Below are 1,153,433 nucleotides of genomic sequence, written 5' to 3' on the forward strand. Positions count from 1 at the left end.
ACTGCTGAGGTTTTGTTTTATTATTATTATTTCCACATCATCTTGAACAACTTTACCCTGTAATTTTCTCTTATGATGAGTGTATTTCTATGATTGTATTCCCTGAAACGTTTTCACAGCTAGTGTAGCAATTATAGATTTCTTAGTACTCACATCCTTTTTACAGCTGCATACATTTACACCTGTTGAGCCTTTAAACAAGTTGTGTTATACATGCTGAAACCCAGTTTTACATGGTTTCTACACGTCTAGAACCTGACTGAATGCATGATGACTCTAGGTGATAGCAGAAGTCTTCTTTGGTTGCACACACTCACAGAATCAATTTGCCTGTATATTCCCAACGCATGCTGACACATATAGCAGAGATACATAATGAAAAGGATCTGATACATGCTGACACATATTTATAAGTAGTATAACAGACACACCTAAATGTGTGTACCAACAAGCATGCTGTCCTGGAGCCAAATGTCCTTAACAGAGTCGGAACCCTCACAGAAAGCACTTGTTTTCTCATCAGCTTTATACAAATATCCTATTTCCCAGGAGCACTTTCCATTTTAACTCTCTATTACTCCAAGCTCTCCCAAACCATATGCATTTATAACCTGATAACAGGACAAAAACACTGAAACATTAAAATAAAAGCATAAAATAAATGTATCTTGCACCTTGTAAGTCAATTACAAAAGTCCTATTATTGTCAGCATGTGTGTGTTAAGGGTGGGGAGAGTGAAGTTTGCTTGTCTGAATATAAAAAAAAATAATCACCTTATCTAACATTTCATGATAAGAATATTTTTTCATTGGACTACATAACACCTCATATATAGTTATACATCTCATATATAAAGACCGTCTTTCTCTTCCATTACCAACTGCTTCTCGAGAACTTCAGTTTGGGGGAGAAAAGAACAAAAGAAAAGTCTGCATTCTAACCCTTCAAGCACAATGTCTTTCAACATTTACTGGAAAAATGCAGGTAACTGGCTCCTACAGTTTCTCAGCTCATCAATCTTAAATCAGCTCTTTCCTACCTGCTTGTTCAGAGTATTACAGTCTCTGCCTGTCTCCCCCTTCTTTTTCAATATGCTTTCTGGTTATCTTGTTCCTTGCTTTGGGACATTCCCTTTTCCTTCTTTCTTAGCAACTTCAGAACATCAGCGATCAGCTGCCATTAACCAAATAATTTCTAATTTCTTAACAGATCAAGCATATATTGCTGCTGTGTTGTAGTTCTTGCATGACATTTTGAGAGACTGGCATAAACCAAGATAGATGTCAGCCAGACTTAGGAAATACAATCAATCAATAATCCAAAAAGACCCCTCTGCATTAAACCCCATGATTAACTCATGTGTGTAGGACACATCTGGGTTAATTTCAGGGAGGTATACGTATGAATTTTAATTAAACAAATATCTTTAACTGTAATTTATCAACTTTATTGCCCCATACAAGTGAACTCTATCTTCGGCAACTCCTTCTCCAGCCTATATTTCTTAGGTTCTGATGTCAAAAAAATCTAAAACCTGAAAACACCCAGTCCTTTCTATACCTCTGAATGCAAAGATTCAACTACCAATATGGTAAATACCATCTCCCATAAAAACTTGGAGTCAACTTTATCCTGTTGTAAATGCACTGACTCAGAAAGGCATCTTCCCTGCCCGCCCCCCCCCCCCCCCCCCCCCCCTTGCCTAACACTTAAGAGTGGTCCACCAGCACCAATATTAAACAAGTTCCTTATGTAAGATTTCATCAATGAAGTCTGTACCATAAATCTGTGCTATGTTTATGTCTGTACTTTTCAGAGTTCACCTGTTTCTTATTTACATAGTACTAGATGCAATTCCCTGTATACACTCTGATTTCACTTGGCATTGCGCTACTGGAACTAAACCCAGAACTGTTAACAGCTTCCAGCAATGGCTCGCATCTATACCATTGACTTCCACTTCAGAACACACTAGAAATGGTTTAGCCAATGTTGTGTCATTTATTTTTCAGTCACTTGTTATACAGAGCAGTAAACAAAGTCAATTAAACTAACAATACTGTATCTAATAACATTACTCATTTATAAGACTAAAGCTACGTTCTCGTGGGTTTACAATTATGCAGATGAAACTTAGAGCATTTGAAATCAGCCTTCATCTTGACTTTGACAAATACTGAAAATCAGGGCATTGAAAAAATGGCTGGAAAATTTTCCCAAGAGAAAAAAATTCTATTTTGAAAGAAATGGCTTCATCTTGACATGTTTATAATACAAAACAAAGCTAAAATAGAAAGATTTGTCAGAACTGTCATAGCAACCTGCTTTGATTTAATTTACCAAAATTTTGTTATGGAAATTACTCAAGTTTTTTACAAAGTATTTTATGTAGTTTGCATGAAGAAATCATGAAATGGAATGGATCCTAGTACACTGTCAGAGAAATTTCCAAATTAGGACAGTGGTAGTTTTTTTCCCCCCACAACATACTATTGCAAGTCGTATGATCATTATAGTTTTCTAGATGTTCTTTCAATACTTCTGTGCAGGTTCATTAAGTTATGAAAAAGCGTTTTCTGTTTTCTTTCCTTTTTTTTTTTATGGGATGGTACATTCAGCTGTCATTCAGACATAAAGCATGCTTTGAAAATGTAAACATTCCTGCAGTGTCATTCCCGTTTGTGGTGTGCTTTATGTAAGGCTCACAAGGCCTTATGTAACTCTTGACCTGATCGATTAAGAGGTGCAAACATTTTCAGAAGTAACAAGCTGCATAATTCAACTGGAATGCGCACAGCATTTTTGATACTGACATCAAGTTTTTTATCTAAATGTGGCATGCTCATTTTACGTGGAGCATTTTTCTCACACTTCGTACTTCTCTCACAATTATCAGGTCCATGCGGGTTTTCAGAATGTCAATTTTCTTTCTGTTTGAAATGACATCCATCTCCAAACTAGAAGTGGGTGAGCCTGCTGCTAGATAATTGTCTGCCTTCATAAACCCACAAGATTATTCAGACTGGTCATGGCAAACAGACAAACACAAAAAGGAATTCTTTACATCTTTACCTGTTACTGAAAAGTGAGGACAGGGCAAAGGGGTGTGAAACACTTCAGGCTTATTACTCATGATTTATTAATTTTTTCATAATACAACCCCCTGAATATGATGTTCCTCTATTGCTCCTGTGGATAATAAAAGACCTCTTAGTTGAAGTACCTGATCTTTAGCAGAAAAAAATGTTTGACCTTGCTAAAAAAAGTTAATTAACAGGAAAACCTCTGTAAATTAGGTCAAAAGGTCCATTAAGATGCAAGAAAATTTCAGCTTACAACAGACTAGTCACCATCAGTAGTGGCTCTTGTCATCAGCTTTCCATTATTTAATTTTGCTCTTGATTTTTCTCCTCTTTTTTTATTTACAGCTGCTGCTCCTTTAGAAAAATCAGCTTTCTGTCATTTTCATGATTTGTGAAGGCCTGAAGGAAAAGACCACAATCATCCATAGTATTTTCATTTGTGACACTGACTACTAACAACTTCATTAACTTTCTTCAGGTCATGTTTTAGTTAAAAGCCTTTTGTGCATTTTTACAGATGTTAATGGAAAGATGCATCATCTTGGGCTTCTGTCAATAGAAAAAAAAAAGAAATTAGACATTTTAAATACATCAAGATGTAGGAGATAATTTCTGTAAACCTTATTGCATCTAAAACAAATCTTGAGTCTATCTCACCACTGCTTTGTGCCCACAAGATAGAAAATATATTTAAGTGATTGCATTTCTTCTGATATAAAATGTTTAGCAAGTAACTTATCACAAGTATCTGTTTTAACCCTTAATTAAGTACAGAGAATCCTTAATGTAGTACAAACCAGAAAGTGTCTTCTTGTAGACCAAAATTTCTACATCTAGTTACTTCTAGAGTACCAAGATGCATTGTCAAATATGGATATTCCCTGTTACGTTTTGTTGACTAAAAGTCTCATAAAAACAACAGGAGTTGGTATAGTAATGCCCAAGAAAGGATCAAAATTTAACCCACGACTCCTAAATGACATTGCACAAGTACTATGATTCTGTGGAGAAATCCAGCAATTTTCATGTGGATGAGCATGTACCAGACAGGTTTCCATCCCATCTCCTATGTATGGAAAGCACAACAGGATGTAATAATCGAAAAAGCAGAAGGTTGAGGACAGTAATTTCCCTGCAGTGAAGCAAATCCATTGGCTGTTTTCTTCAACAGAGGAATACTTAATGAACTGCATTTGGAGCCATGGCAGCACAGAAAACCCTTCTGTCATGGTTTAACCCCAGCTGGCAACTAAGTACCATGCAGCCACTCACTTACTCGCCCCTTCCTCCCCACTGGGATGGGCAGGAGAATGAGGAGAATTGTGAAAAAGGTAAAACTTATGGGATGAGATAGGAACAATTTGATACTGGAAATAGAATAAAATAACAATAACAACTGTAATGAAAAGGAGAGAGAGGGAGAGAGGAATCAAACCCAAAGGGGAAAAAAAGCCCCAGAGGTGATGCACAATACAATCACCCATCACCCACTGACGAGTGCCCAGCCAGTCCACCAGCAGCAATCAGCCCCTCCCGGCCAGCCCCCCTCCCCCCCGCCCCCCCCCCCGAGTTCATATCCTGGGCATGACGTTCTACGGTATGGAATAGCCCTTTGGCTAGTTCGGGTCAGTGTCCTGGCTCCTTGGGCAGCTCCTCGCTGGCAGAGCACAGGAAACTTTAAAATCCTTAATTTAGAGTAAGCATTACTTAGCAACAACTAAAACACCAGTGTGTTATCAACATTATTCTCATACTAAATCCAAAACACAGCACTGTACCAGCTACCAAGAGGCAAATTAACTCTATCCTAGCTGAAGCCAGGACACCTGTTCCTCAGACTGAAAATTTTGAAGAGAGTCATTCTTACTCTGTGACGGTTATTAGAATCTGCATATTAATCCTTCTCCCTAAACCTTTCTTTAATTAGGAAAACAAGGGCATTCTGGGGACAGAGCAGTTCCAAAACACAACTTCAACTACTTCTGCAAAGGCATGAGCCAAAAATACATACTGCAGTTCTTAATCTGTGCACTTTCTGCCTAGTTCCTCTACCATCTCCTATCCCTTCTCTCACACACTCAGCCCAGCTCCCTCCTTTGGTCTCTCTCTCCCTTGTCTTGTTCTCCCCTACAGACAAGACTACCTGAACATATGCTCTCTGTACATATGAACTACACTGTCTTATGGTTTGCAACATAATTGTTTACCTCTGAGAAGTTTCCCTAATTGAGATTCCTAGCAAGAAAAAACTATATTCTGGCATTGCGTAGGATTCACAGTCACGGACAGATTTCCTGTTGTTTTGATACAGTGTGCAAACATAAGAAAATAGAGCTTGTTTTCCAAGGAGCTAACAACATCAGCAGCGCAAGGCATGAAGTGTTTACAAACAACAGATGGGAAACAGCTAGAAGGTGGTGGTCAACATGGAAAACATTGCTCTGTGCTTAAGAGCTACTTAGCTACTGATCAAGGTTTTTGCTTAAAGCTCCTTGGAGAGCTTTAAGGAAAGATACAGAAAATATCTTTTCTGATATAGTTAAGAAAATTCAGATGTAGAGAAACTGAGGCAGCTTTAAAGAAGTCAAGGCAGCTATTCAAGGAGGCTTGAGGAAGAGCTGAGAAGCTACATTTTCCTGAGTCTCAACCTTTTCCCTCGCTGCTACCCCTGTCCAGACAGAACACGATTCATTTTATATATGCAAGAGATTTTATGGCATTTGACTTGAATATTCCAATGTTTAGAGTACATCCTTGGAATATCTAAAATATTTCTAAATCTTTCTTTTTCCACTCCCCCTCCCCTTCAAAATATGGAGGTACAATAAATCTACCACTCACTGCCCTTCTTGCAATTAAAGGAAGAGAGATGACACCCACCCCACCCCCCACCCCCCATCCTTAATAGGGGGCATCAACTGAATTTCAAAATAAAATTTTAAGAAGACTTAAAATCTATTCCTGTGGTATTGAAAAGTAACCATTTAAGGAAAAGGCCTTATTAATAATCTGCTGTGATGGTCACTAATCCAGTCAACATTAGTCTGACAACAGCAAAGAGTAGGTGTCTTTTTTGCATTTCTTTGGAATTTTTAAAGTCAGCTTTCTGAAAGCCATGAAGGTTAGTTGCCCCATCCTCTCCAGCATGAAAGAGTGGATGCACATACCCCCTGTGTTTTTTTCAAAACAAACTGCATCTGCTACTTTCCTTCTAGTTACTACAGAGGTACAAGTCAGGGTAAGTCCCTGGATGGTCTGACTGGCAGATTCTTTTGAGCCAGAGAAAAGACTCAAAAGGGGTGGCAGCGGGCAGGGCAGGCAGGAGACTCTTAAGTGTCAGAACTCACCTTGCATATGACTCCCTATGCAATAACCAATTTAAATGACCTGCAGGGTGTGAAGGCTTTACTGTTGCTTACTGTGCTGCTCATGCACAGTAATATCTAGCACAGAAGTGTGTCACTGCAGAGGAGAAGCAAGTCACATTTTCAAGCAAATGTGCCAAAAGTTCTAAAACCAAAATACAGGTCTCAATACCTACCCAAAATGCACCCAAATGTGCTCAGGGATGGTGAATGATTTCAGTCAGTCCCTGTATATTTATGTGCAAGCAAGTCCGAAAGGTAATGTCTTATTAATACAAGGGACTGAACTGTCTTTGAGAGCTGCTGACAATCTCCGTTCAGCACTGGCAGGTAACTATCTACTTTAAAGAAACAACCTATTAGTTGGTTTGTCGTTAAAAGCCTAAAAGAAGCTTAAAGCATTCCGAGTTTCACCTGCAGCTTTCCAAGCCTGCTCAAGTTGCCCAAGAGATCCTCCTCAATTTCTCTCACTTAGATATTAGTGAACTGATTCTTTCCATTAAGACACCCACTAGTCTTAGCTTTCCTGTTCTCAGAAATTCTCTTTTTCAATAAAGCAGAAATGTTATCCAAATAGGAACAGGCCTTCAGGATTAGGTGGTGAAAGAAATTAAGTCCATCTAGACATAAAGAGGTATTGAGATAATAACAGAGGAAATAAGAACTCAAAAATGTTCATGTTCTTGAAGCAAACAATCGAGACCCGTTTCAGCAATAATCTCTCTTCATGTAGAAGAAAGTTCTACAAGAGAAAAGATGAGCAAAACGTGTGGAGGTATTTTTGTTGGTTTTTTTGTTGTTTGTTTTTTTTTTTTTTAATGCATGCAGATGCAACACTGAGACTTTATGCTGGGGTAAGGGGGGATAGTTCCTGCTATGGTATTTTCACATGAGCTGGATGTAAAGATAAAAATACACTTTTTAATACTTCAGGAAGTGGACTAAACTATTTTAAGACTGAAAACATGACAGATATTAGGTCCTACTGAATAAATTGATATTGTACAGTATTTCAATGCTAGAAAAATAGAAGAAAATAGAGAAAAAGAGCTAAGTTACATGACAGATATATTACAGCAAAACCTAAATGCCAGCAGTAAAGACAAATGTGGGGAAAATTATGATAAATTGATTGCTATGTTAAAAAAAACAGTAAGAAAAAAGCAAAAAGCTGGCATTAGCTTTACAATATGATATTGGGATTATATTTCCAAATATGCTCAGATTAACTTTAGAACTACCCTCATTGTAAATTCTTTTTGTATGCTGGAGAATATGAAAGTATAGATTATTATCCACACTATCTGAAAATAACTTTGTCAGAGAACACATGTAACATAATTTTATGGTGAAAACCTGTATTTGCTGAGTATTATGTCACATCTATTGTAATAATAGGTACCAGACTACGGCTTGATTGCTAGATTTAAATGGCATGCAGAAGAAAATGATTTCCAGTACATTACATCATGTCAAGGCATCTGTTATCTCATGTTGTCATAAAAGCAAAAAAAACCCCCAAAACACAACAAAAGCAAACAAACCAAAGAAAACCCAACAAACAAAAGACAGAAAAATATTCAGTAGATGATTTAGAAAGTCAAGTTCAGATCTGTCCAGGCATCAGTAAACTATATTTAGTATTTGAAAACTGGGACTGCTGTGTGCTGAAATTTCCTATGTGATACCCTTGGAACCATCAATCTGCCTATATAACCACAGATGCCAACATATAGTTCCTTACGCACAGAAACTTAAAACCCACTTGATTTCCTTCAGTTTTTATCCCAGGGATTATGCAGCTTTGAGTTTTGAGCAACAAAGAGTACTGTACTTACAGAACCTAAATGCTCTTTCTGCCATGCAGCCTCCACAATGTAAATACTACAAATTGTCTACAGAGCTTGCAAGACACCATGGTTTCTCCTGTACACCTACCTTCTGGTTGATCACACTGCCACTACAGATTTAGGTCGCGTAAACATCTTTCAGCAGTGATCCCACCCATTTCCCTGATGGCCTTTTATATAGATAAGGACTGCTACATCTACGTGAGGTGACTGGGCACAACCAGCGGGTTGATCTGGCACACGGTAGGCTGAGGCTGTGGGATGCTACTTCAAGAACCCCAGCTCTTTGAGCACCTTTTGCTCATAGGTATTTATGTGTCTCCAAGTGTGCGTTCTTCCCTGAATACCACACACTGCCTTTTTACTTCAATCAGCTGCTCTCAGTAAAAACTAAAGTGAATGCAACTTGTATCTGACCAGTTACTTCTTTGAGCAACAATATATTGCAGAACTCAACTTGAAAATCTTAAGTAAAAGTAAAGACTAAATGGCCAACAGGGACCAGGCTTAGTGATAAATGTGAAGCATATCCTCTCTGTATTTTTCTTTAGTTCTTGTTCTAATCATTCTAATCTTCCATGTAAATGCTTAATATTTGGGTTCTGTATTATGACAGCAGTTCCACAGTCAGCACAGAACTAAAACCCCAACATATATTTACAGAAAGCATCCATGTATACTTCACGTAAGCAGAAGAGTCTTTTTGTCTGTCTTGCTAATCAAAGTGCCCAGTATTTCTGATGCTTTGGTGATATCTCTTTTCTATAGGTAGCTGAACATTGGCAGTGGGAGATCCCACAGCAGTTGCAAGTGTTTGTTAGGAGCTGTCAGTTGGCCTCCCATGTCTGGTAAGAGCTACATTAATTTACAGAGCATTTCAGCAGCTTATCTCAGTTTTTAGTAAACAGGGATAACAAACTTCATTTTCTTCCTTTTCTTTGAGACAGTTAACAATGATGAAAAATAAGGGTAGCTTCAAAAATCGGTTAATAACAGAAATAAAGGCATGTTTGAACAGTGGACCGAGCTCTCTTTCAGAACCATGAAAAAAAGAAGTTCATACAGCCCTTCATATAGCTCTTCCAGATTTCTTCATTGCATTCTGGCAGAACTCTTAGCAACAGTCCAGCAATTCACGTCTTCTGCCTTAGATGAAAGTAAACTAGACTAGCTAAGTAATCTGATTCATTTCTTAAACAGGCACACTTTAAACAGAAACATGTACAAACACTTGAATGAGTCCTTTGGTTTGAATTTACAAGAGATATATTTGCAGCTTAGTTACTGGTGAAGGGAAGAAGTTACATCATTTTTCATAATCATGCTTATTTACTATTTGTGGTTCTTATATGTACACTATAGCTCATGCTCATTTTAGTCAAATGCCTGGAGAAACATTTAGTTGACATTCAATTAGTGATGCAATGCACTGTGATACAGGAGTAGGTAATTTACTATGCTCTGTTTGGGAACCTTGCCTATTGCCATTATTATTCTCAACAGACTAGCCAGTTACAACAGAGTAAGGCACTGCCCCTACCTAGAAGAATTAGCAATCCAGAAAATATAAAGTACAGAAATGAAGGCAAGAAACAGAAGGTCTGCAGGTAAAGGTTTCCTAACGTCACATGTTCAATAGGATGGGAAAGACAGTAACAGTACCTAGAAAATTAATGTGATGCAACCTGAAGCCCTACTAAAGACACAAACTAAATGCCCAGTTTGCTTTACAACTCTAATTTAAACATCATCATAAAGAGGTCAGCCTAGCATGATCTCTGTTTACACACACAGAATAAGTCATGTTTCAATCCTAAATGGTATTACGAGGTTAGAATAATTTAAAGTATTTCTGTATACTAATTACTGTGACTACTTACATCTGTCATATGGCTGTAGCAAATATGTGCTATGATGGATCTGATAATATTTAAATTCATATTTAAATGAGGTTTTGCCTAAGATTTTTTTTTCCCTGCTTCAAATTCTCCCCTGGATTCTGTTGTTGGGCCTTTATAAAGGGAACTGAGGTTCCAGTTCAGCTCCCATCTTCCTTTACTTACTGTAAAAATGAATATAGAACCTGACTATATCTTCCTCAGGCTAGGAAAGAGAAAAGACCGGCAACAACTGCCTCTGCTTGAGGCCTACCTAATGGATACCTGTACTATTAACATCATTCCCTTACAGGCTGAGGCAGGGAAATTGTTTTGGCAAGCTCCCTCCAAGCCCAAAAGAGGCAAGAAAATACAAAAGTGAGGAAGGACTCCTCCCCCTCCCCTCCTTGCTGCCTGTGAGTTTATGTAGAAGCTGGGGAAGCAGATGGATGCCACAAGAAGTGCAAAAGATGCATGGAACAACAGCACCTCAGCGGGACTCACACTGCCTCAAAACGACAAAGTCCCTGCAATGCCACCTACTCCACAGGGATCCTCCACCACTGGGGCTTATGGGACCTCAAGGTCAGCAATACTGGTGCAGGATGGTGGCTGCATGTTCCATCCAAAAAAGACGGCAGAAGGTGCTGCAGCGTGATGAAGAGCTTGGCAAGATGAGCAATACACGTGAAGTAACCAAAAAGAAAAGTGCAAGGCTGTGCAGAGAGGGACAAACCCTGACATTTGGTGCAGGGAATGCAGGGCTGCCCGACACCCGAGTAAGAAGAAAGCAAAGTCTGTGCAGTTTAAGAGATCAGGAGATCTGCAGCTCTTGCCATCGGTCCCGGTGGTACACCCACAAAGCAACTGTCCTCCCCTTGCCTAGCACCTGAAGCAGCGCAGGAGATCATTACAGGAGTAACCCTACACGAACCCACGCCCCCCCAGCTCTTTGTCCGCCAGCCCCTCCTGCCACAGCTGCCAACGCTGCCCCTCGGCGACCGGGCGGCCACGGGCCAGGCTGCCCGCGGCCTCCGCACGGGATGGGCCCGCCGCGGCCGCCCCTCGCCCCGCCGCGGTGCCGGGACGCGCCAGCCACCCCCTGCCGGTGCCGCTTCCCGGCCCGCTGCCCCCTCCCCTCGCCGCCGGGCCCCACGGCGCCCGTGCAGCCGGGGTGCCCTCCCCTCAGCCGCCCACCTGCCCCCGCCCCGCGCCTGCCCCCGGCCCCGCTCCCTGCCGGCGCCGGGCGCCTCCCGCCAGCCCCGCTCCCCTCCCCTCACACCCCCGGCCCCATGCCTCCTCCCTCGCCGCGCCACCCCCTCCTTCCCACCCCTCACCCAGCCGCTTGGTAACGCCGTTTCCATACTCACAGCAACTGCGCAGTGAGGCGACCCGGGCCGGCCTGGGGACCGGCTCAGCCGGGACGGGCGGCAGCGGCCAGGCCTCCCCTCGCCCCGTCGCCCCCTCGGCGGGCAGCTCCCCGCGGCCGGCGGCGGCGCAGGCGCGCTGCCTCCTCCCCTAGTGGCTGCCGCGGGGAGGCTGGCGGCCGCGGCAGCAGCTCCCGGGTCCCCTCAGAGCCGAGCGAGCGCGGCTCGGGCCGGCAGCGGGAGGCGGGCGGCGAGGGCGGGAGGCGGGGGCCGGGGCCGGGCGCTGTGCGAGGAGCCGCCGCACACCCAGCCCTCAGTCACCGGCGTTGCTGGGGAGGAGGAGGAGGCGGAGGCGGCGGCGGCGGCGACGAGAGATTCTGCTACCCCCCACCCACCGAGCTGAGGTGAGGCCAGGGCAAAGCATCCTCCTTTCTTCCCCGCATCCCTTCCTCCCTTTCATCCTTCTCCCCCCCCCCCCCCCCCCCCCCCGCGCTCCTTCCTTTCATCCTTCCTTCCTCATCCTCCTTCCCCCTCATCTCGCCTTCCCCTCATCCTTCCCTGCGCTTCCTGGTCCTCCTTTCCTTTCTTCTCTCCTTAGCCACCTTTCTCCACTCCTCCCCATCCCCCAGACTCCTTCTCCCCGTGCCCGTATTTTGCACCCACCAGAAATAATAATCATGCCTTCTTTCCTTTCCTCTTTTTTTTTTTTTTTTTTTGTAAACGCAATTTAATTCTCGCCCAGCGAAAGAGGGAAAGAGAAAGAGACGGTCACAGAGATAATCCCCCCTCCTTTAAAGAATGGATTTGAATTAATGGTCATTTTGTGGTGTGTATATTATGGGAAGAGGGGGATTATATTTAGGGAAGAAAAGAAAGGGTCAAAGGTGTGTTTTTTCACTTATTCATCTATTTACCCACCATCACACCGAGGTGAAACCTAGCTCCGTATTATTTTAAGTCTTTTTCAATTATTTTCTTTTTAAATTGTTCTCCTTTCTTCAGACATCAGAGGTTTCTTCCTCCTTTTTATCCATCCACTGTGCGTCTCTGTAATTTACAGTCGCTGCTGCTGCTGCTGGGATTGTCTCAGCCGGGAGCCGGCAGGGAAGGGGCACTGGGAGCGGTGCTGTTCGCTGGGGAGGGGGCGGCGGGCGCAGGCAGAAAGCAGCTTTTTCCATCCCTTCCCTATAGGCCTCTTCTAGGGGCTGAGATCTTTCGAACCACCCGCTTCGTATCCCATCCGGAATCCATCCCGAAAGGTGCCAACTCCCATCAAATGATTTGCTCCAGTGGCAAAGAGCGAAAGTTTAAAACGCGGCTTTGTCTTTTTGTGTAGCGCGCTGGGGATGGGGAAAGCTGCGTGGATGTTGGCTGGCAAGGCGATGGCCATAGCGTCTCGTTGCGTGGCTTCTGGAGTGTGAGAAGTTTTGCTTAGAGGTGGTGGTGGGGAGCGGCATCGCTGCTGTGAGACGTCCCTGGCTGCCTTGCCCATTTGGGAGTTGGCGTGGTGGATGTGCGTGCTTAGGGGAGCACCCGTATGCCAGGGGTTCAGGAAAGTAACTTTTCCATACATATGGTGGGGTGCAGCATGAGGAGCAGGTAGCACGCACCTGCCTCTCTATACATTGGAGGGGTGAATGTGCTCCCTCATGTCTCTCTGGTTGTGTGTGATGCCTGTTTTCTTTTTAAGGCACTGGTCCTTAAGGTGGCAGAACATTTATTTGATTGTTAGTATGTTTCAGACAATTTCAGCCTTTTTAAAGTTTTGTCAGTTGAATTAGAAGTTTGTTTATACTTCCTCAGCTTTGGTATGTTTCAAACCCCCTGTTATTTTAGAAATCTACACATACCACAGCAGCCGATACTATAGCAAAACTCTGTCAGCCTGAAGAGTATTAAAACATGCATGCTAGATGTTATCTTGTCATGGATTTCCTAAGAAATGTTGATTCTGTGAACATGTCAAGATTGCAGTGAATGCTGTGTGTTTTGGAGCACGAGGTAGGTAAGTAGCGTGAATAGGGGTAGTCTTAAATGACTTAAATGTCGCTGATGCGAACAACAGCTCTTACTGGCTTTGTGGCTATTACAATGCTGCTGGTTTTCCTTTTTACCTACGGCATCTATGATTGATATTATGGTTTGTATCAGGCTTTTTATACTCCCCATCAAACAGAATTCTTTGGAGAGGAGAAAGTACTGACCCTCAAGGGTGAACTTTTGCACTCAATTGTGTAAATCATTGTTTACAGAAATGCCACCTCAGCTGTGTACAAGATAGCTGTAATTCTGTTAATGGGCTCTGCTGATGACAAAAGCCTCAACAGGGAAGCTCCAGTGTCACTTGAAGCCCTTACATGGAAATGCAACTCTAATTTATGCAGATTTCTGAAATCCCTTTTAATATTAATGTTGAGCGTGTCTGGTACTACTGAAATGCCTTTGAACCACTGAAAACCAAGAGCATTCGTAGACTGAGACTTTAAAGCTAAAGGAAGCAATTAGATCTTCTGCTCTGACCCCTTGACTATTATAGTCAGTTGGATTTTATCCATTTTTGAGTGCAGCAACTTGCATTTGGCTGAAACGTATTTTCCAGAAAAAATTGGAAGTTTGCTCAAAGACAGAGGTGGAGAATCTGCTGTTTGTTACTTGGCTTTGGCTTCCAGTCACTGGTTACTGTTGTACCTTTCTCCAGTATGCTAAAGAACTCAAAGTATTTTCTTACCATGGAGGTGTTTATCTTCTGTAATCTAGTATTCCCTCTTTTCTATTTAAAAAAAAATGAAGCAAACTAAAATTATTTAAATTTGTTATTGCGTGCATTTTTCTCACAACTCAGTTTCTGTGGCTTTTTTTTCCAAATCCACTTTTTCAGCATTTTTGTGAAAACGTGAGCTGGATATGGTATGCCAATGCCTTGTCTCAAGAGTGTTTTGTGAGTTTAAATTACCTCTCTAGTGTTGCTCTTCCGTTTATACATCACATTTACATACTAAACCTTCATCTGCAGCACTGCATTTTGATCTCCTTTTCACTGGGTAAGCTTGCTGTGGCAAACTCTTTGCAGGACTGTTTCTTTCCACAAGAGTTCATCATTCTGTAGGAACACATCATGTGTTTCTTGATTGTAGCTTCGTAACTTTGTACATGGCTTTTTTAAAGATTTTTTTTTTTCTTGCATAGATGGAATATATGAACCACTCCTGATTGCTTTTTGTAACTGGTTTATCTCAGTGATGTAGCATTCTATTAATTTATAACGTGCAAATTTTGTCATGATTGGTGGTGTAGACTTACAAAATTGAAAAGGTGTTTTGTGATAGTGTCTCCACCTTTGGGGAACTGCATCTTAATCTGAGTTATGTTGTGATGTGTTCTTCTCAAAAATCTGTTGTGGTTTTTTGGTTGGTGTTTTTTTTTTTTTTTTTTGAGATGTCACTTAACCAGTTCTTCGCCTGTTCGCCTGTTTAATTGGAGCTATTTTGTCATCAGGCTATCACAGAATGCTACACCAAGTGCTACAGAAGTTTATATATGCATGTGCATATTTTTGACCAATTGGAAGTATTAATTTTATCAAATAATGAAACCACATTCATTTAAGAAGATTGATTTTTATTAATTTTACTTCCTATTATTTGTCATATAACCCAGCTAAATCAGTTGAATCTTATATAATTTTTTATTAAATTGTTGTTTTGCTCAGGACTGCCATGATTCTAACCTTCCTATAGTTATAAACACTGTCTCACTAGCTCTTTTAGAATACAGTTTTAACATGAGTGTTCATTAAGACTTTTGAAACTTCCCTGGTATTTTCAGAATTGCTAGAAATTGATGTTGGTGGGATAGACGTCTCTTTGGACACTTCTGTGAAAAGCCTCTTCTATGGTGATCTTTGGTCCTGCTGACCAAAAATGTTTTTTGAATAATGTTGTACTTGTAGTGGACTGAAGAAGTAATTAATCATTCTTTTGAGGTTCCAGCAAATCATCCTACTTCTTTACGATGCAGATTTACTTACTGAATGTATCTGCCCTTTTGCACTTTTAGTATAGATCCTGTTTAGTAGCATATCTATGAAGGGCTAAGATTTCTTTTGTGCTTACAAACCCTCCCCTGTTGGTTTTCTTTTTCCCCTATTGCCAAGAAATGTCTTCATCCTCACCCATCAATTTTTTACACTTACTCTTTCAAAAAGCGTGGATTTTTTCATGCCTTAATACTTTTCTTGTTGTGTATGACTTCTTACTTCTAATAGCAGTATTTATTGAAATCTATTTTGTTGCCAATTTGTAGCAGTTATGACAATGCCTTCTAGGTATTACATGCTGTCTGAACACACAAATATGAGATTTTTATTTTTTTTTTCTGTGTACAGTGACAGCCTTACAATTTATTACATTTCCGAGCCGAGTAGGCTTATGCTTTTAATATAACATGTTGCAAGGCTTGGCTAGAGGATGCTAAGCTATATATTAATTTTCTCCATCCTTTGTTCATAGGCAGTACAAAAGCATAGGGCATACTTTGGTTTTAGATACAATACCAAATGGTAGTAGAAATATGAAAGGCAAGTATACAGATATAAATAATACAATATGTGGTTGGAAATAGAAAAGGCAGAGAGAGAAATATAGAGTAACAACATGAACATAATAGTAATTACAGTAGTATGCTTAGGTCATAACTTGATTGGAGTTTTTGTGGCTCAGGTCTATAGAAATTGTTCCCCTAAAGCTGACTTGAGGTAAGATGCAAGATGAAAGTGACAAAAAGAATGTTGTATTTTAGAAGCTAGCTAAAGCTGCTTCTTGACTAAAGTAAACTTGTTTGTTTTGTATAAACATAATATTTGCTAGGATAAACTTTCTTGAGAAATTAGATAAACAATAGAGTGTATCAGTTGACCAGGGAGATCTTTCCCAAGACACAGCTTTCAACACAGCAGGCTTCTGCAGGGAGCAGAAGTGACTGAGACTCGGTCCCCCTGTGAAGCTCCAGGATTGATGGGTAGGGTCCTCCAGCTGTATCAACACGACCGTGAACCTCACTGTGATCAAACTGCTTCTAAGTCTAGCATGCCTGGAACATTGTTGGAAACAAAAAAGACAGCATCATTAAGAGTGCTGTAACAAGTTGAAGACATGACAACAAAACCCAGAAACCAGGCTTTGGCCAATTAAAAGAAGTGGTTCGTCTTTTATTCCAGCTTCTTATCGTCTTATGGAAATTCATAATGCATCTTAATATATCTCAGAGTGATAACACTGTTGTATTGAGTCTTCAGTTGGTCAGGCTCAGCACTCTATGGATGTAAATTAATTTTGTCTAGGGTTTCTGGTTTAAAGCTCTACATCTTGGTTTTTTAAATGGTTTCCTCAACATCATACCTGAGCCATTGAGAGAGGACTAAGATACGTGGTTCCAAACAATGATCGTATACAAGAAGGCATTCTTAAAAATCTTCAAACACTAAGGTGCTTTGAAGCCATATTTATTATAAGAAAAGATCAGCAGTTCTAGAAAATGAAATTTTCTACACCTACATCGCTTACCAGTACAGTTGGTTGTCGTTCAGGATTTTCATGTTCCTCATGTTTTGGAATTGTATTTTCCTTTATCTTGCAACAGGGAGGTGAAATATAAAATTTCCAGCAAAACAAGGATTCTTTGCACAAGTAGGAATATCACTACTCTCCGTATATACGTTTTGTTTCAAATGTCATGTTCAGTCATCACACAAAGCATTTTGAATTTATAGGGGGCAGGAGGAAAGCTTTTCAATAGTTTTTCATTGGATGTGTTAAGAAAACACACCTTTCTTTGAAATACTTTACCTCTGCTGAGTCAGCGTTTCCTGACAGCAAGGCAGTGTTTGTTTTTTTCTCCTTTGGAATACTTTTTGGCTAGCTCTGCTTTTCAGTCACATCACCCCTTGCATTAGTATTCTAGTATTGAGAACATTAGAGAAATATTTTCAACATTGCTTCAGAGACTGCCCAACTTTTCAGGCTTCTTAAGTAATGAGAATTATTCGGTTAAGTGAAGCTGAGTCTTGTAACAGTAAGAACATCTCCCAGGGTTTTCAATTGAGAGGTAAGAAAAATAGTAGATTTTGCAGGTTTGCAAAAGAATCTCTGTATTCAGAGTATTTTAAAGCTATTTTTATCAATATTCCAATCTGTTATCACTGGTGTTATAATAATAATGTGACATTTGTTTCTCCTGTGTACTTGTCCTTTTCTTTGAAGTTATGTGTTTTAAAAACAAGTATGCAGTACGTTATGCTTAAAGTAGACAAGAATATTAGAACAGAAGACAATTTGAATAGAAGTGGAATTTATAATCTGAATACACTTTTGTAAGCAGAAGGTGGAAGTGGTTTTGGTCAGGCTAGGCTCCCAGTTGCCCAGGTGACTTCTGCAAATGGGGCCTTAAGCTTTTAAATTACTTAAGGCTTCATGTAAATAGATTAATCAATTTGCTGATTTCTACAACTAATCAACCTTAATTTTTAATATTCTGTTATTTACTAACAAAAGCCACTCTTCTATATTCCATTGAATCTGTCTTTATGGAAATTCTCCATTAAAGCCTGTTCAGCATGGCTGGGACAGCTAAACCACTTGGCTCTATAAGTTTTACTTACAAGAAGTGAATCAGTTGCCAATATTTTATTCCTTATATTTTAAATACAGAAACAGTGTCCATCCTGTGCAGAGCTGAGAAATCAGCTTTTATCAGTTCTCTAAATCTTTTCAAACATCAAAAGGAACTCTGAAAGACCTCTCCCTAAAGATTTAACTTTCCAGTTAGATTATGGAGTAAAATACTACTAAAAATTTTTAGTAAGCACCAGTTTTATTTCTATTGTAGTATCATAATGTTACTGGCAATAGTTGTGTCCTTTCCAGAGGAACCACATTAACAAACATTAATAAAACCTCTTGAAAAAAGGAATAAAAATTATTTGCAGTTTTAACTCACTCAAATAATCCAAGGCAGGCATATTTATCTGATGAGATATTTTTTGCTCCTTCGCTGCCTCTGGAAAAACATTTTGTTGTTTTTTCTTGGTATAGCGAGATATCCTCTTTAAAGTTGTTCTGAAACTTTTGAGTCGGTTTAGAGAGTTCTGTACATAAATAGTATGAAGTAAATGAATGAAGATAAATAAATAAATAATAGTTATGATTCCTCTGTCATGAAATATTATCTTCCTTGAAACTTTATCAAATGGTCTTTCTTTCTGATACAAAATATGATCAACTGTGATAAATTATCCATGATTAATTCTTCATGTGAGTTCGTATCTGTACTATTGCATGTCCCTCACTGGATGCAATATTGCAGCTGTAAGCAAGATGGGGCTAATGCACGGAGGTGAAATTTGTTTATGGCCAGCGTTGTGTAATACAAATTCTGATTGTTTTGTTAGGTAAAAGAAGCATAATACATATTTCCTATTGAAATGACTAGATCTCGTGCTTAAACTCCTGGAAGCAAAAGCTGCAGTTGCTTAAAAATATGTGCCACCATATTTATTGAGAAACTTTGAATATAGAACCCAATTACTTATTTTTTTTCCCTGCATCTCTGTAAAAAAACATATGATGAAAATGGTTATTTCAGTTTTTACCAAAATAGAAAAGGATTTATTTATAACTTTTTTTTTTTTTTTTTAATCATGCCAGATAAAGTAAAATGCATCATCTGTGCTTGATTTTGGTACAGAATCTATCAAAATGCTTCGTGGATGGTTATCTGATGGTTACAAATGTTGACTGTTTAGGTAAGAAAAGACTGTTCAGCCTTTCAAGGAAAGTTATGAAATAGATAACAACTAGAATTTGAAGTCAGAAAAATCCAGAGTAAGTAGGAGGATAGTTCTTCTATTTGTAAAATATGGCAAAGCTAGTTAATTTAATTCTTGCATGTTAAAATCCACAGGTGAATCTGTAAGTTTCAGAATTGCAAAGGAATGTTTACTATTTGTTACTGGTTAGAAAGAAACAGTTGCCATTTGTTACACAGGTGGGGTTTTTTTGATTGGGGTCAAAGTGAGAGAGATTCATGTGTCTTTATGGCAGCATATGAACTCATTTCTAGTTCTTACACAAATATTCTTGACTGCTTACTATAATCAAGTCAGAAATGCAAATTCAGAATTACAGCTGCTTAGTCTAATTTTAAACGTATCTATTATCTCTGTAATCTACATTTCCAGTGCTTAGATGCTATGCAGAAATACTTCTAAGAAAAATAAATTGTCAGGAAGTCCATGAATGAAGGAGGATGAGGCTGTGTAGGGATAGAATAGGAATAAATAGATTCAAACAAAGATTCTAGTCGGCTGGGAGCACTAGTTAGAGACTTCAGCAGTGTGCAAAGCTGTCACTTGTACTTGGGTAGGCTGCCCATGCTTGCTGTAAAATTCAAGCCCATTTCATTCAGCTGACAAAATGTTTTGGACTTTTTTGGACTTGCTAAATTTTGTTTCTGGGTCACATTTGATACCTAGCAAGAACTGGAACATTAAAAAAAAAAAAAAAAAAAAAAAAAGAGAGAGAGATTGAAAACCTATTGCTATTTTATGATTTGATTTTACTTGTGTGGCTTAGGGACAGTTCAGTGCATGGCTAAGACAGCCAGCATGCTGAATCCCTGGATGCTTTAATCTGCTCTTGCAGACTAAAAAGTTTTTAGGTGACTTGCATCCTTGAACAAAGTTTAGGGTGTTTTGGGTTTTTTGGTTTTTTTTTCTTTTAATATATATTCAAATTCAAACCCTTGCATGCAGGCCTGAGCTCAGGCAATATTTAGTCAATGCAGGTCAGAGTAATGGAACTGTACAGCTGCTTTCTGGGTGCTAAAGAGCAGTCAGGACATGAATCTTGAGCAGGATAGTCTTCTACTCACTCTCTGTTGTGTGAAAGCCAGTATCAACCCTCATATAAATGTTATCAGTTCCCTGTGTCCTTTCCTCATCTTCTAAATAACTGTATTTCCAGAGCATTTTCTACTGCCTTACAAATACTTTTTGGCTTGCCCTGTTCTAATTCTGTATTTACTATCAACAGTATTTTTGTTTACAAATTCAGTCTAAGGAACAGAAAATATAAATGGGGTATCTATGTTCAATATTTACCTTCAGCTGGCAGGGTAAGAAATAGCATTCTAGTATTAATTTTTGTTAATTTAGTATATTAAATTATAATCTCCTGAATGTGATCACAGAAACTATCACCTTGTTTCTTGTGGAGTCTTCTTGGAATGCCAGCCAGAGGTATTGTAGGATCTGAGGCGATGAAGTTCAAGTGCAAGGTCCTGCATGTGGGTCGGGGCAATCCCAAGCACAAATACAGGCTAGGCAGAGAATGGGTTGAGACCAGCCCTGAGGAGCTGGTTGACAAGAAGCTCAACATGACCCAGCAATGTGTGTTTGCAGCCCAGAAAGCCAACTGTATCCTGGGTTGCATCAAAAGAAGCATGGCCAGCAGGTCAAGGGAGGTGATTCTCCCCCTCCGCTCCCCTCTTGTGAGATCCCCCCTGCAGTGCTGCCTCCAGCTCTGGGGCCCCCAGCATAAGAAGGACAAGGATCTATTGGGGTGAGTCCAGAGGAGGCCACAAAGACCATCAGAGGGCTGGAGCAGCTCTGCTATGAAGACAGAGAGTTGGGGTTGTTCAGCCTGGAGAAGGAAGGGCTTTGGGTAGACCTTAGGGCAGCCTCCCAGTACTTAAAGGGGCTGACAAGAAAGCTGGAGAGGGGCTTCTTACGAGGCCCTGTAATGCTAAGACGGGGGGAATGGCTTTAAACTGAAAGAGGGGAGATTTAGATTAGATGTTAGATCATCCCAGAGCAGCTGTCGTTGCCCCATCCCTGGCAGTGTCCCAGGCCAGGCTGGACGGGGCTTGGAGAAACCTGGGCTAGTTGAAGGTGTCCCTGCCCATGGCAGGGGGTTGGAATTAGATGTTCTTAAGGGTCTTTTCCAGCCCAGACCATTCTGTGACTGTATAATCTCAAACACTGCAGCATAACATAATTTACATAACCGACTACTATGGCAGCATACATTTTAGGCAGACATAGCCAAAAAGCCTTAAGAATTAATGTTTTGAAGTAGCTGAGAAAACTGAGTGACTGTAGTAGCCATGGCGACTTTTTTTGCCTTTGTTTTTAAGAAGAATTATCACTGATATTAGCGTTCATGTGAGCCTTAAGCTGGGTATCTGTTCAGCAAATTTGGTGGCAGTGAAAGGAAAATCTTGGATATATGGACAGACCCAACACATGAAAAGCAGCGTGGTTTGGATACAAAAATAGCAGGCTTGCAAACACAATTATGTTGAGAGTTGTCATAATGACACAAATGTTTTTTTGAGGCTCCACACTCCATGCTTTCCTTGTTTGCTACTAGTTTTAGAACTCTTTTGGCCTGACAGGCGCTGAAGTTGTACCCTTTACCTCAGATGCTGAAACTGACATAGGACTGGCTGATTCTTCCAGACTTGAATGCATCCTAAGGGTAGCATCAGCTTAATTTTATTTTATTTGTTTTATGGATTTTGGGTTCATGAGGATGATGCTGAGGTGCGTGGACAACATGAGTGTGTTCAAGTTTCCTGTCAGCTTAATGAGTTTATTATTGCTGGGTGGTTGACAGTCAGCCAAAAGGAATAAACAAAAAAATTACATAACCCAAGAACAGCTTTCTTGGCGCGCTTTTTTTTTTTTTTATAAAAAGATCAGTCAGGAGGAAGGGGCAACGGGGGAACACTAGAGGTGTCTTTTTTTGGGTTTTTTTTGGTTTTTTACAGATCAGTTTTCCGTAATGATGTAAAAATTGGGATTTTTTTTTTTTCTCTCTCTACACCAGGTGTCCTCAAACTACGGCCTGTGGGCTGGATACGGCCCTCCAGGGTCCTCAGTCCAGCCCCTGGTATTTACAGACCCCCCCCCGCCAGGGCAAGGTACATTAAATAATTACAAAATGTGGTGAGAGTACTGACATTTCAGAGTTCCCTTGGATAAGTGATAACAGGGAGAGTTATGTCTCAAAATTATGTGTATTATAGGTGTATGTGTCTCCCATGCACAACATCTTGTGTGAAGAATGTATATTTGTTGTGGGCTTGTGTTTCTAAATACAGGGTACTGTGGAAAATACTACAACGTGAGAGGCAAGATATGTCAAGGATGGTGATCAGAGTGAATATGTTAGAAAGGTTTCATTATTTATTTCTCCAAGGAAATGGTTCCTGAAGAACAACTACTGTGTTTTCATTTTTGGTTCCCACTAAATAAAATGATGAATTTGATGAAGGTTTGTAATCACTTCGATTTCTTCTGTCACAATAGTGATACTACCACATGCAACCTTTGCACATATTTAATCACCATTACAGAAAGTGTTGGGGTTTTAGCTGTATTTATAAAGGTCCTCTCTTTTGAAAGTGCAAAACAAAACGGCCACTACATTTTACTTATCTTAAAGAAAGTTTTCATCTGTTGTTATTCCTAAACTTCAAACTTAAGTCCAAAAAGTGTATGTCTAGTATTTCCAGATAATTTAATGAAAATTATGTGTTAGTAGTATTTTTAAAGTTAAAAACATTTGAATGTGTTAAAATTGAGCTTTGCAGAATACTGTGAAAAAGAGGAAAAATAGACCACCTTATTTTTTATTGTAATCAATCGTGTATACTTTGAGTGATTTCTGGATATCTTACGTGTTAACGTAATGAAGAATGTCCCTGCTGAACTGTTTTATGCTAAGTTATGTTCTTAAGCCAAAAGACAAAAATAGTCTTTAAGAATTGTATTTCCGTGAAAACTGTTAGCAGATGCTTATTGTTGTAGTGAGGCCTCAGTAAAAAGTAATCTATTATTCCTTGTGTTTCATTTCGAGATAACTGAATGTAAGAAGATACTTATTTTTTTCTATGCATTTGCTCAGAGTTGCTACAGTCCAATATTTGCTGTCCTATTCCTATTTTTGTTACTGCTTTTTGTGGTGAAGGCTTGTGGTTTCATTAACATTTATTTTAAATCTGGAAAAACCTGACTGAGGACTAAATAGAAAATAATTCTGTTTTCCATATAGGTAAGCACAGAAATACATGAATAAAAATCAAGTTGGCCTCTGCTCCACGCTTCAGAAGTCTCCTGCACGGCTTTATGAACCTTTGGGAAATGGGCCATGCTATCTTTAATTTTGTAAATAATTAACGTTCTCTGTGTGATTATTTTTATCCAAAGTATATTTCTAGATTAATTTGTGGATAATAATAGTTGTAGTTCTTAAGAGGCTTTTTTTTTTTTTTTTTTTTTTTGCTGATATTTCTAGCATAGGAGAGTAGGCTCTTACCCATTAGCCAGCCACCTTCCTTCTGTGGGAAGCCATGCATTGAATGAGAGAATTAAACAATTTTCACAGACTTTGAACTTGTGTTACATTGTGATAACCCTTGAAACCCAACATGTACCTTACATGTTAACTCCACCTATAGTTTCCCCAAGTCTTCTTAAGAGAGCTGCTTTGTCACTCACAGCATCTGAACACAGGCTTGTGTTTGTCCTTTGAATTAAGCAACAGTGATTAAATTACATATGTTTTTGTGATCCTTAATTTTCCTGCCTAAAGAATGGTATGGTGACCTTATGTTCACACTATAGAGAATGTGTGCTTTGTTAACTGCATTCTAGATCTGCCCCTGAAGTTTAAACCGGAGGCACTTGTTCTACAACACCAGCTTTGTTGTTGCAGGTTATCACTATCGCATCTGGACACTTGCTACGTTAGGTGCCATGCGGTAGTACTTATTCTCCTTGTATTCATTTGATGTGATTTGCTTAATATAAGAAAACAAGCCCGTACAACATTTATTTTTAAGTGAAGAAGAAAAAAAAAATGGCTTTCTTTAGAATGATGACAATGAACTGTTTATTACCACAAGCTGTGCATTTTATTTTCTTTTAGTTAGAAGGCAGTGATTTGTCTGAATTTTTGGAGTGGTTTTTAAGTGAATAATGATATAAGAGCCTTCTTACTTGAGGCTTCTTATAACTGTAGTTATTTATACAAGGAAAAACTGTCCAAGCATGGATTATTTATGCAGGGGAGAAAACTGGATCTGGATTGATACAATTTTTCATTCCTATCTTCTGTGAACTAATTTGTTTTAGACACTTAGGAGCTTCTTGTACCATTTCCCTTGATAAAATGATTCGATTCAAGCCTCACCTTCTGTTCTTCAAGGCAAACTTTTTTCCCTTGTGGCTTCAAAGTATTATGGCCTTTCCCCTTTCATTTTTAGCAGACCTGGTTTCATTATACATTTAAAAAGTAGAACTCATATTTTTTTTGGTCCAGCGGTATTGGCATGTTATTTTCTTAACTGATCTATTTTTTTCCCTCTGCAACAATTGAGACATGGATGAGAAGATTAACTGCACTTTTGCCCCCCTTCCCTTTTGATTCCACTTTTGATGCCAGTCCCCTCCGAAGATGGTCCAGTCTATGCCTGGAGCCTGAGCTCAGCCTCCCAGTGAACTGTGATATGAATTCACTCTGTTGAGCCACCTGATTGTTTCAAAAATTGGTAGTTGTGCCATTGGGAATGTGCAGTCACTGTTGAAAAGAGCATCCAAACAGCCTTCCTAAAGCATTGCTAATTATTGACAGTAAACATAAAGAGATGATGTAGAGGATTTTATATCAATAAAGATCTCTCCCACCTAGAGCCAAGAATGACCTATTTTATTTTTTTTTTTTAGATAAACCAGCAGGATCTGTCTGTAAACAGTTTCTAAGCAACAGCTGAGTATCCTTTAGAAAGAATGTCACTTTTTATCTCTGACTCCTGGGTTTTATAGCCTTTCTGCCCAAATTGGCACCATAGATTGGGGGTGGGGGTGGGGTTGGAGCACTCTTGTCAGCAGTGATAGTTCTCCTTTTTTCTAGTAGCAACCACCTACAGTTCACTGAGGTGTGTTTGAAATTAAATCACTGTCTACTTTATTGTTGGTTTCCCAACAGCTTTGCTGTCACAGTCCAGCATTGTGAATTATTTCTGTGCAGTTTCATAAACATTCTGTAATGATCAAAGAACCTCTATTTCTACTTCCATTTAAATCCAAGAGGTGACAAAACAGAAACAGCCAAATAATTTTATTTGTGTTTTAATGATTACATGGTTTGAATGGGTTTTAAGGCAAAAATTACTTGTCTCCCCAGCACAGCAGGTCTCTTTCTTCATCAAGAGTTGTGTGGCATCTGTCTCAAAGACTGGGGTAATTCAGAGGCAAAGAAAAACCAGCCCTTTGTGATCAGTTTTTTATTACCTGGGAACCCGCAGCTCAAGTGACCAGTTTTCCAAGACTTACCTGCATTAAACATTGAATGATTTGCATCTATGGTGCATATTTTTGGTCAAACAGTAACAACTACCCAAGAAAGGGAGCTAACCTCTTCCATGGTAATATAGTTGTAAACTGGGGGGGGGGGGGGGGGGGGGGCGTAATCTCAATGGATGTTGTGACCTCTCGTGACCAATTTTAAACAGATGGTATTTGAAAATAGCAATAATTTCCCTTCAGCCAAAGATTCATAGAAAAAGAATTTTTAGAGGGAATTTTGTTTGGTCTGGTCTACTACTGGAATCTTATAAAAAAACGTTAACCTGGGAGCTGTGGATGTCAAGTAATTGGTTGAGGCTATTGGAATTTACAGTAGTCATAAAAGTTAAGTTCTCTGTTTTGCAGCTGAGCTACCATGTCTTGCTATGTCTGAGACTGCTTTTGAAGTGAGGAAACACAGATCTTGTAGAAAGCAGGTTTTGCACCAAAGGACATTGGAATGGAATAAGGTCATGAACTTATTTAGTAAGAGGTGGGGAAGAGTCAGTTGGAATCTATCTTCCATTATATACCAAGCAGCTCTAGAAAAGCAGCCTTCAAGAAAATATGGTGGAGGTTACCTACAGAAAAAGCTTGAATTTTAATGTACTAATTCCATGCTCCCATTTATGAGTTGGCTATGCCAGCTCTGTCAGGCAACAGAAGTAAACTTTTCGTTTGTTGAAGCTTTGGAAGGAAGAAGAGTAGCCTCATCAGTTACCACAGGATGGTAGGACCTATGGAAGTGTATTGTTCATTTTACTTAATTTTTAATTTGCTCGCTCTTATCTGCTACTGTTAAATAGTACTTCAGTTTGAAAAATGGTCTTTTGCTAACAGTGCCTGAAGAGATGGCCTGTGGATGTTGGAACTGGTTAGATTTCAGGTTATGACTGATAATATAGGCTGTAGCCTATGGCCTGATTTAAGAGAATTGTAGAGTTTTATTTCTTCCCCAGAAGAGGTAAAATGATAGGTCTCTGTCCAAGTCTTCTGAGAAAAAGAGATCTCTGTAAATGTTTCCTCTGTTACTGTGAGAAGCTGTCTCGTTTCTTATAAGTGTCTTTATTTCCTTTGTTTGATTTGAAATCAGAGATTTCTGCTATGTACAGAGCAGGGAGTTAAAAAGTAATTGAGGCATTTTGGCTTGCATTAAGAAATAAAAATAAGTAGACAGAGTTCTGACTTATGAAAGACAGGTCAGATGCTATTGCGTGCAACTGGGAAACACAACAGGAAAGGCAGTTTAAAATACCTGTTTGCAAAGCTAACATTAAAGTAAAAATATCTTGAGTAAGAAGACATATGAAACATGAGCTTCTGAAGAACTTTCTATGGAAAGGACAATAAAACTGAAGTTTTGTGATGTTCTTTAGGGTCTGCTAGGATGGCTTCCTGTCAAATACCATAAAAACAGACTGATGAAAGACCAAGAGTAAATTCTGGTTTTAATGTTTGCAGCACTTTCACCTTCTCCATTATATTTTGGCCAAGAGCAGTATATTGTTATAAAATTCAGACTGAAAGTAAGCTTTTGTGGCTTTGATAATTTGATATTTTCAATACCATGAAACAGTAATCCCAGTCAATTGCTATCAATAAGTGGTTGATATTTCCCTCTAGGTTTGGGCCAAACTTATTTAATAATTTGTCTTTCATGTAATAATAATTCCTCATTATGATTTCTCTGATATTCTGTGAAATATGGATAAATGCCAATGAAAGTATGCCTTTGTTACTAAATATTCTGTTAGCATACTAAATATTCTTTTTCTGTACAAGTAGAATTCTTCCATCTTTAGCAAGCTCCTGGTTTATAAAAAACCCTCCCTTTTCATAAGCAAACCATTGTAGCTTTGTTTCCTGCATATATTAACAAAACGTTTGTAGGCTGAAGAGGGCGAACATGCAGTGAGTCATCTTCTGTTGAGAATAAAACCTGATACATGTGTGAATGAAATCTGGCTTTGTGAAGTAGAGCATGTAGTTTGTTATTATTGTGTTTTGGAGGATTTTTTTTTATATATATATTTTTGCTTTTAACAGATGTACAAGTTAGGAAATTTTTAATTCGACTTGGGAAGTGCTGTCTTACATTTGAAAATCTGCAAGTATTGGGATGAATTGGATTTAGTAGAACTTTACTATGACTAGGAATATCTGCCTGAGGTGTTTAGAACACTTTTGGAGGTGCCTCCTTTGATGCTTTTTAAGGAACTTTGATTCTTAAGCCTAACCACAAACACTAGGATGCCTAAAAAGTTTGAAAATGAACTTAATGCCAAAAGCTTTATGAAGCTCCTTGCCAATTAAGTAGCTTATGTTTGAGCAAGTACAGGATTTTAGCAGAAACATGAGTTGATCTGATGACTTAAATGAAATGCCAATATCTACTTAAGTCGAAGTGTAAGTTGTACAAAGATTTCTGCAGCTCAGAAAATACTACACATGGTGATTACAGGCAAATTTAATAACAAAATCTGGTATTCGTTCTATAACAGTTGTTGAAAACAAAAAGGACACGTATGGGTTGATTCATGCCTGGTTATTCCATCCTAGCTGTAAGACTTAGCTGTTTATGGGGCTCCTGGGTCCCAGGGCAGCAACTGGACAATTGTTTTTATTTGAGGACAGATGTGTTATCTTTTCATAACTTCTCTCGTTGATGTTCCCTTCATCTCTGAAATATCCTGCTGCAATTGGTTGCACAAATCTGAGGGAAGAAGTACTGCCTATTTGATACTGGGAAACCTGATGGCTGAAGAATTTGAGGTGCATTTAAGTTCTCATATCGTAGGAAGTACTGTGAGCTCTACTCCTCCATGCTGTCTGTCTTCACATGATTTCAATCATATTTCTTTGTGATTTATCTTGAAAATTGAAGTGTGTTTAGACTCTCTTCATGTGGAAAGCATTCAATGCCTCTGATTATGGAGACTTTACAGATACATCTTGTAGTTCTACCAGACCTTTTTGGAGGTGGAAGGGCATATGGCATTAAAGACGTAGGTGGGCAATATGTAATAATTTATACAGTGATATACAAGTATTCCTCCCCACTCCATCTTTTCTTTTCCTGAACAAAGCTATGCAGAACTACTGGTTTTCAGATGGCTTCCAACTGTGACTCCAGGATCAGTTACTAACTTCAAGCCAATCATTTCACATGTAAAGTAGGATTGCTTTTCCCCATGTTTTCCCCATGTTGTTTCCCATATTTTGCAGTGGTGGAAAATGCATTTTCATCTGCCATCTTTACTGCTGGTTTCTGAGCTTGATGAGATCTGCAAATCTGTGTAATGAGAATTATGCTGGAGTATTCTGCTTTTATTTTATTTATTTTATTTTTTTACTTTTTATCATTAGCAACTAGTCACTTTACTCTTCACCTCGTTTTTTCATGTGGTGGCAGGAATTCAGTCTGTGGACTACTGATACTATAAAAATTATATAGAGTAGATGTGAAGCTGTGCTTTACCTAGCAGAAAGCTTAGAATCCAGTTAGATACAAAGTTAGCAATTAACTATATTGCCTATTAAAATAGTTATGGACTGAAGTCCTGTGACAAAGTAGGAAAAGCTCCCCGACAGTGAAGCAGAAGCTTTCTGTCTGAAGGCAGCTGTACTGAGCTGTAGTCAGGGGCCAGAGAAGGCAATGATCCTTGGTTTTGAATGAGCACAGAACTAAAAGCATTACTACTGACAACATCTGTAACTCTGATCATATGCATTTTGGTTCAAAGCCTTGTAGGAGGTAGCAAAAAAAGCCAAATTCACTATAGCGGTGTTTGTTCTCCAAAAGGAACTACACATACAGGAAGACATGCTTAAAAGGAAATTAAAAAGAACACTAAAGCATACCAATTTCTATTGGTCTTTTTTTTTTTCTTAAATTTCAAGGCAGTAAGGAAAATAAAGAATATTCATTGAAAAAGAAAGCGAAGAAAAGACAATGAGGAATCAGGACAGTAGTGAAACCTATTTTTAGATAAGTAAATATTATTTAAAAAGTTATAATGTGCAAGTATTTAATGCCAAAAGTAATTCTGCAAAAATATTCAAGACATGAAAGCCAATTATGAATCTCTTTCAGATCTTTTAGAAGGAAGAAGTGTTCCAGTGAGTTGGTAGTCAACAGACAAGCGAGGTAGAAAAGATGGAGACAAAGAGCATGAGGCCTGGCAGAAAAGCCAGGGAGATTCTGTGCATCCTTGTGTTATGAAGGATTTTCACACAGGAGTTTATAGGAAAGGTGTTTGAGACTGCAGTGTTAATTAGAGATGGTTTAGAAGCAGTAGTTGCAATGAATAGTATCTCGTCACTGAAGTGGAATTATTTTTTTAGATCATCATGTATTCACTTTTTTAGTTTGGTCTCATACTTGATGCTCTCTGTGTCTAACATAATGACGAATGACATGTGCTAGGTTTCACACCACAGTGAGCATTGATTAGTTTCATCTTTTATAATTTCTGGGTTGATGTTATCTGATTATTGCAAGTGTTTATTGATGGTTAATGTATTGTTTTGCTTGAAAAGATACATAAGGTGAGAGTTTTACCTCGTTTTGTTTTTTTCTTAAGAAAACTACTTCACTTTCCATTATAATCCTACATGAAAACTATTTGTATTCCATTGAGGTGCCTATAGTAATTTATTTACCTGATGACCTGAAAAGTTTCATTTCCATTTTCGAGTTTATCTGGGTTCCTTTGTTCTCTTAATCTTCACAGAGATTATTTTTTTTGGGCACTGATCAAAGATTCATTGTCAAGATGGAAACTGTATGAAAATAAAAGTTCTGTGAAAAATTAATCTGACGTTAGCTAAATTGCTTTTTTTGAAGAACTAGCACTTCATTGTCACCTGTTCATCTCTTGCATTTCCTTTAGCCTGCAAACACTAGTCATTTGTTAATTAATCCCATCATAATTTGCAGGGGTTTATATATTTATGCAAGGAGTTACTTCATGGTTTAATTTTGGTGAAGAAAATGCATTTTCTTTCTTTCTCCTCAGTTCAGGAGATTTTCAGTTCTAGTAAAGGTCATCTTGAAATCAGACTGGAAAGTTGTTTTGAAAGACTGAAAGGCAAGCACATTAGGTATGTTGGTTTCCTCTGTGATCAGGGCACACAGTGATGGTAAGCACTTGGACAAGTTGCAAACAATTCAAAATACAACCCTGCAGTTACTGCACCTTCTTGTCCTGGATTTGAAGACATGGAGAATGTTTATTGCATTATATATATATATACACACACACACACACACACATATACATACATACATACATTTTTATTTTTTTTTCTTTTTTCCTGAGCTGATATTATTCCCTTCTGTATTGCTTCTCCAGGTTCCTCTCAGATCCATTTGAGGTGAAATCAGTTTCCTTGAGAATAGCAACACAGCATCAGGGAAAAAATGCTTTAAATTCTTTAAAATGTCCTCTCAAACCCCCTCATGTAATAAAGTTTGAATTATTTGTTTGAATTTCCAATTTTTTGAGAATAATCCCCCCCCTTAATTTTGAAATAGCCACTTACAGAACTTTGTAGTGCAGAGCCAAAAGCATCTCATATTTAAATAATCTGACCATATGGATATTACTTTTTGCAGATGAATGAATTTTGAGGATTCTCAGTTAAACTGGAACTGTACAGTCTGTATCTTTGTGTGTTTATATATGTCTGCTGGTTCAAAAAGTACAGTTGTAGAACGATGGATATTTTAAGAATCAAACACTGTTCTTCAGACCTTTTTGTGCAAGAGATATATAGAGATCCCATATTGAAATGCTCCTTGTTTTCTGGCATATGGATTTTCTGAATTTTCAAGGAGGTCAGCCACTTCTTTTTCCCTCTGTGGAGTTAGGACAAAACCAAGTAGGCTGAGTAACTGTTGTGTATTTGTCTGATATCCCTTTGCTCTGTTCTTCTCGAGCAGAGATTTTTATCTGGAAAGCCAACTATATTCTGTCTACCATTTCATTGTGTGCTTTCACAAGTGCTGCTCTGCTTCTGGTACAAATGGATGCAGTCAAGGCAGTTTCTAATCCATGATGATTGTAGATTTCTTTGAAGCCAATGGGTGTCCTAAGCATCCTCTTACAGGCTTAGCAGAGGGAATGTTTGAACAGCTTTCTAAGTGTAGCAGGCTTCCCACCAACTCCTACGAAGTTGCTGTACTTTTGTCATCTATTTAAAATTCATATGGTCCTAGCTTCTTAAGATTGCTTTTTCGCTTCTTTGTGTTCGTAATTCTTTTCACCTTCAGCCAATAATAGGAAATCCTGTGTGAATTGAAAAGCCTGTCATACCCAGATGTCGGTTGGCAGTTACTATGCTACAGTGTTCCTCCAAGTCAGTTGTTTTTAAAGGAGAAAAAAATTGTCCATTAGAAATATATTTAATAAAATCACACCACTTATTGAGTTCTTGCTGGTTTGCCTGGAGGTGTGAATAAAAACGTGATCAACTTAAACCTGGCATCACATTTTTCAGCGTTACTGTAAAAAGCATATTAAGGTTTTCATTACAGTTTCTCCATTTTTGGAGTTTTATATCACCTACTAATTTACTCATTATAAGAACATTACATGGAAGGTCCATGTTGAACCAATAAAATTTTATTTGCAGAAAAATGCTCTCCAAACAGCCTTTCCACCTGTTCAGGAAGACACACAGTTTGCGAAAATTCTACTGAAAATATATCCAGACCCTTTTGTTCAGAGAGAAGGAAATGTTTAGGTTAGGGTTCTCTGTGTATTGAGAAAAAGAATAGCTTATGGACTAAACCATATTTTTTTAATAACTATTTAAATTCTATCTGTGTGCTCAACGTTCAGTATATAGTGATGTAAATAATTTCTTGATTTTTATTTTTCTAAAGTCCAATCTAAATTGAATTATAACATGTATTTAGTAATCCCTGAAAGGGTTGTTTTTCTCTTTATTTTATTGTTGTCCATTGACTTATTTTGCTTCCTGTGTCTGTGTTCATATGGCAAGAACTTGATCCATAATGCATAACATTATGCTAGCACTTCCAGATTTAATTTCTGTTTTAAAAAATGGGGGTGTAGAGGAAGCAAGAGAACTTCACTTTGTAGTTGTCGTGGGTAGTGATGGTTTTTATGATTCCTTGAGATGGAAGGGGAGGCTGCTTTTCATGTGTTTTAGTACCTTTGATTTTGAGACTTGGACAAAGATCCCGTTCTGTTTGTGCTAAGTGCTGTGTAAATACCCGGCAAACCCAGACTCAGTCTCCCTGCTCAAAATGCAAGACAACAGCTGGATTTAGACAGATGGAGTTCAAACACAGACTGAGTTAGAATTGATCAGCAAGGTAAGGCTTGGTGACAGCAACCCACCCCAGCCCAACCATCGCTGGGTTTCTGTATGTGGCCCAGCCAAGAAAAAGTACTAGGAGGGGACAGAAAGAAAGCAACAAGGAGACAGATCTTTGGAAGTGTTTCGCTTGCAGGTGCCGAACACAGCTTTTGAGAAGGTACAAAGTTACCTGTTTAACAATTTAGTCAACTGCTTTATGGGATGTTTATAGCTGAAGTCAACTTCTTGTTGCAGAAGGCTTATTTTCAGTAATTCTTACCTCCAGGGCTAACTTAAGCAGCTGCTGTTGATGATTCTTGTTCTGTACCACCTCCTGAGCTACACTGTAATCTTTTGCAGGGCAGATCTGTTAAAGATGCTTATTTCAAACATCGATTTATTTTTTATTCTTGCTTTCGTCTGGTTCATTATGCACTTGAATAAGTACTTGTATGAGCAGAACCTGGAGCCGAGCACGGGGATAGGAAGAAGTGGTGAGGAATAGGTGAATGCTGCTGAAACATCGCTGCTGCAGAAGGAAAGGCTCATTAAGCTACAGCCCCGTAGGTGTCTGTAGGAAAGTTTGGAAAAAGCTTTAAAAGTGAAGGTGAGCACTATCATGCAGAAAGGTGATTTAGTTAGTGGAAGAAGTTTGAGAAAGCACTGCCTTTACAAAAACCTACAATATCTTTGTAATAGTTTCCTGAGTGTATATGATGGAATAAGATTGGAGTTAACAGGATGTACAGAAAGTGAGATGCAGGATGATAATATCAAGAAGAGAAGGGGAAGAAGCTTAACTTCAGGTATATGGATAAATCAGAATGTCTAAGAGTGTAATATCTGGAATATTTAAGTGTAGCTTGGATTGGACAACATAAAAGGAAATCCAAAAATAATACCTACATAACAGGACAGACAGATAGTAATTTCATTTTTGACTGTTAATATGATTATCCAGACACAAGGTATAGCAGCCACATGGCTTCCTTCTATACCTCTAATTTCATGATAACTGTTCTAAAATATGAATATCACAACTGAATGCAGTACGGCAGTTCTGTTGCTTTCCATATGACCTTTAAATCCTCTTTAGTAATTATTTTTCACGCTATTCCCACTCTCTTCAGAAGAGTCAGTGGTTTTTTTTTCCCCTCTTCACACCATTACATTTATGTTACATTGGAAGAGTTTTCTTGAATGATCCCAATTTACCAGATAACTTAGATTTTTGTGGCTGAATTGCTTTCATTGTTGTCTTTGCAGTGTTTGGAGTTTTTATCACTTTACCTGTTTCTTTTTTTTTTTTTTTTCTTCCTTCTGTAGAGGATATAAGGTGCTTGGGAAAATATTTTATTTCAAGTAATGCAGTCTGAAGAGTCTGAAAACTTTTCTTCTAATTGAGAAGTCATACCAACATCTAACCTGATTCTCTTCAGGCAGATAAGTAAATTGATTATGGCAGGAAGACATTTGTGCTGGAAAAGACTTGTAGCAAGCAGTTAAAGCCTTTGATTTCATCAACACTTTTTAGTTATGGTAAAAGGAAGGTAAAGCAGTAAAGCATCCTTTCAAGGGGTTATTTATACTGGTCGCCTGAATGTTGATATAAGCCTTTGCCAGGTGTTCCAAATTAACCTTTGGTGTGCAGGTATTCTTAAATGACACTTCTGATTTTTTAGCAGTGAATGTATTTTTATTGGGGTTTTTTACTGATTTTTTTTTTGGGAGGGGGGGCAGGGGGAAGGGATGAAATATTGAATTTATATACTTTAAATCAATGCCTTGGAACATGTGAAAATTTCATTACTCAATAGTTTCCTTGAAATTACCTGCAAAGTTAACCATGCTTTCTGCATGGATTAAAGCTGAATTCAGAATTAAATCAGAATGGAGATTTATGTAAGCAATAACCAATAATTTAAATAATTTACATTAGTTGTTTATTGCTGCATTCAAAGTGTTAGTAGAAAGCTGAGGAAAAGTATGGATATATCATCAGATATATTAATTTTTGCTCTTATGCATGCTTTTGAAGGAACTTTAAATTGTACTTATAAGTTGGCCCAGAAGATCATCAGGTAGAACATATTCAATTAGTATTTGATATTACACACACACCCCTACCCCAAAATAAAAATAATAATAAAAAAATATATAGGTGCTCCAGGTATAATTTTGTGAGAGATTTTGTGCAGGACATGCTTGTGTGATTTGTGTGATGATCTCAGAGACTGAAGGAACTTAGAATCATTGCAGAAATTTAAAAGTTTGTAGAATAAAAATGTTGTCTTAAATGGGGCTGAAAATGCCTTTGTAGTCAAAATCTGTATATTAAAATAATTTTTGGATTTTAGAACCATTATATGAATTAGCAAGCTTAAGAGAATTAATTTTCCATTTACAAGGTAGTACAAATATAGCCAAGCTTTTCCATAGTGAAACTGTGGTATTAGAAAACTATTCTCAAATGCATTTAAAGTCAGCATAGTGTGTTCATCATGATTTACAAAAAATAAGCATATGACCAAAAAACTAGTGAAACAATTTGTATCTTTTTTGTAGACTTCTTTCTCTATAAAAGAAATATTTATTGAATTGAAAAGAGCTCCTGATTTGTTTAAATGCTGAATTTCTCATCTGTACGTTAAACTTCTTTATGTGGCATGAAGTCTGAAGTGAATAAGAAATCTGGTCTGGGACCTGCAAAGGCTGTGGAGTAAAAAGACAGCTGCTCTTACAGACAGTGAGGGATTTCTTGGTTCCCTTCACGGTGAATCAGAACTGTGGGACTGGCAAAGGAAAATCTTGGGCCTGTTATTAGATACAAGAAATAATTTCATTGGATATTCAAATTTTTAAATTTGGAATTTAATTGATATAAAAGATCTTTCTGGTTATAATATATCCCTCCAAGAATTTAGGGTAGTAGCACCTTTACTACTGTTGTAGCAATCTTGCCAGTGGCATGAAGTTGCATGCCTCACAGTTGAAGAAACAGTGTCATAAAAAGCCAATAGCGGTTTGTGTTGGCCAGTAGATTTTATGAGTAGTCTCTACCAGAAAAGTGATATATGTACAGTTTCTAATTTTAGCCAGGAATCCAAGCTAGGAAGTTCCAGTTCAGTGGCATCTGAAACTTTCTCGCATCTCTTCCTCCACCAGTTTAGTTTTGACTTGGGTTAGTAACAGTTTGTTAATTCGCACACACTGGAAAGTATAAAATAAAAAATTGGAAGTAACAATGTGCAGTTTCACCTGTTTAGTCTCTGCCTTTTGCTGCTGTAATTCCGGCACCGTGTGTAGTTCAGGTGCAATTGTCCATAATGTGTGCAATGGGAGCAGCTCAGAACATGCAACCGTTTGTGCTACCTTGAGGGTAAAAATGATGTTCAGGCTGCACCCACCCAGGAAGTGGGAGCAGGAGCTGAAGAAAAGGCTTTTGGTTTCCCTTTTCAGTAAACCCACCTCAGAGACGTATAAGAAACTCACACGTGTTTCTACTTGATGAGGAATAACTCATGGGTGAAAGGTCTGGTTGAGCGGGTTGTGAGCACTGTCGGGGCACCCATAGAAGTGGCCACATGCTCCTCTAGTGTGCGAGAGCAAAAATAATCAAGATTACTGTTCATTGACCCCCCTCCCATTAGCATCTACAAAACAGGATAACACTTGGTTTTGAGCACCTCTTACACAGATGAAGAAATTTGAGATGTTTAAGTAGCCCAGCATCACAGTGCATAAAGAAATACTGGTCGGTCAAATGACAAAAGAGCTGGGATGGGATGAAAAGAGAAAACGGGATAAGGGAGATCCTGCACCATGATGTTGCTTTGGCAGCACTACCATATGCAAGCAAGCTGTACTGAACTGGTTCTTGCTGAGATGTCAATGTGTGCCAAACTATCAACTGGAATAAAAAAAGTATTTCCATTAGAGCTCTATTTAAATTTCTAAGCAGCGCCTCAAGGTAGTTCTGCTACCAGAAAAAGAAAAGGCTTCCAATGTCTTTTTGATTGGGTGTAAGTTTTGGGCTATAGCAATTTTGTTAACTTTTAGGGGTTTTTAGTTGTGTTAAGTTTTGCTATTTGACTATGGATATGAAGCTGATGGTTTTGGAAAATGTAGATCAGAAATCTTCAAATGCTCTCAAAACATGGGTTTTTTCCCAAGAGAAATGGACAATCATCACATATCACTTTTTAAGGTTATTACCATTTCCTGCCTAAAACATAAAAAAACCCCAAAAGCATGAAGCAGTTTTTCCAAGTAATGTTAAAATTATTCTATTCCCCTTAATTATTACCATCATACTATTGCCAGCGTTATTTCGTTTCTGCATTTATCAGTATTAAAATGAAAAGCCTTGTTTTTCTGTCAGGCATTTTAGCCAATTTCTCCTCTGACAGCTTTCTCTTTCTTCATTTGTTCTGTTTGTTGGAAAGATTGGCAGTTCTGTAGAATATGGAGTTTATAGATGCATAGTGATTTTCATAGATTACAGGAAAATTAATCATCGCTCTTCTGGTTCTGATTATTACTGTATTATTCCAGAATTCGATAAATGGAAATTTTGGGATTGAATTTAGTTTCAATACCGCGACTTCTTGACCTCTGGAATGTCTGAAATTGCGTAGACTTTTTTTTTTTTTTTTTTTTTTTTTTTTAAGTAAAACAAACTGAAAAAAAATCCAGTGACTTGGGTCTTCAAAAGATCAAAATGTAAAGTAAAATAATAGTTCATATGAACTGGTTTTGGTCTTTATGCAGGTCAGGCAGCACCAGCAAAGTTAAGATCCTTTGTAGAGTTACACCTTTTGAGGTCAGAGAATGGCAGGAAAAAGCAGGTGTTCAGGTTGTTACCCTCTTACTGCACAATCCTCTCTGGACATATTGGGCAAAATGTCCTTGGTTTATGTTACTGGTTGGTACCTCGTTGTTGTGTGCTGAGTTTAGATGCTCTGGAGTGCAACCTGGCACTGCAGAAGAACATGCTCCAGAAAGACGTACTCTTTTTGAACATACATGTGTTTACATGGATTTGTCATTTCTGCTGTGCAGAAATGTAGCTGAGACCTGTTTTATTAGATAGGGAGGTATGGAAAACAGGGTTAGGATATGGGGAAATCATATGTACCTTTTCATAAGTTTCATAAGAGATGCCAGGTTTACCATCCTTATTCCAGTAAGTGAAAGAGCTTACATAGGCTATGAGTTGGTAGGAGAATCTTTCCCCGAAGCAGAGTTAGGGGTTATGTTTGTACCTCATGTGGAGCTCAGTTTTCAGATCCAAGAATATAACTTTCACTCTGACTGAATCTACTGGCCTGTAAAAAATCTGTCCAAAGGATATCTTCCCCACCCCCAGCATTTTTAGACATATGGATTTTAGTTCCTCAGCCTTTGGAGCTATTGAGTCTTTTCCTATTGGAAGTTAGATTGATTGGTCTGTTTCCCCTTCCCCCAGGTTCTGCTTAAGGAATTCACTGAATCATTCCTGTTAAAAATCTCTCTCCTTCTTACTCTCTAAAACAATGATTCAAACCAACCACAATCAACACGAGGCAAAGAGCCAATGTCATTGTAAATGACAAAACTCAAATTTATAAGGACCTCAAATCAACGCCCAGAAGTGAGATACTTTATTTCACCTTTGCTTTGGAGGTATTATACATAAGAAAGATGCTTAACTACTTCATTTGAATTTATTGCTCATCTTTGCCTCATCTATGTTTTCCAAGAAGTTCTGTTACATTTAAACTTACTTAAATCCAGAACAGCTTCAAATAACTGCTTTAAAACTACATCTACAGTGTTGTATAATATTTCTTTCTTGTTTTGAAGAAGATAAAGGTTGAAAATAGCTTAGTCTGGACTGTAGAATAATCTATAGAAATACTGGGAATAAATTATGAACATAAATCATCAACTTGGAAATCTCAGAGCTTTGTTTAGTAGAGATATTCTTTGGTAGTTAAATAATAAAGAAGTTTTACTCTATCTGGAAAGGATTATAGCATCATTATTACTTCACTGTATATAATTTTCTCTCTGCATGTCTTGCTATATAGAGTGTATACACTGGAGAAAGCTTGTAATTTCACTTTCTTTAGATAGTGGTATTCTTACAACTATGGAAGAGTTGCTACATATTCAATATGGAACGTTATGGCAAGTTTGTGTGAGAAGTATGTATGTAATAGATGTGTGCTTCTGGTTTTAATTTTTAGGTAGTTTAAAAAGGCACAGCGATTCTACAAGTGAAGCTGTGTAACATAATCACACACTGCTGACAGAAACAATTTACATTTGAAAGGCAGTCATCTCTTTTCTGGTATTTTATTGCTAACATTTTAGGCAGTAGAGCCATGTCTTAAACACTTTTTGCTGTGGGGTAATGTATCATCTGCAAGTCCTGAAATCCAAGCAATTAGAGTGGGAAAAGACCTATCGACCTTGTACAGAATATTTTCTTGAAAATGCAGGATTTTTTCCTCTTAATGTTTTCAAATATGTGTGTCGGTTCTAATCACAAATATCTTTCCAAAAGTCTTTTCCATAGTTCCTAAATACAGATCACCACTGAAAAGACACAGTATATCTCTAGTTCTGTGGTTTCGTTGTGCTGTTTCTTATTCATTAAATAATTGTGATTTTTAAAATACAAAATTGTTAAAGAATTGTGATTTGGAAAAAAAAAATACTATAGAAGTTTGTTCTGTTATTCTCCTCATCAGTTATTTTTCTAAGAGGCAAACTGTTCTTCTTGATCAGTGACCTTTAAAACTACTTGATTTACGTTTAAATACAATCCATCATTTACATTCCTAATAAAAATAAACCCAGGAAACTCCACAATATTCACATTATTAACTGAAAAACAATTATTTTCTAAACATTATACCTATGGAAAATACTACTGTTAAAATTGAAATCAGAAGTCAAAATCTGACAAATTGACCCATTGTAGTTATCTTCTAAATTTCCTTTGTGGTCTTTCACCTTGGGCTGTCCACTTAATTCCTGTACTTAATTTTTCAAGAATTTACATTTAAAGAGTACTGGATAATGTTATTTGACAGACTGATTTTTTTTATTGAACTGTTGAATGGAAATTTTAATTAAAATACAGAAAATTGACATTTAAATGTTTTCTTACTTTAATAAAATATATATGCAGGATGAATATGTTATTTTTCTTACCATTTAAATCAGTATAACAAAAGTTATCTGTCATTATGAATTATTTTATTTTTCTTTTTTTTGGTGTGTGCATGTTCATCATATCATTTCAATTTGAGAAATGGTAGATTTCTGGTAGATTTCAGGTAGCTATACTGATTATTCACCCCCCCACCCCCTTTATTCTGTAAATGCTGAAATTAATAGAAGAGACAAGGCTTTCCAGCATTTTGAAATACCAGTTATCTTCTGAACTTTGAACGAAAAAGATGTGGGATTAAACTAAACAGATTGAAACAGAAGCAATTTTTCACTGCATCTCCTGAACGTTAGCCTCACAAGCAGAATTTTGTTCTAGCTACCTAGGCAGTGAATTCCACCACTTTAATAGTTTAACTTTCCTTAGGGTGCATATAGTGAATGTGTCACATTTAGATATTAATTTGTTTACAGTCTGTCACTCTTTTATGATGACTTTTTTCCTTGATAAATTTTTTTAAATACTTCACCAATTTTATAATGCTGATTTGTGTAGCATGTGTGTATTATATATGGAGTATCTTCTAAAGTAGAAACATAAACCCAACTGTGAATTAGAGAGTTTGCAGAGCACCAAAAATCGCAGCTGGAACTTCAGTTCTAACCTTGGTAACTGCTGCAGAGCAGCAGCATGTTGTATAGGGCAATTTTACACTCTACCTATCTCTCTGTTTATTGTGTATGGGGGTAAAAAGTATATTGAGGATTGGCTTAAAATTTAATAATGTATTTATTGCAAAAGTGCAATAAAATACAATGTTGAAAAGTATTCCTGGATAAAATAAGGAAAAATAGAAAAAAACCTTTTCCAGTTAAATAATACTTCTGAATCTACCTTTTTTCTTCCCACTCTTCAATTTCACTAGTCTGAGAGGCTTCTGTCCCTTTGCCAAAGTATTGATTGAATTTTTAGAATGAAGTATTCTCTTAATTTCTTTAGCTAAGTTGTATAAGATAACCATTATAAATTGTCTGAAAGCAAAATATTAGTTTCCAAAGACAAGTTAAAAAAAAAAAAAAGTGTTTATCTTCAGCTTCATTATAAATTGATGAACTTGCAAATTTTAATTAGCTTTGCTCATTAGTTTTCATCTTGGTAAGCGAGAAGTGCATGGTATTGATCAGAAGTTCTAAAACCTGTGTGATTAAAATCCGTAAGTAATATGTGACAACACAAACCAGTGTTGATCTTCGATGTGATTTCTGTTTCAAAATACAATAGAATCTTGTTAATATTCTCAGTTGGACGACATCTATGAAGATTTAATAATTCATGTTGTAGAATAAGTATCAAGGACATTGAGTGACACATCTTAGTAATTTTAAAGTTTGAAGGCTCAATTTAATACAATATTGATAGCTTGCTCACAAATACTCCCCTTTTATATTATTTTAATATTGTCTCTCAGGAACATAAAGTCAGGTTTCGCTCCAGAAATGTGTTATGCAAAAATGAGGAAGATGGAGCAAACACAGTTGTAGCTGACACTTGCCTATAGGCAGATTTTTTTTTTTTTCTTTTTTTTTGTACATGTATCAGACTTTGAGTAAAAAAGGCATAACCAGTCATATTCCAGTTGCCTCTGGAGAGGTTTGTTCGTTTGGTTTGGGTTTTTTTCTTTACTGTAGTTGCACTTATAACTAGAAGCAGCTTCTCCTATGCAGGATATAGGGAAAAAAAAGGCCATTTCCTCACAAAATGTGATAAATATAAAATCCATATGTTGGAAAGCTTGATCACAAATATTGGTACTGTGTTTTGGAGGAGAGGGGTGTATATCAGCGGACAAATATTTTTCTGCCCTTACCTGGAAATCCTCCATTATAAACTGCCCGCTGACAAACCATCTGTTCGGTTTCTTCCATTGGAGCTCGCCGTAGCAGGTTCTAGGGAAAAGCTTTTCCAAACCTGCTCTTCCTTGAAACTAGAACATAGCAGGATAAAAGAAATGCATTTAAAAGGTAGTAATTCAGACCGTTCACAACATGTATGTACATGGGTTCTGAGGCATATAAATGTCCACATCAGGTAAAGTATGTATTCCTGTATTGAAAACATACTGGGAAGCTGGGGAACAGCAAGGTTTAGAAACAGGGGTTTTGGGTAAGGTTGGATAATTTTTTATTTGGTCCTGCCTTTCCTCCCCACCTCTTAAACAAGTCGATATTTATTTCTGTTTTATTTGATTTTTTTTAAGTGACCTTGCTCTAAAGTAATCAACTGATTGCTTGACTCAAATGAGACATTTTACATAAGCAAATGAGCTTTTTGGCCTTTCTTGCTTTAATTTATGCTTTTTGTGGAGACCTCAGTGTTGCTGCTTATGGTCCAGGTATTTTCAGTTTATGAAACAAAATCCTACTAACCATGACTTTAATTTTGACATGCATTTATGCATTCCTGTAATCCGTTCTTTTTGAGAGGTTGATGTGATTAAAGAGAATAAAATTTGTGCTTTCTATACTTAGCCTTTTCACATTCTAACTTTTCCCTTTTCATTTTCTTTTTCTTTTTTTCTTCTCTTTTCCTTACGTCACAGTTATTTATAGACTTTTTAGTGTGAATAAATTACAGTTCAAAGCCTTTGGACTTTAATACCTTGGGATATATTTCAATTTCCTGGTTCTGTGAATTATTATTTTTTTTTTTAAATCAGTGGTTAAAGCAGCAGATGGAAACCTTGGAGAATCCTTTTCTCAAGTCCCCTGATTTTCTCTCCACTCTTTGTACTTCCTTCAATCACTAATTTTCCTTTTCTTTTTTTCTGTGACTTTGTGATCCTTCTCAGATAGACATGTTGCAAACTCTCCTTTTCTCCTTTCTACCATGGCTTCTTTATTTGATCTTTCTCTTGAAGTTTACATGAATTTCTGTCGTGTTTAACACATTCAATTTAAATGCAGTAGAAATATTTCATAATGATAAGGCAGCCTAAAGCAAAGCTTGAGATATCTGTACTCACTTCTCCGTCCCTACCAGCACTTAAGCTAATTACCAGTATTATTTCTGAAACTGTAAACACATTTGTTTATGTTCTTTTATTCAAAAAATTAACAGTTTCTGTGGTCATTCAGCTAGAAGAATACTTTTTTGTCTTGGTTTTCGTTGAAGTTGAAGACTTCACTCCCAGCATTAACTAGTAGTTTCTTCAGATGTTGCTGGAACATTAAATGCTTTGAAATCTTTGCATTTAAGTGTCACTATCTGTTAATGAATGTAATTAAAAAACCATCACCCACCACTACTCTGGTTTCTTACACCCAGAAATTTCTGAGACTGACTATTAAGAATTCTGAGGTAGCTTCAATCATGTTGTTTATTTATCAGAAATGCTAAATATTTTTTTCAGATTAGGGTTTTTAAAATAATTTTTCCTGTCTGTTTTTCTAAGTAGCACACCTTTAAAAGGAGAGTCAGGGAGTGCTACTGCTGTAAGGACAGAAATAGTGGGGGGGTTGTAGAGGAAGGGGGCTGTGGGCTGTTGCTTGGGACGTTTTCCTAGGGAACAAGGATTCTGGGCTGAGGAAAGTATCAAAAGGCAGCTTTCTCCCGGTCTGCAGGAATGCATGTAACCATAAGCTGGGTGATGAGACACCATGACCGCTTCTTACATCTCTAATTTCAGAGTGACCATCACTCCTGCTTGGATGGGATGGAGGAGGTCTGTTGGAGGGGGCTGCTTGTCCTGAATTACCATGTGCAGTACTGTCCCCTGGAGCTAAATCCTAAGGTCTTGAAGAGAAAATGGGCTTAAGATAAACTTTTTTTCCGTTTCCAAACAACTATTTTAGGTGGCATTCTGCTCTGAGCGTGGCTAATTTGAGGCTCTTTGAGGCTCTGTTTACTACAGAGACAGTTCAAATACTGGACTCCACTGGTAGGTTCCTTCAGATAGGTTCAGTGTTGCACTGCACTCAGTAATGAAGAAGGTTTTGACAGGTTCTCACGTGAATCTGGTGGTTTCAACAGAAGGACATGTGGTTCATGTAGAAACAGATAAACAAAAATTGCACGAGGCATCTACAGTCCTGTTTCTCATCTCCAGTCTGGTTTGCCAACTTAGCATGAATTTTCTTGTGAAAGAGAAAGTAAAATTACTTGTTTATATAATGTTTTATTTATATAAGTTTTTTATAATTACATAATGCTCCTTCATTCTTCAGTGAAGGGAATCCCCTCGTTGGAAAAGGCAATGATATTTTGCACTGTTGGTTAGAAATTTTGTTCTAATAAGAACTATCCCCTATTTTTTATCCAAAAACCTAATACAAAATATATTTTGTAACAGGGAAGAATACAGCTAGGTGTATATTAAGTAAATAATCTCACAGATGGGCTTATTTTGGAGTATGGTGTGTGTTGTCAGCTCTGATGTTATGAGCCTAAGAATCACCTATTTTGAGATTTAAGATTATACGAAAGATTTTTCTGGTCACAGTAGAATTGGAATCTGTTCTGAGGTGTTTGCGGCTGATAGTTTATATTTGTTTTTCTAAAAGAATGATTATACACTATGTAATACATCAGCAGTAATATGTTGCTATGAGAGAGCAAAAGGATAGCATATAAATTCCCAAAGGATTTACAAAGCTAATGTTTTTCAAACCTTAAAAAAATTTTAAATGGGGGGATAAAAATATCAAAAACATTGCACTTAGTCTAAATATAAATTCTTAATCAGAAGCTTTACTTTCCGCTGTGAAAAGTTCTTGTTCAATGTAAAAATCTTTATAAATTCTCTTTGCATTTTTATTTGATGTCATTCTAGACATTTGAAATATTAAAGCAAATTCTTGCTTGAAATCTGTTTAGAATTACCTGAAGAGTTTTGGAAATGCTGAACTCTGAAAGGTTAACATCACATTTTGTAGAGGCATCATCGAACATTCTTCTAGTATAGTGCTGAATGTGTTAATATGAAACTCTTCATGACCAATATTAATATTTCTACTTGCACATAGATAAAGAAATCCATCTAGATAAAGAAAAGCATTGGTCAAAGTACACAAAGTTTTATGGTATGAATTGCTGAATTGTATTCCTTGGAATAGTTGCTATGGAAATAGTTTCTTTGCTAGCTTTTTGTTATTTAAATGCCTCATTGCATACATAGCAGAAGAAATTACAGAGAAAGTTTGACAAATAGAAATAAACCTTTTAGTGGATGTATTCAGAAAAATCATCAAATTCTAGGTTGCCTAGCACTATCCCGTTCTTTTTGCTATACCTGTTCTGTTCACAAATTGAGTATACGCTTCAGTGTAGTGGTGTAATAGATTATTTTCCAGGAAAATTTGGTGAAATGGAATAAACAGGCCATATTAGATGCTGGCTTTATAGCTGGTGTTTTTGTATCTGCATCTCCAGAGATAGGAAGAATGAAGTTGTTCTTGACCCAACACAAGGAGTAGGTTTCTAGGTCCAGGTCTGCCCTCAGCTCAGTAGTGCAGCAGTTGCTTCCCTGGCCTTTAAAATGAACAGATCTAGGTCAAATGTCCTTGGTAACGTGTATTTCTTCATATATAGATTTTCCTTTTCTTTCCCTGAATCAGATCTTAAAACATTATGAGTTTCCTAGACCAAAGTTAGTAAACAAAGATCTGACACTGTAATGTAATAGTGTTTATTGTTCATATCACTGGTTCTTAAATTTGTGATGATGTCACTACGAAGAAATTTATTCTGATTAGTGTGAAGGATTATATGAAGTACATAATAAGTTGTGCTACGTATTACACACCATCAACTTAATATTATAAAAGGGACAAGAATAAATCAAAATCTACTGTCCCATTTCTTTGTTTTTTGCCATGTACAGAATTAAATTTATTTTCAAACACTTAAATGTTCCATGTTCAGTGTATACTTGACTGTAAAAAAAGCAAACAGAAATACAATTATGATAATCAGAAACTGTCAACAGGAGGTAACATGTCTTTGAAATACTGTGTTGATGGGAAAAGATGCTTTTGGAGAAATTTTTGAGAGCTACTAAGAAAAGAAAGAATTGGGACAAGTCATCTGATAAACCAAATACAGAAGTATTTTCCAAAGTTTATTACTAAAGCAGTGAGATGTGTGTACAACAGAAAGGGAATGGGGAATGGAGGGAGGGTGGGTAGAAAGAAAAGTGGTCTTCAAAAAGACTAAAGGTTAAATCAGGCTTGAGAACTTCTGGTGCTTTAGTCACTATGTAGTCATTATCAATCTCACATAATAGGAACTAGAATCTTTTTCCCATTGAAAGCAATAGAGAAAATTGCTAGTGGTTTCAATAAAACAGGTTTGGAGCCCATATCATGGGCTGTTAAGGGGAGAAAAAATTCCTTGCTCTTTTAAGGTCTCTGTGTGTCTGACACACTCTTTTGAATTGCCAAGCTACTGATGAATGCTATCTTAATCTGCAGCACTGGGGGTTGTAATTACAAGTTAAATGTGGTAGATTGACTACAGCACCAGCAAGTATAGCCTAAACAGAGAACTAAAGTTATTTCAGATAATCTAAAGAATGATAAGGTATCATATGAGACTTGAGTTTCAAGTTTGTCATGAAGCTCAAGATAAAAAGACTGAAAAATATCTAATTAAAGTCTGGTTTGTCTTTGAAATTTTTATACTATGTGAATGGGCAGATTTTTTTAATTTTATTTTGCCAGGGTTTTTAATCAATCTACTGAGATGGCATGGCTCAGAAGATTAATAATTTTTATGCTTTGTTTCAGTTATTGCCATGTAATGGGTTATTTATTAAAAAGGTGATAAATTTAAAAGAATAACAAAGTGTCCCAGAACAAATACAGTTTCTAATTTTCTGGTACTTTCACATTGACTTTACTAGTGGAATGTTATCAGAAAAGTAATTGGTGCTAGATTTCTTTGTTATGAAAAAAAAATACTGAATGTTAGGGAAGCTGAGTTATGCAAAGGTTTAGATGTTTAGAAAGTTTGAAATATAATGAAAAGTAATCCTAATACAGCCCTCTTGTAGTTTCGGGATGAATGAGATGCTGCTCGCTTCAAATGACCAAGTCCTCTTACTTTGAGTACACCAAAGGTTCATTCTAAATTTTACATATTCTATTTTCTTGCATAATACAATACCTGTATAGCTGTATGTTTCTGAAGTGTTAAACATCTCACAGTCGCAAAATTATTTTTTTCAGTCCTTTGGTGAACTGGAGGAAACTGTTTATTGCAAGGAAAGAGAATGGCACAAATGAGGTGACACCTTGAAGTTACTAAAAAAAATATAAAGCTGAGGAAGGATTTGAAACAACATTTTGTGGCTTTTGATCCAGTTCTGTGTCAGTTACACCCTGAAGTATCTAACATATACCCAGAAGGAAAATCATCCATGCTAGAGCTCACTTTCAATAGGTCTCTGAGGAAATGAGAAGGTAAGTGTGAGGTGTATGTGTTGTTCTACTAGTAACAGCTCACTCCAGGCTTCTGGCTTCAGTCAGGATGAGGGATCCTGGTCTGGGATGCGTCTTTGTATGCAGACACTAGAGTTGCACACAGTAGAGATAATCACCATGATTTATTTTATTTCTATCTACATTGACTTCCATCTAAAAGTAGGTTGGCTTGATGTCACTGAGTTGCAGCCACCTTCTGTTAACAGGGTATGCTAACCTTGGCTGACAAGTTTGGGCACTGTTGAACTGAACACTCGTAGAAAAGTGGAGTTGTTTTCTTGGGCACAGTCACCGCCGTTATTGCAAGATTCTCTCTTAATCAACACGATTTAGTGAATTGCTAGCATCCAAAACTGTCACTTTCTTTAGACAGCCAGGCTTATTGGTGTAATCTGTAGGATGGCTACTTTAGGAGTGATGGTCCCAGAAGGATTTTATAAATAACTGCTGCTTCACTGGGAGGTGGTATCTCTGACTGGCATTAGTGATATAATTCAAAGTTATGTATTAGTGTGGAGGTTCGGCAGTGAAATAAACGTTTCTAAAAGGTCAAATTGAATGTACGCAGTCAGGTCTGGCCCTGTTCCCAGATTTTATGAATGAAAACATAATATTGGGCTTGTAAAATCATATCCTTTCTCTTTTAGTGGAAAGTAGCCCTTTTAGCAGACTTTCTTTAGAATTTCTAACTGCTTGTGTAATCTTGTGTGAAAAATGAGATACTTTGCTGTTCTGTTTCCTTGGGTACAAGATTGTCTTCTGTGTGGTCCTTGTTTCAGATGATTGCTTCCTTTGTGTGACATAGTTAATGACATTATAACATTTTGGCATGACTGAGCATATGTGTGTCCATGGCTGATACTGAAACTCTTTCTATCCAAAACCTTGCTGCAGTGTCTCCTTGATGCCTAAGGCTTCCATGGTTAGCAAAGGAGAGAAAAAAACCCACCCCCACCCCCCAACAAAACCGAAAAGAAAAAAAAAAACAAACCCCAAACAAACAAAAACGACCAACCAAAAAAAACCCAACTAAACAACCAGAAAAAAAGCCCAAATCCCTGGAAGATATGTTGGGAAAAATTAATGCATTTTTCGCAGTACAGGACAATTACTCGGTAATTTCTGTAGGAGTTACACAGCATAAGGCAAAGCTGAAGTGATTTGTAATACTAGACTCCTAAGTGAAATATATATACATTTTACCTTGATTTGTTCTGCTTATTATTTTATGAAGCTTAGCTTTTCTTTCCCTCCTGTAAGACCTTTCATGAAAAATCTCAAAAATCATAATGTGGCTGTCAATGGGAGCTTAGCTTTTCATTTAGCTTTTCTAGAGTTGTTTATGTATTTTAACAACTTTCCCTTTCTCATTACACCTTCAAAGTAAATAGTCATTAGAGAATTTGACTCTATATTTTACTTATAATCTGGTTTTGAGCACTTTATCATGTGAGCTACCTGAATTACCCAGTCAATACCCAGGTTATAAAAAAAAAAAGGTATCTACCTACAAAATCAAGCTATGGCACTGGTATGAAGGCATGTGTGTGTTCTGTGCCCAGAGGATTCCACCATGGCTGGTGCAGTCATTAATCGAATACAATTCCTTGCTTTCTTCATAAAGATGAAACCATTACAGTAATGTGTCTGTCCTGTGTGACATTTTCAAATAATCTCTGCAGGTTCTGTTTTTACATGCTCTTTCACATTGATTATGCCAAACCGTGACAGTAAGCCAGAACACGTTTCAAGGCGCAATTCCAAGGCTAAGAAGTAATCATGCAGCTGGCACTACTTGTTTTCCAAGTGGGAAGTGGGGATACACTTTGGTCTGAGAATGCTAGAAATTGTCATAACTTGGGACTGTGCTTGGGCACACATTCATCCAACATGCTGAACTTGGTATTGTGGTATGACCACACAGTCACATGTAAGCGTTCCTAAACTATGTGGGGACGAGGCACAGATCTGTGCTGCTGGACTGAAAAGTAAACCATGCTGTAACTTTTCAATACTTGGTACTTGCTACCATTTGTACAAAGGAACAAAAGGTTGGTTTCCTCCTCCTCTTTCTCCCCTTCAACAAGGTACTTTTTGGAAATGTGTTCTTTCTTCTTTTTTACAACACAAGGGAAGAGTAACAGTAAAAGTTCAGTAAGTGAAGATTTCGGTGCTTTGAGGTGGAAGGATGCTATGCCTTTGACTTTGTTTTAGTGAAACTGGAAGTGCCCTTCAGCCTTATCTGGAAACTCCATCCAGCGCTCTCAGGTTCATGAGTTTTAGTATTGCATTGAGCAGAAATAATGTCATGTGTGAAACAGCATTATTGTGCCCTTCAATTACTGTGTGTAAGCCTGGGAAAATTATGTGATTTTTCAGCTGAAATAATAGATGGAGACCTTGATGATGCAAGTGATGACGGCTTAAATACCTGGTTAAATATCAAGAAGTGTGTATCTCTTCAAAGAACTAACAAAGTCCTCCAAAACAGATGCTGTTGTCTGGAGGAGGATATGCAGACCACAATGTATGCAAATGTTGAATTTAAAGGTAATTTGTGTAAACTGATGATCTAACACGGTTAATAATTAGAATTTATGTATGTGCTGGCATATGGGAAAAACTAATTAACCGCTGGTGCCTAATGGTGCCTAATAGAAGATGGTAACTTACAGGCAAATGCATGAAGAACTCATCAGATGCTTGTAAACAAGAGCCACGATTCAGATTTTTTGGATTCAGGCTTCTGTATAGTTAGATGCTACAAGGTTCTGTTGGGTCAGCAACTTGCAGTGTTAAACTTTCTGTATACTACATCAAAAAATCCCCTGTAACAAATCCCATTTGCTCAAATTATGTGGTTTAGCAAGTCTGAGTGAGTCGGGTCCCTCTAAGAGGTGAAGTTAGTAATGGACTGTGGTACTGTCCGTTCTGGTGGGAAAACCAGTAGGCACTGGAAAGCTGGAAGTGGACTGTGGGAAAGGCAGGTAATACATGGAACCTCCCCCAACAACATCACTTTGTTAGAATTGAAATCACTTTGAAATCTTGTTGATTGGACATGGTTTAGTGGTGGAGTGGGCAGTTCTAGATTAACAGTTGGAAGTGATGATTTTAAAGGTCTTTTTCAACCTAAACGATTCTGATTCTGTAGGGAATTTCTGATTTTGAATGCAAAAATAGAAATGTGAGCAGAAAGGTTTTAATATATAATTTTAAAGTTGTTATGTATAATTTTATGTTTAAACACTTTAGTAATTGCCACATTGGAGGAGAAGGAGTTAGAAGGTGATTGGTAAATAAGTTATTTTTTGTTATTTTTAATATTAACATTTAAATTTTAAGGTATTATTGGTAAATAAGCTAGTGCTCCTTGTTCAACAATGAAAGGCACAAAAATGTTGAAATGTCTTTTTATATTAGAAAGTTGGCTTTGTACAGTTTTGTATTCTTAATAAAATTCATGCATATATTAAGTTCTTCTCTGCTGCATGTGGAAATTAAAAGTAACTTGTCCAATTGTTCTTTTTAATTTCAGGAAGAACTATACATGCTTTCCTTTTTCTTTTGCCTAGAAGGAATAACTTGAATTTCCTAGGTTACTTTAAAGTACATCTACATGTTTCTTTGTTCATTTTATATTTTGGGATGGAGGGGGAATAAGAATAAAGAAAAAGAGGAAATAATTCCTAAACCAACAACTTTCAACCATATAAATATACTAATATTAACTTAGAAGAAGATGAATTAAATATTTGGTATATAACTGTAGATTTCCATAGGTTTTTAGTTGTAAACTGAAGCTGTAGTTTACAACAGTAGAAAATTATACTGTGGTCCTTTGAGACAATATAATTTATGAGATGTATTTGTATTTAGGCAGCTGATAAGGAAAGGATATGAAAAGGAAAAAATCATACGCATAGGAATTGAAGTGACGAAGGAGACAATTTGTGTGATTCAAACAGAACACTGTAAAAAGTTGTTTGAGAGAGCAAGGTCAATTATGTATAAAGCTTATTCTGAAAATGTTACATTTAAATTAATTAGGTTTGTTTTATTGGAACTAGAAGTAGCTGGGTCCTTATAGGTTGTGTCTTTTATCTGGCTAGGATAAGATGGGCTAGTTTTCATTCCTCTGTTACTTGCTGGTAAAATGAACCAGATTATCTTAAGGCAATCTAAGAGAATGAAGCTATGGATGATGGATAGATAAATCTGAATGAAAGTGTGACAGAGCAGTGGTGATTAGGACATCGATTGTATGAAGAACATCTAAGAAATTGTCATTTTTTTCATCTTAAACACTTGTCTCACTAATGACAAGATCAAAATTAATTCCACAAAATAATCTCTTTTGATTTCGTGGTTTCTTCTCAGGCACAAATACTGTGTTTCTTAATGAAATATGTAGCGCCAAAAATAATGAAAAAAGATAAGTTTGTAGCACCCAATCTGAAGAGAATTGTGTAGAAATTGCAAAAGGTGACATTGTAACTGTAAAAGTGAAGATGAATACTGAAAGTCTGTTCCCTTTAGGTCATCATATTCTCGGAGGCAATCCTCCATTTGACCCGAGATGAGTACAAATGAGAGGAAAGACTACAACATGTCATAAATTATCCCAGCCTTCCAAAATAAGTGCTATCAAGATGTCTGATAATGTGAGATATTTACCATAATGACATTATTTAATCTTGGACTCAGGCTTTGAATGTGGTATTCAGTGGCAATAGAAATAAAATGTTAAGTTTTTCCTCTTCGTAATTTTTACTTTTAGTTATATATATTTTCCTACCAATATAATAAGTTGAGTTGTCTAACTTAATTTAAAATAGTGCACACACATGTATATTTGCAATATTCCTGGCAAAAGCCTCTGGTCCATAAATCTAATTTCCAGTATTTAAATTTTTAGCGAATACTACCTTAAATTACCCAATGAAGTTACATATTTTAGACCTGTATTTCTGTAAATAAATTTTGCTACATCGAGGTAGGAAAAGATACTGGTACGTTTCTGGGATTAGTATTATGCATCAGTCAGTAATATACTGTATAACCTGAGCTTGAATTTTGCATTTCTTAATAGGTTAGATTCATTTATGGATTTGATTAAATGTGCTCTTTTCAATGATGCATTATGTTGTTGCAAGGCTTATATAGCGAAGATTTATCCTTGGTTAATACTTCAGTTTACTTTGCTTACTTGGAATAAACCAGTGAAATTATGTAGAACTAATTTTTTTCTCCCCAAATTGTATCAGTGGTTACCAATCCTTGCTCAAACATTTCCTTATGATGCCAACTGTGTGGTAATGTTCCCAAATTCATATCTAGCTCTTATACAACAAGGAATTTCAAAGTTATGGAAGGTTCAATATTTCAAATTCACAATGAACTCAGGGGAAGTTGAAGAAGTGGTTCTAATGGAACAATATAAAGAAAAAAAATTAGTTAAACCCTAGTAAATTTCTGATGCTACTGCTTTTGTAAAGTTTTAATGTTATAGATGCTGTCACTAGAGATAACTCAAGGGAGACATAAGAAGATGTAAATAAAAAGAAACTGATGGAAAGGTGTCTTTTGTTGTTATTGTTCTGGCTTTTATACTACAGTTCCTTTTGTAACAAAGCTGAAGTTGGTAAGTTATCTGGTCATTGCACAAGCTATTTTTTCTTAGTAGCAGTCAGACATGTAAACACTTTAACAGAATGAAAGAAAATAGAAACAAGAAAGCTAGAAATGATTTGATAGAGTTTCATAATATCACCTCATAGATTATTAATTTTTCCCCCACTACAAGAGTTTCACAGTGTTGGGTTTGGTTTTGTTGGTGTTTTGTTATTTTTTTTGGTGGTTTTTTTTTTATTTTTTTGTTGTTGTTGGTTGGTTTTTTTTTTGTGCTGGAAAGATTAGAACAGTCGTAGTTTATTTGATACCTTTTGATTATAGTGTATTTCATAAATGTTAAGAATTTTTTAAAAAGTAGAAAAAAATGGCATGTAGTTTTAGAACAGTTTATTGAAAAGAAATGGGGGGGTTAATTTGGTAATAATTTTGTATTTGGAGAATAGCAATGTCTTTTATTTTACACTTACATTATAGTTAGTAGGTGACAAATTGAAGATAGCTGCAAGGGTCATCCAGAAATGAAGTGGAATATTCATTGCTAAGGCATTTATTTTTATTTGTCGGATCGTAGAATCATAGAATGGCTTGGGCTGGAAGCCACCTTTGGAGGCCATCTACTAGTCCAACCCCCTGCCATGGGGAGGGACATCTGCAACCAGACGAGGTTGCTCAGAGCCCCGTCCAGCCTGGCCTTGAATGTTTTCAGGGATAGGGCACCTACCACCTCTCTGGGCAGCCTGTGCCAGTGTTTCATTGGCCTCATCATAAGAAACGTTTTTGCATTATATCTAGTCTGAATCTGCCTTCTTTTAGTTTGAAATCATTACTCCTTGTCCTATTGCTACAGGCCCTGTTAAAAGTTTGTCTCCATCTTCCTTATAAGCCCCCCTGAAGTACTGAAAGGCCACAATAAGGTCTCACAGAAGCCTTCGCTTTTCCAGGGGGAACAACCCAAATCCCTCAGCCTTTCGTCACAGGAGAGGTGCTCCAGCTCTGTGATCATTTTCATGGCCTCCTCTGGACTTGCTCCAGCAGGTCTGTGTCTGTCTTGTACTAATGACTGCGGAGCTGGAGGCAGCACTGCAGGGGAGTCTCACCAGAGCGGGGCAGAGGGGCAGAGCCCCCTCCCTCGCCCGGCCGGCCACGCTGCAGGGGATGCAGCCCAGGGCATGGGTGGCTCTCTGGGCTGCGAGCGCACAGTGCCGGGTCATGCCCAGCTTCTCATCTACCAGCACCCCCAGGTCCTTCTCGACAGGGCTGCTCTCCATCCCTTCATCCCCCTTCATCAGCCTGTACTGATAGTGAGGTTGCCCCAACCTAGGCGCAGGACTTTGCACTTGGCCTTGTTGAACCTGATGAGGTTCACGTGGGCCCACTTCCCAGATTTGTCTAGGTCCCTCTGGATGGCATCTTGTCCCTCAGGTGTGTCAGCTGCACCACTGAGCTTGGTGTTGTCTGGAAATTTGCTGAGGGTGCACTTGATCCCTCTGTCATTGATGGAGGTATTAAACATTACTATTATATTAATTTCAAATATTGTACTGGAATGCTTCTCTATCCATGACACAGAAATGGGAAGAAAAAAAAAAAGTTTCAAAAGCAAAGTAGTTTCTTAATATCTGGTTTCAGAAGAGTTTGTCCTTTTATGTTAAGAAATTTAATTGCTGGTATGAATGTCTGAGTTCCTTTCTGTGACCTAAGGAAGTAATTAAATGATGTTAAATAGAATCCTATTTCTCAAAATGAGTTCAATTTCTTTTGAATTTTCTCATTAGCTACTGTCTTACCATTAAGTAATTGTGCAAGATCATCATGGATTAAATGTAGCATAGAAGTTTTAAACCTATATTGTTTCTTTTGAGAATGCATGAACTATTGAAGGTCCTTTAAAAGCTGGAACTAGAGAAGGGAAGAAGTGCAGAAAAAAATAAATAAATGATGGTTTGATTAAATTTGACATTTATTGCCAAACTAAGCTGATAGTAAGGAGCTGATCAACCTGAAGTGCACTAATAGTGGTCTTTATATTTTATTGCTGAAACAAGGCACAGGGGGCAGAAGGGGTTGTGTGTCAACCTCTATGGATAAGACAAAGGAAGAGGTCCTCATTTTGCCTAATAAGTAGTTCATGTATACATCTACATGATCTGTGTACATTGCTGATGTTTTTTCTCTCTCTTTTGGCACCAATAGCTCATAGTATTGTCTGAACCTCCCTCTTGACTTCTGGCGGCATGAGAGGCATTGAAAGCAATACCGCTGTATCGCTGCCTTTTAGATACTGAAGGAAAAAATGTCACCACCAGTTCAACACTTGAGTTATTCTCTGTGCCTCATTCTCAGTACTGATTCCTCACTTGCAGGAACATTGTAGATCTATGATATGAAGTCGTTTTCTTGAGTGCCTGTGTGCTAAGCTGAATGATTCCTCTACACACTTTTTTTAGTAAATGAAGCTGCTCATGCTTGAAAGGCAAATTGGAGCTGTCATCTCTGTGTTTACCCTATCTACTGGGTTACTTGATTCCTGATCTGCCCTGTCAGTGCAAAGCTGTTCCTGCTGTAATAGCTTGGCACCACGTACCCTCGTTATTTTGTCACACAAGAAGTGGAAAAGGAGTAGATTTATCTCACTCCAAAACGTTAGCCCAGTCTTTTATTTCCTTGGAGATCTCCTTATCTTCCTGGAGATTGTCTCCAAGTGATTTGTCTTTCTCTTCTACCAGAGTAGACAGTAGGCCAGGGTGTCAACAGCTTTAGACTCCATTTAATGAGGAGATTAAATGGTTGATGCCTCAGGGTAAAAGTCTAGAGAAAGCACTCAGCGCTACTTGCTGGACTGCCCTCCGAGCCTTGGGCAGCCTGCAGCTTAGGGGCTTCAGGTCAATCCGTTGGGGTGGTTTTGTTGTTTTGTGTTTCTTTTCCCCTTTCTTTCTGTTTCATGAATGTAGTGAGTTAATCTATGAGCTGATGTAAACTTCTAGCATCTGTAGTACCCTATGACAAGGAGTTCCAAAACCTTTGCTGATAACATGTAGGTTTTTTATTTGGCACTTTAGTAGTTTTGGTGTGTTCTTTTTTAATTGAAAAAGACAAAAGCAAATGACTTTTTCACTTTATCCATGATACTTCGGGCCTTGTTGGCTATATTGTATCCCCTCTCAGTCTTGGGGTTGGTGTGTTTTGTTTTGTTTTTTTTCCCCATAATGAAGATTTTAATCTATTTAGTTGTTCCCTGAAGTCCTTGATCATCCTTGTTGCAACTGTATTTCTGAGTTCTGCAATATTCTTTGTAGAAAAGTAATGGCCAAATAGTATTCATGACATGGGTTTATAATGGCATAATGGTGTTTTCCATTTTGTTCTCTTTCCCTTTCAGAATAATCCCTCACTTTATTTTTGGTTGCTACTCTGTGTTAAGCTGGAATTTACATATAGCTATTATAATTCACAGATTGTGTTCCTGGGTATTAATAACCACTTCAGAGTCCATCATTATGTATGTAATCAGGATCCTGGTCCTTTTTCCTGTTTTTTTAATCACTTCACATTTATCGAAGTTAAATTTCATCTGTCTCTTTCATAGCCATTTCAAGAACTTCAAAGCAATTCTGCTTGATGGCTCTTGTTTGGTTGGAAGGAAGGAAAAAGGGAGAAACAGCTAAATGGTAGGAGTATGTGGGTTGGCATTTTCCACTGCAGTACATGTTGTATTCAGTCCTGAGTTCAGTTAATTTATTGTCAGTAATTAGGTTTCTCAGAAACATAAGAGGAGGGGGAAAGGACATGAAAGTAAAGGAAAATAATAAAGCTTGGACTATCTATGGTTTGTTTGAATTATAAGAGTATGGTGGATCAGGAAGGCAGCATGAGATATAGAAACAAGTCTGGAACCCGTAGCATTACTGGAAACCTGATGCCTTCTTAAGAAGTAATGAATAGACGCCCAAGAAGATGTGTTATAATAGTGTTGGAAATGGACATTTTCAGGCTTTCAAAGACTTAGTAAAATATGTTGCTACCCAAGAGCAAGACCAAAGGAAAAAAATCTACACTGGAAGGATGCAGTAGAAAGGAGATACAATTGTTCATAAATCCCTTTCATTTTTGATGCTCTGTTTCTGAATTTTCTTTATTGTAATGGCCAAGCTGTGTTGTACTAAAATCTAGTTTTACTAATTCAAAGCCTTTGTAGTATTTTTGGTTTGCTTAATTGGAAGGAAAACTACAAGTAGATCTGGCTCAAAGTAGTGGTTGACCTAGGGCCCAATTACAGTCACAGTGATGCATCTGAGAAATTTTCTCAATCTGCAAATGTGGTATAGACTGACCACTAATTTTATGTGAACTGTCTTCTCTTCACTTATGGTCACATCATAGATATCAGCAGCTAATTAAAAAAAAAAAAAAAATGATTTTTCTAAAGATTTTTAGAACAATGACTGTAGAAGTTGTAGCTAGTATAGATAACGTCCATATGTATGACAATAGACTGACAAAAACTAGAAAATTACAAATTTGGTTTGTCACTATGGTTTTTGGTTCCCCCCCCCCCCCCCCCCCCCCCCAATATGTTGGTTAATAACACAAGTCTGAGGATATACTTTTTAAAAAAAATATTATTTTGGGCCTTTGAGAAGCACAATATTGTTGAAAGGCCATTTATATTCTGCAGATGCTTCAGAAAAAAAAAAGAATGATTAAGTCATGAAATGTATGAGTAGGGAAATTATAGAAGTAGTGTACTCTCATTTGTTCTTGGGATGTTTGATTCCTTCATAGATGAGGTGGGGGAAAAATGTTTAGCTATGAGTACTACACTGAAAACAAAAAAATATGGACTGATGGCAATACCATAAATATCGTGTTGCAACCTAGTGTGTTAATAGAATGGCTGAGTAGACTAGAAACAGTCACATTTAGTCTACTTTCAGATGTTAGAAAGCTGGAGCTGCTTGATAAGAATTAGTTTAAAAAATAGTATGGCACAGTGGGCTTATGTGAAGACAAATGGGGAATTCAAGGAGTGGGATGTAAACATGTAGTAAAACCCAACTGAACAAGAACAAAATAGCCACAAGGGACAAGCTTAAAGTGCTTTGTACATTGCAGCAGAACAAGTGATAGGATGCCATGGATTAGTAAAAGCAGGAGAATAACCTATTGACTAGATATTTGAATACAGTGTATAAAACAAAAACCGAACAAACAAACAAACCCCCTCAGGCTTAAAGAATGAACATACCACAATCCAGGACAAATGGTGATATTGGATACTTTTCATGCCTGTGCAATAAAGAGAAGTGATGATGACACTTGCTGCTATTGAATTATCTTCTTCGTTTTCTTTATTTCTACTCGGAGGACCCTAGTAAAACCCAAGAACATTCATGCATCACTATGATGGCTGGCAACATACACTGAAGTTATTAAAGATGTGGATCTCAGCCAAGTAAAACAAATTTGCTGTGTCAAAAATGGGCTTTTTTCATGGTAAGATACAAAGGAGGAAACTTTAAGATAGTGGTATGGTTAGGAAGTTTGTAGCAATGATAGTAACTTTTAATGCTACTGCTCTGTATGGAGAACGTAAATATCAGCTGTCATTAAATTATTATCTTTCCATCTCACTCCTGTAAGTAATCTTTTTAGCTAATGCTGGAGAAACATTGCTTAATATAAACAAACCCCAATGTGTGTGTTCTCCACATCAAATAATTTTCTGTATTTTACGAGTAGCTTTAAAGACACAGTGGGTTGTATCGTCAGTGCCAGTGGCTTTCCAGCCATATGAATTATATTGCCATGGAGCGTAAATCTCTAGATGTTACTGGCCTGTCTGGTCTGTACCAGCACATTTGTAATTAGTGGGAACTCTTAACTCTATATGCTTCTTATCTTAATGGAAAGTAGTGTTGTAGATTGTATACAGTGTTCACTGCTAGAGTTCAAGGGTTCTGGAATTCAGTTTGATAAAAGCTGAATTTAGTTATTGCTGGAGTGTGTGAATCAGCTTCTCGGGAAACCTGGTTATTTGTTGGGCACCATAAGAACCTTCAAAGCATTCACATGGCTGTACAGAATTTTCTGAAATTAGTCCAGATCCCACTTTCTGCTTTTGTTTTGTCGACCTCTTTATTATGTCTTGTGATGCATTTGAGGTTAAGTAGCAAGATTCTCCAGGTGCGATGCAGTAATAGTTTTATATTTTAATTGAACCAGGCATTTTCTCTACAAAACTTGAGCAGTGTGTTTTCATACACTGACAGAATGGCATGCTGGAAGGAAGAGATGTGATTAGTGTAATCACCTGTATAACATGCACCGTATCTTTTAATGGTCATTCGTGTTTAAAGTAATCCTTACCTTTGAGGCAGTGAAGTTCTGAATTTAAAATAAGCAGTGATGGAAAATCCATCTTGAGGTCCTTGCAAATTGCTCCCCATCAACATTTTCCCTATTTAAAAAAAATTTAATAGCTATTTATTTCTAGTAAAAACTTGTTTAATTTCAGCTTTCACTCAGTGGATTTTAGTATACCTTGGCCTGGATTAAGGAGCCTGTTACAAACATTTTTAATTCTTTACTTTTATGACCTCTAAAGTTACCTTAATTAAAAATCTATAAATCTATGATACTGATGGTAATTTTGTAACCCCTGTGTAATACTTCGTTAACAGATTTATGTGCCTACTTTTCCCATTATTTTGTGAGAGGGTAATGTTGAATTTACAGCCTTACTCTGAGGTTGTTCTGTCTTCAAATTTTAAGCAAAGGCACAAGCCTTTTCCCTGCTTTTCAGGAATGTCTTCAGTACTCCACATATTAAAGAAAGATAAGGAAAATTCAAAATTAGTCCAAACTTATAATAGATTAAAGAGAGAGGACAAGTGTTGGGAGGTCTGGTCCTCTTTACATTACATTTTTCCAAAGTGTATGTAGGTTTTCGGAGAAACTGCAACTTTTTTTTTTTTGTAAATGTTATTTTCTTTAAGCATGCCATCTACACTGTTCTGGCTTTGGATGTCATCTTTTATGTTAGTAATTGTATGTGTTCTCTGATTGTCTGCATTACTTACTTTTTGAATAAAGGACTGTTCTGAATAGGTAACACAGGCCTTTAATATCTTTATTAATCATTTCAGAATACCATGTCTTATACCACATTGTATTTCAGTATTTCCTAGCTAATGAAACTGCAGAAAATCCTGCAAACACACAGCTGGGGAAGACAGAAGATTTTGGATATCATCATGGATGGCTATGCATTGTGCTTTATTTAAAACATGCATCAGCATAAGAATAACATCGGGGGGGAGGGAAGAATAAAGCACAATTAGGCAATTTAGTTCTTATTCTTAAAATCTGTTTACATCATTATAGATTTTTACTTTGTCCTGGTTTTGGATTAGTGGAACAGTGGTAAATAATTATGGAATGGTACATGTGGCTTCTATCAGAATATGAGGCCTTTCTGAATGGGTTTGCTAGGGACAGAGCAACTTTCTTTACCATGCTTAAAGAAAGAGCAGATTTAATGAACACAAGGTTAGCTGATAAACTTCTCTAAGACTTTTGGGAATTTCTGAGGCAAGTGATGAACAGATTGACAAATGCAGATACCAGCAAAAAGTCAATGTGTGCATCTAGAAGTTGGTGGGAATGTTCAGAAAGATTATTAGTGGCCCTTAATATTAATTGCCAAAGAAATGTCAACTGTGCTTCCACAGGGCTTTGTTTGAAAGCAGTTCTGTTTAATGTGTTAATTATAGAATTGGAAAATGGAACAGCTCATTCTCGGTAGTTGGAAGCTTGTAGACTTTGCAAGGGCAAGGGGAGCATGTTGTCATCCAGTACATCACAGTGAAATTGTACAAGCTTTCAGCTGGTTTTATCTGTAGTTAAGATAACTAAAAGATTCTGTTCAGTGCAGGAAAATAGTGTTGCATCTGTAGGAACAAGAGCAAACCCCTCCTAATTAGAATAATTAATAGTTAGATAATTTAAAGCTTAATGAAGGAGAAAGACATGTAGAGATGATGTTAATAGTATTGCTGTTGTAGTGAAACTAGCAGGGAAATAGTCTCCTTAAAAAGCCAACCAAAAGTGCAAAAACCTCTAAAGCTTTGACTCTCCATAGGAAAAAATGCTAATTTTTTTTCATTTGAAAGTAACAATGGTAGATTGTATGGAATAAGAAGTTATCTGTCAGAGAAATGAAGAAAAGCTGCAGGGAAATAGAGGTAAGGTTAATTGTAGTTTCAAAGTATGAGGAATTGTAAATAGGATATTTTCAGTGAAAGGATGACCCCTATATGCAGTGGCAGAAGCTTCCAAAGTTCAAGAACTTTTATTGAATAACTGTTGGAATATGAGATACAAATTCTGTGTTGCAGAGGGAGCAGATGTGCTTTAGTTTATACCAGTAGTGCTTAATACTTCTCAGCTTTTGTAGAAATGTAAGCAGGTATTACCAACGCCAGTTTAATACAGTGACTTAAATACCAAGAGGTTAAATAATTTAGTCAATAAAAGTTTTTGGGTTTTGTTTTTCCCCCTGCAAGATATGAGATTAATATTTTCTTAAGAAGGAACAGGACTTTAACAAAGCTTTTATGATTTTAGTAATAAAAAGGAGAATAATTTCTGTAATTTGATCATATCTACAGTAATCTAAATGTCTTATAGAGGTATTACTTTGCTATATGTAGAAATTTGAAGTAATTTGGGGGGAAATATGGTGGAGAGAGAATGCAGAGCATAGGATCTGCACCAAGGACCTGATTTACAATAATTTGGTTTTCCTAGGCTTGCAGTGTGACCCTACCTGAACCAGCATCTCAGCAGCAGTGAGCTCAGAGACTTTGATCACGTCCAGAACTCCGTGAGAAGACTTTTATTAGCAGACACTGAAGAGCTGTGTGAATACAGAGTGATCTGTTGAGAAATCTTCAGTTGTGCAGAAGTAACTTGGCAATCTTTTGCTGGAACTTAGGCTTCCTTTTGGTATAGGTTCCTTAAAACCTTTTATTTCACTGAGCTTTTTAGGAAACTGTAAATGTTATTCAGTGGAAAAAAAGCATGTTATAGATAATGTAAGATAAAATATTTTAATGTAGACATTTTATGTATGGCTACTTAAAACAGCTTTGAAGCACTTTCATTGCTTACTCATCTTGGGGAAAATCACTTTTCACATCAAACAATTCTACTCCTAGTATTTACCACATCAATCAAATGCGAATCCCTCTGTTTTCTATCCTTCTTAGGGACAGCCCTCCCCAAAACACCAGGTTACTCATATAGAACCAACCATTAGATTTTTAGGTGTTTTAGGAATTAGGTATTGTATCTAACATCCTCTTAGAGTGGGGATCTTTTATATATTAAACTTCTCCAGAGCTGAATTCATAGTCCAGCTTCTTGCCCCAGAGTCCACAGACTGACCTCAGGTCCATACTATTCTTTGTCTAAACATCTTTTCAAATTGGGCCTGTTAGGAACTGGATGGAGCTCAGGGGTGTGCTGGACCAAGGGGGGCATAGGTTTGTACGACCACGCCTGACATCATGGTACCACGTTCCTCAAGGCCATCAAGGGCCATGCTGATGTGAGAGCCTGAACAGACAAGCGACCCATAGCTGTAGATGTGTGAGCCATTAAACTGGAATTATTTTTCTAAGGTTTATAGTAGATAAAAAAAATTTGGACATTGCATACAGCTCAGCTTTGCCCACAGTTTTGGAACATATTATCACTGTTTTTAGTTAAAGCAGAAGAACCCGCAGGTCATGCGGGTGGGTGTAGGTGGAACCTTTGTTACACTGACCCTTGTGCTGCAGTTTGCACCTTCCCTGCGAGTTCTTCATGGTCGCTTTGATTTCTGGAGGCAATTTGCCCTCCCGGATCAGACAGGTCTTGGTGTAGGCAGTTGCTCCCAAGACTGAGCTGGTTAATGTGACTGAAAAGTGTGAATGACTCAGCCATGCCTTTTTATAGCTTTTGTGTTTCTGTGTCAGGGCACTCTATGGTCACCTTCCCCCGGCTTTGTTGCCAAGGTAATCTTCCCCTTGTCAAGGCCTTTTCCCTCCTCACTTGATGGTTTGTTGGCTAGAAGTCTGGCTTTGCATGATGGGCTGCTTCCATTTGAGAACATCATTTTGTTGAGGCCAGACCAGAATCTCAGCCCATGGAGGTGGAGGGTTAGCAGAAGCGGAGAGGGCTGTGAATCCAAAAGGAAGCTGAGAGCTTAGAAGGGCTCAAATTAAAAATTCTCTGCATGGTTAAGCTGGGGAGTGGGGTCTAGAGGTTTATTTTGGCTTGGGTTTTCCTGCTTAAGTTTTAGGCGAGAAGACAAAAGAGTCATTTATGAGACAACATAAATAAATATGCCAAGAGCTGGTTGTTCAAACATATGGAGACGTATTCCTCCAAACCATCCTGCTCCACCTTTTTTTCTTTTTTTATTTTCTTTCCTTCTTCATCTTTTTTTAAGAAAGGTGATGGGAACTGCCCATGTCAACTGATCGTTTCAGCCAGATCTTCTGGAGGCTGTACTGGGCTGTCATTGACTAATGATAGGTGCTTTTATCTGTAGAAAAGGGTGTTCTCTATTCCCTTTTCCATTGCTCTCTTACTCGTCATTGTTAGTCTCCGTCCCCGTAGCATTTCCCCTGTATTTTGCTTCTTTGCAAGTTTTATGCACTTATTCTCTGCGTCCTTCTGTCTCTACTTGTATTCTTGCATTAGTAGAGACAGAGAATGGGCAAATGGATTGAGAATAGTGTTGGAAACCAGGTTCTCTTGAGTATCGGAGCTCTTGGAATGGCACTTTATCTGTTCACGTCAGGTCACAAGGTATGTCTGCATTGCTCAGTGCTGCAGATAAACGTAAGGTAACAGCAGAATCTCAGCTGTATATACCAACAGGTATGACTGCGGTCTTCTGCCAGCCAGGTCAGCCAAGTGGTGGAGTTTCTCGGGCTGCGTACGTTGCTAGTGTTTCTAATGTCTGAGCTAGTTTGTCCTGTGCTCCAGCCTGCCCTGTACCTATACGAGGTAATTCGGAGCCAGCTCACGCATCCTTAATGTCACACTGTTGTACTCTGTAACCATACTCAAGGATATAACCATTCACATTTAGATTTCTAGCTCCCAGTGAAGTCAGTCAGGATTTTTCCATTTCTGTCTCAAGAGACTGTGTATCCTGCTGCAAGGAATTCCCATATTCTTCACATAAGTCTGTCTCTGTGTACAGAGGTGTTTGTTTTGACATCGTTCTCAGTCTAAGGATGCAAACCAAGAAAACGCGGAGTATCTGTCATTCAGTTTCTCAGTCATCTTAAACCAGTTTGTGTTCGTGCTGCTGCTGAAGAGGCAGTTCTGTCTTCCCCTTCACCTCTGCTGCCGTATTCAGAGCTTTACTTGTTACTGGCGCCGTCACACGCGTGCCTCCCAAGTCAGGCAGGGAACTGAAAAATTGTTTTTCTTCTGTAGGATTTAGTTAGAGCTCAACCATCTTATGTTCCTGATGGAATTCATAGCACTGTTACAAAACACAAAGGATGGAAACATGCAGGAGGAGCTGAACTGGCCTCTACTGTGGAAGATCAGGCTGGTGTAAAGCACATGCCCCATCAGTCTGGGCATGGGGACTGTAAGCCAAGATGGTAACTGATGTGGGAGAATCCTTTGTAAAGCTTTATTTTTTTTCTTTTTATATATAAAATCTTTTTTATATATAAATCCCTTGAGGTATTAGGGCTATTAAAATTTAATATCTGGAAACAAGGGCTAAATTATTATTATTTTGCCTTTACCTCCTCTCAAGTTACTAACTTTCCACCTTGCTGGACACCTTTCTTTCTCGTCAGTGAAGTTCATTTTTTGCCTTCTAGTAGCAAACATAATGTTGGAAGTACAGACTTGTGATGCCAGCATTGCCAGTCTGGTATTGTCACCAGATTAATGTTGCAGATTTGCTATGAATCAGATAGAATGGGTTTTTACTTCATTCTGTATGAAACGTTTACCAGCTGTCTTTCATGTCTGCAATGGCATTGCAGATGTGAACTGGACTAACATCTGTTGGTTTAGAGTTTTTCTGGCCTCAACTGGAGACCTGTTCTAGGCTAGCAATGTTTATATTTCTAAAAAATTATCAGTTTGCTTTGGCAAATGTTGCTTTTGCTCACGTAGATTTAAAATATTTCCATTTTGCAGCATAGAAATGAGGTCCAGTGTCACTTGTGAGCAGTTTTTGACCATCAGAATACACATCTGTGCAAGCTGCAAGGGAAGTGGATCTATTGTATGGGAAAACAATATGCTGTAGTGTGATAGAGAAAAAAGTAATTTCAGGTGCAGAGTATTTTGGTTTTGTAGAATGTTTGAAAAAGTAAAATTTTGCTGTGTGAAAAGGTTGGTGATAAGGGTGATGTGGAGTTAGATTTTTGGTGACTGTTATGTTAATGAAGAATTCCACTGATGTGGAATTTGGCTCAAATACCGGTATCCACTCTAAAGATTTCTTGACTGAAGTAAATACTTTCTTTACAGACAGGCTTTGAAGACAAACTGCCTAAACAAATGTTCACATTGAATGCTAGTTACCAGACCAGGTAGAGACATTTCTGTATTGCTGTATTTAGGAAAAACTAAAAGCTTAAAACAAGAGACAAACGTATTTCAGACCATGCAGAAGGATAAAAAAGCAAAGTTAAGAAATGGAATTCCTGAAATATATTCTTGAAAAAGGGTGGAACTAGTTTCAGGATTAGAGCTGCAATAATCTCTATATTTCTTCAGCAGTACTACTACAGTGCTATTAACATAATTTATTTATTTAATGATATCAAATTTCAAATATCAGGATGCCAGTTGGCAATATATGTGAACAACAGAAATTAAGTTTCACTGAAACTTTCTGCTAAAAATATTTTCTTAACTCTGCAATCACAAAACCACCATGTGAGCTTTATTTCAATGAGACTTACCCCAAAGAACAATCAGTACGTGTTTCTAAATTAGAGGCTGAAACTGAGATGAGAAACCTAATTTCACATTTTGAAGAACAAATTGATTGTTTTCTGTTATGTTACTGAGTACTTAAAAAAATGACCGTAACTGGGAAACTCCAGGGGTAAGCAAACGATTACTAAAAAAATACTTTAGAAAACAAGGGATATCAGTCTAGTCTAGAAGGTAATGGGAAAGGAGATATCTTTCACTTATGTGAAATATCTATTTTACTAGTGTTTTCTTCTATCTAACATAATAGACTTTTATCTTTATACGAAAAATATTATGCAATACCATTATCCTCTGCTCACACAGGTTATCTCACTCACTAGTACTGTGCAACCCTAAGTCAGGTGTAAGCTATGAAGCATTTTGTTTTCAGTGAAATACTTAAAGCTACTGGATTTGGGAATATTTGGTCTAATAGGCATAAGATATCGTTAGTGTATTTTCCTTTATCCAACTGAGCGGTCCCTGTTCACCTGTTCACATTAGGGATATCATTGTAGAAATGGCAAGGAAGAAATATTCCATCTATTCATATACATAGACTTGGGCAGGTAACTTCTTTTTAGTCTTTTGTCATTTAAAAATGCTGTTGTGACAGCAGCTGGAGAAATGTTGAGTAAAATGCTTAATTTGACTTTTTAATTATTTGCTTTTGTGGGGTAGATTTTACTGCAAATGAAAAACTTTCTTACGGGTTTTTCGTAAGGCTCTCTCTTGTATGTATTCTTTTTATAGTTGAAAGTATTGCTCACCCTTTCATATTGAATTCTGAAGGATATTTTTTCTATTTCTTACTTAAGGTTGACACTGAGGCAGTGTTCTGATTGAAAAAAGTGACCATCCAGGTTATCTTTTATGTCAGCTTTATGATTGCCATCCGCTGAAATTACTTGGCTTATGTAGGCTTTGGACTATGTTACAGCTTTGGATATATTTTTGTATAACGAGAGGTGTATGTTTCAGTACCCATGTTAATAGTGAGGACAAGCGTGCTTATTAAAAAGAATGAAACTGTATTTGACACATTTAAAAGTATCATAACTCATAAATTATTGACTAGAATAACTGTGTACTGAAAACATACTTCTAGAATACACAGGCCAACTGGAGTAGCAACGATGTTACATGAAAAAGAAAGAGGTTCTGTGAAAGATGATTAAACATTGTTGGAAAAATGAGGATAGCTTCCCCATTAACCATGTTTACAGCAACTAGAAACTGTCTAATGATTTTCTTTAATCGCATGTATGGGAGTTTTCAGCATTGTAAACCATGAAACCTAATGATTTTTTGCAGAAGGGTGGAAACTGGATAGCAATGTAGCACACACTAGATATTATCTGATAATTCTACCAAATGTTCGCAAATGAGAGAAGGCTGAGAGCTGGTTTGATATGTGATTTATAAATACATTGATTAGGGGATTCTGATACGCCTCTCTTTTTGAGCAAGTATTTTAAGTTGCCTTCTAGTAACATGGTTTTTTGCAGACTGTGAATGACTTTTGCATAGCCTTACTAGCATTTTAATTTTGGGTGATAGTAATTAGTCAAGACATTCTCCTGAATAAAGCAGTAAAAGCAGTACAATTTATTTTGTATATACTAGATAATGTTGGTAAGTACTGAATACATACCTTATTGAATCAAGCTTTATGAAATGGATTGTTATTCAAGGAGCAATAGCTGAACTTCTTTTGATTTTGTTCATTGAATTGTGTGGTGACTTTTAATTTCATTTATTTATTTTTTAATTACTGAAATTCTCATGTCAGTTAAACTTAGTTTTCTGGAGAAAACAATTTTAAACTTTTGCGATATTGTACACAGAGGGCTTGATTTGGATCTCACTTATGCACCATACAATATGATGATATTGGTTTGTCTTTACCTGCTAGAGTTCTTATGGTATTCTGGGTATTTGGAACTACAAATTTTTAATTTTAATTTTAAAATGAAGGGAAATATTTAAACCAGAATTATTTAAAATGAACATTTTTATCACATTTTCCTGTGGGGTTTTTTGTTGTTTGTTTTTTATTGTTTTTATTGTGGGCAAATTAGTTTACACGTGGCATTACTTGTCACCAAATACTTTTATCACTTTCCAGCTCAGTGAGGTGCATTCTATGTCTCTTACAAACTGACAGCTGGATTTTTCTCTATCTGGAATTTGAAATGTAAAGTCCACTATCTTGAAAAATTCATGAAGACTTAAATTGGCAAATAAAATGACAGCAACTTGCTGCTGCCTTTGTTTTAGGGCTTGTTTAGGCTTTTAAGCCTAAAATGGTCTGGAGAATGCTTATTTTGTTTTTAAGCAAGTACTGCCATTTTAGGTGTAAAATTAAGGAAGCCTGAATGCTGTGGGGAAGTTTTACTCAAAAATCGGAACAGGCTTGTTGAATTTGTTTTATTTGTTGTGTTGGTGGGTTGACCCTGGCTAGCTGCTACAAGCCACACTCTTACTCCCCCCATCCTCAACGGGACATGGGGACAAAATATGAAAACATTGTAGGTGGAGATAAAGACATTACAGTCATTTACCAGTTACCGTCATGGGCAAAACAGACTTGAATTGGCAAAAAATAATTTATTTTATTGCTAATTAAAATACAGTTCGATCATGCAGAGAAAAAAACCACCCCCCTCCCCCCCCTCCCCCCCCCAACAAGCACCTTCCCCCCCCCCCCCCCCCCATCCCCCCCATATTTTCTTGGTCTCAGCTTCATTCCTTCACTCCTGACTCTTCTGCTTCCTTGCCTTTCCTGCCCAGAGCAGTCCAGGGGGGCTGGGGAATGGGGGTTGCAGTCAGTTCACACTTTCCCCCTGCTCCAGTATGGGTACTTTCCATGGGCTGCAGTCCTTCAGAATGAACCTGTTCCTGCACGCGCTCTCCATGGGATGCAGGTCCTTCAGGACTTATCTGTCTGCTGCTGCATTGGGTTCTCCATGGTCTGCAGTAATATCTGCTCTGATGTGGTTCTCATAGGAAATTCCTGCTTCACCATGGACTTCTCCATGGGCTACAGTGGAACCTCTGCTCCAGCACCTGGAGCACTTCCTTCCACTTTGCCTTCTTTGACCTTGGGGTTTGCAGGATTGTTTCTCACACTTTTTTTGCCTCACTCCTCGAATTGCCATGCAGTGTTTTGTCCTTTCTTAAATGTGTTTTCCTAGACATGTCACCAGCATTGCTGATGGGCTCAGCTCTGTCCTGTGGTGGCCCCTGCTGTGCCCAGCAAGGGGCAGCCCCTGATATCTTCACACAGAGCCAACCTTGCAGCCCCATCACTACCCAAACCTTGCCACGTACACCCAGTGCAACATGTATGCAGCATGTTAGGGTGTCTATTCTTAAGGGGTATAGGCGAGGAAAAGTTTTTAAATATGAACATTTAAGCACTTGGTGGATGTGGCAGTGGCGCACCTGGGAATTCTTGGGAGCAGCGGAACACTAGCAAGATTATGGAGAAGTATTTCATATATGAACAAGAACAGCATATGTGGTATTTTCTAAATAAACTCTGCAGTATTTGGATATTACACTAATAATGCATGGATGTTGTGTCATTTTGTCTGTTCTAGGGAGTATGACTTCTGCAACGTCACCTATCATTTTGAAATGGGACCCCAAAAGTTTGGAAATCAGGACTCTCACAGTAGAGAGGCTATTGGAGCCGCTCGTTACCCAGGCAAGTATCTTTGACTTGTTTTGCGTCTTCCTCTAGCCTGATACTATATTTACTCATTTTACATAATTATATAATAATCTTTGATAATAAAATCTTGAACAGTTTTTGTTCGTGATCTCTTGTGGAGAGCTCTGTTTAAAAATGTTTAGAGGATCTTGTTCTAAATAATTTATAGTCTCAAAGTATGAGCAGGTATACAGTAGCAACAACTATTTACTTATGTTTGTCTTAAAGGCAGTTTAGAAATTTATGAAACCATCAACTTTAAGACAGGGATCTGATTGAGCCCATACTCTTGTTTTATTATTATCCCATAGAGGACAGGTTCACATTAAAAACAAAAAAACAACCAAAAAAATACAGAAACTTCTAAAATCTGTTTCATTTTGTGCCGCAATGGATTAGGAGTGTATGCTCAACCAGTTACCTTTTGACTGAGTAAAATTAGCTAATAGAGGCAAAAACATTTTCCAGTGGTCTAAAAAGAGCAAGGTGAAAGTGATGCTAGGTGACATGTATAATGTGTATAATAGTGCTATCCAGCTTTTAGCCAGGTAGACCAGTTTGTTTATTGTCAGAGCAGATTTTAGTATTTCTATGCACAACACGTTTCCTGTGTCTGTACAAATTTACATGTGCTGTGAGTGCACGCACGGGGGCAGGAGCTGTGCTGCCCAGAGAAATATGGCAGTGGACATCAAACTTCTGTCAGAGCAATTTGCTGAACCCATGGCCCGGTGCTTTTCTGTTCCTGAGTTGCCATTAATAATGGGAAACTGGTTACATAATTTTATTCTAGTAAGCTGCAAGATGGGTAGCTCCATTATTTAAAACACATAAGTCATTTTTCTTCGAGGAATGCTCATTATATTAAAAATTAATTCCAGCTAACCCCATCTGTCCATCCACCTGCTACTAACAATTTTGTCCTAGACATTGTGGTTCTTGAGATTGGTCTGCTGGATAGAAATGTAGGCTGCCTTTTGAGTGTGAGAACAGACCTGATGTTTTTGTTTTCAGAATAAAACAGAGATAAAATATAGTTACTCTTTTAGTTCCTCAAAACCGAAGTCTCCGGCTGGGTCCTATGCTGCTTCCAGTGAGTCACTCTCTAAGGAAATTACACCTATCCTTTGTTTTTGAAAACATTGTTATCTTTCTGCAAATTATTCTGGACATGTAAATCTCTAACAATGTACACACACAACTTTACAGACTCAAAGGCAGAGAGATGTATGTTTCATTTCATATAGCTGTTGGTAACATGGTAATTAACTTCCATTATAAACCTCGATAATTTTATTGTTGATATGGAAGATGGACTAAAATCCTGAATTCATTTTGATACCAAATGAAAATGAGGTTACCAGCTCTCTGTTATTCCAATACTGTTGTTGGCATAGAACTTGAAGCTGCCATGAACTATGATCTATTGTGAAAAGAACAAATTACGGAGTCTTTTGTGTGTGAATTTCCTGTTTTCCTTTCTTTTCCAACACTTTACCCAGAAAAAGGAGTACATCAGCCAAGAAGTGAAAGTACCATTGAAGTTGCATAGTTTCTCAGGTTGCTTGGGTTAACTTTTGGTTTTGCTAGATTTGTCTGATAGCATGCTTCAATGAATGTAAATAAAGAAATAAGTTGTACTACAGGGTGTGGATTTCTTCAGTGGTGGAAACTAAGGTGCCCCTTTGCCACTGATGGTGGAAAATGCAGTGCAGTCAAGAGTGGGTAGAGAAATACTGGGCTGTTTTTTATTCAACATTTATGAATATTTCTGTTCAGATTTCTTCATTTCATAGGTTTTTAGATAGAATGGACATATACAAAAACCTTCTGAACATGTAATTTAATTTATTGTATTGAGAAATAAGTAGTTTTACTTATTTTCTGTATTTTGAATCCAATATATTACATTTGACTAAAGCCTGGTTTTGTGAGCTGCACAAACATAATCACAAAAGCTTCAAGTGATGAGAAATGCGCTACCTTCAGATTGTGTTCATCTGTTGCATTTTTAGCTTAAGTTATTCAGCTGCTCTTTCTGTTTTTCTGAGATAAGTTAATGATCATCCCAGTTTAAAGGCTTTTCTTTTTTTCTGCTTAACATTGTATACACAGTCTGGTCAAGTCAAGAAAGTATCTCATTTACCTCTGTTTGGGCTTAGATTGCAATCCGCCTGTGCAGTGACAACCTTCACAAGATACTACATGCACATTCCACATGCAAAGATTTTGATCTCCTTAAAAAGTTTCAAAGCACTTTCCTTTTAAAGAGGACACCTAATTTGAAAGTTTATCTTGGGAAATAAATAAAAATGTAAATATTTAAACCCCGGTCAGTTTGAATTCTGAAGTCCACCGTAGATTCGTAAGAGCTGGTGACTACAGAAATCATGGAGATGTGAAGTTCTTCTGTAAGTCATTAATTGCAGGTAACTGAATAGAGGGGAGATTTAATGGCCACAAAATGCAACAGAACTGTGCTGCAAAAGTTCCTGAGCAGCCTGATCTGATCTTGAAGGCAGCCCTAGTTTGACCAGGAGTTTGGAGTAGATGGCGTCCTGAGGTTCCACACAGCCGAAATTTGATTCTGTGATTTCCAAGACAAATCCATGTTTTATTTTGGCATTTACAATTGAATATTTAAAGTGCCCTCTTGTTCTCCAAGTTGGACATGATTTTGGAAAATGCTTGAAAAACCAAGAATGGTTGTACACAACTCTTTGGGCTCCAAAAATGCTAATGAAGCTGCTTGTATCAGTGTGTGTGGGGGGGGGCGTGGGGGGTGGGTGTGGGTGTGTGTGGACTCTGAGCTAGGGTATAAATAGGCATGTGGGTGTCAGATTTTCAAATGGTGGCACCTCCACTGATTTCTATGGAAATTTTGGGGAGTAATGCAGAAATGCATTGTGGATATGAAAAAGAACACTTCTGTGTGCCAGTAGAATGGTGCATTAAAACTGAATTTTAGACAAGCTCATTAGTGTTCTGGATGAGAAAATATGGATAACCTGTGAATTGATTTAAAAGAAATTATAAGACAAGAAGGCTGTCTGAGCTGGAGGCAAAAGAAAAAAAAAAAAAAAAAAAAGTCCATTAACTGATCATGAGAGTGCATTAGAAATGACAGAATTGCATTTATTCTAGGAAGCCCTGAACTAGCAAACTAATTAAAACTTTCTCTGGCTTTCAGAGACGTAAGAGTATTATAGTTTGCTGGAGTACCTATTTTCCCAGTGCTTGTTGTCATGTTTAAAGAGTAGCAGATATGCCCTGCCACATGTCTTTTATCACATTACCATTATTGAGATTTTGTAAGAAATGCACAATTGAACAATTTATTAGAACTTCTTTTCTCAGCCATATTGAATATAATAATTGAAATATGTTTTTTTTTTTTCTCTGGCATCAATGTCAAAATTAGCTAAAAGTATAAGGTATATGTATTCATTGCTAGCATTGTTTTCTGAGAGTTTATAATAGCTAATCCTTTTTTACTAGAAATCTTATAATTTTTAATTCTATAAAGTTTTTATAAGGAAACGTATAACTTGAAAATATATCCTCAGGGGTTACTGCCTCTTATTCTCACCCTCATGCATAGTAACCAAAATGAATTACAATTTCATTTGTTACACTGTGGTTGGTTTCTTAAAAAAGAATTACACTTTTAGGAAGGGCATAAGAGCCATTCCGTGATATTTTATATGCAGATGGAAAATAGTATTTGTGGAGGTTGCCCACAAGGACTCAGAGGATTATTTTTTATTTTTCCCTGGTGGTTTTGCAAAATAATTAAATGCAAATGGATGCAAGTTATATATATTAAGGGGGCAGGCAGGAAGAAAAACGTCCATAAACCAGCAACATCAACACAACTTTTTTTTTTTTTTTTTTTGAAAACACCAGAAATATTCATGTGTGAACAAAGGGGTGACAATATGAAGGAGTTGTGTATAATTTCTGAAGCTAAGGTTTGCTCTTTTGATAAGATTTCAGTTTCCTAGTGTCAAGCTGTAGTTCTATTCATTAGCTTTTCCTAGGTATTCTAAGTAGCGGTGTGGTTGTTTTACAAATATGCCTTTATTACAAGAGCCGTGCAGCAATTGTGCCTTTTAGCATCTTTATATTTTTGGACTACTCTGTATTGTTACAGCATATTAACAGTAATGTGAATAATGGTGAGTGTTCCTGTTGCAAATTTTTCATGACTGATTGTTTTCCTTCAGTATGGCACATTTTCATCCTAGATTTTCTATAAAGAGACAATTCTGAATTACAGTGCATGTTTTGGTTTTTTTCCCCGATAAATTTAAGATGCCCATTACAGTAACTTAAAATGAAGCAATAGTATGTTGTAAGGCAGGTAAAAGTAAATGATTAATGATTTTTCTTTTTTTGGTACATAATATCACTTGGTAAAATTAAGTACCTATATCTATAAAATAAATGTCATTAGATAAAATTCCAAATAGTTTTAATTAATACAATTTATTTAGGAGATCATAATAATTACAGCTGACATTATACTTCATGAACTTGTGCCTAATGTAAACCCTTGTGCAATGTGTATGGAAAATGGACTAATTTCTATATTACCATGGAAAATATAAATATATTCCCAACCCTTCCTGTTAATTGGATAGTATTTATATTCAGTGAACCTTGTTTTGTTTGCATTTCAACCCTAAATCTGGTGTGCAAACGAATCTCCACAGGAAATACATAATTTATTACTATTGTCAGGGAGCTGCATCCAAAACACACCTGTGTGTGTACACAGCCGGCTTTCCTCTTGGAGGGTTTGTGAATGCGGTTGCATGTTTCAAAGAATTTTGGGAAGAGTTGAGTAAGTGGTAATGGAGCACTGTATGCCTGATACACGTTCTACTTGTTTTCATTTTTGAGCAATTTTTCTATCTGATAGATTCAGCTGAAGTCATCTTCAAAATAGATCTAAGGGAAGATGAATTATAAAAGCTTATTTTTTGATCATTCGAGCTCAATCCAGCTGTGTAATAAGGTCAATATTTTTTATTTTTTTTTTTACTTGAACACTATTCTGCCAATTGTGAAGTTAATTTCTTTTTGAGCTCCGTTGCTGTCAGAACACTCCCAGATCTGTGGTGTTACTGGGAGTGCAGGAGGTTGAAGTGCGCATCAGTCTTCTCTGTCCTGGGCTAATTATGTGATGGCCGTTCATGTCAGGGAGTTGAAGATGTATCCTACCAGAAAATGAATATGGAATTTTTCATTTCTATCTAAAACTGAACTTTAAACATTATTTATGAAGTTATTCTGTTGAATAGCAACAGAATCCACCTTACTTTCTCCAACATTATGCTATGTATTGCTTAAAATGATTTCTGAACTAGAAACTAGGAGGTGCCTGTTTTCTTCAGGTTTTTGTGGTTTTTTCCATCCGTTAGAATCTCCAAGAAATATCGGCTGCGTTTTGGCTGTCACTGTTTCTTCTTTGCCATGGGATTCACTAACATCTGTGCCTTTGCCAGCTCTAGTTGGGATCTTAGTATGGAGACTTTGTGCTGGCTAAGAGAACCTTTAGCTAAATTTTCTTTCTTCTACTTTTATGGTTCTTTGCTTGAAAACTCTGTACTATCTGTAGTATGTAGTGCCCTGTAGGGTCTGGACCTTGTCAGTCTATGCCTCCCAGTGATTCTATTCACTGTTTAAAGGAGCTTGTGTATGTGTTTGGACTTCTGAGCTTATGTGTATGCAGGTTAGCATTTTCTGGGGGAAGACTGAAGGCATGGAGGGCTTTAGATCTCTTTAGGGAAGAATTAGTGCAAGCAATTGCATAGCTGAAGTCTGGGAAAGTCCGTGATACTGTCTTCATCCTCTCTGCAGAAATAGTACAGCCTGGGGTTTTGAAACTTGTCCAGCAATCTTCCTAAGCGTATTCTTTTCTCGCGTGCAGTTTTCTTGCAACTGTTTCATGGGAGAGTTTTCAGAGAACAGTGTTCCTGCCTGGGATTTCCAAACTCTAAGCAAGAAGTTCCAACTAATATGAATAATTATTGTAATATCTGTCTTCTACTTGTGTCCTTGAAGATGTACAGCAAGATGCAGTGAAGCAGAGCTGAGCCTTTTCCTGTCCTCAAACACACAACTCAGCAGGTTCTTAACAACCCTGTTGATTTAATCGGGGTCACGGCTGTAGAAGGGGAACATCTAAAGGTTTTGAGAGAAAACTGGCTTTGGTTGCATTTTTAGTTGATTCTTTTCAGTTTGCTTGAAAAGCAGCTATACATTTTGTTTTTTCAGAGTATCTTGTGAGCTACATGTCAGTTCCAAAAATTCTCAGAGTCAACAAATATATTAGCAAATTGCAGCCTCTTTCTTTTATGTCCAAATTGCTAATTAAAGCAGGATCAGCTTATCTTTTAAGAGGTGGTTGCATAGTTAGTAGTTGGTGGCCTTGTTATAAAAGAAGTAATGGATTTTCATTTTGGCTGATAAGCACATTCTTGTTGGTATCATAAACTGATACTTATTAAAAGTGCTTGAAACATTTTTTTCCAGTGGTTAAAATAAAAGACTTCAAAATTATTGCAGCAGATATAACTGCTGATATGATAATTTATATAACTAGAATAGTTCTCAGTTTAGGATATATTTATAATGCGATTGAGTGCCTTAATGGGGGGTAACTTGAAAAAATGTTTTTAATATCACCAAATGTAAATCATATGTATGAAAAATAAGTAATATCAATGATGTACGATATGAGCAGGGCGTTGGTAGGGTTTGCTAAGCAGCAACTTCGAAAGAGCTGTTCTGGTATCCAACTGAATGTGAGCTCATAGCAGCAGAAGTTAATATGATCCTAAGGTGGATCAGCTGATGGGTAGACAGTAAGTGTAGAGAGGCATTATTATTATTCTAATGTAGCATTAATGAGATTATTACTGGAAGGATTCCCCATTCTCAAAAAAGATGTTGACAAATTGGAAGGAGATCAGAGAGGAATTACGTAAATGATTCAAGTTTTGTCAATGGCAGACTAAAGACTCTGGATGTATTTAATTTATATGCAGGCTTATCAATAAAAAAAAAGTCTTAAATTAGCATAGACTTTAAGGCTATTTCTGCTGGTACTTACAGTGTAAATAATATTCTAGAATTAATTTAAACTGAATTGAACTGGGATTCACACCCGGAAACTAAAACATCCCAATGTTAAACTGATTTTTAGTAGGAATTTTGGAGTAAGTTTTTACAGGAGTAGGCTGTAGTAAGTTAAAAGGTATTATGATCTTAACCTGTGTACATTTGTGTATCAGCAAAAAGCTTTTTTATAGTGAAGGGTTTTTTTCAGTCTGACGAAATCCTCTGGCTGGAAAATGAAACAATAAGTAAATATAAACTAGAAATGAGATGTAAATAAAATACAAGCTGGAATAATTCTTTTAGAATGATGGGCCACTCTGTTACGACATGCTTTAAGTCTGCCAGGAATTACAAAACTGGGAAATGAATTACTGGAAGAACAAAAAACTGCAATAATGGGACTTCTAATGTCATGAATCAGGGAGGAAGCAGGAACAGGATTGTTTGTTCTCTTTCATAGATTGGATTTGCCAGGAAAATAAATACACAACCTATGTGATTAAATATGTATGCTTCAAATGACTTTGGAAGCAATTTGGATATTAAATTTGTAATCTGTCTTAGCTTCATTTTTGAGAGTGATGTAAAAATCTTATTTGCTTCCTTATTTTTCATTAACTTAATTTTATGTATGTCATCAATCTGCAAAAATTAGAACAGCTACAAAATAATCCTGATTACAAAAAGAGTACGCTAATTACAAGATTTTGCTTTGAGGTGTTAATTAACCTAATTATAATTGAATCATGTTCTGAAAAGCAATGGCAATTTTAGTTCCATTTCCCTTCAATACATATTTCTGAAGATTGGCTTATTTATTTGCAGTTCAAAGAATTCAGGTTATGGATAGATGGATGACTTTATTTTAAATTTGTTTGTTTGTTTGTTTGTTTGCTATGTTGGTTTCTTTGAAATACTGATTCTGTTGAAATACTGATTCTGTTGGGTGTGCACCTTTGTCCTGGTTTAGGCTGGAATGGAGTTAATTTTCTTCCCAGTAGCTGGTACAGCACGGCCTTTTGGATTTAGTATGAGAATAATGTTGATAACACGCTGATGTTTTAGTTGTTGCTAAGTAATGCTTACTCTAAAGGATTTTAAAGTTTCCCATGCTCTGCCAGCGAGGAGCTGCACAAGGAGCCAGGAGGGAGCAGAGCCAGAACACTGACCCGAACTAGCCAAAGGGCTATTCCATACCATAGAACGTCATGCCCAGTATACAAAATGGGGGGGCGTCTGGCCAGGAGGGGCCAATTGCTAGTGGGGGACTGGCTGGGCATTGGTTAGCATTGTATTGTGCATCAATTATCTTCCTTGGGTTTTCTTTCTTTCTTTTTTGTTTTCTCCCATTTAATTATTATTATTACTATTATTATTACTACTGTTATTAAACTTTATTTCAATTATTAAACTGTGCTTAACTCTCAGGTTTTACCTTTTTCCAATTCTCCTCCCCATCCTGTTGGGGGACGGGGTGGAATGGGTGAGCAGCTGCTTGGTACTTAGTTGCTGGCTGGGCTTAAACTATGACAACCTTTTAATGATTAAAATATTTTTTTTAGTGCTCTTTGAATGTTTTATAAAATGCAATAGTATGGAACAAGAGAGAATTTGTTGTATTTTAAACAAAACATTGATTTTCAGCCAGAGAGGTTTATAAATGTATTACAGTTTTGCCATAAGCACATGGTCTAAAATACCATATTTAGTTTCCTGTTTAGTAAATTAATATTTAGTATCTCTTTCCACAACCTCATAAGTGGTTGGTGTTCTTGAATACTATGTGTCTGAGCAGCAAATGCTCAGATTGTGAAGAAATGTCCTCTTCTACTTGTCTTTTTCAATGAATGATTAATATTTTCCTCTTGATGTATTGAAATTGTTCTCTTAATTATTATTTTTCTGTGTACTACTATAGTAATTCAGTACTCATTGATGAGACTTCTCATACCTTTTACTACTGTATGATGGGGCTGTTAAGCATCTGTAACTCATGCTTAGTGTATTCAAAACAGATGTGTTCAATATTGTGCAGATGACCTTTGAAGAATACAGAAGCAAAATTACTCTGCAGAGGAGAAGATTTTTCTTTTTGTAGATATCTGTTTCTTAGAAGAAGTGTTTTAAAATTCCTAAATAAATTCAGTATTAGAATTTTCTTTCTGGTTTAGTTTGTTGCGTCAGTGTGGAGCAAGGGACTAGTTCATCAAATTCTCACTCTTGGCCTGATAGCTAGCTCATAAATAAAAGGGTGTTTAGCGAAAAACCATAATTGTAAGAAGGTAGCCCTGACACCTTATTTTATGTAAGTCCTTTTCTTTAGAAAGTAGTTTTAAAGATGAAAATGGATGGAATTAATTATGTTTGCCATTTTAAAGTAAGAAATACAGCTTAATTTTAGCTTACGAAACAGTTAGTGTGGAAGAGGATAAACCAAAAATAATTCTTCACCTGCTAGAAGTTACTGCAGACTTGACTTTTGTTGGCACTCAATCTGCTCTCCTTTTTCAAATCACCTGCTTCTGGTATGTGTGATTTAGCAGTGTCCTGTGCCACGTCCCTTGCTCTGGGTTTTGCCTGACGTGGTGGATGCTGGAGCAGAAGAGCTGTGGCACAGCTCCGGACTGCACCCACCCCAGGTTGCTTTGCTTGGCAGCAGCCGGGTGTAGCCTCTTGCTCTGCCATACAGCCAAGGACACGGGGTTGTTGACCTGGGATCTGACACCACTTCCATATAACCTGACTCCTTTGACTGCTTCTCTTAGCCTGTATCATGTGATCCGATATTTGAAGATTTTTTTCCACCTTTTGCCCCACCTTGAAAACTCTTGACAACATACAGCGTATTCAGCCCATGTTCCTTTTTTTCTGTTTGCTTTTCCCCTCAAACATTATCTTGGCTGTCAGCATGCATTTGGGATGGAGGGGTAGGGAAGAGGTGAATCCTCAGCTCTTGTCTTTCTGACAGACATGGTCATGTACTTTCTGTGACTTAACTAGGCAGCACTTGTGGCACCAAGTCCAGGTTTAATGTAATTCCCTTCTCCAAGCCACAATCAGATTGGCAGTCAGTCAACCTTTCGAAGTTAGCTCATGATACATAGGATATACAACAATATTCTGACCTTTCAAGTTGTGAAATCACAAGCCAGCCATACGCTGCTGAGTATCATATTATGAAATGTGCTCTTTCTTGTTCTAAAACCTTATCTGCTTGTACAAATGGTTAAACTGTGTTTTCAGAGAAGTTTGGAGAAATGAGGTTTGCAACGGGAATTAGTTTTCCCGATTCATTTCATTTTGCTCTAGAGTAATGAAAATGTATTGTATCTGCTTATGCTAATAGTAAATTCCTTTATTAGAAGGTATTCATGTAGAAGCATAATGAATCCAGTGTACTGAATGGCTACTGAATATTGAGTTGTTTCCAGGGGATATGTATTAACCTATTCAGTTTTTCCCAGTGAATTACACAAATCTGCACTCTGTAGTGCAGAACAATTAAGCTTTTACTACTCTGCTTGAAATACTTTAATTACCAGGTAGCTTTTTACTTTTCTGGAAAAGCAATTGGCTAAAAAATTAAGGGAAATGTATGCATGAGGTACAACATAAATATATATTTTCTTTCCTGTCTTCTACTCGGTCCATATTCTATAAATATATGCTTCCTTCACGTGTTCTACCACATAAGATCTCTTTGAATGCATCTGTCATGAACGTGTAATATTTGGGGGTTTTTTTATTCCTTTTTTTAACTGATGGATTTAGTGCTTCAAGAACATGCAATATGATATTGTTGACTATTGGAATGTGATGGATTAAAAACGTCTGTGATAGGGTTTTCATCCTTTATAGAAAAAGTAAATGGGCTGTATTAGGGAAGTTCCTTTCTGACACAAGGGAGGTTAACTGAAAACATGCAAGTGTATTCTTGGTGTGGTACTATGATCAGTTAGTTCATTTTGTAATGTGGTCCATGCTCTGTAAAGTAAGCTTTCTTTTATGAGCCACTTATGTGAAGAATAAATTCACTGTCAAATAGATACCTTTATGTGGGAATTTCCGATTTTAACAGTGTTCTGGCTTGTTTGTTCAAGATGTATCTGGGTTACACCATTCATTTCCAAGCAGAAATGAATGCCACTTTACCCCCATGCCTTCTGATCCAGAAGATCAGATTTAAGACTTAATTATTGCAAATATCAATAATTCAGGAAAGATAATTTAATTGTGTGTGTGTGTTTGGACACAGAACAAGAAAGTCCAGGCTGTGAGCTACATCTGTTGTCTTCTCCATGTGGCAGATGTGTCTGAACACAGGAGGTTCTACCTCCTTGCTAGCTTGCTTGGACAAGTAAGAAGGAGTTAGAACATTATTTTCTATTTTCATATGTTGGCTGGTATCTTGCTGCTAAAGGCTTTTGGTCTCCTTGTGAGGGATTTTCCTGTGTTCCCAGCTTGGTTGCCTGTGGGTCAGGTTTACTTGGGTTTGTCACGTGCAGTAAAGCCAGGTAGAAAGCTGCAGTGCCATGTCAGGAAGAGTGAAGAACTGGTCTTCTGTTGTCAATCAAGGTAAAATTTAGAAGCCTCAGCACTTTATCAAATGTACCTTACCATCACTCCTCAGCCATTATTAGTTTGGACCACGACTTGAAACTGGAAAGGCCAGACCTTGTTTTGAAGTGTGCGTAGCTCCTAATGAGGCAGGCCACGTGTTTTTGTTATTAATATACCCGGTTACAGAAATGTTATTAATTCTTTGGGTAGAATGATTCAAGTTGTGCATATTCCTGTAACTGCCTGACAACTTTGTTGATAGATACATACCAGTGGTATAATACACAGGATGGACTGATGCAGCTCAAAGCAATTTATTTTTCTGTCACAAAGGGCATCTTGTGAGTGCTTCTCTTTATTTATACTTTAGATTATTTCATATATTATGTAGAAAGTAGTGAGAGTTTTTTTGTTAAAGAAAAGTTGGGGAGGGTAGTTTGTGACATTAATAAAATTGCAGCAGTTGTACCCATCTTTAGGGTCTTTAGTCTTCCACAAAAATTAACTTTCTTCTTGCAGTAGACAGACTGCAAAAGTGGAAATTATTCTTGCAATCATCATCCTGGAGCTTTTGTAGGTGTTTAAATTTTTCTGAACAAAAGTTACTAAGCAGTTTGGAAGTGAAGACTGAAATTTTGAGCTCAATATAGTCACTGCATAATGTTTTATACATCTTTAATGAGTGCTTAGTAATGCATATGTTCTTCACACCTCTCAGCCTTTTTCATTGAAAGAAAAATGTTCAAGAGTAAAATTGGTATAATCAAGTTACACAATTGTGTTCTCTTTTCAAGTGATTAGCCCTGCAGTTTTCTCTTAAGAGTTAGGAGAGTATCCTCAATTAATGTGAGGGATTTTGCCTTTTCTGATTGTGGTTTTTGTGTGGGGGTTTTTTGTGTGATATCCCCCCCTTTTTTCTTTTTCTTTTTTTTTTTTTTTTAATTTTCCTTCTTTTCTTTGTTTTGCAACTGTTTTGTTTTTACAACCCAGCAGTAGCCCTTTAGGCTGGATGAGCCAGCAAGGACATTAAATATCCATAGATCATTTACTTTACATCTGTCATAAAAATGGGATAGGAAGCTCAGAGTATCAGCTTATATATACCGAGAAGTGTGAGTTTTGTGTGTAATCACATAGTTAGAGTGGTGTATTTTTTTGTCAGCAGAAAAATTCTAGAACAATTATGTTAGAAACTAAGTCAGAATAAATTAAGACACTTACGTGATTCTTTCCTAGTCATTAACAGTGATGCTTCTAAAGCTGATTTGCCTTGAAGCAGGATGCATCCTTTCTGTCTGCAGCCTTCCCTCCAGGTCTGCTGGGAACTAAGGGAAGCAACACTGACGTTTTTCTCTCTGGGGTATTAGATAGCAGCCCCCCTCAGCTGTAACAGGAGAGCTGCAATCAGATTTGCAGATGTCTTTGTCAGTGCTCCTGTGAGCTGATGCCCATAGAAGTCCTGTTAAGCAGCCAATAATTTGGTGCTTACCTCTCTCTGAAATGGGATCACTACTCCTGTGAGGAGTCAAAGTGCAAGCTGCTGTGAGTGGCACGGCCCTGAGTGCTGGTCAAGAGAGCTTTTTGGTCTTGTGCATCCACAAATCATCAGCTGAAGAAGGTACATACTAATGCGCTGTTCACATGTACTTGTTAACCCATCACTCTGTTAATTCCTTATTCACTATGGTCCCTCTGCTACTTGAGGCCGCTGACTTCAGTGTCTGCAACAGTTACACTTTTATCTGGAGTACTGTTCTCTGGTGCTCCACCTTTTATTTCTGTTCTAAAATCTTGCATAGCATCGAGTGACTTAGTAGTAGGTACATACCACAGTCACATCTAATTGAGGTTACAGACTCAGCCAATATAAAGCAATATAAAGAGAATGGCCAGTGGTCATACCCACAATGTGGTTTTTGAGCATCCTTAGAAAAACAATCAAGCCCTTTCATTTTTGGGTTGTATTTTGTCAAGTCTCAATTCTGAAGAAGCATTTGGCTTGCTAAAATGTTTTTAAAAATGCAAAAGTCTTGGTGCTTCTCAGGAGTTCTGTATTCTGATAGCAAAGTCATTTCACAGAGAGTATTTCTCCATCCCATGTTAGAATCAGGTGCAACTGCAGAGGTGCTATGAGTGACAAAACTTTGGCCTGGAATTATTATCTGCTACTGCTTCTGCTGACCTAAAGCTTGTGGCTTCATCTGGACTTGATGCCAAATGTTAAGCCATGCCAGTGAAGCTAAAGGATTTTTAAGTTTATGTAATGTAGTCCTCTCCTCTCCTTGTCCTTCTGGACTCCCCTCCAGTCCTTTGCTTTTGCCAGTTGCTGTGTTTTGTTCCCAGGTTCCATTCTGTTCCAAAACACCAATAAATCTTATGAATTGCATGTCAGGAAAATGTAATTAAATACTTTTGACCTGGAAGGAAAACTACTGGAAAATATTTAAGCTCTCATTTTTTATGGAGTGGAAATTTATTAGAGTGAAGCAGTTTTAGAACTTCGGAGGTGATGGTTTTAGAAGTTTAATTTCAGATTTTAGCATTGTATACCAATTTTATGCAGGATTGTCTTACTACTCCCGTTTGACCAGACTATTTCTGTCTACTCCTTCAAATACTTCCCTTAGCCAAAAAATTTCTAGTTATTACATCATCAATCTATGCCCTGTGGTAATTTCTTTTTTTCTTCCTCCCTGTTCTTCCTGGTTATAATATCTGTGGACTGTAGATTCTTTTAAAGTCATTGCATAAAAAAAAAAAAAAAAAAAAAAAAAGTCTGCTCCTTTTAACCCAGGAAGTCTTGTTCCTTTCTTCAGGCCACACTGTGGTGGTCTGTGCCAATCTTTTAGTAGGTCCTTGATTTCACAGTAGGTACGTCAGTAGTTCCTCAAGGCTCCCATGGTAACATCTGGTTCCATGGTACTTTGTTACTCTTCACTCTGACACAGCTTTTGGGCTAGTGTGTTTTTATTACAAAAAAGGGCAGGAATCAGCAGCGTTGCATTTTTTTGGTTTAGATTTTCCTGGTTTAGAGCAAAATTACTTTAGGTTAACAGGCTGTTTGGTCTAAATTCATTGGCTGGTTATATGCTGAGGTTTGAAGTCTCATTTAAAGAAGTCTCGTTCATGCATTGGAAAAGCAGTCATGTTACATATGTTCTGTATACTTGGCAGTCTGAACTGCAACTGTAATTACAAATTTTCCATTGAACTGCTGGCAAATACTTAGGTATTGTGTACTCTTTATGAGTCAACTCAGTTGCAGTGAGTCAGCTCCTCTTCTGACATGTATGTCTTTCACTGATACGGCCATCAGAAACCTGAGGCTTCAGATGCCACATATTAAGAAGATATATATTCAAATGTAATATATCCTTTTTTTATATCCCTTTCCCTCCATTGCACTACCCGGTACTGTATAGAGCATTATCTTCATTCATTTCCTTGCCAGTGGTTGCTGTAAGCTTATGTAATGTATACCTTGAGGTTATATGGTTTGCTGTGTAGTTATGTGATACTGTCACTGTGCACTCTGTGTGTGAGATGACATATTTGTCACCACAGTATCTGAACACTCTGCAAAAAGCTTAGTTAGCCATAAAATGAATATGTGTAATCAGCATCTAATTTCACAAAAGTCCAACAGGGAAGCTTATGCTGGGTCCCTGCATTTCCATTTCTGTCAGGTAGAACTATCAAAAAGTTAATTGTTCATCAAATTCTGCCTTATGCTGGATTCATTAAGTTCCACTTTTGTCCACTGAGAGAGTGTGGGGAACTCAATATTCATAAAGCCTTTATTAACATTTATAATTAAATTTTATACTACTGCATAACTCATTTTTACTTTTCATAAGATTTTTATGATGTTGCTTGTCCTTGTAAATTTATTTACTGTGGTCCTAATGTAGTAAATCTCATATGAGATACTGAAGAACTTTACATGAATAACATGTTCGGCAGCTTTTTTATTGAGTTTTATTCTTGTCTGACACATTTTGTTTTTAAGTAACTAAATCTATACATTTCAAATGTTTCTAAGACGTAGTAGAGATCTAGTTTGAATACATTCTGGGTTTAATAAAGTTTCTATCTTGATGCAAGGTGCGTATGTGAAAAAATGCTAGCATTTTACATTAAATTTTCCATATTGATAAAGTCAACGTGTTCTGTTGACCATATCGATCAATTCTGATTAACCGCCTTAGCCCTGAATATTCAATTACTTTTATGGCAAAAGTCACACATTACTCAAATTATTTTTCCATTTCTAAGAGGCCTTTTAGAGGGGTGTCATCCATCATTATCACCACATGCACACACACACTCCGACCCACCCACCTACACTAAAACAAACAAACAAACACCAAAAGAAATAATAGTTTTACTTCATCAGATTGTTTAGTTCTGGTCCTAAATGAATTCAGGAAATAATTTTGTATGTTTTCTCACCCCATGTAAGACTTTATATTATACTGTATTCTGCAGCATGGTTTATATTCTAAAATTGGTTCCACTTAAAGATGAAGTGCATATGATAGTTCATTATTTATCAGATTTTTCTGTTTGCTGTGTCATATTTATTCATTTAACATAGACTTTATTTTTATAAGTTGTTCCACACAGGGAAACATAAGTCAGCTAATCAATTCCCACGCAAGCAGTAGCAAGCCTGTCAGCCTGTCTGCTGCTGGAGGGATGTGGATTCCCACGCAAGCAGTAGCAAGCCTGTCAGCCTGTCTGCTGCTGGAGGGATGTGGATTGGGCATACTGGGAAGCAAGGGATGGTGAGCTGGGAAAACATAACACTTCTGTAAGCACCTGTTCTTTGAGCATCTCAGTCTCAGAACAATCTTGTCTGACTTATTCTGAGCACTTCATCCAAAATAAAGAAACTACTTTAAGACTTATCCTCCCAAGCTAAATTTTTTATGGCAACAATGTTGTCCCTGAGTCTCTTACTAGACTTTGATAAAGGATTAGCATAATCTAGTTATAATGAAAATCTGACCTGCTTTTGCCCTGCTTCCTAAATGGCTGGTAGGGAAAAAAGGCATTCCTAGATGAGATGGATGAGCAGTTGTCTTACTTCTTGAAAGAAGAAAAATACCGAGAGTGCCATAGGCAATTTGAAATTTTTAGAGCTCAAAAAGAGAGACTTTTTTCGTGAGGTCTTTTTTGAGGTGCTGTGGTACTGCAATACCAATTGCTATACCAATAAGCTTTGAAATAAATTTTCTGTAAAACATTGCTGTTTGTTCCCTAGGCTTTTACCTAGTATTTGTTTTTTTCTGGAATGGTTAACCAGCTGTGGGATACAATTACAATACATTCTTTTCACCCAAAGTTTATGAGCTAATCCAAAATCAGAATAGTTTGCAAGCGTTGTGTTGTTACTACTGAGTTATGCAAAAGAAGCTGTTTTAAGATCTGTGTTACTTAAAGCAATATTTTATTATAGTTTGATGTAGGAGAGTGACATTATTATTTTTTAAGTATAGGTGATAAACTAAGAAGTTAAGAAAAGGTCCTGTGAGATTTTGAATTGTTCCTGCTTACTTTTGATTTTCGGATTTCTACAGTAGAGAGGTGTGGAAATTACTTGGCCACATTTTGGAGAATTTTCAACATGGAAGTAAAAGCAAAACCCGCCATCTCCACATTCTTGCCTGGCAGCCTTTTTCCCTCTTGTGCCTTTGTAAATCACATGTCTGCAATACAAGAGATGGGGACACTGGGTCTCCTCAGTAAAAGGGCTATAGGATATTGGCAAAATAACACATTTTGAGTAATATTGGTCTGGAAATGGTAAAACCATTGTTGACAATCCTCGTCACAAAAAATGTAGTGTAATATGTACATGCAGGGTGAGAAACTGGAGCATGCAGGAAGATATAATAATTTCATGCAAATTTATAAATACTTGAAAGCAGAGTATTAGGAATAGATTGTCTCAAGTTTAATACTCACTACTTGTTCATATACTGAAATTAATTAAAATTTCTACTTTGTGCTTCTTACAAGTATGTATTGTTAGAAATACTCAGACTAAGAAGCAATCTTTCTCATTTACAACATAGTTTCTTATAATTCTGTAACATGACTCTGGGATTTACTGTGTGCAATGTGCTGATTCATTCTTATTCACTTGATTTACGAAAACAATTGAAACTCCTGCTAATTCTACTATAAGCACTTGTTTAATGCTAAGTACATACTTGAGTGCCATCCTGACTGCAGGTATTTCCTTGAGATAGCTTCCTGACAAGAACTGTAACTTTCAGTTGCTTGTATCTTTTTAGCTCTTGTTTGTTATTTACAAAAGCCAGTTAAAAAGAAGGGGAGAAGAAAAAAAAAAAAAAAAAAAGGCAGGATTCAATTCCTTTTAGCTTGTGACATTGGAAATCAATAGGGCTGTCGTGGATTGATTTTTGTACCTGTGCTAAATAAACAGACATTTTTCTTAAGTGTTATAATCTTCTTTCTTTTTATAGTTGTGAAATATTTATATTCGCTTTGTTGCTAACATGTAACAGTAAATTGCCTAGAAATTATTTTTTTTTTAAATTAGGACTGATAAAATTTTTAGCTTGTAAATTCTACAGGTATCCCTAGATTTATTTTAGATCATGTCTGCTTTTAGAAATTGATGCTTACAGGTAAATGTAAAATTAAGTTATTGAAAGACTGAGTAAATGCAAGTGCTTTTTCTTTTAAAGAAGCATTATAGATAAAAGACTTCTTTTTCTTTTTCTAATTCTGTACTTTGCTAAAGGAGATACTCAAGCTTTAAAATTCTGTTTTTCTAGATGTTAGAATAAAAATTGCATGGTATGACCATAACTATGTAGAGATTGCAAAAAGTTGATGTAACAGTGGTGCTGCAGAAGTGTTTGTTGCCATACAACACGGGCAGCATTTTACATTACTCACACAGTACTCTAACCTATCTTTGCTTATGTCGCTATCAAATGCAATAGTAGACTTGGGCAGATTTATTGCCATTTGTTAACATATCAGCGGTGCTGAATGACCCAGTTGCTAGATGATGTTTAAGCAGATGTTTCAGGTGGGACTGAATATGGTTTTTTGTACTCTGGTAGCCAAGAAGTAACTTTTCAGTGGCAGAAAAAAATAATCTGATTGGTCTATTGAAAATTTCTTCAAAGCCTTTAACATTATAACGTATTGACACAGGAATTACCAGCGCTGTGAGATAGCTGCTGTGTCCTGGCAGTCCCTTTCAGAGGCAAAGTGGTGTTAAAAACAAAAAAAAACCCAAAACCAAAACCCACCCTCAGACAGATGCTTTTATAAGACCTGATGCTTTTAAGGGCTGTCAAGCTGAGCTGTGGTTTGCCATGTCTCCTGTCTGCACCAGTGCCCAAGAGCAGATAGTTATGGGAGATTGTAAGGCTCGGTGAATGTGTCAAGATTACTGTCTTTGAATCACCTACTGGCAGAAGCCAAGGCTTCCTGAGTCTCAGACTTGGGGGCAGAGAGGAGGGAGGAGAATGCAAAGTTCATGAAGGTTTCATAGCTATCGTGAAGCTGTGTGTGCATGGAGAAAAGTTTGCTCTCTCTGGTCACTCTTCTTCCTCTTTTTTTGTTCTGCATCTTTTTTGAGGGAGTGATCAGTCAGAGAAGACTGAGAGGGGATCTTGTCAATGGCCACACACACCTGCAGGATGAGTGTCAGGAGGACGGGCCAGGCTCTTTCCAGCAGTGCCCAGTAGCAGGACAAGGGGCAACAGGCACAAACTGCGACACAGGCAGTTCCATCTGAATGTGAGGGAGAACTTTACTGTGAGGGTGGCAGAGCCCTGGCACAGGCTGCCCAGAGAGGCTGTGGGGTCTCCTTCCCTGGAGACATTCAAACCTGCCTGGACATGACTGTGCAGCCGGCTGGAGGGGAACCTGCTGTGGCAGGGGCTGGACTAGGTGATCTCCAGAGGCCACTTCCAACCCCGACCAGTCTGTGAGTCTGTGATTTGATCTGAGCTGGCAGTCAGCAGCACTTTTTATTGAGTTTGTACAGGGTATAAGAAACATGGATTCTTGCAGTTACTTCCTGTAACAGGGACAAGACTTGACTGTGTGAGCAGAACTCAGTGCCATGTATCTTGGCTTTATTAAGACTTTTAAAACTGCCTGAAATGGCATTCTCAGGACAAAGCCATGTTTTAGGTGAAACTGTTAGGAAATGAGATTTACTATCAGGTTTCACTGTCAATATAGGTGAGTCAAACAAATTATAATCTGATTTTTTCAGTATTTTAGCTAATAGTCTAGACGATGAATGGAGAGACACTGACTACATTTGGAGAGAACATCAAGCTAGAGCTGGGGCTGTAAGCATGTTGGTAGACAGAATTAGGAGTCGACATAACCTTGGCAAATTGCAGATGATAATCTGAAAATATAGAATATAATTCAGTACAGGCAATTAGAAAGCTGTACACTTGGCCAGGCATAATTAACTGCATAAATACACATCAGTGATGTGCCCCAGTGAAGGAGGCAAGGAATGGTAGTGGATCATAGCTAAGCATGTCAAGAGTGTCATGATTTACTAAACAGGCATGCACTAAATTCAGCTGTAGAACAGAAATACACCTTGCTGAAAAATAATCCTCCCATGCTGTTCAGCCCTGGGAGGGCTGTGCTGGTCAGGTAAGATGCAATATGATGTTCACTTTAAATACTGCATGTCAGGAAAGATTTGGATAGTTACAAGGAGTCTAGATAAGAATGATAATGAAGACCAGAAGTCTAGAAAACATGACCTTCTATGAAAGATTGGACAAGGTGGAGCTGTTTTTCTAAGGAAAGATTACTGGAGTGGAATGTAACAGTTCTCAAGTATATGAAAAAAGAATGGGACAATTTGTTCTCCTTGCCTGTAGTAGATAGGATGAGAAATAATGGACTTACATTGCAAAGGGGAATATTCCAGATAGATATCAGAAAAAGATTTATCATGGTAAGATTAGTGAAGCACTGAAATAGGTTTCCCAAGAAAGCCATGCAATGGATGGTATTCAAGGTCTTTAAAACTGTAGTAGATAACGGTTCTGCCATACCACTGTCAGGAACAGGGGTAGAGCTGATTCTGTTTTGGGGTGAGACAGACTAGATACGTTATTTTTTTTGCACTTTTTCCATGCATATCATGCCAGAATGATTTTGTTTGTTTGTTTGCTTTTCCTGAATTTGTTTCCTGTTAAGTCTTTGCCTTTTTGACAATCGGTGAGTTGTGGCCTTCACAGCATCTCTTTGGTCTCTTCTGCACACTGATAGCTCTGTATAAATCCTTATTTTTCCCTTAGTGAGCATACCTTTATATTTTCGATATTGAGGTTTATCTACCATTTTATCACTAAATGCAGCAAGTGTCTTCTGTGCTGGTTTGTGGTCAGCTTTTGTTTTGCTTAATTTCAATAGCATAGTATTGCATTGCATACATACTGTGTCATCTGTTTATTTTCCACTTTATTCGTATATCAAACACCAGAATTGTTCTCAGATTCTCCAGCATCGTTCCTATGTTTTTTGCTAAATTTCAAGGCTGAAGTATTTCAGTTACAAATCTCTTATTGCAGGACCAAAAGGAAGTAAGAAAATTGGTGGAGACCTTTGATGATCAGAGATACTCTGGATGTAATATCTTAGGTCCGGGGAACTTAGCTGTTAGATTTTACATATTTTTATCATTAAGTTATATTATGCTGGTGTTTGTGAATGAATATCGCTAAAATATGAGTGATTTCCTGAAAAAAAAGGATGTGAACAAACACAAGGCATAATATTAAGTTTTTTTGTCATAGAGAAAGCAGGAAGAGTCACAATGCCTCTTTTTGACCTTTGTCTCGTTTCAATTCTCCAGACATTTTTCTTTAAGAAGAAAAAGATTGGCAGATTCCACTATTCTAAGAGAGCTGTAAGATTTTTATGAAGTGTTAGGATTGGGATCAAAGACTGGGACAAGAATAAACAATCACAAGATTTGTCCTTACTCAGAGACTGATAACCAGAAATGATAAGCAATCAAATCTTAACTAAATATTATGGGAATATTCATGATGTTTTGCCTTTTTTCTGTGAAAATTCTGTGCTATCTCTTGAAAGAGGGATTATATTTTCTGTATTAAAAGCAAACAGGGAATGTGCTCCTGGGGTATATGTGTATGTGTAGGTTTTCATTTTTATTATTTTTAAGAGACTGTATAGTTTCAGGTCAGCACTGAGGCTTTCCTATTCTGGTAACAAAGTATTCCCTTCCACTTAGTCTGAAAGAGCCTAATTTTCTTGGTAAGAAAATTCTGGCTTCCCTCTACAGCTGTTGATCAAGTTTGAGACTAATAAGCCACCTAATGCCTTCTTAAAAATCAGGAAATTTATCAGCTGGAGATAAATCAGCAGACATTCTTCCTGTGGGAACAGGATTTTAAATGGGGACTTTATCTTTGAGTGCAAGCTGTGCCTCCCAGTCACAGTGAAGCGAAGTTTTGACTCATTACAAAATGTTTAGGCATTAGCATCATATGCCTAATGAATAACGTCACAGATCTGAGGTTTGGTATCTTTTAGCCTGTGCCGCCATGGAGGAGAGCTCTGTTGCGCCATGTGCTGTACAAACTCACAACAAAGTGACTGTTCGTACTTTCAAGAGCTTTTTGCTCCCTTAGTCTGTACTGCTTTCCTGTTTTGTTAGTCCTTTGTGCATCTGTCTTTTGTATTCAGCATAGGGAATTTTATAAAGCTGTTTGAGCCGAGTGATTGAAACAAAATACAAGGCTGTTACACAATTTTCCAAAGACCTTGAAACAGAGTGGGGGGAAAACCTCCTTCAGAACATCTGTAGTCAAACAGGAAATATTCTGGTTTTGAAAAGTTAATAAGGTGAAATCTTTGCTTGTGCAATCAACCATTAAAATTAATCAATTTTCCATTCATTACTGATTATATTGAAGAGATCATAAATACTTAATTACTTGAATTCATATTCTGGCCAAAAATACTTAGCAAATGTAAAGTAGATTTCTAACTTTCTAAGGTTGTCTAACTTGATGTTCTTTCTGTGACTTCAATTTCACTTATGAAATAAAAGTGAATATTTAAGCCTCTTGAAAATCTTAGTTCCACCTGCATTTGCGTTTGTAGGAAACAATCAGGTTGAGTTTGGTTGTTGGTGTCAGATACCAGAAATATTGAAGATTTATGTGGGAATTCTGTTCATTAGGAAAAAAAATAAATCTGTCATTTAAAGACAAGGCTTGTTGATTGCCACTTGTTTTCATGTTATACTATCAATTTTTACGTGCAATTTAATTCTGTCTCGCTTATCTGATTTGTAGTCAATAGTATTTAATAAAAACCACAAAACTTTCTGTGAATTTTGAATTCCCAAACAAGCCTTTGGGGGAGAATAAACATACCAATGTGTATTCCAGTACTGAGCAGCTTCTAGCTCTTCTGGAAATCTGAATCTGTTAATAGAGATTGTTTCTGTGTATCTAATATTGGAGGCATGTCTCTGGATGTTGACTTGGGTTGATTTAGTTACTTAAGAATGGAACCTTTCCTGCTGATTGTATTTTAATTAATTGATTTCCACGTTGTTTGTATTCACAGTCATGGGTGAAAATTTTTCAAATTATTAAACCCAACACTAACAACAAACTTTGAATACACAGAGGAATATTAGATAAGAGGGGATGACAACCAGGAAATGTAAATCTTCCTAATTATTCTTATATTGCTCACTGATCTATTTATCTTCCTTAAAAGAAACATTTCCTGCTGTTCGATGTGTATAATCCCTTTCTTAATTTCATCTAAATACTTCCAAGAAAGATGTTTATTGTCTTTAAACTCATCCTTCTTAATTGCTGATGTTGTCAGAAATTAGTAAAGATGTTCATCAAACTTTACAGTTTCTTGTTAGCTAGCAACAGTTGAAGCAAAAATCTACTCTTTCCTCACAAATTAATAACGTGAATAATTCTATTAATGTGTTTCTTCTGCACATAGTCTCTCTGTGGCAGACCTGTGTGACTATCTGCTGGGATGAGTGCAGTGAGATTGTTGTTCCAAGTTGCTTTTCAAGTAGTAGATCAGCTCTCAACAATTCAGCATACTTTTTTTTTTCTTTTTTTTTTTTTTTTCTTCTTCTTTCCTTTCTGGAGTTTGTGTTTTCCTACTTGAGAAACAATCTGACCATCCAGTTGAAAAAAAAAAAAAAAAATAAAAATAGCAGGCTTGAAGCAGTTTGTATTGAAATTCAGGTTTTTTTGTTTTCATAGTAAAGCAGAGATTTCAGGAATCTCATAATTTCTGGAGTTGCAGAGTGCTGATAGTTTTATTTGACTGAAATATGTGCACTGAGCAGTCCCTTTCCTCTTTCCTGGGAGTCATGATTTGAGATGAGGTGAAACTGAGAATTCAAATGAAATTATGTCAAATATAGTCTAATGACCTAATTAAATCTAACCTGAATTTACCTTTCAAAGGGATACAAGTAACTGGCACTGTATAATGTGCAATATAAAATTTTTCCAAACAGTATGCCACAAGGTATGTTCTGTATTTTTTCTTCCAGTTCAAATACTGAAAACAAACAAAACCCCCAAACCCCAACAGCATTTGTTAGGCATGTGCTTTTGTATATTTTACTCCCACATCTACTTCTAAAACCTCTTTCCACCTTTCTGACAGTTTGTCAACACAGCAAATCGCATTTGGCCTAGAAATTAATGGAAAAGCAGCTCACTTAACAGGGGCCTTCAGACTTAAAAATAGACATTTTCAATAGTACATGGTTTATTTAATAAATAGTACCAAACAAGTATAATTAGTAAAACTGACATTTAATCTTCAATCCTTAATGCTAGTACTTAGGAAACACCTTTTAGTTTGTGCTCTGACATGAAAACTTGTGTGTGCAGAAAAGGTTTGCATGTTCTTTTTTTAATAGAAAACTTGAGGCCAAAAGTAGTAAGACAAAGTAAGAAATTAAGACAAAAGAGCAAAACCAGCTTGCAGTAGAATCATGTCTGAACTGTTGAATTTGGTATTATAATGGATAAAAATAGTCTGAATGTGTTGACCTGCACTAAATGTAGGAAAGTTCATTTGCTTCTTCTACCGTTATTGTATTTTAAATGTCAAGTTGACCAAAGAAAATTATTTTGAAGAAGCCCAAGATTTACATATTGAATGGAAAAAATGCAAGATTGTAATTTTTCGATACCTACATACTAAGCAGTATCTAAATGTTGAAGTAATTCAATCAGTCGTTACATAAGGGCTTTTACAGAATTCTGCTAACATATTATTTTGTATGTTAAGCCATTGGTAGTCTGGCAAAACAATAAGGAAAAATATGCTTGATTTTAAACTTACCGTAATTTGCCATAGTGGGATTTGCACTAGTTTAACTCAATCAACTTGTGAATAAGACGATTTATATGCACCAAGCAAATATACAGTATGGTTCTGGTTTGCTGGTGTAGCAGGATCAGCAGCTGCAAGTTGTAGACCCTGGATCATAGTGGGCCAGCACCATTGCCTAAAAAAAAAATCCCTGTTGAGGCCACAGGTGTGCTGGTTGAAGAGGAGATTCAGCAATCAGCAACAGTTCTGGCAGTGAATCTTTCAAGTACCGATGTGGCCTCAAGTACAGTTTTATAACAATCTAAAATAAACAGGGTTTGTTTAACACTAGGCTTTTATCTCTCTTGCCTTCTCTTTCAAGAAGCTCTGGTGACACCTCCAAAACATATACATTAACAATAAAGAAACCTTTTGGTTTTAGTCACAGGCTGAGCACATCACTGTCATCCTTGTGGATAATTCCCATAAATAAAATTTATGGCACTTTCGTTGATGCATAAATCTTAGTTAAACTGATGTTCAGTGATGTAGAATTATGTTGTATAGTGAGAGAACAGCAAAATCACCTTTTGTTAGCTCCTTCCAGAATGTACCTAAGTTAATTTATATATTGCATTATATAAATGTAATTCTCTTTACATTTATAAGGGAATGTTTTCTGTAACAACTCAGAAACTTGTGCTTCATTTAAAAACAGAAAAAAACCAGGGGTTTTTGTTCCTTGATAAGGATGTTCATGTAATTTTCAGTAAGTAGCAAAAGTTATCTAGAAACAGTTGCAGGAGGTGCATTCATATTTAAATGTAACTTTAATGAATTAACATGGCAAATAAAAAGAAAACAAAACAATTATATTTAATTGTATCAAAAATAGAAGTACACAAACGATACCCAGCCCAAGTATGAATAGGCTCCTTGAAACAGTAGAGTAGTACTTAGACTAATGTGCAACCTTTCAGGTGGTAGAGTGGAAGAATTTTTCTGTTTAGTTTGACTAAATGATTGTTCTTTTAATCCTTTGCTCTACTTTCACTGTGGTGCTTAAAGATTTCCACTCATAGATGCTAGTCTTAATGTTTCTATTGTAAATTTCTAGTGTCTTCTAGATTACACCACATGTAATATTTTTACAAGCTGTTACACATTCCCTGTGATAACTGCCTGAAACTTTACATATTGTACATTTAGATGACTTATTTACAAATTTTTGGTCTTTTGTGAGTCAGTCCTTTTTTTTTCTTCTTTTTTCCAGTTAGAGTTGTACATATTTCTCCTGACTATGCATTGCTTTGAAGACAGAAATTAAACTGCATCCTCAAAGACTGGTGCTTTTCAACATGTCTAGTAGTGTTTGTGAATAACTGCCATTCTTTTCTGGAGCATTCTTTTCTTTTGTTGTTAGGAACAAAAGATGGTTGTGTTTACAGTTGTGTTCTCTTCTGTAACAGTGGTGGTGGAGAATTTGGGCATTTTTAAAAGGCTTTTCTTTTTATAATTAGAGAAAAAACAGTTAAGAGGTGCTTGTTAGGAAGCTGAGTGGGGAAAAGATGTACTTTCTTTTTTGTTTTAATTTTTAGCAGTAATAGCCTACCGAGATAATTGCTGTAAAAATGTAATATGGGATTATATATTGTTGAGGATGACATCCTTGTTAAATAGCTTATTGTAAAAATACAGCCCGAAGTCCATATACTTTAATGTTAATTAATACGTTTGTTCTTTAATAAAAAGCTTCTTTTCTGTGCCTTTGTGCCAGAATAAGTTGAAAACCAACTTAATGTCGCTTTCTGTGTTTCAGACATAACAGCTTCTCTTTGGTACCTGCTGTTCTGTTCTGCCAATTGCCACTTACTGCTGGGAATACATATATACACACACATATATATAGACTTATATATGTACGCTGCTTTTCTTTTAAATCTCTAAGACTTTTATTGGCTGTCACTGCCAGTTGGGGTTATTTCCCCTCAGATTTGTAATTTTCTTTCCTTCTCCACATGGTTAAATTTAATCCAAACTTATTGTTACTGCATTACTATTCAGAAAATTGATGCTGATAGTAGTAATGGTAAGGGGCAGTGTGTTAGGAAGGACTATTTCATTTGCAGCAAGAAGAGAAAACAGTCTGATTTCTTTACCATGGGGGGAAAACACACACTCAAATTCAGTTATGAGGTAGGCAGACAAATGCCTAGTACTGTGGTAATTAGAACGGTTTAGGTACCATATGCTGCGGGATAATTAGACTTGTTACTCATGCTTTTGTTGAAACAATGAAAAAATTGTTGGTGTCTACTTGACTAGATCTATCTGTGGAATGAGTGGGACAGAAGTAGCTGTTAGTTCTGTGTGTGATGCTACTGCTCTCTCTTCTTCTGACAAAAAAATCAGATCAGCAGAGGGGGTACAGAGATGGTTTCTGTCCCTGGCAATTCCTGGTCAAAAGCCAGTACTTGCTTCTAGCTTGACCAAAGGTGATGTCTGGAAAGGTTCTCTTTTACCATGTCTAGGATTCTGTTTCTGATAGGCTATTTGAATTAGCAAGTTGTAGTGCCATGGTAGGCCACCAGTGATGAAATTCTAAAATAAAATTAGATATGTTTGTGTGCCAGCATAGCATAGTACCCTTCTAATCAATGGAATATGCTCTACTAAAAATATACCCCCCCAGCCCAAATGGACGAGGTGGTTGTTCTCTACTGCAGATACACCGTATATATGACCATCAAAAGACAGCTTTGAATCTAATTTTAGCTAAAAAGTAGTAAGTTGAAAGTTCAGCCAGTTAGCATTACAAAAAACAACAGCCAGAAAAGCCTAAGAGAAAACAAAGCAAGAGACTTGCAACAGACTCCTTCAAATCTCTCACATAATTTCTTTGTAATAACTCTATGGTATTATTCTTCTATTTTTTAGGGTAGCTTTCTTTAGAGTTTTGCAGTGCAAAAGGCACACAATAGAAAGAAATTGAGTGCTTTGCCAAGGCAACAGATCTTGACTGTAGTTGAAATACAGGCTTTGCTTTCTAAGCCTCTCTACAGTGTATAGGGGATGAGCGAACTAGAAAGCAGGTCAAGAACTGGCTGGACTTCTAGACTTCAAGAGTAGTGGTCAAAGATTGATGGCCACCAATTGCCAGGGGCATTCTACAGGGCTTGGTGTCAATCTGATGTTGTTTAATGTCTGCTCATTGATTTGGGCAATGGGGTGAAATGCACCCTCAATAAATGTCCAGACAACATCAATTTGGGAGGAGGGTCGATATGCTCAAAAGCTGGGGCTGCCGTGAGGAGTATCTCAACAGGCTGAGAAAATGGGCTGACGGAAATCTAATGAAGCCCAATAAAAGCCAACACAAAGTCCTGCGGTGGGGTGGAGTAATTTGATGTCATGAGACATGCTGGGGACAGGCTGTCTGGGCACTGCTGTGCAGAAGAGGACCTGAGAGTCCTAGTGGATAACAAATCCAGAATACGAGACTGCAGAGCAACGTTGTCGTAAAGAAGGCCAAACTCATACAGAGTTGTTCTGGTGGGTTTAACATAAGCATAAACAGAGGGCAAAGGTAAGTTATTGTTCCCCCAGTAGCTGTAAGACCACATCTGCAGTACTGAGTCCTCCTTGGGGCTCATGAGTAAACAAGACATTGCTGTACTGGAACGAGTCCTTATCTTACGTTGAAGTTGACCCTGTTTTGATGTAGGGCTGGGCTAGAGACCTCGGGAGGTCCCTTCCAGCCAAAAATAACTTATGATATACATAGAACACGTGAATTTTGAATTTTAAGTTGGCAGAGGAAATTTTATACAGTGTATGAAATGTGCAGAATAAGCAGGCTAAAAAAGCACCATTCAGGGAATACTCTCTTCTGTCTTTTTTGAGTGAGAATTTATAGGTGCTTTATATTTACAATCTCTGCAATGTTTTGTTTGCTGTTTATAATGTAAGCATGACTGCGACTGAATGGTCGAGCTGTGGCTATTGATGTGTTGTGCGATTCTTTCAAGATTGCATTTCAAATTATTCAGAACTGAAACAATTGGCAAACTAAAATGGAAAGACTGAAATAGTTATTTCCCTCTGCCTGTGTACTTGCACCTATTCTGGAGGTTGTCATCACCATGAAATGGGTGGCTGAAGGTGAAATGTGCCAGTATCTGAAAATTCATGATCAGCAATATTATGTTGTTCAAACTCTGTATTTCAAGTTGTTCTTTCTCCAAACTGGATACCTGAGTGTGTGTTTATTGGTTGCTTAAGGGTAAGAAATGGTGGGGAAATAAAAAGTGTAATAGTCTGGTTTCATCTGGTCTGTCTGAAATCATACCATTCTGTAGAGTTAAGATTTCACTTAAATAAATTTGTTTTGGATAAGGATTGAAATAACATGCTAATAATATTACCTTTAACTTGTCCACATTTTGCCTTAGAGAATTTTGCACAATATTCTTGGGGAAAAAAATATCCTTATTTTCTTGGTAGTAATTTTAATTTTCTTCATTTTCTCCAGTTGTTTGTTATTGAAAAAAACCAAAACCCCAACAAACAACTCAAAGAATAAGTTAATTTCATTATTCTTAATACTATTGGAAATGGAACTCCCACAAAATCAGATATTATTCATTTTGGGGGGATTTTGATTTAATCTGTTGTATAAATAGAGTGAAGATTGTTTGCTTCTGTTTTCTGCTGTTCTTTACGGGAAAGGTTTTCATTAAGAAAAGATGTATTACTTCTTACAGAGAAACTAGAGTACTAACTCACTGCATATGTCTCAAGTATTTTAATTCCTTCATTTCCAGTACTTTACATTAACTGAAATGGAAACTCCTGGGAGTCTTTTTCCTTAGGTTTTTAGTCATGTATAAGATTGTTTTAAATGCTGTTTGGGAGAGTTCACAAACAGGGAAGTTACCCTAAGGGAGCTGGTCTTTGAGGCTCCATCAATAGCTAACGGAGGGCACTTCTTCGGCTAGGAGAAGCCTGGGGAGATCACCCTATGATAAACGCGTCCTACCTGCCTTTATAGTTGCGTGCTATCTTAGTTCATCCAGTCAAGGATTATTTAAATCCACTTATGTTATTTTCACTAATAGAATGTCTTAGAAATTAAAAAAAAAACAACAACAACAACAACGGAAGAGATAATATTAAAGCATCTATTCTAGGTACAATGTCTGTTAAGCTAGGAAACAAAACTTTCCCTCCCCTCAACATAAATAATCCAGAATTAATTAGAAAAAGCTGTAGAGGCTTACAAAGGAAATTGCCACACCACTCCACCCCGTCTTTTTTTTTTTTTTTTTCTCCTAGCAATTCAACTGTTGCCGGCTTTGTGATTGAGCTCCTTTGAGAATTAAATCTTAAATGAATCTGCCTTTCAGATTGTTAACAGATTTTTAAGGAGAAAAGAAGCGTCAAGAAAATGCTACGTTAAATATCAACTAAGAATTTAACTTTGTAAAGCATGTGCTGTTTGTAGTGACAAGTCTCACACAGATCCAATAACACAGCACAAAGTACGGTAAGCCCAGGGGTTTCGCAAGTAGTGTTTTACTCTAGTGTGGTGTGCCCTCATGTGGTTAAAGGAAATATCTTCTCGATTGAGTCAGACACCCTTTGAATTTATTGTTTATTCTGCTAAAGAACTGGGAGAAAAAAAGACTGTTAGCCAAACAGGACATATTTTGATGCTAAGTAGATTTTTGGAGGGTTTTTGTTGTTGTTGTTGTTTGGTGGTTGTTGTTGTTTTAAAGCTCTCAAATGGTACTTAGAGATGAGTACAAATATGGTAACGTTTGGTTCTGATTCAACAACAGATGTGTGTAATTTGCTTATTTTGTTTTATGAGATGCTGAGGATCCACTTACCAATATTTAGGATGCAGCACCTTTGTTTCTGAGTGGTTAATACTGATATCTCTAAGTATGGAAATGGAGACTTGTTTGTTGATTTTCTCCCACATAATATATAATACCAGTAGTCTTTTACCTTTGATACTATTTGAATACTAAAAGAATTAATTTTGTCATGCTAACACCTAGCTAGCTACTCAATATATTTCACATCATGCTTGTTATGTGTTTATAAGCTTGACTATTCATTCTGTACTCAGTTTTGGAAGGAATTAGAATTATGTATGGTTTATTTATTTTTTTTAATTTCTCATAATTAATGTAGGTTGCAAGCAGCTTGTCTGGGGGGCTTCATATCCTTACAGCCAATTGCATGCAAAATATCTTTTCTTGTACTTAGAAAAGTAGTATAAAAAAGTTTTGCCCCAAATTAAAAATTAGTAAAATCTGAGAAACCCAGGAAAACACACTTATGGCATCAGTGACATTTACTGTTATAAGTAACAAGGAAAACAACAGATGTCAGCGGGGGGGCTGCACTTATAATAACATTAACTGTGTGAAGTTAAATAAAGTTACTGAATGCAAAAAAATTGCTTCATCCTCAATTACTGCTCAGATGTTGCTAAGACTATTGGACAGAGCACTGGAAGTTAACATTTCTGTCTTCTTGGAGGTCACTGCTGCTTAACGTGTATTTAATGATTATCAGGTAGACTATAGCTTTCTGATTATTTTTAGCTGAGGTAAGATAAACCTCACATTTTGCTGTTTAAGGGAATATTTTTTGAACTGTAGCCTGTTAGCCATGGCTAGGTTGCATGGAGATGATTGTTTAGGGCCAACTAATTTGACTTTACTGGTTTTAACTTGTTAAGTTCCCACACAGATATGTGATGTCACTACGACAAGGGTGAGCAGAAGGAAGAGGGTCACAGGATCACAAGCAGGAATGACTGTCATCTCCAAATGTTGCTCCAATTAAAATTCAATCTATTGCTATATAAAACCCATAAGCAACCTTGATTTAGAGCTTTGGAAGACTCGAAGGTATGGAGATGGCAAGTGCTTTGGGGCACCCAGATCCTGGAGTGTAATTCATAAACCAAAGTTAAATGATTAGGTGTGGCTGGTTCTGTTAGGTGGTTGAGAGCCAATGAAAAGAGAGCAGCCGAGGAAGAAGCGGAGAGAGGAGAAGAGAGAACACAGGCCTTGGATGAGGCGAGACGAAGAGAAGGCAGCAGAGGGACTGGCATGAAGAGTGTGCTGGTATGAGATGGTGAAAGACCTTGTTGCAGCCTGATAGTCTGGAGAGTGCTGTGACAATTGGTGCCCCGTGTGAGGCCCTTCGGATTATGAGACTGTGTGTAATGAGTGGTGACAGTGGTGATGGCTGTGCTGGGGGATGTTTGAAGTTTTGAACAGTGACGGTGGTGCCCAATGCAGTAGAGACAGGTGGGTATAGCCTGCGATCCAGATCATGTTGAGATAGGCGGGAAGAGCCTGGGGATCTGGATCAGACACTGGTAAAGGTGAGCTGTTGGGATCAAAGAGAAGGAAGCCCAACTGTCGTGGAGTTTAGAGACTGAGGGTAACGGGCGATAGCAGCAGAGTATGTGGCCAGACATGGCAGCAGCCTGCAGCAGTGGCGGGTCCAGAGCAGTTCCAGCCAGACAGCGGTGATGGCTGTGCCGGGGGAAGGCGCGGGAGCAGCACGGTACCGTGAGCAGCTCCGGCCGTTGCTGCTCTGCTCGGGCTGCTGGTGTTCTTGCTGGCATTTATATGCTTGTTGAAGGTGTCTCCAGTTGAAGAAGAAATGGGAGACCACAAAGATGTTAAGAATTTTTTCGGGACACAGAATTATGTGTTAGTGCTGTATTCTAGATCTGCTGCTGCTGCAAGCTCACTCAGGTTACTGTCCGGTGTGACCCAAGAGGTGAAAGGATAGGGTACTACAAGTTCATCAGAACCACCCTCTGAAGAAATCAAAATCCCAGATGCTAAGAAAGCAGATAAGAAGAAAGGTGATCAACCTGCAGAAGATGAAAAACCCAAGATAAAAGTGAAGAAGGAATATGAGTCTGAGTTCAGGGACAAGTTGTCCGAATTGTATGAAAAGTTTATTTGTAAAAAATTTGTGATGGTTGGTAAAAACATGAAGTATGAAATGTTACAAAGAAAAAGAAAAAAAAGAAAAAAGGGGATTTGTAGAGGAGTTATAGAGGACTATATGAAAAACTTATTTGTAAAAAGGTTGTAATGATTGCTAAAAACATAAAAAAGAAAAAAAAAAGGAGGAAGTGCAGTGGAATGAAGCTGGGTTAATTATCATTGATAATATACAGCTGTGGGTTGGCTTCAGGGGTGGTGGATTGGTTGATGTAGATAAGGTGCAGGTGTGGCTGGTTAAGTGGTTGAGAGCAAATGAAGAAAGAGCAGCCGAGGAGGAAGCAGAGAGAACACAGGCTCTGGATGAGGCAAGATGAGGAGAAGGCAGCAGAGGGACTGGCATGAAGAGTATGTTGGTATGAGATGGTGAAAGACCTTGTTGCAGCTTGATGGTTTGGAGAGTGCTGCACCAGTCAGGCTCCCTGTTCAACACTTGGTGAAGAGAGATGTTTAGGAGTGAGATTAGGAAGATGACAAGTGGGAGAGATGCCAATGAAAATGGACTTTTTGAAATTCCATCACTTTCTGGAACTTACACGCTCAACTCAGAGCCCACAAAAGGGAGTTTATGTCATATGGTGATTAATTGAGAGCAAGTCTGGTTGAAGTTAGATAAGTCCTCCTTCATGGTGAAAGAATGGCTCATTCTTCTCTTTTCAAACCCAACCACGCTAGTGTTGCAGCCCATCTTCTTATAGAATGTTTTGGATGTTAAGGTGTTCACCCAGGAAGGAAGAAGGCTTGGTTCCCTTCTCTCCTGAGCCTGAGGTACTTCAAACCCATATTTCTTACCCCCAAGATGATGCTGTACCCACCAGTTCCTAGCCCGGTCTCTAAGCTACGTAAGGTAATGATCCTGCTAAAATTGGGCCATGGTGTGGGGAAAAATTCTTGTTTGCTCATCCAACTCAGTATAGGTATCGGCTATTCTTATCCGTGATGAAGAAATAGATGACAGAAAATGCATGCCTATCACTAATCATGAGTCTCAGTCTTTGAAATGGTACAACCTAACTTGCTTGTGTAACCTAAAAAACTGAAATAATGGGGATCTGTGGATTTCGTACTTTCTTGATGGGGAGCAAGCCCTGTTGTGCAGTTAGAAGAACCACAGCGAATTCGAAATAGAGAGGAACATCTTAAAATTTGACTTTTATATTTTATTTACCTTAGAGGCATTGAGCAGATTTTTTAGGAATTGGATTAAGCCAATAGTTTGTTTGAAGACTCTTTTCTCAAAGTGATAGTAACCTATTGTGTACTCACTCTAATTAAACACCTGCTTAAGCTTCCTAGCTTGGCAAAAGCCAGAATTACTGAAATTCCTAACGGCACAGAAACAGGGAGGGTATCTTGTAATTAATGTTGCCGTTTGTACTGCAAGTTCATTGTGATGGTCTTGGTCCCAGTGGTTACCAGTTGACGAGTGCCCACACCGCAGCACCACCATCAGTGACACTAACCGGTATTCTTCTTGTCAGGCTTTCACAGAGGTTGAATGAGCTGTAGCAACTGAACAACTGCTTCTGTGTCTTTAGGGCTTTTCCTGGGGTCCCAGTCGAGACAAATTGTTTGGGTGGTGTGGGGAACCTTGACTCACATATATGAGCAAGTGGATCCATTGGAGCCCAAGGAATACGAACCTACTCTCTTTCATGAGTGGAATATTAAAGTAATTTTTTTTTTTTCTGTCTACAAGGTAACTCCTTTTATGATGGAGTTATAAGAAAAGAAGCTGGAATTCATATTGGCCTTATAAATAGCATCACAGTAGTTTAGTGCCAATTAACAGTAGAACTTGGTCACAAAAGGAGAATTGAAACACTGTTGTTCCTAATTTATTACAAATTAGAGGTGAAATATATTAGAGGAGACATTTTGTTAGCTTAACTTATATTGATTATTGTTTCAGTTGTGGGAGAGTCAGTGAAAACTTATTGCAGGTTCGTATGACTGTTGTATAAAAGATAATTTTCCAGCAAGATTTGTAGGAGGAAAATAAGCATGATGGGCAGAGTTTATTGGGTTTTTTTTCTTATTATTGTCAACAGAACAAGTAGTAGGAAATTCCATAGACCATACTTGCTGAAGAACTTGAAAATACTTGCTGAAGAACTTTAAAAGTGCCTTATATAATATTCATTCACATTGGCTAGCATATATCAGCCTCTTCCCATGGTGTGAACACTGATAAGAAGAATATAAATTAACAGTAGCGGTGTTGCTATCTCTAAATTACATCCTAAAGGTACATCATGTAGACAGAATAGAAATATGCAGACTTGTTCAGAAATTTGTATTTGGCAGTGGAAACATGAATGAGAACAGTTAGCTGTCCTTAAGTTAGATTGGATTAAAATATACTGGCTCTAATCAGTGTTGCCCAAGTTATCTGCGTACTTTACATCCAAAAGTTAGCTATGTCATTGGCATTTTTTAACATCCTAGCTAATAACTTATACATTACAGAAAATAGTCTGCTTACTAATGGATTCTTCTAACCAGTAGGTGTTTACTAACACTGAAAGGAACTGGAAGGAGTACAAAAAGACTTGGTTAAAACACTGGAAATTGTTGTAGATAGGAAAGTTATATTTGTCAAATATCTATAGATAATAGGAGAAGAATTGCAGTTTTATGACTTAGGTAGACAGCTGGTGCTAATTGTGCAGAGATAATTACAAGAGTTAATTATGTAAGCTGTTATGATTTATGGGCTAGTGACAGTGAGTGGCACATTTCTTAAGTTGACAGAGAAGATTGAAGAATGGTAATTATGAAAAAAAGAAGTTATATTAAGGACTGAATCATGCTCAGAGCAGCTGTGTTCACAATTACATTGGTGTAATAAGGAAAAAAGTTTTACGCGTAGTACTAGAGGATAAGCACAAATATGGAAAAAAAACAAGTTAGCTGCTTCTATGTTTTGTATGTGAATGGAGAAGTAGTTGTTGCAAGTATTTTCTATGATATTTTGCTGAATCTTGTAGTTGGATTAAGATTACTTAATGAGCAGTACTTCTGAGAGCCATATCATAAAGTAACTATTTTGTGCAGGGTTGGGAATAAAGCAAAGTCCCATGTGTTTTTCCTCTGGTTTTGGATGGTCAAAGTCAAGAAGGTCACAGACAGTATTCAGGTCTGTTCTCTACTTCATTTTGAGCAAGGAATTGAATCTGATCTGCCATGCCATTGCTTTAACCCATAACACAATCTGTTTCTCTCTAAAAGAATTTTGAAAAGTCTCTGTTTCTTCCTGCTGCAAAAAGAAAGAAAAAAAGGAAATGTAACCCTGAGACAGTTTGGAAAATGAAATTCTTGTTTTTCAGAGAGTTGTGGTGATTTATTTCTTTGAGCAAACAAACTTCTTTCGGAAACAGAAGATTTTGAAAAACAACGCTCAAGGGGATACCATTATTATAACCAGTGAGGCAGTAAGATAGTGCATTCGAGTGGAAGGTAGCCTTATATCTAGAAGCAAAAGGGCCCTTGCACTAAAATGTCAGGGCTGTTTTTTTTCAGGTCATTGAGTGTTTCTAGCAGCTTGGTGATATATGAGTGTATGAGAAGAGAAGAATAACTTTGTAGCTGTTCACTTTCAAGAAATGCCACTGGGAAGAACAAGTAATACTTACTTGAAAATAGAAGGGACATAGGGGAGAATAATGACATTTTTTTTGCAAATAACTAATGATCCTTCAGAGAAAACTTTTTACATTTATTTCACCCTGGCACAACCAAACCAAAGTATTTGTACAAATGGGAATGGTTTTCGTAATGTAGATGTTGGCATAGCCATAATTGATCTACCTGCTTTGGTTTATTAAAAAAAAAAAGTAAACAGATAAATGCTGTCTACCCTCTGAAAAACTCCAACAGCCTCTGCCATTGATATTTAAAAATCATAGATTCACAGAATCATAGAACGATTTGAGTTGGAAGAGGTCATCTGGTCCAGTCTCCCTGCCATGTGCTGGGACATCTTCCACTAAGATTGGTTTGCTCAGAGCCCCATCCAGCCTGATGTTCAATATATCCCATGATGGGATATCCACAACTTCTCTGGGCAACCTGTGCCAGTGCCTTGCCACCCTCACAGTAAAGAATTTCTTCCTAAGATCTAATTTAAATCTTCCCTCTTTCAGTTCAAAACCATGACCCCTTCTGATGCCAAAATGGCACAGAGTAACTGCTCAGAGACAAATTTTGTCTTTAAGCAGCAAAGGTATTTATTTTGTACAAATTGGAGAGCTAGCCGATTAGTATCGGACAAACTAGCTCTGAAGTTTTTAGTGAAAAGTTAGGTATTTCATACAGTTTTCATGAGAGGTTACAACATCTTTACATACATATTCATTTGATTTTGACACCCAGTCATTCCATTCATAATAGGTGTGACCTAGGTGGAATAAACCTTTCAATTTTCGTTGTTCAGCGATTTCCTGACTTGATGGTCTGCTTATCTCCTTCAGGTGCCCACCTTATCTTTTCTAATTATTCAGAGTACATTCCTTTCTCAATATCACCCAGAGCATTGCACCAAACTCATCCTGACTTAGCTTTTTAAGACCATGTTCTGTTTCACTTCTGTCACAACAGGCCCTATTAAAAAGCCCATCCCCATCTTTCTTACAAGGCCCCATTAATTACTGAAAGGCCACAATATGGTCTTCCTGGAGCCTTCTCCTCTCCAGTCTGAGTAACCCCAACTTTCTCAGCCTTTCCTCATAGCAGAGGTGTTCCATCCCTCTGATCATTTTTGTGGCCTCCTCTGGACCTGCTCCAACAGGACCACGTCTGTCTTGTGCCAGGTACCCCAGAGCTGGATGCAGTACTGCAGGGGGGTCTCACAGGAGGGGAGTAGAATCTCCTCCCTTGACCTGGTGGCTGCACTTAGGAAGCAACTCAGAATACGATTGGCTTTCTAGGTTGTAAGCGCACATTGCTGGCTCATATCTAATTTTTTACCCACCAATATCCCCAAGCCCTCGTCTAGAGGATTGCTCTTAATCCTTTCGTCACACAGGCTGTACTGAAAAAAGGTGAGTGATCAGTGAGAAACTGCCAGTATTAGTATAATAGTAATAATAATAATAACAATAACAATAATAACAATAATAATAATGTTTTCCTCAAAAATTGTCAGTATGAGTATATTTTGTAACGAGGTTATAGAAAATCTTGAGTAACTAATGTAATTCAAGGAAATACTGAGGAAAGAGAAGGGTAAGGTATTACAATTCCTAAACTTTTGTCCCATGATTTCAGAAATCCGTAGGGAAGACAGTTTAATTCACAGAGCCAGGAATGTTCTTCTATGAGCTGTAGCTGCTGACTGGGGATTAATTTGATGAGTATGTGATCTAGCTCTATTGCCTTTCGCTTCTGGCATCCCTTCCTACACATGACCTTTTCAACAGGGAAATCCATGCTAATAGAATTTTCTGCTTTTAGCAAAGACATCCTCACCTTTCTTTTGTGCTGCTGCAGCTGTGTAAGGAAGACTTAATTCAGGATGGGACTGAACTATTAATTAGTGAAGGTCTGTTTTTCCAACAGAGATCTGTGCTAGAACTGTGTGAAGCTTCTTTAATAAAATATGAGAGCAAGGTTCCCTAGTGTGATCACAAAGCCAGGATCATTATAGGGCTGCCAAATTAGCTTATGTTAATTATCAAGTGATATATTTGATAATTGTACAGAATTTTAGGTGAGGTCTGCATTAATTAGTAACAGAAGCTGATAGAGACGTTCTTTCCTTTGTACCAGTATAGGTGGGATAAGAGATTTAAAATAAATCAGTTGGCTTTAAAGCCCTGCCAGAAAAATGAGCTAAGTTCTTGTCCTGTCTTTTTGTCTTCTCCCTGCTCCCCCCCCCACCCGAACACAAATGTATAAAATCTTCTGGGCAGACAGTTCTGAAAAACTCAAGCATAGTATTATTAAGATAACAGGATATTATTTTTTTTCTTTTTATGGTGCAATTTATCTTAGGTTATAGGTTCATATATGGCTTTTAAAAAGGGAAAAGTAGCTAATATGCCATGATTTTTTTCTGTCACTGGTATACGAAGTCTTTCTTTCTCCTCCCTTCCCCTCTCCCAATATGACTGACTTCTCTGAATGGTACTTCTAATTTTGGAAGAGACTGATTTCTTAGCATTTCAAGCTGGTAATTTCATAAAATTCAAAAGAAGCTGACACAAGGTGGACAAAATTGTAAGATTCAAGTTTTTGTGAGTGATTTTCTTCCTGGTAGGGTGTGTATTATGTAGAATCCGACCTGTCAGTGCAAAGGCTGGAATCCAGAATTGCCCTTTCGCAAATGAATTTCTTGACCCCACACTGAGAATGATTTCTCCCATTGTTTATGGCCTTTTAGTCAGGTGAGTCTTCTATCTCTTGCTGCATGATGGTCCAACTTTGTTTAGAGCAAAGAAAACCCCAGCATTCCAGTTAGCGTACCATTCGTGATTACAGTACTTCCTTGGGAAATGGGAGATCTCCTCTGCAACAGGAGGGTCCAAAATTCTACTTCCCTTTGCATTTTTTATTAGGCCATCATATTGAATTTTACAGAATATTTTTGGGAACCTCGAATAAAATCTGCTTTATGAATGAAAATTATTGTACTTATACAAATTGTTGAATGAGTTTTTCCTTATAACCAGTTTGAAGCTCTCTTGTTCCAACTTGTGCCTGACTTTCTTGTATTGGAGGCCGCAAAACCGGACACGATATTCAAGGTGTGCCAGGGCAACTGTAACTTGATAAGAACGTACTCTGTACTCCTAATATGGAGATTAAGTTATCTAAAAATAAGTGCAGAAGAACACAAACATATTAGAAAATTCTTTAAGCACTACAGTAAGTCCATGACAGTTTTCTTTGACTCAATGCATAAGGAAGGTGACAATGAAGGTTCATAGAAGCTGCTTAGTTTTCTAGGTGTAGCAGTAATGATTACAGTTGGGATTTCTGTCTTGTGGTACAAGATGAGGAAATTTCTTGATGATCTTTGGAAAATATTTAAATTTTGGAACAAATGTATGCGCTCTTTGTGTCTGCTCTCAGTGGTTTCTTTACTATGTGTCACTTAAGCAGCCAGAGACTTTCTCATTCATTCAGAGATTGTACTGCAAATGCAGTTTCTGGCACTTGAAGTTTTTGCTTTGCTCATAAATTCACATTATTTCATTTAGATATGCTGATTACATTTTAAAGCTGTATGTTGGGAACAGTCCATGTTGGGTCATATAATTGTGTTTAAGTTTACTCCTTCCTGTACTTGCAGAGATTGATAAATTCAGAATGTGGAGGTTTTTTGGAAGGACATGTATTTACATGTATAAATTATTACATGTGCCAGAGATTTCAATTTACACTTTTGTTAAAATTAGCTGAAGATGCATACATTATGTTAAATTGGGGTGAAAGTGTGTTTTCTTTTTCTTAAGAAAACTAACCTCAGTATTTGCTTCTAGAGCTGTAAATGAGACTGTCTCTGAAATGGATGAATAGTGTTACTTTGATCAAATTACTTTGGAACCCCGATTCAGCAAAATAATCAGTTTTATCTATTAAGTTCATTTAAGTGTATGTGATACTGAATAATTTTCCAAGCAGATTGAAGTGCTTGGAATGGAGAAATAAAATTAAGTGATAGACAGGAGATGTGATTTGTACAAGGTCAGACTTTAGTGACAGTGATGGGACTGGAATAGATGTCGTCTCTCTGCTGTCTTCATCCACAGGCCATGTTACAGCAGGAGATGTTATGATGTTTCAGTGGTACATACTGAAGATTATATTTCTTTTCCTTTTCTTTGTAGTTTCTATTAAGAAATATGTATTTGTTAACCTACACCAGCCTTTTCTTTGATCTTAGTGTCTTTTCTTTTTCCCTTTTTTTTTTTTTTTTAAATCCTAGGAAATTTGTTTTCATAGAAAAAACAATTTAGGTCTATCTTAAAGTTCCAAACATTTAAGTGTTGGGTTTTTTTTTTTTTTGTAAATAGTAATATGAAAAATATAACTGTTCCTGCTGATGGTTTCTTAATGTAGAGCATAAAAGAAAAATAAAATTGTCCAGTCACCAGCCTTCTGAATTATTAAAGTAGGTTCTGTGAAAAAAATCAGGAACTACACTGTGTCTGTTTGCTTTTAAATCTCTTTCAAATATTTAGAAACTAAAAAGCAGGCTACTGGGGTTTCATATAAGCCCATGAATATTTTTATTCAGATAGAAGAAGTGTCCCGAATATGGCCTAATTATTGCACTAATTTCTGATTGAAATATTAAATTGAAAAGAGCTACATGACAGAAAAAAAAATCAAAAATTGAGAAGTAACCAACATAGTTATAAGGGGCATGCATTCGTTTTCTTCTTATTGTATTCAATGGCATTTAAATATATATAAAACTGATCTGAGTCCAATTAGACTCAAGATTTGGCCTTCATATTTTTGCGAATGATCTTACCTGTGTGTGCCAGTTGACCTCTTTGTTAGCAAAATAAAATAAAATAAAATTTCCTAGCATCTCTAATGCTGCTGTTCAGATAGCAGTGAGATGTTGCTGTTAAAGTATTTTATGTCTGTAGATCTCCACTGTTTAAAATTCATAAGCCTTTGCTTCAGTGTTACAAATCATTGAGCTACACTGGCAAAGAATGTCTCTAGCTCCCTTTTGTGAACTTCTGCTCTCTTGGTAACACGTATTATGTGATTTCATGTTTATACTTGAGTCTGAGCTTTTGATATGCTAGAGGCATTTTTATGGTAAGTGTGTTTGTTTTTTTTTTTTTTAATGTTAGAAAAAAAACAGCAGCAAAATTTATGAGATACGGGCAGACTTTTTAGTAGGGCCTGTAGTTGATAGGGCAAGGGGGAATGGTTTTAAACTACCAGAGGGTAGGTTTAGATTAGATATCGGGAGGAAATTCTTCCCTGTGAGGGTGGAGAGGTGTTGACACAGGCTGCCCAGAGCAGCTGTGGATGCCCCATCCCTGGCAGTGTCCAAGGCCAGGCTGGACGGGGCTTGGAGCAGCCTGGGCTGGTGGGAGGTGTCCCTGCCCGTGGCAGGGGGTTGGAACTGGATGATCTTTAAGGTCCCTTCCAACCCAAACCATGCTGTGATTCTATCTATGAATTGGGATCAAGAACACATCAGTGTTTCCTTTTTAAACAGATTATTTACTTTGGGAATGCTGTTTTCTATATGTCTGTTAGAAGAAGTGGTAGGAAAAGTCTCTGTCTTCTGGGGCAATTAAGAATTTCTTATGTAATCTGCTACTCAGGACTCGTAACACCCCAATGTGTTAACAAAAATTCTATGCCAGAGCTCGTTCCTCTTCATCTTTGCACATGTACATGTGCTCTACACGGACTTTGCCACAGAGATTCTTTACTGAGGGTGTTGAGCACTGATAGACACTTTTAAGTGATTTTTCTGTATTTCTGTATATTAGTCAGCATAAGACAAAGCAATTGTCCTATGTTAAAAAAGCAATAAATAAAATGTTATTAAATACTTTATAATTATATCCATATATTTGGGGAAGTTCTGATAAACTTTTCTTACTGTTTTATGGTGGTTTGGAATTGTTTGCGGTTCTGTAGGTAATTAGATACCAATGTGTTTAAAGCTGAAACAAATATTTGCTATGAGCATAGTTTCTTTAAAAACAAGCCGTGCTCACATTCTTCCTCTCCCCAAGAAGGGTTGGTTTTTGAAAATGCTACGGATATTTTTTGTTTCTCTTGTAAAAGTATCCTATTAAGTTCTTTTGAAAATTCCTTAGTTTTATTATAGGTGTGGAGGAAAAAAGCTCCCAATATATGGATAGAAATAGACCCATATTTATTTCTCATTTCCTGATGTAATTGCACCTGTGATGTGCCCTTGCAGTCACCTCAGAGGCTGCGGCCTGTTTCTTAACTGCTCCCTTCTTGGGAATTCAGCAAACCACTGTCTATAGTCTGGGTTACAGACACCTGCAGTTCACTCTGTGTAAGAAAATCTGAATTTTGTCTTTGTCCTTATGCTTTATTGGAATAAAACCGTACAGTGATAACTGATGACAAGCCAGCTCCCGTTAAACAAAACTCACATAATTAATACCTGTTCAAGTAATATTACATTCTTACTGTTCAAGAAATGGATTCTTTTGCAGGATTCCTCATACTTAGCAGTTTTAGGAGGAAGGCCTCTCTTGTCACTCAAGACAGTGTAAATTAAATCAGGATATATATTTCTCTAAATACACTTACTTAAAATTGCCTGGAGATAACTGTGTTATAAGGGCTGTATGTAAAATGGTTTGCTGCTTCTGCTGCTTCTACCATTAATGTACTAGTAAATCCAGCATATAGAAACATTTCGTTAAAGAACACACACACTCTATATCTCTATATAAACAGGTGTGTATATATATATATAAAATACGTATTTATATATACAACCAAAATATTTTTAAGGGTATAATGGTAATAAAAGATTTATTCAGGTTTTATTCACTTAATTTAGCAATAGAATATCTGTTGTCTTGTTCTCAATCTGATTTTCTAGGTTTCCTTCCTTGTCAGTGATGTCTTATTGACTGTCTATCTCTAGGGACAAATTTATGGTGTTCTACGGCAGCTGTGGTCACTATTCCCATTCATTGACTGCATTAATTCAGTACTTCCAAATGATCTCACAAGAGATATGTAATTTTTAAATGGGTAAAGTTAGGTGAAAAGTACCCCACCTCATAGCTGAATTGTGCACAGAAGCAGAAGACTTAGAATTCTGTAAGAGTGATTTTGATGATATTTAATGTGAAACTAAAATCTTAGGGGGACTAAAAGAAGTCTGCAATAGAAGTAATTTCTGTGTCTTCACAGGACTTGAGCAGCACTTCTGCCAGCTACAACTTATGTGTGTATGAGATATTTCCAGTGTTTTTTTTAGCTGTTGACTGCTCCACCTACATAATAGAGAACTATGAAATAATCTGATCTAACTTAATTTACTGACCACCTTTTCTTTACTTCAGATCTTTTTCTTCTCTATACCCTCTGAACCATGCTGGCAGTCTAGTTCTAATTTGTTCAATATGTCCAAATAATTAAGATCAATTTCTGACATTATCATCTTCATCTTCATGTCTTCTATGTGAATTTCAGCATATGCTTAAACAATTTTATTGCTGCTGTATGTGAATGCTTTTCTTAGTCATCCTTATGATGTACTGTACAAATCCATTCCATCTGCTAAACCTGAGTTAGATTACAGAGGTAGCCTTGTTTGCTTATTTATGACATTCTAAAATCCTTAAATAGACAATGATCAACTACAAAAGGATCTTTAAGAAATTTCATGAAGAATAATTCAAAGGGAAAACTAATTAAAAATGTTATTTCTAGATATAAATAGTGGAAAAAAACCCCAAACTGATGATGGAAGAATCTTACCTTCTTATAACCAGGCAGAATCCTTTCTGAAAGAAGGCTCTGGAATACATTTGTTTTCACCTAATACATCCATGCATCCAAGCATATGGTGTTTTCAAGCCCTAATAATCCTTTTTTTTTCCTTTTTTTTTATTTTTCCTTCTCCCATAGTCTATAGTTTTTAGATGTGATTTGAAAAAAGTAGTGCAGAGATGACAAAAGCCTTTATTACAAATATATTTATTTTCTTACAGTAAATTTCTGGCTTTGCACACCAATAACTCACTTCAACTGCCCTGGTTTGTATCCTGGATAGTGCGCATTGTGTCCCACAGCATTATGGATCCATTGCTGGTTTTTTATACACTGAACACCTGATTTAACATCTGGTTCAGTATTCCTTTTTTACAGAAAGGCAGCCTTTTACTGATGGAGTGATATAACGTTTTTTTTGGTCCAGCTAAAAGCTGTGGTGTACACTGTGCTGTGTTGTTCAGCATCCTGCTTGAAGTTTGTAATCAGTTTATTGACAGCTCAATAAGGAATTCCTTTAGGAGATTCTACAGACATAGAAGCGGATTTTCTTTCTTTTTGGATGCTGTGGACAAAGTGGGATCATTTCACTGTCCCCTGTTTTCTTATGCTGGAGCAGTACTAAACAGAATAGTTTTAACCTGTGTAATCTTTGCAGCAGGAGTTATTAATTCCTTAATGTCTGGGAAACAGCCACAGTGTTTTTGTCAGTGCTTGAATGTAACTGGCCGTGCTTATCTCAAGTGACAATTGCTTTTTGAATGGTTTCTGACCCATAGGTGTTAGTTTTTCATTTTATTGGCTTATTCATTTTTAAAAAATGAAAAACAGTGACAAAATGATGCTTTAGCACCAGTGCCCTTCCATACCTGTTTCTTATCTTTTTCTTCTTCACTGCTGGAACGTGATTTGCTTAGCCCAAAATAAACAGACGTTAAAAGGGAAAACCTTTTCAGAAGCGTGGCAGCAGCACTTTGGATTTTAAAATTTAAATTGTACTTAGTGGGGGTATTGATTTACGTGGCCATCTATTGTTTTATTAATAGTTTAAGAATCATTCAAATGGACCAAAACCTTGTTTTTCTTTCCCAAAGGTAACAACGCTTGTTAACACGAGCAATAAAGGACCATCTGGCAAAAAGAAAGGGCGCTCTAAGAAGGCTCATGTGTTGGCTGCTTCAGTGGAGCAGGCTACTCAAAACTTTTTGGAAAAAGGAGATCAAATTGCTAAAGAAAGCCAGGATCTCAAGGAGGAATTGGTTGCTGCTGTAGAGGATGTACGCAAACAAGGTATGTGGAACAAAATGCTTAACAGGGTAACTCCTTTATTTAATGCTTTTCAAGATTTCATCTGAAACCAGTTTGTCAGCTGCTCGGATGATGTAATTAAAACTATGTTCTCTATTACAGTATATCTGTAATATGGCATATAAGTATTAAAATAGCTATACCTTTGTGAATTGCAATGAGTATAAAGAATGTTCGAACTTGGTTAAAAAATGTGTTTGAGTTTGTGTGTGTGTGTGTTTTTTTTGTGGTTGTTTTTTTTTTCCCTTTCAGCTGTTCTGTCACCAAATAATGAACTTAAGTATTACTTAGCAGCTGTGCTGCCCAGTGCCAAAGCTTATTGTGTAATTTTCAACTTGCTTTTTATTCTGCTGTATAACAAAGTGACGTGAATTATCACTTCGCTACATTTCAGCAGTGGTGTAAAGCCTGTGTATGGAGATGTAGAATTAGGATTACGGTGCATACATTTCTGAACAATCTAACACTAATCAACCAAATAGTTCAGTAATATAGAATTATTTGTGGCTTCAAGCATATATGGAAATGTATACAAAGATTATAAAATTATGAAAATATCCAGACAATAGCAATATTAAAACAATCTTTTTTTCCCTGGGTGTTGGTGATAAATGTTAACATTGGTTTGCACACTGCATAGATTAAGCTGCAAGTTTCAAGATACATGTAGTTACAAAAAATTACCTAGTTGGGTATGGGACTTGAGTATGGGATAATAACATTTTCTTTACTGGCAGAAATAAACATGGTGTTGCACAATTTAATAATTGAAGTTTGAAGTGGTACTATAAGAAAACTGCTTTCAAGTCAGGCTTTGCAATCATGGATATCATCTGACAGTTTTCCTTCAAAAGGTAAAATGTGTACCAGATGCTTTCAAATTTACAAGTGTGGTAGGGGAACAATATGTTTTCAATATATGCCCATAACAAAACTTTTTTCTTTTATTGACTTTGTAATTATCTTTATTGCAGCAGCATTAAGTACCTTTCAGGTTTGTTCAATTGTAAAGCCTATAATCTCAAGATACCATCTGTCATATCATCAGTCCTGGGTTTTAGAACAAGACTGACAGATCTCTTGACTGAGATTTTGAAAGGAGCCTAAAGGACTCTAGGTATAACTTACTGATTTTTTTATCGAGTTAGGTCCCTAGCAGTCATATGATGTTTTTTTCCGTTTGTGAAAAGACTGAAATGATCATATGAGCAGGCAGGGTTAAAATATTGTATACATAAACAGTAATTAGTCAATATTGTAGTCTGTTCTATCCTGAGGCTATTTCTTCCTCCTGTCCACTATATGTATATATGGTTTCATTGTTTTCCTGTTCCTGTGTGCTTTGGGATTTTTAAAAATATTCAGCTGCCAGTACATCAAAGTAGAGTATCTGCTGTATACTCTGAATGTTATATGAGTATTCTGTTGTTTGATTTTTGTTGGGCTTTTTTGGGGTGCGTTGTTGTTAATTTTTTGGAGGTTTGTTTATTTTCTGTGGTTTGCTTGGTTTTGTTTGGTTGGTTTTTTTTATGCCAATGCTTGTTTGTTCTGGCATGCAGTTTCATTTGTCAACAAATTCAGTTTCCAATTGCTTACATTTACTTATTTAGTGTTATGTCAAATTCTAGTACAGCATCTTCAGCAGTGGTGTGAATGTCCTTTTCCCCTCTGAGTTTATAGGTCTCTCATTTGGGGTTGCAATGCTGACTCAGTTTTGCTAGCAGCTCCCAAGGATCCCTCTACTGAGCTAGAGTCGTCAGCCTAAACTGTTGCATGCTCTCTGATCTAGGCAAATATACCATGTTCATTAGCATGCTATCAGAGCTTCTTATTATCTTTCTTTATGATTAGAGCTTTGTATTAGTTAACAGTGATTCTTTGTAGATTTTTGCTTTGTAAAGCTAGAGGCATCTGAGAGGATTTGCTGTGGAGGGTTTTGGGTTTCTTCTTGACTGCATTTCTGACTTTTTAATTTATAATAGGTTTTTTGTTCTTTTTAAAAAATCTGTATTTAAAAAAAGACCAGCGATGCAGGAAGCAGAGAGGAGAAAAGAACTTAAGCAGTATTACACAGAGTGATACAGGCATTCATCTTTTGTCAACACTGCAGGCTAGAGAAAAGTCTGTCAGAAAAGTGGAGTAGTGTTCTTGGTCTGTACAACATGAGTCCGTAATTAAGAGAGCAGGAGACACCAAACACCATTATTAACACACACAAGCCACATAAACTAGACCAGCTTTGGTGCAATGTGAAATGATATGTTTAGCTCAGTGAATAAAGAGCTGGATTAATGAACTGAGGCAGTGTTTTGCCAGAGTATTGCTAGTTGAATTTCTGGCCAAATTCCATCTTGGATAATTACACCATCGACCTAAAAATGTCTCCTGCAGTTACAGCTGGCTCTGGTGTGCTCCTCATTTCCTGCCCTATATTGCTGTATACTATTATATACTACTATAGACAGTTGTTGCAATTCATCCCAGAGAGCTTCTTTCCATTGAAAGGTATCAAATGAATGTGCTGTATCATTTGCAAAATACTTTGAAATTAACATGAATGCAAAGAATATATAGCTTTAAGATTCTTGTTACTTCAGTAATGTGGAATGTATATTTGTTGTACAGAACTCTGATGAGAAACAGTTCTCATTTACAAAGTTGAGTTCTAAAAAAGCAAAGAGTAAGAAGCTGGATTTTTAATGTGTTTTTTATTTATTTTGCAGAATTTAATGAAAAGGGGTAAATATTTTATGCATAAAGCACATACATACACACACTATATACACAGGTTGTATCCCATAATAATTCCATAAAAGGAATACTTTGGCTTTATAGTTCAAAACCATCAAAGTATTATTCTCCAATTGCGATGCCATTGAATACTTTGCTTTATGTGTGTTTATTCTGTTCTTGTCAGAGTTGTGTGAAAGATCTCCCAGATGGGGGGCAAATGTGACCTAGGCAATGTTAAGGTTTGTTGTTCATGTCTTCATACATTAGGGCTGAGGGAAAACAGTCTTCTGCATATTGAGGTTTTGGGAGGAGTGAGGTTTTTTTGCATATTTTTGGATTACAATAACCCTAAGCCCTGAAACTACAAAGCCTGAGAAGTCAAGTGAAGAAAACTTCGTAGAAATAAGAAATACAGTATGGGGTGGGGGAACAGAGGGGTGTGTTCTCATAGCATAGCTGTCTAAATGCAACTGGTCTTTTATCGATCGCTGCAAAAGAAGGAAATTCCCTTTGGAGGAGACATTCAGGTTTTGATTCACACAAAAATCTATAAAGAAATGCAGGTCCATTGGGTTTAGGTCTGATTAAATTTATTAAGAAGCTGTCTGGGGTGCCAAGGAAAGCAAGACGAGGAATAAGATTATATTTATGTAAATTTATTCTGTTAAATGACTTTGGCAATGTCTATCTTGTAGGTATGTGCTAGTGACTGCTTGATTGTAATATAATTTTCCTAGAAGTTTTCTAGCATATAGCTGAAACTTCCATTAAAAACATGATTTTGTCTAGCAGCTGGTTGTTGCATTTTGAATTTTGCTTTTCAAGCAGGATAAATACAACTTTTCACCATAATCTGAAATACATACTTCGGTCAGGGAACAGAAAATAGCTGTTGATGTGTTTTGCATTTGAAGACAGTGTAAATTTGAGGGTTTTTTTTTCATGCAGATTTTTTTATGTGGTGTAAAAAGAATATGATCTATATATTCCATGGCTGTCAGTAAGCGTGAAAGTATGTATCAACATCTGACACGCAAATATAACTAACTTTCTTGGTAACTTTTTTTCTTGGTGATGGAACATTCTAGAAAGTAAGATTTGAAAGCTTTACTTTCATGGTTTCAACTACTGAACTTTTAAAACTTTTTAAAAGAAGTTTTTTAACTAAACCCTGTGCAAGATCTTCTTCCTTACTGTTCCCTTCTGTCTTCAGTTACCTTGGGAGAAAAGCAGGGAGTCTGCATATCTCAGGTAGTGGGAGCAAACCTCAAAACATACATACACAAGTTGCCGGTTACTTTTTATAATAATTTATGGTGCAATTTAAGCTCATTTAGGCTCTCCTGATTTCAATAACAGCAGTATGACATGGGGAGAAACAGATTCTGTCTGGATAGATGTAATGTCACATACGCTGTGCCCTGCAGCTGTCTGTTTTGTGTTCCTGGAGACTGCTGAACTCTTAGCCAAATGCACAGTCTTAAAACAGTTGCCCAGTTCACCTGGCATTGTGCTTTTTAGGAGGCCTTTCCTGAGTGCACAGTTAGACCTTGTTAGACCAACAGTTCCTTCCTGAAACCCAGCCCTTGCAGTGCCATGCTATCCCAAATCTTTCAGACTTGCTGCCTGGAGGTTTTGACTTTCCTGCAGCAGGAAATCCCTGCTTGGATGCTGCCTGCCTTAAAACTTTTCCAGTCTATTTAGAATTTTGTTTTCTGCCTTCTAATCTAATAACTTTTAATTTTTTAACTGCATTAAAAAACTGCAGCCGTTTCTGTTAACCAAGGGGTCTGTGCTACTCTCCTCTATGCTCATCATCTCTTTCCTTCTCCTTTTCTTTGCTACCTTCATGTGGTCATACATTTTGTCTTTCTTTGCAATTCAAGGCCTGAAATTTCCCCTATCTCATGGTCTCTTTAGATCTCCCATTCCCTGTTAACGTTTCTTTCATCTCCTTCTCATGCCCTTGTTCTGTCTTCACATAAGGTCCTTCTTTTCTCTCATATTCAGTCATGGTTTTGTAATGCAAAGTAGAAACAAAAATCAAATGTCTTTTTCTTGATCTCTTTTTTTCCCCAATTTACTTTACAAACTTAATATTCCTTGTTTGTTGTCCTTGTTTTCTCTACCAGATTACACTCTGAATCCTTCTCTGACCCTGGATGCCTCTTTCATGCTCTTCTGTTAGCCCATCCTTCTAATTTTACTTATTTTTATCCATTCTGTCCCTTTTCCCCCTACATTTCCTTCGTTCCTCATGCTGAAAGTATTCGTAGTAAGCCTGTCTTACTTATATTTAAGTTCAGGGTGTGAACATCATCTTACATAGCATGTTATACTAATGCCTCAGATGTACTTGCTTAGCAGAGTCAGCTGCAACAGACTCTAGCAGCCCTGATTTACTCAATCCACATTCTTGGCTATCCTTTTGACTTATTTATTAAAACAAAAAACCAAACAATGAATCAAACAAATAAAAAACCACAAAGGAAGAAAAAGAAAAGAAAGAAGAAGGGAAAAAAAAACCCACAAAAGAGTTTGTACCCATTAGTTTCTAAGAGCTTCCCTGAAATAGTTTGGGTGTAACACTTAAAGTTGCATTTCAAATACAAAAAACCTTAGCTGAATACATTACACTTTGGTTCATATGGTTAATAAGAATTCAGCTAATGGAAATAGTCTTTCTCTCTCTGTCTCCCTGCTAGTTCTTCAGCATTTTTCCTAGTTTATAAAGTATGTGGAAATGAAATTACTTCATGAGGGTGTTTCTGTAGAAGCCATTAAAAGACTTGTCACAATGTAACTATCACTTGATGTTGGAAAGGAGGAAACTATTTTTAGAGAGAAAGCAAATGATGAAGTATTGTCTGATTTCTGCATTTGTTTTCAACTCTGAGTCCCAGTGACAGGATTCAAGCTGAAGGGTTGATCTGCAACTGAAGATGTGTAAAGGTATCTCTTAACTGTAATATTCAAGCAGTGATTCCTTCAGGGCTTTTTTGGTATTTTTCTGAGTCTTTCTGGGTGATTGTTATTCCCAAAGTCTGAGTTGAATGAAAGAACTGCAGGATATTGCGTTTGAGTCGGGAAAATATGAAGGAGGAGCAACAGATACTTTAAAAAATAATAAATCTGATACTAATACTTTGTCACTTTAAAATTGTCTACATAACCTGAGGTATTATTTCTTACCTGGGTTAGGGTGCAAATAAATCTTTTTTTTTTTTTTAGGAAAAAAACCCAAAACTAAACAATCTTTTCACTACAAATACATTTTTCCATTGTTTATTTATAATACTTCTCATTGAAATGTATGAGAAGTTCTCTGTCTTTTTTTATTTATTTATTTTTTCTTATAGAATTTAGTGCTATCTAGCTTCTAGCTCTTGATAGAGGAAAAAATGTGTGTAGAAAGGAATTGCTGAAAAGCAGTTATTTTAGACAAACTAGATTTTCTGTCCATTTCTGAAAGATTAAATGAGGCTTGTGGTCTGTCATGCTTGATAGGAGAATGAATCCTGATCTGCACTTTTGAAAGAACCTGTATATATAATAAACATGTTCTCTGTTTTGTCAGTAGTCCGTATGATGAGGTATTCTGCACCTTGCTTTTTGCTCATCTCACCTATGGCTCATGCCTGTCCAACAGAAAACTTTCAGTATGATGGTTGGAAGACTTATATTCAGCAAGTCACTGAAGCTGTTGCCTGAAAACTCTAACTTGTTATTAAAAAAAATATTCATGATCTGTTTTGAATTGCTTGTTATATTTGGAAGCAACTTCAATTTTAATTCATGTTCGCAGTGCTTATCCTAAGAAATACATCATGCTAAATGTCAATACCCTAACACTAGCTTTTTCAGACCCTTTTCAAATCCGTTAATTATCTTTCAGCTCTCAGAGAATTTAGCATCTGAAAGACATTAAAGTTCCTTTTCTAAAATGATTTAATCCACTTCTGATGAAAAAAAATGTTGTTGTACAGGATCTCAAAGAGCTGTTATACAATAAGTAGTGTCAGGGGTTCCAAAATCCAGTAGTGAGGCTGGTGCAGCTCCCCAGGTCCAAGGCTGAGTGTGTATTCCCAGTAGGCATATGCAGCTCATACATACATATATACACAGGTTGCCACTACCATCAGACACTCCACATTCATTATTCTATGATTCTATGAAACACTGGCACAGGTTCCCCATAGAGTTGGTAGATGGCCCATCCCTGGAAATGCTCAAGGCCAGGTTGGATGGGGCTCTGAGCAACCTGATCTCTTTGAAGGTGTCCCTGCTTTTGGCAGGGGGGTTGGACTAGATGGCCTTTAAAGGTCCCTTCAACCCAAAACCTATTCTATGATTCTGTGAAACAAACCCAAAAGCACAAGTCTTATCCTCTTCCCCTCTGTGGTTGATTAGCATTGAAGATGTTAGAAATATCTTTATTCATATGTATAATGTAGATCAGTAGCTGGGTTTAGCATCACAGTCAGTCCCACAGCTGGCCCCTGCATCCTGGTCTCCCCAGTCGCTCCACTCTCAAAGACACACACAAACACATGGAAGCAGATGCCTCAGTCAAACTCTAGGTGCTGTGGACTAGAGCTGGAAAATCAGAAATCTGGCCCAAGGCATGGCCAGACAAATTCACTGACCAGCCATTGGTTCACATACGGCTGGCCCCTTTATCCTCTTATGCCTCCATTTTTCCATGCTTGTCCGTCCCCAAATCATCTTGGTCCTTCCTTTTGCCCACCTTTGGTTCCTTCTCTAAACATCCCGTTACAAGTCTTGTGCAGTCCTAAAATGTTCTTGCCCTACATCCCATTATGTGTCCTGTATCCTTGAACAGGAAGCTAAAACCAGAGGAAAATGAAATGCGGACAGGTGCTTTTCTGTACATAATTTTCCTTAATGGTTGAGTCCTTTGGGGAGATCTTGAACTGATGATATTTCTGGTTCTTGGTAAAGTCAGCTGACTGAGAGCCTCTGCTTATTCTCTGCGCCAATTTCAAAAGGTTTATTTCTGTTACAGCCTTGGCTGGAGCTTTTTTAGTATTAATTTCACTTTTCAATATTTTGTTGAAGCTCATGTTAGTTTAAATTTATGAAAACACCTTACGTCTGCCAGTTAAGTTTGTTATAAAGGGTAGCTGGTATTTGATATATTGGCCAAATATGACAGTTTGAGACAAATTTTACAAAAGCACGGTGATATATGTTTGAAAAGTAATATAAATTAATATAGTAGGTGATTTTTCCTTTTTCATGCTTTGTCTTTCTTAAAGATTTTATTACTATCATGACTGTAGCAGTGAAGAATGAAATTGCTTTAGAATGTCGTTTTTTCATAGTTGTCAAAAATTATATTATACTCACAAATTGAAAGTTATAGTGTTTCTTCTAGAAATATTTGACTTCTAAAATCAGATCCTAAAATTACCACTTGATATTTTAGAAGCATATCTCTGTTAAGGTGTTAAACAGGTGTTATTTGAGAAAGGATTGCAGAATACACCATAGTTAAAAAAAAAATATTAAGGGATTGTAACTAGGGCATATTTTTCAGTAAATATTTTACTCCACCATCCATTGTGGTGTAGTATTAGTATGCATGAAATTTATTAATTCAGATCAAATTTAGAAAACAGTTTCACTAGGTTTTAAAAGAAATAATAAAATAAGTTCTTACACATTGGAAGAGGCCCCTGTAGGCAGCTATCTTGCCCTTTTCTGTTTTCCAGCAGTAATTCTAAAACTGGGTACACTTAGTCCATGGTTAGTAATCCCTGGCAGTATTAAATGTATTGTCTTTTCAATTACATTTTGAGATAACAGTGAACAGTGTTCTGCAAGATTTTCCTGCATGCGTGAAATCTGTATTTAAGTCATCTATGTGTATAATTCAAACCAGAGATTTGAATTGAAGCATCTGATCCCTCAGAAGAACGCTGTTACTGTGAAGCTGTAGAGCACCATGGGATGAACATCTTGGTCTCTCTTTTTGAAGCTGTTCTAATTTATGTGCTAGTGAAGCATCATCTGGATCACAGCTGAGTGTTTGAAATCACTATTGATTCATTGGACAGAAATTCTGAACTGAATTTCTTCTTGTTCAACCCAACATTAAAAAAAAAAAAAGTTTAATTCATGCTTTGAACTGGAAAATCAGTTATTTTAGTGTGTCAGATCAAAAGTATTTGGAAGGAGATTCCTTTCAGCTTGGCAATGGAGTAACTTCAGATGACTGGCTGTAGTGCCCTCTAAAACTTATATCACCAATGATAGAAGTTTTTAACAGAGCAAAGGTAAGAAGAGTTTCACCAGCTGTCTAATGTAGCGAGGCATACGGCAAAACGGGGGGAGATCTGAGGTGGTGCAGAGACTTTGTCTTGGGTGTTTAAACAGGGAAGTGGCCTGTTGAAGGCAGAAAGTCAAGGAGATGGGCTTGAGATTTGATCGTTATGCTTCAGTCACATTGCTTTGAATGAAGAGCTGATGGACAATATGGGTTGTGTTGTAAAGCCAAGGGAAGGACAAGTTTCCTTCTGCACCAGCACCACTATCCTGTCCTGTTGGCTCCACCTCTCCAGTCCTTCTCCCCTTGCTGTGCTGAATGATGAATTTTAACTTTCAAAAGCTGTAACTGGAAAACCTCAAGTGATTTTATAATGATTAAGCAAAAAAAGTTTACTGACAAACTTATACAAAACTTTTTCATTCTGTTAAGTAAGTGTTGTAAATGAAGGGGTAAAAAATATTTTCAATTTAAAAAAGCAGGGTTTTCTTTGTCCAGAATGAAATTGTATATAATGCTGTAATTCACCTAAAAAGTGGGCACCTTGGGTTCTGATCTGTGTTACCACGATTATTTCTCCTGCTTACTCAGTTACATTTAATGAGCAACATATAAGCTGTCCTTGGAGCAATAAATCTTATCTGGGAGTCTTACTTGCACCCTCCTTGGACTTCCTCCTTGCCTAAAGTATGTCTCCTTCTGTGTTATTTATTTTTGACTGCATTTTCCGTGGCAGTCATCAAACTTTATAAGCAGTTGTGAAGAAGCTTCATTCTCCCATACAGAATAGGTTTTAATTTTGGATATGGTTTCAGAAGGTGGTAGCCGATGAGAAAAGCAATAAAAATGACAGTGTGAAAATTTGAAATACGCTTCCTAATATTTGAATCCTAAAAGGTACTTCATCAACATACAGAATACTTTATTTATTGTCTTTCCATTTACCATTTTGAACTGTCTTTGAAGTACATTTTTCACGTTACAAAGGCCAGTATTATGAGTAATATTTTATATCCCCTCACTTTATAAAATGTTTTAATCAAATAACACATGCTGCTTTCCTCTGAGAAATGTCAAATTTTACTGTTCTGATTGCTAGCTATCTTGTTCTCTCTCATTTTAGTTCCTTTATCAGAGATTAATACTCTTTAGGTCTGCAAGAAACAGCTGCTGTTTATATATGAAAGCTGGAGTAGGAGACCATTCTGTAGTGCCTATGGTATTTAGAATTATTTTTGTAACTACTAAAAATACAAGTCTGGACTCTCCACTGATTTTGATTTGTGATGTTTGCAAATCTCTTTCATCCATAATTTTTCCAAATTTGACTTTCAGAGCTGTGCTTGGCTTTTTTATTTGTTTGGTTTAGTTGCAGATAAATCAGTTTATAACCTTTGTTTATATTATTATGTGATTTCTACAGTATTTAATGAAACAAATGTTGTTTTTCTTCACAAAAATGTTCCAACCATATCTTCCTTTCACCTGTTTCTTATGGACCTTATGGTTTTAAATCACTTTTAATTTTATTACTTTATGTTGTTGTTTTATGGCTAACTTGCTAGATATCATTGTCCACAAACATGTGACTGAATTAAGCTACTGTTCAGTTAATATATTTTCCACTGGCTGAAACTGTTTCTGTTTTATACTTTCATTTTTCTTTTATCGTGCTCTTTCCCAGTTTTTGGAGAAGTAAGATTCCCATCCTCGGAGAAGTGAGGCAGGGGCCAGCAGACCTGCCTGGGGCTAGCGGGGGGCAGAGCTGGGCCTGTGGAGGAGCCGGGCTGACAGAGCCCCTGGGGCAGCAGCCCAGGGGCTGAGTGCTCCGGGCAGGCCGGGCGATCCGAGCAGGTGTGTGCTGGCGGTGGAGCTGGCCTTATGCTGAGCCAGGGGAGGGTTATATTGGGTGTGAGGGAACCTGTCTGCACTGAAAGGGCTGTCAGGCGCTGAACAGGCTGCCCGGGGATGGGAGGGAGTCACCATCCCCGGGGGTGTTAAAAACCATGTAGCTGTGGTGCTTGGGGACAGGGTTTAGTGGTAGCCTTGGTAGTGCTGAGTTAATGGTTGGACTCAATGGTCTTAAAGGTTTTTTTCAACCAGAACAATTCTATCATTCCCTCTTGCTTCTACATCTGAGAACACTTTCTGTGCAGAAAAACTATTTTTTCTGAGTATGTATAGCTAATAGAAAAATCTACTGTCGAGCATTAGAACTGTCCTTTCTAGACACCTGGGCATGGTAGAAATTATGTGGAGTTTATAGTATAACATTGAGGGGCAGGGAGGAGGAAGAGAGGTCAAAATTCCTTATGGATGCTATATGCTAGAAAATTAAAAGAAAGTTTCAAAGTCAGAGGAATGAGTTTCTGGAATAACACAGACATAGCAATAACAGAGGCAGAAGGAGGTGAGGCAGTTGTATGATAAATCTGTCAGTTGGTGATGAATACTGGAAAACTGTATGCTGTGATTGCAGTGGAAGCATGTAGGTAGACATGATGATCTAGGAATCCTTCTAGCCCTATGTTCCTGTACAGAGCATAATCTGGTTGAATGTTAAGGTTTATATGTGGCACTTACAAAGTATTTTTGGCTCATTTGTAATTCTGTCCAATGAATCATAGAATCATAGAATAGTTTGCATTGGAAGGGACCTCTACATGTCATTTATTCCAACCTCCCTGCAATAAGCAGGGGCATCTTCAACTACATAAGGTTCTCAGAGCCCCATCCACCCTGGCCTTCAATATTTCCAGGGATGGGGCACCTACCACCTCTCTGGGCAACCTGTGCCAGTGTTTCACTGCCCTCATCATAAGAAATTTTTTTTCCTTATATCTAGTCTGAATCTACTCTCTTTTACTTTGAAACCATTACTCCTTGTCCTATTGCAGCAAACCCTATGAAGAAACCTGTCCCATTCTTTCTTATAAGCCCACCTGAAATATTGAAAGGCTACAATATGGTCTTCCCAGAGCCTTCTCTCCAGGCTGAGCAAGCCCAGCTCTCAGCCTTTCCTCACAGCAGAGGTGTTCCATCCCTCTGATCTTTTTTGTGGCCCTCCTGTGGACCCACTCAAACAGTTCCATGTTTTTCATGTACTGAGGATTACAGAGCTGGATAAAGTATTTTCACAAGTGTGGAATAGAGGGGGTAGTATGATGTCCCTTGACTTGCCGACTTATGTGCAGCTTTTCATCCACCAGCACCTGAAAGTTGTTCTCATCAGGAGTGCTCTGAATCTTCTCAAACCCCAGCCTGTATTGATACCAGGGATTGCCCTGACCCAGGTGTAGGATGTTGTACTTAGCCTTGTTGAACCTCATGAGTTTCACATGAGCCCACTTCTCAAGCTTATTCAGGGCCCTCAGATGTGTTAACTGCACCACTTGGTATGGTGTTGTATGGAAGCTTGCCGAGGGTGCATTTCATGTCACTGTCTGTGCCATTGTTGAAGATCTTAAACAGTACTAGTCCCAGCATGGACCCTTGAGGGACACCGCTCATTACTGATCTCCATGTGGACATTGACCTATTGACTGCTACCCTCTGATTTCTTGAGGCTGCATGGTAGGACAAACATTTTATTTTCTTTGTTCGTTTGTCTTTATTTCTACTTTCCTTTCCCCATTTCAGTTTTTTCTTTTTTCTTTTTTCCCTCTGCACGTTGCCTATGATTTTCCTGACTAATCTAATCTCTATTTTGTGTTTGCCTTAGTGAGTACTAAAGATGTGTGATTTGGGGATTATTTTTTGCTATTCAGTATGAAATGGAAATACTCAATTACTCTAAATATGCTAGTTTAAGTAGCAGAGATACTTTAGCTAGGCTAGCATAGAAATCTGTATGTACTAACAGACTTGCTGAAAAGTCCATCAAATAGATGCAGCTGTTGATTATTCCTGAAAGTTAAGCAGTTTTTACACCTCTTGTGTTTCTTAATAAACTTCTATAGTGACACCTATATAGAGAGCTCTTGCTAATGATTATTTCTTTGTGTTCTTGCTAAAAGATAGCGATAATCATATATTGTTTATGAACCTTTTACTATACAAAACATACTGATCTGCTTTTCTGTGTGTTGGTGGGGGCCTGTAGGTCGGCTTTGTGTTTTGATCTGTGCACCACAGTGTAATTTCACAGTATGAAGGTCAGGTATCTCTTTATCTCTCTGCACAGAAGCTTTTGCATTTTTTATACATTAATGGAATAAGTATATTTATATAAGGGGCTATGATGTTATATTAACACCTGTGTGTTATATGAATTCTGATTGAAACTGGCAATAAAGTATGAGGGTATTAAAATGTTACCAAGTCAAGTTTAGATGAAAGATTGCTGTAGTCTTTGAAAATTACCTTTTAATGTAATTCCCAATTTTGGAAAGATGGGCTTAATTTTCATTTGGGCATGATTTTAGAAATCCTTGACAAGTTCTTCTATGGTGTAAGAATAACTGCATTGGGTTTCAAATATAGGTTACCATAAATACTATGTGAACAGACAGTAAAAATGAAATAATTCTTTAAAAGTAAATTCTGTCCCCTGCTTGATGTAAAACCTGCAAGTGCTCTTTGTATTCTTTGTTGTCATCTTGCTCTTATCTTTTTGTGTTGTAAATCTATACCATAGATGTTATCTGTGCTGGTAACACTCCTTGGTGTACTTTTCTCCTCTCTTATGCTAACCTGTACTGGAGTACCTTTTTCAAATGTTGTATTTAAATTTTACCTGGTATTTTTCTGCCTTGGCCAAAACCCCCTGAATTGTCTAATATTAACATGTCCGTTCTGTTAATCCCAGTCAGGGTGTTGCAGAAAGGTGTGTTTTTGGGGTTTTTTTTGGTTGTTTTTGTTTTACTTTTAGCTGTGTTTGTTCCCCAGGTTTTTAATAATAATGTTAAGAATATGGTTTATGCCTCTACCATTTTCATAATCTGCCCATATGCTTTATCTCAGGGTCATCAGAAAGCTGGGTGATTGGCAGCAGCAATACCTCTTGTTATATTAATCCCCAAGCTATGGGGTGCTTGGACATGTGCTCTGTTCAGAGCCAGGTGGTCCCTGCTTCTCTTACTACTTCTGTCAAGTCATTCATGCATAGGAACTAAGTATCAGAAAAAGCATATATTAGCAGGGATATAAAAGTGACTCCTTAAAACAGTTAGTGAGCGGATCAATCCCCTAAACTGATCAGTCTCATCATTAGTCCTACCCACCTCCTCACAGTGGTTCCCTATGAGTTGACATTAGTAACTTGCTGGTCCTTCTGTTCTCAGGAGCTCATTGGGAATTTTTTATAAATTTATTAAGAAAACATGGCTTCCTGGAAAATATCAACCCTTTGAAATGGAAGTGTATCTCAAAAAAATATCAATTTCAGCCAAGTTTTTCACTGGGTAATTTTTTTTTTTGGTGTGATAATAGAGAATGATGGAACTGATTCTAATTATGATTTTAAACTTAGTTCACAGTGCCTAGGGCTTAGATATAATCTGATTGCTATCTTGCTTGGCTGTACAGTATTTGTAACCCTCTTCAAGCCCAAGACTGAAAGTAATATCCAGAACGATGGAATCCGTCTGCCTAATGGAGAATGCCATAGTGGTTTTCTTAGCGCACTTCCTTTCCTGTTAGAAAAGTGTGTGTGCTTTTCAAATATTGTTCCTTTCTATACCTGATAGGTTTCACACATATTTATTAATCACAATTCTCTTTACAATTCATACCTTGTTATGCAGAAACCCATTAAATGATTAAATTCAAGAATTGAATTGCTAGGAGTCACAGAAAAAGATTTTTCTTTGTCATTTAAATTTGCTTTAGTCCTTTTGTTACAATAATTATTTTAATATATTTACCATGCACAGTTCACCAAAAAGACAACTTTTCCTAGCAACTGCCACTGTAGTTATTTGAATAGTTTTGTCTTGCTTATGTGATGACATACTCATTTGAATGTGCTTCTTGTTTCAGTTCTGCAGCTATCTGGTAAAGAATGAAAAGCTTATTTTTAATTGGATATCTCAAATTTCTAGAGTAAGCATGGAAGCTGTGGAAAAACTACTAGCTGAACAAAGAAACAACAGGCTTCCTGCAGTGCTGAATCAATGTGTCCCGGTATCTTGCTGCATGGCAGAAATCTGTTCTGCTGGTAGCTGGAAGACAGCCTTGCCACTTTCAGTAGCTGAACTACCCCAACAAGCACACTCAGGTTTCCTTGGAAGGGTTATTATATTATTGTGTTCACTCCCAGCTGAGTATGAGAGCAAACTAGCTTGTGTACAGCCTTGGGCAATTAGGTTTATCAGGCCACTGGACCAAAGTAAGGAGAGAGCCAATTTGGCAACACAGACACTAATGGAGATAAAAAGAAACATTTTCCACATCTTCTGTGGAACATCAAAGTTCAGCTGTGTGGCTTTTGCCAGGATACAAATAAGGCCATGTTAGAAATCAGTTGTTTGAATTGTTTTAAATGTTCTTCTGTATTTATTGGTATCTTAAGAGGTCTAGTGTGTTTTCACGTTCCCTGTCACCAACCACAGTGCTGAACATCTAAAATGATCATGTTGATGTTCATGAACTCTGCAGTTCAGTGAAGGCTAATCACTTGTTTGGTTTATCCCTGAAGGATGTTAAACTGCAGAGTAGGTGAGAGCTGCAGACAAAGAGGGATTAGAAATGGTAATGTATTCTCACATCCAAAACAATTTATTTTTGAATTGAAATCTAATTAATGTTTTATTGTACCTAAGTGTATCAGTGATGTTTCAAATGAACCATTAATCTGACTATTAATTAGAAAAGTTCTCTCTAAAATGTAACATTTGTGAAATAATTGGTTTAGATTGCCATAGATATGTAACTAAATATCTTAAAGTTCTGTATTACTGGTATTTTATTGTCCCTTAGGAAACAAGTAGCTGGGTTAATTAAAATTACATATTTTAATGATCTATGTAGAGAATAATACGGTATGCTATTGGATCTAAATGTGAATATTGAATCAAAAATGTATACTAGCTTTAAGGATATGCACTGTGCTTTTAAACACATAGCGATTCATCTTCCATCACTCTATCTAAAGGTCAAATGTAAAGTGATTCAAATGTAAGTGAAGTGGATTGTCTGTATAAACAATTCCAGAGAGATGCAGATCTATAGCTGAAATGAAATGTGAAAACTACAGGCCAGATCATATAGGGACTTTCTGGCCTTGAAATATATTAATACAATGAGAAGTGGTAATTCTTCCACAGAGAAGAGAACAAAATCCCAAGTGCAAGTCAAAGAGGAATGAGTTTAGGTGAAATAGTAGTAAAGATTTAGAAGTATTGGGAAAGGGGAGATGAAGATTTAACAGTCATTCATGGGAAGGTTTAGAAATTCTGAATAGCATTTTTAATACATATTTATGTTAAGTATACAGCATTCTTCAGTATGAAAATACTCTACAAATTACTTTCCAAATTTTAACAAATGTCTATACAGTGTCAAATAGAGATTACTATTGAATTTAATATTTTCAGTAATTGAGAATGTATTTTAAAGTACTGTAAACAAAATGTTTTAAGGTATGGACTGAATAATCAGTATGATTGTATGGGTAGGAGGAATATAAACAGTGAGAAACCAACCGTCAAACACCAGATTTAGTTCATTATTCCTGAATCAGAAACTGGACTGTTGGCAAGTATACTGGAATGGACAGTAGGTGGTCCTACTCTGTATTTGGTGAATTGTTAGACAAGTCCAAAGGGGATAAAATTGCAGATCTTTACATCCTGAAGGGTTTGGGTTTGCTTGTTTTAATAATGAGACAGCATCCATGAGGAAAGGATTAAAAACCTGCTTATGTTATTTGATATACACCCTGTTAGCAATTATGGGTTATTCAGATCTGTCATATTATCATTTAGTATCATAACACTGTTCTATATGGAATCTGCAACTCAGTTTGGGTCTATACATTATTATAATTCAGAATAGCTTCATAACAACACTTTTGCTCTAATTACAAGGAGAGCACTCTAAAATACTTTAGTTAGGTCACAGATCAGTTGTCACATCTTTTTAATCTTGGGCATGTAAAACAAGAGACAGAACCTAAAAGAGATGGATTAATTAGACCACAGCTTTATTAATTTCTTCCATTTGAGAACTGCTCAGGAATAGTACATACAGTCAGGCTGTCATTATTTCCTTAATTATTTCCAGGTGTTTGGAGTATTGTCAGCAACCCCTACTGATCATAGATTGTTCTCTAGATTGCAGCTTTGTGCCCACCATCTTCTGTCTCTTAAAAAACACTTAAAGGCTTTGGAAAAATAGCAATTTCCTCAGCATATTAACTGTTAAGTGCTTTAGTCCGTTCCTTTCTTCATAGGTAGATGCTTACCTTGAAGTCTGCTTATGGTTCCAAAAGTTCCAGTTGACCAGCACAGCATGTTTGTGCACTGTTACAAAAAATGTGCCAGTAATCAACCTTGGTACCTCTCAGCCATGCCTTTACTCCTTTTCCCTGTATGCCATCCCCAGCTACTTCCACTAGGCTAAAATAGGAATTGCTTTTTCAAAGATATGGATCAGGAGGTACTTTCTTTACCCATGATAAGTCTATTCAATGATTTCCATATCAAATGGTGTATAAAAATTGACAGCTTTTTATGTGTGCCTATGAAGTGTATCTCTACAGGGCCTTTTTTGTAAACTACATGGAATCAAATTCATAGTTTGTTATTTAAATGCTATACATTTTACAGTTCTTTTTCAGTGTGTGTTCAGCCCATCATTCAGAGTTGACATAGTGAAGACAGCAGGAGTGTGTATGTGTGTGTTGGGCAAAGGGAACAATTATTGCTGCTCCCACTTAGTTGTGTATCATAAGAAAATTGGTTGAAGAAAGTACCTTCTTTTAGACAGGATTCTTGTTCTGTATCCATAAAACAAAGTGATTGTGCCTTAAGTTTTCAAGAAACTGAAAATTATATATTAGTCCTGAGGAAGCCATGATCAAACTATTTGTTTTGCTTTTGTCACTACTGTTACACGTTATGTGATTGCATCTGAAGACAAGAGGTGATAAGATCCATGGAGCTGATCGTTTTGAGCTCCAGTGTTAAGAACTTGTATGGTTTGGGTCTTGTTCCAGCACCTTTGTGGTACCAGCTGTAGCGCATGCTCCTGAAGTTGTTTGATATCTGGAGGAAGGAGAGATTTCACAGAATCACAGAGGCAGGAAGGGTCCTCTAGAGATAGTGTAGTTCAATGCCCTTCCTTAAAGCAGGGTCAGCTAGAGCAGGTTGCTCAGGGCTGTGTCCAGTCACATTTTGGATACCTCAACTGATGGAGACTCCCCAACCTCTCTGGGAAGCCTATTCTGGTTTTCAATCACTCTCACAATAAAAATAAAAATAAATAACGATAATTAAAAAAAATCATATATCCATTTCAATTTATGTCATTGCCTATTCTCCTTTTATTAGATATCACTGAGAGGAGCCTTGTTCTTCATTCCTTCCTGTCAGATATTTGTATGCATGGATAAGATCTCCCTGAGCTCTCCATCTCTCTCAGCCTGTCCTCATATGACAGATACTGTAATCCCTTAATTGTATAGTGGCCCTTTGTTGGTTTTTGACCCAGTATGCCCATGTCTCTTTTCTACTGAAGAACCCAGAACTGGACACAGCTCTCCAGGCATGGGCTCACCTGTTTGGAATAGAGAATGATCACCTTCCCAATGTTGTGGCAACACTGTTCCTAATGCAGCCCAGGGTGCTGTTAACCTTTGTTGCAAGGGTGCATTGCTAGTTCATGTTCATTTTATTATGCACCAGGATCCTGTCTTTCGGCTTGATGGCCCTTGTCATGTGCTAATGCCTGGGGTTACTCCTGCCCAGTCACAGCACTTTATATTTCCCATTATTTGGTCTCACTAAGTTTCAGTTTGCCTATTTCTCTGGGGTGTTGGGATCCTTCTGAATGGCAGCACAATCAGTTGGTATATCTGTCACCCCTCCAAGTCTTGTATCATTGGAAAACTTGCTCTCTGTCCCATCATATAGGTCACTGATGAAGAGGTTAAGCAGTCTTGGCTCCAGTATTAGCCCATGGGATACTCCACTAGTGACTTGCCTCCAGCTGAACTTGATGCCATTGATCACAAGCTAGACCAGAAGTTTGGCCAGCTTTCAATGCATCTCACTATCCACTTGGCAAGCTCACAGTTCATCATTTTGTCTATGAAGATATTACAGGAGATAGTGTGAAAAGTCTTACTAAAGTCAAGATATAAGCAACTTGATGTGGCACTTACGGACATGGTTTAGTGGTGGACTTGGCAATGTTAGGTTTATGGTTAGACTTCATGATCTTAAAGGTCTTTTCCTACCTAAATAATCAAATTTTATAACATTCCCCATTCTCCTTGTGTTCAAAGTCAGGTTGGACAGAACTCTGAGCAACCAGATCTAGTGAAAGATGTCCCTGCCTACGGCAGGGGGCTTGGACTACATTATTTTTAAAGGTTCCTTGCAACCCAAATCATGCTATGATTCCCCTTGCCATATCATTGGAGTTCCCTTTGTAAGTTAATACTGACTGTCCCAGATCACCTTCCTTTCCTTCATAAATTTGGAAATGGCTTCCAAGAGTATTTACTCCATGTTTTTTACAGCGATTGAAGTGAGGCTGACTGGCCTGTAGATCTCCGATTCTACTTTGTTTCCCTTCTCAAAGAGAGTAATGAAGCTACCCCAATCAATCACCACGATCTTTCAAAGATAATTGAGATTGAAGTGGGGCAGCTCCCTTGGCATCTGTGGGTGCACTCCATCAGGGCTCATGGACATCAGGGGTCACGGGCTCATGTACAGTGTGTTGCCATGGAAGACTTTTAGCCTCACTTTTGAAGGAAACATTTCTTTACTGTGCTGAGATTGTTAGATTCAAAGTAAAGGTGATTCTGAACAGCTGTACCTTCAAGGGCTCATTAGATCGCTTTAGGATTTGTGTTACAGAGAAAGCTGTTTTTCCAGTGTTTCTCTACAAATGGTCCCTCTTTCCTTTGAGGGACTTTCCTCAGTTTTAGAGTTCTGCTTTCCATTTAATGTTTTGAACATGTTAAAACAGTTGTGGCTGCCCAGGGAAGTGGTGGAGTCACCATCCCTGGAGGTACTTAAAAAACCTGTACGTGCAGTGCTTTAGGGACAGTTTAGTGGTGGCCTCGGCAGTGCTGGATTAATGGTTGGACTTGATATTAAAGGTCTTTTCCAAACTAAATGATTTTTTGGTTCTATAACTTAGGCATGTCCAGTCTATTTAAATGTTCCCTAATGAAGTGTAAGCCTGACTGCCTGCCGCCTTTCCCACTGCTCTCAGGAGCTTCGGATTCCCAAAGAGAAGTCTTACCAGTAAGGGCTTGTTATTTAACCATTTTATTGGTTTTGTAAATATTAGTAATATGTTACTCCACTTAATGTGGCCATACTGATATTTTTAAACAGCTTTTTGTCAGAATAGTTGTTTGTAAATCAAGTGCTATGGAAGCTCACATTTATGAAATGGTTAGTTTTTGTCAGTTACATCTGCAGGTTGTGTATTTTTTTGAAAAAAAAATAATCATATAATCATCCTTTAATTTCTCTTTAATATACATGCATAGATATGTATCTATATTTTTGTGTGTGTATCTGTCTTAAGAACATCATGGAATACTTACACATTCATGTTGTTTATTAACATTTTCCCTAGATACTGATATAATAAAAATGTTTTCTTTTCAGTTAAAAATAGGAAGCAATCAGCCTTATACTTTTTGGAAATACATTCAGAAAATATAAAATTTCTGAATGTATGTTTGTGTGTGTGTATAAAGGTTTTGAATATGTATCTTTATATAAAATTAGAGCAAACTATGTATAAATTTGTTGATTTTATCTGGTCTTCTTTCCCCACTCTTATGCTGATTTTCACTTCCAATATGTAGTAATTACTTAATGCCTTTCCAGTTGTTTGGGGCCGTATTTCATTGTAAGACTTAATGACGAGAAGCAGAAATTTGAATAGGATTCAGCATGAGATATGCAGTGGATTGTACATTCCTTTAGCCCTTTTGCCATACATTTTTTGGAATGTTCATCTTTTGGGTTGTACTGAATCATTCAGAATTTTGGTGATCTTTACAATCATCTGTTGATAGTTCTTTGCAGAAGTTAAGCTTGTAGTACTTGAATTACCTTACACAGATTACCAGGGGACTTGTATGTGTATGTGATTCTGGTCAAATAAATCTTTGACTACTCGTATATGAGTGCCTGAATTTAATATACAAAATGAAATGACATCTTGTATTGAGAATCTAAGGGAAAAGGGTTTTTTTGAGCATCAGGTTTAAGACTTCTTTCCTAGGTGCTGTAATTTTATTACAAGAAAGTGATTGAGTATGACTCAATCTAATCTTGCATTACCCCTCAAGGAAGGATAGATAGAGTAGGTCTGTCAGTTAAATACTATCAGAGCAAGCCAGCTGGTTTGATAGTGACGTTGAGAGATAATAGCTGCAGGTGTGAACCTTCTCAAACTGATGAGATCTCAGAACCTAAATAATAACTTTGAACACATCTTCTAGTTATTGCTCAAGCACAGGAAAGTGCCTTGTTGTGTGGCTGTTGTCAGATTCACAGAATCAGAGAATGGTTGAGGTTGGAAGGGATGCCTGGAGGTCACCTGGTCCACCCCCCCTGCTCAGGCAGGGCCACCCAGAGCCAGTTGCCCAGGACCACACCCAGACAGATTTTTAATCTCTCCAAAGAAAACAACTCCAAAACCTCCCTGGGCAACCTGTGCCAATGCTTGGTCACCCTCACAGTAAAAAAGTGGGTTTTGATCTTCAGAGGGACCCTCCTGTGTCTCAGTTTGTGCCCATAGTGTCTGGTCCTGCCACTGGGTACTACTGGCAAGAGCCTAGCTCTGTCCTCTTGGCACCCTCCCTGCAGGTGTTTATTAGTAGCTGTGCTACTGGTAATCATTAGAATTCAGAAATGAAGCTGAATTTCACTGTTAGGTTTTATGTTGGTGGTGGTTTCTTTGGGGTGTTTTTTTTTTTTGTTGTTTGGTTGTTTTTTGTTTTCATTTGGGCTTTTGGTTTTGTTTTCTTCCTTTTTTTTTTTTTTAATGATAAACATTTCCTATGTGGTTAATAGGGGATTTCTCCTCTGAATATTCTATGTTTTTTAAATCACTTTTAACCCAACTAAGACTCATCATTTACAAAATGTAAATTAAATGCACACTCTTTTCTCAAAGCAAGGTGCCAAGGAATTTGTGTATGGCTCTTAATAAGAAAGTGGCTGAATCTGTATGTCTCGCAAAACAGGTATACAAATCCTGCAAGGTATCAGGTGAAGTATTTCTCGTAGCTGCAACTGATATGACCTAGAAAGCTGCAGTTCTAATCAGATGTATTTCAGAAACATAATTGTTTCATAGGGCTGCTGTAATCATTACAGGAATGGATATTCTATGCAATAAGAGGAGACTGAAGGCATTAATCTGTCATGGCTCATTGCAAAAATGCATGAAGCAAAAAAAGGCACAATAGGAAGCACAGTGGAGGAAGGATACTTACTTAAATGGAAGGACAAATGGGGCATGAGAAGGAATGGCTATAAATTATCTAATAGTACAGTCAGTATGGCAATTAAATTGTCTCTAATGAAAAAAACCTGTCAGATTCTGGAGTTAGTTTGGAATGAGTTTCCTGCTTCCAGTAGGATTAATTGGGGTTAAATGTCTGAGCTGTTTCTAAGATGGAAGCTTGATAAGTTTATGAGTGTAGTTATTATCATACTAAAATTATTATTAATTATATTGTGACATGACTGTCTGCAGTGGCAAGGAAGCAGACCTGGTGACTCAAGATGTCTGTGCTGCTTGCATTGACCTAATTTTCACTGAAAGTAATTTAATATAGATTACAGAATAACTTCAAATTAATTTGGAAATAAATGGATAACTGGAAGTAGGATTGGCTTTTTCCAGATAAAAAGGTTTCTCTGAAAAATAATTTGAGTAGCTGTAGCTCCAACATTACCTTTGGCCTAAGGTTTGATACCATTGCTGTACAAAGATAAAAATATGTTAATTAGCACTGAGATAGACTTCCTCCTCCGTAACCCCTAGTTTTCTAGGTTATTAGATCTTAAATTGGGAACTAGTAGTTCTTTATTAAACAACCTGCTATGAACTTCTATATTAATACTTTTTTGATTTGCTGAGTTTTTATGTGTATTAAGTACCTGCTGCTTAATTATTTCAGAGAAGATTTATTTCACCTAACTTGAGCTTTCTAAGCTTAAATAACTAATCCAAACATTTTAATCCTTTTTTTGACTCTCCATATATTTTTCCCTCTGTCCAGCAGTGTTGATTTTCAAATATATTTGCTACTGCTATCTCCTTGGGTAGTCAAACCTAAGAAGAAAATTTTCCAGCTTGTTTTCCTGGTGCGCTGGCAAATTATCAAATATTATTTCCTTCTTTCATAGTTCAATATTATTTATTTTTATCTGAAGCTGCAGACTGGTTATTTGACAGAAAATGGTAAAAACTCCTTAGGACCAAAGTAGAAGTTAAATATTTTGCAAGCATCCTCTTCCACAATCCAAAGCTTTCTTTGGCTGCCATTTCATTCTGGATATACCTGGAGTTCATGTACCTTCACATACAAAAGTGTTGCTGCTGCATGCTCAGAATCACTTCCATCTCATCTGCATCCAACTTAGAACTTATATGAGAGAAAACCTTGCTGGGCTTTTCACACAGTTGTATGCATCCCCTTGGGTTCAAATCAGCTACATAGGTTCTAAGTGCATGCTGTATCAAACTTTCTAAAAAAAGCTGTGATAGTTGTTTTTCTTTAAAAAGTAACTGAAAGGGAGGTGATGCTTTCCCAATTCTTACACTGATTAGATGAATCCAGTCTTCCATAGTTGGATCACATTACCAGATTAGGAAATTCAAATCTAACCCTTGCCAACATCCTAGACTCTAAGCTATTATGTGGTCGCTCTCAGCCTCTCCTTTTACGTAGAATATTTTGAGTTACTGACTCAATAATAATAATAACAATAGAAAGATTTGTGGAAATTTAATTCCCAATTTTTAGCACCCTCTCAGTCATGAGTTGTTGATAATTTTTTCCAATACCTGCTTGAATTAAAATATGTGTCAGAAAATTCTTTATGGCTTCAGAGTTCCTTGCTCCTGGTTTCAGTGGTTTTTTTGGCACATGGGTAAAATGCAAAGGAACACAGGTACAGCGATCTTTGGTCCTCCTCTGCAGAAACCTTATGGTTTCTCTGCAGAGACCAGGTACCTAGATGCTGAGCAACACAACATTTAAGCATGTTTAGATTTTTTTTTCTGTTTATCTGACAATGGTCACTTGTTCATTGTCTCTTAAGAAATCTTTTGAGAGTTTCGGTAACCTTACAGAAATCCAAGAAAAGTATGCAGCCTTAGAAATGAGCATTTTTCTACTGAAATTAGCTATTATCAGCTTATCATCCAAGATACACTACACACAAATTATAGTAAGTACACACAGTCATAATGGTAATATAATAAGGAAAAGAGTTCTGATGGGAATTATCCACTGTGACTGTCTTAAGTCTCTCCCTCACTATTTGCCTGACCTTATGGGAAGTTATGCCATCTGGGATTTTTATTTTTTTTAATGCTGTTATAATGGTCTTAAAAGAATGTAAATGTGCTTTGATTTCACATTATAAGTACTTTCTTTCTGAGTTTCTATGCTGGAGACAAACAGGATTTATTTTTTATTTTTTAATAATAGCAAATTTTGGAATAATATAAAATCTCCTTTGAAATGATGTTTGCTCCTTTTTCAAACTGATTTCCCAGGGAAATAAGGCTTGTATAATTGTTGATCTGTTGACAATTCCTAGTATATTTAAATTACTGTCCAGTTTCAACCTATGCATAAAAATCTCAACATAATTTAAAAAGTAAAAAAAAAAAAAAAAAATCAAGAAGGGGAGAAGACAACAAAATAAAACCTCAGACTTGTGTTCACACCAAGACAGGTAAAATTCCACATTGTCTTTGCCACTAGCTGGCTGGTAGGGCAATGTGTGTGTTGTCCTGGCAAGGCAGAGTACATGCTATTTCTCTCTCATTGAAAGTGTCATGGAGAAAATACAGAGTGGGTTTTCAGGTAGTATAGTAGCAGAATAGGTGAAAATGAACACGAACCTATTAATTCATCTGCGGAGGCACAAAGTATTCTATGAATTAATTTGTGGTTTGAAAAGAAGATTGTAACAGCCAAGCTGAAATACAGAATCTTTTGAAAATTTAAGATACATTTAGAGAATGCTGATTTTTTTGTTTTTTAAAAACAGCTTGCATGCAGAGCTTTCTTTCGGCAAATGGTAACAGTACAAAACTAAGTCAGTAGCTTGTCTTAAAAAATGAGTTTTTGTTTGGCATAGCCACAGTGTAATTCCAAGTAATATATCAATGGGATTGTGCTCCATAGATAGGCTGGGTTATTTGAAATACTTTTAACAAGTCTATAGAGCAGAACACAATACCTTTTGGAGATACCCAAGCTAGTTAGTAAAGCTGCATAACAGCAGGGCAGCCCTACGCAGCTACACTAGCTTGGATCTTGAGTCATCAGTGTGGCACAGTCTAACCTAATTAGTGCTGGCTCTGAGCAAGACTCATCAGCTGGTACATGACAGGGTGCAGATACAGCTGAGTTGTTCCTGTCTGTGGAGACAGTGAGCGCCTAGGATTTGGGTTTAGAGGTTTCTATACTGGGTTGTTTTCCATAGTCTTTTGAAGTGCTTTAAAATACACAGCCATGTTTTTCTCATAATAACATCTCTGAATTTCTATTTTTAATGTATAATTTTTTTTTCCTGTTTCTTGCATTGTGAAGGAAGATGATGCATTTTTAGTTCATTATTTTTCTGCTGACACTGTTAAGTAAGGTGGTGTAATCACCCATTTCCTACAAGCATAAAGTTAGACAGCAAGTGATGCATGTTTTCCCTGTTGCTTAGAATAACATGCTACTAGTTTGTATCAGCTCTTAAAGATTGGGGCTTACTCAAAACCATTCTAATAGCCTTCTTGAATTAGTGAACTTTTCTGGAGGCCTCAGCATTTAATATTCAGTTCTTCATTCTGGTCAATTCATCCTTGATGTTCTCATCACAATTAGGAGTCAGTTGGCTTTGACTTCTGTTGTTACAGCAAATGCTTACAGTATATTTATTAGTATATATATTCAGATTTTTGTCTTAGTTACAGGTCCAGGTTCCTGTTCCTACATCTAGAACCATACTGTTTTACGAGTAACTTTTGAACTACAAATGCATCATTCTGTTTTCTTAATGATTATTGAAAAAAGTAATTAATGTGTCTGGAATTGTTTTGGAAAATTATGGACTGATATATGTTCTACGTTTCTGTGTGGTCTGTGTTCTATATTACTGCTTTTCTGGTGGTTACAAAAAAAGAAACATCCTGTGGCACAACGCCCTTCACAGTCTTCTGTGAGTCATATATGAAAGGAAAAGATATGTGCCATTCTTTTTCAGTTACCACTGCATTAAACTATTAGTTTATTTGATTTCCAGAGGTGTGCTATTTATTTTTCATTTGCTAAGTCTTTCTTACATATCAGAATTTACCTGATTTCCTTGTGATGTTCACCACATTTGCCTGTAATTTAATGTAATGTTTCCTTTTTGGTTGAGCTTCATGTTCTGTGTTGGCTTAAAATAAGTTATCAAATCACTGAAAGACGGTTATGATTTAAAAATAAATAAATTATGGCCAATTATGCAATTTATTCCTTGTGACTATGGCGGGGTGGAATTGTTCCTGCTTCCTGATTTCAAGGTCTTTGCCATTGGTATCTTGCCTACTTCTCTGAATGCACTGCACTGTCCCTGGCTCACCCTTTCCAATCCGATATTTCCCTCAGTTTCTCCCTGTCCTCCTTTTCCTACTATATTCTAACTTATTCTGTTCCATAACAAGCACTATTTCCTATAGTAGTTGAAAGCTGTTAGATCTCATCTTTACAAAAAGAATAGAAGCCCTTTCAGTGCTGGGAGCATTAAGAAAGAATGAAAAGTACTTAGTGCTTTTTAGCAGATGGAAGTATTAGTAAATTTCATCCTTTAAAATCTTGATTTAGTTACCAAGTACCATGTTGAATAAGATGTTTGTTGCTGGAATTGAAGAGGAATAATGTGCTGAGGCACCAGCATGTTTCACTTGTGATACAAGACAGTTGCGCTGTCCAGGAAGATGCAGCAATAGAGATATCTGGGTGTTTTGGGATGGTGAATAGGTAGAGTCGGTAGAGGACATTGGGTGGTAAAATCACAGCAGTGATGGTCATAAAGGGAACCATGAGGGTCCCCAGGGCTGAGTGCCGGACCCTGCCCCTGGGTCACACCAGCCCCCGGCAGCTGCGGGCTGGGGGCAGGGGGCTGGGAACTGCCCGGCGGGACAGGGCCCGGGGGGGCTGGGCGGCAGCGGCTGGGCATGAGCCCCCAGCGTGCCCAGGTGGCCCAGGAGGCCAGCAGCGTCCCGGCCGGTGTCCGAAACGGTGTGGCCGGCAGGGCCGGGGCAGCGCCCGTCCCCCTGCCCTGGGCACTGGTGGGGCCGCCCCGCGGGGCCTGGGCTCAGCGTTGGGCCCCTCACGGCCAGACAGACACTGAGGGGCTGGAGCGTGTCCAGAGCCGGGCAGGGGCTGGGGCAGGGGCTGGGGCACCAGCCTGGGGGGGCGGGGGGGTCAGCCTGGAGAGAAGGGGGCTGGGGGGGACCCGGTGGCTCTGCAACGGCCTGGCAGGAGGCTGTAGCCAGGGGGGTCGGTCTCTGCTCCCCAGGAACCAGCGACAGGACGAGAGCAAACGGCCTCACGTTGCGCCAGGGGAGGGTGAGATTGGGTGTGAGGGAGCATTCTGCACCGAGAGGGCTGGCAGGCGCTGGCACAGGCTGCCCAGGGGCAGGCGGGAGTCACTGTCCCTGGAGGTGTTCAAAAACCATGTAGCTGTGGCACTTGGGGAGATGGTTTAGTGGTGGCCTTGACAGTGCTACGTTAACGGTTGGACTCGATGGTCTTAAAGGTCTTACCCAACCTAAACAATTCTATGATTCTATGATTGGGTGAGCGGGGGGAGGAAATTAATAGGAGTGATAGCTCTTCCAGGTGGATGAGAGCAGAGTGAGTATCTGAGCAAGGGGGCAAGGACTGAGGAGCAGAAGCGAGCAGTTTGAAGGCAGAATTGTAGAGAGGTACAGTTAGGCTAATACAGCTGGAGTGCTATGTCCCATCCTCCCTACCAGTGCATGTGAGCTCTCTATTTCTGTAACACACGCTGCTGGTTTTCTTATGCTGTGCTGGTTGCACCCAAGCAACCTGTCTTGGTGTTTTGGTTGCCTTTTTAGTTGTTACAGGTGGCTGCTCTAGAACAAAAAAAGGCAGAGAGTATTGAGGCAGTTGCTACAAATTTAAAAAATATCTTTCTCCTGAGGAATTCAATATTTAGTAACTACACCATTAATTCTTTTCTGACAGCAGTTAGTTTATTTAGCGAGTTGTTTATACTGTCTTTAAGAAAATAGAAGTGTACAACTTATCTTTCATGACTTTTTTCCCACCCCCACCCCCCACCCCAATTCTAGGAGAAACAATGAGAATTGCCTCTTCGGAGTTTGCTGATGACCCATGCTCCTCAGTAAAACGAGGCACCATGGTGCGGGCTGCTCGTGCCTTGCTTTCTGCTGTCACTCGCTTACTCATCCTGGCTGATATGGCTGATGTCATGAGGCTTCTATCACATCTGAAAATTGTATGCATTTTTAATATTCTGTATTGGTTTTGCATGTTTTTTGTGTGTAGAAAAATAGGGAATAACTCAGTAATGGGTATCACTGTTCATATTTCTTACTGTTTCACTGCTTTTTCTTAAAGTGCTGATAAAAAGGTAGGAGATAACACATTTCTACATTAGTCTGAATTATTTTCTAATTTTGCAGAAAAATAACTTTTGAGGAGTTAAAGTTCTTAAATATTTTCAGTGACTGGACTAATACTGCTGTTAAGCAGCTCTCTGAACAAAACAGGTACATTTACCTAACTCACCTCACATCTTAACTCCGGTGGCTTGCTACCTCGGTACTTGTCGAGTATTGCTATCTTGTGGTAAAGTTTAGGTATTACAGTTGTTCTACTTTTTTTCCCTGCACGACTTCTGCATGTATCAAAAGATTGGATCTTTAATTTGGAGTGAGACAATCGTACAAGTGTCTTAATCAGTCATCAAAAAGAGAGACAAAATAAAGAGGAATTAAAGATTGCCAGATAATTTGGTGTAGATTTATATTCACTTTTGGTTGCTGCCATTCCCGTTTCTATACAAGAATATTAAAACTTTGCAGTTGAAACTGGGAAATGTTTATTTTATTTATTTTTGCTAGTTATTAGACTATTTCACTTTTATTGCCTAAATAAAGAAACAAAAAAATCTGAAACAAAACAAAAATTTGCAGAAAATTACATATAGAGTATTTAAAGCCAGCAGATTACATGTGTGAGTTTAGCAGAGGGGATGAAGAGTTATTTCTTTTTAATAACTGTCCAGAAAGGGTTTTTTTGTTGTTGGTTTTGATTTTGTGTGTGTGTGTTGGGTTTTTTTGTTTGTTTTTTTTTTTTTATTTGTCTTTTTAGCAGGGTAATTGTACAACAGTGCTATGTTGTGGAAAAAAACAATGAGAACCCTTCAACTTGCAAACTGTGCAGATAACTTCAACAGTTTGAAAACAGTTTTTATAATGAAAAACAGATTTTTCTGCACAGAGTCTAGTGAGCTCTGCTCTAATGAACAAAGTGCTGCTCTCGTGTCAGCATGGGGCTCTGATTATGTGCAGTGTAAGCATTGTCTCTCGAATATGCTTTTAATTTTTCTCCACTATAATAGTCCACGCAATTGTAATTCAAATAGTCTTTTGCTAGTGAGGCTAACACTTCAATATTATAAACAACAGTTTTCTTCTAAACAGTATGATTAAAATTTAGATTCAAGCTCTTTCATAGGCTCTGAGAAATACTGTTATCACATCTGAGATTTCTTCCTTCTGTTATAGCAGTGTACTATGTTATGTAAAACACAAATGTCCAATACTGTTTTATAAGTGGGTGTGTTTACTTACACAGTTTACGCCCTAGATTTGCGAGGGCAGTGTATGGCAGTGTGGTTTGTAATCTCTGTGTTTATCAGATGTTATTATGAATGCTGTTTCCAAGAAACCAGGCATTTCTGGTTGTTTTCAGCAAAATTCAACTTAAGGACCTTACATTTGTTTTTAATTTTTGGTTGGTGTGGGTTTTTTTAGCATTTTAATTTCTGTTAGGTTAAAAAGGGTAATTAATTTCTGAAGATAAACTGTATAAATATTTTTCTCTTACCATTCTATAACGCTAACTAGTTTTAGATGGGAAAAAAAATGAAATTACTAAGAAAGAAAAAAAGTGTTGGTATTTTACAAAATTGGCAAAAGAACAGCACTCATTTTGACTCTAAGGTAACATGCAAAGACAAATATAAGTTAAACATAAAAATAATAAACTAAAATAATTCTGCATGTCAAAATTATGAAGCCTGATTTATATGGAAATGTACTGTAATCAGTTTTCACTGAAAGCATGTCAGAGACTTCTTAGGAAATAATGCATTTTAATTATGTTTTAGAGTGAATATAGGCAGATATTTTCTGGAAGGATACTTGGTTATTTCTACAGATTATCATTTGCGTTACTAAAATTAGTAATAGTTCTTATTGCAGTGCAGCTTGTGTAATGCTCATAAAATAGCATATACTAATATAGTATGTGATCATGAACATACAAAATTATGAGTATTGTAATTAATTACATGCAAGTTAATCAGAGGAACACATCTGTGCAGTTGAGTAAAGTTGTGTTTTTCTGAAGATCGAGAACTTGCCCTGACATGAATTTCTAAAAGAAATTGCAATAAACAAGGGGTTTGTGCTTACACGCTTTCTAATACTTCTCATTACTAGTTTCTTCGTTTTGGAATTTCATGGGCTTGAGCTCAGACTGACACAATAGCGTATTATCAGCAGTTTTTGAAATCTGATTATCAGAGTGGAATCTGTAACAAATTCTTTAGCAGTTTTATTTTATAGGGAGCTGGCAGGACTTAACAAAAATGTCTATCAGTTTGTCATGCCTGTGCTCAGCATTCCAAATATATTAAAGATGAAAGATTCAGGTAGTTTAATATAAATGCTTCTTGGTGTGAAAGGAAGTTGTTCGTATTTTGCACTGAATCCTATAGGAACAAATTAGACAGTTCAACGATGCTTTGGTAATTTCTGCTAATAGTTAAGGCAGTCAGTTCAGCTGTAAGAATTGCCCTTCTTTTTAAAAGTAAAAGAAGAGGTAATTGGATTCTGAATAAGGTATAGCTTGCAACTCTCAGACTTAGTATAAAAATTCCAGCATGACAACTATGGATTTATGTGCTTGAATTATACATTTTTCCAATAGAAATTTATGGGTTTAATACTCTACTGCCCTGTAATTTGTAAATCTGCAGTAATCAAGTAAAAGCTCAAAATAAAAATATCTTCTCTCGCTGGTAGGAAAACACAGAGCAACACAAACGTTAAAATAGCAGGTTCTGCACATAATTGTGCTTTCCTAAATGCATTAGATGCAAGCTAGTCCTGAATAAATGGATTCCCAGTGGCATTTGGAGAGTAAGCTGCAAACCTCTGCTTCTGCACAGGAGCACGTCCCCATTGGAATCAGCCATTTTTCTTTGAGGGGAAAATTTGTTTGTTATTGAAAGCTTATGCACATTCTCATGAATTGAAGCAATAGGTTTTAGAAAGGATGGATAAAAGCTTTTCAGTTCTCAATCTCAGAATTGCAGTTTTACCTTGTGAGGGAGAGCTTTGAATTCCCATCTAGTCACAGGAAAATTTCCTTTACTTATTGCATTAGAAGAACATTTTATCCCTTTAGATTTTTTTTTTCTTGCTGTACATAAAGTTTCACAATAGATTTGGTAGATTAACTTGTTGGTATAACCAGGGGTTTATATCTTTGCCTGTTAGCTACAGCATGGCTGAGTAAGCACAGATATGTTTTCTTTGGTAGATTTTCTCAGTTTTAAAGTAACAGAAAAAGGAAAGCTGAGAACTGAGGAAAAATAATATATATATTCTGGGTGCAATCTATTGTTGTTTCATATATTACACAAAGTTACAACATTTTGGATATATCAGGGTAAATTTAAATCTTAATGGTAAGATTATGTTTCCATTTAAAATGTTATTTCATGTGCAGGATTAATAACTTCCCTTTGTTTTCCCATAAAGCTGGTACTGCACATTAACATATTTATCCATTTTGTTTTGAAAACCACAGATATTAAACATTTAATCTGATAAGTGTGAGTGGGGAAATTAATATAGTTAGGCCTTTTACATTAGTTCTACGTGGTATCGAGGTACATTAAATGGGAAGTAACACAGAGTGCAAATTAGACAGCCTCTCTTTTAAGAAATCTAATTAAAGCTAGTGGCACTGTCATAAAGCCACTGTACAGTGATGGGTGTAAAAGCTAAACTGAGTCCATAGAATAGAGAGTATTGGGTAGCATAGTTATAGACTTTGTCAAAGAATGAATCCCGCTTAACATGTTAACACTGTCGATATATCATGTTCTAGGTAGAGGAAGCTCTAGAAGCAGTGAAAAATGCAACAAATGAGCAAGATTTAGCAAATCGCTTTAAAGAATTTGGAAAAGAGATGGTAAAACTGAACTATGTAGCTGCTAGACGACAACAGGTGAGTACATTTTAGGCTGGTGCTTGAGAAAGTCTGTCCTGATCCTAAAGATCTTGTATTTTATATCCAAGTCTGGTTTAAAATGTAAAATAGGTAATTGCTGTGTCATAGCCTATAATTTAATCACATTCATTTTTTTGCGTGTGATGAAGTTTTTCAAAAATTTCTTTTAAGAAAATTTTCTAATTAATTTAGTTCAGTTAATTCAATTAATAACAGAAAGAAGGGTGAAAAGGCAAGTGATTCAGCAGGTTAAGGATAGTTTTCATTTGATGATTATTCCCATTTAATTCTAACCTGTGGCAATTTGAGGTCACCCTGACAGCTGGTAAAGCACGAGCTCTTTGGCAGTCTCGTATAATTCAAAATCAGGAAGAATAGATGTCTACTTCGTGTTCAAACCCACCACTAGTAATATTCAGATACTCAAAAAACCCCCAAGTACTCCATTCATTACTAAGACAGATAGAAAGAAGACCAGAAAATCACAATAACATTTTTTTCAATGCCTGCAGTTATACATCTTTGCAAGAAAGATAGCTTGCTCCTGAACACTGCTGCTTTTTTTAAGAGTCCAGACAGTGTTGTCACTGTGGAGTTGTATATGGTCTCTCCAACTTCGACTGAATTTGAACACCTGGAATCATTCAGGGGCGTGCTGCCTTTCTATTGCATAGCACACTGAATTTGGAAAGCTGGCGTTCCATATTCATTTATCTATTTACTTTACTTTCTGCATTACAGTAATGGCAATTTACTTCTATATCACTATTGTGTTTTTTTATGAAGTAGAATGTTTTCAAAGTTATACTGAAATTAAATAGCTAAAAATGTAAAAACTAGTCACTATGGACAGTACTAGTCTGTATGTTCAGACACTTCCCATTTTGAAATATAGCTACAAATATGGGAAAAAGACAAAAATGTGAAGGTACTAATGAAGTTATATATCTTTTAAGCTATTATTGGAGGTGTAAAAATAAACAGAAAATCTTTATTATAAAACTTTTAAAATTTTCTTAAAGTGAATTTTTATAATGCAAGTAAGTTTTCCCATATAACTGGAAAATCTTGACAGCATTAGAAGAACCTATTACTTAGATACTCTTACATTTTCATTTCATGTCTATTTTGTAGCCTGATGGAGCTTTTAGGAAATAAATTCTCTCTTAAAACTTCTACCTGTCAGTCATGTTTGGTTGAAATTAGTCAATGGGTAGAACAGTTAAATTCAGAATATCTGAGTTCTTTTTTAATTTTTGTCATAGATTCTATGTGTGAACATAGAACTACTCAGCTCTCTAGACTGCTTTGTTCATAGTTTTAAAATAGAAGTAATAGTGTTTTGTTTTTCCATATAAATACCATTAGGACTACCTTACCTAATGTTTAAAAGGCTTTCATGGACAATGTGATATATCCTATGATTAAATAAATCCATAGATTAGACAACAATAATACAATGTCATCTTATTCTGGTAACATATTGCACAGTGTCTGATACTTGTTATCGGGGAACCAAAAGAAAGTATATGTCATTAAACACTAAATGATATGAGGAATAGAGCAAAATATGAAGGAAAGGCGACTGTCTTTAAAAGCTAAAAACTTATTCATCAAGGTAATATTTTTATTTTGATTTATTTTAAAGGTCTACCTTTTAATGGCTTTACAGAGAGCATAGGTATACTACTCACAAAAATATGGCACTTGCTGCAACAGGATTGTTGCACTCCTGTTGCCTTTATGGAATTTATCAGAAGACTGAGTACAGTTGAATAGGAAGACTAATTGGGAAAGTTTTATATAAATTTTCTGCAGGTCTTTGAATAAGAGAAGCATATAGACTCTTTGTGAAGAAGATGTGTGCTGAATTTAACAGCTGTAGCTATGCAGAAGGAATGGACTTTCTTGGGCAGGAGGGGGATTTCATTCTGTGACTTAGGGTAGATTCTGTCATTGAGTCCATCTCTGCAAGCTCACCGAATGGTATTTATGCATGGATACGTAAGCTGTGTAGGCAATTCATTCTAACAGGAAAATTTTAATTTACAACTATAAAAATTGTGTGGTCTTGTATAGGAACTGAAAGATCCTCACTGCAGGGATGAAATGGCTGCAGCTCGAGGTGCTCTGAAGAAGAACGCCACTATGTTGTATACTGCATCCCAAGCATTTCTCCGTCACCCTGACGTTGCAGCTACTAGAGCCAACAGAGATTATGTCTTCAAGCAAGTACAGGAAGCAATTGCTGGTATCTCCAATGCTGCCCAGGCCACCTCGCCCACTGATGAGAACAAGGGGCACACTGGTATAGGAGAACTTGCCGCTGCATTAAATGAATTTGATGTAAGTATCAGAAATTTTTTGAAAATAAAGTGTTTCTCCATGCAATTTTTTGCTTAAATAAGTAGTTCTTGAATAGGCATCAGATTTCCCTTCTCATTCAGGTCCATTTCCTCAGACTGCAGAGGCAAAGTGCAGACATTAATTTGTGTTATTTTTTAATGAGGAATACTTGTTTGCTGCTAATAGACTTGAAGTATAAGAAGGTTTTTGTGCTCATGTTCAGTGGCTGTGACAGAAAGAAGTCCTTTTTGCCCTGGTGTCCTTGAAAATTCTAGCTACATAATTCAAAGTAATGCAAAGCCTGATTAATCTGATGGTTTAGTTCTGTGACCAAGATCTGTGGCTGGCTGAATGGTAAAATCATGTTTGTCTGGCAAGGCAGGAAGTCAAAATGAGAAAATAAAGATGGAGCTGAGCATCCTGGAAACATTAACATTCAGCGTGAATCATGAATTAAGTTAATCAATGATTTTGCAAAAACGTCATTCAGAGTTAATAGCAAAGTGCTGCAGCCTCTATTCCAGCAATAGCTACAGTTTTGCTTAAGCAACTTTCTTAACAGCTCATTGTTTAACTGTTAATTTCATTGGCAGTCCTCTCTTATGTTTTTGCCCTATGTCGCACTTGACTGTCTTCAGAAAGTGGAAAAAAAAAAACCAAAACCAACCCAACCCTTAATTGCAGACAGTATCTGAAAATATTTTCCTCTTTCATTTTGACTTTAGGTAAGGGTTTGTTAAAATTATTATTAGGGAATAGTGTCCTTTTCACTTTGATTAATACACAAGGCTACAATGCAAGCATCTGTCATGCACATCAGGAGTTACTCAATTTTGCTGTATTAGGGGCTAAAAGTAGAGGTGTGGTACAGGTGGTTCATCTCATGGTGTATTGGATAGGGCTTGTTTTCAGCGTCTGTGGCTTACTGTCATTGGGTCTACTTTGGAGATCGTAGTAGAAAGGGTAACTATCATAGGACCAAGGGAAGCTCCAGGATTGAGTAAGATACTGAAAAAAGGCAGAGAATGGGGATACAAGTAATAGTAAAAGGGCAATGGGATTGGAGGTGGAGACATGACAGCAGAAAATGTGTGGATAGGTATAGGAAGAGACAAGCAAAAGAAGGTAAAACCATTCAGAACCTACTGCAGGACCTAGAAGTTGACAGTTGACTCCTGTTCCATCACATTTCAAGTAAATGAAACCGTACTGCCTGCATCAACTATACTGATCTTTTTTTCTCTCTTTTTTTTTTTTTTACATATGTATTTCTAGATATATAATTTTTCCCGTAAAGTTATTGTGGGTCAAGATTTAAAGAATTCTGCATAGTTTTCAGGGCCTTCTCAGCTCACAGGTCCCTTACGGCTAAGATCCTGAGGGTAATATCCCGGTTTGGTTTGATTATACTCTGGCTTTTGTGTGGGACTTTGCATGTTATGGAGAGCAGAGGTTTGACAAATAAACATGTGACTTCTCAGTCCCAAACTGATGATGATGCTGCTCTCTGGAAAAGGCTGCTGTTCAATGCAAAGAGAGTTGTGCTTAGTGAAAGTAGATTTAGTGAAGACTGTGCGAGACATCTGATAGCATCCCCTGCCCCTCTTTGTGAGAACATTTGTTCACCGTTTTTCTCCTCAGGTAAAGTCTGTTCCACTTTACATGATGTTGCAGTCATTGTGAATGTGTGTGAGACTTACATCCATAGTATCATGTTCTGGTCACAATTGCATGTGGGAAAACAGCCTATCTTTTTGGAAAATTTTCTCTTTCTAATTTATAAGAAACTAAATGAGAACTTTATCCTCTGACTTACTGAGGATACAAAGATTGAAACTATTGTTTTATTTGCATTTTAACCGTATTTCCTCTTTGACCTCACTGCTTAGCTGTTGAATGAGATTTATTCACGCCTAATTTTGCAACAGAGGCAACATTCGCTGAACTCTAGGAAAAGCCAAAATTTATAGCTGCAATGGTGGGGTGATTGTGAATCTACCCTTATGTTGTACAAGCAAGAAAAATTGCTGGACTAGTGAAATTATCATGGATTAAAAAGACGGTGGAAAAAAAAGTTTTATATTTATGCTGGTAATATATTACTTCAGCAAGGGAAAGTATGTTTATCTTTTCTAGTGAAAATAATTTTACAGTATATTTATTTTCCAGTATCAGTCATATTGAGATCAATTTGTGGTTGGTATGAAGTGCGTACTAAACTTTATATGATATAACAAGATAGTTTTTCTATATTAAAAATAAGTTTTCAGGTTTTTCCATAATATTTAGCGCTTCTTAGCCTTCATTATTTCAAATTTCAGAATCGGTGATCTGTGGCCTAGTGCTTTAAAAACTGCAGTGTAAGATGTCTGAATTCTTTCTCAAAATATTTTTTTGAGAATATAAATTTACTTATTTTAAGCACTTCAGCTATTGTGTAAATAGGTGTCATGTTAATTGTCATCTTCTATACAATGGTGGCTTGTAGTATATAGTCACCTGTGAGTTATTAGCAGCAAAGTTTTGAAAAGACTTGTAATTTATTGCTTCTCAGAGATAATTTATGTAGAAATGAGGCAAGTTCATGAATCTGTTATTAGATTTGCTGCTTTAAAGTACTGTTTGAAGTTGATTGATTACAAAAGTATGTGTTTAATGCCTCGGGGTTTGTGCTTTACCTTAAATGCTTTAATCATTTAAATGCAGATATTCCTGGATTTATTAATAAAGTAATGTATTAGTAAAATTTTGTATATATTTTATGCTAAATAACAGTTTCTGGGTTCTTACTACAACTAAGGATACACATTTTATCTCCCCTTGTGACACTTGCCCAAATATATTCAAGTTACATAAAGAAGTTCATTAAAAACTTATTGTGAATTCTGAAAATACTCTGTATTCACTCAGTGAAATACTAGCTTTGGTCTGGTAAGGTCTCAGCCATTCTAATTATCAAGGGACTTCTGTCTTTTCACATATTGAGTGTTGTGTGACTGATTTGTCCAGTACCCTCCATGCTGTCCCCCATGATGCCATCATGATGTGTACCAGAGACAGGACCTACCCATCAAACTGGAGTGCAGAGGGGAGGTAGATATAAGATCAGTAAAATGACTAAGTGAGAAGAAATTCACAGGAGGACTGTGAATCTGTGCTAGATGAAAACTGAGGTGAAAATTGATGGTGTCCGCACTCCGATGCGGGGTTGGCAATTGGAAAGAGGTAAGAGTATATATGGGATGTGGATATAAAAAATATTTATATTTGGATATAAAGTGATGGGATAAATAGATGTAGAGTGGCTGTCTGCCACAGCAAGGCTGATAGGTGGGGGACATGTTCTGCATGATGGAATGGAGAGGGGGCAGTGACAGGCAAAAATAGTATTTGTTGGGCAGTGGGGTTCTCTGTTGAGTAGGAGAGTGCCTTTGTTCAGAATATGGATTGAGATGGTGATTTCTTAGTTTCTAGAAGTGTAGCTGTGTCAGTGGGATGTGCTGACAACAATTTAGAACTGCTAACCAATGCAGAAATTCAGATTCTAGGGGCTTCAAACAGGGTACCCTAAGATACTTAACATTTTAAACAATTCTAAATATTTTGATTTACATTTTGGTATGAAAAATGAGAGTAATCATTCTTGCACGGTGCTGTGAGGAAAGCAATAGTTTTGTAAACATAAAGATGTTTACTATGCAGCCACCATTGACCCATAAAAAGGAGCATTTCTGTGTTTGGAGCAAGGCTTGGATTGTCTGCAATAAATTATGAGTCAAAGATAAAATAAGTTAATAAAACCTCTGATTTAGAAAGGGAAAGAAAAGATACCTAAAGGAAAAAAGGACCACCCCCCCCCCACACACACACTTTCCACTGATGCTAGAAGTAAGTATCTGTTGTCTTTTGTATTGCTCCAGAAAGAAAACATCAGAACTGATGAGATGGCTTAGCTGACTTTCTCCTCAAGTCTTGTGTTTGTATGAGTGTCTGTAATAAATTGGCATATTCAGTATCTGTCAATGGAATAAAATGCTGTGCTATTTGTTAAAATTTATATATATAGTGCTTGCTTTTAGTACATATTAATCCAGACACACTCCATACTTTATGTTATTTTAATACCCCAGTGATTGTTTCTGTGTGTGCACACATCCATTTGTCTTTAAAGTTGATTACCAGCAGTATTGATCCATGTTATATCTTGAACTGCCGTGCGTGTGTGTCACCCCTTTACTGTCCAATTTCAAAATTTCATTGAGTCTTGAATGAGTATGAAAATAATTTGGTTTATAATGGAATTGACCTGACTGAGAACTGGAAGTGGTAGTTAAAATGCTTTTTGGTACTTGAGATATTTCTGTATTTGGGATGAGTCCTGAGGTACTGAAAATATATCTTTTTTTTTTTTTTTTTTTTTATTGTTATGAGAAGGATTTGAACAGAAAAATTCCAGGCAGAGTAACTCATTCTTTAATAAATTTTTGAACAGCACAAGTCTATGATTTGGGAGAGGACTATGTTTGATGAGAAACAAAGTGTCTGATGACACCAGTCACTGTCCTCCAGAGTGTAAAATGAAGTTCATATTTAATAAGTGAACTATCATAAAATTTCTTGAGGATATTAATGACCCTTTAGGAATATTTTGCAGGGCTAGCGAGTACAGTTCTCCTTAAATGGAGTGAAAGATCTAATAAGCATGTAATGAAGGAACAGAAATGGCATAGAAACTGAAGAGACATAGTACTTGGGTACGACAGTAGCAAAGGCTGCTTTTTTTTTTAATTAAAATAAAATTAAGAGCAGTCAAAATGAGACACAAAGGTAGCAGAGAGAAGAGATGCTGTATCATTAAGTGACTAGTTTTAAAATGTTGCTTTTTGGACAAATAACTGTATTAGGTGTTCAGCTTGAGAATGGATTTCTCAGAATATTTATGGAATCTCAGTTTACTTGTTCTTCACAGAATTGATTTGTGATGCTGAATATAAAAGAGCAAAATGTGGGCTTCAAAACAAGAACTGAATGGTGTTTGTTTCAGTATCGAAATCATAAGAAACAGTTACAAAAATGTTGCTGCACATCCCAAGCAGCTATTTGAAACTGCACTTGTTGAGCTGTAGTGTCTAGGGAAGCACAGCCAAATGGCTATTTCTGTACAGTAGCAGCTATATATCGATTTTAAATAGGAATTCATGTGTTAGCGTGCACTGGAGAAAGTGTGTTGCAAATTCAGATAACCTCATACGTGACTTTGAACAAAATGCAGGTATTTCAGTTTTTTTCCCTTGTGCAGCTGAAGTGGCTTTTAAACTGGAATGATGTCAAGTTGATCACTTCATGTGTGAAGGCCGGGGCTGCATCCATATGCTTCAAAAGCTTATATTCAGTAGCGAAATCCTTTGGCACTTTCTGCACTCCTTGGATCTCCCCTGAGTGGGGAAAAGTCAAAGACTGGTTATCTTCCGCGTATTAAGAAAGTAATGGAGAATGCAGAATGTTGCATTTTACAGTATACCTTACACCTTTACCTGTTTGCAGAAAGATATGTTTGAGGATGCTGAACTGAACTTTCAGGAGAGGAAAAATTTCAGAGGAATTTTTCAGTCTCCTGATGATGCCAAGGGGCTAAACAAGTTTTTTATTATATGTTATTCCTGCACTTTCCTGCCCATTGCAACCCCTTCGGGGTACTACTTTTAGGGTTCTTCTCCCAGAGGTTTCCATGCAGAACGTGAGTAGTATAGCAGCAAGAAACTCAGACTGAGTGTAGGTTGAGACTAGATGTAAGGAAGAATTTTCTTTACAATGAGGGTGGTGAGACACTGGCACAGGCTGCCCAGATAAGTTGCAGATGCCCCACTCCTGGAAACATGCAAGGCCAGACTGGACAGGGCTTGGAGCAACATTTTGTTAAAGATGTCCCTGCTTGTGGCAGGGGGGTTGGACTAGATGACCTTTAAAGGTCCCTTCCAACCAAAACTATTCTATGATTCTAAATTGTTTTAATCACCTTTTTCAGAAGTTCATTCTACTTTGAATCTTAGTAGGTAGCTTTACAACATACTATGGTTAATGTTTTATCTGTGCTTATGTATGTATGGGAATGTATATATATTGTATATATATACTACTGTGGAAGTGTCAACTGCAGTGTACAAGGGACAGCACTGTCAGTGACAGGATTTGGGTATCAAATTGATAGCAGAAATGTGACCTGTAAAGGGAAGCATACTTACTGGTGGTTTGGATCTTGTACCTTCATTGACCTTTAAGAGGTGAAAATGCTGCTGCTGCTCCTCTGTATTTTCGGTGTTGGAGCTCCATCTAGTGGTTTTTTAATATTTATTATTATCCTCCCCTCCCAAAATGCTCCTGTGTAGTAAATGATTATTGTGGAAAGAATTAGGAATCAAGTATACTGTCTGTAAGTTTAACCATACCACATTGCTACCACTTGTTTTGATGGTAGAAAAAGTAATGCCAGCAGACCAGGTATTTTGTGTGTTTTCCTGTAAAATACATTTAATGTGTTTGTATCAGGGCAGTAATCAGTTTATTTGCAAAGGAGTTTTTTGTAGTGAACCCTCATCCAAACAGGTTTTTTAGAGATGATAAAAGCACACAAAGGACTTCAAAAAACCCTAATCATCGTTTCTGTAAAGAAATATGTTTTCTGTAACCTGTAGCAATACAATTATTGCATTATTATTCAATTTATCACAGATTGCTTATTTCATCATTAATGGTAAGTATGAATATCTGAACTGTTAGTTCAAAAACATATTTAAATTTTGCTGGGTTACCTATAAAAGCTCAAAAATAACACTAAGTGAAATTTGGCAATTAGGGCTTGGTACTATTTTGATTATGTTTATTTAGCACCTCTGCAATGTTTATGTAACTCAAGTATGTGGTAAGTAAACACCACCAATATTGCAGGGAAACAATATCTCCATTTACATTCAGAGAACAGTGTCAGGGGGGGACTGCTGGGGCTGTGAAGGTGGGGGCTGTTGCTACTCCACCTGCTCTTGGCTGCGTACTCCTACCTAAGTGTGATATTTGTCAAACTACAATAAATCTAGTCATCCCACTGTCCCAGAAGGAAAGATAGTCACTTATTTCTCTGCAACAGTTCTGTGTTCTTATAATGCATCAGACCAGCTCATGTAAAGCTGCCGTGTGGCATTGCACTGTTCTTCTTCAGATGATAGCTACATGCTGTGTCTGCGAAGCTCAGCATAGTGACAGGTAGAAACATTTGATTTACTGCTGAACAGGAACTAAATAGCCTTGTTAGCGCTTTGGGGGACACTGACATACATACATAACGCAAACCTGTGAGCGCTTTGCATTTGTTTTCACGGTAGTGCAGGCACTTCTGACAAAGAAATACCTTGAACACCCTTATTTCTACGGTCTTGTCTCCCAGGTTGTTCTGAAAAGCAGGGTCCCTCATATTACCTGCTGCTTTTTACAGAAAGGCAGTTTTTCATACTTTCTTGTGGTTGTGGCATTGTTTATCTAAGTTATCTACCAATTTGATTTTTTAATGGCATTTTTCATTGTGGTTTTAGTTCCTTCTTCAGACATATTGTTCACTTTGCAGTGGCATTTGCCTTAAAAATTGTATTTTCATTGTGCTAAGTCACTGAGAATCATCATCTCTGCCCTGAAGGTTTTACATTTTAAATAGATGAATTAATAAAGCGTAAAAAGAGAAATAGAGGAAAGAAGGTATCTTTTGTCCAGAGTCGCAAAACTGATTCATAGAATCATGGAATACCAGGTTGGAAGGGACGTCAAGGTTCATCTGGTCCAACCTTTTAATACAAGATTAATACAAGAGTCAATAAAGGAACTGCAAAACCCTAAATTCCAATTAAGTGTCTCTTCTGCTGTACTGTGCTGGTTATTGTGGTATATAACACATCACTTGAGTTTATTGGGATTGTCTTAGATGTACATTTTTGTAAAACTGTGTTATACAGAAGTTTCTTATTTAAAAGATATTTCTGCTCTAGGATACTTTTTGTACCTGCAGAGCTCCAGATAGACAGTGGTATGACTGAAGCAGCTGCTTTATCAGGTTTATGCTACTACGTTGTCTCACACAAATACTTTTCAAACTTTACTTTTTTTTTTTTTTTTTTTTGGTGTTTTGGGCTTTTTTTCCCCTTATAGCATTTCATATGAGATTCACAACTGTATTACTTTGCCCGCAAAAATACCTGTCTTTTCTTTGAGAATATGAGTTTGAAAAACGGATTTAACTTTCCTTCTTTCCATAGCCCTATAGAACAACAGGAGTGTTTGGTTTGTTTGGTTTGTTTTTGTGGTTTCTTTTTGTTTGTTTGTTTGTTTGTTTGTTTGTTTTTAGTTTTGGTCCGGTTTCATGTGTTCATGTGTGTGTTGGTTTTTTTGTTTTTGTTTTTTTTTTCTAATCAGTGCTTTTAAACTGTTTTCTTTCTCAAATAAGAGGGTTGTTTCCCATTAGAACAGACAAAGTTGATATTGGACTACTTTTATATGACCTGATAGTTTCTTTTAAAAATCATTTTTACCCAATTACAAAAGGTAAAAACCTTTTGTTTAATTGGGGGTTTTGTGTGTTTTAAAGAATAGACCACAGTAAATTGTATAAAGGGCTCCACAGAGGCTGTTATTGTCATCATCCTTTTACACAATCTAACAATTAAGGAAGTACAAGGAAGTATTAATTCCTTATTTTTTTTGTCAGAGGTTGTATGGGAGGTAATTGGGTGGGGAATTCTAGAAAGAATCTGTAAGAAGGGAGGAATCTGACCTTCCCTGTTACACAGATGCACACAACTGTACCAGGAAGACTTGGAAGACCAGTTTGTTGGTGTTTTTGTGGTTCTTTTTCTCCAAAAATGGTATTTCTTAGAGTTTTTATGGCGAGTGATAACAGACCTGTAATTTAAGAATCTTTTTGTTACCAGCTCTAAGGTTCTGTGGTACCTTAGAATTAATGGTATTTAGTATCTTGAGATAACTATGTTTTCCACATGCTGTTTTTCAAGCTTGCCAAAATACTGAGCACTATCAAAACTTGTGAATCTGTCCATTGACTTACGAATGAATTTGAATACATTTTATGTTGGCTAATTTTCAGCTTCTTCAGAGCTGGAACTTCCTCCCTCACCTCCAGCCCCCCAAAAAATTAACATCACGTGTGTGTTTAAAAAATAAACAAAGCTGTCCTTCTGAAGAAGCTGCTGAAATTTGCTTGAGACTTTCTACTTATGGAAACTGTAGATGAGCAGATTTTTCCTGAGTGATATAAGGCAGTGCACATAGTAAGTAAGCTTTTACAGGAGCACGTACTTAATCTGGAAAACGCAGACAATGATACAGTAATCGTGGTTCTTTTGGAGTTATAAACTTTTTTTGTAAGATTAAATTAATGGTTTGGTTTTGTTTTCCTTTATATTTCTGTAAAAAAATGGCTTTTTAGTATTGTTGAAAAAGATATTCTAATGCAGATAAATGTCACCAAGTTCCAATGATTATGTTCTCTGATAATACAATGCGTTTATGTAGGGTATATAGTTATTTTCCGTATTTTTAGTTGAAGTACAAATAATTTGTCTGATACCTTAAATTTCAGAAGTAGTGCCCTATAGTATATTAATGTTGATAGTTTATTCCTGTTTGAGCAAGAGAAAGATGGGTTATGGTACTAATTAGTATGAAGAGGTCTGTTTTCTGAAAGTTTTTATTCTTTATGAAAACACTGCATCTACTTTATAAACATACCTTTCTATAATTTTAAAAAATTGAGAGTATAAGAGAAAATAAGTTAACTGTAATACGATTATAGAAGGTTTTATCAGAAGTTTAACAGTTTTGAGATAACTCTCCAATTATATTTAAATTAATTTTCTTGGACTTTGTTTCAGTAACAGAAGCCAAAAATGATGTATGTTTACACTAATCTGTGTATAGTTGTAAAGAGGCTTGAAACACTTAATTATAAGGGCTGAATTATGGTGTCAGTCCTTGATTTATGGTTCTAATGTTAGTTAACTAATTAGAAATGTAAAATGTTCCAATTCATTTATATTTATCGTTCGTTAACTGGCTATCAAGAAGTGATGGGAACTTGAGACTTTTGAAGGAATTTATTTAGCCAGATTTCTTGGCAACTAGTTTTTCTTCCTTCTGAGAATATGTTATTTTCTTGTTAACATTATGTTAATATATTGTTAAACGTGTCAAGAACATAGTCTTGAAGATGCATTTTGATACCAAGCTTTCTTTGGAAAGGAGTAAAACATTTTGTAAACAAAAAATAGTACTCTGGGAACTGAATGTCGAGAGCTGTCATGCAGCAGGTTCTCATCCCCATTCTCTTTTTCCCCAAGCTTGAAAACCTGTTGTCCTTGTGAGATATTTGAGAAATTGTTAGAGTTTAAAATAAACATCTAAAATATAATTTATTTGTAACCACCTATCAGAAAGTTGCTACATTGTTATTTATTATAATTTAAAGAAAGTGTACTACTACTGTTTCTTTCCTTGGAATCTCTAAAGTTTTCTTTTCCAGCAGTATTTCTTGTTATAAAAATGAATTGAGAGGCCCAGAAGTTGGTTCTGATCGTTTTGGAGGATGTTAGGTGTTGCTAGGTAGGGCTTGGTGGCCGGAAGATGTCGTGCTGTATGGAAATATAGGGCCCCCCTCCGGATAGCCAATAGCTTTTAGCTTATGACATAAGCAGACGGAAGTGACGTTGTAAACCCAGGCTCTATAAGGCCGCGCTGCTTATCAATAAGTGCCATTTGCCATCCACCACATTGGTGTCTGTGAGCTGATGGACCGCGCGGCCTGGGGTTGGCCGCCGTGCCGTTCCTGAACCAGGTCACCGTGCGCCTGTGAAGGCAACAAGTGGTGTTGAAACCCGGCTGACCACACCGGAGTGGTTAGAGACTCAATGGCCAAATTGAGAGAGAGATTGGCTCAAAGAAAAAGAGACAGGGAAGCCCAGCAAGGGTGGTTTGGATCATGGTTTAACCAATCACCGTGGCTAACCACCCTGATATCCATCTTGATAGGACCGATTGCAATGATTCTGGTGACATTGATCTTCGGACCCTGTATATTAAACAGGCTCATGTCCTTTGTCAAGAGCAGGCTAGAAAAGGTTAACATCATGTTTGTAGAACACCAACAACTGCTTTAAAAATGTACTTGGTCACTATTTCAACCAGTTTTCCCCGGCTATCCCCAGGTATCCCAAGCTACACTCCGTTACCCCCAGTCACCCCCCAATTACCACTTGCCCAGTGTGCCTTATCTTTGTACTCTTTTTTTTAGAAATATTTTTACTATTACTATGTTAGCCTGTTTAGTTAAGCATAGGGAGAGGGGAAATGTTGCTAGATAGGGCTTGGTGGCCTGAAGATGTCGCGCTGTATGGAAATATAGGGCCCCCCTCCGGATAGCCAATAGCTTTTAGCATATGACGTAAGCAGATGGAAGTGACGTTGTAAACCCAGGCTCTATAAGGCCGCGCTGCTTATCAATAAGTGCCATTTGCCATCCACCACATTGGTGTCTGTGAGCTGATGGACCGCGCGGCCTGGGGTTGGCCGCCATGCCATTCCTGAACCAGGCCACCGCGCGCCTGTGAAGGCAACATTAGGCTTAAGAAATAATGCTTCTGTTAAACAGCAAGTTCAACCTTAGTCAGTAGTGCACCCTTACAGTCATGCAGGTCAGCCACCTGCGAGGCTGCATTAGTAAGAGTGTAGGCAGTAGGTCAAGGAGAGTGTTTTTTTTTTCCCCCCTATGTTTGGTGCCTAAGAAACTATCAGGCCTTCCAGATCCAATGTGGGGCTTCCCAAGTGCAAGGAACACCAACACACTTGAGCAGATCTAGCAGGGACTGCATGATGAGGGACCTGCAGGAGATGACAGATCAGTGGGGGCTGGCAGAGCTGGGAATTTTTCAGACTGCAGAATGGGTGGGTTTGAGGAGGGATCTTGTTGGCATCTTCAAATTCCTAGTAGGATGGTGTAGAGAAAATGGAGGTAAAGTCTACTTTGAGATTCATGGTGTTGGGATGAGAGGCAACTGGCACAAGCAGATTCAAGGAAATTTCTGTTTGGATATTGGGGAGGAAAAAAACCCCAAACAAACCATAAAGGTACTCAAACAATGAAACAGGGTCCAGAGAGATTTGGAAAATCTCCCAACGATGGAGATCTCATGTTGAGTGGTTGAAGCCTTGAGCAGCCTGGCCTGATGTCAAAGTTGACTCTGCTTTAAGGAGGCATTTAAAGCAGATAACCTCAAGAAGTCCATTCCAACCTAAATTATTCTGTCATTCTGAAGTCTCATTAACAGAATATCCCAAACAAATATTTAAGTGACTTCTTAAGCCTAGAAATTACTTCTAAACTAAAAAAATTGTGGGATGAAAAATTACTGAATGCAACTCAGTGGCATTTATTCTTCATGAACTAAGGTCTGATGGTCATGAAGATCTCTTCTTATTTAGAAAAGAAATCCACAAATGTATTCCTTTTCTATGTTTTACAGTGAGAAAATTGGCTTAGATTAATTATACACCCTCAATGATGCATGTTTTATTATTTGTACAGAATTTCCTAAATTTATAAACAGACTGCGACGTAGCTGCTTGTGGAAATAGTGAGTCTCGTTTCAGTGATCAGATATTGGATATATTTGATCTGCAGATTGTCCATCCTCAAGGCTCAAAAAGGATGGAAATATTCCAGGAACTCGTTCTTGATAGGTCCTTGGGTGTCATAGAAGACTGAGCGCAGGGCCTTCAGAAATGGCCAAGGAGAAAAATGTTATTTGTGACTCACTCAGAGGTGTAAGATCTGCTGTTTGAAATTTGTTGTGTAGGTAGGAACCGGTGGAGGGACTGTACACCTATGACTTTAAGGAAGAGGAGGACAGTGAGGCATTTCTGGAAGGAGTGTTTATGTTGTTGTAACTGAAATATGAAAATTGCAATAGTGCTGCATGCATATTGCTTTGACTGCCTTTATGGGTTGAGAAGGAGGTTTGCTACAAACAGAATGTCTGTTGGCTATTCGTATCCTCTAGTCAAGAATACTTCCTGTCTTTGTTAACGACCATAGTTATGGTCATTTGAAAACAAATAAAAACCCAACACGATAACCACATGACTTTTAACATGACCATTTCATGGTAATTTAAAAGCATAACCAGATTTGTATAAGGAGATGCTGAAAATAATCTGAATCTTGCAGCTATTTTTTGTAATATTTTTTTCTTACTTATGGCATAAATTGCTAAGCTGGTTCATTTGATGCAATCTCATTGCATCTACTCAATCAAATATGATGTTGTGGAGATGAATTTATATAGTTGATTTCTGAAAATCCCAAGTATTATCATTTGACTGAAAAGCACAGCTACATAAATATGCATAGACCTAACTCCTAGAGAAGTAATTTCTAATTTAGAGGCTTGTAAAACTGCTCTGCTTACTGCTGTGAAGCATAGACCCCAGAAGATACATGTGAGATGATATCTCACATTCTGGGTAATGCTGCATTTATTTCTTCTAAGTCAGCAGTTCCTGGAGCTGAAACAATATGCTTTCTGGTTAAATTTCCTATATTTATCCTTTTTATTAAATAGCGAATCTTCATAGATTTCCTGACATCCTAATGTTTATTACTATTTAACTGCTATGTATTCAGTTGTTATAGATTTTTCAGGGCATGATCCTCTTTCTGTGTATAATGGGTTTTGTGTGTGGAATTAATTGGAAGTTTTATTGGGAAATAAGCTGATCTTTTGTGAAAACCTTGTCCCACTGAATTAAAGTAAACATATTCACTTGGAGTCAGAATTTAAGCTAGAATAAGGTCATTTGAGCAGGTTCTGATTTGTAATAAACAGATACAGTTTTCAGCATTGAAGGCAGATTGTGATTATGTATCATGGCCCTAAATCCTGATTTACACTTTTATACACTGTGTTGTATTTTTTCAAATTAAAAGTATCATTTGTCTTGTGCTTGTTGATTGCTCTTGGACAGTAAAAGAAATAGACTGATCATAAAGTTATAAAAACGTTTTGAAAATTAAAATGCTTCATTAATAAAAATTCTATATGGTTTTAAACAAGTGTGATTATTAGAAAAATTAATGCTTTTAACTTTTTAATTCCTATTTCATTATTTATTTTTAAAGCTCAAATAAGAATTATGCAGCTTACAGAGCGTTTTTAGACAATATACAATTATGAAACTTCTTTGCATGATTGCTACCACCATGTTGTTGATGTGCCTATAAGTGAGAGAAGGCAATTATTGCTTTTGCATTTGTTACTTTGAACTACAAAAGGAGAAAGGCAGGTCAGAGTATAATCTAGTTGTGACTCAAAACTCATAATATGACGTAAGATTGTACACTGATGGGGTAGAGTTGATGTGTTTCAGCTCTATTTTATATTTGGTACTAAGTTTGATATATCAGGTACACAAGTGTTTAGCAGTGATCATAATTATAGAATTAAAGTGTCTTTAATAGAACACAGTTTTTGAATTATTTTTTTTCTAGTGGAATAAAGACATTTTGCTAAAGAGTAGGCTATTAGACAAGTTAAAGATTTTTTCAGACTGTCTTTCCTAAATACTCTCTTTTCAGTTAAATAATCCATCCCTTTTTCTTGATCTACAAACAAACAAACAAAAAAAAGCTTGCAAGAGCCTTTAAAAAAAAAAAAAGGCTTTTAAAAGATTGTGGTACAGAATGGGAATCAGAGCTATTTCACCTTTTTGTCTAAGTGTCGTTATCTAATAATGGTTTTCTTGCAGTGTTAATTTCTTTGATTTTTATTTTTTTTTCTTCCCATTTATTACTGTGGTAATCTAGTAGCATTTCTGCAGTGTAGTCTATTAAGAAAAATAATCAAAATGGAGGAATTAGTTAACAGAATATTCCAGTTTCTTTTAAGTCATAAATAACTTTCACTTTTCATAGGAATTTCCAGAATATCCAAGAAATTTTCAGAAGATTCAGGAAAGAATAATATTAATTCACTTCAGGATGATATATATATATATAAAATATTTAGAGGTAAAGAGAAATATACACACATTGCACGCATTCTACAGTAGTGTTGATTTATGCTATGTGCTTCCCAAATACATACTTGGATCAGCTGTGTTGCTCTCACCAGTAGTCTTTTATAACTATAGCTTGTGAATAATAAAATACTATAAATATATAATTATTTAAAATATTTATATATTGGAATTTTAGAGCTACCAGGTATTTTTGTAATATTGATCTTTCAGGAATTTATTTATGTGAAAGAGTAAAACCCCCATGAAGCTGCTAAATTAAGATACTTCAAAAATGCCGAAGGCCCCTGTGTGCTCACAACTTTCCCACTCATATTTTGTCTTTTAGAACAAAATTATTTTAGACCCAATGACTTTCAGCGAGGCCCGCTTCAGGCCGTCTCTTGAAGAAAGGCTGGAGAGCATCATCAGTGGAGCTGCGCTGATGGCAGACTCATCGTGCACACGTGATGACCGCCGGGAGCGAATCGTAGCAGAGTGCAACGCCGTGCGGCAGGCCCTGCAGGATCTGCTCAGCGAGTATATGAATAATGTAAGTTATACGCTCTTATTACTGGCTGCTTCTTCATTAGATGATTAAACCTTTCTGAAGCTGACGTTATGACTAACAAAAACAATAATGTGTCTTTATACCGCGAGTAAAGGTAATGCTATTTGAATTATTTACCTTTTTAATGGTAATGCTATTTGAATTATTTACCTTTTTAATATATCAGAAACATTTGAAAGAAGTTTGGAACAATCAGAATTTCATCGGAATGTGTTTTTTTGCCTGCAAAGGAAATCTGTGCTCCCCGTAGCTTCAGCATTGAAATTTGTTCTTATGTAATAAATAGCCAACAAATAGTCCCTTTGAGGTAAAATACTTTTTTATATGAAAACTAATGGCAAGCGCAATGTAAGTGGAAAATGGCCAAATAATTATTTTCTTAATGAAGGTGAATACAGTTAATTTTCAACAGGATTTCCACTGTGTGATGGTGGTTGTTGTGTTTATTAGGAAGTTACCTATAGAAACTCACATGAGGTGGTCTGTTTGCTGTGTGGGTTAAGCCACTGAAGGTCTTCACTTACCGTTGGAGCTATTAAATATTCAGTTGCCATGAAAATAGTGAGTTTAGCACTAGTGCTGTTCACACAAAGAAATCTATCTGTGGTATCTTCAATGTAGCTCTCAGTGTAGGGTTTCAAGAGGTGTTAAATTGTTCAATGTGTACTGAGCTGTAGTGCATAACCTTTGAGTAACTTATCCCAGAAAATGCACTCTGCCTAACATTATGTATTACACCACGTAAGTACTATCGCTGTGTACTTTGAAGGATATGTGAAAAAGTCCTAAGCAACATCAACAACCTTTTTTTAAAAAAAAAAAAAACCAAAAAAACCCCAAATGTTTGCAAACAGGTAGTTGCTGTTTCCTGTCATTGCTACCAGTGTACCAGGTAGCAGATTTTGATCCTATTTTGCAAGAATCATCAAAATAATGTTGAAGAGGCTGTTCAAGGATGAACCTTTAAAGTTGTAACTTTCGTTGGTACTGTCGTAGTTCGTAGAGCAATACAGTGCAGTATCAATAGTGCAGATTCCAGTCCTTTAGTCATTTTATGGTAGTTCAGTTCAAAATTAACTGTGACATTTTTTAAGCTGTTATTCTATACACAATAGAGTCACCTCAAGGAATAGCTGTTTCTGTTGCAGAATATAAAAGCATGAATTATTTTCTTCTTAGTTTTTATGAAGTGATAGTTGAAAAGTTCTTGTACTGTGAATGAAAGCAAAGTCTATGCTGTTGTGTTATGGGTTAGAAATTATAAAGAAAGCATTAAATAACAGGTGATGAGACTGTGGTGGAAGAGGACTTGCTGGATTGCTTCCTACAGAATGCTGCTTTGTAAAACTATTACTGTTGGGTCTAATTTTTAAAGATCTTAAAAAAAAAAAAAAAAAAAGGATGGATTGTATTTTCTTATTTTATTGTGGTGCCTCTTTTTAAGCACACAGGTTTTTGGTAATGATGTAATTTGCCCTTGCACCAGAAACATCCTTCTTTTATTTCTGACTACATTTACAGAGGAAGGAGAGTTTTAAATGTAGGCATTTATGACCAAACTGAAGGTGGCTAATATAGTTTCATCATTTTTACTTAAACACATAATGGTGTGAGCATCTGTTTTTGTGGTTATGGTGGTATGTTTTTTGAATTTGTCTTCCTCCTTTTTTCTTTTTTTTTTTTTCTGTTTTAAGTAGTCCTAGCTGCAAAATTCCTATTTTTTTATATTATTATTTTCCTGCTTTATATTTGAATGCAATCAATTTAAGCAATTTTTACAGCTACTGTGTAAATATTGTAAGAATTAAAGTATACTGCAGTTACACAAAATGAAATATGCATCTGGCATGATAGAATTTGAGAATAATATTGTATTAAATGTTCTCTGTCAAGCTGATCTTAACAGATACCAGTCATAAAGTTCAGTTTATAGATTAAGACAGCTAGATTTTGGATTCTGTACATAAGTACAGACAGGTAAACTAGGGGTTGCAATTCAGTTTAAAGATAGATGCCTAGTGCCATATTAAACAACTGGTTTACATAGCCCAGTGCTTATTTAAGCAAAGGCTCCTGAATCTGCTACTCAGAAATATTTGGATCTATCATGGGTCTTGAGTTGTATCTACTAGCCCCACTTCTGTGTCATGTATGCACTAGGGAAGAAGAAATGGTGACACTCCTACCTTTATCAAATGATTTGAACCTCAGTTACTTAAGCTGCTGTTACAATTGATGGAGATCAAATCAATACTGCCAAGGGAACCTGAAGAACCATTCTGACGACTGTGGTGCAGTCTAATGTGGGATAAGTAAAATAACTCTAGACTCCTGACGATATTAATTAAATCCCCATTAACCAGGATAGAAGATTAGAAGCCTAGCTTGTTGGCAGCTCCTTTTTAGGCATCTGTCTAGAGACTGGATTTCACCCATTTATCTGCCCTGGGAGAATCTGCTTTAGCATTTAACCATTTGCTTGAAACTCAGGGATGGATTTCCTTGGGTTCACAGTAATGGTAAGCATAACTGTATTCATTATGAGAACAGATTTCACTGGGAATTTTTTTTTTTTTTTTTAAAGCTTGGATGGGTTTCAAAAGGGTAAAACTGAAAGGCATACACCAAACATGAACAGATATATGTCTGATCAAGAGTTGGCTAGAGTGTCAGAGCACATTAGCTTTGAGATGGTTTACTAAAGATGGACACCTTAAACATCTTCTGCCCACATAGCCTTAAGCCACTGCAATCCTTCTCTGGCTTTAAAGCTTGTGATGTTAATAGGACATTAATATGTTGAGTTTTTTACTGTTTGATGATATCTAGAAAATGATGAATCATTTTTTGGAAGATGATAGTTGATCAAATACACATACTGCTTTTGATGCTTGCCACGAGATAAAAAGAACTTAAAGTGAATTACATGTTTTGTGTCCATATTTAAAGGATACAGGCAATGAAGTGCGGAGTATTGGCAATGTGCTGTACAGTCAGCATTAAGTCAATCCTTCTCCAGCTTAAAATTGTTTCCTTCAAGTTATCTACTTTGATTTGGGTTCAGAGGGGTGTTTTGTTTGTGAACAAGAACATTTCTGTTTTTGGTTGTTAAGTAGATTCTGTATTCCCTTTTACCTGTTGAATATTTACACTTCAAAATCCCATATAAGCTGGTTGTGGTTTATGTGGTTCTGTCTTATATTAAATTTTCATATAAGTAAAACATTGAGTGCAAAAGAGCATACTCAGAGTGGAGACGTTCTTGAAGCTTCACCTGTCTTTTGCTTTCACACCAGTGGATGATATTGCAGGCATGAATTGGAAACAGGCAGGATTACAGGCAGCTGTATGAAATACAAGGTTCGCTATGCAATACTGCATACTTTCTAGCATTTCAAGTGATGAATGCTGAAGGCAAAGCAAAGGGAAAAAAGAGTTTTCCCAGATTTTGTGTGCAAGATAAAGAAGTAGCTTCTGTCTGAACAATGTAGGAACCTCTACCTTTTAGGCTGTATAAGTAAACTTCCTCCACATGCAGAACATCCCCCTGTGCCTACCTCTTTCACAGACAGTTCCCTAGTAGAGAGTTGTGTGTCTTATTTTCGGTGCTCCTGTGGAGATTAAGTACATCCCTCATATCTCCAGGTATATTCCCTGCACCTGTGATCTGTTTTATTGCTAAGTGCTTTACAAGAGTTTAGTGGATCAATATGCTCTGCTACATGAGAAGAGAAAATTTAACACACGTGACAATGTTGTTTCCCCCATTTTTTCATCCATTTTTTACAGATCCATCACAGGCTAACAAGTAGGTAACAATATTCTAACAGTTACTTCTATGCCAGGGGTAAAATCTCTCTATGTATTATCCAGAGTTTTAATGAAGTAAAAGCTGTTTTGCACTTCAGAAGACTAGATAGATGCCACAGGTCGTCTTATAATTTGATGAGGAGGACATAAGACTGGCGAAACAAAACTTTGAGAAGTGAGGCATAGGCATATGAGTTTAAAAAAAATGCAAAATGTTGGCAACCAAAGAAAAATATGAAAAGGAATTCCTTAAAGAGATGGGCAGGGCAGATTTCAGCTTAGATGAGTGAAAACAGTGCTGGTTTTGCAGTTGTATTATATTCTGTTGTAAAGATTTTAGGAAAATTGAAAGAAATTTGTTTGGAGGACTGAAAAGACATGGTTGGAGATGTGTGTTTTGGTTCCTCCTTCCTTCTCCTCAGATAAATGTTTGTTCCATTTCCGAAGTGTCAGGTAAGATTTCATTTTTATATTTTTTTTAAGCTATCTTCGCTAATATTCAGATGTTTTGGTCCCACTTCAGAGGTTATTTAAGCAGTTGTTGTATGAGGTTTTTGAATCATTATTGCTACAGGAAAATTAGCCCCATGGATCTCTACTAGTTCTATGAATAAATATGTATTTGTATAGTATGTCGCATTGACTGGAGTCTCATAGTACATAAGCCCTCTGCAAGAGGGCAATGAGATGTAAACTGTTTCATTATTGTTTCTATATCTAGTAGTACATATTACTTTCATTTGTGTTATTGTAAGTCTGTCAAAATATTTTCCCAGCATGGTATCTATTATTTCTATGGTGAACTCAGCTGAACTTTAAATTTTTTTATTTCTGGGAAGCAACGGCAGGAGGATTCTCAGTCAGCTGGGTCATATGACTTTTTTTTTTCAGTCTCTTACAGAAAATTGATAGGGTTTTTTTCATGTTCTTTTATGTATGTGGTAAATAAAATCATTTATCTAAAAATAAAATTACATTTCTAGACTTCTGTAGAGAAGAACTAAATGCAGCTCCACAAAAGCTCTTAATGCAATTGTTTTCCACTTGTCTAAATTAAAAATTTATGTAATGGATTTACTTTACTGGATGCTTCATGATTTGTATTGCAGGCTGTTAGGGAGCAAAGATCCTAGAAACCTGGGAATTCCAGCTCTTAAACTCAGATTCCTGGATTAGAATTACACTGTCAAACTCATATAAACCAGTGCTGAGCACTTTTTATAGCAATCATCAGGGTGGTTTTGTGTTGATGTCTGATTAAGACAAGAAAGGAAGAAAATTATATCTTTAGAAAAATATGCTTAAACAAGGATGCTTCGAATTCCATCTGACATCATCAGTTTCAGTCCCAAGCAGAGAAAGACTGGATTTCTGGGTAGCGAGTGTATCAAAGAGAAATTTGGAAAGCTGGAGTCACTTGAATACTGGCTTGACATTGATTCAGGTCTGCATTTGAAAAGGCATTTCCCATCTGGTTCAAATACAAGGTTATCTTCTTAAACCATTGAGCTCAGTATTAAGCCAACCTTCATTCTCTTGCCTGCCTTTTCCTTTCACCCAATGCTCCTGCTCCCAGCCACCACCAACGTTTCAGAAGAGCTTGGGGTTTGTTTTTATTGTAATTGGCGTTTGGGACAGAGAACATTTCTATGTATCCAAGTGGAATGAACGATCCTTCATGAAGTCCTTCTATTATGACTGATGATCTAATGTTTAAATGTGAGGACCAGAGCACTGGAGGCTAGGCTTTTTTGTTTCGTTGATGCTTTACTGATATCACCAGAGAAGTAATGTTGCCTCATGTTTGCTCTTTGTTCTCTAAAGTTATCACCCATTCCTGATGTCTGTTCACTGTAGCTGAGATGCTATGGGCTCTAATTTCTGTCTCCTACAGAGAAGAAATTGTTATGTCTTGAAAATGCAAAATATAAGAAGAAGCAACAAGAAAGCACAAGTCTACATGCAATTTTCTTCACAAATATATCAGTAAAAAATTTGAATTGCTGAGAGCAAATTACAGTGCTGCAGTACATGAAAAAGAATTGTTCTTAATAGACAGCTGAAGTTATTGTGCTTGATGGGAGAATGAAAAACATGATAGTGAATGAAAATCTATAAACTCTCACGATATTGTCAGCGTCCATATTTAACAGCTCCATCTGAATTCATATTTTAAAAAAAGTAATAATTGGTGTGTATGTTTCAATTCTGATGCTGACTTGCAGAAAGGTCAGTCTGGGTGTCAGTGAGTAGTAAATTACAGTTATGAGACAGAGGGATGTCTTGTAGCTGTCCTGAGATGAGTAATCAGGGGTGAGTGACAAGAGATTGACTGCTGGGGCATTAGCATTGGCTGATTTAGGCGTGACTGGATCAGCAGGACAATTTTTCTGTTGGTACTGTTGCTGAATTCCTAGTTTTGTGAATATTTTTAGTGGACAATGGCTTGTTTAAAGCTTCCTACTGTATTTTAAGTTGGAGATGAGGTATTTTACTATTCACTTAGCTCTTTTAGAGGCTATATGTGCAGTTTTGTCTTTCCTAACTTGAAAGAAGTGAGTAGAAACACATTCGTTATTACTGGAGGAACAGGATGTGCTCCCAAGTGGGCAAATGTTTTATGATGTGTCACAATGTCACAGCATTGCTTCTCAGTCAGGTTAGGTTTCTTTTCATTTATGCGTCCTTCCTGAGTGCCTCAACTTCTCATGTCTGTGCATAAATCACTGTCTAAGTATGCTACCTACAATGTAACTTGAGACACCTTTTAAGGAACCTTCTGTCTCTTTTTTGATGAGATCATTGGAGCCTCGTAGGGAATGCCCAGTATTTTTTGATACTTTTACAGACATGCTGCACTGCTTAAAATTGCACAAGTGAGTTTTAATTTATTAGTTCATGTCTGTATTTTCTGGTTTTGCAAGTCTATGTTCAGTTTGTTTTGTGTTTCCTGGCAGATCCAGACAACCATGCTGATGTTTTCCATCAGAAACAAATAGAAAAGCTCTGTGAGAAAGGGGGACTTTATGGCTTGGAAATGACAAATGTGCTAATAATTTGTCTTGACTCCAGGTTATGGTTGTTGCAAGTTTATGCATCCCTGTGGTGTTTCATCTGAGTAGTGTTTTATTTGGATGAGTAGATTTTTAAATTTATGAAATTAATATTTGTGGGAGTTTCTGTTTCTGAACCACAGTACTGATAGCTTTTCCCTGCTGGTGTCCACTGGCGAACATATTATAGGTGCCGCCTTTTTGCTCTTTATATTTAAAGGAAGACCATGATATGCCATGAGAAGTGTTATGTATGTCTTGTTAAAATGCAAAAACGTCACGTCAATAAATCACATAAAGGTTTTTGGAATCTAAGGCTGAATTGCTGTATTAGGTTGAGTGATGTTTCTGACAGGGTATTTCCCTCCAAATTAGCATGGACATTTTCTAGACTGCCAGTAAATCCAAGCAAGTGCCTGCATGTGAAGAATTACTTTTTCACTTTCTTTTATGTCTCTATATATTAATGAAGCCCAGTGATTGACCTGAAGGGTTGGGAAAAAAAAAGCCCTATATCATGTTACATCCCAGTGTCTCAATGAATTCTCTTTCTTACCACTTTATTGTTACTTCGTTATTAAGTAAAGTGCACTTTTACAGATCTGTTTAAATCTAGATAAACCCATTACTAGAAATTGTGCATTTAGTTTTTCCATAACTGAGGAGTGAAGGTGAACTTCCTTGGAATTGCAAACACTGCAGCAGGCTAATGCATGTAGACTTGTCCAATACTTTTTCCTGTTCAGACATCTTGGTAGATGGTGAGTCATGAAGCTAATAGGCTTTCCAATTTAACTTTCCAAATCGTATTAGGTGAAGGGTGCAGGGATACCAGGTATGTTATTCTGTTTATGTGGGTAAAAAACTCTGCAGACCTTAATGCCTCAGAATAGCTTCTGAATAATATTTTGTAGAGCAAACCACCTTAGGTAGATCTGGAAAGATATGAAGGTGCTCCTTCCAACTAGTTCCATGTTTATCCTTTCTATTCCACTTCATATTCTTGCTGGTGATACTTTGGATGCTACGACTGGGATTATAATGTGAACCATTTGGTTCTCAGCTGCTGCTGCTATTTTCAGATTTTTCTGTATTTGAAATCCCACAACCTCTTTTCTTATTGGAAATCAGTAGAGGAGGCAAACAGAAAACAAGCCAGGGTCTGGTATGTTTTTTTCAGCAAGAGTACCCTCTCTCCACAGGAATCGATGTTTAAAAAGTAATGTATTGTATGGCATTCTAAAATAACCTCTTCTTATTTGGGTAATAGTATATGAATGCATTGCCCCAAAAGGTCATGTAAGGTCATGTAATGTCTGTCGCTAGATACTTTGAAAGAGTAGGTAAGAGAATGGTAAAAGTACATCTGATTGTTTTGCAAAAGGGAGTTAAACTAAGTAACAATATATATATATATAAAAATACAATTTTTATGATTTAAAATCTGTTGCACACATGTAGAACTGTTCAAGAGCAGAATGGTACACCTTTTCAAAGGCATTCTCACTTTTTGTTTTTTCTCTGAAACACCTTTTTGAAGGCAAATTTTGTTTAACACAACATCTTTGGTTGTAGTGGTCACTAACATAAAATGGAAAAGAACTTCTGATTTGCTTCTCAAAATTCTGTGAATTGAAAAGAAAAAAAATAATATTCTGAAAACCATCCAAAATAGACAAATATAAAAAGCTTGTGGTTTTTTAAAAATGTATGTTGGTATTATGGGTAGGCTCATAAAATATTTAGGAGACCTGTGAGAAATTAAGTGCGAGGAAAATGATGCTAGAAGAAGATTAATGAAAGATGTCAATAGAATTTTGACACACAGTTTTGTTCACACATATGGAATATCAAAGTACTTTCTGTTATCTTGTCTAGGTTCTACTACACTTTTACCTTTTCTATAATGTCTGATTTTTCAGGAAGTATTAAAGATAAATCTTAGGCATTCATTCTCAGCTGCTATGAAACAGTTTTTAAGAAAGGTTGAAAACAATATACTATCAGAAATTAATGATACCTGTGTAGAGTACTAAATGTCACTTTGTTTATAATGGCGATAAATTGTCATGTAACCTAAGTTTGGGGAACTTTTAAAATACAGAATGACAAGATTTAAAACTAAAGCAGAACCAATTGTCTTAACAGCTGTGTTTTTGTTGTTGTTGGTGTTTTTAATGTTCTTCAGCCTTTTCTGCTTATCAGGCCCCAATACGTCCTATACACATTTAAAATTAAGAGCCTGTTAAGTTGTGGTGGAATTTAGGCACAAGGTTTAACGTTTTGCCCAAGATTATTATATTGACAGTCCTGTTTTCTTGGAGTCATGAGGGCTGAAACTTTCAAACCACCAGTTCAGCCAGAGGTATTGTATCTTCCACAGGGCTCCTGACATAATTTTCAGTCCAAATAAGAATATAGAAGTTAATCCAGCATTAGCCAACTCAACTTTTAAGAATTATTTTTAAATAATGATGATTTTCTTGGTGTCTCGTATAATCTTTTTTAATCATTAATATTTCTAATCTAAATTTCTATCAGATCTTTTTTTTTCTCTGGATTTACCACTTTTTTCCCTGTCTTTGCCTTCAGAAATGCTGAATGCCTAACTAGGAAACACTATTTTTTCCACATATAAATTCAAATGTTCCATTGTCATAAAAAACGTAAATATACAGGAGAATTCTATAAATTATATTTACACCTTTCTTTGCTATTTATTTTAGTAGGAAGGAGTGGCTAGAGGTTAAGGCACAAGCCTGGAAGTGATTTGCCCTTTATCACTGATTTTCTAGGTACATATAGTGCTTAGTCTTCCCGGACCTCTGTTTCTCCAACATAAAAATCGAGCTGATGTCAGTCTTAATTCATTACATTTTGTCTTGCCATTTCCACATTAAAATATTCTGTAATTATACTGCAGTATTTGTGTAATAGTAGGTTTTGATTGTTGGAGAGTGTGCATAATGTCTATCTGTTCAATGATATAGATTTCTTCTCAATTTAATTCCTTCCTCGTTAAAGACTACCTGAATCCCCTCAGTACTTGTACTGATTTTTTTGCTGTAACTGGGCAAATAGTGAATTGCTTTGCTTTGCCTATGGAACTGAAAACTGGGGGAAGAATGACATGGGGCGGAATGAAGTGGATGCAACAGTCATGGGGAAGGTTAGGTGAGATTTCATTTTTGTGATTTGTTTGTTTGTTTCTGACCAACAACCCAAGCTGCTTTCCTATAAAATATGATCTTAATTTCCTACATGCCATAGTTTGGAATAAATGATTTACTAAGTGGACCTCAAGTTCATCAATACTTTCCCTCCAGAAAACTTGCTTTTTTGACAAATATGTTTATTATCCCTTTTTGTTATACCTCATATACGTATGTATGCATACAAAGCGTCTTTTTATACCTTACCAGAGTATGTGCTCATTTTAAACAGTACAATCAGACAAAAAAAAAAGTTAATAAAAAACAAACCAAGACAAACTAAAACAAGATCCCAAAAAACCATTACATTTTCTTCCAGTGATTTTCATGTTTTAGCACATTTTATTTCACATTAATTAGTTTTGTTTTTTCTAAAATGTGTTCTTAGAGAAGTACTGACATCTGCATCAGTGCCTTTAATATGCTGGAAAGCATTGCCGTAATGTTTGTGAGGCTTAGGCTATCTGACAATAATGTTGATAAAGTTATTTCTTTACCTGTAGAAAAGTACTTTAGCAATCTTGTGTATATAGTGTGATTCATAACTTCTGTAATTTTTTCTTTATATTGAAGTTAGCAGTTATGGGTCATTAATCTGTTGTTTTTCCATGTCTGCAAGTCAATATCAGTATGAGAGAAGATTTTAATGCATTTTATATTATAGTAATAGCAATATGATTATTAGCTCTGTGTATACCTGTTGTTGGTATATGGATGTTACTTTTAATATTTGCACAGTCCAGATTAACAGTTTTGTATTGTATTCTTTTGGATGCAAAGAATAATATTCCCAATGCATATAGAATTATTGGGAGTGCATCAAAGTAAAATAAGCATGGACCTACTGAAATTAGGGAGCTTTCAGAAAACCACATAAAAAATCTGTGCCTCTTGGAGGGTACATAACGTTTTCTGTTCACTTAAGGTTGGGTTTTGTAATTTTGGGGTTTTTTTTTGTTGGTGTGCGTAATGTGCCCAGATTCTGGTAATCATGTGGAAAACCTGAAGGCAACAATGGAAAAGTAAAGAGTAAATTAGCTGTGCAGACTCAGGTCTCTGAGCTACCTGGACTAGTTGAAGATGCCCCTGCCTGTGGCAGGGGACTTGGAGTAGATGGCTTTTAAAGGTCCCTTCTAACCCAAACTTTTCTATGATTCACTAAAAGCTGGTAGGAGGTCACATTGAAATAGGGCAGGGATAGAAGATGTGAAGTGAAATTTGTCCCATTTAGTTCATTAGAGCATCATTTTGATAGTCAAGGATACACTTTACCACAGGTAAAGGTCAAAACTCTTTTAATTAGTAATATCATTACGGTATTTTCACTTCTATTAGCAAGCAAAACCACAAAATTATAGTAATGTATGTAAACCTGCAGTTCATGTATCCTGCATTGGTTTGAATTATTAGTTTTGTGGTTATATAAGGTTTTTTTACAAATGAGAACAAGGCACTGCAAGTTAGTGAGGGAAGGGTTCAATATAATTTAAAGAATTATCACCTGAAATAAGTGTTAAATGTCCAGAAGAGGGCTCACTTGCACACCATAAGTGTTTTGTGCATCACTAAAGATCTGCATGCCGATTTAGTATAGCTGTAATCAAAAAACCAGTAATAATATAAAAAAAATGAAGGGGCTACCTTGTTCGTAGTTATCTGTAAAAAAAAAAAAAAAATAAAAAAAAAAAATTAGGATTTGTAGGATCTTTAGAAAAAAGTAGATTCAAAAAGTTATTTTGGGGAAAAATATATTTGAATCAAATTAATGTTAAATCATGAAGAATGAAATAGAACTGGGGTGGTAAAGTTTTACTTGCATTTTTAAAAGGCATTGATAATTTGATTTCACTAAGGATTTGGCAGGCAAGAGGTAAAAGCCCCTCCTGCCCTTTTGAGATTAGTTCAGATGTATATGATGCAGAGCTCAAGAATATATGCATTGTAATACAAGCTAATTTCCAAGTTGCTTTCTACAACAGTCAAATGTCTGATAATGTGAAATGAGATATGTCCATGTTTAATGAATTTTGATATTTGACCTGAAAAATTACTTTATGACTTCCAAGATGCTGTAGAAATGCAAGGACATCATGTCTTGTGACACAGTAATAGCCTGACATTGGGAGCACATGCAGATTCTTTTTGTATTTTTACATGAGAAATGAAAGAGAGAAAAAGCTTCTCTACTGTAATCAGTTCCCTGAAACTTCTTTGGTGAAACAGTAGGTGTGAAAGAGGATTGTTTCATTTCTTTTAAGACAACTGAGCTGAAGGAATAAGTAATTTTCCTTTTGGTTTGGATCCTTTTTGGAATTTGAAGTATTGATCCCATATTCATAACATTTAATAGCATTTGGAAACTTTGTTAGAACCCTTCCTTTTAACAGATATTGCAACTGTTCGAAATATCTTCACATGCATTTGGTTTCAACAAAGTGAAATGAAACAGTTTGTAAAGTTGTTTTATTGTCGATAAAGCTGTAAACTTGTCTGCTTCATAAAGTAAGCTATGATTAAGTTTAAGGTAACATGTTAACCACATATTTTCACAATACGTATGCTATGTAGGGGGTTTGTATGTTTGTCAGATTGATGGATTTCCACCTTGACCAATTCTTTCATTAAGCAATTTTTGAAAAAGGAAAAAACCAAAGGAACACTAGAAGGATGGCAACCCTGATAGAGGCATTATAATTTTATTATGCATTAACATTGCAATTAAATTTATACATGTCTGTGTAAAATCAGAGATCCTCAAAAGATAATTCTGTAGCTTTAAGCAGGCAATGACTGAGCTCTTTCTGTCAGGATCTAAAATACCTTGGGCTGCGATGTGTAGTAATGTAGTTACTATAAGCCTGTCAAATGCATTGCCAGATAGTATTTGAATCCTGGGATCAGGTAAATTAGATTTTAATTGGGTTTTAAGAGTAAGTGGAATAAGTAGATAAGGTAAAATTAACCAGACATATTGATGTAATGAAACCTTTGGTTCTCTTATAAGCTATTGTATTACACACCATACAATCTCTTGTTGAAAAGAGATGTCATGGTAGAGTAGAAAGAGATCAACAGTGATGGGTAAGGCAAATGGTGGTACCTAATGGAATCACATAAACATAATAACATAACCACATTATCTGGAGCACCATAAACCCAAGAAACTGGAGAAAACTGCAGTAGTTTTATTTTGTTACAGCATTTTGAAGGGGAAGAAAACAAATAAAAAGCCCAAAGCAAGTTTTTCTAAGCTGGTGGGACCGTTCACCGGGGAATTTACTGAGGCTATTGAATCGTGGGCTTTTTGATTCCTTATAGAGCAGAGGCTGCTGTAATGTGAAATGGCTAGAACATTTGCTTGTGTGTGTAATTTTTTTTTTTTTTTTCTGTTAACTACCTTGTGATGGTTTTGCCTAATGGACTTACTGGTTGCATGACCTTTTTTTCTGGTAACTTCCTTTTGTCTTCCATATAGGCACATTCAGATGACTAAAAAAAAAAAAAAAAAGTTATAAAATTCAATCACTTGAACTCATTTGTTATTCCATTATTTTATCTTTAAACACATTTTTTTATAATTTAAAACTGAGCAATGTCTATAGACTAAAGGCCCTTCAATGCAAACTTTACTGTGAATAATTTATTACATCAGTAAAACAGGTCTGCATCAGGAGTAAGATTCTGTAATAGCAAGTTCTAATTTTTAAAGATTTTCTACTTAGTAGAAAATATTAAAAGAAGAAAAAGAGTAGGGAAGTAGTAGGAGGATTTTGATGTCAGTCATTAAATCCATTAGATCTTTACAAAATTATGCCTTATCCTTCTGACTGTGTAGGTGAGCATAAACCCTTGTGCCTCATGCAGTACTTCTAATTTCTGCCTATAGGATGAGGACCATAAAGCCAAATCCCATGGATGTCAGTGAGGAATCATTTACTGTTACACAAATGCATAAGAAATTCAGTTGGGAATATAAGAAGCCTGACTTTCAGTATATCGATATAGTATATCCCCAGGAAAGGCAGTAGGGCTAACGATCAAGATTTAGAAATTCAGTTATGTACATGGTTAGATTTGGGTCTTAGGTTTTATGGGAGCTCGTTCATCCTGATGTGTTTCGTGTGAATAGCCATCACGCGAATGATCCACATGTTCAACTGTAAGCATTTTGTCAGAGTGAATTTAAATTAGTTATGAAATCAGATGTTTAAAAACTACAAAGCATAAAGAAGTTAATATTTTGAAATTTCATATCATGGTTTAACTAATGAAATACATTTTGAAGCAGAAATACAGAGGCTTTTTTCTTTTTTCTTTTTTCTTTTTTTTTTTCTCTTTTTTCTTTTTTCTTTTTTTTTCTTTTTTTCTTTTTTTCCTTTTTTCTTTTTCCTTTTTTTTTTTCTTTTCTTTTTTTTTTGGGGGGGGTTTCAGAAGCTATCGAGGAATGTTGTTTAAAGAAATGTGCCTTCACCTTTGATGAACATAGATTTTTATTTCCCTCCTCAAACATTTTTTCCTCTCCTTTCAATATAAGTAAATAAATGATTGAATAAAGAAAATTATGCCTGATTGGGAGCCTGTAAGACTAGACTTCCAAAGTAGATCTACATCTAACCATTTGTATGTAGGAAACAATAAAACTTGATGGCTCATTAGCTTGGAATGACCCGACTGTGTTTTATGCATAGGGGTCATTTCTTTACTAATGAGCCACTAAGCCAGATGGCTAGCCCCACAGCAGTCTAACTGCATTACTGTGATTTAGAGTTTTAGGCAAATAGCTTTTTTTTTAATTCTTCCCCCCACCCACCCCACCCCCCCCGCCCCCAGACAGGATCTAGAGGGACAGTTTTTCTAGAATTGTGGAAAACAAAGCATTTGCCTTAAAAGATAAATGGCTAAGATGACTCTGTACTTCTCAGGGGTTTATATCAATTTGGAGTATTTCTTATGGTTTGTAGTGATGAAAGTCTCTTAGATACTATGCTCCCTGGAAACTTTTTAGTGGAAAGTTATTTTGACTATCTTATCTATATTGGATTTTGTTTCAATAGATAATTAATCAAACCCATTCTTATTGCCTTGTATCTGAGTTCATATCAAAATACGTGTGAAATGCAAAAGAAGAATGATTCTGCACAGGTTAACAGTGCAAGAATAATATCTGCTTTTTAATATGCATTGTCTTAGAGAATTTTTGCTTGTCTTCATGGCTAATGTATCAGATGATTGGGATGAGGAATGGTTGCTTGTTTGGGCCTGGATTCATATTGCTCAAGAAACATTTAATTCAGGCACCTTATGTGAGGAGCCAGGTCATTGTGGATCTCGCAAAGTCAACTGAAAGAGATTGATACCCTCAAAGCATGCTGTATTTTAAGTGACCCGGTTTATTTTCTGGGAGTGTTTTTCTCACACCATTGACTAAATCATACACAACATAAGTTTGGAATTTACACAAAAAGCTATGTAGAGAGCAGCCCTAAAGAGAAGAGTACTTAAAGGAGGGCAGTTTATGAAAGCCAACATCAGCAACGTGGTTTTGAAAGTGTTTCAAACACATTGTGCAAATGACCACCCATGGTCCTTTCAGGAGTTCCACATTTGCATGAAATTTGAATATAGCAAATTATCTGTTACTCTGAATAACTTTGTATGATGATTTGCTCGTATCTTATGGGAGTTTGTTACAGTGATGTTAGGTAATTGTATATAGATTCTTAGCGCTGAAAATTGGTCTTATCTTCAAAGGAGGTGGCTATGTTTAGGGGGAATAAGAACATAAAATGGCTCAGACTAAAGCTTTATCTGGCCCTAGTATCTTATTTCTGATAATAGTCATGGGGATTACTAAAGAAGAGTATAAAAACCTGACAAACATATTCTGATACTTCTTTGCAAAATTTATTATCTTAGCCTCCAGCAATTTGTGGTTCAGGGAGTTCCTGAACCAAAGGTGATATTTACTGTTTAAAAATGAATAATCTAGGATCCTTACTTAAACAGCCTGTGGAGCATTAAGATTTTAAGGGATTTACACTGGTCTCTAGAATAGCTGTTTTCCATCATTTCGACACCCCTGCCTTTTTTATTTAACCCCTTTTTTCCCCCTCTTGAGTTTTGCAAAGTGTTTAGTCCAAGATGAATTAGGAAGGGGAGAAATTGAATTAGGAAGTAAAGGAGAGATGTGAAAGCTATTCGTCTTTGGTAAAATATTTTTGAAAGACATTTTGTATGTATATACATTTTGTAGATATGATCAACTTTAGCCTGCAGTCACTACATTTTGAATACTGAAACAAAACTGAACACGCTGCATCATGTCTTCTAAATATATCAAGCCTAACACATTGAGGTTTGCTGGCTTGATTTCCACCCACTACTGTTTTCCTGCTATACCTGCCTATTACTAGCTCCAGTAACTTCCAAAGTAGTGTGACTTCCTACTGTGGGAAATCTGCCTAAAATTAGCTGTGAAGATATGGCGCGGGAGATGGTCTGGAGCACTGTGATCTTACCGTGTGCTTCTTGAACCTGATTTAAAAAAACAAAACAAACAAACAAAAAAAAACCAGGTAGCCTGGTACAGCTCTTCAGGGTAGCTGCGTTGTGTGAGCAAAATGAAGACATGGCCAATGTGCTTTTCGTTGTCAGAAAATATTATAAAACATTTAGTAAAGCTTTACTTCAGTAAAAGGGTTTTCCTCTAAGCAGGCAAAGTCAGAACCAGGGCCAAAACTGCACAAGACAACTTTCTTCAGAGAGGAGGAATAAAACCAATGTCAAAACATGAAAAAATAAAATATTTTTAGGTGTGAATGTGCAAGAAAATCTTAAACCTGTTGTGATTTGCCAATGCTCATAAGTCTTCCATCTACAAGATCTCAGACAGGGGTCCTCAAACTTTTTAACCAGGGGGCTGGCGCGCAGATGCAGTGGCAGGCAGTCATCTGCGGCTGCTTGGTTTCCCCCCCCAACCCCCGGCCAGGGGGGTGGGGGTGTGTCTGTAAATACCGGGGGCCAGATTGAGGACCCTGGAGGGCCATATCCAGCCTGCGGGCCGTAGTTTGAGGACCCCTGATCTAAGACATGGGTCATTTTCTAATGGATATACTAATCACAGTGAAAAAAGAAGAGGTATTTTTTCTATTTTATCCTCATTTCAGCTCATATTTCTACGAGTTCACATTTTACGATGTGTTTTGTGTGCGTGTGTGTGTAGCTCACCTTTTTAGCTTCTGTATCTCTTAACTAAAGACAAATGAAGTCTTGTACTAAATATTAAGTGTTAAGACGAAATTTGTATTCAAGCCCATCATTGCTTTTAAGATATTTTTTTGTGAGGATGAAACTTTATCTGTTAGAAAGTAGAATGTGAATCTGGTCTCCAAGTCATATCTTAATCTCTAGTCTGGGAAATGTAAGTGTGTTGTGGGTTTTTTTTCCCTCTTTATTTGGTGTTGCCAGACTAACACAATGACAATTGTCATTGACTATTTTTTTTGTCAAACCATATAATTAGATGACTATGAAAACCAAAAAGCATTCCATTCACTGAAGAGTGGTTACACTTTTATGCCATGTAAGCAAAATTGTAATAACAAAAAGACAGCGTGTCATATGCTGCGTACACTTTTATTTGTTAATAACAAATCTAAAATGATAAATACTTTTCCTTCTGTAAAATTTTACTGAATCTCTTGAGAATTCAGTAGCACTGTAAATGTAATCTGCAGTTCTTTACAATTATAGTTTAAATAGACTGAGTCTAAAGGGAGTCTGCCTATTTGATTTCCAAATTTGCATCACTTAAAATCCAATCGGACCAACTGTTCAGATTTTTATTAGATATGGAATACACAAATGGGTTCAAGGCCACACTATGTATAGCAAAAACATACCTTGTTTTACAGCATGGATTATCTAAATTGTTACTTAGCATGTAGTTTGACCTTCAGCCCACAAAGACTGCTTAGCAACTTCTTCAGTTTGCTATATTAAATCCTTTGATTTTCACTAACTGGTGTTTTATAGGCCAGCAGATTGCATTTGATTTTGTGAAATTGCTGTAACATATTGAGTTTAATGGATTTATGGAGGAATGTAAAACAAAAATAATACAGCAGGCGCTCAGAATTTTAGAACACAAGTGCATTAGGCTTGCAGATGGCCGATACGGATAGTGACATTGAATAATTTAGTGTGGAAGGTAATCTGGTTTTGACAGAATACATTAACATTTCACCAACGCATACAGGTGTTTGGGTAGTAGTGATCTGCATGCTGTGATCTAAGGCAGACCAGAGTGAGTCTGTGAAGCGCAGCATTATAATCTCCTTGACTATGCTTGACAAAGGAGAATCTGTTCAAAACCTGCTAAAATAGATTTAGAAGACCCTCAGTACTGCAGTTGCTAACATAATTTCTCACTGTCTGGTGTCATTTTTGAATTTTGATCATGGGAGAAAAATAGAAATATTTAATACTTTGATTGTAATTCTTTGTCATTACAGAGTGGATCTAAGAAAACAAGGAGAAGAAAACATAGCAATTAAGATACACAATTTCTCTTCTGTTCATGTGTCTTATGTCAAAACATGGCCTCTACTTTTTCCATCCAAATTCATGATGAGACACTACAATATTTTTGCCATGGCAACATCTTTAAAATATGGTAGGCAATTATAATCTTTGCAGGTGAGAATGAGTGAGGAGCAATCAGACTAATAACCTGTGACTGGCGTTCAGCTCAGCTGGGAGGAGCTCTTTGGGTTGCATTTCCTTGGCTGTGCATGCATTCCAGTAACGAGTTGTGTCCTATCTTTGGAGTAGTCTCTCCCTGTCATGCACAGGCAAACACATGCACAGTCACAGACCATGCTGGTTTCTTTTACTTCAGCCTGAAGTCAGTTTAGCATCACTATTATTTTTGTTAATTGTCTGGAAGAAAGTAACCAGTTCATCCCAACTCTTCAGTGAAACACATTTCTTTATAATCCATATTATTGAGGTGACAAATAGGAATACTGTAAGGACTCTTCATGATGACATTCGATAATGAGTATATAATTCAAATTATGTACATCATCTTTATCACATTTCAGCCTTAAAGATATATTTTCAAGCAAATCCTGAATAATTTTTGCCTTGGCAGAAAAGAACCTGCTAATTTGAATATTGGGGAAGTTAAGGCACAAATGGGTTCCACTGTCAATGCGTAAATGGTAACTTTTTGGTGCCAGGCTGCAGTGCTTGAGAGCATCATCTCTTCCAAGCCATGAATGTGTCTCTGTCTGTGCTGTGTGATCAGCAACAGAGCTGAATTTCCAGCTTTCAGCAGAAAGAAGGCACGGGGAGGTTGCTGAAGGACACATTAAGGTTGGATTTCAGATGGGGCTTTGTGTAGTTGAGGTCATTTTCTTGACCACTCAGGCACTGCTTGAGTCCCTGGGTGATTGTCATTATTGAACCCAAATAATTTGATGAAGGAAAGGGAGGGAGCTTTAAGCAATGGATAGTGTAGGGGTTAAATTGAGTTAAACTTGCTGTTTTCTGCAGCTTTTGCCTTGCCTATTCAAAAAGGAAATAGCTGTCAGATTTCCTGAAAGAAACTACCACTAGTTAGAGCCAAATACTGAGAATTATGTTGAACAGTTGAAGTTTTTCAATATCCTAAGAAATGGAAAACTAGGGGATATAAGGGGAAGAAACCTTAATACAGTTAGCACTCACTATCTCTATAAAATAAACCGTAAGTACTATGAATGCCAAGAATAGCCTCACCATTATATTGATTTTTTAATGTTGTTCCTGACTTTAGTATTGCAGTGCAGTGACATTTCATTACACCCTTTGGAACTATAATAACTGAAGTGCAACACCAGCTGATGGAAATGAAATTAAATCTATCTTCAGTAATAAAGAAGTGACGTCCACAAAATATAGAATACAAACAAGTTTTCTAGTTTTAAAATGTTCAATTGCAACAATCTATAATTAAAAAATAAGTATTTGTATGTAGCCATCCTTCTTGTATATCAGCTAACAATCAGATAACTGAATTTCTCTTTGATTCTTAATGAAAAGTTCATAAAATAAATGCATCTCCAACCACACAGTTGTGAAATTTGTATTCTACAAAGTGTTTAACAAAGTTCCTTAAATACCTTCACATTTGTGGTGACAGACATACAAAAAAAATCCCAACCTTTTGTTGGGAAAATATCATCCTGTTTATGTCAGTCACTGAGTGATATTAAGTTTGTTTAACAAATAAAACCAACCCCTGACCTAAAAAGAAATATACTGGCTATATATTTTGCAGTCATAGGGTTGAAATGTTACTGCCTGCACAAATATCAAAACACCAAGAGCAGCAATTCAGTACTTAGAGCATTCATAATTTGTGTGTTGTCCTTGCATATGTTGTCTTGGCTTTTCCAGGTTCTATTTCAGTATTTGGAAGTGCCTTTTATACCCTGTTACTATATGAGCAGATAGTAGGATCATGTTTTCAGATCCCCATGCACATTTTGGCTTGCATAGGAGGTGCAAGCGTGAGAAGGGGTGAAGGATAACTTGAAAAGAGGTTTGAAGCCAGAAAGATGGGGAAATATACAGAAAAATAACAAATACATTTTAAATGGAGAAAAGTATTAATTAACATTAACAAGGGCTGGAAATTTGGCCCAAGAAAAATTTTGTTAATAACATGAAGGATTTACATTACCTGTGGAGCTGGTTAGCAACAAGGCCTTTTAAGAGGAATATAATTTTTTCATTGTCTTGAGGATATTAATTTTTTAGATGATGAACTTAAAAATAATTAAAAAACCAAGCCCAAATCAACCCTACAAACCAAAAAATGAACAACTCTCCCTGCATTTAGTTTACAGCCCTTCTCCTAGGTCAGAGAGCTTGTTCTCTTGTCAGGGAGCACTATTTCCCCACTGTAACTGTTACGACTGTGGAACGTACAGATAATAGGGGGCTGCGAAAGAAGTATGACAACTTTTTAAAGCTCAAACTTAAGGCAGCAGATTGACATTAACATACATCCTGATATATATATATCAGGGTCTGGACAGACAAGGAATGGGCAGAGACAGAGGTACTAGATTAAGCCTCTGGAAGTATTAGGCTTAAGTGCCTTACTTGCCCAGGCTTTTAAGATGTGCTTTATTAAAAGGCTGAAAAAAGCTCCCGTGTTAACGTGTTATACAGTGCCCCAACACTGCCAATCCAAAGTAAATCTCCAAGGCATGGCAATGAGTTCCATGACCTGGAGGCATTTCTTGATTATTTTTTTTTGTTTGCTTTCTTAACGAAAGTAAAAATTACTGTCTTTGCTTGAATTCCTCATCACTCTTCTTTAAATGTAGTATTTACCCATGGTTAGCAGCCTGACCTTCCAGGTCACCAACATGGGGAGGAAAACCCCTTGGTTTCCTTATTCACCTAGCATTCAGATAAAAGGTCAAAGAAGTTTATTCTTTGGTTTTGGACATCCAAATCATCACTTTAGATGCAAATTATGCTCTCGTTGCTTTGCTGGATACCAAAGGCCATTGCAAAGGTATTTATTATGGCTTGTCTGATTCATGGCATTCTGTTAAGGGTTGCTATAATTGGATTTTGTGAATCCAAAGAAGGGATTTTGTGGGCTTGTCATAGCCTAATGCAAAGAGTACTACTGGACTACTAAAGGATTTGATTTCACAAGAAATATATGGATGATTATAGTGCCTGGTTCTTCAGTTTATGTTCTCAACATTTTTTGCATAGCTTTCTGTGAACTGCAAACCTTTATTAAGAGATAGGCAAGACGGTAGATTTTTCATTTTGTGCTACGTTATGGCAAAAGAAATTATATACTGCATGTGTGTTGTGCCATATATAGCATGTGATGCAAAAGGGCAGGTTTTAGCAATTTTAGTAAGTTTGGGGAATAAAAATTACTAACATTTGTTATCTTTAGTTTTTTCAGTTCTCCTTTGTGGAAGAAGAACCTAAACTCAGAGTTGCTAAATGACCTTTTGAAAGCGTTATTAAGAATTCAGAACAATTCTTACCATTTTCATCTCGATCTTGATGTCTGTATTACTCTTACTAGAGGTGTTTTCATTTCGCTGTCTCCTTTCCAAATTTCCTGACATATAACTGACAAGACCTACCCAGAACATAATGTGTGAAGACCCCAGCTGAAAGGGAGCAGAAGGAGCCTGACACTGAAATATGAAATGCAACCTTCGCCTGTCACTTTATGATATTAAAGTGTGTCTGGCACCTGTGATCACATTTCTTGGAGGGGGATGGTAAAATCTGTAGTTGAGATCAGTTATAAACTAATCTGGTTTTGCTTTATAACAGTCTTAATTTTTTTTTTCTTTCCTCATATCTGAAATTTTATGGGTTTGGGAGACCTATAAATATTTTCAATTTCCCCTGGTTCTAGAAATAATATTTCTTCCTATCCCTGTATGTTTATTTTCTTAAATAAGTAAAGGGGCAGAAGTGGGTCATGGCTATTGGGAACACCTTATTTCTTCCTGTTCTTTTAAAAAACTTAAAAACATTTTCAATGAGTTCTTCTATAATACTGTTCTGTGGATAGAGAGCAGTGGGGGCTGAGGGGGTGGAAATCAGTATCTGGTTTTCATCATTATTGTTGTGTTCCGGGATGGCTAAGGGACACATGTGCGAGGTTACTTGCCCATGAGCATTTTGTGCCTTGTTGGCCTGATAACAGTAACTTTTGTAGCTAGAAGTGTTTGGGACTTTAATGAAATTGAAGAAAGGGACCGAGGGCAGTCCCCAGGAAAGTCTGCATCTATGAGAAGGGCTGATTTTCCAGTTGGTGGTTTCCTTGATGAGTAGCTAGTTAGCACCTGTAATGTCTAGCAGGGAAGTCTTAAGGAAATATGGCATACTTCCCTGAAGTAAAGGGATTTGACATTTAATGAGAGTGCCAGTTTTCCTCCAAGAGTGCAGTCAGGCGTTGGAACATGTTGCCCAGAAAGGTTCAATCTCTGTCCATGGAGCTTTTCAAGACCAAGTGGATAAAGCTCTGAGCAACCTGGTTTGGACTCATAACTGACCCTGCTTGGAGCAGGGGGTTGGACTAGGTGTCTGCCAAAATTCCTTCCAGACGGAGTTATTTTATGGTGTCACGATAGTTAAGGGAGTTTGGGCAAGCGGCAGCCCATTGCTGTTCAGAGTTCCTGTACGTTTCCAGCTGACAGCAGTTTGTATTTATGGCATTTTGCAGTGTGGTAGAACTGGTATTCCCATCAGTTGATGAAGCAGGATAAAAGTAGGATATTAATTAAAAATGGATACTGATCTCTTGTAGAAGGATGGTACAAAGGTATGCTTAACTCTCAGTTGATTCCCAATCTGCCAATTTTAAAGCTAAAAGCAGATGTTGAGTACTTTTGTGGCATTTGCTTCTCTTTTGCTGATTAATATAATAGTGAAGGGTCACAGTGCTAGCATCTTCTTTTTTTCTCAAATTAGTAATAATAATAATAAATAAAAGGTCTTTACTATACTGGCTGTAACCAGTGTCTCACAACTTTGTGAAGTAAATGCGGCATACAAGAAGTACACTTTGTGTGTGTGTGAGCCTTGAATTCTACCAGTGTATTTCAGAATAGCATACATATTATTAAAAAAAAAACAACACCAAAAAACAAAAAACCAAAAAACAAAACAAACAGAAAAATCCTCTTGTGATGTTTTTAATTGAAAGTCATAAATCACTTTCCCAAATTGAAAGTCTGTCTTTATATAATTATTTAAATTTAAGACTGTACACTTTATCAAAGAGAGATTTAAATTGCTTAAAGTAACTAGGAATTTACTGGCAGAATTAGATATGCTAGTTATTCTCATGGTATTCTCTATTCCTCAAAAATTTATTTGAATCCTTCTGTAAGATACCAGTAATTAAAATCTACGGTTGAAAAATTGGAAATGGATGTTTATGACATGTTAATCAAAGCCAACACAAGCAGAATTTACATCGGGGCTTAACAGTCTTGTGTTCACATACAATTACATTCATTATCTACCTGTGAATGTCTTTTTTTATTTGGAATAATTTAGAAAAAAAAAAAACAAACAAAAAAACCCACAAAAATTGTGGAATATGCAGTATTAAATTATTTTTTAATATTTATTAGGCTTTTAGAGGGAATTTCTGTGGTTTTACCTGAGTGTTAAATTTAGTCTGTTGTTGCTTTTCAAGTATTTTGCTTTTGAAGGTTTTGAGACAAAAGAATATGTGTAAATGAGGCAAGCACACTTGCAAACTTGTGCTATATCAATTTGTAGTTACTTTTCAAAGTTATCAACCGATTTGTGTTCCTGCCAAGAACATTGAACAGTGCCCCCCTCCCCCCCCCCCATGATTACAGTTTGCAAATAAATTAGCTAAATTTGAAGCTTGAAGGCTACAAGCCAAGAAAGCCATGTTATTAACTTATGCTACCTATGTCATTACAACATAAGGAAACTTACCAGGTAAGTTCTTCACTAGCTGTCGTTTCCAACAGAGAGATTGATTTATGCATGTTCTAGGGAAAATTATGTTCTGCAAACCCTATCCTTCATGAATCCAAAGACTAATGAGGGCCCACCTTTTCTTCAGAAAATGAATTGAAATTCCTTGTGAATACTTCAGACTTCTCAGTGTGTCTGTATTTGTTTAGCGAATCTGTTGAAACAGGGATTTGCATTACTTTGTGTTCAGTCACACTACTTTATAAGTCAAGAACTCTCCTTCAAAATAAGTTTCTGTTGCTTTTTTTCATGAATGTTCTTTGAACTCTGTGGTGGTAGCTTGTGAGTTGTGTTTTCAATTAATCTAATCAAAATGCTTTGATTGTCACATAAACTATGTTCAAATTATAAAAATGGGATTTATGAGAATATAGGCTTTTCTTTACCTATTCTTTTTTTTGTGTGATGTAAGCCTTTAAAAAAGATTATAAATATTTCAAAAAAAGATAACTAAAATCCCCAATGTTAACATCACATAAACAAAAACAAATGAAAGGAGTGTTCTGATCCCATGCAAAAAGAAATTCACGTTTAAAATTAGTGGGCTTTTAAACAGCTCTATCCAATAATATCCCGTCTGTCTTTCCCAAGGCATTCTTTTACAAGGACTCAGATATTTGAACTAAAAGTGGTATTAGGTGGCATTGGTTAGGAATCCAATTAATTTTTGATTATTTTAAAGCTTTTACTGAAGTTAATTTAATGACACTTTACTATGGAATTGGCATGTCATTAGACTGTCATGAATTTTAGCTCCATAGAAAAGCTACAGTAACAAAACTTTAAATCATGATGTTACTATTAACATACTTCAGTTATTTACTAACAGGATGTGTATAATTAGGAAAGAAGATACTGTAAGTAATTAATCATTTAAATATTAATACTGTAGAGATTCATTTAGGAAGAGAAAATATCCTGAAACATTCTTTAGATGTTGATCATGTGTTGGAGATTATGGGAGGTCTGCATGTTCTGTGCAAGGATGAGAAGATTTAACACATTTTAAAATACATTCAAAGATGTATAATAGCAATAATACAGTTGTGCCTGCTTTTGTCCTGTGTAACAAGCCACACTGATAAGGTTTAACTGGAGCCATGATGTTGAATAAAACATTTGATTTTCAAATAATGGACAGGAATAAGAACTTTCTAATTCTGTGTTCAGAAATTCTGTTTTCATTCTAAAAGGTGTGGGGTTTTTTGCCAGTCCAGGCTCTAAGCAGAGGCTCCTGTGCTTGCCTATTCCTTTCATTATTTTTTTTTGTGAGGGTGATGATGTGAGCGATGATTAGTAATGTCATTTAACTGCTCCTCCAGGCCTCCTCACCACCACTTGAGTGTGTGGCCAGAAGGGGGAAAAGTTGGTTACATCCTCTGCTTGGCAAGGATTTAAATCCCAACCTCCCTTCTTATAGTTCAGCATGCTAACCAGAAGCCTGTCTGTTTTGCGGGGGTGGAAAGTACTTTTCACTTTTATATTGAAAATAGTTTAATTCAGTAGAAAATCGGTGTGTGTGTTTGGAGCAGGGGATTGTTTCTAGCACAAAGTGCTTGTGTTGCATTCTTAATTTTTATTAAAAAAATATAAAATAGTATTTTTACATAATTTAAAATGCTCAGAATAATAAAATGAATATTATGCACTTGCTTCTGGAAGAATATTTGAAATCCATATTCAGTATGATAGAGAAATCACAACTTACCTGTTTGCTTCTTTTTTTTCCCTGGACTTTGTGGAAAAACAAGTTGTGTTGTATGGATCTCAACATGCTTACAATACTTTTCACTCTAAGACAATAATTGTTATCCAATCTACTAAGGCAAGCACTTCAGTTGAGTGTTTAAGGCATAACAATTACGTTATTCAGTGGGTACACTGATATGCGGGGAAGGCAGAGGATCGGTTCTTTGTTCTCTGCCTTCACCAAGGTGAAGGTAAGAGACATTCAGTCATGTGTGACTGATCTGTTGCTTACAGTCTTGTCTTTATAGAGTTCGGAAAAATCTGTGGGTCCATTCAAGATGTAGTGCGACGTTAAGATGCTGTGTCTTTAATGAGCCTCTAACTCAGTTTTTTTAATGTTTAACTAATTTATCATTTAAGAATTATAGATAAGTACAGAGATTAAAATAAATACAAGCATTGAAGGTTTTTTTTCCTTCAGGGCTATAGCATGGAAATGTAATCACCCTGGAAGAGATCTGGCTTCCCAGAAATGAGGTCACCTTGGCAACAGAATCTTCTATTATTGTCTGAAAGAAGCTAATCAGTGATTTGGCAGAGCAAGAGAATGATAAAAGGGCTCTCTGAGCCATTTCCTCTCTTTTTGGTCCTCTTCTGCTGTACAAGATGATGGTGAGGTGCTTGTGTCAGAAGCTGGAGGAGGCTCCTGTCTTTCATTAGTGCATAAAGATGCTCAGAGCACCAAAGGGAATAGGCGAACCCCCAAGAGGGACAGAAGCTGGTTATGGTTTAACCTGGCAGTCAGCTAAATACCACAGAGCTGCTCGCTCACCCCCCACAGCAGAGTGCGGAAGAGAATCAGAAAAAAGGTAATACTTGTGGGTTGAAATAAAGACAGTTTAAGAGGACAGAAGAGGAAGAGGAAACAACAGTAATAATGATAAAAGAATATACACAACAAGCAATGCACAATGCAATCACCCACCACCTGCTGATCGATGCACAGCCAGTCCCCCAGCAGTGATCGGCTCCTCCCAGCCAGCACCTCCCCCCCCCCACCCCCCCCCCCATTTTTTATTAAGCATGACAGGGAATATCCTTTTAGTCATTGGTGTCAGCTGCACCGGCAGTGTCCCCTCCCAGCATCTTGTGCCCCACCCCCTGCCCCTGGCTTTTTTAAATCCACTCTCATGCTGGCAGGGCAGTGTGAGAAGCTGAGAAGTCCCTGACTTAGGCACCACTCAGCCACAACTGAAACATCAGCGTGTCAACATTATTCTCATCCTAAATCCACAACACAGCTCTGTACTAACTACTAGGAAGAAAATTAACTCTATCCCAGCCAAAGCTAGGACAGTTGTAGTCAGCTTTTTCCACCAATCTGTAGTGGCTTGGGTTTTTCTCAATGACTAAAAGCAGTGATCCGTTCAGAATGATGTAAAACCTATCTGTGTATTCTCACATGCTTGTTTGTGATTGTCCTGGAGGATTAGACCGAAACCCACGAGGTCTCAGTCTTCAGTGGTATTCTGGGAAATGAGTGAACCCAGGTAGTGGCTACAGGAGGACTAGTGAGTCAGGGCTGATTCCTTGGGATAGGCAGCTGAGCTATCTGCTTGTGGGATGGTGCCATGTATCTTAAAAGTCACATGTTTTAGGTTTACTTTTAAATTTACTGCCAGAAACTTGCGCTTTTTTTCCTAAAGGCTTAAATAATTTTGATTGGGTCTTCAAGTAATAATGTACCTTTTTACCCTGACTCCTGTAATGTATATCCTAAATCATTTAGAGGGAAAACTTCTAGAGATGAAAATATACTTGAATCTTCTTCTGGCTTAGATGGGCAGGGAAACTTTATATTCTTGCTCTATTTACTTGCTTTTGCCTTTCTCTGACACCCTTTTGCTAGCATGCTTTTGCCATCCCTCTAGTAATTAGTTCTCTGCCACTGCAGTTGCCTATGCCTTTTTTATTTTCTTGCTGTGGTGTGCTTTGTTTGTTTGGGAGGATAAAGAGAGAGTGGATTTAAAATACTTAACCCAACTGAAGTCGTCTTTACATGGCCTACTTGGATGAAACGTAATCATGTGAGTTATACTAGATATCACGGTAGCTGATCTAATGGTTCTGTTTGGCTTTGCTTTCTATTGTTCCCATGGATCAATAGCAAAACAGTATGTATTTGCTTGTCTGAGTATTAGCCTGTTTCTTCACCCACAAAACAATTTCTGGTGTTGTCCATAGGGCTTACAGTTTACAATAAACTCTGTAATACTGTGGTGGAAATTATGTAGGAATAACAGGCTCGGTCTTGCCACATGCTTTGCCTTAGAAAAGAAACATTTGAGTCAAATCAGGTAAAGGAGTTACCATACAAAAATTTGCCATAAAACTGCTGGCGTGAAATTCAGTTCTAAAAGAGGAATTTTGGAGCACAGAACTATTAACAGTGTTAGACCTATTTTGTTGGATTCCCGACCACTTTGGTGAAACTGTCTATGATCAGAAAAGGTAATGAGAGCCTCTGGAAATTACTTTATCTATTTCTATACAGACTGGACATCATGTTGGGGTGTTAGATACTAAAATCATTAGTTCTTGGAGAAACTAGTTAAGAAAACAGCAAGAAGAGAGACAACCATTTATCTTGTCATTCTTAGGGACCAGACCTAGCTCAAGATACTGCTACTGAACACATGTGGTTGCCAAAAAAAGCATGCACACACACACACACCCACACCCCCACCCAGTTTAACTAAAATGAAAAAATATATTAAAAAAAACCCCAAACCAACCATAATCGCTTGTTATTTACCAGAACAGTTAGTTGGGTAACATGTTTACAAGCATCATGGATGACTTTTAAATATAGTGATAGACATGAAGCTAGTGCAAATCAGAAAACTCCCGAAAAACAGTCTTAGAAAAGACAACCTGCATGATTCCATAGCAAAGAAAAAATGTCCCATAAATAAGACATTTTTTAACTAGTTGAAGTCAGATGCCAGTGAGGAAAAGGTAACTTGAATGTAAAACTACAGTAAGACCAAAGTAATATTTAAGAAACGTGTTGCTGAGGGCCAGCTGATTTCAAATACAGCAGAAAGGAGTTGTATGCAACCCAGTGGTGGTAAATTCTGTCTGCCATTCACAGTCCCAAACTACATTAGCTGTTATCACTCAAGCCATTGTAGGAGGGAGGAAGAGGAGAAGAGTTGGAGTCATTGTGGCTACTTCTGCAAAAATATCAGCCCAGTGGCCTCAGAAGTCAAATAGGAAATATTAGTGAAGGAAGAGACAACAATGTGGTAAATGCCTTGTTGCCACTGTATAAATTCATTGTACACCTGTATTTTAGATAATAAATGCAATTCTATTTATATTTTAAGAAGAATAGAGGAGGTTCAAGGAAGATTGACAATGATGATTAGAAATATGGAGGTGCTTTATGAAAAGGAAAGAAATTATTCTTCATCTTGTTTGAGGGCTGATTGAAGTGACACATTTTATGAAATCTGATAAAACCAATTGCAAAAAGTAAACTGGGAATGATTGTTCACCCTGTGGTACCATAAAGAAATAGGGAAAAGTTTAAAAAATCAGATCTAAAGCACACAAGTTATAAGGATTTTTATTTTATTTATTTAATTTTTTTTTGTGTGTGGCATATTTGTAGAATTATTTGCCCGTGGATGTTTTGAATGCAGGAGTTTAAAAGATTTGAAAGAAGGATTATGTAAATCCCAGGACAGTACACTATTTGTGTACACTAATTCTGATTGTCCTTTACAATCACCTGAAGAGTTTGTAACCTTCAGATTGCATGAAGGCAGACTAAGGAAGAATTATAGTGTTTCCTGGATAGGTCTTACATTTTTCCTACTTTTGTAGGCAATTGTTGATGGATATTGATGATGTTTAAAGTATGTGCATGTATGGCATGTGTTCATTGTACTGTATTCTAATGAAGCTGATATAAGGGCTACAGTTCTCCTCCTGGCATACTGTTAGATTGAAAAAAAGGGAAAAAAAAGTAGAGAAAAAGACATTTGCATGAGTCCTGACCTAAGTAAGACCTCTTGTTTCTAGTGTAAATATATATTTATTTTGAGTTAAGATTTTATTGTATATCTCTGAAAAATGCCTTGTGTTTTACTTAGTATCTTAACCTGCAAGTTTTTTTAGAATTGAGCTTGTAGATGAATTCTTAACCTTACACAATCATTAATAGAAAGCCTTTGGAGTTCACTGACATGGAATCTAACTGTGGAAAAGGCTAAAACATAATGTAATTTGGGTACTATTGCATATTGACAAGGATTCCCCACTGCTAGCCAAAGATAAATGCAATAAATAAACATTTGCATGTTCTTGTGAAAAGCAAATTCAAGTCCCATTTCTTTACACATTTGTGTTTTGTTTGGTTTTTTTTTGTGCCACTGTAACCAGTAGCGCTTACTGAGAAATAAAGCTGACATTGTAAATAGAAAGAACAACTCTTAAGCATAAAGTGGGCATGTAATTAATTGCCTATTTTGCTAGTTATTCACAGTTCCTCACTACCTTTCTTTTTTTCTTTCTTCAAAACATGGTATACACATTTTTTAGGCTATCTTCTGAACTCCTTAGATTCCTTGTGTTAAGTTTAACTCGGTAGATTCTGTAGCTGATAAGTCTCACTTAGGAGACAGCAGCAGGAAGATGCTGAGATTGACTTTTTTTGTCATTTACTCATGTCAGAATGATATATGTTATTTTATCCTGGTTTGGAAATAATTTGCAGGGGGAATACGTTGCAAGAAATATAATGTCAAGTAAATATGGAAGCATAGCAAAACATATTTTAGAGTACAAGATGTAAAATGCTGTTTTCACTGAAGTTATTTAAAATACCCTGATAATTAATGTAAACTGTTTGTATTTAGTGAGAACAACCACTGAATCCTGCAAGTCAATAAACAACAGTGTCATGGCTTTAAATGCAAATAATGAGACAGGCAGAAATCATTTTTAAGATATGCTCAAGTTAATGGCTCCATAATTATTAAATAACAAAGAAAAAAAAATCGTATCTGGTAAATCACTGCTATAACAGCAAAGGAGATGAGATTAGAGAGGATTTTGAAAAAAAAAAAAAGAGAGAGAAAGGCAGTGTGGGAGGTAAATTCAGAGGTTTACGGAGCATTGGAGAAGGCATGAAACTTACTATACAATCAGAAAAATAGTTCGAAATTTATTTCAAAGTCTTATTTTAGAATTTTTTTTAATAAGAGGTACAAACTGTATCATTAATGAAGAACATCTGTGGTCTAATTTTATAGCTTTAATTATAAATACATTTTCTTTTAAGTACATGAAAAGTTGTGCCAAATAGCTTCCTTTTAAATTTGAAGTGTTGAATTCAGGAATAAGGAAAAGTGATTCTTATCAAGTTCAGCAGAAAAATTGACCTGGAAACCAAGCTTACAAATCCCTAAAGTTGACAACAAGGGAAGTTTGATCTAATTTTCAAATGTTTAGTGTTTTATCTTTAATAAAATATGCTTTCTTGAGCTATAAGAATTCAATAACTTTTTTTGTTCAGAGAGTTTATTGAATTCAGCTCCACTCTCCCAAATACTGTTTGACTCTTTTCTCATTCTTCACTTCCTGAAGCACTTCATCTATCCACTGACTGACAGTTCTACATTATATTTCACAGTGATGTTAAGGGCTATGACTATGCAGCATAAACCTTCATATTGTAACTCACTTGGCATGAGAAATAGGAAATGTATAGACTGCAACAGCCACACAGCTAGTTAAGAGTTAACTGTGAAGGAAAACCAAAACTGCTTTTATCTATGGGAATCTACCTCAGTATTTCCAAAGGGCTGGAGATATATCTTTTTTTCTGGGAATTTGTGGATAAGAATCCATAGTTATGCACATGTGTTCTTTGCTGTTTATTCTATTCAGCTGACTATGTTTTTGAGTGTTTTGACATGTATATGACAGATCTAGTTTCATCAGTGATGCAAGTAATGGGCTTGACATGATGAATGTAGTGAAAGCACTTGTGTGGATTTGTAATATACTGGGTTTTTTCCATTTTATCTTAGTATTTATTTCTCTTTTTCCTTCTCTTGCATTGCATTTAATTTAATTTTATTTTTTAGCTTTCTTAGGGTATTGCAAAGTAGAATAACCTACCGTAATACTGAGAGCTAAGTCCCTGACATTGCACAATGGGACTAGTTCTATCTGTTGCTTCAGTCCACTTGTTCTAACAAGAAGTCTAAGAGATGAAGTCTTGGATGAATGCACAAGACTGAAACCAGAATCTAACCCCTTAAGTGTCTTATCTTCTGCTGTACTCAAGCACTATTGATATTTAATTTTGAATCATGTCGTCAGTATTTTTCCATGGGTACTTCAGACGTGACACAAGTGCTACCCTGAACAAAGGACTATCAAATACTCAAGAGAACTAATATGCACAGGCTGGTGATTGGCAAGGCACTGACATAAGTCTTTGCCTCATAGTTCTCTCCGTTTATTGTCAGATATAACATGATACATTAAATGTTGGAGTCCACAACGAAGCGCAAGCACGGTTTGAGATGTTATCTATTTCGAGCAGGAAATTAATTATTTTCTGCACACAGATAGCAAGTCCTCTTATTTTCACCCATGCATCAGTTACCCATACTGTAAATACTTATCTCTTGACCCATTTTCTTAAACAGAAACAAACCTGTTAACTCATTAAGGTACTAATTTTTGGCTATGCTCTTCCCTTAGAGTCCTTCTAAACATAACAGAACTCTCAGCCTTGAAAACTCTTTTCTATTAAAGACACACAAAACAGTGAGGAATTGAGAGACTAAGGGCTAGAGGAAAGGCTGAAAATCGCAGTTAAGCTATTCAAATATTGTATGTCTCAGAATTTTCAGGCTGTCTTGCAAATTTTTTACTCTAGGTTTTGAAAATTGTAGCAATAGGAAAAAGATATTTAAAGGGTGCTTTTAGGGTTAAATTTTAGGGCATTTTTAACAACGTACCAAAAATCCTGACTTTGACAAATGCCAACCATAGAAAATGTTCTTTTTAAAATATGATTTGCCCTTATTTTGTAGTAAAATTGCCAGGTGAAAAGATTGCAAGTCAGTCTTAAAGAATTTGAATTTTAGTAAGTAACAACTATGTGATAAAACTTTATTACAATATCCTGCATGATTTAAATTTTTCTTATTATTTTATAAGTAGCTTAACAATACTAAGCATGCCAGAAGAATGTCTGTGAAAATATAGGTCTGTTTCGAAGTTTTGTTTTTGTTATAAATAAGATATGTAAGCCTTTCTACAGATTTAAGCCATAATGGTCCTAACTGGCCGGATTAATATTGACCTTCACCAGCAGTGCAATGTCGGAGTTTCTGCAGCTTTTTGCCCAGTACAGACTATGCGTACCAATAACAAAAATCATAGCTATAGTATGAAAAAAGTCATATTAACCTGACCAAATTTCTCTTGTGATGGTTAAGATATGTGAAATCATAAAGTGTAAATGGGGAAGAGGGGTAGCAAGATGACTACACTGGATGAAAAGTATCACCTAATCTGAATAGTAGAGGCTAGTTTGATGAAAGAAAATGTGCTTTTGTTAAGCATTTTGTAATATAGGTATTCTGTTTACAACACTGTTTGGTTTCTTATGATGTACTGTATTTGGGAATGCAATAGGTGATCCAAGCTGGGACAGTTTTTAGTTTTGTGTAGACGAGATCTATTTATTCCAAATGTTATTTCAGAGCATCAGTGTTTGTTAGTGCTTGTAAGTGTAGATTAGCAGCAGGTCAGATTTCTTTTACTCATAATATATGTAGTCCTACTGAAAATAGGGAAATATTACACCCTCAGTAGGGACGATGTCACAAAAACCTGGATAGGGTAACAGAAAACATTTTTGTAGAAGGCGGCTGATTTTTTAAGTGGTACTTGTCAAAATCTGAATGAACAAACTTTGCTTATGTAATACCATCTCTTTCCTCAGTGATCCACAGCACACTCTTTCCTGTTTTGCTTTGGTCTTTTTTCACTTGGTTGTTTTTTTGTGGGGGGTTTTTTGGTGGTGTTTTGTTTTGGTTTTGGTTTTTTTTGTTTTTGGGGTTTTTTTTTGGTAGGTGCTTTTAATGATTTTTAATGGGTATTGCAAAATTAAGCACTTAAAACTTGGAAAAATATTTGGTGTATCTATTTTTGTTGTTGTTTTACACAGTGTGATAGTTTGACATAATTGAATTCCTTTGTAAAATTTCCACTGTCAGATTTCCGCATGACTACCCCAGAAATTCTTCAGATTTAATCAGTATTTGGGCTGTAGTTTCTTGGTGTCATGGTGCATCTAAATAAACATGAAGAGGCTATTTTATTAACATAATCAGTCTGGAGTAATGTATTTAATGAGAATATTAAAAAAAATCTTTCTGTAGCGGGAGAATGTGAACTGAGATTCTGATACTTCTGAAAGCCAGCAAGCAGGATTAACAAGTACCACCTTGATACCGAATGCACCCCTCAAAAAAGAAGTGGTGGGGGTGGAGCAGGGAAGTACAGAACTGCCTTCAGTTGAGCCATCTACAGGTATTGCATATAGATGATTCAGGTGATTGCTGAAAGGCAGTAGAAAATACTCTTCAGAATCCTGGAAGATTTGATGTGGGGAGGGAGAATACAGATCTCTTTAAATCACTATCAGACTTTCATGGTACTTAGTGAGGCAAAGATTTCACCTTTCATAACTGGTTTACGTATAACTCTACAGGCAGCCTTTTCATCATGACAAATCTGCACTTTATTGCACCCTATATGGCAGTAGTGCATACACCACAGTGATAGAGTGGATTTATTATAAGTAATTAAAGTAAATGCTGCTATGATCTTCATTGGTAGACCTTTGACATCTTTTATTACAGTTGAATACTTCCTTAAATTTTACATCATGCTAAGGGCTGTCTTGTTTCTGTTGTCTTATAAATAGCTTGAATTCCACCTTTATGAGAGTGATTACATGAAAATAAACTGGAAACAAAAGATTACTTTTGCAAGTAAATCTAAAATTTCTATGAATTTAATCAGACTTTCTTAAAAATTTAAAGTAATTTTCCTTCACATAGGAATAATTATCTCTTGAAGGTGAAAAGGATAACCAGCTCATCTCTACTTCACTTAAAAAAAAAATACGGGCATTACTTACAAGCATTTTCATTCAATAGGAACTACTCTGATTCGCTTTTTCAGGACTTGCAATAATGGATGAAATTACTCATTACAGAATGTTAGAAAAACTGAAAGAATATTTTATGGTATTTGTATTTCTGACCTGTTGACATTCTCCAGTGAAAAATTAGTCCATCTCTGAACAAATACTGATAGCTTTGAGATTTTTAAGTATTGTTAGTCAGATAAAATAGCTTCTACAACATACATGTGTTCAGCTTGCCTTTTTTATTCTTCCCCACAGCATTGTCTTGCACAATTTACTTATTGAAAATTGTCCAAAAATCAGTGTGAGATCACTTTACATCTCTTGTTATCTGTGTTGGCAGACTGAAGGACCTAATAATTTTCTATAAACAAAGATGCAAACTCTGGCTTACGGAATCCTGAAGTCAAAATTCTTTGAAGGATCTGCTAGATGTTGGAAATATTTTCTTGGCTACCATTTGATATTCAGAACACTAATATGATGGAAGCACAGTAAACATCTCCTGAATGCCTTACCATGCTTGTGTAATAATAGACAATATTTATTTTCTAGCTAAAGGCAAAATAGACACTTAAGGGATCCTCTTAAAAGATGGTGCTGCCCATTTAAAAAGACAGACAGATGTATGGCTTCTAACAGATATCCTGTATCCGTGGTAATTACATGCTGATCTGTGATGTTATGGAAGGGATATTCATGAATTGAAGGGAAGAACTAACAGGATCCAGAATGTTTATTGACTTCTTACAAAATTAAAAAATAAATTGAGAAAAAACCCCACCACCAAGGAAACAACCCCAAATAAGCCCAAAAATAAAGCTATGATAGTTTTATTTAAGTCTACAGTGTAATGCATAGAGAAGAAAGCAGTGTTGTCCACTGTATTGGACTCAAAGTAAAATATTATTAAAAATGGGTGTAGAAATATAAAACAAAATTAGTAGATGCTAGATGTTATTTTTCAATTACTGAGCTGTATTAACAACGGTCTTCAGAGGAAGATGTACAATTCACTAACGAATTCTGGTTCCAGACTGAAACTTTTATCTATGCTTTAACTCATTGGAATATAATTTTACTTATTGTTTTCAAGTATGCAGTAATTAATGAGTAGTTATACCTACTCCTTGGTAAATATGTCCTGGATAAAGCCTCCAAGAAATTATTATGGGTTTGTTAATCCTTTCCAATAATATCGAAGAGATCATTTTGTTGTGAGGCACATTTAATGAAATACTAATGCACCTAGCAGATTAAAGAGGCAACAATTAGATCCTAGCTTTTGTTTGTGAATGAGGAAACTGCTTCTGTAAGATAGGGGATATATTGGGCCTGTGATAGTTAACTAATACCTTCAGTTAACACTAAATTCTTAATTAAATACGATTGTGCCTATAGTGGCAGAAAGAGCTCTTATCATGCTTTTGTCTGATTACATCACTTGCTACATTAAGTTCGTTAGAAACGTTAAGCAGTGAATAAAGGCCAAGGAACATGAATAATTTTTAATGAATTATGAATGTTATTGAGACCATTTATTGAGAAAGGAAGAATAATTAATAGTTGTAAAGAATATTTTTTTCTTCTATGTTCTACTTAAATATATGCATTCCTGGTGTTTTGTTTTGGGGATTTTTTAATTCAGTCATTAAATGCCTTAGGAAAAAAGATAACCAGAGCTCAAAATCATCAAATACTTTATTTTAATTTCCTTCAAAATTTGACAATGCAAGGAGAAACACCTATGTGAGCACTTCTATGACAGAAATGTCATGAGAGAACAAAAGATTGCTTCTAAATATACTTTTATCAGCCTACTCTGAACAAAGTATCTTTAGGCCAACCTTAGAGAAGAGGGAGAACAGAACTCTGACCTGTGCAGCAAGGTCAGAGGCTAGCTTTTGAAACCAAGGACTCCTCAGAAAACTCCATGCTAGTGACTTCTTTTCACATATAGGAAAGAAATCCACCATGAATGCTGAAGTAGATCTCTCAGGTGTCATATCAACAGCATAAAAGTGGAAGATACCTATTGTAACCGAGTTTTCAACAATTTTGGACTCTATATGTCATTATCAGCATTATCAGTTCCAAAGAACTTGTTTTGGACCTCAGTGTATCCCTCATCAGCTCCAACGCCCCCCCCCCCCCCCCAAAACAAACAAACAAACAAACACCCAAAACCCAAAAAACAACAAGAAAAACAAACAAAAAACCCCACCAAACCAAAACCCCCCAAACTGACAAAGTCGGTTTTGTAAGATAAGTTTCATTGATTCTTCACTCTTCACAGCTATCACAAAATTGTTGGGTTTGGAAGGTGCCTTTGTAGATCCTCTAGTTCAACTCCTCTGCTCACAGCAGGACCAATTAGTCCATGTTTCCCATCTTCCATGTCTAGTAGAGTTTTGAATATCTCTAGTATCTGCCAAAATGTTTCCTTCTAAATACTTTGTTGTACAATCCCACTGGTAGTTCTGTACAAATTGCTATTTCTTTGTAAGACTAAGTTAAATACTGCTGGATTATATATACTCTTTTATTCCCATTCTGCTTGACTTTCAATTGAGTTGTTCTGTCCTGCCTTTTTACTTCATCATCATTTCTGTGCCCTACTTTTGCAATCATTTTCCTGCGTATTGACACTAATTTCAGTTGATACTAGGGTTTGTGAAACTCTTCCCTTAGGCGAAATCAGGTAAGAAATGAGAGCATGCTAAATAGAAGGAATAAGTCATGTTTGCAGAAGCTACTGCTGGCTGTAAGACTGTGCTGTGGCTTAACCCCAGCTGGCAGCTGAGCCCCACGCAGCTGCTTGCTCGTTCCCCCTGCCCCAGGATGGGGGAGAGGATCGGGAAGGTTAAATGAGAAAACTTGTGAGTTGAGATAAAGGCAGTTTAATAGGGAAAGCAAAAGCCATGCATGCCAGCAAAACAGAACAAGGAATTCATTCCCCACTCCCCACGGGCAGGCAGGCTCTGCCATCCCCAGGACAGCCGGGCTCCAGCAGGTGTAACGGGGACTTGGGAACACGAATGCCATCACTCCCAATGTCCCCCCCTTCCTCCTCCTCCCCCCAGTTTATATGCTGAGCACAATGATGGTATGGTATGTCCCCAGGGTCAGCTGTCCCGGCTGTGCCCCCTCCCAGCTCCTTGTGCCCTCCAGCCTTCCCACTGGTGGGGTGGTGTGAGGAGCAGAAAAGCCCTTGGCTCTGTGCAAGTGCTGCTCAGCAGTAACTAAAGATCCCTGCGTTATCAACTCGGCTTCCAGCACAAATCCAAACTGCAGCCCCATACTAGCTGCTGTGAAGAAAATTAACTCTGTCCCAACTAAAATGAGCACAGACTGCAAAAGCTGTGACATTTACTATTCCAGAGTTTAATGTATATTATTCAACATATTTTTGTAACACTTATTAAATATTTTATGAAGTTGTTTCCCTGTTGTTTCTCAGTAACACAAATACACAGAGCCTGTGTCTGAGGGAGGGGATAGCTTTAAAGCTTAAGAGAAAAAACAGGAACTTGATTAATAGTTTCTGAAACTATTTATTTTGCCTTGCATAATGTTTTGACTACTCTCTCTAACCAGAATTTTACCTGTGTAAAAAAATCTGGCTCTCCAATAATGCTGAACATGATGTGTTTCTCTAATAGTGCTGAACAGCACCAGAAGTTACAGATAGGCTTTCTTAAGCAGGTTCAAGGAAGCCTGTGACTGTAGTTGGAAACTTTTCAAAACAGGGAATCGGGGTTTTTGAACAAAAATATTGCTGCACATCTTGGGTACTGTCAAAGATAAGATCATTACTTATAACTGAAAACCAGTGACACTGTAATTTTGTGCAACTTCTTATTTTTCAGATTTTTTCAGATTGCTGCCCTTTTTAACCCTGGTATATGAAGATGCTCCTAAAATTCTATCATTGTTAAAATACATTTAAATTAAACAAATGATCCTTCCTTCAATTTTCTAGTTACTCAAGTGCCACAGTGATATCAGTTAGGATATTGTTGCACATGAAGTTCATGTTGCTTGATAACTGAATACTTAATGTGACTCTGGTAACTCTACTCAGGAATATCTCCCCAGCATTAACACTCCTCTTCAGCTGAGCTTGTATAAAGAATTTTAAGTCCCATTAGATGGAAAATAATTGAGGAAATTTAGTTGATTTACTTTTGTTTCTGCAATTCATTGAGGAAAAACTTGCCTGTTTATGGTTTTTTTGGTGTTTTAATGTTTATATGCAGCTTGTATGACTTAAGACTGGGAAATCGTGGAAGATACATCTATATATTTAAGAAGAAAGATTTTCAGTGACTTGATACTTATATTTCCATTTCAAATTAATGGAGTGGAGAATGTGTAAAGAAATTCCATTCAGAATTATTTACGTTTTTGTAATGATTGTAATGGGCTGTGCTGCTCACTTTTCTTTATATGCTTCCTTACTTAAACAGTGTCACCAATTGTTACAGTGTTACATTCAGAATAAAATACTTCAGGAACTTGACAAAGGTGTTAGACAATGAGATATGTGGACTTTTACAGGGATTTCCGTATTTCTGCACTGTCACCTTAAATGTTTGTAGAATAAGCCAGGCAGAAGTCCTTTCTGGGAGGACTTCTGAGGGCAAACAATTAAAAGTACTAGACATGGTTTATAGAAGAATCTCAAAGAAGCAGTAAAACTCACAATTTAAATTAAGGGAAAAAAAGAAAAATAAGAAACAGTCTTTGAGGTTTTTCTAGGACCTAGCATAGTCCAATTAGCAATGGAACAATTTTGGCTCTTTAAGAGTTTCTGCAATCTTACCAGGTTTTAAAGTCAAAACTCCTCCAACAGATATGTACTATTGATTTGTGCATTTACATGTTCTAATTATCTTCATATGCAGAGCATTTTGACTCTTTTATGCTCAAACTATTACAATTTTTAATCTTGATCACTAGGTATGTCTAGCAATCAAATGTACTTTGCTTTCATGATGAGAAAAGCTTTTAAAAAATGCTTAACAAATGTATTTTGTCGTTGTTTTTTTTTTCCCCCCTCATAAACCCCCCAAGCCTTTTATTAGAGACTGGTTTGTATTCACAGACCTACATTCTTTGTCTCCTGTCTTTGGCTGTCAACTTTGTGTTCCCTTGAAGTTTGCAATGCCAAAGATATTACAGGCAAATACATCAAATGGCTTGTCAAATCATGCTGATTCCCTTTCTAATCTCGGTGCAAGCTTTCACCTCATCAGAGGTCCGGGAAGGTTATGAAATGAAGTTCAACAGTTAAAGGAAACTTCTTGCAAATACAGAAGAGAGTCTGTGGTCCACAGCCTGTTTTCATTCTGTGTGTGCTACAGGTTTTACCCATTATCCTAAGGGGAAGGGGTGGAATCAAAATAATAAGTAGTATCAAGTAATAAAACATAATCTTTTCCTTTAATTTTAATGCAACTGCTTCCTAAGAGTAAATTATAAAGGCAGTATTTAAAAATATATAAATCATACTCCGTTCCTTCTCTAGTCTTCTTTTTCCTTCAAAGTATCAAAAATATAGTCCAGAGGATTTTGATTCTCAGACCTTTACAAAATAATTGTGTTTTCTGACATAAATTCAGGCTAGGGAATGTATTGACCTGCAAATTATAAAATCTGATACTTTCTTAATTGTTCTGATCCTTTACTTTTCTCATTTTTTAATTCAGTTTAAATTACTACTATCACTAATTACAAATAAGAGGATATTACTTTAATTACCTTCCATGATTGGTGTGAAAATAAGCAAGCAGTTACCATAACCGTTATACCAAATGTTGCAACCTTAAATTTATGACCCTACTGCTAGCAGACAGAGCTGTTCAATTAAAATAGCATCTTAATGTAGCTGAGTAGTTCTAATTATTAACTTCTGTGAATGCTATATTTTGAACTTTGTGCCCTAGACTCTCTTGTTCACAACTAAGCAATAACAAGTGCCTTCATCAAAATGCAATGAATTCTCTGACATTTTGAAATAACTGCTAGAACCAGCTGGGGGATAGAAAATAATTGCTGTTCATATATATAATTTTTTGGGTTTTCCTTTTTGCTTCACCACTCGCCTGTGCACTGAAGTTTAGGGAAGTTCCTAAACTGTAAGTAGTTGCAAGCATTTGGGAGGAAATCAATTCTGTTTAATAAGGTCTGTCTTGCAGGTAATATCCCACTGAAATTTTCTTCATCTGGATCTAGGTTGAGAAGTTGGCTTTAAAATAGCAACTGTGGTTCTCCTTGTTAGAGAAAGGTCAATGCTCAAAACATATCAAACAACTTATGTTAGATGCCCATCTTCCATGGGGAGAAATGCGAGGTATGTTACCTGCTTTGGGTAGTGACAACCTAGACATCTTCTGAGGATGGGTGCCATGATGGTAATGACAGCCTTCTGTATAAATTCTGCTTGTGCTTTTCAAGATGAAGAGGAGGGTTTCGTATTGTATTTAAGCCTGGTTGATTTAAATCTGGGGGATAGAAAAAGGAGGAGAGTGTAATGTTTCATCTCACTCAAAAACATGCAGTTGTTGCCTTCAAAATACATATCTTTGAAGTTAAAATGCTCTATAGCCTAGCAGTCTGGGAAATGGGTTCTCTGGACTGCAAGAGAAAAAGAAATATGGTCCTTTAGTTGTTGAGGGTTATGAAAATGAGGTTGTTGGAGAGAAAAAAAGACATAGCCGTAGCATCAAGTAAGCTGAAAAAAAGTTATGTTTTTTCCATTTTCAGCAGGACAGGCTGGGCAGTGTATCTGCTGTGATTGCCTGTGTTGGAAATGAGATCCATAGGGGCTTAAAGTGTCTAGAAAGTTCAAGGATAGGCTAAGGAGAAGGATGTTGAAGGAAAACAATGAAAGATTAAAGCAGTTGATTTGTCGCTGACAATTCTGTGTAGTAAAGATCCTGTGTGTATTCATCTTTAGGAAACAGTGCAGAAACTGCACTGGTTTTAGAGAAAGACCTTCATATTGGTAATTAGAATTTGTTGAGCTGTTATGTATTTCATCAGCCCGTACTCTGTGGTCTTGATTCGGAAGATGTACATGCGTAGGTGTCCCAGTGTTTTTGGTGAAGCATCTCACACACACAAGGACACCTATCCAAAACCGAACCATAAGCAAACCACCTGATAAACCATCATCCAGGTCTCAGGGAAAATTATGGGATGGCAAACCTGCCTTAGCATTTTTGCAGCACAAAGAACCTGCCAAATTGCTTTTTTCAGATATGTCACCTGTTTCTGAAGTACATTTAACTATCTGAAATAAATTATCAATAAATAGAAACAGTTATACACATATGTTTAATTTCACCTCATTTCATGTATCAGAGAGTATAATCTTGTTTCAAAACATGGAGTGGAATTTTATACCTATATTTTTAGGCTTGAAGGCCAAAAAGCATGATTAGAATTACACCTTCTACTGTCTACAGTTAACTGTAACTTAACTGTGAAGACTTTCTAATATGTGCAAACCTGTTTTTCACTTCCTTCTTCTTAATGAACTGAGAACCTGACTTTTTTTCCCTGTTCAGTGGGAAATGGTAATTTTTTTCTTTGTCTGCTGATTGTAAGAATAGTATAGGTGTGTTGTCTCTTTAATCTTCATTATGCCGCATCTGTTTTAACATAGGCTTCACCTGTATTTTAATATAATTAAAAATTTGCTTATTGTTTCTATAAATAAGAAGTATACTAGCAATCCCCAGTGATTTAGAAACTTCTTGCTCAATTGTCAATATGTTATTTTGACTTTATCACACTGATAATATAATAATATGTACAACACGTATGCATTCTCAAAATGGAAACGTAGACATTCTAGTAACTGTTCTTTCACCTGTTGCTGAAATACTCTTTATAATCCTGGGGAAGGTTTATGCATCATAAAAAAAAATAAAATTGAAAGGCAGTAAATAATATTATCCTTATTCTGCAAATAATTTCACCACTCTAACTTGCAGGCTTGCCTGCAGTAATAAATTTTTAGTATACATATCCAATCTTCTTATTTAAGGGCATAGAATGTCTTTGTTCAATGGAATTTTCATCAGAAAGAACATTATTTTAGCATTTAAACTCAGCATGTACAGAAGGCAAATGGTTATGCTTGTGCTGCATAGTCAGGAGTACATAGTTAATTGCATTAATTTTTAATATTATTATTCCACTTTTTATGATTGGAGTGTTTCAAGATTTTTTTCTGTTTGCTATATAGTTGATTCCAGACCTTGTACCAATGCAAGTAGCTTTTGTAGTTCAATTTTGGTTAACTTAAATGACAACTTTTTTCCAATTGTTTCTTTTAAAGTATTTCAGAGATTGCATTGCATCTAGCATTAGTGTGCCACCAAAACAATGTATTCCAGAAGGCAATATATTCTTGGCTGGTTAGTGACATAGACTGTCTCTGATCTATATTTTTCTCTACATTAATATTTATACTATGGTTTGACATAGTGGTGGGGGAGGCAATAAGGGGGGAAAGGAATGAGAGGCCCATCCTTTAGCTGAAACAGTTTAGTGTTAGCAAAGACAGAAGTGGTGAAGACAAGTAAAGGTTGGGTCTGTTCTGCACTGTGGATGAAGAGAGAATGGAACAGAGAGACAATATTTTCATTATCTACATGGCAAGGGCAGCTGGGGGGGTGAAGGCTCTGCAGGGGCGGTAAGGAAGAGCACCGGCTACAGTGGTCTGCAGACATAGACCTGAAAAGTAATAAAACTCTTAAAATATAACACTGCAATAAGTGATGCCAGCAAGCTAGCTATTTCTCCCCTTTTGCAGCTTGTCTAGTATATCAGAAGGAAAAATAAGAGTCTTTAATTTGGTCCAGTCTTTGTTTCCATATTCCATGTGGACTGTATAGCTTGTAGAGTCTGAAGGAACATTACCGTAAAAGTGCTTTAAATCATTTTTGTTTATGCAGTAAGGGCAAACAAGATACTACCCAGAATGTGTATCTAGCTTTTAACTGCTCCAAGAACTATAGATGTGGGTCATTGCTGTGAGGTTGGGGTTTTTTTCCTACCGTGTAAACTTTCTTCCTCTGGAAACATAGTAGAAAGGTGATTGTGAAGTGGCTGTAAGGTTTTGTGCACTCCACTGACTCCTCTTGCAAAAGTGAAAACCTCAGAAGACAATCTGTGCTAATCACTCCAAAGACTAGCAGAGCTCAATTCTTTTTTTATATTTTTTTTTTTAAACTGGAAACAAAAGATAGGGCATTGTGTGGTGTACTTGCATGCTATGATTGAGTAACAAAATCAGAATTTTCCGTTTTGATGAAAAAGCAAACCAAGAAAACTTTAATGTCATACTGTTATAAATGCTCAGATTAATGTGGAAGTGAATTGAGAATATACTTTGAAGAATCTCAGGTAATCTTCTAGTTCATCCGTCTTTTCTCCATCCAGGTCATCAGTTATGAGTAGACTATTTCTCATAAAGGAAGCAGTGAATTTTCTAGTGTTTAAAAAAGATGCGTGAGGAGTTGTGAGTTTAAACCGAGAGGGGGGAAAAGCCAACAGCTTAACTTTAATACATATAAATATACTCTAAAGGTGTTTATTTTCATTTTCTCTTGACCCTGTTAGGTCTCAAGATACTCATGTTAGAAATAAGATTTTAACCTCAGTGTTCAAGCAAGTACTCTGGAATATCAAAAGGTGATACAGACAATGTAGGTATATTGATAAAAGGTTTTCTTTTATAACCCCATATGGCCTTTCCATTTCTTTTGTCTAAGTTTGTTTCCACATTTATGTTTTATCTATTTGACTTTGAAAGAGAATTAGCAAGGAAATCTATATTTAAGATTTTAGAATCTCTGTACATTTTTATAAGTCTTAAATATAACATTCTGATAACTGTGGGGAAAAGGCCAACTGAAATCACTAATTGCCAGCCACTTTTTTTAGAATGGCAAAATTATTTTTGCCTGTAATAATCCTCAGCAGTTTGCTTTGCTATTGTTGGAACATGTTTGACTACCAGTTGTTGAACGAACTTATATCATTTAAGAGTGGGAGAAGAACATTTGAAAAAGGAATTGGAGTATGTTTATTTAAAATAGGCAAATTAAGGTGGCACAAATATGATTAAGAATAATTTATAATAGACTACCTTCATATGGTTTTAAAAATAAGTAGTTTAAACCTCCCTGTGTGTAGTTTTCCTTTATAAATTTCTTCTGGAATGACAGAGGTTTCTCTAAACATCAGTTTTCCCTGATTTCTTTGTATTTAGTTTGCTGTTATATATTCCCAGCTCTGATTTTTAGTTGTTTCTTTTTAACCTCAGTTCAATGTAAGAATATGAGAATGTACAGTTCCAGATAATGTATTTGAAAAAGCCCTGATATTAAACACGTTTTTTATTGCAGGAGGTTATTTCCCTGTTCAAAAAATTCTATGGGAAATTCAGAGTCTTATAATATCCTAAGAACATGATGGACCAAATTGATACTTTCCACTTTCAGGGGGTTTCCTCTTACCAGTTTGTCAGACTTTCCAGGTTAAAATAATCCAGGATGATTATCTTCCCTGGTGGGCACATCCATCCTCATCGCTGATACATGATGGCATTATAAGGTGCCAGGCAGGAATTATATGCCTTAAAACTGCTTGCACTCTGCTGCTGTGTGTCTAGGGCTGAGCCATACTGTTTTTGCTGTTAATAGGTATTTGGTCTTCTGTCACTTCTAGGTATTTAATTCTTTTCTCATAGGACTATGGGTTTCTCTGGCCTCCAGCTTTTTTGAGAAATGATCCTAGCAGCTGCATCATGCTTCTGGTGTCTGTATTCCCAGCCCTAAAATATGTGTGTAGTATTTGTCTCTTTGGAAGTTGGTACAATTATGTGTTGGCAGGTGAGAAATAATGTTGGATTGTGTTGGAAAATAATGTTTTATAATTAATGTTTAAATAAATGATCAGACAAGTGATGGACCTGCATAAGTGAATGCCAAGGAACTAGAGAGAAACGAATGTCAAAAACTATTGAGTAACCAGAAGGATGAGGGAAAGGGTTCGAGGTTGTTCTGACTCCAGAACAATTATTTTTTTCCAGTTATTTACATCTATAAAGCTTCAGGTCTGTCAGTGCCAGAAGCCCTATATGTTGTCTGGTCCAGAAAAGACAGAACAACCTGCAGAGACCACCTCCATGCATGTGTGAACATATTTGTATCATTATTTCATTAATATTTTCTTTGTCCGTTATCTCTGCCAGTTCGTGATGAACTAGTCTGTGTTATGTCAGCTCGACATGGGTAACAGCCAAACCAGTAATCTAGACAAGCCAAACTCAAAATAGTGATCTAGATGAGTAAACACTTAAATCTTAATAGCTGGGATGATTAGTTATGGGGAAGATCCTGCTTTAGTGCACAGCAGTTCCGATCATAGCATTGGAAAAACAGCAAAGAAAGCAAGCAGAAACCAGTGGGCAATTAAGGGATTCATTTTGCAAATAGGGGATGGGATCTGGAGAAAAGACTGTCAACCGCTTGAGCAGAATGACACACAAATCAATACAAAAATAGGGAGTGGATCTGCATAATACAGACTCTCTTGAGTGCAAAAAGGAGATTTTTGGAAACAAACTGAATTACATTTAGAGAACTTAAGTTAATAAACCGTGGAGGCAATACGTGTATGTGTTAGAAATATTCAACTTCTGAAGTTGTGTGCTTGCCTTGCAATTAAATTCTACTTTATTTTTTGAAAGAACTGCTTCTGTAAGAACGGTTTTGTTTAGTGGAAATTTATTCTGTCACAGGTTTCTAGAGGAAAAGAATTTACAGGCTTCAATCCAAACTCTTTAATGTGACTTGTAACTGAAGATTTCCAAGAGTGATAGAATTGTGTGGTTCCATCTACAGAAAACTCACATCAGAGAGCAAGAAGGCCTCAAAGGTTTCAAAATTAAGCTTGCTCCATAAATTGCAATATCCTTCACAAAAAACCAAACACCACCAAACCTTAAAAGATACACAGATTTACTGATTAAGAAAAAATATATGATGTCATATATTACATTATGAATATAATTCAGTATATCCTTATGTCTTATTTTTTTCCATATGAAAGTACCTATTGACACTTGGCTGAGTATTTACTGAAGGAAAACAATGGAATTAGTTACAAAAATGTATATAAAGATGGATTTCTGAAATTATAAGAGCTCTATAATGAACATTAAATAGGTGGTTAGATACGCAATAACAAGCCAGTATGCTTATTTTTATGGAGACAAATCAAGTGACATATTAGCTTTTAAATGTCTTGGCACACACATTTCAGACTTCATATTAATAACAAATCTTCATGTCAATAGGTTAATTGTGTAAGCAGTTGCAGACGTGATGGAAATCAGTCACAATTAATGTCCATTTTTCTAACATTTATCATTTTCTTTTAAAGAGCTGCATTAAACATGTCATCAGAACTTTAATATTGGAAAACTTGGTTTTCTGTGGTTATTCATATGAACTCTCTGTGGATCAAAATACAATTTAAGGATTAATCAGTGTTCTCCACTGTATTTGAAGATCCAAATATATACAAGAATAACGTTAATATTGTGAGAATCTTGAAAAAAAACAAAAAAACTAGCAGCCAAACCTATTTGGTCAATATAATTTGAAAGTCCAAAGCGCTGGAGTGTGATGGATCTTCTGTGGACTAGAGGTAGAGAGGAAAAAACAGCCCCAAAGATATATTTGAACTTTTAAAGTTAAGATGTATTCTGCATAGGCAGGAAATAACCAATTTTCCTTATAATTTCAAACCCATCTGATTTTTTGAAACCTGGTTAAGTTTCTGTTTACATACAACAACTCTGTGACTAAATTACCTGTACTTAAGGGAAATATTTTATCTATGCCATGGAACTAGAATTTCTAGGTTTTATAGGCTTGTGTATATTGTACAGCCTGGTACATATATTTGGTACTTGAACTCCCTGAGAAACGTGAGTATCTTTTTCCTGTGAAAATAGAGCAGTTCTCTAAATATCAGTGTACCAGCATATACCAGAATTAGAATACTGAGCAAGAAATGGAAAGAGAAGCCCTGCAGCAAATTCCTCTGTCTGAAAAAGGGACCAAAGGGTTTTAAAGTGGATATCTAGAAGAAAAGCTTGAGGGAGAGTTGCATTAGCTTTGGTCTAAAATATTTTAAAATAAAAGAGGGAGCAGTGTGGTGATTTGGGTGTTTCTGTCCATTGTAAAACTAAAAGCTGGATTATGTCTATAGATTAAGTAATCTCATACAAATTCCTAAAAAAATTAGGAAAACTCAGTTACCACTCTGAAATCTTCTCAAGTGAAACATAACCCTGAAACAAAATGTTGCAACCATTCTGCAGTCTGTGTCTTAGTTTGGAAATTTGTTTTCTTACTGTTCTCACACACACACACACACAAAAAAAAAAAAAAAAAAAAAGTGTCAGCCAAAACAAATCCCCTATTCATTCACTTTTACCTAATTTGACAAATAGTTTGGATGGCTCCCAGCTTCCATTTTCAGTGCAAATATATTCTCCAAAATGGAGAAGCTGTGGGACAGGAGGAAAATGCTTGGATTTACTGAAGTCTCCCAGTTGCAAGTGCAAAAGTATCATATTTTGAGTTCCCCAAATGGTGCGTTCTTTTCTTAAATTCCATTCTTACATTCTTAAATACACACCTATATATTTTTTTAAGAGTCATACTGAACATGTATTGTGTGTCTTTGTTACCATGAAAGAGTTGGGAATGTCTGCTATTTATCCAGGGGTGCTTCAGGAGAAGATTTTAAAAGTATAGAATGAATTCTTTCTTGTTAAATTCTGAAATATCTGTACCATAGTCTCAGTTAGCTTTGTAGTGCATCTGCCACATTCTTCAGATGTGGATTGCAGCCTGGTTGCAGAATTCCTTTTCAAACTAATGAGCTATTAAAGGAGAACTCTGTGTTTAGAGAATGGTTAAAAAAATGCAGATGTTGGATAGATTCCTCCAAGAGGATTTTTAACTTCATATGCAAAACTTCATCTATTCTTAACTGTAGATCTGTGACTTTTTGCCATAATGTAATGACTTCAATGAAAAAAATGCAGAATGCCCTTTGGAGGTTATTCTGAAGGTATACAATAAGCTCTAACACTTAAGACCTCTGGTAAAATAGTTTAACTCCATTGGATTATACTTTCTTACTTTCTCTCCCTCTATTTTTTGAACATGATATCTGTAGAACTGTTATTCTCAGTTTAAATGTTTATGAAGATGAGCTTACAAATAGCTGTTAGCTATTAAATCTTTTTGAGTGCTTAATGAGTTATTGTCCTGACTCTTGCATCATTCTCTGAGGGATATGTGATACTATTTATTTTTCTTCATCATCTTTCAAAATTTTATGTAAAAAAGAAAGAAATACACAAAGGATATTTAATCTCTTCTTTTGCTGTCATTGCCATGGAAACATTAAAAGTAAGAGGAACTGTAGGAAGAAGATAAAAAGGTAGAGACAAAGAAGGAGATATAGAACAGTAAAAAGGAAGGTATGCGGCAGCACATTAAGTTGTAAGACAATCAATACTTAGAGATTGTCTCAGTTCAGAAATTCTGTTGTATTTGGAAAAGCTATACATTTTACACTTGAAATGAAGGTTAGTTTGATCAATTTGTATAAAAATAAGAATAATTTTTCCATTCAGTAGAAATACTGAAAACCCACTTCAATTCATGCCTTTTCTGATGTTTTCAAAGCATTATAACTCTGATAATGGTGGAGATTTACATCTGAGTTGCATTATACTAGGATGAATGCTTCTGGGCTAGGATGGGCATTCTGTTTGCTCTTCTGGGTGGTTTGTTTTTTACGTCTTGGACCATTGCCTAAACCCTCTGGAAAAAAGACCTTCCTGATAAGTATAGATAAGTCACTGAAGTCTGTATCCTTTAATGTAATTTGGTGTGAAGGACTGAGAGAGTGTATAATTGTTCTTTTCTTCGATGCGTGAATCTAATCCAATTTTATCGGCATGCACTTACTATAAATATCACAATTTCCCTTGTAACCAGCCACTCCCTCTTTTTCTCCATCCAACAGTCACTAATTTATCAGTCCTGTCTTTATATTTGTGTATTATCAAGTTCCAGTAGGTGGCAGCCCTGCAGCATTGTTTGTGGGTTTTGTAGGCTGAATAAAACTTACTGTGCATTGCAAATGGCTTCTTCTGCAAAACTTTGCAATAATTCTGATGTTCTCATTCCTTTCATGCCTATGATTTACCACTTGGAGGGAATAATGTCCCCAAATCTCCATGCTACATATTTTGTCCTGTGATGATGTCTACTATTGTATTCCATAGTAAAATGTGTATCAGTTCCTTTTTTCTTGTTGCTGGAATCTGTTCTTTAATCCCATGTTGTGGGTTGATCTAAAACACATGCAACAGTTACACTGCATTTAACTGGTAAAGGCATACTGTGTGCAAAGGCCCATTCGCTGATTTATTTTTAATAAATGGATGTTATGTGACTTGCTGCCACCATTTCGTCTTGGGGAATTGATACCTGGTTTGCATAGTCCACTGCTGTGTGGGAATGAAGTTGAGTGTTGTGTGAGAAGTTAGGCTGGCATGAACATCTCTGTATCACCTCTCCAGTCCTCTCTTCATAACCTGATATGGTAAGAGGATTTCCCACTGCATCTGTTTTTCCTATTTAATTTGTTAAGCAAACCTTTATCCATTTTTATAGATGTTCTGGGGTTTCATAAGCACAGGACAGAGCCTGGTAATGTAGTATTTTCTCCTACCAAAGGAGAAACAATCAGTTTGGTGATAACCCATTTATTAGAACTGTGTTCTTAAGCATTTTAAAGCTGGAAGCGTGTGGTCTGTGCGACATTATTTTAGTCTTCTGCTGGTCTATATGTATAAGACTACACTGCTCATATACACCTTATTTGGGTTCTGGGATGAGAACCTGCTCCTTCAAGAGAACAAGCACATAAGACAGAAGAACTCAGCTTTCTGGATAAAGCACTGTTATGAATGTCATGAAGCTGTTATTTTTTTGGACCTAGTCATACATATGTTATTGTCATAGCCCTTTAAATAGTGTTGGTGTTGCTAAGCAATATTCAAATCATTTGAAGATATTTTGAAAGTAGTGAATACCTGCTAACAGTCCTTTGGGCTATAGTAGTTGATTTACTACGGAACAGTATTCATGCATTTTTGTCCAGTTTTCCCTTTTTTGTTGTGGGGGTCTTTTTTTGTGTGGTGGGTTTTTTTGGTTGGTTTTTTTGGGGGGGGTTGTTTTTTTTTGTTGTTGTTTTGTTTTGTCTTTTGGTTTTTTTTACTCCAAGACTTTAACCTTTAAAAGAACAAAAAATGGAACTAGTGAATTAGAGAAGAGAACGGGGGGGGGGGGGGGAGATATGGGAGGAAGGTACACAAATGGGAATGTTGTGCTCATTAATGCAGCATTTCCTACTTTTTGCTCTTTGAATTTGAGAAATTTAGAAAGTGGAGATAAGAATTACCAGGCAGTGTGATGCTGCCTGGCAGCCTGTAGAATTCATACGATGCTGAAGGAGGATGCCTGACCTAAGCCAAACAAATATTTTTGCCCCTTTCTTCTTCCTGTTAATTCTTGAAAGAGCTGTTGGGATACTGCCTGGTTATATCACAAAAAAAACTCTTCAGTGAAGGAACACATATAGATACCAATATATTTTTAGGGGTGATACCATTCATATTTTAGTTAAGGTAGTATATTTTTACATTCTCAGTTAGAAATGAAAGAAAATGTTCTCATAAAGAAAGGCTTTATTGCAATTTGTGATGGTAGTGTAGGCTGCTACTAATTGTGACTAATATAAGTAACCTTTAGATATTTTAGATTTCTGAGTGCTGCATCATTGTATTTCTCTTTAGAACTAAGATTTGGTAATACTTTTTTTGCTTTTATTTCAAAGGCATTGTAGTATTTTCCTTTAAATGACTTACAGCTTTGCAGTAAACCACCCTCTTTAAATCTCTAGGGTTTTTTTCTTCATTTTAAAATCAAACTCAAACTAATAGCAAAACAGAGAAATTCTTACTTCAGTGTGCTGCCTATGAACCTCCTGCATGTAAATGCAGCTTGTTAAAGCAAGATTTAAGGAGATATCTTGTTGGATATATATGAGTTCCTCTTTATATTAGCTAGTTCTATTAAGGAGAGAAAAACAGAACTGAGTTTTAAATTTGTACAACTCTTTTATTAACTTAGTGAACCTGTTTTTTTTTGGTTTTTGTTTTTGTTTTTTTTTTCTTCTAATTGGATCTCAATTAAATAATTTCTTAAAGAAATGACAGTTTTAAAACCTGGTGTTTTACCAGTGTGTTATAAAACATCTACACTGGGTCACCATTACAAGTACTGATGATGAAAGCAGCGTATATTACAGAAGGAAGTAGGTAGCAACACCACAGTTCAGAGATCTGTTATGGTTGGTGCCATACATATTAATTGACATATTATTTCTAGGAGGTAATTAGCAAGTTTTTGGAAACAGTCTGCAAATATTGGAACTGTTTAAATGGATAGCAAGTTAATGAACACTAGGGGACATAGCTTTTGAGGAAAATATTTGAAAGTCTAAAATACATGTTGAATATAAATCTTCTCAACTAAAATATATTTGGATTGTTCCTTGTCACATTTCAATGCAATTTGTCTCAAAGAGCAGATGCCTTATGCTTCTACCAAAAGAGAAATAATATGTTGAGTGATAAGCTATTACATTCTTCACGAGTTCTCAGATATTATCTGACTTGTTCTCCTGTGTTTTAAAGTCAAAGATGCTTTGTAGTCAGAGTAGCTGAAGATAACAAGTCTGGATGGTGCTCGTTTCTTTCCACTGCTGATCTCTGGTTCACTGTCTCCTCTAAGGTCAAGTTTTTCATGAGTTGGAAGCTTGTAGTGCACCAGTTTGGTTGAGACAGTCTTGTGGTTGCAGAGGTTTGAATTTATGTGGTCCTTTACTGAACTGCATTTCCACTTTCATTTTATTCTGGGTATTTTTAAAAAAATGTGACATTTCTGTTTTTAACTTTGCTGAGTACATGGTCAGATAATCTGTTCCTAAGCTTTCATTAAACATATTCCAGTAAACATCATTTTGATATCCAGAGTGTCACCTGGGAATTAAGTAATACCAAATTATAAATTAAAAAATGCCAAATATCTCAATTGAAATGGGTGACCTTTTGGCACAAACTGATGATAATCCTGCCTTGAGGTAGTCTATTTGAATGCACATTCTTTCATAAGCAATTCAGCTCATAAAATTATTTGTTTGCTATTGTCTTTCATCATTGCTTTTGTAATTTCTGAACAAGCACACATCAGGCAACATCAGCAGCAGGGGTAGTAAAGCTCCTTCTTGGAGGTAAGAATACAAGCTCAGAATCAATATCTAAGTTTTCCCATAATACAATTCCAAATGCAATTTTGGAATATAGTTTCATAATGGGATTTTGTTTAGTTTTGGGGGGGCTTTGAGGGGTGATTTTTACTTTTTAAGGATATTTACATGGATGGTTCTAACCTCTGAATCAGCTTGTAGTAAAGTTTGCAGGTGTCCAACTTGTAGGTAATAGGGAGGCTATGTTTCTTCTGATGTTAAAACCCCCCCAAATACTTGCATACTAGCAGAGTTTGATCTTACTAACTAGTCCACTATAGCGCTTTTTTTTCCCACTCACCAAAATGTGCTGTTATATTTACATTCATTTGGACAAAATTTAATTCCTCAAAAAAAAAAAGTTAGATTTAAAATATCCTGTTATAAAATTCTCCTGACTCTGATTTTGGCATTTCTCTACCCAGTTCAGCTTTTCATGAGCCTTGAAATACCTTGCATTTGTCTCAGTTTTTCCTGTTGATATTACACTACATTACTTGCTAATGTGGATGCAGCCAGCAATGGATAAAAATCGCCAGAAAACTGTATCCTCCAAGAAAAACATGAATCTAATGTCTGATGAAGAAACTGGTTCTTGATCTGGAATCATGGAATCATAGCATGGTTGGGGCTGGAAGAAATTTCTGGAGATCATCTAGTCCAACTCCCTACTAAAGCAGTTCCCCCCAGCAGGCTGCACAGAGTCATGACTACGCAGGTTTTGAATGTCTCCAGAGAAGGAGACTCCACAGCCTCTCTGGGCAGCCTGTGCCAGGGCTCTGTCACCCTCAACATAAGGAAGTTCTTCCTCATATTCAGATGGAACTTGTTGTGCTGCAGTTTGTGCCCATTGCCTCTTGTCCTGTCGCTGGGCGCCGCTGAAAAGAGCCTGGCCCCGTCCTCCTGACACTCACCCTTAAGAAATTTGTAGATCTGGGTAAGGTCCCCCCTCAGTCTTCTCCAGCCCAAACAGCCCCAGCTCCCTCAGCCTCTCCTCATCTGGGAGATGCTCCAGTCCCCTCATCACCTTCGTAGCCTCCACTGGCCCCTGCCCAGCAGTTCCCTGTCTCTGGAACTGGGGAGCCCAGCCCTGGCCACAGCACTCCAGGGGCGGCCTCACCGGGGCAGGGCAGGGGCAGGATCCCCTCAGGGCAGCCCCAGCCCGTGCTGGTGCGTGGGGCTGTCCCTCCCCAGGGCAGGGCCTGGCACTGGCCTTGGCTGAACTCCATGAGGTTCCTCTCCGCCAACTCTCCAGCCTGCCCAGGCCTCGCTGAGCGGCAGCGCAGCCTCCGGGGCATCGGCCGCTCCTCCCGGCTCTGTGTCACCAGCCAACTCGCTGGGGGTGCTCCCTGCCCTTCACCCAGGTCACTGGTGAGTGAGTAGGATGGGACCGGACCCAGCAGTGACCCTGGGGAACGCCGCTGGCTACAGCCTCCAGCCAGACTCTGCGCCGCTGATCGCAGCCCTCTGAGCTCTGCCATTCGGCCAGTTCCCGACCCCCCTCACTGCCCACCCACCTCACCCGCGCTGCCTGAGCTGGCCTGTGAGGGTGTTGTGGGAGGCAGCATCAGAAGCCTTGCTGGGATCAAGGTGAACAACATCCACTGCTCACCCCTCTTCTACCCAGCCAGTAAAAAGGCTACCAGGTTGGTCAGGCATGATTTCCCCTTGGTGAATCCATGCTGACTGTTTCTGATGACCTTCTTTTTGTCCATGTGCTTCAAGATGACCTCCGGGATGAGCTGTTCCACCGCCTTTCCAGGGATGGAGGTGAGGCTGACAGGCATGTAGTTTCCTGGGTCCTCCTTCTTGCTCTTTTTGAAGACTGGAGTGACACTGGCTTTCCTCCAGTCCGTAGGCACCTCTCCTGTCCTTCATAACCACTCAAAGATGATGGAGAGGGCCTTGGCAGTAACGTCTGCTGGCTCCCTCAGCATTCAGGGTTACATCCCATTGGGGCCCAGGTGATGGGTTGGTCAGCAGCTGGCCCACATTTTCCTTTGTTGTCCTTTTCCTGCTGATGTACTTGAAGAAGCCCTTCTTGTTGTCCTTGACCTCCCTCACCAGATTTCATTCCAAACTGACCTTAGCCTTCCTTGTCACCTCTCTGCACGTTCTGACTACATGTTTATATTCTTTCCAAGTGGCCTGTCCCTTTTTCCACACCCCATAAACTTCCTTCTTTTGTTTAAGGTTTGCCAGAAGCTCCTTGCTCATCCATGCTGGCCTCCTGTCCCTTTGCCTGTTTTCTTACTCATGGGGATGCACCTATCTTGAGCTTGGAGGAAGTGATGCTTGAATATCAGCCAACTCTCTTGGACCCTACTGCCTTCCAGAGCCCTAACCCATGGGATTCCCCCAAGTAGGTCCCTGAAGAGGCCAAAGTTAGGTCTCCTGAAGTCTGGGGTTGCAATCCTACTCATTGCCTGCTTCCTCCAGGCAGGATCCTGAACTCCACCATCTCATGGTCACTGCAGTCAAGGCTGCCCACAGGAAGAGGTACTGTATAGTCATTAGCCACTATTACATACCCATTCCTACACTTCAAAAAAAGTAATTAAAAAAAGCAGCTGTGGATTAAAGTTGTTTCATATCATGAATCAGGGCCATTACAAAGAAATACAGCTGCCTTTGTAAGTAGGTAACTAATAACAAACAAGATGATTTCTTAAAGACAAGAGTTTGGCTGTGCTAAGAAGAGAAATAAATGCTGCTCCTGCCACCAGTAACCTACCTATATTTCTGTATTTAGCCACCAGTATCCCAAGATTTATCTCAATCTGTTTAAATTTAGTCCTCGTCTTGACCTATGATTTTCCAAATTGTGCAACCTTATAGCATAATGCAGTTGGGGAAAGTGTTAAAGTATGTCAGTGAGTGAGTCCCTGTCAATGATTCAGTCTTTCATGTCAGTATTGTCAATGAATCTCATGCCTGTCTTCAAAATGCTAAAATTAGCCAGCACTAGGTCCTCGGAGGAGCTTGCTGATCCTATCCTGTTGTGAATATTCTGTGCTTATGTCACCATACATTTTGAGTTGTCCTGCCAGACGTGTCTATTATTTCATGCTAGCTGAGGGGGCAGTTACCTTCACAATACTGCCAGATATTCTGAGTGTATCGCAGGTGGTGAGGCTTTTCCTATTATAGCTCGCAACAGTGCAAGAATCCTGACTATTAACACTATTTTTGGATAAAAGAAGAGAATGTTTTCTTCTTCTGCAGAACTCTTCTCTGTTTCAGTCAAGCAAAAACATTTTGCAGTACTTGTAACCATCAGTGACAAAGAAACTTCCTGCTTTATGTATTTGCATCATGGATACTAATGAGGCATATAACATTGCACATTTGTTACTAACTTGGAGGTGATTGATCATTTTCATCATGTGTGGACAATTATTTCCTAAATAGGATTCCTAATATCATGACAACTTACACAGCCCCCTCAAACTGATTCACTCATGTAACTATGGCAGCTTCTTGTATTTTGCTGCAGAGATTGTCTGATTACTAAGAAATTATGATTTATTTAAATAATCAAACTCTATGTACTTAACAAGGAAACAATGATCTCTTAGAAGTTCCCACTGTGAATTATCTTTTCAATAGCATAATAACATTAGTTTTTTCCGCCTCAACATTAGCACACAGATTTGAAGTTTATGGATGTAAATGAATGAAGCTGGGTTAATTAGCATTGATAATATACAGCTGTGGGCTGGCTTCAGGGGCAGTGGGTTGGCTGATGTAGATAAGGTGCAGCTGTGGCTGGTTAAGTTAAGATGTTGGGCAGCCAATGAAGAGAGAGCAGCCGAGGAAGAAGCAGAGAGAGAGAATGTGCACCCTGGATAAGGAGAGACACGGAGAAGGCAGCAGAGGGACTGGCATGAAGAGTATGTTGGTATGAGATGGTAAAAGACCTTGTTGCAGCCATATGGTTTGGAGAGTGCTGCGACATATGAACAACAGTTACTGCATTAATACAGAATCAGATAATAATTTTGGATGGAAGGAACCAGTGGATGTAATCTGGTTCAAATCTGCTCAAAGCAAAGCTACCTTCAGTGTTAGATTAGGTTTCTCAGGACCTTGTCCTTTCACACTGTCTCCAAGGGTGGGCACTCCACAGTCTCTTTGGGTAGCCTTGGTTTAGCAATATTTGCAAAAAAGCAAAAAGAATTTACCCAGATATCAATTGAACTCTGTTTGAGTTTACAGGGTGGATTTCATGACTGGAGGTTTGCCCAGAGTGTGAGAACGTGCCTGTTCTCCATATGCTTCAGAAGTTTTGGCCCAGTCTTCTCCTGGGGTGCTTTTGCCCTGTCCATAATGGGAATCTGTGATAAATAATTTTCTCTTGTGAATTTTCTGTGAAATTATCTCTTTCTTTTGATGAAAATTATATAAAGTGTACATTTCCATTAAACTAATCTAAGGCAATCAGTAAATATAGACTGGAGGGATGTCATCCACCTGTTTAGAAGAGGCAAGGGAATCTTTGGCAGCAGGCTGGCAAACTTGGTAAGGGGTGGCTTTAAACTATAAGACCTGGGGGGTGGGGTCCAAAGTGGCAACACTCGGGCCATGCTGCCAACTGGAGAACAAGTCAGACCAACCAGAACAGTGGCAAATATTCCTTAGCTGCCTCTCAAGATGAGAAGCAGAAAACCAACCCCAAAGTATTTATACCAATGCATGGAACCTAGGGAACAAAAAGAAGGAACTGGAACTCCCTGCCCAGTCAGAAAGTCGTGATATCATAGGAATAGCTGAAATATGATGAGACAACTCATATGACTGGAGGATGGTTATACATCATTTATGAAGTTTCATAATGACAGGTAGTGAAGAATAGGAGGAGTTGCTGTCTATGTTAAGGAGAACCTTGAATGTATAGAAGTCATCTATGGTAATTGTGGAAGCCCTGTTGAATGCATCTGCATTAAGATAAGAGGGGTCATCTCCAAGGAGAATCTTACAGTAGTATTGGCTACTGAACTCCAAGCCAAGGTGAGAAGGCAAATGAATCAATATTTGGGTCATGTAAGCAAGCTTCAGGTCAACACAATCTCATTCTTATGGGTATTTTACCTACCCAGGCATCTGTTGGAAGAACAATACAGCAGCTCACATGTCATCCATGAAGTTCCTGGAATGCATCAAGGACTGCTTCCTCATACAAATGTTAGATGTGCCAACCAGGAATGAGGCACTGCTGGACTTGCTACTCATAAACTAAGAAAATCTGCTTTGTAATATCTTAGTTTGTGATAGCCTTGGCTGCAGTGATCACAATATTGTGGAGTTTGGGATGCTGCTGTGTATGCTGAAAATTATTACTAAGACAAAGGTTTTGGATTTTAGGAGACCAAACTTCAGCGCTCTCAGATCTCTGTTGGGCAGGATTCCATGGGAAGTTTCCATGCAGGATAAAGGAGCTAGCGAGTCCTGTGGGTTTTTCAAGACCCCTCTCCTGGAAGCACAAAACCAGTTCATCCGCTTTACAGGTAAGGGAAGCAGGTGGAGCAAGAGATCCCCTTGGCTTAACTGTCAGCTTCTGAGTCTGCTGAAAACCAAAAGAGAAGCATACCAGAGATGGAAAAGCAGACGAACATCTGCTGAGAACTACAGGGGCATTGCCAGAGTGTGCAGAGATGTAGTTAGAAAAGCAAAAGCTCAGTTTGAATTGAAATTGGCCAGAGATGACAAAAACTACAGGAAAGGGTTCTTCAGGTGTGTAAACAACAAGCATAAACAGAAGGAAAATATTGGTCCACTGTTTAACAGGAGAGGTGAATTAGTTACCAACAACGCGGAAAAGGCAGAAGTTCTCAAGTTTCTTCACCTCTCTCTTTACCAGCACTGTTCAGCCCCAGGTCTTTGAAACAAAACCCCAGGTTGATGCAAACACAAACCCACTATCAGTGATGGAAAAGTTGGTATGTGAACTATTACAGGAGTTTGACCTCTACAAGTCAATGGGCCCTGACAACACCCACCTGAGGGTGCTGAGAGGTGTCTGACATCATTGCAAGGCTATTATTCATAATCTTTTAGAAGTCGTGGAGATCAGGGGACATCCCAGAAGACTGCTGGAATAGAGCTAATCTCACATCCATCTACAAGGAGGGCTTAAAGCAGGATCCAGGAAATTATAAGCCCATCAGTCTTTGTTCCCTGGGAAAACTAAAACTAATCCTCCTGACGGCTGTCACAAGTGAAATGAAGCATATGACTGGGGAAAGCCAGCACGATTCACCAAGGGTGAATCATGCATGATCACTTTCTACAACAAAATAAACTGGTGGGTTGATGTGAGTTGAGCACTGGACGTTGTCTACCTGGATTTCTCAAGGCTTTTGATACTGTTTCCCACAGCCTCCTCCCAGAGAAACTGATGTGTTACAGTCTAGTAAGTGGTCTGTGTGGTGGGTGGGAAACTGGCTGATGGGCTACACCCAGAGGGTGATACTGAATAGCTTCTCTTCAAACTGGCAGCCTGTCATAACTGAGGTCCCCAGGGACTGATATTGGGCCCAGCACTGTTTAATATCTTCATAAGTGATCTAGATGATGGGATCAAGTGTACCATAGAATCACAGAATCGTTTAGGTTGGAAAAGACACTTAAGATATCAAGTCAAACCATTAAACTAGGGCTGCCAAGTCCACCACTAAACCATGTCCCACTAAACCCAAGCACCACATCTATGTGTTTTTTAATACTTCCAGGGATGGTGATTCCACCCTGTTGAAGTATGTGGATGATAGCAAACTGAGTAGGGATGTGGACGCTTTGGAAGGGAGAGCCACCCTGCAGGAAGACCTGGGTAGGCTGGAAGAGTGGGCTAACAAGAACCTGATGAAATTCAACAAAGACCAACATAAGGCTTGCAGCTGGGAAAACATAATCCAGGAGTGCAGCACAGGCTGGGATCTACCTGGCTGCGGAGCAGCTCTGTGGAAGTGGACCTGGGGGTCCTGGTAGACAACAGGCTCAGTGTGACCGAACAGTGTGCTGCTGCGGCAAAGAAAGCCAACGGGGTGCTGGGCTGCACCATCAAGTGCATCACCAGCAGGGGTAAAGAAGTCATTATCTCACTCTGCTCAGCGCTTGTCAGGCCACACCTGGAACACTGTGTTCAGTTTTGGTCCCTGCTATGCTAAAAAGATGTGGGCAGGCTGGAGGGGGTCCAGGGAAGGGCCACAAAGGTGATGGAAGGACTGGGAAGCCTGCCCTGTGAGGAAAGGCTGAGAGCTGGGTTTGTGCAGCCTTGAGAAAAGAAGGCTCAGGGGAGACCTTGGAACCTTGTTCTGGTATTTAGAGGGTGGCTACAAAGAAGATAAAGACTCCCTTTTTACAAGGTGTCACATGGAAAAGTCGGCGGGGAGGGGGGGATAATGGGTACGAGTTACTCCTAGGGAGATTCTGACCAGACAAAAGAAATTTTTTTGCAATGAGAACAACCAGCCATTGAAATAATCTCCCCAGGGAAGTGGTGGATTCCCCAACTTTTTAAGATTCATCTGGACAGGGTGCTGGCCCACGTTGTCTAGACCATGCCACTGCCAAGAAAGGTTGGACCACATGATCCTTGAGGTCTCTTCCAACCTGGTATTCCATGATTCTATGAAAATATTTGTACCTGAAATGAAAGAGGTATTTTACTAAAAGGTTGAACTAAGTTATGTGTAAATAGCAGATCCTGCTATTCCATGCTGTGGTCCAGGCTGGGTTTTGTGTACCGACTGTGGGTTAGCAACAGTAAACTGATAATACATTTGATTGCCATAATTAAAGGCATTTGATTACATCAGCTTGGAGTGTTTTCTATAATATGATTAAAATTGCACTGGAACACATTTAGCAGTTTTACACTTCAATAATATACAGTACGGAATGAAAACCTGGCAGCACACTGATGAATTCAATGTTGCGTGCAGGAATACAGAGTAAGCACAATTACAGTGTTTCAGAAGTAGTGGACAAGTAATGCATTTCAACAAATTTTGCTTTTGTCTTTGCTTAGTCTTCAAAATGAAGCTTCAGATTTCAAAAGTGCAACTTGTAACTCATTCAAGGTTGTTTTAATAGTTATTGTTTACACTGTTCAAAGATCAGGATGCCTGCTTTATTATTTGTATAAACTTTATATTTAAATGAAATGCATAGCTGAATTATTTTCTTCACTGAATCCTCTTGTTTGCTTCCTGCTGCTTTTCTTTCCTCTTTTGTTTTCAAAACCTGATGTATATTAGGTTGGTTTTTTTCTTTGACTTTCTTGTTTTCCCTTTTTCTTTTAAATCTCAATTTCTTCATCTCTTCCCCTGGGACTCTCTCATTCTTCGGTTTCCCTTAGTTTGTTTCCCCGCAGTATAAAAGCAGCATACTAGCAACACTAAAGGTACGTTCGTTAAAAGTGCCTTTCATCTAAGTTAAGGGTCTAAGGGACACTTTCCTCTCTGTAGTCAGTTTGATCCCTCTGCTTCCTTCAGTGATATCAGGTTGTCTGTTTTCCTTTATTATGTCTAAATTCCCCAAAAGTTGGAGAAAGCATCAATGGAAAAGAAAAGGACATGTTGAATTGGACCTTAAGGGTAATGAAAATGGAAAGCAAATGAGAGTGTAAAAGATAAACCGAGCTGTCAGCAAGCTAACAGTAGTATGGTACAAGACTTCACTAATAATAAAATAATACAGTTTCTGTCTGTACTATTACCTAGTTTGCTTCCATTTTATAATACTGTAAATTTTTTTAAGTGAAATGTATGTTTTGTTGGTATAAAACAGCATATAATTATGGAATGAGAAGTTCCATCTGAATGAGAGGGAGAACTTTACTGTGAGGGTGGCAGAGCCCTGGCACAGGCTGCCCAGAGAGGCTGTGGGGTCTCCTGCTCTGGAGACATTCAAACCTGCCTGGACGTGACTCTGCAGACGGCTTGAGGGGAACCTGCTCTCACAGGGAGTTGGACTAAATGGTCTCCAGAGGCCCCTTTCAACCCTGACCATTCTGTGATGCTGTGACTTGTAGAGCATTGGGGTAACAATTTAATGCATTTCGGTAAACCTCTTACTGATATCTTTGAATTTTCGACAGCCAAGTTCTTATATCTAGATTAAGAGTTAACTTCTCTGCATAGTTTTACTGCTATATATCAACTTCAACCTTTCTGAATGTGTAGAGTCTCAGGGTGCTATCTTGCCAATCTCAATTTTTAGTCCATAAAAATTGCTGATAAGAGACTCTCAAAACTAATTAATTTCTTTGTGTCTTTGAAGTGAGAAAGTCACAGCACCAAAAAAGCGATAGAACAGGCTTCCCTTGGCAACAGTTTTCCCTTACCAAACTGATCACAAAATAAAATTCTTATTACTTTAGGATAAGCCAAGATTGATGTCAGAGCTGAGAAGAACTTGGTGGGAAGTTGTGTGATACTAACAGACCTGTAGAAAAGGACCGCATCTGTAGGGAAAAGGAGTTGGTGCTGAGGACCTGACATCCACATCATACCCATTTCAGAAGCGTTTGTGATGACCATGGCCTAGTCTGGACTCATGGCATGAACACCTGGCAGCAGCTGGAGCTCCTGAATCAGACCACTTGCTTTAGTTATACCTTGAATGAAGGCAGTCTGTAGATCTGAAGACCACAGCTTGGTATGGACCAAGTGCAGTAAATGGGAACCAACAGGGACATGATCCTAAAATGCAGATTTAGAGTCACTTGTGGTTCCCAAATTGTCTCTCTATGGAGTTTTACCTATAAAGAGACATCTGGGCAGATGAATCTCTTACCTCACCCCAGCTTTGGAGTCAAACATCATAACTGTTCCTCTGGTTAAACATTTTTCTCTTTGTTGTCGTGTTACAACTAGTAGTTTCCACTTCATGCCCGTGAATCAAATCATTGTTATTTTGAAAAGAATTCACAAATAATTTGGAATTCTAAGTGTCAGGTATTGTTTCTTCTATTTGCAAATAACACAATTACATTTAAAGAAGCTGTCACTACAAAACTAAAAAACCAAAATACCAAAAAAAAAACACCACAAAACACTATTATTGGTCATAATTTGATTTATTGCATTTTATATCCCTTTTCTGGTAGGTGGTAATCTTCTTCAAAATTAAATGAAATACTCTACTTTGTCACGGACATATGCATGCAGAAAAAAAACTTTCCTGGGATTGACGGATAATTATTTTTCTATCTTAACCAGAGAATTTAATCACACTAACAAAGTACTGAAATTTTATGATATTAAAAATTTACTTGTAGTGCTTTGCATTTTGATTGTTGTAGTCTCTCAAAAAGTGTTAAGTTCATATAGTAGTTTAATTCTTTAAATGAGCTTAATTTTGTGATGACTTTTACCAGCATCACCCGCAGGTATTGTCTATATCAATTCAAACATTCAAAATGAAATTGACATCTCACATAGTATAATCAAGACCTTGTGTGGCATTCTTGTTCATTGCAAAGTTTAATTAAACTGGAGTGAATTTAGGGTTCATTTATGACTATAGGATACCCAACATTCAGTGTATAAAAAAACAAAAAAAGAAAATGAATTGGGATATAATTGGAGGTTAATAGAATTCTCTCACACAGACTGAACAGTCATTATTTCCATGTATAATTGATAAATCAATATTTATTTATTTACAGGCTGATTGTGATTATTTTTTTAAAACATTTTTATAATTTCATCTGCATTGTACTACTCCACAATCCATGCAAAAGTGATAGAAATTGTCAGGATGACTGTGAACTTAATGTCAGAGTTGGTAAAATAGCATAGGCTCAATATAGCTTTGAAAAGAAGAGTTGGAGTGGAAAATGCCAGTGGAATTTTTGGTCTTAGATTTAGTTTTCACTGTTATTCATAGGAGAAATGTGTGAAAAGCCCACCTCGCTCCCCAGAAAAGACTTTATTGTTGGTAACTGTGTATTGTGTGTCTGTGACCTTTACTTTTGAAACCTTGGTTCCTACTTTGGAAGAACATAAAAATTATATGTGGAAAATGATAAAATCTGTCTACTTGTCTACCATTACATGAGCCAGCAGTGTCCCACAGAGGTAAGCAAGCCTGTGCTTGACAACCATGTCTGGGAAATATTTAAGAGTGTATCCACATGTCAAATTAATCAGAAAATATTTGCTCATCAGCTATCTCCAAAGGTAAAAGCAAAACCCAAACAAGCAGATGATTTTATATATATAGAGAGAGATAATTTTACAAAGTTTTGTTTACATTTCTTGCCAGCTATGAGAAGACAAAGGGCTCAATTAAAAGGAAAAAAAAAATATGTAAAGAGAAAAAGATTACAAAGAGAAATGGGATTTGGGGAAAAGAATAGAAAAAAAAAGAAAAGGTCAGGATGCAACTGTCATAGTGGGTGACAGCAACAGACCTTTAACTTGCTGTCCTGTAGCAAGTCCAATTTGCCAGCAGCAGATATTAAGCAAAGATCAAGGAAAGTGTGGGGTGAGCTCTTCCCTGCTATGTACTCCAAGCTTCCACACAGCTGCTAATTAGAAACTTCCTGAGCTGAAATTAGCATCTGAATCACTGTTTTAATAGCCATCAATGGACTTATAATCCACTCATTTTGCTAAAGACTTACTGAACCCACTCATAATGTTTGAGCTTTCCTGCAACAAGTTTCTGAAATTAATTAGATAGTGTATGAAAATAGTAATTATTGTTGTTCATTTTAAATGTCCTACCTGATTATCCTATTTTAGATCTACTGATTAGTGGCCAAGTTACAAAAGAACGGCCTTTCCCTTTCCCTCTTACTGACTTAATGACAGTTTTGGGTTTATAACTTGAACTGCTGCATCCACTAGTCTCTCAAGAGATGCTAAGGTCTCAAATATATATTTTGCTGTGTTATTTTATTTTTTAAGAAATATTACTCTTTGATGTGTATATGATTATCTTTTTAACTTATCCTTTTTATATAATGTTTAGTAACTTGATGCTATTTAATAAGTTGATTTAAAAGATATGGAGGCAGTGCTCATATCAACTGAGTAATACCTTCAAAGAAATATGTTGTGGTAAGTCATGCAGTACAACTTATTAACCTTAGGTGGGCATTTAGAGAACTGCTTTGCATCTTCACAGAACTGAAAAGAATGAGGTTAAATCCAAATCTGTAGAGACCTCATTTTCAGCCAAGCATTTCAGTACATTTTTTCTTAGAATTGGCTGTTCTGTTAGTAAGAAAATGGTACTACACTGGAGTGGTGAGTGCCCAGAGAAGGTATCAACGGCCAACAGCAGCACTGAAATAGAACATGACAATTTTATGCTGATGTTACACAGTTTATTACCTTTGAGTGACCTTTGGCTGACAGTTAGCTACAGCTGAAGAATACTGACAAATCAGGGTGGATCAGTTTAATTTGTTTTTAATGCAATTTGCTAATTACTCTTGAAATTAGATTTTCAGGAGGTTTCATTGTAATGTTGGAAAAGGATATTGAGGAAAGAGTCGAAAACTTGCAGCAATAAGCACAATGCCTTAATTTTAGGCTATTTCTGTAAAACATTACTGCCATTTTAACAACAAACAGGGATCAAAATAAGAAGTGGATGTTTGGGATAAAAATGAGAGAGAGTAATAAAGTTACAGCTAGCTGTTTAATGGGATGTGATGATGGGGAAAATAAGTTTGCAGATTTGACATGCATTCTCTCAATTTTGCCTAGATTAATTTGCAGTGTTAGGCACATTCCTTAGATTTCCTTAATCCATGTGTACATTTTCAGAGGAAAAAAAATACTTTAATGTGGGCCATCATATGTTAATTTCTAATGTATTAAGGTAATTTGCTTTTGCTAGCATTATAGAAATGGTTACGGTAGTGTAAAATGAGTTACCGGTCTTCCCAAAATAATTGAAGAATAATGAGATTAATCATGAGTAGGAGGGAGTCCAACAGAATTTTAATATGCAAGAAGAAAATTGGATTATGTGGGACATATATTTTTTATCCTGCTTCTGTTAAAAAAAGGAAATACTCCATTGTATGAATGGGTTTTCCTAGGGTGTTACGTGGTTGCTAAGCAGATGAGGTCAAGGGATAAAACTTCCCTGGGAGTACATGGTGTAGTGCTTCAGTTCCAAGCATCAAGAAGATGCAAAATCAGTGAAGAGACTTCATAGGTGATAAACATTCAATAATATGCTGCACATGATGCTGTCTGAGCATGGGGAAAATTCAGGATATGCTTGAATAAAGATTTACAAATTAAAGTGTTAACAAGATGGTGGTATCTCCATCAGAAAGGGACTGTCATGAGAAGAGCAGGAAGGAGTGAGAGGTAAAAAGGAAGCCTTGCACATACTTCTGGAGGTTCTCCATGTGTGAGATGTTTTTGCTGGCTGCCTCTGTGAGGTGGAAGAGTAAAGAGCTGAGGGTAGAGGTGTCCCAGGTTTCAATGTGTCCCTAATCCTCATGTGACAGGAATCTCCTTTCACCCATTGCCTTAATTAGGCTATGGACCAACTCATCACAAGTCATCGCTGGTGCTTTACCTTGGGCAAACAAATGTAGATCCATAAATTTCTCATTCTTCATGTGCGCTGAGAAGTATTCAGTTTTCTACTTACAGCAAATTAATGTGATGGAAAAGTACATGGTGATTTAATAATTTTGGAGACTTAATTTTATTTCAGATAATCAAACAAGCTAATTAGATCGCTGAATTTCACAGAAACATTTTGTCTAATCAAGGTCTTGGACAACAGGGGATTTGCAGAAATGAGCAGATCTTTTCTTGTTAAATATTGTTAAACTAGGAGATATCACGCCATATGGTATATTAAGTGAGACACTTGTCCAATCACAGACATCATTTTGCCATTTTAAATAATGCGAACAGAAATGATGTGAAAATCTAGAAATTAATTAGAAAGGGAATAGGTAAAGCAAGGTAAGTGGGAAATTTGACTTTCCAATTACTTCAACTTTTCTCATTAATGAAGTAGGCTAAAACCTGAAAAAAAGTTGTCATGGGCTGTTTTTTCTGGAACAAGGTCTACATAAAACAGACAGCATCCTAGCCTTTTCCTTTAAACTACCTTTTTTAAGCATTATCATTTCCTTCCAGTACAGTTTGCTGATAGTCTGACAGCACCATGCAGCACAGTATGAAAGCCTGGAGAGTGACACAACACTTTTTCACTTTGAGACTGTGCTTTGCAAAATAAATAAATAAATGAATTAATAAACCACAGCTTTGGACAGACAAATTTACCTTTGTTATTATAGTAGATGTGACACAATGTTCTTGGATATTTAATTTAAAATCATAGTTACTTACGTTATTGTGGCTTTGAAAAGTTTGTCAGTTTGTATGGGGAGATGTTAAGTAGCACAAGAAATTATTGCAATAAGTCTGAAGTTCTTGGTTAATGATCTGCTTTAAAATGAACTTTTGAAACTATGAGAAAGAAACTAGACCCATGGAAGAGACATGAATGTTACGAGAAGAAGCAGACTCTGAAGGTTCTGGAGCATTTCTCAATGCTTATCAAGACTAACACCTAGTTCAGGTTGAGTTATATTAAGTGGTGGCTTACTGAGATTTGCAGAGGTGTATTGCAGGCTGTTATGCTTAACGAGTAGGTTTTTAGAGTACTGTAAGGCGGCCTCAGAAATGAAATTGGGTAGTTCCTAAATTGTCAAAGGATGACAGGGCTCTGGAAATGTTATTTTTAGTACAACTGTGCTGGCCTGTGTCTCGCCTAGAGGATATTTATGGAGCATTCCCAAGGGGGTTTGGATTTGCCAAAAATAAGGTTCTTATGCCTTAAACACCTGTGTTCTCTATCCTCACTTACAATGTCACACAAGTTTATTTTTCTTCCACAAAGGATGCTTGTTCCAGATACTGGACACCTCTGAATTTCCCCTTTGGCGAGACATTTGACCTGTAGTCCTTTTCGGTTGTTTTGAGCCTCTTTTGCAGGTCTTGGGAAAAATAGGAAGTGCGTGGATGCATAGCCCATTGGACGAGTAAGGAGGCTGAGGCAGTGGTGATAAGGAGAGCTCTGAGACACTCACAGGCTCACCCAGTATGGTGAATATGAATACCATAAAAGTGGGGTGTATTTTGAGTGATAGGACTTTGCAGGGGATGCAACAAAAGCCTGTGGATGAGCTGGCATTCCTGAAATTATTTCTGTGTGATAGAGTGTATTGGAAGCATGGAAGTAATTTTTAGGATGTACAAATGGGTTTTAGTGTGCATGCAGCTTGGCTGCTGCTGTGGATGTGGTTCTTGGAAGCAGTAGAACCATCACCAGCTAAGACGGAATTTGCATCTAAACTGCAGTATAAAAATTACATACTGGCAATTTTTTGTTATTTATTTTTTTACATTACTCCCAAAAATGAGCAGTGATAAAACTAGTTACTTTAAACCACTGATCATCAATATATGAATTATTACAAGATGTACAGTAAAAAAAATAGTTACAGCTTGGTATTAGATACTAGCTACTAGGTCAGGGACTGAAAGCGCAGGGTTGTATGTTCTTCTTTGTGCATAAGTCATTAACAACAGAAGAGAAGTTACTTGTGATTATTTTCTCCATAGAATCACTCCCCAGAAATAGTGGCAAATTTGTTCTGAAAATACTGAATATTCCAGGGCCTGAGCAGGGGTGGTGTGTATGTTATCTGGGTCTCTGTGTGTTGCCGAACAGCCGGTCACACGAATGCTGTGGTTTGTACTTTGATGTAATTCATTTCGTTCCTTCCCTTCTACTACAAACAGCCCATCTGTTGAAGTGAGTGGATTGTAGACAGTGTTTTAACTTCTGGTATGTGAAGTATTTTTGATGTTTTCTGTAGAAATATGAGGCCTTCATAAATCTGCAATGTACTGATTCTCTGCAGTGAAGAGTATTTTTTTTTTCCTGTGTGCGAGAGTTGAAAAAGTATAGATCAGTATAAATAATGATAAATAGAATGAACAGTAGCAATAGGCTTATTTCTGATTTTCCGCTTTTTGGAAAAAAATATTGCAAAACCCATGACAAGAACTATCATAAACCATCTGCTATTGCTTGGTGATCTTAATCTTTTTCACTTTGATTTCTTTTTGATGGACATGGCAGGCAAATTGGACTTTTCTTGTTGCCTGAGTGTCTGCATTATGGTTTCACCTTAGATAGCCAATACTTTCATTACAGAGTTGCAATTAGATACTAGAATGAAAACATCTTGTTGCTTTGTATAAATGATGGTACTTGTTGCACAATTATATTGCCAAATTTGAGTATAATAATATAAATTGTTAGGAACGTGAGTGGATATTATTTATGTTTAATAAGATTTAGGTATTTTTGGACTTAGCCACTAGAATTTTGGTTCACAAAGTTTATACTGAGTCTTCAGTGTAAAGTAGGGTGAGCCTTCAGTAAAAGAACTAACAGGCAACATACATGTAGGATACTTGAGGGTAAATAAGTGATGGCATCTGCATGGTTCATCCAATTTGCAGTAGTGTGGTTACACATTGGCTTGGTCCCGTTGAGGTTCTTCGTTCTCTAGATTGCTGTGAATGAAGCTTCCATGAAGGGATTGAAGATAGAGGTTGGACACGTTTATAGCCTTGAACACTATTCATACGCACAATCCCTTCTTTGGTACTACTGAAGTATGATAAGGTTTGATATGAAGCCCTAATGGAAATATAAATTCTAAATATTTGTGTTTCATCTAATTTCTCACAAATCTCTCTGTTTTTCAGTCAAAAAACCAAAATAACCCTCGATTTGTTGTAGGCATCTGAGCATGGTCAATTTGCCATCCCCCAGGTGAATAAATTAGGAGCAGCGTGAATAGTTTTATCCCTTTTTTAAAACACGTTAGTATAATAGAGTATCTGATACCAAGTCAGTCCTTTTCATGCCTATTTTCTTTAATAAGCCTTTAATAGTATATTTCTGAGGGGTTTAATATTTTTAGAGAAGACTATATTGTGGTTTTTTTTGTTGACTGCCTCTTAAAACTGCCACATTAGAGAGAGAGGTTCTAAGATGTGGTTATTTCATATAGCCATCATAGGTTTGTTACAACATGGTGCCGCTTTTTAATTGTACTTTTCTGTGATATGTTTTCTAGGGTTTTGGTACTGTGTTTTAAGGAGATAATAGTTAAATTTATAACGTTAACATTTCACCACATAAAATATTGTTATTGCTAAGTCTTCCTTTAACACTGCCATTGTAATAATTTTTGCTTGTTCTTTCCATACTTACTCTTGTCAGTACAGTGACAGTCAGAACATTGTTGTTGGAAATTAAGCTGGAATGTAAATTACCTGGAGTGATTACTGTAAATTCATATGTCTCTTAATTTTTTATTATTATTATTTAATTACCAAAGAGAATTTAGATTACAATCCTTGGACAGCACAAGAAAATGCATTGTGAAAATCTGATTTTCTATTTTGCATTGAATCAAAGGAATTCATTACTGACCATTGATGGATCTCCTTGGTATCCTCGATGAGATTTACTCACTGTGAGATTGCCAAGAGTTTTATAAACCTCTGAGTCCTGACGTTAGTGTGGGACTAAAACCCACAGCTGTTTATAACATTTTAAAGATGGTTCTCCTTCCCATGTGAGTAAAAGGCTGAATTGTCAGGCTTCCTAACGTGGTGAGCTTTTCCTAGGCAGCTCTACATATGCCACCATCTAGAGCTCTTAGACTATTGGAATATTAATTTACATGACAGATTAATATTTTTTTTATTTAAAGTTAATTCCTCCTAAAATAACAATTTAAAGGCATTAAACTTTATTCCTGTCCCTTCTGTATTTTTTTTAAACTAGAAATTTGTTTTTACTTCTTTTACTCGGCTGTCAACCAATCTCTGCAAGATAGGTGTAGCAGACTAGCAGTCCATTACAATTATGGTGTGAAATTAAACTCCTAGATATAACAGTACTGATCAGTATATGAAATATGAAAACTTGGAATCTGCAAAATATTGAAGAATGCCTTGCAAATAATAATGAATTAAAAAGAAAATCCAGTTTAGAGTAATTTAAGAAAATTTTGAATGTGTGAAAAGAGGTTGGATTATTAATTTTTTATTTTTATTATTGTTATTATTAGTATTACAATTATTAATCTTAATGCTGAACATAATTATAGGGAGTGCTATGTATGCCTTTAAAAGAATCACTGGGTTTGGTTGTTTGGGTTGTTGTTTGTTTACATACGTTGATATATGTACATTGAAAATTATCCCAACTATTCAAAATTTTTTTGCATAGTTTATTGTCATCTATTTGTCTGTAGATATCAACCCAAAATGACTACAGCTGACTACTGTTCTCCTTCTGTTTGCCTCTGGAGTTGTTTTAGGACTCTTGTAGTTCAATGACATTAAGTTTATGAATTTGCAATAAGGAATGTAATTACAGCGCTATATGCAGGTTTTCATTATCTAGTGCAGAAATTCTTCAGTTACATGTTTGCAAGCTCTTTGATAGCAAGACTTCACTAAGTCACTCCACAAAGCTCATCCTGTTTTCCTGCACAGTCATACATGGGAAACAAACCAAACTGAAGAGAATACATTTAGAGAGGCTTTAAGTAAAATTGTTCAGGTATAACCATAAATTTTCTAAATTCTATTTTGTGTTAAACCTGGCTGTAATTTATAAATATAAAATTGCAACAATTAACTCTCTGAAACTGATACATTTAAGGAGTTGTCTTTGTAAAATGTAAAGAAGATGTAGTTAAGAAAAAAAAAGAAACCCGTATAGTGCAAATATGTGTAGTGTGGCATATTTTACATTAATATTGCTACTTTAAAAACAGAGCATGAAAGTGGTATATTACTATTTTAGAATTTAGCAGTATCAGAATATTAAGAATTAGAATTATTAAAATCATATTTCTAATTATGTCACCCAAAACAAACAGACTTTAAATTACTTTTTATATAGTTTTGCTACTTGTGGCAGAGATATTTCCTGTTGCATTTTATTTTGTCAGTTATCAAGGGTTGGGGGATAAATGTATCAGTTTGTAGCACCTCATAAACTAATGACTATTAAACTTTGTTTTGAGGGAATTCAAATGCTGAAAAATGTATGTATTTTCTTTAAGAACTCAAATAATTAGAGTATGATATTTTGGTTTACATACTTTTATTTTTCCAATATTCACATCTTATTCCAAAAATAATTTACATGTATTCAGAATGGATGATTGCAAGGAACGTATGTGATAGGAGGCACCGCTTCTCCGGCGCCTTGGTGCTGCTCTGGCCTCCTGAGGCCCTGTACCGGGGGCCTGTGGGGCTGCTGCTCCCCCCCCGCCTTGCTTCTCATGCCACCACCCGCAGGATCTGTCCCTTGTCCCCGGTGTAAGCGGCGCCCCCCAGGCGGTGCCAGCGTGGCCGCTGGGCTGGGCCGTGGCCAGCGGCGGGCCCGGCTGGGAGCCGGCTGGCGTTGGCGCCATCGGGCACGGGGGAACCTGCTGGCACCTGCTCACAGGAGCCGCCCGGCAGCCCACAACGACAGGCCCTGACACGCAGGCACCACACAGCCTCTTTTTCAGCTTCAGGGTTCTCAAATATTAGGGACTATTTCAGTTTATGTAGAAACTTTCCAACAATTAAATTCTAGGATGGAAATTTATTTCTTGATTGAGAAGCTCAGAATGGTTTATCAATATCCTGTGCAAAACAGATTATGACATTATTTCAGATTCTGGCAGTCTGGATGTTCAAAGATGGGCTGAACATGATGGTAAAGCTTACCAGGGAAAGCCGGGATGGGAAGGGATCGGGATCTTTCTAAAGAAAATCTGTAAAAAGCCATAGAGTTGAGCTGGTTGGCCAATGCTTGAGGGTGATGAATGTCACCAAGTAAGTGTGTGTGGAGTAGTACCTAGTAATGTTTCATTAGTCTTTCTGTGCTGAATGCAGGCAGGTAAAATGTATGGGGATTTTTAACTTTTGTTAATTTTCCCCAGCTCTTGAGCCAGTGTGTGTGCACTGAAGCCCTTGGATCATAGCAAAACAGAACTAGATGAACCAGGTACCTCTGAGTATTTGCAGTTTCTGTGATGTGCTGCTTTTGTGATAGTTCTGGGAAGCATGATTAGGAAAGCCTTGTAAATTTATAAATATCAATCTTACAAAATGAGAAATGCTCACTTTGGCAGGGTTGTGTTTCACTCACTGTCACAGCTGATTTGAAGTTTTAGGTAGAGGGTAACAAAAGAGGGTGGGGTTTTTTGTCCTCTAATCACTGTTTCTGACAAATTCAGAACAGATGGAATATGCCATTAAGAAAGAAAGAGAAGTAGAAAGAACAAGCCAAACTACTGCTTTGTGCCATTAAGAGTTTGGGGTTTTTTAGTTGGGTGACATTTGGTGGATAGGCTGCAATTATTTGTGGAATACTATGTTTTTGAGGTGAAGGACAAAGAGTTGTTCTCTCGTTCTCTTTTTCTCCATAGCTGATGATAATATTCAGTATATACTCTTTTGTTTCCCTTTGATACATAATTATTTGTATACAGCTACCTCCCTGTTATGAGGACCCTGTATTTGATCAACTAAACCATTGCTTCTTATTTTCTGTCTTTAACCTACTTTTTCTCTGGACATTTCTATCTGCCCTAACAAGTCCCTGTCTCCAAGCCACACTTCCATTTTCCACTTTGTTACTTTTGGAAATATTTTAGTTCTGATGATCCACATAAATAGCTTTTTTTATTAGTTCCTATTATGAAATTTGGAGAAAATAGCCAATAGATAGTTACCTATATCTTTCTATGTCTATGGGACTTTTTCAGTTGTTCATTGCTGTATGGTTTTCTCTGCAAAGTTACAAAATAAATCTTACCCACTTAACCTTCCCAGCCCTTCAGCCAAATGCAGTACAGTGCCTGTGTTGTAGAGGTGGAAATACTAGAAATTGTGTAATATTAGACTATGAAATATATTAATTCTTACCATAAGGTACTTTAGCCATTTATTTTTACAAGCTATGCAGGCAGTTAATAAGCCTAAGAAAGAATAGAAGGAAAAGTACTGTTCTCTCATTCAGCATATTAGTTCTCTGTGAGATGGCACTTCTCTGATGTAATGCATATGCCTGCTTTACATAACATATAATTATATGCTGTGCTTTACATAACAGCAGAGAAGAGAGAATAAATAGAGAGAAGAGTATAAAACCATTCTTTCTCTTCATTTAGGGCTTTATCAAGAATCTATTAAAATCCCGTTAAATCACTTAAGTACAACCTGCACATTTAAAAATAGGAAAGGGGATTGGAAATTGGTGAGATCAGCAAAGCTACTTGAAACTACATTTGCATTCTTTCATCAGACTGATAAAATTTCAGGTTGCTGGTGTCCACACAAACAGCTAGTTCAATCTGCAAATAATGTCAAAGTCAAGCTCATGATTAGTGAGGAGATTCATGGTGCTCTGCCTTGCTTAAGTCACTGAACCAAAAATTTCTTTTAAACAGGAAGCGGGCCCAAACCAAAACTGCTCCTTTCATCACTTCTTTATCATGATAAAAAGAAATACCATGTAATGGAGTGCTTGATTACCAGTACTGTATGTACAAGGAAGCAAGTGTGAGAGAGAGAGTATATTACACTCCTTTAATCTTTGCTCCAGCAAATCCATGCACCTTAGAATTGCATTTCTGTTCATCTTTGTGCTCCCTTGGCATTTCCTTTGTTGCTTGCAATTATTTGTACTATATATAATAACAAAAATTTTTAATTTTATGATAATTTTTATGTATACAAAATTGTGCTCAAGTTTCTGTGGGAACAGGTATACTTGTAGCAATAGGAGGTTATGGAAATATTTCTGAAAAAACAGGGCCAAACTATTGTTATGTTTACTTATAACATTTAACAGGGTTTTTTGTTGCTCCTCTTCTGCCCTTGAACTGGATAGTTGCAGTGGAATGGGAGAAAGGTATAATTTAATCTAAAAGAGCATGCTATGTTGAAAGTAACTTCAAAGCTATGATTAAACATACTTACAATAATTAGTTTCAAAGCATTCTAATTCCTAGGAATGTTTGAAGAATTCAGCATCTAATGAAGTAAAATAAATTACACACCACTTTGTTCATTGAATAAGCAATTTTCTTCTCCTAACCACCATTTATCAACAGAGCCTTTCACTGGAAAGCTTCTCAGCTCTCCTTTAACATACTCAGACCCAAGGACACTCCTTGTTCCCCCTCCCACAGGCACACAATGAGCTCGATTATTAAACCTTTGGTGGATATAATGTATAAAAAGTAATAGTTCACTTTGAGAGTTGAATCAAGAGAAGGGAAATGTTCAGTGCAAGCTTTGGAATGGTTTGCTTTAAAGAACTTCTCTTAGTATTGATGAAAGAGGAAAAAATGTATTTCCAAAATTTTATTTTCTGATATTCTTAATAATGCTAAATTGAGAAGTTCCATGTGCTATATAATTTGAGCTTTATTTTTTTGTAAAGGAAACATAAAACTTTGTATTTGTCATCATTGATTCACACCAAGTCAATAGGTTAGTGTTTTGGATGACTGAAGCAAAAAAATACAGGGGAGATAGAGAGATATATATATATCCACAAGTAAATTAACCGACAGTAGTGAAAATCTTTCTCACATTTTGACCAAAGGATGTGAAATATCATGTGATTTCCCTCTCAGCAACAAATTTCTGCAGCAACACGAAAATTTAGGTGAGAAATTGGGAGAAACGGAGGAATTTTGATGTGTGATTAAGTGCAACAGGAAAAGGGATTAGCTTTTGGTCATATATCCTGGCTTTCTTACTTTTTATATATTTCAAGTACAATGAGAAAGTAAATTTACTTGACATTTCTTATCAACTATAAATGATTTGCAGTACAGGTGACGTGGCAGCTGTTCTGTCTATTTTGTCTTTGGAAATACAAAATAGCGAGCTCAAACTGAACTCTTTGTAGAACTGGGAAACATAGGAAATTCCTGATGCCATCAAGACACCAAAAAGTACACCAGAAGATGAAAAAATGGGAAAGACATCTGGTTGTTTTCTAGCAAGTCTGGAGTTATTTGTACCTTTTAACGGGGTTTATGTTCCTACTGTCTTTTGAGATCATGTTGTATTGTTTTACCTGAAGTAGGTATGTAGTACAGTTAGACTCTCTAACTGCCCATATAATAATTTAACCAGAAAACCATCATACTTATTACTATTCCTGTCTTAGAATCAAAATAATTTATTAGTTCATTCTAGAGTTTGCAGCATCTCTTGATGACCTGTACAGCCTGAACACCTAGAATCCAAAAAGGAAAATCACCACTTCCTTCATTCTACACTTTGACTTTCTTTTCTACTAGGAAAATTGGACCCGATATTTACCCTTACATTTATTTATTCATTCATTCTCCGCCCCCCCCCCCCCCCCCCCCCCCCCCCCCCCGCCTTTGTATATTTGTATTCATGCCACAGTTCATATTGGGCTTGTCTAAATGTAGAGTTTCCATACTATCTGTACACACAGTCATGAGCAATATGTCTAACCATTCTTAGGCCTATTAAATTGAATAACAGAATTTTATAAGGGTAATACGGTTTTAGTAAGTGTTTACTGTATTAAGCAGCCTGCTGAGATGCCACAGTAATATTCAAAATGACAAAAACACCGGAAAATTAATTTAAGAGTAATTTTGAGAAACAATATGACTTATTTATTGCTAAAGACTGTCACATATTCAAAATGAGCTTGCATGGACTTGAAAAATTTTAATCTTAAGCCCCTGGGAAACTGGAGACAATTTTAAACAAGTTTCTTTGTTAATTTTCCATTTATAATGAGCATTGTGCAGAAACATTTTAAAACCCTTAGGAATAGTTTGTCAGAGATGATTCCCTTTGTGATGTAATATTTCATTTAGGTAAAATAATGAATAAGGATACAATGTAGAAATACATATATATATATCTCATCATCATCTAAACCCACATATCCTATTAATTACATTTTTATTACCAGATATAAGCAGGAAACATAAATAGAGGTAACAGAGCAATTATGACACAAAACAATGAGACTGAAAATTAAAAATTGAAGGAATACTCTGTCTGTGGTCTAGACCGTTTACTGTCATTCTATGTTGATGATTCAATATGGATTATTTATTGAAGAAATCCCAGCAATAAAATATATAGTTTACCAGCTATTCACTGGGGACATGAAGAATTAGAGCTCTGTTTTCTTATAAAATTGTAATGGATGGTCTTAGCAGTCCTAGATATTGTTTTTGTATTATTATTATTATTATATGTGGTATGGATATAAAATGTGGCATTGGATGAATAAGAAAGTACGTACCCTCTGAAAGTTATTATTATTTTACTTCAAAAGCTCTTCATTACTGTGCAGAAATGTTAGGACTATACTTGGCTGTTACATGACCATTCTGAGCAGGTTTTACTTTTGTTTTGATTTTTTACTTCCTGTATAAAAAATACATCCTCCTCTGCTTGTACTGAATTACCAGACACACACACACACATATATATATATATATTGCAGCCTTTGCACGTGGAAGCTGCTGCCTATGTATTCCCAGCTCTGAAAGAAGCCTGTAGGACTAGACTCCTGCATTTGCTTCTTTTTTTTTTTTTTTTTTTTTTTTTTTTTTCTTCCCTGTAATTGAATTTGCCCAATGAATTGCATAGCTTCTTTAGAAAACATTTTCTAATAAGGTTCCTACAACTTTGTGAAAACATAGAACAGCACAGGCAACAGGAGGTGCCTAGGAAAAAAATATATCTGTAGAACAAGTGTGGAGTTATATTTCCCTAGAATGCTTTCCCAGGCTGTGCTAAATCACAGCTTGTAAAGTAAGATGAGACTGAAAATGTAAATGCATTTGTTAAAAACTTAGGGGACAAGTTTTATTGCAAGTACTTCCTTGTGCCTATATTAAAAATGTGTATATAATGTGCACGGTTCTGAGCTGTTCTGCTTGACTTGTTATTGGTATTCTTGGTTATATATATTTTTTTTTAAATAAATCCAAATTTGCATCAGGATGCATAAAAAAGGTTTTTCATACCTTTATTTCCAAGGTGGTTCAATACATGTGTTTTTCAAAATAGAGACATATAGTCATGCTGAGCTAATGCCGTATTTGGAAAGTTTAAGTAGATTCAGATTTGTTTTTCCTGAAGTTTAAAGTTTACTGTTATTGCACGTTTTTTGGTTGATATTTTTGGTTTGGTTGGGTCTTTTGGGTTTTTTTGTGGTTTTTTTTTTTTTTTTAATTGGTAAAATATATACATTTATTGAAAGGCATAGATCATAAAAATACAGAGCTGTGCAATGAAAAGTGTTTTCTAATAACTTTCCTGCCTTTGTTGCTTTTAACATATTTGCAAGATTTTTAGTTTTGCTAGAGTCAATGTATTCTTTTGTTTCATTGGGTTATCAAGCAGCATTACAAACAAGCTATAAAGAACTTGAGAAGTTAAAAGGAAATATGCAAGGAGAAAAAGGCTCTTATTTTCAATATTTTCAATGATCCTGCTTTATGTAGAAAGTTGTGTGTTCAAGGTTATAAGGAGTTTACAATACTGAATTCTTTGTTTACTTATTGTATTTCTGCTTTTTTGTATTAAAGCTGATGTGAGCTGTGCCACTTAATGCTCCACTGGAAGGTGCTAAATTGATCTTTTGTAGCAATTAGGATTGTATGAGAGCATGCCCAGGAAAGGAAAGAACATGTTCTTCTGTGCTGAAGCTAAGCTGTTTGTGCTCACTGGTGAAGCTGATAGATATCCACATAGTCTTTACTGAAATAGACTTCTTGCTGTGCCAGCTTTTATTGTGTCCACAGTAGAAAATTCGGGACTTCCCATCAGTTTGATGATCAGTGCCAAATGTTCTGTATTTCCTAGATTTATTTTGAAAACTACATTTATTTTTTTATATATATATATTTGTATGACCTGCATTACCTCAATGTCTTGATTCCCAAAAAACTGGGAAGCATATGAATTCCACCAGTTACATCATTCTGGTAGCTCCTGATATCTTGTCAACTAATTTTCCTCAAAGATCAGGAAAGAAAACAGGTGAGGGGGGATCCAGTTGATGTATCAGTGATGTTAACACAGTCTCACAGGCTATTTATATCTATATAAATTAGCACTTTCAATTTTACTCAAGTCATAGAGAAAATATATTTTCTTTTCTTGACAGTATTAATGGGTTCATATTGCATGAAATGAACCCTTAATTTTTTTCTAGTCTATATCTAATATTTAATTTTATACAAATACTTTTATTTAGTGAGTATGCATTTGGGCTCCTAACTTTACTCTTCCCTTCTTTTCCTTTAATATAATCTTTCAGGGTTTCTTTTGTTTTGTTCTTTTTTTCCCCCAAAGGGATAGTATTTGGGCCATATTAATTTACATAGCATCGACAAAAGGTTGGACAAATTCTGGGCACCTGTACAGCAGCCCTTTTAATGTGAACGTCCCTGGCCATCAGTCACCTTGAGAACTTCAACACATATATTTTAAACCTGGCTGCTCCTTCAGCTCAGTTGCTTCCTTCTACAGCTATTTCACTCCCTCCACATCCACTTACAGGCTCCAGCTATTCCCTTTGGATGTGGGAGATGGTGGTGGTGTGGCTCAGAGCACTGTCATTGGTTTGGGGCTGCTCTCATGGGCTTGGGGTGCGTTATACCGAGGCGAGACAAAAATTTAGTTTTCTTATGTGCAGCTGGGAAATACCAGCTGGGCAAAGAGGTTTGTTGGAAGACCTGGTCCAGGTTTATCTGTACAAAAGTGGCCAGTAGCTAATGGTTCAGGGAAAGACAAATAGATAATTCTTTGTTTAGTGTTTTATTCATACATTTCTCTTATACAGAAAAAAACCACACAAACAAAACAAACACAACCAGACTGTCCTTGGCTCCTTCAGCAATGTTACGAAATAAATAATTGTTTTAGCATACACAGAAGTAAAAAAACAAGTATAGAAATAAATGACAAGTGTTGGCTGGATGAATGGGGCTCATTTATATGGGATATTTTTTCTCCTCTTCTAATTCAAAGGCAAGTCCTGCTTATCACTGCTGTTGAATTTTGCAGAAAAAAAGATCAGCTTTTGCAGATCACAGCTTAAAATCTAACAACACTGGAGTTTTTAGAGGCAAACTTATGAAAATTAATAAGCTGTGTAGGTTACAGGTCCTCTTGTACTGAAAATCAGTTAACCTGTATTTCTGAATTTGTGCTCTAGATCACAGAAACATAAATAACATTATTTTCAGAGGTCAGCGACAACTCAATGCATATGTGTATGCATGAAAGATATATTCTGTAGTATCTCAAAACTGATGGTCTTGTGTGTATGATAGTTTTGCCCTCAGGTCATTATTCAGCTTAACCTTGGATAGTTGTATAATCACCAAGACTCAAAGTATAGACATTTCTGACTAATGCAAGGTCTAGTGATAACAGTGACTGTCTTTGTATCTGTAATATTATGTTATGGCTCCTGTAACTCTTTGAACAGGTAAGGTGAAAGATGTGGAAAATCTCAAAAACAATGGGCCATAAATGATAGAGGGACATTAATAATTAAATGCATTATAAGTTTAAAAAAAAAAAAAAAAGTATCCAGTACAGCAATTCTTAATGATATCTTCCATGGACCATTTAAGTCAATGAATTTCAAGTTCAACCATTTGTGCTAAACAAGGTTAAAATGACTAAAAGACTGACTATATTTTAATGGGCTATAAAGGAATTAAAAGCTGCCAGCAGTCCTTAAAAATATCATCGTTCGGTTCTGAATGCAATGCCCATTACCACAGAAAGATTTAGTCGGTCATAGGGCAATAACTAACTGTAGGGCTGCTGTAATTGCTAGTTTAATTGTATAACTGAGGTTTACCCAGTATAAATTCCCCTGTTGCCTATTCCCTTAGTAAGAAATAAAATTTCTTCATTCTTTAAGGAGCTACTATATTTTTTATGCTATATTTACATCATTCATTTAATATACAGCTCAGTTGTCTAATTACTGGTGACATGTGGTATCCAGTATTTAGTTTATTGAAAGGAAAATGACACATTCATTTCCTTGGCTTATCTACACATTTGCAAATAATTGACAATAAAAGTGATTACTTCTATATTTTTCATTCTAGTATTCCAGCTAACCTCTTGACTGTCAGGATTTTGCTGATACACGATGCATGGTATTTTTACTACGTTGTACTGTTTCAACACTCAGCTCACCAGTGTATTTATTTGTCCTCCCAATAGTAATTTAATCAGGTAAAACCCATCAGCAGCAATATAGACAACGTATTTGATTACCTCTATGTTGACAGAGAATGTGGGTGTGTTTTGTGTTTTGTGGTTTTTTTAAATAAATGTTTTTATAATTGAAATTTAAGTCTTAGATTCAGGTGAGTCCTGAGGGGGGCAGATTGTGTTACCAAAGAGAGATCTACCATTTAGTGTCACAGCCATCACATCCTTTTACCGGTAAAGGGGATGACTGCAGTGCTTGTGTGTGGAGGTTGCACAAACATGTTTGCATCCTTCAGGTCAGGGGTTCTGACTCTTGCTGCCTGCAGCTGAAAAACTACATGTGGGGCAATGGGCTCCTGTTGGTGAAAGTCCAGAAAGGATAAAGAACATTGTAACAGCAGAGTGAATATAAATGTGGAACTAGGCAATCCAGCATCCTTCTCCTTCCTCCCCTCTGACCTTGTCTTTGCCTTTATGCAGGACACCATGCTTGCCTTTAGAAAGAGGAATGCTTTCCAATTCCAATTCTTTCTAATTGTCTCTTTTTATCATCAGAAACTGGCATATTAGATAAGCAGGAAAGAAAGGAATTTGCTTACAAGTTTGTTAGGAGCAACAGCAAGTGGGGAGGAGGCAGTAGAAAAGTGAGAAAAGCTGCTTTTGTGTTTAGGTTTTAATTATTTATTTTTTTGAAATTTCACAGTGGCTGCTTGGCATCTCATTCTGAGCAGCAGCAAAGGCACTGCAGCTGTCAGGCTTAGGAGGCAGATATGGCATTGATATTCTTGCTTTCATGTTTTAGCAGTTATCTTTGCATCTATAAATGACAGAACCTCTTTTTAATATAATTTAAAATACAAGCCAGAATTCTGTAGACATTGATGGGAATCATGTGGGAAGTACTGCTACTCGCCATGAAAATATGGCTTTGTTAAGCTTAGGATAAGAAATGGATGAGATATTTTAAACAGAAAAAATGGGGTTTATTTTCTTTTTTGTTATTAATGGATGTGATTTGATAAACATATGGTAAATTTTGGGCTGGCAGATCCCCTGCTCCTGCTATAGTAGGCTTTATACTGAATGAATACATCAAGACTAAAGGAGAAAATCATAGAATCATAGAATAGTTTGGGTTAGATGGGATGTTTAAATGTCATCTAGTCCAATCCCCTGCCATGGGCAGGGACATCTTCAACTAGATCAGGTTGCTCAGAGCACCGTCCACCCTTGAATGTTTCCAGGGATGGGGTATCTCCTACCTCTCAGGAAACGTACGCCAGTGTTTCACCACCCCCATTGTAAAAAATATCTTCTTTATAAGTAGTCTGAAGATAAAAATCATGTATGGTAAAGAGGAAGATGTTATATCTTGGTGTTAAAACCCTGTGGATTATAAGTAGGGTGTACAGCACGTGTATTTTCTTACAGCATGATGATGATTGGAGATGTGCCTTAAAACAGTTGAGAAAGGGTAAGTAGCAATACTTGCTGTACCAAAGGCAGGAAAACAGGAGTAAGAATTTTTCCAAGTAGTACTAAATTGAGAGATAATGAACATAAGGACATTTTACAGGTGAGAAAAACAAAGAAGCAAAAGACAAACTATGCATTTTAGAATTGCAGATAAACAGAAGGTTTTCGTGAAAGTAGTTACCATTTATTAGTGGAGTACAAAAGTAATGAATGAAACTAATGATTATTACATGCAGAATGTATACTTGCATCTATAGAGTAACGAATGTGGAAGAGTAGATTACAAATAAATGGTGTCTAAACCATATTTTTTTCATAAATTGAAAATAAAGCTACAGTTGAGCACATCCTCCTAAATCTTAAGAGCAGAAGGAGAGTGGGAACAGAAGAACATGATTAATCTTTAACAGTAAACTTTTTTCTTGTCATTCTGAATCAAAGGCAACCATGCGTCAGATGCTGAGTTTGAATTAAGTAAGTGATAAAAATGCATGATTTGATGAAGTCAGTGAAAATTACTGATTACTGATATCTGGTCACACAAAAAGTCTCTCTTCACTCATCTTTAACGTTGACTGGCTAATCCTTCTCCTGATTCTTTTTGCTAACTTTTGAAATTATTATTTTTTTTAAAAAAATACTTGATTTGAAACAAACAAAAACAAAAAAAAAGAGGGGATAGAACAAAAGGGAAAGGGAAGGATTATTTTGGAATTACCTTGGATTAAAAATATGGTAGATCCCATGGACTAGTATACTGTATTGCTATAATTATATTTAGGATTTTGCCTTTGAGGAACAAACTTAGAGCAGCCATAACTTACTTCCTACCTGTGAAAGCTTTAACATCAAATCAACAGTAGCCTATTACACAGGTTAAATTATTATTGCCATCAGAAAATGAACCACAGAAATAGCCATTTCAGGGGTGTGGATTAATCCAGACAGTATCAAAGAAATGCTAGGGCTTCAGTCTTATGTTGCAGTGATTTAGGAACTGATCAGCTTTGCTTATGAATGACTTTACATCTCTTTGACCTACTCTAGATGGGTGAATTTTGGCAGTGTCTTGTCTTTAAAAAAAAACAAACAATCATGTGAGACAGTCAGCAAGCAAGAGATGGAGCCATAGTTGTATCTGTAACCCCTACACAAAGGTGAGATTGGTGTTCTGGGGCAGTCACACTGTCCTCTCTGCAATTGCACCAGGCAAGGCTATCAGACCAAGTGCCATGAAATGATGACACCGCTGGGTGTTATAACTCCCCTGCCTGGAGCACTGCATCCAACTCTGGAGACCTCAGTGCAGGAAAAGCATAGATTTGTTGGAGTCCAGAGGACGGCAACAAAAATGATCAGAGGGCTGGAGCACCTCTTCTGTGAGGAAAGGCTGAGGGATTTGGGGTTGTTCAGCCTGGAGAAAAGAAGGCTCCAGGGAGAACTTATTGCGGCCTTTCAATATTTAAAGGAGGCTTAGAAACAGGACAAGTGGTAGTGTTTTTAAACTAACAGAGGGTAGATTCAGACTAGATATAAGGAAGAATTTTTTTTACAATGGGATGGTGAAACACTGGCCCAAGTTTCCCAGGGAGGCGGTAGATGCCCCATCCTTGGCGGTGTTCAAGCCCAGGTTGAACGGGGCTCTGAGCAACATGACTTTGTTGAAGGTGTCCCTGCTTACTTCAAGCAGCTTGGACTAGATGACCTTTGAAGGTCCCTTCCAACCCAAACCATTCTATGATTCTATGAATGCCAACAGGAGGAGCTCTCTAAAGCAGCAATGTGTGCTTCTAAAATAATGCCTGAAACCTTTAGCTTGACTTCTTATATCCTGCCAGACATGTTGAATGTTTAGCTTCTAATAGTATCTCATGCCACCACATGTTAAAGCTTATAAACAAATTTGCATTAAATTTTTATGTGATAAATATTTGTTTGGGGATAAAGAAACCCTTATTACTGTCTCTTATAATGACCTCTGTCTTCCTGTAAGCCAAGAGAAATGTGAAGAAAAAAGGCCAATAGCACCCACCGATAAAACCCTTCCTGCAGAGTGTGTATAACAAAAATTATGCATAATTATATGTGTGAATTGAAAGAAATTGAACTTTGTACTTCATGTAAAGGGCCGAAGCCCATCTATGGTGCTAGAGTAAATTAATTCCAGCCTTGTCTCTTTTTATTTCTGAATTACTTCAGAGCACTTCAGAGAGTCAGTGCTGAAAGCTATGTTGGCCCAATTAAATATTTTTTGTGTATTTCAAAGCCAACACAAAATTATACTGCCTGTTTGTTGTCTACAAATTCATGGAGATATACTTTAAAATACTGTTTTGCCCAAGAGGTTAACCGAATGTTGTGAGAATCTATATTCTTGCTGAAGTTGCCAGAAATTTGTTTTGTAGGAAGAAAATGTGCCACAGCACATGCTTTTAGTTTTCTGTTTATCTTAGTGTGGAGAGAGAATGAAGTCAGGATAAATCCTCTGGTTTGCTTATAAAGTGCATTGTGAAAGAAAAACCCAAAATTCTGGGTACCCCATGAAGTAGAAAATAAGTTCAGTGTAGTACAGGCTTGACTGTGGTATGTATCTCTCCTGTTTTCTTAATTTGCTTTTATACGATATTCATTATTACTTAACTGCTTATTGTGCATAAGAAAATTGTCTCAATGGGTAACAGGTAGGGATCTGCCCTTTGTTTTTGCTGTAGCCTGAAGCACATGCATAATGCAAACAAGAATTAGAAAATCTCTGCTACAGTTTTCTGCATTCAGGATCATTTATTCCCATTTTTCCTCCTAGTACTAGAGCTGTAACAGTCTATTACTGCTTTTGTGATAGATGCCATCACTTCACCAAAAAACAGGGGGAATGGTGTAAAAAAAAAAAACAAACAACAACATTTAAGTGTCTGTACATATGTATCATGTGTCCTTTTAAAGTTTCTTGCAATTTTCTTAACTAAATAAAACCACCGGGAATCTGAGAAAGAGCTGTAGCTATTGCACTTATGCACTGGAGTGCATTTCTTTCTACTTGTGAGATAATAGACCATAGGTAAAGAGTATCGGTATTTTAATGGGTTTAAATGAATAAATGAAGCCACACTTACGTGATAGGTAAATTTCTTCTTACAGTTTTTGTAATCTGAAGCTCTTTCTATCAAACACCATGACTATGGCATGTGAAGAGGAAAGAGAGCATCACAGCTTGAGTAGGAGGAGTGCATGCCAAGGCAGGGTCCTCTCCTGTAATCAGTAATTATGGGGATTCTGATTTCATGTCAGTATTGGCTTTTCATTTGCTTTCACCTTGTGCCTACCGGTAGCATAGAGTGGCAAAGCCCCCTGTGCCTGACCCAGCAGGCCCAGCATCTCCTGTCTGCAGCCCTTGGGGTGCTGTCAGCCGACTGTGATCTTGGGAATGAGATGGGTTACAACATCCAACATGCAACGTGTCATAAGGTCTTATTATAGGTGTTTATCTCCACCTGTCTATAGAATCAGCAGCACTCACATCCCTGTAACACCGAGAGATGATTGCCAGTGACTGTTGTGTACATCTTGAAGGAGCTATGACTGAACTTACTGCTTGTCCTGTTTTTTTGATCTGTCTCATGACTTTGCTAAAGTCATGTCTAATCCTCAGTTTCCTACCTGTGAAAATACATGAAAGTGTTTTAATTATTAGTTGGAGGTTTCTTTTCTTTGCATATGATAAGCTGCTGCTTTCTCCACACTATGGAATTTTTTCCAATTCCCTTCAAAATTGTAAGAATGGTGTCATACATAGTGTCATTGTCATGGCTGACCAAGAAAAAATCTTTTTGTGAGATAGGGAGAAATGAGGCATTTTCTCTATCAGATGTTAAAGAAAACCCATTCATCAAAATCTGAAGCTGCAGTATTAGTGTGGTGTCTGCGATGTGATAGCTCTTCCCAAGGCTTCAGCACTTGGGAAGCTGCCTCCAGGAAAGAAATTTGGTTCCTCATAGACAGTCTTAGTAAAAAGGGCTGTAGATGGGTGGACTGGTTTCCTTCAGCTAATGCCCTCTACGCTGTAATTTATTTCTTTTTTTTTAACAGATTTCTCCTCTAGGTCCTGATTTTTATTGTTGTCTTAAATGGTGTGATGCTTGCTGAATCAGCTCATGGAATGATAGATTTGCGTGTACTGTTTCTGCTCCTTAGCACAGAGCTGTACATGGAAAAAAAAACAGGCCTATTAGGACAGGAATTAGAATTTAGTATAAACCCCCTCCACAAAGAAGTATGTGTGTGTATAGGATGTGTGAATGGGAAAATAAAAGCAGGATGATAAATAGTTCTATTTTATGCTTTAGTATTTAATTTAATATCTATATTTAGCATGCTTATTCTGGTAACTGTTAAAGTTTCTGTGTGTTTACCAGTAATTGAGGAGGTTTTTTTAGCTTGTCTTGTAACTAGAGGTAAGGGGGGAAATCGGGGAAAAAATAATCACACCCAGATGTTCCCCTAGCGTTGAATTTTTTTGAAATATAAAAAGGCAAGCCCAGCCACAGTTAATTCTATGCTTCACATGCATATTTCCCCTGTTCTTCATGTACAAGATAATTTTAGTGTTCTCTGCATTGTCTTCACTTCCCCTCCTCCCTGAAGACAAAAAACCCCAAACTATCAAGTTTTGTGGGGTTTTTTTTCATCTGCTTTTCATTATCTCTCAGTCAGCTCTTTTACACCTCCAGGTATATTTATTTAATGTACCTTCAGCACCCTTGATCTTTTATAAAGCAAGGTGGTGACTAGTGAAAATCTGTGGATGAACAGAGCTCTGCAGCAGCAATGAGCTCTTAATTGTTGCTGCAGTTGAGGATCCTAGGGAAACTGAGGCAAAGGTTTCACGTGAATTTAAGTCATATGTAATACCAGATTTGGGACACATGTCCACAAGGTTATTTAAAAACTCAAGCCGGTAGAACTAGATAAGTGAATAAGAATTAGGTATACTGCAATTACTTGGTGGATCTGGCCTCTTATTCAGGACACCAGGTTTCTGATAGAAGATGTGAAGGCTAACTGGCATCAATATAATTTCATTTCCCATTCATATTTGCAATTATAATTTGATCGTGTTTATGGTGTCATCATTCTCCATCACACTGTCTCTGTTCAAGTCTCTTGTCTTTCAGATTATAACTGCTTTAGGATAAAACTATGTTATTATCCTTCTCAACTGGGCATTTAATGTGTGATAAATATATATTCACTGGGAGACAATTCTGTATTTTAGGAGATATGAATTGTCCATCTCAGATTTTCATGCTCTGTACCAGAGTTGCTTATTCCTGAGTTTTTCATTACTAGACAGGTACTGCCAGTCACCAAGGCATAAATGTAACCATGCATTGTGATACCATAACAGATAACATTTATCTGAGAGATCCCTATGTCCCATTTGCAATCAGTACGAGCAAAAGCTGGAATGTGGTTAATGCACAGCAGGAGGAATGTCAAATTGTTAATAGCATCTTGCACCCAGGAGCAGCAGAACAGGTGATTCATGGCTACACTAAACTGTGAGAGAAAAAAGAAAACTCCAGTATATGGTGAATTTTCAGACACGGAGTTTCAAAGCTCTAGATCCTGAAATGGATTGTTTTGAAAACCTGGCAGCATTTAAATCCTTCCTCTACATTATATTTTCCTACACTATTTCAGTCCACAATCAAAAATTCCTCTTGTAGCATCTTTTGTTTCTTTGGTCGTTTGCCTCCTACGAAGACAGGCTGAGAGAGTTGGGATTGTTCAGCCTGGAGAAGGGAAGAGTCCATGGAGACCTTAGAGCAGCCTCCCAGTGCCTAAAGGGGCCTCCAAGAAACCTGGAGAGGGGCTTTTTACAAGGGCATGTGTGACAGGAAAGGGGGAATGGCTTTAAACTGAAAGAGGGGAGATTTAGATTAGATCTTAGGAAGAAAATTGTTACTGTGAGGGTGGCGAGGCACTGGCACAGGCTGCCCAGAGAAGCTGTGGATGCCCCATCCCTGGCAGTGTTCAAGGCCAGGTTGGAGCAACCTGGGCTAGTGGAAGGTGTCCCTGCCTGTGGCAGCGGGGTAGAACTAGATGATCTTGAAGGTCCCTTCCAGTCCAAACCATTCTATGATTCTGTGGGTTTTTTTTCTGAAATTCAAGGTTTTAGCAGGGGGGGTGGAACTAGATGATCTTGAAGGTCCCTTCCAGCCCAAACCATGCTATGATTCTATGGGTTTTGTTTTGTTTTGTTTTGTTTTTTTCTTTAAATTCAAGGTTTTAGTTTCCAACATTAATACTTCCAAAGGAGTATCTTTAGTTCTGTGACTCACAGTGCTTTTGTTCTTGGTGTGAACATCACGATTCAGCATAAAACCATTGTATTTCTACTTCTTTTCTAAGCATACTTAGTTACTCTTCCCCTCATCTTTTTTTCTTATTCTCTTCACAATCTTGATAAGCTAACCAAAAGGTTTGACCCCTCCATCCACAACTGAAGTGAAAAGGTATTGTTAGAGAAAGTGAGATTGGATTGCTTGAGAAAGTGAAGGCAGGAAGAAGGAAAGGAGGGTGGATATATAAAAGAAATGTAGATGGTACAATTAAACTAGGTCAGTCAGTAAAAGGGAAATAAGGAAGGAGAATAAAAGGAGGGGGTATAGGTGAGAAGAATGTCATGCACGTTGTTTGTAAATCAAGCTCTGACAGCTTGTTTCAAATACGAAAAAAAAATCAAAACACAGAATATTGCTCAGAACTAAGCTTATTAGCAAGTAGAGAAGAATTATGCTGTTGGAGCCTGCTTTTCCACAATAAGTCTGTATAAATTTATGAAAAATATCTTACATGGTTAAGCATATTATATGTGCCAGAAAGCAGCACTGAGAATGGCACAAATGAAAAAACCCTAAAACCAGTAGTACCCCAGGTACCATAGGTGGGAAAAATCTTCAAGACCAGCACCATTTTACTGTGACAAAATATTTACATTTGACTTCTAAAAGAAATGGATTTTTGTTTATTTTGGGAGTGTGCATACAGCAGAAGTTAGGAGTCTGTATTATCTTGTGTGCAAGTTCAGTGGACATCATTAAGCTATTGTACATCTTTTAATTATCAGATAGATCACCATATATTATATTACCCTATTTTTGTATGTTTATGTATGTCTTATAACTGTGTTATTTAATATACCATTGAACATCACATTAGGTTAAAGATCACTTTATCCTTCATTATACGAACAGTTAGGGATTTATGTACAATTTGAAATTATTTCTCAAACTTAGGCTACTTTTAATGTAATTGGCACTGAATAATAATAAACACATCATAGCATTTGTACAATAAATTTCCTAAGGGGGGGGGAAAGCTACTTTGCTATCCTTGATGCAGACTGCAGTGCAGCACAAGTAAAATTTACCAAGATATTATTTTGTACTGTCTTAGTGTAGTATAGTTCGTTCTCATGCTTCTTCAGAAGCTCACAAATACAACTCCTACCAAAAGACAGATATATATTTACCATTGGTGAATAAATTAAGGATCATTTTTTATCATCTGTTTTGACCTCTGCATAATGCAGAGGAAAAAATATCCCTCATTAAATTCCTATTTGCATTGGGTTTGTGTGGCCAGAGCCTGGCGGAGGGGGCTGCAGGGCGGCTTCTGTGAGAAGCTGCCAGAAGGTTCCCCTGTCCCTGATGGCGCCAAAGCCAGCTGGGCGAGCTCCAGAGGAAGGACCCACACTGGAGCAGTTCATGGAGGACTGTCTCCCTGGGAGGGCCCCAGTCAGGAGCAGCCGTGCCTGAGGGACTGACCCAGCCCTCAGCGCCGCTGGCAGGAGTGGGGAGAGAGTTCTGGAGCAGAGTTGGGCTGGGCGGAAGGGGTGTTCAGAGCTGGGTTTATGTCTCCTGCCCCGCTCTGGGCTGGCTGGCAATCAGTGCCGCCGGTGTCCCCGAGCGGGGCCGGTGCTGGCCGTGAGGGCACCCGCTGAGCGATCTCCCCCTGCCCTCACCCCCAGCCTGTCGGTGCATTTTCTCTGCCCGGCCCAGCTGAGGAGGGAGGGACCGAGCGGCTGGGGGGGCACCCAGCGCCCAGCCACCATCAGCCCACACACACTATTCAAAGTAGAGCATATTATCTCACAGTAAATCCTTTCTTCATTTTTAAGTGGCCTATTATGAAGAATTGAGCATAACCGTTAGCAGACTTTTCTAAGAATAATTATTATCAGAGTATGCTCATAAGTATACTTATTTCTTGTCTAGATTTGATCGTTTCAATGTTCAGCGATTGTTTATTCTCATATTTTTGTCTGCTGTTTAGCCTACTTCCCTCTTTTGATGGCAGAAATAGAGCAGGAGTCTAAAGGGGGTGGTAGCTGAAGTGGATGATAACTGTTGATATCTGCAGATGAGTTTGGAGCCTTTCTGTGGGGCTCTATAGATCAGGAGTGAAACCAGAGCACTTCCTAGCACTCCATTTCAACTCACAGTTTGGAGAGCTGAGTAAATAAAATCCTTCTTTCTTAATACTTTCTTTGTATCTCTCATTTTTAGGAGCCGGGAAAGATATCATCTGTCAAAAGGTTCCTGTGTGACTGACAGATTTTGAACACTGTAATAACTAACCAATGTTTGGTCAGCTTTCATATTTTTTAGTTCAGGCAGCTTGGAGGCTGATTCCAAGCTTATTATCTGTTGTGTTTGAAAAGGTGGTGCTGTACTTGCACTTTGTCAAAATTATTCTGTTTCCCAGTGCTGCTGGTGGAGGTCATTCTTAAGTTCCTTTGTGTTTGCATCTCCAGCTATGCTGTTTCGAGAGTACTTGCAGCAGAGCAGTAAGTCATAATGGAAGATATATTGGCAAGAAAAGAGCAACAGAGTGGCTGTGGAGTGCCTACTACTTTGGCAGCAGCAAAAAAAATGCTAGTTATACCAAACGGAAAAAAAAAGAAAGATATGTTTGCTGATATAGCTGCTTAGTTTACAAATTCAGCTCTTTCTGTAATGATTGATACAGGCATCGACTGTGTGTTTTGTCATACTGGATCTGTATGCAAGTAATACTGATACAGGCCTGTCACTAAGCCAAAAACCTACCTGGCAGAAGGCAGTGGAATCTTAAAGAGCAACGTGAAGTGCTAGGACAGGCTTGTGCACTGGGAGGATTGTAGAGGTGCAGGAGAGAAAAACAGAATTGCTCTGTCAAATTGCAGCTTTAAGGTAACACAGCAGTTTCCCCAAAGCAGAGGGCTGTTCTGCTTGATGCCCAGGACTGACCAAGAGCTGAGGAAAATATATCAGTGTTGTGGGGCTATTGAGGAATCACTCTATTTGGCTTTCTAAAGTAGAAGTTGACAATCTTGACCTTTTCCAAGAGCGTCAGCAGAACCTAATTGCCCACTGAGGTGTGGCTTGCTCTGTTTTGTGTTTTGTTGTTTCTTTACAAAGTGGCATTTTAACACAATCTGGTTACATTTTTATGGAACAAACCAACCATGAAATGCTTTATTGTTCCATGGATCAATAATGAGGGATTTCAAGCCTAAAAAGACAACTGTCTGGTTTCCTTTCAAGTTATTCAGTGGTATTCAAAGGTAAGTTGACGTGTTCTGTGACAGTCTCCGTCGTAAGAACCAGTTAGTGCTCTCCAATATGTAGACGTTTTAGAAGAAGCTAGGTGCAGATGATGTAATTTCACAGTTGTTCAGTGATTTTCCTATTAGAGAATAAGAAAACATGATTTGAGGTCAGTAGTTCACTACTTTTCTTAATGGAATTGACTGGTTATTATATAGCTTCTTTTCATTAAGAATATAGGAACAGCACTTTGGAATAGACTAATGGTCTTTCAGGTCCTCTGAACTCTTGCAACTTGCATTACCTATAGTTGTTGTTGGGTTTTTTTAATAAAATAGGTGTTTCTGTTTCTCTGTGGTTTAATCTGTGATTGTTGGAAATGGCCTGCGAAAGTGATGGTCTATTGAAGGCCATGTTTCAATATTTTAATTAGTGTTTATTTGTGATTTAAAAGAAGAAACATTCCCTAAAATCTTAGTTGTTTTTTTTTTTTTTACCAAGTGTTGTATAGCTGAAGGTTAAAAAATAACCAGATGATACCTCAATACTTGTATGTGCTCCTGTCTAAATTGATCAGACAGCTAGATGGAAGAAACTGTAATTTATCTAATGTATTTGTCAATCTGCAAAAACATTTAATTTAATTAGAGCAATGGCTTAGTAAAGGCACTGTTCCCACATCTCATGGAGATGGACGTCAATGGACTATCTGTTGCTGAAAGTCATCTGAAAGCAAACACACAAATTTAAGAGCATGAGAGAAAGTTCAGAAAGGTGTTGGATTGACTTAATTCCTTAAGGAAAAGATTCACGACAATTACTGTTAATATCCAATTGTAGAAGCATCTGGAAAAGGACACATTCAAAACTAGACACACAAATTTGTCGTGTGCCTGTGCACAGAGCCTTCAAAATTTAAATAGTCATTTGATTGGGAATCAAGGCCCTTGAACTGTGTTCCCACTGTAATTTAGAGATTCATTTAGTTAGATAAAGCATTTAATTTCACTGGGTCTTTTTCCCAATGGTATAACAGAAATAATAAACCTTTGCAGTCTAATTATGAGTGTCTTGTTAGACTTAATTCATTTGTAAGGAATGGCAATACCAGCATATGAAAATTGGCGTGTGGTATGAAGTGCATGTGTGTATATTTAAATTTAATACACACACAGAGACACACAGAATTGTTAAAAGAGCACAGCTGGGGTTGCAAGGCCAAGTAGTCAGATTTATTTATTTATTTATTGCATATGGACATTCTCTTGTGACTACTCATTATGGCAAATATTTAATTACACTATCATATGCTGTCATCTCAGCAGAAAACCTCTCATTCACTTCACATCAGCTGCAAAGTTCCACCTCTTTTAGCCAACCCTTTCTGGTACCACTCATTTTTTAGCCATCCAGTTGCCCTTTGTCCTGTCTGATCCTATTTCTAGGTCCTTTCCCCATCTCCCTAATGTCCTTGGGAAGTTCCTGAAGAAATAGTTATGCTAACGTATTTTTTCTTTACGTCTCAAGAACAGTTCCTTGGTGTTCAACAGACTGACGCTTGTGTGAAAACAGTGGCACTGTCTTCCTGATTACAGATACGTTTCATAAACCAATTTCTAACTCAATTTGCACAAAATCATGACTGAATTTGACAGAAAGTTTTGTTCAGCTGGAATGTGAGTGGTGCAGTACAGCTTCAGATACCTTAACTTGAATGTTTTAGTTCGGGTGTTGAACAGATGCACTTTGACTTTGGAAAAGATTGTAAATTGACCCATTTTGTGTAGGTCAAAGAATAACAAGACCCATTTCTTACAACAATTCCTATTAAATTTCAGATATGCTTACTGCTTTCTTATGGTTACTTCTAAGTGAGAATAACCCTATGTCTAGTACATGGAGGGTTTTGACATCTGTATTTCATGTTCGTAGGATGACTCTTTCATATTTGAGAAACTGATGAGTGAGACAATTGTTGTCTAAAATTAGGGATGAGGAAATAAATGGAAAAATCACTGAAAGTAAAAAAAATAGAATTACAGGATATATTATTGCAGACTTTGCATTGCATTTCCCCAAGCTATACATGTTCACTGACTGTTTTGAAATATTTTTTTCCAAAGACTGATTTTGTTTTAAAAACCGTTTGCTACTGAGGAGTGCAGATAGAGCTTATCTATTATCTGCTGCAGCTAGCTGGAATATATGTATTTGCACTGTTTAGCTACGTGGTATGATGATGTTGTGGTGGCGCTACCTTATGGTATTCAAATATTTGAATTCACTGAGGTTTGTTGAATAAAGCCTGTTTCACTCAGCTGAGATAAAGGGTTCTGAAATTAGTAGAAGCGCCATCATTAATACCTATTATTCTTTTACTTTAATAGAAGATAACCATGCTCATTGCTTTTCAGAAAACAGAAGTGTTTTTCCAGGGCAGAAATTACTTTCTTTTTTCTTTTTTTTCCTTTTTTCTTTTTTTTTTTTTTTTTTTTTTTTAATTATTCATTATTTTGAAAGCAACAAGGAAAATACAATAGAAAAAGATTGGTATTTCCCACAGTTTTAAACTTCTCTGAGAGCAAGAATTTTTAGAGAAGACAGTTGTTACATTAAATTGAAAATATTGTTAGCTTTACATGGCAGTGGAGACCAAGTCCTTTTCTTATCATTAGACTCTTTTTATCATTAGGGTTTTTTTAACATTATTTTATTTCTTATTTAAGTAGTAGCTTGTTCTTAAGATACAGACTGCATTTTAACTCCCCATTCAAGGTGCACCTAGGACTCTAGTGAAGCGGTAATGAATGATAGAAAAGACCCAGAAGACTTAAAGTTATATCTTAACATAAGGATGCAGGAGTGTTTTCAACACTTGAGATCTACGTGCATGTATATCTCTGCATTAACTGTGTATCAGGACTGGCTTTGAGCACTCTCTGCTCTGGCTGTGTGTGACCACTTGAACGAATTTGGTCCTGTGCGTGGACCACCATGCAAAACTGTTCTTGCAGCTGAAAACATCTGGGATGTGGAGAAAGCCATGAACTTAGGGGATCTACTGATGCTGTAGAGTTCAAAGGATGCCGTCATGTCCAGTTACAGTAGCCCAGTACTGGTAATGTAAATTTATGTCGCTCCCTAGGTTTGGAGCAGTATCACCATGACTTCCTGTGCTCTTCAGTTGAATTATACATGTACAATATGAAAAACAAACTCACTGATTTGGTAACCCTAGATTTCTGTTCCTTAAATTGCTACATAGAAAAGTCACTACATAATTGGACTATCATGTAGATCACATGGCAGTAATGCTGGACTGCATCCTTCGGGCTTTAATTCTCACATGGAAAAGGACTATGGAATCTGTTCCTTAGAAAAATAATTTTTAAAACTCCCAAAAACAACAACAGAGGAGACAGCATTTAATAAGCTAGCAATTATGTCAGCTTATTGTTTGATTTAACAGCCAGAAATAATGATGACTTCAAAGGCATGCATTGTAGCCAAGAATATTGCTGCTAACTTTACAATATTAATGAAAGCTGTAGAAGTATCTTTGAATGATGTGAAAGGTGAATTATAGTGCACCTACAGTCTTATGTGTCTAGAGCTGTGTAACTGCATTGCGTGTTTTTACGTGCAAATAGCTCTAGGATTAAGATTTCAAATAATTGCAAAAAATCTAAAATGCCAAAACAATAATGATCATTTTAGAACTGACCTTTAAAAGGTATTTCTATGTACTTTATGTCCAGATTGTTTATGAACAATCAAACTTCTCTTTTAAATTCTAAATCTAAGAAGGCGGGTGCTGTGTTAATACGGAGATACACAGACACTAAACTGTAGTTATAAAATTTTAAAATACCTGAAAACCTGTAATGTCTATATGCTAACAATTTATGAGTAATTTAAAAGTATAATTCTCTCAGGTAATAAATGCTTGCAAAATAATGTTAATATATTTCTCTGACTCAACTGAGTCTCTCTCTCTCTCTAACGCTGTGAAATAATTATAGGTGCACAGGATGCAATTTGACTGATGAGAGAAATTTGTCAGAACTACTGAGCTGGATGCTCATACACTGCAAGGTCCACCATGGATCATGTGTAATCTTGAATGTGCAGATGGGGAAGATTAGGTGTGAAAGGATGTAAAAACCACGTGCAGCTGGGGACAATGAAGTATGCAGCAAGAAATAGTATTTTATTGATTTGGTTATGTATTATTTAAAAAAAAAAACAACTGCCTGACAGACAGTGAAGAGCCATTATGAATGCAATTACTAGTCACCAAGGGAAACATCTGGGAAACTAATATATAAAAAAGAGAGATGTCCAGTATTAGGTCAAATCATGCATGTGGAGCAAAACAGGGAAGAGTCGTGTTATGTTGAAACATGTTTTGTGTAGCTCTTGTCTTCTGAAGAAGGCAAAAGATTAGAATTTAGAAATTAAAAACATTTTGGTACCTAAGAAGTAAGAAAAAAAATCCATTAAAATTAGAAAACTCATTTTGTCATACTTATTCCTTGTCGTGTCTGGCAATTCTGTCATGGTGGTAAAATTTTGTTCGCCTTCTCCCTATTGTCTGAAGTTCTTCCCTAACACTGGTGAAGAATAAGCTTTTCATGAAGCTCTCCTAGCACTGAAACCGAAGAGCATCATAGAAGAGCAGTGGAGTTGATCACTGGCAATACGAATGTTCTCTCTTCCTTTCTTGGAGAAAAGACCTTGTTAGCAGACCACTGCTAGAGCCACGTTAACAAGCTCAGCCAGGAATCACAAACAATCATACTTATGGTAGAGCAGATTTCATCAAGGCTATCCACTGTCTTAGGCAAGAAAGAAGGAACAGAAAGAACACTCCCCATATGTTCATGAAGGTGTGCCTCTGCAAGCCATTCTGGGTGAGATCCATGTGCCCTGAAATGATTCTCATCTTGGGCTCACTCTCTACGCAAATAAGAACCTTTTTTCTTAAGTAGATAAATAGTCTCATTACTTCTTTTAGAGATATATTAGAGAGACAAGTATTGTAACCTAATTTTTGTTTTTATTTTCCTCTTACTGACTATAATGAGATCTTAGACAGCTAACTCTAATATAGACACCCTGTATCTGTGTTGGGGGACATGTCTGTTTGGTTAGAGCAGTCCCACTTTGCCAAGATAAGGTCATAAAATTGACAAGACACTGAGCTAGAGAGAGCTGTATGAGAACTACCTCTTGTTGGGTGGAAGCATGCTGAGATGTACCAGGAGATTTCTAGTCTACCAAGCTTTGGGGTTTTTTTCTTCTTTTTTATTTCTTTTCTTTTTTTTTGTTTTTTCTTAAGAACACAAAATATTAAGGTAGAATCTTGTAAGTCTTTAAACAAACAAGCAGAGAAGGCAGAAAAGATGCAGCATTTTATGAGTTTAGAAATCAGTCTTCCTGTTTGCTGTGTCCTATTAGATCCCTTCCTACAGCCCAGCTTTCCTGTCCAGAAGTTTAAAGTGGTTTTCTGTTGAATAAATTCCATGCAGCCTCTCTCTCTTCCTAGGGAAGGGGAAGGGTATGTCAAAATACATGTTTTGGAAGTGTCAATGATGTCTCTTTTATCAGTGCACTTGCAGTTCAGATCAGCCCTGCTCTTGCTAATGCCAATTGTTTACAAGTTTATATTATTTCTGTAAACCATCTCTTTAAAATTAAACTTGTTATAAAGTCTTGACAAAGGAAAAAAAAAAAATCCTTATTCTAACTAGATTGAGTTGGTCCAGCAGTGAAAATTGGAGATACTTGCAACTTTGTTAAACTGTGAAACAATATCACTTCTAAAGCTTTTGAAAATAATGCAAATACTTTGTCTAATAAGACCTGGTTTTTTAAAGCAATGCATTGGTCAATGAAGACGACAAATTGACAGTCCTGCTAAATAACAACCTCCATTCACAAATGAAAGCAATAGATGCAGTGGATTGTGATGCTAATTTCCATAGCTTGAGCTTTAAAATTGTTCAGGAAATATTATTTAAGCACAAAGGAGTTCTTCAGACAATGCTGATGCTATGAAATTTTTATTCTTTCTCCCCTTAGCTTCAAATGGCAAGTTAAAAATTGGTTCTCCTGACTAACTTATCTTTTTAGATGTATCTCTGCTGAGAGTTCATACTGTGATTCTCATACATTATCTAAAGACATTTATTATTATTCTTTCCCCAGTCTTATGTATTTTTATGCATAACTGTTGACTTTAATGGAGCTGCTCCCTGTCTTCCCTGCATGTCTAGCATTTATTTTATATCTGCTTTTGCTTAGGCAGTATTCTGAATTGAGAATAAAGCCACCAGTTTGTCCATTGGAAATATCCACCATTACTGCTATTTATTGGAGCCATTATGAAAAATTTGAGCTAAATGGAGACTATGTGAGGAGAATTATAATTTTACTGATATATAGAATATAGGTAATTTGGAATTAGTGTCTCTCACCCAGGGGATCAGTTTGATTGTTCTTATATACGGAAGACAATTCAATTATTCTCCTTTAAGTATGTTTTGTAAATATATATTGTTGTGGATAAAACTGGGAATTTTTTTGTTCTTTTGAGACCTCCAGGCTAAATTAAGGACTTATATCTCCTTCTCTAACATGTGAAAGAAAACCAACAGAGAAAAAATAGATGAATGTGAAGTAAGACCTCTTCCAGACTTCATTTTCAAAGCGGAGTGTTTTTATGTATATAGATCCTATACTAAAAGAAGAGCTGTATAGAACTTCACACTGTATGTTGAAGATAACAGGAAAATGTCTGGTTCTTTTCTTACATATAGGCACCACACATCTTTTGTGTCAAGGGTATAGCTAGGCAGTTTATATTTTGTTAGTTTATGTTTATGATAAACCTTGTGGATGTCCTGAAAAACTTTGAAGTCCCAGAGCCCGTTCTTCGTGAGGTCAACAGAGAAACACCAGAAATGAACTTGGCAGCACGACAGTGTGGCATCACTCAGACATATCGCAGCTGCTATTTTAATTGAATGAGAACTTTAATGAGCAAAGTGAGGTTAACGTGCAGTCCCAGCTTTCCAGCTGATTGGATTGACAGTGTTTCATTTTACTGTCAGAGTTATCAAAATGTGTTTTTTCTTCCCCATGATATTCCCTTATTATAAGTTTTGCAGTAGTAGGGGAATGCAATTGATATGCCGTCAAATTGTTCCTGACAGAGAGATTTTAAAAGCTTTTAGATTGGATGTAAAGGAAGAAATTTTGTCTTTGCAGAGTCTGCTTAGCCCATCTATCTGCATTAAGCATCTAACAGTTACACTGAACAGAAATGACATCTTTAAAAAGACTAAGTGCTGCTTTAACTTTTTAGCATCATTCTTGGGAGGTCTGAAGTTCATTTTCTTTTTTTCTTGGTTGCTGTATCACTCCATCATAACATTTTATGAAAAATAAAACCATATCTGTGTTCTTAATAGTGTACTTCCAATTCTTCCTTTTGCACCATGGAGGCTGGAGTTTGTGTCTCAGCATATGAAGTGAAAGCACCACACTGATAAATAATTGATGCATGCCTATAGATGGATTTGTAAGAGAAGAAATACAAGCCAAAAAGAAGTCTCTTACATTTCTTATGACTATTGTGGATATGTCTTTTAATCCTGCTTGTGAATCCATGAAGATTCTTATTAATATTAAGGGGTGTTTTTTTCCCCAACACTTCCTAAAGGGCTGTTTCAGAACCCCAGTCTTGTTATTGTCAGAAACTTTGTCTTTTTTTTTTAGTGTTCATACCTAGCCAATTCATACCTGATTAATTTTCTGCTAAGTGCCCTTCATCTTAAATGAATCTTAAGCTGTAGTTTCATTTCATGATCTTTCAATAGAACAGTCCTACAATGTCTCCTTGCAGCCCTCCTTTTACTAAAACTGTACAGTTCCAGCTGTTTTAGCTTTTTTCAGCAGCCCTTCATTTTTTCTGCTTTGCTCATTTAATTACCTCTTTCTTGAACATAAATGACAAGAAGTGCACAGTGTTCCAGATAAAAACTCACCGTTGCCTTATGCAATACCATTAATATTTCCTATCTCTGCTTGCCTGACACTCCTAGTATTGCATTTACCTTAGTCACAGGCTCATTACACTGGTAGATTACACTTATTTAGAGTAATAGGTCTTCCTTCCAGTGCCATTTGCACCTGGTAATTGTCTGACAACAAATTCTTATCAATAGTCCCTAGTGTAAGGAGTTGAGCTTCATACTCTTAATTTCTAACCTATATCTTTAAACCTTGTGGTTATCCAGTCCTTCACAGTGATAGTAACTCAAACTTGTATCAAAGGTTCTGTCCAATTTTTCTACATAATCAAATTTCATGACTGCCAGCATGTATATCTGATGGTACTATCTGCTTAGTCTCATATACATTAAAATGAGGTATATGATGCTTAAAAAAAGAAAAAAGAAAACAAAAAAAGAACTAAAAAAAGGGGGGGGGGGGATAGTTTTTTTTTTCCCCTCATAGTAATTTAGTTAAATGGAAATTAAAAATACCCTATGTCAACCATATTTTTATAAAAATACTCAGGCCAGCAGCCTGAGTCAGATAATAGCACATACTCTATATGTCCATGTCCTGCTTGGAGCATTTGGCAATGAGTTCACTTCTATCCTGCGCTGATTTTTCTGTTTCTCCCTTGTCCAGGCTCTGCCCTGCCATTCCTTCCTTGGTCGTATTGCAGCACCCTGCAGACAGGATCCAACAATCACCCTCTTCCTAACCCTACCATTACTGTGTTGTGCTCAGACTTCCCATTTTTGCCTTATTTCTTTCCCAGTTGCTTTTGCATGAGCAAACCGACGACGTGTCCCCTCACAGGCTGGATTGCACAGAAGTACACTCTTGAGTGCAATATGCATTTCTATTTCTCTGGTTCCTGTCCCCAGTGTTTAGCCCATCAGCGTACAAATACATGGGATGAACTGGAGGGACCTTTGAGAATACTGATCTGATCTCTCATAGCTGACCCTTTGAGCAGGAGATTGGACTAGCCACCTCCAGAGGGCTTGAATTCAACAAACTTGAATGTTTCCATGATCCAAGTCCTGCTTATTTTGAAAAATCAAAACATCCTCCTCTTGCCTTTACCCCTCTTTTTTTTTTTATTTTTTTTTTTCTTTTCTGTTTAGTAAATGTTCTGATTCAAAAACCATTTAAAATCACATTTTTACTTGGACTGAGGATAATAGAACATGTGTATAACATTCCTGAACACTTTTCTTTAATGAAATAATAGTAGAAATGGATCATTTCTTAAAGTATTTATTTGTATTTAATATTACCTACAAAAGCTTCATCTAAACTGACATTTCTGCCTCTGAGTTACACTTACTAGAAATACAGAAAAGGTCTATGATCACTTAATGTGCAATAGATATTATAGCTCAGAATAGTCCAGAGAAGTTTTACTTTAGAGAAAGATTTATTTGAATGGAAGAGTACTTTGCTATTCACATGAGCTAGGTCATATAAGTATAAAAGTTATTTTCAACATTGTATCAAATTCAAGGTTAAAAGCTCATTCAACTCTTTTATATTAAAGGTAATATTTATAGTATTGGTTACGTTGGGTTGTGCAGCCCAAGACATTTTAATATTAACAATGTAAATGGTACAACAATGGTACCTCTGAGAAATACATAATATATGTATGTGCTCCTAATACTATTCTTATTATCATTATCTACTTTATCTCATTTCCATTATATGATGGATATTAAGCAATATGAAATAGAAATGGCCATTTCCTCTTATTTTCTGCTTTGCTAGCTGGCAGTATATAACTGATGAAAACTCTTATTTTACCAGGCATGTTTTTTATTCCAAAACTGGATTGTAATGAGAGAATAGCAGGAATAATGCTAACAATGAGTTTGCTCATTAGTATATGGAGACATTTATGAGGTGTACAGATGTGAGATGCTCTTAAGAAAGAATGATTCTTTTGAAATTCATAAGGTATTTTTTTCCCCATAGCCACTAAAGAAGAATGCTGCAATTTATGTAATTACCATGTTGCACAGAAAACTTCTAGGGGAAAAAAAAAAAAAAAAAAAGAATATGTGTCATTAGTATGCAAAGCCGTAACTCAATACAGTAAAAAGAATTTATGGGCTTGTGATTACATTCAATACAGTTAATTGACTCCCACTATTACTTATAAGCTGTGAATAAAATTTGGGAAAGGCACACACACACGCACACACATTTTTTTTATTAATCAGTGACTTCATTTTGTATTGCAATTAAACCCTAAAATAAACAGATCCTAGAATGTAAAAATACATCTGGGTCCTTAGCTTTCTATCGTTATTACTAGTATAGCAAAACTTTGGGTGGCCATGAGCCCCAAGACCACTCTGCATACTTAGTGAAGCTGAGACACACTACACTTTTTTTTTTTTTTTTTTTTTTTTTACTTTTTGTTACCTCCAAAATTCTGAAAAACTGTTTATTTTATTTTTTTTGAGTCACTTGGTTGTGGTGTTTCTTTGTTGGTAGATAAGGCAAAGGACTGAAAGGAATTACAAACCCAGGATGCCCAGCATTGCTAATAGATAAAGCCTTAGGAAATATGTAATTGAAAATTTTAATTGACTTTACATAATTATATCCCTAATTTTCAGAACATTTGTGTGTTAATCCCCAGCCAAAATTTGAAATCCACTCTTCCGGGTTGTTTGCTTGTTGTAAAGACAGAATATTAAAAAAAATTGTGTTATTCCCTTGCCTGATTGTGTACTACAGAGATGAAATTGTACAAATATAATGTGCTGGGACAATTCAACACTGAGCTCAGCAGCCACCCTGCTATTAAAATGCTGGATAACTGCCAAACAAATAAAAATAATTCACTTCATATCACGTTATTTCAATACTTTGATGAAATAGGGAAAGGCAACAAGACATTAATTATATGGCTCTACCAAACTCTGCAGCTTTTAGCAAAGTGTTTAAATGCACCTTTGCAAGAATTTGCTCGGTATTGAAATGCTGCCAAAATCTAGGTGTACGTGGTAGGTGCAGGTCAGTGCCATCAATATAGAAACTTCTTCAGGATCAGCAGTGACACAAAAAAACAATCAAAATGTTTTATTTATTTATTAGTCCCATTGTGTTAGAGTCCCATTGCGTTCCAAGATTTGGTAAAGACTACACAGACAAATGCACGGAAGGCTAAACTGAGGGATATGGACAGAAAATCATTTGCCTAGATGAATTCTTCCTCAGCTTCTCCCTGTCCTCTGTTCCCATTCAGCTCTTTTTTTCTGGAAATGGATTTGAAACATAAGCCTTTACAGTATTTGCTTCGTGCCTCCTTTGTTATTTGTCTTGAATGCTTACAATTGAAAGCTGCTTTTTGTTTTTCTTTTCCTTTTTCTTTTTTTCTTCTCCCTCCGTCCTTTTTTTTTTTTTTACCTTAACCTCTTCTGTGACGCAAGATTTAGCTGTTAGTAAGGTATGAAACTTATCCTTACGTTTTAACAAAATTAGACTAAAATTGGGAGAGTCTGGTTCTTGAAAAAAAATAATTCTTCATCTCCTTGGTTAGTGAAGAGGTTGTTCTAGGAAAGCTGTCAAATTCCATGAAGTGCTTTGAATACTACTTCACTAAGTCGCTATGTAGGCTTATGGCCAAGTTTTGCTTAAGAGTTCCTGCAGTAAGATAAGCGGTACCGGTGTGTTTGTAAATCCAGAGTCTAATGTAGTGAGAGGAGAGCCATTCACCTAATAAATACTCTCCCACAAAGGTCTGAAAGGGATGCTAGGAACACTTAAATGGTGTTTATACACCACAGTTCTCAGGAAGACAGATCACAGAGCACATCCCGGTGTCCAATTTTGTCTGTTTCCCTTTCCTCTTGCTCAACTGCCCTCCTCAGCCACACTGTCTGCTAGGCAGGCAAAAGTGAGGCCAGCATTGTGTTTTGAGTTTCAGACAGTAAAACTATTTTGTCTGGTTTTATGGTTGTTGTCCTTTCTGCTTGGCTACTTCAGTCCGATGAGATTTGACACAAACAAGGATAGGAAGGATGTGCATCTTGGCTGGCCTGAAATCTTGCTTTTGTGGCATGATTTCAAGCATACTCTGCAATCTCGCCAGCATCAACTGGCTTCAGGAGCTCTAAGACTTTGGGTCATGGTCTCCTTAGGGTTACAGTAGAGTCTGAGGGCAGGGGAAGCCCTTGCTCCACCCCAGTTAGGTGTCAGTTCTGGTCTTTAATATAGGAGATTGAGAACAGGCTGTACTCATTCAATGCATTTATAGGAAACCTCAGTAGCTGAAGGCTGGGAAATATATACGTGCTCAGCAATTACTTTCACTCTATACATGCTGAGCAGGAAAAGATTGCAATTTCCAAAATGACTGGCATTGATCTACAGTACGTGTAACCACATAGGAGCCTCTTTTCCCTCTTTTTTTATGGTCATCTTGTGGGGTGTAAGTAGAAAGGGTAAAACACAGCCATCCATCCACTTGGGAGACAGCCTCCATTCTCCCCAGTTTGAATAGGGCTTGAAAATATCTTGCTCAGGGACTGAAGTGGTGGGTGACCAAATGTGAATTTTACTAGAGCATCCATTGAAAAACTGCTAGAAAGGCTGATGGATTTGAGCTGGGTTTTTTGTGCCCACTTCTAAGATTTCAGGCTAAAAGAAATCTTGCATCTCCTCGTTCCTAGGTGTGCTGTATTTTCAAAATGTGCTTTCGAACATGCACAGATGGACTGTCAAATCCAAACCACTTTTTTTTTTTCTTTCACCAGAAGGGGGAAAGTGACAAAACTACATTAAAATGTCAAGAAAAACAAAAAACGGTTTAGAGAAAATGAGTGGAATAAATTGATGGCTATGTTAGCAACTGCAAAATAAAGTGATACCTTCCTCAGGTGAACTTTAGAGTATTATGCTGCTGACTTCAGCATGTTATACCTACTATGATACTGAAAACTATGGAAAGAGTTACAGCACTGCCAACTAATTGTGCAAGCACATCTAGAATCCTGCTAGTCATTGTAGGGCTCTGGTTACTCAGATCAATGTATTTCAGCAAATTCAGATAAAAATAGAAAAAGGATTGTAGGGCTTGGGCAAAAAATTTGTGAGATGTGATTAAAAGGATGGAAAGTATATCATGCTTTTAAGTAAGAATGAAAGGCAGAGATAGGTAGAATTAAAGGAGTTTGGTTTTAAAGATATCTGAAGGATACAGATAGAGGCACAATAATGGGCTTTTTCCTGTAGCCTCTCGCATTACACAACAAAAGGAGAATCAAAACACTCGAGCTCTGCGTAAATACTTCAGAAATTTTTTTTCATATGTAGCACTTCAATCTTTTCCATTCAAAGATCCTGACCACTATTTATAAACAATACCCTAAGAAAAATATGCCAAGAAAGGTCTGCTTTTATATAGTGGCAGATTAATTACACAATATATCCTAAGATTGACTTTACTACTAAGCCTGTATCTACTTTTTTGTTCTTTTTGTTTCTTTTCTTTCTTTTAAGACCAAGGGAAAAATCAGTCTAGAGTCACTTAATTTTGTTTAGATTTCCAAAGGAACAGGTAGACAGCAGTGCTGAGTTTAATTGGCAGCAGTGAAGTTACACATGTCGGTCCATCCCAGTGTCTCAAAACTAAGAGCTTAAAGACTCCTGTAGTCTTTCAGACTGTGAAGCTATCTTGATGTTAGTAAATGGACCAATCATCCATTAATATTTTTTTTAAAAGGGAGGTCATTAAAAAAAGTATTCATGTAGTGTCTTAGTTTGGTGTGTGGGAGTCTTTGAGACTGACATGCCTTTGCTTTTTCTGCTAGTGATTTGCAAAACCTTCTGCAGATTCAGCTCTCTACAGGGGTGCCTGACAGCTGTGATGAGCACTGAGCTCTCAATGCTGCTTAGCGCTTCTTCCCATTGCTTCCTATCCATTGGTCATGGAAAAGGGAAGTGTATTTAATGAAGTAAGGGAATCCCATTCATAATGCTGAGTAAGTGCTGTGGTTTCCTTTATCAGATCAGCAGAAAGTGTTACTATGCAGTTCCATAATGTCTGGGGAAAAAAACCATACATACCATGGTTGGGTCACTGAAAAGGAAGAGAGAGGGTTATAAAAAGGGGACCTTTAAAAATTACCACAACTAACTTAAGTTTAGTAACATGGGTTTTTTTATTCTTCTTTCGGTGTCTTAGAGCCACTGTTAGATACCTGGGGCTGAGCCTCGTGAAAAAATTCACTTACACAAGGTATTAACTGAGTCTTTTCTCTACAAAGCAACTCATCCTGCAGCCATTTAAGTACATTGAGATCCAGTTTCCTACCCAAGTATGCAGTACAAGGATTGTGGCAAGTCATAGGCAAAAAATTATGGGGACAACCAAGTATTTAACCTTAAAATCTTCTGTCACTGTAGTCTGGATGTGGAGCACTTTCTTTTTAGTTTCCCTTTGAGCACCATCCTGCTCTAGGATGAGCTTCTTAATGGGAGAAGGGGGATAGCAGCTGGTCTCAATCTGGGTGAAGGTCTGTATTTCCTGGGGTTTCAAATTTTTGTCTTACTAAGAATGGGAAAGGAGGACGAGATCCAGAGTGGGGCAGATTTGGGAACCTGCTAAGGACACTGCCTAATCATCCGTGGTTGTGATGGTAACAGGAAAACAAGACAGTGCCTCTGAGTTTCATACCTAGATGCGCATAGTATTTACTAAAAGCTTCTTGGGTATTAAGGCATAATTTGAAATGGGAAAGAAAATCTGACATTTAAGAAAAAGTAAACTTCGACATAGTTAATAGAAATTATTAGAATTGTAATCTCCCTGAGACACGTTAATTAAAATAACACAACAAATGGTGCCTCAGTGCAGAGTTTGACATGCACTGTGGCTTTAAGTTGTTTTTAATAAACATAGTAGACAGTAATATCAATTTAGGAAAAAAGATAAGCAAGAATAAAATTCAAATTTAAATGCAAACGTTAGAGTAAAACAGATGACTCATGCTTTATCTATATTGAAGTAATTATACAGTGAGAACTCAGAACAGTGGCTTTGGACTTATAAAAAGCAAATCACCATAGTGAGATTTATCTTCTAGCTAATTTTATGGGAAATACAAAAGTTTCTAAAAACTGCTACTTGAGGGATGGGTACAAAAGGTCATTGCTTCTTCATTTCCCCCTTTTTTTTTTCATTCAAGGACTTAACAATCATTCATGTTTGCTAAATCATTTTACTTTTCCCTCAATTTTCTTATTGAGGCTGTTGATTGCTTTTTCTGTGCATGTCTAAACTTTTCAAATTGTATTCATGTCTTTGTATATGATCTGCTAGAAATGGTTGCCAGTATGTTTGCAGTGTTAAGAGTCTGCAGGCATGGTGATAAACAATACATTCTCCAAGGAGATTTGTTAGATTACTGTGCTTTTTATTGTGCCTTAACTCACCTGTGAGCATCTTGAGTGCTTGCTGGGACCGGTGGCTGTGTTATCAGAAATGTTAAATCATAAAACAGAACAAAGACATTTTAGTTATGAGGACTATAGAGATCTTGATTGAAGCATTTTTAAAGTCTGATGCCAATAGATGTCAACCTGCAGTGTGTTAGAAAGTCAGATTAGTGGGAGGCTATAAGGTGGTTTGCAGATGGCTGAAATGCTGCACCAAAACATTAGAAGAGATGATTTTCAGTGTTTATTTTCCCCTCAATCACAATTTCTCATTTTAAATGCATTTCTCTTTTTTTTCCCCCCTTAAAATCAAGGTTAAAAAATTGTTAGTGTCTAATCTGTTTTCTCTCTGCAGTCAGGAAAACCAGATTTTTACATGCCATAATTAATGCTTTGCAGATCAGATTCTGCCTCCTTTGTCAACAGGAAGAAAACTTTATTTAAGTCTGTGGTGTAGAGTTAGTTTTCGACATTCTAGGGAAACAGTTCAGGAGTGCAGGTGGGATGATGAGCTCTGGGGAGATGCTAAGCCAGACCATCCTCCTTCCTTGTTTCTTTCCCACTCTTCTCTACATCTAGTTGCAGACCTGGGTGAAGTGCAATGAAATTCAGTGATGGCTGGTAAGGGCCTAACGGCATCATGCTATTCTGGGGAATTGGGATAAGATTTGGTCTTCAGTATCTGAGTACCTGTAGAAAAAGTTACTATAAAACTACTGGAAGTAGTTATAAGGCAAATACATGTATCTAACCTAATACCTTATGTTGTATATACTGGTTTGGAAATAATTGACTCCTTTGAACAATATTAAGCATTTCTCTAGTGCTGTCCATCTTCAGATTCTTAAGAAACATTTATCAGTCTCTTAATCCGCTAACCACACTGTTCCTCCCTCTAGCCACTCATGAAATTGTATCAGTTCTCCTGGTAAATTGCCTTTCACGTTAAATTTTCAGTTCAGTCTTCTGTTTTATATAAAGCTTAACAGAACTTGCTTTTCTCAGTGGTATGCTGTGTTGTTGTTCATAAACTGTTTCTATTTTCATTTTACCTAAGAGTCGATTTAGAATGCCATGGTAAAATGATGTGGGCAGCCTCCCTCTTTGCAAGTGCTGGCAATCCATCTTCAGTTCTGCTTGCAGGTGGAGTGAAGCAGCAGAAAAAAGAGTGCACGGGCTAGAGGAAGGGTGGAACTCTGCTTGCAGGGTGAACGTATAGGCATGGGTATATCAATGAAATCAGTTGATTGCTTCACCTTTATGTGATATTAAATTGCAGTTGTTCCTAGCATTTCTGTAGGGTTTGTTGACATTATAGGAGAAATGGATGCAATAATTTTGAAACTTTGCTTGGAAACCTCAATTTTCAGCATAAATTCATGGTTTTGTACGTATATATATATGTATTCAGACATGTGCTATATAATAGCCTTACTATTTTACCATTTTTTTTACCTGTATTGTTAAATAATTTGCACATTATAATACAAAGAGTGCCTTTTTGATTTAATACAAGAATAACACTGGTTCCTCTTACATTGAAAAGGTTTGGGTTTTTTCTCATCAAAGCTCCTATCTGTATAATTTGGGATTATGCACATGGATTTCACCAAAGGGTTCTTTGTTGAGTAGGAGTCAGTTTAAGGAGCAGGACTTACCCATGCAAGCAGAAGCAACTGCACCTTTGTATCATACTGTATCTCACTGTCTAAATGTTCCATATTTGTTCCACAGTAGCTCAGATGCCGCTGTACTGTGCTTTTATTCAATGCAGATATACAGTATGTGATATTTTACCTTATGCTGAGGTGCCATAACCAACTCAGTGAAGAACTTTCTGTTAGATAATTTGGCTCATACCTTAGGCAAAGTCTTTCTTGTCAAGATGGTGGGTAAAAGCAAGAAAACAAAGTCTCCTTCGACTCTGAATCTAGTGTGATCAGCAGAAAAGTACTGGATAGAGGTAGCTCTTGATTTATTGTATATCAGTTAATAAACCGTGCAATGAGAGAAAGGCTGGAAAGAGTCCTTGGGAATAGCACTATTTATTTCTGGAGTGTGGAGACATAAGATAAACCTTCCTCCCTCTTAGCTTCACAAAAGGCTGCTGTCTTCAATATCTTTCTTTCAAAAATAAATTTGATATTTTTAATTATTATTTTTTTTAAAAAAGGACTGCATGTAACATAAGCAAATCTTCAGGGCCAGAAGGTAAAATGTTAGAGATGCTGAGATTCTTTTAAAGGATTTCCCATTTAGCTTTTGGACTTTTAATGGAAGAATTACAGTAACACCTTCATTAAAGCTTAATAATTTTTGTTTTAACAGCAAGTAGGTGAAAGCAGAAGTAGGAATTTTTTTTCTGCACAATATGTTTTTTTCAGCTAATCAGTTAAGAAAATAAACTCCAGGCAATAGATAATTCTGTAAAACCTAAAGAATAATAGCCCTCAGAGAGCAAGTCTTTTTCAAGACTACAGTGTGAAGTGATGCTCAAGCCCCAATGCAGTTAGTTCCCTATAATTACTTGAAGGTGCTTTGTACTATATATGAAATAACCTTTGAGTTCTGTAGGGACAAAGATAAATACATGGAAAAAGAAACAAACAGAAACTGAAGTCTTCTGTAGTATCAGGAGATTTTATTAGGTAGTGGTTGACAGCATGTTTGACCATGATGATTAGTTGCATTCCACAGTAGTCACCTATTGCTAGAATCAATATTAAAAACTTCAGGCATTTTAGATCTTCTGTTCCACCTTCCCTAAATCTCTGCCCAAACAGTCAACCTCCCTGTTAAAAAAATGAAATTGTTAAATGATACAACCTCTCACATTCAGCCTTGTTTTCTCTGAAGAGTCACTAATACAATTTTAGATGGAGTTGTGACAGATGGGCTCTAAGGCAGATCTGGCTGTGTGGAAGTTTAGGTAGTTGCTATGACATCACGAGCCCTGAAATGTTGGTAGCAGGATGATTTTGGAGAAAATACTTGGCATGCATAAGCTATCACCTGTATTATGCCATGAATAGTCTTTTGGGAGATCTGACAGCAAAATGATAACTTGGGAAAGATACAAATTCATTTTATAAAAATACTCCACCAAACATGGAAGTGTTGTGAAGGGCAGGAAAACTGTTCTAAAACTATTCCCTCTGCCAACGTGTTTCTGGACTCCTGTCTTGAGCAAGGAAACAGGGAAGGATACAGAAACACAAATCTTCTCAAAACACTTGATCTGCCAAGTCGTTAAGAACCCTCTTGCTTTCCCCTGTTTTAAAGGTCAGTTTTGAAAGGTGGCTGCTCAGGGATGGAGCTCCGCTCCTTCCCCTCTCAGGAGAGTTCGCAAAGAAATCGTGGTGGGCATCTTGAAAGGGAGATAATTTCATGATATTGTGTTACATGTTTATCTTTTGTAACTTTGCTTCCCATTTTTGGAATCAAGAATTTAATCTCTCACCATTGTTTTGATCATTTAATGTTTTTTGTATTGAAAAGAGCAGAAATGAACCTGGCAGTTACAAGACATAGTTTGCGCGAGAGCAAGGAATTCAAACAGACCAGTGCATGCAGATAAATCTATTAATTATGCAAAATATTTGAGAACATTTGGAGACTTATCAATGCAGGCTTCTTTTCTCATGTCAGTGGAAGGACAGTTTTGATAAGGTGCCCTGTGTGGGCTGTTAAACAGTGCTGTTCATTTAGCAAGAGGCAAACAGCAGAAAGCTGTCTTCAAATGTGCCAGTGTCCACACCCGGTTGTGTCCCTCCCGTGAAGGTTATTGCTCCTTTAGTAGATTCAACAGAGAAAATGTCTGAAGATGCATTTACATCATTATGCACCAATGTCAGGTACAGTGGCTGGGGCTTGAGTGGGAGCTCACTTTTGCCAAATTTCTAGGGACGGGAATACCTGGCAGAGGGACAGAGCGAGCAGCTGGAGAACAGGAACATCTGAAATCACTGCAGCTGTTCGCGTCTGTGCAGCTGAGCCAGAACTTCAGTCAATTCTCCATTAACTTAAACTGTAACAAGATAAATCGAAATAAAGCAAGGTTGCATTCAACTAAATCAAATTAAAATGGTTAAATTGAAACTGTTCTCATGTAGACAAATCCTATGACATATTAGAAAGACAATTTAAAATAGAGCTAACTGCAGGAAGACTTCATTTAGGAGTCTGGATTAAGAAAAACAATAAAAATAATCTCTTTTTGAATGAGATTTTATTATGTTGAATGATCAAAGAGTTTGGAAAACAGCTTCATCATAATTTAAACAACTTCTAGGGAAAACTGAAACAGGAGTCTTGTCCTTTATGCCCTGACAATGTCTAAACTGCCAGCATAAAGTAACTACTTGATAGCCAGGTAGAATGAGCTGTTTACTTCAGTGAAGTCAGTCTGGATTCTGGTTTTGAGGGTTGGTATGAAAGGTGGGCTTACGCGCACAGCAATGCGGTTGGAATTCTGGATATAGGTAGGAAGGTCAGTACAGAAAAGCAGCCCAAAGGACAGTGAGAATTGCAGATCCAGCAGGCTCGCCCAGCAGGTTTACACTAAAGTCAGATAGAGTCATCCACTGCCTTTTCTTCACTCCCAGCCCCCCACCCAGTAAGGTCTTAGAAAAAAACAAACTTGAAGCGATGGTGGGGAAGGTGAGGTCACTGTTGGAAACATCAGTACTTCATTCTGATTGCTATGCTTTGCTCTCTCTAGATTCAGGTTCTTTTTCCCTTGGATTTGTAAATTGGTTTTGCTTTATCACATACTGCATGGCACAGGCATTTTTTTTCCAACTGGATTGTTTTACTTTTGGTATTCATAATGCCCTATTAAAAATCAGGTGGGTTTGTTGGTTTTGTTGTGGTTTTTTTTTTTTAGTTTTCAAAATGGTAATTCTTTATAGCTCTGTTGCATTTGAGAATTTTGCAACCGATGTCCTAATTAATACATTTTTTAGCATAAATTATACACATACAGTCAAATTTGAAATAGCAATTATTTTTAAAAGGTCTAAGTCTTGAAATCCCTAAATTTTCTTGCTCTCACACTTATCAGCTGCTTCTTCTTCCATCTCACTGCCAGTGTAGTATTTTCCAGTAATATATATTTAGTAATACGTCAAACAGCTGCTATGAACTATTTATCCTTACTCTGATCCTTTTCAGAGTAATAATACTTTTGTCTGTAAGATAGCATTGCATTATGAATATTTAATTTTCTTGACACCCTTCTTTGGATCTTCTTATATCTAGCTTCCCCCTCCCCCTCTACGTACTTATATCTTTATATATTCTTCAGTCTTCTCTATATTTTTATTGAACATAGACATTTGTGTTATTTTCTGTGGTTGCTTTTCCCCCCTATAGTTTCAAGCTGAGCAACAAAAAGCTGTCTCCTGCAGTGAGGCATTTTACCTTTGTCAAAGGGGTGAAGGACCTTCGGGACAGGTTTGCTGTTCTCTCTGCAGCCTGCATGCCTGAGCAGATTGGTGCTGTTCACTACACTGCTCTCTTCTAGCTAGAGCTTCCAGTAAAGTGATGGCTTCCTGCCCAGCAGTAAGGGAGAAAGTTAGTTTACAGGTTTTACAAAAGAAAAATAACTTTACAATTCCTGAGCTAATATCTATCCATGAGTTTTATGCTGTATAACTCACTGGAAAAGTAGTTGTTCTTTAAATTTAATTAGGTATACTTTTTTGTTATTGCTTTAAGATACTTGTCTTGATTCAATTACAGTTGTAGGTGATAATTTAAAGTCAAACCTTGCTGGATGGTGGGGAAGAACTGATAAGAGTTTGAGGTGTTTCAGTTGGTTAGCATAGGCATAGGGTTGAATTACAGATGACTTAGTTTTATTTGACTTGGAATAATGTTGTTCTGGTAGAGGATCATCGCTTTCACCTGCCAAAGGGCCAGTCCGTAGTCACTGTGGACTATTTGCCATTGTTAGATGAGTCTCAGTGGGAAGTTGTAAACATGAATCGTAAAGTAAAGCATGTGTGTTAAGGAGCATAATCAGATGATTGAAATGAACTGAGGGAGGTGATTTTGTAGACCAGATGCATGTTTTGATACTAAAATACTGTGTTATTACCAGCTTTCACTGTCACACCACCATTTATTTGGAGGCATGTGTATGTAGCATCTTTGTTGGGTAAGAGGTTTCTCTCATGGAGCAAGAATAGCTTAAGAAGTTAATGTGATCCCCCCACTCTAACTGAGTACAAAGTATCTGGTTGACATTTGAGAAGATTTGAGGCAGTTAATCCCACCTTCAGGTGAAGGATTATTAAAATTTCTAAACAATCTCTGCAGTGGTGGATGAGGTCAGTTTTTGACCCTTTTTGAATCAAGGGAAGATCAGCTTGAAGGAGAAGAGAGACTAATTAAAATGGATTCTCCTGGCCCTATCATCTCTCTGCGGCAGCCAGCTGCAGAACTTGAAAAATTACTTTCTGCTGCTGGGCCAGATTCTGGTTATTTGCTTGGCTGGGTGATAAAACCATCCATGACCTTCAGCAGCGCAGAAGACTGCAAATCCTTTGTGGTGGAGAAAAACCCAGAAGCAGTAGGAGGGCATTACAATTTCTAAAGTGGAAACTCTCAAATCCTCTTTTATATTTATGCAGAAGAATTGTCAAAATGTAGTCTGTAGGGAGAAAAAAGGCCATGGAAATGTCCAAGACAGGTTTATGTCTAAAGCATAATTTTAAATAATTTTATTTTAATAAGCTTAACATTTGGCGGTTTTAATATTTTTGATTTATGTAGATACATAGCGTTTTACCTATTGAAGATGTCCAGGAGTATATTAGAAATATGAAAATAGTCGGTCTTGCAAACAAGTACAGATAATTGGCCAAGTGCAAATAATGTGGAGTGCCAAGCAATTAAAATATATTTTAAAATACATAAATGTGCAAATTTCTGACTTTTTAGTAATACTGAATGAGTTTTATAGTACTGTGATTCAGCTTTTTTTTCCTGTTCAGACTATCTAATGGGCAGATAGTTGCTGCCAGGACAAGCAATGTCAAAATTTTTTGACCCTACAATGGACTTACACCAATTACTCATTATTGGTTTTGTCCACAGAAGGATTCCCCAGGTAGCATTGCTTGCACAACAGCTTGCACTGTTTTCCCTTGGCAGTTGTCTTGCTATGTCTTATGGGGTGATTTAGCTAAATACAATGAGTAGTGCAGCTACACCTACCTTTTCTTATGCAGAAACCTCCCAGTCTCTCACAAATATGTAGATACCTTTCTGATGATGTTTGACATGATGATGAAGAACAAAGGCTCATGAATTTACTCTGTTTGGGTAATACTCCCATTAGTAGCAGCAGCAGTACTGTTTGCCTGTACATTAATTGCAGACAGGTCCAAGAAAAGATGTAACATGAGTCAGCAGAGCTGATTTTGCAGCCAAAAAGCTTAAACCCTGTCCTGGGCTGCATCAGCAGGAGAGCAGCCAGCAGGCTAAGGGATGCTTACTGTGCTGTACTCAGCATGTGCTAGGCTACACCTGAAATAGTATGCAAAAATTATTTATGCATATGCATATAATATTATATCTCATTGCACTACATATACATAAAGAGATATCTGCAATGTTCGTATCTGTCATTCAGTACCTATAATGTGTGATTTCAACATTTATCCCTCCTGTGTGTGGGTCTGGCCCCTTACAATTTATTGATTGCCAATGCATAGGGTCAGCACGTAGGAGAGGGAGTTACCCCGCAGCTCTGAGATATGGCTATTTACTGGTACTGTCTTGGCAGTGATATAATTAAAAACAGGAGAATGAGGTTTCCAGAGCTTTCCTGGCTGCTCTGCAAAGATGGCTAGGGAAGGGACAAGGAAGTTGGAATCATCACACAGTGGTAATGGTGCAGGAGCAGGTTTTCAACTCTAGCAGCAGTTGGTTTAGCCCCGTGGGCAGTACAGCCTCGAGGGTGGGGGTGGGGGCGGCAGCAAGAGGCATGAGGAGTTGTGTCCCACTTGCTAAGCAGTGGGAAGGTCAAAGACCCTATCCTGCTGCATGTACACCTTGAGTTGTCACCTGCTTGGTCCCTGTGTCAGTGACTTGACTGCACCTAGCAAATAAAGGCATCACTAGGCTCCTTTCAGCCTAAAATAGTTTCACCTTAGCTTCTTTAATTCAAAATTATCACTATTGTTTTCTGTAGCCCTTTATCATCAGCAGTACGTTTCCTTTCAGATATAAGATAGAAAATGTGATCAGAATATAAATGCTAAATTAAATTTAAATCCATTAGTTTTAATATAGAGATATCTCTGTAACAGTTCAAAATACTGTAGAGAAGAAAACAACATATGCTTTTTCTGCAGAACAAATATTGGCTTTAACCAGATTAGCAATATTAAAATGTCTTTGTTATTTTGAGTAGCTGAACTGTATAGAAAGGACTATTTATATCAACTTTTCAGCTCAAAAGGAAAGACAACTCTAAGCATGGACAATTCTGTATGTTTGTAAAGTATGGTTTATTTTTAAAGGAGTTTATATGCATATATTAGTATGCAGGTTTTATATTCAGATAGTTCAGTTGAACACTTTTTGTTACTTTCTTTTTCTGAAGCGAGTTGATACTTAAATAGTGAGGGACTTCATATAAGTACTTAAATAAATACCTACCTATATGCAAATAAATTCTTTAAGATTTTAAAGGGTTAAAGTAAAGTCATAATGCTATACATAAAACCAGAAAAATGGAATATGTGCTTGTGTAGGGGGGTTTATTTAACTTAATTATAAAACATAAAGCAATGGAATTTAAAATCCATTTAAAATTCACTCACAATTATATCAAGCTCACTTCCATTCTCCTGATAAGAAAGTAACTGGCACACTGGTTCCACAGATGTCCCTTGAGCAGTGGCTTGGTGATCAATAACTCCTCTGGACAACTAAGAGAGAGGAATAATCCACAGCCAATATAAAATATTGGCAATAAACTCTTAAAATAGACTGATCAAGACCCTATATCATAATCTCTAGTATGCTTTTATCCCCCTCCAATTAAAAATATGATTTTGTAACACACAGGCAGTAAAATTCAACTCCCCTTATCATCACATTAATGATATTGGAAAAGTAAGGAAGATTCAACTTCCATTTGTTTAATGTGTTTAGCTTTGAAATTGCATGCTATAAATACTGTGTGGTTTTGTAGTTTATAACTCCAAAGCTGTGAGATTACACCCCAAATCCTGATTTTCTGTGTTTATAACATTCTTCTTGCAGCTGTGTAAAAGTTAGGCACCTAAAGTAAGATAATCGTCCTTCAGTACTCAATGGAGAGATACACCAAGGGGAAAAAAAGCAAGTAATAGACTATTTAAGACACCTGTTTGTGGTGGGATGAATTATCCCTTGGAACTTTCAAATCTAATGGTCTTTTGGGCTTTCTTTTTTTTCTAAAATAGTACCACATAGCATAACATAAAGTTGGATTTTCAAACTCCCTATAACTACTCAAGTTAAAAAAACCCAAAAACCCAAGTCATAGAAAGTTGTGTGAAGATAACTACATTCATCACAAATAAAGAATTTAATATCACTTATCTCTCTTTATACCTTTTATCTAAAGATGTCAAAATAAATGACAGAGGATAAGAAGTATCACTATCAAATTATGCAGGTAAGGAAACTAAGTACTCTCTGTTATTTCATTCAAAGTCACAGAAGACTACAGTAATATCCCAAGTTAGTTTACCATGTCTAATGTGTTGTCCATTGGAACATGCTGCTTCCAATAACTTTTCAACCCAAATTGAATTTCCATTACCACTCACAACTTTATGTTGAACCACGTATAGAATCTATAGTACTGTTTAATAAAAAGTAATAAACTCTAAATGGCTTTCTCAGTCACAAGGTCACATTCAAAATGATGCTTTTCAGAATTACCATTTCTTGCTTTATTTCAGGAAAAGAAAGAAAGAATCTGCTTTTAGCACCCCCTTCTCTTGCCAAGAATACTTGGCCTGTTGCTGATACTAGGAGAAAGGTCTACTCATGTTTCTTTTTATAGGTTACATTGATACTGGTACTGCATCCCAATTAAAGGTGCTTTGTATAGCAGCTGTAGGGGTTTTTTTCCTTTTTATCTTTTCTTTAAGCAAATACCTGTTGTACTTCATTATCTCTTAACCTTGCCTTTCTTCTGAAACTCTGCAACTGAAGGACAAACACTGCAACAGAAGAACTACCTAGAAAATATTTTGCAAAGGCATTTTTATATTAAAAATGAGAAGGCAGTTTTTAAACAGAATGAAAACAAAAGATGAATTTGTATTTAAAGGGTAGCATTTTTTGCAGTCCTCATAGCATTTATTCATGTTTTGATACTTATCACAGAAATTATCATGCTTTCACCCCATTTTGTATTTTTTTCCCCCAAATATCTTCCAGGTTTTACAACATCAGATTATTTACTGTGATCACTAAACACCCTTCTTACAAAATTCAATACTAAATCCTCTCTCAAAATGCCTGTGTCTTCAGATATATCACCCAACCAAGCTTTGCTATCAAGTTATCGTGGCCTTTATCTTATAGAAAAATCCTTATCCATGAGGGTTTTTCATGTTCCCAAATCACACTTTTCCAGCACTTTGTGAATTGTTAGGAACTGAGATACATCTGTGGATTCAAACTCTTTAAACATTCGATAGTTTTAAAAGATCAATAACTACAGTTTAGAATAAAAATGTTCTCCAGTCGCTAGCAAAAATATCAGTTTTTACAGGCTAATGAGGCTTATAAGGTACATTTCACAACTCACCTGTCTTAGTTATAGTAAGAACTGGATTGGAGCTGCACGTGAAAAGCATCATCTGAAACACGTGTAATTTTGTTTCATTTGACATAATTATCTGCAGAGTGGGGTGGCAGTCTGTGCCAAAAATTAAGATCCTTTCATAGTTTAATAAAATTATACTTTCTTAAGTGCCTGAATTTATAACAAGAGCAAATAAACATTTAAATATTGGGTTGTTATCTTTCAATAGATATTTAAAAATCTATGTATCTAAATTTGTGTCTGTGTCTGCATGTGAGGAAATCTATAGCTTATATAAATATATCTGTACATAAACTACAAATATGTTTAAAAAATAGAAAATCAGAGTGGTTGGCAGCAAAGCTGAATATTTAATGCTTAAGGTACTTTTCAGCATTATCAGAAAGCAGTGTAAATATTGCATCTGTTGTCCCTGGAAAATGCCAGAAAATATTGCTGATTTATTATGTGGGAGGAAGGAAATAAAAAAAGATATGGTGCTGAAAAATTGTACACTGTAGGAGAAAAAACTGACAAAACAATAATTTGTAAAGTTTTGCACTTGCTACATAAAAACTCCCTGCATTGGTTTGGATTTCAGGTTTATAAATCATCCATCTCTTCTCCACGTATGTGCTGCATAGAAATGGACTGTGGGTTTTTTGTTGGATTTGGTTGTATTTTTAAGTTATTTTTCTAACAGAAAGGATGCAACTATTAAGCTGGTATAGCTTCTTACTAAGATAAATCAATGCAAAACTATAATGTCCTATCTTCACTTTTTCTAGTACTGTATTTTACACATCACGTCTTGCCTTTGACCTAAAATAATAACAATGTCTGTCTATTTTGTATTTTAGGTGAGTGTAGTAGTTCAGGGGCAGTCATCTTAGTTCCCTTTGGTTTACAGTGTCTACAATTGCATTTAATTTTCTTCTTTTGCAACCTGCCTAGTTAAGCTCAGTGAATATATACTAAACAGAAGACATGAAAAATCTTTGCTTATCAATAATCAAATAGCCATGCTTTTATGATTTCAAACCAGTGCCATCATTTTGAACATGGTGCTGTTAAAACATTAAGAAATTTGTTCATAAATTATAAGTTGGTAAGACCCCAGGAGGGTGTTTAATTCACGTCTCTACACAATCAAAGCTCAGACGCAATGATCTGGTTGTGAAAAATATATATCGGACGACAAATTAAATGGGGAGGGGGAGGCAGGGAGGACCCTTAAAAATTAAACCTGGAAAACTCCCAAAGTGAATGGCTGGATATAAAGGGTGAGTTTTAGCTCCCAGGTTCAACGGCAGGGAGTGGCCTCAGCATAAATTGTCTTCAATTAAACTTAAGTATTTAAGATTTTGATCATTAACACTGATCACTGACTTATGTTTTGAGGTAAATCTGTGTTATATAATGAATGAGTGATTCTGTGGGCTCCTTCATTCGTTAACTGTACAAGTTGAAAGACCGTAGTTGGAAACTGGAATAGTCAGCAGGAAAAAGAAAGAAAAATCTAAGAAACCTTGTGGGTAAGATTTAGGGTCCTGCCTTCAGTTTTGATGCTAAATAATTTGCTTTAGATTTCTTTATGTGGTATTTGTCAAGGTGTGAAGCTGTTGCTTGGTGCCCAGGCTGAGCTCCTTTACTCCTGACAACTGCTTTGAAAATTATAACGTATGTGAATGTTAATGTATGATCTGAAGAAAACATGACTTCTAGATCTGTATCCCTTTTGATTTACAGTGTGGCCGAGCTCTCTGAAAAAAGGATGATCAAAGTTGATTGTAAATTTCCCAATATAACATTAATTTTTTTCCATGGGAAATATTGAGATTGAAAGTCTCAGTTTTGGCTAAATTCTGATTATTTCAGCTGTCAAGGCTCCCTGTTCACTTTTTCAGTGCTTGCTCATACTCATGGTAGCTCTGGGAGACTGAAAATATTTTATAAGTGAATGGTAACTTGAGTTTTTTAAAAAAAACCAAAACCAAAACCAACACAGTGGCACTTCAACATGATGAGCGATATGATGTTTTTTTCAATACTCTCTGCATCTCCAGGGATATTTCTTTTTTCTGAAATGGGAATTCTGGTTTCCATACAATCCTTAGAGCATCACTGGGTTGCATGACACACTGCTCTTGTATTAGAAATATGGTTCTGTTTCTAGTTTGTGTAGTTTTGGGGGACTGGTCCACCAATAAGTATTTTGACAAACAAAGTCTAATCAAATCAAATTAGTAGAAAATTATGGACCTTATGATAAACTGGAAAGGTTTTAGCAGCATGCTTCTGGCAAGCTTTTAAGCTTAAAAATAATGATTTTCTGAAACTTATAATTTGGCCAAGTACAAACAGGTTAGCTTGAGGACATCAATGGCTCCTAACTCTTGAATAAATTTCAAAGTACCCTGGCAAATTAGAAAAGTATTAGGGTTTTTAAGAAAACAGCTGGGGAAATTACTATCTCAAGTATTGTTAAATGACCTTAATAAAGGGATTGATACTCTTTCCTCATATCTTCTGACAATTCTCAAGAGGACCTGGGAAAGAAATTAAGTCGTCATCTTGCAAAACTGAGGTTGGAATATTACGTTGTGAGGATATATATTTCAAAACAGGAAAAGCTTAAGAATTTTTTCACAAAAAAAAAAAAAGGGAAAAAAAAGACACCGAGAGAAGGTAATTAGCAAAAAGTGAGTGAAGGCTACATTGCTTTTAGGAGTGATGTTTGGAGATTCACATATTTTACTTCCACTTTCAGTCACCATCATGGTAATTATTTCACTTAACTCTCTCTTTCTCTTTGTTATTGTCTTCTCCTTTCCCTCCTTTTTTGTGTCTTTCCCTCTCTTTTCTTCTTCTCAGGTTTAAAACAGCTGCAGAAGAATATCTCCATGTGACTTCTAAGACATACTTTTTTCTTAGCAATGATGAGTTACATACATAACCTTTCCCTTCAAAGCGTACAAAACATTTCACCTACACCAATTTTTTAGCTATTGCTACAATACAGACATCCTTTCAAAATATGGAAGTTTTGAAGAATATGAATTATATTAGGGTGAAAATGGAGACAAGAAAAAATAATTAAGCAGATTAGAATGTGGTGAAAATAGGGATGTTTATTGGAATTACAGAAGTACTTTGGAGGCCTATGCAGTAGCTGTCATCCTAAGGAAAGATTTCTGCTCTAAAGAACATACATGCTAAATAAGCAACAAGTAAGGGGTATTTTATCGGTCTAATTGCAAAGAGTTGGGCTACAGGAAAGAAGACTTTTTGCTGATAGTCCCATTAAATAACTTCTTACACAGCTAGTCCCACCAGGTAGAATAACAGTTAACTTGAACAGCACTATCTTTGTTTCAGAAGTCTAGTGACATATTCCACGTTATGCAAGACATCTGTTTGTCAGCAGAGTGTCTTAATTACAACACCATAATTTGTGTCTTTCTTGCAACACTTAGGTCACCATCTTCATTGACCTCAAGCTGTTCAGACTTTATTTAATTTTATGTCATTTGATAGTTGTACATGTAATAGCTCACCACTGTCTCGGTTTGTGCTAAGTCTTTGATTTGCTGTTGGCATGAAGAGAAGCAGGGCAGCTGCAGTCTTGCATCAACATCACCGCTTCCAGCAATGCCCTTGATTACTCTTGGAGGTTTTCTGTGTAAGTACGGACCGCTCCTAGGCTCCATGCATGCATGAAGTTCCACTGTTTCCTTTGCTGTAGGCAGGACTTGAAGGCATGGTAGCTAGTACTGTCCTTCCTGTACACTCAAGCATTTAAATAATAGAGGTGCCAGTCTGTGCCAGTCGAGAAAGTGTGGATGTGCTAGTGACCTTGTGTTCCACATTGCTGCGATATGAGCAGAGCAGAGCTCACGCAAAGTTCCGAAGAGCTACAGCAATTTGGGAAATCACACACAAGTCCAAGATACTCTTGAAACAGTATTTTCAGCTGTGTTATGTAATTTTACGTGCTGCATTTATTATTTTTTTTTTTTTTTTTTTTTAATCTGCTCATTTCCAAGAAGGTTGGGGCACTTTCTCTTTCTCCATAAATAAACTTTGAAAAAATAAATCATATAACTTTCTGCAGAATAGACACTGAGGCCATTTACTGAGACAGCTGCTGTCTTCAGTAAGCATTACAGGTGGTGATGAATTTGCTCATAGCAATTAGTTCAGCTGTTTTACTCCTGGCAGAAGAGAAGACAGGTGAGTCTAGCATACAGAACAGAGGAGGAATCAGGAGAAATTCTCATGATAGAGACAGAGTCCATTTAAACAGAAATAGGATTTAAAAATTGAAGACCCATAGGGCATTATTGACCCGTGTTTACAGAGGATACAGAACCGCTGATAGATAGGTGGGCAAAACAAGATGATCTCAGTGCAGTCAAAGCTTAAAGCATAACAGGGGAGACATAAGATTTTTTCATGGACCATTTCACTTATAGGAAGGTATGAAAGCGATGTAATGGATGAAATAGTGTAAAGATGAGAGCCATAGATGTGGTAGAGGAACATTCAGTCCATCTCATGTCTCTCAGTAGGACTGCTTGATTCAGGAAGACTTCAGTGGTAGGTAAGATTGTCAAGTCACCAAAGGTGATTGTAAAATAAAATTTAAAGGAAAGACTATTACATTAGTCAGCCAGGAGGCTGAACTTGGAGGAAAGAAGAAAATGGAAAAAAAGAGGTGGGGGGGGGGGGGAAGGGAAAAAAAAAAGCAGAATAGTGGTAGAGAATTGAGGTAAAGGGAGAGGTTAAAATAGAACTTGCCTTCTGCAGCCCCAGGGAAGCATATGTTTTTATAGATGCTGTGAAGACTGTGTTTGATGGGGCTTATTCTTCAAGCAAAGAGGGAAACAAAATCCATGTAATACTATTTTTGACATTCTTTCTTTAGATTTGCCTTTACTGTCCAAAAAGCATCCCTTAATTTTTCAGGATCAGAGTATATATGTCATATAATTTGAAGTATCCAAGACAATATTGCAGAAGTGCAAGAACAGATAGAAGCCTTTTTTTTCTCTTGAGCCTAGCCTACCTCTGCTTTACTTCAGTAACTCAATGACTTGGGGATTATTATTTCTCTGTTATTTCTATAACACATGTCCTACTTTATGGTTATATGTTAGTTCAATAAATTCCATGAGTTAATATAGTCAAAATCAACAAGGTTTGAACATTTTCTTCAACAACACAACAGCTTCTCGAAAGATTAGTATATAATTCCTACTATACATCTACTAAGACATTGTGCTTTTTTTATTGCATACCATGAGAATGTTGTTTAGCTCTTCAAATAGAATAATGGACAGTATTAACCAAGTAGCACCTTTTTTCTTATAAAACATACTTTTTAAAGAACTTTAAAATACCTTTTCTTCAATAAAAAGTCGTATTGTAGAAAATAATGTGAGGGTACTTTAGTCAGTGGCTTATGGGACCTGCCTTCTACCATGATATGTAGAAAGCTTTGTGGTAAAGGGAGAAGAAAGTTCTTGAAACCACAATTTTGTTGCAGACATAGATAGGCCCAACAAAGAAAGAATATGTGTGGAGGGTATTCTCTGAAAAAGGAAAGGATAAAAATGGCATTTCAGTTTTTCTGTTCTTGATAATGGGTATGTGAGCATAATCTTAAAAAAAACTCCAACCAACCCGAAACCAACAACTCCCAAAACAAAACTAGAAATTGTGTTTCTTTCTGTTAAAGTTCCATGTTTTTTCAAACTTTTGCAAACCTTTCCAGAATTTTGGCCATGGTGTATAGGGAGATGGAACTTTTTTATTCATGTTTTCTTCCCAGACTGAAATAAACATGAAATATGGGGTGATTCCAGCTGCATACAAGTGAATATGCTCAGTACACCATGACTTGTGAGGGCATGACCTCTGGGGACTTTATTTCTCTGGGCAGATCAACCATGGTTCTGTGAAATATCCACGCAGATAAACTATGTTGTCTACTTGGCCAAACCTAGCTTGGAAATGCTGGTTTTGATAACTGAATTGACTATCAGTTTCTCATATTTGAGTCATATGGCTGCCCAGGAAAGGTTCTTGTGGTTAAAGGGCTCATGAGACCAATACTCTTGTTGATTCAGCCTTAGCCATGCTATATAGTATTAGGAAAGTCATGGAGAGTATAATATGACTCCAAACTAACCATTTCAAATGCAAGGAGCAAATCTAATCTTGTTATGATCCCTCTGCATTCAGCAGTAATCTGCAGGAGGGGGATTCCTCCTAACTTCAAATAGTTGCCCACAGTGGTTGGAGTACATCTTCTGAAGAAGCCTTCCTCTCTTCCATGTTTCTAAACACAGGCTAGACAAGTAGCTTAGGCTGGATGCCTCAATTTTACGTGGTTATGGTTAGATGAAATTAAACCAACCCTTAATCTGTCAGCGGATTTGTCATATGCAAATTGATGGATTAATGTCTCACTTTCATCTTTTTCCCATAGAAACAATAATTAGATATGACAGAGAGCTGATTGTGTTGCAACATACAAGTACACAGCACTTCAGGAGTCATAAAGAAGAGAAACAGGATAGGAGATTAGTGGCACAGAAGACAAAACCTGATATGTGTAATCGTATTTTACATATTTTACATTTTGCTCCTCAGAAATCGTAATGACCAAAAGTATTCAGTATAACCTCCGTCATTTCCTAAAGGAAAGTAATAACAGACTATCCAGTACTGTGTTTTTTGGTTTTTTTTTTTTTTTCAGGAAATGAAAAGATTTTCAGGTATGTGTTTGTGTTTTACAACTCCTCCTCCACCCTTCAGTTTGTTAGTCTTCTTTCTAGCAACTCCCAGCTGCCTCATGTTAATGTTACTGTAGACATTGCTATCACAGAAGAAGGTAATTTTGAAAGAGTCTGTGTTTTGAATGAAGTTTTTATTATGACACTTGATGTCTATTAATTAGATGAGTCATATACTTAATTCACCATAGGGTTTATATTTACAAATAGTCATGAAAGAATTACTCAAAGACCACAAGCTAGATCTCTAAATGGAAGCAGACTTCTAAATAAATAATGCTTTCATGCTAGGAAATCTTAAAAAACAAACAAACAAACAAACAAGACCAAAAATCCCCACAATTAATATAAGAGCAAGAAAGAACAGACTTTAGAATGTGTATGACAATGGAAATATAAGGGGAAAAAAATGAATGCATGCAAGCTTTCTTATATCAAATTCCATAGGTGCTATGATGAATCATCGGTATGTATTATGTGTAAACATATAACATCAGTCTTATATCAGTTTTAAACATAATTCATAATATGTAGAAAATTGCTTTTAATCAATTACATTTTTAAAATTAATAGACCAACTTTCATAAAGTCATAAAAAGTGGAGAAACATAAAGTCACCAGCATTAATAAATCATATGCTATTGTGCAGTTATTCTGAAATAAGAGACTGTTTGCATTAAAACATGTAATTGGATATCATAATATTTGTAGGATAATTCAAGAATAATGATTATAAATGTTTGTTTTCATGAAAAAAAATAAAGGGACCAAAAGAGTATTAATAACTGAATATTACACTGAAAAAATGTGAGGTTTTTTTGCCTTTACAAATATGCCATTGCATTTACCCAGAGAGAAGAGGTTTTTAAAAGCAGTAAATCTGGACTGTAAGTTGATTAATCCTTGTGGATAGAGCCCGTATCCTTCTAGGAGGTATGACATAGACGGATTTATTTGTTTTTAAGGGGAGTGGGTGAAGGTGAGGAAAGGATAAGTCTACCTCAATGTTTATATACATTTGGAAAAGAGAAGGGGATTTTGATTAAACCTCCAACCACTCTTACCATCAAAGGTAGAGAAAGGAACATATTTTTTTTGCTACAGACCTTGATTCATTGATCTTGGGGCATTTTATCGCAATGTGAAATATAGTTGGCATTTGCTTTTTACAACGTGTGAGAACTGAGTGTTTCAGAATTGGTGTGCCTGTTGTGTGAGGGGTGACAAAGTCACAGTCAGCCCTGTGGATGGACAGAGCAGTGAGGCATTCTGAGCTAGTTGGAATGTTTTATGTAATGCAACTCAGATGACAAACCAGGTCTGTTTTCTTACATCTGCTCAGCATTAACAGATCTTGCTAATTCAAAAAGCATGTTTGTAAGAACATGTGAGAGCTGCAGTTCATGAAAGCTCTTTTGTCCTTGACCTTTACATTTCAGCACTTCCACAGTCTACTGGAGTCTGTTGTTAAATGCCAGCCTGGAGTTATGAAGGCATGAAAAATTATCAGTTATAAAAAGAGTTGCCTTTCAAATGAGGACCAATACAAATCCTCAACAAATGTTGAGGCAAACAGAGCTTCATGCAAAAGCATTCAATGTAGGAATGCAGGGAAGTATTAAAATTCTGACAGCATGAGCAATGACAGGGTGAAGGAGGCCACTTTCCACTGTGGATAAGCCTGCGAGACGAGCATTGTGACCTCGTGGGGGACAGGCAGCTCATAGAAGGGCAGATGGTCGCCAGAATACTTTTAGTCTCTAGCTGTGCAAACAGGAAAGGGGAATTGGGATACGATGATGACATAAGGCATCTTTTGAGGATTTTATGCAAATATACCAGTGAAGTTTACCTATCAAGGGTTAGTGGATGCATAATTGCATGTCTGACCCTGAAGCAGATAATGGTCTGTATAGTCTTCCAAAAAGCCACAGGCAGCAGCCCTTTGCAATGGCAGTAGGAGTCATCTCACCATACTTTCAACTTTTACAGCGTGGAAGCCTACATCTGAGCCAGCTATAACGCTCCAGTAGTTAATGTGAAAACCAGGAAATTTCAGTGGATGGTTCAGCTGATGTGTTTTACACATCTATCTAAATATGAGTTTATAGTGCCCTAAAAGTGCCCTGGCCCTATTATATCTAAGGACTTGAGATACCTATCAAAGATCTATATTGTAAATATATTTCTATCCTCAGATTAAAATGCCTTTTTTAGGTTTAGTTGCTACATTCCCCCAGTGTTTTATTTTCTTGTAGCACTCCTAGTCTATTGCTCTTCAAGCTTATGCTTACTGTGAGGAAAAATTACCACATTAACAGACATACAGTTTAGGTGTGAATGTATTTGGGGAAGAAAGAGAGCTCAAGTGCCGGTAGCCTGCACATCCCTTAAAACGCTAAATATGCCATCTGTGCTCCAGGTCATGGTATGTACAAGAGTCTTTGTAGACTTGAAAGAAAGGTGCTTGAAGACTTTTGGGCTATAGAAAATACCCCCTAACTACTGTGAAATATCATAACTAATAATAAATATTACTTCAGAGTGATATGGGTTTGGAAAGTTCAGAAGGGAGCATGAAGGCAGCATGAGATATTTTCACAAAGATGCTGACTCTCTTATCTAGTGAAAATCTGCATTTAAAAATGTTAAAACAAGATTTTAACCATTCAGAAGTATTTCTCTCAGATGGCTTTGAGGTTTGTTGGTTTTGGGTTTTTTTTGGTTCTTTTTTTGGGGGTTTGATTTTTTTTTTTTTTTTTTTAATTTTAAGGCTTTGCATTATGCCAGTCAGGATCCTCCCTCTTGCCCAAGTATCTGCAAACAAACTTGGATTGCAAATATGTGTTAGGGTGTAGAAGACCTTACTAATTGCATGTACTCAATATATTGTCTAGTGTTGATTTAAAAAAAAAAATATTTTCAGAGAAATTGCATATATTCTGGGGACAGATGTATATGCAAATACAATGAAAGCAAGATTTCTCTTTGTGAATCTTCTAATTTAGCCTTTCAGCATAATCTTTTGATAGAAAAAGCTGGCACATTAGATGCTATTTAGAATTAGTAGGCTAAGTTATATTTTTAAATTATTGTTATAAATATTTTCTAATGCTTTACAATGCTTACAAGAAAATTACACTATCCAGGATAGACTATCTGTAAGTTAAGGGTGTAGAATTTAATCTATTTTAACTATTTGATCTTCTTCTATTCATTAAAGGCATTTCATGTTGGAAATGTTCAACAAAAATTAGAAGACAGTATGCAAATGCCAGAAAAGTTACAACAGTTTCAGAAATTAGCTGATTTTACTATTCTGATCTGCAAATTCCTGCTTGTTATAAAATATGTCAATAGAACAAAACATATGAGGGAACTTTTAATTATCTTGAAAACCTTCAGAAATAAAGGTTGCTATTAAATGACTTCCTTTTGTTATTTTTCTTAAGCACTTTGGAAAATTGCATCTAAGATGAGATAAATGTAGCTGCACATTTAAATTAAGATTATCTTTAGGCTAGTAATCTCATTTACTGTTCAGCAGTTTTAATTCAAGTCAAGACAGTACAATTAGTGTCATCATCCTGCCGGTGTTTCTCATTGCTTTATGGCTGTACTTACTGTTGTTAAGACAAGTAATTCATACAAAGTATAAGTCAGGATAATACATTATTAAAGAGAGCAAGTGTTGCTGGTGCAGCCTGATGAGCTGGACTTCCCTTCAGACACTGATTCTATGTTAGCTCTAATAAGAAGGTCTCATTAAAACACTTGACAAACTTAATATATTTCCATTTTAACATGGAGATAAACTTATTTCAAATGGCAGTCTGAAAAGCGTCCCCTTATTTTAATTGTTGGCTTCAAATGACAGCTGTTTTGAATATCTATATTATGGGTAATAAAATTTTAAGAACTATTTTCTCTATGATAAATTTTATTCCCCTTAATAGGAAGGGGGTTTGCTATTACCTGTCTGTGCTATGTTTAGGAAAATATCTGTTCCGAGTTGCATTATGCCGCAGCTTGCGTGAATATAAAAAGGTCAGATGTTTCAGGTATACAAAATGGGCACTAGCTCTGACACTGGCTCTGAACATACTTTGCCTTCCCAGCTAGCATAGATTTGAGGGCTTTTTATTAGCAGTATTCTTTATTTTCTACATCTACATTAGTGGGTCCCAGAGGAAGCCAGATTTCCATGGGTGGGTGATTTTCTTCAAGCCTGCAGCATTAATTAAATTCCCGGATTTGGAATCCTGGGAGTCTAAATTTATCTTTTTTTTTTTTTTTTCTTTTTTTTTTTTTTCTTTCTTTTTTAGATAAAATCGTTGTTTGTATGAGTGATTCTGTATGTGATCTGGCAAGATGTGATGCTTCAACTTGTTTTCAGTAGCTGTGTATTCCCTGAGCCCCACTAGTAATGTTTCCTTCGTAAAGAACTCTTAAGTTGCTGCAAGTGCATTCCGGGAAGAGTAAAGGAGGACTGGTTTGTGCTGGGGATGCTTCCCTGAATATATTGCTGTTATATTCAATAATTTCACTACAGTAAAGATGAGCTCTCCCCACTATACAATCTGCAAAGTCAGACAGAGTGCAAGCATGTGGGAGTATTTTACAAGGAAGATGCATGAGGGAATGAATCAAAAGCACAGAAAGGAAACTTTAAACAAAAGCAGGAGACATCAGGTTACATTCAAGTCGCACCTTCAGTGCATACCTTGGTGCTGAACTTATAAATGTATACGTCATTTAAAAATATGGAGAGAGATGCAGAGGCATGAATGTGTAGAGGTATACATATATATATATATATATAGTTGTGTGGTAGGCAATGTAGACTGTGCCAAAAGCATGTTGTACCAGAAGCATTTCTAGTTTTTTACCATTCACTTTTCTTACCATAAAGGTGTTTAAGGTATACCTGTCTTTAATGAGTAATGGAATATATCTGAGTGGACTAGTCATGTCTGCCTTACTGCTACCAGCTACCCTAGTGCTTCAGCAAGGAAAAGCATATGGTGCTATTAAGACTATGAAGTGTACTCAGAGCTAAGTGATTCTGTGTGATACACACACACCCCTCTCTCTCTGTATATCTATATATTTATATATGTTTTCAGAATTAAGGAGAACATCATGGAAAGACTTTCCTGTTCTTATATCAGTTCTCCTCTATGTATATTTGTGAATTAACCTGGCGTAAGATGGCTTTTGCCTTGGCTAATAAATATGCTTTTCAAGAGTGGATCCTCTTCTGATTTGCACTTTCTTCTTTTTGGAATATGCAGTATTGGGTTTAACAGAGGGTATTTGGGGAAAAGAGGGGAACGGTGAAAATTCCACAGAGCATGGAGAATGCCACTATAGCAGTCACTCACACCTCTTTTCTCTGTAAAGTATTGAGTGTGTTTTCTACCATTCATAAGATAATAATCTCATATCTCAAATCAGATGATCCTGGTTTTTAGCAGCAGCTAAAAATGTTGGAAAGCAGCAGGATTTAGCAGATTGAGCAGAAAATCAAAGATAAACCAGTTCCTAACTGGTAAACTAGAAAGGTTCCAGCTAAAATTCTAAACCAGGATCATTGACAGTTGTTTTTATTCTAATATAATTCTTCAGTTTACTGCTCATTACCCTGGCTGTAAATCAAGCCAGATTAATTTTGTTCTTTGTGTAACTGAATGTTGAGCAATAACCCTTAGACAGCAAAGCGCACCAGCAGAACTGAAGGTCGTTTAAGACTGATTCAAAGTGTGCCTAACGAGCTTTGGACCAGCTGAAGTCATCCAAGAAAACAGTTCCCAAATAAATTGAGGGATTAATTTAAGAACCTCCTCTCACTCTGAAAAAAGTCATCAGACAAAAGCAACAATTGCTAGAGCTGTTCAGAGTTAAAAGCGGGATTAAGTTCTGACTAGTCCTGCAAAACTGGGAAGAGAAACGAAGAAAAAACCCAAACACTGAAGGTACCTTAGTAATTTATTTTTTTTTGGTAGCATTTCAATATTTAACCATTTTTGGTAATATCTGCAGTGACAAAGCATGAGAAGAGAATGTTACTGAAAAATGTGGTAGTTAGTGAAGAGCCAATGGAGTGCGATTTGTTTCTCTATAAAGGAACCTAAATTGCAAGATTTCAGTGGATGTTAATGGGATTTGGACCAAGTCGAGTACTAAAAGCTCAGTTTTTTTCAGGTAGCAGCCTCATTGGACAGGCAAGATTTCATCCCCAAATGGAAAATTCATTAGCAAAGTTGAATTTCAAAGATTTTTACCATTCCATCTTAAGTAAACTAGAACACAGGATGTCCACTCTTAAATCTAGCCTGGACTGAAGGAAAAAGAAGCATTTCTGTGGATAACAGAGCCACTGCAGTTGTCATTTAGGGGCGTGGGGCTTGTGGTTGGGTTCCCGGGTGAATAGGAAAGCTTGAGTTTATATTAGAGCCTTTTTGTAAGGGGCAGAACATATATGATGTCTCTCCTCTATTTTCCTGAATATGTATTTTCAAAAGTTAGATATCTTCAGAGCTGCTATTACCTTTCTATCAAGTTGTAAGGAATGTGAAAGAGGGGTTCGTGTACTGTCTTTAGAGAAGGGTAGGTAATGTTTAAGTTCATGTATATGCGTGAAAGCCTGCAGATGGCATGCATGGGTGTACAAGCGTCAGTTCCTTGAGATTGCAGCCTACAAACAGCATAGGATTCATATTCAACAAATACAGACCTACTGTGCTTAATTCCCTTATGTTTAAAAGCCCTGCATTTAAGATCTTAATTAGTAAATAAATGTTTAGTTGTGATAAACAAGTTGATTAAAAGTATTCAGATTTATTGGAGAAGACTGTTTTATTTGGCTAGACATGTTTATCAGCCAGATTTGGATCCCATGATGCTAAATGTTCTATACTGGAAGAAAATTACATTTCCTGCCCTAAAGCAATAGCTTCATTTATGTATTTTCCTAAACAGACTATTGGATGCAATTTGCAGTGGTTGCATTTTTTACTTTTTTATCAAACACTGGTATTTATTTCACGGTTATGCAGTGGGATTATTTGAATTATAGAAAGTTACCATAAGATAGCTAAAACTGTGACTTTAAGTTTCTTGCATCATGGAAGCAATCGCCTGTGCAGGCACTGGGAAATTCTTTATTAGTGGCCACTTGCAAAAGTACAGTATGTGTGTCAGACATGGTGCATTTACAAATGCTAACCTCAGTCATAGGTCCAGATAGTCTCAGCTTTTCTCAGAACATGCTTCCTGTATCCCATTTTCCTGGTTAGTGAAACTGGCAGATACGGTAGGAAAAAGGAGAATAAATGCTAAATAAAATCAGTTTATACTTCACTCCTGTTTGTTTGTCAGTGTTTTGTAGGGGATGTGCAGGGTATGATGTTTCGGCTGGCTGTATCATCCTCAAGGGATGGGAATGGAGACATGGGCAGGGATTAACACTGGGTCCGCCCAATTCACTATTGGATATTTTATCAGTTTTTCAGGCGTAATATACTCTGTCTTTATGCAGAGCCAAACTACATTGTTTTGCAGATAGTTCAATATGCATGTTTCCATATGTAATTGAAAGTTCCACTTTTTTTTTCCCTGTCTGTGATTAAGAAAATAAAAGTTAATAAATTACAGGAAAAATATTAAATTATATTAGATACCACTTCCCCACAGTCATCTGGAAAACATCTCTGTGTGTTCTTAGAGTGTGCAAATTTTATATGCTGTTCCCATATGTTAAACTATTTGCAAAGGCTACGTTAAGACCTCGACTTTGGTTTTAAAACAGTGGTACATAAATATGTCACTGGTACCTTCTTCTGGTTTTGACAAACACAGTCTATAGTGAAAAGCATTAAATAAGTAAGAATTTATTCCTTAATTGTATACCATACCTACAATGTAGTTAAAATATATTTTTTTTCTATTAACATGTAGAATCAAACACAAAACAATGCCAAGTGATCACCTCACAGATTTTTCACAATTCAATCAACACAATGCTTAGGCTTACTTTGAAAGCGTGACAGTGGAGTTCATACACATACAGCTAGAAAAACCTGCCAAGGTTCTTTCCCCTATTTGTTTTCTTTTACGCATGATAAAAAGAATGACAACCACATATGTTGGGGCAAACAGGTATTTCACCCTGAAAAATTAGCAGCCTGTGATTTTGCTCTTTCAGGAGTGAGGTAGGGATGATTTTTTTCTGTGTTGCTCTTTATGTTCATGAGCAAAATTAATGAAAACCTTGCTGAGAGACCATTCTTAATTTTCACCCAGCGCTGACTCGGCTGAGCTGGGCTGTTGCAGGTACAAAGTCAAGGCTCTGCACTTTCTGCACTTCACCTGCTCTTTAGACAATTAAAATTAAGCATCTCTACATTTTCCATATTGTCAGCAAAAGGAGGCAAGAGAATAATTTTATCCACTGCCTTAGGTACCTGTCTTAGGATGCGAGGAATCGGGCTCTATATATGCATTTCTCTTTCCTGTCTAATGTAGTTTATAAGCACAACTTCAGGGTAGCTCACCTCAGGTAAGATAAAGGTAAGATAACTTTTGTGCTTCTTCCCTTTCTCTGCCTTCATGTCCTGCGTTTGGTGCTCTCTGTTGTGAGCATACCCATCCCAAACTGATGTGACAACTCCTTGTTCTTACTCACTTTTACTTGCCTACAGGGAAGCATTATGGATTTGAGCAATGATTTTGCTCTGTCTCTTGACAATGTTTTCAGAAGATGAATGAAATGCCATTTTAGGTCATTCCTTCCACTTCCCTACAAAATCTGGATTGTTCTTCTGCTGTGGTGTTTTAAAACCTGCCAATTAAAGATCTGCTCCTATCCTGGGAGTATATTCCACCTCCAAACAGACATTGCTTGGCAGAGCTTGGAAAGTTTTAGGTTTCCTTATGAATGGATTTCAACCAGTATTATGGTTATAGTAATATATAGTATTATAGTAAATCTATAGACCATTCTTAAGTGTACTTCTTCAGAGGCAATATAATATTGCTCACTGAGGTTTTCATTTTCCTATTATCTTTAATATGGTTACAGGTTTTTTCCTATGAAGTGTTAGTATACCTGTGATGATGAATCTCATGTTCCATCCTGCGCATGTGGCGTTATAATTTTATTTTGTTAATTATATAATATAGTTACATAAAATGTGTTCAGAAATATCATTTTACAAGTAATAAAGTTAAAAACAGTAAACTGTCTTGTTTACATCATCATATGCAGGTTGTAATAATGTAGCTGTATGAAATAGGTGTAGCTAATATTTATGCATTAATATTTATAGATAAATGACATTTGCAATGGAAATTTGCTTGCAGATTCTCCATTATGATATAAAACTGACTTCCGTAGAATGTTTCATCAGCTTCATATATTGGCTTCTGGTCTTTGCTTCCTTACAATTTATGTCTGCTTCATTAGAAACCCAGCTCTTTATAATAGACTTTTTATTTAACTGAAATCTCTCTAACACTAAGCTACATTTCGCAGAAATCACTGTGCCGCATACTGCCAATGTTAGATGTGGAAAGAGCCCAGTTTTGCAACTGATCTTCCTTTAAACTTCAGTTTAAACTTGCCCGATATTTACATGGCAATCATGACAGGATAATTTTTGGTCTTACAAATCTATAAATTCTCAATTCTCTCACCCCTCTTCTCTGTCCATAAAAAAATAAGGGAAGTCAGGTCATCCATAGAATTACTTGATAATTTGCACTCATGTATTTTAAATGGGGAATTATTTTTGCAGAAATTGCATTATAATACCATCACTAAGTTAAACACCCCTATATTTTTATGCACACTGTCACAAATGATGACTACTCTTTCTTCCATTCACATATCTGGAAGTTTGGTTTTGATGTGCTAAAGCATGTAAGATTCTGTACCTACCTAAAACACAGATGGGCTTAGTCTATGTACATAATCAAGTGTTTTATTGGAACTGAACCTACAATGCATGCCTTTATAGGAACCTGAATGCTTCTGCTTTCTATAGCGATTTACAGCATTTCTTATTTGTGCTGTGCCTTGTTTTCTGTCAACTATAATAGCATATTTAATAAAAAGCTACAATAAATACTGATATCAATGACATCAGATCAGCAAAGGACATTAATATTCATTGCAAAAATAAATTCTGCAGGGTAAATTATTGGAGGAAGGACAGGCATTTCAGATGATTTCATTGAGACACCAGAAATTGGAATGCAGCATAATATTGACATTAAAGTATGCTGCCCTTTATTTGATTTGTTCAGTAATACAATCATTAATTTTTCAGTAAATTATTCACACTTAGAATTTAATAGCTTTGGTCAAGTTGAAAGCCGAAATAATAGTCTACCTCCAAAACCTGCCCAGATTGTAATGCTGAAATCCTTACTTACAAATCCTGTTCCACTGAAATACTTCTACCTCTGTGTTTAGCAATTAAATATGGCATAATTTGGCATGCTGACATTATTGATCAAGTTACGAGTTGCTCTCAAGATGCTGTTACCCACTGAATCTTTCCACAGGACTGTTGCATTTGCCAGCAAAAATATATGTCCTACTGTGATGTGCAGTTGTGCATTGGTTCACTAGCTGAAAAATGTTTAACCTGTATCTGAAGAAACAATATTGAGCCTAGGAGGAATTAGTAGACTTAGAGTAAGCTGAAAATTTATTCTGTTTAAATTAGGGGAAGAAGTAAGAGTAGATGGTTGGGGACAAGTATGTGCCTTGGATTTCATTTGGGCTGCTGTCTGGAGCTTCCCAACATTTCGCTTTCCATGATCGCAGGCTCTGGAGGGGATCCATCATCGAAGGAGTTCCCTTGGGCTATTGTATTTTTCTGCGTATTTCATTCTGGAAGGAGAGAGTATTCTGTCTAGGAGACACGGAAATTATGCGAATCTCATTTAGAGAAGCTGTGCTGGTGCCTAATTTCTGTATTGTTAAAGCACAAAATTAAATTCTTGGTAGCTACGCAGTTTTATATAATTACCACCATTTTTCACTGAGCAAAGAGAAAAAAAAAAAAAAAAAAAGTGCTGTTTGCATTAAGGACCATACGGTGATGCTGGAGAAGTATGTGACCAAGGTTCGAGTCTTCTAGAAGTAAAAATATTGATGAGTTCACACCCCCTTGCCCTTAATCTTTTATTCCTGAAGCCTTTAATCTCTCAGGCAACATTCCACTCTGAAATTTATGATGTCCAGCAACAGATCACAAATTAACTGGTACATCCCAATTCCAGCAGCTGCATCTGATGTGCTGTAAGAAAGGACGATGCTCAGATTCAAGTGATCCTAGCTGACCCGACATTTGTGAGGGAATGAGATTTCACTGCTGTTTCTTCTCTGATGAAAATATTCCCATGTTTTCTGTCAGAACATCTCTATAGTTTTAATAAAGTATTGTAAACATGCTCACCTGTTCTTCTCTGGCATGTTTTGAAAATGCAAAATAGGAAATCAGAAATAATTCCTGGAGGAACGTAATTAGTTTTGAGTTAGTTTTTTAAAATATGGTGATAGCTTGTGTTTGTAGGTAAAAGTTTCTACCAGAAAGCACAACTGCTTCTAACAAAATGTTTTTCTTCTGTGCACTAAGAAACTTCCTCAGGAATTTCAGTACCATTGCTTTGGATGCCTGAGTTAAGCAGTGGCATCTGAAAAACTGATTTATCCCCTAAAGAGCATGTGTTCCCGAGTATATTCTACTGAGAAGCTGAGAGCTCCATTGATAGATTATTTCTCAAATCACTGCAAGAAATAAACAGCCTTGCAAATTTAATCACACAGGGATCAGCAGTGGTATAAAGCTCTTTAAATGTTTAGAGCTAGAGAAAGGGGATATGGGAGTTTAATAAGGAGGAGGAGAAGAGATGAAATTGTTACTTAACTACCAGTTTCTGAAGGGAAATATGTTTAGGGAGTGCATTTTATCTTGTATGTATTGAAAAGGAGACAGCATTATGAGAAGATCTTTACACCTACTGGGACATTTATGTTGTTGTAGACAGGAATAGAAGAGCAGAATTGATGCTCTGTGTGTAGGAAGCACATCCATTTCAAAATTTTCCTGGATTTAGCAGTGTAACCTATTCTTTCCCCTTTAACATTTTAAAACTTTATTTTTGTTGACATTCATTGCACTGCCAGTATAAAAATACATTAAGCTATAATACAAACCTTGGGCTTGATCCAGGTGTGATGATGTCAGTAGGAGTCTTCCTACTGACTTTGGATGAGACTTATAATCACTCTCCCAGCAATTATTTAAGCCTTCTGGAAAACAAGCATTTTTTACGCAAAAGTCTAACCCATCTACAGTGTTGTTGTGGAGTTCTCAAGGGTGGTTTTTTTAAGCCTTTCTAAGATAAGATACAACAGTACAGAAACCATTGAATCTCAGTGTACTTTTTTTTTTTTTTAAAGGCTGACAGAAAGGAAATAATTTTCTATTATATCCATTCTTAGACATTTGAATAAATTGCCCGATTGTTAAAGATACTAAGCATTCACAATTCAGAAGAGCATTTTGTGTTAGTAAATGGTGAAGGATGTTTTTCCCCCCAAAGGGAGCACTGAAAAGAGAAGCAAATGTTCTGAAAATTAGTCACCATAGCCTGTTCTGCCTGGAAACAAGCTATACCTGCTTTTCTCCTTTATGTCCTCCTTTTTGGCTTCCAGAGTCATGTCATTTTTTTGTTAACAGCTTTCTGCCTGAGGGTTTTTGTTGGGTTTTGATCTTTGCGAGAGCAAGTGCGAGGGCCTTATTTCTCCAGAGACAGTGAAACTTGTGGCAGAACAGGGCATCAGAGTAGCTGACAGCAGTGGCTGTCAGTGCACAGTTTGGAGCCCCGTCAAACAGAGCAGGAGGAGCTGTAACAGCCAGGAAGGGCTCTCTGGGTTAAGGGATGTGAGGCAGGAGCGTGGAAAGAGCTCAGGATTGTATGGAAAGGTTTGGGATGGATGGGCTCCATAGAAGGTTGGGAGGGCTGGGTGGGAAGAGGTGTTGTGAATGACATGAAGAGGACCTGAGAGCAGCGGGGAGTGATGGGTTCTTTGTGGAGAGCAGTCTGAGGTGCTGGGACATAGTGGGGGCTCAGAGCAAGGAATGTGGGAATGGAGAGAAGTTAGGGGGTTTGCCACAAATTATGAAAGTAGATCTGCAGACCTAGAGAGACCAAAGATCTCTAAGCTAAACCTGTCTCTGAGAGTAGCTGTTAACAGCCGCTTAGGTAAACAATAAAGCAGGGCAAGTGCTGAGTGATCCTTCTCTTTCGGATTTAAGGAATTTCTCAGATAAAAGTTGCATCTGGGACACCTTGTGTAACAATTCTTGAATTTGTTTTAAATGTTTCTTGAGTCCTTTTATATATGGCTCCAAGATATCTATGACAAATGTTTGTATGTGAGGAAGTATTTATTTTCCTCTGTGTAATCATTCATTGCAATTGTCCCCAAGGTCTTGTATAATGAGAACAATGAATAATTATTTCTAGTCACCTTTTCCATTAAGTTTATAAATGCATAGGTCTGTGTTTGTTTTGGGTTGTTTGTGTTTGATTTTTTTTTCCTCCTTTCTCCACAAAGCTCATTTTGAGTGGAAGAATTTTTATACTTCGATTACTTTTGTCTTTTGTATTTTCTGTTCTTCAGTTCACCTGTGGCATTGCAGACACAGGCACAACCCATATCTATCTGGTTTCCTGGAAATGCTCTCTGTGTTGTTCCCTAACCCTTTCAGAATGATTCCCTCTGTTTGTGTTCTTGATCAACCAAGAACATTATAGCTGTGTTTTTAGAGCACAACCCAAACTGGCACAAGATTTCCATCTTGAGAGAATTGCTAAAGCAGGACATAGTGCTGTAAATACACTGTTGTGCTGCAAGCACTGTAATACTGAATTTCAGCTGGTGGGTTTTCATTTTTTTGTTGGTTTTGGGTTTTTTTGTTTGTTTCTCAGTTTCTTGCAACCTTTCACACTGTTGATTGGTTTTGACTATGCTGAATGTTTTGATATCATAAGCAAATTTCACTACCTCACCAACTCTAGATCAATTATAGACATGAAGATAAGCCAAGACTCAAAGCACATCTCTGTAGGATTCTTCTAATAACATCCCTTCACTGGGAAAATTGACCGTCTTTGATGTTTTAAAAGGATACAAATCTATGAAGGAATTTTCCCTTGTACCAAACAGTTCCTTTTAGAGCTTCTGTTAAGGAATCAATCACAAAATCTTACTGATGTGGCAGTACTGTTCAACTGCCTAAAAAACTTAATTATACCTTGTTCATCTACCCTTGCCTGGTGATGTGTTTGTACACAGTAGATGAATCTTAAAATCTCTGACTTGATAAATATGGAGAGTCGAACAGACTAAAAAACTTATTTTTACAGTTGAGTAAGAAATTTTTTATAGAATATGGAAGAGAAACAGAACCTAATGAGTAAATTTAATTGAAATTTGAAGACAACTATAGAGAAGTACTTAATTTACCCATTTTCCTAGCAATGATTATGATGATAAGAATAAAAAGGCTTTTTATTTCCAGAGGACATTTGTCTTGAAAATACAACCTTTGGTATACCTAAGATTTAGAGTGTATTTATACTATATTCATCTCATAATACAAAGTTTTTCACAATCATTAAGACTTTACTCCACTTCCTGCTTTGGTTTCATAATTTCTCTGTCTCTTTTTGGCTTTCTATGAGCTATTGGAGAATCTCATCTAGACGTGTTACAGACAGGGTGCTTCTACTGGGATTATATTCTTCTACTTAAGCATGTTAAAGTCACCAAATCTGGGCTCAATAAGAATTTTTTTTCTCTTACAAAAATTAGCAAGGATTTTTGGGACTCAGTTGTCTGGTCTGTTTTTTGGAACCACTTTGTCCCATGCAATCCATAGAGTTAAAGGGAGCCATGTTCTCCTCCTGCTGTTTGGTTTACTTTGTAACTTTTGCACTCAGATTTTAGGCTTTAACTTAATTGTAGAGGTTTTTTAAAGTATTTTACAGTGCCTGAGGCAATTGTTGCAGGCTGCCTAGTGGACCAGTTTCATTCTAAGTTTTTAAGTTCATCTGAGAATCCAAATTGTTTTGATAGTAATTTTGATAGTAAATTGATAGTCTTCAGATAAGTAAATTCCTGAGCAATGAAATTATATTAAAAATACTTCAAATAAAATTGTAGTTATGAGATCCGGCTTCGACTATCCACTGATCATCTCAACCCTTTACAACCGTGCTAAATAATAATTTCTCTCCTGTTTTATTATTTTGTTTCTGTTATGTCAGTGTATTACTAAAAATGTCAGTATAAGACTAAAGTACATAATTCTATTTTGTCAATGGAGGACTCCTGCTTTTTCAAAATAATAATACTAATAATTATTTTATATATATATATACACACACAGAGTCTGGTTTATTGTTCTGACTGGGGAAAATAGGTATATTTAAATAGGAATCATGAAGATGCCAAAATATGAAGGGTTTATAGTACATGTTGTAAGAAAAAAAACCCAATAGAGTCCCTGACTCTATTGTGGTGTATCCATTTTACCAGAAAATTCCAGTCCTGTACACAGTTATATCTCGTTCCTGCTTATTTAGGTTCACGCATCTGGCAAATCTCAATGAAAACATCCAGACTGAATAGGGTGAAATATAACAGCATTGTCAGACAATCTTTATTTCAAAAGGATGTAAATCTGAGGGTATTCAGCTTTCCATACACATACTCAACTGAGTTATTATGTTTATTAAAGTGCTTGTTTGCATTATTTCCAGACACAGGTCAAAAAACAATATTCTGTACAGATAAAATATATTGGTTTGTTGGGAAATAGAAGAAATTTATATCATCTGTCTCTTAAGACAGCATTAATATTTATTGGGTGAAAAAGCCTTTTTTTTTTAAAGATGCCAGCAAGTATGGGACAGCTGAGGATAATTTTTTCTGATGCAAGGTACAGACCATGTTCTCAGCTTTATGTACCTGATAAATGTTGCTCAGATTTTGTCAATGTCACTGAAGCCATTAGCAGATCGCTTCAAAAAGTTCAGTCATTTAAAAATGAACTGAGCTTTCTTTATGGACATCCATTATTAAAAAGAAATATAACAGAGTTGTCATGAATGACTTTCATCTCACATCAGTTCCCCATCCATGCAACTGCATTGCCTTCAAGGGAGCTGTTCCTAATCTATAACCATTATAGATTTTAAAGTCAAAAGGGCCATTCTGATTATGTGTAATCTGACCTTTGGCATAACATATGACATAAATTTCCACCTGCATTAGGCCTGATGATTAAGCCCATGCTTCCTTGAAAGGTGATGAATAATACATCACACCTAACTTCATCTCTCCAAGAAACAGTAATATAGTCTCAGCTTTCTTAAATAAGTGGAAAAAAGAGAGGTGTCTTTTAAGAAAGATACATTGCACGTGTTCAGTCACTTAAAATCTAATCAATTTTGCTGCCTGCTGTGTGTCTCGTCTATCCCTGTCCTCTGGTTTGGACTGTCCTTGTACTTTCACTACCTCATATTATTGGTATAGAATCAATCATAGAATGGTTTGGAAGGGACCTTAAGGACCATCTGCTTCCAAGCCCCGTCCAGCCTGGCCTTGAACACTGCCAGGGATGGGGCATCCACAGCTGCTCTGGGCAGCCTGGGCCAGCGCCTCGCCACCCTCACAGTAACAAATTGCTTCCTAAAATCTAACCTAATCCTGCTCTCTTTCAATTTAAAGCCATTCCCCCTTGTCCTATCACTACATGCCCTTGTAAAATGACCCTCTCCAGCTTTCTTGAAGCCCCTTTAGGCACTGGGAGGTGCTCTGAGGTCTCCCCGCAGCCTTCTCTTCTCCAGGCTGAACCCCCCCAACTCTCCCAGCCTGTCCCCACAGCAGAGCTGCTCCAGCCTCTGACCATCCCCGTGGTCCCCTCTGGCCCCGCTCCAACAGCTCCACGTCTCTCCTGTGCTGAGGACCCCCGAGCTGGAGGCAGCGCTGCAGGGGGGTCTCACCAGAGCAGGGCAGAGGGGCAGAGCCCCCTCCCTCGCCCGGCTGGCCACGCTGCAGGGGATGCAGCCCAGGGCTGCAAATGCATATGAACATTTCCCATGCAGCTTTGATCTCAAGATTTCACTGAGCCTTGATCAGTTTTCCTGTGGGTTTATTATTCTTGCTGAAAAGTTTATTGGTGTTCTGAATTTGTTTAGCTCTGATAGTCAATTATTGAATCTTGTAAATAGATCTCTATCAACCATAACAGGCAACGTCAGAATCTTTTCCTCCTGTAGGGAGGGGTAAGGTGGAAGATCAAACTAGATCAGAAGGTCACATTATTTGCATTTCATCTGTAATGTCTGCAAGATATTGGATGATTTTATCCATATCCAGGCTTTTGCCTTTGGGTCAATCCGTATAAAATAAATATACAAAATATTCCACCTGAATATTATAAAACGTCTCAGGAAAGCACTTGGGTTATCAGTGCCTCAGTTCTACTTACAGCTCTGTTCAGTGGAGCCATTTTTATTGTCTGTATATGGATTTATGAACCCTGTTAATATTAACCTACCTCCCTCCAGAGATTGATTACCAAGTGTCACTACAGCTAATCAAAGAAAATTATTACAATGTTATTCGTTTCTCTGTTCTTGGGGGGTTACCTTTTGGTGTAGAATTGTGGGGTTTTTTTCCAAATCATGTTGCATTGATGTTAGTAGGAGCAGAACTGCAACTTTTGGGAGCAAGCAGTCTGTAAGTGCAGTTGTCCTACATAAGAGACATGCTGAAAACATGTTCAGAGCACCTATTGTGACTAGGGATAAGAGTAGTTATTTTTTCTTAGTTACTGATTGCTGTTGTTATAATAATGGATCCTTCTGTATGAAGGCATTTTGAATCAATGAATCTGAAAAAGTATTTCAGATTTAATATACTTATGTTGTTCTTTTCTCCCAATGTGTCTTGATGTTAAATTTTCTGTAATGCGTGGCATTTACTCCTACTGGCCTCAACTGCATAAATTTAGGCATCTTCCTATGATAATGGCTAACTCCCAGCGTGGTCAGTGGAAAGAACATTCACATTTGGGACTGTTCTTCTTGGTTATTATCTTAAATAGCTCTGATAAGGGATAATGAATCCACTGAAGGTACCTATTAGAAAAACAAGGTGTGAACCACATAAACCTGGTATTTTTGAGATCTCCCTTATCCCTAGTCTTTCTGCAGAAGCAACCTCTGGGCTAAATAACCCCTCCTGTTCCTTTACTCACCAATATTTCAGAGCATAGGTTCTAGATGCTAACATGGTGACCCAGCTACCCATCAATTCCTGGGAAGTTTGCAAGGTAGAAAAGGGCTAAGGAAGCTGGCAAGAACAGACAGAACAGAAATCTCCTTGATACATAGGATTTCATTATGTCTGTGGTCCATCAGATGATTATTGAAACAAAAAATCCCTTAGTAAGGAATAGTCTGGCAGTCTTATTTGGAGAGTTGGTCAAATATAACCCTGGATGAAAAAAAGATACTGAAGGCTACAACTTGTTTGTTTCATTGATTATATTATGCAAGTGCTTTTATTTATTAACTGGGAATGAAATTCTGCTGTTGACTGAGTGAATACAATTTCTGTGACTGCAAGGGTTTTGTGCAGAGGGCAAATTAAACCTTAGATTTTTTTTATTATTTGCATCATTAGCAGTCAAGTGAAACTTTCCTTTTCCAAATGTTGCCAAAAATGATCCTGTTGCTTGTCTAAAATTAGAAAAATTTATCAAGATAGTCAGGAAGCAGACTCTTGGTATGCTTCTGAAAGGCAGTAGAGACAGATTCCCGTCATCTATGGAATGAGAATTGCAAGAATAGTTGTTGAGCTACGATATTTTTCTACAAAAGGTCTCCATAAACTGCCTGATTAACAGATATCAGCCCTGGAAAGTCCAACAGTATCATTACAAGGTATAATTTTATTAGGTACTTGAATACATTACAGGGTTTTCTAGTTGTTTTGTTCCCCAGTGTAAACGCTAAAATTGGTAAAGCAAGTGTAAGCCAGAATGTTTTAAAATGTGCCTGGGGGGAGGCGATTTGTCTTACATTTTAGGCCTTTTCAGTGCTACCACCAAATATTGCTTAAGTCTGTTCTTTGCTCTTGTACCCTCTTGGGCAGCAGAGCTTGGCCATGGCTTTGCTGTGCACACAGAGCCATCAGGCTCTGGCCACAGCAGTCAGGGCTGCAGCCGCCTTCCAGCCCTCCCGCACCTTCCTCCTGCATCCTTTGGACTGCCTCCCTTCAGCCACCGTGAGTTTATCTTATTAATAAGGCCAGGCAAGGTAGCGATAACCTTATTACTGGATATTCATGCCATATAATACCCTTGTTGAATACATCGTGGCAAGTCTCTCAAGGGACTGGATCACAGCTTTATTAATGTCCTCCTGCATTGCCCGTCGGTCTGTGCCAGCCCTGTGTTTTACAATCAGAGTATCTTGTGAAGAACAGTTTGTGCAATGTTGGTAAAAGAACAAAGTCTTTTGTGAAGGTAGAGAACAGGGTGTCTTCGGGTGTTTAGTGCTCTGTGAAGCTGTTTAATGTAACAGTGGTTTAATAAGCTGCTTTATATGTGTTCATGGACCACAGCGAGGCAACGCTGCCGACAGGTCATTTGTTAATTGAAGTTTCAGAGTGTTCAGCTGATAATATGTTTCCTGGCAGTGGGTATATTGGTAATAACATATTTTATTCAGGAGACGTAGGTGAAACTTCAGAGTCATATGAATACAGTTTTGCTGCTCTCCTTCACAGTGAGCTGACAACCTGCTCTGGGAAGGGGATAATGCAGGGTAAAGAAAACCATGAGAGAAACTTCATTTATTTGTTTGAACTTTACTAAGAGATGTCCATTTACTCAAAAAGCCAGTTCCAGCTAGTTCATCTTTTAATGAAGTATTATATTTAATCAGCATCGCCTCTGACTTCAAATCTGAGAGGTTGCACATAAGGCTTTCAGTTATTCTCTAAGAGATGTTAGTACTTTTTATAGTAAATGAGACAGGACTCCTAATGACACCAATTAAGAGATGCGAAGGCCTTGTTCTGCTCTTTATGGTCTGATAGGTCAGTTAAAATGAGACAACAAAACATACCGTGCAGATGGGAACATTTTGGGCTCTTTGTGGAAAGATGAATGTCTGTGACTTAACTAGCAGAAGGAAGAATGAGCTTGCACAGCCTACCCAATTACAGTCTCTCTCTCACAAGAAAATGAAATAATTTGGAAACTTTGCAAACATTGTAGTGTGTTTATGTAGAAAGATAAAATGGGTATTTTCATGTGAGTGGGAGTGTGATGTGAAGTCTCTCTGCAGTCTCTTTATGTAACTTGTAACCTTCCCTTGACCAAACCTGCCATTACCTAGCTGTCATTATACAGACTATACCCCATCAGTAATGACTGTTCGAACTGTTTATATGACCAAAGCTGGCAGGACTTTGAGGAGGATAGTTAAAGTGCTGACAGAGTGGTCTCTTCAGTGTAAGGCAGAAATTTTGCAATTTTGTCCTGTCCATTGGATATGGAAAGTGCTCATCAGAAATCCGAAGCACCATTAGATTTCCCCTCAAATTACACACCTGGTGTTTAACCTTTAAAGGCCTGAATATTTTTTAATTACAAAAATAACTATTATTCTTTTTGTTAGCCTGTTGCTCTAGGTGTTTGCTCTAGTCTCACCCTTATCAACGAAGGATTTGGTTCTGAAAAGGAAGGGAGGGTAAATAAATCTTAGACCTTGATACTTACATTGGTAGACAGTGTACAATGTGTCTGGAAAATCAACCATAAATAGGTCTTCACCATGGAAGATTAATGTTTCACCTTGATATAGTAACCTGTTCTGGTAAAGCTCCATCATTTATGTTCCACGTTGGAGAAACGTGTCACCCAGCTAATGGCCTCGGTGTTGCGTGTTGAAATATCATAGGATCTGGTTGACATGAGAGTTTGGGGAAACATTTCTTCATTAAAACTATTCTTCAAGTTGCACTTTCTCTTCCATTTTACAAGCAATCCATAGTGTTTAGAGGTAGCCACGCTTTCTGTGGATGTACAACTTCACATCAAAAATACGTGGTCTCAATCACGAATATGATGTGAATTCTTCTGTACTTGAAGGGCAGGGTGTGAAAAGCCAAGCTGCAAACAGAATAAATCTTTCCTTCCACTTTCATCTGGGAGCATTAGATATATAATCTGAATTTTCACCAGTTTGCTCGAATTTGTTACAGATTCCTGTCCACTCCTGTAGTCTCTTTGGAGACTGTGGTCTTCGCACCTCAAATTTCTAAACATTGCTTGGAAGATCAGAGGGAAGCACATGTGTTTTGCAGGTTTTGCCTTGGAAATGGCAAGATATGTAGTAAGTTGGGATGTTTCTGGTTAATGCTAACAGTGAATTGATTGAGTGGAGAAAAGGAGAATGGTACAGGACCAGAGCAGGGGTGTGTGTGTGGGGGGTGTGTGTGTGTCCCATCCTCAGGGGTTTGTGCAGAGCTATTGTGAGAAAAAAATGTGGCTTTTAGAGCTCACTTGGCTGTTCCTACTGAAATCACAGGTAACGGTGTTGTTTTGTTCAAGGGCAAGTGCTTTCAACAGCCCAACTGCTGCATCTTTTGTAAAGAACTACTTACACGGAAATAATACAAATAAATGTATATGGGAGGTGAGGGGAAAGCTTTCCATAACACTGGGAATTTAAGCAAATTCAAATACTTGGGTATCCGTGAGCTATATAAAGCTTTTCATTAAGAGACTATTGAGATAAGTCATTTGAAAACTCATTTGCAACTTTAGCATATGAAATTTGAAGCACAAATAGATGGTATGACACTGCATTATTTGTTCAACACACCGATATTTTACAGGTATTCATAATACAAAGACTGAAATGAAGGAAATTTTTGCTACTAAAAGGTAATGAGAAATTGTAGGAACCGAGATACAATAGAGACACATATAGGAAGCGATCCAGGCAGCACCATCTTTGTTAATAATAAAGGAAACATTTTCCATTTACTCTAAACATTGATTAGATGGATGAAGTTGCAAAAAATAAGAAATTAAATCACTACAGAGCTAGCAGTTGTTTTGTTTGTTTGTTTGTTTCAACTGCTGTTACTTTGAGTTACTTTGCTAAATATGATTCTCAAAAGTCACCTTGAACTTGAAAACTTTGGAAAAGTTTCCAGTTTGGTTCTTTTTATGAAATGTCACAGAAAAATATAGCTGCACATTATGCAGTCATAATAAATTGCACTGATCCAAGAGTAACAGCAGACGTGCTGGTGTAGCAGCAGCTGAGAGGGGTCTTGCCTTGTCCTGCCTGCACTAACGTTATCTGGTGGGGAGCATATGCATTGTAGCACCTGATGTGACAGTACTTGGAGTTAGGGTGTTTCTCATTACCATGACTGGTCTGTCTCATCCAATGGCAGGGAAAATTCTGCTTGATTCTGTAGAATATTTTCCATCTTTGTTATCTGGGTTTCTTCATTCTTTACCAGTACTCATATTTTAGCCTGAAGATTTCATGTTTGCATTTTGCCCATAATATGGGGTTTTGTAAAAAAATTTTGTTGTTTTTTCCCTTTTTTTTTTTTATTTTCCCTTTTTAAGTGCCTACCAGCTGTGTAAAGCACAAAACAAGATGCGTGTTCGTTTAATCCTACAGTCTGCCAAGCATTAAAGCAATATGTAAATCAGAGGAGTAAATGAATCACAGAAAAGTTACACTGACTTTTAAATCCTGCAAATCTAGTATCCAATGTGTAGCATGAACTCTGTGCAAAAGAAAATAACTATTAATTTTGCAGTATTTAAAATCAACATTTTGAAAACTGTAGCCTGTGGGCCTAGGATTATAAATATGTTATAATATTGCTATGGTGTATAGTTAGTAACATAGTATACTTAAATACAAGTTATAATATAGTTTTTTATGTACAAATATCAATAAATGCATTAAATTGTATGAAAACCCCACTACTCTCACAAAGTTCTTAACAAATAATGCAATCAGAAGGAATGAAAATTATTAGTAACTACTATTTTCCTTATGACAGAGAAATCATTACTATATTATAGTGTGTTGTTTCACTAAAAAAATACATGACACGTCTTGAGAATGTTTAAGCATAATAAACTACGAAGTTAAATTAAATTTGTGATATGCATTCATTTTAATGGCCTATGACAAATATGAGAATTAAAAAAATTATATTATCTCAATTATCTCAGAAAACCATTGTGTTTTTTTTCTCCTAATGTCTTCCAAGAGGAATTGTACCATATAACTTAGATAAACAGAGAAATGTCCACTTAAAAATAGTTGGCCAGCTGGCTACTACTGCCAACTGAGAAGTCATTTCAGAAACCTTTACTATTTCAATGACTGTTTATAATTTCTGAATTAACCTAAATTAATTTGTTATCATATCTGCTTGTTTTTGAGCCAGAATTGCCCTCTAGCTTGAATCGGTCCTTGCAGCTCCTTTCTTCTAAAGGTGTTGGCTGTCCACATTACGTCCTTCTGGGTTTATTTGCTCTTCTAAATACAGCAAGTTCCTTGGGGCTGCACTCCTTGCCTAGACAGCCCTGTGTTTCGGAGGGCTCTGACAAAAACTGAATGAATGTGCAATAATAGGATTTTTTATCATGTTTCAGTATCAATACCTCACACAGCAGTAATGATACCTTTCTATACTGGCTGATACATAAACTCCATCAAACATCTGAAAACCATCATTCTCTTGCTGTTCGCTGTTTTGAAATCTCAGCTGAACATTTTGTTTGCATTAATGATGACCAGAGGTAGCTTTGAATTATGCATTTTAAAAAATGCTGTAAAGATAATCTTAACATTTAGAAAGTCAGGACACTAAAGGTAAATAGTTTAGTGGCTCTGGACTAATGTGGATTTTGCACCAGCTAGTTTGCTCCAGCTATTTACCCAATGAATGTCAGACTCTCAGCAGTGCCGTTTTGATGATGATGTTGGTACGTGCAGAAATATGTGTTGAATTGTAAGCTCTTCAGCACCAGTGCCAGGGTGGTGTTATTACAAGACTGAAATAATTTCTAGCTGTATCTCAGAAATGGTGTGTTCGCCCACAAATACCACTGTTTGGCATCAGGAATGCCGTACAAAAAGGCATGGAACAGGTTTTGTTTTCCTTTAGAGTTAGTTTGGATATGTTTTTTTCTGAGAACGTGACAGCTTTCTGTACTTGCAAGAAAATATATTTTCTTACAAAATAAGCTTATTTATGGGTAGCAACAGTGGTTGCAATGGTAATATATGTGCATGAATAATATATAGAATAGGAATTTACAGATACATCCTGAGAACTTAATACAATAAATGTCTGTTATACAGAAATAGGAAACGTGAGAGGTCTTGGGCTCCAGCATTTTCATATTCCCCGTAGAAATACAGCGGTAGATGACACCTAGTGGGGTTTGGCATGAACTACAGGAACGTACCTAAACTTACAAAACTTCATGAGTGGAGTTAAAAGAGAAAAGTATTTCTGGAGCTGTTGATCCTGTTGTTCTAGTTACAGATATGAGAAGTCTGTATCATTACCGAATTCTTCATCCTCTTAAAAAATGATGTTCGCAATGGGACTGTAACAAGAGGAGCAAAAAGCCTTTTTCAGCCTCTATGCTTTTCCTCTCAATATTTAATTTATACTTCTTGAGGTTGCAGGATTTAGAATTATAAATACACTACTTTGGGCTACTTTTAATGAAAAAAAAAAAAAGGTTTATCTTTGCATGAGAATTATTATACCAACCTATCCTATGGAAAAAAAGATAAGCATTTTTTCCTGACAAAGAACAGAGTATCTGCTGTATTTGGCTGCTACCGTGATCTTTCTCAAGGCGTAGTGTCATTACACAGAATGATAGCTAATTAATTGTATTGGGCTTCATAGCACCAAACAACTCAGCTATACTTCAGTCTAAGAAGACATTTTTAGGGGTTCTTCTGAGTCATGCATTTATTGCAGACCTTAAGCATTGTTTTACTGGTGCATCAAAGCATCTGGGAAGAAAAGAGTCAGAAATATGTTTTCCTTCTTTCTGTAGGTAGGTCAGGGTTAAGGAAATAGGTATTTGATAATCAAACTTGGTTCTCTAATAATGATACAGTTTGGTTTTTAATATTATTGAATAAAATAAAAATAATAAATTAATTGAACCACTGTTTTCACTATCAGATGCTCACCAGCATGCATGTACTTGGCCTACAGCTTAGTTGGATACATGTTGGTTTCTGTTTACAAGATGATTTGTGATCATGTTGGAAATTATGCTCTTTTGGGATGCTGGGGTTTTTAGTTAGTATATGTCTATCTCACGTCTCTTGTACTCATTTATTTATGGGCCCCATTGAAGAATTTATCAAAAAATTATGTTTTGGGTCTGGTCATCAAGTGAGCAGGTATGTGCCAGAACGTTTGGTGTTGATTTAGTTATGTCCCTACTCCTTAACAGGATGGACATGGGAGCACAGTCACCTCTGTTAACATATAGAGTTATAATACATGCAAGGATGTTTGTGAGGATGGTGGAACAGGAAGATTTGTCCCAGTGACTGGCAGCTGACACATTACTGTGTGTTTCATACCTTTTATATCTCTGGAGAAACTTCATTTAATAACCCATCTCCCCTGAAAGCACCAGTGGTTGGTGTTCCTCCATGGCAGATGTGCTAAATTGGCTAGAGTCCATTTTAATCTCTCGTTTACTAGTTCTGATAATGAAGTCTTGACCTTCCAGCAGATGGGACTTGCAAAGCAGTTCTGCTTGGTGCTAACAGGATCTGTGGGCCAATCTGTGCCTGAGCATGTGGCTTTTATATCCAGTGGAGTGGCATATTGAGTCAGGGACTGCAGGGTGCTGAAGTAATAATAATTCTTGGAATTATTAAATAAGCACATACACATGCACCACAACAAAATGATAACTGTGGTAGTCTCTGCTTTCCTGTGGTCTTACCATGCATCCTCCTGGATACTTTGTTCAGTGCAAGCATGAGCTTCCAAAACTGCTTAAACCATTTAGATCAGCAGGCAACTCGAGAGAGAGCAGACCAAGTTGCCGTGCTTTATCTTCTGATTATGGGGTGATTATAGATGTGCTGCAACTTTGAGATAATGAATTTTAACAGTAATATTGTCACTTTTCAAATGGTAAATGTGGCACTTGGAAGGTGGTGGTGTTTGCACATCTGTATCTCATGCTCAGGTTTCTTGAAAGGGTTGATTTACAACGCAGGCTCAGAAAATAAAGTAATTCTGATGCAGTAGAAGGGAAAGAATTTAATAGATCCATTGACTTGCATTTTGTAGTGTGCCTAATTTACTTGATAGGAACTTCTGTCATTTAATCAAAACACAAACCACAAATTGTTACATACCCAACGGTAAACCCCATTGACCACACAGGCAGAGTGTATCCCGAGGCAGCCATGGTGACTACAGCCGCTGTCCTCTGCAACACCGCTCACCGTATGGTGCTTGGTCTTGTGCCATGCAATGCACTTGTGGCCATGTGTGACATCCATCGCTGAGGAATGTGTGTGGCCATGCTGGTACACCACAGAACTGGGTCTGTGCTTGGTATTGATCCGTGACACACAGCTACATTACAGATGTAATTTATTCAGGCTCCAAATTAACTTACTGCTGGGTGTGAATGCAGAGCAGATGGACCGCTCTGGGATAATGCACTTGGACACTCAGGGAGGCAGCTTCTCTTACATTCAGAGGCACAAAAGTTGCATTGCACAGAAGACATTCATGGAGAGAGCCAAGGACTAGTCATATTAAGTTTGGACCTAACTTGGGAAGACTTAGAGCTCCTGTAGCAAACAATAATTTGATTTCTGCTCTCAGGGGCCTTCTGGTAGCACCTGCCTTTCCCCATTAACTGTGTGAGGAGCCCGTGGTACGTTATATGCCTGACATTAGGTGGCAAACACCCGTTTATATCTTCCATGTGAGTGTTTGGTAGTACCAACTGTGTGTAGTTAGCACTGGTAAAAGATGATAGCACTTTTTGAAGTCCTCCTGGTGAGTAATTTCTGGAAGTGGTTACTTACCCCATCTCTCCTGAAGAAGTGGCAGCCATGAATGTTGTCTTCAAGACAGCATGTCTGACTTGGAAGTTGCCAGGTACTTACAGCAGTTTCTGTGCCATTTTGCATTTGAATGGGGCTGTGTGTGTGTGCCATGCACGCAGCCACAGCAGGAGTGAGTTTGAGGTTTGTTATCAGATGGAGAAGACAGCCTCGTTGTCCATGAGCTGGGTCCCTAAGGCAAAATCTCAAATGAGGAGTTAGCATTCAATCCTCACAAGTCTTCCCAACTTCACGAACATCAGTCCTATTCTTGAGGTTTTTATGCAGTCTGAATGTGACATTACCTGGTAGAAGACACTGCCATCAGAGTTTCCAAGGCGTCGCTCTGCAAACCCATTTGCAGCCCCTCTCCTGGCCGGGCTCACTCCGCTGGCCCTAAAACCTGAACAGCTTCAATTCCAAATTCACCCGATGCGCTGACTCAGCTCTCACCACTGCGAGTAAATCTGAGCCCAGTGGTGTGATCTGTAGTTATTTAGTGTGTGCTAAGAACAGACTCTGCTCAAGTCAGTGCTTCGTGTCTCAATGCATAGTCAATATACATAGGAGCAAAAGATCTAAGTTCTGACTTGTTCAGCAGCTCACAAAAGCCTTGATATTAAAAGAATAACTGGAGAGCAAGTTTCCTGCACTGGTGCTGACTGTGGTGCCTAGAGTGAAAATAAATTAGAACTTTTTACTCTGCAAAAGATGTTCAGAAATTAATCTTACAACAGCCTACATAGCACTGAGGGCTTAAATACTTTATTGACCAATTTGGCGTTCAGAGTCTGTTGTGAAAACTAGAAAGGGCTTGCATCAATTTATCTTCCCCATGTCATATTCTTTCAGCCATACATCTTTAGGCAGGGCTGGCTCTTGGGGTGTTAATATTAAGCTGCTGATCTGTGTTTACTTTGGTTTGGTACAAGTGAGTTCAAACCACAGTTGTGGCATTCTGTAAAATCCATAGGTGTTCAGAAGCGTGATGATTGCTGTGGTATTCAGGTAATAGGAGTGGCAATAAATAAACTTTTAATAGATTTTATTTTTTTTAAAAATAATAAAAAGTAAAATAAATTACACTTTAGAGTTCAATTCAGCCGTGTAATCAGCTGTGGTCTTTGGAAGCTGGCTGTTAAGGGTGGGCTGGCTGGTTTCTGTGCTCTTCATCTCTCTTCCAGGGGTTTGGAGCACAGGCTGCAGTAATCCCACTAGATGGAGCAGGGCAGCAGCAGTGCTGTATAGGTCGGGCCATAAGGGCAAACCCACATTATTACCTGCCAAGGAAAAGAAAAGAGAGGAGAGAATGGAATGACAGGCAGAAGAGTGCAAAACCGAATATGTGAAGAAGCAAAGAACAGACTTGTGAAAGACGATTACAAAAAAAAGCAAAGCAGAGGAAACCTACAGTGGAGATGTATAACAGTAATGAAGAAAAACAACGTGAAAACAGATGTTGAATCTTATTTTTAAGCCCTAAGCACATTTATATTTTTCTTTAATATGCATTTTCCTACATCTCTGTTTTCTCCATCTTTCATCATAACTGGAAATAAATTTTATTATTTTTTTTATAGATGAAATTGTATTTTTGTCTTGAGAGTCTTACTTAAAGCTGAAGTATCCTCAGGAATGCATTTAAGTCAAGGAGGTTTTACAATCATAGTTTTCTTTGTTTAATTTCAATAGGGAAGATTTAACTTAACTTGACTACTCCAGAAATATTCTCCTTAAACTACATTACCATGTGGGTGAGCTCCACTTTTATTGCTCTGGGTGTTGGTTGGTTTTTTTTATTTTCTTGTTGATGCAGGGAAAACTAAGGTGTTTAATTGTGATTTTTCCATTGTTGCTGTTAAATATTGTTGAAAAGAAATATTTCTCTTGCTATTTCTAACATGAACCCCAAGCGTAAAGCTTCAACATGACAGTGAAAGTAGCCAACTCCATTACAGAGTTCATCTTCTTGATTATTTTGGAATATTAGGAAGATATTGGGGCGGGGTGGTGGTGGGGTGGGAATCTGGTGCAGTAAATCAGGTTTACTTCTGGATGATCTATATTAAATCAAAGTCGGATAAATCAGCAGAAAGTTGCAACAGTATTTGTTTTTTAATGGAAGATTTCAAGACATGCTTTTAACTTATAAACGTAGGACAATTTTGCAAATCTTCATCCAGCAATAAAGTAACTAATATTACAATAAGAAATAGATAAAATCCTGTAAAAATCAGTAAGACTGTTCTCAGATGTAGGTGGGGTTTTGATCAGACCATATGGTTCTGAGATAGTGTCCTTTATAGCATGTCCTAGTGACATGAATTCCAGGAAGTTTCTAGGTGATACTAATTTCTGCAACTGCATATACGTGTTTTAATAGAAGAGAAGCTGGGGTCATGCTGGTAATCCACTCTGGTTTATGTAATAATTTCCTTTAGGAGAGAGTTTCATGTTACTCTTTCTCTGGGAAAAAAAAAAAAAGGTGATTGAAGAATTTCAGTTAACTATAATGCCACACAAAGCTGCCCTCCAGTTGTGCTTCTCACTGGAACTATTTATGGGACTGCATTAAAAATCCAATCAATAGACAGCCAAATTAAAAATAAAATAAAATAAAAAAAGAGGAGGTCCTCCCTAAATGGTACTTTTTTTTTTTCCTTAATCCAAATATTCTAGAGCTAATTGTATTTGTGAATCTCCACTCCCCAGTGTTCCCTGTGCAAGCTTTTTACATCTTATTATAAATTATGTGTTTACAGTGGTCTGTCTTAAAGCAGGAGAAAAGGTCAGATACAGGAAAGATATGTTTGGAGGAGACAAAGGAAAGTCAGTCCTGAAGGCAACCTTCAATTGCCAAATCTCTACCAGTGGTTATGAAGCAAGAGTTTCACTGTACAGACACAGAGTCTTTTAAATGGTGTTACCTGAAACAAGCTCAACTGTGCGACGATCACTGTCTGGTGAATCCCAAAATGTGGAAAAAAATTCCATAGGTACTGCTACCAGGGTCACTGGGTATGCCACCAGCATAAAAGCACTGAGTGTGTAGAGGCAACAAAAATAGCAAGTTCAGAGTTAAGAATTTTCTACCCTAATTTGGGGAGAAAATAGGATGAGAAATTATAGAGGCACTAAAGTAAGGAATTACTTGTGTTTTGATGACTCTTGCCCTCAGTGGGCCAGGATTCTGCTCATGAGCTTTTACACAGTTTCTCTTGCATGGAATGAAAAATGAAAGTAGACACTGCAGCGTTAGAACTGTGATATCTGGGAATAGCCTTGAAAATGTTAATGAATCTCTAATTAGAAGCAGGAGTGTTCATGGGAATTGTGAATCATTTGCTGAGAAAAGCAGATCTGAGCAAATGAAATGCCTCCAAATAGCAAGGATGGAGAGCTATACATGGAATTTGAGTACAGCATGACTTCATCTTGGTATCCACCAAGTAACAACAGGCATTGGTAGCAAAGGAGAAAAGTAAGCAAGACTTCAAAAGAAAGCAAGTGAAGAAAAAATAGAGCAAAGTTGGGTAACATGGTACAAATTTCATGGATAGCACCCAGCATCGAGACAGACTGAATAACCCAGGTGCTGCTTCCCATTTAGTTCTCCATTGCACAATGAGACAATCATATAATAATTAGGTTGGAAGGGATCCATGAAGGTGTCTGGTCCAAGCCTTTGGTCATCTGAGATCAGGTTTGCTCAAGGTCTTATCTGGACAAGTTTTGAAAGTCCTCAAGGATGAGTATTCCAGAACAACAGGGAAAGAGCAATACCAGAAATACAGAAAATAGAATAAGAAGGAGGCACAACCTACTAGGAAGTAATGAGGTTGTGTTGGCAACCTAATACAGCAAAGGAGACAAGAAACTGAGATGGACAATGAGTTGATGGTTCAGGCCTCCAAAAGTCAGATGCATGGGGGAGACTGAGGCTGTGGTGAACCAGAGACCGTATGCAGCAACTGTAGACCTAGGGCAGCAGAGCAGATGTAGGCATATGGAGAACTATAGAAGTATAGTAGTGTGGCAGTAGAAGAGGGGCCAATGATAGGCAGGCAGGTATAGAAAAACTTGGTGCAAGAAAGTCAAATAAAACTAGGCATAAGCAATTCAAAGACCTTCTAGGCTGTTGTCTGATGGAGAAAAATCATCAATGTGAAGTTGAGTCTTATCCAACCATGAAAAAATAAACCAGAATTAATTCTTGAGAACAACTTCAGTGCACTTGAAAGTAAATAAATTAAAATATGATGGCATTCAATACCATGTCTTCATGCTGAACTCTGTACCGATAACCCTGTGCCCTGCAGGTCAGGGAATACATGTGTGGAAGGAATATTAACAGCACAAATGGATAAAATGGGGTGCAGTGCCATGCACAGAAGTAAGAGGAAGGAACATGGGTTACAAGTGACTAGGATATGAAAATGAGAGAAGAAAAACTTTTATATATGTGTATATATACATGTATACACACACACCGGGGTGCATATAATTGAAATTTAGCTATAGGTACAGCATTTCAGTATGTACTGCTTTATATACTTACAGCATGTACATCAGTATTTATGTTGGTCGCTAGCCAGTCTAGTTGTACAATCAAGAAATTACCCAGTGTATAGTGATTAAATCACTAGTAATATATATTGTAGAGTAAAATTGGAAAGAGAGAATTTGTAATATATTGCTATAAAATGTAAATTTTGCTTCTGTCCAGTGAAGCTGATACTTGCTTGCTGTGAAATTGCCAAAATGCCTACAGTATATTGAAGCAACTCAGAGTTCATGGCCAGCATTTTCAGTAGGAGTTGGTGTTTTAAGTGCCATTCTTTCTATTTATTTTTTTTTTTTTTCTTCTTTTCTTTGTGAGTTTCAAATTTCAGACAACTTGAGTCAGGTCAGTTGGGACCGTTGAGGTGCTCTGTGTTTCTAGAAATCAGAGGCAGCTTACCTTAAACTTGACCATCAGCATTTGAAGCTTTTTGCTATTCATATATTCCTTTGGGCCTGCGTGAGCTTGGCCAAAGGCGCAGAGGAGTCAGCAGCGGGATGTGGAGTTGCTGCCTGTCATCTTACTCCTCAAGGATTTTACCGAGAGTAATGTCAATGAGAGGAGTCTCGCTGTATCCTATATTTTAGGGATGTGGCAATTCAAGCATGCTCCGGCTTCTGTAAAAATACATGAGAAGCACAGAGTAAGAAAGAAACCAAACTACTATCACCAGCACATACCCAATCTATTTTCTATTTGGCAGGTATCAGGGTATATTAGAAGTTTTTCTTTCGTTCGGGTTTGTTTTTTTTTATTTTATTTTAATAGGCATAAAATATATGGAAAATTAAAATCTGAACAAGAGATATTCTACACCACTGAAATATATTTCATCCCTGACTTTCACCTGTGAATTTGTTATATGAGAAGATTTTTTAGGTTTCAAAAGCTGTCACATTCAATTCAAGGAATAGTTTATGCTGCCTCCTTCCTTTAACTTAGTGTGAATGTTGTACACAAGATAGCTGACACAGAGTTATGATATTAAAAGCATCATTTAACTTCTGGCACTTAATTTACCTCATTAACATTTTTATTACATTTTGTTACTATTGCATACTGAGAGAACATAGTTGTAAAGTCATCCAGTTCAGGCTGAGCACCTGTGTATGGTTCAGGGGTGTCAACACACTTTCATTGGCACATTCAACTGGATTAAATAGTTAGGTTTTCCAGCTGCTCTAGTACCTATCTGTTTGGCAAAAGTGTAGAATAATCTACGACCCAGGCTTTTCCAATTTTCGAGATCACATTTCTAAGTCTGACCAAATGATATGCTAGAAAGAAAAATGGTGTGTTGACCATGGGACCGGTATTTGATTTCAAGCCTTGATGCACCAATACTTCAGTAGGAAATGATCTTGGTAGGATGACAGTTTGTAATCTATCCTCAGACAGCATGAAGGTTGTAAATTGCCATACCTGGTGTTTGCCATTGTTTCTTACTGATAATAGGTGGGAATTCATTGTGTGTGTTTATGGTGTTTTATTGATTGAGTTACTGAAGGTCATGGATACCAAAAAGTTGTGGGGTTTTTCTGCTGTTATGGTATAGATTTTAACATTTTTTTGAAAGTATGTTGGCATAATATACATGATTTTGATAAGCTTGCTATATATTCATCCAAACTTCTAGAGTGTCAAAAAGTTAAGGGATCAAATTCTTCTGGACTTCTTGTAAATGCTTTCATTAATACATTAATATGTTTGTTGGGTTTTGGGTGTTTTTTTTTATTTGTTTGGGTTTTTTTAAATGTTAATGCTGTCTGTGTATTAGGAGCATGTAATTTCACTCTAACTCCGTTCAGTGGTAAAGAACTGAAGGTTATGTCATTTGTTTCAAAACCTCTTTTCCTTTTAATTTTCTGAATGGTCTTTGTAGTTTATGGACTGAATATCATGACTTTTTAATGATGATAGAAATTATACAGGATACAAAAAAAAAAAAAAAAAGCATCCCATTCTTTGAGTTCCTAACAATCTATAACTTTACAGTAGGAAGCTCAATTGGACCCTTAAAACTGAGTTTATGTGAAGTAAATGGTCAAACCAGTTTCTTAGATTAGTAACGCCTGATTATTTAATATATAAATATTTTCCTCTAAACAAAACAAAAAATAATGAAATTCAATTTGAATACCGAATCATTACTGAAAAGACACTGTAGAATGTAACTGTTATGAGGCTTCTGAATTGAAAAGTTCTATCAATTTTTTGTCATAAAAATGGAATCTTTGCAGAAATTTTAGTAATCAATTTTCTTTTAGATTCTTCTGTCTGACTATGTGGTATTACCTCTTTAATTAAATTATATCCTTCTCCATTCAATCAATGCTAATAGGTTAATCTATTTTCAGCTATTATTGTTTCTTATTTAGTAAGAAAAAAAAAAAGCAGGAGACAGTTTGAGATGAAGTAACATTTTGTGGCAAGCAATAGGCAGAGTCGGGGTGGCTTTTGCCATGAAACATTTAACAGTTGCACTTGGTAAGTCAGTGCAGGTAAAAAAATTTTGGCATATTTTGCCTTTTTTTGCAAATAGTATGGCTAAAATTAGTGTTTGGATTGGTTAGCTTGCTCAATTTTCAATTACTCCTTTTTTGCACATTTGAGGCAGCCTCTGGAAAGTATTTCTATGGAATTGAGGAGTGAGAAAAGAGCCATTAAAGATCGAGAAGTAGTGAGAATGGAAAAGAAAATCTGAGCATAAGCAGAGGGAGAATGAGAGTAAGAAACTGTGTGTCTGGTTCAACACCATGCAATCTTTATGCACACATTTAGTGATGGTTTCTGTGGTAATCACCAGCAAACTATTGGTAGTGTGGTTGTCAGACCATACACTTAATATTGAATTTTCTATTCTACTAATTGTTTATTTAGCTGCTTAGCCTAAGCTTGGCTTCTAGTGTCTCCATTTTATTAGGGCTTAGTTAAACAATTTGGAAAGCCGCCTGAGTTTGGACAGAGGACTTCCCTCTGTAACCTTCAGTACAGTCCTAAGACTTTTACAGTTCTTGAATGACAATATCACTGATGTGTGACTTCCATGTCTGGGCATCTTTCTCAGCAGCCTTCAGCATCAGCATCCAGGTTGCTGTTTATTCATACAGAGGATACGCATTTCTCTGAGGATTGCATCCACATCCGGTTATCACCGCAACACTTAGATTTAGACTTTTGCTCATCCTAAATAAATTACTTCTAACAGGTGCAAAACCATAATCCGTTTGGTACCTGGCAGCAAGCAGAGGTAAATGGAAGGGGTGTGTAGCTTGGAGTCTTTGAAATCAATTAAATCAGATTCTGTTTTGTTACACATAATCTCAGTTCAGGTGCCGTCTAAAAGCTTTTTCTTTTAGCGTTTGTAACATTAGAATGTCTAGATTGACATCTGCATACACCTTACACCCCTCCCCCCCCCCAAAAAAAAAAAAAAGGTAAAAGAATGTTTTATTCATAAATTTATGGTATTGTACTTAGACTCTAGTCTGCTTTTCCCAGAATTTCCTCCCACTGTGCTCTTCTCTCCATCTTCCCAAAATGCATATTTTCAGCCTTGAGAAAAAAATTTAGAAGAAAACCCCAATCCTCTGCATGATTTGCTGTCCCAACATCTCAGCCACGAGAGCTCTCAGCGTTCATGGTTTGGAATAGTTTATCAAAGGGATCCAGGAAGAGCTTGCTGCCTGATTTATCTAATAATTAAGCGTTGCAGTTACTTAGCCTTAGATTAATATTGATTGAGTGTTATTTCTAATAATGAAAATAATCTTTTTTAATCAAATCATAATTTCATACATTGCTCGGTGATTTTCAATGATGCCTTTCATTTGCATGTTGCCTTTGTTGTTTTCCTTGTGTATATACACATATGTGCCTGTGTGTGTGTGGCTGTATACCAGAACAAACTTCTAAAAATAAGGCTACAAAGCCATTTCTTATGCCACAAATCTTTCTTGTGTGATGCTAAAAGTATTTTGAACCACAGACCCATACTACTCTTTTAACACAGAATAACTGAGGGAGGTCGGAAACTCAGACTTTGCTGTGCCAGAATTGATGCAGGAATTTGAACCTGGCAATCAAAACAATTACCAGGACCATAGGAGTGTGGAATTAGCATTCCCCATTGCAGCCTTCAGTTTGGGTATACTCTTAAAGATTCATTGGTCTACATAGAGAGAAATTATTTATTCTGCCCTTTGTCTGTCTGAATGATTTTATGTCTGTCATCCTTGTACCAGAGAGTACATTCAGGAGAGTGAATGAAAGTCTTGACAAAACTGTCAAATACTGATGAATCAAGATTCTCTAATTTAAAACAAAAACAAAAACACCCAACCAACCAACCAACCAAAAAAACCCCCCAAAACAACAAAAGACCCAACCAAACATAACCAAAAACCACAACACCAAACAAACAAGAATAAAACCCACAGTGTTTATTTGTGGTCTGCAGATCTTTTACAGGGACAAAGAACTTCCTTCTTTTTTTTTTTCTTTTTTTTTTTTTTTTTTTTTTTTTTTATGGAAGATCACGCTGTCTTTTAAGATAACATTAGGAAAATACACAGGTGGAAAAGTTATTGAGTTGTGTGATTTATGTAGGAGTTCTCAGCACCGTTGTTTATGTGGCTTTTTGAGGGAGAAGATTAGCATGGAAAAAATGTGTGTCTGTACATCAGTTTATCTTCCTAGATGAGCTCTATTGTCACCTGTTAGCTTGAGAGATGGAGTATCACAGACAGGTCTAGAAAAGGTAAATAATGAGGCTAGTGAGTAAGCTGAGAATACTGGGTTTATGCCATAAATATTTTTCCCATGTTAATGAATGAATGAAAGTAATTCATTTATTGGAATTTCTGATGGGTATTCCCTTCACACGGCTTCATAGAGCTAACTCTGACATTAGCTCAGGAAACCTTTAAATCTACAAAATATTTCATAGCACTGCAGAAATGTGAGGGACACCCCCCTTTTTCCTCAGTCACTATTTCAATTTATCTTCAAATCTCTGGTTGTTACATTCAGAGGACTTGTGCCTCAGGTCCCCTGCTGGTTCTCGCATACCAGCTGATTTCAGCTATAAATGCTGAGCTGCATTACGCTTATTTTCTGGTTTTGTTTTAATTTTCTTTTGCCACTGTTTTTCATGTTCTTATTGGAACTATTTATTCCATACAAAGGAGTGGAAATATCTTTTTGACAAAAACAAATATGAGGAATATGAAAGTCTGCAGAAGTTCTCAGCATGGGGAAATAGGAATGTAAGCTGTTCTGCAGTCACACATAAAGCATTTACTGTTGAGCATCCACATCTACAATATTGGTGAGCATATTATTATATGCTTATATAAAGTAGTTCTTTTTAGCTCATTGTAAGCCCCCAGGATTAGAAAGTAGAGAGCAGGAAAGGGCTCCCTGATTTTAAGAAATCCATCCCAGTCTAACATCGGCTACCAGCTTACATAGACCCTTTCCTAAACAGACCAGGTTTCATCTTGCACGTCATCTGTTCCAGTCCCTCATGCTAGGATATTTTTTTCATTTTTCATATCCACATGTTGATATATACTATTAACAGAAATATTGTCATATATATGGAAAACCCTTTCCTTAACAGCAAGGACTTCCTTGTCTTGTGGCATGGAAGACAGGGAGAAATGTTTTTGAAAGATCGGGATGACTTCATAACTCAGGGATGATAAACCCAAATCTTACGTATGTGTCAATCTGGAGCTCATTAATTGATAATTTTTCTGATGAACACTGTGTCTATCTATGCTGGTACTGGCCAGAGTTACCTGGATGAATTGCCTGAGAAACTCCAGTGAAATTCCATGCTGTTCCTTTTGCACTGATTTTTATGTAGGTATTTTGAAGTGAAAGATCCACAGACACAAAAAGCTTCAGGCTTTAGATTATCAACAGTGGCTTTTTGATCTTAGAGTGACCCTCACAGCCGAAAACAAATTTATTTTTGCAAAATGTGGAAAAAAGACATGAAAGGCAGGGGTAATAAGTACCAGTATGCAAAAGTCCAACTTATGGCCAAAGGGAAGATGTGAGAAGAGTTAACTGTACACAATTGTACAATAACGCTTTATGTCTGCTGTGTTATCTATCAGGTTTAAATAGGTTTTGTAACTTTGATATACTTTTCAAAAAATATAATTAAAAAAACCCCAAAACCAAAAAAGTAGACTATATGACTAACCTAGCATTACGCTCTGTATGAAAATCAGCAAAATCACACAATGGCAGGTCATTTAGGAGCAAGGTACTCTTTTTTGATTTTTCCTGCTGATCATATTTTTTGTCTGATTTTAATGCATCCTCAAAAAAAAAAAAAAAAAAGACACCCACAATCAAAACCACTTTCTCTTGGCTGAGTTCAAAGGTATCTACAGGAGGAGCATTCATAGGCCACCTAATCAAAGAAGTGCTTTTAAACATCCTCTAAGAAATCTCAGTTCATTAGGGAAAGACCAAAACTAACAGCACAATGGACTGTTAAAAACTGGTCCTGAGGCTTTGCAAGAAGGGAATGTTAGCTGAAAACAACTCCCCAATAAGCAGGGAAAGCAGACCAGCTGATCTATCTTTAAGGGAAGGATTATAAAGCAACCTGGCAGGACTGTTTCTTCGGGGTAGTGGCCAACTATTTGTGCCATGCTGTTTCCATTTGAATGAAAAATCAGCTGCCTGACAGACTCTTATTGTTCTCCACATCTAGTGCTGTGGTCGATGCAGGGATGTTTGTTACTCTTTTGATGGTTTCAGCACAAAATGAAAGATAAAACAGACTTCATAAAGTAAAAACAAATTATTACTCTGCATAAATACAGAAAACACTTATCAAGCTACGGCAAAATGTTCACAAAGGCTGTGATTTTTCTCTGGAATGGTGGGATTTTGGCTGGGATTGGATTATACTTGCAGTGGCATAAGATCATGGGTCACCAGCTCTATCGCTAATAAAATCATTAGGGAAATTTAGCCCTGACAAGATGAAAAAAAAAAAAAAGCAGTTGGCTGCCTATGTATCAGTCCTCTCTGCAGCACCACTTTTGTTTGGGCATCTTTTGCCATGTACAGGGAGACTCTGCAAGCAGAATGAACATAATTTCAAAGTAGAGAGCAAAGGTTTATTGCCCACCACTCAGAGCGGGTTTCGAAGCTAAATACTGTGCAGCTAGACATTAATAATGTCACTGCCCCAGTACCATACCCAGTGCTGGCTTGGGGGATTTCAGCCAGGTGTGGAAGGTTTCTCCTTCACTGCTCCTTGGGACAGGCTTCCAACTCCTCGTGGTGATATTTATTTGCCTTAGGATTTTAGATAGCTTTTCACAGAAGTATTTTTCTGCCTGAATCTTTTGTATCTCTGACTTCAAGAGAAGAGATGAAATCTTGAAAGAGTGATGGGAAGAGGAGCAGGTAGGGGGGTTGAAGGGCAGAACATATGACTGAGATTTCAGTGTGGGAAAGAATGGATGTGGGCTTGATGGCAGAAATGGAAACTGAAAGACAAGAATAGTTAACATGGAGCCAAATATTTGGAGGCTAGATGAAAGCTAATGAAAAAGGGCAGGGGGGAAAGGCAAGTCTTTTTCAAGGAATGTCTTTTTTCCCCTAGTAAATTGGAGTCTGAGCACAAAGATTAATTGTTACACATGCCATCAGGATGCAGATCAAAGCAAAACTAAGATCAAAACCCACACAATATTATTTTTATAAAGTATTGATTTATAGGGGTTTGGGCCATTAATAGTTTTCATTTATGCATCAGGTTTCTGTATTACTGTGATGGAAATTAGCATGGCTTCTCAGAATTTAATGAAATTCAGCAGCTCACACTGAGTGTGAATTTGGCCCTCTAGATCTGATCTGCCCATGACTTGACACCAACATATTTCTGTGGACTTCAGTGGTGTTAATCTTACCTCAGGTTTATAAGAACTTTACTGTTTAGTTCAAAAGAAAGTATTTCTGAGGATGTTAACTCAACTTGTAACTCTGGATCTGAATTTTAGTAATGGCTTAATTTGCTTCCTAAAATTGTTGAATTTTAAAACTCTTGACAACTTTTTGTAAATACTCTACATAGAAACCTCTTCACATCTGTGCAGAACTAACAATATCAATGAATCAGGGAGATGGGGAATCACATAATTTTTGGCTCTTTAGTATTTTTAAACTGCTGGTTCATCCTCTGCAGCTGCCTTGTATTTTATAGGTACACTAAATTTGATGACCGTGAAGGGTTGTTAAACAATATTCTGTGATAAAAATAGTTCCCTTTGCTGACATTATATTTTTTCCCTAAACTAGCTCCATAAATTACATCAACAAAAACTGCTTGCACTTTTTCACAAGACACACACTCAGACATACACACAGACACACACCCCCCACCACCACACCACCACCCACCACCCCAATCTGAGACAGGTTAACTACATTGTCTGTAGAGAACCAAGAGCAAAAAGAATCACGTACAAATGATGGACCTGGCCCTCCGGTAATTATTCATGCTAAATATCCTTGGTTTTGCAAGTACTGCTATTTAAAGGCACTGGACTTTTTCACGCCACTGTCACCTGACCACGTACCTATGCGAGTTTTACACAGTATCTTTCTTACAAGATTTTTATCAGGCTTGACATCTGAATACAATTAACAAATTCCTGTATGTATTTCAGGGTAAATAAAGTAATATGATACTTGATAAGTGAATTAAAAGCGTTTGCTGACCCTGGTATTTCTGAAGAAGTTTCATATACTGACAGGGCTATAGAAGCTTGTATATATTATATGTAGTATGAATTAACATTGATATTAAAATGAGACTTTTAATAGTATCATTTAAGTAAGAGATATGCATTCAATTACTTTGATTTGATAGGTCAGAGTCAGCACTGTGGGAGATACTGACAATTTCAATAGAAGAAAAGTAAAGGATAAATTATATTCTCCTGAGTCAAGAAAGAAATTACAATAGAAAGAACAGTATTTAGAGGACAGGCAGGCTGATCATAAGCTATATCATAACAGGAAAGGTCATTCAATGAAGCAATAGCTTGATTATTCAGCTATTAAAAATAATTGGGATGGCACTTTTACTTGCTATTGTTTCCCAACTTTATACAAGGACATGTACTACCTAATAATAAAAGTATTGTAATTACATGCCTGCACTCTGTTTTCAAGCCCCTATGCATTGTATTGAAGGGGTGAGGTCAAAAAGGTTATATAAATTGTAGAAGGTGACAGAAGGACAGGAGAAGAACTGGGTGATATGTTTTATTTTCAGAAGTTAAATGCTGGGATTTTGAAGCAGTTGAAAAAAATGTTCAGACATTCGGTGAAATTCCATTGTTTAAAAAGATGTAAAAATTCCAGCCTGAAATAACTGTTTGGTTTAATTTCTGAAGCTCATTTTATGGTGCCACTCTTGTGTACTTACGCCCCTTACATCCCAGAGCACTGATCATCTAGATCTTTTAAGGCTCTGCAATAAAAATCGGTTAAACATTCTATTTTGAATCTCCAACTTCTATTGCAGTTACTCTTTAGTCTTCCTTTTTACTTTAGACTGTGAAATATTTCAGAATCAGCTAACATTTTATAAATATGTAAGATAAATGCTTATTGAACATTTCTCTTTGGATTGATATCAATAACATAATAGATAATTTATTTCTCATTTTGTTATACATATGCTTAGTAGCAGTGTGTTAATTAATGATCCAAAAACTCACCTGCTTTGCATAAAAGTCCTTTTATTAAAATAGAATAGGAATAAATTATCAGATTCCACCTTAACAAACAAACAAACAAACAAACAAAACCAAGCAAAAAACCAAATTAACCCCCAAAACCCTACATATCTTGAAAGACTGGATTTTGCGATTCAGTTATACTTTTCATACCTGTTGGGATCTACTTGTTCTGAATGAACAGTCCTAGGGAAGCTGCTCATGATAGGAGGCACTGTAGGTTTTGGAGTGAGAAAAAGAAAAGAAAAAAGAGAAAGACATTAAAGACATTTGGACTCTTATCATATGGTGCTCCATTAGTATTGCTTTCTGATTATTTTCTACTGTTATAGTACTTGAGCATCTAAACAAAATCTGTTTAATTTCAAAAGGCAGTTATGAATTTTCACAATTTGATAGTGTTTCTTGAAATGTTGCCATTAGTTCTGAGAGAAAAAAAAATGCCTCAAGTTGTGTAAATAATGTGGGAAGGGGGAAAAATTTGACAAGATGAGCTCATAAATCAATGATGCTGAAAAGAAATCTGTCATCAGCTCAGCTTAATTACAGCTTGAAAATAGTGGTTTCACAGTTCTCAAAAGCGTAATAATTATGCCAGATTTCTACTTGTGTGGCCTGGCTTCATTTTTTGTTATTATTTTCTTAAGATGTGTATATATATATAAAAATGGTTTAGCAATACATTACACCAATATTCAAAATAAACCCTCTTTATTTTCACATTTTTGCTTTCCTGCTACTGTAATTGTGTGCATTTTTTAATCATCCAGCTTATCAGTGGTTGTTAAAGTACATTTAATTCAAAATTTAAAGATAATTTTAAGCTTCATTTTTCCTTTTCAAGACCCCATGAAAAATTCCTGTGAACTGCACAATCACATCATTTCCATTATATCTGCAAAGGAAAAGGAAAGTAGACCAAGCTTTATGCATTAAGAGCTTCTTTGCTGTGTCTTGGTTTCATAGCCTCTTCTGCTCCAATGATGAAAATTGAACATAGTTTTCATATAAGCCCTTACAGCAGTAGACTATTGAGCCTTTCAGAACAAAGAAGCAGAAACAAATGTTACAGTAAAAGAGGTTAAAAAGCTATTTTCAGAAACGTAGTTAAGTGCAGCTGAATCAAACTCTCCCTACAATCAGCTTTCAATAGTTTGTTCCGTAGTGGTTGGGAAGATGCTTCAATATTACATTTGGCAATCCCTGGATGTTTAAAGGCTCAATAATACTTGACATTGACATTCTGTCATGAAGAATTAGCTAAAACATTGGATCTAGAGCAACTAAGGAGGATGTGATATGTATGTAGGTGTTTGAAAATCATTGAAAAAAAAAAAAAAAAGATAAATTGTTGAAGCTGATTATGTAACTGTTAGTTCCAGTGGTGTGGAACTTGGTGAGAAGAGTAATATGAATCCAGGAAGGATTAAGGTTTAAGATCAACAATACCTTGATTAAGAAGGTCAGGAGAAATATGAATTACCCAAGTCTCAGTAAACATAATGTGTAAGAGTCCCTTGACCAGTTTACTTATAGGTAAAAATAATATCCTGGCAATGGAATTACATACCTTATGCTGAAGTCAATAAGAACATATTGCTGCTGCCTTGAGAGCTGTATAAGGATGAGATTACTCTGCAGATACCTCCTGGTTCATTTTTTATGCATACGTGAAAATTGGTCAAGTCTTGCTTACAGTAGGTTATTTCTTCCCAAGTGAGGCTTTACCAACTCTTTTTCTCTGGCTTTCCTTGATTATCAACCTATTAACTGAAGCAAACTCACTTTGTTTAAAGGTCTGAGATTCAGAAACAAAATATCTTCCAGCTGGCATAGGGTCATGAAAGCGTGACCCAGGGGAAGGGGAGACAGTTACCTACAAAGGTCTCATCTACAGCTGTTCTCTTTGATTGTGTCATTGCATTAACTAATTAATGACAGCTAAAAACTGTGGAGACACGTGTTTGTTCCAGACTCTACTTCTTAAAGCTAAAAACGTAGATAATTTGGTTTTTCCTATGGAATTAGGGAAATATCAGAAATGTAGCCAATCTCACCATTGTAGATCAGATGTTCATTACATTCTGCATATATCTTCTTCCTTCTCCCAAAGCAATCAAACCAAAAGACTAAAACCCTCAGGTGGAATGAGATCCTTTTCCAAACGTTGCAGTTGCATCATCACTTTCCTGGAAAGGTTATGTGTCTTTGTTTGATCTTTCTGACATAAAAGTAAAAACTGTCCTAAAAACCAAGTCAGGATTTGTTTCTGGGGGCTTAAGTAGATCATTTGTCACTGAAGTCTTGTTCATTTGGCTGCTGAAAAGTCAGAAAGAAAAATGTTTTACCAAAGCCGTAGAAGGATCCCAGTAAAGGAGCAGACGTTTGCTTTTAGCGGCAGGATTATTATCTGATCAGATTCCAGATCTCTCAGGGACCTTTGCCAAGTCCTGACTAGTGATCACTGGTAAGCCTGCACTGAGGTAATATGTTTGGAAAAGGCAAAACAATAGCATCAGTTAAATAAAAATAGACAAGTAACAAGTAATTCAAAAGATTTTTCAAGATGATCATGACTAATCGTGAATAGCATGGCTGGAACAGAAATGTCGGTCAGCGTTAATATCTCTCTGGTGAGGGGGAGGGAAAAGGAGGGAGGGAGGTGGCACAGAGAGGTTATATATGATACTTACCCTGCCTGTGCTAAACCAAGGAGTAAAGTATCAAGGCCAGGCTGCAAATTCATTAATGCAGCTGGTGATTACATGGGATATAAGAGATGAACTGCTGCTTTTTAACAGTCTTGAAGTGTCTGTGTAAAATGTAAGAATGGTTTATACAAATTATTCATGTGGCCTCCCAAATAAATTGATTGAATTCAAACTCTTGGCAGTCCTGGCTCTAGAGTCTGAAAATGAGTTAGTTAAAAAATAATGCTCATAAAAATATATATTTAATCCTGAATATACAAAATAAAATTTCTAATGTGTGATAATCAGCATTTCTGTCTGCTTACACACGGTTATAATTTTTAAGATTAACTGTAAGGAAAAATGGTAAAACTCGAGAAGTACCATGCTATGGTTACTGATACATACAAATACAAAAAAACTTTTATCCAATCAGATAGTTTTTAGCATTAAATTACTTATATATAAGTATTCTCATTCATAACGTGTCTAGATTTTTTTCTCTGGATTCATTTATGTAATGGAAAACTTCCAGTGTTCACAGATCTAAGTATTACATCATTGTGGATTTAGTCAGGGATTTCATTAAATCCAATCACATTTTGCCTGAATTAGGACCAAATAGAAACTTTATAAAGACTTAATTTTTCCAGATACTAGCTATGATACAGCCTTAATGCTAAACCCATAAGTGACAACAAAAATACCCACATTTAAAAAAAAGTAAAAATATCCAATGTTATGTACAGAATGCTAATGAAGGCACAAAGTATGTCCGAAAGATATTAAAATTCAAATAGAAACTGCATCAAATCCTTGAGAACATGATATTGCAGCCATACTTAGAAAGCTGATATATTTGGAAGTCATTCTAGCTTAATTTACGCATTGAGTAACGGTGAGCCTTGAGGATGTGATGCATTTGCAGGAAACTTATGCATCAGATTAGCAAAGAAAAAGATAAAAGAGGAAGAGTTGTAGTAGAGAAAAATGAAAAAATGGGATGTGGCTGGATGTGAGGAATTATTCTTCAAATCAGGTCTGTAGTCAAGGGAGATGGATAGTGAGAGACTTTTTCTTCAGAGCTCATTTGAAGGTAGTTTTGCTGATAACCATGTGGAAGACAGTAGAGCTGGAGACAAGAGAAAGTCAAAGAAAAGATGCCGGTGCCGGATGTGAAAATGCACAAGAAGGGGTGGGGAAAAAATCAGCCAAGGAAAATGTGGTGAAACTGAAGTTGTTTAAATGGGAAGGTACATAAGATTGGTGAACTGCTCCAAGCCATCAGCCTTGGAGGCAGAGAAGGGCAGATTCATTGTGTGCACACAACTGTTCCAAGGTGGAGGGGAAGGAAAAACAGGGAATTTGTGTCAAAAATCAGAAATTTGTGTGAGGTACCTTTGTGTGTCCTGACTATTATGGCTGGTCCTAGGCTGCTTAATATGTGAAGCCTTTCCATTTGTTTCAATGGGCATTGATTCAAGGCGTTAAAGTGCTTTAGCATGCTCACCCGTTCAACAAATTCACACACACCCTCCAAATGTTCATATTCTCATGAAAGTATTTTTCCTGATGCATGCTTTATTTTGTTTCATTAAAAATGGACATATATCAAAGATTGGAACTTAAAATAATATTTGGAGTGTATTTTAACCCCAACATGTTTTACACAAAACTGAATTACATGATGTTGTTTGAGATATTCTGAAGACAGCTTTGACTTTTCATAATAATTAATGTAGTTCCTCTCAGCTCTATAATGTCTCTCAAATGTCAGCTTACTTGGGTCATATCCAGAAGAAGCACTGCAGTGCTGTCAGGAGAGCTGCCATTCTCTGGAAGGGATGACAAAATGAAACCCCTGTCTTCTTATGACAAAAACAAAAAAAAAAAACAAAAAAAAAAACCCACAACTCAATATACTTTAAAAACCAATATTGTTTAGTAGTGTCTTGTCCAATATATCATGGTTCTGATGACTAAATTATTTTCTGAAACAAAAGTGTTGTCATAAAATAATTTCTAAAAGTGCTTTCCAATACAATGTATTTCCCAACTGTAGTTTATGAGAAGGATTTATTATTTTATATTGAATTACTGGCTTATTCCCAGTTTTAGGTCACTGTACTGTATATCTCTGAATAAGGATATGGTTAAGTGCCTGGCTGAAGTAGGCAGATAAATTAACAACTCGTGCAAATGTATTTATGTGTGGTCAATTTAGGTGAGTGAGCTGCTTCATTAAAAGAAAACAGGTTCCATAAAAAGAATGTAGTTTGGTGTATACACAGTATTGAAAGAGCTGAACTTTATTAATGCAATTGAGATATTAATGAAACAAAACACAGACTATAGTGAGAATTATTTTTTTATTATTATTTGTAAGCCTGCCTATGCATTGTTTCAGTATTTATATATACATAAGAAAGCAAAATACTATGTATGTTTCCTTCAACTTCTACCCAAACTATCCTTACATAAGAAAATATGCATCTTATAAAAAGAAACAACTAATTAAGGAAGCAGAGATTCTGTAGAAGAGCTTGTAGGTGAGTTACAATACATCATCGTCCGTTCATAGGCCATGAACATACAGCCATATATAAGTGAGATATATTGCCTAACTGCATTTGTAAGACTTTTGCTGAAGTACTTTATCAATTTAGGGTACAGACGGCACAAAAGATGAAGTCTGATTGAAAAGGAAAGTAAAAATAATGATCAAAGACCTAGAAAAACATGAGAGAAGATGGAGTGAACTGGTGGTGTTTCTTCTGGATAATTAAAAATTGCTACCATTTTTCCTTTAGGTCCTGAACTCTGTATAATGTTGCTGCAAAGTAGAATAAAATAAACAGGTTTTGTTTTCTTGCTGGACAGGAGAAACTGTTCTGGGGTAACATTGCAGCAGGGAAAGTTCAGCTTAGAATTAAGGACAATGTATTAGGAGTAAAGGGAGTTCAGCACAGAAGGATATTGCCTGAGGATGCTGCAAAATCCTTATCAGTGGAGAGTTTTGATAATAGCTAAACAATTGTCAGGAACGATAGAACTGATTTTGACTTTTTGCTGGAAAGTGAGCTAAATAGCTTCTTAAAATGCTTTCAATTATTTTTTCTATCATTTTAGCAGCTCAATGACAATATTTACTATGCTTGTATACAATATTTTAGAAAATGAAACTATAAAACCATCTTTGAATTAAACTGTACCATATCCCTGTTGTCAAACCCATCCAGAATTGTTAAAATTTTAGTCCTGTTCTGAATATGAAAAATCTGAGTTAGTGTTACCCATTCTTTCTCCTGGCAGTCTTTCTTCTTTAAACTACTCCAAAAGAACAAAAATTCTTGGAATGAAAGGCATTTCATGAATGAAAAATGGAGATTCAAAAATAGTCTGTGCATAAACTAGTAGCTTAATAAAGTGGAAGCAAGGACTTACACCTCTGTCCTACTCGGCTTTTATGTTGTGCATAAAATAAGCAAATAGAATAAAGCTAACATTTTCTGTCCTTGTTTCTGTCTTCAGCTTTTTATTCTTCAGTGTCTTCAGCTCTTTATTTTCAAAATCACTAAGCAGTGGTCTGCTATGCTATCAAGTCAGCAGAAATTTCCATTAACTTGAAGATAAGTTGTGTTAGGTCTATCTGTGTTGTATTACTGACACTACATAGATGCCCTTACAATTAAAAGTGTGTGTTTGTGTTTGTATGAGTGATACCACCTTTTAGATCAAAACTTGCTCTAAGGTTCTCACCTACAGCTGCCTGCTTACCTGACTGAGGGTTGATGGCCTCTCAGTAATTTCACAGTTCAAACTGGTGCAGACATATCTACCAATCCAAGTGTATGGATTTCTACACACTAGCTTTAACCTGAAGGTTAGTCGTTCCCTGCCAATTACCTTAATCCAATTTAATGACTTCATTACACGGCAGTTTGCGTGCTGTCAGAAACTTACAAATACAGATGCATGTGCACAGATATTTTACTGAAACATTTGTGTGTATAGATAAGTTCAGATGAGGAAAATGGATAAGATGACAGTAAATGAAAAAGGTCTTAGTTTTGCAAAGTAAAATACAAAGTGTTCTTCTTGTTCCTAAAAAGCAATAGTGTATGGACAGTTATTTGGAAGAGTTCTAATACAGTTCAGTTGCAACAGAGGATTAAAATGCCAAAATTCTTGGCACAAAGAGAAATTATTTCATCATTTTTGCTGAGCTGTATTTACACGTAGAAAATGCTTTCTGATATGTAATCCAAATTTCTTTCATTGCAAATTGAGCTGATTATTTCTTCTCTCACCCTGCACAGACACAGAGGACATTTGAACAGTTTCCTTTACAAAATTTTTGAAAACATTGTGTCTTTTTCCAGAGCCACTTTTGTCTAGAATAGAGTTTCTTTTCCTGTGAATGTCATCTGATGCTGTTCTGCTGGCTCTTTAGACTAGCCTAAATTGGAAGTATTTGATTAGCTTTACTTCAGCCATTTGATATGCTGCTGGCAGTACCTTAGTACATGGAATTCTTTTTTCTTTTCTGACATGAAGCAAATCTGTATTTTCAAATGACATTACTTACCTACTTGAGGAAATTACTCTGAAGTAGGGTGTGAACTGAGAGTGCAATGGTTCCTGAGCCCCAATGGGGAAACTCGTATTACACAATCAGTCAGAGATAAAGGACCTTGCTGGAGGTGATTTCAGTTATTTTAGTGGAAATTTCTGCCAAAATTATGGCTGCTTCTGGAAGTAGCTGTTCAAAGTCACTTTCAGCAAGCTGCTGTCCTCTCTGGTGGGACATATATGTCCTTGTGTGGTTTGGAAACTTCTCCTTCTGTGCTCTCAAATAGGTATCCATGTGTTTTCTGTCTGTCGGAAAGAAATGTTCTGTCCATAGACCCAGATTCACATTATCAAGAGTCCTCCAGATCTTGAGGATGAGCTGATACTCCCTTGCCAGCATAATTCTGGAGAAACTTCACTCATCTTTGAAAGATCTGAAGCCACCATCTGAATACTCAAATTTAGCAGAAACTTCCATCACTAGAGAAGCAGAAACTTTCTGGATTAGCCAGACTACCTGTGATCTGAGAATCAAGCATTTTAGTTACCATGGCAGAAGTAAAACAGCAAAAAAATATTTTTCTTTCTTCTTTGGGGACCCTGATATATTAATCTAAAATCTCTTTGCGCTACATAGTTCTAAAAGAATGGTCTAAGCATCTGTGTTTATATTTTATTAGCTGTCAAGCACCATCTAACGAAGGTAGCCACTGACAGTGAAGTGAGACAACAAGGTATTTAGGAGTACTGTATTGATAAGTTCGAATTAAAGATTGCAATGAAATTAAACCTAAGCCCTTGATGGAGTGGTGTGTCTAAGAAAAAATCTTTCTCCGGATCCATCCAGACGTGCTCCAGTTTAATCAGCATCATCAACGCAAAGCTCCCATCTGTGGAAGTGAGGCATACTCCCACCAGAGAGGCGAAGGGAAAGAGCTTCGTAACCAAAAAGATTCTGGTTTCTCCGTAATACCGGTGTAATTGTCACTCTCTTAATTCCCTGTGATAAAATCAGACTTTGAAATTAACTGAGTTGAGCTACAAATTTCTCAGGACAGGTCCAGAAATAACCTGTTGGTTATGGATACCTACACCAGGTAGGAATGTGGCAATCGAGCTCCCATTACGCACAATTAGCTCAGCTTCCTACAAGGCTCCTGTGGTGAGGAGTGTAATCAACTCACCTACAGATGTTGCAGTTTCAGGTGTTAATGCCACAGCATTTCTAGGCCGACCTCAATTCCCTGGGAAAACACAGCCCTTGATCCATGTTAGGATAGGGAGATGTCCCACTGTTCACATTAGATGGCATACAATGCTAATGGCAGCTTCTCATCACTGACCCTAGGTTTGTGGTATACCAAAGAAAGTCATGTCTGAAATAACAGTGACAGAATCACTCCAGTGATATGATCCACCAATTTTTGAAAATACATACAAACTTTGACATTTTGTGTTAAATTCAGGTGTAGACAGTTAGTGCTTTATTAACCACCAATATTGTATTTAAAATCTTGCATCTAAAACTGGGATCTTTGCCTGTGAATACTCCTACTCCTTGGCAAAGCGAGAGAGTCAAGATATGTATCTTGATATAGGTTTGTGGCAAATGCCAAATGTGTTCCTGCCTGATTATGTCATGTCAGCTACCATTCTGCCTGGAGAACTGTTGAGGAAATGAGGCAGATTTCCATTGCAAAATAGTGAAGTATTATTTCAATCATCATACCAGCAGAGATATCCTCATAAGATAAGGTTAAGATAAGATTATTAGAGTTATAAGGAAACTAAGATGAGTAGTATTTATTTCAAAGAAGTCATATCCCTTTATATACATTTATGTTTGCTCACTTATATTAAGATGGATTCAGTAAAAGACACTGAGCTTGTACATACCTGCATTACACAACGTAGGATCTTCCCTTGTCGTTACCTTGCTTCTTGACTCAGCCTTGTAGTGAATTGAGTGCTGGAATTTTTATGAGGTTTTCACTGTCTTAAATCCTCTGAAAGTTTTGTATAAAAATTGTTTCTCTGTTTCGCTCTTGGTATATGTGCTAGCTTTCCTGTGGTCTTCCTGGCTTCTCCTGGCCTGCTTAAAAGTGCATGCATATATGGTGATCTTCATAGGTCTTACCAGGGGTGACAGACTTGACCATGACATATTTTCTTAATATTTTCTTAATAACGATTAAATGATGCCTCCAGATTTCCTAGGAGGCGTGATTTAATTGTTAGCCATGTTATTATGTCTCCAAGTACACAAATATCAGTAGCTGTTTCATAGGGGAATTAAATATTTTAGTTCTTGTAATATGCAGTTTCCTTAATTTTGTGAATGTTCCAGCACTCTGGTGTGAGTTGAGCAACTTAGTTTTCTGGTAGTGAAATGAAGAACAGAAAAATTAAGCGATTTAGGTAAAATGGTAGAGCTCTAATCAATTCAAGACAAGATTACCGGGCAACTTCTAAAGCTGAACTTGGAGCTAGCACTTCAGTGAATCTAAGTTCCCAACCCTGTGATATAAATAGACAAGTGTATGTTACTTAAAATGATAGACTGGCTTACTCCAAATAAAATGTTTCTTATGACGACCAGGGGCAAAGGAAGGAGTTATGACAGGAATGCTATTTCCTAAGTGGTTTAAAACCTTCTGCATTGTTCTTTAATCTTCTCCTTGCTAATGTCACTAATAAAAGAGATTTGTCATGACTGTTTATCCATCCCATTGCTTTAGTGCTCTCTCTTCACTGTGCAAGTTGTTCCTTTGTTGACTTCCCAGGTTGTCCATACTTGAAATCACAAGCAGACCGACAGGCCAGTCTGAGAAATGTTGCTTCATATGTTTGGTGTCACAGCTATTTAGACACTTGAAATTTCTTTTCAATTACATGGTTTTATTGGAATCTGTTACTGTGGTCTGCTAGCCAAAACAAGGACTTAAATAAAAAAAAAAAATTAAAAAAAAAAAAAAATTGCTGGCTAACATTATTTGCATGGTAATTGCTTTGCAGTGCCTATTAAATCAGTGTTTCTGGCACAGCTTTGTGATAGCACAAGTAGAGATATTAATATACGGTGACAAAAAGCTTTTCTCCTTTTCTGTTTTTTAAATTAATTGCTGTTTTCCCATGGGGGGGGTTGCGTGGGAAATGTATCCCTTGTTCCCCTCAGCTTCATGGGATTTTGATGAGGGCTGTTGCATGGGCTGCAAAACCAGTGATGTTTGCAGACGTTGAAGGAAATGTTTGATGGGGCAGGGTCAGCTCCGCTGTAGACATTCTTGTACCTTTGAGGCTCAGCTCATCAGCACAGGAGCAGAAAATCCAGTCTGAATCCAGTCATTTCCAGCTTGAAAATGAGAGATGACACGTGCCGTTCATCAATCTGAGATGCCTGCCAAGCATCTCAGCACAATTAACGTGCGTGTGTGCTGCAAGCCCCACACCTTCAGACCAGGCTGGATTTACTGTCCTTGCCTTCATTGCCAGTTCAGCCCATACACCATCCTTTTGACACATGCAGATGAAATGGACTCTCTGGCCATAGACTGGATGACAAAGGTGTCCATTTTTCCATCTGGGATTTGCAGGCAAGAAATACGTGAGCCTCAGATAACTCCTAAATCAGGATCTATCTCAGGGTTTGATCTCAGTTTGATTTCTCCCCCAGAGCATTGTCAGCAGTTATATAGGGTATATGTTGTCTGGGAAGAGTCTTCTGAACCTGACTGCATTAGGTCTGGTCACAACTCCTACTTGGCTTTAGTAAGCATTTGGTGAAGCCTGAGGTTGTGAAAAATAATCTTACAGGAACTATTTTTTTTATGTTATATAATATATCCTGCTTTAAGCATTTCTAAGATGCTTCATGCCAAAGCTCTTTTGTCTCTAGTGCATCATTGCATACCAGTATTTTTAGCTGCCATGATTTAAAAATGTTACTGAAAAGACACTATCACACATTTTCTATATGATTTCTTTTTTCTCTTAAGTGCTCACAGGACTCGATGCAATTTGTAGCTAGAGTTTAATTAATTATTAGGCATATGTAACTGTCAATCAATAATTTAGATGCTTCTGGCTCACAGTTTTCGGAATGGAGCTTGGTTTATGAAGAGTGAACAAATATACCATTCCATCTGTTAGCCAAACCACCTGGCACAAAATCATTTGGGGCATAATTATGTAGTTGGCAAGAGTTTCAAAAAATGTGATTTCTAGAGTTTTAGTCCCAATTGATGGTTTAGTTTGTAGTGATGGAAACCTGACTAATGCATCAAGGACCAGTTCTTTTTTTCACATGTCTGTATTAAAGAACTTGTGTTCACCTTGCAAAAAATGCCCAACATCGACTAATATAGGAACCAAGAGACAGGCGTGAAATAATCCTGAGAGCGTAATCGCAGGAATGAAATTGAAGTTGGTCTGTTGTTAGAAGCGGTTGAAAGGGGTCACGTAGGAGTTGCATCATTGTCCTTTTAATCTCTGTAGGAGGAGACCTGGGACAATTTGGGAAATGATTTTTCCTTCTTGATGGTAGTGTGAATGTTTTTCTGAACTCTGGATTTTACAGGATTGCTACATCTGCAAATCTGTTTGCCTGTTCTTTCAGTGATAACATTTCTTCAGAACAGCACAGAATACACACATAAGAGACTTAGCAAATTATATTTGAAATACAAAGACACTTTCTCTTTTTAACTCCTGGAAGGGGAAAACAAGCTTATACAAGCTTAGCAATAGGTTAGATAAAACTTCTGAATTAGGAGCAAATAGGTACATTCTTTCAAAAGAAATACAATTTGCTGGAACTAAGTGTTTTCCGCTGGTTGCTGACAGTCTTTATGTGTACACCCCACCATGCACAAGTTGCACAAAAAGCATGCATAGGCTGTTACCTTGTAAAGCTGCAGCTGGGACAAGGCTGATTTAATGATGCAAGGCGAGTGGTGGTTGTAAGGCACACCAGGAGACTGAAGCAGGTAGTTAGAATATGACGTAGTCCTTTTTTCACTAAAATCAGTGAGAATATCAAACAGGACCTGGACCTTGTTTTGAAGTTTTTTGTGTGCTGTTGTTCAGAGCATGTGGTCACACCTGAACAACTGGTTGTTCTGCACGTTACAGAAAGACACGGGCAAAAATTTGCCAGTGAAAATGCAAAGCAATGAGGTTATTGAAGAGGAGTCTTAATTATTAATGAGAAGTGCCTGCTCAGAATAGTTTGCTTTGTTAAGGTGTGCTTCCTTGTGGTAAATCATTGTCATGCCGTACTTCAGTGTCTGGGGAGAGAGCATCCTTAGTTTTAATCCTTTGCATGGTTAAAGTCATTCCGTTATCATTCAGTTTAATTAAATGGCTTTTAAGATTTAATTTTAGTGAAGGGAAAAATGATCTATCATCAAAACTATGATTGATTGTTCTCTGTTTTGTTTTGGTTCTGTTGTTTTATTGTGACAGATATTGGGGAAGAGCCTTTGAGAAAGCTTTAGTAATAAAAAATCCTTCTGGTAGTCTGTAAAATGTGTTATCTGTAATGAAAAAAAGAATTGTTGCTATTGTTAATTAATAAGTGATGAATTAGTCTGGCATCTGACACTTACTTTATCCCAGTAATGGCATTCAAGGGAAATCAAAGATTACATTAAGCTCTCATTCTGAAGAAGCCCCCTTTCTTCAATTTGTAGAAACTTACGGCTCTTCAGCTAAAAATCAGGGTTTGCCATTGGTCTGCTGTGAGGAGAAATGTAGAAACAAATTATTATTTGACAGTGTAAGATGGAGAAGAGTTAATTCTATGTATGGAAACATGCATTTCCTATGTGAAACTAAACTTACTATCGCACTTAAACAGTGGGTAAAGAATTCCCACCCAGTATGAGGTGCTCAGCCAAATACTCCGAGTCACTCACTAGCAATCAGTTCTGTAATTGCCAGAAATACATATATGCCTCTATAAGTATTGACGGAAAAATAGATGTCGTTAGTGGATCAGGCTGGATGTCATCTTTCCATATTGAGCAGAGAAGCAGTTTTCTTTAGAGTTCCCTCTAAGCTTTTCCTTATACTGGCACCCATCCTCATGTTACCCAAGTGCTTTATTTTATTTTTTTATTTGTCTGTGCAGTTCCTTATATTCTTATTCTTGAAACTGTCTTGACAGCGGGCACTGTGAATACAGGAGTTGTCTGAAATTGCAGCAGTAAGGGATAGACTATCAAACTTAATCTGACTATGGATAGTAATGAAAATTTTCTGCTGGAACAGCAAATTGTTTATATTACTATACACAAATAATTTGACTAAACTGTTTTCTAAATATTTTTAATTAGGTAAATTTTCAAGACACAATGAAAATGAGTGTTTTTTTGAAATGTAAGATATGAGAAGTCAAACTGTGCCATATTTGTGATGTTATTCTTCAGTTTCAGTTGCAGAAATTAATAACAACATATAAGAATTAACATAAAAGTGCTAGCTCTGACCTCCATCTAAACTAGTATTTGGTCTTTGTCAAAAGCCACCATAAGATACAGCAAGGTATAGTCTTTGATGATGAACAGGTAATTTCAGAATAACCTATAGAAGGCCAGTAACCTTGCTTTAATTATTCAAATGCATACAGGAGTGCTTAGTGTGTTACAAGCCTTAATTAGAAACACATTCTCGGGCAGTATCTAAGTAAATCACTTGTAGAAAGAATTACTTAATTTTTCCATCTGTCTAAGACATAAATTAACCTATATCTAAAAAATACACTAGTAAGGATGGCATTTGAAGCAGACACTGAAAAAACTGAAGTGATGGAAAGATTTTACAAGAGAAAAACTTAATCCCTTGCTGCTTCTTGTTTTCCCTATAACCACAGCCTGTTTCACCAGAATTTATTAGCTTGACAGTGTAGTAGGCTCCCTGAAAGTGCAACAAAAGGATGTTCACTTCTGCTCCAAGCCACCAGGTTTCATCATTTTGTGGGGTTGTTTTGGTTTTTGGTGGGGATTTTTGGTGGGGTTTTTTTTGTTTGTTTGTTTGATTGATTGATTTGGTTTGGTTTGGTTTGTTTTTCTGGTAGAGAACAGGAGCTTAAGCACAACATACAGTCCTAACAAAATGTTTGGTGTTCTCTGTACCAGAAAGCAAGCACAGCTCCTGCTCACCCCTCAGTGCAGCCAGCTAATTACCTCAGCTCCTTTGGACCACAGAATGTTCTAGAGTCGGGTTTTTAAAAGATATGAAGAGAAAATGGCCTGTTAGGTTGCATTAGTCAGAGAAATTGGTAAAAATAAGGGTTCTTCCAATTTTAGTGAATGTCCTACAGAAACCAGAAGGAGTAGCTGACCAAGAAGAACCTGTGTGTGTTTGAGACATGGGGATGTGATGGGTTTGTCTGGCCCTGGTTTCTCCAGTTGACTGTAGCTGTGCGGGTTTGTTGGGAACACTGACATTCGGTGACTGGTCCCTGAGTAGGAAATTAAAAGGACTGTTTCCACTGCGTGCTGTGCCTTGTCCCAGATGCTGTTCCTATAAAAGAACCTCTTTTAATGTAAAAAGTTTTAGGGATATATATACAAATTTAATTCAGTGTTCTGTAGAGCTGTTCCTTTTTTTAACGCCCATTTTTTGCATCAGTGATTTCTTGTACAATGAGTTCCACAGTTGTTTGTTGGGTTTTTTTTTTCTTTAATTTATGATTATTTCTGACCCTATAGTGTGCATGAACCCCTGTCATACTCCGTATCCTCTTCTTGTAGTTTCTTGCAGGTAGGTACAAGCACATCACAAAAAAATTACATCTGCTGTAAAACAGCTTCTGCGTGAAGTAATGACAAGAAACAACAAAGTAATACAGCAGGCAGTTTAATGAGGAACAGCAAATGAGAATAATATAAAGGGAAGCAACAGAGGTTTGTGAGGGGAATAAAAAAGAGAGGGTGGGGGGTGCTTGCTTTTAAAGTCAGTTGCCAATGTATACATAGGCTCTCCCCTTCGTGAATTTATTTTTGCAGCAGCCCTGTGTGAGCTGGCCACTAGAGGGGGAATGGATACACGTTTTGCTCGTGTGCTGCAGTTTGTAGGTCCAGTTTTCAGCCTCTCTCCTTACATACAAACTTTCCAAAATCATTCATCCTTACATGTCAGTACCTCAGCCTTATCTAGCAGATATATCCTTTCCTAACTTATCATTAACAGAACTGGGGAATGCTTTCTAACTGAAGGCAGAGCTGTGATTTATATCAAGCTATTTAATTTCTTGAGAGCTGTTCTGTTATGTATATGTTTGAGATGTTATTCCACTTTCCTTTTTCCTCCTTTTCTTTTTTTTTCCTGAGCAGATATTTTCAATGCAATAACCAGCAAGATAGTTGGCCATTTGTTGCATATCAATTACATCACCAAGGAACGGATGAACAGCTCTCCTTATATCTTGAATTTTGCTTTGTATTTGACAATTGAGAATTTCATCCATCAAAGCTTATACAGTCTTCTGCCTTCGGAAGTCTTTTGCACATCCTCATGATTTTCATTACACTTTGTGATATAAATAATCTGTCATTTGAAAAGTGCCATACAGTTCCTGATTGTACCTCGGATGATTCAGCAGCCTTGGCCTTGGGACCACACTGCACTCTGTTTTTTTCACAGTATTGAGTAAAGGGCCACTGTATTTTTGGGTGCCTGGTTGTCTTCTGTGAGCATAGAGCTTGTCTTATTTATGGGAAACTGAATATCTTTTAAAGGCATTTTGTCAAAAGCTCTTTAAAAGTCCAAATATAAAATTGCTTTCATTGTATACTGCTTTTTTAATATTAATATTAGATTTTAATATTAAAATTTAATATTATTTTTTAAAAGAAGTTCAGGGCTACAGGTTTTTACAGAAGCATGATGTTACTCCACAGATAATCAATCAATTTATCCCTGTTGTATGATATTACAGACCTTAATAAATCTTGAAATGAACTTGCAGCTACTGAGGTAAGACTTACTGGTCCGTTATGTTCATCTCTAATCAGCTCTAAACTAAGTGAACTGCAGTGTATTTTAGTTATCCAGGTTTTAGTGCAACATTACTTTTACTAGAAATGCTCATTTTTTCCTAGCTCCTCCATTTCATTTTTACACTCTCTTTTTTTTTGTTGTTTGGTTTTTTAACTTCTTGATAAACACCATTTGGATGTCCTGATTTGTTGTTTTAAATGCTCTACTGCTTTAAACAATCTTACTTTTTCTTTCTCCCTTACTAACATCTCTATTACCTGGAAACAATAGATCTTAGATAGATTTTAGCATTTGTTTAAAGTTTGATTTTCCAGGACTTATTCATCAAATCCTCATTAAGATTATCATTAAAAGCCATAGCTTGACTCCTTTGCTAATGAAAAATGACAGATTGGGGCTAGAGTATTCTACATAATGGGAAAACATCACCAGGGGAAAAAGTGAAAAGTTTTCAACTCCCTTTTTGGTGAAAGACAGGCAATGTAACTTCATAAAACTACTTACGGGAACTTTGTGGGGAGATCTTCGTTCCACCAGGTAGAATAACCTAATATAATCCCTAAGAGTTGCTGGAATCGGGAGATACATACACAAAACCAATACATTAGGGTTTACTTCAGGCTTAAAAGTGCCACCCATTGAACAAACAACTATTGGTTTAGTGTATTTCACATAAAAGCACAGTCTCCAAGGGTCCAGTTCTGTGCATAATAGCAATAAAATAGTTAAGATTTTTTAAAATACACCAAAAAGCCCATCGTGACAGAGCAGAGATGGACAGGGGAATAAGCTCAGTGTTCAGCTTCATGGGACTTCATGGGCTGCAGTTCCCCCATTGCAGATACATGTTTGTATATACTCCTTTTGTCGTCAAATATCACTGCAGTGCTTTCTTTTCCCTTGAGGAGTTTCTGCTGTGTTGGTTATCGCCTAATTCTCTTTCTGGTATTTATCTGCTATGGGCACTGTCCCCTTTTCAATTTTCCCCTTTATTTTTTTAGCAGTGTTTTTCTCTACCCCATGTAATTCACCTTTTTGGAGTTGATGCTCAATGCTTTCCACCTTCTGCAAACTTAAGCTTTGTCCCACTCTGTGTTTGATTTTGGGTGTGTTTTTTTCCCCCATAGAGCCTATGCCAGATGCATTTCTTCTACTCATATATTGTCTCCAGTATTTCTTTTGTCTTTCAGGCTATAGGATTCACATTCAATTTTTTAAACTACAGCAATGACATAATAAATTCATTACATCCAGTTCTTGTTTGGGAATTTGATCTGACAGTAGCATTGGGCTGTTTGTAAAGGTAGTTACGGCACAAGGGGAAGGTCTGTGAATCATCGAATCATGGAATAATTCATGTTAGAAAAGACCTTAAAGATGAAGTCCAACCGTTAACTGAACACTGCTAAGCCCACCACTAAAGCTGCATATGCTGGTAAAGAAATACAGAATGTCCAATATGGAGTGACATTTACATGAAATTAAGGTAAACATTTGACATGCAGTGGCCTCTTTAACGTGAGGATTGCAAACCTTTCAGCGGCAGCCACAGTTTTCTGTTTGCTGTTGAAAAAATTGCTTTGGGAAATAATCTGGATCAGAGAAGTAAATTTTCTGTCAAGATAAACTTTAGTACAGAGCCAAGTTTAAAAAAAAGAGAGGGGAAAAAAAATCCCTAGGTGGTTTATCTCATTATTATTAACGTTATTTAATATTTACCAGGCCCTCTTAGCAAGCCAGTCTGTCAACAGAGGCGCTGAACTACAGAGACAGATTCAGGTTTACTCCCGGGAGCTCACTTTACGTCTCATCTTGCAGAGAGGGTTGATAGCAGATGTGTTTCAAAGGGCTGGCAGTTGTTAAAAGAATCAAAACCTCTGGAATTCAATAGCTGTGGACTGTTCTTGCAGTTTAGTTTGAGATTTTCAGGGTTTCCTCTTCCCCTTCTCCCCTCGCTTTTAATTCATTCTGCCTGCGAGCTTCTGGGAATGACATATGGGAGAGTGGGTAAGAAGGGATAAAAAATAGAGGGAAAGTATTTATTTCAAGTGATACTCAGAGACCTGCTTTCAGTCTGAAGTACCCCAACTATTAGGATGATGCTTGTTCATACTTTACTGTAACCACTAGGGTACAGAGGTGTGCTACTGCAGGGAGATTTGGTGTATGTATAAGCTGCATTGCCTTCATTGGATAAACCCTTAAATCAATTTGATATGTCCATGCATATATTTTTTAATCTCAGATTTTACTGAAAATACAATTTCTAGTCCTCTCTCTGGTGTTGTGCTCTGGTTTATTATTGGGAGAAAGATATGTCATGAGAAAGGGAGAGCAAAGTTTGCAATAAATGAATGACTGGGCTTAGTGTCTAACCATGTCAGTCAGAGAAATCTGCTGTGCTAGAAATGGAAATTCAGTGATGAAGTAGATTTTTATACTTACCTATTACCTTTGAAATCTTGGACTTAGTCTTTGTTAGCTCAGAAATGGAACCAAATTGGTCATGTTCCCATGGCACCCATGTTGAAAGACATCTTTCTGGCGGTAGTTACTGTGTCTGCTGAGGATGTGAAGAACATGAGAGCAGTGAAATGGTTTAAAATAAAAAAGTGCCTTAGCAGAATAGTAGGTGCTGTTTGCCAAGCACAGACACATAATATTATCCTTCAGCCACTGCCAATTAGCTCTAATTTCTATAAGTGATGAACATATTTGGATTTTCAGGAAAAGGAGAAATGGAGGAAAGGTGAAAAGCTGGTGTTTGTTTTAGACTGAATTTCTTTTCTTGTAATGCAAATCTGGGTACTTTGAACTCAAACTCCTCTCAGTGCAGCCTGTTACATTTGACTGCCTCACCCAACTATCACACCAGCAAAGGCAAATAAGAACAGTAATTGCTTTAAAGGCTGAATAATTGGGTCTGAATGCCAACAAGTGACTTTAGCTTTGTAACAAAAACAATTGCCCTGTTCTCACAGAAATACAGATTTCATAGCAAATATGTTCGCTTTAAAGCAGACACACTGCAATAAAATTACAGTGCTCTGCAGCACTCGGCTCGGATCTTCACAGCCACCCACCCAATTACAAGCTGTGTCTTGCCAGCAGAAGATTGTTGCTTGGTTTCTGTAATATTTTTGTAGCCTTGCTTTCCTTTACGTAACTTTAGAGGTAGACTGCGCTTACTCCTTTCTTTTCACTGGGTTTTTCTGCTGTAAAAAAACCCATAAAATTGGCTGGAATGGAAAGTCGTTCGCATGGCTCTAAATGTGATACTTTTTTTAAATTTTATTTTATTTTTTTTTACATAGAACATACTCTGAATAGGTGTTTCTAATACCTTAATAGCTCTGGTTTATGTCAGTAATTATATGAAAGGTTAATCTCTAAATCACCAGTATTTCCTAAATTCCTAATAAGCTTCATGCTTGGAAAGGAACCCGTATAAATGCTCAATTTGTTAATATTAGACTGGGTTGAGCAGGTCAAGGAAAAGTATAACCTTGGTGCATAATGATAAATTGAACACAGCAAAAATATCTCAGATCTGTTTGTCCTAATAGATATGAATATGAAAGCTGAATAGGAGGGAGAATGAGTGTGGATATAATTAGTAGGAGAATCTGCTGTTGCTCAAGATCACCCGTCTCTGTAGATGAGGGTTTCTTGAGGGATGGGGGGAAAAGAAAAAAGAGATATTTTGGGTAGAAACCTCTGTTTTTCTAGAAAGTCCGTGGTGAACTGCGACTAGGATAGCTAAGAAGTCCAGCCAAAAAAATTAGTGGGAGAAGCATAGTGCTGGAGTTCAGTGAACAAAATGATGGATGAGGGGGACATTGTGCTGCCAGGGAACAGGAGGTGGCAGAGGAAATGACGTGGCTGCGTGCGTGTGCTTGGGAAAGCGCGTCTGTCCGTGCCTCAGTAAATGAGTGTGTGTGTGACTGAGAGTTTGAAAAGACAGGGAGAGAAAAAAAGAGAGAGAGAGAGAGAGATGCTTGGTATCTTTCTTAAATCTCTGCTGTTGTCCTTGCCACGGTCCTGACATGGGAGGTGAAGGCACTGAAAAATTGCATTTCCCATGTGTGCATGGCGGTCCGCTTGCCTTCTCACCAGCTCTTGTCTTCCCTTTCATCCTGTCCCTTCACCCTTTCCTTTTCTCTCTCTTGTTCAATGAAGCTATTTAGTGTTGTACCCTCCTTTCCAGAAGCTGTTTCATCCCTGCTTGCACAGTTTTTAAAACTGCTTTCTCCACCCACCTTCAGTCTTGGTTTTTCATCTGTGCTAGTCCTTCAGACTTACCGTCTTTGAAAAAGAAAAGGCAAAAGAATCCAGTGACAACCTGATTCAGATGTCGTTGTCCCACTCTTTTCTCTCATCTTTTGTCTCCTCTTAATTTATTTTATTGTTACAGCACTGGAAATAAGGTTCCTGATTAAATACTCCTTCTTATTTGCCATTCTGCATACCGTTGGAGAAGCTGGGGGGAAGGGGAGGGGTGTTCCAAGTGTCTTTTTTGCTGTTTATGCAGAACGAGACTCATCCAAGAAACAAATTTAGTCTATCTCCAAAGCAAACGAGGGGCTTTTTTACCAGAACCAAAGAAAATTATCAAATAGGCTCATTTGAAGTTTCCCTCAGTGACTTAGTCATAAAAACATACAGAACATATTAAAAGCATACAAAAATATCCTTAGGTGTCATTAATGATCTTTCTCTGGCACGCATATGCAAGGCGGTTATGAAGCAGGAATGGGACTGCATCTAGATTGGTACCGAGCGCCTGGCTATTGCTGTGCGCTGGGCAGAACAGGTCGTCCCCTTGGTCTCACCCTCTGCGGTACTCAAACAGCAAGGTAAAGGAGGGAATTTGCAGCTTTAACACAGGATTTCTTTGTATTTTATATATTCAGGCCAGAAACAGAATGTGGCACATTAGCATTGATGCTGTGGTTTCAAATAACTTTTTTTTTCTTTTTTTTCTTAAGTAGTACAGAAAGGAAGGAAAAAAGACAGAAAGGAAAATAAATCATCCCTTATATACATTCAAACATACACAGCAACACTTCCTTCATCACTGGGTGCACTGTGAGTGTGTATTTATGTTAGCAGCAGGAGATTGCATATTAGAGATTTATAATGCTGGTGGTGTTAACCATCCTTAACAAAGGTAGGTCTTTTGCTTGCCTTTCACCCTGTCTTGTACATTAAAAGACACTTAAATATAAAGAAAATAATGTTAATTGCCTAATTATAAAGGGGAGATTAGTCCTATTAAACAGAACATTAAAAGGAGAATATTAAAATTATCTTCTTTCCTTTGATATTCCCAAGCATCTCCTGAACAAAAAACTGCCACAACTAACCCCAAAAGCATCTTTTATTTTTCTTCTTCCTTTTGATTTTGGAGCCATTTCATAAGCCAGAATTAGGGCATCAAAAGAGAGGGAATGACTTATCTCTGGACAGTTGGTGAACAAGAAGTTTGGAAGAAAGAGTTACAGAAAATTTCTCCCTGCAGTTGCCACAAATGCAGTACAAATATAATAATTCTCATATACACCAATGCAAGCAGCCTGAAGCAAGATGAATAACTGGATTAGCAATAACTGGATTCAAATGATCTTTTATTTCTCGATTATCCACATACGTTTCATGTAAACTTTCAGACGAATTGTGGGCACCCTGCAGAGTACCTTCATGCCGTGTAATAGCAGTGACACCCCTGTTTCCACCAGTAAATCTTCAGAGGGTATCGAGATCACCAGACATCCTCTGGAGATCCTTAGGAGGTTGTCTCTAGTAGATATTACCCTTAGAAAAGATTTCTGCATGAAGATTTTTAAATATGTCAATTTCTGAAGTTTAATAAGTGCTGTGCTCTATATGGGGATCCACCCATCATCCTGCTAAGGGTGGCAGCTCATTGGTGGTCGTTACCTCTCTTTAGGAGAAATGGCAACAGGCAATACCGGAATCAGGTCTCACTGAGCAGATCACTGCAGCTTTAAAGAAAAATGTTCTGTTCAGTTTACTTGAGCTGTCAATGCACGAGGCATGAAGCACAGAGGTGAATAAATTCCAAAGGCAGAATTGCTCACGTCTTTGCAAACGTAGCTAGAGGTTGCTAACACCAATAAACAGCAGGAATAATTCCAGAGGGGTGCAATCACTGGTGTGTTTAAAATACAACCCACAAATATGCTAAAAATACATAGAAATACAACCACAGGATGATTGCTTATGTTATCAGTCTTGCATCAGATTTACAGGGGCAAAACCATGACTGCACTAACATGTTTCCTTATAGCAACAGGGGTTCACTATAGAAATAAAGCTAGTTCATATATATTTTTATTTATTTATTTATTTATTTATTTTTTACCATACGCAGACAATATTTTAACAATCTTGGTTGGTTTTGGAGGCTTCCTGGCAGCTAGCTGTATTCAGTCCTTCTGGCTGCAGTGCTGCATGTTGATTTGAGGGACATATAATGTAGCCCAAAGGTAGAGAGCCAATTTTTCCACAGTTAAATTCCCTATCGCTTTCAAAGAAGGGTTTAATGGAGAAAATACTTATAGTTTGGCCCTCAGTTAGCACAGTATAAAATATTTGCTCTTAAAATGCGATCAGGCACCCAAGAAGACGAGGGGCTCAGTACCTGCTCTCTGCCCTCACTGCTGGGGTTGGACATGGACACTGAACCCTTCAGGTCACTTGGGAGTTTCAGGATGGATCAGGCCCTTGTGGGTTTAAGAAATTGAAAGGTGTATTTGTTTAAAGAAAAGCCTCGTTTTAACAGTGCTAGCTTGTTTCAAAGCTGTGGGTGAAATTTCAGTGGCCTGAGTAAAAAAGCAGTTGATTTTCATTAATTTTTTTCTGGGGAAAGTCCTCTCCCAACACATAATCTCATTGCTTGCACAGATGACATTATAGTCTCTGTAAATAAAAATTTTGATGAAGAGACTATCATCATATTTTATATAAAACAGGATGAGGTGTACCAAATAGAGGAAAATAAGTTCCGACTCCTTAAAAATAGTGTCAGTCAGAAAAAAAATGAATATCTAAACTTCACTCTTTATATTCAAAATTAATGGCTAAAACCTGTGCAGGGAAAAAAATGGTTTAATCTGTGCCTATTTTCTGCTCTGTGCCTGCTGTATTTTTTTTTTTTAAGAGTAGGTGGCACTTTGATGCTATAAAAAAAGAGAAAAAACACGTTAAATTAAAATATATGTTAGATTTGTGATTTTTTTTCCCTCTATCGGTGGTAACCCTAAGGATGGAGAAATATGTGCAAAGCATAGAAATGTTACCCAGTTCATTCTCCGTAACATTTAATTAGCATGTAATGCTGTATGAAGAGAATCTCAAGATGCTCTGCCTAATGGTAAAAACTACCTCATCTTCATTAGTGTGAGAGGAGTTATTGAAAAGATCAGTCAGTAAGGTTGCTCACATACTGGAATGAAAAATCCAAAATATGAAGAAAGGAATCCTTTATTTAAGGGCAGTCAAATAAAACAGCTGTGTGATTCTACATTATTAAATCACTGCTTATATCCATTGATTCCATTTATCAGTCATTAGTAAGGAGGGTTCGTATACTTGCAGCCTCTGCAGAGATTTTAGAGTTGTTTTGTTAGTGAGGGTGGTGGTGAAAGTGAGGGACAGGAGACAGGCTTTGCTGGCAGTTTACTATAGGACCCAGAAGTAGGCTTTAATAACTCTCTGTCTTACTCTGGCAGTGTTACAGCCAAGGTTTAACTCTTGAAAGACACACAGGTTTCACCACCGAGAACCTAATAGTTTTTGTTCTTCTCTATTCACCATGGCACCACAAGCACAAAGCAAGGGTTTCTTTGCCCTTAGCATATCTCAAAAACAGGCATAAAAATGGGAAACGCTAGTAAAGGCCCTTAAATTTAGATATTTTATTTTTGGTCTTTTCTATTTTAAAGAAATTTTTGAGTACATTTTGGCAGTGTTTCAGTTGTTTAGGTTTTGTTGTGTGTTGGGTTTTGTTTTGGTTTTTTTCTTTAATAGACTTTGCAATATGATCAGGTTTGATACAAAATACTTTTAGGGGTTATGATGCAGTTTTCATGGATCTTACAGCAACTGACAAGTGAGCTGTACTTAAAAATCCTCAGAAATCCTGTCCCATGGACACGGTCAAAACTTTAGTCTTTCTGAGGTGCACTGGCTCCTTGTTGTACGGACATCCAGTTACAGGTAGCACATTAACAAAAATATAATTCCAGTGTCATGCTTCATATCTTCAGTAACGTGATGTAAGTGAATGTGTACTAATTACAATGTGAAGCCATCTGGTTAATTTTAAGCTTTCTGGTTTACGTGGCTTCTTTGCTCCTAGACTTTCATTTCAACACTCAGTATGAAGAGAAAAAGAGGTTAAACTGTTGCATTTTGTATACAGGGAACAATTCATGTAGTATACACCAGTCTGTAAAAACTGTAAATGCTATTTTTTTTTATTTTAAACAGTTTTCTTAGTTTACAAAAGATCAATAATTTGTACCTTTTTACACTCTCAGATTCCTGAATATTGACAGATCTTCAAAGGGAGTATTAGCATATGAAATATTAAGATTGACTGTCCTGAAGGTTTTTAAGACACGATAAAGCTAAAATGTCAAGTCTGTTAGACAGCCCCTCTTAACAATTTCGGCAGAGGAACGCGTCAGAAACCACCAGCAAAGCACAGCAACCCCCCGGTGCCACTGTCTGCCTGCACGCTGTTATTTGGTTTCACACTGTTTAAATCCCCAAGGAAAATCACACCTCGCATTCCCTCGCTGGCTGCTGGTGACAGGAACAAGATCCATACTCATTAATGATCACCAGGGCTCCCTCAATGTGGTTGGGTTTGTAATCAACGTAATACTCCTGGGCTGACATGGCAGCCATTTGATGCATGGTCTGTTTTTGCTTCTGCTTCCTGCGCTGTGTTACGAAGCACTGTCTTAGATGCCTTAAGCTGGCTGGAAAGCACTTCCAGGAGACATACAAGACCAAAACCACAATGAGGAAGGAAAAAATCAGTGCCATGGTCCCCGTCACCACCTTGTGTATCTGAACGGCGTTCTCCGAGTTCTCACCGGGCATGGTCACGGTGATGGCATATGTGGTTGGGTCCCCTTCGCTGTCCTGCACGTCATACGTGGCGGTGGCAGAGCCGTAGCTGAACGTTTGGTCACTGTTGTTCGTTACCGGGGAGAGGGTGTTGACACCGGTTGTGTCTGCCACGTCTTCGCACAAGTGGAAAGCGTACACGGCATCCAGAACATCCTCGCCCTGCGCGTACTCGGGGGTGGCACAGAGCAGGTTGCTGTCGTAGCGACCCTTGAAGTTGCTCAGCCAGGAGGCCAGGGCGCAAACATTACGGCTGCAATCCCAGGCATTGGCAGAGAGGCTGATGCTAGTGAGGGACTTCCAGGAGTCGAGGACTCGGGAGTCGATGTAGGTCAGCCGGTTGGAGTCCAGCTGCAGGGATTTGAGGTGAGGTACACTTTCGAAAACGTGAGGTTCGATGTATTCGATTTCATTGCCAGAGAGATCCATTTTTTCAAGTTGCCATATCCAGTCCAAAGTGTTTACTACGATGGTAACTTTATTCCTTCGCAAGCAGAGGGAGTGCAGGGAGATGAGCCTGGGAAAATGGGCTAAATTCACTTTCACCAAGTCATTGTGCTCGAGGTGCAGCTCAGTGAGTTTGAACAAGCCTGCAAAAGAGTTTCGAGCCAGGCTCTTTAACTGATTGTATCCTATGTCTAGAAACTTCAGGCTGCGACAGTCCTGAAAAATTCTCACTGGCACGAACTTGATGGCGTTCGACCGCATGTGCAAAGTTGTCAGTTTTCTCAGCCCGTGAAACAGGTCAGGCTCCAAAGACTGTAGGTTGTTGTATGATAAATCCACACTGCGCAAGTTTGGCATGGGTCGGAAAGTGGTGTTGGGCAGTTGGGTTATTTTGTTGGAACTCAGGGTGAGCTCTTTAACTCGCCGCAATTTTTGAAAGGCATTCCCCTCCACTGAGCAAATGTGATTGTGATCCAGATAGAGCCACGTGAGCTGCATTAACCCTGTGAACTGTCCATCATGCAGCTCTGAAAGGCTGTTGTACCGCAGAGACAAGCCCATCATGCCCGACAGGTTGCGAGGCATCTCTGTAAGATTCAGTGATTCACAGTACAAAAGCCTGCCCTCACACCGACATAGCTGTGGACACCCACTATTCACGGCTGGAAGCATTTTAGAAAAGATACCCAGCGTACACAATATCAACCCCGGGGGCTTCCTCAGCAGCCAGTTTAAACAGAGACCAATAAGAAGGAAATCCATTAGCAAGAATATTTCCAAATAGGCTTGAGAATGTCCATTGAATCTTTTCAAAGTCTACATCATATTTTATTTAAGGGGAAAAAAAGAAAACAGAAAACAAAACAAAGCCAGGAAACCAAAGCAAAACAGCAAACGGAACAAACACAGAGGCAAATATTTCACTTTACAGCATGCAGGAGCTGTGCAGCATTAAAGTTCACAGAGATTCAAAGGTAAAATGATAGTGATTTTGTTCATGTTAAATGCTGCAGCAAAGGAAAAAAAAAAATCTTTCTTCATGAAAGAATTTAATTAAAAAGTGTCTTACCCACCCTTTTCCAGAGAGTGACAACCTCCATTCAGTTGCTTCCTTTGTGTTTGGACTAATTATATGCAGAGCTAAAAAAGACCCCTCTGTGCTACAGATTCAGTCCCTTTCAATGTTGTGCAAGGCTGGCAAGCTCACAATGTCTCACTTCGCTTCTGCTCAAAGAGCGAAAGGCTTGTCCAGCTAGCTTTTTAGCTGACTCCTAGGACCTGCAAGTTTCAGAACTATGTACATGAGCTTGATCTTCTCCTTCTCCCTCTGTCCTTTTCTCTGCAGTTAACACTGTGGCGTGAAAAAAACTCCAAACTCTTTACTAACGACTCCACAGGATTTGTCAATCTGTTTAATGTCCATCATTTGCAACGACCATTGACCGGCACAACCTTTACTCCATAGAGAGATTACCATTCATTCACTGACCGGCTAAGGGTAGCTTTATTTCCCATTCTTTGTTCGCTTTGCTTGTTAGGTGATGCTTAGAGCAGAGAGAGACAGCAAGAATCCCTTCCCTTCAGTTGAGCAGTATGTTGCTAGAGCATGCAGAGGCACCTAGTGTTCACTGAGTGTCGTAAGCTGCTCATGATTGTACGCCTGCACTGTGCATCTCAGACATGGGCAGATTGAAAAGGGGTGGGCATAAAACCAACATTTGAGCGAACCAGGAAAGTAATATATGCTCTTTGATGAAATGGAAAATACTTTAAGCCTATCTCGCCATTTCTCAAACAGGCACGCACACACAGCCGCACAAATCATCAAGAGCGAGGCAGTGCTAAGTAGGAAGCTTGAGAATTAGGATTCTTTTTTTTTTCTTTTTTTTTTTCTGCTTTTGTTTAAAGTCTGAATTTATAAGCTATTAGCCGGGAGAGGGAGATACTTGATTTCTTGGTTTGGGAAGGAATATGTAAACCAGTATCTTTGGATTGCTTTTTCTCTCTAAATCTGATGATGAGATTTGCATTTCGGAGTCTTGGGGTCGGGGTCTCGGTGGGGGGGGGGGGGGGGGGGGGGGGGAATGTGTTTTTCTTCTGACATTGTCTAAATAGAGCATGATTTGAAATTCTGTGCATTCTTTCTCATAGAAATGCAGCCAGAGCTCTGCAAATAGGAATGTCTGGTTTCATATAAGCTTTAATTACATTTGGTCTTTTTCCATCCTGCATATTTTGTGTGTGTTCAGCACGTGCCTTTCCTAAAGGCTTTTTTTTTATTGTTGGTTTTTTGTTTTTGTTTTTTTTTTTGCAGTGTACACTATGGCACACAAAACTATAATTCTTGCAGCATAAAGATTGCTTTGCTTTTGGAAAAAGATCAATGCATAGGTTACTCTGAACATGTCGGCAGCATGCAAAGAAAGGGTTTAATACCCAATCAGTAAATAAGTTTTGCAGCTTGTGCTGGTTTTTGGTCCGTGTACCAACAAAATCCTTGCCTGATCTTTTGCAGCCCTCATTTTCTATGGGAAATGCATAGACAATGGATGTTCTCTGTGATTTTTACTGAATGAAAAATATATGATACTTCTGTCAGGAAAATGCTGGCTGTCTTTTCCTATTATGAAATAGAGTCTAAAGCCTGTGTGCTGGTGAATGCAATCAAAGCTGACAGCTCCCAATTCTGCATGAATTCTCTATGAAGAAGTTTCACATGGAAATACAATCATTGCAGAAGATTGTGCTAATTTTAAGTTGATGTCAGTTATGAGATGCTAGATGCAGAGCAAAACCATTACCTTTGCTTTCTTTTTCACAATCATGTTAATTAAAAAAAAAATATCTTTCTGAAGGATTTGTTGCAGAGCTGTGAAATCCTAGAGCTGTTCGTTGTAGCGGAGTGTGGCTGGCTGCTGCGAGTGTGTGCTGGTAGAGACCAAGAAATGCAGTAATTTGGTGCAGTAAAAGTTGCTTTACAGGAGTCCTGGAAAACTTAAGCTCTCGTGCATAAAAATGTGGGAAGGACATGAATTGCAAATGTATTTGCCAAAAGAAGTGTTAAATAAATTACAAATATAAAACACTTTGCGGTGTCAGAACCTGGGGATCAATGTGCTTTTATGCTCCCAATTCAGTTTATTTACATTTTTCTGTTGTTCACAGCCCTTGCATTTCAGTGGTTTCAAAGCAAAAATGTGATGCTTTAATAGTATGTGAACCTTTTCTACGTTTTAGCATTTGAGTAGGAAAGCCGAATGTGGTTTTCCTCTCCCAAGATCATACTGTTTTATTCAAAGCAGACTGTTTATGCAAGTGTCCACTGGTTGCAGTACACCTTAATTCTGTTTCTCAGTACACAAAAGCAGGCAGGAGAGCAATGACAGAACCAAGAGAAAGAGCATTGAAGCAGAAGAGTCTACATAAACCTTCTCCAAGAATGTATTCCAGATTGCATTTCTGACTATTTTCATGCAATTAGCAGGGGGAGGGGGAAATTAAAAAGGTGTCTCGAACTTTATATATACCAAAAAAAGCTTCAAAGCAATAAGGTTCTATTCCTTAAAAGACTGCAACCCTATGAGTCTTCATGGGGGAGGTCTTAATGCCTTCTCCCATATCACTGTTTGGGGAGAATTCTGCAACAGTAGCCCTAAAAAATTCAGCTATGTCTTCAAGGAAAACTGTCATTTTCTGCAAATCAGATGATGATAGTGATCACTTAGTTACCATCTAAATGCTATGTATAAGGTGAAGAATTCCTCTAGTAGAGATGAAACTCCTTGATACATCAGTGTGAAGAGCTGAATACTTTTTTTCACTGCTGCTTCTTGCTGTCACCTGGGATACAGCTTGGATCCTAACCAATCTGCCTATTCCCACACTGGCATATAATCTATTATCATTTGGTTTCCAGAGGCAGAAATTAGAGTAGACAGTAGCAAACCTATATAGCATCAGCTGGGAGACTGACAACTAGAATTAGGGACCCAGATTTAATGGCCCTAAGCACACTGCCTTGAAGCTCTGACAGAGGTCTATTGCATGAGGCACTCTGCTCTTATTTGTCCAAAAGTTGTTTGTAAAAAAGAATCCAGGTAGCCTTAAAACGAGACACTTGAGGCTGTGATGCTGAGGCAGAGGCAGTGACCAAATTCAATAACTGTGGCACGTGGATCTGAAAAGACTAACTGGGGTGAATATATGTCTTAGCCCTGAAATATCTTGGGGAAGTTTGGTTTTCTTCTATGTTCTTTAAATGTACTTCTTTTGCAATAAAACTCGGAATCTACTTTGAACATTATTGTAGTGCAAAGGGCTTAATTTCCACTGTCTGAGCTGTTATCACAGCCAAACTGTTAAGTTTACACATTTTCTGAAGTTTCAAAGCCTCTGGCAAATCTCTATAAATTAATGGATTTAAATTAGCTTTATTAAATGTGCTATTATAAAACATTTTAAGAAGCGCAAACTAAGTTTGTGTGTATTTAAGGGAGATTGATTAAATCAATGTAAAGTAGGTTATAGAGGAACAACATGAGTAAAATTTTAGAAAGTTTAGCCGGGAAGCTCTTTCTTGTAGTCATGACAAGCGTAATTCACTGACAACACCCTGCAGTGATTGTCAAAATTGTTCAGGTTGAAAAAGGAAAACATTTTGCAATGTATTGAGTCTACACATTTTTAATATTGTGTTCAGATTAACATCACATATCATTTAAGTAGCCTCAGAATCGTTTCCTTCTTACTGAATCCTTGTATTGAGTGGCATTACTGTTTGTGCCTAGATATTTAACCTGCCTGAGTTTGCTATCCACTCCAGATGGGGTTGGGACAGAGTGAGTAAGATCAGAGTCTGGCCACTATTGTCTAACTATGCATATATACATCTTTTAATATATTAACCAGCAAAATACAAAAGGACAGAACAGTAAATTAAATACTGAGTAGATTTCTTCCTTGTATTTTCTGAGTGGTTTCTATCGGTATAAGAAGAAGTGGGACTTTTAGCGGTGACTTTAATTTCCTTTCAGGAATGGACAGACTCAAACCTTGGCCTTACATGGTAGTCTTTAATTTTCAAGTGCACTGAACCATGGCATTTTGTATAAAGGAAACATTTAAAAACAGAAAAGGGAAGAAAAAGATGTGAGTCAAAGTAAAGCAAATTAAATCTGTTATTTCTCTGGTATTTATATCTCAGTCATCCCTGACATTTGGCTGGATGTTCCTTCTGTGTAGGATTTAGGGTTTCAGCTGATAAGAAGTCCATCACCTATATAACGTGTCTTTTAGTAAATATAAAAATGTACTATATTATGCAAGCTTTGGACCAAGATATTCCTGGTGACTCCAGATGTCAAAGTGATAACTACCATTAATTTCTTTTAGTGCAGAATGGAAACATTGGATTTGTTACTACCTTTAAATAATAGATATTCTTGTTTAAATCACCTTATTGTTTCTGACAATGTGATAAACGCTTTTCTCTCTCATAGCAGTCATTCCGTTCTCATCAGCAGCCACATTCAATAGCAGGTAGTCATGTATAGCTCTATAAAGTCACTCACAGAAGAGACCTATCTACAGAATTGTCAGCGCTGTGTGGAAATGTCAATTTTTAGGAAAATATATCAGTGGTTAGATGAAGTGTCTCTCTTCTCTGTTTATTACTGGTAGACTACTTGAATAAGCTAAAGAATTACTGACTCTCTTAAGTATCTGTGAAATTGCCTATGGATTTCTGGACATGCTGTCAAAACTGTAGGCAGTGTTATTGGTTGTGAATGTCCAGGTATAAAGGAAAAATGATAACAAGTAAAAACTATCTTTTTCTGATTAATCAACACATTGCTGAAGGTCATGTAGCATCCTGGTTAAGCAAAGACTGGTGTGTTACAGTCAAGTTACCAGGTTGTTGGAACTCCCGGGTTTTAGGGAAACTGGAAATTTAAAACTTGGTTTTCAATTAACTCTTGCTGATTTGTCTCTCTCAAAATGTCTTGGGAAGTCTTGGAGGAAGTATGTGTAGAGTGCAATGATTAACAGTTGTAAAGGGTTTAGTTAGTCATATTTAATTGTAAATCAATTAGTTCCACCTTCAGAAATGCAAAGCTAGACACTTCAGAAGGGTTTGTCTCAAGACCTTCCCAAGCATTCCTGGAGGTGCCAGGGAATGAACTGTAATTGATTTCCAATTAGCTTAAGAATAAAGAGCGTCAGAGCTTATCTATACACTTTTATGCTCTTCTACTGTTGATAGTTCATCTGTAAGGATTTTTTATTATTAATAATATTGTGCTAAATTCTTTTATTTGTGTTTTAAGGCTCCTTTTTACTGAAAGGATTCAGTCCTTACATGGAGGTAGCTAATCTAAGATGACTGGTGATGCCACTGCATCTCTTGTTGGTTGGTTGGTTTATCTGGGTGTATTTACTCAGGTTCATCAAGCTTGGGAGAGGTTGGATGATGGTTCAACCATGACTACACTGCAGAGTGACAGAACAGCAGGGTTAGCTAGGATTGTGAAAACCTCCCCTGTAGCCAAACCAGTTATGGCCATAAACGAATCATGTATCCATTACTTATTGACAACTTGTGTCCTTCCCCAAAATAACTTGTGTTGCTCAGAAAGCTGTCAAGTCCCACCTGGGGATGCAGGTATAACCATGCCAGCAAACTCTTGCTGTAGGGAGGTCATCCGTGTTACATTGGGATAGCCTTCCTGATGCAAAACAGTTCACACTTTTTATCCATGACGTGACTTTAGTGGCAGTAAACACTTTTTAGCCTTTCAAGGCACAGGAAGTAAAGAGAATTGAGAGGAATTTATTAAATCAATTATTAAAAGCTAGGATGAACAAGTTAAAAGCTGTTCCTGGCAGTCTCCTGGAAAGTCTTTTTACAAATGGATGAACCACCCTTGGAAAATTTTCCCTGAGCAGAAAATCTGTTCTTTTCAGTATTAAACAATTTGTCGTTCTTAATCCCTTTCCTTTGCTCCTTTCCAAATGTATTTTAAAGCACAGTCAGAAAAGACAACAAACCTTATGCTCGCCTTTGTAGATATATTATTTCAGAACATATAGGTCGGTGGTAAAGTCAGGGCTAAACTAGTATTTTGAAATGGAATAAAGACTTACTGAGTTCTCTTCCATCACAGAGGGTACCATTTGACCTAACTCTGAAGGGGTTGTTTTACAGGGAAGTTCTGCTTTTCGATAATGTTACCTGGAAATAATATAATCTGAAATGTTCTCAGATCCTACTCCTGGATTTACTGAAGACCTGAACAATATGAGCTAGGTTGTTTAGGCATAGAAATAGATGTGGGACTGTAGCAGAGCGTCTATAGAAAACAGGCAATTAGATCTTTGGCAGACTGTATTATTTTCAGTTAGATGTGCGTCTTGGTATATTTTGGTAGATAGAGAAGGCAGGATTTTTACGTTTCTGTCCTTCTGTTCTGATGATATCCATAATCTGAAGGGAAAACTCAGGATAAAATGTTCAAAATCCTGGTTGCTTGTGTATTGCATCTTATTGGGAGATTATCGGGAATCTGAATCATAAGCTCATACGCAGAAGTAATAATGCAGAAACCAGGCTGAGGACTCAGATTTCTGATAGAAGTCATTGTGATTTTTGCAAACTTAAAGCGACGGTTTGTTGACTACCTGAAATATTTATGACTTCATTACGTATTATTTGCAACTGATGTAATGTCTAAGAGAAATAACCACAGGTCAGGAGTCTCAGAAGGACACATTTAAAGGCATAACAAAAGATAGTCATACCATCTAAAAGAAAGAGAATAACCTGACCTTTTTTTTAAAAAAAAAACAAACAACAACAACGACAAAAAAAACCAAAACACACACCAAAAAACCAAAAAACAAGACCCACTTAAAAATACTGGGGCAATATTGAATGGTTGCATATGGTGTGGGTGGTTTGTGTGTGGTGTATGTGTAATCATAGAAACCCAGCCCTGCTCAATAGCTGATTTAATTTTGTGGGATCCAATGGCAGCCTTTGAAATGTGCCTTTCTGACTCTTTTTCAGTTTTATTTCAATATATTTATATGTCTGTGCTAAAGACTTTTTATGTCTTATAAGGAAGAAATGTACAGTGTAATCAAAACGTTGTGTTGCTCCTTTACTCTCAATAAATGTATGGAAAGGTATAGTAAATTCTGGTAACGTATCCAAAGATCCTGAATTTAGCTGCAGAGCTATAGAAAGCATATGTGAACCACATTCTCAACAGATGTACAATAATATGCATGTAAATTACCCTCACATTATATATGGTTTTAAAGGTGAAACAGTAGATTTGGGGGGCAAATAGTAACAAAGCTGTAGGGTTTACTTCAGATACATTTCAGAATCATATTTCCTCTCCTACTGCTCTAATTTTGAATCTTTAATGTTCATGTAAAATGAAGAGCTTATTGTTTCCTAAGACTCAATTTATGTTGTAAATGAGTGGAAAGATGCATAATCAACTTGAAAAGACAGGAAAAGATCAGCCTGTTTCTCAAGATACAGAACATTTTACTGTGTGTTTTGAATTCTAGAGACAATTTTTAAAGAACACTTGGCTTCTGCTCTTTTTTTTTTTGTAGTGCAAATTAATTATAATTTGACAAGAGTGTGCTTGATTTTCTTCTTCAGATTTGGTATAGAGCCAAGCTTTATTAGTTAAAGCCTCTAAATCAAAATCAAAGGTCAGGATCTGTGAAATGCCTGTGGCTCAAGATATATTGTAGTTCTTTCCCCATTATTCAGAGATTTTTGTCTATGAAAAGGTGTTTATGCGTTTAAGTGGGTGCTGTATGTTTCATGCGTGGCTGTGGAAGAATAACCATTCTTCATGATTACATCAGTAACGTTCCTAAAAGCAGTCCTAAAAATGGGGGAAATCATTGGTGTGAAACTCCAGAACTATGAAACTTCTCTGTGGTCTATAAGTGCGGGCTGTGGGTTCACGCCCAACACAGCATGTTGTCAGGGTTCATGTTCCACAGCATGTCGTACAGCAGTTCTTCTTCTCCTGCCAGCCCTGTGGATGATGGGCAGAGAAGCTGCTCCCAAATTTCTCCCAGCATCATCCCTCAGCCCCCAGAATCCCTACTGGCATCGCCTTGGCCGTTGCTGGATGGGGCCCATTTGGGGAATGGGCAGGTAGGGGACAAAAGGTGGTTAGGGAAGCAGTGATAGTGATTGCCAGGTATGCCCACAGAGATCAGAAGGGGAGTGAGAATGGCAAATAGGCATTGTTTCTGTACTTAAAAACTCGATTGAGCAGTGCCTGAGCAGAGGCATTAAAGATACCTAGCTATTAAAAACAAACAAACAAACAAAAACCCAAAAAATTCCTGGAAGCAATACTATGTGTCCTCATCCTTGCTTTGCTTATTCTAATTGTATATTGGGTTTTTGCTTGTTCTATGTCCTTGTTCTTCCTACACCTAGGGTTTTCTTTTCTGTTTTCAGCTCTTAATTTCAGGGATTGTCTCTTCCTATGTCCCTGCATAATGCCCAGCATGGACTATCTTTTGCTGTGTCCTAATGACATTGATAATAGTCAACACAGCTTGGGTGTTCGAGGCAATAATTGTTGGACAAGAATAAATGAATTACAATGCTCCCAGATACATCATCTATACAGCTGAGGTTTGCTCACGATGTCTTTCTGCAGCCTTTTTTGCTAGCTGAGGTTGGACTATACCCTGACATTAGGTCAGCAGAGGTCACTTCTAGCTATTTTCATGGCCATGAGGGCCATGAAGGCAGTGGGCATTAGAAGACATTGAAAATGTAGTGGGAAAATGCTTCCCTAGTGCCAGAGGGATGAAATGGAAGGTATTTGCTTCTTTACCTTCTGCCCAATGAAAATGATATTGACAGCAGTTATAAAAGCATTTATCAAGGGGGGGGGGGGGGGGGGGGGGAGAAAGAAAAAAAAAACCCAAACCAACACCCAAACCAACCCCAACCCCAACAACCCCACCCCCCTCCCCCCCCACCCCCCCCCACCTTTGATACCTACTGCTTTTTCTTCGTCCTCAGTCTGACAGCCCACGGAGCCTCTTGGATGCATCTGCAGCACTGCAAAGTAATGCTGACCTTGGGATACTTCCCTGAAACACAGTCAGCTCTGAGTCTTTTGAGATGTGTTCTCTGACTTTCTGGATTTTCTGGCACCGTTGTATCCATTAAAGACTGATTAGATTTAAGAAATCCAAAAGACCAAACAATACTTTCATATTTCTTTATTTATGTCTAATAATATTGCCAGTAATATTCCAGTATATGAATTCCAGGATACTCTATACCTAACCTGATGCATGAAAAACGGGGACAGTATACTATTTCTTTCAGAGGCAGAAAAAAAAACCAGTTTACTTATTGATTGGATCTTGCTGTATTGCCTAGAGATGAGGGTAAAAAGTGAATTAGCTGCTTTCAAGGACTATTAAAGAAATACATATTTTTTCATAATACTTGATTAATTGCTTACAGTACTTGTTTTACTTAAAACTGCAATTTAAGATTGCCCTCTAGTCAAAAGAAAAATGTGATAAAAATGTGACTTGAAACCAGGCAGAAAGTTTTCTAAAGCCCTTTGGGATTAATTCCAGTAATTACTCAATCGGACATTTCCCAGAGAAACAACCCTTTATGTATGAACTCCATTAATCATAATAACGTAGTTCACATGTCAGATACTTCTGTCCAGTCACTTCATACTTTACATTTGTAAAAGACTAATAAAAATCTTCACTAAATATGAGAAAATATTAAACTGCTTTCAAAAAATTCCAGTGTACGTGTATAGATTTTAAATCGGTTTTGGTCCTGTGAGGTGGGATGTGCTTATGTCCACAGATACACTGAAATTCCAGGCTGTAGCTGTCATCGAAATCATGTCTCCTGCTAATTCTGTATAATTTCATTCACAGAACCTTAAGGATGTTCCTGCTATCTTTTCTCCTCTGAACTGCCTGGAGAGGTCTGGTTTGTCTGTCCAGTTGTAAACATTTTATTAATTTGCTTATGTCAATAATTGGTCTTTTATAAGACCTGTATGTAGGAAATAAAAATTCTACTTTAGATCATCTACAAACATAAGAGTGAATTCTTTTTTCTTGCATATGAATTATTACACATTATTGGAACTTCACAGTGAATATGGAGTAATTGGCTTTGATGATAAGCAACTCTAAGAAGGTTTTTGTTATGTTTGTCAGTGTTTCATCAGCTGAAGATACTCTGTAATATTATCCTGTGTTAAAAAGTGGTGGTTAAATGCTCATATTTGAAGAATTTACCATGCTTTCCTTTTCAGATTCTGACATGGTTTTGTTCTTTTGAAGCTGAAAAGTGAAATTATCTGTGTTCTGATGAGAAGTGATAAATATAATCTTTTGCTGAATGTAGATAAAAGATGTAGGCAAATGAGCTGGTTTTAACATAGCCTCCTCGTGCATGTTCTGACTTCTCAAAAGCTGAGTGGGGAAATAGTGCCTTGTCTTTGGAGATGTACTTGATTTTTTATTTTATTTTATTTTATTTTATTTTGGTTTATTTTATGTCATTATGGAGCAATAGGCAACGTACATAGACTGTGATGACTGACGCTTTCCGTTCAGGATTTTTGCATGTCAGTTGTCATTCTTTGCACACTCCAGTAGATGGCAACTCCAGTCTTCTTGACATTTATTCTCCATTCAGACTAGTAATATTTTCTGTGTCCGCCCCCCCCCCATCTATACAAATGGCTACGAGTTTCACAGAATATTGATTCAATCTTACTTTTATTGAAATCACCACATAGTATCTGAGCCGAACTCAGACAGTACCAAAAAGAAAAAAAATAAAGAGGCCTGTAAGCACCAATCCTCCTGGATCATAAAGCACATCTTGATTCCCCCATAACTTTTAAAAATATTTTAGGAGTTTTCATAAAAAGGATTAGTACCCAAAACTTCTTTTTATGTGAAATAAATGAATGGGTTGGCTGCAAAGATAGCATACTGGCTCTAAGTTTGATGGTTTGACTGTAAAGCATATAGTCTGTACCTCCCTGTCGTTAATGTTCAAGTGTTTATTTTTGCGACGCACAGTAAATACTTGATCGGACTTTTTAAAAGTTGCAAATGATATTTCTTTGTGAACTTGATAATGATGTACGTAGGTACGCCTCGTGTGGGGTTAAGGCATTGTATGATACATGAGAATATTCTGAGGTTCCCCCTCTTGCTGCTGTACTCAGCCTGCTCTCTTCCTGCTTTTATTCTGTCCTACCAACTCTATTACCAAAGCATCAGTGCAGAGGAGTCTGTTTCTCCATTTTCCTCTGCTGACTTTCACAACTTAAATACTTGCCTGTAGAATGTGAACACATAAAACAAAGCATCTCTCTGTGAATGAATGCCAGACATCAACAACAGGCACAAAAGATTGTGCTTGCTCTTCCTGGGATGGAGGCTAACGATAATAACAGTCACACAGAGCATCCTTTCTCTCTCTCCCTGCATCCAGACTGTAGTTTAATTTTCAAATCACTTCCACTGTGTGAAGCAAGGTTTTATTTTGTGGTTGATGGTTAAAAAGGGGTGCAGTGAGGGGCAGTTAATGTTTATTTTCTTTTTTTTTTTAATAAATACAGATCTAAATTCAGAAGAGTGCATGCTGCTTCTCAGGCTGTGTTGTGATTGTTTACCTCCTTCATCCTTAGAGAGTTTTCAGTAACTGCGTAAGAAACTTTTGAACTGCCACTGTCTGTAACAGCAGTGATGCAGTTTGATACTAGGTCTTACCTATACAGATACAAACATTTATTGTTTAAAATAAACTGCAAAAAGTTCTAAAGCAGAGCAATGTTTAAGGCCAGATTTAGATGTTCATGCTTTTATTGGTTTAGTAAAAACCTTGATTTTCAACCCAGACTGGATCAGTCTATGGACATTTTTACTTCACAGAAACAGTATTAAAATAAATTATGCTCATATAGGACAAGCGGAATATTCGTCCATTTAAGCCTGACTGATTTTTATGTAACAAATTAGTGAGCAAGGTAATTAAATCTCTTTTGGGTGCCTGTTTCATCTCTGGAAAGGATCCCAAGAACCTCAGAAAACTGACTTTTGGTTTATATATAGGTCCTGGGTCTATTGCAGCTAAGTGGCTTGTTTCTCATTATCTCATTTAGTGCTACAGAAACTACTCCACCAGAGTCTTTATTAAAACTTGCTTAAGGCTAGCATTTTCCCTTGGGTCAATAATGACTTTAGAGGAATGGATGTAGAAGCTAGATTTGTTCTAGCTACTGGAATGAATTATTTCTCATTGAGGCCCTGAGGCTAGTATTTCAAATTCGCCACCAGGCACTTCATCAAAAATTCTATTCCAGTATTGAAAAGACCTTCTGCTCCTATTACTAAATGCAGAGCCTACATTTGAAGATCTCCACCCCCCCCCCCCCCAAACTATACACCTATACATTTCTTTCTGCTGAAAACCCATCAAATCACCACCTGCCTGAATGAAGATGTGGTTTAGAAATGTATCCTGAAGACCTCATGCATAGGGGACATGGTTGCCCATTATTTCCAGTTAAAATATGGAACACACGCAAAGCATCAAGCTAACTTCTGCAATGCTCTTACTGGTAAAAGCCATTAAAATCCTACAGCTCATTTTCCTGGTGTGAGCATGGTATTTATGAGAGGGGTAGTGTGGAAATACCATTTCTTCCTGCAAGTCCTCGCTCATAAGTAATCCAAACAACATCAGCATTGCTTATTGTTGCGTATCATAGAATCACAGGATGGTTTGGGCTGGAAGGGACCTTTAAAGGCCATCTAGTCCAACCCCCTGCAATAAGCAGGGACATCTTCAACCAGATCAGGTTGCTCAGAGCCCTGTCCAGCCTGGCCTTGCATGTTTTCAGGGATGGGGCATCTATAACTTCTCTGGGCAGCCTGTGCCAGTGTTTCACCACCCTGTCCTCATTTTGGCTCACTCCCACCTGTATGGACCAGTATCTCAGCTATAAGGGGTAACCAGTCCTCTACTCAAGAGAGAGGTGGGTACTCACCATGGGTCACCCTGTGGTTTTACCTGCATGAACACAGAAAGGACGTGAGGAAGTGGGATGGAAAATCTACCTCGACCCTACAGGCAGCGGTATGTGAGTTGCAAGGAAAAACAATCCCAAAGGACTATCTTGGTTTAACCCCAGCCAGCAACTGGGCAACAGACAGCTGTGTGCTCACTCCTCCTGCCCCTGCGGTGGGATGGGGAAGAGAACTGGGAAAAATAAACCTCATGGGGCGAGATAAAGACAGTTTAATAGGACAGCAAGGGAAGAGAAAATAATAATAGTAATAGTAGTAATAGAATATACAAAAGAAATGATGCACAACACAATTGTTCACCACCCGCTGACTGATGCCCAGCCCAGCCCTGAGCAGCGATCGCTGCCCCCCAGCCAACTTCCCCCAGTTTCTATACTGAGCGTGGTGCCATATAGCCGGGAACATCCCCTAGGTCACCTGGGTTCAGCTGTCCTGGCTGTTCCCCCTCCCGTCGTCCTGTGCCTCCCAGCCTCCTCACTGGCAGGGCAGCACAAGCAGCTGAAAAGTCCTTGACTTAGCATAAGCACTGCTCAGCAGCAACTGAAACATCAGTGTGTTATGATTATTCTCACACCAAATCCAAAACACAGGGGTGTACCAGCTATTAGGAAGAAAATTAACTGTATCCCAGCCAAAACCAGGACTCACCCTCATCGTAAAAATGTCTTCCTTAAAATTTCTATCCCCTCATATGAGCAAGGCTTTCTGAAACATGCAGTACCTCAATAAGTAATAAATAAATAAATAAATAAATGACATTTTTCTAGTTTGGAAAATCTGCTCATGTTGATGGTAAGATAAAATATTGACTTAGAAAATACTTTGGATTTATGATCCCCAAAACATATCGCTAGCTTTCCCATTACTGGTCTGGCTTTTAAAAATGATCATGGGAAGTTTACAAAATGTAATAGGACAGAAACATTTGTTCTCTTTCAGTGTTTTTACAGACTGAAGTATCTGTTGAAATTCAGAGGTGTTTGATATTAAAAAGAGATTTGCAATGGATAATAGGCAGACAGGTGTTTGGCTTTTCTTTGTGCTTGTCAAGGACAAAGTCTTCCAGCACATTACTTGGATAGCTCACAAGCACATTCACATTCTCATCTTATTTTTTCTTGCTGACTGGATTTTCCCCGAGTGCTATGTTCAGAGATTTCAAATGCAACATTACCTAAAAGGTGCCAGTAAAATCTGAATCAAATGGTGTATGTTATGATAGATACTGCATTTTAACTGCTATATCTGTAGCCCAATATTAAATATAAATAATTATTTTTATACATACAGTGAAATTTTCCCTATAACCATTTCCACAGTTTATTTCTAGCCCAACAACTGCAGGAATTGAAAAAGAAAAATCCTCTCCTTTTGCTCTATGCCATAAAACACACTCCTTACTTTTCATTACAAAGTAGATTTTTCCAGATGTTTCTATACAAAACAGAATAGACCAGTTTAGCAACTACCTTAGACTGTAAAAAATATTTTTTTTCTTTTTTGCAATGTGTTTATTCTGTATTGGAATTTTAGAAAGCACAATTTTAGGCAGCATCATAGCAAGGATAATTGAGTAAATTCTGTGTACAGGTAAGTTTTTCCTGACGGTTTATAAGGCTGAAACAACATTTCACATAGTAGGAAGAAAAAAAAAAAACCTTCATATGAAATTTGTAATCCAGGTTTAATCAAAATATCAGGAAATTGAAAAAAAATATACAGACACAGTGTATAAAGAATCATAGAACCATTTAGGTTGGAGACCTTTAAGAGCATCGAGTGCAACCATAAATCTAACTCGACCAAGTCCACCACTAAACCATGTCCCTATGAACCATTTCTTTTATGTTACATTTAATCCCTAAGAGAAAAAGGCAGAGTTTTAGCCAAGATATGACATCACCTTTTGCATGAACGTTCTCTATTTAGTTTCCACTTTTAACAGTAGTGCTCCAGTACAATAGTGGAGCTTATTTTAGGTGCTTATTATATTTTTATCTTTTAAAAATCTTTTTACTTGAAATCTAAATTAAGTTAGACTTCAGTATTGTTGTTTGGTTTTGGGTTTGGTTGTGGGATTTTTTTAGAATACGGAGAATAGGCAGAATATGAAGAACTTGTGTTCTGATCTAAAGATCTTCAGGAGCTAAATTAGACTGTTACCAAAATCATGGGATGTGGATGTCTGAAGTACCTTTGAAGCTCTGAGTCTCAGTCCTGACAGTATTTTGGAGCCTCCTTGTAAATAATCTTTTATGTGGGTGTTCCCATCTAACCCAGTCTTCTTAAAGAAATACAAACTGCTATAAATAAGAGTTTAAAAGTCCCTCTGCTCTTTTTAACGTGATTCTTTCTATTGGTTTTAGCTTGGCAAGTCATTGCAACATAAAACTAGGTTCATAGGAGTGCAATGGATTTAAGAAATCACTTGGTGCACCTTTTTCCTCTAAGGCAGTATCAATTTTGTCATTCCTGACACATCAGCTCCTCCTGTAAACTTCAGAACTGAAGACTTCTCAATGTAATCTATTTCCATGCTTCAGCTTTCAAATTTTGGGAGTTTAACAAGCCCAGTGCATCCAAGCTTTTACTGTTGGTGGAGTTTTTTGCTGATCTGTGGTAGCTGTGTTTGATCTTTTTTGGATCCATTCTAAATGGTCCACATTTTCTTGATATACGGTGCCCAAAAAAAAATCCCATGGTATTTAAGCAGAGACTTTGCTAGTTCAGAGAACAGCATCTCCCTGGCTGCAGTTGGGTCTTTTTTGCCTGGGAATGGTGCTTGCCTTTTCCACAGCTGGGTGACACTGATGACTCATGTTCAGCCTCTGATGCACAAAAGCCCCTGGAACCTTTTTCTGTGTATTTTCTACATAGCTACTACTTGTTTTGTGTTTTATAGCTGGTTATTCCTGACTGAGTGAACATCTTGCACATGACCCTGTTGGAGAGCATCTCTTCTTCTTTTTTTTTCTTTTTTTTTTTCTTTTTTTTTTTCTTTTTTTTTTCTTTTTTTCTTTTTGAGGACGTAAGTGCAATTTTATCAGAATCATTTTGAATTTTTATTCTGCCCTCCAAAGTACTTTCAGTGCTTCTCAGCTTGGTGCCACCTCCAAATTTAATAAGCGTATTCCGTGTTCTATCACCTAGGTCATTAATGACAATATGAAACATTGATGGACCCAAAAAAGACCTTTCTGTATCATTTCCAAGTGAGTCAAAGAACTGCTTTTAGTTAGCAAGCTCATTATATGGCATGGATAATTACATTATATTAATGAAACTGGGTAAAAGAAGGACATACCCGCATCTAACAATGATGACGGAAGAAGAACTCACGTATCCTGAGATTTCCTTTTCTTCTGTCAATTTTTGCCTGAGTTAAAGTTATCTGACTGTGCTTCGTTACCATCTAAGGCTCACAGGCAGGACACAGGAAGAACAAAACAGGTTTTCTCCTTCTCATTCCAGGGCTGAGCTGGGCATTTAGAGTCCTGTAATGAGAAAGAACGAGTGTTTAAGTAATGTCCATAAGCAATGTAAGACATGCTTCATTCCTCTGTCTGCCCAGAAATCCTGTACAAATAAACTCTGTAATTTAAATAAGGAAACTTGCAAGGATTTACAATAAAAGGGATTTTCTTCCCATTTCCTCTGATCCCATGGATACTTACAGAAATGAAGCCTCCATCTTCACTATTTCAACTGGGTAACAGGCCTTCCCGTAGAGCTCAATGATGCTAAGCATTCATTTAAATGCACAAATCTCTTTGTGATGAATTATGTATTTTCTTAACTTTTATTTTAATATGAAACGGGATTCTAAAAAAATATTTTGCATGTTCTACTGTTGAAATAGATACATCTCATTTCTAGCTGTAAAGTTTCTCTGAGAAGACATACTACATTCATATACCCTGTCTCTACGAGCTTGACATAACATTTGAATTACTGATTACCTGCATTATGTGTGACAGTTCATGGAGCTGGACAGCTATGCCCCTGAGGACTCTCAAAGGCATTAACTATTTCAGAGAAGTCCTGGAATGTATTATAACCATTAAATGGCATGTATATTTGCCTGCCTTAAGCTGTAAGACCTCAGTGTTATCCCACTTAGTTGGTGGCCATCATATATGCAGAATATATTCACTGGGAGACTCTTTTACTTTTGGTTTGCTCAGTTGAAATCAAGCTTCTGTTGTTTTTTTAGTACTGTTATTCTCCCGGGAATACACAAAGAATTTTGGTTTGGTTTGTTGGGATGGTTATTTGCAAGCCCACACACAGACAATAAATGACAAGCTGATATGATTTTTTGTTATCTAAACAGCATTTCCATGAAACTTTGGCTCATGTGGAATAATCTATTATATTATTACTTACAATTTATTTGACACCTGTCTGCTACTCTAGACACTTCTAGCTATTTAAAGTATATCTGTAGCTTCCAGTACGATAGCATTTGTGCACTTCCAATGTTTTTCTTTATGTCATTTATCTTCAAAACACCTGTGAAATATACCTGCTTATAAATAGTGAAGGTAGACAGAGTCTGAACTAACATAGCAAACACCATGCAGGAATCCTATGCTTATGCAGAGTGTTGTGCTTCAGAAGTCATAAACTGGCACCCTGGGCATCCCACCCTTCTGCAGCTTGTTGCATAAAACACATCATGCTCAGCTTATCCCCACATAGCATTTGATTTCCATGTCTATAAGGTTGTAATACTTTAATGAGGCATGTAAAGAAAAAAGAACAGCTTGTCCAGACCTGGCTTATTCTTTTGTATTTCTCATTCTTTTATTTTTATCTTAGGTTTTGTTTCATGTTAACCTGCCTCTCAGAAGAGGCTGACCATCACACACCGGCTATTTCACTGGCTGTCTCAACACCCAGGCACTTACATGCCCGATCTCATCAGTCCTTGGTAGACCAGATAAGTCATGCTGTCTTCTAAGCATACATTTCCACCATGGAGTCTGTAAAGGGCTGGCAGCAGGTGGACTCAGAGCTATCTGCTCAATCCTTTTGACATCAGAGGCTTAAAATCTCATAGAAGTATTTTGCTGAATCATGTTACAGTTTTTAAATGCTCTGTATAATATGAAATTTCCCCCAGTGCAGCTTCAAACCTCATGTCCCTTATTAAATGCTATAGGGATATTTTTTTTTTCCTAATGTGGTAAAATCTATCACCTCTATTACTAAGTATGATTTTCTTCTCATTTATTGTTCCTGCTACTCCTTCCTGTAGGGCATAAGCGATTCCTGCTGCTTGGCTTTGGGGGGTTGCAGCGAGAGGTGGCCACATGCCAACGACCATGCAGGTTTGAGGTGAGGTGGTATTTTTCCTGCACGTAAGCATCACCCATGCAGAAGCATTTGCAGAAGCAATCCCCAAAGCAATCCTGACGCCTATGCCATCTGCATAGCCCTTGAAACAGGTAATGCAGAGTGTGTCTTGTGTAGCACCGCCTTGCTTGACTGGCCTAGGAGAGGGAGGTAAACCAGTTCCTGGATGGCTGTGGAATCTTTCCAGATGCATCATGCCTTGTACTCACTCGCTGTCATGACTTACAGATAACGGAGCAAATCTCTGCACTGTATTTTGTTTGCCTGGACCTGCCTGTGTCACAGACATGGGGAGATCCTTGCTGAGAGGAGTTTTGCCACCACTACCTCCAAAAGGGATGCTTTATCTGGCAGATTAATGTTTATTTTGGGCATGAGCTTCCTCCATTGTGGGTTACGTGTTCCCCTCTCAGTACTTTCTCAAAGCTCCCTTTTCTGTGTCCTGTATATTTGTTCCCAAATCAGGCAACCCCAGAGATGCCCTTGTTTCTGCCCAAAATGGCCTCTCAGAGCTGGACTGGAGAAAACACCTGTAAACTGGCAGTTTTAAGGCAGGAACCACTGACAGCACTTGTAACCCTTTCTCCTCTCCTGTGTATCTCAGACATTCATATGGCCAGGATAAGCCCAAGCTGGTCAAGGTGCCTTGGCTCTTTGTAAGTGGCTGGGTTAACGCGCAGTTTGTAAAGGGAGAGTCAGAAATTGCTGGTGGCTTTGAAAGGCAGGAGAGCAGGGGCTGCACATTTGTGAGGTCGAGATTGTGAGTTATGAGACAGGAGAGAAAACAGAGGCAGAATTGATTCAGAGGGATATAAAGCAGGACATTACTGATAGGGAGAAATACAATATTAGACAAATGAAGGGGGAAAAACATGAATTTAAAGGTACTAATATTGCAAAAAAAGTTGCAGGAATTGGATAGGATGGATAGAAAGAATTTAAATTTGGAGATAAAAGTTACCTGGATATACATGTATAGTGATCTACTGTTTGTAGTCTTAGGAGAGAGATATGTCCAGTGTGACTCATGAACAGGGGCTGGTACCTCAAGATCTGCTGAAACAATCCTGCAGTCTCTTATAAAGTCACAAAGACCGTATCTGTTGGGTTTACTCACAGCAGAGAGGAATATACCATATGGGTGACATAGTTTGACCTGCTTAGCATATGGGGAAAACAGTACAATCCCAATTTGCTGCTGCCTTGGTGTGTTGCCTAGTAATTTGGGATCATTGAGTGTGCAATTTAAATTAAAATCTGTGAACGTAAAGATACTCAGTAGCTTTGGAGTAAGGGGGGAAAAAAGAGGGTAGTAACAGTGAGGAAGTCTAATAGGAATTTAAAATTACATTTAAATTAAATTCTTGCCTCTGTTTGTAAATGTGGCAGTATTTAATGTGGTTTTGATCAGTGCAGTATGCTATCCTGATAGCAGCATATAAACACAACTTGTTGACGGTGCTGTCAGTATCAGGTTCCTGGGGGCGGTGGGGGATGCCCCTTTATAACAAGCCCTGGATTTAAGTGGGACAAACGATTTAAATATGGGACCGTGTCTGTAGACACAGAAAGCTGAGCTGAAAGTCCATTTCTGTTCTTCATGGAAAAGCTTCATCGAGCTGATTCAGGGCTTCACTGTGAGTGCCCCAGAGCCGAGGAGAAATTCATACAAGCGTAAAAGGTCATATAATACCCCAAAGAAATTGCTTTAAACTGTGTAATCTATAGGGCGAATAATGAAGATAGAGGGGTTTGGGTTTTTTCTCCCCCTCCAGAAATTTACCCTACATTTCTGCTTTGAACAGATGTCTTTAAAATGTGTGTGGGAAATTTCCAGGAAAGTCTCATACGCTTGAATTTTATTATGTTTCTGAAGTGTGGTAATGATTTGAGAGATGACTGATGCTATTATTTTGTTTCATTTTCAACATCTTGTGTTTCATTTCTTTTTATTATGTTTGCACAAATACAAATAGCTGTAATACTAATCACTGTACTAAATTGCTGAAAAAAAGAATATACAGAATTTCAATTTTTTGAAATATTTTCCTAGGCTTCTGAAATATTACTATACAATTTTTGTTTCCTTCCCAGATTTAATTGATATTCATGTCTATCTATGAGGGCAGTCATACTAGTCATTCAACAACATCCAAGTCCACCTTTCAAAATAAGCCTTTGTCTTTATGCTGTACGGCAGGAAAGACTGAAGACTGAATAGTCAGTCCAAAAATTGGGGGCGGCAAGTTTCAAGTAAAGAAATGGAAGCAACAAGGCAAAGGAGAGGTTTCAAGTGAGGTATTTTAGGAGACTGCGTTTTCAACAGAGTGGCTTAACAAACCAGGAGGTATCTTTACTGAAGCCTCATGAGCTCTTTAGGTATTGGCAGGTTGCAAGTCCAGAAACTATTTCATGGGTGAAAGAGAATGGATTAGATGAGCAAAGAGGCATAGGAAAACATACTGAACCATGGTAGCATCTCAGCTCAGGGAACAAAATTACACTGTTGTGGAATGGAAGAAAATTCTTGAGCACACATAGGTGTTCTACAGAATATTTTCTAACAGACAAAACACAGCATATTCAGTGAATCTATAGAAAGGGAGAAATGGGCCAATGAAAAGGACCATGAAGATCATTTTGATTCTATTGTAAATTACTCATAACAGTAGCTAGACAGTCAATTTGAGATTCTTTCTACAGAACGAAATTAAACAATATACAATGGAAATACCACTAACAGGAGGAAACCTTGAAACATGCGGGCAAGAAAAAGTAGGACATAAAATCTAGGAACTGAAGAGACAAATTACTAAACCGTCAAGCTATCATGCCTGTAACTAGACTCTATGACAATATTTTTATTACTAATCTGCCTTCACCCAGCCCTTTCCCACTCACTGTAATGCACATCTCAGTTAAACTCTTTAGTATGGGAGCTATGAGTCTAAAGACATTGACCTTGATGGAGGGATTTGAGTTTTATTCTGGAGGTGTGTCTATGTGCTTATAGATATGTTTAAGCACTTGCATGTGTTTGTGTAGCAGAAAATAAATGTTAGCTAGCATTTGCAGGCTTCACTGAAGTGATTTAAAGGGAGTAGGTGGTTACTGCCCTAGAACATAGAAGGGGTTTGATGATATGAGAGAGTAGGAGGATAATTAAGATTGCAAATATTATTTCTGTAGTTATGTAGTACAGTATTTACTGTAACTAACTTCTGTTTCTGTATATCCAAATATTTAAGTTTTCTCTAAATTCCTGTGTCTTTCTTTCATGCAAAATGTTCTTAAATTTGTTTTCTTAAAGGAAACTTCTAACTGATGGGCATGCACAGAAATATTTGAAACACTGTTCCTTAAGACATAAAGCCAAAAGGCAAATAAGCATAACACACACACACACACACACACACACACACACACAATATTAAAGCTTGTGTATTTTAAGCAGCATTCCTTTGTTTTCATAGTCTATATTACTATCATAAACTCTTCAGACTGCCATAGTTAAGTCTAGGGATCATAGCGTTATTACATTCAGTACAGGATGCTAATGCTGTCTGCAAGGGACATAAAGAAAGGGGAGTCATTCCACAATGGTGCTCAGAAAGGAATATTAAAAAGATATTATATATCAAAAATTGTTGACATTTTCATAGTATATTTGTAGTGTGTGTTCTAGGAATCAGTGGATGAATTTATTCCCCTTCCTCTGGTTTGCTAGTTGAACGCAAGACGTACAATTGGATTAAATGGAAAATATTTTATAGATACTTTGCTGAGGTCATAGAACTTTTATCACAGCAAGCTGGTTGTTTAACCACCATTTACCTGTATGATTGCTCTCTGATGCTGTAGTAATTGACATTTAAAAAAAAAAATAGAATGTTTATATTATGGCTTTTTAAAATAATATTTCTGGATCAAATTTACAAAGCAGAGTATTTCACCCTCTGATTATGAAGCAGTAAACAGGTCTGTTAATTTTCAGTGTATTCTTTTGAAAGTATTATTGTATCTAAATCAGTATCTAAATACTGATTTTACAATCTTCAATTAAATACAATACATTACTTTCAAAATTAATAATTTTTACAGTGTGTATCTGTGCAGGAAATCACAAAGTGGCTGTTATTATTTACTGTTTAGGTGGAGACATGCCTCTTGTGTACTGGTGAGAGACATAGTATGTGCCCAAATTCTTATTCGAATTCACTGAATTACCAAGTTGATCCTGCCACTGTCGTGCATTATTTTCTGGCAGAGCACAACCGGGATTTCATAGCTACTACACAAATACTCCATATTGTATGGGAGAATGCAGAGAAGAAACTTGGGACATTTTCAGAAATATAAATTTGGTTTCTTACACTACTGGATTAATTCTCCTGCTGGTAATATAGAGGGCAACTTTGATTAATTTAAATTTATTTGATTAGGAAGAAAAATAGTGACTCAAAAGTACATACCAAAATCTCAATGAGTCATAGATTAGTTTAGGTCAGAAGGGACCATTAAAGATCATCTGGGCCAACTCCCCTGCCATGGGCAGGGACATCTTTCACTAGATCAGGTTGCTCAAAGCTCCATCCAACCTGACCTTGGACAGTTTTCTATTGAAATGACCTTACTTTACCTCTGGTTTCAAGACTGAAGAATAGGATGGGTGCAAGGCATGACATGCTTCCAAGATATACTTAAAGGCAAGCTGTGTTCTGGATTGTTTCACAAATTAAGTCTTAACTGGGGTCCCTCCCTTAACACTCCCAGAAATACTGGTCTGTAACGTAGGAGATCATATTTCCAACATGCATTCCATAAATGGGAGCAATAACCAAATATATTCTGATTTACTGGGCATTTCCTGAGAGCTCATGAAACTCTTGAACATTCTTTCAGAAATGGTACTGCAGTACAAATAGTGGAGCACAGCATAGTTTCACAGGTCAAGTCTTTACACTTCCCTCCCACAGGAAAAATCATTAGAAAAATAAAGTTTTCATTCCTGTCCTTCTCCTTCAAGATAAATGGGGGAAAAAGAAAAAAAAAGAGAAAAAAGGAAAAAAAAAACCCACAACAAACCAACTGTTCACTTTATACTAGAGAGGTAATATGCATCATGGCACTACTTTAAGATGAGATACTTCCTACCCATTTCACACTTTAGAAATAATTACTTAACACAGCACAGCCCATTTTATTCACTGTAACTTTTTCTCAGTAATTTACTTTGTAGTTTTGAAGTGAAAAGCATCATGCGGTGTGGAAAGCCACAGAGCTGCTCCTGCTGGGCTTTAGTTTATTTTTTAAAATTTCTTTAGGCATTTGATCATCATGGAATTGACTCACCCTTAACGCTAATTGCCATACTAAAGAAAACTTCACTAAAATATAGTCTATTAGAAACAGAACTGGATTGGGAATTGGAAATAGAGTCTAATTCCCATAGACTGTGGATTCAGTTACTGTCTTGTTGGTGTGCATCATGACCACATGTAACATGCAGAATCTTTACAATTGTTCCTGTTTTATAGCAATCATTGATTTTTATAGGAAGTGTTTCTTTAATTATAATTTTGTAGATAATACCAATGAAATTTTAGGGTATGACATATAAAAATAGAGTAATAAATAGGAAATGTGGAATGCTACTTTGCATTACTACTGAAATTGGTATTGAAGCCACTGCAGAATTAAACCTATGATTTGTTAGAATAATATGATTTAAAATGTTTGATGCTGTTATATATTAAAACCAGGTTTAATTCAGAACATCAAAATTTTAAGTTATTCAGAAGAGAAAGAAGAAAACGAGATATAGAGGTCAGTTGGCACTTCTACCACTTGCAATTAGTTGCTATATTCATCTGTCATTAAAATGTATTCTAAATGGCTGCAGATGTCTGTGGATATCTTTTAATAGTGCATGATTTGTACCGAGACTTGCAAACTACCACGTTTGTTTTGGTACAAACCATGAACTAGTCCCCAGTAAAAAATCTCCTGCAGTGAATAATGCAGTGCAAGTCCAGATCAGTGGTTCAGCTCCAAAGCCAATGCTAATTGATAACAGAAGGCATAGCCAGGATAATTTAAGAATTTAATTTCCACAGACTTTCAATCCTTTTGAAAATATACACACTTGTCTCATTGGATGAATTTTCAAAAGCATCTAAATAACTTGGTATGATATAAATAACTTTGGAGCTGACAAATCAAATCCAAGCACATTTAAAAGTTCTTTGGACAGTTAATTTATTTTTTTTTTATTTAATAATAATAAAAAAAAAAATTGGCACCTTTGAAGGCTTGTTCAGTTTCATCTATGAACATCAGAGTGAAGATGGTGCTAATTAGCATTTGTTATAAAGTTATTTCAGGTCTTACACTGGAACCACAGGTTTCAGTCTGCTGTGATTTCATTTAACATTCTTTAAATTTTTTTACACTTCATTTCCTACAAGAAGTCTTTGTGGCAATCTACCAAAAGAACTACCTTGCTTTTAACTCATTTTGCAATATTTTGGGAGTTTTATTTGTGCCCGAAGAGGAGGGTGTATCAAGAAAATTTGAAAAATAATTTTTTTTTAATTATTATTTATTTTCAAAGGGTGGACAAAGTGTGAACTGTGCAGTGGGTTTGTATGTTACATATTCATATACTTTCTTCCATTTCCATTAGTTATGAGATGGGCTCCAGTGGCAATTACCTTAATAGTTTCAATGCCATCGTTATCAACATAGAAAAGTTGACTTGTCATATTGCACATTCATAGTAGTAACTCTTATTGGAGGCTTTTATGTGGGTGTACAGAGCTATTCATTCCATTACTCTGTGGACCAGGCAGGATGGTCAAATTAATTACTCCCTCATGAATATAGAAGATAAAGGGCCAAATCCAATTAAAGACCTCAGAGTCTATGAGCTTGGAATTACAACATGAACATTTGAAGTGATTTTTTTTACCACAGGGGTACCAGGACCTGGGTTATGCATTGAGATTATTGAAAAAAGTGAAGTCACCTCAATCCAGGAGATAAACGGTGCTGAGTACAGCCTGGGCCCCCACGCTTCTGGGTCTTAAAAATGAAGGGTTGGAAGGAGAAGGCTTTTTCCAGCTTATGCTCTATCCTGAGGCATGTATGGGTAGTTATTTTTTTTTAAAAGGTTGAGGATCTAAATCACATAGAAGTTATTCTGCTCTCCTATTTTTTTATTTTAATTTCTTTTTTTTTTTTTTTTTTTTTAATAGTTAAGTCTCACCCAGGAAATGGGAGGCCTCGGTCTGATTTTCTGTTGTGGGGTGTCATGGCTTAACCCCAGCCGGTCACTGAGCCCCACGCAGCCACTCCCTCCCTCCATGCTGGGACGAGGGAGAGAGTTAGAAGGGTAAGGGTGAGAAAACTCATGGGTTGAGATAAAGGCAGTTTAATAGGGAAAGCAAAAGCCGTGCAGGAGCAAAGCAGAACAAGGAATTCATTCCCCGCTCCCCACGGGCAGGCAGGCTCAGCCATCCCCAGGACAGCCGGGCTCCAGCAGGTGTAACGGGGACTTGGGAAGATGGATGCCATCACTCCCAACAATCCTGCCTTCATCCTTCTACCCTCCTGCTCTATATACTCAGCATGATGTTCCATGGTATGAATATCCCTTTGGCTAGTTTGGGTCAGCTGTCCTGGCTGTGTACCCTCCCAACATCTTGTGCCCCCCAGCCCTCTGGCTGGCAGGGCCTGAAAAGCTGAAAAGTCCTTGACTCAGTATAACCATGACCCAGCAACAACTAAACCATCAGTGTGTTATCAGCGTTGTTCTCACACCAAACCCAAAACACAGCACTGCACCAGCTACTAAGAAGAAAATTAACTCTGTCTCAGCCGAAACCAAGACATGGGGAGTCGTGAATCTTTTCTTTCTTATATATCTCTGGACTGTGTGTATATTTTCATGTATCCCACTGAAACTGAACTGTGGTGGGGCTAAGGATCAGAAGGACTGCAGGCCCCAGAGCCCACCCCAGCACATCCCACCTGGGACCCCATGCAAGGCTGTGGGGGCAGGTTCGCGTTTGTTTGCCCTTTTGAATCCACCAGCCTTGCATCCCTGCCTTCAGGAGGAGGAGGAGTCCCTTCCCTTCTTTGATCCCATTCCGTCCACTTAATCCAAGTCATCTGTTTGATGATTAAAAAAATACAGCATATATTCAGTCGAATTTTGGAGTGTCCATAAAAAAAAAGTGAATGTTCCAGTCATTCAAAGGAAGTAATGGTAAAACTCCTGGTGACTCTAGAGGAAGTGCAGAGAGGCTTTGTGAATGCACCAGTAAAGGTCTTTATGCATTGAGTTTTATTCTAAGAACAGAACAAAAGCCCAAAAAAATTCTGATATGTACAAGGAGAAAGAAGCACTAAACAGTTCATAGATTTAAAGCATTATTTTATGCTTAATTAGTTTGTAATAGCCTTTACAAAGGTGTTTGGGTGTTTGTTTTTTGGGTTTTTTTTCTGTAAAAAACCTGTTGATGAATATGTCACAGAGTTATTTTCAACAAGCTTTTACTTCAGATATCCCACATGGACATTCAGTTATTTTGTGTTGGCTTTTACACTAATGCCCTGTAATTGTGTTTCACTTCCTCTGATTAAACTGACAAGTAATTTGAGTGGATATCACTTAGCACATTGATTGAGTTGGTGACAGGAATAGACCACAGCTTTGCTCTGTAAAAACAGAAGGAGCTGGTCCTTTGCTCTTGCATTCTTTTGAATGTCTGGTTGGAGTTTAAATAGTTTATTTTTATTTTTTTTCATCACTAACGCCTCATGGGTGTGGTGTCCTACAAAGGAACACATGGACACAAAGAAGGCAGGACTCAAAGTGAATGATTTACTACTCTAATGAGTTATTTCCTTTCCCAGGCTTTCCTTTATCCCCATGCATTAAAAAAGGTTGCTAAAGTTACAGTATGTGTCAAATTAAACCTCATGTGCATTGTTTGCTTGCAGGTGGGGTTCTCACTGAAGACGTGCCAGGCTGAAAAGCCTTGTTGCAGACACATGTCACTGCCCTCAGAAAATTTGACACACGCAATAACCTGATACTGCTGCACAGTACACTGCCAAGTAGGGTGTCAGAGCTGTGAAGTAGCTGTGGTTTTACTGGCTGCAAGAAACATCAACCAGAATAATTTCAAATATTGTTTCAGTGTAGACTGTAATTGAAAGTGTTCAGAACAGGTTGGAGGATAAAGAGAAAGCAAAACAAATGAACAAACATAAAAACCCACCTGGGTGGTCTGGAGGGAACTGACATGATAAGGGAAAAGAAAGTCCCAATAAATTTGAAAAAGTATTTAATACTCTCTTATAAGTACAAATCTTGCGTTAGCATTGACTTTCAGCTGCACACATTGATGAATACATTTTTAATAGGAAATAAACCCTTCTTTCCTTCTGGATCATCTCAGGAATGTAAGTGTGATGCAATTAAAAAGAAAGAACTACAGAGGTATTACTCAATACACATCTCATAAAGAGATCTTTTGGATAGTGACAGATGCAACTGACTAGTTGAAATCCTGTTTTTCAGTGATATTTGATAATCAAAGCACTTTAAATGCCATCAAGAAAATTCTGTGACTCCTACGGACAGGCGAGATTTGGGAGGGTTTGTACTGTGAGGTCATATAATGCCCGTCTTTACACCATTAACAATAATTCTGCATCTAAATAGAACATTATACTTGGAACTTCAATATGTTCCTTAGAAATGTGTGTAAATGTTGTGAACTCTTTGATGTACTTCCAACAGTCACTTTATTTGTCAGAGATGTCTGTTTGTTTTAAAAAGCTCCTTTGCTGAAAAGTTGCTTGAAGGTCCACATTATAGAAGCCAACATTATAGTCAAATATTGTCATCAAATAGAGCCCTTCTCTCAAATACATAAACAAACAAAAAAGTCTTTGCTTGCAACCAAATAACATTACGTCATTCTGCTATTCCTCCAAGAGGGAGACCTGAAAAATACTAAAAGGCTGTTTATGAGGGGTGCTGAGATGTCTCAAGGAGTCCTGCAATTAATTCAGTGAATAACGCTCACCCCTGTGACTCATAATATATCCTTTAATCTAAAACCAACTATGAAGAGATTGGCTACAAGTGCTTGCTAGAGAATGAGACATAAAACCAAGGCCAGTGGTCATACCAGACATCAATATCACTTCCATTAAGAGTTCTAACAAGTATTTCCACTAATCTATAACAGAGATATAACAAAGATGTACTCAATAAACTTTCTGAGTTTAGATGCATTTGGTATTATTTGTCATATGTTATAAATTCTTCTGACCTTCTCTACTGCTCCTCTTTCCTTACTTGCCCGGTATTACTTCAACTTTTTAACAGATAATATTTTAATAGAAAATATTACAAAGGCTTTATTCATACCTATTTCATTACTTAATAACATTAATTATTATGCTTAGAATACACTTTTCTCAAGAGCTTGTATTAAAGTGTGTAGATTTTAACACTTTTTATTAACATACTCCTTCACTATGGGCTTCCATATCTGATGGGAAAGAAAAAATGTATGCTATCTCCTTTTCTCCATTTATTTTAGATTAAGAGAAGATATCCAGAAGTGATTTAAAAGCAGATTGCAATTTACAGCTGTAAAGCAGTTGGTGATTAAATGGGGAGTTTGTAGTAGACCCTTTGCAAGTAGATGTCTGTGAAGAAATTAGAATAATTTTGAATTCTGGAGTAAACATTTCTGACCTAAATGGAAGCATCTGCAAGATTTCATTTAACTGATGAGTGGAGGGATTCTCAGCTGGTGTAAATTAGTGTCGCTTTAGTGAAGCTGATGGTTTTATAATAGTTTACACCACCCACATTTCTTTCCTCAGAAATTCTATTTTTTATATACATTTAAGTGTAGTAGCATCAGTTTTGTGAACTGACATCAGAATATAAATCTTCTGTTTATTCTATGAAAACCCTTATATTTTCCTCGTTGAGTCCCCTGAGTAAGCATCACAAAGGAAAAGAAGCTCTTTAACTGCAGGAAACATTCTGCAGATCCCTGTTCTAATACAAATGGTTACAAAGTCACCCCCTGTCGAAAAAAGGCACGAAGGGAAGCTTCAGAGACATCAGTTCTCAAGGGCATTGTGACAGAAACCTAATGTGCATGCTAACACTTGTATCACCTGCATTTACAGTGATACAGATCACATTATACACGTGCTGAAGAGATTTCTTGAGGACATATCAGAAAACCTGTCTCAAACTACCAGTCTTGGCTATCTCAACTGCATTTCCTTGTATTCCCCTATTACCAGCAAACTTCAGTTCCAAATTAGGGTAATGTTGGCATATGTCTTTATCTGGAAAAGCTCAGATTAAAGAAATCCAGCTCTAAGTAGTTTTTGGGTTTGTTTTTTTGGTGTTTTTATTTATTTATTTATTTATTGCTTTCTTTTGTTTTCTTCATTAAGTTGTGATAGTCCTGTGACCAGCAACAGACCTCTCTTGCAATCACACCTATAATTACAGAGGCAAAAAACAGGTTTTGCACAGTGTTGTCCTCAAGCCATTGGTAGTGACAGCCAAAGCATAAAGTGTGTCTGTATATTTTTGTATGTTAAGGGGTTTTGAAGGGTGAAAACGAACAGGGAGAAACAAGCAAGATTAGAATCATGGAATACCAGGTACAAAAGAACCTCAAAGACCCTGTAGTCCAACCTTTCTTAGCAGAAGTACAGTCTAGATGACATGGGCCAGCACCCTATCCAGCTGAATCTTTAAAGTGCCCGAGGTTGGGGAATTCACAACTTTCCTGGGGAGATTATTTCAATGGCTGGTTGTTCTCGTTGCAAAAATATTTCCTTTGGTGTTCAGTAGGAATCTCCCCAAAAGTAACTCGTACCCATTATCTCCCTGTCCTTCCCATGTGACACCTTGTAAAAAGGGGGTCTTTATCTTCTTTGTAGCCACCCTCTAAATACCAGAACAAGGTTCCAAGGTCTCCCCTGAGCCTTCTTTTCTCAAGGCTGCACAAACCCAGCTCTCAGCCTTTCCTCACAGGGCAGGCTTCCCAGTCCTTCCATCACCTTTGTGGCCCTTCCCTGGACCCCCTCCAGCCTGCCCACATCTTTTTAGCATAGCAGGGACCAAAACTGAACACAGTGTTCCAGGTGTGGCCTGACAAGCGCTGAGCAGAGTGAGATAATGACTTCTTTACCCCTGCTGGTGATGCACTTGATGGTGCAGCCCAGCACCCCGTTGGCTTTCTTTGCCGCAGCAGCACACTGTTCGGTCACACTGAGCCTGTTGTCTACCAGGACCCCCAGGTCCACTTCCACAGAGCTGCTCCGCAGCCAGGTAGATCCCAGCCTGTGCTGCACTCCTGGATTATGTTTTCCCAGCTGCAAGCCTTATGTTGGTCTTTGTTGAATTTCATCAGGTTCTTGTTAGCCCACTCTTCCAGCCTACCCAGGTCTTCCTGCAGGGTGGCTCTCCCTTCCAAAGCGTCCACATCCCTACTCAGTTTGCTATCATCCACATACTTCAACAGGGTGGAATCACCATCCCTGGAAGTATTAAAAAACACATAGATGTGGTGCTTGGGTTTAGTGGGACATGGTTTAGTGGTGGACTTGGCAGCCCTAGTTTAATGGTTTGACTTGATATCTTAAGTGTCTTTTCCAACCTAAACGATTCTGTGATTCTATGGTACACTTGATCCCATCATCTAGATCACTTATGAAGATATTAAACAATGTTGGTCTCAATATCAATCCCTGGGGGACCCCACTTGAGATAGGTCGCCAGCTTGAAAAGGAGCTAAGATGGTTAAGATCCAATGCCAAATCTAAAATTTATGAAGTGTCTCTTTTAGGCAGTGGGAAGAAAGTGAATTATTTACGGGACCTCAAAATATCACAGCCTGAAAGTAGAGGAATGTCTTTTGGGGAGGCTTGTAAAAAAGATGCCCCTACAATGCTAATATTTTTTAATTTTCTGGAAGAAAATGATCCAAAACACACATAATTTGTCCAAATTGCAATCTGTAGCCTGATCCTTAGGAGGGCTGGACAATCTTTGTAGTTATTAAGAAGGGGTTCCATCTCATGTAACTTAGTTGTTTAAGAATTAATCATCTAGTACTACAAGACCTCCTCCATTGTCAGTAGAGAAACAACCCCATGTGGTGGTATCTATCCCATATTAAAATAAATACGTAAGACAGATGGGTACCCTAAAAATGCCTATCACTATATACTGAATATAGAAGGAGTGAAAATAACTAGATTTGTCAGTATTCCTAGATGGTAGAATTAAATGAGATGGTCCTACCCTGAAAACTGTCACTGCTTTCTTGAATGGCAGTGTGCTATGTTATGATCTGAATTTAATTAAATTACACAACTGTTAAATGATGGCAGGATATTCTTGCCTTGGGGAAGAACTTCTAGTAGATGCATGGTTTTCTCCGCCCTTTCCAAAAAACAAACAAGCAAAACCCCACAAACAATGCACATGTTTTACCTAATGAAAATCAGTTAGAATTATATGTTACACTTGACTTGTAACTTAGGCAAGTCCCACCAGTTGTTTTTTCTGTGCTTTTGGTACCTCAGAATGCTGTAAAATCCAGTCCAGGCTAGTAGCTAGAAGAGGAGGAGTGTATCCCCACCACAGTGATCTTGGAAACTAGTTCAAAAATACACAGAAATACAGAAATATTCAATGTATGTCTACAAATCAAAAAAAGACTACCAAAAGCAACAAAGTGCTGCCTTCATTCTCAGGTATGAAAAAGTTATCCATCTTAGGCATTCTGTAATATTATTATTACTCTAAATTCTTCAGGCAGTTCTTTTTTAGGAAGCTTAGATGCCAGTACATGATTATGGGTAGATATCAATTAATATGAGCAGCTGCCACTTGGGAACTAATAAGATCAAGTTCTAATCCTGTCTGGTCTGTCAAATCAAACTGCTGTCATTGATAACATTTCTGAAAATCCTTCGTTATTGCCAAAAGACAAGAAGCAGTTGCAACAGTGAATTATGCATAACAAGAAAAGGAATAGCCACAAACCAACCAAAATAAAATACTGCACTACCCACAGGTTCTCCTTCTTTTAAGAAGAAACCACATATGACTGATATTAAACACACCATTTAATTCACGAGTTCACCACTTGAAGGCATTCAGATATTGTGGTGGTGTGGACTACATAAAAAACATAAGCAAAATTAAAAAACAAAATCCTCTTCAACAATCCACATATTCAGTTTCCATAATTTCTTTATTTCATTAGATACTTGGTTACAATTATATACACATCTAAATAAATTCTGCTTGGATGCAGGCCAAGGACAAGATTTGCACATCTCAGGTACTGATATCATGTCCAGGCCATGGTTCATTTATATTTTATTTACTTTATTTACTATCTGGGTTTGCAAGGATATGGCTTACCCAGTCTTCTGCATAGTTGTGATTATTTACGCTATACTGGAACCAATTACACTCACTGTGATCTGGTCACAATTTTGTAAGGTAATTAAGAACTGCTGAAAGCAATTGTTTTATTTTAGGTGAACTTCTTAACCATAACATACATTTATGAGCAGGCAAGATAGTATACATACTGGGATCTTGTTCTTTCTCTGTGGTAACGGAACCTTTCTCCTTTTCAACTGCATCAACAAAGGCCAAAAGACCTGAATATATAAAGGATATCTAAACAACCTTTTTTCTCCATTTATGCAAAATTCTCAATCTTTTTTTTTCTCTCTCTCAAGAAAAACTGAATGATTAAGAGAAAATGGGAATGTACAAATTTGCATTCCACGTGAGATGATCCTCTCACAAAATTGAAGATGGAAAACAGGTGACTGCAGAATCTCCAATGTAGTTACTTAGAATAAATGCTAAAAAACAAAATAATGTATAGGAATAAAGTATGGATGTAATCACTGAGCTGAGTAGAACAGTAATTCACATTCACAGCGTGCTCCTAAGAGACTTCCCACCATTCTATTTACTTTTTTAAAAAATATATTAATCCTAAGATGTCTTCTTCAGCTCATCCATAGAGGAACCATACAGATTTTCTAAAATATGTTTTCCTGACCCATGTCCCTAGTGAATGACTACGGTTTTCAACTTCCAGTTAAATTTAGTCTCTACTCACTTCTTCGAGGATATGTAGTTTAGCCTTTTCCTGACCCAAAATTAATTTTGTAAACCTGTCAGAAGGAGACTATGTATCGGTACATTTAAACCTAGCTTTCTGCTTAAAAGCACTGATGCAGCTTATGTGTGTTGCTCAGAATGTTTTTCCTCTCAGTACTAAGCCTCTCTTCATCACTTTTAAAAGGGCTATTGAACATGAGCATAGTTTTTAAAGAGTGATGTTGTTCAACGTTTAAAATAAAATATTAGGACAGATATATTTTTGAGCAGCAATTTACGCCTTAATAAAACATTGTGATATTGAAGTTCTGAATAAACTCTAAATAATGGAACCATCCAACTAGGCGATGATGAAAATATAAAAGTATATCAAGGTTTGGTAGCTTTTGGATCAATAGATAATCTTTCCACCTGTCTCCTGGAGGCTAAATTACTCGATTAATGGCAATGAGGATGCCTTGGACATGCAACACATAATATGTTAAGAAACTGAACTCTCCCAGGTATTTTGGCTTTTATCTAAAGCAGCAGAGGAGCCAGAGGAGTGTGTAAAAACAGTGGTCGCAAAACTTCTTACACTGTTTTAGGCTTATACTGTTTACCAATTATCATTAGTATTATTACTAATACTAGTAGTAGTAGTAGTAGTATTAATAAATTGAAGCACTGAGGTTCTAAATTATGCACTTTAAAGGAAAAGGATAATAGTTGTCACTAACATCACTCATGTACATGTCATGCGCATTTTTTTTTCTCTGTGACATTATGTTGTAAGCCTGCAGTTGCGGCACTTTTTGTGTATTTCTTGGCACTCCATCCCCTTCTTTCACAGGTTACTATTGTCAGCCATCTTGACTGCCATTGCTTATAATTATTTTATTTTTTTTAAATAATATCCTCGAAACAGCAGGTGTGCATCTCACACAACTGTAAGTAATCCCAACTTTTCAATACAGGGATATTCATTATCTTAACATCTAAAGCCTCTTTATAATAATAATTTTGGTAATAGCAATTTTATCTGTTTCATGGGCTGAAATTTAAGCTCTGTGATTTCCATATCGGTGGTATTTGGAATTATTCAAAACTAACAACACATTTCCACTCTGGAGCGTCTTCATCCAAGGTTGATTGTATCTTATCCAAATTATGCTATGTCTGTAGGCCAGCTGGCGTGACTGTCCATGACTTGATTTTGTGATATTGTCTAGGATCAGAAGAGTGTTCTATTAAGTACCACATGCTGACCAGAAGAGTCCTGTAATGAACGAGTTGTGGGATATAAACGTCCTTAACACTTCTGAAAAAATATTTTGGGAGATTTTTATTTTATTCCAACAGTATAAACTCTGAACAGCTCATGAAAAGAATAAAAGGAGGTAGAACAAAAGTATCTTTTTTAGAAAAAAACCACAGTGCTATATCTTAGCAGAGATCATTCTAGCAGAGACTGAAATCTCTTATGATCCTTAAGTGCTTTTTGTTGTTATTTTATTTCAATTCCTAACTAAATGGAGTTTCCCTTCTAAATGCTTACCTTAATATTATGCACTTTTAACTGTGAAGCTTTTTAGACTTGCTTAATATAAAGAAAGCAATGATTGTCTTCTCTATTTGTTTTATTGTTCAACTAATATTGTTGACAGTGGTTGTGACTGTAGGCATTGTAGGGAGAAATAGAACAGTACCTGGATTTCTTCCACCAACCGGACACAGATGTGTTCAAAAGCTACTCAAGTTTTCATGGCAGGTGGCAAATCACATTTAAAAATGTATATTCAGGGAGCTAGATTTTACGCTGCATGATCTGGGAGGGAGGCTGCAGGCTTGAGCTAGAAGTATGATAAAAGACCCATTCCCGACCTGGGGGACTCTGCAGGCACCACAGCCCCTAGCCAGGAGCCCCTGAAAACAAGCTCCTCCTCATCAACTGAGAATAAATCAAACAGGTGGGGAAAAACTCTAAGGAAATTAGTGTGGGAGTGACACAGATTGAGAGAATCATTTGAAAATATCTTGAGTAAAACCAGTATTCAAATGCTATTAATGATCACTAGAAATCAGCAACCTGATTAATATGTTATCCTGCAGCAAAGTTCTCCTTATTACACCATGAATAGATGTAACTCTGTCCACAAGAACTCTGAATACCAGTATTTGGGCATTCAAGTAATCCTGTACATTTCTCCTTCTCCTTTTAACCCAAAGCCAGCAGCAATTTTTACTTCCTTTTTATCCCATCTCCAAAGTATCTTTCTTCCTTTTGCAGAAAAAGATTAATAGAGAAATGATGTAAGGCTCAATACTAAGCTTTATGTGTTTTTTTTCAGGAAACTACTAAATGCCTTTCCATGCCTTCTAGGAATGGAGGCCAAAAATTTATCACAGAGCAACACTAATATAAGTATTTAAGGACTTAAATAAATAAACTTTAATAAACTTATATTTTCAGCACAGAGCAGATGGTGTTTGACAGACTTGCCTGAAGCTATGTAACATCACATGCCATGCTATTTATTTTTCAATAATGTGATTTACTAAACAAATTTCTCCTTCTTTGAAATCATACAGTGAAGTAGAGTTTGTGTATACAGAGGAAAAGGCAGTAGCCATCTTATAAGTGTCCGGTGAAGGACACTTGAAATTCCTGGATAAGTACAAATTGTGTAGAATGTGAGAAGCATCTCTACAACTTCACGTGTATTCATATGTCTTAATAAAATATTGCCACTGAGAGAGTCTGGCTGGATCTCTGCCCACTTGGTTTGGTAGCCTGTTTGCCAGCACAGCCTGGTTCGTGCCATCTAGCGTCTCAGACAACATGGCTTGGGCGGTTGCACAGAGCAGGGAGGTTTTCGGTAAGCAATATAGGACAGTTTTTTCTCTCTTTTGGAGGGAGAAGGGCCTGGCCAGATGGATATTGACAGTTTGTGTTGTGTGACCTAAGGGTCACAGAAGGGTTCCCAGTTGTCTTGTGTTTTGCAATAGGACATACCTTAAGGGCCACTGTTTATGTAATTTAAAACTAGACTAAAAAAGTTACAGGATAAATTTGAGGAAAGGCTTAGGAGAAGTGCTAGACGTAGGCTACCATGGGCCTGCTCTTGATGATAGTTTTCTCCTATGAGCAATACAAAACACTCAGGTTAGGAACGTGAAGTACAAACTTTTGAGTCAATCTCAAAATTTCTACTTTTTTCAAATGGCCATTTAGGGAATGTCAGGAGCCTTTGCTCCTAAGCATCGTCGTTTATCAGATGCCTGATTAATTCGGTGTCATTGAATCCTGTAGCTGCTAACCTGGAAAAAGTCCCAAGTTTCTATTCAGGTCAATTTTCTGACCCCCTAAATGGGTGCCAAGCATTAAGTGCTTGACCTTTCATGTCAGTGGTGAACACAAAATACATCATTGAAGAAGAATTTTTAACTAGTTGTTTTGCTTGAGAGCTGTAAAATACTATCCCAATATAGCATGAAGTTTCATGGTGTTTGCTTTTTGCTTATTCACATTATGTTAATATTCACTGCAAATTGAAGTTTAGCAAATTATTCCCTGATTTATATATATATATATATATATATATATATATATATATATATATAAATAAAGGTTACCTTTGCCCTAACAAAAAATGTCTTTAAACATTTTGTGTATTTATTTATCTTTCTAAGACAATGCATTGAAGTTTAGGCAATGAGAAGGAAGAGAAGAATTTAAACAACATAAAAGAAATTGAATTATTTGACTGGGAAAATAAAGCATCCCAGAACACTAATGTCACCAAGGATACTTGGTTCAGCTAGTAAACAGCACACAGCTGGAGTAATTGAATTTTTCTTAGAATATAGCTTTGTTCCTAGCAAACTAGGAACCTGGCTGAGAGTAGCTTGCCTGGCAGTCCCCGTTGTACCATTTCAACAGTCAGGAGAAGCTTCCTATACCAAACTTATCTGCCTCATTTTTATTGTGAGATTTCAGCTTGAAAACCCATAGACTGTGCACAAATATGACAGCTGCTGCCTTGGTCAGAATACCAGGGACCAAATTTAGGATGTCTAAAACTAAAAGCATGTGCTGACATTGCTTAGGCTAAAGAGCCATAGTTCTTGAGCTGTGGACTAGATGAACTCAGTCAAAGGATGAACAGAAGAAAAATGTGGTAAAAAAATCAGTGGGTTACACAGATAACTCCTTTTGTATCATAGCAAAGAATTTGTAATGGATTCTTTCTAAAAATCTAAGAGGTAAACATATTTTGTGTTAAACTCTGGTGGCACTTGATATTTTTATGTTTGAGTGTCTAAACCAAAAAAAAAAAGGGGACGGGTTTTACAGATTTCTAAACAATCATAAATGCATTGGCCTTGTATCATAATTAGAGTTACAGACAATAATAGAAAGCAGGCACTCTCTTGAATGAATGCTCAAAGTGGAAGACTGAAACATGGGCCACTTGCCAGTGTGGCCATGTAGAGCTGGTAACAGCGCTGTACATTTGAGAGATCATTATTGAAAGGGTATGTTTAATCCCCATCCCACCCTAAAAGTGACTTCTCAATAGTTCCCAGAAACGTATGCTATTAGGCTCAGCTGGAAATAGAAAATCGCTGTTAATCATATGCAAGGAATGATTTAAATAGGCGTATTCAAAAACAGCGTTGGGAAGGAAAGAGTACCGCCAGAAAGAATGGAAGAGCATTTTGATTTTTGATGAAAAGCCATCAAACATAGTTCAGTGTGATAAGAGTTGTGACAAATCTTTAGAGAAGCAGTTTTTTATTAAGAGAAAGGTAATACAGCTGACAAAGTCACTTAGTGCTTTTTGTGCTATTGAATGTAATTTTTTTTTTTCCATTGGTTATAAACCACAAGAACCTTTTTTCCCCCTTTTAATCATCATGAGGATTTTTGCTTTGTGACTTCCTGCAGGAAGGTGTTTTAAGTGGAATTCTTTATACTGCACCTAATATCTACCAATATGATTCCTGTTACAAACGTAGGGACCATTTTCTTTCTGTCCTCAAGCTGTGTTGCTGCTTATTATCATGTTTAACATTCCCAGTGCCTGGCAGGATGGAGATTAGGAACTCTTAATTTTCATTTTACAGTGAAAGGTCTCTCCAGATTTTTGGTGTATTGGCTATAATATATGCACATAATTTATTGGTGGAACAGTCCTGAACTCTCCAGTGAGTCACCTCAGTCTTTCTTCTTATCATTTTGGGATTGTTTCAAAATAATCTGCTATCCCCCAACACATAAACATGTTAAAAAAATTACATTGGAAATAGCATCTCGATGGAAGCAAACAGAAGGGGTTGCACCGATTTCCTTTGATAAATCTGAATGTCTTTTTTTTTTTTTTAAGTGTATATTTTCTGCATTATTTTTCTCTAACTCTAATATTTCATTTTTAACAGACTGGAAGGAAAGAGAAGGGAGACCCACTCAACATTGCTATTGACAAGATGACCAAGAAAACACGAGACCTTCGAAGACAGGTAATCTATGCTTTTTATACTGCTTCTTGATTTTCCAAGAATTCATGGCTATTCAACTTCAGACTGGTTTTGCCACCTGTAAAGGTATAAAGAATGTGTCCTTAATTAGATATGACACTACATTACATATGACATTAAGCAAAGGAGTAGTATTTCCTGAGCCAAAAAAAACAGAGACTGAAACATTCCAAGTGTAGCCCCCAATGGCTGTAGTATGTGGGAGGGTAGGCAGATTGGCCAGACCTTAACTGCCTTTGCAGCCAGCAACCCCAGTCATAAAAACACTGGCATATGTGCTTATTTGTGTTTATTTGAATACTCTCACTGAAATAACAGGAACGATGAGCAGAATATCAAAAAGTTTGTAAGAGCAATTATTTTCAAATAAAACTTCTAAGGTACTGTATTAAATAAAGATCCTATGAATATAAGGAGAAGACTAACAAATAACAGGATGCCCAGAGAGGTGCGAGATGCCCCATCCCTGGGAACAAGCAAGGCCAGGCTGGATGGGGCTCTGAGCAACCTGGTCTGATTGCAGATGTCCCTGCCCCTGGCAGGGGGTTGGACCTTTAAAGGTCCCTTCCAGTCCAAACCATTCTATGATTCTAAGAATAACTGCAAAGCATAGTTTAAACTGTAAAGGATTACTTTCTCATATTATGTTTATCATTGTGTTTGGTAATAAGATGGAAAGATTAATTCAAAAAGCTCGAGGTGGAAAAGAATAGAAGGAAGACTGGCAAACAAAAGGGAGAAATCCTCCATAGGTTTCTCTTTACACTTCTAAAGTTAAAGCAGGAGGGATTGCATCTTTTTACCTTTTTTCTCCTTTTGAGATGATCCAACTCTGCATTTTCTGTAAAAGTAAAGCAAAAGAAATTCTACCTGGTCAGCCAAAGGTTGCTTCTGTGAATATGATCCAAAATCCACAAATCTGCAAGACCGAGTAAGTACTTAAATGTATCTTCAGACACCTATTTGCAACATGATCGTTTCAGAAATGAGTGCCCCTATAGACAGTTTGAAATTGGTGCTCTGCACTGCTAGAGCTCAGCTCATTTCATCTCTTCCTTTAACTCACAGCAAACGCATTTGAGGATCGTATTCTTAGAGCTTATTTCTCTGAATAATATTGCAATGGACTTACAAGCAATATGAATCATTGACTCTCCTGTATAAACCCTAGCATCACATCTGTTGCTCAGCTAATGACAGGAGACAGACCTCTGCTGTTCTGACCTCCAGATTTATGGGATCCTAGGTTCTGCAGTGGAGCTTGTACCATGTGTTGCCTCCCACCTCTGTTCTTATTGCTTGAAGGAAGTAGCAGACTAACACATGAGTTGCTGTTCTGTGTGAGGCTCTCAGCAGTTGCCTGAATTACTCATCTCTAAAGCCAAATTTACTCCAAAACGTGATATGAAAATGGCACCTTTCTTAATAAACTGTATGCTTCTCATGTATATTCAGCCCCAATGGTGTTGAATTCAATCTCAGAAAGGTTGGAACTCTGTATGTGGGTAAAGTGAAGCACATATATAATATTTTTGTGCTTGGAGATGAAGCTTTTAATATAGGGGGTTTTTATATTTATGAAAGTTAATCATGTAGGTATAATGTTTATTAAATCGTGGCAGTTGCTAATAAACTAATCAGGATTAGATTATAATTGTGCTAGGTTTTGCACAAGCACAGAGGAAGATGGAGTCTCTGCTTTCAGCAATGGGAATTCTGACTATAAATTATCTTTCAGAATCATAATCAATGTTCTGCTTCATCACATGCATAATCATCAGTATATATGTGCACGTCATCCCAGACCTGCCTATATACCCCTTGCTAAATTTCAGAATATAAGGATGTCACTGAGGACTCAGTTTAATGGCTGGGAAGAGAGGCTTGGACATTAAACAGAAATGAACCACAGCTGAGATCGCAGTGTTCTACTATTTCAGCCATTCTATTTTGGGCTAAATCATGGGAGAGACAACCAACTTTGAATACCATAATGCCTTTTGTTTTTAATGAATCCATTCTAAGGCTCGCTTGTCAGATTTATGAAGCTTAATGTTTTCACCATAAAACTAGACAATCTACAAAATATGTTTTGGTAATGAAGAAGGTATATATAGATTTCATTTGGTACCCAGCCTTCCTTGCAAGGCTTCAGTAGTCAACCATCTAAGACTGATTTTTCTTTCTCTGCCCAGGTTACTTAGGTCTTTATTCCTGAGATTTATTTTGTTTACCTGTAGAACACACAGACATGTGAAATGATTGTGAATAGGATACATGTTACTAAAATTCCATCTCACAATTAACAGTTCACATCTATTCCTATTCTGATGGAATTACATCTTTTATACTCATCATTTAAACTCTCCTGGGCATTGAAAAATTATTATGGAGATCTAATTATATGTCTTAATATAAACGCCAGTAAGAACATCTAGCTAAGTCAGACTGAACAAGTTCTTGGAAGCAGACTATTCTCACCAGCCCATAGCTTAATGCTGCCATTTCTTACTTGATTTTGAACAATTTGGAGAAAGCACAGAATTCTGTGTCTGATAACAAGTTGTGCCAATTGGCAGGATTTGAGGTCTTTCCCCCCCCCCCGTATGCAAGTCTGTCATAAATAAAAAAAAAATTAAAAACAAAACAAAACAAAACAAAACACCAAAACCCACACAAACAAACAAACAAAAATCCCCAAACAAATAAAACAGACCAAAAAAAAAAAAACCAAACAAACCAAAAAAAAGAAAAAAAAACCCCAAAACCTAAAAGCTAAACAAAAGCATCTTTCACTGTGTGGTACAGCAAGCTAGATCTGCAGTAGGGTGCTTGTTGACGCCAGTTATTTTGTTTGTTTGCTTTACCTCCATTGGAAAAGGAAAAAAATACTAACCCTGTAGTTCAAATATTACAGCTAATCATAAAGCAGCATGCACACAGGGTATTTCAAGCATTGCAACTCTGCAGTGACATTGAAACAAAGATAAGCAGGAAGGGCACACCAAAGAGTTTGGCTAACAGACAAACGGGATGCCTAGCAAGGACCAACCCAGTCTATAGATCATTTGAAGTTGTATGAGCAGGGCACCAGCTGTTCTGCTGTCACCACCACTGGTGTCCCACCTGTTAGTACTGCTGCCTCCTGCCCTGCTGCCGTCGTCTCTTTGCCTTGTGTCCTGTTCCAGTTAATCAGTTGAGTTTGTTCAGTCTGTATGAGCCAGTCGGTTCCCCTGCAAGGTGTAATAACCAAAACCATTAGTTTTCTCTTAAAGATCAGATATCTGTACTGCTATTAATTTTAACGGAGCAGCCTGTCTGCATTATTCTATACAGTAAATTGAAATAATATAATCCTTCATTCTTGTGCATTCAAGCCAGATTAATGCTTCATATGCCTCTAAGTGGAAGGAATTGTAAAGAAATACAAGGTTTTTACCAACGATTCTCAGTTTCTACCGGAAATGATGCTCTCATGCAGCTGTAAAGGACAATTCATCCACGTCCTGTAGGCTTACATTTATGGCATTACTGAAGCTAGTTAGAAAAACTGTATGAAAGAAATACTCAACAGAAAATTTTCATTTTATTTAAAACTGGAAATCATCAGAAATTATCCAGAAATTGAAGGGGGGGGGGGGGGGGGGGGAGAAAGCCTGACAGTGTTGAAAAGTAATTTTTAGATTTTTTCAGTAGTTTCAAATTTTTATTTTGAAAGTTAGTAGTTTATTTTACCTTAGCATTGCAGTATAATGATATACATATAAATAAATTGAAAATTAAAAACGTATTTTCAGAGTTGTCAAAAAAGGTTTCCATTTTTTTAAGGCATTTTGATAATTTGGAAATTTTCAGGTTTCATTCCAAAGTAGAATAAAGCAAAAAATAAGTACTATATTTTTCTTGAAGTTGGATTTCTGGTTGTCCTTGTAGATTTAGGCAACAAAACTTTATTATAAAATGTATTAATAGGAACTGGGAAGTAGAAAGTCCAGAAATAACTGCATTACCAGTTGCATTTTGATAAATACTTTGAATGTTTGGTTTGATGTCCTCGGCTTTTGTTTTATTAGAATAGTCTAACAAATTAAAGCTATTGCTAGGTATCAAAGTCTGTGTGTGGAGCATCAAAAGGTAGTTTTTGGCATCTGATTATTGTTATTGGCCTTGGACTATGTGTTGTTGGGTGCAATCCAGTTCAGCCTGGTGGGCAAGTACCACAAAAAGCAAAATAACATCAGCATCCTATTAATAGCTACATACAGTTAGTAGCTAGGATGGTAATTTTGAATATGGAAAGCTGTCGTCATTTCTAGACTCAAAATACCTCTGCTTGTTCTTATGGCTAAATGAATTCTTCAGACCACTCTCAGAGGCGAAACATTCTGATTTAGAATTTCTTTTTATCAAAAATCTCCTCTTGTCAGATTGTCTTTTCCAGACAACATCCTACAGACCTCTGAGGAATACGTGTTGGGTAGACACAGAACTGAAAAACAAAATTCCCAACAGCTGAATTAATAAAGTCTTGCTTTCCATAGCATTGTACTGTCCATTTAGGGCTTCCTACAGCAATAATCTCAGGTCCTCCTTTGTGGTTTCTTATCTCCTCATTTTCTCCCATCCATCCTTCTCCCCTCTCCTGCTACCTCATCTGCTGTAGCTTGCTTGTTACTCCAGGCTGGTCGGTAAAATGCAGGAAGATGTGAGGCTGGTTTTAGCAATTGCTCAGCCAACTGGCTGGCTGGTACCCACATGGTGGTTGGCCAGCTGGTTCCTATGTTGGTACGCTGGCCAGCGAGCTACTGACTTTATATAACAAATTTTCCTCCGTAGGACTCTTAATTCAGGTCACCATTCTCCCACCCAGACAATTTTTCATCAAACTCCAGCTATTTAGCATCCTCAAGACCTTTCCTGTCTGTCAGATGGCTTTAAAATTGGCCAACAGATTAAAATGTAATTGAAAACTGGATAGAGTTGCTATCGTGAGCCTCATTTCCTCAGGAAACCAGTTTTGAAACAAAAGCCTTTATGGCCAAGACTGTGGTCCTCTTCTCTTTTACTCTGTTATCTGCAACTGCTGGTAATATTTTTATTGTATAATTACAGCATGTTATTCTCCATAAATAAGCCCTTCAATAAAAGTTCTATAATGACATGTAATTTGTTTTCCCATATGATTTTCCAAGAATGGGTTTCACATGTAGCTGTGGTTTGTCCTTGTTATTGGTTATTTAATCTCAGCTACTTTGTAGGCTGAAAGCTGAAAGGCAGGCACTTCCGTGATTCCTGTATTGGTTTGGGTGAGTTCTCTCCCTCTTTCTTACTAACATTGATGGAGGTTAGGATATTGATTGCTGCTTCTCAGTGTGTGCTTTTTCCCAATAGCCACTACTAGCACCCTAGGGGTGGTGGCACACTTATGGATGCTTAGGATCAGGTTTAGCCATTTAGGCATAAATCACTATTAATAATGACTGCTATGCTGTCTTTCTACCCACCAGATACTCAGACTTGTTCAGTCACATACACTGTAGCAGCCAAATTAAAAATAAATAGATATATCCAAGTCATATTTGCCCTTTCTGTATCTCTAATCAATTCTTTATGTATCATGTAGTTAGGACATCCTTTCACATGACCCTTACGTATTTTTGATTCGTCATTTACTTTATCCTCTTAAATACCTTTGTAAGACACCTGGTGGACTACAGGCACGGTGTTCATTAGTCTGTTACCAGCCTTATTCTCTAGCATATCTCCCCTCAGTTGCACAGCTACAGTTATCATACTCCTTACCTTTTAGTCCTTGATAGTACTGTTTCAGTAGCTATATTAGGCTATAAGTTGAACTTTAAAAAAGTTAAAGGTTGATGACACAAATACCTCCTGTAATTTATTCATGCAAATTTGGTAAAACAAAGATCTTGGGGAGAACTTCTTGAACATGCTCAGTTTTTATTTACTTCGTAGGTCTCCAAAAGTATTTGCAATTCAGTGTACTTTCTTTAATATGGGTTACAACAGTTTGAATTAGATAACAGGCTTCATAATGTTCTTAGGCTTATTTGATATATTTTTTTTTTTTCCCTAGCTCTTGAGAGGCAGCGTATCTCCATTTGCTCTTTATGTCAGTCACTTCCACTTAGATTAAGTTGTATTGCTACTGTTTATGAATGCTATTTGCGGTTTTAAAAAAAATTGTTTAACACTCTGAAACCTGCCAAAAATTGACGTAGACTCTAGAGAGACTCTCAGAATAAAAACCTGGAATATTAACTCATGCAATTAGCCTAAAGGGACACCTAAAACTGAAAAAAACGTGTTCCATTGGAACAGATTTTATTGCAGTAACCCATACAGCACAAATTGTATTATGGGTAGAAACTTTTATAATGTTTTCAGTCTATGGACTTAAATCTCTCTTCAAATATATGCATAACGTGCTTCTTTACAGCATGTAAACACTTTCAGGAAACACAGGACACCCTCCAACAGAGGAAATTTTATCATTATCATTTTGCAGTCACGGTACTCTCTCGTATACAGACCAGATGACTTGTCAAATGCTGTAGGGAGGGCCAGTGGCATCTAGAAATAAATCTTTCTGCCTTGAATCATGATTTACTGACTTAATTTTATTGTTTGTCCTCTCTTCCTTCTACAATGCTCTATTAAGACAAGCAAGAATTACTGGCAGATTTTAGAAGAATAATCTGAAACATAGAAAAGTAAAGGTGCTTCTGAAAGTGAAGCTGCCTCAGCTATAGGCATTCGGTGTCGTGCCAGCTCTGGGAGGTACACAGCAGCTGTACGTTAAGCCCAAGGGAAGTGCAAGTGCTCAGAAAGCAAAACAAAACCATCATATTCAGAAGAAAACAGTGAAGCCAATTCTAATCAAAATTAATAGATAATAGACAACTAGCTCTTTTCAGCTTCTTTGAGAAGCTGAGCAGCACACCCAAAGAAATAAAGACTCCTATTGAGGGGGCAGGAGGAAGAGAAGAAAAGAGAACCCTGGGAATTCACACCAGCTGATGGCAGGTGTAGAAATTGGGTGGTAATATATGAAAGCTGTTTTTCCTTCAATCTCCTATATGGTTAATAGAGAGTTCACCTTTAGAGGGTGGTCTGGCATTTCAAGGATGTATTTTTACAAATGCTCAAGCTCTTTGTATACAAGGAGTCATAAACAAACCGCTTCCTAATCTATGTACCCTAAAGATAGGAGCCTAAAGGTAGGTTCCTATGAATAGTTCTTTTTCTTTCAAGTTATGGAAGCAGTCAACGCTGCAGCAATAAGTGCATTTCTAGGGGAGCTGGGGAAGCAAGTTCTGCCTCTCATTACCATAAAAGTAGATTCTGATGTGCCCTTTCTTGCAGATGAGAGGGCACTGGTTATAGTTATAAATCCTGAAGGTGGCACTTTTTTAATTCAAGATCTGTATAATTTAAGGAGGGCTAAAAACACAGAGGGAGAGGGTCATGGACCTTACCTAGCTCACATGCCACTGCAAGAATTTGTAAGAGAATTGATACAGTGCTTTGAAAACTCAAAACTTCATGCAAGTGTTAAGTAATAGCAGAATACCCAAGAAGGTTGTAACTTTAAAAATTTAGTCTTGCATGAATGTTTACTAACAATTTATTTTGCAAAGGCAAAATTAAAGCAAGGTCATACTTAAATAGATGCTCCATAGGAGTGTTGCTAATCTTATGCTTTATTACCAAAGAAGAGGCATCAGTTGCTCCCAAGCACAGCGTAACTAGTGGTATTACCTCATTCTGTTGCACAAAAATACTTCTTGACAAAGTATTGGCATTTTTTTAAAGGGAGCCAGCCAGAAGTCAATGTAAATGTCTTTGAACCTAAGACCACCTGTGGCATCAGCCCTTGCTCATTAGAAACTCATCACCTTTTCCTTGTTGCTTAATAGGTTATGTTTTCACCTGCAGTGATTCTAGCGCTCTTGATTAGGGAAATCTGTAGGCTGGCTTTCTGAAAGCAGTCTGTCAAATGCTAATACAGATTTATTTCTGTGCCAGCACTACATGCTTATTTCTTGTATTCAGTTCAGAGGTGTGTTCAGGTCTGGGGCCCCCAACATAAGAAGGCCATGGACCTGCTGGAGCAGGTACAGAGGAGCACATGAAAATTATCAGAGAGCTGGAGCTGCTCTGCTGTGGAGACAAGCTGAGAGGGTTGGCGTTGTTCAGCCTAGAGAAGGGAAGAGTCCATGGAGACCTTATTTAAGCTGTTCAGTACCTAAAGGGGCTGACAAAAAACATGGAGAGGGGCTCTTTACAGGGGCATGTAGTGATAGGACAAGGGGGAATGGCTTTAAACTGAAAGAGGGTAGATTTAGATTAGCTATTAGGAAGAAATTCTTCCCTGTGAGCATGGCGAGGCGCTGGCCCAGGCTGCCCAGAGCAGCTGTGGATGCCCCATCCCTGGCAGTGTCCAAGGCCAGGCTGGACGGGGCTTGAAGCAATCTGGGCTGGTGGAAGGTGTCCCTGCCCATGGCAGGGGGCTGGAACTAGATGGTCTTTAGGATCCCTTCCAACCCAAACCATGTTGTGATTCAATGTTTAATATGGGTGCTCTGCATTGCATGTATATCAGTACTTCCCTGGGTTTCTCTAGCAGCTTGCACAAAGGTGTTAGACAGGAGTCTTGTGTAATACTGGCTTATAAAGCAGAAATAGTAATGCTCCAGTTGATAAAGTCCTCTGTTCTTCCAGCTTCCACTGAGTTTTTAGCTGCTCCTTAAAGCAACAGAAGTAGGCATACTCTGAATTTCACCAGCTTGGACTGAAAGAACTGTAAGCTGCTGCACGCTGTTCAGTACTGCATCCACTTTTTGTCTGCTACCATTAGGTAGACTAACTGGTGTATTTGTTTTAGGAAAGGATTTTTAGAAAAATGTCTAAAAATCTGATCTAGAAAATTAGAGGTAAAGAACTGTTATTTAAATTGCACTTAATTGTAATTTTGACCTGAACTTATTTGAATGCACGTGTCTTTGTCTCCCTCAAAATTCATTTCTTCTGGATATTTATCACTGTGACATTGAGTTTTTTATGGTGCTCTGAAGTGCTTCAGAGAACATGGAGAGTGTTTTAATACTGCTGATTTACTCTTTCAGGTCTGTAGTAATTTCCTTACTGCCTAATTATAAGGCTCAGTTTAATTTACTCCACACATAATGTTTACTGATGCACATATGGTGCAATATTTCAGGAAACTGTATCCATATCAGGTAGTTTTGTGTAAGGCTACAGTTTGTAACATTTCCATCAAATGAGGGAAAATTTGATCCTCAACATAATACTCATGATGAATTATTTTTGTCTGGCAAAAGCCAAAGAGTGTAGTAGCTATGGCTGCTTTTTCTTGTTGAAATTGGGAATTGATTTTTTTTTAAATTATTTTTTTTTAATGGAATGAAGTTGTGAGCACTGGCTGTTGTTGTGAGGGCTGGCCTTTCAGAGTGGCTTGTGAGGAATTATGATGCAAAACTCAGTGACACCTATACTGCGTTAGAGTAGATTACTGCACATAAGTTTGTCTATTATTCCTCAAATAATGGCTCTTCATAAAAGCTCACATATTTCAACAAAGCTTTGTACTCACTCCAGGAACTTTAGAAGATGCCTAGCTCTGTAATCACTGCAGAGAAATGAATATATAAAGTTTTTTAAACTCTTTTTGATGAGAGACACTGTAAATATGTAAATATGGGAGATCAACAGAAGTATATCATGCTGCTACTCAGAACAACCCCATTCCAAAACCAAAAAAGCTCAACCCAAAAACTTATTCCAAGAAATTTCTATTGATGATAGTTTTACATAAAGAAGTTTTCACTGTTCTGTAGGGTTGGCAATAGAGTGACCTGTAGCCGCATCAACGAAAGACACTTACAGAAGCTTGGATTCATAAGTACAGCTTCATATTTTGATATTCATGCAGTAGCATGAGGTAGGGAGCTCTGAAAACATGGGAAAACAGTACTTTTCCGAAGACTTCTATAATTCTGTCCTCCTAATGGGCTTATGGGCAATGGCAAAGTACATAGAATTTAGTTGTCAAATGGGATTTCAACATTGTGTTAGTTTCTTAATTGACATTAATTTTATTTGGTAACACTACTTCTGAAGTATTATAAAATGTCTTCAATGTTATTTATTACTTGTTTGTAAGGAACCGGAAATATAAAGAGTTTTGTTTTCAGTTTTTGCTTTGTGGAAATTACTGCAAAGGAGAAGAAAACAAAACAAACAAAACAAAACAAAAACAAAACCAGCAAAACAAAACAAACCCAAGAAAAATACCCAGGCTGTGATCTCACTGCAGTAAGGGCTTTTTTGAAAGGTATGGTTGATAACTGATAGCATCGGTTATCAATCATCTCTATGTATGGGGCAGGATCAGCTTGTGACTTTGAGTGACTCTCAGAAAGGATGATGAGAAATCCATTTTTGCAGAATACAATCAATTTTTAATCTTGTTTTAGCCATTGTCTGGAACTCAAACAGATAGGTCTACCAAAGACAGCTATCATCAGCTTTCATTGGAGCTAAATCTCTAGGTCTTAGAGAAGCTGTTGATAGTATTTAATATGCCAGCCTGTTCATGCATCTGGGGTAGGTGGGAATGCAAGTGTGACACATGTACCATTTACTTTATTAACACTTCAAAGCTTATTGGATCTGACTGCTCCGAAGTGAAGTTTCTAAGCATGCTTATCATAGGATAATTACATGAAGGGTTTTCATAGACAACTATCTTCCTGTTTGTGACCAGTTATTTAACCTCCCCACAACAGTTTTGTCCCCACTTAATTTTTGTTTACTACATGTATAATAACGCATAAAGCTCCAAAGCCACTCTGTTTGATTTAAAACAACAAAGCCTGAGATAATACGTGAAGTCACACAATATGTTGTAGTTCTCAGTTTAATCCATGGATGTCTAATCCATGATTTTTATTTTTTCCCATTACCCTCCTCTTTGTCACACCTTTTTTGCATCAGACCCTCTAGGCTTACAGTCTTAGTGACATTTTTGACACTTTACAGTCCTTGGTTTTCACAAGGATATGTTTCAAAGTCCTATCCTTTTTCTTCTCTGCTGGGGTAACCTCCTACAATCTTTCCCTTCTTTGTTCCCACATGTAATGTCCTGTTCTGCGACTTCATCTTTTCATATTCTCCTTGTCACAACTCTACCCTCCCAGATCATACAGAATGTGAAAGTCACTGTCTTTCTCTTCTGGGTTATTTTGACATCACTAATTCTTTCCACTGACTGTTCACTCCCTACCTGTATTTCTGTCCTGTTTTTCTAGCATTTTTGGATGAAAATCTCTGTACTGTCCTCTACTTCTTCATGCCCTGTATCGTTCTTCATTGTTAAAAAGAATAAATATTTGGTACTGTCCCAGCGCTCCGACTGGCACTGCAATTTTATTGTTCTATCCAGGCATGAAACAAGACAGAGTTCTTGCCCTGATAATACTCATATGTTTGGGGGGTATGTGGGTGTCTGTCCCTCAAGCTTATATATTTTTCCCTGCTTTTATGTAACTACACTAATGTTGTTAACAAGCCTGAGGCTTGCTATTGCTGAATAATGATAGCACACACAGTGCCCCGCTCTGCTTCCCCCTGCCCCGCCCCCCCACCCCCCTCCCAAAAAAAAAGGGGGGATTAAATACCTAATACTTGGTAACTAGTTTCTTCTCTACTTCTGACCAGATAACAGTCTGAGGAATCCTTAGTAGTGACCTACAAGAAGGAGGAATGATTTTTTTTATGTGTGTCTTATGCTCTTTCAAATTTCTGGTCAAAAATTGTCACTTCACAACTTACTTTCCATTAGTAAATTAATCCCCAGCCTTTTCCTGGCTAGGCAAGTTTCTCTTTAGAGAAAAAAAGTCTCTCACACACACACAAAAATATGAAGAAGTATGATCAGTATTTGTAACAGTATTTCTTCCTGAGTTTTTATCTTGGGGTTTTCAAGTGTGATACGTGCTTTAAATATTAATCTTGTTACTGTTTAATCTGTCAGGACCTAATTGATGGCATTGGCATTTGCATCCCACCGTCTACCATTTTTTGGTCCCACCTTCCTGGGTTGTAGTGTGCAGAACTGACTGAGACTTTCTCTTTAGCACTATATTGCAGTAGGTTCTCATGCTCACAGTCTTACTCACCAGAACTCAGTTTCACAACGTATTGGAGGAGGCACGCTAACTGCAGTGGAGAAGGCTTTATTTTCATCTCTTTCAATTAAATTAATACCTGTTTGGGAGTGCTCCACAGGTGCGAGCTGGAGTTCGGTTCAGCTTGTAATGCTCGTTAAATAGAAAATGGTGAATAAGGTGCTCCTTGGTAAACTTTTGTTACAGGTAGCTTTATACTGCCAGTCTTTATAAAGTTTAACAATCTGTTAGAGTCATTAATCTCCTGCTGTGACTTTACCTTCCCGTGTCAGGATTAGACATTTAATTCTCTACTAGACTGTAAGTAGCACTGAGACATTTTGGTTCTAAAATTGTTGTATAGCCATGGAAAACATCATTTCAATGGCCAGTTTAACCTCTTTGAGCTCAATTATAGCTGTGAACCGACAATGATAAACCAGCCCTAAACAGAGTTAGAACAGTAGAACATGATGCTATCAAAACCAGCAACTGACTCTGTGCACCATAAACTGACCAAATTGACTGAACTGGAAAGACATAAAATCTGCCTTGTGGTACACTATTCATACTTCTAAAAATATTTACAGGTCTTGATGTTTTCCTTTTATAACATTGTGCTGGTCTGGCAAACTTATTCTTCTAGCTATATGTTAATTAATAAAGTTTTCTCCATGCCAAAAGGAATTAAGCAAGACCTTCATTTAATGTGCTTTCTGCCCCAACAAATGGAGTTTCATGTAGTGGAAGCTACCAACTCTGTGAAGTCACTTCTAACTTAAAAATTCAGTGGAGAAAACCCCCTAAAACATTATCTTATGAGTAATAGTTTGTGTCATAATATTTGCATCAGAATGCAGGGTGTATTAAGGCACTGCAAAGATATTTGTTAGCGTGCTTACGTGCACAAGGTCTTGTGCTGTTTTAAGAATAAAACTTGATGTGGTTTTGCTGCATGTTTTATGACCATTTAAATTCAAGTCACGAACTTCTCCCATTCCCTTCTAAACTGATGTTACTTCTATGAAACAGTAAAATATCTGGACGCATAAGCCATCACTTTGGCCGGACCTCGTTGCAGTATGCAGAGGAACATACAAGATTAGTTTTCCAGTAGTTATTTACCATGATGAATAGCCCTAATTCTATCAAATAGATGGGTAATGCTGAGCTAATACTTTTAAATGTCTTGTCTTGTGCAATTAATATTACCCTGTCATGTATCCATTTGAGCTATTGGATGAATGTCCTATGTTCATATTCCTGTCACATTTAACAAATGATTTTGTCAAGTAATTCTTTATAGCTTGTGGTGATGGATAGCAAAATTTGTAGTCTCCTGAGTATATAAAACCCGTTAACTATACCTTTCAACTTCAATGCAAGGGCATCCTAAAACTCAGATAACCAATTTCTAAAGAAATTATAATGTGTGTTTACAAGAGGGGTCAGAAGTATGCTACTAGCATCTCTGATTAACACGGCATAGGAAAACAGAATTTGTTAATTTTATATTTATCAAACCTGTGACAGTCAGAATTCAAATTCTTTTTCAGCTACTGCAACTATGAACCTTAGAAGGCAACTTACAATTACTATTAGCAACAAGATAACCATTTTATTCATTCATTTGGATTCATATAAGTCTACTGTATATTTACAGTTGTAAACCCCAAATTGCTGGTTGCTGATGCTCCTACTGTCCTTTTTATTGATTTCTGGTATGTGTTTGTGGACTAAAGATATTTAATACCGATGAAAATAAGCGCATACTTAACCACCCTGAGACTTTTCTTACAGTTCCATGGGGCATATTGGTATAATCACATCTATACACATTAATCTTGATTAAAAAATGAATTGCTTTTTCATTGAACACAACACTTGGAAACAGATACCTCCTTATGGAATGATATAAACAGAGAACAGTGAGTGTTAATTTAACATTTAAAGTAGTTTTTTTCTCTACAGCGGACAGCAGGTTTTATCGACAGGTATTAACCTTGAGCAAGTGGATTTTTTTAAAGGGTTTTTTTTCCCTGAGAATGAGATGGAAACCACATGGAGTTTTTTAAATCCTTTTTTTTTTTTTGGTGTGTGTTCCTTTTGTGTGTTCCTTTGGAGATGCTACCATTTGGCCTATTTCAATACAATGGGATTCAAAAAGTCTAACTGTAGGTACTGAAATAAGGCATCTCACCTGGAAGCAGAGTTTCCCAAGTGTTGGGATGTGGACACCTGCAGAGGGTGATTAACCAAATGTGAGATGAACCCTCTCTGGTACTTTCTCTCCCTTAATGCTGGCTATAGGTGAAACCCTTCATTTAGTAGGAAAGGCTTGATATGCATAGTGAATGGAAATCTATCAGTTGTGTAATGCAGAGTGCTCTGCTAGTGCACTGTAACACATAACATCTTAGTGTATTTTTTTCTCTGTTTTTGCAATACGTTGATATATTTGCAGCAATATTACAAAATTATTATTAATCTTTGTATTGACATGGTACCTATGAAAATTATCCATGGATCAGGGTCTCATTGTATAAGATGTTATGCGAACAGACCCGAAGGACGGTCTGAAAAAGCTTTCAATATGAGGATAAAATAAGAGTCACCAGGTGGATATCAGCAGATTGATGAGAGAAAAAAGAAGGAGTACAAGGTGAAAACGTGATAGGTATTAGCTACAATACACCAGCTTCCTAACTGTTGGCAGGTCTCTGATATATTCTTTTTTTTTTCTCCCCCGTTTGTATGTATTATAGTGTTAGCTATTCTGAGTGCCTTTAATCATTTTGAAAGTGGAAAAATACTTTCCAGATAGAATCTGAATAGAATTAACTTTAAGGGGAATTAAGAATTGCTCTTCTTGATACATTGGCTGCTTTAGCTGTAATAGAAATCGAAGGAACACCTCATGCAAACATGTGCGTGCTATTTTGCTTTGCTTGTTTTTACTGCATCACTCAGGTATTGAATGGAAATATTCAAAGTTAGCTCTCTCCTTATTCAAGTAGAGCTGACAATTGCTGCTGTCAAACAGCAAATGCATCTTGGATCATGTATTTACAGTGCCTAACAATATATGAGTTTTCGGTATGACTGGGTGTTTTGATGACACCTTGTCTAGCTAGAGCTTTCTTGTCTGGTCTGCAAAATAGAGAAAATTACCTTTCCTGATGTTTCATCTAACTAAAATTGCATGATTTAATGATACTAGTGGCTTGCTGGACCTCCAAGCTGAATAGCTCTCCATTTGTGTTTGAGTCCACAGTTTTTCATCCTTAACAACCAAAAAAGCTGGAGAAAACATGCTAAAAATGTTTCTGATAAGTAATTTTATAGAGAAATTAAGGTTCCAGGAAGAATTACTTAAGATTTCAGTTATCTTTCTGGCTGTCTTTCAAATTTTAGTGAAGTTTGGCATTAATTAGTGGTTATTAGCAAGGTAGAGATGAAGTTAGTGACATCATTCTTCCAGTAATATTGTTTCAAACAGATGTTTTTATGAAATAACAGGTGTTTAATCTTCAGTAACTTTAGGGTGTTTGGTTGGGGGTTTTTTTCCCCTTGAGAATAAATTGTAGAATATTTTCTACAGTGCCTGGAAAATGCTTAGAAAGGTTTCCTGTTTATACCTGGTAGAGGTATTTGAAAGAGAATACAAAGCACAAGGCATGTGTTAAATGAAGTAGTCTTTATTGCATCGAATACTGTTCAGTGCAGGAATTAGAGAAGGCTTAGAAATATTCAGGCTAATATTTTTAATGGTTGCTTGAAGTTAAGCTCCTTAATCCATATTTGGCTTTTAAGTGAGCTGAACTGTTTTTTAAAGTAGCATGCAGCTTTCAATTCTCATCAATTTGCGATTTATTAGCTGGGTAATCACCACCATCCTATATAGATCCATTCAGTCCAGTAGAATTAGATGTCTGTCAGCATGAATCTCAGAAGGGTTTTGCAGAGCCTGGGCCCTGAAGTGTTTGATATTTGTATGCCTGCTGCAAATATATAACTTGGAGGAAAGAAAGAAAAAAGCCCAAACTCCCGTACAGTGCTGTGAGATGTGATATATCAATGCTTAAATACAAGGAGCCAGTGAATAGAGTAGGAATGTATATGGATACTTCTTTTATTTACTAGTCTGCTCTGTTTTGTCACAGCTGCGGAAGGCGGTAATGGATCATATATCGGATTCATTCTTGGAGACCAATGTCCCATTACTGGTTCTCATTGAGGCTGCAAAAAGCGGTAATGAGAAAGAAGTGAAGGAGTATGCTCAGGTCTTCCGTGAACACGCCAACAAGTTAGTTGAGGTAAGTGACCTTATTGATGCAGCTAGATTTCCATCTTGCCTCTCTTGGAGAGGAAAGAAAAATATATACTGCTTGAAATGTTAGAGGCAGCATTTCTGTAATACAGCTTTCAGGAGTTTGGGTCAACTTTATCCCAGCAATTGCAGAACAAAAGCCTGGGTGGCTGGCAGAAGGAAGTATGTGCTGTATTTTAGTTGTTCATTAAAGCAATCGAGCATGTTAAAGATGGTATTTTCAATATTTTTTCAAGAGTCATGAGCAACAAGAAGTAAATTTCAGTTCAGCTTTACTAACAGAACAATAGATCCTAATCTCTATTAAGTAAAAAGCCAAATAAGTGCTTCATGATGCTCTATCTGGTGCTGGCCAAAGGGTACTCTAGACTTCAGAGCTTGTCAGCCTGAATTAAAATAGGGAAAAGGACATACAGACAAGTCATAGCCTTAAGAGCATATTTACTCTTTAAAGGTCTGTATTAAACACACACACACATATATTGTCTTTCTGAAGAGATGTACTGTGTAAAGTTGAGAAATGATAATTTTGAGTCATCAGGGATGATATTGACATAGCTCTGTTCTACCGTGAGGAGTATAAATTGAAACCTGGATGCTCATTTAATAGACTTTTAATAAAATAATGATAATGTTCATCTCTGTTTGCCCTTTTTAACAGATCAAGAGCTATGAGAAACACTTGTATTTTTGGAAGACAAATATAGCTCAGTGATTTGCTTAAGATTATTACGTGGCATTATTGACTTCTCTGTACTAGCATTTTGAAGAGTATGTACCCTCTTTGCAACATCCTTTCTTGGTAGCCATGACACATGTTCAGCAGAGGAAAATGGTATTAGGGAACTACTGATGTGACTATACGTTTGAATGGCTTCTGTGCTGAAATCAAGCATTGTCCTAGCTCTCTAGTGCCTGAGCTGAAGCAAGGAGTAAGGGTTTCTTGTATGCTATTGACTAAAGCTAGACAGTTCCCTGACAAAATATGTCGGGTGGTGGTGGTGGTGCTATTTTTAGTGGGAATAAGGTGCTGTTCTGGAGCATCTCACTCTGCCCAGGTACAAACAGAGAGTCAAGGTACCTCAGTCAGGGTCTGGAAGTCAGGTTTTTGCTATAGTACTTGACTTGTAGGCACCTAAAGGTAGGTCCAGGGGTTTAAAAGCTCAGGATGGATTTTGTACAATACTGACTACAGTAAGGTTTATTACTGTTATCTGCAAGAGGAGCACTGGAGTGTCAGTGACTTTTTCAGTCCTGACCCCTCTGTATTATGTAAAGATTTGTTACTGCCACCTGGTGACTGGAACTGTGGCAATGGAAAAGGAAGTAGCCAGCAGGTATAATAAAGGGGGGGGGGGGGGGGGGGGAACCAAACAGAAAACCCTTCCAAAATGTTCAGTTATAGTGTAGTGGTAGTTACAGCTGTACCCTTATACATAATATACAATGGACGTATGTGGTTAGTATTATAGCAGTCCCCTCCACTGATTTGCAACAGTGTTGCAATTACAGGTCTAATAGCATGATTAAAAAGTTAAAAATAACTATACGGTTTTTTTATAAAAACATATCTATTTTAGATATATAGATATATTTTATAGATCTTTTGAAAAAGCTAATAAGAGGTAATAACATAAAAGGAAGAAAAATACCTTTTAAAAGCTATAGTAAAAAAAAAAAATCACTGCCCCCAGAAAAATACCCACAAACACCATCAACTGGCAGAAAACCAACAGGAGGGTGGGGTAGTTATCTAGCTTTGGTTTTACAAGCCTAACATTATATTAGACTTGTATTTTAGATCAAACTAGCATTTGGTTACTGATTTTGAACATTATGTGGTCATCTTTAGGTAATCCACCAATAAAACAGTGATGATAGTAACAATGGCCTTGTTGGCCCTAATAGCTAGTACTTTTATTCCATTTAGGTTGTTCCATATTATTAGAAGCAGATCCTTACCTGATTCTTGTATGTCTCTGACATCTCGTACTAGCCTGTGGGTCCATCCTTACTCTTTTCCAAGAATGGGTTCTTTTAGATGGATCTTAGGCTTTTATTTGTAAGGATTCTTTTTTTTGAAACCCAACTTTCAGGTTCATCAGACTGCACAAGAAAATAAATATTTGGAATAGATTTATGTCCCTTGTACACTAGATTTTGCACTTAAAATAGTTTCATCATTTTTACTTAATGTTGCACAATGTATCTAAGCAGATGGGCTTCTATGGTTTTGTGGGTCAAGTATTTTGCAAATAGTAAAATGTTGTTTAAAGATGAGCCATAATCAAGTGACTATGAAATGTGAGATCCTTTCCCAGGCACAGGGCCAGAATTGCTTGCTAATATATGCAAACACAGTTCCACTGAAGTATGTGGAGTTGCACTTGCTTATGTTAGAGGAAATTGGCACTGCAAATCCAATACTGTGAAAACTCTATCATACTAATTATTAATTTTAAAATCAGAATCTGAATTTCTTGGATGTCCTACCAAGCTCAATATAAAGTCTATCAAAAGGTCAAGAAAAATAACCCATGTTTTAATACTTATTTATGTAAAAGCTACATTTGCCATTCTGAGAAAAAAAATGCATTTCTTGATAACTGATGAATATAAATGGCAAAATTTTCTTGGCATAGCCAATACATTTTCAAAAATATATATGCTGTAATAATGAGGGTTATGGAAGTTAACTTTCTTTTATAGTCTATATTGCATAATACTAAAATCTTCTCTTAGGAGCTGTTTTCGTTATTGGTGTAATTTCCTTTCTTTGCCTCTTATCATAACATTTTGTCTTCTGCTTTTCATCTGACTTGCTATGATATGCCTCACTCAAGAATAATAACAACAAGGTGAATTCTCATTTTTCTACACATTCACTGACAACAAGTTTTGTCTATGGGTTATGTTGGAAACACAGAGTAAGGTGTCGTCCCATGAAACCTGAGGCCCCTTATCTGTGATACATATATTTAGAAGCCTTGTTGTCTCAGGCTAAATAAGATAACAATAAATTAAAACAGGATTTAGATGGTACTGTGTCAGGCTAGGATACCTAACTCCTTTTCTTCAAATCATATTTCAGCAGTCATCTCTCAACTTTCCTGCCTTCTGAAACTGAAGTTAGAGAAGTGATGGTGCCTTTCCAGGTCATGATCTTTACCTCATGAATCCCTTAAAAAAATTATCACTAGTGATTGAAAGTCAGTAAATACCTGAGTTGTATTACCAGCTTCAAATGTGACCTTGGGAAGTCAGTTAACTTCTGTATCCAGGCACCTTTATTTGTAGTGTAAGGTTAATGACAGATAGTTCTAACACCTACCACAAAAAGGCACTTCACTGATAGATCAGCTCAGATTTATTCAATTCATCTATCAAAGCACTGTATGGCAGCTAATTAATTATTTTTTATTATTCTGTTTAGTAAAGCTTCCTTGGTTTAACTGTTAGTCCCCTTCCCTTAGACTGTTTCTTGCAAAACTGAATTATTAAATCCAACCAGTTTTCCTGGGAGATGAAATTCAGCATCCAGTAAACTTCAGAGCCATGATAGCAAACTCTATAGTTGCTTTCAGCAGGAACAACACCGTGTTTAAAGAACGGTGAAAATTCAGATCATAGGGCCTTGTAGTTAAATTAATGCATTGGATCAGGCTTTCCAGCCTCACAAGGATGGAGAAATGTCCAAGAGACTTCTACTAATGACTTAAGTTTCTGTGGGGGTGGAGAGGTGCATCGGGGGTGTATTTTTAAGGAAAGACTTCACCGTGTGGTGATCAGTGAACTACAAAAGTTAAATCCAGTTGTGTTATTCTTCCCTGAAACTTAGCTCCAACAAAACTGGAATTAAGAGGATTTTTGTTCTTTAGCATGAACTGATACAGCACCACATTTGAAACAGCAAAAAATAATCTTTTGAAAAGACAGTACCTTACCAATTTTGCATTAATTACTTTTTATGAAGAATTCTCCTGAGCCTACATGAATCTATCAGTTTCATCTCACACAAACTTAAAGATTTTTGGAGAAACACAAAATAATCAAAGTTATCTTCTAAGAACACTTAGCTAGTGGAAAAGAACTGTGTTAAGCAATGGTTTATGGTGATTAAAAATTGATATAGTGCAAGCAAATCAATAGTATCACAAGTCTGGATAATAATTTGTAGAAGATGACACCTAACAGCAACATTTCTGTTTCTGTTTTATAGTCTCTTTGTCCACTAGACTTGCAGGAGTCTCTATTAACTTCCCTGACCATGTAATTGGAAGAGGATACTGGGGTTACTTTTGAGAGTTTAGGGGTTTGACTTTTTTTCTTTTACAATGTCAATTGGGAAAAAAAAGTTAGTGTTTGATCTTCTTTATAAGACACAATGCAGGGCTACCCATCATTTTCCCAGATGGTATTATTTGTAGCTCCCTAATTCAGACTGATTGAATCATAAGTGTGGAATGAAGGCAGGAGGGAAAAAAAAACTACTAGTGTGCACAGTACACAAACAAGCACTTGGACCTGCTCAGTGACCCCTGCTTACTTGATTTGGTAATGACCGGGGGGGAAAGTGTGAAAGAAAATTTTGCTATGGTGGTCAACACTGAGTTTAATCTAGTTTTGCATCAGCTGTAACAGAACTAATATCCAACCCAGTATTTTTTCATTCCTGAAATATCTCTCAGAAAGGCTCACAGAGCATTTGGTTCGTAAGAAATGCAAAGCTAGACTTTCTCTTAGGGAGTGAAGATCTTCTGTGTAAATCTGCAACGCGCTTGACATCGATGGAGCTCTGACAGTTTGCAGCATGGCGCTCTAGCTCACTTTCAGGAGGTACTAGTGATCTTTGTAAGGAATATATAACAATGTTTGGGGTTTGCTTTTGTAAATATTGTATAAGTTCATGAACTGAGTTGGATTTTCATTTAAGACAGACAAAACCCAGAGTAACAAGCCTAAGAGGAAAAAATTTGGCTTGTTTATTTCTTCAACTTTACTTCAAGGAACAAAGAGTGTTCCTACTGATATATTTCACAAATGCTGTCCATACTTGAAATGTTCTATTCTTTTTTATTTAAGTGCACAACACTGTGTTATCAGAGTATACAACTAGCTGCTTGCTTCTGGTAATGAAGAAAAAGTGTCAATATTCTTTCATAGCTTCTGTATCCATCTTCTGTCGTGAAAAATGTATACATTCCTGGGTTTCCTCCTACAAATTGGTCAGTTTTTATTCTTGTATTTTTCTTTTAGTTGACATTAAGCTAGATAAGAAATAATATTTAGAAAATAGAAATCCTTGCTTCTAATCAAGGAGTGTTAAGGTCATAGATTAGTTTAATTTAAGCCCTTCAAGTTGAGAGATTTTATTTGAAATTAAAGCTGTGGGCTACCTCTGTGTCCTAGTGTTTCATCTGCTCATTTTAGTTTTAATTTCCATCTCAGACCTTTCTTCCCTGCATGGGCAACAGATGTTCTTAATTCCTAGTAAACATCATGAGCATATAGGTGATAGCTAAAACCATGAGTCCAATTATCTGCAATGAGAGCATGAAAATGTTGAACTCGTTGCATTTATTTCTTTTGAGTCCCTGCTGCAGCTGGGTCTAGTTAGTCCATGTCTTCACCTTGCAGATACATATGTCTTTGAGACAAAGTGAACTCAGAGTATCTCAGGATAAAGCTGTCTGGTAATGCTATGTCATTGGTGAGCTCTGTATGCTGGCTTTTTTGCTTACATTAACCACTGGATATTGGTAGTCTGCTGGGATCCATGCCAGTTTCATCTGCTTTCTAGATTAAGGCTGAAATGAAATCAAATAGCCTTATAGAAAAGGCGAGGCACAGAATCAACTGTTGGTTTGTGACTTTTTGAGCCTCTTGTGTACCTGTCCCTGAAGAAGATGGTTGTTAAAGGAATTAGATAACCAATGTCTACGTTTTCAAGATTGTTTTCAGCCAAAAAACGTCTCTGCCTTCAGGCAATATGGGTCCACCACTGAGGCTTGCAAAGTCTGCTGTAGGAAGAAGCAGTTGCAGAACCTGCCTGTGATATGAAGGTTGCATCATTAGCAGGGAAACATGGATTGAATTAAACAATCTGGCAGTGGAGAACTTGGCTGCAGCAGATGCTGAAAACCCTGGATGCTGATCCCTCAACATCTGCCCTTAGCAGGTTTCTGGTGAAACCCTGTGATCCAGTGTGGCTGAAAAGCGAGGAGCTTACTTATCTCACGGCTACCTGGGCAATGCAGTTCCGTTTCCAGAATTTCTTCCCACTAATAAACACCTGAGTACACTAGCACACCAGCACTCACACACTTCTTCACTTTTTTTGCTTTCATTTTTTATCATATCTGTTCTTTGTATACTCTATTAGTTATTTTCATGAGAAATACCTGATCTTCTCCTTGCAGAAAAAATTTATTCCTGGTAATTTCCCAGTATTTTCCAGTTAGCTGCTTATTTTGTTTTAAAGATAACTAACTTTTAACCATGCTTATTTACAGCCTCTGTAAAAGAGATAAAATCTTTTTTACAAAAAATTACTCCCTTTTTAATCACTGAGTAATTTTTAAAAAATATTTTTCTCATGAATATCCCCTGCTTAGCTAGGGACTCACTTCTCCAGTCTGATCATGCCACTGTCCTATGTGATTCACATGGTACAATTTCCCAAAATAAGATGACTCCTACAGACTCTAGTATCCACTTACGTCTACTATCTCATAGCAGTCTATGTGATTTAAATCTTGTTAATAATATAAGCAAGAGCTCTTGGCATCATTTTAGTTAATTGATTACATAAATTATGGATTTAGCTCTTCCTAACCAGTTGTTTGAATTTGTAACTTTAGTACACTAAGATGCTATACAATGCCTAGGCTGGAAATCATCCTCTCACTCTTCCATAAGAAGAGGTCCTTTGAAAGGAGTAAAAATGTAGAGCCTGTTAGTGCAAGGGGCCCTCTGGAACCTGAATGTCTTTTTTACTTTGAACTTAACCCCTTCTGACAGACGTGATTATTATTTACAGACATGTCATCTTTTCCATCAGGAAAGAGATGAAAGGAAGTGGAAGCTCCTGAGACAGATACCAGCCTTCCTCAATTATTCACTCATCAATGAGTTGTTATCAGAGGCATTGCTCTGAAATTGTCAGCATGAATGCATGGCACCCATGTGATGACACAATATAAAGCTCCCAGCTGCATGGCTGCTCCATCCACTCTGTTTAGCAGCTAAAAATCAATACTGGCAGGTGTGTAGTTTACCTACTTTTGGTTTCTTTTAGGCTTGGGTGAGTTTTTTTTAATATTTCTTTTTACTAGGCAGCAAATATGAAAGTCTGTTTGCTTAGCAGATGAAATTTATTATCGGCATTTTGCACTGACCAACCTATTAGTTTTTTGGCGACATGGAAGAAAGTGATCTTTTGCACCACCACCACCCCACCCCCCACCCCCCAATGGATTGTGATTGGAAGGGGGAAGTTCATCAAGTGGTATTAACCTCTGAGAGAGGTTAATAAAAGAAGATGGTAACTGCCTGTCCTTCTGATAGTCATATGATTCGCCTTGCGTTATTCATGTGTCAGCACAGCATCACTTATGAGACTCCCTTTTCCTCTCCCATTGACTGTTCTTTCTAGCAACCGGAAGAAGGATTTGTTAGAACAGGTATGTCAGTCTGTAATAAGCTGTAAAGTTGGAGTTAAAAGGCCCAAAGTTTAATTTGAGCAAACCTATCTCTTTGGACTAAAATAGTTAGCATATATTAGGTAGAAATACAAGTAGTTCCATAGCTGACTTGTCTTTCAACCTTTTTAAGATGTAGTAAGTGCACTGGATAAGTTTTCAAGATGAATCCAGAGCAAGGCTCTTTTATTAGTGTTGCCCTCAAGACTTGTGTTTTTAATATTCAGGATGGCTTATGTCCATTAACTTCTTCATGTCTTAATTTCATTTGACTGTCCTCAATGTGTTGTATAATGCAGACATCTTTCCTACTTCCGATTGCCAGTTGTGGGGATCTGAAGGGAATATGTGCTTTTGAAGACAGGGAGAATGAGATACTTGGTATGTTATTTATTCAAAGGTGATATTTTCTAGACAGCCCCACCTACCTACCCCCATTCTTTATTTTAACTCTCATATTCTATTTTGTAAAGTGTTTTATTTGTGTCTCTGATAACAAGCCATAACCAAAACTGATGCTTTTCTCAATATTTTTTTTAAAAGGCTGCTTTGACCTATACTCTAGAAGCTGTATGTTTAGATTAATTTTTGCTACTTAAGACACGTTAACATTTTACTACTATGTAAAATGTTTAGCATCTTGGCCTCTGTTCTGTGAGGTATTAACATGGTTATATTTCAGTCAGTGAATATTAAGAACTGTGTTTTTTACATATGCATCTGAGGTTTGACTGTAAGAAAGGAGTTTAATCAAATAATCTGTCTTGGAGCATGAAATTTAAGAGAAGTAAGGGGAATGGTGGGGAATAAAAGAAAGGATGAAATACACAAAACTATGCTGGTATTCCAAACTCACAACAAAGTAGGAAATAAAGCAAACAGCTTATATTACTATAGAGAAAGGGAATTCTGTCATCCACAATTGAGCCATTTCCAGCATGCAGGACAGAGAGAGGCTAGAACTATTTAAGAAGCCAAAAAGTTCAATACAAGCAGTAAGAACTTCTGAGGAAACTGAAAAGATCATTTACAAGAAAATAGTCAGAAATAAAGGAAAACATTCAGATATGCTAAAAAAATTCAGCAGAAGATGTTCAAGGAAAAGCCATGTCAAAGAGTTGAGGACAGAATGTCATCTTTAGTGATGAAGTTTTGAACTGATGTAAAAGAAGAAATTGTAATCAAGAAATCTCATAATTTGAAACAAAAGTTGTAGCAGCTTTGATTTTAACAAAGATTGCAATCAAGATATATGTGCAAAATTTCAAATATAGACCCTTGAGCAATCATGTTTATTAACCCAGAACAAAGTATGCAAATGCTAAAATTATCTTCTACAAATACTAGTATCATAGTTGTACAACAACTAGAGTTGTACAGGAGTTGTCTGTGTTGCTTTGATGTATGTAATGCATTGGTCATAGTGTATCTTACCCTGTTTTTTTTTCCCTGTATCCCATTAGCTAGATTCTAACAAGTGTGGTGGTTATGATGATGTCCCCTTCATAGGTATATCCTACTGCTTCTACTAGTGTCCAGGCTGTAGCTGCTTAGTTGGAAGTGCATTAATGTCAAAATAATCCTTCTTGCCTAAATGTTGCTTGTCAGAGATGCTGTCTGTGTTGGTTTTTCAAAGTTCCTGTGCCAGGGGGTACACTGGGAACTTTGCAACAAACTGTGTTTAGTGGCACCCACATATCACTTCCCTTGGTATACTTACAAGGCATTGCAGTGTTTATTATTTAGGAAGACCAAAACTCCTCCATCCCAATTTTTGATTAGAAACCTTTCACTGATACCTAATCCATAATCAATTGTGCCAAGTAACTTCAACAGTGAATTCCCCTCAGTACCAAGGTTTATTACTCTATCTGTACTCTAAAATAGGTATTTCATATATTTTAGCCCTTACAATTTGTTCCACATCTCATCTGCACCTTTGTTAAGCAGGACCTTTCTTATAATAAATCTGTTCTCCACATAGATACTTGCAAGTTTTGATCCAACAACTCCCAAAATTTAGGCTGTTAAATGAGATCCTTTGGTCTCTTCCTATAAGTTTGGTGGGGTTTTTTTTTTGTTGTTGTTTGGTTGGGTTTTTTTGTTTTGTTTTGGTTTTGGGGGTTTTTTGGGTTTTGTTTTTTTTTTTTTTTCCTAAAAAAGTTTAATTACCTGTGTGACTCATGTTCATACCACCTGTTTTTCCAGCAGTTTCACTCCTATGTCTATGTACAAACATAAAATGTCCTATTTCTTCTTAGCATGTGCTAGGCAGAAGTAATACCTGTAGGCATGGTGTTTTGTGGCTTTACTGGAATGAAAATATCTTGTCACATCAATATGTTTTATGCGTTTTCCTGGAATTCCAGGTACTTTCAGTAATGAAGTGCACCTTTTGCCATTTTGGATAAGTTCAGTAACTGTTGTTACTGTGGTTTTGCACCTATAGTCTAAGCTTTGGATGGCCTGTGTGGCTTTAAAATGTTTTTCTATCAAAATAGATCCTCGTGATGACCAGAAATGTTAGATAAGCCACATGTTTTTCTTCCCCAGGATAGCTGTTATTTGGTCAAAGTTTACATCGCTTGCTGGAAGCTTTTGCTACAGCATCGCATTTGTGAAATGGTAACAGAAATCAGGGGGATGCTATGAATGGACACAGAGCAGGCTGTGAGAAATAATAGTCTGGGAGGGCTGTTGGGGGAAGAGAAGATTTTAGGGTGAATTATCAGGGAAGTTATTTATGTGCCCTTGTAATGCTGCTGCTGAATGCCAAATATATATGGGACTAGATCTTTTTTCTTCTTTTTTTTTTTTTTTGTTTAGTTTACTTATGATTTTTTTGCTTATTGACAACCCATGGATTCAACAAGAAAATTCAACATTTCATGTAGATACTGATCTAGAAAGTAAATATTCACAGTCATAATTTTCCTAGGTAAAAACTTGAGCTTAGTTATGAGGGAAAAGAGACACTGGAAAATCTGTAGTGCTGCAGCCCTGGTATGACTTGTTAGATAAATACAAGAGTAATCTCATTCAAAAATATCTAGATATTACTGAGTAAAATATTATAATCCTGATAACCAGTTTCCTTAGTGTTTGAAATTTTATTTTATAATTTAATTTGGAGATAAATTTCCAAAGAAAAAACAAACACCTCACTACTCTCTTACAATAACATTTTAACTACTGCGTGGATCATGTTTCTGTAGAAAAATCTTGATGATAATAAAGGAAGACTGTCTTCATGGCTTAGCATGAAAAGTAATTGGCTTTATTGCTTTATTTCCAATCTTGGACTTCTGAAAATCAAACAAAATAATTAAGTGGATTTTTTTCAAAATTCCAGAAAGTTTTTCCTGTGGCCTCAGAGCAGGCATGAGAGACTTCAGCCTGAAGACAACTTCTTAAGAAACTTCTAAGGAGCTGAGAAAAGGATTTTAGCGTGAAAGTGTAATCTCAACAGTAAGTTTAGTTTCACAGTACACAGGTTATAAAACTTGTGTTTTCGTGATCCTGAAGTGCTTCCAGGACTTCAAAAGTTCAGGAAAAGGACTTCTGTAAGATTTAGTCTCTTTACAACACATTATGCTTGAAAAGCACAAGATAGAGAAGGGAGGAAAAGTCAAGATTTTATCAGTGCCCATATTTCTTGCAGTCAAAAGGACTGAGGGTTAGAGGTCCTGCTTCTAAGAGATGAGTGACTTACAGGCTAGTTATATCACCCTAATGTCTGGGTCGTTATACCTAGATAAGAAAGTCAAGTTATTGCTTTATAATGAGACCCTTTTATCGTAGAGCCAAAAATGGTGGTGCTACATGTCTCCTTGTAGTGCACAGTTCCATAGTTGTACCCTCTGCGGTACCTAGTAGATGACTGAAGTTTTTCTTTTCCTTGTAATGAAAATAATTACAATTCTTTCCCATAGATATGCAGAGTGTGTAGCAGATCAGCTGTTACCTTTCCAACACACAGTGTGTGCTGTTCTATATTTTAAAAGGATTTGGAAATTTTACTGTGCCCAAGGAAACAGTTAAGAACAGCCCTAAGAACTTAAACCACTGTTTGTGGCATGACTGAAAAGTCCCATAGATATGTTTTTGTTGCAAAAATTGCTATTGCCACAATGTCAGAAGGAAGATGAAGCCACCCAGCAATGTATATTAGCAAAAGAACAAGGAAATTAAAAACAGAAGTTTTTAGATAATGAGAAAGAAGCAACAATAATACCTTATTTGACTCTGACTGTAACTTCCTCAGCCAGATAATGATTCTAGTTGGGATGCCACTACAGCTGAGTAGAGTTGAAAAGAGTTGAGGTTTTTGTGTTATCCCTCTCAGATAATAACAATATCAAAGGCCATCCCTTTGTTTGGTAAATTTGTTGCTTTAAGTTATAAAAATTCAAATATACACAAGAAATGGCAGGAAAAGCTGCTACTGACCACTGCTTTTACAATATTTTATAATATTAAACCTCTAATCATAGTACTGGAACTAATCACTGAGTTACTTTGACATCCACTGGCTTAAAGGAAGTCAAACACTTAAATAACACGAGTAGGAAGTTGTAACGTTTCACATTCACAGCCTGTATAAGAGAAAGCAAGAGAAGATGAAATTTTGTATCTTGGGTTGCACACAGATATCTCAATATTACTGTAATCTTTGCCCGTTTCATTGAATAATGGCAAATGGATAGGATGAATAGATCACTGGCAACCTTACACAAAAAGGTTATTCATCAGTGCAAAATATTAATTATACTAATTCCTAACACATGATTTTCAAATGCCTAACAGGTAAAAACACTAAGACCATAAATCATTAATTTGCAGTCAGTCTTTTATTTACTGTCTGCTCAATTAAAAACTGAGCTTAATGAATCTCTCAAATGTACTATAATATTCTAGCATTCATTATTCCCCCCACTCCTCCATACCAGGTAAAAAAATATCTTTTTTTTTTTTTTTTCCTCCTCTCCATCCCTATTTGGATCAGAGAGGAACTTCTGAGTCACACCATATATTTTCATTTCTGAAAGTCGCTGATAGCAGTTTTGCCATCTGAAATGATGTACAGAGAATGAGATGGCAAAAAGCCAGGAAGCAGCAGGAGCTCTGGAGAGCAATGTGCAAGTACAGCTTTACCTAAGTCTTTACCTTACATCTTTCTGTCTTTGCCATTTTCTGCAGAAGTTAACTTTGTTCTCACCCATATCATGGCCAAAAATCATCTTTTACTGTAGTTTTATTTTCAGTGAAACTCAGAATTCTGCTGAGAAATTGGCATCTCTTTCCCCATTTATGAATTGCCTGATTTGCAAATGAATGAGGTGTTATCTAAATATATCCACAATTGGTAACAACCATTAGGATGATTCATCATTTTTATACATTAGAGTTGCAAATACAAAAACTTCTTCCCCAATATTTTTGCTGAATATGATCCTACTCCTTGCCTTTACCTGCCTTTTTTACCTTTGTAAAGAGTCTTTTAGAGAAGAATGATTTCCCAGCTCTTCAAAGCAGAATAATAACAACTTTTATTCCTTCTCATTTTGTAATCTTTAACGCAAAAATGTTTGACATTTTTGAAACCATAAGTAAATGTGTACAACCAGATGCTTGCTCATTGTAAAATGTAAGTCTCCTTCCATCTTCACAGGCACAATGCCAGTCTCTATCAGCCAGGTGTAAATCCAAGGCTTCTAACTTGACTGAACTTAGAACCATGACCACTCAGGTTGTCTCAGGATTTGGGTGATGCTTTTAGTGCTCAAAAGCACCAAAAGTCTGTCTTACATCAGATTATTTTTTTCCTTTGTTGTTGAACTCAAAATGCTTTTTTAATTTAATTGTTAATATTATCTCCACTTTGTAGGTGACGTCCTAGAAGGTGAAATGCTTTGGGCAGAATCTATTAGTGGACCTGTGGCAGATCTGGAAAAAGAATCTGACAACTGTGATTTCTATCAGTGTTTTTTCAGTGAGGCTTTCACACTCATTGTTCCAGTTTCTAGGTCGGGGGTCCTCAAACTTTTTAACCAGGGGGCCGGCGCGCGGATGCAGTGGCAGGCAGTCATCTGCGGCTGCTTGGTTTCCCCCCCCAACCCCCGGCAGGGGGGGGCGGGGGGTTCTGTAAATACCGGGGACCGGATTGAGGACCCTGGGGGGCCATATCCGGCCCACAGGCTGTAGTTTGAGGACCCCTGCTCTAGATTTTAACCATACTATCTTTTGATTTTGGTTGTCTTTTTATTTACATATCACTTAAAATAGTAAACTAGTTACAAGTGAGCAAAAACCTTCAAGCATTTAGAAGCCATTAGGTACAGCCTACGCTTTACTATATATAAGCCAGTGACAGTAAACATAGTATACATCCAGGATTAATTTTAAATAGCTAGAGCCTTTCTAACATACAAGATAAAATTCTTTTTGCCAACTTTTGCCTTAGACAAATCTTTTAGCCTTTTAGATGGCTACTGTCTATACCCTCTGGATCATCTTGTAAGAGAGGTGTATTTCCAAAAGGTGTTTTTCACTATCTCAAGGCAGGTCTATCAGTCAAAATACATGGGCTGCATTGACTCTGAAAATACCTTTCCCTCTTGTGCAACATTGTAGGGATCCTAGAAAATTAGGTGGCAATAAATGCCTTTTAGACAGCTAATGATGAGCTGAGTTACATAAGGTGAACCTCTATCCGTAACGAAAGAAGTCGTATCTGTGTGAAAGATTTTTACCGCAGAAGTCACTGCTATTGCCTGTGGTGTAGTTCTAATTCTGCCCTCAGTTACTTGCAGCGAGGATGGTATGTTGTAATTACCTTCTTGTGAAAGCCTAGAATGCTTCATTCCCATTGAATCCTTCCCTTGTAATAACACTATAATATCAAGTCTCTCTGAAAGTGAGACAACCAGTGGCACATGTGTCTAAAGGGAGCATAAACATTTCCCACCTCATGCAGGTTGAGGAGATGTTTCTCTAATATTTTCCTTTAAGCTGCAGCAAAAGAATAATATCCTGCAGCCACTCCCCGTGGTCGGTTGAATCTTAACCTGTTTGAGCTTTCTGAGCTTATTTTAGTCTGCAGTGTCTGTCAAAGATTCTCCTGTTTCCATCTTATGTATGTTGAAAGCTATCTTGGCATGTAAATGTAACACAACAGATGGGAAACAGTACAATTGGCTGACCTCTGCTTTCAGCATTTAAATAGCTAAACTGGTTTTATTACCTTTAAAAAAAAAACAACAAAAAAAAAACCCCAAACCGAACAACAACAACAAAACCCAAAACAAACCCAAACAAACAAAAAAACTTGCAAGAACTTATACTGTGGGCCTAGTTAACATGTGCCAGTTGCAATCCTGTAACTGCAATAGATTAAGAGGTCGGTTTCATAATGTTTTCATGGGATTGAAAGATACTTCCATTGATTTTAATGAGAACCATAGGGATGAGATGCCTAGAAATCTTTCCTCTGAGTAAAACAAGGAAGCCAAAATAACATTGGTAGTAGTGCACACGGACCTCATGAGTGTGTGTTTCCAAAGTCATACTCTTACTTTTCAGTATCATTTAAAAGATGCTGAGGACAAAGAGGGCTTGCAACATTGGGAAGTAAAAAATTGTGCTTAAAAGTGGTCAACACGCTTCATCTTAGAACTGTCACTTTCATGGGAAGGTTTTCCTTTTGGTATTATTTTTCTGGTTCTTTCAATTCCTGATGCCCCCTTTTCTCCTGTTATTTACCCTCCTTTCAGGCTGAATTGTAACACCATTGGCTACCACTCTAAACCTTCAGCAGGCCAGGTTTTATTTTCTGCCACAGAAATCCTGGATGAGCTCAAGAACACCATTGCAAAACTCAATACCATCCTGTCAGGAAAAAATAAATGCTATAAATGTATAGATCTATTACAATGTGAAAATCAGAGGACCTTAGTTATTAAAAAGCAGGTTAAAAGGACACTCCCCTCACATACCTTGTCTTCTGACAGAAGGAGAAAGATGTCCTTAGCATTTTTACCCTTTGTCAACTCTTTTTTTTTTTTTTTTTTTTTTTTATCTTTAGAGCTGAATATTGTTATACCTTCTCATGTCAAGGATTCTTTTTTCATACATGAATTGGGACTCCATCCGTCCGGTTCCTACCCCATTTGTCAGGCTGAAGTGTGGATTCAAAGTGCCTTTGAATGAACTCACACTCTGGCAAACACTGACTGGGGTTTCAAATATTACCAAAAAATGACATAATCAAATCAATGGACATATAATAAAAAGTGTTTGACACTTTCTTTACAAATGTGAAATATTTATGGAATACTTTTTTTGAAAAAAGTCTGACTGAGATAACACAGCAACATATTTGAATACTCACTGCCTTTGGGCAGCTGTGAGTAGGTCATGTGCTTTGTAGAAGGGCCTTTGAATCTGATTTTTTTCAATTCTACCAACCACAAATGTTGTACACGTAGTTACAGCTATAACTGTAACCGTACTATAATCTGATGGCATAGACATGGTAAAACTGATCTTCCTTTACCAGATATGAGCACAATGTTTAAGTCTATTTCTAGATGGCTTAATTTTTCCCCCTAGTGTTTTCAAAATAAAAGGACAGAATAACTTCATGCAATTAAATAACAAATTTATCTTTCATAGCAGTTATTATAGTAGGGAGGCAGAAATCTGTATTTTTACTTACCGATGCTGTTCTCTGCAGCTTTTGCTCCATGGGTTTTTGTACTTGTTTTTATTCTTCCTGCTTGCCCTTTTCTTCAGTAACATAATAAATAAAAACAAACTCTTGTGTGTCCTTCTTAAAATCCTATACTGTAATTATGTCATTTTTGTTGTAATATTGATTTGGGGAAAGTATAGCCCATCTGTATTTCTGCACATAAAGAAATGGAAATCTGAATCTTACAAGAGGGAGTTATTTAATCTTTATTGAAATGATTTGTAGAAGGCTTGCAGAAGAGAGAAATAAAGAAGTACTGTGATTTGAAATATTTTAATTTTAAAAGAAACTTTATTACAAAGTTGAGAATATATATGTATATTACATAAATAATCATCTTCAAGACGTTCCTGTGATCAAATTAAATTCCATGTTTGTACCTCATTCTGCAACTCTGTCATACTTACATGATAATTATCTGTCATACTTACATGATAATTACCATCATTATTGTTTCATCATGATGTCTGTTTAAAAGACCCTTTCACTGTGTTAGAAGACATTTAGGGCAGAATTTTCTTGAATTCTTCATATAGGATGTATGAGATCCTGCACTTATGAGGACAGCAGAATACTTGCTACAAAGGGGCAGGAGGCTGATTGTCAAGTAAGGAGGAAAAAGAAAAAAAAAACCAACCAAAGTATTAACAGGTTGAAAATCCTGCTTATAGGCTGAATGTTACAGAAATGAAATACAAGAAAGACCACCAAGAATGGTAAAACATTAGATCAAATTCTCTAAATATCCACGATCTAATTGCTAATTCCAGTCTGATTTCTAATCTGTAAATTCCAGAAACTTTCAACATCTAGATCAAAGAGCTATTTGGAAGGTGATTCCAGAATTTTATTCCCACAATGATCATAAATCTTCTCATTTAATTTGAAAATCTTATCAGCATTTGAAGCTTTACTTATGTTTTCCTCCCAAGCACTTATCTCAAATGCATTTGTAAAACACTACTGCAGCTTCCTCTAATACCCTATTTCCCCAGCCTTCATAGAAACTCTTTGTACTTGTGTGGTTCATGCTGCTCCTTTTATACATATGGCTGTTCTAAGTTAAGTTTGTGCTAACAATTTAATATATTTTCTTAAATTATCACTATTGATTTTTTCTTCTTCAGCATCTTTATCTGCTCCTGTATCTTGGATGCTTTATCTCTCTCTGATCTAGTCTGTTTAGTCTTTAAATTGATTTCACAAGTATGGCTTTTATGGTAGATTATAGTCTTTGTTTGTAATCTGTCAAAGTTGTTACAATTCCTTGTGATTGAGCAGGCAATATAATTTCTATTTCTGCTTAATCTTTTCCGTGCTCTGCATTTTCTTGGTCTGATGGACATTGAGGTAATCCACGTTCCTTTGGCAGCTCCTCAGAGAGTTAAGTCAAAGCCTTTTGGTGTCATAGATACATCTGTAATGCTGAATAAAAGAGGATCAGAGAGCTAATGCAGGAGCTGAGATCATTCAGTGGGATTCTCTTCTTTAACAATATAGACATAGCAGAACACCTCTTTCTTAAAGTAACCATTTACAACCCTTGTTACATGAGTGGCTTACGTTTTAAGACAGGAAGGATCTGTCAGAATACACATATATAATCTAAAGGGACAGAGAGACAATGTTTAGTCATTTGTGGAAATCACTTTGTGACTGGAGACTGCTGAGACCATTCTTGAAAAGAAAAGCTCCTTCCTAGAATACTGTGTGTTGAAGTCTTTACAGGCAGAATGATGATAATGGCAGTAGCAAATTATACTTAATCTGAACTTTTTTTTTTTCCCACCTCATCTTTTGGGTCTGTCATTTAAAGTATTTTATAACATATTGACATGTATTTTGTCATGTCAGTACCCTGAAAAATCTTGGAAATCCGTAACATTTCTGCGAGGCTCAAACTCTCAGGAAATTGATGATATTTTTTTGATAAATATACTTACATCCAAAGTGTGTGACTATATGAGGTTGAAAAATGGCAGGATGGTGCAGAAAAATGTCAGTTCTGTGAAAGATTGGTAGAAATTTTCAATTAAAAGGGCTCGGTTGAAAAATAAGACAGCTCATCAAATTTTGTAGGTGATGCCAGACACTAATCTAAACAGTAAGAGAATAGGCTTGATAATAAAGGGTAAAGCTTGTAGGTGGCAGGTAAAAGTAGTGGGGTTAGTTGCACAGTAACAGGTGGAGCCATTCTGGAGCTGATGCAGTGAATCCCTACAGCTGAACATAGTCTTCTGAACCCTCCAAACAAGTACACATCGGGGATGTTAAATACAGAGATGCACACTGTGTAATTATGGATTTTAGTTATTCTGGGAAAACCTGGAATGAGAGTGAAACTTTGTGAAATTTCTCATATGACTGCTTTCCCACTAAGAAATGCAGTTTTAGGCCAACATAAACTGTTTGTGAAAGATTACTGAATTTGGCCTATAGTAATATACTAGGTGTCAACCTGAGACAATTTTTTGTAATTATTTTTCATTGCTGCCATTGAACAGAAAAAAATATTATTTAAACAGCTCTAGGTTTTGGCACACATTTTACATACAGATAGTCTGTCTGGCACAGTTTTTGTATTTTTATTCTTTTATTATGAAAGAATTTTCCTGAATCTGTCATATATGTTTATAATAAATCTTGACCCTCACCCATGTATATATTCTACTTGACTAACAGTAATGATCTGGAGGAAAGATACCAGGATAAATTAATTTATAAATAATACTTTTTGAAATTGTGTGGGAATTCTCATATATTTTAGAAACTTGCTTGTGTTTCCTGCAGTACTGTGTAATATTAAACATAATTCCCTGACTAAGGCATTAGTCAGCTGGACCTATTTTACTCAATCCCCCTCATTTTCGTTTAGTTAATATATTCTTCATTTCCTTCCTTAAGCTGAAATGAGAAATTGCCAGGGATTTTTTGTAAACAGCTGATATACTCTATTATAAAAGCCACCAAACTTTTCTGGAAAGACAAAAAATTATTAGTTGTGACTGATCAAAAATTGCATATAGATATTAAAGAAAACAAAACTGATCTCAACGCTATTTAATGCATTGGTTAGGGGGAAAAATACTATAACGGGATGATATGATCTTGGTAATTTCTTGATGTAAACTTTTTTTTTTTTTAAGGCGTTCAGTGAACCACAATTGGGCAGGAGCAAAAAATACATTAATAGGAAACAATTTACAGTGTTTCGTGTCCTTTGTTTATCTGTCTTTTTACTTGGAAGTCAATGGACTGAGATGTCTGAATCTATTTTTTGACATAAAAGGGAAATCATGTAAAGATGTATGTTGAAGGAATTGGATTATCTTTATTTTTCAAAAAAAGTAAGCTAATGTTATAGTGATAGAAAAAGTATATGTGTTAGTATTTCTAAACCCTGTACCAGTTTTGTGCAGGATGCTATACTCTAGACATAAAGGATTACATGTAATTACTGTCTTTAAACTCAGTTTAACTAACTGTTGGAGAAATACACCAATAAACAGATGCTGATATTTTTTTTTCCTTTTTTGAAGCATAAAATGAATGGGTAGGATTGCTTTGATTTTTCAAGAACTAGAACTAGAAATTCCTTGCATTAGCATTTTCAACTGCTTTAGTCAGAGTGTTACCAAAGGATGACTGTGTTTTGTTTAAAACTCCATTTGAAGGAGGTTCTGAATTATGTGTAATAAACTGTATTTGCGTTCAGAACAAAACCTTCATTTGCTATTCACTGAATCTTAAAGGTTTTACTGCATAGTGTTAAAACTTTCGTACAGAGACAGCAAGTATAAGTGCTTTATAGCCTGGTGGTCTGTGCATCGTCTACAGAGGTTAAAGCTGTGGGTTTGTGCAGCTTCAGGTGAGGAATGGAAATGGTCCTAGATGTCTAAAAATTAAGTTGTTGTACAAAGATGAGAATATATTAACTCTTCTTCTCAATGTATTTCAAAATCAAGGAGACACCACTGCTGTTGGGAAGGTGGAATGGGAGAGGACATACATTCTCTCCTCCTGGAAAGTGTTATCAGCTGTGAGCCTTTGGTGCAGAGATTATTTTTTTTTTTTTCCCTTGGTTTACTCATTTGTGCTATGAAAGCAAAACTAGCTTGAGGTTCTGTAAAGTTGGTTTCTTATAGATTGCTCGGAGATGTTGAAACCAGTTTTTCACCACCATTGCAGAGTGAAAAACCTTAGTGTTCCTTTGGTTACAGAAACAATAGTAGCCTAGCTGCAATCTGAGAGGCTAAGAATAGTTTTCTCTATTTTGTCAAATAAATTCATAAAGATGAAGAAAAGTGAGTATCTTTTGGGTACACAAGATTTTAGGCAGCTACAGCAACTGCGTTTCAAAGTTTTAATATTATAGATAGAAGCCTAGCGCTCCCTGCTCCTCCCTTCTGAATTTGCATAGCCCTTCATAACCATCTAACATTTGGACTAACTTAGGAAAAATAATGTAGTAGCAAAAACTGTGATACTTATTGTCTCTGGTTCATCTTTGTCAGTACTTTTTTTTTTTTTTTTCAGACAAAGATAAATTCCCTGTAAAGCAGAGTTGGAGCATCACTGATAAGTTAAAATGTTCTCCAAATTTAGACCAGTTAATTGTACATTATCTACCTTTTTACAGCGGACTTGAGGTTTTAGCTTGTTAAGGAAGAAAACTGCTTGATAGCAGCAGCTGTGTTATCAGTGAGTATTAAGGAAGATGATTATTTTAGTTAATTTGAAAACAGCCTGTGTGCCAGCAATCTAGAGAAGAAACATCTAGTTCCACTAATCCTCACTAATTGTCCTCAAGTTTGATAGAATAGTTATTTTTTGTGTTGGTTAGGAATTCTTTTTCAATTGGCTTATGCACTGTATAAAGGAAAGAGTTTCCCTCGGAATTGGAGTGGAGAAAAGAAGAGAGTTTGTGTAGGAATTTCATAAATAAAGAGCTTCTATTCTGCAGAGTAAATGCTGGGCAGCTTATAAAAGGTAGACTCTCAGGGAGCTGCTTGAAGCTTGTAGTGTTAGTGTTTCTTCTGTCTTCACCAATGTTTAGGGAGCTTTATGGAAGCCTATGGTCTGATGTACTACTTTTTGTCCAGAAAGCAAGCACTGCCAGTCTGTGTATGCTTATTAGGTTGATTTTGTGAGTGATTAGCTTTGCTTTTCTCCACTTTGATACCAGCATGGCACGGACTAACTATTCCTGCTTGTGGTGTGACCTAGACATCCAAAGAACCATAAGGGTCTCTTTGAGGTAGGAGCACAGAAGTACAAGTAAAGATTGTCAACTTTTGCCATTATATGGTCGCTTTCTCATATACTGAGATGAACATATAAAGAATTGGAAAGCAGAGACTACCATCCCTTGAAAAACAGAGCCGTTTATTAACCAAAAATGAAGAGCAGTACTTCCCTATAGGGCATCTGGGAATACAAGAGTGCAGTTCAAATGTGAAGAACCGCTCACAAAAGCCAATGAGTGATTCTGAAAATGGATAAAAAAGCTTCAAAAGACTTTGGAATCTCTCAAGATAATTCTGCCAGCTTGCACTGGCAGATTTGGGCATTTTTTCTTAATTCCAATTTGAATACTGTTTCTTAGGGGAAAGAACTGTCAGCTGAACACTCTCAGTGGCACATTTGGCATTTGGCTGAAGGCTGAAGGGTAGGCTTCAATTACACTGTGTAAATCCAGAGCAAGAACATGAGTTCAGTCCAGTACTATACCAATATAGATGAATGCAGTATCTGCCCTATTTTATATTTAGGATTTTTCAGAAGATTTATTCTTAGTGGGAATGTTCATTTGAATGTCAGTGTTGAATGTCAGCTGGAGTGTTAAATGTTATTTTGAGTGTCTGTTGTTTGAATTTGGGGTTTTTTTAGTCCATGTGGATGAAACTAGCATTTCTCAGCCTGTGGAAACAGTGTAGGGTTTTTTTGCTTCCATAAATCATGTGAATTCAAGTAGAACATTAAGGCTTTCAACTTGACTGTGTTTGAGTTCAAGCCATTCTCTTGAAATGAGATCGAGATATTAAATGTAAATCACCTCTGTGCTCCCTTTGCAAATTGAATGCTTGCCTAAACTGGGAATAACACAACATGAAAATCAGCTGTTCTGTGAACTTCTAAAGCTGATCTTCAGTACACCAGTGTTTTCTCAACATATGTTCTATTCAAATAGCCTCAGCACAAGTCCATTTACCATTACTTATATTGGATTTTGACACCTAGGAAAAGAAAATTTAGCATTTTTTGCCCTGACTGATAAACTGAAAAAAATGTTGTTTTTAATTTTTTCATAATCAATGAATTCTGAACAGCTGCATGAGTATCTCTGTGTGTGTGTGTGTGACATTATTTTTCTTTTGTAATTTTAACCGAACAGGTGAATATGCATTGCAGCAACATGTTCACAGCCTAATTCAAACAGCAGTCTTGTGTTACTACACAATTCTGAATGATTTTACATTGTTTCTTTATGTGTTTCTTAAGACTACAGTGTAATGTTAGCATAATAGGTAGCAGGTAATGGCTTGCATACTATTTGACTGTCATTCTTTCAGAAGAGGTAGTTTCTTAGATGGGAACTGCCTAGGGTAAGTCATGTTTCCATTGACTCAAAAATGAAATTGGTTTCCTTGTGTTTATACAAATAAACATTTTCTACAGCTGTTATCCTCAAACTACTGAGTTCGTTTCTCCTGTCACTCACACTGATGTAAATCAGGATTAATTTTACTGATGCTCATGACCATATAATGCTAAATATATAGAAGGAAAAGAATCAATGCTTTGATAGCAAGCTGTCATTTTTGAAGGAAGACAGTAAAAACTAGCATTAAAAGCTTTTAGCACTGCAAAGTTCCAACACATTTTGCCATTTGGGAATCACTGTCTCTGGGACAAAACCCCGTCATACGCTTGCCTCCGCCACACACTGTCAGACCACTTGTGCTGCTCCTTCCCCTGCCCTTTTAGCTGGCAGGAGGCTGTCAGCATGGCAGCTGTCAAGGGGTTGAAAGAACTTAAAAAAATATATTGTAAGGGAAGGAAAGGACTTTTAAAAAATAATAACAATAAAAAGCATTAGCTTCCTGACAGTGAAATAAATGTGTATATAGCAGCTGAAGCAAGAAATACTCACCTAATTCTTTGGCTTATTGTTATTCTGGCTTTATTCTAATGCAGTTTTTTCCTGTTCAGTATCAGTTTATAAAACTGTGTTACATGTTCATTGACCCCAGATAACTAAACAAATCCCAGTGTGCAGCCAGATGAATAAATTCCAGTTTGTAGTATTGCAAATATATGCTGATGGCTCTTCAGCAAATTTGTAATAAATTAACCATTAAAAAGATGCAAGTTAGAAGAATAAAAGGATGTAGTAACAATGTGGTTTTGTACTACATTGTTTCTGGTACCAATGATATCTCTTTTTTTTTTTTTCTTTGTTTTTCTTTTTTTTTTTTTTAACATATAGACTACAACACATTCTTCAGTCAACCAATCGTGTCTTTGTAATGCCAATGAAATAAAAGCTTTTGTGATTAATTGACACATTTAGAAAATCCTATTTTATTTACCTCTTTCTATACATGGGCTGGCACTACAGAGGCACTTTTACATAGAGACCCATAAACATTTCTGGAATGCCATTGTGTATGTATAGAGAAGTGAAAACAGAGCAACATTTACTACCATTTGTGTATCGCTGGCGGATGGATAGTGGAATTCATTTCTACCCTGGTTTGTCAAAGCTACAATTTATTGACCAAAGCGCATGTTATATGAGCCAATGCAGGTGTAAATCTCTAAAGCTCTGCTGAAGTGGAACAAAGCTCCTGTACATCACTTGGGGATCTTCAGATTTGTCTCTTTGGATGGATTGAATGAAGAGACTTGGTGATTCTATGTTAGAGTTGGTGAGTTCTAAATTCTACTTTAGAATTGCGCCATGGAGTGCAATGTTGAATGTGATCTGCAGTTCTTCATGGTGCACATGCTTAATTTTTTATAGCTGCACTTGAACCTCCTTTATCTCTTATTTTCACACACATATTGTAAAAAAAAATGTTTAAAATTTGCTAACATGTTTTAATGTGTTCAGGACTTCTCGCTGTTGGTGAGAATGTTGGTGTTTCTCACTGTGAGAACAGGGATTGTTTTTTACTAAATAGAAATGAGTTGACCACGGTCAATTTTAAATAACATAAGTAGTGATCAGAAATTGTATCATTATATTTGCATTATTTGGGGAGGCTAAGATGCTGCAGACATGTGAGCATAGACAGCGATAAAAATGGGTTAAACAGATCACAGGAACCAGAACCTGTTCTAAAGATAACTTGTCAGGGAAAGAAAAATCCTTCAATGATACATTTTAATATCTTTTTTTTTCCCCTTTTGTCTTCCAAGTGCATAAATATACCTTAAGTGCCTGGATAATATGTAGAAATTTAATTTACAAGATGAATTGTTTAGACTTAGCCAATAATCCTTTGCGGTGGTGTTTCAAGCAAAGAAATGCACACAGTAATAAGGAATGTCAAAATTCCTTTTAGCTAAAAATGTCACCTACACTGATGTATGAAGCTTCTTGGTAGATCCCATTTTAAGGGTTTGGGGTTTTTTGGTTTGCATTTTTTTAAGGTACTAAAGTTCTGTGAGTTTATTAGAGGCATGTGAAGATAGTCCTAATGGACTCAGATATCCTTACTGCTGTACAGTAGATAAATATTTTTTCCTTCATTTCTTCACTCACAAAATCTAATAGCTCAGATTCAGATTTCAGCTAGCACTGAGTCTGCAAAGGAGAAATATGCAGAAGAAAGAAAAATGGGTTTGTTGGGGGGTGTGTGTGTGTTATTTTGGGAGGTATTTTGTTTGTTTTTCTTCTTGCTAACATGCATTTGAATGGGCCCTGAGCTCGGATTAGTGCACACTTGTTGCAGTTTGTTTAGTAAATCTGACCTCATCACACACTAGTGCTATTTGTTTTCTCTAATTAAATGTTTAATGTACAAGAATATAAATCCTTACAACTGGTATCGACACAGACTTGTGAGACTAAGTGAAACAAACATCTGCCAGGGATGGTTTAGGTACAGCTGATCCTGCCTTCAGACAGGAGCATCATCTGTCAAGTTTCCTTTGAGCTCCGATTTCTACAACTCACAGTAATATTGTATTAATATTGGTACAGTCAAACGGATGTTCCTGTGGTATCTAGTCTCCTGACAAAACTAATCAAACTTAGCCAGAATGTTGCCAACATTAAAAGAAACTTGATTTGCCTACCTCTAAAGAAGGATGTAGGAAGGTCTTATTCCCCACCAGCTCCACAAATAGGTAATCTCTGGGTAAAAAAACCAACCAAACAAACAAACAAAAGTACTGTTAGCATCCATCAGCTTATCTGGACATATTCATGGGTGCAATTACTGCTTCTCAAAATAGCATGGAATAGGCCTGAGAAAAGACTTAATAATACTCCATTTTATTGCATGTGTCCTTGCATTTCCTATGCTTTTCAGTTTTTCCCTGTTCCAGGATGATATCTCGGAAATCGTTTAATCTAAAGACAGATCTTGGAAAACTGAATGATGACCTGCAGGATGATGAAGGGTAGCTTCCTAATCATCACAAGTGAAAAACCTACTCTCATAACTCTTTCAATTACCTGCGGCTAATTTTAAAGGTGAATTACTGAAAGGTTCTTGCAGAAACAAGAAACCAAAGTTCCAGAGCAACTCCTCAGTCTAGTCTAGGGTTTCATATGTCCAGAGTGATATTAACAGTGTTAGTTTCAACATATCACAAAAGTCAGGCGTCCCTACAAATGCATGCTAAACAGTCTTATTTCTCCAAACCTGTCTTCTCATAATCAACGTGTAACCCCTCAGAAAGACAATAACTCTCCTCCCTCCTAGTTAAAGGTTTGTCAGACGTACAAATCTTGCTGTAGTTTTCTAGGAAGAAGTAATATCTTTTATTAGACGAGCAGTTCTGTAAACAGTAGACATTATGAATCCTGGTTTCTTAGAGATTTCTATTTTCTCGTCAAGTATCAGAGCCAGGTGAAGCTTTTCACACGGAATTTATTAAATCTCTCACTACTTGAATTCCTCAGGGTGGCCTATCAGGTAAACTCATTCCTCAGTGAGGCATTAAGAGGCTAGTAAGGTTTGTGTCCTCAAAACAGTTGCTGGTTTTCATTGACATTTTAGAAATTTAATACTGAGACATTGAGACTTATCTGTTACTTTGAATTAAATTAATCAAAAGCTTGAAAAATTATTAAGATGGACCAGTGGAGAGGTTCTCTGCAGCTTTATCGTGGACCCACTGGCCGCAGGCTTTGAACTAGCAGTTGGCAAAGGAGCCCAAGGTGCATACTGATAATGCCATTAAGTCTAATAGCAGAGACAATGGACTTATTATCCTGATCTCTGCACGGGAAGAGGACCATAAATTAAAGCACAGTGAATTAAAGATCTCTGTCTGCAGTCCTGTTTAGAATTTTGATGTCAGTTTTGATTTCTTAGATATACGTTTGTTCCCATTTTACGTTTAATGCTAAAAGTCCCGTGAAGAGTTCTTGATATAAACCCTCATTATTAAAAACTATTGGCATGTGAGCTGCATTCATATGGCAGTTATGGGGTTTTGGAGGACTCAAAGAAAAAGCCAGAAACTGCACTCTAATGCACAAGAAATAATTCTGGTTTTGTTCAAATGGTTTTGGATATTTATGAGCTAATAATGGTCCTTTGAAAAGGTAATCAGCTTTCATGCATAGAACTGCAAATGCATGAGAACTGGGGTAAAATGTAAGACTGAGTCAGAATATAACAGTTTTTAATCAAATAAACCATATGATTTACTTTAGAACTAAGATTAATATTTCCACATTTTTATTAGTATTATAACAAAAAACAAAATTCTATAAAAAAAGTATGAATGCAATCTTAAATTAAGAGAAAATACAATCTGAGGATATGAATTCCAGCAGATTGAATAATTGAGTGGGTTTTTGTTTTTTACTTTAATGTATATCCCTTTCAGAGGAGGAAAGAGAACTAAATGTAATGCAGTTTTTCTCACCTCATTGTCCTTTACCTACTTATAAGGACAGATCAAGGTGTAAGGTTTCTCAGTGATAAATCATTCTAAAAGATATAAGAGAAACCATGTGTTATATGGATCAGTAAGTTTAGGCTAAATCTCTGCTAAGGATTATGTTTACAGTTGAAAAAGGTGGATGAGTGTGTGCATGTGCTCAGGTCTGTCTTGGCTGTAGTTGGCATACTGGTATAAATGCAGCTGCTATTAAACAATTCTTTAAAAAGTCATCTCTGTTTCTGGTCATACAAAAAGTACGGATATACAGTGATAGGACAAAAAGGGAGGAGTAATCGATTGTCTAGTTTTCTATATACAGAAATGGGAAAATGTCTTATATCCACATACTGTTTTTCTGTTAAATACTCTGGGTCTTTGTTTCTTGGTGTCAGATGCTCATATTGTAAAAGTAAGTATCATAAATATGAGTTTTCCAAGAGAAAAGGGGATGTATTAGCACGAAAAAGGGCTACTAAACAGAGGAGTAAACTAAATGATATTTTGAGCCAGTGCGAGCTCTCTCCATGCCAGGGTTAAGGCATACTGACAGGAGGAGTAGAAAAGGGAACATGTAGTTTGGTTACGTTGTCTACACATTCTTGTTCTGGGCAGATGCCATAATTGTGCATTTCTGTTGAACCATTATTAAATTATTTTAAAAATATTTAATAGGCTTTTATTGCACAAAATGGCTCTTTTCAGTAGAGCCAAGAGACAGGACGGGGGCAATAGGCATGAACTGAAGCACAGTAAGTTCCTCCAAAGTATGAGGAAGAACTTCTTTACCATGAACTCTGGCACAGGCTGTCCAGAGAGGCTGTGGGGTCTCCTTAAAACCCACCTGGATGTGACTCTGTGCAGCCGGCTCGAGGGGAACCTGCTTTAGCAGGGGTTGGACTAGATGGTCTCCAGAGGCCCCTTCCAACCCCAACCATGCTGTGAGTCTGTGAAAAATTGGATACATGCAACAACAATCTGTGTCTGAACTTTGTAAGCCCCTTAAAGTATTGCTCTAAATAAAACTGTCTTCACTCACCCCTGTGAAGGCAATCAGTTTTTTACAAGGTTTTGCCTATGAGCAAGGGAACTAATAAGTCTTGATTTCTTAAAAAATAATTGCATTCTACATGCCTTCTACCATTATAATCTCAGTTTCTTTCACACTAGCAATATTCCTTTTCATGAAATACCTGCAGTTTTTCCTCCAGTCCTTATGAGGGTTTATCACACTTCTACTTTTGTAATGTATCCAGTTTCTATCTATGCCCATATTCTTTCATTTCTACTAATTTCCTCATCTTATCTTCAAGCCTCCTTCCATGTCTCCTATATTTCCTTTGATGGCTGGAGAAATGCAGCATGAGCTGTGGCTGCATAAATGATTGTGCTGACCAGTGCTTCCAGGCTGTCCAGTAGGCCAAGTAAAATATAAAGCTGAATTCTCCCTCAGTGGTCAAGACACTCATCTTGACACAGATGTGGGCTTTCATGCAATTTAGGGGATGACCAGCACACCAGTCAGAAATCTTAACCTTCCTCAAAGGCAGGGTCATGGACAAAGTACAAGCACTAGAGGTACATTTACCCTTAATGATAATAAACTAATATTTACATAGATAGTAATGCAGGGTAGCAGCCTGACTAGTTCTGCATATCCAATTTCAGGTTTTCATGTGAAGAAGTTGCTATGCTTACATAGAATTTAAGATGATCCCACCTGTCTTATCAATCACTATAAACTGTAATAGACTGTTCTATAATTCTTTATTTATCTGCTCAGCTTGAGCCCTAAAATGCATAGAATCCTGGAGCATACTGTGTTGCAGAGGACCTATAAAGGTCATGTAGTCCAACTCCCCTGCCACGAGCAGAGACATCTTCAATTAGACAGGTTCCTCAGAGCCACATCCAACCTCATCTTGAATGTTTCCAGTGATGGGGCACCTACCACCACTCTGGACAGCCTATGCCAGTGTTTCACCACCTTTATTGTAAAAATTTTCTTCCGTATATCTAGTTTAAACCTACCTTCTTTTAGTTTGAAACCATTACCCCTTGTTCTGTTACAACGGGCCCTGCTAAAAAGTTTGTCCCCATCTTTCTTATAGGCAGGCCCCCTTTAAGTACTAAAAAGCTGCAATAAGGTCTCCCGACAGCCTTCTCTTCTCCAGGCTGAGCCACCCCAACTCTCTTAGCCTTTCCTCATACAAGACCTTCTCCATCCCTCTGATCATGTTTGTGGCCCTCCTCTGGACCTGCTCCAACAAGTCCATGTCTTTCCTGTGATGAGGACTCCAGAGCTGGATGCAGTACTGCAGGTGGGGTCTTCCCTTGTCTATTGACATAGTCACTCCATCATAGAAGGCCACTAGGTTGGGCAGGCAAGACTTGCCCTTGGTGAAGCCATGCTGGCTGTCTCAAATCACCTCCGTGTCCTCCATGTGCTTTAGCATAGCTTCTAGGAGGATCTGTTCCATGATATTCCCAGGCACAGAGGTGAGGCTGATAGTTCACTAAGTACCAGGATCCTCCTTTCTAAGGGAGTTCCCAAGACCAATAACCTGATCTTCTCTTACACTGGGAGGGACTTTGTTCCCCCAGTCCCTGCCTTGCAGTCCATCCACTCAAGAGGTATGTGAAGAGAGGCTGCCAGTGAAGAATAAGGCAAAAATGTTGTTGAGTACCTCAGCCTCCTCCTCACTGTTGTTACCAGTTTGCCAGTCTTGCTCATCAGGGGGTACCCTTTCTTTGATGTTCCTCTTCTAGCTGACATACTTGTAGAAGCCCTTGTTATTATTCTTTGTGTCCCCTGCCAAGTTCAGTCTGATCTGCACTGGTCAGCTAACTAAGATTAGTTCTAACTCACAAGCTACATTTCTTTAGGGAACAGTAATTACAATTTGTGATTTGTTTATACCCTGGGGTGTTTAATATCACACTGTGTTGATATCTTCAAAGCTTCTGTTCCTATCCTGAACTTTGTTGACTTCCTACCACAATACCCTGTTTTTCTTCAACAGTTGTCAAAATAAAGCTTCCTGATAATATAACTAACATTTCATTATCACAGCCTAGTCAGGCATGCATCTCTGTTCTAGATGTTCTGTCACTGAATAGTTTGCTAAAATAGTGGACTGTTATTAGATAGATGGATTGCTTTGGTAACTACTTGCTATTAATATCTATTAATTATAGCACTGCCAGGAGTATGTTGTCAAAATTGTTTTATGGGATCAACTCATACACATTGCAGTCTTGTAAATCTTCTTTCCATAGGACACCAACTGCCCTCTTGCCCCTTGAGTATTTCAGTATAGGTTTGATCATAATTCATTGGAGTTGTAATAGCAATGGCCTTGATTGCAGATTGACCAGAAAGGATTAGTACACGAACACCATGAATTTCTTCCTTGTTTGTTGGTATACCAAAACAAGAAAATCTGGCGGTTTTGCATCCTTTGGAGAATAACAGTTATTGTTGGTTCAAAGTTCTGTTGTCTGTTGTTTCTGAGATATTACTATAGTTTTTGGTGTTCCTATACATTCTTTGTTCACTGTTTTTTTTCAGTATGAATATACCAGGTAGGGAAGAATGGTGTAATAAAGCCTGTACCTGCTGTCAAATGAAATAGAAAAGTAACCTGATTCTGCTAACAGAGGTAAAATAGCACTGAGATGGGTCGCTGGTCTCTGACCTATGCAGAAAGAATTCCTGTAGATGGACATTTTACATTTGCTTTTTGTGAAAGGAAGAAAATAAATGTGTACCATTGCAATGCATACATTTATACCTGTAACTCAGAAGATCAGTAAATGAAATTAATCAACTCTAGCTATACTACCTAGACTCAGCAGTCATGTTAGCTATGTGGTTTAGAACAGAATATCAGCTTTTTGGCCCACCTGAATGGATGGACAATAGAGAACAGAACCCCTAGAGCTTTATAAGCTGCTTTATTGTAGGAGAAAGATGCTGCATTTTATCAGTACAATGCTATGTTGCCTCATGACCAGTTAAAACAGGAATCTGGTCTTAACTATGTTCTTACTAAGTCCTGCTCTTCTGCTTGGTTTACTACAGCTGCTTGCTTTTTATTTCTTCAGCAATGGATGCACATGTATAGAGAGAAAATTATGAAATTATAGTGAGCCAGACACAGGGAGAGATCCCATATATCTGAAACTGAGTGGCCTGCTGCACTTCCCAGCTCCTGTGGGAGTGAACCTCAGGAGAAGCCCTTTTTGCTACCCTCATCTCCCTCTTTGCTGGCCAGCCAGGAGGCATACGGGTTCCTCACTAATACTATAAATTAATTGTATTCCAGCTGAATGCCTCAGAAACACACTCTTATGGAAATGAGGGAGGATCATCTGTATTTCCTAAGGGAATTTTCTGTCCAAGCATAAAACATTTCTATTGATTTCAGCTCTGGGAATTAACATCTGGACTCACTATTCTAAAGTCCCTGAATTTTCAGTCACTTAAAGATAGAGTGGAACAGAGAACCCCTAACAGATACATGCCTTGATGTTTAATTGTGGCATTGGGTCCTCGTGTACAGGAGGACGTGTAAATGGAACAGCTTTAGCCTGTTCTAGCTGAGGGTGCAGGTTGCTAGTTCTGGGCAGTACTCTACTCTATGTGGCCAACAGCATTGCTTGAATAATTTTACAAATTAAATTTAAGAGAGTTCCAGAATTGTTTTTCTTGTGTGTAAATTGGAAAAATGCTCTGAAACAATCACCTGCCTTTTCCATAACCAGTTTGCTTTCCCGTTTTCCATAGAGAATGCTTGGGCTGATCCTGCTGAGAAATCGCAGTGACCTGGAAAGTCGTTCTAAAATCGCAGATGCATCTTAGCATTGCACCTCACTGGTTTTAGTAGGTCTTTGGACCACAGTAGGGGGTTTCTTGTGCTTTCAGTCAGGCATGTTTATTGCAGTTGGGGATTGTGAGTGTGGTGTAGAAACTTGACCTGTTTCAGGAAAAAAAGAGTTGTATGGTCAAATTCCATCTAAAAAGAGAAAGAAAGAAAAAAAAAAAAAAGAATCAGTATTTACTCCAAGTGAATATCTTTTTTATTACTATCTAAAATCATTATTCTTGTCTAATATTAAAAGTAAAGGATCAGACATAATACAATACCCTTTTGTTGTATTCTTTACTGGCATCTCTGTAACTGAGCATGAACCAAGGTTTTGTTTGTTTTTTTTTCAGTTATGAAAATAGTAAAGTAGGATTTTTCAAGTGGTTTCATTTTTCATCTCACTTCCGTTCCATTGTATAGGCGATAACCATAGCATGCACAAGAATGGTCCTAGAAAATGGAGGAGATTCAGACTGCATTAACAGCACTTCACTGAATTTGTCCCATGATAGGTTCTTGGCATTTTGAGTTAAGCTTTCAGTACACGAGGCTTCTAACACTCTTGTCTATCAAAAATCTCAGTCGAAGACCCACTAAATTTTTTCAAGTCAGGTTTACTTCAGACTTTACCAAAAGCAGAAACTTCCTAAAGTTCTTTCAACTAAATCTGATATGGAGGAAGTCCAAAGGGAGTTTGAGTGAGTGGAAAACCCTTGTTCCTGTAGTAAGTATGAGTGAATATGCTGTTGACCTGCATGCAATTCGATTTTTTTATACATGTGAATGTACGTACATGTGAATAGCTTAAAACTGTATCTGTTATTTAGAGAAGACTACATGAGCAGTTAACATAAATGAGTGACAACTGGCGATGTTATCCAGTATGAGGTTCTCCCCATGCTATATGGAATAGGTACTGAGAAAGAGACCACAATCTAATACTTTCACGGTAGTTCAAATTGGCACTGCAGTGCATGAAGAAGAGAAATCTGCTGCAATATGTACTCTCAGTGACATTCTGATTTTTGGCACTTGTTTGCGTATGTGCAAAAACATCCTGTGTAGTGATAAATAGAGTTTTGCTCATAATATAATGCTTGAGTGAACAGACTGAGGATAAATAAGTTGAACATCTTGGGTAACTTAGCTTCAACTCTGTGCTCTCCAATAGAAAAAATCTCTTATTCGTGGCTCCATGAATATCACTGGGCTGCCTACAGCAGTACCAACATTAATATATGTCAAAATTTTGAAGGATTGGGAGATTGTAACAATATCTGCATAAATTACGAAGTGGATGGATAAATAATTACAAATTGCTAAGATACCACCCATCAGCTGAAACACATTAAGTGATTATTTGCTTGGCTTTAGTCCACTGTGAATGTTACAGAAGACTGACTTAAAACCACTTTCAACTCAAGCTGATTAACTGATGAAGTTTCAGCTTCTCAAGTGCGTGGTGTAGACAGGTAAGTTTGACAGTGTCTTGGGTTTATTTAAGTTATTCTATATTTAAAAAAAAAAAAATAACTTGCTGTAAATTGTCTTATTCCTAGTATTTGCATCGGTTATCTCAGTGAAAAAGTAAGTAACGTAAATGGGAAAGACATGTATAACAAAAGTAAAAAAATCCCATACTTGAAAATATAGAAATCTAAGATATAAATAGATTGCATTCTATTTATTAATTTATTTATTAATTCTTTTTTTTGTATAATTTCTTCTAAGCAATCTATGGTGGGAAAAAAGGATACAAGAAAAAAAATTAAAAATAGAATACATACATTTGCAGCAATATTCTACAGCCTTTCTGCTGGTATTGCTCTTTGCTATAGCATATGCTTCTCCCTTTTTTTTACATTTTTGCTCTAATCAATAGATTTCTTTTTTGGACCCTTTCATTTACATCACATTCAGAGTGGCCACATTAAATGTTTGAATTTAAGTTTGAACCAGAGGACAATACATTTTGGTAGTCATAGTTCCCTTTAATAATACAAAGACCTGAAGTCAAAATTGGAAATAGTCACAACAAATGCTAACTACACTTGATTTTCATCAGTGTAAAAATAAATTAAATTGGTATGAAAGATCCTTGATGACTTTTGTAACCTGGAGTGTGCAATTTTATGGCAGAAATAAAGTTTCCCTGTCTTAAGTAGTATGCATGTCAAAAGCAATGAAAAAAATGCTAATCCATGCTTCAGTAGCTACCTAGCAAAAAACTAGTGCAGGCATTGCCTATCCATACAGTACTTAGGCTTCCACCTGCCATGTAAAAGCATGTTCAGATAAAACCTGTCCTTGGTATGTCCTTTCAACAATGGTAATAAAAATTTGCATTAGAAACAAAGTCTTTCCCCACCCCCATCTGCTACACAGCAGAAAACTGCTTGAGGCTGAAATACAACTGAAAACATGCAAAGACATTTTATTGGACTGATCCTGCATATATTCTGGGTAACTGAAACTAATGGAACTATTTGCCTGACTAAAGATAGATACATAGCAAGGTGCAGAACTGCATCTTGGTCTATCGGTGCCAGTGATAGGAAATTAATATGAAGGAGCTGCTACACACTTTTTCACCTCCCCAGTTCTAGGATTGGGTCAGCAGCTTTGGTGATTGCACAAAAATATAGCATCACTGGATCTAGAGTGTTTATTTTCTTGCTCGTTACTTCTCCATGCTCTTGTAGGACAGGTTTAAGGTGATTGGCAATCGTTTTGATGGTATAACAGTAACTTAGCAAACTTGAAATGCTGGACAGTAATGTTTACCTACACAGCGGTTTCACTGTTACTAAGTTCATGCATTTTGAGGATGATTCACAGTTCATTGATTTTGATATTTAAAATATATTCATTCATATAATTACTCTTCCGACAGTTCACATTGATCTTAATACAAACTTAAATTCTGTTTAGGCAATCAGTGAATTCAGTATGCTCAAAGAACTTAGTAAACAGAAAAAAAAAAAAGAAAAAAAGAAAAATTAATTAACTGGTTGCTTCCACAGCTTCTCATAAAACCTCCTCTTCAATGCTTTGGTGGAGACAGAGCACTTGAAGCGTAAAGGCTGTCAAATCAAAGTTTTGGCAAATTGGTAGCTACAGTAACATACAGCCTTTTTCTTTTCCATTCCAAACTACTGCTCCATCCAACTCAGAAATGGCATATTAAATGAATTCCCAACCTTGAAAACTCTGAGTTCTTCACAAAACATGTTGCAAATACACACAAGCAAAACAAGTTATAATGCACCATTAAAACCTCTTTTATTTGTGTTACCTTTTTCAACAATCATCAAGGCCACCTATAATCTAAGTTTAAATAATAAACTAGACACATCTAGAGGATGAGATAATCAGCCAAAGACCTGAAACAGTCTCTGGAAGTGCCTTTCTCTTTTTAGCTGTTATCCAAAGAGATCAGTTTGGCACCCAAACAAGTGTTTCAGCTAAGTGGGGTGGAATTTGGTCTAAGCTTTTTTGGTCATAGTTTTAGGCAGGAAAAATATCTGGAGTTGCTGAACTTATAGCAGGCTAACCTCACAGTTTCCATCAACTAGGAGCATGCATGTGGACCTTGTTAGGCCAAGAACACCAACTGATGGGAACTGGATTGTGTTTGATAACAAATTCAATCAAAACAATTAAGTAGCGTCGTATCTGATGATTGAGTGCACTTAAAACTTGTATTGTTTCACAAATCCATGCTTATATGATGGTACTGAAATACAGGCTTTAGCATGTAATTTCTATTTCTTGCATGTTTTAACAATAAGTTTGGGGCAAAGTCATAGTATTTCTGATTTCTAGTGCTAAATTCAATTTTATCCAGATTGGATCTACCTTTGTAGAATTTGCTTATCTCTATGCTTATTTGACATAATGAGATCTTCCCATGGTACAGGCTGGCATACTCCCTGCAGAACTGTCAAAATATTATTGCTTTCTGACTGCTGATGATACAGGGTTATATGCAAGATTTGAAATATAGCACAAAAACTATTTAGATTAGGATTATACATGATACGTATCTTTTAAAAAAAAAAGAAACAAACATAAATGTAATGCTTTTTTTGATGCATATTTAATGTAGCCGTAGATTACGTTGGTACTCCTTCTGTATTGATAGTAACATCCAAAACAATGTACTGAATTTTAAATTATTTTATAAAAAAAGGAGAAAAACAATTTTCTGGTTATGTCTGCATCCTTCTTTGGAAACCCATGGCACTTTACAATATCCAAATATTATCTCATCAGGTTCTAATGACTAATTAACAGAGACAGCAAAGAAATAACTTTTTATTTTCACTAATTGTCTTCTATGATCTCTTCCTAAAGAACTCAAAGACCTGCTTAATAGTTTGATTACCATTTCCTGACACCTAGCCTCTTTCAGTCACGTCTATCACTGCTGTCTGAGAAAAAGGAGGATACACAGTGCATCTCAAGCCTTAGGACAGATAATCACAAAATTAAAGGACAATCTGAAAAACCACTTATTTAAAATACAGGAAGATGGGTTTTGCTGAACTTAATACCATTTGCTAGTTTTTAAGATCTGTAATTTCCACTCATGTTAATGCATTCTAATTATTTCCTGCCTAGCTTTTGTTACTCATGAAGATTAAAGTGGTCTGTTTGATGTGTGCAAAGAAGTGTCTACAGAAAATGGTAAATTAATTGGAAGATGTCAGCTTACGAGAACATTTTTGACTTGAGTGCTGTAAGGCTGTTAACAAACAGACTAACTCATTTGTCTCACAATGAAATGAAAATAAAAAATCACAACATTATGATAAAATCTTGACTAGGAAATGCCTGCAAGACTCTTTGAAGCCTTAGGTTCATTTCTTCCCTGGGCTTTGGCACCGTGATGTATGCAAATCACGTTCTACATAACTCTGAAGTGAAATAGGTTCTATGCAGAACAGATGGACCAGGGCTAATGTGGCGATGTGCACTGGAGATGAGAACAGATTAATACCACAGGGGGAGACTGGAGGAAAATTGGAACGATGGGGGTATTTGAACTAATTAATGAGTCATTTCCAAGTGATAGTTATGCCTTCAAGCACAGTAAATAATATCAAGGAAGTGTATTTCAAATTTTATACATGTGTTTTAATGTAGATTAGAATTAAGAGCCATACTTTGGCATTATTAAAAAAAATATCTTGTATTCCCCCATCCCAGAATGTACCCTTGTGATATAAGTATCACTGATGAGCTCAATATGTGCATGGTGACATGAATTGCTGTTTGTAAAACCCATGGCAGACTCATGGACTTGGCACAAAGCTTTTGGGAATGGATTTTTGCAAGGAGGACTGTATGAGCTGGTAGAACATGTTCTGCCACCTGCACCCAAGCCGCAGAGATGCAGCTCTGCAGTGTCTGGAGGCATGGTCTGATTGCTAGATCTCATTCAGGTGTCTCTCTAAGTCTCTCCTGTCTTCATCTTAATCAAACAGCCTTCAGACTCGTGAAGTTCAGAGTTCCCAAAGTTGTGCCAGAGCAACAGCATGTAGATACCTACATCTTTGGATGAGATCTTCAGGCGTGCATTACAGAATGAGGCTTTCAATGGAAACATTTCAGCTGACCAAGTTATAATACTCATTCTAATGGACATTTTACTCGGAGGCAGATAGTCACGTAGAAATAAAGAGGTCCAACAGAGAACTAAAATTATTTTAACATGCACAAAAACATGAGGATCTGAAGCAATTAAGATACGTGAGAAATATGTAACTTCCCAGTATCAGTGAAGGCATCAGAGTTTTGTTTAGGGTTGGAAAAAGCAAAATTCCATGTGTTAGGACATCGAAGATTGTTCATTTTGCAAAGCTTAGAGTATATGGATGAGCCTGATTACTAGTATTCATAATGGACATGGTTAATAAATGGAAAAAGAAATGGTGATGAAAGGAAACATAGAGCTAATTGTCTGGATGCTCTGCATTCTCTACATGACTTCTTAGGAGATTACTTTCAAGCTATAGAGGAAGACATGAAACACTTGACAGTGAGGGAAGATTTTGTGAAAAACCTAATGAAGATGGCTAGTTCAGTTTGCTAGTAAGGAAACAATCTACATGGCTTTCTGCTCACCAGCACAGATGCTGTATCATTCCTCTTACATACAAGTCTTTCATTCTAGACCTGGCACAATAAGAAGAGAGAAAGATATAAAATGGCCTGTTGCCTAAAACTTGATTCCTGTTCTGCTGATTTCATTGCAGGTAGCAAATCTGGCCTGTTCAATATCAAATAATGAAGAAGGTGTGAAGTTAGTCCGTATGGCAGCAACACAGATTGATAGTCTGTGCCCACAGGTAAGCGAGATTCCTGCTAAAAAGTATTTGAGAAATCTTTTGGCATTAAAAACATCAGTTAGCTGAGACAGAGAAAACAGCCTGGATGAAGATTATAGCCTTGCCTTTGTCATTACATTGGTGCCTGTTTTGCACGAACTGTGAAAAATACGTTCCTATCTTGAGACCTGCATATGGAATGGGGTGTAATGCTGTATTTTTAACACAGTCTGTAATCTATTTGTTCTTTCCCTTGTGAAAAAAAATTTGCCACTCCTTGTAACAAGTGATTTTGCATAACAGGTAATAAATGCTGCGCTCACACTAGCTGCCAGACCGCAGAGCAAAGTAGCACAAGACAACATGGATGTCTTTAAAGATCAGTGGGAGAAACAAGTGCGAGTTCTCACTGAAGCTGTTGATGACATCACTTCGGTGGATGATTTCCTCTCTGTTTCAGGTACTGAGATCAAGGGACTTTTCTAAAAATATACTCCTAAATTAAAGTAATGGGTCAGAGCAGAGAAAAGCTATAATTACTAAAGCATCATTAGTCCATTAGTCTGAGCCTGTTGCAATGCTGATCTTTTATACTCAGTAGGAGCAACCAAGCCACGCCAATTAAACACTGTTAGCAATAGTTAGCTTTTCATCTCCCAGAAAACAGCATCCTACTTGTGCTTCTATTTCTAAAGAAGTTTTTGGGTTTTGGGGGGGGGGGGGGTCCAACTCAGGCTCAAGGTAGGGTTTTGGCCACCTCTTAAAAATGTGTTCCAGACCTCTGTGTGACAGACTGACAGTATATGTAAAAATTGTTAAGAGTCCTTGTGCGGTTGTAGGCAAGAGGAAGAAAGATGAAATTTCCTTGCTGTATTTTGTAGTTTTGTTCAGATCAGCTGTGTCTAAACAGAGGGGCAGATATGCCATACAGTCCTGGCCCCCTGATCATCATACCAGTTTAGCAGGCCCTGAAAAGGGATAGGAAGAAGGGGAATAGGTAGATGCTGCATGTGTGTCCTATCTAAGTATGTTGTGTACCCCTATTTCCAGAGGGCTTGGAAGCACTTCTGGGTCCCAGAGTTACTGTTGTAGCAAGGCAACCAAAAAAAGTGATGAAGTAGTATAAGAAACAGCAAATCTTTGCACTTCTCTGACCTTGCTGGGAAGGATTACAAGGCAAAGTGAGGTTTTCTATGACAACAGAGGAATTATCTTAGTCCTTACGTAAAGAAAAGACGGAGAGGAGAAGGACATTGACTCTTTGGGTCATAGTCTTTTCTCCATCCTCCTTGTAAACTTGTGGCAGCATGAATTGTTATAATATAGTCATACACAATAAATACTATAATTGCAGAGTGCTGCATGTCTTGGGTTAATTGTCTGCTGCAGAAAACTCATTTCCCTATTACGGTTTGAAAGAGGTGAATTCCATTGTTGTGAATAAGGACATAGAACGTGCCAAGTGTGCTTAGCTTACTTTAATGTCACAGAAGAGCCAGACTTCAGGAGGTAGCTTGGCCTTAATTTTATGTTGCATTCTACATCTTTTTCCTTGATGTTTTCCAAATTTCCTAATAAAAGTTTAAGAAGTTTGGGAAAAAAAATATTTATCCTTTAAATAAGTCCTTAATTTTCTTTTTTGCCCTCCTTTTTCATTTTGTTTGGTTGTATCCTGCTATTATTAGTAACAGGGAAATGGTTTGGTTTAGTATAATTACACTCCACTGTTCAACACACTGCTAGAGTGTTTACTGCAAGCCATGACAAGAAAGAGAAAATGAACTCTCAGCATAAAAGGGTACTTCAGGATCTGATAGCACATAGAATTTTATTTGAGGTTTGAAGCTGGCAAACACATTTCAACAAGCCTAGTTCTACAATGAAAGGACAGACCAAGCTGTAAACTGTAGACCCAGTCCACAAGCCAAAGAGATAGCAAACTTTCTTAAATGGCCATTTGGCGATTTCACTGAGGACTTTGTTCACTCCAGGCACTTTTATCTGTAAAACTAAAAGTTACTTGAATGGATAATGTTTTTGTTTTTTTGTTTTTTCTCAAATCATGTTTGCTTCCAGCATAGCCTTGACTGAGATCCAAACTTTCCAAAGCAGCTGAGAGGTAGTATTTCTGTTGCTTTTACATTTTTTTCTAATACTGTCCATAGACAAATCTATTAAAAATAAGAAAAAAACATCACATCTATCCAGAAAGCCCGTTGCTGCTAGCTGTAAGCTTGGAAGCCTCAGCTTACACAGGGTAGTTTTATTTTTGGATATGTTTGGATAAACTAGCGAAGCATTCAAAATGGGCTAGTGTCTGGTTAAACGTACCTTGTGAAATGACACCTCCTCCTCTTCATATTGAGTGTCACATTTGATAGCATGTTGTATTAATACAGTGGCTACAAAACAAAAGAAGGCTGACCATAATTTTAAACAGTTACCTTTTATTCCAAATGCACTGTCTGGTCAAACGCATATAGGCCTTCTTGTTGGGCAAAATTTGGCTATTCCATGGTAAAAAAATTGGTGATGGTGAGGAAGAAAAAGTGAAGAAATATTTTAGAAAAACAACATCTTTTAAATGTGGATAGGGAATTTTTTAAACAAAAAAACTTTACCTTGCAAGTTACTCTGATTCACATCTCAGGGGACTTTCAGTTTTCATTCAGAGATGTTACAGTTTAAAATTCAACATCATGTAAAACATTTCTGGAACTCTCAAATGATTGAACCTTGAGATTTTTAGTAGTGAAGATCAGCGAGTCATTCTATTTTTGTGGCCAAGGATAATTAATAAAAAGCAGTTTGTGAACGTGTTGATTCTGTTATTTATTACTGTTACATCAAACTTACTATAAAGAACAGCATTATTACAAAGATCAGCATTCATTTATGGTGTCTGCAGCAGAAAAGTAAATTGTTATTTAAAGCCATTGATTTTCTCAGAGTGGGCTTGTTCAAGTATGAAATCCAGTCATAGTTTTATTATTGAAATTATTTTTAACTGGCTGCAGGGAAATAATGTCTGACCTAGTCAAAATCTGCTTCATCCTTTCACATTATCTGTATGTGAGAATACTACATAAACTATGATAATGCAGCACCTGAAAGTAGATGGCCTGATCCTGAGCTGAGAAAAAAAAAAGCAATGCAGCTCCCAAGGTTTTCATAAAGCTACACGATATTACACCATCTGAGCAGATTCACTGTTGTCAGCTTACTCCAGAACATGCACAGTCACATGTAATTATACTGTCTGTCATGAAAAATTCACAGCTTAATCTCTGGCATAGATGGAGTAAAGGAGATGAACTGCTCATGCACAGGTTCTCTGCTATCTACAAAGGCCATTTGCTGTTGTCTTTTCAAAATTATTTATTTTCTTTTCTAACTTATTTCAGCACAAATGAACCAAACATACTAAATGTTTATGGGAATGTGTAAATTCATCTTCAGAAAATTATCCAACTGTTTATTAGAGCATCTGCATAATATTTGACTGCTTTCCTTTTGCATTGATTTTTATTACAATTTCATTACAATAAAATACAGCGTCATGTTTGAAATTAATGTGACTATTTTTCAAAGAATTACAGGTTGGTACTTGCAGTACAGGTGAGAGGATGTAGCAGCCCAGTCCCTTTTAAAGTTAGATATCACACTTGGGATTTTTACTGTTATGTGACATAGTATCACAGAATATTTGTTTTACAGGCCTGAATAAGGACAGATTGGTTTTTTTTTAACATAGTGACATTTGCTGTTTACCCAGATCGGTAAGCTTTGTTATGAAGAATGAAATAAGCCTTATTTGTTTCCTACATTCCAGAAAACCATATTCTGGAAGATGTGAATAAGTGTGTGATTGCTCTCCAAGAGGGGGATGTTGATACACTGGACAGAACTGCGGGTGCCATCCGAGGCCGTGCAGCCAGAGTTATTCACATCATTAATGCAGAGATGGAAAACTATGAAACCGGAGTTTATACAGAGAAGGTACTGGAAGCTACCAAACTGCTCTCTGAAACAGGTAAGCTTACTTGAAATATTATTCAGTATTAAGTCAATCAAAACTTGCAGTAAGTTTTCTGAAATCTGTAACTCAGAGGGGAATCTGTGCTTGAAAACAAGATATAAACTAACAAATTAATGACCATGAGTGTTTTCTTTATTCTCTACTCAATGCTATTGCAGACGATGTATTAACAAGAGCTGTATAAGAGAAGAGATTCAGTAACCCATCAAGGCTAGTATGCTTCATCCAAGTTTCAGTGATTTGAGTAAATAATACATGGCTTTTCTTCAAGTTCTTTCTGAGTTGGTTGATTATGTATTATGTGTCTAGAAAATCATTACAAACATCACTCTGTTGTCTGTGCAGGTGAATGTACTTGTTGGTAACTGAAGTTGTGTTTCTAAACAAAGCAATTTTTCATTGAAAATACATATGAGCAACTGAAAATATATTACCTGATTGAAGAAATAGAAAAGTCTGCTAGATTATATAAAATGTATATTATATAAGATACATTGATTATATATTAAAAACAGGGACTGCTAGATGGATATACTGGGTAAAAAAACTGATTATTTTTTTTTTTTAAATCTTTTTTTACCTTCACTGAGGAACAGGGGTTGGATTCATCTAGGTGTAGATATAAGCTGGTCATTTTAGGCTCCTTTATACTCAGTATTATCTGTTGCTATGTGCGTCTGCATTGTTCAGTGCAGACAGTACTGTCAAGTGTTCTCATCTCAAAGCAGTGGTCTACATTTGTTTGGATGAATCATGTTTTGAATTTCATTGACTTTATGGACTGGTTCTCCACTCACTGTACAAGTGACCAGCTATGATTCAGATGCATGAATTGTGGATGTCTGAAAATGTCTGAGCTGATCCTTCCCTACCTGGCTGCACTTGCTCCTCTGGGCTTTATAATAATCAAGATTATTTTAGGAGGAACAAATGATAATGGACCAGCTCAGGACACAGCAAGTGTAACATTCAGGCATCTCCATATAAGGTAGAAAAGCAAAAACTGCTGTAGCTTTGGCAGCCTCTGTGTTAGCTTTGAGAACAGAAATCAGCAAAATGAGCTAGAAAAAATGTTGGGATGGTATAATATTACTTGTATTATTGTTGTCCCCAGGTTATTTTGTTTTAGCCCTAATAGGGACCCCAAGCCTTATTTGCACATATAAGTACCAATGACCACAATCAAGAATTTCTGCTTGTTCTGACCTTTCATTATTAATTATTGGAATTTATAGCTGAATTGTAGTTTATTGGTATTGTGGTTATGACCAGAAAATTTGTGCCTTGAACACACGCAATGCTTGTAGAATGTAATATAGTCATTAACTTTCACAGCCTCTTTCCTGGGAGCTGCAGAGAGACATTTTTGGGGAGAGGTCAGAAATCATTACCATGATCTTCAGCCTGTGGTACATGCTCCATTTGTCTCTGCACAGCTGTTTCCTATACAACATTCCTATACAACAGTCTTTACATCTGACTGAACCTAGAAGGTCAGGGTTTGACCATGTACAGCTTGAAGATAATGCAATAAAGTTTGCTTCTTTCTTCCCTTGAAGCTTAGTGATTCTATTTGTGTCATGTGCTTTTAGGTGGGAGAAGCAAAAGTGGATCTGAAAATTGTTTTTGTTAGTCTCCCTATTTTTTACTACCCAAGAAGAGATCAATGGAATGAGTACTGTAAATTTACCTTATTTGAAAAAGTCTATGAACTGGCATGAATTCAAAGAAAGAAAATAATCTGTTGAGTTTGGTATGGAAAAAGTATTTTTTTGCACCCTTGTGTTAAAGTCTCCTTTTGGTAAAGGAGAGATTTGGAATTCTTCCTATCACTAAGATTTCTTTATTAAGCAAAACAAAACATATATTCAGGCTTTTTATTCAGCCAAAATTTCTGACCTATTTTTCTGTAAAATTTTGTAATAACAGTTTTTCAACAGAGTAAGTGGCAATTATAAAACATTGTTATATAGATCAATAATAGGCACATATATACTTACTTTCCATATTTAATGCACTTTTTGATATAATCTGAATTATAACTAATTGCTAGAGTCTCTGGCCTAAGTGCATCTTGACAATATTAACTTGTTGATGCTAGGATTCAGTACTTAAGACTGAGTCCCTGTCCCTCAAAGTCAAAGTTATTATTTATGTTGTATTTTGTAAAATATAAGAAAACTTGTGAGGATTTTAAAAAAAATGAATTTTAAATGTTAGGAACTGTATGTCATGTACAAATTGTGCGACAGAAGTTCAGAAGATGGAATGGGCCCAAATTCAATGGAGCAAATGAAGCTAAAACCATTTATGCCAGACACGAATGTGTATCATTAATATTACAGCATAATTTCTATCTGTAGCTTTTCAGGCCATTTACAAAGTCATTGATTATTATTTCTTTATGATTGTTGATTTAAAAAGGTAGAATTTCCTGACTCAATTTGTCACTGTAGAAAAAAGTGGTTAAAAGAGTATGTAGGCCACCCTATGCCATTCTGTGCCCTGCCCATATATACCCTGCCCTCTCCCCCACAACAGGTCGCTGTCTACATATGCAGCCATGTAGCTATGGATGTAGAGATAAGGGCATCTATGAATACATACATACATTTATATATTCTTTCTATTCATCACCTTGAGATCCTGCACAGATTTTATCAGACACTCAAGAACGATGGGAGTGATTTACTTGTAGCCTTGTTCCACCCACAGATGCAGATATCAAAATTTCTGTGAGAAACACAGTGATGAACACCTTATCATTTTCATCTTTGTTCCTTTTTCTTTTTTAATTGACCTTTATTTATTTTTAAATGAAGTGCTTTCAAAAGCTAGGAAAACTTTATTTAAATGACAGCGGAAGGAAGATAAACATATTACCTTTCTCTTCTAGTTATTATTTACTTTTAACTATCAGCTTAGGGAAAAAAAGCCTCTGTTAAGCCTCTTTTCCCAGGGATTTCATATTGTTATATGAGTACTGGGTTTGATCCACAGTAGAGAAATATGAATACACTGTTTTGGAAAGAGAATCACCTTGCTAATTTTTTTATTTATTCATTTTTTTTGGGGGGGGGGGGGGGGAGGCGAGGGAAGCGGGGACAGTGGGTATTAATCTTTAATGAAAGTGATATTGGTAGGTTCTGAGAAATTGAAACTATGCAAAACTTACTTTAATAACTGGTTTCACCTTAAAGTTTTATTTATTCATTGTTGTAATTTACAACCTTTGGAATATACGGGGTAGGTTTTTTTATGGTGTTTTAGTGCTTTCTTGCCTGTTCTTGACTAACCTACTGCCTTTATAGCCAAGTGGTTAGTAGAGACCAGATTCTTATCTCTTGACAGCGGTATTAGGGAGTGACGTATTGGTTAATGTCTTTTTAAATTGGATACTTTTATTTTCCTTTAAAACCAAAATAAAAACTTGACTCTCACTTGCTGACTTTCTTATAAATCCAAGATGAAAACTATAAAACCACAGAATCTACAGGCCTTGCTGGGAACAAACACAAAGTTCATACATTTTAGTGGATGTTAATTGTGTGCAGGAGTAAACTAGACTTCCGAGGTTTAGATTTTTTGGTTGTTTTTTTTTTTTTTTTTGGGGGGGGGGGGGGCGCACTGTGAAGTTTTACTAATACCTTAAGCTCAGTTTCCTGAAGAGCAAGGCTCGGTGGCTTCCTGGGGACAGCCCCAGCCTTGGGCATCAGGCACCTCTGTGGGGACAGGGATGAACTGAGGGCAGGCTGGGATGGCAGCCCATCAGTGGGTTCAGCCCAGTGAGGGGAACAAGGTCATACACAGCCCAGGGACTGGTACACAGGGCCATGCTGATGGCTTCTGTTCAATCTTCCGTTGGTATGCAGCATTTGTAGAGAACTGTGAAATTATCCTGCTACAGATGACCGAAGGGAAAAAAAAGGAAGGAGAGAAGGGTGGAGAGGAAAAGAGAGGAGAAAGAAAAGGTTAAAAACAAAGAAAAAGGCAAAAAATGAGGGAAGAGAGAAAACAGCACAGTTTCTCTTTGAATATTGAGATCTTTAATACTGTTCAGTGCCCTGTCCTAGCCATGACCGAGGCCAGCTGAGAGTGTCCCATTACCTTTAATGAGGAGGAGAGCGAAGTCTGTTCAGCAATTGCTAGAGAAGCTGTACCAGCTGAAGGGAGGAAGCATGAGTTTTTAAATGACTAAAAAGAATTGTCTGTAGAAAGAAATAAACAAGCAATGAGGTTGAATATCATTTCCCAAGATTTCTGAGATACAGGGAGGAGAAAAAGCTGTGATATTCTTTAAAGGTCAGAGGGTTGAATTTAAATTGGGGAAACTCGAGTAGACTGCAGAGTTGTAATGAAAGTGAGTGAGTGGGAAATGAAGGGGAAAAAGCAGAACAAATGGGACCAGAACTGCGTGAGAAGGGCTTTTTTGGGGGTTCCAGGGTTTTTTTTGGATGGTTTTGTTTATTCCTTCATTTTGCATTTGGGATGTCTGGAAATCATCCTGGAAAAGCAAGGAATATAGTACTTGGGTTACTCACTCCTATGAAGGACATTGGAAATTTGGAATCTTCTGATTCAGACCAGAAATTTGAGCTTCAGCTTTTAACATGTTTTTAAAATATCCTAGTAACTTTGTAACTAGCTGATTTTAAGTAGGCCACTCTCTGACTTCTGTTTTGACTCAATTTTATTTTTTTTTTATTTTGTCTTTATCAGAATGAACTAAAGTTGAAAATCAGCACTACTGGCAATTCAGCAATAAGCCTGTGAGAGTTTTATCAGTGTGAGTAGGACAAACTTTAAAGATATTTATCACAAGGAAAAGGCAGCTCAATGATATTATCAAATCTAATACTGAAATGTGGTAAAGATGGATTTTCAAGCAGTGATATGAAAGGAAACAAAATGTAGAAGTAAGAAGATGAATTTAGGCATAGCTGTAATATATAAAAAAATATTGAATCTAAGGCAGAGCTAAAAATTGCAAAGTGGAGCCTATTTAAAAAAAAATGATGTTAAATTAATGTTTTATGGGAGTATCAGGTAGTTATAGTACAACTGATGGGTACCATCATCCTGAGAACATGAGATCGTTTATCCAGGGATTTTGATGAAATTATGGCTTTTCTTCTGCAAAGCACTGTAGGTTTTTCTTTAAAGTTTTGCTAAACTGAAATCCAAAGGTCAAGGTATCACCAACAAAAAACACTTGATACACTATTAAAAGAAAGGTATTTTACAAAAGGACCAGACAATATCCAAAATTATGTACCACTAGTGCCTGGTTTGATCCAAAGAATTTTTAACCAAAGAGACTATGTTCAATATGCAGAGGAATACAGTAATATATAATGTAAAATATATTATAAAACAATTAAATGAGACATGAAATTAATATATCACCATGGTGTCTAAAAGCTTAAATTCTATTTCTTTTTCTCTCCACTTTTAGGATTTAAAAATGGAGTATGGACTAAAGGCAAATATAATGTAATTGATTTAGATTTTCAAAGGCTTTTCATAAAGTCACACACAAAGGACTGTTTGGAAAATGGGTAACCATGGAGTGAATGTTAAGGCCTTTGATGGGTTAAGAGCTGGTTACAAGGCACAAATGACCATTTCTCAGCAGGCAGAAAGATAAATCCTGTGATGCTTCAGGGGTCAGCTCTGTGGTTGGTGCATAATGTATTAATTACCAGGTGAACAGAAAGAAGCAAAATTTGCCAAAAGAAAAATGCTGGTTTGGCTAGTGGGAGTAAGGGAGTTTCCTTATCAGAAAGGTAAGGAAAATAATTTTATTCCATTTCTCTAGGTAAATGGAACTATTTAAACTGTATTATCTTCACTGAATGGAAGGCTCTGAGCTAATTCATTCTCTCAGAAAAAATATGGCATCATTGTGGGCAGCTGGGCAAAGATACTTTTTCCATGCACAACAGCCCTCACATCTAACCTGTTAGCCTGTACTTAAGGAGGGTATTCCTAAATGTCCCAAATAGTTGCTTTATCTTTTATCTCCATAACCTAAAGATCTTCCAGAAATGGAAGAAGGTCAAGATAAGGATGACAAAGTTAAAGAAATGTGGGTATTTGGAGGCAAATTAACTCTTCTGGAATGTTTAAAAATACTAGGATTATCTATTTCGGATGTGCCAGACACTTTAAATAATGAATAGTAGATTAGAAGGGCCCATTTTAATAAACCATTATTGCTGAGTTGGTGTTAAAATCTTTTTCTTAAAAACATCTTGTGTTGTTAAAAGCCATTTTTTAAAGTAAGGAGTTTGGTTGTGGAGGTAGAAAAGAACTTATACCAAGTCTAGAAAATATTGGGAGAAAAATGCAGTGAATATTGACTAGCTCCAACAGAATGTTTTGTGAATTTCAATGTGAATTGTACAATAATCTTTTAAAATAAAAACATTGGCATTCCTTGCATCCCCTTGCCTACACACACCTACGTACAGATACACACAAACTTATAACTAAAGCAAGAAAGGGTGTTTTGCTTGTGTTATATAAGTCATTTTGTGTCCAACAGCATGCAACAGTTTCTTGAGGGCATTTTTTTAAGAGCTGCAGCTAGCTTTTATTTGAAATATTAACCTGAAGGGCGTTCCATTTAGTAGTAATAATATTTGGGGGTGCTCACTGTGTGTAGTCTTTATTTGCGCAAGGAGGCCAGAGAACAAGTGAGACTTCTGAAACTGGTGAGGTACATATATCCCTGCAGCCATAATTTCTTATCATTTGTACGCTTTGTGATGTAACCTTTCATTACATGGTTGCCTACTATGCTAGCCAGGAGGCACCTCACTGCAGACACCACTTACCTTGGTTCTTCCCTGACATATTATCTTTCTGCAAATGAGAATTCCATCAGGAAAAAAGTTTGGAGGTGTTTTTTTTGTTATGTGTGTCCATATCTCACAATACTTGATAACGTAACTCCAGACATCCCATTAATTTCTACAACGTACAGCTCACCTGCACTGCATGTGAGCAAGTCTGACATTTCCTGAAAGTGTTGCATTACCATGTCTATACCACATGGTTGCATATACCTGCAGATAAAGTAGGAGCCTCCTCTGAAGTGCCAGAGGACTTACTTAACACATACAGGCCAAAGGGTCAGGGCTTGGCCATAAATTCAAGGCACCTTGAGAACTGATTTTACAGTCCATGGCTAAATCAGTGGTGCAGTATTGGCAGTGAAGGCTGATTCTTCCTGAAAGTCGTGTGTTTACTGCAAAATCCTGTAAGGCATACGTATTCATTCTTTTACATCTATCCTTTAACCTTTTCTTTGGGGAAAAGTGAATCAGTAAATAGCAAGAAAAGATGGCCTTGTGCTTTGGACAGTGATGTTTCATCCTTTTCTATTCCATAGCACTTAAACCAGCATGCTACAAATTTTGCCCTAATTCTACTTTTCCTCTTTCTTGAGTGACCAGTGTAAGGCACATAGGGTTTGATATCCAGAACTGACGAGGATTCACATTTTTACTGATAACTATTTACTTGTAACAGAAGTCTGTGACTTCTTCTCTGAGCACATAATGTAAACACTCTGAAAACCCAATCCAGTGATGTAAAACGCAGACATAATTATATATGGATGTTTCTTCACCCATGACAACAAAAATATTATTACTATATGTATGTCTACGCGCAGTATGTCTATGCACATGTGCTACAAAGATACATAGATGGGAGCATACATCAGTCCAAGCAATAAAATATTTAAATAAAGTCTTCTTGGAAAACCAGTTGGTCTAATACTGTCATATTAGGCAATGAAGGGCAATGGGGCTGGGGCACCAGTCTGATGGGGTGGCTGGGGGCACTGGGGTGGTCAGCCTGGAGAGAAGGGGGCTAGGGGGGAACTGATGGCTCTCTGCGATGGCCTGGCAGGAGGCTGTAGCCGGGGGGGTTGGGGGTGGGTGGGTGGGGTGTTGGTCTCTTCTCCCAAGGAACAAGCAACAGGACGAGAGGAAACAGCCTCACGTTGTGCCAGGGGAGGTTCAGATTGGGTATGAGGAAAAATTTCTTCCCCAAAAGGGTTGTCAAGCACTGGAACAGGCTGCCCAGGCACAGGGTAGAGTCACCATCCCTGGGGGTATTTAGAAGACATGCAGCTGTGGTGCTTAGGGACATGGTTTAGTGGTGGTCTTGGCAGTGCTGGGTTAACATTGGAAGTGATGATCAGAAAGGTCTTTTGTAACATAAACAATTCTATGAGTCTGTGATTCTGTGATATATTGTATAGTATTTCCGTATATCTTAATAAAGCTTTTTCTTTTAAATTAGTAATATAATAATCATGACTGAAATGTTGTAAACTATGATACGATATGAGACTAGGCTTAAAAAAACTTTTAATGAAATATTTAGAATCTTCTGATAAGGAATGTACAGTTTTTCTAAAAGCAGACTTTGACAAACACTTCAGGCTAAATAAGATGTCATGTTTGATGTCTTATTCTTCCTTCAAACTGAAATGAGAAATATGCCGTCTTTGACAGGGTATGTCAGATACCACATAGTTATCATTCTTTGAATACCTGTTTAAAATACCTAAACATCCTAGTACACTGTGTTCTTTTGTCAATTAGTTAAATTAATGGGTTAATAAAAAACATTTAAAAATTTCAGAGTTCTGGATAAATTTTTTTCTAGTTTTTTTTAATCTATAGCTTTGTGATTTTCTTGTACTAAATCCTCTTAAATGTGGGATAATGGCAGAGATTTTTTCCTAAGAAAGCATCACTGTTTTTTTAATGTACTGGGTTATTCATGGATTTTTTTTCTTTATTATTCTTCCCTGATAACCCTTTACCTTACAGTACCACCGATCATTCTGGATAATCTTGTTGATTTATGTGACATAACCAACTATGATGTTTAGAAGCACAGATTCTCTGTGTGAGGTTTTCAGGGATCCTTCTTTGAACTTCTAGCAGTGTACTTCTCCAGAACTTTAGACTGCTGTATCATTCTTGAATAACCTTATCCGAACCAGACCAGATTTTTACAGCTACTTAAGGGCTATTTGGCCACATCTAAAATTACGTGTCTAGCCTCTGTGAACATGGCATAGGGAAAATCAAATTTCCAGACAATTACAAATGCTTAAATGAATGCAAAGCTACCAAGAGCTAGTCATAGGGTGAAGCTGAATACACCTGAGTGAGATCAGTGACTTCTCTGGAGCTCAAACACCTGTTTAGTTTGAGGACAGTCTGACTCCAGAGAACAATTTCTGGTCTTTTATAAGGGTGATTCCCTCAGATCCAAACCCCTGGATATTAGAGATTTGAGTAGGTGCTTGTCTTCTTAAAATGAAACTTTAAGAAGTAGCTCTGCTGATGCTGTTCAAAATGAGTCTTCTGGCTAGAAAAATGCCCCAAAGGTGAGACCTTTGGGAACCCTTCAGTTCCAGTGAGATTTGGATGGAAAGTAGCCTCTTCTTGCTCAGCCAGTACCCTCCTGGACATTGTTCTGATTTAGAGCCAAAACTGTTCTAGGATTTGGCACAGGAATGGGACTGATTTATGCCTAAACTGGGTTGTCTAAAGCAGACATCTGGTCTAAGCCAGTCATCTGTCCTCCCTCTCTAGTCAATGGGCAGAGGAATATCAGAATTTGATCCAGCTGAATTTGAACTCCTTTCTTAAAGTAGGTTTGATTAATTGACTCATGGAAAAATCTATTGCTCCCTATTTGGTATTAGAAAACATAGATTTTAAAATTTTAGATCTATGGAGTAGGATGAAATCAGGCTAAGTTTCCTAACTCCTACTGCTATCATCAGGAATTAGAAACCCAGGCACCTGAAGGGACCTTGACCATTATTGCTTTATTGCTTTTTTTGTGTCTTAATTATCTCTTTCTAGATTACTGTATATTCACATCTACTTATGACTGTGAGGAATTCAAGTTCCTAAATAATGAGGCCATGAAAATGCATTAAATTAGCTAGGTATTCATTTAATCTTGCATATTAACGAAACAATACTCTAATGCTATGAACAATAACATCCAAACGTTTTTAATTTTTATAATAATAATTTTATTATATAACCTAACCTTTCCCTATCAGTGATCTTACTGTTCCCATATCACTAAATAAAATTTGCAGCTATGTTTTGAAATGCAAATGTTGCAGTACAAACTGATTGCCATAGGAGAAAAAGTCAACAGAAAATATATTTTTAGAAATGGAGTATTACTTGATAATTTTAATATGTAAGTGATGGGGAGGTGAAAACCAAGTAAAGTTTTAGAGAAAATATTTTCTGTGTGGAGTAGGGTGGTTCACAAGAAAATATAGGTTATATCAAGGCATTAGTTCACCCATGGTGATGTGCTAGTTTTCTATTATGCTGATAGTAAAAAGAAAAAAATTTAAAAAATAATTAATAAAATGGAAGTAATTTTAATTTTGTTGTTACCCATTTTTTTCTCCAGCAGCCATTCAACCTAGATTTTGTCAACTGTGATTTTACTTTCAGTGCCATTGAAAACTCACTTAAAGAAAGGCTTTAAAATCTTTATTTGTTAGAATGACAAAGTCAGTAAATTAGAAGTGTTGCTATTAACTTGGGACCTGATTCCGTAAACATTTATGCAGGTGCCTAATTAATTCATGTAGTTAGACTGAGAGATCTTAATGGATCATATTTTTCAGTCCAAGTGTCTGCATAACTTTTAAAGACTGCAGCTTAAACTAAGAAACCAGTATTTAATTTTTCTCCCAAAGTATTGATTTGCTTCTGAATCTGAAATTCATAGCCAGTCTGTCTGTACATAGTAGTTGAATCATCCTCTATCTGATGCATTTACAAATTTCAAGTCCAGGTACAGATTTTATGACTTCGCCTGAATTTTGTTTGTAGCTCTTTCACTGTTGGTATATGAATATCCTTCTTAAATGACAGATAAGAAAGACTGGTAGTTTTGTGGGTGTAACTGAGTTAGATATTTGTCCATACATGACTGTCACGGAGCTCCTCATGTGTGGACCAATAACATTAACTGAAGAAGAATACAATTCTTAACACAATTTCCAAAAACTTTACTACATTAAATGGCAACATATGCTTGGAGAAGCTGTAAGTAATAGCATCTTATTAGTTTAAGATAGTTTTCCTTGCTTGTTTAATCAAAAATGAGCACTGATGTAAAAATGCAATTGGCAAGCAAGCAATTTATAATATAGCTTAATAGCTATTTCCATTTCAGAACAGCAAATAATGTTCATGTGTAATAATGTAAATCTAGGACTAAATTATAGACAGGTCTGTAAGGTTAAAATAGTTGAAAGAAGCTTTCACATCCAAAGGGCAGTCACTGTGCTAATACATGTGATAAAGAATGAGTATCTCATGTTTAACAGAACAAATAAAATATAACTTTCTATCTCCTCCGCATGGCCTGATGCTTATGAATCTACTCCTGCTGCTTCTTGATTAAATGAATGGAGTCATGACTGTTGGCATCTTTCCAGTGGCATAGTAAGAAAAATGATCTGTGGGGCTTCAGTCCAGAACATTATTGGTGTAAGGCTTCATTGGCTGAGTTGAAGGACTTTAAAATTTGGGTAGAAAGGGGAAAAAATCCCATACAGAGAGAATATGGAAAAATATGGAAGGTCCTGTCATACTTTGACAATTGAGCTCCACTTTGGCTTCTCCCTATTTGTTTCTCTTGTACATCCATTTCAAGCAAAGTAAGTACAATAGCATGGTATTACTAAAGTATTATATGCATTTAAAACATCTCTCTAAAATTAAATATTTATTTCCGGTGAGGAATGTTTCTCATTGTAGCACGTTTTGCTGGATCTGGTGCTGAACAAAGATCATATAGTTGCCTTTTAAATACTTTAACAACAATTTCATAGACTCAGAATTGTTTATGTTACAAAAGGCCTTTCTGATCATCACTTTCAGTGTTAACCCAGCACTGCCAAGACCACCACTAAACCATGTCCCTAAGCACCACAGCTGCATGTCTTCTAAATACCCCCAGGGATGGTGACTCTACCCTGTGCCTGGGCAGCCTGTTCCGGTGCTTGACAACCCTTTTGGGGAAGAAATTTTTCCTCATACCCAATCTGAACCTCCCCTGGCACAACGTGAGGCTGTTTCCTCTCGTCCTGTTGCTTGTTCCTTGGGAGAAGAGACCAACACTCCCCACCACCACCACCACCCCCCGGCTACAGCCTCCTGCCAGGCCATCGCAGAGAGCCATCAGTTCCCCCCCAGCCCCCTTCTCTACAGTCTAAACCGCTACAACTCCCCCAGCCACTCCCCATTAGGCTGGTGCTCCAGCCTCTTCCCCGCCTTCATTTTTCTTCTCATTTCTCTTCTTTGGAAATGCTCCAGCACCTCAGTGTCTTTATTGTAGCGAGGGCCCACAAACTGAAGACAGTATTCCATCTGTGGCCTCACCAGTGCTGACTACAGAATTATTATAACTGCCCCATCCCTGCCGGCCACACCGTTTCGGACACCAGCCGGGACGCTGCTGGCCTCCTGGGCCACCTGGGCACGCTGGGGGCTCATGCCCAGCCGCTGCCGCCCAGCCCCCCCAGGCCCTGTCCCGCCGGGCAGTTCCCAGCCCCCTGCCCCCAGCCCGCAGCTGCCGGGGGCTGGTGTGACCCAGGGGCAGGGCCCGGCACTCGGCCCTGGGGACCCCCACACCACTGGCCCCGGCCCCTCGGCCCGGCCTGCCCAGAATCCCCTGCAGAGCCTCCTGCCCTCAAGCTTTGGCCCTTCTAATGTTCTCCCTGCATAACCTCAGGACACCCTTGCAGTCCCCCTGAGTGTCCTGCCCCTCCTTCCAAAGGCCATAAACTCTCCTTTTTTCCAGAGTCCCAGCCAAGCTCTCTGCTCAGCCTGGCTGGCCTCCCCCACCGGCTCCACCGCCATACACACCTGCTCAGATCGCCCGGCCTGCCCGGAGCACTCAGCCCCTGGGCTGCTGCCCCAGGGGCTCTGTCAGCCCGGCTCCTCCACAGGCCCAGCTCTGCCCCCCGCTAGCCCCAGGCAGGTCTGCTGGCTCCCGCCTCGCCTCGCTTCTCTGGGAATGGGAAACTCTTACTGCTCCATGATAGCTGTGCCCCAGGTGGCCTCCAGCCACCACACCGCCCTTCTCGGCTCAGGAGCAGCCGGTCCCACGGGCACCTTCCCTCGCCGGCTCCCTCACCGGCTGGGCCAGGGAGGTCTCTTCCACACGCTCCGGGAACCTCCTGGGCTGGTCCCTCCCTGCCGGGCTGTACTTCCAGCGGGCAGCTGCTAAGCTGAAGGCTCCCACCAGAACAAGGGCTGCCATTGTGAGACTTCTCCCAGCTGCTTATAGAATATGTCACCTGCCTCTTCGTCCCGGCTGGGTGGTCTGTAACAGACTCCCACCAGGTATCTGCCTTGTTGGCTTTTCCCTGATTCCTACCCTCAGCCCTATCATCACCATCGTTCAGCCCTAGACAACCAAAACACTCCCTAATCTACAGGGCTACTCAACACATCTCCTTCCTTGCCCGTCCCTTCTGAGGTGTTCATAGCCACCCCTTGCAGCACTCCTGTCATGTGAGTCATCCCACCGTGTTTCCATGATGGCGGCTAAGCCTTAGTTTTCCTGCTGCATTTCCATGATACCAGGGGGAGTTCTGATTTAGCAAGTAAATAATCTTTAAAACGTTTCACTTCTGTATCTCCCTTGCGGATCTCTGGGCCTAAGACTACAAACTCAGGTGGGTTTGCTTGTGACCAGACTAGTGTAACAAATACAGCATGCATTGCTGCCTGCTTTTCTATGTGCTTTCATATTCATAGATCAGGTAAAAATAATTGGAAAACGATTCTTGTAGTCCAAACTACATGCTTAGATGTTAAATGTAAACGTGTTCACCAATTTATATATATTCATATACAGATATCTATTATTTATATTTTTATAGATATTGGAGATAAATGAGTTGTAATAATCAACTAAAATAAGCATGTTTATCTTCTTTTTTTGGGGAAAAAAATCTGAGCAGTAACCTCTATCAGGTTATGAGTAATTTCCTTGAGGAGCTGGTGGAAGTTCTTTGATCTGAGTATTTGAAACATGATTCAGAAATAGCTTCTAGATAAAGATTATAGAAGCATTTATGTTATTTGGACTACATTGTGTTGTTGAAACATAGAAATACATAGAAATGTCTGGATACAACCACAAAATACGGTGGTGATGGTGTTTAAACTTTTTTTTTTATATCTTGTACACATGCTACAAAAATCTTGGTCAGGTACTTAATAAATACTCCAACTAGGGCCTCACTGTGCAGCTTCACTGTATAGTCTCTCAAGTCTTTTTCTATATATTTTAATAATACTAGATTGACTTCCCATTTTTTACAATAGCATCTCTTTGTTAGACACACTGCAAGAATCCACTTGACATATCTTTCTGGTTTGACAACATGACACAGGTAATTATTCCTTGAGATGCTTTTTCTCATGAGTTCCATGTCCACCTTATAGTAACTTAATTTACATTTTCCTTGGGTTTCTTCTAAGAATGTCATGTGTGGCCATGTCAAAATTCTTACCAAAGTCAAGCTGTATCATATCTGCTGCTTTCTCCAGCTCACTAGTTGGCTTCCCTGTCAAAGCAAAAAAATTGTAATAGCTTGATGCAACTTATTTTGACAAATCTATTGCCTGTCCAACATCTGCTCATTATTTACAAGATAATTAAGCATTAATTGCTTTACATCACATTTCATTTTTTTTCTGGGTACTAAAATTAGGCTGAATGTCCTATAATTCTTCCTTATTTTCTTCTCTACCTTTATATAAATAAATATGTGCTTTTTCTTCTTTTTCTAAATCTTTGGAACTTTCATTGTTATTCTTTCTCTTGAGTTCTCAAAGATGGCTCAAAAATTGCTCTGATTATTTCCTTAAGAATTGCAGGGTACATTTTACTGTCTTTTCTTAACTTGAAGACATATTTAATACATACATTTCCTTATGTTTATGTAGATGTTCTCCAAACTGCCCTTTCCTATTTCAGGTCTGTTGCACTTACTATTAATTATATTAAATACCTGACCACCTCTGCTAGTTAGGAAATTCTAGATAGAAATTTAAAGAGCCTAAATATTAAGGTTCTTTCCCTCTTTTTTTATTGTCATTTTTGCACCTCTAGCTTTACTTTTTTAAACCCCATGACTCTAAATAATCTTTCTTTTATTCTTTATGTTTACTTGTTTTCATTGTATTTTTAATGTTTGCTTTTTGTTTTTCAGGCTAAAGACTTCTTTATGCAATCATATTAGTCTCCTACTACACTTTCAAGTGTTCCACTAATTAAGCTAATTTGATATATGCATTTATTAATACTCTTTCCAAAACTTCCAGCTCTCTTGAACTCCTTTTCTAATTAAAATGTTTCCCCTCTGCCTAGCAATGTTTTGTTAATGTTTACTTTTTTAAAGTCTATTGTTGCTGTCACATTTTCCTGTTTTCTCCAATATATCCCCAGTACTTATTGCACTTATTAAACATTATCTGCAATAAAGATACAATTTATGTTCATCTGTGTACATGAACAAAAACATATATATGTGTGTGTATATATGCCTAGGCAGAATAAACAAGTTTTGAGTAGTTATATCCCTTTAAAGGGTTCCTATTTAACATCAAGTCAGTAATGCCAGAAACAGAAAGGTTAAGCTTTTAGTTACTGCCACTTTTTCTTCAAAATGTAAACTACTCTTTAATATGTCTTTTTGTGTTTTTACTTTAAATCAGATAGTAAGATGCATAAAACCATAGTTTTCATTATGAATAAAATATATTTAAGGACATTCAGTCAAGAAGAAAATGTGGTTTCCTACCACAGGGAAGTTTACTTCCTAGGAAAGATTGTCACTGCTGTTGATGAAAATGACACTGGAAATTCCCCCTTGTATTCATCAGTCTGAATGAGGCTACCAAAAAGTGTATTAAAAACAGGGTCTAAGGAAAAGATGGTAAAGAACTACAATATTATAACAAAAAGCATCTGTCTGACTTAGGAACGCTCTTTTCCTGTTTTGCAATTATGGTGCCAAAATAATAAAGCCAAGAGTACATGATTTGGATACAGAGATACTAAAAGGCATCACATAATAAAAAATATGTGAATATAATGAAAAAATTGCTTCATGTAAATCTTAAGCTTGACCCAAATTCCTTAAATTTAGAAGAATTAATCCCAATGCAATTTTGTATCCAGGTTTCTAATGAAGCATTGGTTCTGTTTGTCCTGTAGTACATGAGAGTCCAGTCCTCCAGTATTAATGTTAAAATACTGAGTAGGAGTAACTAAGTTCAGAAGTATAGGTGCATTATAATTAGTGGGACCTGATGTTCCTCTTCCTGCTTCCAGGATTTGCGTTTAAGTTATTAGAGGACTGGTTTGGGGAATATTCATCTTTCTGCATATGTGACATGGAGATAGTTATTATACCTTCAAAGGAATCCTGTATAAAATTGGAAGAAAAGCCTGTTGTTACTTCAAGGAATGCCTTTAAACTATTTACATAAATAAATAATTGCTTTAAGATATGTATTTTAAAAGCTTATACTGCTGTTTATAATACCATTACCTAATATCTATGGCTATTTTTTGTGTTATATACATGATGATAGTGAAGAAACAGAATGTACATTTATGTGCCTTCACAAAAGTAATTTCCTAGGTTTTGCATTTTGTCCCTTGAACAATTATTATTATTATTATTCCATATGAACTAGACTGCAGTTAGTTATCTAAATTAGTAGGCATAATAGCTACATTTTGCTTTGATCATTTGGTATAAATATGTACTGTGTTCATTCCAAGTTGTAAAGGTTTTAAATGTACTTTATTCATAATTCAGGTATCTTACAGTCTTTTAAAAGTTGGTAAATCACACTTTTTAATGGAAGTTTTTCATTCCGTATTGTGCAATTGGAGGAGAGAATATGAAGATTGTTATTTCATGCTGTCAGAAAATGTTCCAGAGCTCTGCATGTGCAGAGTCAGTACAAACCATGCCATGAGGCTTCCCGAGTCTTGAAATTGTAACAGTATGTACTGTGTCTACTGGAAAGTATTTATGCCCAAGGGCAGGGAAAAATGTTCACGAAAGAAGGTGTCTAATCTTAGTGCCTTTCATTTTGTTTAATCTAGTTATGCCACGTTTTGCTGAACAAGTTGAGGTTGCCATTGAAGCTTTGAGTGCAAATGTCCCACAGCCATTTGAAGAAAATGAGTTCATAGATGCCTCCCGCTTGGTTTATGATGGAGTTCGTGACATCAGGAAAGCTGTTCTGATGATAAGGGTATGTAAGGCACCTGGGAAATAAAAGTTGGGACTTACAGGAAAGTATTGCATTGGATGAGAGGAATATAAAAGCTTCTTGGAATCAACTTTGTTTCATAATAAGTCAGAAAAGCTTGACATTGAAACAAACATGAAACAAAAGTCTGTGCAGCAAAAGTGAATTTGTAACTAAAGGGATGAGGGTGTTTTAGGAGATGAACCACAATTAATTTGTTAATCACCTAGGAGAAGATTTGATCACAACTGCCAATAGATGCAAACTTCATTACTGTTCCCATACTAGTAGCATTAATTTGCTAAGATCTTCAAAGTTTGTGTAGATTTTTCTCGTGGTTTGGTGGTGTTTTTTTTTCCTTAATGTATGTGTGCTGCCTAGGATATGAGGTAAGTCTGGTTAATATCTAAATGAATAAATAAATAATCTTGCTGCTCCAGTGAGCCTCTGCAGGGATGGTTTTGAATGATTACTGAGGCAAAGAATGTGTCATTTCAGTGCTGAGTAACCAATTGATTCAATTTACTTAGGCATCTTTTAAAAAAGCAAACAAACAAATAAAGAACCCCACAGAACAACATAATTATTGTGAGAGATGTGTGTCTTGTTTTTTACTGTAGTCTAAAAATTAAAAACCCAAACAAACAAACAGACCAAAAAAAGAGCCACCACCACCAAAATAACAAACCAAACCTGCTTTGGACATCTCTTCAGCAATTGAAACTCTTATTTAAAGCCCAAATTACCTTGAATCTGCCCCAGTGAAAGTCACGTACAAATAAAGCTACTGTGAAAATCACGGAGAAAACTTACAAAGCGAATAACAGTGCTAAAGCAGCAGCTCAAACCTTTGAGCAAACAGGTAACATACACTCGTGGTTGTGAGTATATTATGACACTGATGTAAGGCTTTAGGCAGCTGGACCACTCCAAAACAGCCCCATTTTAGTCATCTGTCACTATGTATTAACATTTACAGGAAAAGCTTTTGACGGGCTTAATTTCATAACTGTGAAATATAAACTCCATTCCCACACCCAGTGCTAATCTCAGGTAGCCTGATTTATAGTCATGGCTGATGACAAACAAGGATGGCAAACCTGTCCCGTTTTCTGGGTATGCAACACTGGGGTATTTGCAAGTCTTCTGGACTGGGATGCAAATAAAAGATCTGTAAAGTATTTCAGTTTTTCCTTTGATAGTCTAGTTCCTTAGTCTGTAGCAGTAGTTTCCAAACTTCTTGTAGGATAAGAACCACTTCCAAACACATTTTAATCTTTTTTAGTCTCTCATGAGTCATTTTAAATTGCTTCATGAGACATAATCATCAGGTGGGTTCTGCTATAGACCCACGCTTTCCCACCATCCCTTATGCAGAGGTGTATCTTCCAGCACCCCCCTGTACATCAGAGCTGTCCCAGAGAGGTCATCATGAGGCTGTCCATACTGGGTGAGATGCTTCAGCTAAGCACAAAGCACAATTTTAAATTCTGGAGGCACATTCACTTATTTAATTTCTGTCTTATGTTACATTAACTACTAGCTTCGAAAGCTGATCAACATACAGGCTTCACAGTCTCCTGTTTACATCCTAGATTACTTTTGCAATTGTATCACTGCTACTTTCTGCTCCTTGTATGATATGAGTTAATGAGTTCTGCTTACCTAGATTAGGAAGATGTACTTTTACATTCAGACAATGAAGTTATTTATGGAGCTAAATGTAGTACTCCTTACCCAGACAGAGAACTAAAGCACATAAATGGATTCATTATCCTTGTGAGTTAACTGGGAAAATCCACATATATAAACTGACATAGACTGGAGTTGCTGAATCAGAACCTTTTCTGTAGAAAACAAAATTAGTTTCAGTTTCAGACACATCCAAACATCTCACATTGAAATGAAATATATAATTAAAGGGTGAAGCGTTAAGCTATAAAATACAGTCCTTAGAATATTTTTATCTAATAATCTACCAAATCTCATATATCCCTTTAATTTAGGCTGTAAAACTTCTTGCAGAATTATAAAACCAAAAAAACCTTGCAAACTTTTTAGAGCATCTGCCACAATTATTTTCAGGCAGTAATTGTTCATGTGCATACCATGAAAGACTGAATTTGTCTGAGACGATTCCCTTATTCCATAGAGGAAATAAAGCCACTTTTTAAATTAATTTTTGTTGGTATTATTACCTTTAGTAAGCTGAAGGAAAGAGGGATAACTCTGCTCTTTTCCCTTGAAACATGGAGATTTTATTGTCCCTTTGAAAGAGAAAGGAGACTAATTTTTGCATTGAGGACTATTATTATGATCTATACAGAAGAAAAAATCTTTTTCACAGCTGAAGCGCTTGTATCAATAAATTTAGAAGTATAATTATAGAATGTAAAAATAAGATAGAAAATAATAACTTAGTGCCAACATATTTTTCTATTACTGTGTGGGGATCAAATTACAGTTTTTTTCATACCTACTTATGATATTCTCTCAGTTATTACACAAAAATTGTCTGTGCCATTAGGAAGAATCACATTTTTCTCATTCTTATGTATCTCCAAGCCTGGTCTTCTCTTTTCACACATGGCCTTTACTGTTAGCAACCTCGCTGTTAGCTACATATACATTAGCCTTAGTGTTACATGTGTTTGGATCAGGAGTACACTTTTTAAGCCAATCTCCAGTTGTTCCCTCTTGCTGTGTTTTAGTTCATTTTACAGAGTAGTCTTAGAGCATATAAACTTGATTCTTTGGGATGATTCTGGAAGATGCATCCTAGGAGCATCTTAAATGCACATCTATTCTGTTCTATTCTATCATTAAGGAACTTCCAGTCTGTGTGAAAAGCCTGTAGTGAGTCTGAGTAAAAATGAAGTGAGGGTAGTGCACGTCAAGTCCTTAGCCCCAACTGTTCAGATGTATGAATTCTCTTCTACTCTTCCATACTTGTCAGTGTAGACTTAGCCATGATCACCCATGGAGCAGCCACTGTGGAGACTTCCAGAGTGCTGCTACATCTCAGATCCTCTGGCAAACTAGACCTGGTGGAGAATCCCATCATCTTTTTAGACAGCCTATCTCCAAAGGGTGTTATGGGGTCCGTTGTCTACATTGACTACCTGTTGCTTCTCAGGTTGAATTTAAAGTGTGAGATATTACTGTAAATCATTGAACAGCTGAAGACATGCTGTGAGAGAGGTTCTTTTACTTTGCTACTCCAAAGCTGTTTGCAGCACCTGAGTCACTCAGGCTGCAACTGCCCTTGTGCAAAAACAAATGTACAGTGTAGCATGGAGCTGAATAGAAAAACATATTATAAAGGGTTTTTCTCTCCTTAGCTTTTAGAATTAGAGGGTATTTTCATGTTAAAAAATGGGGGATTATCTTTTCCTTCTTTCCTCTCAGTACAAGGTTAGCTTCACTTGGTGTTTGCAGTGCTGAAATTCTTATAATTGCGTCTTACAATTTTTAAGTGCATACAGAACTATAGCATAGTGAGGTTTCTATCTTCATCATATTTGAATTGGTGGAATATTAAACAAAAAGCATCTATAAATCTGCATATATATGCCATTTTATGACATGCATAATTCACACTTTTATACTGCAATTATATTGATGGAAGATACTTTGTTTACGGCAAAGTCTACAGTTTAGCAGCCAGAGAGATATTTTTAAAAATTACTGGAAGCTGAAAGTCACCAAATTCTTGTTAGAAATAAAGCATACATCTTAAAAGAAAAGTATATATTTACTGGGTGATTTAGCTCGGATTGTGAAAGATTCTTCTTCACTGGAAGAATTCATCTGAATTAGATGAATGAAGAATATGCTTTATGTGTAGTAGAGATACTTTATGTGAAAATAGCCCTGGGAAGCCTTACAGCCTGTGCCACAGAACAGACAGACTAAAAATTGTGAAAATGTACCGTTTTTCTACTAAAATCAGTGAGTTCATAAAATCAATTATTTTTGAAAATTACTTTAGCTCCTCCTGCCACTAGTGGTTGTCATAGTTTTATTTGGAAGCTGTCTCCAATCGCAAATCCATGTTTCCTATGTCTGTGTGATCATAGGTTCAGGTGCCTGCCAGACTGATTCAGTCCTTCTGTCTTCCAACTCAGATAAATTAAATTCCAGACTTTGTTGTCTTGGAAACTAGGTTTTAAATACCAAGGTCCTGTTAGTTGTGCACAAAAATTAGAGTTGTTATGGTATGTTTAGAAGGCCCTGCTAAGAGTAAAAATCTTTATGTCAAGATACCTCAATAGAATATTTCTTTTTTATACGGTTGTGTCTAAACAAACAGGAGACCCTATTACGTATGGGCTGCATCTCCAAGAGATCAATCAGATAAAACAACACAATGATGCAAGAGCGAAAAGTATGCAACATATTTTAAATGGCAGCCTACAGATAACAGTTAACTACTGTTCATCTTAATGAAAAATGTAGCTATTTTTTGAAGAAAATGAGGATGTTAAATTCACTACACTTGAAAACCTTGAGTAAGTGAATCTGAAAGTTAGTTTTTAATTAGATCTCACTGGTACAGAGAGGAAATACTGAGATTTCTTGTGCTTGTATATTATTAACAGTTGCATTAGCTTGTCCTTTTGGTTTACACTACATTTTCTCGAAGTTCAACATCTATACTTACTAATTTTCAATCTTTTAAAGATCACAAATTTTAACATTATGAAAGTCAGGCAGTAACAGCAATACATTTTTTCCTGAATGTTTCTTTATAAATAAATCCCTGAAACGGAATTTTCAGAATATTTTAGGTTTTTTAAGAGGTATCATCATGTCCTTACTGGTTACAGTGTTGAGATGTAATATTCTGAATGTTGCACCTTTAATTTACTGCCACTCTGACTATAAAAGCCTAGCAAAGGGCTGCACGTTATCTTTTATAGCCTTATTTATTAAAGTGGAGATGGAAGTTACTAAGAGGAGTATACTTGGAGAGAGGGCAGGGGAGGGTACTGGTTTTATAATGATCAGTGCAACTAGATAGCTGAATGGACTTGGAGGATGGATAAGAGCCAAACGGTTTATGAAAAAGGGATTTAAACTCTCCACCCTGTTCCTCACAGTAAAGCCTAGGCAAATAAAAAGCTGAGCCCTATAATAGCAAATACCCTCTTCTGCTCAGGGTGTTGTATAATTCTCTTAGTAGCTGGTTTGCTTATGGTAGATTTTAAAGTCACATCCTTCCCTCAGGCAACTGAGGAGAGAGAATAAAGTGATTAAAGGCGATTGGAAAGCAAGACCATTGGACATTCTAATGATGGGTACCAATCTTTCTTTTTTTTTTTTTTTTTTTTTTCTTTTCCCCCTGTGTCAGTGGAGAAAAGATAAATCCATTTTTTCACCTGAAATTCATCTCCTGTCTATCCTGTTAATATACACTATTTCTACGCATCTCTTCAGAAAGGCAGCCTGAGTTTCATTACCATACTGTCATACTTGGTTATTTCTTCCTTCAGTGCTAAGCATCAAAACACATATTTAATTCATACATTTTAAGCCAAACGAACATGGCTGTGTTTTACTCTCCCCATCATGTGTACTTCACCACGTAGCTAGCAAAGCAGCTGATTTTCCATTACAAACAGTGATGTGCACTTCATGTTGGAAACCAGGCTGTAATATAAATATCGCCAAAAGACTTCTCTACATTATGTTAGAGGGTTTGGACCAGTTCCTAGTGACTGAGCATCTTCAAGACAGAGCTGTAATGACAACTGGCAATGATTAGCACCTCTGCTAGCAAACTTGACATTGCCTCCAAGCATGAAATGCCAGCATGGATGATTTCTTCTGTAATGACTGGCCCTCTAGGTTAACGCTGAGGTGTATGTGTACCCAGTAGGGTAAGGATTTTTCTGCACAGTTACTGTGATCTTTTTCTATCAGCACTGTCACATATTGTACCTTCAGAAGTTAGTCATGGCTAGATTGTTGTACTAGATGCAATTCAAGCACAAAAGGCAATATAATCTTCCTTCTAAAGACTATTTCTGGTTTTGCACCATCTATATTCTATATAGTGCTAAATAGTGATTTAAAGTAAGCTGTCTCTCCATATATACATAAGGAAATATTTTTTGCTAGAAGGTGAAAAACCCAAGTAAACAGATCCATCAGTTATCTTTTTTTGTCCCTCTCACCAACATTTTAAACAACTTGAAGCCAGCATATACATAACTAGATTTAATCCATATGCCCAGGGACCCTCACACAATTCGTAGCACCAGCAATGGGGATAATGTCTTTTCAGTGTAGGGGATGAGGCAAATTCAAGAGCTGAAAAGAAGCATATGAACCAACAAGATAAAGCAGATTATAAACTTTACATTTGTTTAAAAACCAGTTGACATAATTTACATTTTCTTTCAAGGGGAAATCTCTTATTTGCTTTGATAACTTTTTCTTGCAGGATGTTAGTTACTTTTTCCTAGGTATTTACCTTCTCTCTTGAAGATTACGTGGAGATTCCAGTAATATAATAGCATTAATATCCAATTATATATGAATGAACATAATTTTGAAACACTGCATTCCAGTTGTTGGTGTTTCCAGAGGATCTTTGTTCCAGGAACTGCATTCATCATGTTAACAGAGTTAAGAAAAGTTGCAGCAAGGTAATGATAAATGCCATTTGTAAAGAAAACTATAGTTGAAACAACTTAATTTTAAAGACAATTCAATTTCAGTTCTTGACTGCTTGGGCAGACAAGTTAATTTAAAAGCAAAGAGAAAAAGCATTTCCTGAGCAGGTAGTCGATGAAATAAGAACTTACTGTACATGGGACTTTGTATCCTTTATAAGCTTGTCATCTCCTCTCTTTTGCTTTCTCTCTCTGTCTCTCTCTCTAGACCCCTGAAGAGCTAGAGGATGATTCAGACTTTGAGCAGGAAGATTATGACGTTCGCAGCCGAACAAGTGTTCAGACTGAAGACGACCAGCTTATTGCTGGCCAGAGTGCAAGGGTGAGTATAAAATCCACTTACTACGTTAAGTGTCTCTATAGCTACAAATAAAAAGCTATGCCTTGGAAAGCAAATGTAGTGATTTCAAATCTTCAGGGTCACTTAAGAAAGGACAGGAGTATTTTTAAAGCTTTTTCATGTCTCACCTATTTGAAAACCACTGACTTTATTGCATGATCTTCCTTAGGCTTATATGATGCTTTGTACCAGCTGTTTGCTCCAGCTAGTGCTGTAGGAGAAGGCCTTGCAGGTTTGGAATGTGCTGAAACTGTGGGAGTAGTCAGCAAACTAAAAAAAAAATAAATTAAAAAAAAATCCATCAGGGCACCATGTGCTGTACCCAGAGAAATCTTACATTAGTCATGTTTCCCAGTGTGCAAACCTGTCAAGAAGATCTGTTTAAGCTACCGAGTCATCCCTGTAATTTAATTGTAATTGAAGACATTTGTTACTGAGTCAGTGTAATTTTGCCAGAGTAATCACATCATGATAAACTTGAGCCATTGTGATTTGTGACCTCCACTTCTGCACGGGGATTGCAAATTAAGCTGATGAGTGCTTCAGGGGTCATAGGTGCTGGAGAAGTGAAGTTTGTTAACGCGCAGGATTATGCCACCCTCTGATTATTTTTTGGGGTGGTTTTTTTTTTTTTTTACTTTACCTTTAACTAAACAGGCTGCTCAGAGTATATATAAAAAAAGATAAGTATAAATGTCAGATTAGAATTTGGGGGGCAAAGGGCATCATGAAAATATATATAACTGGAAAGAGAGTGCGAAGGAAAAAAAAAAAAAAAAAAAAAAAGCCTTTACATTTTCCAGCAGAGAACCAGTGGGGAACTGGGAATTACCTGATTGATATTCATGGCTGTTTTGCACAGGTCTGCAGTTTCTTCTAATAAGTGTTAAAAGTGAAGTAACACACTAAATTAGAAGTATCCTCCCCATATGCACTCAAACACTGCAGCAAAAGCTGGTAACGGGAACAGTGACTTCTTACCTTGGCTTCTGGAAGAGGAATTGTAGGGCCGAGAACTTGAAGACCAAAAGGCATTTTGATGCTTTGAAAGATCAGTTCAGAGGATCAGGAAAGAGGAGTTCTCAGCTGCCGTAGGAAGATCTACAGTATGTTAGGGCTTGACACAAACATTTTATATCCTGAAAAGAAACAGTAGAGTAATGGAAACCTAAATGAAGCTTACTTAGAGTTATTGGAGGAATGTGACACATAGATTCAGTGGAATGGGCAGAGGTTTCTTTTTGTCTTAAATTAATTTCCCTGAATCTTGAATACAGTTAGTAAATAAACCATACCATGTATCAGAAAAGGTGGGTTTCTACCACTAAATCCCAAGGGCAAAATAATTTTGTACTTGCATATCAAGGACATTTCATATGTATCACTATCACCTATATAAAGAGCAGATGGGTTGTAGGTTCTCATCCCATAGAGCTGGGTAACCAGGAACTGGCATTGAAAACCCGGCAGTCAGGCAAATTTCAGAACTATACCTTACACTGACAATGATGACAGAATGATGTTCTGGATGCAGTTGACTATCTTTTATCTTTATATATATATAAATAAATCTTTTTATATTTTAAAGAGCATAAAGTCCTGTTTGTTATATTCAAAGAATTGGCAGTAAGTCTTAGCTATAAAAGTATTGAGATACAATACAGTTATTTCACAGTCGTCTTTTCTTTTCTTTTGGTTATGTCTAGGATTGAGTAGCGTATCATCCTTTTTTGATCTGAAAACAAAGTAAAGACTGCAGTAATATTTTTACTAAGAATCTAGTTTACCTAGGGACTTACAAGTCTTAAATTCTATTACATTTATTGCTGTTATCACTTTTGCACTTAAAACCTTCTGCTTCGATCAGCTATACACGGTATAAACATAATATATTATAAAGACAGTCCTGTTCCATAATAACATAGAATGCAATATGTACAGGAAGCAACAAATTACGAAAACCTGAAATGAAAACATGCTAAGCAGAAGCCACCCTGTCCACAGTCTTGAGTGACTCATTGAAATGAGTCTGCTAAGCATAATGGTATCGTATTTGAACCTTTTCTGTAGGAAAGCTGGATTTTTATTTGTCAAATGTAATGGATTAGTTTAATATGCTTACTTCATAAAGCTATTAGTGTTTCAGTAGAAATACTTGTATTGGTCTTCAACAGAAATAAAACAAATATATAAGCTGCATTTGCTATAGGATATAGCTTCTTTGAAAGCACATCAGCAGCTGGAATAGAAATGTTAAAACACTGCATACTGGTTTAAAGAGTGAGCAGCTAAAGCTGCCTACAGAAAGAAACCACATGCAAGACATACATAACGGCTTTCCAAATTTTATTACTCCTATCATATTCCCTTAATTTCAATTAATTCATCTGTTCTAGTGTTTTATGTGTATTTTATATGTTTATTTATTAGCTTGACTTACACTGCATTTTTCTGTAGAAAGACTAATATACCAACATTTGAAACTGCTGAGTTACATTGATAAAGCCTAATTAAAACTCATGTGTTGAATTTTAATTTGATTAACTTGCAAATTTCTCATTTTCTGATCTACTGTTTATAACCTTTTTTAATTTCACTTTTGGAAAAGGTCAATTATGAATTTTTAAAAGCCAAGAGCATTTTAAGAATATGTGGAGAAAGACTTCATCTGATTGAAAGTGGCATAAACAAGAAAAAATGTAATGACACTTAAATATGTGTCACACCCCATTAAGTGCATAATGTGGTCTTCAGAACCCCCTAAAGACAAATAATAGCTCAACTCGGAAATCAGTATTGGAAGCGTCCGTTTGATCTTCAAAAGTAATTATTATAATATTGTAGAGTTTTCTTTTTTTTGTGGAGGGCAGGGAACTTTGTTGTTAATGTCAAGGCTGATTAGTATCAACCTGTGTAGTGCCTTTTTGCATATCCTCTAAGAGACAATTAAGCCACTAAATATTGTTGAAAGTTACATTCATTACAATTCACTTCAAATGTATTATCTTGCATGTCATAGCTTATTTTACTGTTGGGTTAAGCAGAAAACCTCTGTTTCTGACAGAGAATGAGTGTGGGGGAGATGCGGCAATTCAGTCTACCTTTTCCCATAGATGTCATTCATTTTGTTCTTCCTAAAAGTTAAGATTTAACAGGAATTTTCTTTAATCTTACTGTATCAACTGGTGAATAATCTGTATACCACGGCATCACATGTATAATTTTTAAATTTTTGAAGGCATAAGAAGAGCTATAAACATCCTTTGAATTTGTTTTAACCTGTCCTAACAGAAATCAAATGTCTGTGGGATTTTGCTTGGCATCTTCAACTCCCATAAAAAGAAACTAGAAGTCAGGTGTGCCATTTGGAACACTGGAAATATATAGCTTCTAGCTTCCTTTTTTTCATGCTCAACTTCTCCCATTTTTTCTCCAGGCTATCATGGCTCAGCTTCCCCAGGAGGAAAAGGCTAAGATTGCTGAGCAGGTAGAGATATTCCACCAAGAAAAGAGCAAACTGGATGCAGAGGTGGCTAAGTGGGATGACAGTGGTAATGACATCATTGTGTTGGCAAAGCAGATGTGCATGATTATGATGGAAATGACAGACTTTACTAGGTAAGGAAAAAATAACCTGTGCTGAGGACTTCTTCAGACATCCCACACCTTTCCTTTTTGTTGTAATGTATAGCCTGTTGAGATGATGTGCTGTGTTTTAGGGGTTGCAAAGACAGGTAACTCACATCATACATAACAGGGTGGGTTGTACAGTTTTCTTACACATGATTTCTCTGGATGTTTCTCCAAATGGGATTAATCACATTAAGTTTTTGTTCTATTTGCAAATCTGTTTTATTTGCAGATCATCTTGAATTTCAGCAGCAAAGATAGTCTGTGACCTTAGAGACACTCAAATGACATTTTGCTTAGTACCCATCTAAATGCATATGCCTCCCCGAACTTTCAACATTTCAACACAATTTGTGTCAATCAAAAATAATGGCAAAACTATTTATATCATTTTGAACACTGAACATCTTTCCAGAAAAATCCCAAATGAAACTGTTTTGATCTATACTTTATTGGAGCTTGTCAGTAATGATTTTTTTCTTTCATTTCTTTTTTCTATTTGTTTCTTGTTCTTTCCTCATTGCAAAGCATCAAAAGGCCATTCATTAATGATATAATATAAACAGAATTTCGTTTAAACATGGTCATATTGTTAATCACACCAAGGAGAACATTTTACAATATTATTTGAATTACAGATCACCATCATAATAAAAGGATTTTCAGTGTTTATTTTTAATAGGAGTTCAAAAGTTTAAATGGTATTTGTCAAAATGTGATTAGACAAAACTGGACAAAAATCTTCATGTTTTTCTTCAGAATTAAAATAAGACATCCATTTATTCATCTCTCTGAGATGCTCAGATAGATTTCTTAATCTCTGGCTAATCACATTCCTTGTATCTGGAGCCTTTAAACCATTTCAGAGGAGACAGTCTCTCCATTGGTAATATAGGGTTCACACATACCTTATAGATTAATAGATAGCTTAATAGATAGGAGGCTGTGCATTAATTTGCAAAGAACTTAACTCTCTGCACTTGCAAAATTAGTTAATTGCTAATAGACAACAGCACACATTTTTATCCATTTAACATTTGATTATGCATAGGGAAAGTCTGCTTACTTTACTATCTTACTAGACATACTTCTTTGCAAATACCTATTCTTTCAGTTTTCTCTCGATTTGTGCTTTTGCAACAATTATTTTTGTAGTAGATTTGCCACTCCTGTATACCAAATGACAGTGTAGAACTGTCTCTGAAGGTGATATTTTAGAGTAATCTTAATTACTTTCCTATTTGTATTGTATTTGGGTCTCTGATCCTTCTGCTCAAACACAGAGTTAAAAGCTGTCCAAATAGTGTCATCATTTCATTGAAGGAAAAAATAATGTTCTAAAGCAACAGCCCAGAATATGAACACTTTCTGCAACCTCCTGGACAACCTTTGGTACTTGAACGTCAAATTGAAAGTTTTGTAATTACTTTTTCTACCATCAAAAGAACAGAACTGATATGACAATGAGAAACAAAACTACTGTCACATTTGAAGTAAATTAAAAAAATAAAAATCAAAGTGCACCTCCATCTACATCATATTCAATAAAAACTTGTTTAATATATTTCATTAAAACAGAACAAAGCCTTTCACACCTTCTTGGTTGACTGTAACCTCAGCAGTATTAAAATATAATAATTTTGCAAATGCATCAAGTTTGTGACAGTCAGATCTGCTGATATAATTGATGTATAATCATACGAGGTCATTCTGAAAGATTTTTCCTACAATTTAAGTTCAACAAAAGTGGGATACTTTTTGTTTTCCAATATCTGTTTAAGGTGGAAATGAAAGTACGGAAAGAATTTATAAAATGGAAATAGGGTTCAGTATATTACTCTTGGCATTATAGATGAAAAAAATGCAAAAATAATACTATGTTGTGCTTAGAAAAAAAGCCTTCAGTTTTAGTTTAAAAAAACCCCTTAGTTCATATTATGATTTTCCATCAGTCTTGTCTGAAGTATTATTTCTCCACATAATATATTAAAAAACCCAACAAAACAAAACAAACAAACAAACAAAAAAAAACCACCCCACACTCAAAAAAGGAAATTAATCTCCCAACTGAGGATTCTCAGGAGCAGTAGCAAATTTATTATTACAAACCGGATTAAAGTTCTGAATCTGAAGAAAACTCAGAAAAGTCTGCAGTAACTACTCTTTGTCTATATACATTTTGGTAATTTTAATGACTAAAATCAGAATTTTGTGCATCATCTTAAAAGTATAATGAAAGATCAATCTTTAATTATACATGTTTTAAGTGTAACATTGAAGTGTAACATAAGGATTATGCTTCATGTATCTTTGTTTTCTGACAAAAATCTACAAAAAAGTGTTTTCTAAAATGTGACATTCTTGCTCCAGACATGACAGGCTTAACCTATAGCATTGGTTTGGGAATAACATAATTTTGAAATAGTTATGTATTCCAGAAAGAATGTTGGCTTAATGAGCACTTAAAAATGCATATACTTTTAAGTATTGATCATGTGATTGAAGGCACATCAAACTAAATTGCTAGTGAGGCATTTTGTAAGAGAGAGGAAATATAGCAGACCGATTTCTTAATCGAGCTGTACTGTAAAGTAGTTAAAGATGAAATTGTAATAAATTAAGAAGCCATTCTTATTACTATTTTAAAATCAAACACTAAACAGGGTCACTAAAACTGTTGCCTTTCATGATTTATTTAGATTGTGCATAATTGTATTGTATTTCACAGAGGTAAAGGTCCCCTGAAGAACACATCAGATGTCATTAATGCGGCCAAGAAGATTGCAGAAGCAGGATCGAGGATGGACAAATTGGCACGGGCAGTAGCTGATCAGGTAAGCACAAAAATGAGCAGAGACATGATGTAACCTCTATCAATGAGTTATCTTTTGCAGGAAAATATTATCTTTACTTGTCAAAAAATTACCTGTTGAAAATCACTGCCTGGTTACTGATCTACCCATTGAATATAAGTTGCTGCTTCTGTACCAATCAGCTTGGGTTTTGCAGTACAGGAAGGTCATAGATGAGTCTCTCTAAACCTCAGAAATGCTTGAATTGTTCCACAGCCTCAATTCTGGACCCAGGTGATTGTATTAGAATTAGACTGATGTATTTCCTGCCATGAAAGCAGTAGAGACTTGGATGCTCTCTTACCCTTGCCATATGCTTAGAAATCCTTATATTCTTTTCACCTTGGTCTTCCAGCAATTTCCCCTCAATATAGCACTTTTCTTTTTCAAGTTTCCCTGGCTCCCTTTCTAATGCTTTGCATGAAGGTATTGTGCTTTCACCTTACAGCCCCATGCTCCATGTTCTAAGGGTCTGTGTCCTCAATCCCATTACCAAATTCATATCATAACTGGAAAGATAAGCTTGCTATATTCAGCTCTTTTCTTTCAAATTGAGTTATCTATCCGTTGGGAGAGCAAGAGGAAGCATCATATTAGAAGTCAAGAACCAAATTTTGAAACCAGGTTCTAGGTAGCTAATTGTAGATTGAGGCAAAGTAGATTTGACTATTTTTTCCCTTGTAAACTTCCTATAGTTATTTTCCTTTCAATCTCATCAGGAGAAATTTTGGTGGAAGTGGATATTGATAACTTCCCTGCCTCTAGTCTTTCTCTTCAAAATAAATACTTTTTTTTGTTTGTTTGTTTTTTGTTATTCAAGTGAGCATGTAAAAGCGTAACACATCCTGCCAGGGAATAGGGGCCAGAGTGGCAAGAAACCTGAAGCTGCCCATTTTCCTATAAACTCAGAAATTTTGGGATTAGGTTTTCTTCATTATCAGCAGGCATTTTTCCTGTAGTTAACCCATTCCAATCCTTCAGATGTAGCATCTGTTCATTTTAGCATAAGAAAGAAGAAATCCATCTGTCAGCTGATGAAATTCCTGTCTACAGTATTTGCAGAGGTGGAATATTTTAAAGAAAGGAAGACAGAGACTTACTATGCTTAGAATGCATTGGCTTGAGTTACATTTTAAATTTCAGAAGACTGTACCATGTACACTTTAATAATAAACAGTAAAATCACTATGAGAATGAAGTGTTTGTTTTAATGTTTGCACTTTAATGATATTTTACAGAACTTTGGAGACGTGTATGTAATTTAAACTCTTTATGGACAGTTGCATTTATAATTACTGTTCCAATGAGAGAGATCTTAAGTTTTCATTTGCTCCAAGGTACTTGTATTTAAAGCCTTGTCAGCTCTCTAGAAGTATTGCTTTAAAGTTCATTTCTTTCAGTTCATAGACTTCAAAAGCAAAGTAAGTATTTCTGTATTAAATTGTCACCAGTAGGGAGAAGAGATCTCTTAGGGATTCACGCCTGAACAATGTGGCAACTGTCTGAGAAACAGAGGCATTATAGCATTGCCATAAGTATAGAGCAGATTAAGCCTAACAGCCACAATGAACCTCCAGCTTTGTTTACTGTTAGTTTTAAAAGGAGAGAAAACAAGCAAACTGCTTTCAGGGTTATAGATGACAGTATATGCAACTACTTCACCACAAACATATCCTTTGCCAGCATTAGCTGTTGGGGCTAGAGCAGTCATCTCAGGTCAGAGGCTGTGATGCTGTTGACTCGTGTGTTCAATTGTATCAGGTTTTGTTTAAGTGTTCTGATAATGTTTTACGAAAATTGAGCATAAACTTTGTAAGATGCTAAAAAGACATAGCGTGGAATCTTTGTTTCTTAAGCTATACATTCAAAGAACATTGTCAGTCACACTTTGCTGGGTAGCCCCAAAGAGTAATTTACTGGAGACAGGCTGTTAGCAATGGACCCTTTCAGCAGTGTTTCATCACAGCGAATTACTGAGGTCTGTTCTCCTGAGGCAAGGCTTTGAATATTAAATACAAGAGTGTTGTTTATCCTGCTGTTGTTATTGTGGGGGATGATGCAGTTTCTATTGAGAGTCCCAAAGGCTATGAATAAATAGTACCTGGGCCTTTTCTAGTTATTTTGATTATAAAACTTTCAGTGAGTCTACCATATTTCACCTAATGTAATTTGTATCAAAGCACAATTGAGACACCCAGCATCCAAAACAGTGCAAGACTGTAGATAGCTTTCCATCTAGTATGAAGAGATATCCCTTAGACATGCAGAAAGACCAGCTAATCTCATTATGTGCTTGGGAAGGGCTGCCATACTGATGTCATCTGCTGAGAAACTCTGTAATACGTCACACTTTAGAAAATAATTTTCTTCTGGCACAGATTAAGGTATTTATGCATTAGCAATAAGTGTGCCAAATCTGTCAATACCAAACCCAAGCAGCCTCACTCCTGCCTCTCTGGTCCTTGGTGTGTCAGTAAGGGGCTTGGCTTCTGCCAAGTCTGAAGCAGAGCTGTGTCCTCTGAAGGTCTGCACAAATGCCAGAGAAGCTGGCAAGACAGCCAAGAGTTGGCATTAGAGTGGATGTAATCAGTCAGAACTGGGTTTATCTGGGCTTTAACTGGTCCATGTTGTGTCTTCACCTAGAAGACAACTTGGAGTTTCAGGTCAGACTTGGGCTTTTGGCTGCTCAATAGATTCTTCTGTTCTGTACAAACTGATAGCATAAGTGAAACTCCCTCACAAACATAGCAATCATATGATTTTCATTGTCTTTCATTAGTGGCTGAGAGAGAGGTTTCTTCTTTTTTCAAAAAGATATAAGGCATCTTCAGGTTACAATTTGTAAGTCTTGAGTTGAATGAAAGGTAGAGTTTGAGTTTTCACATTTCATCGTCTCATGTAAAGACGAAATGAAATGGATCCACCCAACACAAACACATTGCCACTATTTCTTCTGATTACTTCTGTGTAATCATATAAACTCTGCTGCATCTAAACAAATATTTCTTTTGTCTGTAGTGCCCGGACTCAGCCTGCAAACAGGATCTGCTAGCTTACCTGCAGCGCATTGCCCTCTACTGCCACCAACTCAATATCTGCAGCAAAGTGAAGGCAGAAGTTCAGAACCTGGGAGGAGAACTTATTGTATCAGGGGTAAGCTGGTATTTGTATTTAGCCATTTATGTCTCTTCAAAGGGAGAATTTTTGATGGCAATAATGTACAAAACAAAAATACAGTGATTCATAAGCAAGCTTTTTAAAATGTTATCGCCATTATTCCAGACCTTACAATAACATGCATAGAGCAATTTGATTTTCCAATTACCCTTTGTTTATACTAACCTTGTAAAGTCTTCATTCTTCCAAAAGAAAAGCAATTTCATAGCCTAGAAAGTCATTGCCAAGCTGGGAATATTATAATTATTTGGAGCTTTTGTATATTTGCTCATTATAAATCTTCTTTCCTTTGTTAGTACTGGTAATTTCCTTCCTCTGTGCAGATGCCAGCTCTATACGAAGTGCATATTGTTAAGATGGTGATGACTAATGGGATTTCATTCACTCAGGTTCCAATGCACACTAGGTTTAGCAAAAACTCTGGAAGGCCAGCAAAATATTTTAAGTTTTGATGCACGTGCTGTTTTCAAATACTATTGGCAAGCACAATGACTTTATACTCTAATTCCCATCCAGTTATCTCAGTTATTTTCAATGAACACTACAAACATTTTACGCACAATCTTTTTTAGAAATAAAGACAGGTATGTGCAGTAGCAGTAATATTATAACCTATGAATTTTCTACATTTTTAAAGTATTTTTTCCTTTCTTCTCCTAACATTGGACTCTGTGTCTCTGGGAGATTACTAGAACCAGGCAGTAGCAATTGCTGCTCTTCATGACTATCTTGTTTTGTTCTTTTAACTGATCACCCTAGTATTAGCCCCATGACACCTTTGATATCTTCTTACTCAAATACAGGCCACATGTATGTAAATGTATAATATGTTTCACTCTCCTGAGTGTATTTTTAAAATGACAGTGATTTGTGAGACCCAAGACACTTGAAACTTTGATACTTGAAAGATTGTTTTCACATGCAGTTTTGAAAAAGCACCCTTTCATTGTTTAAGCCCAATCAAGTACGAAGATTCCTAGGACAGTTAACGTGTGCCCTTCATTTCATCCATAACATTCCCCAGTGAAATCACTGGCCTTCCTCAAACATGTCAGAAGTCAGAGCAAAAGTTCTCAACTACACAACATTTTGATTTTTTGCAAAGCACTATAGAAGGTCTTAACCATTTGCCAGGCTTTCTTGGATCAAACATTCTGAAGTCATATATGCAATCCTAAAAGGAGCTGCTTAAATGTTCCTGTGTCTGTCCTGCAATTGGTCTTCACTTCTTGACGTATGTACGTATGTAATTTTAATACCTTGATCTTCCCACAGCAATGAAAAGATCCTCTTCCATTTTCCTGATATTAATGGAGTGATCTGACCTTGTATCGCTGACAGCTATGCTTCATAGTAAATGCTATGATCTTTTCTTACCTACTGCCATCTGGGTCCAGCTTTTCATACCCATTGAGTTGTCATATTCATCTATCTATAACAATTACCCAAACCAGTGCTTCTACCAGCTTGGCTTCTGTGGTTGTGTGTGTTTCTTTTCCAAGTCTTTTTATTCAGTGTATGTGGATGCTGAATAAGCCATTGTGAATCTCTAGCATCTATTCGTTACTGGAACATCACCATCCGTTGTAAAATTTAAGTGGCCGAACTGCTTGACTTCATCATTTCCAGTCTGGCATTGTTAGCATCTGCTGCTTTCCAGGATTCACCACCATTGTGTTTCTGTTTGGTTGGGTTTTTAAAGTCAGTTGCAGATAAAGAAAAACTAGCTTCAGCCACAGAAATTATTTGGGTCTGTTCCAAAGACTCAGTAGTGCTGACATACAGAAAATTTTAAGATTGCCGAGCTTTCTTCTTCTGCTGTTGCTCTGAACAGGAGGTGGTATAGAGAGTTGAACTCCTGTGCATCCCTTTTTGAGAGCATTATCTTGTTATGTGGTATAACACACAGTACAGTGCTTCCCTAGTAGCATTTTCCAAGCTGTTTGTCTTCAAGGTGCTGGGTACTGTATGCTCCTTTGCTATCCAGAGATCTGATATCCAAGTGCACATCTACATCTGCTTGTCTACTTGCTGCTTCTGCTTCCATATTCTTCTTCATTTTCTCTTGGATAGCCAATTACAAATAAACAGTATTTTATTTACATTAAAATGAAATACCATTATTTGGCAACTTGCATACAGTACAATGTTAGAAAGACAATAGAAACCCAGAAATCAAACTTCCCAACCTATGACTACAGAAGTAAGTTTATGTGACTGCACTATATTTAAGTGTTTTGATGTAAATATCAAGTGCCCGGATGATTATTACAATGTTGTAATTTACTACTGTGTTTACAAAGAAACACAGTATAGCTAAGATTGACCCAAAATATGAATTATGATTCAGAACTATTATGGGGAGTACAGTCTCTGCTTGAATTTTTGCGTTATCAAGAATATTAATAATATTTATAAATGAAATGTATGCATATGTATGTATGAATCTATGTGTGGGCATATGTATGTTTATGTAAAAAGGAAAGAGACATAAAACCAATTAAAACCTAAAAGACAGATGAAAGGAACCCTACAGTTCTTACAGTTCTGTTAGAGAAAAATGTGTTGCAACAACTTCAAAAATACTGTGTACATAACATATAATGAGCTATATATCCTTTGGTGGAAGTTCTATTTCTTTTTTCCCCACAAGACTCAGTAGTTCAGTATGGTTTATCTCTGAAAATAAGCATAAAGCTGATCTTGTTTGCTTTTTACTCTATAGAGTGATATGATACTAGCATAGCATATGAAGGGATTCTTTTTTGGCATCATTGACTTTGCTGCAAACAGGAAAACAGATCAAAAAGTAAGCAAATGTCACACTCCTGAAGTGTAAATTATTTCAGTAAAGCACTCACTGTTATTTTTCCCTTTCTTTCTTCCATTCCTTTTCCCCCAGCTCTTTCTCTCTTTTGATCTTTCCCATCAAATTCCCTGCATGCAGATAGCAAAATTATTTTCACCAGATAAGCAAGATCTGGCAATTGAGAGTTAGCATTAATCAGCATAACTTTATTAATATCAATGGAGCAAAGCCAATTTAGATTATCTGTTAATTCAGTCCTTTATGTTGCAAAGCGAAAATCAATTCCTGATTCCAGTTGAGTTTTGAAAACTAAAATAGAGAAAAACTATATGATACCTGTTCTTCAGTGTGGAGCCTTGTAAACTTGAAGAATATTACAGGGAAGAAAGTAAAGAAAAGGGGTGAGGAGGAAGTTAGATAAAAGCAAAAAAAGAATTAATATTTAAAAAATGGAAAATATTTTTTTAATTTCTAATCTATGTAGATAATACCCTTTTTCCTAATAATAGTGTTTTTGACGATGGTCCATAAACAAATAGATGTTTCTGTAATTTTAAATTTGAATATTCAATTTCTAACTCTTCTCTAAGAATAAACAACTTTCTTTACAAAAATCACAGACTATAAGCACTTCAAAATAATTTTCTTTCTCTCTTGCCTTAGTTTATTTAATGTAATGTATGTTTACTTCATAATCAGTTGCACTATTGTATTGGAATGAATCCTCTGAGGTGCTGAGCATATGCTACTCTCAGTGAAGTAAATATCATTTACATATATTTCGCTCTTGCTGATAGATAGCCTTTTTGTGCTAGCTGCTTTTGTTGAGTAGTGTTGGTTTTAACCACGATGTTTGTTATTTGGATAAAAATTCAGACTTCTTCTATCTCTAGGGCTGCTTTATTTTTTTAGTGTTTCTGTCCGACTTGTTAGCTAGGCCATTACAATAAAACAGATCTATATATTCATTTCTTACTCTAGAATAAATATCCACTTGTTCTGTTTACTGCTGCTCTGAAGCTAACCAGCTCATTTACCTACTACCCATTTAGGCTATGAACTTGCATTTTTTTAAATTCTTGTTTATGTTAGTACATAAGTTAGTTACTAGAGTCTTCCCTGCAGATTAAAGACAGAATCTAAGACAATCCCTTATCCAAGGCAGCCCCCTATCATGTTGTTTTGATATAGAGCTCCACAGATACAATCAGCTGTATTATCAGAAAATTTGCTCAAAGAGTCTTAAACTTCTGAGCCAGGTAGATATGCAGTGTCACACAGAGTAACAGCCATATACCTTTGAACACTGTCCAAAAATATTGAATCAACAGCCAAAGCACAGTCCAAACATAAACTTTATCTGGGTCCAGTTTCCAATTGTTTTCAAATGCCTATTTATATTTGCATAATAGGCTCAGCTACTATACTAAAAGAAGTATTCTTATAATCTTTATATATTTATAATTCTTATAACATGTTGATCTTGGTGAATTTAAGTGAGGGCTTTGGGGGAAAGGAAGGTAAAAAGGCTGGAGCCTCCATTAAATTTGGGTAGGATGTTATGAAAATTCCTGGACTGGGAGGTTGGTTATGTAAAAATCTTAACAGATATGGGATATACTTCAAAATAATTGTATGTTTGTTCTTGAGTAGTGATAAGAATAAGGTAACTGGAAATAGCTAGTCATCAAAAATGAATGAGCCTCATTATTTATCACAAAATAATAGTGTGCATCCAGCAGTTATTTCAGGTGAGCTGGCAAACAGTTTCCCTACCAATTCTGCCAATGGATCTTACATCTTTTAAACCAAAATGGTTTAAAGGTCCTTCTTTTCTTTCATTTAAGCCCAAATCACCATAAACTACCTTGTGCTGTAAAAGCAAGTTGGTACGTGTATGGCCAGTGAAGTATCATAAGTTGCTACTTACGAATTCTATAGACTCAAAGTCAGGTGATTTGAAGTTCACCTGCTATTAAAAGTGAGTAAGGCTGTCTTTCATAGAATTTGGATTAAGAGCCTATGCATAAACAGTTATTTAAGAGCCACTGATGTGTTATTTCATTTCCCCGCATCAGAAAGCCTTTCTAGAGTTTTTTCTTTGTTTTCAACTAGGCAATCAGGGAGAACCTTTACATTTAAAATTCTTATAGAGTATGGAGAAAGTGTTGTTTTGGAGTTTGGTAAATAAAGCAATTTAATACCTCCTGAATCAGGCAAAAAATTAGCACTATGTAAAAAAAGGTTTGCTGAAGGGAGAGTTGGACAATGGACAAAACTGTAGGATTCCTTTTATTCAAGATTCTCAGGAGAACAAAAAGGTTACTCCTGTTACTTAGCTAGCAAAAAAATAAGTTTTACTGTTAATTTATATCAGACATGGAAGAATGCTACATGAAGTTTACTCACAGGAACAGTCTGACAAAACCAGACTTTCTAGATATTTCTAGGCTGCACTGCCTGGATTGGCAAGCTGTCAGTGTTTTCAGTAGAAAACACCTGAGCTAAGACCTAGCTGTCATTAATGATTGATATCACTAATAGAAATTTTGTGGTTTTTACTGCTAGTGATTCAATTTATTTGGAGCTGAGGGTAAGAGCAGTTACACCTAAATAATTGCTGTGTTCATGTTTCTTGGACAGTGGATGCCCAAAGAATTATGCACCACAAAGAAGTGATACAGTCCTATGTCTAAGCTGACATCATTGCAAGACAAGGGTTTGGGTTATGGCAATACATGACAATGGATATAACACAAGTGAATATACTCAAATTGATAAAGAGAAGAGAAAGATGGACCCATGGACCCTATAGATAATCACTAAACTGCTTATGATTTGATTTTTATGATTTTCTTGTTTAATTTAATAATTTAGGTGTGGTGGTTTTTTTTTTAATTTTGTTTGTTTGTTTTTTGGTTTTGGGGGGGTTTTGCAAGTTGTTTTTCATGTTTACCCACAAGACTATAGTAAACATTTAGAATGGCTAAAAGGGAGTTTGGAAATATGAACAGTATATCATATGTACTAATGCTGAGAAAATAATGTAAGATGGGACTGATGGAATTATATTTGTTTACAATGGAGTTGGTGGACAGGAGTTCTGTTTTGAGACATGGAATGAAAGCAGTGGGTAAAGGAGAGGACTTTGGAAGTAATAAGGAAGTAAGCCAAGGAACTTGAAATATGACATATGAAAGAGTCAGGAAGAAAAAGCCCAACCAAAAGCAAGATAGGAATATGAAATCAAAGAATTGCAGTCGTGGAAAAGGAATAAGATAAACTCAGGACCATAAAGTTGGTTGGACTCCACAATAATATCTACTCTTCTAGTAGGACAAGTGAGGAGACAAAATAAAAAAGTAGGGTCTTTATTTCAGGCCTGAAGTTACCACTGTAAAAAGACAGCTTCCAGAACAGGAAGGCTAGGGCTAGGTGGGGAAAGTGAGAGACTTTATTTGCAGTGTATATTCAACTAGCTCAGGGCATCTGCTTTGGAAGAAATGAAGGAAATGAAAAATACAGGGAGACATTTCAGCTGTGCCTTTTGGGATGGGGATATATTTAACTAACCTCTGCATATGTGTTTGAATGTATGCAGACATATTGATATGTGAGAAGGTAAAATAAAGCCATAGTAAGTGTACTATGTTCTAAAATTTATGGCTACATGAAGCATGTGATAATTCTAAATATACAGGTTTTGATAAGCCTTTATCTGGAACAAATTGGTTTTTAGCTTTTCTATTTTTTACTAACAAAGGAGTCTTCAGCTCCTGCTGGCATAGGCTGTATCCCTCAATACATTGTCCAAAAAAGGGACTACCTGATGATGTGGTAAAATAAAAAAATTATCATCAGGACACTGAGGTAATTTACTACTCCTAAAGGATAAAGGCATCAGTGAGTTGTGCAGGTTAATCAAAATGAGTGCTAGTAAAAACCCTCATGGTCGTATATTCATTATGTATGATGTATTTTATGGAAACACCATCTTAGAGCTTTTTGAAAGTTAAAACAGTGAAGAATTCCTAATTACCCTATGAAACACCTCTAAGATGGATAGAAAAAAGAAAAAGACATAAACAGATTATCTGTAGTGGTTCTAAAACCATTTACAATACCTCCTCCAAATATGTAACAATAATAAAGATTTAGTTCATTAGATTAATTTCATCTGTTGCTTCCCAGTAAAAGTACTGTGGTCTAGGAAGCCCAGAGGGTTTATGCAGTTGGCATCTTTGGAGGGATTCAAGTCCCAGGGAGACATTGCAGCAGCTGAGTGGATCTACTGTTGGTAATGAACTCATTTCAAGTTGAAGGTTGTTCAAGAGACCTCCAGAGAGCTCTTTCAAGTGACGTTTATACAGCATTTTGATTCAGTTAAGTGAAAGATCCCATAGGATCTTATTTCTACATCTGTGAGTTCACATGGTTTTATAACCATTTGCCTTTATAACTTGATTGGACAATAATATCCTGAGCTTTGGGCATCTGGGGGATCATAAGCATGTTCCACATAAAGAATAAAGAATATCACAAAACTTTGGAAAGGTTGATTTGTTTTTGTTAGTGTTATGGTTATGTCTTCAAGCAGCTGAGTGAAGGTGGTTTGGTGGTGGGCAGAGTTTACATTATGTAAGGAAAAGCAGATGAATGAGCTTAAGACAGAACTGAAAATTTCAACAAAAAAAATAATGAAATAATCTCAGTTCTTTTGAAGCTACAATGGTTTGATATAAGGCTATTTGCATGACTAAGATAATACCTCATTGTATACAAATGCACATGGAAACACACATACACATAAATATGAAACAATATATCCTGCATAAATGGAAAGATGTTATCTAGAATTTCATTTGCAAGGCAAAATCACACTGCACTTGTCTTTATTAGAATATATTCATGGAGACAAGAAGCATGCACTCCACCTATATGTCTATATTTAGTAGATTAAAATTTAGACGGGTCAGATGTTTATCCTTATTAAGAAACATTTTGGCTACAGGGAACATGTTCTTTGCTTTATCCAGTAGCAAATATTCATGAATTTCTGAAGATTACATTTACTGAAATTTCTCATTAGAAGAGTTTGCTGCAAAGAAAAACATTTCTGATACCAAATGATGTTAAGCCATTTAATTCCATGAGAGCAAAGCAAAGTGTTATGGATTCAAGACTGAGGCCTGAAACACATATGAACATAGAAAAATATTAGAGAATTGAAGGAAGTACTAATGTATATTCTTCATTACATACTGCATTTGTTTTAAAAATAGTAACCACTCTAAAATCCAAAGCCCACCTGCTACAGCAGTTATAGTTTCAGTTCAGCTTGTTTTCGTATTCCAGACCATGATGAATGAGATGGGAAGAAAATGAGAACATTATGGCTTTCTGATACACAAATTGCACCAGCCCTGCAATAATTAGCAAGGCCTAGAGAACATTCTAACGTACCCTGAGGTATGGTCCTAAAGGACTATTCCTGTAAAAAATTACTATAAAGAAAGAAAGGACTTCAGTGCTGTCGCATGTTCACTTCTTTTCCTGTCTTACTGCCTTTAAAGGAGGTAGTTTGGAGCCAAGCTTCACTATTTTGTATTAAATAAGAATTCTTTTCCCTTGGGGCATTCTCAGTTGGCCTCCTTCATGCACAGCATAGGTTTGCTAATAGGTACATCCTGAGGCTTTAAATAAAAATTATTAGGTTTGTTTCTTGCACATGGGAATTATGGAGAACTGAACTTACATGATGACAGATTTAACACAGAATAGGAGATTTTGGACTGTTTCTTATACAGAAGTACATCTTTTAGCTCTTGCAATTATTTAACTTCTTGATTTGGGTTGTGGTAAAACTTAGTCTCACTTCTAAAAATACTACCAGATGATGCTTTTACAGATATTAAAAGAATAACAACTTCAGTTCAGACTCATCAGTTTCTTTGACTTTAATTATGGTTCTTGACAACCTGTGTTGCAGATGAGTAACACACAGAGAAATACTCACAGACAAGAAGACATACCCTCAAGGGAAAGCATCAACAGGTTTTTCCAGCCAGAACAGAATCAATTGCAAATACTGAACAAAACACCTTACAACAAAATATTTAATAAAACTCACAATAGGAACATATTTCCTTTAAATGTAGGACACTATAATAGCCTTTAGGAAGGGATCAAACTGCGTGAGGAAGTTTAAAATTTGCCTTATATCTTTAACCTCTGAAATATTTTTTTCCACACTTGGAGCACATTATTATTACTCTTACTATTATTATTTATGAACCTCACAGAGGAAAGAGAAAAATATGCTTATTCTTATATCACATCATTAATCTTACATAACTGATAATCAGCTGCATCAACAAAAATTATTTCTTTTGTATAATGTATTGAAGATATTGATATGGAATCAAAGTAAAAACCTATCCAGTATCAGAAAAATCAGTCCTAACCTCTTACCATTAAATATTCTTAAATGCTTTCTTTTAACATCAATTCTTTATAATTCTGATTAATACATCATCAAAGTACCTTGTGAACTAGGTTACCAGGGTAGGCAATAGTATCACTAGAAAATAAGATGAAGCATATAAGTGATGTGTCCTAACTCTCGTCAAAGACCAAATTAGAACTCTATAATTAGAGCATCAGTATCATTCAAAATACTGCAGAAGCATTTTCATCTTTTTTTATACCGGCAAATAGTTTTAGCATTCCCTTTGTCAAATGATTAAGGAAGTTACAGTTTTACTCAGTCTCAGATGGGATGTTACATGTTTCAGCATTCAGCTCAGATAATAAGCAACAAAGATTTTTCCATTTGTCCATCAAGATGATCCACTACAGCAACAGGACATCTTTGGGCCGGAGGTGGGTCTGTGTTAAGGTCTCAAACTTTTATGGTGTGCATCAGCTTGGTATTTTTACGGATTTTTTTCAATCTGTTGTTTCAATTTCTTAAAATATATCCGTTTTTACCTTCTGTAGGTCTACTGGTAGTGCATACAATGTTTCTGCACCGTTGGTACTCTTCAGCTTGTCACAGCTTTGCTGTACTCAAACTTTATAGAAAGCAGCCACTGGTACCTTGTGGTGCCTTCCCATTCCAAATCGTCTGTCCATCTTTTTAAGCAAGAAAGCAAGCACTTTGTTGTTTTGTGTGATAGATCTTTGATGTCAGAGTGAACATGGACCCTTTTTTTATATATAGTCTATATATATATAGATTTCTGGTGCCTGGGTGCAAGTGTTTAAATCAATGATTTAATCTGCATTCACATGATTGTCTTATGCTGTTAGGCTTAACTTCTGTCCCTTAAGAAAATACTTTATAGTAAATTGTTCACTTACTGTCTCTCTGTATTTCCATGCATTCATTTAATTAATCTCAGTTGTATTCCTTGGAACACTTGGAATATTTCCCTTTTTTCTTGAATGTACATAAATTTAAAAAATGTTTTCGTTCAGGTATATTCTTTCTCTGCTTTTGTTAAATGTTTAGGCCAGTAATGTATTCTTGTGTATGTTCATGGGTCAGTCATCTTTTTTGCTCTTCCCTTAATTTTCCCTTTATCAACTACAGATATCGTACTAAGGAGGTCAAAATAATATTTCAGATTGAACAGTGCTAGCCCCAAAATACTATCCAGCATATTATCTTCCACCTAATCTATTGAACTTTTTGTATCACATTATCATGATGGAATCTGCTATATTTCTCCATATTTCTCATCTTGTGTTGTTACTGGAGAATATTCTTGGCCGCACTCTCTTCCAGGATTTAATTGTGCTACTTCCATACATTTCTATTCCAATAAAATATAATTTATTTCTTTATAGAACATCTTAGAACTGCTACTACAAGTGTAATATTTCTCATATTTAAGGCTACATCCTCTGGCCATCCTTATCTTTATCAGAATGAGCAATCCTGCTTAGGCTTCATAAGGTCTAGTGGTCACAGTAGTTCAAAATATATTCCTACTTTATTTGGCAAAAACAAGTGTGGTGCAATATTCAAGTCATAGGTTACCTAAGTCATGAATTAACTGAATTCCACTTGGTACCTTTTACCATAAAACCCTTTAAAAATTCAATTTTTCTTTTCTATTTGGCAGACTAGTAGGCATACATGTTAATAAGGAGTAGATGAAAAACAAGGTACCAGAAACCTTTTTTCTTCCCACTATCTTCATACATACAAATAGTTTGAAATCAAGATGAGGTAGTGAGAAATCAGACAGACATATGTTTAATTCAATTATCAACTGAAATTCACAGCACTATCATCACTTTGCATTACTCAGATGCAGCCTAGTTTTGCATTGTGTTCCTGAAGTTATTTATCATCTTTAACAGTCACAACAGCTCTTAATTTAGTCTACTGGACTAGCTGATTTGTCGAGGTTTAAAATCCACAAATATACTGGTTTAAAGCTGCATCTTCAGATACTGCAGGATTAGGTTATGATCAAAGTTTCAACAGTAAAGAAGAAAAGTACTTCTGTTTTTAGGTGAAGTGACTGGTACTAGGCATTAGTCACAGAGTTTCTTTTTTTAATAGGAGGAAAGGAGAGAAAAACAGAGCACACAAACAGAACAGGGAATACACATTAATCGTTACTAAGACTGAAAAAATAATCATTATTAGGTTAGAATTTACATGATGATTGTAGCAACAAAAAGCTTAAGGGAAAACTTCAATATTAACTCTGTGTGCTTATAATACATGCTCTTCAAAGAGATTTAAGAAGCAATAATTTTTCCTCTTCCAAAAGGCAGGATCTTATGCTAGCACTCTGTAATGGCACTGAATAGTCCCCCATTCTCTAAGCAGTTTCATTTAATTGAGAGGTTTAACAGCGTATACTTTTTTTTTTTTTTTTTTAATTTTAGTATACAGCTAGGTTATTATGAAAATACTGGTGGATAATATAAGCAATTATGTTTACTCTCAAACCTGCTTTTCCAGAATTTGGATGATAAAAATTCCATTTATAATAAAGTAGAATGAATATCCCATTTTAAGCCCTCCAGTTTCAATTCTTGGAAAATTATTTGGGAAAAAATAATGTGCTTCAGCCTATAAGGTTGTCATTGTCTGAAAACGTACAGTGTTGAAAAACATTACCTCTTTGAAATTTTGTTGATATTTTCTGGAACTTTAAAGTGTGCTCTGTAAATAAATGTATGCCCAGATTTTTTATACTTCCCTCACTTGTTCTTTCAGCACAGTTTGCCAGTTCTCATTTTCAATGTGAAAAAAATATAATTCTTTCCTGACCTTCACGTAGTGATGTTGGTGGCCTGTCCTCTGGCTTACTCAATTACAGGGCAGCTCAGAGGTGTGGACTGTCTAATGTTTATTCAGCACGGGTGGACACAAGTGTAATTCCAGTTGTAGTCACTGGAATTTCAGCTGCTTGCATCAGTGTTTATGTTTTTGTGCAGTTCGGCTGTTCAAAACCATACACAAAATTGTGCTGCTTGGAGGTCTTTTAACCAATTTGATGCTCAATCTAATGTCAATCAGATTTTAATGTGGATAGAGTTTTCTATCCTCTCTGGTTTTCATCAAAAGGTGCCAAATTTTATACCCTTTCCCAATCAGCAAACCCTGTAGGGCTTGCATGCTTAACCTGTGCTATGGGAGCAAGTGAGAGGAACCAGCAGACAGCGGGGTCACTCATCGTGGAAGAGTCCCTGTTTCCTTGACCAAGCATAGCTCCTTCAGCACATGTTTTCCTCTCTCCTCACCTCTACGCTACGGCACAATATTTCCCTTGCTCTCTCTCTCACTATCTCTTTTCTGTATCTCTCGGAAATCAGACTGGAGTTCAGAGCACTTTCACTACCTTTTATGAGGTAGAGTGTGATGTCATAGATGGGGGCAGGGCTAGTCAACTTTCTACCCACCCACCCACCTGTGCTGAGGGAGCTACGCTTGAGACCGGAAGCAGTGACTCCTCGACGGTGAGTAACCTCCTGTTTCATATCTGTCTTTATAGATTGGGGGGTGGAGGGAAAAGACATGAGAATGGGGGATATTTTTGTTGTTGTTGTTGTTAGCTAGCTTTTTTTATTGTTTTATAATTAACCAAAAAATTAAACATAACCCAGAATGAATTGCATGTCTTATCTTAGTCACCTGCAAAAAATTATTTCCTTCCTCTTCTGAAGTCCTAGAGTTAATGTCATCTGTAAAGCAATGATCACCTTTGTTTGCAGAGGTGGCCCATTTACTGGAGATTAAACTGATCCTTCGATGTTTATCTTGCATTGTGAAAAGGCAGGCTCTAGTCCCCTTGAACTCAATTACTAAGCTTCCATTAATTTAATTACAGTAGTGCTGGGCCATAATTTTTATAAAGTACTTTGTGATTAAAGATAGATGGTGTTACATTTGTCATTATTAACTGTGGATAATGCCTGTTTATACAGCACAAGATTTTTATTCTCTATATTCTCTGTTACTGTTTTTATTTGCTTTATCTAGAATGTTTATGAAGCTATGTATTAACAATAGGCCAATTATAAAGCCTATTTTGTAGATGAAATAAAATTCAAAAGTAAGTTGTGGAAGATGTAAAATTAAGCAAGAAATCCCCAGAAGATGTAACTGAGATTTAACCTTTGAAATTATAAATTGAAGCGTTTTATTTTTTTTCTTGTGATAAGAACTGTGGGCAGAAATATTCTAACTGAATTTCTTCGTGTTTTTCTTGTGTCACTTCCTAAACATTACTATTTTACTTTAAAGCACTGTCTTATTACTTGTTTCCCTTGGCCCCAAGTATTACTGCTTCACTGTTTTAATATCCCTCAGCATTTAAAAAAAGACAAGATGGACTACAAAGATCTTCCTTTCTTGTTCTGCCTCTTGGGTATCTATTAAAGCTGTCACGGTGTCAGAGCTCTCATATTGAAGGGCAGAAGAAGGACCGCATGAAGATTTTGGCCCCTAGGGATGCTGCAAATATTGCTGTTCTTTTTCATTTAAAGCTCTTTACCAGCTCTGTGTGGGGTCTTGTCATATCTCAGTGAAAGGCACTAAAAGGCAGAAACGCATACTCTATAAATCAAAGAGAGTGCGATCACAGCCTTTTCAGTGGAGATGGTCCATAGTCTGATTGATGAAGTGTGATTTAGTCTATTTTCAGGTGACTAGGTGGCTTTGAGGCAACAGGTATAGGATGCGGACCATTCCATCTTCTGGTTAGCAGCATGTATTGGGGATTGATCAGTAGCGATAGATAGATATTCCTCCCTGATGTCTCAGTGATGCTCTTTCTATCAATGCATAGGAGAGTTGAATGAAATTCTGGGAGGATGAAAGTCTTGGTTACAAAGTTACCAAAACTTTCACTAATGACAGCTTCCCTTCCTGTCAGAGAGAAAAATAAGGATGAAGAATAGAAAGCTTGGCTCCCTGACAGGTGCTAGCTTTTCTAGCTTTGAATAATGTATGCAAGGAATTTTATTACTACTGCTTATTCCTTTAGTAAATCAATGAAGTCTCCAAATCTATCCTTTGTAAGACCAAGAATTTGTCTGTCAAATTTAGCTTCCTTAACAAACTTTGATCTCTCTGGTAGGAAAGGAAGAGCAAGTAAGTCAATCTCTAATGTTTCACTGGGAAAACTTTATAGGAATTGCTGCTGTTAAAGACAATTTGAGTTTTTTTCTTTCCAGAAGCAAATGCTTTGAGGTAAAATTTAATTTAGATCCTAAGCACATCCTTTGCTGATGAGTTTACAGAATTGTCTTTGCACATAATTGTGCTTCATAATGCAGGAGGCTAATTTTTGCACAGAATTGGTAAAATGTAATGACCAACTATACAATGCCCCTACTCTCGCTTCAATGATACAAAAGTATTTTTGTGGCATAGAGAGGGAAAATATTTTTTTAAGTGATGGAAGGATTTAGAAAAGGAAATCAGAATTGGTATCATTCAGTAATTCTGGTGAATTAGAGACCGTGCTCAGCACTGAGGGGGTATTGTGGATGTCAGTGGCTTACTTTAAATCCAAAGAAATTTGCTCTCTAAATTTATTTTATAAGATGAACAAATTAGCAGCTGGCTGACATGTATGGGGAAGGAGTTTGTAGAGGGAATTATATTCAAAATGACATAAACTGTTGTGGTAATTAACCTGGAATCTGTCTGTGCCAAATCTAATAACAATTTTTTGTCCATGCAACCCCAGGATGTGAATTTGCCTGAATAACTGAACACTGGGAGAATAAATAGCCTAATTTTATATTTACTGAGCTAATTCCCCTGTTAAATAATTTTATAGGCTTCTATGATTTTAAAAAAAATTAAAATGTCTAAAGTGCACAGATTCCTGCATTTTACAGCTTTGCCTTAAATATGTATTCAGTCAATTGCAGTGTTTGTTTTAACTGCACACTGTTTACATGTACATAAATTAAAGTAAAATATTATAAGGCCTAGGTTTCAGCTGACTTAATTTAGTGTGTAATATGAAAACTTTCAAAGCAAATATCTAGGCAACTTCCTCCAATATATGCTAATTTAAATGTGCTAAACCTTCGTAAGAGTTCTGCAAACAGGAAGTTACTTTACAATAAGGCAGGCTTAAAAATTGTGCTGTTTTCTGTTTGCAAGCATAGCGTGTGTTACTGACTCAAAGCAAAACCAGTAACTAGTATATTTATACCCATATAGCATACTGGAAAGGGGTGAGCAATACTTTAATGATTTAAGATCATATGTAGGCATAAAACATTTTTTCAGTATAATTAAGATGGCTATGTAACATTCCCAAATTTTTGGTATTTGCCAGGCTGATTTCTTTTAAAAGTTGAATTAAAACTTTGTGGGTTGGTTCTTACCTTCTTTTTCTATATGAGAAGTGAGGGAGAGCTGTGAAATGCACCATCTGTTAGCAAACCATGTCAGCTGGCAGATAGATGCTTATCACCCTGCCCTCTCTCACTGCAGTTTTAGGCTGGTATAACACCATTGACTCAAAATGAATTACTTTTGATTTAATTTTGCTTAAGCAAAATAAGTCACAATGATAGTGCACAGCATTCTAAAGGACTCTTCGTGTTGATTTGAAGTACAGCCCTTTTAAACTTTGGCCTCAGTTCATTTGAATTGTCAACAAAAACGCTCAATAGCTCTTGGGCCGAGTATAGTGGTTGGAGGCAAAACTAGGACTGCCTTAACACCATGGACTTTCTGTTTCTGGGACAATTGCATCTCAAAGACATTAAACATGATTCTGTTCAGTCATAATGCTTTGGATTTTTACCAGTCCCATCTGAGTGTCTCAAAGCAAACATGATGGTGTACCCTTGTAAAACTGAAAACAGAAGCAAATATTGTCATTGCTTCCCTTCTGGAAATGAGAATACTGAGCCACACTCCAGGCAGAAAAGACCTATAGAATCGTGATGAGTTTCAAACACTACATCCTCCTTCAAGACTCAGTTAATTTTCAAGACCAGCATTTCTGTCTTCCATTCTATATTCCAGTTTTCACTCTGGATGGCCAAATAAAAATAAATTAAAAAAACAGGAGAAAGTTCACTGTAGTTAAGAAGTACAGTTGGAAAAAAAATAGTTGGAAAAAATCTTGCAGTAACAGTAGGAGGCTACCCCACTCAAGTTGTGCAAAATATGCGAGTAGGTCTATGGTGTAAAGAAAATGAGTATTTTATTATTCAGTAAGATTTTACTTGAATTATGGAGAATTTTTGACTATTTATCTCCATTGCTATATGGAGAGTAATTCATCTAGCCAAGTGTAAACATCTATATCTGAGATGTTCACTCCAGGCTTCCTCTATAATTAGTAGTGATCAATGGCCATTTATAGAGAGTGGGATATTCTTGTTTCAGGTAGATGCTGACAACTGGTTAGATTTAGTAACATCTTAAAAAAATTACAGAGACATGGGCAGGTGAATTAAACCATGTATTCAGACAAGCATAGAGTCAGGGGGTTTAGCTCTGGGGGTCTTTTGATGGTTTATATTGATATATAAGTGACGTAAACTTTCTATGAATTTTGCTGTTGGAGAAAGGAAACTGCCTATTTTTTCCTGGACATAAATATGTAAATTGGTTTTTTATCTATATAAAGTAGATCTCTTGGGGCCCCAATCTCATTAGTTTCTGTAGGCTGGAGAGACTGATGTGTTTGTAGTATGTGGTTTTCCCACATTTGACACTTCTGGGAATCAAAAGAGAAGAATTAAGGAAATCAATGTCAAAAATGTTCATTAAGTTTGTTGGAATTCTTGGACTGTTGGGTCAAATCCAAGGACAAATATTTTGTAGTTGTTGAGCATCTCTGCCCAGATTCACTGTACTGTCTTTAGGATTGTAACGCAATTTAAGATCTCTAAATATAATTTAAAAGGTGAGGTACTCTGGCCTATCTCCATAGAAAAGGAACCCATGGAAGATCTCTAGTGCTCCATGGTTCGTGGTCTTCTCCACCAAGCACAGAAGGAGCCTGGAATGCACCAAGGTCCAGCACCTGGAATTAGGTAGGATGAGTGCAGGAAAAACTTCTTTCATAGAAATGGAAACTGAAAACCTTGCCTAGGTCACTGAACACACTGTCTCAATGTTTTTTATGAGCAGCCATATTTTTCTTTCCTGCATTCCTAGAAAAACTGTTCAGTTACAGACATCTGAAAAAAATGCTTCTGGGGATCCTAGTGCCACCAGCTATGAACAGTTCTTGGATCCTGACTAATATTAAAAAACAATTAGTCACATTTTTCTGATGCCAAGTAAAGGCAGACAAGTCTATAGATAATCATGACTAACATACAATATTTAAGTAAGAACATTGTAAAAGCCAGTGCAGAAATTTTTCATTTCACCACTCTTATAAATAACAGCTGAGTTTATACTTTCATCTCCTTTCCATAAATTCTGGATTAGAGGGAAGATTTGGACATGTGGTAGAATTAATTTGGTTTTGTGTAGGGAAGATGTCCTGAGGTGAAAAGCACAGAAACCATTTGGGTTATGTGAATCATTGAGGCTATAAGTACTGCATTTCTTGTTCAGAGAAAATACTATCTAAAATACTGAATCACAAAAGAAAATGGAGACCAAGTAAGTTTCTTAACATGAATATTTTCTGAAGATAGTACTACAGGACTTAACCAACTTGAGTGAGCTATTAAATATTTGTCAATAATTGGCGATATTTTTTCCTCCCCTCTACAGTTACTCACTTTTTCCCTTTGGATAAGGCACTTGTTCTTGTAATAGTGAAAATGAGATTGCCAACTTCATCTACACTATACTTTTAGGTACATTTGCACATATACAGACAAGAAGGCTAAGGGAAAATAGTTATCTACATCTACCTAACAGGAAGATCTAGAAAAGCCAGATCCAGACTTGCCAGATGTGTCAGGTGTCAGGAAAAGGGGCAACAAACACAAGTTTTAACATGGGAAATTCCAGTTAGATAGAAGGAAAAAAGCTTTACCTTGAGGGTAGTTAAATTCAAGTGTGGAGGTCTCTAGTCCAGAGATGTGGGAGACTATCTATCCTTACACATACTCTGAATTTGGGCAAAATCCTGTATAATCTCATCCAATTCAATTTGTTTTGAACAGGGCATTGGACTAGGTGACCTCAAAAGTTTCTTTTCATCCTAAAGTATTCTATGATTATATGAATACTCACATATTAAAACCTGAATAATAAAAATGAGCTTTCACAATTGAGAGCAAGATTTTACTCGTTCCAATTTATTCTTAATTTGCTGTTATCTTTGCTTGTTCTTTCCTTGTGAACTGCAACAGCCTTTACAATTGTTTCTGTTTTGTTCTGGTTTCATTTGTTTACAGTCTCCAGTAATTTTTACATATTTTGCTGGTTTAAAATAACATTTAGACTTAGCTAAAGTAAAAAATTTAATGAATTAATGCATTCACAAATTGTACATTCAGTAATTGACCAGGAAAAAAACCTAGTAAGAAACACTTACTGAATGTTATTTAATCATTGAGTTGGTCAAACAAATAGAACAGTGAATTGTGAATAAAATGTATTTAGAATAAAATGTTAGAATTTCCTTTACAGGTTAGTTGCCATATATTGTTAAACTAGCTCTGTCAGTGCTGGGTCTTTTCTGAAAAGCTGAAATGGGGCTCACTCTGAAAGGCTACTGTGGAGATTCAATGTTATTTCTTTATTTCATTGCACACTCTTGTAAAGTCCTGGAAAGTGGTCAGGGAATGAGAGAAAGGAACATTTTATGTGAGTTGAGTGATACTGCAAGGACCCTCAACTCCAAGGAAGTAAAAGCCTTTTAGCACCTCAGAAGTGATCAATATCTTGAATGATCAAGCCCTTTATCTGCTTCTATGAGACATAAAATATATATGAACAACAGCAGGCAAATGTTAGGAAGCAAGGAACAATTGTCCTGGTACTGTCTTCCATTCTACAAAAGGATTTTGTTTTATTCATTTTAACTCTGTTTGATGCATTGTTTCCAAGCTCTTTTCTAAGAAAAGCCAGCTATGCTTGTAGAGCAGCTATCTTCAAAGTGTCTCTGTGCTGACCTAGGCAAGCGTTACTTTACAGATATGAAGCTAGCTGAAGGAGCAAATTTGCCTCAGAATGTGACAGATCCTCACAGTTGAAGATACGGAGATAATTCACATATGGATACCATACTGACACTTTTACAAATTAAAAGAGAAGTTGGGAAAATAGCACATTTCTCAGCATTGCAATCTGAAATCCTGCATTATGCTGCTTTTCTTTTTGTTTTCATTGTGACAAAATCAGGGGGAATAGCAAGAGAAAACACATCCTCATGTAAAGAATATAGTATTTCTATGCTTTATTGATTTTTTTTTATCCAAAGTCTCCTGTATTTTGTCACTGAGTAGAATTTCCAGCCAACCAGACATGATTTGGACTCCCTTCAGGTAAGACTCTTAAGACATGGTTTTTATTGTTATTATACCTGTTCTCTAGACAAAGAACAAAAGGTTTGTTTCCAAAATTCAATTTGAAAGAGCACTAGGTTATTTTTGGCTTTTAAAAATTATGTCTGTCTTCAAATTACATACAAGTCAGAACTCAGTTCAGGAGGAGGGAGATCTGTAGCCCAGCCTAGTTACATATCCTATATTTCCTCTTTCAGACTTAAGTGCAATTGGATAGGAAAGTGGAAATTTGTACTGAGATGCTTTTGACAAAGTCCTTTTCTATCTGTGACATCAGGTTCAGACAATGTCTTATTTTGTGTAGACTCCCGGCATATGAATCCATGTATAAAATGGTGTATACAATCCTGGCAATACACAGACAGCTTACATAAAGTTTTTAATGAATGACTTTTTTTACTGGGCCTGATACTGAGCTTTGACAGACTTCTTACTCTAATTCTCTTCAGTAAGCCTCCTGACAACATCAAAATATCTTATGTTTTGACTTAGCCTGTTCTGTCAAATATAGTTTGGACTTCATCTTTGTTGAAGATGTTTTATCTTTTCTATGAAGATTAGGTAGGAGCTTATCTTCAAATCAGTCATACAAAAATCTCTTTCCTCTTCATGATCCAAGAATTCAGATCAAACTATTCCATGGGACAGAATAATTTTAAAGTTGTAAATGTGGTTATACTAATTTTGCTACAATTAGTAATGTAACCGTGATGGCCATTACACAACCATTTTTTTGTCCATGACATTGCATCGTAGGCAACATCCTATCCTCCAGGCATTTGTTCTATGCAGAATGAGGCAGATTTAGAAGAAAAAAAAAGTGAGCCATCATGGCAGAAGACTCATTCCCATGTTTGTCTATTGTAGGTTGCTGTAGAATGTGTTTCTTCCTCTACATTCAGCCTTAGCAAAGAAAATGTGTAATATAAGTACCTATAGTGCTGGCAAAGTTATAGGGTGACATCCTGTTCCCATCTATAAAACTCCTTTGACTGCGCTGACTGAAGATTTCTTCCTTGGTCTGAGGAATTCTTCCAGATGTTTCAGCATTCAGACTGATGTCAAATATCTTCCTTCAGTAACAGACTCTGAAAGTTTTGAGGCAGTGTTGTAGCATGAAAATGACTGATAAAGCAAGCTTATTTAAAAAATTCCAATGCCATATATGATTGCTTGTCCTTACAGCAGTGTTTCTGGTATACGATATGAATTGTACTGTTTTGGCATCTTTTTCCTGCTGTGCAGTGGCACATAATGAGCAGAAGAAAGACAACTGGTTCTAAGAATTATTTTATTTTGGGTCAAAATGTTTGCTCCTGTTAAATTCTGAAAAGAATGCAACAATACATTAATGAATTATTAAATATTGAGGAAATAATCTACATTATGTTTCGTATCTACAAGAAAAAAATGTAAATTTTTTGTTATAGCAGTAATGTCATATTGGATAAATAACATATTGACTGTAAATAGAGTTGATGAATAGAAAACCTTAAGTATACATCAGAAATTCCAAAATATATTTTTCACCTTTGGAAATTACCAGGCTGGAAAGAAGCCAGTAATAATTATAGTTCACAAAAATAATTGGGTAATGTTAACTTTTAGTAGTTTCCAGTTCTTTGGGTTTTCATTTCACCATTTCAATTGTTAAAATGTGAGCTTTCAGGCTAGTTCATTAGAAGGACAAACACGGACAATGTTTAATGTCAGCCAGTCATATAAAAATGGCATTTTGATAATACCTACATCAGAAGGAAATTTAGTGATTTCCACAAGTACAACAAATCATATCAGAAACTAGAGGGATCAAAGTAAAAGAAAATAAGTGTCTGTGTCCTGCCTAAAACTCATACTAGCTATCTCACCCCTGAGCTGTGATCCTCAAACTCCAGGCTCAGAAAGCATCTACATTTCCAACATTAATGTTCCTCATGTGTGTGTTTTGCTCCAGAATATGCACACTAGTATGTTAGTTTGAACTGCTCTTGACAGCCTACCACACATAGCAAAAGCCTGAACTTTGACAAGATTTACAGCTGGGTGCTTCACTGTTGCTAGATGACCCAGTTTCAGTATGCGATTTCAGTGCTTACATAACTTATTAGGACATTGCTGGACAGCAGAGCTGGAGCTGCCTAATATCTCCAGTGGTGTACTCGACTCTTGGGCCAAAACCAACTGCATCAGTATCCCTCAGACTATAACCTGTGAGTCAGGCTTTTTGCAAGGCTTCTTAAAGACTTGTCTACTTGTAGCTATTGATGAGAGGATAAGAGAGGACAAAGTAAAGATAAGCTGACTAAATAGGCAAATAATCATGATGTTGAAGTCCATGTTTCAGTCTCTCAACTGAGAAAGCAAAAAAACAAAAATCCTTTAAAAAATATTTATTTGTGAGCTTTCTGGCAGCCACTATGAAATGTAAGTACAGTCTCCACTAGCTGAGCATTTCTGAGTTGGTACGTGGCTTACTCTTATTTTATATGCTTATGGAGAAACAAAAGCTATGCAGGGCTCCTGGTATTTCAGTGAAGTAACCTTTATGTCTTCCTACAGTAAAAAAGTGGGGGTTGTAGGTCTACTGGATACATTTGAGGGCATTTAGGTGATATTCCTTGACTTTATTATTCTGATTTTATCATAAACTTAGATTACTCCTTCAAACCTCTTCATTTAGTGAATGAAGTATAAACCCCTAATTTTAGTGATACCAGTGTTGAATTGTATTTTATGATTATATTTATATAGTGGTTTTAGTTTCGTATTTAGTATTCTCCTCAAAGCAAATTAATTGGGATATTATTTTGTCTTTTATCTTTTCTTTTAAAATAGCCTGGAATAAGTAAATCAACTGTATAAATGCACCTCTACACATTTTCTGCATTGTCTGTTTATCTTTTCTGGAGAATGCCAGTACTGGGAGTATTTTTATATGCTTTTGCTTTTTCAAACCAACATAAAGCAGTTGGTAACCTATTGACCTTGTAAATTAAACATGTGTTACAGAATAGCAATAGTGTATAGAAGACAGAAAATACCCATAGTTCGTGGTATATTTACTTGTCTACTTTCTGTTGTCCTAAGAGATGGCAGACATTGTTACAACCAAATGGGCTTGGGAATCCCTGTGGATTTCTTACCTGTAATTGAAAAAATGCAGATGAGGACAGTTATTCAGTGGATTGGCCACCTATAAAGCATAACTACCTCCAGAATGAATTAAATATTCAACATGTATAAAGGGGTAAGTTAATTGCAATCAAATGTGAAAATAAATAGCTAGGAAGAGTATAATACTGTTTTACATGGCCACAGATCCCTTTTTAACACCATTGTGACCACATTACATTCCAAATAATGACACTTTGTTATAGAATTTCAAATATATAGGATAGCTTTCTCACAATAGAGCCATATCTAGCAAAAAACTTATGTACATGTTCAAGTGACTGAAATACTGCTTCAGCCATTCCATAGTAGTGCTGATAAAGAGCAGATGTCCCCTACCATAGGGGTGAGTGCATCTGAATGGCAAATAGGCTATTCTTGCATTAGCTGTCACTAATAGTTTTATGCATGAAATTGCCACAGAAATGTAAGACCTAAGTATCATGGATAAGATCTTTTTTCTTACATGTATCTCATATATATATATGTAAGACTGGATTTACTATTAAGCACAGCTGAGAGGAAAATGTTCTGTTGCATAAGGATGTAACCTGGGAAAATGGTATTCTTGATTCACCGTCCAGATTCATAATTGCTTCCTGTAACCTTAGTTGCTCTAGAGGCTGTTGAGTGACTTTTGGTTCACGATAATGGTGACTGCACCTGTCCACAAAAGTGTGAACTTGCTTTGGAAAGGAAGAATAGCAGGGAATGCACCCAGAATTCACAGATTAATTAAGAGCCTGGCAATGCCTAAGCTATCTGCTCAAGGCACACCACAGATCAAATCTTAGCCAGGAGTATTTGAACGGTTACAGGTTCTTTTTTGTCATGTTAAATAAATTACAATTGCTCCTCCCAATCTCTATAAAGCAAACCAGACTAAACTTTATTTATCAATAACTACTAATACTATTGTTTTGCACTCACACATTTCAAGGTCAATATGGACCGTTGTTACCATGTAAACTGTCTTCCTGCATAACTGGCGCACAGGCTCCCTGAATTAATGTGCATTATAAATGTCCAATAGTTATGCTTAGAGTGCACGTATTAAACAAAAACATCCAATATTGATTTCATAACTTCTAGAGATAGAATCACTCTTTCAAGCGTTCTTGTGATTAATTAATATAACTGCTAAAAATTTCAGAACATTAATAACTAAAATGACCTGCTTCACCTTTCAGCCATTAAGTTTTGTTGTATCTTTGTCTAATCTGTTGGACCTGGAATATGATCAGCTTTCTGTTACTATGTACTTGCTGATTTCAATCAACTCATTTTTTAATCATTCACTTTATTAAAGGAAAAAACAGCAGACTGAATTTTTCCCACCAAAGATGTTTTTTGTTCTTGAGGTTCTTTAAAATCTGTCCAGTTACTCAGTATTGTTCTTGCATTGAGTATTCAGTATTCCATAACTGTGGACACACAATAATCTGAATATGATAATTTAACCTATTTCACCATATTCCTGCTTTTTGTATCCTCAAGGAGTAATTGCCTAGGATCCTGTATAGGATAAAGTTCCTTATTGTATGAGTAGGTATCATCTGCTATAAAGTTGGCCAAACTGAAATCTACATTTCTGACTTTTATCAGCTTATTAGATATCAATCACTTGCCCTCTGTATGGCTTATCACTTTCCAATAGTTACCTGCAAATTTCATCAGTTAAGTTATCAGTTAATCTAAATCTAAATCAGTTAAGTGACTTCCAAGTTTTTAACAGAAATATTAATACTGTAAAGTTGAAAAATGGTTTCTCCAAAAGCCCACTGGAAAAGTCACAGTTAAGCAATGATTTTTTTGTACATACTTTTGATACATATTTTTTGAAACTTAGGGAATCTGGAATCATTCTGTATGTGCCTTGACAATTTTGTAACATCAGCTGAGTTTTTAATCAAACTGTCATGTAGTACCAAGCAAAACACCTTTCAAAGGTCCAATTATATCAACAGCATTAATTTTAGTGATCCAAAGTTTAATTACATAAAAATATGATGTAGGTTACTTTGAAAATATTTTTACCCACAAAACCATTTGATTATCATTAACTATATTTCTTTCCTCCCTTTATTTATGGAGTTTGTCATAGACATTGCATTTTATTTGGGAGTGCTGTCAGCTGAACTGGCCTATAATTTCAGGGGTCATTCTAGTTGTGCTACTCAAATATTTCCAGACTAGGAACTATCTGCAATTCTTTTGGTGTCTCCCCCACTTTTCAAGGTCTATTAAAATCAAAAGCAATATATAACTTTCTTAAACAACCAGCTCTTCCAAAACTACCTTTACTATGTCATGGTCGCTGGAAATAAAGATTTTTTTTCTCTGCTTCGCTTATCTTTGGTGGTATATTTATGATTATAAATATGAAGATATCACTGTAAATTATTTTTTCTCCTTTCTAAAAACTGTGGTATAATTTTTCCCCATTACAGTGAGGTAACAATTCAGGGAAAACATCTCTTTTCATTTGCTTTACTGTTAAGGAGAAAATTTTCCAGCTTTATTCTCTCCCGCTTCTTCAGCTATTTTGTATTGTAATTGCTGGTTATTTTGCTTAGATTATGTGTATATGTAAAAGAAGCAAGAAATCTTGATTGTCACAAAAATCTGGAAAATTCTGCATACAGTGCAGGAAAAATGCAGCACAGCTGATAAGCGGATCAGAACCTCCTCAAAGCCTTAAGGATTTTGGGGGGAAAAAAACCCTGAAATTATCTTCTTGGCAGATAATAGGTTCTGCTGCTCCAGTGTTCTACTCTTGCATTCACTAATTGCAAAGTTAGCTTGTAGCATTTATTTTTTTTTCCCCTGAATGATTTATGCCTTCCCTGGGTAGATGGCTGTTTTAACCTGGATAAGTGACCAGCTCCAGTGCAGTGGTTCTTAGGTTCTTTATGAATTTTGAATGTTCCCCAGCATTCACTGTTCTTGGAGTTTTATGGGCCAGTAATCTAAATTTTTCTCTTATGTTTAAGGGCTTTTCTTTCCTAAATGGAAGCAAACATATTTGTAAAGAGATCTAAATAGCAGAACACTATTACTTTGTGTAGGAAGTCAAAGGCTTGGTTGGCTTTTAGCACAAAAAGCTATCTTTATATTCATAATTCCCTAACCACTGCTAGGGAGTGAAGTTTGCTTTCTGTACTGTGCACTAATTTCCTAGTGGTACTTTTATTTGAAATGTTAATTTTCCTTTTATTTTTTTTTTTTTGTTTCGGGTTTTTTTGTTTGTTTGTTTTGTTTTGTTTTGTTTTGTTTTTTATTATTAACATTATCTGTTTGGAAAAGTGTATATCTTTCTGTGCCCAGATTTTGTAAGGAATTAACACACTCGGGGCTTGATTCACTGCTGCTTCATTCCAGCTTTATGCCACTGTAGCTCTGCTGATTACAAAGCACAGCTTAAAACTGATGTAACACAGTGGTGTAGTAAGATCTAAATTTTAATTGAAATGCTGTTCATTCAGTTTAATTCTTCTTTACTGAGCCATAATACAAGCAAGGAGCTGGAGGCAATTAGAAAATCACTGGAAGTGCTTAGGTAGCCAAATTGGGTACATGGACTGGCTACCAGCAGATTTTGGAGAACATTCCTAGCCTAATGCTATTATGGGGGGTTTATGTCTCTTTTCTTATTCCAAGACTTGAAAGCATTTTACAATATGAATGGATATTAAGGGCAAGGACTAAGTATCTGCATGTTAAAATGTGATTAATAATGGTGAAAATAGGAGCTCTTATCTACTACAACAGCAGAATGAAAGAGATAATTGAAATGGCATCAAAATATGTATTGTGGTTTTCTAGAAGACATCATATCAATCTGGTTCCAAGCTTGCACAAGTACATGCTTCTGCACACCTTTATTAATATAGTCCATAAAATTACTAATGTGTTTAAAGGTGTAGATTGCATCCTTTGTATGGTTTTAAGCACCTAATTTAGGTGCCTGCTCATTTCAAAATGCTTCCTTTAATCATTCCATTCCTTAATATATGTCCCATGTAAAGCAGCTACCAGAACTCTTAAAGAAACACTGGGAAATGTGAGGCTATTAGAAACCTTCAACAAATAGAATTCACACAGGAATGTGCAGTGTAGACTTGATCCGGTCAGTTTATCCACATTGATTATGAAGTAAATATTATTTGACAGTATCACTTTCTATTCGAAATCAATCCACCAGTGTTTCAAAAAGAATCATTTAACAATGAATAATGCTTGACTGTAGATCTCTGCAGTAAATTAGAATATCCTAATTTAATAGAGTATGATCTGTTATTTGCCAACAAACATACAGATTGCCTTATAAATCATGCAGTAGTGTGGTTATAGAATAACACTATACTGAATTATAATTCATTACTCGCTATTGAACAGTCATGTTTCTGCAATATAATGTAATTTGCCATCTTTTAACTTAGTTTCTCTTACTAACAGAAAATACAAATTAGTTCTGAGGAAAAATATTTACTGGGGACATGCAATTAACTATTCATTTCAGGGAATGGCACCAAGTACATGAAAATCATTAAAATACTTTTTTGTTTTTCACCTCACTCTTTGTAGCTGTTTATGTATTTAATGAATCATAATAAGTGTAAGGCCACGGCTGAGGAAATAAAAAATAATGGGTAAGTCTACAAATTAATGTGTTTCCAGATACAGGCTTTCTGTAAGTCTATTCTTGTTCACTCACTGACACTTCAGAAAGTTTCTCCTGAACCTTTCCTCTGTTAATAATTCAAATTACTTGAGGTGAAGTATAATATGTTGGGGTTTTTTTGTTGCCTTATGATTATTTATCCTGATTGCCGTGCTTAGCATTCCCGTTAAGGATTCATATGCTCCAAAAATATGGAGCAGTAAAGGTTTGCAGGGAGACAAGCCTTTTAGACTAATTAAAACTAGCTAAGAACTTACTGAGCAAGTTGAGTGGAATTAAACAGTTAATATTACATCTGGAATTGTTCCTATAAACTAGGAAAGACTTGTAAAAAATTAAGGCAGCTTCCATGGGAGAACGGAAAGGCTTTATCACAAAGAGTATATCCCACTTTGACAGTATTTTGGGAAAAGGATGATTGAACATCCTAATTAGTAATCTGGGTTGCTACAGTACTTAAGAGTGTATTTTTAGCACCTACTAATTTGAGGATGTCCAGTTGGCTTTGGCGAGTGCCTAATTCACATTTTGGAACACTGAGACATCGGAAGTCCCTTTATATGCTTAAATCCTTTTGAAAAATTTGGCCAGGGATATGTACCTGGTTTCAGTGTATGAAGCTTGCTGACTGGAAGTCCCAGTGGGCTGAAGTTCAACAAGTTCTTAAGGCCTTTTACATCCAGAGGATGCAGGAACCTCAGGCAGACTCATGCAGGGGAAAAACGTGAGGGTATATGTACGAAAAGGCTCCTAATCGTAAAGTAAGATTCCTTGTGAACTTAAGTTGCTCACATATTACAGTAGCTACAAAAACCTGCAGTTAACTGTTTCATCTTTTTATTTCTTCAGGGGTTTCAAAATCTCCTTTCATCTTTTCAGATGGGATTCTCTAACAAGCTCAGCACTGGCCTCACGCTGTTCCTGTAGACATCATTGAGGGTGTTATCCTGGGCTTAATAGGAATAATTAGAACAAACCTGAACACTTGGGAAAAATCCCTGTTGACCTGTTGCGTGGTTTCTGACATGTAAAAGTAAATTTTTAAAGGTCTAAGTGAGAAGTAACTTTTTTTGTGAAAAGAGAGGCAACTTCTTCACCTGTAGAAAAAAAATCAACAAGAAAAAAGCAGACAACACAAGCTTCTCCTTTGAATTATTAAAAAAACCTTCATGTGAGGTACCGCAGTCTTACCTTTGCAGTTCAGTGCATGTTGTTGCCGGTGCTTGTTACTACAAGCTACTTGATTAATCCTGAGGGAGAGGATTCATTTCATCTTTAATGAGATCTAAGAGTATTCAGACTTCAGTCAGGAAATGGTCCAGTGATCCTGTCATGGAGTAACCTTGCTGTATTTCATTTTCTTTTCTATTTGTAGCTGGACAGTGCCACTTCTCTCATCCAGGCAGCTAAAAATCTGATGAACGCTGTGGTTCTTACAGTAAAAGCATCATATGTGGCTTCTACTAAATATCAGAAGGTCTATGGTACTGCTGCAGTGAACTCACCAGTTGTATCTTGGAAGATGAAGGCCCCTGAGAAGAAACCTCTAGTAAAGAGAGAAAAACCAGAAGAGTATCAGACAAGAGTGAGAAGAGGGTCCCAGAAGAAACATATTTCCCCTGTACAGGCCTTAAGTGAATTTAAAGCTATGGATTCATTCTAAACCACTGAGCTTTACCAGGAGGGTTTTATATTCTTTTTGTATGCATACCTGCTGACTCGTATGCGTCTGGCATGGGGTGGGGGGAAGCAGTGTCAATTTGCATGCGACCTGAGACTCTATTGAAGTAACTAACTTTCTGCAATGCCAAAATATAGGGCATTCTCTTCTGATGTTAAATGGACTTATTCCAGGCTTCCTTTTTAACCTAAAGTATAGCATTAAATTGGCCAAAGAATTTGCATCACAGGGGTACGTGTGGGTTAAATAATAAATTCATGTCTAAACCCAGAAATTTTTATGCATGCAAGAAACATTAGGTTGGCAGGTATATTAAGTGAAAAAAAAAAAAGGAATTGTAATGGTAGACCATAAAGCTTGTATTGCTTCTGTTCCAGTGCAAAAATGTACTAGCCAATATGCTTAAATGTGTGGCCCAATAATTAAATGATATAACTTTTAAGTCATCTTCACTATAGTATGTGAATTTTTAAAACAGATACAAACTAATTCATCTTAAAAATGCTTCTTTTAAACCATACTTCATTCTTTATATTCTAGTAGTGTTATGATTGCTAACATTTCAATTAATCCCATTAATATGACCAGAAGTTTACTTTCGCCAATTGAATTCCTTATGGTGGAGTATGAAGCACAATATGGTGATTGACATTGCCTTTTATATTATGATTATTATTATGATTATTATTATTATATTAGTAATAGAAGACCTGGTGGTGGAATGTTTAGAGACACGGAAACTGACAGTGTGAGAATTTAGCGGCAAATATGTAGGTATAGCTTGGATTACAGGTATCTGACATACCATTGTAACCACTAACTCAATAAACTCATTTAACCTTGGAATCCTCAATATGTCTTGTCTCTTAATGTACACATATCTCCTGCATCATAGTTGATGTAGACAGTGGTTAATTTTGCTTCATGTTTGTTTTGGTTGGTTGGTTGGTTGGGTTTTGGGGGTTTTTTTTGTGAAGGAAAGGCAACATTACATTCATGTCCTCATTTTTTATAACCAGGATAGTCAAACATGGTCAATGGATCAAAAACAGAGTCTAAATTTGAGACAGATTTAAGCCTTGATACATATGAGATATGTTGTTTGGGATTAAATTATTTGTTTAAATACAACACCTCAGAAACAGCATAAAGATAGTTCAATATATCAAACTTATAAGGTTGGCATCTCAGAACCTTGAAAACCATCTGTCGTGCCACACTGGATAGACCTATATAAAGAGCATTGCACAAAGAAATGCAGGATCTACTTTTATTCCCTTTTAGCCCCAACAGCTGGCTTAACTATAGAGTCTGTATTATTGTTATGAAAAGGTCTCGGTGAAAATAAAACAATGAGCATGTATTTATTCTTCTTATAATTAAATACAATTTAAGAGAACATTCATGACCTCATAAGGGGTTTGAAGCACTGTGATAGGGTGCAGTATACTGCCAGTGACATGTATAGCCCTTACACTAAGACATGTTTGGATGCTTGTCTCAGATACTCTGCTTATTCCTCAGAATAGCAAAGTACCAAATTTTGTTCTATTGCCTTCCTACACAATCTATATAAAGGAATGTACTTTCAGAGGCCTTTTAGGAAATTACTATTTTTGCTTTGTTTAGTTGTGCTGTATAATAAAAAGGTTCCCCAATCAGAACTGGATACTGTACACATGATTAAAATACATTAGAAGATGTGGGGAAGTCCTTGAAGAGCTTTCCCTATAACGCCCTTAGTCTGACAATTGCTTGTGGTACCAGTAAACGACCTAAAAGTAATTGGGGTCTTTACAAATGAAATGACAGAGACAAAGGATGGTTACTGTGTTTAAAGAAAGAATAGGAAACCCCAGACAAATAAAAATATCCCAGCATGGTGCATGAAAAAAGAAAATAGGCAATAGGTCACAAATAAAAGTCACAGCACTTCTTGAGAAGTGTTTTGCTCTAAAACCATGATGGATTAACTAAACAGTTGCTTTAAAATTATGTTGTTGCTCTAAGAGGCATCTCAAACTCAGAAATGTTTAGTAGAAAGGAAGCAGGCAATGACATCTATGACCGTGTCATGTTGAGTCGCCACTGATCAAGGCTCCATGGCTAAAGAGGACTAATAGAAAGTATCCATTATCAGTCACTCAGTCAAAATAGTGACAGTGTCTGCAAAATGCTAGGGAAAATTAGAGTCTGTGAAGGTATAACCCAGAATTATATTGGGCAACTTAATTCATGTGAATTAGAGTCCTACTTTAGGGTGGATTGTTTGCCTTCTGAAGGGATCTGTCTGTGCTCTAAATATCTTTATTGGCAGCATGATAAAATTTAGTGCTGACAAGTGAAAAGTAACGCACATGAAAACAAGAACAAAAAACCAACCAGAACATGCCAGTTCAGTGCTCAGCTCATGTAGTAAAGCCAACAGAATGTTAAGATTGATGAGAAGGGGTTTAATAAAGAGGGAAGTATGAGGTGATACTGTACAGCAGGGATGTGCCTATGTTTGAATACTTGAAGCAGTTTTATCAACTCGTGAAAGAAGAAATGGTATAGAATGGAAATGTACATGGAAATATGAGAGGGATTACTAAGTCTGGAATTGCTTTCATATAAGGAGAAAATAAATAAGGTAAGAGTCTCCAATTTCTTCAGGCTATGAGATGACTAAATAAGAAACAAGTAATCACTGGACCTTTTAACTCAAAAATTGGGGATGAAACAATGAATTACCAAACAGCAAGTTCAATATTTAAAAAAATACATTCTTTTCTTAAAATAAGTCAATTTTGGAATTAATTTTCACAATGCCACAGTTGCCACAATGTTAACAATTCCATTTACTAGAACAACAAAGAATTCACCCCACAGACTTTCCATCTTGAAATCTTGCAGATCTTAAAGAGCTAGAAGAGCTTTAAATCCAATAGAAATTGTAAGCATAAAATAATGTGTGTGGATTTTGTTTACTACAGCCAGTCCTCTGCTGAGGTAAGGGAACTCATATCACCAGCACAGTGTAATGAAGATCTGCTTCACCTCTGCAGCCTTTGGTCAGAAAGCTGCAGCTGTTTCTTGTGACTGTCACCTGGGTTCACAAGCCAAATGTATGGGTACCATACGTATTCCTATATACTTAAAACCTTGACAATTTTCTCTTCAAATTGTGCCTGCAATGCCAGAGAAACAATTACATCGCTGCTTCTAGAAATTACAATCATATATTTCTTGATGACGGAATTTAGTTATTTTAAAATAATTGTTTCCAGCAAATGAATGTACAGCAGGAAACTGGTCTGTAGATCAGCGTGGATGTCAGACAGGCATCCCTGAGCTAGGAGCAGTTTCTATCCTGCTGTGGTCTTCCATGCTGTGGTCACTCTTCCTGTTATTCACATGCCAGGAATTGTTTTTTCTCTATGAGAAAATAGAAGCCCAAATTAAAAGACTGAGCTATATGCTTCTTCCAGAAATGGCTATATCTTTTGACCTGTGGCCATGAGGAGAAGACTAGAGGAAGGGGGTTGGCTCACTTCCTGTCTTAATAAAATATGGGAAAGGGGGCTAGAAGAATATTTAAGTTTATGATATACTCATTCAGCAAGAACAGCAGCCAATTTCTGAATTAAGAAGTCTGAGAAAACAGAAAGCCTGAGAACATTTAGATAACTTTCAAAATAATTTTCCTAAAATTATTTTTTCCTTAGCAGTTTATTTATTAAATAAATAATTTCAAAGTGAGAATAAGAGTTAAAATAGCTAAATATGTATTCTAGGTCAAGGAGCTAGTAGTCAAGGGACTACTGAGCAAGATGTCTTACTGCAAAGGAACAGAGGTTTTGGATGGGGCAAAGAAATTAAAACCGAGTGTAGTAAAATAACTTAGGACATTACTCATACATAGCACTTCCTTATCCTTAATCCCTGGTGATCTCAATTACATTATTAAATTTATACATGAGTTTAAGTACTTGGCTGCATATTAATGATAGTATTTGTATGCTTAAAGTTGAACAAATGCTTTGATAATAAGGAAGCAGGGGATAAAGCTCTGCACAGAATCACTTTGATCCAGTATTTTCTTGCTGCTCTGTCCTTAGAGTGTGAAATACCGATCAATAGTTCAGGTTTTTTACATTTTAAAAAGAGGTGGACCAAGGTGTGGAAATGTGATGGGAAACAATCCCACAAAGACAAAAATACTGGGTGGATATTTTTATATCTAGCACATTGGTTTATATCGCCACATGAAAGCTGACTGAAATCAGTTTCCTGTGTCTCTGTGACACTCAAGTTTAATGCTGTATAAGGTATATAGGCTTAAAATGACATTTCTGCATGTAATAATGTAGATTTCAATGGGATTTTCAAGCAAAAACCAAGTGGGTTGTTTTTGTTGTTGGTTGTTGTTTTTTTAAATTAACCCCCCCAGTATAAATCTAGATTGAAGGCTTATAACAGAAATAAGGTGATGTATCTCCTTTCACTCTATTTATAAACATGCCGTCAAACAGCCTTTCAGATCAGACTTGGTTGTTCGGTTAATTTTGCAAGGCAGAGGATAAATACGTGTCTGGAGAAAGAAGGAAACTGGAACAGGGAAAGAGGAGATTTTTTTCATTTGAACCTCATCAGTAGTTTGTCCAGGAGAGAAAGGTCACAGCTGAAGCTATGTTCAAGGACATACACATTATCCCATGTCATCTTAGCAGTGAATTTAAGCATCTCTTTGGAAGTTCAGCACATATTGAACTTGCTGGTGAACTGCACCTGCAGAGATCAGGAGTAGCCAAGAATTTTTCTGGTTTCTCACTGAATGACCAAGTGCATCCTCAAGCAAGGGTTCACACATTTCTCCTGCTTTAGATATTTTTCCCTTTATGACTCATTTAACACCAGGCTATGGAGAACTTGACAGCTTGATAAATGCTGTGGGAGGTAGAAATGTATTTTCGTGCTCTAGTTATACCTTTAAAGGAATAAATATTTAATTACTTGGGTGATGCTTCCTTCTTTTGATAACGTTAGGTGTGGTGTCAAAGGTGAGTAGCTGTTACCCAGTATTAGCCTCATCTTTTTGGGAAAAATTTCAAAGTTCTGTTGTTTGGTAATTCCTGTGTGATAATGGACTTGAAAAGGGATGCATCTTTGCAGAATGTAAAATGTTTATACTTACCTGCTTTATCCCAGCTCACAAAAAGTTAAATATAAGGAAGAAATAGAAACAAAGTTGTTTCCAAAGCCTCCTAGAATATTGAGAGGTAATGACTTTGCTAGGAGCATATATTCGATCTATGTGCTGGTTTTGGCTGGAATGGAGTTCATTTTATTCACAGTAGCTAGTAGGGGCTATGTTTTGGATTTGTGCTGGAAACAGTGCTGATAACTCAGGGATGTTTTAGCTACTACTGAGCAGCACTTGTGCTGGCTCTCATCCCACCCCACCAGCAAGGGGGCTGGGGTGCACAAGGAGCTGGGAGGGGGCACAGCTAACCCCAGGGACATCCCATACCATATCACATCATGCTCAGCTTATAAACTGGGGGGAGAAGGAGGAAGGGGATGGGACAATGCTGGGAGTGATGGTGTTTGTTTTCCCAAACCTCTGTTACATATGCTGGAGCCCGGCTATCCAGGGGATGGCTAAGCCTGCCTGCCCATGGGGAGTGGGGAATGAATTCCTTGTACTGCTTCACTGGCATATGTGGCTTTTGCTTTTACCTGTTAAACTGTCTTTATCTCAGTCCACAGGTTTTCTCACTTTTACCCTCCCGATTCTCTCCCCCATCCTGGTGTGGGGGCAATGAGTGAGCAGCTGTGTGGGGCTCAGTTGCCAGCTGGGGTAAAACCACACCTATTCCTTTTTTTTTCTGCAACATTTAATGCAGAAATTATAAAAAAAGAGATCCTTTGGTCTGCATTTGTAGGAGGACATATTAAATTGTCTTAATGACTATCTTCTTGCTGAACCATAGATTTGTCTGCTAACAGGAGAATTAATGGGGGGGGGGGGGGGGAATCAAAATTTTTATCTTAATTTCTCTTAATCTATTTGCTGATTTTTCTTTCAGCGTGTGGTTTTATTTATGTGTACTTTGTGTATGTGTGCATGCACACAGAAAAATTCCCAGGTTACACAGAGATTTAAATAGACAAAAATCTACCAGGTAACAACCTTCTCCCCAGGAAGCAGGTGTTGCCTTCATTTAGCTGGAATATCACAAGGATGCCACCGGAGCTTCTGCGTGGGCTGTTTGAGTTTTGAAGATCACTGAAGATCCCAATACCTGACTTCTCAAATATATTCATGTATATATAGGTATGTATGTATATGCGTGTTTGGTGGTTTTGTTGGGGGTTTTTTGGGTGTATGGAAGTCAAGCCTAGTTCAGTTAACCATAGGCTCCTTGTTTTCATTAGATTGCCAGCAGTGTTACTGCCTGGCATTACTCAGGCTTATGCAGCCCAGTGTCTGGAACTGCAGGAGCTAACAGAGATCCTGCTCGTTGTCATATACAATTTTCATTATTAATTAGGCCATGGTCTATAACTGAGACCATAAGGAAGATCCATTATTTGGGCGATAATTGTGAAATAAATTAAGATCACTAGACTTTGTCATAGAGCTATGTGAAGCCTAGGTGCCTCTTAGTTTCATTTGTCCCTGAAGACAGGCTTTTAAATCTGCAGTATGCACAGCTAACAGAGCAGAGCAGCTCTGTGGTATTGCAGGGAGACTTTTATTTGCCCTGTGGAAAATAGCTCCTCTGGTTTTCCCTTGTGCCTTGAACTAAGCTGATTTGGGTGCTTACACCCTTATATATGTTGTGGGGGCAAGGGGGATATTTATCACCTCTATCACTGGCAAGATGTCTCAAAAATCACATTAGCTGGATATCATGCACCTTGGGAGATCCCTTCCACTGGCAGCACTTTAAACCACAGATTTATGTTTGTGTGGATTGGTGGAAACTTTACCTGCCTGCAATCACAGGGTGTGCTACATGTTACATACCAGCTATATCGCACATTGAGTATTAGTCACCATTCCATTTTCTCAATGTATTTATTTGCAAGTGCTTCTATTGCTTTTAGAAATCATCTTTATTTTTCTTTATAACAGTGACTTGTCAAATGATTAAGTGGGGAAAAAAGAAACTCCCCTTACAACTCGGCACCTATTTTGCATGTACACAATCTGAAAGAAATATTTATGTGGAGGAGAAGGAGTGGTGTAAGTTCTTAAATCATAGGTATTTTCTCAAGTTACAAAAACTGTGTTGGGTGAGATCCTGCTAGTTATTTTTTCTTTTTCTATATTTCTTTCTAATTTCCTTCCTTGTTTTGACTGATCAGTTTCTACCTATTATTTCTCTTTTACAGGTAAACTTTGCCCATTTCATCATGAAGAAGCTGTAGTGCAAGTTTACACACAAGTGTTATGGACAGGAGGGCTCATCTAAAGCATGGAACACTGGAGAGTCCCATGACTGCAGGTGACTTGGGATAACTGTTCCACCTGTTAAAATTTTAGGGCTGGTGTTTGAGTTTTGCACAATCAGGGCATTTTTCTAATTTCTTTACTTTTTTTTTTTAAAGAGTCACATAAAGGGATTTATATATGATATCTGTATGACAGCATTTGTGTGAAAGCCATTATATTTTGTACCTTGAAAACTTTCAGATTAGTTTCTGTGAGAGGAGGAGGAGGAGAAAAAGCATTTTGCACTAGTGCCTCTAGAAAGACAATCTGGAATGAAGTGTAAAAAACAAATCCTGAGACAAAATAGGAAATGGACTGGTATAGTCATCTCAGAGTGCTGTCAGGGTCATGTAAAAGATGCCTATTTCCTTGAAAATAAGTAAAGAAAAAGTTTAAAAAAAACTTCAGAGAAATATTTATATGAATGCAGCTTATTTAATGTAATATTTTGAAGAGAAGTAAAGGTGGCTTTATAATTTAAAATTTAGGAAAGCTTAAGGAAGAATGTAAGAACCACAAGGTTTTAATTAATCTTCAGTGTCTCTCTCCACCCCTTTTCATTGTCCTAAGGACTCGTCATGGTGATGCCAGCAGTCAGATGAGCACATCATATTTACCCAAGCTGATGCAATGTTTCCCAACCTGACTTTGTGTAATTACCGTGGGTCCACAGAACAGTGTTTGGACAGGTACCAGCATTGCTGCTGCAAGAGTCTTCTGCAGGATTTTAGAGCTGGACCAGCCTTATTCCATCTAGACATCAACATTTGGCTCCTAAAGCTGGTGTGTGGCCATGCAGGGTCAGGATGAGGCAGGCAGAGGGCTATAACCCCTGCAGAGACCCAGGCTCTAGCAGGCATAGCATCACTCTGTCTGTGATCCACAGACAGGGCAAATATGTTCCCCCATATATTCAGAAGAAGAAAATAAAAGGGAAAAAAAAATAAACCAACAAACCAAAAAACCCAAACAAAACCTTCTGCAAAGGTTTTATGTAATTTCTCAGACTAAAAGAGCCCTAAACCACCATGGCTGCTCCTTCCCTTGAATGAGAAGTAGATAATGGAGACTCCCACTTAACCCAGTTGTTGGTAAGAAAACCAAAACTGAATGTCAGGAATGAATCTAAGTATACACCCACAGAGATACTGACAGGTAAACCAGTAATCTGTGTTAATTTGTTAAACACATTTCATCAGTGGAAAGAACATTTTTTTGCACTGTTGTGAGTTGAATTTTCAGACACACATTGTTACTGCATCCTACTTTATCACCATCAATTTCTTCAGCTATTTTTTATTCATCTAGTGCAATTTCTAAGAACCTTTTAAAAACTTAATGTGCTTGACAGGAGAAAAAAACAAAAGTTATGAAAAACACGCCAAAAAAAAAAAAAAAAAAGGGAAACAAAATAAACCAAAAAACCACGCTGATACTCATTTATCTGTCTCTTGATTCTTCCATATATCAGATCTAGCAGTATCATAGCATAAACCAAACACACAACACCTGCAACTCACCTCCTTAAAGGGCTACACTCTGTGATCACCATCTTTCCAAGTCAAACTATTTCCAGATAATGGGATTTGTGGATTACAGGATTTTTTTTAAGTCTAGGTCTGAAATTACATTGTACATGTAAAGTGACTTCATGGATAAAGATTTTCACATTAGGATTCCATTGGCCAGGCTGAATCTAGGTAAAAACAAATTAAATTGAGAAAAAATGGCCCAACTCATGTTCCTATATCATGAGTTGTGTCTAACTAGTCACAACAATTTTTAAGTTCTTTCCTTCAGCTATAGAAGATAAAGCAGAAAGGTGCTTCCAGCCTCAAATATAACTAAAAGGCTGACATTTGTCTCCATTTCAGAAGCTACTGCCTTGATTTAATGAAGATGTGAAGAAATCACTCTTGAAATGACTTTTTTTTTCTTAATCTCTTTTTCAAATGCTTTCCAGACCTAAAGAAAAAGAAAATTATTAGGGCAGTTCCAAAGCCTGTTAATTTATACTGTTCTTACTAACAAAAACGTCTGACTGAGAATATGGTTTGTTAATTGACCTTATAGTTGACCTGTAGAGCATCTTGTGTTGGGCATACTAAGTTGTCCCATGATAATTCCCTCCTCATCAAGGCTTATTGCTTTAGTGCAGCTCATTAGGAAATGAGGACGTAAATTAAACTTGAAAAGAGAAATGGAAATGCTGAAGTTGATGTGGGAATAGCTCAGAGTATGTTGCATGCTGCAGAGGGTAAACTGGCCTTTGCTTCCTTACGCCTTGGCTAGAGATGCATTTATTTAGGAGTTACACCTCCCATTAAATTTAATTGCTTCCCCTGAGGCTCTCTTGGTAAAAGCCTGCTTAGGTGAAGGAGAGGTGCTTCCTGTCTGGGAAGCAGTATGTGGTGAAGGTATGGCTATTGGCAAGGGAGAGATTCACATTAATCTGCTTGGTATGTACACTTGCTTCCTGCAAAGGTGATGGTAGGGGCTGCAAAGGCTCATAGTCAGATTGCTAGATATAGCTGAGCTGGAAAACAGAATATGCTTTTTGTGATATGACAAAGGTTACTTAACTTGTTCACCTGTATTCACAGCATTTCTGCAGGAAACAATGAGCTAACAGAACTCATTCAGAAGTTAATTTCATTTATTATTGATGAGCTATTTCAGATTGCAGAGCAGTTTTATTTTTCAATTCAGGATTGGTGTTTCTTATTCAAGAAGTCTTTCCTATGTTGCTAATTCAATTATACAGAGCACCTTGCTTCTTAATGTTTTGCTTTTGGATTATTCTCACTCTTTCCAAAGCCATCAGATTCTAGGTTTGCAGTCAAGCTATTGAAAGCTCTCATCTTGCTTAAATAAATACTTGATTACTAATGGTTTTATGGATGTAAAACTCCCTAGCATTGTGTCTCAAGTATAGCCACTTTGATGTTGTGTGGTGTTTTTTGTTTCTCCCCCCTGCCTCAGCATTTTGTGTTCAGGAAGAAGCATCATTATTTATGTTAACTAATTGGGTGGGTACCTTATAATACTGCCCTGTGATAGCATCAGAAAGCTTTTGTGGTAGTCTGATAGAGGCTACTGAGTAGTAGATAGAGGAAATGTTGTCAGCTTGATCACATGTGTCTGCAAGAGAAAGTTTGGGCCAAGTGCCTCTATAGCACAAAGGTTTCACTAAAGCAGGATATTATCATGGATTATCTCACAATATGCAGAAGAGTCCAGGCTGTAGCCTAGTTTCTCTTCACCATGTTGTTTTCTGACGTTGTGTCTACCTTGGAGATAACCAAACTGGTTGTGCCTGAGTTGCATTTGAAACCAGAAGCAGTATAACTGCATCACAGCTGTATTCTGTGCAAGCAAAACCCTGATAAACAGCATTATTACACTGGCTGAAAGAAGCCCAAGTTATTCAGGGTTGCAACACAGAAAAGACACAATTTTATTTTCTTTATAGTAATCTTTCCAAAGGAGAACAAAACAACTTTAAATCAAGATTCATTAGAATACGTGCCATAATATTTCTTAACATAACTAAAATGCAAAAATGTCTTGACCAAACAGGATAGGCATAAAAAAGCAATACAAGCAAATTTGCCTTTGCCCACTGCATTCTTGCAGGTGGTTGCTTGCGTTCAGATGTAGTTTCACTCAGTCATTGGTTTTCAGACTGGCAGCAAACACAGTCCTCAAAGATTCTACCTTCCCATCCCCTTCAGTGCCTGCACTGCACATGCACTGCCTGCATGGCACAGCTCTTCTTCTCCCTCACTGCTCCCTTTCTTTTCCTTTTTCTTTTGGCCCCATTCTATAGCCTGATTTTCCCTTTCTCCAGGGAGGATCTACTTCAGCCCACAACCGTTCCCAGCATTTCCTTATCTACTCAAAGCTGGTTTGAGGTCATCTGCCCCATGCTGTGTTGCAAGGTGAAGACATGATCCCCATCACAGGTATGTGAATTATGACTGTCAAAAGTAGAGCTATTCCATACCATCTTCAAAGCATTATTTGTCAGAAGTAAAATGTTCCTTCTGGATTTTACACACTATAGTGATTATATTGTGGAAAGGGTTAGTAGCTTTTTCTGTATTATCTTGTTATAATGCACTCAGCAATGGACCTTGAGACCCTCTTTGCTAAACCCCCTTGTTCAGTTTGCTGCTGGGGTACCTAGAAGTAACTTGGGTGGGATACCTCGGGAAAACACCTGAGGGGCTCCCCACTGTGGGCCAGCAGCATCAGGCCAGAAGAGATTTCTCTTCTATTTCTTTGCAGAAGTTTTGAGACACCCTTTGTTTCCCAGCTACTTCAAGCTTGAAATGGTCTGTGCTTTCCCTTACTTTGGCCCTGTTGTTTTTTTGGGGGGTTAGATATAGGGGTGTGTGTGTGTTTTGTTTTTGGTATTGGGTTTGGGTGGGGTTTTTTTGCATATGGTTGATGTCTTGTTGAAGTATAATTTCTCTAAGAAGGCTTTGATGAGAAATTAGTTTCTATGTTTTATGTGACAGGGACGCATGTGCCCTGCTGAACTGGAGTTGTGCCTTGCATGGCACAGCTCTTACTGTGGGAACCAACCACCCAGCATTGGCCCTCTTAGCAACAGCTTCCTTTGCCTGTAAATCTTTTTTTCTAGGCTTTTAATCTCTCATAAGGACAGACAGACCCTGAAGCACTAGTGTATTTGTTATAGTCACTTGGCTGGCTCCATTTCTAGGCCAGTGGCTTTGTAAGACTCACAAAACTTGCTTGCAGTCTGCAGTATAGAAATGCATATGCTGACTAACGATAAACTGTTGGGTTGTTTTCTGCAAGTAGGGCATAAAAACCAGTATTGGGGCATCTAACATAAATATTTGGGTTAGGCTGGAATCGGAGGTGCAGCTAAGCTTTCCTAAAATGTCAGCTTGCTTAAAAAGAAGTCTTGCAGATGTGAGAGCTGGTGGTGGAGGTGGCAAAGAAAAGCAGACCATCATTGAAAAGTAGAGGTGGATATAAGTTGATCTGGTTTCTTCAAAATACTCAGAACTTCTAATCTAAATGGCGATGTTTTAGCTTGCCTGTTGGGAGCAAGTTTGGTGTTGCAGATTTTCGTGCTGCCTGGTCTGCGTGTTCAGGATAAATCCCTGGCTGCAGCACATAGACCATTGGCCCCGGCTGAGCAGGTTTCGTACCAGAAGCAGCCTGTGTGTAATAGCATGAATCTCGGGGAAGGTTTGTTTAACCTCTTTGCTTTGCTTTTATTCTTAACTTCTGTCTGCCTGTCTCATTAACCTGCATGATCTGATTGTATGGCTGTATGAGCACAGAAGCTCTCTGTCCGAGGAAGCTTCAGAAACAACTCTAAATTTTATAAGCGATCAATAAATTGCAAAAGACCCACTTCTGAAGTCATACATACATATCAACAAATAGGAACTTCAGAAATATGCTATGTAAAATTCTCTATCCACAATTAATTCAGTTTTAAATTCCATATGTTGGCAGATTAGGCGCAGTAAAGAATGGCTAACACTAAAGCCATGAATCATATCACCAATGTTGCAGCCCCTTATGAAGAATTTTATCAGGAGATTATATTAACCTTATTTGAAATTGTCACAAACATCCTTTATTATAATTATCTTTGCCTGGGGTTCTGTTAAGAAACCATGTATCATTTTGTAATACAAATGCTTCATAACTGTGGATTCTTATCCTGTGCAGTAACATTAAAGTGACTTTATATCCCTTATGTGTACAAATTAAAAAGAAGAAAATTCAAAATACCCTCTCTTTAGCATAAATTGCCTATAAATATTTTGTCACAATGACCCTTCAGTCATAAATTAGCTTGGCTTATGCTATGCTGACACTGAATAAAGATCTTGTTCTCATACATCTGTTTTCTCTAACAGTAGTGATTTGACCAAGATTTAAATTTGCACTAGCAAGGACATCTTTTCCACTATCAGTGTTTTTTTTGTTTTGTTTTGTTTTATTTTAAAGAAGGGAATGTATCTTTCTTTGATCAATTTAATATCAGTCGATGGCAGCTCACTATCTTTTTAGAATCCTGTTGCAAACTTGTATAAAACTTAAAATACTAGCCCAGGTTTTCCTTCAGCGTCTTTCACAGGCAGCTCTGGGAATGTTTGGTCACTGGAGCTTGGCTTCTTGTTCTTACTGGGCAGAGAACTGTGCTATAAGTTTAAGTAACCTAGTGACTAATCCATACCATGCGAGAAGCCAAAGAAGCACCAGAGTAAGGAGGCAGGAAGCTACGGGTTAGGAGTAGCTGGAGGAGCATTTTGCATCATGGCAGGGATCCCTGGCACGCAGACCATGTTCAAAATGCCTGCCCTGCCTTCTTTTCTGGCAACACACTCAACGACTTCCTTTAAAGGGATCACCAACTCCATGAGCCTTATGCCTTTTGAATTCTCCATATGTAAAACAGCTTGAGAAATGCCTTAGCCCCATTGCCATGCCCCCTTCCAGGGGAAAAGGCTAACTACGGATATTTAACGAGACTAATGCAGCATCAGGCATAGATTCATCTCTACAATTTTGTGTACTTTCTTCTTACAATTTGTAAACTTGTACATCTGTAGAAATTTGTGAGACTTCTCTTGATGCAAGTAGGAGCAGTATATGGTCCCATAGTTAGACAGCTTTGGTTTTGGCAGCAGGCTATTTGAATCAATGGCTTTTAAAAACTAAAAAAAAAAAGGCCCCAACAGTAAAACTAAAGTTTCTGGTGAACTTCTAAGGTAGTCAAACTGCAGGAAACTGTATTTCCTTGATGAAATCTCACTAAGAATTCTAAATAATAAGATGCCAACAAACAATCTTATGCAGGCACAAGGAGAACATTTCATCAATAATTGATGGCTGAGGGTTTTAAAGTTGACTGCAGCTGTCCTCATGCATGTATCTTTATTATAGCACTGTGTCTTCACCAAGATTTCTGGTTTTATTCAAAGAGGCCTTGCTGCAGGCATGTAAACATACTCTCCCAGGCATACCACAAGTACAAAGCACGGGGCTGTCCCTGATCATAAAACTAAGAAGGAAATCGGAGAACTGTGTTACTAATGAGTAACGTGTCCTTGTTAAAGTTGGAATATTTCAGAATAACCCCTGACAGAGCACCTTGACATCAACAGAGTTAAATGTCAAGTAGGGGAAATGTGCAGATAGGCAGAGAAAATAAAATCTGGGAACAATTGGATTTCTGCATTTTATAAGACTTCAGGGCAAACTGAGGAGCCTCTTGCTGCTCTTTGCGTTTCCAGGACAGTTAGAGGAGACTTCTGATGTTCCATGCAAAAAACAGCCATTGGCAGTTCTGGTCTCTCAACAATCTCTGGTCCATATTGGGCAGAGCCTGAATATTATTTTTTCTGGAAGAAGATGAGGAATAAGGTATTAGTCAAATGATGTGTTATATCAATACCTCTGGCGTAGAACTGAAAAATAACTTTGCAATAAGATTCTAAGAGCTACTGGTAGAAGTTTTAATTTATAGAATATATCCAAGGCTTGTAGGATTTTTGTGCTCTGCATCTTCCTGGTAGGAAGGGCAGTACTATAACTGAGAGAAAACCTCTTTGTTTTGATACTGTATCCTTAAGCAAAATCCTACCTCTCCCTTGTCAGTTCCACCTTAAAATAAATGTAAGAAAAGACAAACATTTAAAAAATATTGCTTTGAATTGCAAGCAGACCTGTCTAGGAAACTGTCAGTATTTACTTTGAGGGGAAAAAATACTTATTACATTATTTCATAAATATTTCCTGAGCATTTCATTTAGGGAAAAAATCCAATAACTATAGTTTCCCAAAATACCAAATCTATTTCCCCCCTCAGTGAGAAAAATCTATACTGAGGCACTGAAGGATTACAGTGAGCAACTGATCTTCCTGCTGTCATATTTTAAATCAAACAAAGCTTGCTATGGGAAAAGAAAAAAAAAAACAACTTTTTTTTTTATGTGGAAAGGAAATTTAACAACATATTTCCAACTAGTTCCATTTTGAAAAAATCAGACACTTTTCCACAAAGCAAACCCTCATCTGATTTAAACCAGAATAGCCACATCGACATCAGAAGTTATTCTCTTTAAGATCTTATAAGTTATTACCTGGTGTGATTTTAAGAGCATGATGGTTTACTGCATTCTTCAGTTGCAGTATTATAAGCAGGATTGACCAAGGTGTGCACACTGGAACAGTTACCCAACATATGCCTTTGACAGACCCATTTTTTGGATGCTGGCCATCTTCCCAAATTATAGCCTTTGGGACTGACATTTTCCACACTTTGTCTTTATGAACCAGCTAATAAAATAAAATAAATCACCTAGATCAATTCTGTCCCATATAAGGATGAGGGTAGGAAAAAAATGTATTATCTTGCTCTAGGTAAGCACAAAGTGTCAATCTCCCTGAAGAGTGGGGTTTTCACATATAAAATATTCTTCCTGTGAGCTAGAAATTATTCTGATATTTTTTTTAAAAAAAATCTAAATGCTGTGTGCTCCCATGAAAAATGCCTTGTAGAAATCTCGGTATGCAAAAGTAACGCCATAAACTTTTATAATCCACCAAATGTGTAATTTCATGAAAGAAAGTATCAAATTAGCTTGATAGGATCTTCTTTCAGAAGAAAACGTGATTTATAGTGCCTTCCTTTGGATCTTTTTCTGTTATATCCTGTGTCAACCATTATTTCCCTCAGAACCAACGTCAGGCTGATGTGCTTGTAGTTACTTGGTTTATCTAAATACTTACACAGTCTCCAGTTGAAGAGCAGGGATGCAGGGCACACAGGATTGCTGTGTTTTCAGATTTGTTTTGTCAAAGATTGGAAATCACACGCATTCATCTGGCCTAATGTGGGTGCGTAAATCTTGCGGTCAAAGATGACACAGCTAGGTACCACAGAGCTCCAGTTCATTACATCCTAGTGTATAATCATGAAATATGTGAGATTAACTGAGCACTCAGAAATGCCTGTTTCTCACCATTGGTTATGGGGGCATTTTAGGATGATTTGCTCATAGGTGTCCACACTGTCAACTTCTGAAATTAAATATTGTTCAGAGAAAGTAGATAAGACAAAGGAAGGATACCAAAGCCTGTCAGCTGAGCGATGTTTCTTTGGGAAATGTGGCATGATTAGTGACTGACGAGCAGGAAATCGCAATGCAGGCAATGTACATGTGCAAAACAGTGAATTGCACAGCTTTAACACTGCCAAGGTAAGCAAAACTCAACGTTGAGATGTCTGTCTGCTACCTGCATGGCCAAATTTCTATTCCCTGGCTGGTTTAAACTATGATACAATCATTAATTACTTGAGCATGGGCAATTTTTCTTTTTGCACAGTGTTCTGTCTTATTTCACATGTATGATGGACTTCTGGGGCTGTGTCATGGCTGTGTGGAAGAGGAGGCTGTCTGCCAAACTTCACTTTCTGTCAGAAACTGTACTGAGCAAGCCAAAGGGTGGCATAAAGAGGAGGCAGCCTCATGGTGAGGTAGCTGCATGCTGCTCTAGCGAGTTAATTATATTTCAGCTTCTGCCTTCAAATTGTGTGATGCCCAGCAAGTCTCTTAAACCAGACTTTGCACCAATGGCCATTAATTGATGTTCCCCTCTTCCCTGTCTCTCACCCTGAGACCTTAAATGATGACTGGCTGGAGTCTCAGCTCCCGCAGTAGCAGTCAAAGTCACGGAGTACTGTGTGTGTTAAAAAAAAAAAAAAAAAAAAAAAAAAAAAAAAATTATATAGGGATAAGTGCCCTGAAAAAAAGAACATTCCAGGTGTTGCAGGCTAGACACTCCCAATTAGCGTACATATTTGATTTTAATCTCTTTGTGTTTTTGCTGTGGAATGGAGATATTGCTGCCTTCCAGCAAGGGTAACTTAATTAATATTTATGAATTACTTTGTTTCTATAGTGATGAGCAACCTAGAAGGTTCAGGAAAAAAATAGTAATAATGTTTTTGAAGCTGGAGTTGACTAGGGCAGAGTAAATAATGAAAGGGCCGATAAACTGAAAGATGAGAGTATCAAGTGGCTACTGATTAAGTGAGCAGTCTCCCCTGTCCTGTGAACGAGCTGTGAAACAAAAACAATTGGTTTTCTGTCTGTCCTGAGCCCCAGGAAATCAGGGACCTGTAAAACTGGACCACTTTTTCTATGGAATTTTATCGTGAAAGCTTTCTTTAGAACATTTAGTTACCCTGTGGAAAAAAAAAATATTTTTTCTTATTAAAAGAACTTGAAAACTATTTTTTAAATGTATACCATATATTTAAAAAATATACAGTTGGCCTCTTTTGACTGGAAAAGCAGGAAGAAATGAACAAAGCATTTTACTCAAGCAAATATGTTTTAAACTTTTAAACAGTGGAAGGAGACAATGACCAAACTCCAAGTCTTTAGGTATTTTATTGCACAGATTTCCATGAAATCTCAAAGCAGAAGTTCATGTATGTACATTGTTTATGTACAAATGACATCTGTGTAAAGCTGACCACCTGGTTTTCAGTTTCTAAGAAAGACAAGTTTCTGTGTCAGGTCATTCTTGTGATGTGGCATGGAATGAGGTTCAGTCAGCTAGTAATAGAGTAATAAGATTTAACTTATGATGAACTACTGGAACTTACGTTGAGGGATATTATGAAGGAAGGTGTACTTTGAATCCCTGACATTTTATGTATGCAATGTGCTCATGAAAATAATTGCAAATAATCATTATGGATTTTTTTAACTAAAATACAACTGTGCTAAAAATGCTTCATGTGTAAGAACTTTGATTCCCATATAACACCTCATCAGTGGAATTTTACTTTAAGAAAAAGGGAAAAAAAGGTTAGGGAAAAAAGTACATCCTTTTTCTCTATTTTACAGACAGAGAAATTGAGGTCAGTTACATTACAGACAACAAAATGAAATATCATAAAATGCAATTTTCACAGTAACATGCATCATAAAGGCAGGATAAAGAAATTAATGTTCATTGCTCAATTACACAAACTAGGAATTGTTAAAATATACAATAGATCATACATTGTCCTTGTGCCAGATAAGTTATCATTCTTCAGTGCAATATCTACCTGCAAAAAAAGATTGAATAGCATGCTGTTGTCATATTTAGTAGTGCTGTTCAAAATGTTCTATTGAACATTTCTTTTTAAAAAAGCTTGTTTTCAACAATTGGACAAAAAGTGGGATTTGGTATTTTTTGCTAATGAGAGTTATCAAGGAGGGGAGGTGGGGTGGGTTCAGTTTTCAGCAGAAAATCTGCATATTAGGAACAGCCACCTTTAAACTAGTTAAATTGAAAAAATACTAATTTTTTGTCTTCTTTTCCCTGAAAACATTTTACATTTTTAACTCCTGGATATTAACAAAAATGTTTGTTTCATCTATCGAAACTTAGATTGAGACATAATTTTCCTATTGACCATGAAGAGTATCGTGTACAAGAGCCATCTCATTGACCCTGAGACTAAGCAAATTACTTGTATACAGCAAAATGCTGAGGGCAGGTTCTGCCACCTTTACCCTGCGAAGCATGAAGCATTGTCTGGAGGAGTAAAACCATTGTTCAGAGTAGCAAAGGTTGAAGAATCTGCTCACTAGCAGAGATACCCATGAAATGTCGTGACTAATTGGAAAAGCAACTCTGAAATTAGCATTTGCTGAATGGTTTAATAAAATCAGCGTGGTATGAAAAAATAACAGCAATTACTGTGTTACATAACTCCCAGGAAACATCTATCAGACATCACAGACTAGCTGACGATGTATAATTTAGCATTCCCCTTCCTCAGAACTGCATGTTCTTGCTCAAGACGGTCTCTTTCCACCATATCCCCCATCTGCTCCACCCCCGCTTCCTATCCTGTCTGATTGCTTGTACACTTTTTTTTTGTATATGTATTTTTTATTACTGATATTCATTTGAAGGAATCAATATCAGATCTGTGGTTGAATCTTCAAACTGCTGATGGCCTTTGACAGTTAAATAGCGATTCCAACTCCCATTAGCTTCAACTCACTGGTTTCGATTTGATCTACCAGTTTATCTATCCAGGCTCTGGCATTGCTGTCTACTAACGCTCGCAGTTTTTGGGTTGCAGTTGAGAGTTGGCAGAAGAAAATTTCACAGAGGAATCCCTTCTCAGCACTGTTGTTTTTAATTTTCCCTGTACAATGCTGACTCTTAATTCATTTGTGATCATGGAAATAAAATGTCACAGTTCAGATACACTGAAGGAGAATGGCTGGGAGAACCAATGTGCTTTCATGTTAAATTCACCCCCATGTAGAATAATTCTGGGTTTATGTCTTTTTTTTAGTTCTTTTTTTTTTATTTTTTTTTTCTTTTTGTGGGCTATGCCAGTTTAAATTAGTGGTGCTTATGGCCAGGATCTGGATGTGTTTGATACCTGAAGAGAACTTACGATGACTTCACCAAGGCTTCAATGCTTTGAGTCGTAACTCATCACCAGTGTCAACAAGTGCAGAGGGCACTGAGGACCTCTCTGAGAGGCAGTTCATGGAGGTGGTGTTTTCATGAGGATGAGTAGTATAAAGTTCCTGATCCAACACTGTTGCAGTTACAGTTACACATGTAGGCAGGTAACACGAAAGAAGAGAACAGTCAAACCCCTTGTTCCCAGCAATATGCCCCTTGGCTGCAGTAGCCCCAAACCCTCTGACTCCTCTCAGCCTTTCATATTCTTCCAATCACTTTTCTACATCTCACGACTTCTGCCTCTGACTTATGCAAGTTATTTGACCATGGAAAGTATCTAAAATTTAATTTCAAGGAATCGTGCTTATAAAGATGTATAAATCACCTAAGATAGGACATTTCAGTTTGAAAATTTAGTAATAGCTTTGCTGGCTTGAGAAGAGAATGGATCTTTTAGATGAGATGTTGATGGAATTATCTGGTGAATTTAGATACTTTTAGATGTATTCAAATCCCTTCCTAATGGCAACTGACAACCTGTGAACACGTAAAATACTCCGTGCATAGCTTCAGAGGTCCCTGTTACCAACATTTCTAATTTGAAAGCGCATAGCTCCCAGACCACACAGCCTCCTCTTTAAATGTCAGCGATTTATCAGTTTCCAGCTCTTACAGGGAAGAACACCTTTTAGAGCGCATGGATACAGCATGTGATAAAACAGACGGAAGCTTGTAACTGCCTGTTTTTATTTTATTGACATTTCTGATGTGTGTAGAATTACTGTAATATAAAGTCAGTTAACCACAGTCTATAGCTAAGAAAGTGCTAAAACAGTGACTGAAAATGAGTGGGTCTTTAATCATCACAGACAATTAAAAAATAAAATAATAATAATAAAAAAGGTAGGAATCTTGCTTACCTAATAAATAGGTCACTAGAGGAAAGCTGATAAGAGGAGGCGGGGAAATCAGTGACTGACATGAATGGAAAAGTAAAAACCACTGACGACTGAATTTTTAAACCTACTCTGACAACATCACTTCCCTTGATGCTGTCATAATTGTTTGTGCAATTATTTATGGCAACAAAATTCTAGTTGTGCTGAAAGAAGTATTATGACCTGCTATTATAGTTTTAAGTTTTCATTAAACAGTTATTCCTTGAATTCTCCTGCAATTTTTAGCTCATACTTTTGACCACAGAAAGACCTCTTTAAGTTGTTTTCTGTTTCCCTTCTACATAATCCTGAAAATCTTAGACTTCACAGTAGCAATGGAGCAGGATTCAGCCTTGAGGACAGTACATTGTTCTGTTCAGCTTTTCATTGGAGACAGGGATTATGCAGAAAATCTGAATTCTTTAGTGAAAAAAAGTGAGAACACCCCGTATTCTTACCGATAAGTTTTTAGACATAAGCTACATGAGGGCTGCATTTTGTGGAAAGAAGTGGAAATAGATTATATGCCTATGTAAAGCAATGGGATGAAATTACATCCTCTAACAAAGTTGTACAATAAGGAGCAGCCAATAACACATTGGAAAAAATAAGAGGGTCTAAACAGAATTGCCTCACTGAGCTGTGCTCATGGGCAGCACGATGAAGAAGGTGTTGATTTGTCCCCTTGTGAAAAGTTTTAGCTATTCCTGTGTACTGTGGGAATGCGGTGGCTGCTATTATCTCCTGTTCCTTCAGGAGGTGAACAAGTGTTGGCATCACTGGGATTGATTCTGCATAGAGCTTTTGTCTTCCCCCAAAATAAGTCCTGTGGTATTTTGGGAAAAGGAAGATATTGATACATTCAGATATTCTCCTTTTTTTTTTTTTTATTACCTGGGCATTTACATCAAAGTGATAGAAAATATCAGGATTCATGTGCAACAGGCATAGCACAGAATGCTCTGTATAGAACAGGCTGATTTATGTCTAAGGTATTAAGTCTCGATGTCCCCAGAGGAAGCCTAAATTATCAGAGAAGATTAGATACACAGAGTTTAATTGGCTAAAAATGCTTTGTATGAGTCTGATGTCAGTGATAAGATTTGTCTGACCAAAGATAGACCGCTACGCTGCGGTTGTCAGCTTTAGTCACAGTTTTACAGTGAGTCACTGAAGATGCCTCTTATAGTAAAATAAAACAAGCAAGCAATTGAAGGGTGTTGCTAATTACATCCTAAATCAGACATCTACCTTTGGTCAAGCAAATCACACTCTAAGGTGACTGTTCTTGTTCTTTGACAAAATCAGAGAACCTGAGGTGACTTGCTCAGTTGTGAAGGTTTGTAAAGTTAGGAGACATGAATCCAAACCTACATGCACTAGAAAAGACAACACTAGGCAATGCACAGGCAGGTGAGGGGCTAACACTTTTGTTAATGAAAATCAGATGACAATCAAAATGTCTTATCTGAAATAAGAAATAGAAGAAAAAAAAAAATCAAAAATCTTTATTGTGTCTCTTCCTGACTGTCAAGGTTGTTTTGAGATGAAACTGAACTTTGTATCAACTCTGCCACTGAAGGATAAATTAAGCTTGATGAGCACATATATAAGTAAAGTGTGTTCCATCTTGTTAGAAGAGTTTAGCATTTTCAAGCCTTTCTGCAGCTAAAGAGGCTAGGATTAGCACTACTGCAATGTGGTTTGTGTTTTTTTAAGTAAGTCCAGCATTTCCTAGTGAAATATTTTCTAAAAGATGAGAGGAGTGTGAAAATTAAAAAGAAGAGCTCTCTATGCCAGCATTTAAAAAGCTGCTTACTTTACCCCTTGGAAACAACGTATGGTTCCTAGTATGTTTTCAGGGTTTTTTTGTAGGACAAATATGTCTCAGTCTGCAGCCTAAATTGATAAAGCTTTCCTCTTCCTGATTGCATCTATTCTTCTTTAACCTTTAAAGATTAGGAAGATAAATATTTCATGTTATATATAACAAACACATATAAAAATATTTTCCTTTTCACCACATTATTCAGTGGCATAACAGTCTCTCAGCTGGAAGTCAGATAATACTGAGATGCCCTTTGAAGATTGGTTAAGTTTATTGTTACTGGAAGATTATTCTGGTCATATGAAGGAGAAGAAGAGCATATACTAACAAATTAAGCTATAACAGAATATTGGTAGGCAGATATTCTAAATGAGGCATAACAGGAAGTATAAGGCTCTGCTTTATTCATATGATATGTCTGGGGCTGAAATTAGCCATATGTCACAAAAAATACAAGAGAAATAGAAGGAGTTGTCTGAAGAATTAAACTAGATATATACATCTTTCATTGTTCTTTTTATTCTTACCTCCACAAACCACGTTCTTCAGAAGGAAGGTGGTGGAGGGGTAGCTCGCTGGTGACTGTATTAATGTGGGTCTATAAAAAGCGAGGTTCAACTTTCCCAAAGATCTCCTGGGTAGCCTTAGGCAAGGTCCAACTCCCAAGGCTCAATCCATAATCTACTGGCTACACCAAACACCAAAGTGTCCAAGCCCTGCCAGAAGTCACAAACAAGGAGGAATTCCTTTGCCTGCTTTGCTTGAAGGTCTGTTGAAGGACCTGTTGAGGTTACCCTGCAACGAGCTCACTTCATATCTTGAGCTCTAATAAAGTCACAGTACCCACCATTGCCTTCGCTGGAGAAGAGGAGATGAGGTGAAGCCCCTACATATATCTCGTTGCTCAAGGCACTGTGGAAGAAAGGGAGTTACCTCCCTTCTGTCCCTCATTTTCATGCCTCTAAACATAAGGTTAAAGTCAGCTTGAACTTTTATATACACAAAGAAATGATTCATCTGAGGGGTAGGGGGTGACAGTAAGAAAAAAACACTGTAATTGCACTATTGTTTATAACTTAGTTTCCTCTTTCTGTCAGTACCTAAACACCAAAGGCTGATGATATTTTCTCAATGAAAGTGCTGTATAAAATACAGCCAAAGTCCTTGGAGCAGAAAACAGAACTCTCCCAGATGAAGTCATCAACCACTAGACTAGAGATTTAAACTCTCTCCCTCCCTCCAACATAATGAATCTTTAATCGCACTATATGAAATGAAACGGACTCGAAAGGAAGGGGTTGAAGATTTCCTTCCCACTTTTCACCTTGGAATAGCTGTACTCTGGTGGTTAGCGCATTCTCCTGGAGAAAGATGAGGGTTTGAATCCTCTCAGGGAAAGAGTAAATCAGGCATGTATTCTGCATCCTGGCTGAGTGCACTAAGTTCTGAGCTGTTAAAGAAAATGAAGAATATTTTCTTTTCTGGGTAAGAGCAAGAGCTGAAGAATAAACTCAGTGTCAAAGGTTCAGAGTCATGCAGCTGGGAAGAGATCTCTGGAAGTCATCGAAACCTGCCTTCTGCTTAGAACAGGCCATTGGAGTTGCATCTAACTTTTAAGTAAGGCCAGGTATTCAGGGCCTGGTCCTGGGATTTCTCCAGGGATGGAGATTCCACATCTCTGTGCAACAGGTTCCAGTGTTTGAATATCCTTGTGATTAAAATGTTTTTTTTTAATATCTAATTGGAATTCCCCTTGCTGTAATTTATGATGATCACCCTCAGTCTGCAGTTTTTGAATACGCTTACATTGATGCATGGGATAATTTCTAATTTAGAAGATTAGAAACCAAATCGGCAACAATCTTCCTAATTTATTCTCCAAACACCTGAAGTCTCCCAGAGGTTGTGATCTGACACGGAGGTATTTCATTCATGCCTAAAGACAGGTAAACAGTCATTACCTACAAAAGTAATGTAATGAAGGTATGCTCACCCAGAGGACCATGTCTTGTTCAAGTGTACAAGGTTTACTAGGTTGCACACCATCTGGATTCAGCAGTGTGCCTCATTCCCTGCAAGTCTTTACATGATTTCGGACACCTTTACACATCATCTGCATTTATTTATCTCCCAGAGGATTACAGATTTTTTTTAGTATTTCCTGTTTCCAGACGGTACTACCAAAATGTCAAATAAGAACTGAACATACTGCAAACTCTGTTTTGCACATAATGCAAACTTTATTTTGGGGCAAATCTGTGTCCAGAGAAGACTCTTAAAACTCCCCCTTCCCCCAAAAAACCCAAGCCAAAACAAACACAAAAAAAAAGAGTAAAACAGAGACTCACCAGAGCCAGCTCTTTGGAATATAGTAGAGGCTGAAGATTTCACTTCAAGTACAGAGTTGTATGAAAGAGAAAGTAAGACTTCATTAAATGGGATGAGACTGAATAAAAGTCCAAGCTTTTGAACTTCACTTGTGCCAGATTTAAAGCCATAAAAAGTGGGACAAACTGATATGCTGTTTACCTTTAATCTTTCTTCATGAATTTTGAAAAAAAGATTAATATTCATACTTTCTGTCTAGGCTGCACTTTTTTTTTTTTTACTTTTTTTTTTTTTTTAAGTAATGTTGAGATTGCTCTGGAAATTTATCTTTCTGGTGACTTAATTGCCAGTGTCTTTTTCAGATGATTCATTATTGTGATATGTAATGTGCCCATTGTTAAACATGTCCAACATGTTTTAAGTTAAACAAAAATACTTTTGCAAACTCTGAAGAAATATTGAATATATGTATGTAACACCTAAAGCGTTTAATAGTCTTCTATTCTGAAGAATTAATCTGTGAAGAATGACTTCACAATCAAATAAATTTAATCGGTTTGGGCTGGTTTTATAAAGTTACTTCAAAGGGGAAAATATTTTCTTATGATAATATTTAGTCACCTTGGTTATTTTGCTCTGTGTATAATTAAAGATTTGTATTCATATAATGGCTTCCAAACATGCAAAACCCAGGTTCCATCAATCTCAGCCTACAAAAGACATTTGCAAATCTGAGTGTAGCAAATAATACGGCAGAAGACATAAACAGAGCATGGCCAGAAAATTCAGAAGAGCTGAGACACATTCACAGATAATAAGAAATGCATTTTGTCTTTCTGCTCCATTTTCTATGCCTTTGGGTTTGTATTGGAAAGTTTGGATAGTCTTCACAATCTCTTTAATATCTTTCATTCCTGCTTCTCCGGTCTTGATTGAGGACTCCAAGTGCAACTGCAACATAATTAGTAACATACAAACTACATAAGAAGAGGATCAAAAGAAGCAGTAAAAAGGTGGGACAAACACACAAATTAATTTTATACTGTCCAAAATGTCCATGTTTCAAAATTAGAAGGAAGAGAAAAAGAAAAAAACCCGAACAAAACCAAACTGAAACAAAAAAAGGACAAAAGAAAAAGATGCAGCACAAATGCTACTTGGAAAGAAATACAATAATCTTGTTTAATCCTGAATCATTGTTGCAATCAATTCAATTTTGTAGGTAAGCTCCCATGACACATCTATTCCAAGAGCTAACAAGAGACAGAGCTGAAATACCAACAACCCAGACAGGAGACCAAATTTTCTCTTATGATGAAAATCTCTGCTTGGAGAGGTTTCAGATCTGCGTGATCGGTGTGAAATTGAAATTGCTCCAAGTGATTTTGATCAGTGACTGTCTTCACAGACGAACTGTTTGATGTTAACGTAAGAAAGGAAACAGAGTGTTATGAGAGCAAATGAGAGCTTTGGGCGGGAGAACTAAGAAAAATTCTGATGGTTTTTTTCACTAGTCACCATAAATACATGTGATAGAATAAAAAGGAAAAAAAAAGGAAAAAAAGATTAAATAAGACTAGAAAGATGACCAGGGTTAGGCAGATATAGAAGGTTTATTCTTTGCGGAACACAATAAAAAATTAACAACAGCAAAAGATAATGTTCAATAGCACATCAATAGCAGAAAAGTGTATCTACTGAATCCTTCATTTTGAATTAAAGGAGTATTATATTAAAACAAAAGGGATTTCATGCACTTTCTGTGTGTTATAATAAAGTTTCTGCCTTTAGTAAGGATGAGACCTTTTAATCTCATGAAGCATTCATACTGACAAGTAAGAGAACCTATTTACATTAGCCAACTTGTTCATCTCCTTATTAACTTGCGTCACTAGCGGCTCTGACTGAAATTGAGCCATTCTGAAGTCAAGAGCTGGCATGCAAGGTGACACATGGTCCTACTTTCCTCTTGTTGTGGATAATAATACTTATTGTGCTGTGATTAACCCTACAGTCTCTTCCAGGAGTAGTCTGGCTTCTCACTGGGAACCTGGACATTTTAGTGCAAAGCTTGGTGTAGCTGATGTATAGGGGCACTTCAGTCTCACCCTCTGAATGTAGATGCAAGTATAGGTGAGGTGGTTTGTTTAAGATCAGACTTGAGCTTTCCTAAGGCTGAAGCGTTTTTGTTTTCAGAGCTATTATTTACCAGCATTGTGCATTGCATTGCCTCTGATCTTTACAGTGCAAGGTCACAAAGTATTGGAAACATGCAATAAATCTTCTGGTGGGTTTGTATCATTTTCATCTTCATTTAACAATACAATACATATTTACTCTCTAAGATGGTATTGCCTACTGGGTGTATAAGTACAAAGTGCCTTTAAATACTGCTAATCAAACTATACGAGCAGCTAATGGAAGTGATTGTAGACCTTACTGAGGAGCTATGCACAGTTTTGCTGCATAGCAAGCAAAGCTGCAGCCAAATTGTGAACTTCAGGAGTTCAAAAACTTGTCCCTTGCTTCATCCTTGCTCTGGGGGATAGGAAGCTGTGACAGCTTCTACTTGGTATGGCTTAGTTGTTCTTAGGTGCTCACTCAGGTTGGCTTAGCTCCACTAGCTGATGTATTGGCAAGATGGAATCAACACTTCATGTGGTTCTTGGTTTTTGTTGTTTGGGGTTTTTTTTAATTAATGTTGTCCACCCTCTGTAAAAAAAAAAAAAAAAAAATAGCCTTCCACTGACATAGATACAAGCAGTATGAGGGTACCTATATGTTTTACTATTACTATTTTTCTTCCTCTATTGCTGTGCAAGTGACTTGGAAAGAAACCTTTACTTATTCTCACAGGGCCTACAGCAAAATCACTGTGCAACTTTGTTGTGTAGTAGAAGTGCACTTGAGTTGGTCTGGGACATGGATTTTTAACTGAATTTGGGGAAGTAAGAGTTGCACAGCTGTTTGTTTTGGGAAATGGATGGCCAGGACAAATCCAAAAGAGTATTCTTGCTTGCAAGAAAATCCCTAGGTGTTATTCTTAAGGTCATGGGTCTTGAACAGCTCATTCCAAAGCAGTTTATTTTCAACATTGCTTGCATTTAGTATGGCATATTGCATAATTATAAAATACTAATTTTTTTACTTTTAAGATAATTTTTGTTGTTCTTGTTGTTGTTTTCTTTTTCTTTGGGCCAGAAAGTGATATAAGTTATAAATTCTACATTCCAGGTTAAGCAGGACAGCACTGCTTACATCATGCAGTTTACACTCTGGTTCATCTGGGGTAAACTAAAAATAAGAGCGAACAGAAATTAGGTCTGTACATAGTATTGTTATAGCTACAACATACAGTGCTATTAAATTGTTTTCTATTTCCAATAGCAAAAGACCTGAAACGTCAACATGTTTGAGTGTCTGAAGATGCAAATAAGGATCTAGAAAGAACACCAAAAGCAGATGTCCATGTTTGTCAGGTATTTTAATATTATTTCTTCTATTAAGTCATACAGCAAGATGCAGATACCTCTGAAAAATCTCTTTAGCTATGTATATGCCCCATTAGAGAAACAACTTTAAAAATCTGTTATAAATGCCACAGTGAGCTTCATGCCTCTCAAAGGAAAGGAAATAAAGAGTTACAGGAATCTTATTGTACTGGTGCTATGGGATGGGAAGTACAAATTGATGGAAAGCTCTGTGAAATAGGATACAATAAGATTGGTTTCCAGATGTCCTCAGCAGTCAGCTCTCCTCCTTGAAGACACCGTGGTTTCTCTTTCATTTATATTCTCCTTATGACACTTGAAGAAATTAATGTCACTACTTGCTCCTATCTCCCCCAGTAAAGCATGGTAGGGACCATGCACATTTCCTACATTTCTCTAGTTCCGGGTTTGTTTCAGAGTAGATTTTCAGTATGAAAGAAATTTAGTAGAGAGTAAACCAAAGGGAATAGATGTCCCTTGAAAAGGTTGAGCATTTATATTCTAGATTCTTTATGTCCTGTAACTGGATAATCTAACTGTAGTTCTCTTTGGTGTTTTAAATTATTTTTTTTAGAAAAAAAGTAGTTTTTTTTAAGAAAATAAGTAGTTGTCTTATTTAAAACTTTATTTATTTTATTCTAACGGATCTCAGAATGTTTACTAAATTGCCTATGTACAAAAGTCATTGACACAAGGATGATGCAGAGCTGTGGGCTGAAGCATCTAAATGTTAAGACTGGAAGCTATCCTGTGCATGTATAGGAAATTTAATGTTTTTTTCTCTCTTCTACTACATATGCAAAGAGAAACAGCAGCCATCTGATCATTCCTAAAATATATTGGCTAAACCAAGGAATATTTGAATGCGTAAGTCTCTTTAAAAATTGGATCAAGACTTACCTGTTCAATGTGGAATAATTTTCAGTGATACCTTATCTCCAGGATAGTACACATAATTACCGGTAGATTTCAGAAGAAGGCTGAATGGCACTTGCTGAATGAATCCCTGGTTTTCACTTACTGGTCTCTACACTGGTAGTGGAATCAAAACATTACTAAAATAAATTACTGAATCAGCACACACTGAATCAGTGACTGATTTCTTACCCAGGGTAAATCAAAAAAACCTTTCTGTCAGCTGCAGATATCACAGCACTTGGAAAACTGTCACGTTACACTTTTCTTTTTCTTAGATGTACTTACAGGGCCACCTAGCTTAACTTGTGAGTGCCTATGGCAGCCTGGGACAGTTTGGCTGTGTGTACCTCATCAGCCTCTGTGGGACAATTAGGTTCATCAGAAAAGAATCCTGTTGCTAAAAGTACAATCCAAATCACTTTGAAATAACTGGAAAAGCTGCCATAGGTTTTGGATCAGACCCCCTAGTGCAAGCTGGATGCAAGAAGAGCTGCTAAATTCAGCTGGTATTCTTTTCATCCAGATAAAAGATAAGCTCTTACTCAAGCTGTGAACTCCCAGAGGGAGAAAAATGAATAGAAGAGTTGTTCAAACACAACAGGCTTGATTGTGCCTGACCCTGTGTGGGTGCCGGGGAAATGGGAGACAAGTGCAAGCAAGCTTTCCCAGCTCCCTCTGGAGAGCCTGCTCCAGGCTAGACGTGGTTGTGCTCCCTGAGATCAGGGAGCCCAGGGGCTAGCACAGAATAAAATGCCTGGATCAGGGAAGAGGAAAGAGATGTCAGGATGTAGAGCTGTTTACCCCCATTGGCACATTATGAATCCTTTAAAGCGGGGCAGCTGCTGCCACACACTGGGTGAGATGCTGGCATTAATAAATCAGTTCAAATTAGTACGTGCTTGAAGTTGCACATAAACTGATCTGCTTAAGGAGATTTGTTTCTGTGCTCCCAGGAAATCTTGCTGGGATGGTACATGTTGCAACTGTGCTTTCTACACAGGGTTACCAGTGAAAAGAGAACAAGCAGTTGTATAAAAAAAAACAAAAACCAAAAAACCAACTAATAAAGGCTCTGCAACATTTTTAAAAAATATGTAAACTAACATGGCCTACCAATATCTTTATAATGCTGTTGTGTGAGCATATAGTGGCTTCTGCAGTACAGAACAAGGAGGCACAATTAAATTGTCTCACAATATTAAGCAGGACAATGTACAGTTTATATTTATTACAGCAGCAATTCCCAGCTTGTCAGACTGGGGAATGAGGCACACTAGGGCTAAGGTGCACGTGTGGAGAGGTAGGTGGCAAACCTAGGCAGAAGGACTGTGTAAGGACTAAGGGTCAGTTACAGAAAGCTGGACTTGAAACATTGTGGTGGTTGAGGTAGTGGGCAAAAATGGTGGAAAGTCTGTAGCTTTGAGGCTACCTAAAAAGCCTGGACTCCAGTGTGTGCTCAGCATCCTCCCTACTGCGGTGCCATAGGAAAACCCCATCATCTGTCCTCAAAGTATTGTTGGATCCCTTGTAAAAGAAGAGGATGATTGTTCATGCCTCAAGTTACGCAGGCAGCAAGTGGCTATCACAGCTGTTCAGAAAGGACCTGGGGAAAATCCATGCACACAGTAGTACTTCAAACTCCGCATTCTGTTGCTGCATTTCTGTACTGGAGTATGGAAAAAAAGTCCAGGATGTTTTATTGATCCAAAGGATCAGGTTAAGGCGCTCAAGTCTGGAAATGTATTTATAGCAAGAGATGAGTCAGCGTCATTAATATATCCTTATGGTTATTGGGTAAATAAGGGCAAAGATAAGGTGGTTAGTGAACCTCGCTGAGTGTGTTGATGCAAACTAAAGCAAAGCATTCAGTTCCAGTGATAGTTCATGGGCTCTTTAGCAAAGATAGTTTTTCTCTGTCCATTTGCTGTATTTTTTTTTCAGACTTCTGACCTTTATAATCAATGAGAAAAGGCCGTCAATTCTGCCCATTACTGAAAGAACATTTCCCTTTGTTACTGAAAAGGAGAAGTCAATGGGCCATTTTTTCCTGAACTGGCATAGCTCCACTAACCAATATTTTTCCAGTGAATTCAGGACCTGTGATGATTGATTCATACATTTAATGACAAAGCAGGCAAGCACTGCATAGGCGATGGCAGTAAAAGTTTCTGTATGCTTCAGAAATGATCTGGAGGGACCATGATGAGAAGGTCATTATTTCATTTTCCATTTTAATTTCCTTCTCCTGCTAAGCCTACTGCACAGTGCTGGCTGAATATGCAACTAATGCCTGGAGCTGTGCAAAAAAATATATGCTTGAGTTGGTTCCAGCTGACCCCTCAAAAAATCTGGTTGTGTGCAGCCTCTTTTAAACTGTTTCATGCTGATTGTGGGTGCAGTAGAAAGGAATATTGTTTCAACGTGCAAAGTTAAATGTTTGCTTTGAGTATATCAACACAAAATATATGGGCCTATTTGAAATGTACGTTGGTTTTTTTCCTCCTGAAACTGAGAAATGAAATGCACTTTTCCAAAAACTTTGGAGTCTACCATAATCAGAATTTTTTGGAGATTATACTTTTGGACTCAAAATGTTTAAGATAAATTTGAAATCATTACAAAAATTTCAGTGAGCTTAAATGAGTTTTAACCTGTGTGCTAATAAGATTAATCTTGTTTCTGATTGACCCACTCCTTTCTCTGCCAAATGTATAACATTATGAAGTACTTCCCAATGCTGTCAGGGCCTCTTTTTTTTTTTTTTTTTTTTTTCCCCCCCTAACCTTAAGCTAGGGCTTAGTCAGCAGCCACAGTCATTTGCCTTTAGTTCTAACTTTCAAATTCAAGGAAGAAAGCTTAAATACTGCAAAACCCCTTCTGACTCCAGCACAGCCAGCTTTATACCCTGAAATGCTGGAGCTTTATACAAGCAGAAGACTCAGTGACATTTTGCTGCGTCATAAATCTATGCAAGCAGAAGTAACTTTTGCTAAAGTGGAGAGTATGAAGCTGTTACACACAGTTAAGCTTTGAGGGTTATGCCAGAACAATTGCTTGAGTCTTTCTAAATCCAGCTGAAGGTGGCATCAAATTTATCTTCCTAGGCCGTATGCAGGAGGATAAGACTAAAATATCAATTCTGTCTCTGATCCAAGTCTCTATTTAGCAACTGATACTCTGGCTATCTATACAAAAACAATATATATATGTTTTATACATACATATATATATATGTATAGGTCTCTCTGTGTGTGCGCGTGCGTATCTCTTCATTGAAGTTGGTGGGAGTTTTATGATTTATTTCACCATGTATAGATGGATTAGATATCAGAGGTTATTGAATAAATGGTTCAGCATACATATTTCATTTCCTGTATAAGAGTTCATAACTATATATAAAGATTAGGTGTTTTAAAACAAACTACTGTAGCTTCAGCAGTCACATCTCCTTGACTAATTCAGGCTACAGTGATATAATTCAATAACAGGGAGATTGTATTTGCTGCTGCTTATTACCTGCTGTTCCAGATAAGTACTTTTTTAAAGGTGGTTTATTTGTCATCCCCTTTTATAACATTCTGACAGAATGGCATGTAAGTTATATGAGGAACTCTTGGTTATGTGCTGTACGCACAATATTTTTGCAAAAATAACAAAATTTTTTTGGATTAACTGTATTTCAGAATTTCCTTTCATAGCTCTTGTTTTCCCAGTTAATGCACTGTTTGTGTAGTATTTGCTGTATCTTTAGAAAACACTTACATGTTTACTTATACTTAGCTATCAATATGCATTCATTATGTTCACAGTGAATATAATTTTTCTGTGTGGGAATGGCATAAAATAGAACAAGTTAACTGAAGCCTTTGAAGTTTCTCTTCTCTTCTCTTTGGTTTTTCTCTTGCTACACCAGTTGGCTCTGTCTCACCTTCCCCTCCTCCCTGACCCCTCTGAGCCCAGTCCTGTGACAGTCCCTTGGAAGCAGACGGGTGTTCCTCACTGACAGGCCCTTAGGGAATAATGTCTTTTTATGCATACTGCAAAAAGCCTAGCTTTTGTTTGGCACTGCATAAGACTTAGAAGGTTATAAGCAGTGCCAGATATTGAAATGATCTATCAGCAGTCTTGGTAAGGATATAGATAGATATTTTTTGCAAACCCTTAAAAACAATAACCTGAATGTGTATTCTTAGATCAATGCATAGCGAGTTTATAAAATACCATATGTGAGAAACAGATTCCTCCTCCTAGTTCCCATTTTCCATGGAAGTTAGGCTCTCAGGACATCCTTGGCTGATCTGACCCATGAAGAGGGTCTACACTGTCTATGTCAGCTGTAATTTGTGCTGTGGCTTGGCCTTTGGGGTACCTACTTCTTCCCATAGACTGCACAGAGAGATAACACACCACATTTATTTTAGAAAATCCACAATAATTTATTAGAAATATGGCTGGATGTTTTGTTGGTTGGCTAGTTCATTTGGTTTGGCTTAGTTTGGTTTTTATAAGTATTACAAATGGGCATTGAGAAACTAAAGTAATTTTGAGTCTAGGCTGAAATTGAGTAACTGTAACCAAAACAAATTTATAAATGACTAAAATTCTTCAACTATTGGATTGGCATAGTCATTAAAATAAATTAATATTAATAATTAACAGTTAATCTGAAGAGAAATTTTAACATATAGAAAGTGGGAAAATGAAATAATTTCTAGTTGCATGACTGCAAAACTAGTCTATCCGTTTCAGTCCTCAAAATGGTTTAGTCACACTACTAAATAATTGCTTATTTACCTAGTTCAGATTAGGTGTTTTTATCAGTGGAGTTCCCTTTTCATTCGTAACTGATAGCTGCAGTTCTCAGATCTCAAATTTCACTACATCTTTACACAAAAATAACTTTTAATGTAATTTAAGGTGGGATTTTTTTCCTAATAGATACACTTTGATTTAATAAATATGTTGATGTATCTGAAAGTAACAATTTGGTGAACTATATTAGGTTTCTATATGAGATGTGAAAAGTTTTCTTTACTTCAGCTAGTCCAAGTATTCTGGCTGAGGTTGTGAAGATGCCAGGTTTTGACCTATTTGTAGTGACGTATTAAAGAGTTTTAGAAGTGGCATTGTATAATGTAAAAATTCAACAGCCAGATCTATGAAGCATTCTTGGCCCTACGGTGCTGCTTCCTGGTGGGTGGTATCTCCCTCATCATATGATTTTATATGGCTAAACATTCTGGTGCTTCCCATCAAGGACAAGCAGGTTATGCCTGGTTATACCTCCAGATCACTGAGTTTCTAGTGGTTCAGCTGTGATGCAAATCTAGCTTTGTCTCCTAAGCTGTTACAGAGGTTGTATATGAGTGGTACATGTGCCCAAGTAATTAAAAATTGTCACATTTGCTCAGTGGTTTGAAATAGATGTTTTCATAAAAATTACACCTGGGATTGTTTTTCTGATTTTGACTTATCAATTCCTGATGCAGACTTTTGCATAAATAAAACATAGCCTGGTATTACTTAATATCATTTCGTACAATTGGTGAAAACTAATTTGATGATCTTGTAGAGGGATTTCTTATTTCCCAAAAGAACCAACAGATGACATCTATCTAATTTGCCAGTTAAAATTCATACATGCAGCTTATATGAGAAAATTGATTGGCACTCACTTGACTGTTGAAGAAGATTCACATCAGTAAATATAGCAACTGCATTAGTATTACCTAAACTACCAAATGACAAAATACGTTTTGTCTCATTCTAGTTGTAAAAGAACAACACAATTATTTTGCGAATAATCAACTTCTCAATTTAGTCACAATTACATGCTGTTATAATAATTAAAATTGCACCCTTCTATTTAGATTATCTGAACGGAATCATCATTTCTCAGCTTAAGATTTAACTACATCTTTCTTTTTTTCCCCTAACCCTCCAAAAACAAGGTTTCATTAAAATCATATGTAGGTTCTACACTTCTGTTCAGTTTTCATCTGGTTTGGCTGAGAATGCCAAAATGTGGGTACTTGAATACCTGTGACTTCAACAACTGTGTTATTGAATTGCTCTTTAGGGAAGAGACCTTTTCATTAGGCTATTCATAGGAAAAAAGGAACTGCCATCATGCTATGGCTGAAGTTTAATTTATTACAGCATTTTGTCCTTATTGGTGGCTGGCAGATAATGCAAAATACTGTACAGTTGGCAGTTATTTTATGCATGGCATCAAGGAAAGCTCCTTAGGAAATGTGGAAGATTTATATGTATTCACTATTCAAAACTCTTAAGTCTAAAGACATAAATATTTGCTTTCTGTTCTTAAATGCACTTTGATCCCCTTATAACTTTAGATACCTGATTGCTGTGTTGGTCCTACATTTCAGTAGAAAATTTGGCCTGTGGAATATCTGCTGAGCTGCAGACCAAGAAAGATGCTTTCCCTGCCTCCTTAGCCTGAAGGAGGAGGGTTTTCTCAGTAATCTTTTTGCTTCATCCATGTTTCTGTGCAGTGTCTAAACAGGGTGAAATACAGAAATGACATACATATGTCTTCTCTCCTCCCGTTTTGGAAATTTTCTTCTTTTTCCTTTACCCATGAGCGGTCTTGTTCTCTGTCAAACATCAGAAGTGATATTTCACCTCTCCATGTGCAAACCAAGAACAGGCTCTCTGCCAAGCCAAATCCATTATAAAACTTTAACAGATCTGACACATATGGGTTGATGAATCTTCTGATGTCTTCTACTGTCACTTTTCACAACAGCAACAGGATGAGATGATTGTCTCGGACACCCCAGTTTCAGCTCAAGAAATTACCTGCCCCAAAATAGTGTAGTGGGTAAGCTGATATTATACAGAGATTTATTTGGGAATGTTAATGTTGAGGTATATATGAAGTAACTAAAAGGGCACGTAGGAGGTGTCACCAGAGAGAGTAATCTGAATAATCCACTCCTCTGTGCTTTGGACATAGCTCTGACCCCCACACACAACCCTAAAATGGGAGTAGTGTTTCATTACTTGTAACAGAACTGTGAAGACATTTTGTAGAGGGACAAAACCTCACTGCAGAAGGCATGAATGCTACCACTTGGTGAAAATGGTAGGCATAATACTGGATTATAAAAAAAGCAGACGTGTCTTGAGAAAGTGCTCCTTTCTGCATGAATAACCTCAGTGCCTCTCTAGGTACAATTCACAGCTTCGTAATAAAAAAGCTGCAGGATACATTAGTATTCTATGATACCACAGAGCTCTTTTTCACATGCATATATATTATATTTCTGCATATATGTTTGCACAATTAAATAATTTATAAAGGCACATTAAAGCAGAAAGAAAATTAAATATATTGTTATCCTTAGCTTCACTGTATGAAACTGCGAGAAAAAGCTTATAATAGCTAAGACGTTAAATATTCTTCTGAGGTTCTCTACACCTGGTCATCCTTTTTATGAAAGATTTGAAATCTAGTGTGTAAAGTATGTAAACATCTGTAGTACATTAAAAGCAACATCCAGCAGTACTGCATAATCTATTAGTACTTCATGAAAATGTTTATTGTCTAACGATTTGTTTTTGAAGCATAGTCTTGTGGTTTTAATAGTACGGCTGTTTCAATTTTTGACCCTACTGCAGGTTTAAAGTAAGATGGTAGGCTCTTCATTCTGCATCTTAATCCTTTCTATAAAACAGGAGTAATAAAGTGTGTCTGTTTCAAAAGGTTTTTTTTAAATGCAAATATAGAATACGTATATGACATCAGCCTGGTATAAACACATTCTCGTGATTCACCTGATTAATTACAAGTTTTAAGCCAGTAGAAACTACACAGTTTCCGTGTCATTTCCAAAACATTTTTGTCTTTTTTAGAGTTTTGAGCCTCAAGCCTGCAAAGACTCAAGCCTTTGCAGTATCACTGCATATTTCTATGGAATTGCAAGAAAGCAAACAGGCTTAGCCTGGGTTTATCTAGACTCTACCTTTGCACAGTAAAACACGTAGTATTTTTATATGATCATGGCTAGGCCCAAAATGTTAAAATAATATAGGCTTTTACTGCACACATGTATTGCTGTCCTAAATAATGCCACAATTTCTATGCTTAATTTCTTTCAGACTAAACAAGCTTGAAGGCTTTTCTTCTAGAATTTTCAACCCTGAAGCCTTTTATGGCTTGTGTGTTTTGTTATGCTGTGTTATACTTATAATTGCCATTAAAAAGATGATGACTAGTGCTAAATTTTGTGCAAACCCAGAGATGCTGATAATACTTGCACTGAGGATTTGTTACCTAAATAAACAAGGTGGGCAGAGCATGTGATACCTAGCACTTGAATGAACAGAGTGAATAGCAAAGGGCGTATTAAGGCTCTGGCCATGGTAAAAAAGTAAAGGCCTAAGGTGCAACGATGGCATTTATACAAGAGGAATAACTTTAAGAAAAAGGAAACAATACAAACTGAGCAGAATCCCATGATGATAAGAAAAACAGGCATGGAATGGCCTCAGTGCAAAAAGACTGAGAGGCAATGGCGTAGACAGTAAATTGGTACTGAAAAAAGAAAATTCAGTCAGTGCTGTAGGTACTGCTCTGCAAAGGGAAAAAATACTTGCCTCCTTTTAACTACATTTAAGCTCATATTTCTACAAGTGCAAGCTCCTTTTACTCCTCCTCTTCATGGATTTGTTCATCTGTGACAATGCAATAAGAAAAGATGCCATAAGGGCTCTACTGTCAGTAAGACACATTCCACACAGTTTGGGCTATAAGAACCCAGAAAAAGATTTTATTCTGCATTTATCTCCTCCCATTGCACTGATATCTATTTTACTTAGTCCTGCTTCTTAGACTTTCATCAGCATTTATTTGATCCACTGGCTTTTTTACTCCAAAACCGTGAGCTTGTTGTCAGCACTTCGAGAAAATGCTAAGGGTCTCATCAGCTGTTTCTGCTTCAGTTGCTAAATTCTACCAGGTTGTGTGTGCAGCCATTGCCTGCCTGACCCAGCTATGTGCCTTATGGGAAGAGAAGTAGGTGGAATTGCTCTTCATATCCCTATGATGTTGGTAGATGGGAAAGAGCATGTTGTAGGGATTAGGAGCTTCCACTGTGAATGTGGACCTGCTGGAAATTTACATGGTGGTACCAAGGGACAGTGTTGAATAATAGCTAGGAAGTTACTGGAAAGATCTACAAATTAAAAAAGGAATTTAAACAGAAGAAACCAGACTTTTTTCTCTGGTTGTTATTACTGTATTTTCTGTCTGGCACTGGCATAATTCTGAAAAAAATCACACAAATGCGCCTGTTAGGATATGGGCTCCCAAGAACATGATTATTTGGCTACTGTTGTTGCTATAAATAACAAAATGAGAAGTTTGTGGTAGCTAATCTCTTGCTGTTTCTGAGAGTTTGTTTCATGGCTTGGACTCAGTGGGGCTAATTTGATGAAGTAGCTTGCTGCCTGCCAAGTGGCTGGAGCTGTATGGCACTGGGATCCAGCTACCTGCACAGCTTTGCCTAGCTGGAAAAAGTCAGCACAGCACTGGAGCTTGCTTTATGCAGGGGCTGCTGGCTTTTTAACTCTGACCCTAGGCTGGAAGCCTGGCTCTGACAGGGGTCTATTAAAGTCCTTGAATTACTTGGTATAATACCAACTGTTTTTATTTTAGCTTTGATGTCAGGCAAGACAAAGTTCCTTAGCCCCTAAAATTCCACCCGAAGGATCCAAGCTTTAGGCAACAGCTCATACCCAAAAGCTTCTTGTTACCTTTGAAGCTCAGCTGGTACAAAATCCCATTCTGATTTAGAGTAGTTGTAACCTAACTAGGGAACAGATTACTGTGAAGCTGCTCTATCTAAATGCCTCATGAATTAAAATCCTGTCTGTATTGGACTCTCATTTTTAGATATTTTTGAGTTGTTTGGGGTTTTTTTGTTTGGTTTGGTGTTTGGGTTTGTTTGTTTGTTTTCCCCTAAAAGCTTTTGTGTGTTTTTGGCCTTTTTCTCCTTCACAGCAGCTAAGCCTATGCCTTCAAATGTGATAGAGTGCTATGACAGGCTGATATTCTGGTCCCTATGTGGTTTGAAAGTAATAGCCACGTTTCTGCATCTGGGATTCAGCAGTCTGTAAAGAAAAAGGCAAACCTCCATCTTTTTTTTTTTTTTTTTTTTCCCCTGTAAAATATATGGTTCTAGCACTGGGTCTTTGTGTTGCAGATTGATGAAGTGGTTTACTCAAATACACAAAACAGAGACAGCTCAGGATAGGAATTAGCTTAGTCACATGAGGAATGCTTTATATACCCTCTTCAAGTTTGGCAAGTGCCCTGTTCCTACCTAGATGTGTAACCCACTTACCAATCAAGAAATGCATTTAATAAACATTTTCTATTTTAGTGACTCAATAATATTGTTTCCTGACTCACTGTTGTAAATCTCTGTGTTCAACCGTTTATAATTTTACAAGGTTTGGTCCTTTTTGGAGGTGAAGTTTTCTATTCTTTCTGACTTCTCTGTGCTGATTTTTTGGGGGGTTGGGTTTTGAAAAAGAAAAGACACTTAAAATTTCTGCCTTTTTTCCCTACAGTAAATACAAAAGGTAGACATGTTAATGTAGAGAAAACTATCTGGTAAAAGCACCTTAATAGGATTATAGCCTGAGGTTTAGGGATCAATCAGTTAGGATGAGTGTCCTGAAACTGAGAGCAGGGAAGGAGAAAAGGTCTGGGACTCACTGGTATTAGGATTGAGGACTGACTGGTTGGAGTAAGAATGGAGACTGGTATCTCCCGAAGAGCTCAAGAGGGGCACTTGAAAGCAGGAGCTGGCTGGAGAACAGGAAGATAATCAATCAGGGAGGGTGAAAGAGAAAAGGAAAATGGGCAAAATAAGAACACACGGTCTAATTACTGAACAGGGTATCAAGAAATGTTAAGAAAATTCAAGAAAAGGGAGATCACAGAAGTCCTAAGGTCTGGGAACAAACACATTTGTATCCAGGGGTGTGCAGCATCTTACACATCGGCTTGGTTTCAAGCCTCATATGAGGAAGGAGTTCTGGTTTCAGCAAATACCTGTGAAATTCACTGTGTCCTTTCTGCTTTTCTATTGATTCCTATAAAGGATGAATATCCCCTACGGTTATCACTAACTTTGCTAGCTTATTTAGCAGAGAGTTGCATGATGGAAATGAGTCTCCAAGCACACTTATAAACCATGTGAATGTCAGCATAATTTATTATACTGAGGTGGGATGTATTTTTTGTTTACAGTTAGCTGCCAACACTAGAAAACTACAAATTTTATTTATTATTTTAACATAGGTATCCTGTATCTTAATTCAAACACAAAAGTCAGAAGCTGTCAGTACAGTGGTTGTCTCTGGAACTCTAAACCAGTTTCTTTTTATTTATGCACCACAATAACAATAAGTATATTGTATAAGACATGGAGGCACTGCACTTTGCACCTTCTTTGGAGTATTATTTTAGTCACTGTGCTCACAGAGAAGTCTTATGCATGAAATGTGAAAATAACCCAAAGCTGTTCCTGGATGAATGGACCAAATAAAACACGGAGCTGACTATATTGTTTCATGATTAAAAAAGATTAGAAATGCCTTACAGATGTATTCTTTCCAAGAAGATCTTAAGAATTCTTCATGTAATGCTAGGACAGTTTACTAGCTCCCGCCTCTGTGAGTGCTGGTTCAGTTTTGAGACCATCACTTCTTTGGTACATGAGGAAAATCTCTGTATCTCATCTGCAAAAATACTGAACTAGACATGTAGAGAACTTCTTGGAATGGACAAATGCAAATATGCCTAATATACAGAGCTGTTTTGAAAGGAGATCAAAAAAAGCACTTTTAGTTGCCCTCTGCCTCAGTTCCCTTTCAACAAAATAAGGACAACAGTATTCTTCACAGAAGTACAGAGTGGTTGAGGTTGGAAGGGAGCTCTGGAGGTCATCTGGTCCAAACTCCAGCTCAAGCAGGACCACCTAGAGTCAGTTGTCCGGGACTGTGTCCAGGTGGCTTTACTTCCACAGAAATATTTTGAAAATTAATTAATGTTTTTGGAGGATTTTGTTACTACAGTAATAAGCAACACTGAAGAACTCAGGAGGAAATTGAGTGCTATCCACTCTGTGGAAAGCAACAAAAACCAATTAGCATGAGCTCTTATAATTAGAAAATGTATTATAATGCACACTGGAGCACACTGGCTGATTGTTGTGGTTTTGATTCTCTGTCCTTAGTTATCCTTTGGTGCAATTTCTATTATATTGTTTTATAAATGCTCTAGTGGCCAAGCCAGCTAGTCCTGACTATAAAATATTTATTACGTTGATGCTTAAGTTATATTAAGTCTTTATGATAATTCCTGGAGTGCTTATGCATAAACAGCCGACAATGATATACTGCTTTCCCTGACATCTTACTTGTTATGTGTGTAGCATAAGTATTGGTCAAGTGAATTAATAAACACTGAATACATTAGATGTCGTAGGAAGAATATGAAAGTAGTAACAACTCATGCTGTATTATCTGAGATTTCAGGCACTGACTCATTCCCTTTCTCTTTTATTTGGCAGCATATTTCTGTGAAAGCATGAACTTTGTCCTAAGAATGTGATGGGAAAGTGTTTAAATAAGATCAAAATATACACTTTTGATTTTTGTGTATTTTGTATATTATTTCAGAGCTTCTTCACAAATTAGCTTCCACTGATACCACTTACTGGTCACCATTTGCAAAGCAGACAAAATCTTGATCACAGAGAATGCAATCAAAACATTTTTCATTTAATTTGGTAATCTGTCCTGAGACTGCGTTAATTCAAAATCGTATGTAACAGTTTTTACATCATTCTAATCTCTTCATTATACCCCATTATTTGGACACCTACGTTAATTACTATCAATTTATTATAGTCTTAGTACTTGTAGAGATAAGGCAGTCAGTCAGCTGTGTTTGTCTGAGAAAGCTTAAAATGCAGTTCTTCATGTGACTTGAAGATTGTATGGACTTATGAGGAGTCTTGTTTTATAGCACAGGCCAACCAAGCTGTGGCAGGGAGCTCCAGTCCATAGGGGTTCTGGTCTGATAATAATTGTCAGTTAATTTGGGGATAAAATTAGAGGACTTTAGAACTGATCAGGAATAACTAATGAAGACAGGGATTTTCTTCAGATTATTATTTTTGCTCTGGACTGCACAATCAACTTTTCTGGTGAATTAATTGAGGTGTCTTTCTTTTTTTGACTGGTACAAATGCAAGCTTTTTACTTTTTTGTAATTTACTCTTTTGAAATGAAAGATGGACTATGGTGCAAACTATACAGCCCAGTTTTACTTTTAAGGCATAATAGTTTGCTACAGCACCAGGGCTGTAACGTAGGGTTTCTGGAAGTGATTGAAAAAACCAGCTTTCTACCATTCTCTTTGTGCTATTCATTTCACTGTTTTTAAATATTATGTGTTTTGTCTTGATACTCAGATTTGTTCTCAGCTATTTGGTGGTAGCATTGTTTCCATTTTGAGTTACAGCTAATTCAAGCTTTCTTGGAGGACAGAAAACGCTAAACATCAGGTCCAGCCCTGTTTGTGATCACTTATGAAGACACCTTACAGAACTGAGAACAGAACTTCAGCATCATCAGCATTTCAAGGTAGTCCAAATCTCATCTAGCCAATGCATTTATGCCTGCACAACACTTAAAAATTCGAGTGGCCTATTTTGTCTTAAAAAAATGTAAGAGAAAAGGTTCTATAGAATAGTTTTCCATTTATTATCAGTGTTGCTGTAGGCATTTCCATGCTGTAGAGTGGAACGCCTTAGGGAATCTTGGTGCGAAAAAAATAGCAAAACAGCAGGCCCAGGAGAACTTTGGTTTTTTGGATGCTCAGGGCACTGTTTTAAGACAAGAGGGTCTTTTGAGACCTGCACGGTTGTGTCAGCATGTCACAGCACTCTTTGGCTACAACAGTAGTACTGAGTCAGCTTGTGTGTTTTTGCAGTACCATCCCTTTTTCCAGGATTAAGATGTCCCAGGGCTGTCCCAGGAGAGCTGTCAGTCCCATTGGCCAGCATGACACCCATCACGGCAAGTCACCAGGAGAGGCTTTCCAAATCATCTTACAGACCCAGAAGGGCTGCCACCTAGGCAATATGGGACATTTCATGAGAAATTTGAGTTTGCACGACACTTATTATGGGACATTTAGGGGAAGAAGCAAAGACACGGAATAGGAGAGTTCAAAGTGGTTTGAGGAGGGGCAAAGGTGCATTCAGGGGATAAAAGAAGCTGGTCGTGTGTAAGTAGATTGCTGGACAGTGTGCTTTGTCTGGCTGTGCCCTGCACAACCATGATCAGTGCAGTCTGGCCTGCCTTCTCATTAAACTCCATTTCTAACTGTTTTGCTGGGTAAGAGGGTGTCTGTTCTGTGTGCATCTGTGTGTATGGAGTTCTGAGTGCCAGCAAGTGGAGTCAGACCATGGGTCAGAGGGGTCTGTACGTCTGCGATGCCAGCAGGTGGAGGGATTGGAGTGCATGCATGCAGTGTGGGTGCATGAGTCACTCTGCAATTGCTAGTGAACATCAAGTTGGACTATCCTTCGAGTAGAGTAAGAGGTTTGGAAGTCAGATATCAAGGAAAACCCAAGTCTTGGCCAGATAATAGAGAGACCTGAGGGTCTCAAGTTTACAACTGAGGGGATCAGAAAGATCAAAGCCAAATACAGGATGAACTGTGGAGTCTGGGAGTCAACTGGGGGGGGGGGGGTGTGGGTGTATGTGGCAAAGGAAGATAGAGGATCAAAGGACAAGTTACTGAATAGACTGTTTAAGCCCTGCTACTGGGGACATCCATAATCGTATATAATATGTGTATATTTCCCACTCATTGATTATTATCCTGATCAGCCATATTGGGGAATAGCAGGGGTTTCTCTCTTAATTTGTGTGGTCAGGTGTTGTTTACATGTGTGTGTTTATAGTATATCACGTGTGTATGTGTGCCTCTTGGGAATGCACATTTAGCTTCACTGGCTAGACATGAATAAACCTTGTCTCTATTGGGCTACCAGATTTGGCAGTCCCTAAAAATTATATTACTTGCTTTGCTTTAGAGTCCAGGAGTCTCTTTTATAATTTAGTATCTTCTTTTAGCAGCCAGCATATGATCAACAGTCCAAATCCAGTTTGCTTAATTACAGATTTTTAAATGATGTTCCTAATTAGGAATCTACTTTCTCAATGCTTCCTCTTTGGCAGTAGCTCGTAATTTGACCGTTTTATGTAACAATTCTCCATTCCTGAGAAAGCCCTCTATAACAGGTACATCAACAAAGTTATTAATGTCAACTCTTTTTTCCTCTCTCTTCCCCTGCCCCTCTCTCTGTCCTAGATCATAGATTCCAAAATTGTAAACGTATAGATTTATATTAGATTAGGGGGGAACAATTCAAGCTAAATAGCTTTATATTCTAATCCTTAATCAAAAAACGTTGCAATTCTGGAATATACTCAGGGCTGGTTAACCTCAGTGGAACGGGTACCAGATAAAAAACAAACAAATAATTTCCCTTATTGAGTGATGACCATTATCTGGTTTTCCACTAATGCGATTCCGCCAAATTAAACTGATTTTTGACAATTGAAGGGAGAGAAGAATCAGTGTCAAGGTCCCACACTGCTCTCCACAGCTAGTACTTTACAAGGGAATGTCACTACTGACACAAAATCTCCTAATGCCATTAAGTTCTTTTGAGGTCATGATCTAAAAGTGAAATGGCACTTCCCATGGATGACTAATGTGCATGGCTTATGGAATTAAATCTGGTGACAGTGGTAAAGTCTGTTCAGGGACAGACTTGCATCTTTGGGCTAACCTCATATCTTCAGCACACTATCCTGGGAAAGAGGTAGTCAGCCTGTGTGATTTTCCAGTTGTGTTTTCAAGACCATTATGATAAAAACCTGAGAGATTAAGCAGTTTTTTTAAAAAAAAAACAGTAAATGCATTATTTTGTTTTGTGGTAAAGAGACTAAAGCTTTGATTTCATTCTAGCCTACATCTTTGCAGAAAAGGTTATGAAAGGAGTCCCAGGAGGCAAGAAAGTAACCACAAAACAGGGAAATAAGCCTCTTTCAGCATATAGAAAGGAGAGGTGGAAGAACTAAGGAGTATTTCTGAAATAAAGTTCCACTGACAGAAGTGAAAAAATCTGAAAGTAATGAACTTTTGAGAAAAGTTTGATTACAGAAAGAAATATAGGCAGGTAGCCTATGGATAAGAAGATGGTGCCATAAAAGAAATTCACTAGTGACAATATACTTCCCTGAATATACATATAATTATTTTATTATTATTATTATTTACTTGATTCAGCTGAAGAGAAGGTGCTACTAGGAACAGGACTGGCTACAGCCCAATAATTTCTCCTCAGTCTGGTATCATTATTTATCCAAATAGCCCTTCAAGTGGTTGCTTTTCTCTTCCTCCTCTTTAATTACATTGAGAAGACTAAACTTTTCATGCAATTTAATGAATTTTGTCCTGGTTTTGTTGGAAAGGTCAGCTAAATTTGGTTGAGATCAAAGCAAACTGTGCAATACGACTGTAAAATAGGAGCTGAGATCTAAACTTGCCATTCTTTATGTTCAGTTCAAAAATGGCACAAGTCAAGACACTGGTCATGACATGAATCACTTTAAAAGAACCTTGGAAAAAATATCCCCTTCTTCCATGATAAAAACTAAAAATAAAAACAAATTTGCAGATTTAGGATTTAAGCATTTCACAAATGTTATAAAATTCTTTTGTATGTTCTTGACTTGCTGGGTGTTTTCAGCCTTTCTAAGTCTGATATATTTCAGCAATAAGAACAAGGTGGGTTTTTTTGGGTTTTTTCACTTTCTTCTTTTGAGATTATATAACGAAGATATTTAATAGACATGGCCAAGGAAAAAGGAGAAAAACGCACCAAGTTTAAAAATGTTTGTTTACTGTACTCTTTTCTTTCTGAAATTTGAAAGCCATCTTAAAGATAAATACATAGCTGAAAACAACAAAAGGAAGAACATTTTACATAAGTATCACCAAATTCTTTTACAATGAGTTTTATTAATACTTAAAAATCTTGATTAGTTCTGAGGTCCAGTGTAACTCAGGTTTTTAGAGTATTGTGTATAGAGGCTTTACTCTTACTGCTGCACTCCTATTTAATATAGTCTTATTTTCCTTCTTTTCTGAGATTACATGGCATGGATACATATGCTAGTATGCAGTCCATAAATAACATTTCATGAGGTATTACATCAAACTTTCTTCTGGCAAATTCCAATGGGGATGTGAGATACAAAACAGAAAAAAACATTAATCTCTCCCTATGTCTTTGTTAGTATAACATAATTTATCCATTGTTCCTTTTTTTATGAGTTCAATAATGTTTCACTAATGATCATTTAGAAAAATATAAAGAAATTACTCCTAGAGAAAAGAGGCTGTAATCATAATTTGTAGCACAGAGGGAGATCAATTCTAGACTTCACTGTGCTAAGTCCTGTGTAAACCCAAAGCAAAAGATGTTCCCTTTGCTGAACCTGATGATTAAGTATAGAACTATAGAAAATAAAATCTGTGTTATGAAATGTTTGAATCTCACTATTTTTAAGTGAGACTTGGAGGACAGAGTTTCAAGGTAGTTTTTGACAATCTCAGCCTAGAAGGCTCTGTTTTATTTCTGGTTTGTTTATGTTCTTCTTCTAATAAACCATGAGTAACATTTTGTGTGAACTTGTTCTCTGGAGCCTGATCATTTGTGCTGTCTTTGTTATAGTGGCTACAAATGTCACACTGAAGGTAGATATTGACGGGGATATAATAAGATTTTTAAAAGAACTGTCATAGACGTTAGCGACAGAGAGGCTCAAGACAGATGAGATAAGGACAAAAAGTCACTACAAAGCCTTCATATAAAAGGAAAAATATTTCCAAGAGTTATGGGTAGTTTTGCCTTGCTCTAGAAATGGAGAGAAGCGGGTTAAGGATGAGCAGAGAGAATTGTCTTTTTGGGGACACAGATATAAACAAATCAAACTCTAATGATTAGGAGGAGATAGGGAATGAAGTTACTCACAGGACTGAGAAGATACTCTTCTGCTACAGCTATAGCATAGCTCTTTGTGAAATATGTACTCCCATCTTTGATTAAGAACATCTGGATTCAAGTTGAGAAATGTTTAATTAAGGCAGTAATTCAAAGATCATTGTCATCAGGAAAAGCTCATTTTCTGCCCCTTCCACAATCACTGGAGAATTTCTGACTCAGTACACCTGAGAACCTGGCACCCTTCATTGTTTTCATTTTTGTTCTCTGTTATGAACCAACTACCCTACAGAGAGAAGGCAGAAGATGCAAAAATTTGCCAAAAGAATGGGAAGTTGCCTCGTTTGTTATAACAGGTGCTATCTGTTGCACTTAGCTGCAGTATGTAACAACACCCACGTGGTAGGCAGGAGAAAATAGCTGCTCAAGCAGTCAGCATGGGCAGGCCTGCAAATAGTCCTGTCCCCTAGTAAAAGGAAGGGGGAAGAGAAGACATGTTGGTGTTATGCTGAGAAAGGTCTGTGCAAGGAAAGGCAGAAGAGAGGTAGGTTCTGTTATGCAACTGTTAAATCAAAGACATAATTAAGCTTTAATAGTTTTTTTGGGGTTTCTTTTCATTGAACTGGTTGTTGAAATGGTATTTGATGTTTGTAGTTAAATGGTAAAATCTGTTCCTGTAACTAAGACTGTAGATGAGAGATTGGGCCTCCTAATTTCCAGAAGATGCTTACAGCTTTATTGTCAGAAATAAAACTCTGTGCAGGGGGGGGAAGGTCTAACTACAGAGAAGTTTGGGTTCCTCTTTCACCTAGATGTCCTTGCGTATGTTCAAGTTACTCCTGCTAGCTCATTGGCTATGTGTGTTCCCCTATGTTTGCCTTTATGTAGAGGTATTTCTGTATGTAGGCACTATATATATATATATATCAGGTGTTCTGTTTAATGCTAAATGTCAGATTAAACAGCTCTGTGTGTGACTGTGATGAAGTAGAGAATATGATTTTTTGCAAGTGATGGTTATTAGAGGCTTGGGGTTTTTCTCAGTGCTGCTGGGTTTAATTAGCCATACTGACACTGCTATGAGCCTTTTACTTCTCTGTAATCAGCATCTGGGGTGCAGCCTCTGAAGAACACAGAGAGTTATGTGCTTATTGTGCTGGTCTAATGTTTGTTGCCCCAGTACAGATGGAGAATATGCAATTTAGATGCAGCTCCTTACGTCTTAACGTGTAGTTCCTATCAAAACACCACTTACGCTTCACTTTTTGAATGTACTATGACTACTTGACCCTAAAATCCAGTGAAGGCAAGCAGCTGAATTTCTGAACTCGACCTCTTAGTGGTAAATTTTCCCTGACATAAAGTCAGAAGGGACATCCCAGTAACCAGAGACAAGTTTAGAAAAAGTGTAATATCTATTTTCTAGCAAGAGTCAAGCCAGATCTGGAGAGGTGGATGAGGAAGATGCAACATCAATATATCACTGTACTGCTTGTGATGGAGTCCCATTTTGAAGGCAGTAAGGAAAGCAATACATCATGAGCTGACTCTTGAATTTTCTATGTGTCTCTTGTGTTATATTGCCTAACCCCCAAAACTGCTGATGTATGCTTTCCTGAGATGCTGTTTTCTTCCCCAGTTGACCTGCTTCCCACTAGCAGTTTAAAAGTTGGGGAGTAGTTCAGATTTAATCAGAGCTTGAAATTCAAGTAGAAAGATTTAGAAGCCTGAGTTAACTGTACTACAGTCTATCCCCACTAAACTTTTGTCTGAAGGTTGATGGGGTAACAGTATAGGTGACAAAGAAAAATGTCATATAAAACTAGTTCAAATAGACTTACATTTCAGTCTTGAAACCAGTACTGCTGGTTACAGCTTACAACTTGACTAGTAATGCTAAAACTGAATATAATAAAAAAATGCCAATATCTCATTATCGAGGGGGAAAAATATCTAAGGATTTATGTTTCTAGGGAGGCATTTAAATAGAAAGTAATCACTTTAGTGACATCAAAAGAGAAGGACATACAGGCAAAGGAGAAAAAGAATATCAGAAATTATCGAGGGCTTGAAAAAAAACTATTATACACAGAGAAAATGGGAATGGCTGCAACAGTAAGATTTAAGAAGCCACAAATAGCAGTACTGCAAAAGCAGTCAAGAAGCCAGAGTGTCACTCTCTTAAATCTTTCACCTATACTTGTCATTAGTAGCAGGACTTGAAATGTTAATGAATATGCCCTCATATAGCAGTCCTGGGAATTGCTGCCATTACCAAATTAAAGGTGTAGAAAATGAGGCAGGGAGACACGGGTCCTGTAACTTTGTGCACGTAGTCTAACCCTGTCATCTAGCTTCCATCTATAGTTCCTGGAGAGACAGCAGCACTTGCAGAGGGCAATTCAATTTTCCTCTGTTGGCTTCCTGAAGCCATTGTAAAGCTTGACTATCAGTTAGGTTTCAATGAATCCTACTTTCAGTGATGCTTTCAAGGACATGTAAATCTTCTCTCGCTATTTGGGGAAATGAATGCAAATTTTTTTCTTATGTAACTTGGGAAAGCATATAATTTTTTATAATAGTGCCATAGATATCAGAAAGTAACAGCACCAGCCTCTCAAAGCCACTGAAGGTTTTGATGGAAATGAGGTGGAGATGCAAAGCATCTGACTGTCTGTACAGTTTAGATAGGCTTTCAAATGCTTGCACTTCAGTATAGGGACCAAAGTAATCCCCACATAGTTAATGAATTTTCCAAAATTGAAAAAAAAAACAATTGCACATTTTATTTTATTTTTCACTTTAACGAGGGACAAAAATTCCATCTCTACATTAAATACATGTATTTAATCTGATTTATTTTCATTCCACTGACTGGACCAGAAATCTATTATTTGCCTCTTTCACTCAGTTCCACGAGTTAAAATAAATAAATAAATTGTTATTCTTCTGCAGTCATGAACTTCTTTGGTCAGTATAAATGTTCCTCAGCATCTACAATCCTGCTAGTGACAGATTTGGCTCCAGTTTATTATGGGATGTAAAATGCTGTAAACACCAACCTAAACTGGTCAGGATCATTGGCTTTCATCTGACATAGTCATCTCAGCTTGAACCCTTTGCTCTGTATTGTAATTAATCAAAGCTTACAAAAGTCAATGTAATTAAGAGCAAGGCAGTTCTAATGGACAAACTGCAAGTTGTCGGTGCTATATCTAAATAAAGCAACCAATTAGTGTAATCATTTCCTTGGCACAACAGAAAGCATCTGACCCTTTTCTTTATCTTGTCTCCAAAAATTTGTGTATCTGTGCTCCTGCTAGACATTGTTTTTCCCCTTTAGAGTGAGAAAATTAAATGCCAAAGTGCTGAATCACTAGAGAAGATGACCTTGCTGGAAAGATGAAATCTGAAAACTAACCACCTTGCCACTTGTGAGCACAGAGAATAAAACCTGCTATTTGTGAACCTCTCAGGATAAGTAGTACTTCGGCAGGAATGGTTTTAGCAGACTACAGTGTTCCTTAAGAGGAGAGAAAAAATCATTGTTCTGTTTTGATCACTTGTTTTTCTATGGCAGTAAGGCATTCAGCTCAGCCATCAATCTTGCATTAATAAACTTAACGCAGGTGAACTTTAGTCTTGAAACGTTCTTAAAGTCAGCTGGTAGGTGCAATCTGTATGAGGATCAGTACCATGTAACTGACATAGCTGCCTCTAGCTGAAAGCACGTCAGCCACTAATCACTTGATAGACCTTTGTTGCAGGATTTGGGGACTGAAGCGATGAAAAATAAGATATGAAAGAGAAGGCTAATTGGATGAAAGCTAGTAAACTTTATTGAATTTGGCAGGAAATACTAACTAACAGTTAATATTTCATGATGTTTTGGTTTAAGATCTTGGTGTGTTGTGGGTTTTGTTTGTTTTTTAAAATTGGTTTGACTAGTTTAACTTTCCTGGAACTACCTTTGAGTGACCAGCTATATCTTTGATCTCTATCACCTCCTATAAATATCCGGGTCCTATTAAGTCTACCCTCCCACAGCACAGCATCTCATGTCAGATGACATGCTCTGTGTTTAAAGGCATGGCTATGATATAAAGCTGTCAGTCACAGGTAGGACATGCTCTGGTGCGGGCTTCCCTGTGTGGTCCCTGACAGTTGGGAGCTGCAAGGGACTTGCTGGAGGATGCTGCCCAGCTTACATCGCTGCCTGTTTTCTGTGATGGGTGGCTCTAATCAAAACTGAGCTAGATAGGGCTGATTCAGCCCAGGGAAATGACAGTGGCTGGGTTGATATTTTATGCCTCTCTGAAACCCTATTATTTATGATGGGTGTTTAAAGATGAGCTTTCACAGTAAAATGGAGCAAAATGGATCACTTCAAACTATCCTGAAGTCCAAATGGATTTGGAATCAGTTTAAAACAGATCTGCATCTCTTCTGTACTGGAGGTAATGCAATAATCTTCCCGTAAGACCTTCATAAACTGTGGTTTCTTTTTTCTTTTTTTCTTTTTTTTTTTTTTTTTTCTGCTTTACTCCTGCAAGTGATTTTGATCTTTTCAACTTGCATAGCTGCACATACAGGATGCTGTTCTGTTATATCTTATTTTTGTGTTTCACTATCTTATCAATGCACTCATGCACACAGACGGAAACTAAAAATATTTGAAGTACAAAGTTACATTTTATGCTATAATGTGATCATAGAGTCCGTTTTTCAAAGAACAGTACGGGACTATATTTTTAATGCCTCTGGCATTTATTTCCATTATGTTGTATGGCACAAGTCTGATAAAACTTCATGGGATGTATTGAGGCTTTAAGATATTGCTATGAAATGTTAGTCTCACTCAGAAATCCAAATGAATCCCACAATTCATTTACTTGCTCTGTATTGACAACAATAATCAGCAGTAAATATTAATGTGAATGCAGAATTGTGTGAATCCATTAGATACAGCATCGGTGAAGCCTTTATGCTGCTTAACGCTCCAGAACGTGACAGTTGTCAGCTGCATAGACAGAAAGAACCGCAGAAAGATCACTCTTGATGTGGATGAGACTTCTATGTTTTTTGACAGATGAAGACAAATTGGTAATAATTATGTACTGTTTTTCATATAAATCTCTTACGGAGCATGTGAACAGGCTGAAATAGGGTACAGTAAATCATACTGTTGTTCAATATTTAATTACTGGAAGTTTGAATATCTGTGGGGTTTTTTCTTTTCTCTTTTTCCCTTTAAAAATAAACCCAGTAACTAACTCTTCATTTAAAATTGAGTGTCTTGGATGCTGAATTTGTTGCCTGGCAGTATCTGACAGCTAGAGGATGTAGTCTCAGTTACACAATTCTTTTTCAAATGCTGTTCCCTCTCCCTCTTCACACACCCCACCCCCCAAAAGAAAAACCAAACACCACAGATGAAAAAACAACATGTGATGGCCTCAATATAGCCATTGTATGACCTGAAAGATATTAAGGGAAGCTGCTTTTTTTTTTTTTTTTTTCTCTCTCCGTACTGATGAAAGTAAAAATGTCCTAGGCTCCTGGGAAATAAATAAACAGTGAATGTAGACTCTGTTCTCTTCCTGGTTTACCAATAAAAATAAAATTCTGATTATAACTATAAATTCCACTTTTGCAATACAAAGAGACTGTTCTAATACTGTTGTAGTTACCAGAAAAAAATTAAAAACTTAAATTTAAAAGAGCACACCGCAGACCAGTTCTATTCATTAATACAAGTTCATTAGGCTTTCTGCTTTATCTGCCTTTCTAGAACATCATCAGTGACACTCAAATGTTTGAAAAAGACAAAACATGCAAATCATAAATACAAATGCAATGCAGATTCTTTCTACACCCAAACTGGTGATAATTCCTGGTGTCTGCCTGCTGTCACTAAACTGCTTTTGCTTTGTCCAAGGTAGCTGTAACGGCAAGCAGTGGCATGTGAGGTGAGGCAAGCTGTGCGACAGCTACTGGTGATGCTCAGCTGTTTGTGTGATTGAAGGTGCTTGTCACTATTGGGTGGCTCAGAATTTATTTCCAGAATAATGCCGTTGATGCTGTCAGCTGTAAAGTGCAGTACTGTTGCAGTCTGTAGCTGCGGTGGTAGGCAGGAAAGCGCAGCATGGAATAACAGGCAATGGGTCAGGAAAGAGGTGTGAAGGTAGTCCTAGAAGAAAGATAGGGACTCAGACTATGACAGATACCTTCTCTAGCAAGGTCCAGCTAGAGAGCTTTTCCCTGTTCAAGGGTGAGAGGGATTTAAATGGTAAGAAATAATTATTGTGGACCTTCTTTTCCATAGAAAGTGTGTAATCTGCTCTGCAAGTGCAGAGTATTTGAGCTTCTCAGTACGTTCAGGATACTATTCCCATATAATCTGTGTTCCCTAGCTGGAAAAGTAGTACTTGCAACAATCTTGGAGGAATATTAGGGTAATCTTAATTCCATATTAATGAAGCGTCTTTGTTGGTGCCTTCTCCAGGTTATTGTTTTTCTTAATGGCAAAAGAATATTTGCTTTGGGAGATAAGGGCCAGTTAAGCAGATACATGGCTTCTAAAGTTAAAGAATATCTACAGGTCTTGCAGTGCTTGTTAGAAGCAGATAATTTTCCTTTGTAGAGGTGGGAAAGGAAAGTTGGGGGGAAGAGGCAAAGTAGTTGCCCAAGGCTATCCTGCAGAACAAAAAGTAAAACTTGGGGCTCTTGGGTCCTGACTAAATGGCCTGTTCTCTGGCAAAGGAGCTATTTTGTGATTACAGAATATTATCTGCTTTACCTTCAGTGGTATTATTCAGTTAGTTATGGTACAGTATAGTTAAAAATTGTGCTTTCATATGTGTGGAACCTTATTTGCCTGCTGGAATTGAATGAATGTGCAGGAATAGGATAGAATTCAGTTTTCCTAAATTTAGTCAGAAGAAGAAGGAGACAAAAGTATCACATCATGAGTACAATAATATCAAGCATGTGAAAAAAGGCTGGTATATTCCTCGCTTTCCATCCTCATTGTCTCCATGAAAATTCTACCATTATGTGTAACTTTACCCACTTTAATTTAGAGGGGACCTTTTTCAGTTAGTCCCATGGCATCATTAGCATATTTAATAGTTGCTAGCAATTGCCTTCTCTGCACATGCTGAGAGTAGCTATTTCTTAGATAGTTGCTTAGACCCTCTGAAATGTGCATGGACTAAGCATCTACCCAGCAACATCCATCCCCTTGCAGTACTCAGAATGCCTTCCCCCTCCCCAGGCTGATGGCTGTGCCTGGTAACAGGAAAGTCAGTTTTATATTAGTTTCACTTGCTTTTAATTCTTACAATTATTTTCAGGATCCTTCTGCAGCTCAAGTCTCTTGGGGGGACTATGAGGCTTTGTGTTTTCTTCCTTTCCCTCCCTCTCAGTCCAGTGTGTGTATTTGGGGTGGCTGGTTCGGTCCTCGCTCATGGGTGCCTGAGACAGGCTCTCACAAGTAGGGGAACATTCAGATGTACTCAGCCAATTTGGTCTCAAATTCGGGGAGCTAATTCTTTTCCCGTACTTCACTTTAAGAAGTATTTTACATGTTCCTGATTCTTTTTTCCCCTTGTATTTAGATTACACTCTAAATTTTAAAAATACCCTTATAGTAAAATGTTTACAAATCATTCTCGGAACTTCTGAAAGTTTAAAACCTATCTTTGGCAGCATGCCGGACAGATTTGTTGATTAAAAGCATGTTCCCTCAACTCACTTAGGGTCACGTGAAAATTGGCTGCTTTAAAATTGTCCCGCCTGGTCATCTTGACATGCAACTTGCAATATAGTCTATGCCCTGATCCATTTTTTCAAAGTTATGATTCAGTACTGTTTCTTCAAACAAGCACCAGACATAATGTATCAGAATAGGTTAGTGCCGAAGGACTGAAATCATGTGGAGTATGTCCAGAGTCATTACTGTATCCTGAAGTATGAAGAGGAAGAAGAAAAAGCAGAACCTCTGTGAACTCAAGGAAATGGTGGTTTTGGTTAGGAGAATACTAGGATGGCATGTGCAAAGATTAACTTGTGCTAAATCAAGTTGTAAATATTGAGAAAGCCATAACTACATGATACAATGCCTATATCTCATACAACATGACAACAGTACTGACAAATTCACAGCTGCATGGACTCTCCCTCTGTTCTGCATACTTAATTTTCACTGTGTGACCTATTTATTTGGACACAATTGCAATTTGCTCCAGGCTTTATTTTGAAACTTTGTGTGTCTGTTCAGGCCTCATAGCATCATCAGTCCATTGCTTAGAAGATCCTTTGGACTATTTAGCATCATTTGAGTAAATTTCCTTCATTTCCAGGAGATGCAGATCACTGGAAATCAATGCAGGCAGTTATTTAGATCCCAATATGTTTATGGAAGACACCTAAACAAAGAGTTTTCTAAACCTTTCTGTAGCAGAGCTGTTGTTTCTCCCAGTGCTGTCTGCTGAGTGTCAGTGATCTGTCTGGTTTTTAAATAGCAAATGTCTACCTTGAACTGCTATGGCAACTGATAATAGTGGGTATCTGCCCTCTTTCTCCTGCCAGAGGTGTTGAGGTCTAGATGGCCATGAACACTGAAGAACTTCCTAACTCCAGAAATGATCTCTCTAACTCTCGGCTCAGTATTTTACAAGCATTCAGCAAATGATCACTGTATGATCTTGTAAAGTTTCCTAATAAATTTTGTATTTTCAATTTTTTTTTTAATAATTGCCAACAGAACCTGGGGGAGAATTTACATTGCTGCTTGATGCTTTGATGCAAGCAACTGATTCCTGGGATACAAAAAAAATGTTAAGCGTGTTTTGTTCTCTTTCAATAAATGATGGTATATCAGTTGATGTAATGATAGAAGGGTGTGGGTGTGTTTCACTGTGTCATATCCCCCTCCCCGCTCCTTAGAGCACCTTAAGATTGTTTTAATCTCTTGTAGCAGTAAAGTCGCAGCACTGTTGTCAGTCAGTCTTTAAGACTACGGTCCTTTCTCACTGCAACACAGCTTGTGGCTTGCACTCAAATTGTGTTATCTTTCCCTTTATTCTTTCTTCTTCCAAAGTGTAAATTGTTTCCTGTCACTCTATAGGATTTTTCTCCCTTAATGATACAGAGAGAGATAACTACTCATAGTGCTGACAGAGTTAAGAGTAGTAGAGTAAGTAATACTTCAGATACAGAATGATATACTGCTAGTGGGAGTAAACTCAACAAAGATTCATATCCCAAAACACTAGTTAGTCTATCAGCGCTTCTGCCATTATCTCTTAGGCCACAAATCTGAGAGACAGTTTCAAGGTCAGCTGTAACTATATTGAAAATCTATAGATTTAAGAGAAGCCCAGAGGGTTAGCAACCTTTTTTGTCTTGGGTTTTGTTTCTAATGTGTGACCACATAGATACCTCCATTTGGCTGGATCAGTGTAATGGGATAAGGGTAAATATAAATGCCTACACAGATAATTATATTTTGGGAGGGGAGAAGTAGTATTTGACAGAAATATCAGGTGTATCTTAACCCATAATAAGTATGAGGTCAGAAGGTATTTTGTGTTGAGACTTACGTAATTACTGGTGTAAGTAAACATACACCATTAGTACTGGCACTATGCTTATTTACCCAGAGCAAAGACTGATTGAATTGGCTCACTTAACTGTTTTTCATTGTTTCAAGAGGGGGGTTTTTTTGTGTTTTTTTTTTTTTTTTTTTTTAAACAAAAACAACCAACCCCAAAATAAAAACACAATGGGGCGGGGGGGGGGTGGTGGGGGTGGGGGGTGGGGAAGGGCATGCCTATATTTAAAGGCAAAGTTGTAACGTAAGCCACTTGCATTTCAGGAATGTTAAGTTTTTTGCTTGCTATATAATTAAACCAATATAATTATTCAGATAGAGGAGTGTTCCATAGTGTTAACTTGTAGCTCATTCTTCCCCCTTCAGTTTTTGGCATTGGCCTTATTACAAACATAAGTACAAAGCTGCAGAAGGACAGAAAATATAGTGGAGATCAAATCAATTAAATAATGAACTGAGGAAGGGCTTTTTTTTTTTTTTTTTTTTTTTTAAATAAACGTAGAAACTAATCTTGTTGGTTCAGGGTAGACCTCAAAAGCCTAAGGCAAAACCTCAAAAGCCTAAGGCAAAAGGAGAGGCATGTGTCTGGGAGTAGTGACAAGATAATTTTTTCCCTGTTAGTGGAAATGAACCTCTCTAGAAAGTTAATAAAGTTGTTGGTCTGCAACTTGGAGAAGAGGTAGTGCTATCTACAGATGGGGGAGGAGAAGGCTTAAAGGTCTAATGCTTGTCTTCATTAGTCATTCTGGGAATGAAAACTGCAATTAAATCAGCATCTGTAAGAGAACTCACTGTCTCTTTCTGCAAGAGGGATATGAAGCAAAAAATACATATTTAGATTGGCTGAATTTGAACTTAGGCTGCTGTATCCTTCATTCTCAGAGGTTTTGCTCTTTAAAAGAGGTATCGGCAGGACGAAGCAGCAATATTTCATGTAAAATGTTCTCATAAACTAAGCCTGATCCAGGTTACAACCAGAACTGGTGCTACCCACTACCATTATTTCTATAATGCTGTCTTCCAGGACTCACACTTGTAGCTCATAGGAAATAATAATTTAGTAGAGCCTTTTGTAAAAGGGCAGGGGGTAATGCTTTTAAACTAAAAAAGGATAAATTCAGACTAAATATAATGAAGGTTTAGGTTGGTGAAGCACTGGCACAGGTTGTCCAGAGAGGTTGTAGATGCTCCATCCCTGGAAACATTCAAGGCCAGGCTCAATGGGGCTCTGAGCAACCTGGTCTAGTTGAAGATGTTGCTGCTCATTGCAGGGGGGGCTAGACTAGATGGCCATTAAAGGTCCCTTCCAACACAAACCATTCTATGTTAATAAACCCCAAACTTGTGTATTTCTGGTGTACATAAAATTATTATCAGGGGGTGCAAAGCTGGTTAAAGATCTGTTTTCAGAGGGTATTTAGAATGAGTCACAGACAGAAATGGAAGCATGAATTGAGGCTCTTCAGGGACATGTCCTAGTGTGGAATTATTAAATATTTTCATTAAGACCAAGAAGATGGAATAGAAATGTTACTTATAGAATATCAGGCTGCACCAAGCTTGTAGAAACTGTAAGTACATGGGAGGACAGGATGAGAATTTGGAATGATCCTGACAAATTGGAGACATGGCCTGGGAAAAATGGATTGAGATTAATCAGAGATTATTTCTACCTAAGTACAGAATTTTGAACTTATCACCTTTAATGTGGTGCAACTGAAGAAAGAAGCATTAAAATTGATAAGGAATCTACAAATGTCACCTCTGGAGGAAACTGGGTTATTTCTTGTAGAAAAGAGGAGACATAATGTGTATTGTAAGTGCTACTACAGAGAGGACAGAAAAGGGATGGGAATGGGATGGGAAGCTAGTGACAAACTCAAGGTTACAACTGATATGTTGGCCAAACATTCGTTGTGAGCTTGCATGTGCATAGTCTTGCAAACTCGGTGCTTTATTGACTGCATGGTATAAATCTGTCTAAAATAAATTCCTCACTGGTATCAAACCCTAAGTCTTTCAGCAAAGTGGACCATCTTTTGGTTTGCTTTTGTTTCTCTGCAGTCTGTTAGGATGAGGTTGGCACTAATGCTTTTTCCTACACATGAGATCAGGAACTGTAAAGCTATTGTACAAGTAAACTGTTCTATTTGTTTCCATCAATGAATTTGAAACTGAAGCATACATGCTCAAAGTAGGCTTTAACCTTCATCTTAACTTTTTGAGTAGTTTTTACATTAACATGCTATAGCTGTCTCATATTACGATCTGAATTTAAGACTGAAAGTACATCCAACTTCAGCAATTGCTTGTCACTCACCTGTTGAAATATGCGTTTATATTGCTAATCACAGTGAGGAATGTCTTTTCCCAGTACTATGCCCACTAGACTACCTACCACTTACCTGAATTTTCAGAAACCATTTTCCATAATAGGTCAAGAGAACTACAAAATAATATCCTTTCTGCTAATGCAAAAAGTATTTTCTTCTTTAAAATTGAAGTGGTTTCAGCACTTTCTCCTTTTTCTGTTTGTTCATGCTCCCTGGAGCTTGGTTATAGATGAAACGGAAACGTGTTGGATGGATGCCTTCTTTCTTATGACCTGAAATTGGCTTTAAACAGCCATTTAGGAGCAATTCTTGCTCATTCTTATGAAACTTTAAAGATTGTATGTGACTATGTGCTCATGTAACTTCTCAAACTAATCATTTATACCATGTTTTATCTCCTTCAAAAGTGGCTTTCTGGACATGCCGCTGTACACAACACACTACTGTACTTTCTTAAACATAATTTTTTGGGTATTGCATGGCTGTAATGCAAACAGTAAGTAATCTTTCAAATTAACTAAATTTTGCCCCTATTTGTGGGATGCTGCCACGGGGTGGTTAAGTTGTCTAAGTGTTGATTTGGGATGAAGTGCTTTTAGGCTACCTTGCTGCATGAGCTGTATTATGGAATCTTTGTGTAAGGAGAGTGTAAGCAAAGCTTTGAGTTGGGGTGACTACAAAAACTGTAAGATGTCTTTTCATGCTAGTTCATGAAGAACTAGCAATTAAGTGTGTTTGCTTGCTTTAGGCCCTAAAATGTCCTTTTATGTTCCCTATACAGACAATGGAGACAGGCTGCCCAAGAAATTGTGAATGCCCCATCACTGGAAGTGTTGAACAGGGCTTTAAGCAACTTGATCCAGTGAAAGATGTTTCTGTCAATGGCAGGAGGGCTGGACTAGATGATGATTAAAGGTCACTTCCAATACAAACCATTCTACGATTGTACCTTCGGAGGATGACTGATCTGAACTTAAATTGGCATTTCAGATACAGGGCCTGAATAATCATCCAGAAGATTATTTCTCTACCATTTTTTTCCACAGTGCCACTTTATATAAGAGTATATATTAATTTTTATTTCTTATTTTTAAATTTTTAACACTGCATATTGACACTATAGAATAGCTTGTGTACATGAAATAGCTCAAGGCTGGGATCAAGATGCTCCTTTCTATTTTAGCTGAGTTTGGAATGACTGAAACAATGCCTGGGAAAAGTATGGATTTGTTATTTGCTGCAGGGCTGAGTCTGTGGTCCTACAGTGCTTGTATAATCCTTGGAGGCCATAGGGTGGTTCTAGAGTTGTGGGTAGTGCTGGACACTTAGCACAGATTTCAGTGTCTGATATTTTCTTTGAGCACTTAAAGATCAGAGAAATAGAAAAATAATAATTTTCATTTTCTTTCCACTTAACTCTAAGTAGTGTATTTTGATAGCAGCTGACATATGGAAAGCTGGGGAAGAAAGTGCTTTGAAATATAAGTAATGTTTGTCAAAAATAGAAAATATATAATGATATGACAATAACAAAAACAGTTTGCATGCCCCCTCTAACTATTATTTGTTTTGATTTGACTGCAACAGAAAACACTCATCCACAGTTGCTGCCTGGCTTGTCAGTTATTTAAAATCACAAACCTTAAATCAATCCCATCATTCCTCCTTTCTGCTAAATAACAGCACAATCAAACACTACCACCTGCAGACACTGACCTGTATCTCAGTCCAAACTTTCTGCTGAAGCCCATGAGCAAGAACTGTCTACAGAGTTAACTAAAAGTCTAAATAATCTGTTCTATATGGTTGTGGGATTAATTTGTGCATACTTAATCCCATCTTTGTTCAGCACCTTTATATAGTCTATGTACAATAATCATACAAAAAATTAGGTTGTGAGGGACTTTTGCAAGTTTGTAGTCCAACCTCCTGCTCAAGAAAAAGTACTAACTTCAAAGTCAGAGCATGTTCCTCAGGTCTTTATCCAACTGAGTCTTGAAAATCTCTGGGAATGAAGATTGAAACCACTCCTTTGGACTTCTGTTCTGGTGTTTAACCAGTCGCATTGGGACAACCTTTTTTCCCCTTCCCTGCCCCCCATCTCTTGTACCCATCAGAGTTGTACTTGTATAACTTTACTGTTGCCTCTTGTGCTTTTACTGTGTTCTATATTCCTGCATCTTCATTCTTCTAGATAAGGACAACTTTAAAACTTAATAAAGCCTTCCTATTTCAGGCTAGACAAGCCCCACTTCTTCATCCTCTTGTGTGCATCTTTCCAGGTTCTCAGTCTGTCTCATACTGGGGCAGAGGCACAAAGCTGCACAATATACTGCAGATACAGTCTCCCAAATGCTGGAAAAAGATGAGTAATAATTTTCTGTAATTGACTGGTCAAATTCTTTCAAATGTGGTCAACTATGCAGTTTACCATCACTGTGGTTAAGGCACATGCTGAACCATGTTCCACTTCTCAACTGGACACCCAAGTCCTCTTTGACTCTCCAGCCAGTCAGTCCCCAGCCTGTGCTGTAGCATGGATTTAATTTCTCCAAGGCTCACATCATCTGTCTGTCTTCTGCTTCACAGTCAATTTATTTCTCTCTTCTTAACCTACCATCTAGCCAAGGAGGCCAGCAGCGTCCCGGCCAGTGTCCGAAACGGTGTGGCCGGCAGGGCCGGGGCAGCGCCCGTCCCCCTGCCCTGGGCACTGGTGGGGCCGCCCCGCGGGGCCTGGGCTCAGCGTTGGGCCCCTCACGGCCAGACAGACACTGAGGGGCTGGAGCGTGTCCAGAGCCGGGCAGGGGCTGGGGCAGGGGCTGGGGCACCAGCCTGGGGGGGCGGGGGGGTCAGCCTGGAGAGAAGGGGGCTGGGGGGGACCCGGTGGCTCTGCAACGGCCTGGCAGGAGGCTGTAGCCAGGGGGGTCGGTCTCTGCTCCCCAGGAACCAGCGACAGGACGAGAGCAAACGGCCTCACGTTGCGCCAGGGGAGGGTGAGATTGGGTGTGAGGGAACATTCTGCACCGAGAGGGCTGGCAGGCGCTGGCACAGGCTGCCCGGGGACAGGGGGGAGTCAGCATCCCTGGGGATATTTAGAAAATGTGCAGCTGTGGTGCTTAGGGACATGTTTTAGTATGGGTTTGGTAGTGTTAGTCTTTATGGTTGGACTTGATCATCTTAAAGGTCTTTTTCAACCTAAACAATTCTGTTATAATAATTTTTCCTTAGTTTTACTTCATCCCAATGCTTGCTTGCTTGCTTGCTTGCTGAGAGTTCCTACAGTCACTAGGAGCATGAGATAAAACTCCACTCCTGTTCCTCCACTCCTTGGAGAGATGGGAAACTGTGGAAAAGAATAAAAATAATTACTACACCTGCAATGGCAACAGAAAGGCTTGGAGTTAGAGACTTGGGGTGCAAGTGAAACTTTTTTTTTTTTCTTTCCAGTCATTATATTGATACAAGACTGTTAATGAACACTATAGCAAAGGAGAGAGAGAATTCAAATGACCTGCATAGAGAACTATGTGGTTGAAAACCTGTCTGGCTGTGATGCCTGTGGTAAAGATTAAAAGAACAGCTATGAAGGAGAAGCAACCAATTTGGAATGGAAGCCACACTCAAAATCATGATTCTCCCTGCTTCAGATTCAGGGTTCCTACACCTAAGCTAAAACAGAAGCTGCATTTACCTGTAGAGAGGGAGATGTAGTTAAAAAGGGGGGGTGGGGGGGGTGCGGGGGAGGGGGGAAAGAAAGCAAATGTGTTTAATATGAGATATATATTTGGAATGAATTTTCTGCGGAAGCTGAGAAAGCGACAGCTTTGCCTTATAGATCCTCCCAAAGGAGCTATGGCTCAAAGCAGTACCCTACTTGTCTTCATCTTTACAATGAAGCAATCCTGGAAGCAGATAAAGTGCACAGAATGAACACATAGAAGAAAGGCGTAAGTTTTCCAGTGAAAAATTGCATTCATTCAAAGCTGGAGAAAGTTGTTTCAGGCAGGTTTCTCTGCTTTATTTTGTTAAACTTCAGTCTGATCACAGCTCGAGCTCAACAGCAGTTTAAAAGCTATGAAAGCACAAAACTAGTCATTCTATCATCCAGCTTATGTCAGCTTATTTTGATTCAATAGAAGCATTGGAGCCAGACCTGGGTACTGTTGTATGCACTACATGGATGCAGTTTAGTGCTCGACTCTCCTTTATAATGCCCAGAGGTAACAGGTGGTTGTTTTTTTTAAAAAACAAAAACAAAAAAAACCCCACAAAACAGCAATCTAGCTAAAGGGAAGAAAAAGGAGGGCAGGGGGAACCCATAATCTTTTCACTTGCTCTGTGAATCCATATGGTTTCTGGGGTAGAAACATGATGTGTTCACAATGGTACTCTTTGATTTCTAAAAATAAGGAAAAAAAAAACTTCCTCTTGCATTGATCATATGGTGGAAATAAGGCACAGACCTTATTTTTAGATACAAAGTAAGTGGCTCACAGACACTTTGTTTAATGTGTTTTTGTTATATACTGCAACAGGGGCAGAAATCTCAAGTGCAGGGCTGTAAATAAAGAATGCTCCTGGCTGAGGAAGTAATACTGTGGCTACAGTCCCCATGTAGGTTAATTTCTAAACCCAAAGCACAGAGGTGTTTTCAAAAGTGACACTCGCAGGAGGGCAGGCTTTCAAAAGTGACTTAAGTTCCCAACCCTGCGAGTAACTCCCTGTTCACTTTCCAATGCCCTATGACTGATTTTTTAAACTGTTGTTAAAATCATTAACTCTTCTCTGCCTCCCCTTTACTACCTCCAGGACCTAGATCACAGGTCACATCCACAGGGTGACCTGACCCTGGACCCTAACTTGCTAACAAGCTTTCTGTGAAGCAAATTCAGAGTGTGATTTAGGACTCGGGACATTGCTGAGGTCATTCCCAATGGCTTGCAATCAGCTATCGTTTTTCAGACCCTACAGCCCCATATCCTTTCCAATGCAGTTAGCTTTTGGAGCTGTGTTTAGCAGGTAATACTGAATTAAAATATAGCTATAACCATAGCCTCTTTGACTATGTCTAGGGTTCACGAGAGAGGTCTGTAATTATTTGTAGATGTTTTTTGACTGGGGTTTGGACTATAAATGCTTTCTGTAAATTTCTGCTTGCTGTACGTTTGTTGGCTAAGCCTCTTAAAACATCTGACACATCAGATGGCTGACTGTGAAATCTAAAAGAATATGAATAGTACCTGGCTGTTTGAAGGTATGGAATAATGAAAAGAACTCTGAAAGAAACAGAAGGTCAGAAAATGCTCACTGATATCTGGTGTTTTCTACGTGCAAAACCATGGACGTAACAGAATTAATTTATTTGGGCAGTAAGGCAAGAAGCAAAGGAAAGAGCAACTTAAATGGGGGAAGGGTGAGCTGTGAAATGAGCAAACTTAAGAAAAAAAAATATGTCATGGGAAAGGTGTTAATTTTAACAATTAAAAAACCTCCGTATAATTAACGTTTTAATATGTTGTAGAAGAATTCCAATACTGCTACAGGACACTAAAACACCTTTCTGATTAAAGACTGACTCTTAATAACAAAATACTCTAAATTAAAAAATAACAAACAACCAAATGATTCTGCACATTACATTTATTTAGGTTGTAGCAATTACATGGGCAATGGTCAACAAAATATTGCCTGCAGTTACCTGCAGAAATTTAACTGTGCCCTCATGCACATGCATTGCAATAGAAACTTAACTGGCATTTCCTCTTGAGTCCTAGTTATATGAGTATTTCTTTCTTATCTCATACGAAAAATGTAAAAGCCTCGTATTCAACAGTGAGCAGAAAATTATGGATGCAGCCTGTATAATGTTCTCCACTGTTTTGATCATACCTTAAATTCTATAGGTACTAAATGAAGGGGGGAAAAAAATAAAGGCTCTGCATGTCCCAGTTGTTTGAATCCATGATCAATGGGATCTCTCATATCAAATTCAGCAGCACAATGTTAATCAAGGTCAGTATCTCTTTTGTTTGCAGTGATTAAGGGTCATGTCAGGAAGACATATTTATTTGATTGTTTATGTTCTTCACATCTGATATGGATTGAAATCACTCGTGACCAGTTAGAGACTCCAGCCTGAGGCAGTTTAAATGGATGCTGTGACTTCAGCAATGGTTAGAGTTCAACCTCTGCTGCACATACACATTGTGTGGGATTTTCTGTGAGATACACTGGTGTTTTAAGAATTGGATGTTGCCAGTGGGCACGTTCCCTTGATTTATCTGTTTTCATCTTCCCTGTCTGAAATACTTCAAAGTCAGTTTGAGGGTGAGAAACACTTAGAGTTTTCTAGGTGCCCTTTTCTCTACCTGGCCTTTAAGCAGATTTTTTTGAGAGGGAGAAAAAAATTGGCTGGTAATTTCATAAGAATTTTATTATTCAAACTTCAAAGATAATTGGCCGTAGCACACCAAATAGACAGTAGTCTATTTTAACTGTTACTGAAGGGTCTGTGGAAAACCTTATGGAGTCCTGCGAAGCTGAGAAGACAGAAGCAGACTCTCCTTGGGGGTTGCACAATGAAAGGCCATGAGACAGAGACCCAAAGTTTCAGCAATGGAAACAGATTTGATATTAGGAATTTATTTTTTCCTCATCGGTTTTTACACACAGGAACAGGGGCTGAGCAAGGGGTGAGGGAAATAACAGACCCTGCAGATTTTCCAAGGTGAGCTGCACAATCTCCCAAGGAATCTGATTTGTTGTTGAAGTTGCTCCTGCTTTGAGCAAGAGTTTGCAGAACGGACCTTCAGAGGTCTCTTCCAGACACAAATAGTGCCCAATTCTGTGATTATGATTCTATGTAACCTCTCCTGGGGAAAGGGAGATCCCCCTGGAAATAAAAAGTGGCACTTGATAAGCAGTGAATGCAATGTTTTTTATTTATGAGGATGAGCTCAAAGGGCTTTTGTCAGCTCAGTTCAGACTAGTTATATATGACATAGTGCAAAAGTCAAGAAAACAAAAGTTGCAGGGATCTAAAAATACTTTGGTGATCTCACAGGGCTTTCCAAAGTATATATATCTTCTGTTAATAAAGCAAGCATTTCTAATTAGTGTAAGTGACCACAAAACTCTAACCGAAGAGCACAAATTAGAGAAAGCATAGCCTAATTTAATGACTCAAAGTTATTACCTGCCTACACAAAGTCTGACATAAGGCAAGTATCAACTGAATTATGTGGATTGAATGAGAAGTCTGGTGTTTTTGTGCCAAGTGGAGGAATGAGCGGGGGAGGAGGATGGAAGAGAGGGGAAGCTTTGGCTTGTGACGGAGAAGCTCATTTACCCCAGATCTGAAATCCATATGCTTGTTAACTAGGAACTGGCTACATCCCAACATGAAAAATGAAGTTTACATTGTGTGTGTGAACGGCAATTTGCATTGATTTGCACATGATTTGTGTCTAATTTGCTAATCATTAAACTCCGTGTGATATGTAAATAGGTAGAAAGTTAAAACTGAGGTTTTAAATTCATTCACTTTGACAATTTAATCTCATTGGCAGGAGTTGCCTTCTTTCAGACGATCTGAGTACATTGAAGTTCACCCTCTATGAAAGGCTTGCAAAAAGGTCTTTCACTCATATTTTTCCCTTCTATTACTGTTGTCCGAAAGTATATTGAACTTCTTTTGCAGTAAACTGTTTTTTAAGATTTTTGAGTTATTTAGATTATTCCACAGCCATTTACGTGACTTGTGGTCCATTTACAGATGAGACTGACCTATACAGCTAACTATCACTTTGAGATACCTGAAATACAGATGGGATATAGAGCAGCAAATGTAGAAATGGCAGAAATAGAAATAGTTGCCTGCAAGACATAGCAAGATTATGTTAATGGGAGAAGTATGAGGCTGAAAAGCTGCAAGCAGATCTTGTAATATTTCGGATAAATACATAGCTTTATTTTAAATGGGTTTAAATGCAAATGGAGATTGCTGTATTGCAACATTTGACAAAAAAATAACTTGGACTTTTTTTGACTGAGATAGTAATGAGAGGTGACTAAAAGAGGTTACTTGATATTATCAGTGCCTTAACTATTTTGGGTGATTTCAGGATTGTTCATGACCACCTCAGGAGAGAGGTGGTGCTGTCAAAGCTGTAACAAGCAAAAATGAACAAGTTTCAAAGACCAAATGGAGTTTAACCTTCTGTTAAAGAAGGCCTTGTCAGAAATGCATGCAGTGCTAATACATTTTAGTTGACTATAGGAGCATGTTAAGTTTTCCTGATGTCCCAGGGAATAAAAATGGTATGTAAATGAAGTTGCTGCATGTGTGGGTTGTTCGTTAAGTTTTTTAATTTGAAAAAAAATATTCAATCAAAAAGCATTTTAACAACACAACAGTCCACAAAGTGTGACTCAGTGATCCAGTGCTCAGTGAATGGAGCACTGGATTATTAAAAAAAAAAAAAAAAAAAAAAAATAGATCTCCTCCAACTTGCTTTTTCATCAAGACAAGACACAGTTAAGAGGTATAGAAAAATCTTTATTTTAACTGAATGATGTCAAGGCAGGATAGGGCTTATGTTGAGTGGTGTTGTATGCTGGAGCCTGGACTTGAGAGACAGCAAAGTTCAATGGTGATGTGTAAGCACGTTCTGGACAGGATGCAATGTAAGAGAAAGAACTATCCCATATCGAGCATACTTATATTTTATGTGGGCTTGTAATGAATATGCAGCAGGTAAACATACCTTCAGATAAAATCAAGGTGAAAACAGTCTAAGAAATTTGCACAGACCATGAAGTAGCTTAAGTTTACTCTTTCATTCTGTAGTCAGTTGTTAGTTTGAGGTTTTTCTCAGTTATTTTTCTTGGTTAGGTATTGATGTTTCCACAGAAAAAGGGGATAGCTCATTACTATCCATCCATATTTACTTCACCATGTAACATTTTTTTAAAATCTTTAGTAGAAACCTAGAAGTTAATTTTAAAATGTTGTACAACTAGTACAAGGTCCAGGAGCACACATCGCCTTGTAACCTCCTCTACCACCTTTGTCAAAAAGTTATCATCAATGCTCTGCAGGAACCTCCTAGGCTGCATGAGCCTAACTGTGCTGTCTTTCCAGTAGACAACAGGGAGGTTGAAGTGCCCCCTGAGAACCGAGGCCTGTGATTGTGAGGCCACCTTCATCTGTCTCGGAAGGCCTCATATGCTTCTTTTTCCTGATCAGGTGGCTTGTAGCAAACACCCACAACAGTGTCCCCCATGTTGGCCTGCCCCTTCATTTTTACCCATAAGCTCTTGACTTTCTGCATCTGCCCCTAGGGAGAGCTCAGTGCAATACTGTCGCTCCCTCAAATAAAGAGTAACTCCATCACCTTGCCTTGCTGGCCTGTCTTTCCTAAAAGGTTCATAGCCATCTGTGACAGCATTCCATGCCTCTGTAATTGCAGTGAGATCATGGCCCTGTAATCCCCATGCTGGGTGTGTTGGTGTGCAGCATTTCAGAGAGGTAAATGAGCACGCAGGTTTCCCAGGAGGGGTGCAAGAGGGCCCACCACACCCATGCACACCCTTGAAGTGTCTGGCCTTCTGGTACTCATCTTGGGAGGCAGCTAAGGAACATATATTGCTGCTCTGGGTGGCCTGGCTTATTTCCCAGCTGGATATGATGGACTGAGCAGTGCCACTTTGAACCCTTCCCTCTCTGAGTCCTCCAGTTTAAAGCCATCCTCTCCAAGCTGGCCAGTCTGTTATGAAAGATCCCCTTCTAGGCAGATGGATCCCATCCCTCTTAACAGGCTATAGTCAAACAGTATCCCACTGGCATAAAAGCCAAACCTCTCATGACAGCACCAGCTGCAAAACCAGAAGCTGATGTGCTTTATACATCTATTTCTGGTTGTATCCCTTTCCTCTTACTGATAAAAAGGAATTAAAAATAACTTCAGCACCAATATTTTTTACTTGTATCCCCAGGGCTTTATAGTTTTTCTTGATTCTGCCCAGGGTCTGGCTTGCAGTGTCATTTGTGCCCATGTGGTAGAGTAGCAGAGGATAGTACAAAGCCTGTACAGACAAACCATCAGTTGTGTTTTACTCAAAGCCATGGGGAGATCTGTTACCTACTTGTATTTATTCCTGCACTCTTGGACATAAAACTTGTAGGCAAAGGGGTGGAAAAGATAGGGAACTACCCATGCAGAGTAATTATTCTTATATATATTCAGAGTATGGGAACTGGCAGCTGATTTGAAGAAGGGGAGAAAAAAAACCCCAAAACCCAAACAAACCACCAAATACACTTCTAGGTCAAATTTGAGACAGGGGAGTACAGGACTTTCATTTAATGAGCTAGTATTTATGTGTAAAAATTGTGGTGTTAAAGAACCATAGAGAGCTTAGCATTTGTTTTGAAAGGAGGCAAGAACAAGTCGCACACCTGTTTATAAATGGAATTGCAAACAAAGCATCAAGTTGCAGTTTGAGAAACCGAGCCTATGCAATTTTCTCATTTTAATGTCCCTGTAATAACAATCATATTGGACTAAGGTGTGTACCCTATACATTTTTCTACTTTGTAAGCTAAGAAGTTCATGGAACCATAATGTTTCAGGTAAGATATTTTAAAAGTTCATTGATTTTATTGGAAGCTATTCTAGCTGTGAGGCCAAAGGGAGTTAAATCAATGGCAAGTGCTTTGGAGGTTGGAATTTTCTGCCTTTTGGTTACAAGTTCATGGGTTTGCACTGCCTGATGGGCCATCCCATCTGGTTTGCAAGACAAAATGACCCTATGCAATTACTCACTCTTGAAAACTAGGGCATATTTTGTCAAAGTCATATCTGGCTTCAACTTTTTCTAGAACCCTTATTTTCCTTTTTTTTAAATAGAAGAAAGAATAGTCCTGGGAACTGCTTTTCCAAAAAATGTTTGTTGTGATCTGTAAAACTGAGCATTAGTTAAGCGGCTGCAATAAATGAGGAACAGGATTTCTAGAAAGGTTAAAGCACTGATATGGCATGGAAGGAATCTGCAGTTCTTAGTTTCTGGTCTCTGCTGGGACAATTTATTATGCTGTATCAGGTTGCTGGCTCTCCTCTTTCTCAATTAATTCAGTCTGCTAGTTAATGCAGCTAGTTACTAGCAAAGATAAGTGTCTGCTAATAGTAAATGAGATGAGACTCCTCCTGATTTCAGGGAATAAAAACATAGGCCAAGTTCTTTTGTTACTCACACTGCACTTCCCCTATCAGTTGTTCCCACTCACAGGTGAAATAAAACAAGAAACTTCAAGAGATGGACATCTAGTTATCCTTTCATAAGATAACTGGCTGGTGTCCGAAACGGTGTGGCCGGCAGGGCCGGGGCAGCGCCCGTCCCCCTGCCCTGGGCACTGGTGGGGCCGCCCCGCGGGGCCTGGGCTCAGCGTTGGGCCCCTCACGGCCAGACAGACACTGAGGGGCTGGAGCGTGTCCAGAGCCGGGCAGGGGCTGGGGCACCAGCCTGGGGGGGCGGGGGGGTCAGCCTGGAGAGAAGGGGGCTGGGGGGGACCCGGTGGCTCTGCAACGGCCTGGCAGGAGGCTGTAGCCGGGGGGGTCGGTCTCTGCTCCCCAGGAACCAGCGACAGGACGAGAGCAAACGGCCTCACGTTGCGCCAGGGGAGGGTGAGATTGGGTGTGAGGGAGCATTCTGCACCGAGAAGGCTGGCAGGCGCTGGCACAGGCTGCCCGGGGACGGGGGTGTCACCATCCCTGATGGTATTTAAATGATGTGTAGCTGTGGCGCTTAGGGACATGATTTAGTGGTGGACTTAGTAATGTTAGATTTTTATGAAAGATCCGAAAGGTCTTTTTCAACCTAAATGATTCTGTAATCCAGAACTCCTGACTAAACAACAGGAGTAATTATGTATAATAGCATATGAACAAGAGGTTTGAACGTGGACTCTGCATATCCAGTGAACATCAGTTAAGAGGTAACATGTCAGCACACCTAATGCTGCAGCAGTAATCGGAAGCATTTGTCTCCACAGGAGTGCAACATCATATCTTTGAGTTTAGTCAATTTGAATCCTGCCAGCAATGCCTTGTGAGTCCTATGTTGTCCTTCCATTTCACTGCCTTGTGCCTTGCAGTCATTGAATATTGGACTATTTAATTGATTTAACATTATTTTGATTGTCTTATAAAGCAAATGCTGACCTTGATAAGGGAAGCCTCTTACTTTTTCACTTTCTTTTTTGCAGTTGCCAGCACAGCAATTAATATATACTTAATAGAATCCAAAATTAGTCACTCCTGAAAGTAATTATGTGCTAATTATGCAATTATTTTATTTTATATAGGCTGCAAAAAAATCTAAAGTACTTCAATTATAGTTTCTTTGAAAAATCAAGTCAACTACTACTTGACATAAATAGTCATTTATGAAATAATTTGTCACTTGACATTTTAAGACTTTAGGCATTTTTACAGCACTGTTATTGTATACCTAAGAAAAGTACTTTTTCTTTATGTGGGATTTTTTTCCAATATTAGAAATGTGTTGTGGTTTTCTCTTACACATTTGTCTGAAATTAGCAGATTATATGTATATATAAGTATGAACAGATTATTATGCATTTGTCTGACTCCTAGCAGTTTTGGTTGAGTTTGAAATAAATCCTTTAAAAGTAAGATTTTTAAGAAGGGGGCTAGAATAATTTTGTGTGTAAATGAGGCTGATTAGATAAAGTTCTTAATGTATCTAATGCTTAATTTCTGCTTTCTTTTTTGAATCTGTTGGCCATTGTTGCTCCATTTCTCAGAAGCGGCAACATCTCCAGGCAGATAAAAGCCAGAAGTTTTCTCAGAATTCTGTCTGAATAGGTAAATTACCCAAACTAGTGCTTCCAATCAGAGAAACTGTATAAGCTCAGTCTGTTCTGTTTGGCCAGCTAGTATATCAATCAGCACACACTAACTGCTTGCTGTTTGACATATAGGTAGCTGAAAACCAGGTACAGCTTCCCAAGGAACCGTCTGGGTCTATGACAAGGCAGACAAAGCATTGCGGTGGCTTGCCCTATACTGAGTATTGCAACAAGGAAAAGGTTTTGGGAACAGATGATGACGGAAAGCAGTAGGAGATAAGCCTCAAATCCACAGGAAAGTAGGCTTGTTCAGTTCAGCTGCTTATGAGTTATTTTAATTTTCCTCTAAAAGATGTCTCTGCAGTGCTTTATCTCCATAACAATATTGTTCAAGACAGTATCTGCTGTGCTCAGAGGGAAACTTTCATTTGTGTACAGGAAACAAATAGTGTCAACCAAATAGCACTTATGACCCTGTCTGCATAATACTACAATAATGTGGTTCTGATTTACTGTTACTCAGACTACACTGGTAATTAGGAGCTCAGATGAATTTGAAGCCTTATTATTGTAAACAATATAGGAAGACATTCACAGAAGATTTACAAAATTATGTTATGCTGTTTGGTATCTGGAAATCTAAGGCAGAGAGGGGTGAGTTATAAACCTGAGATTTTAAATGCTTGTTGACTCTAACACCTAGCAAGTCTTTGTTGATAGTAAATTAATTTTTATCAGTATAAAAAAAATCAAGCAATATTAAGGCGTTCATATTTACTAACAAGTATTTTGCAAAATCTGTGTAGATCCCGGATAGAAAAGCAGCATTCCAGCTTTACAAGGCTGGCTGTCTCCTCTATTCCCAAAGGAAGATTTTTTGCTCATCTTGAAATGTGGTTAGTTGCTTGCTACTGTTTGCTCTGAGTATGGTCACTTTTTTGGGAGTAATTTAGCACAAGAAGTTTTATACTATTCTTGTAACTAAATATATAGCTGGGAAAAGGGAGGTGTTCCTTGGGTCCTTGACCTCATCTGGCAGCTGTAGGTCTAGACAGTGCTCCCTGAGGGGCTGCCTTTTGTAACCCTGCATTACTACTTGCTCTTTCTTAAAGTAGGTGGTGGTAGGTGGGTGGGTGTGTCTTATCTGAGCTTTAACTTGAAAGAAATAGGCTACAGGTTTTAGATCTTTATCAGTTGCTGCATGAAAAGCTGTATTGTAGGGAGTCTGATGATACTGCTAAATACAAAAATATTCTCTACCATCTACCTTTTTCCTTCGATGCTTTCTGTAATCAGTTCCCTTATTGTGGTTTTACCTCACTCACTGCTGTGATTGACTGGCAGACAGAGACCACAGCATTGCCAATTTACATTTGCAATCAATGGAGCACTTAAGATTTCCAATGACATTATTAACATACATTTAATAAACAACAAAGTTAACTTTCAGCTGACATTTCTGCTTCAGTACATAGTCATAAACACTTAAAATGTGATTACACAGAACTCTTCCTGGATGGGCTGTATTGTATACCTCTGCTTTCCACTTTCCCTCTCAGACACTGTTCAGGACTCCTCTCCTGCTGAAAAGCTCCAAAACGTTTTGCCTTCTGACATCAGCAAATATATGTACGCTATTTCAATTTGAGAGCTAGTTAGCAAAAAGCTCAAGGAGCTCAGATAGACACAGATGTAAGGATGTGGTGTAATTTCCTTAGTTTATGTGATCTGGGAATTTGTAACATTTATTTTAGAATATGTTTGCCTTACAAAGTGGCTTTAATCACCATCCACATTTGAGCAGCAAGGTTAGGCTAGCCTGTCACTAAGCACCTACATATGGAGCTGACTTACTGGTTACACATGAGGAATTTGCCTACCTTTATGGCTTAATACAAGAAGGTGTGAGCCTCCATCTTTGGTCTGTTGGCTCAAAAAGTGAGGGAAGAGCTGTTATGCAAGTCTAACTGAAGTCAGCGCTTTCTGTGACATGTCCCGCTGGTGGGAGCGGGGAGAGAGCTTGGGAGCAGGGTTGGGCTCAGCAAGAAGGGAGGGCTGGGGGGAAGGGGTGTTCAGAGCTGGGTTTGTTTCTCCTGCCCCGCTCTGGGCTGGCTGGCAATCAGTGCAGCTGGTGTCCCCGAGCGGGGCCGGTGCTTGTCGTGAGGGCACCCGCTGAGTGATCTCCCCCTGCCCTCACCCCCAGCCTGTGGTGCATTTTCTCTGCCTGGCCCAGCTGAGGAGGGCAGGGACTGAGCGGCTGGGGGGGCACCAAGCGTACAGCTAGCACAGGAGTTGACAGAAGTGTAGTGGTGAACTGCATAGTAGCTATTGTGGCCTTGTAGTTTCATACATGTCTTTCATACTAAGTCTCATGTATTCTGCTACGACACAGAATTAGCCAATATATTGTTTGTGCTGGAAGGTCAGTGGAGACCATCTAAAATGGCTGAAAGCTAAGTGGGCAAGCACAAGTTGAATGGGCATCAAGATAGGCCTTGTTTTGTGCATAGTATTTATCTTTTTCTGTGGGTTTTTTTTAGGTGGGGAAGAAAGATTTCCCAGGAAGATTATTTAAAAAGCTAAAAACTTGGAGGTTTTGATAACTGGGATGGCACATCTGGAATTACTTGTTTGTGAGGGATATTAGAAGCAAGCTTGGGATGCTGTTGATGCCAAAACAGCACAGAGTAACTGCTCAGAGACAAATTTTGTCTTTAAGTAGCAAAGGTATTTATTTTGTGCAGTTTGGGGAGCTAGCCAATTCACACTGGACAAACTAGCTCTGAAAAGTTAGATATTTTATACAGTTTTTGTGAGAGGTTACAACATCTTTACATACATATTCATTTGATTTTGACACCCAGTCATTCCATTCAAATAAGTGGGATCTAGGTGGAATAAACCTTTCAGTTTTATTTGTTCAATGATTTCCTGACTTATGATCTCCTTATCTCCTTCAGGTGCCCATCTTATCTTTTCTAATTATTCAGAGCATATTCCTTTAACATTGTCAGTGGTACATTCCTTTACCTTAACATCGTCAGTAGAACCTTTTCTTATTCAGAGTGCTTTTCTTATTATTCCGAGTACATTCCTTTAACATCCTCAGTGGAAACTTTTCTAATTATTCAGAGTACATTCCTTTCTCCACACAAACAGAACATCACCCAGAGTATTTTACCAAACTCATCCTCACCAATCTTTTTAAGATCTTGTTCTGTTTCACTGTACACTTACTAACTCTTAATAAAATATGACCAAATAAACAATTAAGATATTTATATTACGATTTTTTTTAAGTTTAGCATTTACCTGTAAACCATAGAATCATAGAAGTTACAAGGGACCAGCAGTAGAGACCCTAAAATCTCTTTGGGCAACCTATTCCAGTGTTCAATCACCTTTGCAACAAAAAAGTTTTTTCTGACATTTAAATGGAATTTCCTGTATTTCAGTTAGTGCCCATTACCTCTTGTCCATTCACTGACCACTGCTGAGAGGAGATGGGCTCTCTTTTCTTCATCACATTGTCAGGTGTTCCGACATGTTGATAAGATCCCCCTGAGACTTCTCATCTCCTGGGTGAGCAACCCATGTGATCTCGGTTTTTTCTCATATGGTAGATACTCCAATCCCTTAATCGTAATTGTGGCCCTTTGCTGGACTCACTCCAGTATGTCCATGAGTCTCCCTGGTGCTGAGTAAGGGAAAGGATCAAATGTCTGATCACTGCCCTCTCCAATCTATGTTTTCAGGCTTTTTGCATTTTGGGGAAGATAAGTTCAGTTACCCTTTACTTCATGTTTTGTTGTTGCTTTTTTCTTTTGAAAGCATAAGGAGAAAAAAATGTGTGTAAGCAGCTGTGGAAGGAAGGATATGGTGGGAGGAGAAGCTACACCTTAGTGTAGCAAATTTAAATCCCAGTCCTTGAGAGGAAAAGAGTCTATTTTCATAGCAGAAGGAGGATTTCAAGGTTGCAAAGATTTGGGGAGCTCTTATGTGTTTAAATATTTAAACTTTTACTACTTCTGAAGGTAAAAAATAAAATAAATCAATAGGGAAAGAGAATGGAAAAAAAGCCACTTAGGAATGTGAAACTTTTTCTTCTGACACTTCCTAAAAAAAAAAAAAAAAAAAGTTCTAATACCAGAAAAATTTATAATCCAGAGGACAAGAGAACCAAGCAAATTTAGTGGCATATGTTTAAAAAAGACTGTTTCTTTTTACAGCAGTAAACACATAGAGTTGGACGGAGGATCTGAATTTATTTGAAATTTCAAGGGTATGAGTTACTGTCTGCTTAACAAGGACTTAATTTTTTTTAAAATATTTAAACAATATCCAATACTAAATACGCTTTAATAAATAACAACATAGATTTCATGTTAATTCCTTCTGGTGGTATTTTCCCAATGTAAAGTTTTTCAGTACTGGGTAGACCAGGATCTGAACTATGTCACGATGGAAATAAGTATGCTGTCCACTAAAATAGCTTTATTTAATTTGCTGATATTAATCATTCAGACATGAAATCAAACGTGCCACCTCCAATACCTGTGAAGATATTTGGTTTTTCTCTGTTGTTAGACTTTTCTGCAGATATATCCCTAGGATTCTTTGGGTCATGTGTCTTCTTATCTTAATAATAGTAATTAGAAGATTAAAGAAGTGCATTCCCAGGTTTCACAGTTTGAAAATATGAATTGATTTTGTTGCCATGTAGCAAAGGACAGGGAAAGGAAGGCAAAATTGCACATTGACAAAGTAGGAGCCTAATATTAAATGTATTGAAAAAAAATCAAGAGAATACCATCATATTACATGTAATTCTGTGTTAGGAAGTTATATGCTTACTTTCTTAGTAAGAGTTTATGGCAGGTCCAAAGACTTGGCCATCTGAGTAAGAAAAATGCAGACTATTACTATTGATATTTTGCAGTTGGAAATGGCCTCATGGAGTAATTAGATTGGCCAAAGGTCTCTAAAGAAGTTGGCAATAAACCTCACCTTTGCTAAATCCAGTTTCCCAGCTGCAAGATCATCTTTCACCTCAAGCATAAAGAAATCATCGATGTTCATAAAGAGAAAAAACAGACATATTTGAATGTGAGTGAAAAGAAGCTCCTTTTTTGTACAAAAATGGGTTTTATCCTCGTGATCAGCTGATCTCTGAACTTTTTTTTCTCAATATATTTTTCAATTAAAATATGGAGTTTTAAAATTAATTGTAATATACGGGCTTGTACCGTCAGCGAAAGAGGAGAGAGGGTCTCAGGGTTTCATCCTTAGAAACTGTTCTTTCCCAAAAGCTGAAATTACCCAATGATTTCACAATGAATGACAATCTTTAAGATGTGTGTCTTTTCTGCTCAGTAACTTCTGATTTCTTCAGTTTGGTCTCTTAATATGTTTTTTAGTGAATATTGGTTTCAGTTCACTGCTTTTCTGGATGTTCTGTACCAAAGATTATCTTTGAATAGACTCCAAGCATGAGTAGCTTAGTAAAAGTCTCTCATCTTATTAGAGTTTTATATCCTTACAGCAGGCTCTCTTTCTCTTGTGACACATAGGCTAGTACTGCAGACAGGTGTATCTGCAAACTCTTTATTAACTCTTTAGGTATCTGCTTGCAATGACATTGACACCTGCACAATTTTAAAATAAGAAATATGGATAACATCTTCATGTTCATATTTTACTTCAAATTTTTTATCAAGTTTTCATTAATATGGTTTCTATCAGAACGGTTTTGGAAAAGATTTTATGCAATTCTTATTTGAAATCTTCTGGGAAAGGTGGGGTTTTTTTAGAATAAAGTGGGGTAGTGGATACTGGAAAATTAATGACGTAGATTCAATTAACTAATCATGCAGACTAATGCAATGTTAAAGAGGTAGTGTCCAGGAAAGCATTCTAATTACAACAAAGTATTTCTTCAATCCCATATAAATCTAACTAATTTTAGCTTACTACAGTCTCTGATGTCATATTTCAGTTTTGTGTTAGAGTGGTTATATGATGACCAGTCCTAGACTGATGACAGAAGGGGACTCAACATCTCCAAATTAAATGATCAGGGATAAATACTTGAATTACTGGTGACGGGCAAAATGCATGAGAGCACCAAGGTACTTGATGTGTGTTTTGCTGCCCAAGTTTGATTGTGATCCGCAAAACTCATACCAATTTACTAAGGTTTGTCTATATGGCCCAATGCAGTATTGCAGAGGGATGCCTGAGCTATCTGTGAATGAATTAATGCCAGGACTAGAACCAATATGTGTAGGTTAGACCTCATCCTTTTCTGATGGACTACTGGAGAGCGGAGTTAAATAACTTGGGTCAGTCTACACATCTTTTCATTGCCCTATGTCTGTAGCTGCTCCACTGTTGTTATGTGTGCCCAGTACCAGTCCCTTTTGGTGGGGCTGGAGATCTTAATGCTCAAGCCTCCATGATATTCCTTCTGCCTGGGTCTGCTGTGGAGTCTGATCTTGTTCCTCTGAGCCTGCCTAATACAGTGCTGGAGTGAGCTCATATTGCAACTTTAGCCCACTTCAACTTAAAAAGACTGCAAAAGCTAAAAATCCCATCAAATTCAAGTAAATCTGAGCAGTGCTGCTGTGCAAAAGAGATTTTAAGGTTCTTTGAAGGGATCAAAGCATGAGCTTGCTTCCTTGGGACAGGGGGAAAACCTGAATTCAGACTCTTTCTTCCAGGAATGTTTCTCTGTGTTTTATAGGAGAGGGCATCACTGGGCTTCCTGTAGGGAGATTTTGTGCAAAGATGCTTCTCTCTGGGTCCCACGTGGTTTTGGCAATTCAGCTTACCTGTGCAAGCAGGAATGTTTGACCTCGTGAGCCGTGACCTTTCTGTTGCTGAGCTCCCAAAACCCCAGGAAGCAGCAGCCTTTACCAGGGAAAAGTTGGACAGCATTGTGGGATGGCGCAGCACTTCTGAGAACATCACCTAGATTGCAGGTCTCCAGTTTGCCACGTGGGCAGCTGAGTCACAAAGACATTTATATGCATCAATTTTCATATCTGTTTCTCTGCTCAACCTCAAAGCTATTAAAAATTCTGTAGAGTGGCAATTTATAATTAGGAGGCAGTGGGAGTGTGATGAAGCATCCGCACTAGTATTAGTCTGAGTGAGTAGTCTGCATGTCTGGATGTGGATGTAACCTTTACATTGCTCTTCTTTCCATTTAGAAAAAAAATTAGAGCAGATGTGAGGATTTCCTGCCTTGGATTGAAATATTTGGAAGTCTGATAGTCTTAACAGAGCAAGAGATAGAGCAGTGTGACAACTGTATATCAAGAAATTTCAGAACATCTGTCATCATGATTAGTAAATCTGATAGGGAAGAGAAAAGCTGCTGTGCCCCTGTGAAGAAGGTTGGGCAAATATGCTAAACAAGGCAACTACATGTGTGCTGTGAATGATGTCTTGGGCAAATATTTCTGTCCCAGAAATCCCAGGGGTAGCATGGGTATTTTGCTCTGATTTACAGTTACATAAACTAAAAAGATCCTAAATGCCTGTGCAATAACACCTCTGCTGAAAGACCATGGAGGATGTTAAGTCGGATTAAATTGATTTAGTTTTTCCTATAGGCCTTTTGTTGAGTCAGAGACTGTATTCTAGTCACAATAAAACTGTATAGCAATAAGACCCCACTGCAATGCAACTGTCTTGAAAGCCTTTTGGGAATGCCTTATTAAGAAATAAGAATATAAATTTCTTCTGAAGGAATAAAATGCAGTTTAACTGCTTGAAAACCCAACTCCTTTAAAAGCAAGAAACACCTAGAGGTTTATTCAGAATTCGTGCAGAATCCTAAATTGATTTGATCAGAGAAATAGCAGTTACTCTTCCTTCTCAGAGCCCTCCTCCCCTGTAGAATGAAGGCAAGCAGTGGAAAGGAAAATCCTCATCTTTAATTTGAGCTTTGTAAAGCCCTGACAGATCCATCTTCTTTGTAAAAAAAAAAAACAACAAAAAAACAAAAAAAACCCCAAAAAAAACCCCCAAACAAAACAACAACAACAAAATTTTACTGGTTCTGATTTCATTAATCATTAAACAACAAATTATCTGAACTCTACCACATCACAGAATATAATACACAAAAGTTTTCTAGATCTATTATCTTGCTTAGTTAATGTTTCTGTCTTTTCATGGAATTACATCAATTATGAAGGGTAACAAAGCTGATGAAGGGTCTAGACTAGAGCACAAATCTTATGAGTAGCAGCTGAGGGAACTGAGGTTGTTTAGTCTGGAGAAGAGGACACTCAGGGGAGACCTTATTGCTCTCTACAACTACTTGAAAGGAGGTTGTAGACAGATGAGGGTAGGCCTCTTCTCTCAGTAAGTGACAGGACAAGAGGAAACGGCCTGATGTTGCACCAGGGAAGGTTTAGGTTGGATATTAGGAAAAAAAAAATCACCAAAAGAGTTGTCAAGCATGGGAACAGGCTGCCCAGGGACATGGCAGAATCACCATCCCTGGGGGTGCTTCAAAAATGTGTAGATGTGGTACTTAAAGGCATGGTTCAGAGGTGGACTTGGTAGTCCTGGGTTAATGGCTGGACTTGATCTTTAAAGATCTTTTCCAACCTAAGTGATTCTATGATTCTATGAATTTTTAGTTTTTCCAGGTTTAGCTAGGTTTCTTAATTTACAATTTTGTTTTATTTACCTTGTTTATTGAATTTGGGGGTGGTGGGGTATATTTGGGGTTTTTTACACTTCCAGCATAAGCTCTGATTGCTTTTTAATAGTCAATTTTTAGTAAGGCTCTTTATTAAAATCAGACAAATGGTGCCTGGTTGAAATATGCCAGATGAAGAACCATCCTTGGTTCTTAAACTTTTTTATCAAACCTCTAATTTTGATGCCAACTTTCTTAAATGTTGTTGAACTTTTGTCAAGTATATAAAAAATTGTGATGTGAGAGTGTATTTAATATGGGGATTTAGAATGAGAGTAACTCAGATTAAAATGAGTTCTGGTTCCTTTGCTCTGGAAACATAATAAGAAACAATTGTGTGCTATTGTTCTGATTTCAGATTTTGTAATTTCTCAGCTTGAGAGTTCAACCATTAAATATTTAGGCTTGGCTTGGTTTGTAATTTTCTGGTTGGAAAAAGAGGATTTTACAGTAAGGAAACAAAGCACATGGCCTCTTATGTCCTACCTGCTAAGCCTATTGCAATTTATGTATTAAAGGAAAAAAAAAAAAAAAATTAGTCATTCCACAGAAGAGGAAAAAGAATCTGCTTCCAAACTTAATCACTTATGTGCTCCACACAGATCACAGCATTTGTGTTAGAGCTGATTGAAAATTGCAAGTAGTATTCACAAACCTCATTGCCTGGAAACTTCATTACCATGCCTTCCTCTTCTTATGGCTTGGGCAATGTTTGTCTTACCCCTACAACTGGCTTCAAAGGCTCCTGTGAGATGTTCTTCCTACCCCATTGCTCTGGTTATGCTACCCATTTTTCGCACATGCCCATGTGTTCCACATCAAACATAATCTGTTTGTTAGCTTCTGTTGAGCTTCTTAATTTTTTTAATACTGTGCAAAGTAGTAATTCTAGTCTAATTAATTTTCCTGTTTCTTACTTTTTAGTTCTTATCCACAGACAATTTGCAAAAAAAGCCAAATAAGCAGAGAAAATGTACTCCAGACTGTTCACCCAGCTCTAAATCATCTCCAAACTAATCCACGTAGTGTATGTTCACTTTTTTGTCAACGAAGTCTTTTTAGTGAACAGAATGTTCTAAAGGCTCCATATTTAAAAGGAATTCAGATATTTTATGTTCTTGATTGTGTTCCATATTCCCTGTCCTCTGGATTGCTCATAAATCTAGGCTGGTTGGTTTCCATTTTCATGTTTCACTCCAGTACTTCCAGTAGCCTTTGTGGGACAAAACTGGATAGTTCATCACTTTTCCAGTCCATTTGTATGTAACATCTGTCACTGAACATAATACTGTTTACTGTCCTCAGCTGAATAAGACATTCATAATGGGGGATAAAAGGTTTTCTTGAAGCTGAAGGAGCTTCCCTCCCCCCACACCCCCACACCCCATTTTTTTTTTAAAATTAATCACTTTAATCATAGACAGTTTTGATTTCCTGATGGACTGAGTCTGCCTTGGAATTAATAGTATCAGTTATTTCCCCTTTAATTCTGCTTTTTGGAGGGAGAAAGTGGGGGAGGAAGAAGAAAAAAACAGCATTAAGTCATGCCTCTCTCTAACAATAGTCTGAGTATGGGAAAAAGAAACATTGAATGAAAATGCTTTACTGCCCTCAACAAAGAGAACAGGGCGCTTACTGAAATGCTATTCCAGCTTTTCTCCATGTTGCCTAGCAGTACGTGAGGATATATATGCTCCATTCAAGAAGAAATAGTTAGTTGATTGTTTTCGACTTCCATTGCTTTTGAAGCTCTGTTCATGAATGATTTCCCTCATTTGATATGTCCATGGGATATAGGGCAGGTAGATATTTCCTGGGATGTTGCACCAAGCCCTCTTCTTTCATGGTCAAACATAAAATTAGCAAACTCCATTCTGAAATCAGTGAAACTCCTTATCCATACCGTATCAAATTATTCAAATATTTTTTTACTCCATGCTCAAATCTATTATATTTTTGGTTTTACTTCATCATAGTTTTTATTCCATTTATTTTGTTTAAAAGCATATTTTTTAGACTATAATACAGTTATATAGCACACTACCACAGTTAATAGAAAGCTGATATGACTACTTTGGTGGTCACGACTGCTGTTTAAACTCTTCTTTAAATATTTTCATTTCTAAATCAGTGATCTTAAATGTTGCTTGAAGAAGCCTGAAATTCACAGATTTGTATATCATTAAAATGGTATTATGGTCTTGTAATGTGACTTTTTTCATATCATAGGTGATGGACCCCCAATGGTAACAGCTAAATCACATCTGTGTGAGCGTAGCAGGAGGATTTATCATTCTCAATGCCCAGAGTCTGACCTTCCTCCTGCCAAAGCTGTCCATTACATCTAAGATGTATCCAGGCAATATGGTTTCCATACTCAACAAATTATCCTTTAGGTTCTTCTCAAATACTTCTTGTTGAGATTTTAGTAGCCAAAGTCACAGATTTCATAATGACCTTGAGGAGTTCAGTCTGCAGACTGATAGCCATTTGATACTGAGCCCAAAATTCCAGCTGGTTTTTGTTTAGGTATTTTTAATGAAGTCTATCTCTTCTCTGCTGCCTTAAAAATTAAAAATATTTTCATTTCTTGGTGCTTAGTTTTCAAATACACTGAGATAGTTATCTTCTTTCTCCCAGCCATCATTCAACCATGATGTACATAATTAGTTCCTTTAATCTTTGCTAATAATGCATCATTTGATTAAAAGCTAGCAAGGCATTTATAATAAAGTGTACTTTCATTTTAAATCAGCAGAGCTATGTCATATGCTAGAAAAGCACGTGTCAGAGCAGCCTTAAGAGTTCCCCATGCCAATTTTGAAATGGGCAATAGGTCATGTAGGCAATAGAAGAGATTGTGCATAATGATAGCTAAGCTGGAATCACTGTTTTCATTCATTTTAGATATCTTCCCAGCCTTGTCCTATAACTGGGTAGAGAATCTGGCAAAGAGAATGAACACTGATAAGGTGCTTGGTCTCCTTTTCAGTTTGGAGAAAATGAACGTACCACCAGGTTTGGTGGTATTTATTGTATGAAGTTTAAGACTACCTGAGCTGGTTTTTTGCCCCACATTTCCTTATGCCTCTTTGAAGAAATACACACTATACCACATTGCATCTGTTTTTGTGGAAGTGTTTAAAGTGTAACTACAAGATGCATGTCCAGTACCTTTCTGCATATGCATAGGATGTTCATGTAAAAAGAAGAAAATAAAATATTTTTATATTGGAATCTATTGCATGTAGGAGGTATCACAGAGATAGATTAACTGTAAGATAAGTCAGTTAATTTTGTAGGTGGACGAAAAGATAATTCTCTTAAGTCTCAAAATACATGCCTGCATTTTTAACTTCTTATTTTGTTCAAGATCAGGATTTAAACAGCCTCTGTGAATCAGTGTAAAGTCATAGAATCACAGAACAGCCCATAGAATAGATCAGAAGGGACCTTTAAAGATCATCTGGTCCAACCTTTTGTAGGAAAGAGAGCTTAGCTGCGATTGTCTAGCACCCTGTCTTGAAAACCTCCAGTGATGGGGACTCTACTATGTTCCTGGGGAGGTGGTTCCAGTGATTGATTGTTCTCACTGTAAAAAATTTCTTTCTCATCTCAGATTAATCCCTCTACAGTATAACTTGTGCCTGTTGCCCCTTGTCTTCTCCCTGTGCCTCCTTGCGAAGAAAGACCCTCTACCCTCTTTGTGGCCACCCTTTTAAGTATGGGAATACTGTGATGAGGTCCCCCGAGCATTCTCTTCTCCAGGGAGAAAAAGCCCAGCTCTTTCATTCTTTCCTTATAGGACAGGTTCTCCAGCCCTTTGATCAGCTCTGCGGCTCTCCTTTGGACTGTCTCCAAACTGTCGAAATCTTTCTTGAGTTGTGGGGTCCAGAACTGGACACCGTAGTCCAGGTGCGGCCTAGCAAGCGCTGAGTAGAGTGGGATGATCATATCTCTCTCTGTGCTAGTGATGCCTCTGTGGATGCAGTCCAGGATCTGATTTGCCTTGCTGCAGTGGCATGCTGCTGACTCACATTCAGCTTGCTGTCCACCAGGAGCCCCAGGTACCTTTCAGAAAGGCTGTTCCCTATGCATGCAGATGTTAGCCTGTAGTGGTGTCTCTAGTTATTTGATCCCAGGTGCACAACTTTGTACTTGTCTTTGTTAAACTTCATGCTGCTCTTACTAGCCCAAAGTATTGTTCCAGCCTGTCCAGGTAATGCAAGATGTATTTATTTTCTCTATCTTTTTAACAGTAGAATACACAATGAATTGCTGTTTCTTGTCTCAGTTGCATTAAAATCTGGTTTGTGGGGTTTTTTTATGAAAAGAATATATGGGGTGATAGTATTGCAGACCTAATAAGATTAATTTGCTCACAAGATTTGGAAGTTTTGGTGGTTTGTTTTTTTTTTTACTTTTGTTTTATTCAGTATCATTAATCCATATTTTTCTTGGTTACTGTGTTTTAGTATTTTAAAGAGGAAGCTTCTCTGCTGGCTTACTCAAACTTTATTGTCCTCAGGGAACTATCTGGTTTCTGTGTTTTTCTAGCCTGCTGCGAAGCGGAATGTAAGACTATAAAGTCTCTGTGGAAATTTCGCCTTGTTCATTATTCATTATCCTTGCCACTGCTGATGGTGACAAATGTCATTACTTTAATGACCATCGTTACCCATTGTCATAATTAAGGGTGATCATTTAATGAAACTGAATATAACATTGCTTAATGCATCAAATTAAGAAAGGATGTCATGGCTAGGTACACAATATCACCCATCATTTTTAAAGATGAATCAATAAATTAAACAATTTCTCCTTATTAATATGACAACATCGTCCTTTTAAAGGTTCACAGGAACAAAGAAAGGGGTGCCAGATGGTCCTTTTCCCTACTTTCCTCCCAATTCAGTGATGACATGGGAAGCTGGATTCCTCCACCATTGTCTGGGGATTACCCAGGAATGTTTCGTGATGGACATGTTATGCCTGGCTTCTGTATGTCTGCACCTCTCTAGTCCATTAGACATGTCATCCCCAAGTAGTTGCAGCTTAATATTGCTATGGCTAACAAATGTCTCCTTAATTTAAGTGACAAGCATCTGTATCTCTGGAACAGATGGCCATGAACTCTGGATCATGGATCACTGTGGGTGGTCTGGCATATATTTCAGAGGGCTGAAGCAGGCTCTGTACCGCTTTTTTTGCAGAAGCCATGCTATATGAAGTGCTAGTGCTCCATAATAGGAATGGCAATAATCCTGCATAACAGAGAAAGCTAATGAAAGTTCAATCATGGTGTCAGTTCCTTCTATTTCAACAAGTGGAGTCCACAACTGACAAACAAATTCCATCTTTGTTGGGCAGCTATACTAGATGTGCAGGATGCTCATTTGGGCTGTGTGCTGATGGTCTAGGTGGTCTGAGATCCCATAGGACATCTGTTCTGACACAGCAAAGAATACGTGCTGATAGTGGGAGTCTGGATTTCAGTTGGTTGGTAGGATCAGGAAGAATACAACATATGATAAGTGGGCACAGAGGAAGAGAAATTTAGAGACAGAACAGGAAAAAAAAAAGGGGGGAAATATCTAAAGGGAGGGAATGAAAAGATCCATACAACATGGGTCAGCATGTGAGCAGAAGCATTTGGCAGGCATGTGGGAAGGAGGTTTAGCCATGGATGGTTGTGGCTTTGTGACAGATTAAGGAGCTTTAGTGTCACTTGTACATCTGTATTTAGTTGAAACAACCAAGGGCAAGTCACCTTATCTCTTTCCAAAAAGACATGTCCTTCCTTCTCAAAGGGTATGACATTCAGCCAGCAGTGAATATGTGATATTTAGATCTTGTTATCACAGACTGAGAGAGAACAGGAGAAGAATAGATGATAATGAGCAATGAAGTAAAGGATATACTCCAGTACAGCTCTTGACAGAGGGAATCCCTTACCTCAGAACTAAATTACTACAACTATGTTGTAGGCAACTCATGTAGATTTATGTCTGTTAATAAGCTGGAAGTCTGTCTAGATATTAACAGGTACTGACTTTGTTTAGCTTGTGAACCCAATGAAAAATGAAATCAGATTGGTAGCAATTGGCTACCTTGCAATCACATTTACCGATAGAGGAGAAAATATCCACAGGTGTACAGCTGTGATTTAAAACTGAGCTTTAATGCTGACAGTGAGGACTACACCAGAATCTAAGTGTACACCAGAGTCTAAAGTTATGCCCTTCTACAGTCTAAAATTATGCCCTTTGGGACTGAAGTTCTGAACAGTAATTTTTTATATATTTTTTTCCCCAGGACATGCAGTCATTTCTTAAATATTTATTAGGGGTTGTCAGTAAATCAATGGGCAGTTAGCCCCACTGATTGTGATTGATAAACTTCAAAAAGTGTTGCACTCTCTAAGGATTCCACCCCACCCCACCCCCATCCCCCTTAGTAATTGGAACAACTCTTTGAGAACACTTTCAGCCTCAAGGACAGAATATGTAATTGTGTTCATGAGGTACATCTATCACAATAGGGAAAGAATTCCCTTGTAAGTATTGAATGGGAGATACAGGGAAAGAAATTCTAAAAAGAAAAAAGATTAAAGCACATTCTACCTTGTCTTCACAACCTTTAGATTTCAGCTTTCACTATAACTTAAATCAGAAAGCTGCATAATGGGCAATCTGTGTCTAGCCATTTGACACATCTCATTGATTCCCAGTCCATGCTAAAGCATGACAAAGCATGTGTATTTCTGATACCTAATAAGAAAGTGTGGATCTCATTGGGAAAAAGGAAAAAAAAAACCCCAAAAACATCAGACAACAAAAAAAAATACAAAACAAACAACTGCCAAAAATATTTACTTCTCAAGAAATCTATCCCCCATTTTCACTCTTTTCTTTCTGAAAGGGAGGGATAGATTAAAGTACAGCCATATAATTTACAGTTAGCCTTAGCCAGTTCTGAGTTATGCACTGTTCACACCTAAAATAGCACAAGGAAGCCAGAAGCACTAGATCAAAACACCCCCATTTTTCTTCACTTTGCTTCAATTCATAAATATATAGTCTTTGAAGTAATTTATCTGTCCAAAGAACAGCCTGGAGTGTGTGTGTGTTTGTGTGTTTGGGGGGGGGGGGGGGGAGGAACCCAACCCCAAAAACCCAACCAAAACCACCATTGCTGAGCAATGAAAAATTCCCTTTGGGGACTATGTATATTGCACGCTTGAAAATGTTTTTAGTATTTTAACTGTGGTTGAAGGTGTGTCCTATTGTTAGTGTTACAGTTCCAGCTATAGACATGGTCACCAGGTCTATGTACCTGCAAAATGCAAAGAGGTTGTCCTTTTCTTAGACAGTTACTGTTGCATCAAACAAAACAGGCCAATACTGATAGAAAAATAAGCTTCTAAGATTTAGTCATGTTTCCATCATTTTTGCAATCAGCCACCACAAAGCCATGTTTAACTTACTGTTGTCCACAATGTAACATATTTCACCTTTCTCAGTGGAATTCTTCCTTCTCGGGTTTCACCTTTACAGTACCTCAAAGTTAATGCAAGGTTTTTGGCCAGATTCTCCATTACACTGAGATAATACAAAGGAACTTCAACAAAATCAGTGGAAATATCATAAAGTCATCCCGGTTTCACTCCATTTCAATCAACTTAATAATTTCATTTATACATTTTGTTTGGGAGACTCTTTGATAAAAGAAATACTGTCCTGAGACCCTGAACACTCAGCCAACCTCTGCAATGAAATAAGTTGAAATCAATCAGATTTGCAGGTGCAGTTTAGTATATTTTGGGACATAAATGGTTCTGGATACTTGTTTTTCAGCAAGAGTTTCAGATTATCTGAATTTAACTTCACAGCAAACTCCCTCATTGTTTCTGTGAATCTGTATCGAAAAATCCTATTTAAGATGAGACATTTGATGGGATGGGGTACGTATCTTTTCAGTTCTGAGAACTATAACATTTAACTGACTGACCGTTTAGAATAGAGAAGGGATAGAAAGAAAAAGAATCAATTAACAGAAAACATGTATTTTTATGATTTAATAGACAATATATATGTGTCTTTTCAGAGCTGCCAGGGTGTCTCTAAGTACTTGACGTGGTACACAACTTAGGACATTTTTATTCAGAACTGAAGGGAAGGTGTTAGATGTGTGAAATTCTTTTCCTAGCTCTAGTGCTGAGTTGGCTTTTAATTTCAGTATACTACTCTTTAAAGTGGCAAGTCATGATAATTTGCCTCTCAGGACTGCTGTAAGGTATCATAAATATTTTTAAGAGTTTTGAGACCCTTGGATGAAGTGTGTGATAAAGGGAAAATGCAAAAATGTACAGAGTTCAAGTGTGTTTCATTGGTGATGTTTATTTTTTTGACTGCTGTTTAGCTTAGCTTATCCAGTACTCTGCCTGGTTTGTGTACTGGAACCCACAGCAACTAAAATACCTACTTCAGTTTACTGTCAAGTGCCTCTTCCCTTTCCAAGATAATGCAGACTGTATGAAAATAATATGAGGCTTTTTTGTGAGTGGAATCCTTGTATGACTAAGGAAAAGGAGAAACACTGTGAACAGCTTGGAAGAGATGGCTGGTAATAAGTAAAAATGCAAAGGCTCTTATGTGCTATGGATCAGTCTGGACTAGAAGACAAGTTCAGCGGGTACATGTTGGAGGTGTTGAAGTGGTACAGAATTCAAATGTGTTGCACACCTGATCATATGCAGTGCCACTGTGGTAAATAAAAAGATCATTAATTCTTCTATGTGATTACAAGAAAAATGGATATCTGTTACATATTTCATAACAGAAGTTGTAAATTGCATTTCCTTGCCTTTACCCTCATCTTCACCATTTCAAATAAGGTGTTTAGGAGTTACTCCATGCCAGACCACTAGTGCCTGGAGTGAGCTAGGACACAGGAGACTGGGATCCTTTACTTGTGTTTACTACATAGATCACTACATTTATTCACGTCTAAGCTGCATAGCCTTGAGAATATGCTTCATGATTCTGCCTTTCAATTCCTCTTATATTAAATGGAGATAAGATTCCACTAAGCTTTTTTGGTGTTGTTTGTTTGGGTTGGTTTGTGGGTTTGGTATATTTAAATGTCTAAAGTTTATATTCTTCCTAAATGGCGTTTTTCCTGATGAAGCAGTGGTTGTCTTGTGTACATCAGGGTGCTGCCTCAAGGCATATAAGTTCTCCTTTTTTTTCCTGGTTCCATCATAACAACTGTGGGAAAGTTAATTAATCATTTATGTTAATTTAGTTAATCAACCAAAGCTGTAGGAAAAATTTATCTGCTGACCTGGAATATTTATTTTTTTCTTAAGTTCTGTTCCAAATTTTGTATACATATGTATGTTCTGTTCCAAATTTTGTATACATATGTATTTACGTTAATGCTCACATAAGTTTAATTTTTAATGGCTGGAGGGTTTAGATGTATTGTCTCAATTTTTCTGCCTAGGTATTTACAGTACTGCGAGCATAAGGAACCTACCTGTAAGTAGTGCCAACATTTGTATCTTGATACATCTGCCTATGGATTTGTGGGTGTTCTGCTTTGGAGTTCTTGCATACAGTTTTCCCCTGGCCTTTTTTATTATTTTTTTTTTTATTATTATTTTTAACCTCTTTTCCCTGCTTGAATAGTTTAATCTGATGCCAACTTTGTAATAGAATTTATCTTCAACTCTAGATAAATTTATTCTTGAGTGCTTGAAACAGTCACTGACAGGCCTGAGAAATGCAGTTAGAATGGTTCTGTCACTAAAAGTGAAATTGTGGATAATAGGTTGCTCTTAGCACTTAAAAATATGATATATGTCCAGTGATATTTGATTGATGTGTGTCTGCAAACTGATAACTACAAAGCCGTTTTGCTCTCAAAGGTGGTGCTTCACTTCTATTCCGTTTCTGAGGGTTTAAAATTTCAAGAGTGATGAGCTGTATGAGACGGAATATTTTTGGAGGCTACTAGCCTTATTTTGATCCCATTCCTATAAAATAAATACTCTGCAGGTTATTTTTTTTTTTTCATTTTACACAGCTGTTTGGTTCTGTTTTAGAGAATAGCACACTGGGTTTTTTTCTTTTTTTTTTTAAAAAAAAAATTGATAGCATACTTAGGACAATTCAGTTTAGTGTGGCATAAGGTACATTAGAAGTTAGCTTGACATTGAACCTCAAAAGGTAATTTTAAAGCAGTGATGTATTACCATATATTAGTGATGGTCCATCCGTTCCAATCCTCCAGTGACTAGTTATAAATCCAGTTCTATCCATATATTTTATGATAATATAACCTGAAATTGTAAATTCTGTGTCCAAATATATCCAAATATACTGTAAGTACAGATTTGGAGATTTCATGAAGGAGATATAGAAATTGCTGAAAAACTTGGAGAGTTCTATAAAATCAATATAATGAGCTGTATAACACATAGCACAAGTGGGAAAGTTTCTGATACTGGAGGGGTCTTTGAACCACGAGAATCATCTTAATATTCAGTAACTCAAAGGCAGAAGCTGGACAAGCCACAGGGAAGGTACAGTGCAGCTTTTGAACAGTCTGAAAGCTCAGTCCATGTTCATTCTGAATCAAGGCCAAGCGACTTTCTTAAAAGAGGTTCCACCATTCAACTATAATTTACTGAGGTTGGTGCTGAAACTGGATGAACTCTGAAGCTTGCACTATTCAGTTATTAATTATTGACTGTCTACTTGGAACTCCTGCATGAAAAGAAGATCAAATGAAGTATCTTGTGAGTTCATAAAATGAATCAATCTGATTTTTATAAGTTTATATCAACATACATTCTTCAAAGATTATACACAGATTTGACGTGCTTCAAATCTAAAGTTACTACTTTTCTGATTTTAACAAATTTCAGTAACAAACCTTGTCTAGTGGAAATGTTTCTATTCGTGAGAGGAACTTCCATACTGTGTAGTTTCAAAGCAGGTAACAGTGATTCTTTCGTTCATTGAAGCTGGTACCAAACTTTAAAATAACACTTGTGCCAGCAATGCAGTGCAACCCAGCACACGAAAGGGTGTTTTCCTTCTTTATGGAAGGTTTCATAGCATACAGTAGATCTTAATTTTGCATATTCCCTTTATGAACCACCCTCAAGTATGAAGTGCAGCACTTGTACTTAAAAGTTACTGTCTGGTGATTGTGATAGTGGCTCATTCTAGATGGATGAAGTTTGTGAGCATTGTGATTCTTATGATCTTTCATCTACATGACTTTCATTATTTTATGGAACCCTAGTAAGTGTCTGGAGTATAGCAGTGCTTTGGATGCATGTATTGTTTGCAAAGACACTCATAGATTTGCAGAATCTTAGGCACATTGTAAAATCCTTCTTTCCCTCTAGTTTTGTGGGAGGACTGAGGAAAATGCCAAAACCATCTCTCCTTCACATGGAATCACACTCCACTGTTTCTGTAGAACAAATCTCTTGTATGGGTTTCCTATATGATTTTACTTCTTCACCCATGATCTGTAATTTTGTTAAAACACTACTTTCTGTCCTTGTACTAAATGTCATAGAATCACAGAATAGTTTGAGTTGGAAGGAACTTTAAATATATGGTTCCACCCCCCTGCCAAGGACAAGGATACTTTCTACTAGCCCAGGCTGCTCCAAGCCCCATCCAACCTAACCTTGGACACTGCCAGGGATGGGGCATCCACAGCTGCTCTGGGCAGCCTGTGCCAGTGCCTCGCCACGTTCACAGTAAAGAATTTCTTCCTAAAATCTAATCTGATTCTCCTCTCTTTCAGTTTAAAGCCATTCCCCCTTGCCCTATCACTACATGCCCTTGTAAAAATATTTATCTCCAGGTTTCTTGTCAGCCCCTTTAGGCACTGGGAGGTGCTCTGCTCTAAGGTCTCACTGGAGCCTTCTCTTCTCAAGGCTGAACAATGCCAACTCTCCCAGCCTGTCCCCACAGCAGAGCTGCTCCAGCTCTGTGATCATCTTTATGGACTCCTCTGAACTCACTCCAACAGGTCCATGTCCTCCTTGTGCTGGGGGCCCCAGAGCTGGACGCAGTGCTGCAGGGGGGGTCTCACCAGAGCAGAGTGGAGGGGGAAAATCACCTCACTTGACCTGCTGCCCACGTTTCTTGTGATGCAGCTCAGGATATAGTTGACTTTCTGGGCTGTGAGTGCACATTGTCATGTCATGTTGAGCTTCTTGTCAATCCCCCCACCCCAGGTCTTTCTCCTCAGGGCTGGTCTCAACCCATTCTCTGCCCAGCCTGTATTTGTGCTTGGGATTGCCCTGACCCAGGTGCAGGACCTTGCACTTGGCCTTGTGCAACTTCATGAGGTCATTCAGGATTTCAGTGTTTTAAACTATTGGGATGATAAATGGAGCAGAACAGGGGGCTAATACTGATTTATTTTTATTTTTTTTTTAAACTGGTTTTGTGGTCTGTGGGTAATTACACACCTGGTTGAAACCAGTAGGCTTGGAAATAAACTGTCAGGAGCTCCACACCCTGACACATTCTACCTTTCCAGCTTTCTGATTATCACCAAATAAATGTTTTGCTCACTGAGGCTTATGCTGTTCCATGAACCTGATGAGCTACTATCAGGTGTGGCCCTGCTATGAGCCAGTGAGGACCTCACAGAAGGTCAGGTTACACATTTCTGGTCACATAATGCTCAGAGTTTGAATGAAATGGATGTCTATCAGATAATGGACCCTAATGGATTTCTGAGAAAGGTAAGAAAAGCATTTGAAGGTGATTTTCCTATCATTATAGAGACAAGGAGGTACAAAAATATCACAGAGCAAAATACAAGAATTCAAGCTGAGCTTAGTTGGTTAACTATGGTAAATCCAATCTTCTTTTTTTCCCCTCCTTATTTTCATAGTTTTAATATTGTCTTCAGTAAAGTATAGTTTAAAAGTAGAAAATGGTTTCAACTTTTCTCAATTCACTCTCATAACAATAGCTCTAGCATTTAAAGAACAGTGTTGCTTCACATGGAACTCTGTTCCAGTTGTGTACACCAAATCTAGAAAGTAAACTTAAAAAGGAAAGTTCACCTGCAAATTTTAGCTTGGACCATAAATAATTGGTAAATATCCAAATCTGAAACAGTAATTCCTTTTAACAGGCATAAGGCAGTGTTACCTAAGAAGCTTTGTGTAGCTTCGAAAGGGAAAATAAGGACATCATGATTCTCAAGGTACAATATAGCATACACTACAAGGCAGGGGGGAAAAAATGCTGCATTAATTTCTAGTCCTTCAAATACCATTTTCCTTTCTTATTTTCTGTTGCAAAGTAACGGGGAAATAGCTCTTTCTTCTGCCCTGTCATTTGTAAATCATCACAGTTTAGCCATTTCCTATGAGGTTCAGCTTCAAGATTTAGAGACCTAAACTAGTTGCCAATGTCAGCACATCTGCCAGTTAAGGCTGATTAAACCCATATTATAGTAGCAGGAGATCTAATCAACACAGTCAGTGCAGGTATTCAGGTCTCCCACAGTAGATGTATATCTGGTGACCTCTTTAGCTTTCTAGATTTCAAGGACTGTATTGGTTAAGGGCTTTGTTCAGGTGTCCGCACATATGTTCCTAGTATCACTAGAAATATCCTGAGATGTCCAGTCTGATCTCCAATTTTTGGTCCAAAGGGACATGAGTCTTCTCCAGATCCTGCATCTCATCTGCCAACTCCACTGTAAAACTAAGTTTTGAGAACATTAGTCACCATTCATTTCCTTAATTAAGTGTTTATGTATATCTTTCTATTGCTCTACATTTGGAAACTTTGAAACTTCAGAAAATATATTTCAAATTCTGATATGATACAGGAAGGAGTGGATTAAAGGAAAGGTGTATTCTTACAAAATGTTTATTGCCTTTGTATAAGATGAGTAATAATGTTTAGAGGATGAGGTCATTAACAACTACAATGCTGTGTGTAAAATCAAGGCCATACTGACGAGCAATATGAAAGTATTATTGCTTACAGATAAAGTATTAAAGTATGAACATTGCTGAATCCAAAAGGTTCAGAAAGAGAAAAAAAACCTATCATTGTTCTGGAAAATCATCCTAAAAGTAATAAATGAATAAATACATAAAACATTCAAGCATTTAACTTAGCAAATGAAGGTCAAGAGAGGACCTACTGATTGATGTTCTGTGTAACTTCATTCACATGGACAGCAGAATTCTGAAAGCAAAGGGCACTTTAGTTCATCAGGGGGAAAAAAAAGTATGAGAAGCTGTAAAATGCACAATTTTAAAAATTAGTATCATTAGCCATTACAACAACTCCTCTATCATTTATCTTTTTTGAACAGAAAATTAATGACTTTCTAAAAGGCATCCTAGGTCAAGTACAAGGTTTTAGTTTTGATGTAGCAATAGCTTGAAGAAAATTTCTAGTAAAATATTCAAAACACTGAGTTAATGAAGTGGCTAAACTGTGATAATTTACAGATAAAAGGGTGAGAAAAGATACTTTTATTGTCAAATGATCAGACTATCTCTGCCTGGATCAACGCATGACAAAAATATGCATTTACTATATTATTAAGAACTAGATAAGATTTTACTTACTGCCAAGATCTATCCTTTCCTTATTTTTCTGAGTTTGTAGTTTGGTTCTTCAATTATTTTTGTAAACAAAATATCTCTCCTCTACACAGAATTTGAATTTGCTTGGAAAAAATCTAAATGGTAGAACCATTTAGTATTTCAGTTTAAAGTTAATTGAGAACAAAACCCAAGCAGTTACCCACATATCAGACCTGGAATTGCATGTATAGTCATTAATTATACATATTTCTGGCTTTGAAATACTTTTGGGTCAAAAGTAGGAGACGGAGAGACTTAGTATAACATATTTTTGCTATTTGCATATGCATACATATGTTGACTAACAATGTATACCTTTGGTTATTAGCAATTCAAACAGCTAAGTTACTCTTTTAACTTACTGTTTCATAAAGCCACAGTGAATTTGCATCACTAAGAAATTTTAAGAATGGCATCAGATTTGTATGTACTGGAAGACTTACCAATTTTCACCTTCTACTTTGTAGTTCAGTTTTGGGAAAATGCAAGAAGGAAAGAATGAAGTAATGAACTTTGTCTGTTTTTTTAATTCTCATGTACAATAAATCACATATAGCGAAGACTCTTACTTAAGAGATAATTAAAATTGGAATTAAGAAATATGAATTGCCACTTTGGGGAAGAAATTAGAATAGTTGGAAAAACAGTGATTCATTAGTGTGATCCAGAAGGGAAAGTGAAAAAAGAGGGGAAAAAAAAGTTTCAACACCCTTTTCTGATATGAGATGTATAAGAAATCTACTGACTAACAGTGGTTTGTGGGACAGATGGATGGAATTCACTTACTATATTTCTTGAAATTATTAAATGTCACAGGCATATATAAATAGTATATATTTATTTTCCTCCCTGCTCTCTTTCCTTCATTCATAAGCTCCAGCCACCTCCAGTTTTGACTATCTGAAACCAAAACTGTAATCCTTAAAACACTTCCATTCAGCTGCCAGTTTACCCCAGATGCTCTTAAACTCTAGTTTTCAATGTTATTTTTCCAAGTACCTGAAGTTCTGCTTCTTGGCATGACCAGACTGCCAAAGCTTTCACCATCAACAACATGGATGCACACATCACACCTCTGGGATACTTTCCTCCTTTAGAAACTACTACTGCTGGCATTATTTTGCCTTTTGTGTTTGTGTGGCTTAAAGAGAAACATTGGGTTAATGGTCATCAGCACTGGCTGCAGATAATATGCCTCTCATTGCTAAACCTATACCTGACACTCTCTTCCTTCTCACCCTTTGTTTCTGTTGAGGTCTCACCCAACAGGATGTATTTAAGCCTTATCAGGAACCAAAAATTCATTCGTGTTGGTACAGGTGTTAGTTGGCTTGTCACTGGTCAGTAGGAAAGTACAGGTTCATCACTTCAGGGTGGGAGCTGCTGTTTGTCTGGAGCAGAGTGAGTGTATCTTAACCATGTGGGTGGATATCTTAGCAGATTGCAAAGGAAAGCTGTTGTTCACTCAAACTTTACTTATTCCATGAGGGGTGGAATACCTTCAATAAGAGGGGTGGGAAGTCTCCCCATTCCCTATACAACAATTGCAAGCTACTCACTAAACTTTTATTTCAAATGAGATTTTTTTTCTCTCTGTTTCCTTCTATTTTTTTTCTTTAAAAGAAAGGCATGTCTGCTGCTGTGATAGTGAAAGAAAGATCACAAAGGCCTACTGTCAGTAAATGGTTTGTTCTGTTGGTGCCTGGTGATAAAAAACACCACCAAACCAAAAACAATCCAAGAAAAGAAAAAGGAGCAGGTGATATGACAGTCAAAACCACAAGAAGTGAGAAATAAAGGTTGAAGAAGGTGAATTTAAATATGCCTCTATTTCAAGAGAAATTTGTTTCATGCTTGCAACTAGGAGTCTATAAGAAATTAATAATTAGAGAAGAAAATGAAGAAGGAGACAGAATGAAGCAGGTTCTGACCTAATAACGTCAAGAAAAAAACACAAGGAGCCACAGTCCCCCGTGGTGATGCATACCATTTGAAGTATCTCACTTAATTACAGCTCTGCTAATTTGTAGTAGTTGCTAAATAGATGTACTGTATCCTATAGTCTTTGAAATACTGGTGAAATAGCATGCTACTCTATTTGTAATTTAGAGTCTCACAGCAAGCTGGAGCAGGTATTTGCCCATGCTGTTGAGAATGCCCTGCTTTTCTCCTTGGTGAACATATCAAAAGTGGTCTTTCAATTGGCAGCCCAAGTAAATTCCTTATGTGTGTAATGAAGGTGAAGTCCTGTAAATTAGGTTTTCTAATATGGAGTATGATGGTACATAAATCCTTGTCTGCATTTGAGATTTCATTCACCAAGACAAGAACTGTTTTGCATTAGTGGTGTATAATTTTGGAGTCACTTTGGATACACCCTGGCATCATACTTGATAGCAGAATTTGATTGCTAGTATCATAGGCATAACTGTAGAAGTAATGGGAAAGTTCAGTCAGGTCATGGAGCAGAATTGTTCCCAGTGGTCTCTCCTCATTTAAAACCAGATTCATTTAAGATGAAGATATGCCTCATTGTTCTTCAGATAGTCTCCAGAGCGTCTGGCAGCTGGACTAAGCAGAAATTAATTCTGATGGTAACACAGTGATCAAGGTGCTCTAGAATAGCTCATATTTACCAAACATATTTCTGCAAAGAATTTTGTGTATATATTTTATAACCAGAATAAATGTGCTGGCAATTGAAAACTGTAAGCCTGTTACTGGAAATTATTCTTGCAAACTGTACTTATCCAGTGACAACAGCACATTTGAACATCTGCTGTTACCTTACTGAAGTATATGGATTTAGCTGTTACTAGGAACTTAATAAGCCCAGTGCCTTCATCAGCTGCTTTTGAAATCACTGTATGATATGAGGAATTCTTTAGGGAATTGAAGCCATGGTGTATCATAATACATTTATCAATTGACAAATGCAAACATATTGGTATATATATATGCAGGGAAGGGAAAAATACATCTCCTGGGCTAGATACTTATTGGACTGTGAAAGCAATTTAAAAATCAAATAAAGACCTAGACAGTATCTAGTACAAAAAAAATATTTTTTTTTCCCGAAAAAAGTCACTGTCTATGAAAGCAGATGGACTAGATGATCTTTATAAAATATGTACAAAAATGGGCTAGATTCATCAATATAATCCAGCTGGTTTACTATAATGGTGAAAAGCAGCAATAACAGTTAAATCAAGCTTATGGCTGATTTGCATTGTTTGACTGAGTCAAAGGATCTAGCAGTCCATGCAAATCGTGACTTGCTCCTTGTGTTGTATTGTCCATCACAAAAGTTCTAGGGCTTTGCTCTTTTGTAAATTATGCTCAATACCAGTGAACAAAGGCAAGTGGGTTTCACTTAATTCTTAAGCTGATCATTGCAACTCTCATCTGAGAGAGATTTTCCTGGATTTTGGACTTAAATGTGCCACAATTGTGCCCTAGTGCTGCATTAAGATGAGTCTTAAGAGACTGTTTTGTTGTAAGGGAGTCTTGATTCTCATGTTCTTGCATCCTACTGCTGCCACTTGTGCTGTTTCTTACATTTTTAAAAATAGTCTTCTGCTTTCTTCACCTCTCCTATGCCTCATCAACCATTTTTAATAGATATATCAATAACAAGTAGGGCTACTTTCATCTAGAGACTTTATTGCATCCTCCATGGAGCGTTAGCTCTTGTTTTATGGTTATTCGACTTGCTGCAGCTTTCAGTACAGCTTGTGTTATCACTGAGTTACTGAAATGAAGCTAACACATTCTTTACTACAAAGTCATCTCCTCATGTCCTTGTTTGGCAGCACTCTGCCTGGGCACTCTTGGGGCCTGCATAACAAAGACTCCTCCTGCTGATTACACAAACAAACATCTGCAATGCTTTTGAGGAATCTCACCTACAATATTTTTTGCAAATGTTTCAGAGGTGATGTAGAATGCATGTGTGTTCTCTTTGTCTTCTGTTGCCTGTCTTCTATTAACTTCCAGCTTCAGATTCCAAATCTTGAAAGTCTAGCTGTTAACAGCAGAGTGTTTTTAGGAGACCTTTTAGGGCAGATAGTCTACCCCCTTTTCCGTAAGTCCCTGAATGTACCTTGTATCAGAACCGTATCATCTTAGCACTTCTCTGCTCGTTGCAGAGTTTCTGATACCCTACAGCGACAGAGAATACTGTGGAAGTCTTTTCAAGAGGGAAGAGTGCTGTCCTCTAAACCTTGACCAGTTCAGTTGCTGCTTTCATGACCAATCCTGTTGGTTTGGAAGAGCATCATCAGAGGAATAGAAAGTTCAAAGAGGAGAAGAAAATTGGCTTGACCCTGCTCAGTTTGCTCAGTGTAGTTGGGCTGGTCTCCCTTGGATAGGTGCCTTCTGAATGATTCTGGGAGAAAAATTTATTATATGTGTGACTGTGCTGAAATATATATCAACCAAGGCAGAACCAATCGGTTTCATTATGGAAACATCTAAAAAGTAACAGGATACAAGTCTGTGTGTGAATTACAAAATAGCGACGTACGTAATAATAAAAGTGTACTGCTGTACTGCAAGGATAAGTGTGAAATAGTAGCTGTAGCATATTATGTGCACACTAATAAAAGAGTGTGGCTGTGGCTCCAAATACAAACTGAAGCAGCTTTTTACCAATACTTGTAGGTATATGGTAGCATTTCATAAAAGGAGTGTTGTGTTGTTCTTCTAAACAGAGCGTTAACTGATTATCTTCTGAATTTCAGTTCCCCAAAGAGCCATAGTTGCTACCGATTTATGAAGACTGGCTTGATTTCCTTTCCGTAAATAATTAGGAAACCGTTCCTAGGTTACTGAATTTATATGTCTGACAGTTTATATTGCCAAACATCACACTTTCCTTGAAAGAAACCACCGTGTTGTAACTGTTTTAACTGACTGTAACTGTTTTAACCGACTATAAGTGTCGTAACTGAGCTTTTACCTTCCTGATTCTCTTCTGTCGTGCTGAGGAGTGAGCAAGTGGCTGTGTGGTGCTTAGTTGCTGTCTGGGGTTAAATCACAACAGATTTAGGGACACGTAGGAGAGGTCAAATGTTTTAAGAGACAGGTACAATCCAAAGCCCTCTGTGCAATGTGCTAAGTACTCTAATGAACTAATGAATCTACATTCATCTTTGCTAACTTTTAAGTTGAAATAGGCAAATGAATGTGAAACCACCTGAAATTAATGCCTTTTTGAATATCCTTTCTCAACAACAATTTTTGGAGGTCACAGACTTTAGTAAAGGAAATTGGATCCTATAAAGCATTTAAAAAATCTAAAAAAAGACAAAGCAAAGAATCTTAATGAAACTTCTAGGAAGTTGTGATTAGTATCAAATCAAAGTCAAGTTTATCTATCAGTCCTCGGAGACAATGGGGAGGCAAAAAAAATAAAGACCCTATCTCATAGATGTAGCAATATATTTCATTTAATTATGAGCAGACATTCTGAGTTTGGCAATGGGAGCTGTCTAAAAAAAGAACCATGCTGGGCAACAGTACTTTACAGGAATGAGTAACTGAAGGCTAACCCATGACAGTGCATTGCACAAAAAAAAAGGAATTTTAGGACAATCTTTATTTTCCAGAAGAAACATCAGGAAGCCAAAGCCTTTAAAAACATAATGAAAGTATTTACCTACTCCTTCAGAATATTTTTTGGGGAGTCTACTTTAAAATAGCTTACCCACCCAGCTAGCTACTTACAGCAGTGAAGGTAAGGATGGAGACCTACTCTTTCCTTCCCATTTCCTACTGCTAAATGTGTAAACTTACCACATTTTGCAGAAATGTCTGTAAGATTACACAACAGTTGTAGGAAACTGTCAACCTTATCCCCCACTCTCTTTTGTCCCTTCGCATTAACCTATTTGAGGACATCAGTAGCCATGAATCTGAAGCCCATAAACTAAAAAACCTGATCACCTTGTCCATCCTGAAGGTTATACTCTGTGGTAGCATCAGGTCAGGTCCTGAATGAGTATGTCTTTCATGATTAAGCATCTCATCTGACTTCTGAATGTTTGGCATCTGGGCTTGAGTGCTGATGCCTGTCAATGTTGCAAAAGAAAAAACAACAGGTCTGTCTCACACATCCATGCTTTCTCTAGGCAACGCTCACTCCAGACCTTTCTAGCATTCTCTGTATGCCCATCCACCATGCTCAGTGCAGGCAGACTTAAATTTGAAAGCACACTGACATGGCAAGTCCTCCTGTAATATTAGCACCAAAGAAATGGATTTCAATATCAGCATATATGAGGGTAAGGCACAATTAATTATGTCCAAGTGAATCAGAGTCACAGGTTTATCAAGCTGGTCTAAAATTTGTCATAGATATAAATCTATAGCAATTTGGTGTGTCTTCAAGTATGCTATTGTGAAGGGAATGATGCAGTATGTGCCTGAGCAGCTCTTTATCTGGGAAATAATACCTGGATTAGGTTAGATATATAAATACTTTAATTCATGAAGCAGCTTGGTCATTCTCAGAAAGCATTGACTTTTAAAGAGGTTTAAATCAAACCAGAAGGTAAAATGCTTCAGTTACTTAAAAACTAATAGCATGAAGTGATTATTGTAGCAATAGACACTCATCTCAATAAAGTAACATTTTGCCAGAAACCGAGAAAACAAGCTTTGCTATCATACTTTAAAAAAAATATTTCTGTGATTTAGGGGCCTAAATACTTAGCTTTGAATTTGCCAGAGATCCAAAGTAATTTACATGGATTTGATAATTTGAGCATTCAAATTTGCATGTTGGGTCTGTTGGGCTACAAGATCTGATTGTAGGCAAACAAATAAAAGAAATTTGATCAAGCTGAACAGAGTTGAACAAATTAACATCCATGGAACAGCTTTTGACCAGACCAACAAGTACCTAATTGCTGTGGAAGATAATGAGAAAGAGAGTCATAAAGACAGTAGTTTCCACACCCCACCCTCCACTTACAGACCTTAAGCAAGGAGCATGCCTAGTGAGAGTCAGAAAGAGCTACGTTATACAGAATTTTATGACAATATGATGAAAAAGTAAAGACAAAGTGGTGCATGTACTTTCATAGATTCAGCAGAAATATACTTTGTAGAAGTTTTTGATTAATGATAAAATAAAATCATAATACTTGTACACAGTCAGACAGTCACTCAGCTTTCCCCCCTGTTCTTGACTTTCTGGGCCTTTGCAAATATAATAAAGCTCTTTATATATAGCTCTACAATCAATGGCCGTTGCAATGGGGAAGATCACAGTTAAAAATTTTACAATACCATTATATAATGAATATACTTAATGAATGTGCAAATGTTTTAAAATGGAAGTTGTTGGACAGTGTCCCATGTACGTAAGAGTAATTTTTCATGTCATCCAGTGGTTTCTGAATTTGAAGATTTTTGAATGTAAATAATTTCTTTAATATATCCAATCCAAAGGAAAAGGTATTTTTTCCTTCTGTTTAATCCACAGAGAAAAAAATGTAAATGAAAAAATAGAAGTAAAAAGGAATATAAAAATGACTACATTGGAACACATCGTTATTGATTTTTGCATATGTTGTGTTCATATTCAGCCAAAAAATATTGCAATGAAAACCTCTATTGACATTTTCATGTTAAAATGTTTTTCTTGTCAAAGTTACCAGCCTATATAGCTTGTTACAGTGCTACATTTCACAAGGTTATCATAGGTACTGCATCTCAATACACTGACATAAAACTCACTTGCAAATCCAATGTAGATGAGCTCTTCCCTTCTTAACAAAATCCTGATATTGTGTGTAATAAAAAGTGAATTTCCCCTGAAAAATACTCTGTCCCATTCACGTTGATACAAATAGTAAAATAAATATAACATTGCATTTCTACTTATTATTTATGTTGAGAATTCCCTCCATCATAGATAAGCTTAATAATTATTTTTTCTTAATCAATGGTTCTTGTAACTTTAGAATGCAAATGGTTGTGCGTATGCACATTTTACATTTGGCATGTAGATAATCATCCACTGAACTGATGAGGGAAGGAGGATACTTATTTAGTTAGACTACTTAATTAAGAGCTGGAACATATTGACTCCGCTTTCTGGTTTGTCTCTAGCTTTTAGTGTGACATTTGTACACTTTTTTCTGTCTCTAAAATGCCATACTTCATCCTTTAACATGGGAAGAGTGTGGCTTGATTTCTTTCACTCTTTTTATGTCTTGCCTATTTAAAATGTGATGACTTGTTATAGCATTTGTCTGCATGAAGCTCCAATGTTAGCTTCTATTGCAAGGTAAATGACAAATATTGTTTATCTGCTGCAGGAAATATGGCATAAAATAATGAATTATGTACACTTTCAAATCACTGTACTGTAGCTACAACTATACTCTTATTTCACCTTTGTTCCTTCTTGCAAATGCTTAAAAAGGTTTACCTTGGAAATTGGCAGGATGAATAATACTGTTAGACTGAGCTTCAAATTAGGGATAGCACCAAGCATATTGAATTCTTCTCTTTCATAAGAGCACATTAGTAAAAAGTCAATTATTAACTCTGCTACTTGATTTATTTCAACATTTTGAATGTATTAGAGGTCAATGTATTTAAGAGGGTTTTTTTTTTAAATTATTATTTCAAGTGGAAATTAGGTTCTCAGAGGGTAAGTAGATTATAATAGATCCCAGCTCCTGGGCCCATGCATGGTATGTCAGTAGGATTTATTATAACTCGTACCTTAGGAGAATAAGAATTAAGTGTAATTTTCTCTTTTATTTAATGAGATTATATGCTCTTCAATAGGTATTTTCAGTGTGATTTGGTAGTGTATTCTTACAGAGAGATCCAGGCCTTAGCTTTATCAGTACTTTTTTTTTTTTTTTTTTTAATTTCTGATTACTTCTTCTTGTACCTTTCCAATTTAAATTCACATTCACAGTTTAATATGCAAATTTATCATCAGGTTCAGTCATACTGCATCACTTATGAGAATATTAAGCTGTGCAGGTCTAGTGAAAGCTCATTGAACACTTAAATGAAGGCAGAGAGTCTGCAAAAAATTAACAGTTAAACAGGTGAATTATATGCCATAAAAGGGAGGGGAATGAGAGACCACCACTTGCAATGCTGGGACACAAGCTCAATGTGCAAATGATCCTGACAGTATCTAGAACATATTGGTACAGAATGCATTGTTTATGAAATCAGATTTTTGTAACCTTAAAGAATTTTTAATCTCCTGATTTCATTAAGGTGCCATGATAAAGAAAGAATAATTTGATTTTTTAACTGATTTACTATTTACTTAGAAATGGAACTGATATGATTATTTATTGAAATATCTGGAGGCTGTTTTTCCTTAATTTAAGCAAACACAAACCAAAGTACTTGCAGAATCTATTGTATCTGCTGTCAGAAAATGATGTGACTGTCCAGGCACATGAAGGGATCAGATTGATCCTGTGTCTTGTTTAGCCATGAAGTGGGGAGAACACAACAGCAAAGAAAAATCAAAGTTTTTTCCATCTGTGGGATGGGAAGTAATGTTACTTTTCCTTTTGCACAAGTCTGAAATGCATACTGCCCTTGCTGCTGTTGCAGGCCAAACAAAGTTGCTTTCTAACTTGGGTGTAAAGCATATTTTGATAAGTAATGCCCCTCTGAGTGTAAATGGTAAAACTTATTCTGGTTATTTTTGAAAAACCAAGAGTTTGTAAAACATTTCTGGGGTCCTGCTTAGGCAAGTCCATGGAGGAGGGGACACAGAAAGAAGTAGAAAACTTTAGATAAAAAGACCTGTTCTTCAAGATGACCTCTGTTGGAAATGCTGAAGTACTGATTTGTGTTTGTCTGAGGCTGGCTTTTTTTGGAAAAGAGGCAGAATCTTGAGGACATGAGTAGGAAACGGTTTAATTTTAATTATTGGGTTTTTTTCTGGCTGATGAGTCCCCGTCAGACTTTGCTATTGTGACTTTTAGAATCTCTGAACCAGTCCTCCCAGTGCAATATTTTATTTTGGGGTTTATATTTGGGTTTACTTTCAGAGTTTTTCCCCCCCACAGTTGTCTGAGGTACAGATATATTCTTAGAAAAATAATCACTATATTCTTGCAGTTGCATGTAGAGTTCAATTGCTAGAAGAAGGTAAGAACTAGAAATGTCTTCCCACTCGTTTGTTTTGTCCTAATTTCTGTTTGTTAGTGGTCCAAGAAACTACAATGCTGGAAGATTTCAAAATCTTCTACCCACTGACTGGTTTTAATGTATTAAGGAGAAATTGATTTCTCTTCACTCTTATAAATGTTTTTCAGAAAACTAAAAAGGCTGTTTTGCGAATCAGTACATTATTAGAAATATTCTGACAATCTGTAAGTGGTTTTTTGAAGCAAATATAGAACTGCAACATAACAGGACTTTTTTTTTTTTCTTCAATTGAGACAAAAATTTCAACATTAAAGTAATAATCAGGCTTATCTGTTTTCCTGAATTAGAACCCAAATTCAAGAGAAGAGTAAGTAAATTACTGCAGATGTACAGTAGACAGAACAAATTTCATGGAATTCATTTTCTGGAAACAGCGATACCAGATTGTCTCCATTTAGGAAGAAATTAGATATTCCTTTGGAAATTCTGATTATACCTTTGCAATTTAACTTTAGCTCTAGAATAGAACTGCATGGAATCTAGGAATCTCAAAAATCCACCTTCCCTATGAGACTAAATTATTGTTATCCTACAGTTAGGTGAGGTAACGTACTTTTCTTTACCAAGAATTCTCTGCAGGGAAGAAAGCAAGCTATTGATTCTAACACAATAGATAGGTTTCTCAATATGTTGAGTTTGAGCCCTACTAAAACTGTAGGCTAGATCCTTAGCTCGTGCTATCTAGTATTAACGTCAAAGGAGAAAGAAATCTTAAAATGCATCAGGTAAGGATCTTTCTACAGGACAAGAGTAGTATTTTTATAAGCATGCAGGAAACTTCAATTTAAATATTGTAATGTGCTGCAAATGGAAATATAATCACACAAGTGGGATCTGCAAAAGAAAATGTAGGTTGCTACTTGACAATTTTACAAATAATTTAGGTAATTATTTATTGCTGGGGAAGTTAATGTCAGGATTGGTTCATGAATAAAATGGTTTCTTGTGTTTTGAGCAGCTTGTGTCACTGTTGTCAGCTCAAGTAAAGTGCTGGGGTAATGGTGGTGTTCTTATTATCAATACTTATTATTTATTGAGGCTGTCACTGCAAGTGGTGCATAACAAATATAAGTCAAGGCACGTTTCAGTGGTAAAACTTGGATAAACTCATTAGACAAATCCTACCTGAGTCAGAAATTCAAAAAAAAGAAAGGAAAATGAAAAAAAAAAAAAAAAAAAAGAGAGGGCAGGTGTATTTAATAAAATTGTTCATTCAGAGTCTAGCTAACACACATGGACAGCTGAAGAAGTTCTGTCTGGGCCTGAATGGGAGCTCACACCATCACAGGTAATGAAGAGATGAAGGAAGAAAGATGATAAACGAGGGTAGTGATGCTTCTTCACTGTGTCCTGAGTTATCTGATGTGTTACAATATGATTTCCTCGTTAACTATAGGTAAAGAAAAAGTGTTATTTCAGTTTATAGGAACAGAGGAAAAAAAAACCAAAAAACTTCCACTGGTGTCAGATGGAAGAAAAAATTATAGCCATAATTCATCTGCATATTGGTGGTGATTTAGCTTTTTTATTGCTGTATTTCTCACAGATAATATTCAGACCAAACTCTTGGATTCATCAGCTGAAAGCTTTTGGGAACAGAGTACCCCAGAAGCACTGTTTGGGGTAATCATCAGACTCTTTCGTAATTAATTCCTGTGCCCCGTCTCATTCTGAGCTGGTTTTCATGGAGAAATTGTTCTTGAAAAAGACTGCGAAATGAAAATATTATTATTCTGAAATAATTTCTGAATGATAGTGACTTTATTACATAGATTTAATGCAAATTAATGAAACCCAAGTATTTTTGAACTTGTATGACTGCATAATGACATGCATGTGCAATTCTCAAATAACATCGCTTGTCATATTCCTTGTGAAGATAAATCTTGTGTATAGAAGACAGGCCACCAGAACAACTATAATTATTAACAGAATTTTATGTCCATTATGTTGGGGAGAGGAATTGCCAGTCATTTAGAGTAGAATTACTTCTGTCTGTAGAGTGGTCTGAAAATGTTGACTACTGTACTCTGTTTCCCTCGGAGGTGTGTAGATGCTGCCAGAATTCATGGTGGTTAGAGACAGCAGATTTTTCAGGGGAGGGCTAGCCACTGCATATTTGAAGGAGATTGTGAGTTTCTTTTCAAAAGGCCCCAGGGAAGCTCGCAAAGGACTTTAAATAATTCACATTGCAAAAATGCATCCGGAGAGCTTAAAGTCAATAAAGCCTCTAGCTCTTTATAGTACTTTATGACTGAGTCCTAGTATATTAATTGAAGCTCTCAGAGGCAAAGACACCATATTCTCAATCTGCTTGGGTGCAAATGTGAGATACCATATGGGAATTAGCCCCAAGAGGGAGGACACAATAAACCCACAGTCAGAAAGCTTAAATAAGAAGTGGGATTGATTTCTTTAGCATAAATAACACTTTTGCTACCCTGCATTTCATGAGCCTACATTTCTGATGTGAATAATTTTGAGTAGAAAAAGTGTGAGAGAGTAGAAATCTGTGTGGGATGGAAGATAAATTTAGGTCTGTAATGAGGGACAGTTTGAATTATGTGCCCAGTGTATCAGCTGTTAAAGAAATTTTTCTTTGCTGCTCAAAATGCAGAAGTTTCAAAATGTTTTCCACCCAACACTATTTCTTTCACTTCCTGTGGATGTTGTGGGCTTTTAAAAAGAAAAAAAATATCTGCAAATAATATAAAAAGCTTTCAGCAGAGCCCCTGACTGGTTTCCTACAGCCTATACTCAAGGAAAATGAAAACCAGCTCTGACCAAGCAGTTATTTTATGTTAAAAATATAACACTTCAGCAGATGCAGAGAATGTACAAGACAGATTTGATAACATAATTGAAAACAATTACCCTTGTTTGGGTTAAAATTAATGTCAAATTTTGTTCATTTTAACAAGCTTTTTCAAATTCACTAAGAAAAGATGCAACTTTCTGACTAATTTGAAATCTATTTGGAAGATATGGAGCCTGTTTTTCCATGGTTTTCACCATTCTGTCTGTACAATCTAGCGAAGTTAGAAACATTGGATCTTTGAAGATAGATGTAAGGTTTTTACTCTACTGTTGGTGATGCCAATCATCCAGTTGAAACCAAATTTTAGGAGGAGAGAGCAAACACCATGAGCACCAAGAGATAGGGCGTGGAAAGTGTGATCATTGTTTGTCATTTAGGTTTACTGCTTTCTGTTAGAGATTTTCTTAACAGGTTATACTTGTTCAAATATAAGACTGATTATTCCATAGTCATAGGATTCAGCTGAAGAAGCAAGAAAAATGGTGGCATGGCTAATTAAAGTCCTTCAAGAAAGAAGGTGGAATAAACTTTATATGGAGTTTTGCAGAAAAATAATCCTCTGTCTCCAAGTCTATAACAATAAGTTAATAGTTATTCCATTTGCAGGAATGACTGGCTCAGATTAACTGAAATGTTCAGAGGTGTAAAGATCTTAGCTGAATCCTGTACATATCTTGCTGTTAAAGTCCCAGGGATATATGTGATACAATGATCTCCATTGGCTAAACAATATTTGTAAATAGCTTGGAGAAGAGTGTCTATACAAGTTAAAATTATTGAGAAATTTTCACTTCATGTCTCTAAACCTTTTCTATTGCCTCCCACTTCTACATCTGTCAACATTTAGTTATCCTGTAGTGTTCTGAAAAAAACCTGTGATTTGACCCCTGCCTTTCTTGGTTTGAGTCCTGGTTCCCCCCAAACACAGCAGTATCTAGGCAGAGGCTATAGAATTCCTTCTATAGCAAGAGAGGGAATTCCTTTAGAAGGAATTACTTTGTAAAGCCTGTCAGTGCTGTTTCTTAAGCAGCTGGGAATATTTGCTATCAAGTTAGGAAGGAAATACAGAATCCAGTGTCCTACAGAGCATAGTACTTAGATATCCCAGAAAAAGATACACAAATTTCACATTAGGCAGAAGTGTAATAATCTGTTATTTACATAATGTCTTCTGCTAACCTCTAATACTCAAAGTCTGTATTAAAACTGAAGGATGGTGTTTAATAACCTTTCAGAACTTATTAGCATTAACTACTATAGCTCTACATATTTTTTGTAGTTTTACCAATGTGCAGTCTTTCTTTCTGTCTTATTAAACCTTGTGACCTGGAAGTGGGTTTTGTTTGTCTGTCAGTGATGTTCTGAAATGTGGTGCTTTCCCGATTAGAACTGAAGTGTGCTACTCTTTTTCTCGCAGAAGCTGTCATGCTTCATTGTTCAAGTGACTGTTACCCACCACCCTCTTCATAATCCCTTTCAATAATTGAATAATAGTCCCATTTAATAATGGGAAAAAATGATACACTTTGCACCAGGTTCCACTATCTTTATGTCCTACATGCTGGTCCACACTGACATGGGAGGGTAGGGGAGATAAAGTCTGAGAAGAAGGAGTATAATTTAATTTCCCGTTGAGCAGTGCCAGGAAGATGTTAAAAGGAAAAGAATTATGAATGTCAGAAGCCCCGCAATCTTGTTGTTCTCGTATCCTTAACTTCAGTGTGAACGTAACATATTGATGGGTCAGGTCCTCAACTCATCTGCCGACAGAGGGTATGAAAGCTGGGAGATGTCATGTGCAAAATTTGTCACCGGAGCTGAAAGGCTCCTCTGTCTGTTTGGCAGGTAAAGTTGGAAAGCTCTGTCCACCCACCCACCCACCCACCCACCCACGCATCCATTCCCATCTCCTTATGGTGTCAGCAGATGCTGAAGTGAGTCACAGCCTGTTTCCCCCTCTGAAGGCACAGTTGTCTTAATGCAGGATATGCAGATTGCGCTCCTGGCAGAGAGCTCTTTAATGGTTGACGTAGGCAAAACAGCCCAACTCAACACAGAGTAAAGTGCAGACATAACTGAGTATCCATAACATGCAATTGTCACAAAGGAGAGAAGTGGACAGGATTTGGGTTAAATCTGGGAGGATATCAAGTCAATTTGTTCCCTTTTGGGAATGAAGGCAAACACCATGACTCAGGGATCAGTAAGACTGTAGGACTGAAAATTGAGGCCACCTTTGGCTCCATCTGTGTTGGACTCAGTGACACAGCATCTGGCGCTGTTCCTCAGAGTCTGGAAAGCTTGAATAATCTTGGTAGAAAGAGGAAAGTTAAAAAAAAATCCAGGCTATCCATGAATTTCCCAGAAAAACTACTATCCTGCAGTATAGAGAGAAAAGGAGCCAGGTGATACCAAAATGAAGTGTTTAAATGGCATCAGACTGATAGTTCTGACTGGGGAATATTGGGCCAAGTGTATGTGGGTAGGTTGTACCAATGTCGTGGCCTTCATGTAAATCGTTTCTTCATCAAGACACTTTTAAACAAATAAGAGAGAGCAGGCTAAAATGGACCAGTCATGTCTGAATACTCAGGCATGAAATCTGAGCTGGACATCTTTTACATCTGACAAAGTCTAACCCCAAATTGCCTATTAAGAACATGTATATATGCAGTGTTGCCAACGCTGTGCTCAGAAAGGAAATGTGATGAGGCTGGTGATTCTCAAGAATCCGGATGCAAGGAGAATTGCTGGGGTCAGTATCAGATGCTCATAATGGCAGACCACTGAGAAATACAGGACTCTAAACAGTAATTCATTGAAGTTGTAGGTAATGAAATTGCTGGGCAGGAATTTATTATAGACTACCTAATTTCTCTAAAGAATGACCTAAACTACATCAAAAATTGTGCCACACTGAGCAATTTTAGCTGAGGAATACTAATTAGACATTGCAACATAACCTGCTTAATTCTCAAAACATCAGAAATACAGCAAAGCCTTGTAGCAAGGGATAATTTTTATATTCTCAGTAAAAAGTTAATAACTAATTTTAAATACAGTAACTCTGCAACTAACCTGTGATTATTGCCTGGTCAGGCTTGCTTTGCGCAAAGGGTTTGCGGCCACCAACAAAAAGTGGGAATGCTGCAAATGGTATCAAAGGAAGTGGCAAACAACAACAAGCATTAACATTAAAAAAATACAGACAGGACATCTTAAAAACATATTTGCCTTCCCCCAAGTCTGGGGATAATAGGAAAGGGGGAGGACTGCTTGAGCTTGTTTGGGAAGCAAAGAGAAGACAAGTGCAGAAGGTGAGACAGTAGTTGATGTCAAATGCAGACGGACTGCAAATGATGATGGCAAGTGCAGACAGGCTGTTGCTGTGTTTGGGAAGGGGTAGCCTACCTGTCCAGGCATAGCTTGAGAGGTGAAAGTGGGAAAACAGATGTTGCTGCTTATGCAGGTAGAGTGGATAGCTGCTCATTAATGACACAGGCATATACTGATACCACCCTAAATAGTGTGAGGAAGAAAAATATGCTACTCTTCCCTTGTCATGTGTCAGCTGCAAGCTGTTCACCTGCTGCAAAAAATGATAGAGCTTTCTCTGGTCTTGTAGATAGAATAAAAATCTTGCTAACCCTGGTAAATTATCAAACCAAGTTAACTTATATCATAAGCATTAAAGGAGTTAGCCAAGGGACTCTCTGAATCATAATTGTTTGTAGTAACCAAGTTTGAATTCCAAAGTTTGAAAGATTACTAATTTCAATATTGAAAAGGGCTAAAATGTATTAAGTGGGGAAATATATTGCATCGGTTGATCTATTCTAGGTAAAGTAACATAACCAGTAAAATATGGAAGCAAACTCCAGCAACAAAGGGTTAGAGGAAAAAACACCATTAAATTGTCAGCATAGCTTCAAGGAAAGAATTTTTTTAAAAGCAGAACATGTTCTATTTGACAGAATTTCAAGTCTAGCTCAAGAGGTCTGTTTGTGATAAACTCTGGTTTTCTCTAAAACGTTTGAAGATTACTGTCTGACATTTGAATAAAAGAAACTTCCTGTACATAGAATGAACAGTGAACATTAGGTGGATTAATAACTTTATAACAAACAGATCTCTCAAATTAAGTTCTTAATGGGGGAGATGTCATTAAAGAAATTGTTTCTTATAGGTTCCAGTCCTATATCCAATGACCTATATCTTGTCAAATCATGGATACAGCAGACAGATTTCTGGAATATAAATAATGTTGGCATGATCTGAGATACCTGGTAACATGGTCACAATTCACCAAAATATATTCTGATATATTTGGGAATACAGAACTCAGTTTTTCCTGCAAGGTAGGGGAGTCTTCTGGAGTGCAGGGCCCTAGAGAAAATTTAAAAGTTATCCCAAACAGTCATCTTGGTCAAAACACTGATGTGTTGACAACAGACTGCAACAGCTCTCCTTTTCTATTTGGTTTGGTTTGGTTTGTGACTCAGAACTTTTCAGTCATCAATGAGTTCTTGAGACCTTGGGATTTGCATTTAACTATCCAGACATTCTAAACAGTTTTCATGCATTGGATCTTTACAGCGTCTTAGTATTGAAAATTTCTCAAAGGAACTTCTGTTCAAAATTAGTTCTTCCCCATTCTAGTCTGTTGTGCTGTGTGTTACTCTATTAGTTATTTGTGTGTAAGAGAGAGGAAGGGAAGACTGCCTTGAAAATGTTTTACAGCTAAAAAGAAGCCCTACTGAATTATTTTCCTCTGTTACACTTTATGCAAAATGGGGCTGATGAAGGAACAGCAATTTGGCAGCCCGTTACAGCCATCTAGATGAACCATATTGAAATAATGACCAGTCAAATTACATGAATTGTGCTGTTCTTTGCACAGACAGGTGACTACTTTATTCCCTACCATGCATAAATAATAACCTACATACTCATTTAAAACAAAAAGAAAAGGAAAAAGAAAAAAAAAAAAAAGAAGAAAAGAAAAGGAAATGAAAGCCTGTATGTCATGCAAAGAGAAGTAAACATTGACTGTCAGAAAAATCAAACAGGAGATACCAAGCGTAGCTAAATCCTAGGCAGATGTGAGAGCTTTTTGGCTGGCAGGTGAGCTTGACTCTGCTTCCTACTGGAAATGGTATTTATACTCCATCAGTCCCTTCAGGTGTTCTGGTAGACTTATTCCAATAATTCTACCATTATAATAAATTTGGTGAAATCCTATTGTGTCCCATCTTTCTTGCTGAGAGAGGCAGAATGGAATAGTTATTGCTGAATGGTCAGCTACCAACTAGATCTCTATTATAGTTAGAAGGAATATGGGTTTTTTCCTGTCTTCCTATATTTGTCCATTACGGCTGAGAGATTCAAAGGAATATGACAGTTAGCTATCCAGGCTGCAAACCTGTGGGAGTGAAATGGGATCGTTTATGCTTTTTATCCATGAAGGATATCTCAATGGATATCCCAACGGGGACATTAATACTAACATATCCTGAAAAGAGGAGAACCTCCAAAAGTGTTTAACAGCTCTAACCTGCCTGTGCCACTTTTAATTACTTCTGTTCAATCTTATGCTGAAGCTCGTCCAGTGAAACCACATCAAAACCTATGAATATGGCTATTGTTTAGGCCTGTGCGTTTGCTCAAAGCATCTAATAAAGCAATGCTGCTCTCATGCGGGCACAGATCTGAAGCACCTTTACTGATTGTAAGTGCTCCAAATATAAACTTGGACAACTAATTCTCATTTCACTAATACTAGAAAAATACGGCCAGATTCTTATGTTAAATTCTCCGGGTTTGAGGGAGTTTCATTGTTGGTGGTGTTGGGTTTTTTTCTGGTTGATTTTGGTGATAGTGATTTACCTTGCACAGCAGGTAACAGGCATCAATACTAGAACAGAACCAATAAAAATCAGCAGAGCTTTGATTTCAGACCAGCATCTGATATTGTCAGGTCTGTGAACACAGAAGTTATAACACATTCATTAAAGAAAGTTTCTAAAAAAAAAAAAAAAAGGAAATGTTGTTGATGTATATAAAAGAAACTGAAGAGGGGGAAGCTTCGATATTGTGCATAGTTTCACCTGATTTTGCCAGTATCTTTGAGCTTAATTCAGTGTTTATTTCTTTGACAGTGCAATCCTGCACAAAATAATGGGATTGAAACAGATGAAATTCTAGGTACAGAGCAATTAGTTTTTGTCTTCTTCCATCTTTCAAAATGACCAGTGTCAACCTACTGCAAATGTCTTGGCTACTCAATGCAGAATGCTAATTAAGGATGCTGACTTATCTTTTCCTAACTGTCTCTTTATTCAAACATTCAAAACAGTGCTAATTAGTCTGACTATATAAAAACAACAGTCTCCAACTGTTTAGTTACAGCTCCATTTATTCCCTATACAAAGACTCCCTTCTTGCCTTGATTTTAGTGTGTACATGTGCATATATGTGGTTTTGCTGTCAAATAATTTTTCTAATGGCAGGAATGTTCAGCCCAGTAATTCCCAGAGAAGATAATTTCCATTCTCTGCTGTGCACAGCTCTATGTACTGCCTAAACATGGAAGCGTGGCTGTGTGGGTGTACGTACGTTTAAGGGGATGTTTAACTTTTTGACTGTTTGTTTGTTTTTTTTTTTAAGGACTTGAAATTATCTTGTTTAGGTATACTGTACTGGTTCAGTTTTTTATTCAGCTTCTTGCCAGAGGCAGCTCAGGGCTGGAAGCTGTTTCTGAATACTTTCCCTAAGCATCCTGACTCTTTGATAGCCATGGGTAAGTGTGAGGACTGAATATGCTGAGGAAAGCTTTCTTCCTCCCTTCTCCTCATCCTGTAAGGCTGGGATGATAGGGAAAGCCTTGTTTTATTTATCCTTTAGGAAATTCAGTTGTGGACATGTCTGACCCAGCTATACAGCTGACAGGTGTGGTAGTCTGAGAGGCAAAGTGCTCTCTGATAATGGTGGTGCAGCTCTCCTGGTGTCACTGGGCTACAGCTGGGGAAAGGGAGATGAGAATTAGTGTAAGCTAAGAAAGTGGAAGGTGCATAAAGGTCAGAGAATTGTTTTTTATAACCTATAACCTCAGTCAGCCTCTGGAGGTGACTCTCCATTGATGTCTCTGTTGACATATCTACATTGACGATCAGGCTTCTGGGTTAGACAGTTCAAGTCGTGGCCTCAGGCAGATGGACCATGGCCATTTGACTTTCTAGCTGAAACTGTCTCATGTCTCTATCGCCTTCCATATTGCTAACTAGGAGGCAACAGGAGTTGCAGCTCCTCTGTCCCTGAATGAGGGGAAGAGAAATGAAGGAGCAGCAGCCCAAAGAGCACAGTGGGGTCACTGAGAGTCTAGTCAAATTGTACCACGTTGCCAGCTGTGGTTGCCCAAAGGCCGTGCTGGGTTTTGAGGATCAATACCTTTTGAGGATAAGTATCCTTTGAGGATACCAGTGATCCATTCAAGAGGTTTGGCAAAGGGGCTGTAGTGACTCATACTCCCCACCCACCCCCCAATTAGTCTTTATTGCAATCACTTAGCATTTTAGGGTTATTTTTAATGGAGGTTTAGCAGTCAGCATTTGGTAGCCTGGTCTTTTATACTATTAAACATTTTTTTAAACATCAGGTGTGATATTCCTTCATCTTTTCCTCCAGGTTTGTTGCCTGAACTTGACATTTACTCCAGTTTTCCCTACAAATAAATCAGTTCATAACATTTTTAATGTTGTTATTATTATTCACTGTATGTCAGGTGTTATATTAACTCTAACTTCTGGCAGTATCCTGCTTTTACAGAGCCCTTTTTGTCACCTATCTAACACTGCAGTTTAATTGGTTTCCAGCTCAGTGCACAGCTCTCACTCACATACACACACAGAGGCACTAACACACGCTCAGCGCTTCCCCCCCCTGCTCGGGATGCAGGCTGAACATAAGAAATCAAAGCCTGCAGCAAGGCTGAGCCTGTTAGAACCAGTGGGCCTCATACTGAAGGGTATATTGATTTTCTACAACTTCCAGGGAGGTAACAACAAACATTTTATCATCGACTATACTCTTTTTTCTTCTTAAGTCACTTCTGCACGCTGCAGTCCAGATGGGCTCTTTGCTCAGTGTGGTACTGCATACTGTGTTTTCATTTTCAAAATTCAGTATCTTACCTAAAGTCTGAAGAATAGTATCTGCTTCTGCTGGAAATACAATGGAGTTTCTAAAATGCATCTTTCATGGTTCTTACTTGGAACCCACTGTTGTACTACATGATTTTATTTATAATCTTCATTGTAGTTATCCTCAGAATATATGTGACACAGGACATCACCTTTATTCTCCAATTTACAGTTAAAAAACAAAAGCCTGGACCTTCAAAGTTACACAGGTGTCTAATTCCAGTGGGAAAGCCCATTTGGCTTTAAGCTTTAAGGTCTGGGATTAAATGATATGTTCAAGGGCAAAATAGCCTGTAGCTATACACTGAAAACTATAGGTAACAAATCCTATTTTGAATTTTCTGCCTTGACAGTCTCTTAAAGCTGCATTTCTACAAAACAGATAATTTCTAAAAATTTTGCCTTAAAATAATTTATGTCATTACATTCCTAAATTTTCTTACTTATGTTGGGTCCTCATGCTGTTATTGTTGAAATTCTTCTTAACGTTAGATATAAGGACTCTGGGAACAGAGCCTGCCTGCAGGAAGGCTGCTTTGTTCCTTTACATTACTATCATTTTACCTAAACCCCTGCGGCTTCTCCCTTTCTCATTCTCCTACCATGTGTAATCACTTCTGGTGTTTGCACAGCTTGGCACTTCCCTCTCTTGTTGCCCACCTTAACTTAGACATACGTGTCCTGGGGCTCCAACTGTGACAAGTCATTCCATAGTGGGATTTCTATATTATTCTGCGGGCCCTGGACGCTGCTCTGTCGTACCTTCAGACATGCTATTCCCATTGCAATGCCATGGTTGGGCATATTCACAGGTAACTGTTCCCGCCTGGGTCTGAGCATGGTGGAAGCTTGTTGCTCCTTCTACTCGCACTCGCTCCTTTCCTTCAAGGTTATGCCTTTTTGCTTTCTAAACCAGTAAATCATGTCTAGAGCTTTTTGGGTTTGCTCACTGCTATACCTCTGTCATCTTGGCTCCCAGAGCACCTTTGATTTAATGGAAGCGCAAGGATGTTTTTATCCCAGGAGATAAGCTAGTCACAGCTTTGCTGGCAGCACATCTCCCAGCCCAGACAGATGAGGGCTAGGGTTTGGAGTGGGGAGCAATGTACCACTTCTCCAAAATGACCATGAGCTCAGCATCTTGATTCCCTTGAGAAAAGTACAACCAACAGCTGTTAAATCACAATGGTGAAAACTTCAGTCCCGTTTGAAAGGCTCTCATGCCAGGGCCAGGGCTGAAAAACACCATCAGTACCCTTTCCTGACTACTTTGCATGGCTTTGAATCCTGTTCCTGCTCTGCCTCAAAAGAGTGCTGGTCGTGACACAAAGCTCCTTGGATCAGGTACCTTTTCTTACTTGCTGACAAAATACCTATATATTATATATATGTAGATATATATAACTATAGGGATTTCATTTCTTTGTTGTTATTTTTTTTCCTGTTTGTGTAATTTTGGCTATAAATTGGAACGGTGGGCTAGGTTGACCAGAAGCTGCAGGACAAGTAGGCTTTTTCTTCTTGTGCATTTTTTGCACAGCTGTGTGGAATTTCTGTCTGCTGCTTTCATATTTGGCTTACCAAATTCAGAATGTAACTATAAGCCCTAACGTTTTTAGTCATTGACATGGGTCATAACCATTTTTGATGTGGCAACTAAATCAAACATGGGTGATCTGGAATCGGTAGTGGGATATTTTAGGTGTTGGCCTGTATTTGCAATGTATACACACAAAGACATGGGGGAAAAAAGGGACCAAGTTTTCTTGTTTATGCCCAGTGTCTGTTGTTTTGTGGGTTTTTTTTGTTTGTTTTTTTCTACTAGAGGATAAGATATTTCTTTAGATGTATGTAGAGGAGGAGGTGGCACCATACATATAACAAATAATTCAGCTTCTTCCTCCTAGAGAGCAGTTCTGGGCAGTTTGTAGGGTGGAGAGAGTTGGACTCAGTAGTGCAGAACTCTGGAGACTTTAACCTTCCAATTTTATATCACTTAAGCATGTGGGTGCTCTTTTTCTTCCATGCAGGGGCAGTCACAAGATGCCTAATTCAAGAAAGTGCTGGTCTAATCTAGCTAATCACTGGATTCCAGTCGAAGGATGTGTGGGATAAGGGAGGACAGTTGTTTCTGCCAAGTACTTGATCGGGAAACAGTAACAATTAGAAATGAACGCTTACTTTTGCAAGCCAAATATTAGCACATTTATTACTTTCCAAAATTATTATGAAAAGGCTGCTATAATTGTTATTAATCAATCCATTAAAAGTAATGGGGCATGATACCTATTACCTTAATAATGAGTTTCAGTATCAAGGAGTCCATCCATATTGCTTTTATGTGTTGAAGTCCACATCCTTGTTTAGTGATCGTCTAGGCTGGAAATGAAATCTTTTGCCAGGAGAGTAATTCACTCTGAGAGGTGACTGCATTAGCCCTGATTTATTTTAATAAATACATGGAACTATAGCTGAGACATGAAACAGAACAAGATCTTAAAAAGATTGGTCAGGATGAATTTGGTACAATGCTCTGGGTGATGCTCTGTTTGTGTTGAGAAAGGAATGTACTCTGAATAATTAGAAAAGCACTCTGAATAAGAAAAGGTTCCACTGAAGATGTTGAAGTAAAGGAATGTACCACCACTGACAATGTTAAAGGAATGTACTCTGAATAATTAGAAAAGATGAGGTAGGCACCTGAAGGAGATAAGGAGACCATGAGTCAGGAAATCGTTGAACAAAGACAACTGAAAGGTTTACCTCCACCTAGATCCCACCTATTATGAATAGAATGATTAGGTGTCAAAATAAAATGAATATGTATGATGTTGTAACATCTCACGAAAACTGTATAAAATACCTAACTGTTCACTGAAAACTTCAGAGCTAGTTTGTCCGGTGTGAACTGGCTAGCTCCCCAACGTTGCGTGAAATAAATGCCTTTGCTGCATAAAGACAAAATTCTCTGAGCAGTTACCCTGTACCATTTTGGCATCAGAACAAACATTTTTTGTAGCAAATGCAATTACCCAGCAGAGTTTGTCACAGAGTAGTTACCTTTCATTTAAGGCAAAGTGAAAACACCAAGGAAATTTTCATGACGGATTTTTTAAAGGTCAGGGTAGCCATGTGTGTAAATACAGAGAAACCAGAAGAAAAGAGAAGGTCAACACATTGTGTTACTGCTCAGGGACACTCAGATCCTTGCTCTGTGCCATGGGGGGGGGGGGGGGAAGTGGAATGGGAGCGGGGGCTTTTGGCTTTTCTTTGTCTCAATCGTTTCTTCATCCATAAAGCCGAGGAATGTGGGCACTTTCCTATATCACTGACCTCGTGTGAGGTTTAGTTCGTTAACATCCATAACAGCTCAGACACTGACGTGGAACAAAGGGCAGATAAAAATGTGGACAGACCGTTCCGCAGAGCTGCTGTTTTTCAAGTGCAAATTTTCCTCTGTCCAACAGTTGATGAACACACATTTCCTCTCCTTTAAATGTTTCCAGGGTAATAAAGCTAGATAGTAAGTTGCTGTCAACTGGGATGCAACAGTTTTCCGAGCGTTCTTTGATGTTGTGTTTAAGGAGTATTTCTGGGTTTAGAAGTGCTGTTAAACAGGTGACTAGCATTCTACCAGATGACACGTGAGAAACAGTCTTTCATAACCATGGCAGGATGTAATTATCATCTCTGACAGGACATGCAAATCCTGCAGGTGTTAGTTAACTCATGAAATCTTTTTTTAGGATAATGGACATGTGCCTTGAGCTTTAGGAGACAGTCTGATAAGATAGCTCAGACAGCTAATGCTAAGGTTGCAATTCTACATGGGTTTGTACAGGTCCTGATGTAAAGAACTGAGAGATCTGGTTTGCTGTTTCCTTAAGCACACTGTTTAGTCAACTTTACTAAGACCTGCTTTTATCTTTTTACTTTCACTTCTGTCTCAACCAACACCCACTAATGAGCTACAAGCGTTAATTCCATTGATATATGATTAGGAGTTTACATGTTAGTATGAAATATAGGGTTCAGTGTATAGAAAAAAACCCCAACAAACAAAAAACCCTTTACAAAGAGATTTACTCATTGTCTGCCCAAGTGGGGGAGAGCTGTTAATATTTTCCTAATGTCTAGTCAAGTGCAAGAGATAGCACCTATTTTTCTGAAGGGCCATTATCATTTCCAAGGCAGGAAGGGCAGTCAATACCTGGAAGAAGGAGTGCTGAAACTGCCTCCTAAATAAATTAAGGATCAATAATGTTTGGTGGGAGGAAGGAGGATTTTAATCTAAATGGAACCCCAGGGAGATTTAAGAAAAGGATTGAACATAAAAACTACCATGCTTTGCCAAGAAAAGCCTGTTTCCTCTTCTAGCAACCCGAGCACATGGAACGGGCAAGAGAACATGTCACTGGCCATGAGAGTAAAGCAAACGTCGACAATATGTCAAATAGACACAAAGAGGGAAAGAGAGAGCTTTTGGATTTGATTTTAAGATAATTAGATTAAGCATTCTTAGTTCTCTTAATTTTCTTCTACCCCCTCCCCACCATATCTCCTACCCACTTCTTCATGAACCTTTGTTGCTGTGTTATTGGTTTGGTGCTGGAAGTAAATTTTAATTGCTTTCACCAAAAATGACTCTGGGCGGGTCATAAGTGGAGATTTTTATGGACAGGAAAAAGATGGATCTCCTGTGTCACATGAAACCCAGCAAGCTGACTGCCTCTAGAGGTTGCTCAGTGCACGTCCACCTAACACATGCTGGCTTGAAAGATACTTCGCACAGGAGCTGAAGGTGGACGTGTCTTCCTGTAATCACCAAAAAAAGCTTTCTGGGTTTAAGAACACATTAGAAAGCATGGTTGTGACCTATGGATCTCAACTGAGTTTGTAGCATCTCATGGGACTGAAGATGCAAAAAATATAAACATATATTCTCACACATCTGTCCAGAGTGAATGCCCTTGAAATTATAGACCTCATGGATACAGTGGTCAAAATCAGTAGGAACACTGCGGAGGTATATGAAAACACAAGTTACAAATAAGTTACTAGAGAAAAACTGACCTTGCTATATTTTGTGCCTATACTCTGAACTGTGAAATCTACCCATTCCAGAAAGCTCTGCCATTAATAAATTTAGAGAAATCCTCAAATAAATATAATGTAATTTAAAATTCATGAATAAATTTTACCAACATTTGGGCTGAACTTGAGCATGTACATGTTTTAATGAACTTGTATTATGCATATACTTCCTTGAATTGACATTTTAGATTACATCTTTTAAAATGAAAATCTAAGATAATATTTTTTTTTACTTAATGTCACAAACACTTTTCTTGCAAAATTTCTGTCAAATCATTTAAACTTTACATATTTTAATGTGTCTAAATTAAGAAAATAGTATCTTGATCTTCCAGATTTCTCTTCTTTTCTGGAAAAAAAGAAAGTTTCATTTGGAAACTCTTTTTTTATTCCTAACTAACTGGTAGTTAAAAATGCACTTATTACTGAATAGCAGCTGGAACTGTGTTGGTAACAGATTTTTTCCAACATTAATTTAATTGAGTAATCAGGGTTGTGTTTTTTTTGTTAATTTTAGATTAACCTATTTAAGAGAAATACTAAACTTTAAATAAACTTTTTCTCAGGTCATTTGGAAAATTCATTTTACCTGTTCATTTTAACAAAATCTAATACTTTATACCCAGATAAAAACTGAGAAAAAAAGATGCAAAGACAGAGAAATGGCACAGTGGGTTAAAAAGTCAGAATTCTACTTCTGAAAGGCAGTGATAATGATAATTTTAACTCAGCAGTTCATCAGAAATTCATAAGTTATAGATTAATCCAAACGTCAATTTTCTCATTAAATCTTTGACCAGAAATTTATACCCAACTTTATCAGGTATTTTTCTTTGTTTTTTTATTTTTTCCTTTGAGTGAACTAAAGAGGGTATAAGCGTTCAAAGCAAAACAGATTGTGTTACACGGAAGCATCTCTGTAGTCAAAGGAAGAGAAAACACTTTTTGCAAATATAACAGTGCTATTTGGGCAAGCATCCATCCCCTCCCATCAATAACTTCAAGAAATTAAAAGAGGGATTAGCAGATCAAAGGCAGTATTTTTTATGTAGGCTGCATAGAAGAGAAAATCTTCAATACCAGTGAGTTAAACAATCCTACAAATTTCCACCATTACTCTTATTTAAGTAGTTTGAGCCAATGAATGGTAGCATAGCAAGATAAATTCTCATGACCAGTTTGAGTCATTCTGGAAACCAGAACCTAAGTAAAGGAGACCCTTCGGTATGTTTACATAGAGTTGACCTTTAATACAGAATTGAGCATTTCATGAGGCTAGTAAGTAAATTTTCTTGAGTGATTCCCCTCAACACAAAAATTCTGTTGCCTCTCTTGCATCTGTAAAAGGAGGAACCCTCAGATCATCTAATTAACATGAGTGTATCTTTTTTTACACAGTTCTGTATAACACAGAAATCATATGGTCAAAAATAATCACATTCTTGACTTCATGCTGACAAATATGACAGAACACTGCGATTTCTACCAAACATCTACCAATCAGAAATTACAAGTGTTGCCAGAAGTATTAAAAATGAGACATTTCTTATTAGGTTACAATATGACATCATTATTTTTGCCAGAACATTTCCATCCATACAAAACTAATGTAGAAGTTGCATTAAATGTCTTACTTTCAGCTTGTAGTTATACATCAAGCTGTTCTTCAGTTTTTAAAAAATAGAGGACACAGATATTGTTTCTGCAATCTGAAACTGTCACTTTTCTGTCAGTTTATGATGAATCAGTATAGTATAATATAATGTAGTATAATATTTATTTTAGCAAAGCATATGAATTTTATCTGTTGTTCTGACATTCTTACAGACCTTGATCTTGTGAAAAGCAGGAAGGATAGAGTCTCACAGGAAGTATCTTAAGGTATAAACATGTATATTTAAGCAATATATAAACAGGAACTTCACTGTGTCTTCGGGTATCACAACAAAATGGGTGCTTTATTCTCACTGAAAGCAAGTGGGAGAACACTTTAAAACTTGCAATTTGTGGAATATTTACTGTTTTATATAGGATTTGTGTACATTTGACAAGGAAGCTGGGGGGGATGAGGGGGCTAAAGAGCACATTATAATGTGCCTCTGTAGCTTACTGGTTAATGTAGGATGAATGTACAGAGTTTGAGGCTGTGCCCTGAGCATTTTGTACACAGTTGGTATGGGTGGCTGATGTCTAAAATGCACAGATACTTCATGGAGTGTGAACTGCAACATGGGAATCTCCTGTCCAAAGGCAGTTCTACAGTCATGGTGTTTAGGAATCTGCATTGCATTTGCAAACTGTTGGATTTTCTCTTTCTTCTCACTTCTTTCTTTTCTTCTTAAGGATTTTAGCTGTCTCATTAAAAATAGATTATTCTATCTCCAGTGTTAATCACCTCTGAGCTGGTGATTGAAATCCTCTCCCGATGAGGGAGAGCTGCAGGTCTGAGTCTCCAATAGGCAATAGAAGAAATGGGATGCAGTGCTCTCATGTTGTGGTCATGACCAGAAAGCAGTCTCTGGACACTGAAGATGTTCTCCAGCCCTGAGACAAGATGGTCTTTAGAGGTCCTTTCCAACCTCAACTATTCTGTGATTCCTTGGGAAGGAAAGAGACATCCACGTCCCACACTTGGATTTCGACATAACCATTGTAGGCATCTTTTGGAAAAGCTGATAGGGTTTTGAATCTTCAGTGAAGGAAATGGCCGATTAGGTTCTGCCTCAAATACTGCTTTTCACCAGGACTTGCTTCTCTTCAGCTTTTGCTTCCCTGTTTGTTACCTTAGAAAATTCCTCTGATGGTTCTTCATCTCCTACCCTTATAAATGAAAGCTAGCTATCATTGATTCCTCTACATGGGCTAGAATTTAGGTGTTATAATACGGAATATTCATACTAAGAGTGCCCAGTTTCTTCCTCTCATACCCTAAGCATCCACTGTTGCACACCATTGCAAACAGCATAATAATCTATTAGTACCTTTGGCATGACATGTCATGGGCTCCTGTGTTCTCACTACTTGTAATACCTCATGTCTTTTTGTACACTTGAGTTTTAGTTTAGGAGGCCTCCAAAATGAACACTTCTTAGTGTAAGGTAGGAGAAAGGTAGTGTCTACCCTCAATACTGAAAATATGATCTTGTGAATCTTATATGTGAAATAAAAACTCATAGAACTAAAAACTGATTCATTTTGAATTGAGGTGTCAGATACATACGAACTTCTAATGACATACCTGCACTTCCCTTCAGAAATGGCCTATGAGAAATAAGGTAAACTAGGAATAATCTGTTCATTAATATTAAGCCAACATTATGATTATAATCAACCTAGCTTTGAAATCAAAGGTAGTTAATAAAAAAGTTATCTAAAATAAAATAAAGGTCACTATCAATGGGCCGTCTTAATTATGCATATGAGGAAATAATTAAACTTTGTGTTAGTATTGTCTGGTTTTCCAATGAGGACTAGCTGCTCTGTTATCTGTAATTTAAAAACTAGTGTGAGCAAGAAGAAACAGTGACAAATACAACCAGTAGATACTCTAACCCAGAATAACAACATGATACAGGAGAAGCATTGTCCTCTGCAAGGCATTTCAAACAATCGTTTGAAAGGTACAAAATTCAGTATATTGTTTTATGGTATTTACCCCATCCATGATAAACTTCTGTAGCAGATGGAAGGGTGGGGGAAGGTTAGATCTGGTTATCCTTTTCTGAAATACTTTAATCATCTGAAGCATAAAAATTAAAACCCTCCTTGTAAATCCAGATCAGTTTGTTTTCCAGGTATATATTTCTGAGGTGACTAAAAGGAATTCCAACTTATAGAAAAGATAAAGGTATTGACTGTCTTGTTCCTAAATGGGGGGGGGGGGGGGGGGGAAGAGGCAGAGTCATGTATCTTATGCTAACTTTCAGAAGTAAAAGAGAGTAACACCCCTTTTTTTCTAGGCATTAAACACCCCTTTTTTTCTAGGCATTAACCAGAAATTGAATTTTACTCTTATTCTTAAAAGGAACTTGCTTTTATTTTAGACTTATCACACCTAATACATTGTGATGAAATCTTGATAAATGCTACCCCAATGTGTGCAGCCCTCAAGGAGAAACGTGATGCTTACAGTTCATCTCCCCACCTACCCCAGGATCTAGAATAACTTAATTTGTTATAGATATACTTCACTGCTAATAGTTCAAGCATACAGAGATCAGTTATAAATTGGACTTTGGTAGCATCAATGTGAAGCATTTTTGTGAAGTACTTGGGTTGTTTTGTCCTTTACAGTTTTACAGTTCATTCTTCAGAAATCCTGTTTGTACATACTAGTAAAGCAAGATGCCTCCATGAAAATGTCTTCATCTTTTTGTCTTACTGATTCTCAGTTAGACCTACCCAGGTAGATCATATGAAGCAATTGATTCCTTAAATCTTCTGGGTTTTTTCACATTTCAGGCTTTCAGTTTAATAAAAGAATACAAGCTGTCCTCATGATATAATGTGCTCAGTTTGCTTAATAATTACTTGAGAGACAATAATCTTCATTGTGTGCAAAACTGGAAGGAAGACTTCATTGTCGATCTCACTCTATAAATCTTTACTGTGATGTGAGTCTCTTTTACGTGAATAGGGACCAGCTGCATGAGAAACCTCCATTGCCAGGGATCAAGGATCTGCAGCTGAAGGTTCACTGTCATTGTCCTGATGCTGAGGTGGTATTGATTTCCTTCATGGCTAATGAGGATTCTGATTAGCCAGGGTATTTCTTACATCCCTGTTCAGTCAATCATCCCCTACCAATGGAGCATAAAACATTATTCAGGTGGCATAAACACATGATATAATTTCTATTTCATATCCTACCATGTTAGTTTGGGACAGTCCATTTTGGTTTACAAACTCTCTCTTACTTCTGGGCTGATGTACTGAGTTTATATTAATATAATGAAATGAGAGACATATCATATATTTGCATTTATCAGATTTCTGGGGAAGTATTAATGTTGTTAATGCAGTGCACTTCAGTGTCTGACTGAAGTATTCTTGTGAGATTGAAAAAAATCCAAGTTCTGCTGCTGTCCCTGTCAATAATTTACAAAACAATCTGGCTTTGGTTAGACTTTGATGACATACTTCTCTTTCGGTGTTCATTAGCATGGAAAAAGAGGGAACACCATTACTGGAATCTAGGAACAATTTATTATTTTCCACTATATTTCAATCTTTTGCACAATTTTAAGAATTCAGAGCTTCTGTTTCTGTTTAACTGTTAAGCGATACATTTTTTATTCGAAGTGCAACAATTAAGTTTACAAATTTTTTCCCCATCAACTTGATAAACTGTTTTTCTGCACTAAGCAAGGAAAATTGCAGCAGTAATTAAATAGAATTATTTTGATTTCTCCTTACCTTTTGAACAAAAGAAAACCAACATATTTTCTATAACTAACAATGGCATCTCAATAAAGTTGTCCTTCCCTTAAATTAAGAAAAAGAAAAAAAGAACTTAAATAAAAAGGGCATTGTACCTTGAATTTGCCCTGTAGTTGTCTAGAGACATTAGAGAAAGTAGCTGAACAATAAAACACTATTTGGTCTGTTATTTAGAATAGGTGGTATGACTTACTATCTACAGTTTCTATTCCTGTTTCTGCCAGAACCTGCCCTGTGACCTTGGACAAGTAATTTCTTTCCATATTTTACTCTTCTGATTTGCAAAGCTGAAATCACCCATGTAGCAGAAACACAGAGGAGTCAGCTAGGACTTAGGGTGTCAAGCGATGACATGAGATTGGATACCCCAGGGCTCCTGTCAATGGAAACAAGGCACAGCAGTGCACCTATCTCAAATTAAGATGTTGTTGGTTTATCTTTATTAACATTAAGCAAACATGATTAACAGAAAGAAAATGCTCCCTTAGGGAATAAAAAGAAAGGAATAAAATATCATGTATTCTCCCTAAAGAGAAGTTAGTAATCTCTTACTTTTTTATTGCAGAAACTGTGGGGTGTTTAGCAGAGTGTGATCATGGTCTAGAACTAGGATTTCCAGGCACTCTGATAGTCACAAATATTAACAGTAATAACAGCAGCTCGTTATATAGAACATAACTTTTTATGTCCAGAGTCCTTTCAGGTTATTATTTGCTTCCTTATCCCATCCTTATACCTTTGTGCACACCAGACTGGGAATCAGCACTACTAGAAAGAAACTGGGATGAAGTGCTAAACCACTTCACAGCCAGGTGAAATGGAGCCAATGTCTTCAGCTTCAAACACAGTAAGGGTCACTATTACCAGGGCTGGAGAGCTCCGCTCATGCGGTTCTTTGTGACCCTAGATAAATCCTCTAGGTTCTTGGGGAGGGGATCAAAATTTTTGCATTCCTATAATATTTTCTGAGCTTGCATAGTTTTGGGTGCATGGGAAAAACTGCCCCTCATTCAACGTGAACTTACAGTTATTTTTATTACTTTACCTCCATCCTCTGCAAGCAGAGGGCAAGGAAGCCTTGCTGTCTCAGCTGCAAGATCCAGAAGGGTTCCATTTATATATGGGAACCAAATCTCAAAAACTTCTTAGGGCTGGGTAGGAAATTATTTCCTGTTGGGAGAGAGTTTACCATAAAAACATCCATGAGTTTGACATCTGCTTTCAAGTAACAGCAGTCTTTGTTTTTGCAATACTAGTCCAGGATTTCATACTCTTGGTCAAACTGAATTACTTGCTCTGCTTGCAGTGATCAGAAATATCTCTTCAGCTATCACTGTAATTCTCAGCTGGTGAAGGTTGGTCTCTATTGCTAAACAAAAGGGGAATTTAAACATTCAGACTGTGATTGTCCACAATGCAGCATTAACAGCTAACTCCCCCAGTTCTCACTTTCCCTAGCTGATCCCCAATCTGCTACAGATCAGAACAACTCTAAGAGCAGAAATCTGTACCACTGGTTCAGGGTGCAGACCTGTCCCTTTCCCTTCTTTATCATTATAAACTTCATCTGTGTGATCCCACAACATAGATGGTAATCTCACCCTGCTGCTCCACAGTACAAGGGTGACTTGCTCTTGCACTTGTCCACAGCAGCTCCACAGGTGCCACAGAATTCAGAAGAGTCCCAGAGATTTATTCCAAATGTGAAATAAAGGTAGATCCTAGAGAAAATTTTATCATGAAATCTATAAACGTTTTTGTCATCTGATAAATGTCTTAATGTTTGAGTATGAGGGTTTGCATCTGTACTATTTTAAATTGATGGTATGGCCAGGGGTGCCAATCTTTTTGGTGGGAAATAGAAGATATGAATGATGCGAACATGTGCATCTTTCTTTTGTCGTCTGGAGGCCTTTATCTTTTAAGTGACTATTTTTTGAAGGTGGAAGAATGGAGGGCATAGAAAATTTTATCGGGCTACTGGACATGGTGGGCTAAGGGGGGGTGATATTGTTGTAGACTGTACGTCCTGATATGGTAACCAAGGTGTCTTTGGTATAACTGAAGAAGTTTTAGAAATTTGCATCAAACTGAGACCAAATAAAAAGATACAGATTCCTATGTTATGTCAGGAATACCACTAAGTCCCTCACAGTTATTACATGTAGACAATATGACACTGATGGGAAATTGTTACCTTGTAGCCACCTTTGATAAGTTTAACATGATACCCTAAGTCCTCAAGATCAGCTGTGAATGAGTTGACTGTGGCTGCAAGAGAATATTTAAATATTTGCAGAGCTTCAACAAGCAGGTACTGATTTTACAATTCATGCATACCCAGGCCAATATGTTGGTCTATTATGTTGTTTCTTGTTTTGCTGATCCAGCATTTCACAATAAATTGTGCACCTATATGGTCTGATTTACCATCCCACAACTCTGCAGTAGAATATGGTAAATAGCTGAAAAGCTTATTTGCAAAAGAAGAAAAAGTATTTTCAGAATAAGTGAAACTAATCACAAATTCACAGTGAATTAATCTAATGGTTTCGACTTGGTTGCAAGGGAAGGGGTGGAGATGAGGAAATGAAGGATTTATGTCATCACTTCTGAAATTAAAGGTTTTGAAGCACAACACTTGTGTTTGGACATTTATCTGGATTTAATTAAAATAATAAATAAGTATGCATGGAAAATATGAAAAATAGTAATTTCTTTCTGTGCCACTCCTGCCCTTCTCTTTTGGTATTTGAACTAAAATCAGCTCTTTGAATAACCCTCATCCAAACTGAATGTGCACTGTGGAATTAGCAAAAGGCTTCATGCAGATTTTGAGAGAAGTCAGCCCTAGGCTCCCACTCCAGCCTGAGCAGTGGCTCAGAACATAGTTGTAGGCAAGTTTCTTAGCACCACACCAGTGGGGGTTCCCAGGAAGGAGGGATAGGATACCTGCCTGGCTTCTGCTGCCAGGCACAGTCCATCAATTGTAATGGATTGCTGGTGGGAATGAAGCCGCAGGCTCAATGTGTCTTTATCTTCTTACAAGTAACACACAGTAACAGAACAACGGAATATTTTTGTCCCTTCTTAATGCTTCTGCCAAGCATCTGCTGTGAAAATCAACATAACAATGGGTTTCCAGTGGTCAAATTCTGTAAGAGCTGTGATTGAGCCTTGCCCAAGGCTACACAACTTTAGTTTTGCGCTCAGTCTAATTATTTGTGGGAGCTGGCCCTGCTTAGCTGCTGAGATATCATCTAAACTCTGTTTGAATTCTGGGTTTTTTTGTGTTTGTTTTGTTGGTAGGGTTGTTTTTGGCGTTTGGTTGTGGGGTTTTTTTCATGTATGTATGGAGACATTTTTTGCTGAGAAAAGACCTTGGGTAAGGATGTCACTATATACCTGCCAGCCTTGTGCTTCCCTTCAGTAACTATCCTATTGTGCATAACATTTCTGGACTTGACTGCTGTTAAAAAATGGCTCCTAAGGAAGTTGTCTTCCCTTACTTTTATGGAGAAGCTGCTATAGCAAGTAAAAAATGTGAGTTATCAGGAAAAAGGAAGAAAATCTACCTGAATTTCTCATTATTCTGATTCCCAGTTTGTATAATGTTACTTATTATTGATTAAATAAGGGTATTTCATGTGTTTGTTTAATACGAGGGAAACGATTCCCTTGTAGCTACCTTTTTCTGCCACTTATAATTACTAAAAAGATGGGTTGTTCAGACCTTTTCTCTATTTATCTACTTAAGCAATAAATTAGAAATATGGATGCACAGAAGTCCTTTAATAAATCTTTGTTAAAGCCATTGCTACAATAGTGTAAAAAGAAAGTTATATGTGAGCCTGCTGGTGTAGGGCCAATACTTATTCATGAGGTAGGACACTGCATTGTGAGCAAGCTTTTGTGAAACTGTTTTTATCTAGAAGCCACCATCACTCATCAGGCAGATAAAAGTTAATCTGTGTTTGGCAGAAAATTAAACAATTAACGGCAGGAGAAAGAAAAGAAAATTGAAGAAGTGAATGATGACACTTTAATTGAGTAACGATCCATCCACGAACCTCTTCAAGAGTCCTTGCTATTAAGAAATGGTCCTGCTGGCCTTGTCCAATGAACATGTTTTCTCTATTGGAATTAAGCATGTAGAAAAAAGTTCAACAACAAGCTGTTTCCTCAGCACTGCAGTATATGGTTAATTATCTTGGTTTCATGTGGTGCGCTGCTAAGAGGTTCAGATCCAGTGTCCTACACAATACGGTGGTGACCTACTACTGGAAGACTGCAAAGTCACACTTTCAAAGAAAACGAGAATTGGATGCCTGACCCAATTTGTGAGCTTTCAGGGTCTTCTGTGGCCTTAATAATCTTCCCACTCAAATACACAAGTACCAAATACATACTCTGGTGATCAGAACCCAGATACAGGAACAAGACATTCTGGATTCTGTTCCTGGTTTAACTTTTTATACATAGGTCATTCACTGTATCCCATTTTCTCTGTCTGTAAAATGAGAAATATGATCCTACAAGCTCCACAAAGGCTGTTGCTTAAAGCATACAGTTACTTTTATTTGCTGCTACAGAATTAATGAAATACCCTCGTACGCTTGAGCCATCTTGTGGTGCCTTGTCTAGTAATAATTTACGATCACAGACATTAGAAATCTTATCACAGTTTCTAGGGGAGAAGACAGAAGGAAACTTTGCTATCAGGTGGCTACTTCCATATCACCACAGCAGTAACATACTCAGTGCACCACAAAGGTCCCATTGCATTTTCCTGAAATCCCACTTTGGTAGGAGCAGGCTGTACTTGGGCCACCTCAGAATGAAGGGACAGAAAACACAGGAAACTCCTGTGAATTAATTCCTTCTGAAGGATAATAATTTAAAATGGGTGGTTTCTTTTCCTGCATATTTAATTGTAGCAAAGAGAAGTATGTGAAATAAAACATGCACAGCTTCTTTAAAGCTGTAGGTGATGTCCAGGCAGAAGAGAACTGAGAATGGTTTTTGTCATAAGCGTTACAGTGAGCAGAGGAAAGAAAAGCCACTTTGGGAAGTAGCATTTCTTAGTTTATTCTAGTAAACTTATTATTTATCATTAGGATAAAGTTGCTTTTCCTCTTATAATATGACATATGGCACCTGATTCATATAGGAAAAATGTTTAAAGTTATTCAGTGCTTTGTCCATGGGTTTCTGCTGATTTGGTATTCAACTTTCTTTTGAACCAAGTGATAACTTTCCATTAGTATTTATCAGATTGCTCTCATAGCACCACCAATGAAACAGACATAATTTTGACAACAGAAGTGTAGGACACTAAATGTCCAAAGTTAACTCTCACTGCTTCCTTATCCCCCTCAGTTCCCTCCACACCATCTCCAATTCTCCACACATTTGCAGTTAGGGAAAACATTGCTCCCTCTCACATTTGATATTTTACTATCAGCTACTTTGCCTCATGTCTCATGCTAAGTAACAATACAAGGGGTAATAAGTAATTACTCAAAAATCTGTGAAAATCTGAAGAGGTAACTGTGCTACTTCTATCCCTTAAATTATGCCGCCTTTTTCTGTTTGCAGATCACATTGAAATAAGAAATATTTTACTTGTTTGTCAAGGTGTAAGCAGCCATAAATGTGATAGCATAGCTAAGAACAAACTCATTCTCTCCTTGTTATCTCTGCATGAGTTTCAATATTGAATAGGATTCATGATACGCCATGCTTTCTCATTCACAAGGCTGTTACAGGAGCAGCCCATAAGGCCAGAGCTGTGATCTATACTTGCATGGAGGGTTGTGTTTATGATTCAAATGGCAGCAACTGGAAAATCCCAATTCAACATATGTATTTCACTAGACCTATTAAAAAAAAAAAAAAAAAAAGGACGAAAAGACGTGAGACTAGGCTAATTCTTTAAAGTATATGATCCATGGTAGATGCAGAGCAGCAGACATTACCCTTGCTCAGATGTCTGTGCTTACACAGAGCAAGGTGATAGTAAAGATGATTCATTCAAACTCCATTGAGAACAACTAATCAGCTACATATCATCTAAAGTACTCTGTCTTCCCAATGAAAATGGAAAGGATCCAATTAATAGTGGGGGAAGCTCTGCTGAGAGTTTTTAATAACTTTATAGTAGAAGGAAGTAACATATGGAGCTACAGTCTACTGCCAAAGAGGAAAAATAACAGAAAAGAAGAAAAATTATGATGTCTTGAAGATCTTGGAAAATACACAAAAAATACAGTCTTCAGGAATTCGTTTGGTGGGTTAGAAAGCATGGGCAGGCACAGGATCCTGCCTTAGGACAGAAAGAAAGATCTGATCAGCTGAGGTTCAGTTCAACCTTATCTTTTTGCTGGTGACAAGGCTTCAGGTCAGTGGTGGTTAGCTGTAGAGATGCCATTCTTGGAAATAAATGCTCCATTGACACCACGGTGCTTCAACAGCTGCACCAAACTATATCACGCTGCTGGGCAAGCATAAAAGAACATGCTTTGTTTTGCTCTGTTATGGTGAGGGGACCAGCAGCTTCAAAAGGTGCTTTTGTGGAGAGATGGCTTCTGGCTTTAGCAAAAATTTTCAGAGATTTGACTAATAAGGGCTGTTGGGATACAGATCTTGTATTCAGAAAAAAAAGGATTGAATTGAAATCGAGGCAGTTATCTGGACCATCTTTTCCTCCCAGCGAGGATGAACTGTCATCAGGTAGGGATGTATCAATAGGAAGCAAGGAAGGATGTAAAGTGGGGTGGGTATGATCGTTAAATATGGGATTAAACATTTGAATTATCTGGCTTATCTGTCATATAGTACAGACTGAACCCAGCATTGGCTAGACCTGCTGTCCAGGGAGGGGCAAGCCATTTAACCTCTGCCTCAGTTTTCCTCTCTGTCAGGTAGAGATGAAATTATATTTTTAAGTATCCTGTTCTCAGAAAATTAACTTTTAAATGTGTTGTTAAAAACATAACAAAACAAACAGCCTACCAATAACCCTAGGCTTCACAGATTTATTATCTGTCTAAAGAACTTGATGGGTGAAACTGAAAAAAAACCAAAAAACAACAACAAAAAAACACCAACAAATAATTGTGTTATTAATAGGGCTTCTTAAAGTATATTTTCTTGGCAATATAGGTATGCCAATAAAGGTTAATTAAAATAGCAGGCAATCATGATCACATTAAATGGGGTGTATGCTAATCTCATGCACTTGCATAAGAACCTAAAAAGCATGTGACTTGAGGATGACAACAGAAAGCAGGATATTTTTAGCTAAAATCAATAGAACTTTCTTTCACTCAATTTCTGTGTAATATGGAGGTGAAAAATTTTCTTTTCTTCCCATCATCTCTATAGGAGGAATGAGACATAATAACATTTTTTGGCACAAAAAATCTGTGTATGAAAATCTGTATTTCAAAAAAGAGAAATGTGCCTATGAAAGATACAGTAAAGCATTAGTGACTTTTTTCAGTATCTTTCCATTTTTTCTTGTGTAGGACATACTACATATGCACATATATATGTGTGTGTGTGTGTGAACAGTGCATGTGTGTTTGTACAGACAGTCACACTTTTAGTCCTTTTCAGGAAAAAGAGAAGGAAAATGTGAGAAAATATAATGAAGACTTAAAACAGCATTGTGCTGTATGCTGGTCTTCTGCCCAACAATAAAGTAAGACTGCATTTGCTGTTAAAATCTGACTGTTACAAGAAATTATACAATGATGTGTAAGCATATACAGTAAATAATCGCGTGTCATGAATACCATCTATGATATGCACGTTCTGCTTGGGTAAAATGAAATCTGACTTCCAAAGTGCAGGTTTGGTTGTCTAATGGAAGCTCCTTTTCAGATACTCAGTCAGGCAGCCGAGCATCACTTCTACCAGCAGAAGGTACAGGATGATATATTTCTCCTTTTAATGTCACTGATAGTTTAACCATTAATTTTGTTATGCTTTGAGCATCGCTTATAGACATTTGGATGCCATTACACATTTTAGAGGGTGCAAGGCTATCTCTGGCATCTTTTAATGGACAAGTTCTGGTAAGACTTCTGTCATCTGTTGGGTATCTAGTCTGGCAAAGAAATGTTCAGGTGCTAAGGAGAGACAAGAAAGGTGCAGAATAAAGAGCTAGCTGGCTAGATTAGTATTTATTCAGGTGTGAAATAGTAGACCTAGTCACTCATTAAAACAAATGTTAAAAGCCCCAAAAGAAAAGCTTTCTGTCCTCATCCTTGATGCAAAGAATCTAAGAACAGTTCTAGAGAAAGGGGATAAGTATTTTTCTTATCAGATGGTAGTCTAGAATAGTCTCTCTATGGACAGAAAACTGTCTATAATAACCCACTGAGAGCACTACATGGTTGTTAAGGATGTGAAGTTATAGCTTTTGTCATCTGAAGTTCAAAACATTAGAACTTTATGAATAAGCACCCAAACCCGGGACCTTTTTTTCAGACATATTCTTCATATTCCAGCTGTCTTGATAATAAATGAGCAGCAGGTGTCAGGTTGATTCAGACAGTCCATCTCCACCTGTTGGCAGGGAAGGGAAGAACAATACCTAATAAAAAAATCAGATCTACTGTATCTGGTATAAAATTACTTGAAGGGAAATGGTTAAGATAAGAAAACTTAGAGGATGCTGTTGTTCCTTTTTGCAATGTTCCCCTCACTATAATAGTTTCCATGAGCTAAGTACTGCTACCTTAAAATACCTGGGAACCTGCAGGGAAGGAAATGCAAATGAGCTACCATGAAAACTGTTGTTTGCTCACATTAAGCTAAATGCATTATAAAGATGTGGTAGTATTTACCATAAAACATGGTTTGTTTTAATTTATATACTTCTTTACATCCATACGCCTGTATCCCTAAGGGCCATAAAGCAAAACGTGAACAGAAAATACAAAATGAATAAAATATATCTTGGCTTCATTTGTGTCAAAGCCACAATAAAATGAGGAAATATAATCAGCTTAGATGCTGTTTTGCTTTTATTTATAAAGGTTACTGTTTCAGTCTGTTTTAATTATCATCATAGCAGTTATTAAACTGTGGCAGCACAGAGAAGGCTGTATCCCGCCTTGACAGACAGATTAGTATCTAGTTCTAAATGAGGGACACTTACGTTAGAACTGGTTCTATAAATCATTCCCCAACTATGTGTTTATTGTGGTCTTGCTCCATCATTATTTTTTAAAAGTGCATTTCCCTTTAATTTCACGGGTCTTAATGGATAATTCTTTGCTGCTGGATGAAAGGAACTGAAAATGTCATGTACAATGCTGTATAAGGCCAACCAGTTTTACTTCTGTATGAATGGTATATGGATCCGTGTCTTCCCTAGGGCAGAGCAAAATATGTTGAACTAGATTCAATTGTTGAAAAAGAACAACATTCATTTTTATCAACAAAACTGGTGCAGAATGGGAAAACACAGAGAGAGAGTATCGGAAAGAATCCAAACCAATGTTGTTATGCTTGTTTTATCACTGCAACGCACCTAAGACTTTCACAATTTTATAAAACTAAAAATCAGAGAAACAAACAAACTAAAGCTCTTTCATATCAGAATTGTTCTTTCTATAACTCTCTTAAGGACCGTACAAATCCTGTTACAATTTGATTGAAGGACCAAAGTCCGGTGCCTTGTAATCTGCTCATAGCTATACAGTATGTGTTTTATTGCTGCTTGCTGTGTTTCTGTGTCCAGCGAACAAATACACTGCATCTTAATAAATTCTCTCTGAAGAACGTAAATAGCATACTGAGACATACTGCTATACAATGCAAAATTCTTTGTGATCAGGGCAGAGTTGCATCTTGTCAAATAAAGTATTAAAAAAAAAAGTTATAAAAAGCCCTTTGGTGCTTTTAATTAACAAATCAACCTTTGTGGTATGTAGGGGTCGTGGCAGAAGACATTCTATCATTGTTTAACACTGGTTGAATGGATTAATTATAGACACATTAATAATGGCTAGTACAATCTTATATTACATATTGATTTTGATCTTTCATAGCACAAACCAACTGAGGTTACTGAAGCTGTGGTTTTGTTTGGGTTTTGTTTCTTGGGTTCTTTCTAAATTATTGCAGGTGTAGTAAATACATCCTCCTGGTTCCCAACTGACTATATTTTCTTCCTTTAAAAATATTAATTAGGAAGGGACGCATTATAAACAGTATTATTTCATATGCATAGAAAAAAATGATCAGTTATTCAAGGAAGAAAATAATGTGACCACAAAAGCCTGTTGTGCTATAAGTACAATAAATATGTTAAGTACATACTGTTTGCAAACAGCTTGTGAAATATTAGGGGTTTACCCTTATTTTACAGATCATTTCATATAAAAATAAAAGAAGGGAAATGTTCTCAGATAATTTAGCTAGACAGAGTAATAACCCACATAAATCTGGGAAAAGGTGCCTCTCTATCACTAAAGTTCATCTGCTTCCCTTGGAATTTCTGGGTGAAGCTGGTGAAAGGGGAAACCACCCACATCTCCTCTTCATCCCACACACTGGAGATGGTATGTGCCTTGCAATACAAAGCACTCAGTTTGCCCAGTTTTGGTTCAAAGGGTGAAGGTATGGATGAATTTAATTAGAAAAAAAAAATCCAAAATTTAAGCCTAGTATTATTGTGTTGTACTGGTTTGAAGATTTATTTTTTTTTTTAATAATTTAATAATTTAACTGATGTAGTGCAGATCTGGGAATAAAAAAACATCCCCTTTTTCTGAGCATCAGACCCACAGCAGACAACACAGAAGTCCTAACACCTTGTGTTTATAGATCAGCAAGCACAACGAAGGAGAACTTTCCCATTCAAGTATACATCAGAAAGTTTGCTTAACAGAATGTTTTCCCTTCCTTGCATTATGTTTGGGTTCAGTGAATAACAGAATATTTCCATTTGCATTGCTGATTTGGAGGAATGCAGTTCTACCACAAAAGACGACTTTGAGCCTTTTCCAACAGCACAGAATCAACTGTTCTACCACTAAATTATTATTTTTTAAACTTGACTGATTTAGCATAGTCAGACAGACATTGAAACTTTCAAGCTTTACCCAGCAGTCTGTTGGATATATAAACTCAGTTCTCTCACAAGATGAGTTCTATCACCTAAAATGACCTATAAGATTTTCAGAAATGTGTTGCAATATGCAGGGTGGTTTGCTTCTGAATTATTTTGGTTTTTTGTTTTGGTTTTTTTTTTTTTTTTTTCTTTTAGAGAGCACCAGAGACATCTGATTGTACGGCACAAACACAATGCTGACATCTATCGCTCTCTCTTTAATCATTAGGAAAGGCCTGGTGAACCGCCTGAAATCTCAGTAGGCTGCACATGGGGGTTTTAAGATAGCAAGGAAAATTTTAGAGGATCTCAAGTACACCTAGAACCATGAAAGCCAAACATACCTAAGCCTGTATCATCTGTTCATGTTAGTTGAATCTGTTCATGTGAGCTTTTAAAGTCATTTCACATATCACCTCTAATCTCTTACAGATGAGAAATGCCTAACAGTCCTCAGTGCTGTAAAACGCCCATTTCAGATCTCTATTAGCTGTTAATTGCCATAGACTCACTTGGGGTCCTATCCTTGGTTATTACACTGATATGTCAAATAGCTGCAATGTGAAGCAGGGTGATAGAACTAGAAGTTTTCATTATCATGAGTTTGATTTGGTTTTGCTTCATTCATAGTGCAAGAAGCGAGGGCGGAGAGAAGGGTAACAAATACTTTATGGAACTCCCTGCTTTAGAACATTGTACCACAAAATTTCAGCAGGTCTAATAATGAAACATAAGGTTTCATTTTTTACAGGACAATTTTTTTTCTTGTGTTTATAATTTAGGTGTTTAAACAATAATGCAAATAATGTGACTATAGAACAGAGCCCTAATATTATTTTTGCTGGCACTGTTTACATTCCCTACTTATAAGACAGCTGACGTCTGAAACAAGCAAAATCTCCTCCATCTTGAAAAACCCTCTTTCCTCCTAAGCATTTAATAAAAATTAACCTTCAAAACTAAAACATCTAGAATTAGATTTCTAGATGAAGAGGAGAGGCTTTCTTCAAGAAAACACATCCCTTGACCTGAAAGCCATGCTTCTTTTTATACAGCCCGGGCTAGGACCACCTGTCTGGGCTGCAAGCACACATTGCTTGGCTCAGGGCCAATTTTTCATCTGCCAGTATTCCCAAGCTCTTCTTTACGGGGCTGCTTTTAATCCATTCATCACCCAGTCTGTACTGGTACTGGTAATGGCCTTAGCCCATGTGCAGGACCTTGCACTTGGCCTTGTGTTTCACAGGTTCACATGGGTTCACTTCTCCAGCCTGCCAAGGCCCCACCAGATGGCATCCTTTCCTTCCAGTACATCAGCTGCACCACACAGATTGGTATCATCCATAAACTCGCCGAGGGTGCACTCATCCTGCTACGTCATTACTAAAGATGTTAAACAGATCTGGTCCCAGCACAGACCCCCGAGGGACACCACTCCTTACTTAGCTGTTGCAGCCACTGACTGCAACTCTTTGGATGCAGCCATTCAGCCAATTCCTTATCCATCAAATAGTCCGTCTATCAAACTCATCTCTCTCCAGTTTAGCAACAAGGAAATTGTGTGGGACCATGTCAAGGGCTATGAGTCTCAGAGACATTTCAAACAAATACCCTGGGACATTTAGAGAGCTGGAAGGCTTAGAGAATTCAGCTGCTTTTGGATATGTACCTGAATTAAGAGTAGTTACAGGCACCTTTGGTCCACAAAGCTTTCCTAGCATTAATATCATCCCTGCACAGTGCTGAAGGGAGTATATTTTCTGATCTTTATTTTACAATAGTGAAAACAAATGGACAAAATGTGATTTTGCAATAAGCCAAGTATCCTCAACTTCCACTGCTTTCAAGGGGGAAGACTGCAGAACTGAGCTCAAAAAATCAAACTTGCAAAACACCTTTAGGCTGGATTTTTTTTCAAGTGTTTATAGCCTTCCATTTATGAAGCACTTTTAAGTGTCTGTCCCCAGTTGTTGGTAATAAAACACTTTTAGAATGCTTCATTTAAAGGATTTGCCTACAGGAATATGGCCAGCTTTTAATAAAGGGGAAGCTGAAGCTGGATCTCTCAGTTGCTTCCTATGCTCTTAGCCACAATAGCATCCTTTGTATGTTGGTTATTTTTTCCCTCACCAAGTCAGGCCTTTTGCATGACTCTAGGAAAATACCCATGGAGAGGTGATCAAAGAAGAACAGTGAGAATAACAGCATGGTTTCTTTTTAATTCTATGTCTGCATGCTGATTTCAAAACAATGTGAAAACATGTTTTGAGAAAATCTGTTTGATGGGAGAAATGAGTAGCATAAAATGGATGGAAAAGAAGATACTTATTCATCAAGAAGTTGATGAGAAGAATTTTTTTTTTCCATTGGGGAACGCTTAATTTCTAAAATTCAAAGATAAGGAGAGGAAACATTGATGAAGATTGCATTTCTGTCTTTAATTGATTGAACTTTCTTAGTGGTTTTGCAGATATGAATTTTACTAGTCCTAAGAGACATTGGAAGATAAAATTATTTCTATAGTACTTCAATATAACACTTAGTTACATATATTTAATGCTGTTTAAATGAAGATTTCAGATTCTGCACTTTAAGCCTCACTATTCTTCAGTATTATGGGGCAGATAAAGCAAATACCTCTGGACCTCAAACTCTTCTTCAGATCCTGTGCTTTAATTTATAAGATGATCAAATAATTCTGTAGTCTGTATGCAGTTTTGATTTCATGTCTTCTCCCAATTCAGTTTGCATTGCCCCAGCTGATGGATTAGTTTCAAATATTTATGATGTATTGTGATGCTACTGAAAAGCCCAGCTGGGGTAAGGTGTCCCTGAGCTGGGTTTGTATGTCGCGCTCCTGCTGTGCTGCGTTTCTGTGACAAGGTGCTAGGTTCACCACTCTGAGTGTGTAGATTAACTGACGTTTAATGCATCCTAATAAAAAATCAAAGCAGAGGAAAATTTAGCTTGCAGTGATTAGATTAGTTTACTCCCACTGAAGTACCCTGACATTTTTGCATGTTACTGTGCGTCCCGTAAGACTGAACAAACACATTGGCAAGAACAAGATATGTCCACTCCAACAGTGCAATTTCTCATAGAAAAAAATCCTGTGATGCTTTTGAAATGTTTCCAGTTATATATGTAACTCTTTTTTGCCAAATTTTAGATTAACTCAAAATTATAGATTTTTTTTTTCATTTAGAAAGTTATGGGTTTTATTTTGGGTTAAATGATCCTTGTTTTCCTTGGTTTGTTTTTCATGACCTATTGTCCTTTTATTTCACAGAGTCACATGCTGAATTATTGTCAAAATAGTATGTACCTTAAGTAACACTCCTCACTGTTGACTGAAACGGGAAAATAATAATGCAAAATAGCAAGGTAAGAAGTGGGTCAAACTTTGCCGTGCTGTCCATGAACATAGCATTGCATGGAAGCATGTTACTCAATAGTAGAGAAAGGAAAAAAGTATTTTTTTCTCATGAAAGTTAGTGATATCTTAAAAACAAAAATACTTCCTGCATTGAGATGAAAACAAGAGTTTTAATGGTTTATCATAAAGAAATAAGGATATACACAATCCAAGATGAACTTACCTTTATCCTGGATATTTGTCCTGGAATAGATAGGTCCAATTTAAAACAAGTTTTGAAATGCAGTTGTCATAGCCCATGATGTTAGTGTGCGAAATACTGAATTACTGATTAGTTAGGTTTTTTCTTTTTCTTTATATATATTTGTGTGACTACATGTTGATACATTTATTTATATGCATATAGAGAAGAAATAAATGCATTGTCATATATGTAATATATAAATCTATGCATTAATATATTTATCTAAGCAATTAACATTTTGACAAAGAATTGTATCTCAGTCTGAAATGCTTTTCTTAAATAAAGTTTCATGGAAACTGCTCTTGTGAAACATTTTCTTCTTAAAAGAATTGTGAGGAATTGTAAATGAGTTTTTTTCCAAACTTATCTGAAAGACAAGACTTTAATTTAAAAAATAAGAAGAATACATAGGCACGAGGCATAAGTACATGAGAAATAAGGTAGAAATTTACCTTGTCTATATAGAGCTATTAATGAGCAATAAGTAATTAGGAAGAAAGAAAAAAAAAAATAGTTGGAAACCAGATATCTTACAAGGACTCAATGACTGTGCCTTCCAACTGCAACTGTAATCTGTTCTTACACAGATAATTTTGTGAGATATCATCTGCTGATTTGAGGACATGCTGTAATGACAGAGGTCTCAATATGTAAGATCTTAAACCAAAACAAAATGTGAAGAATACTCAGTACCAAGAAGCTTGTATTTGCAATGATGTAATGGCATGGAACTGAGAAGTACATACCTTTCCTGGAAGAAAAGCGTTATCATATTTATATTAAAGGCCTTGCAATATTTATAACTGACTGATTGGGTGGCTTAGGGTTTTACAGCAGGTGGCAGCTTAGTGTGAGGCTAATAAGGAAGAAAATGCCAGTGGTCTGACATATCTGCCACTGAAAGCATATATCACAGAGACAGATGGCAGACAGGGATATGTTCAAGTGTGACATCCAGATTTTGTCATATTAGGTATATATACAGTCCATGATGATAATGTATTGACTGAAGTTTGAATACCTCAAAGACAGCCAATGTGGACGTAAGATCTTACCGGTTCACTGAAGAAAATTTGGATACTCCTGGTCTGGGCAGATTGGGGGGTTTTGGCCATCCTATGTGCTGTTGGAAACTGACTGTCTTAATGTATTTAATCTGTTTTTTCCCCTGAAAGCATTTTCTTGCCCCCCAGGTCTCATATTTAGTCTGCCTTCTGTACATGCCTTGGTCAGCCCAGAAGCAGGTAAGAGATTTATAACATTGCTTATTTTGGAGGGCATGGGGAGACAGTAACAGTTGTTTATTCAAATATATAACATGCATCGAAGCCTGCTTTGGTATTAAAGGCACTTTGTCTAGTAAGAGAGATGATCATCTCATCTTTTGTCACAAAGCATCTCACTATGAAGTCTGATATGCGAAACTTTCCTAGCTGTCTGTTGGTTTATCCATAACTAGCGTATTACTGAAAGGTCCCAGGGAATTGTTTTAATCAGCCACTTTGTTCCCTAGTCTGAATTCCTAATGCTTGGCTACAATTTAGATATAACTGCTCTATCCAATTTCTTTTTCTTAGCTATAAGAAACTTTTGATTCTGGGTTTATTCTGGCATCACAGAACTTAGACTGTAAGACTTAAACTCCTGGGACCTAAACTCCTGGGGCACGCTTGCAACTAGTAAAAGCACACGCTTTGTTAGCAACACAGTTTTCTTCTTGTAGGTATATTTAGAATGCCTCTGACAGGGATTTTTTCTCTTGATATTTTAAGTTTAAAAGTTCATGGTTACCAATACCTGTGGTATATGCAGAGAAGTCAGATGGAGCCATGACTCATCCTAAATATTTCTTTTGAGGGTAACATAGGCGAATTGCTTTTCAGGTAGAATTCATCAGGTCCCTGGAATGGAACGCTTTCTTGTCTACAAGTTCTTCCTGATGCATTGTATTGCTTTTCTTCAAAATGTTAAATGTCTTGATTTGCATTTGCATGACTTGATTGAACCCTTGTTCTTGTTTGCATGTGTAACAGTTGCATTTTATCCTCCCTTTTTTTCATTGTAGTTCTCAGCTCATGTTTCTTTCACAGCTATTGTTATATGTGCTTAATTTTGAAATAATTTTGCATGTATTTTCCATAACACCTTTTCTGCATTGTCACTGTGAATTGTGACAAAAACGTTGGCTGTATTTTCTTTTTATTTAATACTCTGCTCACCTTTTGAAATCTCCAGCTGCATCTTCTGATGGAGACTGAAATACTGACTTCTTTTAGAAAACTATTCCATGCAGTAGCTATGTCAAATTGGTTTTTCCAGGAAAAAAAAGGAAGAAAAATCTCACATTTTTACCACATCATGTTTTAAGCAACATTCCAGCGGTACCATTATACTGATCTGTGTGGGAGGGAGTCCAGAACAAAGTGTCCTCATTTTTAGTAAAAGAGCATTTTTCTGTTCTCCTCTATGCCAACTTCCTCAGAGATCAGTGAAATTATTTAAATAGATACGTTTTAGGAATAACTCACATTTTTATAAAGTATTTCTAATCTATATTTTTCTTTATAAATGGGAGATTTTACTGTGTTGACTTGTTGAAACAAGAATGACTGTAAGGTTTAAGGGTGAAGTGGGAGAAGACACTTAAGTCCTTTTACCCACATGCATACATATGCATGTTTTATGGTAGAAGAATTAAGCTTTTTTTTGTGTGATTTTTTGTTTTGGGGTTTTTGTTTGTTTGTTTGTTTGGGTTTTTTGGTACTAAAATCACCATTCCAAGCTCAGACAACTAATCTGTTGACAACGTGCCGATGCGATCTGATGTATTTTTATTCTTGGAGATGTTAAGTGCTAACTACTCTTGCTGATAATTTCCCTCTGAAATGTAGACCAGGTGTGCAAATGCCTAATGCAAATATAATTGCAGGTTTTGGTGCCCATTCAGAGTAAATACTGGGGATTTATGAGCAGTCTTTATACCACCTACCCCACCTGAGCAAGTTACAAACTGGAAGCATGCCTATCCTAGTGTGTCTCCACAAACACCAAACTCAAACACTGTCAGCAGACCAGTCACATCGTAAGTGCTCTGAACCGTGCCATGCAGGCACTGCTTCTTCAGCATTCACCATCTACAGAAAGCCTGTGATGACTGAGATCCTAATTTATCCCTTACACTGGAAGGGAATTAAGCACCATAAGCATCAAACTGACATCATATGAGACAAACCTAGACTTGGAATTACTTTGCAGAGGTGATCAAGATGGCTTGTTCTGATTTAGGCCTGGTCTGGAAGAAATATAATCACATCCAGGTGATCCTGTGCCAGACCAACATAGCTCTCTTTGGGATAGGACTATGCTTGATTGTTATCAATGTCTGTGATTCATCATTAAATGAATTCTGACTGCAAAAGTCAGTGTTGGAACTACCTATGCCCCTTAAAACTCTACATCTTACCTGCTACTTCTCTGCACCACCTTACCTTTCTCTACCTTTCCTTTCATTCAGTGAAACTGCAAAGCAAAGGGGAAGATAAATTATCTTCATTGGCTTATAAATCTAAGATACAGGGCCTTGTATAAAAATTATGGCAGATGTATATGTGATTGATTAGAGCCTGTTGTTTGCATTGTATTTGGAATTGAAAATGCAGGAAGGAGGGAATTTCAATAGCAAAGTGGAAATAGTTGTCATCAGGATTAATGTTAAATGATCATTCATGTCTGTCTTATCTCACACTAAGTTTTTTTTAGTGGAATTTTAATAATGTAGACTTTATTGTGCATTTACAGTGATAATATCCTGTCAGTGTTTTGTTGAGCTGGTTAATTTACAGTAGCTAATTTAAAAGGTAGCTATTGTATTAGGGGATCTGTCCTGTTGGATTGATAACCCAGCTTTTAGGATATTATTTCCACAGGAAACAGACCTTCATCTTTTCTCCTCATCTATTCACTTGCTCTCCAGCTTCTAATTATTCAAGTGTGAAAGGAATTTCCTTCGTTTGTAGACACAAACATCTTCACCACACGATTTATGAGGTTGTCTGTAAAGCAAACTTATTATTTTGTCTTGTGTGTATTTATATAGAATTCTGTAATATATTAAGTTTGCATGTAGGGATAAATATAACCTCCAGCTGATATAAACCTGTCTGGGAGAGATATTTTTCCCTTGAAAACAGTTAATGTATTTACTCACAAGTTTTATCATCAAATGGAATCATTCAGCATACAACCCATGCATGCTTATAACAATTCACAAACAGCTTTCTCACAACAGCAACTGAACCACTGAAGCTGAATGTGGCAGCTATTTAACAATTCTCATCTGTGCAATGTGAGACTTGAAACAGAAAACAACCTCACCACTTTCCTAATTTTAATACATATTCAAACATTTTCCATCAGCTGTCATTTAGTTTCCTAAATTCCTTTTTGCGAGGCACTGACTGCCTTCTCTGTCATCACTCTGAACTGAATCCTGGTGTCTTCTTGAAAGATTTTATTCTACATTGGCCTTCGTGCAGTTCTCACCACTCTAGTATTTAAAGAAATTTCAAATAATCCATTGAAAAATGGGACTGAAAAAACCTTAAATTCTCTGGCTGGTGCCTGTAGCCAACTCTCATCTGTTCATCAGCCACTGTGAAAGATGTAAAAAACATTTAGCAGTAAGGGGTTTCAACTGCTCACATGTCTTTTGTGCTCACTTTCTGCACACATCCAGGCAATAAAGTTTTACTGGCACAAATGCTCACAGCAAATGGAACTCAAAGCCGCATATGAGCATCTGCAGAAGGTGAAGTTTAAATCTGTTCAGGAAGGCATCCTGTGGGAAGTCCTTCTGTGTTCATCCATTCAAAGAGCAGGAGGATAGGAAGCATAGCATATTTTCTAATTGAAAGTGATGAGCAACACATGTTGAATCTCAAGTATTTGCACTTAGTCCCCAGGGTAAAATGCTAGAAGATGAAAATGGTGAAATAAATTCATACAGCGTCCAATCTAATACTCATTAAAATAAATGAAAAGACAGTTTGAAATTGGACCAGGCCTATTGGTCCCAGTCAAGTATGTGAGACATCTTATTATCTTTAAGGAGACTAAGCATGTATGCACATGTTTATGTGTAAAAAAATATGCACATGTTTAAATGCCAGGTCGCTTTGGGGCTGGAATAAATTAAATTAAGGAAACTGTAACTTACCCTCTTGGGGGCCGGGGGGTGGAAACAAGAGGCTAAATTTGCTTGTTACATTTAAAATGTTTAACAAAACATATCCTCCAGTTTAATAGAGATGTTCAAATAAATTCTTCTACAGTTTTCATTGGTAGAATGTCAATGGTTCACCTTTTCAAAGTGTCAGAATGCTAGTTGCCATTAGATAATTTCTCCAAGTCCTTTGTTTTTGTTTGGTTGGTTTTTTTAAAATGCTTGTTCTCTATTACTTAAGCATGCTTTTGTGAAAAGATGAGCATTATAAACCTTGCCTTTCCTCTTTCCCCTTAGAAATGCAGAATAAAGTTCTTCAGCAGAAGTCTACCCAAACAAACATACTCAAAAGCTTCATTCTGCATAACTCCGTGCTCCACACTGGATTCTGAAGGTAAAACCTCTTCAGAATACATACTCCAGACTTTTTTTTTACCACAGAGCCTTGTGTTTTTCTTTGAAATGTTCTTACTGAAATCTTAACCAATTCTGAACAGTTTTGTTTCTGTAAGTTAATCAGAGCTATGTGTTATGGCTGCAGATGAATACTGCTGTCCTCCTTAGGTTAAATATGACTTTGAATACAATTCTGGTAATGCTGAGTGTGACTACTGGCACAGCCAGCATCAGTAGATAGGATGTTGCTTGTATGTACTTTAGGAAGACAGATGATTCAAAAACATTTCAGAGGAGTATTGCATCGGAGGGATATCAAAGCTAGGTTGTGTCTGGAATATGTTGCTGAAGTTATATTTTAAATTACCTAAACATGAACAAAAACTACCTATATGAAACCAAAGGAAAATTGGAACTTTGTAGGCAATGATGTAAGGAACGGGTAGAGGCAATGGACTGTATTAATATTGTACTTTTAATTTGAAGTTCTATTTTTCTCTGATTGCAAGTCATTGCTTACTTTAGTACTTTAATGTCTCTGTATGTGAAATGAGCCAATTTCCAGGTTGCTTATCAAAGAATTTTATTCTCAGAAGTATGGAATGTACATTATTAGAATGTTTCATTTTGCTTTGTTATCAACTTTGTCAAGGAATGAAAGACATTTGATTTCAGATTGTATTTAAAACAGAAATTATTGATACTTTATCTGCCGTTGTCATGACAGCTATGAAAAATTCTATATTTCAATTCTGAAATCTTAAATTTGATACCTTATGTCTCAGACATTTAAGGAAAAGAAACACTTAACAAACTTTAAGTTGAAAAATAACATTGTGAGCCTCAGCCCATTAACTCTTCTCTGACATGCTTCCTTTGTAACTTACCACGTTGTGGATGTGCACATCCGAACAGTGTAAATCAAATTTCACACCTGCATAAAGCACTGAAATAAATGGCTTTATACTGGCATGAAAATCTAGTGATGAACTGGGCTCTGATCCTGCTTATTTTGTTCACTTGGGAAATAAGAAAGGAAGACAAAGACAAGTAAAACATCAAGAAGAAGATCAAATGTGAGACAACATAAATGGCCTGAAATTGATTCCTTTTACTTTGGTGACATTTCATTAACTTCAGTGAAGTTTTGGAGGATTTTTATAGAAAGGCGAGTGAGAAGGGAATAAGGAGAAAGAAAAGAAAGACTTTTCTTGCAGACCCCTATAACCTGATGTGCTGAACTGTGATTTTATATAGGGAAGAGCAATACACTACTTTTGAATCTCCAAAATGACCTTGTCTGTCATCTCTTTATTCACACGTGACTTTGCAGGTCATTTTTATCAAGAATTTCTGGGGAAAATCCTAGCCGTGCAGCCCAGAAAAAAGGCTCACTTATAAAACCGCTAATTATAACTCTGGTATTTTTGAATGAAAGTTCCCTTGAGCTTTCATACTAGTCACAATGACAGGCTGTGACTACTTGATTATTCAGAAATGTTCCAGGAAGATGGTTCATCTAAGGAGATCAAATACATTGTGTTTTCTATCTACTGGTTTGTTGGTTTTGTTTCTTTTTTTTAGTTACTTCAACCAGAACAAAATGTACAGACACACAGCCACTGTGAAGTGGAGCTTCTTAATTAAGATTAAGCAATGAATAGCACTCCATGTTTGGAATATCCCGTTTCATATATTCAATGGGGAAAAAACGAACACTGAAACATTTCCTGACTTCAAAATCAGGCTGCAGCCAGGATTAGGCCAAAAGCTCCTGTTATTTTTATTATTGTACGGTTTGTTACTTCTCCTGGTTTCAGAGAAAGATGAACATTTGAGGTGGGACTCAGCCTGCGGTTTCTGATACATCTAAATGTAGATGCCTAAATGTGCGAGTCTTGAGTCCGGTTGCTGCAAATCTGGGGGCACTTCAACCACAGCAGCAGATCCACAGCATCTCTTCAAGTTTGGAAGGTATGACACATGGCTGGTGAAAAATAAGTGTCCTCTGGACTGGCGGTTGCAGGCCATGTAGGATGTCCTAGAGTGTCTGCTCAATAGAAACCTTCACCAAATACCTCTTAAGGCTGTGTTAAACCCACAGCCAAGGCAGATCTCATCAGCATTGTAATTACCTGCATATATAGGGGTAAATTAGGGTGTGCTAGGCTGAGTGCTGGACCCTACTTTTGCTGGACAAACCAGTGCCATGGCAGTCAAGGAAACCACTCCACTGTAGCTAATTTAGAATTGCTCTGTGACTGCAGAAGAGCTGACAGCAAAACATGAACAAATCTCTATGCCTTGAAAACAAACCGATAAAATGCCCTGTAACTCAGGCTTTGTAGTGTGTACTGTGTTTAAGAACTTGTCTGGTACCAATACTTATATACAGCTGGTGCTCTTGCTCTTTAAAATCTGTCAATTTTATTTTCTTTTAAAAATAAATTTAAAAAATCTTTCATGTCAGTCAGCATGGGTATGAAAGCAAGTTTTATAGCAAACTCAAATCCATGAAAATGTGTATTCCTTACAGAAACATTGATGCAGCTGCTGGTGCGAACAGCAGTGCCCTAAGGTATGCCTATATTATTTTGTGAATGATGCATGCTGTGAAGGGTGGCTGAGCACAAAGCTGCCAGATGCTCTCTGACTTGCCTATTTGTAGGTCATTTGTGCATTCTGATAGCTGAGGTGTAAATGATAGAATTATGGAATAAACAAAAAAAATCTATATCAGACCTGAAATTTGCCTCGTGACTGCAATGATACAGCATTAGATGAACTTTTAATGCAACTAAATTTTATTCAGGAGCAGACTTGTGCCTGACAACAGATTTTACCTGTTGTCAGCTGCTGATAATGAACTTTTCTCTCCCACCTTTTCAAAGGTTACAATGGTGAAGCAAATTATAACATCCTTATGTGTATTTATTGATCTCATGCATAACTTCCAGCTTTATTTATCCAGAGGGGCTCTTGATTGTTTTGGTTCTTGAGAGGAGTCCCATGTGGAAAAGACCAAATTCTTATTAGTCTTTATAAAAATGCAAATGTGATGTTATCAGTCATTGTGGTGTTATCTAGAGAACACAACAAATGCTTAATCCCTTGTGCTATTCTCCTGTCAGAGTAAAGAGGAATTCCTGAATGTCTCCTAGGTTAAACTCACAGTCAAAAAGATTGAAGAAACACTGAGATGGAGACATTCACAGAAAATACTTCTTATGTGATATAGCATATGTTGATCAAACATCCAGAGACAGATCTAAAACTACTGATGGACTTTGGAGGTGGCCCAAATATTTGTGTTGTGTTAAAATAAAAAAGGGTGCAGCAATCACACAAAGAAGCTTGTTTTGCTTGGTAACACTGGATCTCTCAGAGTATATGTCAGCACAACCGAATAAAGCATTAGAGATCACGGAACAATGAATGCCAGTCACGCAGAATGGGAGACCCTGTGCTGGAAATTTATAGGGAGGTATAAGGATTTAAGAGTTATAATAGTCAAGAAAATCAAGGTTTTTGTGCAATGATATGACTGTGATTCCTGATGTACAAAGCAGGGATTAGTTTGTTAAAAATGAAGGTTAACAGTAGCTTTCATGTGGCATCTGTGAGCCCAGTTTTGGAACACTGTGTACTCAGTGAGTGCCCGGTGATTTTAGTAGGATATTAAAAAGTTTAAAAATGTGCAGACAGGAGGCACAAATAAAGGGTTCTGAAGACTCAAGAAATGCAAGAGTGATAATTTGGTTTTTCATAAGGAGATTGAGTAGTGACTTCATTACAGCATATAAATACACTCATTGAAGAAAATGCCAAGTATTAAAGGACCTTTACTCTAATCAGGTATAATGGTTGGAATTTAGAAACAAATTAAAAAAAAAATTAAAAACAAAGCACAAATCCGTAACATGGAAAATAATTGCAGCAAACTACAAAAACAGTGGTGATTTCTCAGTCCTCTGAAATCCCCAACACGGTACAAATGCATGGAATAAGAAGTGACTGCTGTCAGTTAAAAGGCAATTCACTGACATTAAGGGATGTGTGGTATATAGGAATCTGACTGGGTGATCTCATAACTTGAAACTTTTGAAGCTATTGAAAGAGTTTGGGTAGGCTCTTGGGTAGGATACTATGAAGTAAAGGAATCTGAACAAGAAGGCATCTTGTGCTGAGAAATATGGAAGATGTCGAAGAAAATTGGTAGCATAACCAAAGCCTCAGGAAGGCTGAAACAAGCATGTAGATCCCTAAGAATACAAAAGCAGCTTTGACCTTGATGCCAAAGCCAAGGTGCTGCTACATGAGTGCTAGAAAGTGTTGCTGAATGCTCACACACATTTTATGGCTAAGACTATTGACCCTGCCAGTTTCTTTGCTTTCTTTGTACATATCACTTCTAGCAATCTTAATTTGACTTTCTTTCAGGAGCAGATAGGCTCAAGAAACCAGAGTAGATGGTCCTCTGAGACTTAGATTATATTTATAAAGCTTTATGTCACGCATTTGTAATAATACCAGGGGGAGGAATACACTTTCCATGTCTAAAGACACTGTTAGTGTCTGTTAGTATATATCAGGAAAAAATACTCTCTAGAAGTACTAAGTTAAAAAAGAAAAGAAAATATTTTCCATATTAAGCATGAAAATTATATTAAATAGGGCATGGCAAAATATATTAGGAAACTGAAATCTGAAGCTCTCATGGGGTATCCTGTTTATTGTGGTTCCAGCCAAGCTTATGGATCAGATAGTTATGGATAGTTTAACTAGGTTCAGATGTTTTTGCATGCTTACATCAGTAAGCCTTTAAAACTTCTCAGATTCACTTATATCATTAATCGTAGTTAGAGATAGGCAAACATGAAAAGCTACAGCCTACTCATTCTGTCTGAGGGTATTCAGATTAATTTTTGGTTAATTTATCCTTATTTCTGTAGCTTATGAGTACTTATTTATGTAAAAGACAGCACAGTGAGGAGACCTTAATACAGACTTTCCAAAGCAAAGACACCACTTAGGCAAATATTTGGTGAGAGCTGTGAAGTATTTTATGCTTGCTCTTAGCTCTTGGGGTCATTTTCCATACCAGTGAGAGTCTCGTTTGAAAATAATCCACTATTGTTAAGTCTTTTTTGTTATATTTATAGACTCCAAAGCCTGAATCCTCTGCTCATAACATTTTATCTGGTGATGTCCCTATTAATTCCCTAAAAACTTCTGGTTAAACTTGCTAATATCACTTAAGGAGGCTTCTAATCTTGATGTAGAGACTTTAGCTGATGGAACTGATCATGTTCTTAGATAAAGTTTTGAAATGGTTAATTAACCTTCTTTTTAAAATGTGCAGCTAATTTCTTATGTAAATTTGTCTGTCTTTGGGCCCCAGAGATAACATTTTGTTTGTTCAGTGGTTTCTATTGTCACTGTAGACATTTCCCCTTCATCCATATGCTGCATATCCATAAAACGTGATCAGACTGAGATCACTCTGTGCTTCCCTGTAGGATATTTATGTGTGGATGGTAATCCTGCATATCATAGGGGAATTGTAAGGTTTGCTTATTCTCTTTAGGGCAACTTATTCATTTTTAATAGTTGCTTCTGCAGTAATACTGTTCACTATGGTAGCTGAGGTAATGATGGTTCCTGATTATGAAAATTTTGATTAAAAATCCCTTGCTTTGTAAGCATTCCTGTACGGTGATGGCATTTCTTATCAGCCATAAGGAGAGAAAGAGAGTTCCACTTCCAGGTTTTAGCCTTTTTTTTTCCCCCATTGTCACTATATGTGAGAGTAAAGATGTCTGAAGTGCATATTGCTGTAAGTATGGTACCATATTCCAATGTCCTTCCTAGTTTTCTAATCAACCCAGGCTATATTCTTTTTTTTAAGATTCATCTCACAGTACCACCAGAGACCTCAAAATCTATTAGTGTAATGCCTCTAGTCAACAAACCACAGCAATGTATGGAACAGGCTTTGGGTAGAGAAGCTGAGGTCTTAATTTTTTAACATTCTTAATGCTTTTTGGCAAATGCATCCTTAATTGTTAGGTAAACTGTTCAAAGTTAGTGGCACTCTAACTTTTATGTGCTTGAGACATTCTTGTCTCAGTGACACGTTTGGGTGGGGCACAGGTGTGATGGGAGGATGTTTCCTCCTGCCCTTCCCAAAGGTGGAGTGGTAGTCCTGACCCTTGGACTTACACCAGTGTGGGTGCAGGGATATGAATAAATATACTTTTGAACTTGTTTCTGTTACACAGATGCATTTACATTAGTAAAGACAAGTAGGACTGCAGTACACAGTGTGAAATACTGAGGATTTTTCCTTTTGGTTCCACTGCATTGCTTTAAGTAGAGGAACTAAACACACTAACAAAAAAATCAAAACAGCAAAGATTTCAGGTCAGAAGAAAACTTTATGATTAGGTTTGTGGATGCCACAAACTAAAGCATATCCAATTCAGCACAGTTCGTGCATGTAACCTTTAAATTGCTTTTAGATTATCTAAACCATGAGTTGTTTCTAAATAGAAACATTTCAAATGATAAATTCCACAAACTCTAATATTAATTTCAATTTAGCTACCTACCAAGATTAACCCAAAACAATTAATTATACACATTTTTTAAAAGACTTCCTCCTTGTTTCCACACTGAACTAACCTAACACTCACTGCAGTGGACTAGATTCTTTTTTTTAATTTTTCTTCAGAAATACCACCGAGAAGACATCTTTTGTCAGTTTCTGATTCTTCTTCATTTGTCCGTAATCTTAAAATGTACACCTTGATTCCCAGTTGCTCCTCTTACTGGGCTTATCTCCACTGGAGACCAATAAGTATCTTTCAGCTCCTGGCTGGCCGGCCAGATCACCCCTTGCCATGTCCCAGGTATGTCATCCCAGGATGCACTGTTACTACTCTCTTCCTGACAGTTTACAGACAGAAAGCAACCTCTGAGAAAGTTTGTAGACTACTGGTTATAAAAAAGACACTTAAAGGCTAGGAAGAAACCAAAAAGCAAATAAATAAGAAGAGGAAACCTTGACTTTGTTTCATTTGGGATGATGGAAATTAATTTTTTCTACATGTCTTTGTTCTTCTAGCTGCAACAAAGGACTCCACTTGTAGAATGATGAGCAATTTTCTTGAACCACTGCATGGTGATGGAGGTTATACAAGGATAGGAGGTAGCAAATATTTCTGCTGTGTAGACCTTTTAATGTCAATTTATAGCTTTTGATTATTTTCACTCATAAAGTAGCTAACAATTTATACACTACCTATTTATGTACAGAAATATATTTCTAGGATTTGTGTATGATTTTATGTAAATGTAGAATTAATTTGCATTGTTAAATTAATTCTGTTCCTATCAAAACAGAAAGAACGTGTAAAACAACAAATAAAAATGAACAATAGCTTATAATTTCATTAATGGATATTTACAAACTGCAGGGTTATGCCATTTCTCACTGCAAGATTATTGTTCATTTTATACTTCAAATAAAACTAAAGAAGCCATTTGCTTTAAACTTTATAAAATAAGTATCCTACTAATATCTAAGCCATGAATTTTGGTTCTGGTCTTTTGCTACACTATTTATAACGTATGTTTATTACATCCTTATGGAATCACTTTTCTTTCACATAGCAAAGACATTAGCTATCTATCTGGACTTTGTTACTTATCTGCTCATAGTAATTAGAAAATATCTAAGGAATTATTTTTGTTTTCTAAGGGAAGAAATAGGGAAAATTAAAAGAAAAGAATGTTTTTTATCTCAGCTCATACTGGATGTCAGTTCATCTGCTGCCAGGGTCCAAAGGGTAAAAAGCAGAAAGCTGTAGATAGAAGGAACAGGAAAGCATCTACAATATGGGTTGTATATCAGTATCAGTCAGAGTCAGTGTTCTAGAAACCATGTAGCAAATATATTGCTGTAGACAATCTAGTTCCCTGGAGGAAGGGGCAAGATTTTAGCTTTATATATGTTTCTTTAGCTCTTCTCTTTTATGCTTTTGGCAATATAATAATTGATTGTACAGAACTGTGGTGTAGGAGGTCAAAGAAAAGTAGGGGGGTTTAGGTCTCATGTAAGAAATATTGGCCTATACATCACTGATTGAAATGTTTCCAATTTGTATACTCAGGCTGTCAACATTAAGATGGTTTAAATTACACCAAAAAAGATTGGCGTACCAGAGAGACAAAAGGACCTGTCTCTCCCCATCCCTGAGAGAGTCTTAGTTTGGCACCAAAAATCACAGTCACTCCCAAAATGCTTGTGAAAATCTAATTATTTTTACTAGTCTTCCATTAATTTCAAATATTACCTATTTATCAAGGCATGAACCCAGATGGAGCTGCTGAAGGGAGAGGCTGCAGTGCAGACCTGGGGATGCAGGATGTGCCCAGACCCTTCTCCTGGGGTGGGCGTAGGCAGCAGACTTGCCTGCAGAAGCTGTGCCCGAGTGGAGGACATCCTGCAGCGGGTGGCTGAACTGCAGGAGGCGGTGAGAAGGCTGTGTAATGTCAGAGAGGCTGAGAAGGAGTGAGATAGCTGGTTCCAAGTGCAGTCTGCAGCAGATCGACAGCCCATGGCCAAACAGCCAAAACCTTCTGCAGTGGTGCATACAGAAGGGAGGGCCATCGATAGTGCAGGAGAATGGAAGCTTGCAATGGCAAGGACCTGCAGGAGAAGAAGGCTTCCCCTGAAGCCTGAGGTGTTCTCGCAAAACTTCTTCACTGCTCTGCAGACTGAAGAGGAAGGACCCGTCACATCAGGAGAGATGCTGGAGCTGAGTAAGGCAGCTGGTCTGCTCCCGTTGTACCAACCAGTGCAACCAAGGAAATGGGACAGGTGCGAGTGGGTGAGTCTCTTCGAAGATGTCCAGAGGCACCCATTTGCCGACCTGAAGTGCTCTCTAGAGAGACGTGCTGCTTGCTGGGGGCTCGTATCGGGGTTGTTACCAAGACTTGTCCAACCCACTGACTATTATCCACTGCTGTTGTTTCAGGTGGATGCCAATGATACAGCCAGTAGTAGTCTGGGGGGCATCAAAAAGTGTTGCAGAGCCCTGGAGCTGCGGTAAGTGACTCTGGAGCACAGGTAGTGTTTTCATCAATCCTCCTGGTCAAAGGGAAGGGATGAAAGGGCCAGTCGAATCTGGCGAATCAACAAGTGGCTACCGGACGGGTGTCACAGCAGGGGTTTCGCTGCTTAGACCATGGGACTCACTTTGTGAAACCTGGTCTGCTGGGGGCTGGTGGGGTCCATCTGTCAGACAAGGGGAGGAGCATCTTGGGTCATAGGCTTACCAAGCTGGTGAAGAGGGCTTTAAAGTAAAGTTGCTGGGGGAAGGGAACCTCAGTCCATCCCACTCCTACCAGTTTGACACCAGTGCCAGCAAGAGATGCCCAGAGCCTGGAGAGGGATCACAGAGCAGCAGGAGAGCACCTGAAGAGCAGCACAAAGGGTTTCCAGCCAATGCAGTCAGGAAAGCAAACTCATTGGGAGCCCAACTTAAATGCCTCTATGCAGCTGCACTTAGCATGGGGAAAAGACAAGAAAATGTGCATGCACCTGCAGGGCTATGATCTGGTTGGAGATGTGGTGGGATGGCTCCTGTGACTGAAGAGTTGGTGTAGAAGGATACAGGCTCGTTAGGAAGGACAGGCAGGGTAGATGGGGAGGGGGTGTCCCCCTCTATGTCAATGACCAGTGGGCATCCATGGAGCTCTGTTTGGGGATGGATGAGGAGCTAATGAGGGCTTATGGGTCAGGATTAAAGGGAGGGCAGGGACAGGTGACATTATAGTGTGGGTCTGCTAAAGGCTGCATGACTAGGAAGACCAAGCAGATGAGGCCCTCTATAGACAGATAGATAGGAGCAGTCTCATGTTCACAAGCCCTGGTTCTCATGGGGGACTTCAACTACCCAGATATCTGTTGGAGGGAAAGCACAGAAGGGCATAAGCAGTACAGGAGTTTCCTGGAATTTGTTGATGATAGCATCCTTCAGGTGAAAGAGGAGCCAATAAGGAGAGGTGCCGTGCTGGACCTTGTTCTCACCAACAAGCAGGGGCCTACAAAAAAGCTGGAGAGGGGCTTCTTACAAGGGCACTTAGTGATAGGACAAGGGGGAATGGCTTTAAACTAAAAAAGGGCGGATTTACATTAGCTATTAGGAAGAAATTCTTCCCTGTGAGGGTGGTGAGACACTGGCCCAGGCTGCCCAGAGAAGCTGTGGATGCCCCATCCCTGTCAGTGTCTAGTCAGTTCGGACAGGGCTTGGAGAAAATGGTCTAGTGGAAGGTGTCCCTGCCTGTGGTAGGGGGTGGGGACTGGATGGTCTTTAAGGTCCCTTCCAACCCAAACCATTCTATATTTTATTCCGTAACTCACTGATTGTTTCTGTCCTCAGTCTTTAAACATGCACAGAATTTCTCTCCATTTAACTTTTCAAAGCCTGCTTTGTTCCATGTCTTCCTGAAAATCTTCATCTTCTTTCTATCAAGTCTTTAATATCTCCTGTTCTATTTTCTTTGAAAAGGAAGTGTATGAATGATACTATTCTCAAAGTGGTATTTCTGTCAACTTCAGTTCTGATGGGTTATGTGGAAAAACAAACACATTCCAATAAGGTTATATACTACTTTCCAGGAAATTTTGTAAAATATATTTGTAGGTTTTCATGTAGTTTTCACAGTAGCAATTTTACCTTGGTAAATAGTAACACTCACAATTTTGTAAATTTAGTGAAATAATTACCCACAGCTTTAAACTTTGAAAATATAGGTACTCTCCTGTGCTTATTATCGCTACTTTACTATGCTCCTGTTTTTCATAGACAGTTATTTTGGTGTATCGGGCATTTTGACATTTTTATGGTGAAATGTTAAAACTTGAGATGTTATCACTAATAAGTTCCTTTGAAATGTCTTACACAAGCCTGGTAAATAAAATTAATATGTAAAGTTAAAACTGGTTTTCTAACATAATCCCCACACATCTTTATCACACTAAGAAGCTGTTAACAAAAGCTCCTCCTAGATAATGTAGTATTATTGTTACTGTTATTCACTTTGTTCTTATTTCTGGAGAAAGCTTTAGCATTACCTAGGAGACATGAATCTGTGCAGTAGGATGGAAATAGCCATCATCAATTACAAACTGAAGGTGGCTTTCTATGAAATTCCTGCTCAATATCTGATAGATCCAAATCACCAAGAGAAAGACTGGAAGCATGCAGAAGACTAGCTGTGTGTTTTGGCCTTACTAAGACCTCCCTTGACCAGATGGAATGCCTAGTGATGGAAAAAAACTTGCACTTTTCTAGCCTTAGCATCCTTTTCACAACCTCTTCAGAACTGTCAGTCTGGTAGCTCTAACCAGAATTTAGCTGGCTTAGAAGAAATACATATTATTAATTTTTAATTCATTATCCTACATTTCAGCTTTGAGCTTTTAGACTGCTTCACTGTAGTTAGATTACTTCTTTTTCTTTCTAATATCTAGCTTCCCTAGCTATTCACCCACTGCCAGTTTCATGTCTTTATAATGCCATAGGTGAGCTGGTTTCATCTACAGTGTTTGTAAGAGCATTAGTTTGCAAAGGGCTCCTTGCAAGACAGAATTATACAGACAAGAAAGAAGTCAGAAGCACTTACAGGAAGAAGAGATTACAATAGATGTCTTCATCCTGACACTTAAATGGAGCATGACATTCTTAAAATATTAGTAGAACGTGGTATGTCAAGAAAATAGTAAAATATTTGCGTTCTATTAGGGGAAAAAAAAAAAAAAAGTGTAGATGCATACAGAGAGATTTGAAACCAGAAATGACAGGGTGGGTTGGGAAAAAAATTCTAGTAAAGCAGTAATGCTATCATGTGGAGAAAACACTATTGTACTTTATAAAAGATGAAAGCTTCTGTCTATTGTACGAAAGAGATAAAATAGAAAAGCAATAAATACTGCATAATCCGAACTCATTGTTCAAGCCATACGCTACTCATTCTCTGGCAGCAGTCCAACATAAAACATCAGTGGTATGCATGTAAAGGTTTCTTTCATAAATATTTAAAAATTACTCTACTTAGTGCAGCAAATAATACAATTTATTAAAATAAATAGAATATGTGAATTAAGGCCACTTGCTACTACTAAGAATAGAGGTATCAATCTAATCCTGCTCAACCCTGGGATGGGCAGACTCAATTTTTTCCCACTCAAAGAAACATTAACTGAAATATGTAAAAAGAGAAACGGTTCAAAACTTTGACCCTCTTAAGTACTTCTTCTGTTTCAATAATAGTTTATAGGAGGAACTAAGAAACAAGTAAAAAAATATCCTTCCCAAATAAGCGGTTCCAGATTTGGTCCTAATCTGTTTTTTTCTTGTTGTGTTTGGAGAGTATTGAAAACATCTTCTTCTCTGTGCCACCTGAAGCTCTTACCAGATATGTGACCCAATAAAGCATAATATATTGTTTGTCTTTTGTGATACCAAACTGAATTCAACAATTTTTAATGTTCTCTTACCCTGATGAAAATGCATATGTCTTTGTACATGGGGAAATCTACAACAGGTAGGGTTATGTTGTGCTTTCTTTGATAGAAACTGTTGGATCTCTGTAGCATTGGCCAGTATTTCAGTGCAAAAGTAGAGAGAATGTAAGAAAGAATAAACATCAAAAAAATATTTTATTTGTTTCACATGAATTTTCTTCCATGCATAACATCACAGACTGCAAATTAAAATGCTGCATGCTGAGATTATTCAAATGTTCCACAGGAAGGTGAACAGAAGGTCTTCAGAGGAAGAGAATTTCACCAGGTAACCATTCTTCGAGAAAAAATCCAGGTTTTCAAACTGATTTTGCTAATATGATATCCACATTCCTTAATTTTAATTACTGCAGATGATGTTTACCATATTTATGTCCCCACCTCCCAAACCTATCCTACAAGCTATTTTCTCCTGGAAACAAAAAATACATCTTCTAAGATCTGTGTATCATCATCACCAGTACCAAATGTCAGTTGCTATTTTTGGTATCACAGAACAGTACTCCTACAGATAACTGTATACCATACCACAGCTCCTTAATTTAACTACTGATGATGATATATCTTCAATAGAATTAACCCTTCTGCTGTTGCAGTATTAATTACAAGAGTAAGGAGAAGAAAAAAAAAAAAAAAAGAAAGAAAAGGCAGTTGTTCTCATCACTGTAAGAAGCAGCATACAGAAGGGAAAAAATGCATTTGATTTATAGCAGGATACTGTATCTATGCACAGACCTCTAACATATACTCTGCATCTGCCTTTTTTTTTTTTTTTCCCCCTCCCACCAGGGTGATTCCTCTATCACGCTCATAACAACTTCTAATTTTACTAATGTGTTTCTTTTAGAAAATTACCGATTCCAAGATGTCAAGTGATGAAATAGCCACTGTGCTCCCAAGCACAATATTCCATATGTTAATTACATTCATCCTTAGAAATGTTCTCCTTATTTCAGTTCTGAATATGTCTACCTTCAACTTCCAGCCATAGAATCTCATTATCCTTTTGTCTCCTAGGTCAAAAAGTTCTTTCCTGCAGAATCTTCTTGTATTAATACTGATCAACCATAATACTAGAGGATGAATGTTGGTGTTTATTGAAGCCAATTTGATTTTTCATACACTTTTTGACTCTTACACTGAATGAAGACAAGAGCATAAATTTCAAATGCCTGACATATTTTATATTGTTTTATTTTAGTCTTTGCATGTTTGACAATCTGAATGACTACTGAAAGTTTGGAGGAATGCTAAGTGTCCTGTCAGAGCAGCTGTTTTTCTAAAATGTTTTCCAAAACCTGCAAGATTCTGGAAACTTTTTTTTTCATTGCCATAACCAATGATCTTTTCATGGGATAATGTTTAAAATCACCCTTTTTTCTGCCTGGAGTGATATTACACTTTGAGAAAGGGATGCACTTTGAGAAAGAAAAAGTCAATCCTTGAGACTTAGTATGTAACAGGATATGAAAAATATTTTAAAGTTAAATCATATTATAAAACTCAGCGAGTCAGTATAATTTTAATTTTAAGAAACTGCTTTAAAGCAACCCACACTGACCCACTTTTTTGTTGTCGTTTCTTCAATAAAAATTGATAACACGTTCTTGTCCTTGCAGAATTACTGTATTGACAGAGGAAGTTGAACTCCATGCATGATTAATGACCAGGGTAGCACTCTATCAAACATGCAGCATGCATTGGGATATTCAATGCATCTGACAGCCCAAGAATGATTATCCTTTGGAGGAACAGAAAGCAGACCGTGACAAAATTACAGTTGCCAATGCGTCCTGCCGCATCAATAAAATGGCACACCGCAACAAACGGAACTCTTGATCTCACCACTTACACTGGAGCAGATCAATTGTATAAACAAGTTATTTAGGTGCTTAGACAGTTTTCTTTAATGTACTTTGTGGCTGATTAATAAGGCCTCCCTCTGCCTTTTTGACAACAGATGTTAGAGAGTGTTTGAGAAGAGAGAGAAACAAAGCGTAGTCTTGGGGATGAAGCAATACACTGGAAATTTCAATTCTGTCTTGTCTACGGATTTTAGTTCTAAATTGGGCAAATGACATATTTGCCAAGGCTCCACCTCAAGAAACTGTCACGCACAAGTGTGCCTGCAGGTACCATGTATAAACATAGAAACAACCCAGAAAGGCAACTCCGTTTTCAAGGCAGGCATTTGGTATGTGTTAGTGGGAGAATTCTGCCAAGTAGCACATCATCCAAATTTTTAAACCAACACATCTGGTGTTTTCTCTCCTAACTACAGAGATGTGTTCTCCTAGCAGACTATTAAATAACTTTCATCATACTTTCAGAATTTTTTCTCTTTGGGAATTTGAAAAAAAATGGACTAAACAAAGCAGTTTCTGTTGCAGACAGAGAGCTTAACTGGAACATTATGCTGAGTATATTCACCAGAAAATGAGGACTCGCTATAAAGGCAATGTTTTATTGAAGCATTGATTTAAACTAATGTTTTCCAAAATAACAGGTTTTCTACACTCATCTGTTTAACTTGTAAGGAATGAATTTTCAGAGGCCCTTCCAGGTATCCTAGTATTTCAAGTTGTCATCAGTTTCTGAACTATAATGCAGGGAAACGATTTAAATGCAGGGCTGTCTGATTTCTAGGTTATTTCCATTACGCAGGGGTAGTCTCTAACTCCACAAGACTATATGCTCGTCATAGAGGCATCATGCAGCAGGCAGTCTGCATCCGTTTCTTTTCCTGAAAATAACAAACCTCAGAATTTATTTTCTTTTCTAAAGCAATTTTTAGTTTTTGTTTTGTTTGTGGTTTTGGTTTTTTTTTTTTTTTAATTTGAGTTTGTGTTTCAATTTTGAACAAACCTATTTAAATACTTCCTATTTTTGTCCACAGAGAGAAATACAGCATTAACGAGGTGGATAAGACTATTCAGTTTACAGTCTTCATTTCTGTCTGTTTCTTTAATCTTAGATTTCAGAAAGTCTGGTTAATTCTCTTGCTTTTGTCTTTCTTATTTGTTTCTTCAGACCATTCAAAGTCTAAAGAGAACATTGCTGAACAAAACAATAAAACCTATGCTTAAAACAGTTTCAGCTACACAGACACAAATTTTAGAAATCTGTCAGGAATATCTGTTCTTGTCCATTAAAAAAAAAAAAAAAAAAAAACACAACACAAAAAACCCACAAAAAACAAAAAACCAAACAAAACAACAAGTCAACCTAAAGCATTCTGGAAGGCTCTTTAGATCCATATCTCTTCAAAGAGCCATAAGAACAAGTAGACTGTATTCTGCACTCATATTATTTTACGTATTTTCTTTGGTTTTACTTATTTTCATGTTTTGCTTCGGGTTTTGTGCATTAGCAGTTATACTAAAGGAAGAATGAAACATTTTGCATTTTTGCCATCTTCACAACTGTTGGATCATATGTGAAGAAATACTGATTTGCAATTTAAGCTACTCCAACATCCAGACTTTCATGTTCACCTCTAATAGTTTACCTTTCCTTCCACAAACCAGACAGTGTGTTATATACTCCCCCAGCAAAAATTCTCACTCCACTCCCTGGCACGTAATTTTCAAGAAAACATCTCCTCACTTGACAGAAGCCTTACAATTAAACAACGAACCAAGCTAACTGGAGTTTATTCGGTGCTTCACAGCAAAGTTGCAGGAGAACAAAAAATGCTACTCTTGGTGGAAGGAAAAAAACAACTTTTGGGGAACGCTGTCCATTTCGTGGTCTATAAGGGCTCTTTCTGAAATCTGTGCAGGTTTCTCCTGCTTGCTCCTAAGCCCTGGATGTGGAGATAAAGAAAAGGCTTTGTTCACTGTCTGGGTGCCAGGCTGCAGAGTGATTGTGCCTTAAAATGTAGTGGGGGAGCAGCTAACACTAAATCTGGCTCTGAGCTCACCTGCAAATCAGCTCTGTACACACCTGTCTGCAGTGAGGGGCTGCCCAAAGCCTCCCACAGCTTAAATCCTCATCTGGGAAGAAGAGACTTCCTCAGATGAGCATGGAGGGAGTAAGCAGCTTGGTAGAGTGTGAACTGGCTGCCAAGGTGTTTTGGTGCACATAGGCACATTCCTGGGCAGAACTTGGTGGATAAGCAATTGCATATAACCAGCACTTCTGTATGCAATAAAGGATCTCGTCTGGGGTCTGTGCCTTCATATGCCACAAACGGTGCCCAAATGGGGACTTGAGGAAAAAGAAAAAAAAACAAACCTGGTGGCCTAGCCCAGCTGAACCAGGGAAGATGGATACACAAGCGCTCTCATCACCACTTCAGGACAGTAGGTGAGCAACTGGGAACCATGGGACAATCATTAATACAGGAACAGGAACAGAAAACCCATATGGATGCTTTGGACCAAAACAGCTGAAATCACCCCCGCACACAGATTCTGCATTTTGGACAAAACCAACTGAGTCATCGCATTCCAGTGAGTACTCTGAGATTATAGTCTTTTGAAATAAACATTCCCTTAGTAATCACGTTTATCCTCTTGTAGCAGTAGGATATTGTGTCCAGTAGAGGCTGTATGAATTTCATTCCTGTATTTGCAGCAAGGAGGAAGAGAAACACTTGAATTTTTTCTGTGCTGTTTTGCAACTGTGACTAGATCTGTAGATTTAAATTATACTATGCATTTTATTTAAAGACCTGAAGAGAGACTTGAGCTGAAGCAGTTCTGAAAGCAAGAGAAAGAGAGTATATTATGGTGCCTTAGGTCAGTGCGGAAAGGAGGCTATACGAAAGGGAGAGGTGGAATTATTCAGTGTACTCCCCGTCTGGTACCAGACAGGGTGACAAGCTGTGTGAGAGCATCTCCTATACAAAGCTGTAAAAGAACTCAGATGCTTAGTTAAAGATTTTGGATTCGGTTTGGCGTTTATCATGAACTTGTACACTGCCATTGCAGACGGACATGTTATGACCCCATACAATAGGAAAATGCGTCGTGTGACGCTTCCCTCTATGAAGTATAGTTTGGATTAACAGAGTACTGGGACCGAGCTACTGTGCAGGCAATGGATAACTTAATGAACATGAAAAATATAGATTGAGGGCCTTGGTGGCTTCCCACTCCGCTCATTTGACCAGCTGATCATGGACCTTCTTCTAATGGTGATCCAGAGAACAAACCAGAATAGTGTGGATCTTCCTGCTGCTTTCTTCGTTGCACCTGGTGCCACCGCATAAGCTTTAACCACATTGAATAAGTTAGGATGTTGGCTAGCCAAACAGGCTGATGTGACTAGTCTGGCCCTTGAAAAATTACTGATTTGAAAAATATTGATGTGTGGGTTTGTTTTATTGCTAGAGGTTTGGGCCATTGTTATGTCTACTGTGTTTGATGAACCTGATGTGAGCCATGAATCAAAGGGCTATCCATCGAGCTATGACCGTTCAAATTCACGCAGCCTTAACCTTATCTAATTTAAAAAATAAAAAAGGGGGAATTATAAGGGCTCTTTCTGAAGTCTGTGCAGGTTTCTCCTGCTTGCTCCCAAGCCCTGGATGTGGAGATAAAGAAAAGGCTTTGTTCACTGTCTGGGTGCCAGGCTGCAGAGCGATTGTGCCTTAAAATGTAGTGGGGGAGCAGCTAACACTAAATCTGGCTCTGAGCTCACCTGCAAATCAGCTCTGTACACACCTGTCTGCAGTGAGGGGCTGCCCAAAGCCTTTTAATTAGGGGCATGCCCAAATCCTCCCACGGCTTAAATCCTCATCTGGGAAGAAGAGACTTCCTCAGATGAGCATGGAGGGAGTAAGCAGCTTGGTAGAGTGTGAACTGGCTGCCAAGGTGTTTTGGTGCACATAGGCGCGTTCCAGGGCAGAACTTGGGTGCACAAGCAATTGCTTATAACCAGCACTTTTGTATGCAATAAAGGATCTCACTTGGGGTCCGTGCCTTCATATGCCGCAGTGGTCCACTTCTGTCCATAGAAATCCAGCTGTGTTTCCCCACTGGAACAAAACACAGTTCTCTTTCATAGAATCATAGAATGGCTTGGGTTGGAAGGGACCTTCAAAGTTCATCTAGTTCCGTCCTAAGAGCCTATCTTGCATCTACAGCTAATTGGCTCACAAGGATCTTACTAATTATGGTGGTTGGCAGAGCTGTGGAGATTAGAAGTATGACCTTTTACAACCTCTTTGCTCTATCTCTGAGGCCAGCGAAACAAAGAAAGAGAAACTAAGCACTGTTAGGCTGCTCCATTCGGTGCTGCCTTGTTGCCGTTTTTTGCTGCAATCCATCCTCCTGCCCTAGGAGGCAATGCATGAGTGACATGGCTAGCATTCGGCAGGACTGACTGACAGTTACTCTGTTTTGCTGCTCCTAGCTTTTGTGTATAGCTGTTTACACAACCTATGCCTGACACCGGACTAAACAGTGTTGACCCTTAGTGTTCTGCATAAATACTCAGCTTTGTATTAAACTCTTGGGGATACGTATCCATCTTCGCGTCGCCACGAATGTCTATGTGTTATCAAGCAGTAATATCATCTGCTTAGTATAGCTCTTTGTCTCTTCTGATAGTCACATTCCCTCACTGTGTTGTAGCTAAATCATGTCAGAGTCTAAATATTCTCTGATTGCTATTTGTATGATTGACATTCATTTGCCCTGTCAATATTCTTTGTACTACTGGAGTCGTGGGTCAGTACTGTGGTCCCTGCCTTACGCAGCTTACAGCACTGAAGGGGTGTTGCTTTACTGGAATTGTTATTATTCTTCTCTGTAATCTTCTCATCAAGAAATGCTGTGTTTCTTATGTTCCTAGTGATGTAAGCAGAGGGGAGCTCAGACCAATACCTAGATGAAAACACAGCTTTATTTTGCAGTTAATAATGTGACTGGGACTGAAACCAGCAGCTTTTAGTTTCTTATAATTCTAATCTTAGCTCTGCCTGTAAGTAGATCTTCCTATTACGGTATGAGTGAATCTGTTAACTCGGTTGCTACAGAGAGCAGGAGATGTCTGTCAGTACACAGATAATTTACTTCAGTACCTTTTAACTAAGAATGTATAAATTAATATTTCTGATTCAGTTATGCGATCTTTGTTGACAAGTGCTGTGTTCTTTGTGATGAGGATTATAACACCTCCCTAGAAAAAAAGAGTACCTGTCTAAGCAGGGATGTAGTAAACATAATCTTGCTATCTGGATGTAGTTTAAAAAGATACAGCTGAATCACTGAGACTAATGGTAAAGGGGAGCAAACTATCAATACTACACCAGAAGTATTTGCATCTAAAGTATAGTCTTCTCATCCTTCTCACAGCCACAGAGAACAATTAGTTTGTAGTATAGTCAGAAAGATTTGTTGGCAGTATCATGTGCTTTGGTACAGGAAAAGTTTCAGCTGCTGTCAAAATGTACAGGTTTTTCCTGTTGGAAAAAGAAGGAGCAAAAAATACAGCCATCTTTCAAAATCTTGCAGGGGAATTTCAGTATGTATTGTGCTGCCAAGCATCTTAGTCGTTTGCTGCTAAATTGGTATTGTGCTGTCTAGAGAAGCTTCTTGGTGAAATCATTCCTAAAGATGGGGAGAAATGTCATTTCTACCCTGTGATGCACAGCTACATGTCTCTTGCCCTGGGGAGTCTGCAGCTGCTTCTGTGTTGTGGAGGAATGATTGATGCATGTACCAGTGTGAGATGTCATGACCATGTCACCCTAACCCCCAAAAGTCAAGTGATAAAACTTGTTTCCCCATCATGACCCTCTATTTGTGACAATTTCCTCTTGCTGAACCTTCATTTTTTTCCAGAGATGAGGACACATAGTTTTTTTTGCAAGGTCATGACCCCCAGGCTCAATAATTGTTTTTTCTCTCTGGCCTATTTCTGCAGTTTTCTCATTCGATTTTATTACTCTGGTAATGAGGAGAGGACTCAAGACAGGTTTTGCTGTATATCAGCAAGTTTCAGAGTAAGGCAGACAATTCTGTTTGTAACTCAACCCCACGTATAACAGCTTGCATTACAGAGCTTATGCAACTTGAGTTACATGGAGGAATTTGTTGTGCCACAACAAATTGTGTGCAGCACCATAGATGAGGATTTAGAAAGGTAAATAAAGTAAAAAAAAAAAAAAAAAAAAAAAAAAAAAAATCCCAAACCTTAAACAGAAGAATTGGAACAAAACTGGAAAAATTCATTCTGTGAACATTTTCAACTCTACTTGCTATTACAGGGATTGTGAGCAAACAAAATTTTAATTTAAAACAAAATAAAACAGAAAAAGTTAAAAATTAGGGATGAATGCACAAATGGGCTTTTTATTCTATAGTCACACAAAGTGTTGCAGACACTCTGAGATCTCACAGCACTTTGGGAGCTAGCAGCAGCAGGGAAGAAGAGATTTAGCATATGATGAGGAAGGCAAAATAATCAGAGAAATAAATTAAGGATTGTAGTAATGTCATAAAAACTGAGAGAGCAGATAGATGAGAACCTGTGTCGCGGTTTAACCCCAGTCAGTACCTGAGACCCATGCAGCCGCTCGCCTGATCCCCCCATGCTGGGATGGGGGAGAGAGTTGGAAGGGTAAAAGTGAGAAAACTCATGTGTTGAGATAAAGACAGTTTAATAGGGAAAGCAAAAGCTGCACACACAAGCAAAGCACAACAAAACAAGGAATTCATTCCCCACTCCCCATGGACAGGCAGGCTCAGCCATCTCCAGGACAGCCAGGCTCTGTCACATGTAATGCGGACTTGGAAAGATGAATGCCATCACTCCCATTGTCCCCCCTTTCCTTTCTTCAGTCAGTTCATATACTCAGCATGTTCCATGGTATGAATATCTCTTTGGCCAGTTTGGGTCAACTGTCCTGGCTGCCCCCCAGCCCTCTGGCTGACAGCACCTGAGAAACTGAAAAGTCCTTGACTCAGTATAACCATGACCAGCAACAACTAAACCACCAGTGTGTTATCAATGTTGTTCTCACACCAAACTAGCCACTACACCAGCTACTAAGAAGAAAATTAACTCTGTCCCAGCCAATACCAGGAAAATCCCACACTGTTTTTTCATGTTGACTAAGAGGCATATCTTATGATGGCAATTTGACATCTAAATGCCATAGATGACAATAAAAGTATTCCTCAAAGATGCAAGCAAAAAAAAAAAAAAAATTGCCCTGGGATCTGGTCTGTCTGAAGCCACTTTTTAGACATTTACAGTACTTATTCATAGTTCAGTGTTGCTTTTAAACCACAGCCATCATAGAACCCTGCCAAGGCTAATTCAGCAAAGAGAAAAGGAATTATCTCTTTTCTGTCTCCTTGAAAGGTAAGATAAGAATGGTATGGTTAATTTATAGCAAGGAGAATTCAGGTTCAATATTAGGAGCAAAAAGACTTGCAGGGCTGCGATACGCAGGGATATACTGACTAGGCAAGCTGTGGAGTTGCCAACATGGGAGATCATTAGGAACAACTTATACAAACTTCTCTCAGGAATGACAGGAACAACCAAACACATTAAAGCAAGTGGAAAACCTGTATGATTTTTGGCCCTTCCAGCCATATAGTTCTATACTTCTAGGTGATCTGGGAGAAAATAGGAAACTTTCTGAGAATTTTTTTTTATTTTTTTATTTAAAAAAAAAGGCCAGCAAGAGCAATAAAATTTATTCTCAAGTATTTTTTTTCCATGTCTCTTGTGTTTATCCTTTCTTGCCAGCCAAACTCCTTTGCAGTCCAGGACCACCTCCTTTAGCGATCCATCTCCATGAGGAGCTTCTTTTTGACTCATTACCCGCTGAGGAAGAAAACATTAAAAGATACCTGTTCTCAAGTGTTCCTACAAAAGGAACACACAATCCATACAACTAGGAGGCTTCTGGCACCCTCTTACTGTCTTGGCTTTTTGCCAGTTCTCTTTTTCTCAGTGTAGAGGTATGTGTCCATTTTTTTTTATTTATTTTTTTTTTCCTTTGGTTCCAGTTCAAAGTTTGAAAGCTATAGCTCCTGTATATGAGTTCATTTAATAATAATTTTACTTTAGTGGTATATCTTCATTTTATTGCCTGTGTGGGAGCAGATTCCTCTTTCCAAGTACTTTTTGAATCCTGGTCATTTTACTTATCCACATTAGCAAATGTTAGGTGCTCTGCATTGCAGTATTCCCCTCATAGCCTCTCTCGTGACAAACTGCATAGGGATTGTAGGGTCTAAACTTTTGTATTTTGCAATGTATTTAAATTAATGATCTGTAGTAAATGGTATATATGAACTTATATAAAGTATATATAAACTTACCCAGTAGTCCAGGTAAGTTTATATTAGGTAATTAGCACTGACATAGTTTTAGGTTTTTTTTTTAAGGGTTTTAGCAGTTAATTTAAGCCACCACTGTGAAAGCAAGTAATTTACAAAAATAACTATTGGACATACATTTTTACATTTGCCAGCTCAACATGCTTATGCTCCCCAAAACACTCCTTGTTTAACATTATTAATGTCTTCCACGGGACTACCTGAATGAGTAAAAATTTCCCACGTGAGCAAGTTCTGTGTCCCAGATGGTATTCAGCCATACCTGCAGCCTTCACAGCTTTCCAGTTATCTGTTGGCAGTATTGCTGGTCTCTTTACACTGGATGTTTTCAAAAGGAAAAAAGGTGGGGCTGTGATCTGGCAGTTCTGAATTCTCTTAACTATCTCTGCCCCAGCTGTCTTCTGTGGTTTCAGTAAAGTTTTTGCTCCTCAGTTTCTGCTTTTATACAACAGTGACAATAGTATTGATGTAGAACAGTTCTATGGTAAAAATATATCTATAAAATATTAGGATGGCAGACACTAGATGAAGTTGAAGTCACTAATTATAGATAAGTGAGAATGCAAAGGTTAATTTCATGTAAGTTGTTTTTAACTGAAATTCACTCTGTGCATTGGGTGTATGAGGGGAGCAGGAATGCTAGAGCGTTTCCATTTAGAAATGTGTGGAAAAAGTGATTTTCCCAAAAAAACCATTGCAGGCTACCTTTATTGATCCAGATTTACTGCAATGGTTAGAAGTAGTGCACAACCTTTAAAACACACTTAGTGTTCACCAATTGCCTGAGTGTATGGTATATCATGCCAACACTTACACTCTTTTACTGCAGCCCTTTAAGGCCAGGACCCAGCTATATTTTAGAGGAGTAAAAAAAGGCTTGTAATTTCATCACTCTCCAAGTAATATGGCAGTACTGCAATACTCATAGGGGGGATATTGACTCAGTACTTACTGGTATTCAGCCCTAAATCACTACCTGTATGACTGATAAGGGAACAATACCTGTGGGCTCTATTGCAAAGAAATGGCATGCTTGACTGCACATCACTAAATGTATGAATTCAATACATAGAGTCTGGAGATTTTACCACTAATCCAGAAAGACAACAATCTACAGAAGGCATTCAAGCTTGAAGGTAGGCAGTTGCCTGACCAATTTTTAAAATCACAAATAGGTGAAGAGAATACTTCTTTTGTTTTAAGGGTATTTTTTTAAAAATTTGTTTTCTTTTTACTTGCCATATTTACTAACAAATCTGTTCTGATTGCATTATTTCTATGAAGTCATCCTTCCCTGCAAACACTCTCTATCTGACTACTTGCAGATTTTTGTGAACAATTCATCAAGGAAAAAATGCCAAATGAATGTGACTTTGTAGCTAAAGCTGTGTGAAAGTCAGCAGGTTTTGTTCAATAGTATGTGTGCATGCACTGTAGTTTGGTTTTGGTTTGCATGGATTCATGCCTTCTGAGCTATAGGTTCAGACAAGTCATCAAAATCCACTCCAAATGTCCCCATTTATTCTAGCTTCGTGCTGAAATCACTGTAAACACTCTGCTCCTATATTTGAAAATAAAAAGGCATGACTCACCCCTGCTTTCTTCCACCTTTATGCCATTTCTAACTCCACTGATTTCAGTGGCAGCCTGATTTTGGAGGAGTTAAACTGACATAAACTTAAAATGATACAACACTGAATTGGATCCCTCAGGCTTAAAAGATGGATTGCGATGATATCTGTGCAGTAACCTTTGTGGAATGAATATGGAGATTTCAGTTCAGTTCCTATTTGCAGCACACAGTCAGCACTGAAGCCACCATCATTAATACATCTCTTCTCTGCAGTGCAAGAGCTCTGCAGAAATACAGTCCTTTTACTCCATCAGGACAAGGGTAAGAGACAGTGTCATATATCTTAGGAGGAGAGGGCATCCCTGGGGTCATCAAACACCGCATTCTGCATCTATATCACATACACAGAAATCTCTTTTACGTATTTAAACCTTTCTCTTAAAGAGGTGGGTTTTTGTTCCTTCTCCTTGCTTGACAATAATCATCTTCAGCTAGCAGACCAGTTAGTGAAAAACCTTCTGCCAGGACCTTAGTGAATGACTTCGCTTTGTTTCTTTCACCTTTCAGCCCCCTGACATGGAATAATAAAAAATTCAGACTTTAAATAAAGAAACAATATTTCACAAATTCCAGGATAACTCTGGTGCTACAGCTGTCTGTGTGTTGGGATCTATGTGAGGATCTGAGAACTGAGGTGATTTTGCCTCTTCCAAAGTTTACTTTTAGAAATTTTATTCCCCTTTACCCATGGGACCTGATAGTGACCTTTCTTTATCCTCTCTAAGCAGTTTTGTGACCTGGGCATGCCCCTCTTGTCTTTCCCTACATTAATCAGTGATCTGCAGTCAGGGAATAATTATACATGTAAACCCCTAATTACAACTGTATATTGATTACTTCAAAACCAAGTTATTTCCATATAATCCTGTTGAATGAATAGTTAAAGGAGTAAACAAATTACAAATTCCTCCCCAATGTTTCAGGGAATTGAAGGTCTGTGCCAACACAAAGCATCATAATATATAAAACTGAGATGTAGTTTGTACTTTCTGTGAACAGCCTACCTGATGTCTTGGAAAATTGATGGAAATCAAATTGTTTTATTTTTCCTTCTTATGCAAAACCTGATGAAAACATGCTTTAGCTGGATTTTTTCCAAGCCTTTCTAAAGATTACCTGCTTTGAAAAATACTTTGAAGTTTACTGATGAAAAGCACACTAGGTAGTAGCTGAACATCATTATAAATACATCAGACAGGAGATGTGAAAAACTTTTATTATGATTTCCTGACTTATTCTTATGGTGAAGAACACCACAGATTTCTTTTTTTCATTTATCTTCTATTGCTTGAAAATATCAAATCACTGTTAATAGTGAAAATGTGCAGTTTAATAGTTTTCTTGCCTATGTATTTATCTTGGCGGACCACAGAGAACCTTGATTATTTTCACTGTCTCTAGCCCATGAAAATTGTCACCTTTTTTCTTGATTTACACACAGAGCTCTAATCATAAACCATCTTAAGAAAATACGTGAGGCTGTCTGCCAGAGCTTTCAGAAAGTGCTTGTCATAACTCAACAGCCATTCCAAAAGTAATTTCTAAAAACTTAATTTTATTGTCCTTAAAGATATTTGTACTTTAAAACTTAACTGTTAGTTCCACATCCATGTTTTAAAGGAGAAAAAAAAGCAGAGTGTGTTTTCTGTAATAAACTTACTCTTCTCCAGAAAAAAAGAAAAAAAAGAAAAAAACCCACAATTTTTACTGTTTCTTTCACATGCAAATTCTAATGAAAAAATACCACACTGCAATTTAATTGAGCAGTAAACCATGGAATGTTATGGCTGAAATTTTGTTCTGTAAGGACAATGAGTGTGAATGGGATTTTCTACTGAAAATAAGACTATGGACAAGAAATGCTGTTATATATTTCTTATCCAACATTTTTATCAATAGATTATAAAAATATAGGTAATATATTTCTATTTCTGTATACACAGCCAAACACTCATATATATACGTACGTATGTATGTATCTATATATATGTCTCAAATGTATGCATATATATTTAGATAAAGCTGTATCTACAAAATTAGTATCTCACCTGAGGGTTATGAAAAAGATTAATTTTTCCATGACAGCTTTGAAGAATGCATAATATGTGGTCATAATGCAGGTAAAGTGCATTTCAGCTTTGCAAGTTTATTGCACAGTAATTTGTTCTTTCTAGAAGGGCTTCATCCATTGGGCAAGGAGTTGAGTTTTCAGAAAAATTTTAGTTGAGAAAATGTATCTCCCCAGTGTTCCAAATTTTATTCACAAGTATGTTATCACTTATTTCCATTATTTTCTCACCTTTCCCTGACTGACTTTTGGTCCAAAATAGCTGCAGACATACCCAAGACTCAGTCTTATCTAAGCCATCCTTGAAATGACTTCAAGAGGTATCAGACTATCAGTGAAGAAACTTTCCTTGAATTCTTAGTGTAGCCATTAAGTCATCAGAGTTATTTTTGCAAAGGGAGGATTTTTGTGCTTACACATTTCATGAGTTTTATTGATATTAGAATTTCTTTAATATTAATAAAACCTGATGTGTAATCTGCGTTACTTCTGCCTTTGTAGTAGCTAATGAGTTTTTAGTTTTCCATAAAGCAGTGAACTGATAGAATGATCACTACCTTAATGCTATAAATAAATACTGAGATTAAATAAGACAGTATTTTAGGAACCAGTTGATTGAATTATGTCACTTAGTAAGTCAAAAGGCATTGAAATTTTCCCTTCCTTCCCACAGGAAGTGGTATAAGATGGAAGGGAGTATATGCAGTTACAAAACCTGGATTTTCTAAAGTAAATTCTTTGTTCGTGACCATCGCATAAAGAGAATGAGACAGCCCAAACAAATGGGTTTGGACCCTATTGTGGTTTTAACTCCAGCCAGAAGCTAAGTTCTATGCAGCCACTCGCAAACTCCCCACCACCACCCCAGAGGTATGGAGAGGAGAATAGGAAAGGAATGTAGAACTCAGGGGTTGTTTTACATTTAAATTTAAATTAATTTAAATTTAAAATTAAATTTAAAACAATTTAATAATTAAACTAAAATACAATAGGAGGGGAAGAAACCCCAAACCAGTAATAATAACAATTCTAATGAAAAGGATGGAGGAGAGGAGAGGAATAAAACCCAAAGGGAAGGAAGAAAACCAAGTGATGCCCAATACAATTGCTTACCACCCGCTGACTGATGTCCAGCCAGCAGCAAAAGGTTATCGGCCCCTCCTGGCCAGCTCCCCCCAGTTTATACATTGAGCATGGTGTCCCATGGAATGGAACATCCCTTTGGTCGGTTCAGGTCAGCTGTCCTGGCTGTGTCCCATCCCAGTTTCTTAGCAGCGCCTGAAAAACTGAAAGGTCCTTGACTCAGTATAACCATGACCCAGTAATAACTAAACCATCAGCGTGTTACCAATGTTGTTCTCACACCAAACCCAAAACACAGCACTGCACCAGCTACAAAGAAGAAAATTAACTCTGTCCCAGGTAAAAGCAGGACAGAACCATTTAAATTCCCCAAATGAACCCTATGTCCTAGGAGCTAGACAACACTTGTTCATGTAAATTTAATATAAAGCCTGGGCAGTAAAACATGATACTGAACTCAGACTCACAGAAGAAATTTTGTTGGAAAGAATTTTCGCCTGCCTGCCTAGACATGTCTTCCAGGATTCACTTTTATAGATGTCTAGCTTTCTTAGCTGACAGACAGCGAATCAACCAAATATCTTGCAGAAATTAAAATTTAGATTTCTAAAGACTGAAGTTTGCAACTACAAGCTTTCACAGGTTTTCTCTGCTGGATGGTGAGGGCCCAAAAGAGTATATCTAATTAATCCTGACCAGTGTATTGTGCTTTGAAGTCTATGCAACTTCCATTCACTTACACCGCTGCACAAATTAATATTGTCCAAGCACAGTGTCAGTGTATATACATATATGTGTGTGCATATATATATATATATATATATCTGTATAGCATTACCTCAGCGTAGCTAAATAGCATGATTTCTGGTTTAGTGTCCAAGTTCAGTTTCAGATATTATGTAGAATTTAAACATACCCAGAAAGAAGTCTGACAGTTCTGTTGGACATTTTTCATACTCCCACATCTGCTTACCTATCATACACAGAATGGGTACATGTCCTTCATTCACCTGTCTCCAACGATTTTCCACAGGAAGATCTTAGTATTACCTTAGACTAAACTTTTGATGTTTGGGCAAAATGAAGCTAGTTGTCAGTGTCCTTAGTTTTACAGAAGTTGCCAGTAATTTTATCTTTTTAAACAGTCTCTTAATATAATCTCATTTGGAAATCCCAAAGAACATTAATTAGTCATTCAGCATTTTATGGATGGGCTGTTATCTGAGCTTTAGGAAACCATACGACTTATTCTGCCACAGAATAAGTGACACTTATTTTCTGCGTGACACTAGAAAACGCAATGAATTTGTTATCAGCAGGAATAAAGCCCTGACATTGGTCTTGGCTGTGCTGTATCTTTTTAGAATATATGAACAACATTGTGTTTGTTCAGAGTTTAACAGAGTGGATTTTGACAGGCATCGCAGCCTTAAAGCATTACTGTGTTGTTACCAACTGGTTGTGCATCCCAGTTCACTCTTTAGAATTGTCACAGGCTGTTTCAGCTGCATCTCTGTTCTTTCCCTCTGACCTCTTTTAAGACCTCTTTAGAAACACAAATCAATGGTTTGGGTTGGAAGGGATCTTTAAAGGCCATCTAGTCCAACCCCCCAGCTATAGGCAGGGACATCTGCAACCAGATCAGGCTGCCCTGTCCAACCTGGCCTGGAATGTTTCCAGGGGTGGAGCATTTACCGCTGCTCTGGGCAACCTGTGCCAGTGTTTCACCATGCTCATAAAAAAAAAAAAAAAAAATTCTTCCTTATATTTAGTCTGGATCTACCATCTTCAATTCAAAACCATTATCCCATGTCCTGGTGGAGCATTTACCACTGCTCTGGGCAACCTGTGCCAGTGTTTCACCATGCTCATAAAAAAAAAATAAAAATTCTTCCCTGTATTTAGTCTGGATCTACCATCTTCAATTCAAAACCATTATCCCATGTCCTGTTGCAATAGGACCTACTATAAAGTCTATCCCCATCTTTCTTATATAAGCATCCTTGAGGTATTGAAGACAATAAGGTCTTCCTGAATCCTTCTCCTCTCCAGGATGAACAACCCCAGATTTCTCAGCCTTTCCTCACAAAAGAGATACTCCAGCCCTCTGATCATTTTTTGTGGCTGATATTTGGAGATATCCTTCTCCAAACTGACTGAAGCTTTATGTTGTAATTTTTCTTTGAGTAAAATCCCATGCTCTGCCCCTCCCAACCAAGGATGTTAAACTGCAGACTTCTCCAAATTATAATAAATTACCTTCTTTTGGTCTGCTAGTTTTAATTTAGGGGGAACCTAGCAGAAGATTCTGTTATCTAGGGAACAACCAGCTCTAATAAAAGACTTGGGAAAAGTCATCTTCAAAACAAATATTTCAAACAGGATATATCAGAAGGAAATGCATGTAGAAGGAGCACATCTGACTGCTGGCAACATGAAACAGCACATGGAAATGTTAAGTTGTTGCAAGGTTTGTCCGATCTTGGATTAAGGTTTCACTGAGCCTCAGGTCAGGAATGGCATTTGAAATAGTTTCAAAACTTTTGTCTTCATAGTCCTTTCAAAGCAGGCTAGACTATTTTGTTTCCTCCTCAGTGCTTTTAGATACTACATTTTTTCCCTCATCAGAAAGCTGCAAGTACAGTCACTAACCAGATCACAGAAACACATATCCCATTTCAAACATCAATATGATAATCTATGAAGACAGCAGCATTTCATAGCCTTTGTCACATGAATCCTTCCAGATCTGATACACTTCCACACTGTTCTAATTAATACTCCTTTCTTTAAAAAAAGTAAAAAATACATTCAGTATAATTTATCTATTATAAATAGAATATATATCTAAAAGTGCTATTTATCTAAAAGCCTCTGGCAGCTGAAATCTGGATTAATCTTCTAGCCCAAATCAAATCATGTCAAGTCAGATCAGCTTCCTCATATAATGTGATTTTTGTGGGAAGGTCAGCTTTTCTCCCTGTACATGACCTATGACAGCAATGTGAAGAAGCAGACTTGGCATCTCTGTGAGGCAGATCCTGAGACAGTGGAATTCAGCACAGATTTCTTCCTTTTCCTAGAACCTAATCAATTTAAATCACCTGAAGATATGGCTTGAACTCTCTAATACATATCATGGACCATAAATTTGGAAAGTAATAGATCCAAAAACTTATTTTCCTATTTTATTGCTTTCTCTTGTGGTAAAATCTTTGTGTGTCTATTCAAAAATCTTAGCTATCCTGCATAATTTTAAGAGCAGCAACATAAATTCTTATACTTGATCTCCATATGTATATTCTTAATTTAGCTACCCTATTAGCGTCTATGCTGCTTTACAGCATTTATTTCACAAACTTTATGCATAAGAAAACCTATACAAGTCTCCATTTAAAAACAAAAAGTCTAGAACAGGGCCGTGGAAATTACAGTGAGCAGCAAATGCTCCTGCAGCTAGATATTGACTTTACAGCGTGATTAAATTATATCCATCTCCTCTCTCTCTCTTATTGTCATGTTTTTGAACTAGACTTCAGTCACTTCGGTTTAAACTCCCATTTCCAGAGTAATGCTTTTTAGCAGTGACAATTGCTGCAGATAATTTTATACTTGAAGCAGGTTGATGTATTAATTTTTATCTTAAGCCAGTTGCCAAGTATGGTACATCCAGTGGGAATTTATGTTCTGATTCTAGGTTAGCTCCTATAAGTCTGTTCTTAACCTTAATAACTTTGTTATTCTGAACACAGAGTTGCTGATCTGATCTACATTCTGACCTACAGACTCAAGGTCAGTGATATTGGGGTATCTAATATTAGAGTAAATTACAGAAAAAGAAAAAAAAAGAATGCATGACAAAACACAAGTCTCATAAGAATATTCAAGTCACTCCAAAATATCAAAAAACTCCAAACACAGGAATAGAGAGTGGGTGAATCACAGACAGGGGAGAATTTTGGCTCAGGGAGTTATTTATGTACTGGTTTTTTATTATTTTTTTCTTTCTTTTTAAAAAAAATATCTGAAGGACAGTGTTAATTCTAAATCAGTAATAAACTAGCTGTAAGTTACTTTACTGCTGACATTAACTTTATGTCATATGTTATGGCCTTTCTGGCAGGAAGCTAAATTAGCTTTTTCATTATAAGTGAACATTTTTTTTTCCCTGCTTTCTCTTTTTTTAATGTATTCAGCATCTTTGACAAGGAGAGATAGTCCTGTCTGTAGATTACTACCTGCATGCTATGTCAAAGTCACTGCTTTGCAACAAGATTCCTGTGAACAGAACAGCTTAATCATAAAAGGGAGTTATTTAGGTTTGAATCCATAAAGGAAATTAAAGTGTCAGGTCTGACCCTTGCATTCCAGACATAACTCCCAAACTGAGATAGCCATGTCTCCCTGTGATGTTCCTCTCCTCTGTTTCCTACACTGAGTCACTGCAGGCAACATGACTTGTGAAACAGAGGTTCCCCAGAAGTCTCAGATTTCCTCTGGAGTATTTCCAAAACCATCTTATTCTTCATAAAACTGATTTTTTGCATCTGTCAGGTGCCTTATCCCTTCCAGAATCACAAACTGAGATTTTTTATACCTGCCAGGAGTGACGCGAATGAAATCTCCTGCAGGGTGTAGATTTATTGAGTTTTAACTGCCCAGAGACTTCATAACTCCTACTGCTTTCACGTTTCTTCTAATCACCAGTACATGTGCTGTTCCTGTGTGTCAGGAGGTAAATATCTTTGAACTTCCTTTAATGAACTACTTTGACTTTGTGCAGAATAACTGAAGTTTCTTTAAGTTACCAAGCAAACAGTATTAGCAGGACAGTGTAGCCTAATGGTTGAGGTATCTAGCTTGGAAAGGAAGATTAAGGGATGCACTGTGTTCCAGTGCCCTCTAAATTATTTTATCTGATGTATATTGGAAGAATTGCTATAAAATAGACTTTTCAGATCTTTCGATATTATTAAGATGATGCTTTCAGACAAACATTCTGACTGGAAAGACTCTACTGACTGAGATACTGTTTATTTATTCTTGAACACCAACAAATGATCCTGAACAAGATCTCCATGATCTCTTCAAAATATCAGTTATGAAAATAAGACTTAAACTTTCAAGAACAGAGTTACATCTGTTAATTTTTAGAGAGATATGGGTCTTTGGAACTTATGTTACTTGACATTAAAACTGAAGAACAGGTGGTAGTAATACTGCCCTTCAACAATTTCCTCTGCCCTCTACAATGGTAAACTGCCTTTAAAGTCATGCATAAGTTTTTGTGGTTTTGTTTTTTTTAAAATATGTTAAGATCTCTCATATTAGAGATCCCAGATAATGGAGAGTAGCATCAAATTCTTCAGATTATTCTACTGTGAGACAAGTGAGCTGACAAAACTGGAAATTACCAGCTAACATGAGCCACCAAAATCCCGGTGTAAGCATCTAAGCTCCTCTGTTCTGGCTCACTTGTCCTCTAGGAAATTTTAGCTGGAGCTGAGAAACCATGAAAATAATGTCTCCACCTCATAGAACAGGCTGTACATACTCAGTTTAGCCATTAGTTTCCCTGGAAATTTAGCAGAGACACCACAGCAAAGTGTTTTCACTAGGAAGTACTGCTCAGGAGCTGAAATCCTGCTGCCTGCCAGAGCTTACCATCTGTAGGTTAGTGCTAGGTTTCCTTTGGAAGCTCCATCTGCTTTAACTGCTTTCAGTTACTACTGAAAAAACCCCCTACACAATACTCCATATTTCTAACATTAAGGTTTCTAGCTGGGTATCACTGACTGAAGAAAAAAAACCAAAACAGCAGTGGTGGTGTGCATGGATAATATATACAATACTGATTTATAAAAACAACCACAGAAAAGAACTGATGAGCTACTTGGGGAAGAAAAGCAACCACTACTTCACTCAAATACTTCTGTTCTGCCATCATTCCCAATTTGTATACCTGCTCGTTTCTGTTCTTCCCTTTCTAGGCTTTGCTTTGTTAATTTATCCAGATTTAATTTTGATCTAATTAGGTACAATCAGTTATTGGTATCAGGACAGTTCCTGAGTAACATTAAGATGATGCCAAGAAAAGTAGCAATGCTGATCTAGAATGAAGGTACCAAGACTACTCTTCTGCCAATTTTAACTTTAAAAAAATATCTACAGAATTCCATGGGAATCAGAACTAAAGACTTAGCCCAGGTCCACAAGACATCCCTGGAATGTTAGTGTGTATATATATATATATATGTGTGTGTGTGTGTGTGTTTGGGGTTTTTTTACATCTATTAAAAAGGGAATAGTTCCCACTGAAAACCTACAGTGAAAGTATCTGCATTTAATAACAATAATAATGAAAATAATAATTAAAAAAACCAGATAACATTAATTGTTTAACCTCCACCAGGTTTCTACCACAGTTGTGGCTAAGTCTATTTTATTTACAGGTGGAAGCAATTGGATCCCTTTTTATTAGTCTTTATTATTATTTGACTCTTCATACCTGGTGGAGTATCTGATGAAGTGGCACATATTCTGTGCAAATACGAAGTGACCGGTGTGAAGAAGTCTGGCTGGAACCTGATGAGAAATTTAATCCCAGAAAAGCCCCCCAATCTATATAAATTAATGCAATTAAGGCTCATTGAACACTCCTCTGGACCCACTGTCAAAGCAGATAAACAACAGTCCAGCAGTCTGTGAATGTGTAATCAGATAGAGTCTGGAATTCACTGAGACGTGCTTATGCTTTCGACACAATGTCAAAATCATTATTTTGCCTTTGACTCTTCTGTTTCTTATACCTCTGCCTCCAGCTCAATAATTTATCCATCACACATTTACAAGAATGCAAGATAAACAGCAAAAAAACTAGCACAGCTCTACCCAATGGGAATTTAAACACCAAAACAAAATAAACTGTATTTAAAATCTGGTATGAAATATAAGAGTGATTCAGTTGGACAGATATTATTAATTTAATGGATTATTAATATGATATTCTATTTATATCTCCTGATCTATCCCAAAATCTTCTGAGATATTTTCCAATTAGTTTTTAATGATAATATAAAATGTAGCTACTTCTGGGATAAACACCCATCAGAAATTAGTAAGAAATCCATTGTTAAAAGCTAGGTATGAAGAATTTGCCATCTAATTCATAAAACTGGAATAGAGCAAGCACACCAAGGATGTTTCTATACCTTTCCATGTAGCCATTCAAAATTCGTACAATATAGTACAAGCGCAAAACCTAAGGTTATATTGTAGAATTATAGAATCACTTAGGTTGGAAAAGACCTTCAAGATCATTGAGTCCAACTTAACCCAGCACTGCCAAAGGCACCACTAAACAACGTCCATAAGCGCCACAGCTACATGTCTTCTAAATACCTCCAGGGAGGTAACTCCATCATCACCTGGCAACCTGTTCCAGTGCTTGACAACCCTTTCGGTGAAGACTTTTTCCCTCATACCCAATCTAACCCTCCCCTGGCAGAATGTGAGGTCATTCCCTCTCATCCTATCACTTGTTACCTGGGAAAAGAGACCAGCTTCCTGCTGTCTACCACTTCCTGTCAGGCAGTGGTAGACAGCAATCAGGTGCCCCCTCAGCCTTCTTTTCTGCAGACTATTAGCTATTTCATCTTGTCTTCTCATTGTTATTTTTTTTCTTATTCAAGCTTAAACACAGAGCAAAAAGACACACAGTCCATCGCCGTCTAGTCTAACAGGGAAGTCTTCCCCTCTCATCTGCTCACATTTTACCTTTCTGGTACGCTTTCTTTCACTAATCAACCAGTTTTTGTGAGCTCTGTGAGGGAACATGGTAGAAAAATATGAAGTGATAGGGCAGGGAAGAGACTTTTTCAGGTGGTGGGTTTTTTGGGGGTTGTTTTTTTTTATATATATATATATATTAAAAAGGATAAAGAATTTATTTCCCTTTTGCATCCCTTTGAACATTGTTCTAGCTTACATTACTAAAAAGCCTTGTTTCTTCCTATTTAGAAATTGCAGAGAAAGCTTAAATTTCTTAGTGGTTAAACTGACAGGCTCCAGGGACTGCAAGGTGGTCTGTTGAATGCAGGACATACATTTAAACTTGGATGTTTTTTTTAAAGTATGCAGATATGAACATACTGGTTGTACTACATTACATTATTGCATTTAGCTGGTAAATGCAATGTGCCTAGTAAAGATCTAAACCTCTTCTCATAACTTTAAGCAACAATATTTTTATGTTATGTTGGTCTAAATCAGGTAATCAGTTTTGATTTGAAAGATTGGTACTTCATATTCTTTTCCTTTTATCCTTTCCACTTTTTAAAAATCTTCAAAGAGTTTTAAAATATGTAAAGGAAACTCATGAAACAAGGGGAAGAACAGCCTTACTTTTTTTTGCATTAGTGATAAATACAGGGGTTTTAGCAGCTTTTGTGTGTTTTACTAGAATTTTTAAAGCCTTTTCCTTTTTCTTTTGGAATAACTAGAGCAGCATACAGAACCTCTTTCAAAGGCATCGGGTGGCAGATCATAGAATCATAGAATTTTTGGGGTTGGAAGGGACCTTCAAAGATCATCTAGTTTGCCTCCCCTGCCACGGGCAGGGACACCTTCCACTAGAGTAGGTTGCCCAAAGTCCTGTCCAACCTGATTTTGAACACTTCTAGGGATGGAGCATCCATGTCTCCATGGGCAGCCTGTTCCAGTGTCTCACTACCCTCGTAGTAAATAATTTCTTCCTTATATCTAATTGAATGTAGCTTCTTTTAGTTTAAAACTATTATTCCTTGTCATACCACTACACCACTACAGGCTATGGTAAAAAAAATATATCTCCATCTTTCTTATAAGCTCTCTTTAAGTACTGATAGGCCACAATAAGGTCTCCCCAGAGCCTTCTCTCCTCCAGGCTGAAGAGCCTCAGCTCTTTCAGCTTTTCCTCATAGGAGAGGTGTTCCAGCCCTCTCTACATTTTTGTGGGTCTCCTGTTGACTGGCTCTAATAGGTTCATGTCTTTCCTGTGCTGGGTGCCCCAGACTTGTGTTTAAGACTCCAGGTGGGGTCTCACCAGGGCACAGTAGAAGGGGAGAATCACCTCCATCAGCCTCGTGACCACACTTCTTTTGATGCAGCCTAGGGTACGGTTGGCTTTCTGGGCTGCAAGCACACATTGCTAGCCGGTGTCCAATCTTTCAATTACCAATACCCCCAAGTTCTTCTCCACAGGGCTTCTCTCAATCCATTCATCACCCAGTCTGTACTGGCACTGGTACTTGCCTCAACACATGTGCAGGACCTTGCACTTGGCCTTGTTGAACTTCATGAGGTTCACATGGGCCCACTTCTCCAGTCTGTCAAGGCCTCTCTGGATGACAACCCCTCCTTCAAGTGTATCTGCTCAGCTTGCTGTCATCTACAAACTGCTGAGGAGTACTGGTCCCAGTACAGACCCCCGAGGGACACCACATGTTACTGATCTCCATTTGGATGTTACTGATATCCCTTTGGACACAGATCTCCATTTTGACAGATATAATTATATACGTTGATGTTATCATACAAATCAATAACTGTTAGTCTGCTTGTGAAATTAAGCTCCTTGTGTACTCAGAAGAGATGGTAGTGGAAAAGGAGTAGCTCCATCTACACTGGTGGCGGGGTGTGTGCATTTGAAATCAATTGCAGGAGGAACAGGGTAGCAAAAAGAGCATGTACTACTTATTAATCATAAAAAGGAAGAGAGTAAGGAAAGAAATTTAAACTAAATATATTATTTTAGATATCTGCAAGTAGTGATTGCCGTGGTGCTTTGGAAAAAGAGACTGAAAAGCATATGCAAAAATAAAACTTCCAAATAATACAATTTCTCTCAGCCCACTTACGCCTGCTTTTAGCCTTAAAACATCAAGTGATGTTTCAGTCCTGGAGAAGGTTATTGGATTGACAATCCTGGAGAATTAAGTCCTTGTTTAGATTGTAAGGCTGGTAAATTATAAGAAGTCATATTAACAAAACCAGTTTGGTTTATTTTCTGAAGGTGTTCCCAAAGAATTAGGAGGCTAGACAGTGTATCAGTTGGTTCTGCCAACAAGCAGCTCAAGATAAATCTGGTCTGGTGTGATACTTTTCTTTTTTAAAACCTTCTGCTTTAAAATCTGTGCACTCTATAATTTATCTTATACACACCACAATTTTCTTCAGGTCTTCAGGTTACTGTTTTCTGTTTGAGTATTTTTAATCAAGTTCTGCACATTGCTGAATGACATGTCATTACAGAGTGAAAACAAGATGTTAAAACAAACTATTAGATGTTTAAATTTTCTGTCACACTCAGTTTCTTCTCCCTTCCCAGTCCCTAAACTAAAAATATTTTGCAAATTAACAATTTCTGATTACTAAAATCTCTGCTTACAAAACTTTGCCCCCACGCTTCTGCTAGACCAATGGTTCTCTGCTGTTTGTGTAACTGCCCTGAAAGACGTACTGTCTTTTCATTATAAAACTACAAGTGACTTTCTTAGTAGGAGACATACTTGATGTCTAAAACAAAGCGAGAGAGAGCTGAGCCAAGGGGACCACAGTGCAACAGATACCATTGCTTTTTTTCTTGATACAGAAGGCAAATGAGAGGGTTGGATCACTATCACATGGTTACTGGGGTAGAACAAGATGGGTTTTCCCATTTTTAATTTGTGCCTCCATGGTTTTTTAGGTACTGAATCAGTGTCACTTTACTGAACCACATCCTCTGCTCTGTGGTGTAGCTCTAAAATGCTTCTAAAGTATATTCTGTACAAGGTGTAAAACTGGGGCAGTGATGGTAGTGATCAACAAGATCTATCTAGGATCTTGTTTGTTGAGGTGAAAGGCATATAACCAGTTCATTTTAATAATTTGTTCCGTACTACAAACAGGCAAGAAATTGGACACTTGTCCTTATATAGACATATTTTTACTGCTGAAGGCCACCAAAAAGAACACAGAAGACACTCAGTCCCCTGAACAGGTTGTATTTCAGTTCATTGCATTATATGTAAGTTCCCCTGTAATTCAGCATAATGTAACAGAACATACACACATATATCTTTCCCAGGTGAAAACCCAAAAAGCTTTACGAAAGCACAGCCAAAGGTATCAAAGCCAAATTTCACTGAGAAATTGTTGTTATTTTCTTCCTGAAGTGACCATTCTATGTCTGATCTCAAAGCATACAGATGACTGTTTTATGTAAAATGAAGTAGGAATGTAGGGGTTATTGCATTTGAGGTTTTACATTTTTTTTAAAGTACATCTGGCTTAAAAAAAAATCACCAAAACATACTGAAAGATAGATCTTTCTGCTCCAGATTTCCCCCAAAGATCCTTGATGTTATTTATGGAAAGTTGGTGTAAAAGAGTAAAGTTTTACAAAGTTATAAGTATCAGAAGTCATCCTTAGTTTAATAATAATAGAAAATTTAAATACATAATAATGATAAATAATAATTAATAATAATAATGTTATTATGGTTAACTTATTGAGCTAGATCATGGATGCTTCAGCTGTCCTATTGTTCCACACAATTTAGAAACACGTAAAAGAAGGCCAACATTGATGCAACATGCTTACGGTTAAAGCATCAGAACAAATTGGCCTTAAATTTTGGAGCCACCGTTGTCCTTTCTACAATAAATATCTACCTGCTTTTTAGAAAACAAATGACTGTAAGATATCACTGAAGACAGGTCTTTGTGACGTTCATGTTCTACTTTGCTATTTCATGCTTAAACACATCTGGCATTTTTACATTTTGAAGGACACTGTTAGCTGTATAATCTGAACCGTACTGTACCTTAAAAATTTCAGTTCTGTTTGTAATGTATTTGGAGAATACTGAATCGCAAGTGATAATTAGCTGAGGGTCTTTCAACTCTCTCAGAGCTAAGATAGTGAATTGTGAAAATTAGGAATTACAATTGATTCTGATCCAGATGTTGGATTGCTGCATGTTACTCATTAATTAAAACATTTATTACAAAGTTAGCAAAGGGCTATGGTGACATATCATTTTAAAGCATGTCTCTTTAGTGACCTTAGCCTTCCTGGCTATGTGCCAGATGATTTTAAAGGGGGACACAAATGAATAATGCATACTGTAAAACAGAGTTGTTCTCATAACAGAGGCCATTTCTCAGAGTTATCACTTGACCTCTGAGAATTAGTACAATAATAACAATAATCATCCAATCCTGCAGAAATATTAATTTTCATATTTTCATTTCCTACGTTTAGGGTAAATTACATATTTAAAGTAAATTAACTCCTTTTTAGGGGAGTAAAGTAACAAAACAAAGTCATGTATGATAAAGAATAGGATATGTAAAAGGCTGGTTACGAAGAAAGGGGATGTGTGGTGTTTGCCCAAATGTTTTGGTTTTGTATATATGAGTACTCTGGGATTCACTGTTGGGAATGCAAACAATAAAGGTAACAAAAGAAAAATCTAAGTAAGAATTTGTATAAACTAGCAACTTGACTACAGGAAAAAAAATCATACATGTTTCTCTGAATGGCAGAAAATCAGACAGAGATATGAAGAAGGGAAAAATTATTTATTCTTTCCTTTGGCCCATGAAAAAGTGCTTCCTAAGTGCATTCCTGACCACTTTCAGAAACAATTTTTTAAATTTCTACCTACAGTTCTGTACCTTTCCATGATTTCTCCTAGGAGACTGCATTGTCCCTGTCACTGTACTTCCCACAGTTAATACAGCACTCAGGTCTGACTGGCATGCAATGGAACCTGGATCTTAGCAGTTCTGTTTGCCTGAAATAACCCAGTTTGTATTGAATCTGTGGCACAGACCCCACCAAGTGCCTAGATTCTAATTTCAGTGAGATTCCTGCAGGAATTAGAAAAGATGACAGCAGTGAGCACCAGATAGTAAGAAGACAGTTCTCAAATGTAACTAGTATTCACTGGACACCTCAGTTTTTTTCAGTTAATAACTTCAGAACACTTTAATCAAGAAATTCAATTTTTCAGAAGGTTTAAGACACTTATTTTTAATTTGTGCTCCCCAAAATCATAAGTCATTTGAAAAACTTGGCTAGGATCATACAATCATAGAATATCTCAATTTGGAAGGGACCCATAAAGATTACTGAGTCCAACCCCCTGCTCCTTGCAGGACTACCAACAACTAAACCACATCACTGAGTGCCATCCAGACACCAAGATCCTGCATCTCCAGCAAAGGGGAAATGTATAATGCTTTTTAGATTTAGATATTTTAGATGCATTCAGGAGTTTGAGGTTAGGAAAGGTATAGCAGTGGAAATAAGATACGCTGACCATTATTTAAGTTATCAATAGGAAGCATAACTTTGTATCTTAACAAACCCTTGCTTTGTGAGGCTGACCAACATTACATCTTCTAGGACTAAAGTCAGGAATCAAATCCTAATAGCAAACAATAACATCAAAATCTTAACCAAGCAGCACCAAAACCTGAAAGTTTCAGCAGCCGAAAATGCAGATTTATGTTAGCCTTGAAAGGTCTCTAATATTCAATAATCTTTTGGAAATGCAGATTCATATATAATTTACTCTGGTGTAAATCAGGAGTAAATTATTGAAATCTCCATTAGATGAAAGGACATGTTGCATGACTCTGGTCTAAAGGGCACCCAGTTCAATCCCCACCACCAGCTTTGTGTTCAATGCCCAAGCCTGTCAGTGTTTAAGAGGCATTTGGACAAAGCCTGTAGCAACAGGCTTTAACCTTTGGTCAGTCCTGAATTGGTCAGGTAGTTGGTCTAGATGATCCTTTTGGGTCCCTTCCAACTGAAACAGTCTGTCTAAGCCTTCATTTCCTCAGTCCCTGCACTGAGCCTCAGGGGCTTGAGAGACGTGGGAAGAAAGATTACTATTGAAATCTGTGATGAACAGATTTCTCCTAAGGCTGTGTCACTGCACGTAATATTGTGTTAGACCACAAATTTATATTGATTCCTATTGAATGCCATCTAGTGAACTGCTAACCATACCTCTTACGGAACATAAATATTAATTGGATTAACACATTTTGGCATATGAGGCTTGGTGAGATCAAGCCATCTATAATACGGTGAAAGGATCCAAGCAACAACTCAAGGGTGCTATTGGTCATGAAGACAACCTTGAAGGTGAGCAGCTTATTATGCACCAAGGGTTTGCAATTTCACTGTTTCCACATGTTAAATCTGGAAACTCTGTAATTTAATGGAGATAATGGGGTCAAGTTTTAAAGCTGAAACACAAATCCTATTATATCTTCCCTGGATTTCATGATCCACTCCTTTGAACACAGAGTGTTGCTTTAAAAAACAACCCCCGCCAAAAGATCTCACTTTCTATTCAGAAAACACAAAACTAACAGAGCCTAATCTTTCCAGCATTTAGATATTTCAATGGTGTCAAGGGAAGTGGGTGTTTTCAGCTTTGCTGAAGAGAAAGAAATGATACTTGAGATACTCAGTGCTTCTTGCAGGGAGGGTTGGAACGGTGAACAGTAATGCTGGAATTCCCAGCACTGAATGCACATCAATGGGAGCTGACAGATAAAACATAGGTAACTAATTTAAATGATTAAACTGAGTCATAAAACAATGTTATCTTTTGGAAAACTGATTCTGAAATGTGAACAACTGCAGGTGGTTAAGGATGCTTGGATTTCAAAATTCAAAACATAAAATTTTGTCTAAGTTTTCCAGGCATCTGTGAAAACTCACTCTGCATGTATCAAAAAGTGACAGTTCACTTAATACTTAAACACTGATGGCACTTTTTGTGCCTGAGATTAGTACTTTGTATTCCTACTTCATTCTCCCCTGAGTATATTCCCTGAGACGTTACAGGCATGTCCGAACATTACAGGTTTGCCCCTTGCCAAAATGACATAGATTACGCCTGACAATATCTATCGTCTTTTCCATGCTTGCCACTAGCTAAAGGCAAATTTGTTCTTTCACTTTAATAAGAAAAATACCTCTATTCTTAAGATATGAAGGTAAGCCAGCGAGTGATTGTCTCTCTATGCTGATTTATTTGAAATCTTTGCTTTTGCAGAAGTGCTGTGCTGTGAGTGTGAAATGCACCTGACTCCACTTTAAACATTGTGTAAGCTCAAAGTAAATGGATTATATTGAAAAAATAGGAAAGATTACAGTTTTGTTTATTAAGTTGGAAACACATTTACATAAAACCAAATACTGTGTGCATGGTGATATAGTAGTCTCCTTATAGCTGTGATTTCAGATTTTGTCTGATGTGTCTAGCAGGAAGTTAAAGCTTCCTGCTAGAAGTAAAGTAGGGCTTTACTACCAAATAAAAAGAGCAGGTTTTTCAGGGTAATTTTCAATCTCTGAATTTCCATCCCTGGGTTTTGTTTCATATTTTTACTTTTATCTTATCTGCTGTCAAATGTAAATTAAATTTCAGAGCATGTTTTTCATTTTTCTATTAATACCAGGGACCTTTCTTATTGTTGTTGTTTTTTTGTTGTTGTTGTGTAGTATCTAACAGAATAATACATGAAAACTCTAGAATTTATCTGGGAATGATTCGTTTACAGAATTAGAGAGACACCTTAAAGCATTTTTTCTTGTACACTTCATTTCATTCTTTTTTCAAAACAAGAAGTTGACTTGTACTTTGACATTGTAATTCAGCATAAGCCTTCTTGCAAATAAGTTGGTTTTGCACACCATACATGATAATTTTTGGTGTTCTGCAACCATTTGTCTTTTGGTTTCATAGAAACATATATGTGATGATATATGTCACTTAACCACGTGCTTTCCATTTGTAAAGTTTTATTCATTCAGAGAGAACTGTGGCCACCTCATACCAGCACAGACAAATATTCTCTCAGTTATTTTGCATCTACTGTAATACAGTCATGGATACATACACCTGAAGCTGGCACACTACAGAGAAGCCTTCAGGCTGTTGTAACTGACGTTTAGGAGCAGATGGGTGCTGGGATGGGACCAAAATTAAATTAGTACACTACAGGTGGTAACAGAACTAATTGTATTAAGTGCTATTAAGCGAGCACTGAAGGCAATTCAAATGGAAGTCCATGTTTTCAACAATGTTATGTGTAGTTAACTCACTAATTGCTAAATGTAATGATTAAATGTTGAACTTCGGATATCTTGTCATCAGATTTTTCTTGAACACATATTTCAGTCCTTGAACAGTAGATGACTACTCTGTCATTTTTTAGAGAAATGTAAATCTCACTCAAGGTGGTTTCAAACTGTACCTGTCCAGTGATTCCTCTTTCTTTGTTGGGACACACTTGCCATGAGTGACTGCCAAAGGAGGTTCAGAGGGTGGCACAGGAGCCTAAGTTTCTGTGGACAAGAAATCCGCAGAGGCTGGCTGGCAATACGACAGAGGAGCTGTAGGAGAACCAAGATACCTGTATGTTTCCCCGCCGCATCATTGTGCAGTAGTGTTCACATGCAGGTTTTAGTGAGGAATGTTTCAGAGACATCAATGGAATTTGGAGAACCAGCACTGGGAAGATGAAACTGAGGGACAAATGGACAGAAATATATTGGGACCACCTGCTGGGATATAATGCTATGAGGGAAGCAGACAGCAAAATTTCTGTGAGGGATTGCACTTGTGAACTTGCTGGGGATAAGACATCAAAACTGAATTCACATTATTTTTCCCTCAGTGAAACTTTTCTGTGTGGTAGAGCTGAGGCAAATTTGCATTTACCATTAGTACAGTGTCATGTAGTATCATGTACATAGGAATGACCTTCAAGTATAATATTCTCTGTCCAGGTAATTTCACTAAGATAAAAAACACTGCAGGCAGAAAACCTGAGCAGTATGAATTTTTGAGTACTGTTTCTTTTTTATCCAAGAACAACTTCATTGTGCCTGTTTCTGAAGCTTCTCCACTGAGGGCACATGCAGGAGAGCCCTTGTGAACTTAGGAACTCTGATATCAAAGTTATTTTCCTCTATGTGGGTCATCCCTCTAATGTATTAGATAAATTTCTTCAATATCTACTATTTATATCCATGTCTTTAAATAAAGTTAGTAGAACATAGTTGCAAGAGACTCAGAAAGAGGAGCCTCTGTCTGTGACTGCAGGGATTGTGCAGAAAATTTGGATGCTTGGTGGAAAACTTTTAGGTTCTTGTCCTAGTCCAAGGTTAGGCTTTCTTTTGTGCTGTTTTTGTCTGGTGTTTTGTTTTCTAATTAAATGAACCGTAGCCTGAAGTTCTTCTTTGATGTATAATCCTTCCTGTGTGGAGATCACATCTTTAAACATATATTTTGGGGGAGCAAGATCACAAACAAATGGATAAGCCTTAAAATTGTGAATTTGGCTATGGGATCATTTTAAGTTCCTTGCTTTTGCAGTGTTAAGAATTCCCAATTGTTAAAGACTGACTTAAACATGGGTTATATAAAATTAGGAAAAAAGTGAACAAATATAAATATTTTACAGACTGATTTCCAGAGTAATTGTTTTTCTTCACTCCCCTACAACCCATTACATGTAAAAACTGTATCTTTAAAAGCATTTTAGACAGGAAATAAAATGTGTAGCAAACACCTTCTCATGTCATTACTTAAAAACTCTTCCTGATAAACAACATTTGTGTTGCCTTTTTTTAATATCAAAATAGCTTCATATGGAAGATTGTCAGTGTCAAAACTCTTTTATGATCTAAAAAAATGTAATTATGTCCTGTACAGAAAATCCTTTAGGTGTTATTTTAACTACATTCTTCCTATGTGCTTGTCATCTATATTATGTTTGTAGTTCGGGGTGGGTTTTTTTTTCCTTTTAGGGGCTTCATGGTATTTTAAATTCAAGCTTTTCATTGAAATCTTTCTAATGGCTTCTGATGAAGAGTAGGGCAATCTGTGCATTAGGCTGATGTGAACTCTATTCCCTTCAGTGGAAGCTCTTACTATGTTAATGTCAAAGTTACTACTTACAGTTCAGTTTAAATGTGGACTATAATTGACCTCAATGGGATTTTGGTCAAGTCCTAAGAGAAATCTTGGGCACAGAGACTTCAGTAAATCATTATAATCCTACTAAAACTGGTTTTTTTTACATTGGTTACCCTGCATGTGCCCCCTTACCTCCCACATCAGCATCTATCTTTTTCATACTGTAAATGACTTGGAAGAGGAACAATCTCCTGGCGAACATGTTAACACAAATGCTATTTCTCAGAAGCTCCATTTAAAAAAAATAATAAATAAAAAAAGAGCTCAAAACTGTCCTGTGTACCATCAAAGAAGGAACATGGGACTGAGAAGGATCCCTTGAGTTATTAAATACAATCCTTTCCTATCATATTCAATTAACCATGTCTCTAAAGACCATGTATTCAAAGTACAGGATAAGAGAAAAGAATTGGAAGATCAGAAAGACAGAGAGCATAAATAAACCACCAGAGGATGCTCATCAGGATATTTGTCTGTTGTATCAGCACACTGTCAGAGCACTAGTAATCTTTTTTTGTTGTTATTACCACAGCAAAATGGTTTTTATGCTCCAGCCATAGCAGATAGGAACTATTTTGCCTTTGCCTGTGTTGCGACTGGCTCACTATTACATCACTGTTAGCACTAATTCTTACATTCTTTTGAACTGCTAGGTATTGGCAGCTGATAAAATGTTATTGCGGTAGGTCTGATCTGGGATACCATGTTGCACATTACAAAGGTTTGAACCAAATGAGACCAACAAGATCCTGAGTATATCAAAAATAAAACCACCACCAAAAATCCCATGTGCATCATTATAAAATCATCTGTCAAGCTGCCTCATTCAACTTCTAATAGGCAGAACAGAACCTAGCAATTAATGTCACTATCTGTTATTTTCTTTGTAAATTATGTGGTTTTTTTCTTCAAATACTTCCTACTTTGCACTGATCTACTTCAGTAATACCTAAATCCCGTTCCATTGGGATAAAGTTCAATTCAATTCCTTTGAGTGTTAGGAAATGTCATGAATGTGTCCTGCATCTTGTAAGAATAGAAGAGCATATCAAGATGTTTTCATTACAATTTCACTTAATACTAGAGCTGTGCATGTAAATGAAACTGGTACCCTTTGTTAAAAAGGCATGTGATGCTCTGAAAAGAGTCACATTCACCTGGCTCAAATTAGTTGTCTGAAGTGTAGGCTAATTTCTTTCTTTAAGCGATCTTTACTATCAATATGTATCTCCAAATGCAAAGCTACGTTGTTTTTTCTCTTTTGACAAAATAGAAACTCTGTCATTCTATTCAATCATTTGAATACTGTTTTTATTTGTTTATGGAATGTCTTGCTATGTGGGGAAAGAGCACAGCTCAGCTAAGCAGTCATTGCATACAGAAGTAGAGGGTGCACTGCACTCAGTGAGATAGCTTGCAGTTTTAAGACTTAAACATGGCTCCTTACTATTGCCATTCCTTGCTCTTTCTTCACCCTTCAAAAAGAATGTGTGTTCTAATGACTCATGGGTAACATGACCACCTAAGGAACCTGCCCATGCACAAGTCCATGGGACCTGATGAGATGTATCTGAGGATCCTGAGGAAAGTGGCTAAGCCATTATCCATCATATTTGAAAAGTCATGGAAGACTGCTGAAATTCCCACTGACTAGAAAAGGGGAAACATATCTCCTATTTCTAAAAAGGGAAAAAAAGGAAGGCCTGGGGAACTACAGGCCACTCAGTCTCACTTCTGTGCCTGGCAAAATCATGGAGCAGATCCTCCTAGAAACTGTACTAAGGTACATGGAAAATAGAGAGGTGACTGATGACAGCCATCATGGCTTCACTAAGGACAAATTGTGCCTGACAGACTTAGTGGCAGCACTGCTGGATAAGGGACAAGCAACTGACATCACCTACCTGGACCTGTCCAAAACATTTGATACTGTCCCGCACAACATCCTTGTATCTAAAACTGAGAGACCTGGACATGATGGATGGACCATTCAGTGGATAAGGGATTGGGTGGATGGTCACACTCAAAAGAGTTCAAGTCAACAGGTCAATGTCCAGGTGGAGAGCAGGCATGAGTGGTGTCCCTCAGGAGTCCATATTGGGACTGGTATTGTTTAACATCATCAGGGACATGGAGCAGTGGACTGAAGCGGACCCTCAGCAAGTTTGTGGATGACACTAAGCTTAGTGGTGTGGTTAATGCTCTAGAGGGAAGGGATGCAGCCCAGAGGGACACTGACAGGCTAGATAGGTGGGCCTGTGCAATCCTTATGAATTTCAGCAGGGCCAAGAGAAAGATCCTGAACCTGGGTCGGGACAATCCCAAACATGGATACAAGCTCAGTGACAAGTGGATTGAGAGCAGCCCTGCAGAGGAGTTGAGGGTATTGGTGGATGAAAAAATGAGTATAAACTGGTAGTGTGTGCTCACAGTCCAGAAAGCCAATTGCATTCAGGGCTGCATCACAAGAAGTGTGGCCAGCAGGTCAGGTAATTCTCCCCCTCTACTCTGCTCTTGTGCGACCCCACCTGGAATCCTGCATTCAACTTTGGGACCCCCAGCATGAAGAAAGACATGGACCTGCTTGAGCAGGTCCAGAGGAGGTCCATGAAGATGATGACAGGAATGGAGCACCTCCCCTGTGAGGACAAACTGAAAGAACTGGGGTTGTTCAGCCTGGAGAAGGGAGGATGCCAGAGGAGGCCTTATAGCAGCCTTCCAATATTTAAAGGGGGGCTACAGGAAAGACAGGGAAGGACTCTTCATCAGGGAGTGTAGTGACAGAACAAGGGGTAATGTTTTTGAACTGAAAGAGGGTAAATTAAGATTAGATATTAGGAAGAAATTCTTTACTGTGAGGGTGGTGAGGCGCTGGCACAGGTTGCCCAGAGAAGCTGTGGATGCCCCATCCCTGGCAGTGTTAAGGCCAGGCTGGATGGGGCTTGGAGCAACCTGGTCTAGTGGAAGGTGTGCCTGCCCGTGGCAGGGCGTTGGAACTGCATGGTCTTTAAGGTCCCTTCCAACCCAACCCATTCCATGATTCTATGACTCTATAAAAAGTATAGATTAAAACTTTAATTATCAGTTTCTGAAAGAGACTAATTTCATGATCTTTTCTTTACCCTTTCAAGGCTGAGTTTCAAAGCTCGGGCTCATCCACTCTTTTTCATGGAAGTGTAAGTGCACTGCAGAAGATATATCTTGCAGGAAACTGTCTGTGTGGGAACAGAGGTGATCTGCTGTACAACACCCTCTTTGAGGATTGAGGATGGTTGATGAGAAAGGATCCACCCAACAAAGTGGGGCAAGAGGATCTTTACCAACTGCTTGCCTGACCTAGCAAGGGGGGATTTAAACTCGGGACAAAGGACCAGGCAGATAATGAGCATACTTAAGTGAGGTAGTAGAAGCTGAGGTGGAAAGCAAAGGATGCAGGAGGGTTAGAACAAGAGAAACCTCAGGAATGACAAACTAGACCATGAGGAGATCCTCTACAAGTGTATGTACACAAAGACACATGGCCTCAGAAACAAGCAGAAGGATCTAAAGTCTTACCTGTGGTCTCTGAGCTATGACGTTGTTCAAATGACTGAGAAGCACTAGGATGTTTAGCAGAAACATATTGATAGGTGATGTCATGTGGCTTAACCCCAGATAGCAGCTGAGAAAATTAACTCCATCCCAGCCAAAACCAGGACAGGTGAATACAAACTCTTCAAGAAAGACAGGAAAGGAAGATGTGAATGGTGCCTATGTGGACTTCTTCATTAGGACAGATGACAGTTTGGTTGAGAATTGGTAGGTCAGGATCAAAATCCTTCTTTAAACAATTCAAGAAAGACAATCCAGATCACAGAATCTTGTTCTCCATTGGAGGCTTTAACCTCCATGGTATCTCCTGGAAGGACAACACAGCAGGACACAAGCAGTCAGAAAAATTTCTGGGGCAAGTTAGGGATAAATTCCTCACACATGTACTGAATGGGCCAGCCAAGAGGGGTGCATAGCTTATCTGCTGTTAAATAAGAAGGAAAAACTGGGTGAGGATGAAGTAGCTTTTGTAGCTACACTTGTGGTATCTTTGACATTAGTAAGATCTATGACAAGAGACTGAGGTAGTAGGCTTGTTCAGCCTGGAGAAGACAAAACTCTAGGAAGACCTAATTTCAGCCTTCCAGTACCAGTGCACAGTTCATTGAGAAAATACGGTGGGAGGATGGGAGATAACAGACATAAGATGAAATAAGGAAGGCTCAGACTGGAGAATGTTGGACTAAAGACCTCCTGAGGTTCCTTCCAATCTGAATCATTCTGTGATGCTGTAGTAAAGGACAAAGAGTCAGAGATTGCAAAGTGTCAGGATAAAGACACAGATTTTGTGTCTCATTTGATGTTTTCTCATTTGACATGAGAAGACATGTCAGTGTTTCGACACATATGGCTTCATTGCTGTATGTGTTCTGCAACTGAATGCAAATGTTCTCAAGGCTATCCAAAAAGACTTGTGAAATAGACACAGTCTTCCAAGGTGCTAGATTTTCATTTGGATAAGTGACTTTTCACAAATAAACATGGTTTAAGACATAGCCAAATGCCTCTATATTGGCTTATTCAAGATTTGTCTGCTGAATGTGTGAGTTCCCAACTAAGACGGTATGCAAGTCTACAAATGGATAACTTTAACCCACAATTATTAAGCTCAAGAATTTAATCAGAACTTGTTCTATGGCTATTTCATCTCAGTGCACAGTGGAGATTGAATTGAATGGCAGTTAAAACTTCAGAGTGAGAAACTGGAAATAACCAGCAAATCAGAAGGAACAATCAGGGACAAAGTGAGGATTTAATCTATCTCTGAACAAAAATAGGAATAAGTATTATGTCCTGCATATACTGAAATTCCACCTATGTTAGATGTTCATCTAGTTACCAGGAGGGCCGTTTTATTTTTCATTTTAAAATTGGCAGATTGTAACAGTGTTCTTGTACTTGAAAGATACTCCTCTGTAGCATGTTCTGCATACAATGGCTCAGACCTCAAATGATTTTAGAAACGGAAACTACAGCAGACTGCATGTCAGTTTTCTTCCTAAATGTCTCGTGGGGTCTGCCTATTTCAGGAAATCCTTCTTTGTGCCATAGTATGATTAGCAAAGCAGCTTATTATGAAATTTCTTGTGGTTATGAATAAAGGAGTTAAATAGTATTTTGTACAATTCTGCTGCAATCCAAAAGCACATATTTCATCATAGTATTACTTGGATTTTTGGCCAAGCAACATGATGTGTTTGGCTTTTGCAAGCTATGATGTATGGTTACGATAAGGTGTATTCTCTCAGTGTCCTCTCAGGATGGTCTTTTCTAACTGACTTTCTGTAGAAATTGCCTTGACTTTTTGATGTAGCAAATGTACTGAAAGCCTCTGGCAGACATTTTGTTAGTATTCCATTAAGATCAGGAAGGTCCGTGATGTTATTTAAGCTGACATTCTGTGTAGCACTTATTTTTGCACACAATTGTTCTGGTGTTAAGACTGTATATAGAAATACTTGTAAATTTAAGTAAACTCTGAATAGGTATAGAACATATCAGGTGTTTCAGAACTGCATTAATCAATTCATCTGGGTTTGTACTGCACTTCCTCAGGACCATCATTGTTACAGATCTAGAAACATATGAAAACCTTTCTCATGTACTGGGAAATCACTAGCTGAGTAAAAAGCTTCAAGATGGTGTGATAGGGCTGCACTCAGCATACAGCTCTGGAGATGGGCAGTACCAGGCAGGCCTTGAAGATATGCTCATTCCCTGTTGCATGCTATCATCTGAACCAGATAGGTGCTGTCCAGTCATGTGGGAATAACTGAAACATATTACCCTTTACCTTAATTGCTGTTATCTGAGGCTACAACCTGAAAAGGTCCTCAGGCTTGGGAAAATTAACATTACAATTCAACCCCTGTTCTTGTCCCACTAGAGGCACCCAACCCACTTTAGCTTCCAAGCTACAAATGAGTGTCATTATTATAGCAAAGTCCTTATTTTGCAAAGGCTGGGGAATGTTTATGCAAGCTAAATTACTGCTACTCTGCTGTTCAGGCTGCTCTAATCTGCTGCTGTGAGAGTGGAAGCTGGGAACAGAGGGCATGGCTAGAAACAATCAAGACATCACACTCTAAATATGTGGCAACCAAGTCATTAAACACCTCCTCACACACATTTCTCTGTCTCTCCAAGCACAGTCAGCACCAGCTGTAACCCAATTAAACTCAACAGTTCACAGGTGTTCAGTGGAATGATTAAAACACAAAACCACTTTTCTGTTTAGGCTTCCTTAACATTTTTACAGCTATTTAAGTTTCATGCATTAAAAAATAAAATAAAATGAAAAAAAAAAAATTAAATCCCTGAAGTTGTACGAAAGGAAGAAATGTCTCCAGACACAGTTTGAGGTTAATTAAAGTATCTTTGCAAACTGCCCCATACTTCTTGCTGCACTACCCTACAACTCTTAAAATTTAAGAAATCTCATATTATTTATTCAGCTTGAATACTCACTATGAAACTAGGCATGTATTTAACAAAAGAATCTGGTCAGATTAACAGAATTTGGTCAAACAACATCACAGTAATTCAGAAGAGTGCTCTGTCATATGATAGCTTTCTGCTTCTGATAGCCAGCCTGTGCCAGAGTGATTGCAGATGCTGGAGACCCTTTCCTACCACTCCACTCTTGCAACTGTTCAGGCAAACTAACTTTTGTGGATGCTTCTTTACTTGTAGCTTTTGATTGCTTAGCTGGCTGTATGCATACACTTGTTGTGTAGCTATTTGCTTACTGAATTTTTAACCTCGTATATTGAATGCATTCACTCACACATCTGTGGTATCGTCTGCTGGTTAATTATATGTAGTGGTCAGTTTTGGAGTATGACAGTATGAAATCTGCAAACTATTGTGGGATGATTTTGAATAGCATATTGTCCTGGAATCTTGGTCTGGGAGCTGGCAGAGGAGAGACTGTAGGATCGATCATAATATGTCTCCAGCTCCTGGACTTCAAACAGAAAGGAAGCTGGGAACAGCTGCCTTGTAAAGCACAATTGCTGGTAGTCATTGAGTTGCAAAAACCACTTTTCTAGCTATGAAGCAGTAGGGTTGACTTTTCTATCTGTGTGTCTGGGCAGCTATTGTGGACTACAATTGCATCCTGTTATACCACCTTGCAAAGCTTTAAGTAGCATAGGGGAGTGCAGGAAAGAAAATCTGTGTTTTCTTCCCAGCTCTGGCAATTTTTCTGCTTGTGATCTTCAGAAAGAATTTAAGTGAGAAGAGATGGGAGAAATTTTGTACCTAGTGTATTTTAGCAGCTGAGTTACCCTTTGGAATTCATTATTCTGGTTCACTCTGTGCGGGGGGGTGGAGGGGGATAATAAATTTCTTTGCCACTAAAAATTCATATTTGGAGGGATGCACTTCACCTAATTTTAATGTTCAAAAATTTAGTTATTTAGAAAAATGGGTAGTTCTGGGATTATTTGTTCCATCTACACTAGACAGCTATTCTCAAATGACCGAACTTCACTAATAGTGAGAAGGAGCCCATATTTGTGTAGCTTGTACTAGATGTCCTTTTGACAGCTTAAGTTAGATTCCAGGCCTTTGAGATAATTTTTATGGTACAGTGTTTTTCTACAGATGTTCTTATTTATTCTCAAGTCTTTGGAATCAGTATAGTTTTCTCTCAGCAGGAGAAGTGATTTGGCCAACATAGAAAGGTCACTCTGGATGACTACATGATAGTAATTTTTCCTTCTTCAGCTTTAAATTTTATGAAGATTTGAAAGTACCTGCCCTTTGTCTCAAAATAGCTGTTGAGTCACTGACTGTAATTATAAGACATCACAATGAAGAGAATTTATGGACTTTGTAATCAAAGTTATTTTGCATACATTAAGATTTTACATATTCCACTAGTATTACAAGTAATCTCCTAATAAACAGACATTTTAACTACATCTGGAAAACAACAAAGCCTTCACATAAATTGCAAATGAACATGATCTGTATTATCTGGGAGCAGAATGCTCTTGTCTTACATTTGAGCTGCACCTTGCACAATGAGAATCCTAGGTGATACCAAAAAAAAACAAAATAAGTAAAGATGATAGCTTATGAATAGTATGAATTTTTCATCCTTTGGGGCTTTTATGTCAGCACTCATTTCAATTCAGGTATGTAAATCAAATATGTTACCATGTTGACTATTACTCTACTGTTTCATTTCCTACTGTTCCCATCATCTCATATAGTACTGTGCTATTTATCTTTCTTAATAACAAAGAAGGAAAATTGTGCTTTTAAATTTCTGAAAATATACACTTTTCAAAAATACGTTAGACTCATTGGGAAGAGAATGGGGGAAGATGGAGTAACAAATTAAAAAAAACATTTTAGAATAAATTTTCAGGAGGTCTAGGTGCTAACCTGTTTCTTGGCAGTGTACACATTTGACAAGAATCTTCTAAAGAAACTAGTGCTTATTATTGCTTATGTGCATCTAGATAATGATCCAGAACCATTTATAAATTCTGTATTCATAAGAATCCTGATAAACAACACAAAATTTTAAAAACTGATAATTTTTTTTAGATAGACCTTTGCCAGCAGGTCATGGGTGGTGATCCTTCCCCTTCACTAAACACTGGTGTGATACACCTGGACTGCTGCGTCCAGTCCTGGGCTTCTCAGTACAAGAGAGACACAGACGTACTGGACTGAGTCCAGTGAAATTCCACAAAGATGATTAAAGGATGGTTAGTCTCACCACACAGAAAAAAATCTACCAAAAAAAGCAATTAATAGCAGAGTAATCTGAAAGATTGAAACATTGCTTTCAGGTTTGTTTCTAATATGAGTAATGTTCTATTGTATATGCAGTATTTACAAAGTCACTCTTTCATCAGTTACGTAACTATAACTATTCAGAATGAAACAGGCATATTTTTGTACCCAATATATTCAGTCCTTTGCAAGTTTACTTGATATAAGGAAGGAAAGCAGTTCTGTTTTGTAGCTGAAGGCATGGCCAGCAGCCATCACTGTTTAAATAATTGTAGCCTTGAGCCTGGTTTTGCATCAGCTAAGCAATTACCCTTTCTTTTGCCTTCTCCAGGTTCAAAGAATTCTAAACAGTGGTGCACAGATTTTTTTTTTTTTTTTGCAAGTTGATCTATATTTCATAACATTGTGTGAATGCTGGGTGGGAAAGACATTGTGGAAGTTACAGCTCTGCAAACTCATTCCATAAAGACCAGATGCTGGATCTATAGCTTTTGTTGCAGTACTTACAAATTTGTTTTTTCTCCAGGTAAAAGTAAAATAATAAATTTCACTGTGTAAATGATGTAGAAATTTTCAGTGATGAGGGGACTTTAACAACTGCAAAAATGAGTATAATCCTGAGAATCAGTGATGAGGGTCACAGAAATAGAGGAGCATGGCAATTCCTAATGATGCCAAAACGGCACAGAGTAGTTGTGCAGAGATGAATTTTGTCTTTACGCAGCAAAGTTATTTATTTCGTGCAACATTGGGGAGCTAGCCAATTCGCACTGGACAAACTAGCTCTGAAGTTTTCAGTGAGAAGTTAGGTATTTTATACAGTTTTCATGAGAGGTTACAACATCTTTAAGTACATATTCATTTGATTTTGACACCCAGTCATTCCATTCATAATAGGTGTGATCTAGGTGCAATAAACCTTTTCTTTGTTCAGCGATTTCCTGACTTGATGGTCTGTTTATCTCCTTCAGGTGCCCACCTTATCTTTTCTAACTATTCAGAGTACATTCCTTTCTCAACACACAAACAGAACATCACCCAGATGTACCAAACTCCCCTATTTTTTTTTTTAAGACCTTGTTCTGTTTCACTAAATATTAATTTGCAAATGAGTTTGTCCTTATTTTCAGCTAAGGTTAAATCCTTACCTGATAGAAATCATTTATGGATTAATGGATCAGCATGGAAGTCCTACATTTGCAGGATCCCTCTCCATAGCACTTTCCACTGCTCCATTTCAAAGTGTAAACTCCAAGTCATGCTGCTTTCTCACATAGACACCGCTGTATGCATTTGGCCATTTGCTACTTTCTCTTCTGTACCTTTTCAAGTTTTACTTCATGGTTTTTGATGTAAGGAGAAGTAGTAGTCAAGCTGTGACCACTCCTAAGAATCTACACGGTGGCTTAATGACATTTTGCCTTTTATTTTCTATTTCTTTCCCAGTAACCTGGCATTGTTTTGGTTTACTACTGAACATTAAGTAATATTTTCTCAGAGTTATCTCAAATAACTCAAAGGTACCTGTTTTGAATGTTAATGAAACTCTGATTTGCATACTTTTGGCTGGTTTTTTTTCTCCTATAATGCTTTTCATTTATCAACATCTAATTTCATTTTTTATTTTCCAGTCACTCAAACCCATGACATCCTCCTGCCATTCTTACAGTCTCCCTTTCCTTTTAAGTCAGAAGCATCAGTAACATTTGTCAGCTCAGCCTCTGCATCCTTTTCTAGATTACATGTGAACACATTGAAAGGCACAGGTTTTAGCATAGATCCTTTGGGATTATGTTAGCAACTTCCCTTCATTGTGAAAACTGTAATTATTTCCTACCTTTTTTTTCCTAGTCATTAATCAGTAGTTAATCCATGGGATGACTTTTCTTTTTATCCAATGACAACTTAGTTTCCTTTGAAGAGAAGTGTTTTCAAAAACTCTTTGAAAATCCAAGTATACTATTTATATATGCATTTAAGAAGTTCAATCTTAAAGGACATTTTTTCATGTATGGAAAAGTGACTTTCATGTCTTTGTGTGTGTGTGGCAGTGATTACTTCTTTATGCTTTGTTTGACATTTTGATAATATTTCTATGAAACTTCATGAATATTATAATGTTTGAGGAATAAAATTTCATTAATATTCTATGCAATATAATGTAATAGTTCATGATGTATTTCAAGATAATTTCAAGGGGACCATTTTTGTGATCTTAATCTTATATTTTATTAAACTTATGGTTGGAATAATTTCTTTAATCTTTATGTAATATTCCATCAAAATTTAAGAGGGTATTTCTTGAGTATTTCCTGAACTATTTCATCATTACTTTTATAATTTTTATTTAAAAAAAAAAAAAACTTTATGGAACTCTACTTCTATGTTCGGAAATATGCTTGTATAAGACACTTTCTTTGAAGCATTCATAAAAAACAACTGTTCACATTTCAGTATAAACACTATTTAAGTGAAAATTTACATGTATTTAATATAAACTACTCTCTAGTTCTGTCTTTATCTTATTTATCTTCCCATTAAGTTTTAACGGACACTATAGCTAAACAAACAATCCAACAACAATAGCAAACCCATTCATATTTTCATCTGACAGCTCTAGGCTTTCAGCACTGTTTGTCTTCAGGTAAGTTGTTGAAACACTGCAGTAAAAGGTTCCTTCTTATACTTGAAAACCTGAGTATGATTTCTAAACTTGCTTATCTGCTTATGTTGCTAGCCAGGGTTGTGCCCAGGGCTGAAGACTAGACACCTATGGATAGGTCTCCAGCAAGCGACTGTGTCTTCCCCTTGGCTTTCTCAGCAGCTCTGCTGCCACATGTTGCCTAGAGACATACTTCAGAGGTCAAAAATAGTATAGTTTATCAAGAAAATCAGAAAATAAAAATGTGAACATTCTTCTCCATCAATTTTGAAATGCAGCTTTTATACCTTTTTTTCACCAGGAATTGGGCAGAATGGAGCTGAGAAGATGCTTTACATGCTGTGAGCTAAATTGACCATCTTGGGCTATGGCAGCTGGGACCTGCAGAAGGAACGTAAACCTTTGTAAGCCTTTCTCATGGTAGCAGAGAAAATCCCTTACCAGTAGGACCAAAAAAACCACTGGCTGTTTGGGTTTTTTTTCCTTTCTTAAAGAATCCAGAGAGATGACTAACAGTTACCTGGGCTGCCAGTAATCAGAATAGTCCCTTATGAGATGCTCCCAGGATATAAATTGTCTATGCTGGAAAAACAGTCAAGACACTTGTGCTTTGCAATGGAACACCCACTGCAAAGAACAGCTATCATTTTTATCGTACTTCATATTTTCTGTAGACAAAGGTGTGAAATACATATTGTCAGAAGCAGAGGGGTTAGCAGTGTTCTCAGATTCCTGCCTGATTTCTGCTTTACTGTATTCCTGTACTTTCACATGTGTCTCAGCTTACTGAAATATTTCCCCTGAAGAGTTCACCTGCTGCTAAAAGGCTATGCTTTGTACTGGACTAAATATGTACATAAATGGCATTAAAATACATATGTTGAACAGTATGATAAAATGCTATCAAGTATACCCAACACACTGATAGGAGGCAGTCATATGAAGTTTACCTTATCACAAAGCTAAAATACTGCGGATTATATCTCATGCTTCTGTGATATGATACTTTGAACATCTGAAAAAGAAATTCTATGAAACCTGTTACCTCAAGCAAAACACTGATCAAGTGACAAGGTAGATTAATTTGGATGGTGTGTAGTTTTTACAGTAATTGGTAAATGTGTTCCTGGTTATGTTTTTATCACTAGATTTTGCAGGGACAGTGAGGGAGTGGGCAGTAGTAGGACAGGAGACTGGAAGATAGACGTATATGCAATGGAGCAGGTCAACAGGAAGGACTTATGAGGAGCTCCTGAACTGCTTGTTCTCAGGCAGTAGCGGTTTTTGCTGCTGAGGCACATTGCATGTTTGTTTTAAGCATGTGGCTCATGTGGGCAAGAATAGGTGTATGAAGCCTGCATGTTGGGGCCTGTCATTGTGGGCTGCCGGGCGGCTCCTGTGAGCAGGTGCCAGCAGGTTCCCCCGTGCCCGATGGCGCCAACGCCAGCCGGCTCCCAGCCGGGCCCGCCGCTGGCCACGGCCCAGCCCAGCGGCCACGCTGGCACCGCCTGGGGGGCGCCGCTTACACCGGGGACAAGGGACAGATCCTGCGGCAGCGCCAGGCGCCGGAGCAGAGGTGCCCCCCACCCGCAGGGCAGCCCCCAGCCAGGCAGCCTGTGCCCCCTGGGCCGAGGAGCAGCTCCCTCCTCCACAGCCTGGGGAGGGCCCCAGGCAGGGACCAAGTGGCTTGGGTGCACCCAGCCAGCGTCAACCCAGTACAATGGGATAAAAACTTTGGACAAGTTACCTGGGGAAGTAACTTTTCTGTTTGTATTAGCCCCAAGGCTGAAGGTGCTAGAACAGAACACTATCTATGCATCTACATTTAAAAAATACTTAAAATAAATTCTATTTAATGGCCACATGAGACATACTTTCTATGTGCCCTCCTCAGGGCTTCCAGGGTAGGTAGCAACTGGTCTCTTCTAGCTGGTGTCTCCAGCTGTCTCCTGCTCCCTCTTCAAAGAGACTGTAACAAGAGACACATCATCCTCAGAATGAATATAGAAATCTCACACCTTCATTGCCTTTGGCATTATCTTCAGTGAAATGCAGCTTGAATCAGAATCTTGACAGAATAGTTGGCAAGTTGGCAGATGCACTGCCAGAAATGCAATTTTTTTCCTTTGGTCATCAACTTCCTTAAAATCCACTTTCAGCTCCTTGAACTAGAAATGCTCTGTTTCCCAGGCCTAACTTCTCAGCTGCTCCTTTAGTAATGGATTTATTTATTGTTATATTCCAACAGTTCTTTCCTAGAGTTTCCTATATTTTCACCTCTCCCCAGGGATCAAGGAGCTCTTCACATTTTTGGTCCAATGCATGTAATAACAACACTGAACTGCAAGCAAGGTTTTAAACACAGATTTAAGAGCACTATAAGGTGGAGTAGTGAATAAATTGGTCAATGACACACAAGTACACTCAGTCTACAATGTCAGGTAGGGGAAAATCAAATTAACGCAAAGTAGAAATGCATCTATACAAAACCTTAACCTGTTTAACTAAATGAGGAGTCTGCTTAATGCAGTCAGGTAGAAATACAGCTCTCTGTGGTTGGAGCAGTAATTTCAACCAAGAATATCACATCATACCAAAGTTTTAGACAGTGAGAAAAAAGGTCAGTACAACTGAATGAGAGGGAATCAAACAGTCCTGTAGAAAAGAGCTTTGAAGTGCCATGCCATTTACAGAATCACAGAATAGTTAGTTAAATTTAGATACCTTTGAGAATTCTGTCCCTAAATTAGTGTCCTATATTCAATGATGCCTGGTACCTATACCCTCAGTAAGAGTTGAAGGCACTGTCTTAAAGCCATAGAATAATTTGTCTTCAGGGAGAGTTCAAAGAAGGCTGGCGTAAGCCTATACCAGGGAGACCAGTACCATTAGCAGAGTACTGCTTATTTTGGCATCCATGCATTTTTACATCTAGACCTTTGCATCTTATCCAGGTGTTACTGCTACCCGCATCATAGTCCTAACAATTTTAAATATTAAGTTTTATTTTAGTGTCAGTTCTGCTTTTTAACATTTTTTGAGACAGAAAGGGACTATCATGTTTTTGTAGGTTTACTTGGTATAAAGAGTTTTAGTTGAAGTCAATGAAGCTAAGTTATAATCCCATCATCTCTGAGAACCATATTAGTAAGGTGTAAGGAAGAAATAAAAATTCCAGTTTTCTTCTTTGCCAGGCCTATAACAGAGTCTTATCTCTGAAGGTAATGAAGTAGTTTTCATTAACAGCTTTTGTTATCACATCTACCAGCCTGAGAAAACACCTCAGGAACTCTAAGAAATCTTACATGACAGTAGAAACTGATGTTTCAGCAATGTTATCAAGCCCCTGACCGATTTACCTACTAACATGTAAAGAAAAATTCATCTGACTGAACAAATGTTGAAGTCCACTTCAGGGTAAACTGAATAGCTCTCTAACCTGCTCCGAGTGTACTACCAGGATACACTGTAAGTAGTAATCACCCAACCCACATACAGCTTCCCAATTTCAGGCATTTAAAATAGCAAGCTGAATCCCACTACTAAATATTAGAAAGCTGTCATGCAACTCCATTGCCTAAACAGATGTTTAATTCCAATCAAGTTACCCAACATCCATCTATGTAGATTTGACAAATATGACGCTGGCATTGTAAAGGACTTTTTTCTCGGCAGCTGGTTTAAGTTCCTAAATCTGAGGATTAAATTCCTTTGCCCACTTAATGGCTGGTATGGCCACTGAAGACACTGTAGGGAATCTGAGATTTCCAAGCGCTGCTGCCTGGTTTGAGCTGACATGAACCCTCTGTCTTTCTGGAGTTCACACAGGGTACCTGCAGGGCATCTCCCATCACTGCTGGGTCTAATCCTGTCCTACTCACTCGCCAGTGACCTGGGTGAAGGGCAGGGAACACCCCCAGTGAGCTGACTGGTGACAGAGCTGGGAGGAGGGGTTGATGCTGCTCAGCGAGGCCTGGGCAGGCTGGAGAGTTGGCGCTGGCGGAGAGGAACCTCATGGAGTTCAGCCAAGGCCAGTGCCAGGCCCTGCCCTGGGGAGGGACAGCCCCACGCACCAGCACGGGCTGTTTGGGCTGGAGAAGGGAAGACTGAGGCCAATGCATATACATACCTTCAGGCGAGTGTCAGGAGGACAGGACAGGCTCTCTTCACTGGTGCCCAGCGACAGGACAAGGGGCAATGGACACATAATGCAACGCAGGAAGTTCCATCTGAATATGAGGAAAAAACTGAAGGTGGCAGAACTCTGGCACAGGCTGCCCAGAGAGGCTGTGCAGTCTCCTCTGGAGACATTCAAACCTGCCTGGATTTGATTCTGTGCGGCCGGCTGGAGGGGAACCTGCTCTGGCAGGGGTTGGACTAGATGGTCTCCAGAGGCCCCTTCCAACCCCAACCATGCTGTGAGTCTGTGCTCTCAAATGCCATTAACCACTTTCATTTAAACTAGTGATTACTGAAAGAGTGTGACAAAATGTCACACTATTTTTCTTTGTATAAGCATCTTTATTTTTAAAAAATGGGTAAGCTCCCAAATCCCAATTTCTGAAATTTTCATCCTGTTCCTGGGAAAACAAGCTATCAACAGTGTGTGTGGAGCAACAGGAAAAATACTGTCATGCACCTTTGTAGAATTTGTGCTTCCTCCAGATAATATTAGTAATACAGAAGATAACTGTATGAGCTGTGTTGCTGCACAGCTGGCCTCAGGGCTGTTCCCACTATACCATCCAGGTGAGACCAAAGATGCTTAATGACATGCCAAGGTCATCCAGGAAATATGTTGCAGAGTAGGGAACTGTGGTGAATCATAACATATTAAGACCCTCCTTTGTTTTTCTTCTACCCAAATGACACCAACAAAGCTTGGGAGCATCAACAGTCATGCACTACTCTAGATAAATTTATCTTTTATAATTATCTTGTAGAGGAGAGAAGAGTTATCTGTTTGGCAGCAGTCTGCATGCTGCTTGCATATGGTATTCCATTTCCTACTAATCAATACCACTATAACACTAATTTTTGTAGAAAGAATATCATCTGTAAGAATACTTGTAAAAATATATCTATGGATGCACTAAAAGCACAAACCACCCAAAATACCACCAACATTTTAATTGTTATTTGAATTTTGGAAGTAGTTACAGTTAAAGTCTGCCTGTAGCTGTTGTTTAATTAATCAATCATTTCTGGAAGTAAAAATAGGAAAAATAAATGTTTTTGTCTTCCAATTAAGTTACTTACAACAGACATGGGTGAAAATAAAAAAAATCCACACCTCCTCAGATATAGACAGTAGGAATTTATAAAACATGACTGTGCCATCCAACATGAAGCTAAGAGGTGTATTTAATCTTGGAACTGATCATTAACTCTGTATCTGTCTTTCTCACTTGCCAGACTGAATCAAAAATAGCACCCTATTCATGCAGTTACAGCTAATACCACTGTATTTTAGCACGTGCTAGTGTGATTTTTGACATGGAAGAATCCTAAGATGTATTTAAGGTGAAGCACCTTAATTCTAAGTTTCCACATCAGAATGGCATGACAAGTGACTGCTTAGCTGTTTCTAAGTAAACATGAGGGAAGCTTTCATTAGCCACCATCCTGGACTCTTCTTCAATACAAGCAGTATGCTTTGAAACAGGCTGGTGAGACAGACATATTCTGGCATTTTTTGAATGAATATTTATAGTCTTCCACCCACTGTTTTCTGCAAGTCACTCCTGCAAAACAGAAATCTTTGCTTTGGAATAACAGCCACTTAGCACGTAGAAAGAAATGCCAGTTTTGTAGTGAGGAGTTGGATGCTACCATCTCATGGCTTGTGGGCCAATGCTGCTCAGTCACGGGACAAAGATTTTTATTTTTAAAAAAGCCACTGAGAAGCATTAAAGTATAGTGCTTCTTGCAGAGCTGTTATTGCTAAACATCAGTACCCATAGGCCCATAAACGTTGGACATCATTAGCAGAGGGTTTCTTAGAGGCTCAGGAAACTTGACTAACTTCATTGAGGTGTCTACATTTGAAAAGGTTTTAATGGATTTCAAAGGCAATTCATCCTCACTGTATTTAAAATTAATCATAAAGGTCCTTCTTGTTCCACCTTGCTCCTCTGGCATTTGCCTTAGGAGTCTTCACACTGGAATGCTTGCAGTATTTCTCTTTTGTTTTGTCTTTTTATTATCATGCAAAGTTGATTTTACTCCTGTTACTTATAAAAACCTACATCTGACTCCTGCTTATAGGGGAAGGGAAGAGTGAAAATCCATCAGCATGCTGGCAGCTAAGTTAGAACAGAAGCAGATTTCAAATCAGTAAAGGCAGCACTGCCTTTCTGTACCAGAGAATATCCACAGAGGCTGTAGCTTGGTGATCATAAAGAAACACCAGCTGAGGTGAACTATGTGCTATACCTTAGTGAGAAATCTTCCTGCATCTCCCCAGTTGCCTGCCACTTAATCATATAAGTGATTTCATTCTCTGCAAACTTCCCCAGTTTAACGTTGAGTTTAGTTCAGAATACTTCCAAGGAAAGCAATTTCACAAAATCCTCTGGCAGTTAATTTCACTGTATAAGCAGAAATAAGATGATGAACTTCGAGAGAAAGCTTTCTTCAGCTTCCAGATGAAAACCTGTCTTCTAAACTGAAACCATCACATCACCTAAAAGGAGTTAATACAACCAGGACTACAGAGTGAAATGTAATACAAAAGCAGAACACACCAATACGCATTTCTCTCAAGTAAGATCTTTCATCATGTATTATATTTTCTGCATGGAGAAAATGTAAATACACGAGTAAAGTGGTAAACGATTCAAGACTATATTCTTTTTGTACCGGTCTACAAAAAAAATAAAGAGCTGTAAAAAACCCAACAAATTAATGCCTGGAAAAAATGAAGCTGTTAAGATAATAAGTTATATACAATCTAGACACTTGCAGTGCACTAGTTAAAGAACAGGGAACAAAAGCAATGATTTTTTTTCTTTCATAGTTGTGGACCAGAAAAAATGTAAGTGTAAATTTAATTGAATAAGCTCTTGCTTAATTTATTGGATTAGTTTTAAAATACACCTCATAATTACTTTATCCTCTGAGAAGTTTCAGAAGCTTTTAATGCTTAAAAGGCCAGATGCTTTACTGTGCTATGTATATTCAGGCATAGCGGATCTTACCAGATGAAGAAATAACTTCCTTAAAAGGGTTTTTGTGCCTCAGAAATGCACACACAGGTAATTTGCCTGACATTTTAAAAATTTAATTTGGGGTTCTTAGGAAAGAGACAATCATCAAATAACAGCTCATTTTCCATCCATAGAAGTTCCTTAATGATTCTAAATATGATGCATACTCTGAAAAATTACTTGACTCACAACCACGAGCTTTTATCACAATTTGTAAATGTAACAATATGCATCATTAATGACTCAAAATTTCAAATTTGCTTAATGATTTCTGCCTCATGTCTCAGTCATTTTGGTCAAGCCATTTTCTGCAGCGTTACATTGCTTTTAGGTTTTGTGCAACTTTCCCACCTTAACTCCATAATGTCATCCAATTTGAACTTTACTGCTAACTAGTATTAGTGAAGAGACCAGTCATGCTCAACAGCTGTTCACACAGCTTGAGTCCTGTACTCTTCTCTCTCCTTCCAAGTGGTGGGTAGGTTAAGGTCTTAACTAGCAAATTGTTCCTGGGCTGCAGCAACTGGCTACACAAAGGCATTTTCAAACAAAATGATACCAATGCAAAGCACACCCAAAGCTAATTGAAATTTTTGTATTTGTACTGCGCATACAGATTGATGGTCTGCTCCAGCACTGAATTAACTGGCACAGGCTGCCAAGAGAAGCTGTGGGTGCCCCATCCCTGGCAGTATTCAAGGCCAGGTTTGACAGGGCTTGGAGCAACGTGGGCTAGTGGGAGGTGTCCCTCTCCATGGCAGAGGGGTGGAACCAGATGATCTTTAAAGTCCCTTCCAGCCCCAATTCTCTGATTGATGTTTGAATGTTGCCTTAACACAGGAAGTAAAACAGACTCGGTGAGATTTGGAATAGCCTTCTACAAAGAGTCTATGAAATAAAGGAAATAAATTACTACAAGCTTCTGTAATTTCTAAGGCATTAGACAAAATTGCCAAGCATTTCAGTCACATAAAAAATGCAAGTGGAGAAGTTTGTGGTACAATCATGATGAAACATGCTGTTGAACAAACCCAACAAATGTAATTGCTCAGTGTGCCAAGGGTGGTTACTTCTGCGCTATAAGAATGTAATCAGTGATGCCCAGGCTGTTACACTTGCACCATGATCACAGGCTATAGTACCCAGTTGTTCATGGAAAGGAGAAAGCAGTCACTGCATGATGCTTGAATGAAAAAAAAAAAGGCTGTTATGAACATCTTCGGGGGTTTTTCCTCTTAAATGGTTCTGCCAAATCATGAGAATGATAAAACTGTCCTTTGCAAAAATGAAGCAATCGTAGGTCAATAAATTCCAGCTACCTTTTAGAATGACATAACACAAAGCTGTGCAACAATTTGAAATTTTGAATGGGTGCTGATGTTCTTTGAACATGCCATGGTATGTGATATTTCAACAAGATAAGGCAGATTGTGTGACATGCCTGAGAGATTTTGATAACAGATTCCATATTTATGAGGCAGCTTGTGATGGAAACCATGTGCCCATTCTGAAGCCCAGGAGAAGATGAACAGAAAAGGTTTCCATTCAACATTGATGCAAGTGATACTGGATCAAATAATTCAGCTCTTCAGTATTTCAGGATGACTGACCAGCAGGATTAACTATTGCAGAAGCATTAAAAGCTTTTTTCCAGAGGTTTCTGAACTAAATATAAATAGTATATTTATCAGTAGGGTTAAACTTCATAGTCATATAGCCTTAATATGACTAGACACAGCCCAACAAAAGTTAATTTGTCTCAACTCACATAAAATGTGAATCATTACATACTTTGTAGGATGGAGGTATGTGATGATAATCTGAGCTATATGCTTAGCCATTGCAATACAGACATAAGATCTCCCTTTTGTATTTTACTTAACATGAACAAGCATGAGGACAGATTCAATAGACTGAGGATTGAAAGGAGAGTAGGACCTGCTGCAAAATATGCACAGCCGAGGCTAATTACCTGAGTGTGACTTAAATCAACTTGTCTTCTCCTAAAGAGCTCACACAAAAGCTGAATGTGCATGTCTATAATATAGACATTTGATTTGAAGGTTTGCATTGCTGAGGTTTCCAAAAAACAAGTAACAGCTAATAGTACCAGCTGAAATTCTGGGAATTTGAACATGATTCTTTTCACTAAAATCATTAGAGATTTTTAAATTATTTTTAAATTATTAACTGATTATTAGGCTATTGTAGTAAGAAACTCAATTTTAGTAATATTTAAACACATCTTTCAAATTTTACAAAATGAAACAACTATCAAACTAAGCAAAAAGTGAAAAAAACACTATTTTTTCTAGCTTTTTAAAGACTAAGTGTTGTAACAGCTAATGACCATCACAGCTTTCTTTGCTTATGACAATCTAGTGTTGCTGTGTGCTGTTTAGTTTTTCTATGCAGTAATTTATCCACCAAGAAATCTACAATGAGAGACTCTGCAGAGAAATGAATTGGGGTGTTGGTGCAGTAATTATGTTATCAATTGATGAGTTGTGATTAGGTTTAATATACTGATCAGATAAGGTATATTTTAAAATATATTTATCTCAGCATTTGTATATAAATTGTATAAAGCAAATACTTTGTGAAAAAATTGAGGATACATTGATATCGAAGTAAAACATGCTTGATTGAGTCTACACAGAAAAATTACTCACAAACTTTACTAAATGAAATTCAGATGTAGGCTGACTGGACTAAGTAAGCTGGAGCATTGCTTATTATATCAGGAAGAGAGAACCATGAAGTGAAAGGGTAGGATATTAATCCACTTGTGGTTTCAAGTCTCTGCCTACAAATATATCCCAATTACATAGTATGCAATATCAACACTGCTTTGATATCAACTTGCTTTAAATAAGTTTAAACACTGTAAAGTTTGTCAGTGTACTTATTTGCACTAAGCATCCCCCCACCAAACCCTTGGACACAATAGGAGGTAGGGGGGAGTGCTTCACTCAACCTCTGTATGGTTTTAAGTAGATAATACCTTCTTGTGTAAGGTGATAGAACAGCTCAGTCCTCCATAATGTGAAAGCCTTCATATTAGTAGATCCATTTTGGTTAAACTTCTAATTGAAATTCACTGAAATTTTTAGTACAAACTTTCTGGGGGAAGTTGTGATTATGCTGGTTTTTTTGTTGATGCACACACTTCCACCTGTGTAGAGGAATATAGTCATTTGTTTGCAGACAGGTAGAGACCATATGATAGACCTAAACATCTTACAATTTAACAGAACAAATCCCTATGTATTTGTCCCACTTCCCTCTTGGCTGTATAATTTAGAACCACTGAAACTAATGACCTAGCTTCTTTCATGTGAAAACATGCCTACTTGCTCTGTTTGGGTCTTCACTGAGGGCAAGGTACTTCCCTGTCTGTCTCTGTCACTACAGTTCTAAACACAGGTTTCTTGTTTTGGCTAAATTAATTTAAGACTGTTCTTGTTTGTAAAAAGACACATGATTTTGTAGTTATGCTGCCCCAATGTGTCAAAATTATAACATCACTAAATACTACTGAAAAGGTCAGAGGAAATAAATAATTGCAACTCGTATTACATTTAGCATTAGGAGAGCACTGTAAGTGTCTTAAATTGCATGAAAATCAGATAATATATTTTTTAATTTCTTATTAAAAGAAGTCCACATTTTAGTTTCATTATATAGTAATCTGTGGCCCATTGTCTGTCTATTCCTATATTTGACAATGTCAGTATCCTATTGTGGAAAAAATAATTGGCCCTTTTCAAAGTGTACTGAGGGTCTGGAAAATATGCTCTAAAAATCTCAAGTGTAATGTTTTCTTAAAAAAAAAAAAAAAGACCTTTCAGAATTCTAGAGGAGAGCTACAATTTCTATTAGCATACTCTATAGAGTGGTTAGGCTAAGAAAGATAATCAGTCTTACAACATTCAGTTGGACTTCAATACATATATATATGCAGAGAGAAAAAGGGTTGCGTGTGCACACATGTACATATGTTAGGTCAAATTGTGGGTTACTTTAGCACCTAATATATCTTCATCAATCATAGATATTCCCCTTTATTTCCATACAGTTTTGAAATCCTGCTTATTTATGAATTCTATGCGCACTGCACTGCTGAAAGCTTATTCAGTCCAGAATACTTCTTTTGAGCAGCTTATACAACAGTAAGGCACAGCAGATTCTGTTATTTTTTATTACTATTTATTGTCGTTTCAGCCCATTAAATGTATACACTTCTAGTCCCATAGGACATATGAATTCTGTTGGAAACATTTATTTTCAAATACAAAAATATATATTGAGCTTCTAATGTATATTCATGTTAATTAGAAAAGAGACTGGTAAATAAGTGGTGCAATTGAGCCCTCTTTTACAGATGTGTTGAAAACAGACAAATTTCTGGAAGACAGGTGTTGTCATTCTGTCAGCATAAAGATCTTATTTATATATAAGTTTATATGAGGTTTCTTTTAAATTATTAGCACAAATTTGTATACTAGCTTTGAGACCTGTATCAATTCAGAAACAGTGAATACACCCGCAATTTGAAGATTGTGTGCAGAGAAAACCTTTGCCTCAGACATATGAGATTGAAATAGAATGGACTGTGCTAAAATTAAGTCAGTGAGAGAAAAGAAAAAACACAGACTCACACTTAGATCTATATTACTAATAATACAGCAAAGAATCATTCCCAGATCATGTTATCAAAATTTTAACTGCTTTATGTGACTTTCTAATACCCTTTACCAAGCTTGGTCTAAATTTCAGCTGAATAGATGCATTTACTGTAATTTCTGCTTCATGTTGAGAGCTTCCATATTTCAGTATAAAAAGATGAAAAAAAGAAAGCTCTTACTTTCACTACTTCCAAAAAGAAGCCAGCTAGTTTCAAGTGAAATTTGCAGTCCAAACCTGTTTTAAATTCTGGGGACACCAGTTGGACACACGTAAGGAAGGAACGTCAGCTGCCTTTTAGTCAGTAATACACTGTTTCAGGCACTCAAACAAGAGGTAGGGCACGTAGTTCAATTTTCTTCTCTACATGTGGAGATTCAATCCTAGATCTCTCATTACTCACAAGTGTGTCCCAGTTAACTTCCAATATGCGATTACGCTGTGCCTTTCTCTGAAGTTATCCCACTGACAGTGCTCCGCTTGCTTTCATGCTACTTACATATTCATTGAAATTAGGACTTAAATCCAAGCATTCTATATTAGTTACTAATTCCTAATTTCTGGAGTTATTTTCCCTTTTTCTCTCACATTGGCTTAATAAACACCACCAACTGAAAAGACTATGAATGCCCTATAGTGAAATATGCTTTACTGTATGAGCAAAGTGCTCTCAGCAATATGAGAATATTAAACCTTGATCTCCTATTACCAGGTGAGAGCTTGAATGATGGAGCCATGCAGTAACAGGTAGTCAGACAGTATTACTTCATTTTCCATTTTGGGAAAAGTGCCTATGACAAGCCCTTCATCGTTTTGCTAGAGAGCTGTCACCATCCAAGCATGAAACAATCCTCTACATTCTTATTATGAAAATAATTAGCCACTGGAAGAATTTACCTAGGGATATGGCTGATTATCTATCATGAAGTTTTGTAATGAAGCCTGGATATTCTTTGAAGGGAGAATGTTGTCGTATTTGAACATATATATGGCTTACTGGAACACCTAGTGGTTGGTTCTGTGCAAGAGTCAATAGGTGACATATGAAGCCTCTTAAGCTGCAGGCCAGCTGAAATGATGATACTGTCTCTTTTGTGCCTAAAATCTATGAATATATAAAAAAGCTGCCTTGTGCTTACTGTGTTTGGTAATTTATTGTCCACTCTTTGTCCCTTGCTTCATAATTCTAGAAAAAAGCCCTACATATTTACTCAGTGAGATACGTATTTAAGGTCTTAGTCATGTAATGTATTCTTGTAATTAACATTTCACTGTTTGTTAACATAATGGCACTTACAGTATTGCAAAATGCAAACTATTAATCTTAATTATACAAGCTTCTGTATTTGATTAAAATAATCTGCAAAGCGCTTTGGCACAGCACTAAACAAGAGAATAAAAAGGTCAAAAAGAAATGTTTACTGTTGGTTCATTGGTAAGATGGTTCAGTAAGTTAGAGTTAGGAGTCTTGCAATAGAGCAAGCTGTAGGGAAATCAGAATTCTATAAAGTTGCTTTGCCATCAACAGATCAATACGTATGAATTAAACCCTTTATTAATGGGAAATACAAATACATTACTTGGAAATTAACTGTAAAAATAATCTTCGGCCTGAAGTAAGTATACTGCACTTCATGTGGTGGTCTACTAAAGGTGAGGTAGGTGTGATAACTAGGACCTACAACTAGCCCTTCTGTAAGTAAACAGAACAGCAGTGCCTTGTGCTGCCCACTGAGCACCTTCAGGCATAGAACTGTCTACTCTTTAAAAATGCTGTAGCTAGTTTTGAATACAAAAAGATCATGCAAAAGACTAATAGCATAGGAAAGTGAATTCAGAAAAAGATTATCATTGAATGACAGAAGAATTTAGTTTTTAAGGGACATGTGAAGGTGTCTGCTCCAGTCCCCTTGAAAGGAAGTCCAAATTATGCACATGGCTTGTCCAATCAAACTTTGAATATCTGAAAAGATAGAGAACTGACAGCCCGTCATGGAATAAAAACTTCTTGTATCTGAAAATTCCTGGATTTCAGTTTGTGTCTGTTGCCTTTTCCCTGTGTACACCCAAGAAGAGTGTGACACCGTCACCTCCATATTCTCCTATCAGGTAGTTGAAAACAGCAGTACTATCTCTTGTTAGTCTTACATTCTTAAGGCAAAATAAATCCAGTCCTCTCAACCTATTGTACTATGTCTGGCAAAGCAAAGGGAAGAGTGTATTTTTTTACAGGACTACAAGATTTACATCTCCAAGTCACTGCAGCTACAAAGCTGGGACAAGTTTTGTGATAGAATTAGAATGGCTGTTGTTCTGAAAGAATCTCAGATATATCCACCCAACCATGTGCCACAGAACAGGGGACAAAATTCCCATTTCGGCTCCACCATGATCAATTGAAACTTCTGACTGCACATTAATGATTTCTAGTCAGTATTCTGAAGCTACTAATATGGGCCTATTATAATCTTGGATACATCTATGCAAGTACGTGCCAAATAATCCTGATAATGGCTGTGCTATTGTCAAACTAGTAGCAATAGCTGGTCACTAAATCTTAACCAGTCATTAACTGCACCTGAAACAAGCCAGGAATAGTGTATTTTTCTTACCACCCTGAAAAGAAGGAACTGGAGATCCAGAAATAGTTCAAGTAGAAGAGGGATTAAGGTGATACATGAAGAGTATAATCATTCAAAGGAAGATTTTTAAAAGGAAAAAAATATTAAAGGCACCATGGGGAGCTCTAGACAGGCGGTAGAAAGACAGGTTTTGTAGTGGAAAAGACTGCTGTAGTGGCAGAACCATCCAAGGCTACTGAAAGTACAGTAGAAAAATTCCTTGGTGAAAAAAAGAAAGTGTGTCCTTGGAGCATCTCTGCCTTTAACTATGGCATACAGACTAAAAGAAGTTTGATTAGGACCTCCCGCAACACTGTTGGAAGTATCTGCCAGAAGAAAGGTAACAAGATCTGTTACAATATATCTTGCCATTACTAATGGCAATGATCAATGCCTGTGAGGTGGGGGGAAGGAAACTAACACACTGGGCCAATTGTCTGTTCCTACACTGCTCTTTAATCAACTAGATAAAGGGATATCAGGATCCAGTGGGTGAATGAAGCTTGCAAAATTCAAGCCAAAGCACTTATTTCAATGAGTGTAACTAGCCAGTAGAACAGTTTATCAAGGAATGTGATTCTGTTACTTGAAGTCTTTGCATCAATACTAGACATATTTTTAAAATACATGCTTTAACTCCATACAAATCTAGTGTGGAATTGCTAAAATTACATGGTCTGAGGTATGACTTGGTTATGGCTATGGGAATGGATGTTGAATGAAACTCAATAGATTAAATTCTCTTCCAGTTTAAGTGAATTTTTCCTGTACTTCTCTAGGACAGGGTTTCACCAGATATCTGCATAACTTTATTCTTGAAAATGCTGGGGTGATTTCTATCACAAGCAGAAACTGATGATGAAATTAAAGGAAAACATGTCCTCCCAAAGTAAATTACTTTACTGTTGAATGCTTAGAGCTTTGAAAAAAAATAGTGCTTAGTAACAGGGAGATTGGAAAGAAAGTCACAGAGTGAGAAAGATTATTCTCTAAAACATGCCAGAAAAAAAGCCACATAAATCTGAATGAACCACATTGCAGAAAGGTATTTGTTCCATTAACAAATCTTACATAGGTATTAAATAAAATCTTGCAGTCTTATTAAAAAAAAGACTATTTGAATGCATGTCAACCTAACACTATTTCATGTTTTATGCAAATTCACATCATCTTTATAAATATTTATTGATTTTAGGTGATTGTTTATTAAAGGCAATTACAAAAACCTCAAATGTCTAAACTGATGCTGGGTAGATGTCTGTTTGCCTCAGATATGACTCCATCAAATTTTGTTAGCCTAATGCCAGAAATCAATGCTTTTTAATCATATGGAGGAAACATTTTTAGGACTTTTTTTTCTTTCAGTGTGTATTCATTTAGAATAAACATGTAAGGAAGAATTTAGAAACAATGCTTTTACACTTCACTATAGGTGTGGCTTCACCACAATTTTGGGAAGCCTCAAGCTGACCTGAAATTAGAGATCTATCTTCTGGTTCAGAAGAAATGCTCTCTAAATATGGGTCATTTCATAACAGGCCATGACAGGGCTTCTAATTGTTTACTGCAGTGCTGTTGCTTTTAGTGTTTCCAGACCAAGAAGTATAAAAGATTCATACCAGTATAATCTAAAATTCTGGTACATTAAATATCTAGTAAAAATTGATGACAGAGCAAAATGTGACTGGGGGTGTCATTACAGACAATGAACCAAGTTACATACCTACTGAAAATCTGTAAGGACATAAAATATTAAAGAAATTCAAGTTTGTCACCTTACACAATCAAACTGAAGGTGAGCTGTTTTGTTTTGGATTTTGGTTGGTGTTACCCCCCTTCCCCGTTATCCTTCAATGACATCCAAGAGATACAAAGAAAAGCCATTACCAATTTTCAGCACTGAATTTAACATGTATTATTAGGCCCTTTGAATACAAGTTGTAGTATGATTCCCACTCCCCTACAGTGTTAAAAATTAATGATCAAGTTCTTGGTGTCACAAGCACAACAGTCTTTAAAAAATAATGTAGACCATCACTGCCTTACTTTTCCCATTTTCCCAGCTGCATGACAACTAGCTTAGACAAAATAGTATTAAACAGGTGTTTTGAATCCCCTTTTGTTCTGTCACAAAGTATGTACCAGCAAGTGGATGACTGACAGGTTTGCACATAAGCTGGTCTGTTGGCCAGTTTAATCCGTGAGCTGGGCCAACGGTAAGGGTTACTTTCTCAAAGTACCAAATAACTTTTGAGATGTAGTTGAAAAAATATGCCCTTTAGTGTATTCATTATCTCTCTAGCCTTCTGCTTTCTTTCAGCTTTTAGCATATATATACATTTCCCTAGGGTTAAGCTAATGTGTTTCTCAATTCCTAGATTGCTTTAACAACAAGAATCAAAGACGATAACAAAATGAATTCCCAAACCCATTCTGAAGCACATGAGTTTTGAATTTTAAGTATTTTCTTGTTTCGAGGTAAGAGCTGTAAACAGTATCTTCTGAATCAAATAGAAAAGCTTTAACTTGTGAAATGTCTCCATGTTCTCTTCTCAGCCACCAGCCAAATTAAACAATTTTATATGTGTGTCACAGAGCAAATCAATGACAACACCTTTCAGAAAATTAATTAAGAGCAAAGAATTTTTAAAGACCACTAGGTACTTTAGATGGGGCATAATATTAGGGAGTTTTCAATTTTCAAATGTGAAAAAGAATTTAAAGAAAACCAGTGAGAACATATTTATGCTTCCTGCTGTCAAGTATTTTGGATTCTTTTCAAGTCTTTCCGTTATATTTTATAAAACAGAAATCTGAAAGCAAATAATAAATGGCTGACTCATTTGTCAGATTAATGACACTAAGACTTGGTGGCTTGATAACACATATGGTATTGCACTTTTTCAGATTTTGAACTCTCAAACATTTCCTGAGGAAGTTGTAGTTACTTGCAGGAGTTTACAGACACGAGTCTTGATTTTTTTCTTAACCTGTAAGAGACACTGAAAAAGCTCCAATGTTTCATGGGTCACAAAGTAAAAACCACCAATTTGCTCTAAAAAAAAAAATACATTAATTGAAATAACTGGTCTGCTTTGGGTGGCCTCTGGAATTCCTCTGCTATTAGGTGGCTAAAATTTAGAATTTACTAGAATTTAGTCATGTAGGATCCTTCTAGTGTCAAGAAAGGGAGACCTCCAGGTATCTGGAATAAAACTGTCTTCTTCAGGTTCATAAATTGAATGTTTCAAACCCAATAGACTAGCTCATGCTAAAGCACCAACACATTCAGCTAAAGCAGCTGACTCAAATCTCATTAATCACCTACACAAAACCGCTCAAGATCTATAAAATAAGAATGTATTTACACTACTGTTGAAAAGACTTTCGTACAAGTCGATCTGGTTTCAGCTGGGATAGAGTTAATTGTCTTCTTAGTAGCTGGTACAGCACTGTGTTTTAGCCTTAGGATGAGAATAATGTTGATAACACACTGATGTTTTAGTGGTTGCTACGTAATTTTTATTCTAAGTCAAGGACTTTTCAGTTTCCCATGCTCTACCAGCATAAGAGGGTGGGAAGGAGCAGGGCCAGGACAGTGACCTGAACTAGCCAAAGGGCTATTCCATACCACAGAACAACATGCCCGGTACATGAACTGGGGACAGTTGGCCAGGGGCCACTGGTGACTGCTGGGGGACTGGCTGGGCATTGGTCAACAGGTGGTGAGCAATTGTATTGTGTATCACTTGATTTTTTCCCCCCCCTTAGGTTTTATTCCTCTCTTCTTTTAATTATAATTGTGTTATTGTTAATACTTTAATTTCAATTATTAGATTGTTCTTATCTCAGTTCATGGGGTTTACCTTTTTTCCAATTCTCCTGCCCATCTCATTGGGCAGTGGGGGGCAGTGAGTGAGCAGCTGAGTGGCAGGCTTAGTTGGTGGCTGGGGTTGAACCACAACACAAGTAAAAGACTTGAGCTGCTTTAAATTCAATGGTTTCACGAAGGAAAACAGAAATTGTTTGGGTCCTGCTTTATCTCTTTACCTGTAGGGTATTCTTTGCTTTGAAAAAAACTCTTAAAGTGCACTGCTTCTGGGAGCTGAAGCAAACACTGAAATTTTTAATAAGGTACACAAAGGACATAGTATCTACAGTGAGTCGAAGAGACCCCAGCTTGTATTTCAGGCAAACCCGTGCACTGTTTCTGTAAGGCCAATGTAAATAACACATCCTGCTCAGTGATCTGGGCTCTGAGCCGAGCCTTTAGGCTGGCTTTCTTCAAAACAAAGCTCTAGTTCCTGATCTGATGAAGTTAGAAAAAGAACTTGCAGGTTGTGTTAAAGTTAGGTCTTTTGGAAGGTTGTATGTATATATTTTTAATAAAGGATCAGATACTTTAATATAATATGGCTTATTGCCAGTTCATGAGGGTGAATTTTTTTTTCCTTAGATTTGATTCAATCAACACAAACTCTGTACTAAAAACTTCCAAATGGGTGTACATGCTGCTAAGAATGTTAGAACAATATCACTGAATCAGGTATATTTTGGTCAAACATCTGGACTTGCAGGTTATTTCCAAACAGCTAGATCACATTAACAGGCTAGTAAAGACTTCATTAATTATTTTTTCTCATGTTTTATAGACAATACATGTGCAAGTCTTCATTTACATGGAATTCTCTTGTTAATTAGAGCAATCCTTGCAAGCAGACTTGCAGTTTCTTTTTTTAGTCCAAGATGCAGGTTATGCAGGTTATCGACATATATCCTATCCAGTTGATAGGATATAAAAATCTATTACTCTGCATAGAGTGTAACTCCCTTGTTTCCATTGTGTCTATCCTTTAACAAGGTAATAAATATCAGTTAGTCACCTGGAAAGAGGCCAGATACGGAAGTCAAGCTGAGTTTCACTGTCCAAAGGGAATAAAGGTAACTTGGAGCCACAGAGGGTCAGCCTCATGTGGGTTTGCTCAGGGCTACCTCTTTGATCTTCCTGATTAGGGACTTGGGCTCTGCATTTGCTTTGGGTTCACTTCTCAGCAGCACAGAGAACCAGAGCTGTTAGAGCATCAACAGCAGCAACAGAAGGGGAGATGAGAGAGCACATGTGGCAAAATTGAGAGCCACAGAAAGTCTAGATGAGAGAGGAAATGCATGAACATGCTAAAGGAAAAAATACATTTGTGACAAAACATGTGTGAATGAACAGCTGACCAAGTGATACTTTCTGCTTTTACAAGAAGTTTGTGCTATTTTATTTTAAAAATGTAATCTTGTCATTATAATTAACTGACATACAAAAAATTACAGCTCAGCACACACAATTTGGTAGAACTTTTGTTTGAACAACAGCTATGAAAGTTTGTTGAATTTATCAAAGACAGCAACAATTGCCGAGAGCTCTTACTTCCCTTAACCTGTTCTTCATCACAGATTGGTATGTGAGATGAGAAAGACAAATGCTCTACAGCAGCTGAATTCTCCTTTCTAAAGGAGTTAGGATTCACCACCAACTGACCAACAAAACTGTATAAACCAGTTAATCTCAACAACAAGCAGTGTATTAGCTTGTACTATCCTCACAAGCCACTACAATAATACAGGTTTTGGTTGTTTTGTGTGTTTGGTCGTTGTTGTTCTTTTAAATGTGTTCCCTAAACTAGAAAAGGCTCCACTTCGGTGAATTAGAGTAACACTCATTAGGCCACAGTAACTCATTCACTTGCAATTATTTCTCCTTACCCATACTAAATGACCTGTGAAGGACTTAAGAAAAGATGGCAAAGCAAAAAAAAAAAAAAAAGGGTACAAATAAAGCAGATCAATCTTAAAGAGAATAAATGTTTTAAAGATAATTTTGGGGACGTTCATATAGTGCTTTTGCTGTTCTAGAAATACATGCTAAAGTATCACACAGTAAATTATGAATTAAAAAACATTATAGAAACATAGAATCATAGAATTGCTTAGACTGGAAAAAACCTATAAGACCATTAAGCCAAACCATTAACCCAGCACTGCCAGGGCCACCACTAAACCATGTCCCTAAGCACCACAGCTACACATTTTTAAAATACCCCCAGGGATGGCAACTCCCCACATCCCCGGGCAGCCTGTGCCAGCACCTGCCAGCCCTTTCGGTGCAGAATGTTCCCTCACACCCAATCTCACCCTCCCTTGGCGCAACGTGAGGCCGTTTGCTCTCGTCCTGTCGCTGGTTCCTGGGGAGCAGAGACCGACCCCCCTGGCTACAGCCTCCTGCCAGGCCATTGCAGAGCCACCGGGTCCCCCCCCAGCCCCCTTCTCTGCAGGCTAAACCCCGCCAAGTGCCCCAGCTGCCCCCATCAGACTTGTGCTCCAGACCCTTCCCCAGCTCCGTTGCCCTTTCTGGACATGCTCCAGCACCTCAACATCTTTTAACATTTAACCTCAATGCCTACTAACAATCCGTAATTATTTCCTTTCAGCTTTTTACCTAATAGAAGAAAATATCTTGTGAGAAAAATGTCATGGAATTTTGCTGGGACACTACCATTAATGTGAGCACTCCAGAGAGTTAGATGCAAAGGCAGCTGTCAGTTTTGGCATTCAGGAAGCTTTAAGTACCTAGATTTGGAGCCTTAGAGAATATCTTCTAAAATAGTTTTTCATCATGAAATACATGAAGGGGCTTTTTTGTGTGTTATTGCACCACAAGGCATCAGAATGGTTCCAGTTTGGGTCATTGGACAGACTAGAGACCTCAGATCCATAGAACAAACATCTGTCACTTCAGCTGCCTCAGTGACAGACAGCTGTAGGAGGTAATTTCCCATCACATTGCCAATGATTAGAGAAAGAATAAAAACATAGGTTGATGGTGGGATTTACTGATGTTGACTGACAAAGAAATGAAGGCTAAGAAAAAGGTATCTGGGAGTTTCTCCCAACACCTCTGTTGCTATCGCTGTCTGTGTTTATACTTTTCCCTGGTCATGACAATGTATGTCTCTTCTTCCATTCCCACTCTTCAATACCTTTTCTAGGCTACACCTATTCTTATTATAAACCCTCTTTTATTTAAAAAAAAAAATGAAATCTTTCTGCATGTCACTGTAACACTGGGTAATCTTTCTCACTGGTTTGTTTTAAATGCTTTTCATGCTTCTGTTCCTCGCTTCTTAGTAAGCCAGTCACTGTGCTTTTATTCCCTCCTCCATGCTTCTTGAGTATTTAGGTTGCAAATAAACTACTAATTCTGAATTTCAGTGATTCTTGTGATAAAGGTTAGTTGCAACAGAAGTAACCCTTGGGCTGACAGAGCCTCTCAGCTTTGTAATAAGGTGGTAGATACAATGAATTGTGGCTCATCAGAATCTGTGTAAGATGTTATCCAGAGTAGAAAGAATGGTTTGTACATCTTACCAAACTCCCCAAAGCTTACTCAGAACATGTGCAATATTTAACTTTCTAATATGTGTTTATATGCGTATATATCTGCATTTACAAAATTGTAAAGATATTTACCACTGCCCTTCACAACTGGACACTTTTCAGACTCCTAGTCCTATTTCAAAGATTGAAAGCACTCGTATTTCTATGTGATTGGGCTATAAGCACTTTTTAAAAAAATCTTCCGTTTGTCTAGATCTTTTTATTGGAGAATTTTGAACTGTATCATTTGAAACTCAAAATCACACGTACTGTGAAGTAGACATCTGACAGAGGATGCATTATCCTGAACAGCATATGCTTTAGAAAATTATAAACCTGTTTTAAAGTCTTACATGTGAAAGCATTAAGCTACATTTAGCTGTTCTCACCAAGGAACCCCATAACAACCAGTTGTGTGGTGGTTTTTCCTCTGCAATATCCATCTCTAACAAATGCAAACAATATATTGCAATTGATATACCATGTTCAAGCAATCTCAACAGAGCTGATCCCACTTTGCTTCCTTGTCAATAAACCATTCAAATCCTTAATAGCTGTGCATCTCCTTAGATTAAGGTAGACCAAACAACACATTTTGTTCCACAACAGAAACTTAAGTTACTGTTTCTAGCCAACTTTTTACATCCTATCCTTTAATAAATCTAGTGAAACCAGACATTTCCTATACATCAAAGAAACTATTTATCTTCCATGCAACCATGAAAGTGGCCTCCAAAAATCCCATCTGAAGGTTGCAGTGAGTCAAATTGTGTTTTTTAAGGGAGAATATGATTTAGATTGTTCACTGTATAGACAAGTGGTTTTTAGGAGGATTTGCTTTTCCTAAATACAGCAGCTAGGAATTTTCATGTAAAATACTCATCAAGTTGACAAACAGAGCAGAGACAATGAAATCTAGTTGGGATTCCATGCAACTGTAATCATCTGGCAGATTAATAAACAAACAAAGCATTTTCCCTCTGGAGCACGTAGGCTACAAATTTGTCTTTTAGAAAACAGTAGTATTTCCCCTCATCTTCTCCCCAGGAGACAAAGAAAGATATTTGCAACCATGACAATGTTAACAAGAAGGTATGAACTGATGACACTAGAAACAACACCTCTTTTCCCCCAGGCCTCAGGAAAAGTTTGCATTTAACTGCAAACTCCATTTAGGAGAATTATATATATTCTTTGATCTAGAACCATGGCTGCTTATTTCTGATTTCTGTACAAAAGTAGTAGTGTTCCTCCCTTGGCACTACAAATAATATTTGGATCAGGTTGAGCAACTGTGTATAATATATATTGCTAAAGATTAAATCTTTAAAGAAGGATCTAGCAACTCCCACAAACCTGTCACCCACCGGCAGTTAGTAAGTTAGTACAAAGTAATTCTCTTTCTTTGGGATGTCAGTGGCAAGGTGTTAGGAGGGTCTGCAGGGAAGCCTTGGCAAGGAGAGCTCTAGGGCTGCCTCGTGCTGGACACACACAGTTCCCAGCTAGCTCCAGCCAGGTCCTGTCAGCCCAAAAACAGCCCCACTGCAAGACACATCTGATCCTAGCATCAGCCAAGCTAGTGGCACCTCTGAGAAAGTGTGTTTAAGGAAGGGCAGAAAACTGGTGAAGCAGGTTATTCTCTGTAACCCACACGCAGACCATGCTGGTGCGGCTATCCATACGGGAACTTCAGTTTGGGGTGTGCCCTTACTGGAGTAGGAAAAAAGTATGAGAAGGAAGAAGCAGAGATATATAGTCATGAACCAGCTATTCCCTGTGGCATATGAAGGCATAGACTCCAGGTGAGACCCATTATTTCCACATCATTTTTCTGTTTCCATACTAACACCCCATGGTTCCCAGGCACGCACCTGCCATCCTGCAGTGGTGAGGAGAGCACTCACATATCCATCTTCCCTGGTTCAGCTAGGCTATGCCACTGGGTTTCATTCCTCAAGTCCCTGTTTGGGCACTATTTGTGGCATATGAAGGCAATGACCTTTATTGCACACAGATGTGCTGGTTATATGCAATTGCTTATCCATCAGATTCTGCTCTGGAACTTGCCTACATGCAGCAAAGCACCTTTACAGCCAGTTCACACTCCATCATGTTGTTTACCCCTTCCACATTCAACTGAGGAGGTCTTTTCTTCCCAGATGAGGATTTAAACTGTGGGAGGCTTTGGGCATGCCCCTAATTAAGAGAGTTTGGCCACACCCCTCACTAAGAGGCATTGGGCAGCCCCTCACTGCAGACAGGTGTGCACAGAGCTGATTTGCAGGTGAGCTCAGAGCCAGATTTAGTGTTGGCTGCTCCCTCACTACATTTTAAGGCACAATCGCCCTGCAGCCTGGCACCCAGACAGTGAACAAAGCCTTTCCTCAGAAAGGGCCCTTTCAACTCCCTGCCTCTATTGCTTGGGGTGGGATGGAGGAGCTGGTACTGAAGGAGTGAAGTTGGACTTGGAAACAGTGGAGAAAAAGTGTTATTCTATATATTTGTCCTTTTTGTTTCTCGCTACCCAAATGGCAATAAATTAAATAAATTAATTGTACCCAAATTGGGTCTGTTTTGCCTAGGACAATAATTTGTAAGTGATCTCCCTGCCTTTATCTTGATTCGCAAGTATTCTCGTTCCTTTCTCAACTTATTTTCTTCTCTCCCTGTCCCACTGGGGAGAGGGAGGGAGGAAGCGAGCGGCTAAGTGGGAGTTTAGCTGGTGGCCAATGCTAACCCATCACAGCTGTACTCCAGTGCACTAACTTGGAAATACAGCCTATACTCTGAATGTGTACAGTGCTAGTTGCCAGCTTGGCTGATTTGATCAAAATCAATATTCCAACATGTTTATGGATGCCTGTGGGCAGCTTTGGACATGGCATGGGGAATTTATGTTTCTCTCCAAAACTTGGTTCTGTCCCATGTGCATTACACTTTATTACTTGCAGGAGGGGAAACATGGCATAGGAAGGCAACAGCACAGGGGTGGATGCATTTCCTCATCTTCTAACAAAATCTTCATGCCTGCAGGTCATGAGACAGAAACCTCATTTCTCAGGGAACTGAGAGAATGAGGAGATCTTGGAACTTGGCCCCGAGTTAGGCACCAAGATTGGGCCTCACCAATACCAGTTTCAGTAGTCTGGGCTGTTTCAGCTGTGAGGTTCAATTACCTTGTAGCCGCTGTGCCAGCACAACCTGTCCACAAGGTGCATGATGTGGCTGTAATGGCAAAGAAAGGCTTGAGCTCTCTGAAAGGCTCTGAAGCCACTGCATGGTCATGCTGGCTTGAAGTGAGACATTCTGATGTGAATGAGCACCGCTCATTAGTGAAGTGAGCACACTGATACTCAGTTCACATCTTGAATTTCTGAACTTTCACTGCTCAAAGTTTGACTGGAAAATTTAAGTACAGTTACTTTTCAGACATGGGTCAGTTTTTCCTAGTCCATCCATCAGTACAGTACCTTGCAGCTCATTCTAATTGAAGTTGCTGTGAAGTAAACACTGGTGGAATTGGTACTGAAAATGTCAGTGACAGTCATACCGTGATGGCAATCTGAAGTGAAAAGGAGGTTTGATGGAAAAAAAAAAAATAAATAATCCACAAACCCACAGTGTCTATCCCTAGGCAGGGACTTAAGGGAAGTCATATGCAGCATGGAAGTGTGTAACTTTGCCCCTTCAAAAATTAATTAGAAAGTTCTCCATCATTCTGCTTATCCTTGCTACTAGTGTGTGACAAAAGCTGCTGGATTAATGTGATTTCCAGAACTGTGATACGATAAAAACTGGTGAAAAACCCCAACCTCTGCCCAACTTGGTTCAGGGTGGATGTACTACTTTGTTTCTGGTCTTTCTACTGTATTTTATTTATTCATCTTGTCTTTAGTATTATCTCTGTTTCTGTGGCAGTTGTATCTTCAGGTCTAGTTATGAACCTGGGCTGTGTTATATACAAACAGAAAAAAAGTTTTCATTCTCAAGAGGTTACGAATCAAACCTAGAGGTGGATTTGATAATTATAGCAGTGATTTTCTTTCATCTGTCTTGCTTTGGATCCACTAAGTTCCACAACAGACTATAGCTCTCAATTAGCTCTAAACAAAATCAAATTCAGCTGAAAGCTTGCACATTCAAATTTTATCCAAATTTGGCAAAAACGTAATATTGTGAATCTTTAAATTGCCAGGAGTCTTCCAAAAGTGGATAACAATATTCTTTGAATGCTTTGGCTAGGTTTTGAATGTTTGTCCAGAAAAATGTTCTATAAACTCTGCTCCTTCTGATCTTCCTGTGATTCAAAAATGTGACACTCTCATAGTGTAGCAAGAAGTTGTGACCCTTATTGTTTAATATAAGTGCAAATGGCATAATTAAAGGCTATCATAACCGAGGAGATATATATTGGCTTTAATATATTTTTTCAGCACAGAATAAAATCTGAACAATCTTTCGCTGCATGAAAGCTATTAAAATCCAAACCCTACTAAGACTTAAATAGAACTGTTAACTTTTCACAGACATGATTGATTGGCCATTGCAAATTGTTGAAACCTGACTGATTAGGCTTTTAGATAATCAATTGCATAATGATCAGCAGCAAATGATGAGGAACCAATAAAACACATACGGTTAGAAACAAATGACTTGTAAAGACTCTAACTCATACATGTCAGGCAGTTTAATCATAAGGAGTGCAAGCTGTGACCTCTGAGTGGGATGTGGCAAGCTGGCAATCAGGAAGGTAGTGGAGGCATAATGCATCGGTCTTTCTTTGCTGGACCACTGAGAAATGATGAGATGGTGTAACTTGCTGTAGCTTGAAGTCACAATGCGACTTAACTTTTTTGTTGTTTCAGATTTTAGCAAACCTCTCTGTAGTATGCTTATTGTCCTAGGAAATACAGAATTTGTAAAACTACATGTCATATTATAGCATATACCCCTGGCAAGTTTTATTTTAGCCGCTTTCTTTCCCTCCCACTTCTTTTCAAAAGTGGTGCCTGAACCTGTCCCAGCAATTAAGAACCATTTCAATTCTTAGAATGGCATTTGAGTGAAGTTAAGTCTGCAAGAATGGTGGATGTCAAGACTGGGAAGAACTTCACATGTATATACAAAGATAAAAATAATTTTCCTCCCAATAATTATTAAAAGAAACAGAAGGCAGATTGTTGTGTTTCATTTTTTGAATGAACAGTTTGTTTTTTCAAAAAGCTTTCCAGCAGTAATCAGAGACATTACTAAAACAAAAAGCCAAACTCTTTCCAGCTCAACAAAGAAAGAATCAAATCCTTTTTTCATCAAAAAATATCTGCAGACATTGGACACTACTGTTTGAGGTTCCTGAGCAACATTGCAGGCTAAGGCTAAACCTGTGGGGTTGGCTTTCACATCATCTCCTATACATGCCCAATGCAAATCCTTCAATAATCACAAAGTCTTATGTCAAGAGAGGCAAAATAGCAATTCACCCTCACTCTCTCTGACCCAGGAATGTCAGACCTCGGCTTTCTGCAGACTCTGGGAGGAGAAGCAGCTAGGGTAACTGAGTGGGTGGCTGCTGTAGGTGACGTACCAGCTTATTCACTGCAAGATCTTTTCCGTCTAGGCGGGCAGGATGCAGTCCTCCTGGACCATAAGTGATTTGAAACTGTCCTTTTTCTCTCACCATTAGAATCTACGGTAGATCTGGTGACTGAGGTGGGGGTGAATGTCGTCCAACAGGTCTTTTTTGTGACACATACAGGAGCCAGGTTTTTGGTGAAGGCTGTGACTGTTGTTCTTAAACATCCAAGAAATAGTGAACATGATTTTGGAAGGAGAGAAAAAGATGCTTTTTTTTGGCTCTGAATTTGCTGAAATGTGGGATTTGGAGATTTCTACTTGAAAAAACTGATACTTATATACACCTATGCGTATAAGTGTGTGTAGCTACATAAAAAGGAGAGAGACCCTGCAGGGTTCACAGGTATATAAATAGGTAAAGATTTACACTGCCTACTCATTCTGCTCAATTCTGGTCAGTAGCAGCTAGACCTTCCTACTAGTACTAATTAATACAATGCAACATATAAAAATAAAATTAATGACACCATTGACCCTTATATTTTTTGGCCTTTAAATTTTTATGAGAGGATTTCATAGTCATAAAATTTAACACTGTTTTTCATTACATATTTCTTCTGCCTGATTTGTCAGCTCTAATAAATAAGATTTTGTTGGATTAATATTGGTATGTTCATGAACAGGATCCACGTCAAGTCATATCTGAGCCTAAATTATTTCTACATTCTCTAGAAAAGGAAAAAATCCAAGCACTACAAAGAGTCTTATTAAGAAAAGCAATCAAAATGTATGACTAATGGTGTCAATTCCTTACAATGAGCATCTTTACTCTAATCATTTGGAAATTGAAAGTTGTTCAAATTCCTCTGAAATAAAACCATTTTCTTTCTCTGCCGTATGTTTGCCTTGGGTTAGTTATTGCATTCAGCTAGTCTAATAGCAATGTAGTACTGAGCAGAATCAATGGCTTACTGTACATAGTGATTTCACAAGTTAATTTCATTTTTAAATGAAACATATTTCTTTAAAGTAAGTACACTGAGAAGCAAACATGGCTAGATAGCTACTTTTATAAACATGACTGGTGTCTACTGATTACTTCACATCACCAGTGTACTTTAAATAAATAAAAATCCTTTGCCTTTTTTTTTTTTTTTTTTTTGGGGGGGGGGTGATGGGCAGGGAAAAATATGAAAAGTGAGAATGAGACTATAACTGAGTGTAAAGCAATATCCATCATGTATGAAACATCAGCTACATTTTGGGAAGCCATTCTGACTCAGCTGTTTGGCAATACCCTGTATCAATTTGCTCCTGGAGGACACTCAACCAAATTTTAAATAATGTATTTTCTTTCTTACTGAAAGGGACCAAATGAAAAATTTACCAGGTCAGTTATTTGCTAGCCAGATACAGAGGTGATAATTTAGCTGAATGTTAAAAACTGTTTAAAATGTGTCAGGTGTTTTGCCAGTAAAACTAGCCTATGACTGTTGCATTGGAAACAGAAGGCTTAATCCACTTTTTTCTAGAATTTAGAGGTTAAGGGTAATTTTCTGTAGCTTTCATATAGCACATCTTGTGTATTGACCTTGACGCATTCTAAGTGAGGATTTGTATGTGCATGCCTATACTATGAGAGCAGTCATGCTCTTTAAAGTCTTAGTCCATGGCAAAGGGCTCATAACAGTACGTACAAGTCTCCTCCTAATTTATACACTTATGCTGCGTGCATTTAGGACTTAACTCCTAAGAAAACAAAAAGACTGTGTTTATGACGTTTTGCATATGGGAAGCAAAGCAAAGCAAGTGAAGTGACTTGCCTCAGGCTAGGTAAAAGATTGGAACAGAAGTATCCTGCCTATAGGCAATGTTGTTGTCTGCCTTCCTGAGGTTGTTTGATTTATAGCAACTGGACCTGTTTATTTTCATGTCTCTATGTTGAGGGTTTTTTTTAAGAAGCAGTGGTTGCTTTACTCTTTCAGTTATGAAAAGCAAAATAAAAATTTACCTGGATTATCAATTGCTTCATGTTAATTGTGTTTTAGTGGAGCAGCCAGAATAAATTTAACAAGGTGTTCCTAAGTGCTTGCATCATTTTCATGAGCATGTAATCACAATTAACATAGAAAAAGTTCATTCAGACCATAAAACTGATGCTAATTATCCTGAAAGTTGGAGTTGTGTAGATACTTTAACTTCCAGATCACAGATCCAGATTGAAAAAAACCAAACATGTCACTGGAAAACTATGTATTCATAACTACATTTGACAGCCAGAATGTTTGTTTTATCTACTTTAAGCTATTTTTGAAAGTTAATTTAAGTGTCTTTCAGAAGACCTAAGTTCCTTGAATAGTTAATGAAAGAGATAAGCTCAAAGCCACCTAAAATCACTTTCATGAATAATTCCACCTGACCTCAACCCATCAGGGATATAAACATGAGCATATACAGACTAATATTTGCATGCAGAACTGGTTTGTCCATGGAAACAGATAGCTGTGTCCATATGCATGAATCCTGTGAGTAAAACTGCTGTCTTTGCTGAGTTGTAAAGGACAGTGTACGCAAAATTACAGGAGATACTTTGAATCATTGATCATCTTGATCATAAGATTTTTATAAATTTATAAGTTTAAAGCAAGATATAATTTTCACAATTAAGTGTGGGTTTGTGATATGCAACCTAAAATTTCATTCCTTTAGTTCAGATTGCCTTGTGGCTTCACATGTCCTTGCAAGTCATATTAAGTTTCAGAATACATTATAAAGATAAGTATTGGACCTTTCTTTATGTGGCATTATCAGTTAGCAGATAATTTATAGAAATGCTGTATAAAACTTGGCAAACTTTAGAGTTTTAGGAAAAATAATAATCTTTCCTGTCTTCATCACCTGCATTTTGATAGGTTGTAAATGTAAGACAAAGTCATCGCACATTGTCATGGTTTAACCCTGGCCAGTAATTAAGTGCCACACAGCCGCTTGCTCACTCCCCCCTCAACCCAGAGGGATGAGGAGGAGAACTTGAAAGGAATGTAAAACCTGGGGTTGAGGTAAGAACAATTTGATAATTAAAATAAAATAAAAATGAAAGAGTAATAATAAAACAGATATAATGAAAAGGAGGGAAGGGAAAGAGGAATGGAATCCAAAGGGAAGGGAGAAAAGAAAACAAGTGATGCACAGTACAACTGCTCGCCACCTGCTGACTGATGCCCAGCCAGTCCCCAAGCAGCAATCCACAGACCCCAGCCAGCTCCCCCAGTTTATATATTGAGCATGATGTTCCACGGTATGGAATAGCCCTTTAAGAAGTTAGGGTCAGCTGTCCTGGCTGTGTACCCTCCCAACATCTTGTGCCCCCCAGCCCTCTGGCTGGCAGGGCCTGAAAAGCTGAAAAGTCCTTGACTCAGTATAACCATGACCCAGCAACAACTAAACCATCAGTGTGTTATCAGCGTTGTTCTCACACCAAACCCAAAACATGGCACTGCACCAGCTACTAAGAAGAAAATTAACTCTGTTCCAGCTAAAAGCAGGACACACATATATCCATGTCTCTGCTGAAATGTGGCTGCAAGACTTGTGACAGCTTCTGTGTTTCGCGTGGACCTGCCCATCAGATGAAATCAGTGTTAACATAATATGCTAGTTATTGCTGGTATTAAAAAAAAAAAAAAAGAATTATAACAGGGCAAGTACAGAAGGAGTTCAACAGCTGCAGAGTATCAGAGTATCACTGGAAGAGCAGTAGTGGCCTGAAGCAAAAATCAAAGTAATTACATCTCTCACAGGAAGCGGTGAGCAGCAGAGTTAGATAGGTTAGATGAAAGGAACGTAACCAGTTCACTTAGCCCATTTGTTTGCAAGAGAATTGGTTCCTTCTGCTTCAGAGTAGAGCGCTTCCAACCACAAGCCTTCTTCCTGCAACCCCAAATAATGTCACACTTAAATAGCCAGAGTTCAAACAGTGGTTTAAATCACCCACACAGCAAGCAAATTGCAAATGCGTGGTAGGCACTGAGTGCAGCGTACCCACCTCCATACATCACCTGAATTCAGTAGAGCAGCACCCATGTTAGCATGCTGTGTGCATGAGTGGGAAGGACTTCAGTACTTTTGCACTACAGTGGCTTTAATGCTTGTGAATAAATGTATTAGTGTAAAACTAATTAGTAAATCAGAAATTCCATTCAGCTTTTTGCAGTACAGATGCAAATCTGTTCAATACACTTACTAATATTTTGCCTTGTCTCAGCTAAAGCATCTTAGCTGAATGGAAGTGCTGTGTGTGATGTTAGTAAGAGCTTTGAACAGGCACCTACAGGAATGGGAGAGGGACGTGTCCGCAGAAGACACCAGTTAGCTGTTACTAGAATACCATGGCCAGTTCTGGTGTCTAACCTTTTAAAAGATTGGAGGTATTTCTGAGAAAGTGTGTAAAGCTGCCTTGTATTCTGCAACATATGCCTCATAAACAGTGATCACATATGCTCAGTCTGCTTAATCTGCTTTAGGAAAAGACAAGAAGACAATTTATGATTATCTCTATGTACCTATGCAGGGAAAGACCTCTTTTACTAAATGTTTCCACAGTGTAAAAATCATAGACATAACAAAATCCAGCAACTGGAAATCAAAATTGGACTAACTCGGGCTAAGACTAGTTAAGAGGAGCTGGGAGGAGAGTGTGTGTGTGTGTGTGTGTGGGGGGGGGGGGGGGGGGGGGAGGGGAGGGGATGGTTCTGCCTGAGGAGGCAGCTGGTGCCTGGCAAAACCTGGCATCTACTTTATAAATAAAGGTAGTTCACGTGTGTTTAACAGGCTTGTGCAGGCATTTCAGCACAGCCAGTGTCACTACCTGAAGAAAAGGTGGTTAATCTCTAGTGAAAAAACAGAACATAAATCAGCTTCTCACAGCCAGCGGGCTCATTTGGACCAGCCTGGGTCAGTGGTGGGAACTGTTTTCCCTTATCCTCTAAGTTCCTATCTTGGAGATACCTCAGTTGCTCAGACTGCACTTATCTCTTCCGCATGGATGTGATAAGATACAGCTCACTAATCCTCACGCAGTCTAAATTGTGCTGCTGTAGGCTTTGGGACTGGCATTCCAGAGGCAGTTTTCCAAAGGTCAGTAACAGCACCAGTCACTGCTTTCCTTACAGCATCTCTGCCTGACTGCTGTTGCTTAAGGCAATCCTGTCCCAGAGGAACATAAGCTAAGAGAGGAAGGAATCTCCATTGACAAGTTCTTCCAGCTGTGCTAGAAAAGTATCTATGGAATGGACTTTGGAAAAAAACAGTGAAACACCTCACTGTAAATATGTTAGAAATTACTTAGAAATTTCTGTGGCTTTATTAACAGGACTGAAGAAAACATAGAACATAATTCCTGTAAAATCAAAATCTAAAATTCTGATCTTATCTCCTGCCCTTTCTGCCCTTCAGGCTACCACCTATCAGAAATATGGGAAAAGATGGGATTATCAGAGTAATAAGAAAATAATGGCAGGAATGTGCAGTTTTCAGATGTTGTATGGTCACTGAGGGAACCATAGCCTATGGCATAATTTAGACTACATCCAAAGGTTGCAATAATTATTTCCTCCATTCCAGAGATTGCTCAAAATATAATTTTGAAAATGAATGATGTATGTCGACCTCTTATCAGCCTTCCATCTCTCTACCTGTAAGAAATCAAAGAAAGAAAAGAAAGCAAGCCAGCCAAAAAAAACATGCCCCAGCTGGGTAGTACAGCTACATATTAGAAGACTTTGATTGTTTCAGAGAATCGATGGGCTAACAATTTTGTTAGGGAATATGACATTAGGGACTTACTGTAGCAAAATATTAATCAATGTATTTTTTCTCGTAAAAATGCATTATAATGGGATTAAATAAATTAATTTTTTAAAGTTAAATTTAAAGTTAAAGTTAAAGTTAAAGAGTTAAAACATTCTCTTTTTTTGTAGGGTTTTTTTTCCCAGTAAAGGTGGAATGGACTCTAGATGGAGAAGTTAGTGCCTGCACTAAGTATTATACATTACATTACTTAAATAACTATATATTGTGTGCATATATGGAGTTATTCAGCAGCACATATGATAACATATGACTTTTTAAAATATCAAACCTGAATCTAATAAAAAAATAACATTAAAAACCAGCCCCAAAGAGCAGAATACTTGGTATATAAGCAAAATTATCAGTTTAAGAATAATCTGTTCCTTAGCATAAAACGTTTACTTTTAATTTGAGGGAGTAGGTATCATACGAGAATTATTCATCAGTGATAAAAACATTTGAGTCTATGAAGACTTTTGCCAGCAGGTGTATCAAGCTTCTTCCTAAAAGACAGAGATGTAATTACCACAGAGGACATTATCTTATGGTGAATATATTTCTTACCAATCTCTTGAACAGTCTTGTCCACCTGTATGCATTCATCTCATGGAGAGCTGGTGCGGGTGAGAGCCCTTCAGGGAAGCAGCCTTTTGCTATAAGAGGGCCCAGGCTCACCTGCATGGGAAGTAGGGACTTGTGTTGAGGATAGTCTTCTTGAGACAACTGAAAAAGGATTCCCTCACTTCAGCACCTTCTTTCTTGCTGTGCATTCGTACAGAATGTGAGATTTTGTTATATTCTTAATCTGCTGAGGTTTATGGAACTGTTCAGTTTTCATTGTGTGAAATACATGTGGGTTTTTCTTTCAGTTTTTTTAGTTAAGTAGGGATCACATCTCATCTTTTAAAAATACCATCCAAGTTCTTTTTCTTGAATCTGTTAGTACGTCTTTTTTCTTTTCTTGGTTTTGTTTGTGTAACTCTTTTTTTGTTTTCTTCAGGAATTACCTTCTGTAGAAAATACTTATTGATACACATATATGTGTGTCTGTGTATATATACACTACACGCATGTGTGGATACGTATTCCTTTCTAGTGGAGGTTAGTGGAAATTCTAGAATGAGACAGAAACACAGGAGAAAATATCAAGAAAAACATGTAACATATGAACATGCAAAAAGCCATTAAGTTTTAAACTTATGCAACCCCTTCCATGCTGGAATTTTAAAACCTGGACAGAGAGCAGTAACATTTTATTTACATTTAAATGCCACGTTTCTGCTTTGCCTTTATAAATCTTGTTCATAGGTTAACTTGAGTCTCAAATGAGCTGCTGAAGATTCAACGATGGATAGGTAAAATCTATTTGCATGTGAAAAACAAGATGATTCTGCTTCTAACATTGGGCCAAGTACAAGCAAGCAGGCAGTTTATGGTGCTGGCTGCTGCTGGGTGCACTCTATCATTATTAAAGGAGCACCAAATTCAGCTGATTCACAGATGGCATGTGGGTGCTTTCAAGGATGAAAGCTTTAATAGCTGGGCAAGAATATGTATTAAGTGTGATGGCAGAATGTAAGTAAATAGCAGATACATGAGAAATACACGATAGAAGGCAAATAAAATGTAGGATAATGTGAGATGCAATTTTAGGAAATGGCCAAATACATTCGTATAGAAAGAACCACAACGCACTCTGGATTTCAGCTACCAAACAGCTGGACTTTATTATGGTATGTGATCATCAATACATCATTTTACACTTATTGCCAGAGTAGTATTCTGAGTAATGAACCCAACATAGAGCGAAACTCTGTCTCGGCAAGACAGAGTAAATAAGCAGTTAGAGGAGATGAAGTCAGAAACAAAGTTTGGAGGAGATAATTATGTTAATGAAGAAATAGTTACATGAGAAAACATGAGCAAATTCCTGGAATGCTATCTGTGGCCATTCAAAGACCCTGGGAAACAGACGAAAATCCTGGGGGTTTTGTTTGTTGCTCCTTGTTTGTGATTGTAGTGTCATAAAGAGAAAGGTGAAGCAATGAGGTATAATATATACATAATTCAAACTGAACTGTATAACTGTGACATTTCATGAGAGAAGAGGATGCAAAACAAAGTCATCATGTTAGCACAATAAAAAAAAAAAATAGAGATAATATCTCTAAGGCAGGCACTGGGATGGGAAGTTAAATGGTTCCATATGACCAGAACGCTTTCCACAGTCAGGCTTTTCTTACAAAACCTATAATTTTATTATTTTTTATTTAGACTTTTAATTTATTCATGGTTGTTATTAAATTTACAATACTTTTCAGTTCTTAAATAATTCCTGTATTTTATCCTGAGGCAAAATCTCTTTAGCCTCTGGCACTTAGACTCAAAGACTTCTCACTTATCTGCAATAGCTACACTATCTGACTTGAAACAAAAAAATAAATATATGGCACCACACAGGGCAGATATCCAACAGTGTTATAATATAATACATTAGCCACTCATCTCAGGAAAATTGGATAATAGTTTGTGTCATTCATCAGTGTGGAAGTTATACTTCATGCTGTCACTGGGGCATCTTTGTACTGTCCAGTGACATCCAACTCAGACAGTCATGTTTGGAGGCCCCTTCCTTGTGCTTCTGCCCATTGAGACAGGCTCCTTTACAGGGTGGTTCAAAGAAAAATCTACTGTAAGAGCTTTGAATCATGCACCTAAAAAGCCTTTCTGTCTTCTTTGATTAGAAAGGAAGCCTTAAAAGGTGTAGAAATCATTCAGTAGGAGCGAGGGGAATTAAGTGTGGTGATTAACTTTCTTCACCAGTCTCTCAAAATTTTTGCTTTCTCATTGGTCTAGATAAACCCTTGTGATATAAGAATTATTTACTTTGGAAAAGGAAAAAGAGGACGGGGGAATAATTATCTATAGTGTAAAACAAGAAAGAATCTGAAAAACAGAGGATGTTAGTTAAATCCTTATAAACAGTTCACAAAACATGGCCTTGGGGGAAGGAACAGACACCATAAATATGTCAAGTTGGGACACAACAAGATGAGCTCAGGGAGAAGCAAATGGTTAATGAGACTAAACAGACAATTATTTGAACTATGTGTGAACTATATTAGTTAGCATATTAAAAGATCCATCCCACTAACTGAAAGAGACCCCCTGCTAACCAAGCCCCCCCCCCCCCCCATTCCCCAGAATATGCCTGGTGAAAAAAAAAAAAAAAAAAAAAAAAGCGTTCTGTACCTTGAAATGGAGATGAAGCTTGTAAGAACCAATGAGAATTAAGTGTGACTAAACATAATTATAAACTATCGTTCAAAATGTATAAATGTTTTAGGCTGTGTTAAGAGGTGTGCTAGCTGTGTGGATTGACCACACCGGTGAAGAACTCGGGTTTGGGATAGCACCTGAATTAAGACTCAAGAATTAGCAGCTTGAACAAAACACATCATTTACAGGACTTTTTCATTCCCCTCCTTTCTCCTCAGGAAAAAATGTGCGTGCATTGCGGAATGCTTTGTTTCCTAAGGTTCGCTTTAAAGGCATTTATTTGCATTTATTTTTTTCTTTATTTTATTTTATTTTCTCTTAGAAAATACTTAGTCTGCTGCGTTGGTGAAAGCACTCCAAGGCGTTAACTTGATTCAAAGCACAGGGTGATAATGACTTTGATGACCCTTAGTTTGCAGAGAAAGCTCTGTCCTCTGCCTAAACAAAGGTTACTGATGTGAGAGAAAATTTGTTATCATTGTAATAACAAAGTTAAAGATCACAAATGTCCTCTATAGCTATAGGTGTTCATTTTGGTTTTGTAGATCTTACCCACTCACGCCAAAATAATATTTTTCATAGGAAATCCTTGAAGAACAGAAAAAAGCAGTGGATTTTCTCATTATGAGAATGTGAATGTTGGGGTGTTGCGGGGGGCGGAAAGAACGAATACAGCTTGTAGCTCTTAAAAGACCTTGTGACAAAACTGCTCCACGGTCAGTGACCATGGAGCAGAGGTAAAGGCATGCCATGCCCAGGGACTCCCCAGGGCATCCCACCAAGAGGAGCAGAGTGATTTGCGGTCGCCTGGTTGAGGTCTATTGCTCTGCAGAGGAGAGTGCCTTAGGTAGAATTCAGCTCCAAATTAATGAAGCCAAGATTTAAATACCTGCATGCCAGTGTCTGCAGGCATTGTAGCTCTCTAAGCTCCCATTTATATTCTTTGGCGATCTAATAAACAGAGTCAGTAGCATCTTAAAATTCCTCCAGATTCCATTCCCTATATCACCCAGATCTCATTTGACTCTTGCCCTAGATTATTTCTGCTAAAACAAAGTTTTAGGGTTTTTTTTCCAGTTCAAATACATGGAATAGTGTGAGGTCTGTGCCAAACTGAGGATGCAAGACCTTTCAGGACAGTAAGGTAATATTTTTTTCAATAGATCAAAGTTCCTGAGTACTCTGCCTGAGAACTGTACTCAGCTTTCATTTCATAAAAAAACCCCATTGGCTCATTGCAAAATAAATTCCAGTAACAAAATAAAATACTTTTTGTGCAAACAGTCAGAGGACTTAGCAGTGAACCAGAACATTTATGTTACTTGACTGTGGTAAGGCATGCAATGAATTTTCAGGAAAACAAACAAAAGGAAAAATTGTTAGGCATACTTCTGTGAATTATTTTGCTTTATCTGTCTTCTGGCTTTATTTTTCTGTATCTACAGTTTACTTTTTCCCATGTTCACTAATATATAATTTATGTACAAATATCTTTTAACTTTAAGGACAGAATCAAACAGATAAAAGAGTAACTTTTCCAGTTCAAGATTTTTGCTATTTTTGTTGCTTCATTTCTTACAAAAAGTACAATGAATTCCTGAATATGGGCTTTCTGCAAAGTAGCATGCCTTTCTAAACAATAGGAACTGAAGAAGCATTCAGGGGGGTTTCCATCTTTCTCTGGCAGGTGCTGTTTCACCTCATGGTCCCCATTAAAAGCCAAAACACCTTTCTACACTATTAGTTTGCTTACTTATTTGGCAAATACTTCCTACAGAAAACACCCTGGTAAATGTTGCAGCCAGTGTCATTTGATGCAGCTTTAGGATTTTCTCTGTACAACGTACAAACAGAAGGTGTCAGAGATCCAGGCTCAACCTCCTTTTCTAGCAAAGTTTCTTGGGTATTACTGGGCAAGCTATTTCAGACCAGATCTTCAAAATGACTCAGAATGACTCCAAATTTCTGGGGTGGGATGGAAACAACAGTTAGTTCCTTATCCAGTACCTCAAAATAATCAGGTTCCTTTGCATAAGAATGGCTTTAGCAACACCCACTGCACTCAAGATATAGGGGTGTGAAATTTAGGCTATATGAAACAATGGAAGATGGGATGGATCTCAAGTGACATTGTCTCTTGCTGGACATTTTGCATTTATCTATAACCCTAAGTTTCAGGATCAGGTGGAAACTCATCTGTAAAATTTTCTGTCATATATAAACTTCTAAGACACCCTTTTAGATAAAACTGACTCATTTAGGGTTTTTCTTTTAACATATGGATATATCATTTGGTATCATTTAGAGACTGGATTATGAATCCAGGAACAGGAGACATTTGTTCCAGGCTTTCTTCAGTTGCAGAGTTTTCAGATTTCCAGCTTCCTCTCTCCACAGAAGCACTCTCATGAGAAGCTTTGTGCTACTTTCACCATTCACTTTGAATTAACTGGAAAGAATTTTTTCTCTTTGAAAATTTCACCAAAAAACCTATATGATTTTAAAATGTCAATAATACTGTATTTTGTAGTGTAAAACTATTTCCAAGCTGTTCTACTGATGACACTATTAGCTGAATGCTTCATAAGCTTCAGTGAATTTCATCCTCACACAATCTCTGTGATATAAACCATTGCAGCGCTACATGAGCAAAACTGTTTTACTTAACATCACAAACAAAATGAGATGGAAAATATCCAATTCTTTTAAGTCCTTGACTGTCACTATACACTTGTGGATCCTTCTCCTTTATGTGTTCCTGGAAACAGTATTCTCAACGCTCAGACAGGATCAAGAGATCAGAGAAGGGAAGATATGGACTGATTTCAAGAAGGTCAGGCTAGGTTAAATGCTTGGTCTACACACTTTGATTGAGTTCCTTTAAATGTGCTATTGGAAGCAGTATGGTAACATCGATGTAACTTTTTATTTGCTTTCCAAGGACTTTCCATTAGTCATTTGTCAATTGGCTTTTTATCCCTCTGAAGTATTTTTCTTTCTTTTTCTCTTTTTCTTTTTCTTTTCCTTTTCCTTTTCCTTTTTCTTTCCTTTTCCTTTTTCTTTTCCTTTTCCTTTCCTTTTCCTTTTTCTTTTCCTTTTCCTTCTTCTTTTTTTTTCCTTTTCCTTTTTCTTTTTCTTTTTCTTTCTTCCTTTTTATTTTTGTTCTTCTTTTTACCTTTCTCTTCTTATCTTTTTGGGTTTTTTTTCTTTTTCTTCTACTTCTTCTACCTCTTGTTTTAATTTTTCCTCTTCTTTTCCTTTTCTGCTCTTGCAAAAGCACTTCTTAGAAACCAGAGATACGCAGTTCCACCAGTAGAAAAGAAGTGATTTCCTGTGGGCAATGTCACTGCTAATATGAGATGTCCAAAAGCAGATGGTGGTTGCTTCAGGCTGCCCTGCGATATTCTTTTAATCCTTGACAGTGCAGCATGGGTACTGGGTGAACCGTATTCATGAAGATACAGTTCATGAAGATTTGAAGTTGGTAACAACATTGCAAAATTCATGCTCTCCTGAATAAACTGCACAATAATAGCCTTACCCTCTGCACAAGGCTTTCAACAGGGCTCTAGCTGAAAGAGACATGTAATTCAGAACAGATGAAGCATAAAGCAGCATAAATATTGCACAATGGCTTCAAAAATGATCATGCATGACTGCATACATCCTAATTGTCCTTCGTTTGTATGTAGATTTAGCAGTGCAAACACTGGTGCTGTACCGTTAGCACTACCAACATGCATTTATAAACTAGCCTCAGGAAACAGTGTAGAAAAAAGACATTTGATTAGTGCATGATTTAGACCCAGAAAGGGCTGCTGGAAAGCTACCCAAGTGTTCATCTGACAACACAGGAGGTTCACTATCTGTATTAATTATTTCTGTAGAAAACAAAACAAACACAAAAAACCTAAAGAAACAAATCAGGAGTTTAAAAGCAGGAGGTGAAGAAAGCATGTGCTGCACATATGCAATGCGTAAGATACTGTGCTGCAGTGAAGGTTGTCATGGAGACTGCTGGATGGCAGTAAAAATGCAATAGGATCTGAAAGTGAGGTGCTGAGAGCATCCCGTACGTACCCTCAACTCCCACCAAAGTTGAGGCAAGTTGAGATCTGTCCCTGTTTATTGCCAAAGCAGTCTAGTGCTGGGCAATATGAGACTTAGATGGGCAGCAGTAGTTAGTGGCATAGGAGCTCCCAGCAGCTGTTACCTTCGTAGGAGTTATTCCCTGAGAAGCAGCTGTCCCAGGAAGAAAAGAAGGATTCATTATTGTTTCACAAGAATGCTGCCTGTGCAACAACTTTCCTTTTTCAGAGTAGTGAGTAAATTACTTAGCCTTTAGAAAAAAAAAAAAATCTTACCTCAGCTAGTCTGGCTGCTGAATCATGAGGCCATTGTCCTATTCCCACCAGTCATAAAGCCTTCCCTTTCTATAACAGGGGATATTAAAAAAGAAGCCGTTTCCTTTCTTACAAGTACAGCTGGAGTACGGAGTGATAAAAAGGTAAGCCCTGTTATTCTGTACAGCAAAGCACAGATGTGACAGCCCCATCCCTTGTTTCCACACAACCATTGCAAACACAGCCATGCTATCATACTGAGAAGCACTTACAGGTTGTCACCCTGGGTTTAAGCATCCATCTCAAAATACATGACTGAAATCCTGACCCTCCTGAAATAGTATGGGAGTCCTTCACAGAGTACATTAGGGCCACATTTCTTTCATAAAATATGCACTGTAATAGAAAAGATGCTGTTTGCATCAGTCCTTACTGAGACTATTGGGAGTGATGCTGCTTAACGCTCTGCTTTCTTCTCTGATGCACATTCATGTTCACCGTGACCCAACCACCCTGGGCCCTTGCAGAGTCCCACTGACCAAACAGTGCCAGACTGCAGGATTCAGATATACTTGAGGTTCTCTCATTCGTGAATCAAATCATTCTTCCTTAACCCAAATGGTAACATCAACTTAAAACTTATCTAATAAAAAGTGAAACTGGTAAACTGGTTATGTCAATGGGAAGAACATTTTTTTTTTTTTTTAAAATTTGTAAATAATTTTCTTTATTTCTCCCCCCTTCCCTCCCCCCCCCTTTTTGATTACACCTGTCATTTATCCTATTCTCAAGTTTCCTAGCAAAGGAAATTAACTGACTTCCTACATGCTAGACCCTGGGAATTAAATTATGTTTATAGTACAATAATCTAGAAGCTAGAACCCTGGAAGTAAACAGGGAGTGAATCAGTTTTATCAGTATAGATACCATAGTAGGTTTCAGTGGTGGCAAAATTATATACCCATTAATTTCTTGTTAAAGCAATTCTAAAGAAACTCCAAAGAGCAATACACCTTAGTTCACAAAGCAATTGCATGGCCTACAGTCCTGGAGAAATTCTTTCTCTATACAGGAAACTGAAATTTCTTTCACATGTACAACACATTGTTCAGACCTAGTTTGGAAACAGTATTGGAAGAATTACCTCTTATCAAATGAAAAATTATTGGGACCACTTTTGACCCAAAATTACAATGTGTAGTTGATTAATGGGACATGTCTACGAGGAGGGAAAAAATCTGTAACTGAAATCTGCAACCTGAAAACTGCTAAAAAGTTCTGAAAATGCTTAAGACCAATTTTTCTCCAACAGTTGTGGATGGAGAAGACCATTTATTACAGCCAAGAAGTGTATGGTTTCTTTATGTAAGAAAGTTAAATAATAAAGAAAACCTACATATAATTTATAAATCACTGCAATTATTTCCTGTTGTGCCTACGGAAAAGCAATTGCTTCCACACATTACGAAGTTCTGCTCTCATTTTAGTCATTCATTTATTAACATCTCTCTGAGTAATAGAATCATCTTACCATGCACACATAAATGAATGATAGTAATTACCTGCTACCTGTAAATAGTTCTGCTTATCAAGCACTGAGGGGTTTTTTTAGCTTATTTTTATTTTTAAAAATGCACATTTGGAATATCCATATCAGTAACATACGTTATCTAACTCTTCCGAAATTACATACGCAGACATTTCATGTGCCAAATTTAAGGTGACCTATGCAATCTAAATCCTATCTTTTTGCTCCTCTGTACCTCCATACAATCTTTAACAATGTGATTATTATTATTTTTTTTCACTGCAGGAATTCAGCCTTGTTCAGTCAGTATTTTGGATGGTTATTGAAGAAAGATGAGCAAGAGGTCTGGAGCTCTCACTCAAAAGTTAGCCTGTGTTCTGTGTATCTTCTTTTTTAGTCTAGTGGTTACCAGATGAATTGCAGAAGTTGACCTCAGTGTTCTCTATATTCATGATATTACATTATAATCCAGTAATTTCATTACTTTCAGTGCTTTTCCTATTGAATTAGTATAGCTGAAGTAGTTGCTTTAGCAGTTCACAAACCCTAAAAATTATCAACCTGTTGCTTCAGTGTTTACTCAATATTCCATTTCTTCCTAATTCATCCAAATCCTCCTAATGCATCATGTATTGTGCTGCTTCAGAAAAGTCCATATTTTGATGACACAGTCAATTGAGCCTAATAATATGCTTTCTGTAGAAGTTAATTACCCTGGTTCATGTTGGTCCCTGTATCTCATGGCTTAGACAGTCTTCCTTTTGGTCCTGACACCACCTAACCATTACAAACATTCTTCTCATACAAAAATGCTATTAAAATTGAGAACTTTGAATCTTAAATCCTGAAAAACTAGCTGGACTCAGAATCATGACAGTGCCCTGTGAAGAAACACATATTTGTAAATAAGGGAATAACTTAGGGTTTAGGAAATTCACATATTTTCTATTCATCAGGTTGTCATTCCTATGTCAAACTTTGACAGATTTTGCTGGTATTTGACTACTATATCATCACTAAGACTTAAAAATAAATACACACAAAGTATGGTTGCATATTCACCTTGATACTAATCAACCGCCCCACCCACCCGGGATCTCAATCCATGCAGACAACACTATTCAGGTTGTTGGGTTTGGAATCTTGCTTTGATTGCATCATTCCCTCCATGATGTGTGGCTTGAACCTTTGCATACCCAAAGCAAGTTTTCAAACTTATTTTCAAAGTGCTAGCCTTTAAAAAGTCATTTACTTTACCTCGTACCTGTAAGACTTGTGATGTGAACAAGATATCAGCTCTCAGCTTTGCACTATTATTGATCATCTGCTTTCCCTATCAGCACTTATACTCTTTACTTCCTTTGCTGAAAGAGTCACTCTAAACATTTGTGGAGGAATTCTATTATCAGTTTTAAATCCTTCCTTAAACCTGCCTTGTCTCAGGCTACCTATCCGTCTAGCTTTGAAAAGGCTACAGGGAAGGCTTTTTTCACACAGGTTCCTCAATGTCATTTTAAATTCAGCATCTTTGTATTTATGCTGGATAATTCACCAGCTGCTCCCTGTAGATCTGAAGAATACAAACACCATAGGTAAACAATAGGCTTTTTCTCCCTTGTACGTCTCCTTCCTATGCACTGACCTTTGATTAGAGGTTTTAAGGCTACACAAGCAATCAAGGCTCGTGCAATGTAATTAAGACTAATATTAATAACAGCATTGGAATAGTGATTTTTTAACAGAAATTCCTAATTGTTTTCGTAGAAGACCGGCTGGCTACCTTAGATATTTCAACCTCAGCTGCTTCAAGGAGTGGAATAGCTACCCCGGGAATAACGTAGTTGTTGATGAGTAGACTAAGTCACTCACTAGATATACTTTTATTCCTTTCTATGATCCACGAAGCCATAGCACCACTCCTTACAGCTCCACAACTGTTTGAACACAGAGCCTGTGTTTCAGTATGAGTACTGGCATCTATCCTCTGGAGGGCCTGGCCACGCGATCGCCTTGCTGCTAAGGAGACTGTGCTCTAGAGTTTCGGTCTGGCAGCCTCTACTTGTATAGCTGCACTGATAAGAATTGTCTTGGGAACCTGTGATGTGATCAGCAGGGTATGACAAAAAATGGCACCTGGAAGAAGAAAAGAAGAAATGGACTAAAGCAAGCTGAGAACTGTCGTTGAAAAAGATCCTGGTAGGAATGGGAACTGTCATGGAATCCCCTGGTGAAGCTGAGGGACATATAAAAGAAAGGTTTGGGTTATTTGCTTGAGACAATAAATAAAGAAATAGATAGGTACATCAGTAAAAGCACTGGGGAAGCTAAAGATGTGTGGATCAAATATCACTTCAGAAACAGAGTCACATTCAGATCTGTGGGATGTGCTTGTCAAATAACAAAAGATTGCTGTTCCTTTCATGTGAGAGAAAATATATGTTTCCTTTTCTAAGTTAAGCAAATGCAAAACAACTGCAAATTCCAGGAAGCTGAAGCAGACCAGAGACAACAGCATGCTAGTCACTGGATTCATGCAAATAACTCAGGCAAATGCCTTATGTTACATGAAAGTTTTTATTGCCAGAGCATGTATGCCATTAATTGCTCTTGTTACATGAGAGTTTTTATTGCCAGAGCATGTATGCCATTAATTGCTCTATAGGAAAAGTACACATTCTTTTTGAGGTAGAGAATTTTCCTTCTTTTGGAGGAAAAATGAGAGAGGAACACATATAAAGCTCTTTAGACAACATCAAAAAGGTTAAAATGTGACATCAACACAGACACGAGTCTGAGTTAGCACAATGTGGTACTCACTTTCTCAGGCTTTATCTTAAGTTGCTTCAAGGCACTTCCAACCTAGCTGCTTAAACTAAAAAATGCAGCATACAGTAAACAAAATCACATTTCCCTTACACCCTTCATGACTACATACTCCACAGAGCTCAAATAGGAAAAGAAGCAGGAGTAACATATCCTTGATGAAAGAGAATTCCCAAACTAAAGGTATTGATATGGAAATTACTAGATCAATTCCAGTAGTTCACTGTATAGATTGTTAGTTAAAAAAACCAAAGATATGTCTGAAATGATGCTACCTGAGTTTTCAGTAATGCATAGGTGCACCTGAGTTACCTTTAAATTAATATTGGTCACAAGTTAACTGTAGCACCAAGGAGATCTTGGAGCTATAAACTCCCCTAAAACACAAAGAAAACTGTCCATTCTGGACTCTCACATCTTTATGGATGTGGACATCTGAAATACATATCTCATAAATGATTGTCCTACACAGAAATACTGTGCGTGCACTCAAAGCATACATTAAAAGTAGTGAAAGTGCTTTGTCATAGGAAAATCAGATTACAGCACACATTAGTTAGATAACTTAGAGTGAGGAATGCATTCTTTTGGGGAATTTTCAAGATAAAAAACTATAATGTTTTCCCCATTTAAATAGTTCCATGAGTAACATGAGATATTCCACACCTTTCTTTGTTGGGGAAGAACTACATAGCAAATTTAATGTAAGTGCAGCCCAGAGGGCAGCAGGAGGGTAACAGCCAAAGATGGGACCTCTGACTTACCATAGAACTGCCTAAATTTTTTGAGGTTTTCTGTATCCTATGCTGAACAGCTGTTTTTCCCATCTCTATTTCTCTGTCCCTCCCAGTATTTTTACCTTAGGATAATTCTTTTCCAGTTCTCCATGTCTTGCTTTTGCACCCTTCACATCATTTCCACTTTCTCTTCCCTCTCTTTTCTATTCTCCTCTCCCCATTTTCTCCTACCACCAGATAGGATGCTGGATGACATCAGATTGTTATTGGCTTTATTATCTGAATCCTGCCTGGCCTCAGTCTGTAAACTCTTGGGAAGAGACAGTCTTACTTTGCATTGCAAAGCGTAGGTCCATTCTGTCCCTTCAGCATGATGCTAATAAAGAGGATCCATAAGACAGACAATCTCAATATGAATTACAAAAATTAATTAGCATTGATTGTAATGAAAATTTAGAAATTGGAAAACTACTAATTACTAGTGCTGTTGGCAGTACACCTTGAAGGGTATTGAAATAAATGTTTGATGACCAAGAAGTTCCAGTGTTGTACTGCAGTGTTTCTGCCATCGGCAGCCTCCAGAGTACATTAAATCAATATCTTCTATTGACTATATGAAACTATATGTCTATGGCCACTAGACATTACTCCCTTGGTGGCTTTATCTCTTGCCTCCTCACGCTTGGCCCTGTTGCTCCTCTGACCTTTCCTACTCTCACAGCACTGTTGCAGAGTCCTTTTCCTGAGTTAGGCAGTCTATATATCCATTCTGCATCTAAACACATTTATTTTGGGAAAATAGTTGTATTTATTGATTTATTCCATCTTCCCTTTCCTCACAGCCCTTTAGTCTAAATGTTAAGCATAGTAAAAGTTAGAACATCTGGTTCTGTGTGGTTTTGTATAGCAGACATGGGCTTTGCAGCAGGATCCTCTTCATATATTGGACCTATTGCTATACCAATTACAGAGAGCATGAATCCTTTACAATTCCAATAAAAAAATCCAGCTGCAGTAAATAATTTTTTTCATTAAAAGTATGCCTTGTTATAGTCTCATTTTGTCAATCGAGGTGGCAGCTCACATATCAAAGGAGTCAGATGGACTTTGACCTGACTCCAGCTTCGCTGCATGAATCGAAATTCCTCTTCCACAAGAACCAGATAATTCTCTGCTGATTGTAGACAGTATATCTCCGAATAAGGAAATGGGCTTGTTTGCAATCAGAATATAATTGTTTTTTAGTTTCATCTCATCTTGATAATTGTCTATATTTGGGTTTTAATTTGTTAATGTATTTTTGAAAATGAAATTGATTACACACTACACTTTTTTTCTTTTTTTTTTCTTTTTTCTTTTTTCTTTTTTCTTTTTTTTTCACCTCCAGCTGTTAAATTAAAATCTATATGTTTTAAAGGCAGGATAATAATCATGCCAATTACTTTTTCAACTGTTATTATTTTTATAGTGAGTCAGCAATGTCCACTGCATGAAGTGGTATGATACCCAGATCACAGAAAGTGCAAACACAACAGTCAAAAGGAATTCTTCAGTTTGATAGGAAGAGAAGAAAGTGTAAATACAAAGGCAAAGGGCCAGGATATCATTCTATACAATTCTTTTTGCTGTGCTGGAGAAAAAGTCCGGCTAAACCGTAAGCTGTTTTGATACTTAAGGATTCCTAAACAGATTTAAGCTATAAAATTTAAGCTTTGTGCTTTTTGTCCTTGGAAGTACACCTACTGCAGGTGCAAAATTTTTATGTGCAGATTTTCTGTAGGTGAACTGAAGTAGGGACTACTTGTATTTAACATTAGGGGATAAAAAACTGACTGTAAGCCACTGTCTTTCCCTCCGTGGCCTTCCTCGATGTATATCTCAAACTGCAGAGCTGAGACTCAGTATTTTGTCTTTTCAGTTATTATCAGCCAAAAAGATGTCCTGCCAAATATGCCTCAGTGACAGGTATTTTCAGAAAGCTTTTCATTAAAGGCTAACGGGACAAATTCACTATTCAGTCACATGAAAGTACAGCCAGCCTGCATCACTGGAATTACTCTACATATAAGCTGAAAAGAAACAGAGCAGAATTTGGTAGATTATCTTTAGGATTAATGCCTGAATGACATAGCTACAATAGATATGACAGCTTTTCCTGCTAATGTAATTGTATTGCACTGTATTACAAATATTATTAATTAACACTCCATTTGCAGGTGATCTAATCAGTTAATACACGCCTTTGACAAATGTAATATTGCCTACTGCAAATGGATATTTAAGCTGACTTGTAGAAATCATTTTCTGTTCCTTTTCATTCCAATATTCCTATTTCTGACTTCATTGCTTCAACATTTGGCAGGGAACACTTAGAACTGTGTGAGGCATGCCACGATCAGTATCCATGGGCTAAAAATGCTGGTAGAAACCAGCATGAAAACTGCAGGGTTTCCTCAAAAAGTACCAGCTCTCTGTTTGATCTGCTTCTCAAACAACATCTCTGACAAGCAAAAAAGACAAAAAAATCAAGAGCTTCACTAAAATGCATTCATGTTAGCATAAGTGAGTTCTCAGAAATTTTGATGCCACATGTATGTAGATGTGAATCAGGAAATAAAATGAATGGAAGTGCAACATAATTAATTTAGGAGAAGTTCCTCATTTATGCAAGAATAATAGAGAGTCTCAAATTCATAATTAATCATAAAAAATATGAGAGACCTTTCCTCTTCCTCTGCCAGTATTTCCACACTTCTTGCTTTGTGTTAAGCTATAATTTGTTGATTAAATTAACATTTTCTATAGGCATTGCTCTGGCACTGCTCATGGAATGAGCAACGAGGGTTATTATGGTCTTAAAGCAGTTTCCTTGGCATTTTACAAGGCAAGCATAAATTGCATTTCATATTTCAGAGTTTCTACTTCCCTTGAGGGCCTTCAATGCGAAAAGTGCTAACTTCAGCAAAAGAAAATTAAATGCTTGTAGTTTTGGAGCATTACTGCAAGAGGGAAGTAAGTATAGGTGGAAGGAATATTTTGAAAAAACAGCATGGACACTTTCATCCTAGTTGTGTGGCCTAGAACGTTGTTGTTTCTTTGGTAACTATAGAAACATTGCAATGGTATTTATTGATTTACCAGCTCATTTTCCTGGATGCTGTAGTTCTTGTTTAGAAAGAAGATTGAACCATTAAAGTTAAAGAAATGAATAAAATTGTTACCTATGCAGAATATGAATTTGTCGGCCCAGATATTCTCAAGCAGTTGGAACTAATCAACAGCACATCAGATTATCAGCTAAGTATTACAGTGTCATTCTTAGATCATTATATATATATAAATATTCATATAGAGAAAGCAAAACTTTATAATCATAATTGTTTGCTTACTAGAGAAATAGGAACAAAGCATTGGCAATGAAGAAGGGTTAGTGTAAGTATGTACAGGTTATGTAAGTGCTGATGAAAAACTGCATTTTAGACAAAGACATTTTAATGGCTTAACCACCACATAGATAAAACACATTTTAAACTTCCATCATGAGGAAAACAATATCTGTGTGAGGACGCAATTATAGGCATTTTGATTTTCCCAGTTACGAACATGCAGGACATGTTTATGCTACAGAATAAATTACAATGTAAGGACCCTGAAGCTCTGGATGACTTGAGATGGTCGGCTGACACAGTACAATGCTGTATTACAAGAAGATACTAGTAAACATCCCAAAGCACTAAATGCCAACCTGTGTCTAAGGCAACAAACTCTGTTTCTCAGCATCCATTAAAATAATGCCAACAGTGTGCAGATGCAACTGTATTTCTACATCAACCCATAGTCATTGTCTTGGTTACCTCTGGCTTATTTTTGGTAGTATATAGCTGTAGCTGCTTGTCGTAGTATCCTTTATTTGTTTGCCAGTCACAACCTCATTTATTACGCTGCTCGAGTATGTCTGTACTCCATGTGGAGCACATCTGAGATCATCTGTAAGAGTTAGACTTACCATGCATGCAGACAAATGATTTTCAGCAGCAAAACTAGATTTGGAATAAGGCCCTAATGATTTATCCATAAGGCTAAGTAGGATTGCAAGTTTAAATCTACTGCAACAGCTTTCTCTTTTCCACTGTGGGATAGATAAAAAGCAGAACAGAAGAAAAACGATGTACTCCCAGGCCAAGCTGCTCTCATCCCAGAACAGTCAGTCCTAGTTATTACTACACTTCTAGAGCATGATAACTTCCAGAATGCAAGTGGAATTTATAGGCAATTTGAGTATCTTCTTGCAAAAAGAGAGGAAAATGTGTCTAGTGGGGCAAAGGTTTGCCTTGCACAAACTAGTGATTTTTCAGATCTACTATAAAAGCTAGGTTACACTGTTTGCACAATGCTGTCAGGTTGATGAGAGTCAGAAATGTTCTGGAAACAAAATGAAAAATCAAAACTATGCTGAAAGAGAAGGTAGAGTTTGTCCCAGATATAACAAATCTTATGTCAGTGGTCCACATAAATATTAAGAATAAAATACCAATTCCATACCCAGCTAGGTCTGCTGCAATAGCTTTCTGCTTTCAGGCTCTTGGCTTATATCTTACTATCTAAGTTGCTTTTCTTTTCTTTTAGCTTCATTGGCCCAAATTCCAATTACCTGGAGAGGAAGAGTGGGATGGGAGGCTAAGAACATGTACAGAAATAGAACCTGAATCTTGTTGGACCTAGGAACAGCTGCAGAATCTTCATTCCTATAAAATATTATTACTGACACTTTCTCATTTTTAGATAAACAAATGTGACATGCAGTGACTGGGGTTAGGTGTGGTGAATTGTTAGTGGCTAAGAATGCCACCTTACTATATGCCAGTAGATGTAACTGGGGAGTTTCATCTTGGTCTTTTTGTTTTTATATATATAAAGTATATTTTCTTTATGTCAGTTTTGATCTTGTCTAAGAGAATTAGTTGTAAATTTAGAAAAAAATTGCTTTGCTTGACATTCATTTCTTCATTACCAGAATAGATTTGGAGTACTTAAAAAAATCTTTCATAGAGTGACTGCTTGAATGAGTGAAATTAAAAAAAAAAAAAAAAAAAAAAAGCAACAATAGAAAACCTAAATACAATCAAGAGAGATTAAAAATGTCTCATTAAAATTGATGAAAAACTGCACTCCCCCTCATCAACATCCAAATCCTCAATCCAAAAAAGGATTAAGACAGTAAAAAGCTTCCTTAGAATTAACACTACCAAAATTTTCCTTCTAAGCCATGCAACCACACAGGGCCAACTCTTGCAGCATTATCAGTGTTTATTCACTAGGAATTACAGCTGATTTATATCCATGCATATGAGAGAAACAACAAACGGCCAGGTAAACTATTCCATAGTATTAACAACAAAAAAATCCTTTGTGTAATAATAATTTCTGCTTTTCAACTTCAGTAGCTATTTGAAGTAGTATAGTTTTGCTAAGTGGTGACTAAGAGAACATGATAACAGTGTGCAAAGGGTATTGGGACAACAAAGTGAAATTTTAGGTCCTTCAGGGGAGCATAACTGAAAGTAAGGGAATGGAATTAAAACTAGAAAAATCAGTGGCCTGATCCTCAAAACACCCAGCAAACAATATCACACTTCCTATTTTGAGAACCCCTAATTAATTCCTCTCTGTTTTTTGACAACACTCCTCAGATATTTATAGTGCCATCTCTTCCTTGCTCATTGCTAAGTGAAGCAATGTTAATGGACTAGTTTCAGTGGCAAATGTGACTCAATATTACATGTGTACAGAAGTAAGTTATTAAGCTATCTAACAGCTTGATAGGAGCTGACTTTGAAATGTGTCATTTTGTGTATTCGATCTTCCAAGCAAAGTGAGGAAGCCCCAGAACTAAGGCTTTTTGAAAGGACTTACAGTGAGAAAGCTTGGTCCAGTTGTTTTAAAAGGCCTTCAATCTGAATATTTTTCTATACCTCTTCCAGGCCAGTTGCAGACCACCATTTGCAGACCAATCATCCAATTTCCAGTGCATTATTATAGCCTTTTTCCTGAGTGCAACTTGGGAAACAGCTGCTGATTATGTGAATTCTTTCAGGCAATGGCAAGAGGCTATTCTGTGTCACTGGCTTTCTGAGCTGCCCCACGAGGTAATAGATGCTCATGTGGAAATGATCCAGAGGAAATTACTAAAGGCTTCCTTCAGATCCCTGGAAATGATAGTACCCAGGAGCAGTACCAGGAAAACTAACTGCCACCCAGTTCTAGCCTATGTTTGTAGAATGCCTTGGACAGAGGTCTCCAAAGATCACCTTGCAAAGTAAGTCACTCTGGCAGAAGTCTGTTGCTGGATGACGTCTTTCTGGGCTCTTCTTTGATAGAAAGAGAGTGGCGAACATGGGGTTTGTGCAGTGTTTGATTTATGCATGTGTGCTTAACTGTATTGCATATGTGCAACAGAAACACTTTTGTGGCTAATAGTGGCATCTTGTCACATCAAAGGTGTGTATAAGATCAGATGTGGGGAGAGCACAGTTTCAGCTGTAGCCAAATGAAGGTGGTCTTATCATCTGCATTTCACTGTGGAAACACCAGATCAGAGAACTCACATGAGTTATGGAAATCAGAGATTAGATGTTAAAAAAGTCTCTGGCTTCTAATGAAACCTCAGGCCTTTGATTTAAGTCCTCCTCAAAATAGCATATTTTTTAATCTGAATGATTGCAACTAAAAATAGAGTAAGATAGGTGTGCAGTTCCCAGCTGCAGAAAACTGCAGAGTTTCCTTTAGGGAAATATTAACTTTCTTCTTTCAATTGTACTTCTTTCTTTTTCCTCTTAACATACATTAGCTCCTACCTTAATCCTTCACACTGCATTTAGAACCAAATAAAGCATTAATATGTTCATCTGCGTGAAATGTTCTCTTAACTATTACCTCGGGCAGTCATTTAGTTGAATCTGATAGGGGAATGCATTGACATTGTTAAGGTTAATGATCCAATGATTAACAATACACATTTTGCAGCTCAATGCTTCCAGTCACTGTTTCACAGAGTAATGTGGACAACTATATGTATATTATGCTACAATATCTGGAATGGGGTCTTTCTTTCTACATAATAGGTGATGTAAAAGAAATAACCCCGTGCTCAGAGTAGTAGTTCTAAAAGATGGACAAAGTTTTATACTTATCAAGAACGTGAGGAACTTCACTGAACTCATAGATGATACTATATTACTCCTGATTAGCTCATAAAGTCAGTCAGCTTTTAATTTGTGTCCCACTGCATTTAGCTAAATTATCTACAATTTAAGAAAGATACTTTTTATGTTCATAATTATGTTTTCCTAAAGCTGTAGTGCTATGTTGGATCATCCACAACACAGATCTGATCTGAACTGATGATCCACTTGATTGCACTTCTATTCAGAGCACACAATATGAGTTTTTTGTAGTCTGCCTTTTCATCATCATCATCATTGTTGTTGTTGTTGTTATTATTATTAGCAGCAGCAGCAGCAATTATTAAACACTTCTTACTTCAGCTCATGGATTTTACCTGCATTCCAATTCTTCTCATCCCCCTGCAGGGATTAGGGGGCTTCGTGTACTTAGGTGCTGACTGGTGTTAAACTACAACAACCATCCTCTGGAAGCAGGATCTGCCTTTGAGTGCAACAGTTGCATCTGAACTAGGGTTCCCTCTTCTTGAATAGCATGTTCCGTGGATATTTTTGACCCTCAGTGTTCTGTAGTTGATAAGAGTAATCTCACTCAGCTGCCTTTAGAAAAATAGAATTCCCTCTCCTAAGTTTATCAGACTGTTTTGAGACCACTGAAATCTAAAAATAGCATAACTGCAAGAAACATTATTTCAGCAGTGCAGTCCCCATTTCAGTATTCTGAAATAATTTATAAAAATTAAGTAATTCATTGAGTTTCACAGCACCCCACTTTTGTTATTAGCACTGCATTAGCATTTTCAAGTATTTCACAGGACCCAAATATATGCTTGAACTTGCTTATACTAAATAATTTTCATAATTTTAGGCATAAGATAATGAACAGACCAAATAAATAGGACAGTGGCAAGGAAGGACAGGAACAAAATCATACGGTTAGTCACATCCGTCATGAAGGCATCTTAACAGATTAGTGAATACATTTATTTTTATTTATTTATTTATTGTAGATTAAGACGTGAGTTGAGACATAATTAGCTTATGACATATCAGTCATATTTGGGTTCCAAATTTAGGTAATTTAATCTTTTGATTTTCAGAAGGCCTGTTCAAGAACATGTTCTGTTTAATTAGTGGAAGGGGTAAGTGTTTGCAGTCTCTGAAACTTTCAACAGTTACTTAGGTGATTAAGCATGGACTGAAGCAATTTTCTAAATTATTTAGTTAAGAAATGGGGAACTACAGCCTAGATCCTCATTTGCATTTACATATTAGACCACTGCAGCAAAGTACATGTACTGTAAACTACACAGCAGAAACAAATGGGTTAAATTATTAGTCCTGAAGAATGATTTTAATCTCAGAAGGCGTTGCATCAAGAAAGGTAAGTCTCTTTTCTCAACTACCTACATGAGCCTGTGCCACACAACACCTTTCTCACATTGACTCACACTCTACAGGCTTTTAGAGGTCTAAGATTTCAAAAAAGTATTTGTAAACTGACGTTTCAGCAGTTACCATTCCCCTATACCTCCTTCAAGTACAGTGGTGCATATTTTGCATCTGGTAGACAGGCAGTATAATGAAGCATTCAAAAGTTATCAGCATTGGAATGCATTAGTGTCCTGAAAGGTCATTTGCTGAACATTAGATGCAGAAGGTATACGCTAATCCATGACAGTCGCTCATATCAAGAAAATTTCATTAAGGGAAATAGCTCTCTTTCATACAAAAATCAGGATGAAAGGCTCCAACTTGAAGGCATGGATCAAAGAAGAAAAGGTAGGAGGCAAATTCCCTCTTCCATGCTTGACAGGTGCCAGAGATGCAGCCAAGGTAATGGCAGTAAAGCGTACCAAAGACATACATACAGCTGTTAAACAAAAATGCCTTTTGTTTCATTCCTATGATTTCTACTCCCTTCCCTCTGTAACCTTATGGAGACAGACAAGGCCATGTGATTCATTCTTGATTGGTTTTGAAATGTTATAGTAACAACTTCTTGTACTGGCTTTGTACCTTCTCAATATTCGTAACACTTTCTTCTCATGAGTACATAGCTTGTTTAATGTATATGCAGATCATCTTTGTTCCCAGGGCACCAAGTTTTGAGTGTATTTTTACATAGATCTGGTTAAAGCACTTGAGAATGAGATTTTCCATGTTAAAAAAAAAAACCAAAACTTAACATCCTGGAAGTCAGGAAACAAAGGAGTGTTTATGGCCTTTGGAAGAAGGGACAGGCAACTCTGGAGGACTACAAGGATGTTGTGAGGTTATTATGCAGGGAGAAAATTAGAAGGGCCAAAAAAGAGTTCAAACCCCTTTCAAGAATTCCAAACTAGCTTTCTTTTTATCAAAAAAAAAAAAAAAAAAACCAACAAAAAAACAAAAAACAAACAAAAAAACCACAAAACAAAACAAAAAGCAAAAAAACAAAACCTCTCATATAGTGTTTCCCCCCTCCCCCAACATTTCCTTCTCAAAGTCTTTAAAATAAGGAGAGAAAATAAAGCCCGACCACACCTGTCTTTAAAAAAAGGCACATATATATATATCCAAATGGCATATTGTAAGGGGAAGGTCTCTTTCCCTTTGCTCTAACTGGAGATTTTTTTCTGTTTGGAAAACTAGTAGGTATGTCCTAAAATTTTAAGGGGTAGAAAGATTGAAGTCCCAGTACTCAGAGATATTCCCTGTCTCTCTTTGATTTACTAGTATAGACACAGCCTCTGACTCTGATGAAGCAAGTGATAATGTGCTGCCACGCACATTTCTTCAATTAATAGTCACACCTTAAATACTTAGAGAACTTTTTATCTTATATTATTGTTCAAGTGACCTTCTTGGGCAGTGCATAAGCTAGATCACTTTTCACATAAGAAAGTGTTAGAAGGATATTATTATTGTATAATGCTATAAGTATGTAACTGCAATTAAATTTTCTAAAAGAAGTTTGTAATCTCAAATGTTCTAGAACAGCAGGCACTGTACACTACAGAGGAAATGTGAGTCTGGTAACTGTCTTGTGCAGAACTTCTGAATCAGTAAGGTTTTTGAACTTCCAAGAATTTTGAGTGTTTATAAAGTTAGACACAGTCCTCACCATAACAGGTGAGATGAATATTCCATCATGCAGACTCACATTATTAGACAAGGAAATATATATTATATCAAACATGATGGCAGGGACCAATATTTGGACTGCAAAGGAAAGTACTTTCAGTAATAACATCCCTGGCACCTTTGATGGAGTTGAAGGTAGAAATGTTTGTGAAAATTCAGAAAGCTCTGCATATTACTTAACAGGTTTTATAGCAACCTCTGCAAGTCACCTTTCCTCATTTTTATTATTTGTATTTATTTTGGAAAAAGATAAATATCTAATAGTGTCCCGTAGAAGAATTATTGGGTTTGGATAACACAGTTTTGCTGCTTATTTGACTATCGACCCAGTATTTGCCTACATCTGCAGTCCCGTTCTTGGAGGATCTGTTGTAGTTACTGAAGTCTGCAATGATCTAAAGGAGGTAACTTATTATACTTTCTCTCAAGTTCTTTTGTTTTGTTTTGTTTTGTATCACTATTGATGTCTTTGTCTGATATCAGTCATAAAAATGTTTCAAATATTTACTTTGAATAATGAGGTATCTTGCAGGCACTGTTTAATTTTAATGCCAGAACTATGAAAGTAATATTAACATTAATTTTGGGTAAAAATAAGTATCTATATAGGGCTTTGAAAACTCCTCACAAAATAGGAGACAAATTGAACTTAAAAAAAAAAAAAAACAAACCAAAAAAACAAACACAAAAACCCACAAAAAACAAGACTTACTACAAATTTTGCTAGAAAAAGGGACATAACCTTCTGACAAGTGTCTGGGTTTTTTCCAGTTTCATATTTGTATTCCTAACTGTAAGTGGATTCTTTTCTTTATAGAAGTTACATTCCAGCTAAACAAATTATAAACTAGAAGTTCTTCTCTAATGCAGGTTTAAAACAACTAACAGAAAAGACACCACCACAGCTCTGTAACTTCATAACAAGTACAACTTGTACCTGCTTGTGCCATGACTGTTGCAGCTCTGATGTACATAAACCAAGTTCTCCCCTAAGTGCTGGTTTGCAAAGAATTTTTGGTGATCTCACTGTTAAAATTGCTCTTAGACTATCTAGTTATTAACAAAGAGCATTTTAATTTTTAACAGTCCAGATTTAAGAGCAGTGTTATCAGAGATTTTTTGCTTGTGAACTTTCCTTCTACATCCAACAGTATAAATGTGCAGTTGGAATATAGGCCAGGTTTTACATTTTATTTTGTTTTTTTAATAGCAAAATTACTTTTTCATATCAAAAGTACATACTATTTTACCTACTGGGGAATTTTCTTAGTCCCTCACTTTGTAAAAGCTAAATATTTAGCAAAATGAACATTTTTTTTCTGATTCAGTATTACATGTGACTAGGATATTGCTAAAAACTTTGCAGTATCGGAGACTAGCTAACTCTGTCTAACAAGGTCTTTGCAGAAGGATGTGAAAAGTGAGATCATTTGTAGCAATACATTCATCAGACATGGCTGGTGGCAGCTATTTAAACAACAGCTTGGCAGCAATTCAATCTTCTTTCCACCACATAAAATATATGATACACTTCATTGTTCTTATGGGAAGGGTTTCATTCTCTTAAAAAATCATGTATACCTTTAAAAACTGGGTAATGTATATCTAAAAAAAATGCATTCTGTGGTCACGCCACTGCCCGAAAGAAGCAAATGGCAATTCAGATTTAGGACAAAGTGTCTGAGGTTTCATTTTTTCTTTCTTCTTCCATGAGGTATCACATGTTTGCAAGGTACAAGGTGCATCTGACAGTTGATTTTGATTTTTTTGTTAAAATCTCATTGTGATGGAGAAAATACAGTATGTAAAGTGGGGAGCATGGTTCTACAGCCTCCAGAGTTTCCACTGTTTAGTCAAAGGCTGTGGACCACACTAAATTATCACTGAAAGTTAATAAAAAAATTAATGTCAGCTACCTGAAACTTGCACTAAAATGACCTGCTTACTGCTGATAATCCAGTCTAATAATGACCTGAAAGAATCAGACTTTCTACATACAAAGTTATTTACTATTTTAAAATTAATTGTATCTCCTTACAAGTTAAACTGAGGAACCTTCCCGTTTGTTTCACATGGCCATTAGAAGGTCAGAAGGAAGGTATGTTGAATCAGATCAGATTCCTGCTCCACCAGGCATTCAGGCATGTATAGCACTCAACCAGCATGACTGCTTTGGAATCAGCATCAGAACTCAGCATGGAAAAGTACTTCTGTGCTACTGCCTCATTGCACTGGACAGACCCCAAAGTCCCGGTTCAAGATATGAGGACTACAGTCATGGGTGAGCAGAAGTTTATAGTGAAAAATTGTTGGAAAAGCTAAAATTAAGAGAAGTTTGTTGCTGGTATTACTAAAATAAACAAAACAAAAGGAAAGCATAAACAGTTTTAGAAAATAGTTAGTATACATATGCAAATAACACATTTCCAATTCAGTTCTGGCTCCTGGCAACGCTGAGGGGGTACAGAGCATTTTCTCAAGCTATGGTAGGATAAAGTTCATCTACATCAGTCATGGCCGAAAGTTACAGGGTTTTGCTAATTCACTGGCTTAGCTGAAAGGGCCACTGAAACAGCTCCACAGCCAACACTGATTCTAGCTGCTCAGCGGGACTATGACAAAGGAAATGAAATTCCTCCATTATCATAGAGAATGCAAAAACACACAGTCAAGATCAATTGAATCTTAGCTCTGTCCAATATGAAGGATTTCACTAAGCTAGCAAGATTAAGGTTAACCAGCATCCTAAATAGGATCCACTTATAGACAGATAATGTGAAACAAATCTTAAACTCCTGATCTAAAATGCATTAGATGCTCCACTGTAAATTCTTTTGACTAAGGGCTGAGCTCTTCCACTGAAGATTTTGTTATCTGAATAGATGAGATAGACAAAGGGTATTGAAGGTACACAAGAGTGAGCTGACTTGCCTCATGCAGATACACTGCCAGATACAATGAGGAGAAATTTCTTTAATACTGTTGATAGCTTATTTGATGGCCAAAGACAACTGCTCCTCGTTTTGGAAGGACAGTGACTAGCACATCAGCCACACCAGTTTTTAAAACAAAACTCAAAACTTCAGAGTAGTAGATAAGACCTTAATATCTGGAAGCACTGTCATGTCAGTACAGACAGTGGGGCTTTTACTTTTAATTGTGATTTTAAATGATCCTCTATCACAGACAAAAAAGCTGAAAACCAGAGAATATCTCTAAGAAGCAGAAATGTTACTCGTAGCAAAATTAATTCTGTCTTCATCAGAGCAAGTAAAATGCCACTTTTACTTTTTAACAAGACTGCACAAGCAACTTAATTCTAAATGAGGCAGCATTGTCCTGCTATTCCTCTTGCAGGACTTAGTTCTACCTTCTGCTACTTTTTTTATTCTGGAAATTACTTTTCAGGAGGGAAGGGAAGATTTCCACTGTGTGAAAACCACACAGTAAAATACATACAAAAAGGAGATGAAAACCATATTGGCCTGAAAACATCTTATTCAGCTTTAGAGAATTAACTCAGGCACACGTTTGGCACCTATTTACCCTAGACTTTTGCTAGAAGAAAATGTTCACAAGAAAGCAAAATGGGCATTTCTGAAGTGTGAATTAGATCTAGAGGTATATCCACTGAGTACAGAAGAGGCCTGGATTGCCAAGGAACATAAAAACTTTCTTGCAAAGCAGGGGGATTAGATAGGGTGAAGTTAAGTCATTCTACGTTTGAAACACAGCCCTGAAGTGTGGAGGATGAGATAGAATGGGAATGTGCAGTAGCGCAACATCAAGACCTGTAAGATGTTTTGCACCATCAGAGTGGGAAGGTAAGAAAAGCATGATGATCCTTTTTTTACTACTATTTTCTATGCTATCATTAAAGCAAAGAGACCTTGAGACCTCACTGGGATTCTGAGTCAGTGCTTATTAAGAAGCTTCCATAGTATAAACGGAGAAGGCAGAAATCAGAGACATTATCCCTATTTTAGAGGAATGAAATTAGAAAAGGAGATTAAACAGTTTGCCTTAGGTGATGCAGAAAAACAATTTGTGATCAGGGAATACCTAACAGACCTCCTGAACCCCAGTCAGACACCTCAACCATATAAACTCCTATTTCTTAAATTTTTCAGTTATCTGGCCATACACTACAAACTGGAGGTGAATGGACAAGGTGAAGAAAAGGAGTAGAGGGCAAGGGAGATTTCCTCCAATTCTGCCTCTTGCAGAAAAAGAAAAGTTAAAGTTAAAGAAAAGTTAAAGTTAAAGAAAAAGTTGTTTCTATCTTTGATTTTCAAACCACAGCCTATGACTTCCCTCTTTTTTTTCCAAGATCATCTTTCCTTTTTTTACCTCCCTCTTGCCTTCATCTTTCCCTGCTCCCTTTCTCTATATGGTTCATTCACAGTTGCGTAGCAACAGCACGTTCCTTAAAAAAGAGACTTGTTAGGTATAAAAGATTGAATGAAAAAAAGTGAGTTGTACAAGGTCTTAACAAGACTATAAAACAATCATATTTTCTGACTGGTTCTTTCCAATGAAATAACTAGGGAGGTGTGTGGGCTGAGAGGATCAGCATTTTTGACACTCATTTCCAGCTGTCCTTTTCTAGGCCCCTAGGCAGGGTCCTCTGTAGCTTCCTGTGCTTGGAAAGACCAAAGAAGAGTGCATGATAAAAGAAGTAATGAGAATTTAAGGCCCAAACAACCAATGAGAAACCCCTACCAAGGAAACAAAGGAAAGGAAATAAACCTGGTATTTTTGCTCACAGCTATGCTTAACTCCTGCAAAAGCTCTTACTCCACTGCCAGCTCTGTAACTTTGAAGGATTATTCCCCAAAGGTGAACTGATTTGTCCAAGAACACATGTGAGCAAAAGCAAGGCTTAAACTCAAAAGTTATCGATTCTTCTCAATGTATAAAATAGTCACTGGAGATCCCACTGTGATAGCTTACTATTGCAGTTTAGCTGCATTTATCATAGCCAACACTGAGTCAAGTAGGATACTCCAACAAAGGCCAATCTTGAGAAAGTCAAGCAACTTCAACACATAAAATGCTAGTCACACATTTGACAGCCTGTTCTTGAAGCAGAGCAGAGGAATATCAATATTATACAGAAGGTTGATAGTGAGGATCAAAATAGTTTTCTCTAAAAAATTATCATTCTAAGACTGAAATCTAGTGCCACGGCATGGCATGTCAAGTTGTTGCAAATAACACAAGCCTATCACAGAATCACAAAATGGTTTGAGTTGGAAGGGACCTTAAAAATAAACTAGTTCCACCTCCCTGCCATGGGCAGAGACACCTTCTACCAGCCCAGGTTGCTCCAAGCCCCGTCCAGCCTGACCTTGAACACTGCCAGGGATGGGGCACCCACAGCTGCTCTGGGCAGCCTGTGCCAGTGTCCTACCACCCTCACAAGGAGGAATTTCTTTCTGAGATCTAATCTAAGTTTAACCTCTTTCAGCTCAAAACCATTCCCCCTTGTCCTATTGCTACACATACTTGTAAAAAGTCCCCCTCTGGCTTTCTTGGAGTCCCCCTTTGATTACTGCAAAGCTGTTCTAAGGTCTCCCTGGAGCCTTTTTTTCACCGGGCTGAACAACCCCAGCCCTCTCAGCCTGTATTCATGGCAGAGCTGCACCAGCCCTCTTAGCATCTTCACAGCCTCCTCTGGACTTGCTCCATCAGATCCATGTCCTCCTTATGTTGAGGGCCCCAGAGCCGAATGCAGTACTCCACCATACAGAATTTGACATAATCTCTTAATTCCATAAGCAATTCCTTGCTTTCTACCCCTTAGCATGTGAAATGACTTCTCTTCCATTTAGATTCATCAGTTCTTTCACTCACTCAGTCTGGAGGAAAAAGAGAACATGCAGTAAGAGCATGAGAAAGGCCAGATTTTTGAGTAGGATGATACCTTTTGATAGATTTATCTCTTTTGTGAGGTGACCATGTGTCAATACAGTTATAGCCTTGATCTGCTCAGCTTCGATCATTGCCCAGGTTCTCATCATGCAGAAGATGACCTTTGTGCACAAAGACAGAAGTAATGAAATGAATGTTCTGTCTGGAAAAGGTTCAAAAGCAACACTTTGATGACATGAGTACCAGCAATCACTATGAAACAGTAGCTGTGCTAATATTTAAACTTTCGTCTAACGCAGCTACCAGGTGCGTGATAGCATACAAGGTAATGTCTGTCTTGGCCATAAAGCTAGAACAGAAATAGCTAGATACTGAGAGACTGGAAATGTTGGTCAACCTGATTTTTTCATCTCGATCTTGTCTTGTTCTATTCATTTAACTTCTCTGAAGAATCCTTTCCTGTAAAGCAGAAATAGTTGAGTTCTATTTCAGGGAAGCTATGTGATTGATGAATGTTTATAAAAAGCCAGATTCGAGTACTAAGTATTAAATGAATGGGATGAATTAAGATGAAGTCTAGAGAGCCATACACTGTCCTTTTCTTCGACTATTGGGAAATTTGCCCATGTCTTCACTTTAATTTGCAATGACCAGCAGTCAGATATTAGACTTGAGCTACAGAGTAGCAATTTTTTTTTCCTTCTAAATTTTCTAAATGAGGAAAGGCTTGAATCCTTCCTATCTTTTATATAAAAGTGAGCTAATTCAATATTTAAAGAATTGAAAACATTTTTAATTCCATGCCAGAAGGTCCAAAGGAGACAGTACTTGGAGAAAAAATAGGCTGAAATGAGTGACACATGAGAAAAAGAGCTGTATGGGAAGGGATGAAGAACTCAAAAGTCAGAGGTCCATAGTAAATCTTTCAGTAATCATGATCCCAGATCATTAGAAAGGAATTCAGAAGAGGAGATTAGATATTTTGAGGGAGCTTTAGGATTAATGAATTCATGGAATGGCTGATAAATAACACTGGTACAAGTTAGCTGAGCAGAAGTTATTGGGAAAAAAGGATCAGTTGTCTGTGACATAATGGAGTCCAGTAAAGAAAAGGTTTTTAAGTACAGGAGACTGAATGTATCTAATGGTACCTGTTCCTGAAACTAGAGTACTGGTCCCACCCAGTGTTTGCCTAGGAAAACATTCAGTAATCCCAACTGTACAGACATGGAAGAGAAGAACCATAACTAAAAATTAGTCACTGAAGACATGTCATCTAATATACTGCATTAGGTCCAGCCATTTTGTTGATCTGATACACAACGATTGTAAAAAAGACTGGGGCTTGATAAGGAAGTTGTGATCCCCTCATAGCCATAGGAAGCATAGCTATTCCACAGAGAAGAACAGAATGTATCAAGATAGGGGATTGCAGGAGCCAAATGTGGCAAATTTAAGTAGATTGAGACTGCAAAAGCTCGAGTTTTCTTTTGGATATGGATGGAAATAATTTTTAGGGTTTCATAAGAAATTAAGAGGCACAGACAGCATTGAGACAAGGCCAATTTAAAACATCTGAATATATCAGAAAGATTCTGAAGGCATTTAAAGCTAAGACAGTAAAGGCAATAAAATCACAACTAGAGATGGTCATAAGCAGGCTAAACTACATCTCTAGATGACTAATGCTGTTGATACAGTGTAGAAAATGCAGACACTTTACTGCATCTCCCACCTAAACACCCTCACTTCCTTCACCTCCTATCTAAAAATCACCTTCTAGATGGATTTTTATCACTTGAATTCAGATACATACAGCATTTATAAAGTGAACATTCTTCTCTGAAATGCAGCTCAGTCATTAGATACCCACGTGCACTTGATGAATGTTGCACTTGTTGCCAACTTCCAGTAACCACCCTGTTAAATAAAGTCCTTCAAATATTGTTTTGTGGGTAAATGTGATGCCAGTGCATGGGAAATTACAACACTAATAAACTAATCTCTCTAGCTAACACAAACATTGATTAAACTACCTATGCTACCCTGTCAAGAACTGCATACAGGGCTACAGCTTTCTTTTAAGAGCAAGAGGTACTAATCTTTCCTAATCTCTATCTTCTAGCAGTAGTGAAATACTTAATTTGTTCACTTTGCTCTGTCTTTTCATCTAATCTAAGGCTGTCAGCAAGTGTTACGTTGGTTTGTGAATACAGAATACTGCACGAACTCACACTGAAGACACTAAATTCATATCAGTTGACTACTGAATAACTGTAAGATTGGAAAACTAATTTCAGAGTGGCATTCACCTCCTGGGACAAAAATCATGCATTCTTAGTATCTATGATGGGTGAGATGAATTACTTTCTGGAGGTGACTAGTGCTCTTCATTGACAACAGATAAAGTCTACAAAACTAACTTAAACTATATACTGAAACTGTAGTTGGCTTAAGCACATCCTTAATGGCTTCCAGTTCAATCTGTGATTTCACAATGATTACCTCTTCAGCCCATCACCAACTCTGTGAGCCATCTAATCTTTTAACATTATGAATTTTTTTGCATGAATTATTTGCCATATCCAGCACGATACTTAAAAAAAACCTAACAGAATTCAAATCTGTAAGTAAAGCACTGAACATTAACATAGCTCATGAATAAATAGTAATAAAGTGCATTTTTTATAAATTCAGTGAGATTTCTGTTTCCTCTATGTCCTGGTATGTAAGAAAGCAACTTTACTGTAATAGGTCATCTCAAAACATTTACTCTAGTGTTTGGTTTAGTGAATCATGTTCATTCTTAGAGATGAGTTCTCCAGATGAGCTCTGGAGAATCTTCTGTGGCAGCTTAATGCATAAGAGCCCTCAGCTTTCTGTACATCCAACTACTGGAGTTCATTACAGCATTAACATAATCTAAGAAAACACATCCCAATGTATGTGCTGCTGCATTTAATTGTTCAGTAGCTGAATTTATAATCACAGTGAAAACGGGTTTGCACTGATGTGGCAGTCTGTGAAGTGGAGCAAACTGTCAGAAAATCACTCTTCTATAAAAAAAAAAATAATTGTGTTTGGCACAGATAAACACATAGGCCAACAGAGGTAGTATGATACGTTCTTTCCCATTAGTTCAAATGGTTCATTTAGAGCCATGAGGATGTGGGGAAACAGCTGCAACAGCTCCACAGACCAGAGAAATTAGATCTGGGTGATAAACTTCAGGGCATACATGACAACAGGATTAATCATAGCTAACAATCTTCTCTAGTACTGCAGAGGATTTCAGTTAAGGGAGAGAGCTGGTGTTATAAGAAATTAGCATAGCCAGAAGAATTACAAAATATAACCCATAGATGCATTAGTGATGCACATGACGTGTGTGCTTGGGGCTTAATTAGTGGTTGGCTGTAGGCCTGAATGCAAAAATAAATCTGCAAACTACCCACTGGGGAGACTGGTAAAGCCGTGGATCCCAGTGCTGGGAGAGGCAGGTTGGACGGGGCGACTTCCTGCTTTCTTGCAGGCTGAAGAAGTATCTGTCTGTGTCTTCAATGTGTCTAGCCCATTTTTGTCTCTCCAGCCATCAGTAAAGTCATTGCAGCATGTGTGAGAGCATTTGTTTTCTCTCTCAGCGCTGACAGTAGCAATGAGGTTCCTCTCAATCTCATCTGGTGTTCTGGATACTGACATGGGCAAGGAATCAGATCTAGACAGTACTGTGCCATTGTGATTGGATTGCTACTGCTAGCTGGGCTGAGGCAAGTTGGTGAACACCTGCACATGTTAAACTGTACACATACTCACAGGTGATACCAAAGAGGAAAGAATTCATGTCTGTTTGAAGGCCATGCAATTCATAAGGTCAGGGGAGGAGCAGAGACTAAATTATGGCTCAGAGAATGAAAAATAAAAGATGCCTTCTATTTAGGGCTTTTCATGGAGGTACCAGTCTAATCTGTGGGAAGCCTCAGGTGAAGTGAAATCAGTCTACTCTGACACCTGATTCTTTTGGAATAATCATTAGAATAACAAGTGGAGATGCTACAATGGAATGGAACCAAAGAATCATTTCTGTTTCGAGCAGCTGCCAAAATACCTATTTACCACTGAGACCAGAACAACTCTGAAGCAGCTGTTGTGATCTTTTGGGTAAATAATAGGTGTTAAAAAATGTATAAACATTTATACATGTTTACCTTCGAGACGTCAGCTTCTGTGAAGCAGACATTTCCCTTGCTGCATACATAATACATGCTTTGTTTGAAAAACTGCCTAATTTCATAAAGGGAGAAAAACCTGTAGGGCACTGTATATGTACAGTGCTGTTATCTCTTGTAAATACAGACATAGTGGAGCCTTAGCATATAGTAAGGCCTTACATTCTGTGTTCAAAGTCTTTAGCGAGATGCTCAAAGCGTTCCTATAAGTTTGGCAAACACTGTTACCTATCCATTTCTAGGAAAGGCCAGGATTTTGAAAACTATTCACTGAACTGCAGGCCTTCTTTTGCCTAAGTCCATTGTGGGCCACAACAAAGAAGTGAAAAGCTCCTCAACCAGTGGTGTTTATCTCTAAGGATTTAATCTCTTTACCCATCATCATTAGTATTAGGCATCTAGTCTCAGCTAATGATTGAGGCTCCCTCCACAGTCCATGAAAAGTGAGAAATACTCTGTGTGCAGAGCTAATATAGTAATAATTCATCATAAATATTATCACAAGTGACGAACTGATCTACCAGAAGAAAATAATGTTCAGCCAGCGCATGTGTCCAGACACAACCCACTGAGCACCATCCCAGTTAATCAAGCTATAAAAGGGCATCTCTCCCTCTCCTCCCCCTCCCCCCCTCGCTTTTTACTGCTATCTGCTGTTAATCATTTTATATTCCCAAACTTGATATTTAAAGAGAACCATTTTACTATTTAATAAAAATAAATTAATTTGATTGTTCACACTAAAAACCTCCCAGCCATCACTTGGCATTTCATATGCAAATCTGCAATAAGAGCATCTTGTAAATATTTGGTCCACAGTAGCAGGGGAGTTAAAAATGTATGGCATAGAAAAAGAAAACAGTCAAGTGTTTTTTAATTGGAAACCTCCTTATTGAGGAAGAACTATGACCATATCTATTATTCTTACTATTTTCATCTCAAGGCACAAAGGCTAGGTAGCGGTTTACAAGGTGAGTCCCTTGCAATTATGCTGCATCTTGTTTTCTTGTTCTAATCCACTTTCACAATTTCAACAATTTGATCAAGCATTATTCTCCATCTAGCATTCCTTCCATTGCTAAAGTGTCATTACACCCTGTAGAAAGACATAATTGAATCTCCAGTTTATTATTAATGGAGTTTTAATTACTAATTGATGTATTATTGATAAAATCATTATAATAGTCATATCATTAAATCATTAAAAGAGGTCTTTGTACCATTAATATTAGGGGGAACCTATGGTATATTTTATTTGGGAGATCTTTTTCTTTTCTAACGTATTGTCTTAGTTAAGGGATACTTTTAATAAATTAGTATTATTCCAACTGCATGATAACACTACTATAAAACAATATTATCATTGTACCCATCAGTGCAAAGGCACGTAGGTAACAAATAAAAGAGCTTCTTATCTCCTAATGATACTGACATGACATTCATTTGGCACTTTTTTTGTGGATAGATGTTATCTTGCTTTACACAAGAAACGTTTTATAGAATCTGTCTATCAATTTTCACAGACCTTTGATGACTTCTTTGTGCATGGGAATCTACTTTTCCATGGGAGTAATTCTATTAAACAAACCCCGATTTCAGAACAGTGGAACATGAACAGGTCCCGCTGGAGGTCAGCTGAAACTGCTGGTTCCCATCACCCCCACAAATCACCAAGTGAGTCCTTGTCTGCTTGTTTGTAAGTTTAAGTTCTACAGAAGTGTTTTTACCTCGGAGAGCAAGGTCTGAAGAGCTGAGCCCTGCAGTGGAATCTCTGGGTATAGCTCTGCTTTCTGTTACAGAAAGGCCATTCTAGATGGCCTGATGATCTTCCCTGGCCTTAGTCACTGTGCTTCTGCAACAGCTTTTAACAGTAGGTAGCCAAGTGACAAAATTTTATATGGCAGGCAGTCAAGAACACCAGGAATCCATGAAAACTGAGGGGTACGGTTGTGCCTGACCAGATATGACAGCTCAGAAAGCAGTGCACCACAACAGTTACAGTAGGTGCTCACAGTCTTGTTAATTTGGTGCAAAATATATCATGCAAAATGAAGCAGGGAATTTTGAAGGAAGGAATATAGGAGACCTCTGGTTACAAGTTGCTTTGCCTGTGTGTTTCTAAATAGTGTGTTTCTAAATATGTAGTGCTATACAGCTCAAGATGCATATTATTTCCCTGTGCACTAATTAGGATGGGAAAAACAACAGACCAATACACTGGCTGCTGCTGGAAGTGAGGTTCAGAAGACAGAGAGGTTCGAATATATCAGCTGAAAACAAGAAGGTAAAAACATTAAAGAATGTTTAAAGAAAGAAAACATTATTATCTTTTTTTTTTCAAAAATTAGATCTCTTTCCAAAGAATGTTGGTAATAACCTGGTTCTGAAATCTTCAAGGGAAAGATTAATTTTAAACATCAAAAAAAAGTAGAAATTATACAGAAGGTCAAGAACATAAAATTAAAAATGAAGTAATTGTCAAATTCAGATTTTAGCTTTAACTCTATGCAAAGAAGCTAAAGGGAAAAAACAAACAAACAAAACTCCACAACTTTCGTATTGAAGATGTACTCAATTAATTTTCCAGAAAGTTAATAAGAAATAAACAAATTACTCCAATACAGAAAGGAGTTCAGTGAATTGCTAATGTGCATTTTATGGCTAAGATACTAGTTTATTTTTGAAATGGGTATAAAAATTCTGTATTACACTGAAGTTTTGGAGCATTCTGGTCTCTGAAGAAACGAAAATTCTAGGGTCTTTTTGCAGCTGGTGTAGTTTTGGCAGTTTTGTTTGTGTTCACCAATTTGATGACCTTTCCTTTGCAGTACCTGAAATTTTTTTTCAATGTCAGAGGAGACCAAGCAGCATGACAGGCAGCAGGCATAGTAACGGGAGGAGTAATGGGAAACCTCCATGCTGCTGAGATGCTGGCTAAAAAAATTCATTGCTTCCAGTGGTCAAACAGGTCAGCTATGTGTGGTGGGAGATGAAGGAGATTATTCACTCCACAATTATGGAAAGGAAGACTTTACTGAGTATAAAAACTGACAACTAATCTCATTCTATTCCAGGCTTTTTCCTCAGTGTTCTTTGCTAATAGTCCTTCCTTAAATCTCTCTCTCATGTTCAGGAGCTGAAATAAGACTGACTTTCTGTGGTAGTTTGTCTCCAATAGTGCACAGGAGCCACAGAGATGGATTTAAATTCAAGCTTGGCATTGTGTTTGAAAGACAGAATATTAATAGAATATCCAGGCTAAAGGGAATGCAAATAACTGCTTGCATCAAGTATTCTCTTATTATAGTCACATCTAATATTTCCTTAGAGCCAAAGCAAAGCTCATGAGAGCAGAGGGAGAAGAAGAAAAGGTATGTTAGGAGAAGCTGGCAATTAGCCATGTACCATGCTAAACTGGCTGGAGAAGCTGGGGAATAAAGTCATGTTTTCTTGAAGTAGCTATGTGTGCACACTCCTTACATTTTTAGAAAGCTGACTTTCACCTCCAGAATAAACTCGTATTTTAAGCAAGCAATTCTATCCCTGAAGACAAAATCCCTTCACTCATACTGATGTAGCATGATTACACTGACATATCATAGATTAAGTAATTGTTTGGTTTACTGATAATGTCTGCTAAACATGCTGAGAAATAGCCACAAACAAGTTACCACATAGTCATTGCAAGAATGGCATGCAAAAAAGGGCATACTCTTTGAATGAAATCTATAGACAACTTCTGTAAGTGGTACATATTAGGGAAAAGAACTTGATTGGATATACATAATTTAGCTGGAAGCAATAAGGAATCTTTCATAAGAAGCAAATATTAGTTCTTTTTGCCAGTCTGGTGAGGGTCTTAAGCACTAGAACTGCATTGTTGTATTAATTTAGGAGATAATTTAAAGTGTATTTAATAAGATTCATTACCCTTAAGCAGTGCATTAGTTGTTATCACTATAAATAACCTAAAATGAAAAGAGAACTTAAAGAATTTATCCAGTTTCATATCCAACCTCTTTCCTTAAATGAAAATTTTATTAGTGTAATTGAAGATAGCAAAAAGTACATGATACAAGACAGCTCTAAATATACAAATTTGGACATTTTACAAGCGTGGTTTGACTTTAAAATGCCCACTTGAACATTGCAAGTGCAAACTGCAGCCTTATAATTTAAAATCTGAGTCACACTGATGGATCTCTGTAGCTCTGCAGTGCAGGCTGAATGTGTTTGAGCTTTTGGGAGCAGTCACATTACAGCTGGAGACATGATATTGCTTCTTCCCCACCCTTTTTGAGTGTAGGAGTGAAAAAGATGTCTGTGCTGTATCAGGTGCTATTTTCATACCTATTATTTTAGGTACAAAATAATCTCAGCATCTGATGATGAGACATTCTCTGGCTTCCAAAAACATCAAAAGCATCCATCTATGGCAAACCTAAAAGAGGCAACAAATCTCTGTAGCATATGCCACTAAGACTTTTTGTAAATGTGTAATTTTCTCTTGGAAAAAGAAAACTGAGCTGTCCTCTTCCACCAGATAACCCTTGGATACTCTCCTCACCAGAAAGATAAGCATCCTCAATTTCATTGTTTTGTATATAGGATTCAAATTATTCCCCATTTGCCTCATTTCTTTCCAAGTCAAAGTTCTTCCTTTATGGCATCTATGCTACTATCCCCTCTCAGTATTTCTTCATAACCTTTTGTTTTCTAATTAGCTTTTCCTTTATACAAAATAGCAACATCAGTCTCTTTTTTTGGTTTTTTTTTTTCCTTTTTTTTCCCCTCCCCTTTTCAGGAGTTTATATCCCTCAGCAATCTGTCCCTTGAGGGCTGTTCAGTAGGAATCATAAGCTTAGCATAAGGTCAGTTTTGATGCAAGACACACAAAAACTTTTGCCCTTTGCAATTCACTGAGCAAGTTAAACACAGAATCAGTATTCTGCGTGGACTAGCAGATGAGAGACCTTTTTGACAAATCACTGCAGAGGCTGAAAGGTGACAGCAAAGCATAACAAAGTAAATAAGTAGGGAGGGAAGAGTAATTAAAAGATATTTGCCAGAAACATTAAAATGTCCAGTGGCTCCATTTATTAAGAATTATGTGTAATGGAGACTTGTACTCAGACGTCCCATCCAATCTGCATATGCCTTCAATATAAAATACTAATTTTATATGAAGCTATTTTTTCTTTAGAATTAATTTTAAATTATTTCCTAAAAGTGGAACAAATCTGGCAGAAAGGAAAGAGGTTATTGCTTCTGCTAATGAATGCACTTGAAAGATGGAAGGATTCAAATGACCTCCAATGGGAGGACTCAGTACTAGAACACCACTAGTTTGTTGTGTATCTTCCTGAAAGAAAGGGTTTCATATCTGATGCTGTTCCCTCCTCCTGTAGTTTTCCCTTTGAAGTGGCCCACATCTGCTGAGCTTCCATAGGAGATATCTAAAGCATATGCTTGCAGTGAGTTCAAGCTGTGGTGCCTAGATATATTTCACTAGAAGATAAACACAAAAATACTTTCCCACCATAGATTAGAACCATAAATTGGGGCTATTAGATTATACTGCTTTAAAGGGTATAATGACAATAACTGCATTAAAAATCATTATGTACTCCAATGCTACAACAGCAGAAGCATAATAGCTTCTAAAGAAAATAAATGTCCGAAGCTGTGGATCCTGTTAGGAGAACCCAAGTTTATGAGGATAAGGTTCAACTGCACTTTGAAAATGCAAGAACTGTCTCTTATAGACATTGTAAATGCATATGTATTTATAAAAGGAATTGTGAGTCCCCAGAAGTTTTTCCATTACAGTGTCCCCGTTTATAGCTGCCAACCAATATAGGTGGCAGCCAGCATTTCATGGACAGGCACATGAGAATCAGGTTTCACATGTGATAATATTGTGGAGCTGCTGATGCCTTATTGTTGGCACTGGCTTCTGATACAGACACCTGAGGTGAAAAATGAGGTGCAGCTTCAAAGACATGAATACATTTTGATTGTGTATTCTTCCATTTAGTTGCACAGGGGAAATAGCCATGTGTGGAGGATGTTTTTTGAAACTCCCTCTCACTGGCTTTGTTGCGACAAAATAAATGTATTTATGTATTTTTTAAAGATTGGAACAATTTCTGCAATTGTTCCATTTCTCCACTATTAATTAAACAATGTTCCAATTAAATGTCAAATGGATTGCTTCAGGTAAAATAAAATAAAAAAATGCTGAGCTCAAAAATGTAATTAATTTAAGCAAAGATTTTTTATCGTTTCCCAAAGTTACAGGACATTGTTCACAGGACAGGAATTATTCATCTAGTCTGCTGGTTATAAATCTTTTAAACTAACAAGGTCAAGGGAAAAAAAAAATCTTCCCCTGCCATATTAGGAAAATAACTCACACTCATTCCTCCCTAATGCTACTTATGAGACACCAAATGCTGAAAACATAAAGAACATATTTATGGAAATAACAAAACACAAACTGAATTACAGAAAAATAAAGGAAGCTAGAGAATTTTTTTCTTCAGCAATCCTGGCATTTGCAGTTTTTGAACAGTAGGTATCTAGTTTCACTAAGTCTACCAATGCTTCAGAGGGAAAAACTGCAAGACCTGATACTGTGAGTACACTGAATTGACACTAGCAGCAATATAATGCATTCAGACCTGGAGGATGGTCACCTTGCTGAAAATTCAGGGGCAGAAGCACTTTACCTTCTAGCTTTATAAAGGGAGACAGAAATAGCAAATGTGTTTATTAGGTGTGGGAGAAAAATAAATAAGAAATCAAGCTAAGCAAAGAGTAAGCCTTGGCTGAGTGTTTTGGAATACATAAAAGCAGAAGATTATGAAAAGTAAATATGATACAGTGACTGCACACAAAGCAAACATTTGACCAAAGGACATTAGAAGCATCAGTTTGTTTACAGGTGCTCTGTGGTGTGCTGGGGACAGCCATGCCACCCCAGCTCAGCCTTTCTCTGAAATACATCAGCTATAGTCCTTGTCAGAGCATGAGCCACTCGCCTCTGTCCTGTGCCATGTTAGCCCAATTGACCCTTCTTTACCATCTGAAGTTCCTGACTCAGCCACATTTGGTGTATTTGAGGTAGGGAGCTGCAACTAGAACCCTGTGGAGGATAAAGCTGGCTCTGTGCTCAGCTCAGCTGTACACAGTTGCTCAAGAACTGCAGGTTTGTAGGGTCTGTCTGAACAGTGACGAGCAGGAGCCAAGGTCCATTCTTTGGCCTTCAGGGAAAGTAGCACAAGGTGAATGGATGTATATAGCTAAATATTCTTCTTAAAGAGTGGCTTCACATGTAACAGCTGCCAGAGCCACGCTATTACACAAGCCATGAGAGGGCACTTGCTGGCAAAATGCTAGTTGGCAAGTGTCAAAATTGTGATGGAGCATGATAAATAAGTATGATCCACAGCAGTTCTCCAAGAGAGAGCAAACGGGATCTTCCCCATTGCCAAACATCACTGGGTCTTGTTTCAGGACTGGGATTTGCAGGTGCTGGTGGAATGCAAGTAAAACATGAGGAGATATGCATCTTTTTAACAAGCAAGCAAATGGTTTAGCAAATCAATCTGTCTCTATGCCAAACATTTATAATACAGCTTTCTTCTCTGGAAGAACTCTCTGGTCTCTCCTTATTCCCAAAGAGGCAGAATCAACAGTTACAAAATTTACAAAGGAAATACTCTTCAATACCCTGGAGCGGTGCAAAGTCGTGCCTACGCACTTTAAAAGCTAAGCAAAAAGGTATAAAATAAAATTTCTGACATAAGAAAGAATAGAAATGAGTATATTCAGAGAGCAGGTATATTTTGTATCAGTTTTTGTGAGGAAATTCCCGAGAAGCAGAACAGCGATATTAATAAACCAGTGCAGAATCAAACATTTGAATACATAAGAATGAGTCTGAATATGATACTTAAAATATAGAGATAAATATGAAACACTATATTTTAATCACAAAATTCTTACTGTAAGACTATTCAGGAGAAGCTTTTATACCATCCACAGCTTCAGAACTGTTTCTTTTCATGCATAACATTTTGAAAGTAACGTATCTCTAATTTCAATGATTGACATTTTGTATGCTGTTCTAAATTCAAATGCATACCATTCTATTTACTTTAGAAGATGACAGGTTTTTTGAACAGTTATTTTATATCTTATCATTAAAAGAAAAAGCCTAAGCAATTTAATTTATAAAGGTATTAATGGATGATAGCAGTCATTGATAATATTAACTGAAACACTCATCAAGTAAATTCAGATTATTTTTATTTCCCTCCATGTTAAAATATGTTCTGTCTCTTTAGATCAAGAGTTTGAAACATTTTCAAATGATTCAAAGCTGTCTCCACTGATATATCTTCTCATTCAGTCCACAGAATTAAATCTGAATTGAATTCTGAACTTGGATTAGGTTGGATCAGGTCTCCTGATGCTTTTATGTGCAGCTCCCTGAGACTGAGAGAGGGACTGGGGGAAGGACTTCCCTCTTTGCTTTTACTTCGTCACCAGTATGAGTTACCTATTTTCTCTTTGCTGCAGTAACAAATATGAATGTAGCACTTCATTGCTTTGAAGGAATGCCTTTTCAATCATTACATGTAGCAGCTCTGACGAAGAGCACCAGAAGTTTTCTAAGATTTTTAAGGGGGGGGAAATTATCCTTTTGTTCTAGGTATGTTTGTCCCTTTTTTTGTACACTGGATCATTATGGTTGCCAAGTTTAAATCTTAGGATTTTATTCTAGCAGTTCCTTCCGGCTGGGCTTCTGAGGTTTAAGAGTAGTGAGTGCTTCAGGCAGAGTTTTTCTTAATATACCTCTCATTAACAGTTCTACCGGAGAGAACTCAGATGCAAGTGATCAATACATCATAATTGTTGTATACACATCTTCTCATGATTTTTACCAGTTTGTTTTCTTTTAAGTTTGCACCACTCTTCCTCCTCTTTGCTGGGGAGTTAACATGACTTCTGATATAAGTGTAAAAAACAAAGACAACATTTTCAGCAAATACAGGACATGCATCAGAGGTGTTAAGGCCTACAGCCTTCTGTGAAGAGCTTAGGAATTTCACCTCTTGTGGATATTGGCTTTAGTTTTTGGATGACATGTGCAGCTAACATCCGTGAAAGTACAGCCAGGTCAGCATATATGAAGAAATAATCAGCCACAATAACATATGTGTGTCCTTTCCAGAAATTAAAAAAAAAAAAAAAAAAAAAAAAAAAAGCTGTCGCTGTCTGCTGCCAAGGATTGTCAGGTAGCTTTGTAGAGATTAATGAGATTAGCTACTGCTTCCTGGGAGGGGTTGTTTGGATATTCTTGTTTGTTTATTTTTCCTCCCATGCTATATTCTTCACAGCTGTTACTTAGGTTTGAACCATCCTAATCAAACCCTACAAACTGCTGTACTGGTGCTATGCCCTTTTTTGTGCTCTTGCCTCTCTTCAGGATTTTGGAGAGCAGCTATTCTGAAGTCTCAGAGGATTAAAAATACTTTCATTCCATAATCCCAATGTCAGAAATCTGAAAGTCCGCTTGTGTTTACTGTGGCAATTGGTCCATTGGAATTTCATCCCCTTGACTCTTGCATCTGTGGCAGCAATGAATAAATTTGATTTATATTGAATAAATAATGAAAAAAATTGATTTATATTGATTTACAGAGTATGATTATTTTCAGGTCAATATGAACATATACCTAGCTGGCCATCTTCCTCAAAAGTCTGTTCTTTGACATTAGCTTCTACTTGACAAAGACTTTCCATAACAGAATTTGCTGCTATCAAAGATCAAAAGAAAGCACCATTTCTGATCACAGTCTTTCAGTCTAAAAGCAAAGGTCATTTGTTGAATGTGAGTCTTATAATGGCAGAGACGCTATGATCTGTTTTGGTGTTATCAAACTAGCCAAGTATGTAAACACTAGGCCTTTTGCAGGTGTCTGTGGCTTTCTTAGAAGCCTACATGCTGGGACATATAATTTTTTTGCTTTTTCTGCAATTTTTTTATATTAATACAACAGGGTGAGATTTTTTGGTCTCCAGACAGGTTTTCTTTGATGAGGAGATATGTATATAGATCTACAGATATACACACACTCCAAACGACTATGCATCCCTTGTCTTTATCTATGGATGACAGGCACAATACAGAATATTGTGCTGAAGAGGAGATGTGTCAATACTTCTTTAATTACATTAACTGGCTTTGTTACTTGCTTTCCAAAATCTGGTCTTTCAGACCATTGCAACATTGCTGCATTCACAAACTTTGCTGGCTTTCTCTGGAACTGCGGAAATATAATGGTTCAGAAATTCCTATTTCTTAAGACTGAACAGCACACATTTTATCTGCTCCTTTTCACAGGTAGTAGCCTCATTCAGAGCAAGGCCAGCTTGCTGAAAGCATCTCAAAATTCATCATGCTCAGTTTTATTTCTCTCATAAACCAACACATCTTCTGCATGGTAAAGGATGCCAAGCAACTCTGGCACCATCTGAGATTTCTTTTTCAGAAATTTTCTGCTGCTAGAGTGATACTGACTGGGAGCCAGCTGACACAGTAGCTTTCAAATATAATGATGAATACAGTTAATGCTTAGATTCTTTCATGAAAAAAACAGGGAGGAGAAAGGCCAAGAAGACTTTCAAATTATATAACTTTGAGAATATTTTGTTTATGGTAAGCAAGCTAATAGTGTTTTGTTTCTCCACATACATATGATAATTTTCTGCTGAGCTTTGGGACTTTCATTGCATATAAGTCTTTAAGTAACTTCATATGTCAAATACTTCTCGTGTCTTCCTTTCTCTTTTATTTTTTTCTTACCTTCTCTAGCAAGAAAACACAGAGGTCAGAAACTGCTGTTAGAATTGCTGATGTCACAAGGTTGATTTTATATTCTCTTGGCAACTCATCTATTCCTGTGGACACGTGGCTATATCTCTTCAGTTATTTGCCTTTTTGCTACTGATGCATCCTTGACCTTGTTTTACTGGTCACCTAGTGGGAAAGCATCAGCCTTTGCATTATCTTTCTAAACTGTATTTTTCTTCAGTTCACCTGGCTACTGTCTACAAACATCCTAGTTGCATTCCATGCAACAATTCCTGTATATATTTTCATTTGCCTTTACAAATATCCATTATTAGATTGACTATAAATTATTATTGAAATTATAATGACCATTTTTGTTTAAGAATTTATGCATTCTGTTCATGTTGTTTTTTCTATTATAACAGAAGTAAGGATTTGCTACTACCTAAGGCTAAAATTCCTAAGATAATTTTTATTATTCTGGGAAACTGGTATGTTGATGTACAATGCTTTGCCTTCTGGTGTGAGCTGTGTCCCCTTTCTTCTATTAAACACAGTTATCAGCTGTACTTTCTGCTTTACTACATCTTCCACAGATTTTCCATCTCCCTGCCCTGCTGAAATTTTTTGGTCTTTCAATCCTTCATGTAGTAAATTCAATGGAACTCTTTCCTTATGCGTGTCTTCATTCTTTATTCAATCAATATTGTCTGAGATTATCTCCCTTTCTGCTAAAAAAAAAAAGTCATATCACTATATTTATTTATTTATGTATTTATGTATGTATGTATTTATTTATTTATTTATTTATTTTTGTTGCTGAATCTTCTACCAAAGTGAGTTCTAGATATAACCGGAATTATGCGAAGAGTGTGTCTCTGCTACCAGCAATTATCCTCCTCCTAACTAGATGTCCTTTTACCATTTCATATTTGCAGTGTTCAGTTAGGCTGACCAGGGTAATAAAAGCTGCTTCCTCTGGGACATGGTACCTCCTGTTACATACGACCCTTTCATAAATTTTATCATTTCTGCCTATGAAATGAGCATCAAAAGCTTCTCTTTGCTGCAATTTGATTCTGTCTCTGGCAGTTTCAGAGCATATAGCTTATCAGTGTAAGAACAATTCTGACAAACATCAGAATCTACTATTATTGGGCTGTTCTCTATTAAAGCAGAAACCTTCCTCTATCTTGTCTGGATTCAGCAAAGCTAGTTGTCTGAAATACCAAACTGAAATTGCTCCAAGAACCATTTCCCATCTCTGTTCCAGTACTGAGATGATCATTTTGTTAACAAAATTTTCATGGACCTTTCTCCCCTCAAGTTTTCCCTTGTTTTACATTTTCATGTTTCTGGTTGCTCTTAGAGTCTACTATTTATTTTGTTTCTTGGATGGCGTCAATCAAAAGTCAGTCATTAACTTGCTCTTCATGAGCTCCCTACCTATGATATCTTTTCCAAATGTTATATTTTAGGTTTTGAGTAACATATTTTCCTTTTACTCTTTTTGTCCAGTATTTCTTGTCCTCCTTGGTTTTTTTATATAGTAGGAAAATATTGCTAACTTTCCAAAAATATTATCTTGACAGTGAAGATGACCATTTCTTTCTAGTACTACTCATACTACATATTCTAACAGGCACCAGTAAATTCATTGATTGCAAAGATATTAGGTGGTCAGGTAAAGCAAAGAACCCCCTATAAATCTGCAAAAGTACCTGTCTCACTTCACTAACCACACAGGCAACCTGTGCCACTGATTTCAGATCACTGGTTTCCTTCCTGTGTACTCTGCTAAGAAACTAATATTTAATCACATCCATATTTACCTTAGGTTCCTAAAGCAATTACCCTGGATCAGAGCCTCTGTTTGTTTATACTAGATTCCTACTTGGGACTCTTAGTTCATTTTATATTTTAGATTATTTATATAATAGATAGATAATTATAGATGTTTTTAAAGCTTAAAATGCATATAGTTCAGTCATATAAATCAAATAGCTGTTATGAATCTGTAGTGATGTTTAACATAAATACAGATGTTTTATTTTTTCTTATATGCATACATACACCCTTTACATACACCTACATACACACTTTACACTGTATGTGATACGTCAATAAAAAGAAAGATTTGTCCAAGATATATTGCCTTTTGCTTGCAATGTTATATTGTTCTCTGTTATATTTTTAAGGCTTCATGACTTTTATTGCATGCATGTAGGCACAAGAAAAAATTATTCTGTGATTCTATGGTTGGAGCTGGTGATCTCAAAGGTGTCTTCCAGCCTAACTGATTCTGTGATTCTAAGTTTTTGTTTGTTTGTTTGTTTGTTTTCCCTGATAGTCTTTTCTTTTTCCTTTTCCTTTTCCCCTTCCCTCTCCCTTTCCTGCTTTAGACTGTGATATTTCTGGTTCTTGATCTTGAGTACCTAAGTTCTTAAGTATGCTGATGTGGAAATTCACCCTTTTTCCTGCAAAATACCTTTGAACTTTCTTGTCCCTATGCACAACAGAGCAATTCCTCCATTGGTAAATGTACCCACAAAGGCCACCTGCATGGCAAGTTCTTACTTTCTCTTTTCTATTTTTAATTCTCCCTGCTGCAACCTTCCTTTGCCCCCAGTTTTCCAAATAATCATTCTCTACACGTACAACTCAAATGCTTTGTATGCAGAACATCATGTGCTGGGCTCTACACTCATGTACAATACCAGAAATATTTGGATTGAAACCCCATTTTGCTACCTGTAATTTAGGGGTTTCCTAACAGGATCTCATTTCAATACTCTAATTAGAAATGGTCTAGAAAACTAAAGTACTCCAAGGCTAATTGATAGATAGCTTGTTCTGTTACCGATAATGCCATAATTCACTTACTCCTTTGATGCCTGTAAAATGTTAACCTGTCACGCTCGTTAATTTTTTTTTTTTATTTTTAATGTACTATAAAATTATATCTTCCTCAATATTTTATGCTTTTATTCATAATTTATGGCAACAAATAATGCTTGTAAAGCATTACAGGAAGCAGATTTCTATTTACCTGGCAGGGAAGTGTGCTACACATGCAGTAACAACCACAAAATGTTTCAGAGAAAAGAGATGTAAAATTTGTGAAGCTCAGGCATTTTTTTGGTAGCATCCATGACCTGATTCATCAGTTCTTTCAGCTCTTGGTCCTGACATCTCAGCCTATGTAAAACCAGCATAAAACTCATCACTCCCTGTTAATAGTAAATCAGTGAAAAAAAATGTCCTTATCTTTTTCACCTTCCTCCCTGCCCTCATCTATTTGTCTAATACTCGGAAAAAGAAACTGGAGATGGGTGCCTAAATATCATTACAAAACTGAGTCCCAGACACTCTTGCAATGACTATGACATGAACCTGCACAGAATGGAATCGATGGATCCAACCTAGATTTCCCAAGCTCATTGACTTATTTGTTCCTGAAATCAGTTTAGGTGATATGCAGCTCTGAGTAGGTACAGCTATGTACTGTGTTTTTACAATGCATTATGCTTCCAGATCCTGATTCTCTTTGGGGCTTCAGGTTGTGACTCTAATAATTTTAATTGTGGGCCAGTCCGTGTTGACTTCAGATAATTATGCCTTCCTTTGAAAAGCCATAAAAGAGGAAAAATAATCATTTGCACTTTATCGCTTCAGAAGTTCCAAGTGCAGTAATGTAAAGGTTATGAACTGATACTTAAGACATTTTCCCCTTCTACCTTTTTTGCAACCAACACATGGCTGCAAATGAATCCTTTCCACAGATTTATAATTATAAGGGGAAAATTGTTCTTTGAAATACATTTTTTTCATTTTTAAAAAATGAAAATTAAATTTGAAATGAAATTTTAAAACCAAATATTAAGCATTTTTTAATACAATGTAGACATCTCATTTACAATTCACAGTTTTCTGAACCACTGGAATTCAAAACCAAAGTCCAAACAACATCAGACATTTCCAAAACTGATTCCAAATTTGCTGTAAAAAGTTCTTGTGTAAATACTTTTGTTCTCCTCATTGACTTGATGAAAGGGTGTCTGAAACCAAAAAGGAAGGCTCACAGATCAGAACAAGGGGTTATTTTTATCACCTCATTTACCCCAGAGATTGGATATAGTGTGTATCTATCTGTAAAACTTCAACCATAAATTAATGCAATGTTTGCCTCTAACAGCACATCATCCCAGCAAACACCTGCTAATCACAGTTTGAAACCCAAAGCAACACATGGTTTAGTCCTAAGTCCCCTTTTAGTGGTGTCCCATAATTTGGATGAATTGCTTCTATCCATCTGTATCTGGAATTAAAGGCTCTGTCCTACTGTCTTGTAGGAAATTATTTAAAACAAACAAAAAAAACCCCATTAATTTGGGATAAAATGGCATCACGTAAAGGCAAGACTAAATATTGAAGCCATTTACATATTTAGGATACTATAAATCAGGCTCTAGCTTAACTATTTTTCTTTGATAAGAATCATGCAAAGAGAAAGGAAAAGTTGGTGCGTAATGTAGTTGTAGGGCTGCAGGAGTTGACAAAACTGACGAGCTAAATCCCACAAGTTAAGTGAGGACACTCAATTTGCCACTGTAAAAGCACAGCTAACTTTAGGAACAGAGTTGTTGCCATTAGCAACAAGCCAGTCATTTATAGAGGGAGTGATGTTTATCACTCAGTGTTGCTCTGAATTTTCAGTGCTTTGCTCTGAGTTGGGTTTTTTTTGTTGGTTTGTTGTTTTTTGGGGTGGGTTTTTTTTTTGGTTTTTTTTTTAAGAAATGTGTTTATTTTGTAATAAGACAAGCTCTGGTCTTGTGCTGGTACGGAAGTAATTTACTGTCTAGTGCAAAGTGCAGTTTGCACAGAGCCACATATCTGTATTAGCTATTGAATGTATTTTACTAGTGCTTTATTTCAGAGCTTGGGGGGGTGGGGGGGTGGTGTGTATGTTTGGAGGGGGTGGAGTTCACTTTGATTCTGCACTGCCTTGCACAGGCTTTTATACTTTTCTCCCCATAAAGTCTCAGAAAGCCATTTCTTAATCCCTCATATACAGATATTGAAAATTTAAGTTAATAATATCATAAATTTGTATCTGACTTACACTGACAATGCATCTCTTCTTTCTGCTTCTTTTGGTACTACTGCTTGTACTACAATGCTTGCTCTAGTTCCCTCAGCACAGCTCTCTGCTGTCAGTAGATCCTTTATTTCTACTTTCTCCTCTTCTTAGTGTTTGAAGGGTTTTGGCTACAGCCTCCTCTTTTTCTTCCTTGACACTGATTTTCTGTATTTGTTAAAACAACTGAAATATTATCCTACTACTCCTGCTTTTGTATTCTACTCCTATATAATCAAAATCATCTTGATCATCGAGCCTGTACTCCGGGTGTTATTATCCTCCTATCACCTCCACATATCATTTTCTATCGTTCTCAACCAGTTTATTAACAGTTCATGTCCTGATTGCAACATTTTCCCCCACCTATTACTTGTCATCATAGATTTGTCCACTGAGACAAATGTACACAAGAACAGCTAGAATTGTCATAAAATATCCTGAGATATAACCACAATTTGCTTTATTTACTTTAGTAAAACATAGCCTTTCTCTAAAACCTGGTTTACAAAATCACAAGCTGTAAAAAATATGGAAAGAAGTTAAACAACTGTGTTGGCATAGAAAATAATAAACCGACCATGACTGCATTTACTTTGAAACAAAATCTCTCTAGTCATTGAAACTATGCGTTTCCAGAGAAGTCCCAGAGCAGAAATATTTGGTTAAAAAATATAAATATTTTAAAAGAAAGCTTCATGTAATTACTAACAAGATTATGCAATAACATTATATTGAGTGGATACAGAGACACAGGAAGTTTTTTTCAGGACATTTGTTACACCATGATTTCAGTAATGTCTGTAGGATAATCTCACGCTTGAGGACTAAACTGAATACAAGTCTCTTGTACATTGTTCCCTTGTCATTTGCTTGTCTGTTTTACAACTTGGTGCTGTAAAATAAGTCAACTGCATAGCTGCTGATACAAGAAAATTTTAACATGTAATTTTTTGCATAACTGGGATGTGCAGTTCCTTGGTCCATGGTCCAGAAGAAATGGGTAATAGTATTAGCATGAAAATCTTTAGGGAAGTACAAATGACAATGGGCAGTGTTAAGGCAGAGAGAACACTTAAGAGCTGAATACTTAATTCTGTTTTATTTGAAATGTTAAAATTACAAAACATCACTCTCAGATATTTTGTGTTTGGTTTTTTGGTTTGGTTTTTGTTTTTTTTTGTTTTTTTTTTTTTTTTACTATATGGTATACAGCTCAAACAGAAAGAGAGCTCTAGTCAGCAAGGCACAGCACAAAATCAGACTAAAACAAATACTCCAATTTTTTTAAGTAGATGATGGAGACACACAACAGGGAGGACACACAGGAGAAATAAGTACCATGGAAGCTTATCAGATGAGAGGTTTAATTGTCATAGCTGTGCAACTGAAATAATGAGCTTAACACAGTAACTGAGAAGAAGCTGCATATTAGACTAACAAGGTGGATGTCTGTAATGCATCAAAGAACTTGCGAAGGTCTTCATAAGATTCAGAGGGTACTGGAGAGGAAAGATTTATGTGCCATTCAGTGCGAAAGGACACACAAACTGGAAAATGCCCAAATAAGCCACTAAAATATATTTTAAAAAGCATGAACTGTATAGATGTGGATACTGCAGCCTGGAATTTGGGTGCATGTTGATTGCATAGGTAGAATAATTAACTGCTTAAAAACTGTGCGAGAGAAGATGAAAACCATTAGAAGATGCACAATACATTGCATAAGGGAGTGATTCAATATGCACTATAAAAAGTCATGGCTTGGATTATTTAGCTTCAAGCTGGTAGACAATTTTTCCTATTCTGTTCTGTTTGATCAGTGATGCAGAATGGCTATATCTGTAATAGAAAATTAAACATCCTTGGGACTGTTCTTTGATTAGACAGAGCAGCAGTCATGGTACAATCCACAGCTGTGCTGGTGAACTCTTTCGACCTCAAATCAAAGTAGATGCACCCCAGCTGCTGTTGAAAGTGATCTCTGGCCCTTTCTAATCCTATACTCTTCCGGAAATCATTTGGAATAATATCCAGTGGCCAGAGCCAAGACGGTATTGGACAGATTAATAATACAAACAATCCAGGTTTTGTGAGTAGGTGAGCAAATAAATATTGCAGTGTAATAGCAAGCTGGGATATTTAAGGAGCTAGCGGTTCCTAAAGTGTCAATAAGCCAAAGAGACACCAGTAGGGCAGGGACCTTCCTTAACTTACAGTCTGAGGTCCATGAAAGGCCTGAAAGTAGATCAGCTGACCTGTGGCACAATGCAAGTGGACTTTCCTCCTTGCGATCCTCCAGGGTTAGCCTTCAATATAATGTCTTGGTGCCAGGACAATATCTGCCACTGTTTTGCAGAGGATAAAAGACATCTCTATCACTTCACATGGTGAGGCACAAAGGACAGAAAAGCTTTTGGGAGAGACAGCAATCAGGAGAGGGCTGGTGCAGTTAGAGCTATCTGGTTCTCTCTATTTATTTGTGCTAAATAGCACAAATGAATAAATAAACAGAAAGCCACTAAAAAGTAAATTTCTGAAGACCAGACTTCCAGGCTATTCTATTAAGGCCAGAGAGACAGCTTGGATTAAGAACAACTCCAGTATATCTGTATTTAGTAGATTTTTGATACAGAGGCTGTTTAGCCTCTACATCAAAATCTTAAATGCATGTTCTGTATGTGTTCACATTTGTGTAAAAATGATGAGTACCCTGAGAGTGTTAAACACTTACTTTCCCTCTCTGAAAGACACTGACATTATAAAGAGAAGTATACTCATGTTGATGAACTTCATATCATGAAGTGTTTATAATTCTGATCAAAAACTGTCAAAAATGTTCTCTAAATTAACTGCATTAAAAAGCAAGGACAGAAAAAGCAGACTCCTTAGTTTTTGGTTTGGGTGGGTTTTTTTGGCTTGGGTTTTGTTTTTGTGGTTTTTTTTTTTTGGGGGGGGGGTGTTTTGTTGTTTTGGTTTTTTTTAAATTTTACTTCTTCAGGCTTGTCAGTATGGTGCATCTGGGAAATAGGCAGCCTTCTGACATGCAGATGAGCTCCACAATAGATCTTACACCCGTTTAGGGATAGTGGTGATCTGCCTCTTTTTCTGAAGTTGTTTCAGACCCTGTTCAGTCTCAGAAACAACATATACTGTAGCTTTAATGACTTAAGGTACGTAGCATTGTTCCTTGAGTATTTAACACATGGAATATAGGTAGACTATAGATGATTGCTTGTTTTCTCTGATACCATAGAAATTCAAACTTCGTGTGAATGGTACACCTAGTCTGAAAAATGCTGGGTGAAAAGGGAGAGAAAAAGTGAGGTCAAATATTTATTAGCTACAACTATATCAGTAATTAAAACAGTTCAGTGCCTTTCTACCTGTTCTCTGGCCCTGCCAGAAATAAAGATTCACGGCATTCTCAGAGCTGAGCACTTTCCTTTCAGCCTTTCAGGCTGCTTCAGCTACAGTGACTACTTGAAAGCAGGTTTTGTGCTGCCCACCAGACTGTGACCACGTGTATTTTGGGAGACTGAGGATGAGCCAAAAGTGTCTCAGAGGGAATATTAATAATTAAGCAGTTTGTACAACATACCAATGTTTAAGACCACACACCGGACCAGTTTAGACATTTGTATGGACATGGCATATACATTAAACATTCAAGAGATATCACTTTCCTGTATTTACTTATAGATAAACATTCACATATGCACAGGAACCCTTTACAAATTGCTGGATGAAGAATTCAATTAATTCACTGAGAACTGTGTTTATGAACATTAACAAAATAACATGATATTTAGAAGTGTTGATCATCCAGTTAACATGAATGCCTATTTTCTGCAAACTTGGAATGAGGGATCTTAGTCTTAGTATTGTGTGTGATATCATTTAAAGTCTCAAATTAGGCATTTTCATGGAAATGTCCTACATGTGAAATACTTGTCTATGCTCTCATTAGAGTCAAAAGAGATATGTAATCAAGGGTCTCTAAGGATCTAGTGACTTAATTGCATTTGACTGCGATGGTAGCTTGGATGTCTATCTCACATATAGACACCTACATATAGACACCTAAATGTATGTGTCTTGATCCACAGACTGAATCCAACCCACTATGATCTTCCTGTGCATGACCTGAGCAACACTAGAAAAAAAGCCATCAAGCAAGGGCAGTTTTAACTCAAGATTTTCTGATACATGTTTTATTTTACTTCCAAAACTGTTGTGCATAGAGTCGGATTTTTTCCCCCAATGAGATCTGACAAAGTATCTGTGTAGTCTATAGCACACATATGTATTACCTCTAATCACATCAACATAGGGCTTTATGTACTATAGTACGCATGCTCACATGCCTTTGTCCATGCCACCCCATTGGTTTGCTGGTCCTCAAGGCCTGAGTTAGTTTCTTGCAAGTGTGACAGTCTTTTCTGAAATTCTGAAATAGGTATAGCATGGTCCTTCTTCTACGTACAGATGTATTAGCTGTTTAGCAGAGGATATGACATAGCCACAGTTTGATAGTGTATTTCTATTTGTATTAAGGTATTTCTAACAACAATGAACATTCCCAAAACAGGAATTGATATGGTTTCTTACCTCAGAGAAGAAAAGTTCTTATGTACCCTTTTTGGACCCCACAGGCTGAGGTAGGAAGATGAATATGCTTTGATCATGTAGCAAAAGTCAATGTCAGTGTTGTAAATTGTTTGTTGTTTTGTTTTTTTTTTTATTTTAAGGCTTTGACTAAGGGAAAAATAAAATCAGAGCACAGGATCTGAAAATATCCATATCTTAGATGGTGAACTACCTTGGACTGACAACTGCTAGTGACAAAATGGGAATTCCTAGATCTGTATTTTTATGCTTCTTCCACTAGATTCCACATGTTTTCCACTAGAATGTATTTTCATATAAAGATATTTATAAGCCTGGAGGAGTCCAGCTTCTTAAAAATTTAACCCTGCATAATGGACTTAAATATTTGCTGGGTGGGGCATATTAAGAAAGAAAGGCTGTATTTTCTTCCTTCTGTTTTAAATCCCCATTAAAGAAGCCTTTCATTGGATTAGCAAAGCCTGATTTCATCCACACAGTATTAATTGCAATTTGTTTCAACTCAGGATACTGATTTTGTTGCTTTTTTTTATTTTTTCAAAGAGAAAAAAATAATCTGTTTAGTGAATAGAGTAAATGCCATGCATAATATTTTTCCTCAGCTACTCACTACAAAAATTTAAATACACGTGTTTTAATTGCTAACCTACTTAGCAAATAGAGGAAGACAAGGCTTACAATTTTAAAAGATGCACAGAGACAATTAAGACTTCCAGTAAGTATATTGTTTGATTAGTTTTTATAAGGACCATTCCCATTGACATTTTGTTTGAATTTCAGGTGTAGCCTGTGTCTGAGCATTTAGCTTTTGCTCTTTTCTGTATTTTCATTCCCTTAATCTATAACTGAAGATTTTCCATGTGAAAGCATACTGTGCATGTATGTAAAATCCACCCAGCACAACAGGACATATTTTAATATTGGGAGATTTTCTTGCCAATAACGATTTGAAAGTTACTGTGTCCTGCTACAAAGTGAAGAACCTCAGACTTTTAAGAGGTGGAGACTGACTTAGAAATTATTGTAAATTTTTTTTAGCAGCAATCATCTTTATTAGTAATAGCTACCCTTAACAGTGAATGGTCACAAGGTCTATCAGTATCACTGCATATTGACAACATGGACTGGACCAGCAAACAACCTAGCTTTAAAACTGAAAGAAGTATATAAATTGGGTCTTTGCAGAAATCTTTAATCCTTTCTTGGTCCTGCACTTCCATGTGGAGATACTAGACAACCTGGAACTAAGTCAGAGCTCTCTGCATTATACACCCTTGCCCACTGTAGGTAGCATAACCTTGCTCTTAGTTACTAATCCTTGGCTTTCACATCCCTTTGGGCTCTTCCCAGTCTCAGAAAAAGTGTGGTTCAAGATTATAAGGCTATGTTGACTGTTTTAGATCCTCCTCTGCGTGAGAGCATAAAGACCTGAACTGAACAGTCCATACAGGTGTTTTTTTTTATTATTTTTTAGCATTAGGGGAAGTGGGACATACGATGACCAAGTTAGTCTAAGTATTCCAGGATGGAGAACACATCACCTTTAACATCCCAGCCTGTTGACTGTGGAAATTACTTTCCTTTTACATTACAACACATTTACATTACAATACAAAATTAATATTATAGAATTGATTTTTTATTTGTAGGACAAGACTTTATGGTACATTTGATCCCACTGTATCATCTGTGATAAATAGATAATTATAATCAGTGAAATTTAATGTACCAAAAATTATCTAACAATCCAAATGAAAACTATGCACATGACTGTAAATAAATCAAGTACATACCACATTTAATCAGTATACGCAAAGTAACATATGATCTTGACTATTATTTTAGCATGTGCTTTCCATCTATGCTTTATTTATGTGATGCATTCCCATGTCTGGATGGGAGCAGGAGGATTAATTACATCTTGCACATGCTTATTTCTCTCTCTCAGCTCTAAAAGGGGGGTAAGGATATATTGTGCAAATGAGTCAACAGGTCACATGCTATAGGATTCTTGACTTTATATTCAAATCGTACACTAAGTGATCATCTCTTTGTCTTGTGTGTACTCAGTATTTAACACAGCAAACTCACAAGTAATATGAAATCTATGCATAAGCAATAAATTTAAAATTGATACACTGAAAAAATATTTCTTCATATATAGGGTTTATTTTCTCAGTTCAGAAATCTTCAAGGCTCTTTTATTCATTAGAACTAGTCAGGAAAATAAAACTAATAATATACTGGAGGCTACAGAAGTTAATATAACAAGCCCTCAGCTGGTATAACTAATTGTAGTTCTTGTTGCTTAGCACTGAAAAATTTTTAACCTTATACCTGTGAAAGCAATTATGTGAAGAATTAGTTAATCCCCCCGACATCAGCTTTACCTACATTATTTTAAGCACCATAGCCACTGCATAAGACATACAGCCTGCAAAGAGATGGAAAACACTAGGCAGACAGGTAAACATATGCATATGAGCAAATACTATTTTGGGATATCTCCTAAAGCAAGCTGTACACTTCCTAAAATAGAGACAGACAAAACTCTTTTCTGAAATCTATGCAATCTGTCAGAGAAAGATGAATTGATCTTGCAAGATATCACTTACACAGTATTATCAACACATCACAGCCAACTGATAATTGAAACATTATCTGCACAGCTGAAGGAAAAGGTGTCCTGTTTTAAAATTTGTCCTGTAGCTATTACCTGGTGAAACTTGAAAACACTCAGCCCATTAAGTCTCAGGGAATGAAGGCATTCAACTGAAAAAGGAGATGTAGTATCTGAGGAGAGACATGTTGGTGTCAGGGTGCCCTCTTATACCTAGGATATTGCTGCTGTGGATTTTCAGGGATGGGAAGCAGCAGGCAGTAAGAGTGGGAAATTCAGTTATGAGGTGCATAGACAGCTGCCTTTGTGGCATGTGAGAGGACTGTCTAGTAATTTACCTACTGTGGGATGAAAAAGGTGGAACCAGACCTCACAGGATAAGCTGTTCAGATATGAAGTGTAGGAGGCAGTGTCTGAGGTCTGTATTGGCATCAATAGCAGAAAAGTAGACGAGAGCAGTTCTTAGACTTATATTCAAACTGTTACAGCCTCCACGCATGCTAGCATTCACCACTGCTATCAAACGTGAAGCCTCAAAAGCAGGCAGAAATCCAGAGTCTCAATGCAGTGATAAGAGGGTGGTGTAGCGAAGAGAGACAAAATTACTATGAATTGGGGAATTTTCTGGGATTTGAAGAACGTGTATGGGAAGGAAGAGTTATGTTCAATCCAAATGGACCCATGCAAGGCCATAGAAAACATATTTAAACTAGAAATGGGAGAAAGCCAAAAGGCACACCAGGTGTCCCAAAGGAAACACTGCTGAAGTTACTTTTCATCAATTAAACAAACTCGTTGATTGAGAGAAATGTATAGAAAACAAAATATTTACATCTGCCAATGCTTGTAACCTCCTTCTGGCAACCAAAAGTCACACTGAGGGTTAGGAACTACAAAAAGACCTTATAAAACTGAATGAATCATGAAAAAAGTCACAGAAGTGCTTTTATGTAGTTAGAAGTAATGCTTCTACAGAACAATAATGTAAACCATGTATACATGATGCCAAACATTGAAGTTTTCTACAACCAGTGAATCAGTGCACAAAGGAAACCAAAGAAGCCAATGAAATGTGCTGTATTATCAAGAACAGCATTAAGAACTATGTAGAGGAGTCCTTTTTTCAATGCTCAAAATGCGGAATTTTATTTCATTTTCCTGTTCTGAAATAGTTATCTAGTGTGGTGACGCAGGTCAAGGCGGACTGAAAAAACACTATATCTGCTTGGCTGGGTTCGGACAAAATGATAAAATGCCCTTTATTGTTTATACAAATTATTTATATATCTTAGACAGTACATGTGTCAGACCCTGACAGGTTTTTGTGTTCTTCTTCTTGCTTGCTATTTGCTGTTGCTGTAGGTGCCCGTATGCTGCGGTTCTAAGTTCCGGTTCTCCGCACCCTGTTTACACACCTGACAATTTGTGGCTGTCTTAAAGGTACATGGCTAAGTCTTTGAAATCAACTAACTTGTCTGCAGACCCGCTGCAGACCCCAACAATCTAGAAGTTCAGAAATTTCTCCTTTTGTAGTAAAGCATAAGTAAAGTAACCAAGATCGTCCCAAATGCTTTATCTGGCTTGACTGTTGCCTGTGTGAATAGGTAATGATGGGAATAAAAGCAGCTCAAAATATGTAGAGAATGGTGAAAGATACACCCTGGTTTCCCTAATAAAAGCACTCCTCCCTGGTTCACAAGTTGTTCTCTGTCATTTGTCACTACGGTTCTGCTGCCAGATTCCTCAAGGCATGACAATGTAAGAAGAAGGTAGGTCGATCAACCTGCAGGAGCAGCCTGCTTAAAAGATTCTCCAAACATCATTAGTTTAAGAATGTTTCTTAAATAATACAAGAGGTGGACCAAGAGTTTTGGAAATGTTAATCAAGAAAACCTTTTGTGCCTTTCTGGGAACAGAGCCCTGTATGGATTTATTCCAGAAATGCTGAAAGCTATCAGTTCAGTTTACTGAAACAAAACATTACAGACTGTTTGTTCTAAATAATAAATGAATGGATAGAGTTATAATGTGAGTTTGAAGCCTCATCTTAGAATTTTCTAGTTTGGATTCCAGTTCACACTTAAGAGACTAGTTTGTGTCACAATTTGCCTGGCACTGACACTCAGTCTGATGTTGACAGTTACAATATACTGTAGAGAGCAATTCTCTGTTAGCAGGTGTTTGAAAGTCAAAATGTGAAATGCTTTCCAACCCTGGATATTAAATTTAAGCATTTTTGCTAGAACTTATCCTTTTAAAAATTTTTTTGAAACCCCCACATCTGTATTTTAAGAGCAGCAGGGCAGAATGCCTATCCCAAAGACTGGACTTGAGGTTCATGACTGGGTTATGAGTTGTAAAGTGTCTGAAAATTAAGCATTGGTTTAAAAGCAGAATGTATAACCGTCAGTAAGGTGCTTAAAGTGAAATGTACTTTAAATTCAAAGTCTTGAATTTTGTCCTAACATTTCAAAGGACATGTCTGTCACATGTTCAGGGAAACCCCTGCAGTGACAAGCGGAGATAATTAATCCAAGTTCTAGCAAGTAGTTCACACCCAAGGAACAATATATGTGTTATTTGGTGATCAGCCTCTACTAAGCCATCCTGGACTCCAGAGAATTTTTGTAAACTGAACTAAAACCTTTGCTGCTGTACTTAAAATAATAAATTTAACCTACCCAGGTAGCACTGAGCTCAGGTGCTTCACTCCTTTGTGGCCATCAGTTCTGTTGGTTCTGCCACATGTTTGCATTTTGCTGCCTAAAGTGCTTATCAGCAGTAGCTGTCCTAACCAGCCAGAAGCTGGAGACAGTCTGATCTTCCTAGAGAAAGCATGCTATAAATTACAACTTATATCTTAAGTAATATACACTGCAAGTTGTGTATGGCATTAAGTATGCCATTCCATGCAACATGGTGAGCCAATGTAGTAACTCTATCAGCACAAATGGATGTTCCTTCTTATCCATCCCTCTCCCCACCTCCTCCTGCCAGCAGCAGGTTTTGGTACATATTGAACCCTTCCACAAGCTGCTTTATGCCACTAATTTAGCAGAAACTAAATAGAGAAAAAAAAGCTGGATTGTTTTCTTGCATGCTAGTGACTTCTTGGGAAGATCCAACACACTGAAGTTGGAGCAAAGTGGGAGACAGGACTGGGAGCTCATCAATGAGTCATGAAGAAGAACTAAGGAAGATCAAGGGAATGGGAGACATCTTCTTCTTCTGGTGGAAATGCTATCAGAAAGACAAAGATACCTATGAAATTTTATCTCAGGACTCTAGATTACATAAACCACAATGACCCAAGATTTGCTACACTTCCATTTCAAACGTTCACGCTTACAGACATGTTCCTTCATTACAGCTGCTGAGGTCAGTGGCTGTCTATCTGTGAAGACAGAAGAACATCCTGGTGATGTGTATGAGAACACTGTTCCAGCACCACAGATATTTTACTAAATGTTGTCTTTGGATATCGTGACAGACAATTAGCACTCACAACTCTGCATGAAACAGGCATCACTATATTAAAAGGCTGGAACTATATCTAGACACAGTGGGTAACATCAGAGGGATCTAAGCTGCTGCAGTTTGCACTTCCTCCAGGCCTCAATAAAACAGAAGTTATACCAACTTGTGCTCCCTTAGGCTACTCATGAAATAAAGATATCTCTGTATGTGCCTCTATCAATCTGCCAACACTATTTTCAATGTATAGCTCTTTTTCTTCTCAGATGTTCTGTTCAACTGAAGATTTCAAGGTTGCATGAAGACTGATAGATGAGGCTTGTTAAATCAGGATGATCTTCTAAAACACAAACAAAATCTTAAACCACATGCAGAATCTTAACCCAAGTGCCCGGTACCACGTTAAGAGGAACAATTTATCAAAATAGGGGGTGTACTGGTTTTGGCTAGGATAGAGTTAATAAATAGCTCATACTCTACTATAAAAAAATTACTAAGTATCTTTGATACTTTCAGAGTCCTGACTGAAAATTGATTTCTATGTTTTTCATCACCTAACCTCATCAGTTCAAATCAATTAATTTGATGGGGAACTAATTTGCCTCTAACGGATTTTGGCAGGGACTCCAACAACAGTGCTCATCAAAGAGTGTTCATCAAAACCCATTGCAGTCAGGTTTAAAAAATGGTCTCTTTCTTGTGTTACTGGAAAAAGGACCACATTCTGTTCTTGTTTACCAGTTTCTGTCAATTATATGTAATCCTGTAGCAAATGTGCCTTGGGAGAGTGAAATTACACCAAAGGTCAGGCTGCTCAGGTAGCTGGAGTTTGGGGGTTAGCACTTGTAGCTGCTGTAGAGGTGACCCAGTTGAACTGTGAATTCTCACATCACAGATAGAGGTAACCAAGAAAATATACCAAAAATGACTGCAGAGTGTGATTGGCTGCACACTGAAGCCAGATAAGGGCCAGTGACATTGGCAAGTTGGGCTCAGTTAGCGGAGGGAAACCATTTAGTCCACTCACCATCTGGTCCTCAAAGGAGGTGAGCAGGGGAATCTCTTTTACAGGGACTTTACAGACTACCACACCACTTCAAAGCACAAACACTGTGACAGATTGTATCAGCTAAGGTGTGATTTTAATATCAAAGCCTACAGGTTATGTCAAATTAGCTCTATACCTTTCATAAATGAGCGAAGTTACTGTCAAGAGGGTTTTAATTAGATCTTATGGATTGCCATAGAAGAGTGTGGGTTCTGGTGGTTCTTGGTATTTCTGCTGTCCTTACTCAGGCTGAAAAATCTTTTCCAGCCTTTTCTTCCCCTGCTCTCCAGCCCATGAGTAATCCTGTATTAGCTCCTGTTGGGCAAAAATATTTTCTTTTGCCTTTTCAGGGACTTCGGCATATCTGCCAGAGAGGTTGATGTCCTCTATCTGCGGTAGTCTTCAAATATTTTTTATACTTGTTTATACTATTGATAAATCAGGTTTAAACATACTCTTTGTTATAAGGCCAGCTGCTCTTTAGTTCCTTTGTTGTAGTCATATCTAACCAAATTTCTTGGGAAGGCCATGAATATTATCTGAATGTCAATGCTTCCTACCAGTTTTGTACAGGTATTTCCTACATAGGAAGCTCTACCAATACCTATATCCTACAGTCTACAACTACACCTAGACTAAAAAGGTTAAAAGACACTAAGACCTGTAGATCAGGACTCAACATTCATGCTGAGCCCATCACTGATACTCTGAAATAAGAAAACAAGGAAAATCCGTTATGGAAAAATATTAGTGACTAATTAAGAAAAATATATATTTGCTCTGCATTTGATCTTATTATGGCTTTCTTGTTTTGACTGATTTACTTTTATAATATTTGTATTCATTGAGTGAGCTTTTTTATGCTCAGGTTTTTGATTGATTTGGGAATGAGCAGAGATGACACCTAAAACCCTAGCTCATAAACAGTTACAAGTAAAACAGGTGCAGCAGTAATAATAAAACCACAAATCACTAAAATATTTGTCTAAAAAACCACAGGAATGAATTTATATTGAATGCACTGTTTCTCTGAAACAAATTTTTAGCCCTTTGATGCTTTTATTTTCTCTAAGATCCTGACAAAATGTGATTTTATCCTGCTATCTCCCATAGGATGGAAAAGAAAACCAGACATTATTAATGGATGGATTCTTAAACCACAGCCAGCGGGAAGATAAAAAGAACAATGGAAAAAACAAGACTCTTTAAATGTAAAAACTTTCATTAAAGGTCCCGTGCAAGGTTTTCTCAACACTAATGATATTTAAACCTATTTGTAGCTGAAACAATATTAACATTTTATTTTAAATTTAGGTAATAAAAGACCAGAACATTAATTTGTCATCTGCTTCTCACAATGCCTCAAGTTAAGGCCTATATTTAAAGAAATATTTGATCTATAAAATATCTTTTTTTTTCTTTGTTTTAAACCCCAGCATTGACATAGTATTAAAGTTAAAAAGCTAAGTGATAAATCTTACAGCAGCCACATTTTTTTTTCCTGAAGTGATTCCTTAGGTATTACCTGTTAAATGCTTGAAAGCAAAGGATTTACAATTTTCTAAAGTAATGTAACTTTTTTTGAAGACCAATTAAATACAAAGTCTAACCGGATGCCTTGGCACCTTGAGTGAGTGAAGTAAGAAATAGGCCCATTTTGAGATGTTATTCAGCCCAGAGAAGATGTATTGCCTATCTGTTTCCATTCCTTTGACAGGATACCTAGACAGATACTTTAGATGAAACACCTAAATTTCAGATAGATAGCTGAAGTTTAAGATAAAGGAATCACCCCCTTAGTCTGCACCCTTAACTGCTTTCACACTGAGTTATACAAAAATGTCATTCTTCCTTCTTTGAATGTGAAGGGAGTAAGGTTGGAAATTTTTCTGACCAAGCTAGAAAATTAAAGTTTTTCATCAGATCAATTTGTACTGTGAACTTCCTGTCACTTCAGAGCTGCAAATTCAGGGAAAAGAAATGGCAACAAAATGCATATTTGAAGCAACAATCAGCTGTTATATTGCTAATGAAGGTAATCGTATGTTCATTCTCTTCAACGGTAAGAGGCTGAAATGGGCACAGGAAAATTAATCAAATCATTTAATAGCCTTCTTACAATGCAATCCAAAATTTGTTTCAGAATCCATCAAAAACAGATTATAAATCTCAGACAGAAGAGAATCCTTGACTCTACAGAATGTCATATTACTTATAAGAGACCCTACAGAATGTCATATTACTTATAAGAATTAAATCTAATCATTAATAGCTTTTCATCTTACCACAAAGCAAAATAAAAATAAATAAAAACTAGGGTAAAGAAGTTATCCACAGTTATTACAACAATTAAGAGAATTCTCCTCCTTTTCTTACCTATTTTAGCTGGAAAATTATGAGACCAATTCAAAGAGACAAGTAAATAACTTTATGGAAACTTTTTATAAACCACATGCTGCTCTGCATTTACCTAATGGTTGTGGATGAACATCTGTAGTAGTTGAAGTGTATGATGAATCAAGCTGTATAATGTGACTTCTCTACTTTTGTGAGTCACTTATAACTGGTCTGGAATATATTATATTCATAGAATATTTTTACAGTTGCACCAATCCAAAGCAAACAGTATTAAGCATACAACATAACAGAAAAGCTTGAGACATAAATCAAAGGGCAGATTCAAAGGATCTTGTCCATGTGCTCTGAAGACCAAGACTTCACCATCTCAATACTCATTCATAGGAAGCTTGTCTGGGCACCAATAAATAGCTATTTTACCTGCCTCTCTTTAGAAAGTTGATCAGGTTTTTTTGGGTTTGTTTTTTTTGTTTTGTTTTTGTTTTTGTTTTTGTTTTTGTTTTTGTTTTTGTTTTTTTGTTTGGTGGTGGTATCTTGCTTTATTGTTAAGTTGGGTTTTATTTAGAAGGTTGTGAAGACTCTCCTTTTATGGAGAATTTAAGCAATCTTCTTAACCAAGATGTTTAAACTAAGTATGAAGACTACCACCCTCACTGCCTCAAGTGCCCCATTGTTTGCACACCCGGAGAAGCAATCTATTTGGTTCAGACTTTTTGTGCTCTCAGTGTGATGCAGACAAAAAAGTGGGCTATGTCCTATTCATTATATATGTAGCTACCCCATTACCTTACAGGATAATGTGGTTCAGTTTCAGTTCATAAAAATTCACTCCTTTGCCATAAAGAACTTGATGTATCATAGCTCATATAAAGGGGGATTTTGAAGGGAGCATCTGATTTATTCACCATAAAATACTAAATAACATGATGACCTCTAACTGATCTACAGTGCACCAATCATTCCTGAGGAATTTCAATTTTCCTTCAATCTATACAAACCATGTTCAGGTGCATATTGCAAGAAGACTAATGCAAACTGCCCGGTTGTGCAAATAATATACATAAAATGCCAATGGCATATGTTATTTACTTTGAGGTTCCATGATTTTACTTAGCATAATCCCACTTAGCTGAACAAAAGAAATTCAAGTTTTCTCTGAAAGTCTAAAATAGCAATTGGAAGGAAAGAAAAAAAATAATTACCTATGGTTTGCAAGACAAAAAAGGGGAAGAAATACTAATATACAGATTAAGTTAGAGCAAAACAATTTCCTAAGTGAAAACACCTTTTTTTCTCCTTCTTTTATGCCCAAAGCAATTGTTCTGCAACAAAGTCCTTGTATGTTCAGACAATAAATACGGATTTCTGAGGTCTGGTCCTTGTAGTGGCACGCAGAGAATGATTGAAAACATTGTAATTGAAATTACTAATTTTCAGTCTCATGATTTAAACAAATAGTTATGATATAAATCCAAAGGACAAAATGAGGATGGTTGTCCCAGGTCAAAACAAACATCTTCATACCTAGTGACAAATAGCAGTTGTCTGGGGACAGAGTATAGAACAGGACACATACAGAGATATCTCCTTGTGTATACTCCCAGATTTTGCTTTCAGTTTGAGATTTTAATAACAAGATTTCATTTTGCTTTGCATTTTGTGCTGTTCAATTACCATTCTAAAGAGAGATTATCAATCATCAGTTGCTTTAATTTGGGGCACATTTTTGTGCCCCCACAGCTGGATGAGTTTTGAGATATGCATAGATACATACATGGGTATTAATATTGCCATTTTTGATCCATCCTTCCTTCTGGGTCTGCATAGCTTCTATTACCTCTGTACCATGAATACCGGATTCAGTGAAACAACCTCCTTACACAGGTTTTTATTGCCTTTAGTTTCCTTTTCATATGGAGTCATATCTCTGAAGGTCAGAAAATCAGCTGCCTGATTTCCACAATGCATCGAACAAAGGGGGGCATTTCACAGCAAAGAGGGTGTCTCCACAACTGGCTGCACCTCACTTTTCCTGACTTGCTTAGTAAAGGATGCTTTTTCACAGCAGCTGCATGAAGACTTCCAAAATTCTGTAGGGTCCTGAAGTGCAAAGAGGAACTTTCTCATCTCCAGACATAGAGTGTAGGCAAAGGCATCCAGGTTCTTGCTGTAACAGTGCATAGCTAATTCTCACTTTGCATTCAGCGTGGCTACCTGTGTCACTGCAAGATGACTGAGTCTAAATCAGATTACAAAGTTTATCAAATCAGAATAGTAGTACCTGCCTTTTTATATGTCCTTCTTTTCTTTCACATGTGCACTGCCTTTTCCATAAACCCTTTTTTCCCCCCACATTGGACCCTGCTGCAATTAAAGACTGTGGATTTTGCTGTTGGTTTCAGTGAGAGCAGAACCACACTTTAAGTTACTTCACAGACCATGTAATAAGGACCGATCTTGTCTGTGATTTCAACTTCTTGCAATCATTTCCCTGATTGTTAGGTGCTCTTTCTTTCCCTGTCAAGTCTGTCTTTGCATTGTTATATTAATGTTTAAATTGTACAGTGAGATGCTCAGTTCAGGAGCTAGCAGTTAATTATTATTTTGCTGTAAACATTCAGGATGCCTCTATGTGCTGCAAAAATGGAATCAGGACTAATGTAAACCAGTCAAGGCTTTCATAAAAGAAATCTGGTATCAGTCAGGTAGCCATTGTGCTTGGGACAGGAGACTGCTTAAAAGAAAGTGCAGTTCTAAGAAGCTTCTAAATGATGGGTCTTTCAGAAGAAGAAAAGACACATTTCAAAGGCTTTAGAAACTAAGAATTATGCAACGATTTGGGACAGGATTGTACTATTCTGAAGAGCTAATCTGCTGGAAAGAGCTAGGTCTCCCCAGGAATGTTAGTATTAAGTCATCCACAGGGCAGGGGGCATGCAGAAGCAAGAGAGAGTTTTGGCAGAAAAACAGCTGATTGAGGAAGAAAAGAACATTTTCTTCTTAACATAACTGAACAGTGACCTTTGCATTGTTCAACGTACACATGCCAAAACCTAGGAAATGTACGCTTGTGTCTTCTGCTTTATTGCATGCTGATCTAGTTGCTATATAGTGTACACGAACAGCATTATGCTGTTGCATGTTATAGAGTTGCACCTGCTTTATTGGTGATCAGCTATAGCTTGCAGTGAGAAATTTCTGTGACTTGAACTATGGAAGTGAAGGCAGAATGAAACATAAGCAAGGTAAGGCACCTTATAATGTTTTAACCATGCTAAGGAATTGCCCCTTAATGAGGAAATCTCAGCTATGGAGAGAAGAAAGGGTAAAGGTAAAAAAAGCAACAGAGAGAAGAATGTGATAGGACGGAGGGCAATGCTGCTCTTTTACAGGGCTCTTCCATTGTGCAACTCCTTTCAACAGAAAGCCACAGTTAACAATACGGCCCTGTTGCCAGACTGATTGTGCTTTATTGCTCTGAAGCATACAACTGATTGCTGGTGTTGCCTTCATCATACAAGTGCTCTCTGTATTCACATCCCTCACTCTATTAGCTGCAGCTGCAAGTCATCTCTGCTGCTGGAATCGGATTTTTCCATTGCCAATTCACGCATGTGTTATAATTGAGTGCACTTGAAGTATCTACCGTATGCACCACTGATATTTAGAACTTCACAAAAGTTTTTATTGTTACTTCTTGGATTTTTTTTTTTAATTCCTGTATCCTGAGATTTTATCATGTGAATTCTCCGGGTTTTCACTGGCTCCTCCTGGTTAGGACTGAATAAGTCAATTTACTAGGGAGACGTGCAGAACAATGTCTATGATATTTGTTAAGACTTCATCTTCTAGAAGCACAGGTTTTCGGTACCCATGGTGTTTGCCCCCAAGGAAAGCCACCCACAGCGCATTTTGCTTTTAACCGACTAGAACCGTGCCTCCTCATCTGGTTATAATGCTTTTGACCTGCTGGCTTGAGTTTCTCTCTGAATAAAATGGAGTGTCCCCTGGCACTGTCAGGGAATGCAAGAGGATCTGGGCATTTGAAGCAAAGAAGATACCCAACACTCAGTGTTAAGCAATTGTATCCTAGTGAAACCGGCTGTATTGTTTATGGGATGGAACTGAGACAGTCGAGCTCGCTGCAACTGAAGAGTACAGCCAGTCAGTCATAGCTCTTAGTATAAGGTCTGGTAGCAAGGGCAAACAAAGTCCCAAAAGGGCCATTGGAGCAAATTCCCAGCTGGTATAAACTGGCCTGGTTCCAGCAGAGCTCCAGGGCTGGCAGAAGGCAATGCTAAAAGGCGTTACAGAACCTGTATGTGTAAGGATAAAGGGGTGAAAGGGAAGGGGAGACACTAAGCTTAGAAAAGTGGGAAAGGGAAGACCTAGAGGGCTTAACAACAGAAATTGATTATTATTTTAAGTAATAAAACTACTAGCATATAATTTTCCTGCACAATCCCAGGGATATATCACCAGGTTACCTCAATATGCATTTAGAATTTGGCTGTCTATTGCACTGCACATTTTTTGTCATTTAAAAAAGTATTACATACCACTGCTGGTTAATTTGTTTTCATCTTGAACATGTGAAAAGTGCTACAAAAGACACACTGTGATGTGAAATCTGACTTTTTAAAAACAATGCAGAAGAATACCTTCTGGTTTTCCAACATTTCAATTTTTCACAATCTGATTTACCCAATTTCAAATAGTGAGTCTAACATAAAATTCAGATTAGGCTGAGGTGCCACACTTGATATCCAGGGAGACAGGCTGATTGCAGCAGCCATTTGAATAGCAAATTTATCCCACTTTAAACATGTAATAATATATTAATTTTGTCCATAAACAAGTCACTGGCATTTCAACTTCACTGAGAGATATTATTTTAAAAGAAGAAAAAAACCACAACTATGTGTCTTGGAATATTTCTCCCTCAGAAAGGTTATAAAAAAAATTGTTTTGTACATTTGTTTAATGCTGATAGAGAAACAGAAGGTGAATTCACTAGAACTTGATTCTTAATCACTGCAAGAAGGTCTTATTAATAGTTGGCTCTCTGGGCTGCAAGTGCACATTGTTGGGTCATGCTGAGCTTTTTATCAACCAACACCTCGAAGTCCTCCTCAGGGCTGCTCTCAATCCATTTTCCACCCAGTGCTTTGATCTCTCTTGCATTTCAACTACCAGTGTGTTTGCAGCTAAGTCTTTGAGATGATTCAGGCTGGTAGACCTATCATTATTTTTAAGCAAGAACAAGTTTCATTGAGACAGAATGTGGGTTTCCTTGTCTACACAAGGGCTTTGCCCTAATACAAACATACAAATGGCTGAAATCAAGGGCTCATTCTCATCTCCTACATGTTGGCAGTTAAAAGGAATAGGAAAAAAAAGAGGGACCACCATTTATTAACTACCTGCATCACCAATTTTTTATAATAGAGAATGACTCAACACAAAATCCTAAAAATGGCTCAATGAAAGGAAAGGTTTCCCTAGATCTATGTTAAAAGCTCTTTTTATTTTTGCACTAGAAAACAAGCTAGCCTGTTGCCAAAAGCAATCTGCTTCTATAACACTCATTGAAGTGAAGAAGAGAACAGTGTCACATATACTGGAGTCCTTATCATGGTCTTATGAAAAATCAGAAACCTAAAACCAACAGTATTATGCTAATGGAGTGTTACAGTGGTGGGAGCAACCTAAATATCTAGATTAGCTACATCACAGAGTATGAAAAATAAAGAGTTGACTGAGCTGTCCTAAGGCCAGAAGAGAGCAAAAATGATGAAAAGCAGATTTGTTGAGGTCTGTTCTTTGCATTTTTATGTTCCAGGGCGCTAGCAAGTAACAGCGTCAGCACCATAAATGTGGCTATGGGTCTTAATTTCCTGACCAGCCTTACGTGGGACCCCTACCCCCCACCCTTTGCCCATGGGTTCAGTAGCTCCATTTAAGCTTCATCCTGGGCCTGCAACACTTGTTTGATCCATACTGTACATTTAACTAGGCCTGTTTCTGTCTCCTGAATGGACCTTGGCTATACCTTGTTAAATTTATTCATCTCCAGTCATGTCTCTGCCACTGCCTCCTAGATGGACCCGTTTTAGCCCTTTCTGCAGTTCTGTCTTTGGCCCCATCTCCTGCTGCTCCTGAGCTGGGGACTCCCTGGATGGACCTGCAAACCTGCAATTTGGTTCCTCAGCTCATCTTTCTGAGGCTGTCAGTAGACCCTAATATCAGCACCCTGGCCTGCTGGTTGTGTTCAGATGCTGTGGGACTGCACCTTGGCTAGTGAAGTCACTGTCTGGGCTGTGGTCACTCTTGGCTTGTCCCATCTCATGTAGCATTCCTGCTTGTGCTGTGCCTGACATAGATAGCGCTATAATCTATGGGTAGATGTGTTATCGTAGCTGATCTCTTTTAAGCATATTTGCAATGGGAGAGTGGGGTGGAAGTAGAAAAAGTGGTTCAATAGTCTTCTTCCAGCTATTATTTTTGAGATCCTCAGGCCTCAATACACTGCAATGTTAACTAATGTATTTCTGAACTTACCCATAGTGTTAAACTCTCCTTTTTTCCACTAAAACTCCTCTAAAAATGCCCTTGACTAGCACAGGTAACTAGTTCATTGAAATACACAGGCATTGATCACATCTGAGAGTTTTTTTCAGACCCATCCAGCCAGATTTTTCCAACAGCTCCCAGCTCCGCAGACCAGTGCAGTGTACAAATACTAATTCATTGTAGAAGCCAATTTGCATTTGTTCTGTTTGCTGTTTGTGACTGCAGGAGACTGGGAGGAAGGAGGGGAAGCTGATGTTTTGTAGGCAGAGCAACAGAGAGTATGTATATGTTTACACACACAGCATTCAAAAGTTAAATTTTAAGCATGCATTGCCATGCCATCATGGATTAATACTATGTAATGTAGGGCAGGGAGCAGTACTCACTTTCCTGAGCCAATGGAAGAAGGAAAGTTGTTGCAAATGGTAGATATAGTGACAAAGAGAAATAAATGGGTAAATACTTGCATGCAGACAGCCACATTACAGAAAACCATGACATTATTACTGAGGTAATGATGATGCATACCATACGTCTTTCAAGAAAGATCATTACTGAGAATAGGTCCTGGCAGTCTGAAATGAAGAAGTGCTAATGGGAGGCAGGAGGAGGACCATGAGATCATGGTTGTGATTAAATTCGATCAGGCAACATGATCAGAAGCATATCTCATTAAATGTTTTCCTCTTTATAAAGGACAGGCAGAAACGTAGGTAGTCATTATGTAGGTAGGTCTTCAAAGTGCAGTGCAACATCATAAGAAGCAGCACCACAATGTAGTAGTGATGCTGACTTGTGATGACTTTTGGATATGTAGCAGCATATAATTAGCAAGATGATTACTGTTTATGTAAGTATGAGAGTAATGAAAGTCACTTGAGTAAAAAAGACTAGTTAAAGATGGAAAAGGTAGAAATTTCATAGAACAGCAGTTAGGGATTGCCATTTCAATGTGTAGTACAAATGCAGTCACACAAGAGTTACATAGCACTCTTACTGTATTACCTTCAGACTTAGTAAAGAATTTGATAGAGATGCAGATCACTTCCAAGTAGATTTGAACCTAGCAAGTATAACCCTTTTGGCAGATAAGTCTTAAATGTTATTTTTCTATTCCCATCCAAACCATTTCAGTGAAACTCAGTCAAGAAAAAGGATCAGTTCCTGGTAGAACTAGTTTAGCTGAAATTTCAATTCATTTCTGTGGTATTTCCAGCTAAATGTCCAAATTATATCAGCAAATTTCTGTCATCTAAGAGTTAATAAAGACTTAAGATGGTCTACCTAGCTTAGCAACTTGTCTCTTGTCAATGGCCTAAAATGGATTCCTAATAAGTATCACTGCAAGAAAATACACAAATTTGCTGTGTGCTGCCAAGTGCCAACTGCTTCTAGCTCAGAGACTTCCTGAATCAGAAGTGCTTTCTACGCATTAGTAAATCTAATCCACCTGTCCAATCTAATACTCTAAACAAACTTTATGACTATGGTAGAGAAAGACAGACATCTCCAGAGAATGATTTATGTACTCTGTGTGTGGATGTCCAGGGTAGGTAAAATGAATGGCTCTTAATTTCCACTTTTCCTCTTTTCAGATGTTTTGTTACTTAAAGCTATGTTTTAGTGTCATATTACATCTTACAGGGCAGCAAATTCATTGAAGATTGCAGGAAAATCAAAGGCAGAAATCAATTTGACAGCATGAAGAGACACAAAACCTAGCAGTAGCAAGCTGACCCAGTTTGCCATTTTATTCAATACATCTCATTTGAAAACTATGTATATTGTTGGGTCAACTTGGCTCAAGACAGCCACACGAAACAAATATCCTTCACATTCTTACAGGTAGGTCAGACAAATTGTCAAAATCACCAAATGAGGTTTACACTGAGAAATAGGACCTGAGTTTTCGATATCAGGCAGTGCTCTGAACATCAGTGTTTGCCTGTTCCCTTCCTCCAAACTGTACTTCTGGATTTGAGAGCTCATACATGCCAAGCAGGGGAGAGGAGGAGAAAAACTGGGAAACCCTAAGAGTTACCATTCAGCTGTCAGGGAAGGAGCTGGCAGGAGTAAATATCATAGTTATTTAAGTTTGTTTTGTTAAACATACTATGTAAATATAATATGCAAATTTTGTGGAGGCCTCAGTATTGTGAGGTTTGGGCTTCCCCACTGCTGATTAAGAGGTTTCCTTGATGGATCTATAAATATGGAACATTAATCTGATGAATGTGATAATTTGCTGTTTCAGAAGTGTGTATAAATCCAAACCAATACCACTATTCTTTTACACATTGTGTGAGCAGAGGGGAGAAAAATGAAATAACTATTATTTGCCTGGGTACTGAGAAGTCAGTATTTGAATGTTGGGTCCTTCATGACTACAAAGAGAAGATAAAGTCTGGAGCCAGGTTCAGACAGGGAAGTTAGCCCTAGTTGGAGTTATATATGACACACCAGACGCTGCTTCTTTGTAGACCTACTGAATTTGCACAGCTTCACCAGTTTTTCAAGCAGTAGTGGGGAGGCTGTATTGCTGTAGGAGCACAGCAAGTAGACATTTGCTTGTCCTCTGCAGGGCTGCAATGTTCATGTCATTTTTGCCAGTCGCTGCAGAGAAATCAGTGCCATAGAAGTGTGGTGTCAGCTCAAAATAATCACAGGTGTTTCAAGAAATTTCATCTATTTGAAGAAATACTAGTGTGGCCATCTATGATGAATAGATGTACATACCAAATTCAGCACAGAACATCTTTTTGGTAAGATGTTGATATGGGAAGATGCTTTCTAGGGAAACTTAGGTCAATCATAATTAATCATTTCTATGCCAGTCATCCTTTAATCTTCACTTCAGAGCAGGATGAGAGAACTTTTCACCTCCATGAGATGTTTGAGGAGGAGAAGCAATAGGGAATACAATTGTTGAAACAGGGAGCTACAGATTCAAAACTTTAGTTCAGAACTACCACTGTTCAAAAGTCTTCAGGGAACACAGAGAAAATGTACCTTGAACAAGCTGAAGAACAGCCTAGGCTTGAAACCAAGCCCTCTAACTGCTTGGCTCTGCCTCTCAGCAAATGGCATGTCTCTTAATAAGGGATCCCATCTAAATTCTGGAAATAGGTAAAATTAATGGAAACATTTTTCTAGTTGGGGAAAAGAAATTAAAAGAAATAGAAAATGGAAAAGATAATAAAATATAATAATATAAAATAAAATTTAAATAAAATAAATAAAATAAAATAAAATAAAATCCAACAAAAGGGAAAGGGAAAGGAGGAAAGGAAAGAGAAGAAAAGAGAAGAGAAGAAAAGAAAAAAAGAAAAGACAAGAAAAGACAAGAAAAGATGAAAAGGGAAAGGGAAAGGGAAAGGGAAAGGGAAAGGGAAAGGGAAAGGGAAAGGGCAGGGCAGGGCAGGGCAGGGCAGGGCAGGGCAGGGCAGGGCAGGGAAGGGAAGGGAAGGGAAGGGAAGGGAAGGGAAGGGAAGGGAAGGGAAGGGAAGGGAAGGGAAGGGAAGGGAAGGGAGGGGAAGGAAACATTTCATAAATTATTGCAGCTGGTAAGATGTTTTTTCTGGCAGGCATTATATATGCTGTTTCTGGACATACAGCTCTTCTTACTCAGTGATAAAGCATCAGAGACATGAGGGACAAAGTTATTCTTTTCCCATAAGAGTTTCTAGTCCACTGTCTAGAAATGCATGTTGGACCAGGAGAGGAAAAGGGTCTAAGGGCCAAGACCTTGGTCAGCAGTATGCTTGCTAGAACAGTGTTCCTATTCCTGACCCAAATACAATGAAACCTGAAGAACTGGGGGGATGGGGGCTCGAGGTCAGAGGGCAAGGGGAAGAAAGACTAGCACATTCTGCCATCTCCCTTTCTTTGCTGGAGCTACACAGTCCCTTTATCAGACAACAGTGATCAGTGGCACTGAGCCAAGCAATGGCCTGACACTTGCTGGTACCTTGATTCCAAATCACCTATTTAGTCATTAACTGCAGGTAAATTATGACACTTGTATATAAGTTTAATCACTTAATCCATTTTTCCCTGCAAAATCTGCCAAAATAAATCCTGAACTCTTTGAAAAAATAAACATACACAAAAACAACCCTCTATTATTTAATGTGGAGAACATTTGAAAAAAAAACCCAAACCTCATCACTAAAGGAATTAACGTCTGTAAAAGGCTTTGAATGGAATGACATTACGATGCACTTGTGCTGGTTTTATTAGTGACAGTTATAGTTGAATGACTGTATCTGCAAGTACTGATAAGAGAAAAAGGTGGAAAAAGTTGTCACTTATTCAGGACCTACCCCCCAAAAAACATAGTAATGAATACTGTAAAAACCATTTTGTTTTTTTCCATATTTTCTCTTCATTTATCTCTGGGGTCCTCCATATGAAGTGTTTGTCTCGACAAACTGTCCCAGATGAAAGTGCACTTATTTATTCTCATATGAGCAATATGTACTGTGCTGTGTCAGTAGCAGTAATATATTGCATGCACTTTTGACAATACCTTGGGGAAAAAAACCAACTAAATCAGTAGTTCTAAAAATCAAGAAAGTATTTGCCATAACTCAAGAGAAAAAGTCATGAATTGTTAACACTTGTCTAACCAGCAAATATACTCCTTAGACTTTCATTAGGATAGATACAAAAAGATAAGTATCTATGAGAAATTCCATTTAATTCCATTCTCATTCTGGAATGATGGAGAATTCAAAGGTTTAACATTAATAACTAAAGAACTAGAAAACATGACCCAGGAAAGAATATATAGAATCCCTAAAGAAATTAAGACTTTCAAGACACATAGTATTGATTTTCAATTGCAAAAAACATGCAAAGAAGAGCTGCAAAAATGAAAGGAATAAAATTATTCTCCATTATCACTGTGGATAGATAAAACAAGATGTCATAGATTTTTCATCTTTACTTTAAATCCACTGCTAAGTGGAGTGAAGCACTAGTCCAACAGAATTAAAAGGGTGTGGAACCTCTGTCCTTTGATGCTTTTAAGATTTAGACATCTACAAGAACCAGTGTAAGCAGCATGGATGCTGACTTAGCTAGGTTAGTTCAGATGTTCTTGCAATCTTGCAGTCTTGTTTTCTCCTATTCTTGAGGAATATTCAGCAATCAATGGGTAGCATGAGGATATAAAGGTGTTTAAAAGAGGGCATCCAATAAAGTTTCTGAATGCTTGTCGTTAAATATTACATCCATATCACAGCTGGAAACTAAGACACAAAAAATTAAATCAGTTAAATATATAATGATTATTTCCAAGCAACAAAATTATCCACAGTTTGGAAGACCTATTCTGCATCTTCAATACTACGCTAAGACATGTACACTAAATTTTTTTTCTTACACTAGGAAAGTCTCTTTTCTGTTCAGGGCTAAAATGGGACAAAAATTCCAAAAGCCAAACAAGGATATTGACCGGTTTAGATTCTTACACCCCCCACTCCCCCAAAAAAAGCCATAAAAAAGCTTTATATATATATATCTGTGAGAATAAAAAAAAAAACAACAAACCCAAACAAAAATCCTTGTTCTGTTCTTTTCCATTGTGTCATTTAAATAGCAAGACTTCTGTAGCTATATAAAAATACAGAGAGGAATGGAAGGAGCATGAGTCTTCCTACCTTTATCCTAGTGGAAACCAAGAGAAACCCCACTGACATCCATGGAATTACAATGATGTAAAACTGGTGTATATAAGGGGGGGAAAAGGCATCCAGAGGAGTACACTTCATTGGTTTCAATAAATTCTCTCCCTTTTTAACACCAGCTGTATAAAAACCTTCAATAAAATTTTATGCGCTAAGTCTGGTGCTGAAATGACCAGACTCTTTCCAATAACATAAAACTGCAGTAAGCAATTAGAATATTTCTGCTTAAATATGTTGTTCTAATTTGTTTAGTATTTCATCCTGAAGTAATACTCCCACATGATCAACTATCTCCAGTTTTATCAGCCTGATTTTCTCCAAGATACAGAGGAAAATGATAATGAAACTTGCATTTATAACTACATCTTTCTGAATATGTATTTTCCCAGATGTTACATTCCAAAATATTTCTCCTGAAGTTTTGCTGTTGCCTTGTTAACAATTATATTCAAAATGCTTATGTTTTGTACTACTTTATGGCCACGATGAGAGTATCAAACCATCTCCAGCACAAATAGTCTGCTATCATGGAGACTTACAGACTTAAATAGTACAGTGCACATTATTTAGTATTGCAGTTTTGTATGAGTTCACTTAGTTGTTAACTTACCATCACATTTTGCATTTGGGTAGCAGCATATGAAATTTTTACTATGAAAGACCAGACTTCCAAAGTAATTTGGCCAGGATTTAGATGAACTTGAAAATTTTTTAAATATATGTAATTGCTATTAAATCCCCACATTTCCAACTTCAGTTAATTAATACATACATTTTAGTGAAATTGTGTAAATGTGAAATCTATGGTCACCCACTTACAGGTTGTCCTATTCTTTCAGCGTGTAATCTATTAAAAAGGCCAGGACTGACTTTCTTCCTATAAGTACCATGGCTATTACACTGAGCAGAAACAAGTATTTGAAATGTTTCAGTATTGATTAGCACAGGCAGCTAGTTCAAGTTCTAGAATGTGAGCCAAGATTTTAAATGCCTGTGACATGTAAACCTGTAACAATCACTACCAGGTGGTGATCTAGTTACAACACGGCAGAGGTAAACATTTCAATGATGGATAGTAGAAATTGTCTTTGTATGGTGGGAACATCAGATTAGAAAGTATGGATGAGGACTAATTTTTCTGTTTACCAATAAAATTTAGCTAAAAAAAATAATTGTTGTTGAACTGAAACATCATTGATATTCTTAGGCTAATAGAAATTTATATATGGTATCAAATAAGTGGCTTTTTTTTTTTAGCTCCTTCCAGCACATGCACGCTCTGAAACAAAGTTTGTTTTCTGCCACCTTTTAAAACATAAGTACATGTTAAAATGGAATCCATCTCTTCAAACCAAATTAAAAGACTTCATTAAGAAAAATGTCACATTTGCACTGTCCACAGTGTTTGTTTGCATTAGTTTGAGCATCCCTGTTTGGTCTTTTCTATATAGACATCTTGGTGCAGTAGACTGTAAACCTCCAAGATCCTGATTTTGTGGTTCACTCTCTCTCCTCTGTACAGTCCTGTGTCCATGGAAGAGTCAGCTTACTTTAAGGATTGTGAAGCAAAGAATTTTCATGAATTACAACTATGATATTTTAAACACAGGTACAACAATAGTTCTACACTAAAGGGGAATTATTTATACAGTTGGAGAAGAAATGGCTGAGTTTAAAACTAAAAATTGTAAGCTGTGAATTCCTATGGACTTTTTCTAGTGCGAATTCTTCAAAGTAAAGAATTTTTTCCTCCCTGACAAACAGGAATTTCCCTTGTTCCATCATGTGTTTTGCAACACAGAAACATGCAACATGTTGCATAAAATACACAGCAACATGCATTCATTCACTGAATTCCAGTGCTTGTGCTGCAATTTGCAAGTTGCACATATGTGCATATGCATTTGTATATTTACATGTATATTCTAGTAATGTTTGTAAATACGACGTGCATATGTGTGTAGAGTATAACCAATATACATTTTATAGAGGAATATTTAGACACGGAATAGGTAAATTTCCTAAGGAAATTGCAGACATCTGCATGAAAAGCATAAGCTGAATTAAGAACTCCTGAACCCATATTTAAACCAATGCTGCCTTCTGCCAGATGAAGAACTAAACTTCTAGTAAAAATCTACAGATCTTCACAATCTCAAAATCACCTTCCACTCTTTTTTGTGTTTGTTATTGTTTCAACTGAAGTTACCTATCTCTCTAACACTGTCTCTCCAAATCCTAAAGGTTTCAAAAGAAACACAAATATGTAAGCATCTCTGAAAACTTCAATTAATGTCATCCAAATTCTCTTCCTAACTAGAAGTTAAAATGCAAATAACAATTATACCTAAAGTGAGGAATGGATCCAACACACTAATTACACTTACAGAGGAGTTTGTGGTTAGACCACCAAAAATGTTCAGTGTTTCTAAAATAGACACCAGACAGCAAGATATTAATAATTACAATAAGCCTGATTTTAAACACCCTATAACTTCATGTTTCAGATGTGTATATGGTATGCTTCCACATACAGAGTTTGTCAGAATGCTCTGTAATCCTTACTGTTTCTACCGGGAAAGTTTTCTCATGATATATTCAATGGCTATCTTTTTGGCCATTCATCTGCCTTTCTTTGTTTGTTTTTTTCACCACTATTCTCATCTTTTCCCCTTTCTTGGGTGAAACCTTATACTATAATTTTTGCTCTTTTGATTTATTATGAAGATGCCTAGTTTTTACTTTCATAGTTCTGTATATTTTCATGCATCTCGGCAAATAACCGGTAACTATTAACATTCCTATGTATTAGTTAGATTTTGCTATCTTAGTTATGCAGAAAGACAAACTGAGATGCAAACAGGTCAAGCAAACTTGTCTGAGGCTATGCAATGAGTAATCAATAACGGAAAGGCTCTGAACAGTATTAACAGGTTTTGACTTTCAGTTTGATGGTTAGACAAAGGAACAAGGCTATCTTCCAATTTATTTTAAATTAAAGTAGGTCTTTAGAGTTAAGGAAAACAGACAACTTTATCATTTCTTACTGTGCCTGTTGTTTACATTGCTGAGATATTGCAATCCACGTCTGTAAGTGGTGTGAAAAGAACACATTAGCTCACTGAGGTGGTCAAGCTGTAGTACTGAATAAATGAGTCTAGCAAATCCAGTAAGACACAATTTCAAGATATAGGGAACCTCACAGCAGTATCTATTTGGATATACCTCCTCTATTATAATAAGGAAAATATGCTGCCAGCCTTCCAGTCAAGTGAACAGTGGACATGGAGCTCATACAAGTCAGTCAAAATAATAGCAGCAACAAATGAGAATTTTGTTGCAAAGCAGGGAAATATCACATAAAGAAAAAATGTACGAATCTCTAAATATGCCAAATGGCTGTTTATCTAGAGATCGCCATGGAAGCCAGTTCTGACTTTAATCCTTTCATGTATGCAAACACAGGTTCAAGCACAACTAAACTACTAAGTAGTTTATTTGAATAAATGTAATTAAGTTTTACTTTTTTTCAGGGAATAAAGTTACAAACAATGAATAGCCAACAGTAAATTGCAATGAAGGAATTGCATTAAAATATCAGTAAATGAATACAAACCATAGGAGGTAACCAGAAGTAAATTGTCAATTGCTACTAGCCAAGGCAGCTAGTGCTCTGGAACATATCCAGCACTTATTTTCTCAACTATTAATTGAATTTAGCATGTTAGTATTTTCTTATCCTACATCAATCAGTACTTTCATCCTTTTTAGGATTCTGTACCTATGTTCAGCTTAATCAGTTGTGTTCATGCAATATGTGAAAAAATACTAAGACATAACCATTTAACATCTCTCTTCTTTTAGTAATGGCAAAGGTAAGATCAGACAGTTCCACTTGCTGCACTTCTCTCTGGATGCCTTTTGTTGAGTTTCACCTGTTTGAAATGATCATATTTGGAATTAAGAGTATAGACATACTGGGAGTTTTTAGCTCTGTGACTGGTGTTAAATTTTGAAGGCTGAACTTTGATGTTGAATCATTGTAGGGGATGCTAGGTGGTTTTTTTGTGAACCGAATTTGCATTTGTATATTCAAAGACAGCTTTTATGGTTGTTACCTATAATCTACAAAAGATTAGTGCCCTGATATATTCAGCTTCGTGAACATTTTTTAGTTCTTTGCAATCTTTTTTATGCTTCAGTTATCAGTGTGGTATCTGAGTGATTTCTGTGTCTTAGCATTGTCATTAGAATAAATCCTGTGTTGGTCAGACATGACACTGAATATTTGACAATGATCCTCCTGGGAGCTGCTTCAGGAGGGAAACAGGAGACAGAGAAAGAAATCATTTATCAGGCATCAGGAAAGAATTTCTGAGGGTGGTATAGACACACTCGTGCTTTTGCTGATCACAGCTACTGGAACAGGACTGGAGCCATCCTTCCAGTTTCAAACCTCCTCAGAACTATTCTGGGAGGAGCACTGTGCTAGACACATGTCGAGACAAATAGGTGATTAGCTAAGTACCTTGTATTAAAACAGGAGGTAAAGAAGACCTTCTGCTTTGAATTATTAATCATTTCACATAGCTATAGAGATATGAATTGTATGCTATGTATCTCTGTGACAGTGAAGATAATGAAGGCATCTTGTATGAAAAACAGAAAGTAACAAGGTTTTAGTAATTTTTAAACTATAATATCAAATTCTATTCCTTCTGACTTATAATCAAATAGATTTTGATAGAAGTCATGTTCTCTGAGCTAACTCTTAACCCCACATTAAAGAGGGTGATTACTAATCTCTGGTTTTAATTCTGTTCACGCAAAAGTAGTAGTAGTGGGGAGCTCTCTATAAATAACTCTATCAAGGAGGCACTTGGAGTTCTAATACTTATGGAAAAGGAATATTCCATCCAATTTAGACATTTGTATAAATGGCATCTCTAGATGACATGTGTAGGAATTAATATTTGAGAGACAGATGTCCAGAGAAGCACTGCTCAACTGCTTCTCCAAATGAATATCATAGTTCCTATTGCTTTCAAATATATATCTACATATTACAGTAAACATAAAAGGTCATGTTCATGTGATGTTCATATTCATTTCCATCAAGAGTGTTTCCAAATCACAGCTGGTTAATTTGGTGACTTCAGTTAGTCACTTTCAATTTTAATTTTGATTTCTCAGTTACTAGGTAAATGTAAGTTAAAGCAATCAAAAAAATACACTTCTCATGTGAACCACCAAAGATGACATTTTAGACTAGAGACATTTATAAAAACCAAGTTTTAATCCATTAGTTACCAAATATGTAGCAAAAATTTAAGTACTACCAGATATTTATGCTTTATACATACAAGCAGGAGTTGTTGTGGTAGTGACATTTTCCAGTCAAAAATTACATAGCACACATCAGATGAAAATTTGTAAGTGCAGATGAATGATAAGGATGAACCCATCAAGTTTGAAAATATGAAAAGACTGTAAACGATATGAAAAGAAATTGGCCAGTCAAGCAGACCTTTTGCAAATGTAATCAATCTCAGTTAAACAGAAGGCAGAAACTGTGTAAAGAAGCTATTACTGATCAAAGAAATTACCTTGAATTTATGACAAGGCAGTGAGAACATCTTATAAATTGATGCAGGACACTTATATGGAAGCATATGCTGAGGAAAACGGAAAGATTTCATGGGCAATTAATGCCTATATAGCAGAATAGGTGAGAGCATATGTTCTTTTAATGTAAACATGATCATGATCCTGATTCTGCATGAATTCATGCTCATCTGTTTCAAGTTTCTTGAAGAGTTTAAAGTTCAACACATTCTTAAGTACATTGCTGAACTGTGGAAACATGTCACAACGTATGATGAATACGAACAGGAGTGTGTGATGACATAAATATTAAAATACTTTTAAAATATCTCATATATCAGAATTAAGTTTTTAATACTTAGTTGTTACAAAAGGAAGTTATATGGAGATTGACAAAGAATCAGAGCATGAAGTTGAATTATGCAAAAGAAACCAAGAGACCAGAATGTTTTATTTACCAAATCATAATCACAAACGGATGGAATTTATTCTGTATGAAAGTATTTGGAATAGGCATACAGATACTGTTAGTAGTTCTTGTGCCTCCAGGGATACACAGGCCACAGAAAATAATCTGATAATTTATTTTGATCACTTATATGTTTCAAATACCTATGCCTCACCCTTGTGCTTGTACTCAATTCAGTGAAGAAACATTGCTTGCGTGCATCTAATGTATCCCGAAAACAATGAAATCTGAATATAAAGACTGTCAGGCCATGGAGAAACCGCTGTTTAACTTGTTAGTTTCTTCCAAGGATTAAACATCTTCACTTTTAATCTAAATATACTTCCCATTTAAAATTTTCATTCTAACTATCAGATACAATGATAGAAAAGTAATGGCTTAATAATAAAGGTGATTGATACACCAAAAATGTTAACAAGCAAAGCCAACTTACCAATAGAACAACATTTTTCACAGTGGGAAGAACTATCATCAACAGGCTTTCTCCTGAAAAATTAATCTTAACTTCAAATGCAGCACAAGGTTTCAGTCCTGCTGCTGTTGCTGTATGTAACAAGGAAAATAAATGGGACTTCATAGTACTTACTAGCTTCAGCAGTCACTCAGGTTTTTGTTCACTCGCTGTTCTGACCACAAAACTTTGTGCATAGAAAACTGGCTTATTTCACGGCATTGCTTCTGTTGCTATTCCTATAAAATGTCTTTCCTGCCTCTGAAACTCTTTAAGGAAAACTGAGGGGCTGTTTCTATATTAACAGATATTCAGAAATTTTCTTCTCATCTTCAGTTCCCTGTATCATTCAAGCAGTATCTGTTCAGATAGCTAAAATAAGTAAGTATGAAATAACATGGGACAGTTGGTTTTCTGTATTTTTTTCTGTTTTATTTGTTTGTTTGAGGTTTTCTTTTTGTTGTTGTTGTCTTCCTCCATTCACCTTTTTTAGAAGCTGCACAGAGAAGTTGCTGCTGGTGCAGTCAGGTTTTCTTCAGCATCCTACACATCAAAGCAACCATGAAGAGATTGAGGACACTTGAATGTTCACAAGTTTTCACCATCTACAGTTAGAATACACTGTGAAAAATTGGAATTGTCCCAAGGAACTCTCCCTGGAGCACTGCTTCATTTTACAAGAGGCTTTGGACTTAGTAATGAGAAAGGAATACATGTTCAAGCATATTTCAGTCCCATAGCCTACCTGAATTTGCTGATAGCACTTTGCATTTGTGTTTTCAGCTATTTGAGAATCAATGTTTCTCAGGATGCTCCACACCATATTTGTCAGAAAATCTGTATATGTGAATATGAGACCAGTAAAAAGGTCTATTTCTAGAATTAACAATTTAACTTCAGTTAGTTATTAAAGTTATAATATCATGATGAATCCTTTGCTCTTATGGTTGCAACTTGAAACATGACAAAAAGTACCACAACATAAAAGAAAAGGTAGTATTCTACTTCACCATCATGGATATTTTTCCATCTTATGCTCTATGTGTTGTTATTCATTTGTTAATTGGGGTGTCCAGTGGATCTGCAGAACCATAAAGACTTCTGAAAAACTAGATACTGTGGTGCTATGTACACTAATGTTGCATTTAAAAAGAAAGTAATTGGAATGGGGTAGAATTGCCTTCTAAATATTGGCTAAGAAGGTTTTGGCCAGGGAAGTGTAAAAGCACATTAATGCCTCCATCCAACAGACTCTCTAAGCAAGACTGTTTTGGACCTATATTACAAGTTAGAAGTACCACTTGGACCACAAAATTTCTCTCACAAAAACCTTATCTTACACTCCTAGTAGAATGTCACGTATCATGCAAGAAGGCAGTTTCTAAAGGAACCACCATGTGTTCAGAATATGCACTATTAATGTCAAGTGAAACGTTAAGTACAGAAAGGCACTCTACATTGCACAACAGAGAAATCCCAAAGCTTCCAAATGCTCAAACAGGTGTTTTCACCAAGTAAACAGCCGAAAGAGGCAGTTTAGGTCTAGCATCTATTAGCCACATTAGCATAATGCTGTATCCGGCACTTAGTCTCTTGTGTCGCTGTCACATTGTAAATACAGAGACTTCCCAGAAGCATAGACATATCCACATTGTGCCTGCTGCTGTCACCTAGTCTTGGGTTAGTGTATGACTGGGGATTTGAATGTCTCTGCTCCCATTGTATAGAGTAAGCTTCCTCAAAGTAGCTGTGGTAGTATTTTAGGAAGGAGCTAGTTTTAAGAACAAAGAACTTGGGAAGTTGGCTCCAGGCCACAGAGAAGCCCATTCTTGGCTAAATTCCACAGTAATCAAATCAGCCAGTATGTGAGCAGAAAGAAAAGAGTCTTCTATTCTACAGTGCAGTTAAGGCTTCTTCTGAGATAAAAGCAAACATACAGGCTTAACCAGGTATACCTTACATAGGCTTGGGCCAGGGTTTACCTACATGGATCACTGATCACCACTATTTTAACAACCAGCAGACAAAATCCAAGAGGAGATGTGTCCATAGAAGAAGACACTTTTATTTTTCTCTTTCTATCCATATACTGCTTGTTGTTGTTTTATCTCTGTGAACAGCCCACAAAAGATAAAGCCAACAAAACCAGGAACTGTTTCCTGCGATGCATCATCTGCCTTGGAGCAATGTGATTGCCTCAAACATTTGAGCTAAGAATATTTTCACTAGCTCTGAAGACAGCTGCAATGTTGTCACTGTGACCCAAAATTCCCAACGGAAACTCTGACAACTCAGAAACAGAAGGTGAAAAGGGCTCTGACAATGCAAACTTTGAAGAACAACATGCAGATTAATGTCTGGGGAATACCTCACAAACTGTTTCTGTTCAGTCGAGCATAGGAGATATAATCAAATCCAATAGCTCTAATAAAACCGAGAAAGATAAAGGGGAAGCAAAAGAAAAAGGGGGGAGGGGAGGGAGAAGAAATTTGTGTAGTAAATTATGTTAGCAAGACAGGTGGGGTTATCACACTTCTGATCAGATATCCCAAATCAAAAGCACAGACATAAACACCTTTGAGTATCCAAGGATCTTCTTACAGCAGAGGATTCTGGAAGATCTAAGTTGGGAGGATCAGGGTTGGCAGTTTTCATGGGTACCCAGAGTATTAATATGGGTATTAATAAGGCTGTATGGAGAAGGATTTTATAATGACAGAGGAGGTGACTGGGGAGGTGATCGCTGTTGTATAGCTGAAAGAAAAGGAGGAACAGGTTTGCTCTGACATGCACTCAGCTTGCCTCCAGCAGGATCAGCAAAAAGTGAGTGTGTGTTAGACTGGATCTACAACCGACCTGGTTTTAACCAGTTCCCACCTTTTCTGCAGAAAGAACAAGGTTAGTTCAAAATCTACAGCACTCCCAGTTTAGCTAACCTTTGACAGGGAATGCTTGGAGAATCTTCTTCTTTTGGGCTGACTGCTACATATGTAGCAGCTAGATCAACAGTTTCCAGAGTTCCTGGCAGTCTGACCACAGTGTCTGATGGGATTGATGTCCAGAAATCCCAGAAAATGTACAAAATCCATAAATTCTGCCTTGGACAAAATTGTGGAGGAAAAAATAGAATGTATCTGAGGAAATTTTAAATAAGAGTGAAATTGAGATGAGACCTGTGCATAAAGATTTAATATGAACCTCATGATACAATAAACCATATAAAGACAGTAAGAAAATATTTCATGTTATTTCCTTGCACCAGAGTCTTCCTTTTCATACTAGAGATTCAGGGTGGTGTTCACCTCTGACCATTTTATCTGTTCGCTTTTATGTATATTCCCAGACTCCTTCTACACTCCAGGGAAAAATATGGGCTGTTCCAGAGGGAAATTCACTACAAATTGATATGAGGATGAGGTTCTTCTCTCAATGGACTTTTACTTTCTATAAATTAGATATGTTTTTATGCTATTGATCAGGTCTATATACACATTAGTATAATTATCAAAGTCATCATATAGAATTATTTGGATCAAGCTTCAGCCATCAAATTATCTACCTACCTACTTTAAACGTTTATTTTAGAACGGAATTAATTCACTGTATCAATCCAAATAATCCCATCTCTGGAAACAGCTATAAAAAGAGCCCAGACTGCTTTCTTACAAGTTAGATATATCACTTATACACAGTAAACTTGTGTAAAATGAATAATGATATAACATCTATTATAGAGGATTGTGATGAAAAAGGAAACAGAAGAATCCTTATCACCAGATGATACTTTGTATTTATTATAATGTGCTAATACTATAGTACACCAATAAAATAATATAACAATTTAGACACCTGTGTGAGCAAAACTCCTGTGAGTATATTTGTAACAAATGGGGATAAACAGAGAATAAAAATATGTTTATTAATGCACATGGCTCTAGCGCTAAGTATAGTACACTGTACTATAAATCATGGTTTAAAATAATTACACTATATGCAGGTACATGCCAGTGAGCAGGGACTAGGGTTCAAGAGAAATGGAGTTTATTTTTTTTACTATGAACAAGTGCTACCAACCTTTGGGCATCTCATTTTCCTCAGCCATTAATTAAAGATTGTGATATTTATTTCCTACGTAAGCTACAGCAAGGTCTGTTAAAGAAACTATTATGTAAATACTAAGTGCCATTGAACGAATATAGGCCATTTTTGCTGCTGATGTCAATGAAATGCAACCTATTTCCTTTGCTAGGGAAATAAAAAACTTTAATATATTCTGCAACAAAGCAAAGATCATATAGAAAGCTTTAAAAATAGCAGAAGCATTAAGGAAGGAAACAAGTTGTTTGACAGATGTAGAAACTTATAATACAGTCACATTAAGTACTGATTAAATTTTACCCTTCAGCATGGTCCACAGGCTACACTGACTTCAGTCACACCTGTGGGTAATTCCAATTAAATAAAAACATGGTCAACAGTAAGACTTTGTAAGAAATGTCAATCCATAATTCGTAACACACTGAGTAGAATCACCACCTATAGCACTTCCCTTGCTAAATTAGCAACTGATTTAACCCAGTAACAAGCTGCAGCAATGTGTAACTCAGTCTTGTGTGAACATCCAGATTTGCATTTCTTCAATCATGCTTCTGGATATTACCCTGCAGTACCATGGCAACCATGTGGTATTCTGCCTTTAAAGGACTTGACAAGGGCATGGCTTAGGTGGCACAACTGAGAATACCTGGCTATGCTGTAATAGGAGGTCCTGTAGGTGAATGCTGTTCTACTAATTTTTTAATAGATTTTTTATAAAGAGAATTGCATGATGCTTTTTGCCTGAAGAAACTAATTCTAAATTCATTCTGTATTACTACTGTGTTTTGGTGATCTGGTGGTCCCAGGAAAGAATCTGGAGCCAAATGTTTTGTATTAGCAATGTTTTCCAGCTATAATAAAGAAATGAGGCAAGGTTCAAATCAGTTTCCCCCTGCAAGATATCCTCACAGCTATGTTTACACTATCACTGGGGAAACTTACTCACCATTTCATTCTTGAGTTTGGGTGTCCTGATCACCTGGGTGGCATATGTGCTAATTTTCTTGGGAAACCAGCTAGTTTTCTCCAAGAGTAAACCTAGACAGAGCAAAGAAAATTATTTTCTAAACACTCTGTTCCAAGCGGAGTATGGATGTAGATTATAGCAGATTGTCTCCAAAATCTACCCAGCTAACCTTCTGCCCTAAAATGTCCCCAGTGCCCTCAAGCTACATGGTAGTCACAATGGCACACATGAAAGCACTGAGCTGCTGAATTGCAACACACACTTTGTATTATCTTAGGTACTTTGAATTAAAAATTCTCATGGTATCTTTGGGTTCATGCGCCACCACATGGAGCCCATACGAAACTCAGCCAATGCAATGTGGTAATGGTTTGAAAGAGTGCAGCAGTCCTCTGTGCAGAGGCTGGCCCTGAGCAATGGGAATACACAGCACTCCTCTGCTTGGCCTGAGGGCCAATGATTATTTCTATGGGCAGATAGCATTTGACAGGTTAAATGAGCCCCTGGTACAGTCAGCAGCTGCTGTTGTGCTTATCAGCTGTTGGTCCATTCTGCTATTGGTGCATGTGTGCTGTCAGTGCCGCCATCCTAAATACCAGTGCCAGTGCGGGTGGTATCCGGAGATGCCAGTGCTAGTCATACAACACAAAATATTTTTTTAAGTTTGCTTTGGCAGCACAAATTCAACCTGTCTGATCATAAGGCATAGCCCTTACATGCTAATAGGTACATAATTGTACCTGTATGTTTTTGTACCTGTATGCACATGTAAGAACTCATTGGCAGAAAACTGTGTCTGCCAGATCGATCCAGAATATATGAAATTTCTGACTTCTTTTACAAACAGTAGTTAGTTAGCATAATTCTGTATTAACATTACATCTGTAACTGAGCTGGCAAGTTCACAAAGATCTATCTCACGGTCATAAGAGCACCTGATTTCCGATAAATATATATCACTTATTCTCTCCTTCTACCTGTGATACTGTTCTCCTTGCTTCATTAATATATTATTCTTAACCCATTCAACTGTTGGTCAGTATTTCCATTAGGTATACTTTGATTAACGTTTTAGCAAAGGCTTTATAGAAGTAAACATACTAATCAAAACCCCAGCCAGGCCTAAGGCAACAACAAGCAAAATATATACACCAAAGTAAATAAGCCTTCAAAGGTAACCTAAATAAAACTGTTAAGCAACTCATTTTCCAGCATGTGACTTCATAGTCATCCAAGCATTTACGACTACATGTACAATGATAAAACACATGTACACACATGCATATAAATATGAGATGAAGAACCTTGTCCATATAGCCAGTCATTTCATCACAGAAGGGGATCAGGTTAGCCAAGCCCAGGCTGTCCTTGGAAAATGTGTTCAATGTTTTCAATTAGCTTCTTCTCTTTCATGTTTCTTTCTTGAATTTTTAAATAAAGTGAGTATAACTAAGATTTTCTCCTTATCTGATTGCTGGTTTTTTCATGAATGAGGGAGATCTTTCTCCTGATCACACTAACCAACTCTTTCAGCATCCCATAGATTAGAACATGTTCCACTTCCTTTGCTAGTCCCTAATCTGTTCTCACTGCTCTGGCTGTCCCTTTTCCAAATCTTGTTGATATGCAGAGGTGTCTTGGAGCAGCCTTTGCCAGGAAGAACTAAGCCAAAACAAACAAACAAACAAACAAACAAACACACAAACAAACAAAAACCCAAAAAACAAACCCAAACAAAACAAAACAAAAAAAACGTTTCATTTCTGGCTTTTCTACACTGTGAATCACAGGATTCTTTCTCCCATCCATCAAGCGACCCATATTTTTCCTGAACTGTTCCTGTCAGTGAGCCACTACTGTGAGCCTTTATCTCACCAACCTGCAGACTCAGAAGCAAGACTGGGCAAGAGAGAAGGCACTTCCTCAGAAGTGAATGCAGAAAAGGAATGCTCCCTGGGCTGTTCACATTCTTATTCTTGTTCTGCTTTGGCTGGTAAAGTTGCCTGGGGACTCCTCCAAAGAATGAAATAAATATTTCTGTTCAGTGCCTGCCACTGGACAGGCAGGCAGCATTGTGCCATCTAACATAATATTACACCAGCTGTCCCACAAGGTAGAAAGACAGGTTCTGTCTTGTGCAGAAAGCAGAGTTTCTCTTCTGTGTACATGAAATCAATGGTTGCCTGCAGAAGGGGGCCACTGTTTTCTTAAGAAGTGGAAATCTGGCACAATGTGGAACAGGATAAAAACTGAATAGCATTACAGACACAGCTTAAATATAAGAAGGGGAAAGAGGAAGATGAGAAAATACGGGGAGAAAGACAATATCCGTGGCAAAGACAATGAAGAGAGAAAAGGGAGGAAAACCAACAGTGCACACACAAGAACAGGCAATCAGAAAGCAAAGAAATGAGAGGCTGAAGACAAAACAAATCAAGGGCTCTAACAATATCTCACTGTGCCAAAAAGAGAAAAACACTGACTCACCAAACTCATTTAGTGGAAGAAAACAGTAAGGTAATGAGAAAGCATGAACCATAAAGCAAAATAAAAGTCAGTCTATCAATCTACACTAGATTTTGGACTTGGATTTTGTGATTTTCATATATGTCTCTGAAATCATCATGACTGTCTCCTCTGGTCACTAACCACATGGTCTTTTAAAGAAAAAAATAGCTTTAAGTTGCATAACAGAGAGGAAAAGGAATGTGTTCTTCCCTTAAACTGACTGTGGAGATAACAATGTACTGATACAGAAAAAGCTTAATGATTCCGTTTTCTGCGCTTTTAGGAATTTGCAATGATCTGGGCTGCTCCGGCTGAATCACTGTTATCTCAAAACCTCAGAGTCTGTTCCAAGACTGCTGAACATATTGTACGTGTTCTGCGTAAGGAGGCATCTGTGTTCCTCACATCAGAAGCTCAGCTGTTTCCTAACCTGTCTGCTTTTGTTTAATGCAGAAAAAGAATTGTATGTAACTAGCAGCAGTAAATGCATCCGTTCTGATGTAGAGGGGACTTTTTCTATTTGCATTTTGAAAGCTACTTTTAAAAGAATGAAACTCTCCTAGAGAGTCCCTTACAGAATACTGCATATTACTAAAGAGTGCACATTATTGTTGATTTCAGAGCTTTTGTTGTAACACTGCTATATAGAGCTTCATTGAGCATAAGAAATATATTTAAGCTAATTTTTAATGTGTGTTCTGTAGACTATAATGATTCCATTACCAGGTAGCATATGTTGCTCTTTTATTCAATTATTCATAGTTAAACTGACATCACAGACCATCTTTCATTCAGAGTCCAAGAAGGAAAAGATGATTTTCTTAAGTGTCATTTATGAACACAAATTCCTTCCTTCTAATCAACCTGGTAATTAAACTCTCAAGAAAAAGTGCTATCAAATAAGGAAAAAGAAACCTAAGTATCTCGCTAAAGTCCTTTTCTTGTCACAATTTCACTCGTCTCCTAAGTAAAGATGCCTTCATTTAACACCACTTAGTTTTCAATGCCTTTTTCTAAAGTGTCTCTATTTTCATTCTTTTTTCCTGTTCTTAAGGCTTGATTGCAACTAACCAATGAAAAATACTGAGGTTTCTGAAAAATGCTGCAATTAAGATCACTTCCAGAAAACTGTGGTGGATGTATTTGTTAATTTGTACTTGTATCACAGAAGTGTTTGAAGGACTCTCTGTGATAGGTGAGGTACAAACACTTCTTGAAACATGTTCCTGCTCTAATGTTTTTTGTAAGGAAGAAGGATTTGACTGATGTGAGATGTATTATTTCCATTTGCAAATGCATACTTGAAGAACAGATAAATGAAGTGTCATTCTGAGAGTCATGAAGGAAAACTGTGAGGTCCCACCCTGGGCTTTATCCATGAGACAATTTACACCTTTCCATATGATTTCACTCTTCACTGTCTTCCAAGGGGCTTACACATTGAAGTTCTCAATCATATTCCAAACTGCTGGAATACATTATGGGCAAAATAAAGTTTAAAAAGTCACCTTATCAGCCTGACAGGCCATCTATCAGAAGTTACCATAAAAATAAAACTAAGTACCACAAACAAATGACTGGTTTAATCCTATCAGCAGTGTTTTGTATTCCACTCAGTTTTCTCTATACTCCTTGTTCCATATTGCTGTGTTGCTCCCATCAAAACTAGTATAGCGTATTCCTTGCAGAACCGAAGGGGTCCAAGATCAACCTCAAAACATGGTATTAAGTTCCTGAGCAATGACCTGAACTGATTTTTCTCTTCAAGTTTATCCAGAAGACTTGAGGCACTTCCTGAAAGAAGAGTGTAAGTGAGGTTCTTGGCTATTATTTGTCCTAGTTTTAAACACTTTCAGATCTACTGGAACAAATAGTGATAACAGTGATAATAGAGCTTCCTGGCTCCAATAAGTTGTTAAGGATTTTGCAAAGGTCATCATCAGTATTTTAGCTTACAGCAAAGTGAGGTAAAATGATACAGACATCTCCCAAAGACTCCTGACACAAAGTGGTGACAGGAGAACCCATCTCCCATGCACTACTTTTTCTCCTATCCACTATATTCTTTGCATTATGTTTTAAAACCAGCTTCATTTTAATCTGTGAATGCACAGAAAAAGTCTTCAAGTTGATTTTATGGGTATTAGAGAACTGTGGGACCTGCTGGACTATTCCTTATATAAGGTGGGATATTTCTCATGGCATTTATGTATTACCCTTATTTAGTCCTGATGAGGTGGTGTTTCATGTTTTAGATCTCATCATTTATCATTAAGCAATCATCTTTATCTGCAGAGAACACAATCCTTTATGTAAACATAAGGTTGTTCACAGCCAATCAGATGTCACAGAAAATAAAAGAAACAATAAATTTTAGTTCAGTCCAAACAGTTTTAATCTCATTTTGGGATCCCATTGTATCTTATAAATAAGAAATTAGAAGCTTTCTGTTCCAAATGTATTAAGTTTCCAAAGAATATTCTTAAAACCAAAGCTTTTAACAGTAAAGCTAATAATACACATTCTCAATATTAATTTTATTTTAACCATTTTTTTCTCTATTTATTTGTTTGGAAAACCTTCCAATTCTTGTAGTAAGTTGATTTTTCTTGGGCTGACAGTAAGATTTCAGTGAGGGGTAAACAATATTATAAAAATAAATTATTACTGTTGAGCTAAATATTTAAGACCTCAAAGTGGTAGCTGCTGGAGGTGCATCAATTTCTCACTAGCCACTAAACAAGCAAGATAAAGACCAACCTTTTCTATTACAACCTTTAAAGCTGAAAAATTATGCTTAAACTGTTAAATTCAGTACGGGAGTGTTCATAGAAAGGATTTGATACCATTCACTGAATTTAAAGCCAGAAGAGACCATTAGATAAATGGATGTAGTTTTCTGTGTAATAAAGATGAAATATTTGTGTCTGATTACCCTTGCAAAGGTCCTAATAACCTGAATTTATCTACTTTTTCAGAAGCCTTCGTGACATGAATACAGAAGCGTGAACTGGAAAGGCACTGCAGAGTTGTTTCGCTGGAACCAGCTATCACCACAGAAATTTCAGGAGACTTCGTAACTGAGAAGTTCATTATGGATGACCAGATTAAAAAAATGGAGCTTTGAAGAGTTCTGTTTCATACACATTAAATTATGTTGTCCTCTTGTCTAAGTATAGACAGCTTGGAGAAATTTTTCATCAGCTATTACTTACTTTTAAAGAACAAGAGCATAATAATAATTAGCTATAATAATTTGGATTAAATAATGAAAAAACACAGTGCCATAATACATCAGAACAATAGTTTGGGAACATATTTCCCCACTGTTTGGAAAGAACAGGAGAAATATAGCTAAATATAAAATGAGGAAACAAAACTGATATAAGAACTGGAAGATCATAAGACATAAGGTGAGAGAGTAAGGAAGCTAAATTTATGGAGTCTGGAAGAGCAAAAGCTCAGGGGCAATATGATCTCAGTCTATAAATATCTTCAAGGTAAGGATATAAATGAAAGGAAGGAATTATTCAGTCTCAAACTATGAAGACTGGAAGAAAAGGTCTGGACCTAAGAAGGAAGTTTAGGTAAAAGTTTTCAGCTATATGAGGAGATGAAACAGTAAACACACTGAAAGCACGTCATTCGAGGTACTGACCCTGCAATGGGAAGTTCACACCAATAGATATGTTTTACTTGTGCATTTTCATCTAACAAATTTCCTGCTACTACTACATGAACCTGAGCTACCCTTGATTTCTCTTAATCTCCTCTGAGGCAATATTTAAGTTTTTGAGACTTTAGCACACCATGCTACTGGTTTTCAGTTTGTCATAGGTTATATGGGAAGGGAAAGATATTTGATAGCCTGAGATAAGCTTATCTCTATGAGGTAGAGTGGGGAAGGTAGAAGAAACGTTTTTATAGCTCTTTCTGGAGATGTTACATAGATACCAGCTTTTGTGGATGATATGAGTACTCTTTCCCATAGCAGCTTCCAAATATCGCATCTATCCTTGTTCTTGATGCAGACATTTCATATAACAGAAACTTCATTTTACTTCCTAAGCTTCATATCTTACTTCACTGGAATACCTCCTTAAAAATACCCCTACCCTTTTTAAATGGCTTCAGACACCCTCTTTTACTGCTATTCCTGCTCCTTCTGTGACCCTACCTTCAATCTAATCCTTGATTGTGACCACAATCTTGCAAGAACATCTGAAGATGCTTTCACAAATTGCAAGTGTTCTAAAGAAGGAACTTCCAAAGCTTTCGCTCCCCTTCCTTCAACTTTTATAGCAATATTTAAAGTAGCAGATAAGGTTTATCTCACCTTACAAATCGTTATTTCCAAAGATGTGCCAGTCCTCTGCCAGCTCATATATGACCATAAAGTGAAAACATAGCATATCTTGGGAATTGCTGTATTCAAATGATAAAAATATTAAGAGCTGGATGGTGGGCCTGTTTAATAAGCTTACCAGAGATTTATGGCACTTCTGAGCCTATCTGAATGTTGCTTTTAGTGAAGAATGTTTCTAAAAAGTTGATAGCAATTTGGTGTAAGCTTTTATCATACAGCAGGAGAGGTAAGTTTTAAACCTGCAAGATCATCAACGAAATAGTTCCTGGAGAACCTGGATCTTGTTTCTTTCCATGATTGCCCTAAGATGAAATGATAGAGGATGTCCTTCCTCTGAAGGAAGTAAAAGTGAATCCAGTCCTTTGAAAACTAGATTTTATCCACATCCAATGAACACAAAACATGTTTATAGAACAGGGGATTTTTCACTTTGGTTAACAAAAATTTAAGCACTGTACTGTAATTCTAAAGGTTAATGCTAGCACTGAATGTGTTTAAAATTGGTAAGAATAAGAGCCATATTGTATTACATATAATAGAATCAAGTCTGCTGACTTACCAGTAATATTGGAAATAAGGAGAGATTCCAAAGAAGACCAGAATAATGATTACAGAATTAAGAAGTTGACAAAAGGTTTACAGTGCAGGAAATCTAACTCTAGTGCATCAGAGCTGATCATTGTGGGAGGAAGAGCAGCTGCATAGTCTTCAACTACATGAGACTGCTGGAAGAAAAAAGAACTAATCTGTTGTTCTTCACAATGGATAGAACAAGTAATAAGAGGCTTATACTTCTGAAATAGTGATCTAAGTTAGACTTCAGGAAAAAGCTTTCTAAAGATAAGTATAGTTCAGTACTGCAGTAGATTTATTTGGGAGATTATGAATCATAGAATTGCATGAGTCTTTCAAGAACAGTTTAGACACACTCTAGTTAAGAATGTTTTAGATAGAGTCAATGCTACCCTGAGGGAAGGAAAACCTGTATTTGATTCTGCCAGGAAGCAGAAGGATGGACCAGACAATCTCTTGAAATCCCATTCAAGGCATTTTTTATGATAATGTTTAATGAATGGAAGTTCATTAGGCAGTAAATAAAATCTGTATTTTTTACAGGGAAGATAATTTAATAGTGAAAAACTGAAAAACTTGATCTGTGCTGTGGTTGATTCTCCACCCATTTTAAACAATTTTTAAAATAAGACTGAAAGTAGAAATATAAAATAATAGCCAATTTCAGTTGTAGCTTATTGCCAAGACAAAGGAATTATTTCAGGAATGGCCTGTGTTATGCAGGATGTTACAATGGTTCTGACTGGTTTAATACTTTTTATTTTGTTTATTTGCTTTTTCCGTTGGTCATATTCATTTATCAAACTGCTTCCTGGCTCTTGGTCTCTGACAGCATGTAAAATGCTTTAAAAATTTCTAAAGAGATAGCAGTTTATCCCATATAGCCCTTCTAGTTGCTAATGCTCGCACACTTAGTGGTTTACCCAGTATGGGTAGGGGAAACAATCCCCTTTTAATGATTGCAGACCATAGGATAAAAATTCCACTAATATGTTTGAGGCAAACATCTTTATAATAGTTAAGTTAATGAGGATGTGATTAATGGAAATACAGATGCAATGCATTCTCCACCTCAATGGAAACACCCTTAACTAAGATAGATTTAAGTACTAGGCATTAAATTGCAAATGGAGTCAAGAACAACAAAAGTACTCAGTACATTTCTCTCCTTTCATGCTGTTTTTTGACATATTTAAAGAATTACTTAATTTGCTCTCTAGTTTGCAGTTATGGGGCTACAAAACAAGAAACGATACATTAGAAAAAGAGTTATATTCATCCGCATCTGCTGCTTTCTTCCCTAAAGGACAGAGTCGTCTACAGGACAGACCAAAGGCCAATTTGCCTTGATTAGTTTAAGTGCAGCTTAAGGGCAGCTGGTCTATAGAAAAGTAGAAGAGGTGAAAGGCAAGTCCAGTGCCAAAGAAATTGGAGTCACTGGGTAATTCAAACAGCAAACTGTTTATACATATGAAACCTACTGCAGCATTCACTGAAATAAAAGACGAATTCCCACTATCTTTATAAGGGCATGGTGCCTTCCAAGAAAAATGAAGATTAAGTGAATTTATATTTTCATTTAAAATCTTTGCATGGGTATATAGCAATTAGATAGAAGATTTGGGTTCCTGAGACCTGTTCAATAATTTCTTTATCTCACAAAGTTTCACTTCGTTCATGTAAGAGGTCTTACTCGTTTCTTTTGGAGAAAGACAACACACTGTTTTGTTATACCTCCTGCTTGCAATCTGTAAATAATAGTAAGATAGTAATGATGAGAAATAGAAGGGATGAAAAAGACCTGAGAAGGCGTGTCAAAGGACTGCTGTGTACCTGTTTATATGGTTGTTACACAGGACAATTGCATTCATCTGTGTGCTAGAGGCCAAAACAAGAGTACAAATTTCTTCCAGCCCATCTCTGGTATTCTTCTAGGGGTTTTAGTCAGTTCAAATCCACTTTGCTACTTCTCTGCAGCATGACTTTCACCCTAAGTGAGATAAGTAATGTACAGCAGAAAACTCTTGCCTATGCACTTGAGCAATGATTTTCGGTAGATCTCAGCATTATTTTTTAGGGCTGATTTAATTCAAGATGCAAATGAGAGCAAAGGTTTTATTGTTGAGTATCAGACATTTCAGTTACATCTGCAGTGGCATTTAAAGGGGTATCTCACAGAGGATGAAAGAAAGGGGTAAAAAGCTCACTGTCGATTTTGATACTGACTATTCATGTCACAAGTACCAGTAAACCAATGCAAGACGAATATTTGAACTGCTTGCAAACACAAATCATGTTGAACAGGGTAAGTGCATCTCCATTTATTATGCAGGGAGCTCAGGAAGGCAGAACATATTTATTGTTAATAGAACATTCACCTCAGGCTATACCAATATAGCTTTTGTTTTGATAAAACTTGTCCTTGGGGAACCAAACACAAACTTCTGAGCTTTTTCAAGGAATGAGATATATTTTCTGGTTAACTTAGTATGGGTCTAAATTGCAGGCTGACTTCTGTTCTGAAGGCGATTCTGTGTCTTTACAAAGGGAATGAAACCACAGAAGCTGTGAACAGAAGTCTTCTACCTTCTTTTTGCATCTGCATAAAAGATGCATGGAGGTACAAGACATCATGGAGTTACACACAGTGCCCCTTTTTGCCCTTCCTGTAGAAGACTGTGACTTTAAAATGAAAAATAAATCTCATCATAAGAAGTACGAACAAATGCAAGTACTTGGCAAGCAATGAGTTACATCGGCCAGTAAAATTAAAAATAAATTTCATCACAGGAAATCCAAACAAACACAAGTACTGGCAAGCAATTGTTCAGCTTCAATAAAAGAGAAATAGTATAACAGCATTATGCCTTTTACTCCATCTTTGAAGCCTGGGATTTATTTCAATTCTGCATCTGCAAATTAAAACAGAAAGGCTAAAACCTGACACAAACAACTGATAGGTCCAAACCATACAACTGAGAGCTGAATTTGAAATTACCCTGATTCCAGAGTAACATAGATCTGTGTTTTTGGATCTAGACGGCAAAAAGGTCACTTCTGACCTGAATTCAAGACATGTAGGAACAGAATCATTCTGTTTAGTTTATTCATACATATATTTATACACACACACATAAATATATCTTTGTTTCTCTTCTCCCATGATTAAACACATAACGCAGCATCACATACTGCACTATAGTGACTTGATGAAAGATGATAAAGGGCAAAAATTTACCATTAGTTTTAAGGAATAACACAAAATCATTATCAGGGCTAAAAAGAAAAATACAAATTGTTTGCCACATCCCAGTGGTAACAGGGAATTCTAAAGCATAAGTCAAGGACATAAAAATTAAAACATCAGTGATTCTGCTGGAACATACTTGAAGCCATTTTAATACTTCTTGCAAAATGGGTTGAGGAGGAAAAAGTGTCATTCTGAGGCAATGTGAATGGATGAACAAAGAAAATGACCACCTGGAAAAGTCTTACACAACCTTTATTACTGCCATAGCAGTGATAGTACTATTAAATAAGTACATGCTCTTCTATAGATATCCATACTTAAAAGAGTCAATACCCAGTATTTTTCAGCCTGCTCCATATCCCTTTATTGCTGTTCTAGTAGGAGGGGAAAAAAGCTTTACAAACTGATGTATTCGGATGACCAGTTTCAGATAGTTATGAGCAACACAAATGAAAAGGCCATGACTAGGGAGCAACTTTGCAGGAGAAGAGAGAATACAATGTGATTCCGTATCATCTCTTCACTGGTCTTCTTAAACAGGTGATAAATTTAAGTTCTTTCCAGGAATACAAAATGAAGCCCTTAAGTAAGGTTTCATAAAACACAATGGGACATTTAAGACTTGTATGCAGAGTTAAAATGCGAAATAAACTAATAAACACATTCTGGAAAATGTTAAATAGTGCGAGAAAGTCTGGACAGTGCAACAATTTTTTATCTTCTCGGAGATGCCAGTATGCAGGTAGCAAGAATAATAGGTCGTTTCAAAACAGATGTTATAGTCCAATCCAGTTCCATCTGAACTCCACATGCTTCAGTGCACAGAAACAAAAATGCTTCAGGATGAGATTGTGCAAACCACCATGCTAATTTCAGTTATGTCATTAAGTTTTTGTTAAGCTCACTTATAGTTTTAAATTCTGGACTGAGTGCAGAATCACTACAAGGCCTTCTGAGATCCTGAAGGCAGCAGCCCCAAATGAGAGAGACACAATTTATTCCAAGTGAAATAAACTACAAAATGTAAAATTAATTTACAGCTGTTCAGCTTTCATTAGTATGCCTCTACAGACAAAACTTTCCGACCACTGCTTTCTTTACCTGAAAAATTGTTCAAACTAATTGGTTCTTAGTATACCAGAAAACTAGCAAATGAGCTACTGAAATACCTGCTTTTTCTAATAGAAAATAATCACTAGACCACATTAAAAAAAAAAAAAAAGCAATTTTGCAATGTGAGATTATTTTCTAAGTTATATGCATACACATTTTACTTCAACAAAATACAGGGATAACAGTGTTGGCATGTAAGAAGGTAAGTCCAAGTACAGAAGTCACATCTTTGCCTGAATATAACTTGCTTGGAATCCCAAATGCTTAGGCAGGGCAGTAAGAAGAGGAAGGTTGCTCTTGTGGGCTCAATTCTTAGTCACAGTCCTCTTAGATTTATTTTTTTTTTTAACTTCAGAAATTTTAACCTAGAGTGAAATAATCTTATAAGACAATGGTGCTGAAAGGTAAGATTTTTCTGTAATTAGTTGAAACTGTTAATAGCACTAACAGTCTGAGGGATTCAAATTTAAACTTGCATAAAGTGATTTAGGAGGGACTTTAAGGTCCCTTTGAGTAAGCTGAAATCTGTAAAACAGTCATTCCCTATTATATTTGGCTTTAAAACACTTGATAAAACCATGAAAACTGCCTCTTTGTGATGGAGAGTCCTTGAAGGAAATAGTTTACAAAATATTTCTTTCTAGGCTTCTCTGTTGCTGCAAGCAGTCTAGAGAAGGAGCAGCAGGATGGAGGACCAAGAGCATGGAGTGGTCTTTGCTAATATAGTATTAATAATTCCTCTTCATTTAGACAAAGGATAATACAGTGATATACATGAAAAAATGCTAGAAAGATTTTTTTTTCTCTCCTTCCTTTTTGATTGCTCCATTATTTATAGCTGTGTTCTTTGGAGTACAAACCCAGCATTAAAGACTGAGTTAAATCTCCAGTCTGTACTATCCAGATGGATTTAAATCAGGAAAAAAAAAAAAAAAAAGGAAAAGAAAAAGAAAACTCATTTTCTATGAAATAAGACTTTATTTTCCTCATCTCAAACATCAGATCTTCAGTATGGGATGCAGCTTTTCAGAGCTAGCAAGTAATAATAAAGAAATGGAATATAGAGTTATGCAGAGAAAGAGACAGAGAACTAAATGTTTACTGTAAGAGTATGAGCTAAAAACTTCAGGTTGAAGTAGCGCATAAAGAAACAAGAAAAGACAATAAATGAGAAAACTCAAGAACCCCGCTCTGTGCTTCACAATAAAACTGTTTTCTAAAAATATGTGCCTAAACTAAGATATCTACTCTGAGGTAAATCCTTAAAGGAGGTAAGATGCTTCTTAACCCTGATGAATTTAAAGCCAGGTCAGGAAAGGTGACACGGTTTATGTCAGCTAACTAGCTGAGGTAATATACAACAATGCCTTGGCTTCAGGAACGTGAAGCATCTTGACATAAAAAAGAAAATCTTAACCTGTTTTGCAGAGATGAGGCTTAAAAGGGAGTCTCTTTGAGAACACATGCTGTCAACTAGAAAGGAGTGTGGAAGCAGCTTTCAAAAGGCAGGTTCTTTTCATAGTTAAAAGGACATGTAAGATGCTTCTCTGCAGGAAAAAAAAAGTGTAATAAGGAGTACCTTATCATCTACATTACATGCAAAAGGAAGAATAGCTTGCTCATTAGTTTAGAAAGAGTAAGCCACAATATATGCAATACCTAATGTGTCTAGCAGTCAGTCTAGAAAAGACATTTTTAGTATCTCATCACAGATTCTCAGCAATGATGAAGTAGACTGAAGACATTTACTTGTACAGGCAATATCCTGGGCAACAGAGAAAACAAACAGCAGACAGGATAAATCAGAACTAAATTCAAATCTGAAAAAGGTACTTACAATAACAAATGCTGTGCTTGAAATATATTAAGCTGAAGGACTCCTCTACAGAGTACTAAAGAGAAAACATTGGAGAACTATTTCAAATCGGCAACATTTAATAAAAGGATTTATTGTTTGTTTTTTGATATACTCTAAATACATATGTATTTAAAAGATATCATGCAGTAGTCATTAGGTAAGGATTTACATATGAGATTTCCAACTACATGATGTAGGTTGTGAAGTCTCACCCCTTAGAGATGATCATAACAGGCAGGTAGATTCCACTGCAATAGCCTTGGAATCTCATATAGTTTTCAAGATCTCATATCTGTCCAAGTAATGTTAAAAGAAGCGAAGAGCAATTGTGCTGTAAAGAGTAATTTTCACTTCTCAATCACTTGCAGCAGGGTAACAGCTCTCAATTGAGTAAGCATGCTTAAAAGAGGTGGTTGTCAGCGTTGCCAGTTTGAAATCACGGTTGTCTTCTTGGAAGCCCATGATCTGTTTTTTTTTTAAAGCTGAGGACTCAACGTGTTTTAGGTCTGCCTTTTCAGACAAATCAGCCTTTTCAGAAAAACCTAAGTTAAGAAGGAATGCCACTGAGAAGGTCTAAGCCACAAAGAAAACCACCAAGGCAAGAAGACAAGCTAGAGAATAATAATTAAAAACCAAAAAACCCCCAAACAAACTAAAAACTAAAAAAAGAAATACAGCTTAAAAAAAAGAAAATAGATAAAACACTGCTTAAAGCTGAAGAAAGGCAGTAAACCCCTGCCCTCAGAACAAAGTTAAAAAGAACCAATTTTGGAACTGTAAAGATACAGAAAAAAAAAAAAAAAAAAAAAGAGCCTGATTTCATACTTAGATAAAAAAGGCAAACCTTCCAGGAATTCATAACAGAGCATTTGATTCTGCCATGAATCTGATCTTTGCCTCAAGTATGAGACAGATTGTAAAAGTCAGGGGAAAAAAGGCATATAAAGATGGAAGAATTAGTGCTCTAAGTTTTACTACATTTCAAAGCAGTGCTGGTCATTTCTTTGCCATGAAGTGGTTCTGTCAGTAGCTGCTACTTCTGTCACATGAGCCCTACCATAGTCCAAACAACAGTGTAATACACACTTTTTCATATATTCATACATATTTTATAACTTCATATAATTAATACAGGGTTAATTAGGGATTAGTCTCCTCTAATAAATAACATCCTTTAGTTACTATGGAGTATAATCCAGAGTGCATGCATCTTTCTGCTGAGACTGTAATAATTTATTTAGCAAACTTTCCTATTCTATTCATTATGTATTAACTCTTTAACAACTCCTTATAAAATCTTATCAAGCATTAGGTAAAATAAGCACTTCCTTAGGGCAGCAATGTAAGCAGAGCACTTGTATAGCCATTTTAAAACCTAAAAAAAAAATAAAAAATAACACTAAGAAAAAGTGTCAATGTGTGAATTGGGAGTCACTCCTGGGACAGGGGAAGATGAGGTGACTCAATGCCAGATCTGAAGGATTCCTTGCAATGCTAATATCTACAGGCTCTGTCTTCTACGGGTCGCCCCATTCCCTTCTGAATCCTCCATCTGTCATTCCCCTTCTCCCATCCCACAGAAATAAGAAAATGTGGCTACACTGCTGGAGGTTTGGAAGACACTTGCACTTATTTTGATAATTTCACTGAGTGACTCAAGAATCATATTCCTCCTTGTCTAGCCTCACAAGACTGTTTCCCTCAAAAAAAACCAAAGCACACAGCTTCACACACAAGCGTGCTCACACACACAGAAAAAAACCCACCACTTCTTGAAATGTTTGCTCATTCTGTGGAAAATTCTGCAACTTAACAAATGATAAGGCAGAAAAAACTTTTTGAAGCAAGATTTCCAGACATACTTAAAATGAACATAATTGTGTAGTCATTAAGATATTATGGAAATGGTCAAGCTAAGTATTTGAAATTGCAATGAATACTAGCAAACCCTGTTTTTAAAAACCACATTCACTAACTCATCTTTCTTCTCCTTTCTTTCTTGCATTAGTATGTTAAAGTAATGCAATTTACATGCCTTTGAAAAAGCATAAAATCTATTAAGATATGAATAATAACTCTTACTTTGTCGCTGTTTCTTGTAATACAGAATAGCACTGCTTCCAGAAGAAAATGTAAAAACATAAAGTACTGTTTTTGACAATGATCTGAAGGTAGTTTCAGGTTAGTTTGCAGAAATGTGGTATACAGCTTTGAATTATGTATATGGCAATTTAGTACCTCAATTTAGTTGAGCTATATAGTACAGTGATTCTATAGTCATTGTTTCACAAAATAAAATAAAATAAAATAAAAAAAAAACCACAAAAAAACCCCACACACCACAAACCCACAACTTTTCAACTTTTTTTTTTTTTTTTAATTACTATGGAAGAAAGTCACAACATTAATTCAATATCAGCTCTAGGAAACACACTGCCAAATTATAAATCATAACCAGGGACAGAAGAAGAACTAAAGGTGCAGGCACAAAATTCTCTCAAGATTCCTTCATTTTTGTAGAGAAGTGATTTGACTTGCTTTGATAAACTCCTAATGTAGTGTGGAAATGGGTTTACTAGACATATAGTGAGTGTATCATCTGGTTACCTGCCAAGTAATGTAAAACTCACTGGGAATCCTATTCAATGTCGATTTTGAAGTCCCAGTGAAACTAAACGCCTGTTAGCTTAAAGGGTCAAATAACTGAGCAGTGTCAAGAGGATTTCAGTTATTTTCACCCCTGTATTCTCTCACTACTAAATTCTTGTTGTTCCTTGTGTGTGCTCAGGCTTGAACAGGTATTAGTTGATCCCTGCTGATTGTATTACAAACAATCATGCTAATGGAGGGGAACTGCTTGTAGGATAAGAAGCCTTTAACCTCCACTTGTCAGTTCAAAGGATGGCTGGGTTGATAGTATTCAGAAGTCCTTTATCACCTGAAGGCTGCTAGATGATGTGAATGAAATAACAATGAGTGAATCCTCTTTCTAAAACACAAATCAAGCTTATCAGAGGAAGGGTAAGGAGTTTTTTTTAAAAAGCTATATAGGGCCAACTCCCCACAGCACAAGGGTACTTGGAAAACTGAGAGGTACCAAAACATGTTTACATCTGCTGTACTTTTGTGAAACATAGCCATGCCCACTGAATCTATCCTGCATGGCTCTGCTGTGCTGCTCTTCATGGTAATTTTAAGGACATTTATTTGATATTAGGCATTTAAGGCACTTCCTGATCAGCTGGAGTGTATTCAGAGGGCTCCCTGGTATGGAGGAGAGAAGAAAAAGGACACTCAGGGAGAAATTACTAGAACTCACCTTTGTCCTTTGCCACAGATTTCTTGTGTACATCACAGGGAATCTCACAGAGTTAGATTAATGCTACATCTGGTATGTATACTGACATCTACATTTCTGGAATTTGCTTCCAGATGAAAGAGAAAACTGAGCAAGCAGACTTCAGGGTCATGACTCTCTAAAAATTGTGTGAGAATAATCAGTTCCCTCAGAAACAAAAATAAAAAAATATTCTACCAGTTGCAAGAAGTCTGCTAGAAATAACCAACAGGAAATGCTGAGCACAGTGGGACCCTTTCATACTTTTATATGCTCAGTGATGGCTGTCAGGACAGGTCTCCCTTTTACAAGTGTTTGCCGTGATGGTGCATCAAGCTGTGCTGATACCTCACAGGACTTAGGTGCTCTCTCACTTAGGAATCTAGTGAGACTTGTCAACTAACTGCTTAGGACAAGAAGTTTTGGAAACAAACAGATAACCTTTATTTGTTATTTGAATTTTTAGGCTTAGGAAATGTCAAACGTGTTTGAAGCTAAACAGTCAACATTCCCAGGTTGCAGGTCTGGACTTCAGAGTTCACCCCTGGCTGTTCCACACCTCAGTCTGTTTTCTGTAGAAAGAGGGTAAGAATATTTCTCTGCATCCCTGGGAAGTTGAATTACCTCTTGTGCAAAGGTCTAAATAAGAATATGGCATATAAGAACCTAATTTGCATGTGCTTACAGTCATATTACACAGACTTTTCGAATAGAGCACTGATTTATTTATTTTGAATAGAGCACTGATTTATACATGTGAAGAATGGGGGCATGATGAAGTGGTATGATTTTATGCACATGTATTTCACCATTACACAGTGTTTACTTTAAAAACTTGGCTTGTAAGATGTATTTATGCAAACTCAGCATTTTTTTAAGAAGTACCCTTTTTAAAGGTTTGTGGCTGTTTATACATTTTCTCTTGACCTCCACACAGCAGTCTAAACTGAATTTAGAACATTGGAAAAATCAGCTGCTTAATTATTAAAACAACTCGCTTTTAAAAAACTGTTCTAGCCTCTCTAACACTAAAAGCAAATCTTCCCTGTGCTTCCATGGGAGCAGAGTTAAAATTCAGAAGAGCACACTGGAAAAATTCCACTCCAGCTGGGTGTTGTTCTACAATATCTTTGTCACATACCAAATGAATTTATCTTGTGTACAGGTGTACAGCATACATTATATAACCTCCACATACAACAGGGTTGCCAGTAATAGAACTTGGGGGAAAAAAGCTCTTGGAAAGTCAGCAGACAAAAAGATGGGAAAAAGATTCAAATTGCACAGGTGGGCTAGTGTTGCAAAATCATTTTTGAGAAGCCCTTTGTATAAGGCAATTCATCCTCATACCAATGTGTTTGGAAGCAAATAATTTTATTTCATCTGCTTTTGACACAAATTGATACAGCACATAACTATTCATTTGCCTCCATGTCTGAAAATGTTGCTCATAGGTGATTTAAAGAACGAAGTCAAAACTTCTTAGTGACTAAGTATCCTTTATTGGCAGCACTGGATGCATGGGGGATCACTCCACCAAAGTCATGCACACCGAGGGAACCCCTCAGCCCCCTCCTTATACACTCATGCCTATTCATCAACTTTCCGGGAACTTATTAACATATCTCACACCTGGACAATCAGCACATTCCATTCAAGGACCCAGCACATCTTCAAGTTAACAACATTAACATATCTTGTGCCTGGACAATTAGCACATTCCATTCAAGGACCTAGTATATCTTCAAGTTAACAACATTAACATATCTTGTGCCTGGACAATATCCTTAAGGAGTTGTCTCTATGCAGACTCTATTCCTTAGCAGTCATGTTTAAAGTCTCCATCTTCATCACGTTGCATGTACAACAGGAATCTAAGACAAAATGTCCCTTTTTAAAGATAACTAACCCAAGGACTTAGCAGTCTGTGCATCCATCATGTTGCAAAAAGAATCCTTGGACATCTCCCGACTTTAACTAAACATAGGTGCATCATCCTTTAGATAAGTGGTACAGCATTCACTATTAGGTGAAAGAATGAGCTCCAGCATCTCTGTGTATCTCTACCTGTACAATTAGCATCAAGGAACAGGGCAAGCAGAGAACACTGTAACCGACAACAGAGGGGGACAAAATATTGCCTAGTCTCGTCCCATCGAGTAGTTCTTTACAAATCATTAGCTGTGGCCTACATCTATGCCCAGATAATTGATTCCTATTAATAAGAATAGCATGGCAACAAGTATAAAGTACTGAACTTTAAGTTAGAAAGTCCAAAAGAGGTTGAGGCCTGACTGGGACATATAGAATAAGCTATTTTTTCCCCACTCCCTTAATATATGTTGTCTGAGCTGTAGCTGTATGGGGAAGTCTATAATACAGCTGCAGGTCCTTTAACTGAGCCATGAATCTCAGTATCAAAGAATAATAATATTTAACTCCTTTCCTGACAGCAAAGCTAGAGCAGGTTCTAATACTATGCGACCTGTACGTTAGCCTATGAATTATCCCATAGTACCCCTTCAAGTAAAAAGTTGTCTTTATCACAGCTAGCTGTTTGAAAAATAAAAGTTTCTGTTAAGATCAATTTCCAATGATATGCATCTGATCCTTTATACGTTTTACATGGCTATAAGAAGTAGATCTATTATTCACACATTTGGTGTTCAAATATGTAACGTGACCTGAAGTTCTTTAATGCCGTTGTACATGCGAAACCATTTGAAGGAAATATACGTATGTACTGGGAGAAACAACAGAGATCAAAACACATTTGAGTTTCTGCTTTGTTTAATGAACCTTTGTCTACTAGAGCAGTCCCAGTGGCACTTACTTATCCATGTAAGAAATCAAATAATTTGTATTAGTGAAATGGGAATTTACAGTGATTTCCAGCCATATAGAAATACTCACTTCATTAGACACTCCCTGCATTTATTTCATGGGGGGAAGGAAAACCTAATATATGCAAAGCATCTCCCATCTGCAGCTTTCACTTTTTCTTTCCGAAAGATCGTGGCTGATAGGAAAATTACAGATTTACATTCAAGAAAAAGAAGATTGTAATATAATTTGAAAAAAAAAAAAAAAAAAAAAGCAGATATTCTCTTTTACATTGTCTCTGCATAGGGAAAGCGATGAGAAGCTGATAACAGATCTATGTTAGATTTTAAGTTTTGCAGTTAACTTTCTGACCAAATAGACTGTACTGCTGTTACTCATCACTAGATGGACATAAATTTCCCCTGCAACACAGTGTGATGCATATGTGAATGCACCTTCTCTGCAGGTGTTCATCCTTCTGGGAAGAAAATCAGTAAGGTTCTGGTATACCACCATAGCCCTTTCCTGATATGTTTGTTTGGGAAAGCAACTATTACCTGAAGAACATGAGGTTTGTTTTTATCCTTCCTTTGGACAGAAACTCATGAGGTCATCTGCAATGGTTTGAAGATCATGCCAGCTATAATGGCAGTAATAAGCATAATGACTAAGATGATTTAGCTGTTTCCATCACATGTAGGGAGTTGTTTCCCTAAGGTAAAATATTGGTAATATGGTAAAAATACTGCCAACTTCAAAAGCAGGTTTAATTTACCTCTCAGTTACCCTGAAGTAGGAGTCTCTAGAACATGAGTAGAACTTGCAACTAGAATAGCCTCAAGGTTAGACTGGACTCTAGCCTTTACCACTTGTGTCTGAGGGCAGCCTTTAAGTACGTCCTGTGAGAGTGTCGACAGAGTGTTTCTAAGTATAAAGTCAATACAATATTTTAAAAATTTTGCAAGGTTCTGATTCCTCTTTCCCCAGTGGTTATACGCCTCTCCACTGTGACTGCAGTCTGCAGTCATGCTGGCTAGGCTTCCTTACTGACGTTAAAGCAAGGGTCTCAAACTATTTTTCCCTTTTGATGAACTAAGTTTTTTACAGCCTCTGCTTCTAATCATCATAACCAGAGAATTAAATACTTCTTTTTTAGAACACTGCAACATATTCCAGGTGATTAATAATGAAGATGACCAGAAAACCCCATGTGATTCCTGTCTGACAGGAAGAGAAGATGAATGAATGACAATTGAACTTACATGCCACCCTCTTGTCCTCTGTCAGTCTGCTTCTGGAAAAGCATGATACAGAGTATAGGACACTATAATAATATCTATAATCAGATATTCCAGCCATAGCTATGCAGGATTTAGTCTCATATATGCTTTGTAGCAAAAAACTTTCCTTCTATTCTAATTGTTCTTTGTGAAAGGAATGAGACATATTGAAATCAATTTGTGGCTGGACTGTTTTATATGTGCATAGAATCATAAGTTTGAAATGGAAAGGAATGATCTTCAACGTTGATCCATTTAGTCAATACTTTTCCCACAGCTGGTCTTTCTTTTGCTGCAGAACTTATTTCTTTATCAAAATTCTGAATTGGCTCAACCATGTCCTTTCTATGATCACAGTTGTTCACCAAATCCAGAAGGTTGAGCAAACATGAAAAACTATTAAAACAGAAAGATTCAACATACATTTTAGGACAGCTATCCAAATATAAGGTCCCAACACTTCTGAAGTCTGTGTTAACTGTTACATTCCTGCATAAACCAGAATTGGGAAAAGTTCCACTACTTTGAGAATCTTTTAAAATAACAAGAAAACTAAAGCCACACTATCCATTCCTGGGACTGTTCCTTATAGTCCTACAACCCATGAAGTAAGTAAACTTCATGAGTCAATAATTGCTTTGCTTGTCCAAAAATGTCTTTATCTTCCTTTTATTTTTTTTTTCTGTCATCACATTCTTTAGTTTATGACATTTTATGCAATATCCAGATTTGTTTACACATGGCAGTTAGAACTTTATCTGGAAGATTAGATTTACAGATATCTGAGCAGCTACTTTGTCAAAACCCCTGTGAGACAGTGGGGTCTATGCCAGACCAAGGAAAGCTTCTTTTTGAAAAGGAGCCATATATCCTTTTCAAACAAAGCCTACAAGTATCCCAGCCCCCAAAAGTCATGCTGTTAATGAAAAGATTCTTGGAAGTCAACAGCAACAACCACCCTCTTCTATTTTTTTTTTTTTTTAAGTTCATTATTTAACATAAGCAATCATAAAATTTGAAGAGAGCTCTGGGAAATACAAATTTAAATACCTTGGAGCCAATGAGCTGAAAATATGTTATGCAGTACCTCCAAAAGTATCATCTCAGGCATATAAATTGTCTAAAATACACATTAAACAAGCGGTCTAAGTAGCCATGTCCAGAGCAAGAATTAAATGTTGGCTAAATTCAGGCAGAATATGTAAGATTATGGATGAAGCACTTTGTAGGGTGTAAGAATCAATGACTTAAGCAGTTAATGTACTATTGGCCTCATGAATATGAGGTCTGGTCTGAAGAGAAGACTAGGAGGAGGGTGGATTAAATAAACTTGATGGAGAGAGAAATTTGCTAGGAATTATATACTCTAATATATTGAACCATAGAAATCAATAATGTACTACTCAGGCAATGAAGACAACTGATAGAGTATTAGCAGAAACCTGGTCTGACTGAGAAAGCATTAAAACAAGCCTTGTTGGAGAGAAATGAATGGCAAAAGTTAATAAACAGCACAAAAATAAAAAGCTAAGGAATAGTGAGGAAGTATGAAGCATTATCTGGGTTGATTGTGAAACAGGACTGAGTGATAAAAGGGTCATCTGGCATGCTGAGAAGGCAAAAAGTGATCTGAGAATAGGAAGCTAATGAGTACCATAGATCACACGCGATAAGAAGATAAATGGAGGGGTGATAATACAGGCAGCTAGGGAGAGCATTAGCATAAAGAGGTGATAATAGTATGCAATTGGGAAAGGAGACTGTAAAAATCTAAAGATAAATCTGATAATAAACAAGTACCAATATACTTGACTGAAGGAAAAGGAAGGAAAAAAATTTGCACGTGCACAGACTTAAAGAACTTAAGTATCTTTGTGAAGATTACAGTGGTTTAAATTCAGTACTGTAAACAAGTTAACCCGGGTCTTGACTTAAGCCGAAACAGGTCCTGCTATGAGCAGCATCTCTGTAAGAAGCCACAGCTGGTTGATGTCTGGGAATATTAAAGGTTCCTTTGCAGAGTGAGCCAGGTGTGATCTCAGCTGCTCTGCAGCTACCCCAGAAATAACCCTGTCCATTCTCTGTTTTAGCCATGGTAGGTGAATGTGAAACTGCATGCTAAAAGACCATCTGGTTAAAACTGTTATAAGTCTTGCTTATTTTGAATGTTTGAGAGTCACTGCAGGAAATTTCCTGTGTATATATTTTTTTTTTCATAGAACATTAAAAGTAACATGCCTTACAGAAGAAATTCAAATAAAAAAATCACCACACCCTAACCATCTCCATGTTCCAACAAACAAATGCTGAATTCCACTCATAAGAGAGATGAATAAATCACTTCCAAAAAAAACCCCAAACCAACCCCAAACACATGCCATTGAAAACAGTCACTTCAGTCTGAATCAAACACGAAAGTTTAGGAAGATGTCTTATAAAGGCAAGTTTCATTTTCTCACATACGCATGCCATCTGAGATTGAAACTAAAGGATAAATAAATAAAACCCTCCACTACTACTCTACTGTCTCATGAAATCTACACTGAATAAACCTCCTAAAAATCTCTTTATTGTAAGCCAAACAATATCTCTGTGGGACGCATAGGCATTACTGTTTTTTTGGTTAGATTAGGGGAACCAGCACATGCAGCCAGAGGTGAAATTATCCTTCCTACTATCATACTATTAAAAGACATGAGCGGTTTAAATTCAAGCATTCCTCCTAACACTGAGTCCATTTTAGATGATTAAATTCACAAAGACTGATAGCGAAAGAAACTGTCTTGGTTGGAAAAGAAATTAGAAATGTTTTTTACTAAGGCAAGCCATATATTTCCTTAGTGTAACCCTGACATGCAAAGCAGAAAGGACTGGATTTCAGGAAAAGTTCATTTGCTCCACAGACCATGACCTGATCATGCCCAGGGGTGCCCAGAAAGGTGGAGGAGACATGGATATAGGCTGCAACAATTACCCTAGACCATGACTTCCATAAACTGGCCAATATGAGCTATGAATTCCATATGCCAATTTAGAAATTCAGGAGTGAAGTATTTCTGAGTTATCAGCACTGCTCTGATTCACTTCTGTTTTGACTGGTATAATACTTTTTCCATTGAAATTACAGCAAAATTCCAAATAATTTTGATGGAGGAAAGATAAGTCAAATGCTGTGCATGTTTGAAAGCACCCCAACTAAAAATGCTTTACTAAGCTTTTATCATTTTGTAGATTATTGTTTAAGCATATATTCCTGCACGTAAGAACATTTTGTCATTTACAGGAAGAGTCTGATCACCTGTACCCAGTGACTTGTAAAAGGAATCACACTGAGGCAGGAGAGTTGCACCAGCAATAACTCTGGGCTTTATTTTCTGAAATGATCAGACATCTCAAGTACATGTCACACGTACTCTGGCATCATTTGCTATTCACCAATTACTTACCTTTTATAACAGTTGTAATTCATCCCAGGGTTATGCTTTCTCGCATGTAGGTTGAGATACTAAAGGTCAGACTTTTGCTTAGAAAATAGTGACCTTAGCAAGTATGAAGAATGTTATTTCATTAAACAAATATACCCATGTGTGTATGTCTGCATATATACAAGCTAAGTCTTGAGATCAATCCAAAGTTGGGCTTTTGTTGCATTTTGTATTACAGTAGCCTCGGAGAATCCAAAAAGAGATTGTAATCCCATTGCAACAGGCTTTTTAAAAGAAACTGAAACTCCTCTTCCCTGGGTGAACTTCAAATCTTCATAAAGATAAGTAAAAGTTAGAGAGGAAATATGGAGAATCGCAAAATGCTGGTGAAAGCAGATCAGCAGGACTTCCTTGCTTTTACTTCACTACTTAAAAATACTGTTTAAATTCAAAGCCACTATATCCTTTATAATCAATAATTAGAGAGATGTAAATCACACCTGAAAGTAGATGTCTTCAGTCAAGTGAACTGTCCTGTCGAAGTACTTAGGGCAATTACTTCAGAGACATCTAATGTTTACATCCCCCTTTGCAAAAGACGAATTTAGCCCCAACTTCTCAGGGTCTTAATCCAGTGCCCTACCAGTTGGATAATTCAGTTTCTCCTTCTAGCATTTCTTTTATAGAGTTAGGATAAGATAATAAGGGTTTTGTGAGACTGAGTTCCCTCAGGTTGTTCCTTTAGGTATTACCAAACTGGCTATATATTTTATACAATTATATTCAGTTAGGGCTGTGGTATGGAGAATCTGCACAGGCTGCTACAGTTCTTGATTGATTGCTTTGCTAGACTGACAAAAGATATTTCTCACTCTCAGACCAATTCCACTGAACATGCTCCAGTAATTTTTCTGCAAAAACAGTTTGTGTAAAAGGATGATGTCCTTTATTTTTCTTTACTTTATTAAACCCATATTTAATACTAGAAAATCCCAGCTGCTGCTACATGCCAGCTAACAGAATATCATTTCCATTTGAGTGTTGAATCAGATATTACCCACCAAAACTATTAAAATCTCATTGCTATCACTATGATCAGCATTCTGGATTAGTAATGAGTCTAAGGAACATGTGAACAATTAGAACTTAAGGTACATATGCCACCCTGCATTTAAATTTGTTTTTGGGGTTATTCTTCTCAAGGATACTGAATCAGATTGATCTTCACCATCACAGCTCTAAGAATCTGATGATGAACAAGCAATAATGTAGAGAAAAAAAGGGAGAATGGACGGCTTTGGAAAGAGCTTTATGGGTCATTGACATGAAAACTAAAGGCTGAGTGCAATAAGCTGATGGATATTTTCCCATTTTGTGACTTGACACAGCTTGTATTACTTTGGGGTTTTAATTGGAAATTGAGTATATTTTTCTACTCTTAAAGTATTCACCAGTATGTGTCAGACAAGGCAGAAGAGGTAAAATGCTAATGACCTTGAAGGCAGAATTTCAATTTAGAGGTAGCTCTTTTCCACTTTAATGACTTTTATAGAAAGTGCAGACAATAGGATTTAATCATTCAGCACTGTTACCCATATAAAAGTGATGGTGACTTCTAAAGCAGTTCATTTGATAATGAAGCATCAGGAAAAGTATTTGTATGCAAGAGAAGACAGAAGCTGATGTAGCACAGGAAAAGTCACAAGCCTTTTACTCTCCAGAGGTAAATTCATAAAGATTGCCCTTCAGTAAACAGAATAGTAAAGTGCTCTGACTGCCAACTTTTCACATTTGTGCTGTGAATGACAGAAACTGATGAGATGTATTTGGTAATTAGGGATGTAATTTAAATTTTACTAAGTTTATGAGCATTTGATATTAAATTCCCTAAACATTGGCAATAACATGTCCTTCTGTGTGATTATGTCATGAGTCTGAAGGCATCTAAATCACCCACTATTCACAAACCACCTGGCCATATTTTATAGGTTTTCTCCACCAGTGAAAGCAAAATACTCCACAGGAACCTAGGGAACACATAAAATAGTCCAGTCTCCCAGCAACTGTAATTACTTATCTTACTTTCCTAAACCAGATAGCCAGGCCTAGTCTGTTCATGCAGTGCATTTAGACTTCTGATTCTGACAGGAGAAGAAAGAGAAAGGGCTGGGAGTGGGTGGAGTGGGAACCCACCCAGAAGGACTTGCAAACACTTTAAGGAAGGTGGGAACATTGTCAACATTAAGGTTTTTATATTCATCGCATCTAGATGTTGTAAAAGTATCTTTTAAGCAGAAAGCTGTTTCAGGAAAAGAGAGGTGAGTACAATCAAACATACTCAAACCTGTACATTCCATCTGTAAGTAATAGGAAAAGGACCTGACACCCCTGCCCTTCTAACCACTACCATTTCTCAGCTCATAGCTATGGAAGTTCACTTGTTTAAGTTGACATATGCAATTAATTGCATTAAAGCACAAAACTGGTAATTATATATTAGAGCAGTAGGCAATCACTTATAAAATCATTAAATGGCAGTCACTTTCTTGATTTTATTTGTTAGCCAGGGATAGTCAAGCCTTATTTTTTACTGATGAGTGGTGGGCGGAGGAAAAAGGGGAAAAAAATGGTTCTGCATGCAAGATTGTTACTAAGATTTCTTGCTGGTAGCAACTGAAAGAATAATCACTTCACAAGCAAAACCCCAGCCAAAGCCAGTATGATCCTCAGATTTGCAGGCACTTCAGGCTCTGTCAATGAATACTGAATCCAAACTCTCTGGCAGATGCCTACCTATCAATTTAAAGGAGCAAGTCCTGTAGATGGTAAAATAAATACACTGAAGAAATTGCCACCTATGGACAAGAAGGAATCCAGTCTTCAACTTAGAAACCCCACCTTGCTCACCACTGAAAGGCATGTCATTGTTCATTGGTTTTCTCATGTTCCTTCCCTGAGCAGAAATGTTGATCATAATGAGAAACATAAGATTACACTGTTAAGGCTGCTAGAAACTCTCATCTGATCCAGGAGGACAAACCTTCAAACACTGTGTTCTCATTTTTATCTTCAAACTGTGGCTTTTTATGTGGGATTCAACTCATATTTATTAAAATGTTCACAAGAGGTGAACAGAAAATACACAGTGACAAAATATTCTGTTGCAGCTGTTGGCTTGGTGTCAGGTCAGCTATTAAACTGCGAGGAGCTAATCAATACAGCTCTGGCATTACAATGAAAAAGGTAGTATCTGCTATAAATTTTCACTTACGTGATCCCAGTGAGATGGAACAAATTTAAGTAAGGGTTAATCTTGACCCTTTCATCTCCTCCTTACTTTTTCATGACTTTGAAATGCAAAACTATTAGTCTTTTTCAAGTTCAAGGCCAGACACTACTCCCTGGAGTTGACCTCTATTTGTCTGTCCTTTCACATCACTTTGGAACACTCCAACTATTATGTCATCATTTTTCTACTTCCTTTTCCACATGCACTTGATGCTCTATCACACCATGGTCGAAAGACACTTGTAATGTGAATATTCTAATGAAGTCTACAGATTCTCCCTTTGAGAAGGATCACTTCTATAGCTGAACCATCCTAGTGTTAGTTGTGGGGTAATGCTAACCTCTCAGAAAACACTGTAAGCTGCTAGTTTCTGCCTTTCCTCAGTACATATTTTTTATTTCAAATAATTTATGCAAGATGGCACATTTCAGAGGTCAAATAGTAACTGCTAGTTACCAAACCTGTTTGCTTTGTTTTGTTCCTGATGTGTTTTCTGGGATGGGTCTGGACAAGAAGACATCAGTCTGAAGTTATTTTAAGTTTGGAAGCCAGAATGTGAGACAGAAAGTGATGTTAGTAAATATAATTGAAAATAAGTTTAAGAGTTTCATTGATTTTTATTTATTTATTTATCTGCAAAAACAGCAAGGAATAAGACATAGCCTATGTGTTTAGACATTTGGCATCTCTTAAGATGGGAAGAGGATATGATATTGGCAACCTCAGCAAATCCAGCCTTCCAGTTGGAGTAGGATTGCTGAACATCACGTAACACACAAATAACTGTATAAAAAGAATCCAGGTTTCTTCATAACAAAACTGAAAACTGAACTTATTCTGAGTTCATCCAGGTGACCAGCAACCTTATTGGGAGTAGCAACTATGCCTGACGCTGCTGTTTATAACTGTTTAGCGTGACATGTGGACTAAGCAGGACAACTCGCAAAGTAATTCAGGTAACAGTTCAGCTAGATACCACTTCATCAAACAGAAGATGACACAGTCCAGCAAAATCTTCACCGTGATTTGACCTAAAAGGATTAGACATTGCGTCACGTTTGCTTCAGCACTTTTCAAGCTACTATTGTACAACACAAGAGATTGTCACTGCACTGAGTGGAGATTTGCGTTGGGTTGTCACGATTACAGGGTTAATTCCCTGTTACCACACTGCTACTGGGCACAAAAGATAATTTTAAGATTAAGCTGTACTTCACACTGGTGATTAAAGCCAGTTTAGCTATCCTGAACACTTATGCAACCAGGAAAGTGGAAGAAAAAGTCTCGATGGGCCTTAGGGTCTGGACTCTGTACTTCTTGTTGCCTACACGATGTTATTTTGAAACAAGACTCTCACAAGTAGCATAGCTTAGGTTTTTGGGGAATAGGACTAAGTTCAATCCTTTGAAATAAAGCAGTACTAGTAACCTGAACAACTGGATCCTAACAGCAAAGCTGGCCTGATTTAAGCCAGCATTAGGGTGAAGAGACCAGTTCCCCTCACAGGGCCATCCAGAAGCTTTTTTCCTTCTTTCACCTTAATATATGACATTTACAGATTGTATGCCCTTCAGGCCTGAATCTTGCTAGCTCTTTCTACAGCAAAGGCAGGAAAACTCTGTAATCCACAGCTTAAAGGACTTTTCACAGCCTTCACCAGGGGAGAATACCATTCACAGGAAAATTATCAACTCCACAAGTAATGAGGAAGCTCAACCTATGTTCAGTTTTCTACCAAAAACAAAAGAAAGGGGGTAATTTTGGCTACCGATCCTCTCTGGAAGCTGTGTTTACAATGGGTTTGTGTTTCTGCATGGTGAGAAGAAACAAGAACATTGCCAGCAAACCACTGGCAGCTCCTCTGCAGGGAATGCTCCTGCAGCGTGGGAAGGAGCATGCAAATGTATCTGTAGACATTTGTATTCTCTGTTACTAATGTTTATGACTCTCCCCCCACAGTGCATGGCTTCAGTCATTTATAAGTGGTTTCACAAGAGAAAATCATACACATATATGTGAATATAGGCACTTAAAATTGTATTTTCTAATAGGGGTAAAAGCATTGCAGAAGAAATACCCTTTCATGCAGAGAAGAAAATGACAGATCCCAAGTACACTTCAGTTCTTCTTCCCTCTACCCATTCATATTTTAATCTTCATTTACAGCAATAAGGAAGTGTATAATAAACCACTCCATGATGTACACCAGCTTCCATGCATTAACTTCTGCTTTTTTATTCAGAGACTTACTAGCAGAAGGCATAACATTCCTTACTCTTTGCTGTTGTGAGAAGAGCTGTTTATTTGCTTAGAGACAAAACCTGGACCTTCTTCTGCCAGGAAATAAATTGGCCATCTACCTGATTGTTTTACTAGATTGAGTTTTCTGCCTCATGTCTCCTTGAATAATTAATTGCATAAAGTAACCTGATTGCATGTTCACTTCTCTAATGTGCATTTTTCAGTTCCCACCACAAAGGATCATTTCACTGGATGACATGAGAGAATTATAGTGAAGGAATGTCACATCACAAAAGAATAAGGACAGACAAAACAAACAAAGCTTTTTTAAGAAAAGCTGTCATTTATACTACTGCAAATTCTACCTCACCTCCCAGGCCTTTAGTATAATTTCTTTAAATTCTGCAGTGAAGGTTGTCCTGTAGGACTTAAATTTTGCTCAAGATGAAGGAAAATGCCATCAGGGGACTGGATAACTTTCACCTTTTAAAAGGTTTTGTTTATTCACTTTGCCACATGGTCCTTCAGTCTGGCTCTCCCCTTTGGTAGGAGTTTTCCCCCTTAACTCCTCTCCCTTCCCCCCTCTGCCAAAACCCTACAAAAAAGGTGGCATAACTGGAGGCACCACTGGTCAGGTCAATGCATAGTACAGCCTTATTCCCCTTGTTATACACCATGGATAAAAATCACTGAAATTCAGTGTTGAAGTTGCCATTATCATCCAATCTTGTGAGAGAGCAGGTATATCATAGTTTAGTGAGCTACTCAATCAACTATGGGTCAATTTATCACTTTAGAGTTTGTACTCTCTGAACTATATTTACTGAAATCATTAACTTGATCTCTGGTGGCTATAATGTCAACCTCCAAAGCAAATTCTGATCTGTGTCCCAGTTCCAATTCATATGCTGCACATATATCATAGTCACTTAGTGCCTTTAACCTATTGCAATGCAGTGAATAGCACCAACACTAGTATACTAAACACCAGAAAGCTATGTAACATTGCATTTTCAGGGGTTTTTTCCTCCTTTATAAAACAGTACATATTTTGCAAAAAGGTGTTTGTGAAATAAAGGCCCAAAAAGAAAACTGAAAAAAAATTAAACCTGCAGTAAATATATCTCATGCCCCTTGCACTGCTAAAAACAATATTTAATTTTTTTTTTTTAAAAAGGTCAAAGCACAGAAAATTATATGTGTAACCAATTATTAGAATGACACTGGTGTTTACAGCGGGACACTACAAAGTAGTACACTGTACACAGCTTGATGTTCCAAATACTGAAGTATCTGTCTGTTATAATACATGTATAGGTCTTAATCTAGGAACAGAAGCTAAGTTATCAGTTGATGGCATGCAAATCATGCCATCATGCAAATCAAAATGTGAAACTGGGAAACAAGGCAGGAGGTACAAAAATCTTCATGAACCAACATGAAATTCACTATTATCTGTTACCCATCTTGGTGCAGAACTGTTATAACACATAAAGAAAAGATTGTCTTAAACTAGAGAAATTATTTTTTTCAGACACACACAGAGAAAATATGATGCAGTCTAAAATCCACAGTTTAATGGTATAGTGACAGTGGAAATAATTTTGCTTACCATAGGATTTCAGATGAAATAAGGATTCCAGGCAGATATTGGCCTACTATTCATGAATAACTCATTTTGACAGTACTTGCTGATGTATGGGTTCAAGCGCACCATGCCAACCCATCACTATGCACAATCAATGAGTTAGCAGGACAAACAACCCTCTTTTAATAAATTACAACACTGCATGTTTTGATTCTGGATTCCCTAGCTGCTAATGTGTTTCTCACAGTGGGGTAGAATAGATGTTCTCAGTTCACTGAACTGTAAAATCAAATAGATTATGATATGTGTGCATAAAAAGTTAGGGATATCAAAATTTGGATTTTTATGTGTGCACTGCAGAATCGTATTACATTTTATTAGACTTAATGCATTATACTATTATATCTAAATACTAAGGTTATTAAAGTTTTTTCCTAAATGCTGCAAAAGTTTGAATTCTTTACCATACCCCTTAAAACCCAAAACAACAAAACCAAAAAACAACCACACATTTTTTTTGAAGTACTGGTTTTGGAAAAGACATTTTGCAGCAGTTTAAGTATTATGGTAGGAGAAATGGAAGTGGGGCAGGAAAGATTCCTTAATGTCCTTTTTTTCCCCTCAGTAAAAGTCTCAATTCCTTTCAAATCTTTCAACAGTATACACACCCTCCATAACTCCATTTCCAGAGGTATCACTTATGTTGAACAATGGAAAAAATTGCTATTTCCATAAGACTTCATCATCTAAGCAGAGCTATAATTTTATTGTCAAAGTAGCCATAGAGTACATGGCATATCAAGAATAAAATATAAGCTTAGGGACCATATTTCCTCAGGCTGCTAAAAATTAGAAAATGGATTAGGTGCCTCAGCTATTCCTACAAGATAAGGGAGGACACATGACCAATTTGTCTTATCTTACCCTTATTTTACACTTTTAGCAGATCAACATCTTCCTCAAACATTGTTTTTGGTTGTGGTCAGGATTTCTTCAATGTCAGAGATTAGTTTATCTAAATCATTATCAGAAAGCTTAATGTCCCCATAAAACTAGCGTTGAATTACAGCACTAATAGAAAACTGTCTGTTACTTACAATACAGCTGAATATTCACAGATGACTCACATCACCAGTTTCCCTTCCTCTGTGTTTTACAACCATGTTTTCATGTGACTTTGAATAGTTCTGTTGTGATGTTTTCATGTATTATTTACAGATTCCATATACCACTGGGGAAACAAACAAATGATATTCCCATTTAAATATAAATCAACACTTCTTTTGTACAGTTATTTTAGTAATAACAAAATGTGTTCCTCTGACTTCTCTGGTTACCAGAGAGTTTGGTTTACTCCTAGAAGAAAATAGCCCAAACAGCAAAAGAGATCTGAAATCAGTTTTTACCATGGAATAATCCTGAAGACACCTGTAAGTGATGGACAACCTTTATATATGTCTTGACTCATATCTACCTTAAAATGGTGGAATTAATTATGTGCTTTTATATTTTAATCAAAGCATAAAAGATAAAGACTACTCAGTTTGACATGAGAAACTGGCACCAACTCACATGTCTAACTCTTCCTAGAACAAGCTACCCTACTGACAAAAACAATTAAAAATATATATTATCCAATGTTAGTGCAGTGCAAAAGAATTAATCCAGTAAGAAGCAAGTGGAGACAAACGAAAAATATAAATAGCCCACAGATGACTGACTAACAGTCAGGGCTGATCTTTAGTAGGTTTTGGTAATTTCATTACCTGCATGCTCTGACCCCTCCATTTGACTAAATAGCACTAAATACTCTGTCCTATAATACGCCTGAAAAAGGTCCCCTGAATATAGTGAAATACAATATAGTCCAACTTCCTTGGAAAATGCAAAAAAAAAGCCCAAAACCAAAACCAACCAACTAACCAACCAAACAAACAAAAAACCCCCACCCAATCACCACCAAACCAATACCAAACTGAATAGGCTTATGCAAAAGGGTTTGTGTTTGAATAATGTTCCCCAGTGAATACAAAAAGCTGTTTATAAAAGGATTATAAAGAGATATAAACTGGAACAGTGAAAACCTGTGCAAAAGTTCACTGGTCATCTCCATCATACCCCCTCATGTCTCTGATACAAAGCAGCTGTAAAATAGTTATTTGGGAATGCCAAGCAACAAACACTTTGAGAAGATAACCTTAAAAACTTGATAAGAGATTGATACATCAGTAGTAGCTCCAACAGAGCGATAGAAGGGATGTTTCTTCATTGGTGGAATCACATAGAGATACTGGTCTTTGCATGGAGGTCAATACATGATCCATACTGGTGCTGTGCAAGAAGGTATATAAAACGTCCATGGTTAGCGTATCTTGTAAGCAGCTAACTTGTATAAACAATCTTGTATGCTTATCCAGTTAGCTGCTTACAAGGCTCCTTTTATTTTCTATTGCTGATGCATGATATCTGCATTAGGGATATGTGTATAAACTGGGTGTCAGTTACCAATACACATCCAGACAAAGAAATAGTCAGAGAAGCAAGGAATTGTCTCTCTCTAAAGTTTTCAGTCTTAACTTCCCTCAAGAAAGATGAAAGTGATGGGAAGTGACAGTAACAGAAGTTTCTACTGAGCAATGTTCAAAAGTAGTGACTTTTTTCTATTCCCTGGTGTACCAGCCTGAGTGATTTTCAGTGATCCTATTGCTTTCTGGTCTCGCCAGTTTCTTCTCTTGATAGTCAACACAATTCCCTTTGCCATTTTTGCTGTGTCTGACCAAACATAGATTGATATGTCATCCAGCTTTTGATTAAAGTTTGCATAGTTTAAAGATGCTGTCCTTCAGGAAAAGAGCAGCTGCTGAGAAACACTAGATACAAAGACCTGGTTGAACTTCAGCTTAGATGAAAGCTTCAGTCTGCAAAGTATGCTGCCTTTAAAAGACACTTTCTAAGAATAATTTGAGAAAATCCCCCATAGCAGCCTGTAGATTTGTATAGATTAAGAAATTTAAAATCTGTGCCATGGCGTTGTGAGAAGTCCCACTGTTGCATGCACTGAATTACTGCAGTGTTGAGATTACAGAGTGTGCACTTGTGAAATGCTAACTCCTGTCATGTTAATTTTTTAAAAAAATAAAACAACAACAAAAAATGAAAAAGAACCCCAAAAAACACTCAAAACCAGTGTGCTGCATTTTGATAATCACATCTGAAATGTCACAGTGTGGGCAACTGCCCCGTGTAATACATCGCTTTTCTGTTCAGTCAGAAAGTGATAAAAAGGGCACAGGAAAATAATAGATTATACGCTTCATTTTTAACACTTCTTTATGGAGAAAAAAGAACCTGTAAGGCCTTCCAAGCCATCTGTTATCCGAACATGTCAGATTGTTGCAGATGAGAGACAGTTTACTTTTTAATACCAGAAGAAATTTATAGGAATTCCGAGCAAAATTCAGTTCAAAACATATGGTAGTATCCATAATGCACCTGTTTTAGTGTTCAGCACTCATTACTTTGTAGATTTAATAGTTTGTCCATTATTAGTCTTTTCAGCTGCAAGATAATCATCAGATATGTTTTTATGAAAGCTGTACAAGTCAAAATGATTCAATTATGAATTAAAACAAATTACACATTTAGCTTAACAAATGAATAGAATTTAAATATTTTAGGCTTGTATATAATATTTTGTAATAGTACAATTTGCTTCAAGTGGCATATAATTCATACTGAAAAAGGAACTCTTCTTTTTTTTTATATGTAAATAATACAGCTATATTATATATTCAGCAAGGCTAACACATTCAGCTTTTCTAATCCATTAACAAAAGCAAATTATTGCACACTTGCATCCAGGGTAGAATACAAGCACTTCTAGAAACTATAAAACTTGAACTTAAGAAATAGTGTCAAGTTGAAAGTCACATAACTAACTTCCTGACTAATTGTCCTGTTTGTAATTAATAGATTGTTTGTTGAGTTTGTTTTCATTCCGTTTCTATTCACTGCACTGTTACTTTTATGTCTGGCTTCCCAGAGAGAAGATGCAAGTGCCACTGAAGAGTTTTTATGTATAACCAAAACACCCACAAACCTATCAGCTTTTGTTGCAGGTAAACAAACCTGACAGGCTTTGGGACTCAGGAGAGATCTTCCCAGGCTGCTAGAGCCAGACTGACGGAGCCTGAGAGGCAGGGGATTCCCCCTATCCCTCTCTGATGGATGTGAGTTCTGTGGTTTGCATTTTCAGGTCTAGCCCACGAAGCTGAGCACATGCTCCAAAGATGCAAACACACATGCATAAAATACACACAGCCAACAACACAGATTAACAGAGACCAAGAACAGTGCTTTCACTGGCAGTCACGTTACCACAGGGCACTGTCACATGCACACCAGCACAGCCTGACCCTATTCATCCTCTCCAGCTGGCCAAGACTGCAGCTTGCTAAGCAAAGCAATCACAGTCACATTCATGGATGCCTAGAATATCAGCACTGACTTTTAAGGCCCCTTTCCCAGCTACTCTCTTGGACCTCAGCTCTTTTCAGATAAGTCTCCTCTTCTCACTGGCTAGACTGGCTTGAAGTTGGGTAGCAGAACATCAATACATGCTTACACACACCCCAGCTCTCTACAGCAGCCAATCTCAGGTGTGATCCGTACAGCAGCACTCAGACCATGGTGCATCCAGTTGCTGGGCATCCAGATCTCATATCCTACTCCCTGAGTCAGTCTAACCTGAGAGTGACTTAACACATCAGGCACATAAAATGCACATGCAAAAATAAAAAGCATACTCATACAAAAAATACTTAGGATTAATTATTACTTTAATAAGCAGATAGGACAGACTGTGGTGATCAGGCACTGGTCTCACCCAGGAAAACACAGTGACCAGCAGCTTGTTTACATGCAACCAACCCCTTTTATTCAGCTCACTCTCCATTTTCCCATGCCTGTACTTCTATCCAGACTTCTGTGCCCCTCTGTCCTCCCAGATCAACAATCTTGCCATAACCACTTCTCTCCCATTGGTCCTAGTTTTGCTACATCTGTATCCAAATTTATGATGTGTTTACTAGGTGATCTAGGCATTAAACAATATTATGGATATAGTTATTTTGGTACTCATCCCTTACAATTGCTGTTTAATCATCTGAAGTTTGCCTGTTTCTCTCAAAGCTCTTCCCTAATTGACTAACAGATCTGTCTATTCCTCATGGCACTATCTGTAAATTTGATCAGCTTCTCACACTTCAGTAGGTCTTATATTCTTGTAAGGCAAACAAAAGCCATTTGGAGAAGCAAAAGGAGTCAGTGCTTGATGGTTGGTGTTTAGCTTCAGTTCCTTTCTTAGCACTGTGCAGGTTAAAGCTTCCATTGAGATCTAATTCATATAATAAGAGCTATAAAACCCCCAAATTTTGGATCAGAGAGTATTTTTAGCCTACATCAAAATTTCTGCTCCAAGACAGAAATGAGCAGGAATAGGATAGTCATTAGCCCTACGTTATCAGATTCAGGTGCTATGCTAAGGAGTCAAGTAAAAGGCTCTTGTCTGAACCAGCCATCGCAATGAACTGAAGCTGGTTCTCACACAAGCTGGGCTGCTCCCCTAGTCACCATCCAACCATGAAAACATGAAAAGTAACACTTTCACTGAAATGGAGAAGTTTTGAAACCTTAACATATTTTTCATAGAACTAAAATATTACTTTCACCCTAAATATTGCTAGTGCATTTTTCTTCTTTTACAGAAGAGAGGAGCTATACACAAAAAAGTGACCAGACAAAGCCAATTGTTCCCCCCAGGTGGATTAGTTCTGTGTAAACAAAAATGCATTTGCACACTTTGTGCTGCTGCTGAATGCCTAAACAATGTATTGCCCATGGAAAATAATCTTTGACCAAGGTTAGAATGTTTCTAGCAATACTGAAAGCTTCCATCACATTTGTCAGCAGGGTGAAAGAGGTCATCCCTCCCCATCTACTCAGCACTGGTGATGCCACAGCTAGAGTACTGTCTCCAGTTCTGGGCTCCCCAGTACAAGACAGATATGGAGGTAGTGGAGAGAATCCACTGAAAAGCACAAATTTGATGAAGGGACTGAGCATCTCTCCTCAGAGAAAGGGCTGAGAGAGCTGGAACTGTTTAGTCTAGAGAAGAGAAGGCCTGAGGGGGATCTTATTAACGTATCTGAAAACCTGACAGGAAGGTACAGAGAGAAAGGAGCTAGGCTCTTTGCATTGATGCTCTGTGACAGGACCAGAGGCAAAGGACACAAACTGAAACATATCAGGGTCCATCTGGAAGTCAGGAAACACTTTTTTGACTGTTAGAGCAACTGAGCACTGGCACAGGCTGCCCAGAGAGGTTGTGGAATCTTCACCTTTGGAGATATTCAAAAGCTGCCTGAACTCAGCCCTTAGCAAGTGGCTTTAGGTGGTCCTTCTAGAGTAGGGTGGTTGGACCAGATGACCTCCTAAGGTCCCTTCAGACCTCAACTGCTCTGTGATTTATTTTACATAATGTACTACTTTACTTGAATTTCCCATCTTTTCCCACTACCTGAACAAGAGAAAAAATAAGAAATGTTAGACTTGTTTACCATGTTGAATTCCTACAAAGGTTTCCAGCTTTAAATCTGTCATTAAATACTAAGTCATTTCTATAACTTAGATTAATGGGATTTTTAAATGCATTTAAAGTAAAATCAGGTTAACATTAGACAATATTTTAAATTAAATGCAACACTTGGCATGGGTATCACTACTAGAGAAAAAAATTTGTAATTGAAAATATTACTGTGATATTAACAAATCTTATTATCAGAGACTATCCCACCTTATCCCTGTTTTAACACAGGACAAGTTGTCCTCTAAAATATTATCTGTTCGCTGAATGAAGAGGGAGTCTACGAAACTAACAAACTTTTAGCCCTTAGATAGCTACTATAACATGTGGTGGGATTCCTTCTGCCCTTAGAACAAACAGTTGCCTTGTACCTGTGCATTATCTACTCGTAACCTCTTCTTCAAGCATTTTTCCGGCTCCTCATCTGTAATTACTTTGTCAAATGCCTTTCTCTGACAAAAAACACTACTGAACTTGTTCCTCAGCAGTAAAGCCCCTCCACATTGTTTCCCACAAGGTACTGTAGGTGTTACCTCCTCTAGACTCTTTCAGCCCTGAAACCCACTTATTCTTGTAAAATCTCCAATCCCTTTATGAATACACATGCACTTAGATATTATGAAAGCTTAAAAAATTGTCAGTTGAAAGGGACCTCTGGAGGATATCTGGTCCAACTCATTCAAATGACAGCTGATTTTGAAGGGTCATGATTGCAGAGAGTTTAGGTGGTTATCATTCATATGAAAGAACTCCCACAGACAAAACAGAACCCATTTCTGGGTTTGAATTCAAATTCGAATTTGACACCACCAGGAAAAATTTCTGTCTTTATTTAATATTATGGAAGGGAATGCTATATCCAATTCACCTTTTGCACTACATTGAATCTTAGAAATAAGAAAATTTTGCACACAAATCAGGAAGAAATTGTTGGAGTTGTATAAAACAGGTGGAGAGGTACACAGTAGGTGGTTATATAACAAAATAATGTCTTTAAACCATTATGTTCCTGAACAAGAATGTTCACTAACTATGCTTAGAAAAGAATAATTATAAGCCAAATAATTTTGTCCTTCTGTTAGCAAGGAAAAAGACATCCATTCCACCGCCTTGAGCGATTTCGAAGGAGCAGTAAGGAAGAGTTAGCAGTCCATTTTCAGCATCATACCTGGTGGTTTCCATTACTTATATTGTTATTACTCTCAGGAGATGCATAACTGGTGGTCTAATTGGTTAGGCAATGTCTTGAAGAATTACTTATTAAGCAGAAAATATGCCAATAGTAATTCTGTGCTCACAACAACCAATGTGAAAATATTTCAAAAAAAGCAATTACATAACTGTCTCCAAATTGCCATCGTTAGTTATTCCCATCAAAAAGCTGGTTCTTTCATGAAAACAGTCTGAAAAGAGTGTTTCCACCTCAAATTACTGTGTATTAAATGACAGCAGAATGCCTGGTGGAAGAAGAAGGAGAACTTAGGGCTGGAGGGACCTGCATTCAGGTTTCTCCTGCACTGCAGGTATCTACTGGTATCTCTGGCAAGTCATAAGATGAATGCCAATGTGGCCCTTTGCAGCATTTTTCCAAAACATTGAACTAGCTGAAATATGATAGAATGTATTGCTGTACACTGACAATTCAAACCCTGTATCATAGAGCAGTGACAGATTGGAGTACCTTGTTAATGAGGCTACACTGTTTGTAACACCTGAACAGACTCAAGTATATCCCACACGTGGATGTAGCTACTGTGGACCTGACATGGTAGTCTGCAAAAAAATTATTGGTGTGTTTTTTTTTTTCTTTTTCTCTTTATATGAATGATATTGCAAGGACAAACGAAAAAGAACTGGAAAGTATTCAGTGAGTAATAGCAGTGACATAAGCATAATAGACTATATGACCTTTATTTTTAAGAAGACCTATTTGCAAAGACCAGTGGTGACTGACTGTTAAAAAAATGTCCTTTCTTATTTAATCTATAACCTCCAACACAAGCCACAGGAACTCAACAGTACACTCCTTGTATAAAGCTGTATCATGTATGGTTAAATGAGAGCATGCATTTTGTGGAAACAAACTAGACTCTCCTGATAACCTTGCTAACAGTGAGTAACAAGAGCTCAATACTCTGATCAGGTTCTTTTAGCTATTCCACATAAGTAAATTTTATATTAAACATTACATCTTCCATATTTGAAGACAGTTAATGTTACATGAGATTTCTGGTTTAGCTCATTGATACAGATATACCAAAACCACAATACAAATGTAAGCTGCAATCCCTATACATTGCTAAGTTTAACCATGATACCAGGGTGGTATCTATTACTGAGCTCTAGAATATGCTCACTGTTACAGCGCTAGGCATCCCTGACCAGGAAGGAACAGGTGGGTTGGAGTCACCTCAAGCCCAGTGCTCTCTTTGAAAATTTTTTTTGCTGTTGTTCAGTTTTTATACTTTATGTTGGGCTAAGCCACATATTCGCTCTCTCTATACTGGTCTGGCTAACTCAGGGAGCCATTTATAGTGAGAAATGGAAGAAATATTTATAGTACCAGTTGATTCACTCAGCTGTTGATAGCTGTCATCTAAACCAAAGGTCACCCTCCAGACTCTTTTGTGTTGAAATACAGTCAGCTTCTTTGCAGCAGCTGTGGTCAGTCCCATCCTGCATTAATACCTTAGCTTCACAGGCACATTACCCTCAACCACCTCCTCTGAGCCTTCTTCCGTTGTAGAGGTTTATTGGGCGATTGCAGTGAGCTGGACAAACATTTGGTATAATACTGCAATATTTGTTTTCTTTTTTAAAGAAAAAATTTAAAACTATCTTAAAAAGTTTCTTCTCTGCACTTGACTTTTCTAGCCTCAGTTTCAAGTCAATAAATTGGTTACTTTTCCTGTTAAGAACTCTCTGGTAATATATGTCTTCTTTCAGTGCAAATTTTTACCCAGTTACAAGAGCTGTATATGCAAAGCAACCAAGGTAAACCTACATTTGACATACAGCTTTAAGATTGTCACCCAAATACTTTGGATAATGTAAACTGCAGAAGAAACAAAAGATTCATTGGGTACTTGGCCCAAACTGCCATGGTAATAGAGTAGAAACATTTGTTAACTTAAGTGCTGTCAGAAATCCCAGGCTAATTATACATATTATAGGTAGTGTGGGTATTGGTGAAATAGTAGACAAGTGCCACCGGCATCTGATGCTGAAAAGGAAAAATTCTTCTGTATGGCTTCAGCACTATTCATTGTACAGCTACATCCACTGGAGGTCATGTCAGAAGTAGATGCAAAAATGTATTTTTAGCAGACAAATTTAGTAGGATTAATTTGACCCAAACAGTGGGTTTACTTTGAGGTACCCTCTCTTGGCCCTTCTTTTCTTCAAGAGAAACAGAGGTACTTAAGTGTACAAGTCACTATCTTACAAAAGTGTAAGAAAAAACATTTCTACCACTTAATGTAAATTAAATTAAAAATGAGGCACTGCTCAAATATATCTACAAAGATACTACACAACAAGTATCTGACACCAGCTGAGAATTGTACCCATCCCCAGTCTAGTGGATGAAATGACAGCAGTAAAAAGGGAGACCCAGGATTAAGACACCATTTCCATCTTCACTTCAAAGATGACTTACCTCTCTCTGTACATCAGAAAGAATAGAACTGTAAAAGTCTGATTCCCATACATCACAGGCTAAGTGACCATTTCTCCAAAAGTTTGTGCAGGAGTTAAACCTCTGTATGCTGGTAAACTAAAAAAACCTGGCAAAAGTTTTGTCATAAGGGAACAGTTGGTGCACTTCTCTTGTAGTGAAGCATTCACTAACTTGAAAGCCAGTTCTTGCCTCTTGCAGGGTCAGTTTCTCTCATACATGTTAACAGATTCCAGATGAACTCATGCCTTTTCAGTTTAGAAAACTCAAATTTTGATGTGCAAAGATTTATTTCAACATTCCTCACAGACTTCTAAAACTTTATTTGTAGTTTTGATAAAACATGAAAAAAAGCTTAAGCCTATATTCTTGTTAGGATGGTTTCTGAATTCCACTCTGAGCACATCCGTCATGTGTCTTTTGTCTGGTAGGCAATACTCTCCAAAAGCCAACTGAAGAATTTTAAGAACTGAGACAAAGAGGATTTTACTATTTTCTTACATATTTACCAAGGCTGGTAAAATAAATGAAATTTATAGACCACCATAAGGGTAGAAGCCCACCATTGCCCCAGAAGAGCAGTTATGCACTGGAATGTTTCTTCATGGCAGTTTTGGATTTGGGTGGGCGAGATGGGTTTTTGTTTTGGTTTTTTGGGGGGAGGGGTGAGGTGGGTGGGTGGGGAACTACAGAGTGTGCAAGTTGTTACGGTGTCAAATTCAGCCAGACGCACAGTACTTATCTTGAAGGTGTGAAAAACAAGATGCTAACTGCAGCACTACTTAGATAAACAAATGGTACCTAAGACTATGAGCTTTTACCTGGGGGTTGACATGACCTGAAGACCCAAACTAAGGCAGCGCTTACCTTTTGAGAACACCCCATACCAACAACAAAACAATAAAAGATTTACCCTTCAATGGAACTAGGCATATAACCATGGCCAGAAATGCAAACAACCAGAATCCAGGATATACCCTCCTACCTGGCACAGGACATTGACACAAAACAAAGATCTACACACCACTGACCATACATCCATACCACCTGGACAGAACAAGCATGTACTGATGCTGCATAGGACAAGTACATACGGTATGTAAGCAATAGCAACTGGTTGGCCCACCCCTTAACATGAGCCTACACAACTGTATCTTAGCATATATAAACTCTGCTATCCTCTGTATTGGAGCTTCCCATGCATTAGGCTAGGGCACCTTTATACATATAGCTAAAATACAAAAGAATAAATTCCCTTGGTAATTCTGTGCTAAGCTTCCTTGTCTCTCTCCTCAGCTGATGAAGAACTGACTTTTACAAGGGTCAGGTAAGGGAACAGAGAGCACCTGTGCGCAATTTAGCATGCATTTTATTACTTCAGGTTAACTTGGTAACAGAAAACCACCTAGCACCTTCATAGGCAGTGTGGCTTATATTAGTGAGCTAAATGCGTTTGTGCCTCTCAGTTCAAACAAGGGCATATGAAGATCTGAAGCCTTACAGAGTTCAATTCTTTGAGGAAACGAAGAAGAACTGCAGGTATTTCTTGCAACTCACTCTGATTTTGCAAAATTTTTCCTAAGTATTTTTAATATTGTACAGACACATCATTTAAGCAGAGGAACATTTTTGTTTAGCTCTTTGAAGACATGAGAAATTCAGGAACTTATAAAATATTCTACTGAGAGGTAAGCCAGCCATCTACTTTCTGAAGTCTTACAACGTTTTGTACTCAAATATTTTTCCTGTCATATAATTTTACAGATTACATCTGTATTTCAGATTCAGCATCCAGGTACTTTCTGCTGATTTTGCTACACACTGACATACTTCCTTGAGACATCACTTTTTACAGTGTTCACAATAAAGTGGTCAGTCCTAATTATTCTGGCCAGCAATAAGGGACTGTACTTGGTAACCTTTTCTGTGCAGTATAGAGATGTTATTGTCAACTTCAATCCTAAATGAAAGAGCACCTTCTGTTATACTGCACTATGAAGCAGAGTGAAGTCTGTCAGAAAATAAGACAGTGATCAGGTAGTGACCGTGTAGTGTAACTATTATCTGAGCTATGACTATGATCTGCTGTTCAGTAACCTGTGGGATAAATATATCACTTAAGAAAATAATTATAATAATGAAATGAGCATGGTCTCCAAATGTCAAACTAATTATTTAGTACATACAGGACTGACCCACTAAAGAGTTTTCCAAAGTCATCATTACTTTTTGCTTCAGAATTCCCTAACATGTAGTGTTAAAAAGGAAGACATGCTGGATTTGTTGTGTGAGTACATGTATTCCAAAACTTTACATACATAGGTGGATCAAGCATGAAACCTCTAAATATTTGCAAATACTACAGAGCAATGTACACAACAGTGGAGTTTTATTTGTTTATTTGGTGGGGGGCTGGTATTTGGTGTTGTGGGGTTTTGTTTGTTTTGGGTTTTTTTGTTTTCTTTTGGGTTATTTTTTTTTTTTTTTAAGATCACAGATCCAGCACTAAATGTCTTGCAACAAACTGAGGAAACACTGATATCCTTCTAGTCTATGCTGGTATTATCAGTAGTAGGCAAGATTCACACTCACATATTTTAAATAAATGCATGCAAATGATAAAGAATTATTTAGGATAGTTGTAGAACATGACATGAGAAAAATGAAGGTAGCTATATCAGTAGCTGTTCCACATAGCCAAACTCAGTGGAAGAAGTGAAAATCCAACAGGAAAACATTCTCCTGAACTGCATCTTTATAATGAACCCTCCCAGGGGTCATAGTTGTCCCACTTTAATTGACTAAGAAAATTAGTAAACTATATGTAATAAGCCAACTTTTAGCAGAGACAACAAAAGCTTTTGTCTCAGCTTTCATGTGAATTAGAGCAGGCCCTAGGTGGAAATTTCTACATTTATTTCCTCTGCAGGTTTTATCATAAAATCTCTGCCTTCCAAAAGGTAAAAATATTATTTAATCTTTTGGGGGTATTAGAATTCAAAGCAAACACCGAATTCACATTTTCACAGTTAAGAACCTACAGAATTAATCTGAAGTATTCTCCTGCTGACACTCCTATCCTGTGAGATTCTATAATTTACTAAAGTATCTATTTTTGTACTATAATTGTTAACAGAGTTGTGCCCCACTGGCATCCATCTTCAACCTTTTTGTTTGCCTTTGGCTCACTTGAAATGTAAGTATAGGCAGAATAGAAATCCTCAGGAATGAGGAAAGAAATTTAATTGGGGTTCTTTTTAAATGTTTAATCTATATGTGATACACATTTTGGAAGAAAATAAGAATTTGTGAGCAGTTTTACTACCCATACTACTCCAATGTAAGAAAGAGATAATGTAGAACAGTCCTAATTCTTTTTACATTTCAAGAACGGAAAGATATTATATATCAGCTAGTTACAACACTTCACATCTGACTGTAAAATTGCTTATCCCCAAACACTTCTCATCCTAAAACTAAGATTATACAACAGAGCTTGGTATCAAACAACTCCATGCTTTGGAAAAAACATTTTAGTGTCAAAAGGGGAGCTGAGCTTTTTGCCAATACTATTACCAACTGTCATGCTGACCAGAAACAGATTTGACAAGCCACACTCAGCTATCATCGCACTGAAAATCCCCTAAATTTTGAGGTTTTGATTACACTATCTGTGAACCGCTCTCTCAGACTGAGAGATTCATCACAGATTGATAGGACTGAAGGGACTCAAGAAATCTTGCTGTTTATCCTCCTGCAAAGCAGAATCAGCTATACCTGCAATTCTTCATGACAGATATTTTTCTAACCAGTTTTAAAAAACCTCCAAAGTTGGCAGCAAGGCTGCATATTTTCTAGCAGTTCACTATACTACCCCTTCATTATTAGTGGTTCTTCCCCCCTATAATTGCCTAATGTGAATTTTCCTAGCCACCAAGTCACTGCTTTGCCATCAACACCTGGTGAGTGCGGAAAACATCCTTCTTCTATATGGCCACATACATACACTATACTTAGTGCATTCCACCTCACTCTTTTTTTATACCATAGAAACATCTACAAGACCAGACTGCATCAGAGCAAACAGCCAACTACCATAACATTTACTTTCCAATAGCAGTCAGTGACACATGGGTTAGAAAAATCCTGTAAAAAATGGATGTAGAGAGACCTCCCTCATACTATTCCCCAAACTTTCAGCAACTACAGTCCAGAGCTTCCTGATATTACTTTTATGTTTTTAAACCTGTTCATGCATTTGGCTTCCATAACATCCTTCAAAAGTTCTTCAGGTATTCATTACGTGAAAAGAGGAAGTTGAATAATTATCCCACAATCACCTTCTCTGTAATACTGAAGATTTTTTATTCTGTATCATGTTTTAATTACAACAGCCTCAGGTCACTCTGTCCCTCCTCATAGCTAATGGTTTCCAGGCCCTTATTCTTCCTCAGACTCAAGCGCTTTATATCCTTCTTGAAATACAGCACCCAGAACCTGAGTGCTGTCACATAAAATTAAGTCTTTCAGGTTTGCTAGCTATTCCCCTCCCAGATTTTTTGACTCAATGTTCGTGTGCCAAAGTAAACCCTGCATTTTTCTGTAATGAATAGCATCCTTTAAACATTTTCAGACTGTATCTTAAAATTGGCAAAATTCATTTGAACTTGCATTCTTTCTTTCAATGTACTTGTAGCCATGAAAATCTAATGACCACAGGCTATGATCTAACTCCTAAAAATCGACTACAGTATTGACCGGTATCAAATCCAGGATTTCCAGGAAACTTGTTTTAATATATTCTTTTGTTTTGATAGTAAATCTCTGATAACTACTCTCCATATGTTTTTCAAGACAGTTTTGTATTCATCTTGGCATATTTCAAATTATATTTAGGGTATGGATCCCTGGGCTACTTACGAGAATGCCAGGTGAAAAGATTTACTAAAACTGTTATCATTACTTACTAAAAGGTGAAAACTGCTGCTGATATAACTGCTATTTCAGACACTCTCCTTTGTTTCCAGCACTTGTTAATGTGTCATGGAAGGAAACTGGATCAATTGACCTAAATCCGTAACTATTATTCATCTCCTTGTTTTCTTGTTAGTGATATGAATAGCTTCTTTTTCTACTATATTTTTTACAGGAGTAACCTGAAGTTGATCAATCCACAACTCCCAAGAATTCCTCTCCTCCCCTCCCCATCTCTTTATAAAGATCAAAAGCAAATTCTCCCTTTACCAGTCCTTTGGTACCCCCATCTATTACCCAAACCTTAACTGCTTTAGAGATCATCCCCACCTCTTAAGTTCCTAAAATGAAGTTTACCAGGTGCAGTGCTTAAAAACCTCTAAGTGACAATTAGAAAGTGTTAATGTATTCTTGCTGAGGGCTTCCATGTTTTTCAGTGGCTGACTGTGTATAATAGCCCAATGATGTGTTGGGTTTTTTTGCCCCTAGACTTAAGATGGATGAGGACAAAAGGGGAAAATGGTTCAGCCATGCCAGCATATTGATCTGCTATTTTGCCTCTCTTCTGAATATTAGCTAGGTAGTTTACAAACCTTTCTATTAGCACTGATCTACTTTTTAGTCTTGATGTCCCTTGGTGACTGTGTCTCTTTCTGGTTTAGATTTTCTCATTAGGTACCAAGCAAATTTTTTTCCACAGAGTGCCATCATGTAGCTGTGCAGAAATTGCTTTGCAGGTTTGTTTTTTTTTTTCCTCCATCAAAATAATAATAGGTTTTGGAAGTTTCAGTTTCAAAAGAAAAGCTAAAATACTTTTTTTTAAAAAAAATAATTCTGATATCTTGGGCCGGGGGAAATAATTTTCAGACGTTACTGCTTAAATCCATTTTGACTCTATTTCCAGCTTTCTGCTATAGAATCATAGAATAGTTTGGGTTGAAAGGAACCTTAAATACCATCTAGTTCCACCCCCCTGCCATGGGCAGGGGCACCTTCCACTAAATCGGGTTGCTCCAAGCCCCATCGAGCCTGGCCTTGAACACTGCCAGGGATGGGGCATCCACAGCTTCTCTGGGCAGCCTGTGCCAGTGTCTCACCACACCCTCACAATAACAAATTTCTTCCTAATATCTAATCTAAATCTATGCTCTTTCAGTTTAAAACCACCCCACCTTGTCCTATTGCTACAGGCTCTAGTAAAGAGTCTGTCACCATCTTTATTATAAGCCCCATTAAGTATCAAAGGGCTGCTATAAGAAGTCCCTGGAGCTTTCTTGTCTCCAGGTTGAGCAACCCAAACTCTCTGGACCTGTCTTCCTAGAATGAAATCTAACTTATTCATTTAAATTATATTAGAAACTTAAACAAAACATTTTGACATAATCAGAACAACTGGTTTATTTAGGTTTTTTTTTTCAAAGCCACAATTACTACACTGGTAGTAAACTTACCTTTGGAGGCCAGAAATATCCCCCATCCCTTCCTCCCTCTCATATCTTCGAATAGTTGGGGGTCGGGGAAGTAAATTTTAGGGAAAAATCAGAATTAACTTTGATACAAAAATATTTTTTCTAGATGAAGAATGAACTCTTGGACTTAAGCTTAGTGTTATGTGTCCACAGAAAATTAAGTACAGGATCATCAAAGAAGCAGCATGGTACAACATTATACCATTATATAAATCCAGAGCTTACTTTTATCTCAAAAACTACTAAGTATAGTTTGTATTCTGGGAACAAGACCACGTGATTGGGAAAGGGGTAACAAATAACAGTAAAGATGTATCAGAGTTATGATGTCATTATTACACCATCTTATATTGGAAAAAGTTAACTGAGGCAGTAAATGGTAAAAAGGGTATAAAATCATGAGTGACATGGAGAAGGTGAATAGGGAAATACTGTTGTTGGCTCCTTCCACAGAAGAACTAATGACCATAGATTAACCTAGATTATTTTTTAATAATTATAAATTTTGTATATGTATCATTTATATATAAAAATATATATAAATATATAATTTAATAATTATAAATTAACATAGATTAACAGGAAGAAGAAAAAAAAAGGAGGAAAAAAATAACAACCCAGAAGAAAGCCTTTTCTGTATTTACCTGAGCTGGGGAATACTTTCAAAGAAGGGTATAGATTTTAGAAGCTTACAAAGACTCCAACAGTCTTAAAGGTTTTGAGCAAAATATTTGGTGAGGATTGTTATAAACACAAAACCTACTATGTACTCTGTAAGAACTTGACTTAAAAATGGCTACAAGCAGGGAGAACATTTGGCAGCACTATATATAATAGCTTGATTCCTCTGCTTTTCCTGAAACATCCACTTTCGCCTGAAATATGATGCCAAGGTAAGTATCCAAATACCACACATTGTTCAAGCTTCTCTTTTCCTCTGAAAACACAGCTTTGTTAAGCACCTACACTATTAACATTTAATCTCTTGCACATCACTTCTTGACTCTATCTGATAACCTTTCTTTTAAGCCACCATTGTTGCCACTATTTTCAGTACTTTTCCTATTTCTTCAAATATATTAATATCAACGAGTATTTGTGAAGCTTGTTTTCCTACTTTTTGTATTCCAGCATTGGATTTTCATGTTATTAATAATCTGTAAATCTAATTTAAGCTTTTCTCATGATTGGGACAGTAATAACACTTTTCATCAACATATTTCCTGATTTCTAATAAAATGTTTAGATAATTGTATGGCATTTCTTGTAGTGAAGTGAAGGCCATGAATATGGTCTGTCTGCTACATGGTTGCCTAGTTACATAAAGCCTGTAGGAACCTTTAACACCTCTACTAAATTTGGTTGAAACAGGTAGAATCCAGAAGTTATTATTGCAAAGGTTGTATATGGGTATGTCTTGTTCCTTTAGGAAATCAAACAAAAACCCCCACAGTAATTAGCTGCAGTGCATAGCAAAGATCTATTTTCAGCTCGGTAACTGGTTAAACATAAAATGGAAATATTGTATGTTTATTTCATAAAAATACCCAGCACTATATTCTGTGTGCTAAGTGATTTTTTTTTACTATAGAATTATTTATTATTAAATAACTTTTAAAATTATTGAAATATATATACTTTTGGATTAATAAGCAAGAGTTCCTGCATAACTTTCCTCCAAATTCCCATACTTGTCCTGATAAAATAGGAACACCAAAACTAATAAAAATAGCTTTATTCCCATGCCTCTTTCATTTTCAGCTTTATATCTCAAGTTGGGCTGAAACAATGAGAAAATCTTCTGCACTGCTGAAATACATTGCAAATACAATTTTAATTTTTTTTTAATCCAACAGCTTTCTAACTTTTACAGGAAGATGTTTATGATCAGAATAATTAAAAAATCCCATTTACTTTTTGTGTCTTTTATACGCCCCCCAATACCCCCAAAAAACCCAAAAAACAACCACACACAAATCCTTGTTCTTTTAAACACTCCCCCACCACAATCCACATGGCAAACTCTTCTATTATTTGCTGCAGCGCAAACTAATAGATAGATAAAGAAGTGCTGGGGGCCTTTTGTTGTTGTTGTTTTGGTTTGGGGTTTTTTGTGTGGGTTTTTTTTGTTGGTTTTTTTTTTTTTTTAGTAACTGCAGTGGAGCAGATTTTTATAGATAGGGCTTCCAAATATATATGCTGTCTGAAGCAGAACAGCTTTATTCTACCCATATTATCATAACCTTAAATTCTTGTCTTTGCAATCTTAACATTCCTATTTACAAAGGCAATGTATAAAAATAGTAAGGATAAACCGAACATTTTCCCTAAAAAGTGAAAATCCTTCTCTTAATATCTCTCTTTCTAGTCATCTCCTCATTTATTGCTCATCAAGAACTGGAATTTATGCCATATGTACAGCTACATTGCAATGACACATATGAAAATCATTGGGAAAATACATGATTAATTACTGCCCAGTATGCATCAAAGTGGCAGGTAAGTCCCAAATGAACAATGGGAAAATATTTTAGAGACACGCATTGTAGCACCCCTTGAACCGAACCCCAGGAGAAATGCCTTGTAGAAGCTAAAATTCTCAAATGATTAGGATTAATCTAAGTGGAGAGCACAGAAATGAGGGAAGGTGCCTTCTGAAGATATAACACGTCAACCTCATGTCACCAGACAAGTTTCACAAGCTGTGCAAATGATTAAGCTTTTCTTCCTTTGCCTGTGAATGAGTCACTAGTGAATTATCCCCGTGTGAGAACGGATGGAAATTCTGCATGCTGCTAGTACACTCACCATATCTATCCAAATCCTTTTTTCACTTCCCTTCCCTCCACGCTGTAGGTTCTTTACAAATGTAAAGGGGAAAGTGTTAGGTACTGTAACACAGATCTTGAGTGATCCCCACTTTTTATTCTCTTCAGAAAAATGTAACAAAATGCTGACTAGATTTTTTAAAAATTCCCCACTCTCCCACCGTTTGCAGAAATATGCCAACAAGCTCAGAAGTTACAGGCAAGGAAAGGAAGCCGTTCACAGAGGCAGACAGTACGTTCAGACACACAACATACAAAAGCAGTACTAATAATCTAATGCAAAATGCAAGCCAGGATCTCTGGAATACACCAGAACATTAAGTTATCATCTAAAAAACCTCTTCTGGTTTAAAAACACTGAACTAGAAAGTAACATCTGCATTTGCTTAGCAATACATCAGTAGGGATTTCTTTTTCCCTCCCTTTTTCCTTGACTAATCCAGTCAAACCAAATTGGATTTAGATTGATTTAAAAAGCAGCTTTGACTTACTTGTCTGCTGATCTCCTATCTTAAAATCTTTTGATCTGGAAAACATATATTAATGATATGATAAGAAGTAAATATTAAGGTCCCGATTTTGCTGGATTTCAGCTAAATAACATGGCAAGTTTGAAAGCACTTCTAATTTACATCCCCGATAGTTTTAGATTGTTTGCCCTATCCTATGAAGACTAGTACTTTCACATTCTAATTCATTCAATGAACAAGACAGTTTCTAGCCTGTATCTCTTCTGTCAGTATGTAATTCAGCTAACTCAATTACTTCAGCTGGAATATGGTTAACTTTTACTCCCCTCCCAAAATTGCAGAAAAACATTTTGATGGAGATGCTTACAAAGTTCATTGATAAATTAAGCCTTTCAGTTCCTATTCTATGTTTAATGTATTAAATTCTGGCATCTTGAAGTTCTGGCATCTAAACTATTTTTTTTCTTTAGGTTTCCATCAGTATGAGTTTCACTGGAAAACTGTAACAGTGCTGGAGAAAATCTAAGAATTTCAGATCTTATTAAATACATATTACACAGGTATTTCTGATTTTTAGTGCTTAAGACTTTCAATCTTAAGTTTCTGAAGCTCAGCACTTACCAACAGATTAACGGGATTGCACTGAACATCTTTCACCCTTACTCCTGAAATAAAGGATGTATAAAAGGAAAGCTTTGATCTTCCTGGTCATATATAAAAGTGAGAAGGTTAAAATACATCAGTTAACTATACAGGATGAGGAAAAATTAAGTTTCTCTCAGACTAAGGTTTATTATTACAATTTGTTTGACTAGGACTTGTGCCAACAGCTTGATAAATACTATTTCTTTCCTTACCCACTCCTCCAATTCTCAGCAGAACTGAAATTACTGGATGTCAGTATTGATTAATTCTTTTAAGAAATGGACTAAAAGAAAAGTTCTAAACTTGCTGAATATTTCCCATTTCAGCTATTTTCAAAGAAGGATGAAAGGGAGGTATTTTCGGTTTGTAGGAAGTTTTTGTTTTGAAATAACTCTAAGAATTTGAGATCAATACTGAATGCTTTTTGAAACTTTTTATAGGAAAAGTTAACATTAAATAATTCCCCCCCCCCCCCCCCGCAATTTACTGACTTGCAAAGGTGTGAAACAGGGATTCCCCCCACCCTGAGAAATACATTAAACAAACAAGCATGGAATGGGAATACTGGTTCTTATTGCTTGCTAGTTTAAAGAGCTATTGAGCCAAGGGCGATCCTGCTTCAGAGTTGGCACTTTCACTTTCACATTTTAGTTTGATTAGTATTAACGCTACTGTTGTATAATTTTTTGGAAGTAATTTAATCCCTGAACCATTTCCCCATGTGTAAAATGAAAACAAATTTGATTGCAAGACTTCCTTTTCAACTTTAATATTATTGTTGGCAAGTAAGATTCTCATTATGCCTTGAATAATCCCACTTCAGCTATTACACAGTACTCTAGTGCATGTACTAACAAATTTCTTCAAATATTTATTTCAACATACATCATCTTGATAGTCTTCAGATTTAATGAAGTTCTTAGAAATATTTTAAGATACAGAAATATTTTTATATATGATTGTATCTACACAAATATTTTGGACTCCAATTCCCTCACCTTCATTTAATTTGGACAAGTTTATAATCTTTGGAATTTATCCTTGCACTTAACTCTTGGCAAATCTGCATCTGCTGAACCCTTGCTGAGTGCCATAAGTGTGAAATAGGTTGTTCTAGTATGAATCCGGAATGAGGGGTCACCTAGGGAGGCTTCCATCAAAACTGGTACATCTCTTTGGGAAGTTCCAGCTATCCAGTACCACAAACTGTTTAACAGCATAAATTATTGTCAGAAAATGCCACACAGCTTTAGTGAATGTTCTGTAGAAACCAACAATTTTTTTCCCTCTAGTTAACTGAGCCTTTGCCTACTTGCTCTAATTAAAAGAAGGTCAGAATCCTTGACAGTGTTCAAGAGATTTGATTCTTCCTTAAAAAATGTGGGTTAACATCCTTCTGATATTTTATAACAGGAGTAAACTCAGCCATTAGACAGACATGGAGAAAGAACTCACTTGGAACAATCAGGATGCTTCATTCTGTCCTGGTTTACTACTTTGCACAGTAATCTGGGGACACTATATATATTTTCTCATCTGTAACATGCTTTTACCTAGAGTTTTGAGTTAAAATAGCTTTCACTTGTGGGTTGGTTTTTTTTTTTCTTGACTTCCCTTTCTGCTAATGACACCATTTAAAACCAGTTAATAGAAGCTGGAGAAGGCCTGCCTCTTGACATACGAAGCACCGAAGAAGAAAAATAAATTCTGCAGTAGTGGCTGAAATAATTGACTTGCTCTTTGGTTGTCTGCTTCTTGCCAGCCTAAGAATCCTTTCCTGTTTTGATCCTACTTCTGGAAAATCTCTGTTATGAAAGGGTCTATATTCAACAGTAAGTAATTGTTCTTTCTAGCACAAGAGCTCACTCTCTGGAATTTTTGTGTTCCAGATTCACTTGGGAGAAGCAGGATGGCACCTGTGGAACTAACCGTACTCAGCTGAATCAATACTATTAACACAGTAAATTCAAAAGGCACAGGGTTAATTGGACTCCTGCCAGACAAAGAGTAGTAAGTTCCTAAATTGAAAGGTTAAGGCATTTGGATTAGCTTTGCTCACCATGCTTGGAAACTTCAGATCATATTTTTCTAGTCAGAACAGAGGCAGACTGTTCAGATGTCTAGTCAGGCAATGAATGATTTTCCTAGGCTGCGAACATTTTCTTAGTCTGCAGAGAGGTAAATTTAAGGTCTTCCAAGGCTGAAATAAATGCCTATTTCAGAAGAGGCACTTAAAGCATTTACCACAAGGTGGGGGACATATTAACGCCCATTCTTGACCTCATTTACTGCAGAGGCTTGAACCAGTCTCCCCTATCACAGGTGAGTGCTGTAACCACCAGGACACCCACAAATCTTTCATGGCATGTACAAAAAATCCTTAATAACAGAAACGGGGAGTATTTGAGAGTAAAAGTTTTTGTCAAAATAAGACCAACATTCAATTCAGCTATTTATCTGAAGCTGTCTGGAGGAACATTTACACTTGTTCCATTTATGGCCTTTATTTCAGAGTACTCAACAGTTTAGTGATAAGGACACTCACTGGATTTCCAAAGCTGAATATACAGTCTCTCATCCAAATCAGCCACAGAAGAGTCTTCAGACTAAGCAAATATCTGTATTTCAAATCAGCTTTTTATCCCAACACTTGATATCCTTCTTTTCCTTAATCTGAATAATTCTACAGTTTTCTTCACTTCTCCACGCCACCCCCACATTTTTGGAAAAAATGCAATTCACTGCAAGACTTTCAACTGTATGTAGGTACCTAAAGACACATACAGATACAATGCCTATAGACAAGTGTATGGCAGCCTCTACTGAATATCTGATGAGCAGAGAAGTGTGCCTCTTTACTCTGAACAGACAGTGCTGGTACATTTCTTTGATTTGCAAAGATGAAATATGTTTCTCCACCTCTTGCTGTGTACCAAATCATTTGACAGTGTGTCTAAAAAAACTTTATAGCTATAATACTTGAATTACACAACAACATGTTTTCTTGCTCAGAATTGTGCTCACAACAGTAGCATACACCAGCTAGTAGCATTTGAATTGCTGTAGTAGTAAGAAAGCCAAGAATCTACATTATGATTATCTTTAGGCTCACATATGGAAAATCCCCATAAGGCAATCTCTGGCAAGAGACACTGAAAGGTCAGTGGTTCATCACTCACCTGTTGCAGTACTACAACACAAGAAAGATCTATCTTTCCTTTATTCACCTAAAAAAAGCTAAAAATAGTTAATTAAAAAAATTTCTCTTAATAACTTCACATGAAATGTTTATAGCATAGTAATAAAAGAGGAAATAAACCCATGGGCTTTTTTTTTTTTTTTAGAATAACTAAAAAAATAATGACAAAAGCTTTTGTGGCTCACTAAGGAACTGCTTTAAGTGTTCAGGAACCAGAAAGTTCTACTGAAGAGTTGACTTTTATTCCGTGAGCATCTGAAATTTAGAACTTATTTTTCTCTTCCTTGCCACCACCTCGTTTTAGCTTATCACTACTTTTCAAATAGCTTTGTTTTATCTCTTCCTTTCGTCTTTTAGTCCCTTCTATTTTGCCCATTCTCACAGACAGCTTCTTTCTAGTGTTTATCATTATTCCCTTCTTTGCAATTTACCCAGAGAAAAATTCTCCTCTTTATGCAGAGGAATCAAAAAGCCTGTTTGATATTCTTAGACAGAAGTTTCATTACCACATACATATATGTTACAGAAACATGCAGAAACATCTCCAACAGAGCTCTCAGACTTGGACAACGTATTGTAGTCTTATCACTTATATGAAAATTTCTTAGTATACGCAAGCCCTGTATTATTTCTGAGACAAGCTGATGCTGATAAAATGCCCAGCCCTCTTGAACAGTGCTAATGCTCATTGCTGGATGCTGTTCCATATTCTGCATTTGTTTCATAGGTGGAACACTGAAACTGATAGGACACTTCATTCACAACACACAAATTAATTGTGTGATAATTTTATCATTCTGTTCAGCCCAAAGCATTTGGCAAACCAGTTATAGCAACATTGGAATGCACCCATGTCTGTAATAGAGGTGAGAAAGTAAAGGGTAAGAGTCTTAAGAAACCAAATACTTTGAGAAAACACTCATTTTAATATAGAAAAGCGTCACTGAGATAATATCTAGATGAAGAAGAAACATTTTTTTCTCTTACTTGACTTTCTCCAAAGACTCCAGAGCAGTTAATATTTTGGCAGTTGAGTCATTCCCAGCAGGAGGAAGAAAGAACTTCTATTCAAATCTGGACATTTTAGAATCTGTGTTTTGAGTACTGTCCTAATCTCAGAATTAATTCCGAACAGTAATCCGCATTATCAGGATATCTGCTTATCAGAGAAAAGTATGTATCAGACTTAACAGGGATCATAAATTATTAGAGAACTGGAAGGTTTTTTAGTGTTTAATATATTAACTGTTAGATTTCCTTTTTATCTCCTCTGGTTTAGGTACCAAACGGACTGAGTCAATGATGTTAAGAAAGTGGAGGCAAAGAAAAGGCACATAACTTCATCCAGCCCTGAACAGTAACATTAGTTGTTTGAACTACATTAAATATTGTCAAAGAAAAAGCTCTGTTCTTTCATAGTCACTAGAAGCTTTCTGAATCCTTTCACATGTAAGTATCATGACTAGTAGCATATCATGAGACTAAGCTACACAACAGTAAACTGAGCTCTCCTAGACTCTTTCCCTGGTAGCATCCAACACCAGAAGGAAGGTGAGATTTTTTTTTTTTTTTTAAAAAAAAGCATGCAAGGGAAAAACCCCCAATTGTTAAAGCAAACGTGCCCTTTGTAAATCAAGTCAAAGATTACCAATGACTTTACTACTGTCTCAGAAACAGTAAATAGTGGAATATTCAGCTACAGATCCACACAGGTAAATGAACAGCATGACTGGCAAAGTAAAAATGAAGATTGTATTTTTACAAACATGCATCCTAGAAGACATTGTTTGTAAGTAGGCATATCTTGGAGTCAAGAGCCAAAAACATTTCTTGCAGCTGGTGATGACAGAAAACGAACATATGGAACAAGTGAGGAGAAAAACGCTGGTGGAATGAAGAACATTTGGAAAGTTAAATCATATTACAAGAAGTAATTTATCAAATTTTCAATCAGCATACTCCTCCTGCAATGACTTATGGATGGGAATCTTGTAGACTTGCAAGAAAAGATGAAGCAAGTAAAGAAAAACAGGTAAAAGTTACTAGGGACTGAGAAGTAAAAGAAAATATAAATAGTACTTGCTGTCCAGCCAAGGAGTGAGTGCCTATCATCCTGACCATTGTTACGTTTTAAGACTTGAAAGGCAAAAGCCACAATCCATTTCTTCCACTGTCTCTACGACTTCTGCTTACATCAATTCTCTTTACTGGACAAAGACACAACCTTTTATTAGTGAACCAATAAACACACAGACCTTTAAGAAATTCAGGACACCATTCAAAAGAAAGAAGTGGTATGTATTAAAAAAAAAGATCTAAATGTTTCTATAATTGATTTTACAGTTAAGTGAAAAGAACATTATGTCCTCATTTTATGCTGGACACAAGTAGACCATCTTCAGGAACAAGTAAATATAAAGGACAATAAAAAAAAAGATATAATTAATTCATCAGGACTGAATTTAAAAAGTATCAAGCGTGAAACATATCACATACAGGCAAAGAACAGTCCAGAGTTTAATCACTTTAGCAGAAAAATAATCACTTTTAGTTCAGGAATAACTGGTATCTGGCAGAGTGGCTCCCTATGCTTCTTATAGCAATAAAATGTAAAGCAAGGTCAGTACTCTGTCTTACATCACTCCAAGGAAGATTAAGTGGAAAGTTCTAAATTATAAGCAACAGACAAAAACATGCAGGCATCAGTTACCACAAATCAGCTGATGCAAGATAATTTGTTGGAAAAGAGAACTGCTCTCTACAGGAATCCCAGGAACAAGAGGACCCGAGCACTCATTTGCTTGTCTGGCTACATTTATTATTAACTCTGGCTGATCTTAGAACTTCCAGGACTTGGTTGCAAGATTAACATGATTTTGAAATGAGCTAAACACTCACTGTTCACACATATCTCAATGAGAGCTACTGACTACAGAAGTAAGCTAAATAACCAAAAGGAAACTGACAATTATCTTCTAGATGGGCTACTCCATGAAATGTGTTCTACCACTCATGCTCACATGACTTTCTATAAAGTGATGGTATATTTAGGTGCAAAGCTGCAGAGTCATCTGCAGCAGGTCTAGAAAGACAGGCAAAACTGAGAAGCAGAAGAGACTAAGGAGTCTGTAACAGACCTTGTATTTTGAATAAATATTCCAAAAACCAGAAGCCAAGAAGTCAGTCTTCTTGCTACTACACTGAAGATCTTCCTAATTAAACAAATATTTTACATGCATGACGGAGTCTTTTCCAATATCTTTTATAGATAGAGTTAATATTTCTAGCTGCCCACCAAAAATAACAATGAAGAACCTGTAATTTATCCGTTCAATCAGTCACTACAATTCATGAATCACCATGGTCTGCAGCAAAACACTGATTGCAAAGAAGGTAACGTCTCAAGTCCCCAGCACCACCTCTTCTGAGCCAGCTGGAGTTTGTTCTTGCTGAATTTTTTAGGCTGAGATTCCAGGTAAAACATAAAATAAAAACAACAAACCGCAACCAAACCCAAACCACTAATCATTTTAATGAAGTTAACACTTCTGCTACGCCACTGGAATAATTCATAAGTGTAAAAAATCTTAAAGAACAGAACTGTTTTAGTTAAACTGAAAGCAGCAGTATTAACCCATTCAAGCAATGAGAAAGTTTGCAAGCCATTTTACTGATGTGTAATTTAATATCTTGGAGTATCTAAAACTTTCAGGCCAAAAGGTCCAAAGAAAAGGTGGTGGTGATATTTATATTGGAATTTTCACAATTTTCATAATGAACGGAATATATATAGCCGGTATGGCAAAGGAATGCCTGGAGTCCAATAATTCTTGGAAGGAAACGATAACTGCTCTAAAGGGCATCATTAGCAATGATACTCCTTTAACCTTAGAGCTATGTATTTCAGTTTGCAAAATGTATATAGGCATTTACAGATCTATTGGGAAACTGCAGGACATAGATTTAAAGGCATTGCCACATAGATGGCAGCAGGGTTTGAAGGCAGGAAAGTTTAGCTTTTTATAGCTTGCTAACTCCTTTTAGTTCTGCAGATGTGGAATATGCATTAGAACTTAGCATTTCACAAGTCATGCTTTGATACTTCGAAATTGATCATTAAATATTACCTCCCTCCTCCACCAAAAAAAAAACAAACCCCAAACATATTTAGAAGTCAATAAAAGGAAAAAAAAAAAAAAAAAAAAAAAGAGAACTCAAGGTATTCATTGTAAATACAAGTATATTAAGCATAGCAAATTGTTAGCTACTAGCATAAAAATCAGTTTCTGCTTGTTATGAGATAAATCCATAAAATTACCATGAAAAGCTTTCATGTAACTTTAAAACATTTGTTGGCTGGGGTAATATCAAGACAAAAACATTTTTTATTACGGGGAAAAATATGACTCCATCACTTTGTTATTTTATACAGCAGCATGAATCTGCTTGTTCATCATATACAGATTTTTATAGTGAAGAGTAGTCAGTTGTCACTATGGTAACACAGGTGCAACGTATCAAGCTTGTATAAGTTTCTAATCTCAGTCCTCCTCTTTGATTAAGTTTGTCAAGCTTACAGTCGAAGGAAATCAACAAAAGAGGACTTGCCAAAGGGGAATGCGACCTGAAAATGCAGGTAAAGAAGAAAAGTAGAAGTAGTTATCCTGGATTAATGAAAAGGAAAATCAGAGGCAGTTCTCAGAAGTATTTCTTGGCAACTGCTTATTTTAATTCAAGCATTAATATCAAGTAATAGCCAGGGAGTGTACCCTCTATGACCAAAGTGACAAATTTGAACATATAAATAGAGGATGGCCATTTCCTTAACATGTTTACTGACTAATGCTATTCAGACAATGAAGTATACAAAAAAGAAGAAAGCAAACTGTAGAAATAGATGTTATAGACCAGGTTTTGCTTGCTTTTTTCCTGGACAGTCCCATTACACCTCTTGAGTCTGTTTGCATGAGAAAAGCACTGGCTCTAAATCAGTGCAAGACACACACAATTACTTAATCCCACCCTGAAGGTTCATATATGGCAGTGATACAGTGGCCCTTGTAAAATACTGGAGATTCTCTTTACTACCTCAAAAAAAAAAAAAAAAAAAAAAAAAAGCTGCATCATAATCTACATTTGTAGAAGATTTATTAGAAATGTGAACCGAAGTCAAGCCTTTTAGTGGTCTCCATTTTCTGGCTGGTAAATCTAATGGCAGGATAGTATTTCCAAATGCAATAGTATTGATCTGGGCAATGCAACATCAGTAAATTAAAGTCAGCTTTAAAAAATCTCTTCATGCCAACTATAAAGGAGGGATATGCAACAAAAGACCACAGACCAGATATTTAAAGTGACACTTTGAATCAGGGCTATACAGAAGAAAATACAATGGAATATGGCAAAGATTCAAAGGCTTAGAAACATTATTTGTTTCAAAAAAAATCATTTCTCAGAGTCCAAGATCAAACATTCCAGAAAGTTATTAGATGGTGTTGTGGGCTCAAGGTCAACACAACACCACTAACAAGACATAGGTTATGGGGTTTTACTACAGAAGCATCTAGCAAATGCACAAGGTTTTTATTTAGCTTGCAGTGTTTCATGATAAAAACTACAATTCTGCATCAGTTCTGTGCTCTCGCTTTTGGCACTCAAGGCAAGCAAACAAACCAATCAATAGTTTCAGGGGAAGAGAGCCATCCCATATCACACTAAAATTCTTTCAGACTCCTGTGCAACAGAAGTCTCCCTTTAGAAGTCTGCACATCCTCCCTTCCTAAACTGAGGGGAAAAAGAGCTTCTTGTATTCTGTCTCAGAAGGGTTATTATTAACTGGCTGACAGCAAGGCAATGTTAACTTAAAATGCTATTTTCTAGGCCTGGAAAACTGTGAAAGGAGGAGTGGAGAGATCGTGAAGAGGGATCAGTCCATGTATCCCAAACTGACTTTTTGGAAACAGGATTCAAAAACTGGATCAAATGAAAATTTTCCTGTTGAAATAATAAGAAACAGGAAAATACAAAGATATATGTAACCTAGAGTCTCCAAAATAAATCCCTGGACACATTAAAGAAAAATAAATGTCTGGAAGATATCAGTGTTTTAGGATTCAAGCTTATCCTGCAATTACACAAAAAGCCTGGAGTTAATAGTTAAATCTAAAGGAAGGTGCATACACTATACATTTGTCACAAGCTAAAGAGTCAACTAGGGAGTTTTACTTAATTTAACTTATTTCCAATCAACACAGACTTTTGATTACTGAGTCTGTTGTTGAGGAAAACAAAAAAAATCCAATACAGTTAAACAGGCATGTAAGAAAAGACCTTCTCCCCAGACCCCAGTACAACACCACTGCTCTCCCCTTCTCAGCCTCTATCTCATTATTTTTATGAGGTTGAGGTCAGTGCATAACTGTTGCTTTCTGCCATTGCTTACTTCTGACTTGTTTCCCTCCACTACTCTCCACTGACTATGGCTCTTGACAGGCCACGGTCTCTCAGGGTTGTGCCTGCTATAGCATGGGTCCTTCATAGCCTAACAGTTACCATCCAAGGTATGCCTGCTCCAGCATGGAGTGTCTCCTTCCAAGACAGCATCTCCAGCTGTGTACCCCACAATGTCTCCTTCCACGTTTTCTACAAGTTAATGTCACCATTAATTTTATTTCCTTAGTAAATTCTTCTCATGTAGCTCATTTTCACCTGTATTTATCAGAAGGGTTATATCTCGAAAAAGTCATACACGTTTCTTGGAAATGGTGTAAGAGGGAGACCTTATTAATGTGCTCTTAGGAAAGGAGGTATGAGTGCATGCCTTTACAGACAACAAAAGCAAAATCTTCATGAACTGAGTATAAAATGGGTTCTCTTAATTCTATTCTTGATGGATACAATGGCTGTTTCTTAGGGTAGTCCTTTAAAGACCTCAAACTGGGAATAAGCCAGATACAAAATCTGCTGCAAACATTAAAATAGGTTCTATAAATGAACGTTAAAATACAAAGGCGCATTGAAAATAGCCCAGAGGGTATCTAGATTTGACCCTGGAAATCAATGAGCAAACTTTAATAGTATTTAATAAATAGACTGTGCCATAACCAGCAATAGAATATAATCAGTAAGTAATCTCCAGAATTTAGGGGTACCAATTCATAATTGCTTCTACCTTTTCCTCTCGTAACACAATCTAGCTACCCTATTTTCAATTTGGCTACCACAATCACATATTCTACTTATGTTACAGAGTTAATTGAACATATCTTAGAAGGTCTTAAGGGCAACTATTTCTGTGCTACTCTGCTCTTTCCTAACATGAATTCCTTCATGGGCAAAGGAATACTATTATTTCACTGTTTATTTACACTGATAACAGTACAGTGGGAAAAACTACAGGATTAAAACCCCTTACATTATTTTTCTTCTGATTTTATATTCTATCAATATGCATAACTGTCCATGTTTCAGCCGGGAGACAGTTAGTTTTATTCTTGGCGGCTGGTACAGTGCTGTGTTTTGGATTTAGTATGAAAATAATGTGGATAACACACTGATGTTTTAGTTGTTGCTAAGTAATGTTTACTCTAAATCAAGGACTTTTCAGGTTTTCTATGCTCTGCCAATGAGCAGGTGCACAAGAAGCTGGAAGGGAGCAGAGACAGGACAGCTGACCCAAACTACCCAGAGGGATATTCCATACCATAGAAAACCATGCTCAGTATATAAAACTGGGGGAAGCAGCAGCAAGGGGGGGATGTTTGGAGTTATGGCATTTATCTTCCCAAGTAACCATTATGTATGATGGAGCCCTGCTTTCCTGGAGATGGCTGAACACCTACCTGTCCAAGGGAAGTGGTAAATGAATTCCTGATTTTGCTTCACTTGCACACACAAGCTTTGCCTTACCTATCCAACTGTCTTTACCTCATCCCACAAGTTTTCTCACTTTTACTCTTTCAGTTCTCTCTCTCATCCCACCAAGCAGGGAGTAGGCAAGTAGCTGTGGGGTGTTCAGTTGCCGTCCAGGTTAAACCACACCGATAACACACAAAATGCAAAACTATCTCACCATAAACAGATGCATAAAATAGCGTAGTTTGGATATGTTAAAAAAAAAAAACTTAAATAAGATACATGCCCCAGGAAAAAGCAGATAGTAAAGTGCTACACCATGCTGGAGTATGCTTGCATGGTCTTTGAGAAAAAACAGGTAATTGGTGACAGGGTGAAAACAGTAAGATTTAGTATCTGCTTTGCCAAAGGAAGACAGAACCATAATAAAAGGGTAGCCCTTAGAAGGACAAAATTAATCAAATTGGTATAGTGAGATCAATGAAAGATTTGTAAAAACACATGAACACTGAACAAATGTGTGGTAGCAGGGAATTAGACACATGACTCTTTCCAGTCTGGGACATGGTGATGCGTTTGTACAAAGTGCACCAGGCATGAAGGACTGGAAGTCTTTGTGCTTGGTTGTTAGTCACTTGTTCAAAACGCACACAGGGACATTCTCTGATAATTTGTAAATTCTGTGTAAGTGGTTGTAGTCTGTATAGCTTTTTCACACTCTCTCCATCTATTTTCCATTACTTAAGAGAAATAATTCAAACTGGTTTAACCATTTTTGATTACTAGATTTTTTAATGTGTTAGCTGTGGTCACTGTTCTACCTCTTTTACAAGGCCAAAGCACCTTATGATTACTAGCTAGTGCTCCTAGGACCATTTCCCAGACCAACATAAATCAACAGAACACCCCATATCATCCCAAACCAGCCTCTAGACATCCAACAGTCACCCACCCAGTTCTCACCATCTTCTGCTCTAGGTACAGGTGTATATCATTAAAACTCAATACTTAAAACTATAACAAAACACGATACCGCATTTCAAGCACTTTTCTCCAGAAAAGAAAAAGATACGATACACAATGTCAGTTATGTTGCTTAAACTATGAAGAGGTATCACCATAGGACCCAAGGTACACAAAAGAAAATCCAAGCTGAAAATTCACAATTTCTCCCCATAACTGTTTAGTTATGCAGCAGAAAATACCTTCAAAGTTTCTATTATCCTCTCATACATGAAGAGGTAAACTTTACGCAATCATCCAGTAACTATGCCATGACTTCATTTCAGATAGGGATGGCATTATAGCATAGCTAAAAAATTCACATTATTCATACATACACATACATATTTTACAAATCTACCTATACACATACACACCCACCCATCCCTCTGTGACACCCTTCCTTCAGGCCAGACCTCTATACATTGGAGCATTTTTGTCAGGAGCTCAAACAAGCTCAAATAACTACACATTTCAGGACTGAATTCTATATACATTAAAGTTTTCTGAAGAGACAATCAAAATGCGGACTCTATGAAGCATGGATACACAGAACTATAGGTAGAGACTTAGCTTAACATTTGAAAACAAAGTATTTATGTTCAAACATGTTTGCAACCATGTAATATCAGCAAGAAAGGTGCCACACTGAGTATATCCTCACAAAATACTATCTGAAAACAGAATGCATTTTCACTGTAATGAAATCACTTTAGCTCCAAATTGCGTTCCTCACAGAAATCTTAATTAAATTAACATTGAAACAGGCATAACACTGGCTGAAGGGAAAACGGCACACACTCCCATCTCTGCCTCAGTGGTCTTTGCTTGGACAGTGCTCTTCCTCTGCAGAATTATGCCTAAAACTAAGAGAACAGGATGTGCTGCCTCTATTGGTCTCACTCCCTTCTGCATCCCTATACATGTCTTAACAGAATAAACTAGTTTTTACCCAGATTCCTGACACTATTGAAACGAGCACTTCTTTCATATGCTGTCACTAGAGTTTAGCACATTAACTATGGGTACCTATTGCTTTTGTAGCTCAGAGGTGAGAGTATTTCAACACCTTGTGGAACAAGACAAGTATAAGCATACAAAATAAGATTTTCTTCTTTCATCTGACCTTTTCGTTTATAGCAGGAAATGGGTGGATGCCTTTTAACCTCTCTCCCCTCTTGCCCATTTATAAGTTCTCTTCTAGTATACACATGCCCCCTTCTTTTTTGTCCTTCTTGGGAGATTTTTCTTGGTGATGAATGAACTAAGAGAAATTGAAAACATCAGCTGAAATAAGCATTCAGAAAGACCAAATGTTTATGGAAAAAAAAGTACCCACAGTGTTCCAGATCTTGATTCAGAACTCAACCTGCTCATTTTTTTTTTCCTTCTATCAGGCTTTGCTTCAGGTTCATCTTTAATCCAAAACCTTTGCAAACAAACAAAGAATCTTTCATACGGGCAAATTTAGAATTTATGAAAAGTGAAGTTTGTAATAGAATGCTCAGTAGTGGAGCTCTTTGCCGTGATAGTTAGGTTTAACTGGATTAAAAAATGATGGAGTATTCCTGTTACCCATTTAAATGCTCAGTTATGAATATTAAAAAGAGATGACAGGAGTTCTGAGAAGATTATAAACTGACATGCTTTTAGGCTTAAGCTAATTTTAATGGGGATTTAGCAGAAACCCCCACTGTGAACAGGTCATTCCATAGTACCTTTCCAAAGGTTTTCTTATGTCTCCTTGTGAAAGCAGCTTATGCTCAGCCATCCCGGGGACAGCTATTTCATCCCGGGGACTTGCTGATTTTATTACCAAATAGTAAGTTTTGTGTATCAAAAAGCAGAATGGCTATATCAGATATCAGGGATCACTTAACAGCAAACAAGCAGAAGATGCCTGTGCAGAACAGAAAGTGAAGATCCTGGGTAATATCCAGTTAAAAGTTTTCTACATGAGTGCAGGTTGTTAAAAAAATGCCTGGAGAAACCAACATGGGAGAAATAGCTCAGGTGGTAAAAGTTGCAGTTAGAATTAGGAATTGTATTATTTCTTTTAAGCCTGCAGTGAGATGCTGTTTTGTCAACAAGCCAGGAGCCAAAGAAAGGATGAGGCCTGAGTCACAAAAATTTATCAGGAAATTAAGGTAGTCAGACAGGGTAAGCAAATTAATTCCTTTTGTTTGATGTGTGGTAATTGCAGCTTCTCGGTAATCCACAAATAACCAAAATGGGGTTGAACTGCACAGACAGGTACAGAGGAGATGACTGCAAGACAAAGTGAAGGTTAGCTGCACATATTCCTTTCTACCTCAGTTGTGTAGATTTTCATTCTGTTACTTCATGCACACTCCCTCAGAAGGGAGGGCATCCCAGCAGGCAGTCTGACAGTAACAGCACTTCAGAGGCCCAGTCACACATCCCAAAACTCCCTTGTTCAGCTAATTTCCACCACCACCACCCCACCCACCCCCAGGGCTTTTTCTTCAGGCAAGCACACTGGCATTTGCAAGGAAGCCAAGTCAGCCACAAGTGGAGATAACAAGAGTACCTCAAGAGAAAGGATGACAGCTCAAACAATAGATGAGCACAGAAAAACAGCAAACCATTTTTAAAAAGTCAGGAGGGGAAGCTGTCAGTTTGATTAAGGGTCTGCCCTGGATTTGACTGGGGTAGAGTTAATTTTCTTCCTAGTAGCTGGTACAGAGCTGTATTGTGGATTTAGGATGAGATTAATGTTGATGACACGCTGATGTTTCAGTTGTTGCTGAGCGGTGCTTATGCTAAGTCAATGACTTCTCAGCTTCTCATGCTGCCCTGCCAGCGAGAAGGCTGGGAGGCAGAAGAGGCTGGGAGGGGACACCGCGGGACAGCTGACCCAAGGGCTATTCCATACCATATGACATCATGCTGAACAATAACACCAGGGAGGAGCAGGGGCTGGCCAGGGGTTGACAGCCTACTGCTTGGGGACTGGCTGAGCATTGGTCAGCAGACTATGAGCAATTGTGTTGTGCATCACTTGTTCTGTATATTCTTTTATCATTACTATTATTATTGTTTTCCCTTCTATTTCTGTCCTATTAAACTAACTTTATCTCAACCCACAAGTTTTACATTTTTTTCCAATTCTCTCCCCCAGCCTGCTAAGGGGGAGTGAGCAAATGGCTGTGTGCTGTGTGGTGTTTAGCTGCCTGCCAGGGTTAAACCACAACAGGGTCCTTGTATTCTGGCTACATTATCAGGTAGACACTTTCACAAGGAAATTTCCTGGTCACTTAAGTGTTCTTGTTTTGAGGTGTAATGGGGCTTCCATTTAAACATAAAGGATCAAGACCATGGTTTAATAAACAGAAGTTCACTAGCTATACCCTACATACATACAGAGTCTCAATACAGTATGAAGTTGTGCTCCAGTCACAACCAAGAAATAGCTTTTAAATTGCTACTTCAGGAGATGGTAATAATCTAGATGCAAAACCAGACAACTTACCACAGGTCACAAAAGCATCCCCTGCTTATGGTCTACTGTTAAGTAACCACTGACATCTGATATAGCCATAGGCATTCTTTTTTTGATATACAAAAGCTATGGGACAGTACGTTAGACCATAGCGAGAACAACCTAGATGTGCCATGACTAAAATCAGTAAGTTTATCCCTGGTAGCTAAACTGTGTCTAATAATTTTCCCATTATACTAATACTTGCTACTGACATTAGAAAGAGGGTAGATTTTTCAGTACAGATCTCATTGTGAGATTGGAGGAAATTAAGGATGTGTGTAGTATGCAGCCACAATAATGTATTTTGAATCAACTCGTCAGGCACAAAATTCACATGACATTTGTGTTCCTGAGCTTTTCCTGTGAAATCTGATGCCTCTGCGTAATGTGAGTAGAGAACCAGATCCCTTTATTACCATTTTCTGTGCATCAAAATGAGGTCTATTACAAGGCACTTCAACTAAGACCCCTTATGTAACTCCAGTGCCAGGGGTAAGCATCAGCTGTTTACACATAACGACTACAGTCATTTGGGGAAGCAGTAACACAAATCTAGAATCATAAGAGATTTTACTTTCCCTTTAGGGGCATTTAATCAACTTACCTTTCAAGGCACAGTCCCAAAGCCCAGCTCTGCTCCTTCCATATTTTTGTTTTATTCACAAGTTCACTACTTTTGAAGGCCTGATTTATTCTCTGTAGTTCCTGCCAAGTGCCCCAGCTTCCTAATCTTTAGCTTTCACAGTAATCTTAGCAAATACCTACACAATATTTAAATAAGCAAAATCATTTTTGCACAGACCATCTTAACACCCCTATTATCTAAAATTATTATTTGTTATATAGCAACATTCAGCAAAGGTCACAACTGTTTTTTTAGATGTCATTACATACATTTCCATCATCCTACCAAAGCACACTATTAGACCATCAGATCTTTCATGCAACAGCCTCTGCTCTCCTTTTATTTTCCTGTGAATGAGCAATGTCTAGCATAACAGTCCAGTTCCATGACTGGGGACTAATTGTCATGCTAAAGTTGCCACATTGCCACAATACTGACCAATTTTTCAAAAATATCAATCAGTTCATCAAATCAATCGATATTGTAACAGAACTTTAAAACAAGTAACATAGATCTTTAACAATGAAAGTAAAGAATAGTTCATGTAGTTGCAAAAATACCTGATTTTTTTCATTCTGTTATAATGTACTAGAAGTTTGAGGACCAAAAGAGAGGATTTATATCATTAAAAAGTTAGAGTAATAAAATTGAAAACCTTGCAGTCAAGACGAGATTAAATTAAATACTTCAATTTATCTCAGATTTTCTTAAGGTCATATTTTCTAATTGAAATTACTTGTCAGCCCTGACATGGAAGTTGTGTTATTTCTTCATCAATTTGAATTTGCAGTTTTCTGTGTAGCATATTTGGCTGAAAAGTTCAGCCCAGATGTAACAATTGATTAATTTAGCAATGAGAAAGGCCTGACTCATATCTTGACTAATTGCTCTGTTTGCATTAGTCACTTTAATGAGCAGACAATCTTACTGATATATCCACAGTACTGTCGGCTCCTCTCTGTGTATGCTATGGTGCACAAGAGGAAGGAAGAGACATTTTGAGTACTGTCACAAGGAAACTTTTTGGCTTTTAATGTCAGTGCAGAAATGCAGTTTCTGTATGTGTCACTGGAAGACTTGGTTGAGAGTTCAAGCATGACAAAAAGAACCCCAACACCTTCTTTGCCCAGAGACTCTGTGGAGTCTCCATCCTTTGAGATACTCAAAGTTTGGCTTGTCATGGTCCTGAGCAACTTGCTCTGTGTGACCTTGCATTGAGCAGAAGGGTGGGACTGCACAATCTCAAGTACTTTCTGCCAACCTCAGCAGTTCTGCACTTCTCTTTGATTCATGCATTTCCCTTAGAAAAAAAAAACCAAACAAAACCAAAAAACCAAACCAAAAAAAAAGTATCAGCTTTCAAATCTCAGGTTTTCCTCCCCAAGGGCATTTAACTGTTTGTTTGTTAGGCAGCCTTTAGATTACACTGGAACAGATGCTAATCACACAAGTGAGCACTTTAACCTCTATACCACAGAATCATTATCCTATTTTTGATACTTTTATGGCACAATGATGCTTGCACTGTTGGGTGCACAGTGATCCAGTTTTATTAAAAATATTGAGGGTGTTTTCAACCAATGTGTTCTGTAACATGCTACTTTTCCACCTCCCTGTTAGCTATTGGCCAACTAGTACTCAAGAGATAAACAGGACAACTGATATTTTCTGCTCACATGGGCATCTTAAAGAGGTGTACCAATTAGCTACAAACAACAGGACTATTTAGATTTCTAGCTTTGGGAAGCACCAAAATCTTCTCGTTATAAAACACACATGTGCCTCACATTTTCATGCTTACTCGTGTTTTTAATATTTAACACACTGTCTTCTGTCTCTCACTGAACAAATGATATTGCTCTATTTCCATTTCTACTCATTTTGCCATGGTGTTGTAAAGCTCATTTTAGACATAGAAGTATTTCCCACTCAACTTAATAGGGATTTATGTGCATTGTAAATCTCACTTTAGAGACAGGTGAAAAAGAGTTAGGCAGAGCAGTGTTCAGCATTGCTGCACTGGATCTTGCTTACATAGACCTGGGACAGCTATTGCTGAAAGTTAATAGTCAACTTTTCATTTTCAATAGGCCAAAAGTAACATGTGGGGTTTTTTAAAACACAAGGATACCTTTAATATTTAATATAATTATTGTCTGAGCTGCTTCAATTCTTAATAGCATTATTTACATGTAAGTCAATTTTATAAAGCTCAAGCTTCCATTTAAATAATTCTACAAACTGCACATGGTCACAGCTGTGCCTTCTTTTCCTTAACAAAGGGTAAGTCAGAAGTCACCTAAAGTGATTTGGTTTCCGTTTGGGTTTTTTTGTTTGTTTGTTTGTTTGTTTTAAAGGGCAACTGGAAGTTGTAGAGGCATGCAATCTGAATGGTTTTCCTTTCTATTATGATCTCCCACTACTGAAAAAAAAAAACCAAAACCAAACAACCCACCCAAAACCAAAAACAGACCACAAAATAAACAAAAAAACCCCACCAAACAACTTACTTCTGCAGAAAATATATTACAAGCAAGGTTTGCAAGTCAGTAGCTGTGACTATTCTGGTAACAGAATTATTTCACCATGCTCATGGCTTACATTCTCTTGAATGCAAGTTCTTGGGATAGCCCTGCCATTGTTCTGTTTCTCTTATACATCTTCTACCACATTACAGTTGAAATACAGCTGAAATCAGGTATTATCACAGTTTACATATATTCTGTAAACTCTCTAAAAGGATATTTAGACCTAATCCAACGTCAGTAAATTTCAGTTTAAAGCTGGTTAAGGAAAAATGAAAACCCACCACTTTTTATCACAAACAAAACTCTGAAAAACACGGGCTTTGCACATCGGTGCCGATTTCAGCAAAAGTTTGTTTTAAAATAAAACCAGGTAACATTTAAATGCATCAGCACAGACTATTTCAAATTTCCAGAAGTGAAAAATTCAATTTTTTTCTTAATTATTATTGTTAGGATTATAGCATGAAGAGGGATACTTAGATTCCCCCCTACCATAATGTTTCTATCAATCCCAAATAATTTCTTTTTCCTCTCTGAAAAAAAACACTCTCATTAAGACTTCGTGCTGGCAGATTACTTCCAATAGGAATGCAGACAAGTTTTCAAATGCCAAAGTCCACCACAACATCAATTTTTTTCTGCTGCACAGCTAGCCAAGCTAGTGGGAAACTCTGTAGCCCTCGCATGCGGGGCTGCCTTTCAGTCAGCCATGTTTAATACTCTTACCTCCTTTTTAACTCAACTCATGACCTTTTCATGTGCACTGTCCATTGCAAATTCATTACTAACCTACTCCATAACTACGCACCAGCGCCAGTGACACAACACTGATGCTGAATACCCACACTACAAGGCTGTGTTCCAAAGATCTGAGAACCTGAAAAAACACCACCAATTCAGAAGTTAATTTAAATAAAGACTTTTTAAGGGGCAGGAAAGAAGAGAAACGGTGGGAGACACTAGGTTTACATGGATATTTTCCATTTTTAATATCTAAAACACAAATTTCCTCCCTGAGCAAATACATACCTGTCAGTTACAAAGAGTCAGTGGTAGCACCTTACATCTGAAAGAAGCTATTTGGCCCTGGAGACAGATGTAAATTAATCGAAGTTCAGAGGTGTTGTATTGCACAGTGTATTCCCATCTTTCTTATCGTAACATTCCTTGGATATTTTTATGCAGCTGCTATAGTGTATGTGCTCAAATGAAGTATTTTGCAGGCCCTTGCAGAATAAAAAACAACCAACAAACCCCAAAACACACCTTTAATGTATCCTGAAGACATGTACACACAACACTGTAAAGCTTCCTGCATTTAAGGAATGCAAGAAAGGAGTAAACCCCTTGATGATACGTACCCTAGCAAAAGCAAAAAAAGCCCAAAACTGTTCCTTGAGTGCCTTTATCATTTAATGACTAAAACATGGTATAAGAATTATTGGTGCTAAAAACCCACTAAGGAAACTACATTCTTTAGAACCACTCACTGACACCCTGTCCATTCACATACGTGCAAGTATCCCTCACTTACAGCACTTTTTTTTTTGTTTGTTTGTTTTAAAACACAGCTCCCAGAGGCAGGTTTCATCTACTTTCTCCTTTTACAGAAAGGTCAGTAACTGTACTATTTCTGTTCTATTCTCAGTCCAGTCACTTCTACTCTGAGCATCCATGTCTCATCTTGTCTGTTTAGATTTCATGCTCCTAAGAGTATAATCTATACCTCACTTGATATTAAGTTTTAAGAGATTAAAATGCTGGTGTTCTCTAGGTAACTCAGTCTAGTCTGCGCTTGCTCTGAACCACAAATTCCAGATTAAAGACGTTTCCGCCAGACAAGGGAAAACCCAAATGAGGCAAGTGTAACTAATACTATGAGCTTGAGACAATTATAAAAACTGCACATAAGAAAAGGAGCATTTTATTAATAGCACCAGACAGACAGAAAAATACAGTAACCTGGAAAAAAACTGCACTTTAAATATCCAAATAGAGTGTGACACAGCAGCAAAATATCAGCCAAATCAGCAATGAGAAACTAATTTGTTAGCCATGCTTAGCCCGTCAAAGGGATGACTGATGACAGCCAGCAATGCCAATTGCTTACTCTGAATATTGGGAAGAATAAATCCTTGCAGCTAAAGTTTTTAATTTTTTTTTCATTTTATATATATAGTTATGAAAATGACACTTCAGGCATATAGCTGAATGCAATATTAAATTTTTCTGCTTACTCTGCAGTGCATCAGATAAATTCTTCAGAAATTAGTTGCTATATTGGTATCATCTTTGCTCTTCTTATAGTTAAAAGCTGTGGCTGAACCTCAAGCAACCAAAGAAGTCCCAGACAGGCAGGAAAAACATTGCTTCACTACTGCGGCTTGTCTTTGGTTGCACCACCCATTTTTGGTTAACTGTCACTCACTGGTAATAGAAAGCATTTTATGAGAAGGAGGAATAAAAAGAACTGTCTAACTACAATAGTTTACTTTAAGAATGGAAACATACACTCAAACCCTAAGGCTTCATATAACTTCAGTTTATTCTAGGGAATTCATGCATTGCTTTTCATTCTCAATTTTGAGTATGAGGATGTAAACCTGGTTAGTGAAACCTTTTTTAGGCCTGTCATTTACATTCCATCCATATGTGCTCTGAATCCTCCACAAGCTATTATGTAAGGTCAAGGTACCTCTCTTCCCACTACACAATTCTGCTTACTTTTATAAGCTCCATCTGTCCTTTACCTTATCCTTCTCTAATGTGGTTAGAAATGCCTCACTTGTAACACTAAGCTTAATGCTCTTCTGTCTCTTTACCAGCCAGTTCCTGTATCTGGATGCCATTCCTCTTCAGGTAGAGCAGACTACTGTAACCACTTCCAAATTCTTTCAGTAGCTCTACTTTATCTATATAGACAAAAATATGGATGTCTCAAGATACCAAGTTTTTCCAGCAAGTAGCATCTTGTCAGTGGAGGAATGCAGATGGCCAGGTGTACATGATGCTGTTCTGTGCAGCTACTTCCTATGGAACCTTGGCCAGAATCCTTGTCTGATTTTCAGAACTTTTTAAAGAAACAATTCTGCCTACTGTGCTGGGAAGCTGGACTTTGCTGAAATTGTGATATTGCTGCCTGGTGTAGGGAAGGTCATGCTGATAGGAGTGAAAACTTCTGTAGTAAATGGATCAAACAAAAATTTCTGAGCCAGAAGGAATAAAAGCAACCTCTGAGCTCATACCATTAAAAGCCAAATGAAAAGCCTGACCAAGATTTCCTGCAAGTTCAGCAGTTCCCTCAAATCCTTTCATTTAGAAAGAGCAGAGAAATTCCCCCAGCCTGCTGCTTTGGATACAGTAGGGAGTGAAGGAGAGAGAACATGGACATTGTTTACTTAATAGACTAGGCTCAGATAGTCTACTGATAAGGGCATAAAGGTGGATAGATTGTTGGAGAGCCTGTCAGTCTTAATCCATGAGCCATGGCAGTGCTACTGTTAAGAAAATAAATAATTACAGCACACACTGGTAAGGTGAAGTCATGACCTCATTCCCAGAGCTCAGCACTGGTCTTAGAATCATATAATTGTTTAGGCTGGAAAAGGCCTTTTAAGATCACTGAGTCCAACCGTTGACCTAGCACTACCATGCCCACCACTAAATCATGTCCCTTATTGCCACATCTACAAGTCTTTTCAATATGTCCAGAGGTGGTGACTCATGTACTTCCCTGGACAGCCTGTTCCAACACTGGATCTGCTTGTTTGCACTGCATTAGATTGTGGGCATCTTGGGGCTGGCACTTCAGGATAGCCAGAATTACCACCAGCATTCCAGCAGCACTGTTTTATAAAAATGGTTCTTGCATCTCTGTATTAGTGTAAATGTTTGCTGGTCATCCTCACAGCAACAAGGTAAGTTAATTATATGCTACATACAGGAGAACTGGAGGTCTGAGTAGCTTTATATTAATTCACAAACTAAGTAAACTCCCTGGTTATAGATCTGCTGATGCTCTTGCTGCATCAGTCACTAGTCTTGGCCACACAGCACTCATTTCAACAAGAATCTGCAGTTTCTGACTCCCTGGAGAGTAAACTAGTAGACCTAATAAAACTCCTAGGCACCAGAAATTAGGTGAGAAGACAAGAATTACCAAGTCAATAACTGAGATTACATCATGAAGCATTTAATAGAGCTCACCATGTTTGAAGGCTTCTAAGACTGCCCATGCTGATCCACACATCTTTTTGAACAGCAAAATAACTCTAAAGCTTGCACCGTTGCCAAGTTTTCACTGAAACCTGCCCATCAGCAGAGCAAGATGCTTCAGTGATGAGTGTTCCATATTTTTATGAGCAAAACAGCATTATTACTGAGATGAGCATTCATATTTTAGTAGAATTCATATTTTAAAAAAACCAACAGCAATAATAGTGTAAAATCTGATGACAAGTTGCATGGTACATTAATGTTTTCTATAAACAAACATCCAAGAAGTAAAACATATGCTAATGCAGAAGAAGATTTTATACCCATACCTGCCAAAAATAGGTGGAAAGAATCCAAAGAATTCTGAAAAAATCCAAGGCCTTTATGAAAAGCACATTTCTTCTAAAACACGCCAGGGGATTAGCTGGGATCCAAGATTTCACCTGAGATTTTAGCTCAGTTCTGTTAGCTATATCAATTGCACACATGAAATAGTAGAGAGATATTTTCTGCTCTGATAACCTGTCTAAAAGGTAGAAGACGGGTTTTCCCCAGGGGAGGGAAAAAAAAAAAAAAAAAAAAAAAAAAGAAAAAAGAAAAAAAGAAACTAAGTAGTGAAGTGGTCTAATAGTTAGACAATGAGACAGTCCCCTACCACAGCCAGGAATAGACAAAGCCTGAGGATTAGAGTCCCACAATTTAGTCTTAAAACAACCCAAACAACACCACCATAACCTAAGATTTCCTTCCCATATTTGTATTTTAAAAGGTAGATCATATATATGCATTCTTTGCTTTGTCAGTTCTAGAAAGATGACCAAAATATTGTCAGGGAAAAGTACATTCTGTCTTGCTGAAAAGCTCCAGTAACTGGCTCAAGCTGCTTCTCCATCTTCTGCCCCCAATCTACACTGTACAAACAAGATGAGGTCTTGTATTGAAAAATCAATTTAAAAAGTTAACCATCAGAAAAAAAATAATAAAACATTTAATATTCAGAAAAAATAGCGTTGAGCAGCTACTTACTAGAAAGGCAAGCATTTCTAGACTTCATGACCCTAGCTTTATAACAACAGACCCTAGCTTTATAACAACATTAGTAAAAAAAAATAAATATCTGATATCTGTAAGGAAATGAAGACTTCTGCATGATTAAAAAATAAAATAAAGATCAACAAGTAGGTAAAATGCAATGACCGATACTTGTGTCAGAAACAGACTGTGGTATATATGAACTACTCTTTTACACCAGACAGTACTGCAACTTCTCTCTCCTACACCTGGCACATAACTCACTGATGTGTAACATCAATATTAAATTTACTGAGCTTTCACAGGTAGGAGTATACATCATCAATTCCACAGCCACTAATGAACACAATATTTCTCCATTAACTTCAACAGATATTAAAGTCCAAAGTCTTATTATATTTAGGTTTCCTCACTGAAATCTTTAACTTTATTTTTTATTCCCTCAAGAGATTTTTATTAATCAGAAGTATAGAGGACAAACTGAGCCCCTCCACATACATGCTTTGAACATAAGCAATTCAACAATACCGTATTATTTTGGATAAAAGCCTAAAGCAGAAACTTTAGCTCATGGAGCATGTAGTTGAATATGAACCTCAACATCCAACTTATAACTGCTGCTCTTCTACTTTATGTTAATGCTTTTTTCAGTTAGCACTCTATTAAGTTTCATGCCTGTAGAAACATTATATTCATATCATTGCACTGTAGCTTTCAGTCACTCTAGTAACTATGCTGACAATATATCATGTCTGAGAGCGAAGGATGCCTCAAACCACAACACACTAGCTTTGGAAATAGGATTTGAATATCTAAATATATGGCAGATTCTGACTGCTTATGAAATACAGTAGTTTTGAAGAGTATCTTACAAAGACCCAACAAAAATCACCCTGACAAAGTGAAAGATGAGTCAGAACTGCCCAGCTCCTCAACTCCAACAGAAGCAAGAAATTGAACACAGCAAACTGTGGAACAACAAAGAAATATCATCTTGATTGTTGGCTAGCAAAAAAGTCTTAAAAGTAATTTTTCTACTTGAATCTAAAGCACTGTTGAGGAATCCAAGTTTAACCTTTGCTTTTCTGTGTTTTGCAGAAATAGTACAGGACTAATAGGAATGAGAAAGGCTCAGACTTCCTCTTGCCCCTTCATATAGGCAATTTTACGGGGTGCACATTATATGAGACAGCAGAGTAGGACCTCTGAACTATCTGAGCAGATCTTTTAGTTTCTTATCACCTCCTACCCCCATGCTTCTGCCACAACACCAACCACCTCCTCTGTTCATAGCACAGTACATCAGCCAGCAACCTAAATCGGGCACAGGATGTTGTAGTGACTGGAACGTGCTGAGGGGTTAAGATTAAGACTATGCTGGTGACAGCACCACAACAAACAAAAACCCAACAAAACAAACCCTTTCATTTCCTTCCAGGAATACCTACCCTGGACCTTTGCATGCATGCACACAGGTGCACAAAAAAAACCCTCAACTAATTCTGAAGCTAAGTATAACTTCAGAACGAGCAGAAGGCCAGCATCTCCTACACCATTTACAGACAATATTTGCTAAAAATTTCAAAGATAGCCTCTGCAATGTTGTGACCACAGTCTGGATTTAGAAAATCCAAAACTTCTCTAGTAAATCCACCAACAATTTTATATTGACATAGAACAAAGGTGAAGGATAGTTTTTGGACTTTTTTTGTCAAAATTCATAGAAGAGATTTGTAGCAGGATTTAATCTCCTGCAATAGGAACATTTTTTGAATAAACATGCCTGCCGCACATCATTTTGGTGATGAAGATGACATTTATGCAGATTGTATGCAAAGATGTCAGTCTATTAAGCTACATTAAAATACCAGGTTCCACATATCCAAAAAAAGAAAATTAAGGCAGCAGTCGTAGGAATCAGAGATATCTTTGCAACTTTTGTCCCATAAAGATAGTAACAGTATGCAGTGGAACTTCTGTGTTAAATATAGTTATAGAGGATATTTATGATTACAGATGGATAGTAAATACTTCATACATCTATTGAAATTAAAAATATCTCAGCTTAAAACATTTACAATGTCTTACCTCAGGGAAAACTAGGCATACCCTTTCTTTCCAGAGATTTCCACAAGCAAAAGGCTCTTTACCCTAAATAGCACTGTAATAAACATTTGCCACAACAAAGTTTATGCACTTGACTCATCCTTAGTTTTAACTACCATAGCAGAAGATTTAACGTATGTGCATTATTTTCCTCATCCTCCACAGGGTTTGGAAGTCAGCTCAAGAAATCTGCCCTTTCTGTTGCATTATGTCTCAAAATTCAGATTACTCGTTACTCAGCTGGCTAACAAACCCTTCATTACTTATGAAAGCATAAAATAATAGGTAGTAACTGTTATGAAACTCTAACAAGGCATTCAAAAGGTTTTGTTTGGTTTTCTACGTGAACCTGGTAAATTTGAAAAGGATTCTGCATTTCACACACACCCAAAAAATAAAATAAAATTCTAGGTATCTTCTCCCTGTCCCCAAGCCAAAGACGAAGAAGTTACAGAACTAGATTTATAACTACTTAACATAACTACTTGGAGTCTGGATCCATTCTGGAATGCTGAACTGAAAAATAAAAGGTTTTCTAATAAATCAATAGTTTTGAGGCCAAAGACTACTGTCATGCAGTATTTCTGTGAAACCAAGTGGCAATAAAACCCTTAGTTTTTCACATAAAATGTCATATTTTCCTTACTTTCATTTAAGCCAGATATGAAAGAAACAGCACTAGTCCAACAACTTTTACACTTCTTCATTTTTCTCATCTCCTAACAGTTCTTTAGCTTTCAAAAAATAAAGAATCACTTCCAGGATATGCATATATATGAAATTGAAAGAGATAAAGCAAAAAAGTTAAAGATCATCCTCATGCCTTCCAGGAAATACAGACTTTACAAAATACCACATGAAGTTTAACTTCCATACTTTATATTCAGAATTATGAGATAAAAACCTGAATCATTTTTTTTCCTCTTGCTACCATCTGACTCTATATATGAAAAAACCCAGATTTCATTACCTTTTTGGTAGAAAATGGTTTTCTTACAACGATAAAAAGATAACAATGAACAAAATTTGCAAATGCACAAATTGCTACATGATCCAGCACAGATACAGACCCTCAAGGGCCAAACTTTCAGGTATTACATAGGAGGGGAAAAGGATTAAGCATGACATATAACCAGTTCCAATGTATTAATACTAACCTCTTTGAACATCTTCTATCTAGTGTAAATAATAGACGACTTTTTCATTGATCAGAATGACAAACTGGAAGCTTTATTATATCCCACACAGTTTAATTTTCCACTGGAAAATAATTTGCTAAATAAGGAATGAAAGGACTTGAAGGAAAAAATAATTTAATGCAGGCTACATAATACAAAAGCTTTAAGCATAAGGCTGTCAGTATGTTAAATTTAACAGTCTAGCAATGATTCTCCCCAGTTTTAAAAACCCAACACTAATTCAGTTTTTAATCTCAAATGACCATGTCAGACTGTATAATCCAATCATGCTAATACAGCACCACATCACAAATGACCATGTCAGACTTCATAACCAAAATTACAGCACTTTTTTGCCCTTTTGTGTAACAGCAAAGGTCCTAAATAAGAAGGGAACAGGTCAGCTCTTGTGACATTCACCAATTTGCAGGGTTACAGAAATCAATCAAAAATTATCTAAGTCACTGCTGATGAAGCATAGGGACAGTAAATCAGCTGTCCATTTTTACAACACAGGCCACTCAAATTGGTCAGTGGTCGAACCTGCGCTAACCAATTTTAAAAAACCACAAAACCACAAAACAAACCAAACAAACCTAAAACAACCAAAACTAACCAAAACCCAACCAAAAAAATAACCCCCCAAAACAGAACACATACTAAAAACCTCACAAAAACAAATGAACCACACCATACTCCATGGAAACATATCAGGAATTAGAATTTACAATAAGCCCCCACTATGATATCTCATGTAAAGAGAATTCCACTAGCTCTTTACATTTAATGGAAAGCGTTCATGGTGCTGTGTGTTTTGGCAGCCAGTGGGGATTGCTGGAAGTGGCTGTGACTGACACAGGGCAGTTCATGGCCTTCTCCCATGCAAACCAACTCACCTGCCCCTGCTACTGAAACCCTGCAATTTACGCTCAATACATCCACCCCTTGCCTCTCTAAGGCATGTATTTAAGAACTGTTTGAATACGCAACCATTACAAGCTCTACTTTCAGTATCATCACACCCTTAATATCAACACAGAAAAACTGTTTGTCACTTGTATACACACTATTTGCACCTAGCAAACCAGCAAACTCCAACCCTAGGCCATGCCTGGTCCCAGTGTGGCCCACTCACTCCATCAGTGGGCAACACAGTCTCTGCTCAGGATATTTTACGTCACTCCACCCCACCACTCAAAGACAACTTTTCACACGCCCCCCTGCAGCATTTTTCCTGCATACACCCAAGCAGCAGCACCATGCACTCCTGTAAAGCTTTGGAGTGAGAGGGGGTGTTCCTACCTCTTTCAGAGGTGGCCAGAGCCAGCTGTGGCCAGCTTGTGGCCCCCTCCCACACTAGGCACTCTTACAGCTCCCTACCACCAAAACACTGCCATTAACGGCCAAGACACTGTCATACAACCCAGTGTGACATTTTCATGTGTAACATAACACTCTTTGGAACAATCAATAAAATGACTAAATGTTATCCATTACCAGGAAGGGAACAAGAAATACTGAAAAGAGTAGCTGATTCAAAAAATCTTCTGTAGTGCTGCCAGGGTCCCAATGCTCTCCCAAACCACTAAATAATAAATAAAACGTGATGGCTGAAGTAAGTAGCAAGCAGCACAATTGTGCAGCAGCCTCTTTAATGACACTGCAGGACTTCTGCAGGTGGAGCTCCTTTCAGCAATTACGCTGTGGAGCAACCTCCCCACCCACAAAGCATGTAGTCTGGAAAGGCATGTAATGGTGAGGCATGAGAAGTGGAACAGCTTGTCCTGCTATACTGAAAGTCTGTATGGATGTGACTGAAGCACTCTAAAGAAGTTGAGGTAGGTGTATCGAGTTGTACAGTTCTTACTGTTTAAATGACAGTAATGGAGGGTTGTGTTACCTGTGTTGGGTGGCTGTGGCAAGGTTTTGGGGAGAAGCTGCAGGGAAGCATCTGTGAGGTGGTCTCAGGGGCTACGTTATGCTAGATGTGGTTCCACAGTGGACCCCCCACAGGAGACTGCTGAGTTAGCAAAGATGGTGTTAACCTCTGGGAAAATACATCTCAGAAAGGGCAGAGAATGCTGGCCAGACAGAGGAGGAGGAGGGAAAAGAGTGAGGAATAGCAGAAGGAGTGAAGTTCAGGGGAGGTAGAAGAGGTGGTCTGTGGTGGAACAGATATTCCCTTGTGGCCTGTGGAAGAAACCACACTGGAGCAGGAACAGATGGAATGTCCTGAAGGAGCTGCTGCTCTTGGAGAAGGTCTGTGATGGAGCAGATCTTTTCTCACAAGATTTTAGCCTAGGGATAGTCTATGCTGGAGCAGAAGAAAAGTGAGAGACCAAGAGGAGCTGTTATGGACTGACCATCCTCCTCCCTTTCCCCCTTTTCTGCCTGGAGTTGGGCTGGAATGAAGGTCAGCTTGAAGACGGGAGGAAAGGTGGTGGTTTAATGGTTGGCTTTGTTTCTTACTACCCAAATCTAGTTTGACTGGCAAAAATTTAGAATCATTTAGGTTGGAAAAGACCTTTAAAACTGAGTCCAACAGTAAACCTAATACTGCAGAGTCCACCACTAAACCATGTCCCTAAGAACCGTATCAGCACATCTTTTAAATACCTCTAGAGATGGTGATTTCACTGCATCCCTAGGCAGCCTGCTCTGGTGTTTGACAACTTTCCCCAAGTTGAGCCTGTTTTTCCCATGATAGTATTATCCCTCTACTTATCTCAGCCTATGAGCTTTCTCATCCTATTTTCTCCTGCTCTGCTGAGGAGGAGGGCATAAATGAGAAGCTGGGTGGGAATTTGGCCTTTAATCCCAGTTAACTCACCACAAGAGGACTAGATAAAAAAAAAATAAATAAATTAAGATTTTAAGAACACAGAGCGCAGTGCTTGGCTAATGATTTGTTGCCCAGTAAACAGAAAATGTTCTTTGCATGAATGAAGTAGCTATTTGTATTTAAATCTATAAAGCACATCTATTTTATGCAATGCTAAATATAACAAAACATTACAGCAAATCTGTTCAGTTTATAGTACCTAGATAGTTTTTTGTGCTTCTGTTGTCTGGACTATTAAAACACATAACTATAAAAAAATAATATCTATAGGGTTGTTGTGGTTTCACCCCAGCCAGCAACTGAGCCCCCTACAGCTAGTTGCTCACTTCCCCCTGTTAGGATGGGGAACAGAACTGGAAGAATAAAAGTGAGAAAACTCATGAGCTGAGATAAAAATGATTTAATAGGTAAAGCAAAAGCTGCGCCTGCAAGCAAAGCAAAATTGGGAATTAATTTACCACCTCCCATGGGCAGGTAGGTGTTCAGCCATCTCCAGGAAAGCAGGGCTCCATCATGTGTAACAGTTACTTGGGAAGACAAAAGCCATAAGTCTGAACATCCCCACTTCCCTTCTTTTTTCCCCAGCTTTATATGCTGATCATGATGCCATGTGGTATGGCATATCCCTGCAGTCACCTGGGGTCAGCTGTCCCAGCTGTGCCCCCTCCCAGCTCCTTTTGCCCCCCCCCCCCAGCCTCCTCACTGGCTGGGTGGCATGAGGAGCAGAAAAGGCCTTGACTGCATAATCACTGCTCAGCAGTAAATAAAACATTTCTGTACTATTAAATCTGTTTTCAGCACAAATCCAAAACAGCCCCATACTAGCTGCTGTAAAGAATGTTAACTCTGTCCCAGGTAAAAAGCAACACAGAGGGTTGACATTCACAACAGTGATACCATTGCATCACAACTTGGGAGCAGAAAACATATTGAAATGACATGATATTTAAATGCCATGTTCTCAGAAATTAAAATTGATCTTATTAATAAATAAGAGGGGCAAAATCAAACAGAGCAATGTTTATTTAGACTTCTCTACAGTGAACAGATGTATAACATAAGAGAAGATATGAGAGTAATGCTGGACTTTGAAAATGTGAGTTTAAGTCTGTTATGAGCCCTTTCTGCAATTTTTTGGAAGTCTTGTAGGTCTGATTAATTCCTGTAACTGAGGCTCATAAAAGAGGGATCTATTCAGTTAAGGCATCTCTGCTTTCAACCAATACGGACAAGCATCTCGGCTTTCTCCAGGTGACATGTCAATGTCATGAGCACAAGTGACAAGGTTAATGTCATGGGGGCTGCAGTGGTGCTCACGTGGGAGGAAGCCATGAACTGCCTTGTGCTCATCAAAACAACTGCTGGGACAAGAATGTCCATGATGGACAGCAGCCATGGGTGATCCAGGCAAGAGAGGTGCTGAGGGACACGGGTGTCACATACACAGTGGGGCATGGACACTATGGAACAGTGCAACAGGAAAACCACTAAGCAGTGCACAGCAGAAAACCAGTAAGTGGCAGAGAGCAGCTCAAATAGAGGGTCATGCATGTCCTCTGCATCATGTGTCACTTGCCTTACTGAAGGAATTTGGGCAGACTGAGTGCAAGATGCAGCAAAACTAAGGAAATCTGAAATTCAGGAGTTGCAAGGATAGGTGTCCATCTTTAGTTTTTCTTTAGAAGTGTGGGTCTTTCTTGTTCTTAATACAGGAATCATTGATCAGATGTTTGTGTTGATTAGCAATAAATTAAGTAAAATTCCATGACTTGAGACCATTCTGCCTGCAGCAGTAACCCCCAGAGAGGCCTGGATTAGTTCATTATCTGCCAGCGCTGCCCAGTAAAAGAAGTGGGGAAAGCATACGAAAACTGCAGCAGATTTGAAGTACTGCGAGAACAGACTTCCACATCAAATCACCAGTGTCCATACCTCATAGCCTGTGTAAGGAAGGGCAGTGAGAACCCATTTCACCCGCTCCACTTCTCCTCCATAGGGCAGAACAGAGCAATTCAATATCTTTTATCACTTCCCTAAAAAATGGCTGGATCCAGGTGGTTTTGTCCTGTAATGAACATGTAAGTGTGCCCAAAACTATTGGGTTTTTCCCCCGAACCCAGAATTGTGAGTTGTCTCAGCATTTTATTTGGGGTGTGGGAAGAGAAAAGTATGGAAGTCAGGACAGAGAGCAACGAGTCAGGAAACAAGACTCAAATTATCAGGTGGCAGGGACTAATCTACTGGAAGGAGTCCTGATTTTTTATTGATGTAAAGAAAACTACTGGTTTACCGACCTTTCCCACAAACTTTACAGGCAAAGAAAAAGCCTGTCTCCATCCACTGATAAAGAAAAGCACGCTGTGCTCAGTGGTCTGTGGTCATCTAAAAGACTTTACAGAAAGGAGTCTTGTCACCTGCCGCTTCGCAGAATACTCAGTGAGTAGCCACAAATAGGCTGTGCTGAGACAAAATACTGTCTGAAAGACAGGTGGTGCTGAAAGAAATCTTTTCCTTGTCTTCCAAATTACTGTACCCCTGTCAACACTTATCCTTAGTCAAGAAAGAATCCTACCCAATTTTTTGTCCAATTTTGGAATTGTCTAGGAATAAGGGCTTTCAAGGACCGAGGCAGCTGGCCTGATGAAAGCAAAAAAGGGCACTGATCATGAGCGTGCTCCGTAGCTGTTTGTTCCTGGACCCCCATGCTTTTCTAATAATTGTCTCTAAGCCACAAGCTCTGGGCTCTGTCAGGCCTTGATCTTTGCTGGAGCTGGCTTGGAGAATGTCCAAAGCTGGTTTGGAACAGTATTTCTCAGACATATGTCTGTGCTGAATACCTAAACCATGCCAAAATACTACATCTCCTTTAACTCCTCTGATTCCAGACAGGAGGGGTGGAACCCTGATTCTTCTGAGACTGGAAGACAGCTCTCATTTTGTAAAAGCTTGAATTAATTTTGTTTGGAGGTTTAAGAAAAGTCACTCAGCCTCTCTCCCTTATAGTTGCTCAAATGAATCTACAGGGTTTGTGAGACAGTAGATCAGAATTGGCCAGGCTTGGGTTATTTGCTTATCCAACCCGATTGTATGAGGAAGGCAAGGAAAGAGCAGAGCAAACCTCGGATTCCTTCAGTCCACTGCTCTTTCATGTAACATAGTTTTATAAATTACATATTCCTGAAACCTCTACATATGTTTTCATGTGTTATTTCTGAGACTGCTTAAGAGTGAATAAAATTTCAAGCAAGCAAAATTTGTACTTCGCTCTTTAGTGCTTAGTTAGCAGTGTTAGAAGTGGGGTGCCAAGGCGAGGCTGGGGCCAGAAAGGTGAGGGAAGCACTCTCACTGGAAACCAAAGAGTTTTAGAGGTACTGTGACTCAGCTGTTTGTTGGGTATACTTTCCTATTCTCACAAAATAAATTGTGTTAGGAAGACTAGTCCCTCCCATCTGATTGTGCCCTCGTCATTAGAAAAAGCACCCCAGATTCCTCCAGTCACGGATGAAGATCACACACAAGTATGTTTGAAGTCAAACAATTATTTTTTCTTCTCCAAAGTCATGATCATTCCATGGGCATGGAAGCTGCTGATGGATATTCCAGGTAGTGCCAGCAGAAAATGCTGTCTTGAAACGGTCTATGCAACACCTCCCCCCCACCCCCCAGGTTCAGCAACAGGAGGGAAGTTCTATGTCACTTTTGTCACAGGAACTTTCTTTAACCATTGTCATTACTCTTTGTCTTTCCATTTATGTAATTGCTATTTTGGGCATTGATTATTGAACTTTGTTTTTTGTTTTTTTTGTTTGTGGTGGGTTTTTTTTTTTTGGTTGGTTTGTTTTTGTTTTTTTTTTAACAAGAAACTAAGCAAATATCCAGACAGTAAGATTACTAATTACAATGGTCTGATCCAAAAACAATTTCAGCAGTGAAGTGGCACCTGAATCTCTCTTCTCTTTCCTATCTGATGACACATCATTCCTTTCAACTTCTGCTTTTTTGGAATAGATTTTGGGCAGTGTAGAAGTCATTGTGGTTTGGGTTTGGTGGGTTTTTTGTTTTTTTTTTCTTTGAATCTCTGTTCTTTGAACCTTTTTTCTTTCTTTGAAATTGCTTGCTTTTATAAGGTAGAATATAAACAAGTAAAAGGAAATTGGCACACAGGACAGAAGTTGTAAGAACAAAGTGTCCAAATAATCTCATTTTTTTCCCACTAAACTGAGATCATAGGATGGCAGAAGGCCCTGAAACACAAAGATACATAGGATGTGAGTGTGTGTGTGTAAGTATGTGTCACAGTTGGAGAGCTGTTTAGAAATACATTTTAAAAAGTTCTCCAAATCTGTACTATATTCACAAGCATTACAATATTTCAATATTGATATCTCTAGGTGGACATAGATGGTAAGATGTTATAGAAATCTGCAGATGTTTTTCCTTATCTTCAAATAAATACAAAATGCAAATTTTCATTTTCAAGGACTTGTGTCAGTACAAAAAGGTATTCATTTTTTTCTGCTTACATGAAATAATGCAAAATCTCAGTCTTTCTGCCCTTTATCTGAGTGTAAAACACAGAGGCAATGTTATTGCATTGTAAAGATGCTGTAAACTATGAAACAAAGCAGGTGACTATTTAGGCTCTAGCTTTAGGCAACCATACATAGGACAATTTTTGATGATTCAGTATGGGCGTTGATAACTATCTCCTATCTTATTCAAGGCACTGAACTCAGAGCTTTATTAGCTTGGTACAGGAATGTTTTCCTCCTGTGGTCTAGCACAGAACCTAATCTAGACTCTTGGTTGTTACCTGCTGATAATCTGTGCCTTCTGTTTTTTATTTTTATTCCCTTTCCTATCAGCTCCTCATTGACCTAGGAACTTAGCAGAGGCAGAAATTTCCAGGCCTGGGATAAGATAGTGAACCATGGCTGGAAACCTTCTATGTAATTGAAATACAAATGGAAATGAGTCATGCTAACAAAAATAGATTAACCACATTAACCAAATTTGTTACCTTCACTGTGGTCTTCTCAGTCTCTTTCCAGAATATAAAATTCCAGTATGAGTAGTCTTTACAATTCTATTTTGTGGTTTTCGTCATCATGTATTATGTGGCAGGTTTTTTTTTTTTTTTTCTTTGGAGAATGGAAAAACTGCAGAGGCTGTGGGCTGTTTAGTTGAATTTCTCTAGCTAGTATGGCAGACAGTCAGAACTCTGTTAAACACTGACAATTTTTGAAACAACAAAAGAAATAAACTTTGTGACTAATACAGATCCAATAAATAGAACTGAAGTTCCATTAAAATTTCATTAGTCTATTCAGCCATACTCTTCACACTCCATTCCTTCCCTTTGTGGGCTAAATCAGATGTTAATGCACATATATTTTTGACAGATTTTGATAACTTGGCTGCTTTTTAGGGATTAAATCTGACAAGCCAGCAGACCCGTTCTATGGCTGGGAATATGGAGGTGGCAATAATAGGAATTATTTTAGGCAGGGGAAGCTGTGTTAATAATGAAGAACAGTTTTCAAATAAAGCAGAAATTAGTGAAGTGCATTCAGAAATTCTTTAAAGTCTCAAAGCATTGCTTCTTTTCCATTTCAATAAAACCATAGTAAATTTCTATGAAGAGCTTAATGACAGAACCATTTGCTGTTGCAGTAGCTGTAAAGAAAAATGACTTAATGAACATGAAGACATAACAAAAGTTGCAACACTAGCTGTTAATATAAAACCCTGTTTTTCCCAGGCCAGGGAATGTAAGTTTTGTTTACTAACATTAGAATTTATAAACTCTTACACAACCTTATTACAAATAAATAATTACATTGAAGAATAATTCCATTTATTTCTTGAAATAAGGTTGCAAAGCTGAGTGGTTGAAAGCTAGGGAATATTAGTATTAACATAGCCTCTAGTTTTGTTCCTATATTTTTCCTAGAGCTGTTTTCCACTAAATAAACTGAAAATAGAAATTATGTTGTGTGGACTCTCACTAATGCCCCCAGGAGTGGTCAGTAGGGCTAGAAGCTTTACTTCCACGTGCCTAGGGCCATCATTTAGCCTTGAAGGAATGTTCTCTAGAGCAAGCTGTATCCTGCCTCAAGCCTGAGCCTTCAGACTAGCCCCTGATGCAGGGTTGCCTCTTTCTCATGAGCAACTGCTCATTTTATGCTCACTTTTTACACTGAATAATCAAGTATTTGTTGTTCCTTTGGACACTGAATTAGTTGTTTAGCTCAAAAAGTCTGTTTCTCCTTTCCTTCAGATTCCCCACATAGGGCCCCAGATGTGCTCTCTAAATATATGATCCTCCTTTTTCCTTCACACATCACATGATCTAGATTCCAGTTACTTTGCTCAATTGGCTTCATTGCTTCTTCCCTTGACCTTTAAATGCTTATCCTTCGTACAGCCCTAATTCATAATCAGCCTTTACTGTTTCTGTCCATCATCTCCTTGACTTATCTAGGTATTGCTTTTGCTCAGTGCCTGTCTCAAACTCCTTGATCACCTGCATCTGTTTCCACTGACAGCTTCTGGAATCTTTGGCCAGAAAGAAATAAATATTTTCTTCTCTTAATCTCAAACCATTTAACTCACTGACTTACCTCCTTCCTGAATGACGAGAACATGAAAATCCAAGACTATCTTTTTCACCTAATCAGTTTGATTTTTCTTATTTTCTCCAAGCCCCTTTCTTCTGAAGCAGTCTTTCTGAGTGTCCTCCAATTCTCAGACAGTGTAGGAATTATCTTATCTGGCTGTAGCTGTGTTAAATTGAAAAGTCTATTCTAAAGTCACCTATTGATCTCCCTCCATTCACTGTCAGTTTCCAGAAAGTTAGTTATACTGCTCCCAATATCCTCAGGATGAAACATACTTTGATAGTGTTTCTCTGTCTTCATTAAGAAACCTTAAGAAATTTTAGACCAGATATTTAGCTTTCAAATGATTAGTGATAAGATGAGATAATTTTTGATTTTTTCTGTGCCCCAGTTATCTCTTAGAATTCTCTTACAATTCTACTACCTAAGTAGGTTCTGATTTAAAACTCCTCATGTATAGTTCCTTTCTTAAGAACAGAAACATATTTTCCCCTTATACTGTCTTTAAAAACATTATGGGTGAAATCTTCCAAAGTGTTTTCACCCCAATGTAGACATTCATCATCCAAACACTTCAGTTTGAGTGGTTTAGGTTTGTCAACCAAATGGTTTAGGTTTGTCAACCAAAGTACCATGTGGCCAAAATAAATATCTTGGTTTTAACAGATAACCTTGATAGTACCCTGGCTGTAATAGTGGGAAACAGGTCAGATTGCAGAAGTTAGTAATGGACCTGGTGAAATCTCATTTCAGTACCCAGTGCTTAGCAGTCGTTAAAATTGCAGACTTTTGTAACATTCATTTGTTAATAGTAAAAAAAAAATAATTAATTACTGGCTAAGAGCTCTGTTACACACTTTTTAAAGGTCTAATTGAAAGCACATAAAATTCAACAGAAAAGCTTGAAATTACTTTGTTGTACATTTTTAGAGAAAGAAAAGAGGCATGTCCCTGTACAGCCTGGAGAGAACACTGAGCTCCTTAGCATAGATTAGCAATTAGGGGAGAAATGACTTTGTGTTTCTGGTAAAATATCTTCTCCTGACCAATTCCATTTCATCACTTACCCATTTAGCAAGCAAAGCTGGATGTCTCCTGAAGGGTATCAGTGACACTAATTGCAGTTTCATAAAATTCCAGTTCTGAATCTGCATTAGGGAAGGTTCTAAACCTATAGCTATAGTCCATTGTCTGAGAAGATTATTTCCCATTTCTCCTTCAGTTCTTCTTGCCCATAGCACGCTGGTGTATGCTATAGAGGATATATGCAAAATTATTTTCTCTCTGTCTACCTATGCATATTATTTAAGGAAAGGGAATAGTTCTTGAGGAGCAGATTCTATACTTTTATTTGTGTCAACTTTGCTGTGCTCGCTCCATTGATGGAGGCTTAGTTCTCAATTTGGCTTGTCACAGCTGGCCTGTATTTCAACCTAGATAAACTGATCCCCTACAAAGACACTATCTAGAGGTAGCAAAATTTTCTGCTGACTCTTACCCCAGATGTTCAGCTTCCAGCTGCTTATGACTGCTGAATAGATTTTGATTCAACACCAGGCAGTATTGACAGTAATCCCTCACAAAACCATTTCTTCATATCAGACATTTGCAGCACATAAATCCTATTCTCCAAGGAAAATACATTATGTTTTCCCCTTTATATACTCAGAAACACTGCATACAATACATAATATCATTCCCTCATAAAGAAATTTAATAAAACAAGAATGCGTAGCTATAACCTGCTTCCATCAATGTGTGCAAATACATCTCACTTGCACATGACTGGGGATACAGACCAACAGAATGAGCACTTGCAATCACAGCAAAAATTGCACTGACCTGTCCCCTTTCTGAATGGATGGATTTCAATTCCCACCCGCACCCCCCAATTTCATATGATTAACATTGTCTCTCCAGGCCGTCTGATGATTCTCAGTAGTTTAACATACAATTAAGCCACTTCTGTAAATTCTGCTGGCTACTCAGTGGAAACCTTAAGCCGCCTTTGTAAATCAAGAAGACATTAGGTTTCTAAATCATTGAGACTCCTTTGAAGTCTGAACCTGCAGGAAGAATAATTACACAGTGAGTCAAAGATTAGAATAGGAAAAAGAGGTATCGCTGATCAAATCAGCTGGTCAAATTTAAAGATGGACAATGAAACAAAGACAAATGGAGGTCTTTTTTATTGCACTACTATGTTAATTTCAGTCTTTTGTTAGATATTTTAAAATAAAATATAGGTTGCAGTTATTATTAAAGGAAAATATCTTTACAGATGAGTAAAGTGTGCATAAAACAGATGATGAGCACTTGCATTAATGTATATTCATAAAAGTACTTGGCCTGAGAGGCCATAATTTATGTGCTAGAAGAAGATACAGGTTTGCCAGTTGATGACCACAGGTGATTAGCATGTGTTTGGCTGTGTGGGGAATGAAGAAAGGAAACATGAAGCCATTAAATTGGAAATTTTAAATAAAGAAAATATACTTTCCCATCAGGCACAGTCAAGAGGCTCATCCATTTTCATGGTCTAAATAATTTTTACCCTCCCTTGTAAGATGTTTGTTCCTGAATAATGATTGATCCTAAGCCTATGGAAGTCAAAAGAGAAGACTTTTATTTGCTTCAGCTAACTTCAAAAAAGATCTACAGCTAAAACATTTTTATATTGTTTACCATATATAGAGGAGAAATTAATCTAAAATGCATAGAACAAATGTACTTTAAGCTTGGTCTAGTACTTTACTAGTCACTGTTAGTTTTGTAACAGAGCTACCTCATCCTTTTGAGCAGGAATGCATATTCAAACACTTAGTAACTCACACTATGGGATCGTAAAATGACTAGAAAGAGGTAAGTGCAGTGCAGGGATTTGCAGGTAATCCCTATACAACAATAAATAGCTTACTGAAATAAGTACATGTGCTGCTATCAAGACTGATATTCCCAACTAATAAACCTGTTGTGAACTTCTTATTCATCGCTTGAAGACTTCCAGAAATCTTACGAGGGACTACATATATACAAACTCACTTATCACAATTCTTTTAGTTTTAAAGAAAAAAAGAATACATTATTTATGAGATTTGGCTGTATGGACAGTTAAGCAACATCCTTTAGATTGACTCAGTGGGTAATCTGATGCTGTCATATGCTATTGGAGTGACTGCCTGGTAATGTTTGCATTGACAGTCAGAAGGATTTATAAAACAGAAGCTCAGCAACACACATCTGAAAACATCACCTGTCTTAATGAAGGACATTGTATTTCATAGTTGGGGCTCCAAATAAAGCATAGTTCCAAAAGATTTTTTTGTGAGCTCATGTGGCAAAGTAATCTGTGATCACATTTTTTGTTGCCTGAAACTTTTTGGATCATAATGAAACCATTCCCTGTTGGTTTATTTTAAGATTTTTCTGTGGTAGAGATTTTGTCTTTTGTTTCCATACTTCTTGTTTTATGCTACTGCCCCTCCCAATCTGCACAGTCAGAGAAGGGGGATCTCATCTGCTCCTGATAACACTTACCTTGGTTTTGATTTTGCCAGTTGTCCTTCATGTGTATTAGGCAGGATGTCCTGGCCATTTGCAGTAACTTGTGCTCATCTTGTTCTTTGTTTGGCAACTTTATTATCATTTTCATGTCTTCAGTTTTTCCACCTTTAGTCACCACATTTCTCTGATGCTATAACAGTGTTACAAAAAAGTTTTGTATTGTTGGTTACACTATTTTAGTATGCATGTATTTAAGTTCAAGGCAATCTAACTTTTGTTGAATCCTGATTAGTGCATTTTTAATTTGTGTCACAGTCATCTGCTTTCACTACGCTAGTCTTCCCTGTTTACAGTAAATAAAATATATATTGGATAACATGGGAGATCTGAAGGAAAACCTCCTCAAGGGAGGCATATTTTCCAAATTCTTTCAGTTTGGAATTTGGACATTTTTCGTGACTAACGAAGTTAATGACTTAGTTGGACTCAGTTAAAAATAACTATTATAACTCCATATATGGCCTGGATCTTTATTTGTGGTGCATTTTCCTGTTCTCTGTTTAATACCTTCCCTCACATTTTCTTCCTCTCTTGAGAGTGTTTAGATTAACAAATGTCAGGCTTGTTTCTGTATTGGCTCCAGAGGTCAGTTGCAGAACAACATCTCCACTAAAGAGAGATAAAATAGCATAATCCAATCACTAGTGCATTAGAATAACAGCCAGGAGATCTGGATTTTATTCCTGGTTCTATCACTAACAGTTTGTATGACTTTGAACAAATAATTATGTTTTCTGCCCTTTCTGCTTTCTTATCTATGCAAAAAAAAAAAAAAAAAAAAAAAAAAAAAAGAGAGAGAGAGAGAAAAAGAGAAACTTTGTTTTACTAACATCCATGAAATTAATGCATTGAAAATAATGTATGGAAGCTACCATGGCAAAACATTCTGGGGTTTATTTGAATTGATTGTCTTTCCTTTTCAATCCAGTGGGGAAAAGGATATGCAGAATGAGACAGGAAAAGGACTAGGATTCAGTATTATAGGACAGTTTTATTGCCAGTGTTAGCTTTCCTGTTCTCCTATAGTTTGGAACAGAGGAAAATAAGTTCCTTCTGTAACTTTTCACTTAAAACTAATCGGTATATTATTCTACACTGGGTTGAAATTTTGGACAAAAACTATCTTTTAGTTGTCATTTTAACAAGAGATATAATAAAAAAACCATATAAATATATTTGGTAGACTAATTAAAAATGGAAATGTAGTAAGTTCTTTATTTATATATTTTTTAAAATAAAGTGTTTATTTGATAAGAAAACCAAGGCTCATGTTGTAATTTTACTTAGTTTTGTTTAGCTTTCACTAGCTTCATAAATGATATCCTATATTTCAAGTGCTTGTGGTTGGTTCAGGAATCCGTAAGTAGAATTCTCTTGCTGGTACCATGCAAAAGGTTAGGTTAGCTATTTTCTCTTGGACAGTTTTCTTTGAGTAGTAACTATGTTTAGGTTTATGAATTGCAGGAATAGAGGTATTCCAAAATCGAGTTGTCACACCTCCCAGAGAGGCTTAAGGGTGAGGATTTCTGGATCTGCTAAGCTTGAAAAGTAAGAAGATAAAGGGAACTCCTAAAAAAAAGGAAGATTAATTTTGGGGCAGGGAGTCAGAAACAAGTGCAAGTTGAGCAAAGCAAGCCTCTGGAGCAGCAATGATAAGAAGCAAAAAAACAGGTAGATTCTGAAAGGCAATAGAAGAACCGAACATGATCATGGCACCAACGTAAGCAAACCAGTCTGCTTTCTCTTGTGCAGTCCTAATGCTGTGAGATCCTTTTGCACTCATAATAAATCAGAATTAAAAACATGGTTCTGGTGAATGTCCATGTAGCAGAGAGATCTTCAGAGGAAAACAGGAATGTTTCCATAGATAAATCATTATTTATAGCATCTCTTAGCAGAGTGGAGACATTTTACATCTGTGTTACAGATAGCAAAAAATTTGAAGTAGTCACAAAATGGAAGTAAAAGTGAAAAAGAAGCAAAATGGAGAGCTAAATAACCAGGATCATACTTTAAGGAATTAAAAAAGATGTACTGAGTGGCATGGCTGAGTTGCTTGTACAAATATGCAATGATTCTCATTAAAGGCACAGGATTCAGTGATATTTAAAATATGCACCAAAGAATTAAGCCTCCATACTCCATTCCCTCTTGTCTAGTCCATGCAAAGGGGTTATGACTGAGTGAGGCACAGACTTTTATTGTGACTCCACATTAACTTTTTGGTTTGACTTAAGTGTCCCACTCTAGCCTTTACTGTCTGTACTGTGTTTTGAAAATGACAAATATTGTGTACTATATAAATTGACTAACTGTATAGTAGTTTGCTATATTTGGAACCCAGAGCATCATTAATTAGGATTCACTGAATTCAACTGAGTACATCAGGTTGTCAATGAAAGCAGACCTCTCAGGTAGATATTATAAATAAGAGTTCTTGGCTGCATGTGAAGAGCAGTCACAACATTTTGAGTTTCTGCTCTGGCTTGCTGAATGATATTGCACAAATCTGCCACTGTGTTCCAGTCTTTCATATCCCAAGACTGTTCACCACTTTAGTTTCAATATTTTCTTATTCATACAGAAATACTGTTCATTTTGACCATATAGAATACTTTCCTCATATTGTTATCAGCTTTTCTGAAAACATGTCAGTCTTGGTGATTAGATTATATAAAGCAAACATACATGTTGTTCACTCTTTAGCTCCAGAGCCATTGCAATAAAATGAGTATTGTCATTAGGTACAGAAGACCAAAGTTCATTTGGCATCTCACCTATGAAAACCTTATGTTACAGCAGATGAGAGATTCAGAAAAGACCTGGCTAATCCTTTTAAAAACAGATCAGTATTCGGAAAAGGGAGCTTGCTTTTTCCTCACTTTGTGCTGTTGTTTTTCTTGGGTCACATTGTGGTGGTGAATTCCTAGTCAGTCTTCAGTGGAGCTACATTCTTGTATTTACTGAAGATCTGCCTCCTTTTTCCTCAACGCCATTCAAAGATGGCTTTTAAACACTTACAGGTCTTCTAAACTGATGGTTTTCTAAGGGTAAAGCAATAAAACACTCTCATTCTAATTATGCTTGGGAGTCTTTATTTTCATGAATTCTGTTAAAAGTAGAGGACTTTGCAATATGTAGCTGCAGGATACTGGTACCTATCTGCAAACAATGTCAAGGATGACAGAAATAAGGTGAGACATCTTCCTGGGAGGCTAACATACTGGACAGTACTACAGGGGACTGCACACCTGCAATAAGAAGCTGTTTGAGGTCCAACCTGTCAATCTTCCTGCCTATTCTTAGTGTTGTCACAGCAAATTTCTAGATGACTGAATTCTTCCAGGCAAGATACTATGAAGTTGTGCTTGCTAGTGTTCCTGTGCTCTAATAAAATTTGACATATGTTGTAACTTTTGGATGCAATCAAACAGTTCATGGAGAAATTAGACCTTATTATTGTTAGTACAAAATAATCTCCTCAGTAAACTACTTGAAATGTAACTACTGAAAACTTTCTGTAGGAAAGGGAAAGGAAAGAGAGCTCTTTCTATTCCAAGTCTTCAAAGTTCAGTAAGAGTCATAATGATGCTTTCTTGGGGTGGGGTGGGGGAGGAATGCCTGCACACCTCTTTGGGTATTAAGACTGCAATACAGATATTCCTGTCAGGAACATTTACAGCACATCTGTCCTTCCACCCATTTTCTAAAGAGACATGGTAGAAGAGGGAAAGTAGAACTTCACTTGATTTTGGAAAATACAAATTAACTCTACTGCTAATGAATGCATTAATATCAACAGAGCAGGAACTTTAAAGTGAGAGGAAGGGAAGGCTCTTTCCAGAGTTTCTTTATGAACATGATGGTTTCAGATGATTGTGGATTGACATCAGTGTTTGCCATGCGTTGCTGTAAAGGGAATATTCTGAATGAATTTGTTATTTAATATAAAGATAACCCAGCGTATGCGTCTTGATTTGCCTCTAGTATGTATGCATACCTAGCAAGTATGGAAAGGGTGAGTACTTAACGCTTATAAAATATGTTCCTCATATGTCTATCTTGCATTTTACAGGAGCTGATTACACAAATGCTTCAGAATTCACTGTCCAAAAAATAATATGAAGCAACGCTACAAACTATATCACTAAGAAATCATACTCTCTAAATCTTACCCATCTTCTTTTCGCTCAATTTATTAAACTGATGGGCCTATGAAAGATGATACCACCTTCATAAGGTTCTTTTTACTGTGGATAGCTATAAACTCAAACCCATACTAACAACTTTTTCCTTTCCTCTTGCACATATATTTGCAGGCCATAGTCATGTCTTCTTACTCTGCTCTGTTTCTTCAGTCTGTTCTCAGTTCCTGATTTTTCATGAAGGCCTTTTAGTATACTACATTTAACTGTGCCTTCATTAAAGCACTCCTAGAAGATCATCTACCTGGTTTGATACGCTGCTAACAGGTCTGCTGCACTTTAGTCCTGCAAAGTCAAAATTGCACATTCGCTTTTATTTTAATTATTTGGATTTTTTTTGTCTTGGAGAAGGGACATTTAACCCCATTGTAAAGGAGAAATCAGAACTTCTGTACACTATACATCATGCCAGAAAAAGTCTTAGGACAGTATTATTGTATATTCAATGTCAGGTGTTACTGCTGCATTTCCTTGCTATTATATATATCATATAAACAATTTTTTTCTTGAATTTATAGGACTTTGGCTCTTCTTGAAGGGAAAATGGTTGTCCTTATTTCAGTAAATGGTCCCTGACATAAAAAAGCAATAGTATCAAAATGAGGTTCTAAGACAAAAAAATACCACAGCATTCTACATTTTTTCTAGGAAGCTGTTAGCAGATGAGTGGGAAATCTCAGTATTCAGTGAAGATGCTGAAATAAGAGTGATCTCTGTAGAAGCAGGGCACTTGATAAGAAATTTTCATCTGGAATTTGGCTCATGCACAACAGCCCAGAAGTTGTTCTTACATAATCTAGACCGTATTTGTGAACTATATCCAACCTTTTCCCACATCAGTATGAGAGGACTCATTTGAGCTATAGGCCAAACTTCAAGAAAAAATGTCATGGAAGAAGTCCAATTTCTGAGCACTTCAGTGTTTATTTGTGTGTTTGTCCACACAGTTCTGCCCTTTGTTCTGGATCTCTGCCATCAGATGAGAATTCCCTTGGTGACATACTTCATAAACAGCTTAAAAACATCCTGGAGCAATGTTATGCACCTTGCAAAATTTAATACTTAGTAATCTTTTACAGAAGAGAAAGATTGTGTCCCTGAAGTAACTCAGTGCAACAAGCTATTGTTTGGAAGATATTGAAAAAACTCACATTTCTCTATGAGGATCATAATATGTGGAGGGAGTACTTTCTCTTGTCTCCTTTTGGATTTTGTGATGCCTGTAGCCTGTGTAACTCTGGATGTTATCAAAGACAAGAGCAAAACATACAGATGGCATAAGTACCCTGTTTTCTCAAATGTGTGTTTTGCCCATTCTGTTTTGACATTAATAATTCGTGTATAGTGGGTATTTGACATGAGTCTGTGGTGCACCTAAACATATGTGGTGTGGTCAGGCTTAGAAAAAACAATGCACTGAAGTCTACAGCAGAAACTCTTTATCCCCATTATTAATAAATGTGGAGATCATCTGGAAAGGTGATTTCACATACAACCTGAATTTTCACTGGTGAAATACCTCAACCTGTCTGCTCCATATTTTTTGCCTTAGATAAGCATGAGATGGACTTTCATTGCTAATCAATTTTATCTTGTTTTTCAGTTGTGTTGCTTTATTATGAGAGATCTTAAGAATACCTCCAGAGGAAAAACAAGATTCTGAAAAAAGGAATCCACCCATAGTCTGCTTTTTTTACAGAAAAAAAATAAAATATTTTTCCAGTCCATGTAAGTTGAAGGGAAATGTAAATGAGCAAAAGCCATGCAAGGTGTGTGCTGCTGTCTACAGGTTACTTGAAAGAACAGTCTGTGAAATGTGACTGTCATTTTCCAAAGTCTTTAAAGCTTTTAAGTAATGACTTAATTATACAAAGTTGTGCTCAGATTTCACACAGTAGGGCTATATTTTTAGATAGACTTGAGATATCTTTGAGATGACAGCACAGAAGTGGTGGTATATGCTTCCCCAGACGTTCTTAATTCATAATACCAATGCTGGAGAAATTTTGGAGATTTTAGTTTCTTATTTCTAAGTCAAATGTAATATGTGAAAATACCTGTTTTAAGCTCTTAGATAGTGTAACAAATTGGTAAGAAGTAATTGAAACCTATTTCACCTCTGAAAAACCAGAATATATTCACAAAGTGCTTTTTTCAAAATGGACCCTGAAATGACAAATGAGAATTTCTCATGCTGTAGTCTATTTATTTGAGGATGAATAGTAAAGTTCTCATAAACTTTCTTACACAGTTTGTTACAAATGACGCTCTCAGCTTTACAGACCTTGATACAGAAACTTGTTCAAAGGCTTCTACTAGCCAAGTTTTCCAATGAGAAATACTTTTCCTGACTGTATTTTAAACTTTGGGTAGAGGAAACTACATCCAAGAAAGAAAATATATGTCATGTTTCTGAATTTACAGAAGTGGGTTTTGGCTGTGTAAGAAAATCTTTGCTGGAGGTGGTAGACTAGGTGCAAAAGAGTTTAAGGGAAGACTGGGGAAATCATACTTGTTACTAACACAAATTGTTGCTTGTGCTGTGAATAACTCAGTGGTAATTTCATAGTAATGTGTGATGGAAGTCTCACTAAGTTCAGGATGCTGCAGGCATCCCTCCAATAAATAGGGGATAAAAGGGATAAAAACGTAAAGAAAGGTTTCCCACACAATGTCATTGAGCTTTAATTAATTTTCTGTTTCAAATCTTTTAATGTACATGTCAAACATACATGCCACCTCATCAAGCCTGTGCTGTTGATGTGTATGACATATCCACAGATGTCTTAGCTCCACTAAAACCTCACACTTATAAAGTTGTTGATCCTCCTCCCCACAGCAGCTGACTTGGCAAAAGGTGAAATTGTGAATAATTACCTCCTTTGAGTTTTTCAGCATTTTCATTTCCAGCTGATACCTATAAAAAGTTGAAATTCTATGAAGTACAGGAGGAAAAAGTAAGTTATCTTGAGTTAATTGATCTTCTCCTAAAGTACCAAAAATGGCCAACTATCCAGTGCAGGAATCTCATGAAAAATCTCATTGTTCTTTGGTAATAAATTGTATTTCTTAAAAATCTGGAGAATAAAAATGCAGTAAGGTACACAAAATAGAAGATAAGTTGTGAAATCCATTTCTTTCTTTCACTTCTTCAGGTGTTTAGTACTATATAGTGGACTGTAGCTCATGATGGTCAGCCATAATGGATTTACATTACCAGACACTTATTCAACACACTAAATTATATCTTGGATTATAAATGATCAGAAATCAAATGCATTAAAGTAATCCACATGCGAAATGGAATGTATCTTTCTCAATCCCCTTGAAGCAGTGACAGACAAGACAATTTGGGAAGAGAAAAGCTTTACCTTCACTTTCAGTGTTTGTGTCCTTGTCCTGTAGTAATACTGGGCACAGCTACCTGCAGCTTCTCTTTGTAGGGCAAGTGCTGTTCCTGTAGAGATTACATATGTTCTGGTATTGGTTCCAGTCAGTCATTAGACAAGTCCTCCTGGCTTGAGTAAATACCTACAATAAAGAGGAAGCAGGTTAGACCTCCATTACACAACACAGTTTATCTTATGAGGAAGTAGTTTAAAATCACAGATGTTAACCAATCATTTTTTGCTGTTGAACTGATTACAAACTTGATTAAAAACTGCACAGTACTTACTGAGTAGAAAAGCCTTATAGTACCCATGGAACATGGATTCTAGAAATGACACATTAATTTGCAAAAACCCTGCACGCATGTGTGCTTGGCAGTACAAGCCCAAGCTGTTCTCTTTAGGGCTTGACTTTGATTTTTACAAATACTTAGAACCATCTCAGGGGCTATGGAATCCCTTTTCTGCTAGCTTGGCTCATGGAACTCTGTCCCCCTCTTCAGCTGAACAGAGTTTAATACTATTAACCACAGGTAATCACTTGCAAAGTGTGCCTACTTCCATTTTGAAGTAGAAGCCAATAGCATTGAAGAATTCTTGTTGTAGTTTGAAATATCCCTGTTTTGAACTGTCATGACAGCCACAAAAACTGAGACAGATTTTTTTGGTTTTGTTTTTTGTTTTTTTAAAAGACTTAAGAATTCAAAAGGATTCTTGAGAATGGAAGGATAGCCAACTGAGAAATACTCAAAACATCATGTATTGATGAGTTTATAAACCCACTCTTAGATTACCGAAAGATGTGGAAATTTTTCATTTCTTAAGGTCTAATACATACATTAGTATTAACTTTGAATGAATCTACTTTGAATAGGACCTGTCTTATATACAGATTATATTCTGGAAGTCAATGACTAGCTCAATTGCCTCTAATATTAATAGTCTTATAATTAAAACTAGTGCTATTCATCTATACATCTCTTCCCATTTTCTTTAAATACTTTCTATATCATGAATGCCATGCCCTGCAGCCCAAAAAGCTTAGCTGAGAGAGAGGAGATAAAAATCCCATTGTCCAAATGCTTGCTCAGAGGGTACTGCACAAGGCTTGGGCTAGAGACCATTGGTGCCAGTTTGCTTAGTAAGTGGAGAAAGTGAATGCGTACAGAATAAATCAGAAAGAATCTGAAGAGTTTAATTAAGCCTAGTAATCACTCAATCCAAGACAAAAATTGTTGGAACTGTAATTAGCAAATAATATTTATTCTGATCTTTTCCTACAAGGGTATGATGCAGTTCTAGAGGATAAGCTGATGACAGAAGGCAATGACAAATCTGAAAGGAGATCATTAGGTGAAAAACATTCATAATAGCTAAAAATAAAATGAGTTAATTTTCCAAATAAGACCTGTACCACTGGTGATTTCTTACTGACATTGACAGAGTTGGAGTGGTCAAGTGTTGGCCCTACTCTTTTTTTATGTTTTAAAGAGAAACCTTTTTCATAAAGGAATGATTGCTTTGTGTGGCATTGTCAAGAACAATAGATTTCTTCAAGAAACCAGTGAGAAGATTTTTATGGATGTTATGAATTGCACCTCCAAGCTCATCTAAGACTGAATGGAAAGGCCATAGATATTGCTGTCAACTCTACCCCTTCTTTGATAGAATAAGTCTCATAATTCTGGGACAAATTCATTATTTTTTTCTGTTATCTCTGCTTGTCTTGTCATCACATCTTCCTGAGCCCAAAAGGGAAGTTTTTTACTGGCAGGTGAGAGCATGTTATTTAAACTCATCTCTGATTGTCATAGCTGCTGGGCAAGGATCTTCCTACAGAAATGGTGGATCCTTATGACTTGTCCTGGGCACCCATTATTACACTCAGAGACACTGTTGAGTTATTCTGTAACCTGTATCGCTCATGTGCATTTCACTATTTTCTTACATAAGTTGTTTATCACTGTGGTGACTTCTTTGTCTTCCCCTGACATTACAGACAAGTAGATACCTTTGTTCCACTTGTTCTGAGCTTCCTGGTGGCACCGCCAGTAACTTAGTGTCACTTCCGAGTCTTCTGCCTCCATGAGCTGGCTAGGCCATTAAAGACAGTTCTGCACTGCATATCAGATTTTCTGAGTATCTCAAACATAAAATAGAGTCTACCAAGTCACAAAGCCCTGTACCTTGTGTAAGTTGCCTAGCAATTGGGAATTTCAGCTGAAGAAATTTCTGAATTCTAGAACTGAGTCTTAGAGGGAAGAACAGGAAAATGTATCTGACTGGAGCTTTGTCCATTTCTGCTTTTTAAGTACTCCAGACAGCAAATGAATCAAATTGACCTGTAAAATAGATTGACAAGTAATTTTCTTTTTTACATTTCTTTTTTAACAGGTGAAAGATAGTACTACCAATTTGTCATCAACTCTTGATTTGATTTGTTTACTATTTTGTTTGTCATTTTTACTAAATGATATAGTACTGGAAAAAAAAAAAAGTTCAAGTTGGATGCACTACTAAGAGCACATGGAATCTGCTAAGCAATGAGAAGATTACCCCCAAAACCCTAAAAAGCCTGGAAACTGGATTTGTGTGAAACTCATGATCACCAAATCCTTCCCAAATAAATGAACCCTCTTACCAAAGGTGCTGTCAATGTTGGAATGTATAACCAGATATCAGACTTCTTTTCTTAAATATATTGTGTTGACAGATGGGCTGTAAGAAATGACGTACAACACAGAAGTGATCAAAAGCTCATTTTCTATTTTACTACACTGAAATTATCTGTCATTTTGTAGCTTTCTCTTTTTTGAGTGAACAAAGGCCTGATAGCCACATAAGGTGTTAAATGGAGAGAGGCACTATCGGTGATTTTCTTGACTATCCGATTGTTTGACAGGTTCCAGCTGAACACTTGTTACTCTTGTTTGGTTTGTTGGTAGCCAATCACTCCATAATTATGGTGTCATAGGTCATAATTTCCTTATAACTGAAAAAGAAATAGTTATTTTCAAAATCAGTAACTTGTTTCTACATCTTTGACCTTACTAGCATGTTGAGTGAGGTGGTGTTAGAAACATGCTAGACTTTCTTTCCTTTTACTTTTATTGGTTAAAACTGGCTAGATGGCTGAGCCCACCACCACTCCTTAGTGGTAGTAAATGCAGTTACATCCTGCTGGTGGCCAGTCCCAGGGGGTGTTCCCCAGGGCCCAGTGCTGGGGCCAGTTCTGTTTAATATCTTCATCAATGATCTGGACGAGGGGATTGAGTGCGCCCTCAGTCAGTTTGCAAACACCAAGCTAGGGGTAAGTGGTGATCTGCCTGAGGACAGAAAGGCTCTACAGGGGGGTCTGGGCAGGCCGGGCCGAGGGGCCGGGGCCAGTGGTGTGGGGGTCCCCAGGGCTGAGTGCCGGGCCCTGCCCTGGGTCACACCAGCCCCCGGCAGCTGGGGGCAGGGGGCTGGGAACTGCCTGGCGGGACAGGGCCTGGGGGGGCTGGGCGGCAGCGGCTGGGCATGAGCCCCCAGCGTGCCCAGGTGGCCCAGGAGGCCAGCAGCGTCCCAGCCGGTGTCCGAAACGGTCTGGCCGGCAGGGCCGGGGCAGCGCCCATCCCCCTGCCCTGGGCACTGGTGGGGCCGCCCCTCAAATACTGTGTTTGGTTTTGGGCCCTTCACTGCAAGAGGGATGCAGAGGTGCTGGAGCATGTTCAGAGAAGGTCAATGAAGCTGGTGAAAGGTCCAGAGAACAAGTCTTATGAGGACAAGCTGAGGGAACTGGGAGTGTTCAGCCTGGAGAAGAAAAGACTCAGGGGGACTTTATTGCTCTCTACGACTGCCTGAAAGGAGGTTGTAGACAGGTGGGGGGTGGGGGGGGGTGGGGTGGGGGGTGTAGGCCTCTTCTCTGAGATAACCAGTGACAGGATGAGAGGAAACAGCCTCAAGTTACACCAGAGGAGGTTTAGATTGGACATTAGGATAAATTTCTTCACTGAAAATGTAGTTAAGCATTGGGACAGGCTGCCCAGGGGAGTTGGTGGAATCACCATCCCTGTAAGTGTTTAAAAAACGCATAGGTGTGGTGCTTGGGACATGGTTTAGTGGTGGACTTGGTGGTGCTGGGTTAACAGTTGGACTTGATGATCTCAAAGGTCTTTTTCAACCTAAATTATTTATGGATCATTAAAAGAATCAAAATTTGCACACAAAGCAAAACTAAATTCTTAGGAAAACAGCTTTCTTGAAAGCCCTGATTTTTCATAAATATTTATTTTCCACTCCTCAGTAAGCACAGCATTCAAATGTGAGGAATTCAGAAAATAAGTAAATAGATTGATTTGAATATTCCTATCCATCCTGGGATTCTACCACTCCCCAATTTAGTAGACATTTTATAAGCACCTTCATAACAGGCTGCTGACAACACTGAACAACTAATTGAATCGGAGAAACAAGCACAAAGGATGCTCAATGTGATACTTATTCAAAGCAGGAATTTATGCAATTCCTGACTTGAGTCTTGGGTATTCAACATCTTTATATAACAAATACGCATTTTCTTGTTTGCACTCTTGGTCATCCAAGTTTGCCATGCTCTGCTCCAAAGGAAGAGTAACTGTAAACCCAAACATTCCTTTTGAGATGCTATGATGATGGGCATTGCTCATTTCTCTGAGGTCACAAAGACATCATTTGTTCTAAGATTATATTCCGTCCTGCTTCCCAATGTCTCAAATCTGTAAGGAAACTAGTATAAAATTTATCATGTTCACCCTTTTAAAGTACATTTATATATTTCATCAAGCTGTGGCATAACAGCTGTATAAGTTATAAACAGGTATACTGGAATAAAGCCCTTCAGTTTAGACTTCTGTCATTCAAAGAGGAACAGAAACTGTTCCTTTCACTGCATGTTTGATTGGCACTGTTGCGTCTTTTACCTATTTGGCTATCTTTACTCAGTCCAGGGTGAATAACTGCCACATTGATAATTAGTTTTTCTTTCCCAGTGTTATAAGAGGATTGCTCATGGCTCTGAAGACTGTTTTCACTAGGAGTGCAAGATAATAGGCGAAGAAACAATAACACAGAAGGAAGCATCAGAAAGATTAAAAAAAGCTATTATTGCCCATTGTACTGAAATTGTCATGTTTTTACATCCCTTGCAGTCCATTTGATATGGGTTCCACTCAGCTGAGACTCAGAACCATGATACCAAGGCTGGTTTATTGCAAGAGGGATAAATAACAGGTATCATTAATAGTTTGTGCATGGATCACAAGCTCAAAGCCAACATGATCTGAGCCAACAGAGTAATTAAGTGGGGAACTAGAAGAACCTCTAGGTTGTTCAGCACATCTTAAAAGCACAGATTTGATATCCAAAGGCCTTAATTTTTCCTCAATCTGTTTTCACCAAAAGAACAACTATTTTTCTTTCTTTCTCACTCTTACAGTTAAGTTAAAGTTTATCCAGAATATTTTCTTAACTTTCAGCTCAGCTTCCATCAGTATTTTCAGTTTATAAACCTAGGAGACAAGTTTCCAAGTGTAACCAAAGCTTATTTGGCCAGAAGTGTGTCAGTCTCCAAGTTGGAGCACATTTTGTCAATAAAAGTGCTGTCAAATTGGGATGCTAATATCTACCCACTGGTAACATAGCAGAGAATGAAACCAACAAATCTCAGATTCACATTAAAGTCTAATAAGTAAGTATATTGAGGTCCCAAAAGAAGCCGTGAAAGATCTGTTGCCCCCTTTTCCCTGACCTGCCCCTATCCCAAGCAAGCTACTAAACAAAGAATAAACCTGGAAGGAAAAACACGATACAGAGTTTTGTTTCCTGAGCCTTTTATTAGTTGTTTTTACGTAGCAGATGCTTTTGTAGTTAAAAGTGTGCTTTACTTCTGATTTTAATGAACTAGAATGTCAATTATCAGTGCTTTTTTGGTATGTTTGAATTAGACATGTTCAAGTATATTTACCTTTAAACTTCGGCAGGTTAATGTAACTGTAGATTATGGAACTCTAAATGGTTCCAGCACTACACTGCTTCACTGCTCGCACACAAGCCTCACTCTTAAAATATGCATTTAAGCAGACTTATTTTAACTTTTATTTAAGCATCTGTACTTTCCTGCAGTAGATCAGCTTAGAACTTGTAGTCTTAGTGGCACTTACAGCGCTATAGAATTAAGGTCAGAGGATCTTAAGCATCTGTTACCTCAATTAGGAATAAGTATAGAAAAAAACCATTTATAACACTGAAAGTTACAGGAAGAGATCCTGTGCTTATTTCCCCCAGATTGCTCATATCAGTTGTAAAAAACGAACAAAATAAGGTCAGAAGTAGAGGTGTGTCTCCCTCCTCCCCCCTCTTCCCCCCTCCCCACCCCTTGCAGGAATGTAGCAACATAAAAAGCCTTACAGTACAGGCATTCAAGTTCTGCAAGAACTCTGTGGAAGAGATGCATGGCACAGAGAATTTGTACAATCTAAAACACCACCAGATAAGAGAAACCTATGATGCTATTTTTATTTACTATGCATATCTATCCTATTGGAAGCTGAATTTATATATCCCTTAAGTACCTGAACAAGAGGAGCAGATATACTGACAGTAATTAGGGCTTGCCAAAAAGCTACTGATCAAAAAGTAAGTCTGCAGTTATAATGCAGACCTGAGATCAAATAAGGAAGGCAAGCAGCCAAGCAGGTTAAGATCATCACAGCATCAAGCATAGCACACACACAATAGAGCTCAAAAAACCACCAGAGTCAACTGCCTGAACTTAAATGCAGTGCCTGGCCAAAGGGAATTTCTGCATGGGTGGAGGTCCCAGCTGAGGCTGTTCAGGACAATTAGAGTCTGTTGGTGTACTCAGGGCTCTGGCATTACTGTTTAAAGATGTCAGTATTACAGATTTCTTCCTTTAGAAAGGACTGATGAAATAGGATAGACTATGTAGGTTTTATTATACTTGGTTGATGAAGCATTTTTAGACTAGTGATACAAGAAATAACGGTGGTAGATTTTTTGGAAAATGGTGTATTTTTTGATGGAAGTGGAAATCAGGTAGCAGTATAATACCTTACCTTTTATCTAGTTTTCTAATAGCCGCTGTTTGTGTTTGGCTCTTAAAATGATCTTAGTTACGTAAAGATGGTTCTGAACTGTGAGCAGTTTTGAGTGAGACCATAAGGCTTATTAGGAAAGTTTTTGCAAAGCTGCTATATGAATGACTATGGCAAGAGATGTGTAGAAACAGATCCCTGGCAGCGTGCAACAGTTGCATTCTAAGTGTTTGTTGCTCTTTCTAAAAAATTTGAAATTATACATCAGTGTGAGCAGCTTTTGCTTTTTTCCTTGCATCTGCTGGCCTAAAATGGTGTTCTTTACACTAAGAGAGCTTGGATATTACTAAATTATAGGGCTATATTGCATTTCAATTGTTTATCCTTCTTTGGTACTTTCTTAACACAGATGTTGCTTCACTGACTCTGTGGTCTGTATATATTGGTCTAATATTTCTGAAACTACTCAGACTTACATGAAAAATAGCAAGAAATCTTATCAGAATGGGGTCTGTCTCATAAAACTTAGTGTAGTTATGACTGACAGCAGAATGGAGTGCTAGAATGGATCTGCTTTAAATGCCTCAGTACTTCCTGGGACAGTTGTTATTTAAATACAAGCATCATTCAAAAACGTTGTAGAAAAATATGTTGTATTGATTTAGCTGATATTTTTATAAGTTGTTCTTATTTCTCATTCATTTTCACAGAGGAAAGGCTAAGGAACCTCATTAAAATGCCTCATCTGTCCTGGAAAACTTTTTCTGTTTCTGGACATCACAAGGAAAAAGTGAGAAGCAGAAGAAATGCAGGAAAAGATGGTTGCAGACAGGTAGTTGCAGTGGAAAGGTTAGTGACATATGTCTTGTTTTCATCCTTGAGGAGATGTGTACTACTTTTAGAACATTTTACTTGCAGTAGAAACAGCTCAGTGAAAAGCTGTGTCTTAAGATACTGGGCTAAGGAACAGGATGAGCATCTTATGTGTCAGATCTGAAAACACCAGAAAGTGGAATGGGAGAGTAATCCCCCTGAAAGGTGTGTTCAGCTTCATGTGGTTATGGGTATGCTGAATGCACACAGATGTCTCCATCAGCATTATTTTCTTGGGTTTGTATATTTAAATCAGATTTAGTTGTATATAGTTTCCAAGTGAAATTGCACCTTTCTCTAGAAAGAGAGTATCTGTATGTTCTGATAATTTTAGCTGATATTTACTTGCCTGCTAAGGGCTTATCTGTACTGTTTGGGGTACAATCCTCAAAGATTTTCAGGCCAGGACTTTAAGGGTTTGAAGAGAAACAGGATGCTCTATTGGTTAGCCAGGAACTAAGCTATGAACCTAGCTATGTATTTTTACCATTTTTTTCTAAAAAAGGGCTAATTGATCCAGGACGTCCTTGCTGCAGCTTTTTCCAATTCCTTCACTATTGCTCTATTTCTGTCAAACCAATCTATTCTTTTTATTTAATATAGGATTAAATACATTTATTCTTTTAAATAGATTCTCAGGGCAAATTCTTATCTGTTGTAATAGTGTAAATCCATGATAGTGGCAGGGTAAGCCTCCAGCTTACACAATTGGAATCCCATTAGAAGCAAGAAGCTTTGCAGTGGTACTCTAAGGGATAAGGGCTTTTCAGGAGTCCTCTACGCAGACATACATGCTCACTAAGTGTGTCAGGAAGAGGTATAACATAATAAAACTCTGGTTCTTTTCAGAGTATCCATGAGAGATTTTAAAGCTAACTGGTTAGAAGTTACTGTATGCACATCATGCTCTCTTAAATGGGTATGACTGAGTGCAAGGGTGATGCTATGACCATTTCCCTTCTGCTTGTTAGTGGGCTTCCCAGTGGGGGAACCTCTGGCAGAAGGCTGGGACTGCCTCTTCCCACACAGCAACTGGCTACACCCGGAGGAGGAGGTTTGCAGAACACAGAGGTGGGCACACAAACAGCAGGAGATACAATAGTATTTGTACAGCAGAGATCAGAAAATGTTGAGAAAGGTGGAACTGATACATAACCAGGCCTTGTGTATTAGAAAATATGTCCTAGTGACCAGAGGTGACTTTCATACCAATTCAAGATTCCATTGAAAAGAGTTTGGACTGAGACCAAGCTTTAATGAAAAAAAAATTTGCACCTGCAAAGACAGAGTGTACAGGTGGAATTAATATTTTTTGGTTTTGTTTCTGTTCTGCCACTTCAAAAAGTCTTATACTTGATTTTGCTCTAAAAATCTAATTTGTCTGTGCTGTGTCCTGTCCCCCCCATCCCCCTGCCCCCCCCCCCCCCCAAAAAAAAAAAGCGCTCATGGTGTTTTCTACATAGTTTTTAAAGACAGAAGGTTCTAGTCAGCCTTGTATCAAAGTCCTGGCAGTCCTAGGACACAACAGACTAGAATAGACTATTTCAGTTGGAAGGGACCTACAATGATCATCTAGTCCAGCTGCCTGACCACTTCAGGATGACTAAAATTTAAAGCCTGTTATTGAGGGTGTTGTCCAAATTTGTCTTAAACACTGACAGACATGGGGCATCAACCACTTCTCTACAAAGCCTGTTCCACTGTTTGACCACCTTCTTGGTAATGAAATGTTTCCTAATGTCCAGTTTAAACCTCCCCTGGTGCAGCTTTCAACCATTCCTTCACATCCTGTTGCCGGATCCCAGGGAGAAGAGCTCAGCACCTCTGTCTCCACTTCCCTTGCTCAGGAAGCTATAGAGAGCAATGAGATTGCTCCTCAGCCTCCTTTTCTCCAAACTAGACAAACCTGAAGTCCTTAGCTGTTCCTCATAGAGCATGCCTTCTTGCCCTTTCACCAGCTTTGTTGCTTGCCCTCCTCTGGATGCATTCAAGTCCTCAGCATCCTTCTTACATTTTGGGGCCCAGAACCACATACAGTATTCAAGGGGAGCCCATACCAGTGCTGAATAAAGTGGGATAATCACCTCTTTTGACTGGCTGGTTAAGCTGTGTTTGATAGAGCCCAGGGTGAGATTTGTCTCTTGGCTGTCAGGGCATGCTGCTGGCTCCTATCAGGTTTAACCAGACCCCCAGATCCTTTTCTGCAGGGCTGCTCTCGAGGCACTTCTCTCCCTATTTATATTGTTTCCAGTGTTACTCCATGGCAGTATATATTCCATTTTGGACTTTTAGATTCACTATAACTATATATAGATCTTTATTTTGCTAGAAAATTTTGGAAACACTGTAGTTGCATGGGATAAATCTGAGTCAGAACTCTGTCAGGTAAAATAGCACTCCATTTCATAATATCTATTCAATTACTGTTCTTCCCAGGGACAAAAATGCCCCACTTCCTGGGTATCACACTTTTTTTTTTTCTTTTCTTTACTAGTATAGCATTATCTTGGGCAATTGATTACCCCTCAACTTGCTAATGTCTTCTGCCCTAAGGTTCTGGAATCATGCTGAATACTGGAGAAAAAAGAATCTGCGAACTTTTTTTCCCCAGGAAACACGAGCTTATAGAGGAAGTACCTCACAAGCAGGACAGTTACTTTTTTTTGGTTTTTTTTTCTTCCCCCCTAATCTATTTTCTTAGCTGATTGTATGCAGTTTGTTACTCGACACCTCAGCTTTTTGACCATGCTGCAGTACAGTCTTTGCTTCCCACAGCTGAGAATATGTTTCATTAGCTACAACAAACTGAGAATAAGATCCCATCACCAGGGAATTTCTGATACACATATATGTATTTTATACATATTCATGTAAATGTGTATTCCTCTCCCCCCACCCTCCTTCTGCTGGCATTATGGTGTGCTACTTGTACAATGATATCCCTAAGGGAAGGAACATGCTGTCACAGGAGGCTTGTTGTTTTCCAGGGGCAATCTGGGTAGCCACAGGGAGACTGCTGAGGCTTGTCCAATCTTTGCACCACTATTGCACTCTGTTCATTTGCACTGCTACCATCTGTATTAGCACCGGTACCAAGGGATGCCTGGAACAAATCAAGACGCACTACAGAGCTCTAGGAGCAAAAGTGAAGGACATGGGAGCCCTGATGGGCTCTCTGTAGTCCTAAGCTGGACTTTTAATAAGGGATGGTCTCCAATAGAAATGGGCACATCGTGTGAGTTAGTAACTTGCTGTGTGGATGGTGTTGCAGGCAGCCTCTTGGCTTTTATAACTGTGGGTTCTTTGAAAAACAGAGCAAGAGACAGAATCCACCCACAAACTAAGTAAGAATACTTTCACCAACAGGCTTGTCAAGCAGATAAAGATTTAAAGTATATATGTTCAGGGCTGGCGTTAACATCTTATGTCAAGATGAGGCAAAGAATGGTAGGAATGGTAAGTTCATGAAGCAGAGTAATAAAAGTCTTGGGAAAGGTAAAACTGGTCAAAAGAGGATACAGCAGTGCCTGTACAGAAATGCATACAACCTGGGAAAGAAGGAGGAGCTCAATCTGTCTGTGGATGCAGTACTGTGATGCCATTAGAATTGTCAGGATGTAGCAGGATGACACTAATAACTGGAGCTCAGAGGTGATGCGTAGGTACAGGCTTTTCAGGAAAGCCAGGCGACCAAGACCAAGAGCACAGTGTTATCATCTAGAAGAAAGAGCTGCTTAAATTGTAGAGCTTTTCTATAGATTAGACAACAGGCTGATTGTCTGCTTTTATGTCAGGACCACAGGAAAGGCCAGTGAAGGTGACATTGTGCAGGGGATGTTACAGACTATGTGTTCAGGGTAAAGTACTGGATGAAATCTCCAAATCATTTTATTCCTATGGGACTGGAGATTCTGTCCTGCCACTTACTGAAGGGATAGAGGGATTCAAGCAATTCAGGAGGCTTCTGGAGGGTGTCAGGGTTAGCCTTCTAACATGGATTAGCTCACATGTAGATGTCTGTGCAGTAAAGATACACAGTCAGGTGAGTCCTCGTGTCTATAAATTCTTGGACTAGATGGCAGTATGAGCATTGTGATACCTTGAGCTGGTCATAAAAGAAATTCTGAAGTGATCTGTTTGCCTTTAGAATACTTCCTTCTCTGAACCTTTGCAGTAGATATGTATTACATATGCTGTATTTTGTAGATACTTGAAGCAAAAAATTATTTTAAGGCATTATAGACTCTGTTAAGGACAATTAATCTGTCCTTTGGAGTAAAACCATTGTATCAAGCTGAAGAACTAATACATCTTGTTTTCTTTTCCTGACTACTGTGTCAAAGATACATAATTTAAGAAAAAATCTGAAACACAAGCATTCACTATACCTTCTCTGTGACAATCCAATTCATGTTGCTTGCCTTCTTAAACTTTAAAAAGTAACTCAGTATAAACATATAGACCATGCACAAGGCCAGTTGAGACGGTTCAGAAGGCAGTAGTGCACTTTATCAATCTGTATCTTTAAAAATCAATGAATTAAATCTAGGCTAGTAAAAGAATTATGCAGATATTCTCGACATGATGATGTAGTCCAGCTCATTTACAGTGTGACTAAGGACAATAAAAGACTTCTAAGGGCTCAGCTTTGTTCTAGCTGGGGATAAAATGTGATAACAATTCTTATATGCTTCTAATCTTTAGTGTTAGAAAGAAATAATGCTCTCAGGAAACGCTCATATGTGACCTTTTTCTCATACTGCAGTCATTCAAATACTGATAGTTAAGTTATTAGCCTGAAATACCCTCAGGAGCTGAATGAGTAGCTCACCCCGCTGCCCACCCCACCCCACCTCCCACCCCCACCCCACCCCCAGAATCTCATATTTACACCTGTTATACTAAATTCATGTTTTTAAGATTATTACCCAAAGAAGCAGAATGGAGATTGTTCTTTTAACCAAAAAATAATAATAAAAAAAAAATAAATAATTGTGACTGTATACTACAGCAGAATTCTTAGCCAGAAGTTTTGTGCCCTGATCATGTGCTTTTCTTCTGTCCTTTATTCTTGGAAAATGTAAGATAAGATTCATGTTCTCTCTCCCACTGATTAGCATCTATAAACATATTTAGGATGTTTTACTAAAGTCATTTAACACTTGCAGAAGACAATGGGTCATTATTACTATATTTTCCTAAAATGAATGAAAATCATATTCATCTCAACTTCTAGACTTAGTGTTTTGATTGTGCCCACATGAAACCTCATTTAGCCATCAGCATAGCAGTCCTTTCTGAAAATCAGTAAAATCTGTGGTAATTCTTCTGAATATTCATTGTCTGAATGTTCATCTCTGTACTTTTTGAACATACCTAATGGTTAGTGTTGGAAATAAAACGAACCTTTACTGTTCTTTACTAAAACGGTGAAAAGAAAGGAATGAGCTACTCACTGTTGCTATTGTACATCAGATCACCTCTCTAAAACGTTTTGATCTAAATATGTGAGAGAAGATGATGCTCCTTCTACAAAACTGAGATCTTACCACAAATGTTTTAGTGTCTTTGGGAAGGCTGGGGATGCAGTAATCTGTTAGAAAGTAGGTTTCCCTATTCTCACTAATATAAAAAAAGCTGGATAAGCATTTAGTTAGAGAGATAAAAAGTTGGGAATTAGGATATCTGGACAACTTTGAACAAGGAGGCAAGATCACTAAGGAGTGTGAAACACCCCACCTGAATGTGTAAGGGAAGTCACAGCACAAATGAAAAGTGATACAGTGACTTGCAAAGTTTCTATTCAAATATTTATTGCCTACTCATTTAATAGAGTTTTTGGTTTTGTGAATGTGATGCAAATTCAAGTCTAAGAAAATTGCAGTGTCTACTGTTTACACAGTCTTCTTTATGACTCCTTTGGGAAGTGAATGGCTCATAACTTAACATGTCTGTAGTTGACCTCGCCCCTTCAGCATCCCAAGAATTAACAATTTACAATATTCTGTGGGAATTGCACAAAGTTCTTGTCCACTTCTTTTGTTCAAGATATTTTCTGTCACAGTTCTTGTGCTTGCAGAACTTGCAATATCGTTCATTCACAATGTAGTTTGTCTTCCTAAGTACAAAAATAGCTGTATTTACTCTGCAATTTCATTTGTTTCAAATGTGGAAGGGATGAAAACCAACGGTAATCGTACTATAAGACATATGGTAGAGTAAGATCCATAGATGTGCATTAATACATGTGATGGTTTCACTTTCAGAAAGTGGTATTTGAATATTACAAAACTTAAATACTGCCTAAATCAGGACAGCTATGCCACATCCTTAGAGGTTTTATCAGAATACCTTTGCTTAATCCAAATAAAAGTGCCAGAATTAATGTTGTTCTTATGAAATGTGGTGCAGGGGGACTTACAGTAAAACCTAACAATTCCCTGACTCTTCTAGATGAAGTAAGAAAAAATATCTTTATGGATGATGATTAAATGAAAGACATGCTTTTGGATTCAAAACAGCATAATGTTATGCTGGTCATTAAAGTGAACTGCTGTTTCCCTCTCATTTTTATGACAGAATTGAAGAGAAAAGCACTTGAAAAATACTGATCTTACAGAATGAAAGAGTATAGTATGATCCTCTGCAAGTGGCAATTTGCAGAAATAAGTGCTGAGTTCATGGATGTACAGAGAGCGGGATTTATTTCATCTGACTTTAGACATCCAGAATGAGATGTCTGCAAGTAAGCTGGTAAATTTCTGCAGTCAATGGAAAGAGAGAGACACTTTATGGAAGTAGTTTCAGGGTGTTATTCTCTTCAGGAAAATATGCCCTATATCAGAAAATCAGTCTATTTTCAAAGAATTTGCCTTCTGTACAGGCAAACACATAAAGGAGTCTGTGTTTGGGGGTCAGTATGCCTATTTCAGTCTAGGGAGGCTGACAGAAGAGAATCATAGAAAGATTTAAGTAAAGGAGACTTCCAGTGAACTACCTTTTCAGAGAAGAGCTAGCTAAGTTATAACAGTTTTCTCAGGGCCTTACCCAGTTAAATTCTGAAAAACTTCAAGGATAGAAATTCTACAACCTCTTGGGATAACTTTAACCTTAACTACCATCACATCAAAGACTTTTTTCCTTATGTCAAATTAGAGTTTCCCTTCTTGTAACTTTTCTGTTGCCTCAGTCTTTATATTATGGTCTCTTCTCAGCACCAAGTCGTCATATTTGTCCTGTGCTACTTCTAGCACAGGATGCCTGTTACAACATAGGCCTCATTCCAAAAGAGGTCCAGGATTCTCATTTGGTGCAGTCAGGATGTGTTCATCTATTTCCCATTGGCCCTTTGGGTCCTTGATAGCTTTCCTTTTTGTGTATGTTTTTCCAAGTGGATATCCAGTTATATGATGACTAGCTATGATGTACCATATGTTAATGCATCTGGTTATTCTGCACTGCAGCATAGTAGAGGCAATTGTCAGTAGTAGCATTAATCTACTTTTATATTCCAGACGTTTATTTTGAAGACTTCTATTCAAACCTGTATCAGTTGATGGACAGCTTCAAAGTTCAGATAGCATCTGATTCACCAGAGGAATGGTAAAGAGTATGATGGCATTATTTGATTATACTTTAGCAAGAAGAGGAGTTTAGAGCAAGCTGGGATATGTTGTTTAAAATTAGTTTGGTCAGAACCAGGAATGTTTGGAACACTTCCTTGAAAATCCAACCAATTCTTTTTCAGTCGTTTCTCCCCCCTCATTTTGCTTCTCAGCAATCCTAAATCATAAGAAAGGTATTTAAATAGAGAGAAATTAAGTATAAGTCAAGTAATATGATGGTACTTGTGCTTAGAAGATTCACTGTGTTGTCTTTTGTCTTCCAAGCTACATTCAGGAATAGCTGTGAAGTGTGCAGACTCTAATTCTATTACTGCTCACAGGCTCAGAAGCCAGATTACAAAGAACGTGTGAATATTGGATGTAAAATTTCATTCTATGTATAGCAGGGGTCCTCAAACTTTTTAAACAGGGGGACCGCGTGTGGATGAAGTGGCAGGCAGTCATCTGCGGCTGGTTGGTTTCCCTCCCCAATCCCCGGGCGGGGGGGGCAGGGGGTTCTGTAAATACCGAGGGCCTGATTGAGGACCCTGGGGCACCGTATCCGGCCCACGGGCCGTACTTTGAGGACCCCTGATGTATAGAATCCCTTTCCAAAGTTGATACTCCACTGAGTTGGTCATTTGGTACTCTTGGTTTATTATAAAAAAATTGCTGATCTTGGAAGCAGCCTTCAGTTTCACAGAGAGTTGCATTCAGAGCTGTGGCTACACCATTTGATTTCATACTGCGTTAGCTGACCTTTACCTCTGATCACTCCAGGTAAGTTTTCACGTCACTATCCAGGACAGCGCTATTTCTGTGATGGCTTTAATGAAAATGTGCTCTTTAATCTAGAGTGATTAAAGCAGCTGTTTACTTTTGTATTTAAAATCCTTGTACAGTTACTCTAGGAATCTTTATTTTCTGCTGACAGCAGATTGCAACTTTCAGTATTCTGAATTTATATTATCTTATTATTCTCAGCTAGAATCACTAGAAAATTATCACTTAGAAAGCCTGACATTGGTATTTAAAAAATTTCACAGCTTTAGACAATTTATCACATCTTTCAGTTTTACAGAACCTGGGCAAAATATTAATTGACAGTAAGTCTGAAGAATATGCAGATAGATGGATATTTGCCCTAGGTATAGTGTATGAAAGTCTTGTGAAGATCAAATGTTTATATTCTATACAATCCATTTTCTCTAAATATGTGGTTGCTGTTTGGCTAGTTCTGTATGTCTCCCTACTTCTCTGCCTTTATTATTTTGAACTAGTAATCTTAATAAAAGAAAGTGAAATAAATCTTACATACTTGATTATAATTCAGTTGTGATGAGTTGGCCCTCAAAATCAGATGGTACTAAAAGTTTACAAATGACATTTCCTGTTAGAGATGAGCGCCAGCTGTATAGTTTGGACATGGATTTCAAGCCACAAAGATGTTCAGATCTGTGGGTTTAGTTTTCTTGTCTATCATCGCTCTATATTTAGAGATGTATTTTAGAGATGCCTCTCTAAAGCATGTTTCTTTCTTTTGTAAATTGCATCCTATTTCTGTACCCCTACACCCCCCTCATTCTGTACAATTAACTGTATTTTAATCTAGCTGCATGATGCATTCTGTTCTGAACAGGGACCATCATTTATTATACTCATTTTCTGCAGTGTCTGTAAATTAGATAATTATTCTTACCAAGCTTTCCAAAAGGAAACAGTCAAGTTGGTTTTTGCTCAGCAATGTATGCATTCTGAGTAATTCAGCAGTGTCCAAATAATTATCTCTCTTTAAAGTTCTGAGGCAGTAGAACAATAGCTAAAAGTAGCAGTGAAGTTCTTTTTCCAGAAAGGCGTTACATAAAGATGCAGTCTAAAATCTTATGTTGTTCTCATGCTAAGTCTCACAAACTAAGTAGGCTCTGGGTGCAGCACCAAAGAGGGAAATTGCTAACCCAGGCTCCCAACTCTTTGAAAAACTTTGGACTCATGCATTGAGATCTGGCAGTAACTCCTGAGGTAATAGAAATCAGAACATTAGTTTCTGCATTTTGAACTGCATTGTTGCCAGAAATCCCACTCTAGGTAAGAAGGCGTAATTCATAGCCAACAGTTATTTCTAAATTTGGTGTTAAAATTAATTTAGGGTTGATCATCTGTTTCCTAACTTCCCTGTTTTCTATGTCAGCATCTCCATGCATGAGTAATTCTAGCTAATTTTCTTTTTAACTGACTCCCTCGTAAAAATTCACCATGCCACTTTTTCTGTAAGGCAAGAAGAATTTTTCTGTGTTTTTCATTTGTTTGTTTCACTTTTATTTCTCTCTCTTTTTAATGGGCAATATTATCATTACAGTAATTTTAATGTAGGGTAAGGACTGTGGCTCTCAGTTTAAACATAACATCAGATTTCATTTCCTTGTGGTTACAAAAAGTTTACTGCAGCAAAGAAGCCCACATCTTTCTAACATCTCACTAAATCTGTTAAAATATCAGAGTCTGCTTACAACTGTGAAAGTGTATTATATGACACAGACTTAGCACACTTATTTAGAAACAGAATGGCACTCTGAAAGTACCCATCTATTAGTTTCTCTTAAGCACTCTTCCTTTCCTCCCAGAATATCTTCACCATGTGTGTCTCAGTTGGGAAATGATGTCTTGGAAAGAAAGCTGACTTTATAATTGTTTCAAGAGCTATGTCCAACAAGATAGCAGTTCAGAAATTAATACCGTAATTTCTGACTGACCATTTTCTCCAGTTTTTGAAAAATCAAAACCATAGTACTTTCTAACTCTGCTACTCCATATATCAGGAGACTACTTCAATGCTGTAGTAGGGTGGGTATAATCTGGTTTAATTGCATTTCTGAAAGAATCTATGTGAAAAATATTGTGGTGGAGGGGATAAGCCAGTAAGGCTGCTGTGTTCCAAACTGACAGAAATTTCTGTACTTTAATGAAAACAAAGCTAAACTCTTCTATCACCTTGCTGTTACACAGTTCAAAGCTGGTAGCTGAAGGTAAACAAGTAAGCACCTCAGATGATAAAGACATATTTCCAAGCTTATGTATAGTAGTATCAGTCTTTTTTTTTCCCCTGCAATTATTGGAGAGCATATATCAGAATAAGGTATTAATAGCACATTCACAATATGCTTTCAGTCTCATCTGTGGTAAAAAGCTGTCTTAGGCACAACACAGAAGCATAATATTTTTACTGGTTTTCGGAACTCTGACTGGATTGGATGGCTCCACTTTCAATATGAGAATAAGGTATGTTCTGAAGATTTACATTTGCTTATGACACTTGGTCCAAGAAAATCGGGTGTTTTATTAACAGAAGGCTTTTGAAGAAATGCACTTAGCTTGCATAAACCAGTATGCTGCCCTGCAGACTGAAGATGCTATAACTTTATGTCATACATATTTGTTTGACTGTCTTCATTCACCAGAGTCTGGTTTGACTCCCAATTTACTTTTAGTACTAGTTTGAAACCTTTATTCCTAAAACATAATACTTTCCTGCTCCTTGCCATGAGTCTTAGTGTTAGAAATTGGTGGACAGTCTAAATAGGGAGTGATTCATTGTGGAGAGGTTGGTAGGAATCTGCTGAAGAGCTTGGACCAGTGCTTGGCTGTGTCGAACAAGTGGCAGCCTGCTTTTTGTACAGAAGTTGACTTCACATCTGGGCTTAACAATCTGTGAGCACTCTTGATCGCATGATTAAAATGGTCTTTCCTGGCTTTAGTCTTTTAAAAAAGTATGAGAAAGCAGCAGACTTTAACAACCTTTGATATTTCTGCCAAATTACTTTTCTCGTATTATATGTCATCCATTGTTTGTAAATTAAGGTGATTTAAACTAACATGATTTCATGGAAGGTTTTACAAAGTCTTTTTTTAGCCTGGAAGGATGTGACACTATTTATGAGTCAAAGTAGGCTACATTTAATTGTCACTGAGCCTATGATTTATTTGGCAGGATTACTGGGTTTTACTGATTTATCTGTTTGTTTTGTTGCTGTCATACAGTGCCCTTTACTCAGTGACGGACTAATACATTTGGTTTTGTTTGCTTGTTTTTTCCTCATTAGTAAACAGCTCCAGACTCTCCTAATTTGCTTAAGCCATATGCTTTCCAGAGGCTTTGGCCGTTCATCTAAGATAAGAGGCATGATGCACAATGTGCTATGCACAGCTTACCTTGTGCTGTCCCAGGTGTATCAAATATAATGGAGACTTTTTCTTTTTTCTTCTGATTTTATAGATAGTACTATTAATTTCTGTGTACACATTGTTGCTGCAAGTCTACCAACAGCTGAATCAGAAGCTGCTTGCCAGCAACATGGAAGTGAGGAAGCCTGTGAATTATTTTAACTCTTTCCTGATTGCTTTGAATTTTATGAAGCAGTTTTTTGTGTGTGTATGTGTGTTTAAAACAAACAAAAACCTTTGTTCTTGCAAAATTAAATACATTGAAAAAAGGAAGCTACAGATCCTTCTGGAAATGCCTGGTGGGTTTAGTAAGAATAAAACTAGAAACTCTTACAGAACTGTACATAAATTATAGAAATAGAAATATCAAGTTCCATAGAAATTACTCTAAAAAACCTATAGAATTTAATAGAAATGAGAGTCTTTCTAAAATTGCTTTTTTAACCATCCTATAAATTGTTAAAATGGGGATATAATTCTCTATTAAACTCTTTAAGGAGGCTCTGAGAGTCTTTAATTCTCTATTCAGTTTCAAAGGAGTGATCCCAATTCTGCAGTCTTTCTCACAGGATTGAATTCATTGACATCCGTGGATTTGTTCAGGAAATGCAAAACCTATGCTGTACATCATGCCATGCTATAGGAAACTTACCTAGTATAAAATATTATCTTACTTAATAATGCCAACCATTCGTACTGCAGATTTTTATATTCCTAGGGCAAAATCTATAGATTAGTTCGGTGGATGGCTACCACACTATCCTGGACAGCTGAGTTCATGTGCAGAATTAAAGAAATAGGTTTAGAGCTGACCAAATTATTTCACCAGTGAAACAAAAAAAAAAAAAAAAAAAAAAGAGTCCCAGGAAGCAGTATGTCACCCTGGGAACACCTCCATATGTCCACTTGTGCTCTAAACTTCTGGGTGTATTCATGCTTGTAGACTTGAAAATGCTACAGAGGAAGCCTTCCAGCCAAGGACTGGGATTGTCCTTGTTCATATGTGTAATTCCCTAAAAGAAGAACAGTTGATCTAAGCCAGTTTTCTTAGTGGCCTCTGTGATAAAGAGTGGGTGAAGATATGAAAAAGAGAGTGATCTCAGTTTGATGATTCGTTACTTTTTTTTTTTGCCCTCCCCCTAGAACTAGTTATCTAAGTCAACTTCTGAAAAGTCTGTCTCTTCAGGAAAAGCTGACTCATCTTCTGAGGGTGCCTGTTTCTCTCTGGAACAGCGAGCCTGTTTTGAGCACAGAGGCATTAACCACAGCTTACATCAATACTATGGAAAGATGTAAAGAATTGCTGTCCAGACTTCTTGTATCATAGTCATGTCTGAGAGTTTATCAGGTGAAATCTGGAAACACAGTAGAAGAGGTATTCCTCCGAGTAGGATGCTCTCTCACTCAGTGCCAGTGTGGATGATTGTTAGACCAGGGATCTATCTCATGCCAAGAGGTGAGGGCAGGCACAGCCGTAATCATTCCTGTTCATAGCAATGGACAGACTAGGTGGTCCTCACTATTCAGGATCTACAATAAAAATCATGCACTGCACAAAATGAAAAACAGAGAGATTGTGCTTTTTTCCAATACTAAGTCCTAGCTTATGGCCCTCCCCACTACTGACTTGGAAGTTCACCATTGGCATTTTACTTTAGGGTTCTTAATGGACAACTAAATGGAGGCCTTTGATTTGTTTTTCATTTTGACCTGTGCTTAATTTTGAATCCAAGTGATGTACAGTAGCAATCTCATTTGCTTAGCCCATGGCAGGTATCTCAAATGCCTTTCCTGAGACCAAGGTCACTGTGCCTTCTTGTTCGTATCTTGTTTGTGAAGATGTTCTTTATTCTCCCCCCAAATTCAGACACAAACGCTTTACACTTCAGCATTGTATTGCAGTTAGTTTGACTTCTTATTTTGAAGGGAACACAGAGACAGCATTAGTGTTTTCTTTCCGGTCAGATGACTGTGCTGTAATACAATTTTCATACACTACACACTACATTTTAAAGCTCTTGTATACCAACTCTGTCTCTTGCTTTCTTTTTAGTCTTTTGTCAAAATACTACTCTTGCAAGCATTCTGTTTTACTGAAGGTGAAAAAAAATAGAACAGGTGTAACCAGCAATATCTGTGTTCCAGCACAAAGAATAGAAATGGCTTTGAGATTACAATGTAATTTCAGCCTCAGAAAATGAAATCGGTTTCATCCAGGAAGAAAGGGAGAAAAAATGGGCAAGAAAAAGAACTGCTATTGAAATGTTTTCTTTCTGTCTCTTTTGGCTTTAGTTACTTCTCCCTGTTTGAGTCTGATTGCTTGTTAAAGTATATGTTTAACATTGAAATGGTGAAAACACAAGTTGTTTACCTGAAATAAATTGCATTTAAAAGAGAGCTGTCATCTTTCCTCCCCCTTATCTTCATGTCTTCACACATTCTTTTGAACCCCAGGATAAATCAGGTGGTAGAAATTATACACTAGAAACAGATTTACATTAATGGTGGTAACTGGCGTTAAATAAAGGTATTTTGAAAGATTACCAAGGAATAGGCACACTTTCAAAAGCAATCAAGTTTTTTTGACCACTGTTACTGATCATGTGCATGCTCTTAGGCTGCTCCAATTGTGGAAAAAAACCCAACCAAACATTAATTTAAGCCACTTTAGCAAATAGACCCTCATTTTTTTTCCTTTTTCTTATTTTTTTTTTTCCTTTCTATCTAAGGCTGTATATATTAAGCTAGGGATACAGGAAAAAAAAAATGACGGAGGAGCTTCATGATCCCTTGCAAGGGTCATTTGAAATGGCATTGCCATGGGATCAGATGAGCATCACTGCAGTCAGTACACTGTCTTCTGCCTGTAGTGCAATGATACTGTCACCCCTCAGTGTTTGTGTTGAGGGTTAACCCCAACAGGCAGCTCAGCCCCATGCAGATGCTCACTCATTCTCCCACAGTAGGATGAGGGAAAGAACCAAAACAGTAAAAGTGCAAAAAAAAAAAAAAAAATTTGTGGGTCGAGATGACCCCAGTTTAATAGGTAAAGCAAAAGCTACATGCCCAAGCAAAGCAAAACAAGGAAATCATTGACCAATTCCCATCAGCAGGCAGGTCTTTAGTTTCCTGTTCCAGGAAAGCAGGGCTTCATTGTGCGTAACAGTTACTTGAGAAGATATCATTGCTCTGAACACTGGTGCCTCCTTCCTTCTTCTTCCCCCAACTTTTCTTGCTGAGCATGATGTAATATGGTATGGAATATCCCTTTGGTCAGTTGGGGTCAGCTGTCCTGGCTGTGTCCACTCCCAGCTTCTTGTGCATCCTCAGCATCCTCGCTGGCAGGGCAGCGTGAGAAGCAGAAAATGCCTTGATGCTGTGTAAGCACTGCTCGACAATAGCTAACAGCTCACCTAAGTAAAACACCATCTTGGTCACAAATCAATAATGTAGCACTGTAGGAGCTACTGTGAAGAAAATTAACTCTCTCCCAGCCAAAACCAGTATGTTTTGAGTCATCAGGTAGTATATAGCTGATTCTCTTCCCCTTCCCACCTCATGGCGATATTTGGGATCTGGTATTTAAAAAATATGGTACCATTACTGAACAACAATTTCCAAGGACTTTCAATGTGCAGCCAAAACAAAGACAAAAAAAGCCACTTTACCCAAACTGTCACATTCATGTGAAAGACAATGCCATAGATAGAAATTTCTTTCATATCTTTCTTCTTTATTGCTACCCCACATATTTGTGTGTTTGTGATTTAATTTAAGGAAAACAAAATATAAATTTTATGAACAACTGTTCTACAGACCATTTAAACTGACTATTCTTTCAAATAAGAACAGGTAAAGTATTTGAAAGCTGTCAAATCTGTTCAGCTGAATGAAAAAATCCCGACCAGAAAATTTTTTTTAAAGCCTCAGTATTTAAAGGCAGTGAAACCATTTTAAACATATTTTCCTTCTTTTTCATGTTTTTAACAAAGTTAAGATATTTTGAATTGTGGTTGTTAACAAGTGAGTCTCCCGTTATAAAGTGAGAAACAAGATCAAATGAAGACATGGTAGCAGTATTAAAATATACAGAAGGGTTGCTGCAGACAATGAAATTAACTCATCTCCATGGCCATAGGTAAGTTAAAAAATAATAGGCTTAATTTCCATCCATGAACATTTGTGTTGAACTGGAGGAAAACTGTCCCTGGTGACTTACGGTAAGGATCATGAAATGATTAATAGATCAATTCAAACAGTTCATAATTTCCATCACTGTAAAAATGTTTAATGCCAGGGTAGATAAATATTATTTACAACTGGTTAATGTTTAGTTGACTTGGATTTGAGTCAAAGACATAGTAGGTAACCTCTTGATGCCGCTTTCATCCTTTTTTTTTTTTTTTTTTATATTTACTGTTTAATACTCTATAAGTGACCACAGAGTTCATCAATGAATTGGGTTTTATTTGGCACAGTAAACCATCATAAACAGGTGGTACACTTCAGAAAGGAACTGAAGTAGGTTCACATTTTTCAGTGACATAAGTGCTTGAAATTTAAGTGTATCAGATGAAATGAACACTCAAAGTTCTTCTCCCCCCTGACAATGGAAAGAACCCAGGTGACTAGCTTAGAGTTAGACATTGATGCTCTCAGTGTCTAAACTTAGCTGAAATGCATCTCCCACCCTGTCTAAATCCCTGAGGCCTGACTTCAATAAACATGGTCAGTCTAACACAAAACAGAAATGTGAAGCTCTTCCCAAGAAGAAATGATAGACATTTTCTTTTCAAATAACATAACTTGGATAGTGTGGCAATCTGTAAAAATGAGTAGAAGGTTTGGTTGGATTCTCAGCTTTTTCCGGGAAAGGTCCAAATATAGATCAATCTTTTCTCAGAAGAGGGCCCACCAGGAAGCAGAGCAAATTACCTCCATAGCAAAAAATTCAGTATTTACAGAGTCTGCACATTGCAGCAATGGTCTGACTCCATTTTCTTGGAAAACGGATGGAGGAGAAAGTTTCAGGATGTCAGTCTTGAAGGGACAGAAGTGATGGCTGGCAGCCCTGATTTTCACACACAAATTCTGAAAGGGAATGTGTCATTCTTGCTGAAAACTCTAAGTTGCTCTCTAGTTAAAAGGAAGGATTTTTCAAGCTATTCTTTAGCATATGTTCCAGAAAGCTTAGCTGCCTAGGGTCAGTGTTCTTTATTCCATCCATGGATGAGTTTCAGGCATATAAATATTTTGTGAGGATTTGAGATGTCTGAAAATCCTCCCTTATTACTTTTACAGAAAAAAAAGATATCCAACAAAATAGAAGTTCAACAAATCACAAAAATTATTTAAAATATCTTTACACTTCCTGAAACAGCACAAAGACAAACAACTTGTTTTGCTCTACTGTTTTCCTTTAAGAATGCTACATTTGTTTATTTTTAGTCTGATTTTGGGGTTTAGATTTTTTCTCTAATTAGCTAATAACATGCATTCATAACAATTTGTGTGATTATAATTTGACTTTAATTGTCTGTATAGTGCCCTGACTCACTTGGCAAAAAGGAGGCTTATAAATATAACTCATTATATTATTGACATGCTTTTGTAATTTTCCATTTTCCTTTTAGAAATGCAATATTAAAATATTTGAAGCAATGAGTTGTAAGGAGAATGGGGGGTGCATCTAATTAACTTCCCAGAAAGAGAGAAATCTGCATGAGATTTGATCACTTTTGGTTTTTTACTATATAGAGAGAATTGAGTAGAATCTTATTGGGGTTTGTACCAATATTTATCTACACATACTTGTCTTTTAAATCCACCTGGACAGTTTTCTCTTCAACAGTCCTCAAAGATATGCATCAGTATTTAAATAGTCTCTGTCCTGATTTCATTGTTTGTCACCACTAAGGCTTGTTTGATTGTTTCCTTATGTTGCTTGTTTGTTGTATCCAATTCTGCCTTAAGTTACATCTGCTCTGCAGCCACTTAACTAGTTAGTTTGAATGAGAGTATCAGTGTAGGTAAGATACAAGCATAGAACACGATAAAACAACCTTTCACATGTTTATGAAGTTTCTTGGGTGGGTTTTGAAATCACAACTGATTTGCATACAGTTCAAGCTAGGCTGATATCTGTACCAAAGCTAGGGAATCTGCATAGAGTCTGCTTTGAAGGCATTGCTGTGACTCTGTTCCAAGCAATGACATTTGGTTTGTGCCTTTAGGTATAAGGAAGTATCATTTCCTGATGGTATTAATAACTTGGAACTTAAATTAATTCCTTCAGCCAATCTCAGAATGCAAACACTAATGCATCTGTAAACCTCAAAGCTGCATCAGTGGAAACTGATGTAAGTGGACATAGTTGTTACTTTGTTCTCTGGACTCTACCTAAACCAAGTGTTTCTGACCAATTTTGGACCTTCCATAACACCAGTGAGAAACTGGGATGCTGCAGCAGACAGTGAGTGATTCAGTTGAGTTTTGGTTTGCCCTTCTACATTTAGTCAAAGCCAGTCTTTGGTACTGAAACCAAAAGAAATATTGAATAAAAGTACCCTCAAACAAGGAATATATTGAGAAAGTCCTTATTTGCAAAGTTGTAGGACACACTGCAGTTGAGAACAAGATATATATATTAATGCTTTGAACATGTGGAATATTAAACTCTAGGTTTGACTTTTAAAACGCATCACATTAATGGAATACCCTTTTCTCTAAATGAGCATAGACCACTGTGTGAAAACTGGTGTTTCCCGAGTCTGGATGTCACAAAACCACAAGAATTGCTCTTGGCCCAGACCAAAACCCCATGTAAACCAGAAACCTGTTTGCAGTAGTGGCTAAAACCAGATGCCTAGAGAAGAGTGATAGAACAGGACCAGTTTATCCTAAGTTTTCTATTAATATCCTTCCACCCCTAGGCATCTGCATAGAAACCACCACTGGCTTTACATTTAGCAGTTGTCAATGGATATTTCTTCTATGAACTGATCCAGACTTACCCTGAGCTCATCTAATCCTTTATGATCTACAGCAACCTTTGTTCACTCAAAAATTAAAGACATTGTTTAAGTATTTTTAACTAATTTCTCCTGCAAAATGGGATTTATTGCAAGTGTGGGTAAATTTGAGCTGAAAATCTGAAAAATAGATTAGGTTTGTGTTTTGCATGTTTCATGTCTTCTACAGATGGGAGTATTTCGGCTTTTTCTGCTACATTTTTACTTGCAAGGATGAAAAGCTGTAATTGTTTTTTTGGTACCATGAGAATTGAAGATATATATATATATATATATGCATATTTTACTACAATTATGTGAACATGATACTGGGAACAGATAAGATAATAAAGTTATGAAATATAATGGGACTAAAAAATAGACCTTTAATATGTCCATTATTTACATTAGATATCTCTTGAGGATTCAGTAGAGACACTTCTATTTCATCAAAAATGTCCTTTCCTTAGTAAAAATAGCCTCCACCATTTTCTTCACTGCTGCAAGAGCTACATGTGATTCAGCAGATTTGGAGCCTGGTTACATCATTTAGCATCTGTGTCTCTATCTAGATGGCAAGGTCAATTTGTTTCTGCAAATAGATTTCCCTCAACTACAAGGGGCAATCAGTTCATGAATTCCCAGAGGTTCGGTTCTTCTTGCTCTCCTGTCTCTCTGACACAATTCCAATTGGGGATGCTATCAAGCATTATAAAGTTAACCTTCTGGTGTATACTGGCAGCAGCACTCAATTTTTATCTGTCTTTTAGGACTTCAGCACCAAGGGACCTTGTTTAGTCAGATTTGCTACGTGATATTAAACCCTTCTATGAGTTGCAATCTTTATCACTTTTGAGCATTGATGAATGGAAGGCCGAACTATGTTTAAAATGGTTTGAGAATATTCACATGTAGCTGTTACAGCTGAGTTCATCTTTACTTGCAGGTCAATCTTGCATTCTCTTTTCTTTTGGAGGAGTTAAACATTAATAGCCATCTCTTTGTACTCATGCTTGCTTCTGTCTACCCTAAATTCAGCCTACAGCAGACATCACTCACGTACTCATTAATGTGATGATATACCAGAATTGCCTGTGTTTTGTCTCCTCCAGTTGTTATATCTCTAGGTTGGCTGCTTGAACATGCATTTTGTGAAACAACAGTGTGTTCAGACAGTATCTCCCTAAGAACTGTGGTGCTTGAGATGGTTATTTCATAGATCCACCATTGCTGCTGCAAACAGGAGCCTGTCACTATTCTCTATTAGCCGTAAACTGTCAGACATTGCTTCCTCTGTCTCAGTTCTATGTGTGCACAAAGCATACAACTTGGAGAAATGACAGCACTGAAAGATGAGCCTATCTCTGAGTTTATTTACACCATACAACAGAATGGAAAGTGAACATTGCCAAACTAATACCAAATGCCTCACCCATTTGCTTCTCTTTCCTTGCTCTGTTCTCAGCTACTTGCTTTGGGGATAACAGAGTAATTGCTTGTGGCTTTATATCTTACACCCTTGTATTATGGGCAGTATTTAAATTGGTCTGTTACACTACTAACGAGTTGGGCTTTTGTAGACCGTAAAGAAATCCAATGTTTTCAACAGAAAATTCTTTTTTTGTTGTTTTATATTTACATTGACTTTTTAGAACATTTTTTTTTTTTCTTTCTTAACTGTTAGCCTTGAAGGAGAACTGCCAAGTTGCATGCTTCATTATATTTCTTTTCTGTGGTTAGCACTGGTAATTACAAGAGGAATGTAAAAAAGTTTATTTTAGTTTATTGGTTCAATGTTTGTTCATTTTTCCCTCAGGTGCAGTGTATAGTGGATCAAAACCATCCTAGTAATAAAGTATTAATTTATTATTGCAGCTTTACAAAAGCAGTATAGGATATATATATTACACCAAAATTATAAATGGATTATTTCCTTGGAAAACTAACAGTCTATATAAATCAATACCATACCAAATTAAAAATAACAGTTTAGTATTTTTTTTTCTAGCAGGCACATTTTATTAAAACAGCCATCTGAGTTTTAAAAGAAGTAAGGGAGGAAAACTGTAACATTAATTGATTTCAGTGCCATTTGTTTTATGCTTTGTTAAAGTTTATTCAAAATGAGATTATATAAAATATGTTATTTCATATATATTTATAGGAATCACTCTTTTTTTCATTTTTTGTTCCAAGGAAGTGGTTGGAATACGTTTTCTTAGAAAAGCAAATGTAGAAATAACATATAAGAGGCTAATGAAAGATCAAGAGTAATATGAAATAAGTATTAGGCATTTAATCTTCTCCCTTGTAACCTGGTTTCCTGACATAACTCCACTGACTTCAATGGAACTACATCAAATTACAACAGCTGGCTCCAGGCAAGTGAACATAAAGTCCTTTCAGGCTGGGGCAATGGAAGTCCTCCCTTTCCAAAACATCAAACACCCAACAAAACACAAGGAATAAATCTCCCGCCGCTTGGGTCTCATAACTCACAGTGACAGCTCAGGTCAAGAAATCGCTCAGTCGCATTAATGCAACAGTAATAAATCTTTAGAGTACCAAGAACTGGGGTATTCAGCATGAAGAAAAAACCTCACAGAGCTGTTCAAAACCAGCTCAGGTCTGTCAGTGTCAGCATTAGATGTGGTTAATAAATCCCTTCCATTCCTGAGAGCATGGTATGGAGACATTCAAGTTAGGTCTAGAACCAGTAAGGCCATGTCTAAGTCTGAGCTAATAAGCTTTGCCACACTTCAGCTGGCTTCCATGTGCTTGCAGTGATTTGTCAGTGCCAGCTGGATAACCCACTCATGGCTAACAAAAAGTTGACTGTGCTAATTTCTTCTCAGAGCAAACTTTAACCTTCCTTTCTCTTGGCAACATGCAAAGCAAACGTAATAAAATCTAAGAGCATATGGATAGAAGGTAATGCCTTTAATTTAGAGCATGCATATGGCTGCAAAAAATCAATTAAAATCATGCTAATTTTGCAATAAAAATCTCTGCTACAAGGTAAAACACTGAGACAAGCACATAGGAAGGTTAAGGTAGGATGGTACAGAAGTGCTTCTGTGATTCTTCACTTTAGGAACTGGGATTCAGTCTCCTGATTATCTCTTGGATAATTTTGTGAAATCTCTTGAACACCTGCCTGATCATGGTAATCAATATTTTTGTTTATTCACACACCTTGACTGCAACCTGAATCTTTTTTTTCAATATGTATGTGGAAGGTGGACAGTGCTGTGACTATACAGTCCTAGGAAACAAGGAAGGTAGGGAACACAAATTAAGATACTATTCTAGTAATTTCTTCTTTCTGTTTATATATTTGTTCAAATAAACACTGCAAAAGTCTTGGGACAAACTTTCACATGGTGAAAAACTATTTAAGTCATGTTGCTGAGGGATATTCTGAAAAGCCATTTCCCACACTTGATGAATTTCTAGAAAGTTCTGAGAAAGACAATAATGTTTAGTAGACAATATTGCCAATGAGGTCCATAGAATATAGTTTCATAACAAGGTAATTCTGTGTAAATCAACTATGTGAAGCTTCTTGCCCCTTTTTGTAAGTGTGGGTGTGCTTGCTACTTCAGGGCTTAAAAGTCTAGCCCATACTAAGAGGAAATGTTCAAAAGGAGATATAGATATGTATAAATTATTATTAATTTGGTTAACAGGTTTACAAACACAAACCCATTCCAGATTTGACGTGCTGGATCTATGGGTTACGTGCAATCTATGGAATAAGAACAAATGTTATCAAACTGTTACTTGTTTTTTTCTTGTTTTGTCCTTGATCCTTTTTTCAGTTGTGCTCCCTGAAGCAGGTGGGCGTACAGTCAGGGAAGCACTGGGAGATCTGCTTGGAGCCTCTAAAGATGGCTTGCCTGGCTGTCTGCTCTGCTCCCCTGCTGCAGGCTGTTGCCTCCCAGCAGAGATGACAGAACAGCCTGCATGTGTGATTCACAAAGTCAAGCAGTTTAGCTTAAACTCACCTTCACTGGGGGTTTAAACTAAGTCATCAGTCTTCACTAAAACAGATGACAAATACACAAATTTTGTTAAAACCTTTTCTCTGAAGGCTGAGGGGTAAGGGAGAGTGCAGTAATGTTCAAAAGTCTGGCAACTCTGTTTTGCATGTATACCTGCAACCTAAGATTCCTCTTTCCCCATCATATATGATTCCATTTAATTAATTGCATTTCATAGCATGACCAGTCTCTTACCTCTCAGAGGAGAGGAGAGATCTTTTATTTCCTGAGTCTTCTCCTAGTGTGTCATGGTACAACCATTACAATGGGCAATATCCTTCCAGTCCCCATTGCTACTGAGCATCCCAGTCTGAACCTGAAGGTTTTGTTTAAGGAAAACTACACACTGCTGTGGAGCTTGTCTAATAAAAATCATGGTGCTCTGAACCACACCAAAAACTACACCATTTCTCTCCACTCTTAAGCTTGATGTGCTTTCAAAGCATTCCAAAAGTGGAAGTGTATCTGACTTTCTACCCACAGCCTGTGACTAATGGGAGATGCTGTGTGGTGGTATGGACTTATCACACACAATGTGTGATTAGCACGTATGTGATAAGGACATACTGTTTATAATGTGGGGGGAACTTAAAAAGCTCCTCATAAATGTTACAAAACTAGAGAAGACAGTGCTGGCACTCAAGGGGGAAGATTTAAGATATTATCCTAATGTCTTTACTTTTTGCAAAAGAATGTGATTTTCTATGCAAGGCATATGTAAACTTGAAAGTACAGCAGCTTGTTATTTCTTCTTGAAGATCTCCAACTTGTCAGGTTTTAGGGAACAGGAAGGTAGCCAAAATTTTGTGAGAACAGAATATCCCAAGTAGAGAAAAAACTTACTTGTTGCCGTTCAAAATTTTATTCTGAACTTCATTTTCTAAAGTTAAATTACATAGTTGATAACAAAGTTCATTGAGTCTTTCTGCATAATGAACAGAGACTGTTAATGGCAGGACATATAAAAGATTTCATGGTGCTTTTTCCCTGAATGTGTTCTACACTTGGTTGAGATCCAAGGGCCATGCATTCTGGATCCAAATCCTAACACAGAGCACTTGAATAGCACAGAATACATTGTTTTGCCCTTTTGTGCCTCAGGTTCCTACATTTGCCAGGAAACTCTTCTGACAGAATGAGAGCACATCATAGTCTGGGTTTTTAATGGAGGAACAGGCAGCTGAAATACAGACCTCAATTCTGATACCACCAGGGTGTGTCAGAGCATTATCTGACACAATTACATACCCACTGACATGCTTTGTAGTGTTATGACAGGTGGTTTAGAAATTTAAAAAAACACATTGGAAAGAGGCAGCTGGGCTGACTAAAGGTATGCTTAAGTATGGTCCTGACCCCCACGTCACGATGAAGACTTCCAGATCACATCTCCAGAACTTTCTGCTGCATCACTTCAAGTCCAAATTATTCTAACTGAACAGAACCAAAAATCTCTTTAGGATGTGTCACAACAGTCCAGCATTTAAAAAAACGGAAAATAAGTCAGTCATATGGAGATGAAAGAAACATAGATGAAATATAGAGATGAAACAAATAATGAATATAATCCCTTGCCATAGCACTCCAGATGTACATAAGATCCTGTACAGATGGACAAAAATTTGACTTAAAGTTATCTTCTGGTCACAGCAAAATGTTGGCCAAAACCATTGCGTTTTCCTAGTGTTGATGCTGTATTTCTTGGTATTATATTTCCACATATCTGTAATACCCTGAAATTACCTCTTATCCATCCATTTATTCTGCTTTGGAGTTCATTTGCATGTCCTTCCATTACTGACCCTGTCACTTTACTTTCATTACAGACTTCTATTGTTCTACTCAAACTATTTATATTCCAGTCCTTGGTTACACTTCAGTCCATGACTTATTTCTGAATTAGTTACAAACCCAGACACATTATTCAATCTACTCCTTTCCTTTCTCAGCATCTTATCTCTCTATCAGAATTCATCCTCCCACTTAGTTCTTCATTCAGCCATGTAGGTCAAGGATGGCTGATCTTTATTCACAGTTCACAACCCAAAAATATGAAATAACACTTTTTTACCCACTTCCTAAGATATTAGGGGTTTTTAATAGTTAACTGTTTTGCCTCCAACAATCTTTCTTAATAAGACTCCGTTACAGTGTCCACAAATTACTCTAGATAGTCATGAAACTAGGCAGAACGTATTCCTACCATTCAGTTGTACCTTCAGCAGTTCTGCTTGCAGCTGATGCAAAAATGTACAGAGATGTGTTTTGTGGATGCCTGTTGTTGGTTACTCCATTGCGTTTGCACCTCACCAACAGATACTATTTTGGTATGTGATTCTGAAACATTGGGAAAGATTTTCTTCCATCCATTCTCTTTTCTCTGTGCCAAGTAACGTCAAGATGGAATAAACTGTCTTCTGGTAGTCTTGATGCATGTATGTAGTAGGTCAAAACAATGTATCTTTCAAATTTTCTGGGAAGTACACTCCCAGATACAACCTTGCAAGGTTACAATCAGCATCTGAGCTGTGGTAAACTGGGGAGAAATAAGCATGAGATACTCCGATTAAGCTTTGGAACAGTCCTTAAAAAGACAAAACTAGGAATTATTTTAATACTGCATTTTGTAGCAAGCTGCTTGTAATCAGATTTTGTTCTGCATGTTTTCCTTTAAATGACCTTTGTGTCTGTTTTTCAGGACATTGTTTACTCTGTATCATGCTGTCTGGCTTTATAAATGGATCTGTTGTGTGCTAAAGTATCAAATGTTGGTTGATGTGTTTTGGTGTTTTGTTTTTTTTTTTGGGTGTGTGTGTGTGTGAAATCTAGACAAATTATGCCCAATGCTTTCACCTTCAATGGGTTCAACAAAATCAATTCAGTTATATTGGTAATGTACTTTCCAACACTCAGCAGCCATCTAGGCCTGAATTTTAATGAAACCAACACACTGTGTACAGGCTGCTGCATGAGTGGTAATAATACCTTGCACTTATATAATAATAATTCTATTTACTAGGCAATATACAAATGAAACACCCAGAATGTAATGCCAAAAAACATTAGAAGTCAAGATGTTTTTTCAAGCATCGTTACACCTGAAAATATAGTGAGCTGTAATGCTTCGGGGTTTTTTCTCCCTCCCCAGGCTCCCTTAAAGTAGGGAGCTACAATAAGTTTAGCTACCTGGTACTGGTGCAAGCTGTTGCACTGAATGTATGATGATATGTAACCAAGACAATCTCTAGGTACATTCTGTACTGTTTTGTGAACTGCACAGCATATGGAAGAAAGGAAATCTGGAATTATCAGCCAGCTAGTGATGAAACAGCTAAGTCCGGGACGTTTTCCTACAAGCTGTGCTAATAGAGGAGAGCTAATTCTAGTATGACAGTCTGATCCCTTGTCTGTATGACTGCATTACCTCCTATTGTCTGTATTTCTGTGCTCAGAATCCTGCAATTATACAGGGTACATCCAACATTAACAGGTCAGTTATCAGATTCTTCAGGGGCTAAATCTGAACACTTGCAGGAAGCATTTTCAAAAAAAACCCAACAACAGAAGCTGTTGCATGTCTGGAAAAGATGGAGAACATCTCCTTTTGTGCTATGGCAGTATTTTACTACTGAAAACAGTAATTTGCCACCAGAAGTGGAAGTACGAGCAGGGCAATGAATGTGTGTGCTAAGTTGAACTAAATATCCCTGAGAGGATATTTATATACTTATCTCATTTGCTAGTCTTAAGGTAGTTATTGGAAAAGGTCTGTTTATGGGATTTTGTTTTATTTCACATGGTTTCACAAAATCTTTAAAATGATTAATGGGAACTGCCACACGATATTGCAAAGACCCTGGGCCCAAGGCACTGTGAAATGGTCCCATCTACATCCTTTTTGTTTCTCTTGCCATTGCTGTTTAGTGTTGTGTTTATTATCCCAGATTAGTTGCTCACATAAGACATTGGGCACCCTGTAGTCAGGACGAATACTCATTTTCCTCATCTTCCTCTCTTAGCCAAAGCTTTATGAACAACACTCCCTTCTCCCTTAATTAACAGTGTATTACTAAGAGGAAAAACTATTGTCATTTAGCTTGGAATCAATGTTACATAATTGACATACCCTACTGTGATGTCATACTGCTGTAAAATACCTTGACATGATACATCATAGCAAAGGATCCATGATTAGAACTGTATCCCAAGAAACAGTGTAAAAGAAACAGAAGTCTACAACTCATTTAATCCTAATTTAGAACAGAGATTTTCCACAAAACATCTTTTCACATGGCATGAAATTCTAAGTTTTACAGGTCTTTATTAATGTATATTAAAAAAAAAAAATCATCACATTTGCAATGTATGTATTATTTCCCCTCTGCTGGTGTTCTTATTGCACTGATCCTGTTCTTTTGCTGGCATATATACTGTGCAGAAGGTAACTTCTATGAATTGTCATAGTTTCAGTTGAATGAAGCTGTAATAATGTGTTTCTTCTGAGAGTCTGGTTGAGGGGCCTCTGCTAACACTGGGAAAGCATCAAAAGCATGAATTGGAGATGGGTGCTCAATGACTCTGCAAAGCTCTCTCATCAAATATACTTTCTTCTTTATTAGTGCTGTAAATGCTCTAAGTGTGGAAAAATAATTTTGCACATTGCTACAAAAAAGCTTGGTTGAAAATGTATTATGAAATATGCAAGTAATTTTCCAATCAAAACAGGACAAAAATGCACCTTGTAATTATTTATGTACATTTCATGAGCACCCAATTCAGGGTCCTTGGGGCTTGAATTCAGGGAACCCGAGCACTCACAGATTCATTGGCAGCTGTAACCGGATGAAGTGCAGGAAATATAAATTTAAGAATTGCAACCATTACTTACCCAAAGACAAGGGATACTACAATTACACAACACTTAAATTATGCAAATTGTATCTGAAGCATGAGACTAAAAAAGCCTGGTTTTGTATTGCTTTGTGCCTGTGTTGCCCAGCAAGCTTCAAATTCCAGCTAAAGCTTCCTTTTGCCAGACACAGTGTCACCTGTGAAAGTACATACTCTGTCGTCTAATAAGGGTTGAGCTCAACTTCGCCCCTACTAAAGTTCTGCTCTATCCAAATTCTTAATTTGAAAGGGAGGAAAAAAAGAAAGGAAGTACAGTATGTAATTTTATTTGCAAACTTTACACTGTCCATTAGATTTGGGTGGAATTGGTCAACAGGCTCAAAAGTTATTGAACAAATAAGCCAGACAGCAAGAAGTTATTGTCTGCAATGCAGTGTGTTTCATTGCTTTACAAACCACACTATAAACTTGGAAATGCATCTTCAGCCAGTGTAAATTCATTTATCAGTACCGCTTCTGTGAAATCATGCTGAATTTTGCCTGTTGAGATCTGACATCTTTGATAATTTCTGTTAGAAATACCTGTTTTGTCACATTTGTTGTACCATAATCAACATTCAATTTTCCTTACATTCTCTAGGGTAATAATGAAAAGGAAAAGAGGAAGATAAATGCAGCATAGTTTCTATAGCTCGGTTAGAGAATTTTAAGAGAGGACTTGGGCTGTTTTATTGGATACTGAATAACATTACAGAAAATACTCATTATCCTTCAATCCAGGGTGGGAAGGTGTTCTCAAAGATCTAAAATCACAGAAACAACTGAAAACTTAATTTTACTGCAAATGAATTATTACATCTAAGGATCAAGGGATAAAAGGGGGAAAACCACTGTGTGCAAGAGATACTAAAAAGTGGAAAAAATGTCAAATGAACAGGCTATGATAAAGGAAGTGACTATTATTATTATTGAGTACAGTTTCAAATTTTGCTTGTTGGATGGCATTTTGAATAGAAACTCAGGTTAATTAAACTTTTAAACAGTCATATTTAATACTATTCACTGTGTAATGAGTGATATAAACAGCCAGTGCTTATTAGAAAGAGATAAAGTTGACAAAATTAAAGGTTTAGGAGGTGGTAGAGTGAGCTTAGAAAAAGAATATGCCATTATGTAAAACCAAGTATTAAACTTCAGTGTGGATGACTGGTATATCTTTTAAGTTAAATGAAAGCAAAACATAGGTTTAAAAAATATAGGAAAGAAAAGATCTGCAGTATTGTTATAATTTTATGTGAAGAAACAGAGGGACTATAAAGAGGGCATTGAAAGTACAAATGGGAATAATGAAGCAGTACTGCTGAAGCATATTAAGATAAACATAAGAGGTTCTTTAGATATGTTAGAAGACAAAAATAGGAAAGAAAATATTATGAAATTGAGGGAGAAAACAAAGCATGGCAGTGTGAGTAGCTGAAAATGAGTAGGCAAGTGAACCACATCCTTACTAGGAGATTATCATCAACATAGCTGTGCAGACATGGGATTCCCACCTGCTTTTGGAAACAAACTGGAATAATAACAGTGGCAGAATAAGAAAAGGACACATCCCATAAGGATGCTGTTTGTAAAAGATTGCATTCAAGGGTGGAGAGTGAGCTCAGAGTACACTGGAGTTTTGGTTTTTTTTTTCAGTCAGTGATGGCTCTAAATGGTCATCATCTCTGGAAATCACCACTTCTTGATTTTACAGGTGTAGAAAGAGATGCTAAAGAAAGAAAACCTCTGAGGTTTACAGCTTTTTGGGCTATCAGAGGTGGTTTAGTTGAAATCTGAGGATTTCTTATTAGTATCCAGAAAGATTCTTTGCTTGATTCACTCTCTTAAAATTTGTTTTGTATTTCTTTCCTTTTGAAGCAGCTGCTGTTGACAACTAGTGGATATTCATCCTTTACTAGATTAATTATGTTTCTTCTGTTCTTAAGTCCAGTAAGAACTAAACCCAGAATTTAACTCCTGAGATAGAAAAGCTTTTTTACTGCAGACAGTAGTTGTGAGCTTATTGTTCTTTGATTTTGTGTAGCTAATAAGCAAGACCCAGGGCATTGCTTCTTTCCTAATGTGCTGCTTTTTCTGGATGATGGAAGGAGGGGGAGGAGGCATGACATTTTCTGTTAATAATTATGCATACCTGGGTCCTTTCATTCTCATAATAGTGAGTGATAAAACCAAAGCACGTTCTTTCCTCTTGGTGCCTATTTTGTACATAATGCATCTGTATTATGTGATAATCAGCACATCTCCCGCTTCATTATAATATATATAGCCAAGAATTGCAGGAGTTCACATACTCTGTTATATTCAGTTTATCATCTTGTGGAACCCTCAAAAGTGTTGCAAGGTTTGGTCATTAGCAGTCTTTGGAGTATATATTGCCATGAGATGGAGATCTGCTGACTATTCAGGAAAGAAAAAGTGCATTTAAAAGAACCAAATATCATCACAGAAGACTGCAATGAAATAACTTTTAAGCATTTGATTAGGTGACTCTAAAGCCAACGAATTTAGGAAAAAACAAAACAAAACAAAACAGAAAGGGCAGCTAATAACCTTAATTCAGTAGTATCCTGGCAAAGGTTAGCAATATACTTGATACTAAGGGAAATGTGGTAGAAGGTTGCTGATTGAGCAAACAGGCTAATGGAGATACATAAACTACATTAACTTGATGGGATTGTGGAGTGTAAGCTTGGCTGAGTTTTTAATATACAAACTATTAATTACATGATTTAACAAAAAATAATGAATTCAACAATTCTCTCTTCCCCCCTCCTTCTTCCCCCACCCTCTCTCTTAGTTTTAGTGGGAGGAAGGGACAGCTTAGGATCTGGTGGTACACTGGGACAGGAATAAAAAAGAGGTTTGAAAATTGTTTTGAGCTGTTTTAAGAGAAACCAATGTCTTTATTTTTACAAAACTTAGAATAATGTAAGAAAAGCTTAGGAAAAGCAAACATTTCAGGGGTCTGAGACCTTCCAGAAAAGGTGGTATAGTCCAATGCAGAAACAATCAAGAAAAGGAAATCTAGATTTTATTTTTACCTCTGCCACTAAACTTCTATTTCACTATTGGCATATCACTTTGTCTGACCTCTCTCCCAAACAGCTCTTCTCAAAATGGGCTGAGAGTACTTCAGGGATGGGCCGCTTCTTCTTATATATTTTCATTGTATATTGGCAGTTCTGGGTATTGCCTGTGATTTTATGTTTTCTGAAACATTTGCAAACTGCATGAGACCAACCATTCATTGTAACGCCATTATTATTATTATTGTTGTTGTTGATGTAGCTATTGATAGATTATTACTCATACTAATATCAAACTAGAATATACTGTGTGATAAATGATGCTGATAACTTATCTTGTGTAATATGATACACTGCAAGTGGTCTCCCTGCATTGTGGCTCTATCAACATAACTGATTGTTGTTTATTATGAATAAAGTTATCAGCATCTGATCTCCTGTGTGTTTACAATAACAATAAGTCTGTATAACTCCTAGATTATTTATATGCCTTTTAAGTCAATATTACCCTTCCAGAGAAGTGTATAAGTTAAATGAGATAATTTAAGGAAAAACACCAAAAAAACCCCCACAACCCTCCAAAACCCACATAAATAACAGACACTGTGGCCAAGAATGTTTAGCTTTCAAACAAATAAGTTAACAGAAAGGTTATATGAACCTGAGGCAAAAGCGAAGCCCTCTGCACAAGACTTATTCTTTTAACAATAATAAGGCCGTGTAGCACAGCTGCAGATAAATGGGAGACAAAAGGTATCACAGGTAGGTCACAAACTCCAGTAAACCACAGGATTTTAATGAAGTACATATAATTCTGCACTGAGCATTTCATTGGAGAGGAAATGGGGAGGAGACTCACCAGGAAAATTCTTCATCTTAACACAATAGACTGCACAGTGTGGGGATTTGAGGAACATGACTTCAAAGTGAAGGAAACTTGGTGGCCCACCTGGAAGCCAGAGAAACTACATGCAGGCTAATAAAGCTGTAAATATTATGATTACTATCTTTAATGTCAAACCTTTCCAAAAGCTGAAAGAAGGGGAATCCAGAGATGTCCTTCAATCTGCATTCTCTACACTATTCTAACCTGATAAACTTGCTGTTAGCAAGTGGCTGATCTGAACAAGACAAGCTCCTTTTGTCCCCCTGCCCCCCTTCTTTGGTACCTTTATGTTTAAATCCAGCCACTTCAGTCTGAGAAAAGGGGCTTTACTTTTCACTGAACACTAAGGGAAGACCCTGGCTTGGATAAGGGCAGCACAAGTACATCTTATTACATACTTGTATCCCATCTCTAATGTAAGGACACGGAGTGCAGAGCGCAGGAGGAAACTTAAATGGTCATCCTGCTGATACATTTGTCATCAGGTCTATCAGCGAAAACTGGTGTCAAAGCACAGCAGCAACTAATCAAGTTGCAAAGACATCATCAGAATCATAAACAAAGTCTCTACCTGTTCACACTGGCAAATAAAGCGTGCCATTTCAGTTTAGTGCAGGTTACAATAGCTGTGCTATAGAGCCCACTTTAATAAAGTCAGTTTGGTAGTCATTGTGATGGCATCTGTAGCTGGGGTTACATATCACAGCCAAACATTTTCAGATAATTTCCTTCTTAGTATGTAATAATGCTTCTTCAAATGCTTGAGATCCCATCTAAAATTAAATGCTGGATATTCTGTACCAGCCTTGTGGGAGATGGAATATTTTTTTCTTAAACTCTGTGTTTATCAGTCACAGACATACTTCATCCTTTACATGTGGTGTCATTGGATACATCCCAATATTATATCATTGTGGCAAGAGACAGAAATTTTGTTTTATTTTTTTTTCATGCAATGATGCAAGAAGGCTCTGACCAACTAAGGAATAAAGCCTAGAAAAATAACAATTAAGGAAGAAAACTCCAGCTCCATGGGGACAGAGAAATATTAAGCTATATCTTGCTAAGCAGATAGTGAAAGCAAGAAAAAAACAACAAAGTGATGTGATGAGATGACTCATTCTGGACACAGATATTGCAAACGGTGGGGAATTTAATTGCCTTGCAATTAAAGGGTGAAGGCACAGAGAGGGCGATAGCTTCTATTAGGCAGGAGGACAGCACCACTACCAATGATTCATTCCTAAAAAACAAAGACTTCTGAAATACTGTGATCATTTGTAGATGTCTGCAGGAGAATTAATACGTGAAAACAGGAACATTCATATAGGCTATTACAATGACAGAGTTCCCTCAAACTCTGGCCCAAATGTCTACCATACCATATGAAGCAGATAAGGTTTTAATATAAAAACTTCCAGTGAACTCCAAAGCATAGTTCTTTTACCATTGTAGTTCTATAAATGAGACTCAGAAATCTACTAAATTAGCTTTCTTTTTTCCATTCACTTTATTGTCAAAAGAGAGCATTCCCCACAGAGAACACTAACAGCAAATACTGCTGACTGAAATGTGATACCCGAAGCCATTTCCCTGGCAAATAACTGAGGAAAATATCCAAATAGAATCCATCAGTCATTAGAGATATAACACACTCACAAAAAAATACCACTTTTAGTGAAATATTTTTTTTATTGATAAGGTGGGAAAGGAAATCAGAAGCTGGGGAGTGAGAGAGTTATAGTTAGTATAGGAAAAAAAAACCAAACCCTACTTGCAATTCACAAAGGCTAGCATTCCCAGATGATCGTGGGTATGGCTATGAGAAAAAAAAAAAAACAACAAACACAAACCAGCAAAACCACCTTTTATAAAAACTTCCATTATCCCAACATCCTCTTATAACAGATTAATAGACTAGCTGTCTAATCTCATGTTTCTTTCTATTGTCTTTGATTATCCAGACATATTTGGTGTCACCCAAGTGGCACTGTGATAATTGGGATTTTGCTGTACCAGCAGCTGAACTTTATTATCATATATTAGTAAATTGGATCCCTTGCCAGCATTCTTTAATACATCTGCATATAAAAAAAATAATTTATAGCCCCAAAAGAACAAGGCTCATCCTCCTCAAAATTTACTTGATTTTTTTCTTGTTGAAAAACCCACCCAAGGAGTGGGGGCAAACATGAGCATTTGGGTGAAAAACAGTGATTCTCTCACTCTGTCACCCTAAAAGTTCTCTCACTTCTACTTTTTAGTGTGGTGTTATTGTGTTTATGAAATAATATGGGCTCCCTCTGGTGACTAATTGAACACCTGCAAATTCCCAAAGCTTTTAATGAAAGACTGAAGCCTGATGGATCAAAGCATCTGCCTGTGTGCAGGAGGGTGCCACGTCCTACATTTCTGTGTGTGTCTAAATGCCGTAAAAACCCTGTAAGCACCAAATCCAAGACAGCCACCTCTTTTCTTCAAAACTCCAGGCATGCAGTTTCTGTTGTAATGTTTTCTAACCACTGAAGACCACCCACTTGAAGGTAAGCAAGGCTAGAATTACAGATTTCACATGAAGACAGTGATTTTTGCAAGCTCATTTTCTGTTGAGAAAACTGAGCCAGGGGTGTCACTGCCATGCAAAAACATGCTGTAGTTTTCTAGATTGTTTTGATATGATTTGTTTCAGAGGAAAAACAATGTCAAGTTTTAATTTGCACAGTGTGTTTGATAGGAAGCAAGGCTAGACTGAGGTTTCAGGGACTTCTGAGGCAGAATGGAGAAGTTCATAGAGATCACCACTGATGGTGGTCTCATCCCTCAGCACGGAATAAAGACCATTTTCAGTGGGCAGTTTGGATGCAGCACTTAGGTTTCTATTAATATTGTGCAGACTGCTTCTTGTCAGATGGTCTTAGTGATCAAAAGCCTTCCTAACTGTGTTTTTCTTTATGACTATAAACGTAGTACTTCATAAGAGCTGTTACATATGGAATTCAGGCAGTCTTATGCAAAAGTAAACAAGAAATGTTAGTTTAGATGAACAGAAAATAATTGGTTTTGTTTAATATAATATCTTTTCAGGGACATAATTTTCTCTGTTTTAAGCTATCCTGAAGGTGTCTCACTGTTTGTTATCATGATGCAGGAGTACAGAGATGTCTAAGATGAAGACAGAGCATGTTCTTTAAAATATGTTAAGCCTTTTAAGGAGGAACATCCCGGCATCTGAGATCACTGGCAGTTGTCTCTGTCTTTTGGGTGGATAAGGCAGCAAGAAGAGGGAGAAAAAAGGACAGTATCTTCAGAGTCATTCCAGAGCTGTACCATTTTTCTTACTGTATCAGCAATTTTTCAACCTTTAACTTGTTTACATGGTAATAGTTATCCACAGTAATATGCTTCATTACATTTTTTCTTAGGAGTTTCATAAAACCTTTTAAAGACACAGTAAGTGTTAACTTTATTTTGTGTTTCAGCCTAAGGACTATCAGTATGTAGCATCATTCTACAATCTGGTTGTTAATAGCAAAAATGTATTTTTTCTACTTTTGTATTGGAAATGGCAATGCTCCTGTAAATTCAGTCTCTCACGCTACCAGTCTATATTCAACATTTTAATGCTCAATAAATTAATAATTTCCTGTTAAGGCAATGTACTTTTCTTGAAAGTGGTAGCTCAGATTGCTATACTCTAATTTATAAATAGCCACACACTTTACAAAATCATTAGTCACGTACCTGAGAGTACTTAAGTCCCTTCCCAGTCCCTTCCATTTTCCTCCTGTGAAATTCTGTCTTTGTAGAGGCACACCTCAATTTTTGCATTATTCAAGCTTTATGAAATATGTTCCTGCTTTAGCAAATACAAAGAATGAAAATTTTCTTTATGTTACCTTCAAGCTTAAATGATAAATATTTATGTTGCTTTTGCATCTCTGCTTTTATTCTACTTTTTAAAAATTTTTGTAGCCTCAGAGGTATCTTAAAGTTTAGGGTGTATTAGCATTTTTTATTAGCTACAAGTTTTTTTAATTTTTATTAGCTATGAATGTTGATATATTGTCAACAGTTGGGGTTTTTTTCCTATTTTGCAAAGTTTTCATGTTCAAGTTCATTGCTGTCTTAATAATGAAGCAGAAAATTGATTATTCCCACCTTAAGTGTGTAGAACTGAAAACCTACTGGACATATTTTGATATTTCTACTGGACATATTTTGATATTTCTGTAATTTGAGATATCAGAAAGATATCTTTCAAGAAAAACTTTCAGTGTTTTCAGAGTTGAAAGAGAAGTTAACATGTAAGGTTTAAACAAAGCTTTTTTTTTTCTACTTACAAAATGCACCATTTTAACTGAGTTAATCTTGGAAAAAAACATTCATTACATTTTTTGTAATGATCAGGTGATGTACAAGCATGGCTATGAGTGGTGCAATGGTATGTTCTTGTTGTTTCTGCAGCAACCACCTTATTTAATTTGCTTAGCAACTGAAGCAAAGAGTTTTGTTCTTAGAAATCCTATATTCTTTTTATGGTCCATTCCATTTACATACTTTCTTAATCTGACAGTCCATCTCAAGCAACTGAAAAAATGTGTGTGCATAAAATGCAGGAGGTTTTACAGAAATAATTGCTATCTTTGCTATCGCAAGAAAAAAAAAAACTTGTCTCATTTTGAAAGATGGAATAGTTAAACTTTTTGGAGAGAACAAGTTGAACTGCTAAAGAACTCTTTCCACTGCAGTCACTATTATTGCATGAAAAGGCGTTCACTCAGTCATTTAAAAGCACATGAGACTTTGATGTGGACTATGAACTCTCTTCTCTATGTTTTCCTTTGGGTGGTATAATAGATTACAGACATTTTGTTCCAGATACATAGTTTTCAGTTAAATGTAAGCTAAAGTTAAAAATTATTTTATGAATTAAAAATCATCATTAGATATCAAAAGAATGAGTATATAGGAGAGGATAATCTTTGGTAGGTTGATGGGGTTTTTTTGGTTTGTTTGGTTTTGGGGTTTTTAGGTTGACTAAAGGTTTTGCTAGTTGATTTCAGAAACATTTCAAACAGCATTTTGCATTTCAAAGGAGATTGATGTCATTTTTATATAAACTTTGTAGGAAAACCTTCACTAATCAGGATCCTCAACAATCAAAGATATTGAAGAACCACAGTGAGCTCTAATTTAAGATTGTGTAGCTTGATATTAGTGAAATAATATGGCTGGGTGACTTGGACAAAACTTCATGAAAAAGAGGGCAGGTTCAGTCAGAGCCTCTCCAGGTACTATATATTCTTATTACTTCTTTGTTGTTCCACTTTGGCTAACTTCTTCACTTTTGAAGGTTCACATTGGTGTAAAGCCTCAGAGATTTTGCATCCTGTTTTTAGGGGCAGCACTTAGACTGAGCTTCTGTCTGACAGCCTCACTGTCTGTTCTAACCTCCATCCAAGCCCCGTTTGCTTTCCAGCCCACGGTGTGAAGCAAAGCCGTGCCTCCTGCAATATTTTCAGCACCTCTGACCTGGTCAGCAGCACAATATAATAATGATGTCCTGTGTGCACTCCTTTTTTTAATCAAGCACTAAGCCTGGAAAAAAAATAATCCAGTAGTGATTATTAAGGAAAATCTGTGATAACTGTTAGTCCCCATCAGAGGAACTAGCTTGTTCCTTACAACAAAGTCTGTTATGCATGATACACACAGAGGGCAAGGACAATTCTGATAATCAGTAACAAATCTTTCCAGATTTTTTTTTTTATTTTAGTATTTATTTATTTTATATTCATCTTTCTCATGGAGGATTGCAAAAGCAGAAGCAAGAGCTTTTGAATAATACCCTTTTTTACAGGCAAAATCCCAAGTAAGTTGCTCCTGTTATGCAGGTCAATGTGATTTTAAGAGAATAACAGATTTTTTTTTTTTTGTTTTGTTACTTTTATGGTTAATTTGCATTGCTGGGTACTTTGATCTGTGAAAGCAAGGTCACTTCTGCAATGGCTAGGTTGACTTAGTCAGCCTTGATGTAATAAATGATGGAACTAAAGGACAGAATGACACTTTAAAGGTCAAAACAAAGAACCCATGGATGTTACCTTGAAAATTTGATAAAGCAGGGCCTTTCTATGAGGTAACCATATGACTGGCAGACATGCAAGAATCCATGTTTGATATTGCCTAAGAAACTATTCTTTCAACATGGATTCTCCACCCTACGTTGAACAATGGTATAAGGAGGGGGAAGCAGAGCAATCAGAACACTACTAAACCCTTGTCTTATTAACGGGAAAAATAAAATGGGAAAGGAAAACTGAAACTAAATATGAAAATGGTTTCTGTCAATTGCCATATTTTCATGTCCTCTCTCAAAAACACGCTCTTCATATTTAGTTCCTACAAGTATAAATAAAATTTTCTAATGAAAGCTAAAGGTGTCATAGTCAAAGTGAAAAAATTTCAATTTTGGGCCACGACAGATAATTCATACTGCATATATTTGTGGAAATGGCTAGATGGCTCATGGCTACATAAGCCCTATTTCTTAGTCAGAAGTAACCTAAACAGTCAAAAATGAAAAAAAATGTATGTATTTTAGTAAGTATCATGAAATCAAAGTAAGTGCCTAATTTCATTTGCTACACAGAAGTCTTGCAAAAAACTGTCTTGAGAGACAAAAGATATTGAATTGTAAAATTGTAAACATTTCTCATTTAACCAAGTTTAATATATTATTCTCCTGTGGGAAAATACATTTAAAACCATCTTGGTATTTAATGAGAGAAGCTGTTCCTGTTTAAGACTAGAGATATCTTTTCGGGATCCCATTAAAATCAAACAAAATTGAATTAATTTGAGAACGTATTTTGAGGGGGAAAATCCTCATACCTTTGCCTGCCTTATCTCTGATACTGAATTTTTAGTGATGACAAAAACCTGGAAAAAATGGCAGTCTGCTCTTTAGCTGTTTCTTTTTGGTGCCACTTTGAGGATCCTTCATTCTTCGTATCCTAGTCGCTGCTTCCTTCCTTAAAAGAGCTGAGGGGATGAATAAGAAATGTTGAGAATAATACTGAAATTTGGAGGTGGAACTTTCCTTTAGAGTCTGAAGAGAAGAAAAAAGTATTACCTGCTTTCATCTTTTTACTGGCATAACTCCTTTATGGATGGTTTTGGTAGCCTCATTAGCTTAAGAAATTTGTTAATGCAGGTGCCACTGTGTGCTGTCTTTATTCTTGTGAAAAGAAACCCTGAAACATCTTTAAAATACAAATACAAAGATTCTGCTCTTTCTTATGTTATGAACACGTTCTGAGATTTCTTCAAGTATAACAAAACTGTCAGGAGTTTCTTAGATGTCCAAATGTGCTTGCCTTTTTACAGATGTATATATATATATATATATATGTATATATATATATATGAGTTTCAGGGTATACTTTTAAGCTTAATTGTGACTAGCTTAGATATTGGGGTTTTTAAGCATTGACCTTCTTACTATTTCTTGAAGAGATCACTTGTTTCTTTGGACTTCCTTGTGAAGTATAACAATCAGCTCCCTATAAATAATTCCCTTTATAATATAAATATATTCAAATGGATGAATATTTTCATTATTATTCCATACTTACTGTATTATGCCAAAACAAACTGATGTTTAAATAACTGTGCTCTAAAGAGTCACTTTTAATCTTAAACATTTTCTTCAAAGTCACACTTAAACGTTAAGCTCTGTGTGAAAAGGATTTGCTAGTAGAAATCACCCAAAGTTTTTTTCAGTAGCTTCAAACTGAAGGAGGTTTTCCCCCTTATTTGGAAAGGAAAATAGGAAATTTCTGTTTCAGGAAAGGAGTGACTGGTTTGGATAGACTAGTTAATGAACCATTTATAAATCTTTTTCATAGAGATCATGGAAAGTATTCTCTTTGTACTCCTTATCAAGGGGGATGTCATGTTGTTTGGGAAGAAGACATAAAATTGCTTGCCCTTAAACCAAAGCCCACTTCTCTGAAGAATGTCATCTGCAAGTGCTCTGTGCACAGGACTACTGGTTTTGATTGGGACAGGGTCTGTTTTCTTCACAGTAGCCTGTATGGTGCTGTGGATTGGGTTTGTGACCGAAACAGTGTGGATAACGTAGGGATGTTTTAGTTATTGCTGAGCAGTGCTTTCACCGACTCAGGGCTGCCTCTGCTTTTCACACAGCCCCACCAGCAAGGAGCCTGGGGGTGCACACAGTGTTGGGAGGGGACACAGCTGAAACAGCTGACCCCAACTGACCAAAGTGATATTCCCTACCATATGACATCATGATCAGCATGTTTTGTTTGTTTATTTGTTTGTTTCTTTTATCTCAGCCCATGTGTTTTCTCAATTTTACCCTTCTGATTCTCCTTCCCATTCTACTGGGGGAAGCAAGCAAGGGCTGTGAGTTACTTAGCTGCCTACTGGGTTAAACCACAACAGGCTACAAGAAATCGATTCTTCTAAACATTTCACACAACATCAAGGTTATCAAAACACTGGTCTAAATGAGAAGGCTGGGTGCCCATGTGACTGCAAACATGGGAGCTCACAACTGAAGGCTAATACTCTTTTGCATCCTTTTTCTCTTTCCCCAGATCTGTACCTACATGGTAAACACGGATCCTTGTGCAACGAAGAGTTTTTATTTTACAAACTTGTGCCCACCCTTCATTAAGGGAAAAAAGACATCTAGGGGCAAGTTTTATTAAACTGAACACTTCAGTTTCTAAAACAAGCAATAAACCCCCAAATATAAATGTTTGTCCAAACATCAAATATATGAAAGTGCTGAAGATTTCCTTTTCCTCTAAAATTTCATCAGGATGAGGAATGTTTATATCAATTGTGCAGAATAAGTACAGCTTTTTTCTATGTCAGTTCATTTTTGCGTTAGTAATGAGCTTTAAACTCAACATTGTTTTAACTGGAGTGCATACTGGAGTGGATATAGGTATAGTAGGAAATGGATTTAAAATGCTGTTTGGGAAGCAGGACAGAAATTTCTATAGCCTTACAGCTTGTTTTTTAACTGTGAGAATTAATAGTGAATAAATGTTGAGTACTAGAAACCTGTAAGTGTTTAAATGCATGCTGCATTCTGTGTCAATTTTTCAACTGCATCTTGGTTAGGATTCATGACTAGGGACCCAAACAGCTGCAAGAGAAGCAATATGATAAAACAGAAAAAAAAACCCCAAAACATCAAAAAAACCCAAAAACCAGCCTCATTTGCCTACTTCATTGTTGGCTATGCATGGCTGAAATCTTATTATATGAGGTTTTGGAAAATGTAGTCATGCAAAGCAACTAGACGTAGTATCTTAGTATCATATTGTGAACTTGGTCATTTATTTCAGATCTTTACAAACTTAGAGAGCTATGGGATATCTTACAAGAAAACATAATGAATGCCAGCAACATAAATAAATACAGTAAGACTTGCTCATCACTAGCTGAGCAGTTATTTAAGGTGTGGTTGTTTTTCCATTTGCGTGTGTTTACTTGGTTTGTTGACTTGAATACTCTTTCCACTATCTCCACTTCCCTTCTTATTATGGAACTGCCTCTCAACAATGTGTATTCATTCTTAATTTCTTTTGGTATGGCATAAACACTATACATTCACATAAAGACTGGAACATTTAGTAATGGGGAGTGCTGAATAGAATAACTCCTTTGTCATTGCACCCATTCGCTTGGCAAAAGAAGAGGAACAACATTGTGCCCTTGGAAATATTTAGTTTCTTAGAAGAAATAAAATTGATGAGACACTAACTTGGTAGTTCTTTGGTACTTTTCCTTTTCTTAATCAAAGTTTTTTTCCTTCCTTCCATTTTGAAATTTAAGAATTAAACTTGCCCTGGTCTTCTTTCAGCAACACCAAAGATCTAGTAAGGGGAGAGGAAACAGAGTTGCCTTATCCAGAATTCTGCTTCTTTTCTCCCATTAGAAATGAGGTGGGGTATTGACCCAGTGTATTTTCAGTCAACTACCTGCTAAACCTAAATTAGAAATTAAGAATCTGCCGCTCTTATGTGGCAAATGAAGAATTATTAATACTTATTTAGGTGTGCCCAGTTAATATCTATATGCCCCAACGATGATGTAACGAAGTTAGGTTTTCAGTGACGACATCTTAGGTAAGTTAAATGATATGAACTTCTGCTGCTGCAGCTTGAGAGTTCACATTGATGTCGGTGTCTGTAAAAACGCTTAGCAGACTTTAAATAGTTTTGAAAAAAAAGTCTAGAATTATGTAACTTGAGATTTCTCTTCTGCTTTTCCAAGATGAATGCTGAATTTGTTATTCTGGTCTTCTGACACAATTATAATACAGGAAAACCTCTCTTTCCTGGCTCAGATGCTCCTGAAATGTAGCAGGAGCAGCAGTAACCTTTGGGAAGAGGGCACCTTGAGACGAAGGACATCAAGCTGGCTTCAGGATTAGGAACAATTTCTTAATTTCACCTAGTTTTATCTTGCTCTGATGTGAATATCAGCATGAGTCACCTTGACTCCTGATAGGTACTTCGGAGAAATGGGCACTTCGGACCGATTTTGAATGTCTGTGTGTCTGTGTTAGGGTGATGTGATATGTAATGTATAGTTTCTTTCCATAGACGCAGAGGGGATTCCTCTGAGACCTCAGACGTATCACTTCATTTCAATGTCTCAGCTTAATATGGGGATATTATCTTTCTTGCTCCTTGTTTTCTTCTCTTGTATCAGCAGTTTGTAGTATTTTCTGCTGTAGGGGCTGCTTATCAACCTATTTTTCTTGTGCTTTAAACAATATTTCTCTGTAATATAAACAATGGACTCTCCTTTCTGCTGCAAGCTTAAAATACTTCTGAACTTCATAAACTCTCTACAACTACCTGAAAGGAGGCTGTAGACAGGTGGAAGTAGGTCTCTTCTCCCAGATAACTGGTGACAGGACAAGAGAAAACAGCCTCAAGTGGCATCAGGGGAAGTTTAGATTGGATATTAGGAAAAATGTCTTCACTGAGAGGGTTGTCAAGCCAGTCTGGGACAGGCTGCCCAGGGAGTTGGTGGAATCACCACCCCTGAGATGTTTAAAAACTGTGTAGATGCAGTGCTTAGGAACATGGTTTAGTGGTGGCCTTGGCAGTGCTGGGTTAACAGTTGAGCTGGATGATTTTAAAGGTCTTTTCCAACCTAAATGATTCCACAATTATATGACAAATCAATGCTCTGAAGTAATGCTTTTACATAGTACAATGCTCAGTTGGAATTTTGTTCTCCTAGACAAGACCTTTACTCAACATCCATCAAACAGAGAAGATTTACATAAAGCAGACGTGTCTCTCATCTGCTCTGTTTTTATGGGAAGGAATTAAGAGATACTTTAGTAAGTTGTTCCACAAAAGCAGTCTAATTAAAGGGTAGAGGTATCCACAGCATTTGGAATTATGCAATTCAAATTACTTGGGGTTTTTTTTTTCTTCCTGAGGTGAAATAATTGCCCTTGAAGAAAACACCTTTTCGGTCTGTGGTCTTAAGGTCTAGGGGCTGGGCTGAAAACACAATCCAAGTTTTCTAGTGAAACTGCACTGTTTTCTGTAAACCAGGTTTCAGAAGGAATAGACACAGTAACAAAAAAAAAAACCCAAAAAAACAAAAAAAACCCCACAACACCAAAACATAGCTTTGTAGCCTCAAGCACAGGGTCTTTGCCTGGTTGGATGGGGAGTCTTTGGATGACTTCTTTCCAGGGTTCTTCCTTTCTGCATGATATAAACATTGGACTGTTGCATCTAAAAGAAAAAAAAAAATCATAAGATTTCATCACCCTCTTATCGTGGCTGCCAGCCTGATATTTACAGTACTTTCCTGGCAATTCCCTGAGGCTAAGGAAAGGAGTGTGTCTTCAGCATGCTGGTTGAACTCTCTGTTCCATCAAAGCTAGCTAGTGACACCACCTCCAATATCACAGCTCTGCTGAAGACTGTCAAACAAAATAGAACAAGCGGTTGTGTTTGCCTGTTCTCAGAGGGGATTCCTGGCTTTGCCTGAGTAAGGCAAACCCTTCAATCCTGATCAGTGCCTAAGAGATGGAGGAAAGCATATTTTCACAAGGAGATATTTGTTTAACATTTGTATTGGCAAGTTTTATGTGCCTCCCTGTTCAGAGCATGCATGCTTAAACAATCCTCCAGGGATCTGGATTCCGAGCCAGGTATCTAAAAGGTGCAATTGCACACTTCAGGCATCCAAATATTTTTGTGTATGTGGACTCTGAGCCATTTTCTGCACTAAGCACCCTTTGTAAAGCAGTATTAACTGAAGAGAAGTTAAGGTCCTTGTTCAGAGACTCACAATAAATTTTGATGTAGCCAGTGAGAGAACGTTGTTGTCTGTCCTACATTCCAGCCACCAGCTATGACTTATTGTTTCTCCTGCCTGTGTATTGATCATGCATTTATTTGTTAGCCGCTTGCCAGAAGAAGGCCAGCTGATAAACTAAACATATGAAAAGAAACCCAACATACGCAAAAGAAAGCAATGTACTCAGGAAATGTGCAGCTCTCACTTAAAAGGAGAACAGATAAGAGAATCGTGGGGGTTGTGCCAACCTCCTCAAACCTGCAAGTTCCTGAAGCTTCTTAATATGTGACCGTACAGTTCCTGATGTTTGTCAGCTTTAAACCTCGTAATCTGTGCCTTTGTTCCCCAAGCTTTTCTTCTTTACCTGAGTGTTCCTTTTATTTATTATTATCTGTGTGGCTACATGGGGGAGAATAAGCACAGGATCTGGTCCTTAAAGCTGCTACCTCATGTTGCCAAGTAACTTGAGAGGGAAGATAGTCTGTTTTCCAGGGAGGGCAGGAAGGTTCAAAGTGCTTGTGTGAAAGGATCATAGGTAAGAATTTAGATGTGCATATCTAAAGGAAAAGCAATTGTCAAAAGTGAAAGTTAAGAATGTGCAAGAGACTGACCTTAAGAAATATAGTACAGTAGAGCTCCTTTTGCTTTCCTTTTCTAGCTTGTAACCCTTTGGTCAAATCAGAGATGACCTGTGCTCCTAAATGTATGCATATGCATAGTCCCTCTGAAATCCATGCCTTTGGCATCCATGTGTGTTATTTGTGGTATAGCGATCCACTTGAATTTCAGTAAGGAGAAACATCTTCCACATCAAAAGAAATAAGAAGAGGAGATGTTTGAATTTACCAAGAACTGTATCTCTGCTTAAGATCAACCACCTGATTTTGCTATTTTCTTATGTATTGCTTTGCATCCTAAATCCAGTCATGTTGGTCATGTTTTTCAGTGTTTATTACATGCCTCTGATATAAAAAAGAATATTAGTGAGTTGTAGTTGAGTATTTCTGTGTTCATTTTTCTTGTAGTCCCTTCTCCATAGGATATCTGTAATTTCATTGTCTAAAAAAATAACAAAAGAACTGATAGAGTCACATTATATATAAATACAGACACAGACTTGTAACATACCATTTTTTTGACTAGAAGTTTTATTAGGCATATGAGAGAAACAATGGCAATCAACCGTACAGCCATAGTTACTTTCTCTGGAATCACCCCTCTCTGGGGCCTGTCCCTTCAATGACTGCTGCTTTTTGTTGGCTTTTCTGTTGCAGGGCCTGGGGAAATGTGTGCCATGCAATGGAGAAACTGAACCCAACACAATATTGCCATTTAAAGGCATTCTGTACCCTAGGGTACACTTTCTCATCTTTGCAAACTTCACAGCATTTCGAGCTATAAACAGGAGCCCTGATCCAGTGTGACTGTCTTTGGCAGACCATGTTACCTCCTGTACCTTCCCTTGACAATAAAGAGCACTTAGGCACCTACTGTAGCTATGTATGGTCATCCCTTACACACATGCAGAGATAACAGCCTAAAGGGATAGACCATACTCCCTTATCCAAAGGATGTCATGTTAAATTTTGGGTTCTGTCCCTTTAGGAGTGAAAACTAAGATTCTCTGGAGTATACACAAACACATTAGGGTTATAAAAAGCCCAAAGCATAATAAGGAATATGAAAGAACAAGCATTGGTGACAAAAGCTGCCTTTTTATTGCTATACAGGAAGATCCTTAGGAATGGGCTTGGGCTAGATTTATTGCTGGTGCACAACACTTGGCTGCTGGACCATTCTCACTGGTTTGGCTCACATGCTCCTTTCCTTGGGATTTGAAGGACCTCAAGGTAGCCCATGCTTTGAGGGAATGCTTACTTGCAAAGCTGGTGAATGCAGTCCCATGTGGACACCTCTGTCTCTTTTGTCTATGCACTGTCCTCATGAAAATGTCATGTGGTAGTGTCACTGCATTTCTTGAGGAGCTGCAAATACGAGTAAAGGACTTGGAGTATCTCTCAAATGAGGAGGGACTGAGAGACCTGGGACTGTTCAGCCTGAAGAGCAGAGAGCTCAGGGGGATCTTAGCAGTACCTGATGAGGGGGGAATAAACAAGACAGTCAGATGCCTCTCAGTGGTGCCCAGAGCTAAGAAAAGAGGCAATGGGCACAATTTTAAATGCAGGAAATTCCATTTAAACATACAAAGCATCTTTTTTAATGTAAGAGTCACCAAATACTGCAGCAGGTTGCCTAGAGTGGTTGTGGAGTCTCCATCCTTGGAGATACTCAAAATGCAACTCGACACAGCCCTGAGTAATAAGGTCTAGCTGCACCTGCTTTGAGCTTGGATGTTTAGACCAGGCAACCCCCAGAGGCCCCTTCCAACCTCAGCCATTCCAGTGATGTTGTTCTGGCATCTGGGTGATGAACTTTTAGGCAGCCTCAGGATAGTATCAGGTGCCAATTGAAGAATTCAGCAAGAATATGTGAATATCAGATATGGAAAGAGCTTTGGATGTCAGACTAATTCTGGAAAGTATAGACAGAGTGTCACAGCTACACACAGCAAGCTGTCAAGTGCATGCAGCAAAGCAGCTGGAAGCAGGCAGGACTCTCAATCCCTGCACTTTTGTTTATTCAGTTCCATAGTTACAACAGCAGACACATCTTTTTTTCCCCAAAAGAAGTGATGGCCAGGTTGACACTATCTTTTTTTAAATCATTCTTTTATCATTCTTATAAAACTTTACAAATATAAGGTGTGTATAAGGCACATCTTCCCATTGTACAAGTGATGTTTTATACTAAGCTTGAAAATCACATTGAAATTCATGCCAGTCAGTGGAGTTCTCTAAGCATAGGATGCCCATACTATTAAATAAAAGAAGCTAGCATCTGAGAGCAATGGTCAATATGGTTAAACAGTCAGCCACTAAGAGAAGGTGGCTTTTCCCACTCCCTGTTCAGAGCAATCCTTCCATGGTGCTATCATTTGAACCATGTGCAAGGGAAAGCACCATTGGTCCAGATGAAAATTCTTCCCAGGAACATGGAAACAGTCAGAGAAGTCTGGATGCTTATGGGCCTGATTCTCTAGCCTGTGATTTGGTGCTGCTTATTATATGAAGAGAGACCTGAGTTCTCATGAATGAATACCTCACCCAAATCCAATTTCAAGATCAAGGACAAAGAAGATACATTCTCTTTAATGACTAATTTTGAAAATTTTGGGGCTGTTAAACATTAACAAGGAAAAAGAAGAAAATAATAAAAAAAAAAAAAACCACACCTCCCTGTTACTGGAAAATTCCGTTGCAAAACATTGTCATAAATTGTATGGGATTTCCTAGGCTCTGGGCTTGTTCTGGAGTGTTTCACAATGGAACCTGACAGAGCTGCATCAAGGTCAATGGATTATCATCAGTTTAAACCACATGAGGAGCTACTCCTTTCTATTTGTACAAATGTAAAATGATCATTACAGAGAAACAGTAAATAGGCAAAGGGCTTTCATCATAAGGAAGGATCTGAAATGGTTTCTTGGGATGTTTTCAGAGGAATTTCTATTTTTGGTTTGTCCTCCACCATACCCACTCATCCCCTGGAGTTTTACTTGTTCATTTCTAGAGCTTAGGCACTTTTATCAAACACTCACTTTTACTACATTTATTCATAATTCTTTTACATTTACTTGTAATTAAGTCTTTATTGATTTGACACAAACCAACAGCTGCATTTCACTGTGGAAGTCAACTGAAAAATATATGCCATCCACTAAACATGGACAATACACTTGAGAATGCAGATGACATGTATTAAACTCTGTTATCATTTTTGTACCTCTTCAAGCACAGTATCAATTATATATACACACACTTGCATCCAGAGCTTCTACTTGATAGGCTGCATATAAAGTCTTTGCAGTAAAATGAACTATAAACAACTAGCTACACCGAGATGTATTTTGAATAGGTTTTTTCTATTAAAAGAAGTCTTTGATGTGGAAATTATTTTTCATTTGAAATTCACCCTCTTAACACTTCTGAACAGCATTATATTTTATTGAAATAGGGGCCTTAATACACTCCAGAGCTGCAGAGAGTTCAGGAACCTTCCCAAAACTACTAACCTTCAGGTACAGGACTGACTGTGCTACCTGCTCATCCTGGGTTTTGGAGACAGGGCTGTTCACAGACCCCTTTAAGGAAGGGAACAGTAAGTAATAGGACAACTGTATTGGGGTGACCTGGAAAGGAAAATGTAAGGAAAAGGTGGGTTGTTGCCCAGATGTGACCCAAGATACAGTGATTTTATGGCATTCTGTGGGCAAGTAAGTGGGTGAGGAAATGCTTTATACATGGATAAAATGAAACCTTGTGCAAAGGAGCAGGGATAGAAACAGCCAGTTCCTGAGGCTGAGTACCAGAGGGTATTTATCAAATGGCTAGACTATTTATCAAATAAGTCAAGTATTTATCAAATGACCAGAAGACATATCTGGAAGTCTCAGATGAAGCTTTACAGATATGAAAGTTCCACCTTCAACTACATATTTAAAGAATAAAGTAATAAGAAAATTGAAATATCTAACAGTGGTAGTGAGTGCTGGTTTTGACCCACATCATTCAGAAAATCTGACATGGTAAAACTGTCCATTTTTGCTCCCATAATTTGTTGGGAGTCCATCCACTGACTAATATGGCCATAGAGCAAGTCCTGGTTAGGGACGTAGTTACCATAATTACACGTTACTACATAATGTATTTATCTTAAGCTACGAATTTTGCATATTAGGATGTCTTAAATACTTATCTGGGCACATAGATGACACACAATCATTATAAGACTTAACGTCTTCCTAAGCTTTGGCCTTCAGCAAAGGTATAAAATCTCAGTCATTTAGTTCATCCTGAGTTTTGGACGCCCTGTTTTCATTTTTAAACTTGCTAAAATGTAATAGAACATAATATTTTTTTCTTAGCAAATTGTTTGCAAATACTCTCCTTTTCCAATTATGTTCATTCTTTCTAACAGCAAACCTACCAACATTTCAAGGCAATCTAGACAGAATGCCTGCATAGTGCAACAAAAGGAAAATAACAGTGGGGAAATTGCTTTACTTGTAGAAGGAAAGACTTCTGGATTTTAAGTTATTAAACCAGACATCACTTATCACTGTGCAAACAGTGAAAGAAGCATTTATCCCTCCTCCATTCTCTTCTTGTCCTACCCTCATTCACAGAATGAATCTTCCCATTCAGGCCCTGTACCTGAATACTCGTGCTAATAGAATAATTAGTTTCATAGGCATTGCTGATTAAGTTAAATACTTATAAATATTTATAACACTTTGCATAATATTCAGAGATTAAAAAAAAAGAGAAAATTAATGGTGAACTTCTTTCTACAAGTTCATTTTTTCACATAATCCAACTAGTAATAGGAAGGTTTAAATATAGTTGTCATAGTTACAGGGCAACATTGCAACTATTGTAATAATGGAGTAATTTTCACAGCCTTTCATTTTTCTCTTTCAAATTGTGCTTGCACCAAAATCCCATGCTGGCAAGATGCAAGGTGCATTGTGTTTGTGATGTTTTTTTTCCTCTAAGCTTTCTAAAAGGTTTGCAGACACTCAGATTTCATTCAGAAATGCCCTGAAACAGGCATTAGAGCTCCACAAACAACTCCCCACTTGAATGGTGTGTGTGTCACCAAGGTACCAAGGCTTGCTACATAATCCATGCTCAGCACCTCTCAAGGGTGATGCTGTGCCTTTGTTGCTGAGTAGGGAGCCACCTACACAGTGGGAAACGCTGAGCAAAAGGATGTGTTTGAGCTCTCATCCCTCTTGAGGCCATAGGTCTATACATACAAAGCTGGATTCATCCCTATGAACAGCAAGTATTTAGCAGAAGGAACAAAGATAAAAGCTAAGCCAGACCAGGCTCCTTGGAGAATCAAGAAAGTACTTACAAAGAATAAATTCAGCCTGTGTTTGTTCTGAGTCACCCACAGACCTTCTGTTTCTCACCAGTGCTTCTACAGAGTTCTTGGGGAACTTGACTGGAATGTTTTGGATAGCTGCCTGGGTTAGGGGTAAGAACTGCAGAACACATCGCCTTCCCCTGAGAGCAGCTGCCCACATCGGAACAGCTAAGTTTCTCAGTTTTTTGTTTTGTTTTTTGTTTGTTGTTTTTTTTTTCTTTAATCAGAAGGCTTTTGGGGAAGGAATATCTTATAAAAATAGTAATGGCAATAGAGATAGGGGAAGAAGTCAGGCTCCATGGCCGAGTGTTTTGGAAATTCATCCAGGAGGAAAAATCCAAAAAATCCTAAATCCTTCCTGCTTGGAACATCTCTGGCTATCAGGTGTGAAACAAAAGAATAGTCGCAGCTGCAGTTTTGCCTCTCTCAGATGGATGCCCAGATAGCTGGTGACAGCCAGCTTTGCTATTGTCTGCTGCCCATACAACTTCATAACCCCAACATACCTGTGGCAATCTGCAGTCTCACCCAGTGGTTACCTGCCATCCGGAACCTTCTGCTTCAGTCCAACAGCTCTCCCAGCATGGAAAAAGGGATTGAGCGTTTTTCCGCATGAACATTTCATATTTGCCCATTAAAAGGATTAAAGCACTGGGACTCTGAGCCTAGGATGAGGTAGACCTTGCACTCAGTGTTTTAGCCTCTGTGTGCAGAATGGAGGGGAGAAGGGAAAGCCAAAGCTCTGAATCACACATGAAATTCTAAACCATGGGATAGAGAAAGGACTACAGTCTGAGGTGGTGGCTGCCACTCTGCAGTGTTACGGGACCATCTCTGGAAGGCCATCTTCCACGCTTTCCTCCAGCTTCAGCTGTCTGCTTAGGGATCACAGGAAAACTTGATTGGACCATGTGCTACTGCAAAGCTTTCAAGCCCCAGGTCTGCATTGGTTACCGAAGCCAAAGGAGTTACTGTAGGTCTGTTGGAACTTGATAGTTAAACTAGTCAAGATTATCAAGAATCATACAGCTGAGGGGCCTGAATCAGATCACTGAAGCAGCCCTGGACGACCACTGTCCTTTAGTAAGGATTTATTTCCCTTTGAGGTAACACAGTGAATTGAGCACTACCAGGAGGTTTTGCAGTTGTCTGCTAAATGTCAGACACGATGTTACCTTGATGAGGACCGAAGAAAAAAGAATGCAAATTGAAAATGAACTTCAAAATTTAACACATATCAATGGGACTACAGTGTTTTAGAAGTTTGATTTTTTTTTCCTGATTTTGTTATATGTAAGGTATTTTGAAGAGTGTGTATATCTGTATACCTATATGCACTTATTTACATACATAAGCATATAAATGCCATCATCAGTCATCAGGAAATAGCATGTTTATTTTGATTGCAGTACCTTTTGGTATAAGCACAAACTCTTTTTTTAAATAGAAATACAGGTCCATGTGGAATTATGCCTAAGTGAACTTACACCTAAGAACTTCCCTAAGTGACGCGTATTTGCAGTCAACAGTTTATGGTCATAAAGCCATAAGAAATGCTAAACACAGCAAACAATCCACACCGAAAAAGTGACTGGTTTTTTAATCCTGCTGTCATTTTTGAAAGTTAAAGATGTTCTCCTTCTTAATGTCCTTAGCCTTTCCATGACTGAGTTCTGTTATTCTGGTATACTTGGGTTCTTACTTCTAGATCTCTATTATATTGATGAGTTCCCAAACTGTGCTCTGAATAGCACCTGTGACACACAGTCTACCTCACGGGGTTATGTACAAACTCTTAAAACAAGAAGTGTATATACAAACTGTTAAATAAAAGGAAATAAAAACGAGTCACGCTGGACTAATGAGATGATAGGAAACTACTGTACCACAAATATAACTATAGACTACATTTGCATTCACTATGTAACAGAGATGACAATAATTGCAAAGTTAGCCTCCTTCCTCATACCAGCACTGAGTGAAATAATCAAAAGTATAAAGGTACAACTTTATATATATATATATATATATATATAAAGTCAACACATCCAACACATATCACAAGGACTAAACAGAGGCTAGCTAGAAACCTGGAAACTCCTGAGGTATGCTTTGGAGTGCCTCAGCTATATGCTGCATGTGTTAGTACTTTCACGGAGAATACCATGCCTCTTCTGAATGATCTAAAGCATCCAAATGAGCTGTTGATGGCAAGATGCCACACGGGAAGCTGGATCTAGTTGAAAAGAAGCAAAAAATGGTTTCATGGTAACTACTAAGTCCAATTATTCCCTGCTGCATGCAGACAGGGATGTAATGAAATGTAGGCGGTATAGGGATGGAGATTACTGCAGCACTTCTATTAGTCATAAAAACAAGGCATCTGATGAGACAGTGCTGATGGAGAGAGAGAACATGCGTGCATGTGCATGCGCATGCACACAAACACACATATAGATATATGCACGCATAGTCCGAGTGGCAGTGTTCAGGCACTGCAGAGCTGGAACTCCTGAACTATTTAGTTCAGTTCATTGCACTGATCAGGACAGGTCTATGCACTCATTTAATTGTAAACACAGATCAGCTTTCCAGGAAGGTCATGGTAAGGCCATAACTATCTCATTAAGCAAATTGTTCCACTATCTGATCAGGCTTGAGTTCACTTTTTGCATGCCTCCTTTAATATCTAAATGGAAAGGGTAAAATTATCAGCTGGTATCAATTAGTGCTACCTACAGTCAACAAAACTACAGAGACTTATAAATAAATTAGGGTCTGGCTTATTAGCTGCATTCTTTTCTTATGTTGTTGCCTTCCTTGCATGTTTATTTCATTGAAAATCTTCAAGATTCAATCATGCAGGAAGGAAATGGAAGGTATATATATTCATACTGTGATTAAATAAAGTACACTTTACTAGGATGGAGAGAAACATAATCACAAGAGGAGAAAACACCTAGGAACAAAGTAAAGATGAGAAGATCTGGATTTATATGTTGGTTTGTGTTACATGCTGAGATAAAAGGCTTTGATTTCTACCTCTACTTTTTGCTACTCAGAGGGCGGGATGCTACCTGATTCAACTATGTGACTCAGAACCATCTTTTTTTTTACTCATCAGACAATGTTAGAGTTTGATTTAGAGATAAATTAATGACTTTCTCTATTTTGATGAGTGCTGGTGCCTCCAGAGGATTTACGCTGCAGCTGGTGTTTGCTAGTTTCCTCGCCACTTAGCATGCCAGTAGACATGGGTATGTGGATGGATATGGATAGGACAGATGATGCCAGCAAAATGTTGTTGTGGGATCCCCACACACTACATGACCCTCCTGTGGCAAGTTATTTCAATTTTAGGGTGAATTTCTGAAATGAATGTGACAGAAGCAACAAACAAAAAAATAAAGAAAAAACCTTCATAATACATTTGGATCAAAACCAACAAATAACCAGGAACAGTCTTTAAAACAATGTGTTTAATTTGTGTTTGTTCTCGTAATAAGCACAAATATTATAGAAACTAGCACTCTACTGAGATCTTAAGAAACATCTCCAACAGAATTCCCTTGTGTTCCTGTATCTAGTTGTTTTCAAGGAGATAGAGTACCAGCTTTTGGTGAAGCGGGTCCTGGCAAAAAAAGGAAATTCAGCATCTAAACTGCTAAATAAGCATGTAATATGGGGTATATTCTTGATACTCATGAGTGGGGTAAAATCTACACGGAGTTTAGGTGATTAACTTGCTGTTAGGAAGACTTAAATACTTGCATGGATCAGGGCTTTATTGCTTATAATGCAGACTTGAGCAGAAACAGCATAATACACAAAACCTAGGAAAATAACATTATTGTCCACTTTATAGCTAGGAAGTGGAGACAGAGGAAAACATAACAATGGTCATAGTGAAAAACCTAAAGGTTCATTCATTCCACTAACATGTTTCTGAAAATGACCTGTAAGATTAATTCAAAGCTGAGACAATTAAATGTTTAAACCTAAGGAGATTCAATCCATTGGTCCTAAACAATCTGCATGGTGTCAATGGGCGTGACACAGGGTCTATTGGACACCCGTGCCCTCCTAACGGATCAACTTGAAGGCAGCCAATACTCACAGGACATCTAAGACAGCACTTACCTATGTTTAGGTGACTGAACTGCACCTTCCAGAGTTTTGGGAGTTGTTTAGCTCTTCCAGTGGAAGTGTCTGTGATGAAGGAGCTGAATCCCCCTCTGCATTTCAGTGATTGTATTGACTGCACTTGCACTGGATGTAAGTGCAGACACATATGTCAGCATCTATACTTTAGGGTCTTACTTTGCAAGCCCAGTCCTATTCTGAAAAATATTTAGGATGGAGTTAAAAAGAGAAAAAGCTTATTTCCAGGCGTATTCTCCACACTGTGCCCCCTCAGTAAGGACTCCCAGATTTTGGCAATCTGTAGACTAGGTTTTTATCTGAGACAGATGTTGAATCCAAATATTCATGTTTAATAGGCCCCGAAGGAACTTCATTTCTGGTATTTTACTATTCTCTTTTTTAAAATCCATCTACCTTTTTGGCCTCTGTACCATTCGGTGGCAATTATTTCTACATTTTTAGCTTTAATTTATTTTAAACTTGCTGCCTACTAATGTCTTTGGGCACTCCTTGTCTGTGTAAATGAATAGATACTTCCCCATTCACTTTCTTTCATGCTGATCATAGTTTTATAAACTTCCCCTTTAAGTGTCTTTTTCAGGCTGAGTCATCCTAGTCTACTTAATTACTCATCTTGGAAAGCAGCTATATGTCTCCAGCTACTTTATTGCCTCTGTCTGTATCTTGTATGGGTCACCTAGGTAAACAAATAGTTTAGTCACGGTGAATAGCTGTGAAATATAAATCACGTATATATCATTATCTGAACTCCTGAAAACCACTTCTGACAGGCCTCTCCCCCTAGCTGTCTTTCATGTAGGGGATCTTTGCCAGCTCACTAAAGGCTGTGGCTTCATTTAGGGGCTAGATGACCACAAGTGCATTACTGTAGATGAGTCTTTTTCGGTTCTTGGCCCTAAACTACTGATTTAAATAATGTGGAAAATGGATCACAGACCCCTAAGTTCTCACGGCCTCCCTGAAAATGTGGTCAGAGCTACACTCTTTTCCTACTTATAAGATTTGAAAACAAGAGGCAAAACCAAACAAGCAAGCAAGCAGACTATAAATGGTGTACAGACTTCTAGACAGGCCATTCAAATGGATCAAAAATGGGTTAAGGAAAATGTCCCACTGGCTCCATTGGCCAGGAGAACTGCTCAGCAAGCCAGAGAATCTCGGAACATGTGTACCCATGGCACAAAACCAAGAAGCAAATAATCAATTGGGTGCTTTATCAACACAGTATTCAATTAAATTTCAATTAAAAAGGAAAATAATGCAGCAGTCATTAGCTAAGCAGTGGCCAGGTCCTTGCACGAAATGTCAAGATACCCTTGTCAATTTGCAAACTGTTTAGATAAGGATTAAATTCTCAAGACTGCACGCTCTTCAGGAGGCCACTGCAGGCATTCCTAATGGACTCTCTGCCCTAGCCTTAGAAACCCTTCCAGTTTCTTGTTTATCAAAGTTAATACCTCTCTTTTGAAAGATGATTCAATAAAGCATTTCTGAATGGGGGAAAAAAATCCGAAGTAAAAACGAGACATTATCAGGAACATGTGATTGCAAAACAACAATAATTATGCCTTTATCATGCTAGAAGTCAAATTATTTCTCCATGGAAATTATTTTGAAGATGACAGCTTGATAGCAAGTGCCACCAGTCCAACATCCACAGTTTATTTACCACTCCAACAACCAAGCTCTAAAGAAGCAATTTCTCTCTGTTTCTCAGTTTACCTTCTTTTAGTGCGTAAGGCATAAGACAAAACCAAGCAGCTGAATGAATGATGTTATTTTGTTTGATTTAGGGTTAGAATTAGTAGATTTCTTAATCCCAGGCTCTGATAACTGACCTGTACCTCTCATGGTACTATTGTTCCATGCAAGGACCGTTTTGCCTTCCATAGTGACAGTAGTAGTCCCACCAGAGCAGCAGAAGTTGAAAACTGATTTCATTTTATGACAAAAGGCACATAGAAACATGGAGGTACTATATGCTATATTATGTGTGGAAAAAAAAACAACAGAGAAGAGATATTCCAGTCACTGGAGAGATAAAAAACATAGAAATAAAACAGATTTTTAGCTCAGTCTCATAGATGGAGTTAGGCTTTCCATCAGGTAGCACAGCTTCTGGCCTTTGGCAGATGTTGGCCTCTCACATCCCGACGTTTACAGTACTACGGCTGGTAGCAGTCCTTGGAGTGCTGCAGATGTAAGCTTGCATTGCATATGTGCTTCTTTCTCAATTGTAATGTAGTTTAAAATCTATTTCATTTTACTTTTTCAAACTCACCTTGTAAAAAAAAGTGTTAGGAAGCAATTCTGAGTCAAGTATGCTTTTTGCATGAATAGCAGCATGCTGTTATTCCTGTATTTAGAACCATGCCCATATACACTTACAAAAAATTGCTGTTACGTGTGTTTTTCTTGACTATGCTTTCTGAATTGTTCTGTTGAGAGCTGAAAGGATGCCACAGTTACTTGGATTTTTGTGTTAGCTTTTTTCTTACATATCCTTTTGTACCTAGACCAGATACACTTTTCTCTATATATTTCTTAGTCTTCCTTTTCATGGCTGTCACTACCTTTTTACTTGCAAAGGGGCGTCTCTCCCCAGCTGTGTTTTCTCTTCTTTCATCACTTTCCTTGTGTGATTACAATCCACTGATGTCTTTGCCATATTGCCCTGTGTCAGCAAACTAGGACATATTAGAGGCTGTTGAATGTACAGAATGTATACCCAAGGTTACTGTGTGTTTTGGTATGTAACATTCCTCCATTCCATGTGGGTTACAATTATTATGGGCTTATGGCTTTTAGTCAGTACACAAATCAGGCCCTTTTTTTATAGCTGCAGGTAAAACCTACAGGCTACCTACTGATTTTTCCATGCCTCACTGCCGAGTTTGATTTTTTTCCCCTATATTATTCAGGAATTGAGGAGCACTGTGCCTCACTGAAGCTACAGAAGTAAATATAAATAGATTCACATGGCTTCAGGTTTTGGGGAGCAACATTTTTTTAAAACAAGCACAGAGGCCAGAACAGAGCTATTGCATCGCATTAGAAAGACAAGAGACCAGCAAAATAATGGAGCAGGATTTCCACTTGAAGAAGTGAGATTTTTCCCTACAGAACACAAACATCACTATTGGCAGTGCAGGCAAACTCCCTGGAGGGCTGCCTTTTCACTGTACTACAGCTGGACATATATCTGGGTTTAATTATTATTTTGCTTTAACATTTGTCACACTGAAAAATGCAAATTGGGATTGACTAATACCACCTGGGTGGTAAATCAAGCTAAAAGAATAAAATATAAAAGCAATCAAACCTACCAGTTCAAATCTATACATAGTAATAAAATTTAGGGCAGAAAAATAATTTAAAAAATTCCACATTTTTCTAACTCAGAATGATATTTTATTTCAGAATTTATCATGTAGAACAACTTGAAATATCTGAAGAATAGCTGGAAAATTAACTTTTTTGTTAAATAGGTTTTTACTTGTTTGCAAGCAAAGAACAAAGCCAGAGATTTGCACAGCATATATGAAAGTTGCACCCTGGGCCTGAGGAATGCCAGTGGATAGCTGTCTAAGACAGTTCACAGCTATCTACAGCATGCCATATTTCCTCTGTGGAAGACATCTGCCCTATTCAAAATGAAATTTGCCCCTAAAAATAGCTGTATCGGATCAGTTCACCTCTCCATTTTGCTCAGGATCCTGTCTTTGACCATGGCTGTTAGTGGATGCCTAAAAAAGACTAAAAGAACATAACAAGTGTAGTAATACTTCGCCAGAGCATGTTCCCAACTTTCAGGCATCTGCATATCAGGGATTTTGGAACTCAGAAGATCTGTCAGAAGCAGAGATAGGTTTTTTCTTGCATTGATCGCTACATTAGCTTCTTAAGTCTATGTGACTATTTCATATCACGAAAATTCCGTGACAAGAAATTCGACAGGATGACCAAAATGCCATGTTGTCACATTTTTTCATTTTCAGCCAGACAGTTTCTCATCTCACTACATGAGCCTGCCTTAGTGTATAGGGGAAAACATGGATAATTTTTTCCTACTTATTTTCTTTTCTCCTTCCATTGACACAATAGGCTAAGTGTCAGAAACAATGTACAAAACCAGAAATGCAGAACAGCAGGTCTTTTCTCATCATTGTGGCCACTTCATTTGATAAACTTATAATTCTTGAATCTTATGAACCACAGATTAAGTAACATTAGGTACGAGTCTGAAGATTGGGATGTTCATGTAGCTTAACTGAGGGAAGAGAAGGTGAGCTGGTGATACAGAAGGGAAGAAAGAGAAGACAGAGAGGGGCAATAAAAGGACTGAAACCTAGAAAACACATTTTGCAATTGTCTGGTTCCTCACAGAGGAGAGCTGGTCCAAAACTCCCACTCTAAACTCTCCTGAACTTTGCGGAATTGTCAAACGCATGTGGCTTCAAACACAACAGTTCAGGCTCCCTTCTGTTACTATTCCCACCAACACTTGGCACAAAAATTACAGCCTTCTTCCAAGGATCCTGATGGTATTTTCTAATGCCAATTGTCCTGGACATTGCCCCTGCAGGGTGGGTATGACAGCACTAATTTATAATCAGGCAGTTAATTGTTACTTGCTTGACTTTGCTCAGCAAGATAACAGGGAGCTCAGAACAGATCCTGTAAACCTTGTTCACTGTCTAGACATACAGCCTCCTGTGGCTGTTATGGTGAAGAAGCAATAGCACTAAGGAAAGTTGGGAGTGGAGCTGTAAACACCATCTTTTATCTTTCCCTTAGATGGCAGTCAAAGAAATTCAGGATATTTCAGTATCTGACAACCGTACCGTGACTTTGCCAGAGCCCCACAGAGTTAATTGGTTTTTTATGTCTGGCCCCACACTTTTTCTTCTTGAAAAATATAAACAAGCTTTTTTCTCATCCTTCTCAAGGTCTTCTGTGCTTCTACATGCACTAGTGGGAGAGGGGGAGAGGGCACAATAACTGGGTATTCCTTATGGCAATAATTAGCCAATGACCAGAATTGCTTGGGTGCTCTCTGCCCCTGATGGTCACTAGTGAGGATATGTAACAAGCTGTGACTGGCACAGGCCTAGGGCAAACATCTGAAAGTAAAAAAAAATGACTGCAGAGATGAGCTGGAATTATAGTCTGCAAACTGCTATTTAGTTTCTTTCCCCCTTTTTTTTTCCATATAGAAACGTGGGACACTTTTTTTGATCTTTTTTTAGTGGGACAGAATATATTGTTTTCAATTGACTTGATAACTACCACAGACACAGAATGACCCCAGCCTCTGACCCTGAAAGCATTTTTCAAGACTAACTTTCAGGAACATATGTTGGAAATCGGGAGGTATTATGAAGGAAGCAAGTAAGAGAACAGGAGTTCAGAACATAGGAGCAGATATGGTAATACATTTAATTTTTCATTTGTTTGTTTGTATGGGGGTTTTATTTCTTTATAAATGCTGAGAGATTTCACAGAAAGACCAGAAGAACTGAGTACTATTAATAGCTGCTGAGTACTGAGCATTTTTGAAGCTCAAATGGTCATTTACTTATTTAAATATAAGCTTAGAGATACAGCTTAGTGTGGTCCAAAGATGCTGCAGAATCTTATGTTTTGTTGTTCTTTGCAAGAGGGTTCCCTACTTAAAATCACCATGTGAAATGAATATTGATACTTATACACATAATTGCTTTAGCGTGTCCTATATCTTCTCCTTTCTGCCCTCTCCATGGCTGACCTAGAAAAACAGCTTACTATGGCTCCGATGTGTTGCCTGTTGTAGAGTACTAGAGAGCTGAAAATCCAGCTTCACACTTTACGGAAAAGGGAGGAAAGGATGCTAGGAATAACTGCAATTGGGTGTATAATTTGCCACATGCACACTTTTGCTTGAAACAATGGAAGAACTTAAACCCAAATTTATCCTGCATTTCCTGCCTCCTGGAGTGGTTGCCTACATGGCTGTGATCATCTCAGTCTTCCTTAACCATTTTTAAAGTGATGTGTTGGATCTTCTTTATGTCTTTCTTCCAAAGGATGGGGAGAGAGTTTCAGCTACAAATTCGAGTTAGTCCTTTACTCTCTTTTCTTGCACACACAAGTAATTTGACACGGCTCCCCTGCTGTGGCTATAGGGACTTAATGACTGGAGGGAAAGTTTTCTTCTTAGACCTAGAAATATAGGATAGGAGATAGGAAGGGATAGGCAACTGTGTCTAGCTTCTTACCACCGTAGGAACCTGTGTAATGGTAGTACTTGAACTACCTGAAAGTGAAGGGCTCAGCTTGGGAAAGGAGGCCCTGGGAGTGTTTCTTAAAATCCAGAGATTCAGTAGGAGCATTCCCCACAGCACTTCTATTTCCATCATTCTGTCCTCTGCCACAGAGACTGACGATTTTCTGTCTCCTCAAACACCATAACAAGCCAAATGCCATGAGGACAAAGGTCTTTGAACCTCAAAGCTTACAATTTGGCTGAGGAAGACAGCATGGGCAGAAAAGGTCAAGCATACGACTAATGTCTTGGTCCCGATGTCCCTTTGGCTTTAGTGAGCTTCCAGCCAATTGTAATATATGGCCAAGCACAAGGACCCAGTCTTTGGAGACTGTATGCTTTGGGCATAGCCTTTCCTTTTCTAATCCTTTGAAAGGTTAGCAACACAGCTCAGGCCAGATATAAGAAATCATGCTGCAGAAGTACATCCGACCTGGATAAATCATTCTTTTCCCCTGTGTGACTTTTTTTTTAAAAAAAAAAAAAAAAAAAAGGTTTGCAATAAAGCAATCTCTCAGCATCTGTGCTATGGAAATTTCTTTTGACCTTGCTGAATGGCTCGGCTATCCATCATGTCAGAGCCAAGTTATCTGCAAGGTGAGCACTGGGGACTATCACCTCACCTACCTGCCCCAGTGACTGTAAAACACAGCAGGAAGCCGGCCTTAGCTATCCCCGTGACAGATACACTCTCTTCCCTGCTTAGGCTTTTCCCCTCACTTTTTTCTATTGTTTGTTCCTCACAGTTCAGTGGTGGAATGAAAGCAAGCATACGCACAAGGTCTTACTTACCTTTAGGTGAATCTCTGTAGCATCAATCTTGGCAGTAAATAAAATCTCAGCTCCATCACCTCTGTCTTTTCCTTGTTCTATTGCAACATACATTCTTGTTTCAGACCTGAAGAGAGGCTGAGTTGCTCTTTCCTACAAGCTTTTCCTCACCAGGATATTTGGCATCAACTTCAACTGTCAGGCAACAAAGGAATGGGTACATGACACTGACTTAATCCAGCATCTGTTGAAGTCTATGGCCACCTTTCTTTTAGATCAAGACCTAAATCCTTATTCCTAAAAGCAGCTTCAACACCTAATCCTTGGAGGAAAGAAGGGGGTGAGCCGAGTACAATAAAACTCTGGCATTTTTGTATTTGAAGGTCACATCAGCCTGACAGCAAAAACTCTGCCTGACCTGTGCAGTGGCTTTCCAAGGAAACTATGCTTCCAATGAAAAAGCATGAATGCCATCATGCTGGAGATTTAAACTGAGGCTGTACAAAGGTGGAAAATATACTAAGCTTAAGGGAAAATCTAGTAATGGTGGAGGGGTGACCTAACAGTCCCCTTTCTCCTGACGTAGTTACAATAGCCGTGATGTTTTTTGGCTGCAGTGAGTAAAGGACCCTTCTTTTGGTCTTAAGAAAACAGGTCTTCAGCCTACCTGGTTCAGGTAACGCCACCATGCCTATTGACTACACAAAACTGGAAATTCAGCTTGTAGCTGCAGATGATTTCACACCAGTGCTTGCTGCAGGATGTCCTCAATGCAAAAAGCATCTAAAAATTTTTAAAGTGTTTCACATTACAACAAATTATATGCAATAAAACACATCTTTTCGTTGCTAGAACAGGAGATAGGCTGGCAGTGTTCCTTGCCCATCTAACCTTTGGTTCTGTTCAGTGTGCAAGGTCAACTCCCTTTGTGCCTGCTCAGAACCTCTGAGTTTGGCAGAAATTGTGCATGCATGCAGATATCTACAAAAGAGAGTTTGTTGGCAGGATGAGGACGTTTTTGAATTATTCTGAAATAGACAATAGAGCCAGAATGAATAGCTTGACACATATTCTGTGTCTACGGGGGTGTGGGGGGGGGTCGGGGGGTGGGGTGTCATTGATCAATTTTGGTTTAACATAGAAATCAAAAACATCTGAGGTCATTCTCCACATCCCTGTCATTATATACTGCAATATTATCCTTGCTCAAAACCCAGTAGATAGCCTAGCATTTTACCATAAAACCCTGGATTCTAGAGTCATGGTAATATACAAACTTCTCTGCCTTTCTTTTATAACTACATCTATAATCAGAGAGCTAGATAGCTAGATGACTTCTAGATTTCAAAGCTTCTAGGAAAAATATAAACCAGGAACACTAAAGCTTGAAAACCACAATAAGAAGTTCCTACTTTCCATAAACTACTTCACTAAATGTCATCCTTCCATGTTGTTACTGTCTCTTTTTAGTATTGCAATATTTAAGCTAAACTGATAATCTGTAAACAGCTGGAGTCAGAAGTATTAGAGCTGGTCTTGCCTGATGCGAGAGTTCACCAGTCTTTCAAGGCTGGCACTTAGAGTAGAAGTAATCTCATTTAATAAAATTTATGTAGGTAAGATGTCCACTAAAAGCAGTCATTTAAGTTGTCATCCCAACTATTTTAGACTTTCAGCTCTGTTAGGTTAACTGCATTCTGCAAACCTGTTGTTGTCCTTTGAGTTAAGCCAGTGTTTAAACAAGCGGCTTACACTAGGCACTCACATTTGTGTGCATGGATGATTTCCATCTATAGAGTATGACTGCACTGTAGAGTAATGTAAAAATAATTTCATAATGTAAAAACAGCTTCCAAAAAATGAGTTCTATCATTAACATTTTGGCTAATTGCATTTACTGAAGAGGTGGCATAAATTAGCCCATGCTCTGCTATGCGTGTTCCTACCCCAGGTATTCCAACCAGCCCAGCTCCCCTCCACAGAGCACTTACAAGAGCAAGGAGACCTGGAAACATATCCCGATCACTTCATCCTTGTGACTGGCACTTCTTCAGACAATAAGCACGTCACTTCTATCTCCCAGATCCATGGGGAAGAGTGGGCTAGAGGTACCTGCCCCAGTGCATCCATACAGTGCCTGGGTCTGCGTGTAGGCTACATACCTACAAGTCAACCCTTTGTCCTTGTTCCCCAGAGAACATGGATGCCTGCAATAGTGCTACAGATGCTGGAAGTGCAAGAAAGAACTTCTCAATCAAATATTTCAGGAGAAAGATTTTTTATTTTTTCATTAAAGATAAAGTTCATTAATGCTTTATATTGGTCTCTATATTGCCTTTTAATATGTGATACTTCCTTATAGGTTAAGAAAAAAAGAAGAGACAGTTGACCTCTCCTGTGACATCTAACCAAAGTAAGTGCAGCTGGTTAGATGAGTATTTAATGGGGATGTGAAGACTTAGATACAGGGATCAACCGCTTGCTTTGCATTTGTGCTGTGTGTAAAACATTGGATTCTTAATCCATGACTGATTCCAGGTAGTATTACAGTAACATACGTAGTCAGAGTGTGTCACCCCCTATATAAAATAATTTAACATGGTTCATGGAAATGAGGCACTGCCTGAAAAATATGTCAGGTTTCTTACCATCTCTGCTGCTGGATCAGGGAAGTCAGTTCTCTCTGCCTTGGTTTTGGTTTTGACATTTACTTCTGCTGGAAAGCGACTTTAGGTCTCTGTTAGAAAAAAATATGATGTAAATCTGATCCAGATAATCTTAAAACTTGGAAGAAACAGCCTACTAATAAAAGCTTATTAAATGTAGCTTCCTACAGTAGTGCTGAGGACTCTTCTAACACAATTAAAACCAGACCTGTAGCCAAATGCCAGAAGCCTCTTTTCTGTTTGTCCTTTCTCAGAAGTGACTCATCCTCTCAGCCTAGCCCAGGAGTGTGTGCTAAAATGCAGCTCCTCCATTATTCAGATGACATTAATTGAGGACTTTCTGCTTTGCTAACAAAGGAGGTGATAAATGTCTCTCCCTTTTCCTTTAAAATCTTAACCTCCTACAGTTGCTTCAGTGTGTTTGAGTAGATATAATAAGCAGATTGAAGAAATTAATTAATTATGTGTGTTAACTTTTCACTTTTACACTTCGTTGAACCTTTTTGTTCCTTGGCCCTGCCTTTTGTAAAATTGAAGCTGTCTCCCAGGGTGTATGGCTTTTAACGTGACTGTATACTGTATTTAATTGCTATAGCCCATCAAGCATGTGGAACATTTTAACAAGGAGTTTTTAATGAATCCCTGGGAAGAAAATACACTCAAAAACAATACTTCAGTACATAAGTACTTAAATACACTGCAGCAATAAAAATACAACAAATGGCAAAGATTTTCTTTGCCTCTCTATGTTTTAAACTTTAACCACAGACGAGGTTGCAGTCATTCTCTGAGAAACAGATTTGATTAAAGGTTTCTTTCTGCAAGGCCACAAATTAATTATTTCAGACTGTTTGATGATTTTCTAGAAAGATGTGTTAAACTGCTGGTAATTTGAACACCAGTAAGCAGTTTGCATACTCCTTGCATCTTTTCAGTAAATGCCATCATCTATTCTGTATTGCCCTTGGCTTCTCACACTTGTGTCAGAAGGAAACGAGATTTTTAACACAGGCAACATATTCGGTACAAAGTGGAGAGGGGAAGAATTTCCCTCAGGACTTAATCCCAGTAAAGGTTTGGGCACTGTGCAGTTGGCACTAGTCACTTGTCTTTCTGAATTATGCTATTCAAAACCATGGGCAGCTCTGTAACGTCTTCTTTTTCTACCATCAAACGAATGTCATGTGGCAAAAAAACAAAACTAAAAAAGGGACAAAAAGGAAGATAAGGACATAAGGTTAAGACCCAGAGTTTCTACTTGTAGGCCTTATGGCTGCTTTTTATCAATCAAATATTTAAGTTACTACCACTGCTTCTCTACAGCCTTGGCTAGAGTTTTCTAAGAATTACATGAGCTGATGTTTGCAAAGCAGCTTCCTTGTGAAAAACCTTGCCATTTTTATGGAGTATTGAGGGCTGCACATGAGTTCCTACTATAAAACAGGTATTTCCCTCTCTCCCAAACCCCCAGAGTTGCAGTAGCTCCAGGACTGATTGCAGAACCACCCCTGCCCTGGCTGATGCACCATCTCCCTCTCGTGGTTGCTTGCTCAGAGAGGTTGAAGAATCTGCTATAGATTCAGATAACAGGCTTCAAGCTTTTAAGACAAAAGAGTGAAGACTGATGGTTTCAGACACAGTGGCCAAAGTCACTTTTCTGCTGCTAATGATCTTGGGAGAAGAGTTATGTCTGAATTTCAGCCAGAGTTTTTCTATGACTTTTAAGGTGAAATGGAAATCCCTAAACTAGGAATAGTTACAATCACCAAAGCCTAAAAAAAACTTTAATATTTTTAGAAGGTTCTTTCAACACTTTATCAGAGCCACACAGAAATCAGAACAGGAAGAAAAGTGCTAAGATCTATTAATACTTGAATTTAGAGCAAGGTTTAGGTCACTGAAACCACAGAGAATAAAAAAATAATACTAATTGACACTTCAGCTTCTAAAGAAAGGACAAAAAGGTAAACTGTCCTATAGAGTTATAAGGATCCTTGGCTCTAGGCGGTGTTTCTCAAGTCAGTTTAATTTAAAAATTATGTGCCACCAAGTTGAGCTGTGTGAGTTTTTGTCATGCACATATGCTGCTGTGTATTTACTAAATCTGGACTTTGATACAGTTTATGGGACAACACATATTCTCTGAAGATGGTTAAAACCAATCGTTATCAGGCTAAATCTCCACTCTGTCCTTGTGTTCTGTCTCTGTCAATAAATGATAGGGAATGGTTATATGGAAGCAAGGTCAGAAAATCATAAAATGCTGCCACCATTTCCATTTGGAGAAGTCTAGAATGAGAAATTGTCTGTTTTATGGTATTATCTAGTATATATTTCACTTCTGACTAAGCCAAGCAGTAATCCTGCAACCAGCTGGAATTTCTGCATATTACCAGACCTTGTGGCAGCAGGAAAAAAAATAAAGGGGAAAAAAACCCCAAAACCAAAAACAACTCCCACACTCAATCTTCCCTGTTGGTCATCAAGAAAGGACTGATTATGAGCAGACTGCAGAGACATCAGAACAGTTCTTTCCTGGTCCTAGTTAGTATTTCAACATTTATACAGCATGAATATTATGACAGCTCACTAAGCTGAGCTAGTTCAGACTACTAGAATAAACAGTGATCATCAAGGATGTTCTGGAAGGCGTGCATGAAAAAATTGGCATGAAAAAGGTTTAGTTTTCCTCTGACAATGTAGAAAACATTTGCCATCCCAGTTTGGAGAACTTGATTACAGATTTTTAGCTCTTTTTGGCTTAAGCCATTTAGCAAATTCAGTTTCAAATTTGAAGACAGCTTTGAGTTAGTCAGGACTGTAGTTTTAGGAAGATAGTTATTTGAACAATCCTGGCCACCACTCCGGCAAATTCTAAGGTTAATTTACTACACTTCAGACTTCCCAACTTTCCCCAAAGGTCTTTTACACTGACAAAATTTCTATGGCCAGAGTCACTGCAGACTGAGGATACAGTTCAACATCTATTAATTCAATGGAAAAACTTACTTTCGTTCAGAAAGTACTCACTTGGGAACCTATTTGCCCTTATTTGTAACTAACAGTAATGTAGCTTGTATGGTTCTGATGCTGTATACTGCAGAAGGAACAGATTAATGTTCATCTATGCAAAGTATGCCAGTGAAAAGAGTAAGAATACCATCTGAAAAGGGAATTTATGGCTTTTTTTTTTTTTTTTTTCTGTTTCACCTTTATTGCCAAACATCTGCAATTACATGAGTTAAGGTAACCTAAAGCTCCTTGTCAGGTTGCAGGTAAAGGATAACTACACCTATCCATCAGCTTGCCTCTCTTGCTGACTGTAGCCAGATATAGATGAAGTAAGGAAGCATAAATGTTTAACAAATTGCATTGCTTATTTCATTTATATAGCCTTGACCTTGGCTGTTTCCATAAAGCAGCTTCAGATACTACTAAAGGTACAGATGCTTGCATTTGTTTCTGCCACTGGCTTCGCTTTCAGTGCTGTGGCTACACTATGTTCAGTATTGCTTCCACTTCGACCTTATTTCCAAGAAATATCTTTTCAAGTGGAATCAAAGACATTCTGTTTGGATGACGCTTGTTGATTCAAGATGACATTGAACATATCCTTGCACAGACGCAAGTGGCATAAAGAAGATTGACCTTGAGGTGCTCTATACCAGTTTGCAACATAAAGGATTTGGTACCAAATAGAGGATTAAGTTAGCAACCGGTGTCTTCTTGTACAGGTAAAGTTGTAATGGGGAAAAGGGACAGGAATTAATCTGGTCCTGTGGAGACACCTGCAACTGTTTATTGCCTTTATAGTCCATAGAGAGAAAAAGTCAATGATACAGTGTGATTCAGCTGGTCTGTTCTAGCTGATTCTTTTAGTGTGAGATGAAGTGCCTATTTTTCTCAAGGGTTTGTAATAATAATACAGTAACTATCTTCAGCACAGACATAAAAATCTACATGCATATATATTTGTCAAATATATTTGGTCAAATTAATTGTGGTGCTGCTGTTTTCCAAGGACCACTCATAATGCACATACAGGGGTTAGGTTTCTAACTGAGCACCTTCCATGGCTATTTTGATATTCCTCTGTCTCTCCATTGATTCCCTAGGAACAATTCGAGGCTTGTAATAAAGTAGTGCAAATATCTACATGCAGTGTCCTTACCTGTAAGTCAATTTTTTTTTCCAGTTCCCAGTCATTGTAGGATGTTACCCAGAAGAACATCAATCACTCTCCAAAGATCAGCTTGCCTTATTAGACAGGTCTCCTACCACCATTCATTTAATTTTTATTTCTTCTATATGTGCTTTATCATATCTTTCCATTAGGTGTAGCAACTGTTCATGTCACACAGCACAGCTTTGTGGTCTTGGATGTTGAAAAGTGTGACACAGCAAGAACAACTCCAAGTGAATCAAAACTATTAAAAATAAACTCAGTTCTGGAGCATGATTTTTCTTGAAAATGTTAAAGATTATTCTGACATTTTCAGAACATCACAATTTAACAAAGTTATCTTTACTGGTGGAACAAAATCAAAGTGCTAGGGGAACTGACACATGATATAACATTAGGAGGCCTGGAGCAGGCAGGGGAGATATGGATAGAAAAATACTACAGAATTTACTGTGGATAGTGAAGTCAATGGAAAAACGGAGTTTCTTCTGTAGGAAGTTCTATTACTTTGACAGCTGGTTTTATCTTGAAACTTTTTTTTTTTTTTTTTTTTTTTTCATTTCAGAGAATAAGTTAAAAATTGTTTGGCTATATCCCAGGGTCTAACAATGTCATAAAAGGGAGCAACAGCAGTTTATCAGGGAAAGCACTGTGCAGTGGGAGAACAGAAGTGAAGGTGTGAAGTGTGGAAACTCCAGCATTATAATTCTCATAAAGTATGGCTCAGGTAGAGGAAAAGATTAAATATTGACTTGAAATGAATTTTTGGTTTTACATTTCTCATTCAAACATTTCAGTAAGAACTTATTTTTCCAGTGGAGAAAATATTTCACATGGTATTGTTTGGCCAGTCTACAGGCTTAGAGCAATATTTGTCCTCATTCTAACAATCTCAAAAAGTCTCATGTGAGTGCCAATGTGTGTTTGGTAATGTAGGGAGCAGTGTTATACACACCCTTTACATGATATGAAAACATACTGAAATCAGCCACTGACCCAACTTGTAGATTTAATTTGGAAGAAAACCACATGCCATAGGTGACCCTGAAAAGAAGGACACCACCTAACATTTACATTTTTGTGAATTAGTTGAGTATTGTCATCTTTGCTGCACAGACATTCAAAAAAGGTGGAAAGTTGGTTGGTGTACCTCCGTTACAAAACCTTTTGAGGAACAGGAGGCAATTATTTGATTTCCTTTCTTTGATGATGTCTATAGTTGAAAAAATGGGTGGCAAGGCTGAATACAAGTAGAGGGAAACCCCACCCTGTCTTTTACACAAAACTGAAATTTTCCTTTTCCAAGGAGAAAGCCAAATATTGTGTTATATGGACAGGGACTCTCAGTGTTTCCCACAGTGCTTCCCATCTGCCACTGTGTGCACAAACAGGGTCCCAGCAGGGCATGGGCAGCACCTTTGTCTTTCAGAAGCCATTGGCAGAAGGTTCAGATTATTTCCTTGATTCCTGTCAGTCTTTTTGACCGTACTGAAGTGCAGCATAAAATCCCTACTTCTGAAGAAAGAGACCCTTCTACTGCCTTTGAACTTCTCCTGAGAGGTGGCTGCTACCACTGAATCTGCCACAACTGCTGCTGCAGTGGCTTTCATCTGTCGGTCAGCTATATAGTTTTGTAACCATGCATTTTAATGTCTACAGTGTAAATGCTTTTCTGAAAATTAAAACAAATACTTTTTGTTAGTTGTTCTTTTTTTTCTTTTTGGCAGATGATTTCAGTTTGGAAGGATGTTTAGCACTGAAGTACTGGCATGGAGAAAACAATCTTTGTTCTTAGTTCGCAAAGACATGATCTGGAGCATTCTCTCTTCAGTATGTTAATTAAACAAAACACTGGATTTTAATAAATAAGTGCATCTACAAGTTCCTGGCCTCAGGGAAGTGTCATCACAATATTTATTGTTTGCATGAATGGATTTCTCACATAAACACTTTTCCCTATTAAAAGGTACAAAGCGTATATTCAAATTATAATAGCTATGAGGGGGAAATAGCGGGGGGGAAAAGAATGTTTTTCAGATGAGGTCTGAAAATGGAGAGTCAATGAAATGGAAAAAGATGAGAAGACAGATGTGTCTGAGGAGGATGTGCAGTGGAAGGTATCTGTTGGTTGGAATTAGGAAAACCAAGAAGTCTGATGGAGAGGTTGCCTCCACAACCACAGCTCCATGAGTATCTTCTCATATTTGTTACAGCCAAAGGTGAGAGCAGTTAGTTGCTGGAGGAAATTTTAAGATTTTGAAATTATCTGTATCTGTCTTATAATTCCATTATCTTTCCTTTCACTGAAGGCCTGTTTTCTCTTGTTAACATGGGGGTTTCTGTTTGAAGCCTGTTATACCAGGCACAGCCACAGCCACAGGGTACCACAGAAACAACAGGATAAAAACCCTTCTGTATGTAACCAGAAAGTATTAAACTTTGCTTAACAAAGAAAGTTTAACTAAGTTGCCTAACTTTATTAAAAAAGTATAATAGTATAAAAAAAACCTAAAAATAAAGTAAAATAGTATAAAAGTATAAAGAAATAATACTTTCACATTTTGGTAAATTATCTGTTTTTCTAGATATTACTGTGGAGGAGGCAGGTGATACCATGGAATTGTATAACCCATGCCATTAAACAAGATCCTTCGGGTTGGTGTGACACCAGGCAGAGGCATACATAGCACAAAAAATTGTGAAACAATTGCACATTTAGTTACTTATTTACAAATAAACATCCTGCCAGTGTTTGAAGTGAGACTGATGTGCAAAGCAATATTTCCCAAGGCAGAATTAGCAATGCATGATGCAACTGCATACTTTTCTCTGAGCAACAAACTGCAGATACCTAATGAATACATAATGCTTTGAATATAGGGTTTCTCAGACCAGTGGTGAGAAAGGGACATGGGACATCTTCAGAGATGTAACAAGAGAGATGACCTACTGCTTCACAGGCACCTCCCAGTTTACTTCCAGCTAAATGATGACTCCTTCTGTAGCCCAGTGTTTGGCCAAGGTCACACAGGATGACAAAAGTCAAAGCCACTTCCAGTATCTTGAAAGAAAGGAATTCACATCATTACAGCTGTCATCTAATTGTGACATGACTGATGATTTTGTATGATAGTTCAGCTTACTGGAAAAAAGACCTTTGTGGCCTGTGCCATTAGTGTTAAGTGATGGTGGGATGGATCACTGGCATATGTGGCCACCTGAACCTGACCTAATCAAAATTTCCTGTGTTTTTTTATCCTACCTATGACAGCAACGGAAAAGGAACTATAAAGTAAGAAGAAATGGACTAATAAGTGTCCATATATGTGCTGTAACATTACAGAAGTCCTAATATATGCATTGAATGCGTGCTGTTTAATAGACATTTCATGCTTAGGGTGTGGAAGAGGAATTTAAGCAACTACAATAAAAAACCTGGAGGAGTATAATAACAGAATATGACACAATTAGCATGAGTACTCAGATGGCTATAACAAGACATCATGTTCATGATCTTTGATCTTGGGCTACTTGGTGGCTAGTAGCTAATTAACTGTACCAGTGCTTTCTTGCTTTCTGCAGTCCATTCTAATAACTGAAAAACTAAAAAAATCCTAAATGATAAATCTGGTCATGAATCAAGTTTGAGGTGGAAGGTGCTGAACGAAGCCAGGTCCTTGGGTCATGAAATAAGTAGGCACTAGGCTTTCTAGTATTAACATGAGTTAACAGGTAAAGGGACAACCCTGGAGAAGCTGGGTCAGGTCCCTGACTGAAATCACAGACACAAATAAAAAAAGAACCGATACACCCCAGTTAAGAAAAAAGAATGAAAGGCGGGCAAGGCCAATGCTCCTGCCATTCCTGTTCCACCTCAGTCAAACAGAGAGAGTTTAAAAGGGTGGGTATGGGATTTACTTGCAACAAAGAATTTTTTACATCTCTGTAAATAAAACTACTGCTTAAATATATTTTAAGTTTAAAATGTTTATCTTTAAATAAAAAAGAGGAACTGAATTAATTTTTCCAATACAAAGTTGAGCACTGTAAATATTTAATTTTGAAAAAGTCAGAGTGGAACACTTTAAGGTCTTCAGAATTTTTTATTCTTTTTTTCCTCCAGCAGACATGGCAATATAGAGATACATGGGTAAAAATTTTTACTAAAAAGCCTTTGTTCTCCTTCTGTGATGTCTTCTGTATTTAGATTTTGAAGAGGCAAGTTATGTTCATAGATCATAATGATCCATTAAGGAATATGAATAGACTGAGTTCAGCATGGGGCTTTCTAGCCAGATATGTATTAGTGTATCATAGTCTCAAACAGGTAGCATTTGCTGTCCACTCAAAATTCAGTTACCTCTACTGATCTTTGCCATCACAGACCAGCCATCCAAAAAAATAAGGTATACAATATAAAAAGATATAGAAAAAATATTTTAATATCTCCTCCTGAATGGATGTTTATTATTATAATTTTTCCCCTGCAAAACGAAAAGCAACTAAACCAAAATGAGATTAAATAGAATGAAAGTATACTCATAGGCAAAAAGATACAGAGAAGAGGAAGGCTGCAAGATAAGTTGAGAACAGGCAGGAAAGGCTAACCAAAGTATTTAAAAGACTGGAAGATATAATTTTGAGATTAAAAGTTTGGAAATAAGCTTTTTAGGTCCTTTGCAAAGGGGCTAAGATGTTTAGAGCCACAGAATTTACTGATCTGAAGAGTTCTTAAAAATCCTTTGACTGTCAAAGCTTCACTGACTTCAGACTTTAGTAAGAGATTATACATCTTGCACATACGTTAATACCTATAACCCTGCTCTTGGAGTTTTTCAGTAAGCTGTACTGACAGTGTCCTTCCAGCTGGCCAGACACCTCAGGGACCCTGGCCATGCACCCAGGAACCCTCACTGTAAGTACCATAGCACTGCAAAGGGCCTCCCATGCAAGCCATCCTATGCTGTCACAGGTGCCCAGTCACAGAAATTCCTTAAAGAGATACAGCGGCATCTTAAGATGAGCTACTCTTTCTGCTTTTTGCTACTCTCTTGTAAAAAACATGTTAATTTGTATTTAGGACTTTTCTATATACCTTTCATTAGTATTTGCATTGCCTTATTCTTCATACTAACAGAAAGAAATACAAACTTTTTTGTCTATATGCATATACATTAAAATAGAGAAAGAGGGAGCCTTTAAGAGATATAGGAAAACACTACTGTTATTATTTTTAATAAAATATTTTCTTATGCTCCTCCTGATCCTTTATCATCACCTTTTTTTTCATAAGACTGGACACCATATTGTAGTAAATCACATTCCATAAAGGCCCATATACATCCATTTGTACATTATTGGTGAGAGGAGGAGGAAATATTAAGACAGCATACGTTCTCTAGGGCACAGACTTGTTTTGGACTTCCCTGATGGCTCACAGACTCAAGAGGGAAAATGAATCTATCGGTGTGCCTCAGTGTGACAGAGGACAGGTGTTGTGGAGAAATGCTGTCACCACTCTGCTAATAAATTGCCATGATTTAAACTTCTCAGAACAAGAATCTCCAAGCCTTAATGGAGAATATATACGGTTGATGTAGGACCCATATGCAGGGCTGTCACAGCCTGACCCCACTTGCTAGCACAGCAGTGGGTTTTCATTGCACCCTGAACACTTCAGACATATTTTTCTCCCTCTCTTGTTCCCTGCCAGACTGGGACACCAGAGGTGGTGAATGTCACTGCATGTTTAGCTCCTGACACCGGGCTAAGGACAGCAATGTGAAAAGGGGATGGAAAATCTGCCTTAAAATCTTTCCATGGGTGGAAAAAAAGTAGTGTTTTGGTAAGAGGAAAACGAGTCTTCCTCTCATCGGGGCTGGATGAGGTCCAGCCTTGTGTCAGTAATGACTGCAGATCACTAATGACAGATGGCTGCCCAGTGACCTATTCAAAATGGCTATTGGTCTCTGTCCAGAGGCTCATGAACAGGTATCCGTATTACAGCTGGTGCTAACTGGCATCTTCGTTAACAGGCTCATCAGAAAAACCAAGGACCAAGTGGCCTGCAGAGACTGAACTGTCCTTTCACCCTGCTGCAGCAAGGTTGAAACATGTTGGCAAGAAAATCTTCCCTTATGCTACCCAAATTTGAATGTACTTTGTATTTCCAGTGTCTTCTGTGAGTAACAGACCCTTCAGAAAATATGATAAATTTTATATTGTTGCAAAAGCTTCACAGACATTTAAACAAATTATATATGCATATTTATTAAAGAAACAGCTTTAAGAGATCCATAGTTACAATTGGTTGGATTTTACAATGAGCTCTCAATTCCACTTTTTATATTTGAAAAAGAAAACCCAGCATATCCTTCTTATTGTATTAAGATAGTAATAAATAAATAAAATATATTAAAAAACCCAACCGACCAAAACAAAACCCCACATACCAAAGCCAACATAGTTTTATTTGAGTACTTAGAAAGTATTTTCATATACTTTATCTTAATTAACCTGATTATGATGGAAACTGGATTAGTGGAGAAATTTTGCATTAAATGTCAGACTACTTTTGACAGAGACAAAATCAATACTGAAACAACACAGATTATTATCTCTGTTCCTGTAGCAGAGTGACGAGAAGGAGAAGAGTAACAGCCAAGATAGATTTGTCATGAACAAATCATGTCAAACCCATCTAAAGTCCCTCTGTGACAAGGTAACAGACTTTGTGGATAAAGAGAAGCAGTAGATGTCACCTATCCTGCCTTTAGACAGGTTTTTAACATGGTCTCAGATGGAACTCTCATAAGCAAACTAGGTCTAGATAAAACTACCAGGTACAAAAAATAATGAGTGACTGCATCTGAAGTATAGATACTAATGGAAAGAGACACGGAAAGAGGTTCTGCAATAGTCTCTTCTAGGTCAGTCTTTTTCAAGGTTTTTGTTAAATCTACCAATGACACAGACACAGGAAATATATTATGGAGGACAGACCTAGAATTCAAAGTCATTTTTACAGATCTGAACAGAGGAAAATAAAAAACAATTAATTTAATGGGGACAAATGTAAGATTTTGCCTGTAGGTGGGAGTAATTAGTTCCACAAATAAAAAACTAGGAACTCTCAGCAGTTCTTCCAAAGATAATCTTGGGATTATGGTTGATTACAGGTGGAAAACAATGCAATGATGGCACGCTGTTGCAGGTGTATACCTTAGAAGATGGGAGAAGTATCTTTTCTTTTTACTCAACAGCACTCACAAGGTTTTAGCTGAGCTCATCTTTGTACACCACACTTCTGGAGAACGGAGGAGCAGTTAGAGTCCATAGGAGATCAGTGGAAAATGTGAGCTGGGAAGAAAGCTGACAGAAAAGGACTTAACATGCTGTTTTAGTGTGAAGAGATGATTGACAGAACAGCTATTAATTGTGAAAAAGACTGCTTTTTAATGAATTCTTCACGGGTATAAACTGTAGCAAAATGCATTCAAATTAGATAAAAGGACTATATTTCTAGCTGTACAGCCAGGCAGCATACTTTTTACTGATTTTTTTTCTGGGTGGTATTATGGTAGTCCTTTTGATTAGCCTTCAGCACAGGAATGCCTTATCAACAGCAGGTTGAGAAACTTAGCTAGAGAACCCGATAAGATATTTTACTGCTCTGTTTTTATATGTCTGTGGATGGACCAGGTGTAGCTGTAGACAACATTTCTGCAGCAGTGTCCATATACCTTGAAGACCTGAAACACAGAACACCACTGAAGTCAGGGTGGTGATGCTCATGTATTTCAGGTTCCATCCAGGTGTTTCAGGACTGGGTTCCTCCCTTTTATTATAGAGCTAATATATATTAATACTATTCATCTGGGTAGCCTTAAAACAGGCACTACTCACATGTACATTTTGCATCAAGAGCCGAACCAAGTTGACCAGGGAGCTATGCACAGGGACACAGGCAAAAAGATTCTTTAATAAGTGTTAATGGAAGAGTAATCATGAATTGTATTGAATCAGATTCAGATATTAACACAAAAGGATTTAAACAGCTGTAACTTTAAGAAACATATATAAAAATACACATAACTAATACAAATCTAGACAGCAAAGACCTGTCAGGCTATATCTTGTTCCCACCTCTTACTAGCCACACCTGTGTATTACATCCTACCTTTAAACAGGTTAATGTTATGTGATGAAATCCCAAACAGAGTCCCACAGAGGGTCAGCCATTTTGGGGTATGTACTGGAGTCTGGTGGAGAATGTGACATATGAACACATGCTTGGACTGAAACCTCTTCAATGGAGAGACACTCCATCTTAAACTTTTGCTTAGCACTTAGTATATTGTGCACAGAAGAGAAGGGATCTGCTTTTAATGAATTATAAATGCCCAAAATCAAACACTGAATTACTATTTTAGATGTTATTGAAAGTAAGAAATACTGCTAGCATGATCATATCAAATCGTACTGACTGGTTTTTACATTATTTTACTTCAACCAATAAGGAAAAAAAGCCATGAAAGGTATGAAACTACTGTTGATTTTTCTCTCTGCCAGGAATAACCCACAAAACTTCACATTTCAACTAATAAGTCGAAATGGGTGAACGGTGCCAGAGGTGTGGAGAAGGGGAGGTAAAAAGTTATATGATTGCTTGACTAAAGGAGCTTTTAGACCACTTTTCAGACTTTAGGCACCTGATGTCTACATTACAAATGTAACCACTATAATTTACAAATGTAGTTGCTATATGGTCAGTGGGAATATATTGCCATATTTTTGTCTGGAGCCTTCTGGAGATAGCAGTTATCCTTTGAGTGCACAGAGAGAAAACAGTGATGCTTCTAACTCAGATTTCAGTTATCCAGTGTGGGTACTTGGCTGAAGTCTTCTTTTTTTCTTTCTTTCTTTCTTCCTATCTATCTATCTATCTATCTGTCTCTAAGCTGTGAGGTTCTTGGTTGCCTGCTGGGGTTAAACCACAACACATGTAAGTACAAGAAATTCCCTTGTCACAATTTCAATATAAAGTCAGGTCCAAAACTTTCCTTAGTCAATTAGAACTTAGGCAATTATTTCAATTTTTAACTGTATTTTTATATCTGCACAATCAGTTTTTCCCTTTAAATGCCTACGAATTGTGAATTGTTACCAGCCATGATCAGAGCTATGTTCTCTCAATGGCTAAGGTCACAGCGATGGATATACGTGCACTTTGAAGGCACATTGGCTATATTTAACTATTTCACATTGCAATCAGATTACTAATATAGGATCTGTCATATAGCAGTCATCATGGGACCTATCCTTTCAGTAGAGCAGCTGACACTGTGACTGTTGCTTTCAGCCTCATTTCTATTTACCTCAGTTGCTTGAGAATACAAATGTCTGGAATACTTTTGCCATCAAAGGCTGAAAGCATTGGTTTGAATCTCTTCTTTCCCTTTTCCTTCCATTGAAAGGAACAGGAAAAAAGCATCATAGTGACCTTGAATATAATTATATTCATTAAAATTATAGTGGTAAATTAAGAATTATACCCCTTTAATACTTTTCTGTCTTAGCTATTTGTCTTTCCTGTAAATACATGTTTATATTTTCAAAGTTTTTTGTATAGATGAATGTATATTTATATATGTGTGGTTTTTTGTAAAATAGAAATACAAAAAGGTACCATTTGCTGTTTGAGTCTTTATGGTTTATTCATATGCGTTTTAGCACAGTGGGGAAAGATTTTTTTTTTTCCCCTATTAATTCTGCACACTGAATCCTGCAAATATTGGTAAATTTAAAAACAACTGGTGAGGGGCCTGCAGTCCTGTGCAATTTGTTATATGTTGCTAGAGCACTTAGCACTTTCTACTGCCTAAAATATCTCTGAAGGTACAAATATTTCTTATTTATGAGCTGCTGATACGAACCAAACATAAGTCTAAACCATTTCTTTAGTCTCCTGATATTGGTATTTATTTTAAAACTGTGACTCCCTTTATACCTTGCCTGTTTGAAATACAGTGTTTATTCTTTAAATGATCACTGTAGCCACAATGATGGTCAATTGTGTGGAGGTTGGAATGCTGTGACATTCTGTTTTGGTGCTTCCCCCCCCCCCCCCGATCTGGGGGGAGAAAGGGCAGAAAAATCAATGCAAGACAGATATGATGTGAAACCCACTGTGCATTCTTACTGTGAGCCTGTAACCTCTGAGACTTAGGAAGTAATACTGAAAGAACAGCTAGAGAGGAAACTGGGGAAAAGTTGCTATTTTTCATCTGGTTCTAGGCTCTTTGCCTACTTAGAAATAAACAGCTCTGCCTCAGAACAAAACTGCCTTTTATTAAAAAAGAAAATAATAATAAAAAATTATTTATTTTCTTTCTTAAAGTCTAATGGAGACAAAAAGCACATAAAATGTTATTTTAATAAATGCTGTTCTGATTGGATACTCTTAAATAATCATGAAGGTCTACCACTACTATTATTTGGGTCTTGAGAAGAAAAGTTTAGTTCTTTTTATTTATCAGTATGCTTACATTAGCTAAAGAGCCCTCATAAACAAAAACCCCCACAACTTTACGTATACTGAATGGCACCCAAGGTGAGCATGAAACCATGTACCTAAAGCTTGGTTATAATTTCTAAGGGAAAATTGTATACTTTGTTAGAGAGAGATACAGATTCAATGTTCTAGTCAGATATTAGCTGTTAATGAATTGCTTTATGAATTAAACATTACATTACTGATTACTTGACTATTTCCACAAGTTTTATGGATGTTAGATGGTATTGATTGCAGTAGGCTGCCACTCAGGTTTGCCCCTGAAAGAGCAAAGTACAATGTAATATGTATTCTTCCCTACTGTTAGTTGGAATTCCCATAGCAGTTATATGCTGTCAGGGAGTCAGAAGTCTGCAGCTGCATCAGGATCAGGGACTGGGAATGATTCCTTGCCCCTTTTTCTTTCCTTGTTCCAGAATACCAATGACATGGTTTGAAAGTGTAGCATCCCAAGGAAGCTACGACAGCTGCCTCCAGATGTAGCAAAGCTACAGGGATACAGTACTGGTAATTTACTCAGAGTTAGGAAATCTCCAGGCAGCCATTTATTGAGCATCGGGCCACTGCGGCCTACAATGACATGTGTGGGTGTAGCAGATCTGTTTCCGATGACCACCAGAGTTAAGACAATTTGCTGTTTACACTCTATAAACAGTTGTAATTTATAGATCTATCTTTATAGCAAGTAGCAATAGCTCTTCACTATTGGCATGGAAAGGCAAATAACTTCTTTCCAGATGGGGATATTCATATACTTATCTTTAGGACCTAACTTAAAAGCCCAAGATGCTCATTGCCTTAAACACTAAGGTTCTGGGAAACGTCCTTCTAACCTGCAGCTCTGTACTCACATGGCTGTACTCTTGCTTCCTTTCTTTTACCTGATTTTCTCTCTCCTCTTTCATTCATCCCCTCTTGCAGGGAGCCAATCCTGCAGTATATTGGCTAAGAGGGAACCTATCTTGCTTTCCAATTCACTCCTTTTTTGAAAGCCTGCCCTCACAGTCCTTTTCCTAGATTAGAAATACTAACTCCATCCCCTTCTGCAACTGCCTGGTGGCAGCTGACTCACGCACAGCTATGAAGAAACCCATACAGACAAACCTGCCCTAAGGATTCCAGTCTGAATAAAGGTAACACATGCTGGCTTGCTCTCTTTTAAAGGCTTGTTTTCATTTTTTTGTGCTTTCAATACACTTTATGGATACAATCACAGAGATTTCAAAGGGGTATCTATAAAACTTGCAAGAAGTTGAGTCTTCCACTGTTCCATCCATAGCAAAACTTGCCAGGTATCTACAGATAGTTAATCTGGGATTTCTCCTCCTTCTTCGCTCTTCCTCCCTGAAAGAAACATGTAGTTTCAAAACAGGTTCCCAAAGATGTTTGGATGTGTCTTTGCACTGCCCTCTTCTGGAAGTCTGTATGTACAAGGGAAGCAGGAGCCAGCCTCTTACCACATCCTGCAGGGAACAGAACTCTCCGTACAGTTTGCTTCAGCTCCTTTCCAGGCTGGTGGCACAAAGGATGTTAGGGATCGGCTGCAAACAGCTGGAAATTCACTACTGAAATGAAAATGCAAATTACAACCTGATGAACAAGGAACACACAGGTTTAATACATATAAAATACATATACTACACATATGCTTATGATATTTTTAATTCTGCAATAAATTTGCCTTGTCAGAGGCTCTCCAGAAGCAATTGCCACTGTGAGTCCCTGCTATCACTAGAATAACTCTCAGTCCTCCTGAAAGCAAGAAAGACAAGGTACTTCAAGCAAAGCTTGAAAGGGTTTCCTTGCTAAGAGCATCAGGGTCTGGTTGGCAGCTCAATGTAGCTGTATTTTTTAATGATTTTACAAAAAAAAAGATGGGTGGAGGGATTATAAAATATTCTTGTTTCAAGAAACCTGTGCAATAGTCAGTGAACTGTTTTTTACATCATATTCATTGCATTGCATGAAACATTTATTTGCATTCTTGTGGCTCAGTTGAGGAGCCTCTCTATAAATCTTGCTTTAGCTTTCCCTTTTAAACCCTTACACTGCCTGTAAACCTTATCTATGGTATTTTTGTAAGGTAAACAAGTCAACACAGCAGATCAAAATCCCTGGGCAGGATCCTAAATTGGCAGGAAGTTTCCGTTTACAGAACAGCTGGGTTATGAAATGACTAGGTTGCTCACATAATTCTCTGTGTATTCAGAAATGAGGACAGCATCTCTTTCTTTGACATACAGAAATGAAAACATATTTTCATTTCTTAAATATGAATCAAATAATATATCATGGCTTTCAGAGAACAAATTCATAATTGAGTTGATAATGAAGATTCACTTGCTTTGTATACCTGATCAGTACTACAGTTACATTTGTGTATCCTTGCTAGGAGAACATTAAGAAGTTTGCCTGATTAAAGTGTCTTGGTGGTCTTTGGGTTACTGCAGGTGAAAGTGAATATTCCCTACAGACAGAAAGTGAGATAGCAACGTCAAAGCAAAGGATTTAGATAGGAAATTAAGATCAGGTGAAAAGGCTCATCTAAAGGTTTTATGTTGATACTGTCAAATATTTAGCATCCATAGGACTGAATTTTAAGGAAGAACTTCTATTCCATGGAAAATGAGTCTCCATTTGTCACAGAAAATCAGTGGGGAAATAATTAGATAAATAGACATTCTGCATCTTGAGCTGCATATAACTCCTCAGACCTAGATATTTTGTTTGCTATGCCTCATCTTAGTCAACACTAAGAAGTGAGATCTTTTATCTGTTATTAGACCAAAGCAGATGCTTCCAGCTGGAGAAGATAAGCCCTGCCATTCAGCATTTTCCTTGTCCTCTTCATAGTGCTGCTTCCAGTAGTGCCAATGTTGTCTGCTCACTCTCCTGACCATAAGACACCAAGTCTGATAAGACAATCTCTTAAATTTTCTTGTAGATCTACAGTTACGCATTAGCACAGCTATACATATAGCAAGGCAGAATTACAGCCACATCCCTATGGACAGCATAAATTCATTACAGACAAAGTCAAAAGAAATCCTGCATTTTGGGAAAATAACTGAGCTTTTGTTCTGTGGTGAAATAAAAAGAAGGGTTTTTTTTATTATTATTATGGTCTGAGTTTCACATAGCAGAAATCTAATCTGCAGCAGTACAGCCCCATTGTACATACTATTACATCATTTACAAATGGACTTTATAAGTTATTTTGACTATATAGTCAAAAATCTTCTCCACCATATATTACCTGTCAGTACTGAGAGAGAGAAAAAAACCACACAAAACACTCAGCGGAAAATACTTAATAACTAATAGCTGCCTGTGGGCTGAAATTTTTAAATAAATAAATAAAACCAATTTGCATCACCTAAACAGCATATGACATCTCTGAGTTCTAATTAAAGTTTCCACTTCGAGCCCATGGAACGTAAATAAGGTTTGGACATTCCTTAGGCGGTTAAAAAGGCTCCCTTTCAATTTATTGGATTCAGCTAATAAGTTTTTTAAAAAAGCTCTCATACTGTCCTGTCACTTTAGATTATTAGCAACACACATTGTGTCCAAGTGCAGTGTAGCTTCATGATGTGCTTTAAGTGGCTGGATGGCTGCTGGAAGGACTTGAATGAAGCTTGTGAACAGAAAGATCATGAGAAATTGCTCTGACAGTAGAGCAAAGCTGCGAGGAGTGTTTACTTACTTGCCACTCTGTTCCTCATCACCATGCTTACCAGGTTATTTTGGTTATGCCCTAAAGATCTTCCTTTTACAACCAGATTGCAATTTAAGCAAAGCAGGGAAAACCATATAAATGGCTTTGGAATAGCCTTAGAAATAACCCATGAAGCTGCTGTGAATCTGAGACACAATCAATTCTTCACCCTCTTTCATTCTCTCTTTGGCTAGGCCTACACTGTGCTGTTGGTCTGTCTGTCTGAATGAGAGCCACACTGAAACGTAATCCAGTGTCTCTGGAGTCCTGTCCCTTGACTGTTGGTGCCACATTGCTGTGACCCTTTCCTAGACAATGGTATGAAGAGGGGAAGAAATCAGTAAGGAGGGACATTACTGAAAAAACAGCTGTTAGAATAAGTTAGCCTGTACGGTCACCCTGAAGACATAAGGACTGTAGGAAACTATGAAGTGAGTACTGAAATCTCATCAAAATCTCTGGATCTTCATGTTAGGAAGACAGGAACAGGAAATAGGAAAGGTGGCTGATGTGAACCTTAGATGATAACCTGGGTTACCTGGTGGGTTTATACCCACAGCAAATGGAGTCCTGCCTCACTCAGTGACAAGTATGATGGGTGAAGAGCATCACCTTCACCTATCCATGCAGACTGAAAGGTAGTTTAGCAAAACCTGCACTCCAAGCCATGCATGGCACACAGCTGAGGGACTTTCACATCCTTTGCAAGGGCATGTGAACCTTAACAAGCCATTAACCATTTCAATCATAGAGCAGCCTGGCCCCACTTACAATAAAGATAAGCCCATATGTTACAGCAGTGATGACATATCATTATCCTTATTTGCCACACTTCTGCAATGTAAGATGACAATGCAAATGGACTTTAAGACGTCTAAGACATCAGCATTTGTGGAGAAAAAAAAAAAAAAAAGGTAAATACTATGCTTGATTTATCTTTTTTTATAATTGCAGAAGCCAGGAACAGTAAAATACATGAGATACTTCTTTTATCAGACAAGATGAAATTAAACCATAAGCAACTGTTAATTGTTGAGGAAGGATAATAGAAGGAGAAGCAAATATTTTTTGCCCTGTGCGCTACCTTGCCATAAAAGGTAACAGCTGAAAAGTAATTCTGTTCACCAGACATAGACCTCAGATATCTGGAATGTTTTAAATGATCCTTGGAGGTATTAAACAGGACCATGTTCCTTTCCCTCCTATAGGAAGTTGGTATTCTACTGAGTGCTGGTGTTTCTTGAACATACACAGTACTCAGGAAAAGAAAACTGGTCTTTCAGAGTTCCTTGACTACATTTTTCTTCTGGCAATTGAGCAGCTGCTCCGTGGGTGAAATGTTCTAGTAAATGCTTGTGAGTATGAGATTAGTGAAGCACAGGAGAAATCTGAAGTAGAACACACGTTCATGAGTGAATAATTATGGCTTCATTTGCAGTCCTCAATTCCAACGTGACTCCCAGAGAAAAGTGAGACCTTGCATCTTACTTTTTTGTCTCCCAGACTCTCTTTAAAAGAAAACTTTTTTTAAAAAATACCTTAAAAAAATAATAAGGGAGATACAGGACTGAAAGGGAATAGTTATACCATCAAATCATATAATCCTTTTTGTCAAGATAGTCAGGCTTTTTACTCCTCCACTCCCAAAATTGAACTCCTTTTCCCACTTATTAGAAAATATTTCTAGCTTTTAATATTAATATGTGGGATATCCATTCATTTAATATCCACTAGTCCACCTTCTAACATTGCCCTTTCTTTTAAGCAGTTTTCACACTCCTTGTTTTCACGTTCCTCTCCCATGAATGTACAGGGATAGTTTTTCTCATTTCTTAACTTCTTTTCCATTTAACTAAACAAGTCAGATCTTGTAATAACTTTTGGAAGTAAATTCTACATCTCCATCATTATCTGAGCTTCTCCTCCTTTTCCGGTTTGATCTTTCTTGGAGCAGTGCATCCATAACTGTGCGGTGCACTTAGACTTTGCAGGTTCACATTGCTACTCTGCTTCCAGTGAAATTATTTTATCTTCTTTATCCACTGTATTTCTGCTTCTATATCACTTTTGTAGCTATTAACAATCTGATCAGCTAATATAGCCAGATGTTTCTTTTCCTGTTGCTTTCAAATGCTCGTCTCCCTGTTTTATCACTGATATGATTTGCTTAGTTCATAGGTGCCTACCATTTTGTGGAATTAAACTTTTCCCCATAACTGTTAAAATTGTTTTGAAAGTTATTTTAATGTTCCCACATGCTGTTCTGACCCTTTTCTGTATTATTGAATCTTTGAACTTTGTATGGAAATCATTTCACTTAATTTTACATATCTAAAAAGCAGATAATAGGTAGTTTCCCTTGTTAGTGGAATATCACAGGTACCCTAAAAGTGTAAATTCACCACATTTTCACACAGGAGTCTGAGACAGATGAATGAACTAAGCCTCTATATTTATTGTAGAGAGAGCATCATAGACAATGAGTTTATACATAACACCTAATTTTTTGATGTTGGGAGGTGCAGAAATGAACCCACCTCTCCTTTCACTAAGGGATAATGGGGACAAATAAATGAACGGACTTATTTTGGTTTGAAAGCATTCATTGTTAGAATCATAAAATAATTTATGTTAGAAAGGACCTCTAGAGTAAACCACCCACCCTGGGCTCATTGTCTACCAGAGCATGTTATTCTTGCACATTTTTTCCTGCAGAGAGCTATGAGCTCAGTTATTACTGATGAGAGTTCTACCCAACAAAACGTTCTAACTTCAATATTCACTAAATTCATCAAAGTGGATTTCATATAGCATCATGAAAAATATGCAGCTCCTGCTGTGTTGGTTTGCTATATAAATCAAAATGCTAAGGAACAGAAACAATGCTCATGCTTACAAACCTCATAAAAAAAAAAAAAAAGGAAAAATGACAAATGTCTGCTATGAAGTATTTGCAAAGCATCTGCAAACCAAGAATTATCCACTAAAGACATTTGTGAATAATTTCACATAATGAATAAATATTCACAGAGCACCAACAGAAAAGACAGCAAAATTCATCAAATAAAATTATTTGCTGCAAATCACTCATACAATTCCTGTCTTTAAAACTTCAAAAGCAGTTGCTGTACTGTGCATCATTCAAGCAGCTTTAACTGACTGTTGATTCCATTCTAGTCCAGATTTTCTTAAATTTAGATTGCTTCTTGGAAAATGCTATGCAAAAGGAAGCTATATTAAATGAAATTTCTGTAATTTCTGTTCTGAACACCTCCTCTAGTTTCCATTATTAACCAGATTACTCATGATGTTCAGACAATTTAAAGTTTTGTGGGTTTATTTTGATATGCTCAAAAAGCATGAAAAGCTGAACATAGAGGTTGAATAGCAGGAAACTTCATGGGGAAAACAATGGGAACAGATTAATTGGACCTGAACTTAACTAAAGGTTATTTTCCCCTTGTCCTTCTCTCATCAGTGAAGAGAGGGAGAGATGTTGCTTGAGGCTGAATCAGATACTTAAAATACAAGTTGTCTTCTGTGCACTGGTCTTTATCTTGATTCACAAAATATAGAGAAGAGCATCAGAAAATTGGTTTGTTAAAACTGGGTACCTGCCTGTGGTGAGACGAAGCCATGGAGGGTTGTTACTGATGGAGTGATCACTTCACTTAGAAAATATATCTTATATTAATACAAAGTTTGATAGTAAATGTGACATTGGTTTAACAAGATTTGATGGCCAGGTACACTTCATTATTTACTGCACAGTGGACAGGGTCAGACAAAACTGTCAGGGAGACCCCCACATTGAGGCATGAGGTTCAGCAAGGATCCGCCTTGCATTCTAAACTCCTCCTCAGAGGGTACTTTAGGTGCAGCTGAATCTAGACCTAGTCCCAGACTCGGTCAATGGTTTATGTCTGAAGGACTATATGTGCACGATCAATCTTTTATACCCCTTAGCTAAGATTTCAAAGTTTCAGTGAGCTTATTCCCAATTCACTTTCTGAGTATCTGACGTGATAAAGATTCTCTGAAGCTTAAGGAGTAACCTTGAGAGACATCCCTACTCAAAGGGGAGGGGGATCCTGGTGTGCAGCCCACTACCATGCAGGAATGCTCATCAGGCCCTCAGCTGTCTACTATATATGGAGTAAAATAATTTACTTATAGTCGTATTTGCATACCAACTACAGAAGTTAGTTTCTTCCAAACTTGGCTTGAGTCAGACCTTGACCAGCGCTGTAGGTGAGTGTGTTGCTCAAATTAGCCCTGGGCTATTGTGTTGTTAGCTGTGTACCCCCAAAACACTTTGAGTTGGATGCAGCCATCACGACCAGATGCATCCATTACAACTGCCACTCGTTAACACTTGAGCAGGGTTATGGGACATAAAGGTCAGGTTGCAGGGGACAGAGGTGAGCATGTCACAAGGCTTTGGAACAAGGCAACCTCCTCAGGCAGGCTTCCCTAATCAGCAAAGCTACTTTGTCATCACAGAGCCTCAGTATTTGGGGGGCTGCACAGGTAGAGGCTGGGAGGGATCAGGAGACAACACTCTTTTCACGCAAGATGAGTGCTGAGATATGATGCTAGAACTCTTATGCTTTGGCTGGGACCAGGAACTTGGCCACAACACTAGCCAAACCAGTACTAGCCATGCAGAGTACTGAGAATACACAGGTCAAGTCAAAGCCTACAGACTTCTGTATGTCCCACTTATGTAAATTAAGGATTTAATTTTTTCCCCAAGAACACAGGCTCCACATAAAGCTTAGGCAGCAGTGCCAAGAGGATTTTGCTGGTTCTCACAACAGACATGAGTTTTTCCCTCCCAGGAATTTGAAATCATTTCAGTACTGTTATCCTACCAGAGCAGCAATAGGCCTAAGAAGATTCAAGGAAAATGGTACAGGACATAGTTAAAAGTCTCATTAGAAAATAACTCTAAAACCCCCTATCTTGTTCAGAAGGATGTAAATGGATGCAAATTTTATGAAAAATTACTGTAGTCACATAAGTATTCATGAAAGTAAGCTGATGTACATCTGTTAGGGGATTCTGAAAGACTTTGTCTCTAATTCTTCTTTTTAGAGCACTGTTCAAATGAACTGATGGAGCTAAGTGAGGAAATCCAGAGACAAAAGATATGGAAAGCTTTCCTTGGAAGCGGTCTGAATCTAACATTTGATTTAGTGAAGGTAAGCTACGAATGTGTGTCAAGAAAGGTATTTATACATCACTATTTTTGTCAAAACGTTCTTGGTATAGTTTCACTCCTAATTTGGGCATCTTCAGTGTGAAATCTGAATGCAAAATGACTGCTTATGGTGTACTTTAAAAAAAAAATAACAAAAAGAAAGAAAGAAACAAGGACCTGGAAAACATACAGGGGAAAAAAAGGAAAATAAGAAAATAAAAAAGGCAAAAAGTAATGATACAATGAAATAAAAAAAAATCTGGCAGGAGCAGTGTTGGAATAAGACAAGAGATCAAAGAAGAAAACAGTGTTTAAAATTTTCATATACCAGGAGAAGAAAGAATACCAGCAGCATTTAGTTTTTTCATTAGCGTGCATGTGCTGCTGGCTTAACTACAAGCTTCCTTCAGTACGTTGGTCCTGCATGCTTGCAGCCACAGAGGTGTTTGGTTAGCTGGGAATTTGGTCTTGAGTAAATAGATGGAAAACTTTTATCTGTATATATGCTTATGTGTGCATATACAACCAGGACCCATGCATGTGTGTACATACAAAAGTGTCCAAGTTCTTCTATTTCCTAATTAAATGTCAACTTTTTTGGTGAGTTTGTTGTAGCTGTTACAAGAGTAAATGTAGGGATGAGAGTGTGTTTCTTCTGATTGCCTACTATTATTAATGAAACCCATTTATATGTTTTTGCCAGGTCCTGTACAAGAAGATATATACTTCTTGAAATTTCCACTGAAAGTTGTAATAATTTTCTGATTTATGGTTAAATATTTCTATAAGAAAAAGCAAATATTTTTTAAAATTATGACACAAACAAAATCTGAAATGTCATCAGTTATGTGTTGTGGAGCCATAGAGGAGTGAACAGACAAATAAAATACAGATTTTTCATAAGATAGTATAGAAAATACTCTGATACGAAAAAGTGGTAGCAATCTTACTTTCCTAATATGCTTCAATCAGTTTTTCTATATGATTCTTTCCACTCAGAATTTCAATTAGGCACAGAGACTTTTAACTCTCCACTATTCTGAAAACTATAATCCCTGAGAAGGCTCAGATTTGGTTTAGCAATAACATCTAGTCCATCATTATATTATGACTATACTAAACTATTTAAAGCCTAACTAGGCAGACTCCTGGTAGCAATGAACATTAAGATCTGATTTTTAAGTAAATAAGACCTTTTACCTGAGCTATGTAACTTCAGTTACCTCATGTCTTGGTCACAAATACTAAGGACATAACACTCAAGGAATATTGATGGCTGAAGGTACTGATTCATTGGTTCAAATGAGCAATCAGTACTTCTAGTAATGACAGTTGTATGTCTAGTCTCTGGTTCTTGGAAGACCATTAGGTTGCTTTTGAGTGACGAGAAAGCTAGATAAATATTCACTGCTCTTATCTGGAAAATAGCTAGTGGAATAAATAAATAAAGCTATGACATATGTAACTGAAATTTGAAATATGGAGCATCATGCAAATGCAAGTTCAGATTTGCACTGACATGTAGTTATTTAACTCCCTCCAAAATCTCTTGTATTCATCCAAGCCTTTCATGAAAAAAGAAAATCTATTAAGATCTATTAAAAATTGTATTTTTTTTTTAAAAAAAAGGGGGGGGGGGGGAGGTGGAGAAAAGGAGGGAGCAAGAGGCTTGTCCTTATTCTATAAAAGAGAGGGGATGAAATGGGCCCATGAAGTGGATAGTCTGTTCCCTGCCTTGCCCACAAGCTGGAAAATTGTAGCAAATGCAGGGTGGATTAAACTAAAGAACAGTGATTAAGTGGGTATTTCTGAATCACTGCATCCTTACAGCTCAGCTTGCATACAGCCCAGCCCAGTCCTCACTGCTGCAATGCACAGCGCAGGACTGTGACCTATTTTTGCTTATAGCCTTGCTGGAACTCAAATTGGCATATTCCTCACAAACAAGAATGGCTGTGAGTTGTTTTATTTTTTCCAATAAACTGCTCTTGGCTGATGACTATCTTGCAGCTAGATGGGATATTTAATACAAAAATCATGTTTCATAATGAAATGCTATATCAGCCTTAGTTTCCCTGTAGTCTCAACTGTAATAGTGTTTCCAAATCACTAGGTGATTGGTTTCTTCCCCCCACCGTAAACAATGTGCAGTTCCTGTAATATTATTTTTGCTATTACTTTGATTCCCTTAAGGTTCCAAAACTATTTCCCCATTCACTGTGTTAATATCTGCAGCTTGTTCTTGCTTTGTAGCCTTGGAAGCATATTTCAAAATCTCATTCCTGTGTTGCCTTGGTTTGTCAGGAGTGAAGGTCCACACAGACAGGGTAAATAAAACAGGCTATTATTACTATTATTATTATTACTGTTAGTGCTCTCGTGGCTTCTTAAACTTGCATGCTCTTTTCACAGTAGCTAATGCAATAAACATCCAGGGAAAGGCCCAGAAACAGTGCTGAAATGGTTTTTCATCTTTGCTTACGCTTCTCTTCATTTCCTCACATCATCTCATAATGTCATCGCTTTGACCCTTACCCTGAAGCAAGGGCAATTCCTTCTCCCCTTCCCCAACTTCCTCATGCCTACACACCTCTTTAGCATAAAGTTCAAACTAAAAAAAGTCATCAGGGCTGACTCCATTGTGAGCCACTCCAGGTTTTCCCCATAATATTAGCATGAATCACCATGGGGACATTTGTAGGACATATCTGAGCATCTCTCCCTAGACATCTCCCAACAGAACAGTGCCTGTCTACAATGCTGCAGTAAACCAAAGGAGTTCAGAGGTACTTTTATTAATGTTTTCCACTTACTAACACCATTAGAACACATCACAGCCATCCCACTAGGAGTTTATATCTTTAAGCTTAAGTGGTGCAGGTGAAGTGATAACATCTGCCAGTGATTGCAGCTGCTTTTTCACAATTCAACTGTCTTTTGTCTCCCTCCTCAGTGGGTGCTATGGAAAGCCTTTGGGATCCCAGCTACAACATTCCTTAGCCGTGCTTTCAGCATCCAACATGTATTTTCATAATCAGATTTGACATCACTTATTGAGTCAGTCCTCAGTTGCCTGTTATTCACTATAATCCCTGTCTCCTCTCTCCTTCTATTGCATCAGACCTGTGTTATTCCTCCTTTTTACTTACAATATCAGGATACCATGGACTGCTTGACACACACTGTTATAATGGAGTAGTATGTGAAAGGTTTCATTATTTTGGCATTCTTATTATAATAAGGTATTGCCTTCTTTTTCCAACTACTTGTTTTCTTCAGAGACCAGTGCTTTTAACAGCTTTATTGTTTCCACTTTACAGAGTGCAACTTAATGCCTTTTTTCTAAAGCAGTAACCACATAACTCACTTTCACTTTACTGATGCTGTCAATGAGTGTTGTGCTGTAAGCAAATATTTCCCCATATTCTTTCTTTGGACTGTTGTCTGCTTATGCCTAAGTGTCAATTTTGAGTTATCTAGGTAATTCTCCTGCATACAGACTGTTACAAAGCCTTAAGCACTACTGTTTTTATTATTCCACATTACTGCTGAAAAAGGTGATTGCATTACTCCTGCTAAACTCCTAGCCTGATAGATTTAGATTAGATTTTAGGAAGAAGTTTTTTTACTGTGAGGGTGGTGAGACACTGGCACAGGCTGCCCAGAGAAGCTGTGGGTGCCTCATCCCTGGCAGTGTCCAAGGCCAGGCTGGACGGGGCTTGGAGCAACCTGGAATAGTGGAAGGTGTCCCTGCCCATGGCCGGGGAGTGGAACTAGATGGTCTTTAAGGTCTCTTCCAACCCAAACCATTCTATGCTTCCATGACTGATGAGCTACCTGCAGAGTTTCTCTGTTACTTGCTTTGTATTTGATTTGCTCTTGAGTTCAGCAAGAGTGTGTCTTGTGCCATGGCATTGACCAAGCTTCCTGGCTTTATGATCTGCAACCCAAAACCTTACCACAAGGTACATAACATATCCCTCGGAGAGCTAAATGGAAGGGTGTCACACAAGCCAGTTCAGAGGTGGGAGGCAACAAACCCTTTTCAGAATTCCCACCAGGCTGATCTGAATATGCTGCTAAATCTAAGGGTGATTAAGCTCTGTAAGTCTCAATAGTTCCTGTGGTTTTACTTCATCTGTGTATCTGCATTATTTGGTAGTGTCTTTCCTCGTACCAGATGTGTCTTGCAGAGATCACCATGTAGCTGGAACATGGAAGATGTACTTGACCTGCCCTCAAGCTGCATGTGGTTCAAAGGCAACAAGTTGCCAGCCCTTCCTTTAGCATGTTATCCTTCTCACGTAAACACAGGGTTGTGCAATAGCAGTTATCTTCTCATCTGTAGACCTCTAATTTATCTGTCTGAATGTACTCTGTGTCTTTGACTCTTCTACTCATGGCGGCTAGCTAGGCTGTCTTGGGTCTCGCACAGCTCAGGCCCATTAACTCGCTCCACTTAGCCTTTTTCTTTGCAACGCTTATACTTGTAAAGCCCATCAGTGGCATATTTCTTAATTATCTTTCACGATGGACGTATTTTGCTTTTATGTCAGCTACCATGTATTCTTAACTGAGACTGTTCACAGTATAAGAGATCCACATAGATTAGACCTGTCATATTTCCATCAGGGTTTTACCAAACATGTGCTGTAAAATTGATCTATGCATGTTCTGAGTCTCTGATACCTGCAGCTCAGGTGGGCCTGTTTGCCCAGATGGCATGTACAGATCTTGCTGGACATATGGTAGCCCTCCATGGGGTTGGATAGACAGGTTTCCTATTAATAAGGCATTAACAATGAGACTGATTTCTTTTCATAAGCTCTGGTCAACCAAAATACACACAGGCAGAACTGGTTCCTAAATTCAATCTCTGTTCTTTTTAGAGATTATGTATTTGTTGCAGGAATATGATGGATTTCTTATGTCTTTCATGTTGTAACCATTATACAATTGACCTCATCCTACTACTGAGCTATGCTGTGATCTGCCACAGGATTTCTTGATACTAAACTCCCCGATTTTTCATACTGCATTTCCTTTTGCTCGTACCCAATTCTAAAACAAGCAACCTGGCACAGTAAGCAGGGAAAGTTGAATACAGAGCTTTACTGAAAGCAAAGACTGCATTGATGCCCATAGATGATGATTAAAACTCATGACTGTCACAGAATTACAGCTGCTTTTATCACATTTAACCAATGCCCTCAAGCAAAACTGAAAGGGAGAAGTGTCATTCCTCTAGTGGCCTTCCAGAGGATGAGGACAGATCTCTCTCCAGGTTCAGGTCTCCTTGCCTGAAGCTGCTCAAGCCAACAGGGAGCTTTATTTCTTTCCTTTCAGATTCCCATATTGTAGCATGTATGATCTGCAGTGCATCTATGTTAGTGTTGCCATGGTTACTTTGAGTACAGTTTATTTTCTGATGCTCACACATACTTCTGTATGAAGTACACAGAGGGAAATGCAATACGCTTTGAGGTACACAAGTGTTGCTGACAAATCTCGCCTCCAATGTGGCCATGGCCATACCAAGGTCCTACTCCTTAGTAAGTATTAGATTTAGAACTGCTGGCTAAGGTCAAAACCTTGTCTTCTTCTGTGAGTATCATCCACATTACAAACCTGTAAGGTTCTCCTGCACTTTAGTACAGGGATGCACACTGTGTCTCCTTCTTACAGAGGGGAGAGAAAGAAAACACTGATAGCATAGGGCTGGTTTGGGGAGAAGAAAGAAAAGGTAACTATCCTCAAAGCAGCATCACAGTCTGGTTCACACAGTTCTGTAAAATTAGTTGTCAGTGTTCTGCACAGTTTTGGGACATATTTTTTTACTTCCAAAATGATGTAAAAAATAATAATGGAGGTTGTAAAGTGAAGACTTTAGTAGCTTGAAAATGGCAATGCTAGTTTCTTGTACATTCTTAATTGCAGTTCTCTTGTATGGTTTTAGGACCCTTTTTATTTTTTATATTATCACCTTCTGTTTCTCAAATTATATAGTATGTAATATCAGAGTTAGGCTACTTTTATATCACCTCAAGGACAAGTGTGAACTTTATACACATCACAAAGAATTAATTGGGATTCCAAAGGCTAAAGAAAAGTTACTTCATATGCTTAACAATCAGGTGTTATTTTTATATTTTACTGCTTTAAAGAATGTGTACCATTTTTTCTGATTACAAAAGTAGGGAACAGCTCAGCACACATTTAATTGTGCATGTTATTCATAGACCTACCAATGCTGATGCCACCAAAGGAGCAGAAGCCAGAAAAGGTGAAGGATTCAGGGATTTTATGACTGGCTAGAAGGCAACGAACTGGTCCTGAGGCAACAGGGAATCAGAAAGGGCAATAAGAGAGGAAAATATAAAGGAAATTGGTTCATATCTGTTTACATATGGCTTTCCTTTGTTTTTAACTAGAAAAATACATCCAGTTGTAGTCCAAGCATTTAATGGCTTTGTTCTCACTTCCCAATAAATACATATTTTTGGCACTGTTTTGCTACTGTTTTCTTCCTTGATGGACTATTACACCTGAAGCACTTTGACCCATGGAATACTGAAGAAGTTTTAGTAAACTTAAGGCAGGTTTCATTTCATGAAATGTCCTGAGAAATACTTTTGAGGGTGCCACTAATTTTATCTGAAAGACTAAGTCAATACTAGGTGAGATGAATTAATGTCCTAAATGACCTATTCCTGTTAATTAACTAAATAGGTGGCCTAGGCTGGCTCCCACAGCAGGATATGCCTATGATGTAAATGTCAGCCAGTTAGGTTGGGTTTGTCCTCACCTAGTTAAATTTAAAGGTAAGTCAGCTGTGTCCTAAACTGCCTGACTGAAAACAATACAGGGATTTGAAAATATCTTACTGAACACACATAAAAAAAAAAGCATCACTCAAAATTCTTGACTGCATCTGTGCTTGACCCATGAACCATCTGTCTACCATGTGTTAAAAATTAAATCTTCCCTTCTAAATGTGGGACGATACTACACCATACAATATGTGCAGTATTTTTCTGAATTAATAATTTCTCAGGAAGAAACAAAAATTAGAAAAAAGCCCAATATATTCCATTTATAATAAACAGAACCATTTGATTCTTGAATGCGGCAGATATTAACATCTTTAAATTTGTCAGCTAAAAAAAATTAAAATAAATTCTTGTTGTCATTACAAAAAAAACCTTATTTGCCCACCATGAAATATTAACAACCTACTTACATGTCTTGCATTGATTTCTTCTAAGTATTTGCATAAATTGCTAAAAAATTACTTTCAGTTAGCAAAATACAAATGTTTTATTTTGAAGATATTGAAAAAAATCACACCTCTCTCTGTCTCTTATTTTTTTAATGAACAAGCTGTCAGAATGGGTGATAATTTACAAAATTTTCCCACCAAATCACTAAAAGAACCAAAACTAAACAGGATTGGAGTAGAGGGCACTTCTTAAAGAGGACTTGGAAGTACCCAGAAGTCACTCCACTACTTGGTCCATGCCAGCCTGAAAGAGCAGATGGTCAAGGGGGACTTCTGCTCCAGGAGAACCTGGCATCCAGACGTGCAGGAGATATGCTTAAAATGGACAACAAGATGTTTGTCCCAGGAAAAAAATAATAAAGGAAATACGATTATAAAACTGTAAGAAGAGGAAGAACAGCAGCACAACTTCAGAGATTAGCTGTCACTGAATTGACCAGCTGGAAGACTCTTCCTTGCATGCTCTCTGTGCCAAGTACCTCCATTGCTCTCTCCAGAGATACCCTGGGCTCTTAAGTCTTTTAAAAGTTCTTCCTTGGAAATGCACATTGAAAGCTCCCCTGCAGAAACCCTCATTTCCTGTTCTACTTTAGGCAACCTTTCTGTTCCGCAGCTTTGTTCCATCCTAAAGCCTAAAAGAATCTAAATGAGCTGCTTAAGGGCCTAAGACATAACTCCCCTTTGATTGAGTAAAAGACTGTGTGTGTCACTGATGGTGACTTCTCACTTGCATCAATGTTTTGAGCTCAGAAAGTCAACTGAGCTTTAACTACAAGCTCACAGTCCACCAGGTTGCCAAGCACATGGGATTTAGGAGAAAGCATCTAGGAGAGACCTCTTTAGACACATTAAAACAGAGGTGGGCATTTTAACGTTGCATAGATAAACACATTCCTTTAGCATTAGGAAAAGAATGATAGTTTTTAAATATGTAAGCTTCAGGTTTAGTGATTAAATGCACCTTTCTGATGCCAGTTCCTCCCTTTGTCTTGATTAAAAAGAATATTAATTTCAGTATATTTTAAAGATATCCTGTAAGATTCTGTCACAATTTGCTTTATGCAGCTGCTTGTGTTGCATTATTGATACTAATTTTAAGTAGATTTCCGACCCTTTAAAAATAACAAGCTGTCTCCCAAAATAATTCCAGAAGTGCTAGTAAAAATTAAGATACTCTGAAGAGTATGGTGAACCCAAAATTTCCAGCACATCTTTTCTGCAAACTAACTTTTCTTGGTTTCATACATTTAATAATGGGTTTTAATATTGACTTTTCAATTTCTGGTCAATCACATTAATTTTGTTAAATTCTCCTGCAGAATAAGAGAAATACTGGGAGTCTTACAAATACTAAGCTTTTTGAAATATATGTTAAGAATTTTGATGAAACTACTACTGTAAATTTGAAACTTAAAGAGAAAATTTTAATTTACTCTTCTCCATTTTCTAATCATCTCTACAAATGATTGATATTCTGCAAGGCAGTGAGTTTTATATTGAAGATGTTTAGTGATAGCTGAGACATCACATAAAGGAAAAGCTATCTGTGAGGGTTATCAAAACTGCATGCCAAAAATTCATTAGAAAAAGAGTGTTATAAAAATCCACCTGCAGTTCTTAGAATGCGTTTGATAAAAACAGAGTAAAGATTGAATGAAAAAGACTACAAAATCATAACAAAATAGAAGTGTAGGAAATGGAAAATGGACATGATTAATAATTTTAGTGGTTGAGTTTTGGATCAAAGGAGAAAGAGTGTCCTGTAAGTCAGTGAAAATTAAATAGAAGCATAATAACCCTTTGGAAATCAATTAGAGGAGGAGACCACTTTTAGTTATCAAAGCCAAGAACAAGGCTTAGATCCATATGCTGTTTGGTGGGAAAAACCATTTCAGTTACTAATACAGTGTAAGAGCTGGGTGAGTAAAGGTTCTAGGTTACCAGTTTGAGCAACAGAATTGATTTAAGAATTATCAGAGGAAATGGAAAGAAGCTGGTTGGGATTAAGATATGATTAGCTTGAGTGTTTGGTTTTATTAAAACAAACAGGAATTGCAAGTGGGGTGTACAGAAAGAGATGGCAATGAGAATATGACCAAGGGCATGGTGCTGTAACACAGTATATGTATGTGTGTGTATCATACACTGTGATTTTTAACAGGAACATATGCAACCTATTAATTCATACACTAAAATTAGCTTTTTCTTTCACTTGCTTCATTCCACACAAATGTTAAATAGCCACAAGATATTTTCATAGTTTAGATTTACTACTCGCCTTGTGAAAGCCTTGTTGCTCATAGACCAACTCTGCTAGTAACTAATCAGTAAATGAAATCTTTGGACCTCAAGAGAGAATCTGAAATTTGTGCTTATCTATACAGATATACTCAGGAGAGGTTTGGTGGGTTCTTTTTTTTTTTTTTTTTTTTTTTTTTTACAATTTCTAGAATATGGAGTTAATAAACAGTTGAAACATTTGCCATATTTCTAAGCCTGTTTCCTGCATAAAACAATGCAGGAATCTTGCCTGAGTTGGTGCTTCTAAAGTGAAGCAACAAAGGCAAATCCCACCCATCCTGATTCAGTGAAATTCTAAACCCTGTTGCTGTGGTGGGAACTTGTAAAAGCTTACACAGAGAAGAGTGAAGTACTATTAAATGATCTACTTTATAGATATTGAACATAAACCTAACCCACTTCATTAGCTTTACACCATTAATCTCAAGGAGCCTAATAGTCTCACCTGGTTATCCTTGGAGTTTCTTCTCGATATCAATAGAGAATTTTGTGGTGAAACACATAGTAGAAGCATTAATCTTGTCTGTAGTAGAATCAAATGTTGATGTGCTAGTAGACTTCTGGGCAATTGGGTTCAGTTCCAGGGGAAAGGATGCAAATTTGTGGCATACTCCACATATTTTACATACCACAGAACAATTTTTAGGGCTTCTAGGAGTCTTAGTTCAGGGCAATATCTCTCCATCAACTGGAAGCTCATTTCTTGTAGAGGAATGAAGGCAGTGGGTTGATTAGCATTGATAATATGCAGCTGTGGCCTTGCCTCCAAGGCAGTGGCTTGATTGACATGGACACTGTGCAGCTGTAGCTCATTCCTGCTAGGTGGTTAAATAGCACTGAAGATTGTGGGTTAGGTAGTTGGATAGAGGAGGAGCATTGTGATCTGACTTCTGGAGGAAGGTGAAACAGCACAGACAGTAGAATCTGACTGGTGGTAAAAGTCTTGTTGCAGCCTACTAGTTTGTTTGGGCTGTAACAGTCTGATCTAGATATCAAAGCTAAAAGTCAGAGGGTGATCACCCCTATTAGTAGGCTTCTTTCTCTTATACATGGAAAATGAAAAACCTTCTATAAATAAAGTCATTAACCAAGATTTCTTCTAAGATTATTATAGGAGTTGAATTGCCCATGAGCACCACACGTGCATATGTAGCACAACTGTTAGTTGACACAGTGAAGTGACAAAGAAAGACATATCAAATGTTCAGAATTTCTTTATTTGTTAGTTTATGTACTTCAGAGATGGAAAAAAATACTGTCTATAAAGCATCAGGCACTATCAAAATGTAGCTATTATTTATGTATAAATTCTTCTGAATTTGTAAGTTTAGGTTTAGCTTACCTGTAAATGTCTAAAGTCTCTATCAGCTTCTAATCAGCCTCAGTCATAACACTGGCATAAAAAAGATTAACAGGTAGCCCTTCTTACCTTCTAAGCTCACAGTATTCTATGCCTCAAAGCCATACTTCTTGGGGATTTTGATTTCATCAGTTCTCAAGGAAAAGGCCAGCTGGGCTAGCTTTATATTTTCATAGAAGAAGGAGGAAAACTCTGAGCCTGTTTGCAGTTCATTATTCAGCAGCCTTCTCTCTGCATCACTGCTGACCCTGGTAGTATGGAGTAATGCTTCTTGCACAACAGGCAAAATTATATTTCTAATCACTTATGGGTATCAAAGGACACGTGGTAAGTTTTGCAGAAGGAAGAGGATTAGCTTTGTTGTCCTGGCTAGCTTTCAGTTTGTTCACTGAATACAAATCTACTGGGTAATTTAAAGTACAGCTTCTTCTCCCCTTAAATGTCATACCACGTGGTGCTCTGAGCTGTTGAACAGCTGCCATATTCCTCTGTGGAGATGGCTGCTGAAGAATATATATAGCACCATTTTAAAGCTTTGGGGAATTAAAAATACAAAGTATTAAGCCGTTCATATATTCAGATGGATAAGGAGAAGGAGAGAGAGGGACAGAAAGATTTCTGATTATGGTAGGAAAGACAGTGGAAAATACATCAAGTAGTGAATAAGACCAACTAATGATATATTCTACAGCACAAAGTTTACTGCAGTGATTAAGGACAGCTGATTCCTCAAAATGTGTTTTTTGCTTTCTTTTTGAAATTAGATTAATTTCTAAGTATTGAGAAGTCATCCATAAACACTAACATCTTCTGAATCATAGTTTTATTAATATTTTTAACTCAAATCTTGAGAGAGAAAACATTCTGTTTCTTTTGGTGTGGTAAATTTGTAAATGTGTGGTAAATTAGTCAAATTTGTGTAAATGGTGTGGTAAATTAGTCAAAATCTGCATCACACCAGGCACGTCTTCAAAAGGATGAATAAAACTTGGGAAAGACTCAAAATCCCAGAAACAGAATGAAGGTCTGTGTATGATGGACAGTTACACATGGAAAGAACTGCTGGAGAACAGGATTTGTCCAGGATGGATAGACAGAAGGGGCTGCCTTGATTCTGGAAACCAAGTGCCCTTATGAGTATGATTGTTTGTTTGCAGCTATCTCCAAACATACCATTTCATATATCTGGACCACAGATGGCACTGAAGTAGTCTTTCCAACTTCAGGTTTCTCTGGGCTGATGCAAGACACCAGCCCAGTCCTTAGAGGTGTTGTAAAAATGGTTTGAACTAAATTTTGGACAAAGAAAGAAAATGCTGCTAGGAGATCTGAGGGCTATGAAGTGGTGAGATGTGTTATGTTAAGTAACTAACTTGTTGCTAAGGATAGTAACCTCCTTAGATGGATCATGTATAACCACATGATCACAGTCTCACAGGAGCTTAAAAAGCAAGATACTTGTATACAAGTGGCTAAGAAATGAGTCTGTGAACTCCTCAGTTCCTTTAATTTTATAGATATTTAAATTTAGGAAAATATTATCTGACTGATATATATTTATATCAATATTTTTAATGCTTTTATTTTTAAAATTTTGTGTCTTTCTGCTGGAAGTTATTTCCCCTAAGTAAACAACAGTTATTTTTAGCTTTCCACAAAAGAGAAGGGAATGAAGAAATTAACTTGGTCTATGTGTTTAATCCAACCAAAAGTATCCTACAGCAGCAAAAGACTATAACAGGCATATGACTTATAACAGACTTTGAATATTCAGGTTTTATATTTAACATACTTCACTATTTGAGACAGCCATTTTTTTTTAATAGAATTTAAAATACAGGATATCCAGAAGTTTGATCACATTTTTCTGTTCCAACAAAACAAAACCCTCAGTTAATGTCCAATATTGAATAGAAGGGAAAAAAAAAACCCTATCAGAAATGTTGCTGCTTGCAAGGGACAGATTTCCTACTGAAGAACAGAATTCTTGTTTGTGTCTTGGCCACCTGCTCTGAAAACAAATTCAGAACACAGTTCTACTGCAAATACATTGGTAAAAGGTCATTCTTATACCATGACATTTTCCCCCCTGCTTGTCCAGTGTAAGGAAACTTTAAGTCTAGACATTCCAAATGTCCTTCCCTCAAATAAGACCAATGGTAAAGATGTTTCTCTCTTTCTGGGCCATTTTTTGCTTAGTTTGTTATATAATGGCTGTTCACGGTCTTAAACTTTTTGCATAAATTGGGCCATGATTAACCTCACATGGAAACTGGAACATACTAGTGTGTATATTACAAACACTTACCAAACTGCAAAATCCTTCTGAAATCACTGGGACAAAATCAAGTACCTTGAATTAAGTAAGAGTTTTCCAAAATTCTCAACAAAGTGATGTGGTTCAATTAATGAAAAACAGATACCAGGCTGCTGGCAGCAATGTGAGTTTATTCAAGTAATGAACATTCATTTGATAAAAAAGCGTGCAACACGGGAGGATTTTTATTAGAAGAATAACAGAATTTAAAACAATGTAAGCTGTCTTTGAGACAGTGTGTTATTACTTAAATGGTTTATTTATTTTCCTTCCTGCCCTCTACCACCCCCACCCTGCCCCAAGCATCTACTGTATTCATTCCACAATGCCAGTGTCTGGAGGTTGTTTGTGTGGATTCCCAAAGTAAAATCACAGTCTCCTTGGAGACAAAAGTGTTATTTAGTTATTTAGATTTCTTTCAGAAAGATTTGGATTCAGAAAGAGAAGTGCACAGGTACAAAACAGTGTCATCTCTAAGTGAGATGGTTTTGGAGGACTAAAGATTAAATAAAATTCTTTGTCTATCACTTCAACAAAGTATCAGTATACTAGATGGAGTTTTACTACAGGTGTACATTAAGATAACCTTTTCCTGTTGCAGTATATGTTTATCTGTGTATATGTGTATGTGTGTACGTATGTGCATATATATATATATCTACATACAGAATACTAGTATGTAAGGATCATGGAAGATTACAGAGTTGACAGTATAATAATTTTAAGTAACTCTATGAATGTAAATAAGGTATGGAAATTTTTGTTGGTTCGGGTTTTTTTTCTTTTTTTTCCCTTCTTTTCTTTTCTGAACAAGCTATGACAAAAGCCAGCCGTTCTTCCAGGGGCTAAAGAGAGTGATATGGTGTGTGCAGCCAGTGTAGTATCTCCACTGTTGGTATTAAATTAAAGGATTTCTCGTTTGATGTCAGAGGATGTATGCAAAAATTGCATCAGGAACCTCTCCCGAATGCCTAATATGAAGTAAGGGGAATGTCTTGACTTACTAGAATAAAACACAGTTTGTGGGAATGCAGAGGATTAATGTGGTTTATTATTTAATTCCAAGACAGATGAAGCAGCTGAAGTCTTGGTTGAAGAATAGAGTGAATTAATATAGGGGCTAAATTAAAAACTGGACTACTTGAGGAAAACTAGAAGGAACAGGATAAATTGATGAAAAAGCATTGCTCTAAATTTCTTATCAAAGTTATTCCATGATATAGTCTGGTACTCCTTAGCTGTCCTGTAATCCTCTGTCTCCTCTCCCTCTTTCTCCTTTTAATATATGTATGGAAATCACTTTTACTTCTAGTTCTTTATTTATTATTGGAAATAAGTAAAATTGTTAGGAAAGTAACTTTATAGCAACTGTAACATACCTTCAAGTGCACGGATCACATCCAAGTGACAGACGGAAAGCTTCATGCCCAATTTGTATGAACAATTAGCTTGGGCAAATAAAGTAATTGCATATGCCAGTTCTGACAGAACAATTTATTTTTTTTCCCCTCTGTGCAATCATGATGATTCTAAAAGCAATTGTAGGGCCCGTTGTAATTTAAGGCAGGGACTGCTTGCTATTCTAGACTTGTACTCTTCCTAAAACTAGAAAGCCCCATTTTGGTTGGTCCCTCACCACTGCCATGATTAACACAATTATAGATGGAATAACTTCATAGCATTTCACTTAACAAAGATAAACTACTGGTGCTTATGCAATTATAATGTGCAATGCTGGATGTCCCCACACCCCCAAAAAAACCCCAATGCTGTAATCAAATCTACTGGATTCGTATTTTGAAAAGAAATTTAGATTATTGAAAATGATACAGAAGACATTTTTTAAATTTTGAAGTTAGTGAATATGGGGAGGAGAGGGATTAGTTAGATATTCTACATCTAAATGTTGGTTTTTTAGTGTTTCTTTTGAAATGGAAATCTAATGCTAGCAAGAGTTTTGTTGTTGGCAGTAAAACTCTCCAATTTGTTGTGTATTTTGCTTCACAGAATGTATCTAGCAGGAGCAGTACTGTAATCACTACATTGCCACAGTTATGCTTCATAAATCCTACTTGCAAATATGAAAAAGGTCCTCCTTTTTTAATGCCTGTCTTTGACCTTTCTTCTGCAAAGGCAGTTTCCTAGAACTAGTTTTCAGCTAAGCAAAAAAATTTCCATAAAGATGAACTGTTTCTCCTCTGATACGGAGCAATCGGGAATGGTACATGTTACTCTGACCCAGGCTGAGCAGAGACGTCAAACTGAATTTCCTACATAACATGGAGTTCTCATCCACTTATTCTCCAACTTTTACACACATATCCCCTTCTGAATAAAAGTGCTCATATTTTCCACCAGAAAATAACAGTTCCCTATGTGTGAAAACTTTGGGAATGCTTGATGGTTTACTTGAGGTTGGCTCAAAAGCAAACAGAAAACTTGACATTTTTTGTGAAAAAGAATTTTCACCCCTTGGTAAATGGACACTTCTTGTTGTCTGCTGTCGCATGTGATGGTGCATGTAATGCGGGCTTTTAGGCCATATTCTGTCTCCATAACTTGTAGCCATCTAAAAGGCAGCTGTCAGCCGATGTCAGTCATCTAACTTCTTCCATCATCAATAATGGGGAATAGGTAACTCCATACAGTGACTTACCCCATCCTGACATAGCGGTCTAAAATAGAATAAATAGGTCTCTGGATCTCTTTTTCTTGACTGCAAATGACAGCTAGACAATTAGCTGTTATATCTAAAGTTTGGTGGGATGGATCACACCCTTATCCATCAGAATTGTTTGTTTTTACAGACAAGGATCTGAATAAGCAAGCAGGAAACTCAGGTTTTATATTCTGATCTGCCACACAGTCTTAGATAAACTTGTTCCAGTTTATCCCTATCTTATTCCTCATTTTCTTTTTTGCTTACTTTGTCCTACAAATGGGCCGGGGAAAAGAAGAAGTCTTATGTCACTGCTGAGACGGACATGACACACAAAGGATTGTGCACAAAACCAAAAGGCCAAAAGGCCCCGTTTATTGTTCTAACAAGCCTTTTTATATATTTCTTCAGAATAGGTGTCTATATTGGTTCACTTACAGACGATCAGTACATGATTGGATGGCCTTTTCTTTGCTACACCTTTGATACGCTTCTTCCACTTGTGCATCTGGCAGTTCCTTATCTTGTTGGCTCAGCTATTCTCAGGACTTTCCCAGGCTCTTCAAGGATACCGGGTATCTGTTCAAGGCTAATGTTAAGCTCACATTCCGATCCCTTGGACCAGCCAAGGTTTCCCACAGTCTTAACAAGCATAGCCAGGACTTGATCTTCACAGTCACAGATTTTAAAGAGGAAAGGACCAACAAATTAATTAAGTGGGACTTATATAATTTTGTTCATTTATAAGTTAAGCAGCCAGCTACGGTAATCACCTATGAACCTTCTATTATCCCTGGAGAGACATGCAGCTTAGAAAAGCAATGCATGCCATCTATTGTACATACATTAAAAGCTAGGTGAAATGAATCCAACCTTAGAAGATAAAAAATTATCAAAATGCCAAATTTTTGATTCTAACTCATAGTTGTTGTCATTGCTACTGCTTAGTTGAACTGCTGTGGCTTTAGTTTTCATTTACTCCTTCTCCAATAGATGGAAGTTACCTTCAGGAATCTAGAAGGTTAAAAATAGCTATAAAATCACAAGAACTTGATTTTTTTTTTTTTCATTTAGGATACAAGAGAGAACAAAATCAAAGTACCTTTTGCCTACTGAGCAAGAAATTGTCTTTATTAAGTGAACAGAAGCTCTGAAGATGTATTCAAGATGGACCACATCCTTTGGTTCTGACAAAAGTGAAGGAAATAAAAATAGGATTAATGTGACTTATATGAATAAATCTTAAGAGCAGGTAACCTACTACTGCCTCTGATACAAGTGTTCAAAGTTCCCCATCAATAAAATGCAGCATCCACTATGACACCGTAAGGAATTTGTGTCCTTTGTCATGTCAGAGACTCCCAAGTCAACACAGAAGCAAAGTTCATCTGAGCACACTTCTGCTTTCACTCTTGTTGGCTCACAGAGACAAAAACTAACACATTCAGAACACAAAGGTGTCCCAGTGGGCTGACAAGAAGAATAAAATTATTTCCCATTGGAACTGAAAATGAACACAAATTTCATCACTGTCTGGTCCAAATGCAAAAGTAATTTTTTCCTTCTTGCGTAATAAGAATATATCAAAACCCACACTGATAACACTGTAGAAAACTGTTTAGAATGAAGGGTATTCTTTATATAGCTGAAAATAATAAGGAAAATTTATTTGGCAGGAGGAAATAAAAATATTTTAACTGTGGCAAAATGGACTCCTTGCACATAAAGTTGCCAGTGTAGCTGGCCTTTACATAGCATGGTAGACATCCACAGGATTTCTCTGACTCTGGATGAAGAACAACTGAGGTAATTAGCATCTGTTTAAATCAACATGGAGAAGCTTCAGTGATAGTTAAAATCCAGACATCTCTACTATTTTCTTCACATTTGCTATGTAGCATTTTTTTTGGGGGGGGTGGGGTGGGGTGGGTGGATGGGTGGGGTGGGGTGGGTGGATGGGTGGGTGACCAAAAATGTTCTATTGAAAAAAGGAGTTTTTTTGTAGCCATGATGGTCAAAGACTATAAATTATCAGAACAGACATTGTCTTTTTTTGGAAAGCTTTTGGGAATTCTTGAGGTGTCCCATAGAAGTTTCTATATACATATGTTTGCATAATGGCTGACTGTTCTCCCTCTCTCTGACCTGTGCAACAATATCAGATAGCTAAATAGAATTACCACTACTCCTTACATATCTTGACACTCAGTTTGGGATAAGTGAACTGTCTCTTTAATTGTGATCTTGGCCATTGAGGGAGAAGTACTTACAGGAGAAAATTAAATGAGAGCTGTTTTGGCCCAGATGGTTAGCAGAAGTGTGCCTCTCAGGGAAAAATGACATGGTCTGCATCTATCCTAACAAAGTTGAGCATGCTTGGGAAGATTCCCTGGCACTGGAGCATGATCATTTACGCTAGTAAAGCATTAGAAGGCTTCCTGGCATGATTTTGGCCCATTCCAACAAGCTCCTTCCCTAAACAACTTCTGGACATGATTTGGCAGCTGGAGCAGACCAGGAGCCGTTCCAGCAGGCAGTTTGCACACAGACATCCTGCTCTGGAGGCCGAAACAGTTTATTAGAAAAGATAAGAGATGTCCTGTACCAGTTGGCCTCATTGCTTGAAGATATCTCTGGATACATTTAATTTGCTGGTGTAGATGTAGCTGTAATGAAACTTGTTCCCACATGTGAACACAGTAACAGGCCAATCTTGGCTGGAAAAAATTTCCTCAGAGGAAGAAAAGCTCAAGATAATGTTACATTTGAGATTACTTTATTAAACTACAGATTTTTAAACCCTAAAGTCTGATTCATTATTACATTTTTTAAAGGATTTAGCACTTATGTGATGCAGTTTTGTCGTTGTTTCTCTAAAATGGAAACTCATTTCTGGAAGATACTATGATTTGGAAGATATCACTGTACACAATGATTTTAGTTCCTCAGAGTTGAAGGCATTCTTCTGCCCAGTTTATTACACCAATAAAATAGAAACAAAATAAAGATCATACATGCTTACTGAAAGGGCTTGGAAATACAAATACGTTTGCATTTCACTTACTGAATTTAGCGTGGTTTACTTAGATTAGTAAGGTGAATATAACAGCCTGGAAAGGCAGATAGACAAAGCAGACAAAAATAATAAATTGTTTTCAGCAGTCCTGAGGAAACAAACAGCTTTCCCAAAATAAATAGCCAGTTCTGTATATCAAGATCACATAGAAGTAATTACTACAGCTGACTTGTATTCTATAAAAAATCTTTTGCATCAAAATAGTATCAGTGACTTAAGAGATTGCACCAGACATGATGGATGCACTTGACCCCTTAACCAAACTGGAGATAATTTGGTGCAAGCTCCAAAGGAGGCAAAGCCCTGAGCCATAGCCAGGCCACAAACTCCTCTAATTCCAATCTGTTCTCTGAAAACCCACAAAGGAACAGAGTGACACAGTGACCATCAATGTATATGAGCTTGGAACACTGATCATGTGATCCACACATGAAGAGCAGGTAGGTTTTCCAAGACTCATTCATCAAGGAACAAAGAAAGTTGTGGGTACAAGGAGTCTCATGCATACCTTTCCCATCACATGTAAATCGACTACAAGCCAACCACTTTATTTCGTAAATACGACAGCCCAAGTGAGCCTTCTCTGAGCTCTCCCTGCCAGCATGGTGGTGATCTCCCCTTGAGCTGGGATACCTCTCAAGGTTGCTCCTTGAGGCAGAGAGACCTTTTACCACCAGCTGGTTTTTGGTAAGTGACAGATATGGTGCATAACCTTGTAGTGTGGTGAATTCGATTTCTGCCTTGGAAACTTTGATTTTGTCTTGGTGACATTGATTTTGCCTTGGTCACTTTGATTTCTGACTTGGTAGTTTTGAATCACTGCTCAAATGGTTGTGTTCGAATGATAGAGTGAAGCTTGCCATCAAAGGTTGTTAAGTTGCACTTTTACTTCATCATATTAAACCCACCTCTGTTAATAGTTTTGATGGTGATTCTTTAAGTGATCTAAATCACCCATTCACAACAAATTGGTGTAGTTGGCAGGATGACAAGTAGTATCACTGATTATTTATAGAAGCATTGAATAAGTCCAAGTCCCAGATTCTCAGAAGAATAGGCTCACAACCACCGGCATGACTAGGGTGCTATTGAAGAACATTAAGACTAACAAAAGAAAATATTAAAAATTGTAAAGACAAAGGAATCATTTGTAAGATGTTAGGCACCTGCCTAGAAGCTGCCTGTCAGGATAGAAGAAAGCTAATAGAGGGAGACAAGATCTGAGTGAGGAAATAGAAGGCAGGAAGGCAGCTAAGTTATTACTCTCCCTGCAAATTGAACAGCTACAGAAGCAGTTGCAGGAAGAAGAGGAGAAGAAACTAAAGTGGGAAGAAAAGACTGAGATGATGCTCACATGGTTCCCACATCCCATTAACTCCTGCAAATTAGGAAACCAACAGTGTTCCCATAGGTCTGGGATGGTAATGTCTGGGGTGATGCTGATAACTATGACGTGGGAAAAGATGACTGTGATGAAGGAAGTGATGACCCCTTGTTCCCCCTCAGATTTCCCTGAATATGAGGCTAGACCTACCATTAAAGCAGAATATATCTTGATTCCAGTTCGTCCTTCACAACAACTGGTGACATTTCTAATAGATACAAGAGCACAAAGTTCAATCACCTAAAGTCAGTCACTGGAAGCCAGGTGGAAGTGTATGTCATCTACTTGCTTTGTAATTAAAAAAAAAAAAAAAAGAATATTTTGGGGGTTGATGTCTTGACCAGATGAAACTTGTGCCAGACAGACAGCAGCGTGTAGTCCTTTGGTTCAAGTATTGATTCCAACCGCAGTAGAAACTGGGAGGCTACAGTACGTGCACTCTGTACAGGCCCTGTACTCCCCAGCTCAAAAATTACTGGTGTTCCAAAGTATCCAATTCCTGCTGTGGCATGAACTGGAATTTCTGAAGTAATAGCAGATTTGTAAAACCAGCACATTATATCCAGAACCCACTCCCCATATAATTCACCTGTCTGGCCAGTCCGAAAGCTGTATGGATGCTGTCTGGCAATTGATTATAGGTGCCTAAGTGCCAACACAGCCCCACTAATGGCTGCAGTACATTGTATTGCAACTTTAACAGCCACACTATAAGCAGACACATGTCCATGGATGGCAGTGCTAGATGTCAGAGATACGTTCTTTATAGTCCTCTTGCAGGAGGAAGATATAGAAGAATTTATTTTCACTTGGGAAGGTATGCAATACACCTATAACAAACACCCACAGGGGTACAAACTTTCACCCACAGTTGTTCATGCTGTGCTTGCTGAACTTTTACAGACAATCTCACTCTCTCAAGATGTGAAACCATACAAACATATAGATGATATTCTAGTCAGAGGGACCTGCCCTGAAAAATTAGAAGAAGGGAAAACAGCAGTATGGCAAGCACTATATAAAGCAGAAGTTGAATTTTCACCTGAAAAATGTCAGGGACCAAGTACAGAAGATTTTTAAGTACTTGTTAGATTGCAGGTAGTGCAGCAACTCCACTGCGCACCCTAAGCAAAATAGAACAATTGCAGATACCCCAGCTGAGGAAAGAATTACACCACCTTATGGGTACCTTAGGATGCTGGAGGAAGCATGTACCTGGATTTTCTATCATTGCTCGCCCACTTGTACTCACTTTCATAAAAGGGGAAACCATGGAAATGGAAGCCAGAACATGAAGAGGCAGCCCAAACCCTAATACAGGAATCAAAAGCATATCAGTCACTGAGGCCAGTACACCCCCGTGATCCTATGATAGCAGAATGGAGTTTTGCAGAAGACCATGCTGATTGCAATCTACTCCAGACCAGTCCAAGTGGGTCAAAAAGGTCTTTAGTGTTTAACTCTACAGCACCTGAAGGGACAGAACAGAGCTATTCCAAGTGGGAAGAGACTTTTCTCTTTAGTCCGAGCAGTTGAGCCACTAAGGGATAACCCACCCAAAAAATCCTACTGAGACTTCTATTGTTTTCTCTTTCCAGAAATGATACTGGGAATGATACCAGCACACCATTGTTGGAGATTGGGAAACCACTGAAGGATTATTTATCCTCGCAGAAGTAATCATCACCAGCATGAACCAAATTCAGTTCACACATCAACAAGCCATACCACAGAGTGCAGAGGCTCACTGCTTTTATTTATGTTAATCAATACAGTAACTATAGTACATTCTGTACCATACATGTTTCTCATTTGTGGGTGCAATCTACTGTAACAGCAATTACAAAGGAAGGTGATGAGGGCACCTCGCCCACTGAGATGCAAAAGGTAGTTTGGGATAATGCTACTCAATTCGAAAAGGATTTCCAGTCTTGGTGGTATCTAGTTAATGCCACTTATGACCCCACTGACAGTAAAGCTACACCTTTTGTTTTGAAAATACGCAATGTTTCAGTATGCGTCATACACCCAGTCATTGTACTGGGATTAAATCACCATGGAATTGTCCTCTGTCAGAACACAGAGCATCAGAGCATAGGACCAACAAAATGGGGAAAATAGCAAGCTATTGATGTTGATGCACATGCGGTATGGGTATTACAATAATTTATTTGTGAAAGTAACACCATTTAGGCCCAAGACATTTGCCTTGACACTGAACTAAATGTCATTTTGAAATACATCCTGATGAAAACCCTGAAACTGTACTTGTATATGTTGGAAATGGATGCGCCTGTGTGATAACCCTTTGTAATTCTATGTTTACAGACAACACCACTGTAGAGACATATAATCACTCAAATATCTGTTTTTGTAATTTTACCAAAATTATGGGATGTGACTAACTATTCAGCTCTTGTCACAACTCAACAATTGCTACAATCTAACTACACGTGTCAAGATTTATTGTCTACCACTATTGGAATAAATCTCATACTGGTAGGAAAACTGTTGCAACATGATGACCTGAGTCAATTGCTACAATGAATTTGGAACAATGGACAAAGAACCCTGATTACCAACCATCATGATGCAGAGAAGATACACCCTGTCCTAGAAAGAGTGAAGAAAGGTGGAAAACCTCACTGGTGGGAAACTCTTTTTGTATGGTCACCACCAACAACTGGAATTTTTGGATGCTCCATCCAATTATAGTTTTGTTAGTTTTGATATGTTTATTGCTCGTCATTATTCTTGATGTCAAAGTTTGGTAAAAGAGGAAACATATGTTAATCCAACATGTAAAATTTATACAATCAACTGATTTGGTGTGTGAAATGGGGGATAAACAGTAGCATTAATTGTGGCACTTAAACTAAACAGCTTATCAAATAATTTGACTCTTATCACTGAACCGCAATACACCACCTATTTATGACACAGAGGCAAGAATTAACCACACTGCCACTTTATGAGTTGATAAAGCAGATTGACTCTAGTCATCAGGTGGACTGTGATGGATGAACTCCACTCCTTCACCAAACTAGCAGTAGTTTGATGCAAGCTCCAAAGGAGGTAAAGCCCGGAGACATAATCAGGCCAAGAATTCCTATAATTCCAATCTGTTCTCTGAAAACCTGCAAAGGAGCAGAGTGACACATTGGGCATTGATGCATATGAGCTTGTAACACCAATCATGCAATTAACACACAAATAGCAGGTTTTTTTTCCAAGACTCATTTATCAAGGATCAAAGAAAGGAGCTCTAACAGTCATTGTAATTTGCAAGTTTCTGTTTATATTATATAAAATTGACTTTACTCCCTTCTAGCCTTCAATATTGACCACAGAGTAATTTCTATGAAGTGACTCAAAATAATATGAAAATATAGATTACTGAGGAGAAAATATCTCAAGGGAAGCTAAACTGCCGATAGCTGTGTCTTTAAAAATGTTTGAACCATCAAGGTAAGATAACATAGTCAAAGGTCTGGAAGTATTCTGAGACATATTAGAGAATAACCATTTTCTGAAGGAAATAGGCTTGGGTTATTTATTTCTGGTCATCATGGTATTAAAAAAAAATATATTAAATCACAAATGTGTGGTGAAGGCAAGAAAACTACTTGGTTGTAAGGAGTACCTTATTACATTTATTTCCATTGGAGTCATTTAAGAAGGAGGAAAGAGAAAGAGAAGTTAAATATAAGAATCAAATGCTTCCTGGATCATATGTCTGCCATGAAATATGTATCAGTTGTAATGTCAATGAACAGTGTCCAGATAACATTAGACACGGAGAACAGGGCATGGAATGGAACCTAAATCAGAGGTCCAAGACATAAAATAAAATTATGGATGTTGGTCTGTATTTTGACCCTATCAGTGTATGTATTTGCATTAACCTCTTTAACAATTATATTCAAGAAAACAAAGAAACACTTAATTTCCAAGAGAGAACTTTTCTTAGAATGTATTAATAGTGTGATTCACACCTATTTTTGGATGAAGACCAGTAAATGCCATAAAATGTTTTCTAATATACATTCTGTAGACACTTCTGGGAGCTTGAACCAGAGGTTTAAGTTGTTGGAGGTTTAAGTGTTAGGTAAAATTAGTTCAATACACAGTCCATGATAATTTTATTGGCAAGAAACTTTCAGATGTTGTCTTTACAAGATTCATTAAAAGCCATGAGTGAAGATATAGGTACTTTTGCTTGTTAGTCTCTGTAAACACTGTTGAAATAATTGAGGATTAGAGGTATTTGCTCTTGTCCACTACCCATATCAATTCACAATGAGTTTATTCTGATGAGGGACACATGGACAATAAGAAGGGATTTTTCAAGTACCTCAGCAGCAAAATAAATACTAGGGAAAACACGAGCCTGCTGTGAACAAAGTGGGTGCCCTGGTGACAGATGCTACAGAGTGGAGTTAATGAATGCCTTCTTTGCCTCAGTCTTTACTGCTAAGGCCAGTCCTCAGGTTTCCCAGACCCTGGAGGCAAGAGAGGAAGTCTGGAGAAAGGAAGACTTTCCTGGGGTTGAGGAGGATCATGTTAGAGATCACTTAAGCAAACTTGGCCCCCATGAGATGCACCCTGAGTGCTGAGGGAGCTGGCAGGTGTTATTGCCAAGCCCCTCTCCACCATCTTTGAAATCTGCTTCCCAGATCAGGAGTGAACTAGCAATGACCCTCATTTACTCATAATTACTGCTTAGTATGGTAGCCCTAATTCATGTCCTGTGAACTTTCCATGTGATCACATAGGTACTGTAAGGGAAAAAGTTGTTTGGGTTTTTTTTGTTTTTTTTTTTTTAAGTAACAATATAGTATGCATTACCACTATTCTTAGCCCAGATGGAGAAAAAGAAAAAGTAGGACAAATCTTTTTATTATTTTCATTCTTAATAATATTTTGAACTATAGAGCTCTTGACATTACTCTTGGGACACTATGATTAAAGACAACAAAATACTCTTAATTATTGTTTATAAATCATTTAAGAAAGAAGACAATTAAAAAAAAATAAAAAGGAAATGCAAACAACCTAAAGGCTTTTATGTTCTCTTCATTAAGAACTTTCAGTTAGGATTAGTCCTTTGAGACATTGTCTTTTGTTTCTTTCCTCAAAAGCAAATTTAAAGTATTTTATTTTATTTTTCTTATTTCATCTTTTCTTTTCAAAGCAGTAGGGAGTAGTAAAAATATCACAATATCCGTGACAACTGGGTATATTACACAAATAATAAATAATAAACAAGGAAATCACTCTTGTGGTAGGACATCTGAATACTTCTTAAGTGTTTCATCAACATACAAGTTTGGTTTTGAAAGGGGAAACTCTATTCACCAAGTCAGTAAAACTGAGAATACAGCTAACTAGGTCAGTCCAAAAAAAATCTAGAATTTTTCATCAAAATGTCATTATTCCTCTTGTAGCTTCCAAAACCAATACATACAAATGATTGACTCCATGTAGCATTCATGAAGCACTGTGGTGGTTTATATGGAAAGCACTGATGCAGGTTGTATCTAGATTGCAGTCCCCAGCAGGTACTGTGAAAGCTTAGGTAAAATGAAAGATGTCTCTGCATGAAGTAACTGTCATCTAAATCCAGTAGTGAAGATCAGCTTTTTCATCTTAACTTTTGATACAAAAGAGGAGCATCACACACCAGTTTTCAGTTACTTTTGCATCATTGTAAGGGTCTTTATTATTTTGGAGGTGGCACAGGCAGAGAAAAGCAAGGGTCAGAGTGAGGATGGGGTAAAGACTGTGTATGTGTTAGTGTGTGTGTGTTAGGAATACACGCTTAGTTGCTCTCCTGGCTGCACAAAAAACAGGGAATTGCAGCAGCCTGGCTGTATTGGGTAGGGATGCAAGGACTCCTCTGGTGCAGAAAGTCTGCTTAGGTTTTGTCTCTTGTGCACTGGGAAGGAAAAATTCCCTGGGTCCTAAAGTCTTCCAGAGCTGGAGTCCTTAAAACAGAGAAACCTAAAGAAATTAGAGGAAAATTCAGATGCTGGACTACAATCCAGTCTAAGTCACACCTGCATATGATTCCTTAAAACAATTTGCTTAGTATTTTCATCCTTTTTAAGGTATACATTTTTTTTTATTTGAATAGATAGTTACTGTTTAAATATCAGCATGCTTCATGAAAGATTAAAACCAAATTGATCTTCTTTCTTACTTTTCAATCCGAGTTGCTATATTTTGCAGTTAAAAAATATGATTTATGTATATTTATTCATACAAGTCAAAGTTGCAGTTAAATGTCAAAATGCAGCATTTTAAAATGGATTAACAATTTTCCATTGTATTCTTTCATCTCACAAAAGAAGACTCAAAACAGGAATTCTGAGAAGCATGGCTTTAAAACGTATGTATAATTCATGTATAAAACTACTATATTAAAAATATAGGTCAAGATCTGGCTTAAAAATGTAGTTTATAATAATCTCTGACAATCTGTGCATCCTCCTTATCAAAATGAAACTCCACAGATTATTGCCTGTTTTTACATGTAATACAACCACATGATAACCAGAGAGGTCTAACACTCAAGCTTCCTGCCCTGCATATGCCTACTGCTGTCTATATTTGCACGTCTGAAATTTTTAGTGACTAAGTCATCTTTATTTGGTAATTTTGCTGTTTGGTAGCTTTGTGCCTTGGCCACCAGCTACAGTAAATCTAAAGTCTTTCACCTTTGTACTGTCTCAACTACTCATCCACCAAAACTGAAACCGTGCTGAGTTAGATCTTACTCTCAGAGATTACTGTGTTGATGAAGATATGAAGGGAAACCACTGTGTTGCTCATCACTCCTCACGGGATTTCTATTCCAGTGCATTTGATATTAAAAAAGATTTGCAGTTGCTCAGCTTTTTATGTAGAGAAATACTAGGATTCAGCTCATCAGAGCTGTGCAGGTACCTTACTCCCCATCAGCTCCTTTTTTGCCACATCCAAACAATGGATAAGAACGCATTAATTTCTTTCCTGTGCAGTGTCCAGGTATAAACTAATGCACCCACTATTCTGCACCTAAGTATCACTAAAACTGTCTAAGGCCCAAATTCAGATCCTGAATAGATTTTTTCTTCCAAGGTTTTGTTTAATCTGTCCATGGAAAAGACCACACTGGAGCTGGTACCCACTGCAGACCATGCAGGACCCCATGATGGAGCAGGTGGATATTCCTAAAGGAAATGTGGTCCATGGAGAGCCTATGCTGGAACAAATTTCTGTGGAGGACTGCAGCCCTTGGCAAGCCCACATCAGAGAAGAGGAACACTGTGAGAGGAAAGGTGCAGAAGAGAGAAACCATTAGCTACCAACTGTAACATCCCGCTCCTCAGCTGCCTGAGCTACTTGGTGCCAGAGAGGAGTCTCGAGTGACCAAGTTGAGCTTGTGAAAAGAGGAAGGGAAAGTGTTATTTTAATGTTTGTCTTTTTGGTTCTTGATACCCTAATTCATAACTAAATAATCATAATTATATACTTTCTTTCATTGGCAATAAATTTAATTAATTTCCCCCAGGTCAAGCCTGTTTTTCCCATGATGGTAACTGGAAAACAATCTCCCTATATTTATCTTAACCCAGGAGCTTTCCCATCCTATTTTATCCCCTTGCCCCACTTTGTGGAGGGAATGAGTAAGTGTTTGGCTGTAAGGCCAGGCTAACTCACCATGTGTCACACTAGGACTGTTTTTCCCCATTATATCACTTTATATTTATCTTTGTTAAATTTAATTTGACATTTCATTGCCTAGAAACTCTGGCCTCTAAGGTCCTTCTGAAATTCTGTAGTCTGTCCTTTTGCTAAGTGCCTCATATAATGGTGGATCATCATCATTCACATCATTTTATCACCATACAGATCATCACATTTCTTTAGGTCATTTCTTAATACATCAAACAGAATGAGTTCCAGGACAGACCCCTGAACAACTGCTCTGATGACCATCCTGCATTTTAAGAAATGACCTTTTACTGGTATCCTTGAGTTCCTGTCCTTTGACCAAAGACTAATGCATGTTAGAGTCTTTTCTCTTAGCCCATGATACTTGGTGTTCTTACAGCCTATGTGGAAGCCTTTGTGAAAATTTCATAGGAAATTAAAATAGTCTATATAGTTACTACCACTTTAATCCATAGGTTTTTTGACCTTTTTAAATAATGCCTTCTGCTGAAGCCATGATGACCCTTCTCAAAATAAAAATTTACAAATTATCCAAGCATCTACTAATTCTATAATTTCTTAGTATTGCTATTAATTTTCCTAGTGGATATCTTAATTTTAATGGACTGTTAGTCCCTGAGTACATCTGGAAACTTCCTAAGCACTTGTATCTCATCCCCCATCTTTTTGTCTTCAGATATCATAAAGTTTTAAGTGAGATGTTATATGCTACTGTTAGTAATGTATTTATTTAATCTGTGAGTTCCTGTAGAACACTAGAGGTAATATAATCTGGTCCTGGTAATTCGTTAGTGTTCATTATGTTTATTTGTATTGTAACCTCCTCCACAATTGCCTTCAGAGACACTCAGTGCTACAGTGACTAGAGCGCTTCAATATACCTTGGGAATCCCATGCTGAGTTCTGGTCCAGAAACATTTCCCCTGCCTATCTGGGCACCATGCCGGATGCTTTTTCCCAAAACACCACCACTGATTGGCATAAATACCATTGTGGACAGAGACTGTAGTTCTTCCTTTTATTCAGTTTATTAGTGGTGTCCCTGGTTGAGGGATATCTGGTTTGCATTCCATCCTTTGCTGGTCAGGGTTAAAACCCAAACGTCAAATATTGCAAACCCTATATTTTAGGTATTCAAGAAGAGACTCTTTTAAGCCTCCTGCTGAAATTGCTAAACTTTACAGAACAGCTAAATATTCATTGGGCAAAAGACTCTATGATCCTAGTGATTAGGGTATTCATGTGGCAGGGGAGATGTGAGATCCTGACATCCTAATGAATATTTACATAATTTCGTATGAAGTATTCACTGGAGCAGAAACAGCAAGTTGCCTGATCACTTACCTATAGAATCATAATTTTTTTGCCTTTCAGCTCAATTTATTTTTAATCGTGCCTTACAAAGAGGAACAGCCTCGAGAGGAGGAGCTGTCTTCATAGAATATCCTAGTCTTTTGTGTATTTATCCAACGTTAGTTTTGAAAGTCTCTCAAAAGCTGAAGAGATGTAAACCCATTGCTCACACTTTCTCAGGATACTGGACAATGAAGGAAAAATGCTATTACAACCACTCTTTTCTCTGGTCTCAAGTTTTGGAAAAATTTGTACAATTTTTGTGAGGAGATTCAGTATTTTGAATCACAAATGGAAGAGGTCATTGCAACCTCTGAGAGGAATACAGATTATTTCTCACTTTGCTGATGTCTTGGTTCCTGGATAGACTTGGTGATTTCCCATCTTTTTGGTTTGTAGCATTTCTGGCACAAATTCTCTGTGTTTCTGCACACCACTGCACTTTTTATCCAGAAGGCATTTTAGAACATTTAGGAATCTGAGGAAATGGGAGCATTTCTAGATTTTTAAATGACAGCGCTGCTCTAGGTGGAACACAGCAAATGTATTTTGTGGTGTTTTATTTTGGATCTTCTGCTTGCTATCACGAGGCTCCTGATAGCAACAGGCAGAAAATGCAGTGGAATGCCTCACACAAAAAAGAAATTCACAAACAAACAAAAGTGGCTTTGAAGCAGAGATATTAACAAATGCGTCTCCTTTAGAAAATGTCAGTATGTTAACGTTAATCTGCAAAATGGAACTTTTCAACTGAATTCTCAGAAAAAAAAGGTGAGGGTAAGGGGTGGGGAGGAAATATCAAGTTTTCAACTTTTCAGCCCAGTGTAGGCTAGGAAAAAGTTTAGAAAGCCTGCTGTCAACATGACAGCTCACTTGTCCTCAAGATTACCAGTCTAATACTCTCATGATAAAAGAGACAAAAATGAAATGGAAGTTACTATGTGGCTTTTAGGTCTGAAATTCTGTAGTTCAGTCCTTCTGCATTAACTGCACTGCCAAATTTGAATCCAGAGTCGACTCAGGTCTGTTCCTTATCTGAGGTGGTTTGTTTGGGTTTTTTAACAGGAGATGGTCTAATTCCCTTTCACGGGGAAAGCTTTTCTCACACTAGTGGTTCATCAATGACACGAAACCCAGAGTCCTGTTACGCTGTACATATAAACTAGAGACTTCACTCTGATTTGAGATACTGGAATGAACTGAGCTAATGAAGCAGAGGGTATTCAGAAGCTAGCTGACTACAGCAAGAGAGCCTGTTCATGTGACTGCTGCAGTATTTATACTCGTGTATTAATTGCCTTGTCTGGCGAATGCTGTTCACCTAGGTGAGCTGTTATCTAGACAACTGTGCCCACTTGCTGTGGTGATGTCTAGGCAGTGTCCTTCTCATAGGCATCAAGATTATGAACTTGTGCTTTTATTACCATAATTTTGAATTCAGCCTTACATTTAACCACAGGTAAATTAATGTAGTAGTCCCTAATATGTCCAGTGCTCGTATCTAGCTGTACCTTCTCACTGTCAAAGAAGGGTGTCATCTCCCAGGTGAGAAAGTAGTGGCACATACCCAACAGAACAGAAACAGGACAGAAACAGAAAATCTGTTTGCCATTATGGACAGCACATATAGCTATTTGCCCCTCAGGGTAAAACACAAGCACAAATGGTTATTTCTGATGAGACAAGTAGTCAGAATAGCAGGTTTACGTAGACAAGATTTGGAGGGTTTTTCTTCTTTTACTGTAACAAAAATGAGAAATTTGGTCAGTCTTCTACTCCCACATCCTCAGTAAATGTTTAATTATCTTCAATAATGATAAGCACAAGACCAAGTAGAAGGGGGAAAAAATCTAAACCACAGGAGGTTGCATCTTAGATTTTGTGAAGAGAAATGTTCAGTAGCTACAATTTACTTTCCTCTGGAATTCATTTTTCCCTGTGAGACACTGAACATCACAGAATGTGACAGAGGACTCAGAAGACCTCAACCTAAAAAATGAGATTCAGACTAGGTTTTGGCCCATAATTTCAAATTTTCATTCTTGAAAAGTACTTCTCTGTCTCAGGCTACATTCCAGCACGTTTTATATTCTAAGTTTTAACTTACAGTCTTTCAGTTTGTTCGCTTACTTCTGAAAACAATGAGCAGCCCAGCATCTGACTTGGGCCCAAACCTCTGCAGAGTTTCCAAAGGAGGCTTTATACTGCCTGGGTTGCCCAAGTAACCCCATGTTGCAACTACTGTAAGCTTATGTATAAAATGTGATTATCAGTTCCTGCATGCTCCAGAAAATGTAGTATTGGCTGCTTTGCCAGGGCAAACTCACTGACATGACAGGGATGCTTTCAGGCAGCAGATTAACAGCCAGCAGAACTTTGGAAGATCTGTGCTCAGTTCTTTCCTCTGCTTAACAGGACTTAACTCCCCACTTGTGGTTTTGGCAAGTTGCTTAGACAACAGAATCAAGGCTGCTTGGAGGGAGGGCAGAAGCCATCAGCAGTGCCAGATGAAAAGCCTTGCAGTGCACAGAGAAAGAATTCAGAATTCACTGGACTGGAAAGAGGACATGAAAACAAGGGCAGCTCTAGCAGAAACACTGGGAACATCCTCTGGGAAGACAGGGAGGCTTCATCTCCACTTCCAAGGGCTGTTTATGTGTTTTTCCCAGGTGTGATTTCATGTAAAATGTATAACGTCCTAGCAGCAGGGATGGGGACCTCAGTCAGTTTCTGCCTACAGTCACTGATGTGTGCTATAACCACTAGGCTGCTCTGTGAAGTGGGAATTAAAATGATCCTGGAGGCTGCTCTGTCAATCCTCCCTCTTAAAAGTTGTACTGGGCCCACTAATGTGTTCAGGTATTGAAATAAAGACTATCACCACAAGCTATCTCCTCTACAGTTGTTCCCCTGCAACACATGCTCCCTTTAATGAAATCTCAGCAACAATATTATCCATATTTATCATCTCCTGACTTTCTTTTCCCAAGTCACTCTAGCAGAATCTACAGAAGGTTCACAGAGAAGACACAGCTGGTATCTCAGCTGCCTGATTCCTAAATGGACCGAGCCAAAGACAAAGCAGCCTGCCAGCTCTCTGGAGCCAGAACTGCCTTCCTGTTCACAATCAGATTTATGCAAATATCCTAGCACTGGTCTAAAAATACCTGGATTTAGTCAGGAGAGGCAGAGAAGTGTAGAAGGCTTATACCCTGCTCTCCCATCTCATTACAGTCCCCTGCATCATGTGTCATAGCTGGAGCCACACAGTTAAAGCAGGGCTATGTTATTCCCTGGGCCAAGGCTTATTTTCTGACAAAAAAATCCAAGACCAAACAATCCAACAAAAACACAGGTGCTCTGTCAGAGAGGAAGAACTTTACTGTTTGCTTACTGCTCACAAGCATACTGAGCTTGTCACCACAGTCAGTGGAGAGGGATCAATGAACTGATACAGGTCAGGAAACATACTGTGCTTGTGTTTCCTGAGAGTTAATCAATAGTGCCAGATAGAAGTACTGAGACATGTACAGAAACTGAACTGCATCTCCTGGGAGATGGATGGCTTGCTATATCTCTGGTCAGACATAAATAATGTTAATAACTCAACTGATAATTAGATTTAAATTATTAATTTTTGAGGCACATAAGGGATCAGACTGAAATATTCCTATCTTTCTTCAGCATTTTTTGGTTAAATGTCTAGGGGAAAAACATGAAACCTGTTCCGTTGGCAGATACAAGGGGCTTATTGTTGATCTTTATATAAGCTGTAGGATACCTGCTGATTTGGACTGTGTTTTGCATGTTGTAATTAAGCTGCAAGTTTTTGGTCTTTTACTAAATTTATAGAAATAGAATTCCAAGGCTTGTTTTAGATAATGTTTGTAATATTAAACCAAATTATAATGTTTCTTTTTGCCAAAGAAATGAAGTTATGCTTAGCTTGCTTTATTTCCATGAGTTAGTAAACATGCTGTAGACCTGGATATTAGTAGAAAACAAGTTTATAACACATTGCACCAGTGTCTAGAAGAGATGATCAAGAAGTGAGAGAAACATCTGTGTGTCTCCCTTGGTGACAGACTTATAAGTGGAGAGGGTAATGGGCAACACTACAGGCAGCTACCAGAAAATACTTAAGCACTGACAATGTAATTTAGGAACCTATTTCCAGGCTACAGGTCAAGGAAAAATCTCTGACCAAATGTTACAAGCTGCAGACATTTACAATTCCACAGGTGAAATTTTATAGTTGTACAAAAGCACAAAAGTAAAGTTTACTACCTGGGGTACACTATATCAAAATTCACTAAAGTAACCAATACTTAAGTCTTTGAAAACATGCAAAAATAAATTAATTCTTCACAAAGCACTATGACCACACTAATTTTAGGATGTTGGGGGCAGGGGATTTCTCTTACAGAGCACTGAACTGGTCATTAGATCTAAACCTTACACTCATCCAAGCAGAATGTCCTTATTGTTTGGATACAAATACACAACTCTGTGATCAACCTGGAAATTAATCATTACCCCATGGCAGGTAGGGAAAGACCTGTGACCAGAAGAGTGTTTCCAATCTTCAGCTACTCTCAAAGCAGCTCCTCAGGCAGTGAAATTTCAGGGTTGCCACAGATGTCCCTTCACACTGATACTGAAAGCCAGCTTTATGTCACGCATCTTTGAGCAGGTGTCATTTAGCTGCCTTTCAAGAGTAAGGAAAACCCCCTACTTCCCATAGATTGCATCTCTAATTTTACTGCTATCATGACAGTGTGGTGAGGGAGTCCAAAACCTACTATTTATATGGCAAATGACAGCTTTGCCTTGTCTGAACCTAACAACTACCTAGTGCAGCTTTAAATAAACAAGAAGTTAAGTTGGCAGCTCTCTCATCTGGGCTCTCCCAAAAACATTGACCCTTGCCCTGAATTCATTTTTCTGTACCATCACCAAAGTAATATCATTTTTGCATCACAGGTTTTGGTCATTCCCCTGGAGTGGACCTGTTGAGACAATCTGCATAATCAGGTGGACTTCTTTTGCTAGATACAACACGGTTTCTGTTGCATGCATTTCTGTAAGATATACTGAAGAGATTCCTGCTGTTCTATGAAGTAGTTCTACGAAGGCTTATTATTGCCAGAGCACTATAAGTGAATAGAAAGCCTTGCAAACACATACGGAGACGTAGTGCCTGCTGAGAGAAATTTACAGTGTAGCTCTGCCAATTCTGTATACCAGGCAAACCCCAACACTTACTTTTGTTATAATTATTTTTTTAATGGCACATTACAGTTCTGCTCATCTTTTTTCTTTGCCCCTTGCTATTTTTTCCCCTCCTGTAAGAAGATTCTGAAATCTGATGAGGAAGAGAGAGCTATATATTGACATCATGAAATAAAATCCAGCTCCCCTTTCCTCCCATATTCTAGATTTCCTGACTTTTTTAGAGAAAAGGACTGTGAAAAGATATTTGGAAATGCTTTTACCTGATTTCCATGCAGCAGAATTTCTGAACCTTTCATTCTGAAAGCTCTACAGCATCATGCCCTGCACATTCCACATCATCTGTTCCCTTCTTGTTGCATACATAAACTCCTCAGATCTGCGAAGAGATGAACACAATTTAAGAGAGAGTTGTAATCTCCTAAATGCCGAGAGAGAAGTGCAAGACTTCAGTTCTGATTAGAAAGTTTTGCTGGTTAGTATCTGTGATTGATTTGCCCTGCTTTCAATGTATGTTTTAGCCTTAAGGAGGATCAAGTGATCCAGCTAAATAATACAACTGGGGACACGAACCTCACAGAAAAATGTAGTATGCCTTTTTCAATCTTTCAGCTATCAATTTCTCTTACAGTGAAGTAAGTAGTTTCCTTAAAGTGAGGTTAACTAAACTGCATAGGGCAGAAATTATGGAGCTATTTGGTTTGTAGGGTAGAATCAATCTCTTTTTGTTCCAAGTATGGACCTTGATCTACACTTACTAGTTCAAACTACCTATAGACACTTATACTTAAATATTTAAAAACTGAGGCCCCAGTGAGTAAGTGTTGGAGTTCAGGCTTGGCAGGTGAAGCCCCCAACTTGTACCCCAAATTTACATTGCTAGTAGTTTATAACTTCAACTAATTCATTGACCTCTGAGATGAATCATACAGCATTACCCTACAAAAATCCATGAGACTGATCAAAGTCTGACTATAGGGACTGCAATGTTTGCTGTACATCCTCTGTAGTAATCCCAAAGTATCTAAGTCCAGGAATTTTATCTGTATCACAGGCTCAGTGTTTATACCAGCTGGAAGAGTATATTATCAAGCTACCTCGGATAGCACAGGTGAACTCTCTCTAAAGTTCTAAAGTTGGAAGCTTTAAAGTTCTAAAAGTGGAAGCTGAAAGGCAAAGCTAACATGCTCAGGCCAAGTGAAGCACTATACAACTTTTCAGACCCAATCTACTACCCCCACAGACTGGGTACTCTCTATATAGACCCGTTGACCCTCTTGGAGTCACTTTGGGCACCTCTAGGTGACTGTATGATGTGAATGTGCACTGCTGGCAGGCAGGAATCATCTTATTTCCAGCTGGGTCAGTGCCAGCTGACAAAGAAATTGGGAACTTGGGGCAAGTGCAAGAGATGTCAGTGGGATCATTGTAGCACAATCTGCTCCACTGGGAAACTCTTTTAAAGGTCCTTTTCACTGTCCATATGAACTTTTATTTATGGGAAATTCTAGGAGGAGTTGTTAGGGCATGTTAGGGCACCCCCTTTGCTCTTTGAGCCATTTTGGTGTGCATAGCAGAAGGCTTATGCTTTTAAGGATAGAAGATCACATTTTCTTCTCACATACTTTTTCAGATGTGTAATTATGGTTATTTCAATGAGGTAGTTCCTGACTGATTTCTGAGTAGGTGAAAGAGAGAAGCAGCCTTGCCAAATGGCCAGAACACTGAAAATTTTCAAGTGGATTGTATTATTGCCTGATGGAAGAGACTGCTGGGTAGCCTTGTACAAGCATTATCTTAAATTTCAGTTTTACAGAAAGGGATATCACAACTTTTTATAATGTGCTTTGGGATGTTCTGATGAAAATAGCTCTTTAAAAGCTAAGTGGCATTGCTATGATATTACAAGTGGACCGCATGCAGAAACAAATCCCCTTCTCTTGAATTTTAAATATTATATTCAATCACTGTTTTTTTTGTCTGGTCATGCTATGTCTATTGTATGGTTTGCCTATGACAACAGTAGAGCCACGCTGAGATTTTTTTTTTCCTGCAGGAATACTTCCCTGTTCAGAATACATCCCAGATACTTCAGGTAACTATCAACCTGTCTGCTTTCTCTGTAGGAATACCTTATCACTGTGTGATGTGAAATCTAGCCTTTCTTGCTGTATATTAATACTTCTATCTGACTTCCTCTTTCCAATGCAGAGCTAAAGCCCCCAAATACCTGAAACAGCCTGTTCTCAGGGTTCTCATAGAGCAAACAGAAAATGAGCTCAAAGTGGAAACCAGCTATTTGGAGATTAACAGATTAACTTTACCCTCAAAGAAGTTCAGAAAAATTAAATCATTTTATTTGGGGCTAATCTGGATAAGCCAGAACTCCTTATCAGAATAGTTGGGGGCACTCACTCAGTCCAAAAAGCGTACAATAGCTATTTTGACAGGTGACTGCACAGTGACAAATGTACACTTGCAACATCAGTGGCCTCACCCTTTTTCTTTATATTGATATGACAACTGCAGCTGTAATAGCCTTCAATACTTCCACTTAATTGAAAAAAAATGGTACAAAATGCTCTACACAGAGAGGTAGCATAATGGAATATTTTGCTCTAGAACCAAAACCTGCAAATACTGGATATCTTCTATCCATTATTAGATGTGTCATTTGAAACATTTCATAAATTTCAAATTTGCTCCCCTTAAAGCTTTAGCAGTTCTGTTATTCCTGCCCAAAGACTATGATATTTTTATTTTCCCCCCTTTCTTTTCTCTCTCAGTTGCTGTGTCATAACATTGGAAATGGAATGATTTTATTCAGGGGCTGGATTAATGGCCATGCATACAAAGAGGAGAAACTAAACCTCCCTAAACAGGAAGGTCAGAAACCATCTGAACATTCAAATCCCTGGGAAGCACAACAGTAGTAAATGAAAGCTAACCTAGTAAGAACAATATTGATTCTTGGATATTATTTCTATTATTATCAGATTAAAATTTGGGAAGAAATCCTCTCTTAATATTTCCCTGAAGTACTAAAAACAATGATCACATTACACTGGAACTCAAGCTTTAAAGAATTTGAAATTCAGCTAGAGCTGTTCTAGCAAGAGTATAAAAATCCATTTACTTCACATCCTCTTAAATCCTCTTAGTGCCTAATAGATTAGTGTGTTAAGAGGGAGGCAACAGTTTTTATTTTAATTGAACTGGATGTTAGTTTTCTCAGCTAGGTTTGATGAAGAGGTGAGTTCTCATGATGGAGTGGTGAGAGGTTTCATTCCCTCCTCTTAATGGTTTGACAAGTACAGGGAAGGACACTTTAGTTTTATGAATGCTACATTTTGCCACTCTCTGAAATAAAGCTTGCAGAACTATATTAACATTGGCTTTTTCATAATGATTATTTTGTCTGGGGAGAATTTGTGTATGAATTAACAGAGTGGCTCAGTTTGGACAATGCTTGGTCTAGAGGCACATTGTCCCACCAGCATGGAGAAAAGTATTGGAAAAGTGTAGATGTCTTACCTGGAAATGTTTATAAAAGAAGCTGAGCCTATCTGTCTTGTGTCTCCCTTGGTGGGTCAAACACAAACCCCGGTGAGTCTGAGGCTAGTGTTAACTCATGGATGTGGTCAATCACTAGATTTTCACACTTCACAGGACACAAAGTCCAGTTCTGAGCTTTTTGTAATAATAAAATACATTTTAATTCACATTGTTCATCTCCATCTGTACAGAGTCCAAGAAACATTATTCTGTGCAATGCTCAGACTGCTTCTTCTGTCCTTTATGGACGTTCATTATAAAAGGCATATTTGACTCATTAGAACATGAGTATATACATCAGACACTTTGGATTCAATAGAATTAAAGTAGTACATTTTTTTCCTTCTTTTTATTCTTTAATTAAGAATTCACTGATATCAAAAGAAACAAAATTAAACTGACCAATATTCAGGAAAGTGTCTTCCACAGAAATTCAGTTCACTCCCTATTTCAACTGTAGTCACCAGTAGTCTTTAGCTGACTACAGTTCCTCAACAATGTTTTTTATTGCTTTCTTATAGATTCATAGAATAGTTTAGGTTGGAAAAGACCTTTAAGATCACCGAGTCCAGCTGTTAACCACCACTAAACCATGTCCCTAAGTGCCACAGCTACACAACTTTTAAATACCTCTTGGGATCTATGAAGCCAGGCTTCAAATATACTTGCTTACTTGTCTTATCGTGCGCAGCTTTCACATCCACCTTCAGTAATGCAAAGGTAAGTGTTTAAAACACAATTTGCCATAAATTTTTCTATATGCTGTTGACAGAGATGGATGTGATACCATAGAGTGTGATTTAGACAGAAAACATGACTTTCAAAAGGGTTAAGCTACATGGGAAATTACCCGCTTCTTCACCTCTTCCTAATGTACTTTGATTTCTTCAGATTCCCATCTGGAAGAAATGCAAAATGCTGATTGCTTTTTCAAATAATCTGAAATCCATGAAAAAAAGAAGAATTATGTCCCCCAGTGTTGCATTTAGACTCAGTGTGGGCTTCTGCCATCACCTTGTTAAGAAATATGGAAGTACCTCCTCATCAAGATATATCAGAAAGCGATGTTTAAATCAATATTAGTATTTAAGCCTTTTGAGAATGAAAGATAAAGTACATCTGTGTATAGATAAGGATATTCAAATGTATCTTTTTGCTCCTAGTGAAAGGGAAAAACACATACAATACAGAGGAAGGATGCATCTTGATTAAAAAAACCAAAACCAACAACAAGCAAACAAACAAAAAACTGCCACAATAAAAAAGGAAGGTAGCAAAAGCAGGAAAGTAAACCCTCCTAACAGTTCAGGGAAGCCACAAAAAAGTGTCAGCCGCTAGAAACCAATTAATTGAAAACTGGGTGACCTTTAGATTCCCTGCAGAGTGTTAAGAGGGTTTGGCTTACTGCCATGATTATGAGTCACTCCAGTCCTATTGGTATAATTACTGCTACCAACAGGCAAATAATCTCAACCTTTTACTGATCTCTTGCCTGAAACAATAATCTTCCAGTCGCCCACCAGCAGCAGATTTTGAGATATGTATCACCAGTCTCCAGCTTTCATCTAAATTGGTTCTGTAGTTTGACATCTGACTGCAGCCTTCTCACCATTCCCTAGTGAACCAGTAATAATAGGCAATTTTAACCCCAGCAAATTAATTACTTTCAACCAGATGAAAATTCAGCATTGTCATGACTCAAAGAAATGTAGGCTCAGCAGTTCTGTAGGGAGATGTTGGTTATGATGCCTTTTGCTCTAGGACATTTGCTATCCCAGTTGGGTTTCCACTTGGAAAGAAGGAAGGACTAGCAAATTCATCCTCACAGGACCACTGTGTATATCCACTGTTTGCCAACCATCCCTGCCTACAGGCAGAAATACTTGCTATAGCCTGGTCCACTGCTGAACAAGATATACTGGTTCTGGGTACAGTTACTGTTTCCAGAAATGGAAAACAATCTGTCCATACCAGTAGATTGGGGGGGGGGGGGGGGGGGGGGGGGGGGGGAGTACAATAGTTGACTGGCCTCTCCACTGATTATTCAGTGGCCTAAACTGTCCCTACACGTTCACCTAAACCATAAGCTCACTTGGCTGTAACTTTGGGATACAATTAATGATGGGTAACAGAATAATAGTATTTTAATCTAATTGTTAAGTGCCAACACTCAAGTATTTGTGGTAGAATAAAACTTGCCTCTCAAACACATCTTGTATGAACAAGAAAATCAGGGGGTATGACAGGTGTCTCATCCTTCCTCCTTACCTCTCCCAGGAAAAATCTCCCCAAAACTGAGAATCTCCAAGGTGCTCAACTACCTTACTTAATGGTTGTTATTAATTAGGCAGTTGCTTTGAAAGGAATGAGTGGCTACCCGAATATAATATAATTAATACAGTCAATTTGTGTACTGCTTCCAAATTTGACATTATACCTGCTGAAATGGGAGCATAGTGGTGAGAACTACTCTGTGCCACAGGATGTAAACCCATCTATATCTCATACAGAGCAAAGGGACTGAGTTTCTCTCCTTCAGCATCAATGGGGTTTCAATGATCTCAATTTCAGCATGCTTCTGGCCTTTGTAGAATAAGGACTTAGATGGTTTCTAATTTGGAGCACACAAACCCATAATAATAATAATAATAAAATATTTCCATCCCTGTAGGGTTTTGCATATAAAAGATAGAAAAAACTTATTTATTAGAGAATTGGAGATAAATCTTAGTCCCAAACAGTGAATCGTTACCCCAGGTTCTGGTAAACAAATCACAAAGCCAGCAAAACCTGACCATTCAGGTTAATGAAAATGGTTTTACTGTTATTTTCAAATAGAAACAAAATCAGAACAAACAAATCTTGGGGTTTTTTTGGTGTGTTTAGAGCCTCTTGAATTCAGAAACAAACAAACCCAAAGCTCTCAAGGCTGAGGCATGTGCAATTTATTCTGCTCCTTCAACCACAAAAGGATACTTTTCTGCCTTCCGGCTTGAAAACCTTCTGGTCATGAGTCTCGGCACATCTTTTTCTTCAGTCTTGACATTTTCTGTTTTTGCCTGAGGAACTAGAGCAGGGTGAAGTCATTTAGGGTTTGCACTAGAGAACCAGATAAATGGGTAGTTTCATTTGTTTTCTTCTAAATTGACAGGGACTTCAGGCACTTTAAAGCAGACAGCACTGTTGCCTGACAGTCACTTCTAATATGCTGGGTGTACCTTCTTATTATTTATTTCTTTTCCTCCAGCAGTGTCATCTACTTTATGTTATACCCCAAATTCACACTTGTACACATCTTTGAAAAAAGGCACAAGGCGATTTGGTACTTTTGGGGGAGGGGCAGGTGGATCACATCCTCTGACGGGGATTATCTTATTTATATATGCAAATACACATTCATGTACAACCACATACATGCATTTAATTTAAAACCAGAACTGGAAGTATAAACTGCTTGTCTTAATACAGTTTAAGAACAGACCACCTAATTATCCATGGCAACCATTGTCTGGAAATTGCAAGAAGAATAAAGCATGTATCTAAAATGAAATCTCTTAATAGAATATTTTTTTTTACATTTTACTTAGAAGAAACTAAAGAAAAAGTGACCCATTTTGATACAGTGAAAAATAAAGGCAACATCAATAAAATTGTCAGAGACCTTGACTCTATTAAATTATTTCACTGAAAATAGTCAGGACTAATTTTTTCTTATTCTGCCATGGCCCAAGTGTGTAAACAATATATGACCAAGATCCAAAATTAACATCTTCTACATGCAGCATCTATTTTGCTGCTGATGTTTTTTTCTGGCAATGTGAACAAAGCCATTTGCAAACAGTACTGCCTGGGACATGTTTTTCTGAAGCACAAACTAAATGAGCCACATCAGCAAATGGGTTATATGAGGGCGGTGGGGGAATTCACTTCTCCCCTGCCTGGTGATGTGGCCTAGAAAGCAAAAGCTGGTGAGGCAGGAATGTGTATGAACAGAACACACAAATTTGTTTAAGTTTTTTGCCCCCAAATGGCTAATGCTAAAAGGGAAGAAAACCATCAGCCAGATTAAACAGAAATTAAATTATGAAGACACTTTTAGGAAAAGGAGTCATCAGCTTGAAAAGAGGAATTAAAGATGGAGCAGCCTGCCCTGTCTTGTGGCATGCAGCATGTAGGTATCCCACTTTAATGAGCAGATGTGACTCCAAGGGTGTTTTCTCACTGTTTAGAAATTTATAGATAATCATTAACATTTTGTAAGTGACTAGGACTGTGGTTTATCTGCTGTATTGCTGATATTGATGCCAGATGTATAATTTATTGATTGCCTGTTAATTCTGTGTTGTTCATCAATCACACCACTTCGATCCTGATTTGCTTGAATTCATACAAGTGAGCAGCTCTTTCCTGTGACCCTGACCCATAAAAGAGGAATCATTACATCTAAGTTTTAATATTTAACTGGGATGTTAACTGAGGAAATTAGTCTCTCTCCCAGTAGTGAATGAGGCATCATGCTTCTAGGTGGAGATTCACATCCCATACGGCTTTGTGACCCCTATGGCTATGGGAAGAGTCTACAGAACCAAAACCTTTAGGAAAGTGCCTAAAAACAGGTGGCTGAACAAGTAGGAGTGTATGTCTTAGGGTGGCCTTTTTCTGGGCTGGAGGAAGGTGTTACCCTCTAAATGGGATCCACTACATTTAGTTTAGAAAGGCCATCTATTTGAAGACAACTACAGGTGGTTTTCATTTGTTGAATAGCTTGGTAGTCAAAGGCTTTGATCAGAAATTCAGAAGACTTGGATCCAAACTCTACTTCAGAGTATTGGACATATTATTTTATGGAAATTTCTTGATTACCAATACTGTGGAGCCCCCTATGGCTGGTAGACACTTCATTAACATCCACACAAACGAATTAAACAATACTTGGGAATATTCCTGACATTGGAATCTGACTCTACATATGTTTAATTGTTACTCTCTGGCACTGTTTGGACCCGTATGTAGTTTGCATGGAAATGTGCAGTTTGGGAGGAGTAAGAGGATTTATTAACATGGTTTATTGTGAGACAATAATGTGAAGTACAGCATGCCCATAACCTGTCTGCCCAATCTGAGCTATCATCTCATTTGCAAGGAATGATCAATTGTTTGTTGGAGTAAACTAAAGGAAAATTGGGCATTTTTTGCATCATTGAATAATAACAACCTACCACAGTTATGGCTCTACTAAACAGATCAGTATTATATAACAAGTACTCCATGTCCCAGGCTCTGCAGGTGCATATTCAATTATACCAGATCACCTTCATGAGCAAGCTAATGCTTACTAAAAAAATAACAAGATTAGAAAATTATCTCTGTACAGAGGTAAAGAAGTGAGACAGGCACGATCAGTGTGGTCAAAGCCACCAAAGATAGACATATCTTCTGTTGAAAATGAACAAATGATACCTGCTAGACACATCTGCTGAGGCTAAGAGCAACACAAATACAGCATTGTGACAGCACAAAAAAAAAGTAGTTAAGCAGGGGCTAACTTATTGATATTTCTACTCTGGTAAAGGTAATTTGTACCTGTGAGTGAGATGAAGGAGATTTGTTGGTTTTGTTTTTTTTTTGCTTAAAAGAGATCCTGTGATAAGCTTGGCACTTTGCACATATATAGGTAGAGTCATCCCTGCCTTGGCCGTTTTCCCAAGGGACAGGAATATTAAGGGACCAGGGGAAGATAGCAAATCAACTAGATACAAATCAGTGAGATAACCTGCAAACGGCATGGCAGCAGTGGGGGATTTGAACTGAGAATTAAACCTGAAGATCCACAACACCCCAAAAAAGTCAGCAGCGTGTTTAGCAATAACTGGCAATCCTGCTGACATTTAACTGACCCCCCCCCGTTGGGACCACAAATGATGAGAACTGAATGTGCATAGTGACTAAATGATCTTTTGTCTTCTGGCAAATCAGCAGGGGATTGAAAAGGAAATTTGCTGACTGCTTGTTATTCTTTGTGGCTAAATCCAGGGCTTCTCGTGCTGTCTCCCACCGTGAACATAAATTCATTTGAAAAACAAAATAAGAGGGAAAAATAGGCTCTTAATGCAAATTGCATAGTACTAAGCAAATAAAGGGGCTAATAATAAGTGATAGCAATACAGACTCATCCCTTCGTCAAGAGAAATGAGAGTCTTACATGGTATCATTCACAGTTACAAATTAAGGCATTACTGGCATTTCTTTCTCTTTTGTGTGACTGTGGATTATTAAACTTCAGTCTTTTATGTTCATTTTCAGGTCAGCAAATTCCTTCATATTCTTTGGATAGCATATAATAAGGTCATCTACTGACTTGGAGTTTTTGAAGTGTCTGGTTTTCATCTCACCTTCTTCCCTCCACCCAAGTTCCTTCTCACGGTCCCCACATCTTTGGCAAAGATTAATGAACTAAGGTAAAGCTGCTTTTATTTTTAGTAAGTGAAAATTCCTCTAAGGTCTCTGGGACCTTCAAGCTTGTAACACAGATCCTATTGTGCACCTGAGAGGTCCTCTGTTGGTGAACCATCATCCTATTAATCACAAGACACAAAATGCTCCTGTCCCACAAACATAAAAATGAGATGGAAAGTAGTCTTAGAGTGATCACCAAATTACAGCTCTTTAATGAGTTACCATTCATCGGCAGAGCTGTGGCAAATGATTGTGTGTGCATGTATTCTTAGGCCATAAGATATGTGAGCTAGTATATATTATTTCTTGTTTTAGGACACAAAAGCAACTTCTGAGCAGGCTACCATAGCTCAGCTGAGGCATGATAACTTACTCAATAGCAGTAATTAATAGTTACCATTAGCCTGGTTTAGATAGCTAAGGTACTACAAAGACATACATCAAAGAACGTGAGGATTCATGAAGGAATAGTAGGCAGCCACACATGGAAATCTATAGCAGTCTGTTGCAGCACAATCAAGCTGCAACAAGGTCTTTTACCATCTCATACCAGCATACTCTTCATACCAGTCCCTCTGCTGCCTTCTCCTTGTCTCACCTCATCCAGGGTGCATAAGCTTTTTCTTCTCTCTGCTTCTTCCTCGGCTGCTCTCTCTTCATTGGCTCTCAACCACTTAACTTAACCAGCCACACCTGCACCTTATCTACATCAGCCAACTCGTGACCCCTGAAGCCAACACACAGTTGTATATTATCAATGCTAATTAACCCAGCTTCATTCCTCTACGGCAGTCCTGTGTTAGACACTGGGACAAGCAGTATGTTAACATATTGAATCAATTTATTTCCTGTGTTAGATACAGTGTATTTGGATATTAATTGGGTTAATTTATATTGCTATGAATGGCAAGTAATGCTGAGAAGTACAGATAGAAAAATAGTAAGTTATTCCATAATTTTTCTGTGCAATGCCATATAAGTTAATGGATATGGCTTAGTTTTTCTCAGGTCAGATATATTGGTGAGATGTAGAGTAAAATTTACATTTGAAAACTCTGTTTTGCAACAACAGCAATTTCTATATAGAGGCTTATGAACTGTTTTCTCTTGTTTGTCTGTGAATAGGTACATTAGAGTCCAAGTGCCCAGATAATCTGTTGGTCACACCACATGCACGAGAGAAAATATTTCTGGCTGATGAAGTAATCCTAGCTGTGATTTGTCTATAGTAGTGTTTTACTCAAAAAGCCAAAGGGCTATTTCAGAGAACAGCATTTTCTCTTTCAAAGGTACATCAATTTAAGTACTTCATCTGAGTATAAACAAGCCAGAAATGCATGAGTTATCTATTTCTGCCCCAAATCTGTTAAAAATTAAAAGCACAGAAGAAAATAGATGAATCCCATCAGTAAGACCAGTGGCAGCAGACAAGGCTTAGAAAGTGCTGTGGTTCCGGGGTCAGACAAGTTCCTTTTGAAATGCATAGTGTTTTATGTATTATGTTCAGGTCTTGGATAGTCAGACATTTTGTAGAAATTTAATATTTAAATGGGCATCAACTCAGGAAGCACAAGCAGGAACACAAAGGAAATATAAAACTATACTTGCCTCATTAGCCCAGAGGACAAAGTATGTTTTTCAACATGTATCTTTGGGGATACTAAGTAACCAGTTTTTAACAAGAGTCCTAAGATGTTTTCTTAATGATCAGTAGAGGCAACCCCATGACTGTTCACATCTTCAGATACTTTCACTGTGTTTCACTGGAGCTTTCCATATTAGCAAGGCCTTACTCTGTTTCAAGCAGTTATTCTGTATGTAAATCCTAGATTCTAACAAATGTCAGGTCATTTGATCTGCAAAGCTGACAAAGCTCAACATTATGGAGATATCTGAATGATTATAATTTGCCAGTTATGGGCAGTGTAACTCATCACTATATTCCAAATTATTATTTACTATGCTAGTGTGTAAAGGAACAACAAAGCACAATTACCGAGTGCTGTCACAAGTGCTTATCACCTAAATAATCAAAGCAAGTTTCATGAAGGGAGTAACTGACAAGCTCAGGACAGAAATCACCTGGGGCCTGGGTACAGGTTTGTACACCATCAGACAATCCTTCAATGTATTGGCACACTCACAGGCAAGATTATGGCCCATGACAACAAACACATTTTTGGAAATGCATGGGATAGAAGAAATTCCTGTGCGCTGTATGGACATGCCACCCTGAAGGGATTTGGGTTTCTTGTTTTTGGGGAGGAAAAGAGGGTTTAGCCAAATGGGTATCAGCTCAGCCCTGCATCTTGGCAGCAGAACCAGGCAACATGTCTAATCCTTTGCCAAACAGCAAAGGCACAGCTATAAACTCTGGCCGAAATAAATTCTGAGACTGCTAAAAGGTCTTAGCTTTAGGTGTGCTTTGGCTTTTTGGGCTGTTCTGAAATCTTTAAGATTATTTTTCTCAAGGCTGTGTGATCTGAGAGAAAAGGGACCACAGCGCCCTTTCTGCCCCCACGCTGGACAGGAAGAAAGGGAAACAAAGGGAGTTCTAGGTCTTTCTTTAGGTTTTGGATACCCTGATTTTTGAAACTCACATGCAGTCTGAAATCGGATTAAACTGAATTGAAGAAAGAGAGAACCTGAAAATTTTGGTAATACAACTCCTTGGTAATACAACTACTAAAATAAAGCTGATCTGGCCCTGGGGTGTGGCTGCCAATATCTAAGGCCATGGCAAATGATGGATCCCTCACAAAGGAAGAGAGTGCCTCCTTGAACGCAACTGGCACGTCACACTCAGCCCAGGGAGCACTCACTGCCTCCATTGAGAGTGGCTGACTACACAAAAACAAACACTTCTCAGCATTAAAATAGAGAAAATAAGTTAGAGGTAGCCTGAGTGGAGAGCTGCCTTGCAGTGAAGAGGAACTATTTCTGAAAGACTATTCTGTCAGTACTTTCTCAAGGTCCTGTTGACTTTGCATTTCTTTTCATAGATATTCTTATTCCTACATGTACAAATAGGACATGGCTCAGTCCTTATGCCTTTCACAAACAGAGGTTTAAAAGCATGTTAACAATTCACTTTATCAAAAATTGTTTTTCTATTTTGCAGTCCATGCTTTATAATTAAAATCCTTGTGTCATGTAGACTAATCTCTTGAAGAAAATAAAAAATGTCTTGACCATAATGACCTACTATTTGCAACATTCACCTTTGTAATTCAAAGCTTGCTTTCTTTCCTTTAATGAAAATACTCAGTGTATTTGAAGATATCTCCAGAATAAATTTAAATAGTGAAGAAATTATTAACAGTCCAATTTCCTTAATAACAAGAGGAAGAAAGTAGTGTTATCTGACATTAATTTCCAACTTAACTGATTAAAAGAACACTTGCAAATTTTATGAGCTTTACTTTAAAACAAAACAGGTAGATTTTAATGAGGCATCACCTTCAGTAATAGCTATGCATTCAAAACATTAAAGAAGAAAGTAGTTCTGTAACCAAATTAAGTTAGTTTTCACTTAAAAATTAAATTGAAAGAAAATGAAGGATACCTTTCTCCTATAGTCTACTGAAACTTCAGTAGGCTGACATTACTTAACTGATATATTTGCAAACATCTTAGCATGCAATACTGGAATCATGAATGCTTGAATCAACAGTGCAATTTTATTTTCTAATATATAAATATTTAACTTTGGTTACACATACATCAGTGGCAGCTCGCAACCATGTCATTCCTGGCCAGTATCTGTCAAACTGTTAGGTAAAGCTCTCCTATAACACACATTTTTCAGCATTCTCATGCAACCTCTTCTCATGCTTCAGTAACCATATCAATAGAAATTTTATCTGAATTTCTAGATCTCCTCCTTTCATATTATACCATTATTGCTTGCCTTATACACTACAGTATAGTGAACATTTTTTTTTTTAGATGCTTTTATACATGTCTATAGTTATCTTGTTTCTCCTGGGTTTTGTATTCTCTTTTTCTCAATATTCAAAAATGATATTCTGTTCAGTCTTTTTTGTGGGTGATATTTCCTAGATTTCTAAAATAATTTTTGCTTCTCTTCTCTGGCCTCTTTCCAGCTGTTCACAACTATTTTAAAGTATGTTGTGCATCACTGAGAAGAGCATTTCAGCTAAAGCCACTGAGTAGATTAGAAGGATTACTAAGATTACTACATATGTCTTGCGAGATACAATTTTTCCTTTCATCTGACCTAAATTTCTTTGGCTCTCATCCCTTCTTTTTCATTTTACAGATGGAAAACTCAGATACAGATAGATTATGTGAATCACCTCATTTCACATAGGAAATTCTGAGATCTGGGAACGGACTACACAGCTGATGAGTTTGGAGTTCAGCTCACAGAGAAATTGTATATTCCATAAGCCATTTTGAGGGTTTCACACAGTATTGTTTCTCCTGAGCTCTCTGTCATTCAATAGGTTCAGTGCTCTTTCTAGCCTTTTCACTACTGCCAAACACTTTCTCCATGCCTTGGCTTCAGCTCTAAAATCTCCCTTTTATCTCTATTAAAATTCTTGGAAGGATCCATTTCTCCCACTGGTTACAGGAACCTCACACAAAATGGTCTCACACATTAGCTGTTTGATCTCTTTCTTTAACTTTTGCATATCTTAGGTGTTATACTTTAAACGTAGATTCTCCTTTTTGGCTCTTTGGGAAGTACCTGCCACGTGCTGAATGTTACTGCACAGAGCAGAAGACATTTTTCCCATTTCATTGCCACCGTCTGCCATTGTACAGGCATTGTCTGTAGTGGAGTTATTTTTACTTCACATCAGTGCAAAAAATTTTAGAAAACTTTATCAGTCACTATCAACAAAAGGAAGCATCTGCTGAAAAATCTGTGATACAAGGTGGGCCTGAAAGACAGAGTCAGTGATTGTTATTAATCAGGTTATTTTACCTGCAAAAGCAAACAAGCAACTGGACTAAATCTGGGGTATTTTTTCAGCTTCAGAAATGCTTTCAGAACATTGACAACTGATGAAATTTCACAACACACAGATATGTTGATAAGCTGTGAGGAAAAGATACTATGGAAAACATGAAAAATTTTATTATATGATTAGGTCATAAGAGAAGTCCTTAAATTGGTAACACAGGACCAGCCCGCAATGAGAGATATGGGAAATTTGCTGTAATACAGAGGTCTCTTATCTGCTACTCCTGCTACACAGGCCACAAGAGCACAGCACTGTTTATATAAACAGGTACCTGGCAGCGTGCTTAAGAAGCCAGTGATCAAAAACAAGGGTTTTAGAGAAGAAAAACACCTTCCTCCTGCTCTGAATACTGACCTTCAAACTCTGCTCCTAATTCAGTGCATTTTTTTTCAGTTGGTGGAGAAGCTTTGAACCTATTAGACTCATTTGACTTCTTCCAGATTATTTTTATTCTAAGCATGTAGCACTGTCATTTCCAGAGTGTTTGGCTCCTTGCAAGGCAAGGAACTGCCTTAACTGACCAGGTGGTTCTGACCTAAATGGGATTTTAGGACATGGTACTGGAGAGGCAACAATATGAAATATCTCAAGTACTTATGGTTGGGGATTTTTTTGTAAATAGTCACAAAATCAAATTAAGTACCAGCCTTTTTAAAAAAATAAATCTACTTTTCATTTTCAGTCTAATCATCATAATTGGAGGTTACCCTTCTTTCCTTTTGTATTTTCCTAGTCTGTAATCCATTTAATGATTCTGTTAGGGCACATGAAATGTATCATCTGCACTAAAATGGAGGCTGTGGTGATGAAGTGCCTTCCATTTTCCCCATAATGTTCTCATAGAAGACTGATGACTAAAATCCTCAAAAACAATTACAAAGAGGGAGATCCATCAACAGTCAAGACTGACCTTTTTTTTTTTTTTTTTTTTTCTCACAGAAGTTTTTTCTGGGTCAGTTTGACTTCATTTCTAGAGTTCTGAGCATCTTCCCCTTATGAAAACTACATAAAATAGAATCTTAGAATAGTTTAGGTTGGAAAAGATCTTTAAGATCACTGAATCCAACCATTAACCCAGCACTGCCAAGTCCGCCATTAAGCCATGCCCCTAAGGGCCACATCTACACATCTTTGAAATATCACCAGGATGGTGACTCAATCACCTCCCTGGGCAGCCTGTTCCAGTGCTTGACCACCCTTTTGGTGAAGAGGTTTTTCCTAATGCCCAGTCTAAACCTTCCCTGGCACCACTTCATGCCATTCCCTCTTGTCCTGTCACTGGTTCCTTGGGAGAAGAGATCAACACCCACCTGCTTACAACCTTCTTTCAGGCAATTGTAGAGGGTGATTGGTCTTCCTTCAGCCTCCTTTCACGAGGCTAAACAACCTCAGTTCCCTCAGCAGCTCCTCATCAGACTTGTGATCCAGACCCTTTACCAACTTCATTGCCCCTCCTTGGCCACCCTCCAGCACCTCAATATCTTTCTTGCAGTACCTCAATATCTTTCTTGCAGTGATTAGGCCAAAATTGAACCCCGGATTCAAGGTGCAGCCCCACCAGTGCCCAGGGCAAGGGGACTATCAATGCCCTGGCCCTGCTGGCCACACCGTTTTGGACACAAGCCAGGATGCCTTTGGCCTCCTGGGACACCTGGGCACGCTGGGGGCTCATGCCCAGCTGCTGCTGCCCAGCCCCCCTGGGCCCTGTCCCGCCGGGCAGTTCCCAGCCCCCTGCCCCCAGCCCGCAGCTGCTGGGGGCTGGTGTGACCCATGGGCAGGACTGGAACTCAGCCTTGGTAAACATCATAAAGTTGGCCTCAGCCCATCAATCCAACTTGTCCAGATCCCTCTGCAAAGCCTACGGCCCTCAAGCATGTTAACACTCCCGCCAAACTTAGTGTCATCTGCAAACTTACTGAGGGTGAACTCAATGCCCTTGTCCAGATCAACAATAAAGACATTAAACAGGACTGGCCCCGGTTCTGAGCCCGGGGGAACACCACCTGTGACCAGCCACCAATGGGACTTAACCCCACTCACCACCACCCTTTGGGCCCAGCCAACCAGCCAGTTTTTTCTCCAGCAAAGAGTATGCCCATTCAAACCATGAGCAGCCAGTTTCTCCAGGAGAATGCCATGCAAAATGGTGTCAAAGGCTTCACTAAACTCTAAGTAGGTCAATGCCCACAGCCTTTCCCTCATCCACTAGGTGGGTCACCTTGTCATGGTGGGTTAGTCAAGCAGGACTTGCCTTTCATAAACCCATGGTGACTGGTTCTGATCGCTGGGTTGTCCTGGTATTGTTGCACGATGGCACTCAAGATGATCTACTCCATAACATTTCCTAGCACCGAAATGCCTTATTTGCAGAGGCTGCAGTAAAGCCAAATTATTCAAGACAGAAAATTATGAAGACATTTTTTGACATGGATTAAGAAATGTCAAATTCCAATTGATGACTTGTTACATCGGTCTTCTCTTAATTGCTAAAAAAGGGTAAATCCTTCTTATCTTACAAGAATGGAGTTGCTCTCATTTTGATGTGACAAAAAAAAAAAAAAAAAAGTTTTGAGGAAGAGGTTTGAGGCCTTTTCATTTTTATAGAAGAAGAGTTTCAGGCTGCTTTATATCTATGATAGTCTGAAAACCTTAATTTTTGAAAGGAGATTGCTCTTCCAGAAGTACCTAATGTTTTGGAAAATTTCTTTCACAGTTTCAAATACAATCCTGCCAGAAGCCAGGATTATGAGTTGTACCAATATTATTGTTATTGTTATTATTATAATCATCATAATTATTATGAACATTTATTTATTTACATAATTGCATCCTTTTTTGCTCTCTTTTGCCCACAACACCTAAATAAGGCCCGAGTCTTCTTTCTTTTCAATAGTATATGGAACAAGGAAATCCATATTGAGGTATTCCCCTATTTGCATATGTGCCTTGAAAGAAGACAAATCCTAGTGAAATAAGTGTAATATATTCTAGTGATAACTCACATCAATGTAATGCACGCAAACAGTGCTATGATAATTATTAGTTCTTAGAAATTTCTTAGAATTTTCAGGAAAAAATAAAAGAAAACTGCGTTAAACTGCAGAAAAAAATTCCTCATGTGGAAGGTGCTTTGGCAGGCTGGCAGATGGCAGGTAAATATTATTGAAAGAAATGCAGTGGCATGATGTAGGGGAATAAGTAGGCAAGGATTATTTTTCTCTTTCTTCAGCTCAGTAAGGAATCTTCTGTAATGCAAGCTAAATTTTGATTTCTTATTTCATGTGTTTGGAAAACCAACTAACATTACAGGTAATGTACTTTCCAAATTTAGGGCGTCAAGTGATATAACTAAAATCATAGAAAACATTAATATAGGCCAAATCTCCCCAAATGACATTGAGAACTGAAGAATAAAGTTCTTTAACAGTTTCAATTTGCCTGGAATACAGAATGAGAAGAGATTGTATCTTTAATACCGATTTGTCTTTGGCCAGGATAATGATATTTTCTCCAAAATACTTGGCACTAGGAATCAAGACTAGTATTTTCTATAGTTGTTTTAATCTGTATTTTCTTAGCGTATGACATATTGTGATGAATCTTAGTATAGCACTGCCAAGAGCACTTGTGGCTTCAAGAAAGTGAATCATTATCAACACTGTAAATATAAAATTCATGTATATACACAGACATATAAACAGATTGTGTTTTGGAACTGTTTCTCAATACAATAAGAAAAGGTTGGCTAAGGTCAAATATTGGAAACTGGTCAAATAATGAACAAACCTTTTATGTTCTATGAAGTGAAAAAAATATTGTACCTGGCATCTGCAGAAAGGGAAGATGCCATCCTTAATAGACACAATATACACATTCGACTTTTTGCAGTACTGAGAATGTGATCGAGTCAATTAAACAGGGGTATGGCTAATACCGTGCTCGACTGACTCAATCTTCATGAGTTTTCTGGCTACACAGCTGCAAGGCAATAGCAAGACACAGAAGCAAAGCTACTGATACCAGCAACAGAGTTGAGATCAGTGATGCAGCATTTTGACATGTGCTCAGGGTTGTCAAGCTGGGAGGAAGTTGTTCCTTTTCCAAATGATATTAACTCTTGTCTTTCTGAAACAAGACAATCACTTATGTTGCTAAAAGCCCTTAGAGAAAGCAGAAGTAGGGTGTGGCAGCAGGTAACATGTTCCTCTGGAAGACCTCTTTTAAAAAAAGATGTCATTGGATAGCTGCCTTCTGTTTTAGACATCCAGAATAGTATTTCAGCTACTTCTGCAGATGTTGTTCACAGCCAATGAAGAAAAGACAGCAGAACTATGACAACCTGTTTTATTTGCCTATGTCAGAAGGAGAAGAAAGTATTAAAAGTCATTCTTTATTCCATTGTTTAGAAAGATAACCTAAACAAGTATTTCTCTGTCAGCTAAGGTCTTGAGAGTTTAGAATTAGATCACTCTGCTCTAACCTTGAAAAAGGATAGAAATAAAATATGAGCAACTCCTAGATATTTCTGGAACTATTGTTTGTGTGGCAATGTCTCTCATTCAAACTCTTTAGAAGGTGTGTCCACAGATCAGTTTTAGTTTGTATCTATACATGTGGTTTTACCCTCTCTACCATTTGTGTGGAAAAGTGCTTAATAATTTAAGTCTTTCTGTGGTGATGCAGTTAAAACTCGAAACACAGTTTAGGTCACACTGCAAGTTGAGCAAACTAATCACTAAATACCCATCCCATTACTCCCTCTGACAGGTCATTTAATAAAACTATCAGAGAAAGAAATCTTTTACAAGTAAGTAAAATTAATGAAGGAATACATCCCGGAATTCCCTGGGCAAGCATAGAGTAGTACATTTAGCACTTTTCTGTAGGGAATTTAACTTATAACTGACTAAAGTTGTTTCAATCTGTTAGACCAACTTTGGATCATCACCATTAGCCCCTATCTTATAAATGTGACCCAACTCAGAAAAGCATATTTTTTAGTATCAGTTAAGTTCCCAAGAGGATATAACTGGATCTAAATGAAGCTGAATTCATTCTTCTGTGTGCTTAATTATCAACTATAAATGCCTTGCAGCCTAAATTAAATACCTGTCTACTGTTGTCCATCTATTTCAGTTTAATACTCTGTGGGTATTCCTCTCATGCTATCATATTGGCAGACCTCAACTTTCAGGCAGATCTTTCCAAAATCTAATATTTCTTAGCATAGTTTCATCCTAAACAGCTCAGTCCATGTTCACAGAATTGCTATGATACAGACACACACACAGTTGCTCAGCTCTGAGACTGTAATTTATACTGCTGAGCTGGTGCCTAGGTTAACTGCATACTGCTTGAGGAGAATTAAGGCTTTCAGGAGAGTTTACTGCATCTACACACAGAGCAGAAAGCTGCCAAAAGTATCCTATGGGAAATAGTTGGGAGGAAGAGTACGTTTTAAATCTTGTTTCTATCACTGCTATGTTTGTTGACTTGCAACCAGGAATAAGATGTTTGTGTGAAAATAGGAGTCACAGGTTTAAACTCTCATCTCTATTAACTACCTAACTCACCCTCTTTGGGAGTGAGGCAATGGGTCTGACTATATAGTAGCTGGAGGAGGATGTGGTAAAAGCATTGTCCGCTTTTTGCATACCAGCTCAATGATGGGGAAACCTGCCTAAGAATTTGTAGACCAAGACTCAGGGTGACAAAAGGATTCAAAGCAACAGGAGTTGCCAAAATAGTGACCTAAAGCCCAGGAACTGGCTGGGAAGACACCCTGGTTCAGGACAGCAGAGGCAGAGAAAATATAATTTGATGTGAAATCTCCTTGAGAAATCTATTATCCTGGAATAAGGAAGCCTGGGATTTGGAACACTTCCCAAAACTGTTTCTACATAGGTCTTGAGAATTCTTAGTGCATGATCCAATGAATCTTGTTGAACTTGATATTTATTCCTTCTGTTACTACCACCTCCTACCACTAATAAGTAGATCTTGAAATACAATGTTAGTGATTGTCTTTCAGAAATAATTCAACAAACACAGATTTGATGTATGTTTTTCAGTTAAAAGTTGTTATGTAGGTCTGGGCAGTTACATCTGAAGAGATTTATGACATATTTGGATGCCAGAAAAGAGAAGCAGGAAACAGAATAATAAGACAACAAAAGCAAAACCAAAAAAAGCCCCTCCCAGATGTTAGCAATTTTATACTTTTAAAACAAATATTTGTCTGCATTTAACTGACACTGTTTGCTATAAGAATACTGTTCCTTTTGTAACTTCTGCCATTAATAATTTCTTTGGTGTATTCCTGAAGTGAAAACTGTACAGGCTTCATGGGAAGAACAATTGCTCTTTGTAGATGAAGGTTAAACTACTGGTGTAGAATTGCTTCCTACACAATGGGAGAAGGGAAAGACTATAAAATATGCTTCCTGTCAACAAGACAGCTTTAAAGCTTCTTGGCTCTAAATGAATCCCTTGAATTGATAGTTTGGGAGCACGGCTTGTGCTTCTTAGGACTCAGTTTGGTTATAAAACAAGCAGATCCCTCTTATTTATGCAGAAAATCTGGAGAATGCAATTTTTCAAAGCATTTCTGAATAAATGATACCACACTTGTGATACACTGAAGCTTGATTTTCACATAGTAGTAAATACCTATCCCAAAAGAGCATCCTTGTTTTGGTTTGCTTATGTTTTAGAGCAGGTGGAAGGAGGAAAATCAGGAAAAAAAACCCTCAGAACAAGAGACAAACTGTAATGCTTCAAGCCTGAATAGAAAAGTTAAAGGACTTTTTTGACTTGCCATCATGTGCAATTAGCAGGCTCACATCTTTCACTTGCTAGCACTTTTATTGATGTTACTGGAGTGTCTTCTCATTTCCACTGATCATACATTGTTTGTAGTTGGAAAATAGAAAAGAAACAAACAAAATAACTGTATGTCACAAAGAAGTTTTAAACTAATTGTTGCTCGTAATTTGAAATGAAACTATTTCTTCCAGAAGCATAAATATTTTTAAATGAGATTTTTCATTGTAAGTAATCTGAAGTCTTTACTGGACATTTTTAAAAATTATTACTTATTGGCTGCCTGCTTCAATCTGGGGAAAACTGAATCTACATATTTAGCACCAGAGGCTCTAATCCCTCAATTTTACATCTTCTGTGTCAGAGACTGATGAAAACCAAATATAGGGCCTGTACTTACAGCACAATCTGAAAAGCATAGAAGTACACTTGAATTTCTGCTGACTTTGATTATGTAGTTAGTAGATTCTCAGATCCTCATTGTCTGTCACCTTCTGCTTTGTTGTAAATCTATAAAACTATTATTATTTATCACTATTATTATTATTGTTATTTAGATTACATTATCAGTGCTGCTGAGTACGTCCAATTTTAACCAAGAACCCTTTCTACTAGCCATGTACACTGTGAAAGACTGTGCTTGCCCTGAAGATTTTATTGCATGGACAGAAGTAATTAGCAGAACATATGATGTGTATGTTATTGAGCTCATTTTCAGAAGACTGTGAGATTCAATTTATTGATGCAAATTGCATGTTTTCCTCAAGGTAAGCCAAGAGGAAGAACTGTAATATTTAAGGGACAGAAAAAAATAAATGTTTACTAAACTAATGCCCCATCAGTTTAGAGAAATGACTATCACTGCTTCACTCTTTCTGAGGGGAGGCTACCTCAGTGAAGCCTGCCTTTGGGACTGATATGTCTTTACAAGAACTGTGACTCGAAGACCAGATTGTCATTTTATTCTCCCTGTGTGTGTTGTGCTAAACATAACGAGGCTAAAGCTGCTAAGTCACATTATGTAAGTCATAAATAATAAGAGTAATCAGGAGCAGATGCAGCCCCAGTCTATATGGAAGTGAGGGTTTCACCTTACTAGTCCCAACTTTAAATAAAAAAGCCAAGGTCCTACCCTGTGCAGCACTCTCTACTCAATAAATCCCAGAATGCTCAATGTAATGGAAATTCTCCATAGTCTAAGCCACAGTGAAACTGAGTGCAGAAAGCATCCTTCAAATAAAACTGGTTCATAAAACAGAATAACCAGACAGATAAGAAAACACCCTGCAACATGAGTTCATAGTGTTCTAGGACTTGATGCTTTAAAAAGATCTGTACCAGTGAATCCCTTCTTCCAGATAATTGGGGGGTTATAACACTGAACTACGTTCTGAAATAGAGGTAATGCATAGTACTACACTATACATTTCTTTGAAATAGCAGTTCGTGCTTGCTCACCCCTCCATAAGTTTTATTTTTCCTTCTGAGTTTATCAGTATGTATTTTGTTTGACTTACAACTGTGTTTCAAAGTTTTCCAGTTGCTCAGCATTTATTATATAGGTTTCTCTTAAAAGAAAAGAAAGTGAAAAAATATATGCACAGGAAAGACCATGATTTGATTCCTCTATTAAATTACTAGATTATGTCTACAGACTTCTGTGAAGTCCCTTCTCATGTGGCTCAAGGAAAGAGTCTCAAAATCAAGCCCAGTACATTTAATACTCAGTGTATAGCCTTTATCCATAGCAGAATATGAAAAGAAATCAAAACAAGTTCTGACAGAAAGAGCATGATGAAAGCAGTGCTGTGAACAGATATTTGCTGCCTTTAGCTATCACAGTGATTCCTTTCTTCTAGCCTGGATTGAAAACACACGTTTGGCAGACTTGTTCTGAATTTTTTGTTTCATGAGTCCCAGCTGTGGTTTCACTTTAGGTAATGAAATATAAAAATTACAGATAAAGATATTAGATACTCAGCATGTGTCAATAGATGAAACAAGGAAAGGGAATTTACAAGCATGGCCCATATGTTGCTGCTGCCTTTGGTCTCCATGAGAGAGCACATAAGTTTCTTTACTTCTGCATCTGCACAATGATCTGAGAAAGGCCATGACCTTAGGCTCAGGTTCAAACTTGACAAACTTGTGCAGTTCTGAAACTCAGAAAACTTGTGTCTTGCAATCAAGGAGCAAAATACTAGTTTGGTTTGGTTTGGAATGGTTGGGTTGGTTTTGGGTTTTTTTGGGGTTTTTTTTTTTTTTTTGGTTGTTGGTGTTTTGGGGTTCTGTTTTTGTTTTGGGATTTTTTTGTGTGTGGTTTTTGTGTGTGTGTGGTTTGGGTTGTTTTTTTGTTTTTGCTTTTGTTTTTGTTTTTGTTTTTGTTTTTGTTTTGTCAGGGGACCACCATATCCTCCCAGAAGGCCTATCATATTGTCATATTGTCTCTTGAAAGTCAACAGACTTTGGAAACACCCAACTGGAAATTATTTCTTATTGGTTTATACAGGAATAAAGTTCTCTGCAGGAAAAAGGACTTGCCCACCTTTAGTTTCTCTTTCTTTCACTCTTCCCAGGAACTGAGAATTATTTTGGGGTACCATTGATATCATTAAGGAAGGTATCCTCAGTGTTGAATTTTCCTTAAGATGTGATTTTTCCCTTTTGTGTTTCCAATGGCAATAAAAAAGACAAATGAAAAAGTGAACAGATATGAAAGAACAACTAAGCAAATGAATGAACTTATTCAAGATTCAAAGAAAAACTGCAAAGATAACTGTGGTGAGCTCATGACAATGTGGTGATCAAAAGAGTTTGGAAAAGCTTTTCTTTGCTTTAATACATGAAAGTTAAGCATAATAGCAATTAGACTTCAGTTGCAGTAAGACCAGTGACTTCTATGGTATCCAGTGCTCTCATTATGATCTCCTTAGATGTCTAGACTCACCTATGGCTCTTTGAAACCACCTTCATTTAGTGTTACTCAGGTTTTTGACTGAACTTGAATCCTATGGAAATTCACACAGTAAAGTGGTGTAAATAAAGAGTGCACTCTCACAGCTGTTGTCTGCAAATGTGAATTCAGAATATTAAGAAATATTTTGCCATTATGACAGTTAAAAACATGATAACAACAACAACAACCCAAAATGACAAGGATCTTCAGCTGGTTTTCCTACTCCTATAGCAACACCTCTCTATTAAGTTGATGGACTTTCTAAGACTGAGGACAGAGGATTTACTTCCTTATGTTTTAGGAAAGGTACGAAATGGAGGAAAGAATCATGGTAATAACTGCTATCTTAGCTTTTAAACACAGAAGACCAACAGTTTCTAAATTAGTTTCTTCATGCTTCCTTCTAACAGACAGAAACTAACTACACAGCTCTTATTAGCTTGGAATTACTTCGCAAGGAAGTCGTTACTGTTTTCTGAACAATAGTGCTAAGGACTGGTATGATCTGTTTCTAGAGATACCAAACTATTGGCATCTAGGTATTTTGTATCTACCTGTTGCTCCTGCTCAGGACCGCCTGAGCCAGACAGACTCAATGTCATACCTTGCGTGAGGGAAAGGCGCAAATGAGGTCAAATGACGCCAGTCAGGGAGGGATACTGGCGCAGGGTGTTCAGACGAAAACAGCGACAAGAAAGGGAAGGAAGGACAGGAAAGGAGGGGACCCAGTGCGCATCGGGACAGAGCCGCAAGAGACAGTGGTCGCCATGGACCCGTTGGCGGCCCGGCGACGCGCAGTTTCCCCCCCACCCCAGAGGCAGCAGAGTCCCCTGATGGCCCCCCCCGCCCGGCGGCGCGGCCCGCCAGCGACTGCTCAGGGAGCTGTTTCCTTCACAGTGGCTCGTGCCCCCCGCCCGTGCCCCGCCCCGCCCCGCCCCACCGCGCTGGTGGCTGGGGGTGCACGCGGTGGCGGCATGGCCCGTTGTGGTGGGCTGCGCGTGGCTGGGCGGGCAGAGGCGAGCGGGCGTGGCCGGGTGTGGCCCTGAAACACCATGGTGGTGCCTGCGCCCGGCCGGTGCCTGGGCTTGGGTGACAGTTGGCTCCTTGCCCTGCCTGTGGCTGCCGGGAGCCTCGTACCAAGCCCAGCGGGCTGTGAACTAGCTGTGAGACAGCCCGCTCGCAGCATGGGCTCTCACACCTGTAATCTCAGAAAATCATGCAATAATTTATATATAAAATGGCTGCCTATTCTTTAAAGTAGCCCGGTATGGCAGGCAAGAATTATCATCCCGGCAGACTGGCAGAGTAATACGGAAGAAAAGTGATGTGCCCAGAATCTCCAGCCCAGTCTGTGACAGTTACAACTCAAACTAATCCAGGATTTTTCAAGCTACAAAATCAATTCACAAACCGATAGTGACTGAACTAGGAGCCGAACACCATGAAGGCTAGGCGTCCCACACTATACTGCTGCCACCAGTTTGACAACAGATCAGCATTGTTACGTATGATACAGTAACACTTGGGTAACTCCGTATTTTGTCATAGAAATTTTAGTTGTTACAAAGAAATGTTTCTCTCTACTTTGTACTAGGCGGATTAAGGGACATAGAGGATAACAGGGTCACTAAGGCATAACTACACTTTCTGTGTTTTTACTGAAGGCAATTTAATTTGGGGTTACCTAGAGGGAAGAAAAAAGGACCAACAATTAGTCATGCAGCATAGCTAAGATCATGCAGCTTTCTGTTCTGCATGGTGAAAGCTCAGTTGGTCTGTGAGAAATCACATTTCTCTGTGACCTAAAGGACATTATAAAGAAAACTATGAGGTTAGTTCCTGTTGTCGAATAACCATCACAACGATAAAGGAGGAGAGAAACCAAGATAGCAGGATTTTTCACTCAGTTACAATTTCTGATGTTGCTTTTGTCCAGATACATTCAATAAGAATAAATATTGAGATATGATGTACAAGAAGAAAAGGGAGGAGAATGAGGGTGGCAAGGTTTATTTAAAACAGCTGAAGAAATGTAATTTCCATTAAGTTTAAATAAATGAACAATGTGTGAGAACTGAATAGCTGCCATGAGTGAAAGCAGAGAAAGGATGGACACAGCCACCTTTCCCTGTATTGAAGAGTTAACATTGTCAAAGTTAATTTTGTGCTTTTCAGATTGCAGGGATGTAAAGCTGGAGCTGGGAAGGACAGATAATTTTTTATGCCAAATTAAGGATGGCTCTAAAACCTAGTGACCTTTAAATCGGATGTGAAAATCAAGGATAATTGAATGGCATGCCTGCTAATTATTTAAAGGAATTAATAATTCAGAAACAGAGAACTAGCTCTGACCTGGTCTACAACTTGAGGGGCATATATCCAATTTTGAGAATCCATCATCTGCCTTGTGACCTCTACTTGAGGTTTTCTAAGTTCAGCCTAAGATATATGGGATAAATTAGAGTACTGGAAAATATGGCAAAGGTCAACTTGTAATTTTTGTTCCTGTAACACAGAGAAGCTCAGAGCTGTCACTGCAATTAGACATGCAGAAACTGGAGATAGGGAAGATACTACTTCAGCTGTGCATTGAAGGTACCCTGACCACAGAATAATGGGGCAGGTGGAGATCTCTGGGATGTATCTTAGTGATTGCTCATCATAGCAGTCTGCAGTTTGCTGGTTTGCTAGGGCCAGCCGCTTGCCTACAGGTGGATGTGAGATAGGAGGAGGAGGAGGTAGATCTGTATTGATGGGTGAGGACTCATCTGAGCAGATGTTTGTCTTGATTGTATATACATATATGAGTTTGACATCCAAGGCTCCTTTTATAAGTAATACAGTGAAGGGGTCATTCTGTGCACAGTTAACATGGTCTCAATGTAGATGCAGAAATAGTTTAGACTGATGAATTCAAACCAAGGCAAATTTATCTCTATAGGTGTAAAACAAAAAACCTGAGGTGATCAGTGATTTGAAGATATTTAACTGTGGATGAGATTAATTTTACAGAAGTCACAGAGATCCTATAAGAACCTTGCTAACATGCATAGATATTTTCCTGGGGCATGCAGAAAAAATTCTGCAGACTACAGAAAATATTAAGCCTTCCCTGCCTTTTTTAATTTCAAACATAGCATTTTTCTTGTCTTCTATATGTTAGTGTGGGAACTGAATAAAATGGTTTGGGAATGTCAAAGCAAGTTCAATTGTTATTTTAAGTAACCTTGAATGACGTATTATGCCTGGTTCCATTTCAGTCCTCTGCATGATCTAAGTATCCTTGGGAAAAGTCAGACAAGATGTTACACACATGCAAAACAGTAGGCATGAATTTCAATACTTTTGATGCCAATGATGTTTAACATGTCTTAAAAGCTGAGAAATTGTTTTCTGAATAGGATATTCCTTGAAGAAAGGTTTGCCAGCTGTAGCATTGAAGAGGTCTACCTTTAGCTGAATTAGCTGGGCTGAATAGTGGAATTAGCATAGTTCTATATTAGTGAGATATTTAGGCTAATTAATGTTGATATTTCTGCACAGGTCTGCCCCATGCCAGGTATACATGTCCTGTAAGATGCTAATTTGGCGGGATTCAAATCACAGGTTAAAGCTTCTAAAGGTAGGTGTCTACTTCTAGGTCCCTGTGTGTGAAATATGTATCTAAGCTGTTACAGTTGTGGAGATCTAGTCAACACAGTGGAATTTAAGGAAGTATTTTAAGCAATGTGGATGCTTCCATTTGATCATCCAAACAGTTCTTAGACCCAGCTGTCTGTACTGGCTAGATGGATATGGACTATAATTAGAGTTTAGACACTTAGATGCAGACATACACATTTCAACACCTACATTTAAATGTCTTAATCTGGAAGTTGAACTGCATCCATGATGTGCATATGCCTTAATTTACCCGTTTGGAAAAATGGTCAACATAATTTCTTGTCCTTACAAACACATATGAAAGGAATGAGAAGGAACATTCATGTTCTTTAAGAGGGGATCCATGTAACAGTAACAGTTACAAAGACACAGAAAATTTCACCATATATTCATTAAAATTGCAACTTCTACCCCTCTAAAGCTATTCGCAGATCACACATGTAACATAAAATCCAAAGAATAAAGAGCTTTTGCATCTCAAGAGAATTTTTCATGCCTGTTAACATGGTGGATACCCCTGGGGGAGCATATGAAGCAACTAGTGTACTCCAGGAAAGTGGTACATTGCAAGGAAGTTACATGGCATGAAGCAGTGTACAAAACTGAATAGTATAATTTGATCCCTGTACCCAAAACACAAAAGATCGATATGTACGCTGTATGGAAAAGTTACAAGTCTCTTTCATCTAATACTAGTAAACCTTTCTGTCTATAAAAGCAAAAGAACACAAAGAGCTCTGATGAATAACTGCAGAGTGTGGATCTGTCTTTTGTTATCAGCTACTGTCACAGAGGACTGTAATATTTTTTTCTCTCTCCAAGGCCCAGAAGTCATATTTCAGTTTCAAGTTTCTTTTATCTTTAAGCTTCCAAGTAGATATATTTGATTCATAAATTCATTCAGAAAAGACTTTTGTTAGCTCATGCTTCAGCAGCAGTATGTGTTATTCGTTCAGCAGGAACAAAAAGTTCTTGTAGACTAAAATTCAGTAACTCTCCATAAGGACTTAAAAATATTGAAGTTAGACTGAGGAACTGTTGCACCTGAGGTGGGATTTGTCTGCCTCTGCTCATATACAGCATTTTCTTGCTCTGAATGCTACATGCATGGTGTAGATGTGAAACAGGTAGAACGCTAAAGAGAAGAGAATGGGAAGAAATAAATCTGTTGTAATGATATTCACAACTGTTGTATGACTATGCCACCAGGGACATATTGCTCTGTTATTGCTGCCCTCTATCCTATCTCTGAGTTTGAATGAGAGATCAGTTTTGTTATAAATGGTAGGGTAGATTTGCTCATAAGCCTCTCTATCCATCCTTCTGAAATAGTTCCAAAGACATTTTTATCAGTGAATCGAAATTGTTAATGGCTGTTGTGGGTGCAAGCAAGCACTAAGAGTAGGGAAAACAGGGAGTTGTCTCATATTGGTTGCAGTATGCCTATACCATGGGCAGGTCAGGTAAAGGCGTTTAAATGCCTTGGGTTTTGTCCCAGACAAGATGTCCCCAAAAGTCCTATCCCCCAAATTTTGCTAAATCCCTGGGATATGCAGCTCAGGTTAGAGTTACTTTATTACATATCAACGTATCTTTTTTTTTTTTTTTTTAGAACAAGTGAAGCACATGTCCTTGGGTAAGGGTAAAGCAGACCAATTTTACAGCCGATCAGTAGGAACTGCTATCTGTTAAAGCTGTGTTGACTTCATCACTGAACAAACATGATTATGTAGTGGGAACAGATCTAAGTGAAATCTCCCATTCCGCAAATAAGTTCTTTTTATCCATAGCAAGCACAGAGGACCATTTACACCCTTAGCTTCCTCCAATCACTCACCCTCAAATTTCTTTTTTCTCCCTCTCCACATGCTTCCCATTTTGCTGCTTCTATTTTTTTTCTGTTTTCCTTAGCTATTAAACACATTCATCTTAAAAGAATTATTGTGATAGGGACTTAAAGCCCTGAAAGTGGTTTCTATTGTTTATTAAATACCCTTGTTTTCACCTCCAAAGAAATATTAAGCATAGTTTGATATAAGCAAAAGACTCTATCTAGTGAGATTTTTTTTTTATTTTTTTTTTTTCCCAGGCAATCAAGAGGAAAATGTTCCTTTAGTTATCCTGCCTCTCTGGGATTGTTTCAAAAGATGGAGTATGACTAGGACTCAAAAATTATGTTGTGAAATTTGGCATTTTTCCACCAGAAAGAACCAAAACAAAACAATGGCATCACTATATAGATATTATATGTGTATTTAAAGGCCCTAGGGACATCTTCTCTTTGAATTTCTTCTGCCTTGTCCTTCACATGCACCCAGAGAGAATTACACCACATATTGCAATGTAATGTCAGTGATCCCCAGAATGGGATGCCCCCTCCCCTTCTAATGCAATATTGATATTTCTCAATGAAATATTAATATTAAATGTCCAAGCAGACCATATGAGATGGAATTTGCCGAAGTGACTGTCTCTTGAGCTATTTATTTAGATTCTGCAAACCAAGGAAGCTCCTGCTGCATTGGATATACTTACTTCCCCTTGCTTCCCAGTCCAAAGATTCACAGCAGCAAAGGATGAAAAATGACAACAGTTATTGCTTTAAATTGAAACTGAGATTTAGAACAACAATTGAGAGTTTGGACAGAGCTCTCAATTGTCCTAAATCTCAGTTTCAATTTAAATTGAAAAAAACTATTCAAACTGTCAATATGGTGTTTTGTTTTTGTTTTTTTTTTTTTTAACTATAGAACATATTCTTAAGCAGTTATTTCTTCAGTGATGGAACAAGAAATTTTAGTTTACATATTAGCAATGATGTAACTCTTATCAGGAAAAATGTTCCTTTATTGCAGTGAATTTCACCGAATGAGAACCACAGAATCTCTCTGACTTTAAGGGTATGTATACAGGGCTTAAGGAAACATCTATTGATTAGTTTATTGCAGCTGAGCTACTGAAAGGTTATGTATTATTTACTAATTTGAATTTTTAGTATCTATGAACAGATTTTGTTCCTTTTTTTTTTTAAAGTTATTCTGAATGTAGTTGTATTTGAGCAACCTCTAGAGAAGTAATGACTGAGGAAGGTAATCCTTAAAGGACTTCGTTCTGCAGGTAGTAAAATGTGTTCCAATATTAAAATTGTCACAATGATAATTAACATGACAAAATGTTTTAATGAAGGGAAAAAAAATGAAGAGCTGTGCTACAAAATACTGCTCCAACAAGATGGATATTGCTGATATTGTCAAAGATTTGTTTTATAATAGTAATCTACATGTCTTCTTTCATTAGCACAAAATAAATAGTGGTTTAAAATGACAGATGCTCTCCAATAGTATTTCATATGAAACAGCATCAAGTTAAAAGGATTAAATTTAATTTTGGTCTAGTTTCTTGAAGCAGACTGAAAAGGGGTGTGACTGGTGTACTTAAAGCCTCAGGGGCAAACACTTAGAGGTCTGTTTCAAAATGTGGCTTTTGCACAGGCTTACCATGTAACACTAGTAAGTCTATTTCTTTTGGAATTTCTTCTTTTTCTGTATTGATCTGTTATGTGAAAAGGATATTTTTTGCCTCCATTGCTTGTCCATATGGCCTATAAATATATCATAGCAGGTCTTTCTCTCAGTTCAATATTCTCTCAGTTCAATATTCTCTCAGTTCAATATTTAAGATAACAGGGTTAATAATTACAATTATGGGCACACATTAAACTTGGTAAAAGGAATATTTTTCAGGTTGTGAATATCAGCATTCAAAATCAATGTTTGCCAGTATCACTTTGCTCTTCATGTATGCCTGTGTAATAATTTGTCTTTAGCATGTGATCTTTCCTGAATAGTGGGCATCACCTTCAAGCAATCTGAATCTTTAAATTCTTCATGGAAATAAATCCTGCAACAAAACTCATTTAACAACGGTGTTGGGCACTTAGGCCAAGAGATTATGAAACAAATGCACTGAGTGCATTTTATCTGGCCAGATTTGGCATGGATCTGAATGAGTACATCCTATGCTCTACTTCGATTAAATAGAGGGAAACTGATGCTCTTAAGGTGCAAATCATCCTTCCCCAAAAGTAGATGTTTATATTAGCACTCCAAAAATTGCTGTATCTCTCCTTTCAAAAATAAAACCCTTGAGCGACAAGTTCAAGTGTAAATGTGTGTATTGTATGCTTTTTGGTCAGGTGAGTGCTATTGCAAACGGCAACTGCAGCCCTGTGTCAGTGGATAAGGCAAAAAATGTTATGAATTCTGGGGTCATCCTCATCCCTCCCAAGTCAGTGGCTTAACAGAAAAATTCAAGGAGCCTTTCACTCTCATTTGCTTTGGATCAGGCCTTCTTCAGAATGAGTCAGTCTTTAGTCAGTTCTGATCCTTATATTATTAAGACATGATGATACAGCTTTAAATGTAAAGGCTATGAACAATTACATCTAAAGGATTGTGCAGCTAAGCAGCTGGCTGGAAGCTAAAGATGCAATCTTTAGTAGAGGAATACAAAACATAAACATTATGCTGTAAATCATTCACAAAAAAAATCTGGCATAAAATTTGACATAAGTAGATTTTTGGAATAATAATTATAAAATATATATCTTCTAGAGCTGAGACTTTACTATGTACTGAAACTAGAGATTTTTCTCTCCTGTGTAAAAACTAACAGCATCTCTGAAGTTCAACAAAAATAATTGAAAGTCAAAATTAAATTGCAGAGCTAGAAACAGTCATAAACAGCTCTATTTTAATAGTAAATCTAAATTAAGTTGGGACAAATCATAGATGTCTTCGGTTAAAAAAAGAGATTGAAAATTTTATTGCTAAAGGAGAATTTATTAATCAAAACAAAAAGTAAAAAGATCTACAGTAGCAGACTAAAGAATTTGATCTGGAGGGAAAAAGAGAGAGATATCATCTAGGTCATAATATTAATCTAGATAATGGAGAATTTAAAAAGTTAAAAAAGGAACCTTGAATGCGAACTATACTTAATTCAAAATATTGAAGGAAGTCATGTGCATGGGTAATGCAGCAGTAATGATTTCTGGAATGTGCGAAGACACTAATCATAGTAGTCTTTGCTAATTAAAGAACCTATAATTATAGCACAGGGATGTTGAAACCTGTGTTGTTACAGTACTAGGACAATGTCATGTAAATTACTTCTTCCGTGCACACAAAGGTGGAGCTTCATTTCCACCTGCACCAATCACAGATGTCAGGACCTTTGCTAATTAAATAAGTAGACATATAAGCTGGTGATCAAATGAATTTATACAGAGGGAGACAGGAACAGATTTTGTCACTTCTCCATTCCCTTGTGATCACTATGCCATTTGAACTGAAAGAGCAGTCCTCCTGGCCCTGACTCACAGATATGTGCCTGTAGGTTTTTTCCCATCTATTTATAACACACATTTGCTTCTGAATTGCTGTGGAGAAAGGGTCAGGAACCAGCTTTTGCAAATTTTCATACATTTTCTCACTGCTTCTTCCTCAAATCCCTTTCCTTCACAGTGATCCACGTCTCTGTTGTCATTTTCAACTGCTTCCTTCTATGTTGCTGGAATTAAATCAGCATCATGTAGTTTTGTTATTCATTGCTACTATCAGCAGAATCATCCAGAAAAAATTAGGTTTGGGGAAAAAAGTTTTCATTCTTGCTTTCACATGAAGGTCTGTGTTTAGATCAGTATATTGAATCTTTGTGATTGACACAGGATATGCCCAGATCCCTTATAATTAGTTGATAGAGGCCAGGTGATGTAAAGGTCATTTGTGGGACATAGCATTAATGTCATTCTCTTCCATGGACTGAGTGACAAACAATTATCTCTATGCTATGATTTAATTGGATTGATATCTAGTGTTCCAGTACTGACAGCTGCCCCGAGGATGAATATTTTTTTGTTATATGCAATTACATGCCATCATGAGATTGCTGGTGATTAATGTCAGCCCTTCAGAACTGTCACCCAGAAAAGGAAATAAAGACAGAGACCAGTATTCAGGCCTGAAAAGATAACGATGATCCTGGAGCCTTCAACATAGCTTTTTGATAAAGGCATAGTTTCTTGAACTACCTCAGGGCAATGGTGTTGTAGGTTTAAAAGCAGCTTGTTAATTCAGTTTGATTAGGTCTCCATTTGTTATATTAGTAATCTCAGTAGGAAACACCTAAGTCCTTTTGAAGAAGGTGTCAGAGGAACTAAGAAGAAGTAAACAAGAACTTAATTGGACACCTGAGAGTCAGTTATAAGCTTAGCAACGAAAGAAAGATAATCATATCCAGCAAGAGAAATGCTTTGTCTGCAGAGTTTACGTGAGAGAGATTATAGTGAAGGTGGGTATCATTAACTAATGATGTGCAACCACAGTGCAGTGAGCAGTTGATTACCTTGCCTGGGAATGTAATCTGTGTCACAGATCAATCAATGTTGATCTTTTAAAGGAATCAGTCTAGAGACTTAGTTTTAGAAAAATCTCAGTGATCACCCTGGCCATGGGAAACATTTGCCCATGTGACTCTTACAGACCAGGCTTGAATGGCTGACACTTCTGTTGGCCTGAGAAGAACATAGCTTGTCTTTTGCTTTGGTATCTGGCACTTCCTGAGTGCAAGTTCTCTGCTGTCCTTGGAAAGAGAGGATAGTCCTGACAAACCGATGTGCACACAATTTTCAGTAGATGCCTTCTAATCCTATACCATCCTCTTTTTTCTCTTCTGTAGAAGAAAGCCACAACAGCAGATCCCTACCACGTTTCTTGCAGATTCAGAAAAATTTATTAAGTTTACTGCTGGCATTGCTATTTCCTCCTCCAGAGAAAAGGTGGAAGGTTTCTATGAATCAGATTTGGTCTTCCAGTTACCAAATATACATAGAGTATTTTACTGTCATGTTGCACATTTGCACTTCATTCTTTTTGAGACTGTGTTCATACAACTGTTCATTCTTTCTTTTCATTATAATTTAAACATGGGTCTACCTATGTTTTTCAATGTATTCTCTAACCTTCCCATTTATTCTCAAGGCTCTTCTCTGGGTTGTCTCAGTTTTTCAGTATTTTTCAGCTGTTGATTGCAGATTAGAAATGTGAATTCTAGAAGCATTCTTGTTAATAGAAATGGAGGTAGTATCATGTCTTTCTTCTCAGTTGGCCCTTCTCTGTGAATTCAACAGTTATATTAAACCTTTGATTACTGGAATTTCATGTTTATCTGACAATTTGAAATGATCTTTAATTCTTTTTCAAAATTATTTTTCTCAGGGACAAATTTACCTATCCTGTAGCAATGGCTAATAACCATGTAACAAGTGACTTTACCTTTGACTATATTAAAATGTGTTTGCTTACCCACTGATGCAAGTATCTCTGTAGAAGTGGCCTGTCTCTGTGCTATTTATCATTTCACCGAAATCTTACCAGAGTTCAAAATCTGCTTTTAATCATCATAGACTTAGATTATTGGCCTAGGTCACTGTTAATGGTACAATGTACGGGCAAGAACTAGTATATTTGGAACCAAAGGAAATATGCACCCACTATGGATGAGTCCTCTCACACTTTCCTTATGAAACCTGAGGCGTAATTAATTTTCTATTTTAATATTTGTATTTTAACTGTGTGTTACAACAGTCTGTTGCAAGGCTGCTGTTTCCTTCATCAAGCAAAACAAACTTTTTCATCTTGTCAGTCAAGATACGAAGTTAGTTTGATGACCTTTTTTCATGTTGATTGATGTTAATTATTTTACCTTTCTTTAATTTTTTTATTAGTTGAACCCCTGTCAGCTGCTTCATTATTTTGCCCAGGATCAGTATCAGGCTGTCAAGAATATAATTGCCTAAGTCCTTTACCTTTTTTTAAAGAGTTGGTATCTTCAGTTCTTTCTAGTCTACAACTCCATCTCCCTGTTAAGAAAAAGATCTGTCTCCTAATATTATTATTTATCATTGTTTGATACATCATGCTAGAAAGACACTGAAGATCATGTCACTACTGGAATAGGTGAACAAACTTACATTGAAAAAAGAGAGATTTTTTAAAAATTAGAGTAAGCCCTGTACCTTTTACAAAAGTGAAACAAAGCAAACTGTATACATTCCTTGCTATCCGTTGCTGTTACATCAAAAGGGATCATGAAGAAGACAGCAAATTTTTACAAACACTCAAGAAATTTCAATATTTCTGTTACACTAAGATGGTCAATGAGTCATTGTACAGCAGAAACAATGAACAAATAACAACTGAAGAGAGGTGATAAAAAACACTCACAATTAGACTGAATTACAGTCAAATTAAATGTTTGAATTCTTACAAATCACAAATACATTTAAAAAGAGACAAATGTTATTTGTGAACCCTTTTCAAATGAAAAAACCAAACTAAAGTTTTTTTTAAAAAATAATATAATGAGCATTTTACCCAACATTAATCAAACTCTCCATGAGTAAACTCATTTATGTTTTTCCATAAGCATTCTGAGCCAAGAAAGCAGATAGAAATATGCCTCATTGATTGTCTGTATTCTAATTAATCGCCGTTGCGTGACACAATTGTATTGGCATAATGTAACAGCTGTGCTTTCTGTCTTCCTGAGCTTCTTGAAGATACCAGGCTTCACTGGAATGACAGGAGTAAATTTTGGCTTAAGGATTAAGGATTAGAGATGAAGAACTATTGGTATGATTTAAGTCTCTGAAATACATGAAGCACCTGAGGCTGATGGTGGTGGTAAGGGTATAATCTGACATGCTGTAGAGAGAAAATTACTTTAAGTGCTGTATAACTTACTTGTATCTCTTTATGTATAAGAAGCCAAGGAAAGTCACATTTTCAATGTGTTTAAAAAATTCACTGTACACTGTAATTCCTAGGAATTTGCATAACTAAATCATGTAACAGATGTCCTGGGAATTTTTCAGACATCATTTAATTTTCCACACATCTATTCAGCATTCTGTTGTCCGCAGTATTAGAGCAAGAGATCTAATATTCTATGATAAAAATAGACAGAACTTAAAAGACAAACTGTTTTACTGACTTTTGAAGCCATAATGTAATTCAGATTCCTATTTCAAAACAAAAGATGGCCCTTCAAATCTAAAATTAGTTAGCATTTTTATTTTAATTATTTTATGTTATCTTTTTTTATTTGCTTTTTAGAATAAGAGACACAGCAAATACAGGAATGATAATCTGCAGTTAACAATCTCATTATTTATTAATTATACTTGTAAAGTTATTCAGTACAATATATACATAGTGGCCAAGCAATTTGGCTGCACAATTATTTATTTATGGAGTCAGCATAGCTAGCCCATAAGTATGCAGCATTATGGTTTCCATTCTTAATACCATGTTACTAGGAAAGTACATCACTATGTAAACAACAGTGTGTAATTAGTTTGAGTGCAATCCACAGGTTTCTTAGAGTATATCTATATCACACCCACGTACTAACTGCAGATTGAGATCCCTAAGTAGAGAAGTGTGAGGAGAGAAATGTGATGCAGATACACCAGCTTGGCCTCTCCTGCCCAAAAGTACTTGGAGCAGGAGTCAAGCTGTGCTGTGCCTGGCTGCATAGAGGAGGAGCATTCAATGCTTCAGGCACAGGGTAAGAAATAACAAGGCGGCTTTCTTGCTGTCTAGCCTGGACTCTAAGTGCATACTGTACTAGATGAGCAGGTGTGCTGGACCTCCATACCCTACTGCAGGAAAAATAACTGGAGTGTACCTTTCTCTTCAGCTTGATGTTAATTTTAATATGCCACCACCTTATTTTCCTTTCCACCCAGATGAACCTCAAGATATATGTAAACACTGCCAAGGAAATCAATGGATACTGTATTTTTACAGTTGGAGACAAGACAGAAACCTTGTCTTTTACTTGTAGTTGAAAAAAATGTCAGGGTTTCTGAAGTTGTTTCTGCATATACATACAGTTTAGATCTCACGTTATTTGCAGTAAGGTTTGGTTTGTATGAGTAAGACAAGAAGTCAGAGAATCACATTACTTTCCAGAAAATACAGACATTCCAATAGATCTCCCTCGTTTGCACCATCAGAGAACCTGGCCTACTAGTAATGATATCTGTGTGCATAAGGTGCCTGATTTTCAAGAGAAGATGTTCTCATCCATTTTTAGATATTGGAAAAAAATAAACCCCTCCAGTGAAAAAGAAAGAATTATGAACTCAAGTTGTGTAATTACACATAACTGCTTTGACTCCAAGTTAGGTACATTGATTCACACTGGCTCAAGACCTATCCACTAATTTTTATGTTAATGTGTCTAATACAGACCCTGAAGACTTTTTTTTTGGTAGCATTTGCCAGTATTTCAAAGTGTTTGCATGAATTTTAATGCTTATTTAAACCAGGTATTAATAATAATAGCTAGCTACACTATGGGAAGCAGCTTTGATACTTTTAATCCACAATTCTACTAATGTATAACAGTCACCTCAAGTTACCCCTTCTTAATCAATGTTTTGTGTATTTTTGACAATATAATGATATTTATATTGACAATGCATATCTGAGGCTTTATGTCATCTTTATTTTATACATCTTCTACTCACAGCTCTCTTATTTCATGTAATTTGCTTTCAAAATATGTGTGCAAGAGGAAAGTATGAACTCTTCATGCTGGTAAAACACATATATTTTTAGTAACCACTATAAAGCATGATGTAGAAAAATATCTCTATATACTCACAGACTAACTTTAAGCCTTATGAACAGTTTTTCATGTATTTATTCTTAAAGTAACTTTTACCAGTCTTTTCTTTATGCTTCAGTTGTTCTCAGGTTGGTTGCACATTTTCTGCCTCTCAGTCTTTGCAAAGGGATAGCATCCTGCTGCTTGAACTTTTCCTCCTCAAAACAACACCTGATGAAAAACTAATGTTACATTAAATAAAGAAATAACACAAAATAAATCACAGTCCATCCCAGAATATGTTTGTTTTTTCTCCTGGGAAAAAAAGATTTCATATCTCTTAGGTATCTGTGACACAGGTGTTGCATGCTGGTCCAAGACCAGAGCAAAGTTGTATTTTTGGGATCAGAATTAAGACTCAAAATTGAGTCAAGAGCCAAGGAACTTTATTTGCCTGACAACAGGTTTGCAAATGGAAAGGAGACAGCAAGAGATAAAGAGAGAAAGGAAGGAGAGAAGGAAAGAATGAAGGAGTTCACAGCTGTAGCTGACACCCTGGGGCTGCAGCATCCTGACAGTCCAATTTGTTTCCAGATATGATGGGGGAACGTTCTGTCTGATGTCGGTTGGTTCTATTCTTTCATAGGGTTGTCATGAGCTGTTCTGCTTAACCACACACTCCACCCGGCGGTGGTGTGCATGCCTAATACCTTCAGGTGGTCCTCAGAGGTCTCCAGGCCCCTCAATCCCCCTGACCCCGGGTCTGGGCACATGCTCAGGGGTTTGGTTAAGCTTCTCAGGATTAGCTCCTCCTGTTGCTCCATGGTGTCAGTCGGTGGGTTTCCTGCCATAACAATGTTGAGATAAACCTCTGCTATGGCAACGGTGGTTCTCACTGAAGTGTCTCTTACAACAGGTAAATAAGATGAGTTATGACATGAAAGTCATAAAATGGAGCAAACTCCCTGTTTTCTAATTAACAATGTTTGAGTGGCCTTCTTTGCAAATAGGAGAATAAGCTTTACCAAACTGCTCGTGGTGACTCACATCCATACCTTTACGCCCTACTGAAAGGTTTGGATTGCTGTTCTTTTTTGCTATGTCTTGCAAGTTTACTTCAGTAAACTTGCAAGTTTACTGACAGTGAAAATGTGTAATGTATTGCAACAGACGATATGTGGCACGCTGAATCAACATGCTCAGCCTATAGCATACTCCTAAGAGGTCCTCAGAAAGAAAAGGATAACCAGAAACAGGCTGAACAAATTGTTCCACAGGACGGTGAATACTGTCCATTAGCATCAGCCAGGAGCATGAGGTGGCAGTGGAAGGACCATGTTTTGAGAAGCCAGTCTGAGCGTGGAAACCTTAATTGTCCAAAACCAGTTCGGCAAGTTGTATAGGCTGTAAATGGCAAGGTTTTGGTACTGGCAGGGTCTCTGTGAGAAAAGGTCAGGAGCTTCCCCCTCGATCCATAAGCTTTTCCATTTTTTTTTCTCCCCCATCCAGTTGGAGAGGGAAAGTGAAGTTGAGTGGGTGTATGGCAGCTGGTCAAAGTTAACTGCACAAGTTAAGCTACGTAGCAGAGGAAAAGCTGTTTAATTTTTTCTGGGAATACCAGTTATGGGATGCTTCAGTACTCATTCAGAAGTTGAGCACCTCTTCTTCACTCTCAGAAATGAAAGCACGACTTCCACAAAGAAATTGATGTTAATGACACAATCCTGATGGGTAGGATGGGAAGACAGTCACTCTAGAATTAAGAGAACTTTTCCCTAAAAGCAATTGATTAAGAAATGCAAAAAAATAACAGAGAATGAATGAAGGATGACAATGCACAGATTTTTTGTGGATTTCTCTGATCAATCACATTTTAAAAATAATATTTCTCAGTACATCAATCTGGAAAGAGAGTATAAATGCTAACTGTCCAAATGCCTGATGAAGCTGATTTATATTGACTAAGGCACTCAAACATCAAAATGAAAGGTGGTCTCAAAATGTAGACTGTTCATCTAATAAAAACCATAATATTATTCCTCTTCTGTTGGTAACAGAAGGCAGCACTGAAAAATAAAATGCTGTTTGATTGTTCTCTAGCTTTACTTAGGCTGTAAATTATGTACCTGAAGATATTTATTACTTACTGGATTAACTTGACTGTGAATAAGAAAAAAGTTCGTTTGTCTTTGGCAAAAGGAATTAAAGTTAAACTTTAAAAAGATTATGGAGCTTCAAGGTGCAGTGTAATGAGTATTTTGTCTAAGGCTGTGAAGAAATTCATGACTATCTTTCAGAAAGCATTCCAGAAGAATTAACTTGTAGCTTGTGATTGCAAGTATACATGAAAGTAGGAAATAAAAATAGCACTGACATTTCAAGCATGAGTTCTACTTCAGAGAGGAGCTGGGGATTTAAAAGAAAACAAAAAAAAAAACCAAAACAAAACAAAAAAAAGAAACAAAACCCAAAACAAAATAATAGTCAGGATTTGTATATATTAGATTTTCATCTGGCATGATTTTACAATAAAATTGTGACAGCTTAAATTATAATTAGTTCTTATGAGATCTAGATTTTCTCTGAACTACTGTAAAGTGTTCAGACTTTGGAATGAGTCTTTGGAACAGACAGAAGTTTGTTAATGATGAGTCAAAAGTTGGATGACATCCCAAAGGAACTAAGAACTCATGTAAACTTTCAATTTCAAGTGTAAACAGCAATATTTCAATCTTGGTATTTCTAAAGAGAGGAAAAAAAAAACAACCCCGAAACAAATCAACAATTACCAGTATGACTAATTAAAAGCAGGAAATACTTAAATTAATTTTATCTTGAGAGAGGATAACTAAAGAATAAAAATAAATCAATAATGTAAATAAAAACAAAAATCTCTGTGATGTAGTGAAGACATTGAATGTATTTGTCTTAAACTCATGTAGGATGAGTGAACTTGAATAAAACAGCATACTAAAGCATTTACTGATTTAATCGGTCATTGGATTAAATTTCAATATTCTCTTCCACTGCATTCTTGTTAATGTATGAATATGGTGAATTTAATGTTGTTTTTTGCTATTTTGCTTTTATTTAGCTCCATTATCTACATTCAAAAAACACAGCCGTGCGGCTTACCTAGAAATCGCTGCCTTGAAGCCAGGTTCCTGATGAAATCAAACACTTTTTCTTCTTTTTTTCTTTTCTTTGGTTTCTTATTTCTTTATTGCTCCATCTGCCATTCACAGTGTCATGCAAGACAGAGATGGGAACTACCTCACAGATCATCCAATCCATCTGGAAGTGCTTCAGGCTTCCTACAAGACGGTTTTGTCTTCATACCTGTTTTTGGTGTGTTAGGTCTACCCCTGAGTGACTTTTCTCCTCCAGACTTCTAGGAAAACAAAGAAATTGCATGATGATTTTGAATGGAACAAATATAGTAATAATGAGGTCATGAAAATACTTCACACTGAAGTCTTCATCCAGGGGTCAGAAAACAACAGAACTATGGCATAAAATACAGACAAAATAATGAACAACCCCCAAAAATATTCCTAGCCTTTCTTTACCAATAATAATGAAATGCATGTTTGCTACTTCTCTTTATATTTCATGTTTATTAGGACAGACTGCTAAAACCAAGTAGATTGAAATACTAGTGGAAAGTGAAGTTTCCATTTTAAATCTGAATTGAAGTTTTATATTAGGTACCTGCTTCCTAGAAGCTTGTTAATCAAATAAAGGTACTAAAATCTATTAATATCTGCTTACATTAAGCTCATCAATGTAGATGAAACTGACTGTCAGCAATTTCAAATTTAGATCATTTAGTCTTCCTGTAGGCATAGAAATGAGAATGTATTCTGCCTGTTCATTTCAGTGTTCAGACTGCTGTCCAGCTCAAGAAGATAAAATTAGCCCTCAGGTAGCCTACTAGCTAATGAACCAAGGTAGCCAAGTACCAGTATTACAAATCTTAAACCCATAAAATAGCTTAAACCCATAACATATTCAATCAATAATATGATTGAAGTGGCTTTTACTTGGGTTTGGCTTTTTTTAGGGCTATAAACTTTCATTTTCCCCCTCCACAGCTGGAAAAAATCTGCAATTAAAATTGTGACAGCAATTAAAAGTACATGAATTTGAGAAACTCTTGTATTTGTATTCCTCTACCTGCTACCACAGACTTTAACAACACTACATCTAAAATACAAGGAGTATTTCTAATACTCTGTGTCTCATGGTAAAATGGTAAAATCTGAGCTATAGTAATAGGATCGATTTAGTGATGGAAAAGGGGGGGAAACATAACAATTGTGGCTCCTAAATATCAACAACACTCCTGTTTGTCAGAGGAGGTTGAGTAAACATAAAGATATGCTGAGCAGTACAGCCTGATGCAGGAGCAGCAAGTTAAGTCTGATCAACCCATCTTTGGAACAGGAAGTCATATATTTGTGTTAGTGTGGTGCCAAAGACAAACTAATTATCCCTGGTGAAGAGGAATATTTATTAGCTCAAGCAGAGCAATGTTCCTGTGATTATATTGTTTTTAGGACATGAGAACATAAGAATGGCTGTATTTGACCGTAGCAAACCCCACTTAGCTCATCACCCTGCCTCCAACAGAGGCCAATAGTGGGTGTCCAGAAATGATAAAAGAATTAGAAACCATGTCATAGTCCTAGCATGTGCTCCTAGACACCAACTAACTGCGGTTCAGGGGCTTTGCGAGGCTTATGTCTTCATGTTTCAGATCCCAAATTGTACCTAGCCAGGAGCACAGCCATACATCCAGAGGTAAGCACCAAACCAAGTGCATGACATGTACATATCTGCAACATCCCAACCACAATCAAACAGGAAACATCAAACCTATTTAAATGCTTACTGAATTCACAAATTATCATAGCTGAATTTTGCTAAATGTAAACAGTGCTCCAGAAATGATCCTTAAATTAAAATGTTCATGTAAACTGTGGCCTGACTTAGAAAAACCTATTTAAATTAATAGGTTATACTGAAACAGCTTGTTTGTGTTTCTAATTGTATAATATATATTAATCAGAAGTGACTGTTTTCTGAATTAGCACAATCACAATTCCATGCGATTTACTTCAATTAAAATGGAATAATCAGCTAGTTATTCCTTTTTTCTCCTCTCTCCCTCTTTTTTGTCTTTTTTTTTTTAAAGCCAAAGTTAGACACTGACCTCCTTGCTCAGTGCATTAGTGGCACTACCACAAAACTTTCTGACACTAAAATGAAAGCATGAATCTGTCTGTCTTTGACCTCTGTGATACTTTGAGTAGCAAACAGAAACACTAATACCGGAGGATGACAAAGCAAAGCAGCTGTAATTTTGTATTGATCATTAAAAAGAATTAATCCTAAATAAAAATTTACTAAGCATATACGAAGATCATTAGGATAGGTACCCTCAAGTGTTATCTCCAGGGTAGACCGCTAAACCGCATAGCTGAATTGGCCCGGCTATTTGACGAAGTACATCTGCTAGAGATATGGTCACTAAATATACCTATACTAGTAAATAAAGTACGGCTCAAGGAATGACCCATAATTGCCTAGACTGTTCAGTTTTGACAGACTGTTTGCTTACATCCTATTTACAGCCAGTAGCAACTCTCAGGCAGTACTTGCAAATGATGTGAATAAAAGCAAATAGTAAAAACTGTTCATAACAGGCAGTGTGGCTATGGCCATCATATTTTGGGGAGAGAAGGGCAGATTGAAGCATGTGGATGTGAATTGTTCCATGCCTTTGGGCCCTGAATTAAAAAACAGATCCCGACCAATTTTATCTGTACCACAGTTGCAGACAGTTCTGGAATTTTTATTTGCTTGCTTGCTCTTGTGTTTTTTTGGTTTTTTTTTTTTTGTTTTCTGCCAAATTTTTGCATCATTTGTTCGAGTAACCCAAGGTAATTTGATAGAACTCTGTAAACACAACTGTGCCTAAAAAAGGTTTTTCTGGCACAAAAGTCAACTGGTGATGTGACTTTGTCATGCTTTGAAATGGCAATGCTTTGCTAACAGAACTTCTTCAATATAGATGTGGCAATTAGTGTTCTGATAAGGTTCTGGCAGCTCCTGAAAAACAGAGTACAGTGAACACTTCTAAAGAGTTTGTAGACTAGTTAAAGGGCTATTATGCTATCATTGTATATTGCAATTACACCACAAAATACTGACACAGTGCTTTTCTAGACAGAACTGTAAATTGGCATAGTTTTTTATGTGCTTATACAAAGACAACAACTGTAGAATCATAATTAAATTTGGCAACCTGGAAATTCTGGAGGAGCAAAGATGTCTGGAAAAAAGATGATGGTTTACACTCTGCGGAATTTTATTGCAGGACAATCTCTCATGCTGGAAAATGTGAGGAGCATCACTGTGTAGCTGTTCTCTCTTTTTTTTTTTTTTTCTTGGACAGGAAATATTCAGAACAAAATGTGACCATTTCACATGCAATGGTGTCTCTGTCAGAGGCAGGTGTTTAAAAAAAAAAAAAAAAAAAAGAAGGAAAGCAAAACTAAACTCCACAGTTATGTAGCTGAACATATAACTGACGGAATAATCACTTTTGCAAAGAATCTTAGTCTTGATGAAATTTAGTAAATGTTTTTTTTTCCATAGACATTAAAACTTTCTTCTTGGCTAAACTTGGGTCTTAGTCACATTGTCATAAATCTGGAATTAATTAAAATGTGTGAAGTTGTTGGGAAATGGTAAAATTGAGGCTGTGTTTTTAAGAAAATTGATTATTACTAGTAATTAGCAATATGAAGCACGAAATGTGTAAGCATGACATTTCAGTCCACTCGAAAGAGAAATGCCTTTATTTCACATAAGATTTGTACAGATTTGAGTTTTGCAATGCAGTTCACATATCTGTCCAAATGAACTCAGGTGAGCATCTGAATCTGTGATTATATGATCCATGGCTCATCCATCTTCTTCCAGAGTTGTTGCCTCCTGAACAGACTGCAGATTACCTGTTTGAGTTTATCATTTAGCAGCTTGCTAAGGCATCAGGGCTGCTGAGATGCACAAGGATCCAAGTGTCAAGCAGACATATCTAACCACCTATTTCCAGTCTTACTGTCTGTGGACAGCATGAGCGGTCTTGAGGAGGTAGCAGTCTTGGGTCTCAAGGTGCAGCACAGAGATAGACCTTGATGATATCTACAGTGGTTGCTCTGCTGCATCAAAGATAAGCTATCACTATTCTAAATTCATTTTCTGGTGAAGATAAAGACATTTGGAGACTTCCAGGATGCAAGGTGACTTGGTTATATGCCTAAAAGAGGCCCACAGCATTAAAACTACAGGATGTGAATTTGACCAAAGAAAGAAAAAGTAGGGAAAGCTGAATTCAGCTAGGGCAGACCTGGTGTAACATAATTTCTGAACAGACAGAAAACTAATCTTGTACTCTCTTATTCCTGGTCATGGCCGTTTATTGACTACAATTAAGTATATAATCCCATTTATACCATACTCTTGTACCAGATCAGGATATTTAAACTATTTTAGCATAATTTTATCACATATTATGGTCATACATCTAATTTCTGACTTTCTAATACAGTGAGTACAGGAAGATCTGTAGTTTGCTCGCAAGAGGTCTACCAGCAGAGGGAACTGGTCCTATGTTTTCCATATCAGATTCTTTCTGTATGGCCATGGGTGTTTACAAAGTAATTACACAACTGGAATATGACTTTTTTTTGTCAGACACAAAATTTTACTGTATTTCCATACTTCTTTGCAAATGCTTTGTCAATGTACAGGAGGAAATTTATTCCCGTATTTTCTGTATAAAATATGACAAGTGTTAATAAGCTTGTCTGTCCACAACAGTTTAGATTACTTAGATTTTATTTGCAGAATATACCAAACTGACATTTTGCTGGGGGAATGATTTGTACTAACAGATGGTGGGATGGTTTTTGTTGCTTTCTCCCCTCCTTTCAGGCTCTGTATAGAGCGTGACAGACATTTCAAAGCCAAAACTCCAAAGGTTTCACAAGCTTATACCAAATAATAACATGAAATAGAATTAAGTAGGACCCAAATCTGATGTCAGTGGCCTAAGTCCCTTTGACTAAGCAGAGCCCTGATCTGGAAGGTGGCCAGTGAAAAAGCAGCAGTATAAATGAATTCCTGTATCAAGTAAGGTTGGCTTTCTGTGAACATCTTGTGGAGTTCTCAGAGCAGATTTGGGCAGGTGTTGCTTCCCCATTATCTTCTGGGCTGACTTCCACAGCAAAAGAATTGCAAAAGCAATTTCCTCTCTCCCTACACTGCCACTGCATTTGGCCTAATATCCTCTGTGGGACTTGCACCTGCCTTGTCCAGATTTAAATCTGGCCTTGGTCTTGCTATGAGTTTTGTACCATCTGCATCTGCATGGACCCCTTTTAGCATCAGTGTGGCTGTACCAGGGCTGCCTGCATCCACAAGGCTTTTGGAAATCACTTCCTGAGCCCTGGGGAACAAGACTGAAATTAAGGGGTTATATCAGGGGTGGATTTGCTTTCCTCTTCTTTCCCCACCGCCCCTGCTATGGAACAGTGATGTCAAAAAAAGACTGGTTTTCATATAGCTATTGTATATTTGTGTTTTATGCCAGTCATATGTAGTATTTCCTTTCCATATTTAAAGATGTAATCTATTTAATTTTCTAAATCTCTCCTTGTGTAGAGTATGTAACAATAAATAAACTCTTCAGTTTCACCTAATCTGAATTAGATCTGTCACATCTTGAGAACCACAGTTTACTGCATCTTTGAAGAGTGGTTTTTTTGTGTTTGGGTTTTTTTTTTTTTTCCTTTGGAGATGGATAAAGTAATAGAAAAATGAGTGTGAATGGTGAATGGCAAAGTGCCTGGTCTGATTAAGACAGACCAACTACATAGAAATTGCCCTGGCAAAACAGAGCCAAGAGGGTCACAATTCAGTGAAGCTAGGGAATATAAAAGCTCTTAACTCTCTATAATGCAGTGGAAAGCAATCAGTCTTTGTCAATACAGAAACACGTATTTAAGTAACCAGAATATTCAAAGGAAGGAGTTTCTTTGATCCTTTCACATTTATTCATTGATAATTATCATCTTCTTGCTAAACAGTGTGTCTTAACTGGAAATAAAGCTGATCGAAAACATGAGAGCAGTGAGGAAACTTACACAAGTGAACATAAGATGGGAAAAAAAGAATTAAATTGATCATATATATATGAAACATGCTAAAGAAACAGCGTTTCACACAGTCCTTCAATAGCAATTTTGTCCTCCAGATCTTTTTAATTTCCTCTCTATACATGTCTGTACAGTAGTAACTTATTTTACATCTTGCCTTTCCAGAAATCATGTATTTAGATTTGTAAATATCAGACAACTTACTATTTTACAATTAATTGTACTTATATATTTTTATTATTCTGACTGGTAAATTTTCTTCTGTTGTTTCAATTCCCATGGGGTTTAGTTACTTTGTTAGTTCTGATTTTGTTTTTTGCCTTTCAGGATTAAAATGTCATGATGCTTAGTGTTTGCTTTTATCTCAGTACCCTACAGGTTTCTCATGCTGTGGACAGGAAAGCTGTGAAAGTATGGGTGTATAGCATTACTCTACAAGAAACATTGCAAAGGCTAGTCATGTGGACTCTCTGAGAGCCTGATCCACAGTGCTTTTTTGTCAGCACAAATTTCTCTGTAGGTCTCAATTAGTTTTAGATCACAGTCTTAAGTTATGCAATGATTTCCAAAATCATGAGTACAAATAGGTGTAAACTATTTTTGGCAGTTTAACAAATCTCTTCATATATACTGAATGAAACTAGAGGTCAAAATAATAAAAAAACCCAAACAAACTGAAGAAAATGCTGCTATCTAATACTGATAGTGCTCAGTCCTTTTGGTCTTCAAAATGCTCTGTGCATTTTGGCTGATATTTTTCAAAATGCCCACATGAGACAGCAAAATACTGCCTGTGTGTTTTAGAGGTATGGGTGGCTGAGAGGGGAAATGACTCTTGGTGAGTCAGCAGCAGAGCAAAGTTAAAGTGTCTGAAATCTCTAATTCCTGATTTTCCTGGTTACTTTAAACCATACTGCTTCAGCAAGTTACTTTTAGCATGCAAACCGAATCACAAAGGAAGCACAAAAGAAGCACAAACCAGTAATTTAACAGAGTAAAATAAAGGGGTTTCTGCATTCAAGAGAGACTTCACACCACAAAAAACAGACAACAGGGAGGTCATGCTAATTTTCCAATTAGATCTAAAGATTTCACTATTTGCAGAAAGAGAAAACCTAAGACCTAATGGGAGAAAAAACTGAACAGATCAGTGTGAAGAAAAAAGTTTTGTTCACAAGAGGTCTACCAGCAAGGGGAACTGTTTTCTGTATCAGGTTCTTTCTGCATGACCATGGAATTTTCCAAAGAAATTACACAAGAAGCAGAAGCAGCAGGCTTAGCTCCTTCCATCAGTTCTATAGTACAATTTGCTAATGTGGTCCTCCATGAAGCTCTGTTGTCTTCCAAGGTCTGACTATGCACACAGCCTATGTAAAATTTTCTAAAAAGTTGTCTGCAATTAGGTGGCGTTATCTCATCGATGAAAGCCCAGTACTTATTTTGAATCCCTGGGTTTTCCAAATGGGGCTTATCAAATTCATAACTGCTCATTTATCATTTGGCAAATTGTTTCCTAGGTTACTTTAGAAAGACAAATACTTGCTAGTCATGGAAAAAGCCTGTCAAGCACCAAGTAGAAGAATTTCTTAAAACTTTAGATTTGTCAACAAATTAAAACCCTGTGGCAAAAAAATGTAAAGTTCTTTCAAGTCTTTAAAATGTCTTTAAGAATTCTTGAAAGAAGGACCAAACGGCATTCTGTGCTGGCATTCAAAGTTAAGTTTGCAGATCTGAGTACATGAAGACAGTTGAATCACTGCTTCTTGCATGACACAGCACTTCTCCCCTGTTTGACTGCCTGACATTGCACTTGGCTTTAAGCAAGTGGAGTCAGGCAGGAGACTGCAAATAGACAGTGTCAATACAAGGAACTGAGATGTTGTCAAAGAGCATCAGTGTTGATTATGGACCTGAACATGCAAAGATAAATATTAATGCATACATAAGACCATCTCTTTATATACTCCCAGCACTTTGCTTGGTTAATGGTGTTCCATAGAAAATACTATAAAATCTTATGGACTTAAGCAAGATACACTCTTTTCCATTTCAAATTTGTAAAGCATCCTAGACCAGAGAAATTATTTTATGGCCATGTGGTGAGTCAAATGAAAAACTGATCGGTTGTAAACTAACCCCATCCTTTATACCCACAAAGCAATTCATTTTCAGGATCCATCTCCAGCTTTTCCTCAAGCTGTACATTTTTTCTTACTGGCACAGAAGTAGGGTGGAGTGGCGTGAACACATCTGGTAAGTGAGTATATAGAAGTACAGGTTGGAGAGTCTCCTTTCAACACCTCCTGGTACTTAAACAAGCTTAAAGTGGTTGTGAAATCAGAACTTTAGGCTCCCTACATACCACTTAAACATGTATTATATTTTCTCTAGGAACACTCTCAATAAGTGTTACCATATTTATTGATATCTGTACAGCGACATGAGATGTATGGATGATGCCTACCTCCAAAAGTTTGCAGGGCTTGCAAATGTTGGGGAAAACCTTTAGTAAGGAACAAAGGGTCCAAACATTACTAAGGCAAATACTAAGTGTTGATTTTTTTTCATTCAGTTTAAAAGGAAAATGACAAAGTTTTTTCACAATATTCTAGGTTTGGCTTATCCTTTTACTGAATAGCTAGCTTTCAGCAAATGGAAATTGCCTAATGATTTCACTTACTAGTCAAAATGGTTTGCATTTTGATAAAAGGCTTAATAAAGTTGGCTTTAAAAGCAGAAGAAAAATAAAATGGCTGTGAAAAGTGAGGGAGTTCTGTGAAAGATTTTGTTGTGTAAAAAGAAAAGCTATTGCTTATAGTATCAATAAATAAATGTAAACAGTAAAAAAAGAAGTGATAACAAATTTAACCAAAATAAAAATTTAGTGAACACTAATAAAAAGCTATTTTATCAAGAAAGTAGAAAAAAACTCTTAAATTATATTTCTGAAGAACTGAGAAATAGTGGTACTGAATTCTGTCTGCAAACCTTTCCCTTGCTGACACCTTACAGATTGTATTTTCAGTATCACAACTCCTGCAGCTGAACCTTTGACAAAATTGTTACTGTTTTTAAGGTGGCCACAACAGCTCTTGGTGTTGAGCAGCCTTGCTCAAGAAAACACTGAGACAGAAGCCATGTTTAGACCCTGATGTGGAAGGTACTGAGCTTTGCAGCATTATAGAATACAAAACAAAACAAAACAAAAGGCAAGAAAGGCATAAGCATGTAACTACTCAGACTGCTGTCCCTCTAAATGTCATTCTCTTTCCAATGATGGTAAAACCCAGAGTCTTCTGGAAGAGGTGTAAGAAATTTTTACACCACCAAAGATAGAATAACACACTTATTGGGAAAGTGTTATGTTAACGATTCTCAGTAGTTGCCTCTTGCTCTGAAACCAAATGTGTAATTGCATTCAGGAAGTTTGTTTGTTTTAAACTCAGTGCAACGATGTCTGCTGTGACTTTGGATAGTCTCATAGAATGTTAGAGGTGACCAGACCTCCCAAGGTGGAGTTTTGTTATTGAAAATATGATTATTTCCTAAGAAATGTAATGAAGTGCTGGCACAAATAATAAAATAACTGCAGAACTGTCAGCTTTGTGGCTCTCATGGTCAGCTTGAATAACTATTTTAATAATCTCTCTGCAGCTATTTAACTACAGACATGGAATATAAAAGTAACATTAATGGTGTTAGCCTTTTTCCTTAATCTCAAGAAAGAAGCACAGGGAAAGATTATGACCAGCATTGTGTTAAAACATTTTGTATCAATTAGAATTTAAGGATCTCATCTATGTTTCTGTCTTAGCTATATCATGCAGTACTTCCAGGCTTATAAAGTGTGGGTTTTATTTAACTTATAAAAACCTATGTAATAGGTTCATTGTGAGAAGGCTGATACAACTTTGGAGAATAAAAGGTATTATAAACAAATCACCATAGAAAAAAGGTGGCAGAGAAAGAGGAGAAAAGGAATGGGAAAAGCATGAATGTACCTTAGGACAGAACTAAGCACTGAATTACTGAATTTCTGTTTTCTAGAAGCCTTAGGTGCCTGCTGTTCACCCAGTACCTTAGAGAAATATTGGTCCAAATTGTTACTAATCTACCTTGCTTTTACTGTTAGTGTTGATGTCTCCCTTAAGAAATATGAGATGAAGAGGAGGTATGGCTCATATTAGAATTTATGAACGTAAAATTACCTTTCCATGATCAGCCCCAGATTGCCTTGCCAAGTTTGTATGCTGTCCATAAGAAGTGCCATTGCCCCATTGCCTGACTGAAATATGGATTTTATATCCAAATAAATTACAGCAATAGCTATTCATAAAAATGAAGCACATTTTTATTATTGATCTGTTTCTTTGAGGGATGAAAAAAACAGTGCTACACACTGTTTCTGCTGTTTGCTACATGATGTATAATGTCATTCTGCTTTGTTTCATTTGTTTTAAACTTGCAAAGCTTTAAATCACGTAAACTTTAAATAATATTTCATTTTAATGTAACATGTAGAGGACTGCAAAATTAAAGAACTCTAACATTCCTTTTTCTCTAACATGACAAATTGTTTTTATCATATTTTGTGTAGAACACATTATTTTGAAGAGAAAGACGAGATCAGGTAGATACTCCTACAACATATTCAGCAGTTTACCATAACTGTGGTGCTGAGTTCTCAAACAGTGCAGTGAGGTTATGGTGAAATACGATGACTAGAATATGACTGTTGAGTCAGAGTTTCTAGCTGTGGTGATCTCAAAAGATAAATTAGAAGGGTCTAAGTTCTTTCCAGTAAGGTTTTGAGGTCTTAAAATTCTGACAGTTCAGAACCCCTCAATCTCAAAAACGCTTAACCAGTTAAATCAAACACTCAGCTGATGAATTACTGCCTACAGATCTAGTGGTTTATTTTGTTAAACAGATGAATTATCTGTGCTTTTAAGTGGGCCAACCAGATCAGACCTCACAAAACATAGACATAATCTGTCTCATTTAATGCAGCACCATGGGGATGTTGTGTATTTTGGATAGAGGACACCAGGAATTCCTTCTCTGCTTGTGCACAAACACTGAAAAGAAGGTTTCCCTTTCTGAGTGATTAGCTACTGGTCTAGAAATGATGCTTTGTGTACCTGACCTAACTCAAGCTCCCTTGTGTAACCCTTGGACTATGGCATTCACAGAGAAGTCTGTTTACAGAATCAAGAACTTCATTCTGAGCAGTGCATCCTGCTATTTTGCCAGGCACAGACAGTTTTTATTATCTCAGTGGCAATATAGAGCACTTGGTATTTGGATGAACTGCTCTGTACTTGAAAAGTCTGATTGCTGTAACAATATACTTGCTCTCTGAAAGAGCTTAAAATATGATACTGTTTAATTGGAGATACTGATTCAACGTGAGCTGAAATTAATGAATGCTTTAGCATTGATTTCATTGGCTGTTGGATCAGGCCTTTTGAGTTAGAACTGATAAGTATGAAAGAACATTTACTTGTCATCACTTGGACATGTTACTAATTTGACAGATTTCCAGGGAAGGCAGAACAGTGGGGCAATCGGCACAGTCTTATATGAAACCTGGATTACAGAAAACACTACCATTTTCCTTTGATTATTGAATTTGCAGTTCCATGATGTGTTTTTATTTGTGTCTGTGGAGCAAATCAACTGTTGATAAAATAACTACTAAAGCTAGGGAAATGAGAATAAAACAAGTTCCTCACAGAAAATATGCAGAAGTTGCTTAGAAAGCACTGTGGGCTAAGAATAAAGTCTCAGATGAGAGATACGTATTTATCATATAAAAAAACCCCACACAGATGGAACAAGAGAATGCATGCAAATTTGCTTATGAAATTCATATATTTGTTGAAATATATTTCCTAGCATCACATACCCTGAAAACGAACAGTTTTCCTACAAGATGACATGGAAATTAGGGTGAAAAGCAAGACACTAAAATCTGCAGATGAGAAAAGAAACTACTTACGGTAATTAAATCCAAAGAAGACCAAGAAGAAATCTGGAAGTATATTCTCCAATTTCTATTTTCCAATATTAAATGAAATTTGATGGCAATATAAGCATAAATTATATAGGGTGAAAAAGGAGGGGTAGTGACAGAGGACCTAATGAAGTTAACTGTATTAGTTCCAGAAAGATCCCTGGACACTACCAGAGGCACCACCAGAGGATATTGGCCCCAAGAGGATACAGAGATGTTAAACACATGACAGGCAGGACAGAAAATAATATGACATAATTGTATTATACAGATCAACTGGCCTAGCCTCTACTAAGCTACTACACAGGCTCCTAGACACCCTTCCAAAAAGACCAGAGGGTAAAAAGGCACTTATCACATGGAAATGAAAAATTTTATGGTCATGAAAATCTCATGAAAAGGAAGTGTATAACTGACATTAGTTACCTTTGCAAGCAGTTTAGCAGTTGGGAACTTAATCAAGATGTTTGTGACTGGGAAACAGCAATGAACCTCACAGTTCCATAATACAATAACAAAGAGACAACCAGTGAATTTCAAAGGGGGCAGGTTTGAGGCTGATGAAAAGAAGGAACATATTACACAAGGCATCATTAAATGGTAAAACTAGTTGCCCTAAGCTGCACTGAAAGAAAATACATAGATTCAGGGGGGAGTTACACTTTGTGTTGTTAGCAAAGGCATTTAGCATCAAACAGCTCATCCCAAGTAAAAGAACACCACTGGAGGAGAATAATAATCTCATGTTTGGTGTCATAAATCAGTCTTTTACTGATTTTACAGAGCAGGCTGAGACCAGCAGAGGCATAAGGATTACTCCACACCTGCCTTCTCTGGGGGCTTCATGAAACATCTGGTGCTGCATGAGTGATGTAGTTTACTGTACTATATGCTTATTGGTTCAGATCCAGTTAGATGGTTCTGAGGTTCCAAAAGAGCTGAAAAAACAATGAAGTCCTGAAGCCAAACATTGCAGAGTGCTCTCATAAAAGCTGATTTAAGGCCACAGGGATGAAATTCCCCCACACACATTTTATTTATTGCCTCATCAGTGCAGTGGGAAAGATCTGAATGATGTCAGTGACTGCAGCCCGTCACTTGCATTCATCTGATGCTTTGCTGTCCAGGTGCCAGAAAGCTCCTTCCTATGGATCCAATTCCATCTGCGCTCTTTTGAAACACTGAATGGTTTCATTGTCAAAATTTACCTGTAAATTAAGTACTGCTAGAGAATGTCTCCATGTTGGGAAGATCTTATTGCAAATATTTCAAGTTAACAAAGGGGAAGAGAAGTAAAATAAATTTTTTTTGGAGAGTCTTTCAAAACAATACATAGAATAGGTATTCACTGCCTGAATATACCTTGTGACCTTTTTCTCCTCCTGGTAGCAGTATTACTGATGGGGTATTAGTACACTTGATGAATGTAGCTGTTTAAAAAACTGGAGAATACATTGCATGTTCCCTGTGGTGATTTGGAGGACTTCCATCCTCCAAAAATTGCACACAGGTCTAGGATCCTGGTTTATAGACTGTTTCTGCTAAGACTGATCTTCTGGTACTAACTGGTATCATGTTTGAATGACCTTCTGGGAATAGCAGAGAGCTTTGATAAAAAAAAAAAAAAAGAACTAACAGAAAAATAAATAGCATAGTGGATGGAGCTTGATCCTTTGTCTTACCCCCAAAGTTATTAAACTGTCTGTGTCATCATATAGACTCCTAGTTAGATACTTGCAGAATGTTCAAGAACTTTTTTTATATTGAACTTATACTCTTTTTACCTTCCAATTACTCATGTTTTGCCAGATTTATTTGACGGTGCACTGAATATAGTGAAGATTTCCTCTCAGGAGGAATCTACTAACACCGTATTATTTCCTAATGACACTGTTTTTTTCTTGTTGTGATGAACTGCTGCCTTCTGAGAGAACAGAGAGAAAACTAGGAACAAATTATTTTGCTTTTCAAAACTCATTTTTGTTCTTTGTAGTTAGCCAATATTTTTTATTAAACTACTATTGAGACAAAATTATTTATTGAACTTTCAGGTTGAGCAAATGACAGCTTTTTGATAGACAGAAAAATCATAACCTAAATAACTAACATTCAATAAAAAAGTACTGTAATCCTTAAAAATTAACAATATTTTCCAGAATAATTAATATAAGATTTTTTTGTGACATTGAATACTTCAGCAGAAACTGTACTTCCTGTAGAAAAATACTGTTTTAAATGGAAGTAATTTTCCCAGAAAGTGTCTGGGTCTGTACTTCTAAATTCATCAGAAAAAAAACTTTTCTTCTCTGCTCATGGTATTTTGAAATACATATCTAGAAACACAGAAGGGGTTTAACCAATTCAAACACTACAAAATGGTGATAACTATCTGCTTATGTTTGAGAAGGAAATAATGTGCTTAATACAGTCACTGAAAGTATGCCTATGTTTAAAGGTTCTCATGTCTTCTTTTTGCACTGCTCCTTCTCTTTACTATTGGGAGTGGAGTTAAGCCTGTGTGGAAGTTCTCCAGTTTTATCATGACCCACCACTAATTAATATACCCTGCAGAAAAGAATGAGATCCCAGGCTGAAACCCAGCAGTGCAGTAGTATCTTAATACAACTAATGGCTAGCACTGGTCTGAGTCTGTTTGAGAGAGACCTTCACAATCATCTATTTAAACTTTCTTTGTAAAACAAATAAAGGTAGGAAAACAAAAGATCATCAGGAAAACCCAGCTGTCAGAGTAACCCGGAGGATAGTCTTGTGAGGGCTTAGATCTGCTGTCAAAGTATTGCATATCACTTGAGGCACCTTAACTGTCTGTACATGTTTTCAGCTTGTAGCTAATCTGAGATAATTGGACTAAAGCTAAATTGAATTAGCTTGTGATAGTCTGACTAATAGGACACACATGGACAGTTACTATGGCTCACCTAGCCTGGTAACTGGTTAAGCTGAGATAATTTGTTCATCTTTGTGAGCCCTGGGAAGAAAGCATCAACCTTGGTGACCCTTCAAACTAGGCAAGGCTTAAATGTATTCTGTGACCAATCCTGGACTTTCAGAGTAATGGACTGGATGATTCAATTTGACTTTTTAATTTCTTGACTGTTGTGATTTTCTGAGAATGGCTTCTCTTTAGCCACTTTCCTAAATCAGTGTGAGAGTACGGGCCCAGACAATTATCTCAGAAGGGCTTTTTAGGTTTTTTTGAGCCTACACTCAAGCAACTTGAGCATGTGCCTTTTCTGTCATAATAACCAACTACTGTAGCATCCAATGACTTTTTTATGCCTCACTGGCAGCTCTGATAGACAGAGGGGACTCAAAAGAAAGGAGACAGATTGGAAGCCAGAGGCTTTTGTGTATTACTTAGCAATACAGCTTACATCTGTGATGGGCCTGGGCTGAACCACTTATTGTGAGCAGAAGTGCTGAAATTCATACTTATTTAAGGAAAGTATCCCGTTTCAGGAAAATTAAAGTGCTTATTGCTGGAAAAACTCAGAAACCTACCAGAGATCCTATGGCTTTCGTATTTACAGTGACCTGCACACTTGGCAGTCTTTTCATGGGAAGTTTTCCGAGAAGTTTCGCAGAGGCTGGCCAAAGCACATTGGAGTCTGTTACTGGGAAGCCAGAGAAGAAAGATTTCCTAAGTCAAATGGTAAAATCACCTGTTATTGCAGGAAATCATGTTGCATGGCCACTGTTTTTCTGAACTTCAACTTAAAAATAGTTTAGACTTTTTCTTCTAGCTGTTCTGACTTAATGTCTCTAGAAATTACTTCTCCCAAAGATTGGATGTCACCATTTTGGTTACATTTTCCACTTTATCCATTACTAGTTCTTCTTCCTTTTCCAATACTCTTATTTTATATTCCAAAAGATAACTTTGTTATGTGCATCTGAAGATATATGTGCTTTTAAACTTCCTACTTAATAGGGTATTAACTTAGTTATGGGGTAAGAAGCCCAGAGGGTTTGCCTTGCTAGTGAGGAGGAAATACAAATGTTGAATGCTAAGTATGTACAAAACTATTTTCTATCAACTTGTTTTTCTTGTTATGACCAATAATCTCTCTGGAGTTGCAGGCTCAAAATTTTTCTACCAGTAATGCAGTCATGAAAAGAGGGTAAGGAGAATCAAAGGGGAAGAGGCCCACAGGTTGCTACTTCAATAAAGCAAGAAAAATTTTGGTGAAAAATGAAAACAGATCTATGTGGAAACACTGCCAACTGATATGGCTAAATTGTGGAATATTAATTCAATCTGATTTATGGGATAGGAACTCTTTTGCCTAAAGTTATCAGACCAACAGGCTGGTATGCAGTCCTCCTTGAAACAGTAGAGAAAGGCATGTCCAAAAGAGGTACCGGTTGTCTTAGACATCTATCTCTGCACTGGATGAATCACCCTCTGGAAATTTTTTTCTCTCTCAAATGAAACGCAGGGAGTCTGTGTCTCCTTTTGACTAGACACTTAAGATTTGGAAAGCTAAAAAACTGCAGCAAAGCCCATCTGAAAGAGAGAATATTTTCCCGTACCAGATTTCTCAGTTGTCAGGTTTTGGATCTTAAATGGCTTATATAGATGTCCCCAGCTTGCAGTTTCCCTGGGAATGTTACTGTATTAACAGGCTAGCTTAGATCCTACAAGATTATTTCTATTTTCCACTGAGTCCTTTGTTACATAATATATTATCATACTGGGAGCATGTGTGGAAATTACTATCCTGTGCTTTTTGCCTAAGAGCACTGCAAGGGAATTTATGCCATTGCTCAAAGTTCTACTGAAAAAAACTCCTCTTTTTATATTGCACACAACTTATCAAAAGGAAACCCCTGACTAAGGCTTTTATAGCCCTCTGCTGGAGATTTACCACTAATCTGCTCTAGCATTACAATCCCATGCCAGAATTATCCCCCATTCTGACCTTTTTTTTTTTCTTTTCTAATTCTAACTATATCAAAGAAAAGAAAAAAACAACTGTGATGGATTGCACTGGAAAAAAGGTTTCACTTTAATTATTTGTAGTGTAATTTAACAGCACTTGTATCATGTGTTTGCTCAAATTTTTGCTGCTTTTAGCATGATGTAAAATGGAGGAAAGGATATTCCAGGTGCATGTGCTGGTGGTGTGTTTGCAGGTGGGAGGGGGCTGAGAAGGGTTAGCTGAATCTGTATTCCTGGAAATAATTGCTTCATTACTTGAATGAGTTACACTGAGCTGAGTTGATGTGATTCACCATCTGTTTCTTTTCATTTATTGAACTAAGTGCCATTGGACAGTTAAATAAATAAGTAAGAGCTGTATGCAGCCGGTGCAAGAAAGTCAGGGAAGTCAGAGTTTGAAAGTGCTGAGGAGGCTGTGGCTTATCCTGCTTCAGTCAGACAAAGGCAGATTTGATGGGAAAAGCATGAGCATTATAGTCTCGGTATGTGAGCTCAATTTTCAGCACTACCTCAGGCTTGTTATATAGCTTCAGGCACCATACAACTGCTCTGGGCCTTCAAACTAAAGGTATAAAATAGGAATTGTAAAGATGATGATTGGTTTCCATCTCACTGCGTTTATCTGATTTAGTTTCTGGGATTTAGGATTTTCCCTTAGCTCATATATGTAGCCTTGCATAGGCCTATGTACAACACCTTGCCCAAGGAGAGATGGACCCGTCAGTACTTGAAAATACCATTTATTTAAGTAAGGTTATTATTAAGTATTTGGTCTAAGTAAGATATCCATTCTGTCTTATCCAAGCCTTATGCAAGAAGGGTTTTTAGTAATACCACTATTTCAGGGTCTCAGAAATTGAAATAGATTTGGATGGACCTCTTAAAGCTTCTCCTGACTTGAACTCCTCTCAGTTTACCAGCTTACTCAGTCCTCTCTATGATATTGTATGCTTGATATTATACATTTCTTGGAATAATAGAAGTAATGTTGCAAAATGTTTTTGGATTTGTGAAATATGGGTGGAAATGCTGTCCCTTTTTAAAATGTACGTTAAGCAAATTTTATTTTGCTTAAATATAAATTGTCATATAAATGTCAATTACCGTGTACATCTTTGACTTATTTGGTGGTTTCAGAAATCTTTAGATCAAAGAGGTCCTTCTAACCTACTCAAAATTTGAATGTGTCACTTCATCTCAGTGAAATAAAACAAAAATTTTCATCTCAACAATGTCCAAACATGTGAGTACATTGCTAAACTGCAGCTCTCAACAAGAATGGCAAAGCTCTGTTACAGAGCTGTTGTGATTGCCAGAGGCTCTAAATGGTCAAGGAGAGAACAGAATGCATATTACTGACCCATGTCACTTCAGATTATGAAATCAGTTGTGTGGTCAGCATCCATATTTTTTGTAGTGGCTCCCCTACATTGATAAGCACAGAGAAGGCCAGTGTTATTTGGCCTGTCTCTGAACTACTAAGATGTAGTCTTCCATCAGCATAGAGGTATATTGGTGTAGTACTGTATCTGGACCAATATGAGCTGCAGGTTTTTGCTGCGATTTGAATACTGTTCTGGAACTGGTTTGTAGCACAGATGCTCCTGTCATGGTCCTGTCTACTCCCATCCTTACAGGATATGTCCTTACTCAGTTGTTTGAGGGCTTCACTAGAAACATTGTTGGCAGGTATTGTTTTCTTTGCAGGGACAATTCCTTTCTTTAAGGACCTAGTCATCATCTTTAAAGGTGTGCTAATGCAGGTCAACATGGAGAAACTCAGAAGATAAAAATATTCTGGCTCTTCCAAAGTATTCACTGCATAGAAAAAGACAAATGATAAATGCATGGAACTATTAAGCACAAGTCTAATGGCAGATTCTCACCTGGATTCAATATTAGCATAGTTAACAGGCCAAAAGCAAGTCAAATAGATCCAGGCTGTGCAAGAGTAGGACGACAAATGGAGTGCCATTGCAGTTAGTGCCAAGTCTAATCTCATTCACATTTTGTATCGACGAGATGACCGAGAAGAAGGAATGTTAAAAAAGGTGTACAAATGAAAAAGTGACACCAGACTAGGAGCTTTGATCAATACTAACAAGGCAAGAAGCTGGATCAAAATGGACCTTGAAAAATTGCACTAGCTTTTTCCAAATGACTGCTGAAGTTTTTTGTGGGAATAGAAAAGGACGTATAAACCCTGGAGAGCTAGGGAAACCTAGTTAACATTAGGGCTTTTAAAGTGCAGACTGAAAGCTTCCAAATACCAGTCATAGTCATAATATCAATGAAACACGTATCTGTGTGATGCATCACAGATTAAAAAGCATCGCAAGGATTGGGTGTCAGCAGAGAGGAAGACAGTAAGAGAATGAAATATATACATGAACAGCACAAATTGAGGTGAGAGAAATGTTGAATGGGGAAGCAGAATGAGTAAGCTTTGGTGTTGATTCCCTGGAGGACTTTGGCTTTCTTCCTCCTTGAACCACAGAGCTTTATCATTTGTCTTGCCTTAATTAGTACTTTTAAGGAGCTTTGTGGGTAGAAGAAGCCAGACAAAACTCTCAGTATAGCTGATAACAGGTAAAAATTAAAAATTGCTGAGCAATACAAACTGAAGTGAAATAAGCACATAAACAACTTGAGACTACCAGCTGGCATGGAAATTCTAAGCTTACATAGTTCCAGTTTGTGCCTATAATTGCAGTCAGTGTTAGTTTTAGTGATTTCCCCACCATTTGTTCCTGCATTCAATAAAGCAGGTAAGGACCACGTGCATATATTAGACTTAGTTAAAGCTGGCCAGTGGATAATTTCATTTTGCAACAGCTTTCCAGGCATAGATGTTTATATTCAGTCTATGTTGGAATAAACCCTAATGCTTTGGTAATTTTTGCAAAATGAATTTGGTCTGGAACATTTGTTTTTGGATCAGAATGGTTAAGTTGAAATCTGTGAGTAAAGGGTAAAGTGCATATTGTATTAGAAATATTTTTGTAGGGCAATGTTAAAACAACAGTCTTGAAAGAGACTTCTTGGGATGTCCGGATCTTGTACTATCAGAGCCAATAGGTTGTATAGAATCATTCAAAACAGCACAAAGCTCTATTTTCAAAGCAAGCTATTCCAGACCATGAATTTTGTAATCATGGTTCTAATATTTTGAAAGATCCATCTAATTTCTAACCTGCCTTATTTACTAGCCAATTTAATCTATTTATTCTTTTCTCTGTATTTACCCTTAGATTTCCTGCCCCTGTATTTCCTCAATAAGGAAAATACCTTTTTTGTCTTTGCTTTGTCAAAATAGACAATCCAGGAGCTTATTTGTATTCACAACTTGTAAAAAAGGATGCTGAGATTTACAAGAAGTAACAAAAATTACTTACAAATGGCATATTTGGATTCAGCGGGTGAATTTGGAGCTCCCAGAACTCATGGTTTTGAGGGGTAAGCTTTTTTGGTCTCTGTCCACAACTAAAATACTAGGAAATGTCTTTCAGTTCTTTTCCCCCACCAAGGAAATCTGAGCTATGTAGGACCTGCAAAACCTGAGCTTGTTGTAGGACCTAGGTCACTCAGGAAAAAGACAAATAACAGTAATGTCAGATACCACAGGGACAGCCTGACCTAAAGACAACTACAGCCAATGAAGACTCCTTTGATTTGCACTTGAATCTGGCTTCTAACACATGCCATTGCGCTTACAGTTACCATTCATGCACTTACATGTTTTCTTAGACATTGACTGCACAAAAGCAGAGCAGAGTAAATCAGTTTCTTGAATACCTATGGCTGGATCAAAAATGCCATGTCCCATGACACAAAGCAGTGAATCAACAGGAACACAAGCTTGCAGAGCTGCTCAGAAGACTGTTTTGGATATTTTAATGGGGCTGAGCTTCTGCCAATACCCGTGCCTGTCTGCACTGCTCCCTAGCTGTATGTCCCATATCTAGTCAATATTCCCCCTTTTTTAAAAAAAACACCTGTTACTTTCCTTTTCTCACTTTCTGAACTCACTTTGCTGCTAGATGTGGCATTTTTATATGCAAGATTCTGCACTTACTTTACCTCTTGGGTGTTCAGCAAAACTCCAGTTTTACCTTGTGATAGAGACAAAATGCTGTATTTATTTAGCAGAGGTGAGAAATCAATGGCTGCCTAGCAATGAAGTGACAGATTTCCAGAGATTATGTGTATTTGGAGAAATGGGAGGCTGCTTCCCCACCCAAATAAGCCATGCTTATCTTGAAATAATAATAACAACAGCAACAATAATAACAACAATAATAATATGAAACTAATGCTCCATACCTTTATAAACCTCAAGTAAAATGCTGTTCAGTTTTTAATCTGATATTCTAATTAAAAAATGTTTATTCTGTTGTAGTATCCTAGTGTTTATCATTGTTCTCTCCCCAGTAATTTTGTACATCTGTGAATTTTGACAAACTTTGAGAGGAAATTTCTGAGATGTTAGAAAGGCATTACATTCCCATATATTTTTCTATATAGATAAGTAGAAGGTGGAAAGTGAAGTTAGCAGGAAGACTTCAGCATAAATTCTACATGATTATTAACCTCAAGTAAATCTGAGAAATGTTAGAATTAATAATAGAATAAAAAAAGATTAAAAAACTGAGAGTGCACTGTATGAAACAAGAGATAATCTAACTTTGATATATAAAAAAATAGAAAACCAGACTTCCTGAATTTAGTCACACATTGAAATTTTGGGTTGTCCTCATTTTCACTTGCCTTTTTCAGTTGAAGTTAAACCAGCCAAAGAAACTGATCGATCACACATAGGAAAAGTTTTACAGCAAGACATAGCCATCCAAGTCTGATCTAGTAACTAGAATATAATTAGTCATTACTAGAGGAGCTTGGGTCTGAAAATACCCTGTAATAAAGCTCAATTTAGTCTGTGATTCTCTCTTGTGTTAAATGACAGAAGTTAGGGCAAAGATAATGTAGTAAACATCTCAAAATGCATTGCTGTACAAGCAAAAGTTACTGTCCGTTCATTACTGATCTGCTTATGCTTTAACTTTACATCAGCTTCATTCAGGCACTGTTGCTAAAGGATGACTGATAGTGAATATAGCAAATGGCTATTTCAATCAACAGTTAACAAAGTACTTAACATGATGTCTAAAGTTGTGAAACTTGTCCACGTTTCTGATCTTCTCTTTATTATTCTGTTTGCAGTAGTAATCTGATTTACAGTACCCAGTGTACAGCCATAAGGGGGCGAGGGGGTGGAGAATATAAATTGTCAACTCAGTATTAATGAAATAATAAATTTATCTTGACAGCAATAGCATTTACCCACCAGAAAGCCCCAAACAAATGACAATAAAAAGACTACAACTTTTTGTGCATTTGGAAGCTAAACTCTGTATCTTTGTTTCAATAATAGGTATTTTTCTGCATTAATGATCAAATCCCGCTTGTCCTTGAATAATCTCACTGGGAGTTAATGAGAATAAATGTTAATAAGAGAAAGAGGTTTAAATCCCAGTTCTCTGGATTGGAGGATTCACTAAGGTTTTGATTCTGAGAAGGCTCATCCATGGCAATGATTAACACAACTGTTAGCAGCTGCAGTCTTATGTTTGTAGGATATCAGGTCATCTAGGAACTGTGTGGACTGACCTCTGTGTATTTTTATTGAAATCAGAGGCCTAGTGCAGCCAGGATAACAACCTACTCTAGCAAACCTTCTGGGAAAGAAGGTATAGATCATCTGATATGGTCAAATGTTACGGACAGTGGCTCTATAGTCAGGATGGACTGACTATATCCATGCCAGTCATCTACTGCTCCAAATGTTTGTAAATACTAATGGCTTTTAAATGATTGAACTGATGATAAGTGATCTGATGTCTAACAAGTTATTTTCACTTGAGTTTCTTGCAAAAATACAGAGCAATGCAAAGTGAATATACAAATATGAAGTCAAATTTTATAATCAAATACTTAGGTTGGAAAAGTCCTTCAAATTCAATTTGAAGATACCACCACAGTATTTCTTTGTTGTAACTAAAACACACCTAGGACCAGGTTCTGAAAGAGCAAGCCGAATGGAATTTGCCTGAATACAGTTTTCACATTTTCCTGCTGAATTAATCAAGATTCCCTTGCAGCTCTTTCAAAAGGTGTGTATCACCCTCATGAATGCAACCACCACACTCTGATCATGGCAGAGTTAATTGTTTAAATCCTTTCCACCCTGTATTTTCCAGAATTCCTATCTGCCACTGAACACAAGAGTGACCTCCCAATGACTTCATCTCTCTCTTTCCTCTGCTGGTGAGTTTTGCTTAGATCAATTGTCGCTGAGGCTTATTGCAAATGTATTTCCTGATTTTCTGTGGCCAGCTCCTTGGCCATTATTCTTTAGGTTTTGTTCACAGAAAAACATTTGAAATTTTATCTGTAATTGCTTTCCATATTGCCTCAATCTAGCTGCTTGGGTAAAGCCTTGTTCCAAGAGTAGCAAGAAAAAAAACAATAATTACAGTCCCTTTCAAACAATAGGAATATTTTTAGTGAGAGTTAACATCTCTTATTAAACCAGCTGGTATAACTGGAAGAAAGAACTGAGATGTGAGACACATAGGTCCTTCCTCAGTTCTGCGGTATCTCTTTCCAATGCTGAAAAACTCTCAGAAGGCTTCCAAACAATTTATAGTAATTAATGAATAAGTAATAAGTTAGGCCATGAATCATATTGCTGTGCAGTACTGTTGGCTCACATTACTGTATCAAAACTGGGTCTGAATTTTAAAAAGCAAGTACATTGCATCTTTTGGTCAATGAATATATGCGAGGGTCAAAAGGCAGCCAACTGAATTACTGTTAATAGGAAACAGAAATGGAACTGAAAATTATGTGATTTGTTAGCATAATATAGAATGAAAAGGGCATGATTTTGGCAGGACCAGAAAAGAACAACTCAGTAGCAAACAACTGTAAAGAATGAGAACTTTACTGAGTACTGAGAGTCCTACTGTGGAGGCAGATTTACCTATGTTATGCTATTAAGACAATTGTTTCAAAATACATATATTAATACACTTTTTACAGTCTTATAGTACCTGATATAATGTTTATAAATAGCAGTAACTGATTAACAATAAATGAAGCTAGAATGCTGACCATTTAAAAATGAACTAATGTGAAATATAATGTAGGTTGTATTGATATGATGCTGTGAAAAGATCAGAGTAAGAACTGTAGCTAATTCATTTCTGTGTTAACTAAAATAGTGCTGAAATCTAAGAATTATTGCTTCCAAACCACTGGGTAGTGTGGTATCTGAGAGACTGTGTCTTCTGTAAAACAGTGCACTGTGTTATAGAGCTCTGTAAATTTTCCTAGGTCATTAACCAAATCTAAATTAAAGGACAAAGCAAACACCATAGAGCATTTCTTCCCTGCTGCTGATTTAATGCCTTTCATACCAAAAATCTCCTCATTGACACCAGGCAAGAAAGATAGGTGTCACTGAGCGATGGCACGGGTAACAACATCCTGACTCTGAAACTGATGGGACTTTTTTCATGTAATTCACCTCGTGGGTTCAGCATCCTTTCCCTCTCCTCTTTGCTGAGTTATTAAAAGATAAAGAAGAGCAGCTGCTGCAGCAGACATAAAAATTGACAAACTTACAATAGGTGATGCCACCTGTGCCTGCCTAATTTAATCACAGCCCAAACAATCTGCCATCCATTTACATGGAGATAATATTCAAGAGCATCTGAAAGTGACTCAGAAGCAGGAGGGTGAGGGGAGAGGAAGCAGCATGGGAGCAGTTTGCTCAAACACCCTCTTGGCTACAAAGACACTTCACAGAATATGGCTAGTGGACGTGAAAAACCCTTTCCCTGCTTTTACATAGAGAGGGGAAAAAATCTGGTAAGCAGCTAACAAACAACATATCGAACTCTTAAGTGCCAGATGGATTCAGCTGTACGCTATTATATCAGCTACAGCTGATCCATCTGTAGTGAATGCTCCTTGTCAGTTGCTTGGCTTAGAGAGTGTTTGGGAGGGCACGCCAAGGGAGGAAGAAGCCTGTTTGTTGTACAGGCATAAGTGTCATTTCTGCTGATCTCTCATTGCCTCACCTGCAGTAGTCTCCTCTTCGCTTTTTTATATAATTACGTTAGTATCACTCTGGATGTTACCACTGTAAATCATTGTGATTCTGTATGAAGACCGTGCTTCCAAATTCCAAATACCTACTTCACATGCTTGTAAGTATATAGGTCTGCAAGCTTTCCCATTAAATAGTCAGTTCAGCTCTGATAAAAAAATTCATGGGCCAGAAGAGAAGACTAAGTGCATCTGAGATTCTTAAAGCGGTTACCTTCTTAAGGTAGAAAGGCAGCTGGGCTGTGAGCCACTCTTGAGATCTAGGATGAGTTGGTGTGAGTTGCTACTATGAATGGTGGGTCTTATTCTTAGGTGAAGCTCTCTGCCATCTGATGTGTCTCCAGAACAAGAGAGTTCACAGACACAGAACTTCAATGAGCAAGGTATGAGTGTGTCCATCTTCTGAACACTTTAGTTCAGTGTTGAGTGTGTTGATAAACATGTTAGAAGTCATAAAAAAGTCTCACACACAGCAGCAAAATCCAAGCCTTTGTGAAAAACCGATTTATCTAATATAAACCCTATAGCATTCTCATTAGTAATACAACATCAAAACTTTCTTCTGTGTCTTTAATGGAATAAATGGAAGCACATTGGCTATATACTGATTTTCACACCATCCAGTGGTAGCCAGAACTTGTCCCTTCAATACTACTAGAGCCGGTGGGTCTACCTAAGTAGAAGGAAACAGGCTTCAAAAAAATCAATAAAAGCTCTGGTCTTTTAAAGTCTTCTTTTTCTCCCTATTTATCTCAAATATACCTACATTTTTTTCCTGAACTTCCCCCTCATATTCTTTTCTTTTCTCCCTGCCATTATAATAACCCACTCCCACCAGTAAGGAAGTTCTTCCCCTGAACTTTCATCCCCGAAGTCTAAGGGGAATGAAAGTTTTGTTCTTCATATTTGTGAGTTGCTTACTGAAGTAAATTTGGTATTTAAAGGTGTAAAATTATTATTCAAACTCTGAAAGCAATTAAATTATGCAAGATTTAATAAGAAATACACTGCCTTAGTACATTGTGCTGTAGTCTTTCTGCATAACAGCCATATACTCTATTAATTAAATGTTAGCAGAGATTATATTCCCTACAACAGTCTAGGCTGTCACTAAGCACATTTATTCCCATTAGAAAATATTTAAAGAATGATCAAAGCATACATAAATTTCCTGAAATCTGAAAGTCTTCAAGAAACTACGCAGTATGGTGTGAGCTGCAAGACACTGGCTGAACAGTATTTATGTGGAGGGGTCTCCAAGACATTTGGAGTTGTTAAGATACATATGCTTCAAAGCATCTCCTTTAACTGCTGCAAATTGTATTAATTCCTTTTATTGTTGTAAATTAAAGTGCTATAACCTTAAAAAAATATTTATATTTATTTTATTTTGTTCTTTTAATAGACAAAAATAAGATCCAGAGATTGGAGTCTGCTGATGCTTAAGACACCCGAATTTAAATGTTTGCATGCACACAAAGATTGTCTTTAGGTCAAGAGCAATGCAGCCAATGCAGTCAACTGAATCTGGAGAATGACTTAACTCACCCAAATTAGACAACCAGATTCAGGTGTCTAAATGGTTCAACTGCCAGTTGAGATGTCCTAGGTTATCTGAGAGGCCACTCAGGACTTAACAAACACAGCAAAGAATCTATGGGATCAGCAACAGGAGACCAAACAATTGTCTATCTTGACATACAAACCCCTCCTGCATTAATGTAGCAGTCTGTCAACAACTAATACAGTTTTCCCCTCCCCTTCCTCCCCCTGTCCCAAAACAATCTAATAGAGATATGGAATGAGCTGTGTTTCTGAGTTCCTGTTGCTTAATTGAAACAACTAATTCAATTAAATGAGTTTATAGATTTTAAATGAGTCTATCAATTTTAGATTATTTTCAAAGTAATTTAAGTTTCATTTATCAACAGAATTCTTGTAGCATTATTTGTGAAATCTCAGTTTTGGATGAGGGGGAATTTTGTGAGTTTTAACAGCTAGCAGAACTTTCTGTTGAAAAATTAAACAATATTCAGGTGAAGGTAAACAGGAGGAAAGAGGAAGGACCTCAGTCCACATCTCTGAAATATCTACCTGTCTGGAACAGTATTGTTTAATACCCTTTTTGAGACCTTAGGACCTCAGTACCATCAACACATGGATGCTTTCAGGCTTTGCTTGTTTTGGATAACTAATTGTTATTTATGTATAGATGTGGTCAGAATATTTGTTCATTTTTGTAACGGTGGAAAAATATTTTGTCAACCAAGTCAATACCACGAAAAATTTTCAGCTGATATATGGACATCTAAGGGGGAGAAGTGTATGTGTCTCCTTTTTTACTAAAACATTAATCTTTACTAAATAAAATAAATTCCTATTTTTACCTGTGAAAAGTTTAACTGAAAACCGAAGTTACTGAATATGTTTGAGGAAAAACACCTCAGTCAAATCTAGGTATATTTTTACTTGTCTTACAAAGTATCTTTCTATTTAAGCAAAGGTTTAAGTTTTTTCTTTGGTTTATTTTTCATCTTTTGTTTCACTTTGTTTTGTCTTCCAGTGAACAATGTCTCATCATAGAGAAGAATAAAAGGAATTTGTTCTCTCAGAAAACATAGTTACTCCATCTTTTCATCTGGAGTTTTTCTGTTATTTTTTGCATAATGGTAAAAAAAACAAACCTCTCTTTCTTACTGTATCCTACTTTTATTTGTGGTGGAACTTCTAAAATCAATCCCACAGAGTTACTGGGAGTTTTATCATTGTTTCATTTTAACTAGAATTAAACAACTTTGGCTACATATAAAAGATGTTTAATAACTAATATACAGTTATTTTTAAGATACTTGATTTTAATAAGTTTTGGTGTAAGTAGTTAAGGAATATACTTTTTTCTCAAGTATGTTTCTGGAAATGTTTGCTGTTTGGTTTTTTATTTTCATGGTTTTGGGCATTTTTTTTCATGATTTCTTATTCTTATCATTTAAACTTCTAGTGCTGCAGTGGATCGAGATTTAAATAGGCTTTTAGCTTTAACTTTATTTCATATATCACGAGCTTACAGAGAGGGAAACAAACACAAAATATTTTTTTTAATAATGTATGATCAATATTAGCTGCAGCTCTTCAGGGCTTGTGGAATCTTGTGAAATCAGTCACAGATTTTTTCACTGTTTTAAATGAAACTGCATCTGACCCAGACAGGAAAATTTATCATGTTTTTGAATGATATTTTGAAACTAGTCACACTTAAATGCTAAAACTCATGAAGAACATTCTTAGTAAGCTAAGAATGTAAGGCAAAATGTACATGACCTTGGTTGATCTATAAATAATATTATACTTTTCTGCACTATTTCAATATTTCCCTTTAGTAGTCTGGTCATGAAGCATCATATAGTTAGGAAAATTATTCTAACATATGGGTTATGTGACAAAAGAATCCTTCCTCTCTGAAACTCTTTTTTCAGTATTTCAGTTACTCCTGCTGGCTCAAAAGTGTATTCTAATGAATGAAAAAAAACAGTTGAAGCAACTTCTTAATGCATTCCATACTGTCTTTCTTCAGGGGATATGATTGTAAATGAACAGATCTAACTCTAAGAAAAAGAAAGAATCAATAAAGTTAAACTTCAAAGTCATCCCTTGTGTATTCTTATGTTAATATTTCTTTTGTTTCCCTCTTTCTGTTTCCACTGAAATCTAAAAGCCATAAACTAAATATTTTAAAAAGCTTAACAGGGAAATATGTCAAAACACCAAATACTTTTGAAAGGTTTCTGAAATCTAAGAAAACCTGAAACAAAAATTGAAGCTTCATTTTCGTTAACATGGCACAGTGCCATGTAGTGATAGTAGCAGGTGTATGTACTAAAAAGCTGGTTCATGTGTGCTCTTTATCTATACGTGTGTATATATATATATGTGTGTGTGTGTGTGTTCTATAATAAGGATATTGAACTGGACAGGTTCAATGAAAACAATCTAGGAAGTTTTAGGGAATCAGCTGAGATGAAAGGCAGGACCAATGTGTAAGGTCAGATACTGGAAGAGTTGTCTTACAGTTTTTAATTTGCACATGATGAGGATGATAGCCTGGAGCTTAGTGAGGTTTTCTGTACTCTTTATTCTGTAAATATGCATTTAGGGGAAGGTGAAATCCAAAACAATCTATAAGTCAATATGCAGTTCAGTCACTTTTGTTATAAGCAATGGGGAGGGGGAAAAAAAGGGGTAATATTTTATTCCAACTTTTTCAAATTAAAGAGTTTGCCTTGTTTCACCATGACTATTTTACATGCTACATTTGATAAAATCTATTATATCTTGAGAAAGGTAAGAAGACCTGATAATAATAAGAAAAGAAAAGAAAAGAAAAGAAAAGAAAAGAAAAGAAAAGAAAAGAAAAGAAAAGAAAAGAAAAGAAAAGAAAAGAAAAGAAAAGAAAAGAAAAGGAAAGGAAAGGAAAGGAAAAGAAAAGAAAAGAAAAGAAAAGAAAAGAAAAGAAAAGAAAAGAAAAGAAAAAAGAAAAGAAAAGAAGAAAAGAAAAGAAAAGAAAAGAAAAGAAAAATATCACTTTTGGAATGCAAATTTTTAGATGTTTCCCATGTATTTCTGTGAATTAGAAAAATTTATAAATCACTTTCTGTCATCCTATTTTCTGTTTTCCGCTATCAAATTAAATTAAAATGCTACATCAGCACGTTACTTTGGTTTATATTCTCTTTGATCATGAACAGGTCTTGGATGTCAGGTCTTTAACGTCATGAACTGAATTTTTGCCAAGTAATGGTATTTTCTAAACTGCTGTGGAGTAAAAGGTGGGAAACAGGTTTTGGTTTATAACCTCTGATATGCTATTTTTCATAACATAATCATCCACCCACACAGAGCAGTTTGTCTCAATGAAAAGTATTTTCACAGAGCAACAGCTTCTTTAAGTGCATATTAATTTAAAATAGAGATCTCATGTACCTGGAATTCAGGCATGTGGTATAGGCAGGAGAAAGGTATGCGTGGTCCAGGTTGTTCAAACCTCAGGCACTTGCTCTTTGTTCAGGGCATAATACTGGTGTCCTTACCTTCCAAGTCAATCACAGATTCTAGGAGCAAGGGAAAATCATCAAATCCTTCCTAAGCGTATTTATCATTAATTTAGCTTGGATGGATACAGTACACATGATAGCATGGGCTAAAAGAAGAGAGATTATTTTTCATTTCATGTTCAGTTGAAGATGCACTGAAATTTGGATTTTTTTTTTTTTTTTAACTTTGAAGTAACATACAATCTGTGCAGCTCCCCTGATTATGTGTAGCACTAAGCTAGGGCTGTAAACCCTTCTTTGCACAATCCGGCTACTGGCATATTGCATAGGCTAATAAGAAAAATAACAGAAACTTCACAATGATTTTCTTCCTCTATTAAATGCTCACTAGAAGTAGGGTTAATTGTTATTTTTTCTCCAGGGTAAGTGTCAGGCCTTAATTTGGTACTGTAGTTGCTGCTCCCTGAGATAATGGAAATAAACAAGTTCCGGAGTATATATAAATTTGTATTTGTCAAGTGTTCATAGCCATTTCGCCTAGTGTCTGCTGGGGACAGAGGGATGGGG

General features: G+C 37.4%; 2 protein-coding genes and 1 long non-coding RNA gene across 4 annotated transcripts; 1 reads left to right on the plus strand and 2 right to left on the minus strand.

Annotated features, from left to right (window-relative positions):
* The first annotated feature begins 11,748 nt into the window (after positions 1-11,748).
* CTNNA2 (catenin alpha 2) lies at positions 11,749-525,060 on the plus strand. Of its 2 annotated transcripts, XM_055797148.1 has the most exons (19): positions 11,749-11,947; positions 70,167-70,273; positions 115,950-116,145; positions 144,929-145,095; positions 149,007-149,126; positions 151,209-151,475; positions 166,927-167,130; positions 401,383-401,463; positions 417,857-418,009; positions 456,734-456,826; positions 457,109-457,265; positions 460,638-460,838; positions 478,062-478,213; positions 485,099-485,212; positions 488,667-488,848; positions 491,589-491,694; positions 494,731-494,865; positions 507,539-507,682; positions 523,909-525,060. In XM_055797148.1, the coding sequence occupies exons 2-19, from the start codon at positions 70,172-70,174 to the stop codon at positions 524,194-524,196; spliced, it is 2,862 nt and encodes a 953-aa protein (XP_055653123.1). In that variant the 5' UTR covers positions 11,749-11,947; positions 70,167-70,171; the 3' UTR covers positions 524,197-525,060. The 2 variants fall into 2 exon arrangements, with proteins under 2 accessions (XP_055653123.1, XP_055653124.1); XM_055797149.1 differs by lacking the exon at positions 507,539-507,682.
* LRRTM1 (leucine rich repeat transmembrane neuronal 1) lies at positions 360,113-362,906 on the minus strand. Its single transcript, XM_005233031.3, has one exon. The coding sequence runs from the start codon at positions 362,001-362,003 to the stop codon at positions 360,438-360,440; it is 1,566 nt and encodes a 521-aa protein (XP_005233088.1). The 5' UTR covers positions 362,004-362,906; the 3' UTR covers positions 360,113-360,437.
* Positions 450,812-485,116, minus strand: LOC114010967 (uncharacterized). Its single transcript, XR_003552661.2, has 3 exons — positions 485,023-485,116; positions 475,450-475,503; positions 450,812-450,923 (listed from the first exon to the last, which is right to left on the minus strand). It is a non-coding gene; the product is annotated as an uncharacterized LOC114010967 (long non-coding RNA).
* Positions 525,061-1,153,433: the final 628,373 nt, after the last annotated feature.

Source organism: Falco peregrinus, chromosome 2, assembly GCF_023634155.1.
Source record: "Falco peregrinus isolate bFalPer1 chromosome 2, bFalPer1.pri, whole genome shotgun sequence".
Taxonomy (NCBI): Eukaryota; Metazoa; Chordata; class Aves; order Falconiformes; family Falconidae; genus Falco; species Falco peregrinus.

Bases quoted from the DNA above. Each gene is read 5' to 3' on its own strand.
- CTNNA2 (XM_055797148.1), top strand. From the start codon at position 70,172: ATGACTTCTGCAACGTCACCTATCATTTTGAAATGGGACCCCAAAAGT. The intron at 401,464-417,856 runs GTAATCTATGCT...GTTTTGTCACAG, and splicing joins CACGAGACCTTCGAAGACAG to CTGCGGAAGGCGGTAATGGA. The intron at 491,695-494,730 runs GTAAGCACAAAA...TTTTGTCTGTAG, and splicing joins CACGGGCAGTAGCTGATCAG to TGCCCGGACTCAGCCTGCAA.
- LRRTM1 (XM_005233031.3), bottom strand. From the start codon at position 362,003: ATGGATTTCCTTCTTATTGGTCTCTGTTTAAACTGGCTGCTGAGGAAG.